Source organism: Hyaena hyaena, unplaced genomic scaffold, assembly GCF_003009895.1.
Source record: "Hyaena hyaena isolate Hyena2069 unplaced genomic scaffold, ASM300989v1 scaffold_64, whole genome shotgun sequence".
NCBI classification, from domain to species: domain Eukaryota; kingdom Metazoa; phylum Chordata; class Mammalia; order Carnivora; family Hyaenidae; genus Hyaena; species Hyaena hyaena.
In genome coordinates this window covers 665,400-1,617,671 of record NW_024080698.1, presented here as the reverse complement: position 1 = coordinate 1,617,671, position 952,272 = coordinate 665,400, and the positions used below count along the sequence as shown (strand labels likewise).

At 40.8% G+C, this 952,272-nt stretch overlaps 5 protein-coding genes, 3 long non-coding RNA genes, 2 other non-coding genes and 1 pseudogene across 14 annotated transcripts; 8 read left to right on the top strand and 3 right to left on the bottom strand.

The window, feature by feature from the left end:
• Positions 1-4,189: 4,189 nt before the first annotated feature.
• On the bottom strand, positions 4,190-114,071 carry LRPPRC (leucine rich pentatricopeptide repeat containing). The gene is made up of 38 exons (XM_039232411.1): positions 113,888-114,071; positions 99,437-99,633; positions 98,028-98,150; positions 95,193-95,314; positions 95,030-95,088; positions 94,009-94,095; positions 93,281-93,407; positions 92,804-92,948; positions 92,118-92,263; positions 91,763-91,868; positions 91,574-91,681; positions 84,278-84,396; positions 82,306-82,399; positions 78,958-79,024; positions 67,853-67,880; positions 66,071-66,128; positions 64,872-64,978; positions 64,576-64,653; positions 64,189-64,233; positions 63,722-63,835; positions 62,565-62,695; positions 61,772-61,857; positions 60,136-60,343; positions 49,343-49,467; positions 48,754-48,860; positions 38,403-38,471; positions 37,520-37,610; positions 31,634-31,776; positions 31,393-31,501; positions 27,741-27,867; positions 21,499-21,587; positions 17,799-18,003; positions 15,636-15,775; positions 15,383-15,498; positions 12,789-12,863; positions 10,842-10,926; positions 8,335-8,477; positions 4,190-6,209 (listed from the first exon to the last, which is right to left on the bottom strand). Exons 1-38 carry the CDS (start codon positions 114,034-114,036, stop codon positions 6,153-6,155), a joined length of 4,185 nt encoding a protein of 1,394 aa, XP_039088342.1. The 5' UTR covers positions 114,037-114,071; the 3' UTR covers positions 4,190-6,152.
• Positions 114,072-196,651: 82,580 nt separating this feature from the next.
• On the bottom strand, positions 196,652-200,149 carry LOC120232003. The gene is made up of 3 exons (XR_005528475.1): positions 199,988-200,149; positions 197,086-197,265; positions 196,652-196,984 (listed from the first exon to the last, which is right to left on the bottom strand). It is a non-coding gene; the product is annotated as an uncharacterized LOC120232003 (long non-coding RNA).
• Positions 200,150-264,750: 64,601 nt separating this feature from the next.
• PPM1B (protein phosphatase, Mg2+/Mn2+ dependent 1B) lies at positions 264,751-360,123 on the top strand. 4 transcript variants are annotated; one of them, XM_039232387.1, is made up of 7 exons: positions 264,751-265,171; positions 321,408-322,267; positions 331,943-332,060; positions 335,105-335,216; positions 335,617-335,674; positions 359,203-359,247; positions 359,963-360,123. In XM_039232387.1, exons 2-6 carry the CDS (start codon positions 321,422-321,424, stop codon positions 359,245-359,247), a joined length of 1,179 nt encoding a protein of 392 aa, XP_039088318.1. In that variant the 5' UTR covers positions 264,751-265,171; positions 321,408-321,421; the 3' UTR covers positions 359,963-360,123. The 4 variants fall into 4 exon arrangements, with proteins under 4 accessions (XP_039088318.1, XP_039088319.1, XP_039088317.1 ...); XM_039232388.1 differs by lacking the exons at positions 359,203-359,247; positions 359,963-360,123 and adding an exon at positions 347,906-349,670; XM_039232386.1 differs by lacking the exons at positions 359,203-359,247; positions 359,963-360,123 and adding an exon at positions 345,968-347,048.
• Positions 360,124-372,195: 12,072 nt separating this feature from the next.
• On the top strand, positions 372,196-372,882 carry LOC120232024 (annotated as a pseudogene).
• Positions 372,883-386,260: 13,378 nt separating this feature from the next.
• On the top strand, positions 386,261-423,680 carry SLC3A1 (solute carrier family 3 member 1). The gene is made up of 10 exons (XM_039232410.1): positions 386,261-386,678; positions 391,582-391,761; positions 391,910-392,064; positions 397,626-397,751; positions 409,435-409,554; positions 412,064-412,188; positions 414,289-414,484; positions 417,216-417,383; positions 418,474-418,590; positions 423,240-423,680. Exons 1-10 carry the CDS (start codon positions 386,261-386,263, stop codon positions 423,678-423,680), a joined length of 2,046 nt encoding a protein of 681 aa, XP_039088341.1.
• Positions 421,808-482,343, bottom strand: PREPL (prolyl endopeptidase like). 2 transcript variants are annotated; one of them, XM_039232408.1, is made up of 15 exons: positions 482,228-482,343; positions 480,422-480,943; positions 466,215-466,337; positions 464,201-464,267; positions 463,456-463,662; positions 459,701-459,836; positions 443,961-444,177; positions 443,231-443,416; positions 434,235-434,432; positions 431,069-431,244; positions 429,417-429,633; positions 426,221-426,370; positions 425,703-425,826; positions 424,813-424,886; positions 421,808-424,453 (listed from the first exon to the last, which is right to left on the bottom strand). In XM_039232408.1, exons 2-15 carry the CDS (start codon positions 480,638-480,640, stop codon positions 424,364-424,366), a joined length of 2,184 nt encoding a protein of 727 aa, XP_039088339.1. In that variant the 5' UTR covers positions 480,641-480,943; positions 482,228-482,343; the 3' UTR covers positions 421,808-424,363. The 2 variants fall into 2 exon arrangements, with proteins under 2 accessions (XP_039088339.1, XP_039088340.1); XM_039232409.1 differs by lacking the exon at positions 480,422-480,943.
• A 374-nt stretch (positions 482,344-482,717) lies between these two features.
• On the top strand, positions 482,718-880,310 carry CAMKMT (calmodulin-lysine N-methyltransferase). Its single transcript, XM_039232377.1, is given in 13 exon segments — positions 482,718-482,740; positions 482,742-482,802; positions 482,804-482,989; positions 497,761-497,933; positions 510,138-510,202; positions 816,780-816,840; positions 818,869-818,923; positions 820,007-820,070; positions 828,373-828,439; positions 855,864-855,938; positions 862,919-862,982; positions 873,644-873,775; positions 879,706-880,310. Coding segments are annotated over 13 exon segments (1,104 nt in total). The 3' UTR covers positions 879,784-880,310.
• TRNAK-CUU lies at positions 869,503-869,577 on the top strand. The gene has a single exon. It is a non-coding gene; the product is annotated as a tRNA-Lys (tRNA).
• Positions 880,311-896,138: 15,828 nt separating the features above from the next.
• TRNAE-UUC lies at positions 896,139-896,223 on the top strand. Its single transcript has one exon. It is a non-coding gene; the product is annotated as a tRNA-Glu (tRNA).
• A 34,685-nt stretch (positions 896,224-930,908) lies between these two features.
• On the top strand, positions 930,909-932,238 carry LOC120232049. The gene is made up of 3 exons (XR_005528482.1): positions 930,909-931,160; positions 931,357-931,538; positions 931,918-932,238. It is a non-coding gene; the product is annotated as an uncharacterized LOC120232049 (long non-coding RNA).
• A 4,591-nt stretch (positions 932,239-936,829) lies between these two features.
• LOC120232051 lies at positions 936,830-940,892 on the top strand. The gene is made up of 2 exons (XR_005528484.1): positions 936,830-936,884; positions 940,303-940,892. It is a non-coding gene; the product is annotated as an uncharacterized LOC120232051 (long non-coding RNA).
• Positions 940,893-952,272: the final 11,380 nt, after the last annotated feature.

The following is a 952,272-nucleotide window of genomic DNA, read 5'->3' as shown; positions in this document are numbered from 1 at the left end:
GCCAGAGTCGGATGCTTAACCCTCTGAACCACCCAGGACCCCCTGTCACTTGGTTTTTGTTTGTTTTTTTTTTTTTAATTTTTTTAAATGTTTTATTTATTTCTAGGAGAGAGAGAGAGACACAGCGTGAGCAGGGGAGGGTCAGAAAGAGAGGGAGACAGACTCTGAAACAAGCTCCAGGCTCTGAGCTGGAGGTCAGCACAAAGCCTGACGCGGGGCTTGAACCCACGAACCGTGAGACCATGACCTAAGTGAAAGTCGGATGCCTAACCGACTAAGCCACCCAGGCGCCCCCCCTGTCACTTGTTTTTGATAGTAGGATTGGTTCTTCCTTTAAAAGGCCAGTATAGAGAGCGGCATCCTGGTCCCTGTCAGTGTCTGCCCAAGACACTAGGGCAGGGGAGGCGCAGGCAGGTGGCGCACGGCCCATTTTCTGCTGGCAACTGGGCGACAGCAGCAGCCATGTGGGGTTAGCAGCTAACAATTAAAACTAATTTTTCAGCAGCGGGTTGACTTTTTAGCACACACCAACTCAAAGACCAGAAAACACTTCTCGGTTTTCCAGGTAAGAATAGTGCTGTTTATCGTGTGTATGATAGTCTTGCCGTTTTGTAAAACTGGAGCGATTCCTTGTTTCCCCAAACTGCTGAAAAGCTCCACAGCCCTTTTTGTTGATTCCGCTCTTACACTGAGCTGCTTAATCACACATCTGAGGGCCCTCCTCCTCCTGGCTGTAGAGGTGAGAGCGTGTTTTCATTTGGGCACACAGGTTTTAAAGAACGTGTTGGGCCTCGGCCCCAAATATCCGACCTCCGAGCTCCCTAGTGGCACCTTGGAGTTCCTGGGAAGACCAGTGTGAGGAAACCCGTCGATGTGTGCAAGGCACACACACATCTCACAACAGGACTTGGGAAGCAGGACAGGTTCTGTGTTCACTGTCATTCAACGATGCTGACTGGGTGTCAGGACCAGGGTCTAACTGGTGGTTCTGCAAAGCCCCAGGAGAGCTCACAGTTTAGGGGAGGAAACGACAACAGCAAGTAAATAATGAAGAGAATTTCAGCAAATGCGTGCCTGGGGCAGGGTTGGAGAAGATACTACTTCCAGAGATCTCTGTAAGCACAGATCCTGACAGCCAGCCATTGTCCAAACTAATGTGCAGGGATGGTTAGGTATGAAGCCGGTTAAATGTTTTTGCTCTGCCTGATGATGATGTTGCTTTTCTTTGTGCAAAAAAGAAAAAGATAAGTGCCTATTTTGAATTTGCAAATGCAGCCATTTCCTTTATTTGTACTAAGGCTGCATAATGTGGGCTCTGTAAAGTCCACAGGTCTGAAAGCAGGATACATTTCTAATGGAAACAGCAAAGCGATAAATTACCATGATTTTGTACCCCCTGCAGCTATTAGCTCGACCATACTTCAGGAATGTTGCTTTCATTTTATAGAAACTCTACAAATATTGGTTTGTCAGAAAGACAAATATTAAATGAAAATTGTGCTCAAACACGAGAAAAATATGCAGAGTACACGTTGGAGACTTGAGGAATAAATTGTATGGGGAAGAACAATTTGCAATATAAAGCTTGCTCAATAATTTACTGGAATTCACAAACTCGGGTGATTATGCCAGAAACGGAGTATTCAACTAAATGGAAGAAAATCACTTTACAATGTAAAGCTGTCCACATTGGGAACACTAGTGTTAATATGGAAGCTTGCTTTTAAAAAAATAGAATATCCTAACAGTTTAGAGCTTCTAATTTGACTTTTAGCTGGATTTTTAACTGAATTTTAAGTTTAACTGGATTGCTTGGTTTTTTTTGGAAGTCAGAGTCCCAGCCGTGTCATACACACTGAGACTGGGTACACTGACTTCTGTAAGCCCCAACTTTCTCACTGTGAATGTCAGGGAAGAGGGGCGTCTGATGCATGGGAGCAGGTGCCCATGGTTAGCCCTGCAGAACACATGACCCTGACATCGGTACCCTGGGGACCTGCGGCCAGGTTGTGGGTACAGACATGACCCAAAGCCCTGGGCCTCAGGGATTTCACGAGCGGCGTGATAACCCGCTCTTTTAAGTGGCTTAAAGGAGCCCTGGAGAGATAGCTAACATGCTGGGCGGGGAGAAGGACAAGAAGCTGCAGAGAGGAGACCCTGACCACACCCGCAACTGGAAGGTAAGGCAGGGAGAGGGAAAGTGTGCCCGGGACCGATCCATGTGGCGGTCCCAGTCACCTACACAGCATGGAATGCTGCTTCTGAGACCTTCATTTTCAGTGTCCACTTTCCATATATCCAACTCTAATTCTTGCCAACTTTGTACCTCAGAGATCTCAATATAACGATCTGCTTGTCCTTACAACAGAGAAGCTAGGATTTCGTTGGTTCTTCACAAACAAGCTGTACACCATTTAAGAAAGAAATTCTGGCCGCAACAGAGGCCACCACACAATTCTTTAAATTTTTGTCTTTAAAAAATTTACATCCAAGCTAGTTAGCATACAGTGCAACAATGATTTCAAGAGTAGATTCCTTAATGTCCCTTACCCATTTAGCCCATTCCCCCTCCCACAACCCTTCCAGCAATCGTTTGTTTCCCATATTTAAGAGTCTCTTATGTTTTTGTCCCCCTCCCTGTTTTATATTTTTGCTTCCCTTTCTTTATGTTCATCTGTTTTGGATCTTAAAGTCATCATGAGTGAAGTCATGTATTTGTCTTTCTAACTTCACTTACCCTCTAGTTCCATCCACACAGTTGCAAATGGCAAGATTTCATTCTTTTTCATTGGTAATACTCCACTGTATGTGTATAGATCTATCTATCTAGCCCACATCTTCTTTATCCATTCATCCATCGATGGACATTTGGGTTCTTCCCATACTTTGGCTGTTGTTGATAGTGCTGCTATAAACATTGGGGTGCATGTGCCCCTTTGAAACAGCACACCTGTATCCCTTGGATATATACCTAGTAGTTCAATTGCTGTGCTTTAGGGTAGTTCTTTTTTTAACTTTTTGAGGAGACTCCATACTGTTTTCCAGAGTGGCGGCACCAGTCTGCATTCCCACCACCAGTGCGAAAGAGATCCTCTTTCTCCGCATCCTCACCAACATCTGTTGTTGCCGGAGTTAACATTAGTTAAAGGCTGTGAGGTGGTATCTCATTATGGTTTTGATTTGTACTTCCCTGACGATAAGTGATGTTGAGCAGCATTTCATGTGTCTGTTGGCCACCTGGATGTCTTCTTTAGAGAAGTGTTCATGTCTTTTGTCCATTTCTTCACTGGACTGTTTTTTGGATGCTGAGTTTAAGTTCTTTAAAGATTTTGGATACCAACCCTTTATTTGATATGTCATTTGCAAATATCTTCTCCCATTCTGTTGGTTGCCTTTTAGTTCTGCTGATTAAGTTTCCTTCACTGTGCAGCTTTTTATTTTGATGAGGTCCCAAGAGTTCACTTTTGCTTTGGTTTCCCTTGCCTTTGCAGATGTGTTAAGAAGTTGCTGTGGCCAAGGTCCAAGAGGTGCTTGCCTGCTTTCTCCTCGAGAATTTTGATGGCTTCCTGTCTTACATTTAGGTCTTTCATCCACTTTGAGTTTATCTCTGTGTATGGTGTAAGGAAGTGGTCCAGGTTCATTCTTCTGCATGTTGCTGCCCAGTACCACACAGTTTTTAAAATTTTGACTATGGGGCGCCTGGGTTCAGTCTGGCTCAGTCTGTTAAATGTCCAGCTTCGGCTCAGGTCATGGTCTCACAGCTCATGAGTTCAGGCCCCACGTTGGGCTGCACACTGACAGCTTAGAGCCTGGAGCTTGGTTCAAATTCTGTGCCTCCCTCTCTCTCTCAAAAATAAACATAAAATTTTTAAATGTTCTTATTTATTTCTGAGAGAGAGAGAGAGAGAGAGAGCGAGCATGAGCAGGGGAGGGTCAGAGAGAGAGAGATACTGAATCTGAAGCAGGCTCCAGGCTCTGAGCTAGCTGTCAGCACAGAGCCCGATGCAGGGCTCGATCCCACCAACCTTGAGATCACGACCTGAGCCGAAGCTGGATGCTTAACCGACTGAGCCACCCAGGTGCCCCAAACATAAAATTTTTTTAAAAAAATTTAAGACCAAAGATCTTGAAGTGACAAAAGTTGGTTATGCAAAAGTTTAATAAAATTAAAAATGAAGAAGCTCACAGGTTTTGGGGGTACAATTTATTCAATGCATTTCACATTAAACTTATACTAGGTTCAAATACATGACATGAACATATAATTACATATAAAACACTATACTTTCCAAAAGTTTACAATGATGTTTACTTTTCAGGCTGTTTGCTTCTAATTTTACTCTAAAACATATTATTGAGTTCTAGAATTGTTTGCTCTCTACTATTTGTTTCAATTTTGCAATTAGACATTTACAAAGCATTTATTAGCCCACCGAGACTATATAATTATATTTTAAATATTTAAATTCGAGGAGGAAGCCATAATAGTGCTGCTTAGAATGCTAGATAAGGGATTTGTACCTATTTCCTCTGCACTACCCTGCATTTTATCAGAGTCCATATACAAGGGGGACTTAGAGTCACTTATACAAGTAAGATTATACTCTGTACTCAGTCTCTAGCCCAGGCAACCATTAAGTCCAGGGTAAGCCCCAAGGTTGTGCCTCATCTGAGAGACCTAGTTCAAGGGAGATCAATAAAATGTAGCTCAACTAACTTACAGTTAGCATAACTGCGAAAAAACCAGGCCTGCTTCACTGGAATCACTGTTGGAGTGAGGATCATGGCAAATCAGACAATATCAAAACCACAATGGGTATAGGTCCTGTCCCTGGAGCAAACAAAGGAGAGCTTCATTAAGTCCTCAAGGCTGGCACTTGGCATTGGCTGCGGCCTCTGATACTTTAGGTCTAACTCCACAAAACAAAGGAAACAATGCCAGATGACATTTACTTCTTGGCTTCCCTCCATCAGCCTCCTCTTTCAAGCTACTTGCAGGCTCTCGATGAAGGATATCTGGTTCAATTAAGACTCTGGTTAGCAGCACAACCAGCATGAGGCCAGCTTACTTCCTGCAAGGCAAGGTCTCCCCTTGTGTAAATAGCGAGAACCACTGATTTCAAATGGGAGAAGGAATACACGAAAACGAGGATAAACCTCCAATAAAACATTTTCAGCTTTCTTGGTAATTAACTACCTAATCCCCAAATAGGTCACTGTTACATATCAAGATATTTCCGTAACAGTACACTGTTTCACGACCCAGACTGGATTCTTTTACAGTAATTACTAACCAATTTGGGGACAACTTTGACAAAACTGAATGCAAACCACGATTTCCTTCCTATATAAAATCACACATTCATAGAATGAGTATGAAGTAACACGCCTGGCATGGGATGTGCTTATGCCGACAAACACCTGAAGCCAAGACAAGAGGAAACGCGCTGCTCGGCTTCATGACTAAAGCCGCGGCCAGGACTCAGATGCGTCTGTGAACAGAGGCCCTCGGAACTCTCCGTGGTAGAAGGGAGAGCAGAGTGGGGAGTGCCCCGGTGTTGGCAAAGAGCACCCCAACTGAGGGCAAGCGACAGTCTAAGTTTCTGCTTTTCACCAGCAAACGAGTGGTCAAGGACTTAGAACATGGCTGCTAGGGCCAACGTTTTACAAAACTGGGAAATCACGCAGGGTTTCACACATGAAGACAATTTTCTATCACAGAATAAGTAAAGCCTTTCAAAGGCTCACTGAGCATCACTTCGTCTAGCTGCAGAAGTTTCAGATAAAACAATATTAACAAGCAAGCCTTAAATAAGAGAATAACATTTTATGAAAATAATGAACAAAATAGAACAGGGGGGACATCAAGAGTCTTTGAGAGAAGAAACCTGAAAACGTATGGCTTCAAACATCAGACACCATGAAGAAAATGCCGTAGATTTATGTTGTAGGCAAACCCCCAAGAAAGTCTAGTGACTTAAGTGCACACCACTGTTGTCAGTAAGGTGTTGAACATATACATTATGAATAAAAAAAAAAAAACCACAAAGAAACTTTTCATTTATTTATTCTGTCCTCTCAAATATATTTAAAAAATAACATTTTAGACACTGAATCACAAATACACACAAAATAAAGTAGGGCTGCTTATTTCACAAAGAATTTTCCTTTGATTCCTTTAACTGCTTTGCATAAAACTCGAAGCTTTCCTGTTAAGACAAAAAGGGAGGGAAGTTACAGGTGTCGTCACTGGCAAGAGCTGATGGCACAAAACTCAGAAGTCACAAGATGCTACAAATTGGTAGTAAAGACCACCAAGCCCCTGGCAGCTGCTGTCTCCTCAAGCCTCTGCACCCCCCGCTTTTTTTTTTTAATGTTTATTTATTACTGAGAGAGAGAGAGACAGCACAAGTGAGCGAGGGGGAGGGAGACACAGAATCTGAAGCAGGCTTCAGGCTCTGAGCTAGCTGTCAGCACAGAGTCCAATGTGGAACTTGAACCCACAAACCGTGAGATCATGACCTGAACTGAGATTATGATCCAGGCGGCCCATCCGCACTCCTTTCTATTCATGAAATCACCAGCTCAAGGGCCCCCAAGTTCACAGTTAAAGCCAGCACCAAGAGTATCTGCTGTGTGTGCACACGTATGTGCACACAGATTTTACGCCTGGGTATGGAAGGTTCAAATAAACATGGTGCACTATTTGCTGGTTAATGACACAATATAAAGGAATTTGGCATGTATGCTTTCTCTTATTAGAACAAAACAAAATTTACTGGGCAACCGATTAAAAATGGGCAGAGGACATGAATAGACATTTTTTCCAAAAAATGGGCAGAGGACCTGAATAGACATTTTTCCAAAGAAGACATCCAGATGGCCAACAGACACATGAAAAGGTGCTCAATGTCACTCAGCATCAGGGAAAATGGAAACCGAAACCATAATGAGGTAGCACCTAACACCTGTCAGAATGGCTAGTATCAGAAAGACAAGAAATATGTGCTGGCAAGGTCGTGGAGATAGGGAATCCTTGTGCACTGCTGGTGAGAATGCAAGCTGGCATAGCTAATGGAAAAGGCAGTATGGGAGGGCGGGGTGTTCCTCAAAAAACTAAAAATGGAAATACCATATGATCCAGTAAGTCCACTACTGGGTACTGACCAAAAGAAAACAAAAACACCAATCTGAAAAGAATTGCACCCCCATGGTCACTGCGGTATTATTTACAGTAACCAAGACATGGAGATAACAAGTGTGCACGACTGTATGAATGGATATAGAAAATGTGATGTACGTATCATTATATATATGACACACACAATGGATTATTATTCAGCCATAAAAACAATAAGAATTCCCATTTGCCACAACATGGATGGACCTTGAGAGCATTAAGCTAAATGGAATAAATCAGAAAAGGTAGATACTATATAGCCTCATTTTATTTTGTTTTATAAAAAATAAAACAAAAATCAAAAAAATAAACAAAAAGCCCCAAGCTCACGGATATAGAGAACAGACTGGTGGTTGCTTTCGGTGGGTGAAGGGGGTCAAAAGGCACAAAATTTCTGGTTATAGAATGATTAAATCATGGATGCAATACATAGCAGTGACTATAGTTAATAATACTGCATTGGTTTTTTTTCCCTTCAAATAGGCTCCACGTCCAACACAGGGCTTGATCTCAAGTCTCTGAGATTAAGAGTCAGATGCTCTACCAACTGAGCCAAACAAGTGCCCCACATATTTGAAAGTAGCTAGGAGAGTAGATCTTGAAAGTTCTCATCACAAGAAAAAAACATTTATAAATATGTGTGGTAATGGATTTGCTGAGCTGATCACTTTGCAGTATAAAAAAAAACCACCGAATCATTAGGTTGTACTCCTGAAACTATTATAAGGTTACGTCGATTATACCTCAATAAAAAAAGAACCCTTCCTAGATGAAGAGATAAAAACCAACTTGTTTCAAATGAACAAGTAATTAATAGGGATACAATATACTTGGCTACTGAAATACAGGCCATTAAATCCTATTTCAAGCTGAAATGATGAGAAAACTGCCCCAAGGACATTTGATAAATCCATACCTATACTTGAAGGTCTGAGACTGACCTTGTGTTTCAAACCTCAGCCCCAGAGGGCTATGTTCTCCCACAGCCAAACCCACTGCAGGACTATTCAGTTCCTGAAGCCCTCCCCTGAGGGTTCTTCACAGAGATCTAATCCTCATGTAATTAAGTATTCAACTTATTTTTTTTTACACATTAATATGAAGCATACATAAATCTGTAGAGGTATTTTTCCCCTTAGTTAAGAAATACTCACAGGGGGTTCGGTGAAAGGGACAGGTTCACCAACATTCTTCAGCAAAACTGCGTAACGCTTTAGAAACAGATCATTCAATTTTATATTCCTTGCAGTCAAATTTTCATACAGTGCTTTAGCAGATGCAGCATCCTTGTCTAAGACTGAAAAAAAGATATTAATCATAGATAAAGACCACCTACCGTCCCCTCTTCCCAAAACACTTAGCCGTTCAGGGACTCCCAAATCCCTTTATCACGAGGCAAACGAATAGTTAACTACTTTCAGCAAAAAGCCATATTCAGAAACTACCAGTTCCCTCCCTCACTCTTCCCCACACCTCTAATTCAGCATTATTCAGTATAAAAAAGAAGCTGACAAATAGGGCTATTAAGAGACCCATGATAGTTAGTGACCATAAACCAAAGTAAACATACACCACTCAACACTCCTCTGCTTAAAACTAAACTTTTTTTTTTTAATGTTTATTTATTTTCGAGAGACAGAGACAGAGTGTGAGTAGGGGTGGGGGTGGGTGGGTGGGGGGAAAGAATCCAAAGCAGGCTCCAGGCTCTGAGATGTCAGCACAGAGGCCAACATGGAGCTCGAACTCACAAACTGTAAGATCATGACCTGAGCCAAAGTCGGATGCTCAACTGAGCCACCCAGGTGCCCCTTAAACAACACTTTGAAATCAAGCTAATCCAGGGCTGCCTGGGTGGCTCAGTCGGTTAAGCATCCGACTTCGGCTCAGGTCATGATCTCAAGGTTCGTGGGTTCAAGCCCCGCATCGGGCTCTGTGCTGACAGCCAGCTCAGAGCCTGGAGCCTGTTTCAGATTCTGTCTCCCTTTCTCTCTGACCCTCTCCTGCTCACGCTGGCTCTCTCTATCTTTCTCTCTCAGAAATAAATAAGACAGTAAAAAAAAAAAAAAAAATCAAGCTAATTCAGGATTGTTGTGAGGAGGGTCATGTAAATTGGGTGGAAAACTAGATGAAGATCATCAGGTAAACAACACCAAAAAGACTTTCAATACCTTCTCCTATTGTAAACTAAGCAAATGAGGGATATAAAGTTAGCTACAATGACAAAAATAATCTAAATACATGAATCAATTTACATAAAACAACTATACACATCTGCATAACATTAACGGGTTACACTAATATTTCACTTAAATGGATGATGAAGTAGCCCAGGAGTTAAGTTTAGCTGGCTTTTCAGTTGTAGCTGATGTGTAGAAGTTTTACTTTTAGGTTTACTATTGAGATTACAAGGTCCCCGCTAACAATTACTGTTGGTAATTCAACTCTTGACATTTAAACGCCTAACAATCCCCTACCCTATACCAGTGTTGTATAACCAACCCCAAATGCAGCATGACCAGGGCGAGCCTCCAGGATGGCCAGAAGTGCAGGGATCAATCCCAGGACCTCCCAAAACGCAGCAAGCATGAGCATGGATGACTCATCAGCTCTTACTGGACTTGAACAGATCTTTGCAGTTTGGGTGAAGTCAATTTCCTATCTATAAATCCTTTGTTATCCTCCCTCAGGGACCGAACCCTTTCCCTGCCACTGTCAAGTTCTATCATCTTCCAGGAAGCTAGTCAGAAAACTCTTCCATCTTGCCTTTTACCACCTTCATGGTCTCCCTGCTCTTTCCTGTCCCAATTCCCAAGTGGGACTACAGAAGTTAGTAGTTTTATGCAGTTTGACACTATTATGTGGCATCCAGTCATTATTTAACATCTCCCAATCCCCCAAATGGAACTTTGAGAAGTTTTGTGATTATTGCCTCTATTTTGAAATAGATCATGGTCACCTTGTAAGGTGGGGAGAAACGAAGAACCAAATCAACCCACTAATTCTAACTGCAGTTTGTTGTCCTGACAACCAACAAAGCAATTCTTTATATGAGCAGATCAGTGGGTGGCAGGTGGACAGGTGATCATCACTTAGAAATGAAATGCTGACATTTTCTTGATTACCGAGGAAACTTTAGCCTGGTTCCCTTTCATGTGTGATGAGCTGGCGATCAGGGAGCAAAGTGCTTTAAAGACTGGAATTTCAACTGTGATTTAAAGTAAAATCGAAGGGCCCACTTTAATGAAGAGGTCTGTTATTTCACAAATGCAGGCAGGTGGGGAGGATACTGAAGGGGCAAGAAGGCAAGTCACGTGACAGTCTCAACTCTGTGCCCATTTCGTGTTTTGTTTCAGGTGGCCTTGAGAGACTGGACTGGTTCCCAGTATGTACACGCAGGTGGACTTCCAAGTCTTTCCAGGAGCCCGGGATCCTCTTTAACACAGCTGGGCCCCTCTGAAGATGCCCAGTGATACTTTTTTATGTTAAAATTATACAAATAAGTACCTATTTTTCTTAAATGTCCTTTTAAGACATATTATAAAGCTAAGTCAATTACTGATATCACAATAACCTGATATTTAGGATTACTGTCAAAGACTTAGTTGACTACACTACAAATATCTAAATCACTTAAATAACATAGTCAGATTAAACTTATTACCATAGCTTTTCATGACAGAAGTGTATGCTTCTTCCTTTTCAATTAACTCAGGAACCAATTCTAACAAAGATTTCAGAGTTGATGCCTAGGAAATGAAATACAGGAAATGTTACCGCAACTCAAAAGAAGAGTGAAATAAAATACTGATACATACATTATATCAGAAAATCTTCATAACAATTAGAACAGAACTGCCTATTCAATCTAATAAACTTTTTTCCCTTCTAGTATACCTTAGTATTTTATTGATTTGATAATTTACATCCAAAACAAACAAGCATTTTTCAAAAGTTAATGCAAATTACATTTACACTTCTATGAATCGTTTTCTAAAATATCATGAAGATTGCTTCTTTTGTCAACAAGTAACCTTACCAAAAAGTTGGGAGACCCTAAAGAGCAGACACAGATATTAACTATATCTTTTAAGGTGCCAAGATTTTTACATAAAATGTGAAGAATTCAGGCCTTCTGAAGTTTTCGTGCTCTGAATATAAACAGAGCATTTCCAGATATCACTGGAATGTTTACTTGGTTGTTTTCAGAAGAATCTAGACACACAAGGGGGCTTAGTTTGTAGAGTGAAGACGGACCTGTCACTCCCTAGTGAGTAACCAAACACGTTCCAATACTGTCGGGGAAATCAAGGATGGATTTTATATATACCTGGCTTAATTATTCCACTGTCAAACAGGCAGACGCTGTAACTGGAATTTTTAAAAATCGTAATTCACTTTTTATATGTTTTCTCAATTTATGTAATTGGAATTGCATCTTTCCAGGACTTCCTGCAATTTAAAGTCTCCTGGGAAGAACGTTCTCAACAGATTTAATACTGTACGATTGCTGTCCGTCTTCCAAGCAAGGCAGCAGGTACTTGGCATGTGGGCACAGACCCATATGTAGAGTGAAAAGTGCTTTTTAGATTTCTTATGCTTTTTAATTACAAATTTAAAAAATTAGTCTCTGAAAGGAAAAAGAGTAACTAATAAGTACTTTTGAAAAGCTGCTTGCTGTAAATAAATATGAGTAAGAGATAAAAAGTGCAATTGGGCAAAATTAAAAACACCCCAAAACCAGTGTATTACTGGGAGGGAAATTAAGGAGAACTAGACCCCTCAGACTAGAAACCTAAATGTTTTGCATAAAACAAACATTACAACTGGCACTCGGTTTAAAACTTTATATGTGCCCAAATAAACTAACAATGATGCTCAGAGGTGAAATCTACCAAAATTTTGTGGAAATGTATTTTTATTTATTTCTTTTAACATCAAAAATAGGACTTGACTTTGTTTTACACACACACACACACACACACACACACACACACACACACGTAGCTTTTTAGCATAAATAAGGTAACTATATAGTTTGAGAACATTAATTTGTGGCACATGCCGATTTTAAAGCCACGTGGCTCATCCACCTGACCGCTTGGACCTGAGAAATGGCTGGCAGTAACCACCAGCATGGAGACACTCGGCTCACCCTCTGTAGTGCTTCCCACTGTTACATGGACCAAGTGACGGAAGCAACAGGATTTTTATCTTCCTAAGGCCTTTTCTTTCTTTCTTTTTTTTAAAAAGTAATCTCTACATCCAGTGTGGGACTCAAACTCACAACCCCAAGATCAAGAGTCACATACTCCATCGACTGAGGCAGCCAGGCGCCCCTGTAGGGGCCCTTTCTTGAGGCTCTTCATGCACAACTACGTGAACAGGGGATTCACTACATGAACGTGTTCTGCATTTCCGGGTCAAAAGGAGCCTGAACTGACTCTGTCTTAGTATCTAAGAAAGTGAACAGGAACAGACAAGCAAAATCTTGTCTCTGTCATGTTTTTACGGTGAGGTACCGCACCAACAAGCCCTTCTGTGAAACTCAGGCCCCTGAACAAGACTGGCTTCTGGCCTCCCTGAGTGGCCAGCAAATCGCGCACAGTACCTTTCCTGGCTTCCGAGAATTCCTAAGGCAGAACACCAAGAAAATGGCCGTTTGTTCAGCAATCGCACCACATCTCTAAAAATTGAAATATTATTCAGTAAGCGAAGGTTTTTGATAAACAGGGAGACCAAGGTGAATATTTCCAATTAACAAAGTTCACAATAATACAGTAATGTGTCATTACCAATAGGAAGGCCTAATTGTCAACCCATTTTTTTAAGGCAAGAAAAAGAAAACAAACTCCAGCTATGCCAAGCTTTTGTGAGTGAAGAGCTGTCCTTGGCACTGTGAGTATAAAGTTTGTTTAAAAAGAAAAGGGAAAAATTAAACTAATGCTTCAACAACCACAGAATAAGGTTTAGGACTGCAAAGAAAGAGGAAAAAAAGAAGCACTATTCCTCTCCAATTATTCTGCCAAGCATTCACAAGTGAGCTAGGGATCATAAGGTTAATTATACATTTAATAAGGTGTCAGGGAGATAACTGCTCGTTTCTTTATAAAAATTAAAATGTACAAAGCAAGTTCTCTTTAAAGTATAATTACCTACACTTATGCATACAAAAGGACTGATTTCAATCTCTCTATTTTATAAAAGGCTTTCATTGCAACAGACAGCCAGCGCTTGAGAAAGAGACAAAAGTTAAACTCAAAAAAAAAAAAAAAAAAAAGTTTATATGACAGACCAGAGAAATCAAGTGTCTATCCCATCTTAGATGCTATAGTAAAATCAAATATGGCAAGACAATATTTTAGTTTACACTCATCACGGATGTCATTCTCTTAAGTTTCTAAGAGCACCCTGCTCTTTCAAAGCTTTAAAACACTGTCAATACTAAAGCGAACGGTATAAAAAGAACTTTTGGGGACACACAGAGCATTTACATTGTCAACTGATATTTTCGACATCTGTGAATAAAGTATTCTTCACCGCGGCAAGAATAAGCTTTTACTGTTTGACAAGCAGGTAGCGCACGGGTGAAGGGTTATCATCCGAAGCGTCCGTCCGGTGAAGGGGCTGACAGTGAAGAGACTGTGGCCGATGTCTCAATGTACAGCTGCCACCAAGAGCCCTGGAGAGGTGGCTGTGCGAGCGTGGCTCCGAGGGTAGAGGCAAGGGTCCTGTCGCGGCCCGCCCCACCCCCTGGCTGCTGTGCCGGCTAAGAGCCTGTGCGATGATGGCTCAGGACAAGCTGGCAGATAAAACGGCAAGTGCCATTTTCTAAAGAACTATCAACGCTGTGTGTTAAAACGGAATGACTACTATCGCATGTATAATTAGAGACACATACGCCCCTGGTAGGTACACTTAGATATGTACAGATGTGCACACACAAAGAGAAAGCTTGAGAGTTTCTTTCTTTTAGGTGGGAACTTTGAACACTAAAGGCAGCAAGACAAAATCATGAAAAGATTCCTGAAATCCCTACGTATGACCAAATGCCTTCGCTGTTTAAAAAAAAAAAAAAAAAAGGTGAGGATGGGGAGAAGGGAAAAAAAAAAAAAAAGTAACCAAACCAAACCAAACCAGAACATTTCCAATTAAGTGGAATTTCTCTCTGTCCAGGAACAAAAAGTAAAAAAGCCTTAGAGGCACGTGCCAATTTCCACCTCTTGCAAAACGTTCACACAGAGAAATTTCTCAAGAGCTCCTTCTAAAAATGGCTTGGGTTCTGTTGTTAAACTAGATGAACTTTCGGGATCAGCACTCGAGCTCCAGCGCAGGGGCCCGGTCTCACGCTTCCTATCTACTGCTTAATCTGTTTCGCAGCTCGTAAAAATGGAACGGAATATAATACTATTTACTACCAGAAATTGGTCCCAGGCCTCAATCTGACACGGGGAGTCTGTACACAAACACGGCCGTTGGCGGGATCACGGGGACTGTTTGACTGCCACCTGCTGGGAAGGGCCCCCCAGCGGTGCCTGTTTGTGTACACTGCCAGTGGCAGCTCCGATCACCCACCGTTCTGTCGGCACTTGGCACAGCTTTATATTTAGTGCTGTTAAAATGGCATGAATGCAGTTGTCTCCTTCCCTGAAGATTGCTAATTTAACTGTGAGTGCGGGCCACAGAGACCTGCATTTGTCATTTAATGTGTCTGTGACACACAAGTGAATAGAAAGCAAATTCAACTCTTAATAAACCTTGAATAAGGCACTGAGAATGTTTGAGTATTCAAGTGAGAAGCTGTACTTGAAAAGCAAACATTTCCTACTTTTTGTTTGCAAACTGTGTTGCCATGGTGATGCGGTCTTTAGAGCATTAGAGAAATTAAAGTAGGAAATCAAAGGAATGGTTAGCACTACCTATCTGCACAGAAACATTTGTCTTTAAATCATTCGGCAACACACTTCCCTCTCTCCCCCTTATACCTAAGGGCAGTCCTGGTCCAGTCTGGCGTCTTTAAAACCAGCAACCTCCAGCTTTACGAGCCAGTCCTTGTCATGTGACCTGGATTCAGACTGAATTTAAACGTACTAGCCACACTATGCTCCATTTCCGGTATTCTACCCTACACTCAGGTCGGGTAATTTCTCAACTTACTTCCCATAAGCCAGAAGCCCCACTGTCCAGGTGTGGCGAGGTCATTACCTGTAGGAGAGCTCTGGCATCATCCACTTTGCCTGAATCCAGAAGCTGAAGGAAAAGATCAGTGACAGGTTTGTAAACTGCAAACTGATTGGCCAGTCTCTCTGCCATGATGCTTACTGAAAAAAAATAACAGGTAAAATAAAAAAACCTTTTGTTTACACAGTGGTATAACTCATCCACCAAAGAAATGTGGTCCAGCCTCACCAGGGAGAAAACGCACTTCTGTGTTCTTTAGCGAGAACGGCTCACTTACTCTTTTCAACTGCTGGTTCCAACTGCTGCTCTATTACTTTTCTGAATAAGTATGTCAAGCCAAAGTACTGGGGTTTCACGGTCTCATTCCCAGAAATAAGCATATTCTCAATGTTTTCTATTGCAACATCTATGTTATTGCTGTCAAAGAAAGTAAAACAAATTATTAAAGAAGTATCTGCTTTTGTACTGACTGTGTAGGCAGTTTTAGTATGAGAACTTAAAGAGATTCACACAAATACTTTAGGAAAAAAGGAAACAGATTCACAACTAACCAGATAAAAATCACTAGGCCAAGCTGAACCCCACATTTCGGTCACAAGAGCAATCACGAGGCAGTCTATGCTCTAGTAATCGAAGCCGCCGCTTATTGTAAAACACTGCTCTGGAGACAAGACCAAATAGCTAACTAATGACAGTAACTTAAGAAAACAGTTTACCTTAAATATTTAATTTAATATTGCAGCTCTTTGGGTGCCAACTGGAAACTTGTTTAAATGCTCTAACTCTGGCTTTCTGACCTACAAAGGCTCCCTGCTGTATGAGATGAAGATAATTGCATCACACCCCAGGATTCTGGGAGTGGCTGCTGGCAACTTCAAAGGTCTATCTGCATCTTTCAAACCAGTCACATCAACTTGTTTTTGTCAGGTATCATACAACATTTGAAAAATAATCAATTTATACTAAATTCTCAGAAAAAAGTACTTTTACACTAAAAATAAATCAATTACATGGCCCTGTTTAACAAGTTGTGATAAAAATTGATCTGTATGATTATCTTTCTTTGGTCAAGGTACTCCTTAACCGATACTTGACAGTCATGACATGACAGTGCGAATCCAAGTAAGCGGCTTTATGTTGGAATTCTTACCTAACACATAAGAATTCTGTAATAAAAATGAACACCCCATTACAGTAAGTTTTTCTTACGGGTTTCAGTGAGATAGTTATTGAACAGTGAATAAAATCACATTTTCTATACCATATAAAACTGTTTTATATGGTAGCATTTTAAAATTCATCCAGATCTTACTTGAATGATTTCCTGAATCTTCTAACCTAAAATAAGCACATTATTTTTTCAAAAAAATTGTAATGTTTATTTATTTTTGAGAGACAGAGAGATAGAGTATACATGGGGGAGGGGCAGAGAGAGAGGGAGGCACAGAATTCAAAGCAGGCTCTGCACAGAGATCGATGCGGGGCTCGAACTCATGAGCGATGAGATCATGACCTGAGCCAAATTTGGACACTCAACCGACTGAGCCACCCAGGCATCCCAATCACATTCTCTTATTAAAGGAAAATTCAAAGTTCTATCTTGGAGGTCCGGGGGGCAGGACCATTTTAAAAGGAAAAAATAAAACACAGCTTTTCTGCCCAAAGAAATAGGAATAAACAAAAGACCCTGCAAAAACAAACATTACATTTTAATTATCGTAACCTACCAACTGTATGTGAGATTAACTACTCAAGAACAAAGCATGGACAGTGTCAATTTCATAATGATCCTACGAATCTTTAACTTAAGCAACGTACTTTGTTAGCGAGGTTAATAAAAATCAAGTTTTGATTTATGGCCACAGTGGCAAATCTCCATGAGGAATCCAGAGATGATGGTAAAAGAACCTTCTATCAAACGTCTTTTAATTGGAAGCATTTTTGCAGGGTACTTGATTTCTTACAACATCTACACGCCTCGCTTTGTATGCGTGCGTGTTGCCAGCATGGATGGGAAGGACGGTGTGGAAAACAGAAATGCCTACTATTTTAAACACGCTTGCTTGTCCCTCTGCATTTACAATGTTCTAGCAGGGTGTCACCCTCAGTGTCGCTGACAATCAATGAACTTTCACGTTCGTATCAGTGTTTCAACACAAGGCCCTGGCATGTACGCATGAGGAAAGTTACCACCGTGGTGAAAGTTTTACAATTTTGAAAAATTTGATAAATGTCATTCTAAGGTCTAATTTAAAGCTAACACACATTTTGTAACACGTAATTATTCCCTAAGAGTTAGAGAACAATGAACAACTGGCATCAATATTTCCTCTGCGTTGATATGGTTTCTAATAGCCTAAGAAAGGCTTTAAAAGGTCGTATTTGAGATAATGCTCCTTCTAGTATCCAGTGAAGGAAAAGAAAACTTGAAAATACTCACTTCTTTATTTGTGCCAAAGCAATGTTATTGATGAAAACCATATTTGAAAGTCCAATGGAATCTTCGAGTCCATTTACCATCTTCTGAATCTCCTGTACACTTTCTACATCACCCTTCAAAGCACAGGCCTGAATAAGGCGGGTCACTGCTAATCTAGAAGGTGTCTGCTCCAGATCCACGGCTGTTTTTAGCGTTTTTAGAGCCTCTACAACAGAAAAGAAGGTGACAAGATTTTTTCTTTCATGAATCGTACTAATGCATTTTGAAAACCAGCTTTTAGATAGGAGTACCAAATCGCTACACACAAAAAGCTATGAATAATTTATCCTAGATTACAGAAAACATTAATACTTTATGAGAAATTTAAAAAAAATCTATTTAGCTATCTATAAAATATCAGAGACCAGAGAAATTTCTTCTTTAAATCCCAGAGAAAACACAATTGATACTGACAGAATATGGGTTTCCTTCAAGGATAACACTTAGTGACCAATTTCAAGGAAACTGACAAGTTCAGAAAAATAGAAATAATTTTAAAAATTAAACAGTCTCCAAAAATACCGTAACTTCTACCACATTCATACTTTCCCAGATTTTATTACATTCAAAGATTACCTGCTTATCCGAATCTTCTAATATCCCAAAGATTCTTCTTTGAAAACAAAGTCTCTCTAAACAGGATCGATTATGCAGAAGCAGCCAAACTAGGACATTGAACTTCTACACTAACAAATTCACATTTTAAATGACTGAACACTTGTAGATACAGAAAATAAAGATCATCAGATTCCCATGGATATAGCCACAGGTTTTTGTTTTTTTTTTTTTTTTTTTTTTTAAGTATCATACTTGTAAGTACTTGATTATGGATAAATATGGAGTATCCTGCTTTACTGATTCATGTGCCTGTGTAGCAAAATCATTACATTAAAGATAGAATGGTAGACTGGGGGGGGGAGGGAGAGGATTTAATACTTAGCCTAACAATCACCACTACTGCTATCAAGAAAAACTTCATGGCTTTTTAGAATTAAAGCAATGCAACCTAGAAAAAAATGAAGACTCTGAAAGCAGCTTCCAAATGAGAACCTATCTTTTATAGACGAAAGACGGAAAGGGTAATAACTAAACAGTCTATTAAAAGCGCTACAGTAAAAAAAATATATATATGTTCAGTGTTGATTACTGAGGAAATAATTTTTAACCGCTACAAATGTACAATCTAAATCCGTGATTTTCAAATAAGAAAAAAAGAATCGGTAGTTCAGAAGACACATTCTCTAAAATTCTATAAATACACATGTATATCAAGGAAACAAAATATGTTATTGATATTATTTTAGTAATATAATCTATGACACAAGCTTGATAAAATCTTCTTTAACTGGTAGCCACACATAGATAATCAACTTAAAAATAGTCTTTTAACCAAGAATACAGTCTGTTAGGGAGGATCTTCCCACCACTGGATTGAAACAGTAACAAAAATAAGATAATGATAGTGTTAAGCATTCACTACACAAAGACACAGTAGTCAGCAGCTATGCTCACAACTACCCTTCTGAGGTAAGTACCAATTTTATAGGTGAGAAACTGAGATAACAGAGTTTAAATGATTTGCCCAAGGTCATATTGCTAGACAGCAACCCAAGAATCCAGCATACCCGTACCTACATCTACATACGTGTAAGCGAGAGAGGAGGACTGGGACAACAGACCATTTGATGTCTAACCAAAGGGAGCATAGGACTTTAGAACCTAAATCAAATTCCCAGAACAGGACTTGCCTTCCATATAGTTTAGGACCCAAGGGACACACAAAATGGTACCCATCTACACTCTCCCCCCGAGTCCTTTTCATAGTCTCAATTTACTAGTAATTCCAATAATATTGCCAAGATGCCATAGAAGTCAGCTATTAATATTCTCGAACAGTATACACTCATAAAATTAGATGGAGATTGAACTGGGTTTATTTTTCTGCTTTAGATGGGGCTGAGGAAAAGAAATCTGAAAAAGAGAAGGAAATTTGAAAAGATGGGAACCCTAGGTGGCCACGGAGCATGATAAGGAGACGGGGACTCTGCCAACACCATTCCCGTCCTTGCAGATGACCAAAGGACTCTAACAACAGGTTAGGTGACAGGGATGCACGGGAGGTGGTGTGAGTGCTGGAGGTAGTAGTGTCATGGCTCCTGTTCTCAGCCAACCGCCTGCTGAACTCAACAGCTGAGAGGAATAGATGTGAAATCACATCGTAAAGTTTCTTGTGGTTTTCACACGGCATCTAATATGCAAGTGAAGGACGGTAGCCAAACACATTCAGTTCAGATTCAGCCCAAAAATTAACCCCTTGAAATTAAAAAAAGGTGTTGTGTCTTTATCTCCATGTCTATAGAAATATTTATAGGGGAGCAAGTTTACAATGTTTTAAAACCGTTTATCATTCTACATTAAATATCAACTTGACAAATAGCCTTTTTTTTTTTTTTTTTTTTTTTAACTGAAAATGAAATGAAAGCTTTTAAAGTTTTTGTAACAAGCCCTGTCCAAAAGGACTGTCTAGATGGGCTGGCCCTGACTGTCGAGTGTTACGGTAGAAATTTTGCGCAAAAGAGAAAAATCATCACCTTGATACTCTATCCTAATCAATGAGCAGGACTTCTAAAGACCAGCGTATTTAAGCATTACAAGCGCACATTAAAGCTGTACAATTCACAACTTTCTCTCAGGCATGGGAAATTGTTTTATAAACATACAAGTGAAGAATCGCATCATTACTACAGAGTGAGGAAGAAAGGAGATACCATAGTCAACAGGGAGAGAGTGTTTTCAATGTTCCTTAAAGATTTCCTGCGTGACTTTTGCTAGACTGGCAAAACTGGTTTTAATGGGTTTACTGTATTCACTAAAATTCAAACGTAAAGCCCGAGAAAGCCCGAGAGAGGACGCTTACCTACATTAAGAGAGTCCTCGTTTTCCCCCTCGGGAGCTCACTCGTAAGACCTCCAGATCCAAATCCATTCACAAATACCCTCCACCAACAAACGGCCCCCTTCTCAGCCCTCCCGTAAGTCATCTCCGCAGCTTTCTGGGTTTATTTTCTTAACGTTAATTTAAAAACGCTAAACTCCAAACTCCAAGCACTGTATCTTATTGCTGTTGGTATTATGAACTATTGAAAAAGTATTAGATTAAGTTTTAAAAATCAATATTATAATCATTTGGTGCACAATCCCATACATTTAACACTCAATTTAACTCATTTGCTATCTCACACACAACCAACACAATATGCAAGAAACAACTGCTGGGAATTGTTTCAGATGCTCTAAAGTATGTTAATTTCCAAAGCAAAATGACTTGTGCTGTGAATTTTAACGCACTTGAAAGCCTGTACTTTCTCTCGTTCTGGAACACAAATTTTGCATGTCTGAAGAGCTGTGATTCATCTTAAGAAAACCCATCTTGTGTTAAATGGAATGGAAACTGGACTAAGTGGTCAAATGACAAGTACATTCATATTCAAGCTGTATTATAAATGCATGTACAGTAATTTACGTCTCTCAGCTACCACAAAAGGCTCTTGATAAGCAGGTAATTTGCTAAATGGACTCCTTTATCCAAGTATTCGAAGGGCGTTACAAGAAAAATCTGCAGAGGCATTAATGTGACGTAAAGGTCAAGCATTGTGACATACCTTTCAAATAATCCCGCCTAACTTGCGTTATGATGAGGAGGCTGTTGGCAGCATCGTTCAGTGTGAAGCCCTTGATGTGGGTCTCAGCGCTAAAAGAAGCAGACATTTAGAAAGGAATTACTGACATGCTTCTGATACGATAATAAATGGTTGAGCACCAAGGTGAAATTATAAAAACTACTGTTCGTATGTTAAAAATATTGCTGCAAAATATCGACCTGGAGACAGCTTTTGTGTTATCCTGTCAATGGTTATAGAAGGATAATTTTTTTTTGCATTCTGACAGATGACAAAGTTAGAAATGAGCAACAAAAGAAACAAAGTACAAGATTTTTTTTAAACAATCGGTTCAGATTCTTGAATGCTGACATATTAGATGACTAAAATAACTGCATGCCCTGCATTGTTCGGCTGTATCCTAAGCTGGATACTTTTTCCTCTTTTTTTTTTCACATTCACCATAATTATAAAATGTAAAACTATTCTTTCGGCAACAAAAATGAACATTTATTTTCAGCGCTGTATATTTTAAATATAAACGAAAGCATATTACTAACACCGTATCATTTGGTTGATTAATTTTCAAATTTCTGTCATCTAGATACATGTGGTTTTTAAAGGTGAGCATGCGGCAGAACTAAACCCATCGTGACATTAAAATTAAAAATTTCACTCAACAATCTTGTCCCAGACTCTTAATTTGAAATCACCGACTCCCAACTTTTTAAAACTCAAGAGCAAAAATCATTGGACTTATGGCTAAAACCGACATGATTAAAAAACCCTAGCCTGGGATGATTTCTGTTTGCTACACTGTTTGCAACATGTCCTGTGATGAAATTTCCGTATCCTTAATGCCCCCAAGGGTTCATCTCCCGATTAGGAAATTCCCACAGGTCACCAGGAGCAAAAGCAATTGCCACCATTTGCCTCAGCAAGCTCGGAGCTGATCTTGCCGCAAACAACCTCGGCCTGCCGACGTGCACATGGAAGCCGAGCAGATTACGAGAGAAGTAGGGTCGCTCCTAAATTATTCTCGTCAATCCCAAGAAAATCCGCCAAACACACGGTGACGTGCCCAGCCTCTCAGTCACTTCCAGCCTCTGAGATTCACCCCTGCAGTCCCTGGGCACAGGATTTTCTTATCCCCCATGCCTGACCAATCCTCTTAATCCCACCAAAGCACCCATTGCTCAGTTTGACTTTTTTCCTTTGTCCCATCTGTCAAAGCTTTTAAGTCAACAACTCGTGCATGAGACTATAAACTGCATAAAGGATTTACTTCCTCAATCTTTAGCATGATTAAATAAACAGAAGACAGTATTAAAATTAAGCTCACTTCTTAAGCCAACATTACATGTATTATACCATATTTACATGAAAATATTACCTAAAATTCATTGAAACCGTGCAGTAACAAAACTTCCCTTTTAACTGACATTAAGTGTGAACTATCAACCTTTCAGAAACCTCAAAACACAGAACATTTTCTTTCAATCATCTCTTCCAGTCTCAAAAGCTGCCTATTCTATACAAGTATGAGAATGGGGATCAAGAGGAAGACAGAAACTCTCTTCAGCTCTGTGATACAGTGAACATCCATATTTTACAGAAGTACAAACTGACCAATCACAACCAGAATATACTCCAAACTGGCAAAAGGGAAAAAAAAAAAAAAAAAAAACCCTACAAAAAGTTACTGGCAGAGATCTCTCTTTTGGACAATAGAAGAAGTTTACTTCTGACCTATACTTCAGATCTTTCCTTTTATAAACACAAAATCTAGCCCAGAGCTGTCAAATCAAACTTTCTGTTACAATGGGAATATTTCTTATCCATGCTGTCCCACACGGTCATGAGCCACCAGCCACACGTGTCTATATGGCTACTGTGACAGAGGAAGGGAAATCTCAATTTCCTAAAAACACAGCTTAGCGTTATCAGGGATTTAAAACAAGAATTTATCTCCCTTACTGCTCTTTGGATAAGAACTTCCTCTCCCTTGAAAGAATTCATGACATCTAAATTTTAATTTTGAAACACGAGGAAATGTAATTTAACTGAAAATGAAAGTTGGCATCTTTAATTTTTCAAAGGCTGCTCTTACTGTTACTTTTGAGGTTCCACGACTTGTGGGGAAGGTTCAAATGACCTTGTTAATAAAAATGAAGAAGTCTCATTAGAGGTCCGGTAAATGCAACACATCAGAGGGGACAGCAAGGTTACAGCAAAAAACCCCAAGGACTGCGTTCTTTAGTTCACAGAGAAGCTACTGCTCTGAAGACTTGGAACAAGTGGTGTCACGCAGGTGAAGCAACAAGAGATCGCTGCCAGGGCCGAAATGCACAGGGGCACTGCCACTTGCTACGGTGGCTCCTGTGGTCACACTGCATTACAATAAGGAAGGCCACAAAAAAAAGGCAACAACCCTTTTTTACTCAGAGCACTGATACAAAACTGGAAGAAGTAACGACCCCATTAGAAACTCAAACTCCAACTACCATTTCTGAAGTTCCAGGCCAGAGAGTTATTTTCAATGTTTTAGTTTTGTTTTGTTTTGTTTTTTTAAATTTATTTCTAGGAGAGAGAGAGAGAGAGAGACAGTGTGAGCAGGGGAGGGTCAGAGAGAGGAAGTCACAGACTGAAACAGGCTCCAGGCTCTGAGCTGGCTGTCAGCACAGAGCCCGACGCGGGGCTCGAACCCACGAACCGTGAGATCATGACCTAAGCGAAAGTCGGACGCTTAACCGACTAAGCCACCCAGGCGCCCCCAGAGAGTTATTTTCAAAATAACCCAATGTAGATCTAACCCAAGATACAGTTCTTCAGAGTTTGATGTAACATTTTCTCGGTTCAAGGAAAAGGATGTGTAGCCAACCAATCCCCAGCTTAGGTCCTTAGGCGCGGCTAAGGCTTTGCATCTAGGATTCTCTTAGGCCCTCCCAGCTACATGGGGAAGGCAGCTATAAAATCCTCCAGGAAGGGTAACACAGCTAAGATAAAAGTGCCCTCAGAGTTCAGAAAGGCTTCATGAAGATCTAGAAAAGGGGGGAAAGATCAACGTACATTTTACACGTTGTGCCCACACAGGGAACCAGGAGAGCTGTGCTTGCATCTTCTACACCAGAAGCTTTCACAACATTCGTCTGATCAAGGTCTACAGTCACACAGGGTAAGGCACGTTTCACACAGCCCACTAGTGCACATTTTAGTAAATAAAACTCACAAAACTACATTTACCACATGAAGTGCTTCAATATTTTCTATTCTATTTCATTTAAGCAAAATGTTGGTTCTGTCTCACTGAAGAGATTCCATGACCCTTACTGGTTACAACTGCCGTTTGAAAAACCACTAACCAGTGAGTGCAATGAAAGGTGCACTGCATGAACGCTCTATGGGCGGAGGCAAGAGAACGTTTAATCCTCTAGTTTTTAAATCTTATTCTCTGAAAAATGTCTGTTTTTTTTAAGTTTATTTATTTATTTTGAGAGTACATGCATGTGAGGGAGGGGCAGAAAGAGAGAGGTAGAGAATCCTAAGCAAGGCTCTGTGCTGTCAGCATGGAACCTGACATGGGGCATGATCTCACGAACCATGAGATTCTAACTTGAGCCAAGATCAAGAGTCAGATGCCCAACCAACCGAGCTACCCAGGCACTCCTCTATTTTTTTAGTATGTTTTATAGTATTTATATGACAAGTGATTTACGACATGTGATGATTGAATCACTTTGGGTGTTCAGTAAAATGCAGATTTCTGGGCCCCAAATCATTGCTGGGTAGATGGACTGAGTCAGATGGACTGAATCAATCTTTGTGGTGGGCTATGGGAAATCTTTTTATGTTACCAGAATGTGAGGCTTGCAATTCTAGAACAAGCCCAATTAAAATGAGAAAAAAATTACAATTTGTACTTTGGGGAATTTCAGAGATCTCTGTGACCAACTTCAGAATTAAAAGTTTAAAAAAAACTTTTGGGGTGCCTAGTTGACTCAGTTGGTTAAAGTGTCTGACTTTGGCTTGGGTCAGATCTCACAGTTCATGGGTTCAGGCCCTATGTAGGGCTTTATGCTGACAGCTTAGGGCGTGGAGTCTGCTTTGGATTCTGTGTCTCCCTCTCTCTCTGACCCTCCCCTGTTCACTAGTGTCTCTTTCTCAAAAATAAATACTTTTTTTTGAAGTTAAAAAAAAAAACCCACTTTTCTTCTTTGATTCTGTCCCCTCACTTAATCACACTCAATTCACAACACAAAACGTTCTTCTCTTTACACTGCTTCCCTTTCCTCCCAAAACATTATCGCTTCAGATAATGTTATTTTGTTATATGGGCAAAGTTAGGATAGAGAGTTTAGGTAATAATTTGCTTGAGAAAAGTAATTTTAGGAAAAACACATACCCCCTTGATGACTTCAATGATTATTGATGGCGATAGGCTGTTCAATGCAAAATTTTCCAAGTCACTCACTGGGCTCGTTTCGAGTATTTTGGAGATACGTAATTTAATTAGCAACTGAGTAATCACACAAATGGCATACAGAATACATTAAAAACCTGAACTTTCAAAAAAGTCTTAGTGTGATTGTCCTTGATTATAAGATATACAAATGATGGTTGAAGACCAGAGACATCATATGGTGTCCATGTGTGTAGAAGTATATACTACACATCTATGTTTACTGTATATGTGTGCATGTTATGTATTTCCACAGACATCTATAGTCAGATACATTTTTCAAAATGTGCAAACAGTAAATATGACCTATGGTGCATCCCTTTAACATAACACTAGCACTAACGCCAAATTTTCCAGCAAATTGCAAGAATACCAAGCATCCAATTTCTATTCCAGACTCTTTTTTTTTTTTTTTTTTTTATTTTTTATTTATTTCTAGGAGAGAGAGAAAGACAGCGTGAGCAGGGGAGGGTCAGAGAGAGAGGGAGACACAGACTCTGAAATAGGCTCCAGGCTCTGAGCTGGCAGTCAGCACAGAGTCTGACGCGGGGCTCGAACCCACGAACCGCAAGATCATGACCTAAGCGAAAGTCGGACGCTTAACCGACTAAGCCACCCAGGTGCCCCTATTCCAGACTCTTAATATTCCAAAAGTACTGTGACTTAAAAATTTTGAAGGCCAAAGTTGAGCCAAGAGAGATTATTTCAGAACTTGTAATACACAGGAAAAGGCTGACCTTTGCCATTGAAAATAAGGCTACTGACTCATGACCAGGACAGGTCTATATTCCAGAGCAGGGGACCGTGATCTATTCCTTTCTAGGCCCTCTCTGGTTAATAACTCAAGTTTTCGTGTTAACTCCTTGCGGAAAAGACAACACAGTCCATTACCTGACATACCAGGTAAGAAAACTTTATTCTTGTTCTGATTAACAAAGTATTTTACTCTGAGGAACTAGCCAGGGAAACAAAACCCCTACCACCACACCACACAGATTTTTTTTTTTTTTAAGTCCAAAATCAAACAAAAAACACAACACAAGAGGAAAGAGAAAAGGCTTTTAAAATGTATTAAGGGACGCCTGCATGGCTTAGTTGGTTAAGCCTACAACTCAACTTTGGTTCAGGTCATGATCTCATGGTTTATGAGACAGAGCCCTGCATTGGGCTCTGACCGAGATTTTCTCTCCCCTCTCTTTCTGCCCCTCCTCCACCCTCTCTCTCAAATATTTTTTAAAAATCAATCAATAAAATGTGTTGAGCACCTATATTTTCTCTACTTCACTCTATGTTCTTCAACACCTAGAAGAGATCTTTAATGTAAGTCTTACTGTCATCCACTCATCACACCGATGAAAAAATGAGGCTCACTGATGGGAGGTAATTTCCTCAATAGAAATTTCAAGTATGCTCCGTACCCCTGCCCAAGGTCAAAGCCCTTGGGTGTTTTCATTGTATTAGGCTCCTCCCACCACAAAAGGTTCACAGATCCAGCTGATGAACAAGAAACAGTATGATGAAGAAAAAGAAATTACTTTTCTGTGTATGAACATCATAAATGAGTGGCAAGTAGGCAAATAAAATGTACTGCACTGTGCAGGGACACTAAAAGTTATTTTTTTATAGGTTAAAAAGAAACCCATAAAATTATAAAACCATTTCATAGGACTTTTGTGTGCAGTTGAGGATAATTAAGGAGCTGCTACCACTACAAATCATTAGATAAACTCTAATGAGAGCTGATACTTTTTTTAGTGACAAGTTTAATAAAGAGACTAATACTTACACATCTTTCACTTGCATTGCTTGTATGAAGTTATCCTTCTCCAAAAGTAATTTTATAAGACTGCCATAGGCTTCATTGTTCAGCACAATGTTTTGCTTTTGTGCTTTCTGGAAAATACTATATGCATCTATGAAGGAAAAAAAAACATAAAATAAGAAAACATTATTCTGAAATGGCAAAAAGGAGGGAAAAATCCCCTAGAACACGGCCCCAAAACCACAGTATTTCTCTCTGTTTCCATACCCGCCCCCCCATACCACTCGCAGATGCACTGACCTACACAGCAGATGCTGGAACCCTTCTCACGTTTGTAAACACAAAGTCACGGTTTTGGAAACTCTACTTAAGCCACATGGAAGGTACCTGAAAGGACTTCCTTTTAAAATTACTTTCTGCACTAGTTTTCTGAAGTCAATAAATCATATTCAGGCCAATAAAAATGAGAAGAGCTCTTCTGAATTTGTCAAAAGACGATCCCAGTTTCAAAATAAACTGCAAAATGCGTGTTAAAGTCCAAATAAACCTCAGGTATAATTTAGATTGAGGGGAGCAAAAGATGCCATTTTAAAGCAATCTTAAATCTATAAGTGGGTGGTTACAATGGTTAACATTTCAACACAAAAGCATTAAAGTGAATATAGCCTATAATTCTAAAATTAGGAGATCAAATTATTTGGCTACGACAGGACTTCTACAAAAACATACAATTTTCAAATATACAGGTATCTAACAAGTAAACTAAGCAACATTTGTTTGACTGATTAACAGTTTTATTTCACTTGTTCACAATAACTGTCAGTGAATGAAAAGATGTTACCAAAAGAGAAGTAACTATACTTTTCAGTCACTTACTTTTCTGAAATAAAATTGCCTGGCTATAAACATCCAACTGAAACTATAATCCACTCTCTGGTGTGTATAAACAAATCACAATAGAGATGGAGCATAAGTTAACTGCCATGTATGAACATCTATGGGTATAAAGCTCAGTGTAAGGAAATGCAGTACATACAATTAGGAGTGAACACGATATTAATGCTCAAAAAACCATTCGGAGCTACCTTAGAGGTTTCTAAACAAGCAGACATTACACTTGTATTTCGAAGTTAGGGGAGTTTGCATGAGGCCTTCAATTTAAACTGAAGTGACAATGAACAAAAACCTTTCAAGCTAAACTCAGAGAAAACAAAAGAGAAAAGGTATGACACTAATATCTGCATTTTAACCAACGTTTCACAGATAAAATGTGTCACTCTGTACGCAGGGCTCCCTTTTAAGGCAGCTGAGAGGTCAAAGGCAGTGCAATTATGGTCTCCCCCCCAACAAGCATGGTTTGCTAAACAGAAATACACAATAAGTATAATTCAAACACTTAAGATGAACAAAGCAATCTAGAAAATCTTACTGTTTTCTAAAACTGTAGTCATTGTAAGAAATTGGTATGGCTCTGTTTATTGTTCGCTCCTAGCTGAAGGAACGAAGGGAGGAAGGAAGGGGAGAAGGAAGGAAGGAAGAGGTTATCACTGTAAAGTGCCACATTCATTCACCACAGGTTTCTGGTGTGAAAGTCAGTAAGGATGCTAAACTAACAAGAAATTCGATACAGTGCTATTTTGCAAAGCATTCAAATTTCAAAGTATTCATATTTTGCTAAGCATTTAAATCCTGAGATCTGTGAATAAAAACTCTGAAGAACTAACAGGATAAAATCAGCACGATAAATGTAAATTGCATAGTAAAACCAGACTAGGGGTATATCTCTACATTTATAATAAACAATAGTACCTGGTTAAGAGTTTTCACTTAAAAACAATTCTTTTAAAAATTTTTTAAAATGTTTATTTTTGAGAGAAACAGAGCCTGAGTGTGGGAGGGGCAGAGAGAGAGAGACAGCATCCAAAGAAGGCTCCAGACTCCAAGCTGTCAGCACAGACCCTGACGCAGGGTTCAAACCCACAAACCGCGAGATCATGACCTGAGCTGAAGTCGTATGCTTTAACTAACTAAGCCAGCAACTTTTAAAAAGGCAATATATGAAGGAGTTCTAGAGTCTTCAAAAAGTAACTATAAACTAATTTCATATTCATTTCAGTCAAATAAAAATTCCACTGGAATATTTAAACAGTATTGATGATAATTAATTTTGTACTTAGGTTTACCATATATAAGGTAAGGACTCAAGGATGTATAGGGTTAAGTATGCAGCAAAGGAAAATTACACAAAGGATAAAGTTACTCTTCATGACCCTGTACACTTTACAGCAGTGTCACAAAATTTCCATTAAGAAACAAGAGGAAATTATAAATTTCTAAATTTATCTTTCTATTGAACAGAGCTCTAAACTATAAACACTAAAATGAAAAAAAAATCTACATAACGGTTTAAGTATCATAAAGCATACATGGAAAATCCACAAAACTGAAGGAAATTAAAGAGTATGCTAGGATGCTATGGAGAAAAATTAACAAAAAAGAAACAATAGTAATATGTGATTCTGAAAGAGCACAATGAAATCTAAATGGAAATGTCTATAATGTAATAGGCAAGCTGCTATCAGAGTGTTCAAGATGATCATAAAAGTTTTAAAGCAGTCATAAAGGGGGGCGCCAGGTGGCTCAGTCGGTTAAGCGTCCGACTTCAGCTCAGGTCATGATCTCACGGTTTGTGGGTTCGAGCCCTGCGTCGGGCTCTGTGCTGACAGCTCAGAGCCTGGAGCCTGTTTCGGATTCTGTGTCTCCCTCTCACTCTGACCCTCCCCTGCTCATGCTGTCTCTCTCTCTCTCTCAGAAATTAAAAAAAAAAAAAAAAAAAGTAGTCATAAATGCGGTAGGTATGCCACATCAGGGAAGTCTGCCACTAGAGAAAAGGAAGAAGGTGAGACACAGAGCTCACGTCTGGCTTCTAATCCTGAAATAGTGCTTGATTACTTCAACATATACTACTATGGTGGTTAAGGCCTGAATCCATTTTTGCTTTCAGATAAAACCAAAATATATAATAAATACATTTGCCAAAAAAAACCCACCCATGATCATGCTATTTTCAAAGTATAATTTTTGATAAAATGTATGCCTATTTTAGTTATTATAAAAAATTTCAAATGTACAGAAAAATATATAGTACAATGGACCCTTCCATATACCGCTCACCTACATCTAACATTTATCATTAACATTTTGCCAGATTTGCTTTATCTTTGTTCTTTATGGCTTAGATATTTTAAAACAGTTACAGATATCTTGATTTTTTTTCATCCCTCAGTACTGCACTAGAGACCTCCAACTTTAAGGACACTATCCTATAAATCTTAACACCACTATCATATCTAACATGAGGTGGGGCACCAGGCTGGCTCAGCCAGAAGAGCATGAGACTCTTGATCTCAGGGTCATGAGTTCAAGCTCCACACTAGATATAAAGATTATTAAAAAAATAAGCCAAAAAAAATGAGATCATTTCTTACTATTATCTACTACTCAGTTGATATTTAAGTTTCGCCAACTACCCAAAATGTCTATTTTAATTTAAAGAATGAAAGTAAGTTATTTATACAAGTTCCATCTCTGTCCTAGAGATGGACACTTCTAATTTGTTAGGTGGGGTTAGATCTTATGTTGCTATTCGAAAGAAGGCTGCTGTGTACAGGTTTACCTTTGCTTCTCTTTTGCTGGCAGGCATTCAACAGGTTTTTCTGGATTTTTCTTTCTTCACGTGAAGGCGGTGATGAGTTCAGGGAGTGCTTTTCATCCTCATACCACAACTTAAAAACAAAATTCTTCAGTTAAACAAACACTGGTATATACAGTGATCTTTTTAGTATAAAACCAGGCTCATCTATGCCCTCACGTTATACTGACAACATCTGTTACGCTTACAGTTAAAAACAAATTACCTCAGGTACATCAAACGGAACCTCCTGATTATTGTTTCTAAGGATGTCTGCTAATAATCGTAATGTCTTTGCACGAGGAATAATATTTTCTTCTTGCATTTTGTTCCAGACAGCATCAGCTCTTTGCCAGTCACCATTGATTTCTGTAAAATTTGATTAGGCAAAAATTAAAGAACATACTAAGTAGAATTCATAAAAATGTTTAGCACTTCCTCCTCTTTGATGTTGAGTTGTAAGCACTACCCCAAATAACTACTTCCAGGGAAAGGAATAGGATGATTGTGCACCAAAGGTGAGAAGACTTCTTTCTGTATACCTTTTGAATTTTCAACAATAGAATGCCCTTGCCTATTAAAAAACAACAACAAACAACAAACCTCCTACCCTTTACTACGTACTCTGAGAACCTTTTTAAAGTAACTGAGAAGTTGCCCAGTGCTGAAATCAAAACCTGAGATAGATAACAATTCAACTATGTCCGTGAGACTCTGGAAAGATGATGGGTACATGTATGCACTTTAATACACAGCTGACGGTCTAAAGTGAGTAAAAGCACGCAGATGTAGGATTTTCTTCAAAAGGGACAAATCAACAAACACTTTTCACTTAGATGAATATGGAGAATTCTGTCTCTTTTGCTGACTTAAAGAATGTCTACGACATTGTGTGACAGATTTCTTATCCCAACAAATAATGTCATCAGACTACAAGTATTATATGGTAAGGGAAATTTACCGGAAGGAAACAGGCAGATTCCTTCACACTGAATGAATACGTGGTATTCCTTATATGTTCCTTTTATGTGATGATCTAGTCTTCACAAATAGCAAAAATTTAATAATCAAGACTTTCTTTTTAAAACCTTCTAACGGGTTTTAAAAGAAGAAAATGTCAGTCATTTAATATAATAAACTTTCTGCTTGTGAAAAACTAGAAAATATGAAAAATATCATGGCACTAAGTTCAATACAACTATTAAGCACAAATAAATATTCCTTTAAAAATCTTTTTTAAATTTTCAAATATGAATAAAGAGTATCTTCATTGTATAGAGTAGGCTCTAGGAAAAGGGTTATTTCAGAGCACAAAATGTTCCAGAAAAACGTGTTTTTCAGGAATTTCAAAATACTAAAACAAATGGGAATTTCTTAGATTCTCCCCGACTCCTCCAACTGAAAAGCTAAGTTTTCTGATAACTAATGACTCTTAAAAGTAAAAAATTCAAAGAAGAAAAAACAAAACACATTCATGCTCCATCAGAAAGCTACCAAGCAGGAAAATTTTGTCAGGTCATACACAGATTACAATGATTTTGTACATACTTTGATAGTAAGATCAGCTGCATACAAAACGATTAAATTTATAATCTATTTTCAAAACAAGACTCTCATAAGCTAATTATGTTTATCCTTCATTAGAATGTTCTTATGTAGCGTAAAATTCAACAGTGTCTTTTCAATTATGTGAATATATAAAACTAATCAAATTAAATACATTAAAAACAAAACGAAAGCTCCAGTATCTTTAATTCTGTAGAAGAGAAAAGGTGGAAAACTTGCGTTCCCTGCGAGAGTACTGTGCACTGTGCAAGATACAGGAAAGGTTTCCAGGAGCTGGAAACAGCACTGCTAAGGTGCTTTTTAAAGAGATCCATTTTTAAGCTAATATAACTACTCCAAACACTGAAGAGAAGAAAGAGGGTGGAGGATGTACAACTCTGTGCCTTCAACTGTAAGAGTTACAGGAAGACAATTTTCTTCTAAAAATGGCACAAGTATACAGAAGCTTCCAGTTTGGGAGAACAAGATATTACAGAGATGCACCTCTAATTAAAATGGACTAGCAGATTTTACAAGAAAAGATTTCAAAATACGTGAAAACTAGACAGTGCCTATAGCATGAAACAACTTGGTCATTTATATTTACACATACGCCTTTTTGTTTGTTTGGTTAAAGAAAAAACTTGGAAATATACCTGGATCACAAAATACAGAACAAAAACTTGAGGCAACCTAGTCAGTGTACCAATATTTGCACCTGTGTGCAAAAACTCACAAGAAGACAGAAAGGCTATGCCTTTCTTGTGTACTATCCCTCTGGGGCTTAAAATCCCTGCTACCAAGCAATCTACTTGCCACCGGGCAGTGGCCCAGGACTGGACGCTCTGCCTCTCGAATCCCATCCCTGCCCTCCGGGCACCCTTGGTTCGCCCTCTTTAAAGAACGAGAGGACTGACTGCTGCACAGCCTCTGAAAACTGGCAAGCTATACGACCAACGACTCTGGCCACCACTGGTGATTTCACCAGAACACGCACTGTTGTGGGATTGTAATTTATGGCGATGTGACCAGTGTGTGACAAGAGTTGTCACAGCAACCGCTATGGTACTGAACGAAGAGATGAAAACGTCTAGTTTGGGGTTGTAGTTCAAGTCGGAAAGTTCATATTACTGATCAGAGGGGGCAACTGGCAAATTGTGGTCTCTAAACATCCACTCTGAAACAAGGAACCCAGGGCTGGGACAGGACTGCGCAAGGCAAGCCTGGGCTGTCTTGTTTTGCCTAAAAACAACCCAAGACAAGCGAGGGGTGTCCTATGACCTAGGAGCCAACGTGAAGGAGCTGCCCCTGGTCAAAGATGGAAAAATGTGAGCACCTAGAAGAAACACGATCGCATAAACTGAAACACGAAGTATATTTTTAAAATACAAAGGACACACACACTTAAATTTGGTAATTAAAGAGAGAAAAGTCACTGATCTTTCCCTGTGGATTTATTTCATATTAACTAAGAAAGGAAGCCATGGAACATAATGTAGAGTATGAAGCATGTAGAGGATAAAACAAAATAATTGGTGGATATGTAAAAACCATATGGATACAAATATACAGAGGGAAATCTGGAAGGCTGGCCAACTGACAAGTTACTTCTGAGGGGTGGACAAAATGACAGTTCCACATTTTGTTCTGTACACTACTGTACTGCTTGACTCTAGTAATTTGGAATATACTCCTGCCTTATTTGTAGAATAATGACAGGAACCCACACAGTGTGAAGAGAAATGTCAATGACCAGAAGAAGTACTGGGGGAAAAAGCACATAAATAACTTCTGAGGTAGAAGAAACGCTAACGTGTAAATGGTGGCTTTTTAAAAATCAATTTGTAAAAACTTTAAGACAAAATTACAAACTGTTTTCCAATAATGTATACAAATAATAAGCTATATGTATATATGTAAAAAGAAATGGTCATGTTTAGAATATAAAGAAAATGTTCAATAAGAAGGTAAAAATACTGTCATCTCAAACTAATTAGGAACTAATTTTGCAAGACTATCACCATGAAAGGTGATGTCAGAAAATCTATTAGAAAAGACAGAACCAAAATCTGCATTGTGACAGATTCTTTTTAACAGATCATCTACAGGCACCTTACTGTATAGAGCAGGTAGAAAATGAAACGTTTAGGACAACTAGAATTTAAACATATGAAAAGTTTCATTTTCTATTTCTTCATCTAGATTATAGACGCACGAATGTTGGCTTCATAAACCAGGGCAATGTGTATCATTGTTTTCTGCCTGTTTCTGCAGTATGCTGTGATTCACAACAGGAAGTGTGTATGGTGGGCAGGGGATGCTATTTTAAAACAAAACAAAACTGCTCTTCAACAAATACCCCAAAATAATCAGGCCAATTGCTTTCAAAGACTAAAATGACACCATGAGAAAGAACGAATGCATAAAAAGTTCCAGCAGGTCAAACAAATTACTTTCTGAGAAATCCAGAATCCAAAATAGGGATGTTTCAAGTACAATAGGACCACACCTCATATATCATTCCATATTATATGTTCCTTTTCAAATAAATTGAGTCCACAGTGCTTTATAAATCAGTTAACATGTTTAAATAGGGGTCCAAGTCAGAAGGCAAAATCGAAAGAGGGGGTCAACAAAGGAAGAGCACTGGTTTATTCTTCAGAAAGGGAAGAATTAGGGTTATCACGACCCCATGATCTATTTATAGCACTAAAAAAGGTATGAAGTACACAAACTGGGTTAAAAAGTTTACTTCGTTATAATGGTTCCTCTGGCCTCTAGCCTCACAAGAGGCCACCCTCACATTACCGCGTTCTTCCGACTGTTGGCTCAAATACAGAGCAAAGAACTGGAGGGAGGGGTCCAATAGAGCAAAGAGAAGGGATGAAGGTGAAAAAAAATGATAATAAAACTCAGAGACTGCTTATCCCTAAAGGAAATGTTAAATGAACTTAGAAGTTGTTTTTTTCTTTTCTTTCTTTTGGAACAACAACAACAACAACAACAGCAGCAGCAAAGGTCACCTGCATACAAGAAAAAGAAGTCTGTGAGGCTGGCCCTTCCCGCCTTCCCTGGACGACCATAATACTGTATGTACCTCGTATGTTCTTCTGGCTGTTCTCTCGCTCCTGTCTTGGTCAGAGGCCTAACTCTTTCCACGGGGCCCTACCTATTTATCTGCAGGGCCCTGCTCAATGTCCACACAGTAAGGGATTAGGGCCTTCTACGAGGACGACTTTAAATGCTGGGACTTGTATGGAAACAAATTCAGGTGTTTTTTTTTTCCTTTTGAAGTCTGCACAAAATTAAAGGTTAAGTGTGAAGTAGTTCCTCAAAAGGAAGAAGGGGGAGGGGAGACGGAAAGAATTGGCACCTGAGTGAATATAGGTTATAATGTATTCTGAGGACCAACTGAGGACTAAACTCTGAAAATGTTAAGTTTTCTAATTGTATATTCAATACCAACCTTAGTACTATGTACCAGAATTGATTCAAACCAAAGAATTGAATTTTAAGAATTTTTAGACTTTGAAGAATTACATAGTGAAGTGTGTGCTTCAATGCAGCCAGCAACTGAAACATTAATTTTATGGCAAGTCTTATTTATACCACCAACAAAGAAGATAAAGCTTCTAAGGATAATAAATATAAATTCAAAAAGACAAATGAACTAACTTATTCACTGCTGTCTGTGGTGTTTGGTGAAGGAAAATTTCCCATGAGAAAAGAAAATAATCTAGATCTATGAAGTAAAAAAGGGAGGAGAGGTCATTGACTATTCAAAGCGTTGTTCCTCTCCACCCAAACACCCTAAAAGAGACCGCAAAGTTCCCAGATGCATAAACTGGAATCAACATACTAGAGCAATGTTGGGTAACGGAGATCAAAACTTTCAGAACATGAATGTAAATCCAGCACAAGGAAACAACTAAGGGTATGCACAAAGATTACGGCACAAAGATGAGATAGTTAATGCAGCGCTATTTTCTAACATGAGAAACTGAATTCTATTCCAATGTCTAGCATTAGGAGATTGGCTGGGTAAACCAGTATATCCATCCCATGAAGTTATTTGTAGGTTAATAAAATATAAGAAAATGTCCACCATATAGAAGAGGTCAAAACCATACTACAATATAACCACATTTTAAAAAATTGGCAATGAGTTTGTATATCAATATGCATTCTTCTGGAAAAAGATCTTATACACATGAACAGGTCAATGATGGTGCCATTTATACAAGTGACTGGCTGCTAAGTCTACTGGAGCACTTACATATAAAAAGAAGAAAAAAATTAAGTCTTTCCTCAAAAAGTCCCATTAAATTCTGTGACCCTGATGAAGATTTTTCTCATCTTCTCATTACTGCAGTAAGATGGTCAGAAATGGGGTCTAGTGATACAATGTAACATTCTGTGATAAAATTCCATCTGGCCTCTACTGAAGCCTCTTGCTGAAGGCTACACATTTGACAATCCCTGGACCTGCCTGACACTCCTCTTTCTTGCACCTGAAATAGAATAGACATCGCAAGAGGAAAACATGAGGAACAGTCAGATTACTTACTATATAGCCTCAGCAGACTGTAGTACAGCTGGTCTCTATCACATTCAAATAGCTTCTGCGTCAGCTCCACTAATTTTTCTAGAGTTTCAACCTTAAAAATAAGATTAACAGATGGATCTAGACTGTGTAAAGGATATATTTTAGAGTTCACAAATATTAGTTAGATAATCCTTCAAATAAGCTTTACCCAAAGTGCAGATTCACTTCCTTTCAACATTTAAAGAGCCAAGCAGAACAATGTGAATGTAATTAATGCTTAAAAATGGCTAAAATGATAAATTTTGTTAGATGCATTTTAACACAATTAAAAAAATTTTTTGAGTTAAAAAGCTGAAGGACTCTGCAGTCAAGAACAATTATCTAATCGAGGGAACCTCCACGAAGATGCATTTTGAAGAATTCAGCGATGCTTGGGATGGAGGGTAGAGTGAGCACATCCTCTTATTTATCAATAAGAATATTCCTCCACCTAAATGTCACACTCCCCGTCCCCTGTGGCTTTTACTTGGCAGGATATGAACAGATATCTGCACCAGAGGAGAGGTAAAGCAGAAATTCCACCTGGGCTCCCATCAAGCGACTCCTCTGGTCACTAAGAACAGAAGCAGATTTAAACTGCCAAGGAAACAAGGTTAGCCTGCTCAAGCCAACAACTAGGATAAAGCAAGTGGAAATCTTCAGGGCCTAATTAAAATTTTTAGGGATTCCACGGCACCTCAGGAACAAGAATTAAGCTCCCGCTTATCTGGAAAACAACCAAGAGAACGCTGCTTCCATTAATAATGCCATATGTCCCGAAGTCCCCAAATGCTCATATGACATGTAGGACACCTGCTTTCTACTCACAGTTTTAGGTGCTTGAGGCCAGAAATTAAAGACAAACCTGATTACTCGAAATACATCGATCACAAAACCACTGAAGTCTAGAAGATCGCGCTCTGATGCCTGGAGTCTATAAAATAAAATAATCATACAGCATGTGAGGTAAAGCTTAGCTAAATGTTAATTTTCCTTCCAAGACAAATAGTTTTCCTTCTCCTGAATTTGTCGCTTCCTTCCCAAACATATAATAAAAGAAACCTCTTAGTATCATAGTTATCAAAGACTTTTAGGATAAAACACCATAAATTGTAACCTACATTTAACCAGTATCTAAAAGATTCGAGTTACGTCAAAGTGTTGTTTTGCAGGTCAATTTCCATTCCATAAATCTTTAAATTTTAAAATGGTTAAGCTTTCTTGAGTTCAAAAAGAAACCTTGACTCAATGAACTAAATCAACTCCAAAGATGTCAAATCAAACACACGCACACATACTCTTTCAGAGATCCCAATGAATTCAAGAAGCAAAAAATATTATGTTACGCAAACTTATTAGCCATTATCACAACAATAAACCAATGGCATTTACTTTTTCTTTTAACATGTTTTGTAAAATCGGGTGATAAAGAAAGAGTTAGGTACTTAAAACAAACTAAGTACTTAAAGCTAGTTCATAGTCTTGGTTTACTTTAATTACTGAGACATAGGTTATATCGTCAATCAGAAATGACTAGTCAATAACTCTGGCTGCAAAGCAATTCCTTTACAATTCTGGATACTGGAATAAAAGGCAAACCAATTCACACATAATTCCAAGGATTTGTCACTCTAACTATAGTATTTTCATCATCTGTAAGAGGGCTTCACCATTAAATACTACATTTCAATCACAGCATTATGATAAGAAAACTACATGCTCATTAGCCCTGGCTGCTCCAGTCTAGAGGAGGTACCTTTACTGCTTTCTCCACTCTGCTTTGTTGACTAAACCAGGTACCCCTCAAATCTGATCTCTTATTTATAAGTCCTCATTATTTTTTATCTCTTAAAATAATATTGTGTAATGTTAAGAACTGAAGCAGACACGAACACCTCAGAGTTTTGGCAGAATGACAGAAAAGCGGGTACAGCAGAAGCTGTGTAAGTGTTCTCCTGCTAACCGTGCAAGCATGCACACTGGGGACACGACAACGAAATGCCGAATAAATTCCTTGTTTAAACAGATTCTCAAATATCAATATTTACATTTGCGCACAATTTCATCTCAAGGGTTTTCTCACCTGATGACCTGTTTTGTTTCACATGCATTACACTGAAAATGCAACCAAATGAAATCAAATGCATCCAAAAAGCCCTTGCAAAAATTCTGGACAGTCCTCTTGAGAAGGCAAAATGTGAAGACTGGATTCATTCGCTTGTAACTTTCAACATTATCGCTGATCCAAAGACCAACGATCTAAACAGCACAACTTTTATGGTAAACTCTTCCTTTTCGTGGCTGATTAATCTGCCTGTCACTGGCAAGGCAGCTTATACGGGAGATAGTCCTATGTTTCATTTTGAAATTGAGAACTGTTTTCACATTATAAATCCCAATCATCAAAAGAACATCTAGGTCAGATTAACTAAATCTCCTAGGCTTCTGTAATAGTCTACATTTCTGGCTTATCTCTGAACATCTTATTGAATTTTAAACACTACAAGTTGAAAGCAAAAATAGAAAATGTAATAAAAATATGGAGAACAGAAATCTAATTGGGATATTAAATATAACTTATCAAAAACCAGTTAATGCTTAGTTAAAACAACGAACTTACCTAGTATTTCTTCTGGTTTTGTGACAATCTAATTAATGGACAGTGAGGATAAAGTAATTACTGTAATAAAAAACCTGGCATGTTTGTTTCCCCCTGGGTTACTGGGCTTCAAAACATTCTTTGTGATGTTCCAATTTAGTAGTAAGTTCACTTGTATAAGAATAACAGTAATCCAAAATAAGAAATAATTTTAATTGCATTACATTACTCTGATGTAAATTTCCTGTTACCCTAATAGGCTTCTATACGTACTAGTAAAAATACCTATTAACTAATCATTATCTTTAAAGTAGAAAGAGAAGATTCTTCTACTTCAAGTTCGACCTCAAGAAAAACTATTTTAAATTTGACCAAAATAGAAGTTTTTTCTGCCATCAGTGCTAGAAATATGAAATGGAAAACAAACAACTACCAGAGCCCCACACCCTCTAGGCAGTGTAGGAGGAAAACCAAGAGTTTTGTGGACACACAAATACAACAAAACCCCAACAATTTATCATCAGAGCTAGAATAGCAGAGGAGGAAAAGGTATCATGGAACTTATTAAGTCTTCTGATATTTGTCCTTTTCTCCAAAATCTTCAGACTGACGTAAAGCCCATGTCTAGAGTAGGAATGAAAATATGGCTGAGCAAGTCAAACCAGCAGACTAACTACGGTAAACTAAACATGACCCATCTAACCAGGTGTTACAGGAGATCCTAACGAGAGGGGGCATGAGGATTGGCATGAGAACTGACATCTATCTCTTGAAATGTGGGAGGTCACAGGGAAAAAAACTAGCTCTAAAAATCCTTCTGTGGGGCACCTGGCTGGCTCAGTGGGAAGAGCATGCAACTCTTGATCTCTAGGGTGGGATTCTGAGTCCCACATGGGGTGCAGGAATTCCTTAAAAATAAAATCTTTTTTTTTTTTTTTTAACGTTTATTTATTTTTGAAGGAGAAAGAAACAGAGCACAAACAGGGGAGGGGCAGACAGATAGGGAGACACAGAATCTGAAGCAGGCTCCAGGCTCTGAGCTGTCAGCACAGAGCCCAAAGTGGGGCTTGAACTCACTAACCAAAAAAGATCATTGACCTGAGCTGAAGTCGGATGCTCAACTGACTGAACCACCCAGGCGCCCCTCCTTAAAAATAAAATCTTGGGCGGGGGAGGGAAAAAAGACAAAAATCTTTCTGTATATATAAGATCCATTCTGGCTCAGTAAGGAAGGCAAATTAGGATAAAACCCTGAATATGATCTAGTAAGAAACAATGGAAAAAGTCACAAAAACTGGGAGATCACTATAATCCAAACTTTTGGCTCTAAACACAAAATCACAAAAAGAAGAAGGGTTTTGCCCTGAGAAGACAGCAAATTTACTCTGGCTACAATGTGATAGGAGGGTAATGGCAGATAAGAAGAGGGAGAAAAATCAAGAGAGATTAATTCCGGAGAAAGGGTAAGTTCTTTTGATGGTTCAGATTATTAAGGGGTCAAGAGATCATGGAGTTCATATTGCAATATATAAATGCATCCAATCAACACGCTGCATGCCTTAAACTTACGCAATGCTGTATCTTATCTCAATTTTATTTATTTATTTATTTATTTATTATTTATTTTTATGTCTTTATTTTATTTTGAGAGAGACAAAATGTGATCCGGGAGGGGCAGAGAGAGAGGGAAACACAGAATCTGAAGCAGGCTCCAGGCTCCGAGCTGTCAGCACAGAGCCCAACACGCAGCTTGAACCCATGGACTGGGAGATCATGACCTGAGTCGTAGTCAAATGTTTAACCGACTAAGCCACCTAGGTGCCCCTCTTATCTTAATTTTAAAAAGAGAGAGAGAGATCCAAGAGGTAGGAACTGGTGTAAGAGAACCAAGAGAAAATGCAAAATCAGGACCCGATTTCAAATCCCATGGCCACTACTAATTAAACAAGCTCCACATGAACACTCCGAACTCGTTTCTTTGCCTGAATTACTTCTCAGAGTTGTCTTGTAAGGCTCACGTAAAGATGTACACGAAAATCATTTGAGAAGTATAAAAACACTGCCTATGCTAGTTATACTATTTAGCTCGTAGTCTAGGTATGCACCTCAAAGGAAAAGGCAGAAATGAGAAAAGCAGACTCTTACTCAAAGATCTTTGTGTTTATACCTGGAAAACTTAGCAGGGCCTGGCACACAGCAGGCACTAAGTAAGTGATTACTGAATTTGCTTGCTCAAAGGGCTAAGAATAAACATAAACAATCTTTCTATATAGAAACATTTAACAGAGTCATTTAATATTTCAGGTCATTATTTAACTCTTTTCATATTTGTATATAACATCCCTCACTGAACTTAATGTCCAGTCTTAAAACACAAAATGAATTATTCAAACAATGTTATTTATTTTTATTTATTTGGGGGTAGAGGGGGGCGCACAGAGGATCCAAAGTAGGCTCTGCTCTGACAGCAGAGAGCCTGATGCAGGGCTCAAACTCACAAACTTTGAGATCATGACCCAAGCTGAAGTCGGAGGCTCAAATGACTGAGCCACCCGGGCGCCCCAAACACTGTTAATTTATTAAATGACTTTGAAATACTTTCTTCCTGGGAGGTGACTAAAGTACCTTAAAAATACTTGACTGAAAGAATAAAATCTTTTGTTAAAAAAATTTTTTTAAAGTTTTGTTTATTTTGAGAGAGCGCGCGTGTGCGAGCGTGAGCAGGGGAGGGGCAGAGAGAGGGAGAGAATCTCAAGCAGGCTCTGCACTGTTGGCCTCGAACTCACGTGAGATCATGACCTGAGCGGAAACCAGGAGTCAGACGTTTAACTAAATGAGCCACCCAGGCGCCCCATAATAAAGTCCTTTCTTAAATGAGAAAATACCATTACACTATATGCCAACAAATTAGACAATCAAGAAAAAAAGTGGACAAATTCCTAGAAACATAAAACCTTCCAAAACCAAATCAGGAAGAAATAGAAAATTTGAGCAGATCAATTACTGGCAAGAAACTGATTCAGTAAACAAAGAACTCCCAGGACTGGATAGCTTCACAGGTAAATTCTACCAAACACTGGAAGAATAAACACCTATTATTCTCAAATTACTCAAAAAAAAAAACAAAACAAAACAAAAAAAAACAGAAGAGAAAAGAAAGCTTCCAAATTCATTCCATGAGAGCAGCATTACCTGATTTAAAAAAATAAAATACCATGCTAGTTTATCATAAGGCCTGCGCTTTAGACCAAATCTCTGCTAAGATAACCATAAAAGAGGTATCATCTATAAAGACAGAACCCAGCACCTGGGTGGCTCAGTCAGTTAAGCAGCAGACTTTGACTCCGGTCATGATCTCACAATCCATGGGTTTGAGCCCTGCATCGGGCCCTGTGCTGACAGCTCAGAGCCTGCACAGAGCCTGGAGCCTGTTTCAGATTCTGTGCCCGCCCCCTTCCCCAAGATAAACATTAAAAAAAAGTTTTTAAATAAATACATAAAATAAAGACAGAACAAAATTTCTGTCTTTGTGTATCAGGGGCCTTAAATGGTAATAATATTCACCTACTTCTAAGAAACGATCCTATGTAAATAATCTGGAAAGCAAATATACCTGTACACCCATAGCTTAAGATGTGAGTTATGATGATTTCTTTTAATAAAACATTTTTTCTCAAAAGAAAAATGGGCAAATAAACTTTACTTCACTTAGACAATGGAATGATGGAGTCATTAAAAATAATGCTTAAAAGAGTTCTTAATTCCACACAGGGAAATGCAGAAGCAGTGATGGAGGGTATAGCTAGGGTTCGATTTCTTTCAATTATATATAAAAGAAACAGGCACTGAAAAAAGTATAGGAAAACCACAGGGAGGACTAAATGAGGAATGGGATTAACAATGTGTCTTCAGACTTGGCATGTTTTAAACAGTAACAAGCGTAGTAAATTTTGTTTCAGTCTATTCACAGGGGAAAAGTGTCAGATTGATCATCATCGCTGCTGCAACACAGAATACGGTTCACAAAATATTTACCTGATATTATTAAATAAGTTTGTAAAGATAATTTGTGAACATTTCCTTCCCCAATTTCATTCCAGAACATGCCAGAAGAACACTGAGAGGAGCCAGGGACAGTTAGCCTGCAGAGGACGAGGCTGCGGGAGACACAAAAGGCCTGACTTCAACACAGGGTAGCATGTCTCACAGAAGGAAGGGAATAAAATTAACATGTATTAAGTGTTTGATAACGCTGCCCCTCACCTGCCTGTGCTCTCTCTCAGAATAAATAAACTTTATTTAAGGGGAAAAGAAAGCACCTGGGTGGCTCGGTCAGTTAAGCGTCCGACTCTTGATCTCCCTTCAGGTCATGATCTCACAGTTCCTGACTTCAAGCCCCACATCAGGCTCTGTGCTGACGGCTCGTAGCCTGTCTGAGATTCTATCACTCCTTCTCTCTGCCCCTCACCTGCCTGTGCTCTCTCTCTCTCAAAATAAACAAATAAACTTTATATTTAAAAAAAGTGTTTGATAATGTACCAGACACTCTTTGAGTATTATCTGATAGAGTCCAGAGAGACAGCACAAGGATACAAGACAGAAGCGCTTTCCTGCCTTAGTGCCTTTACACAGGGAGTTCCAGGACCTGAAATGTTTCTGCCTTCACTCTACGTGGCTGGCTCCCAGTTCATCGTTTCCTTCTCATCCCAAACGTCACTTCCTCAGAAAGATCAAGTCTGAAACACGTCCTTTCTACAGCAATTACTGCATTATACAGACTCATTTTTTAAGGTCTTTCTTTAGGACTAGACTGTAAAATGTCATCAGTAATTATTTGTTAATGATATAAAGAAGAAAGGGAAAGAGGGAAGAAGGAGACAGGAGGGAAGGAAGAAAGGAGAAAAGAAGAGAAGAAGGAAGGGAGGGGAAATTGGTCAAACAGGACAGACCGGAGGGCATTATGCTAAGCGAAGTAAAGTCAGGCAGAGAAAGACCAATACAGTATAATCTCAAACTCCTAGAACAGTGGTTGTCAGAGGCTCAGGGGAAATGGGGAGACGTTGGTCAAAGGGTACAAATTTCCCCCATAAGACGAACAGGTTCTGGGGACCTAAGATTACAGTTAACAATACTACATTGCAGGGGTGCCTGGCTGGCTCAGCCTGAGGAGCGTGCAACTCTTGATCTCGGGGTTATGAGTTTGAGCCCCATGCTGGGTGTAGATATTATTTAAACATATAAAACTTTTAAAATGTTATTAAAAAAATATATATATATATTTGAAAGTTGCTGAGAATAAATCTAAAATGTTCTCACCACAAAAAAAAAGTAATTATGTGAGACAAAAAAGGCACTAAGTAACATTACTGCGGTAGTTTTGTAAAACATAAGCAATCAGAGGCGCCTGGGTGGCTCAGCAGGTTAAGTGTCTGACTCTTGGTTTCAGCTCAGGTCATGATCTCACAGTTCATGAGTTCGAGCCCTGCATCGGACTCTGTGCTGACAGTGCAGAGCCTGCTTTGGATTCTCTCTCTCTGCCTCACTTTCTCTCTCCAACTAAATAAATAAACTTAAAAAATACAAGTAATCAAATCAACACAGTGTACACCTTAAACTGACACAATGTTATATGTCAATTATATTGCAATACAGCTGGGGAAAAAGAACTATTTAGAGATTTCCCCCTTTCTACTTCTTTGCTCTACCTCTAATACCAGTAATAGCCTTCCCAGCCCCATCAAATTCTCAAATGTGAAAGTACTACTATATTCATCAGCCCCCACCTCATACTCTACTTCCTCTAGAAAGCCTTGCCTAATTTTGGTCGCTGGGAATAAGTTCCACCCTTGAACTTTCAGAACGATTATACTTTTCTTACAGCAGTTAGCATTTCTCGGTCTCATATAGTAATTATCCTCACATATTAATCTCACATTCAAAGAGCTTCACATTAGTTCTTAGTCTGATTTACTTTTCACCTTCTTTCTTTCTTTTGGAAGAGAACACTTTCTCTGAGGATAAGAAAACGGATGCTCACTATAGAAAACTCAGAAAACACAGAAAAGTACAAAATAAAATAACTATAAACCCGATCTCCTGCAATAATCCATGTGTATAAACAAAATATAAAGGCTATGTTAAAATGTAATCTACATGATATACATACATCAGTTCATTTAAAAAGCAACACAAGCTGTTGTTACACTGAATCCTGTCTCTCCTGTCTTCATTTATGTGAACATTTGCAAGACTGGTTTATCCGATCTCCCACAGTCCTTGAAATACAAAGAAGCTTCACAATATGAAGTTTGGAATCTCAACCCAGGCAAATACACCCATTGATAAGACACCACTGCATTTTTGGAAATGATACCAAATTTTGGCTCATTGTTTAGAATATTCTTTCATATGCTGATACAGTCATAGTTGATTAATTTTTATTATTTTTTATATTTCAATAATCCTTAGAAAACTACAAGAGACAATTCCAGGTCTTGATTTTTTGTTGTTGTTGTTGTTGTTTATTTTGAGAAAGAGAGAGAGAGAGAGAGAATGGAGGGAGGGAGGGAGAACGCAAGCAGGGGAGGGCAAGAGAGAGAGAGGGAGAGAGAGAATCCTAAGCAGGTTCCCTATTGTCAGCGTGGAACCTGACACGGGGCTCAATCTCACCAGCCATGAAATCGTGACTGAGCCACCCAGGTGCCTCTGGGTTTTGAATTTCAACAGTGAAAAAATAAGTTCCCACTTTAATTCAATTCCAGCTAACCGTCAAAAAAAGAAACTAAAACTGTGCTTCAGTCTAGTCTCCTGTTACGCACCTCCTGTCCTACCCTACACGCCGCAGGTGCTCCAGAGAGCCATTCTTTATCCTTTAAGCAATTCCGTACACATCCACTATGAAAGTTCTGGTCATCAGTAGACAGCCATTCCTAAATGACTACGCTCAATGATGTGGCAGTTGGCAAAGCTTTAAAGTAATCAAGAGGCAGTTTTCTCTTGCCTATTCATGTGACAACATGTAACTTTATGCGGAGCATTACATCGTGAATTATGCAGGGGTAAAGAAGATAACACAATCCCTACTTTTGAGGGGCAAAGAGAATTAATATTATTGATTACTACCGTAATCCAGGAAACATACAAGCTGCTTTACATACATTAGGTGATTGAATCTTAAAGAAAGATACTATATTCCCTTTTACAGACGAGGAAGCTTAAAACGGTTTAGTAAACTCTCCATTACCACACTAGCAAGTATATGGCCAAAGGCAAACTCATTCTTATGCCTTTGGCTCTTCCTGTAATGTGCTGCTCATTCCATAAAGAGACAAGCATGATTTCCTACTGTAGAGCCTCTCGTCACTATTATCTGAATACCTGAGTTTCATCTCTCCTCTGATCAGTGCCCTAATCCTGATACCACGCGTACAGAGCAGAAGAACTCAAAAGGCTTCTGAAGAGGTGAATCTGAAGAGCTTCCCGCATTTTCACTTACACTGTGCACTTGCAATGAAAGAATTTATACTATTTTCTACAAAACTGAAATGGACTACTTGAGCTACAGAAGCACCTGTCCAAGACAGCACATCCTACTTCCCTCTGACAGGAAGACAGACTGTCTGGTAAGACAGACTGGGAAGAATATTCTGAATCGATATCACAGTCTTCCCTTTTCATCATCAAGAGACGCTAAACATTTTCTGAGTTATATAACTACATTTTCAATGTCATGATAAGCAGTCATCAATATACAAACGAGGAAGCCAAACATCACCTTTGTGTCCCATCCATGGGAACTTTTGGAAAAAGACACGGAGTAATGACAAAGTATGATCTGACAGAAACATGACATACTGGTACATTTTCAAGTCTATTTTATTTATTTCACGTTAAATAATTTTTCTTAAGGTAATGGGTCTATCCTCTGTGGAATGTTTTTTGTAGAGGAAACAGAACTGTTCAATAGTGAAATTAATCATAATTTGGACAGACTTTATAGTTGCCCTTTGACTTATCAATTTCAGTAAGCAAAATTTCAATCAAGCCTAGATAAAAATACACTAATCCTAAATAGGCCAGGTTTGTCACCTACCATTTCCCATAAGCTGCTTACCATAGTTAAAAAAGAAAAAGAAGAAGAAGAAATTTTAAATTAAATGCCAAACAGTTGCAGACAGCACTTGTTTGGCTGATTAACTTGTAGACAAGCATTACAAATAAATCTGAGCATGGTCTGCAGCAAATTAAATTCCACTGCTTTTAAGAACAAAGAATTTCTTGGCAAAGAGGATTAGCAACTTTACACCCAGGAATGCCAGTTTAATTTAATTGTTCCACAATCCAAGATTTAATATGCAAATATCATTTTGATACATAACAGTGAATTTAACAAAGTGAGGAAACAAATTCAATATACAACCAGGCTGCCTTTTCTGAACTGTAATTACACACAATAAAGAAGCTGGCCGAGTACCCCTCCCCCCCGAACCTGTTATTGGGATTGAATTATATTAACGTGAATCAGAACAGCTGTAATTAAAGGTTAAAATTCTTAAACATATTCCAATTCAGAGTCTAAATAGGTGTCCAATTAGAATACTGTAGTTAAAAATCATACCTCAATGATCTTCTTGGCCTCTTTATAATTTCCTGTTTGTAGGAAGGCGAAAAAGAGATCATACAGCATTGTCATTTCACCTTGTTCCTGGCTCACAAAGTTCATTGCTAGAGGGGAAAGAAAAAAAACAAAGCAGAAGGAAAAAATATAAACAACACTTGAAGTTCTGGACACATATAAAAAAAACTTGAAAACAAATATTTAGAATAACTTCAACACTGATGCTGTGTCAACTTATTTCCTGTCACATGCCTTATCTAAGAGTACACACTATGACAGGGAGTACCTAAAACTAGCTTCGAGAGCTGGGGGGGGGGGGGGGTAGGAACCTCCTCGTAAAGGCAGATTGCCAAGATGGAGAGCAAAAAATTACAGAGGGGCAAGTTTGCAAAATGAACAGTTAAAACAATCAGGGGTATTTATAACACTGAAAATCTACCCGGTATCGTCCTTTTTCATTTAGAAGCACAACAAAGTTCCTCTGGACATACTTCCCCTCCTGTTAAATTTTCTCTTCACAGCAACACATTAAAATTAAATAAGCAAGAGGGGGCAAAAAAACTACATCAAGGTACGGGAAGTGACCCACCTTTCTGAATTAGATCAGTCTCGCCTTTCTCTATCAGTTTACATAAGACATCGTGAATCCTTGGTAAGACTTTATACTTTTCATAGCAGTCAATGGTGATTTCAAGAGCGGATCTTACATCATCCCTTGGAAGCATCAAAATATGAACAATGAATACAATTTATCTGGATGTACAACGACCAGTCAAAATGTACATAACGAGCTTTACTCAATAAAGCCAAAATGGGAAGAAAAAAAAGAGAGAAAACAATCCTTATGTAGCATAAAGAAATGCTCAGAGTATAGACATCATGAGCAGCTCCCTATTGTCCCTCCTTTACGTTTTATTATTTTGCTTGCTAAACAGCACTCTTAAAAATAAGTTCAAAGACACCTGAGTGGCTCCCAGTGTCTGATTTTGGCTGATGTCATGTTCTTGCCGTTCATGAGCTCGAGCCTCACATCAGGCTCACAGCTCTCAGCACAGAGCCAGCTTCAGATCCTCTGTCCCCCTCTCTCTGCCTCCTGCCTGTCCTCTCTCAAAAATAAACATTATATTAAAAAAAAAAAAAAAAAGGTCTAAATAGGGGAGCCTGGGTGGCTCAGTCAGTTAAGCATCCAACTCAATTTAGGCTCAGGTTATGATCCCAGGGTTGTGAGATCAAGCCGCACACTGAGCTCTGTGCTGGGTGTGGAACCTGATTAGATTCTCTCTCTTTTTCTATCACAAGTGCACGTGTACTCCCTCCCTCCTTCTCAAAAAAAAAAAAAAAAAAAAAGTCTAAATAAATGAAGGCATTCTCTGAGATTATTACAAATAAAACCTGATTTCCCATTTTAGACGCTATAAGAATACATTATTTCTAAAAATAAGGACTATCAAATATTTTTTCCAACTATTTATGTATGTTCATGGCCCTCAGTAATTCTAGATGTGGGAAACTTTATGAAATGTCCAGCAATAACTACCAAGGAACTTTTGAGTACTTTCTTTTTCTTTTTAAGTAATTTCTACATTCCACATGGGGCTCAAACCCATAACCCTAAGATCAAGAGTTGCACACATCTCTGAATGAGCCAGTCAGGCGCCCCTTGAGTACTTTCAACTTTATCATCCTATTTTTCATACTGCCACCTCTCCAGACAGGGAGAAAATAACTTCAGGACTCATAATACAGAAACTTATTGTGGGTAAAAACTAGGACACTCTTAAGATCAGTGAATTCTAGGAGAACTCTGAAAAAATTTCTCATTAGAGGACACGCTTTTAACAATTACTTCCAGGAGTACTTGACTGGCTCAATCAGTGGAGCATGCAACTCTTGATCAAAGAGTTGTGAGTTCGAGACCCACAGTGGGCATAGAGATTAAAAAACAAACAACAACCAAAAAAAAAAAAAAATTTGTAATTGTAAAGTTAGGGCTTCTTCTTTTCCATGGTAATAAAAAGATTTTTCCTTTAAGTCAGAGTTTAATTTTTTTAATGTTTATTTTTGAGAGAAAGAGAGAGAGAGGCACACACACACACACAAAGTATGAGTGGGGGAGGAGAGACAGTGAGAGGTGAAGACACAGAATCCGAGGCGGTTCCAGGCTCTGAGCTGTCAGCACAGAGTCTACGTGGGGCCTGAACTCACAAGCTGTGAGTGAGATCATGACCTGAGCCAAAATTTGCCGCGTAACTGACTGAGTCACCCAAGCACCCCAAGTCAGAGTTTCTTAAATAAGTGTGAAATACATCCTTTTGAGTCCTCAAAAACTACTTTCTCCTTTAAAAGGAAAATGACAGTGTGAGAAATGTGTAAGACCTTAAAAAACCTGTAGGAACTCTGTGATCCAATTCTACATGCCATCCTTCTTTATTTTCAAATAGATGAGGAAATTAAGGCATGTAGAGATGGAATGATTAGCCTAAGGCTACTAGGTCAACAGAGGAAAGAAGTGCCTTCGGGTCCCTGGACTTCCCACTTTCAGTTGACTACTTTACACATTATGTTTTATTAAAAGCACTGCTGTTTGTTTAACCTAATAGGGTGGTGCAATTTGGAAGAGGAAATTAAAGAGTTTTGAAGAGAATGTATGAAATATAGACAGACAGGCACAGTTAGTGACAGTTCCTTACAAGCTCTGTGGAGAAAACACCTTTCTCTCACACATGCAACAGTTTTCAAAAGGAAGAAAAGCATTTTAAAAATTTCTGTTGAAGCCCTAACATTTTGGTCCATTATACAAATGTTCTGTTGCCCGAGCTTGAATTACTATTTTATCTAGATTAAGATTTTAAGCTGTACTGAAAGGAAAATACCACAAAGAAGTGTTAATTTTATTGCAATAATACTGACACAGTGAAAACGAGCCGATCCTGACGGAGCTCTACCTTCTCCCCTTCCTGAGCCCTGTTTACAGTGCATCTTCTGGCACCCCACAGAGTCATTTGAATTTTTGTCATTTGGGGTGAAGACTAAATTACAGGTTAATTTCAAAACCGCAAGTAGATGTTGCAGGCTAGATTACTGTCATACAAGAGAAACGCTACAGTAGCTACCACATATGATATAAACCTTTATATAATCAGTATTTCTCCTTGCTTCAGACACAAGTTCAGTTACTAGCTTTCTACAATTCCATCTGATGGAAAACCTCTAAAATATTTTCAAGAGGAAAACTCACACATACTGATTTTTTTTTTTTAAGCAGTATGATCTGCTTTTTCAGATCAACTCCCAAACTAGAATAGTATGTCTCAATTGTATTTCCTCTACATTAGGTCAAAGCTATCAATAAATGAATGAATAATTGTTCTGTCAATCAAAGAGACATGTTAATAGTCCTTGGTCTCCAAATACATGCTTCTGAAGATTATATATGCTTAGAACAACTACAGAAAAGACAAGAATAGCAAATTGGAAATAATTCATATATTTGTTAGTAGTTTTAAGTACCACTGTTACTGTTCTCAGGTTGCCAACAAAATGAATTAGAAATCTCTGATGAAACATTTCCTAAAAAGTGTACTCATGACAGAAATGAACTAACGTAGGGGAGCCTGGGTGGCTCAGTCAGTTAAGCGTCTGACTTTGGCTCAGGTCACGATCTCACAGTGAGTTCGAACCCCATGTTGGGCTCTGTGCTGTCAGCTCAGAGCCTAGAGCCTGCTTCAGATCCTATCTCCCCCTCTCTGACCCTCCTTTGCTCATGCTGTCTCTCTCAGAAATAAATAAAACATGTAAAAAAAAAAAAATGAACTAATGTAATGACCTGTGTGTGTGTGTGAGAGAGGGGGGAGAGGGGTGGGAGAGAGAAAAAGAGAGAAAGAGAGAGTTTGTGTGAGTGAAGGAATGAACTAATCACTAGTTGGCTCTTTACAATCTCTAACATCTACATTCTGACTTGTGGTTGGATCATGTCATCTTTTTTTTGTTTGTTTTTTATTTATATTTGAGAGAGAGACAGCATGAGCAGGGGAGGGTCTCAGAGAGAGAGGGAGACACAGAATCCGAAGCAGGCTCCAGGCTCTGAGCTAGCTGTTAGCACAGAGCCAGACGCAGGGCTCGAAGCCACGAACCATGAGATCAAGACCTGAGCTGAAGTCAGACGCTTAACCGACTGAGCCACCCAGGTGCCATGGATCATGTCATCTTAAAAAGAGATAAAAATGTCCATCTTTCATAGGATAGATATGAGGTCATCATTAATCTTTCCTATCAAAGCTTAAAAACTTGGGTGATGAAAATGAAATACATGAAAAAGTCTCTAACATCCACACAAATAGGTGTCTATTCATAGGACTTATGAATTTCAATCCCACTTGATAAGTACTGCATGCAGCTTTGGCTGTTGCCATGGGACAGATTCCCAGAAGTGGTGATGAAAGGTGGATTATCACAATGGCTGAACTCAAGGACCTATCGGTTCCCTCTCAGTTCGAATTCTCTAATGTGAGGTTCTATGAATTTGAGCTTACTAGATTCATCAACTCAAATGTTTCACATCAGCAGAGAAAATCATCACGTGAAAGTACCACTTTTATTAAGCAAAATGAAATCAGTAAGAACAGCAAAACATGAAAAGGAAAAAAGGTGGCACTTCTTTATACCCAAGATGTGGAACAGCACTTTATCAGTGTGCTTCTAGGTTCCGTGATCTCATGATTCTGTGATCTCCTTTATACACTTTAAACCCCAGAACAGATTTAAAACCCTACTCTAAAATAACAATAATGTTTCGAAGAAATCTTGTTGATAACATTAATTCTGGATCCAAAACTGCTGATTCTATGTTTACTTCAGCATATGTTCATAACTCTGAAAGCTTTATATACAATCGTGTCACAAATTTTTAACAGCCCATTCCTGATAAAAATTTAGCCACCACTGTCACAAACCTCAAATAATGCTGAGAAAACCAACTCTATAACATATTGGTATCTCTAAAAACAAAACAAAACAAAACAAAACAACAACAACAAAAAAAAAAAAAAACAGGAGTGGAGCCTGGGTGGCTCAGTCTGTTAAGGTTCTGTCTTCTTCGGCTCAGGTCATGATCTCACTTTGTGGCTTCACGCCCCATGTTAGGCTCCATGCTGAGAGTGTGAAGCCTGCTTGGGATTCTCCGTTTCCCTCTCTCTCTGTCCCTCCCCCACTCAGGCTTTCTCTCTCAAATTAAATAACAAAAAAAAAAAAAAGGAAAAAAAACACCGTAGCTATGACTTTTTTCAATGACTAGACTCTCCCCCAAAATATTTCAATGAAGTACATAAAGCAATTTTCATTAATGAATACTATCAATAAGCAATCATTTAAAAACTTTTTTTCATTGATACAAATTATAAGGTTTACCAAATTCTGTGAGTTTATGAAATAAGGCAGAAGAAAGAAATATTCTATAATTCTACATTTTAAGAACAAGTATCTAAGATAGGCTGAGTCCAGTAAGTAATTTGAACATTTAAAAGAGAGTTTTATTTATCAATGTGAATGGACCCAGCCCATATTAGAATTCACTCTAGAACCTCTAATTTACTTTTTTCAAAAAATGTTTTATTTATTTTTGGCAGAGAGATAGAGACAGCGTGAGCAGGGGAGGGTCAGAGAGAGAGGGAGACACAGAATCCAAAGACAGGCTCCAGGCGCTGAGCTAGCTGTCAGCACAGAGCCTGATGCGGGGCTCGAACTCATGAACCGTGAGATCATGACCTGAGCTGAAGTCGTACCCTTAACCGACTGAGCCACCCAGGAGGCGTCCCTCTAATTTACTTTTTAAAGGAAGACGACCGAACATAAAACTACTACAAACTGTAATTTTCCATTATTACATGGAGAAATATCCAAAATGGCAACCTGGAAGCTCAGAGAGCAAATCTGTTGTCACCTTTTGTTTCAGTCATTATTATGGAATTAAAGTATGTTATAATGTCACTGACAGATGAACACACACTGGACATACATTCATATGAGGCATCCACCGATCACAAAAATACCTTCCCAAAGATACTAGGAAACAAGGCACTCTTAAGTCAAATTCCTCACTATACATTACTGTAAAAATCACAAATGCATCTCCTACAATCTCGTGTTGCTAGAATAGTAACAATGATCTATTCACCTATCAGTACCCTCAAACTTAATCTCCTTACTTAGCGTAAATAACTTTCCAACCCAGAGAGTACACTTAATTTAAACAACAAAAAAGGGACAAATATTGATTTTTAATTGGAATAAAGTGCTTTGACATTATGCATAAAGTGTTCGTGAAGTGGCAATTTACCTAAAGGGCTTACTGACTGAAAAGCTCTCAAAATCGGAAATCACTAGAGAAAAGGGGAGTCTGGGGGAGAAAAAAGTTTAAAAAAAGAAAAAAAACCCACTTCAACACTCTAAAAACAAACTATTCCATAAACCTGAAGCGTTGTTCAGTGTGGAAAGAAATCAATTCAAGAGAAACCATCGTCCTCGTAAAAATTATTCTGTTAAGCGACCCAGCCTTTGAAAGAGCTCAATGTTTTTTTTCTGTTCATCATCTATAAATGAGGAATCTTCAAGGAGACTGGTGTTGCAATTACAACTAATCCTCCCCAAAAAATTAACTGTGTTGAAGGCTTTGTAATTTCCCTAGGTACAATTTAGCTGTCACTTACTTTAAAATTTACTCAAACATGCGTTCCGAACAGCACTAACTTCACATGTCAAGAGCTTTCCAGCCAATTGAGTCTAAACTGGAAGTCGGTGTTAAACAACTGAATGATTAGACAAGATAGCTCATTTCCCTGCTCTTTTGTTCAGAATAAAATGCCACGTTTACATTATCAGGCTCAACAGGATTTTCTGACAGAGGCAGAAAAAACCTTACTGAACACTGTCCGTACGAAGCACATGAAGCCTGTCATTTACCAATCATCCTTCAAAAAGCAATAGCCATGAATGTAACTTAATTACGACCCAATGATCCTTGACGAAAAATCATCTTATCACTGTCCTGTCCCCCTAGGGCAAATGAACCACTTTTGTCCTTTGGCACTGATGATGCTAAATTCTTAATTGCAATAATGGAGTAAAAGAGCCAAACCTCCTTAGTTTCCTTTCAGCACATACAGAGTTTTCCTCTAGAAGGCAAGCATTCCCATAAATAATAAAAGTATCCAGTACAAACAAAGATGCTAAAATTAAAGGGGAGCGAATATGACAGAATAACCAGCATTTTAAAAAGTGTATTTCCCATTTACATAACATTCTAAAGTGCACCAATGAGTTTTCAAACTTTTATTATTATAGGTTCATCTTACAGAAATTGTGACCTTTATGAAGAACTCAAGATTAACTTAGCAAGAGTTCTGGAAAGATTAAATATACAAAGTCCATGATTCACTTAAATGAAATACATGTGGGCATATACAGATTATGGCACAATCAGCACAGAAAAGTCCTTAATGGAAAGCAGAAATTAAAGCTTCTTTGATCATTTGCACTAAATAATCCAGTTAAACAGCTTCAGATATTTTTTTCATATGCAATGAATCCAAAATGGATAAGCTGTAAGACAAGTGAATCTGAAACTACATCATACAAATTTTTATGCTTTTAAACCTAATGTCCCAGATTTTATTAATTTCATTTCCTTTACCATGGCATAAAGACTAATCAAAAGCTCTTTTAACCTATCTTAAAGCATTTCTTTCTTCCTTAATAAGGAGGAGCCAGACCATCTTCCAGAATCGGGCACGATTTCAATGAAAAGACAAAACTTTTTAAGTTGTTACCCAAAAATTGTTTAAAATGACATTCATCTGGACTACATGTAGACACGTGGCTTATAAAATAATCCTAATGTAAATGAAATACATAAAGGTTTTGTTCAACTCTGCCTATTTTCCCATTCAATGTATTATCATTTTGATAATACAAAAACAGATTAGTTAACCAACTTCTTTACAATTTTCCAAACCTGTTATTACTTTGTATTTCTCTTTGCAAATAAATGAAAACAAAGTGTACTGTTTCCCAACACCCATAAACCTTTTTATGCATTTTCCAAGTAACAAACTGACACAGGATTACTTCCTCCTGTGTTTTATCTAATGCTGGAAAAGTCAGTTTCAAAATTAAGATCTTACTGAATCTGAAAGATCATCTTCCTAAAAAACCCAATCTCACAGATTTGTTCCAGAATTACAATATAGAAGTGATAGTCTCTTTAGAGTCTTTGCAGTGGCACTCCAAAATCATGCTGGTCTTTGAATGAAAAGATGAAGATCTTATATGACGTTGTGAAACGTGTTTCATAATTTTATCTCAAGTCTGAATAAATAAGCCTTATTCTCTAGATGAGCTCACACCTGCTGAGGTCAATTACATGATATTATTGAAGATTAAACAAATCTAATCAAATCAAATACATGTGGACATTTTAGCCAGCTCGTGTAGTTAATCCTTGTACTGCTCTTGTCATGATTCTGAATTAATTAGTTATGTTCCACCGGTTACAGAAAACACAATTGAAAAAAAGTTTCAAAGACAATTTTTTCCTCTGACCTATCCCTGAATAGAGGTGTTAACTATTGTTTCCTGCAATTTTATGAACATGAAATCTCCTTTATCTTCTCCTGACTACTCTCATGACTTATCTGAAACAGTCAACAAAACCTTTTTATGATGATACACTGAAAGATCTGTCATGGAGACTGCCTCTACAAAGAGCAAAACACAAAAACAAAAACAAAAACCACACACATCAAAATAGTGGGTAATAATCTCTCTGTGTATCTGAAAGTAATAAATCATAAAAGCAAATTTATACTGAATACATATAATATATACTAATACACTAAATATACTTTATATTTACATATAGATGTATTATTTACATATTACATATTTATTATATAAATATATATTACTATATGAACATATGAAATACAAATAAAAAATACTAAAAATAAAAGCAAAAAATAGTATTTAGAGTTCTCTAGCCCAATTAAGAGGGACATCCAAATTTTCTTGAGATCTACAAATCTCTGACTATCCTCTATAATCAGAAGCAAGGAGCACAAACACTCCAGGTTAACATAGAGATCCCATGCTACTTCCGTTTTCCTGTGGGTAAGCTCTCTTTGGTTCATGAGTCCCATGTGCAGACCTCTTTCAGAAAACTTTCATGTCTTCTCTGTCTCCAAAGTATTTCTATTTGTAAGATACTTTTCCACCATGGCCTCGTGTTCATTATTAATTATTTTATTTTTGCCCAGTAGTGGAGGAGGGCCTAATTCTTCTGGGCACTGGGCCCATTTCTTTCAACTCCCTAAGCAGAGCTTCACATGTAATTTGCAGAGATGGGTCTCTCAAACAATCAAAAAAATTCTAGTAGGAAGCATATTAATTATAGGATTTCGATATAAAGTTGGCTGTGAACATGAGAACTCGGTAACACAGTAATTGTTTGAATCACTATTTCTTTAAAAGGATGTAATGCTGAGATTGTAGAGGTTAAGATACAGCCAATCATCTAGCTTGATAACCTGTATCTTGATTGGATGACAAATTATTTCATGAAACATATATATGCTATGTATGTATGTATGTATGTGTGTGTATATAAATATACATACACCTACATTTCCTAACATGGGGCCAAGATGATTTTTATTCCCCATTTTAAATTCAGGGGCACCTGGCTGGCTCAGTGGGAAGAGCATGTGCTTCCTGATCTTGGGATCATGAGTTCGAGCCCCACACTGGGTGTAGAGATTACTTAAATAAATAAAACTTTAAAAAAAATAATCAAATTCAATAGTAAACCATCCATTAAATTCAACTGAATTATACCCTCTAATCAATAAAGGAAAATTACCAGAAATTTGGGAAGAATATGAGAACCATTAAGATGGATCTTTTATTTTTCCTGGCATTGATAGGGCAACATCTATACTAAAATCAGAAAACTCCCATACACTTTTTGTTTCTTAATGTTATTTATTTCTGAGAGAGAGAGGCAGTGTGAGCAGGGGAGGGTCAGAGAGAGAGAGACACACACACACAGGCTCAAGACTCTGAGCTAGCTGTCAGCACAGAGCCCAATGCGGGGCTCGAACCCAGAAACCGTGAGATCTTGACCTGAGCCGAAGTCAGACGCTTAACCAACCGAGCCACCCAGGCGCCGCCCCCATACACTTTTCTTGATGAGCAGTGACCAATATAAGAAACTGCTGAATCACTATATTGTACACCTGAAACTAATATACCTTTATGTTAACTATAATGGAATTAAAATGAGAAAATTGGAAAATCCCAATCACAAAATAGGCAAATTAAAAACTGCATTAAACCATGAAAAAGATGGGCGCCTGGGTGGCTTAGTCGGTTAAGCGTCCGACTTTTGCTTAGGTCATGATCTCGCAGTTCGTGGGTTCGAGCCTCGCGTCGGGCTCTGTGCTGACTGCCAGCTCAGAGCCTGGAGCCTGTTTCAGTCTGTGACTCCCTCTCTCTGTGACCCTCTCCTGCTCACGCTGTCTCTCTCTCTCCTAGAAATAAATAAAAAACATTAAAAAAAAAATTAAAAAAAACCAAAAACATTAAAAAAAAAAAAACATGAAAAAGATGATAAAGAGGAAAGATCTAAGAAAGTTTTTACAAAGGCAAAAAAGCGAAAACAAATGCAAAAGGAAAAGATACAATAAAGGGTGCGTAGTAGTCTTACTCATTATGAGAGAGCAGGGTTGATTTTTATCATGTGTATTGCAAATAATACCTTAAGTTGTGCATATTAAAGCGTAGCAAATGATATCCAATGTAAAAATTTTCAAACTAAGTAAACCTCACCCTATCAACAAAATTCATCTTTCTCCCCCAAGGCAGAGACATCTTCTACAGCGTTTATCAAAGCAAGAAGAACCGTACCGGCACATGCTACTAAAATTAACTACTATGTGGAGAAAAGGAGAACCAGAGGGACGCTGCTACATTATCACTCAAATAACAGTCGTGATGGAGAATCAAAAGCCCCAGAGAATCCTTCCTTCTTATATTAATAATTAACACCTCTAAGGCTCATCACTGGAAAAAATTAGATTCATTTTCATGCGGTATCATCACATGGCCCACAAAAAACTTCAGCACAGGCCAATCCATTGAGAAGTAAGCCATAGGGCCCCGGGGCTGCTGGTCATTTTAAAGGTCACCCAGCTCAGAATCATCCTCTTATTTGTGGAATATACCATCTCACGGTTCCACAGCGCCACAGACTATTTACAAAGCATAATCCCCAAACGATGAGACTCATTATTTGAATCCCAACATTTAAAATTCACAATTCAATTAACTTACTTTTCCAGATACAGAGTGACCAGTGGGGAACTTAAGGCAGTGGATGGTTTCATTAACCCTAGAGTCATGATGGCTTCGTGCAACTGTTTTACTGTTTCGGTTTCACCTCTTAAAGCTGCGCCATTCAGGATGTGGAAAAAGGACAAGACTGTTGCATCTTTGATAAGAACATCCTTCTCTTTCATCTCCTTTAGAATGTTAATAGCATCTACAATGAAGTAACACAAAAGACCCTTAGGTAATTTCATGTAGGGAAAACAAACTGCTATTAAAACAGCATTTCAAGCCCAGCAGGAATGTAAATTCTAGTGTATAATGCCGATTTCAAGTTAATTACTACTTGCATTTCTAAACGAGACTACAATTATAAATCCACAATAGCATGGTTTTATCATTTCCCTGCAACTTTGACTACAAATTATAGATAGGGACTGTGTGCCCACTCTGCACCACGTAACCCTGTACGGTCTGCCCTATAGCTGTAAGATCCTCCTAAATGGAGGCTTTTATCGTTCAGAGCTAACATCTGCTAAATCACATCATTGTTTCTTCAGCAGATGGCTTGTCAGGAGGCCAGATAATAAAGATGTGTTTACACTGTATATACAGCCAGACTAATGGTCTGATACCGATAGGGCCTGTTTGCTATGTCGATACTAATTAGCCAAGCAGAGCCAATGAAAGCTTTCCAAAAGACTGCATGTTAATACATTAGATTCATTAAGCTTCATTAGAAAGGCAGAAACAAACATTTTAGGATATGGAATAAGTGCATTTTTATAATGTTGTTCTTAATTATTGCCCAGGCAAAATGTTTTGACCGCTTTACAAAAAGTGATTTTTAAAAAGCAGGCTAATCCTTATAAAGAGTTTTCTGTGTTAGAAGGACATCCCCCTCCCCAAATCCAAATTCAATGTTCAAATCAATATTTCCTCCACACAGTTTTCACTATAAAATTTTAAAAAAACATATCTTCTCTAGAAATAAAAAGGAGAGGAAGGCTAAAAGAAGGAAGTTTCAAAATAAAGCCGAATGAGAAATTTAAGAAACAAGCAAACAGTAAGAATATATGATCAAGTGTAAGTAATTAGGCTCAGTATTATCTCAACAACGGGAAAATTAGAGTATGCCTATCAGTTATATAATCAGCAAGGCTTTCCCTGCAAACTTTTAAATGAAAACTTATTACAGTGTATCCATTTTCTGTTAATGTTATTAAAAGTTAAGACAAAGACTGCTACAAAATTCATATTCTTAAATAAAGGTTATGTTTATAGGTTTTACGTTCAGCCTTCAGACGTTCTCAAGCAAAAACAAAGCCATTAGTGCAGGCACAGAAGTAAATTGTGCCATAAGTCATGATCTTCAAACTCAATCCAAACAGCAATGCTAATAAAAACTAGCTGTAGAAATGCAAAAAGCACTGAGCTGTGCAAATGTAAATGACAAGCTTGCCAATCCATTAAAACTAATGGCCTACACTGTCCACGCAGCTCTGGATGGATTCACATGCAAATTTGTATGCAAAGTGTTCAAGCACTTTGCAGGACATGATATACCATTAATATCAATTCACATGTTATTCCAGTGGCAAGATACTTGCATCACCTATTTCCTTTATGTGCCGAGGCTTACCTTGGAGCTTGCCATGTTTTCCCAATACTTTCACAAGGCCTACATACTTGCTGGTGTCAAGGACAGCAGAGGGGTCTAAACGGTCACTGAGAATTAAAGGCACATTTATGTTATGTTAAAAGTTGACTGTGCAAAGAACTGCAATATCCATTTTATCACATTTCAAAAACTCCTCAGTTGTTCTGAACTGTGAACAGTGTAGGCCTCTACATTTCCGTGAAGGTTTATTTTTGAAGCCACATTCAAATTCACAAGTAATTTATATTCAAAGTGACAAAAGCACTAAAAACCTAACACCACATGTGTATTTCCTCATCCCATCTGCAAATGTTACAAATGAAGGAATTCTTTGCTTCGTGGCACTTCAGGTGATTCTAACTTTGCCACAAACACTGAAACACTCAAAAAGACATCATCTTTAATTTAAAAATCTATCGGGACGGGAAACCAAAGATACCTGAGAAATGGACAGAATGCTGTCCACCCTACAGAAGAGAAGGGGGAATGTTAATCCTTATAAAACAGTTACCCTCACCCCTGTTGTGATATGCAGCTGTAGAATAATCAAGGAGGAAAAACCCTTGGCTTTCAGGAATAGCATGTCTTATTGTACTTAAACAAAGATTCCTTGCTGAAAACAAGCCATAATGAATCAAAGGGAGTCATATTATGAAATTTCAGAAACCACTGACAAAAAAGAGGTTTTGAAAATTACATTCTATAAGAGCAAATATTCAATTTATACGATCCATGAAAGACTGACTGATGATCTGTTCTAGGCCAGGGTACTCACAATTCTTGTTTCAGGTTCAATGCATCTTCTGCATTGTCATGTCGACAGCACAAATTTATTAAAGCTGCATAGCCACCAACAACCATGTCCGATTCATACTTTGCTTTCAATTCAAGAGCTTTTTGCATGTTCTAAAATAAAAGACAGAAGGAAAAAAGAAGGAAGATGCTATAAAATGATACAAAAGTAAAAATGTAAAATCTCTAGGTTTAATACTCAGGAGTGTAGAGAAAGGTAATAGCACCTTAAAAATGAATGGATTCAGGGTTATTAATTTCACCTTGCTCCTTGGTGTTTTTATTCACCTTTCAAAGAGCAGCCAAGATGCATATGTAGGGGTTAACAGATTTGTTATATGTTGACGCAAAACGAGCCGCTATGCCAAATCTGATGTTTTAGCTCTGTGGGTGCTGTACTGTAAGATGTCCAAATTAAATATGTACCAAGTCAGTCCCTACTCACAGTCCAATTTCCACACATAGAAATGTATATCATTCCAAAGCCCTTCACAGTCTACTTTACTATCCAAGTGAAGAAATATTTTACAATCCAACAGTACCATATTATTATAATCTTAAACTCAGTTATGCTTTTTTCCCCTAAAAACACAGGCACACCACCAAATCGTATTGAACTAGAAACTGAAAGAGTCGAGTGATATACCACAAATTGCAGACACACACTAAAACGAACACAAAGTACAGCTGGACGCCTGCTGGAAAAATGCAACAGACCCTTTATCTCAGAAAGAGCTTTTTTCCAGCAGGAAAATGGAATTTCAATCCCTGCATTAACAACCTAGTAATATTTGACTTGCAAATGACTACCGCATGTATCAGTTGCTTGACAATCTAGATATGAGAGACCGGAGCCATGGCTTGAAAGGACATTTGGCATGTATGATAAACCTATCACGGCTGTTACTATCATTCACTTTGCAGATTATCATAAACAAACTACAGCAACCCGAAAACATGCCATTCAAGGTGTAGCTGAAATTAGTTAACCTTTCATTTAATTGCACTCTTCACACATGACGTATAATAATCAATCGTGAAAATCATAAATAGTATATTTGGCTTTGCTGACTTTTATCTACAAAGAATTTTTTTTTTTTTACCTTAATAGCATATGTGAAATACTTAAACAAATGTTACCTCTTCTGAACAAAGCACTAGTATGAGTTGTTTTAGGACGTCTCCTATAGGTTGATTTTCAGCTTTTAATTTTTCAAGTGTAGACTCCAAAACAGATGATGTAAGCTGCATAGTCTATAGGAATGGAAAGAAAAGAGAAGGAAAGAAATTTACGACAAAAAGACAATGTACCCCTTGTTACTCTTTCCTTTAAACTGACCTTTCCTAGATATCATAAGTGCTATCACGGATATTAATCTGGGGGTCCGGATGTGGATGGACCCCAGGGGTTTTTGAAGTTCCTGAAGTATATATATATGAAATTTCTTAGATATGCTGATTTTTTTGAGATGGGGAATAGCTGCTTACCAACTTCTTAGATATATTCTGATGACAAAAATGTTAGGAACCATTGTTTTTATAAGCATACAATCTAGAATTCTCATTAAATGTGGTGGTTATAGAATCTACTCCAAAAACCTACTTACTTTTCGAGAGTCTATCTTCTCTCTTTCAACCAAGACATTAACATCCTAAAATTGAGATTTAAATCAGAATTAGAAAACACATGGAAAAGTGTATCAGCGAATGTCACAAGCAGATTTTAGAAGTTTCAGCTCATTTTACTATTTTTCATCTTTTCAAAATGTTCCAGAAATTCTATTCATACTTCATCAACCATCGTATTTAATGCTTTAAACACATTCTTCAAGATCTATAAACAATATTTACCAACCATCGATGAAAAGCCTTACTTTAATGGTTGCCTTATAAGTAACCGGTTTTTGTCCAAGAGCATCATGCTTAAATAAAATTTTAACATGCTTTTATATATAAAGTAAGCATTTTTAAAAAGTTTACTATTTCGCACACACCTTAATCAATTCAGGAACATGGTAGCTATCCAGTAGATTACGAATGCCTCTGTAGATATTTTCAGGAATTTTTACATTCTGTGCAAAGGGAGAGGAGGAAAAAAAAAAAAACACCCTGAGTTTTAGACAACCAAACTGAAATTTGTCTAACAGAAATTATCTCAGACATAATTTAAGTCCCCAACTCGTGTATGTCATTGAGAAGTGGTCTGGTTGTACTTAAAAGCAGCAATTTCAAATCTAATAGATACATGTCAGGCAGGACAGGCATTATATAGCAAAAAATGAAATGGTACCATCTCCTTCAGCTGATGGAAGTATTGTCTCAAACGCTCCTCCTTGGCCTGTACCTCTGAGTCACTCATGCTGTCAATCAAGTTATAAAGAAAATAGCCAACAGCTTCTGTGGAAAAAAACAAGAGAAAGCATTCCACTAAAATTACTGAGACTGTCATGTTATCAAGATTAATTTATAAGAAATCATTTTGGTGTGAGATGTCACCCTGATGAGAGGCTCTGAAATGGCAACAATGATCACTGAGGCATAGAGATTATGTGGTTTGGGAGCACATATCTAACTGGTGAGTGAAAGGAATATTAATTATTTTCAGACCGAGTGACAGCTTTTCAGTACTGAATCTTACTTCAATCTATTTTTTTCCACCACTCTGTGACAGAAGTGGTCCTGCCCAAGGCCTTACCCCTTTCCTGTCCAAATCACAAGTAGTAAGAATAAATAAATGCCTTGTACACATTACTGTACTAATTTTTTTGTGGGCAATATTTAGGGAACACGTAAAATTACAAACGGCTGTTAAATGTTGAGTACAGAAAGTTAAATAATTTTAATAAGCAGATACAGTAATCCTGTGGAGAGCTGCCTATTAGCCAATGAAAAACCAAGATTAACAAAGATGTTTTGTAACAACAGTAATTTTCCTATGCGTTCAAGCATAAAATGTATAGGGCCATATGTTAATATCTAGGATAGAAAATCTGAACTTTCAAGAAGGGTACCTTCTTAAAGAAAACCGTATATTCTAGGCTTCATTATATGGAAAACAACAAAAAAAAATCATTAAATGTCAAAATAAGGCATTTTGGATAATAAATTATATTTAAATAGGAATAAGTCTAAAGAAATCTTTAACTATTTTACAAATTTAAAATTAACTACACCTTCAAAATATTAAAATAACAAGCACTAAGAATACTGGTTTGTAAGCTTATTTGGTAAGTGCTGTTAAGAAGCATTTCCTCAATGTCGAAAAAGAAAAAAGCCTCCAACTCTGTCTTTAAAAAAAATTATGATGATAAAACCAAACACCTCATAGAGCTCAAAATGTTGTGGTTATCAATATAAAGATTTATAACCAAATGTTTTCAAATTTCACTTTCAAAAAGGAAATGTTTACTGCTGTAATCCTTCTAGCCCATCATTACACAGAAGAATGGATTTGTGGCTAAGTTACAATCATCAAAATTGAAACGCTACCCGTTGGTCCTGGAGGCTCCTGGCAATAACGTCCATCCTTGTACAACAGTTCTGTTATCTGGTAAGACAGAAAATGCGCGCATTGCAGCAAGAGAAGCAAACAAGAACAAATACAATCTGAAATTGAATTCTTGAAATAATAAAACCTCTTCCCAGTAAGGTATTATTCTATATCACAGTAATTCAACACTACCCCACCTGCCAAGGAGATTGTTTCGTTTTTAAATAATAGATCTTTAAAAAGAAAAACAAAACAAATCCACATTGAAGGAAAACTACAACATTTCATGAAATGTCACTAAGAAACCCTCTAAACCGATTTGTTTATATATTGTTTTCAATAAATTGTTATAAACAGGAAACAGCTTATAGGAATTACCAACCAATACTATTTCTCATCATGTTCTTTTTGGTCTTGTTGACACTGGACCAGTTTCCTCCTTTTAAAAGTATTACGGAAGTAATAAAGTAAAATATCCTGGACCCCCTAAATGGCTGAGGGTTTTTTTAGTGGGTTTTTTTTTTTTTTTTTATTTCAATGACATTTTCCCAGTCATTTCAATGGCATTAAAACCAAAGGGGTCAAGAGCTCTGATATGTTTGTTCTCAAGGACTCCTATCAGCTGAATGTACAAACAAAGACATACACAACCCTTATTCTTCAACATTAGTTCTGCAGGCAAACCCAAAGATGTACTTCATGATGAATATGTGGTTACAAAACCGTTCGTACTGACCTAACTTTTGGACACAGTATTTGACTCTACATCCTTGGGCTGAAGACAGAGTTAGGAATTCTGAACTACTTTATCGGTATTCTGTGACTGAACTTATTTGCTCTTAAAATACTGCCTGGCACATATTATAAGTGTTGACAACTCAAAATGCAGTCACTTCTACTACCGTTTATTTACTAATATAGAAAATTAGGCAAAATTGGCCACATCCCACTTTACTCCACCATATAAATCGTGCTGCAATTCGAAGGATGGTTAATGTAGAAACTAGTTAAAAACAAAGTAAAATCAAACAATTCTCACCTACAAACTGTTTTTTCACTAACACAGACATCTATAGAGGACAGTCAATATATTTTACCAGAAATTGTAATTTATAGACAGACAACAGACGTTAGCCACGTCTGACACTGTATTTTGAACAAAAACACATTTCATGAATAAACCACCAAAAAAATCTTTCTAGTCAAAAAATACTTTCTAAATATATAGATGCCAATCATAAATTACAACTGATTGTATAAATACTTAAAAGAGAATTAAAGGAAATTTAGACTTTCAAAAATATTTAAATTGGAAATTCCAGTTAATGATGTGCATTCTGATTTTATGTAGCTACAAATGCTTCTCGCAATTCAGCACAAGGATAACTGTACTTCCTGCATAAAGGCAGTTAACTTTTTAAAAAACTAGCAATTAAAATTGATCTATATACATCATTCATATACAGAGACACAAATGTACATATGTCTATGTAATTTAAAAACTAATTATTAAATCTGTATACCAAATGTCACTGCAAGAGTGTTAACAGCTGACCTTTGGAAAAGTTGAAAACCTTACGAAGACTTTAGGACGAAGTCAAGGATCGCTTCAATAATCAATTTCAAGCTCTAGGAAGACAGTTTTAAAAACTACCAATTTCAAGACCCTAGAATTCATTAATTTATAATAATATATCGTAAATATGTGAAGCTATTATAACTTTTGCTGTTAAAAGCTTTTTAGATATCACCTTATGAATTGCATTATTAGGAGTACTTACCTTGCTCCAAAGATTAATATCCACAGACCTGCAGAGGGCAGCAAAGGATTAAAAATACACCCAGAGGCTTAAAAAACATTTTAAGTTAAAGCACACTAGCAATTATTATATGCAATGCATACAGATAAAAGCCATAAAAAAGGTAAATGAATTTTTCCAAAGTTAAGTTGAATTTTCAGGACAAGATAATTTAGAAAGGCTAACTCATTTGGATTATCAAAATAACAATTAGTTTGAATAAGAATCATTAAGGATCATCCCTAAATCTTTGCATCCAAGTTTGCAAGAGCAGGATATTTGTATACTCTCGAAGCATCTGCCCACAGACTGCTTATTACTTATAACAGTAAAGATAGAAACCATATAATGGAGACATTCGACATCTTCACTAGGTGATTAAAATTAGCCTAATGAGATGCTGAGGGACATTGTGTGATTTTTATTTTTTATTTTTTAAAAAATGTTTTATTTATTTCTAGGAAAGAGAGAGAGAGAGAGAGCGAGAGAGAGAGCGTGATCAGGGGAGGGTCAGAGAGAGAGGGAGCCACAGAATCTGAAACAGGCTCCAGGCTCCGAGCTGGCAATCAGCACAGAGCCCGACGCGGGGCTCGAACCCACAAACCGCGAGATCATGACCTAAGCGAAAGTCGGACGCTTAACCGACTAAGCCACCCAGGCGCCCCGACATTGTGTGATTTTTAGATTTAACTCCCTGAAGGCAGAGTAGCATGCCAGTGGTATTCCAGGCAGGAATGTAAAACCTAAATTAATCACGGGGAACCATCGTAAGGAACACTGTATAAAATAACTGGCCTGTATTTCCCAAAACTGCTAATGTCCTAAGAGACAAAAGTTGGAGAAGTGTTCCAGATTAGAGGAAATTAAAGACAAAAAGACAACATCCACCCCTGAAAGAGCTTCGTGAAAGGAGGGGGGAAATATAATAAACAAACAAACAAATAATACTAGAATAACAAGAGCCATGATAGACAAAAATATTCCATCAATGTTAAATTTTCTGAATTTGTTAGGTGTGCTGTGGTTGTGTAAGAATATCCATGTTCTGGGGGCGCCTGGGTGGCTCAGTCGGTTGAGCGTCTGGCTTCGGCTCAGGTCATATCTCACGGTTTGAGCCCCGCGTCAGGCTCTGTGCTGACAGCTCAGAGCCTGGAGCCTGCATCAGATTCTGTGTCTCCCTCCCTCTCTGACCCTCCCTTGCTCATGCTCTGTATCTCTCTGTCTCAAACATAAATAAACTATAAAAAAATAAAAAAAAATAAAAAAAGAATATCCATGTTCTGTAGCGGGGCCCCTAGCTGGTTCAGTCAGTAGACTATGCAACTCTTCTAAGCTCAAGCTCCTTCTACGGTATACAAATTATTTAAAAATAACACTGATAACCACAAAATCTCTAAGCCTTTTTAAACCTATACCTTTTTAAACTTGAGGGTAGGCAGCTTTGAGTGGACTGAATTTTGGTATAGTGAGTTAACAAGGCACTTATTTTTATTTAAAAATATATTCAGAATGGGGGTGCCTGGGTGGCTCAGTCGGTAGAGCACACAACTCTTGATCTCGGGGTTGTAAGTTTGAGCCCCACTCTGGATCTAGATATAGATTACTTAAAAATAAAATCTTAAAGGGCTCCGGGGTTGCTTAGTTGGTGACTTTTGATTTCAGCTCAGGTCGTGATGTCTCAGTTCATGAGTTCAAGTCCCCCATCAGGCTCTGGCTTACAGTGCAAAGCCTGCTTGGGATTCTCTGTCTTCCTCTGTCTCTGACCCTCTCCTGCTCGCTCGCTCTCTCTCTCTCTCTCAAAATAAATAAATATTTAAAAAATAAAAAAATCTTAAAAATTACTTTTTTCAAAATGTACTACCAACACTACCAACACACTAAAAACTTGGAGGGATTTCAGGGGCATTATGCAGAGTAAAAAAGGAGTCTCAAAACATGATTTACTTTGTGTGTCCATTCAAATTATCTTTGCAAAATAACAAAATTCTATAAACCGAAAACAAAGCAGAGGTTGCCACAGGTTAGGGATGGGCTGGGAGGCATGGGGAGGACTACAGGGGTGGTGCCAGGAGGGACAAGTGGTGACGGAGTAGTTCTCAGTACACTGCAGTGACGGGTACACAGAGCTACACACGCGATGCAAAATGTCAGAACCATACACACACGTTATGCCAATGTGTTCTCATAATATACTATAGTTATGTAAGATGCAACCAGTGGGGGAAAATAGGTGGAGAGCACACGGGCCTTCTGTGTCCTATCTTTGCAACTTCCTATGATTCCATAATTATTTCAAAATAAAAACTACAGGGGCGTCTGAGTGACTCAGTTGGTTGAGCGTCTGACTTCAGCTCAGGTCATGATCTCACAGTTCATGAGTTCAAGCCTGGCATCAGGCTCTGGGCTGACACCTCTGAGCCTGGAGTCTGCTTTGGATTCTGTTTCCTCTCCTCTCTCTGCCCCTCCCCCACTCACTCACAATGTCAAAACTGAGTAAACATTAAAAAAAATCTTTTAAATAAATGAATAAAAACTACAAACATGTCCATGCATGATGAAATCATCCCTCCCGCTGATGCACATTAAGAAATTTTTGGGAAAAAAGATGGATTCTTATCTATAGGTGGGGGAAAAATGTGTATGAAGCTCTGTCTTTAGTATAGTGTTTATTTTCATTTGGGAAAAATTCTTTGAGAAATCAGTTAACAGAAGAAATGATAAACTGACCTAAAAATCATTGCTCAGGGCTGTAGCCCATCCACTGGTTATAGCGTAGCCTCCTTGGACCACCTGACACTTTTTTTTCCAAATAGTTAACTGAAAGAAGGGTGAGAATCAAGATATGAGGATAAAATGCTGCACAGTGAATGTAAGATACAGTAAAAGTCTATATGATATTAAACAAAAATAATAATAATAAGGCATCTTTTTTTGACCAGGCTAGAAAAAGCTTTGGTTGAATTCCAAGGAATCTTAACCTATGGGCGCCTACCACATCTAAGAGGTGTGGGTACTGAGGAGCAGGGAAGGCCTGCAGGCAAGCCCCAAAAGCACACTCATTAAGTGGCAAGACTTACAGTGGTTTTGTCACTTTTTTGGTATCATGGACCCTTTTGGGAAGCTGATGAATCTGTCTTTTCAAGTACTGCTAATTTTGTCAGGTGTGATAATACTACAGTGATCATGTTATTGTATTTAAAATAAGTTCTGAGGTATATACTGAAGTATTTATAGGTAGAATGACAAGCGGTCTATAGTTTAAACAGTCCGTGGAGGGAAGCGGGGGGGGGGGGGGGGGGGAGAAGGGACAAATGAAACAAGATGGCCCAAATCTTTACTGCTTGCCGATGGCTACTTGGGGAGTTCTACTTCTGCAAATTGTCTGAAAACTCACAGTAAAAGACAAACATCATCTCTGGTCTAAATGCTGCATCTCTCTATTCCAATGCTCAACATTAATAAGCTGGGCTTCCTTTTTTAAGAAAAGCTACTTAATCATTATTTCTCATCAAACACCAGCTTGAATAAAATAAGAAATATTAAGATATTAAACTGCCCTCAAACCTGACATGAAGTACCTAGGGAAGGCATGGAAACAGACTTTCAAAACTGTACCTATATCTAAAACAATGGACAATGACTAAAAGCACTACCTTGAATGAGTGATGGCAGAAATTGGGGGAAAAAAAAGTACAGAATATTTTAAAACTAAGCTTTTGTCAAGAATAGGCAACACTTCTTCACTGCATGTTTACCCCATGATCCACTGCTATCTGGCCCTTGGCCTCAATCCTCCAGTGAAAGTACACTTGCTAAAATGACCACTAACCTCAAGTCAAATTTCACCTAATGCTTTTCCATCCCCTTGACTAAGTTTTGAGCTTTGTGTTGTTGATCATTCTCTGCCAGTCTCGCACTGACGCTTCTCAGTCCCTCCTCATCTGCTCCTTAAAGTAATCCTCTGTACTGGGTTCCAGGTGCCTTATATATTTTAATTTTTAAGACAATCCTGCATGTAAGTTTTAAAAGTCTTTGTTTCACAGAAGATGAAACAGACTAAGTATAGCAGAAAAATAAAGTCTGAGAAAGGCTGGCTCAGTCCACAGAGCATGCGACTGTCGACCTCAGGGTCATGAGTTCGAGCCCCATGTTGGGCTCAGAGATTACTTAAGAAAAAAAAAGGCTGGGGTGCCTAAGTGGCTCAGTTGGTTAAGGATCTGACTCTTGATTCCAGCTCAGGTCATGATCTCAGAGTCATGAGATGGAGCCCCGCATCAAGCTCCAGACTAAATGTAGAGCCTGCTTGAGAATTCTCTTTCTCTCTCTCCCTTTCTGACCCTCCCCATGTTCTCCCTCTCTAAAAAATTTTTTTAATAAAAGACTACTAAGTATCATCACCCGAAGTTCCACAGACACCTGAAAAGGCAACTCAAAGGACCCCACAAACTGCGGATCACCTACCTTACCTGCACCCTTTTTCTCTCCTCTTTGAATATCCACGGTCAGCCTTACCTTCATTACATAAATCTTTCAATGGCTCAAAGCCACAACTCAAAGTCTGAACCTCATAACTTAGAACGAGATCACTGATGAAAGGCCCCAAGCTACCACTTTGGCTTTATTTCTTGCTATTATTTCACAATTTTGGGGCCATCATTCTATCAAGCTACTTTCAGGTCCCCAAATGCACTGTTCTGTCAGGCTCGATGCTTCTGTCTAGAATGCACTTCCTTCACCTTAGACAAATTCTTACCCATCCTTTAACTCAGCACCTTTTCTGCACATCTTAGCCCAGGCCCACCCCTCCCTTAACCGTAGTAGAAGACACAGTACCTTCTCCTCTACACATTCGTAATGATCAAGACCAGTTTGCAGTCACTTTCTTACTTTCTGGTCTCCCAACTATGAACAACTTGGTGACATTAAGTTTCCTGTTCATCTCTGAGTCACCTATTATCGCACTTAAACTGTAGTTCATGAAGTACTACCCTGTTCATAGAAAGACGTCCTGATAGGGAGCCTCACTGGCTAACTGAAAAGAGGACCTTACAATCTGGCATTTATTTTGGTGAATTCAATAGGGCTAATGTCATTTTTTTTTTTTTTACATGGAAAGGAGCACCACTTCAGTGGAATAGACAAACTCCCACTTGCCAAGCTTAGACTATTGCCATCGGGTCAGAAAATCCCTGCTTTTATCACAGAACTCTGTTTCTGTGGCAAAAAAAGGACTTAAAATACTGGCATGCCAATTCTGAAACATTTATCTTTTTGATATGGTATATCCCAAGCTAGTTCTGAATTAGCTTCAGTGACATTTTGTCTCTTAGAAGTCAGCCAATATTTCTGGTGGTAGTTTTCAGTAATATATAATATGTATACTGCCCTCTTTCTTATTTGAACTTGCTTCAGCTAGTACTACTCTTAGGAGGAAAGAAAGTCTTACTCATACTTAATATCAGCCTGCTTTGAGTCTGACATAAGAATTTACTAACTTTATCAGTCAGATCTAAAATGCCCTTAATATAGTCATAAAAATAGCCTTATTTAAAAAAAAAAAAGTTTAGAGTGAAGAATTCCTTAATAATCTTGAATAATCTCACCCTACCTAAGCAGTACTGGATTTAAACAGTTTTCTACAAGTGATTTTGCCTACAAATGTTAACAGACAATTTATAAATTGGAAAAGTATAGGAAGGCATATATTTTTTTCTTTTAAAGAGAGAGTGAGAGCAAGGGAGAGAGGCAGAGGGAGAGAGAATCTCAAGTAGGCTCCATGCTCAGCAGCACAGAGCCTGACATCGGGCTCAATCCCATGACCCTGGGATCATGACCTGAGCTGAAATCAAGAGTCAGATGCTTAACCTAATAAGCTACCCAGGCGCCCCCATACCAACTTACAGAAATGCTAGCTCACCAAACACTACTCTCAGAAGACATGAAGAAAATAGTATATGTATTTCAAAAACATTGTGGGATAGCATAAAAAATTAATCTCGGCCAACAGCTTGCAGAACACCTGCTCGGAACTACTTCCTCAAAGAGGTTGGGCCTACTACTAGAAGACAGCTTTTTTTAAATTTTTTAAAAATTTTTTTTCAGAAAGCAGTTTATACTACGGGTCGAGAACTATTCCAAAACTGCATTCCAATACCGAAACGCATATTCAAGTTTCCCTTATGATTAGTAGTTAAAGTGACTGTGGTATCTCATTTAATGCTCTAGAGCGTCTTACATCTCGAATGACTATGAATAAGACTTCACAGTCCTTGCTTCTGGTAAGGAGTCACTAAGTAAATCTCTTCTGTGTTCATCCTCCTGGCAGGTGCAGAGTTCATCTGGACTCCACCGGGAATGCCTATGAGCATTCAGCTGTCTTCTCATCTGGCCAGTCCTAAACTTGCTGAGCACAGCACACCCCAGGAGAAGCATGGGCGAGGTGACTGTTTTAATAGTTGTGTTAAATGTCCTGCAAAGGGATTTTAAAATATATCTACTCTTTGATTCAGCATCAAATATAACAACAGAGAGCTATGTTAAGCCTAAGATACTGGACCGTAACAACATTGATTACATTCTGAATTTTTAATAGTTTCTGTGGTGGGAGAGAGCGAAAGAAATCACCTGGTCACAAATGCTTAAAAATATGCACGTATTCTTATGAATAATGCCAGATTACTACAGCCTGAAACTTTTCTGTATCTACAGGAAGAAAAACTCACCAACATAATACAGGGTTAGAACCTGCAGATTTAAAATACTTGCCTGGAGGGACTAGTTACACCTTGCTGCAGTGTAGACTACCAGAGAGAAGAGACCCTGACCGAGAGCTCTGGAGATCTGCAGTCCTGTCCTCAGTCTTTAGCTAAGTCCTTACGATCACCTACAAGTGAGGCAACAAGCTGAAGCCTGGGGAACTACCCAAGACCTTTCCAGAGACTGAAAAAGACAATTCCCAAAACTCACACAGGGGTTGGAATAGCTCACATTCCCAGTGATCTCAAAAATACATGGGCTAGGGGTGCCTGGCTGGCTGAGTCGGTAGAGCAGATGACTCTCGATCTTGGGGTTGTGGGTTCAAGGCCCACACTGGGTGTAGAGATTACTTAAAACAACAACAACAACAACAACAACAACTCATGGGCTAGCAGCCCAAATACCCATGAGGATACTGCCCCAATAATGGAACTGGATTAATTTAGTGGGAATAATCCTAAGCTGAAGGCTGATCTAGTCCTGCCTAATAAAGCAGAAAAGCAAGCACTAAGAAAACTGTTCCAATAACTTAACTCAAAACATTAGAACAAAAGCTCAAAAACATTTAAAGGAATACAAAAAAAATCCACATTCAACAGAATAAAATCCACAACTGGCATCCAATCAGAAATTACAAAGAAGCAGAAATGTATGCCATATACTGAAAAATAATTAACCAACATACCAGAAATGATACAAACGAAAAAGAATTAATAGACAAAAACATCAAAAGACCTATCAACAACACTCCATTTAGTCATGACAGAAGAAAAAAGCATAGGCATGTCAAGGAGATATGGAAGATATATTTTGAAAAAAAATTGAATTTCTAGAAATCAAAAATATATCTAAGATTAAAATACATTCTAAATGTAGCTCTGCCTCAGTCAAGCCTCCACACTGCACAATTTAGTCTACATTCTTCAAAATAAAGGACAAGTTCCCATATGTTATTTACCATATTTCAGTGTGATCCCAACCAGCATCTCCAATCCCCATCATAAGTACTTGCTGAATTAAAGGGAATGCCTAAACACAGAGGCAGACAATAAGGTCTCTAATTAAGTCAATCATGTGCCAGGTATAAATCTAGGCACTGGAGATGGTGCAATAAACCAAACACAAAGCTGATGTTCTCATAATCCAAACAGCTGCCACAAAATCTGTCACAAAACAGTAACAAAAATATACATACATGTGCCCTTATTTAGAACTATTTTTCCAAATTACAACAACTTAGTTTACATAATGCCTCAGCCCACAATAAATCAAAAACAGCAAATTATTGAAGTGTGCATAGGTTAAATACACTGAAAGATGTCAAGAGCAAAGCAAAAACTCTTAACAGCAAAGATGATAACACAAAATTAAAAAGCAGAAACAGAGGCGCCTGGGTGGCTCAGTCAGTTAAGCATCCAACTCTTGATAGCGGCTCAAGTCATGATCTCAAGGTTTATGAGACTCAGCCACGCTGTCCGTGTGGAGCCTGCTTGGGATTCTCTCTCCCTCTCTCTCTGCACACAACCCCTCCCCAATAAATAAATAAACATTTATTAAAAAGCAGAAAGAGAGAACACAACAAAGTTAGTGTAGAGGCAAGCAGCTCTGCATCCTTCAATCCCTGAGGCACTACCAGCCCAACGACTGACCTAGGTATACACCGGAACATACAGTGGTTTTCCTCTATCACATTGGACTAACTTTATAGTCTGAGTACCTCGTTTAAGAAGACTAGGGCACACGAAATGTAACAACTGCCATTCAAATGGACCACATAAACATAACGTCAGTCAAGTTAAAGACAGAAATACACACACCTGGAAGTTTATACAACAAACTTTTTCAAGGACAACCGAATGACAATGTTACTATTTCACTTCATAATGCATTATGGGTTCTTATTTTTTAAGTTTACTTATTGGGGCATCTGGGTGGCTCAGTCAGTTAAGCATCCAACTTTGTCAGGTCATGATCTCACGGTTTGTGGGTCCAAGCTCCACGTCAGGCTCTGTGCTGACAGCTCAGAGCCTTCAGCCTGTTTTGGATTCTTTATCTCCCTCTCTCTCTGACCCTCCCCTGCTCACATGCTCTCTCTCTCTCTCTCAGAAATAAATAAAACATTATAAATTTTTTTTTAAAGTTTACTTATTTATTTTGACAGAGACAGAGAGAGCACAAGCAAAGGAGGGGGAGAGAGGAAGAATCCCAAGATAAGGGGCTCAAACTCACGAAACTGTAAGATGGTGACCTGAGCCACAATCAAGAGTCAGACACTTAACCAACTGAATCACCCAGGTACCCTGGTTCTTACTTATTTTTATGGGTTCTTTTTTAAAACTCTGGCTCTACTAGCATTTTTATCCACTTAATTATGTATTTTATATGTTCAAGCTTTACTTTTAAATGCACAGCCCTTGGTTTGTTTGTTTTTTAACCTAACTCAAAACTATGACTGAAAAGAGCAGACACACTAGCTAAAGGAAGGGTAGCAAAACAGAATCCCACCCACCTGCTCTACCTCTCCTGGCCTGTGAAGAAGGTTCTGGACAGGTCTACAGAAAATCCTAGTGTTTCCACTGAGGAACAAGCTAAAAATTACTGAGATTAGTATCAGAAGTCATTAACATTAAGCATCCGACTTTCGCTTAGGTCATGATCTCGCGGTTCGTGGGTTCGGGCCCCGCGTCGGGCTCTGTGCTGATTGCCAGCTCAGAGCCTGGGGCCTGTTTCAGTCTGTGACTCCCTCTCTCTCTGACCCTCCCCTGCTCACGCTGTCTCTCTCTCTCTCTCCTAGCAATAAATAAAACAAACAAAAAAAAAAAGTTTAAAAAAAAAGTCATTAACATTAATACAGAAAGAACAAAATTAGAAACTTGTCCTTTTGTAACTACCACTGTGAACAACTGATTCAACAAGGATTACCAATGACTGCTGAAAACACTGACTGAAAGGTTCTGCAAAACAGGAGAGACTGCTGTCTCAAAGCATCATCCCACAGACTAATCGCTAATCACAAAGGGAGTGAGGTTCCTTTGCAATAAAGACAAGGAGGCCACCATCATAACCACGTGATCAAACTTAGCTGATGCCACCACTATTCTATCTCTTGTTGCAGTAAGAAATACCATCAAATATTCAACCTGAGTCGCTTATGAGAAAGAAATTAAACTAATACAAAATGTGGGAGGGACACTCTACAGATAAAGTAACATAAAATATTAATAATGTGAAGACAAAAAAAGGTTGGGGAATTGTTCTGGATTAAGAGAATAAAAAGAGGCAGCAACCAATGCAATGCATGCACTTATCGAATCCTCAATCAAAAAGTGAAACAGCTACAAAAGAAATTTTTATAACTAGGGGCAATCTAAACATGAACTGTGCATATTAGATGATATTATTAAATTTTAGGAGTGATATCAGTATTATAATTATGTAGATGATGACCTTATTCTTTTTAATTTTTTCAACGTTTGAGAGAGAGAGACAAAGAGACAGAGACAGAGAGACAAAGGACAAGCAGCAGAGAGGCAGAGAGAGGGAGACACAGAATCTGAAGCAGGCTCCAGGCTCTGAGCTGTCAGTACAGAGCCTGAAGTGGGGCTTGAACCCACGAACTGCAAGATCATGACCTGAGCCACCAGTCAGACGCTTAATCAACTGAGCTACCCAGGTGCCCCACGACGATTGCCTTATTCTTAAAGAGAGGAGAGTTGAAGGATCCAGTATCATGATGTCTACAGCTTCAGGTGATCCAGCAAAAAAGACAAAAGCATATATACTTATGTGCTTGTGTGTGTATATATCAGAGAAAAGTGTTTGAGAAAGCAAATATAGCAAACTAACAAAAATGGTGAGTTTACATAAAAGTTATGTGGGTGTTTCCTTTACTATTCTTTCAACTCATTACATTTGAGTATTTTGAAAATAACAACACTGAGACGGAAAAAGGTCACTGACATCCCCTGAGCACACAGAGGAAGACAATAGTATTATCCTGACTAAAATCACCTTGTAATTAAATATTCAAAGTACCATTCAAACATATGTACAACTCTGTAATTCCAACTTGCCATTTTCAAACAGTGCTTTCTTCTTTGAAACAAGACTTTTACCAAATCTGTGTGTATTCCTTGGAAAAGATGATATAAAAGACTGGCTACACTCAAATCAACTACTTAATAGGAAGAATAAAACAGGCAAGGTTATTTCCGGTACCTAGTAAATGGTAAGATTTCGGAGACCAGAATTATCTGTATGTTTCCTTACACAGCGGGCCAAAAAGACAGGAGAAACCAGGCATAGAACATTATATAAGGTAATCATCTTACCTCCTAAAGCCTAGAATTAGGCTGCCTCTCAAAGAAGTAAACGAGAAAGGCAATGTATTTGATTCCACTGCAAAAGAAAGTGATCAGCATTAAATCCCAGACCAAACCCAAAAAACTTAAAAATTATCACCTTCTTTGGAAACACATTTATAGCAATACCTTTCCATTTTCATTTTGGAAATTTTGTTTTTAAAATGGAAATTTTCTGCTACAAAATTAATTAGACAACGCAGTAATATATATCTGCAACATAAGCCACCCTTTAAAAACATTTTTCTTTCATTTTCATGAAGATATACAATGAACGAATTTATAAATATTCTGTGGTATAAATGGTAATCAGTAATCCACAAGCACACTAAGAGTCAGTCTGGTACACATGCCAAAACTGTATATTACTAGACAATGTGGCCCTGCGAAGGAAGAAACTGTAACTACCCTACAGGACTTCTGTCCTTTAAAGGGGAAAAGTACTGGGGAGCTTAGGCGAAGTATGACTTCGGTCCAGGTCATGCTCATGGTTCGTGGGTTTGAGCCCCATTTCAGGCTCTGTGCCGACAGCTCAGAGCCTGGAACCTGGAGCCTGGAGGCTGCTTCAGGTTGTGTCTCCCTCACTCTCTGCCCCTCCCCCCCCCTCAAAATTAAACATTAAAAAAAAATTAAAGACGGCAAGTTTTTTTCTCGAAGTAGCAGTGGGTTCTCTCAAACCATTCACACTTCATTGTTTCATTTTCCATTATGCCCAATAACCTCACTCATATAAAGGTGACAACCTAAAGTCCTAAGACTTCCCCTCTGTTGTGTAACTGATTTATATTCACCTCCCACTTTTCTAAATATGTGTTTGCTCTATTATTCATTTTGTCATTTAACAATTTACAACTTTGTATGTTTCAATGTTGACGTTGTAAGTCTGATTTGCCTTAAGGCCTGATTCTTCATACAACCGTTACCATCACCAGCAAGGGAAGAAACCAGAGTAGGCAACTCCTGAATTTACTTTTCCCTGCCACCGTATTAAAATGGTGCCATGTTATAGGTAATTGATTTAATCATTTCACATGTAATGTGACTACTGAGCAATCTGAGATGGACAGAATTAGAGAGGAGCTCATAGTCGAGGCAAATTCTGAAAACAGAATTAATAAATACAGTTTAGTGAAGATTAAGATACCTGGTTAACTTAAAAACAAAAACACAACTCATGGGAAAAGTCACATAAGATTTTTAAGAATATTTGCTGATCTCTCCTAAACGTGAATTAAAATTTAACTCACGCACACAGAAAAGTGTTTTAGATCAACTGTTATATCCTTGAACAGGGAGTAGAACTTTCTCAACGGTTTTACACAGCACTCAAAAACCTCAAGATCGTTTCTGAAATGACCAGCATTTAGTCACTCAAGGAAGTTTTGAAGTGGACGTAACTACAGGCTTTTCAGGAACCTTTAAGAAAACTGCTTGATCAAATTAATTTTCCATGCCTACAAACCCAAATGGGGAAATGCTTCCTACTACTACACAAACTGGATCGAGACAAGTCACTCACTCCTCTACTACCCGCCATTCCTTCTGACGTGGCAACTAAAAAGTGCCAACCTCGGAGCTGCGTACGGGGAATACCGGCAATGACAGAACTGACCGCTCCTCAAAGACCTGTAAGTCAAAGCAGGAGGGGAGGACACTCACAGGAGTGGTACTTCTCAAGTTCCTGGAATTTGTCTTTATCGAATTTAATGGCCTTTTGCAAAGTTATTTTTATACTATTCAAACTAGTATTTTACAGAATATTGTCAAGTTTTTATTTGCTAAAAAGTGACCAGAAACATCTCAGCAAGATGAAGGCTGCTGACAAAAAGCATCTAGTTTCCTTAGCAACAAACGGGTCTGAAAACCAGGAGGCTGGCAACGAAGCGGAAGGCATGCTAAAGGGAAAAGGCAGTTCTCGTGCATACACCTCGTGCGCCCGGATTCCTCTGCTAATGCTGCTGTTTTCGCCCTGTCGGGAAGGCAAAGTTTTGTATTATACGGAACACAAAGCAAATCAACACCCTCAGATAGCAGCCAGCACTGATACCCAACCTTAAACTCAAATAGCTACACCTCCTCCAGCAGTCACCATTTTTCATAGTGAACTTTTTGCCTTTCCCCTATGATATTAAGACGAACTATTCTCAATACCAGTGATACGGTTTTTACAATGCTTTCCCCCATGCAATCTGGGTACACAGTAATCCAAGCTGGACTTGTAACATTTTAGGGGTGAAGAAACTGATGTTTGCGTGTTTTCTTCTTAAACAGCATCTTTTTCACAGGATTAGAAAAATGGTCAAGTAATGTCAGAGATACGTTCAAACATGGAGACTTTAAGAAATGTCTTATTCATTAAAACGTCGTAGGGTGAAAGAAGGTCAGGTGAGATGATCTTGGTTCTGGCTTAATCACTAACTCTGACCAAATCATTTAATGTCTCTGCCTTTCCTCACCTGTCAGAGCAGGTAATTTTATCAACATGTGATGAACACTGTAAAGCACCATAGCATTTGTAAGTATTTAGTAAACATCTGCTATGTTTTGGTTAGTGAGTACTGGGAGACGTGCTTCATGTAACAATGGCTATAATACACATCAGTTTGGAAAACACTTTCAGAACCAGTATCTCCTATGATTTTCACAATGACTTGCACAAGGCAGATAAGTAACACTATCCCCATTTCATGAAATTGAAGCAAAGGACCTGTTCTGGATCCCATAACCAGTAGCTTAATTATAAACAGAACCAAGTCTTCTGGGTCCTAACCTACCAACTTATCTCCAAGTTTCTTTTAACTTTAAAATTAGCTCTGGGGCATCCGGGTGGCTCAGTCGGTTGAGCTTCCTACTTCAGCTCAGGTCATGATCTCATTGCTCGCTGAGTTAGAGCCCCACATCAGGCTCTGTGCTGACAGCTCAGAGCCTGGAGCCTGCTTCAAATCGTGTGTATCCCTTTCTCTCTGTCCCTTCCCTGCTCACACTGTCTCTGTCTCTCTCTCAAAAATAAACAAACATTAAAAAAAAAAAAGAAAACAAACAAACAAAAACAAACCAGAGATGGGGTAAACCTGCTGTCTGTGCTGGTTAACCCCCACCTTTGCACTTAAAAAAATAAATAAAAATAAAATAGCTTCCAAACTGTCCATAAGTTCAACTCATAAACTTTCTTATCAATCTGACTTAAGCAAAACATAAAAAAACACAAAAAGTTACGCTGACCTTCCCTGAGTAGCAAGGGCATGAACTACCTTTTATGCCCTCAATAGTAACTGAAATCGATACCTGTCAAGTTTCCGGCTAATGTTGCATACTTACAAAATGATAAAACATAGGGTAAGTTCCCATTAACTGCTTCACTTCTGAATTCAGCTTGTGAAAATACATTGTTTTCAGGTAGACATCCATTTTCCTAGGGATAAAGCAGATTTCAACGATAATATGCATCGGCTAAAAATATGCTGATATGCCATTCAAATTTCCTGTTTTCCCATTTCTGTATATCAACACATTCTATGATAACCCTTCATTCAAAAAAATCCTTTTCTAGAACAATATGTAAACTGAATAAATGAACGTTAACAAAAACAATGAGATAGAGTTCCAACATTCCAAATTAAATACCTAATCTTCATACTCAAATATATGTTACCCTTAGAATGCCTTCATTCTAGAGTTTATTACTGAAGGCATCAGACCAATTCTCTCATTAATAACAAAATAAAAATTCAATGCACAGATCTAATATGACACTTTGGGACATATAGTGAGGTAAAGATCAAGTTCAACAACACCAAACGGTTAATCATGTGTCCCAAAATCATCATTTGTTGAATAATTTAAGTATCTGATCTAAATTCAACTCCAATTCATTTATTGATTCCCTGTATAATAGCACAATATTTAAAACCACCTAATCAATAATCAGCAATAAATAGGCAGAAATAAATTAAAGTATATCTATATAATAAAACAGCATGCAACATAAAAAATAACTGGCGGAATTACATGTTGTAACAGAAAGTGCCAAGTGAAAAAAGTAGGTTGGGGAAGTAAAATTATATGGGGAAATGACTTTTGTAAATATAAAATTTTAACAACAAAAATATGTATAGCACAGGCTCAAAATACTCTAAGTACTCAGGGAAGAGAAGTAAAGACACTCAAGACATAAACTCTGCCTTTAAGAGGATTGTAGTTATATATTTCTATAATAGAAAAAAAAAACACAAATTATTAGAAAAATCTAGGCATAACCTAGGGAATAACCACCTAGGAAACAGACCTTCTGAACAAAATATTTATTAAAATGTTTGGTGCTCATCAAAAAGAATGAAATCTGGCCATTTGCAACAACGTGAATGGAACTGGAGAGTATCATGCTAAGCGAAATTAGTCAGAGAGAGACAAATGTCATAGACTTCACTCATACAAAGACTTTAAGATAAGGGAAGGGAAGCAAAAATAATATAAAAACAGGGAAGGGGACAAAACATAAGAAACTCTTAAATATGGAGAACAGAAGGTTGCTGGAGGGGGGATGGGCTAAATGGGTAAGGGGCATTAAGGAATCTACTCCTGAAATCACTGTTGCACTATCTGCTAACTTGGATGTAAATTTAAAAAAACATACTAAAATAATAATAATAATAAGATAGAGAAACTGAAAAAATAAAATGTTTGGTGCTCTACCATGTTGTTCCTAATTGTAAAGCACTTTTTTTTGAAAACACAAAGTACAGCCCTTGCTGATCCAATGCACTCTCCGAGTCAATTTCTTCATTTGCCCCTTCATAAATGTCTTGCCTCTTCTGATGGGAACCGAAAGTACTGGGTAGGAAAATGATGCTTTACAGTCAAACAAAAGATTATTAAAAAAAAAAAAAAGAAGAAGAAGTATACTAAGCATGGTAAGTATACTAAGACTGTATTATGAAAAATCATATACAAATGAAGAGTAATGATCAAAAACTGAAAACTGCAGCCACACTATAAAGTGGGGTTAAGGAGCGTCTACTGTTTTATTTACATTTTTCCTGATACTGACATAATTGTCTTTCAACACACAAGAAAACTGGTGTTTTACCTTTTTAAGTTTTTTACATTTAACCACTATAGATGTTACACTAACCAGTGTTTTTACAAAGCTTTAGAAAATTGTATAGAGACAAAGACCATTTTTAGTACTAAACTTAATGACTTTTCTTTTTGGGGGGTTACTACTAAACAAGTAAGGAGGAAAGAAATCTCTTCATTTACGAAATTAAAACCACACTTAACTTGTACTTACCTGCAAAATACCACGAACTGATGCCACGCTATCAAAGGATGGAAACACGTAATTTATATAGGTCTCCTGATCAGGCTTTACTCCAATTTCATCCATTGCTTTGAGAACATCTATTATACCTGCAGGATAACATTTAGAAGCACAGAGATGAAGTACTTGGAATAAATTAACAAAAGATCAGAAAATTCAGTTCATTTACTTTCAGAATCATAATGTATGAAAGACTATTCATTTTGTTTGTCTAAAAAGAGAAAGCAAAATAGCAAAAGAACTGGGAAATAAGATGACAGATAAAAAAAAAAAATTCCTCCTCTCTTCATCTATTCAGTAGCAAGTGCTAAGGGAATATCCTACAAATTAGAACTGTAAGAAAATTTAAAACAATTGAACAAGCAGCCTAATACTTCTGGTACCCAAATGAGCACAGATCATAAAAAGTACTGCTATTACACAGCAGCGATGGATCGACACTAACACTTGACCAGAATAAACACTGCAGAGGGAAGGGTTGAGCAAGGCAGGGAGAGAGGGGATCTGTCAAAGACAAGCGCACGAGTTGGGTAGGGGCAGAGAGCGAGGAAGAGAGACTTCCAAGCTGAGTCCAAGTGTCAGCTCAGAATCGATGTGGGGCTCGAACTCACGAACCATGAGATCCTTACCTGAGCTGAGATCAAGAATCAGAAACTTAACCCACTGAGCCACCCAGGTGTCCCTTAACTTCTGATTTCAGATTTCATATTTTATAGAAGTAAAAATGAATAAGAAGCAACGGACTCAAAGAACTTATCTCAATATAGTTAAAAATAAAAATCTCCAAGGTTGTTTATTTCTCCTTTCTCCCACTTATAAAAATAACTGTTACTAACTTCCTAAAAAGTCACTGCATGTTTTCCAAAGCTATAGTTATGTTCAAATACTGCAAACTGACATCTTTATATCAGACCAATTAATCTAGAAAATTACCAAACTACTCAGGTGTCACCTAATTTGACAGAGGTCACAGTTTAATAAGAGAAAGGACTCTTTGAAACTTATTTTCTTAAGCTTCATTACTTTCTCATTAAAACTTCCTCTAAAGGTCCCTGCATTTGCCCTATCACATCATCTACAGAAAAATCACATGTCTACAAATTTGTTATGTAATGTGTTCTAGTACAATATCTGATTGTAAATTCCCACTGAGAACAGAGATATGTAGGCAAGTGTGACTACATTATGAATATCTGCACATTACTTTTAGATAAAATTCAGATTAAAATAGTTTATTATTTTTAAAATCACCTAATGGATGTTCAAAACCTTAAATATTTCAATGTATTTTTCAAGATATAGATACAATACTGAAAAAGCGTCAAGGTAAAGCATGTGCTTAGTTCTAAGTTTAGGAGAACATGTATGTAGACTTGGTCCATAGAGTGCACAACAGGCAAAACCATACCCATAAGCAAAATTTAGGTTCTTCTAACAATTCACTAGGAATCAGTACTAGTGACAATAGTAACTGTCAAAAAAAATGGCAAATCACACTGTGCTCTTCTTTATAAGCAAAGATTACTAAGCACTTGAGAGGAGGGCTTACTAGTTGCCTTTCAATTATTTCTAACAGACTTGTGCTAATGTCCTCAATGTCCTTTCTCACCAATAGGGATTGCTTTCATGACCATGGTTTAAAGTAAATAAATAAGTTTCTAATAAGACTCTCCAGTGAAATGACAAAACAAAAACAAGCTCAAAGTTTAAAGAGACCTTTAAGTTTAAAGAGTTTTCAACCTATTCTGGCACTTAATGGTAGTGTAAATCTGAACAAGTAACTCCACCTCTCTGGGCCATGATTTCCTACCTTACACATGAGAAATAGCAACATCCCAGGAACCGTGCCTAGTGAATAGACAGAAACAGAGTACCAGGAGCTGTACCACCCACAGGCGTGGAAGAAATTCCTGTGGTCTAGGCCTAGAGGAAAACTGAGAACAACAGGAAAAAGAAAACATACTGAACAGAAAGAATCCTAGATCACAACTTAAGTGCTGATCAATCTGTCAAGAGCTGACTCCTGAACACAGGTTAGGAGCGCTGGCTCCAGCACAAGCAAAAAGTTCTGTGCAGACATAACTTCTGACTCCCTAAAAACTGTACTAATAGCCTACTGCTGACCAGAAGCCTTATCAATAACATCAACAGTCAATTAGTATATATTTTGTATGTGCTAGGTATTATATACTGCATTCTTACAATAAAGTAAACTAGAGGAAACAATGTTATAAAGAAAATCGTAAGTTCTCTCCCTCTCTCAAAATAAATACCAAAAGATGAAAGCAAGCAAGCAAGCAAGCAAGGTGCTCAGTCAGTTAAACATCCAACTCTTCATTTTGGCTCTGGACATGTTCTCACAGTTCATGAGATCAAGCCTCGTGTCCAGCTCTGTGCTGACAACGCAGAGCCTGCTCAGGATTCCCGGTCTCCCGTTCCCTCTCTGCCCCACACCCTACTCAACGCATGTGCACATTCTCTCAAACTAAATACTAAAAAATAAACTCAAAAAAGAAAAAAAATTGTTAAGAAAGAGAAAATTCATTTTCAGTACTGTATATTTTTGAAAATCCATGTTTAAGGGAACCTATGCAGTTCAAACCTGTTACCTGTATTTTCAGGGGCCAACTGTATCAACAAGGCTTTCAACTCAATCTACCAGGGCTGGCGTGCTTTGCTATGTAAATAAATCTGGAAATGTCCTTGGAAGTCAAATCATCTTTATTTTAACAAGAGTGTTAAAGTGAGTGATTTCTCTAAGATCAAAGGCATATCTTGAATAAGAAACCAAGTCTCCTAGAGCGGCTGGGTGGTTCAGGCAATTAAGCAACCAACTCTTTATTTCGGCTCAGGTCATGATCTCATGGTTTGTGGGTCCGAGCCCTATGTTGGGCTCTGTGCTGACAGCACAGAGTCTGTTTGGGATTCTCTCTCTCCCTCCCTCTGACCCTTCCCAGCTGGCATGCCTTCTCTCTCTCAAAATAAACAAATATTAAAAAAACAAACAAACAAAAGTCTCCTAATTGCTGGCAGGTATTCGTAACACCACAGAACTGGAAAAATCTCCACTTTAACCTGGACTCAGAAGAACTTGGGATCAAGTCCTTGCTCTGTCACCAAAAACTAATTTTTGGCAGTTCTTTGCCTATGACATAAAGAATGATGTTAGTAAAACTCTCCACTTAGCTCTCAGGGTGGTCATTTAAACCAAAAAAATGTGTGAAACCCTACAGATACTAAATAAATCTTAACAGTAATAATAATGATATTTTTTTTAGCTGTCTTAAAATACCCTATTAATTTTTTTAGTTTCCTTAGATATACACTGAGTAAATGCAGAATAATGTAACTATATATTTGCTTTTCTGAGTCTGAAACCAGACCAACTAATTGCTTGTAAACAGAAGATTTTTTTTTTTTTTTTTTAATGTTTTTATTTATTTCTAGTAGAGAGAGAGAGACAGCGTGAGCAGGGGAGGGTCAGTGAGAGAGGGAGTCACAGACTGAAACAGGCTCCAGGCTCTGAGCTGGCAGTCAGCACAGAGCCTGACGCGGGGCTTGAACCCACGAACCGCGAGATCATGACCTAAGCGAAAGTCGGACGCTTAACCGACTAAGCCACCCAGGCGCCCCTTTTTTTAAATTTTTTTTTTTTTTTTTTTATGATAAACAGAAGATTCTTATTTCTGTACAGAACACTTCACTCCAATATCTATGACTCAAATACATTTTATTCTCTTACCTCATTGTTCTTCCAAAAGGTACATGAGGGGGAGGAGTGTATGTTGCTCATATAGAGGATTCACTGCCAGCATTTTAAATTTAGGTATTTTTCTAACTGAAATTAAAGTTGGTTTAAGAAAGCCTGGGTCCACACCTGATCAGTTAAGTTCAGTCATTCTCTCAGGCACTCTGAGGGAGGATACAGAGATGCTCACTTCAATAACTAGAGTCCGATGGAAGGACAAAAACACTTATCAATAGGAGGAAAAAACATGACTGATCTCGCATATCTGCTCACCTCCTCCTAAGAAATACAATTCATATTTCTTTTTAATTTTTTAAATATTCATTTATGTATTTTGAGAGAGAGACACAGAGGGGGGGTAAAGTGGAGGAAAAGAGAGAGACGGAGAGAGAATCCCAAGCAGGCACCCTTCATATTTCTCTTTTAATTTTTATCTTTTAAAAAAAAATTTTAAGCTTATTCATTTGTTTTGAGAGAGAAAGCACAAGATGGGGAGGGCCAGAAAGAGAGGTGAGAGAGAAAGAATCCCAGTCTCCGTGATGTCAGCACAGAGCCCGATGTGGGGCTCAAACCGAGGAACCGTGAGATTATGATCTGAGTTGAAGACAGACTCTTAACCAACTGAGCCACCCAGGTACCTCTCTTATTTCTCTTTAAATAAAAAGATTAAAATAATCATATATTAACCTAGGTAAACACAGATCCCAAACCTTTGTGAACTTAGAAAATCGAACCAAAACTAAGCAATCAAATCAAAGTATTTCAGGAGCACCTGGTGGCTCAGTCGATTGAGCAACCAACTCTTGATTTCAGCTCAGGTCACAATCTCACAGTTGTGTTGAGATCTGAGCCCTTAGAAGGGCTCTGTGCTGGGCACGGAGTCTGCTTAAGATTCTCTCTCTCTCTCCCCCTGTCCCTCCCCCACTTGCACATGTGCTTGCTCGCTCTCTCTCTCAAAAAAAAAAAATTTCAAAGATAGTCACAACGAAGTCCATGAATCCAGAGGAAAGCTTCCATTCAAAAAGCTCTGTAAGAATTAAAATAGTTCATACTTTTGGGAAAGATAAATGGTTCATGTGAACAACTTTCACCAACTATGATCACTTAATACACATGATTTTAGACTCTTATCCAGGGCACTCCCCATATTAGAGATAATTTCTTATTTTTTGAAAAGTATCCTCTATTTAACCAACTTTACTCAACTGGCATTCAAGCTTCCATATGACCCCTTCCTTATATACCTTATCCCTTCTCTACTCTTATTTTTCAGTTTTCTAAATATACTCAGGGATACAAATCCTCAATCATTCTCAGTGATTTCCTCTCATTCAGGCCAACCTGCTAAAATCCTAAGTGATGACTTTTCCATTTGTGCCACAGAGAAAAATACTAGTAAGACGAGCTATAAGGAAATCACTATGAGAATCTTTCTTAGGGGTTGGTGATAGCTGAACTGGCAGTCAGAAATAGTCTAGAATTCAATAATAATATGAATGATCACAGTATTGTTGAAGCCTCTTGCTTCAGTTTGACCTGACCTCTAAATACCTTTCTTAATTTCATGAAGGGTCTTATCTATCCCTTATGAAACGTTCCACGGCATATTCCATCACTGCAGCCATTATTCTTCTGTTCTTTAAGACTACCAGTTCATATAGGACTTTTCCTGGACAAAGAACAAGTTCATTGCACTAATAAAAATGTGACCTTCTTACCTGACCCTAAAGAAACCATAAAGAGTATGTATTTTTGTGGCTACGTGAAGGACAGCTGTAGAATCTATACTTTACTATATTTCTGGGCCTCCTGCAAAGTGAGAAACTAGTCTTTAAAAATTGTAACACAACTGACAGTATCTTGTACTCTCAAGTTACCTTTCTCAGATTTTATGGTTTTTCAGATAAAACCATCATTGATTAAAAGACCTGATACCACTTTTTTAAATGTCCTTAATGCAAAAACTGGCATCCAAGAATTTTTATAAAATACAGTATAACACTTACAAATGTCTAATATGGAAGTGTTATGATACTTAAAAAGGGAGTTAAAATAGAACAGAAATCCTTGGTTCTAACTCCAGCAGCACTGACAGCTAGGTGTAGAATCCGAGGTCAGGCATGGAATCTCTCCGCCACTCTCAGTTACTTCATGAATACATAGTGAGCTTTCAATAAGGCACCTTTGTGATCTAAATTACAAGCTTCTAAGAGAGGATGGATTCAAGATGAAGGCCATTTTTCTACTAGTTTGGGCTACAATGATCGAAAGAAATCAGGATTCTTTTATGTTTACTAAGCTGTTCAAGTGTGGTAACCAATTCAAGTCTAGATACAGCGATAAGGTTGAAGAAAGCATATTTTCCTGATGAATAAACAAACATTTCAACGGGGGTATTTTCTTATCTGTACAGAGATGTGCAATATGAATATGCCTGAAGATTTTCATGTAACTATGTAAACTTTCTCTTGTTCAAAACTACTGGGTAAAGGTTACTTCTTGGGAGCTTTCAGAACTGGAGGATGTGCAAAGAGTTAATCAACTAGCATATTCTTTTCATGAAGATTTTTTCTAAAAAGGATTTTGAGACTTTTATAGCCAGAAACAATTAGGGAATACTTGTTTCACTATTTCCTTTAGACCAGAAGACGACTATATATTTAAAATAAAATTGCAATATGAAAGTCTGCTAAAAGCACTTTTTTTGTTGTTTGTGCATTCTGTTTGTCACCCAATGTCACACTAACAACTCTGCATCTCATTCTAAAGCACATTATACTGCGAGATAAAATGAAAAAGACCATTTTTTGTTTCCCCAAGGGGGAAGTACTTCTGTTAAAAGCATCTTTTTATGAGACTACTCTTTCTGAATTACCAATAATGCAAACCAAAGAATTAGATACTGTACTCTAAAATTTAATATTTGTTCAATTCTTATTCATATCCTATAGGCATCCCATGTGTACAAGGGAAAAGTATGCTAAATGCTTAAACGTACTTAAGAACCTGAAAGATTGAACATTTCTGTCCTTCAATCAGCAGGCTGTCAGGTCATGAGCATTCATTCTGCAATAAAAGTTTCCCTGCCTTTCCTATTATTGTAACTCAGCTCAGTGAAGGAGACTGGGCCACAAAGAAAATAGCCTGATTCTCTATAACTTTATTTTGAATAAGGCTAGACAAATTAATGTCTAACAATATGTGTAAAATCAAGAACTAAAGAGTTTTTTGAAAAACTTAAGAATAACGAACTGTTTAAAACTACACTCACAAGTTTGAATATCAAGATCAGAGATGAAATCAGAAATGAAATTAAGAAGAAAGAAATCCACTATGTTTTTAACAATGCTTACCCAATTCTTGACTCTGATTTAAATCAAAAGAAAATTCCCTAATTCACTCACAAGGTCTACTACCCAGAGATGAGTTTGCCTTCCCAAACAATCCAACTAGATGTGTGTAGAAACTTAACACTGGATCTCTAAATCATTACAAATCTATAAAAGGCAAAACCTAACCTTGAACATTTTTCTCCTTCTGATGTCCAGCTAGCAATGGCCAGAAATAATGAGTTCTGACAGGTAAAGCTTCTTCCTTCAGGGCCTTCATTAGAGCTTTTGCCAAATCTGAAAGAGATATCATAAAATATTACAAAGCTACCTCAGCAAAACTTATTTATGTCAGTTTTAGTGATGAGAATATCGTACCAGTGTTCTTGGCTTGTAAAGCGCACTGGAGCGTGAACTGCAAAGGAGATGTATGCATCTGGGAGTCCTTTAACTGCTTGCAGTAGTCTTTCAGCTTCTCTGCAGGCTGGGGGGAAAAGGTGCCATACATCAGCTGGGTCTGCAACTATCCTACTGTTTGACCTTCTGCAAATATGCTACCTCTCTTGGAATGAAAAATTGCAACCCCTTGTCCTCTTTCTACACGATAAACTTATAACACAGAAAGTTTTCATAATGTTTGTCACTGGACTAATCTCATATATGCCCTCCTATTTTATAGACTCTTATTTCACTGCCTGTTACACTATCAAGAAAGCAAAAACAGACAGGATACCGTATTCATAGTCACACAGTGTCGTAAAAAGAAACTGCCAAAGTCACTCAGGTTGTCTTCCTTTGATACAGGACACGCTAATAAAATTTGGAATGCTGTATCTTCCAATTTTTCAGTGACTAAAAGCAGAATGAGGTTCATTGCATCTGGGGAAAAAAGACAGACATATTTTGTTACTGAATGGAGTAATATTTTTACACTGCAACCACTATGAAAGACAAACTTATGAACTACAAAAAGCAAAAGGATATACCTGCCTAGATAATAGTGAAACACTTCCAAATCAAAACATTCCCATCTGTTCATTAACTTAAGTTGTTTAACTTATTAATCTGACTTAAAAAAAATTTTTTTAACATTTATTTTTGAGAGACAGAGAGAGACAGATCATGAGCAGGGGAGGGGCAGAGAGAGAGGGACACACAGAATCAGAAGCAGGCTCCCGGCTATGAGCTGTCAGCACAGAGACCGACGCAGGGCTCGAACCCACGAACTGTGAGATCATGACCTGAGCCGAAGTCGGATGCTAAACCGACTTAGCCACCCAGGCGCCCCAATCTGACTTTTAAAAGAGTCCTGTGTTCATGTACTATAATTCCCTATTGTTAGTGAATGCCCTCTCCATCATGTAAGAATAATAATTCAGATTTTTTTAAAAATCATAAAAATAAATTTTTAAAAACTACCTGGAATATATCTTCTTTCATACGTAAGTTTTTCCAAAATTTCTGGGACATACTGAGAATACCCAGATTTACTGAAACTAAAAATAATTTGCAATAAATCACGGTCCATAAGGTAAAGATCAGACTTCTCCACCTTCTCCAGAGTCTGTAGACAGTTTCAGAAATTAGAAGAACAAGTTAGAAACCAGTATTTTTAAATTACAGTCAAATAAATTAAAATACCGAACTAATAAAAATTAGGAATATACACCATCTAAAGGCTTAGGGCTTATTTTATAAAACAGAAGATGTTACATTTCAGCGATAAAGTACCAAACTATAAAAATTCTCCTTCAATACTAATGTCTACAAGAAATATCTTTAAAAACAGATATAAACTACACTTTTCTGCTTCATATGAAACCTAACACAAGCTCACACAAATGATTTTTTTATACAAATAGTTTTAAAGTATTATTTACGTGACGGAAGTCATACCTGCTTAACGTGGTCAATGTCACCCTTTTCAGCATATGCATTCAATAATGCTAGGTATGTGTCTGGACCAGGCTCAATGCCAGCTTCTCTCATCACTGTGAGAATATTTTCTGCATTCTCTAGATCTCTGGAAGTTATTCAAAGAAAACAGAACCGATTACTATAATACTGGCAAACATAATATTATCAATCTAAAATGTATTAGCCTGTACTTATTAACAATTCTTATAAACCATTTAGCAAAGGACATTAGAAAAGGACAAATACATATGACACCGGTTGTAGGTTTCTGAAATAAAATAATAAACCTTTCAAATTTCTACAGGTAACTTTTCCAGGAGAGAAACCAAACTGTATAATAATCACATAGACCTTAATGTGCCCTCTTTCATCAACTATGCAATGACTCAAATTTACCTTTTTAGGGAAGAATAACATTTAGGAAGTTATTCTTCAAAAACAAAACTGTTTCCAAGAGCATCAAGAGAGCCATTAAAATACAGAGTCAGCGCTAGTTTGGATCAGGCCCAATTTTTAAAGTTGAATATTTTCAAATAAAAGTTTTATGAAACAGATAAATTTAAGAATAAGGTCTTAAAAAGTTACATATTCTACCGCACACACTCAAAATTTTTGAGGGGTTAGATAAACATGGTTTAAGAATTTCCTACAATAATTTCCTGTAATTTAAATCCCACTTGAGAACAAAACCTTAAGTTGAACATTACCCAGCTCTTGCATGCCCTGTCACAAGGGCACTGAAAACCGCCTCTGTGATTGGCAGGTCCTTAGTTTTCATAAATCCAAGAATCTTGCTGCAATAAAAGAGAAATGAAGACACTCCTTGGAAATATACACCAGAGCCACTTTTTACAACATATAGACACAAGCATGTAGACGCACTCCCTGAAATTAGATCAATTGTATCAAATTATATACCGTGAACTACCCTTGGTAAAAATAGCAGGTAAGTTTTTAAAATCTGATTGTTTCTCCTATACTAATTAAACTTTAAAAAGCCTATAAAGCTTCATAAAATCCATTTAAATTAAAAATGAATTATACATTTCAGTTTATTCCTTATTTACTAAAACCTCCATCCAAAAGTAGTACTTAATGTTACAGAGAAATAAATGTCACGACTGATTTTATATGAATCAGCAAGAGAGAATATTCCAAATTTTATAAATGAATACAGTTCAATGGCTAAGAACATTCCTTGTAGGAAATAATCAACTTAAAAGGACTGAAGCCAACCTTACACACTTCAGCAATTTTAAGTCTCTGCTCCAGTAAGTCAAAATTTTAATTATAATAGCAATATTTATTTATCTTTCTTCTCTTACACAATTTTATATTTTGTCTGAGTCCTATTACCAAATTTTCTAAATTAAAATCCTTCTGAAATAATTTTCCTAAGAAGAAACTTAAAAATAGAAAAAGACAAATGAATATATCCTAGGTTTACAGTACTTACAAATTTGTTTGCTCATTTATTTTTTAATGTTTTATTTATTTCTGAAAGAGACAGACAGTGTGAGCAGGGGAGGGTCAGAGAGAGAGGCAGACAACAGAATCTGAAACAGGCTCCAGGTTCTGAGCTGGCTGTCAGCATAGAGCCCTACACGGGGCTTGAACCCACAAACTGTGAGATCATGACCTGAGCCAAAGTCCGGACGCTTAACCGACTGAGCCACCCAGGGGCCCCCAAATTTGTTTGTTTCAACATACGTTTATAGAGCTCCATACCTGGCACCTTCAATATCTCCTACATTACAATAAGCTGCAATCAACCTCTGGTATGTCACCTGTCAACGAAATGGGCTAGTTAATATTTTTTAAATACTATTTTTATCCTGGGATTAAAAAAAAGGGATATAACCAGTAAATATTTATGATAGCAACTACCTACTCGATTTGGTTGAATGTTCGCTTCCTCCATTTTTGCCAAGAAGTCAGTTGGCGAAAATTTATATTCATTTTGAAGATAGACTTTAAGTAAAGCATTATAATGACTTACATCATACACAGTACCTACAAATAAAATTTAAATCAAATGTTTAGAAAAAGACCTAAAATCATATTCTTTATCACAACTAAAATATGCATACTTAAATTTAACAGACAAAAGGGGTAAAATGGTAACTTCAGCATTTCACCCCATACTTAGACCCATCTGTACAGAAATCCTGTCAGAACAGAGCAAGCTAAGCATTTAGGACATTAATGAACTGAATTACTATACAGTTACAAGTAACTTCTTATTCAGGTATTAAAAGAGGTCTTATTCATGAGTATAATACTCCCTTCCTGTTGGAAAATGTTGACAACACCTCTGTATTTAAAGTGACAAAGATTTTCGACAGAAAGCAGTCCTTGCCACAGTGCAGACACCACGACGAACTGTAACCGCAGTTGTTTCATACGGGGAGGCCTGTGCTAGCATCGTGATTTACTAATCAGGCTACTCAGTGTTCGTCTGAAGGGTCCATTTCCAGTTCTGGAATAGTCTGCTATTGTTATTACCCCTATTCCAAAGCCTTTTGTTTCCTTCTAAGTTCTATCTAGCCTAAGGCCACATCAATCAACGTTACCATTCAGCCTTCCACTACCCATTGATGACATCTCGGTCCTCATATCAATCTGGTGCTAATGTTTTACTAAATTTGCAGTAATTAAATTTCATATCTTAACTGCCTGTAGCAACACAGCCCTCTGGTCAGTATCTAGTGTCAGTTTGAGATTCTAGACAGTAGAGGCCTTATTCTGTTAATATTTGTTTTTAGCTTACTATGGTAAGCACATGTACATACAGTGCTTACGATGTTTCAGAAACTGTGCTAAGTGCTCTGTGCCTAGAAGCTCTGTTACTCTTCACAATAGCTTTGAGACAGGTACTCTCATCCCCATCTTATGGATGAGGAAAACTGACTCTTCCACTTCCAAGGCCACATGGCTAGTAAGTGACCATAGATTTGAATGTAGGTAGTCAGTCCCCGAGTGCCCAAACTGTTAACCACTGTTAACACTTTATATAGGGCCTTAAGGAGAACCATGTACAATTCAACACTTGCAATGTGAATATGCAAATAAGGTTATCATACAGTGCCTGAAAACTTCTAAAAAATCATCAAGTTGAACTCTAATGGCTAAAAAGCAGCTCTATGGCTTAAAGAAAGCACATATATCCTTCTTCACAAATATTTCTCCCCGTTCAACATGTATTTTTAAATTACATCACTTACTGACCTATAGAAATTTCTAGTTTTTATGAAGCCAATTCTTTATCTTCACTGTCCTGCTGCTTTGATACCTACAAAACTCTTTTCTGAAATCCACTATTCATCTATTCTCTTCGAAACTTTAAAAAATGAACTTGTCATCAAAATCAATTCTAGATGAATTCAAAACTGAGGTGAGGCTCTGTGTGTATTCTATAGTTTTTTTTTTCATATAGGTGCTACATGTTTCTTGAAGGATATTCATAAATATTTTTTATATTTGTGACTAAACTTAGAACCTTTTATGCATTTTATTTTCTAACTAGGAAAACTTATAGATTCTTGAACATTTAATATTTCCCAGTACTTACCTCTAAGTTGATTTTCTGTGATTTTACAGGTAAATAATCACGTCATCTAAAAAACCGCAATTTCTAGTACTGTTTCACTACTTATTTCATTGCATGATATTGATTGTTGGCTTTAAATTTTAACATGTTAAAGAAGCTTCCTTCTATTCTTAAGGTTTTTAAAAATCAAGAATGAACACTGGATTTTATCTAATGGTCTTTTAAATTATGTTATTTTCTGAATAGATAATATGTTCATGGTTCAAAATTTTAAAAGCATAAAAAGGTACACAGTAGAAATTGTATCTGGTATCTATTATCCTTCAAGAACTACTTTAACATTATATGCATACACAAACGTTTTTCTTCAAACAGTAGCATACTGTGTACACTGTTCTGCACCTTAATTTCTCCTTCTATTTTGGAGAACACCCCACTTCAGCACAGAAGAACTCTCCTTTTCTTAACAGCTGCACAGTATTGCATTTCATGGACATCCCATAATTTATCTGATCCCCAGTGGGAGGCATTAGAGTCGGTTCCAATTTCTAACCATTACAAACTACAATAAAGGCTATCCTGTCACACATTTGAATATATCTGTGCTCTAAATACTTTTTAAAAATCTTTTTACTTTTAATATTTATTTGAGGGGCGGAGGGGAAGGGGCAGAGAGAGGGAGGCACAGAATCGGAATCAGGCTCCAGGCTCTGACCTGTCAGCCCAGAGCCCAACATGGGTCTCAAACTCATGAACTGTGAGATCATGGCCTGAGCAGAAGTCGGACGCTTAACCGACTGAGCCCCCCAGGCGCCTCTGTTACCTCAACTCCAACAAATGGAACTGCTTAGTCAAATGGTATGGACATTCCCAACTTTGACAAACCAACGGCCTTTTTATTCTGTCCTTTTTCTTTTTAACTTACCATAAAAGTAGTAACTGTTATGAAACTTACTTTATTTTTTCATTTGAGTGTAGCTGACACACAATGTTACATTAGTAAATTATTTTATTCTTAATGCCCCTAGATGTCACTATAACTCACCAGATAAATTTTACCAAGTAGCTCTTCCATAAAATTGAATTATGGCATTTATGTAAGGAAATTCTTATTTACCAAAAGAATAAATGTCTATACTTTCTACATATACACATCATATTTTTAAACAATCATACCCAATTTCTGAAGTTTGTCCCATATCCTATGAGCAAATTCCGTTCTCTCTGAGAGCTGTAGCTCAGGCAAGAGAGAACCACAGCTGCGCAGGAGGAGCAAGGCTTGATTACCACCTGGGCTACCTATGAAAAGGGTAATGGGTAACATTTAATAGAACAGCAATATCACACAGATCAATATCAGAACTTACACTGAAATCCATAAAGAGTCAAAAATCTCCTGCCTCACTAACTGTACGAGTACCCACAAACTGGAAAAACCCTACCCAAATCTACAAGTAACATTTGCATTACTAAAAATTATGTTTTTAAAATTAGTCTGCTTTTATGAATCCACATAATCTGCAAGGCGCTATACCATACAAAAATACACAGAACTTAATTTATAAGCACTGCTTCCTACAATTCAAAGGCTAAGCCTCTCAGTATCTTATGAAAATAGTAGAGCAGTAAAATTAAAACCCATGAATACCAAGTTTACATTCAATTACAAAATAATATAAACTTCCTTCTCCCTTTATCCCTGGTCTTTATCTACATGTCTCTGAAAGGTGACTTTAAAACCAAACAAAAACAAAACACTCACTGCACGATTCCACATATATAAGTATCCAAACTATGAAATCTGCCCAAAAAACACACTAGTAGTTGTCTAAGACTGGAAGGGAGGACGGGTTGGCCGATAATGGCTATGAGTTTGGAGATTTCTTTTTGAGGTGATAAAAATATTCTGAAATTAACTATGGTAATAGTCGTTCAACTCTGAATAAATCAAAGAGGAAATGATACAATAGTCTTTAAATACACACAATTAATAACTGGTACTGCTTCGATACCCCTCATCATTAGATTCCATTGCTTCCTAATGTGTATAAGATCCACAGATGGGCTTTAGGAAGCTGGGAATGTTCTGTAACTACATGCAAAATTATGTGCATGTTTGCATGCTGGGCTTGTGGGGGTGGGAGGTGGTTAAGAGGGCCTACAACCTTCCACCAGATTATCAAAGTAAGTGACTCAAATGGATTATAAAAGCTAAGTGAAAATGAAAGGGAAATAATGATTACTGGTCTTTCTGGATATCTATCATACGTAAGCATCTTGGGGACAGTTGACACTATATAAGGCAAGATAAAAAAAATAGTAACTTCCAAGACAATTTACCACTGAAAGTGACTTTTTTATAAACTGTGGAAAGCAAAAGACAATTTTTATTTGCTGATTTTGGAATAAACATCTAAAACACAAAAGTTTTACGCTAAATTTTGCCCTGATGAGTTGGAAAGACCGAAAGATCACAATCATAACATAAAATCATCAATAGAAATAACAAACAAAAAGTATCAAGTAATGTGTTCTACAGTGATCTTGCCTCCAAACAAGAAAATCTACAGAAAAACATGAAATACCTGAGTGACAGGTGTTATCAAAGACTTTCTGGAGAAGAGTCTTTGGGATGCGGCCGGTCTTTCGAATCGAATTATCCAGTCTCATCAGAGCCCAGTCAAATTGACTGGCATTCTTTTTATGAGAAGTGGGCTCCTCTTGAAGATAATTCTTTTTCTCAACAGCAATGGCGTATAGCCTGGCTTGGCTCGGTAGCCCTCTATAAAATGAAACACAATTGGCAATTAACTAAACTCATTTATTATCTACTTAAATTCCTTTACTAAGCAAAATTTGTACAAAGTTTATTGGTTACCAAATACCTAAATTCTGGGGCAAAACCAGAAATGCTTTGAGAAGTGTAAGATGGTAGGAAGAAAGTTCTGCCTTTTACTCTAAATAAAATCACATGCACACTAGTTGTATGCAAAGTAAATCTCTTAAACAACTGTTAGTGTCTTGATAACCTTCCACACAGAATCATTTCACACTAAGACAATACCATGGTGTGATGTAAGTGCATGCATGTGTGCGTGCGTGTGTGTTTTATTTCCCTTAGGTAAAACCAGCTTAATGAAGGAAAATGAAGCAGTTTATGCAACAAAGTTCTTCTCACCTTTACAAATGAGATAAGAGATCTAAAATGTATTTAAAACTCTGATAACTTTCAAATGTTTTCTACGTATAATCTCATTATGAATTTAAAAGACCAATGTCCAAGTTTAAATTATGCAATTTTTAAAAGAATCATTCAGGACAAAAGAATTTCCAATCTGTCTAAATAAATTTGAAACATTTCAGAGTGACGGTGTTTCAGCTCAATTCAAATCTGCTTTCCACCTGTCAAAATACTAATTATATAGTACTTTTCTAGCTATTTTAACAACTGCAATCATTAAAAATAACACTAGATTTCTGGTATTAAACATCATTAATTTTCAGAAAGTAAAAGAAAAGTTTATAAATTAGATAAGGTCAGACTAGTACATGTACGTTTCTAAAGAGCAAACAACCTTTAAACCAGTCAATATTTTAATAACAGAAGGCCAAACACATAAGCCAAATGCTCTAAAACATGAAATCAGAGGTATTCCATACTGTAGAAATACAGGTTATACCCGGTTTACAAATACCAGATTTAAAAATAACCCTTATGTGTGAGGAAAACCCTATCATGAATCTTTGAATTGAATTTAAACTTTCTCTGCATTCAAACACTTTTTAACACAAAATTTCTAATGCACAAAGATTTACATTTATTCCAAAATAGCTTAAACTTTCCAATAGCAGATAGTAAGTGTAGTTAAATAATATATACAAAGTACATATTAACAAAGTGTGATATAAAAATACTTACTAATCCAGAGACACCTTCATGATGATAATCCCATTTTTCTTGCATGTGCACATTTTTACCCCAATTACCAATAAACATTTACATAGTAGTGAGTTTAAAAATAAAGCTGTTGGTTTCCTACCCTATGTTCCCTACCTGGAAAACCAGGCACAAATTCAATGATTAAGAATGTGATACTACATTAAAGAAATCTACACCAAAAGTGTCACCACAAGGTTATGTAAAATTCAGAGGCAGTAACAGATACTAGACTAGAAATTCTACTACTGTGATCTGGGACAAATCACAAGCACTCTGGCCACCAAGGATTCTACCTATGTAAACAAATTGGAAAACAGTAGGAAAAAATCAGGATACTAATTAAATAAGACAATGTCTTCTTACCTTTACAAACCTCATGGTCAGCACACTTAGATGGCTAATCTGTAGATGGCTCATTTGTTAATTAAGCTGAATTAATTAAATGCTAATCACCTACAAACCACAGAGGATACCATCCTGCTTATTTATCCCTTATCTTCAAAGGTTTTCTCCGGTCATTCGAGTATCTACTGGATCAGCTGTTACTAAACTATGCCCTTGTTAGGCAAACACAAAATAGCATTATTTTAAATCATCTGGAATGTATCATTCAGGTGAATGTGCAATAAGTAATATTGCTCAAAACAACAAAAGCTGATTAATACAGAAATTTCAAAACTGTAGTGAAGTATATTAGCCAAGATTTTCTTACACAACCCAAACCTTAGAAACCATGAAAAAGCACAAAAATAAAACCTTTGCTAAAGTGCAGTTTTTAAAATGTAAGATCAAACAAACACAAAATTCAGACAGAAGACAAAGTACATTATTCTGAACATTTTAAAGCTACTTTTTCCACAAATAAATCTTTGATGCGGCCAACTCTCTTTCACTTAAACTTTTTTTTTTTAAGTTTATTTATTTGGAGAGAGAGCATGCGCACACATGTACAAGCGGAGAAGGGGCAGAGTAGAGACAGAATTCCAAGCAGGCTCTGCACCATCAACGCAGAGCCCAATGTGGGGCTCGAACTCACACACCCTGAGATCGTGACCTGAGACGAGATCAAGAGTCGGATGTTAACTATGCCACCCAGATGTCCCAGTATACGTGACTTTAGTTAGATAAGGTGAACTATGACTCCACCATTAGAATGAACTGGAGTGAGGGAAGGGTTACACATTTAACCAAAGGATTCTTCACTCTTCAAAAGGAAGTCTCCACTGCTTCCCTACATGGCAGCGTTTTCTACATTTATTATTTGGCCCCAAATTTATTTTTAAATTCCTCAAAAACACACCCAGTACAAAACAAGAATTTCATGGCTGTACCAACAGGTACGCTGTCATAGAAAGTAAAGAATAAGTCCAGGGGTGAAAGAAGAGTCTACGCAGCGTGTAGACACCTACCCTCAAGCTTGCACCAGCTAGAACGCACTGCCTCCAATCTGAGGACCAAAACTGATGTAACCACATAGGTGAAAATTAGTTCATCATCTCATCAACTTGTCATAAATGGCTCTTTTGCATTTTGGAGTTAACATCTTAGGTTCCCTCCAGAGACCCTGGCACTCACCACTATTATTCAGACTACCCATGAATTTCCTCTGGCAAAATCCGGCAGTGTTTTTCTCATTTTTTTTTTTAAACTGATGGTTGGTTTTTATTTCAATTCTTTAGTACAAAAAAATAATGACTTTAGAGTTGAACGTCCATATTTCAAAAAGGTACAAGGACCAAATTATTATAAGCAGGCTTCCACGAGATTCCCCTCTTAAGCCTGTACTTTTTTCCCCTAATATTTTACTTTTTCACAGCATTTTTAGGTTTACAGAAAAACTGGGCAGAGTACAGAGTTCCTGTACGTCCTCCTCCCCGCCATCCAGTTTACCATATTGACATGTACATTAGTGTGGTACATGTGTTACAAATGACGAACCAATCAGGATACATGAACTCAAGCTGCTAGTTTACAATAGGGTCCCCGCTGTGTGTGTATACCTATGGGTTTTGACAAACCTTTGATAAGCATTACAGTACCACACAGAAGAGTTTCACTGCCCTAAAAATGCCGTGCTCCACCTATTCATCCCTTCTCCCGCCTCCTGAAACCCTGTCAATCACATTTGTCTTCCTCTATAGTTCTGCCTTTTCCAAAATGTCAGATGGAATCACATACAGAGCGGAGCCTTTTTCGGACTGGCTTCTTTCACCTCACAAAATACATTTAAGGTTCCTCCGTGTCTTTCTGTGGCTTCATTAACACATTTCTTTTTAGTGCTGAATAATATTCCACTTCACAAATGGACCATAATTTGTTTATCCATTCACCTAACGAAGAACAGACATACTGGCTGCTTCCAATCTGGGCAAATATGAATAAAGCATCAATACACATTTGCATGCAGACTTTTATGTGGATGTAAATTTTTCATTCACATAGGTAAATATCTAGGAATACGACTGCCAATCAAACGGTAAGCTTATGTTTATTTAGCTTTGTAAGAAACTGACAGACAGTCTTCCAAAATGGCCGTACCACTTTGTATTCCCACCAACAATAAATATGAGAGCTCCCTATTGCCCCACATTCTCACCAACATTTGGTGCCAGAGATGTTTTGGATTTTAGTCCTTCTAACCAGTATGTAGTGGTATCTAACTGCTGTTTGAATCTGCAATTTCCTAATGACATGATGCTGAACATCTTTTCACACGCTTATTTGCCTCCTATATGTCTTCCTTTGTGAAACTTCCTATCTTCTGTTCATTTTGCAATTGGGTCATTACATTTTTCTTTTTCTTTAAACTTTTCTTATTGTTGAGTTTTAAGAGATCTTTGTATGTTTTGGGTAGTTTTGGTATTTATTTTTTCTTTTTTTTAATTAAAAAAATTATTTTTTAACATTTATTTTTGAGACAGAAAGAGACAGAGCACGAGCTGGGGAGGGGCAGAGAGAGAAGGAGACACAGAATCTGAAACAAGCTCCAGGATCTGAGCTGTCAGCACAGAACCTGACGTGGGGCTTGAACCCATGGTCTGCGAGATCATGACCTGAGCCGAAGTCAGCCGCTTAACTGTCTGAGCCACCCAGGCGGCCCACTGGCATTTATTTTTCCAAATAAACTTTTTATTGAAGTGTTACTCATTCTTTCTAAACTTCGAATGTACACCACACACACACATTCTCAAAACATTATCTTCTCTGTTATCTTCATCATTGCTATTATGAGTCAATCTAGCTTCCAGCACTTTGGACCTCCCAGAATTAAAAAAAAAGATAACAGATATGCAATAGAATAGGTATAACCGGCAGTCAATGTATATTATACATTTAACGATGCATGCTAAATAACAAAAATTATTACTATAATCCTCATTTTACAGACAAGAAAACTGAAGCAACTTGCCCAAAGTCACAGTAAAAGCTACTAAGTGACAAGACGACAGATGCAGGACTTGTACTTGGGTGGTCACCTTCTGAAAGGAGTTCAATGTGGCGGAAAGGCATCAGGGAAACAAATGCGGCTGCAAAGGGGGTTCACAAACTTATCTCATGTTCTTACCAATCCCTTATTTTAATTATTCTACTTGAGTTTCCTTTAATCTGTTGATACGGTTCACTACATGGATTGATTTTCAAATGTTGAGCCACCATTGCACACAGTACATAATTCCTTTCACATTTTAAGTTACTGATTCCATTTAAGTTTTAACATGTTAAAAACCCAAAAAGATAATGCCTCCTTTTATTTTTTTGGTAGGCTCCATGCCCAATGTGAAGCTTGAACTCATGACCTTGAGATCGAGTCACATGCTCTACTGACTTAGCCAACCAGATACCCCAACAAAGAGAAGTTTTGAAATGTCTATTTATTTAGAGAGAGAAAGAGTGCACATGCAGGGGAGGAGCAGAGAGAGGGAAAGAGAATCTTAAGCAGACTCCACACTCAGCATGGAGGTCAGCATGGAACCTGACTTGGGGTTGGTTCCCACAGCCACCATATCATGACCTGAGTCACTATCAAGAGTCACTAGGGGCGCCTGGGTGGCTCAGTCGGTTAAGCATCCGGCTTCGGCTCAGGTCATGATCTCGCAGTTCATGGGTTCGAGCCCCACACTGGGCTCTGGACTGACAGCTAGCTCGGAGCCTGGAGCCCGTTTCAGATTCTGTGTCTCCCTCTCTCTCTGACCCTTCCTGCTCATGCTCTCTCTCTCTCTCTCTCTCAGAAATAAATAAAAAACATTTAAAAAAAAAAAAAAGTGACTTAACCTACTAAGCCACCCAGGCACCAACAGAGAAAAGTTTTTTAAAAATACTAGTTGTTCACTTCACTTGACAATTCAGATTGGTACCCCAGACCATAAGCTATATCATGACTTCAATGAACCCTATCTTTGTAGGGTCAAGGAGTACAATTTCTATAGTCGTCTACACAAGAAAAAAATACACAATGCCTCCTCTTAAAAGTGGTTGGTAGTCCTTTCAAATTTCTCTACTGCTACTGACTACACCATGACTACATCAGTCCCACAACCCTGGGATCACGACCTGAGCTGAATCAAGAGTCGGATCCACCGAATGGAGCCACCCAGGTGCCCCCAGAATACAAGGATTTTTTGGTAACAAACTCCTTACTTTCTTAGGCTTCAGCTTTTATTAATACAACCACCAGATAAAGCATCCCCAAAACCATCTTCATGTCGTTCCCTCTTTAATAACCTTTAGTTGTTCTTTACTTTTATCACAACTACCCTAAATTCTTTGATTTATTAATTCAAAAAATATTTACTGAGTACCTTCTGTGTACAAGGCACTGTGCTAGGATCAGCCCCTCTACTTACGTAGTGAGTAAATCTGATAATTAAACTTCAAAAAAATTTAAAACGGCTACTGCTGTGTTAAGCTCTATGAAGGAAATAAGAGACTCAATGAAAGACTAATAGCAGGGTTCTATTTGGAATAAAATGTTCTAGAAAAATGGGGGATGCCTGGCTGACTCAGTTGATGAGCATGTGACTCTGGATCCCAGGTCATGAGCTCGAGCCCCACACTGGGTGTAGAGACTACTAAAAAATAAAATCTTTACATTTTTTCTAACGTTTTATTTATTTCTGAGAGACAGCATGAGCAGGGGAGGGTCAGAAAGAGAGGGAGACACAGAATCTGAAACAGGTTCCAGGCTCTGAGCTAGTTGTCAGCATGGAGCCCGATGCGGCGCTCAAACCCACAAAATGTGAGATCATGACCTGAACCAAAGTTGGATGCTTAATCGACTGAGCCACCCAGGTGCCCCTAAAATCTTTAAAATGCTCAAGGAAAGCGTGACTTTAATTTTTTAGCTGAGGCTGAAAAGAAGCCGCCACAGACAAGAGGGGAGAACTATTCCAAGCAAGCTAGAACAGTCAGCAGGCCAAGCAAGCGAGCAACACATAGGATGAGGTTGGAGAGGAAGACAGGTCTAGATCATGAAGGTCTGCAAAGATAAAAGTCTGGATTTTATTCTTGGTACAGATTTTATGCCAGGTACAGAAATATATCAGAAACCTATGGGAGGTTGTGGCATGATCAATCTCTGTTTTGAAAAGATTAGTCTAACTGCTGGGTGAAGAAATTAGAGGGCATCAAGAATTAAGACAGAGAGGAGCACCTGAGTGGCTAAGTCGCTTAAGCATCCGACTTCGGCTCAGGTCATGATTTCATAGGTCATGAGTTCGAGCCCCCCATCGGGCTCTGTGCTGACAGCTCAGAGCCTGGAGCTGCTTCAGATTCTGTGTCTCCCTCTCTCTCTGCCCCTCCCCCACTCACACTCTGTGTCTATCTCAAAAATAAACATTAAAAAAAATTTTTTTTAAAGAAGAAGAATTAAGACAGAGATACCATTTAGAAAACCATTGCAGTAGTCCAGGGAAAAGGCCGAGGGAAGCTTACACCAGAGAGGGTGGTAGAGAAGGAAGAAAAATACCTAGTACCAAGGCCCCCACCTGATTTAACGGCAAATTCCAAGCAACAAGTCTCACCAATACAACTTGTTAATTCTCGCTCCCTTGTAAGTAACGAAGAAAACGTCACATAAAAGTGTCTTAGAGAGGCTTCCTTAATCCTCTGTATACATCCTACCCTATTATGTGTCATTTTCATGAACACTAGATAAGGACAGACTTAGAGACAAAAACCGAAGGCTCCGTGGCATGGGGGAAACACAGGAGCTCCGAGCTTACAAGCATGAGTCTCAGTCCTACAGACCCGCCTGAGTTCAGGCTCTGCCATTTGTAAGATGTGTGATTTGGCCACGCTGCTCCAACTTTCTCTCAGCCTGTAAATTCTGGGAGCATTTACCTCACAAGGATATCACAAAGATGAACGGGGATAATGCAGTGTTTCCCAAAACTACCCCTTCTGCTAGGCAAGATGATTTTAGACAGCATTTAGACAAAAATTTTCCATTTCGGCACTTTTATCTATTTTAATATTTGAAAATATCATATCAAGCTCTATTTTACTAACATTTTCACTCAAGATGAAATTAAGTTATAAAAAGATCACTTTAAACGTAAAACCAATGTAAATAAAAATATTAAATGTAAATAATGGCCACAGTAATACTCAGATTTCACACACAAAAAAATCTGAAGGCAGTACACAAGTGCCCAAAGTTCGACAACACCGAGAAAGTGTACCTAAAAGACCCAGTAAAGTAAGTGTAATAAGTATTAACTACACATTTCCTAAAGCGTTTTCTTCTTTTAAAAATGTATTAGCAGAGGCGCCTGGGTGGCTCAGTAAGTTGAGCCCCCACACTGGGCTCTGTGCTGACAGCTGGAAGGCTGGAGCCTGCTTTGGATTCTGTGTCTCCCTCTCTCTCTGCCCCTCCCTTGCTCACGCTATCTCTTTCCCTCTCTCTTTCTCCCTCTCTCAAAAATTAACATTAAAAAAAAAACCTTTTGTAAACCTATTTCATCGAACTTTCTCACTCAATTATTTTGCAAAACCTCAGTTCTCCAAAAAGTCTTGCCCAGTTAAGCTGTCCCCCAAACATAGTTTCATGCTTTATAGTAAATCACAAAATTTTGAACTAAAGAAGCCACTTGTAACTCTTCTATATTTAAACATCTCTTGGCTTGGGCCGCCTGGGTGGCTCAGTTGGTTAAGCATCCGACTTTGGCTCAAGGTCATGATCTCATGGTTTGTGGGTTCGAGCCCCCTGCATTGGGCTCTGTGCTGACAGCTCAGAACCTACTTTAGATTCTCAGTCTCCCCCTCTCTCTGCCCCTCCTTCACCTGCATGCTTGTGTGCTCGCTCACTCTCTCTCTCGCTCTCAAAAAAAAAAAAAAGGTCTCCTGGCTTGAAACTCCAATTCCTTTCCACCTATCCAGACGTCCCTTCCACCTTAGGCTCCTCCAGTCCAAAGGTGGGCCCCCTTTGTCTCAGCTATGACAGGAAGGGATGAAGGCTGGGACCTATGATGTAATATGGAACAGGATATACTGTTTAGAATCCATGACGCGAGAATCTGGATTGACAAGATTACTCTAAAGATCCCTTCCAGAGTTTACATTCCAAGATCATACCATATGCTTATTCACTTGGGATAGTCTTTAATTCCTAAATTTATAATGCATCATATCACCTTTTTAAAAATGATATATCCGCAAGTAATCCTTATTACTTACGTACGTAAGTAACCTAAACACCTCAAGCACCATATACTCATAACACTTCAAAAAGGGGCATTACAGCACCTGTAGTTAAATCCCAACTGGAGATTCCTGATAAATTACTTCACTCTTCTAAGTTTCTTTCCTAGTTTGTAATATGAACCCCAAGAGATGAAGTGCATGTGCGATGTATTCATACAAAGCTTGAAAACACTGAAGATCTAATCTGAAGGTACTACTGTTGATCCTCATCTCCAAGTCTATTCTGCTCAATTCTGCCAACATGCTGACCAATCACCTGTTCTCAATCTCTCAAGAAGAAAAGGCAGTGTTTTCTGGTTTTCGGTTCCGCACCACCTAGCTGAGGTCCTCTTAGCCCACATCTGTGGGAGCGATGTTGTTCCTACTGGTCTATCCATCCCAAGCCTCCATCTCTCCTACAGCTTGTGTTAACGTTGTCAAAACGGGTACCTCTCAAAACTCTCCAATGGCTTGACCAACTTCTAATCAACGTTAATAGCTGCAAGAAATCAAATGGCCTTTGCGGTACCAATTTCTACTACATCCAACCCCACATAGCCACATAGGATAAAAGTATGGCCTCAAACAAGTCTCTCTCTCCTCTTCTCTTCCCCTGGAACAGTCTGACTCCTCATTACCATAGATCCTCTTAAATTCAAGTGAGCCCCTACCATAAACAAATTTGACTGCTCTCTCTGAAATACTACAGTATTATATTCCTTTTTTAATGTTTATTTTTGAGAGAGTACACGTGTTCATAAGCAGAGAAGAAGCAGAGAGAGAGAGAATCCCAAGCAAGCTCTGCACTACCAGCACAGAGTCCAAATGGGGCTCAAACTCATGAACTGTGAGATCATGACCTAAGCTGAAATCAAGAGTTGGATGCTTAACCAACTGAGCCCCCCCCCCAGGCGCCCCAGTATGATATTCCTCTTTTATGGACAGCATAGATGAGTTGTACATGTGCCTATCATAGCCCTTTGTAACTGATAAATTTATATACACAGAGGCTGACTCATAACCCCAAAAGGACCCAGACAGACTCTCAACATTTGTTAAGATTTTTTTCCTTATGAAGAAATAAAACAAGGGAAAGTTTTCTTTCTTTCCAACTTGATACGTCACATCACTCTGTCCCAGGGCAATATGTGCTCTTCACTTTTAATCCAATCATCAATCTAGATCCACTTCCAAACTGATTTAATTCAAAGCTTATCCTTCCTCTGAAGCACAGGCTAAAAGACTCTCACAACAAAATATAAGCAGCTTCTGATCCAGAGGTGTGAGAAAAAAGAGGGTCGGTGGAAAAGTAACAGTGTTTGCCCCTCAAATTCCCCAAAAGGATAAGGGAAGAGCTGGTTTTTACGAAAACATTTGTTTTTAAAAAATGAAGAAAGGTGCTGAAATGGGAAATGAAGAACAAGACTAAAGAATATAAAAGTATATACTTTTCGGTGCTTCAGTTTTGAAAACAAATTAATAAACTCTAATAATTTTACTCAGTAATACTCATCTGTCCGTCCCAGGGCATTCTAGGAAACCAAGATTGGGGTGAGCGTGTGGAGGTCCGCCACACTACATGCATGGATTAAATATCCCTTCGAACGTCTCTGCACGTCACGATATTGCTTCCTCCGTGTCTAAAATTTTTCACTGATTTACTCAACAAATACCTGACACCTATATTACTATGTGCCACGAAGTCAGCCGCTGGGGGAGGCAAAAAGAATAAACCAAGTCCCTGCTTTCAAGGAACTTACAGCCAGGTCTGGAGTGCTGGTGGGTACACATGCAATCGTGCTAACAGGTGCTTAGTGATTCGGGGTCTGAGAGAAAGCACAAAAGAGAAGTGGTCAAATGGGAAAAGCAGTCAAGATTTAACAGATTAAAGGACTGAAATACCTGAGTGGAGGGAAGGGGAGACACGTTCCAAGAGTGAACACCACATTCAAAGGCAAAGAGATGTGCAACGTGGTCCCTCAGACGCTTGCTGGTCAAAAAATCGACCATGGTACCTTTATAATCTGGGGGTTTATCAGAAATGCAGAACCTCAGCCCCCTGCCTAGACCTACAAAATCAGAATCTACATTTTAACAAGATCCCCACAAGGAATTCCTACGTTCCCGAGAAAGCCCTGCTTCGGTATGGTAGTACGGTATGGCTGGACTACAGGATGTCACGGAGAGAACTGATCAAAAGTGAGGCCCCAGAGGCATCTCCAGATCATGAAGCACCTTATCCTAGAACTAATGGAAGCCACCACAGTGACTAACTGTAAGTAGGAAAATGACATGATCATGGTATCAAGGAGACTAAGGAATAACGGGAGGGTTGGTAGAAGAGAAGATTCATTCCAGGTGATAAATCTAACAGAACGTAATCATTTGTATAATCAATACATGGGGGTGAGTCCAGTCAGGGAGGCATCAATGAAATAAGAATGAAAAAATCTCTAGGAAGCAGACAGAAATGGCAACATTCACTACAACAGGGAACATACAAGGAACAGATTTGAGAGGAAAGAGAAGTCCAACTTGAAAAGCGATGGGTTTGAAGCACTAGTAGTTCAACCACTGGAGGTGTCTAGTAAAGGGTCTACATCCACGAAGAGAAATAACCCTCATGATCAGACAGGTAGGTAGGGGCTGACGCCAAACCCCCCAACACATCAGCATTTAAGAGATGAGCTGAAGAAAAAGGAAGCAGCAAAGCAGGTGAGAAAAATCCTACATGGAACAAAATCACGAAAGACTTATGCAAAGGGTCTCAAGAAGAAGAGGAAAATGGGAGACAAGGTAATATGCCACAGCTCAAGGCTTTAAAAGTGGGTCTGGTGATTAAGAAGTCCCTGGAGAAAAAAATAAATGAAATAAACTTTCATCTACACGCACATAAATGATTATGCATACATACACACGTGCAAACATTCACACACAAAGGACATGGCTTTGTCCGTGGCTCTTTCTGGGTGACAGAATTAAAGATAATTTTTCTTTAAGATTATATTTTTAAGCAATCTCTACATCCATCGTGGAGCTCAAACTCACAACCCTGAGATCAAGAGCCCCGCACTCCACCAACTAAGCCAGGTGCCATTCCCTCTGTATTTTGCAATTGCTCCTCAAGGCACATGAGTTTTATCATTTAAAAATATACAATAAAAAGTTAATAAGCAAGACAATAATGGCTTTTACCAGTAGTGTGACTGCAGTGAGTGGAAGAGTGAACACAAAGTGAGGAAATGATGGAGACAGGCACGCAATCAGGGAAGGGAAACTGGAAAGCATCTAGAGGTTAAGTCCAGAGTTCTAGGAAAGGATTTGTTTTTCAGTAGGGAAAGATCTGAGCATGCTTACAGGTTGTGGGACGAGAGACTGTATGAAAGGATTGTTAAGCATGCAACAGAAAGAGGGAATACTTCTTGCTTGCTCTGCGCTGAGCACTCCGTGGGGAGCAAGACAAAGTCCTGCTCTTATGCAATTCACTTTCTCTACTAAGGAAACAAATAGAAAATAGACTAATAATATCACACAAGTCAGACACACCATGATAATACAAAAATACAGTAGTTTTTTAGAGTGAATGTTGGGGTAAGGCTTCTCTGAATAAACTGTTTAAGCTGAATCCTGAATGACAAGAAATCAGCCTTGCAAAAAAGAAAAAAAGGAAAGGCCCGTTACCTTTACTTCACAGAACACGAAGCTGAGCATCAGAGAGGTTAGGTAAGATTCCGTAGCAAGTAAATGGAATCCAGGTCTGATGAACACCAAGACCAATACTCTTTCTGCTAGATTGTTTTCTCTCTACTGTTCTCCTCAAATGCAACAGAAAGATAACATCCACCCTCCTCTGGCCTCACAGGGATAGTTAAGGACTTAAAAAAGTAAGAGTAGGGGCCCCTGGGTGGCTCAGTTGGTTAAATGTCTGACTTCAGCTCAGGTCATGACCTCAGGGTTTGTGGGTTCAAGCCCCACGTCGGGCTCTGTGCTGACAGCTCAGAGCCTGGAGCTTCAGATTCTGTGTCTCCCTGTCTCTCTGCCCTTCCCCTGCTCATACTGTCTCTCTCTCTCAAAAATAAATAAACATCAAAAAAAAAAAGAGTAATTGGCACAACTTTCTCAAAATAAAGTCTTAAAAGCAAAGAAATGCATTCTGCGGAAGCAGAGCCATGGCTCCTGAGGTCCGCTGTTCCAGGCCTAATGAGAAAAATCCAGGCAGGCCATAAGTTACAGGCAGGCTTCACTCCAAAGATCTGTAACTGAGTTGTTAAGAAGCCATAAAACACTTCCTCCATATAACTTTATGCAGAGAGTAGGTTTCCAGGCTGCTCCACAAAGATCCATGTAATCATAGTTATTACTATTGTAATAACTAATAAAGCACTTACTAAGTACCAGCCCCTATGTTAAGTGCTTTTTATAGATAATCTCATGCAGTACTACCAACCTTATTACCACTCGAACTAAGGAAACTGAGTTCTAGGAACGTAGAGTAACTTGTCCAATAGCAAATCCTGAGCTCTTAGTCCTGCTGTCTCCCAAAGTACTTTCATCTATACAGTGTTTCAAAATCACTTTTTCTCCTATTCTAAAACCTCAGTCCCCATCTCTCCTTCTTAGGTGGTCAGGATACTACTCTTAACACTTTTTCATCAAAATTCCTCATCTCCCCCCACTTCCAAGTCTATGCCTGACCTATCTCCTCCGATAAACCTCAATCCTTCAGAGCATCGATTCACACACTGACACCCGCCGGGAATTTAACTTCCCTTGCCCATGTTCAGTTATTCAGTGACACTTACGGAGCCCTACTGTGACAATTTCCAACCCGTATCACACCCTTGTAAATATCGAGAGGAAACCTCCACTCCAGGAAATGCAGGCAAAAGCCCAAGCTGATCATAACCAAATGTCCGTCTCTAAATGATCCCTAGCGCATCCCAAGTTCCCAACCTATTCCTCCCGTTCCCCCCGAAATAAGCCTCTGGAAATATACGTCCTAGCTAGCTACAGATCACTGATAATGTTCCCACGTGGGACAGCACCCAAGCTGGTCAATCTCAAGGAGAAGAGTAATACCCGATCCCAGCAGCCGCATTGAAAGCCCACCCCTCGGCCCCCAACTTCACTGGCCGCCGGCAGCCCAAGGGCAGCAAGTCCCAGTCCCAGGCGAGAGCAGAATCCAAGCCGGAAGCAAACCCTGCACACGGCCATGACCTTCCGAAGTCGACCGACTCTGTCACCCGTAAACACCCTCTGGGGGCGGAGGTGGGGGTCTAAGGCCTTGGGACGCTCAGCCCCTACAGTCGGCGAAGAGGACGCGGAGAAGGACAGGCGGGCCCAGCTCCCGCCAGCGTCACGAGCCCGGGGGACGCCCGCGCTGCAGGCGAGCAGGTGCAAAGCATGGACAACTCACCCGGCGACCGGCCCCGCGCGGGCGGCGGGCACAAAAGGGGCGGCAGGCAGCCGGCTCGGGCCGCCTGCCACGAGGCGCAGGGAGAGCGGGAGGCGCGGGGCCGCCCCGGCGCGGAGGAGCCAGCGGGCCGGTCTCAGCAGGGCTGCCATGGCTCGACCGTCCCCGCCGCAGGATGCACGCTCGGCGAGAAGGACTGGGGGAGCACGTGATCGCGGGGTCGCCCGGCGCGGAAGAGACCAAAGGCCGGGCGCGCCAGACGTAGGGGGAGCCACGCGTTGTTTTAGCCTGGAAGGTGCACAAACCTATTTCCCTGAGGACAAATGAGCCCCGTGTGATGTGTTAATAACAATGTGCGGGTTGGCTAATTATTTGAAGGAGCTTCTCTTTTGGTTTTCTAGCCGTCCTCCTAGCATGCTCAGCGCCTCCACCCCTGCGCGTTTCAGTTAGTAGAGTCAGAAGAGGTCGGCTCCTCCCAGGTTAGCGCAGGGGCTTGCGGGAGGCCAACCGGCAAGGACGCCCGGGAACTCCGGAGAAGAGCCGACTGTGAAAGTCCCGGAGTGTGGGACGGCTCGCGGGCGTGCGCGGAGGTCGTCGCCGACGTTCAGCGCTCCTGGCTCGGCGCCGGGGTTGGCGCGCCGATGGGAACGGATGGTCGGGAACGCTCTGGGACACGCGAGACGGAGAAAACGTTGAGGACCTTTGCACTGTGCTGAGGGCCTCCAAGGATAACAGGATGAGATCTGTGTTAGTGGGGCCTGAGGACAGTGTGAAAGGATACGCAGGTCCAAGCCTAAGTCCGTTAGCGGTGCCTCGCTTTATGAAACGGGGGGGTGCCAACCGAGGTCGGATAGTTTTAAAGCTGGAACTGAACTCACTATCTACCCCACCTCCCACTCCACTTCTTCGTTCAGTAAATGCATCAGCATCGGAGGTAAGAGAACAACGAGATTAAGAGTCCGGAGCCAAATCTGGAGATTAAACAGGAGGTCCTAGCCTTTATCAGGTTTAGTCTGGAAGGGTTCCCTCTGCACACATGGGAAGCCAGGAACAGGCTTCCACTCTCCCTCTTCACATAACTGTATCCTTCCCGTTCCCAGTTGAACGCTCAGAAGTTTTCGCTGGAAGCCCTTCATGGTAATTCCCCGTGTGGCTGGTTATCCCACCCAACACCCAGCTCCTGGACAGCAGAGACTGACCTTTCCTCGTAGGTGAAGCACCTACGCAGTGCCAGGCACACAGTAGATAGCATTAAATAGGTACTGAGGAAATGAGCGTTTTGAGATTATCTAGTTTATCTCTCCTTTGAGAGATGAGGAAAATGAGATCCAAGAAAAGTTACGCGATTTACTCTGGGTTATGCTACTAGGGATTAGAAGTGTAATTCACTCACTCAACACTGCTTTATTGAACACCTATTCAGTGCCAGTCACTGTTTTGAGATGGGAATCCAGCAGGGAACAAAACAGGCCAAGTCTGAACGAACTCTAGAGCTCCAAAGCTTAGTCTGGGAAGGTAGATAAGAACGGCCATGTAGGGGCACCTGGGTGGCTTAGTCGGTTAAGCGTCCGACTTTCGCTTAGGTCATGATCTCGCGGTTCGTGGGTTCGAGCCCCGCGTCGGGCTCTGTGCTGACTGCCAGCTCAGAGCCTGGAGCCTGTTTCAGAGTCTGTCACTCCCTCTCTCTCTGACCCTCCCCTGTTCACATTGTCTCTCTCACTCTCCTAGAAATAAATAAAACATTAAAAAAAAAAAAGAACGGCCATGTAAAAATAAATCAGTGTAGGGGCTCAGTCGGATGAGCCTTGGACCTCAGCTCAGGTCATGATCACATGGTTTGTGGGTTGGAGCCCTGCATAGGCCTGGGTGCTGACAGCTTAGAGCCTGGAGTCTGCTTCAGATTCTGTGTGTCTCCCTCTCTTTCTGCCTTTCCCCCACCCGGTCTCGGTCTCTCTCTCTCTCTCTCTCTCACTCACTCAAAAATAAATAAATATTAAAGTAAATGAATCAGTGTAAAGAGATTGAAGGTGGCATATTTAGCCCCTTCAAAGAACAGCAGGAAGGACCATGTCGATTAGAGGAAAGGCAGGGAGGGGAGGTAGTTGGGGGCCTGATTATGCAGGATATTATAGGCTGCTGTAAGGACTTTGATTTTTATTCAGAAAAAGATGGGAAACCATTGGAAAGCTTGGTGTTTTGCTGTGATATGAGTCCATTTGCATTATTTATTTATTTAAAACCTTTTTTTAATATTTATTTTGAGAAAGAGAAAGAAGGGGAGGGGCAGAGAGAAAAGGAGAGAGAGAATCCCAAGCAGGCTCTCCACTGTTTGCACCCAGCCTGATCTGAAGCTCAATCTCACCATGATCATGACCTCAGCCACCCAAGAGACCCTCCATTTGCATTTTTATGTTTTGTTTTTTTTTTTAATTTCTAGGAGAGAGAGAGAGAGACAGCGTGAACAGGGGAGGGTCAGAGAGAGAGGGAGTCACAGACTGAAACAGGCTCCGGGCTCTGAGCCGGCAGTCAGCACAGAGCCCGACGCGGGGCTCAAACCCACGAACCGCGAGATCATGACCTAAGCGAAAGTCGGACGCTTAACCGACTAAGCCACCCAGGCGCCCCTCCATTTGCATTTTTAATGGAATACTCTGGCTACTGTTTGGAGAGGTGATTTTAAGGGGATAAAGGTAAATAAAAGTAGGGAGACCAGGCAGAAGGTTCTTGTAATAATCTAGACTAGCCTTAGTGGTAGCAGGTGAGATAATGGGAAAAGGTCAGGTTCTTGCTTCATTTAAATAGTAGGACAGAATTTACTGATGGATTGGCTGTGGGATATCAGTCAATGATGTCTCCAAAATTTGGAGCCTGGCGATTAGAGAGATGGAGATGGCACTGATTAAAATGTGAGAGACTGAGGGAAGAGAAGATTTAAAAGCTGAATCAAAAATGATCTTACAGAATAAGATACTTAGGTGCCTCTTAGATCTCCAAATGTAAGGTTTCAGTAGAGGGTTTGCTATAGGACATTCAAATCTGGATCAGAACTAGAGGTACATTTGGGCATCTACAGCATAAACCTAATATTTGAAGCCATGAAGATAGATGAAAGCATCTGGGGAGAAAATAGAGATGAGAAATGAGGTTTAAGGACTGAGGCTTGTGACATTTCAGTATTTGGAGGATGCAAAGGTAAAAATCCAGCACAAGAAACAGGAAGAACAGCCAGAGAGGTAGGAGGAGAACTGAGAGAGAGAGAGAGAGAGAGAAGGATCATAAATAACAGACAGACAAGTCTTTCAAGAAAGGAATTAACAACCATGTAAAATGTTGCTGTTAGTTCGGGTAAAATGAAACTCAACATTGACCATAGGATTTGGCAACACAGAGGTCCCTGGTGATGCTGAGAAGAGCATCATTTTGGTGACATGTTGAGTCAAAAGATAGAATGAATTAACTTTAAGAGTACATGAAGGAAGGGGGCACCTGGGTGGCTCAGTCGGTTGGGTCCAGCTCTTGAGTTTGGTTCAGGTCGTGATCTCACTGCTGAAGGGATCGAGCCCCACATCAGGCTCTGTGCTGACAGCATCGAGCCTGCTTGAAATTCTCTCCCCCCCCCCCCCGCTGCCTCTTCCCTGCTTGCACATATGCACACTCTCTCTCTCTCTCAAAATAAATAAATATTTAAAAAGTATGTAAAAGAAGGGAACATGGATACAGGGAGCTTAGACAATTTGTAGAATATACTGTGAAGGAGGGAGCAGAGAAGGGGTATCTAGAAGTGGTTTGGAGTCAAGGGAGGTAATATTTTTTAAGATGGAAGAAATAATAACATGTTTGATGTTGATGGAAATCATCTATATATATAGCTATTTAAGTTTACTTAAATTAAATAAACTTCTTTCTTAACTTCATTAAAACCAGCTGAGCCACCCAGGCGCCTAAATTAAATAAACTTGTCAAAATTTAGTTCCTCAGTGATTAACCCCATTTCAGGTACTCAATGGCTATTCAAGTACTCAAGTGGGTAGTAGCTACCATACCGAACAACATAGCACAACAAAGAACATTTCCATCATCATGGAAAATTCTTTTGGATAGGACTGAATTAGAGAGTGAAAATTTGATAATGCATGAGAAAGAGAATGAGTACATTGGAGGCAGGAGGGAATAGGATCTGGCACAAAGTCAAGGGACTGACCTTAAATTATTTTTGCATCTTTAAAAATATTGTCTTTTATTTTAGAGCGAGAAAGAGCACACACGTGCAAGTGGGGAAGAGCGAAAATCCCAAGCAGGCTCCACACTCAACTGCAGTGCCTGATGTGTGGCTGGATGCCATGACCTTGAGATCATGACCCGAGCCAAAATCAAGAGTCAGACACACTCAACCGACTGAGCCGACTGAGCCACGAAGGGGTTGACTTTAGAATCCAGACATTCCTGCCATTGTCATGGAAGGAAAGACAAAGTGGATGGTTACAGATGCAGCAAGGCTGGTGGAGGTAGTGGTGAGAATGAATGAGGCTCTCTTCTAATTGTTTCTAGTCCTGAAACCCTCCATTTCCAACCAACATTCTTTCTGTTGCTGTACCAGGCTTCCTCGTAAAGTGTGAAGAAACTAGTGATGAAATTTGTCTAGACATTTATTCACACTCATGAACATATTCACTCTTTATTGAACACCTAAGATCTGCCAAGCAGCAAGTTAAGTGCTAGAAAAAAATATGATGGGCCCAAACAGTAGCGGTCCTTATAGTGACTGAACTCCTATCCCAAAGGGCAAAGCAGTTATTAATCAAATAATCACACTAAATGAGTTACACACTGAAACAGGTTCAGAGAGAAAGAAACAGGTTTCCATGAGAGAATATACCTCACCTGGGAGTCAAAAGGATTCCCAGAGAAAGGGTTGTTAGGTTGTGGTCTGAAGGATGAATAGCTAACACATGCAGGGTGCGTACACACGTGTATGTGTGTCCGTATGTGTGGAAGAGGGAAAGAGTGGTGTTTGCTTGTTTTTCAGTTCAGACTTCCCTAATTCTTCTCCAAATTCTTTAGACTCTGGAGGCTGTGGCAAAGTGGAAGAGAAGGTGAGGTTGATCATCCTTGGTTTCTCCCTTAGTTTATTCTGAGCTATGAAATGGATTCAAATGTTGGTTAAAAATTGAGAGCCCCTATCCCAGTGAACGGAATAGCCTCCAAATAGAATCTTATTGGAAGGACAGCTTAGCTGCTAGACTTTGCAAATGTACTTAACTGCTTAGTTTCTTTTGTTTGTTTGTTTGCTTGTTTGTTTTGAGAGAGAGAGAGGGCACAAGTGAGCAAGGGGCAGAGAGAGAATCCCACAGTGGGTGGAGAAGAGAAAGAGGAAAAGAGAGAGAAGCAGGGCTCACCAAAAGGGGAAGGCTTGTACTCACGCAAAGCAGGGCTCAAGCTCCCCTGATGGGAGTTGGAACTCACAAACCATGAAATCATGCCCAGAGTTCAGTACTTAACCGACTAAGCTACCCCAACTGCTCGGTTTCTTATGTGTAATACGGGTAATACCCTTCCAGAATTTTGGGGGGAATATTAGATTAAATAAGTGAAGTTCTTAGAGTAGCAGGCATATAGGAAGCTCTGAAGAATGATGTAGCTACCATTGTTATGGTTGCTTTTCATGATCTGGTCTAAACCTCATAAATGTGGGTTCTTCTCCAGCGTCTCCCTGGGGTCTGATTTTTTGCCACTGCCTAATAACCTACAGCTCATGTCTCAAACCAACTTCTAACTCAGGTTATTCAGTTGTGAAGTGCTTAGTGTTAACAAAGCACAGAGCAATTAGCATCTCAAGGCAAAGACGTTCTGCATCATACACGGAATGAGCTTTATGTATTCGGATGAAACACATACCACACATACCGTATCCAGATAACCATTAGCACAGGCAGTGTGATGAGTGCACACACAGAAGAGGCAAACCAAGTGACAGGCTGGACAGGAGACAGGAAAAGGGCCCATGATGAGAATGACATTTCAGCCCTTGGAGGCTGGGGAAAACATGAAATAGCAGACATGGTGGTGAGGGGAGTTCTAGGCGGAGGGAACGGCAAGAGCAAAGACATAGAGCTTCCTGTATCTCTACATCCTTCCTTAAACTGTTGAGGAAGGTGTTGTTGGACTCCAAAATCTGCAGCGGAGAGGCTCACTAAACCAGTGGCTTTCACACTTCTGTGACTGGGGCCAGTGGTAAGGAAATACATTTTACAAATGACGCAAATACACACATACAAAAAGAAATGTCCTAAAACAATAATGAGCCTTACTCCATGTGATGCCCTTGGATATTCACGAATCCATTTTTTTCTACGTCACCTTTTTAAAAAATGCTGATTGATCCTAATTCAAACAAACCATTTCAAGAAAACATTATTTAGGCACTTGAAGTATATTGCACAACACCAGGAATCATTGCTAACTTTTTTAGGTGTGACGGTGGGCTATGTGGTTATGTAAGAAAATACGTGATGATATCTTGATAATCACTGAATATGGGTGATGGGTGTATGGGCGTTCATTTTGCTTTGTTCCCTCTACTTTTCTATGTTAATGAATGTTCCTAAAGAAAAATATTAAATGCTGGTTGTATCTTGATTTCACTGCTCACTGATAGAGCATGAGTAGAAGTTTGAAAGAGTTTATTCAATCATGTCCATATAAATGCAAAGTAAACAGCACCTGACAGGCAAACGTGCCTGTGAGACCCGAAGACCTGGTCACAGGGGCGATTGACTTCTCCAGCAAATAGTTTGCTTGGACATCACAATGTGCTGTCATTGGGGCACCTGGGTGGCTCAGTTGGTTGAACATCCAACTTTGGCTCAGGTCATAATCTTGCAGCTCTTGAGTTCAAGCCCCACATAGGACTCGCTGCTGTCAATGCACAGCCCACTTCGGATCCTCTGTCCCTCCCCTGCTCACACTCTCTCAAAAATAAATAAGCATTAAAAAAAAAACTTGCCATTGTTGCTAAATCATTTTACACATAATACAAAACATCTGAGATGGTAGCCATTACAGTCTGCGACAAAGACCAAAGTGGGGTGTGTGTGTTTAAAGAAACATTTATCTTGGGGCGCCTGGGTGGCTCAGTTGGTAAAGCGTCCGACTTCAGCTCAGGTCATGATCTCATGGTTCGTGGGTTCAGGCCCTGCGTCGGGCTCTGTGCTGACGGCTAGCTCGGAGCCTGGAGCCTGTTGCAGATTCTGTGTCTCCCCCTCTCTGTGACCCTCCCCTGCTTATGCTGCCTCTCTCTCTCTCTCTCTCTCTCTCTCTCTGTCTCTCTGTCAGAAATAAATAAAACATTAAAAAGAATTTTTAAAAAAAGAAACATTTATCTTCAAAATTTGAGCTGAAAGTATGGTACTCAACACCATAAATGGAAAACTTACAAGGCAGGGGACTTTAATCTCATTTTATTTTGGTCAATTAACTTCTTCTTTTCCCTCATAACAACTCATGATGGATCACAAAGAATCAGAAAATAGTACGGATCATTCACAGTTGTTTGTTGGCCTTTTTGGAGCCTCCTCCAATTTTCACACAAATACATTCAAAATAGTGTGAGCAAAGGACCAAGTGATTGCCTTGAGTTTAAAAGCCTATTTTGCTTAAAAGCCTCAACATATTTTAAGCAGCAGATTTAATGTTTAGCTATGATTGTATTTTCTCTTAAGGCATGTGTCTGATGAAATCAAGGGCTTCCTCCATCTGTGACTACATTTTTCATATCCAAATGTATTCATGTGTATAATTCTGTTATTCAAAAAATACTCTGCTCAAATCTTTTCTTTGCACGCAGCCCCCAGATTCTCATTATAAGTGGAGGTCCAATTTGTCATTGTTACACCCTTCAGCAACGCTTCTGTCAAACAGCAATTCTTTCATAAGCACACAAAAAACCAGGAAGATGCAGGGTCATTCACTACAAGAAAGTAACCAGCACTGGCAACAAGGGGTTGTTGCCGATGCTTTCCCAGTGTTAGTTACCATGTGTGAAGGCTGAAAGTTTATGTGTTTCCCAAAGGGCAGATAGTGTCTAGATAAATCAATACAGAAAAGTAGTCAAACATAACTGGCGTTTGAGTGTACTATAAACTGAGCCCCTTCAAGATAGGACAGTTAATATCCTTGTAACAGCTGAACATAAACTTCAGGAATTTTTTTTTTTTTTTTTTTAAGAGAGACAGAGTGGGGTGCCTGGGTGGCTCAGTCAGTTAAGCGTCCAACTCCAGCTCAGGTCATGATCTCACAGTTCGTGGGTTCGAGGCCCGCATCGGGCTCTGTGCTGACAGCTAGCTCAGAGCCTGGAGCCTGCTTCGGATTTTGTGTCTCCCTCTCTCTCTGACCCCTCCCTGCTCGCGCTGCCTCTCTCTCTCAGAAATAAATAAAACATTAAAAAAAGAGAGAGAGAGGGAGACAGAGCATGAGCAGGGAGGTTCAAAGGGAGGGAGATAGAGAATCTTAAGGGGGTCCCATGTTCTTCGCAGAGCCCAATGTAGGGCTCAGTCTCACAACCGTGAGATCATGACCTGAGCTAAAATCAAGAGTCAGACGCTGAACCGACTGAGCCTCTCAGGTGCCCCAATTAAGTCATTGTTAATTCCTAAAATGTGGCATAGGTTTTTTAAATTGCCTGGTTATTTGAAGTGTATTGTTTGTTTCGTTTTTAAGGAACTAGAAAATATGTTTAATTTTCTTGGATAATGTGGAGTGTTTGCTTTAGTGTATGTGTCTCTCTAAAATTGAAAAATAATTTACCTTTTAATAGTTGGACACTCTGGGGGCGCCTGGCTGGCTCAGTCAGAAGAGTGTGCCACTTTTGATCTCAGGGTATGACTTTGAGCCTCATATTAGATGTAGAGATTATTTAAATAAATAAAGCTTTAAAAAAAGTTGGACACTTTTATGCAACTTGCTTTCTAATCATTTCCGTTTAATTTGGAGAAGGAGATTAATAGCATTTACTTGGGCTCAGTAAAGAGTGTATGCATTTTCCGGGGAGCCTGCATCAGGCTCTCTGCTTCCAGCACAAAGCCCACTTTAGATCCCCTGTCTCCCTCTCTCTCTGCCTCTCCCCTGCACTCAGATCTCTCTGTCTCTCTCTCTCAAAAATAAAAAGACATTTTTAAAAAAGCATTTGGATTTTCCATTGCATTAAGTTGCAAAGACACTGATATAGTTCTTGTTCCTGAGTGCACAGGCCTGTTTGGGAGGAATGCAATGGCCTGGAAATATGGTACACAGAACAGGATATGGAAATGATATGTGTCTCTGGGTTGTCTCCTACTGAAGAGGGAATGGTGTGTTTTCAGGCAAGTGTGGGACAGTTGAATTATGTTAGATTAAAACACTTTAAATTATGGGAAGAAAGATACGTGTTTATAATGCATGTTAAAAGGAATTTTTTTTTAGCATTTTGAGTTGTTCTACAGTGTTTCACCTACATACATACTTTTGATTTCTTTTTTTTTTTTTTTAAACAGGCTTCATGCCCAACGCAGAGTCTAACTTGGGGCTTGAACTCAAAACCCTGAGATCAAGACCAGAGCTAAGATCAAGAGTCGGACACTTAACCGACTGAGCCACCCAGGTGCCCCCATACTTTTGATTTTCTGATACCCCCCCCCCCCGCCCCACTTCTAGTCACGTGACCTGGGCCTACCCTCTAAGACAATCCCATCTTTTTGGCTAGAGTAATTATTTTGGGGATCCAAACTAAGGCAATTCGTGTAATTCATTGGATTTTACTAACTGTGGCTGGTAGGAGAGAGGTCTTATCCTAGAGTCATCAGGATGTGAATCAGTAATTGCTGGTGGCCATTCTTCCTGCCCCATGAAGGCACCTGTATTTGGTTGAGAATATGAACATGGGGAGAAGCAGAGTCAAGGACTGGAGAAAGGCCTGATGACATCATTGACCTTTCTGGATCCACTTGTGCTTGAAGACAAATTTACCCCTGGACTTGGCAGTTATTTGAGCCAACAGATCACCTTTGTATTTCAGCGAATTTGAGGGGTTTTTGCTGTTGCACTAAAACAGGCTCTACTTAATATTGGCTTCAGATAGGATCCCTATTCTCCCTAGTTTTAGGTTCTACCCTTTAATAGCATTTTTCCTTCAAACATGAATAAGTGTTGGGGGTTTTTTGTTATTATTTAAATGTTTTAATTCATTCTCTGGGTTCTCATCATTTCTTTTATCATTTTGTTGATTATAGCCCATTACACTTTTTTGAAAGAAAATAATACACTGAAAATGTCGAAAGAGTAAAAGATAACCAACCTATCCTCCAGAGTCTCAAAAAAAGGGAACAAGGGCGACTGCATTTTTCTTTTCTCTTATTTTTTTTCAAAATGTTTATTTACTTTTGAGAGAGAGCAAGAGTAGGGAGAGGCAGAGAGAGAGGGAGATAGAGCATCCAAAGTGGGCTCTGTGCTGACAGCAGAGAGCCCTACATTGGGCTTCAAATCATGAACTGTGAGATCATGACCTGAGCCTAAATCAGATGTTTAACTGACTGAGCCACCAGGTGCCCCTGCATTTTTTTTTTCTTAAATCAGATATACTCCAAATTGAAGCTAACACACTGGGGCACCTGCATGTCTCAGTCATCTTAAGCATCCAACTCTTGGTTTTCAGCTCAGGTCATGATCTCAGGGTTCCTGAGATCGAGCCCTGCATGGAGCCCCACATAGTGGAGGCTGCTTAGGATTCTCTCTCTCTCTCTCTCTCTCTCTCTCTCTCTCTCCTCTCTCCCTCCCTCTCCCTCTCCCTCTCCCTCTCCCTCTTCCTCTCCCTATGCCCCTCCTTCACTTGTGTGGGTGTTCTCTCTCTCTCAAAATAAATAAACTTAAAAAAAAAAAGAAACAAAGAAACACACCTAAAAGTATTTCACAGCAAAATAGTGCAAGAAATTGAGAACCACCCTAGGGCAAAGGTGGAATGGCCTGCTGATCAAGTGGCCTAGAAGTAAGACTTTCAAAGAAAGTCTTAATTAAACTCTACACTATAAGCTACCACCACCTCCCCAAATATATTTAGGTGCTCTAGGGGGCATCATTTTTCCAACTTCTACAGATCCCATGACATAAATATTTTACATAAACTTCCCAGGTGATTCTGATGCACACCCAACTATAAATGTGTTGAGTGAATTACAACAATTAACTCCTTAACGTTCATGATGGTTCTATCAGGTGGATTCTATTATCAACTACATTTTAAAACTGAGGAGGAATGCCTGGGTGACTCGTTTGACTTGATTTTGTCTCAGGTCATGATCCTGGGGTGGTGGGATAGAGCCCCGCTGGGCATGGTGCCTGCTTGAAATTCTCTCTCTCTCTCTGTCTCTCTCTGTCTCTCTCTCTCTCTCCCTCCCTCCCTCCCTCTCCCTCTACCTCTCTCCCTCTCCCTCCCTCTCTCCTTCTCCCTCCCTCTCTCTCTCCCTCCCTCCCCCTCTTCCTCTCTCCCTTGTTCATGCTCTATGTCTCTCTCTCAAAATAAAAATAAATTTTTTAAAAAATGAGGAAATGGAGCCACAGAAAGGCTAAGTTGCCTAAAATCCCACAGGTAGTTGATGGTTGAGCCAGGTTTGAAACCCAGGCAAGTTGATTCCAAAGCAGTTATTTAACCACTATCCTGTACTTTTTTAATTTTTTAAAAATATTCTTTCTTTATTTTTTTTTAAAGGAGAGAGAGAGAGACAGAGCATGAGCGGGGGAGGAGTAGAGAGAGAGGGAGACACAGAATTCAAAGCAGGCTCCAGGCTCCAAGCTGTCAGCACAGAGCCCAACGCGGGGCTTGAACCCATGAACCAGGAGATCATGACCAGAAGTGAAGTCGGACACTCAACTGACTGGGCCACCCAGGCGCCCCTGTCCTGTACTGTTTTAAAGTAATGGCTTTTGCAGCAATAATGGCACAGCAGTCATGGTGACTGACAATTGTTGGCAGGCCAAGGCGAGACATGTTTGGATTCATTTGGGGTTTTCTGCCTCCCAGGAACACTTCACCCCAGCCAACACTAGTTTTTCTCATTTCTGAACTTTTTTTTTTGAGAGAGAGAGAGAGAGAGAGAGCCCATTCAAACGTGCAAGAAGTAGAGGAGGAGCAGAGGGAGAGGGAGAAGCAGGCTCCAAGCCCAGCACAGAGCCAGATGCAGGGCTCAGTCTCCTGACCATGAGATCATGACCTGAGCCAAAATCAAGAGTCGGACTCTTAACCGATGGAATCGCTAGGTGCCCCTAAACTTCTTATACTCAAAATCAGCATCCTACAGTTTGGCGTCGAATTCTGTCCCTCTTTGTGCTGTTGGTCTGGACTTTTCAAGCATATCAGAAATTGACTAAATGGGGTGCTTGGCTAGCTCAGTCAATCGAGCATGCCACTTTTGAACTCAGGGTAACGTGTTCAAGCCTCACGTTGATCGTGGAGCCTACTTTAAAAACAAAGGAAGAAGTGACCATGAACTGAGGTCCAGTTTTGTCTCCCCTTGCTTGTAGCACCTGGTATGGTGTACCATTATTTGCTGACCAGATCCGGAAGTGGTAAACTGACTTAAGAAACCTGCTTACTTGTGAAGTTTAGATGCATTTAGCACGAACTCTTGAGATTTGACATTACGTTTTTTATCAGTTCCTGCCCTTTTGTGGTTTTAGATGTTCAACCAGATATTCCCTTCCTTCGATCACATCAGATCTCCTTTTGTTGGTACTCACCACTCAAAGCCCACATTTCTTTTGCCAATCAAATTGGTGTGGGAACATTCGTTTCCTGCAGCTGAGAGCAGTTCTTGAAATTTTTTGCTTTTGAGCATGCTTCTTGCAAGCTCTTTCCTCTTTGACTTTTACTTGCTTCCTAGAAATGCCCATGCTGGGACAAAATTACTTTATCCAGATGCCAAGGATTGAAAAGACATTCTAATTAACTGTTGATGGTAAATCATAAAACTTGTTTGGAAACCCATTTGTTGAGCTTGTGAGCATTCAGGGGAAAGAGCGGTTTACCTAGTACCGCTAAAATAAGCTTGGTATTTGGAAATGCTGTGGGCTTGAATACATTGCATTATGAATCGAGTCATTACTAACTTAACCTCTGGGAGGTTTTCGTGATTGTTTTATTCAGCTTTACTGACTACACTGCCCATAGCAACTCTGGCAATGATTCCCCTAGCGGCGCGAGGAGGCTGCCCAGCTGCAGAAATTCATGATGGCCGCATTTGCCTGCAGAGTTTGGAAAGACCTAAGGTCTTTGGAGACCAGAAATGTGTTTTTTCCTTGTCTTAACTGGCAGTATGAGCCTCTGGCATTTCAAAGTGCAAGTCATTAGTGTCCACCGGGGTGATGTTAATCTGTCTGTGTTTCAGTGTCCGGACATTTTCCAGTTGCTTCTGCCACAACAATCTCTGCCATCTCAGTGCCTCTGATGCCCCTTGTGAATTCAGAAAGCTCTGCGGTGCCAGCAGGACTTCACAAAAGCCCGTGGCTAACTGATCCTCTTTCTTTCAGTCCTCGTTAAAGAAGTCTCAAAGCTTGTCTCAAAGGTGGGGCTTCTGCTTGGCATTTTCAAACATGAGCTGAGAGAAACCTGTTATTTTGTTTTGTTTTTGTTTTTGTTTAATTCTCAGTAGGAAAGAGACTGTCTTTTATTTTGAATTTAGGGCTCGAGTCATACAGTCCTACAGCCCGGGGAACTCAAGCTGATGTTGATCACGTTCGCATTCAGGAGAAATCTCAGACTATCAGATGGAGAGGAGGGAGACCTGAGAATTGCCAGAAAGCAAGCAAAACAAGGCACTTGAGTGGTTGGAAGGGACTCAGGAAAGCCAGAGAGTCCCAGGTGATGCTTGAAATGGGTGTGAGGGGTCAGAATTGTCAGGACATCCTCTCCCCCTTCATCTCCTGGGAGTGACTAAGCTGGACCCCTGCTGTCTGAGCTATAGTTTGGTGGAGAGCCAAAAGGGGGAAGGTGTTCTCCTTTCATCAGATCGGTCCAGACTTCCCAGCGTGTTAATATGACATGGAGCCAAACCACAGCGAAGAGCTAGTTGACAGTTGTTAAGAGCCTTGGCCTTTTATTTAATCATCAGAAAAACCAAGGCTGGTAGGTGCTGGTAAAGTGCCAGATTAATTATTCAGAAACAAGTGTCTGGGATTGGCCCAAGTGTTGTCTCATTAGCATGCAGTGTCCATGCTGGAGTCTGGTTAGAAAAGCCTCAGAGACAGCAGGAGGGGTTGATTGGAGGGAACCAGGAGAAAAATTAAAAATTAACGTTCCCTATATTGTGGTATGAAATCTATTGGTATAATGGAACACCACCCTTTCTGATATAGGATACTCTCCAGTAATGTCCCCTGGCCCAGGCTTATGAAATATACAAGACAATTATTCTGCCAGCCCCCTGCATCTGTGCCCATAAACCTGGCCTTCTTTCCTCTTGTGATCCATTGTGTCTAAGGTTAATCCTCCTGCTTATATTCAGATCTCATCTCCTCTTGCCCCCTCAAGGACCTCACTCGTAACATTCTGCCTTCTTTTTCCTTTTTAAGTTGCCCTGTCTGCTAAATGGTTCCCATCAGCACCCATTCTAATGTATTTTCCATCTTTAAAAAACCCTTCAGGCTCCATTTCTCCTTCCAGCAACTCCCTGGATTTTTTCCTCTTTACAGTAAACCTCCTGATAGAGTTGTCTCTACTGGTCTTCATCAGTTTCCGTTCAGTCAGGCTTTTGTCCCTGCAATTTCACTTACTAATATTTAATGTTGCCAAATCCAGAGGCGAATAGTCCTCCCAAGGCTATTTTACTGGATTTCCTTTTTCCAACCTCCAAACGTTGCAGAAACATGGCCTCAGTCCTTGGATTCCTTCTCCCTCTGCCTTGGCAATCTCCTCTGGTCTCGTGGCTTTATATACCATCTTTATGATGATGACACCCAAAGTCCAGTCTCCAATTCCCCATTCCCACTTGGATGTCTATTAGAAATCTCTGAACCCAACTTTTTCTCACAGTTCTCCCTGTCTCATTCATGTTTGTTCCATTTACCGAATTCCTGTAAGCAAAACCTAAGAATCAGGGCTTTTTCCCTCCCTTCTCCATGCATCCAATCCATCAATGAACCCTGTCAACTCCACCATCAAGGCATATTGCATTTAAGATCACTTCTTATGACCCTCATCATCATCTCCTTCTACCATCAACTCTCACCTAGACCATTACAATAACCTCCTGACCGTTCGGCTGCAGTATATTTTCCACACAGCAGCCAAAGTCATATTTTTTAAACCAATCTAATCATTTTATTCCCCTGGCCAAAACCCTTTATGGCTTTTCTGTCACACTTAGAACAAAAATCCAACGTCCTTACAATGGTTGCATGAGATCTATGTGATGCGTCCCCTGCTCCTTTCTCCAGCCCCACCAACTTACTCTCTCTTGGTGCTTCTTTCCACCTCAGTACCCTTCCTGCGGTGTCCCCAACACCTAAAGTGTGTCTCTCCAGTGTTGTAGTTACAGGATTCACTTATAATAACAGTGTATCACTTACTGAGCTCCTACTACAGGCAAGCCGTGTGGCAGGTATTATACATAGGTAATTTCCCAACCATATCCCCTCATCATAGATATTATCTCCTCTTCACAAAGAAACTGAGGCTCAGAGAGGTTAGGTGTTTGCCCAGAGTAGCAGAGCTGAACATTGATAGAAATGGGATTCATATTCAAGTGTGCCTTGTTTTAAAGTTTAAGTTCTTTCCTTTGCATAATGGCACGTCGCTGTGACCAGGATGGACCAGTGAGGACCTCATGCCCTCAGTAAAATGTTACTTTTCAGGGTGTGTGTGAGTTTGTGTGCGTGCTGATGTCCTGGAGTTCGTTATAAAGCTGGCTTTAAGTATTTGAAAGAGGTTGCTGAGGAATTGATCCTGTTTGTAAACTCCTTGGACCTCCAGAAGAGAAGTGCATGGTGGAGTGGGGGTGGAGGCGGTAAGTCATCTTCCCACCTGAATGATGGAGCGCATAGGGCTGGGGAAATGAGCCCTGGGGGAACGGCTGCAGTGAAGACTCTTTTGTTTCCAAATGCTAATAGTTCTGGATTCAAAATCTTTTCTCTCTTTGACTGGACCCAGAGATAATAAAACAAAAAACTTACAGCATATAATTTGGCATTTTACTGGTATGGTAGGCTCACAAAATTTTGTTCTCCCTGACAAGGCTCAGATAATTCTATCAAAATAAATCTCTGAAGGAAAAAAGCTTTCTTTTAAAGTCTATGAGAAGCCTTTTCAAGAACAAAAATAACACTTAAAACCGATATTCTGTGTATCTTCTTTTTCTTCTCTTTTTCAGAAGAAATTCTGCCCTTTCTGATAATAGAAAATAAAAAATGTCAGTGGGGAAAATGTCAAAATTTGGCATGTTGTAGAGAGTGGAAATTTCTCCAACACTGTACTTTGAATTTTAAAGAGTTTGGGGCACAGATTGTTCCAGAGTCAGAGTTCCACATCTACTTGTATTCTTTGCCAGTGCCATGTCTGTGAATGGCTTCACAGTATTTGCACTCATTCATCAGACCTTGACTGAGAACATGACTGTATTAGTCAAGGTTCTTCCGAGAAACAGAGCCAGTGATATATTTATCGGTAGATAGTACCTAGGTGCATACGTACAGATATATGTAAGAGGAGATTTCTTATAGGAGTTGGCTTATGGGGTAATGGAGGTGCAATAGTCCCACAAACTGTTGTCTGCAAGTTGGAAAACCCATAAAACCGGTAGTGTAATTCAGTCTGAATCTGAAGGCATGAGAACCACGGGAGCCAATCCTAATCTCAGTCCCAAGACCCAAGAGTCAGGGGGCTGATGGTAAATCTTGGTCCAAATCCAAAGGCTTAAGAACCAAGAGCTCTGATATCCAAGGGCAAGAGAAGGTGGATGTCCCAGTTCAGGTAGAGAGCAAAAGCACCCTTCTACCTTTTTGTTCTATTTAGGCCGTCAGTGGATTGAATGGTGCCCACATTGGTGAGCTCTAATTTCTTTACTCAGTCTACTGATTGAAATGCTAACCTCTTTGGGAAATACCCACACAGACACATCCAGAAATGTTTTACCAGCTATCTGAGCATCCTTAGCCCAGTAAAATTGACACATAAAATTAGTCATCCTAATAACCGTTTAAAGAGCCAAATATTTCAACATCTCCTCCAAATGGTCTCTCTTATGTTTGCACACTCAGGATTTGTGAACACTTCTCTGCTCAAAATGTGCTTGATCAGAGATGGCAAGCTTTTGCAGGTGGATCATACAACAGGGTTGAGTAAACAAGCTAAATTTTGTATGCATTTCAGTACAGCCATGTTTACCACATGTTTAACATGTGGTAGGTGGTATAAAAATTACAGTGAGGAAGAAGAGAGCTTTATATAGGATAAAGATACCTATATACTGGGGTGCCTGGGTGGCTCAGTCGATCGGGCTCTGTGCTGACAGCTAGCTCAGAGCCTGGAGCCTGTTTTTGATTCTGTGTCTCCCTCTCTCTCTGACCCTCCCCTGCTCACGCTCTCTCTCTCTCTCTCTCTCTCTCTCTCAGAAATAAATAAAACATTAAAAATTTTTAAAAATACCTATATACCTATTTACCTATAAACAGTTAAAGATTGTTCTTCAGAATTAGAGAAGTGAGGCTCTGAAAGACTAAGTACGTCACTCAGCTAGGCAATGGAGGAGCTAGAATTGAAATTGAGAATTGTCTGATACTAGAACACATGCCCTTTCCATTGTACTACAGTGGCACAGAATTAAAGTTGAGATCCCCTTCCAAATGTACTTTGGTCCAAGATGAAATGTCACATTTGTCAAATAATAAATTCTAAAGGAATATGGGGAGGAAGAACAACTGAAAGTACTTGGGTTATCAAGGAAGGTTTCACAGAGGAGGCAAGGTAGGAGCTGGAACTTGAAATCGGGGTAGAGTTTTTATGAGTAGAAAGGAAGATCATAACAGTTGAGAGGAATTGCAGTCTGGGAACCAGAATGAGCTAAGAATAGAAGGCAATGGAATGACAGTGGTGCATGATGAGTGAGGAGACCATTGCTCTTGCCATTGCTGAAAGTAGGAGATAGGAATGTGCAGGTATTATGATCAGATTGTAGAGTAATTTCAAAGCCAGATAGAGTTATAAGTAGAGATATGTGGGAAAGAAGGGACAGACAGACCACATGCCTTTTAGGGGGGAAATTTTGTAATTAACTGACACATGGTAGAACTCACTGTATGTGAATTTGCTGCATATATTGGGATAGGTAAATGGTAATTTAGTTCTGCAGTATAATAAAAATTAAAGTTACTCTTCAGATACAAAACCGACTACATACCAACTATGGCTGTTGTGGCATAAATGCACACAAGGACTTTAATTCACCATCATTGTCTCAGAGTTAAGAGAAACAATCATGTCTGTCTAGCACAGAGATGTTTCAGCACCATGGACAGCGATGCCATGGCCACGTGCTGCATCCACAGGCAAAGGGATTTAGACTTGATATAATAGATCTGTCACACCAAACCAGTGGAATGGAATCCATTAGTGAATTTCAAAGACTTATTTTTCTGCCATATTTTCCTTCCTTTGGATTCCAACCAGAGGCAAGAGAGCCCCCAGTGTATTCTCTTCAGAGACTTGGTGTGCAGATGTGTGCATATGTGCATGCATACACTCACTCACAGAGAAAACTCAAAGCTTTCAGAAAATTAAAACCATTTTTATGAAGAATGAGGACCCTAGAAGAAGAAATAGATGATTTTAAAGTGTCACTTCCCCTGTTCTCAACTTTCCCTGCCATAGAACTCAATTATTCACCCTAAGACCAGCCAATTATCCTTAGTCTGAGCACCCCAGCTTGCCTCTTGCTAAGGCCCAAGCAGAAAAGGATAAAAATCTGCAGAGTTTGGGTGGCCTAATTCTAAGAGTGTATTTTGAGTTTTTTCCATTTTCTTAATTCTTATCTGTGAACTCGATCAGGCTTAGCTTGAGGTTGAGCCTAAATGACATCTCCAGATAGAATGGTATTCTTTGCTTCAGAGAGAGAGAAAAAGGATGGAAAGAGAATTGTAAAGGGATTTAGAATCTATAAAAAGCATTTTCAGCACATCTTTTTTAAAAAGGGGGACAATTCTGTCACTGAGGGACATTCTCTCTCTCTCTCTCTCTCTCTCTCTCTCTATCCTTTTGGGGACGTTAACATAACTGTGATGGAACTACTTTCTGATGACAAACCTTCAGTAGAAAATGCAGTCCTGTTGTTCTAAGTCTTTAGCATGGATCTATCTATTCCAGGCTGACCTCATACTAATGCCTATGTCACCCACTGGAGGGTTCTGCTTCTCTTTGTCTAGTGCTTTGCTCATTTAGACTTGATGGGCCTCTGAACCATAGTTCTCACTGTTTTCTGTGCCAGGCATGCCCAAACACACCTTGTCACTTCTTGAAGATTTTACCCATCCTGTAAGCCCTCTGTTTTCCTAGGTTGGTTCTAATACCCTAACTAAATAAGGTGTCTTAGGCCCCAACAGCACCTACAGTGTGTAGCTTTGCATATTGGTACTTTGTATATTTGGATTATCTCTCTACCACTAGTTTGTACATTACTTGAGAGTAATGATTGTGACTTAATGTCATATGTAACACAGGGCAACCTATAATCATTCTTGAGTTTAATTATTTGAGAAAATTCTGTCAGTCGGGATATCCTTGTGTGTCAGTCCTTCAAGTAGACCTTTAGCATAAACTATGAAGGCTGAGAATCACCTAGAAGTAAAGGTAAAACAGAGAAGACCTGAGTGGATTGCCACAAGTCACCCCCTCCTCTCACCTCCCTTGAATTCCTTTGTAGCAAAGAGCGTGCAGTGTCGGCTTCTTCACTTAATCATCACTATGGTTTTCGAGGCTCAGAAAAATTAACTTTACCCTAATGCTTTTCTAAAATGCCCTTGACAACAGTGTATGGGTATTTTACATAACTAGTGTATACTGGAGGTGTCTTCAATAGAATGTAGTGATCAAAATCCAGATCATAATTATATCCCGTCAGTGTTTCCATTATAAGCTCCTCTCTGCAAGGGTTTGTTACTCATTTGTTTAATTTGTACCAGGGTTCAGCCTGACATGTAAGTTCTCAGTTCTGCTATAATGCAGGGAATCTTTTTCTGCCTCAAAACATACATGTTAATCAGTATAGCGATTCTGTGTGTGGAATTCTGTTTCTCTGTCAGGGAAGAGACTGAAGTGTCCAACGCTGGACAGTAATATCAACACTAGATATTCATATCATTTTCTCTTCCCGAGGCAACTCTGATGGTCAGGGTGCTGCACTGCAGTGTTCCACATGAGCCATCCTGTGGATTGGGTGTCCTCCCTAAACATGTGACACCAGGGTTCTTGGGCACATGAATGAGTGTTTGTCACTCTGAATCCTCAGGTTAAAATGCTAAAGACAAAGGGAACTCAAAACATGCCTCAGCCAGGATGCCTGGCTTCCTCCTACCTGCTGACCCAAGCGACCAGTGAATCCTCAAGAGAACTGAAGACTTTTTGATCCCCCGTCTAAGAAGTCATCTTATTTTCATTCTTCCAGGTTTGCCTCAGCCTTTGGAGCCCCAAGTGTATTGCCTCTTCACTCCTCCTAATTCTGAAAACTTTGTGCCTGGCAGCGTTGAGCGTTAAGGAGGAAAGTGCTTGCTCTTCACAAGTTTACTTTAGGGTGGATGACATTTCCCACAACTGGTCTCCTACCACGCCCTCCCCCCACCCCTGGCCAATCCCTATTCTTCTTGATATTCTGTTTGTCTTTAGACATCTATAGTGGATTTTTACTTTTCTTACCTTTACATTGAATTTTCTTGGGACACTTCTGTGATGTTAAAGGGTGGAGAGAAACAGGGTTTGGAAGAATGGAGGGAGGGTAAAATTGAAGCATGTTCTTTTGATTCTCACAAGTTTGCTATGAGAATTCCTCCTAGAAAACTGTCTATTTAGAAACTTGCTGCTTTGGGAATTCTACCAGAAGACTTGCTGTGTAGCTCAGGCCCTGTTTCTTTAGGCGGTGTGGGAGGAGATTCATTATTTAATGCACTTAACAAACACTTCTTGAGCCAGCAAGAGGAATACAAGCCATATCCTTATGCTGCTCACAAGCTAGCCACGGTAATAGACAGCCAACAAGCATTGGCAATATCAAAAAGGAAATATACATATGTCCAGGGGGGGCTCTAACAAGGGAAGCTTTAAAGGTGGTTTTCTAGAAGTACCATTTTAGCTAAGGCCTGAGGATGAGTAGGGGTTGCCTGGCAAGAGAAGCATAAGATGCAATCCGGGCAGAAGTCACGAGTAATAAACATGGTCTAATTTGAAGGCTGCGCGTATTTTATTAAAGCTCAACAATAACCATTGCAATTGTTCAGAAGTTAGACCTATAAAAGAGATTCTGCAATGTATCAATGCCCTTTACCCAGACATAAACAGGGACGCACATGTAGTGGAATAACTTATGTTTATGGTCGCAGCGAGGGACAGTGCACACCATGGAGAACTATGGGACGTCTCAGTAAGAGGGTGTTAGAAAAAACCTATTTGGTTTGGGTTCGGGCTTTAGTTAGGTAATTTGGGGGAAGAAAGAAGGCTTTCTAAGGAAAGAAGGGCTCACTCTGAATTGGGCATCTCAGTAAATCTTATCATGAGGGGAGTGGGTACTAAATCAAAGCTAGTGCTGTAATTGGTAAAGCGGCCAATCATATTGGCCAGGAGCATGAAATACATGGGATTGAGTGCTGCACAGTGACCACATCTAAAGTGGATACTCTGCAACATGGTTCTGTCCTGCAGGAGAACAATATAGCTTCGCGTTGTCAGGTCAGTTTGTAATACGTGAAACCAACTGCATTAGATATGTTTCTGGAGACTAGAAACTGGCTTTTTTTCTTCTTCTTCTCACCGTCATCATCTAGAATTGCCGGCATACTGAAGGGGTTCGGAACATGCCACCGCACAGTATGCTGGTTTGACTTATTTTGTGCTGAAGGCCTTGAGAAACAGCAGGTACAGGAAGGGCTCTCTGACTTCTTCCTTTCTACTTAAGTCAATAAAATTTCCTCTCTCTGTATCAGGAAGAGAAGAACATTTTTATCACTCGAGACTGGGAATTAGTGCCATAATGAATTTGTGCAAAGAAACTGAAAGTAACTGATCTTCCGTCAGTGTCCTTCATGTATTTCCCAGCCACTGTCTCACAATGTACTGTCCCATAGCCCAAACTCCTTTGTCTTGTCACCTCTTTACAAATTTATAATTTTTTTTTTTGGTTTAAAAAGTATATAAGCTCTCAGTCTTAACCGCTTCTTTGGATCTTCATTTTCCATATACAATCCCCTGTGTGCACATGAAAATATTAAATAAGATGTGTATGCTCTTCTCCTATTAATCTGCCTTACGTAAATTTAATTATTGGGCCCAGCAATAGAACCTAAAAGGGTAGAAGGGAGTTTTTCCTCAGTATTTGTTTTTTTTTTCCAATTTTTTCCCCACAAAATTGGTTTTCAAACAACACCATTTTAAACAAAAATATTCCCTATAGACGATGCATCAGACAGCCCATTGCCGTCTCCACCAGCGCACACTGCTCTCATCATTGCACTCTTGCGTCACCACTGCTTGTCTGTTGAGAAGGGATAGTTCATTTTGTTGGACCAAGGGTTGAAGGGGATGAGGAAGTAGATGACAGAGGTTGGTCACAAAGGGCCTAGTTAGTCAAGTTAAGACAATTAGGCCACATCTCCAAACAAGGCAGAACCATTGAAAGATTTTAAGCCAGGATTACAGATTTGTATTTTAGAAATCCGTACTTATTGGAGAGGACATTGAGACTTTTGCAATAATTCAGGCAAGAGATCATGGTAGTTGAACTAAGGCACTGGCAAGGTGAGTACAGACTTGAGAGAAGATGAGAAGTAGGATTACCAAGCCTTAGTGGCTGGTAGGATATAAATGAGAGGGTCTCGATGGTGCCTTCCTTAAATAGGAGAGTCATTGGTGAGGCTATTCTCCAAGCCAGGGAACGCTAGCAGTTTGGGTTGAGGTGGGAGAAATGACGAGCTCAATCTCTGATATATTAAGTTTAAAGTTCCCATGGGGCTTTCAAGTGGAAGTATCTACTGGGCAGTGGATAACAGAACCAGTACTTCAAAAGAGAACTCTGAACTGGAGAAACATTAATTCATTAGACAACTAGTGGGTTTTTAAAATTTTTTTTAATGTTTTTATTTATTTTTGAGAGAGAGAGAGACAGCATGAGCAGGGGAGGGTCAGAGAAAAAGGGAGACACAGAATCTGAAACAGCCTCCAGGCTCTGAGCTGGCTGTCTGCACAGAGCCTGACGCGGGGCTTGAACTCACAAACTGTGAATCATGACCTGAGCCGAAGTGGGACGCTCAACCCACTGAGCCACCCAGGCGCCCCTAGACAACTATTGTTTTACATCACCTGTACATCAACTGTATATCATCCACAGTCCTAATAATGACATAGCCATGAACGAAATGAAATTCTTATCTTTACTGACAAGCAAATAAAATGCCAGATAGTGATAGTTTCTAGGGAGAAAAATCATGCAGAGACAGGGGATATGGAGAATTAGTAGAAGGCTAATCAGAAATACAGGTTTGGATTTAATTCCTTGGCTCCAGGAATTTATGAGAAATACAAATTCTCAGACCTCTTAAGAAATGTTAAGATCCAGAGTCTGATGACATGGTCCTGTCTATTTAGATCCAGAGCACAGTCTACTCCAGGGTTTGCCAGACTTCCCAGATGATAAGAATCATCAGAGAGTACGTGTTAAAAATGTATAAACTTCTGCCCCTCCTAATTAGGGTTTCTCGGGGAGGAGCCTGGGAACTCATACATTAATATGTGCCTTAGGAGAGTCTTACCATCGGGGAAGTCTGGGAAATATCAGTCTCTTCCTTTTCTTTAGAAGGGCAGCTTTTAAAATTTTTTTAAAATGTTTCTTTATTTTTGAGGGGGAGAGAGAGCATGAGCAGGGAAGGGGCAGAGAGAGAGGGAAATGCAGAATTTGAAGCAGGCTCCAGGCTCTGAGCTGTTAGCACAGAGCCGGACCTGGGGCTCAAACTTGTGAACTGCGAGACCATGACCTGAACTGAAGTCCGACACTTGCCAACTGAGCCACCCAGGCACCCCTAGAAGGGCAGCTTTTTATGTTAGATGACCTAATAAGTGGCTTAAGGGTACCTGTCTAGTGGATGAGGAAAAGAATAAAGCTGGATCACTCTATCAAGATAAATTTTAAAAATATTTTCTTTTGATTTTTTTTTTTTTTTTTTTTTTTTTTTTTTGGGACAGAGAGAAGGCACAAGCTAGGGAGGGGCAGAGAGAAAGGGAGACAGGAAGTGAAACAGGCTACGTGCTGACAGCAGAGAGCCTGATACAGGGCTCAAATCCACAAGCCATGAGATCATGACCTGAGCTGAAGTCAGATGCTTAGCCAACTGAGCCTCCCAGGCGCCCCTATCAAGACACAATTCTGATGAGTCAAAGATTTAACCCTAAAAACACAAATCCATAAAAAGTGATAGAAGAAAATGGGTGAAATTTTGAAAATATAATCTGCAATAGGGGAGATTTTGAACTTTCTAAACCTCAAAATATAAAACCATGAAGAGGGGCACCTGGGTGGCTCAGTGGGTTAAGCATCCGACTTCACCTCAGGTCATGATCTCATGGTTTGTGGGTTTGAGCCCCACATCGGGCTCTGTGCTGACAGCTCAGAGCCTGGAGCCTGCTTTGGATTCTGTGTCTCCCTCTCTCTCTGCCCCCACCCCTTTCTCTCTCAAAAATAAATAAACATTAAAAATTTTTTAAAAAGTTCAATAGTAAGAAAAACATTGATCCAGTTATTTAACCAACCACTAATCTAGGTGTGGCTGTAAAGATATTTTGTAGATGTGATAACATCTACAACCAGTTGAATTGAAGTAAAGGAGATTACCTGTGATATGGGGGGGGGGGGAGCTTCCAATCAGTTGAAGGTCTTAAGAACAAAAACTGAGGTTTCCTAGAAAAAAAATTCTGCTTCAAGACTACAGCATTGGGGCACCTGGGTGGCTCTGTCAGTTGAGCGTCCAACTTCAGCTCAGGTCATGATTAGACTTGCTGCTGTCAGCGCAGGGCCTGCTCTGGATCTTCTGTCCCCCTCTCTCTGCCCCTCCCCCATTTGCACGCTCTCAAAAATAAACGTTAAAGAAATCTAATTCATCAATATTGAGGGGCATTATTAAAAAAAAAAAAACCTGTGGAAAAACATTGTTGTATTCACTGATACACTGTGAAATGCTCTATAAGACAGTGCAGTGTCCCCCTTATGAGGACCCATGGGACAAAATGCTTCTATCTCAGAACCATAAATGTTGTGCTTCTATGGAGCAAATTGTTGACTTTTATTTCAGGAACACAGTGAAACATATGCATTATTCTGTTTTCCTTTTTGAGCCAACTGCAGAGAATCTTAGAGCCAAATTTTGTGTTCTACTTTGCTTCCCCTGCCCCACTCCCCTTTGCCTAGATTTTCTGTTAATTTTTTCTGTGGATATTTGAGTGACATATCTTAGGTTCATTTTCAAGTACAGTGTCATGTGAGTAAATAAGAAATTATTAGCATTTGAGTAGTAGTGGAAATCGAGGGGGTGAATGAGATCACCCAGGGAGAAAGGACAGAACCCCCTAGAACAACAATTGTATGTGGTTGGCTAAAGAAGGAGAAACCAGAGAAAGAGAACCCGCAAAAGAGAGCAGTTCAAGAAAGAGGAAGCGGCCACTGGTGTCCAAGAGTAGAAAGAAGTCACATAAGATAAAAACCGAAAAGTGGTCATTGAATTTAGCAACAAGGAAGTCAGTGGGGACATTCGCAGCAGTTTCAGCAGAGGTGTGTAGCCCTGGGCTAGACAGCGTGGGTTGACAGCACGGGTTGGGGAAGGATTGGGAAATGAAGTAATGCCAATGGACCTCACAAAAGGTTGGCTAAGAAGAGAATTAGAGAAGGGGCGCCTGGGTGGCTCCGTCGGTTGAGCATCTGACTTCAGCTCAGGTCATGACCTCATGGTTTGTGGGTTTGAGCCTTACCTTGAGCTCCATGCTGACAGCTCAGAGCCTGGAGCCTGCTTCAGATTCTGTGTCTCCTTCCCTCTCTGTCCCTCCCCCACTCACACTGTTTCTTCCTCTCTCTCTCTTTCAAAGATAAATAAATATTCAAACGAACAAATAAAGTGCCTATAATTAAAAAAGAAAAGAAAAGAATTAGAAAAGAAGGTGGCTAAAGAAAGATATAAGAAGGAAAGAGAGCGGTTTGTCTTAGTTTTCAAAATAGGTAGATACAAACATGTTTATATGCTGAAGGAAAAGTTCCAGTAGGGAAAGAAAGGTTAAAAGTAGAGAAAAACAGGGGCACCTGGGTGGCTCAGTCAGTTAAGTATCCAACTTCAGCTCAGGTCATGATCTCACAGTTCGTGAGTTCAAGCCCCATGTCTAGCTATGTGCTGACAGTTCAGAGCCTGGAACCTGCTTCCAATTCTGTGTCTCCATCTCTCTTCCCCGTACCTACTCACTTTCTCTCTCTCTCTCTCTCTCTCATAAATAACATTTTAAAAAAGGTAAAACAAACAAAAAAAAAGTACAGAAAAAGAGAAGAGACAGCAGTTGGTGGCGCAAGATTCTGGAGGAGAGGAGAGGTGGAATCCTGAGAATCAGTTCCTAAGCCTGCTGATGGGTGGAAGCATACAGAGAGGAGTGAAGATGTGGGTCACTGAAGCTATGGTATCATGGAAACATTTTTGCTCCCAAGTTAAAACTACTTAGAAAAATATGCTAATGAAACACATGAAACGTATATCCTAGTATTTCAAAGAAAATTTAAAAAATTGAGAAAATGATAGAAGAGATAGAAGAATGGCAACTTCAAATGAGAAAAATGCGGAAATGAGGTGATAGACCCAGGAAAGAATTTGGAAGAAAGGGAAAGATTTATTTCAGAAATGAAGACTAAATTAGGAAATCTCAAAAGAGAATAAGCCCAGGGGCATCTGGGGCGCTCAGTCAGTTGAACATCTGACTCTTGGTTTCTGCTCAGGTCATGATCGCACCATTCATAGGATCAAGCCCCAGGTCGGGCTCTGCGTGAGGCATAGAGCCCCTGGCATCCTCTCTCTCCCTCTGTCACCGCCTCTCTCAAAATAAAATAAATAAGTAAAAACTTTTTAAAAAGAAAGAATAAACACAACAGATGAATGACTGAAGAGAAATAGATAGTAAAAAGGAATAAAGAGATTGTTTTTAGGGGCGCCTGGGTGGCTAAGTTGGTTAAGACTCGACTCGGCTTCCGCTCAGGTCACGATCTCACAGCTCGTGGGTTGCTTGCGTGTTCGAACCCCACATTGGGCTCTCTGCTGTCAGCTCGGAGCCTTGATCCTGCTTCAAATTCTGTGTCTCCTCCTCTCTCGGCCCCTCCTTCCACTCATGTTCCATCTCTCTGAAAAATAAACATTAAAAAAGGCTGATTTGCTGCAGATGCAAAGAAAGCAAAATAAATCCTTTAAAAAAATAAAAAATAGAAAGCAATCCTGAAAATAAAAAATAGAATACACACACGCACACACACACACATTTGACTTAATCTGTCTAAAGATTTCAATGTTCAGTATTGGTAACCCTAGCAAAGTCCTTCCGGTTTCAATCTTGTTTGCTCTTATGGAAAGTCAGAGAACTTTCTCCTCATAATAGACTTTTTGCATTGGAAGGGAGTGAACAGAACTTCCCTTATCCTGGGCCAAATGACCTCAATTCTGCTTTACTTTTCTCTGAGGTCCAGTTTTAGCTTGCTTCCCAAACTTCCCCATGATGCTTTACAATTCTGTTCAGATTCTCTAGGTTCAAGCCCAAGATAGACATGGGTCTGATTCATGGCAAGAGCATTTAAACTTGGCTTTCTGTCACAATGACCTCAGGCAAGGGCATCACCAGGAGATTAAAGAGTAACTAAATTGGCTTGGAAATTGCCACAGAGTGATTGGGAAGATCCCAGAACATATTAGTTTGTATGGGTATTGCTTATTCTCTGAGCAGTTTGTTTGTTGAGACCCCAAGTAATCTGGCAAAAACAAACAACAACAAAAAACAAAAACAAAAACAAAAAATACTTCCTCCAAGCTAAATTCTCCGGGTTATAAGAGATGACATGTGACCTGCTTTTACAGCACTTACATTTTAGTGGGGGAGAAATGGCCACCACACATGAAACCGAGAACCAGATTAAAACTGAAAACAATCACACTTCAGGATTATTGACTTGTCCTCTGTGTCCTCCAAGTAGGAAAGGTTGTCAGTTCCCAGGGAGTTACTGTGTGGTGTCCCTGACCTCCACTGCAACTAACATGTATAGACATGTAACATGTAACCATGGACATGACGGACAGAAGATGGGTGGCTAAACACCCTCCCAAGCACACTCAACCTGAAATGGAATCCCCAAGCACCCCAACCCCGGGTAGATGAAATCAAGCAGAAAAAAATGAAAAGCAGAGATTTTCCTGGCATCTGAAAAACAAGGTGAGGAAGATGGTGGATGTAGAAGAGAAATAAACCCTTAGGGATACTTGAGGTAGGGCAGCTGACCTTCATCATCTCACGTAACCAGTAAGTTTGTGAGGCCAACTGTACCTTTCTACTTTGCAAATGAGGAAACAATCACAGAGAAGTAACTAGCCTGTAATAATGAATTTGTTTAAGATCCATCTTTTTAAAGCTATAAGCCTTTCATCTGTGACAGCAATTACCCCTCTCTTCCTTAGGTGATCCTTGCTATCTGCTGGGACGTCTGCTGGCAGGAATACAATTGCTGTAGGAGTGATATGGAGCCAGGAAATAATTTTTCCACCCCCCTGAGTTGGGAGGTTTGCTGATCCATTTTTCCCATCTGCTCTCATAGGATCAATAGTCATTAGAGACCTCCACGTCACCAGTGTCATAGGTTAGGGCCACCAGGAAGCAGATTCCAAGGTGGGGTTTAGCAGTCAGTTTATTTACTAGGGGGTGCTCTTGGGTTTGATACCTATGCAAGGAGAAGAAACGAAGATCGGGTAAGAGAGAAATTGGGCTGTGATGCTATCCCAACAAAGGCATTAGCCAACCTCGTAGGGAATTCTGGCACCAGGATGACCCTCACATGGCCCCAGTTGTCTTTGTACCCTGACATTGATCAGCAAGTAGATGGCAACCAGCCATGGAAGGAAGTATGGCCTTATTGAGGAGGGGCGGTTTTTGAGGCTCACAACTGAAGTCCAAATTCTAGTAGCTCTCCCAGCAGCTGGGGGAGTAAGTCCTTCCTTCCTGAAGGGGGTCTGGACAACACAGTAATAGCATCCACTAAAACTCCCCCAAATTGTGGAGACTCGGTCAAAGTCAAGACTTTAGCCTAAATGATTATTGTCCCCTTCTGTCCGTTTCCCCTGGCTTGCCAGTTCGTATCTGCCCATCTCTGTGTATTTTCAGAGCATGGCAAACCTTCCAGAGTAATTGAAATGCAAAGAGAAGAGACGTTGCCTGGAAGAATAAGCCACCTGACTGGAGAGAAGGGCAAAAGAGGGAATTATAGAATCACCCATTGTCACGGCTGGCTGGCTTACCGTGGGGATGAAATCAGAACCGCGTGATGGACCCACTTCGGGTCATTGACAGTGGCTGGCGAGCAGGTGCCATGTTAGTTCTGGATCAGATTTAAAGGTCATCCATAGTTCTTCTTCTGTCCACTGTTCACTTAGATATATTAAGAAATCACTGGGAGGATAAATGAAAAACATGCCCTCACACCTTGACCAGCCTTGTTCTCCCCAGCTGCTCTGTAGGGTCTTACTATTGTAACCCAGGGCCTCCGGCGCAAGCCGAGAGATAAGAAAGAGGGAGAAAATATCTTTTAAAAATGAAGATAATATTCCCATTCTCTGCTCACCCTGGAGGCTTATTTTGAAAATCACAGTGATTTAACTTGTTAGCAGTTTAATTCACTTTTAAAAGATTAACCAGACTAATTATTCATCAGATTTCACCATCTTTGTCAGCCTCAATAAGGATCCTTTGTTACAGTGATTAATGTGTTTTAATTGCAGCTTCTCTCAGAGCAATAACTCGATCGCACAGTATTTGCCGAATCTATGGAAATCTTGGAAATGCTTTGACAGCTGAGCTATTCTTGGGAAATGAAAGTAAAGGAATATATGTAACTAACAAAAAGTGTTTTATAGCATATCATTAATATGGATTTTCCCTCTCTGACAGACCTTGCTCTACTTCAGTATGTGAAGCCGCTTGCTGTATACATCAGTGTGCCATCCAGGGATTCTCAGGAGATAGAGATCAGTTACCAATAGATTACGACTTTCGCCAAGTGGGTGCCCTCAAACATATGCTAGTCATAATAATAATAATCACAGCAAACGCATAGGTCCCAGGCAAAGTTAACCAACCAGCTAGTATCCATAAGTCATCATCCAGTTAAGAGGCTGGATCCTGTGTTGGTCATTCTGTTTTCTACACAATGCTTCATCTTCATTCATGTAACTGGTGGGCGCTGTCCAAGTTAGGGATCCTTTACTAAAGGATATCTGTAGAAGCTGGTGGAGAAATTGTATGTGGCCAATGCTAATTTTGAACTTATAATGTATTTTAATGGTTTTTACTTTAATTTTTTAATGCTTATTCATTTATTTATTTTAACATTTTTATTCATTTTTTGGGGGGGGCTATGAGTGGGGGAGGGGCAGAAAGAGAGGGAGACACAGAATCCAAAGCAGGCTCCAGGCTCTAAGCTGTCAGCACAGAGCCCGATGCGGGACTCAGACCCATGAACCATGAGATCATGACCTGAGCCAAAGTCGGACACTTAACCGACTGAGCCACCCAGGCACCCCAATGTTTATTTATTTTTGAGAGCGAGAGAGAGACAGGGCATGAGTGAGGGAGAGGCAGAGAGAGGGAGACACAGAATCCAAAGCAGGCTCCAGGCTCCGAGCTGTCAGCACAGAGCCCGACACAGGGCTCAAACTCACCAACAGTGAGATCATGCCCTGAGTTGAAGTCAGACCCTTAACTGGCTGAGCCATCCAGGTGCCCCGTAATGGTTTTTATTTTATTTTGGTTTTTTTTTTTTTAATTTTTTTTTTAATGTTTTATTTATTTCCAGGAGAGAGAGAGAGTGACAGCGTGAGCAGGGGAGGGTCAGAGAGAGAGGGAGTCACAGACTGAAACAGGCTCCAGGCTCCGAGCTGGCAGTCAGCACAGAGCCCGACGCGGGGCTCGAACCCACGAACCGCGAGATCATGACCTAAGCGAAAGTCGGACGCTTAACCGACTAATGGTTTTTATTTTAAAGCACAGTGGTTCTAAGAACTTTGGAGTCAGACAGATCTAGAGTTGATTCTTGGCTCTATCACTTACTAGCTGTGAGAACTTGGGGGGAAATTACCAGTATCTAACTTCTCTCAGCCCCAGTTTCCGCATCCGTAAAATAGGTATAATAATATCTGTCTCACAGTGAGGATTAAAATAAGGCCTAGCACATAAGACCTAGTACACTATCTGGACTATAGTAAGTTTTCAATAGCATTATGTCTAAAAAAGCAACAGGTCTTCCTATTTTAGGACAATCATATGTACACGAGCATCTCTGGGTCTCACAATCACGCTCAGACAAGCAGGAAAAGCGTGCTGCTGCTTTGGTTTTTCACAGACAAGAAAACTGGACACAGAGGTGGGGTAATCTGGGTAAAGACGTCCTATGTCTTCCTCAGCTAATTCCTCAATTAAACCCACCAAGGGTGCTCCCAAACCCACGGATGTGGATTCCTAGGCCAGTGAGTTTTCTACTGCAACCTAGAGGCATCCAGGCCTCTGAATGAGTGGAGCAGTTGAGCACAAAATGACCAATTCTTTACCTGTTGACAAATATTAGTGCCTCTCTCTATATATATCAACAAGAGCAGACAGAGCCAGGCATTACCTTATTTAATTGATACAGCAAGCCTAGGAGGTAAATACCCCTCCTATCCCCACGCCACAGCTGAGGACACTGACCACTTAGAGATAGGAAATAACTTGCCTGACAGATTTGAACTCGAGTCTGTCCAACTCCAGTGTCTAGGTTTTAACCATGCAGTATTCTGCCTCCTGCTAAGCCCACTTTACAAAATGCTATTTTAAAAAGGGAGTGTTTTGGGGGCATCTGGGTAACTCAGTCAATTGAGCATCTGACTTCAGCTCAGGTCATGATCTCATGGTTCACAAGTTTGAGCCCCGCATTGGGCTCTGTGCTGAGAGCTCAGAGGCTGGAGCCTCATTCCAATTCTGTATCTCCTTCTCTCTCTCTGCCTCTCCCTAGCTCATGCTCTCTCTCTCTCTCTCAAAAATAAATAAAAACATTAAAAAATAATAATGAAGGTAGTGCTTTGTGACCTTTGAGGTCTATATGGTAACCAATTATCATGCTTTAAATTACTGCTTTAGGGGATGCCTGGCTGGCTCAGTCAGTAAAGCATGCAATTCTTGATATCCAGATTGCGAGTTCAAGCCCCAGATTTGGCATAGCTTGCTTAGGAAAAAGAAAAGATTAAAAAAATAAATTATTGGGGCACCTGGGTGGCTCAGTCAGTTGAGCATCTGACTTCGGCTCAGGTCATGATCTCACAGTTCGTGGGTTTGAGCCCTGCGTTGGACTCTGTGCTGACATCTCAGAGCCTGGAGCCTGCTTCAGATTCTATGTCTCCCTCTCTCTGCCTCTCCCCTGCTCATGCTCTGTCTCTCTCCCTCTCTCAAAAATAAACATTTTAAAAAATAAAAAAAAAAAAGCAAATTCTTCCTTAGGTGTTCATCATGCATGCTTGCATAACAAAGGCGCTGAAAAATACCATGGTTAAAAAAAATTCTGGGGCACTAAGTGGCTCAGTTGGTTAAGCATCCAATTCTTGGTTTTGGCTTTCAGTCATGACCTTACAATTCGTGAGTTTGAGCTTCACATTGGCTTTTGTGTAGAGCCTGCTTGTGATTCTCTCCTCCCCTCTCTCTGACCCTCCCCTGTTCACTGTCTATCCCTCTCTCTCTCAAAATAAATACATAAACATTAACAAAATTGTTATTTGTGTTAAACCTGGTTCCTACATGTGCTCGCTTCAGCAACACATATACTAAACCTGGTTCCTAAATTTACTTGACTACAGAACCCTTTCCCGTAGTTTAGGGTCACTAAGGGCCTGTGGAAACCCATTTAGATTCATCCCAATAATAACTATGGCCAAATGTATGGTGCAGTTAGTAGAGTCCAGACCCTGAACTCAGAACTTCACATGTATTCACTCATGTGACAAGGCTCTTGTGATGCAGGTATTTTTAGGATAATCTTATGAGGTAAATGTTTTTATTAAATGACTTACCCAAGATCACAGACTAGTAAGTGGCAGGCCCAGGACCTGAACGCAGGTCCCTCTCTCCAAAGCCCATGCTGTCACAGCTGCCATGAGGAGCTGATTCAGCTGACCAGACTCAAAGGTACGACTTTTTTCTAATTTAAATATGAAAGAAGTATGCTATGCTAAATTGCCTTTTTTAAATAAGTTTATTTATTCATTTTGAGAGAGACAGAGAGAGCAAGTCGGAGAGGGACAGAGAGGGAGAGCGTGCGTAAGAGCCTAACTGCAAGATCATGACCTGCGCCAAACTCAAGAGTCGGACATGTAACCAACTGAGCTACCCAGGTGCCCCTCAATTGCCTTCTTAAAAATTAAATTGATCCCACCCAGGGGAAAAAACCTGGCAGAATCACCTCTTCGAATCAGACACTCAACACAATCAAATTTGTCTATCTGATATTAATAACTACATTTTTTTCCTGGAGCGCTGTTCGATTCTTAAAATACTCCATCCCGTTATAGACAGCTACTGGTATTTTGTGTCAGACACAGAGGTAACGTTCTAATCACCATGTCTCTTCCCATAGAACAGGCTCTTCCATTTTCCTTCACCACTAAGGCACCAAACTCAGACAGATGAGGATTTCTCCCATGGAGAGAGTCACGTGATCACCCATCTGAAATCAGAGACGTGGCATTTACCCCAGTAAGGCAAAGGGTTTGAGGTGGAGCAGTGGTTTGTGTGGTGGGACTCACTCGCTTAACTGAGGATTCCCCAGTATAGAAAAAGGACCCGGAGAAAAGCCTTTGGCCCAAAAGATACAGAAAGCCCAAAGAAAGCTTCCGAGTACTGTTGCCCTTCTTTCGTTTGATCCTCTCTCCCTATAGAGTGGCTTTTTTTTTTAAAGCATACTTTTCCAAGTTGTTACATTAACAAATTTGCACTGATTTCTTTATCCTTGTCACCTAAAGACCACCTTGTTGGCGGATGGTGAACTTTTCCTTCATGCCAGGCTTGCTGCACTGTCTAATGTCACGAGTGTCTGCTCACATTAGCTCCCGGAGACTGGAGAAGATTCCGCATGGGGCCTTTGCAGCAAGTTGATTTGACAGAATGAGTCCCCATGCTAGCTCGTGGCACTTATCAGTTAGTCAGCCTTCCTTGGGGAGTTGAATTTAGAGTGCACCATATTCAGTCTCCAAATCAGCTGCTGTCCCCTCAGGAAGCTGTGTGTTGCATTATTAAAAGAGATGCCTTTGACCACAGCGCCATACTTACACATTCATCCACATTAAAAAAAAAACAAAAAAAATTCCACAAGGTAGAGTGGGGGGACAACAGAACAGTGCCCCCCCTTTACTGTGTTAACTATTTCTTCACCAGGTTTCAGATCTCCCTCTATGAACAATCCTGTAACCTCTATCGGTGAGTATGAACACTGGTTATTTTGTGAGCCTTGCCTTTATTTTAAAAGGGGTTCTTTTATATTACTTGGAACGGCTGTGAAACCTTCCCCTAACTTGGAAGATCTGGGGGCTGAGATCACCATGTTCCCAACCTCTCCTTTTCACTGAGCTCCCATAGCAAAGTCAAACCCCCAAATCTAGCCACCAGAAACAGCAGTGACTTTGGTTTATCTGTTACCTGCCTCTCCCAGGAGCTCAAATGAAATGCAAAAATTAGTTCTGAGTTAAAAATTCACAGATCTGAAGCGCACACTTGAGTAATTATAACTTCACATATTTCTAACCCTTTAAAAATGAAGTGTATATCCAGTTTTATCTTCCCAAAGGAAAAATTGACAAGATTGGTGGAGAAAAGGAGGGATCCTTTTTAAAGCTGCATGTTGATATAAATATGAAAATGGATTAAACTCTGCTTCCAATTTCCAAACATGTGTACTTCAATGAATATTAAATGGCAGGCCCCTATCACCATCATGACTTATTTCCTCACCAGAGTTTTTTTTATCAAAAAGGGACTAGAATTGGCTGTGGAGCGTGAAAGTCTCCTGTAATTGAGTTTAGAGTGGTAAATCCACTAAACAGGCCACGGCCCCAGAGACACCCCGAAACCCACCTGTCAGCTGGTGTTAGATCACAGCGCAAACAAGGCATGGCTGCCTGTTCCTGCTATACACTGCTGGGTCCCAAAACAAAAAAAAAAAAAAAAAAAAAGGAGAAGCTATTCCCCAGGGGATGAGGAAGCGCTGGGGGCAAATTGTGGGGTTTGGGAGGGCAGACGAGAAGCTCTCATCTAACAGCTGCCCAATGTCAGCTAAAATCATGATCTGAAGCTCAGCTCAGGAGGGCAACTGGCAAGGGCCTCATTCGGTAAGGTGTCATTTCTTTATTCTAACGTCCATTAGGTAGGAGCGTAATGGAGTGGACACAAAGCTTTTTCATCATGGCTGAGCCATGGAAATCAGAGCTCATAGTTTCTATGAGAGTAAAGACACAGCAGGCCTAAGAAGGGCGCGGAAAGGTCCACATCTGGAATGGAGAGAAGTGTCCGACTAAAGACATGCGGGTCCAGCCAGCAATGGGAATAGGAACATTTTAAGCCAGAGAACCATAATTCACCCGATAAGCACTTATTGTTTCCCGGTGCCAATTCCTGTATGGAATTGCTGAATATATAAAGAATGTATGTGTGATACTTGCTGAATGTATAAAGATAAATAAGATAAGTGTATAAAGGTCAATAAGACATAGTCCTTGCCTTGAAGGAAAATGTAAAATGTGCTTGGGGAAACACACAGACAAGTCGACTATTGCAATGCAGTGTGTCAAGGGCTATGCGAGCAAACATGTATGCCTAGAATAATCTAAGTCAGGAAGTCTTCCAGGAGAAAGTGACATTTAAGCCGGGGGTTTCATAATGACTAGGATTTACCCAAGCAAAGGAAAAGAGTGAGGTGCATGTGGGGATGGTGGTAGCATCGAGCACCCCTAAAGGACTCCCTTATAAGCCTCCCAGAAGCTTGATGTGGCTGGGGCATGGGTGACGGGTTAGAGCCCGAGAGGAACGGGCTGACCGAGGGAGAAAAAGAAACCAAATGATCAAGGGCTTATCAGCCTAGCTAATCAGCCTGAAGTTTATCCTGAACGCCATGGAGAGCAATAGATGGATTTTAAGCAGAGGAGTGATGTGGTCAGGTTTGCCTTTTAGAAAGACTAGTTTTGGTGCGTGCGGGTGGCTCAGTCAGTTGAGTGTCCAGTTCTTGATTTCAGCTCAGGTCATGATCCCAGGGTCATGGTATTGAGCCCCACATCAGGCTCCACATTTAGCAGGGAGCCTGCTTAAGATTCTCTCTCTCTCCGCCTCTGCCCTTCTCCCACTCGTGTGCACATGCACATGCTCTATATCTTTGCCTCTCTCTCTAAAAAAAAAAAAAAAGAAGAAGAAGAAAGAAAGACCAGTTGAGCTGTTGTGCATAGCATGAATTAGAAGGAGCAAGGCTGGAAACAGGAAGGCCAAGTGGGAGGCAATTTACAGGAGTCTTTGAGAGAGAAGATGATGGCCTAAACCAAACAAGTCACAGTGGAGATGGAGAAGAAGGGACAGAATGAGAAATATTACAGGAAAGTATCAGCAGGACTTGGAGGGTAATTGAAAGTGGAAAAGGAAGAAGGAATTCAGAATGGCTCCGAGGCTTCTGTCTTAGGTATAGGGTTGTTAGATCTAGCAAATAAAAATACATGCAATATATGGGGCATATTGATACTAAAAAATGATTATTTGTTTATCTGGAATTCAAAGTCAATATTTAATATTTAACTCAATATCCAGAAAACCTACTTGGGGGGCTGGATAAGTGGGAGGTCATTTGTTAAGGTGGGAATTGGAGGACTCACAGTTGGGAACAGAGGCAAAGAACATGATGAGGTTACACTTATTTATATTGGACTTGAAGTCTCCGAGGGATATAAGTGAGCTCCGATTATCCCCCCGCACCTTTCTGCCCTCCTGTGAGGATAGTGGTGGCTGGCACATCGGCATTCAGCTAAAGATTTTACCTCCCAGCTTCCCCTGGAGAAAGTAGCCATGTGACCAGACTCCAGCCTATGGGATGTGAGAAGAAGTGCCGTGTGTCTCACTTGCTCTAGAAGAATCGGGTGTGAACTCTCCTGCCTTTTTTCTCCTTTGGGGGAGAAGATAACCAGCACTGGAGAAGCCAGCTGGGGCTCGGAGAGGAAAATGTTGACGATGCCAGTGCCGTGTAACTTGCCCTGGGCCAACTACCTCTGAATTGGTACAGGAGAGAAAAATAAGCTTAGTCTGTGCCTTACCTACAATACAACCTCCTAGAGGAAATATTCAATAAGCCATTGGACATACATGTCAGCATCTTAGGAAAGTGGCGGGAACCAGCGACTGAAAGCTGGGAGTGGTTGGTATCTACGCGCTGAATGAGGCTTTAGCTGAGATGAAGTTCCCTAGAGGGAATGTGTGACGTGAGAAGAATGAAGCACAACAAGATCATATGCTGTCTTTTTACAATGGACGTTTTTTTTGTTGTTGAGACACAACTTTAAACTTGCCCTCAGGTTACTCGAGAGGCAATTGGTTAATTGCCAAACCTTCTTCCTCTGTCTAGCTGTGTTTATGTTCAGTACTACAAAGTTCATTTGTTTGTCTCTGGATTCGTATTTCAGCAGTGCCTGGGAAGCAGGTGTATACTCGTGCCCTGTGGGTATTTGGACATTTGTACACACAGGTGGCTGTGCTGGCGTGTCTGCTGGGGTGAGTTTACCTGTGTGTAGTCTGTGCGTGCCTTCCTGGGTGTGTCAGCACACATCTTTGTCTACTCCTCTGGGTTCTGACTTGTCGATATGTGCCTTGAAGGTGCCTTTGCACGTGCATCTGTGAGAGATGCTGGTTATTTTGGCTTAGTTAGTAGTCAGTTCCCAGTATTGCCAAGAAGTAGCCTTTTAGATTCTTTTCACAGAAGAGTCCATTTTGTCCCATTCTGTCCATTTTGGAGACTATACAGTAGCATTTTTTTTTTTTTTAATTTAAAGTAGGCTCCACACCCAGCATGGAGCCCAATGTTGGGCTTAAACTCACGATCCTGAGTTGGGATCAAGAGTCAGAAGCTTAACTGACTGAGCCACTCAGGCACCCTCAGAGTAGATTTTAAAAGATCATTTCACCGGTCTCTTTAAGTTTTTTACTTTTTTTTGAGAGAGAGAGAGAGAGAGAGAACATATACACACACAGAAGGGGCAGAGGGAGCAGAAGAGAGAATCTCAAGCAGGCTTCACGCCCAGTGCAGGACCCGACATGGGGCTCAGTCTCATGACAACAAGTTCATGACCTGCTGAAATCAAGAGTCAGAGACTCAGCCAACTGAGCCACCCAGGTGTCCCTATTTTTTATATTTTAAGTAGGCTCCATGCCCAATATGGGGCTTGAACTCACGACCCTGAGATCAAGAATCGCATGCTCTACTGACTGAGCCAGCCAGGCACCCCTGACTTCTTTTAAATAGACTTTATTTTTTAAATCTGTTTTTAGGTTTGCAACAAAATTGATAGGAAGGTACAGAGATTTGCCATACACCGCCTGTGCCTTCACAGGTGCATAGTACCACCCCCCCCCATGTCAGCTTCCCCAACCAGAATGGTACATTTGTTACAAATGATGGTCTACATTGATACATAATTATCACTCAAAGTCCATAGTTTATATTAGAGTTCATTCTTGGTTTTATACATTCTGTAGATTTGGGCAAATGCATAATGACACGTATCCATCATTATATTATCATACCGAGTAGCTGTAGGATTTTGCATTTGGTATTGTCAGTGTTCTAGATTTTGGGCATTCTAATAGGTGTATTGTGCATCTCGCTGTTTTTAGTTGTCTTTTCAAATCCATAATGATTGAGGGAAGTCTCCCAAACTTGCCCAGGGGTGTTTTTTGCCTCTTCCTGCTCTCCCCAGACCCCAGACTGAGGCTGAATTTTACATAACATGATACAGACTGAGATCTGCATGGGAGTCAAGGGCACCACAGTGTGTGTGTGTGTGTGTGTGTGTGTGTGTGTGTGTATTTATCATGGTAATTTCAAAACATACTCAAAATTAGGATGAAAGGACCTTCCGGTATCCATCACTCAGCTTCAATAATTGTCAGCATTTTGCGAACCTTATTTCATCTGTTTTTCCCTTTTTTTCCTGCTAGTGTACTTTATTTTTATTTATTTTATTTTATTTTATAGAGAAAGAGAGAGCTCCAACAGGGGAGAAGGACAGGGAGAGGAGAGGAGATAGAGAGAATCTTAAGCAGACTCCACGCTCATGCGGAGCCTGATGCAGGGCTCAATCCCACAACCCTGGGATCATGACCTGAGCAGAACTCAAGAGTTGGACGCACAGGCTCCCCTCTGCTAGTGTATTTTAAACAAATATTAGATAGTTTGTCATTTCACCTGAAACATTTCAACTTATCTCTAGTTGATAAGATTTGTTTACACCCCACCATGTCATTTTTACCTAACAAAATTAACAGTAATTCCTCAATATCATCTAAACCCAGTCCATATTCAAATTTCTTGACTATCTCAGACACCATGTTTACAGTTGATTTTTTTTCAAAATCCCCATGTTGCATATGGTTGTGTCTCTTGATCTTTCTTATTCTGAGGCAGTCTACCTGGCCATTGATGTGAAGAGGAACCAGATCATTTGCTCTGTATAATGTCTTGTGTTCTTTATTTGATTGTTTCCTTTTCTTATTTTTTAAAAATATTTTACGTTAATTATTGAGAGAGAGAGAGGGAGAGAGAGAGAAAGAGAGAGAGAGTAAGCAGGGGAGGGGCAGAAAGAGAGGGAGACACAGAATCCAAAGCAGGCTCCGGGCTCTGAGCTGTCAGCACAGAGCCCAACATGAGTCTCGAACCCATGAACCATGAGATCATGACCTGAGCTAAAGTCGGACACTTAACCGACTGAGCCGCCCAGGTGCCCCTTGCATTGGACTGTTTTCTTGTGGAGTTAGGTAACATGTACCTCTATGCTCCATATTCCCTGTAAACTTATATTTAGGGCCCCAATTAGACTCAAGATCAATATTTTTAGGCACCCATTTCATAGGGTGGTGCAGTTACTGTGAGGCATGTTTGGGTGTTTCACTTTTAACGCTTGCAACGTTGATCTTGAGTCAAGGTTGAGGTAGTGTCGGCTCACAGAGTTCCCCATTAATCTTCCACCTGATGATTTTAGCACTCATTGATGGTTGTTACCTAGGTCCATTATGTCACTGGGGGTATTTGTAATTTTTGAAAACTTTTTTTATTTCTTCTGTATTTATGAGCTGGGACTCTTCCATCTCCAGAATACTGCTGATCCAGGGAATAAACGAGTTGCCAGGCACTCAGGGCCAAGTGAGGACCCTCTTTTCCTGATCTTGTTCCATATTAAGAAATGATTAGTTCACCCTCCTCACCACCTAATGGCCCAGCTTAAATCCCAGGCTTATTCCAACTGAAGTGGCCCTTTGTAGTCAGATAATGTTGAAGTTAGCAAGTATCCTAGGAGAGAGGTCTACCTTTTGCTTCAGGAAAAGAGGGCTCTAAGCATTGCAGGAAGGGCCTTTTTTCCCAAGACCCAGGGAGCTCAGGGCTGTTCAGGAGATTTGCTGGTTTGGAAAGGACTTTCTTTAGCCTCTCCCACCCTAGTCGGGCTCTGTACGAGGCTCTGACCCTTCTGCTTTTTTCAGGGAAGTATCTACCATTCACTGACCCCAGGGACCAAAGGTCTGAGTCTCCGATGCTCTGGCTTTCTGGCACACCCCTCTGTGTTCTCAGACAGACTCCAGACCCTTTGCCAGCCCTGGCTTGGGCATTGAGCTCCTCACTTTCTTTGAGAAACAAGAATAGAGCTGAAATGCTGCCTAGGGTCCCCCCTTAAGCCCTTTCCTGGATCTGAAGTCTTCTGAAGAAAGCTCCATGGCAAACAAGACCCAATTTCTGGGTTCAATATACAGTTCTGAGGGACCAGCACCCAAAGGAAGACTGGGCTCTGTCAGCCTGTATGGATGACTCCCGTCTCAGCAGCTGAATAAATCAAAGAAACCATTCTTCTTTTCTTATGAAAGATGGGCCTGCATGGAAAAAGCCACACCAACACTCATTTCTGGGAGGAAATGTATTTTAGATTCTCTATAAAAAAGTACTTTAGTAGGATTCCATGGTATACATTGTAGGCTTTAAAATAAGGAGACTTTTGGGGCACCTGGGTGGCTCAGTTGGTTGAGCAGCCCACCTCCGCTCAGGTCATGATCTCGCGGTTCGTGAGTTCAAGCCCCACGTCGGGCTCACTGGGGTCAGCCTGGAGCCTGCTTAAGATCCTCTGTCCCCACTTCTATTTCCCCCTCTCCCGCTTGTGTGCGCGCTCTCTCTCTGTCTCTCAAAAATAAATAATAAAACGTTTAAAAAATAATAAAATCATGAGACTTTTAATCTCAATACACTAATTGAGAGTATATACACTCTTCAAAATAATCACTTGCCTTTAGATGGTTACAAACCACAGAGGAAAATCTGTATTATTTCTTTGCACTCCCACCAATAACCCTTTGGCTTAGAATGACTTTTAGCTGTTTCTAAAAAATCAAATCCACTCTGAAAGCAAAGTGGTTTGCCTTCATGGAGGGTGGCCAAAGACCGTGCCACAGGCCGAGCCCGGCCAGCAGGGCGAGGAGAGCCTGTTCGCCCCTGCGCCTCTTAGACTTGGACACTAGATGGCAGGCTTACCTTCCAGATTGAGGTGTCTGAGCCCTTGTAGCTAGAAGTGTCCCAGCACTGTTAGTCTCTGCTTCCAGCTGCCACACACTGTGAAGCAGATCCCAGGGACATCTGGTGGGCTCCCCAGGGAGGGTGTGACTAAGCTTTGTGAGAAGCAAGGGGAGGAGGTGTCTGCTTTGGAAATGCCTGCCTGCAGCTACAGTAGGATCGGGGTCAGGGCTCATTGGGTCCCAAACCTCATGGCTTGTGGCTATGGTGACTCCACTGCGGCGCCAGCCACGCCCCTCTCCTACCTGCCTGCCCTGGGTGTGGGGCTTAGGAATGTCCCCAGCTTCCCTCCGGCTGACTCAAGGTGCAGGGTCCTTCAGGTCTCCCAAACCCAGGGAGGTTATGCTTTTTGCAAGATTCCGTCAAATAGAGGGTCCTGCCCTGAGGATGGGGGCTGCTAAGTGCCAGCAAGGGATTACCCAAGCTTGTGCCGACCCTGGCCTGGGCTGAGGTCTGTGGTTTCATTAACATTCAAGCCTCATGGTCTTCTTGACACTTCTTCTGTCTGCTCCTGTCCTTCTCCCATCCCATTCGGGGGTTTAGCTATCAAGATACAGAAGTCCTTTGTGGGGGGCAAGAACCTTCATGGGTTTAGTTCTGGATTCTTGGTGTCTGGCACATGGTGAGGGCTCAGTGGGTGTTTGCTAAATGACTGACTGACTGAATGAATGAATGTCAAGACTGAAAAAATAATTTTGTTTAACCTCCTGGAAGGAAACTCAAATGGATGGGAATGTGTATTTTCTGGGATGCCTGGCTTCATCTTTATTTCTTTTTCCTCGCTTCAGGTGAGATTCCACCCCAGGAACTCAATTTGGAATATGACTGGACCTTGCTTACACCTAGCCGAAACTTCCCTCCCTGCAATTTGAGACTGTTCTCTTTGCTATGACCTCAGCACAAGTTGATGATAGGATTGGGGGAAAATATTGTTGTGGGATGAATTGTGCCCCCCCCCCCAAATTCATACACTGAAGGCCTCCCCCTGTCCCAGTACCTTAGAATGTGGCTACATTTGGAGATAGGGTCTTCTTTTTCTTTTCTTTTTTTTTTAAGTTTTTTAACGTTCTTATTTATTATTGAGAGACAGAGATAGAGTCTGAAGGAGGCTCCAGGCTCTGAGCTGTGAGCACAGAGCCTAGTGCGGGGCTCAGACTCACAAACCACGAGATTATGACCTGAGGTGAAGTCGGATGCTTAACCCACTGAGTCACTTAGGCGCCCCAGAGATAAGGCCTTTAAAGAGGTAATTAAGGTTGGTAGGGTGAGCCCTAATCCAATCTGACTGGTGTCCTTATTGGAAGAGGAGATTTGGGCACACGGGGAGACACCAGGGGTGTGCGTGCAGAGGGACAACCACATGAAGAGGCAGCAAAAACGGCCACCTGCAAGCCAAGGAGAGAGGCCTCAGAGAAAACAAAATCTGCCGGCACCTTGATCTTGGACTTCCTGTCTCTAAAACCGGAGCAGATAAATTCCTGCCATTTAAGCGGACTACTCAGTGGGGTTTTGTTATGGCAGCCCTAGCAAGTGAATACAGATATGATATGATTAAAATATAACAAACATGATTTGATACGTAACGTTTTGCCCCTTTTGTCAGCATGTCCAGTGTCTAAAGACCCGTTACCTAATTGATGTGAGAGCAGGTGAGGTTTCCGCCCCCCCACCTCGCCCCCCACCCCTGGCCCTTGCCCCGTTGGACTGGAGGGAGAGAGAAAGAAAGACCTCCTAAGAAAGGAGAGATGTTGACAGCCTTAGTCACCGTGTGCGCTGCCCTCCCAGGCCCTTTTTAGAAAAAAAAAAAAACATCATCCACGGTGGTGAAGAACCGGTGGATACAGCCCTCAGGAGAGGGGGTTCCTGGCCACCACAAGAACTGAGCTCCCTAAAGAGGTCAGCTGACCTAAAGAGGTCAGCATGGCTGCTGAGGCCCAAAGGTTGATGCATCAAGACCAATCAAGTCTGTCAGAGAGAGAAAGCAGAAGAGGCTGCTTGTTGGTAGATTAGATTAGACCGGAGAAGATTCGGGAAAGGCTCCCCACCTGGGGCTGAGGACATGGGAGGGAAGGAGGCGGGGCACAGGGCTGGCTGTGGAAGTGTCAACGAGAAGCTGAAACACTGAAGGAAAGTCAGCTCAGTGGACACAGAACACCTTGAGATCAGAGACCATTGAGGGGGGAGCTGTGTAAAACAAGGCAGTACCTCCCTCCTTCTGGAGTCACATGGAAGTGGTAGGATTGAGTCTTGTGAGGACTGGCTGCAAGTAATGCACCCTATAAAGCGGAAATTCTGGGTCACATTATGGGAGGAGAGGCTGGGATCGATGGAGGAAGCTCAGACTGAGACATAGCTCTCCTGGGTACGTGACCGCAGCTGACCGGCAGAGTGAGGCCACCCCTTCCTTACACTGCGGGAGACCTTCCCTCTCCTCCCCTAAATGCCAGTAGTCACCACTGGGGAGAAGAGACAGATGCCCCAATAGGAGCACAATAGGGGGACCATCGTCTAGAAAGAGTGCCTCTTCCCTTGGCACAGACATACAAGAAGAGAAGTGAGGGGGAAGGGGCCTCTTTTCTCTGCCCTAATTTCCAACTTAGTCTGGCTCCAACGAGGGAGCTAAGAATAAACCTTGGTCTCCTGGTCCTGGACTCAGAGGATTAGCCCCCCACCGCCCTGCCCTTACCCACCGTGCGTCACCACATTCCTCGTTCCAAGTAGAGATAGATGGAGGACAATCTGGCCCTGTAGGTCTAACCATGTGTCCGTGGGCAGCAGAGCTGGGTGGCTGCACTTCAACCTTGGGTCATGTTTGGGCCCCTAAGAAAGAAGAGCGAATCACGACATACCATATCGTGATACGTGATACGCAAAATGGGGGAAAGGACCTGCCTCAGGTCACAGGACTGATGAGATCTTCTAGTAGGTGTTACCCAATATAGCCGTGTGGGTGGCTTGAAAACACATCCCATAGAGTAATAGCTCAAATCCAGACTTTTTTTTTTTGCTTATGTACCAATCTAGTCTATTTTTTAAAAGCCAATCCTTAAAGCTCTTTAAATATCCCCCCAACCACTTTGTGTCAAATAAAATTCTCACATGCACATGAAAATAAATAGAGACCACTCACAGGTAACCGTGTCTAGGTGGGGTGGTCACTTCTGGGCCCTGAGTTTTATAAAGCACATCGACATGGTCCGTGAGGGACAAGCTAACTATGATGGTGAAGCATCTGAAAACGAGGCCACACAGAGGAATAGCTAGGGAAATTCAGCTCTCAGAGGAAAATGCTGAAGAGAACCATGACAGTGAGCATCAGAAGGTGAAGGCTGAAGGCAGGAGAGGTGTGAGTCACATAGGTATTGTTCCTCAGGGCAAAACTGGACCTAACCCTGCTAGAAGTCAGATTCAGATCAGAGGAAGAAAGAACTTTCCAGGTTAGAATGGGATTTTCCTTCCTCCTCAGTCTTCTTGGGAGAGGGTGGTCTTAGCTTGGGCTTCTGTAACAAAATACCATGGATTGGGTGGCTTAAACAACACACGTTTCTCACAGTCCTGGAGACTAGAAGTCCAAGGTCAGGGTGCCAGCATGGTCAGATTCTTGGCAAGGACCTCCTTCCTGGTTTATAGATGGCCACCTTCTCCCTGTATCTTTACATGGCCGGGAGAGAGAGATGGATCTCAAGTCTCTCGCTCTTCTTATGATGTTAATTCCATCATGGAGCCCCACCCTCATGACCTAATCTACCATAATTACCCCCCAAAGTCCCCATCTTCAAATACCATAACATTGGGCTTTAGGGTTTCAACATTCATGTTTGGGGAACACACATTCAGTCTATAATAAGGGTCTTTCGTAAGATATAACTGATTAATAAAAGAAAGGCCATTACCTTATAGATGTTTCTCTTTGACAGACCCAGAACCTCCTCAAGGACCTCAAGGAACTGAGTGCTCTCTGTTCTGTGGAGGGCAGAGGTATAGGAAAAATCCAGGGAGCCCACGGAGGAGGAAAAGAGAAGTAAGAGGAGGAGCTCCCAAATACCTGCGTGTTGTGCTTCTTACACAGTGGGAGCTAGCAGTTCAGCCTTAGCCGGGGGTGTGCAAGACATGAGGTCTCTGGCTACCGTGGGGTTATGGTGCTTCCTGTATAGGGACCTAGGAGCCATTTTTCTGAGCACATAGGAGTAGAGCAAACTCACAGTTGTATTTTGGGGCATGTTTTGGAGCATCATTGTTGCAGACCCAACAATCGATGTGACATGTGGGACATTTTTGAATGGAATGGTGGCAGTGACACATTTAGTGGCCTCAACCCTCTCCATTGGAATGGAGCAGAGAGGGACTCGGTGTCCATGAAGGCAGAACCACTGATGAAGAAACTTCAGGTATTTGTATCCTGCCATTCTCTTCAGGTCCTCCCTGAAGCAGGATCACAGTTGTGTAAGTTGTGCACTTGCACAACTCCAGAAAGCACCATTCCCAACCTGTGTAATTCTAACTGGCAGTTCTATGTGAAGTCAGAGACCACAGGGAATTCCAGTGCCAACCCCAAATCATCATTTCAAACATAGTCATTGCCTTGGGGTACCTGGCTCGCTCAGTCACTGGAACATGTGACTCTTGATCTTGGCGTTGTGAGTTTGAGCCCCACATCGGGTACAGAGACTACTTAAAGTTAAAATTTTTAACCATTGAGGCCTGCACAGGTCCCAACCTCTCTGTGGTTTGGGGTTGCCCTCTGACTCAAAAAGCAAAGTAGAGGATTTATTTTCTGGGAAGACAAAGTCCCCTTCTCCTCTGAAAAAGTCTCCTAATTGTTGGCTTTGGCATCTTCCAGGAACAGGGACTCAGCAGGGACTGAGGTCTCATGAGTCTGGGTTTTCAGCTGAGGTAGAGAGAAAAAGACAGTGCTTATAACCAGAAAGTCCAGAGTGTGGTGTAATTACCTCCAGTGCTTTGTGACAGTCATAGAAGCGGCTTTCTTAACGATAAAATGTAATAATAATACAGTTAAAAATAAAATAAAACCTTAAAAAAAACCCACCAAGCTCATTGCCTGGAGAGGGGCAACTGACCTTTTCACAACACTGGTATGAGACTGACATGATTTCAGCCACACAGCCAATGAAAGATGAGTGGCCCTCCCAGTTATTTCCCTACTGGAGATGACCTTCAGGAAAATTACAAAATGAATGGTTCTCAGGTTCTCATACTAAGTTGGATATTTTTATTTTATTTTCCCTTTACGTTGCTCAGAAGCAACTTAACCAGCATAATATGCTGATGGAAAGTGTTGCATATTAAATCTCAAAGTATAAGTTATAGGCTTCATTTTAGCCTAATGCCATTTGAAATGGGAAACCATAGTTGCAAATAGCCCTGAATATGATTAAACCCCAATGGGGGTTGGGAATGATGGAGACATGACGGACCCCTTAACAATAGTTCGCTGCGCACAATAGGCTAATGAAATTATGTACCTGACACACAGTGTATTTTCCCAAAACCGAAAATACACTTAACATCTCTGCAGTTGATGTGCCGGGCACATATACTTTTTTCCTACAGAGAAGAACATTACATTTTAGAATCATTTATATATCTTTTTAAGTTGCAAGGAAAAACTGATTTGCTGGTACTACTTACTGGAAAGTCTATGACTCTCCTGAAAAAGGTCCCCTTGCCCTCCTGGGTGGACATGAGAAATTCGGAAAAGAATGACAAATTGGCCATGATGTTAGGAGGGAGAGAGGTGGATGTGGCCAGAGTCACAGGACAGGGCTTAAAATAAGAAGCAGCTCCCGGTTTTCAGAGAAACTTGGGGTGGGGATCCCTTTAGTCGCTGAGAACCCAACGGCTGTGACTTAGTCTGAAACAACTAAAACAGTGCCTGTCCCTGGGTGAGAACAGAAGGGAGCGGAAGGTGTGGGCAAATGGGTCTTGAAGACAGTATTTTTTTCCCTATGAAAAATTCATCGTTTTTTTTTTTGTTTTGTTTTTTAATGTTTGTTTATTTTTGAAAGACAGTGCACTAGGGAAGGAGCAGAGAGAGAGAGGGAAACAGAGGATCTGAAGCAGGCTCTGTGCTGACAGCCGCCAGCCCAGTGTGGGGCTCGAACTCACAAACCACAAGATCATGACCTGAGCCGAAGTCAGATGCTCAACCGACTGAGCCACCCCGGTGCCCCCCAAAATTCATCTTTTGATCTCCCTACTCCTCCTCATTGATTTACTTCCCTTTGTTGCAAAACCTCTCAAAAATTCACTATTCCCTGTTGAAACCTCTCAGGTTTGGGCTTTTGTCTCCGCTACTTCACAAAACCACAGGTCGCTTTTGGTCCGTGTCTCGCTAGGCTTATTAGCTCAATTGGGACATGACCAATCATGGGTTCCTCCTTGAAAGACTTTCTTCCAGGATCCCACCCTCTCCTGGTTTTCTTGTCTCACTACTTGTCCTCACTCTTGGCATCTCTGTTTGGATGTGCAATGGGCACCCAAAGTATGCCCCAAACTACACTCTTAATAGCCAACATCCACGTTTCCTCTTGCTTCATGCCCGTTCATACTTAGGCCCAAAATCTTGTAATCATCTTCACCTTTTTTTTTTTTTTTTTAATCCCACAACCAGTCCTTGGGCAATACCTTTCAAATCTGCTTTCAAAAACGTAAGAGGATCTAACTTCTGCTCACCATCCCCACTGCAGTTTCCCCGGTTCAAACCATCCACCCCCCACACCTCATGATCACAATAACTTCCAAACTGCCTTCCGCCCCTGCTCCGCCCCTGCCTCACAGAGTGTCCTCAACCCACCAGCCCCGGTGAGCTAGTGAGCTCGCTCACATTCAAGTCAGCCCACAGGGTCCAGAATCATGTTCTTTCTCTAATACCCTGCTGCCCTCCCCCTTCCAAGAAGGTCACGGTCACGTCTAAGTGGGCAACAAGGAGAGAATTGGTGGAATTAGGACTAAGTCAAGCCTGAAAAACAAAGAGGATTTGAATGGGTAAGGGGGCGACAGTGCACGCTGGGGAAGGCCACGGGCAGGGTCCCCAAAGCAGCAAGGCCCCCATGTATTCAGAGATCGGAGAAGGGTCCGGTGGGGTGGCCATCCAACATTCATGTCGGGGAGTGCCTGGAAAGATAGGTGGAGGGCCTTCAGTGTCCTGCTCAGGAGTTTGGCCTTTATCCTGCATTTTCCAGTAGACTTGGGCGTAAGGAGAGTGGGGGCAGCTCTGAAATTCACTTAGCATAGTTATCTCAGCTGCCTGCCAAGCCGTCTATTTAGTCCAATTCACAGGCAGAGCTTTGTTGAGCATTGAGAAGTCACTTGCTCCGTGTGAATCCAATCACCACGGCAGGCACACCTCAAAGAGGGAACACACAGCCGCCTCTGAAAGGCCTGCCCCACACTCTGGCGACTCGATTCATGAATATGCTTTTCCAACGCCTGACGCTGCTGCTTAGCAAAGATATTATGGGACAAATCCTTGATTTGACCTTTTGTATCTCTATCCATCCCACTGTGCTAAAAGCAATTATGTGCATCTTGTGTGTGGCTGTTGGAACGGGGAGTCACTTAGCGACGGGTCCTTTTCACACTCCAACTGTCCTCTGGCTCATTCTTTCCCCCCCTCGCCATGGCCTGCACAGCAGGCCTCCTCCGCTGCTCGGCAGAGCCTAAAATGGCATGAAGGGGAGGCGAGCAGGGTGTAAACAGGTGGAAACAGTTCCTGTCATGGCGATTAGCGTTCCCCTTGGCCAGGCACAGCAATGGATGAAAAATGGGGCTGCGAGGAGGCAGGGAGGAGAAAGCCGGCTGGGGAGCAGGAGGCGGAAGCGGGCTGCACTCGTTGTCAAAGGCGCAGCCAACTTTGTACAAAACCTTCCTACGAAACAAAGCAATCCCAGTGTCGGGGTGAGTGATAATGGTCTCTGCCTAGGGAAGATCTGTCAGCTCTCCTCTTTGCCTGGGGTAGATTTGTGTGTGCTCGCGTCTGAGGGGTTAAATATGTGTGCGAGTATCGACGTCCGCACGTGTAAGAATGCACAGTTGTGTCTGTCTGTGCCTGCGTGTTGTGGTGTGTGCTCCGGTGCCTGTATGAATGCCTGTGTGTTTTCTATGTGGATATACTAAGAGGGGTGGATGCCTAGGAGAACACATGTCGGGAGCTGTCAAGTGTGTCTGAGGATGTGTATATGGACCGTGCGTGCATACGTGCGTGTGGTATATTCCTCTGTGTGCACATGTATGGAGATACCTGTTGGCATGTATGGAAAAGGGCTGAGTGGGGAAGAGCTCTCCTCTCCTCTCTGATGGAGCAGCTCAGCATGACCATGGAGGCCATTCTAATCCTGGCCAGAGAGGGGAGCCTTCGTGTTACTAAATTGCCAAAGGGTTTGTTCTTCCGGAACTTATACCCTTGACTCAGTTCTCTGTGTCCCCCGAACTTTAGTCCCAAATGTAGTGGAAAGACAGACACCAGAGCTAGGGAGGATGTCCAGGAAGACAACAGAGGGGGAGAGTTAAAATGCTGGAGGCCAGACCCTGGAGGAATCGGGAGGAGAAGATCAAGGATCTTTTCTGAGCCTTTGTATATAAATAATTTACAGTGGAAAAGTGAGCTGGCCTCTTGGGCAGGAGGTAACTGCAGACAATGAAATAATGGTGAGTAAAGTGATCTGCTCCCAGCCCAGGCTCACCCCTGACTGAAATGAGAAAAGACTGGAGAGGAAATAAAACTGGCAGGTGCTAGAGGCTTATCAGAATTGACCTGGACCATCTCTGCCTTCTGGAAGAGCGCTCGCCTCCAAGTCCCAGGTACGTTCACCTGATGGTGCCGCCATTGACTCGGGAAACTACGGCAGAAAGGAGAGAATTAGCAACACCTGCCATCAGAACTCTGTTATTGTCCCCAAATCCTCCCAAGCACTGCAGATTTTACTTCAGTTGCCAGCTTCCTGCCCCTCCAACATCCAGTCAGCAGCACGTGACCTGACGTGACCCATTCCACATCATCTTAGGGCCTTTCAGATTATTTGCAAGGCAGGGAGGGGCTGATGAAACCCTGGGGTTAAATTCGCTGCTTTTAACCTCACCCCAGAGACTCACTCAGACCTTTTATGATTGCTCATTGATTGCTCATTGTATGCAAATTAAGAATAGAGATAGATTAAAAAAAAAGAATAGAGATAGAAATCAAAATAAAAATTATCCATGAGGATGCCGCCTGAAATGGCCAACATTTAGCATTCCGATGTACAACTGGCCCAGTTTTTTCCCCCCTGCGTAGATAGCTATGCACAGACACATATATATCTACAAGCTGTTTTATAACTTATTTTTCCACTTATTAATATGTCTTAAATAACTTTTCATGCCAATAAAAATCGACACCATTTTCTTTTTCCCCCCAAGTTTTCTTTTTTAATTCCAGCTAGTTAACATTACAATAGCAATAGTAGTTCCAGGGGAATTTAGTGCTTCCCCATGCCCATACATCATCTGGTGCTCATCACAAGTGCACTTCTTTTTTTTTTTAATTTTTTTTTTTTTTAATTTCTAGGAGAGAGAGAGAGACAGCGTGAGCAGGGGAGGGTCAGAGAGAGAGGGAGTCACAGACTGAAATAGGCTCCAGGCTCCGAGCTGGCAGTCAGCAGAGAGCCCAATGCGGGGCTCGAACCCACGAACTGCGAGACCATGACCTAAGCGAAAGTCGGACGCTTAACCGCCTAAGCCACCCAGGCGCCCCACAAGTGCACTTCTTAATCCCCATCACCTGTTTAATCCATCCCCTCCCCTCTGGGAACCATTAGCTTGTCCTCTATAGTTAAGAGTCTGTTTCGGGGTTTGCCCCTCTTCCCCTCCCCTGCGCCCCCCTGTTCATTTGTTTTGCTTCTTAAATTCCACATACGAGTGAAATCATGTGGTATTTGTCTTTCTCTGACTTATTTTACTTAAAATTATTCTCTCTAGCTCCATCCACGTCATTGCAAATGGCAAAATTTCATTCTTTTTTATGGCTGAATAGTATTCCAGTGTCTTTGTATATATACATACATGACGTCTTCTTTACCCATTCTGCTATAAACATAGAGATGCATGTATCCCTTTGAATTAGTGTTTTCGTATTCTTCGGGTAAATACCCAGTAGTATGATTTCTGGGTTGCAGGATAATTCTATTTTTCACTTTTTGAGGAACAGCCATGCTGTTTTCCACAGTGGCTATACCAGTTTGCTTTCCCACCAAGACTACAATCTACACCCCCTTTTTAAAAGATTTTATTTTGAGAGAGAGCATAACTGGGGGAAGGGCAGAGAGAGAGGGAGACAGAACCCCAAGCAGTCTCCAAGCTGTCAGTGTAGAGCCCATAGCAGGGCTCAAACGCACTAACCATGAGATTGTGGCCTGAGCTGAAGTCATGAATCGGACACTTAACCGACTGAGCTAGCCAGGTGTCCCTAATATCTATACTCTTTTAAATGGCTGCTCAATATCGGAGTGCCTTGTGGCCCGGTCAGTTAAGCATCTGACTTTGGCTCAGCTCACGATCTCATGGTTCGGTTTGTGGGTTGGAGCCGGGCATTGGGCTCTTTGCTGACAGCTCGGAGCCTGCTTGGGATTCCTGTTCCTCCCTCTCTCTGCCCCTCCCCCACTCTCACTTTCTTTATAATAAATAAATAAACTTAAATATAAATATAAATAAATATATAAATAAATAAACTTAAAAATAATGGCTGCTAAACCATGTCATTGCATGGACATACTATAATTTATTTAGCCGGTCTTCATTTGTTAGATATTTAGGTTTTTATTTTTTATTTTTCGTTTTAGTTTAGATTTTTTTTTTTTTTTTTTTTCTAGGAGAGAGAGAGAGAGACAGCGTGAGCAGGGGAGGGTCAGACAGAGAGGGAGTCACAGACTGAAACAGGCTCCAGGCTCTGAGCTGGCAGTCAGCACAGAGCCCGACGCGGGGCTCGAAGCCACGAACCGCGAGATCATGACCTAAGCGAAAGCCGGATGCTTAACCGACTAAGCCACCCAGGCGCCCCTCGTTTAGATTTTTAATTTTTGAGATAATGATAATCGGTAAGTTAAAAAAAAAAAAAGAGAGATCTTTCATAGTCCCTTACCTGGTACTGGTGGCAAGGTGACATTAAAAGCAGAGAACTTGACACTGGGGTTTCGCCACTCCCTTCCACCTTGAGAATAATCTGCAGAGGCCCAGAGGTGACCTGGGAACAGCGATAAAATGACGCAGGTCCCACTCTGCTGGCTGGCTTCTGGAGTTCCAGGAGCCGCCGGTCGCCATGCAATCTGTGGTGTTTGGAAGGCTTTCTGGAGTGATGTAAGGACTCTGCTAACTCTGGAAAGTAGCCTTACTGCCCAGGTTCCAGACACAAAGTCACACATCGAGGACCCTACAGGGAACAACCACTCTCTGCCCTCAGCCCTTCCAGACAACAGAGAGGGACAGGACAGAGAGCAGAGCGGAGACTTCCAACAGACTTGCTTTGCAATGAGTTGCATGTGGATTTTTTTTTCCCTCCCTATGGTGCATCACCCACTCTGGATCTCCTTAAAGTTTGGTTTGCCTGCTTTTGCTCTCAAATTAGAGTTCTTTACAATCAATTCTGTAAAATCAGTTAACTCATTAATTTATTCCATCTACATTTATTGTACAACTACAATGTGCCATTCATCGTGCTGGCACTTGAGGACACGAAGGTAAGTAGAAACACTGTCCTGGTTTTTAGGTATTTCCTAGCAATGCTGGGAGGCAAAAAGATGAAGCCAGAATCACAGCTCCCACTCTTCCAGAGCTGGGTGAATGCCTCTTCTCTCCATCCATTCCTCCAGGCAAGAGGCTTCCCCATCTTGACTCCCACATCTCAGCCATTACAGGGACTAAGAGCCTCTCAAGGACAGGGAGAGGTTCTACTTACCCCCATGTCCTCAGTACCTGACCCAGTGTCAGACACACAGCACAGAAGACGCTAACGAGTACTGCCCAGGAGAATACAATGTGGGAGCCCCCGCCAGCCAGCTGGGTCATCGTTCCCACCGTCTACACTGATGACTGGCGCCCTCCACTCCTACCAAGGATCTCAGCCAAGACTGTGGGCTCTGAGGCCAGAAGGTGTGGATTCAAACTCCTTCTCCTCCACTTACTGGTGCAATCCTGGGTTAGTCACCTAACACATCTGTGCCTCAGTGTCCTCATTTGTGAAACAGGAGTAAGAATAGGACCTATCCCATCACAGAGCATGGTGAGGATTAGTTGGGTAATATTTGGACAGCACCGAAAACAGGAGTGAGCACTTTGTACGCTCTCCAAAATGGCCAGCTGTGACTATTACCCTGGTTATTACCTCAAATGGAAAGAAGTGTTCCTTGAGTGAGCCTTTCAGTCAACGTTGGAAGGCTTGGCTTCTTGTAATTATATCTCTTTCAACTCTTCAAATGAGCTCTGCTCTTTTAAGTTCCTCTCTTTGTCTCCCCAGAGACCTGGAGCATGCCTCCCTGGAAGCTACTAAGCATAGCATGACCTGAGCTGCCTACAGTACTCAAGGCAGAGTGCCTTGTGTCCATTACTCTCCTGAATCAAACAGCGTTCTTGGCTTCTCTTCGGCACTTGTCTCAGGGATTAAAAGACAGTCTTTATCTTCCAATCTTTGTACAATTGGGAATCTGACCATTGGCTCCAAGATCACATTAATAATTTTCCCAAGGACTCTGGAAACCCTATTCATGCTAATATGGTATTGGTGGCCTATGGTGATGTCTAAACGTTCTGAGGTGGGCACATAGACTTCTAAGAACATTGGCACATTGTTTACCATCCAAAAAAAAAAAAATGACGTGTGCTCCGAGTTGTACATCTAGGTTTGGGAATGATTCTGTACAGAACTATTCACATTCTCAGAATCCTTTGTGATCTATAATATGCTTTTTAGGAGGGGCTTCTCTGGAGTTAGGAAAACTACATGAGCTCTGGCAACGCAGGTCCTTGACAGCATGTGAGGGAGGTGAAATCTGTCACCAGTACTCCCGTCTGCCTGTTCAGGCCCAGCTTATTGATCCATTCAATGGGTGTTCCTTGAGTAACTACAATGTGCCAGGCAGTGTCTGCTGCTGGGATAGTGAAAAGTCCAACACAGAACCTGAGCCCTTGGAGCTCATAGTGAACCAGGTATATGGATAATAAATGATCATATAATACAGTGCATTATGTGCTATAATGAGGAAAACACAGGAGAACATGGGGATACGTGGCTGGGGCATCAAGCCCAGACTGAGATAAGTAGGAAAGGCCTCCTGGAGGGAGTGATGTCTGACTGTACTTTGGAGGATGCATGGGAGTCAGACAGCCAAAGGAATGGGTTATAGTATGTTGAAAGGCCAGAAAGCAGAAGAGGGCAGGGAATGGTGAAAGATACAAGAGATGTTAGGTGTGTCAGGACTGGAGGGTTACAAAGACAAGGTGATAAGAGAAAAAGTTGGGGAGGCAGGCAGGGACCAGATCTCGATGGATATCTTGATCCATGTTGAGGAGTTGGACTGTATTCCCTTCCCCCAGGTACTTGCCCTGTGTCCCATTCCTCCTCATTCCCAGTATGTTATGTCTGCTGATAAGGCTTAATGCTCATGGGGGAGACAGGGACATGGTGCATTGTATTTTAGAAGGAACCTCAGAGGTAAAATTTTCGTCTATGAGAATGAGGCTATAATGGCATAATGGCCATCAACGGGAAGGACATTTTGGAAGTGAAGAATCTCATCTAACTCCTCTTGAAGCATCAATATATAAGTAGCTGCCTGCTTCTGAAACTCAGGGAATGTGTTCTTTTGGTTTTGTTTTTCATAAGAATCAGGTAGGCCAATTTTTGCCCCATAAGGACACAGAAGCCATAATCCTGTGCATTGCGTCAAGGGAGAAGCCAATGAGCATGTAGGAGCACTTTAAATAGACTTAAGTGAGGCAGCATGTATGAGAGGGCCTAGCCCAGGGTGGGCGTTAAATAAATACTTGCGAGACTTGCTAGCACTATTTCAACTAACCATCCTCCGATGCTCACTCGTCCTGAGCGCCAGACACAGTAGGCAGTGAACGCTGCAAAGAAGTACAAGACCAAGGAGCATGTGGTCCAGCTCAGGAACTCAGGCATCTCCACTACAGATGCTCATGGCAAGAAATGCACATGGCGGGGCACAGTGATATTGAACCTGACAAATGGATGGCCGAGACGAGTAGAACTTCAGGAGCTCTCTTCTGGAGAGTTTCCTAGAGGAGACAGAACTTGAGGAGGGCCAGAATGAGAGTATTTTACCTAGGCAGAGAAGACAGGAGTCAAGGGTGGGAGGGAGGGACATGTTTTGCTAAAAGCTGGCAGAGGTAGAGGGGTAAGTGGAGGCAGAGGTGGGACGTCAGCAAAGGCACAAACAAAAGATGCTCTGTCAACAACGGCTAAGTACTGCAGACTCCTGGATCAAGGATTGGACCCTGGTGTCACCTCATAAGCTGGATGAACCTGGATAAGTTATTTACCTTCTCTGAGTCTCAGTTTTCCTCATCTTTAAACGAAGACTAATACGAACGCAACTAACACGAGAAGCAACGTGGCATAGGCCATATGCCACAGAGGTTAAGAGCAAGGGTTTAGCAGTCAGGCAGAACTAGTTTCACCTCACGCAGCAAGCTACTGTCGGTGAGGATTTGGGTAAGTTAACTACCCTCTCCAAGGCTCACTCTCTTGTCAGTAACGGAGATTGGTGTAGTAATACCGTGTTCTAGATCTGTCCGGGGGAACAGAGAAGATAACACAGGTAAAGGACACGGTGCGGGGCACTTCCAGCATGATTGGGTGCTGATTACTAGGTCATACATAGAGTGGAAGGAATACATCCGCAGCAGGAGAGCAATGTGAGATCAGTGCAGGGCAACTTGACCATGCACTCTCCAGGCCGGAGGGGACAAGCCTAGAGACTTCCTCCCGTCCCTTTTACCAGCGTCCAGAGGCTGCCTTAAGCAAACCACACGATCTACCTGGAACCGAAGCAACATGGGAGCTTCTGCCAAGTGCCCCTAGAGCCTGCCAAAAGCAGACGTTACCATGACGGCAAGAACAACAAGGCTCCCAGATTGACATCTGAGTGTTACCATCTGTGTTTCAAAGGACAGGAGGAAACACTCTGATTAATCAGCTGGGAAGGGCCCGAATGCGAATCCATACGCATGGGTGTGGTGGGCAGTGTAGAGAAAAAGGACTGGAGAAAGAGCAGGTCACATCCAAGATTCATGAAGCTTCACTGACCTGGATGGTGGCGAGAGACGTCAACAATGGCTTCTAGTGGAAAGTTTTACTGTGGATCAAAATCCAAAGTACAAAAGAGTTGTTTGGGGTTTTCCGTCACAAGATTGCTCATTGGTGTGTAGGCTTGGCTACAATTTTCTTTTGCCTCTTGAGGCAAAGGTTATAACAAGTACATTTGAAATGAGAAATACATTTCCACCTCCCACCCCTAGGGTAGGGAAGCGGAGGTAACATCAGGTCGGATCAGGTGAGAGGGGGGCCTGTCGCACAGGAAATGGAGCACATGGCAGTCGGGGCCCAGGCCCCATCCTTTGCCTCCCCATACCTGTCTCTGCACTGCTCTGAAGTGTCCCCACTCTGGTGGCCTTTATTTCCCTCACTGCAATTTCTACCTCTTACCTGAGAAGGCTTTCTTTGGCCATATTTGTTTAGGCTGGTTTGTTTTTACCCTAAATTGTTGAGTGCCTTCTAGTGTGTTCTTGGTGCATCCAGTTTTCCACCCTGCTGGCGAAGGCAGACACATACAGGTAATACAGACTACAGGTGATCATTGTTTTGGTGGTGGAGTGAGCGCTGTGTAATAGTTGCTTAGAGGTGAGGCCAGAATGAAAGTGCGGTGCTGATATGCACTGCCTGTCTCTGTCCTGTGTCCATCACTGGAGGGCAGAGCAAGGGTCAATATGGAGAGAGTACCCCCTTCAGAGGGATCTGGCAGTACTGGTAGCCCCAGGCTCAGCAAAAAGGCTGGGTTGAATGTTTTAATCAATTAACTATTAACATGTAAGATCATTTGGAGCACGAGCTGTCCTATCTGGAACAGAGATATATGCTGGTATGATCAAGGAGTATAGTTAGGAAAGACCAAGGACTAGGCTATGCGTGTGTGTGTGTGTGTGTGTGTGTGTGTGTGTGTAAATGATACCAAGATGGCTTGGAAGGGTAAACCTCAGTCATTCGTTTGCTCTGATTCAGTCTTTTGGGTGTTATTAGGCATAGATGTGAGAGTTTGAAAGAAATCAAAGTGATCGTTAGGCCATCCCCATTTCCCTTGGGCAGTACCAGCCTCAAGTGAAGGTGACCAGATGTCCCAGACTGGCAATTATAGACATAGTAGTAATAGCAATGGCTCCCACTTATTGAAGACTTAACTCTATGGACACAGCACTGTGTTAAGAATGTCATGCATATTATTCTGTTTAATTCTCCCCACAACTGTGTAAAGGATGCACGAGTTCTTCAGAGATGAGAAAGGAGATCCAAAGCACTCATTCAAACAAGAAAGCCTCACAGCCAGGATTCAAATCCATGGTATCTTGACCCCAAAGCCTATTCTTGTAACTGCTACTCTACATTGCTTCTGATGTACTGTATTTCACTGTGTTTTCTGGGTAAAAGTGGAATTTTTAAGTGAAAAAATATCATCATCCCTTGACCATGTACTATGCATTTCCTCTTTCATAACTGTTTACTTCTCTTTATCTCCCAGACTTCACTCACCTTTCAAAGGCCAGATCAAGTCCACAGTCTCCATGAAGACTTCCCTTGACCTCTTAGATCAGAACGGTCTCTCCCATTCTAAATTCTCATAGTGCTTTTTTTCTTGAAATCTTTTTGATGGACTATGGTTTTTAAGTGTTAAAGTATATGGGGGCGCCTGGGTGCCTCAGTCAGTTTAAGTGTCCAACTTCTGCTCAAGTCATGATCTCACGGCTCATGGATTTGGCTCCGTGTATTTTTCTGTGCTGACAGCTCAGAGCCTGGAGCCTGCTTCAGATTCTGTGTCTCCCTTTCTCTCTGCTCCTCCCCCGTTTATGCTCTGTCTCTCTCTCTCAAAAATAAATAGGCATTAAAAAGATTTTTTAAGTGTTAAAGTATAATAAATTTCAGTGTATAGCTCAATGAATTTATATATATGCATATATATGTGTGTGTGAGTGTGTATATATATATATATATATAAAACATGTATAGCCATCAGATCAAGATATCAACTATTTCTAGCACTCAGAAGATTTCCTTGTGCCCCTTCCCAGTCCATACACACCATTAGCCTTCTTTACCATCTGTGAATTTTGCCTGTTCTTAAATTGTTTATGAATGGATCACCTAGTATGTACTTTTGTATCTGGCTTCTTCATCCTGTGATATTTGTCTATGATATTCATCCATACTGTTGTTTATTGCCATTTTATTCTTTTTATTGCTATGGAGTATTCCTTCATATGAATATACCATAATTGATCCATTCTTTTGCAAATGGACATTGGGCTTGTGATGGTTAGCTTTCTGCATCAACTTGTCTAGGCTATGGTACCCAGTCATTTAACCAACCACTAATGTAGGTGTGGCTGTAAAGATATTTTGTACATGTGATAGCATCTACAACAAGTTGAACTGAAGCAAAGGAGATTACCTTTGATAATGGCGGGGGGGAGAGGGGGGCTTCCAATCAGTTAAAGGCCTTAAGAACAAAAACCAAGGTTTCCCAGAGAAGAAATTCTGTTTCAAGACTGCAGCACTGGGGCAGCGGGGTGGCTCAGCCGGTTAAGCATCCGACTTCAGCACAGGTCATGATTTCATGGTTTGTGAGTTCAAGCCCTGCATCAGGCTCTGTGTTGACAGCTCAGAGCCTGGAGCCTGCTTCAGATTCTCTGTCTCCCTCTCTCTCCCTTCCCCCATACATGCTTGTGATCTCTCTCTCTCTCTCAAAAATAAACATTAAAAAAAAAAAAAAAGACTGCAGCATTAACTCCTGAGTTTCTAGCCTGCTGACCTGCTGTATAGATTTCAGAGATGCTAGCCTCCTCCCAGAGATGCTGCATGAGCCAATTTCTTAAATTGCTTCTTTTTTTAATTTTTAAAAATGTTTATTTCTGAGAGAAAAAGAGTGAGAGAGGCAGCGTGAGCAGGGGAGGGTCAAAGAGAGAGGGAGACACAGAATCTGAAACAGGATCCAGGCTCTGAGCTGGCTGTCAGCACAGAGCCCAACATGGGGCTCGAACCCACGAACTGTGAGATTATGACCTGAGCTGAATCAGACGCTTAACCGGCTGAGCCACCCAGGGGCACCTTAAATTTCTTTATAGATATAGATATAGGTGATATAGATATAGATATAGATATAGATATAGATATAGATATAGATATAGATGGTATCGATATAGATATATGTCCTATTCAATCTGTTTCTCTGTTTCCAGATTTGGGCTACAATGAATAAAGCTTCTATACACATACTCATATATGTCTTTTGGTGGATAGGTATACTCATTTTTCTGGGGTGTATCCCTAGGAGATGAATGCTGAGTCATGGAGCACCTATTTTCTGAATCACACACATGACAGTTATTATTGACTGCCTAGACTAATCAGTTACATTGAAGGTGGATTGGTTAGGACCCAAAGAGACCCTAGAATATGTTGTGTCCACATTCTTCACTTGCCATAGGAGAAATGTAAGCCCTAGTGTTATCTGCCCAAAGTGGTAGAATTAGTTATATAAATATTTAGTTACTGCTAATAGAATATTTGGAGCTATAAGGAATACAAAACTTAATTCAAATTAGTTTAAACAATAAGGAAATGTTATTATATCATACAATAAAAAGTTCCCTCATAAAGGAGCTCCAGAGTTGCTTAATTCAGCGGCTCAATAACATCGTCAAAGATCCAAATTGTTTCCACTGTTCTGTCATCCTCGGAGGTTGACGCTGACCTCAGACTGGCCCTGCTTAGTCACAAAATGAATGCGCCGAAGTTCAGGCGTCAGGCACTTCAGCGTCCAAGGGAAGAGGAGAATTGTCTCTTCCTCTTATGTTCCGTTCCTTAGAAGCAAAGAATCCTTCTCAGTAATCCTCCAGCATTTCGCCCCCCCGCCCCCCCCCCCCGCACTTTGCCAGAAATGGGTCAGATAGTCACGCCCATGTCAATTACTGTCAAAGGGAATCAGACCCTCACATATTCCTAGGTCTGCGGATAGGGTCTTTCCTTCTGGAGTCATGTGGGCAAGAAGTGGATATTTGGACACAGCTAGGGGTGTACCAGCATGGATATTGTGGAGTTAAGGAATAGTGTTTCCTACATTAGTGCACCCAGGTGGCTCACACCTCCTTGAGGACAGAAATTGTGCATTTTCTTGAGTCTTCCATTATACCCATGAAAACTGTCCAAGGTGCTTTAAGCTTTTCTGTGCTAGCAGAGGACAGATTTTTTTTCAAATTTTAAATTCATGTCCAATCTTAAATATATAGGGTAAGTAATGCATATTTATTCTACTTGAAACATTCTAGAGGTATTTTTATTCATTTCTTATATTTGGGGTTTATTGAGTTTTTCGGATCTTTGGGTTTATAATTTTCCTCAAATTGAAAAGTTTTCAGTTATTATTCCTTCAAATAGATTTCTTGTGCCCCCACACTCCCTTTCAGAGACTGCAATTATTAGGTTGCTCAAAGTTATCCCAACTTACTTATGCTCTTACTTATCTTCATGCTTTTTTCCCTCTCTCTCTCTGTTTTTTTGGATGGGTACTTTGTATTCTTGTTATTGTAGTTTTTTAGCTATATCTTCAAATTCACTAATATTTTCTTCTCTAATATCTACCAATCTGCCATTTTTCCTATCCAGTGTATTTTTTCATCTCAAATAGTGTAGTTTTCATTCTGTAGATGTTTAATCTGTGTCTTTTTTATATTTTCTATTTCTTCACACAGCTTTTGATTATGTAGAATACAGTTAAAACTGCGTTGGTGTCCTTCTCTGCTAATTCTAACACCTGTGTCAGTCTAGATCCATTACGACTGATTATTCTCCTGTTTATGGATTGTACTTTTCTGCTTTTTTCTGTGCCTTGAAATCTTTGATTGGATTCTAGGTATTGCGAATCTTACCTTGTTGGGAGCTGGGTATTTTTATTTTAATTCCAGTATAGTTAACATACAGCTTTCCATTAGTTTCAGGTACACAATCTAGAGATTCAGTAATTCTATACATTACTCAGTGCTCATCATGATAAGTGTCCTCTTTAATCTCCTTCATCCATTTCACCCATCCCCCACCCACCTCCCTTCTGAAAACCATCAGTTTGTTCTCTGTAGTTCAGAGTCTGTTTTTTGGTTTGTGTCCTTTTTTTCTTTGTTCATTTGTTTAATTTCTTAAATCCCATATATGAGTGGGGATGGGATGGTATTTGCCTTTCTCTGACTGACTTATTTTACTTGGCATTATAGGGAGCTAGATATTTTTGTATTTCTATGCCTAGTGATGCCAGGCCATTTTCTAAGGCTTTCCTCATTGTCTAGAAGCCTATGCTTATCTTCTTTTTGATAATGTTGCTGGGAATCTACCTTGGAAACCACAGGAATTTGTCTACTCAAGTATCTATATAAAATCAGCAGGGCCCTATTGCTCTGACAACATGTAGAGAAGGAAAAAAATATTGTCCCTTTTACCCTTCTAGGTTTTCAGCTGGGTGTTTGAAATAAAAGGCATATTAATAAGATAAAAGCATACACATTTAGTATAAGTTTATGTGATATGAGAGCCTTCATAAGGAAATAAAGATCAAAAGAGGTTGTTGGTGGGGCGCCTAGGTGGCTCAGTCAGTTAAGCATCCGACTTCAGCTCAGGTCATGATCTCACGGGTTCTGGGTTTGAGCCCCGTGTTGGGCTCTGTGCTGACAGCTCAGAGACTGGAGCCTGCTTTAGATTCTGTGTCTCTCTCTCTCTCTGACTCTCCCCTGCTCTCTCTCTCTCTCTTTCTCTCTTTCTCTCTCTCTCTCTCAGAAATAGAATAAAACCTTAAAAAAAAAAAGAGGTTGTTGGGGAGCCTGGGTGGCTTGGTCGATTAAGTGCCCAACTTTTGATTATGGCTCAGGTCATGATTTCACAGTTCTTGAATTCTCGCCCCACATCAGGCTCTGGACTGACAGTGTGGAACCTGCTTGGGATTCTCTCTCTTCCTCTCTCTCTGCCCCTCCCTTTCCCACTCACATGTGTTTTCTCTCTCTCTCTCTCTCTCTCTCTCTCTCTCAAAAGAAATAAACTTTAAACTTTTTTTTTTTTAATATTTTTTTAATTTATTTCTATGAGAGAGAGAGAGAGAGAGAGAGACAGCGTGAGCAGGGGAGGGTCAGAGAGAGAGACACAGACTCTGAAACAGGCTCCAGGCTCTGAGCTGGCAGTCAGCACAGAGCCCGATGCGGGGCTCGAACCCACGAACCGCGAGATCATGACCTAAGCGAAAGTCGGACGCTTAACCGACTAAGCCACCCAGGCGCCCCAAGAAATAAACTTTAAAATGAACAAACAGAAAACAAAAACAAAAACCAAGTTGGTTGCTAAATCTTAGCATGTGAGGTTTGATGAGAAGTGAGAAGTGTGGAAAAACATGATGGGAAAAAAAGGGGATGAGCTAAAGGTAATAAGCTATGGGAAACTTAGTAAGGCCCTTTCATTCATGTTCCTCTCTGCATCTCTCTATCTTAGGATATAAAAATAGCACTTTCCTCCAGGTATAGGAAGGGTACCTCACATGAGGATCTAATGACCTGCCTCTGGGGAGCCAGGAAGAGAAAGGTCAAAAACACCTGCCTTCTGCTGTTTTCTCAAAATCCTTCAGTTTAAAATATTCCGAGTACCAAAGTGCCATATTTGGGGGGAGCATATCTTGAAACCCCACCAAATTCATTTTTTTTTTAAGTAGGCTTCACACCCAGCATGGAGCTCAATGCAGGCCTGAAATCATGACCCTGAGATCAAGACTTGACCTGAGAATAAGAGTTGAATACTTAACCTTCTGATTCACCCAGGTGCCCCTGTAGATTTCTTGTTGATTGGAGAGTGTGTGCTGCTGTCCATCTAGCTCTGGAGGTAGAGAATCATGACTGGTTTCTTCCCTTGTAGTCAAAATCTGCTCACAGCTTAAGGAGAGCAAGGAGCCATGGTAGCCTCAAGTTGCCCCTAAATACTCTTCTCATTTTGGGCCTACACTATGCTTCCCGTGGTGGGCTGTGGAACTTTCTACCTCTAGGAAGCAAACCACATCAACCATGGTGGAGGAGACATAAATTGTTCCTGATATCAAACTTCTTCCGCACGTAGCAACTTCTGCCAGGCTTAGAGAAAAGAACATCTCAAAATTCATCTGCAAAGAGTGGTGGAAAGAGCAAGAGTGAGTTCACTTACTTTGGTGAAATGCCATAGTTATCACTGACCAACAACAGCTCTGCCTGGGTTGGGAGCGCAAAACTGGACCCTTTGGCTTGATCATTGAAATTTCTGTAGTCTGATCTCTCTCTCTCTCTCCCTGTCTCTCTGTCTCTCTCTCTCTCTCTCTCTCACACACACACGCACGCACGCACACACACACACTATATATATATAAATGTTATAAGAAGAACTAGTTGTGCCTCTAAAGCGCCTTCATTGGAGTGCCAGTCTGGCTTACTCAGTAGAGCACGTGTCTCTTGATCTTAGGGTCATGAGTTCAAGCCCTATATTGGGCTTAGGGCTTTACTTAAAAATAAATTTAAAGCAATAATAATAACAACAACAACAACAGCAGCAATAAATCTTCATTTATAAAGCACTTTTCACATACATTATCCTGTTTAACCCTCACCTGAGATAACCAACCATTAGAGAATAGCTCATCCAATGACCCACAGATGGAAAATAATGGGGTCCTCAGACTCTCCCAAGTCCCATACTGTTTTCAGCACACCAGCACTGCCTCACATATATACCAGGAGACAAGACCATGGGAGGAGTGCACACTTTCATTAAAGAGATAAGCTGGAAAAAAAAAGAGATAAATTGATTAAAACTATATTTAGAGCATGACCTTCATCTATTGGAAATCATATTTATACATGTAAATACATAAAGAAAACACAGGAAGGATGTGATACATTGAAACAGATGGGGAGTTTATAGGTGACTTTTTTCTTTTTGACTGTCAATATAATCTAGTTCCCCACTGGCCAATGGAACTGTCTGCCATGTTGGAAATGTTCTATATCTGCACTGTCCAATCCAGCAGCCATTAGGTACATGTGTCTATTGAGCACTTGTAATGTCTCTAGTCCTAATTGAGAAGTAAGTGTAAATACACACTGAGTTTTTAAGACTTAGTATGAACAGAAGAATGTGAAGTATCTCATTTAGTTACTTTTTATATTGATTAAATATTGAAATGATTGGATTAAAAAATTTTTTTACATTCATTTATTATTGAGAGACCGAGAGAGACAGAGCACGAGCATGGGAGAGGCAGAGAGAGGGGGAGAAACAGAATCCAAAATGGGCTCCAGGCTCCAAACTGCCAGCACAGAGCCCAATGCAAGGCTCAAACCCACGTACCATGAGATCATGACCTGAGTCGAAGTAGGACACTCAACTGACTAAGCCACCCAGGCACCCTGAAATGATTGGATTTTGGATACACTGAACTAAATAAAACATTATCAAAATGAATCTCATTTGTTTCTTTTTACTTCCTTAAATGTCACTGCTAGAAAATTCTACATCATGTATGTGGCTCACGGTATATATCTATTGAGTGGCACTGATCTAGAGTTTAAGAGCATGAAATTTGCTATTGGGCACAGTTGAGGTCGATTCCCAGCCTTCACTTTTCTAACTAGGTGACCTTGAGCCAGTTACTGAACTCATCCCTTGTTCTTTTTCAGCTGTGAAACAGAAATCATCACTGTCCCTAGCTCAGAGAGTTATTGTCAGCATTCAATGAGTTGATGATGGAAAGCATCTATAGCAGGGAGTGCCTGGCACCTGTTAAGTGCTCGGCAAGAATTAGGAGTTATTCTTATTTCTAAATTTTCTAACATGGATGTGAATTTCTTATATAATAAATATTAAAAAGAAAATTAAAACAATTCCATTTTAAAATAAAACAGTTGTTTTTAACCATGGTCAGAAGCTGAGTATTTATGTGGTTTTATTTAAAGCCATCTAGTAATATTTCCTTTGTTTTAGTGTGTGTGTGTGTGTGTGTGTGTGTGTGTGTGTGTGTGTACAAACCTTGGATGCAAGTAGAGTTGGGGACCATCACAAGTGACCGTTTATTAGGCAATCTCATTCTTGCTTCTGACCCTGGTCCTCCCCCTCCATCGAGGGGAGGGGGTAATTGCATCATGGTTCTCCCTGGCATGCACAACACACCAAGTGTTCGCCTATATTTAGCCAACATGAAGTCACTGAAACTCTATGCCCACTAGATGCAATTATACTTTGTTATTTGTTGCTCACATGGCTTATATCCTGACAGCGCTGCAGAGTTTGTGTCCTTAGATGAATTTAAAAGAACTGAAAACCTTTTGTGCTGAGAAAGCTGCTTGGGGAGTAGGAACTGAAATCCCAAGTCACTGGGTCCCCTGGAAGGGACCCTGGGGTGAATGTTTGTCACCTCCTGCAAACCAAGGACCTCAATTATCCTTCTCTTTGATGGCAGGGGGAGCAAGCTGAGGGAGGAAGGGTTGTTTATATTCTGCCCAACTGGTGGAAGCAGCACTTCTGGTCAGTGGCTCCCGCTAATGGTCCCAGCTCCACTGTCCTTCGCAATCAGGAATGACACATGGAACGCAAAGACACAGCAGGGCTGACTCTGCGTGTGGATGGGGGGGGAGGGGGGCGGGGGGGCAGCGGCTGCCCACGGGCCTGGTTCCAGAGGTCCTCTGTGTTGCCTCATGCCTCTATTTTACTCTTGGGGCCTCTTCCCTCTAGTTTAAGGCTTTGAAGCACTCTGTGTGTGTGCGCGCGCGCACGCGCGGCATGTTGGGAATATTAGCATACAGTCCCAGCTCTCAAATTTTTCTTTCTCAAACTTTTTCCTCCCTTTGGACGGCACAGACGTACTCCTATCAGACATCCCAGTTGAGTTTAACTTAGCAAACAAAGTAGCTTCCGGGGAGTGGGCAGATAAATAAAGCGAATGCTGCTGAAAATATTTCAAAAGTACAGAGGTATTCATAAAAGTGTTTCTACATGGTTAAGGCAAGATATTCCGGAGGCCAAAGATTCTAGACGAAATTTAGAGGTCGGCTGATACCCTCAAACGTGACCATGCTCTTGCCCCCATGTCTTATTGCATCACTCAGACTTTTATTCTAAAATAGATGATTTTACGATGAAAAATATAGAAAAATAACATTTAAAGGAATATTAAACTTCATTTTGAAAAACACATTTGAAACTACTGATTTCACATTGCAAATGATATTAAAAGTGAATAGGAAAAAATGAGTAGGTATCCCAGAAAAGTATAAACAAACCCGATTTCATTTGTTAACCACATAAACACAGATTTTAATGACTTTTAAATATTCATTCACGGAACAACTATTTACTGAGCACCTAGGGTGAATAACAGCAGTGTACATTGTGTCCTTACTTCATCTGTCTTTCATTAAGTAATCATAGTTTTTGTAATTTCACTAACAGATATGTTTCTGGCACTGTTCTTCTTCACTTGCAATACAGATTCGGCGACATTATTAAAAACTGATCCGCGGGCAACACTAAAGAGAAAATGCAAGCAACCATATAAGCCCAACTCAGTGGCAGTTTGAAACGGCCTTGTCAATGAATGGGACATTGTTATCTCCCAAAGGACTGTGAGAAAGAGGTTACAGACAATTACCAGCACGCCTCTCTCTCTCTCTCTCTCTCTCTCTCTCTCTCGCTCACTCCCAAAAGAAGTTTGCAAATAAGATCAGGGTAATTCATTTCAGAGGAAACACTGAGTCAACTCGGATTTATTAAAAAGTAAAGTATTTGAAACTTCAGCATTCTATAATTAGTAACAAGTTAATTTCCACATACCTCACACTCTAATGAGAATAGCTGTGTTGGACAGTAACCAGTCATCAACACCTCAGTGTGAATGACGATCTGAGAGTAGATGCTGAGAGAAGTGAGGTAGAGAGAAGGGGAGAACAGTGGGTACTTGGAGCAGGGAGGGGGCACTCTGGGGAGAAAGCATCTCTAACTTCCTAGTTTGCCTGGGAGCCCTGGTCTCTGAAATAACCTAACTAGGTCCAAGTCCTACTTTCCCCAAATCACGGCAACTGAGTTCTTTACGATTACGATTCATATTTGACTTCTACTATTGCTACGATTACGGTTACTAATTCCCATGATGGAAAAGAGAAGTCTGCTCCTTCTGGAACTTTTATAAATGAACAATTATAGTGACCCTTTATGGTAAGTTTTTAAATGCATTAAAGTGGTTGTAGGAAGGTTGGAAATAAATATTGTTGCTATGGTTTTAAGATATAAGATAAAAATAGTAATTCCATTAGTACGACAGTTAAAATATACATGGTAAAATTGATGATAACTTTTACTACCATAAGTATATAACATGATTAAAAATTTCATAAAGATCACATTTTCAAATCTGTATGAAAGATTATTCAATAAATGGGGTACCTGTTTGAAAAAGAAAATAAAGGAAAATAAAATCTCGATCTCATTCTTCATATAAAATCCATTTTAAAAGTTCTAAAAATTAAAAAATAAAATAAATGAATCCATTAAAATTCCAGAAGACAAACTGAGTGTATGTTTTTATAATCTTAGAGTAAGGAAGTTCTTTTTAAGTAGAAATTGTCAAAGAAAACGATTGTCATTTTGGGTTTTTTTTTTTTTTTTTTTTTTTGCTTTTGAAGTTAAAACATCTCCACAGCAAAATAAAAATGTCTCCTCCCACAGAAAGAAGGTTGAAATAATAATAGGGAAAATTTTGCAATATTTAACAAAGTTTTTAGTTTTTTAAATTTATTTTGAGAGAGACAGAGGGAGAGCACAAGCAGGGGAGGGGCAGAGAGAGAGGGGGACAGAGGGTCTGAAGCAGTCTCTGTCCTGACAGCAGAGAGCCCGATGCAGGGCTTGAACTCATGAACTTGAACTCATGAACCGTGAGATGATACCCTGACGAAAGTGAGACACTTAATCGACTGAGCCACCCACATGTCCCGGAAATGTTGCGATATTAACTGACAAAGCGCCAAGGTAAAATATGCATAAAACACTTGCTTACAATGACCATAATAGATTGCATATATAGGAACAAACAACCCTGCAAGAAATGGACAACGGCTTGAATAAGGAGTTCAGAGAAGAAACCCAGTGTCCCCACACTGTTGAGCGCAGTTATGATGTTCAAGGGAGACGCTCTTCAGATCACCAGCCCAAGCCCCCATTTTACGGAGGGAAACTGAGGCTCAGAGAAGTTCAGAGACGTGCCTTACGGCAGCCAACCCATTTGTGCAGAATTAAGTCAACTTTACCTTGAAAATGCTCTCTAGAGATCTTTATACATCAAACGTGAACGGAAGAAGTTGCTGCCCTCCACATTCAGACCTGCATGTGCGGCTTCTGGGAGAACGCTTGAGATGTCAAGGGGGACCCCAAGGCCCTGTTTGCACTCCTGTCTGCAGAATACGAGGGACCCAGCTCATCTGGCTTAGCTGCTCTTTGCCGTGGCTTTCAGAGGCTCAGGATGTGAGACACTGAGTTAAAAAGACATTCCAGGTCAGCCCCCATTTGTTTGGACGACAACCTCTAGCCCAGCTCTGCTAAAGGTCATTGCCTGCAGGGCAAGGCCTTACCGACGGTGGACACAAAGACCAGACTGGACGCTGATACAATCTGAATGGAAACTAAGAGGAGGCCAGAGAAAGCAAATATGTATAATCCTAGTGGCTTTAGCTATCGCCCGAGGCAGGGTTTCCCTAAGTCTGGCCTGCATATAACTACGGCCACGAGAAATAATACTTTTAGTAGTAGACAGACACATTTAAAATTGTAATGGCCTCGTATCTGTCTCCTTATGGATAAACACATAACTGGTACAACAAAGTCATCATCTCACGTGTATGGTTTATAAGGATGAGGCTGCAGTAAGTGTTTAGAGGTTTAAAAATAAATGACTTCATTTAAAGAACAGTACCAGGGGCACCTGGCTGGCTCTGTCGGTAGAGCCAGGGTTGTGACGTCAAGCCCCACACTGAGAGTAGAGAGAACTTAAAAATAAAATCTTTGAAAAAATTAAGAAGGAACAATACTGAGTATTAATGGTGCAGGTGTTTGAATACGGCAGAGACTGTGAATGGCTGAAGTTTGAGAGACACGGATATAGTCCATTTTTGTGTCATTTTGGGGACCATTTCTGGAAAGAAATGCATTTTACAAAGCCTGCCAGCCCATGCATCATACATGTACGCAGCTGTAAGAAAGACTTTGCGAAACCACATTTAATACGATTGGGGTGATGTGCTCTGGTGCCTAGATTCATCTTTGACTCCCTCTTGCCCTCTTCTTTCTCCTTCTCCTCATATTGATGGTCTTCAAGCTCTTCCTTCAGTTCTGCTTCTGAAAGCTCTTTATTCATCCCTTTTTCCATCTCCAGGGCTTCCTTCCTGGTCTATGCCCTCATTACCTCCCACCTGGACTGTATCCTAGCTCATCTCCTCGTCTCCAATCGAATTTTTCTCCTTCAGTCCACCCTCCACACTGTTGCCAAAAAGGCTGGGGAAAAACAACAACAACAAAAAAAGAACACACAAAACCTCTGATCTGAGCCCGTTGTGCCCCAGTGCACAGGATAAAGTCCAAGCTTCTGAGCAAGACTTGAAAGGCACCTGGTTTCTGGCTCCTGCTGACCCTTCCAAATTCCGACACTGGCAGAATCAAGACTAGAAACCCGGGTCTCTTGATTCTCAAGTCTATAGTCTTCCTCTCAGTCCTCTTCTCTGGCTCCTCCCTGTCGTTTTCATCCTGCAGGTGACACCTGCATAGCTAACTCTGCCTCTGTGGCACAGGGAGTTTTGTGTAAACCTGCCATGAGACAGAATGTCACGAAGTAGACCAGGCAAATAAGGGTATTGTGTCCCTTGTCCATTAGGAGCACATAATGTCACGAGGGATAGATGTGGATAAAAAGGAAATTAAAAGTGTCTCTTAGGCAAGTTGCCTGGCTGGCTCAATCTGTAGAGCACGTGACTTGATCTTGGGGCTGTGAGTTCGAGCCGCACTGCTGGGCTTAGGGATTACTAAATAATAATAACAAACTTTAAGAATGTTTTCTATTAGACAAAACTGAATTCATATTGAGGACCGCTGCTAGTGTATAATGATTATCTAGGCCATCCCCACTTTGCAATTCTTTCACAAGAAGCAGATGGTCTGCAGTGAGCAGACAACGACCCATTGGTCAAATCCTGGTGGAGGTCAGCTCACCAGAGTCAGCAGAGTAAAACCCACTACCCCCGCCCCTGCCCTCACCCCCACTGATTAGACCTGCCTCACCCAATGTAATATTCGCTGACGCGACACACTTCGGTTGTGTTCGCCTATTTTGACTTGGCCTCTTGAACGGGGCACACCCTCTGCTAGACACGCCCGCTCAGGTAGCCTTTGGCCTTTCATCCTGGGTCAGGAAACTGAACCACGTGGAACTGCATCTGACCCTAAGCCTGGAGGCCAGCGGAGCTCACGCCAAGGCTGACTTGCAGACCCTTTAGCAAAAAAAATAAATGCCTGTTGACCCCAGCCACTGAGACCCTGAGGTAGTTTGCGCCAAAGCAAAACCCGCCTAAGCCAAAAGTAAAGTCGGTTTTGTGGTGTTTTTGTTTTTATCAAGCTAAAAATCAACTCCCCGTTTTTCCTTTTGTGGATCATCCACAGGGGGTAAAGTAATAACGCTCCTGAGCCTTGACCTTCTCCTAGCCCCCAGCATATTTCTGGGGCATCTCCCAGCATGCCGGTTGCGTAACGCAGAAAGCTCTGCAGCCTCATTCTCACATCAGCCTGACAAGAAAGTAAATTAGGACTGTTACACTCCGGCACCCCCTCCCCCACTTAAGTCATTGCCAAGTCCACAGTAAGACAGAAAAGCTGGTGGCCCTGTGGTTAAATTAGCACAGCCACGCCACTGTTCTTCCTTTCAGAAACTGCCAACTGTCCTTATCCGGGGTCTCCAGCGTTGAGGATCCTGTCCCACTAGTTTTAGCCATGATTTTTTCCAGCGACAGTTCACGGTGCCCGAGTCCATTTGTAAAAGGAATGTTCCCAAGGAGGACGCCGGCAAGGGTCAGCGCCACAACGTCCAGCGGCCCGGATCACACAGACCCCTTTTCCCTCTAGCTGAGGTCGCGGAGGAGCGCCCTTGTTCTTTGTTTGGGGTCCTCCCTCATTTTCTTCCCCTCCCCGGGGCTGCTCAGCTCATACCCGCCGTAACCCAGGTCCTAACCGGGAGCAGAGGTCCGCTTGCCCGCCGCCCAGAGCCTCCGCGCCATTGCAAACGCTCTCCTCCAGGTGGCAGGAGAGAGCCGCTCCCTGCCCTGCAGCTTACGTCACCTTGTTTACCCGGCTCCGGGTCATTTTTAGATCTAAGATCACAGGATGTTAATTGGGCCAATGATTATCCATTCGTTTTGGCAAAAGGCCCTTCGTGTGGGCGTCCGGACAAGCGCGATGTCCTTCTTGACAATGAAATTTTGCTGCGGAGAGTATTTATTTGCAAACACTCGGAATTTCATCTTTAGGAGACGGGAAAGCTGCGCGTTGGTATGTGCTACGGGCTTGGTTCAGGGTCACTTTAGTTTTGGAGCCCAAACGAGAGTGGCATGAACCAGGGAGAGGGGGGAGGCCAGATACGACAGGGATGTCTGGGAGGCACCGCCAGAGCAGGCTGAGAGTCCGCAGAAGGAGTCTGCCTTTTTACTTCCCTTTCCACTTTATAAAATAATTACTCAGCAGGAAAACATGTGGACTTTGGAACTTGGAGGAATAAGGAAAACAGCTGATTTGGCCAGTCTGTGTCCTGACTCATTGTGCGGAGACACCTTGAAGCTCAGGTCCCTGCGTCAGATACCCTCACCCAGGAATTGCACCTGAATGTCTCATAGACCACACATTTCACAGGCTGGAACTTTTCATGCCAATAACAAGAAGCACCACTCACTTATTTATTACTCCCACACTACCCAGCTACTGATGAAGACAGGTGAGTCCCAGAGGAGCTAAATGGTCAAGTTCACTCTCTCATCTCCAGGCCTGGGGAGTTTGAGCACAAGTGAAAACCCCGAAAGCCCTGGAGCTTCTGCTCTCTCTTGCACAGCTTTGGTGGGTAGGGGATTGGAAGGCACGGAGTTTGCCAATGACTGTGCAAGAGGCAAAATAAACAAAGAGAGTTCTTCAGTTACGCAATCCTTTACAAGAAGAGGCTAGACACATCTTATGCTAAAGGAAAGAAAGAGAAAATCTATAATGTTAAAAATAAATGAGCCTCAAAGTTTTGTAAGTGCCTGTTCTCCTGTGTGCACCCCCCATCTCACTCTTTTAGCATTCCTGCCGCTGCTGTCACATATAAACCACCTCCCAGAGAGGGCAAAGTCCTCTCCCCCCATGTCACGCACAGTCCAGGGACATGATCACACTGGCCTAGAGAAATAAATGGTTTTCACATAGGCAGGAAAGGAAGGAAAATTCAATTTGGTTTGATTCACGACCATTGCTTGAGCTCCTGATCTGCGTCAGATCAGATAGCCCCAGACAGGCACTAATAGGTTATAAGAACATGAACTGTAAGTTCAGGCACTAATAGGTATAAGAACACGGTCACCGCCACCGCAGAACTTTGAGTCCCGTCGTGTTTATAGTCCTAGGGGATTTGGGCTCCCTTTGGAAAGCACATGATGGAAGAGGGGTTGAAAGAGATTGCAGTAGAAGAGGGGAGCGAAGGTCAATAGTTTGGGGAAAGCGCGCCTCCACTTTGGTCTACTTAAGAGTGGCTTGGGGACAGGGCCCAACGACGGTGGCAGAGCTGTTAGTGGGGAAGAGGAAACCTCCACTGCAGGCACTCAGAGGCTCTAAGGAGACCGAAGGAGGCGGAAAGAGGAAAGACGATGACACGACAGTTGCTCAAGGTCCAGTGGTGCATCCAAGAACCATGGAGTTTTCCAAAGTTCAGCAGTAAGGAGCGTTTCCTATAGCTGCTTACCGTAGGCCAAGCTTTAGACCTTGCTTCCGAGTCTTGCCTCTGTGAATCGGAAGTAATACATGAATAGAAAGAAAAAAGCAGCCCCAGATCCACTTATCACCAGTGAAACTGCCTTTGTAAATGCCTTTTGTCATGAACCTGTCGATACCTCGGATCCATCCTAATCACAGGGAAGAGCCAATGGAAAGAAAGCAAACAATGACATTTGTTTGCATCGTTAGATGAAATTTTAAAAAGATTTTCAAGAACTTTCTAATTGTTAACTCTAAAACAAATACAGATGACAGCATAAAACAAACATACGAATGAATAAGTGATAAGGCAAATACTTTAGTAACCTTGCAACCACTCATGAAAGGAGATAGAGCGGTGCCAGCAATCTCGCCAAGAACTTTTTAAGCCACAGTAACTGCTGCAGCCTTCAAGGACACACCAGATAGGTCACTTCTTGAAGGATGATCTGAAGCCTCCAAGGAGCAGAGGGCCCCTCAACCATCAGCCGAGCACTGCTTATGGAGTGCGTCGTCTAATGCTGTCACATACAAAGTATAGGGCCTTTTCCCCACTCGTTTTACCTGAAGGAGGTGAGAGAAGAAAGGGACCAGCGTTTATTGAGTACGTACCGTATGCTAAGTGCTTTTACCTATGTTATTTCTGAGTGAGAACAATTAAGCATTAATGATCACTGTAACTTCGTGAGGTTGGGTTATAATCCCCACTTTACAGAGGAGCAAACTGATGTGTAGAGAGGTTAAGTAACTTCCCCAGAGGCACTTGGCGAGGAAGAGGCAGTTAGCGCGCGGAGTCCGGGAGCCTGGCTGAGGAGCCCCACTCTGCCACCACTTCAGTGAGAAGTTGGTTAGCGGGCTAGATACTTCTGTTTGCCTTGGCCAGCGGGTGTCCCAGGTGGAAGAGCAGAGGGAGGGAAAACCGGATAGGAGACCTGGGTGGGGGCACCCCCAGGCTGGCTGCCTCCCTTTTCTCGTGGCCACAGCCCTTGTCAGGTGGCTCTGAGCAGCACACAGGGTGCACTCTCCAGGGTTTGGTGACCGCACCTCCCCTTGCCCCTTCAGGCCTAGGGGCTGTCAAGTAGCTGTTACTTATTGCGCTGCCTCTGTGGCTTCCCTACATCCTGCCCACACCTTTGTAAATAGCCCCTTTATTCAACTTTCTTCAAATTACCCAATTTGAGTGTGCCATCTGTTTCCTGCCCAGGTCTGGCCTGATATAAATAGGAAGGCAGGAAAGCAGCAGCTCTGAGTCTTCCTCTCCTGTGTGGGCAGCGTTCCTCATGAGTACAAGACCAGTCGCAGGTGAATCAGAATGACCTCTCATTTGAACGGCTTCAGGATGGTCTCCGCGTGTATGTTGGGGAGGGGTGGGGCGTGGAGGGGGTCCTGGCACTGCAGAGTGAGTCTGACCCCCCCCCCCACAGGACTTAGGGCCTTCTGAGTCAAGACAGGCCACAAGGGTTCTGTTGGTTGAAAGGATCCTAGGTCTTCCGGGAGAAGGGCTGAAGGGAAAAAACAGAACGGGGCGTGGGGGATGGGGGAGGTGGGCTTCCACAGCTGCGCGGCCTGGGTTCAAATCCCAGCTCCTCCACTTACCAGATGTGCGACCTCCGGCTGTTCATTTAACATTTCCATGCCTAGCTTCCCCATGCGGAAGGTTGAATGATAACAGTAAATGAGTCGATAAATGCAATGTCTGGCCCGTAGTAAGGGTTATACTGCTGAGGGAGATCAGACCTTGGAAAATTCTCGACCTTTGAAAAATGCGGGGCAGATTCACCTGCCCCAGCCCTTGGGGAGGGCGCCCTGGGAAGTCAGAAAGCAAACCATGCAGCAGATTGCCACAGCTTGGATCCCGAGGCCAGCATGGAAAGCTAAGGGGGGCATGGAATCCTTCCAGTACCTCTTGGCCCTGGCCTGGATTAGGCTGCTTCTCGAGGGCACACAGAGCAGATGTCCGTTAGAAGACCAGAGCAAGAGAAGTTGCCAGAAAGCTCTCACTCTGGGAGAACCAGGTTCCCCCCACCTCTCCCCTTCCTAAAGGCTCCACTTGCGTAGATACTGCTTCTCTCACGCGCATGGTCAGCTTCTCCCTCTGGAAGGGAATAGTCTCATTGGCAGACAAAGATGCCCTGATAGCTCTTATCTTAAATTCTTCTTAGATTCACATCCTCTCCCAGCTCTCTGATCCCATTCACAGCAAAAATTTCTTCCAAGAGTTGTCTGGAGGCACTTTCTCCCCTCCTGTTCTCCCCTCCATGGATCCGTTAGCATTTCAGGCCCACATTGCTCCCCTAAACTGCTCTTCTCGCCAGGAAGCTCCACATTGGCTTCATCGACTGGTCATCTTTCAACTTTTTCAGGCTGTCAGTCGCATTTGGCCCGTTGGGACGACACTCTTTGTGTTGACGCATCTTCCTGCCTCTGTTTCCGTGGATGCGCCAGATCCAGGAGGCCTGGGCCTTCTCCGCTGCCTCTCCAGTATTGTTAGCATGCCAGGCCAGCAAGCCGGCTCAGTGAGAGCCCTTGGTGTGTACAGTGTGTAGAGATTCGCTCATTATTCAGTTCTTTGCAGCGCCTGAGGAAATGTGAGGAATCTTGTGCCTTTGCGGACCTTTGGAGGGACGAGGCTGATGGGCGCTGGGGAGGGGAGGGTGGCCAAGGGGAGGCGTTGGCCATGGTGCGAGGATGAGCTCCAGTCTGTCCCACACCACAGCCGCAGCCGTGGGAGTTCACAGCAGTCAGACTCTGCCCTTCATCTCTAGATTGCATAGTAACCGATGGTTTGTGGGCGAGTTTACCTATGCCCTCAGAGCCTCATCTCTGAAATGCAAATAATAAAAATCACCTCGTGGAGTTATCGTGAGGATTAGAGTTCACTTGATTCTGGTCATGTGCATGGTTGGTGCTCCGTAAGCAGTCGCTGATAAAATAGAGTTCCCACTAGGCTAAGCTTTTACCTAAATTCCTTCTTGTAAAAAAAAAAAACTATCTGGTGAATCACTTATATCAGTTAGGAGGCTTTCAACAATAAGCACAGAAAAGCCAGCTGAGCTTAGCAGTAAGGGAAGTGTGTCACCTGCTTAAGAAATCCAGAGGTGGCTTCAGGGGTGGCGGATCGTAGCTCAACAATGTCCTAGAGGCCACGTAGTCTTCCATCTCTCTGACCTGCATCCTCAGCCTGTCTGCTTCATCCTCTGGTTGTCTTCCTCATGGTTTCGAGATGGTGGGTCCTTGATTCTAGATGTCACTTGGAAACATAAACATATCCAATAGCAGGAGAGGACTGTCCCTTCCTGTGTATGTCTTTTTAAGCGAGGAAATCTTTCTGAAATTCACCTGGAATACTTATCCTATCTCATCAGCCAGAATTGTCTTGTGTGGTTATATGCTGTTTGTTTTTTTTTTAAGTTTATTTATTTATTTTGAGAGAGAGTATGTGTGTGTGTGCCTGCATCAGTGGGGGAGGGGCAGAGAGAGAGAGGGGGAGAGAGACTCCCAAGCAGGCTGCATACTGTCAGTGGAGAGCCTGACATGAGGCTCGATCCCATGAAACGGTAGGATCATGACCTGAGCTGAAATCAAGAGTCAGACACTTAGCCAACTGAGCCACCCAGGCGCCCCTCATGTGCTTATATCTGAACAAGAAGACAATCACTACCAATCCCAATTGGTTGTTTCAATCAGGTTTTATTCCTGAAGCAGGAAGAATGGCTATTGAATAGACAACCAACCAACTATCTGCTGCACCCTTTGCTTAGCAAGATCAAAAAAAAAAAAAAAAGAGGTTTATGGAGCACCTATTAGGTGCTCAGGCTTCAGAGGTACTGACATCGTAGTTTAATGCAACCACTGCCAATTCAGAACCTAAATGCTGGAGATCTTGGCTCACAGAGAGAAAATGCTCAGGAAATGTCCTCTGAAGCAAGGAGCCAAAGGGCAAGGTGGAGGTGCCTGGGCTGGGTTCATTCATGGCCAGGAAGCATCCATCCATCTTGGAAGCAGGGCTTGCCAAGAAGGTGAGGGAGCTCCCCAAGCTTCAAGCTGGCACTCAGCTCCCAATTATGATTCCAGAATTATTAGCTTTGATTCTGTGAGAAAGGAGCACATCAAAGCCAGAATCCTATGAATTAAAATGTTGACTAATCGAGCTAATTATAGTTCAGTCATCTGAATTTTCACACAATGAGCCTGAGTTCTCATGAAAGCCTTCTCTTGGGCAGGAGGAGGCTTTGATGATGAAGCAGGTTTTTATGTCCCATTTCTCCCTACTCTGGCCAGGGAATCCTTACTGGAGTGCCTTTTGCCCACTCAAACCCCTTATGGGTTCTCCTTTCCAAGGTTTCTTGGAAGCTGAAGCAAGCTCAGTTGAGGGCGAGATTATAAGGATGTTGGGAGCAAGATTCTCCTCCCTGGAGAAAGATCTACCAGTGTGTCAGAGTGTCATGATGAGATTCTTTGCGTTTTCAATTTTATTCCAGATTTTAAAATACTTAGGTAATTTACATAGCCTAATTATACTTTTGGGAGAAACTTCTCACTTAACATGTCTCAGTTATCAGATGCAGAATAGTATAATAAATTTTAATCACTGTTTAGATGTTCTGTGCTCCAGAGTTAGTAATATAGACTAAGCCTGATCTATCTTTGATGAGCCACTGAAGACATTTTTTGGTTGTCACAACCAGGGAGGAGGGATGCCACTGGCATCTGGTGTGTGAGGTTAGGGACAGCACTAAACATCTAAAATGCACAGTTTAGACCCCCGCAAAAGAGAATTATCTCACTCAAAACGTTAGCAGTGCTGAGGTTGAGGAACCGTGGGTCAAAAGGTGAAGGTCCACTCAACTTTCATCATCCATTCAAGGTCACGGCAAGTTTGTTTAAGTGGTGTTAACCTGCCACCAAAAGACAAATTTTGGCAGGTTCCTTTACATTGCGCATTTCTGAAAGAGAGCTAGAAATAAAGAAATAGATTAAATCTATGACAATCAGAGTCTCAAGTCTTAATGGAAGATGATTAATTCCTCCTGATGAGTATGCTAGCTCTTCAGGTAGCTGGTCCTTCATGAATAACAATAATGTTTACGAATGCACAGGCCCCTGGTTAGGCACCCTTCCTAGGTGGACAATGAAAGATCTAGATATACAGAGTATGAGCCACTGGGTATGTCCCCAAACTACCTCTTTTTAAGGGAAGTTTTAATTAATTCTCTTATAAATACTACATAAATAATAGCAAGTTTTAAATTATGTAAGGTCTAGGGGTGGCTGGGTGGCTTAGTCAGTTAAACATCCAACTCAATCTCGGCTCAAGTCACGATCTCATGGTCCTTGGGTTCGAGCCCTGCATTGGGCTCTGTGCTGACAGAGCAGAGCCTGCTTGGGATTCTCTCTCTTTCGCTCTCTCTGCCCCTCCCCTGCACACTCACACACTCACTCTCAAAATAAAGAAATAAACTGTAAAATAATAATAATAAATAAAATTATGTAAGATCTAGCTATGAACTAAGGACTCTTTTTATTAAACTTAACTGTTATCAAACTAGGCCTAAGTCAACTAAGGAAGATTTAGGCCTTACTCTTGCTTCCTGACTGTCCTCTGTTATCCAGGGTATCTGGGGCCTGAAGTTAATTTGTCTTTTCAACACACTTTTAACTGTAAAGATGTTCTGTTCTGTCTTGTCCTTTTGGATAAAGACCGTTTAAACATTGTTTTCATGAACATGTGCACATAATTGAAAAAGTCAAATAATATTAAAAGTCCAATAAACTACAGCAGTTGCTTTCCTCATTCCCACCAAGACTTGGTGGGGTTTTTTGCCATTTGCACATTGCCATATTTTATTTATTTATTTATTTATTTATTCGTTCGGTCGGTCGGTCGGTCATTCATTCATTCACTCATTTAAAGTAGGCTCCACACCCAGCGTGAAGCCCAACACAGGGCTTGGACTCATGACTTTGAGATCAAGACCAGAGCTGAGATCAAGTCAGATGCTTAAGTGACTGAGCCACCCAGGTGCCCAGAGCTCTGCCATATTTTAAATAATCCACACATACTATTCTCTTTTGGTTCAACAATTTAGGCGTGTTATCTTCCTATATTGGTAAATGAGGATTTAGTGCTCTTTTTAGCCATCCCCTCCCTAGCCTTTCCTACAACATCATATTATAATTATTGGTTAGATTACTGTTTGGTGTTTACATCATTATACACATGCAAGGAAAGCAGAGCATTGCAGTGTACTATTATTTTTCTTTGTCACTTTTTGTTTTTCCTGATATTGATAATTGCCTTGTTCGTTCACTGGTAACTACTTTAGATTTCTTTCTTTGCAGTATCTTTGGTCAATAGTATTGCACTTGTGACCTAATTTCTCTTTGCAGAGGCCAAATTTAGCTGACATTCTGAATTTTCAGCCCCCAAATGCCCTCAAGCTCAGGACTTACTAAAAAGAGACTCTAACCTCAGATGCAGCCAATTTCCCATCATTGGCTTTATTTTCCCCAAATGGGTCATTCTTCAATCATAGCTTTTCATCTCCATTTAAGAACCTAGCTTCTGGGGCACCTGGCCGGCTCAGTCGGTAGAGCACTTGACTCTTGATCTTGGGGTTGTGAAGTCAAGCCCCTTGTTGGACATAGAGTTCACTTGAAAAAAAAAAGAACCTAGCTCCAGCTAACCTTCTGTGGCTTCTTGCTAGAGGCCTCAACACTACAGTCTCCCCAGTCACACATCTGAGATCAGTTATTAAACAGCCAACACTGATTTCTTCGGAAGGTCTTAGGGGCCAATACCGGCTTCAGTACAGGTGATCACACATTTGGTAGCTTCTAAAAACTAAACACACATGACAGCATTCACAGTTGCCTCTAGGACCTCTGTTTCTCCTTTTGGGCTTTATACTTTGGGTCTACGACCTTTAGGTTACCCCACTAATGGCCTTGGACTGTGAGCAACCTAAGGGTTTGTTTAGAATGCCGCCACGTGAGTTGCGACCCTCTCTGGTTTCTGCTTTCACCGAGCATGGTCTACCCTTCCCCCAGGATTCCTTGCCCTGCTCCTCGTCTTTCTCTACAAGGATCGCTGCTCTTGCCAGGATGTGGAACCCTGATGTTCCTGCCCCCAAGGGTGAGGGGGTGTGTCATAGAAAATGAGGACTCCGATGTTGAGGAGAGCAAACCTCATTTAAAATTTGCTTGGTTCAATTCACCCAGAGGAAAGGCCTCATGCAACAGAGGATCTCCGTCAGAAGAGCTCTTCTCCTGAACTGTGCTTGCTGGCCTCTCAAGATGCTGCAAGCAGCTTCCGGACTTCGCTGATTCAGCCCTGGCCTGCCTGCTTTTGGAGGATGCTTGATCATGTCGTTTCCTGGTGATAACTGGCTTTATTTAGCCTGCCCTGCTTCTGCCTATTCCTGTACCCTCTCTTATGGAATCTCTTCCCATCCAAATGGAGCAGCCGGGTAAGGAAGTCAAACGGTCTATGCTGTAAAGTCTGGAAGTATCCAGATCTCTCCCCAGACTCGGTGACCCCTATTGCTACCAGAAAGATGGACACCGAAACCCTGGCCCAGGATCTTTCCTGAAATACAGCCCTGCTTTTTACGTCTGCATCTCTGCTCACTTCTCAACAGAGAACAAAGGGATTTTTATGGAGGCAGACACACCCCACATTCCCAGTTTACAGAATTTATTTTTAACTAGAACTGCATTTAGAACTATGTGAGCAGCTATGCTAGTAATAATAGACGGAAAAGGGGAAGATGTGGGTGTGTGGATTCATCTTCCTAGGTATGTGTGGCTCCAGTTAATATTTAAAATGGTTTCGAGTTCTCTGAGCACACACAGACTGTCTTATGGGGGAGGTGGTGAGGAGAGAGACAGGTGGGGGTGGGAAACTGACCTCGGATTAAAAATTAATTGTGCTCAATTTTTAAATCAGATCGTTGTAGGCAGATGGCTATGAATTTTAATATGATTTCGTATTTAGCTTTTTTTTTTTTGGAGGAGGAGATTTAAACTCTATTATTCACCAACTAGGCAATTTATGAACTCACATTTCAGCTTTAATTCCACCTCATCACAAGTAGAATTACAGGGCTGGAAAACCTCCACCAATCGTTCTCCTTTGGAAAGAACCACACCCAAAGCCAACCAGGGCAACAGGGATCCCTAACACATTTTTTAAGACTTCTAATTTAAGGTATTCCACAGCCAGTCTCCCTGGGGAGCAAGTTCTGGTGTTCCACTTTGCCGTGCTGTCAGCCTCTTCTGTGTTTCCTCTCGCTCCTCCGTGGGGCTGGATGGACAGGGGAAGCGTCACCCCGTCCCAGGCTTCTTCATCGGCCTCAGTCTCAGCACCTTCAGGGACCCGCATGCCTGTTCCGTGGGCTGTGAAGTGAGGCGTGCTGGATCAGGCCACAGCCCTGGGCCAACGGGAAGGAAGAGGAAACCAGGGAAGGCCCGTCCCAACTTAGAGCCTAGGAACTGACCTGATTTCAGAGGCTGGTCCTACAGCAGTGTCTGGTCTCTTTCAGACACAGGGCCCAAGGAGAAAAGAAAGGCTGGGAATGGAATGGTCTTACAGGGTCCTCTTTGTCATCTGCTGGATGACTGGGGAGAGTCCAGACAGCAGCAATACTGCAGGGTTTGGATCCAGTAGGGTTGTGGTCCTGGAAGAGGTGAACATTCATGCAGGCTACCAGCAAATGGATGAGGGCACGGAGAAGAGTATGTTTTCTTTTGAGGAAAGAAATTGGGGAGAAGCAGGGCAGGCATCAGGACCCGGTATGAGTAGGCTGGTGGTCAGAATAATTCTCAAGTTCTAGAGGGAAGGTGGGATCCCTTCTAGGGGCCATTGCTGACACAGCTCTTCTCATCATGCCCGCTTTCTCTGGACCCCTTATTACATCTTTGGAGTCAGGGACGGTTTTGATGACTTCCTATTTTATTTTATTTTTTTAAGTTTATTTAGTTTGAGACAGAGCATGCAAGCATCTCAGGGAGAGGCAGAGAGAGAGAGAGAGAGAGAGAGAGAGAGAGAGAATTCGAAGCAGGCTCTGCACAATCTTCACGGGAGCTTGACACGGAGTTGGAACTCATGAACCATGCGATCGTGACCTGAGCCAAAACCGAGTCAATGCTTAATTGATTGAGCCACTCAGGTGCCCCAATTACTTCCTGTGTTGGATCTCCAGTCCCATCTCCCTTTCCTGGACTCCAGACCTTTTATATCCAGCTGCCCAGTGGACCCCCTACACTTAAATGTCGAAAGAAACTTACTAGCTTTCCCCAACCTGCTCCTCTTCCTGTGTCCTTTGTCCCAAGGAGAGCACTTACACTCGACTCCTCCTCACCCACCATATTTAGTTTTTTGTCAAATTCAGTTGCATCTGCCTTCTGAATAGCTCCTCATTTTCTCCCCTTCTCGCTTAGTTCTAGTCACCATCACCTCTCAGTAGAATTTGCACTGCAGCCTCCTACCTGTTCTGCCTATCTCTAGGCAAGAACCTTCTTTGCCAACCCTTCCCCCTAAATACAACTTTCATTTTATCTCTCTTTTGCTTAAAATCCTTCACCTGGTGCCCACTGTCCCCAGGATAAAGTACAAGACCTATTAGAGTGACCTAAAGGCTCATGACCTGCCCCACTTGCTGCCCATCATCGCCTCCTGTCCCTTCCTCCATGTCATCACTCAGCCGTACTGAACTTCTTGCAGCTCCGTGAGGAAGCTCTGATTTCTCTGCACTCCACAGCTGTGTACATGAGGTTCTCACTTTCTTCACCCAAGAAACTTTTGCTCATCTCTTGGGATTCAGTTCAAGCTAGCATCTCCTCAGGGGCGCCTGGGTGGCTCAGATGGTTAAACACCCGACTTCGGCTCAGGTCATGATTTCATAGTTCACAAGTTTGAGCCCCGTGTTGGGCTCTGGGCTGACCGCTCGGAGCCTGGAGCCTGCTTCGGGATCTGTGTCTCCCTCTCTCTCTGCCCCTCCCCCATCACACTCCATCTCTCTCACTGAAAAATAAATAAAGCTTAACACCAAAAACGGTATCATCTTCTCAAGGACTCCTTCTCTGGCTAAGTGCTTCTCCACTTGCTCCCACAGCCCAGTCTCCCTCTTAACTTCTGCTTGTCTCCTGTGTGTATCTTCCTAACCAGACTGTGAGCACTTTCAGGCAGAAATCCGGTGTTTTCCACTGAGGAGCAACACAGCAATGGGAAGACCGTGGGCTTTGGAGTCAGCCAGACCTGTGTTTGAACACCAAACCTGGAGTAAGACCCCCCCGGCCTAGATATGTATCATCTCAGAATGTCTGTGTCATTCGCCGTACATTGAGAGCACTTCTTCCTAAGCTGTTGTGAGGATTAAACTTACAAAGTATTTGGCTTTGAGCCTGACACATCATAGATGCTCAATAAATTTCGGGTGAAGGGAGGGTAGGAAGAGAAGCTCTAAATAAACTCATAGGCTCATCATCAGTTGTGACATTGCGAGGGTGACCTATGTGGGTCCCCGTGGCCTTTGCCATCTATGCAGAGAGATGGCTGGCTGAGTAGAATTAAGGCCAGACGCCATCTTGAGAGGAAAAGCTAAGTGAGCAGGAGTGAGGCGACATGCAGGCCGATGGAGAGCAAGACGGGGAAGACCAACAGTGAACGCAGAAGGTCCCTGTGAGATTGCGTGCAGCATTTGACTATGACAGGGCCATTGCTGAAGGCCTGGCTCAAAGGGCCTTGCCACGTCTTACCAAGTACCATAAGCTGACACGAGACAGCGGGAAGCACATTCTCACCCTCACTCTGGGGCTTCGAAAACACACTGGTCCCCACTTCCAGAGGTGTGGCTTCAAGTAGACCCAGGACCGGGAATCCTTAAAAGCTCTTCAGGAAATTCAGGTGTTGGCAGGGCTGAGAATCACTACTCTAAACTGAAGACTGCCCAGGGGCACCTGGGTGGCTCAGTCGGTTGAGCATCCAACACTTGATTTTGGCTCAGGTCATGATCCCAGGGTCATAGGATCAAATCCCACATCAGGCTCCATGTGAAGCCTGCTTAAGATTCTCTCTCTCTCTCTCTCTCTCTCTCTCTCTCTCACTCACACACATACACACACACACACACACACACACAAATAAAATAAAACAAAGACAGCCCAGTCCAGAGAGGGGAAGAAGTGCCATACTTCCGAGACCAGCAGGGACTGAGTTTGCCCCTAAGCCCCCAGAGTGTCCCCTGGGTGTAAATGAAGGAATGCATGGTGAGGACGGACTGCTACTGTCTTACCTGCCCTGGTTGGGAACAGCTGAGCACTAGAGCTGGCCCATTCACAGATGAAGTGGCAGGGGACAGGGAAAGACAAGGGCAGCAGAAATGAGGCTAATGGACACACCTCTTCTGGTCTCAAAACCCCATCCTGCCTCTCCAGCTCCTCCCCTAAAGAAACCAGCTGCTCTTCGGGAGAAAGGAGGTCCTTTGGGAGGTGACAGGCTGGCACACCTTCTTTTCCTTCATATCCCCTCCAACAGCAGAGGAGGTAGCCACTGGGGAGCTGCCTTTCACTTCTCCTGGGGAGCAGCTCAGAGATGGCAGTTTAGAGCTCATGGCCATTCTAAGAATGTAAGGAATTGTTTTGGATAAGAAACGAAGCCCCAGCCAGCTGCAGCAGACTCTTAGTTTGAAGAGGTCATGGCCAAGAATGAGGAAAAAAGTAAGGGAGAAACTCATTAAGAAACTACAATCAGCTGACATTTATTTGAAACATGCCCAGTTCTCTGTGGATTTCCACAATCTGTATATGTAAAAGGTCACCAGGATGATGATGACTATTACCGTTCACAAGAAATGGCCGCACCTAAAAGTGGCATCACAGAATGACTTCTAGTAAAAGCTGTCCTTTATTTTATCACACCGGTCCTCCCTAGATGCGACAAGTATTTGATCATGTCAACCTGATAGAAAATCATTGATCAAGGGCTACATGCAATGCAAACAGCCTCTTTCTCAGCCTCTGCATGGTAAAAAATAAAATAAAATAAAAAGAGAGGGCCATGGATCAGTCAGAAGTCAAAGCAAAATCTCCTCCGCTGGGTTTTAACGGCAGAGGCATAGCCCAGCGGGGGCGGCGGGGAGAGCAGTTGAGATAAAAGAGTAACAAAGATTAACCTGTTACCAATCTTTTTTTTTTAAATATTTTTATTTATTTGTAGGAGAGAGAGAGAAAGACATCGTGAGCAGGGGAGGGTCAGAGAGAGGGAGTCACAGACTGAAACAGGCTCCAGGCTCTGAGCTGGCAGTCAACACAGAGCCTGACGCGGGGCCCGAACCCACGAACCGCGAGATCATGACCTAAGCGAAAGTCGACGCTTAACCGACTAAGCCACCCAGGCGCCCCTACCTGTTACCGATCTTGATGTGTCCCCACCTCTCCAGCCTCACCCCACCTTCATCACCTTCATACACCTATTTACAAACCCACACCTCCTCCCACCTTGCTGTGAACTCAGTGCTGTGCAAAACTAAACCGTTTGTGTCCACAGAGTAGTCCCTCCCCACCCAAAGCAGGAAATTTTGTAAAGAGGTTCGTGATCCCGAAAGGTACCTAATGGTAGAAAGACCTGGAAATAAAGGGTCTCCCGTTCCCTGTGGGCAGAGACTCAACGTAGACCCTTTTCATTCAATCATCTCTTCCTTTTTGGAAATTAACAGCTCAAGTCTCTATTGATTTCACATGCTGTCCCTGTGATGCAGTGGGGATTTCACACAAGTAATGAGGACAGGCTGTTCTGTGATTATTTAACCCTTCTGGTCCTTTATGTTTGTAGTTTTCTCTAAAGTGAAAGCAACTCAAATACATGAATCTATGAGAGGGAAGAAAACCAACTCCTGCATTTCCTCTTGTGCTTTAAATATATGTACTGAAATATACCATAGCAATAAGGGGATTTCAGTCGGTGTCTCTACAATGTACTCTGAACCACGGATATTCTTGTGAGGGAGCAGGCTCCGTAATGCAGTAGGACATTCAGTAAGCAAGAGGACAGGGCAGGGGAGGGGGGAAATGAATAAGCTCCTTAATTTTCTTTCTTGGGTCTCTGCCTCTTTCTCTTTGAGTAGCCTGGGGCTGTGCTTCCTCGAGATGATATCAGCTTGCTGAGGGTAGAAATTATGACCGGGGACTAAATCAGGCACCAGGACTTCGGTGTGGAGAGCTGGAGGATGAGGGAAGAAAGGTAGAGCTACTGTTTAAAGTAAAGTGAATGGTGCTTGGGGCGCCTGGGTGGCTTAGTCGGTTAAGCGTCCGACTTTTGCTTAGGTCGTGATCTCGCGGTTCGTGGGTTCGAGCCCCGCGTCGGGCTCTGTGCTGACTGCCAGCTCAGGGCCTGGAGCCTATTTCAGAGTCTGTGTCTCCCTCTCTCTCTGACCCTCCCCTGCTCACGCTGTCTCTCTCTCTCTCTCTCTCTCTCTCCTAGAAATAAAAATATTAAAAAAAAAAAGTGAATGGTGTAATTGTCAGGATCAATCAACTACTTTATACAAAACTGAATTGTCAGGGAGGATTCTTCCCTCTGCTTTGAGGAAGGAAGAAGAAAAGTCCTTGATTCCTCATGATTCCAAGGACAGGGAAGGTCTTCTAAATTAAGGGAGTGGGGATAACAAACGAAGGCTTCCTACCCAGGCCACTGAGCAAATGATCAGCAGGCACACCTGCTGGGCGCAAAAGCCGGAGGTGGGCTGAGGTGAGGTGCCACTTCTGCCGTGGACTTGGAGGTTGCTGGGTGGAGAGGTCACCGTGACATCCTGGCTCGTGCTACGCTCAGGTAGAGTCTCAGTCTCACGCTATTACCAGTTAGCCACATTTGTCTCTGGAATCCTCCTCCCCAGGCTTACCTTGTGTGCGCATGGGGCGGGGGGGAGCATCCGTGTGTGGTCAGCATGTTTTGTTCCTGTGGCTCCCAGCCTCTGCCCTCCCCGTCCATTTCCCCCTCCCCGAGCTTATCTGCCTTAGTTCCTTCTCTCAGTTAGACTCTGAGCAGGGCCGTGGAAAGAGCACCCGGTTCTGCCCTTACTGGGTGAGTTTTGGCAAGTCATTCCATTTCTTTGAGTCTCAACTTCTATAAATAAGGATAAGAGTAACACTTGTCTTGTATTGCGAGGATTAAGTGAAATGAAGAATGAGAAATTAACTACAGCGAATTTCCACAGAGAATGTCGCACACACCAGGCCCCGTGTTGAGTGCTCTCTGTACTGTATCCGACTTCCTCCTTCCAGCAGCCAGTAATGCAGGCATTTTTCTGCTCATTTACAGGTGGGGAAACGGAGCCTTAGAGAGATTAAGTAATTTGCCCAAGTCATTGCTAGTTCATGGAAGTGTCTGGATTGGAATTCGGTTTCGATAGTCTTCCTGTAAGGTCCATGCTGGTAACCACAGTGTCCTCCCCCACCCCCCATAAATGCCCCTGTAAAATGCTATGTCAGCAGGAGACCATTTTATTAGATACGGCTAGTACACAGTGCCGATGATTATTAGACAGATTTGAAGGTACCAAAGATTATATCATTTACATATAAAAAATGCTGAGCAGTTAATTTATATAGAACCACAGGCTTTTACAGGTGAAAGGGTTTTTTGAGATGATCCAGGCTTGTGGTTTGCAAACTCTGCTTCTCATAAGCCCCATACCAAGCTTTCAACCCTTTTAAAATTTATTATTATTTCTAGGTAACATTTTGTCTGAAGAATAATTCTAGAGCTTACTCTTTTCTAATTCACTATCATTTTATGGTGGCCTTTTTTGGGGGTGGGGGCATTTTACTGAAGCCATAAGAGATAAAGAGATGTGGTGTTTCCTGAATACTAGTCCAGGTCTCTCTTTACTCCTCAATCCTATTTCTTTTTTTTTTTTTTAATGTTTTATTTATTTCTGAGAGAGGGAGAGAGACAGCATGAGTAGGGGAGGGTCAGAGAGAGAGGGAGATACAGAATCTGAAACAGGGCTCTGCACTGGCTGTCAGCACAGAGCCTGACACGGGGCTCGAACCCACGAACCGTGAGATCATGACCTGAGCCGAAGTCAGACGCTTAACCAACTGAGCCACTGAGGCACCCTCCTATTTCTTGATACAATGTGTCCAATGTAGTAAAGCTCTAAGAATATTAAAAATTAACAATTGATATATCTATCTATCTATCTATCTATCTATCTATCTATCTTTGTCAAAGGCACAAAGCCAAAAAGGCACATAGGTCTGGCTGATCTAAGCAAGGCCAGTGGTAATGAGGCGTGGTGACTAGTATAAAGTAATGAGACATGGTACCAAATAATTTTTAAAAGATTTGGAGGGGCTGGAAACTGATGTCAGTGATGACTATGATGAAGTTGTCTCCTATAGAAGTAAGCAGAAAAATACCGTCCCATGAGAGTCTTAAATTCAAGGTCCATTCATTCAGCCATCATTGGTGAAATCTCTCTCTACCAGGCACTATACTAGGCAGAGGTACCACAAAGATGAAGAAGACTGTGTCCCTGCATTCACAAAGCTGACATACTAGAGGGGGTGAGGTGGCAGAGGCTTTGGTTTGGCGAGAACAGTGACAGAGATTTACAGTGAGCCCTGGGGATACTTTGTGAATGGACATCTTATCCTGCCCGTAGCGGGGAGAGTGTGGTGGTCAGGTAATCTCTCTGGAAGATATAACATCTGGGAAGAATTCAGATTCAAGGAGATTGACAGCAGAGGACATTGCTGTAGGCTTAGGGAGACTAGAATTTAGCTTCTTTCTACTTTTTCTGATGAAGCAGAGATGGGCCATCCAGCAAGGCTCCTTGACCATAAGCCACAAACAGATGAACCCAAACCACATGGCCTCAGGGGTGTTGCTAACTAGAAGTTCTGCTTTCAATTACTATAAATAGTTTCTTAAGATTATTTCTTCTCATAGAGATGAAAACAGCTATTCCTCAGAAGCAGAGCTGGGTGGCATTTTCCTCAGTACTTACTAAGATCTCTCCTCTTGTGTATGATTTCTAAATAAGTTTATGTATGGGAGCCACACTACATAGCAGGTAGATGTTTGACACAGAATACAAAAACGACCTGTACTAGCTAGGAATTTGGACTAAATGAATTTGTACCAACCCAAGTTGCTGAAACAAATGGGCTCCAAGATATAATGGCTGAAATCCAGCAACATTTATTACTCATGAAACAGGGCAAATAGTCCAAGACGTCAACAGCTTTCTTCCACCTGAGGAAACATTCCTCTCCCTGGGATTTCATTTCCTTAGGGCCTCTGTCTGTCTGTGTCCAATTAGGGGAAAGTAAGAGTGAACACCTTCCTAAAGAGCGACACTCAGGACTGGAACAAATCAGTTCCCATCAAGATTTGTCATGTGGTCACATATGGCTTCTGAGGCTGGTGGGAAATGTAGTTCCAGGCTGAGCAGATGTTTACAGCCACAACTCTCTTGACACAGATGAGGAAGATTTTGGTGGGCAGCTACTGTCTCCATCACATAAGTGGAAAGAAAGAAAGCAAACTATCAAAAATATCTAAGTTAGACCGCTAACCAGTAAGAGTGCCTCTAGCTCCAGAACATTTTATAATTACTTGCTTGGTAATGTTAATGCCTGACCATGTATACCCTCCAAAATTTCAGATAGAAGGGGCTCCTGGGTGGCTCAGTCGGTTAAGTGTCCGACTTCAGCTCAGGTCATGATCTCACCATTCGTGAGTTCAAGCCCCTCATCAGGCTCTGTGCTGACAGCTCAGAGCCTGAAGCCTGCTTCAGATTCTGTGTCTCCCTCTCTCTCTGCCTCTCCCCTGCTCAAACTCTGTCTCTCTCTCTCTCAAAAATAAGAACATAAAAAAATTTTAAAACTTGTTTAGATAGAAGCCTATTCATAAATGGAAAACATGGGACCACGATCAGGTAATTATATATTGCTTGTTTGTCAGAACCCTGATTAGTTTTTTAAAAATTCTTTAAGAAATGTGACTAGATAAATAATATTAATAGCAGTAAATCATGGGAAGCTGTCAGAAGTTTCCAACCGGAGCAATTCTATCACACCAGCAAATTTTTTTCAATGTCTTTCTCGTGCTAAATACCTTGGGGTAAAATAAAAAAAGATAATGTGATTTAAAATTTTTTTCCTATATATGTATATATGCAATGAAGATTGAAATAGAAGTGATGCAGCACAATGATACTGTCGACTGCCAAATGGATTAGGCAGAAAAAAGTACAGATAGGGTCAGAAGGCATGGAGAAAGCAGAGTTTGAGCCAAGTCTTGAAGTGTGGACGAAGTGTTGTGAGGCATAATGATTGGGAACGCATTACGTGCATGAAAGTTCCTGAAGCGAAAGAGAACGAAGCACATGTGAGGATCAGAGAGGAGATCATCATGAATGAAGAAGTGGATAACAATGATTCATGATGGTGGTGACTCTCTGTGAGCAGGACAAGGGAGGGAGGGAGAAAGGATTGGAGAAATAGGGGATTAACCTTCTGCTGTCTGGGTGGAAATGAGGAATGAGGTAGAAAGTAGTATGTAGCTTAAAAAGCCCCCCACGTTGGGCTGGCACTCCTCTTTATTGAAACAGTTTGAAATACCATTTAAATTGGTTATATTTAGGGGCACCTGGCTGGCTCAGTTGGTAGAGAATGTGACTCTTGATCTCAGGGTTGTAAGTTCAAGCCCCACATTGGGTATGGAGATGGATGGATGGATGGATGGATGGATGGATGGATGGATAGATAGATAGATAGATAAAATTTGTTTACTAGAAGTATTTGACTTTTTTTTTCAAGCCTAGAGTAGACTTCAAGTTTTGAAGCACCTGAAAAATATTTCAGACTAAAATTAAGATCCCACTCAGCATGACGGTGAGTGGTACAATGCACTTAATAAGTGGCCAGTAGACGATCAAACTGATAAACTGATTGATAAACACCTTAAGGCAGAATAACCCCATGGTAGGCAGAATTCTAAAGGTAGCCCCCAAGATTCCTGTCCCCTGGTTACTCTATCAAAAGTAATCTAGTAATGCTGTGAAGAGATTTTGCAAATATAGTTACAATCCCAAGTTAGTTGACCTGAGGATATGGGGGGCCCTTTACAAGCTGGACTTTTTCTCTGGCCAGTAGCAGAAGAAATAGTCAGAGATATTGGAAGTGAAGGACTCTGTGTGCCATTGTTCATTTTGAAGATGAAGGAGGCTATGTGAGAAGGAGTGTGGGTAGCTTCTAGAAGCAGAAAGTATACCCTCACCTGCTTGTGCTCTATCTGAAAATAAATAAATAAACTTTTTTTAAAAAGGTGGAGGGCACCTGAGTGGCTAGTCAGTTAAGCATCCAACTCTGAATCTCTACTCAGGTCATGATCTTGCAGTTTGTGGGTTTGAAATGTTGTGCGCTGATGGTGCGGAGTCGGCTTGTGATTCTGTCTTTCCTTCTCTCCACCCCTCACCTGCTTGTGCCCCCTCCATCTCAAAGAAATAAACTTTAGAAGCAGAGAGTGTCCCCCGATGACAACCAGCAAGAAAATGGGGACCTCAGCCATAAGATACCAGATTCTACCAATAACCCAAATGAAGAGAGAGATTCTTTCAGAGAGCCTCCAGAAAAGAGCCCAATCTGGCCAACACTTTGAGTTTGACCTTATGAAACTCTAAGCAGAGAGCCCAGCTGGGCTACCCAGACTTTTGACCTACACCACTATGAGCTAATAAATGAATATTTTTTTGAGCTACCAAGTCCATGGTAACTTCTTATATAGCAGTAGAAAACTAATATAAATGGGGTTCTTGGTGGCTCAGTTAAACATCTGACTCTTGATTTTGGCTCACGTCATGATCTTATGGTTCATGAGTTCCAGCTCCATGTAGGGCTCCGTGCCTGCAGCGTGGATTCTCTCTGCTTGGGATTCTCTCTCTCTCCCTCTTTCTCTGCCCCTTTCCTGCTCATGCACACACTCTGTCCTTCTCTTTCAAAAATAAACTTAAAAAAAAAAACTGGTATAAATAGATACCTGAATTCAATTAAGCAGGAGTTGTATATTTCACAACTCAGTTCTAATTCTCTGTGAAAACTTCTGATCACCCAAGAGTGATCTTTATCTCCTCTCTAATCCTATAGGACTTCATTTCTATCATTCTGGAGCTAGATATGACGTATTGCCTGGCACTTTGTGTACTTGACCTTCCTTATGCCCCTTGATGGTAAGCTCCATGATAGAAAAATCAGTTCTTTACAGTTTCTCCTTCTAAGAGTATAGGGATGTCAGAGGAGGTGGTAGGCAAGCCAGGTTTTCGAAAATTTTCTATCAACAAAAGCAAATGAAGTGTTCTTGAGAAGGAGCAAATGGCTATCGTTTTCTCTCAGTAAATAAGACTGAGACAACATTCAGTTGCTAAGATCAAGGTTGCCGATCTCCTGTGAGTGCCAGGCTGACTAGGGTGCTATCACTACCTAATGGGCAAACCAGAATGACTAGTCTGGCTCAGAAAGGTATAATTGAGACCCTTCCAGTTCTGAGTCGGTTTTATTCTTAGTGCCAGTTATTACTCCATAACCGTGACTTCACCCTGCCCCTGTTTGCTGCTGAGGCTCTGGCCGTGGCAGGGTGACAAGGCCTGGCTTACAAATTGCAACATTCTTTCACTAGGTAAGCATGTGAAAACAGTCTTCCTCGCCTCTAGACACAATGTTCTTTAATCCTGAGAAATTCCTTAATGCACGTGTATTTTTAATATGAGTGGATTCTATCCTCTTACCTTTATGCATGACGCACTAATGCAAATAATTTAAATTCTAAAGGCACCCATCAGGTTTTGTATACCTGTAGACTGATTCCATAACAAGGTGGCAATGTGTTCTTGTAATTCTTTCTTTTTTTTAATTTTTTTTTGTTTTTTTTTCTGAGAGAGAGAGAGAGACAACGTGAGCAGGGGAGGGTCAGAAAGAGAGGGAGACACAGAATCTGAAGCAGGCTCCAAGCTCTGAGCTGTCAGCACAGAGCCCCACGTGGGGCTCAAACCCACAAACCATGAGATCATGACCTGAGCCAAAATCGAGCGCTTAACTGACTGAGCCACCCAGGCACCCCCCTGTTCTTATAATTCTGAAAGAAGGCTACAGAAGGGCTGCTCCTGAAGTAAGAGTTGATTTCTCCTTCATTCCTCTGTGATGCCAGAAGGAGTGATCAGACAGTCCTTGAAAAAGAAGTTTTGCTGGGACCCAATGTTTAACCTGAGGTTCAAATGCCCAGTTTTCAGAAACTCTCAAGAATCTTAATGGTGATTTTATTTGTTAAGGTTCAGAAACTAAATAAAATGCAGGTTTTGAAAAGGTTTTTCAGATACAAAAAGATTTTAAAATCTATTAAAATTTAAAACTGTTTAAAATAGTTTTCCTGGCCTCATGTATGCTCCAATGCCCCTTTATTTTTATATTGATGTATCTTCCCCTTTTCCAGTTTTGCAGCAATTCTGAAAGTATCCTCAAGTCTTCCTGCTCAGCACTGTCCCCACCGCCACATTCAAGTCCAAATCTGGGATATTCTACCTTTAAAATATCTTTCGGGGGCTTGTGGGTGGCTCAGTTGGTTAAACATCAAACTCTTGATTTCGGCTCAGGTCGTGATCCCAGAGTCATGAGATCAAACTGCACATTATATATATATATATTTTTTTTTTTTTTGGGGGGGGGTAGTGTCTGCGTGGCTCAGTTGGTTAAGTGCCTGAATCTTGATCTAAGCTCAAGTCTTGATCTCAGGGTCATGAGTTCAAGTCCCACAATGGGCTATGTGCTAGGCGTGAGGCCTACTTAAATTTTAAATAATAATAATAAATAAAAACAAAATATTTATTCAAACTCCTTCTCAAGGTGCCTGGCTGGCTCAGTCAGTAGAGCATCTGTCTCTTGATCTTGGGGTCATGAGTTCGAGCCCCATGTTGGGTGTAGAGATTACTCATATATACATGAATACCATTCTCATTTTTCCATCTTTGTCCTCACTGCCTTGGTTAGGGTCCCCAGGATTCCAGCCTTTCTCTCCTGTAAACCAGATCTGGAATGATTTTTCTAAAACATCAATCCAGTTCTCTTTCACTTAAAAGCCTCTGTCTCACTGACATCAGAGGACACTTCACACTCCTGAGTCAGCCTTGTTGTGCCTTTACCTACTTCACCAGCCTTGTCTCCACCTTTACCCTCTTTCTTCACTTTCAGTGCTTCTCAAAGTGTAGTCCTTAGACCATCCCTAAGAAAATCACTGCTTACTAAAATTACAGTTCCCTGCGTCCTGTCTGATGTCTACAGAATCAAAAATTGTGGGAGATGGGGCCAGAAATCTGTACTGTTAAGTTTTGGGGTGATTCTCAGGCAACATGGCAGTCTGGTAGGTGCCGGTAGCCTTTCCAAACTACTTTTTTTTTTAATTTTTAAAAATGTTTTTATTTATTTTTGAGAGAGACAGAGAGAGAGAGAGACAGAGAGACAGAGCATGAGCAGGAGAGAGACAGAGGGAGAGGGAGACACAGTATCTGAAGCAGGCTCCAGGCTCTGAGCTTTTAGTACAGAGTCCTCAATATGGGGCTCGAACCCATGAACTATGAGGTCATGGCCTGAGCCAAAGTTGGATGCTCAACCAACTGAACCTCTCAGGCACCCTTTCAAACTACTTCTTCAATGTCCCACATTCTCTCTTTTTCATATCTTGGTGCTCTGCGCCCTGCACAGAAATACTTCTTTGCCTCACTTAATTTGGACTGTGCTTCTAGAATTGTTCCAAAAGCTCTTTAAGAATCACCTTTAGGAAGCCTGCCCTGATTCCCCTAGGCTACATTGCCTTTAAGGCAAAGTAAGCTGTTCACAAATAGGGGCTGTTTCTTTCATCTCTGTACACCCCCGTCCTGACCCCCTGAGACTGACAGGGTGCTGGGAATGTAGAGGTCCCTAATAAGTATTGGTGAATGTGTGAATAAACGAACACAGGCACACTTTTCAGATATTAGGAAAACCATAATCTGACACAAGAGTTAAAAGTGAAAAGGAGTTCTTAAATGGAGGGACTTGTGCTATTCTCGTATATGGTAAATTATAGTTTTAGAGATGAAAATACCTGCTCCTCTGAACTTTTCACTTCTTTCTAATGGTGTTCTGAGCTCTGACGCACTTGTGCTGTGGGAAAGACGGATTGATCTGGGAGTTAGACAGTCCTGGGCTCAAACCTCAGCTCTGCCAAGTACCAACGGTGTGATTTCAAGCAGGCTGCTTAATTTCTCATTACATGAGTCAGAAAAGTCTTTTACATATGCCAAGGAAATAATATATCTACTCATAGAGGGGAAAAAAGGATGTAATGAAACAAAGTGTGTAAGACATAGCAGGTGGTGAAAAATGCTTATTCTTTCTCATTTATCATTAGAAAGGAGCTTAGGCTGTTACAGAGTTACCACTGTATGTCAAATATTTTATTAATATTGGGGATGGAAGAGGAAAGCAAAAAATATACATAGAATAATGCCTTCTTATTCAAGAGCTAGAGTTTCAAAAGAGCTTATAATGTATTAAGGATTATAAACTAATAAATCAGCCTTACTAATTTTTATAGCAAAAGCAAGAACTCAGCTACAAGGAGATTTCTTGTAGAAATTCATCTCTCACTATTCCACAGTGGTGGAACTCCTATTGTAAGCCACATACATAGCCGCTTGGAAAAAAGCTTACATTTCCCAGCCTCCTTCACCATTAAATGTGATCATGTACTCAAGTTCTGACTAATGGGATAAAATTCCAGAAAACACCCTTAAAGAGAGGGAGGCTACTATCTCTCTCCATTTTCCTCTTTTGGTCAACGGACTGGGATCTTGACAGTAGGAGCTACAGACCTCATCCTGGGCCGTGGTGCAGAAGCTGTATTTTGAGGCTAGAAAAGCAGCAAAAATCCAGGAGGCTGGTTCCTGATTAGCCCGTGACGCCACCATACTAGCCCCAAATTGGCCATGTTTATTCGAGACACAAACTTTAATCCATTGTTGTTTGGCTATCCTTCATTCATAGCTGAAGTGAATCCTAACCAATACAAACTACTACCAACTTACAAAACTTGAAGCTGTCTGGTGTTTTTCATGGAGACAGGCTTCTGGGATCATGATAAATGAAAACAATACTGGAGAGAAAATTCTGTATGCAAAACTACATGGAAGATATAAATAGGAAGGAAATACACCAGGTATTAACTTTTTGATTTAGGATGATAGAATACTGACTAGGGTATTTTTCTTTCCTTTTTAATATTTTTCTGTACTTTCCCCAATTTTTTAACTTAAAAGTGTATTTTCAATCTTTTTGAGTGGATATACAGTTGCGTTCAATTGGTAGCAATCACTGTACACACTTGGTGTTTTCTATCAACTAGTCTTTTAAACTTTATATTATTTCTTATACCTGTAGGAGAGAATAGCATTGGGGTTGAGTCTGTCAGTCTGGGTTCAGTAGCATTTTCTGGCTTCATGTTACTTCTCTGAGCCCTTGTTTCTTTATCTGTAAACTGGGTATGATAATTTAACCTATTTGATAGAACTATGGCTTGAATTAAGTAAGGTAATGGATATAAAATCACTTAGCACCATACATACAGGAAGCAGTCAATAAACTACATAGTATTGTTATTATATCTATTTAATATGTTGATATGTCCCCTTGCTGGCATCTTCATTAGCTATATAACGTCAGTATTTTATAGCTTAATTGACTATGTATGCCGTTACTACTAGAAATTTATGTGGTCCTCAGTTTTTCATTAGTAAATAAGATAGAGTTGAATTATCCAGGACCGGAATCCCTCCCAGGCAGGATGATCATGGATAAAAGCTAATATGAGCATCTATGATCTGACAATAAGAAAACTACAGCATTCAGGGGAGCCTGGGTGGCTCAGTTGGTTGAGTGTTTGACTCTTGATTTTGGCTTGGGTCATAATTCCAGGGTTGTGGGATTGAACCCCACATTGGGCTCTGAGCTGAGCATGGAGCCTGTTTAGGATTCCCTCTCTTCCTCTGCCCCTCTCCCCCTCTCTCAATCTCTCTCTCTCTCTCAAAAATAAAGAAAAAATCTTAGCATTTAAGATATAAAAAGTATTTAATAAAATATAGAGTAGTATTATTATTGCTAATAATTTACCAACTCTAGAATACTATTATTATTGCTAATAATTTACCAAGGGGTTAAAAACAAATGGCATAGCATCCGAATCAATGGTTATTAATTTATTTTACATTGAAAATAGCTTTTGTGGGAGCAAAACCCCCCTGTTTTCAAAAAAGAAGACAAAAGCTAGAGGAGTGTGTGTGTGTGTGTGTGTGTGTGTGTGTGTGGTAGAAGGGATGATTACTCAGGAAGGATCTTTTTTAGTTTTCTTTTTTAATATTTTATTTCTAAGTAAATCTCTACACCCAACATGGGGCTTGAACTTGCAATCCCGAGATCAAGAGTCACACGCTTCCAGTCGGCCGACTGAGCCAGCCAGGCACCCCAAGGGTGAGTCTGAAGGGATAGTCTGTAGAGATAGGCTTTGATACAAAAAGTGTTCTGGAATAGATATGGTTCAAGTAATAAGTTTTTCTGTTTTCCCCAGTGTTTTCCTACGATTGCTCAACAGTTTATTTTCATTGGAAATTATATTCTAACAGAAGTGTAAAGTAATTCTGTGCTCAAGGATGAAAGCAAACCAAAAAAGAAATCTCAAGAGGGCTAAAAGTAACATGAGGAAAGAAGTCAGCTTGCATTTTTTAAACAATGGGAAGAATTCCCATTTGTTTGCAATTAAATACTAATAAAGTCCTGCTTTCCACAAAGGGATAAATAGGTCTTCTCTTACTCTCCCTAAGAGACAATCTGGGTAACAAGCGAACTACACTTATTCGTTTGAACCAAGTTTTTGAAAAGTTATTTTTGTGTCGGGGGAAGAGTTCATCCACTATTCCATTTGCACTCTTTTTTTTTCAAGTTTATTTATTTATTTTGATAGAGATAGAAAGAGAGAGAGAGAACGGGTAAAAGAGAGAAGGAGGAGCAAAGAGAGGGGGAGAGAGAATCCCAAGCAGGCTCCACCCTGACAGCAAAGAGCCCGACATGGGGCTTGAACTCACAAACTGTGAGATCATGACCTGAGCCAAGCCAAGATCAAGAGTCAGACACTTAACCAACTGAGCCACCCAGGCGCCCCTCCATTTGCTTTCTTAAATTTCCCAACTCCTTTGTTGTCAGTTTAGGCCTGTGTGACTAGTTCTTTGCGGGAGACCCAGCAGAAGTGATATGCTGTGTGACCCTTCTGGTCTGAGGTTGGGAGTCGTGGACATGGAATCACATATTGAGATGGTAATGTCACAAGAGATGGAGCCTAGACCCCTAAGTCACCAAATGGAGGAGAGCTTCACCAACCTTCTTTGGACTTTGTCTGTTTAGAATTTTTTTTAATGTTTATTTAGTTTCGAGAGAGAGAGAGAGAGAGGCAGAGAGAGAAGGAGACACAGAATCCGAAGCAGGCTCCAGGCTCTGAGCTGTCAGCCTAGAACCCAGTTTAGGGCTTGAACCCACAAACTGTGAGATCATGACCTGAGCTGAAGTTGGACACTTAAACCAACTGAGCCTCCCAGGCACTCCTGTTTATTTATTTGTTTAAAGTTTATTTATTTACTGTATGTGTGTGAGAGAGAACATGTGTGAGCAGGGGAGGGGCAGAGAGAGAGGAAGAGAGAGAATCCCAAGCAGGCTCTGTGCTGTTAGCACAGAGCCGGATGTAGGTCTCGATCTCACAAATAGTGAGATCATCTGAGAGGAAATCAAGAATTGGACATTTAACCGACTGAGCCACCCAATACTGTCCTTATTTGGCCTTTGAGTAAGAAATAACTTTTTCAGGGCACCTGGCTGACTCAGTCGGTGGAACAAACTAGTGTTAATCTCAGGTTGTGGGTTTGAGTCCCTGTTGGGGGTAGAGATTACTTAAAAATAGAGTCTTGCGTGGCTCAGTCAGTAGAACATCTGACTCTTGATCTCAGAGTTGTGAGTTCCAGCCCCACGCTGGGTGCAGAGCCTACTATAAAAAAAAAAAAGGAAGTAACTCTTTGTGCTGTTAAATCACTATATTAGGTTGCGAGTTTGGGAATGCTGTCATAACAAAATTCCACATACAGGGTGGCTTAACCAACAGAGAGATATTTTCTTGTGGTTCTGGAGGCTGGATGTCTACACTAAGATATCTGACAGGTTTGGTGTCTGCTGAAGCCTCTCTCCTTAGCTTGTAGATTGCCACCTTCTTTCTGTGTTTACTCCTGGCCTTTTCTTCATGTGGGTATATGATGTCCCTTCCTAGTATCGGATATCTCATCCTCTTCCTATGAGGGCATCCATCATATTGGAGTAGGGCCCCACCCTAATGGCCTCACTTGAACATAATCACCTCTTTACAAACTTCTAAATACAGTACATACAAAGACACTGGGCATTGGGACTTCAGTATATGCATTTTGCAGGGACACATTCAGCCTCAACAGTCACTGAGAATCCAGGATTTATTTTGTTAGCACAGCATCCCATAACTTATCTTGACTAATACATAATACAGTTTTCCGGGGAACAGGAATCTTCATTAGATGTGTTTGTTTTGATTTTTTTTAATGTTTTATTTATCTCTGAGAGAGAGACAGTATGAGCAGGGGAGGGTCAGAGAGAGAGACACACACAGAATCCGAAACAGGCTCCAGTCTCTGAATTAGCTGTCAGCACAGAGCCAGACACGGGGCTCGAACCCACGAACCATGAGATCATGACCTGAGCCAAAGTCAGATGCTTAACCAACTGAGCCACCCAGGCGCCCCAAGATGTGTTTGTTTTGAACACATGAATTTATGTTTATATATGTTGAGATGTGTGGATGTGTGTGGATGTGATCTACAGAACATCACAGTCTCTGAATGACTTACAAGATACTAAGATATTATTCCCCTTAGCCTTTGGAATATCTGGGTACGTGCTGGGAGGTGGGAGCCTCTAGACTGTTCTAGAAAATGTATTGAGAAAATAAGTGCCAAGCACTGTTCTAAATTTATTGTTCTAACAAATATAACCCTGATGAGTATATAACTCATTATATTCTCAAAACAACCCTACAAAAAGGATAATGTTACAATCCCATTTTGCAGATGAGAAGACTGAGGCATTGATGAGTTAAAGACTTTCCCAAGATTCCACAGTTGGCAAATAATGGAGCCAAAAATTGAAACTAGCCAACCTGATTCTAATCTTTTTGAAGTCGCACTTACAGCCATTGCCATTTTTAAGCAAAAAAAAAATGTTTTAATCTGTGAACTTCATGGTTGCCTCCAGGGGCACTCCAGGGGTGCCTGGCTAGCTCATTCAGTAGACTCTTGATCTCAGGATTGTGATTTTGAGCCCCACATTGGGGCTAGAGCTTACTTGGAAAAGTAAGTTTAAAAATAATCCAGCCTGGGGCCCCTGGGTAGCTTTGGCTCAGGTCATGATCTCATGGTCCATGAGTTCAAGCCCCACGTCGGACTCTGTGCTGACAGTTCAGAGCTTGGAGCCTGTTTTGGATTCTGTGTCTCCTCTCTGCCCCTCTCCTACTCATTCTCTGTTTCTCTCTCAAAAATGAATAAACATTAAAAAAATTTTCTTTTAAATCTGGCTTCACATAGGCAATTGGAAAAAGAGGAGGATTTTCATAGCCTTTACAGATGATTAGGATAGTCTTCTTTGATATTACACCAAAACTTGACAAGTTGTGGTTTCTTAAAAGTTAGTTGCAATCTGAAACCTGACCTTTTCATACTCTGTTATGTTAAAATCACGGGGCACCTGGGTGGCTTAGTCAGTTTAAGTGTCTGACTTTGGCTCAGGTCATAATCTCTTGGTTCCTGAGTTCAAGCTGTGCATCAGGCTCTGTGCTGACAGCTCAGAGCCTGGACCCTGCTTCAGATTCTGTGTCTCCTCTCTCTGCCTCTCCCCTGCTCAGGCTCTCTCGCTTGCTCTCTCGCTCGCTCTCTCGCTCTCAAAAAATAAATAAATGTTGGAAAATAAACATTGAAAAATTTAGAAAAATTGATTTAAAAAATCAATTTGCCTATCTCATCCTTGGAATGGGTATTTTACCTGTGCAGGATTCTATAACATCATGCATTTTCATTCAGAAAATATTGGTTCATTGAGCTATGTATATCTTCCAAATGTTGACACACACATTATACGAACCCCCCGAAATCACATTCATTAATATTGCCACTGATGTCACTGGAAAGGTCTTTAAATACCAGGAAGTTGTCAAGTTCACAGTGGCAAATAGGAGGTTCCTAAAATTCTAATATTCATGTGAAAGCTCAAATTCTATCACTGGCAACAAATACTTCCAATTGTTGTCCTTAGAGTGACAGGCCCGCTGTGTTCATTTTGAGAAAATGTCTGCCAAATACTCAAGTTTTGAATACTATAATTTGTCTACCAGTTATTTTCATAAGTCAAAATAGAGCCCCATGAAAAAAGCAGTTGGTTCTTTGCAATTCAAAGATCTCCCCCTATTTAAGTACGAAGCACAAGGGCTTAATGTGCGCTTCCCATTTCATCACTCACACTATTAAAAATACATATACTCATGGTCGCCTAGTTGGCTCAGTCAGTTGTATGTCCAACTCTTGATGTTGGCTTGGGTCATGATCTCGGGGTCGTGGCATCGAGCTCCAAGTTGGGCTCCTTGCTGGCTGTGGAGCTTGCTTAAGATTCTCCCTTTGTCCCTCCCCTACTCATGCTCACTTGCATGTGCTCGCTCTCTCTCTTCCCTTCAGTCTGTACTCCCCCCTCCATGCTTGCACTCTCTCTCACAAAAATAAAAAAATAAAAATACATGGACAGGAAAGCAAATGTATATACTCAAGAGTCAAGGCTTAATAAAATTAAGAATTTTTACTCTTTCACCAAAGACATTCTTAAGTGAGACTGGCATCGTAAATTCAATGTATGTGTTTACATTGTGCTTAGCAGTGAATAATATAATGGCTATTAGGGGCGCCTGGGTGGCTCAGTCGGCTAAGCGTCTGACTTCAGCTCAGGTCATGAACTCACGGTTCATGGGTTTGTGTTGGGCTCTGTGCTGACAGCTCAGAGCCTGGAGCCTGTTTCGGATTCTGTGCCTCTCCCTCTCTCTGACCCTCCCCTGCTTACGCTGCCTCTCTCTCTCTCCCAGAAAAAAAAAAAAAAAATATATATATATATATATAGTGGCTATTAATACATTTTGGTACAGCTGCTTTCATTTGTGCTAAGGCAACAGCATTTTTACTCACCATTGCTTCTATACCATCAGTGCAAATGTCAACATAATGAAAAAGGCAAATAATATCTTAATATTATTAGGAAAATACTTTTGACCTCATGGGCCTCCTAAAAAGCTTTTGGTGACAGGGGAGGCAGACCAAACTTTGAGAACCACCATCACAGAAAATAACCATATTTCCTCAAAAAGAATCTTTGATATCTGAAACAGTGTTGGAGTAGATCACTGATCATTATATATGCCCCTTTAATAGGGTCACTGCTATAAAAATCACAGATGAGAAAGCAAAAGGATTTTGTACTAATTTAGCTTTTCCAGTAAATGTGCTTAAAAACAAACTTAGGGTCAAAAGTTTAGCGATTTTATTGTTAGCTTATTTATATTTTTGTTTTCAAGCATTAGAAAGTCTATTGGCGAGATAGTTTTTCTTCTCTCTTGTTAATTATCCTCTAAAAAATAATCACAGGGGTGCCTGAGTGGCTCAGTCAGTTAAGCATCCAATTCTTTTTTTTTTTTTTAATGTTTATTTACTTTTGAGAGAGAGAGAGCATGAGTGGGGGAGGTGCAGAGAGAGAAGAGGAAGGAGGATCCAAAGCGGGCTCTGCACTGACAGCAGAAAGCCCAATGCTGGGCTCGAACTCAGGAACTGTGAGATCATGACCTGAGCCAAAGTAGGAAGCTCAACCAATTAGGCCATGCTGGTGCTCCAGAGCATCCAATTCTTGACTTCAGCTCAGGTCTTGGTCTCAGGGTTGTGAGTTCAGCCCCATGTTGGGCTCCATGCTGGGCATAAAGCCCACTTAAGTAAAAAAAAAAATTATGGAAGAAGATCTGAATAGACATCTCTCCAAAGAATATATATGAATGGTTAATAAGTAAAAAACAAAACAAAACAAATGGCTAATAAGTATATGAAAAGATGCTCAACATTGTTAGTCATCTGGGATATACAAATCAAACCCATGATGAGATACCACTTCATATCCACTAAATGGCCAGACATCAAAAATTGAGATAATAACAAGTGTAGATGAAGAGGAAAAATCAGAACTCTTATATATACAGCTCATGAGAATGTAAAATTGTTCAACTGCTTTGGAAAACAGTTTAGTAGTTCCTCAAACAATTAAACAGAATAATATAATATAATCCAACAATTCTGAATCTAGGTATATACCCAAGAAAATTGAAAATACATGTCCAGGGGTGCCTGGGTGGCTCAGTTGGTTGAGTGTTCAACTTCGGCTCAGGTCATGATCTCACCGCTCGTGGGTTCAAGCCCCTCATCCGGCTCTGTGCTGACACCTCGGAGCCTGGAGCCTGATTTGGATTCTGTGTCTCCTTCTCTCTGCGCCTCCCCACCACTCACACTCTCTCCCTCAAAAATTAAAAAAAGAAAAGATATGTCCACATACAAACCTGTATATGAATGTTCATAGCAGCATTATACAGAATAGCAAAAAAAAAAAGTGAAAACAACTCAAATATCCATCAACAGACAAATGAATAAACAAAATGTAGCAATATCTGTGCAATGGAATATGATTTGGCCTTCAAAGAGGTATAAAGAACTGATACATTCCATAACATGGTGGAGCCTTGACTACATTAGCTCACTGAAAGAAGCCAATCACAAAGGACTCCATAGTAGATAATTCCACTTACACTAAAGTCCAGAATAGGGAAATCTACAGAGACAAGAAGGTTAATTAGCAATTAATGGGTGGGGGTAGGGGAGGTAGGGGACCGTGAAGAGTACAGAAGTAGTGGGTTGATAACTAAAGCATAAAGGGTTTCTTCTTGAGATGATGAAAACATTCTGAAAGTGGTTGTGATGATGATTATACTTCTCTGCGAATATACTGAAAACATTGAATTGTACCCGCTAGATGGGTGAACTGTATAGTTTGTTAATTATATCTCAGTAAAGCTTCCCCCACCCTAGTTAGTTTCATTATAGAAAAAATTAACCATAACAAAAACTTGAGGAGCAATGTTTGTTTTTGTTTTTTTTTTAATTTTTTATGTTTTATTTATTTATGAGAGAGAGAGAAAGAGAGAGAGCATGAGCAGGGGAGGGTCAGAGAGAGAAACACACAGAAGCCGAAACAGGCTCCAGGCTCTGAGCCAGCTGTCAGCACGGAGCCCGACGTGGGGCTTGAACTCACAAACCATGAGATCATGACCTGAGCCGAAGTCGGACACTTAACTGACTGAGCCACCCGGGTGCCCCGAAGAGCAATAATTTTGTAGAGGAGGAGACTGAAGGCCCAGAAAGAGAGGTAATTGACCTAAAGTCACACAAAAGCTGGGACAAGAACCCAGAATTCTGGTTCCTGCAGTGGGGAGCATCTCATCCCCCAGAACAGTAGTACAATACCCCTTTCACTTCTGAGAAGAAAATTCTAAGGATCGTACCAGATGAATTCAACCTGGAGTCAGCCTCAGAGGTAAAAAGAAAGTTTCTACAAGAAAAGTGCTCTATCTACGATTCTGCTTTGAACAATGTTCCCCTTTGTGGAAAGAAATGGGAAACTGAGCAGAATAAGAGGAGAAATAGAATTCACCTTCTTGTCTTTAAACACTAAACCATGGGCAGGCTTACAAGTAGTCACTCTAGTTGGATAGACTTTGCCAACTCCCTTAAACGTAACTATTCCCCAAGAACAGTAAACACAAAATGTAGCACAAACATTTTGGTGGGTCCACGGGCTAGTCTATATCATACCCCCTCGTGGCCAAACGTATTTTAGTGGACAGCTTGTTGCTCATCTCACAAATGATTTGGTTCCAGCGCTAAGCAGCGCTATGCAGAACTATGAGGGTGCCTCGGCTTTGTGCAATACTTTGAGTTTCAATCTGTTTTTATCTAGAAACCAGTCTGATGCTCAGACCAGCACTGTGAAATCAATAGGGTAGGTATTATTAGCCCCATTTCGCAGATAGGAAATTATTTTTAGATAAGTAGGACAAGGTTTATTATCATCTGCATTTTATGAATGAGTTTTCTTTTACACAGTGTGATATAAATAGCTGCAAGAGACGCCTTAAACTGGTAGCTGGTTCATAAAATTGGGGGAGCTAGTTAAGACTGGACAACACGGAGGTCTGCCCAGCTCAGTCGGTGGAAAATGCAACTCTTGACCTCAGGGTTGTGGGTTCAAGCCCCACTTGGGGTGGAGAGATGACTCAAAAATAAAATCTTAGGGAAAAAAGGACTGGAGAATGGAGAGTGCAACTGGGACATTCGTGGAAATGACAGATTTATTGCTGCTTTATATTTACTACAACCCTATAAACTGCTGTTAGATTAATCAGACCCTGGGCTTGCAAGCACTGGCATGATATAGAATGGCTGACAGTGATGCTTCCTTGTACAGCTCCAGGGGACTTCATCCTCATAGCATTAGATGTAAATGGTGGCTATCCCTCACAGCTAGCAAAGCAGATTCTTGGCCCTAAATAAGAGATGCTATGTAGATATCACATACGGGAGTGGTGGTGGGTGGGCACTGGCTGGTTCAGTTGATAGAACAAGCTACTTTTTTTTTTTAAATTTTTTTTTAATGTTTTATTTATTTCTAGGAGAGAGAGAGAGACAGCATGAGCAGGGGAGGTCAGAGAGAGAGGGAGACACAGACTGAAACAGGCTCCAGGCTCTGAGCTGGCAGTCAGCACAGAGCCCAACGCGGGGCTTGAACCCACGAACTGCGAGATCATGACCTAAGCGAAAGTCAGACGCTTAACTGACTAAGCCACCCAGGCGCCCCAGAACAAGCTACTTTTGATCTGGAGGACTCTTGATCTCAAAGTCATGAGTTCAAGCCCCAAGTTGGGCATAGAGCTCACCTTAAAAAAACAAAATTAAATTAAAAAAAGATATCACAGACATGACTCAGACAAATCTTGAGACAGGGAAACTGAAGGGACCCCATTAAGAAAGTCATTCTTTTCCTTTGCTCCTTTTCTGGCTTCCATTCTTGCTGGGACCTGCACCCCCACCCCACTCTACACGAGCCTTTTAATGCGAATAACGTAGGTCCTCCTTGTAAGGGACCAAGAGACAATGCCATCATTGGAGTCTTCAGCCTTCCAGCACAATAGATAGCATCTAAGGAGTGACCAGGTGGGGTGGTCATGAACATTCTCCAAGACCACTGGCACCAGACACCTCGATGCCAAGACCCCTCACTTCAGGGAATGAATGACTTAGAAAGGACACCTGGCCCCTGTCCTTGTTCTGACCAGTTCCTGGATGACCGAGAGGACAGGTGCACAAGACTACAACCACCAATAAAAACCCCAGACCTCAAGCAAAGATGAGACTCATACTCTTTCCTTTCTAAGTCTCCAGGAGGCTCTCTCTCTCTCTCTCCATATATATACAGTAAAACCTTGGATTATGAGTAACTTGTTCTGTGAGTGTTCTGCAAGAGAGTAAACATTTCTAATAAATTTTAACTTGATAAACAAGCGATGTCTCACAATGAGTAGTACGTGTCGCCAAACACCAAATGATCACAGCTGAGCCAATGGGTCTTGAAATTCGCTTTGATATATGAGTGCTTTGGATTTACAAGCATGTTTCCAGAATGAATCATGCTCACAAACCAGGGTTTTACTGTGTACTCTGCTTTCACCTCCTGCTGGCTCATGTCTGATTTTTATCTTTCTAGAAGCCAGGCTGTCCTGTGGGACCCCCCGTCTGGGTGCTCGGACCTGACCAGCCAGCATCAGTCTCAAGTCTCATTATAAATTCCACCTCCTCTATGAAATCTTCCCCAATAACTTCTGTCTTCACAGTCCATTATAGGGATGCCTGGGTGGCTCATTCAGTTAATAAGCTTTTGACTCTTGATTTTAGCTCAGGTAATGATCTCACAGTTGTGAGACCGAGCCCCTCGTCGGGCTGTGTGCTAAGTGTGAGCCTGCTTGAGATTTTTTTTCTCCCTCCCTCTGCTCCTCTCCCCAGCTTTCCCCCCACCACACACACACAAAAAAGCAAGCAAACAAACAAAAAAACCCTAGCAGTCCATTATATGCACTCTGTGTTTTAGTATTTTAAAAATATTCCATTTTAGCCATAATTTATCTTATATATTATTCTCTCATTTTTCATCCTTAGGTGTTTGATTCCTGTTAAGTTTTCTCTCCTTCAAAGGATTATAACTCATAGAGGGTAGACGTCATATTATTTTCAATTTCTTTATGATCAAAACTTTCTTATGCATGGTAATAAGTATAGTAGCTGATAATTCAATTGAATTTGTTGGTTTGACTTCAATAATTTGAGTCATTTGGTATTATAAGTACAGTAAGAAATATAAGCAAATCTAGAAGTACATCAGTTACTCCACGAATAATTGTCCCCTTTGAAATGACTAACTTATATTTCATGGTTTTTTGAAACTGGGATCATTGTCTTAAATCATTGTGCCTGTAATTGGTAAATCATATGGACAAACAAATCTGAAATCTGTTTATTAATGCCATTAAGTTTCGAGAGCCAAGTACTGATAGAACAAATATCCAATCATTTAAATTGTTGAAAGGTAAATTGAGGGAGAGTGAAAATTTTAAGAACTTATTTGAGCTAAAATTAATCAGGAATGCCAAACCAGAAAGTGCTCCACTGACAGGATTCAGGGAAACAAAAAAAATGTTTTAATATTAATTCATTTTGGGGAGAGAGATGGAGAGAAAGGGCAAGTGGGGGAGGGGCAGAGAGCAAGGGAGACACAGAATCCAAAGGAGGCTCCAGGCTCTGAGTTGTCAGCACAGAGCCTGACGTGGGGCTTGAACCCACAAACTGCAAGATCATGACCTGAGCCGAAGTCAGATGCTCAACCAACCAAGCCACCCAGGTGCCCCTAATGAAAACAGTTTTATAGAGAAAGGGTGGAAGCTAGATAACAATGTTATTTGATCAGCTATAGCTTAGGCAGCTGCCTTATTTGGGAAAGACTTGTTGGTTATTAGTGATTGGTGGCCCTTAGGTTTTGCTTTCTTAACCCGGCGCATTTATAGGCTTGGGTTTTGGTTTGTTTACATAATGCCACATAAAGCATTAGAACCACTGTAGTGTAATGGCCTCCTTGTTTAGTTAATGTCACAATGGTTGTGTATGTACTGTATTTTCTAAGAAAGCTATCACACAGCTCTTAATTCCAAATAGTTAAAAATTTAAAATTAGGACTTTAAGAAAAAGTCTAAATTAATTTAAAACAAGTAACTTTTTCTTTTTCTTCTTCTTCTTCTTTTTTTTTTTCACAAATAACTATTTCTTAAACATGCCTTAGGGACATGATTTCAAGCACGTGTAGTAGAGCTTTGACTCTATTAACCAAATGGGATTTGAATGTTTTCAAAGAGCAAGAAGTCTAGAAGCAGGTAGGGCTGCCACACCAAAATACATCTGGTTAAATTTGAATGTCAGATGGATATTGAAGTGTTTTCCGGTGTGAGGTGTTTCATGCACACACTTAACTGATGACCTGTATTTGACTGGCAATCATAGAAGCCGACGGTCCAGGCTGATGCGGCTGCCGGAAGATGTCTGCAAGCTCCTCATTACGTGGTAGGATGGGATTTTGTGCTCAGTGGTTACAAGGTGGATATTCTACCTCCAGGCATCAAATTCGTGTTCTAGGCAGGAAGAATGGGGGAAAGGGAAGAGAGAAGACAGTAGTCCTTAGTCAGCTGAGACTGACCCCTTTGAATCAGGAAAACAGTAGCCTCTAAACATGGGTCCCTTAGACTCAGGAAAACGATAGCTTCTCTGGAAAACTCCCATCTAGTAGAAATCACTCATATCTCAACTGCCAGTACTGGGTTGCCTGGCCACCCCTAGCTTCGAAGAGGAATGGAGAAGTGACTATTTTTAATTGGGTACTCAGCCACTGGAAACAAATTACATTTCCATTAGGAAGGAAGAAGGGAAGAGAGTACTTGGCATAGGAAACTTGCAATATCTACGGTGAAAGGTAAAAGTAACTTTCAGTGGTAATTTTGAATTGGGTTTGACCTCACAAATATGCACTGTGTATTTGGAAGGTGAAAGAAATTCCAAAGATTTTCCCATTGTTAGTCTTTTTTCCCTCCCCATTGTTAGCCTTAATTAACTATGTGGAGGGTTTTCTACCTTCCTGAGAAATTATTGCCCATAGTTTTAAGAGTAGCCTTAACTCTAGAAAATCAGAAAGCGAAAGATACTGCAAGTAGATATGACTCAAAAATGGAAATAGGGTTTCTAGAACCAGACCTCACAGACTATGGCCAGGAAGGTGGTGTTTCTCAGCTACAAGATATTTAATAATTAGGTGAATTTACTGATGCCTATTAAAAGAAATTCATCTAAAATAGCAATTCAATAGTGAATCCTATTTCCCTAGGCCCCAAACTCTCAGATCTGATAAAACCAATGTCCTCTAACCCTACACGATTTTATAACGGGGCTATCTCCTTGATCTAAAAGTATTAGGTGCATGATTTTCTTACCAAGAGAAAATGAACACCGGACATTGACCCCTCTCTCAACCTCTCCAAACAATTAGCATCGAATTATTTCTTGTGGAAATTGAAAAGGAAATCACTAACAAATGGTACCCAATTACCAGATTTTTTTTTTCCTAGGCGGTATTTCTATTTGGCAGTGGTTTTTACAAACACTCTGGGTTCCTTTTTCAGCAGGAGTTTCAAACTTCTGATGGAACATTTTCCATCAATAACAAAACCAGTTGTTCATCTAATTTAAGACCATCAAACGCGGTATCACATGGTGACCTTAGTCATTTTCATTTTCCTCTACAAGTGGAGAAGTATATGTAAAATAAGAATATAATTTTCACCATGACTAATGCATTTCCAGTAATTATTTCTATGAAGATAAATTCTCAAAGAAAAACAGACACTTAGTTTTACAGAGCTTTTTTCATTTTATTTTGTTTTTACAACCTGGCTTCCAGGCAGTCTTTTTTAAGGCAATATTTATTTGATTTCTAGTTAAAAGATGTATGCCCAACTGAATAGGCAGCATAATTATTTTGTCAGGGAGTAATGGAAATGACCATTTCCTCAATTTCTTTTTTGAGTGGTGTAGTTTTTACAAGCTCTACGGAAGATATCATTTGGATAAGGTCATACCAAATAGAAGTTTTGCTCATGGGATTAAAAATAGATCAGCTCAGTGACTCAGCAGGTAGCTTATTGCGGTTGCCTACTGAGAACATCCTAATTCTTGTACTACATCACAGTGAAGTACTCATGTGGCTTTACGGGGATTAGTTTATTCAGCTATTAGAAATAAGATCACAGTATATCTAGGACATTCTGTGAGATACAAGAGCAGCGAGAGTATTATGGGTCAAATTCTGGATAAGTGGATGTAAGCACATTTTCAACATAACCATTTAAATTCCTTTTACTAGGAGTATCATGGGTCAAATTCTGGTTGAGTGTAAGTAAGCACCGATGTGAAGATTTCGGTTCCTTTTAATGAATTTACGGTAATACGGCTAAATTAAAACCGAACGCTGGAATCAGGTTACAGAGAGTACTTGACTGTGCTCTGATCTCTAGAGCCAGGCTGGTTTCATTCTTTCCCCCGAGCCTTCCTGCCAGACTTCCCCTCCCCCTGCTCTAGGGAGGACCTGGGGGCGGGGCGGGGCAGGGGCTTACTGTCTTTCCCTTTTTTTTTTATTACTCACATCCAAGCAGTGACCAAGTCACCTCCAGCCCCAGAACAATTGGGGACGGAGTCGGTGGTTCTCCTGGAAAGAAGACGTGAGGAATGGAAGGCCTACTTTCTTCCAAGATATTGGCTTTCAATAGGGAAACACTTGAGCCTGCGATCTTCCATTAATCTGTATCAACACAGCCGGCATCATCGCTGCACAGCCTCTGTGTGTATGGTGCTAGAGAAACAAAAAAGAATAAAACTAAATCTTGACCGTCTAACGGATCCATCAGGCTCCTGGTTTATCAGATCCCCGAGTAAATAGATAGTTACGCTATGATGTGGGGAAGATGCAAAGTCGGCAAGTGGGAGGGTGGGAGAATTAGGTCTTAGAAGGTTCTGGACTGGAATCAGCCAGGGTCGCAGGCCAGGGACAAGCCATGTGAGCGCTCTTGAAGGGAGCGAAAAATCAATATAGAGGCCCCGAGAGGTGAGGAAAACAAGTTCCATTCTCATAAAAATAGGGCTTAGCCCTAACCCTCGACACACTGCCTGGTTCAGACTATTTCTCTCTCTTGGGTCAGACCCTCAACAGAACAGGTAACTACAATTTGTCCTTGGCAGGCAGGCTCTTTGTCCTTCAGAATCACTGATTTACCACAACCTGCCCCCCAGCCCCCCAGCCCTCAAAGTCATGTGAGGAACTTTCAGTTCTTTTTTTTTTTTTAAATATTTTTATTTATTTCTAGGAGAGAGAGAGAGAGACAGCGCGAGCAGGGGAGGGTCAGAGAGAGAGGGAGACACAGACTCTGAAATAGGCTGCAGGCTCTGAGCTGGCAGTCAGCACAGAGCCCGACGCGGGGCTCGAACCCACGGACCGCGGGATCATGACCTAAGCGAAAGTCGGACGCTTAACCGACTAAGCCACCCAGGCGCCCCAGGAACTTTCAGTTCTTTAAAGGTATTAATTGACAGCACACTGTTAAGGAAGACTACACTGGTAAAGGCTCAAAGTGAGATTCCTGCCAGAAATGTTTGCATTTTAACACAGGAGTCTAGGACTCTCTTAAGAGTTTTCAGATGAGGGGCGCCTAGGTAGCTCGATTGGTTAAGCATCCAACTTCAGCTCAGGTCATGATCTCACGTTGGAGCCCGCGTCAGGCTCTGGGCTGACAGCTCAGAGCCTGGAGCCTGCTTCAGATTCTCTGTCTCCCTCTCTCTGCCCCTCCCCCTGCTCGCACTCTGTGTATGTCCCTCTCTCAAAACTAAATAAACATTTTAAAAAGTTAAATAAAAACAAATAAATTAAAAAAAAAAAAGAGGTTCCGGATGCAACCACAAAACTCCAGTGAAATGCCAGCTTCAAGGTTATCCTAAAAGGTGTTACATCAATTAAGCAAGGAGGCCATTAGACTCAGGTGGTTGTAATGCTTTAGTGGCATTATGTGAACGAACTAAAATCTAAATCTGTAAATGCCTCAAAGTTAAGAAATGGAAAGCTAAGGCCAACGAGTCACAAACAGCCATCTAGTTCTAAGCTGTAGCCGGTCAATAATTTCCTTAGTTAGCTTCTCTCTTTCCTCTGTGAAGGTCTTTCCCGGAGCCCCAATTGGTGGAGCCCTCATAACCACATCCAGTTTGATGCTGCCTGATTTTAATTGAAGTAATTAAAAAAAAGTAATGTGCCTCAATTTATCTTTTTTTTTTTTCCAGGAGAGAGAGAGAGAGAGAGACAGCATGAGCAGGGGAGGGTCAGAGAGAGAGGGAGTCACAGAATCCGAAATAGGCTCCAGGCTCTGAGCTGGCAGTCAGCACAGAGCCCGGCGCGGGGCTCGAACCCACGAACCGCGAGATCATGACCTAAGCGAAAGTCGGACGCTTAACCGACTAAGCCACCCAGGTGCCCCTCAATTTATCTTTTAACAAAGGTTAAATGTTAGTGTCTCAAGTCTCTGTCCTAGATCTCACATTTACTTGGTAAGTTGTGTGTTAGTTATCCTTGGAAATGACTTTTCATTCATTTGATCAGAGCGAATGCTGTTCTCTTTTGGTCAGTTATTAATGCCAAGGACAGCATTGAACAGATTCACTTATACTTCCCTGAAGAGTGGTGCTAACCGGGGTTGGCTGGCTGGCTCTGTCAGGAGAGTGTGCAGCTCTTGATCTCGGGGTTATGAGTTCAAGCCCCATATTGGGTATAGAAATTACTTTGAAAAGAAAAAAAAAAAGTAGAGCTGACTCTAAAAAGAAAGTAGCAGGTGGATTGATAGATTCTAGGCATTATTTTAAGGTTTACCTATAAAACTTGAGAGCCAATATTAAGATCGACTTGAATATATCCTCTACTCCATATTTCTCTGGAACATGAGCGTTCACAGCCTCTGAGAGGGCAGATTCGTCTACTCTCTTTGGGCCCCACTGCCTAGCTCTAGCCTGATGCTGGTCTGGTGGGGGATGGACAAACCTCCACAGCTTCACGGTTGCTCTCTAGTCCTTGGAGCTGAAAGCTGTCAATCATTTCACAAGACTACTGAATTCCTCTCCATGGCAAAAAAAATAAAAAATAAATAAATAGTGAGTTAATAGAAAAGGAGTTTATATTGGTCCAAGAAAATGACTTCAAAAAAGGTTCAAAGCAACATAAAATTAAGTGTAAATAAAGGGAGTAAAAATATAGTACATAATGTTCATCTGAGAATATTGACTGATCTGAAATACTAGAAAGTATGAGGTTAAATAAGAATTTTTTCCCCCACCCCCCAGCAAAAACTGAAGAAGGAGACTGTCCTCTCCTCCTTTTTCTTCCTGAATTTCTTTCTCTGTCCTTTTCAAATGTATGTAAATATTTTTTCCCCAAAATGTTTATTTTGAGAGAGACAGAGTGAGCAGGAGAGGAGCAGAGAGAGAATCCCAAGCAGGCTCCATGCTGTCAGCCCAGAGCCTGATGTAGGGCTTGAACCCACAAACTGTGAAATCACAACCTGAGTCGAAATCAAGAGTAGGACGCTTAACTGACTGAGCCACTCAGGCATCCCAGTCTGTAAATCTTTTTAATGGCTAACCAAGCCCTTGGCCAATCTCACAATTCAGGAATGTTTCCTTATGTTCCAGGAAGGTAAAACTCAATCTCCCCATTTCCTGGAAGGAGAGGGAGCTCACTTGTCACCAGACTCCAAATTGCAAAACGTACCTAATGGGTTATACCCACTTAGCTGTACAAAAGAGGGAGGTTCCTTTCTGTCTTTGCCATCCCTGTAGTGGGTTTCCTGTGTGGCACATCAGATTCTGATTTATTGTTTATTCAAATATAAAGTTTCCCTCTTTTTGTCTATTTTTGTGGAGAGCTTTTCTGGATTGAGAGGAGATTTTGTTTTTAATTACATTTCCCCAGCTCAAGCATGGGCTGAGCCTTCTGGCAGCTGAGATACTGATGCCTGGTAGATTTCAGTCATGACACTAATCCTCTGATTTCTTTCATTGAGAATCAGTGCAGCATGATGGTCAAGAATATGGACTCTGGCGTTCAAATGCTTGCCTTCAAGTTCTGGCTCTGTGATTCCCCAGCACCGTGACCTTGAGCCAGTCAACTGGAAATTACACTGAACTTTCCCCAAGTCTGAGCTTCCTTATCAGTTTTTCTAAGGCTCAGTTTCCTCATCTCCAAAATGGTGGATGATGAATCAGCCCTATGTGACTCTCATGGAAAGGGTCCCCACAATATAGGGAGGCTGTGTTGCTGCAAGAAGTAGAAGGGAATGGTAGGCAGGCCGAAACAACTGGCATCCAGACCATTGTTAATCTCCACTCTCTAGGCTAAACTCCAGGAGGGCTGGGGCAGTGTCTCACTGTATAGCTTCAGTGTCCAACATAGCGCTTAATACTTAATAGTTGCTCAATAAAGGCTTGTTGAATGAGCATATAAATCTTATAAGCAAAGTTTCGGAGGCCACAAAGCTGAAACAAGGAATATAGAGAGTAACAGTGGGAAATATATTTGAGACCTAAGTTAGGGCCATATGGTAGGATGGCTTAAAGGCTAAGCTGAGGCATTTGTGCATTACTCTGTAGGCAGTAGGGAACCACTGAAAATATATGGGCAGGGAAATATTATGATCAGGGCTAAACCATAAGGAGAGTAAACCAGTAGGAATGTCTAGAATATCATCTCCTAGTAGACGGAGGATGTTTCTTTTTTTAAGTTTTTTTTTAAGTATTTATTTTGAGAGAGAGCATGAGCAGGGGAGGGAGAGGGAGAAGAAGAGAAGGAGTCCCAAGCAGGCTCCATGCTGCCAGCACACAGCCCTACATGGGGCTCGAACTCACAAACCGCTAGATCAAGACCTGAGCCAAAATCAAGAGTCAGACGCTCAATCGACTGAGCCACCCAGGTTGCCCCAGAAGATGTTTCTGAGAGGAAACTATGGGAATCATTTATAGCAGTTGTCGCAGTGGTTCTAACTAGGGGTGATTTTGTCCCCCTGGGTACATTTGACAATGTTTAGAGACACGCTCCGTTTTCATAACTGAGGGAGTGTTACTGGCACCTAGCTGGTAGAGACCAGGGATGCTGCTAAAACTCTTCAATGCCCAGGACAACCCCCACCACAACGAAATTATCGTGTCCAAAATGTCAGTAGTATGCTGCTTGAGCAATGTGGCTTAGAGGTGATTACATAACATGAAGGGAAAGAGTAAGGTAGATACAAGTGGTTCTGTGGAATTAGAATACACAGTTTTGAGCAGGACTACATCTATAGAGCAGAGAAAAAGGTGGGATTTAAAAAAAAAATCACGAGTGGTTGTCAATTAAGCACCCGACTTGGTCACGGGCTTGCAGTTCGTGAGTTTGAGCCCCACATCGGGCTCTGTGCGGACAGCTCAGAGCCAGGAGCCTGCTTTGGACTCTGTGTCTCCCTCCCTCTCTGTCCCTCCCCCCGCTTGCACCTCTCTGTCTTTCAAAAATATAGATTAAAAAAAAAAATCCAAGGTGTGAAGCAGATACCTAGGAAGGTGATGATGTCAGGAACAAGGAAATCAGGAGGGCCAAATTTAAAGGGAGAATGAAGAATTTATTTTGAGTGTGAGATGTTAACTGGATGGATACCGTCACACAATTCTGGAAGCAGTTGAAAATGTACTTGTGGGGCCTGGCAAGAGGCGAAGACCAGAGATCCAGATTCTAGGAGAGAATTTACACTGAGCTCTTGGTTAAAGGAAAGGTAGCAGATAAGGATACTGAAAGAGAGAAATGAGAGCAAGTCTCGGAACAGAAGCTTGAAAGATGGAGAGAAAAACACAACGGTCCATCACTGTAAGACTTAGTGACTTACCTAAAACATAATTTTTCAGGATATTTCTCCACTTGCTCCCCAGCAAATCCAACACATTAATTAGACTACCTGGAAGTGAGTCTTTCCCAACTTCCTAAAACTCTTGTTAAATCCATATCAAAGAGCCTCTTGTTCTCTTGTTTTTAAATAACTTTTATTAAATTCTTCAAATCCTCTTATAAATCCCAAATGTACTCTCAAGCTTGGCTTAATAAAGCAGTATTTCACAAGCATTCTTTCCCTTTTATTCTGTAACTATCTTTAGCCCTTGGGAATGATTTAAAAATGATTTTCAAGATTGGCCTCTACAAAATTGAGGAGTAGATTACTTGATTTTGGACCGTAGCGAGCCTCTGGACTTTTGGCTGTCCAGAGAGGGGAAAAAAAGCGTGAACACGAGTGTACATCCCAGCTCTGCTACTGGTAAGCTGTGTGACCTTTGGCGACTTTTTTCCCTCTCCCATTTTTAAAACTTTCTATTGAATTATGCCATTCCTATGAGAAGCTACGTGAGTTTTGTCAGAGTCTGACATGAACATTGAACATGGCGGCGACCCACAGACCCATTCCTGTATAATTTATCGTCCACGCCTTCAGTGTAAACTCCCAGGCACGATTCAGAAGCATGACAAAATTGCTGAAACTTTCCAGAGCTTTTGTTTTGAAAATGTTATATCTACAAAACATTGAAAAAATAGTACAATGAATACCCATATATCCTTTACCTAGTTCACTTTGGCTGGTCGGCTTTCGCTCAAGTGGTTACTTCACGTGTGGCTGCTTCCTAGTTCACTTTGGAGACATTTGCTGGCTCTGTCTGTGTCTGTCTACCTACCTACTTACATTTAATTTTTGCTAAATCACTTGAAATAAGTTATCGATACCATGAAATTTTACCCCTAAATACCTAGTATATAGTTTCTAAGAACGAGGATGCTCTGCTATATAACTACAATAGTATTACCTCATTCCAGAAATATAACATATACTTTATTATCTAATACATATTCAGATTTTTAAAAATATTCCCAAATGCCCTTTAAAACAGTTTTGGTTTTCTCTTTCCCAAATTAGGATCTAATCAATGTTCATGTGTCTCTAATCTAATTTGGAAAAGTCCCTTGCATTCTTTGGTCTTTTATGACATTAATAATTTTGAAGATGAATCATCTGGCTGGCTCACTCAGGAGCATCTGACTCTTGATCTCGGGGTAGTGAGGTCAAGCCCCACATTGGGCATAGAGCTTATGTAAAATAACAGTAATAAGAGTAATAATAATTTTAGGGTTCCACACTGGATGTGGAGCCTACTTAACAATAATTTTGAAGTTTTAAGGAAGTTGCCTTATAGAATGTCCCCAAGTCTAGAATTACCTGATTATCCCCCCAGATTAGTTTCAGGCTAAATACACAGATGATACTGTATCCTTCTAGTTTATCACTTCAGAAGACAGATAATATTGGTTTGACCCATTATCAGTGATAGTACATTAGATCACATATCCCTCCTTTGTAGAAGCAACTTTTCTCTTTTTTAGTTAATATGTAATCCAGGGGGTGGGGGTGGGGGCCATGTGTGAAATAGGTGAAAGGGATTAAGAGTATACTCATCTTAAATTTTTAAAAAATGTTTATTTATCTGAGAGACAGGGGGAGGCAGAGCACGAGCAGGGAAGGGGCAGAGAGAGAGGGAAATACAGAATCCGAAGCAGGCTCCAGGCTCTGAGCTATCAGCACAGAGCCGGTTGAGGGGCTCAAACCCGCGAACCGTGAGATCATGACCTGAGCTGAAGTCGGTTGTTTAACCGACTGAGCCACCCAGGTGCCCCAAGAGTACACTCATCTTGATAAGCAGAGTAAAGAATTGTTGAATCACTGTATTGTACATTTGTTATACGTGCTACTGATACCTTATCTTAACTCTGGTTATCTGCCTCATTCTCCTTCCTCTTGCGGTAGTGTTTAAAATTGACTCAATAAGCCATGTAATTTGAAAACCAAAACCAAAACCAAAACCAAAACCTGCATGATCTTCCTCTTTTGCCTTAGAAGCAAAGGCTACAAGGCTCTGGAAGATGGCAGACCAGGGGATGGAAGGAAGTCGAGAATCTGAGTGAGACCAAATGGAACGCCATTCGTTAAAGGCTGATTGGTATTTGACTGAGAGAGAAATTCAGTTGTATCAGGACCTTGAGATTTTACAGTTTCTCTGTTACTGCAGCTATTATATTAACGAATATAACCCAGGGCACTCTGAAAGTTCAGCAAAAACCTAATGTGGTTGTAGACCCTATGTTAACAACCCAGGTGATCTGGATCTAGCAACTAGGACTTGGATACATTGCTTTAGTCTGTCACTATTTACACCTTACTACATTGTCCACAGGGTTGTGATAACGACTGGGCATCACAAACACCTAGTTTCACTGCAACAAGGTAACACTGGAAGTCCATGGGCATGTGTAGCATTTATCCATGAGGCCAATGAGGGACTGAGCTTAGCAAGCCTGGCCAGGCTCCACCAGTTACACATACTGATAAAAACTGTCTTTCTACATGTAACATGCACAACTCTGAAGGTTCCATATGGAAGGGCATTTGTGGGATGTATCAATCCCACTCAAAAACAACACTCTTGGGGTACCTGGCTAGCTCGTTTGGAGTAATGTGCGACTCTTGATCTCAGGATTAAATAACTTCAAATAACAACACTCTGACTCTAGAAACACTGAACATCATTTTGATCTTTATCCCAGTGAAGGAGGAATTTTACATAATATTTTCTCACATTGAATGGTTCAGGGTACCTGGTGGAGAATAACAGAAGATAATTCTGGCTAACTCAAGCAAAGAAACAAACAAAAAATCTGAATTATAGGGGCACCTGGGTGGCTCAGTCAGTTGAGCATCTGACTCTTGATTTCAGCTCAGGTCATGATCCCAGCATCATGAGGGGATTGAGCCCTGTGTTGGGCTCCATACTGAGTATGGAGCCTGCTTAAGATTCTCTCTCCCGCCCTCCCGCCCGCCCTCCCGCCCTCCCTCCCTCCCTCCACCCTTCTTTCTGGATCGCATGCTCTCTCTGAAAAAGACACACCACACACACACACACACACACACACACACACACACACAAAACAAAAACAAAAACAAAAATCAAATATCAAACAAAAACCCCATAAATTATCAAGGACAGCTAACATACTAAAAAAATAAAAAAAAATAAAAATCTGATGAACCATACTCAGTAAATTGGCAAGAAGAGTGCCTGAGTGGCTCAGGTGGTTAAGTGTCCAACTCCTGATTTTTTTAAAAAAAATGTTAATGTTTATTTATTTTTAGTAGAGAAAGAGAGGGAGAGAGAAAGAGACAGAGTGTGAGCAGGGGAGGGGCAGAGAGAGAGGGAGACACAGAATCCAAAGCAGGCTCCAGGCTCCAAGATGTTAACACAGAGCCTGACACAGGGCTCAAACTCACGGACTGTGAGATCATGACCTCAGTTGAAGTTGGATGCTCAACAAACTGAGCCACGCAGGTGCCCCCTGACTCCTGAGTTTTGTCATGATCTCACAATTCATGGGTTCAAGCCCCATGTGGGAGCCTTCTTGAGATTCTCTCTCTCCTTTCTCTCTGCCCCTCCCCCACCCTCTCTCTCTCCCAAAAATAAATAAATAAAACTTAAAAAAATATAAAACTGGCAAGAAAGTCAGATGAATGAGAACTCCATAACCACAACATAGGCTACATGTCTTAAAAGTACCATTCCTTAGATTACTTTTTTATTATTATTACTATAAATCCAGTATAAAGTACAGTGTTATATTTGGGTTAATATTTATTAATATAATAGCTGCAGTAACAGAGAAACTGTAAAATCTCAAGGTCCTGATACAACTGAATTTCTCTCTCAGTCAAATACCAATCAGCCTTTAACGAATGGCGTTCCATTTGGTCTCACTCAGATTCTCGACTTCCTTCCATCCCCTGGTCTGCCATCTTCCAGAGCCTTGTAGCCTTTGCTTCTAAGGCAAAAGAGGAAGATCATGCAGGTTTTGGTTTTGGTTTTGGTTTTGGTTTTCAAATTACATGGCTTATTGAGTCAATTTTAAACACTACCGCAAGAGGAAGGAGAATGAGGCAGATAACCAGAGTTAAGATAAGGTATCAGCAGAGCAGATGGGCCACTTAAATTCTCTGTTATTCAATGTTTATAACTCCTGTATCATCATCACATCAACTTTGCTGGCCAATGGTCTGGTTGAGCAAAGAGGCTCAGCAGATGGAAAGAATCAACATAGACTTACCTCTATGCAAGCAGAGGCAAGAACATCTAGCCAATAGCTGTAGCTCACTAGTCACTAGGCAGGAGAGTTTTAGAGGTCAGGCTGAAGGTGCTGCATATTCTCCACATTCCACTGGCCAAAAACTCAGACAACACCTATGTGTAAGAGCGGCTAGGAAGTGTGTGGCCCAGGAGCAAAGTGACACAGCTTTGGTAAGCGCCAACCAGTCTCCCCCTTGCCTCCCAGAGTCTGTGGGAGGTTTGCTAATGCCCTGTTTGGGGTTGCCTGCAAAGCCGAGACCGTATATATTAGAGAAGTTGCAGTCACTACGCATCTACAACATGACTGAGACTCTCTTGTTTTGAGCTGGCTCGCACCAGAGCAGCAAGCTTTCACTTGTATTAAATATATGTCAACGTGTGCTCCATTTCACTGACGCCTCAACCTCACTCCTCTGTAGGAATACTTCAATAGCTCAGAGGACCTGCTACCACTATTTTTGTTTTAAATAATCCCTATCCCTAACATGGGGCTTGAACTCAAGACCCCCTAGATCAAGAGTTGCCTACTCCACAGACTGAGCCAGTTAGGTGTTCCAATGAAGTACTACTACTTTATTAATGTTTCTTGGAAATGTCAAAGGCGTCCATCGCTATGAATGAAAACAGCTTGCCCTAGGGGTACCTGGTTGGCTCAGTCTGGAGAACACGTGACTCTTGATCTCAGCCTTGTGAGTTCGAGCCCCAAGTTGGGCACGGAGCCTATTTAAAAAGAAAAAAAATAAGTAGCTCTATATGTCAACAGCAGTTTCAGTTAAGCAGCCCTGATCGGGTGAAAACTCAGTCATATATCTAGTTACTCTGAGATAACAAAAAGTCCTCTCATCTCTTTCAAACATAGAAGGGTCTTGGGGCATCTGGATGGCTTAGTCTGTTAAGTGTCTGACTTTAGCTCAGGTCATGATCTCGCAGGTTGTGAGTTGGAGCCCCATGTCCGGCTCTGTGCTGATGGCTCAGAGCCTGGAGCCTGCTTCAGATTCTGTGTTTCCCTCTTTCTCTCTGCCCCTCCCATGCTCATGCTCTGTCTCTCAATAATAAATAAACATAAAAATTTTTTTAAAAAAAACATAGAGGGGTCTTGTCCAGATTTCCAGAAGTATGTGCACCTAGGAGGAAAGTGACATAGGTTTGGTGAGCAAACGGAAGGCTCTAAGAAGTTTGGTAACCCCCCACTTGGGTTTGAGTTTTCACCTGGAATAAATTATTAAAAACAATATTAAATTATTTTTTTAATTTTTAGAGATAGAACTCATGAGCAGAGGAGAGGGGCAAGGTGGGAGAGAGAGAGAGAGAGAGAGAAAGAGAGAGAGAGAGAGAGAGAACCAAGCAGGCTCCATGCTAGCATGGAGCCCAACACAGGGCTCAATCCCACAACCCTGGGATCATGACCTGAGCAGAAATCAAGAGTCAGATGCTCCGCCGACCGAGCCACCCAGGTGCCCCTGAAAACCATATTTCAAATGTGATGCTGACTGGCATTAAAGAAGGAAAACTACCAAGGATGAAGTGAAAGCAGGGATTTTCGGAAGTGAAGTAAGCACCAACGCTGGCTTAGCTTTAAGGTTTCTGGAGAGCTTTGGTGACGGTAGGCTTCCACTTGGATGGCGGCAGAGTCTGAGGGACAGGAATAATGCCTGGCACCTACCCAAGTAGAGCCCGTACTAGAAGATCTGGATAAAGCTGGGACCACAGAGATCCCAAAGAGAAACACACTTATCACTCAGAAGTAGACAGCAGGATACTGGCCTGTCTTGAACTTGTCCCTGGGGAGAACAATCCCCTAGAAAAATCTCCCCTGAGCAATTATAGCACCAACTGGCCTCCAATGGATGTTCAGTCCCAAAGCATGTTCACAGTGAGGTTTGAAACCTCACATGACATTGAACTTGAAGTCCTCTCAGGCTGGTAGTTCCCCGCAGGCAACAGGAAGGAGGTCTACGGTTTCAACCTGGACCTCAAAGAAATTCCACAGATAAAACGCCAAGGCCAGGGAGTCAGCTCACAGTTTAGAAACTCTAACAACACAAGGAAATAAGGCACTCGAGCAAGAGCTAGAGAAACAAAACAGAAAAAAAAAAAAAGAAAAAGAAAAAAACGAAAACCAACCCAGATCTGCAAAGATTTTGGAGATGGCAACCACCGTCAGATCCCATAGAAAAGCACTATCTGCAACGTATTTAAAGAAGTAAAGAAAAGTGGCTGCAAGATCTGAGTGAGGAACAAAAAGACTGCAAAAAAAAAAAAAAGAAAGAAAAAAAAGGTTAAGCAATCAGCAAATTGATAAAGAGCCAAATCGACTTTCTGGAGATGAAAGTTTTAATAACTGACGTTGAAAACCCAGTAGACGAATTAAGCATCAGAATAGAAACGGGAGGAGGGCATTTGGAGCAGATTCCCGTCTAGGCTTATAATCACATAACCCCAGTCTCATCAAGGGCAATTTCAAAATTCCAAACATGTTCAGAGCTGAACTTCCTCGGCCTCCTCAGCTCAGGCCTGCTTCAGGCCTCAGAACCTGAGTGGGGGAGGTGCCTCGTCAGAAGATCCTCTCCTCCCACGTGGCTTCCCCTGTGGCTTAGGGCTGAGCTCGCCACCCTGTGCCAGGGGGAAAAGAGGATTAGGGGAAAAGGGAAACTGTCTTGAAGGCCCAGTGCTGTGTCATCTGCCGTCAGTGCCCCCTGGGGATGCAGACTCTCAAAGGCTGACTCTTTTTCTCCAGCCTTTTTCTCAGAAGTGGCCCCGTCTCCCTCCACAGACTGACTGTAGCTCCCTGATGCAGACAACAAGTCTCTGGGGGTCAGTTTTTAATAACTCCGTCAAACTTGGGCTTCAGGTGGTTCCTTCCCCCCACTGCAGGGCAAAGAGGTGAGGTTCCTTTTCGGATGATGCCAGCCCAGTGCTTTTAATGGATTCCACTTTGTTCCCTAAGACCTACTCCCCTTTGCCTCCTGTAAGTGAAAGTCCAGTTTCTCCACAGTGTGTCCCGCAGGCAGGTGAGGCTTCAGACATAGTCTGCAACCTTCATACTTGTTGAGGATCGGACCCAAGACCTTCTTCCTGAAATTCCAGGGGACAAAGCCTGGGAGGTCTTGAGGCTCCTCTCATTTGGTTTGAGGTCAAGTGAGTGCACACTCCTCACTGACCCTGTGGGAAGGTGAAGGGAGGAGAAAGCACTATCCAAAGAAATTCTCACACACACACACACCCCCCCCATGTTTCCTACATCATCCTCCTTATACTTTCAAGGTCAAGGGTGGGTTCATGAAAGCCAGAAATGTTTACACACTCTTAGCAGGTCCAGAGTGACTAGGGACTATTGATCAACCATTGTGTTGGTTTTAGCTTGGGGACCTAGCCAAAATGGAGAGAGAAGTGCCATTTGGACATCTTGTTAGGTTGGATTTTATCCCAAATAATTGAAATCATTACCTTTTTTTTTTTTAGTTTATTTATTTTGAGAGGGAGAGAGAGAGAGAGACAGAGAAAGAGAATGAGTGGGGTAGGGGCAGAGAGAGAGAATCCCAAGGAGGCTCCAAGTTGTCAGCATGCAGCCCAATGTGGGGCTTAAGCCCATGAACTCCTAGATGTTGACCTGAGCCAAAATCAAGAGTCAAATGCTCAAACCAACTGAGCCATCCAGGCACCCCAAAATCATTACCTTTTTTAATGAAGTGGAGAAGTGCATATAAGATGCTATAATTTCTTTCATGTCAAAAATTCAAGATTGTGGGGCACCTAGCAGGCTCAGTCAGAAGAGCATGGGACTCTTGATCTCGGTCATGAGTTTGAGCCCTATGAGAGGTGTAGAGATTACTTAAAAAAATAAATAACTTAAAAAAAATTCAAGGTTGAAAATGCAAACTACAGAGAGGAAGAAGATATTTGCAATCCAAATTACTGAACATAATGCATGTTTCTCAGAATACATAAAGAATTCTTACAAATCAAAGAAAAATGGGCAAAAACTTAAACTGGCCTTTCATAGTAGAAGAAATCCAAATGGCCAGTAAACATAAAAATCTGCTTAAGCTCATTAGTTGCCAGGGAAAAACAAATTAAAACCACACTGGTAGATACTACACACACTTACCAAAATGTGTTTTTTTTTTTAAGATTTTATTTTTAAATAATCTCTACATCCAATGTGGGGCTCGAACTCACGACCCCGAGATCAAGAGTTGCGTGCTCCACTGACTGAGCCAGCCAGGCGCCCCACCAGAATGTTTAAATTAAAAGTAGGAAATAAGTGTGGATAAGAATACAGAACACCCAAAATTTTCCTCTATCAGCGGGGTGGAGGTGTAAGTTGATACACCGCACATTGGACAATGGCCTTGCAGTAGCCATTAAACTTGAACTTTTGACCTAGCAATTTCATTCCTAGGTATTTACTCAGTAGGGCATGCATGTTGCACAACAAAAGATATGCTTATGAATGCTCATAACAACAGTGTCCCTTATAGCCCTAAACTAAAAACAATCCAAGTATCTGTAGATAATAGGAGAGATATGTATATTGTGGTATATTCATAAAATGAAATATCATATAAGAATAGAAACGTATGAACTACAGTTACATACAACAAAGTAGATGCATCTCACATGAGTAAAAAATGTTGAACACAAAAGTATCCATACTGCCCCATTCTGTTTATATAATGTTTGAAAATAGGCAAATCTATGGTGTTAATAGTCAAGAGACTGATTTCTTTTGGGAACACAGAGAGAATCGGGACTGGGAGGAGGCAGAAGGAAGTGCTGGTCATAACCACTTTCATGCCCCATCGGAGATTAGATGATGTGTTCACTTTGTGGTAATTCACTGAGCTCTACACTTAGGATTTGTGTGCTATTCTGTACCTTTTTAACATGTCAATAGAAAAGGGAGTTTGTGTACGTACATGCACACACTCATATATACATACGTACAAACACACATATATACATACATATGTACACACACAAATACATACCCTGGCTGTAAGAAGACCAAATGTGGGTCAGAAGTATACAAAGATCACCAGTTTTGAGTTTGTGTTGTATCCTTCCTAGATTAATGATACTGAACAAATCACTTGATGTCTTTGTGTCTCAGTTTCTTTTCTTTTTTTTTAATGTTTTTTATTTATTTCTGAGAGAGAGAGAGAGAGAGAGAGAGAGAGAGAGAGAGCATGAGCATGGGAGGGTCAGAGAGAGAGGGAAACACAGAACCCAAAGCAGTCTCCAGGCTCCAAGCTGGCTGTCAGCACAGAGCCCAACGCGGGGCTCGAACCCACGAACCGTGAGATCATGACCAGAGCTGAAGTTGGACCCTCAACTGACCAAGCCACCCAGGTGCCCCTCATCTTCATTTATGAGATAGGAGCAATATTTCCTCAGAGGAACGTTGTGAATGTCAAATAAGGGAACATGTGTAATTGTGCTTTGAAAACGGTAATAAGCGTCAGTTGTGATAATAGACATACAGTAAGTGATAAAAAATTTCAAGACCAGTTTTCCTTCACAAATTGTTCTCTTTCAAGAAATCATACAGCACCCAACTGAGAATCAGCCTCCCATACTCTTTAATCCTCATGAGTCACGAACAGATGTACTCTATAGCCGCACAGATATGTGAGTCTACAAGACAAATTTAGAAACTTTTCATGGCAACAAAATATTGGCATCTTAACATGACTGACTTGTCTCAATGGTCAAGTATAGGAAAGACTCTTACTTTTAATCTGGATGTCTCGGTTACAGCTATTTTGGTTGCAAATAACAGAAACCAGCTCAACCTAATGCAAGCAAAAAAACATAATAATAAGCACAGAGATGCCTCACAGAACTCAAGCGTAGAACTCAGGCGGGTTTCTGGAAGCAGAAATTGTTCCAGTCTTGAAGAATCAGGCAAGAAGGCTTGCTCCCTTGTCTCAGCCCCGCTTCCTAAGGATATCTGCTTCATTCTTCTCTTTCCTGAGTATAGAAAGGGGAAAGAAGGAGTGTCCTAAAACAGTTGGGAACACAGCCTTTCCTCTCAAAAGACCAGTCTAGCCTGAGGGGCAGTTTCTTGGCCTCAGATCAAACTTCTCAGGAGAAAACCAGTGTGACCTGGCTTGGGAAGAGTGATCACCCTGGTTTGGTCAGCTGACCAGAAGGATAGTGTCCTTTAGTGCAGATGTGTTCATTGGGGCCCCATCCCACAGGGTCAGGTAATTCTCAGGAGAAGGGGGTTAGGAGCTAGGGAGACACCTATAAAACCTCCTTTGTGATTTTCTGTGGATTTGAACTGTAGTTGTCGCACCCACCAAGTTGCCTGCCTTCTGTCTTTCCTCTTCTTTGAAAGTTGTTCCCACATCCCTGCTGAGAATAAATGTCAAATCACATGAGTCCTTGCTATCCAGGTGGCAGCTGATTGGGCCAGGAATACTATCTGACCCATCACAGGCAAATTGTATTTTTCTGTCAGAAATTTGGAAATGGAATGTGAAGGCTTTGTCAGTTACCCAAGGGTCCTGGGCTTGTAAGACTATGGAAGGTTGATGGTGGAGAAGCCACCTGCCAAGACACAGGCAGGCAAGGGAGACTGGCTTTCACCTACACAGTGAGATAGAAGCAGCTAGATGAAAAAATAGAAAAAAGAGAAAACATGTTCCCATTCAGAAAAACACTGCCTGGTTTCTGACCTTCTAATTCCCAAGTTCAATCTTTTTTTTTTTTTTTTTATGTTTTACTTATTTTTGAGAGAGGGGGTAAGGGGAGAGAGAAGGAGAGGGAGAGAGAAAGACAGTGCATCCAGGGGAGGAACAGAGAGAGAGAGGGAGACACAGAATCCAAAAACAGGCTCCAGGCTCTGAGCTAGTTGTCAGCACAGAGCCTGATGCCAGGCTCAAGCCCATGAATCACAAGATCATGACCTGAACCTAAGTCATTTGCTTAACCAACTGAGTCACCCAGGCGCCCCCAAGTTCAATCTTAATCACCAAGCTGCAGTTGGGTTCCATGAAATCATTCTGTTTGCTTATAATAGGTATCTCTCTAGCTAAGCCAACTAGAGTTAATTTATGTTCACTATAATCAGAAGATCTGAATGAATTTGAAAACATCAGTGCCCAGTGAGTGTCCTTTCTACCCCACACAGACCTTAAGTTGTTTTGGTTTGAATCCTAGGCATAGTTATATGAAACCAAATGCTATTTTTATATTTACCTGTAAGACATTACTTAGTGCCTACCATGTCTAGCATGAAAAGCATTGACATATGGTCCTAGCCTCAGGGACTACAATCTAGTTGACAAAAGAATATATAACACATCTAAAACAACTAAAGACTAACACAATCAGTATATAATTAGGTATTAAATTGCATGGCACAGAAACATTATTACACTAAGTTCAGAAAAGAGAGCAAGATTCTTGAGGCTGTCATGGTCAGAAATGAGAGAGGAGGGAAGGGGCTCCATAGTGAGCACACCAGCGGGACTAGGGAAGAGAATTCATGTGAGTAATTGGTAGGAAATGTGCTTAAAAATTGTTCTCTTATTTCTGATTACTAGCTTCCAGGTGGGGGTGAGTTCTCTTGTAATGTTGAGAAATTATAAAAGAACAGTGCTTTCATTGACATTGTTCTCTATAATCTCACAGCATTTTCAATGCACAGTCTACTTTCACTTACTTAAGCTTGATGTAACGAGCTTAGATTTCCTGGGGTCAATCAGCTATTTGTCCTATTTGAGTAAGTATCTTGCAACAAACATTGACAATCATGTCTAAACCCTCAAGTTGGCTGTTGCATGTTGTCTTGTGTGATGGTGATTAATAACGAACCACAATACAGTCATCTAAATATGAACAAACCTGTGCGTATTTATGTCATAAATGAAATGGACAAACTGCTTTACTTTATGATATAATCACCCTATATTAAGTAAATATAAGTAATGCTAGGAAGTTATAGTAAAAGAAAATTATTACAATAGATGTATATTATCTTCTAAAACACATACACACAAAATATAGCCTGCAGTCAGAAACAAAAATATATATGCATTCCTTTATGACTTATTTTTATAAAGTTATTATTATAATTATAGAATTGAACTATATCATTCATCAGCAGTGACCTTTATTTGGTGTTATCTGGTCCTTGATTGCACGAACTTGGTGTTAACAAAATCACCAAAATAGTTGTCCTGTGTGGGTAGAGGACTACTATCATATAGTTTGAAAATTATGTTTAATTTATTGTTAATGACCAATTGCGTTCCAAAATAGTACAATGAAAACTATGCTTGGGGTGTTTGGGTGGCTCAGTTGGTTAAGCATCGGACTCTTGATTTCAGTTCAGGTCATGATCTCTCAGTTTGTGAGATTGAGCCTTGCATTGGGCTCTGTGCTGACAGCACAGAGCCTGTTTGGGGTTCTATCCCTCTCTCTCTCATTCTCAGAATAAATAACTAAACATAAAAAAAAAAAAAAGAATAAAAGAGGGTACCTGGGTGGCTCAGTCAGTTTAGCATCTGACTTGGCTCAGGTCATGATCTCATAGTTTGTGAGTTCGAATCCCACACGGAGTGAGCACAAGCCCCACTTCAGGTGAGCCCTGCTTCTCTCTCTCTCTCTCTCTCTCTCTCTGACTCTCTCTCTCTCTCTCTCCCCCACCTCTCTCTCTCAAAAGAAAAAAAACGAAAACTATGTTTTGGAAGATGGCTCCTTCCTCTCCCACCACCCCCCCCCCTCAGCTTTTTACTGTGTCAAATTTAATTTTAAATATAGTGATTACTATAAGAGATTCTAAGTAGAGAATTTTCACAATCCATTCTATCTATTGTGTATCTTTTAAAAATGGTGCTCTGTAAAGGGTAATTTTCTTTTAATTTTCTTTTTTGTGATCTTTGGTGACTTACATAATCTTTTTACTTCAAAGATAATTAATTAGCCTTTATTTAAATTATTTTTTAGGAAATTCCAATTTTAGGGTCACTTGGCTGCCCCCTTGGTAGAGCGTGTGAGTCTGGATCTTGAGGTTATGAGTTTGAGCACCACATTGGTATAGAGGTTACTTAAAAATAAGGTCTTTATGATGTACCTGGGTGGCTCAGTCAGTTGAGCATCTGAATCTTGATTTTGGCTCAGGTCATGATCCCAGGGTTGTGGGATCAAGCCCCACGTCAGGCTCTGTACTGAGGGTGGAGCCTGCTTAAGATTCTCTCTCTGTCTCTCCCTCTGCCTCTCTCTCCCACTTGTGCACTCTCTCTCTCTTTAAAATAAATAAATTTTTTTTAAAATTGAGTCTTTAAAAGACTACAATTTTATCTACTATGTATCTCTTTAATTTTTTAAGAATAAACACATATCAAAGATTTATTGGTTATTAATAAGAGCAATACAAGCCAGATGGAAAATCTCATCCAAAATGTATCTCTTTAATTATTTTGTTTTTATGTTTAGATAGAGAGCACTAGCCGAGGAGAGGGGCAAAGGGAGAGAGAGAGAGAGAGAGAGAGAGAGAGAGAGAGAACCTCAAGCAGGGAGCAGGGCTGGATGCCACAACCATGCAATCATGACCTGAGCCAAAATCAAGGGTCAGCTGCCCAACTGATTGAGCCACCCAGGCGCCCCTTTTAACTTTTACAGGTGGTTCTTTAGAACTGTGTCCATAACTTCATGCAACTAACTTGAAATTGTATTCTATTATTTTTTAAATGTCATATTTTAAAGATATAATGTTGGCAGATGCTCTATGTGGAAAATGCAAAAGACTCCATCAAAAAACTGCCAGAACTGATACATGAGTTCAGCAAAGTTGCAGGACATAAAATCAATGTGCAGAAATTAGTTGCATTTCTATATACCAATAATGAAGCAGTAGAAAGAGAAGTCAAGGCATTAATCCCATCTACAATTGCACCAAAACCCATAAAATACCTAGGAATAAACCTGACCAAAGAGGTGAAAAATTATACTTTGAAGACTATAGAAAGTTTAGAAATTGAAGAAGTCACAAAAAAATGGAAAAACATACCATGCTCATGGATTGGAAGAACAAATATTCTTTATTTAAAAAAATTTTTTTTAATGTTTTATTTATTTCTGAGAGAGAGAGAGAGAGTGTGTGAACAGAGGAGGGTCAGAGAGAGAGGGAGACACAGAATCTGAAACAGTCTCCAGGCTCTGAGCTAGCTGTCAGCACAGAGCCCAGACATGGGGCTTGAATCCACGAACCGCGAGATCATGACCTGAGCTGAGGTCGGACGCTTAACTGACTGAGCCACCCAGGTGCCCTTGGAAGAACAAATATTCTTAAAATGTTGATACTATGCAAAGCAATCTACATATTCAACACAATCCCTATCAAAATAACACAGTATTCTTCACAGAGCTAGAACAAACAATCCTAAAATTTGTATGGAACCAAAAAAGACCCCAAATAGGCAAAGTAATGTTGAAAAAGAAAACCAAAGCTAGAGGCATCACAATTTCAGAATTCAAGCTGTATTACAAAGCTGTAATTATAAAGACAGCATGATGCTGGCACAAAAACAGACACATAGATCAATGGAACAGAATAGGGAACCCAGAAATGGACCTACAAACGTATGGCCAACTGATCTTCCACAAAGCAGGAAAGAATATCCAATGGAAAAAAAATGGTCTCTTTGGCAAATGGTGTTGGGAGAACTGGACAATGAATGACTTGTGGAAGAATAAACCTGGGCCACTTTCTTACACCATACACAAAAATAAACCCCAAATGGATGAAAGACCTAAACATAAGATAGGAAGCCATCAAATCCTAGCAGAGACGACATGCAACAACCTCTTTGACCTCAGCCCCAGCAACTTTTTACTTGACACGTCTCCAAAGGCAAGAAAACAAAAACAAAATGAACTATTGGGACCTCATCAAGATAAAAAGCTTCTGCACAGTGAAGGCAATAATCAGCAAAACTAAAAGTGACCAACAGAATGGGAGGAGATATTACAAATGACATATCAGATAAAGGGTTAGTATCCAAAACCTATAAAGAACTTACCAAACTCAACACCCAAAAAACAAATAATCCAGTAAAGAAATGGGCAAAAGACATGAATTGACCCTTTTCCAAAGAGGACATCCGGATGGCCAACAGACACGTGAAAAGGTGCTCAATATCACTCATCATTTTGGAAATACAAATCAAAACCACAATGAGCTACCCCCTCACACCTGTCAGAATGGCTAACATTAACAACTCAGACAACAACAGATGTTGGCGAGGATGTGGAGAAAGGGGAACATTTGCACTGCTGGTGGGAATGCAAACTGGTGCTGCCACTCTGGGAAACAGCATGGAGGTTCCTCAAAACATTACAAATAGAATTATCCTACAACCCAGCAATTGCACTACTAGGTATTTATCTGAAGGATACAAAAATGCTGATTCGAAGGGGCACATGCACCCCAATGTTTACAGCAGCACTATCGACAATAGCCCAAGTATGAAAAGAGCCCAAATGTCCACTGCCTGATAAATGGATACAGAAGACGTAGTATATATATACAATGGAATAGTACTCAGCGATAAAAAAAAAAAAAAAAGAAATCTTGCCATTTGCAACAATGTGGATGGAAGTAGAATGCATTATGCTAAGCGAAATAAGTCGGAGAAAGACAAATATATAATTTCATTCATATGTGAAATTTAAGAAACAAAATAGATGAACATAGGGAAAGGGAAGGAAAAGTAAGATAAAAACAGGGAGGCAAAGTATAAGAGACTCTTAAATACAGAGAAGAAACTGAGGGTTGCTGGAGGGGAGGAAGTGGGGGGATGGGCTAAATGGGTGATGGGCCTTAAGGGGGGCACTTGGTGGGATGAGCACTGGGTGTTATATGTAAGTGATGAATTACTAATGATTTCTATTCTTTAAATCATTATTACACTGTATGTTAACTAACTTAGACTTGAATAAATTAAAAAAAAAACCCTGGGGTAAGGAAGAAACTAAAAAAAAGATATAAGGCTGGCAGAAATATAAAGAAAACCAAAAACATATTTAGATTAAAATGTTAATTTAAAATAGTAATGACTTTGTCTTACATTATTTTTAGAAGAGCTTTTCAGGAATCATTTGCACGATAAACTCACAAAGAAGGTGCACAGATACTACTTTCAAAACACAACAAAGATTGTGTTTTACTTTCAAAACACAACAAAGCAAAGCAAGGTAAAATGCACTGTAAAACTTAAGTATGGTCTTTGTGTTTGCAACTGAGTTTGCAGCAAAATGATCAAAGAAGAATCATACTTGGGAAATTTACCAATTTGGAAGTACCCCATTCTTCGACAACAAATAGGGAAGAGAATGAAACAAGCATTTAGTAAGCTCCTCTGCTATGCTAGGCATTCATATAATTATCTCATGGTAATCCTTACTTTGCAAAGTAGGTATGATCTCCCTCTTATGTAGCAGAAAAAGAACTTTAAAGCAGCTGAATAACCTGCTCAAGGAGTCCTAGCTAGTGATTGCTGGAACCTATGTATTATCTGGTAAATTCACAGTTTTCTCTTTTTTCTTCAGTGGCTGTTTTATTTGGAACCGTATCAACTGATGATTAGTTTAAGATTTAAAATCTCAGAACCTCGGAACAGGAAGTTCTTTTTTTGTAAACAAGGGAAGCGGGGGAAAAATGTCTTTCCTATAGTTATTTAACACTATTAGAACTGTTTCGACAATTGCCTTTTTAAAAAATTGATGCTATTAAAAAAAAGAAGGGGGACCATTTTAGATTAAAATCTGTAAAGAGATTGATGATGTCCAGGACATGCTACCCCTAAATATGGAAAACTTTTTCTTCCCCTACAAAATATAACAAGCAAATGCAATGTATAAAATGGTATTGGCTCCTGGACAGGGGATAAAACCAAAAACAGATATAAGAGCTATTCTTAGAACAAATGAAGGAAAAGAACTGGATATTAGATGATAATATTGAATTAATTATTAATTTTACTGGGCATGATCATGGTATTATAATTAGGTAAGAGAAGCTTCCTTAGGGAGGAAACATAGTAAAGTATTTAAGGGGTAAATGTTATAATATCTATAACTTATTTTTAAATAATTCAGCAACAGTATAAAATATCTAGGTGGATCATTGGAGAATGATGAAATAAATATGGCAAAATGATAACAATTGTTGGATCTAGGTGGAGAGTATATAGATGTTCATTGTAATTTTCCTTCAGTTTCTCTCCATGTATTCTCTCCATGTGTGTTCATACTAAAAAATGTGGGAGATAAAAACATAGTTTGCAAGCTGCTGCTTAACCTCAGGGTTTGTTTTTTTTTTTTTAAAGGCGACTATACATTATATAAATTAAATAGATGAATTTTGATCAACCATCCTACAAATTAAAATCAGTTTTATTCAACAAGTGATTTTTTCATTTGTTGAGAATCTACCCAGTTGAGAACATTCTATGTGGGCAGTGCTGACTCAGAAATGATGTCAAAGACAAGGACCCGGTGTTTGTGGGTAGGATTAGCTCTTGTTAAGAAATTAGCATAATAATGGGTGCCTGGGTGGCTCAGTGGTTGACCATCAGATTTTGGCCCAGGTTATGATCTCACAGTTCATGGGTTTGAGCCCTACATCGGGCTGTCTGTGCAGAGCCTGCTTCAGATCCTCTGTCTGCCTCATTGCCCCTCCTGACTCATGCATTTGCCCAGTCTCACTCTCAAAAATAAACTAAACATTAAAAAAAAATTAGGATAATAAAATGATCAACAAGTGCTGGAGAATTTAAAAGGAATGGGAAATATCTAGGGACTGCAGTAGGTGGGATCTTGAGCCTCTCCTTAAAAAATGGGGAGAATTCAGTTAGTGAAGACTGGAGATGAGGATGGCTTTAGCATGTTTTATAAACCAAAGATATAAAACTGTCATTCTGAACTTCAAGCCCTAGGAGATAACCCGTATTTCTTCAGAGTTGGTATAATTCGACTTGAAAACACAAAATGTGGCCAGTGCAGCTTACAACATGTAAATGCATGTTTTCCTATAGGTTTTTTTAAATATTGAAAATCGCTCTCAAGTTTCATTGAAGACTTTTTTTTTTAAAGTTGATTTATTTTTTTTGTTCATCTCTAAACCCAACATGGGGCTCAAACTCACGACCCTCAGATCATCAAGTCACATGCTTTTCCTACTGAGCCAGCCAGGTGCCCCCTCCCTTGATAACTTCTCAGTACCATCAGAGAGGCGTGCTAGCTACTAATTTAGCAGTTGGTAACTTTTATTACTGGTAGGTATTAGATCCTTTAAGTTTAAGAAGATGATGATCCAGACTAATCTGGTAGCAGTAATGAGTGGCAGCTAATAAAATAGGCCTGATGTGAAGGCTAATCTGAACCCTCCATGAGGGACTCCAACATTTGAGAGAGATAAACAGATGGGCTCTTTGCACATTGTGCTAATCTAGGCAGGCCCCATTGAAGTCATCCTCAGAAGCATAGCGTCTGGTTTTTAAACACATTATCTCAGCCAATTCCAATGACATTCATTTTCACATGAAACTAAGGCCTACTTGAAACCTACTGAGTTATTAAGGGTTATGAAGTTCTGGTATTCACAAACTACAATTATGACTTGTTAGAGTTTAATAAGAACCAATTCCGTGTTCTTCTGGGGAGACAGCAGACTTGCACAGCTGCTATCGCCCCTGGACATACATGGCTGGTAGAAATTCCCATAGTTTTCATGAAGGACGATTTTATTTTCAGTGCTTCATTAGCATGGCTTTAGGTTGATTGTGGCTTTAAAAAGTTGTTATTCTTACTTTTCATGCTTAGTTAAGTTTTATCATTATTGGTTTGCTCTGTTTTTTTTTTTTTAATTTTTAATGTTTATTTTGAGAGAGAAAGAGAGAGAGGGTGAATGAGGAGGAGAAGAGAGAGAGATGGAGACAGAATCCAAAGCAGGTTCCAGGCTCTAAACAGTCAGCACAGAGCCCGATGAGGGGCTTGAACTCATGAGCAGTGAGGTCATGATCTGAGTCAAAGTCGGACACTTAACCAACTGAGCCACCCAGGCGCCCCAGTTTGCTTTGGGGTTTTAATTAACTTACTACATGCAGTAGTATATATTTGCATCAGTAGTGTTTTAGCATGGGATTTTCCAGCATTTAGACATCAGGATACATACATATTGTTTAAATAATCAATAAGCCATACTAGAATTGCAAAAATAGATGCATATGTAATCTCCCCAAATTTTCCTGTAGAGTAACACTTCATTGTTATGCCCAATTTTTGCAGTGGAAAATGAGAATGAGTAGATAGGAAAACAATATAGGGTATAGGTTGTTCTAGAGTTTTCTCTTCTGCCTGAAGCCAAAATTGGCAAAAAATAACTTGAGACCAACTGCTCTAGTTATGTTCTATGAAACTCCAGAAAAAAACACCTCTCTGGCAAATTAAGCTGGGATGGCGCTGGATGGTAGAACCACTCTCTTAATGCATAGAAGCATATTGAAGGCTCTAAAACGTCCTGAAGAAATTTTGTTTAGTGGTTAATCAAATAAATAAACTTATTTGGCAGAGGCAGTTTTTTTAAATAAACTCTATGCCCAATGTGGGGCTCGAACTCATGACCCCAAGATCAAGAATCATGTGCTCTACTGACTGATCCAGCCATGCACCTCTGAGGAAGATTTCTTGCTCTAAAAAATTATTCTCTGATAAAGTATCTTCCCTTGGAAAATGCCTTATCCATTGATCCCTCCAATCCATTCATTCAGCAGACATACACTGCATGTCTACTATGTGCTAGGTGCTATGAACATGGCCAACAAGACAAAGTTGGCCATGACCAATATTTTCACTTTATATGAGCCCCTCACTCCTCATGAGGGCTCGTCGAGAGCGTCAGCCACACTATGTTTTGTTTTGCCACTAATGGTAACTTTGCTAATGGAGGGAAAGAAAAAAATTAGAAGGAAACAATGACCAAACTGGCTAGATACAGGGAATTATAAAGAAGACTGAACAGGGAAATTTTGATGCCTTGACAGAGGCAATAAACTTGGGCAGGCTTAGGGAAGACGAAATCTGAATGGGGCATATGTATCATTTAGGCTGCTTTTGTTTGTAAGAAATAGAAAATTCAACCAAAGAGACACATATAATCAGCAATATTATTATCTCACTTACTGAGAAATTCAGGGGTAGGGTGGTTTTAGGGTTATTTAATTCAATAGCTTGACATCATCAATGATTAAAATCCTTTCCACATGTTTCCTCTCTCATGCATAGTGAGCTGGTCTTGATCCCAAGCTTTTCCCTTCCTGGTCACAAGATGGTTGCCACAGCTCCAAGCATCACATCCTTACAAAATAATAATTATCATCATTAAAATAAATAATAATAGCACTATTATTATAATAATAAATAAAATATAAATAAATAAAATAAATAAAAAATAAATAATAGCATTATTGATAGGGCAGACAGAGTTCTAGGTCCTTTGCGTATATTCATTCCTTTGCTCTTTATGACAACCCCGTGAGTTGCTTCTATCATCTCCATTTTACAGATAAAAAAACCAAGGAACAGAGAAGTGAAGGAAGCTGCTCAGAGTCACCTAGCTAGTGATTGGCTCCAAGAAAGGAAGAGAGTACTTTTTTCATATTCCTTTATAAGAATAAGGAAAACTCTTAATGGCAGAGTTTTATGGAAAACATATGAACATTCCTAAATCAGTCACCCAGAGGGGAATGAAACTATCATGGACAGTTTAGACTAATGAAGATAAATCGCCAGGGCTGAAAGGTAACTAGACGTCCCCCACTATATCAACTAAGTAAGATTCTATAGTAGGACAGAACATCAAGGTGGGAAGGGCATTTGGAAGGCAGCCAACGCTATCTGCTACAGACCGAAGTGCCATGGGACCTTGCAACAGACAGACCTGGTATGTCATTGAGGTCCATCAAAGGATGGGGCTGTTACTCCACAATTGGGGCTCAGATGCATTGAGGTGGTAGTTGGAGTCAGGAGATTGGGGCATACTTCTGAGGAAGATAGTATAGAAATCAGAGGGCTAAAAGCGGAACCTTAAAAAAATTGTGGGGAGGTTATGGTTGAAGCAGTATAGTCAAAATGTTGAGAATTGTTTAGGCTGTGTGGTAGGTACATGGGTTCATTATATAATATTACTCTGTGTGTGTGTGTGTGTGTGTGTGTGTGTGTCTGAAAATTTCCTAAATAAAAAGTTTTGAAAACAAAGCAAAAGAAAAAATGACCGTGGGGTGCTTGGCTGGCTCAGACCGTGGAGCATGGGACTCTTCACTCACGGTTGTAGGTTTGATCCCTACATTGAGTGTAGAGATTATTTTTAAAATAAAATAATAAAATCTTTTTTAAAGTGTTTATTTATTTTTGAGAGAGAGAGGGAGAGAACCTGTGAGCAAGTAGGGGAGGGGCAGAGAGAGACGGAGACTGAGGATCTGAAGCAGGCTCCTTGCCATCAGCACAGAGCCCAATGTGGGGCTGGAACTCATGAACCGTGTGATGATGACCTGAGCTGAAGTGGAGTGCTTAACTGACTGAGCCACCCAGGTGCCCCTAAACTAATAAAATCTTTGAAAAACCATCATGGAGCTCTTGGAAAGTCACTATTAAGAAGTTTCCCATCGTTGCTTCCCCAAACCCTCTGCAGCTTCATGCCTTAACCCTTGTCTAAGGTTTGATTCCACTACCGTACTTTGAGAGAAGTTCTGGTCACAGCAGGGAGATTAGAAGCCTTCGTTTGGCTTCCTGTAGGTTTAATTTCCAGCCATTTCTGCTGCTGGTGTGCTCTGGCTTCCTCTCCTGTCACCGTTTCTACTTGGGTTCAAAGCCTGAATTTCTCAACTCTGTGGCCAGGTCTTGATAAGATACCTGCCTCTAAACCAGTTATCTAACTGCTGAGGTCTCTGCTATTTTCCAGAGACATAGGCCCTTTATCATTACATGTGGGCATTATTATGAAACCTTAAAAAAATTTTTTTATGTTTATTTTTGAGAGAGAAAGAGACAGAGGTGAGTGGGAGACGGGCAGAGAGGAAAGGGGGACCTAGAATCCAAAGCAGTCTCCAGGCTCTGAGCTGTCAGCACAGAGCCCAATGTGAGGCTTGAACCCACAAACTGTGAGATCATGACCTGAGCTGGAGTCAGATGCTTAACCAACTGAACCACCCAGGTGCCCCTATTATGAAGCCTTTTAAACTAATAGCACTTAAGTCCTGCATGTCCCTTTCACCATGACTTTTTCATTGAGAGCTTTCCTACAACTTTATTGCTGCCTACTTGTTTATAGAATAATCAACCTGTTGCTTCACTCTTGTGTTCTTCCTTGATGTCTGCTCCATTGGAAAGTCTGCTTCAATTTTTAAGAACGGCGCTCATGCCCAGCTTTAACAGCAGGAGAAAAAGAGCTTTCAGACAAGTAACCGGTAAAGGAGTCCTTGCAGATGTGGAAGAAAAATAAGGGGAAAAGTAGCAATAGGCCTCCTTTGGGTTTTTGAAGCATGACCAAACCACCATATTGCATAAGCAAATGGCAGTGCTGCTAAGAAGCAAAAGATGAAGAGTTGGCAGAAATGTATAGTTTATTGTAGAAAGAAAACAAAACATGACAAAGCGAGTGAATAATGTAAATGAACTTGGGCAAAAATGCTAAAATGCTTACATAACTGGCAATAGTAGAGCTTTCCCAGGATGAACACACACTTGCTGCATCTATACAGTTGGGCTCCAAGCGAAAAGTGTTTCTGATACCACCCACTGTGTTGTAACTGTAATCTCAACCATCTCATGTGCATGACACTCACTTGAAAACACAAAGGAGCATCTGACTCTGAGGCGGCCAGCTTTGGCCTCCAAGGCTGTGCGGATTGCAGGCAGGATGGCAATAGCTTCATCAGCTTCCTCTCTCAGGAGGAAGTGGGATAGGGGCCAGCCCAGCCTTGGCGGGGTGGCCGTGAGGAAAAGGAAAACATCCAGTGAATGACTTGAAATCCCCCAAATGCAATTCAGTGAGTACTCATTGGCCGGCTACTGTGTGCTATGCACAACAAAAGAAATCATGTCTTTGCTGAGCTGAAGGTTACTGCCTCAGCAGGGGTTATTATTCCTCATACTTTGTTGTTTTGTTTTACAAAGTGTCCCTTTGGCGAGTCCTGTGGATTCCTTCTCCGATAATGTTTTTATTTTTTATTTATTTAAAAAAAATTTAAAAATGTTTATTTATTTTTGAGAGAGAGAGAGACAGAGCATGAGCAGGAGAGGGAAAGAACGAGAAGGAGACACAGAATGCAAAGCAGGCTCCAGGCTCTGAGCTGTTAGCACAGAGCCCGATGCGGGGCTTGAACCCACAAACCATGAGATCATGACCTGAGCTGAAGTCGGAGGCTTAACCAACTGAGCCACCCAGGTGCCTCACCGATAATGTTTTTAAATACGTAAAGTTCCCAAAACTTCAAAGGAAACCAGTTATATTGAAATCGTCATCAAACTATTTAAAAAAAAGAACAAGCAAATTTGTGATATGATAGTGTGTATGTTTCCTTTATCCCCCCCCTCCAGCAAGTAAGGTCTACACCCCATGTGGGACTTGCACTCAAGAACCAGGAGATCAAGGGGCACATGCTCTGCTGTCTGAGCCAGCCAGCTCCTAGTAGCATGCTTCTTTAGGAGGGCTTTAAGTAACAGGAGGTGCACGCACACGTACCATGCCTGTGCATGGGTGTACGTGTGTGTACACATGTGCTCCTACTCATGTCCTTCAGAGAGGGTAGAAGTTGCAACAATAACTTACCTACATCATCATAATATGAGGCATTATAACATAAGGTTCTAGAAATGGAGCCACAAAGGGATTCAATAGGAAGCGGAAATCAGAAAAGGTAATGGCTTGGCAAAGAGAGGACTGGGTGCATCGAAGACCCACTGGTATCCTCAAAGACTTCTTGCTTTTGCCTCTGCTTGCATTTATTTTCATCTGTGCAGGGATAAAACAGAAACAAAGCCGTTAAGAGTATTTATCAATGCTAATGTGGCCTTGTATCTGGGCAGCAGTGTGCCAGTGCAGGGCAATGGATCATGATTAGCCTAAATCAGTGGTTCTCAGAGTGTGGTCCCTGGACCACGTACCTTTTAAAAGCTGTAAAGGGGAAGACGAGAGCAGAGAGATAAGAAAGGCAGTCATTTTACTTCTGGGTCATCATTTTTGTTCCCTTCCCACTCTCCCCGTCTCCTTAAACTGGCTAAAGCTGGACAACCTTTGAAACTAGCTTATGTGGAGTATGATTTAGAGCAGTTTTCTAAGGCTTTGCTCTCAGAATTCCTTTGCAGCTTTATAGATTGTTAAGTACCCAAAGAGCTTTTGTGTGTGTGGGCTATGTCTCTAAGCACTTATTGTGCTAGCAATTAAAATTGAGAAACCTAAAACTATTTTTTAATTCATAAAAAATAAGCCCATTATGGGTTCACATCAGTAGAATTTTTTTGGTGAAAAAACTGTATTTTCGCAAAGGTGATTTTAAAAAAACTGTATTTTCTAAGGCAAAAATATTATTAAGGAAGGAGACATTGTCTTCTGTGTTTGCAAATCTCTTTAATCTCTGGTTTAATGGAAGACAGTTGGACTCTGTATCTGCTTTGCGGTATGTTGCAATAGTACATGTTCTATAGCCTCTAGAAAGTCTCTGGATTCTCCTGAAAGAATGAGGGTGAAATAGGCCAATAATGTCTTAGCCTTATTGCAAAAACTGTTTTGACCTTGTGGACTCTCAGGGGTGCGCAGACCATAACTCCAAGACCGGTTGACTTAGGGATTTCTTCCAATTTCTTTCTTCTCTGTTTTGCAATTTGGGTTTTCTTTAACTATAATTCTATACCTAGAGATAAATGGTATCAAATTCAAATATGTCCGTGCTGGATGTTTCTTGTGGTCCTCCAGACGTCCCTCCACCTTTCTCCATTCTGTCCTGTGACCTGAATGGATAATATGAATAGGCTCCAGTTGGGTTCGGCCGAGAGGTAGCACTGGCAGCAGATCAAAGGGAGGGAGGAGATGAGGTTGGGGTATTTATTTCCAAGTTGGAAAGGGCTCACTCTATCCTTCACCGGGGATCAGAGTTCTGGACAGGACTCTGCACACACCTCTCTATTCCTGCAAGCCTTTCCGACCCACATCCCTTCAGGCATAAGCGTGATAATGTGCCTCCTTATTACTAGCCCAAGGGGCTTAGACTGTATGATTAATCTCTACCCTTCCTGCACCTTTGGAAATAATCCCTTTATGACACTCTCCTCAAAATTCCTAATTGGAGTGCATCATTTGTTTTTTGCTGAACTCTGACCAATGCAAGCTGGGAGAGCGATAGTACCTTAAGGATAAACTTCAGTTAAACTATTGTCCATGGCATTGTATCCACCTGATTTTAAGGAAAGTTAGAAAGCTGTTACGTTCCGGTGTCTCAGAGTCTAAGATCTTTAATGGCTTCGGAAAGGCAGGGCTGGATGCATTGAGGACCAACTGGTGTCTGCAAAGACTTCCTGGTTTTGCTTTTGCTTGAGTTCATTTTCCTTTCCTCTCCTCTCCTCTCCTCTCCTCTCCTCTCCTTTCCTTTCCTTTCCTTCTTTCTTCCTTCTTTCCTTCCTTCCTTCCTTATTTATTTATTTTTATTTATATTTTTTTAAAGTGAAGTCTTTAACCAACATGGGGCTCAAAACCACAACCCCAAGATCAAGAGTTGAGCATGCTCTACCGACTGAGCCAGCCAGGAACCCTGCTGGCTGGTGCAGAGATGAAGCACAAATATACTTGCAAAAATATTTATAAATGGTAACGTGGCCATGCATCTGGACAGCAGTGTGCCAATTCCAGGCAGTGGGTCACGGTCCCCTTAAGTTAGGGGTTCTCAAAGTGTCAGCAGCAGCAGCGGCAGCAGCGTCAAGGCACTTGTTAGAAGTGCATGCACATCCTCAGGTTTCCCCTGCAACCTACAGAATCAGAAACTCTGGGGTCGTGTGGGGGGTGGGGGGGAGGGTGGCTAACAATCCATGTTCTCACAAGCCCTCTGGGAGATTCTGATGCTTGGTAAACTTTGAGGGCCTTCACTCTCAGAAACCCATGAAATCATAGTTCCCTAAGCTTCTTGGCCTCCCTTACAGCTAGGGGTGGTCATGTGATGCCCTCACTCCCTACTGCCTTGAACTTGGGCATCTTATCTGAAGCTACAGTAACCATCCTGTGATCTTGGGGCAACAAGATAATTGTAGAAGCACTGACCCTGACATCACTGCTCACCTCCAAACTTCTTGTTATGTGGAAAAAAAAAAAAAAATGCCACCCACACCCTCCAGTTGTTTAAGCCACTGTTTAGGTTTTCTATTAGCCAAACACAACTCTAACCTTATGACATGGGTTATAAAAAAAAAAAAAAAAAAAGAGTTTTCTCCCATGATGATGAAAACTTTAAACAATATTTTAGTGTTGAAATAAGAATTAAATGTGGAGCAGAGGGCAACATTCTAATGGGGTTTTAAAATAATTTTTAGCATGTGTGGCCTAATTCTTGCTGAATCCCAGATACTTTGGGATAAAAGGGCCTTCGTCCTAAAGAGCCCCCTGGAGCTGTTTGAGACACATTTTTAAGAGACACTATATTGGGGCGCCTGGGTGGCTCAGTCAGTTAAGCATCTGGCTCTTGATTTAGGCTCAGGTCATGTTCTCACAGTTTGTGAGTTTGTGAGTTGGACCCCTGTGTCAGGCTCCAGGTTTTCAGCGCGTGGGATTTTTTCTCTCTCCCTACTCCTCCCCCAACTCACACTGGCTCTCTCTCTCTCTCTCTCTCAAAATAAATACATAAACTTATTTTTAAAAGTAAAAAAATAGGGGCGCCTGGGTGGCTTAGTCGGTTAAGCGTCCGACTTTCGCTTAGGTCATGATCTCGCAGTTCGTGGGTTCGAGCCCCGCGTCGGGCTCTGTGCTGACTGCCAGCTCAGAGCCTGGAGCCTACTTCAGATTATCTCCCTCTCTCGCTGACCCTCCCCTACTCATGTTCTCTCTGTCTCTCTCTCTCTCTCTCACACACACACAAATAAATAAAAAACATTTAAAAAAGTTAAAAACTAGAGAGAAACTATGTTGTGATTTCATTAAAATCAGGGGTTGAACTTTTTTTTAATGTTTATTATTTTTGAGAGAGAGACAGAGTGTGAGCGGGGGAGGGGCAGAGAGAGAGGGAGACAGAGAATCCAAAGCAGGATCCAGGCTCCGAGCTGTCAACACAGAGCCCCATGCAGGGCTTGAACTCATGAACCGTCAGATCATGACCCGAGCCAACCCAAAGTTGGACACTCAACTGACTGAATTATTCAGGCGCCCCAGGGTTGAGCCTTTCTAAGTTAATGAAAAGGAAGAGTTATTTCCGACTCTACTCACGACACTTCTGACACCAAATGTGCAGGTTGTTTTCCTCACTTTAAGCAATTCTGACATTGACTACATGGAGTTAGGGCAGCTCTCACAGGTCAAAGACTCAGTCCCACAACACTGAGCTCACTTTCAGAGGCCAATCACAAGTCCCAGGTTGTGAACTGTTCTTCTGACCACACCGCTATAAATGGGGGATTCCCACAACCCCTTCCTTGGGTCTGATAATTTTCTAGAACCGTTCACAGAACTCAGGAAAGCACTTTACTTACTATGGTCAGTTTATTGTGAAGGATACAACTCAGGAACAGCCAAATGGAAGAGATGCTTGGCCAGGCCATGTGGGAAATGGGCATGGAGCTTTCAGGACCTCTCTGGGCTTACTTACCACCTTCTCAGCACCTCAGTGTGTATGCCAACCCAGGAGTCTCCAAACCCAACCATTTAGGGCTTTTATGGGGTCTTCATTACCTAAGTATGATTGATTTAATCATTGGCCATTGGTGATTACATCCACTTCCAGCTTCTCCGCCCTCCCCAGTGGCAGGGGGGTGGGGTCGGGGTGGAATACCCGAAAGTTCTGACCTCATTATACAGTTGCTTCCTCCGGCAACAGGCTATCCTCTAAGAGTTACCTCATTAGCACAGATTCAGGGGTTCAAAATGGCTTTTTATGGGGTGCCTGGCTGGCTCAGGTGGTAAAGCATGTGACCCTTAATCTTTAGGTCTTGAATTCAGGCCCCACCTTGGGCCTAGTGCTTGCTTTAAAAAAAAAAAAAAAGGCCACTTATGAATAACAAAAATGCTTTTCTTTCTTTTTTTTTATTTTTTTTAATGTTTTATTTATTTCTAGGAGAGAGAGAGACAGAGTGAGCAGGGAAGGGTCAGAGAGAGAGGGAGTCACAGACTCTGAAATAAGCTCCAGGCTCTGAGCTGGCAGTCAGCACAGAGCCCGACGCGGGGCTCGAACCCACGAACCGCGAGATCATGACCTAAGCGAAAGTCGGACGCTTAACCGACTAAGCCACCCAGGCGCCCCTATATGTTTCTTTTTATATCACTGTATCATTGCTAATTAATTTCTTTCTTTAAAAACATGTTTTAAAAATGTTTATTTTTGAGAGAGAGAGAGAGAGAGAGAGAGACAGTGGGGGAGGAGCAAAGAGAGAGGCAGACAGAACCTGAAGCAGGCTCCAGGCTCTGAACTGTCAGCACAGAGCCTGATGCAGGGCTCGAACTCATGGACCATGAGATCATGGCTTGAGCTAAAGTCAGATGCTTGATTGACTGAGCCACCCAGCCACCCCTCATTGTTAATTAATTTCAGAGGTAGCAATGCCTATAATCTACCATAGTACCTGATTCACAGTGACTGTTTAATAAGTATTTGTAGAGTGGAACTAGTGAAAAAAAAATTTAAAAAATTTTTTAAAAAATATTTATGTATTCTTGAGGGAGAGAGAGCTCACAAGAGTGAGCGAGCACTAGCGGCGCAGGGGCAGAGCAAGCTTCCAAAGCAGGCTCCGCAATGTCAGCAAAAAGCCTGACATGGGGCTCAAACACATGAATCACGAGATCCTGACCTGAGTTGAAGTCAGACACTCAACCAACTAAGCCACCCAGCCCCCCACAATTTTTTTAATGAAGAAAACAGGTTAATCAGTAGAATATTTCCACTGGTTAAGAGAGGAGTGGATCAATCTGCACAAATTGAACTACTTGAAGTTTGACACAGAAGCTCCCCGTCAGAGAGGGCTTAATGGCTTGCATATAATAGGTATATAAATGTGCTGAATGCATGCATGAAACTTCTATGTGACGTCTAAGAATTTTGATTCAACTGTGATAGGCACTGTGTTGTCATTGTATACCATATCCTATTTAATCCTTTTCTTTTCTTTTTTTTTTTTAAGAGAGAGAGAGAATACAAGCAGGGGAGGGGGGAGGGTGGGAGAGAGAGAGAGAGAGTCCAAACAGCCTCCATGCTCAGCACAGAGCCCAATGCAGGGCTCAATCCCATAACCCTGGGTTCATGACCTAAGCAGGAATCAAGAGTCAGACACTCAGCCAACTGAGCCATCGAGGCATCCCCCATTTAGTCTTTAAAATAATTATGTGAAGTAGGCAGTACCGGATTACCAAGTATGGGTTTAGGGCACCAGCAAAACTGAGGCATTCAAAGTTGTTTTGAGAAAATTGGTATCTGATGTCATTAAAATTTTTTTTTAATGTTTATTTATTTTTGAGAGAGAGAGAGAGAGAGAGAGACAGAGCATGATCAGGGGAGGGGCGGAGAGGGAGACATAGAATCAGAAGCAGGCTCCAGGCTCTGAGCTGTCAGCACCGAGCCTGATGCGGGGCGGGAGCTCAAGAACCAAGAGATCATGACCTGATCAGAAGTCAGACGCTTAAATGACTGAGTCACCCAGGTGCCCCAATATCTGATGTCTTATTTAAAAAAGAACACCAGAGGTGCCTGGGTAGCTCAGTTAGTTGAGTATCTGAATTTTGATTTCAGCTCATGTCATGATCCCAGGGTCATGGGATTGAGCCCCGAGTCAGGCTCTGTGCTGAGTGTGGAGCCTGCTTAGGATTCTCTTTCTCTCTCTCTCTCTCTCTCCCTCTCCCTCTGCCCGTCTTCCCTGCTCAAGAGCTCTCTCTCTCTCAAAAAAATAAAAAATAAAATTATTTTTTTAAAAAAAGAACACCGGAGTACTATAGCCAACATTGGAGAAAAAAATTACCTATGCTAATGAGTCTCAATCATTGGTGTGTATAAAAATTTAAAATGCGGGGCGCCTGGGTGGCTTAGTCGGTTAAGCGTCCGACTTTCGTTTAGGTCATGATCTCGCGGTTCGTGGGTTCGAGCCCCGCGTCGGGCTCTGTGCTGACAGCTAGCTCAGAGCCTGGAGCCTGTTTCAGTCTGTGACTCCCTCTCTCTCTGACCCTCCCCTGCTCACGCTGTCTCTCTCTCTCTCTCCTAGAAATAAATAATTAAAAAAATATTTTAAAAAATGTTTAAAAAAAAAATTTTAAATGCACCTAAGTGTTGTCCCCAGAGTCCCTGACATTATGGGTGCGAGTGGACCCAGGAATCCGCACCCCAGGTGATTATGATGCGGGTGCCCTGGCCACGGTACTGTTAAAAACCCTCCAGTATTATTATGCAAAATTGGGGCATAGATGAAAAAATCTGAACTGCAATTAAGTCTTTATTTTTTGCCATCCTCACCATTGTGCAGGATCTATTCCTAAATTTGCCCTTATTCCTAAAGCATTCACAGTCCGGAAGCTGAAAAGCGCTGTGCTGGGCCTTAGCCTAACTTGTGGGTCCAAACCAACAGACACAGGAGTGTGAGTAAGGTTGAAATCCTTTATCAGGGCACTTTCATTAAAAAACAACAACAAATTATTCTAAGGTGTTAGCATGCTTTTATCACACTTTAGTTTTGTTTCGTTTGGGGGGAATTAACCCGGCAATACCTGTTAGTCTAATTGCTGAAGGAATCATAGTCACTCCCTTCTTTTGCTTATTGAATCATTCATTCTAGACTGATACTGTTCTTTGTGAAGCCTTCTTCGGTAAAGCCTATCCACAGGGACCATCCCTTATACTACCACCATCCCTTGCATGATAGCACGTATCATCTTGTAGTGGGATTGCCTAATTTAGTTTTGTATCTGTAGTTCTTCGTATAGGGCCTAGCAAATAGCAGGCGCTCAAGAACTGTGGAACGAATGAATGTCAAAGACTAGGCCGAGTTTTAAGAAGCAATGTTGACTAAGAAACAAAACATGGAAATGTCAAAGGCTGAATGCCAGGCCCTGGAGGCCTAGAAAGAACAAAAATAACCCCTAACAGCACAGAGCCCTCTGGAAGGCAATCACCTGTCCCATTTTGTCAATTCTCTTTCCAGCCTTACGTTACACCTCAGTTTCCCGCTCACTGACTCATTCCCTCCCCTACTGCGGACAGGTCAGGCAGGTATGTTAGCTCAGCAGCTCTGATTGGTCGGCGATGATTTCATTGTTGGGAAACATCCGGGCTTTTTCCCTGCCCGCAACACCTCCCCCAGAGCCCGGCGTTCTGAGCTTCTCTCTCCCGCGTATGCCCCTCCCGCTGGCTGAAGCAAAACAACTGCCTTTCCCGGGACCGCGGCTGATCCTCGCCTGCGCCATCCCTTCCGTCTCTACGCCAAAGAGAGGCGTTTATATTCTCCAATGAGGGCCTAACAGGACTTTGTGAGCCAATCAGCAGCCAACCCCCTGCAATTCCGGGTGGGACTAGGCTTCCACACCTATAACCGGACAAGCGCGTTAGCTCCTTTATGGCGCTCCTTTTACGCAAGGCTTAGAGGTCAGAAATAGAGGGGCATGATTCTCGTAGAACGGTAAGGATCCACGCACACTGTCTGGATTTGACCGTTTTCGAAGACTAGCCAATCGCTTTTCGAATACTTCCCCGCCTTTTGCGCGTTCATTTAAAAAAAGCCAGTGTGACGGACTTGGAAATTGGTTCAGTGACGGACACGCAGAGAAAGCCAATGATTGAGGGTTCGGGTCACCCTTTGGACCAATAAGAAAAGAGAATCGCTAGGGTTCGGTCCTTGCGAGGCGGGGTGCAGGTGGGCGTTATTTGATTGATGGCGATCTTTACTTATGGCTGGTAGTATGGGTTGGTTCCTGACGTCCAGAGGCGGGCCTGAATAAAGTAAATGGTAATGAAGGGTTGGGTCTCACTCAGTGGGCGGTGTTTGATGGATAGTTGACCTTGCCAATTGAAGGTGGTCACTGATGCCCAATGGGAAATTAGGAACTGAGAGGCGGGGCATTGTGGGCGGGGAAAACTGAGTGCCGAGGTACAGGGCCGCCGAAATGGGAGGGGGCGACGATTGACGGGAAGCCCAGCCAACCGGGTGCGGCGACAGGCCGCGCCGTCCCAATGGGCGGGAGCTAGGGGCGGGGCTCCCCGAGGGGCGGGGAGGACAGGGTGCGGGGAGGGGGTTGCAGAAGGAGCGGAGCGGCTGCTGCTCAATGGCGGAAAAGCCGCCGGTGCTCTGACCGCCTGGTCCCCCTAGCAGTTGCGGGGGAGTTTCCTGCCGGCGCGGCTGGACTCTCTGCTTCTCAGGGTTCGGTGGCTGGAAGATGCTCCAGAGAGACGAGGCTGCGGCGGAGGAGGTGGCGGCGGCCGAATCGGCAACGGCGCTAGGGTGGAGAGAAGGCGGCAGCGGCGGCGGCGGCGGCGTGCGGGGCCCGACGGTGTAAACAGCCCCGGAGGCGGCGGAGGCGGTGGCCGAGACCCCGACCGGGAAGCGGCGGCTGAGGCAGGGTCGCGTCTCGGTCCGAAACCTGGGTTGAGTGCGGCAGGGGTTCTCTGCGGCGGGCGAGAACGGACGCCCTCGACCTCGCTTCCCTCCCTCGCTCCAGGTAAGGCCGCTCCGCGCCCCTCCGCAGGGGAAACGGCTCGCGGGCACCGCCGGGTCCCCGGACCGTTTTCGGGGTGCCGCCGGGCTGCGGTCGTGGGCCCTGCCTGCCTAATCCTCGCCTCTTTCTTTCTGCCGTGGAGTCTGGGGGGGCAGACCGGCGGGCCTGGCTCCTGGGTAGGCCCCTTCCCCAGCCGCCGCCTCCGCGCTCGGCCGAGGCTGGGAGAGGCTCGGGGCAGGGAATTTTACTTTGCTCCAACGCCTGGAAGTAAACTGCTTTCCCCTGTTCTCTGCTTCAGACTGCGAGCATCTCTTTCACACCAAAGCACTGGGGCTAGCGCTGCCCCAGGCTTTAACTCATCCCTTCCTGGATCGTGCCTATTTGAAAACCCTACTTTTTCCATTTGTTTCCTCATCAGCTTTTGCCCCACTCTGCGCTCCACTTCACTTCCTTGTTAAATCTTCTATCTCCCTCTTCTTTCTATGCATCTCATCACCTCCTTCCTTAGTAGTTCTAAATCGCTTCTTTCTCTTCTCAGCTGACTCCGGGCTTCTGTTTCCTGCCTTCCCCAGTAATCCTCTTCGGATGTCATTCTTTTCAGCAGAGAAGTTTTTAAATGAAACTTCTGCCATCAGTACCCCAAAACTTCCAGAGGCCCATTAAGAGTAGACTAACCAGCTTTAAATGGCAGATCCGTTTTTTCAGTAATTTAACTGAGTCCAATATCCTTTCAAAACTAGGTTGTATTCTTAAACGTTAAAAGTGAGAAAAATACCAAGGCAGTTTTAAAAAGGAGGGGCTCAATGAATGGTGGAAATAAGTTATTTCATTTTTTAAGTTGCCTGACCTTTATTGTCCAGTTTGGCAGATCTAGAACATTTGCCCATCTTATTTGGCAAAACTGCTTCTGAAGCATTTGATAGTCGGCCCAGAATCATCAGTATTCAAGTCGGCGTAAAAACAACGTGAAAACTTTAAAAAGAAGACATTAGAGGAACAACTAGGAAGCTGTTTTCATGAAGTCCCAGTTAAAGACCTTTTAAAATAGGCTCCACATGTTTAATGTATCAAAATAAAGTTGGCAGGAGGCTTGTAAAAGGATTATTTAGGAATTTGTGTAGTCTTAGTGATATGTAGCTATTTTGGGAAAAACATTCTTTTTCTGTTAACACACGTTTACAACTGTGATGTGAGAATTACTGAGGTTTATTGCGGGATTAACACAGGAACTCATTTTATTTGAGCTACTGCACGGATGTAGAAGTGCTAAGTTGTACAGGGTAGATAGTGGGAGTCCCTCTGTTCTGGGAGATGGAGCAGCACGCCATCAACACTGCATGTTAATGGACATTATTTCATTTACTTTCTCTGTTGTGCAATAGCTGAGTTCCTACTGTTGGCCTGCTTTTAAACAGAGCATTTCTAAATAAAAAGAGACAAGTTAGTCTAATTGTTATTATAGTCTTTTCCAAGTGGACAGACTTTTAAAAAAAAGTAGGGTTGACGTTCGACTATTAAAGTGGTCATTTTTTTAAAAGAAATATCTTCGTAGGCCTCCTGAATGGGCAATGTGTTGTTTCAATTGAACTTTCAAAATTTAGTATTTAGAACAGTGGTTTTTTTGTTTTGTTTTGTGTTTTGTGTTTTTTTTTTTGGGTGGGGTCAGGGGTAATCCTGATTTTTACTGTGCTTCATTGCTTCTCTCAGTGCCTTTTGTCAATGGGGGTTGTGTGTTTTTCTCTCTTCGTGTATTTTTGCTCTCATAAAGTTTTATCACAGTTTCTGCAGTGGCCTTTATATTGCATTATCAGCATGGAGTAGTGTTTTTATGTGATCGTCCGTACCCATTAGTTAAAATTTCCTCCGTTTTTTGTACATGATCCATGGAATTTGTTCTTGTTGTATTAATCTCTCAGAAGTGACCAGCAGAGCTCTCACCGCCTGTTTTCTCATACCAGGTGTCTGATTTCTGCGGAGACTCCAGGAATAGGTGAAAGCTTTTAAAGTTTTCTGATAGTCATGGTAATAAATATTACTTTATGTTATTCATTAACATATAATTACCAAATCCCCAGAGATTACGTCATCTGAGGGAATGGTAGGTATGTCTAAATAGCTGTGCTTCTAAGGATATCTGATTCACAAGTGGACAAGGGGGCAGATAAAGGTGTTCTTGTTGAAAGTTCGTCTTCCTGTAATGTACATTTTTTTCCCTATGATGCCCCTTTTTTACGAAATTTTTTGAATTAAGATTTGATGCTGATAGACTGTCTCGTGGCATTCGTTGAAGAGTAGAATTTGCCATAGTGTGGCTTAAGGGATTGTGGAGATTCATTAAAAACTGAGCCAGTGGTGGAATGATTGTGAACATGCCCTTGTAAATGGGTTGGTAAACATTTCTTTTATTGCACATGATACTGAGAGTGAATTTTTTCCCCACACTCTCATTGGTGTTAGTTACCCATGCTGTCTACATTGTGTGAATATTTGTATATTACATGTAACTATTTTAAAGTATCTTGTGATACTACCTAGAATAGAGAGTACTTAAAGTAGTGTAATTCCATCTCTGGTGGTGTTTCATAAGGAATTAATAAAAAGAATATAAAGTTAACTCCTTAAAATACAGCATACGGTGTTTTACTGTTTCTGTGAAATATGCCTTTCACAGTTCACTGATTTTAAACAAAAATGAGTTGAGAAACAACTGACAGTGTCAGAATTAGAATAAACTTGTTTTCAATTCCAGAATTCAAATAGCAAAGTTTATGCAAGTAATACTTAGCATAAAATATGAAATTATGGTTAGCAGGAAGGGAATTTGGGGGATTATGGTTATTTCTGGATATCCATCCCCCCCACGTTGTACTTGATTCTTTTTATTTTTTTTCTTAATGAACTAATTTCAGAATTTGGGTCAAAACGAAATAACATATTAGCAGCTTTAAAGTTTTACTGTAGAATATATTTTATATATCATAGCAGTAGAGTTGTGGATTAAGAGGACCGATTAGTTAGGGATAGGAGATAAAATTCTCAGAAACAAGGTAAACCCTGGAAATGTAACCTACGTTCCATCTCACTATCCTGTACTCAGACTGAACAGTGAAGGGAAGTAGGATGGATTTGGTGGAATACTGGGTTTCGTAGTTTTTGTATCAACTGTCATATACTGATCTAACAACTATGGGTGAAGAAAAAGGTACTTCATAATCTTTGTTTATCCTTGTTTTTGTTGATACCAAAACGTTGATTTAAAAGAAGATAACTTTTGATATTTTAGACTAATTTAAGTATGCTAATATCTCTAATTAGCCATTTTGGAATCTTTTTTTCAAAAGAAACATTTCTTTTTTTTTTTAAATGTTTAATGTTTTATTTATTTCTGAGAGAGAGAGAGAGACAGTGTGAGCAGGGGAGGGTCAGAGAGAGAGGGAGGTACAGAGTCTGAAGCAGGCTCCGGGCTCTGAGCTAGCCGTCAGCACAGAGCCCGATGCGGGGCTCGAACCCACAGACGGTGAGATCATGACCTGAGCTGAAGTCGGCTCAATCGACTGAGCCACCCAGGCGCCCCTCTTTTTTTTTTTTTTTTTTTTAAAGTTTTGTTTATTTAAGTAATCTCTGCACCCAATGTGGGGCTCAAACTCACGACCCTGAGGTCAAGAGTCAAATGTTCCAGGGACACCTGGGTGGCTCAGTCCGTTAAGCATTAGACTTTTGACTTCTGCTCAAGTCATGATTTCACTATTCATAAGTGGCTCTGGGCTGACAGCTGGCCTACTTGGGATTCTCTCTTTCTGCTTATGTACCCCACTCGTGAATGTGCATGCTCTCTCTCTGCCTCTCAAAATGAATAAACTTTAAAGAAAGAAGTCGAATGCTCTGACTGAGCCAGCCAGGCGCCCCTCAAAAGGAACATGTCTAATGTGGTTTAACCTCTTTGTGTAGATTTGACTTGAATTACACTTTTCAGTGTTTAAGCTATATCTTTTCCTTCCCCCCAAAGAAAACCACCAGTAGACTAACTTGAGTGGTTTGATCAGGTAGTTGAACCAGTGTTATGATTAAAAAAAAATGTTATAACTTCTTGACGTAATGAAGTTTTCCTGAAGTGTAGTGTACATACTATAGTTAATCTTCAGATTTTATAAAGATCAAGAGATTCCGTTTTTAGCATCATCTAACAACCTTGGAAACAAATAGCATAAGGTAGCTCCTCCTCCTTCGTTTTAGTTTTCATTCAGATTTCAGGGTATTTTATTTCTCCCTTGCAATTTGATATTAAATAACAGACCTAAACATTTTGTTCTGAATTATGGTAAGTCATGACACAGAGGAGTTCTTAAGTAAGTATTTTTCTTTTTTAACTGCAGCTAACTTGTGACCACATCTACAATATCTTATTATTTCTTGGCATAACATACACCTTTTATAATGATACCTTTTAATAATTTACTTAAGTTCAAGAACCCAGTAGTTTAACAATCAGTTGTGGTATTTTAATTTGTCCCTATATTTAGACAAATTTAACATGGTTTGTTAACATTTAAAGCACAGTTTACAAATTTAAAGCTCTTCTTCATTTACTAAATTGTGTGTGTGTGTGTGTGTGTGTGTTTTAATTTATTCTTTTTAAGTAGGCACCACACCCAACGTGGGGCTTGAGCTCATGACCCTGAGATCAAGAGTCACAATGTTCTACTGACTGAGCCAGCCAGGCTCCCCTCATTTACTAAATAGTTTAATATTAACTTACTAAAAATGGACTCAGAAGTGTTTTTTTGGGAGTATGTTGAAATATCAATATTACATTTATTGGCTTTAAGTTGATTTCTTTCTGAAATCTAAAGACCTTGAGGTTTGGAAACATAACCTTTATTGAAAAGTTTGTTTTACATCCCTTTGAACAAAAGACTATTAACATGGTCTGATATTTAAAGGAGAGAGAGATGAAGGTTGGAAGACTTCCATTGAAGGTTAAGGAACTTGTCGTACTTTTAGAGATGGGACCAGTTATTGGCAGTGGTGCAGGCAGGATAGACTGGTCTCTATATTGCTGTGCTTTTCGTCTATACAGACTGTCCCCCACTTCAAAATAGGTTGTGGATGATAAGTACATTTGTATGATAGAAACATGAAAAACCTTTTGCTTTGTGGAAAACTGTTTTTCTGTTTTTCAAATGTGGTCATATTATCAGGTATAATCATATGTGTAATAGAAGGAAAAAAACCCTCAATGAATAGATTTTGTGTGATAGTGCACACCTGCGAAGCAAGTTTGATAAAGGATAGAGTAATTTGTGAAATTCTAAAGGATTTCAAAGCACTTTAAAGCTTGAGAGTAATGTCCCTGATTCTTAAGTCTAATTGCATTTAATTTTCTTGATGTAGGTATGTGTGCATATACTCTTTTTTTTTTTTTAATGTTTTTTTTTTATTTATTTCTAGGAGAGAGAGAGAGAGACAGCGTGAGCAGGGGAGGGTCAGAGAGAGAGGGAGTCACAGACTGAAACAGGCCCCAGGCTCTGAGCTGGCGGTCAGCACAGAGCCCGACGCGGGGCTCGAACCCACGAACCGTGAGATCATGACCTAAGCGAAAGTCGGACGCTTGACCGACTAAGCCACCCAGGCGCCCCTCATATACTCTTTTAACATTGAAAAGGGGGTAGTTAATAGGTGTTCTCACAACTAGGAGAATCTCCAGAGTGTCCTTATTGCTTATGGGTCATTTAACTTAGCTTGACAAAAGAATTTTTCTTTCCCCCTTCTTATTAAAGCACTCAAGTCGGAGTTAATGAAGGGTGTTATCTATTAAATGCAGGTGGCCCTTAGTCCCTTACGAAAAGGAAATGGTGAACTCAAAAACAACTCTAAATGATAGAATGTATGGGAGACCAAGTTCAGATATGAGCGGCTTCCCATTACTTTTACTTACTCTAGGCTACCAACCCACTGAGAAGTAAAGAATTCCACGTAGTTTAATAGCTTTGAGTTGATAGCCACCCCACCCCCAACCATTATTTTGGCATTCCCCGAGTGCCTTCCAATATGCAAAGCATCATTCCTGGCTGGAGATAAATTCCCTGCCCTCGTAGGTTTTACATTCTGATGGCACACACATATCCTCAGTGTACATTACAGCTGTGCTCCCTTTGTGGATGGCTGAAATTAGGAGTGGAAAATTTGGGCTGTATTGTGTTTTCTCTACTACACTTAGAAGTCATGATTAGAAAAAAAAATTATGATTAGAGCTTTACTTGTTTTGTTTTGTTTTTTTTAAAGTGAGCTCTACACCTAATGTGGGGCTTGAATTCACGACCCCGAGACCAAGGTCTCATGCTCCCCTGACTGAGTCAGTCAGGTGCCCTTAGAACTTTAATATTATTAACAAAAGAGAGGGAAGAAGAGAAAAGAGGGAAGAAGAGTTTTTCTGTAACTAGACAAAAACTGATACATGGAAAGAGGAGGTAGAAAGGGGGAAATATTGTACCAAAGTTTAAGAGGTGAGTCAAGGGAAAAGAGATCCCGCTAGAAGCTGGTGCCTTCAGGTGCTTACGTTTACTGTCCAGCCTTGGATGGATGAGTTGCTAGACAGGAAAATGGGAGAAGGTAGCATAATAGGAACAGCGTAAACAGGACTTGTTAACAAGATTGGTTTGAGTAACTTGCAGTGTACCTCTAAGACAGATGTGGTCATTTGTGTTTGGAAAAGACCCTCTTGCTGCTTTTGTTCTTTTGTGAGTATATCGGAAACATGAGTGATTGGCCTTTAGTGCCTGGAAACACTGTCACTGATTCGTTTTTTAAAAAGTTTATTCTATTCATCTTTGAGAGAGAGGGAGAACGGGGGTCGGGAGCAGGTAAAGAGAGAGAATCTCAAGCAGGCTCCATGCAGTCAGTACAGAGGCTGACGTGGGGCTCAAACTCACCAACTGTGAGATCATGACCTCAGTAGTTGAACCGCTAAGCAACCGAGCCACCCAGGTGCCCCTGTCACTGATTTCTGACTGCTACTTCTGTTTTCTAGTTATTTGACAGTTCTTTTGAAGATAGCTGATGGAGCCAATCTGTCTCTTTAGTTTATTGCGCTAAACTTGGTCTATGTATTTGTTACTGCTTCCCTTATTAATTCTAAACGTGTGATGTATACCTTGAAGTTGTGCCTTTGTTTTTCCTGCATGGTAAATTTCTGCATGAGGGTATCTCACTGCACTTAGATATGAAGCAGGCGCTTATTTTTCTACTTTCCCTTATGTACCTTTTCTAGTGATGATCCAGTTTGGTAAAGATGGCTCTTCTACGGTTTACTCAACCATTGCACACTTATGAGAAGCAGGAGAGATCTTTGATCTTTGTTTTCATTTTAATACATAATGGTCTTTTGCTTTCATTTGTGAGGCATTGAGTCAGACCCTCATGTGATCTCGCTTGCTGCAGTGAATTGAGATTTTTTTTTATTTTAAAGCAAATCAACTTGTGTTTATTTCAGTGCCTCAATACAAAAATGAACACTGGTTCCATTCATGACCTAAGAGACTTCATTTATAGTGCCCAAATTAAGCCCTCAAATTACTAGTTTCACTGTTAATGTATTTTGGTAACTATATCACTTATCAAAATGCTGATGTGCAGAGGAATTTGAACTCTGAGTATATTAAATTCGGTGCTCTGAGTCAGAGCAGGTTCACCGAGCTGTTTAACTTTTGGAAGTATGTGCCTATAGTTTAGGTTAAACAATGAAGCCTTACTTGATGTCTGAACTATCTCTTGTAACTGGTTTCATTTATATGGTAGAGAATTTTATTGAAGCGTTGGTGATTGAAGAGCCGAAGTGTGAGGATGGAGTTTCATTTCTTTCTTGTCATCTGTTCGGGAGTCTTTTGAAGTAAAGTGTGAAAGTGAAATGATAACTTTTGGCTTAGTATATAGAATAGCTTGCAGTTATACCCTCCCTTTCTTTGTTTTCTTCTTATGCAATCTAACTAGTTTGTAAAGGAAGTAGAGGTTTGGAAGGATTAGTGATGATTTAGATTGGATTATTGCTCTTATCCTGTACCTGGAGTCTTTTTCTCAGTGATATGTCTGTGTTTTAGGTTCAGGTTTATTGCTCTTCTCTTGTGCTTTTGGTTTGTGTTGATTTTTCTGCCTCTGTGTGTGCTTACTTGATTTTTATTTAAGTACAGGGTGGCCACCCGGTCTGGGAACAGATGCATCCACCGTACGTGGTTAGTCAGTGTTACAGTATAGAATATTAAAATAATATCTCTGTTTTCAGACTTTATGATCGCCCTACAGACCGGAATTCTTGTAGGTGTGTCTTTTGTTTTTGTTCAGGCATATATTGCATGGGCAAATTATGGAGTCAAGTATAAGGTATATTTTAAATAGAAAGGAGAAGAGTTGCATAGTTAATTTCAGAGAGCTAGCTGGAATAAGATTGCTTCTGCGTTTTTACAAGGACTGAAAACCAGTCTAACAAAAGTATGACATTTAACGGGTTGTCAGAAGATGCCATGGCTAACAAAGTTTGGGAGATGCTGTATAGCAGTAGCTTCAGGAGTAGACCAGTTGAAAAATGGTCAGAGAGGTTGGCTAAATGGTGATGACATTAGGAGGCCGTGTTTTTTTAGGCCTTAACTCTATTATTTCAGAGTAATGCCTTGATAATCATAAAATCCTTCTTAATCACGTGTGAATGAAAAGCATTCTATACCCACAGATCTAGGTGAGAATTACTTGTTCACACATGTGCATGAGACATCTCATTTAGGTATACGTTTCTGAGTTTTTGCTACTTTATGCATTTAGTTAATGCTGCAGTTTACTTGTGTATGTTTGTAAGTGTTCATTAGGTGTAAGAAGGCTTTATACTTGGAGCAGATTATGCTTCTGGAAAAAGCTCCAGAAGGAGGAGGAGGATTGGGAGCCTTGACTCTCAAGTCAGACCACTTGGGTTTGTATTGCTGTCCCACCACTCCGTAAATGGCTGACTTAAAGCAAGTTACTTAATGTTTCTAAACGTCAGTTTTCTCATTTGTAAAGTGAATGGTAATATATGTATAACTTTTTCAAATTTTATTCTTATTTTTTTTAAGATTTTAAGTAATCTCTACACCCAGTGTGGGACTTGAACGAATAACCTTGAGATCAAGAGTCGCGTGCTCTACTGACTGAGCCAGCCAGGTGCCCCAGATGACTATATATTTTATAACATTGTTAGATTGAGACAGTCATGTAAAGCCATTGCTATAGAGCCTGGCACATATAATCACTACCATCGGAGTACCTTCTGTTATTGCTGTTATTACTACTACGACTACTACTGTTTCTGGTACATGATAAATGGTAAGTTGAAAGAGTACCTAACCTAGGCAAAAGACACGGTTTAGGGTTCCCATAGAAACTATTTTTCTTAATGTTTGTTTATTTTTGAGGGGGGGGAGGGGCAGAGAGAAAGGAGACAGGATCTGAAGCTTCTGCTGCCAGCAGAGAGCTGGATGCAAGGCTCTAACTCAACGAACCATGAGATCACGCGTGACCTGAGCCAAAATCGAGTCCGATGGCTTAACTCACTCACTGAGCCACCCAGGTGCCCCACCTGTAGAAACTATTAATGGTTCTGTGACTTCGTGAGTTACTTATTCTTTGCAGGATTTAGTAGTTTTAATCTGCAATACAATATTTTTACCTGAGTTAAGGCAGAGGGCTGGACCTTGTATCTTGAGGTCCTTTTGACTCTAAATTAATCCAGAGGGCAACAATTGTGTTAGTTTTGCTGCTCTGTCCATGTATCTATATTGTGTCTGTAAGTACCTGCTGAGTAAAGGTTTTCATAGAAACAGTATCTTTTAATGAGAGTAGCCTAGGGAGTAGGAAGAGAGGAGAGAGGTTCGCATTCTTTCTCAAGGGCAGGATGCCTAACTTGTTAAAGGTATGAACACAAATCTGTTTAACTTTTATTTAGTAATTACTATTGTCTGCTAGCATTAGGCACTGTGGAGAACAAAGATTATTTGAATCTGTCTGGGGGAGTGAGGAAAGGAATAAAATGTACATGATTAATTATACAAGGTAATAAGTAAAAATGCTATGAAAGAATTATAGGTATAATTTATATATTTAGAACCTTTTTAGAACGTATAAAAATCAAATGGCAGTATAGAGTATCTTGTAATTGTCTTGCTCTGGTTTTAGACAGCAGATGCTTGGAAAACATCAAGGTCATGAACTTTAGAAGTTTTTGGGGGGGGCCAAATTTGATACATAACCTTGAGAACTCAAGGGGAGACTTAAAACTAGTATTTGTAGGGGAGGTAGATAAATGCAATTGAATAAACTAACAGTCAATGCATTTTTGCCTTTTTATTGGGAAAAATTCTTTTGTAGAAGCACAGTTGACATCTAATGCTGTATTAGTTTATGAACATTCTTAATCCTACAGAACATTGTAGTGGTACACTGGGTACCTCTATACCCACTACTTAAATTCAACAGTACTTATATTTTTACCATACTTGCTTTATATAATCTTTGCTGAACATTTCAAAATAAATGGTAGATACCGTGTTACTTCACCCAATACTTAAGCATGAATCTACTCCCCCCAGGTGTCGTTTTCTTCCTAACCACAATATTGTCAGCATACATAACACGGTTGTCTAATCCCCAGTCCTTATGCGGATGTCCCCAGTTGGGTCAGAAACGACTCACATAGCTTTTCTCTTCGTCGCCAACATCCAGTGAAACATCATGCATTATTGTGCTGCATTTGCTGTTGTGTCTCAATTCTCTTTAAAATTTAAGCACTACTTAAAAAGTAACCCCTCATTTTGAAAAGACTGGTTATTTTGTAAACATTTCTTTGAGGTCTTGTGTAAAACTTACTCCTTTGTCTTCTGTAAGCTCTTAAATTAGAGCTAAAGACTGAGTTAAATTCAGGTTAAAACATTTTCGTCGGGCTGCTTGGTAGGTGATGCTGCTTCATCCTTTGCATTGAGAGGCACAGGGTGCCTGATTGTGGGGCTAAGTGTGATCACAGGTGAAGTTGGTTGATCACAGGTGAAGTTGGTGATTGCTAGATAGCCTCATGGACCAGTAACATTTTCCCTTTGGTGATTATCAGGTATATCTTGGCATATTTTGTTACCATGAAAATCCATTTCTCCTTCAGAATTTTACTGGATTTACTGATTTCTCTTGCTTTCCTTTTTTCTTTTTTCCTTTTAAGATTTTGAGTTATCTCTCCACCCATTGTGGGGCTTGAGTTCAAGCCCCAAGATCAAGAGTTGTACGCTCTACTGACTAAGCCAGGCACCCCATTGTTTCTTTTTTATAAATGGATCTAGGGGCACCAGGGTTGCTCAGTTGGTTAAACATCTGACTTCAGCTCAGGTCACGGTCTTGCTGTCTGTGGATTTGGGCCCTGCATCGGGCTTTTGTGTGGACAGCTCAGAGCCTGGAGCCTGCTTCGGATTCTGTGTCTCCCTCTCTTCTCTGCCCCTGCCCCACTAGCACTCTGTCTCTCTCTCTCTCAAAAATAAACATTAAAAAAAAAAAATTAAAGAACAAAAAGATGTATCTAGACAGGAGTCACCCAACTGTGGCTCGTTGGCCAAATTTTGTCTCCTGCCTGTTTTTGTAAATAAAGTTTTATTGGAACATAGCCATGCTCATTTATTTACATATTTTCTATGGCTGCTTTCCCACAGCGATAGCAGGTTGAATAGCTGTGACAGAAACCATATGGCTCTGCACAGCCCCAAATGTTTACTTTATGGTTCTTCAAAGAAAAGTTTTGCTGACCCCTGATTTAGTATGTATATATTGTCCCCTTTTTCTCATTGTAGTGGCAGTAGTGGTATAAAAGTGGTGTTTATATATTTAGTGTTCATATAATAGTTGTTTATGTGTAGCTTTTGCTGCATCCTGATGTTTTTCAAGGTATAACTGCTTTTAACATGGTGAAAATTGTGAAATTTTTGCTGATGTCTCCAAATCCGTAAAGTATGGTGTTATACACGGTCCATGCAATCCTATGTTAAGCACACAGTAATATATCAGATATAAAAAGTTATGAAGAATAATGAACACCAGAGTACCCACTATTCAGCTAATTTAGGACATAGGATACTCCACCGTACTTGAAGCCCTGAATTCAGGCACTCTCCTGAATTTTGTGCCTGCCTACCCTCACATACATGATCTCCATGCATGTATCTATGTCTAAATAGCCTGTACTGTTGTTTTAGGAGATTTTGGGAGTTTTTGTGCCAGATTATATAGGGAGTTCTTTTTTTATACAGTTTGCTTTTTTTACTTAATCTTCTTGCAAGGTTCTTCCTGCTTACTCTCTTCCTCTCTTTTTAATAGTATTGCATATGTATTGTGTAGTATTCCGTTGTATGATTATAACATACATTTTGTCTAGTCTCTTTGGATGGACATTTGGATTATTTTTGTAATGTATGTATTTGTAAATATATTTGTAAACAATAGTGCCACAATGTAATTTACATGTCTTTGGTATATATACGTGAGGGTTTCTCTAGAGCATATACTTAGGGGTGTAATTGCTGAATTGTAGGCTTTTTTCACTGTACGACCTACTTAGGTATTTTCACAATTCTCTCCAACGTGGCTGTAGCAATTTATGCTCCCACCAGTGGCATACAGAAGTTTCTGTTGCTGTGTATCAGTGTCTGTGCTGCCCTGTGTAAATATAATATTGGCCGTACGTGTAACTTAAAATTTTCTGGTAGCCATGCTAACCAAAAGGAGCAGGTGAAGGTAATTATAGAATATTTTATCTAATATATTAACATTGCGGTAAGTAAACAATAACAATTAATGAGAGATTTTTGCATTCTCTTTTATTCAAACTTTGAAATACGGTATGTATTTTTTTATCCATAACAGCGTATCTCAGTTTGGATTAGCCATATGTGGCTACTAGCTGCTGTATCAGCCACATATGCCCTTGTCTGCATTTGGTATTGAGAATTTTTCTTTCTTCAGTCCAGTGAGAGAAGCACTGTTTTGTTGTGACTTTAATTTTACATTTTCCTATTGCTAGTGTGGCTGAACATTCTCATGTATTTGGTGGCCATTTGAATTTCTCTGTGTATTTGCTAGTATCATTTGCCCTGTTTTTGTTTTCTTTTAAGATTTTATTTTATTTTTTCGAAGTGTGTTCATTTTGAGAGAGAAAGATCGCAAGCAGGGAAGGGGCAAAGAAAGTAGGCAGAAGAGAATCCCAAGCAGGTGCTGCGCTATCAGTGCAGAGCCTGGCACAGGAGCTGAAGCTGAGAGTCCAGTGCTTAACCGACTGAGCCGCCCAGGAACCCAAGATTTTATTTTATTTTATTTATTTTTAAATTTTGTATTAGTTTTTTTAATTTACATCCAAGTTAGTTAGCATATAGTACAACAATGATTTCAAGAGTAGATTCCTTAAGGCCCCTTGCCCATTTAGCCCATCCCTCCTCCCACAACCCCTCCAGGAACCCTCTGTCTGTTCTCCATATCCAAGATTTTATTTTTAAATAATCTCTACACCCAGCGTCGAGCAGGAAGTTCTAATTCTGAGATCAAGAGTCTCGCGCTCCACCAACTGAGCCAGCCAGGTTCCCGATGCTTTTTGTTTTGTTCTGTTTTTTTTTTTTTTAAATGGCAAAATCTTGTATGCATAAATATAGGCCTTTTAAAAAAGTAGAATGCTGCTCTTTTTGTTCATTGTATTTAAGAGGTTTTAGGGATTAATTAGAGGGCGTGTCTATAAAATGACGCAAACATTTTAGCGGTGCCTGACTGGCTCAGTCAGGGGCGTGTGTGACTGTTGATCTCAGCGTTGCGGGTCCAGGCCTCACGTTGGGTGTGGAGATTGCTTAAAAATAATATCTCTAAAATTCCCCCAAACCCTATTTTAACCTAAAGGCAGTTTAAAATAACTCCCAAAATGCCTGGGTTGAATAAACGCTTGGAAGGGTAGTCCTTGACTGGTAATATGGGAGATGGGGTGTAGGTTGATTGCTTGATACTTAAGGTAAACAGTACTTTGTGTATGTTTCTTTTTTTTAAATTTTAACTTAAAAAAGATTTTTTTTTTTTTAATTTTAGAGAGTTAGCATGCATGTGAGGTGGGGAGAGGGGCTGAGGGAGAGAGAAAGAGAGAATCCCAAGCAGGCTCCATGCTCAGCACGGAGCCCGATGCAGGGCTCAGTCCCACCACCCTGGGATCATGACCTGAGCCAAAATTAGAGTCAGAGTCTCAACCAGCTGAGCCACCCAAGCGCCCCTGTGTATATTTCTTTTCTTCTATACATTCCTCCCTTTGCTCAGTTTAGTCTTGCTCTTTTCCTTAACTCTAAGCCCAAAGACCCCTAGGAACAGCTAACCTGAGTGGATTCTGGTATAGAGCCAACGATGTTCTCAAGAAGGGCTTATTAAAGGGCTAGACTGATGTGGGGATTGGGGATGCTTAATGTGGAGCATCTGGAAACAAACCAAGTGATAAATTCATTAGTCTACCCTCTGTCTGTAGCAAGTGGGTGTGATTGACTGGGTGCTTTAAATGTGAAACACTAAAAGTAGAAAGACTGGAAATCACCTTGAAATGGCCCTGTTGTCAGAGAGTTTACACAGGCATTGGGGACAGTGACAGAAATACAGCTCATGTCTAAGATGGACAGATTCCTGAGGAAGAAGTACATGGGCATGTGGAGGTTCTGGTGCATTGTGGTAGCAGTGATAATGAGATTTCCTAACAGGCTGGCCAAGTACATCAGTAACATGCTAAGTAGGAACTTAAGCTCCATGTGTGAGCAAAGCCCTTGAGGAGAAATTTAGTCATCGTGGTGGAATTAGCCATTCCTGGAAATGTTGGTTGATTTGGAAAGTAAAAGCAATAAAAGATAGGAATCATAAACACAATTAATAAAATTACTTTAAACATTTAAAAAATTGCTGTAAATAAGAGCTGCTTGTCCTTAATATATGTTACAGTAGATGACAGAGGTTAATCAGTGTTCTAGTAGACTTCTGGGTCTCTGCCAACATATTTTTGTGAACTTTGGAATGGTTGGCTAGGATATCGTTTCGCAAAGAAGGATCTTTCTAACTCCACATGTGTTTTGCTTAGTACGTGCTAGGTGTCCGAGACACAAGTTAGGGTAGCAAGGCAAACATGTCAAAAGAAATATGGATGACTGCATAGGGGCGGTGAGGGGCTGGGATGGAAGGGTTGCCGATGGTGACAAAGAGGTGGTATTATTTCTTAGGCACCTTGAAAGATTTGGTTAGTTCCCTGCAAGAAGACAGGACTACTTCGGTGGGATTGAGAGTGATGTTCTTGGCCCATGTCAGGCCTAGCCAGGGCAGGTTATAGAGGAAGATTCCAGACTGGATGTTTTGTATTCAGTGTCTCTTGGGGAGTGGAAGGCCGCTAAATCTTCTTGGGATGTTTTAGGGGAAATGAAGCTGGTGGTAATCTGCAGGGTCGAATCAAGGAAGGGAAGGTTGAAGTGAGGGAGACCAACTAGGAGCCGTTAGATAATCCAGACAATAGGTGATGATGTTCAGCATTAGGGTGGAGGGTAAGAGAAGCACTTAAAGGGGGCGATTTGATGGAACATAATGATTTGGTGTATCTCTGAGTGGATTTATAGAAAACATTTATGGTGTCTAGCCTGAGTTACTAGAAGGATTATGAATAGGGAGATTAATAGATAGTTAGGTTGGCATATGAAGGTGGTTTGGGTGCACAGGTGAAGGTTTTGGTTATGTTCTGTTTGAAGAGAGATGTAGAGCAGCCAAGCTTAATGAGTAAAAATCTGAGAAATCAGTATAGAAGGGATAGCTGAGGGGCACCTGGCTGGCTTAGTTGGTAGAGCATGTAACTCTTGATCCTAGGGTTGTAAATTCGAGCCCTATGTTGGGTGTAGATACTACTTTAAAAAAATAAAATATGAGGGGCACCGGGGTGGCCCAGTTGGTTGAATGCCTGACTCTTGATTGGGTCATGATTATAGGGTCATAGGATCGAGCCTTCATCTGGGTCTTCACTGAGCTGGAGCCTACTTGGTATTCTCTCCCTCCCTCCTTCCCTCTGCCCTGCTCACGACCGCTCTCTCACACTCTTAAAAAAAAAAAAAAAAAAAATTATATATATATATAAACAAATGGTAGCTGAAGCAATGAGATTGGATCAAAGGGCAGATACTTCAAAGGGAAGATACTATATTTTGGTTGAAGGCTAATTACTCTTTGGGGGGCCCACTTCCCTGTTGAATATTGGAGGCTGGAGGGAAAAGAAGGGGCACGAATGATTGTGAGTGTTGATTGTGTTTTGAAAGTCTGCAGAAGTGGAAAGAATTTCAGGAAAGGGGAGGTGTTGTCAATAGTGTGAAGCGAATAAAATACTTTATCTTGAGAAGCCTACTTTTCAGGATCAGAGTGATGAATTAGCTAATTCTATCAAGAAAATAGCTAATTCTACCAGAAAGACCTCAGTGTTTGAGTTGTTTTGCCAGGAGTATTGGTGATTCTTGTAATGATATAGTTGCATATTATATCGTGAGAAACATTCTGGATGTGAAGTGCTCTAGATCTATTGATCATAGTATGGCCTTGCTTCAGGATGAAGTCAGTTCACTTTTGTGGGTGTTAGGAGTATGACGATGCAGTAGTCATGTTCTGTCACTACTCATAATCGTAGCAGTAAAGATCATGAAACCTACAAATCACATTCACTCTGAAAGCCTCCTGAAACTTTTGCTGCCTGGTTTTTCTCTTAATTTGCTTTTTGTAATCTGGAGCCATTTATTTGAGAGTGAATAGAGGACAGAGAACAACTGGAATAAATCATGAAGCCCTCAAGTTATTTTATTGTCATTGCCAATTGAAAAACTATTGGACTTAGGGGGCGCCTGGGTGGCTCACTCGGTTAAGCCTCCAACTTAACTCAGGTCATGATCTCACGGTTTGTGGGTTCAAGCCCCGCATTGGGTTCTGTGCTGACAACTTAGAGCCTGGAGACTGCTCCAGATTCTATGTCTCCCACTCTTTCTGTTCCTCCCGCACCTGTGCTCTATCTTTCAAAAATAAATAAGCATTAAAAAAATTTTTGTAGGGGTGCCTGGGTGGCTCAGTCGGTTGAGCATTCGACTTTGGCTCAGGTCATGATCTCACAGTTCATGGGTTCGAGCCCCACGTTGGGCTCTGTGCTGACAGCGAGCTCAGAGCCTGGAGGCTGTTTCGTATTCTGTGTCTCCCTCTCTCTCTGACCCTCCCCTGCTCACGCTGTCTCTCTCTCAGAAATAAATAAAAACATTAAAAATTAAAAAGTTTTTTAAAGAAAAACTATTGGGATTAGGAAACGCAATTATTTAAAAAAAAAAAGGAAACGCAATTATTTTAGTTCTGGGCTGCTTTGCAGAAGTTAAAAAGGTGTAATACCTGTCAATATGTTTAAAGTCAGTCTTGTAATAAAACAAGCAAGCACAAAATCATGACAAAGTTCAAGGTACATTTGTTTCATCATCTACGTAGTCAGATAAAGATAGGACATGAACTCCCTCTGATTTCAGTAACTTAAGCTAAAAAATTTACTATTAGGGTCAAGGGAAAATAACTCTTTTGCTTTAAATTATTAAGCTTTTTTTGGAAAATGTTTATTTATTTATTTGGAGGGGGGACGGGCAATGAGAAAGGGAGGGACAGAATCCCAAGTAGGCTCTGTGCTGTCAGAAACCTGATGTGGGGCTTGAACTCCCGATCCTTGAGATCATGACCTGAGCCTAGATCAAGAGTTGGAAGCTTAACCGACTGAGCCACCCAGGTGCCCCACAATATGAAGTTTTTAATGGACACATGCAGGTAGCTGGTGATACCAGCTTTACATTGACCTTAACTACCCTCTTTAGTCTTTGCCTCTCAGTCTTCTTCCAAATCTGTTAGGACCCAAAGTTTTTAAAAGCCTTGGAAGTAGTAAAGAGGAATAAACGGATCATAAACACAATGTGGATGGATCTCGGAGACATTATGCTAAGTGAAAGAAGCCGGAGAGAAGGGGGCGCCTACTTTTATGTTACATTTAAATGAAATTCTAGAAAGGCAAAACTGTGTTATGGACAGCACATTAATGACCATCTAAGTCTGGAAGTGATGGGGAGATTGGTTTCAAAGGGGGCATCAAGGAACTTTCTGAAGTGATAGAAGTGTTCTGTAACTCTGTTATGGTTTAGATTACACAAGTGTCTATATTTAACTCCTCAAACTGTGCACACAGAATGGGTGCATTTTATTAGATGTAAAAACAACAATAGCCAGGGGTTTTCAGCAACGGAACAAGTTGGACGGCAGAATGGAACTTTGTGGATTGGACTCTAATCTGACATTTTTATAGTGAATTGACCATTTTGACAGTAAAGTGTGTCTGATGGGGAGTGTATACGTAAGAGAATGTAATTAAGATTATGCAGTGATTTTGCTGTGTTTGAGATGCAAGTAAACATATATGTAATCAACTAAAACTTGAGAGTTCAAAATGTAATCCGTGAGATAATTATCCTTTAAACATCAGATGTTTTCTTCTCTGTCAATTTACGTATGGATAGTTGATCTAGGAGGTAAAACTATAACTTGGTTTTGCTATTTGACTACATCTGATTTTATTTATGCATTAGGTTGGATAGACTAAGGTTTGATTTATGGATTATAATGGTAAAGATCGGTTATATTTTTAAAGCACTTCCTTTATGCCCAGCACCGACCTGAGGTTAACCTGCACTATCTCATCCATTTACTACCACAGCTCTGTGACATAGGTGCTTTTAATCCTGCTGTCTTTTAGACGAGTGTATCATGGCTTTAAAAATTAAATAATTAGGTTAGGGTCATAACAGTGAGCGGGCTGAGCTGGCATCTGATTCAAGTCTACTTTGTGCTATAGCCCATACCATTTTGTTTTTAAATGTGAAAAAAGAAGTCTTAAAGGGAAGAGTGGTGATTTAAAAGAGGGCATGACTTGGCGCTCTGCAGATTCTGTGGCCCACAATAAATAGATCCTGAGTACCAAAGAGTGTTGCATTTCCAGCTTTTGACAGCCCTTGATGGTAGGCAGTATTGCATGGGTCTGAGCTAATGGCAGTGCTGGCCATTGGGAATGATGTTTCTGCCATTCCCAAGGTCATTCACCCAACAGTCGGTCTTTTTGCCCTTAGGAGACCCTTTCTCTTCTTTCTCGTTCTCCTCTTCGCTCCTGACATACTTTAAGCATTGTCTCACGTCACGTTCCTACGGAAGGCCTTCTGGGAACAGTAATTCCTGAGTCCTTGGATGTTTGAGTTTGCATACACTCTTTTATACTTGAAATTCGTTTTGCTGGCTGTAAAATCTGTGGCAGATACTTTCCTGCATTTCTTCAAGATCATTGTTTTCAGGTTATGGCATTTCTGTCAAAGTTGACAATGTACGTTTATATGTGTGTGTGTGTGTGTGTGTATATATATATATATAACCTGTATATATGTGACCTATATATAACCTGAATGCATGTTATTTGTAGTTCAGATACGTAAGCAGTGTAATTTTTAGCACGTACTGTACATATCCAAACAGTGACAGGTTTTTTTTTTTCCTCATTAAAATAGCAGGTAAAGCAAAAGGCCACTGTCAACAAAAATGATTTCCATTTTTATGACCTATCTTTTCCTTATTGAGGGGCTGGGGGAGGGATTAACAAATGGTATACTGTTGTCCCAAACTTGAAATTTTAGCTATGCTTTTAAATTAGAACAAAATCTAAATTATTGTCACATCTGGTGAACCTCACTTATACATTCACAAAATCTATAACTTAATTGATTTGTTTTCATAATATAATATAATCTAGAACTATAGTTTCCAACCTTTGCGGGGGGGTTGGTTGTTTCATTTTGTTTTGGAAGGCAAGCAAATATTAGAATTAGTTGGAAAGATGGGGCGCCTGGGTGGTGCTCAGTCTGCTAAACACCCGACCGCCTCCCGTCATGATCTCAAGGTTAGTGAGTTTGAGTCCTGCATTGGGCTCTGTGCTGACAGCGCAGAGCCTGGAAGCCTGCTTCAGATTCTGTGTCTCCCACTTTGTCTGCCCTTCTGTGTCTGCGCTCTGTATCTTTCTGTCTATCTCTCTCAAAAATAAACAAACATTAAAAAAAGATTAACAACAGCCGAAAAAGAATTATTTGGAAAGACCTGGGGACACTGAACATGAAAGTCCCAAATCAGACACTAGCTTTGGAGCCCGATTACTTGATATTCCCATCAGTTACATCTCTGTTACTAGAGCTGGGTGTGGTCAATGCCTAGTTATCCAACTATAATAAAAAAAATGTTACAAGTATCAGTTTAGCATTTATTTAAACCCTTTTGAACTTTCTGTCTCTGTTGTTATTTCAGAAATCTTAAATGCCACTAACACTACAATTCAGAGTTGATTTGGAAGAAGAGAGAACTTTTGATTTAGTTCTGAAAGAATTAAACATTGGAAAGGAGAATGAGAGCCCAGTGTTCTGTTTCTGTGAGTTTAGTGAAGGGGAAATTATTCTTCCTTTGCTCCCCAGTGAAGTAGAGACTGGTGTTTAGGATTTGAAGCAGATATTTGTGAAGGAATATGCTCCTTAAGGCTCTGGATTGGCATTGGTACCATGTGACTTTTCAAGCGTCATCATTTAGAGCGGGAGCTGATTATGGATTTTATTACTGTGATCATTAATTTTACTCTTTATTTTTAAAAAGTTCTTTTTAAACTTTTTTTATACCCAACACGAGGCTCAAACTTTTACAACCCTGAGATCAAGAGTTACACACTGCACTAACTGAGCCAGCCAGGTGCCCCAGGCTAGCATTAATTTTAGCAACATATTATTATACTAGTAAAAGCTGTTAATCTAGGCGTTGTGTCTAGCAACAAGTTAGTAGTGAAGAATACTTGGCTACATTATAGAAATATTCTTGATAATCCTTAGGAGAATATATGGCCCCAGTTAAAATATGAAAATAGAGGCACTGTTCTAAGCATTTCACCTTATTAGCTTTTTAAATTCTCACAACTCTCTGAGAGTAGGTTTTATTCCCCACATTTTATAGAAACTGAGGCACAGAAAAGGTTAAATAACTTGACAAGGTCACCTAGCATATAGGAGATAAATCCAGATAGTTTGGCCCAAGGGACCTTCCTTTAGCTGCCAATACATAGAATAGAGTGCATTGAGGAAATACATTATAATAAGAGATAATAGCTGAGAATTTTCCAGACTTTTGACACCTGGATCATCTGATTCAGAAAGGTAAGTGATTCTCAGCCTCAAAGTGTTTAAAAGTCCAGGGTGTTAGCCAAGGATCTAGGACTCTAGTCCACAACATAAAATTGTATACTGTTTCTGCTATTTTTTCCCCTTGCTATTGAATTACACATTTTTAGTATTCCGGCTAGTTTGAACATAACATACAGAACTGCTCTTATGAGTGCTATAATTACAGTGTTTTTTAGCAAGAATATTTCCTCTAAATTTGCCTTAGGTTTCTTCATTTCTAAATGGCATTTTATTATCTTTACAATTGACTTGAGAAAATATTTTTTTTAAAGGTAGGCTCCATGCCCGACGTGGGGCTTGAAGTCATGACCCCGAGATCAAGAGTTGTATGTTTTACTTGCTGGGCCAGGCGGGTTCCCCCCACCCCCATTTTTTTCTTAAATGTTTTTTTTTCTTTTTTTTAAAGAAAAAATGCTCAACCTGTACCATTGACTTTTTTTAAATTCAGAAAAACATGCTTCAGATTTTATAATGGAAGGCAGTAAGAAAATAAGGTTGATTTAACTTTATTTTGGTGATGTATTAAATGAGTAGTCTGTAAAGCTGAGTAAAGACACTTTTATATATCACAGTGAAAAGAAGAAGTGATAGATGCTCAGGTTTTTATTTTTTATTTTTATAAGTATGTGCTCAGGGTTGCCTGAATGGTTCGATCAGTTAAACATCCAGCTTTTGACCTCGGCTCAGATCGTGATCTCATGATTTGTGAGATCAAACCTTGAGTTGGGCCTTGTGCTGTGCTGCTTGGGATTCTCTCTCCCTCCCTCTCTCTCTGTCCCTTCCTTGCTGTGCACACACTCTTTCAAAATAAATAAGTAAACATTAAAAAAATAAAGTGTGTGCTGTTTAAAGTAAAAAAAAAATGTATGGAAAGCTTATAATAAGGAAAATAAATTCTTTCCTACAGGAACAAGTTTTGATAATATCTCTGAGCTTTCCAGAGATAATTCCATTTAATTCCACTGTCTCTAAAATGTTTATACAACTAGGTAATGAATTTTTATTTTATTATTTTATTTATTTATTTTTTTAAATTTTTTTAATGTTTTATTTATTTCTAGGAGAGAGAGAGAGAGAGAGAGACAACGTGAGCAGGGGAGGGTCAGAGAGAGAGGGAGTCACAGACTGAAACAGGCTCCAGGCTCTGAGCTGGCAGTCAGCACAGAGCCTGACGCTGGGCTCTAACCCACGAACCGCGAGATCATGACCTAAGTGAAAGTCGGACGCTTAACCGACTAAGCCACCCAGGCGCCCCTGTAATGAATTTTTAAATTAAATTTTTTTTATTATTTTTTTAAGTAAGCTCAGTGCCCAACTTGGGGCTTGAACTCACAACCCAGCAATCACATGCTCAATTGACTAAGCCAGCCAGGTGTCCCAGTGATTTTTTTTTTTTTTTTTTTTTTAATTAGACATCATTGGATTTTCTGCTGTGGAAATTCAAAGGAATTTTCTGCCATCTGGTTTTGCTGATAAGTCGCATGTCATTTGGATTCTTATTTTTGTATAGATGACTTCCTAGCCTCATACCTAAAAGCTTAAACAATTTCTTTTAAGTTGTGCTTAAAAACACAAAACTTACCATGAGTTTTAAGTGTACAGTAGTTTTAAGGTATGTTCACATTGGTGTGCAGTGGATCTCCGGAGGTTTTTCATCTTATAAAACAAACTCTAGGGGTGCCTTGGTGGCTCAGTTGGTTAAGCTTCGGACTCTTGGTTTTTGCTCAGATGGTGATTTGATCGTGGTTTGTGAGTTCGAGCCCTGCCTTTGGGTAAGGTCTTTAGGGTTCTCTCTCCCTCTCTCTCTGCCCCTCCCCTGCACACTTGCATGCTTTCTCTCTCACACAAATAATAAACTTCAAACACAAAACAAAAACAAAACCAAAATCCCTGTAACTTAGATACCCACTAAATGACCAATTCCTCTATATCCCCTCCCCTCAGCCCTTGTTAACCACAATTCTGCTTTTTGTTTGTATGAATTTGACTAGTTTGGATGCCTCATATAAGTGGAATCATACAGTATTTGTCTTTTTGTGACTGACTTATTTCACTTAGCACAATATCCTCAGGGTTCATCCACGTTGTAGCAGGTGTCAGAATTTCCTTCCTTCCCCCCCACCTCTAGTTTTAATTCCAGTATGGTTAACATACAGTGTTATGTTAGTTTCAGATGTACAATATAGTGATTTAAAAAATTTCCTTTTTAAGGCTGAATAAGAATCCTATGTACGTACCACATTTTGTCTATCCATTCATCCAGCATTGGACACTTGGGTTGTTTCCTTTTCTGAGCTATTATGAATTATTCTGCTATGATCATGGGTGTGTAAATGTCTCTGACACTTTGCCTTCACTTCTTTTGGGTATGTGCCCAGAAGTGGGATTTGTGGGATCATGTGGTTTTATTTTTATTTTCTGGGGAGCTACCACATTGTCCCCCAAAGCTTTTAAGAGATTCTCAATTTTTGGTCTTATGAAAGTTCACAGTAATCTGTTTGAACATGGGTCCCTCCCCTTACGCTACTTCTCCCCCAAGCAGTGGGCTTTGAATCTGATCACTTCTATCTTCCCTTAGCTCTGAGAAATTGCTTTTCTTCTTTATTCCTTTGATAATTTATTCTCTTATTTTCTTTCTGGAATACATTGAACCTCTGTGGTATTCACCTTTTTTCTTTTTCTTTTCTTTTTTTTTTTTTTTTTTTTTTTTTTTTTTTTTTTTTTTTTTTTTTTTTTTTTTTTTTTTTTTTTTTTTTTTTTTTTTTTTTTTTTTGGTATTTGTCATAGTCTGGGAGGTTGCTTTGAGTTATTTAAACTTCTCAAGGACCATTGAGTGAGGTGGTTTTTGTTTTTTTGGTGGGGTCAGGGGTAGGGACAATCATATATTTAAAAGTGCAGAGCTGTTTCTCATCCTGTGTTCCATTTTCATAGCGCCCTGTTCCTGGTTTATGGAAGCCAGATACAGTATTTTTTTGAATCTTTGAAGATTCTGATTTCTTATTAAAAAAAATTTCTCTCCACTGTCAAAATTCTCTTTACAGTGGGATCATCCCAACTATTTTCCTTTTGTGCTGCTGAGTTTCCTTACATGGTTAGATTATCCTTATCAATTCATGCTTCTTCTTAAATATGCACATAGGAGGTGCCTGGGTGGTGTAATGGATTAAGCGTCCAACTCCCTGTTTTGTCTCAGGTCACAATCTCACAGTTCGTGGGTTGGAACCCTGTGTTTTTCTCTGTGCTGACAGCTCAGAGTTTGGAGCCTGTTTCAGATGCTGTATCTCTCTCTCTCTCTCTCTCTGCCCCTCCCCTGCCTGTGTGCACGTGTGCGCGCTGTCTCTCTCTCTCTCTCTCCTCTCAAAAATAAATATTACAAAACAAATATGCGTATAGAATTCTTTTTGAATTTCTTGAGAAGAGAATCCTTCTGTTTTTTGTTGGAAGCAAATATGCCTTTCTGGATGTGGACTGTGGGTGGAATGGGTTAAAAGGTTCTCTAACTTTGGGTAGCTTCCCCCATTTCCATGTTCACGTTCTCTGCCATTTTACTGTGTCCACGCGCCGTGCTGTGTGTGAGTTCTGAACCTGGCTGCGGTCTTCTTCCTACTTCCGATTTGCTGCTTGCATATTCTGGACTGCAGATTCTTCCTTTCTCTTCGTTCATCAGTCACCACGCTGCCATCTGCCCTACACCTTCCATAGATTTTTGATATCTGAACTCAGTGATCCCGTGCCTCTAACTACCCTCTTCTCCCTCCTAAATTTTCAGATTTGTCTGTCTTATACTTAAAAATAAGTAACTTTAGTAACATTTTGATTGTGTATTGGGAGGGGTAAGAGATAAATGGACTGTTCCATCTCTCTTGAACTAGAAAATCCTTCCTGACATGGGTTCATATATCAATATGAATGATTATTTTCATTATAAAAACATTTCACTAGCACCTGGCTGGCTCAGTCAGTAGAGCATTTTGTTTTAACTCTTGAATTTGGCGTCATGAGTTTGAGCCCCGCGTTGGGTGTAGAGCTTTCACTGAAGAGTAAGCCATCCTAGGGCTTTTGTTTGTGTACATATATTTAAAAAGAGTCTAGAGAAATTTAAACACATTTGGATTTTGGGAAAATTGAATCTGTAAATCGCACGTCTTATTCCCATCTTTTCTTTTGAAACTTTTCTCCTCTTGTTCCCATCTTTTAAAGCTTTTTTTTCTTTTGAAAATAATTTTCAAGAACTCTCAAAATTTAGTAGGCAGATACATTTAAATGAGTTGATCTTTTATTTATAAGTGTTAGACCAGGCGTCTGTTAAAACAGAAGTGACATTTATTTTGGCTAAACAGTTTCTGTTCTACATATGTGTTTACATAGCATTTTCACACTCCATAAATTGAACAGAGCAAGTGCTCATATTTTTAGGTTGACTACATGTTCCTGTAATATTTGTCAAGGAAATGGGTATTAATGACCATTTAATAGTAAAAGAAATTGGTGCAGGATTATTGCGTTGAAATGAAATTGTACTGAGATACAAATTTTCATGTCAGCGTGTGCTGTTTCTTGAACAGCATGACAGTTTGATTCTCAACAGGAGGATTCATGTGCCTATCGCAAGATTGAAAAGACGTTAACATTTTGCTATGTTTGCTTCAAACTGCTCTCAGAAAGAAAATGTTAACAACTTTATCTAAATATTATCATTCCGTCTCTTCTGCCTCTTTTTCCCTGGAAGTTAACCGCTATCAAATTGGTTTCAGTAGTTTAATAATTTTACTGTATTTTTAAGTTTTATTTATTTAAGTAAGCTCTACACCCGTCGTGGGGCTCAAACTCATGACCCAGAGATCGAGAGTGGCACGCTCTTCCCACCGAGCCAGCCAGGCGCCCCCAGTAGTATAATAGTTCAGTTTTTAATACTCGTCAAGGGTGTTTTTAATACTTGTGCTAGGTATTTACACATCTAATCTATTTATTGTTTTGTACATTTTATAACTTGACACAAATAGCATCACACTGGATTTATTCATGGTGACACACGTAGATGGGACCCATATTTTTAACCTCTGTAGAGGGTTATTACATTGCGTCAGTCTCATCATGTGCTCCTCCTTGTGTATAGAGTTTCTCTAGGGTGGATACTGGATAAGCCAGCAATTCCACAGGAAGCTGTGAGCATCTTTACTTTGTCAGATACTACTCTGAGATTTCTGATGCTCTTGTGGTTCCTGATCCCCTGTGTGTGACCTGTTTTTCCCCCTCTGGGAATTTTCAGGGTTTTTGTCTTATCAGTGTTTTGAAATTTCAGTTACCTTTTTTTGTTGTGGTGGCGGTGGTGCTACTTTGATCAGTTTGGCCAGGCACTTTCAGTCTTGGCACTTAGGTTTCGCGCTGGGGAACTTTTCTGAATCATCTCTTTGATGTACTTCTTCTCTTTGCATTTGTTGTTCTTTCTAGAATATCTGTCAGTTGGATGCTATGCCCAGGACTGATCCTAAAACTTTCTCAGTTTTGTTCTCCTATTTTGAGTGCGTGTGGGTGCATGCACGTGCATATTTTGGGGTGAAGGAGGTACAGAGAATCCTGGTTTTAGATCACTTTTCTGACTTAATTTTGTAATCTTTTACTAAAAAGTATCCTCTTTTTAGGTGCTAAAGAACACCTTCTTTTTCTCTGATTTTTTTTTTTTTTTACGTATATGCTAACAATTCTTTTTATTTTCAATTTTTATTTATTTAAATAATCTACACACAGCACTGGGCTTGAACTCATGACCCCAAGATCAAGAGTTGTACCCTCCTCTGAGCTAGCCAGGTGCCCCTATTTTATTAATTAATTTATTTAAAATAACGTCTCATTCTTGTTTCATGAATTATAATACTTATTTCTCTTGATGATTTTTTTGGTACTCTGTCATTTCTGATTCCTTTTTGTTTGTTTTGATGTATTCTGTTTTTCACGTTGTATGTTTTCCCTCAGTGACTAGTAGTCTTCAGGTGCCCATTCATGTTTAAGTTTGGGAGCCCTGTGTGAAAGGGACAGGGACTGTCATTTGGTAGACCTGTCCACAGGGTGACCTGACCATTTCATTGAGTGTTCCGGTGTAGTAATCTGTAGGTACTTTCTTGCTACTATTGAATTCCCTCAGAGAGCAGTAGAATTTGTTACGTGCCTGAGATCTATAAATATATTTCTGGAAATTGCATTGGGAAAGAAGGCTCAGGGTTTCAGCATTCGTCGCCGAAATCTCTGGTTTCAGTCAGGTTCTTACCCCGGCTCTCCACTAAATATGCTGTCTCTAAAATCAGAGCCTCTGTAATTCAGCTTTCTTCAAAGTAAACCTCCAGTCTTTTTGCCATGTGTGATACTTTTTTTAAAAAATTTTTAATGTTTTTTATTTATTTCTGAGAGAGAGACAGCAGGGGAGGGTCAGAGAGAGAGGGAGACACAGAATCTGAAACAGGCTCCAGGCTCTGAGCTGTCAGCACAGAGCCCAACGCGGGGCTCAAACCCACGAACCGTGAGATCATGACCTGAGCCGAGGTTGGACGCCCAACCGACTGAGCCACCCAGGTGCCCCCCATGTGTGGTAGTTTTAATGCCTGCGAATTCTGTATTAATTTCCCTTTTTGAGAGGTGGGGTCTCTGCTATGAGAGGTGGGGTCTGTCTCCTCCCCCTTTGCATCTGAACTGGCTTTGGTGTATTGCTTCTAACGGGTAGAATGTGGCTCTGGTGACCCTTCAGAAAAGGACAGATAGCTTCTGCTTGGTTCCTGGGGGACATTCCCTCTGGGGTAAGCCAGGTCCCGTGTAAGAAGTCTGACTACCCAGAGATAGTCAAACTGGATGGACCCGGTACAGGCGTTCCTGGGGAGAATTCCAGCTGAATTCTTACTGGCAGCCCCTATCAACTGCCAACCATTAAATGAATTTCCCGGTGATTATCTGTCTCCCCAGCCAATACCAGCTCAGTGCTGTGAGAAACCCCATGTGGGAACTGCGCAGTTGAACCTTTATAATTAATGAGCCAATATTGATATATTAATATTAACTAAAAACTCATACTTAATCTGGTTTCCTCAGGTTTTTTTAAAATAACTTTTTAAAGTTTATTTATTTTGAGAGAGACAGAGCACACAGCAGGCGCAGAGAGAGAAGGAGAGAGAGAGAGAGAGAGAGAGAGAGAGAGAATCCCTAGCTGGCACCGCCTTGTGCGTGCAGAGCCTGATGTGGGGCCCAAACTCACAAACCATGAGATCATGATCTGAGCCAAAATCAAGGATTGGATGCCTCCCCTCCTCAGGGTTTTGGTGTTTTGTTTTTTTTTTAATTGAATTATAGTTGACGTAGTATATTAGTTTCAGGTGTACAACATAGTGGTTCGACATTTATATGTTACAAAATGCTCACCATGGTAAGAGTAGTTACCATCTGTCGCCATATAAAATTATTACAATATTATAGATTTGATTCCCTGTGCCCTACTTTTCATCTCTGTTATTTATATTATGAAGGCTTCCATAGTTTTTACCTAATGTCTTTTTTCAGTCCCAGATCCTGTTTAGGATATGCTCCATCACTTTGGACTCCTCCTGTGTATTTAGGCCCCTCTTGTCTGTGGGAGCTGCTAAGACTTTCTCTTTTTTTGGTTCAAATCTTGTCAATCTTGAGGAGTACTGGCCAGCTATTTTGCATAAAGTATTTGGATTTATTGAGTGCTTTTTTCATGATTAGACTGGGTTATGGGATTTGGGGCAGAAGGCCACAGAGATAAAGGGCTATTTTCATCGTGTTACTTAAAGAGAACATACCATGAACATGATTATATTTGTCGACGTTGACCTTGAATCACCTGCCAGAGATAGTGTGTGTCATGACTTTCCACTCTAAAGTTACTGTTTTTCCCCCTCTTCATTTTGTACTCTTTGAAAAGGAAGTCATTATGCTCAGACTACACTGAAGGTCTGGAAAGTGATGGTTCACCTATTTCAGTGTGGGGTATCTACATAAATTACTTGGAATTCTTCTGCACTGGAGATTTATTTGTTCTCTCCCGTTTATTCATTTAATCAGCCATTCATATTTATCAGTATGGACTCCTGGAATTTTTATTTTACACTTCGGGTTATAATCCAGTACTACTGTATTCTCTTGCCCAAATGATTCCAATTTGCCCATTAAAAACATTGTTTGATGTGCCTTAGTCTAATAGTAACAAATTCTGTTGTTTCTGGTTCTTTCCCCTTGCCTTACCTATAGTTTTTACTTACATGTTTTGGTTGATGTTACTTGGCTTATGACTATAGTTAAATTTTCTTTGTGGATTATATTTATCTTTTTAAATTCAATTTTATTTTTCATAAGTTTTATTTATTTAAGTAATGTCTATGTCCAATTTTGGGCTTGAACTCATGACCCACAGATTAAGAGCCACATACTCCTCTGACTAGGAGTCAGCTAGGCACTCCTGTTATCTTTAAAAAATTTTTTTTTATTTTAGAGAGAGAGTGTAAAGAGGGGAGAAAGGTAGAGGAAGAGAGAAAGAGATTGAGAGAGAGAGATTGAGAGAGAGAGAGAGAGAGAGGAAATCTTAATTAGGCTCCATGCTCAGCACAGAGAGCCAATGATCCTGGGATCATGACCTGAGCTGAAATCAAGAGTCAGATGCTCAACTAATTGAGCCACCCCCACCCCTGTTTTCTTTTAAAAAAAAAAAGTTGGATTCCCCCCCCCTGCTTTGGGCCCAGATTGATATCAATTAATTGTTATTGATTAATATATACATCATTGCATTGTTGCCCTTGTTTTCTTGATCTTTTATCTTTAGCTTTTCTGGGTTTCTTTGTTGTGGGTGGGATTTTAAAAATGTAGTACGTAGGTAGATGAGTTTTATTTTGTGTTCCAGTTTGAGAATTGTGTTTTTAAATAGGCAAGTTTATATTTATTAATAGGATGTCTCTTTGAATTGTCTTGTTTGCTTTCTCTTTTAAGTGTTTGAAAATATTTTAAAGGTTTAAAAAATATTTTCTTTTGGAGATGTTTTCCTATGACTTAGACATTTTATAATCTCTCTTTCTCTAATGCTTTCTTTATAATTGTATAGTGAGCTGAAATTCTGTCTTAATGATATTAATGATGTGGAAAGTAGTTTACTTCTAATATTTAGTACTTTGTCTTCTGCCACCTGATTTTGATTCTTTAATTACTTTTCTTTAATATACCTGTCACTTTATTTAATAACTATAAACAAATGTGACTATCTTTCCCATGAAAGCAGAAACTCACACGTATGCACTACCTTTTACCTTCACGTCTTTCCAGTACCTCCCAGTCTCTGTCCGTTATCTTATTATGTCTGCTTCATTATGATTTATGTGTATCCCCCATTCTTCTCTAGTCCTTCCTTGTGTAGCTAAATTTGCTCTCAGTAGTAGAAGAATGAAATTGCATTCTTGCATACGTGGGGAGGGAAACTTCTGTCATTTCATATTAACGGGTTGGGGGCTTGTGAATTAAACTGCCAAAATATAGAGTAACAATAGAAAAGACAGTTTATTCATGTGTGTACGTGGGAGCTTAAACAGATGGTTAGAATTTAGAGTTCCCCCTGATGGGAGAAGCGCAAGGATAGAAGGTTTCTCATGGGAAAACAAGACTTTTAGGAAAGACAAATTAGGTCTTTAGGAGAGAGTAGATGAGAGGTCTGACAGTGTTTGATTTCTTACCCCAGTGCTGACTTCCCATTGCAGGGTAATCGAGTAAGTCTCTTGTTATCAGAAGCCTCCCTTGAAGAGGGATTTTGTCCTGTTGGGGTCTGTTAGAGAACCCTGCTTTTTAGGCAGAGAAAAGGGGTAGGAAGTCCAGATAAAGCCTTTCTGCATCTGTTGATTTTCAAATGCCTTCAATGCAAAAATAATTCTTAGGCCACTGTGATATAATTCACATCCCTTTACACATTTGAAAGAGCAACAGTTTAGAGATAAAGCGCCTGCATCATGCTTTGTTTCTTTGAAGCCTTTACCATTATTCCAGTTCCTTCTGCATGGGTCTTGGAGAAACTGAGAATAGCCTGATTTGTCTACTCTTCGTGCTTTAAGTGGCTTTAAGACTGGAGAAGAGTGACAGAATGAATTTCCATGGGATTCTTTATTTGCCTTTAAAATAAATAGTGTGAACATATTGTGCTTTCCCCCCAACCTAAACTGTAAACGTGTTCCCCCAAATTCTTAGTAGATATGACTGTGTAGTATTTCATCCTGTCGATGAGATTTTATTAGCCTCAGCACCGTTGACATTTGAACCGTTGTTAATTCTTTGCTGCAGGCCGGTTGTGTGGATTGTGGGATGTTTTCTAGCCTACCTGGCCTCTACTCACTGGATGCCAGTATCCCCTCCCTGCACCACTTGTGATGGTCAAAAGTGTCTCTACAGGGCCGTTGGGTAGCTCAGTCAGTTAAGTGTCTAGCTCTTCACGTTGGCTTAGATCCATGATCTAAAGTTTGTGAGACTGAACCCCACATCAGGCTCTGCACTGAGCACGCATGTGCACAGGTGTTCCCCCCCCCCCGCCCGCCCATGGAAAAAAATCTCTCTGAGACATTATCAAATGATGTCCTCCCTCTGGGGGCCAAAATCTTCTCTTGTTGATAGCCACTGCTGTAGATTTATTTAGTCCATCCCTCTATTGTTAGAATAAATAATACTGTAGCGAACATCATTATACACAAAGATTTTTCTCTTTTTGATGTTACTATGAATTACATAACTGATTTCCAAATTATAACCATTTTTTTCCTTTCGTTTTTTATTTGTTCATTTTTTAAGTTGGCTCCATACCCAGCATGGAGCCCAGTGCAGGGCTTGAACTCACAACCCCAAGATCAAGATGTGAGCCGAAATCAAATGTCAGATGCTTAACCAGCTGAGCCACCCAAGTGCCCCTCTTTTTTTTTTTTTTAAGATTTTATTTTTAAGTAATCTCTACACAGCATGTGGGGCTTGAACTCAAAACCCTGAGATGAAGAGTCACATGCTCTACCGACAGAGCCAGCCAGACTCCCCCAATAACCATTTTTCTATTCCTGTTTGTTAAAGAGTAAGATTTTTTAAAATACGCTGGTAGATTCCATTTGTTAACATATTTAATCTTTTAAGCTCATAATACAGTCTTTATGTACAATTTGTACGTATGTTTTTAAAGATAACTTCTCAGAAATCGAAGCATTGTGTCAGGTTTCAGTTATTATGTAATCTTGATATTTTTAGGATACATTTCTAAGCTACTCTAGCATGATAGGCAAAATCACAGGTGGAGAGATTCTCCATAGCCATTTTATAATCCTTGCTTTACCCAACACTTTGGTTGGTGTGAGGTGTTCTACTTAACTGAGGCTTACCTCTAATTTTTTATTTAATTTTTTAAATACACTTTTAATTTTGAAATAATTTTAGGTTTACAGAAACAAACATAGTGCAGATTGTTTCCGCATACCCCTTAACCAGTTTCCTTTCATGTTAATTTCTTCCTGAGCTATGGTGTCTTTGTCTAAATTAGGAAACAAATATTGGAGGGGCGCCTGGGTAGCTTAGTCGGTTAAGTGTCCAGCTTTGGCTTGGGGCATGATCTCACAGTTTGTGGGTTCGAGCCCCTCATCGGGCTCTGTGCTGACAGCTCAGAGCCTGGAGCCTGCTTCGGAGTCTGTCTCCCTCTCTCTCTCTGCCCTTTCCTAGCTCACACTGTGTTCCTCTCTCTCTTTCTCTCTCAAAAATAAATAAACATTTAAAAAAACAACAAAAGGAAACAAACATTGGTACTATTAATGATAGACTTTATTTGGATTCACCAGTTTTTCTAGAAATGCCCTTTTTCTTTGCCAGGATCCAATCCGAGTACCACATTACATTTAGTACCTCTGTCTTTTGAGTCCCCAAACATTTATGTATAACTGTTTTTGATTTTTAAAAAAGAAATCTTTAATACATTAACCACTTAAGCCTAGAGTTTAAGAATACAAGCTTTGTATTGTATTCTGCTTTGGTCTGAATTCTGAAATTTAAGTCATGTTGTATAGTTAAACTGGGGAGCTCAAGTTTCTCACTAGTAAGCTAGGAACATTAATAGTATTACCTTTACTAAATTGCTGTTTGATTTAAATGCTACAGCGCATGTCCATCTCTTCATATACAGTCTGGCATGTCGACCTCACACACAAAAAAAGCAAGTTTATTATTCTGTGTTCCTTTTAGTCGAAAGAACAACATGACAGTCTTCAGAAATCCTCGGGAAAAATTTTGTCCGTGGACCTGAGGCATCTCTGACACCACGTCATCCTTCTGATAGGAAGCAGATGGGATTGGCAGATTGTGCCATCCCTAAGCAAGGCCTGCCAGTGGCCGCATGCCCCTCTTTGAAATCGTGTGCCAGTTGTAGAAAGGAGAGGGGAAATTTTGCAGTGGCTGAATGTCTGTGGCTGAAATTTTACAATTTGCGTGCTCTCTTCGGCAGCACATACACTGAAATTTTACAATGTGCTATGTCTAAAGATTCTTGGTTGAAGGTTTTCTTGACAATCGCTTCCTTTCTGATACTTGTTCTTCTAAAGGAGGGAGTGTTTGTGAAGCATTCAAAAAAATGCCTGCAACAGAATGAGCCCTGTGCATGTATTTGCTTATTCCTTACCGTCTCAAATGAGATAACATTTTGACATTCTTTTTTTTTTAATGTTTTATTTATTTATTTATTTTTGAGAGAGAGAGAGATAGAGACAGTGTGAGCAGGGGAGGGTCAAAGAGAGAGGGAGATACAGAATATGAAACAGGCTCCAGGCTCTGAGCTAGCTGTCAGCACAGAGCCCAAAGCGGGGCTCGAACCCACGAACCGTGAGATCATGACCTGAGCTGAAGTGGGATGCTTAACTGACTGAGCCACCCAGGCGCTCCGAGATACCAACACTTTGACTACTTGTTCTAATGAGTCTCTGGAGCAAAAATGAATTGAAATAAGAAGAGGTGAGAGGACCCCTCGTCCTCCTAATATTGGGCACCTGGTTGTCCCTAAGGGGCTTGGTTTCTGACCAGAAGGCTTTGCAGTCTGTCCCATTGTGCTCGTGAGACCGTTGAAGGTTCTTCCCTTTGGCTTAGGGCTGATGGGAGTGTGCGTAGTTTCTGGCGTTTGTATTTATGAGGGAATAAGGGGAGAATGGATTTGTCTGGACAGGTTTTTCTCTGCATGTTCCGCAATTTAAATTTCATTACAATCACCAGTATCCCAAGCGTGGTTGTTTGGGAAGAAGTGGTCTTAATTTTGGTAGACTTTAGAGAGACAGCATTAGATTAGTTTTTATAAATTTGATTATGGGGGCACCTGGATGGCTCAGTTGGTTAAGCGTCCGACTTCGGCTCAGGTCATGATCTCACAGTTCATGGGTTCAAGCCTCATGTCGGGCTCTGTGCTGACACCTGGAGCCTGCTTCGGATTCTGTGTCTCCTTCTCTCTCTCAGCCCTTCCTCAGCTTGCTTGCTCGCTCGCTCGCTTTCTCAGAAATAAACGTTAAAAATTTTAAAAATTAAAAAAAATTTTTTTTTTGTTTACGGAAAATGTCAGACCTCCATGAAGGTAGAAATAATAATATGTATTGAGCCCTACTTTACCAGTCACTCTCCTCAACAGTATTGACATTATGATAGTATTTTTTTTTTAATGTTTATTTTTTGAGAGAGAGAGAGAGAGAGAGAGAGACATAGAGACATAGTACGAGCAGAGAAGGGACAGAGGGAGAGGGAGACACAGAATCCGAAACAGGCTTTAGGCTCTGAGCTGTCAGCACAGAGCCCGACGCGGGGCTCGAACCCATGAACCATGAGATCATGACCTGAGCCAAAGTCGGATGCTTAACCGACTGAGCCACCCAGGCGCCCCATGATAGTATTTTTAAATTGTGTTGAGCCCTCATAATATTATCAGTCCAATAGCAACCATTTTAATGTTTTTTATATGCATAAATTTTACATTATAAAACAGGAGTACAAATATTTTTGTTTTTCTTTGTGTTTGCTTTTTCGGTAAGTAGTCTTAGTGATAATGATTTAAGTGGGGCTCACAATTTCTGTATTCTGTTTCTCAGTTCTCTCTGCTTCTTTATTTGCTCTTCTTTCTGTAGTCTTTTCTAACTTCAGCTTGGAAAAGACACTGACATTTTTATGTTGCAGTAGACACCAAGATGATGATGCATCTCGGTTTCCATGTGTTTATAAACAACGTCTTCAAATAGAGCTGTCTTTTTTTTTTTTTTTTAAATCCTTGGTGTGGGGGTGGGTGGCAGTGCATGTAAGCTGAATTCCCAGTTTTCAACTTGATTGCCTCCTTTCTTTCAATATCCCTAATAAATTGCATGATCTTTCTGAAACTGTGTTAACGTTAACTAGACACCGGTCTTTCATCCATTGATTCTAGATCTGCCCTCAGGAACAAGGGACTAATAAGCCTTTTCTTTTGCAAGGATTCAGCATCCACCACCAGCCCTGTTAGGACTCAATACCTCCTTTCTAGCCTAAGCAGTACCAGTTTCAAATGCTCTTCGTTTGTTCTTCAGATGCTTTTTGGGCTGCTATTCTCCTTCTTCTCCTTAGCATATGTTTAGGTTTTGTCAGTGTCCCTCTTAAAACCTGGTTCTTAGTGAATGCAGCGCTTTATATGTTTGGCAGATCAGAATATTGAACCTTATATTAATCTAGACTGTTGTGTTTATATTTTCTAGCTTTAATGTTGTGAACCGTGGCTCTGCCATTTTCAGTTACGATATCCCTCCTATCACGTGAGCATCGTGCAATGCATATTACTTAGAGCAAGCCAGCAACTTCATTTGGTGCTCACTTTCCCACCCACCCACCCATCCATCCACCCACCCACCCATCCACCCATCCATCCACCCACCCACCCATCCACCCATCCACCCATCCACCCATCCATCCATCCATCCATCCATCATCCATCCATTCATTCATTCATTCCACAAATATTGTATGGGGTGCTTACTATGTGCCACGTGTAGCTTTCGTCATTTTGGCAGTGAACAAGACAAGAGTTTCTCTGCTTGTGGAGCTTACATTCTTTTTGGGGTAAAAAATAACGAACTTAATGAAAAGTGATTTCAGCAAGCCAGGACTAAAATGAGCTGTGATGGTGTTTGGAGAATACTTAGATTGGGTGGTCAGGGAAGGTCTCTGAGTTGACAGGTGGGCTGAGATCCTAATGTCAAGAAGGAGTCAGCCATGCAGCTGGGGGTGTAGAGTTCAGGGTGATTCCAAGAACAGAAAACAGTAAAAACAAAAGTCCAGAGATGGGGAACAAGTGTGACGCAGTGAGGGGGAATAGAAAAGGGTACTGTGGCTAGCGAGCAGTTAGTGATGATGGAAGAGTTACAAGAAATAAGGCCGAAGAGCTAAACAGGGGTCAGATTGTAGAGTGCTGTACTAAGTGTGGGTTTCTTCGTAATTCAGTGGGAGTCCAGAGTGATGTGATTTCATTACATTTAAGAAAGATCGCCCTGGAGAGTGAATTATAGGGAGTCGAAAGTGGAACCACTAGTTAAGAGGATATTGTGATAGTCCAGGCAAGGGATGATGATGACTTCAGCCAGGCTGGTGCAGCTACAGATAGGGAGAGATGGACTGATTTGGGCTATATTTAGGGATAGAATTGATGGGATTTGTTAATGATTCAGAATAATGCGTGAGAGAGCAGAATCAAGGCTATGACATTCAGATATTTTAGTTGATGTGAAGAAACAGATTTGTTTCAACTCGAGAACAAACTGGGTATACTTTTAATATTGACTGTATTGTAGGTTGATGTGGTGGGTAAGAGCATGGAGTCTGGAGTCAGACAGATGGGGTTACAATTTGGACAACCTGGGCTCCTTACCTTGGACAAGTTACTGAGCCGTTCTGTGACCCTTCTGTAAAGTGAGGACCATGTCCGTCTCCTAAGGTTGTTGAAGAGATCAGATGAGTTGAATGATAGAGATGAAATTAATGTAGGCTCAGTGCCTGGTCATATTAAAAAGCCTATAGAAAGGTTAGCATTTATTAATTTAATGGTCTTGCAAGGGTAATTTTGAGTCTGCATAATGTCAACCATATGCCGAGTTTATACACTAACCCCTGCAATGCTACTCTTTAATTGCGTCTTTGTAATTTTTGTTTCTCCTCAGGGGTCTCTTTAAACTTTTTGTTTTCAGCCACTGTGAAAATGTAGTAAAATTGTTTTGTTTTCCAATGGCTGAATGTTGCTAGCTGAAATCTGCATAATTATTGGATTTGTTTCAGATGCTTTCAGAATCTGGTTATACTGCAGCCTTAGACCGAAGAAGTATTTTGAAAGGGTTGTCAGAAATACTGGATTTCTGCTAACATGCCTCATAGGATAGCTTTTATATTCATGTCTGGTGAAATACATGTTAATCTTATTTCTATAAAATTATAAAATGCACCATGAGAATTTTGTTTTCATCTGATCTCATACAGAAGTACAGATCATTTAGGTCGAGTTTGATACTTGTGTATACAGCATAGCAGCACTAAATATTTACTCTTGTTCTAAATTCTTTCGAGAAAACGATTTTTCCCTGTTATGTGGTGTATGCATTTCTTTATAAATTGATGATACGCCTTACCATAGCCTGATGCCATCTTAATTGACACCGTTACCCCTCAGTTTTCATCATGCCTTGAGTGTGGTATTCATGCTTCTTATTTATTCTTTTTAATAGTAGGACTCACCAATGAGTTTTACTTCTTCAAGGAAATGATACATTAAAATGAGCGGGATATAGCTGTTTGGTCTTACTGGCCAACTCAGTCTGTTAATGTGGGTGATTATCCCTTTGATTTGGAGAGAAAAAAACCTTTGGGTACCAATATATCAATATTTATAATGGTTTAAAATTTTTTTAATGTTTATTTTTTGAGGGGGGAGAGGGGCAGACAGGGAGACAGAATCTGAAGCAGGCTCCAAGCCTAGAGCTGTCAGCACAGAGCCTGACATGGAGCTTGAATTCACGAACCATGAGATCATGACCTGGGCTGAAGTTGGACGCTTAACTGACCCAGCCACCCAGGCTCCCCTATAATGGTTTAGATTTTTATGGATTAGAGCTTTGATTGCTAAACGAAGATTCACTCTAAAGGAATTTTCCTAGTTGAAATAATGTTCATTTAATGGCATTAAATTCAAGAAATTTAATTTTATCACATGTATAGGTTTTAAAATGGAAAGGGTATAGGGCACCTGAGTGGCTCAGTTAGTTAAGTGTCTGACTCTTGATTTCAGTTCATGTCAAATCTCATGGTTTGTGAGATTCAGCCTGGAGTCAGGCCCTGTGTGGGGCTTGCGTTGGGCTCTGAGCTGACGGTATGGGGCCTGCTTGGGATTCTCTCTCTCTCCATCTCTCTCTGCCCCTCCCTTGCTTGTGTGCTCGCGCTCTCTAAATAAATAAATAAACTTTACAAATAAATAAAATGGAAAGGGTACAGGATGGCATGTAATGGAGAGCGGCCCTTCCGTTCCTGCCTTCTAACCTCTTGCTTTCTCTTCCCTGTAGTTTCCAGTTCTGTGTACAATTGCAGAAAATGAATGAATATACGCGTGCGTGTGTGTGTATAGTCCTTTAAAAAGAACTGTAATGTATAAGGTTTCAACATATTTTACCATTGAATGCGTATCATGATTCATCTTCTTAAATAAAACAGTTCTCGAATGATACTAAGATTGTTTCATGTATTTTACTTTTGCTTACAGTGCTGCAGTGAGTAGTCATTTTGTACATGTAGGAGTAAACCTGTAGGTAAAATTTTAGAGAACATGCAAGTGTAATTTTTGATCCATTTTATTAAATTGCCCTCCACTGAGATAGTACCGGTCTATTGGTACTAGCCATGTGAATGTGCTTCTGCATAATCTTGTCCAGAGAATGATTACCAAATCTTTGGTCTTTGCCAGTCTGATACATGAAAAATGATATCTCAGTGTAGTTTTAATTTTCATTCTCTTATGAATGTGAGGTTGGGCATGGTTTCAGATTTGTCTGTGGAGTTCTTTTAGCTCATTTTTCTTTTCTTTCTTTCTTTTTTTTTTTTTTTACTATTTTTTATTTATTTCTAGGTGGGGAGAGAGAGAGAGACACAGCGTGAGCAGGGGAGGGTCAGAGAGAGAGGGAGTGACAGACTCTGAAACAGGCTCCAGGCTCTGAGCTGGCAGTCAGCACAGAGCCCGACGCGGGGCTCGAACCCACAAACCGCGAGATCATGACCTAAGCGAAACTCGGACGCTTAACTGACTAAGCCACCCAGGCTCCCCTTTTGGCCCATTTTTCTATCAGTGTCATTGGTTATTTTCTTACTGATGTATGGGATTCTTAAAAGTTGACACACAATGTAATTAGTTTCAGGTGCACAACGCCTGAATTCGGCAGCTGGTTGATTCAACAGCTCTGTTACACCTCTCTCACCACAATAAGTGTAGTCACCATCTGTGACCATACACCATTATTACCATGTTCCTGACTGTGTTTCCTCTGCTGCATTTTTCAACTCCATGACTTATTTTTATAGTTGGAAGTTGTACCTCTTAATCCTTTCCAGCGATTTTGCCCTTCCTCCTGCCCACCTCCCCTTGGCAACCGCTGGTTGGTTGGTTCTCTATATCTCAGAGTCAGTCTGTTTTGTTTTATTTTGTTTAAAATGAAATAATGTGGTAGTTCCCTTTCTCTGATTTATTTCACTTGGCACCTCTAGGCCTCTCCATGTTATTGCAGATGAGATCGCATTCTTTTTTTTTTTTTTTAATGTTTTTTATTTATTTCTAGGAGAAAGAGAGAGACAGCATGAGCAGGGGAGGGTCAAAGAGAGAGGGAGTCACAGACTGAAACAGGCTCCAGGCTCTGAACTGGCAGTCAGCACAGAGCCCGACGCGGGGCTCGAACCCACGAACCGCGAGATCATGACCTAAGCGAAAGTCGGACGCTTAACCGACTAAGCCACCCAGGCGCCCCAAGATCGCATTCTTTTTTAAGGCTGAGTCGTATTCCAGTGTGCGCACGTGTGTGTGTGTGTGTGTGTGTGTGTGTACACATATACACACCCGTCGTCTTTAGCCACCCATCTATGGATAGACACTGGGCTCCTTCCATATCTTTGGCTATTGTAAAGAGTGCCACAGTAAATATAGGGGTGCACATACCTTTTCCAATTAGTGTTTTCGTTTCCTTTGGATAAGTAAGTACCTAGTAGAGGAATTACTGGATCATATGGTATTTCTATTTCTGGTTTTTTGAGCAAGGTCCATACTGTTTTCCACAGGGGCTGTACCAATTTCTATTCCCACCAACAGTGTACAAGGTTTTCCTTTTCTCTACATCTTCACCAACACTTGTTTCTTGTCTTTTTTTTTTTTTAAGAAACTTGTAGTATTTGGGGCGCCTGGGTGGCTTAGTCGGTTAAGTGTTCGACTTTCGCTTAGGTCATGATCTCGCAGTTCGTGGGTTCGGGCCCCGCGTCGGGCTCTGTGCTGACTGCCAGCTCAGAGCCTGGAGCCTGTTTCAGTCTGTGACTCCCTCTCTCTCTGACCCTCCCCTGCTCACGCTGTCTCTCTCTCTCTCCTAGAAATAAAATAAAACATTAAAAAAAATAAATAAAAAAAAATAAACAAAGCCTTTCTTAAAAAAAAAAAAAAAGAAACTTGTAGTATTTATTTATTTATCAATCACTGAAAGTCCGTAGTTTACGTTTGAGTTCATTCTTGGGGTTGTACTTCCACAGACGAACTTTTTAAATTTAATTTATTTTTAAAATTTGCATCCAAATTAGTTAGCATATAGTGCAACAGTGATTTCAAGAGTAGGTTCCTTAGTGCCCCTCACCCATTTAGCCCATTCCCCCTCCCACAGCCCCTCCAGCAACCCTCTGTTTTGTTCTTCATATTGAAGAATCTCTTCTGTTTTGTCCCCCTCCCTGTTTTTATATTAATTTTGCTTCCTTTCCCTTTATGTTCATCTGTTTTGTATCTTAAAGACCTCATATGACTAAAGTCATATGATACTTGTCTTAGCATAAAATCCTCTAGTTTCATCCACGTAGTTGCAAATGGCAAGATTTTCTTCTTTTTGATTGTCGAGTAATACTCCATTGTATGTGTATACCATTCATCCATCACTGGACATTTGGGCTCTTTCCATACTTTGGCTGTTGTTGATAGTGCTGCTGTAAACATTGGGGTGCATGTGCCCCTTCGAAGCAGCACGCCTGTATCCCTTGGATAAATAGCTAGTTGTGCAATTGCTGGGTCGTAGGGTAGTTCTATTTTAATTTTTTGAGGAGTGTCCATACTATTTTCCAGAGTGGCTGCACTAGTTTGCATTCCCACCAGCAGTGCGAAAGAGATCCTCTTTCTTTGCATCCTCACCAATATCTGTTGTTGCCTGAATTGTTAATGTGAGCCATTCTGCCAGATGTGAAGTGGTATCTCATTGTGGTTTTGATTTGTATCTCCCAGATGATGAGTGATGTTGAGCATTTTTTCATGTGTCTGTTGGTTATCTGGATGCCTTCTTTGGAGAAATGTCTATTTATGTCTTTTGCCCATTTCTTCCCTGGATTATTTTTTGGGTGTTGAGTTTGATAAGTTCTTTATAGATTTTGGATATTAACCTTTTATCTGATAATGTCGTTTGTAATATCTTCTCCCACTCATTGGTTGCCTTTTATTTTTCTTTATTTAAAAATTAAAAAAAATATATATTTATTTTTGAGAGACAGAGCATGAGCAGGGGAGGGGCAGAGAGAGAGGGAGGCACAGAATTCGAAGCAGGCTCCAGACTCTGAGCTGTCAGCCCAGAGCCCGATGTGGGGCTCAAACTCATGAACCACGAGATCATGACCTGAGCCGAAGTCAGCTGTTTCCGAAGTCAGCTGCTTAACCGACTGAGCCATCCAGCCACCCCCCCCCGCCCCCCCCCCCCCCCCCCCGCCCCCCTCCCCCCCCCCCCCGTTGGTTGCCTTTGCTATGCAGAAGCTTTTTATTGTGCTAAGGTCCCAATAATTCATTTTTGCTTTTGTTTCCCTTGTCTCTGGGGATGTGTGGAGTAAGAAGTTGCTGTGGCCAAGGTCCAAGAAGTTCTTGCCTGCTTTCTCCTCGAGGATTTTGATGGCTTCCTGTCTTATGTTTAGGTCTTTCATCCATTTTGAGTTTATTTTTGTGTATGGTGTAAGAGAGTGGTCTAAGTTTATTTTTCTGCATGTCACTGTCCAGTTTTCCCAACACCACTTACTGACAAGAATGTCTTTATTCCACTGGATATTCTTTCCTGCTTTGTCAAAGATTAGTTGGCCATGTGTTTATGGGTCCGTTTCTGGGTTTTCTGTTCCATTGATCTGAGTGTCTGTTTTTGTGCCAGTAGCATACTGTCTTGATGATTACGGCTTTGTAATACAGCTTGAAGTCCGGTATTCATTTATTAAGTCATCTCTGTACCCAGTGTGGGACTTGAACTCACAACCCTGAGATCAAGAGCCGCATGCTCTTCAGACTGAGCCCACCAGGTGCCCCTCTTGTCTTTTTGATACCAGCCATTTTAACTGGTGTGAGGTGATACTGCGATTTTGATTTACATTTCCCTCATGATTAGTGATGTTGAGTATCTCTTCATGTGTCTGTGAGAAAAGGTCTGTTCAGGTCCTCTGTCCATTTTTTAAGCGGATTGTTTTTTTGGTATTGAGTTGTACATGTTCTGTATATATACTAATCCCTAGTGAGACATTTTTATGTCTCTTTATTAAGGAAATTAGCTCATGATCTGAAATGCAATTTCTTATTTCATAGTGTGCTGTTGTTCTACTTTATGCTTTAATTTAGGTTTGGTTTTTTTTTTTTTCCTTCATTAAAATAAACATTTACATGGTTTGAAGAACCAAACAATTCTGTGAGCTCCTCATCTTGGAGAAGATTCCCCAGAACCAACCATTTTAAACTTTTACAGTTGATTCTTTTGGAATTTATCTTTAAATCTCTAATGTGCTATTTGATTATTTTTTGGTAGTTCTAGGAAGTATCTGTCCCATTCCTGTAGATGAAATCTATCTCTTTCAATTTCACTACTCTAACCATAAACATACTCTCTCATTCTTTATTTTTTTCCTAAATAGGATTGCTTTTTATTTATTTCCTGCAGTTTCTTGTTTTCTTGGAATTATTAATAAGTTTTGTTTAGTGTTTGATGTTCTAATCGCTAATTCAACCCCCTGTTGAGACCAGTGGCATTCTGATCCTTCAGCTTTTGAATTAAACCTTTTTTCAGATAGTTGATACACTCTTATATCCATCTCCATTGTTCTGAAAGTTTGGTAATGTGCCTTTGTAAATGTCTGTTTCATGGGCTTTTTCAATTTTGAAATTCATGTGTGGAAGTGGAATGAACTGAAATTCATTCAAACTTCAGTGTGAAAGTTTTCTTACATAATTTTTATAAACTACAGGCATACCTCATTTTATTGAGCTTCACAGATACTGTGATTATTATATATTGAAGTTGTGTTTGTCACATATTGGTAATTCTTGCAATTTCAAGCTTTTCCATTATTATTATTATAATTGTTATGGTGATCTGTGACCACGATCACAGATCACCATAACAATTTATGTTATGGTGATTGTGATTCACTGAGAGCTTAGATAATGGTTTTTAGCAATAAAGAATTTTTTTTAATGTTTATTTTAGAGAGCATGCACATGCGTGCAGATGGAGCAGGGGCAGAGGGAGGGGGGCGAAGGATCCAAAGCAGGTTCTGCTCTGACAGCAGCGAGTCCTGTGTGTGGTTCAGACTCACAAACCATGAGATCATGACCCGAGCCAAAGCTGGATGCTCAACCAACTGAGCCACCCGGGCCACCTAGCAATAGTTTTTTGTTTTGTTTTGTTTTCTTTTTAAATTCATTTTGAGAGAGAGAGGGAGGGAGAGAATCCCAAGCAGGCTCCGCACTGTCCATGAAATATGACCTGAGCCAAAACCAAGAGTTGAATGCTTTAACCAGCTGAGCCACTCAGGTGCCCCTAAAGTACTTTTTAAATGTTAATTTATTTTTGAGAGAGAGAGACAGACAGACAGACAACATGAGCAGGGGAGGGGCAGAGAGCGAGGGAGACACAGAATCCGAAGCAGGCTCCAGGCTCTGAGCTGTCAGCACAGAGCCCGATGCAGGGCTCGAACCCATGAATTGTGAGATCTTGACCTGAGCTGAATGAAGTTGTCCGCTTAGCCAGCTGAACCACACAGGCGCCACCCCTAAAGTATTTTTTAATTAAGGTATATACATTTTGTTTTTTAAGACATATTGCTGTTGCACACTTTATAGACTACAGCACAGTATAAACATAATTGCACTGGAAACAAAAAAATTCGTTCTTCTAGCTTTATTGCGGGGCTTGCTTGTTGCCGTCATCTGGAACCGAACCGTCAGCATCTCATGGTGTGCCTCCCTTCCTTCTCCTCAGTGTTCTCTGTTCTCATACTCCCAGTTTTTGGCTCTTGAATCTCCTAGGGCGATCCTCTCCTGTGGTACCATCTGTCTTGTGCTCCAATTTCTGGGAATTTCCCTCAACTTTCATTTTCCCAGCTTTCTCTTCTATGATTATGTTTTCACTTTACAGGAGCTCTGACTGTTTTATTTTTCCTTTTAATCACATCCTGTTATTTCATGGAATCAAAATCTCTTACCTTTCTGAAAGGAGTTTGGCTGTGTGCTTCTTTCCTCCTCTTTCTGTGATGAATTTTTCTTTGCCCAACCTAATCCCTTTCTAGGCTTTTCTTTTCCAAGCTGCCCTTTTCTGCTTGTGTTGGCCCCTCTTCTATTAGGAATATTCACCAATGTTGGGCCATGGACTGTCTGCTTGGATTTTAACGGGGACCTTGAGTAGATGATTGGAAGCTCCATGCCCATCCATAGGGTTGATTGGCGGTGGGAGGCACTGTGGGATGAATTTGATCTACTTTTTTGAGTAACCTCCGGTGTCAGCACCTTAGATCTTTACCATAGAGCTAGTGAAGGTCTAGAGTATAAATAAGCCTCTTTTCATCTTTTATTTAGAGAGTATGCATTTGATTGCCAGCAGTTGGGGAACTGAAGTGTCTGAAAAAGCCTAGCATATCAAACAATAAATATGTAAACTATAACTTAATTTTATGTTTTGAGGCTAGTTTCCAGCCCTCATCTCAGCCTAGTGTTCTCCAGTTCCCAAAGTTCTATTTTACCTTCTTCACAAATAAACTTCCATGTCTTTCTGAGGTGAGGGGTGGTATTCCTTCATTCGGCTGCAGCGCTGACCCACAGAGGAGAATTCTGGAAAGCGTGCCTGCTTCCTCAGTAGACTTTGCATCAGTCCTCTTGTTGTTAGGCCCGGATTCACCCCCACTCCCCACAGTACCTCCACGTTGCAGGTTAAAGTAGGGTGCCGCTTGTTTCCCCACAATTTGCTTAGCGGTTAACTTAGCATTCCATGACGTTCAGAGTCTTGGTTCTGCTGCTTCCCAGGCTTCACAGTGTGGTTGCTGTTGTCTTCACTCTCACTGACCGTATCTTTATGGACTTAAAAGTCCCCTACAGGGGCACCTGGGTGGCTCAGTCGGTTAAGCGTCAGACTTCGGCTCAGGTCATGATCTCACGGTTCGTGGGTTCGAGCCCCGCGTCGGGCTCTGTGCTGACAGCTAGCTCAGAGCCTGGAGCCTGTTTCAGATTCTGTCTCCCTCTCTGGCCCTCCCCTGCTCACACTGTCTCTCTCTCTCTCTCTCTCTCTCTCTCTCAGAAAAAAATAAAAAACATTAAAAAAAAAATTTTTTTTTAAGTCCCCTACAGTCTAGAGGGATTTCAGAGGTGTTTTCTACCAAAATGTTACTCCCTTCTATTTATTTAGTCAACAGTCATTCTTCAAGGTAGACAGCAGCAACGTGGAAAAGCATTAACTTTCTTTACATAAAGTGTAAAACTAAACTTTTCAAAGAGATAACCATGCCAAATTAGTGACTCTGTCCTTAAAAAAAGCAAAATCCAAATTGGGTGAATAATGAAAATGTAATAAGAAGCAAGCTTAGTTCTGCTTAATAGTAAGTTCCAGTAAGAACCCTGCTTTTGGTTTGAATAGAAAGTTGAAACTGAAACTTGGTACCATTTGACATAGGAATACATTTGGAATGATATAAATGTTATCATTTACTGTAAGGATTGCATAAAGCAGTTAAGAGTTGATTGCCTTGTATATGACACTACTTCCAGGAGTTCAGAAAGGTGATAAGTACTTTGTAAAATATTTTTTGAAGGGGCACCTGGGTGGCTCCGTCAGTTAAGTGTCTGACTTCGGCTCAGGTCATGATCTCACAGTCCGTGGGTTTGAGCCCCGCATCGGGCTCTGTGCTGATAACTCAGAGCCTGGGGCCTGTTTCAGATTCTGTGTCTTCCTCTCTCTCTCTCTGACCCTCCCCTGCCTGTTCTCTGCTCTCAAAATAAAGACATAAAAAAAATTTTTTTTAATATTTATTTATTCTTGGGGGGGGTGGAGGGAGACAGACCAGAGTATGAGTGGAGAGGAGCAGAGAGAGAGGGAGGCACAGAATCTGATGCTGGCCTCAGGTTCTGAGATGTCAGCACAGAGGGGCTTTGAACTCAGGAACCATGAGATCATGACCTGAGCTGAAGTCAGACACAACTGACTGAGCCACCTTGGTGCCCTGATAAATACTTTTGATTGACTGAAGTAGTGTGTAAGATATCATAGGAGAGGACATGCTTGACTTGAGGTTTTGTTTTTTTCAAGTTGGAGAAGAGGATATGTTTGCTGTCTTTTGGGAGCCTTGGGCAGTAAGCCTAATAAGTTATCCAACTTTCATTCCGAAAGCAAGAGATCTATTTAAAGCCCTTAGTTTATTTACTTTATTTTACTTGTATTTATCCGATATTGCAAATGAAATACAGACTTGCTCAGTGGCACGGTGCTGTCCACTGTTCACTGTAGTTTGGTCTTACCATGTCCTGTAATTTTGTATTTGTTGTCAGCAGTTGGTAGTTTGCTTACCAGTCAGACTCTAACCACATAGAATTTCAGAACAGGAAGAAATGCTCGATATTGTTTTGTACAGCCTCCCCTCCCTCCCCCCGCCAGGGAAACAGATACTTGGTAGAGCCAAGAATCAAACCCAATGTTTAGGCACTCAGTTCCTTCTTTCCTACAGTTAGTTGTCTTAAGATGGTATATTTAGTGAAGGTGTATTTTGGATGCAAGTTAGTATGCTTTTAGTTATTATCAGAAAATACTCTTCTAAGCATTACAGGTTTCTTGGTTCTTTTGGGACCATTTCGTTTAGTCTTTTCAGATTTAGACTTGTCAAAATGTTTGTCCAGTTTGTTTTCTGGACTTTCTGTTGTATGAAGCTTTTCCAGATTATCTCAATAAAATATGGCACTTGGTCATAATCTGCTCTAATGTTTTTATCATTCATATGAGAAAATTTCCATGCCCGAACCTTCTAAGATCCTACGAAATGAACTGGTTAATTAACAGTTAAAGTGAGTTTATGACTATGATGTGTGAGTAAACTATTCTTTAAAAACAAAAAGTGGTCCAAGCAGATAGGAGTGGCCAGAAATTTCATTCCTAGCTCTTCGCTTCAGCCAATGTTTCTGTCACTTTTGGGAGACTTTCCCTTATCACTATTGCCCCCTGTTATCACTGCCTTAAGGGAGGCAGAGAACATTCAGTTTAAGTTTAGAGCCTTCTCTAGAACGTGTGTGTGAGTCTTTCCCCCTTAATTTGACATAAGATCATTGAGAGAAGTAAGAACTTTTAAGCTGTATTTAAGGTAGAAGAACTCCAAAGGAAACTAAACATATAGTTCAATAACCAAAACTACAATTTAGTTGATGCCTTGTCTTCTGGAATGCACGGTTTCATTCATTACCCTGCATCCCATACCTGGATACTGTCTTCCCTGGAAGTCTTTTCTCTGACAGAATGAGAGAGGCTCTTCTATGACACTGGAGTGACAACTTCACGTGTTTTTTGCTTAAGACCTTTCTCTTTTCGGTGTAAGACAAGGCATGTCCTTCATGGAATCTGTGTCAGTTACTAGGGAGAATATGGCCTTATGGTAAAGGCCACATAACATTTATCCCTTTTTGGGGATGGAAGTGTTGCTTTGTAAAATCACTTCTCTCAAGCTGTTTCTTAAAAAATCTAGCATTATTCAGTATGTGTTTTTGCAGGAAAATAAACATGCTGTTTGGGGAAGTAGCACCCACAGAGGGGCCGTTGATTATGCAAAGTAGCGTGTACTAAATGGATGGGAAGGACATAAGTGTTAATGAGGTTTAGTAGATAGAGCGCCACACAGAAAGGATTTCTAGAAGAGGTAAGACCCGAATCTGACACTTCTGGAAGAAGGTAGCTTTGCATAGGTAGAGGATAATTAAGGGCAGGGGAATGCACGGTTTGAAAATAATTTAGTGTCCAAATTACGGTAGACAAAACAGTTCTGCTTTTGAATTGAGGCTCTAGAACTGTCCGTTATTGGAAATGTGTAGTGCAATATGTGTTTCCCCCCCTCCCTTTTATAAGTGACTAAGTGACTTGTTATTTGAGAAAATGAAGCTATATTCTTTAATGACCCATTATTAAGTGTTTTCCTACTGTGCTGTCAGTTTTGTTTATAAATGTGAAGTATATTTGGGTTTGATTGTAAACTGGGGGCAGCTTTGAACTAAGTGTGTCCCTCTTTAGATGATGTCCTAGTCCCTGGATATGGTTAAGAGAAAAAGAGAGGAAAAAGCCTCTGTCCTGTGGATCCATTTGATCTAAGCAGCGGAGATGATTTTGAATGAACTAAAGAGGGATTTAGAAAAAAGGGGAACCTAAGAGGCACCTGGCTGGCTCAGTTAGACTCTTGATCTCGAGGTCGTGAGTTTGAGCTCTGTGTTGGGTGTAGAGATTACTTAAATAAATATTAAAAAAAGAAAAAGGGAACCTGAAATTCAGTTTTGTAGCCGTTTTAATTATCTGGCGATGAGTAGTATGAGTACCTTTTGAGTATGTGTATTTGCATGTATTTGGCCTGTTTGAACATTGTAGTAACATTTCAATGGGAGTATTTGAACAGCCCTTCAAAGTATCTCTTCAGTGAAATTTGACTTGTTTTATGTAAAGGTTGTCCACCCCCATTCCCTTCCAGAGTGGGTTTGTAAGCACACGCAAAGGTATCAAATTTTTTATGTGGAGGCTTATTCTATAGAAGAATGCAAATTGTAGATACTCATCTAAATTTTAGGACCTTTAGAACTTGCCCCCAGATATGTTCTTCACATTGAAAAGCACAACTGTCAGATGGGGTTACTACCTTCTTAGGCGAGAAGAGGTTGGCACACTTTTCCATGATTCTAAGTGAAGAAGATAATGGACATTTCAGTGGGAAATAATGTTCTTAGGATTTCAGTGCTGCTGCTTTGCCCTTTGAAATGCGCATGTATAGACTCACACACATACACATACATACACACAAGCTGTACCAAATTATTTGTGCTCTCACTCTTCTTTTGGTCTTTGTAAGTGCTGGCTAATGCCTTCTCCCACTTCCATCACTTAGATCTCACCTTAGGCTTTTGGGGGGGGCGGCAGGGATTTTTTTTTTTAATCCCACATTTTAATGTAATTTAATTAAAAATTTTTTATTGTTACTTTTATTGAGAGCGAGTGCATCACACATCTGCCTGTGCGAGCAGGGGAGGGGAAGAGGGAGAGGGAACGAGAGAATCTTATTAAGGTGGCTCCATGCCCGGTGGGGAGCCTGTCCCAGGGCTCTACTCAGGACCCTGAGATCATGACCTGAACCAGAATCAAGAGTTGGGTGCTTAACTGACTGAGCCACCTCAGTGCACCACTTTGGAAAAGATTTAAATGCCTAAGACTATCTTTGACACCTCATGTTGACATATATTTATCCCCTTGTAGCCTGTGTTACAGTGTGCCTTTGTGATCTGTGCACTGGTCTTTATCTTCCACTAGATCGTAAGTTCCTTTGGGGAAAGGGACATCTTATTCCTAGTACCTAATAGAGTGCCTAGCATGCAGTAGGTACTGAGAAAATACTTGAATGAGGGGTGCCTGGCTGGCTCAGTTGATAAAGCATGTGACTCTTGGTCTTGAATTCAAGACCCATGTTGGGGGGTAGTTTACCTACAAAAATAAAAAGGAGCGGGGGTGGGGGGGATATTTGAATGAGTAACTATTGTACCATTATCTAATTTTAAATTAATTGAACAAAGTTAAAGTGTTCTTTTGACAGATACATTAAATATAATGTATTGCTGTATTTTATGCACTGATCATTAAGGAGAAATCGTAGGGGCTTCCCAGACTTGAATGCTACATAATATATAAACACCTGGGCAACGTTTTAAGTGATTTTTAAAAATGTGATTACTTGGAGCACCTGGCTCAGTCTGTAGAGGATGTGACTCTTTATCTCCGGTTCAGGAGATTGAGCCCCATGTTGGGCTTGGAGTTTTTTTTTTTTTAATTTTATATTTTATTTATTTCTGAGAGAGAGCGAGAGTGCATGAGCAAGCAGGGGAGGGTCAGAGAGAGAGGGAGACACAGAATCTGAAACAGGCTCCAGGCTCTGAGCTGGCTGTCAGCACAGAGCCTGACGGGGGGCTTGAACCCACAAACTGTGAGATCATGACCTGAGCCGAAGTCGGACGCTTATCCGACTGAGCCACCCAGGTGCCCCTGGAGTTTACTTTGGAAAAAAAAAAAAAAAAAAAAAAATTTTTTTTTTTTTTTTTAATAAAAATGTGATTACTTAAAGTGATGTAAGCAAATACTTAAACAGATGAATAGTTCCCAATCTTCCAGGTGTGTGAACCCCCTTTAAAATATCATTTCTCTGGGTGTTTGGGTGGCTCAGTTGGTTAAGCGTCTGACTTTGGCTGAGGTCATAATCTCACGGTTCTGTGAGTTTGAGGCCCGTGTCAGGCTCTGTGCTGACAGCTCAGAGCCTGGAGCCTGATTGGCATTCTGTGTCTGCCTCTCCCCTACTCACACTGGCACTCTCGCTCTGTCTCTCTCTCGCTCTCTGTCTCTCTCAAAAATAAACAAACATTAAAAAAATCATTTCTTAGACTCTTATTTCATAGTACAATTACTGTATATCAATTGAAAAAGTAAGTACTTCTGTGCTGCTGTGGGTTCACTATTTTTCTCAAAGCAAGCAGTGAAAAGAGACAAATGTGTTCAGTCTTTAGATAATGCTTTCTATGCAGACATTCTCAGTCTTGTAAAAATTCTGTGGCCCAGAGTTGTGTACATCACTGATTTCTAAACATGGGTGTGCAGAACAGGCCATTAGTATTAATTTTTTAATAATCAGAACTTCTATTTATTACTTTTCATCTTGAAAAAGGCAAGTTGTATTTAACGCAGTGCTTGACACTGGCTTCCCATACTGTTAGTATGTCAAATGGGCTGCTGAGAGATCCTCAGGAAAGGTAGAATTTTCACTTTCTCTCTCGTATTTGTCATGTGGTATCACATTGAATTTTACATGTGTTTATGTTGATTTCCATAAAAAGTTTCCATAAAATTTCAGGTTTTAATGAAGCTGTCTTCAAAAAGGGAGCAAATGACTATAAAAGATTTCTATCAAAAAATCAGATTGGGGGCACCTGGGTGGCTCGGTTGGTTAACAGCCTTTATGTGGACACCTGGGTGGCTCAGTTGGTGAGTGCATGACCCTTGATTTTCACTCAGGTCATGGTCCCAGGGTCGTGGAATTGAGCCCCACATTGGGCTCTGTGCTGAGTTGTGGAGCCTGCTTGGGATTCTGTCTCCCTTTTCCTCTCTTCCCTGCTTGTGTGCGTGCTCTCTCTCTCGCTCTCTCTAATAAAAAACAAAAACTTCGTAATTTTTTTTCAGAGATGTTTGATAAAGCCATACAACAGGCAGTAAGAGTACAAAATTCCGGGGCGCCTGGGTGGCTCAGTTGGTTAAGCGGCCAACTTTGGCTCAGGCCATGATCTCATGGTTCTCAAGTTCGAGCCCTGCATTGGGCTCTGTGCTGACAGCTCAGCGCCTGGAGCCTGCTTAAGATTCTGTGTTTACGTCTTACGTCTCTCTGCTCCTTCCCTGCTCACACCTCTGTCTCTCTCTGTCTCTGTTAAAAAAACATAAAAAAAAAAAAAGTACAAAATTTCACCAAATTATAAATGTTTACAAGGCCCTCTGAGGTTTCTTGTTGAACTGTAAAATGACATAAAGCCATATCACTGGGGAAACACTTGTTTTATTTGTCTTGGTCAATATGACTGAAATAACATGGAATGTATGGCAAAAAATTAATGCATTCCTTTGTCACCAAATGCCTTTGAAACATGCCTCCTGTACGGTACTGATTTGAAGAACCCAGTATCAAAACACTTATACATTGTGCAAGATTTGCTTTACAATTGATTAAAATATAGGTGGTGTAACATGCCTTCCCCTTAGTGTTTGCTGACTCGTGTTTCAGTAATAATGGGCGTGAATAGCATAAGCATAGAGATACTAGGCGAATGTGTATTTTCAACAGCAAATGTTTTCTTTAATAAAGACAACCTTTTATGGAAGAAAAATCATAGTCACTTAAGGTAGAAACATCCACTGCATCATTCATAGGTAAATTGCCACTGCAAAGAAATTGAACCAGGAGTTTATAAGGAGCAGGTAGCATATCATCAGTGTAGTTAATTTTATTTAAAAAAAGACCTTTAACCTTAAACTATAGTAAGTTATTTACAGTGCTTATAAATGAGAACTAAGTAGTATATTTTGCCACAGAGAAGTTTACTGATTATCTCACAGCAAAGTTCTTTGCTTTTGAAGAATAATAGAACTTAAAATAGGAGTTGCTAATTCCACAGCCATATGCAGCTATTTTTAGATAAAAGAAACACATACGTAATCTTCCCATTCGAGATAGAGGTTGCTTACCAAGAAGGTATCTGTTTTAAAGAAAGTAGTGTTCCCAAATAAATGAGCATTTGGGGGATAAATGGAAATGTAATGGTTTGTCTTGTGATTTTTGTTGGGGGGAAAAAACATCATGTATAGTAACTGTCAAATCTGCATACTTTAAATACTTGGGAATTGTGGTATGTATTCTAGGAAAACTCCTACATGGGCATCAAAAGTGTTCACAGCAGGGGTACCCGGGTGGCTCAGTCGGTTATGCAGCCTACTTTTAATGATCTTGCAGTTTTGTGAGTTGAAGCCCTGCATCAGTCTTTGCTGGCAGCACGGAGCCTCCTTGGGATTCTCTCTCTCCCTCTCCCTCTCTCCCTCTCTCTCTCTCTCTCTCTCTCTCCCTCCCTCCCTCTCTCTCTGCCCCTCCCCCTCTCGTACTGTCTCTGTCTCTCTCAAAAAAATAAACTTCAAAATTTTTAAAAAAAGATTGGTCACAACAGCATTGTTTTATACTAATTGTTTATATCTAAAAAATGAGAACTCAAATTCATTGGTAGTAGAATGGATAATAGTTCTACATCACTGTGGATGGATCTCAGAAATATAGTGATGAGCCAAAAACTTAAATAAAAATACTAGAGCAACACATACTGTATTTCACATCAATGTATAGTGTCAGACATATGAAACTAAACAATTGCACATCAAATAGTTAAAATACAAGGGATGCAATGATAAGATTCAGGATAATAGGAAACTTCAGTGATCTTGATAATGTTCTGTTTCTTAAATTTTATAGTGGGTACATAGGTGTTCATTCTTTTTAGCTGTATCTGTACATTATATAAACTCATACGTATGATATTTCATGTTTAAAAAACTAAATCACTAAGGGACAATCCCGCCTTTAATGTTTGTTTATTTTCGAGAGAGTGTGTGAGTGGGGGAGGGACAGGGGGGCCCAGGACAGAGGATCCAAAGAGGGCTGTGTGCTGACAGCAGAGAGCCTGACATGGGACACCACCTCACAGACTGTGAGATCATGATCTGAGGTGAAAGTTTGACACCCAGCCTACTGAGCCACCCAGGTGCCCCAGGGGACAACCCCAACTTTAAAATATCAATTTGGAATTTAAAAATGACTCATTTGCAGAAGAATGCAGTTCCAGACAAAGCCAGTAGGCGTGCTGGTGACCTAAGTAAGCTCTGCCCAATACTCATCTCCTGGACTTTGAATCTTGAGCAAGTGACTTTCAGAGGGAGACACAGGTAGAGGAATCATTGGATTGGGAGCAGAAGCAGCAGCAGAAAAGCAAGGCTGTTCTTGGTGTAAATTTCACAGTGTTTGGCTCCTTTGTTTAGGGGCCCAGCTCCTTGGATGGTTTTCAAAGTCAGCCTTCCAGGCTCCATTTGATTCTTAATGTTCCCTGTAACTTTCTATCAAAGACTCCTCCTTCCTTCCCTCCTTTCTTTATTCCTAAAAACAAATTTGGAAATAGAAATTTCTAAATTATTGCTTTAATTTTCAAAATTAGGGGTTCTTAATAAATCTTGAACCTATTTGTTTAAATGTGAAACATCAGCACTTTAATTGCAAGAACATCAAGATGATGGAAATAACAGCACTTTTTTTTTTCGTAATTGATAGATGGGATTGAAAAGTGGTTTGAGGGGTGCCTGGCTGGCATAGTTGGTGGAGCCTGCAGCTCTTGATCTTGGGTCATAGGTTTGAGCCCCATGTTAGGAATAGAGATTGCTTGAAAAAAATTTAAAAGTAGGGGCATCTGGCTGCCTCAGTCTGAAGAGTATGTGACTCTTGATTTCAAGGTCATGAGTTCAAATCCCACATTGGGTATAGAGATTACTAAAATTAAATAAATAAAAACCTTGAAATAATTGAAAAGTTAGATCTAAAGAAAAAAAGAAAAGTGGTCTGATAAATAGTAAGTCAGTTAGTTTGCATTTAGGTGTGATCTAAGTTGTCTTTCTCAGCTGAAATAGCAATTTAAAACAAGAATTGGGAAAGCTTTATTCTAAAATAGTAGTAACGTCAGGCGGGAAGGGGATGCATAGTAGCATGGCTTAGTAGTACTGTCTGTCAATTGTAAGTCCTCTGTCGGTCAGCACTTAGCAAAAGTTGGCCTAATGCTACTTCAAGGATTATAAAACCCAACAATGTTAAGTATGTCTTGTAGCACATTGTTAGAGTTGTATTGTTACATTGTTTTTGAGAGAATCCCAAATTAGAGATTTCAGTCAATCCGGTAAAGGTTTTCATTTGATACACAGTAAAGCTTTGATCAAATCAGAAGTTCTTAGAATGGAGATCTTATGGTTTAAAAAAGTTTGGGGTTGTCAGGATCACTGGGGGAACACGTAATACCTGCCTTGGGAAGTCTTTCCGAAACACAGTAGCATACTTTAGTCATTTAATATATTGGGAACGATGCCACACCGTTCTGAACTTTTGTATGAACTCCAGAGTTCTCTAATAATGTGAATGTTTAAGAATATGGGACCAGGTTTTGTTTCTTAGTTTTCCTTTCTCCTGGAGCAGCAATTCTCAGCGTACTGCACATATAAATCACCAGAGGGACTTAAAAAATTACTGATATCTGGGTCCCGCCCCTTAGAGATTCTGATTTAATTAGTGTGATGATGCTCCTCTGCTATGATTGAGAAACGCTGTTCTCAAATAAGGATACGTGGGGAAATTTCCTCGGTTTCTTTTTCGTTGTTCCAGTAAATTCAGATAATCCTAAAGAACATACTTGAGATAGGAGTTAGTAGAAGATAGGTAGAAAACTAGAATATGCTCTCACCATTTGAACCGTATAACCCTGGACAATTTTTGTTTCCTTTCAGATTCACTATTAAACATGGGTGCATTTTTGGATAAACCCAAAACTGAGAAACACAATGCTCACGGTGCTGGGAATGGTCTACGGTATGGCCTGAGCAGCATGCAAGGATGGAGAGTGGAAATGGAAGATGCACACACAGCTGTTGTAGGTATTCCCCATGGCTTGGAAGACTGGTCATTTTTTGCCGTTTACGATGGCCATGCTGGGTCCCGAGTAGCAAACTACTGCTCAACACATTTATTAGAACACATCACTAATAACGAAGACTTCAGGGCAGCGGGAAAATCAGGGTCTGCTCTTGAGCCCTCCGTGGAAAATGTCAAGAGTGGCATCCGAACTGGCTTTTTGAAAATTGACGAATACATGCGTAACTTTTCCGACCTCAGAAACGGAATGGACAGAAGCGGCTCGACCGCAGTGGGGGTCCTGATCTCACCCAAGCACATCTACTTTATCAACTGTGGCGACTCCCGGGCTGTTCTGTACAGGAATGGACAAGTCTGCTTTTCTACCCAGGATCACAAACCTTGCAATCCAAGGGAGAAGGAGCGAATCCAGAATGCCGGAGGCAGCGTAATGATCCAGCGTGTTAATGGTTCATTAGCAGTGTCTCGCGCTCTGGGGGACTATGATTACAAGTGTGTTGATGGCAAGGGCCCGACGGAACAGCTTGTTTCTCCTGAGCCCGAGGTTTATGAAATTTTAAGAGCAGAAGAGGATGAATTTATCATCTTGGCTTGTGATGGGATCTGGGATGTTATGAGTAATGAGGAGCTCTGTGAATTTGTTAAATCTAGGCTTGAGGTATCTGATGACCTGGAAAATGTGTGCAATTGGGTAGTGGACACTTGTTTACATAAGGTATGTAAGTCTTTTTGTTATAATTATAAACCCCCTGTTAATTTTGAAAAGGCACGGTAAGTAAAATTAACCAGACTTGAATTTTTAAAAACCTTTCTTTAGGGAAAACCTGTGTATTTTTAAATTAGTTTCTTCACCACAAAGGACTTTTTTTCCCCCCGTTGCTGTCCTCGTTGATCTCAACTCTTCTAATTTGAAAATTAAGTGTAATAAATTTGTGGCATTTGTTGTCATTCTGGGTTGTTGGCGTGGCAAAGGCGTCTATATAGAATTGTGCCGTTTAAGTTCTCAGCATGGGCAATAGCCGTCTTATGCCTGAGTTTGAAGCAGTCTGGTGAACCATGTATATAGTATAATTCTTCGTTAGATCTACAGAAGATCAAGAGCCAAGTATAATATTGGAAGATACACCAGAGACCTAGGCTGAGTCACGTTTTGTAATTTATATCTGAACCTCCTGGCAGATAAGATGAAAACTGAAGTAAAAGTAGTATGAGTTGTGTATTTCTTCTTGTCTAATAAAAGCAGCTCTTTCCTAGCAACGAAATTGAAAAGGAAGTTCCATGTGGCTCTATGTCAGTGACATATGACATGGTGGAGAATATCTTAGCTTTCGTAGAAGATATCAGAATTCTTTCTCATAGATGTTTCAGTCAGCATGGATTCAAAACCAAAGACTGATGTAAAATATAATCCTATAAAGGGTTCCTGTGGACCAGGCATATTTAATTTAGTTTTGTAATGTTCTGTGACTCTTAACTTGATACAGTAATAAGGAAAGAAAATCCAGACTAACCTACTTAGCAATTCCCTTCAGTGCTTTTAAAGTATTCAGTAGTTTCGGGGCGCCTGGGTGGCTTAGTCGGTTAAGCGTCCGACTTTCGCTTAGGTCATGATCTCGCGGTTCGTGGGTTCGAGCCCCGCGTCGGGCTCTGTGCTGACTGCCAGCTCAGAGCCTGGAGCCTGTTTCAGTCTGTGACTCCCTCTCTCTCTGACCCTCCCCTGCTCACGCTCTCTCTCTCTCTCCTAGAAATTTAAAAAAAAAAAAAAAAAAAAAAAAAAGTATTCAGTAGTTTCAAGTGGGTTTTTGACAGTGCCTGTGTAGCAGTCAGGTACAATTGGAGTTGCTTGGCCAGTGCCTAGAATATGCGAGTATTGTATGACTCTGATTGAAAAGATACTAAGGCAAAACTAATCTTTGATTATATGAAAGAAAGGTTTTGACTCATTTATTCTGTCTAGACTAGAACTGTTTGGTCTCTCCACCATATAAGTTGCTTTGGAAGCTACATGCATAGCCAGAAAGTTTCCCAGGAGGGATCTCTGAGTCTGTGGAAGAACCCAGGTTTGGGCGAAGTGTTTACTGCTTTTCCATAGAATGGGAAAAGGCAACTTACAAATGGACAAAATTTAAGTGCTGCTGTTTCTGGTCGGCAGCTTTTTTCTGAAAGGGTTTTAATAATGGTTCCTTTAGCTCTTTTGATTTTTTTTCCCCTTAAGTTCACTGTATTCTTTTTTTGTTTTTTTGTTTTAGTTTTAGGTTTCTTTTTTTACTTACCTGGAAAAGTTAAGTACTGAAGGTATCAGTGGTTGTCAGTGATCAAATAGTCTGTGGCTCTGAAAATGTCTCCTCCTTGGACTCTAAATAGATTCTGACCTGCAGCTTTTTGAGACAAAAGCAAGCAGGTATTTTTTTTTTTGGTGTGGCCAGCAGATGAAAACAGCATTTTCCCTAATTATCAAATTAGTGTTAAAAAAATTCCAGGTAATCCAGAAACATATAAACACTCAGAAATTTTGCCTATCACCTAAATTGGCTGCATTCATTATTGTGGTGTATATCTTTCTAGTCTTTTTTGTCTGCCCGTGACTGTGTATGTTTTTATATAAAATGAAATCATTATACTTGTTATTCTACAATATGCTTTTTCATTCAACAATATGTTGTAGAGAGATCTAAGTCATTTGTCATGGTTGCATAGCATTTTGTTGAAAGAATGACAGGTAGTTTAGAAGGGAATAGCCAAAATCTAGTATAGTAGGTCTGTAATTTGGAGTAAAAAAAATAGTTTGTACGGATAAACTGCACTGTCCCTTCCTTTGAAAGGATGCTGGTTTTCAGGAATTTTGACCTGACCCTTCCAAATGGAGTTGAAATGACTCTGGTGGCGTATCTTCATATCCTTGCCTGATAGCTTTTATCAGGGTAAAGTGATTAAATATTCCCGCTGATGGCATTAAATATTCTGGATTCCTAGAATCTCAGAAGTGATAAATGATAGTAATAGGGACAAGAGGTTGGAACACATGACTCATTCATTTTTAGTGGAAACTGACCATCATGGTTCCTTTGAATGAAGCTGCATTCAAATTGAAATCAGTTTTGAGAAGCTTAATTTAACTTTTATGTTGAAACATTACAGACTTAGGAATATTTTGGACCTTGCATGTTACTTACAGAATGAAATACTAAACTTCTTATCCATTTCTGTTTTTCTAACTCCATAATTTTGTCATTCCACTCATTTGTATTGTAAAACGAAGGGATTAGCAATATTATAAAAACATGGGGGTGCGCCTGGGTGGCTCAGTTGGTTAAGTGTCCGACTTCAGCTCGGGTCATGATCACACGGTTGTGAGTTCGAGCCCTCCGTCAGGCTCTGTGCTGACAGCTAGCTCGGAGCCTAGAGGCTGCTTCGGATTCAGTCTCCCTCTCTGACCCTTCCCTGCTCACGCTGTCTGTCTGTCTTTCTGTCTGTCTCTCTCTCAGAAATAAATAAAACATTTTTTAAAAATTAAAAAAAAAAGAAAAAGAAAAGAAAGAAACATGGGGCACCTGGGTGGCTCAGTTCATGAAGTGTCCAGCTTCGGTTTAGATCATGATCTCAGAGTTTGTGAGTTCAAACCCCACATGGTGCTCTCTGCTGTCAGTACAGAGCCCACTTCGGATCCTTTGCCCCCACCCCCACGTCAAAAATAAACATTAAAAAAATTTAAAATATATAATATGAGTAGGGACGCCTGGGTGGCTCAGTCAGTTAAGCCTCTGACTTTGGCTCAGGTCATGATCTTGCGGTTCATGAATTTGAGACCCACGGTGGGCTCTGTGCTGACAGCTCAGAGCCTGGAGGCCTGCTTCAGATTTTGTATCTCCCTCTCTCTCTGCCCCTCCCCGACTCATGGACATCCATGCGTGCGCTCTCTTCCTCAAAAATAAACATTAAAAACATTTTTAAAAAGAAAAAGAAGGGGGGCACCTGGGTGGCTTAGTTGGTTAAGTGTCCGACTTTCGCTTAGGTCATGATCTCGCAGTTCGTGGGTTCGAGCCCCGCGTCGGGCTCTGTGCTGACTGCCAGCTCAGAGCCTGGAGCCTGTTTCAGTCTGTGACTCCCTCTCTCTCTGACCCTCCCCTGCTCACGCTGTCTTTCTCTCTCTCTCTCTCCTAGAAATAAAAATAAAAAATTAAAAAAAAAAAGAAAAAGAAAAAGAAGGGCCACCTGGGTGGCTCAGTTGGTTAAGCGTCTGACTTCGGCTCACGTCATGATCTCTTGCTTCATGGGTTCGAGCCCTGTGTCAGGGTCTGTGCTGACAGCTAGCTCAGAGCCTGGAGCCTGTTCAGATTCTGTGACTCCCTGGCTCTTTGACCCTCCCCTGCTCACACTGTCTCTCTCTCTCGCTCAGAAATAAATAAAAGCATTTAAAAAATTTTTAAAAAGAAAATATGATTAAAAAGAATATGATTACTTTGAACTTAGGCTGAAAAATTGAATACAAAATTTTAAAATCCATGGGAAGCATTTTAGCTCTGTGCTTGGCACTTAGTGATTGCTCAGTAGGTGCGAGCTACCTTAAGAGGAGAGAGCAAGAATAGACCCAATGTTTAAGTAGATGTTTTCTTGATAATAGCTTTAAATGATGTGTAAATATTTTCTAACACTTCTAACACTCGTCATGCCCTAATAGTTTACAAGCACTTTTATATGTTAACTCATGAAATCTTGGGAGATTGTGATAATCATAGTAATCACAATAGCATCAGTAAGTTATTGCTTTCTGTAAGCCAAATGCTATTCTAAGTACTTTACACATACGTATCTTAACGCATTTAATTTTCACGTCCACAGAAGGTAGTTAGCATTATTATTGCTAATGATCATCTCTTTTCAGGAACACCACTTAGCAATATGAAGCTGTAAGGGTTGGATGACTCTGCTTAGGCATTACTCTTTTAAGATATTTAACTGTAGGAGAGACTAGGCCCTAAGAAAGCACCCTTCCCATTTCATTGCCAGTGCTGGCATCCAGGGTATTTATGTTAATTTCAGGTTGCATAGAAGACTCGCTGCTATTTGCATAGCCCTTCATAACTTATAAGGAACCCTCATTTATCCTCCTAGTAAAGTTCTGAAGTGAACAAAATAAAAATCCATTTCCAGTTAGCAATTAAGGAAATGGAGGTTTGACATTAAAAGATATCTCTGAGTCCTGTTTTGATGTGTTGAAGCCACTTCCCGACTCAGGTTTGGTGTGTTCGTTGCCAGTGTTTCTCAGAGGGTTTGATGAAAATTTTTTCCTGAAGGGAAACACTAAGTACAAGATTAATAACATTTGCAAACAAATACAAAGATGTTTCAAGCAAAGTTATTAATTTTTATGTCCTTTTAAAAAAAATACCTCACCCCCCCCAAGCAACCACATATATTCTTCCAAATAATTCTGTGTTTATTATACAAGCATAGAGGATTATTAAAATTGGGGGAAGGGTTTGTTTTTTACCGTTTACAGAAGTGGATCATACTGTGCATGTTACTCTGCCACCTGCTTCATTTTTCAATATTGTAAAACTCCGTGTTCCTTTAAATTGCTCTTTTATTTTTCTTTTAAAATACTATTTGAAAAAAATACTGTTTGATTTTCCTAAATTCAGTTTATATGCTACTTATCAGAAGCTCATTTATTTTATTTTGCTTTGTTTTTTTCGGTTTTATTTTTATTTACTTTGGAGAGAGAGAAGGAATGAGAGCATGCATGGGAGGGGCAGGGAGAGAGGAAGAAAGAGTGAATCCCCAACAGGCTCCACACTGTCTGTGTGGAGCCTGATGTGAGGCTTAATGTGGGGCTTGAACTCATACATTGTCTGATCAGGACCTGAGCAGAAATCAAGAGCCAGATGCTTAACCAACTGGACCACCCAGTTATCTTTATTTTAAAACATGAGATAGTACTTGATAGTTGGATAAAATTAAGGGAAGTTAATGACTTATTTTCCAAAGGCAGCATCATTCCAGATTAGTAATATGGAAAATGCACCTGTATCCTTAGCTCTAAACTTAGGAGTTTTTCCATTATAGTTTTCAGAAAATATAATTCTAGATAATGCAGAAGTAGACTTGGATAGTATTAGAATGGAGTGTGGTTGGGTGTTTGGGATGCGGAAGGGAAGGACTGAATGTAAAAGTATAGTCTGTAGTATAATGATTCCCAAACTTTCTTGGTCTCGCGGTGCCCAAGAGTCTTAGTAATTTTTTCACAGTGCTACTTAGCCATATTAATACTTAACAGATGCAAGTATTACGTAGTTAGGTGCAAACTTACTGAGTATATATGTCTTAACAAAAGAATACACACATACATTGGAAAAATATTTTATTTCATTAAGAAACTTACAGTTACATATTAATGAGATACGTGTACCTGTGGGTCGTGGCACAACTTCTCAAACCTTGTAATCATTGGGCACGGCTGTTGTCATTTCCTGTATCACATAGATTTTTTTTTTAATGGGACTTGCCTTTTATCACAGCAGCTCTTAAAACCCGGCTTTGAAGAGGTAGGATGTCATTGAGAGGAATATAGCGTTATCTAATGTTAAAACTGTCAACTACTTCACGGTAGTTTGTGGAGTGTCCACAGGTGTGGAGTGTAGCTGTACATTTCCCCTCATTTTTAGTATCTCTGGGAGTACATCGTAGCACCCTGGGGCTTCTTGGTGCACCGTTGGAGAACCGTGGGTTTAGTATTAGAACATAGGCTTTGGAGCCAGGCAGCTGGGTTTTAAGTTATACCATACTACACAGAGCAAATTTGGGCAAAGTTGCAGTTTCTACATCTTTGTAAGATAGAGGTGGATGGTAATATCTTTGTGGATCCATTGAGGGTAAAGCTTTAGGTAAGTGCCTGAATAATTCTCTGGTTTATAGACCTCAAGAAATTGTAATTCTGTAGATGATGGTTGTGAAACAGAGAGGTAAATTTATGTGAAAGAAATACAGGTTCAGAGAATAAGGTAATGGTAGAAAGGAGTATTCTTTTTTTTTCCTTTAATGTTGGTTTATTTTTGAGAGAGAGACAGAGTACGAGTGGGGAGGAGCACAGAGAGAGAGGAAGACAGAATCTGAAGCAGGCTCCAGGATTTGAGCTGTCAGCACAGAGCCTGATACGGGGCTTGACCTCGTGATCCGAGAGATCATGACCTGAGGTGAAGTCGGACGCTTAACCATCTGAGCCACCCAGGTGCCCTGAAGGGAGTATTCTTGAAGTAATCATAGACTCCCATCTTTCATGGATAGGTGAAAATTTGGTCTGATCTTCAAGTTTGGCTGGTTTTTTAATATGTCAATAAGATAAACACAGTACTAGGTTAAAAAAATGATTTAAATAATGAGGAATATTGATGGTTTACTTATAAGATACTCATTTACTAACCTTGGCAGTGGTATTCTGTTCACAAGTTATTTTCATATGCCATGTTAACACTTGATCCAGGACATTTCCTTGTAACTGGGCAGCATTCAGCTTTAAAGCTAACTGCATCAAATTATTTTCTGTTTCCATTTAAATGCGTTTACTTATGGCGGGGACACTGGCTGCTTTGACCTATAACTATCTGTTAGTGGTCCAATTCCTTCGAGTGGTACTGCTGTGCTGTTGTCAAAAAATACAGAGAAGAGGCACTGAAAGGATCAGTTGTAAATATCTAGCTAATTGCTTCAGTTCACCAAGCTGGATTTGTTTTGTTTTTATCATGTTTCATTTCTGAACTTAATGAAAAATTTATACTGATTACGCAATGATAGTTTATCTCTAGAAAACTGAGGAGGCATAAAGAGAAAAGCATCTTTTTAAATTGCTGTATAAAATTTACTGAAATGCACTCATACGTTGTACTTAGGGGAAAGTAGTCTTTATGTAGAAATTGAAGAAGCAGCCTTGAAATCACACATACTGAGGTGTAAATGTAAATTCTTTCCTTTAGTTTTTGATATTTAAACTTCCTGAAACTATCTTTCAGTTAACTCATTTTCCAGTTAGTAGGATTTAATTTTCATAACATAAAAACCTAATGGAAATTGTGTGTGTGTGTGTGTGTGTGTGTGTGTCTTGAATGTCTATGGTATAAAGCTTTTGCCTGACCTGAACTTATATGGTAAATCCTTTAGAATGTGCTGACTCTTTTTTTTCTGGGTGGTGGGGGAGAATATTTGGAACTATAGTGTGTTTATGTGTGCATATCTATATATATTTATACAGCCATTGTGGTATTTCTGATATGAAGACATTGTGACAGTCTTGGTGGGTTTCGTTTAAGAATGAAATTAATTTGGACTAATCCTGATTTTTGGGAAATCTTGATTTTTTCCCCCCAGAGAATCTGATGTTTCTTCCTATTAAAGCGTGTGAGTCTTTGAAAAGTTATTTATTTAAATTTTGTTAAATGTTTATTTTTGAGAGAGAGAGAGACAGAGAGTGAGCAGGGGAGGGGCGAGAGGGAGACACAGAATCTGAAGCAGGCTCTAGGCTCTGAGCTGACAGCACAGAGCCCAACATGGGGTTCGAACTCACACACTGTGAGATCATGACCTGAGCTGAAGTCGAATGCTTAACCGACTGAGCCACCCAGGTGCCCTTTCCAGAAAAGTTTTTTTTTTTTTTTTAAGCGTTCTTAGGCCAGGCCTCCATTGCCTTCACTTTTTGCAAGATCTTTGTGTCTTTTTGGCTATGTCATGTGGGATTCAAAAAGGTAGCAAGTCTGAACAAACAGTGCCTGCCTAGATTCTGGCCATAATGAATGAAAAGACTAGAATGGGTGTGGCCTTGGCTTTTTTCACTTGAGTTGGCAGAAAGCACCATCAGACAAAATAACCTACCACCTCCACTGACTTAGTTTTTTTAGAGTGGGTTGAAAAAGTCACTATTCCAGCACCAGTTTTATTCTTTATTTCTTTAATGTGTTCCGTTTTGACAGGGAGGGAGGGTGAGAGTGTGAATAGGGGAGGGGCAGAGAGAGAGGGAGACACAGAATCCAAAACAGGCTCCATGCTCTGAGCTGTCAGCACCGATCTGACACAGGGCCCGAACTGCACAATCATGACTTGAGCCAAAGTCAAGTGCTTAACCTACTGAGCCATCCAGGTACCGCCCCTTTTTTTAAGAGAAAGAGAGAGCACGTGAGTTGGGGAGAAAGAGAGAGAGGGAGAGAGAGAATCTTAAGCAGGCTTCCACTCAGCATGGAGCCAGATGTGGGGCTCGACTCTGTGGTCCTGGGATCATGACCTGAGCCGAAATCAGGAGTTGGATGCTTAACCGACTGAGCTACCCAGGTGACCTAAGCACAGTTACAGTAATATACCTATAGGAAAAGTAATGAGAAAGTTTTAAATTGGTTTTTCATAATTTCCTGGTGATAGTCTACTTTTTAAATACAGATCATTTGTCTGTGATTGTGTGGTTAACAAGGCAGCAGTAAAGTTTGTCCTCAACTTAGCGGTTTTAGCCTCCCCTCTGCAGACTCTGACACTCTTTGTGATTCTGTTTAACAATCTGATGGTTTTTCCTCAAAAGTTCTTATATCTGACTGTAGTATTTTAGCCATCCAGTTACAGTCCATTGTTTGCTGCTTTCTCCTCAGAACGGTTTATACTCTGTTTTCTTCTCTGCTGAATTGTCCAGTGTAGTGTCTTGGGTATCCTAATCATCAATACTTTTCAGCTGTATCAAATTCAATGGCGTTTTGCTAGCATTGCTCTGATGCAGGTTAATTAGCCAGGTGAAAATTACACATTTGTTTGGGAAGATGGATTTTGAGCTTAAGCCACTTTAGGAATATGTAGCCTTGAATGGGAAACAGAGTTTAGAAGATGTAATGCATATAAAGATATCTTCATTTCCTAGGGGCGCCTGGGTGGCTTAGTCGGTTAAGCGTCCGACTTTCGCTTAGGTCATGATCTCGCGGTTTGTGGGTTCGAGCCCCGCGTCGGGCTCTGTGCTGACTGCCAGCTCGGAGCCTGGAGCCTGTTTCAGAGTCTGTGACTCCCTCTCTCTCTGACCCTCCCCTGCTCACGCTGTCTCTCTCTCTCTCTCTCCTAGAAATAAATAAAACATTAAAAAAAAAAGATATCTTCATTTCCTCACTTGTGGAGCGCTGGTGGGTAAGAATAGGTGCACAGAATTAAAAGTCATAAAATAATTACAGACCTACCCTGATCTAGAGATCTTGTTTCTTTAGGGAATGCCTCAGATAGTTCTTTAGAATGGAAATGAATGTGTTGAATGTGTGCATTCTGGTGATTTAAATAAACTGTAAATGCTCAATGTAATTAACTCTGTTTGGAATTAAATAATAAGTCACTGGACTTTAGAAACTTAATTCTTTCTTTTTCTTTCTTGAATATACAGGGAAGTCGAGATAACATGAGTATTGTACTAGTTTGCTTTTCCAATGCTCCCAAGGTCTCAGATGAAGCAGTGAGAAAAGATTCAGAGCTGGATAAGCACTTGGAATCACGGGTTGAAGGTAAGTAAGAAAGGTGTTTTGTTTTTTTTTTTGTTTTTTTTAATTTAGAAGGAAAGGAAAATTATTCTCCCTTGTTTATCAAATAGTTCTTTTAGAATTGGGAAAAAATGACTAAGTATTTTCAAAACAAGGCCTTAAAAAACAAGCATCTGTCTGCGTGAGATTTACTGTTACATCTTGGACCAGTGGGTGGGAATTGATCGGCCGGGAGAAGTCAGATACGTCTGTTATACCCCCAAAGAGAAAAATTTGAAAATAGTCTGTTAAAAGCCTACTATTTTATTGTCCTTCTCTTGGTTATATTTTAGAAGCGAGAAGCCCAGTGAAATTTGCCTCTGGGGTTAGCACAAGCATCAAGTGCTATAATTCCACTAATATTAATTCTCTTCTCCCAAGTTAATCATAGGAATTCATTACCATATGTTTTTATCTCCCTGAGAAGAGTTAGCATTGATGTTGGGAAAGATTATTGACTTTACAGTTAACCCCATGATCAGTGTGGGGATTGGGGTTACAAACACACCACCATCTGCACCTCCTCCCCCCACTTTCCGCATCAGTTGAAAACGCACAGGTAAGTTTTGACTCCCCTGAAACTTAACTGCAAGAGTCTCCTGTTGACTGGAAACCTCACTGATAACATAAACAGTTGATTAACTCATAGTTTGTATGTCTTATAATATATTGTATTTTTACAATAAAGTAAGCTAGAGGAAAGACAGTGTTATTAAGAAAATCGTAAGGAGAAAATACACTGACAGTGGTGTACTGCATTGGAGAAAAATCTATTCATGAGCAGATCCATGCAGTCAAACCTGAGTCATTCAAGGGTCAACTGTACTTATTTTTTAACCTTTTATTTTGCAATCATTTTAAACTTACAGGAACGTTGGGAAAAAATCAGGAGAGCTCCGATGTACACGTAGTACCTTTTACTTTGATTCCCCATTTTGTTTACATTGTAATTCATTTGACTCCTCTCTCCATATACTTCCTGTAACATACACACCCGTTCTTCTCTGTCTCTCTCTCTCATTGTGGCAGTGTCTGGAGGCATTTTTGGTGTCATGACTGAGAGGATGTCACCAGCCTCTAGTATGGAGTAGAGGCCAGGGATGTTGCTTAGCATTTTGTAGTACACACACGACAGCCTCTACCACAAAACTTTGTCTGGTCCAGGGCTCCTGGATGGCTCAGTTGCTTAAGCATCCAGCGTCGTCTCAGGTCATAATCTCACATCATCTCGCATGATCTCACAGTGTGTGAGTTCAAGCCCCATGGAGCTAATTGCTCAGAGCCTGCAGCCTACTTTGGATTCTGTGTGTGTCACTCTCTCTGCCCCTCCCCCACTTGTGCATGCTTGCTCTCTTTCTCAAAAATAAAATAAGCATTAAAATTTTTTTTTGTCTGGTCTAGAATGTCAGTAGTGGCAAGGCTGGGAAATCCTGTACTGTCGAGATACACGTATAAGGCAGGAAAATTACAGCCCTGCCTCCAAGAAGCCCGCAGTCTTAGGGTACATGAAAACATCGTACGCAGTGGAAGGGTGTCACGGTGCACCTGCTCCAGGCTCGGGTCAGAGATGCATTTGCGAACGTGACATAAGACATTGAAACCTGAAGAATGACTCTGAGTGAACTGTTCAAAATAGGCTGGTCGGACTGGCGTAAAGAGTGTAGAAGTACATGTGAAGATCTAGAAGCAGGAGAAGGCTACTCTGAACAGAGCCTTTGGGGATAGAGGGCTTGGGGGCAGAGTCGAATGGGAGTGATAAAAGTTAAGGTCATGGTGAGGGCCTGGTGAGGTGTGGTGGCTGCTGAGGACACTGCTTTTTTGTTGTCTGCAAGTCAGTTGGCACTGGCTGATTTTTGAGGAGTTGATATCTTTTTTTTTTTAATGTTTATTTATTTTTGAAAGAGAGAGAGGCAGGGTCAGAGCGAGGGAGACACAGAATCTGAAGCAGGCTCCAGGCTCTGAGCTGTCAGCACAGAGCCCGATGCAGGGCTAGAACCCACACACCGTGAGATCACGACCCGAGCCGAAGTTGGACGCCCAACTGACTGAGCCACCCAGTCGCCCTGAGGGCCAAGTTATCGTGTTCTAAAAACCTGTTTTCCATAAGTTGTAAATGGAACATGTAAATGCTTTACTTTCTTGTAAGCTTCAGCAAGTTCTGTGACTTCCCTTCTTTATTTTAAATTGTTGTGGAACATTACTAGTTAGGTATCGAAAACCTTATAAAATGACATGGATGGACCTAGAAGGTACTATGCTAAATGAAACAAGACCAAGACAGACAACCTTATGTTTTCATTTATATGTGGAATCTAGCAAACAAAGCAGATACAGACACCTGGATATGAGGAACACACTTGTTGTTGCCAGAGGAGGGCAGGAGGACTAGGTGAAGGGGATTAAGAAGTACAGGCTTCCAGTTATCAAAGAAGTCACAGGGCAGACAAGTCCAGCCTAAGGAGTCTAGTCGGTAATACGGTGCTGACATCATATGGAGATGATGCTTAACTGTGGCGAGCAGTTCATAATGTCTCTTAATTGTCGCACCACTGTGTACACCGGAAATGAATGTAATACATCAACTGTTCTTCAATTAAAAATAAAAAATCTTATAAAACGATTTCTGGTTTTTCTCCTTTCCCTTACAACTCTTATCTATCACTTTTTTTTAATTATAGTCATAATGACGTTGGTATTTTTATATAAAATTAGACCAAAGCTATATACTTTTCCATATAGCTGCGCTAACAGGGATCATTCTTAGTGATTATAAACCATTTCACTCAGTGGCTTAGACCAAAGTTTTCTCCACTGTCACTATTGTAGAACATTTCCTTTGTTTCAGTTTTTGCTTTTATCTACGCACATAACTTTTTACATTATTCTTTTGGTTCCTTGTGTGCTAGTAAGATAACGTTTGCTTTTTTTACATTTTAAAATTGATACTACCAAATAGTACCCCTTGTTTGACTCTTTGTGAAATCCTGAGTTGCCGTGTTAATCTAGGAACTCTTTTTAAAAACTTGCAGAAATTATGGAGAAGTCTGGTGAGGAAGGAATGCCTGATCTTGCCCATGTCATGCGTATCTTATCTGCAGAAAATATCCCAAATTTGCCTCCTGGGGGAGGTCTTGCTGGCAAGTAAGTAGAACAAAAAGAACTAATTTTGAGTTCATTTATAATTAGTAATTAAGTAATTTTGGGTAAGAAGTGTATCGATTCTTTAAAAACAAAATGGGTTGATGGTTCTTTTACTAGAGAAGAACTTTAAAATTTCATCTGAAAGAGATTTTTTTTTAAGAGGAATTATTTATCGTGTGCTTTGAAGGTGTGAAGGTCCTATTTCCTTGATGAATGAGAACAAATTTTGGGTTGTGCTGGATCAAGTTCTGCGTGAAATGTAGAAGCTATGTTCTTGACAAGTGTTCAGTCAAGTTCAGCAATGAACTTTCGAGAATAGTCCAGATGAAGTCTTATCTTAAATACTCAAGCTTAAGAATTGTATGCAATTTTAATAAAACTGAAGCATAATTTTTTTTAGGCGCCATGTTATTGAAGCTGTCTATAGTAGGCTGAATCCGCATAGAGAAAGTGACGGGGTAAGTTTTATTTCATTTCTTAAGCATTTTAAATAATTTTATAATGTAAATACTAGATGTAATACATTCACATAATGAAATCTACGGTAAAGTATTAGTACTTTTCACGTTAAGGAGTCAGTTCAAGTTTAAGGAAATATATTGAAATGGAGGTAGAGATACAGCTCTGTTCTGTAGATAGACTTGTCACTTAACGGGCATCGAGTCCCTTTTTGTTGGGCTATACTTCCTTCCTCCCTGTGTGTCTGCCTTTCCTTCTCCTTCTCCCTTAAATCTGAATCCTGAGGCGAAGAATGTGCCTTGAAGTATCTCAGTTTCTCCTTCCGCAGGCTGCTGCCATCACTAGAACGTAGTGATAGAGAGATGAGCTATTGTTTTAAAGACCTGACTTTGCAGTGCCCCCTGTGGCCAGTTGAATAGCTAAGGATGATTTCTTTCTAACCTTAACGTTGCCACTGTAGGTATGTGTGTTGCGCTAAGATAACAATTTTTGTCGTTTCCTGCTGTGCTTCCTCAGAGCAGAACCCTGTCCCTTTACCCTCCTTACCACTACTGATGTGCTGTCAGCTGCATCTGTGTAGTGTTTTTGATTTATCTTAGTGCCAGGAGACAAAACAGTGCCTTCTTCTTCTTTTTCTTTCTTTTTTTTTTTTTTCTTAATTGCCCTATATTTCAAAATCAGTAATTCAAATAAGTGTTTTCTCGTAGGGTTTTGAAGTTTTCGGACGTCTATAAACGAATTACTTAATTTTTAACACTTATGCTTGAGAGATTTAAGGGAGCCCAAGTTAGTAATGAAACTCGTTGAGAAGAAATAGACCCACCCTCCAAGTCTCCGGGCCCTGGTGGCAGGTCTTGAAAGGGACAGCAGCCACCGGTAGAAATTCTGTATCCTCGCAGTCGCACCGTATGCGTTATTATGCAACAATATCCTCTCGTTTCTTTTTTCTAAACAATAAAAGTATCCTTGCAAAAAAGGAGCATTTTACGATTAACACATTTTAGTGAGTTGAATAAAAATGATGCTGTATATCGTTAGTAACGGGATTTATATCTTGGTCTAGAGCAGCAGTCCTGAGTCTTTCTTTTGTGTCTGGCACCTCAGAGTATTAAGAATTGTGTCTAAAGCTATGAAAATTAATTTTAAAATGTCACGTGATACCCTTCGAGAACCCTAAATCAAACAAATGAGAAGAGCTTGTTGCCGTGATTGAAAAGTTAGCCGTCATTGGGTGGTGGAGTGAAGAGAGGCTGATTTCTTCAGCTAGAATTTAGGTGCCACACAGCATCCACTGCCATGGTTAGGGGACAGAAGCCCTCAGAAGATAGTTATTGATTCATCGCTAGCTGGATAAGTGCCCCTGTTTCCTCATGTGTGTGAAAATGTAACCCCTGTGTGTAATCTTAAAAAATTAATTTGGGGTACTGGCTGGCTCAGTCAATAGGGCCTATGACTTCTGATCTCAGGATCATGAGTCCAAGCCCCACGTTGGAGTAGGAGCCTACTTAAAAAAATTAATTACATTATGCCTTGCCGAATTTCTTCGTCTCTCAAAAAAGTTGGCTACGTTTACTCCAGATACGATTTTAAAAGTGCTTCATAGCCCTAAATTAACATTAGGGTTAATGTTTGAAACTCTTTTAAAAAAGAGAAAATATTTACATAGTAGCTCAATAAACAGAGCCATGAAACTGAAGAGAAATTCTCAGGATAAAAAACTGGCCTTGAATAGGATTATTATATGACTGTGTAAGTTAAGGAGATGCCTAAGCTTTCTAGTAACGAGCAGCTGAAACGTGTACAGCCCACCCTGTGGTGAAGTGAGGCAGTGGGGAGACTACAGAACGTGAGGCGGGGGCCTGTCTCTACCGTCAGTGCAGCTGGCCATGTCCCTGTAAACACACAAGTTAAAAGAATGCAGTGTTTCACATCATTTGCTAAAGAATAGAAAGAAGTAACAGAACAGAGAATGTGATTAATTGCCACGTGAACTGTACTCTGATTGCCTGGCAAGTCCGATTTGTAGAGGAAAGAGGGGATTGGAAGAATGGTGAGAAAGACAGACGTAATTAGGAGGGTCATAGTTCAAGTGGACGGGAGAGGCAAGAACAAAGTATAAGCCATCTTTCAAGAAGAGACCTCGTTTTGACCATGGCAGAGAGCTGCTATGGTAAAAAAAAAAAAAGAATTAAGGATATGGGATGCCTGGCTGGCTCTCTCAGTTGAGCGTCTGACTTCAGCTCGGGTCATGATCTCACGGTTTGTGAGTTCAAGCCCCGCATTGGGCTGTCTGCTGGCAACACAGAGCTGGCTTCAGATCCTCTGCCCCCGCCCCCCGCCCCCCCATCCCTGCCCCACTTGTTTTCTCTTTTTCAAAAATCAATGAACATTAAAAAAAAAAAAAGAATTTAGGGTGCTGGAAGTACTTTTGGAGAGACTGGAGAGCCTTCCCACCCCCCGCCTGCTCCATTTTTTTCTAAGTTTATTTATTTGTTTGAGAGAGGGAGGGAGGGGCAGCAGAGAGGCAAAGAGAAAGAATCCCAAGCAGGCTCTGTGCTGTCCATGCAGAGCCTGATAGGAGCTTCAGAACCGAGAGATCAGGATCTGGGCTGAAATCGAGAGTCAGATGCTTAACTGACTGAGCCGCCCAGGCGTTGCTGGAGAGGCCTTTGGAACCTTATATTTTACAGAGAAGAGCCACCATCTGTTTGGAGCATAAGAATGTTAGACCCAAAGGAATATCTCTGGTATTTTAATCTGTTAGAAACATGTGCAGTGTTCGATTAAAGAGCTGCGGGCTGCTGGAGGTCAGGCAGTGAGATAATTGCAGAGATCAGGTGATAAGCATAAACTCATTATCAGACAGATATGTGGATTAGAGAAACTTCCCCGTTTACTATAAAAACTAGCTTTTGCAGTCCAGAGTCCTCTTTTGGGAAATATTACTTCATCCTTTCAGAATAATCATGACCTTAGAAAAAAATGTTGAACCATAATCACCAGTAACAGAAATGTAATCTCACACACACACACACACACACACACACACACACACACAGAAGCAGGAAGAAAAATGAAGTCATTATAGGTTTTTAATTAAGATTTTTACCTCTTAACTTAAGCTTCTGTAGCAGTGAGTGGGGCACAGATGTGCTCCTTAAATGCTTCTCATGTTAGTTAGATGTTGCCGGGAAGTACAGTGAGAGGAGCCCACAATTACCTTACAGAATGGGAGAGAAAACAGAGTGGTGGAAATACAGAAGAGCCAATTGGAACATTTTAGAATAATTGGTTTTTTTTAAATAACAAATAAAATTTTGTTCAGATACTAAAATCAAAAGAGGGCCTCCTGGCGTGCTCAGTTGATAGGCGTCTGACTTGATCTCTTGGCTTGTGGGTTCAAGCCCCACATCGGGCTCTGTGCTGACAGCTCAGAGCCTGGAGCCTGCTTCCGATTCTGTGTCTCCCCCTCTCTCGGCCCCTCCCCCACTCACGTTATGTCTCTCTCTCTCTCTCTCAAAAATAAATAAACACTTTAAACAATTAAAGAAGAATGCTAGTCAGAGTTAATCCGAGTTGTATTTTAGGCTCCTAAGATGTCTGCTTCATATCAGAGATAGAATTATCTGGCTGTAAATGCTTATAAGTAATACCAATGGAAATAGAGATTCATTTATTTTTCTTATATTAAAAGAAAATCTTGTGGATAATGTATTTCAGAAAGCCGAGTGGAATGTAAGTCAGAAATGAAAACATTTAAAACATATTCAGAAAGTTCATTATTTAGAGAGTCTTCTGAAATTGTTTACTAATTTGTTTCTTAGTTTACCCTTTTAGAGTATGTTCAGACTTGTTCATGCAGGCAGTATCGACACCCCCCCCCCCCCATTAAAATCTTTGGAAAGGAGCCAGGAATCCTTAGTAGTCTGTGAATCCCCAGAAAGGTTTTGGAAATGTGTTTATGTGTGTACATACGCAGTTTTTAACAAGAAGTATGGTACGTCTGCGGTTTTCACCAGTTCCTCAAAGGAGCCTGTGACCCCAAAAAATAATCAGTTAGAGGACCAGAAAAAGTAAAACTGCATTTTGCTCTGAACTGTTCTTATATATATAACTGTCCTTAGGCAGGATTCCGAGATGGTGGCCCTTTTCTTCTTCCAAAATGCGAGGTTGGGGTGCCTGACCGGCTCAGTAGCTGGAGCATGTGACCCTTGGTCTTGGGGTCATGAGTTCAAGGCCCACTCTTGGTATATAGATTACTAAAAAGTAGACTATTTCATTGATTTAGGTTCTGATCTTTAAAAAAAAAAAAAAATGCTAGATTGCATTTTATAACTAGAGGTAGAAATTTCTGTGAGATCTGGGACTTCATCTGATTTATTTATGGCTATAGTCCCGGCACCCATGACAGTGCCTGGCATGTGGTGAGAACTCAGTAAAGACTTGTTAAATAAGAGCCATTTCTATTTATTTATTAATTTCCATTTGTTTGCTTAAGACTATTCTTAAGTCATATATTTAAAAAAATAATTTGAAAAAATAAAAAAATAATTTGAGGTTGCTAATTTTTATGAAAGTGTATTTATAGAGTTTTATATTTTTCATGGAAGAATGTTAAGTTCTTCCCTCAAAGAAGACTTAAAATGCTTTTTAATTAGTGTATTACTGATCATGTAGCCATATATGTTGATGATTTTCCAAGGGCAAAGAGGGGACTTGTGGGTGTCTAGTTGTTGGATATGTATAGAGTCACAGGTGATATCCTCAACACCTTCTTTCCCAGGAGAGCCTGAGAGTCTGGGAGAGGAAGTAGTTTGCCTCGGTTGCAAAGCTAAGTCAATCGTACAGCCAGAATTTCAGTCTAAGTCACAGGGATTTTCAGAACTCTTCTCTTCACACCTTTCTCTCTAAGATATTTAGAGGTTACATATATATGTGTCCCTCATCTCTCTACCATCCATGAAAAATCATTCCCCATTCTTTTGTGAATCTCCTGTTTAAGTCTTAAGATATTCCAGTCTTGAAGAGGACCTGTTTCATAAAGTTTTTGAGACTAAAGCAGTCAAGCCCGATACCTTATCAGTTATTTTTCTTTTTTCAAATAGTACACATTTTTATTTATCCTCATCCAGAGAGTCTTTTTAAGGCATTTGAATTTGAGAAGGGAGGAATGACCAGACAAAAGCTCAAAAGAATCTTCGTATTCTGTTTCCACATTAAGTTTTGTATATAGTCTTTCTTTTGATAATTTCAAAGCAGTTACAATAAACCTAGCTGCTTTTACATTTTTATAACACAGTTTCAGGACTGTGTGAATCCTAGTTTTTTGATAAATTGTTTCTTTACTATTTTACTTCTCAGAACATATTTATGGAGAAGATATATACTATTTGAAAATCTGCTGAACTGTAGTCTATTTTTAAGGCTGGTAGGACATAGTGCTTCTCTAAGCTCTGTGGTCTTGACCATTTAAATTATTCTTTAAAATTATTTCAGATTCATGAAATTTTACATGATCCTTGCAAATAACAGCCAATTAGATTCTTCCTTAGTCATTGTTCATTTTATCTCATGAACTCATAGTTGAGAATTTTTAGCTCAAAACATTATTTTTAGTTGGGAAGCAGAGGGTAGGAGTGTACCAAAAACACAGCAAATATTTATTCTTTCCTTTTTTCTCCATTGTTTTAGCTAATCATTTGAAGGATTTTGCTTATGGCGACTGCATTAACCAGTGCTGCAAATAAATGCTAGCTAGTTAAATTTCATCTTCTAAAGGTGCTTAAAAATTTCCCCCTTCTGTTCAGTATCCATATTTCAGTGTCTTATTTGGGGTAAGGCAGTATTTTCATGAGAGATTTAATTCTTTTAAACTGTGTTTGTCTAGATGACAGTGAAATCCTGAAAATAAAAACAGAGGGTAAAGTTCTATATTTTCCTCTCCATAATTGCCTTGAATTTAGTTTGCAGAATAATTTTAACCATTTCATCTAATAGGATTTTTTTTTTTTGGTCCTATAATTTATTAGTCTCTCTGTATCAAGGAAATTACATTGTAGACTTGAATATGAAATAATTTCTGGCCCACTTCTACAGTAATTTTAAGCAGTATTTCTTTACTGAGTGTCTATTTGGGGCATTTGCTATGCAAAAAACGGTTACCATCATGTATTCAGAAGGACATTGATGTTAATTATGCCTGTATACAGTCTGAACTATGTCACTTAACTGGCATTCTCACACTGATAAATAACTTCAGTCTGAGTTTATAAATTTCTTCATTTATAAAAATAAGTGTTGCAGTACCTTACCAATTAGGTAGGGTACCTCTGAGGACTGAATGAGGTGATATGCACAAAGTTCCAAGCACAGACATTGATTACAAAAAGGCATATGAAATTCTCTTTACCTCAAAGAGTTTACAGTCTAATTGGAAAGACTTAGAAACAGTTCCAAGGTGGAACTAGCTGCTGTAATAGATGTAGAATCATGATGTGGTGTATATAGGAGTTCAGGTTAAGAAAAAAAAAAAGTGTAGCCAAACAGTAGGTTCCTTTTCTCACACTAATGAAAATCCATAAGAGAGTTGTGGAACAGTGTTGGGAGGAGTCAGATGAAATGGCGGGGGAAGAGGTCTCATCCCTCATCTTTTATCCAGCACAGTAGGGAAATGTAATTTGCCTTGAGAGAGAATGACTTTTAAATGCGGTCATTAGCTCAAGTTCTTTTCAGTTCAGTGGCTCTGTGATGCCACCAATTGTAAATTCATCCCGATTTGACTTACAGATTTGGTTTTAATGTGTTTTTTTAATAAAAGCAACTCCTCCTCCCGAGCTAGCACTCCTACAGCCTCCACAGAGCCCTAGACGCTTGGCTGTAGTAACAGGTGTTACTGGAGAGCCAGGGGTGCTTTATGTTTTGAACCCCGCAAAATTGAAATATAACCAATATAACAACGTTTTTATCAGTAAGTTCAAGTAAGTTGAGTCTGTATCAGAGGTTCTATGTATCAGATCACCTGACGGACTTTAAAAAACTCCCCCCCCCAACCCAGTGAATCTAAATACCATGTGATTGAACTTCGGGTTGGGGGGTGCCTGGCTGGCTCTCAGAGAAGCATGCAGCTCTTGATCTCAGCCCATGAGTTTGAGCCCCACATTGGGTGTAGAGGGCACTTAAATAAATCTTTAAAAAAAAAAAAAAGTTTAAAAAAACTCACCCCAACCCAAGGAGTCTGAATATCATTTGCTAAAACTTGAGTATCCATATAAATTTAAAAGCTCCACAGGCAGTCCTGGTATGAAATTAGGGTTGATCATCACTTCAGAATTTGTTTCAATATACCAGAAGGGCTTTTTTGGTCTTTTTTTGTTTGTTTGTTTGTTTGTTTTTTTAATAAAAAGGGAGTTTTGGGTTTGAGTGTTCTGGTCACAGGGAGTGAGGTAGGAAGAGTCTTATGCCCTCTATTAAAAGTTATTTGTGATATACTACCAGGAGAAGATTTCCTTTTGGAAAACTTGATTAAAGACTGATAAGGTTTATGATTAGCAAGCATTCTGAAGGTTCCTTCTTAACCTTTCCTGAATAGATCCAAATGAGAAAATTTATATAGGGAAACATGTTTTTTAGTACAGAAGGAAAGGAAAGGTAAGGGAGAAAAAAAAATAACAAAAATCTTAACAGAGCACATTTTATTATGTTTTCTCCACACGGTAAATTTTGCAAATTGAGAAAAAGTTATTCGGCGCACCTGGCTGGCTTAGTTGAAAGAGTTACGTGACTCTTGATCTTTGGATTGTGACTTTAAGCCCTATGTTGTATGTAGAGGTCACTTAAATAAATAACAACTTCTTAAAAAGTAAAAAAAAAAAAAAAATCAGCTGTCGAACAACTTTTAATTTGAGGTAGAAAATTGGAGAATTCAAAGAAAATAAAACATCTGTGACTTCACTGTCCATTACCATTACTTGTTTTCCTTTCTTTGCAGGCATTTTACATACAGTATCCTAAAATGATCAGATACATATACATGCACATAAAACATACGCAATGCACAGTAGCATTTCTTGCTTTTTGCCACAAGGGCACTTTTCCCCCCCAAAGCATTCAGGTGCTCTCTTTTTTTTTTTTAATATTTTTATTTATTTCTAGGAGAGAGAGAGAGAGAGACAGCGTGAGCAGTGGAGGGTCAGAGAGAGGGAGATACAGACTCTGAAATAGGCTCCAGGCTCTGAGCTGGCTGTCAGCACAGAGCCCGACGCGGGGCACAAACCCACGAACCGTGAGATCATGACCTAAGTGAAAGTCGGACGCTTAACCGACTAAGCCACCCGGGCGCCCCCCGGTGCTCTCTTTTTTCTAAATAAGCATTGCTATTTATTATGTGGTTATATCAGCATAACTTTGTTTCTTTGTTGTAGAATTGTAGCGTATCTGTTTCCAGAGATGGTTAAGAGTTTATGTCAGATCATCTAGATCAAAACCTTTTTTTTGGCGTTATTTTCCCAACAGTTTTTTTTAACGTTTATTTATTTTTGAGAGAGAGACAGAGTACAAGTGGGATACGGGCCGAGAGAGGGAGACACAGAATCTAGAAGCCGGCTCCAGGCTCCGAGCTGTCAGCACAGAGCCCGATGCAGGGCTTGAATTAAAGAACTATGAGATCATGCATGACCGGAGCCTAAGTTGGATGCTTATCCGACTGAGCCACCCAGGCGCCCCCACTTTCCCAGCATTTTATTATGAAAACTCCCAAATATATAGAAGAATTGAAACGATCACAGTGGACACCTACACACCTTCTACCTGCTTCAACAACTGTTAACATTTTACCATATTGGCTTTCTCTCTGTGTGTATGTGTGTATATATACACTACTTTCCCCCCCTTTCTTTCACGGAACCTTTCGGCAGCACGTTGCAGACATCATTTTGGCATATTTTGGCATGAAGCTCTTAAAAATGAGGACATTATGGGTGCCCGGCTGGCTCAGTTGGTAGAGCATGCAATACCTGATCTTGGGGTCATAGCTTAAAGCCCCACGTTGGGCAGGCATAGAGCTTAGTTTAAAAAAAAGAAAGAAAAATGAGCATATCTTTCCCACCATAAATATAGTATTATAACCATAATACTGTTATCATACCTAAGAAAATAAAGATTATCCTCTAGTGCCAAGTCCAGATTTTCCCAGTTGTCCCTAGAATGACTGTTACAGGAGTTATTTTAAGCGACGGTCTGATTAGGCTGTTACGTTATCAGTCAAGCATATTAATGGCGTCTGTAACCAAGCCCCTACTTTCTTTTGTCCCTTGTTACTGAAAAAGAGTCTGAGGCAGCTTTGTATAGCATGTCCTACATTCTGGATCATAGGATTGTTTCCTTGTGGTGGCCTTTAACTCAGGCCTCTATTCCCTGTTTTCCTGTAAATTGGGAACTCGCTTTATTAGATTTATATTAAACATGTTTGGCAAGAACACACAGGACACGGCCCTACACTCCCTAATGCATCACATCAGGAGGCACATGATGGAAGGTTCTTGCTTTTAGACTGTCAGCCTAACCGTGACCCGCTTTGATGTGAGAGCGTGTTCTGCTAACAAGATTAAGCAGCTGCTATTGTAGAAACCTGTAAGTTTTCCAGAATTTAATAAAATAGGAAAGGGCTGAGTAGTTTCCTATTCATATCTTCTTATCATGCTTAAAATACTTTCTTTTTATCTAGAAATGTTTTTGTTGAAATCTTTAAGTGCAAAAAGGAAATAAAATTCTTGCCCACAAACACATTAAAATTTCCCGAAAATGCAGTTTAAATTGATATCGTTTTAGATTTTGTGTAGCCTCTCCTACCTGTCATTTCGCAGAAGTGATAAAGAAGCTAATGTTCTGGTGGATGGCCTGCTTTTCTGTCCTTTCCTGTTGCTTGAAACACTAATTTCCTTTTGTACTAAACCATCATAGCCAATTACTTTGTGTTTCTTTGATAAGTAAGTCAGTTGTAGGAAGTGCTTGTGTTGTTGAATTCTAATAGTGGAGTAAATTTCAGAAGGAGCTTCAAATGACAGAGCGGAATAAGATGTAACTAGTTAATGGTAATTTGCTAAAATTGACTTGATATTTCATTCAGAAGTTTTTATTGACACAAGTAAGACGCGCTACTTATTTAATGAAATGTTCTCCCACATAGCCGATATTACTCGTGGTAGAGAAATGAGTGCTTTGCTGTGATATGTTATGAAATACATGTGGTCTCCTGGTTTGTCTACTGACACTGGGGTCTTGAATCTTAAAAAAAGGCCTCCGAGGAAGCAGAGGAAAGTGGATCACAGGGGAAATTGGTGGAAGCGCTCAGGCAAATGAGAATTAATCATAGGGGAAACTACCGACAACTTCTGGAGGAGATGCTGACTAGTTACAGGCTAGCTAAAGTAGAGGGAGAAGAAAGCCCTGCTGACCAAGCTGCCACAGCTGCTACTTCGAACAGTGATGCTGGAAGCCCAGTGACAATGCAGGAAGGCCAGACTGAATCAAAAAGTGATCTTGCTGAATTAGACAGCTATAATGAAGATGCAGGGGCAAAGCTGTGTGGCAAACCAATATGATGTGACTCCGTGGTAATGCTTTTGTGATCTTCGACTTGATGGTTTTTACTTAGGAAGTGTAATGTATGCATTTATAGAACCGTTTTGTTATTTGAACCCCCGGGCAAGTAGTTTTATTACAGTCACAGAGCCTTGTTTTTTTCAGAAGGCCTTTGCATACACCTTTATCAGGTAGCTTAAAGCGGACTACTTCTAGAACTTTGAATTTAATAAAACTATATGTCATTTCATCTTGTGTGCCGGAAATGAGGCTGCCAGTTAACTCACGTCAGTAGTTAAAGTCATACCAGATAGGATTAGAGATTACTGCTAAGTGAGACTACGTTATATTGTGGAAAAACTTGTTACTGTAGAATTATATTGCTTCACATTATTTTACATATTAGAACACTCATCGTCAGCTTTGTAATAAATTTGTGTTTTCTTTAGTAATTTCAGTTTCTCAAAGAACGGCAGATGCCGGCCTGTACTTTTATTACTATTTTTTTTTCTCTTCAAGGATGATAATTTGTGTGTTCTTTGACTTGTTTATATTTTACATCTCTGTAGTTTTATTTTTAGAAGTTTTGAGCTATTGCATATGTGGTTATTTTTCCTTTCTCTGTATTCTTTATTGAAACCTAATTTCTGAAAAATCTGTGTATTATTGATACAGCTTTGGTTTGTATATTCTGTGTAGCCTAACTACATACATCAAAATGTATGTCAACCAAGTGTTTAGAATGAAATTATAAGTGTTCAAGTCCAAATAAAGCATGTGATGTGGAATAATCTATGCATGTTGTACTTATTTTTAAATTAAAAAAAATTTTTTTAAACAACCCGGTGTGGTATATTGGAAAAATACCCATTAGAAATTTGCTTGTATTTATATAAAATTTAGACAACTTTAGGCTTGGCTTTTTTTTATTAACTAAAGACATTTTCAGAAGTCTTGCTTACTCAAATCCATTCTGTTTCGTAGCCCCTTTTTGTGATGCAGAATACTAAACTTTGGACAGTAGGGACACACATATAGACGTGTCGGAAAATTGCCACGATGAGTGTTTTAAAGATTGCAAGACTGCCATCTCTGCAGTAGATATTCACCAGATATTAATAAATGCAAAAATTGCAGGATATTTTAAAGAGTGGCAGATACGAGTTTTGTTTTCATTAAAAATAGTTTCTCAAGATAATAGGAGTCACATGGGTAACATTTTTTTCCCCAAAGCTGAGTTATTTTGTGAATGTAGGACATTAATTCATCTCCTCTGTGTTTATACTTACCATGTATCTAAAAGTTGCTTAAGGTGCAACTAAAAGTTGCTAAGGTGAAACTTTGGAACTTTGGAACAAGCTCATGTTTTGATCTGTTTTTCCAATGCCAGAAGGTTTGTAAGTGGTTTGAGAAAAAGGAAGGCATTTGGTGGAGAGGGGAGGAAAAAACCCAACCAGTTTCCTGTCTGTATTAGTTAGACTCATGTGTATACATACACACAGTACACACTGCACACACCTCTCTGTAAAAGTGCCTTTTCAAACAGAGGAAGGTAGTTTGGTCATCTAATTTTGTTTTCTTTTGAAATTCAGTCCAACCCGGAAGTGGTGTAGGTAAATAATAATAATATTCTTCCTTTTCTCTTCCTGTAGGGTGCTGGAGATCTAGAAGACCCATGGTAGCCTTATAAACCTTCTAAAATGCTTTTGATTCTGAAAATTGGGGGAAAAAAACTTTTAATCACAATTTTCTTCAATACAAGGGAAAAATATTCTTGTGGATTCCCACCGTTTTGTGATATGAGCAGAAAATCATTAGCATTTCCCACCATTTGTTCATATTTGTGTTTTCTGATAATTGCCACTTGTAGCATTGCTGTACTACAGTATTTTGGGCCGGCCTCAGTCACACTGGTTACACCTGTATTGAACTTTGGGCCCTAGGAATCAGCGGAGTTCTTTCACCACAGATAACAAACTGTGCCCCAGGTGCATGGGAATATAGTTAGCTGTACTCTGAAGATACATTATGTTTTTGTTTTAGACAAGACACACACCATATAAGCATGTAAGAGTAAAGAATTGTATGGGACGTTCCTTTCCCAGTTCACCAAGTTGGAAGCCTTTTTGCAGCTCTGTGGCTTGAAATTTCCTTTGAGCAATTTACTCTAGGATATAATATTTATTATTAATTGTTATTTAATTTTTTTCTAATCTAACCTGTATTACCAAACTGGGTTCTCCAATAATGTCCAAATTGTAACGTCGCCTGCTTCGAGATAAAGTGTATTTGGCAATAATATTATAAACCCTCACAAATCTTATGCATGTATCTATTACACCCTTCCACTCTCACTAGAAAACCTTTGGAAACCAAATGGGTTAATTTATGGCTATTTATAATTTGCTTTGACATCTCACTGCTGCAAAGTTTTTTAAATGATGAGATTTGCCTTTATAATGTAAATTGTGATTTTTGTTTTACATGTGGGTTTCTATAGTTTTACTTTTTCAGCTTCTAAGATACAAGTTTTGTGTGTAATTTGGTATACTTTTTCATTGTTTACGTTATTTTAAAAGCTCAGAATATCACATTGAAATGACTATAAATACATTTAAAATTATCTATTTTAGATCTAAGGAAATACTACAGAGATATTTTCATGGGTTCAGTAACCTTTCATTTTATAACATTGGGCACGGTACAGAGTGGCTGTCACATAAGGTACTTGAAGATTATTATTTTAATTCTATTTTTACAATAACCTTGAATTCTTGAATTCTTTTGAGTTTTGCATGTAGAAAATCCAATTAACGCTGAACATGAAGAGTAAAATATTTATCTAAAAGAAGCTATTGGGGTAGGAGAAGCACTGAATGTATCCATTTGTACATGGTTTACATGTTGTGGATGCTTTGTAACATTTCCCTCTATGTTTAAATTGTGTTTCAGCAGGATGTAATTGCCTCTGTGTGTAGTTAAACCGAGTCCTCATCTGGTCCTGTGTGAAATGGAATTCATGATATTTTCTGTAACATTTTCCTGAGGCTGTTTCTGGAGAGCCCCCCATTTGAATACAGACAGCTCTCCTGACCATTTGATTTACTGTGCACCTGATTTTTGGTCTACGAGGAATTATTGCCACGATATATTTTATTTATTCCTTAGATTTTAGCCTTGTAAGTTAAAGTGCTTTACATGATGATGTTAAAAGCTATCTGTCCCTTTACCGGGTCTGGGGGGGAGGGTGTAAAAAGATAGGGAATGGAGAATGCAGAATGGTTTATTGTTCATACTATCCACTCTGATCCAGCCCTGTACTGATTAGTACCTTTCCAGTATGATATTGTGATGTTTCATACGATGCAGTGAACATAACCGACTTGTTACCTAAATAAAGAATTGATAAAAACAGTGTGACACATTCCTACTTGGTATGATTTTTAAAAGCGAAAGGCCAGTGTTGAATGTTCTTTTTAAAACATTTTACGTAGTCGGAATATTTATGTGAGATTTTTTCATACAAAGCCATGTGGGTGAATTATTACAACCCCAAGGAAGAATTAACCAGACTGTATGGGACAGTACTGATCACCCCCTTCTTCAGTCCAAAACCATTTTTGGTGCCACTTTTTCAGGTGGTCTGGCGGCCCTTGAAATACAAATAATGTGTGAATTAGCAGAAGAAAGCCCTGAATTCAGTCTTCACTAATCTGACTTTTCCAGTCCGGCCGTTTTCAAATATTTTAGTCTGAGGACACATTTATAGTCCTTTTTTTCCATTTTTATTCTTGAAGGTCAGAGGTCCCAAAGCACTTTTGCTTTTGTGGGTTTTATTTTATTTCCTGTATTAGAATAAAGCCAAGACGTTTTGCATACTATTTCTATTCATTAGAAAAACGAAATCCTTGCCTGTTCACATAAATAACATTGTTTTGTGAAAAATAATTGTTCCCAATTTAGAAAATTTCCTGTGAAAAGTAGCGCTTGTTTTCGTTTTTGTAAACTCTCTTAACGTTGGGCTGGATTCTCATCTGATGGTGCATTCACGTTGTTGCTATGTGGCACTCTGAAGTACCTGAAGAAATCTGGCATCAGAAAAATAACGTATATGGAAAGGGCATTTTCATAGCTTCAGGGAACTTTGAATATTCCGTTTGATGCACTGTCAGAGCTTCAGAGCTGGTAGTTTCTTGGAGATTGGTGCAGTGTGAAACCTGAAACCGCATCAGCTCTGTTCTCTGTGATGTTAAAATCCGTTTGATCCATCTCGTTGGGAGTTTGAACGGACCTTGTATTCGGAGTGATTTTGTAACCTCCTGCATTGATCTTTTGGAAAATACCGTTTCGCTGAATTATACTGTCTTTAGACTATCGACACGTTATTATTGCAGCGTTTAAGATTTTCTTGTTACTATAACGAAAGTCCCCAGAAAAAAATCTTGTTAAGTATCGGGAAGCTGTCACGCTCACGCCGATGGATACGGGTTTTTCAAAACTCTAATTGTCATCTGAAAGGTGAAATGTCGTCACTGGCAGCAAATACTGTCAGTCGTTTCCCTTAAGCGACAGGCTTCATTTGTTTCAGAGAAAATGTCTGCTGAATTACCGTAGTCCGTCAGTCTTTCTTGCAAGTCCAAATGGTGCTCCGTTGAGAGCAGCTCGGTAGTGTAAGCGGCAGCCACCACTCAGGCCTCCTCCAGGACCCGGTCCTCCCCTCCCAGCAACTAAGATACTAAAAGGATGTGTATTAAGGGAGAGAGGTCCAATAAAAATTCTTACTGTTTAATCAAGGACACCGTTAACCGAAACCGTTTCCGCCTCCTTTTCTCCGAGTGTGGCATGAAGATACGGTAGCAGCTAACTCGCGTGTTGACTGTCGCGACGCACCCCGTGCTGTCTCCAGTATTTACCCACTGTTTCTTTCACACGGCCCATGCAGGGGTCAACATGTTGAAAAGTAATAAGCATTAGTATTGTTAAGGAATGGGTTCTGATTCCAAGACCTCCTTGAAAGGTGCCCTGGCCCCCCCCCAGACGTTGAGAATTGCTGCCCATGTCCATTTGGACAGCTTCGTGGTGTGTTCGTTTATTCCAGATATCACAGTCTAATAGTGAATGGGTATTAATGACATGCAGATCTCACATAAAGTGTACCGGGGGGGGGGGGGGTGGTGGTATGTGAAGCCAGTGACTCTGGTCACCGTTCTACTAAGAAAGCAAGATGAACAAGGTGGGGTCTTTAATTTTGTATTTTCTCTCAGAAAATTCCAGTGATGGGTTTCAACTTGGGAAACCTCATGTTGTGAGGTTAACGCTAACAACCGGGCTTGATTTTCATATTGCGTATATTCAGATCGTTTTAGTCTTTTAGGGTGTCTTCAGTGTCTACAGGCTTGTGTTCTATCAAATCCTTTTACCACACCTGAGATGCCACGTCAGATTGGCCAGGTAAGGTAGGACTCTTTTTTTTTTTTTTTTTTTTTAAATGACCATTAAATGGATCAGGGCTTTATGCCGAAGTTTTTTGTTAAGGTTTTTCACTTTTCTGAACATTCAAGCAGAGTTGAGTAACGTTACCATGGAGGTGTTAAAAAAAAAAAAGCATCCATAATTTGTCTCATGTTTTTTGCCCAATTATGAGAGGCTTGGTAATTCTAATATTTACTTAAGAGACTTACTGCTTGAGCTTTTGGTTTTAAATGTGTTTAGTTAGGGGTACCTGGGCGGCTCAGTCGGTTACGCGTCCGACTTCGGCTCAGGCCATGATCTCACGATTCACGGGTTCAAGCCCCGCATCAGGCTCTGTGCTGACAGCTAGCACAGAGCCTAGAGCCTATTTCGGATTCTGTGTCTCCCTCTCTCTCTGACCCTCCCCTGCTCATGCTGCCTCTCCCTCTCACAGAAATAAAGAAAACATTTTAAAAATGTGTTTACTGAAAAGCAACTGCAACTCTGAATCCTCCTTAAGTTCTTAAGTCAGTTTTATTTTCAGGATGTGTGGGATTCAGTTGGATTTTGATGTCTTTGCACAGTGCTTGCCAGGCTCTCCCCCAGCCACCCAAGTAGATCCTTGGTCTTCATAAGAAACTGTAGCAAAATTTAAAACTCAGATGAAGTTTCCATGTAATGAGTCAATCTTCCTACGTGAAAGTGATCATGCCCGCCATGTCCCCTGAGGTCATCCCTCTCCCCCTCCCGACCCTCCCCCTCCCCAGCTAGGCTTCAGAATGGTTTTAATGACCAGAGAAATGGTTACTATAATATTAGCCCAGAATTTGAGCCAGAAACTAGAGCCTCACTAGTTCATATTCCATACCAAACTACCTGAAATACTTGACGGAAGGAGACCATGTATAAATAAGTGTTCTGACGTTACGAGCGAAGTTTGTTTTCAGATGACAGATTGGTCCTCAGAAAACAAATGTGTTCTCTGGTTGCGTGCAAGTATGCAGTCAAACCAGAGCGTCTGTATATGTTACTGGACTTAAACTGAGTTTTTATTCAGCTTCAGTCACTGAAATTAACTGGAACTTGGCTATTGAATTTCTTGCCAAATCATCGATGGCATTTTTCAGTGACTTCAAATTTACATTTCCTCTTCCCAATTGCCTTTATTTGTATTTTGGAACTAGTCTAACTAATAAGGGAAAGCATTTGATAAAGATTTTAGAGCACATTTTGTTTTAGGTGGCTCAGTAGTAATAGTTAGTAAAAACTAGCATATTGTGATTTTTTTTCTCCTTAGTACAGTGTGCAGAAAATCCATTGTATTTGTAATACGGTCAAATGCTAAAAGTCATTACAACTAGAATTTAAGTTAACATCAAATCAATTTGAAGAGTTACTTGCTTTTGCAAATAGATTCTTGTAGGCAGTATAACGATTTGTTTTGCATTGTTTTTTGTGTTCAGTTGCTTTAAGGTTTTGTTTCATTTTCGGGGGTTTTTTCCCTACTCAACTTTGGGAATTTTCTGTAAACCCTAATGAAAATTAGATTTTAATTAGAATTAAGGAAGTCTTTATTTTTGTCCATTGTGTGTTACATTGTGGTCTAGAAGTAAACCAGTGTGGCTGCTAACACAGAGTAAGTTGCTTTTCAGGCTGGGACCACATTGCTGCTGGTTCTCACTTGGTGTTTTTCCTGACTATGGTCTCTTCTCTCCCTGCCCCTTATTTTGTTTTAGTTTCATTCTACCTGGCAAACACTTCTATTAACTAAATACATCATTTCCTGCTCAAGTGTCAGTGGTAGCTATGCTCCTCTAGTTCAGGAGTGAAGGGTACATGATCTTGGTATTAGGGCATTAGTAATTCTTTCTTCTCTTAAATCCACACCTCTGGCGGCACTAGAAAGAACCACAGCTTTCAAGTATGGGTCGAATCGGGCACCTGGGTGGCTCAGTGGGTTAACTGTCCAACTTTGGCTCAGATCATGATCTCATGGTTCATGAGTTTGAGCCCCACATCAGGCTCTGCTGACTGCTCAGAGCCTGGAGCCAGGTTTAGGTTCTGTGTCTGTCTCTCTGTCTCTCTGTCTCTCTCTGTCTCTCTCTCTCCTCCTCCTCCTCCCCCACTCACGATCTTTCTCTTAAAAATATATACAAATCAAATATGAGTGGAATCAAAGTTTTGGGATTCCCCCCGCCTTGGCTAATAACCCTAGTCTATAATGGCAATAGTAATTTCTTTAGTGATTAAATTTGTACAACAAATGCATTTTTCTTCTCCTAACATCTGCCTCTAATGAAAATACTTGGGCATGTATTTGAGATGAAGAGGACCAGTACAATCCAAGGGTGGAGAGAGAGAGAAGGAGACAAAATCCGAAGCAGGCTCCGGGCTCTGCACTGTCAGGACAGAGCCCCATGCGGGGCTTAAACTGGTGAACCACAAGATCATGTATGACCTGAGCCGAAGTCGGACGCTTAACCGACTAAGCCACCCAGGCGGTCTCCAGGAATTACCTAACATAAGGGTCTGAGGCCTTCCTTCCCGTTCCTGGGTCATCTGTGCTTATTTTTGCTTGTACACTATGAAGAGGAGTTTCTGTTTCATTACTAAATCTTGAAGACATGAAGTGCAATTTATTTTGGCAGAAGTCAACAGTGACATGATTGAGAGGACCATGGAGTTTATTTTCATGAGATTTTGCCTGTGAGTAAGCATCATCTACATTGATACAGTATAAAGCTATTTTATTTACTAGTTGCTATTGAAGTTGGTCTTTGGTAAGACTGGTTATCATTATTATAGAACTTTGATGCCTTCGGAGTGCACTCTGACATTGAGAGTCACTGGATTTTATTAATCCTTGAGTTAGGTTCTGTAAGAACTTGAAGGCATCATGTGAAGAGTTAACATTTTAAAAATTATCCTCAAAAATAAACTAGTCTTAAGAATTTTCATGTAGTTCAAACTCCCTAAAATGTTAGAATGACAAGGATACCATTATTCACCCTTCATAACACTTCTGCTCTTTTTGTGGAACTTGTTGGGATTCTATAGAAGATTTGCTTTGAGTAAAGGTTCTTTGACTTTGAAAAGCTTAAAGATCACTAGGGTCAGAGTATATATATAACTTGGCAAATGAAAGTAGACCTACGCTCCTTTACAAGGAAGGAAACTCAAAAGAGTGTGGGCTGAGCTGTGAATGAGAATTACAGGTTTTGATTTGTAATCTGCCCAAGTATTGAGATTTACATATTTAGGAGGTGGGGAAGGGGAATGGAGTTGGTGCCAAGAGTCAAATATCCCCCACCACAAAGCCGCTTCATTACCCCTTCCCCCACACATCCACCCACCATTTTGGGTTAGGTTTGATTTTGGCCAGGGGTTGGGGGAGTGGTATTATGAGGGGGAACGGGTGTTATTCCCAAGCTCAGGTTTGAATTTATTTGCTCACATTATTACCTCTGTATCCCCTCTTCTATAAAACATGCTAATGGTTGAGAAATAAGTTGGTATCGTACTCTTATGTGTGGCTACCCCATGGTGTACCCATTTCCCCATCCAGGGATGGACTATTTCTAGCAGAGAGAAAACTGCTGGAAATACTGATGTAGGGGGCTTCCTGGCATGTGTCCCTTTGAGCACATGTACTAGTGTTTTCCTAGTATTTGCCTAGAAATAAAATTACTAGATTATTCGGTATCCGTATCTTCAAGTTAATATTACAAATGCATTATACTAAAGGTATATTCTAGTCTCCATTTCCACTAGAAATGTGCAAAAAAATCCCTTTTCTCTGTCCCTCTCCATTCTCCATTAATGCTGATATTGTCAGACTTTAAGTTTTCCAGTTAGGTGAACAGGAACTAGTATGTCTTCATTTGCATATCTAGTTACGTGTGAGGCCAACATCTCCGTATGTGCAGCCATTTGAGTTTCATCTGAAACGATTGCTCATATCCTTTGCTCATTCTTTTTGGTTTGCCATTTTCTCATTTGTAGTTTTTTGTATAGTCTGGATACTAATCCTTTGCTTATAAGTGTTGCAAAACAATGTATATATTTGTAAACACACACACATATATACACATACATACACACAGGTTGTTTATGGGATCTTTTTTGTTATCAGTCTTCTATGGTTTGTACCATTGTCTTTCTTGTTCAAGAAATCATCACCATCTCAAGTTCACATATTCTCTTCGCTTCCAGTAGTTGTAAAGGCTTCATCCTACCTCCCAGCCACATATATTTAGGATTTTCATCCATCTTGAGTTTACTGTTTTATATAGTATGAGGTCAGGAATCTCATTTTCTGCCTGCTGCTAGCTAATTGCGTCAACAGCGTACTAGCCCGGTCACATGCCAGTTTCCCTACGTATGTGATGCATTTCTCATTTCTAAATTCTGTTCTCTAGTCTTTTTGCCCAACCCTGTCAGATATCACAACGTTTGCATTACTGTGCCCTCATAAATGCTGATACCTGGCAAATACGCATTGCCTTCTTCCATAAACTTAGTTCCCTTTTATTTAATAAAAATACAATTAAATAATCCACGCTCTACTTCTTAGTGGCCTGCATCCGTTTTGACATCTAGTGTTGAAAAATTTTCACCCTACTCGTGGAAGTACCTTTGTGTGTTCCTGTTGCACATTTACATGTTAAACTCGCCGGGGAGCTCAGGGATCACGTGACCCCTCTCCTTCCCTGTCAGGCTGGACGGTAACAGATCCCTGATGTGCTGTGTTGGAGCCTGAGGCAAATGGAAAATTCAGCGACCGTGATTCTGTCTTTATTTAAAATCTGATGTATTGTCCATCATGGCTGTCGCATTAGTTTGGTTCTTTTAAAGGTTGCATGAATGTATTTTTCTCAGTTACTGAATTTTTTGGCCCCAGTTTAAGTGCATCACTTGATTCACCTTAGGCTCGGCCGATAAGTATGTGAACTTGGGGGCCGTTGAAGTGACGGTCTCTCGACCCTTTTCCTGATTGAAGGCAGATATTGCCAAGGAGGAATAACTCAACCTTCTCACAAGTGCCCTTTAGCAGAAACCAGTTGATCCAGGGGCTTTTAGTGAAATGCTGGGAAGGCTGGACGAAGAGTCCTGTGCTCCAGCAGCAGCTAGTTGCCCTCTTGGCATTTCTTCCTCAGGCAGTGAACCTTCTTAATCCTCTCAAAACGGGATGCCGAGAGTAACGGCATGTTCTAAAAGGACGTCATTTAAAGTAATAGCATTAATCTCCAAAATTCATTCCAAAACGCACACTCTTACTGCAATACCTTTGAGGCCGAGAAGCATCTTAGGTCGGTGGCATCTTATAGTTGCCAGCGGCTGGGCAGCTGACTTGGCACAGTTGCTCTGACTTGGTAATAGCCATTCATATTTCAGTTCTGTGATGGGGCTTTGCGTGTGGTGGGGGACGCACGCGCTAACTCCAGTGCTGTTTAAAATGTCTCAAAAATGATTACATATGATTTGACACAGAAGTAAAGTTATTGTGTAAGCAAAACAGAAATGACAACATAAGATTTGTAAAACGTCTGTCTTAAAAAATCAATTACAGGATGCCTGTCTGGCCCAGTCAGTAGAGCATGCGACTTTGGATCCCATGGTTGTGAGTTCAGGTCCCACATTGGGCGTAGAACCTACTGGAAAAAAAACCCCATTGCAATAAGTATAATATAATCCTAAGTGTTATTTTCTTTAAATTTTGTTATATAGTTTATTTATTTTTGAGACAGAGCACAAGTTGGGGAGGGCCAGAGAGAGGGAGACACAGAATCTGAAGCAGGCTCCACAGAACCTGATGCGGGACTCAAACCTACGGACCGTGAGATCATGACCTGAGCCGAAGTTGGGACGCTTAACCGACTGAGCTACCCAGGCGCCCCAATCCTAAGTGTTATTAAAGCATCATTTTGTAGTTTAATTTTTTCTTAATTATGCATTAAAAGAGTGACCCAGAAAATTGTGAAATCTTGGCAGAATTTGATACATAATTTATAGGTAAGTAATATGTATAAAACATGCCTGGGAATGATACACATTAATTTAGGACAGTGTTCATTTGGAAGCTTTGGGAAGTGTGAGATCTTTATTTCCGCCACCCCCCAACCCCCAAAGACATATCAAAGGGTTAACGTCTGTTAAATCTGGGCAGTTAGGTTAGGGTGTCATATTCTTTTCTGTAATTTTCTGTGTGTTTGAAGGTTTTTATGAAATTTTGAAATAAAAAATAAGATACAGAAACTAAGTGAATTTAGTGGTCCTGAATTGCCTTTTGGGGAGAGGGCGCCAGTTTATAATCCCAACAGGATACAAAAATGCCTGTGTCTTTTGCTTTCTGTCATGTTGTGCATTGCCAAGCTGGTGAGTAAGATAATGTAATTTATGATGTTTTCTTGACTTAATTCTCAGTTATTTGATGACTACTGAGGTTGAACATTTTTTCCTCATATTTTGGCTAATATGCCTATCTTTTAATAAAGCCTGTCTGTTTGCATATTTTCTGCTAATACAGTTATCATTTATTGATTTGTGCGAGTTCTGTATATTTAGGAAATCAACCATTCTCTTAAATACACCATGAGTTAATTTTATTATTATTTGTCTTTTAGAATAAGGATATTGAGGGATGGAATTAAGAACAAAGCACATCTACCAATACAGAAAAGACCTAATTCCTGAAAAACGGCTAAGTCAATAGTAACATGGTTTTTTTTTTCCCCAAAAATCTTGCATCAGGATATTTTATTTCTATGCTTTTTGTTACACAGGAAGTTTTGTTTCTATGCTAGTTTTTCCTACAATCAGAATGAAGTCTTTCTGCAACGATTGGAGAGGCACTAGAGAGAACTAAGATGCTCTGATCTGAAGAGTGTTCGATAGCTCTCTTTGGTCAAAAATATTAAAGATAATCTTTGTATCCATCGTATGCCACTTGAAGTCAAATATAGTGGGGTTTATTTTTTGTTGTACTTTTAGAAAAGTTGAAGTAAAATTTACAGACAGTGAAGTGCAAAGATCTTGGGGTTTAATTTGAGGAGTTTTGAGAAGTGCCCCTTGGTTATTTATATTCAAAAGTTTGGGGCGCCTGGGTGGCTCAGTGGGTTAAGCATCTGACTTCAGCTCAGGTCATGATCTCACAGTTCGTGGGTTCGAGCCCTGCATCGGGCTCTGTGCTGACAGCTAGTTCAGAGCCTGGAACCTACTTCAGATTCTGTGTCTCCCTCTCCCTCTCTCTCTCTCTCTCTCTCTCTCTCTCTCTCTCTCTCTCTCTGACCCTCCCCTTCTCACGCTGTGTCTCTCTCTCTCAGAAATAAAACATGAAAAAAAATTCACAAAAGAGTTACAGTTTGGGGCGCCTGACTGGCTTAGTTAGAAGAGTGTGCAACTCATGATCTCGGGGTCTTGAGTTTGAGCCCCACATTGGTTGTAGAGATTACTTAAATAAGCTTCAAAAGTTTTAGAATTTTATTATTTCCTTTAACAGTTTGAACCTTCAGTTGTATACATAGACAATCTTTTCACATTCTGAGTAAGTAAATATTTACGTATATTGTCTTTTATGGCTTTGCTCTTTTATAAATATAATAATAGTAGTTGAACTTATTTTGGGGTATTACTACCTGGCAAAAATCTAATGTAATATTTTCCGTTTTTCCCTCACACCAAGCTAATACATAAGCCAGTTTCTTCTCATTAATTTGAAATTGCCCTTTTACTGATGTTCTTGTATATGCTTGTGATTTCCATTCCAGTGACTTCTGTCAATAGGTCATCCTTTGCATCATAGTTTTATTATCCATTTTATTATCTCATAGGGAAAGTGCTTTCCTATTAACCCCCCTTTAACAAAAATCGAATGTATATTCCTCCACTTGAATTTTTGAATAATTTGGCCAAGGTTTCTTTGCCAAATAAAAATCCTGTTAACGTTGAGTTGTTATATGCGTAGATTAATTGGGTGGGGGAGGGTCATTGGTATCTTTAGCAGAGAAGAGCTCCATTCTGGGAAAGTGCTACCGCTTTCCATTTATATGAGTATTTTTATGCCCCTCCCCATAAAGTTTTATACTTTTCTTCATATTTTTACCCATTTCTTAAATAAATTCCTTGTTATTTTATATTTAGTGCCGCTGTTATGAATGACCCATCCCCCCCTTCATAGATTTTTAATTCCTACCTTCTTTGTAGACAACGCACTTAATCACTTACAACAAAATCATTTTAATTTCTGTCATTTCCACCAGATGGCAGTCTCGGGCATGTCCATGTGTAAACCCGACGAGGGCTCTGGTGACAAGAAAGGCAGTGGCTGGCAGACCTTCTCCAAACCCCTAAAAGTACAAGGACATGAAGGTTCTTTTTTTAAAACTTGAAAGAAAATGAACCCAACATTATGTAATTGTATTATTTATACTTCTATTAACCTGTAATCTTAGAGCCCATTAGTGGAGGCAGGGAAACACTGTCATTGCACCCTTCCAAATCATAATTTTCTCTGTCTACATGATAAACACCTGTGGCTTTGGGGCAGTATTTTGGTTTTAGTCCAAGGATTCTCATGGTTACAGGCAGTCTTTCATCTATCGTTGTTTCCCTTCTTCTAAAAGTACCATGTAAATGAGAAGTCAGTCCCTGGGTTTCTAATGTTCATGTAAGAACATCTGTCTTTGACTCTGGTATTTGTGATGCCCCAGAGTTCATATAAAGGGAGGCAAGTTTTAAACTGCCTTCTTCTGCATGAATACACAACCCCCTTAGATTAGATACATTATAAACTAATTAGATGACGTCAAAGACATGTTTAAGAATATGTGAGGTAGTGAATATCTTGGTGACACAGGAAACCAGCTCAAGTATTTTCTCATAAATACTTTTCTCAGTGGCCAAAAAATTATACTTTTGGAAAACACATCACCTCAGTAAGCTCACCTCTCGTGCCTTTTATTACAGTTCCATTTGTTAACTTATTTTTAGATAATCAGTAGTAAATGACTGTCACTGTACAGTAACTATGGACATTCACTTTCTGAGAGATTGTATTTCCACCCCGAGGTGGAAAGGTGCAAGAAAGTTTGATAAGAAAACAGGGACCCAGTTGTGGGGGGGGGGGGGGGGGGGGGGAGTTTAACCATTAAAAACAACATAAAAACATGAAAAAAAGAAAAAGAAAACAGGGACCCAAGTTTGGTCCTTGAGCACTAAGGCTGCCAAGTTTAATTCTTGCTTTTCCAAAAAACTGGTGTAAATATTCTAGGAAGTAATATACCAAAAATTTGGAAAGATAGTAGATAATTTCTTTTAGGGAAAGCCATGGAAACGTTCCTTTCATGTTTTGATCTCTGGGTAATTCCGTAATATATATAGTACATACAATAGCAGATTTCTTTAGTGCATGGCATGGATTGATTGAAGTCTTGCATAATTCTGAGAATGAATGATAAAAGGGGTTTATGGCCATCTCAGCCATGTAAGTAGTTATTACTAGAGCATGTTTGGAGTGTACTAAGATACACCTTTAAGACAAAATTGGAATTGGTTAGAATTAGGTTAGTTCCATACCACACATTTTCAGGTCGTTGGGGATAATCTCAATTATATAAATAAAACCGTAAGTTAAATGCATCTGGAAGATTGGCTGTGTAAAATTGTCTTTGAAAAGGAATTCCTTTCTAATAACCCATATTTGTATTGTATATGTGATTTTTTTTTGGGCTTTTTGCTTTTTCAGGGTGCAGCACACGTGAACATAGCAGGGAGGACAGAACAGTCCCTATTACGGTGTAAAAGTGTACACTCTATACTAGTGAAGTTTCTTTCACCAAGAAAACTATACAATGCTGATTGCTTTAACATAGCAGAGGGGGGAGGGGACAAAATAAATTACATCTTCTAGACTCATTGCTCAACAAAAAGCAACACACATTTTACTTGTATCTCAGTAAAAGGAGGGGGAAGCGCGCGCGCGCACGCACACACACAATTGTCCATTTGAGATATAAAAAAAGTAGTCAAAACATTCTGAATGATTTGTAGTTTTACAGCCTCAAAAGTTGTAACATAGTAGTTCTGAAGGATTGTCATTTGTGTATTCTTCAAAATTAGAGTAGTAAATACCATACCTGGTCAGATCTTTGAGTGTACATTTATAGGATCTCGGAGTTGGAAAAACCATTTAGCAGCCTCTGGCCTGACCCTCCAGGAACCAGAATCTCTTTTGTCCTGGGCTCCAGTGGGCTCATTGGTTCTCTGTTTCTTCCTTTCGTTTGTCTTCTTAGCTCTTGAGACCAAACATTTAACAGCCGCTACTGTGATCACTCCCAGCACCTACTCTGTTCTGTCCCCAGGTCACACATCATGTGTCATGGCTTCAGTGGTCTTTACCATCCAAGACCCTTTCCTGCAACTGCTCTGGTTTTCTAAATCTTTCTGAAAGTCCCCAACCCAGAGCTGAACATTCATAAGTAGCAGAGCTCTCCTGTCCTTTGTGCTAGTTAATACTCTTCATCCGTGTGGCACCCAGATGTTGGACTAGCTTTGCTGACACACAGTCGGTACTGTGTGGGTCTTCAGGGGTTAATGATTTCTACTGCTGTTAAGCGTTTTCCCCCACATCCCGCATTTGTATGGTTGGCGTTTTGTTTAATCAACTTTGCAGGACCTACGTCCACTCTCAGTAAGTTTCCTTGTGTTAGATTCATTAACCTTTTGAGAATTTTTTGGATTCATGTAAGATCTCTTTGCTATCTTTTCCTTTCTGATCACTGTGAGCTTTCATATGTAAACCTCATATATTGAATGAAACAAGTCTGAGGCTGATGGCCTCTCGGGGACCTCAGAAACTTCTTTTCGGTAGGATACGTTGTATTAACCAACACCTATTAGGTAAGGATGTCGCAATTTACTGATCAGCACGTATCTCTCCAAGGATATTGTGGGATCTTCCATTCCTTGCGGAAGTCCTACATTTGCCAAACATTAGTCAAGTAACTGCCCCCAACAGTTCGTAAAGTCACACCTGTCGATTCACAGTGAATGATATTCTTTTTCCTGAAGAATTAGAAAATACTAGAAGGATCTATTCTGGGATCTCTCCTGGGATCAATATCAAGTTGCCATCATTTTTTACCTTTCCCCCAAATTGGGATGACCTTTACCCTTTCTGATATTGTGGCTGGTACCCAACTTCACACTTCTCTGTACCTTAAACAGTGGGCCACCCAGAAATATTCTTAGACAGTTAAGTATCGTTTTCTTGTTTTCCATCCACATCAGATAGGAAATAAGGTTCTTGTTGGTGCTGTCTCTCGTGTGTAACTCCGCTAACTCGAGTTTTACTTTGACCTTGTGCCTCCGCACACATGCAGATTGCTGGTGGTGTTTTTGCTTATGGTGTTTCTTGTATCATCTGTGGGTTTGTTTGTTTGTTTTTGAAATTCTGAATATGTTAACCTTTCTGTGAAAACTGGTGGTTTCTTGTTTTTGTTTCTTTTGTTGTTATCGCACTCTTTTTAGGTACATGTTCCTTTTTCATCCTGTATGTGTGTCTTAAATCAAAAATATTTTTAAATATAACCCCGATGCTAAAATGGTGTAGCAACAGCCCTGGCTGGCATCTTGCATTTGCTCTGGGAAAGGAGATCAGTGCAGATTCTCTCTTTACATTCTTCCTTCCCTGTCTGAAGTCCTCCTGCCATTTAAAAATAAAAATGGGGAAAGGTGGCTCTGGAGGGATATGCCAGAGGCACTGAGCTGAATGCGGCTGATTGTAAAGGACCAGCATTGACTTTCTAGCCTTGAGCTCAGACTTCTTGGAACCCCCACTCCCCACCCCATGACCACCCTCTGTAGCAGAGGGCCTTTACTCTCTTGTTTTCTTGACTTCCTTCATGACCAGGGCTGCACAAATAGCAAGTAAGAAAGCGATGATGGAAAGGAAGAGAATGGCCCTCATATAGAGAGCTTTGTACATCTCTGCAGATATATGTATTGTGTGTAATGTATAGAGAGAGAGTATTTTTGTGCCCTATGTATGTATGCCATACTTCAATAAAAATTTATATTAAAAAAAAGAACCATGGCTGATGCAGTAAATGTCATGTATATTTATTATCATATGAAGTTTTTTGTCTGTTAATGGAACATATGAAAATAGTTGAATACATGTGGTTGATACGCTTTGGATAGTATGAACTAAAATACAGGCTATGTTTTATGAAAAATTTCACTTTCAGGGTAGTGGGGAGAAAGAGGAGTCTTAAAAAGATAAGCAGCATTTTAATTAGGGTAAGGTAAGCTGCTGTAACAAACAGAAGCAAACCCGTAACGGTTCAAATACTAGAAGCTTTCTTACTTATGTAAAGACCAGGAAGGTCCAGGTAAGCGTGCTTCTCTCTCCCTTGTGGCGATTCAAGTCCAAGACCTTTTCCATCTCATGGCTACATCATCACCCAGGGCCTGGCTGTCAGCCACACCCCTTCAGCGGAAGGGGAAAGGGAGCAAGGAGAAGATTCCCCTACCTTCTTAAAAGTTTCACTAAATTTAAGGAATTGAAATCCTAGAAGACATATTCTCTGACCACAGTGGAATTAACCTACAAAAGGACAACACACGTCTAAGGAATCCGTGTACCAAAGAGTAAGTTACAGGGAAAACTAGATAATATCTCGAACAGAATGACAATGAAAATCAAAACATACCAAAACTTGGGGGCTGCAGCTAATGCAGTGCTTTATGGGAACTCTATAGGTTTAAACACATTAGAAGGAATGTGAGGTCTCTAACTTTGAATGTCCAACTTAAGCAATAACTAGAAGCGCAAGAAAAGATAACAGAAATCAATTAAATACAACACAAAGAACAGGAAAATCACAAGTTGGCTCTGGAAAAGATCAGTAAAATTGAAAACCAGTTTCAAACCAGACTGGGCAGAAAAAAGCCTGTCAGTATGAGAAATGGAAGGGGGAGCATCTCACCGCAGATCCTACAGACATTTATAAAAAGACATTTTTATGCCTATGGAATTGACGGGAAACATTTGAAAACCAGTGTAACTCAATCCTGGGAGGGAGTTGAAAAAGAAAACCATATCTCATTACATTTATTTTTTTTTTTTAATATTTTTATTTATTTCTAGGAGAGAGAGACAGCATGAGCAGGGGAGGGTCAGAGAGAGAGGGAGTCACAGACTGAAACAGGCTCCAGGCTCTGAGCTGGCAGTCAGCACAGAGCCCGACGCAGGGCTCGAACCCACGAACCACGTAATTACATTTAGAAAAAGCATTTGACAAAATTCAGAACCTATTTGTGATAGGAATTTTCAGCAAAGTACAAATAAAAGGCAACTTGCTCAACCTGACAAAGGGGAACTATGTGACCCCTAAATGTAATCTCTTTGATGGTAAAAGACTGATAACTTTTCCTGGAAGACACCAAACAAGGCAAGAATGTCTCTTCTCACTTTTTGTACTCAATAGTGGCTGGAATGTTAACCAGTGCAACAAGGTGAGGGAGGAAATTAAAAACATACAAATTGGAAAAAAACCCATAAATTTGTTTATTTGAAGATGACATGATTGTGTAAATAGAAAATGATAAGGGGTCAACTAATAATACAACTAATAAGCTTAGCAAAGTCACAGGATACAAGGTCAATGTACCAGAATATTTCTGTTTTCATGTACAGGGAATAAGCTACTGAAAATTGAAATGGGGGCGCCTGTGTGGTTCAGTTGGTTAAGCATCCGACTGTGGCTCAGGTCATGATCGTGCAGTTTGTGAGTTCAAGCCCCACATCGAGTTCTGTCCTGACAGCTCAGAGCCTGGAGCCTGCTTCGGATTCTGGGTCTCCCTCTCTCTCTGCCCCACCCCTGCTCATGCTCTGTCTGTCTCTCTCTCAAAAAATAAACATTTGAAACAATATATTAAAAAAATAAACATTGAAACAATTTTTAAAAAGGAAATTGAAATCAAAAATATTTACCATAGCATCAAAAGACAATGAGGGGCAACCTGGCTGGCTAAGTGAGTGAAGCATGTGACTCTTGATCTCAGGGTTGTGAATTCAAGCTCTACGTTGGGTGTAGAGCATACTTAAAAGCAAACAAGCTAAAACAGAAAAACTACTCTTCAAGAGAAAGTTAAGAAAATGAAAAGGCAAGCCTTAGGCAAAACATAACTGATAAGGGACTCATGGTTAGGATGGACAAATGTTTTAGATGGGTAAAATGTTAAAAAACTGAACAAGCATTTCACCAAGATATGATAATGCGAGTAAGCACCAATGCACAAAACTATTAGTCATTAAGAAAATAACTATTGTAATATCACTATTACTCACTAGAGGTAAGTTAAGAAGGCTGGCATTGCCAATTGTCAGCGACAATGTGGAGCAAATGGAAGGCTCTACACATTGCCCATGGTAAGTAAAAAAGCCCAAATACTTTAGAAAACAGTTTGGCACATTATTTTAATTATTGTAGCTTTATAGTAATTCCTGCAGTCAGCTAGTATGAATCTTTCAACTTAATCCTCCTTTATCAAAGTTGCCCTGACTATTCTAGTATAAACATTCCAAAAAACCACCTCCCTTATAAACTTAAATATTATATAACCTTAGGGCCCAGCAATTCCACCCCTCAGTATTTACCCAAGAGAAGTGAAAACATGTTCACATGGAAAATCTGTACAGGAATGTTTATAAAGAGCTTTCTTTATAACAGTCCAAAATTAGATACCCCCCCCAAATTCCATCAGCTGGTATAAAGGGTAAACCGCATGTATACAATGAATGCTATTTCACAGCAAAAAGGAAAAACTACCCATTCACGCAACAACATGGGTGAATATTATGTTGAATGAAAGAAGACGCAAAGAGTACATACGGTAGGAATCAATTTATCTGAAATTCAAGAAAAGGCAGAATTATAGTGAAGACAGATCAGTTGTTGCCAGAGGCTGGGGATTGACTGCAGAGAGGCGGAGGGAGCTTTCCAGAATGATGGAACAGCTCTAGCTCATGATTGTGGTGGCTACGTAACTATCCATATGTCGAATCTCATCAAATTCTACATCTAAAAGTGGTAAGTCTGTATTCATCTGACTAAAGGAAAAATGTGTTAATGTAGAGTTTGGTTAGTGGGTATTTACGGTAAAAGTTTTTTCAAATCTGGGGCGCCTGGGTAGCTCAGTTGGTTAAGCATCCAACTTGAGCTCAGGTCATGATCTCTCTTGAGTTCGAGCTGACAGCTGTGCTGACAGCTCAGCCTGGAGCCTGCTTGGGACTCTGCGTCTTTCTCTCTGCCCCGACCCTGCTCACCCTCTGTCTCTGTCTCAAAAATAAGTAAATATTTTTTTTAAAAATTGTTTAATTTTTTCCAAATCTGTTTTATGTTTCATAATTTTCATTTTAACATGTTTCAAAAGATACGAACTTGAGATGAAATTCGCTAGAGAAAAATACTCCAGATTTTATGGCCTGAGTTATTTTTCACAGGGGCCCCTCTATGTGACCTGCTTAGGGTAAGTAGCACCAGAGATTTACTATCTAGATAATTTATTTAGTAGTTATATGTACATATGAATGTACTCATCCGGTTAATTACTTTATGGTTTTGTTAAGCAGCTTCTGGGATGATGATAGGGTTGGAGTGAGGAGGAAGCTTTGCTAACTAATCCATTTATATGGGCTGAATTATATGATATTGATAATATAAACAGATCAAGTCCACTTTATTATATGATCCCATCCACTGCCTCCATCCACCAACAATCAGGAAGGTTTACTAATAGAACTTGAAAACGTTGTAGGGGCGTCTGGCTGGCTTGGCCAGTGGAACATGTGGCTCTTGGTTTCTGGGTGGTGAGTTCGAGTTCTATATGGGACGTAGAGTTTACATTAAAAAATAATAAATACAATGTAAAGGTAATTAAAATCGTATTGACATCCAGCTAAGGAAGATGCCCGTGGTTGATTTTTCTCTTTTTGAGAGCCATGGTTTTGAAAGCTTTGAGACCTGTCCCTTTAGCATGGCGTCCTCCCTAATGCAACATTGCCAGAAACAAAACCCCTTTCATTTACTACTTATAAAAAGTAGAGCCTCCATTGTGATTATGACTTTCACTTTGCGTGAAAGACCATGGATGTGGTCTCTTTCTCCCGGCTCTTCTGTCATGGCAAACGGCCACAGATACACAAATGAATGAAAGCAGCTGTGTTTTAATAAAACTCTATTTACAAAAACGCGTACTGGGCTGGGTTTGACCTGGGACAAAGTTTGCTGGCCCTGGCTGGAGATTATAAACAGCCCCCCAAACAAATTTGCTACTCGTTATGGCAAAACGTTTGTAGTCAAATAATCGAGGTACTTCTATGAAGAAAACTGATACTGGACATTAACAGTCGGGTTAAGGAAATACTCCCACAAAATGTGGTCGTTTGGCGTATTGCATAATTAAAGCTGGAGGGATTTGAGAAATGGCATGTTCAGGAAGAACTTTCTGACCTTCCTCTGAAGCAGGTCATAAATCTCTCCTTTGACAGGGTGCCTGGCTGGTTCAGGCCGTAGAGCACTCAACTCTTGATCTTAGGGTCGTGAGTTCAAGCCCCATGTTGGGAGTAGAGATTACTTAAAAGGTAGAATAAAACCCTCTTGTGAGAGATTTCCCCCCCCCACCCCCCCGCCAGTACTCAGAGGTTAGGAGCATCCTTGTTTTGCAAAGCAAAGGGGCACAGAGAAGAATCTGAATAAATTTTAGCTTTGCTAGATTTTCTGCTGCTTACGATACACTTCCCTTATGCCCTTTGTCCTATCATGTCTTTCCATGACCTTCTGCTCTTCATCAGAGCAAGCGTAAAAACACTCAGATTATTTTTCTTCCCTTACATAGTGAAGTGTTCATCAGGGAGGCTCCAGATCCAGATATGCATGCCCTTGGACTCTGAGCAACTGGTGTACAAAAATCTCTAGAAAATATGAAGATATTTATCCAAATTGGTTTACAAAATATTTCAAGTATTTGATTACAACTTTGCTTGGGAAAGTGTACTTTAGTAGGTATTACTTTTGCTTTGTTTACCCTTCCAGAAGATTGTATTTTTTAATATTTTTCAAGTAACAAAAGATGGTCGTTAGTTTTGTGAAAACATTACAGCAAACCAAATTCACTCCTGTTGAAGATTTAGTCCCAACATTTCTCTTTCTTGGTTGTGAGTAGTACATGAGGACATGACCAATGTCTCTGACTGATCCTTATGCAATTTGTAGTGCTCCCTATAGTCAGATCAAGTCTCCTGATTTAAAGCAGAGTAACTAGGTAAGAACTTCCAAATGATCGGGGATGTTCAAGTAAAGTTGCCATCATTCAATAGAATTTATTTACTTTTTTTTTTTTTTTCCTGAGAGAAAGAGAGACAGAGTGTGAGTAGGGGAAGGGCAGAGAGAGAGAGGGAGACAGAATCTGAAGCAGGCTCCAGGCTCTGAGCTGTCAGCATAGAACCCATGAACTGTGAGATCATGACCTGAGCTGAAGTCAGCTGCTTAACTGAGCTACCCAGGCGCTCCATTCAATAGAATTTAATAGAGCTAAGAGTTCTTGCCCTCAGGGTCTTATCATCCAAATTAAACAAATATGTTTTTTTTTAATTTTTTTAAATATTTTATTTATTTCTAGGGGAGAGATAGCGTGCGCAGGGGAGGGTCAGAGAGAGTGGGAGTCACAGACTGAAACAGGCTCCGGGCTCTGAGCTGGCAGTCAGCACAGAGCCCGACGCGGGGCTCGAACCCAAGAACCGCAAGATCATGACCTAAGCGAAAGTCGGACGCTTAACCGACTAAGCCACCCAGGCGCCCCTAAACAAATATGTTTTAATAAGTGGAAATAGACCAAAGGAAAAAAAAAAAAAGAGATGATGGTAGATATTATTAGACTCTATTGCTTCTAGCTCTTCCTATGCAGTGTTTGCTATCAAAAAGAACTAATTTTGGGGTTCCTGTCTGGCTCAGTTGGTGGAGCACGCGAGTCTTGATCTCAGGGTCGTGAGTTTAAGCCCCATGCTGGGTGTGGAGCTCACTCTAAAGAAAAAATAAGGGCACCTGGATGGGTCAGTCGGTTGGTTAGGTGTCTGAGTTCTGCTCAGGTCATGATCTCAGTGTTCATGAGGCCAAGCCCCGCATCGGACTCTGTACACAGTCCTCAGCTGTCAGCACAGAGCCACCTTCAAGGCCTCTGTCCCCTTCTCTCTCTCTGCCCCTCCCCCAGTCACACTCTCTCTCTCAAAAATAAAACATAAAAAAAAATCCTAATATTTCTTTCTTATTTAGTGAGAGAAATTTCTAACTGCCTCTTGGGATAATTGAGGATAGAGAAATTACCTGCAAGCAGACTATTCTTGTTTTGCAAAGAATAATTTGAGATGTTCCTTTTAGTTCTATAAATGTAGTGAGTAGACTCCATTGTTCTGATACTTAATGTCTAATAGTAATTGTTATTATTATAATGTGAACCCTAACTTTTATCAATGACATAGGACTCACTATGCAAAGCTCTTTGTTGGAAAGGAAGCTGACCAATGTTTACAAGAGGAGCCTCTTAACCCTGGTAGGTAGTTTATATGTGCTATTTAATTTTAATTTTTATTTATTTTTAAGTACTTTTTAAACATTTTTTTAACGTTTTATTTTATTTTTGTGTGAGATACAGAGTGCCAGCAGGGAGGGGCAGAGAGAGGGGGAGACACAGAATCTGAAGCAGGCTCCAGGCTCTGAGCTGTCAGCACAGAGCCCGACACAGGGCCGGAACCCACGAGCTGTGAGATCATGACCTCTGAGATTCCAACTGACGTCTCTTTGGTCCAAGACTTTGCCATTTCACTATGCTGAGTGGAGGTGAATTATCATAAGATTGTACCCCCCCCCCCTTCCGCAGCAAGAACAGTGGAGAGCACTGGCTATGCCAGTAAAGCAGGTGACAATGAGCAAGTCACATGGTTATGAGAATCTTAGTTGCATCGCCTATAAACAGAAGGGATTACAGAATCAATGCTTCCGTCAAACTAGAACTTGAGTCAAAGGTTGCATTTGTCACAAAATTAGAAAACACAGGTATAGCATAGTTTTCCCTTAAAAGCTACAATTTAGCCCAGTTAAAGAATTATCCTTTGATCTAAGATTTATGTTCTTCCTATATGTTTTGGCATCACAATGTCCTTCATGTAATGAGATACTAGGAGTAACTATTTTTCAGTCTCCTTATTGAACAAAGTGAAATGTTGGTACTGCTTTTTTGGTCCCCTTCCCCCTTTGTTTTTGGAATTTTCTTTTGCCTGTAAAGTCCCAAAGTTTGGGGATGTTCTAGTTATACAGACTATCAAGTCGAATATTTATTGTTAGGGCTACAGAGTAATTTTTTTCCTGGAAATAATTTTTTGAGTTTGAAAAACTCTGATCTATACATAAAGTCTGTTGTAGAAAGACGGCTAAAACTGCAGGGGCACCTGGGTGGCTCAGTCACATAAGTTCACGACTCTTGATTTTGGCTCAGGTCATGATCTTAAGGCTCGTGGGTTTGAGCCCCGCGTAAGGTTCCACGCTGATGGTGTGGAGCCCACTTGGGATTCTCTCTCCTCTCTCTCTGCCCCTCCCCTACTTGCTCCCTCACTCAAAATAAATAAATAAACTTAAAAAAGAAAAAGGAAAGCTAAAACTTGAGACAGAACAAAGACTGAGCATAGCATTCTGTCACACAGAGGGCCACTTAAAGGAATTAGGGGTGGGACACCTGGGTGGCTCAGTCGGTTGAGTGTCAAAGTGTTGCTCAGGTCATGATCTTGCTGTCCGTGAGTTCAAGCCCCACGTCGGGCTCTGTGCTCACAGAGAGGCTGTGGATTCTGTGTCTCCCTCCCTCTCTGCCCCTCTCCCCCAGTGCTCTGTCTTTGTCTCTCAAAAATGAATAAACGTTTAAAATTTTTTTCTTTGGCGCTTCTGCTCTTAGCAGAGCATGAGACACGTGTGGAGGGTTCCCCTGCCTGGAGCCGCACAGGGATGCCTGGGTAATCCAGAGGGCTCACCTGTTCTGGCTTTCCAGACACAGAGTTCAAGCTGGTTGGCCCTACAGCCCCCTCCAAGTGCGAATGAGACTGAGAGAGGGGAAGTGACCTTCTCAAGCCCCTACAGCTGGTAAATTGTGGGGCCGTGCTAGAACCCAAGATTCCTGGCGCAGACCGTCACCCTGACATCATTTCACATTACAGATTCATTCCCAATCTTGGTGGTCATTCTGATGCCTTCCCAATCTTAAATCCTCTGGAGATGGGCCTTACTGTTTCCTGGGCCTCTGGGCTCCATTGTCAGGATTAGTCTTTTCCCCAGGACGTAACAGATCCCCAGACGTCAGCCTGTGGATTCAGCAGAGGATGAGTCCTCTATCTTCCTGTCTTTAGTAAGCCACTCCTCCCAACTGCTCTCCCACCATCCCTGTCCTCATGTCTACCTTACTCCTCAGTTCGGATTTTAGTGAACCTCCCCCCAAAAAGACATTAGAGGGGAAGGCCAAGCACTGGAAGTTTGTCAAGAAGAGGCGGCTCTTGGAACGAGAGGCTTTCTGAATAAGAAGAACCAGCAGCCCCGCGAGGTGCCTAAATTGTACTCAGAACCTCCAAAGAAAAGGGAAACCCCCCAGGGCGGATGGCACTTGGAAGGGGTCTCCCCTTCCAAAGAAGACCACTGCCTCCAGCAGAGGAGCAGAGCGGTCCCTGGATGGGAAAGCTGCGGTGCCTTGGCTGACCCCTGCCCCTTCACAGAAGGGTGGGTCTGTTGTGGCTTAAGTAGATTTGCTGGGGGAGGACCGGAGTGCTCTTCCAAAGACTGGGAGCCACCCAGCTCGCCCCCAGAAGAAGGGTCCCCGGAAGAACCCTGCTCAGAGAAATGCCCTGAAGAACACCCAATTTCATTTAGAGCATAAATGCTCTGAAGCATCCCAGAAGATGCCAGGGAAAATGGTGGCAATTGACTGAGAGATGGTGGGCACAGGACCCAAGGGGCACATCAGTTCCTTGGCTCGATATAGCGTCATCAGCTACCACAGAGCTGTGCTTTATGATGAGTACATCCCCCCACATCCCGCCCCTCAACCCGAAGACCAAGTGCCCGGAGAATGCCACTTGCCCTGAAGCGTCTCACCAAGAAGCTCCTGAACTGGGACATCCTGGTTGGGAAACGTGGACATTCCTCTGAGGAAGATGCTCGGGCCACCATGGAGCTGTAGTGCCCAGCGCTGCCCCATGACCCATATGAGCCACCTCAGCCCTGCAGGCCTTGGCCTCCTGTCGTGTGGTCCAGGCATCACAGCACGGGCCTCTGCCGGGAGGTGGTTAGAAATGCAGAAGCACGGGCTCCACCCAGAACCCACTGAATCAGAAGCTGCATTTTAACAAGATCTACAGGAGATTTGTACACAGAGCCTTGCCCAAGATGATCCCCAGGCTCCTTTCCCAACAAGATTCTGAACGTTGGCCATTGGCAACGCCCCGGCCTGCTCACTGTGGTAACAGGTGCAGCACTCAGTCATCAGAGTGGGAAGGCCAAAGAAAATCATGGGCTAAAATAACTGAAGCGATAAGGACGCATATACAAATGAGCAACACAGATGGTTCTGGGAGGGCGAGATGAGCGCCCACTGGAGTCATATTGGTGGTGGGGAAGGCGGATAGAGCAAGGACTCAGGAGAGGTGGGGACAAATGTCCAGAAGGAGGGGGCATAGTCTGCGGCCAGGGAATGGTGAACCTCACTGATTGACTGTAGCAGAAGGCCTGACTAGGAGATATTAAGAGAGAAGTAAGATTAGAATGTAGGGTTGGCATAGACTGAAGCTCAGACTTCAGGCCAAGGTATTTGGACTTTGTCCTCTTTATAGTGAGAAGCCGCCGAAGGCTATAGAGTTTCAATACAAGTGTTATTGAGAAGGTCAGTGGTCTGACAGATTGCACTATGTCAGTGGGCTTTATTTGAAAGGGACATGTTCACACTGGGCTTATGTCTATGCCTAGCTGTGTAGGTGAAGCCGCTTCCTTAAAGTAGGATGTGTTTTCTGTCTTTTCTACCTATTCTGGCACTTTGTCCTCTGATATGTATTCTCAGAGACCTTGATCCAACGCCCAGAGTCATGCTGAGTATTTCCTGGCTTTGAGCCAGGCTTTGCTAAGAGAGTGTCTGTTAAAGGTCCAGGAAACGTAGACCCCCACCCATCCCCAGAACACTGTGTCTGGCCTGGGAATTGAGGCGTGGGTCCATATCCAACAACCACATCCCCCCAGCTTTAAATTGCAGGGGTGACGTTAGTGTTCCAGTGAAGTTCTAACGCACCGTGTTCTCAGGCAAGTGTAGCTCTTGATCTGATTCATGCTCTTTGAATTTACAGCAAGACCATTTGTGGGAGTATAGTGTCTACTGGTGCCGATAACTACAAGTTTTCAGGAGCAGTTAAGTGCGTCCGAATTTGAAGTATTTGCCACAGGGTGAGTAATGTGGCATTTAACCGTTGGGTGATCTTTTTCAGTAGAACTTTGTTAAAGACCAGGTATGTGTCCTCATTTCTTTTGTGGTTCTAGACTTTTATTTTTAAGAACAGTCTTTAAGTAGCAGAGAACTGAAACACCCTAAGGCTCAAGCACTTTATAAATCAGCCCATTACGCTGTGGATGCAATTACGTTGTTGGCCAATGATGTCACTTTAGGACATTATTAGGTGTTTTTGTTTGTGTGTATGTTGTGTTGTTTTGTAATGTCTGGAGGATAGACCACCAGGAAGGCACAGTGGTGAAGTATTAGTATCAATAACAGTCACTCTGGGTTGCAGTGCTCTGGTTGACAATGGCCATAGAAACCCCCTCGTATCCCCTATTATTGATTATCACCAATTTGGGCCTGAGATACACAGAAACACTTACTTCTTATCAGGCTGCAAGATCAGCTCAGGGCCACACATGGTGCTGTCCGCGCCTGTTGGAAATACAAATTATGCATCGTTACAACTCAACGACAACAAAAAATCAGATAATCTGATTCAAAGAGGGGGCAGAGGACTTGAATAGACATTTCTCCAAAGATGATACACACATGCCAACAAGCATATGAAAGATGCTCTCAGTACCACTAAGCATCAGAAAAATGTCAAACCCACAAGAAATTATTGGTGAGATTGTACAGGATGCAACCGGTATGGAAAATGATACGGAGTTTCCTCAAAAAACTAAAGATGGAACTGCCATATGATCCAGCAGCCCCACATCTGAATACATATCCACAACAACTAAAAAGTAGGATCTTGAGGACCTATTTGCACAAGCAATTTCATAGCAGCAATATTCACAATACTCAAAAGATACAACCAGCCCACCTGTCCGACAGGTAAATGGGTAAATAAAATGTGGTATATACAAACAATAGAATATTATTCCGTTTTTAAAAAGGAAGGAAATTCTGGGGCACCTGGGTGGCTCAATTGCTTAAACATCCGACTTTGGCTCAGGTCATGATCTTGCAGTTCATGGGTTCAAGCCCCGCATCAGTCTCTATGCTGACCGCTCAGAGCCTGGAACCTGCTTTGGATCCTCTCTCTCTGATCCCGTGCCCTCGTGTTCTTTCTCTCTCAAAAATAAATAAGCATTTTTAAAAAATTGAAAGGAAGGAAATTCTGACATGTGGATGAACCTTGAGGACATCATCCCAAGGGAAATAAGCCAGCCAGTCACAGAAAGACAAATACTGTATGATTCCACTTACACGAGGAATCTAAAGCAGTCAAACTCATGGAAACTGAAAGTAGAATGGTGGTTACCAAGGGCTGAGGGGAGGAAGAAGAGTTCTTTAATGGGCGTGTAAAGTTTTAGATTTTTATGATGAGACAATTTCTGGAGATCGAGTTCACAACAATGCGGATATACTTCATACTACTGAACTATACACTTAAAAATGTTAAGATACTACATATATTACAGATTTAATTTTTTGGGTACCTGGGTGGCTGTCAGTTACATGTCTGACTTTGGCCCTGGTTATGATCTTATAGTTTGTGAGTTTGAGCCCCACATCAGGCTCTCTGTTCTCAGCATGGAGCCCGTTTTGGATCCTCTGTCTCCCTCTCTTTCTCTGCCCCTCACCTGCTCTCTCCATCTCTCTCTCTCAAAAATAAACATTAAAAAAATTAAGAATTTTATTTTTAAGTAGTCTCTACACCCAACGTGGGGCTTGAGCTCACAACCTAGAAATCAAGAGTTGCACACTATACAACCGAGCCAGCCAGGCGCCCCAAGATGATATGTGTTGTTTTTTTATGTGTTTCTTATGTGGGTTTTTTTTTTTTTTTTTGCCACAATTGATGAAAAAAGAGTTAAATACATGATAGATTACTTGCATTAATATCCCAGGTAATGGCTTCCCTGCATCCATGTCTTTTGCCCCAGAACTTCACACACGGACTCTGGCCTTGTACATAAAGTACAGTCCAAAGGGGCTATATGACTTTTGAGGCTGGTCACAAAAAAGGATACAGTTTCTGCCTTGCTTTCTCTCTTCATTTGGGACACTCACATATGGCACCAAGCCAGAACACTATGAGGAAGCTCAAAGTGGCCAATATGGAGAGACTACATGGACAGGTCCATGTGGAGAGAATGGAAAGTCCCTGGCTGATGGCCAACATTGGCTTCACCCAAAAGATACATGGATGGCAAATAAACCCTGAAAAGATAACATCATTAGCGATTAGGGATGTACGAATTAAAATCACCATGAAATACTACTCCCTCCTTACCAGACTTGCTAACATCAAACCTACCGAACATAGCAAGTGTTGGCCAAGATGGACAAGAACCAGGACTCTCATACATGGTGCCCCCACTTTCTAAAACAGCGTGTCATTTCCTTCAAAGGTTAAATATACACCTTCCCTAAGACCCAGCCATTCTGCTGCTACATATTTACCCAAAAGAAAAGACCGCCATATCCTCGCAAAGACTTGTACATGATTGTTCATAGTGTTTTATCATAGTAATAAACTGTGGGGGGCGGGGAAGCCCAAGTGTTCAGTTATAAACAGTTGGATGTTCATACAACGGAATAGTACTCAGAGGTAAAGAGGAATGTACTAAACAGGAACGAGACATCACTTTCCCCTGTCAGAATGGCTGATGTCTAGCACAATAGCAACACTAAGTGTCAGCAAGGAAGTGGAGCAAGAACTCTCATTCGTTGCTGGCTACGAGATGATGCAGCCCATGGGAAGACAGTCTAGCGGGTGTGCCATGTTGGATGTGTTAGAACTGACCAAATTAAATACTTAAAAATGAGTACAGTTTATTGTATGTCCGTTACCTTTCAGTAAAGCTGTTTTTCAAAGGCCAGACCCAAACAGTAACCCAACTATTTATTAATGTTCATGACACAACAGTTGATGGGCAGTCTGGCTGACTGGACTAGGTGGCCTCCTCTGAGCATGGCTGGGCTTGCTCGAACATCTGTGGTCAGCTGGCCAGCTGCCCGGGGACTGGCTGATCTAGAAGACCCTGGACGGGAAGAGTTTACATTCCTTCACACATGTCCCACATCCCACCCTTATCCTTCAGCAGGCTAGCCTGGGCATCATCTCCTGGTGATGGCAGGAGTCCAAAAGAAGAACAGAACTGCACAAGCAATTTTTAAAGCTTCTTTTTGTTTCAAGTTTGTTATTGTGCCATTGGTGAAAGCGGGCCGCATGTTCAAAGCCAAGGGTCAGTCTATTAAGGGTCTAAGAAATAATGGGACAAAAACCATGCATACAGAGGCCATTAATTGGGCTATTGATGCAATCAATCCATTATGTCACTTAATGTTTTAAAAACATTTTTAATAGTTTTTTTTTTTTTAATTTTTGAGATATGAACATGAGCAGGGGAGAGGTGGAGAGAGAAGGAGACACAGAATCCGAAGCAGGCTCCAGGCTCTGAGCTGTCAGCCCAGAGCCCAACGCGGGGCTCGAACTCACAAACCACGAGATTAGTGACCTGAGCCAAAGTCAGATGCTTAACTGACTGAAGCACCCAGGCACTCCTCCCATAACGTTTTAATTTATATTTCTTTAATTCCATCAAGAAAGTACTTTTATGCAGTGACTTTTATGTGATGTTAATTTCTTATATATAGTTTGCAATGTCTTTTACTCTCTTATTGAATGTAATTTAGCTATTGATCTGTGTGTTGGCATGAATTCTTTGTATATGGAGCATAGAAAGACTGTCTTGTGACATTTGTCACACTCTCATGTTCTGTTCACATTTCTTTTGCCATTTTTTGGTTATATTTGGTTATAAGAGTGTTTTTAAAATAGTTTAACTTTCAGCAAAAACATGTTTAAATATTCTCCTTTGATTTCAGTGATGATGTAAGTTTAACTTCCCTCACTAGCTGGGATAAAACTATTTTTTGTTTCCTTCTAATTAGAACGGTCTTAACAAAAAAACATTTTAGGGGCGCCTGGGTGGTTCAGTCAGTTAAGCGTCTGACTTCAGCTCGGTCATGACCTCGCAGTTTGTGAGTTTGAGCCCCACATTGGGCTCTCTGCTTGTCAGTGCAGAGCCCGCTTCAGATCTTCTGTCCGTCTGTCTGTCTGTCTCTCTGTCCCTTCCCCGCGCACACTCTCTCTAGTTCAAAAATAAATAAGCATTAAAAAAAACCATTTTACTCTGGACTGTGTTTATAATGGTCACCCGGAACCAAGTTGAATATTATAGTTGAGGTAACAGAGGCCTTCCAGAAGCTGGCGGTGTGCCAAGATCAGAGAGCACATGATGTTTGCATCTCACTTCTTCTGACTTCCAGTTTCACTCATTGAACTGTTCCAAGGCAGGAACATTTGGCTAGGAGATAAAAATCTACATGTTTGTGCAGAATGTACTTTCCACGTCTTCTCTTCCACTTCCTCCACGTCATCCTCCCCTCTTCCTCCTCCAGCATTGAGTTCCGTCCATCCATCTTTGAGTGACTGTTCTCTTGTTCATTTAATAATGTGCCAGGCACTGAGCCAGACCCTGGGAACTTAAGAGAGAACATTGCCGCACTTCCTACCTACCCTTAGTGCACAGAGGCTGTAAATAGGTGAATGAAATATGGGAAAATCCTTCCTCCTTTTCAAACATTCACAAACCGGACAGGTTATATGTTGCATGTCACTTTGGTGGGTTTGCTACTCAGATGATATTTATGATATGATGGCTTAAAAATTCATTATATTTTTTTTCCCACCGGTTACTACTTCTACATATTTGTTTCTTGTTTAGTTATAGGGTGTTTCTGGATCCTGCGGTATTCCCTGTAGGGCTATCTCCTGTTTCCTGGATATTTCATTCTTCTTTGGTTTATTATCGTGATTGTGTAACGCACTTGGGATTTGAATTTACCAAGCGGGTTTATCTTCATTGTCTCTGATCCTTTGTTCTGATTATCCTTGCTGGCTCTTAAAGCTTCCTTAGCGTTCTTCTTCCTTATTCACACTTAAAAGCTGTAACAGTAGGTGTTTGGCTTTCTGCAATCGGTAGGCATTTCCTTTTAAAATCTCCTTGAAAGTAAGTAATACTGATAGCTTTGTACTTTTGTGGAATTCTTAGCTTTGTGGGCACCTTTTCCAGATTACTGCCAAGTGCCTCTTCTGCCCAGTGTTTTAGTACTGGTTCACTGAATTCTGTTTTCTTTCTACTTTTTGAAGTTTGCTTTTTTTCTCTTTACTTTTGATATAAGTATGGGGTGTTCATGAATTTGGGGGTCGCGGTTGCTAGGAGAAGTCACCTTATTACTGAACTCTACTGCCTGCCTAGGTAGACTCCCCACTCAGGGTTCCCTGACTTAATATTTTTTCCATTGGAAGAGAAATACATATTTATTATGGAAAAATTAGAAAAACCAAAAAAGTTTAAAGAACAAAATGAATATCACCCATAAACTTAGAACGCAGAGATAAACACTCTAAACATATTTTCTTCTTTCTTTTTTAAAAATTTTTAATGTTTATTTTTGAGAGAGAGAGAGAGAGCAAGCAGGAGAGTGGCAGAGAGAGAGAGAGAGGGAATCCAAAGTGGGCTCCAGGGCTCTGAGCTGTCAGCACAGAGCCTGACGTGGGGCTCGAACCCACAAACCATGAGATCATAACCCAAGCTGAAGTCAGATGCCCACTGGGTGCCCCTCCAAACATGTTTTCTAAGAGGGTTTTGCAGATATACATGCAATTTTTTCACACAAGTGGGATAATTTCTTAATATTCTTCATTTTCCCATTCAACATGATAATGTGGGATTTCTTCCATGCCATTAAAAATCTTGGAAAGTAGGGAAGCCTGGGTGACTCAGTTAAGCATCTAACTTCATGACCCCAGGTCCATGTTCTCACAGTTTGTAGGTTTGGGCCCTGCATTGGGCTCCACGCTGCCACACTGCTTGGGATTCTCTCTTGCTCTTTCTTTGCCCCCCACACTCATACTCTTTCTTTTTCTCTCCCAAAATAGATAAATAAACTTAAGAAAAATCTTGGAAAATATACTCGATGACTAATATTCTATCACAGGGATCTATAATAATTTTTTAACTACTCTTGCATTACCGAACAGTTAGGTTGTTTCCAATGTTTGCTATTAGTATAAGATTTTATTTATAAGTAATCTCCATACCCCACGTGGGGCTCTGATTTACAACCCTGAGATCAAGAGTCTCACACTCTATGGACTGAGACAGTCAGATGTGTTTGCTATTATAAATAGCACCGTAATTTATAAGCCTCATTGTATGTAAATTTTTGTTCTTATCTTGAATTATTTTCTTAAGATAGATTTTTGGGAGTGGAGATGCTGAGTTAAAGGTTATGAACATTTCCTTCCCTCTTTTAATTACAAAAGTTATATCTGTTGAGGGCAAATAGTGAAGGTAAAAGTGCAAGGATTATTGACCTCACTCTCTCAGTCCCCAGTCAAGCACCAGCTGAGAATTAAATATGTACATGTACGTGTGCGTCCCATTTTCTCCATACAACTCTGATTGTACTATCTGTACTGTTCTCATACATTGTTTCCACTTCACACTATAGTTTAGTCATTTTTCTTTATCAGCAGAGATATGTAAACTTGTTCTTTTTTTAATGCACTTAAGTATTTATGGCAGTAACTTCTTTTTTTAAAAGTGGTTTTAAAATTTTATTATTATTTTTTAATAGTTTATTGTCAAGTTGGTTTCCATATAACACCCAGTGCTCATCCCCACAAGTGCCCTCCTTCATGCCCATCAGCCCCCTTCCCCTCCCCCCCACCCCTCTCAGCCCTCAGTTTGTTCTCAGTATTCAAGTTTCTCTCATGGTTTGCCTTCCTCCCTCTCCCCAACTATTTTTCCCCTTCTTCTCCCTCATGGTCCTCCGTTAAGTTCCTCTGAATCCTCCTATACGTGTAAACATATGGTATCTGTCCTTCTCTGCCTGACTTATTTTGCTCAGCAAACACCCTCAAGTTCCATCCATGTTGCTACACATGGCCAGATTTCATTCTTTCTCATTGCCATGTAGTATTCCATTGTATAGATAAACCACATCTTCTTGATCCATTCGTCAGTTGATGGACACTTAGGCTCTTTCCATGTTTTGGCTGTTGTTGAGAGTGCTGATAAATTTATTTATTTTTGAGAGAGAGAGCATGGATGAGAACAGGGAAGGAGCAGAGGGAGAGAGGGGGGCAGAGGAACTGAAGTGGACTCTGTGCTGACAGCAGAGAGCCCAATGTGGGGCTTGAACTCATGAACCATGAGATCATCATCTAAGTTGAAGTTGGACACTTAATTGACTGAGCCACCCAGGTGCCCCTATAAACTTGTCCTTTGTAAGAGCTATGTGATATTTCATTGTCTGAATATACCATATAAATTATTCTCTATTGATGGATATTTAGATTGTCTCCAATTTTGTTGCAGTATACATCCTTGTACATATATCTCTTTGGTTACATCTTCAAGGTAAATTTTTAGCAGTATCATTTCCAAATCAAAGGTTATGCAATTTCTGATTTTGACATAGACTCCCTAAGTGTTCTATGCAAAGGTTGCACTAATGTATGCAAGAATGTATGAGTGCCGGTCCCCTATGTATTTTTACATGCAGGCTATCGCCAAAGTCTTTCATTTTTGCCAAAATGATAGTCTAAAAGTAGTATATCATTTTTATTTTTGTTTCCATTTCTTTAATTTTGGGGGAAAATCACATTTATGTTTATTAACCATTTTCACTTTTTTCTCCTGTCAACTGTTTATATCTCTTGTCCATTCTTCTATTTTTTGGTGTTAATCTGTATAATCAATTTCTGTATTATGGAAATTGGCTTGTGCTTGCTGTTTGCCTTTTACTTTTAGGGATTGGTCCGTTTTTAAATTTTGTAATAAAATGTATCTTTCTTTCTTTTATAGGGTCTAGATTTTATATTTCAGATTATATTTAGAAAGGCTTTACAACTTCAAGATTTTTTTTTAATTCACAAATTTCTGTCTAGTATTTTTATGGTTTTACTTTTTACTTGTGAACCTGATCTACATAGAACTTATTTTGAGGTAAGGAATAAGGAGCACTGTATAGTTTTATTTTCTTTTTCAAATAGCTAGCCAGTTGTCCAACATCGCTTACTAAATAATCTTTCTTTTCCTAATTTGAAATGTTGCCTTTTCGTGTTCTAAATTCCCTGCTGAATAGGAGTCTATTTTTGGCGATTCCAATCTGTTCAACTGATCGTTTGACCTACCCCTTCTTTCATACCCAACTCCTTATATTACTGGAGTTTATATTTTAAAATCTGGCTTCATTTATTACTCTGAAAATGTTAAAACTCATGATACACATTGCCAAATTACTTTCTAGAGTTATTTTGTCAATTTATACTGGACACTCGCCAGCACTATAATCTTTTAGAAATCCTTTGCCAAGGTGATTGGAAATGCTCTTTCATTTCTCTAATATTCGTGAATTAACTTGTGTGAAATGTCTTTATATTTTTTTCTGAGTTTTCTACTAACATATGTATTTTTTCTTGATATCATGAAATTTCATATATATACGTATAAAGTCTAACAATGTTTATGTACCTTTAATGTTAAAGACATAGCTCTCTGGCATATCTATTACTAATATATTTCCCAACTTGGCATATGCTTTTCAGTCACTGCATTTTATAATATAATAAATTTAAAAAGTTTCTTCAATCTATTTAGGCAATCTTCTTTTGTGAGAGCTTTTATTGTTTAAAAAATCCTCCCACCAAAGACTAGATAATCATTCAGTTGTTTCTAAAAGGTTTTAGTTTGCATGTCTGGAAGTGTAAAGTATTGTTGCTCTCTTAAATAAAATGTAGAGAAGTTGAGGAGCACCTAGCTCTCTCAGCCAGTAGAGTGTGCGACTCTTGATCTTGGCGTTCTGAGTTTGAGTCCCATCTTGGGTGGAGACAAGTTGAAATGGAGCATTTCTGTCATGAAGGCATACTTCTGTGATGTAGAGTTTTCTCTGCATTTATATAATTGCATATTTAGAATTTAAGGATTTATAACTAAAAGCTATTTTTTATCATTTAAAATTTTTTGAAGCTGTGGGTATTTTTGCACATCGTTTTTACCCCAAATAGTAACCAAATTTTGGGAATTAGGTCCTTTTTAGACAAACTATGGAAAAGGCCCATATGTCCACTGACTGATGAATGGATAAAGAAGTAAAGAGATGCGGTACACACACACACACACACACACACACACACACACACACACACACACTGAAATGAATATTACTCAGCCATCAAAAAGAATGAAATCTTGCCATTTGCAATGATGTGATTGGAACTAGAGTGTATTATGCTAAATGAAATAAGTCACTCAGAGAAAGGCAAATAACCATATGATTTCACTCATGTGGAATTTAAGAAATAAAACAGATAAACATATGGGAATGGGAACATATGGAAAACAGAGAGGAGGGGCACATAGGTTGTTTAGTTGGTTAAGCATCTGACTCCTGATTTTGTCTCAGGTGGTGATCTCCTGCTTCGTGAGATCGAGCCCCACATTTGGTTCTGTGCTGATGGTGTAGAGTCTACTTGGGATTCTCTCTTTCCCTGTTTCTCTCTGCCCCTCCCCCACTCTTGCTCTCTGTCTGTTTCTCAAAAATAAATAACTAAACTTTAAAAAAAGAGAGAGAGGAAAACCACAAGAGAGTCTTTTTTGTTTAAACATTAATTTATTTTTGAGAGACAGAGAGAGATAGAGCACCAGCAGGGGAGGGGCAGAGAGAGAAGGGGACATAGTATCTGAAGCAGGCTCTAGGCTCCCTAGCTCTCAGCACAGAGCCCAATGCTGGGCTCGAACCCACGAACTGGGAGATCACAACCTGAGGCGAAGTTGGATGCTTAACCTACTGAACCCCCCAGGTGCTCCTATAGATTCTTAACAATAGAGAATAAACTGAGGGTTGATAGAGGCACATGGGTGGGGGATGGGCTAGATGGGTGATGGGTATTAAGGAGGGCACTTGTTATGATGAGCCCTGGCTGTTATATAGAAGTGATGAATCACTAAATTCTACTCCTGAAACCTACTATATTTTAGCTAACTAGAATTTAAATAAAAATTTGAAAAGAAAAAAAGAATTAAATCCTTTTGTGAAAATCACTATTACGTGTTTGATAGATAGAGCGATTTCAAGACCTAATGTTAAGTCCTCTGATATTTAAAAAAATATATATACAGTATGCATAGTTAATGAGAGATGCCATGTATTGGGTGCATTCAGTGAGCTTGGTGTTGAGATTTAGTCTTTTAAAGAAATAACCTGGACAAAATTGAATGGTTTATTCCTCTGTACCATAAACTGCTTCCAAGCCATTCTATAAAAAAAAATACAGAAATGTTTAAGAATTCATATGGCTTTGTTTAAAGAAGAAAAAATTCTTATCTGATCAAATGAGTCATAGGGCTGTTTAAATTCCATCGATTAAATGGTAACCATGAATCATCACATTCTTGGAAGGCTTGAGGAAACTTTTAGGAAAGCACACCTAACGTTAATGCAGTTTGCTTGGGATTGCAAATGTATTTTGCACTTGTCAATGATTAAATAACTCTTAAGTGCATGTACTAAGTGCATTTATATTTACCTATAGTAAAGCACTTGAACTTGCTAGACATGGAATCCTTTCTCCTCATCTTCTCTTCCCCCACCTTCAGAGGGTACTTCCAAGAACGGAAGCTAAAAAATAGACAATAAGACTGGAGGCACCTGGGTCCAACTCAGTGAACAACAAGTTTATTTATAGGATTGGCCTGGACCGAGATAAAATAAAATCAGCTTCAGTTTCAAAGTGTCGGTGTTCCCTGTCTCCAGACACCCTTCCTTGGATTTGTAGGACGAAAAGAGACCTTTGAAACAAAACATAAAGAAAAGCCTGTTTCCCCTTGCAAAATTCAGTATTTGCTTCTTTTTCTCGGACCTCGCTAAAAATGCGCGTTTTAAAAAATATTTTTATTTCTAGGAGAGAGAGAGAGAGCGTGAGCAGGGAAGGGTCAGAGAGAGAGGGAGTCACAGACTGAAACAGGCTCCAGGCTCCGAGCTAGCAGTCAGCACAGAGCCCGACGCGGGGCTCGAACCCACGAACCGCAAGATCCTGACCTAAGCGAAAGTCGGACGCTTAACCCACTAAGCCACCCAGGCGCCCCTAAAACTGCGCATTTTAAAGCTATTTTTTTGTATTGTAGTAAAATATACGTAAGATAAAATTGACCACTCTATTTAAGTCTACAATTCGGTGGCATTTCATACATTTACCCTTTTGTGCATCCGTCTCTACCATCCAGCTCCAGAGCTTTTTCCTCCTCTCAAATGGAGGCTCTGTGCTCACTAAACAGTGAGTCCCCGTGGCTCCCCTCGTCCCAACCCCTGGTACTCCCTTGTCTCTCCGAATTCATCGGGGTGCCTCGTATAAGTGGAATCACACAGTATCTGTTCTTTTGTGGCTCCTTTCCCTTAGCGTGAGAGCTTCAAGGTTCCTCCGCGGTGTAGCATGCAGCAGGGGTTCCTGTTGACGGCCGAATAATACTCTATTGTTTGCATACGTCACGTTTGGTTTGGCCATTCACCCTTTGATGGACACTTGGCTCGTTTCCGCCTTTTGACTCTTGTGAATAACGCTGCCGTGAACACCAGCGCGCTCGGTCAAGTGCAGTGGAACCCTGCCCCCCCCCCCCCGCCCCCCGCCCCTTCTCCCCTCCTCCACGCCCCTGGTCCAGTCCGGGTCTGAATCCTTCAGTAGCCGCGACAGCCTCAAGGGCTGATGTAAAGAGAGGTGTTTTTTTTTTTTTTAAACCCCTTTTACCTTTACCCTTTCTTCTTTGGCTGGACTTTGTCCAGCCAGGTTTATTTATAAACCATGAAAGCTCATTAAAGGACCAAGCGCTTCAGCAAGCCACCTTTCCACCGCTGTTACCGCAGGAAGGCCCCGCGAGCGGAGACGGCGGTGGGACATGGCTGCGAAGACCGGCACGACAGACGCCATCAGCATGAGCATGCAGGGGTGCCGGACAAACAACGGGTTTGTCCAGAACGAAGACATCCCGGAGAAGGAGGCGGACGCGGGCAGCGGGCCGGACGGCGCCGCGGCCACCCTCGGCCCCGCGGAGCCCGACCCGACGGGCGTCAGGCCCTACGCGGGCATGCCCAAGGAGGTGCTGTTCCGGTTCTCAGGCCAGGCCCGCTACCGGCTGCCCCGGGAGGTGCTTTTCTGGCTCACCGTGGCCTCCGTGTTCGTGCTCATCGGGGCTACCATAGCCATCATCGCCGTCTCCCCGAAGTGCCTCGACTGGTGGCAGGAGGGGCCCATGTACCAGATCTACCCGAGATCCTTCAAGGACAGTGACATGGATGGGAACGGCGACCTGAAAGGTGGGGACCGCGGCGGCATTGGGGGCGGGGCCAGGATGAACTTGGTTTATGGCCCTCACCCCTCCAAACCCTATCGTGCCCGGCTTCTGCGCTAAGCACATTCCGCTGTGACTGGTCACGCCGAGCTTCTCCTCGTTTATGATACTCGAAAAGCCGTTCGGCCCAAGCCGGCAGTGCTTGGCGTGATGAAAGGCTGGCTGCCTGCTGCAGGCCTTTGAGCCCCCAGTGAGTCGTTTCATTTATTGCCCACTAAGTACATATGCTCAGTCCATCGATGCTAACTTCATCCGTGGAGCCGATTTCCTCCTCAGCTGCTTCCTGCTTCTGTGCACTTTCTAGGTGGTTATCTCAGAGCGGCAGTTTAGAACTGCTTTCCCAGTGTACCGGGGGCTAGTGTGGTAATCTGGCTGAGAGTTTCTTATTAGTGAATCAAGCATGAGTTACGTTTCTAGAAAGAAATTAGGGGATATCTTGAAAAGGTATAGGCTGTATCATTAAAGTTTAAATCCTGAGAAATGAAGGAAAGGGAAAAAGGGATTAGGAGAGTCCTGGGCGTTACCTGGATTGAGGATTATTGAAAATAATATCCCTATTAGTAAAGAGAAAATGAACCACAAAGTAAAACATTATTATTATTGTCTTATTAAAACTTTTAGGGGCGCCTGGGTGGCTTAGTCGGTTAAGCGTCCGACTTTCACTTAGGTCATGATCTCGCGGTTCGTGGGTTCGAGCCCTGCATCAGGCTCTGTGCTGACTGCCAGCTCAGAGCCTGGAGCCTGTTTCACTCTGTGACTCCCTCTCTCTCTGACCCTCCCCTGCTCAAGCTGTCTCTCTCTCTCTCTCTCCTAGAAATAAATAAAACATTTAAAAAAAAATAAATAAAACTTTTAAAAATGTTTATTTTTGACAGAGTGTGTGCAAGGGGGGAGGGGCAGAGAGAGAGGAGGCAGAATCCGAAGCAGGCTGAGTTGACAGCACAGAGCCCGAGGCGGGGCTCAAACTCACAAACCACAAGATCCTGACCTGAGCTGAAGCCAGAGTCAGATGCTTAAGTTACGCCAGTAATTTCTAAGTGAGCCATGTGTAGAGCATCCTTATACTTTATTGCTTAAACCAGGATGCTTTCAAAAGTAGAATTTTTGCCAGACATCAAGTGTAAACCGGTGCGGTCCTGGACAACATGGTGGATACGGTCACCCTAGTTCAGGGTAACAATAAGAAACAAAGTAATTTTTGATAATACTTAGTTTGAAAAAAATAAAATGATGTAGTAGAGTGTGGGAACTGGGGATGAGCTTAATCTAACTTTAAATGTTTATTCATTCGTTTTGAGAGAGAGAGAGAGAGAGACAGAGACAGAGAGAGAGAGAGAGAGCCTGCACACAGCAGGTAAGGACCAGAGAGTGAGGGAGAGAATCCCAAGCAGGCTCCACTCTCAGCACAGAGTCCGACTCGGGGCTCGATCTCACAACTGGAAGATCATGACCTGAGCCAAAATCAAGAGTCCATTGCTTACCTGACTGAACCACCCCGGCGCCCCAGAGCTTAATCTAAATTTAAAATGTTATAATAGCATCTTGAAATTTCTAACTTCCCTTAATAATTAATAAAAGGCTATGTGATGGGGCACCTGGGTGGCTCAGCCCATTAGCGTCCGACTCTTGGTTTTGGTTCAGGCCATGATCTCACGGTTTCGTGGGTTCAAGCCCCACATGAGCCTCTGTACTGGTAGCATGGAGCCTGCTTGGGATTCTCTCTGTCTCCCTCTCTTTTTAAAATATAAAAGTCTTTTCTTTTTCATGCTTGATATCTTTCTTTATATCTTCCTGTGTCTTCACTAATTGAAATAATGGGGTGCCTGGGTGGCTCAAGGTTTGTGAAGCATCTCACTCTTGATTACAGCTCAGGTCATGATCTCAGAACTATAGATTTGAGCCCTGCGTCCGGCTCCATGCTGACTGTGTGCAGCCTGCTTGGGATTCTCTCTTCTCCTCTCTCTGGCCCTCCCTTGCTTGAACTCTTTCTCTCAAATAAACTTAAAAGATTTTTTTTAACATTTATTTTTGAGAAACAGAGAGAGACAGAATACGATCAGGGAAGCAGGAGAGAGAGGAGGAGCTACAGAATCCGAAGCGGCCTCCAGGCTCTGAGCTGTTTGTTAGCACAGAGCCCGATGCGGGGCTCGAACTCATGAACTGTGAGACCATGACCTGAGCTGAGGTTGGACGCTCAACCGACTGAGCCACCCAGGAGCCCAAAAATAAATAAACTTAAAAAAAAAATAAATAAATGGGGGCACCTGGGTGGTTCAGTCAGTTAAGTGTCTGACTTTAGCTCAGGTCATGCTCTCACAATTCATAGGTTCGAGCCCTGCATTGGGCTGTCAAGCTCAGAGCCTGGAGCCTGCTTTGGATTCTGTGTCTCCCTCTCTCTCTGTTCCTCCCTGACTTGTGCTCTGTCTCTCAACAATAAATCAACGTTAACATTTTTTTAAAAAAGTAATAAATAAAAAAATTAATTGAAATATTATCTGTCCTTTGAAGTGCAATTGAAGCTCCTTCTGCATTAATCTTTTTTTTTTTTTCCTTGAGAGAGAGAGTTGAGAGAGCAAGCAGGGAAGAGGGGCGGAGGAAGAGAGGATTCTCTCTCTTCTGCTCACGATGAAGCCCAACACAGGGCTCGATCCCAAGACCCTGGGATCATGACCTGAGCTGAAATCAAGAGTCAGATGCTCAACCTACCGAGCCTCCCAGGGGTCCCTACATTAATCCTTATTGAACCTTCCAATCAGAGCATGCGCTCCCCTCCCCACAGCTCACGGGGCTTGAGGCTGTTTACAGCACCCTTGACAGCGCTTTGTAACCTGTCCTGGTGACTTCCCTTCCGACACCCCTCCTCCTGGCGTGGCCCAGCATCTGCTCCCTTTTTGTAGTCGATGCTTAGCAAAAGTGGGGTCTTGACAGGATAGTGCTAAAGTCCCTAAACCCAAAGATAAACTCTTCACTTCCTGGCCCTGTTTCTAGATACACCCCAAATCCCTGTACGCAGGCCAAGGCTCATCAGCTCCTATGTTGGCCATTTCTAGGAACTTTGCCTTGAGGGCCCAGCTATTTCCTTTAATCAATAGCTATTTGTCCTTGAGGTCGAAGGGATTTGCTTGTTATTAATTGAAGGAGCCACTCCAGGTTTCAGTTTGTTTTTGGTGATTGCCTTCTGTCCCCTGGAGTGAGGGCCTGGGATCCCTTGTTTACTTTGTATCTGTCCGGCCCCTTTGTTTTACCATCCTGTTCCTTTCCTTATTCTTAAGATATCTTGTATTGTTCCAACTTAAATCAAAATCCTTTCCTTGGCTGTGAATAGTCTGTGAGGTTTCACAGACACCCATGTGGGGGAACTGAGGGACAAAGGGGAGAAAAATTAAGCATCCTCTTATAGGGGAAGAGCCCCAGTGCCAAGAGTCAGGAGATTTTCTGCGTTGGTCTCAGTGACCTCCAGCCTGCTGTGGGACCTGTGACAGGTTCTGATTGTAGGAAGCCACACAGGGGTCCCACCCAAAGTTACTGGAGATCGAAGTTACTACGCTGAAGTCTCCGATCTGCAATTAGGACTCTGAACTCGCACCACACACACGAGTACACACTATCTGCTAATTGTCCCATAAGGTTCCAAGTACACGGAGTTTCACTCCTGTGTCTCTCCTCTGCCAAATCTAGAATTCTCTTCTGTATAAATTGTTGGCTTCGCCATTGTCCAAAGGATATAGAATGCGAGTCGTGTAGATAATTGTGAATTTTCTAGGAGCCACATAAAACAAGTACAAAAGAAACAGATGAGAAATTTATTTTAATAATAATTTAATTTTAGGGGCGCCTGGCTGACTCAGTCAATAGAGCACGTGACTCTTGATCTTCCGGTTGTAAATTCAAGCCCCACGTAGGGCTCAGAGGTTACTTAAAAATAAAATCCTTAAAAAATTTTAGTTTTAATTTAGAATCCATTTTAATAAGTCATTTAAAGTATTTTGTTTAAGCCAACATATCAACATATAACCAACATACAATATTGATCTTGTATTGAGATATTTTACATTGTTACATTCCTTTTTAAAACTGTCTTTAAATGTTTATTTTTGTGTGTGTGAGAGAGAGAAAGAGAGAGAGACAGAGTGTGAGCGGGGGAGAGGAAAAGAGAGGCAGACACGGAATCTGAAGCAGGCTCCAGGCTCTGAGCTGTCAATACAGAGCCCGATGCGGGGCTCGAACCCATGAATCGCAGGATCATGACCTGAGCTGTAGTTGGACATTCAACCGACTGAGCCACCCAGGCGCCCCTACATGATTACATTCCTAAGAATCCAATGTGTGTTTTGCATTTACAGCACACCTCAATAGACTGGTCTCATTGCAAGTACTCAGTGGCCACACGTACAAATGGCTGTCATACTGGTCAGTGTAGCTTAAACCGTGTGTTACTCTTTTTTGTCCCTGGCACTTAGCCCAGCACCTGGCCTAGATTAGGTGCTCAAAAACCATTTGTAGAATAAACTTAAAATACTGTAGCCTTGATTTTAAAGATACTGTATTTAAATTGTATCTAGTTTAAATTAATTGAATTTAAATACAATATATTTTAAAACATAATCTAAAATTATAATATAGATTTTTAATGTTACATATTTATATTAGAGATCAAAGGTTATTGCTAAGAGACCATTTGATGCTACTTGTAGAACTAGACTTTTCACTAGTTTCACTCAAATTTCACATTTCACTCAAATTCAACAGAATTCCAAGTATTTCTGTTTCAATATAAATATTTCAATTTTAGGCGTATTGGCTTTATTTTTAATCCTTTGATCAAAAAGCCACACTTTATTTTTCATGGCCTTGACTTTTTTCTTCAGGTATCCAAGAGAAACTGGACTATATCACAACTTTAAATGTAAAAACTATTTGGATTACTGCATTTTATAAGTCATCCCTTAAAGATTTCCGATACGGTGTTGAAGATTTCCGAGAAATTGATCCTATTTTTGGAACAATGAAAGATTTTGAGAATCTGGTCGCGGCCATACATGATAAAGGTAAACTGAGTCTCAGGTGTGTGTGGGGTGGGGTGGAGGGTTGAGAAAAACATTCTCCAATTGCTTACTTAAAGCATTTTTTCCTTAACTGACCCACATTTTTCTAATATAATCTCTTCCTAACATTTGAAATATTTTTACTCATTAGGTTTAAAAGTAATAATTGACTTCATACCGAACCATACGAGTGATAAACATGCCTGGTTTCAACTGAGTCGGAACCGGACAGGGAAATACACTGATTATTACATCTGGCATGACTGTACCCACAAAAATGGCATGACCACACCACCCAACAACTGGGTGAGTACCAACTTGTCTGATTTCCGAAGGGAAAATGGCCAGGTCTTTGGTGATTAAACTGGTTATCTATAAAGTCCTTTTAAGGAGAAAAGTGAAGGGGCATAGTTTTGGGGAAGGGGAAAATTTCCCAAATAAATAGAAATAACCTGCCCAAGGGGCGCCTGGGTGGCTCGGTCAGTTAAGTGTCCGACTTCGGCTCAGCTCACGATCTCACAGTCATGAGTTCGAGCCCTGTATAGGGCTGAGCTGTCAGCACAGAGCCTGGATCCTGTTTCAGATCCTGTGTCTCCCTCTCTCTCTGACCCTCCCGTGTTCATGCTCACTCGCTCGCACTCTCTCTCTCTCTCTCAAAAATAAATAAAACATTAAAAAAAAAATAAAAAATAACCTACCCAACCATCGTAATCATTTGCCTTGGACTTTTTATTTCATTGTAGAACTGATGTGTTTTAGCAAGTTAAAGCCTGTACTTTCTATTAGTAGCCTCTTCCTCCCGTACATCCCATGCTGTCAGACTTAACTCCATGTCCCAATAGGTCAGGAACTATCTTGCTATTCTTGTCCCCTCTGTCTTTCTGACCATGTGACTCCCCTGTCCGATGAAACCCCAGCCCTAAACGAGCCTGGCCATCTACTCTCTCTTTGCCTGAACTTTGGTGTCTGAGTCTGCAGACACCTCACACATCCATTGTCCGCACCTGAATTGAGCCATCCAGTCTCGGGAACTTTACTCTCCAGGCCCTCTCTCTCCCTCAGCCAGCCTCCTTGCCATCTCCGCATCTCATCATGCTCAGCAGCAAACTCTACTTCAGAGGGAGAGCAGAAGTCATCAAAGCTGCCGGCTCCTGTACCTGCCCCCCCCCCCCCCCCCCCCCCCCCCCCCCCCCCCTTCCTACTCACTTTTCTTATGGCAGAGGCCAGGTCTGTCTTGTCTGGGATTACCAGACCTACAAACAAAAGTCTAGCAAGCACAGTGAAATCTGAATTTGCATCGTTTCTTGGTAGAAAATATCTCTTGGGAAGTACTTATATAAAAATTATGCACTGTGTATCTGAAATTCAGGTTTAATGGTATGTCTTGTGTTTTATCTGGCAACTCCACCCCCCTCCTGGGCTGGTCCCCCCACCTGCTCTTGTTTATGTCCGTCCTGCTTTCTGCAGAGCCATTTACCCTGGACTCTCTGGATCACCACTCTCTAGACCCTCCTCCTCTCTTCCTGATCCCCATAAACACTCAAAGAGGCTGGCTCCTGGGCGTCAACTTTTAGATGAACCAAGGGCACTCAAAATCAACACATATCAATGCTGACTCTGATCTTCTCCCTGCCAACCTCTTATATCCCAGGTTTCATGAATAGTGCTCGTATGCAGCCTGATGAACAGATTGTCAGCAATCCTGGAAGTTTTAGCTCCTTAATTTTCCTTTTTCCCAATCCCACACACTTGTTAAACTTTTTTTTTTTATATTTATCTATTTTTGAGAGACAGACTGAGACAGAGCATGAGCGGGGAAGGGGCAGAGAGAGAGGGAGGCACAGAATCTGAAGCAGGCCCCAGGCTCTGAGCTGTCAGCACAGAGCCTGACGTGGGGCTCGAACCCACAAACCATGAGATCATGACCTGAGCCGAAGTCGGACACTTAATCAACTGATGCACCCAGGCGCCCCAGCCACACACTTGTTAAAATGATTATGATATTAACAAGCATTTACTAAATGCTTACTATGTGCCAGGTTCTGTGCTAAGTGTGTTATAGTCATTCCTTCATTTAATCCACCCTGCAAGCCTAGGAGTTTTAATTCCTATGTCGCAGATGAGCAGCATTAAGTACCTTGCCGTCAGTCACACAGCCAGTAACTAAAAGGGCTAATGACGGCACAGTCTGAAGATACAGTCTGCTTTTAAAAATTGTTGCCCATACTTCCACGTGGATAATCTCTTGCCTACAGGGCCATAACAGCCTCCAGTTTCTCCAGCCTTCCATCCGTTCTCCACTGTAGCCGACATTGGTTTTTGTTTGTTTTTTTAGTATAATCGTTGATACAGGGGTACCTGGGTGGCTCAGTTGGTTAAGTGGCCGACTCTTGATTTCACCTCAGGTCATGGTCACACAGTTTAGGAGTGTGAGTTCCACTTCGGGCTTCTTGCGGACAGCACAGAACCTGCTTGGGATTCTCTCTCTCTCCCTCTCTGCTCCTCCGGTACAGGCACTCTTTCTCTGTCTCTCAAAATAAATAAATAAACGTAAAAATACTTGATACATACCAAAATATATGTAATATATGATAGATGTCTGAAAATCTTGTGGCATAACCATACAATGGAATACTACTCAGCCATAAAAGGAATGAACTATTGGTAACAGGCAACATCATGGATGATTCTCAAAAGGACTATGCAGAGTGAGAGAAGCCAGCTGGAAGAGTACATATTATCCCACTTACATGAAATTCTAGAAAATGGAAACTCATCTGAAGTGACAGGAAGCTGATTAGTTGTTTAGGGATGGGAAGGAGACGGGAAGGAGTGGGAGACGGGGCCAGGAGGTCCCAAGGATGGATATAGTCACTATTTTGATCCCGGTGAGAGGTTCACAAATGTAACATACGTTGAAACTGATCAAATCATACACTTTAAATATGTGCACTTTATTGTGTTAATTTATACCCAAATAAAACTGTTAGAAAATATACGTAATATGTATGTAAGCTGGCGGAAGTAATAATATAGTGAACATCAATGAGCCCATCCCCAATTACAAACTTGAACATTACCGACACAGCTGAAACCGCCTGCGGGTTCCTTCCCGTCGCTCCCCACACCTCCTCGTAAGGAGTGACCACTACCTCTGATCTGGGGGTTTTCCCAGTCCTTGCTTTGTGTTTTTCCTATGCTGCTTAGGCTACACATTTTCAAAAGATTTGTTATTTAGTTTCTTCTGTGTTTGGACTCTTATGATAAATGTCCTGTTGCATGTAAATCTCCTGTAACTAGCTTTTTCACTGTTTTTATATTCATCTGTGTAGATTCCGGTAGCTGTGGTTTATACATTTTCTTTCTTTTAATGTTTATTTTTGAGAGAGAGACTGGGCAGGGGAGGGGAAGAGAGAGAAAGGGAGACAGAGAATCAGGAGCAGGCTCTGTACTGTCAGTGGAAAAAGCCTGATGCACGGCCTGAACTCACAAACTCCGGTCCTGAGCCAAAGACCGAATGAGCCAACAGGCCCTATACATTTTCATTGTTATGTAATATTCCACTGTGTAAATATTCCAGGATTTACTTATCCACTCTTCCACTGATGGGCAGTTGGACTGTTTTCAGGGGGTTATTTTGTTTGTTTGTTTGTTTATTATTTATTTATTTTTCCTATTACTAACGATGCCATGGTAACATTCTCATTAATCTTTCCTGGAGTGCACGTACAAGAGCGTCTGAAAGGCGGCAGCTACCACTTAGCTCCACCCACTCGTTGCCATGGCAGTGTGGACCCAGTTTGGAAGACCAGGTCTTCCAATTAAAAAGATTTATGCAAAATCCTCAGTTTGTAAATGTGGCCCGGATGTTTTCTTTAGCCTGAAATGAACAAAAGTCCAAGCTAGAGCCCTGAAGAACCGTCTCATTGAAGGAACCATGCTGACTTAAAAGCAGCAGTGAGAGATGTCGTCAAGTCCTCCAGGAATCTGGAGTCACAGATGTGAGCATTCCTAGAAAGAGGAAATCAGTGCCAGTGTCCAACGCTTGAAGTTGCTAGAATTCTTTTATTTCTGAGGGCCAGAAGGGTTTTGATTTTCATTATTTTATTCTTTTAGAAGGGTTTTTAAGTCAATGTCTCTACTGATTTTCTGAGGATACAGTTTAAATATCCACTCTACGTGGCTTCAAACGCCAAGAGCAATGGAATGTATCTTTCTCCCCAGTTGACCATCATTTGCATTTCTTCACAAACAGGAGTCCGGAGCCTGGATAGAAGGTTCAAGAAATATGTTAGAAATATTTGCTCTTTAGGTTCTTTCTGGGACTCGACAGCTCCTCTCCCATCGCCCCCGCCCCTTCCCCCAGGCCCATGCATCACTGCCACCCACCTGCGTCCTCACCACCAAACTACACAGCACACCAGCTGCCGTGGGGCCCCGAGGCCCAAGTGGGGAGCAGTTTCCTTTGGTCTCAGTTTCCAGTGACCTTTCACCCATGCGCAGACTTGCCCTTCCAGACAAAGCTGACTTCCCATCTTGCCGCACCCTGGCCCTGCTGTGTCCCCACTCTCAGTGGTGGGGACATTGCTGACTGGGCTCTTGGTTTGGGGGGTCCCTTCTGCTTCCCCACTCTTCCCTCTGGCTTCCCACTAAGGGGCCTGGGAGGGCTCCACTGGCCTTAAAAGGGGCCCAAGCCCCATCTCATTCTGATCTGCACCACTCCATAGCACTGGCCACAGCAGGGGCCAGTGGGGAGGGGCGCTCAGCTCCCAGATGCCCCCAGCCAACCTGTGTCTCAGCAGGTGTGGCTCACACCCACTTTTCTTCCTTCCCACCTTGCTTCGTCCTTACTCAGTCAAGGCCAGACAGTCCCATTTGGGGCACAGGAGGGATCTGAGCCCCCAGCCTTTCTAAGTGGGCTGGAATCTATTGCAGTGAGGGAAATGCCGTCCACCTGTTATCCAGGAGGCCCTGATAACCCAGGAGGCCTCAGTTTCCCTGAGGCAACCACCTCGGGTGGGCTGGAGCCACTGTCCCACCCCATCCGCTCCCACCCTAGGGCCTCAGTTTCCCCTTTCCTCACAAGGGACTAATAACAAGAAACTAGCCTTGCTCACTCCTACCCTTCTCCTCCTCCCCATCCCCCAAAGTTCTGGCTCCATCTTTCCTCTGTTCACAAACTACCCCTAGACAGGATGGTGTTTTGTTCCTTTTCCGTTCTTAGACACCTGTCATTGCTCCCATGACCACCAAATGCTTGTCCTCATTGCTTTCTCCTGTTCTGCTCTCATCCCTCTTCTCCAAGATGCTCTTAGGGGGAGTGGCCTGGGGCAGAGCAGGCTGGGTTACCCACCACCCCAGTCCCAGGGAAAGTGTGGCCCTGCCCCTGGGATGCTGAGGCAGAGTGAGGTGGGGAGAACCTGTATTAACCGTTGAGGGTGTAGGGGCCGCCTTCTCCCCCTGTTCTGCCGGGGAAGAGGTAGCCATTATTTGTCCCAGCCCGCCCCTACCCCCCAATCTGGTTTCCTATTTGTAGTTACTTGAATTAAAACAATGTCCTCTTCTGGAAAAAAAAAAAAGTCTGCTCCTTAAATTGGCCTCGCTCTGCATTTGAGAACACTGATTTGCTATTGCGGTTGTTATGAACAGCTTCTGCTGTACAAATATACCCCAACCACATCTGTGTGGCATTCAGCCAGTGGGTGACATTTTGAAGGACGAATTTATCCCGTGCTCTCCCTAGAAGGAAAATCCCGAGGATCTGTACCCTCAGCCTGTACCGGACCAGGGACGGCAACGGTCATTTCTTTGTGGGCAGTGACATTACATGGATGCTAATAAGTGACCTGCTGTTTTCTGTTTGCTAGTTAAGTCTGTACGGAAACTCCAGCTGGCACTTTGATGAAGTACGAAACCAATGTTACTTTCACCAGTTTATGAAAGAACAACCGGATTTAAATTTCCACAATCCTGACGTTCAAGAGGAAATAAAAGTGAGTATAGATACCCACCCAGACTTCTCCATTGCACGGGTGCTTAAGTGGAAACTCGATACACTACGTGTTGAACAGTGATTGTTCAGGCAAAACCAAGTAATATAATTAAACTTTGGGATTATGGAGTCTGATGCAAATATTAGACCCTCAGACATGCTCTTCCTTCCTTCCTTCCTTCCTTCCTTCCTTCCTTCCTTCCTTCCTTCCTTCCTTCCTTCCTTCCAGACAGAACAAGGGATGGAGGAGGGAGGCAGAAATACCTAGTAATGTAGCCCTGAGGTACCCCTCTGCCTGTGGTGATGAACGGATGCAGTGAGGTGCGCGAGAGCGTGGGCTCTGGGGTCTGAACCTGCGTCTGGACCCAACCCCACTTCTGCTACTGTGGGCTTCTGAGTGGAATATGGGGCTTCTGTGTCTCCGACCCCTCATCTCTGAAACACAGGTGAAGGCAGTATCATGGGCTGTCTGCAACATGACGGGAGGTGTCCCACGCACGGCCTTCCGTATCCAGGTCTTGTTCTAAGCACTGCGAATGCAGCAGCGAATAAAGCCTGCTCTTGAGGCATTGCTTGCAAACCAAGGGGAGGGCAGACAGTAACCAGCTAAATATGGAACATGCCAGACAGTCCCTGAAGGTAAGGGACATCAGAGTGCCAGGCACAAGTTCGTTTGGAGCCATCCCTATGTTGAGGTTCTGTGTGGACAAAGACCCGACGTTGGAAAGGGAGGCCTGTGGGTATTTGGGTGAAGAGGATTCCAGGCAGGAGGAAGAGCCAGGGTATAGATCTCAAGGTGAGAGGCTGGTGCATTGTCACCAGAGACAGCAAATAGAAATGCAAGATACCAGTTAAATGTCAGTGTCACATAAACAACAACTATTGGTATATATTATGGTATCCGGGACTACTAACACACTACTCCTTGTGCATCTGAAATACAAACTTCGCTGGGTGTCCTGTATTTTCTCTGGCAAGCCTACCCGTGTGCTGGAGTTACATGCGGGGAGTCTGGCTGAGATCCAAAAAGTGGAGGGGGGAGGGCCATGAATGTTGCTGTCAGGGATCCACACCGAGTCTGCAGCCCCTCACAGGAGACTCCCTGTCCGCGCCCACCGCATGGTGGTGGCTCCAGTACCCAACATGATAAACGTTAGCCGTGCTGCTGCTGCCGCCGTGGCTGTCGTGGGCAGGAATTTAGGTTAGTGGGGTAGAGCTCTGGGGTAGGTAGGTGGGGAGGGGGCCTGAACAGGAGAGAGAACTGTGGGGCTCTTTCTACAGCTCACCAGGTCAGCTGAAGGATGAGGATGCAAGGTGCCACTTGGAGTCACTAAGGGTGCCCACCACCCTTAAATTTGTTCTTGTTTTGTGTTTATTTTTAAAAAATGTTTATTTTTGAAAGAGAGGAGGGAGAGGCAGAGAGAGAGGGAGACAGAGGATCTGAATCGGGCTCCGCGCTGATAGCAGTAAGTCCGATGCCGGGTTCGAACTTAGAAACTGTTAGATCATAACTTGAGCTGAAGCCAGATGCTTAGCCAGCTGAGCCACCCAGGTGCCCCTCTTGTTTTGTTTTTAAATAGTACCTCTATTGAGATATAATGCACATAAACATAAAATTCACCCCTTTAAGGGTATAGTTCAGTGGTTTTAGTATCTTCACAGGGTCGTACAACTGTCACCACTGATGTGACGTTAGCTTCACACCCATGACAAGCCCCATATCCGTTAGCAGACGCTCTCCATGCCTCCCTCGCTTCCATTGCTGGCAACTGCTAATCTACTTTCTGTCTCCATGGATATGTCTGTTCTAGACATTTCATATAAGCGAAATCATACAATATCTATGTATATGTCTGTGATATGTATCTATATTTAATAATTTGAGAAACTGCCCAAATGTTTTCCAAATAAAACGCACCATTTTCTGTCCCCGTAGCAATGTTATGAGGGTTCCGATTTCCCCAAGTCCTTGTCAGTACTTGTTATCATCTGTATTTTTTTTTTAAATTTTTTAATGTTTTTTATTTATTTCTGAGAGAGAGAGAAGCAGCGTGAGCAGGGGAGGGTCAGAGAGAGAGGGAGATACAGAATCCAAAGCAGGCTCCGGGCTCTGAGCTGTCAGCACAGAGCCCGATGTGGGGCTTAAACCCACGAACCATGAGATCACGACCTGAGCCGAAGTCGGGCGCTTACCGACTGAGCCACCCAGGCACCCCCCTTTGCCCATTTAAAAATTGTGTTCTCTCTCTATGGTTGGTTTTAAGAATTCTTTTTCAAGTTTATTTACTTTGAAAGAGAGAGAGTGTGAGCGGGGGAAGGACAGAGAGACAGGGGAAACAGAATCCCAAGCAAGCTCCTCACTGCCGGCACAGAGCCCCACATGGGGCTTAAACCCACAAAACCATGAGATCATGATCTGAGCCGAAGTCAGATGCTCCATGGACTGAGCCACCCAGGTGCCTTGGTTGTAAAAAGTTTTTATAGGGGTGCCTGGGTGGCTCAGTTGGTTAAGTGTCCGACTCTTGATTTTGGCTGCGTGTGCTCTCTCTCTCAAAATAAATAAATAAACTTTACAAAAGTTTTTATAGGGGCACCTGGGTGGCTCAGTCGGTTAAATGTCCACCTTCAGCTCAGGTCATGATCTCACCGCTCATGAGTTTGAGCCCTGTGTTGTGCTCTGTGCTGACACTCAGAGCCTGGAGCCTGCTTCAGATTCTATGTCTCCCTCTCTCTGCCCCCGCCCCCCTTGCATTCTGTCTCTCTCAAAAATAAAGAAACATAAAAAAAAAAAAAAAAGAATTACACACACATACACACACACACACACACACACGGGATGCATGATTTGCAATTTTCTCCCATTCTATGGGTTGTCTTCTTGCTTTCTTGATGGAGTCCTTTGAAGCACAAGTTTTAAACTGTCTAATTTATCTAGTTTTTTCCTTTTGTTTGTACTTTAGTGTCATTTAAAAACCATTGCCTACCCCAAGGTCATGAAGATTTTTTTATGTTTTCTTCTCCTCGTTTTATTGTTGTCGCTCTTACATTTTAGGTGTCTGATCCACTTTTAAATTATTTTTTATGTATGGTGTGAGGGGGTCCAACTTAATTATTTGGCATGTGGCTATCCAGTTATTCCCACAGCAGGTGTTTAAAAAAAAAGTTATTCTTTCCCCACTGAACTGTCTGGGAACCCTTTTGAAAATCAGCTGGCCATATATGTCAGGATTTATTTCTAGACTCAGTTCTTCTCTGTTCATCTGTAGGTCTGTTCTTGTGCCAATACCGCAGTGTCTGGATTAGTGTGGCTTTATGGGAAGTTTCAAAACTGGGAAGTGTGAGTCCTACAACTTTGTTCTTCTCTTTCAAGATTGTTTGGCCATTTTGGATCCTTGTATTTCTTTTTTTCTTTTGGTGACCAAGTATTATTATTTATTGAAGTATAGTTGACATATAATGTTATGTTAGTTTCAAGTGTACAACATAGTGATTTGACAATTCTGGACATTACTCAGCGCTCCCCACGATAAGTGCAGTTACCATTAGTCACCATACAACGTAATTAGAATATTATTGACCCTATTCCCATCGCTGTGCTTTTCATCTCTGTGACTTGTTCTATAACTGAACATTTGTACTTCTCAATCTCCTTTATTTCTTTTGTCCATCTCCCCATCCACCTCCCCACTGGCAACCACCAGTTTGTTCTATTTATTTATTTTTTATTTATTTTTAATGTTTTATTTATTTTTGAGACAGAGAGAGACAGAGCGTGAGAGGGGGAGGGGTAGAGAGAGAGGGAGACACAGAATCTGAAACAGGCTCCAGGCTCTGAGCTGTCAGAGCCCGATGCAGGGCTTGAACCCACGAACGTGAGATCACGACCTGAGCCGAAGTTGGAGGCTTAACCGACTGAGCCACCCAGGTGCCCCTGTTCTCTGTATTTAAGTCTGTTGTTGTTGTTTTGTTTTTTAGATTCCACATAGAAGTGAAATCATATGGTATTTGTCTTTCTCTGTCTGACTTATTTCACTTAGCATAATGCCCTCTGGGTCCATCCATACCGGTGTAAATGGCCAGATCTCATTCTTTTTATGACTAATATTTGTGTGTGTGTGTGTGTGTGTGTGTGTGTGTGTACGTGTGTGTGTCCTCACCACATCTTCTTTACCCATTCGTCTATGGATGGACACTTGGGCTGCTTCCATAGCTTGGCTGTTGTAAATAATGCTGCAATAAACATAGAAGTGCATGTATCTTTCTGAGTTAGTACTTCTGTTTTCTTTGGGTAAATATCCAGTAGTGGAGTTACTGGATCATATTCTTTCCATATGAGTTTGAGGACCAGCGTGTCAATTTCTGCTATGCAGCCTGCTCCTGGGACTTGAATAGGGACTGTATTGAATCTGGGCATCAGTGTGGGGGAGTATCGCCATGTTAACAATAGTAAGTCTTCTGATCCAGGAGCACACGATGTCTTTCTGAGTGTTTAGGTCTGTAGTTTCTTTCAACATTGTTTTGTAGTTTTCAGTGTGTAAGTCTGGCGTTTCTTTTGTTAAATATATTCCTGTAGACTCCTTAGTTCTAAGGCTGTTTTCACTACATATGTTTAATGTTTCCTAGGATTTAGATGAATTGCTTTGGGATCTGTTCCAGAAGTAGGCACCTTGTCAGGGCAGCCTCGTCTCTTTGGGGTTGGGGAAAGAGGGATGGAGCAGGGTGGTAGACATAGCTCCTAACTAGGGTTAGTCTTAACCTTCCTTGCTGGAATGTGGACTCTCTCTTCTTCGCCAAAGATCATTTGCACACCCCCACCTGTACCTTTCCCCGCCCCACCCCCCACACACTTTTTGGGCATTTACTTTGTGCCAAGTGCCTTACCTGGATCATCTCATATAATGCTCTGAGCAAGCCTTATTTAGGAGATTGCAGGATGATATTACAGAGAAGGAAACTGAGGGTGAAAGAGGTGAAGTCACCTACCTGGGGAGTGACAGGGCAAGAGTCACACCCAGAGTCCATGCTCGTACCCACAACTCCACTTCTGACTTGAGGCACGCCTGTTTCTGTCTCTGTGCTTCACTTTTCCTACAGTTTTTCAAGGGGTTTCAGATGGAAATTCATAAATGTGGTGTGATACCTGGGTGGCTCAGTTGGTTGGGCGTCTGACTTCGGCTTGGGTCATGATCTCATGGTTCGTGGGGTTCAAGTCCCATATCAGGCTCTGTGTTGACAGCTCGGAGCCTGGAGCCTGCCTCAGATTCTGTGTCTCCCTTTCTTTCTGCTCCTCCCCTGCTTGCATTCTGTTTGTCTGTCTGTCCCTGCCTGTCTAAAATAAATAAACATTAAGAAAAGAAAAAGGGGCACCTAGGTAGCTCAGTCGGTTGAGTGTCCGACTTCAGCTCAGGTCATGATCTCACAGCTCCTTGGTTTGAGCCCCGCGTTGGGCTCTGTGCTGACAGCTCAGAGCCTGGAGCCTGCTTTAGATTCTGTGTCTCCCTCTCTCTCTGCCCTTCCCCTGCTTGCACTCTGTCTCTGTCTCTCAAAAATAAATAAACATTAAAATTTTAAAAAATGAATAAATTAAAAAAATTAAAAATTTAAAAAAGAAAAAAAAAGAGATTCATAAATGTGAATATAATCCAGTTGGTTTATCAGGCAGTGGATTTCTCCAGGCTCCTTGTGGCAATAGGGATGGATTGTCTGGAGATGTTTAGACAAGTGTGATAAATTTTGTCCAAAGGTGCCAGCCAATACATTAATTATTTCTGGACTGTTCCAGCTGTTCCCTTACAGGCATCCAAGTAGTGGAGTGTGTGAACAAGAGCCTTATTTTATTAAAAACAATTTTTTTAAACATTTTATTTATTTCTGGGAGAGAGAGAGACAGCGTGAGCAGGGGAGGGTCAGAGAGGGGGAGACACAGAATCCGAAGCAGGCTCCAGGCTCTGAGCTAGCTGTCCGCACAAAGCCCGACGTGGGGCTCGAACCCACGAACTGTGAGATCATGACCTGAGCCAAAGTTGGACGCTCAATTGACTGAGCCACCCAGGCGCCTCAACAAGAGCCTTATTTACTCATCTCAACAGAGTGAGATTCCCCTTGGGATGAATCGTTACTGCCTCCAGTTGAAGATGAGGCTTTTTTGTAAGGCTGGTATAGGAGATTTACTTCTAGAACTAAATAAGAAAGGTCGAGAAGCTGTAAGGAAGGCTCTTTCCTGCTGGAAAGGGACTTTTCTCATGAAGGGGACTGGCACCCTCCAAGCCCCCCAGCAGCACTAATCTCTGCAGTAAAGCTAAGCAGGTTAATTATTTCAACCCAGAAAGTTTGTGGTGGGGAGGTATTTGGAATGACTCCTGCTTGCATACCAGCTCGCACTCATGGAGACTTCATGCTCCTGGCTCCCATCAGATTTCAGCTTATCTACACAGTGGGAGGCACGCAGGGGACACACAGCACAGAGCACCTTCCTCTCTCTCTACTCCCTCTTAGACTGGCCTTCAGGGGACTTGACTCTGCCCTGAGCCTCTCAGGGCTTGAGTGCGTTTACCTCGTGAAGTCTAGAAGCCTTCTTGGGAGAAGGTGGAGTCACGTTTGTATGGTATTTTGTACTTTTCCGATCACTTTGGGTTTTATGCGCTCTCAAATCTCTTCTTTGCCAAATGAGGGAGCAGAGAGCTGGGTTAGCAGCAGAGCAGGGAAGAGACTCCACACAGCCTGGCCCTCTGAACGGTGTTGGCACTGAACCCGCCACGTGGAAATGTTGAACGCCGGAGTGTGGGGTCCTGCGGAGTTAGCGTGTTCATGGCAGCTGGGGACAGGGAGCCCAGTCCCCCAACCCCCCTCCTCCACATTGGCAGCTCAATTAAAAATAAAATGTACTCACTGCCTGCTTAACAAACCAGCTCTGTGCTTGATGATAGTAACTGTGCCTTTTATCGCACCTCCTATATGCCAGGCACTTTATTATAAATCCTTAGGTCATTTACCAGGACATACGATGCACTGACCACATGCCAGGGATATGATGGTTGGTAAGCTAGACACGCTGTAGCTGTCTTGGGGCTTAGATCCCGAAGCGGGAGGCAGACAGCACAACAGGCAATTGCAATAAAATGCACCGAGTCTGTGATCATAGGAGGTAGGAGCTTACGGGACAGGCGGCTAACTTGGACGCAAGCAAGAGAGAGCAGAGAAAGCTTTCAGACGATGCAGTGATACCTAATGGATGAGGAAGGCCGAGCCACGTGGAGGGGCCCGGGCGGGAAGGTTTAAGCAGAGGGAAGGCATGGCTCAGGGCCCACTGGAGGGGCTCGGAGTTGTCCAGTGTGGCGAGACATGGTGTACCGAGAGGGAGGTGGCTCGATGAGACTCCATGAGACTGAGGCAGGGGGGGCGCGGTGCGAGGCGAGGCTGCGGTATGGATTTGAGTTTACAGGTCTTAGGGAAGTTGTTTTCCGTTTGCATTTGGGAAGTCAGTGACTGCGGAGAAGGAGTGCGAGTGGGGCAGGTTTGGAGGCAGAGGGGCCAGGGCAGAGGGTGGGGCATCAGGAAAGGAATACTGGGGGCTTTGGAGCATGAGGCGGCGTGGGGTTGCAGGGGTATCATCAGGTTAGAGAGGAGTCTGGTGTGACGCTCAGATTTCGGATTTGAATGCAGACTGGCAGTGGTGCTCTTTCCCAAGATGGGAGACAAAAGGTGAGGAGGGGGCATGTCTTAATCACGGACAGTATGACATCTGAGATGTCGAAGTAGTCAATGGAAACCTGGATATAGGGACACGGAGCTTGGGGGGACATGTCTGGCTTAGAGGTAAAACTCTGGGATCTGTGGACATGTGGACAAGGCCTACAGAGGTCGGGCAGGTAATGTCAGTGAGAGCGCCAGGCTGGCAAGATGAACAACGGGCTCCCTTGCAACTGAGCTGGAGTTGATTGTTGGCATGTGGCAGTAAGGGCCAGGAGTTGGCAGATCTTCCTATCCAAAAATAAATAAATAAATAAGTAAATAAATAAATAAATAAATCAAGCAAGCAAGCAAGCAAGCAAGCAAGCAAGCAAATGGGTGCCAAAGGGTTCCAGTTCTGGTGCCACCACGTACTAACTCTGTGACCACGATCAAGCTACTTCCTCTCCCCTGGCCTCAGTTTCCTCGTTGGTAAAACAGGAACAATAAAGGCACATACTTTATAGAGGCGATTGGGGATTAAGTGGTTTAACTGTCTGTAAGGCCTTTAGGACAGGATGTTCCTTGTTATTTAAATACTTGTTAAATAACTGATAAATGGGTAGATAAGTGAGTAAATACAATGTTGTGAAATGAAACAAACAGAGAGTGTAAGAGCCCCCAAAGTGCTAATATTTAAAGGACTGTGGAGTGGGGGGGGGGTGCACGTATTCGGGAGCTAAGGGATGGGAGTGTTTCGTATTTCTAGAAGTCGAGTTTAGTCAACAGGGTCAAACATGGTGGAGAGATCAGGTAATATAAAGACCCAAGTGTGAATTGACTCTAGCAGCAATACCTTATTTGGTCTCCACAGAACCTCTGCCAGGTGGGTATAATTTTATGATTGAGGAAACCAAGGTCAGCGAGGTCATGCAGATGCCCTAACGCACAAGGCTGGATGGGAAGTGGGGAGATGGGATGGTACCCGGATGGGTCAGACCCTGAGCCCATGATCCTTCCTCTCTGCCCTGCTCCTGGAGGAGTTAGCCGTTTTACCAAGATTTCTGAACAAGAGTAGGGTCAATTTTCTTCCCTTTGCCTAAAAGCAGAGAATATAGTTTTCTCTCTGTACGTCCAAAATATTCTGTATAATCTCATTCCTCTTTGAGACGGACTGAACCTGGGGTTTATTTCACTTTCAAGATGATGTCTTGCAGATCGTCACCTCTAAGAGCAGAGTTTTTTTGTTTTTTGTTTTTATTTCTCAGACTAAGCCTTTTAGGTAAATAGGCCCAGTAACTTTAGTCATCTCAAAAGAAAAGTTGTGCCTCAAGTTTTCGTGAATCTGGATATGATACTAGTAATGTTGAATCGGTGTCTTTTTTACTCAGAGCAGTAAGGAGAAAAGAATAAAAAGGTGCCTGGTAGAAAAACCAGGACTCTGTGATGTCATGGGAGTTATACAGGAATCGGGGACACAATGTACTGTCCCCAGAGTCCCATGGTGCCTCCGTGGGTCACCCAGACCTGCCAGAACTAGGCTCTGTGCCCATTTCTGCAGCCAGCACCCTGGGAGGGCGTAAATGGAGTAAAGAGAGGGTTAATGATTAAAATCTGGAGCTCCCCTTTCTCACCTAGTTGGGAGAATAAGTAGCACAAATATTTTTCAAGAGCACAGTTTGGATTATCGGAGTGAAAACCACAGCATTTTTACAATGACTCAAAAATAACCATCCAGCTTTTGCCGTTCTGTCTCTTCAAACAATCATAGTAGCTCTGGCTGGACTGAAGTGAAAACACTGTGAGGGCCAGACACCTTTGCCAGGGTACACATTTTGCATTTTTTTTTTTTTTTTTTTTATGGCTGGGTCAACCGTTAGCAACGCTAACTATTCCCAAAGGCAATAAGGACCCCATGAAGAAAGTGAGATTTTTTTTTTCTAGGAGATCAGTGCTCCAGAGCTTAATGTTTCCCCACATTTCTGTCAGAGGTGGCTTGGATGGATTAGAGCTATTTGCATCTCACCCCAACCCTGATCCACCTCCTGGGTTCTCTATTGTCAAGACCGGCGCCACTTGGGGGTAGACCTGGGCGGTATGGAGTCCGAAGCTTGTGAGTTGAATTGAGTGTTTACTTAGACCGGGAGAGAAGGTGAGTAGGAAGGGGTTGGGGTTACTGAGGGGTCCTGAGCTTCAAGTTGGGTTAGCCTCATGCTGAGCTGACCCCTGGAGCCACTGAGATGGTCCTGTTGACTTCTCTCTCTCAATCAATAACCAACTGCCCTCACTTCCTGCCTTCCTGCTGCGCTGACCTCCAGGGCAAATCCTGCTATTTCATCTTCCTGTACGATCATGTGCCTCTCCTTTAAAGCTTTATCCTGGTTGTGATTTAAATATTTTACATTACTATTAAATATTTTACATTACTATTTGATGTCTAGTTGGGGATTCTAAATAAATTCAGGAGACCTAGGACAGCAGCTGTTGTATTTTGCTCATGGCTGTAGGGTTTAGCTAAGGGCCTGACCCATAGTTGGAACACGAATACTTACTGAATGAATGAATCTGGTAAGAGTAAAGAGGCTAGTAACAACACATTTGTGGGTTTTGTGTGGGTAGAGCCAGCTTAAGGGTATTTGGTTCAGTTGTGTCTATGCTAAGATTCTAAGTCTATGCTTAGATTTGAAAGTTTTTTTCAAGCTTTGTTAACTCAAAAATGTCCCATTAAAGGGACCTGACTTCAGCAGTATCAACCCTTGCAGTTAGCCTGTAAGAAACCCCGAGACCCTTGAAGTACAGCATTCTAGGGACCCTATATTCACACGTACATAAGAAAAACATGTTGTGTTTTAGGGGGTGATAGTCTTTATTTGGGAGCTATGGCTCTGTTCTCCATAAATTACTTAGTCTAGTACTCTGAGTTGTGGGCTGCTCTGTTCTAAAGCGGTAAGTACATTCCTGTAAAACCTTCCACGCGGTAAGGGCTGAGCTGAGAGTGGGGAGAGCCACTGTCCCTCTGCAGAAGGGGGGCTCGTGGTTGGTGCCAGAGTAGAGCCAGCTGGGAGGGGTGGGGAGACCTAGTTCCTCTGCTCTTCACGGCCACGTGGTGCTCCCAGCTGCCCCAGGACAGGCCAAGTCAGTCTCGGCCTCTGTGCTTAGCCATGCTGTCCTACAAACAGTCCAGAATGTTCTTCCTAAGCTCACTCCCTGATAAACTCCCATTGGTCAAGGTAGAACTCTAGCTCTTCTTGTTGGCGCCCACCCATGTTAAATTTGATCTTCCTGGAGCCCCAACAGCCCTGCAAACAAGGAGTCTCCTCTCATGATGCTGAGGTGTACCCCACGTGGCATTATTAGGTAAACTTCTCATGTCTCCTGTGTCCCCAACTATTCTGTAAATGCCCTGAAGCTTGGGGACACGCCGTCCTTTAGTGTCCCAATGGTATCACAGCACCTTCGACTTATTTGGGCTTCATACTGTGTACTTTCAGCCCATGACTGGTTCACTAAGGAGCTGGTGCTGTGGTCCGAGGCAAGGGAAACAGAAATGAAAGCTGCCATCTTTCCTTCTAGAATCTTCCACTCTGGTGGAGGAACGTTTCATGACCTGATGCTTAGCTGATTATTTTCTCTGTTGTAGGTGACCTTTAAGGCACTTTAAGGTATGCGGGAGGATATGTTCCCAGTTTCCCCTCAGTCTTTTCACTGTGGTCTCAAATTCCTTCATCTTGAGTGATTCTTTAAACTTTGGAAACATGCTCATGATGTCAGTTACAAATGTAATATTCTGAATTCAAATTTGAGGGAAGTATGGGGGTCCATAAATGTAGTAAGAGTTATGTTAAGCTGCTGCTATGCCCAAAAGATACCACTATATGAGTATTGTGCTTATTCTGTATGTGGAGATAGAGGGCTTTCTTACGGTGGAAAGTCAATACGGACAGAAACTTTAATTAAGCGTTATGAGAATAATGCATAGTTAATGTAACCAAAGCATTTTGTTTCTTTGTGTTCAGGAAATCATACAGTTCTGGCTCACAAAGGGTGTTGATGGCTTTAGTTTCGATGCTGTTAAATTTCTTCTAGAAGCAGAGCATCTGAGAGATGAAGCCCAAGTGAATAAGAGTCAAATACCGGTAAAGTTTTGTTTTAAACATTGTTCCCCCACCCTCTGAAAATGTCATCAGAGTGTTTCCTTTTTTTAGCACGAGACACCAACGACCAGAGAGGAATCTGAGCCTATCTATAGGAAGTGATTTAAAAAAATTTAACATAGTTAAGTTTATTAATATATGCCTTTGAATTTTAAAGCATAGTTTTTTCTTCTTTTTTAAGTTTATTTACTTTGAGAGTGAGAGATAGAGCATTGGAGTGGAGGAGGGGCAGAGAAAGAAGGGCAGCCGTGGAGCCTGACACAGGGCTCAAACCCACGAACCATGAGATCATGACCTGAGTCTAAACCAAGAACTGGACACTTAACTGAGCCAACATGATCCCCCAAGCATAGTGGTTTTGTTTTGTTTTGTTTTAAATGAATTCCACACCCAACATGGGGCTCACACTCTCAATCCCAAGATCAGGAACTGTATGCTTCACTGACTAAGCCAGCCAGCCGCCCCCATCGAAGTGCTCTGAATCATTTTCTTTAGAAGAACAGAGTTGTTTCAAACGCATATGCCTAGATGTTTCCTTCCATTGGTACCCTCTGATGTAGGGCATCCTTGAGGAGTACTTTGGAGATCAGGGTTCCAAGGGCACGGGCTCCACCACGGGCTATGACAACTCACTGCGACTGTGTCATCTCACTCAAGCTCAAGTGGGGAGGCCTAGGGTTCCTGAGCTGCTTTTGTAGTCACGAAGGACACACAGAAGAGCAGGGAACACACCTGCTGAGTGCCTGTGTGCTGTGTGGTGTTTATTGAGGACGGTCCGTTTAATTCTTGCAATAGTTCACAAGAGACTTTTCATGGTCCCCATTTAGAAACTCTTGGAGAACTGAAGTTATCAGGAACGGAGATGATAAAGAGAACTACAAACCAAGCTCGTCTTACTACAGATCCTGGGCTCTTTGTGCTTCCACAGCAGTGGTTCTCACCTTTCCCCCCATGTCACACGAGATACAGTAATCAGGATGCCACTCTACTCTTCTGGTTGACCACCACTCTACAGTCACTCTATGTATGGCTAAATTGGGGTCCTAAAATGGGTTTCAGAATAATGGATTTGTAGATTTACACAATGGAATATTCTACATCAGTCAAAATAAATGAATTACGGTGACACACAACAATATGGGTGAATCTTAGCAGTATAATATTTAGTGAAAAAACCCCGAGGGGCACCTGGATGGCTCAGTTGGTTAAGCATCGGACACCTTGATTTTGGCTCAGGTCATGGTCTCACAATTTAGAGTTTGAGCCCCGCGATGGGCTCTGTGCTAACAGTGCAAAGCCTGCTTGGGATTCTTTCTCTCCTTCTCTCTGTCACATGTGTGCTTTCTCTTTCTCACAATAAATAAGAAAAAATAAGACCCTAAGAGTATTATATATAGCATGCTACCCTTTACATGAAATTCATATGGTTAGTTATCAAGTGTCAAGCTTTTGTCCTGAGTAATAGATTTATGGGTACTTAATAATATCCTTAAACCAAATCAGTTAACTAAAAAAAGTTGGCAATGCCTGGACTAATTATGAGAGCATGTCCTGAACCAAAGGCTATGTTTTTGGGGAGGTGCAGGCCTGGGAAGCACCTGATTTTCAATAGGGAAAATGAAGACGGAAAAAGATGATATATTTGATAGTCCCAAAGAGAAGTGCATATACTTGGAAAGAGATCTCAAAGTGCCCTTGCTCACTATGAGGAGATGTCGTAAGACAGGCCGATATTTCCGGCCATGACAAATGATCAGAACAATGGGTTTTGTGTATTACCCAAGACCAACTGAAAGAAAAAGTGATTTCAGGAAGAGGCCCAAGACTCCAAAAAAACTTCACTTGATCTAGCAAGCAAGTTCACTTATTGAAAAGGCGCCCACTGAATGGATGGCAGTGTAGATCCATGTCCTAACCCAGATTTATGACCTTGGCTTGTGTTAGACATAATCTTTTACTTTGGATTGTAGAGTATTGTAACCCTAGAAAGGCACAGAAGGAGTATCAGGAAAAATTACTGAAACCCTGGCAGTGTTTATTTCCCACTTCAATCCTTTTTTCGGTTACACTCTGGATGATAATTTTGTGAGCTGATAAAGTACAGGTGTAATAAAGAGCTCTATATGTTTTCTTTGCCTTTAAGCACTTATGACAATTAAATGTTTAGGAGAAGGATTTTGTTCAATACATTTGTAATCAGTGTTTAGATATTCAGTAAAATTGGTTTACTATACTTAATAATTTAAGCATCAAATAAAATCATGATAGTCATTTTAGTATACGTACTGCCAAAGCGAGCACCAAGTCGTAATAGTCATGAATGTTATTCTCCAGCTATCAAACCCTGTGAGCACTTAAAAGTCCTAGGATCATCCTTCAGCACATATGCCTCGGCTTGAGCCCTCTGAAGAGACAGTCTGTGTTCACATCAGGCCAGCTATAGGCATCTGAAATGTGCAATGATGGTAACCGTGCTTCTCGGTTTCCGAAGGACACGGTCACACATTACTGGGAGCTGTATCATGACTTCACCACCACCCAAGTGGGAATGCATGACATTGTCCGGAGCTTCCGGCAGACAATGGACCAGTACAGCCGGGAGCCTGGGAGATACAGGTGAGCACAAGACACGCTTCTGTTCTTCACGGGCATAGGGTGTGATCTATAGCTTATCTTTCACAGCCAGGCATTCTCAAGAGGCTCAGGTTATTGAACAACCCTCCGTAACTACAGTGTATTATAATTCGGATATGCCAGGGCCTGGGACAGTCTTTCATGCTGTTTAACTTTGCTGATTTTCAGTTTCCTCTTTTGTAAGGTAATGCCCAGCACAGTACTTACCTCACAGAATTTTATGAAAATAATATGTAGTCTAAATGTTAGTCACTATTCTATTTTTATCATTAATATTTGGCCTGTTAGTGTCCAGTATGAATCCAAATGTTTCAGCTAAACTGCTAGTACATCACAATGATTAGCAAACACAGGTTTGGAATCACATGGGCCTACGGTAGAGTCCTGTGTAACAGCGTGTGACCTTGGGCTGGTTCACCGACTCAAGTCCCACTTTCTCATCAGTTAACGGGTGATAGTAAAACCCCTTTCGGGGTTTGTGAGACTGTAGGAGATAATGTATATGAAGCACTTAAAGCTGGGACACATAATAAACACTCAATAAATCTCTTCCTATGTTTATATAGATCACCCAGTAGCATCAGCAGAAGGAGTTAAAGAAAAAAATTTCTCCTCCTTAAAGTAGGTCCTCTGATTGCTATCCCCATACTATAGATGAGGAAACTGAGACTCTGGGCACAAAGGCAATGGTCGCTCGCACAGGTAGTAATGGCAGGGATGGGACTGGAACTGAAACACTTGGGCTCCGGATACTGTGCACTTGTTTCAAACAGGTAAAGTCAGCACTGACGTGAGGCATTTCAGGCTAATGTCTTTCCCTAAGTGTTTGTAAGTAAGCTCTACAACCAACGTGGGGCTTGAACTCATGACTCCAAGATCAAGAGTCATGTGCTCTACCAACTGAGGCAGCCAGATGCCCTAAGGATGGGTTGTTTTTTTTTTTTTCTTTTTTAGAGAGAGAGCAGCAGAGTGCATGCGCGGGACTGTGATCTTGTGATCTCAAGGGTTAGATGCTTTTTTTTTTTTTTAAGTTTTTAAATGTTTATTTTTAAGAGAGTGTGAATGGGAAAGGGGCAGTGAGAAAGGGAGACACAGAATCTGAAGCAGATGCCAAGCTGTCAGCACAGAGCCCGATGCGGGGCTCAAACCCACGAAGTGTGAGATCATGACCTGAGCCGAAGTCAGAAGCTTAACTGACTGAGCCACCCAGGAGCTCCCCAAATGTTTGGTTTTTAATAACCAGGGGTCATCCTGATAATAAAGTGAGGCTTTATAGGGATTCAAATAAAAGGGGAAGGTTTTTGGGAAAACCCCCTCACATGATATGCAGACATACACTGCAGATTATTATTATTTTAAAATGTTTTAATGTTTATTTTTGAAAGAGACAGAGCACAAGCAGGGGAAGGACAGAGAGAGAGACACAGAATCCAAAGTAGGCTCCAGGCTCTGAGCTCTCATCACAGAACTCAATGTGGGGGCTCAAACCCACGAACTACAAGATCATGACCTCAAGCCGAAGTCACAAGCTTAACCGACTGAGCCACCCAGGCGCCCCATACACTGCAGATTCTAAGCTTGAGGAGAATTGCCAGAGAAAGTCTTCCTGGAAGTTACTGAGTTTTAATCAGATTTAGAAAGAAAGGACAACAGTGACTAAGATTCAGATGTATTTTTTTTTTAATGTTTATGTATTTATTTTGAGAGGCAGCATGAGGCAGAGAGAGACAGGGAGAGAGAATTCTAAGTGGGCTGTGTGCTCAAGACCGACATAGGGCTTGAACTCAGAACACTGAAATTAAGAGTTGGGATGCTTAACCAACTAGGGCACCCAGGCACCCCCAAATGCATTTCTTAACTTTTAGACACTGCATAGCGCTAGGCTAGTCCTTGGGTTTATTGTCCATGAGAAACGAGAAACAGTGCGGTGAGCCGGCATGCCATTACTTGGCCATCTGGCTGCTTATGCTTCCTAGTGAGCCCAGCTGGACGTGGGTAAGAGTCACAGACTGAAGGAGCCACGGGATGCTTCTCAATCTCCTGACGGGCTCTGAGGACACTGCACACTGCCAACTCTTCCAGGTTCATGGGGATTGAAGCCCACGAGAAGAGCATTGACAGGACCATGATGTACTACGGGTTGCCTTTTATCCAAGAAGCAGATTTTCCCTTCAACAATTACCTCAGTAAGCTCAACACTCCTTCTGGGAACAGTGTGCTTGAGGTGATTGCATCCTGGATGGAAAACATGCCAGAAGGAAAATGGCCTAACTGGATGGTAAGTCCTCACACCTGGATCAGCACATCTGGGGCTGTTGTGTTTTTAAACAGTTACCTCTAACACGAGGGCTAGGTCTGTAAGGAGCGTCCCCTTTCCCTTCGCCAGTGACTCTTTAGTGAGCCAGACCTAGCCCGGCTTCTAACCAGGTTTATGTCATTTTTCTCCATTCTTTTCCTTCTGGTTCTCAGACTAGATAATATCCATTGATCGGTCTTCAAATTTGCTGATTTCTCTGTCAGTTCAAATCTGTCCAGCCCTTCTCGTGAGTTTTTCCTTTCAATGTTCATACTTCTCAACTCTGAAATTTCTTTCTGGTTCTTCTTTGTATTCTTTTATTGATAGTGTCTATTGGATGGGACACTGACCTCAAACTTCTTTGAACATGTGGATAGTAGTTGACTTACATGTCTTTGTCCACTCGTGCAGTGTTAGGCTTTCCTCATCCACATATTCTATTGACTGCTTTTTCTATTATGGGGTATATTTTCCCATTTTCTTTGCATTCCCTTTTGTTGTTGAAAACTGGATATTTTAAATAATGTAGTAATGTACGAACTCTCATCCCGCTGTTTAAATAACGTAGTAATGTACAAACTCTCTTCCCACTGTTTGTGTTGATGGCTGTTTCTTTAGTGACTTTCCTGGATTAGTTTTGTGAAATCTGTGCTCTTTGACGGGCGTGGCGGCTGATGTGTCTGGTCAGCTTATTGTCAACTAATAATTTGGAGAGATTCCTGAAATGTGGCGAACCATGACGTCTCCCGGCCTTTGCTGAGGGTCTGTGTGTGTGTGTGTGTGTGCACGCGCGTGTGCGCAACACTGGCAGGCAGTTGGTAGTTCTACCTCAGTCTTCACTTTCTGCTTGCACGGAGGTTCAAGGTTAGCCAGAGATGAGAAATTAGAGCCTTCTGAAGTCTTCCCAGGGTATCTGCACGTGTTCTAGATTTTAAGACTCTGTCAGAGCCTTTCAAAGGCTCTTTTGGTCACTCATTCCCCAGCGTTTAAGGTTTTTGGTCAGTCTCTGTTTAGCCCCAGTTGGCAATACCACCTCAGGGAGATGTGATGTTAAATAATTGTTGTTGACTATTTCTGGCCAATACCTTGGGGACAGGGCATTTCCTTAATAAAGAAAAAAAAATACAACTAAGAGTGAGTGCTGGAAAGGTCAAGTTGTGATAGTTCTCTAAATGGAGCTTCTGGTGAACGCTAAACCTATTCTGCCCTCCTAGGGGCTTCTGGTTTTCACAGCTATGGGAGTTGCAAGACTGAGGTTTTCAAGGCTATTGTAGATCTGGGAGGCAGGAGTTCAGGGCCAGTTAAAATGACACAAAGCTTGCTGTTTTTCTTGAATAAGTACTTCTTAGATTACTGAAAGCCTTTAGTTTCCAGAGTTCTGAAACAGTGATTTCTCCTTATATTCATGGCAGAGATTTTGGAGATCTTTCCTCCACCATTCAACAAGGGCCCCCTATATTTCCAAATTTTATAGTGGAATTTTAGCACTTGTATTTTTCATATACTGAGAGGCTCCACTAGCTTAGGTGACTGGGATCTCTCTCAGCCTGTGAGAGGCACCGATCTCTCTTCATTGCTGTGAACTACCTGTGCATATATTTCTTGATTTCAGTTCTGAAAACGAAAGTGCTCTAAGTCCAGAAAGTTTGAGAGACCATAGGGTTTCACAGCAAATGCTCTCAAGGTAATGAAAACAGAGGTGGTATTTGACTTTTCTGACCATAAAAATAGAAAAATAATTGACAATGGTCTATAAAAAGATAATTGTAGATAGTTTTCAGCACATCTAAAAAACTGCAAATCCTTTTTTTCTGAACTGTAACAACCAAGTTCTCAGACTCAAAAGGAAAGGCTGGTTTTGCATTATATCCTAATTTGAATAAGTGATGTAATGTGTCAGGGAACTTGTTTCGTCATTGTAAACTGGAGAGACTACCTGACGGGAGGACAGCAATAAGCTATAAGGAAGGTGTGAAAGACTTTTTTAAAAAGCTTATTTCTTTAAGTACTCTCTACACCCCATGCGGGGCTCGAACCTCACCCAAGACTGAGTTGCATGCTCTTCTGAATGAGCCAGCCAGGTGCCCTGAAAATACTTTTTCAGTAGTAAAATTCCATGCTTAGCATGGGCACATGGGACCGAGCTGTGGTTTATGGAGAGAACTGTTAGGTGATTTAAATAAACTCTTAAGGACTAGGTAATATGTAATATAATATGTAATTAGCGCATTCAGCATAGAGATACATTAGAAAATGTCCTCTTGGACTGTGTACATTTCTCTATAAAAGCAGATTTATCTTTAAAATTTGTTTGGAATAGTTCAAGTCACACCCACCCCAGAAATCTCTCCTACCTCTGTCCCTTCCACTTGTTCCCTCCTTGTTGTGGCCTCTATGGGGGAAACACTTTTGTTTCCTGTCTGTGTTCTCTCATCCAAATGTGTGAAAATATTAACAGGCACCCTCCTAAATCTTATTTGCTACATCAGTGCAAAGTAAATTGTTAACACCATTTTGTTGATCATACTGGCCAAGACAGTACATTGGTCAGTTACCCAGCAAGTAGCAGGGTTGGGACTCAAAGCCAGGCTTGCTGATACCACACTACCCACGGCTACCTCTGTTTTTCTGCTGATGAACTCTTTGTGGAATAAGGTAAATTTTCCAGAAATCTGTTTATTAAGCTATGTCCTTAAAAATATCTGCCTTTCAGATCGGTGGACCAGACCATGCCCGGCTGACTTCTCGTTTGGGGGCAGAATATGTCAACATCATGAACATGCTGGTCTTCACACTCCCCGGAACTCCCATAACTTACTATGGGGAGGAAATAGGAATGAGAAATATTTTAGCCACAAATCTCAACGAAAGCTATGACACTGTAAGTTAATATAATCTAACGTGAAATGGTTACTTTGCTTTCCTTTCATACTATCAGTCACCTTTCTTGGTTGGGAGCTTACTAAGAATGCTGTTTCCTAAGCCGCACAACTGAATTTCTTGTGTTAGAACATAGGAAGCTACATTTTAAAGATGTTTTCCAGCCGCTTCATAGGCATGCTACACCTGGAGAACCTGTGTTTTGAGTTTGGATTATTACTCAGTGCCCTCTACCTGAAACGTGGAGTTAGGAACCTTAGTTTAAGTGCCCGTCCGTACTGCTAGATTTTGACCACAGCCCAAAGGTTCTTCCTTTCCGGTTAACAAATGTAATCCACAGCCTCAGACTTGAGAGGTTTTTATTTTGTTTTTGAGGCTATGGATCTCAAAATCTGTATGGTTAGCTTTCAGTGTAGGAGATCCAATTTCCCTAATATTTGGTGTGTGTACGTTCATGCGCAATAACCAGGCTGGGTAGAAGTTAGGCTTACTTGTACAATGGTGCGTACCTGAACTCACCACTGCTACACTACAGAACGTGCTGGCAGTTGCACATTTTCAAATCCTACATTACTCATTTTTAGGGAAAAGCAGCAAAGAGTCTAAGCATGTATCAAAGTCCAGTTACCATAATCTAATCAAACTCAAGATGTCACTATTTTCCAATAAAAGTGAGAAGCTGGATGGGGAGCCTAGGTGGCTCAGTCGGTTAAGCATCCGACTTTGGCTTGGGTCATGATCACACACGGTTTGTGAGTTCGAGCCCCTGCGTGCATCGGGCTCTGTGCTGACAGCAAGGCCCAGAGCCTGGAGGCTGTTTCAGATTCTGTGTCTCCCTCTCTTTCTGACCCTCCCCTGCTCATGCTGTCTCTCTCTCTCTCTCAGAAATAAATAAAACATTGAAAAAATAATTTAAAAAAAAGTGAGAAGCTGGTTTAGGTATTGAACGTTGAAGCTTTTTCATTATGAATGCTAATAAATACAAGTACTAAGAAGTACAGGGAATTAAATAATTATGAAGTAAATCATGGCCAAATTATATTTCTCTAATAACTACTGTTTTCTTTCCATTCCATGGTCTTTTGACACAGGATACCCTTCTCTCAAAGTCACCAATGCAGTGGGACAACAGCTCAAATGCTGGTTTTTCTGAAGCCAGTCACACCTGGTTACCCACCAGTTCAGATTACCACACTGTGAATGTTGATGTAAGTATCAATGAAAATGTTATGCTGATTCCAGAAAGAGGAAAGGAGTTTTGTGCTGACAACATACTCACCCTGAGGGTGCCCAAGACCTTAACTGAGGCTCTTTAAATCAATCACACAGACTTACAGTTTTTAAATCATGTTTCTGTGGAAGTACAAACTGGTACAGAAGCACACCGTGTGGAGTGTCATAGGGAATATACAACTATTCACTGGACTGACTTTAAGGAGGTTTTATGGTGGTCTTTCAACAAGCCCAGCTATCTGTCCTTCTTTTCTGCCTTCAAAAGGAAGGAAAGAAGATCAATTAAGGAAAATCACCTGAAGAAAAACCAAGACATGACCAATTCCTAAAAGCAGCTGTTCTGGAAAAGCACACCCTTTGGCTTTTGCCTATACTATTTTATGTTATCGTAGTGGTCAAGGTTGCATTCAGCTGGAGTTGCTGGGATATAGGCATTCCTGTTTAGAAAATCTGTTTGCTCCATTTGGCAAAGTGCTAAGTACATTTCCTTGGACCAGGACAATATGAAATGGCTTCAGATGGAGTCATGTGCTAGTGAAAATGTTCACTGTTTAAACTACCTCAGGAGAAATTATTGGCATCCCATGAGACTTAAATATTTTAAAGCAAAAATCTCCCCTTGCTCCAATCTACTAAGTATTTTGAAAACAATCTCGTAAGATTTTAAAAAAATTACCACAGTATAGTTGACACACAATATTATGTTGGTTTCAGGTGTACAACACAGCGAGGGGACAATTCTGTACATTACTCAGTGCGGTCTCCCCAGTTATTCTGTTTTCAGCTTCTTTAACATTTGTATTGTAGATTAAAAGCATCTACTGATTTTCAATTTGAGTCCAATATGTAAGAAATCCTACATAAAAACATATACCAAAAAGATGGGAAAAGGTAAATGCAAATTAAAACATCTTTTTCTATAACAGTAACCAAGTCTTTCAAATGATCAGGAGTAATGCTTGGAGGAATGCTAAATCCTAACACAATGTCTCAGGCTAAGCTCTTTAATAAAATACATCCTTAAAAGCCCTAGAGATAGGTAAGAATTTAATTTCTAAAAGAAAGTAAAATTAACCTTCTCATAATGACTAGAGGTGGGCAACCAAAGATAAGGGGTATCAAAACACAAAAGTAAATGGATCACCCAGAATCACACATTTGAGAAAAATTAAAAAAACAGAAAACTGTGAAAAGTAGAGGAAATACGGCAAACAGAAGACTTCATTATTGGTAGATGTCTTATGAAGTCTCTTGATTCTTTTAAAAAAGGAATCAGATGGGGGCGTGGCCAGCTCAGTCGGTAGAGCAGGCGTCTCTTGATCCTTGGGGTCCTGGGTCTAAGCTCCATGTGGGGTATACAGGTTATTTAAATAAAACTTAAAAAAAAAAAAGTGATTAGAGATCTTAGATATGTAAAACACTGTGAAAGACTGAAATAGAAATTCTAATTAGGGCGCTGGAAAATTGATCCAGAGGCTTCTCCTAGAACGCACTGAAAAAAGGCAATAATATAAAGAGAACATTTTTGATATGTAGACAGTCAGTCTAGAAATTCCAACATAAAATTCTAGAAGAGAACAGAAACTAAAGGGAAACCCATAATCAAAGAAATACAGAAAACTCAGATATTTATCTTTTCTAGAATGGCAAGAATAAAGAAAAAACCTAAAAATACGTGGAAACCAAAACCAAACTCCAAAACAGACTGCCCAAGCAAGGGACTGAGAACTGGTTTGGCTTCTCAAGTGAATCCTAGAACACATCAGAACTTTAATCTTTAAAGCTATGATTAGAAACTTGATTCTAAATCTACAATCTTTTATCCATTCAAATGAGCATTCACGAATATAGACTTGGAAAAGCATGGACCCTAATTTTTCCATGAAAAGCCAGCTTGTGAAAGAATAATCAGGGACTGAAACAAACAAACAAAAAATAATGAATCTTAAAGACAGACATGACATGGGGCGCCTGGCTGGCTCAGTCAGTAGAGCATGGGACTCTTCATCTTGGGGATGTTAAGTTCAAGCCCCACGTTGGGTGTAGAGATTACTTAAAGATAAAAAATGTTAGAAAATAAAATTAAGGATATTTTCTGGTACATAATGTAAAATAAGGTAAATAAGGTATTCTGGAACAAAAAATCTTAGTGACTGATTTCTATATGGGAAGTGGCAGCAGGGGAGGTGAGAGAGGAGAGAGAGAATGTGTGAGCCAGTAGGCTAACGCCCTCTTTTCAGGGCACGGAAACAGAGTAACTCAACTGTAGAATCAGAACTCGCTTCCTGGGACACACCGGCACCGCTGGCGGTGCAGAGCAGCTAGGGGCCACCACCTCGGCACAGATTCAGAACACTTCCACACTGCAGGAAGTTCTGCGGGACAGCACTTCTCCAAATGTTGAGAAAAGGAGAATTTAAAATAGGCATTATAATTTTAAGGGTATAATTTTCAAGGAACAATAGAAGAAAAATACTACATCAAACTAACGGATGCTAAAAAGGATGAAAACAATAGTACAAATATAAATAAAAACTAAGGCTGTAGGATTATGTCCCTACATATGGCAATCATATAACTATAAATGGGTTAAATTCATCTATTAGAAGATAAAAACTCTCAGATTAAGGTAAAGAGACAAAATCCAATATGAGACATTGCTAAAACAACAAAAAAATTTAAAAAATAAAGCCCCTTGGCTATAGCTATCAAACAAAAATGCATATATAACCTTTGACTTAGTAATTTCATTCCGACAATACTTGCATATGTGGAAAATGATAAATATTCAAGGAGCTCTACTACAGCATTGTTTTTAATAGCAGAAGACTCTGGAAATGATTTAAATATTTTACCGACAGAATCAATTACTGACTTACTTACACAATGGACTAGTATGCAGTTTTTAAAAAGAACGCACTGACATCATGAGACCATCTCTACCACGTACTAAGAAACAGAGTCCATTATGATCACATGCCACCATTTGTGTAGAGAAACGGTGTATCTACATCTGTTTGCGCAGGCACAAAATGTACCATACGTAAGCAGCAATAGTGTCTATTTCTGAGAGAGGAAGTGAAAAGCTAGGGAACGGTGGTAGGAAAAACCTTCTTTTACATACTCCACTTACAAATGAATTTTATACGAGGTGCATGCATTTCCTATTTAAAAAAAATAAAGTTACGAAAAGCAGGGGTGAAAATATTTAATAGCAGACAAAATAGAATTCAATATGAAAAGCATTATGAGACAAGTGCAATTTTCAAAAACCGTTAAAGAACATTCCACTGCAAGTCATGATCTAGGCATCTAACAATAGCTTCCAAATATATAAAACAAGTTGTATGAGAAATGCCAAGAGAAACTGACAAATTCACAATTATAGAGAGACACTTCAACATACTTCTAGAAGGCAGACACGGATAATAGTTAACACTTACTGGGCACTTCTTATGTGAGAAGAAGAACTATGCTTTTCCATGCATCAGCTAAGGCTATAGAAAATGTTAATACTAGTAATGTGACAAGTCATATACATATACCATATACATGTACCATAAATACCTTTGTACCTGATAACAGAGAATAAACGTTTTTTCAAACATTCAGTAGATGTTCACTGAAGACCACACATTAGGCACCTGCCCCGCAGTAACAACAAGGAAAACAGCAATAGCAGCCACCACCACCGCGGTCAATGTGGCTGGCAAGAGTCCACGGAAATGAACATTACCACTGATTTGGCAACAGCTCTTATGAAGACTAATTTGGCATTATGTATCAAGTATCCATACTCTTGACATAGTAATTGTCTTTCTATTCTAAATAAATAATCCAAATGTGGGAGAGGCACTAAAAATATGAGAAAATATTAGAAAGCTGAATGTCGAAACGAGAGGGATGGTTTTAAATGTGGTATATCCACTCAACAGGACATTATCCTGTTATTAAAATGACATTTTAACACAATAGCAGGAATAGATGCTTGAAATGTTAAAGGAAAACATAGCATTTAATTATGTTATGTTTTCTATAGCTGTGAAATAAACCCCGATCTTCTTTAATAGACACAAAGAAGTAGAATTTTTAACTTTCCCTTTAGGCAGCATTTTGCTTTGTATCCTTTCTTGCAACTTTCTGCTCACCATTGGCTACGCAAGGAACACACGTCTGCTGAAGTTAGAGAGACCTCCACATTATTTTACAAGAGAACAGAGTAGCCCTCCTGGGTCATGGCCACAGTGGCAGCTTTTCTGCCAGTGACAATTAGCATAAAGGGACTATATTTAGGCAAGTTAAACACCAGCTAACTCAGACATGGACATTGTTTTGGGATACCTAAAGTGGAGTCAAATTTGGTCTCTCATCACGTCTGGCCAAAATGTTAGCAGAGCACTGTGCACACAATGACTCCCTGCATTTGCACTCTCTCAGTAGTTAAATCATAACCCACCTATCAATACTTACAATTTGGTAGTCATTTTAATGGGCAAAACTGAAGCGAACTTTCTTGGGAAATAAATTCTGTCTTTGATACTAAAAATAAAAACTCCTAACAAGTCTTTTAGAATTGAATTATTTATGTTAATCTTTTTTTTTTGTTTTGTTTGTTTTTAAATAGGTCCAAAAGACTCAGCCTGGATCAGCACTGAAGTTCTATCAAGAATTAAGTTTGCTTCATGCCAATGAGCTGCTCCTCAGCAGGGGCTGGTTCTGCTATCTGAGCAATAACAGCCACTCTGTCGTGTACACGAGAGAGCTGGATGGCATCGACAGTGTCTTTCTGGTGGTTCTGAATTTTGGAGAATCCTCACCGCTACATCTAAAGGAAATGATTTCCGATCTTCCCACGAGAGCAAGGATAAGGCTAAGTACCAATTTTGCCGACAAGGGCAGTGAAGTTGATACGCAGGCCATTTTCCTGGACAAGGGAGAAGGCCTCGTCCTTGAATACAACACGAAGAATCTCCTTCATCACCAAACAGCCTTCAGGGACAGGTGTTTTGTTTCTAATCGGGCGTGCTACTCCAGCGTGTTTCACATACTGCACAGCTTGTGTTAGAGACATGAAGACGCTGGCGCCCTTTTCTAGTCTAAGCATTTGCAGTAACTTCACGCGCTGCATACTGCTGGGGAAATACGGCTCGAATGTAACTGCTTTAGAAAAGGTTCTCAAATGTTTTTTAAAAATAATAAAATTATCGCTTGCGGGAACTTGTAACTTTATTGAGACAGCATCAATATAAGAGATGATCAGAACACCTTAGGACTCCGGATTGTTAGAGAGACCTAATGAATTCTAATGTGAAGAATGTTATCTCTTTTCTTAAAAAAGACATAGAAACTGGAGGGCGTACTGCTGAAGTGTCTAAAAATGTTCACTAGCGAGGGGGCAGGACCTTGATTTGTAAACTTTTCACAGGAAACGTTAGTTCAAACAGACAGAAACAAAGCTGTTCTGCAGGGGTTGCTGGGAGAGCCGTGCTGTCACCAAGCCGTCCTTCCCCCCTCCTCCATGTCCTTCTGAGGAGCACGGTTTGAAAACCACCTTCCGAGATTAAAGGGCACGTAGGCCAACGGACAGAGCAGTAGAAGCAAGTGAGATGTACACTAGACAAAATGTGGATGGAGAAGCAAATTTTAAAAAATTACTAACTTAAAAACAATCTCACTGTTGCTTACCCAAATGGAAATAAGACAATGAAATATTTCAGTGTGTTTCCAATTCCCATGGAATGCGGCGTTTCAGAATTTTAGGTATTTCTTAAGATTCTCGAAAACACTGGTGCTGTCAAGTCCAAGTTCCTCGTACAAGAATTTAATTTGGGCTGTAATCTAAAAGAAATGCATTTAAAAAATTAGATAGAAGGTCTTTGTGGCAAAACTCGAGGGCTACATCTCTTTGTCTATCATCTTCACCTAACCCTGAAGTCAGCAGTTTATGGCCAGTCTACTTTTATTTGGGGACAGAGGCAGAGTCTGCCTTCTGCCATGACTCTGTAACAGAGTGCACTTATCAAGTGTAAGAGGGGCCTTTTCTCTTGACTCAGCATTTCTCCTTCCCCTCTTGGGCATCAGCCGCAGACCAGACAGTGACAAAGCAGCTGTCGTAACTTCGCTGCAACCAATGAAATGTTGACGGTGACAGATCTCTACTTGGGCATTTGTCAACTGAGAGGGGCTTGAAAACATACCTTTTTGTGAGAATCCTCAATCACATGATTGCCCCCAGGCTGAATATCTAAAACAACATTGGGGGCCTGGTAGCCTGAAAGAGTTAACATATGCAACAATTAGAAGTTTTGTTTGAGATTCATTTCTCCCCTTTCCTCCCAAGTACACTATCAAAATAATAGTGAAGAAAAAAGGCACAAACTATCCCCAAGAAAGAGATGGGAGGAGGCAAGCAGCAGAAATCTCTGAAACAGAGAAAGTAAGAGGAGGAAGAGTAGCAGAGGACACTGGATGGAAGAGACTTGTCGGGCCACATGGAGAAGGCTGTGAGGCAAGAGGAAGCCAGTGGCCCTGTGGAATCAGAGGGAAACACAAACTTTTGTAGTGGTAAGTGTGAGGCATGGAGGTGAAAACAAGGTGACTGAAACTTGTATGTGGGTCCCTTCTACCCTGAGCTCAGAGGGCCTTGCTAATAGGGAAGAAAAAGGTAAGAGTTCCTGTGCAACGAAGTGGAAAGATCTAGAGAAAAGTAAAGCAGCTAGTTTGGACACTGAAGCTCCAGAGCAAAAGTGTCAGAATCTCTTTTCTAGAAGTTTCCAAGAATAATGGCTCAATTAATATTGTTAAATGAATGAGTGTTGTATGACAGTCTAGCTCTAAGTTATAATTCGATGTTTAAATTTATTTTTCTTTATGCCTTGCCTACCTTATTTTAATACTGTCCTATGAAAAGAGGCAAGTCGGGTATAGTTATTAGGTATCTCTCAACTGGGTAGTCAACATTGGAGAACCAATTGTTCAAAATCATGGGCAGACGATTTGGTCTGTGGCATGAAATGTACTCCTCTGAGCAGTCTGTGGAAGGTAACAGAACATTTAGTATGTTCCCTGCTTCCTGGTTGTCTCCTACCTTCACCAGTATCCTTAGCATGCTCCGTAATGGCTTCCTTGAGTTTCTCAGTATAGTTAATAATTCCTTTCAGAGGTACACGCTCATCATTTTCATAAGCTGTGATGTGAATGGAAGGATAAAGCTGAAAGAAAACAGATGTACAAAGTTTGCATTATTCCTTATGGTCCTTTCCTACCTTAGGGGTTATAAAAAATAACTCCATTTTTTGACCTAAGTGCTAGATAATCTCTTCTCATTTCATATTGAGAGATCTATAGTACCACAGTACTAGATCACTTGCTACCTGGAATACCCTTTTCTTGGCTAGTGAGACCATGACCACATCTAACCTATTCTGAACTATTACACTGAAACAAACACGGGGTATGAGCAGAGACGGTGCTGAAAACTGTTTGGGTATTATAAGCAAAAACAATCTAAAGCCCTACAAAATTCCTGCCTCAGCCTGGGTAAGAATTCTTTTGATTATCTTTTCTATCATTTTAGGATAGTTTACCAGAACTGTTATTCACTACCTGTGGTTTAATATTTTGATAGGGACAGTAGCGTTTTATGTAGTTCTTGTGTTTTTCATCAGATGAAGGATTCCCCCATTCTTCCAATTCTTCTAATGTCAGAGGAAGTGTAGTGTCCATCATGGTGTTGAGAACATCCAAGAAAGGTGCCTAAAAAAAAAAACAAAACCAAAGCCAAAGAAAGTTAAACTCTGACTAACAAATTGGTGAAATGAGTTTCAGAAAAATATACTTTGTGAATATACATGCTGAAGAGAGAACAAAGGTCAAGAAGCCATGCTGATTCCCAGGAGGCAGACTACTCAGTCCTACTCAGTTCTTAACTAGGGCCTGTGATACATACATGTATCTATATACCTTAAGAGTTTATCTTCTAATTTCACAATTTTTTAGTTTGATGCCTGCATATGTGTGTGTGTGTATACATATATATACTTTATATAAAAGTAATAAATGCTATCACCTTACATCCATTAGGATGGGTACTATTAAAAAAAATAACAAGTGATAACAAGTGCAGGCAAGGATGTGGAGAAATTGTAACCCTTGTGCACTACTGGTGGGAAGGTAAAATGGTGTGGATGGTATGCTAGTTTCTCAAGAAGTTAAACTTAGAATTACCGTATGATCTAGCAATTTTATTCCTGGATATATATCCCAAAGAATTAAAATCAGAGAGTCTTGAAGGTACACCCATAGTCATAGCAGCATTATGCACAACAGCCAGAAGGTGGAAGCACCAAGTGTCCAATGATGGATGGATGGGTAAGCAAAATATACGCAATGACAGAAGGATTATTATGCAGAGTCATAAAACAAGGAAATTCTGACATATGCTACAATAATGGATGGACCTTGAGGATATTATCTAAGTGAAACAAATCAGTTACAAAAAGACAAACGTGTATGATTCCATTTACAGGAATTATAGGTAATTCTAATTCATAGACAAAGGAGAATGGTGGCTCTGAGCTGCAGGGGAAGGGGGACTTGGGGAGCTGCTATTCAATGAGTATAGAGTTTCGGTTTTGCAGATGAGGAGTTCTGGAGACTGGTTCCACAGCAATGTGAACATACTGAACACCTGAACTATATACACTTAAAAATAGTTAAGATGATAAATTTTGTTATTTTATCACCACTAAAAATAAAAAACCCCTATCACACGAGTATACCCTTCTTTATCAGTCAGATACTTCACATTAAAATAAGAGTAATAAATGTTAATTGAAGAAATCTAGATAATATTCAAATTGAAAGAAGAAAAAAAATCACTCACTGGCTTACAACCAGTCTTAAAACATTTAGGAAAATGGGAGCTGCTTTTTTCACTTAGCTTATAGTCTTCTGTTAACACGCTTTTCAGATTTCTCTTCTTATACTAACATTAACTTAGAAGGCAAATGCAATTCCTTCTGGCTGCCTCAAATTGGAACTCCTTTTTTGCATTTAGACTATCCCTAACTTTATGAGGCAGAGCCTGCCTCTCACTATGGAGGTGCTAAATGCCTGGTAGTTGTGGGGTCCCTGAGTCTAAGAAGGCAGACATAATGTGCTCCGAACTTTGAATGGGAAGTTGGTGACTCAAAGATGTAGGGACAATGGAGAATTTCTTCTGGCAGACGTGCCACATTTATATTGGGTTTTTAGAAGTAGCACTGGTGGTATGAGGTGACTTGTACCCAGCAGTGGTGGCAGTGATGGCTTCTTTGGGGCAGTTTTACAGTACATTTTGGGCACATTTCTGGCTGTGCAGCCTCTAAGACTGGTATATACCCGCTCCTCCCCAGTACCTCTTATCTCTTTTCTGCTTAAATTAGAGCTGGTACTTGGTACTTCTAATTAATAAGACTATGAATCCTCTATTGTTGGATATTTAGAGGTTGACTCTAATTCTTTGCTATAATAAGCAATGTGGGATGAATATTCATATACATACATTTTTGATTATTTCCTTTCTCATTTCTAAATGTCACAGACTAGTTGTATTTTCTTTACATTGTAAATAGCTTTGCCATAGATTTTCTTTGCATATAGATTGCCCCTCCACCGCCTCTATACTTAGCATCTCTACTAAAAAAAGTAGATTTACAGATGAGGATTATTTAACATTTACTTACAAGTCCACAGTGGATACCCCACATCCTCAAAATAAAAAAAACCTGAAAATAATTTACTCTCTCCATCCCAGTCATCATTTTCTAGAGCATCTAACCAGGAGCACAAAGCTGAAGGTGAAATGAGCTGCTATAATAGAACTTCATAATTTTGGACATCAGGAAGGCTATACAGCTGACCCTTGAGTGACACAGGTTTGAACTATGCAAGTCCACTTCCACCTGGATTTTTTCAATAGATATACATACAGTACACTGTATAAACAAACATATTTTCTCTTCCTTATGATCTTCTTACTATCATTTTTTTATCTCTAACACTGTAAAAACATGGTATGTGATATATAGAATATATAAAACATGTTAATTGACTGCTTATGTTATTGGTACAGTTTCTGCTCAACAGGAGGCTATTTGTAATTAAGTTTTTAGGAAGTCCAAAGTTTATCATGGATTTTTGACTGCGTGGTGAGGGGTCTGTGCCGCTAGCCCCTATGTTGTTCAAGGATCAATTGTAGAGACTCTTAAGGATAAAGCAAGATATTTCAACTAAAATACAGAAAAACTCCCCCTTAAAGACCTTTAAGAGTGGAGTCTCTAAAAAACAGAGAGCCCCTACATCCGGGACTAACATGTTGATGGGCAGTACAAAGGGCTTCTTGGATTCGAGTCACTGTGTGCTCTGCTGGACCCCCTGGAACTGGTGAGTCATATATCCTTTATCTCCTTTGTACCAACTCTACATGTTCTTAAAAATAAGAAATGTCAATGAGAAGAGCCATTAATATCCTTCAGTGGAAATTCTCACTAATTAATAACACTGTTAGGGAAGGAAAAGGGATAAATAAAGGACAAGCAGTTAGATTAAGCTTAGAAGTTCTCCTGGAGCTACAATTCTGTGTTTAAAATTTAAAAGCTTTGTTCTACTCCCTATGCTATGGCAAAAATGTAACAAATTTTTAAAAAACTATTTTTGAGAGAGAGAGACAAATGGGAAAAATGTAGCAAATATTTTTTATAGAGCATTTTAGGGCTTTCACGCTTCCCCACTTTGTAAATAGAAGAGATGGTATACTCACCTCCAAAGTCACAGCTCTCAGGAGCTCTGGATTAGAATTACACAATGCTCCCACAAGCACCCCTCCAGCACTGAAAGCAGTCAAGGCTGTTAGACTTGGCTGAGAAAAGCCTTGGCCATGAAGCGTCTTAATGCAAGCCTCTAAGTCAGCAAGGCCATTGAGTTTTTTAGTTAGACGGCCATCAGCGTGCCACTGGAGGCCTAACTCACCACCACCCCTGAAATTAAAGGGCAAAAACAGTTTTTAGTGGGGGAAAAATATTAATGATATAGTTCAGGGTCAGCAAACAATAGCCAGTGGGCAATATCTACCTGGAGGCCTGTTTTTTGTTTTTTTTTAAACGGCCTTAGAGCTAAGAATGATTTCTATATTTTTAAAGGTTGGGTGAAAACAAAACAAAACAATCAGGAATATACAACAGAGACCATATGTGGCCTATAAAGCCTGAAATGTTTACAATTTAGTTTTTCTTTTCTTTTCTTTTCTTTTTTTTACAAATAGTTTATGGTCATACGATTTAGTTTTTCAGAGAAAAGGTTTGCCAATCCCTGATAGAGACAGACAAAAATGGATTCAACAAATATGTTTTTCTAAAAAAACAAGAGTCATTTGTCATTTTCTCTTTTCTATTCATTCATTCCTTCATTCCTTCATTCCTTCATTCATTCAAAGTAAGCTCTATGCCGAACATCAGGCTTAAACTCATGACCCAAGGATCAAGAATTGCCTGCTCTGAGCCAGTCAGGTCCCCCTCAAATATGTTTTGAGTGCCCGCTACTGCTTCCCAGGCATTGTGCTAAATGCTGGCCTTAGAAATCTAAAAAAGCAAAAGTTCCTCAGACGACTATATACCCAGAGTTGAGAACCTTTAGGTTAAATGATACAAGAGTACAAATAAACTTTCTAAAAAAAAAAGTGTACACATACACAAGCAAAAATCTGCCCTGAAGATCATAATTTGGGGGGGGGGGGAGAAAACAGACGCCAAGCAATATGGTCGCTGCTTTCATCACACAAGTATACTGCAGGTTACCATAGAAACAGTAGAAAGAATATCCACTTGTTAGGTTAGGGGTACATACTTCTTAAAACAAATGCTTAAAAAGGAGATGATACCTAATCCGAGTCTTGGAAGAAGAATATGCATTCCCAGAAGCACAAAGAAAGGGAAAACATCAAGACACAGCATGTACAAAGGCACAGAGAGTTTGTCATGTGAAAGGATGTAACAGGGCTGGAGCGCAGGGCGTGTATGGGCAGTAATGAAGGATCTCACTACAGAGATCAGCCAGATCATTAGGATGTTAAAAACTATACTAAGGAATTTGGATTTTAGTTTGGAGATAGGGAGGTGGAGAAAGACTTTAAGCAGAAACATAAAATACTATTTGTGTCTTGAAAACAGCTAAAATAAAATGGAAGTTAGAGTACACAGACTGGTACATCAATTCTAGAAATCTGGTACAAGATCCTAAGATCTACCCTTTTGCTTTTTGGATCAACTAGTCTCTTCAATCAACTTTTTCAGCACATGTTCAGCAATACATAAATTCAATGACCACCAATGAGAAAATAAGCTCTGCTCTGTGATACAGCATTGTTCTGGACATCTGTAACAACTCTCACATGGCCGGTGAAATGTACTGACTCACCGAACGTGGCAATATGCTAATATCCATCCATCGTCCACCAACACCCGTCTTTCAGGTCTGAAATTCATTTTTAAGTCCATTCCATAAGCTCCATATACATGCACCAGGAGAGGTTTCTTCTGCAAGTCCTCAGAGTCCGTTTTGTGGAAAATGGTCATTGGCACGGATTTTCCATCCTGGAAATGAAGAGTCACTATGCAATGTAAATAAAAGCCTTTTAAAAACAGTTTATCCCTAATTTTATGCATTGCTTACTGATGCTGAGTACAAACTTCATTTAATGAAGACAACAGAGGGTTGTTGGAGTATGTAATACTAGGTAGATATGAGTTCAGTTGGTGGAGCATGTAATACTTGGTAGATATGAGTTCAAGCCTCACGCTGGGTATAGAAATTACTTTAAAAAAAAAAGGACAACAGGTATGGTCTTTTAAAATATGTCATGGTTCATTCCCATTTTCAGCTATTCTGCTGAACCACAATAATAACTAGAGAAGAGCAGCAACTCAAGCTGGAAACAGTTTATGAAATGCAGCTTTCTGTGACAGGTAAAGTGATTTAAAAGAGTTCTTTACTACCTACTATTACTGTAATTTTTTTCTTTCATGATAAGTCAAAATATACCTATCAAGATAAGACATACTAGCATAGTAATTTCCTCACTCCTGTGGCCAGATACTGACATTTCACATCTTTGCATATTTACAAATATGCCGACTAAAGAAGTTTTAACCGCTCAATTTTCTGTCCTCTGTAGGCAGAATCCTCAACCATCAGCACCAGAATTTCTTACTGAACTCTACTGAGATCCATCCTCATCTTCTTCAAAGGTTAAATATTTACCTATTCATGGAACTCCTTAAACCGTAATAGATGAAGCAAGTTAATAAAATGCGCACGCACACACACACAGCATTCACAAAGACTTGAAGGGAAAAAAAATCTTAGAATGTTCTTTAAAAAAAAAAAAACTTTGCTAATTGGAAAAAATTAAGTTTTTGGTAGTGACTTCCATTAAGTGGTGCCTGGGTGGCTCAGTCGGTTAAGCATCCGACTTCAGCTCAGGTCATGATCTCATGGTTCACGTGTTTGAGCCCCACACTGGGCTCTGTGCTGACAGCTCAGAGCCTGGAGCCTGCTTCGGATTCTGTGTCTCCCTCTCTCTCTGCCCCTCCCCCGCTCATGCTTTGTCTCTCTCTCAAAAATAAATGTTAAAAAAAAAAAGACATAATCTCTATAACATTATCTTTGTCTTTTCATCTCCTTGCCTCTTCCCCAACCTCAATCAACAATCAGAGAAAAACCTGCTGGTGAGAACTTATGAAAAGGGAGAGATTAAGGAGGGTACCAAATCCTGTGATGGGCTGGATCTGAGTTCATCAGCAGTACAAAAATGCCTGTGGGAAGCTACAGCAGCTTCTATTTAGCAGCTGTCTCCTTTCTTCCCTAATTCATGAAGCATCCCTGAGTGCCCCAAGAACTTAGCTTCACTGTTCTTTCCACTTAGGGTATGATAACTACAACATTTTGATGGGCTGGTATAGTCCCACATTTCTAAAGCAAAACAAAGCCTAAAAATATATTTTCTCTCTCTCTCGCTCTTTTTTTTTGAGTGTAAGAAGGGGAGGGGCAGAGAGAGAGGAACAGAGGATCTGAAGCCTGCTGTGTGCTGAGAATGGAGGACCCCATATGGTGCTTGAACTAAAGAACTGTGAGATCATTACCTAACCTGAAGTCTAATGCTCAACTGACTGCACCCCTGTAAACATATATTTTGTTGACAAAAAACCAAACACCTAAATCTGGAAAGTGATAAAATAAATGGTAAACAATAGTTATATCTAAGAGGTACAGCAAATAAGATCAAAAAGTAATCACCTAAACATTGTATATTCTGCATTTTTGTCTATATTCTAAGAAATGTGAAAACCATTAACAACATTTTTTAAAATACGGGGCACATGAGTGGCTCGGTCGGTTAAGCATTCGACTTCGGCTCAGGTCATGATCTCACAGTTCGTGGGTTCAAGCCCCGCGTCGGGCTCTGTGCCTGACAGCTCAGAGCCTGGAGCCTGCTTCACATTCTGTGTCTCCTTCTCTCTCTGCCCCTGCCCTGCTCATGCGGTCTCTCTCTCTCAGGAATAAATAAAAAACATAAACAAATTTATTCTAAGAAATGTGTATTACTCTTATATTATTAAAAAATATATATACTTAACTAAAGATATTAAACGAAAATCAATGAAGAAAAAAAATTCATGAAGACAAATGCTGTGCCACAATTCATTGCCAGCACATGTCAGATTATCTGATGTTTGATATGCTAAGGCCTGAAAATTCCTTAAATCCAAGGTCACAGTTTATTAATTTGTTCCTCATTTGCACAAATTTTCTTTTCTACTTTTCACTCTGCTCTTAGTCTTACCTCTTTTACTATACACTTTGGCCATATTGTCCTCCTTTATACTTAAAGAAGATTTATTTAAGTAATCTCTACACCCAACATGTGGCTTGAGCTCATGACCCTGCGATCAAAAGCCGCATGCTTTTCAGACTGAGTGAACCAGGCATCCCCTCCTTTATACTTGTTGAATGCACTATTTTTCCCTCAATTTAGAACCTCTACACAAATGTATTCCTCCTGCACCTGTTTTAGTTTAATTCTTAATCATCCTTGAGGTCTTACCTGGGACCTCACTTCCTCAGAAGCCTTCTGTGATTCCTCCAGCCCAGGTAAGGTCCCTGGCCAGGTTTCCACTGTACTCAACATGGCTTCCTTTGAAGCAGTCAGCACATCAGCACTTATCCTTCAACATCGATCATCTTCCCTACTAGGTTTAAGCACTCTAGTCAACTGCTTTCCACCTTCACAATTTTTTGCCATAACCAGAAATCAACTTTGACTATTTCTTTAAGTCAACTTTCAAAACTCAAAGATGAACAAGCCTTAACGAAATCAAGGGCTTGATGTGCTAGATAAATCTTCTAAGCCATGTTAAAATAAATACGTATTAAAAAAAATCCCCTAAAAATCATTTGTGTCTTACTGTGGTATGTGAGATCCACTTTACAAAACCATGCTAACGTCCAGCAGCAACTCCACAATTCTTGACAGTAGTACGCGTGCAGTAGACGGGGACTCACAGTGGGGATTACAAAGACTGACCTTGCTTTTGGCTTCTAGACGTAAAACACGACTAGTCTTTGTGATTGGGTCCTCGTGCCCAGTTTCCTCAAATAGTTTGCCTTCTGCAAACTTGTATGTGTAGTATTTTGGGGGACGTATCGGAGAGCAAAGCTGAAAGGGGCAGTTCTTCGGGTCTGAATTTGTATCCATTATGAATCCACAGGCCCAAGGAGGGAGCTAAAGAAATAAAAGTTATTTTTACTCTTTTACCTACACACTAAGTACTGTTAATTAAATTTCTGAGTCAGTTGCAAACAAGATGATGTGGACATCAAGTTTACTTCTATCCATTATACATAATTCCTCATTTAAGTATTATTTCAGCACAACAGCATATATTTCAAGTAACAGATGAACAGGACTTCACATGAATGACCAATAAAATAAGGAAAAATTATAGGAAAATGGTTTATCAGGACTCTGGATTTATATGAAATCTCCTTTAATAAAGACATTTATTTTGGGTATAGACTTGGGTGGTGAGTAGTAAAATGGTTAAGAATAAGAGCAAATCAAGTAATAATTCCAGAACCCAGCAACATCTCCAGATCTCCACTCTCCTAGAACATGAAATCTCGCTCTGGTGTTTTTTTTAATGATTTACCCACCAGCCCTTCCCCTGCTGCCTGGACAGCTGCAGTGACGACAGTCGTCATTCCAGGGCTACAAACTGGCTCAGCAGCACTAAAGCATTTATAATCTGTTTCTAACTTTAGCTCCCAGGCTAACTGTTGTGCAGAACAAAACCTTTCCTGGCACATCCACTCTGAGAACCTCACAGCTACAATGATTAGGATTCTTAACTTTAAGAAAAAAGGAATCAAAATTTATTCTCTCAGAGCAGCAGGGTCCAGTTTCAAGCCAGCCACTGACATCCCTCTTACACTTTTCAAAGAACTCTGGTAAGCAGGCTGGCAGAATGTAAGAAATGGTACTGAACATGAAAAGAAAATTGCCTTTCCTTTCCTGAGTAACTGTAGAAAGAATATGAGAGGTCCTGGCACAGCAATGTCACTGGCTGGCATTATTCAAAAAGGGTAGGTGGGGGGCTATGTGCATAAAGAGTACACCATCTAACCTGTAGAAACTATAGCCAAAGAATTTATGTTCACAGAGCATATGTCTTACAATTAGTCCAAAGACTCTATCTTTCTGAAACACTCTAAGGATATATATTCAAAATATCTCTCAAACAGAGTTCCTAATTTACTGTCCTCAGATTGAGGATTATGTTCATGGATAATCTGTCTACTTAAGTGAAAGCCATAAAACCAGAAAGAAGCATGTGACATGTCAAAGTTGTGAAGTCTGGAAGCATAAATGGGAGTGAGCAAATGGAGACCTTATTGGGGAAAAAGCACCAGTGCTACTCACTACTGGTGGTGCAAACAGGTCTCAGAAAGACGGTACAGGGTGTCTAAGTCCACAGAGGCACAAGTTTTTCTGTCCTTTAGTTTCCATGAAATAAAGAATACAGAATCTAAAAAAACAGTAGAATAGATCAATGAAATCAAGAGTTGGTTTTTTTGAGAAAATAAACAAAATTGATAAGCCTCTAGCGAGGCTTCTCAAAGAGAGAGGACCAAATAGATAAAATCATGAACGAAAATGTATTTATTACAGCCAATCCCTCAGGATTACAAGCAATTATCAGGCAATACTATGAAAAATTATATGCCAACAAACTGGACAACATGGAAGAAATGGACAAATTCCTAAACACCCACACACTACCAAAACTCAAACAAGAAGAAATAGAAAATTTGAACAGACCCATAACTAGTGAAGAAATTGAATCAGTTATCAAAAATCTCCCAACAAATACAAGTCCTGGACCAGATGGCTTCCGTGGGGAATTCTACCAGACATTTAGAACAGAGTTAATACCTATCTTTCTCAAGCTGTTTCAAAAAACTGAAATGGAAGGGAAACTTCCAGACTCATTCTACGAAGCCAGCATCACTTTGATTCCCAAACCAGGCAGAAACCCAGCAAAAAAAAAAAGAGAACCACAGGCCAGGATCCCTGATGAATATGGACACGAAATTTCTCAACAAGATACCAGCAAATCGAACTCAACAGCATATAAAAATAATTATTCACCATGATCAAGTGGGATTCATTCCAGGGTTGCAGAGCTGGTTCAACATTCGCAAATCAATCAATGTGATACATCACATTAACAAAAGAAAAGAACCATACAATCCTGTCAATAGATGCAGAAAAAGCATTTGGAAAATACAGCATCCTTTCTTAATATAAAACCCTGGAGAAAGTTGGGATGGGAGGAACCTACTGAAACATTATAAAAGCCCACAGCTCATATCATCCTCAATAGGGAAGAACTGAGAGCTTTCTCCTTGAGATCAGGAACACAACAGGGATGTCCACACTCATCACTGTTGTTTAACATGGTGTTGGAGGTCCTAGCATCAGCAATCAGACAACAAAATGAAATAAAAAGCATCAGAATTGGCAAAGATGAAGTCAGGCTTTCACTTTTCACAGATGACATCATACTCTACATGGAAAACCTGACAGACTCCACCAAAAGTCTGCTTCTAGAACTGATCCATGAATTCAGCAAAGTTGCAGGGTACAAAAATCAATGTACAGAAATTGGGTGCATTTTTATACACTAATAATGAAACAACAGAAAGAGAAATAAAGAAACTGATCCCATTCACAAGTGCACCAAGCACCATAATATACAGAGGAATAAACCTAACCAAGGATATAGACAATCTGTATACTGAAACTATAGAAAACTTATGAAGGAAATTGAAGAAGACACAATTGAAGAAATAGAAAAACATTCCATGCTCATGGATTGGAAGAATAAATATTGTTAAAATGTCAATACTACCCAAAGCAATCTACACATTCATTGCAAGCCCAATCAAAATTGCACCAGCATTCTTCTCAAAGCTAAACTATCCTAAAATCTCTGTGCCTGATGGAGAATTTCAAGCAATGATCATAAGGATACTCACTGGACTTGAGAAAAGAATTGTGGGTATCAGTGAAACTATTAGCACAGATAAAGAATAACATAGCAGAGATAAAGGGTTCAATAAACAAATGAGAAATATGCCCGATACAATGAATAGCAGGCGGGAAGAAGCAGAGGAATAAATTAATCACCTAGAAGACAGAGTAATGGAAAGTAATCAAGCTGAACAAAAGAGAGAAAAAAGAATTATGAAAAATAAGAACAGACTTAAGAGAACTCAGTGACTCCATCAAACATAACAACAGTTGTATTCTAGGAGTCCCATAAGAAGAAGAGAGAGAAAAGGGGACAGAGAATTTATTTGAAGAAGTCTTCTCTAATCTGGAGATGGAAAGAGATCTCCAGATCCAGGATGCACAGAGAACCACCCCCCTTCCCCTGAATAAAAATCAAAAGCAGACCCATACCAAGACACATTGTAATTAAAATGCAAAATATACTGATAAAAAATATTAAAGAAAAAAAGTAGCATGACAAGGGGCACCTGGGTGGCTCAGTAGGTTAAGTGTCAGACTTTAGCTTACGTCATGATCTCATGGTTCATGGGTTCATTGGTTCAAACCCGACATCAGATTCTGTGCTGACAGCTCAGGGCCTGAAGCCTGCTTTGGATACTGTGTCTCCCTCTCTTTCTCTCTACCCCTTCCCCCCTTGCACACTCTCTCTCTCTCAAAAATAAATAAACCTTAAAAAAAATTTTATAAAAAAAAAGCAGGACAAAAGACAGTTATATATAAAGGAAACCCATAAGGCTATCAGTGGGCTTTTCAAGAGAAACTTTCCAAGCTAGAAAAGAGTGGCATGACATAGAAAAAATGCTGAATAGGAAAAACTTGCAGCCAAGAAAACTATATCCAGGAAGGCTATGACTCGGAATAGAAGGAAATAAAAGAGTTTCCCAAACAAAAACTAAAGGAGTTCATGACCATAAAACCAGCCCTGCAAGAAATATTAAATGGGATTCTCTGAGTGGAAAGACCAAAAATGATAGTATAAAGGTAGGAAACACAAAACTACTAAAAATGAATATTTCTATAAAAAATCATTTAAGGAACTCACAAAATAAAATGATGTAAAATATGACACCATATATCTAAAACTTGGGTGGGGGAGGAGTAAAGAATGGGTTCAAACTTAAGCCACAATCAACTTAATATAGACTTCTGCTATATGCAGAAAAGGCTATATAAAAACCTAATGGTAATCACAAATCAAAAACTATTAATAAGTATGCAAAGAATAAAGAGAAGGAAATCCAAATATATCACTAAAGAAAACCAGCAAACCCTGAAAGAAAGAGGAGAAAGGATCAGAGAAAAACTTCAGAAACCACTATAAAATAAGTAATAAAATGGCAAAAAATACATATCTATCAATGATTACTTTAAATATAAATGAACTAAATGCTCTAATCAAAAGACACAGGGTGACAGAATGAATAAAGAACAAGACCCATCAGATGCTACCTACAGCAAACTCATTTTCGATCTCAAAACACATGTAGATTGAAAGTGAGAGAATGGAGAAACATTGATCATGCAAATGGATGTCAAAGAAAAGCTTGTGTAGGAAGTACTGATATCAGACAAAATCGATTTTAAAACAAAGACTGTAATAAGAGACAAAGAAGGCCACTATATAATCACAAAGGGGACAACAAAGGAAGATATAATAATTATAAAATATATGCACCCAACACAAAAGGACCCAAATACATAAAACAGTTAATAAGAAACATAAAGGAACTAATTGGTAATAATACAACAACAGTAGGGACTTTCACATCTCACTTAACATCAACAGATGAACTAAACAGAAAATCAACAAGGAAACAATGGCTTTGAATGATGCACTGGATCAAATGGATTTAACAGATATATTCAGACTATTCCATCCTAAAACAGCAGAATACACATTTTTTTTTTTTTCAAGTGCACCTGGAACATTCATCTCTTATTAGGCCACAAAACAATCCTCAACAAATTTAAAAAGATCAGTTATACCATGCATCTTTTCTGACTACAGCACTATGAAACTAGAAGAAAAAAATCTATAAGAAAAAAATCTGGAAAGACCACAAATGCATGGAGGTTAAATAACATGCTCCTAAACAATGAATGAGTCAACCAGGAAATAAAAGAAATAAAAAAGTACATGGCAACAAATGAAAATGAACACACAATGGTTCAAAACCTTTGGGATGCAGCAAAAGTGGTTCTAAGAGGGAAATTTATAGCAAGATAGACCTATAGTAAGAAGCAAGAAATATCTCAATAATCTCATCTCACACCTAAAGGAGCTAGAAAAAGAACAACAACAAAAAACTAAAACCAGCAGAAGGAAGGAAGTAATAAAGATTAGAGCAGAAATAAGTGATATAGAAACTAAAAACAAAACGACTATAATAGAACAGATCAATGAAATGAGGAGCTGTTTCTTTGAAAAAAAAAAAAAGTAAATAAAGTTGATAAACCTCTAGCCAGACTTCTCAAGAAAAAAATAGAAAGGACTAAAGAAATACAATTACAAATGAGGAGAAATAACCACCACCACAGAAATGCAATTATAAATGAATATTATGAAAAACTAGGCCGAAAAATTGGACAACCCAGAAGAAATGGAAAAATTCCTAGAAACATACAATCTATGAAAACTGCAACAGAAAGAAATAAAAAATTTGAACAGACCAATAACCAGCAATGAAATTGAATCAGTAATAAACAAAGTCCAGAACCAGATAGCCTCACAGATGAATTCTACCACACAAATGAAGAACAGTTAATACCTAGTCTTCTCAAACTATTAAAAAAACAAACAAACAGGGGTGCCTGGGTGGCTTAGTCGGTTAAGCGTCCCACTTTCGCTTGGGTCAATGCCTCGCGGTTCGTGGGTTCGAGCCCCGCGTCAGGCTCTGTGCTGACTGCCAGCTCAGAGCCTGGAGCCTGTTTCAATCTGTGACTCCCTCTCTCTCTGACCCTCCCCTGCTCACGCTGTCTCTCTCTCTCTCTCCTAGAAATAAATAAAAAACATTAAAAAAAATTCAAACAAACAAACAGAAAACCTCCAAATTCAGTCTATGAAGCCAGCATTATTCAGATACCAAAACCACACAAAGACACCACAAAAAAAGGACCTACACAGACCAATATCCCTGATGAACACAGATGTAAAAATCCTCAACAAAATACTAGCAAACTGAATCCAACAGTACATTAAAAACATCATTCACCATGACCAAGTGGGATTTATTCTTGGGTTGCAAGAATGGTTCAATATTCGCAAATCAATCAGTGTAACAAACCACATCAGTAGAAGAAAGGATAAGAATCACATGATCATTTCAGTAGATGCAGAAAAAAACGTTTGACAAAGTATAACATCTATTCATGATAAAAAAAAAAAAAAAGAACCCCTCAACAAAGTAGGTTTAGAAGAAACATGGCTCAACATAAAAAAGTCCCTTTATTAAAATTCCACAAGTAACATCATCCTAACTGGGGAAAAACCTAGAGCCTTTCCTTACGGTCAGGAACAAATCAGGATGTCCACTCTCACCACTTTTATTCAACAGAGTTCTGGAAGTCCTAGCCACAGCACTCAGATAACAAAAAGAAATAAAAGGCATCCAAATCGGTAAGGAAAAAGTAAAATTTTCACAATTTGGAGATGACATGATACTAGAAATAGAAAACTTGAAAGACTCCACCAAAAGGCTGCTGGAACTGAGAAATGAGTTCAGGAAAGTTGCAGGATACAAAATCAATCTACAGAAACGTGTTGCATTTCTATACACCAATAATGAAGCAGCAGAAAATCAAGAAAATAATCCAATTTACAACTACACCAAAAATAGTAAGATACCTAGGAATAAACCTAAAGAGGTGAAGTGTCTAGACTCTCTAAACTATAACACTGATGAAAGAAATTAGAGATGACACAAATGGAAAGATATTTCATGCTCATGGACTGGAAAAAAATATTGTTGAAATGTCTATACTATCCAAAGCAATCTATACATTTAATGCAATCTCTATCAAAATACTAACAGCACTTTTCACCGAACTAGAAAAAACAATCCTCAAATTTGTATGGAACCATAAATAGCTTCAAATAGCCAACACAATCTTGAAAAAGAAAAGCAAAGCTGAAGGCATCACAAATCTGGATTTCAAGTTATATCACAAAGCTTCAGTGATCTAAACAGTAGATAATGGCACAAAAATAGACATATAGATCAACAGAACAGAAAATAAAACCAGAAACAAACCCACAACTATACGATAAATTAATGTTTGACAAAGCAGGAAATGATATCCAATGGGAAAAAGACAGTCTTTTCAACAAATGGTGTTGGGAAAACTGTACACAGCATGCAAAATAATGAAAGTGGACCACCTTTTTACACCATACACAAAAACAAATTCAAAATCGATTTAAGACCTAGATGTGAGACCTGAAACCATAGATATTCTAGAAGAGAGCACAGGAGGTCAAGTTTTCTGACACTGGCCAGAGCAACTTTTTTCTAGACGAGGGAAGGGAAATAAAAAGCGAAAATAAACCAAAGGAAACAGCAAAACTAAAAGGCAACCTACAGAATGGGAGAAGCTATTTGCAAATTATGTATCTGACAAAGGGTTAAAATGATATAGCTGATAAAGGGACAGTATCTAGAGTATATATAGAACTTGGGGAGCTGGGGTGGCTCAGCCAGTGAAGTGTTCAACTCTTGATTCTGGCTCAGATCTTGCAGTTGTCAGATTGGCCCCAGTGACAGACTCTGCGCTGAGCAAGGAGCCTGCTTGGGATTCTCTCTCTCTGTCCCTCCCCTTGCTCGTACTCTCTCACTCACTCTCAAAATAAGTAAGTGTAAAAAAAAAAAAAGTAATGATTTCAATTATTTGGGATAAAAATCTAACCAAACAAGATGCTCAAATGGCATTTCTCTCTCCACTTGGGCTAGGCTCCCAAGCTAGGTATAAGTGGTAAACTGGTTTAACGACTCTTTCCAATATCAAGTAAAATGGAGGCCTTTCCCCTCCCTTTAGCACCTGTTATCTAAACTACATGTTAATGCTGCTTTAAAACTGGGCTGTAAGGCTGGCATTCACCAATTTTAACAAGTTCACTTGTGGAGGCAGATTATCGTTCCTGGCAATCTCAGCAAGTCAGCCTGCCAGGCAAATATGCCACCATCCCAGCAGTGCTGCAGAGGAGACCACTGCCACCCCGTACTGAAAGAGACCAAAGGTTTCTTGGCCACTGCGCCCCCCTCCCCTCCCACCTGCCACAGGTAAGAAAACTAACAAAAAGAAGATGGTGTTTCTTCCAAGGCAGAAATATGGTGGGCATGCCTACTTATCCCCAGAGGGGGTCTGGGACAGGAGGGGCAGCAGCAGCGGAGTAGGCACTAGCCAGCAAGCTGGCCTGAGTGAATAGTACACCTAAAGATGTAGAGATGTAGGGCATATAGGGATATGTGGAAAGAGGATATGACACTGGACTCTACTTTCCAAGTTCATGCTGTAAGACAGTATTTTAACAGTTTATTAGAAAGCAAGGTCCTCTAAATAAGTTTAAAATAAATCTCCTAGGGGCGCCTGGGTGGCTTAGTCGGTTAAGCGTCTGACTTTCGCTTAGGTCATGATCTCGCGGTTTGTGGGTTCGAGCCCCGAGTCAGGCTCTGTGCTGACTGCCAGCTCAGAGCCTGCAGCCTATTTCAGAGTCTGTGTCTCCCTCTCTCTCTGACCCTCCCCTGCTCACGCTATCTCTCTCTCTCCTAGAAATAAATAAAATATATTAAAAAAAAAATCTCCTAAACATGAGAAGACCCAGTATACCAAGTTTCACTGAAATTAAATTCAAGAGATAGTACCTTGCTATTACTCAAAATGTGATGTCCTGTGACACTGAACTGGGTGTATTTTGATTGACTGTACTGTTTTTGGAGAAATAAACATACCTTCAGAGACCGAACCGAGTCATCAGCCAGACCAATCACATTAACGTAAAGTAGATTGCTGTGCTTCAGGAATAGAACGCAGTGGTCCTTAAACATGTCCAAGTCTATAACTTTGGTATTTCTCTTCATTGTGAAAAATAAATCCCAATTCATAATAGCAGGGCTATCAGCTGCTGTTCTCATGAGCTGTGTGGAACAAAGTCAGAAGAGATCCGGGTAAGAGAGCCAGAGAAAGCACCAGGGCTGCAGTGTGACCGTCACCAAGTGAATGAGGCCAGGCTAGCCTGCTGTTCGGTGAGACAGCATGGCCCAGTGCTTACCTCACAGCAAACCAGTGGCTGGCTGAGTGAAGGCATTTGGCAGCCAGCATTAAGGAGCCCGCTGGGACCAGCAGAACTGCCTCGCTGAGATCAATCCAAATTGCTAACATACAAAGCCATGAATTTATAAAAGTTTGTTCTTTCAAATCATTAAGTTTGGCTTTCATAACTGATATAATCAGGATAATGTAGGTTTCATCTACCAACTTTTTTAGGCACAATTACAGCATGTAGAGGCATCATAGCTAAGGGAAAAGCAATGGGATTGGTTATGCATGGGAAGGTAGCATCAATTTCTACAGTTTACCAAAAGTCTACAGAACAGTTAACTCTTAGAGCAAGGAATGCTGTTGATGGAAGTGTGATACTTTTGAACAAACCATATACGGACAAGGAGAATCCAGGATTACCTTGAATTCTGTAGGCTCGCCAACATTTGTGAGAATGTACAATTCATCATCTCTGTGTTCAACATAGTAAAGGACGCCATGTATTCGCTTCTGGATAAGTACTGGCGGGTCCCAAGGGCTTAGGCCATCTATCAACCACACTTCCGAAGTAGTCTTGTTCATAATATTTATGGTTAGGAAACGACTGTCTTTCGTAAGATAAAGAAAAACAAAGTAGCTGTGTGCACACACACGAAGACAGAGAAAGAGAGAGAGAGAGAGGAAAATACAATAAATTTCAATGGCATGTGCTACCTTAATGACAATATTTCACTGCCTGCTGTACATATGTTGACTGATAATGCAGGCAGAAAATAAAAACTTCTGTGAATACTGCCTATAAATTAAAAAAAAAAAAGCCCTAGCTATTATTTTTCTCATTTCCCCCACAAAGTATTCAAAGTAATCTTTTCTCTAACATCTTATTATGAATATTTTTCAAAACTACAGAAGTTGAACATGTCAGGTGAATACCCATACACCCACCACAGAGATTCAATTATTACCAATGTTTTGCTATATGTCCTTTATTACATTATTTGCACATCCATCAATCCATCTTTATCTGAACGTATTTGAAGGTAAACAACAGATATCATCTCTCACTTAATGACATTAATAGATTATAGGCTTTTTAGTGGGAAGAGGAAATAAATTTCCTAGAGAGATATTTAATTGTAGAAAGAAGAGGGACACAGAATTTACTTTGTTCTTCCTCTGTATGCATGTTGGCTCCCCATCTCCCAGTTTTATAACAAAACAAAATAGAAATAATAAAAACACAAGTAGGAAGAAAAACCCTTGCAATCTCAACATATTTTAAAAATTAGCTATTTTAATTTTTCCTTCTCCTTTACATTTCATGCATGTATTTCATTTTTTAAAGTTTATTTAAATATTTATTCTGTGAGAGAGAGAGCACATGTGCATGAATGGTGGAGGGACAGAGAGAGAATCCCAAGCAGTCTCCACATTCAGCAGAGAGCCCAATGCGGGGCTCGATCTCATGACTGTGAGATCATGACCCAAACAGAAACCAAGAGTCAGATGCTTAATCAACTGAACCACCCAGGCACCTCAACATGTTATTTTCTTCTTTATGATTTTTTTAAAATAATGCTTTCCTCTTTACTTTTTAAAATGTTTTTAAAATTTATTTTGAGAGAGAAAGACTGCAAGTGGTGGGGGCAGAGAGAGGGAGACGCAGAATCTGAAGCAGGCTCCAGGCTCCGAGCTGTCAGCACAGAGTCTGATGCAGGACTCAAACCCATGAATTGTGATATCATGACCTCAGCCCAAGTTGGATGTTTAACTGACTGAGCCACCCAGTCACCCCTATGATTTTTTTCAGTGTTAAGTTATTTTGAGAGAACTTGCACATGAGTGGGGGGGTGGGGGGGGAGGTGAGGAACTGAGCGTAGGAGAAGGGTGAGAATTCCAAGCAGGCTCTGACCTATCAGTGCAGAACCTAATGCGGAGCTCAAACTCATGAACCATGAGATCATGATCTGAGGTGGAAATCAAGAGTTGGACACTTAAGTAACTGAGCCATGCAAGCACCCCTAGGTTTCATTTTTAAATTAAAAAACATCTGACTTTGGCTCTGGTCATGATCTCATGGTTTGTGAGTTTGAGCCCCACATCAGGCTCTCTACTGTCTGCACAGAGCCTGCTTCTGATCCTGTTTTCCTTTCTCTCTGCCCCTCCCCCGCTCACGTGTGCAAGCATGCTCTCTCAGAAATAAACTTAACAAAAATTAAATTTTTAAAAAATTACAGTTGATATACAGTGTTATACCAGTTCAGATACGCGATATGGTGATCAGAGAACTCTACACATTCCTTAATGTTTACCACAGTAAATGCAGTCATCTGTCACCACACATTATTACAATATTATTGACCATATTTCCTATGCTGCACTTTTCAGCTCCATGACTTATCTTATTCATGTATGTGTTAAAATTGGTGTAAGTAAAATATAGATGCAATTTTGGATTCTGCATTTGTGACTTCATATAATGTCAGCATTCCCCTCACATAAATTACTGTCTTCTATGGTTATTTTAAAGAATGTTTCTTTACTTTGAGAGAGAGTATGTGCACACAAGTGGGGGAGGGGCAGAGAAAAGGAGAGAGTCCCAGACTCCACGCTGTCAGCGCAGCTCAATCTCACAAACCATGAAGATCGGAAATCAAGAGTTGAAATCAAGAGTTGAAGGAGCCAAAATCAAGAGTTGAACACTCTTAACTGAATGAACCACCCAGGCACCCCTATGATCATTATTTTTAATGGCTACCTAATATTCTATTAGGTTGAATTATTGTAATTCTTAAAACTTCAGATTTTAATGTTTCATTATAATAAATAGGGAGCCTACTCATGAAGACAGTTCCCGCTCCTTCACCTTTACAATTATTTCCCTATGATAAATACTTATCCATTCCTTAAAAATGGAAATAATAATTTAATGATAAGCAGTATTTAAAAAAATTTTTTTATGTTTATTTTTGGGAGGGAGAGAGAGACAGAGCACAGCAGGGAAGGGGCTGAGAGAGACAGAATCTGAAGCAGGCTCTAGGCTGTCAGCACAAAGCTGGATGTGGGGCTCAAATCCATGAACTGTGAGATTATGACCTAAGGTGAAGTCAGATGTTTAACCAACTGAGTCACCCAGTATCCTGATAAGCAGTATTTTTAATGACTCTTGATATATATTATCAAATAATATGTTAATTCACCCTGACATACTGAATGGCTTTAAAGGTTATGCTTACAGATTTCCTAATTATAAAAATACTCCATACTGAACATACTGAAAAATACAGAGAAGGATGATAAACCTGAATCTCCCTATACCAGAGATAAGCATGGCTAATAATTTTGGTAAAATTCCTTTTTATTGGACCATATTACCGTATCTGTCAAATTTTATTTCTTCTATGAAATGTCTGTGTCCATTTTAACCTTGAAATTTATCTTAAATTACTAGTCTATAAATATCTTACAAATTAAGGATATTAATGTGTCTTTTTGCTGAAAACACTTTCCCCCCACTTTGTCATCTGGAGTTTGTTTATAACGGTTTCTGACTTAAAAGCCCTAATATTTTAGGTAATCAAGAATACTGTCATGCCCTTTGTAATTTCTTCTATTGATTTAATGTTTTGCAAATATATTTTTCAAAATATTTATTTATTTATTTTGAGAGAGAAAGAGTGTGAACGGAGGAAGAACAGAGAGAAAGACACAAAATCTGAAATAGGCTCCAGGCTATGAGCTTTCAGCACAGAGCCTGAGGTGGGGCTTGAACCCACGAACTGTGAGATCACGTCTTGAGCTGAAATTGGATGCTTAACCGACTGAGCCACCCATGTGCCCTATTTTGGAAATATTTTAACCAAACTGAATAAAGTACTTATATTATCATCTATGGTTTTTTTGATAGTTTTATTTTTATCAATTGATTCTTTAAATCTTTTAGGAATGTATGCTGATGTATGAAGTGATGAAAATTATTTTTCTACAGCATTAAAGAATAATGCCCATTCATTTTTCATTGGTCTGTGATGTCTTCTACATAAGTTTAAATATGTATTAAGTTTTAGAGTTCTCTATTCTGGTCTCTATTACTTGTCTGTCAGTTTGTAATAACTATTGTAGCTTAATGTGTTTTAATATATGGTTGTAGGACAAATTCCTTACTCTAATTTGCTCTGTAATTTCAACACTATCTTTGCTATTTTCAATACTTTACTTTTTAATCTATTTATTTTTGTTTGACGATGACACAAGTAATCAAAAGATAAATTACTTGGTAGATATGTAGTTACAGTTAAGTCAGAATACAACTGGTTCTATAGAAAACAGTTTCTTAGAAAGAGAAGATAAGTCATGGTAACCACAGAGCAAAAACCTACAATAGATACACAAAAGATAAAGAGAAGGGATTCAAACCAGAGCAATATGGAAAATCATAAATTCACAAAGGTAGACAGCAAGAGAGGAATAGCCAGCAAACATTAATAAGATGGCATCAGTAAGTACTTACATATAATAAATTACTCTAAGTGTAAATGGATTAAATTCTCCAATGAAATGACGCAGAATGGCTGAATGGATAGAAAACAAGACCCAGCTATATACTGCCTATAAGAGATTCACTTCAGCTTCAAGGACACACACAGGCTCAAGATGAAGGGATGTAAAAAGAAATTTCATGTAAGTGGAAACCAAAAGAGTGCAGGAATAGCGATACTAATGTCAAAGAAACTCAAAACCTCAACTCAAAAGCTGTAATAAAGGCCATTATATAATGATAACTGGGTCAGCTCATCAAGAGAATACAATTGTACATATATACAGACACCTTGGAGATATGGGTAGGTTCCAGAACCACTGGAAAAGTGAGTCAAATGAATTTTTTGGTTTTCCAGTACAGATAAAAGTTATGTTTACGCTATACTGTAGACTGTTAAGTGTACAACAGCATTATGTCTAAAAACACAATGTACATAGCTTAATAAAAAATACTGCTAAAAAATACTCACCATTATCTTAACTTTCAGGGACTTATAATCACTGATCACAGATCACCATAAACAAATAACAATGAAAAAGTTTGAAATGGTGTGATAATTACTAAAATGTGACAGAGACATGAAGTGAGCAAGTGCTGTTGAAAAAATAGTGCCAACAGACTTGCTTCAATATGTAAAAAAAAAAAAAAAAGAAAAAAGCAGTCTGCAAAGTGCAATAAAACAAGATATGTCTGTATGGACTCAACATCAGAGCACCTGATTTGAAGGAAAAATAAACAACACGATAATAGTAGGGGACATTAACAACTCACTGTCAGCAATGAAGAGATTATTCAGGCAGAAAATCAATTTAAAAAATTGGACTTGAACTATTTATACTTTAGACAAAATGGATGAAAAAGACGTATATAGACATTCAGTAGCAGCTGAATACATCTCAAGTGCACAAGAAGCATTCTCCGGGGTAGACCATATGTTAGGTCACACAACAATTTGCAAATTTAAGAAGACTGAAATCATACCAAATATCTTGTCCAATCATAATAGTCATCATTAAGAGGAAATCTGGAAAATTCACAAATGTAAGGAAATAAACAACATAGCACTAAGTAAGCAATAGGTAAAAAAAATCAAAATCAAAAATATCTGGAAACAAATCAAAATAGAAATAAAACATAGTAAAACTAAGGGGATACAGCAAAAGTACTTCTAAGAAGGAAGCTGATGGGATACATGTTTATATTAAAATTATTTCAAATAAGGGCGCCTGGTTGCCTAGTCAGTAGACCATGCAACTCTTTTTTTTTTTAATTTTTTTTTAAAAATGTTTTATTTATTTCTAGGAGAGAGAGAGAGAAACAGCGTGAGCAGGGGAGGGTCAGAGAGAGAGGGAGTCACAGACTGAAACAGGCTCCAGGCTCCGAGCTGGCAGTCAGCACAGAGCCCGACGCGGGGCCCGAACCCACAAACCGTGAGATCATGACCTAAGCGAAAGTCGGGTGCTCAACCGACTAAGCCACCCAGGTGAGACCATGCAACTCTTAATCTCAGGGTCACGAGTTTAAGCCCATATTGCGGGTGGAGCTTACTTAAAAAAATATAAAGGGGTGCCTGAGTGGCTCAGTCAGTCAAGCATCCAACTCTTGATTTTGGCTCAGGTCATGACCTCACAGTTTGTGAATTTGAGCCCTGAGGTGGGCTCTGTGCGGACAGTGTAGAGCCTGCTTGGGATTCTCTCCGTCCCTTTCTTTCTACCCTTCCTCCGCTAACATGCACACCCACACACACTCTATCTAAACTTAAGAAAAAAAAAAAAAAAAGAAAAAAAGAACTATCTCAAATAACCTATGTTATGCCTCAAAAAACTAGAAAAAGAAAAAATAAGCCCAAAGTTAGCAGAAGGAAGGAAATAATAAGATCAGAGAAAAATAAATTAAGGAGACCAGAAAAAAAATAGAAAAGATCAACAAAACTAATAGCTGTTTTTTGAAAAGATAAAATTGACAAACTTAGAGAAACTAAGAATAAAAGAGGATTCAAAATTGGGAAGGGAGGAGGACACATTACATTTGATACAACAGACACAAAAAAGAGTATAAAGTTACTATGAAAATTATATACTCTAGAAGAGTATATAACAAATTAAACTCTAGAAGAAATGAATAAATTCCTAGAAACATACAACCTACCAAGACTGAATCATGAAGAAATAGGAAGTCTGAACAGACTATTAATAGAGTAAGGAGACTGAATCAGTAATCAACAATTTCTCAGCAAAGAAAAGCCCAGGACCAAATGGACTCACTGGTAAAATCTACCAAATATTTAAAGAATTAGCACCAATACTTCCCAAACTCTTCCCAAAAACTGAAAAGAAGGGAACACTTCCAAACTCATTTTATCAGGCCATGGTGAATATTGGTACAAAAATACTCAATGAAATATTAGCAAACTTAATTTAGTAGCACACTAAAAAGATTATTCATCATAATCAATTAACATTAACTCGAGATATAAAAATGGTTCAACATATGCAAATCAATAAATGTGATACCTTAATTGAACGAAAGGAAAAAAATCACATGATTGTCTCAATATAGAAAAAGCATTCGTCAAAATTGAACATCCATTCATGATACAAACTCTCAACAACTGGACATGAAATGAACGTTACTCAACATTATAAAGGCCGGGTATGACAAGTCCACAGATCACATCACATTCTGTGGTGAAAAGCTGAATGGTTTTCCTCTCAGATCAGTAACAACACAGGATGGTCATCCTTCTTACCCCTAATCAACATAGAGATGGCAGTCTTAGCCAGGACAATCAAGCAAGAAAAAGAAATAAAAAACATCCAAATCAGAAAGGATTTGCAGGTGACATGATTTTACATATGGGAATCCTTAAATATTTCATCAAAAAACTGTCAGAATTAACCAACAAATTCAGTAAAATTGCAGGGTGTAAAATCAACATATAGATATCAGTTGTTTAGATATACTAACAACGAAATATTTGAATAAGAAACACACATAACTATCCCATTTAAAATAGTATCAAAAGCAAATACAGTTCTTAGGAATATATTTAATCAAGGAGGGGGGAAAAGATGTGTACGTTGGAAACTTAATGGTTTTGATGAAAGAAAATAAAGACAACACAAATAAATGGAAAGATACAGCATATTCATGACTTGGAAGAATGAGTATCATTAAGATGCCCACACTACTCAAAGCCATCTAAATACTGCATGCAATCCTTACCAAAATTCTAATGTCATTTTTTAACAGAAATAGAAAAATCCCAAAATTTGTAGAGATCCAAAAAGATCTACAGTAGCCAAAGCTACACTGAGAAAGAAGAACAAAGTAAAACGCATCACGCTGTCTGACCTCAAACTATATTACAAGGCCATATAATCAGAACACTATGGTACTGGCGTAAAAACAGACATGCATGGGGTGCCTGGGTAGCTCAATTGGTTAAGTGTCTGACTTCAGCTCAAGTCATGATCTTGCAGTCTGTGATTTTGAGCCCTGTCTTGAGCTCTATACGGACAGCTCAGAGCCAGGAGCTGGCTTCGGATTATCTACCTCTTTCTCTCTTGCCTTCACCTGCTTGGACACTGTGTCTCTCTCTCAAAAGTAAATAAACATTAAAAAAAAAAAAAAAAAAAGACGTGGACCACTGAAACAGAACTGAGAGCACAGAAACAAACCTTTGAGTATATGGCCAACTAATATTTGATACGGGAACCAAGAATACTCAAAAGGGAAAGGAAAATCTCCTCAATAAACTGTGCTGAGAAAATTGGATAATCACACGCTATGAAATTGCTATGCTAATGAAACTGACCTCTAATCTTAACTCTATTCACAAAAATTAACCTGAAATGGATTAAAGACTTAAACATAAGTCCTGAAACCATATAACTCCTAGAAGAAAATGTAACGAAAAGGCTCCCTGACATAGTTCTTGGCAATTATTTTTTATGACACCAAAAGTATAGATAAATATGTGGGACTATATCAAAGTAATAAACTTCTACACAGCAAATTAAATAATCAATAAAATGAAAAGGCAATCAATGGAGTGGGATAAAATTATTTCCAAACCATCTATCTGATAATGGGTTAACAGCCAAAATATATAAGGAACTCCTGTAACTTAAAAGAAAAAAAAAATCTGATTTAAAAATGGGCCAAAGACCTGAACAGACCACATGAAAAGATGCTCAACATCACTAATCATAGGCAAATGCAAATAAAAACCATGGTATCACTTCACATTTGTTAGAATAGCTATTATCAAAAAGTGGTAACAAATGTTAATAAGGATGTAGAGAAAAGGAAACCCTTGTGTACTGTTGGTAAGAATGTAAATTGATAACAGCTATTATGGACAAAAAATGTAGGTTCTTCAAAAAATTAAAGAAACTACCATAGGATTCAATGATCTTACTTCTGGGCATATATATACAGGAAGTGGAATCTGGATCATAAAGAGACATCTGGGGGCGCCTGTGTGGCTCAGTCAGTTAAGCGTCTGACTTCGGCTCAGGTCATGATCTCACGATTCATGGGTTCGAGCCCCGTGTCAGACTCTATGCTGACAGCACAGAACCTGTAGCCTGTTTTGGATTCTGTGTCTCCCTCTCTCTCTGACCCTCCTCTGCTCAGGCTGTCTCTCTCACTCTCTCAGAAATAAAACATTAAAAAATATATTAAAAAAATTAAAGAGACATCTGCACTCCCAAGTTCATTGTAGTATTAACAACAGCCAAGATAAGGAAACAACGTCCATGTCAACTGATGAATAATAAAGAATACAACACACACACACACACACACATTACACAGAGTGGAGTATTATTTCACCACAAGAAAAGGGAGATCCTGTCATTTTTCAACACTAGGATGTATCTTGAGGGCATCATGCTACTACGTCAGACAGAAAAAGATTAATACTGTATGATGTCATCTACATGTGGAATCTGTAAAAGCTAAACTTACAGAAACAGAGTAGTAGAATGGTGGCTGTCAGGGGCTGAGAGCTGGCTGAAATGCGGAAATAATGGAAAAAGAGTACATACTTTCAGTTATATAAGATGAACAAGCTTTGAGGATCGGGTGTTCAGAATGAGGAGTATAGTTAACAATACAGTATTAATATACTTAAAAGTTGTCTTGACAATATATTTTATTTATTTATTAATTTTTCATATTTATTTATTTATTTCTGAGAGACAGAGCACAGTGGGAGAGGGGCAGAGAGAGAATGAGACACAGAATCCAAAGCAGGCTCCACGCTCTGAGCTTCAGCACAGAGCCTGACGCTGGACTCAAACTCACAAACTACAAGATCATGACCTGAGCCGAAGTCAGATGCTTAAGTGACTAAGCCACCCAGGTACCCTCGGCAGTATATTTTAAATGTTCCCACCATACACAAAAAAAGTGGTAATCTGTGAGGTGATTGAGATATTAACAAAACTTTCGTTATTCATTTTTGTAACAGGTATATGTCCAAAATCACGACATACACCTTACACCTAACATGTTATACATATAACCTATATTTTAATAAAGTTGAAAAATAAATCTTAAAAAAAATGCATGTGTGCACTGACAAAGAAAGCTCTAGAATGATACCAAATTACTTTCAATTCAGAAAGAGAGACAAGACAAAAAATGTAAACAGCTAACCCCAATCTGTTTTCCCATTCATTTCAATTGGTATTTATTAAAAAATTTTTAATTGTTTTTTTCGAGAGTGTGCAAGTGGGGGAGTGGGGCAGAGGGAGAAAAAGAATCTCAAGCAGGCCCTACACTCAGTGTAGAGTCTGATGTGTGGCTTGATCCCATGACCGTGGGATCATGACCTGACCTGAAATCAAGAGTCAGTTCAACTGACTGAGCCACACAGGTGCTCTCAATTGATATTTATTTTTTAAACTTAAAATATAACTTACCTCTGATTATGAGAATAATCATGCTTACTCTGAAAAATAAGTTGACATCATACTATATATTCATTTTTTTTCACCCAGCAGATAATACATTTTTGCATTAGTTTTAATTTATAATTTAGTAGCAATATATACTTTTTTTCTGAGTACAGGTGACATGCAATGTTACATCACTTTCAGGTGTACAACATAGTGATGTGACAAGTTTATATGTTATGCTATCCTTATTACAGGGCAACACATACTTTAAATTGTGCTATATCCTGCTAAGAATTCAACAGTTAAAAGGTACTCACAGTCATCACTGGTCTACAGTTTTAGCTTGAAAGGGAGAAATTGACTGAAGTGTGCCACTTAAATTTTTTTTTAATGTTTTCTTTCTTTCCGAGAGAGAAAGAGACAACGTGAGCAGGGGAGGGTCAAAGAGAGAGGGAGACACAGAATCTGAAACAGTCTCCAGGCTCTGAGCTAGCTGTCAGCACAGAGCCCGATGTGGGGCTCAAACCCATGAACTGTGAGATCATGACCTGAGCCGAAGTCAGATGCTTAACCGACTGAACCACCCAGGCACCCCAGTGTACCATTCAATTAATAGGCATAGATGAATGGCAATAATACAGGCCTGCTACCCTACTTATCAATAAAGATGCAAAGGTGGAAGTGATTCAGTCTCTGTTCATTATCTAGTAATTCTAGGTTGTCTTTATAAGTTTACATGTAGGGACCATGCTGTAATGCACAAAGTCAATTTCATTTTTAATAATCAAGCATGTCTTATTTTCTTATTATTAATTACACTGGTTGCAACCATTACCCTTGCATGGGTAGTAAACTCTAAATCTCATTCTGCGATATTACTGAATATGTAAGTGAGGGGCTTAGAGTGATTTGCATGGATTTTTTTTTTTTTACAAATAGTTTATTGTCAAATTAGTTTCCACATAACACTCAGTGCTCATCCCCACAAGTGTCCTCCTCCATGCCCATCCCTCCTCCCCACTACATCCATCAGTCCTCAGTTTTTGTCAGCATTCAAGACTCTCTCATGGTTTGCCTCTCTCCCTTTCCCCCACCATTTCTGCCCTTCTTCTCCCCCTTGTTCCTCCGTCAAGTTCCTCCTAATCCTCCTATACGTGCACACATATGATATTTGTCCTTCTCTGCCTGACTTATTTCGCTCAGCATAACACCCTCAAGGTCCATCCATGTTGCTACACATGGCCAGATTTCATTCTTTCTCATTGCCATGTAGTATTCCATGGTATAGATAAACAACATCTTCTTGATCCATTCATCTGTTGATGGACACTTAGGCTCTTTTCATGTTTTAGCTATTGTGGAGAGTGCTGCTATGAACATTGGGGTACATGTGCTCCTATGCCTCAGCATTTCTGTATCTCTTGGGTAAATTCCTAGCAGTGCTAGTGCTGTGTCATAGGGGAGTTCTATTGTTAGTTTCCTGAGGAACCTCCACACTGTTTTCCAGAGGGGCTGTACCAGTTTACATGCCCACCAACAGTGTAGGAGGGTGCCCGTTTCTCCACATCCTCGCCAGCATCTAGAGTCCTCTGATTTGCTCATTTTAGCCACTCTGACTGGCGTGAGGTGGTATCTCAGTGTGGTTTTGATTTGTATTTCCCTGATGAGGAGGGATGCTGAGCATCGTTTCATGTGTCTGTTGGCCATCTGGATGTCTCTTTGGAGAAGTGTCTGTTCATATCTTCTGCCCATTTCTTCACTGGGTTGTTTGTTTTTCGGGCGTGTAGTTTGGTGAGTTCCTTATAGATTCTGGATATTAACCCTTTATCTGATATGTCATTTGCAACTATCTTTTCCCATTCCGTTGGTTGCCTATTAATTTTCTGGGTTGTTTGCTTGGCTGTGCAGAAGCTTTTAATCTTGATGAGGTCCCAATCATTTATTTTTGCTCTTGATTCCTTTGCTTTTGGGGATGTGTCAAGTAAGAAGTTGCTGCGGTGGAGGTCAAGGAGGTTGTTTCCTGCTTTCTCCTCTAGGGTGTTGATAGTTTCCTGTCTCACGTTCAGGTCCTTTATCCATTTTGAGTTTATTTTTGTGCATGGTGTGAGAATATGATCTAGTTTCATTCTTCTGCATGTTGCTGTCCAGTTCTCCCAACACCATCTGTTAAAAAGGCTGTCTTTTTTCCATTGGATATTCTTTCCTGCTTTGTCAAAGATCAGTTGGCTGTATACTTTTGGGTCCACTTCTGAGTTCTCAATTCTGTTCCATTGGTCTATGTGTCTGTTTTTGTGCCAATACCATACTGTCTTGATGATGACAGCTTTGTAGTAGAGGCTAAAGTCTGGGATGGTGATCCCTCCCGTTTTGGTTTTACTTTTCAGTATTACTTTGGCTATTCGGGGTCTTTTGTGGTTCCATACAAATTTTTGGATAGTTTGTTCTAGTTTTGAGAAGTATGCTGGTGCAATTTTGATTGGAATGATTTGCATGGATTTTTAATTTGCATAAATTTATATAAAAATAGTTATACTCCAAAGTATGAAACACAAATGAAACCCAAAAAGACTTTTAGAATCAATATGTCAATGTCATCATCCAAATCCTAAAGCATTACCCAGGTAAAGTATTAACTACGAAGGATACCAAAACTGAACAAGAAATGGCTTGCCCAAGATCAAACAATCTGGAGAAAAAAAACTAGAACCATCTGCCACATAGAGGAAAAGGGGCCATTCCAGGCTAATTCCATTTCTCCCACAAGAATTTAGGTTCTATTATGAAGGAAGAACAGTGTCTAGTGCTAGAAGACACAGGTGTCTGTTTTCCTCTAATCAACGGTATGATTTCAGGTAAATCTTTAACTGTCCCTATTTTCAAAGACTAGTTTCTAAATGAAGTTAAAGGTATACCTCTAAAATACCCTTTACTTGCAATTTCTAAGGTGTCAAGTGTTTGGTGTAGCTTACTGGAATCAAGGTAACCTTGAGTTGGTCTCCCTGGGTTCTTTGGGGTTTGGAGCTCTAGTCTTCAATGGCCAGACCAGTTTCAGTGACCTCCCAGACTTTTCTAACTTAGCCCTGTTTTGACTACTAGTGACAGAACCACACTGTACATTGCATAAGTTAATAACATTTGTTCCAGTTATGTTTTTGGTGGTGGTGAGGGAGGTGCTGCTTTCCAGTAACTTGAAAAGCAGGTCTCATAATTCGGTTCAGATCTTTCCCTTTAGAATCTATATTTCTGCTCTTCCCAGAATGTGTGAATTAAATGGTTCTGGAAATATTTGAAAAATGGAAGAATAGGGGCACCTGGATGGCTCAGTTGGTTAAGTGTCCGACTTTGGCTCAGGTCACAATCTCACAGTTTGTGAGTTCAAGCCCCTCATTGGGCTCTGTGTTGACAGCTCAGAGCCCGGAGCCTGCTTCGGATTCTGTGTCTCCCTCCCTCTCTGCCCCTTCCCTGCTCGCACTACCAAAAATAAACATTAAAAAAAAAAAAGAATAAGAAAAAAAGAAAAAGAATATTCAAAACATACCCATCTTTAAGAATGGTAAAGAAGCATTTTCCTTGAACATGACTTTCAGAAGCTCTTTACCATCAAAACAGAAAACTACCTTTGAACAACCAAATTTACCAAAGCACCACAAACAAAGCAGATGAAGAACCTGGCTGGTAAGGTTCTTTTTCCGCATATTTATAACAGTACTTTTCTAAAATTCAGGTACCCATGGGCCACCTGGGTGGCTCAGTCAGTTGGGCATCCGACTTGGGCTCAGGTCATGATCTAACAGTTCGTGAGTTGGAGCTCCACACCAGATCTGTGCTGACAGCTCAGAGCCTGGTGCCTGGAGCCTGCTTCAGATTGTGTTGCCCTCTCTCTCTGCCCCTCCCTGCTCATGCTCTGTCTCAAAAATAAACAGACAATTAAAAAACATTAAAAAAAAAATCAGATCCCCAAAACTGGGCCAACTGGGGCAGGTAAATACATACTATGGTGTGTATGTATTTATACACACCATATTATATAACTTCACTTATGAGAACAGAAAACTGAGACCTGAGGATCAAAGCAAACAGTGAAAAAGCAGCTCTGTGTTTTAGGAGTTCTTTGAAGGCCTTTACTCCGTTACTCTTCAGGTATTCTCCCTTTGGTCTTCCCCTCTGGATTTGGGGATTATAAATCCCCAAATGTTAAGAATCTACAAACTAGTTTGTGTTATAGATCAGGGTTCTGAATGTCAAATTAGCTTAATCATAATTGGTGAGTTCCTTATGGGGCAGAAAAGCATGCTACAAGCTAAATAGTTTCTGCTTAATCTCAGAAGCTGGGATGGTAACGATACATGGCAAGAAAGTATCTCATTCCAGGGTATAGCTCACAGTGCTAATTTTGAGCTTTATTCAGGAGATGGCAAATAGTTTGTAATTACAAGTTATTGATACAATAAATTCCTACCTTAAACTGTCATCTCCCCAAAAGATATCCTTTACAAATGACACATAAAATCACAGGGGCAGTTGGGTGGCTCAGTTGATTAAGCATCTGACTCTTGATTTCAGCTCAGGTCATGATCTCACAGTTCGTGATATTAAGCCCCACGTGGGGGCCTGTACTGAAAATGCGGAGACTGCTTGGGATTCTCTTCCTCTCTCGGCCCTTCCCCTGCTCATGCTCTCTAACTAAACTAAACTAGAAAAGAAACAGCGGAATCATATGAATAAATATATAAATAAAAGTTCTAATAATTTCTCCTTAAAACAACCATCATCGTAAAAAAAAAAAGGCAAGGACAGCATTACTAGGCCAAGAAAGTTAGTTCTATGAACTGGAATACTGGAATTTCTCCAGATCTCAAATTCTCAATATGAACTGGGGGCTGTATAAGATTTTCATTACATCCCTGTCAGTTCTGACATTTCATGAAACAATGGGTTAATTTTCTTGTTATGAGTAGCAATTTCACTGACATAAGTTTGGTGTTAAATCTTTTTTTTTTTTCCCTGTTCAGACACTGTCCAAACTGTACTGTTAATTGACATATAAGGTGATAGGACCCTGGCGTCACAGAAAAATTAGTTTCTAGTAAGTCATTTGGAAAAGTGTATCTGGGTAAGAGTCATGGTATTTTGCCAGATAAACTTACTATCATTTCCTACCAAGCTTGCTGAGTGTAATGCCCAAGAGGCATGAGTCCTAGATTATAAGAAGTAGAGAAAATTAGTTTTAAGGAGGAATTACCAAAATACTGCAGAGAGTAAAATTTAAACACCAGTGGACAGAGTGGCTCAAAGTAAAAGAATTTAAATGGGAGATAATCTATATAAAATGTAGTAAATTCTGTGCAATTGACACCATGGCATTCTAGTTTACATACAGAATCATATTCTACGGTTTATGGGAGATTTAGAAATGTAGTATGACGACCCTGTTAGAGACTTCATTAACAATACTCCTCACGTGTCACAGTCCCCAGAGAATGTGAGCAACTTGGCATTTGCAGTCCACTGGTGTTTTTGTGTTCATTCTAGAGTTTGAATATAACCAGATTCCAACTGTGAATCCAAACAACTAATAAGAATGATTATGCTTATCTTAAACCTATTATACCTGGTTCCAGCTGAAATCAACATCTTATGTCAGGCAAGATATGTTTAGGTAAGTGGAGATAAACCCTGGAGGACAAAATTTAACTGCATTGTTCTAGTACCTTGGGTCCTTTTCTGTGTAAAAACGTTCATTACGTTTGTTATCACCAAAAGTTGCTCGATACACATCATGACAGCGAAGGTTCCTCTGGAAGGTGTAGAATAAAACATCTTCCTCTTCTTCGTCCTTTACCCATTCTGAAAGAAAATAATTAAAGATTTATATATATTACATATTACTTTAAGTTGAAAAGCAGGACACAATGCATTCAGTTTCTGAGTGCCCCCCAAAAAGAGATGCCCAAGTTCATCCCTGGAAATGTAAGCTGAACAAAGGCTTGACCGTGGCTCACTAATGTTATATCTAAGTGAGAGCTTTCCAGAAAATACCATATTGCACATCAATTCCAAGGTTTAGAGTAGTTCTCAGTCCCAGGTTTCTGAATAAGAGTTGAATGTTTAGTATTCTCAGAGTCACAGCTTACGTGGGATGAATTATATTTACATCTACAACCTCTAACTTTAAGTCTGAAGAAATATTGGATCACTTTCTCTCATGCCTAACTCTTTACCGTCTGTCTTCAAGCCAAAGAATATCTCATTTAATACACTTAATGCTAGAGTTTTCTTGCTCTTACCGGAACCTGTCAATGGAAGTTTTCACACGATTACACCATGACTGCCACCTGGCTGACAGTGACTGTAAGACATCACTGTATAACATGCATCTTGATTTAAAGAGGTTAAAATGTGCAAAACTGTAAATATCAGAATCAATTAGATTATAGTTTCAATTTGCTGCAATAGCATTTAGTTATTGAACAATGGGAAATATTAAAGCAGAAAGTGAAAAAGGAGCTCGAGGGCAAGATGGCGGAGAAGTAAGGAGCTCCGTACTTGCACTCGCGCCCATACATCACACAGAAAAGATCTGAAGACATTGGAAACCTTACAAAACCTGAGAGATTGGGAGAAAAANTTTTTTTTTTTAACATATTTTAAATAATACACATACAACTATGTTATAAAGATAATTGCTATGAAGAAGAAAGTGCTAGAAAAGCATATGATGGGTTCTTGCCTTAGTCAGATAAGGCTTTCCTAAGAAAAACAGCATTTGAGCTGAACAGTCAGACCACTCTGTGTAGAGGTGGGCAAATTCTGGGATGAGTAGCGTACAGCGAGGCTGTGTGAGATAAGATTGAATAGTCAGGCAGGGACAGATCATGTGATGACCAGATTATTCAACAAATACAAGAGACAAAGCAAGATGCTCAGTAAAAACATAGGAATACAACCCGCAAAATCTATATTGTAGGACAGTTTAGAGGAATAAATGACCAGTTTCTCCAACAAATGTATTAAAAGGAAAAAAAAAAAGAATAAGAAACCCATACTCAAAAGGAATTTAAGTGACATATTGAGCAATCACAATATATGGACCTCATTAATATCCTGATTTGAACACACAGACTATAAAATCTATGAAATAAAACAGGGAATTTGAGTTGGATATTTGATGAAGGAAGCAATCTCGATTTTTTTTTAGATCTGATAGTGGCATTAAAGTTATTTTTTTAAAGGAATTGTAATTTAGAGATCATGCTGAAATATTTACACATGAAATGACTTGCACATCTGGAATTTGCTTCAAAAAAAATCAGCATAGGGAAAGGAGAAAGTAGATAGGAGATGAAGGAGACAAGATTGGCACAGCTCATGATGCTTGAAGCTGAGTATTACATAGTTAGAACTTTACTGTGTTGCTCTCTTTTCTTGTGTCTGTACATTTGAAATTATCCATAATACAAATTTTCAAAAAGGAAAACATTAGGAGAAAAAGGGCAGTAGTGAAAGCGCATGGGGAAAAATCAGGGCTATGCATTTATCCAAACCAGTGTCTCCTTTTGATTCATGTATATTGCGCTCATAAAATTCAAGATACCACCAACATTCAGGGCAGATGATTAAAGTCAGATCAATGCTACTAATAAACTTTTTAAATACTATTTGAAATATTGACACAGCATTGGGAAATTTTGCAAATTTAAGCAGAAAGAATCCATTTGGAGTCATTCCAAAAGTAAATTACATTTTAGGGGGTCTATTTGAACTAGCTGTAATCAGCAGCTCAAGTACTTTTTTAAATTCATTGACTATGAATTACATTTCAAACCAATCATCTTGTTTATTTCTGCAAAATTTCAGAAACCAAGTGATCAGCTTAAAATTCCTGCCCTGCCAGGTCTCTTTGTTAAAGCTAAAGCAATTTTCTGCCATAAATTCTGCTAGCAGGAGGAAAGACATTAAAATATCTTGCCAACAAAATAGAATATAAAACACAAATAAAGCCAAGAATTAAGCTTAAACAATTTAGTCATGCATTTTTGTTGGTTAATCAGGAAAGAGTAAAGGAATTCATAACAAAAATATATGACCAGGAAAGGGGAGATAAGACTGTAGGGAAATTGCCATCCATCAACTGGCACTTAATTAAATTGTATGGCCCTTTATATTCAAACTATTTTAATCAAGAAAAATTTCTTAAATCCCAGGATGCCTTAAGTTCAGAAATAAAATCAGAGGTCTGTTCTTTTGTCTTTGAGGAGCATTTTCAGAGAAGTAACAGATGCCGAAAATACTTCCTCAGCATGGGAATATGCCTGTGATAGATACATATGAAAAATTTTTTAAAAAGCAGCAAGTGCTTGTCTTCTATCAGAACATTAATGTTTAAAGCCAAAGAATGTCTATCATTCTTCAACTTAAAAACTCCCTGTTTACATAAAGATACAGTGGCTCGGTCTGTTTCATAGAACTTGCCTCCTTCTTGGGGAAGAACATCATTTGGCTTTATCAAGGACACTAGTCTCCAGGAAGTAAGGAGCTCCGTACTTGCACTCGCGCCCATACATCACACAGAAAAGATCTGAAGACATTGGAAACCTTACAAAACCTGAGAGATTGGGAGAAAAAAGATGCAGAATCCACTGAGAAATATTAAAGCAGAAAGTGAAAAAGGAAGATAAACTATGAACATATGTATCACCCAATGATAAAAGATAAAGTTAAAAATTTTTAAACAATTTAATGTTTACTTATTTTTGAGAGAGAGAGACAGAGAGAGAGACAGAGAGGGTGGGGGTGGGAGGAAGAGACATACAGACAGAGCATGAATGGGGGAGGAACAGAGAGAAGACAAAGAATCTAAAACAGGATCCAGGTGCTCTCAACACAGAGCCTGACACAGGGCTCAAATTCAGAATGTGAGATCATGACTGGAGCTGAAGTTGTACACTTAACCGACTGAGCCACCAGGTGCCTCACTAAAAGATAAAATTTAAAGTTGGTTCTACTAGTAAAAACACAAATTCTATTGTTGAATTTGTTAGCTCAACATCTTCCAGATTTTGTTGGTAGTGACCTTGGGCAATTTGCTCTAGTAGCTTGACAAGATAATGTGAAATTAAAAAAGGGTATCTAAAATTCAAGTTGAGCAACATATTAAGATACAACTTATATGCAAAAATGTATCTGAGGTAATAAATTTGCAAAGAATTACTGATATATCTGAACCGTACATCTTAGATTCTGGCTGTAACACTTTAAAACAGATGAACATGAATTTGGATATATAATTAAGGAAGAGAAGGTCTCCTGAATAAGAGACACACAGGAAGCTTTGGGTCCACGTGGATAAAAGGATTAGGCATTCACCTTCTCGTTCACTCACATGGACAAGTAAAAATGTTTTAGAAGTGCTGACAATTCTCTTACAGTTGCCACAACAGGAAGACTGTTTTGTCTGGGGGCTTACCAAAGCTGGACACATTTGGAAAAGAGGCTTCCATTACAGGCTGATCACTTAGCTTCACCACGATACAGGTAGATGCTTCAGAATCTTCAGTTCTTATCTTGGCAGCTACATATTTTTCATCAGGCGCAACTCTGATACAATCAATGAAGGGCTGGTCTAATTTAAGTTCCTCCAAATTGAATAAAACTTCATAATTATCATTATCCGCTGCATAAAGACAAGTACGAAAGTGTTAACTCCACAAGATATACTGAAAAAAATCTTTAGTATTTCAGTGTTTTAATGAGCAGTCCCCTTCTATGAGACACAAACCAGCCTCCTTCAGCACTCACAACAGCTTGATTGGCATAGAAAGGGACATTTGCTTTTTATTATTGTCCTATGCTATTCAGTGTCATTCCATGCATCAGTCTATGTGATACTATTTGACAGATACATTCTACTATTTATAGATTATATAGAACCTAGAGGGTTATTACTTAACATAATGTAATACAGGAGATATTACAAAAAACACTGGTTCCCACCTCCATTCTCCCTACCAAAGCTTTTGAGTGTAGCTGTTAACTAGAACTTAAGTAAACAAAGATACGAACTAGTCACCTTTTTTTAAATGCAGAAATAATCCACAAAATATTTTCTATGCCTTTGAGAAACTAATACCAAATTTCCTATGAAATATGGGAAATATGAAAAATCAGACTATGTTAAAAAAAAAAAAAAAAAAGGAAAACCTGCAGTGTACCTTCTTCATCTTTGGAACGAACCAAGCAGCAACCTTCTTGGTAATAAACAAAACCACCATGCTTCACCTGAGAAAAAAGAAACAAATGATTTATTTAATAATTATTTAAATACAATTCAGTTAAATTAACTGTTTAATGGTCTGACCATTTAAAATGAAGAAATGAAGGGGGCGCCTGGGTGGCTCAGTCGGTTCAGCGTCCGACTTCAGCTCAGGTCATGATCTCACGGTTCATGGGTTTGAGCCCTGCGTAAGACTCTATGCTGACAGCTCAGAGCCGGGAGCCTGCTTCAGATTCTGTGTCTCCCTCTCTCTCTGCCCCTCCCCCACTCATTGTCTCTCAAAATAAAATAAAAGACATAAAAACATTAAAAAAATAAAATGAAGACATAAAATCTTTAGTAGACCTACTGAAGTCTATGAATGAACCCATAACACAAAATGGATCACTTTTCAAGATATGGTTCTCACACATTCACAATCACCAGAGGAGTTTCTAACATAAATGTAGGAAGCGACAAAGAGAATGCATAACAGAATTTATGTTGGTCCTTATGACTGCATAAACCACTTTAGGTATATTTGGGAGTCTCTGACATCCCTATGGTGGGATTCTGGTAACAGAGATTGAATGGCAGCTTTAAGGTAATCCAAAATGAGGCAGATGTAGAAATGAGGGTTCAGACTACTCTGAAAATCCAGTCAATAAACTTGCTGAGATTCTTTTCCTCTAAGTATGCAGTCACTACCAACTGTCCATCGTTTCCATTGGATTTCACACAAAGCGTCTTCCAGGTTGACAGATATATACGATCTGAGACTGAGAGGATGAATATTACTCAATATATAAACAGTACTCTTGTCTAATACCTACCTATTAAATGCAATTCACTGATTGATAAGATTTCAGGTAGCCTAAGACACATTTGTCACATGCTAGTAAATGGCATATTTTGAATCTGGATTCCTGATTTTTAACCTACTGCTATTTCCACTCTACCATGAATGTGATTTTCATTTATACGTTGTGGTTCTATTTTCCAGTCTTACTGAGAAATGTGCAATATGCACATTCAATCTGTTTCAACTGACTATCGATGACTATAGTAACCATAAAAAGGTCAAATACTTGGCTTTTGTGGTGTTATACTCTTTAAAGTGAATTTGCTTTTATTAAAAAAGTGTAGATAGGGCAATCAGGTACTTTTCAAATAATAAAAGTATGATGGTTTCATATGAGTTTTTCCATGAAATTATTATTATTCCTTTAATTCAAAGTTTATTTATTTTAAGACAGAGAGAGAGAGAAAGAGAGCAAGCACACATGCATGCACGGGGGGGGGGGGGGGGGGGGGGGGGCCGCAGAGAGAGAGGGAGAGAGACAGAACCCCAAGCAGGCTCTGCACTGATGTGGAGCTTAAACTCAAGAATTGTGAGGTCATGACCTGAGCCAAAATCAAGAGTCAATGTCAGATGCTTAGCTCAGCTGAGCCACCCAGGTGCCCCTCTCCATGGAATTATTTACAACATTTTAAAACAGAACATGTTGTTTCCAAAAAAGAATTAACACAATAGTCTGGAAATTTATTTTGACCTTTATTGTTCATTTTAAAAATCACTCTGATTATTTTTTGTTGTTTAAGTTTCTCAGCATATTTTAAAGGTAAAAAGCAGTCTAATTTTAATGTGAGATTATGTCTAAAATCACAAAGTACTTCATTTGTGGGGTGCCGCCAGGGGGCTTAGTCGGTTAAGTGTCTGATATTGGTCCAGGTCATGATCTCACAGGTCGTGAGTTTGAGCCCTGTGTTGGGCTCTGTGCTAACAGCTCAGAGCCTGGAGCCTGCTTCAGATTGTGTCTCCCTCTCTCTCTGTTCCTCCCCCATTTGCACTCTGTCTCTCAAAAAATACACTAAATGTTTAAAAAAAAAATAAAAAAAACAAACAAAAAACAAAGTACTTCATTTGCATCTTGACTGGTAATATCAGATGAAAAAAATAAAAGATATCCTACCTCTGCATTGATGATTTCATATTCTTCCTGTGGCTGTGTTTCTAATTTTGTTCTCACTTTTTCAAATGCATCCATGTTTTCTGAAAGTGATTTTTCGCTTTCTTGTTTAATAGGCAGAAAATCCTGAAAAAGGTTTTATTGGTATGATCATAATATTTCAAACTAGAGAAAAAAACCTTTGCTTTTTAGAGATCATCCTTATTTCCTTTACATGAAAGTACTACAATGTTAGGTCTATACCTATGAAATATGTATTTCATCGTATTCAATGATGTTTCTTAAGCTCAAGAAATGATCCCCTCTTTTTCATTTAAAGATGTAAACAAATAAAATAAGGTGGACACCTCATGGCTATACTATTAACTTACACGTATTAAGTCCTTAAGATGCAGAAGCACAAAGAAGCACTGGAGAATGTTCAGAAATACTGTAAGAAAGGTTTATACAAACTTAAGCAGTAAAAGAAAGGATGTTTACATATTTAATAGTCAGATGTAAGAGGTAGAAAAAATGTTTACTGAGTTTTATAAAGTACTAAAATACTTCCTAAAAGGAAAGGCATTTCAAAGGGAGAGGAAGACATTATCTTTATTAATAAATGTTCGCTATTATTTTATTCACAGCAAGTAGTATAAGAAATGTGTCTTAGTTTATATCTTTATTAGCCGCAATTTTCTTCTCTTGTGGGGATAAGGAAACCTCAAATAGAACTGTTTATCAGATCAAAAGGTTAATTAATACTTTATAAAACAGAGCTTCTCTTTAAATTTAAGGAAAAAATATGTTCACTATATAAAAGGAAAAATAAGAAAAATAATGGAAAATTAATAAACATGAGCAGAGATACAGATTATAGCTAAAGAAGCATTCAGTGTCTTATTGGAAGTATATATTGGAAGCTAAGAGCTTTAGGTGACCTCTGGTGAGCATATAAGTGCCATATGAATTATTAAAATTTGGATATGGCAGGGACTTCAGTTATCACATAAAAAAGGTTCACTAATTCAAACCTCCACAGGCTTGCTTTGGTTAAGCAAAAGAATTCTAGTCAAGATCATCAATGTCAGCTTTCTGCCAAAGATGACACCTGTACAGTATTTGTGCCAGAAGGGCCCTAAGCCTTTGGGAAGGACCACTAACAGCTGGTAAATATTTATTGCACAAGCGCGTCCATGATACTTTACCAACACTGTAGAGAATGTAAGCTATAAATACAGTTTATATCACAAAAAGTTTATAATCTCAAACACAAGAATAAAACGGATATATCACGAAAACAAATTGCTGGAAAAATGATCATTTTCAGAGTTTTTCCTTTGGACTTTTTGAGAAGCTCTATGATCTGGATTCATTCGTTCTCTACTTCATTCGTCTAAGTCATTTGTTCTCTACTTCAATTGTATATTTAATATTGTATATTTAATATGCTTTAGTAATTATTTGACATCCAAATACTGGAGACTCTTAGGTTTATTTTTCATTTATTTTTTTAGCGTTTACACAAAATCTAGAGTTGATCTTTAGAGTAGTGAGGTGAATTACTTGTATTAATAATTTCCTACTGTCACTCAAAACAAAAATCAGAAGATCATTAGAAATCTATCTTGAAACTATAACTTAGCTATTGGAACTGTTTTTTCATTTCCAGGTATATTGCTTATTTGTTCTGTAATTTTATCGGAACTATTGAAGTAGAGTGGCCATGAAGTAGAGTTAGGATAGCTATGGCCAGTAGCTCTTTCTATCTTGCAGTTTTTAGCACATTCTGCATCAGGGAGCTGGGCCCTGCTCCTTTTAAATAACCATTCTTTTTCTTCTTAATACCCATTCTTATAGAGCCATGGCCAACACAGGGCTAAAGGCAACAGAACTGGGAATAATACCTGTTCTCTTGGTCAAATTTATTTTATTCTTTTTTTTTTTTTTAATTTCTAGGAGAGAGAAAGAGAGAGAGACCGCATGAGCAGGGGAGGGTCAGAGAAAGAGGGAGTTACAGACTCTGAAACAGGCTCCAGGCTCTGAGCTGGCAGTCAGCACAGAGCCCGACGTGGGACTCGAACCCACGAACCGCAAGATCATGGCCTAAGCGAAAGTCAGACGCTTAACCGACTAAGCCACCCAGGCGCCCCCAAATTTATTTTATTCTTGATTAACCTTTTTCTGTGTCAAAAATCCAAATAAACCAAGCTTATCTGAACCAAAATAACCCTGAAAGCAATAGGATTTTTAAATGCCTTAACTTGGAAGTAAAATTCAAAGCTTTGTAAATAATTCCTCAAAAGGAATTACTCCCAGAAAAAACTGAGATTTTATATAATATTCCTAAAGTATTCCAAGCTGTTTTTGGTTTTAGTTCTGTCTCAACAATACCCGATAAGTGTTTTAAGCTTTCATTTCAATGCCACTTAGCATTATCATTAGGTCACAAGCTAAACCCATTATATATAGCCAAGTATCCTAATATGTTAATAGTCTACTCGTTTGAAGGGCCTATACTACCTAATGGAGCTGAGGTGAGAATAGCTTTAACTTAAAATTTTAAGGTTACATGTACAGTATCAACAAAGACTCCGTTAGTTGGAAAAGGCACTCTTTTTCACCTTCCAGGTGGCCTACCATAAAACCAGTTTAATAATGAAACTTATGAAACAGGAGAATGGAATATGTGAACTTCATTATGGCAAAGGATGCTGAATTCTAACGACCGAAAAAATCACACAGTAGAAAACTACTGGACAGCTTTTAGTCAAAATGGTACCATTAATAAATGGCTAATTCCAAGTCTAGGGGAAGAGAGTAAAAAGAAGGCTTGTTTTTAAGCAAGGACATGCCCAAAGATTAATGGAGATGCATTAATGGAGCCCGTCTGTTACAGGTTCCTACATTTGGGACAATATGAGTATCAAAAAGAATAATGGTTAAAACTGATATTCCCCCTGAAAAATATAAAAATTCATAGTAAGTTGAAAACAAGCCAAAACAAACAGGAAACCTCTCCAAACACACCAAATTAAAGCAAGAAAAGAGAATTCAACTAAAAAGAAAACTCTGCTTTACAGAATAATATCAGCTGATAAATGTAAAATTACAGAAATAAGAAAATCATTAGCAACTCCAGTGAAACAACTGATCAGGGTAAAGATCATCAATAGTTGTTAAACATATTAAGTGAAATGATATTGGGTAACAGTACTGAAGTACTACCCTACTGATTACTTAGTAACTACAAAGGGAATAAGGCCCCTTTACATACAGAGAACTAGCAATTATTACTTGAACCAAAATTATCAAGCTTAGCATCATAATAGTAGGACATTATAGGTCCTGTGAAATGCAGTATGAAGCATTTCAACTTAACCAGACAGAGAGTAAACCTTCAGGAAGTAGAAGAAACAAAATAAAGTGGTTTCAATGAAGTTGGTAAAGAAACTAGAGAAGATCAATAAAAAGTCAGTTCTTTTCAAAAGACTATTAGAAATTAAAAAGGTGCTATAACTACAGATGTAATACAGATTTTAAAAAGTCACAATAAAGTTCTTTGTGGCTATACATTCGAAAACATAGATAAAATAAATAATTTTCCAGAAAATAAATGAATTACCAAAATAGAATAAAAAAAAGGAAGAGCTCTATAAGCCAATAACTATCAAAGAAATTAAACTAGTAATTAAGTGTCCTCTTCTTAAAAGAGATACCAAATCCAGATGCTGTCAAAGGTTGCTTTCTTAAATCTTCAAGGAACTGATGATCTTCTCATATGCTAACTAAGAAAACAATGTCAACTATCTAAAACTACTTATCAGGGAAATATAACCTTGACACCAAAACTGGACAATGACAATGAAAGACAATTAAAAGTCAATTTATCGTATAATATAGACTAAAAAACCCAAATATATAATGAATCAGTGTATTTTTATAAAGTACAAAACAAAAAATAGTAACAGTAATAATAAAATCCTCTGTGACCAAGTAGAATATATCTTAAGAATTAAAGGATGGTTCAATGTTAAAAAATCTATTAACGTAATCTAACACAAATAAAGGAGATAAATCTTAGGGCCATTTCAATTAATGCAGAAAAAATGGAAAATCATCAAGGCACTTTAAAAAATGATAAAACCTTAATTAGGAATGGAGAATTTAGAGAAATTAGGGACTTCTTAGACTTGATAAACAGTCTCTGTTGTTTTACACTGGACCATACAAAATCTGTAAGTAACATACCTCAAGTGTATTTGTATTAGCTCGCATCTTATTTAGCATCTGTGAAACACTTCTCAATAGCCTTAATTATACTTAAAATATCTAGTTATATTTGCTATCTGGTTGTTCAAAAGCGATTGTTAAATGAAGGGAAGTAATAGTTCCCTATGCCCCCTACTTCCAATTCCTTTCCTCCCTTTTCTTGCCCTACTCATTCCACTGACCCTCTTGTTACGATCACTGATGGCCACAACACTGCAAAATACAAAGGTTATTCTAGGTATTCATGTTACTTAACCTATAAGCATCATGACACAGTTGATCACTTCCTCCTCCTGAAAACACTTTTCTTCTCCTGACTTCCAGGCCACCTCATTCTCATTGTTGTCCTATTTCACTGGCCCTTCTCAGTCTCTTTAGTGGGTTCCTGCTCCCTGGCTTCTTAACATCAGCGTATCCTGGACCATTTCCTCATCTATAGTCTGCAAGAATTCCCTTGATGATCTCATCCAGCCTTATGACCTTCAATGCTATTTATATGCTGAGGACTCCCAAATTACATCTCTAGCCTGAACTTTTCCCCTGCATAAGCTGGGAAAATAGATGGATATAGAAAAGTTCTATAGCCAACTGACTATTCAACATTTCTACTTTGGATGACTAATAGGTATGTCAAAGACATCCAAACCCAAACCTCCAGTCGCCCCATGTATCCTCTCTCCCACAAAAGTCTTGTTCTCCAATGACTCCCATCCTGATAAATGACAATTCTGTCCTTCCAGTTAATCAAGCTTAAAACCATAGTCTCCTCTTTTTCTCTTGATGCAACCAAGTGATCTGCAAATCCTTTCGATTCAACTTTCAAGATACATCTAGAATCTGACCACTTCGTAGTCTTGTTCTGGCACTACTCTGGTGGTACTGTTATCCTCTCTCCTTTGGATTACTGCAAAAGCGTAAATGCTCTCTGCTTCTGCTCCTGTCTTCCATAAAGCTGTTTTCAACAAAAGAGCTGGCATGAGCCTAAAGTTCAATCATATCATTTCTTTACTCGAAGCCCTCCAACAGGTTTCCATCTCACTCAAGAAGAAAAGGGAAAATCCCTGCAATGGTCTATAAGGTCCTACAGGATTTGTTCCACTACCTTGCTGACCCTATCTACTACTATATTCCTCCCACACCCACTTGCTCTGAGCCATCCTGGCCTCTTTGATATTGCTTGAACATGACTGGCTTGCTCCCAACTCTGTTTCTTGGAACTTGCTATGCCCTATGCTCAAATACCTCCTTCAAGCTATTTCTCAAATGGTACCTTCTGGGTTGGGCCTTCCCTGACCCTCCTATTAAATAACCACCCTCCCTATCTCAATGTGACCTATTCATTCTTTCCCCATTTATGTTGCACTGTACCTACTGTCTTTGACATACTTTATATTTTATTCATATACTACATTCTTCTCTCTTCTCTCAACTAGAATGGTAAACTTCATGAAGGCAGGGATTTTTGTTTCCTTTGCTCACTGCTATATACCTAATTGCTAGAATGGTGCAGAGTTGGGGTTCAACAAATAATTGCTGAGTAAAATGAAACAAAGCATAAAACATAAAAATTAGAAAACTCATTTAAACAAGACATCATAAAGTGAAAACACACAGCACAAATACAGAAAAGATATCTACAGCACACAAAAGACGAAGGACATGTAAACACCTCTTGTGAATCAGTAAGAAAAAGAAAACTCAATAGGAAAAATGGTTAAAGGATATGAATGTGCAATTCAAGAAGACAAAACCAAACGGGTTGATGAACACAGAAAAAAATGCTCAACTTCATCACTAATCAGGACATTGAATATTAATGACACACTTGACATACTGACATATTTATCTGTTGGAAGACAAAAAAAAAGGTCTGATAATATCAAGTGTTATTTGAGATACAGATAGAACTCTCATATTCTTAGTTTGTCTGTAAGATAGTTTTATTAATTTGATAAACATTAGCAAATGAATATAATCATGAATTCTTTTATTTTTAAGTTTACTTATTTTGAGAGTGACAGAGACAGTGTGACTAGGGAAGAGACAGAGAGAGAGGGGGAGAGAGAGGATTCCAAGTAGGCTCTGCACTTGCAGTGCAGAGCCCAACATGGGGCTTGAATTCACGAAACCATGAGCTCATGACCGGAGCCAAAACCAAGAGTCGGACGCTAACCAACTAATCCACTCAGGTGCCCTCCCTATAATCAGGAATTCTAATTTTAGTTATAAGATTCTAGAGACAGTCTAGCACATATGAATATGGATAAGAATATGGATATGAATATGGAATATGAATATGAATAAGGAGATACACATAAGATTGTGCTTTGCAGACTTGCTCTGTAAGTCTGGAAATTGGATATAATCTATATGCTTGTCCAAAGGAAATGGACTAATTGTGGTATATCACACAATGGGTACTACATAGTAGTTGTAGGAAGTGAACCAGCAATATACATATTAATGTAGAATCTCAAAATCGGAAGTTGTACAAAAAAGCAAGTTATACAATTTTAAGTATATAAAGTTTTAAAACATGCAAAACACTATATATGTCAATTCATACAAAAACACACATGGAAAGATAGATTAAGGACAATGATCACCACTGGGGAGGTTGGGAAATGTGATCTGGGAGGTACACAGGAGTCTTCAAATGTATGTTATTTTTCCTAGTTAAGAAAAGTCACATTTGAAGTGCGCCTGGGTGGCTCAGTCGATTAAGCATCCAACTTCAGCTCAGGTCATGATCTCACGGTTCATGGGTTTGAGCCCCACATCAGGCTCTGTGCTGACAGCTAGCTCAGAGCCTAGAGCCTGTCTTCGGATTCTGTGTGTGTGTCTCTCTCTCTCTCTGACCCTCCCCTGCTCACGCGGTCTCTCTCTGACTCTCAAAAGTAAATAAAAAAAAATTAATTAAAAAAAAAGAAAAAAGTCACATTTGAGTAGTGAGTACGTATTTGTTATGGTATTGTGGCTCTGTAAATATTTGTAGTAATTTATAATAAAAGGTATTAAAAAAAAAGGTATTGGGAATCAGGTTACCTGATGTCTAGTTCTGACTGCTAATGTTTTTGACTTAACCTATGGCTCTGTGGTTCCAGTTTTTCCATCTGTAAAGAAAGAACTCACACACTTCCTGATTTCAAAACTTACTACAAGGTTCTCACAATCAAGAGTGTGTGGTATTGGCATCACAATAGACATACAGATCAACAGGCTAGAACTGAGAGTTTCAGACCTTTACATTTATGGTCAATTGATTCTGACAAAGGGTGTGAACATAATTCAATGGAAAAAGAATAGTCTTTTCATCAAATGGTGCAGGGATAAGTGGATATCTATCTACAAGCAAAAGAATGAAGGCAGACCCCTACCCCTCACACCATATATAAAAATGAATTTAAAACAGATCATAGAATGAGCTCACACTGGATGATTTCTGGGGTCTTTCTTCCAGTAGTAAAATTTATGGTTACATGAAAATAAAAAATTTATTCATCCACCTCTTAATTTATTCCAGAAACATTTACTGCTTATCCACTATGAGGATATCATTATGCTCTGTGCTGGACATATAAAGACGTACATTATAAAATTCTTGTCCAAATGGATGTCACAGTCTAATAAGGAAGTTCAAAATGACATAATAATAGTACAGATAAGTATGGTTTTTATGGCCTAAATTCAGTACCTATGTATGGATAACTCTTCCCCAATTCCAGACTCAGATACCCAACTGTCTAGAGGAATCTCCGCTTTGGCAGTAAATTATATTTATTCCTTCTCTGTCTTCACCCTTAAGATCTAAGTAACAGAGTATACTTGTGACTATGACATAAGTCCATCTGAAACATAATGATGCCTAGATGTGCTTTGGAATTTAATCATTTTGCAAAGTTAACATGGTGCCTATCACAGTAAGTGGGGGGGACACTATCTTCTAATGAAACACAGATGATTTTGGAGCAAATCATCTATTAACTGGGATAAAAACTATAATAGCTTTATGTCAGTTTCGGGGGATGGGGATGGAGTTAAAACAACTTTTGTAAGAGGCTTTTGAATTTTAGGATCCAAACAGAAGAGGGATTATTAACCTATATTCTCTATTCCTCCATGAAGATGTCCCCAATAAAATGTAATCACCCTATAATGATGAAGCTCGAGTGATTCTAGCTCTTTAATCTTCCCTCAAATCTACTTCTCTCCATTTTCATGGCTATGGCCTTGGTTTAGACTCTCATCTGCATGTGTCTGAGTTCCTGACAAGGCCTCTTAACTCCAGTCAATTTTCTTTCTGCAGTTCTGTCAGAGCGATTCTTCTAAAATGCTAATCTGACTGCACCTGATTTTCAATGGCTTTCTATTACTTTTAGGATGTAGTTCAAACTTAGATTTACAAAATTGCCTGTACATGTTCTGTCCCCTGTTTACTTCTTTTGGTTCGTTTTTGACCATTTTGGCTACATTACTTGCATTGACACCCTCTCTAGATTTGAAGCTTTTACACATGCTGCTCCCTCTGTCTGGCAGAACCTTAACTACAACTGAGTCATTTCTTTTTTTGTGTAGCTCGATCCTTTTAGGACTTGGGGTCAATAATTATATTGCAATCAACAGAATGGCATTCTATAAAACTGATGTAGGCCCATATTTATGGAGAGAGGCATTCATTTAACAATATTACTATGTCATGCAATGTTTCAGACAACGGGAAACGATGTTGAACAAGGCAGGAATGGGCCCCTCCCCTCATCCCCCATGAATGTTACATTTTATTTACTTTTTAAAGTTTATTTATTTGAGAGTGAGCAAGCATGCACGTGCAAGCCAGGGAGGGACAGAGAGAATCCAAGCAGGATCCATGCTGGGTGCAGATGCAGGGCTCAATCTCATGACCATGAGATCACGACCTGAGCTAAAATAAGGCTTAACTGACTGAGCTACCCAAGTCGCCTCATGAATTTTACAGGTCAGTTAGGAAGACAAAATATTTTCCTAACTGAAGACATTTTCATTGGAAAATGACGAATAAAAAAATAATTATAGTCAAGTGGCAGGAAGAAAACAAGGCTAAGGTAGAAAATAACAAAGTGAGGAAGAGTTTCTTTGGTCACCATAATCAGAAATGTACTTTCTTAGGAAGTACCATTTAATCAAGAGCTGAAATAGGACAAGAAACTAGACGTAGAGAAGTAAATGGCCTAAAGAGAATAGCATGTACAGGCCCTAAATGGATGAGAAAGAGCTGGATTCTTTGATTTGGGAGATGATCACTGTGGCTTTACCAAGGTGGATGGGGAGCAAAGTGGCATGAAACAGGACAGGGCTAGGTGCTACAGGGCCTCGGGGGACATGATTAGAAAAGTGCATTTTGTCTTTATGTAGTAAGAAATTCTGGGAGGATTTTAAGTTGGGGAAGGACATCATTTAATTTATATTTTAAGATCATTTTTCCAGTTGTATGGAAAATGGGTTGGAAGGGAAGAAGAGGGCAAATAAGGAGCCTGTTTAGGTGGCTTTTCTAGTAGTCCAGGTGAAAGATGACTAAACGGGTAATGGTACAGACAGAAAAAAAGAGACAGATGCAATATATATTTTGGAGGTTAGTGTAGTGTTTCTGAAAGCATGTCATCATGATGGTATACAGGATTTGGGATATGGGAACATTTTATTAAAAAGAATATAACTGGCACATCAAGTTGGTCATTTACTAAATGTATTCCTTGGAATAAGTGAAGCTGATTAAGCTAAAATAATTAAGGAAATAACAGCCTAATAACAGTGCTATTGAGATACATTAAATATCATGAAGTTAGTTTGGGGTATTACTTGACTTGACGGCAGGTACAGGGACGGGAGGAATAAAAAATGTTTTCCTGTGTTTGCAGTTATGAACCACTAAGTATACAGCAATGAGAAGAAGTAGAATTGAGTTGGGGAAGTTCAACTGTGGAAAGCTTGTTGCAAGCTGTTCAACTGGCAAGTGTTAGGTGGGCCTCGAAATACTGTGTAGCAGAGAGGAGTCTGGGATGAATAATTGCTACAGTACTTAAATCCACAGGCATGGATAAGATTGCTTAAGAAGAAATTAGAGAGAGAAAAAAGGGGCAGGACTAAGCCCTGAGAGACTCCAAAATGTAGAGGTCATCTGAAAGAAAAGTTAGAAAAGGAGACTGAAGTTAGGTTTGTAAGGTAGGAAGAAAACCAGGAAAACATGGAGTCAAGAGCCAAACACAGAAGAGTCTTTCAAGAAGGGATGGTCAAGGGGTGCTTGAGTGGCACAGTCGGTTAAGCGTCTAACTTGGGCTCAGGTCATGATCTCAAGGTTCGTGGGTTCATGCCCCACGTGCTGACAGCTAGCTCAGAGCCTGGAACCTGTTTTGGATTCTGTACTTCCCTCTCTCTCTGACCCTCCCCCACTCACACGGTCTCTCTTTCTCTCAGAAACAAATAAAAAAAACATTAAAAACATTTAAAAAAAAGAAGGGATGGTCAAGTGTATCAAATTTACTGAGACAGCCTGTAAGAGGAGGAAACAGAAGGGCTGAATTATGCTCCATCACTAGTGACACTGACTGAGATTTTAAAGGAGGAATAGGAGCCATACTACAGCGGCATAAGGAATGGACTATGGAGAAAATATGAAGCTGTACAGGCAATCTCACTCTGAGCTGCTACAAAACAATGGTGAGACTACACCGTTCACTTTTCTTGCTTTCCTGAGTTTTGCTTTCAAATATTCCCTTTCTGCTTCTTTCCTGACGATGTTTCAAACCCGTCGGTAATGCCTACAAGTCACCGGCCAGGGGTGCTAGTGAGGGAGATACCCATCTGCCAAATTAATTGATCTTAGAACTACTGCAGGACCTGCTATAATCTGTATTGTAGGAATAGCCAACATGTTTAGCCAAAGGATTCAGTATGTTCCCTTCTCTTATTTGGTTTTCTTCTTGTATCTTGTTCAACTCTGCATGATCAAAGGACTTAATTTTGTAGGCAGGGCAGAATGCTGTAGAAGATAAAGATACGTGGTATCTGGTCTGATGCTACTCTTTTTCTATTACTAGCTGGTGGAGATGTAAAATGGAGTAAGCTCACCCTGCCTTCTGGTGATGGTGAATGGAAAGCTAAGGGCAACTGGGTGGTTCAGTTAGTTGAGGGTTCAACTTTGGCTGAGGTCATGATCTCATGGTTTGTGTGCTCAAGCCCCACATCAGGCTCTCTGCTCCCAGAGCAGAACCCACTTCAGATCCTCTGTCCCTCCCCCTCTTTTCTTCCCCCACTTGTGCACTCTCAAAAATTAAAAAAAAAAAAAAAAAAAAAAAGCTCAGGTACTTGCCAGTGAGAACTTCAGAAATGAATGAATTCAATTAAGTTTAGACCAGTAACACTTGGTAACCAAGCATCTCTAGATCCTAAATGCAAGTCTGCTGTCAGTGGCAGGCTGTGAATTTCAGAATTACCTGAGAAGCTTAAAAAAAAGGGGTGGGGGAGGAAGAGGAGGAGGAGAATAAGACCTCAGCCACAGAGGTTTTGCTCCAGCAGCTGCGGGGTAAGATCCAGGAATCTGTATTTCTGAAAAGCTCCCAGGGACTTCTTGATACACAGCTATCCTGCAGAAGAGGGTTGGTACTAAAGACTCTCAAATGTACAGGGGATAATTTGTTGCTAAGGTTAACAAGGAAGAGGTACAGAATCATGAAACTACAGCACTGGAGGACTTTTAGAGACTCCTACCTTGAAACTCCCTTTCTTTTTCCAGTCGGGAAGATGAGAATCCTGACTAGTTCACTGACACACCAGTCACGGACAGACCCCTGGGGTTTCTACTGCATCTGCTGCCCCTCTTCTTCTTCAGTTAACTTAAATAGGTCTTTACCTTAAGGGGATACATATTGTAATTTGCCTACAGGCACCAACAACTCTTTTTGACTTTATTGCCCCTGGAGGAGTGAACGCAGTTGGAACCGAGGGGAAGCGTGCTGAAAGAAGAAAATGGGCATTCTTGTTTGTAGGTCTCCGCACAGCTTCCCCAGGGCCCAGTGATCACACAAGACAGAGAGCAGCTTTCAGACCTCCCCACTTCTCAGAGAAGAAATGGCTGATGTAGGACATGCGAAAGCAGGACCAGTTTTTCAGTTGAAGAGTTACTAGAAGAACGACTTTTCTTGGAGTCCCCGAGTCAGGTTAAAGTTTCTAGGTGACAGGAATCTATGAAAGAGAATTGAAAAGTTGCCTTGGGGACAGATGGAGGGAAAAAATAGTCAACCTCCTGTTCAGGGTGTGAGCTCATCTCAGCTGTCACTTCGGCGGTAATTCCTGCCTACTATTTATAAACTAAGCCTCAAGAGTACTAGATGACAAAGTGTTCTAAACAAAATGTAAAATAAGATGTTGTCTAGGCCCAACATTTTTCCACCAGGTAAAGTTGAAAAGTTTATCTTTCTTAAGTAGAATAAAGCTGCACACACAGACACAAAATAATGAAATAAAAGGCATAAAGAATTTCTGAGTAAAGAAAGATGCAACATGCTAAACTAAGCCAAGACACTATAAAAAAATTCGAAAGACTAAGATGTAAAGAGTAAAAAGTCTAGGAACTACAGAAAAAAAAATTAAAAGCAAAACCAAACAAAAAACAGACAAAATACCAAAACACACACAAGAACCCACAAGCATGAATTAAGAAGAGCAAACATTAAGTAATTGAGTAAATTGAGTAAAAGATGAAAAAAAATCACTTCTAAAAAGAGAAGCCACTCAAGTGTCTATTGATAGATGGATGGATAATATGGTATATAAATACACAATGGAACATTATTCAGCCATGAAGAGGATGAAATCCCAATATATTCTGTAACACTTAACATGACTTATCTAAAATAGGCAAATTCCCAGAGACAGAAAGTAGATTAAAGGTGACCAGAGGCTTGGAAAAGGAGGCAGTGGGGAGTTACAGTTTTAAGGGTACATTTCTTTTGGGTGATGACAGGGTTTTGGAAATAGTGGTGACCCCTGTCCAACACCATGAGTGTAATTAATGCCACTGAATTATACACTTAAAAGTGGTTAAAACGGCAAATTTTATGTCCTACACATTTTACCACAGTAAAAAACGAAGTAGCCAAAACAGATCGAAAAGAAATAAGTATGCAACAAGGCAATTTAAACCAGAACTTAAGATACTAAAATGTTAAGTTACTGCAAGAGTATCACCCCCACATGTAATTTAAGGAACATAACAAGTATATGGCAGGGGAGGTATGTCAAAGTAGCAGCAGCATAAGTACCTTCATCCCAAATAAGTAGGATGTCCACAAAACTTACCACCATAACCGGGGCACTTTTGAGGGAAAAGGGGACACTACTAATAATTACACAGGGACAAGAGGTGTAGATTGGGACTGTCCCAGGCAAATTAGAATGTGGGGAGACTCTCCCTACAAGGGCTATCAGGTCCTCAAGGTGGGGGTCTGGCGAAAGTACGATAGTCTGAGAGCATCTTCCTGAAGGACCCAAGTGGTCAAAAATCCAAGTCTTTATTTTTTCTTTGTTTGTTTACAAAGAACACACAATTATACGGAGTTACTGAAGCTTACAAATTTGGGATTCATAAAGCAATCAGTAGATTATTAGATTTACTTAAAAGCTATTATGGTATTCTAGGCATTTCAGGAAGGTGAATTATACTTTGAAATGCACTGGCAGGCATAAGGATTTCCTAAGGTGAACCATTTTTCATCAGTACACATCTTTATATATTACACTACAGCTCTACAAATGGATTTGTTCTTTTACACTTATATTGAGCTATGTACACAACTGAGGCTTACCATTTTAAAAATCAAACAAATTACTGAGAAAATTCGTAAGTGATATCCTACCCATTCTTTATTTGTAAGCTAAAATTTATCTTAATGACCTATAAATAGGTTAATTTAAAAAGTCCATACCTTACATGAGAAGCTCCGACTTGGGACGTTTCTTGCTAACTCTGATATCGTGGGTTTATTCTGCAGACACTTGGGTAGGTGATAATTTTTCAATTTTATTCTATTGTAATAATGATCAACGAAGTTACAGTGACTCAAGTGTTGTTTCTGCATGCATTTCCCAAGGCGAGGAATACTATACTTCAAAGCCTGGAGAAATAGTTTGCTCTTCTGCTGCATGATATCAGAGCCCCCGGTTTACGCTCCCTTTGGGGCTGTCAGCACAAGATTTCACAGGAGTGGGTTCTCAGAATATCTAAGATTCGCAGTTCTTATCCCACCCCTTCAGGGCCATCCACCCCTCAGGTTATGAATAACTGCAGACAGCTGATAACTCAGGTTAAAAATACCTGAAAACTTGTATAAGTTAAAGTTTCATTCAAATGACACCTCTCGGCAGGCGTGACTTAAATGTCTCATTTGTAAAGGCAATTCTATCAGGCTCAAACTACGCAGCACTGATTCTCGTACACATGAGGCAAACTAAAAAACAATAACAAAACAAAAACAAATAAAATAAAATAAAAATTTGCAAACAAATACATGGACTTAATGGGGGCATCTCCAGAACTCTTGAGGGCGTGAAAAGGCAAAATGGCTTTCTTACATAATTCAGAACAGACCTCTGGTGTGTATATTAGAAAAAGCCTAATTACTTAATAAAGGTGAGGAGCGTTGAGTGTTTGCTACATGCCAGGCACTTTTATGTACTTTGTCGAATTTAAATTTCATAAGGACCTGATAAGAGTAGCCGTTGTAATGTTCGTCTCACAGGTGACCAAACTGTGGCTCTGGGAGGTTTTAGCAAGTGGCTTGGAGTCAAGCAAAAAGTTCGATCTGCTTCGGCTCCAAATGTTGGACGTAACAATGACTGGACTTCACCTTTAAAAGGTGTTTAGCCCTTTAGTTAAAACAAAGCACATCACTTCAGGATGGACGAATATAATGTGACGCCACCTCTGGTTTCTGTTGAATCGATGGTTCTTATTAAACCATCAAAGGCTCTTAAGTAGTTAAGAGACACCTGGGTTCAGGTCCTCCTGCACTCACCACGTGTGCCTCAGTTTCTTCATCTGCAAAACTGAGATGATGACACCTTATGGAGTCGTTAAGAATAAAATTATACAATTTATGGTACGATCTTAGTACAGTGCCTGGCACGTAGTGTGCACTCAACAGACGCTGGCACCTATCGTTACATGAAAAATCTAAGTTTCTTGCACACTGTTGAATGTCATCATGGCAGTCTTCCACAAAACGCCCCTCGGTATCAAAGGTACACTGCTGCGTCAGATTTACTACAGATCTGATCCGCTACGACGCCTCCTCCCCCCGTAATCTCTCTCTGTGTCGCAGCAAAATAACGGGCGAGTGGGAACAAGAGATCTGCAGCCAACACTAACCACCCCCACCATTCCGCCCACCAAGGTCCCATAACGGGACTATAAGGCCCTAAGTGATTACATCCATGCCAGAAGCCTCAGTTCATCCATCTTTCATCCGCACGGATAAGACAATATGCAAAGCTAGGGATGAGGTGGGGGAGACGAAGGAGTGTTCCGGGACGACCTACTCGTTTTCCCTGCGCATCTCTCCACCCCAGGGATGAGACGGCGTGAATGAGAGAAGGTCAGGGGTGGTGGCAGTATGTGCCACGCGGAGAAGGGACGCCAAGCAAAAAGCGAAGACCAGGGGACTGAGGGGCGGCTGGGTGAGTGAAGGAAGGAGGGAACCCCTCCCACAACCCACTATGTCTTCTGTACGTACGCAAGTTGAAGGTCAGTCGGCCGGGATCTGCACACCGAAACGAAGGACGGCAAGTCTGAGAACCAGAACCTTTCAGGAAGGAGCACAGGCGACACCGCAGTCGCGTCCAGCCGAAGTCTGCGTTCCGCAGCCCGCAGAACGACAGCCAATCCAGAGCCGCCCAGAGCTGGTTTGCAGCACGCCGGTCTACGTAACCCCAGTCAAACAGCAGCACTAAGCAGATTTCGCCATTTTTATTGTGGTCACGAATGCCTTCTCCGTTTCCTGTTTTTTTTTTAAGCCTCAAAGTTCTAAGCCTTTTGGTTCTTTGCTAGTCTTCTGGGCTCTAGATGAGGCAGGGGACAGGCGGAAAAGAGGAGCCAGCGTCCCACTAATTTTGCCACCGTTCTCATGCCTTTTGGTCTGCCCTCACTAAAGATGGCCGCCGGCAAAATGGTGCAATGACGCCGGCTGCGCTGCCCCGGTTGCCAAGGAGACGCGAATACCGGAAATGCGGAATTCGGGGAGGGCGCGGCGGTCGGAGGGAGGTCCAGCTCACAGGTCCTGGCTGGGAACAAGTAGACAGGTCCTGGCAGAGGGAGAGTTGTGGCCGCGACAGCGCGGGGTACAGGCGAGTTTCACGGGATGGAGTCGCCAGTCGCCGATACCCAGGCCCGCGAGGCTGAGTGCGCTGCAGACGAGGGCCCAGCAAGCGGAGGCGCCTCTCAGAGGCTTCCAGTCTCGGAGCCCTTGGCAGCTGCCCGGTGGAAGCTTCTGCGGCAGGTAAGAGAAAGCCCACTTGCCTTACCTTTGCCTCTGGCCACTTCCCTCCCAGGTACGCAGCGAGCGACCGGTTGAGAGTCTCTCCTTTTGGCAGCTCTGGGAGTTCGCTCGTAGTTTTGCCGGGAGCCACGTGAGAAGCGCCCCCTTGCTTCAACTAAGGGTCCCACCAAAAGGGAAGAATTGGGTTGGGTGGGGCAGGGAGGGGGTAGCCAACATTCAGTTCCTGGGAAACTCAGATGGAAGTAAAAGATCTTTTTTTTGGACAATTGTTTGCGTCTCGGGGACTCCTCTTTGCTCACCAATCCAACTGGTGGGACCGCCGCTCCCCATCCTGTGCTGCTCTTGTTTCTTGCTTCTGTTTTACTTTTTTCCCCAGGTTTCTTCTTCCTTGATCCTTATCTCCCAGCCTCAGTCTGATTCAGAGTTTGGCCCCTTCCTCGGAGATCAGCGTGGTTGCCTGTGTTGAACTGTGAAGTTGCCCGCGCTGTCGGTACAGCGGCGAGTGGAGGGTGTGTCCAGAAGAGCTGCCTCTGTCCTTTGCAGGCGTGTGAAAGTTTCACGTTGATCTTGTAGTTTGAAGTGATCAGCAAGACTAGTTCGGGTGTGTTGGCTTGTTTAACGGCGGTGATTTTCTAGTACCTCAGAGTTGCTGCTGTTGTCGGTAACTTGGGTTGTATGCAGGTTTGATACATTTCTGATTTGACACCTCCGACCCTCTTTCCAAACTGCTTGAAGCAAGATGTGTTTATTGCTTTGCACACCACTGTTAATGCCTCTGCCTGAGGTTTTCTCCTGAAAACTTGACTCGAGGAGATTTTCTGTTTCTTACTGTTGTATTTTGAGAAGCATTTCCCAGCTTTGGCCACTTTACTTGAGATTGTTTGCAGGTGTCTCTAGTCACCTTTTCATATAATGTCATGTCCTAACTCAGAGATCATTTCTTTGCTGATGTTTTGAAAGTCTATCCAAAGCATCAATGACCTGGTTTTGTTATTAATATTACAAAATTGTAGGATAATAAATGCATCATTCATAAATCATTCTCATAGGAGCTTTCTACAGTGAAATAAAATATCAGTTAAAGTTGCATTATCCCAGTAGTAAATTAGGGCCTGAAAATAATCAGTCAAATCTCAGTGTGATAATTTCATTGATTCTTAGTACAGTAAAAACTCGGTTGACCAGCACATAGGTTCATTCTGAATTGCTGTCTATATCAAATCAGGACAAGCTTCAGCTATGGCTACCATTTGAACTCCCGGCATACTTTGACATTTAATGTTTTGGTACACATGTGTATTTTTATCTTCTTTCTTACTCGACTACATTTTAACATCTTCTGTGAAGTGTCTCCTGACTACTCTGGGCTGAGTTAGACCCGCAGCTCACTCCACCAGTGAACCCCCGTATCATATCATTTTATTATCATCTTATCATCTGATCAAGAGTTCATGTAACTTACTAGAATGGGAGTTCTACCTCGGAAAAGGTGATATTTTACCTCCTCTATCCTCTGCACCTCACACAGTGCCTGGCTAGGTAGTTTTTAGTAGATGTTAAGTGTTGTGGAAAGTCCAAGGGAGAACAGGCTGTAAGTGGCCCATAGTATCAAGTCCTCAATGTATTGTATCACTTAACTATTAATGAGTAACAAACAACTACAACATCAAAATGGCATACAATAGTGAGCATTTATTTTGGGCCACCTGGGAGTTGACTAACATAGGCTGTGATCAGCAGACTGGCTTTAATCCTTGGACCAGTTGGCTGACATAGTCTCATGGTGACAGCGGAGGTATAAGAGACTAAGCTCAACTACCAAAACACATGTTAAGCCCTTGCTAACCTGCTATTGTCCAAGGGAAGAGAGTTGGCCAAGCCTAAAATCAAAGGGCAGGGTAGTATACTCCTTCCTTGGAGGGGGCAAGAAGGAAGTGAATACTTTTCCATAATAAATCAAATCTACCATATATATTAAACATTTGAAGGTGCTTAGTAAATGTTTCAAACAAACCAACCATCCACATCTTATATGGATCTAGACCTGGAAAACTGAAGAATCTAAGCAGTGATAGAGATATGCAGCTCGCTGTCTCTCTCTCTCTCTCTCTCTCTCATGGGACATCTTTATGACATCTGCTTGTTCCTGCTTGTTTTCTTCTACACAGTTCTGTCACTTCATTACCCCATAGGGGCCAGTGCTAATGGTCCTTCATTTTAACTGTTCAATATATTTTTTTGGTTTTGTAATTAACCTTTTTTGGAAAAAGCCCAGCTGACCTAGTTCGTTGTTTGATACCAGGTCGCATGATAAATTGCTGACTTCTGAGCCTAGTGCTCACTTTAATCAGGTGAAGACTATCTATCAGTATTGATAAAGGTTTTGGATAGCATTCTGTTTTCCTCTTCCTTGGGTTTCATTACCTGAAAGCAAAGATGGCTATTGGCAACTACAGGCTTTGATCATGTACCCAACTAGTGATCTAGAAGAAATGACCCTTTTTTTCCCCAAAGCCCAAATAATGCCCTTTTAACAACTCTAATAGGCCAGGGTTGGACCAATTGTTTTGTCCAGGAGAATGAGGCATTTTGATATCTGGGACATTAGCCCACCCCGTGGCAGGGAAGATAAAAACCCCATCATTATCCCATAGAGTGAGAGAAGGGCAGTTCCCAAGAGGAAGCAATGTAGGGCTGATGAAAAAGTAGCAATGACCAATACACACATATTCACAAAGATCTACAGAATGAATCTTACCCACAGGTCTGATACTTGGCTGAAGACTCTGATGAATGAAATATTTCACAGTATGATTTAAATTACAGCACAATGTCATATGTTTGAGACTATCAATGCTGAAAGAGCTAGCATGATTTCTGGGATGGGATTTAATATAACTTAATTTCAGGCCCCTGTCTGTCCTTAACTATTTGTGTAATGGTGAGCAACCTCTTTGGACCTCACCTCAGTTTGTTAGCTGTAAATGAGGGAACTGGACTAGATTTCTCTAAGACCTCTTTCATCTCGGATTAGTTTGGAGTGAAATTATTTTCCTGGTTTAGAAATAAATTCATTTTCTATGTTCTTGTCCTGTTATTTTATGTTTTCCTAACAAGGATTTGACTGTTTGATTTTTAACACTTAAAAAGATCACATATTGGGGCGGTGCCTGGGTGGCTCAGTTGATTAAGCGTCTGACTTCGGCTCAGGTCATATCTCATGGTTTGTAGATTTGAGTCCTGCGTCGAGCTTTGTGCTGATTCTGTGTCTCCCTTGCTCTCTGCCCCTCCTCCTCCACTCATGTTCTGTGTCTCTCCTTCAGAAATAAATAAACATTAAAAAAAAAACATTACATATTGGATAAATGTGCAACACTGCGTATACAAGTGAGATTATCACACCTTTTTTAAAGTATTAAAATGATTTTTACAGTATCAAAGACAAAAACAAAGGATAGAACAATATGGATAGTATGAGCCCTTTGAGAATTATTCATGGTTATTTAATTTTTTAATGTTTATTTATATTTGAGAAAGAAAGAGAAACAGTGTGCATGCAAGGGAGGGGCAGAGAGAGAGGGAGACAGAATCTGAAGCAGGCTCCAGGCTCTGAGCTGTCTGTACAGAGCCTGATGCAGGGATAGAACTCATGAGCCCTGAGATCATGACCTGAGCCAAAGCCACATGCTTAACTGACTGAGCCACCCAGGTGCCCCTACTCATGGTTATTTGTATATGTGGACATGCATGTTTAACAGTGTGCTCTCCCCGAATAGAATTTCAAGTGGGTTTTTACTCTTCTGTATTTAAATTTCTTTTACAATAAACATGATTATTTTCAAATCAGTCACTATCTATTCCAAAATGCATAGTTTTAATTTTAACATCTTTGAAATTGAGAGATTGCTTTTACTTGATGGTACACTGGTTAATTGGCAGTCTATTCTGTATAACAGCAGAAGAAAGAAATGTTGCCATCTTGTAATCAATGATGTGTTAAACTTAAGTACAGTCATGGGAAGGGAGGACAATTTTTTTTTTTCATTTTTAAGGAAAAACATTGACAACCCTTGACTACCAGAAAAACTCCGTATGATTGAACTAAATTATTCCCAGATCAAGATGCTGATACAATAGAAGACATATTACCTGGATTGGTTAACTGAGAGAGTTAAAGAGGTGAATCATAACATTGATACATATTGTAAAATGAAGCTATAACCTAAGTGCTAAATCCTAGCTATTTATAATTAGTTCTTTAGATTTTTACAGTTGGCTTACCACCTCTAAATTGATCATAAGGTTTTGGGGCACTGGGTGGTTGGGTCGGTTAAGCGTCTGACATCGGTTCTGGTCATGATCTCACGGTTAGTGAGTTTGAGCCCTGCGTGGGGCTCTGTGCTGAGAGCTCAGAGCCTGGAGCCTGCTTCTGATTGTGTGTCTCCCTCTCTGTCTGCCCCTCCCCTGCCTGTGCTCTGTCTCTCAAAAAATGAATAAACATTTAACAAAATAAAAAAAAAATAAAATTGATAGTAAGGTTTTAAGCAACTTTTATCAAGCAAACTTGCCTTTACCTTTCCAAAACATTCAGCCTAGTTTTTATGGAAGCAACAACTCTGTTTTAATTACCATTTCATTTGTCTTTGCAAATTTAATTAATGACAGTAACAAGACCAACTGGTGTAAAAATACTCGTGAAGAAGCACAGTTAACTTGGCTCAATAGGAAAGGGCAAGAACAGAGCTTTAAATATACCTTAAAGTTCACTTGGCCCAGTCTGAATATTTAATAGAGGGAATGGAAAGTGTCTACTCATCCAGAGTCAACTAATACAGCTGCAACTATATTGTGCTCTGTTTAGGCCTTCTGGTTTTTTGGGTAACATGGCAAACAGATGCCAGAGACCTTGTCTTGGAAATGGTGGTGTGTTGTACTTGTAGATCTTGCAATGAGGATTGTGGTTTGGATTTCTGCTTAAAGTGACGGACTGGTTTTTATTGGCATCACTTGACTTAAAGGTAGCAGAGGCTAAGCTCTTTCATGCTTTGTCTCTCTCTCTCTCTTTTTGCATAAAGAATAATTTATTGACCTAAAGTTTTATCCATCATTGTATTTATAAGGGCTTTTTCACAGTGTTAAGATTAAATTGACCTTTCAAGTTAGTATAGAATTTTAAAGTCCTGTAGCAACAGATGACATAGATTTTTGCATGCGGAGCACACTTCAATCTTAAGGGTCCAGATACAAGATTCACACTTAATCCTTGCTGTTCAAACCATGCTGACATATATGTCAGTGACTGTAGGAGATTTTGTGTTTCATGCCTGACTTATTAAGATTAATAATTGGTTTCACTGGATTCCTTAAAAATATTTAGGAGTGTGCTGTAGGTTAAAAAGGAGAAGATGAATGTTTTCTTGAATTTAAAAGTATGTAGTTTACCAGACCAAAACCAAGATATTCTCCCAATAAGGTTTCTTAAAAGAAATGAACTTTTAATTGTGGAGTAAAGAAAAAAAAGTTTAGAAAGCTCTAGATATAAAAGCATTTGTTTTCAGTTTCACAGAGCTGTATTAACCAGTGATCTTCCCATCGGTGAATGCAGTAATTTTTCAAAGGTTGAATAGTTTAGCTGCCTTTCATGAAATAATGTGGAATATTTTTATATGGCCTGCTTTTGTTATTTATTAAAGAATTTTTTTATGTTTATTTATTTTTGAGAGAGAAAGACAGAGTGTGAGCAGGGGAGGAGCAGAGAGAGAGGGAGACACAATCTCTGAAGCAGGCTCCAGGCTCTGAGTTGTCAGCACAGAGCCTGACATGGGACTTGAACTCACAAATCATGAGATCATGACCGAAGTTGGCCTCTTAACCGACTGAGCCACCCAGGCACCCCTGTATTTTAAATGAAGACCATAAATCTGTGATTTATTCTCAGTCTTAAAAAGTTTTAAGTTACAAGTCCTAAAAATGATAGTTTCATACAATTTCTTTTCTAAGATTTAAAAAATGTATCACTTAAATTTTATCAGCTTTTTTGACATATAGGTGACAAAATTGTAAGATGTTAAGGATATGATGTTAGTGAGGATTTGATATATATTATGAAGGGATTCGCCTAATGGAGTTAAGAGATTCGTCACCTTTGTGTATGTGAGAACATTTTCTTTCACTGCTTTTTTTCTGGAGCTTCCAGGCAACCACATTTTTCACTTTGTTTACCTGCTTCTGTTTTGCTTTATTTTATTTATTTATTTGAGAGCGAGAGAGAGCGCGCACGAGAGAGAATTTTAAGGAAGCTCCAGCATGAAACCCAATGTGGGATTCGATCTCACGATCATGGGATCATGAGCTGTGCCAAAATCAAGAGGCTGACACTTGACTGGGCCACCCAGGTGCCCCTGTCTGCCTAGTTTTTATTTACAATTACCTTCCTATTCTTTCTAAATTCCTAGTATAAAAAAATCAGTATCACTCCCTCACATTCAGGTATGTGTTTTTTTTTGTTTTTTTTTTGTTTTTTTTTTTTTTTTACCATTTTTGGAAGCTACTTTCATGAGGTACTCTCCTGCCCTTATGGCCCTTGGTCAGACCCCAAACTTTATAAGGTTTTTAACCTTTTTCCTCCAAACTTGTCCTGAGATTGCTTTCTAACCTCTCAGATTTTCTATCTTCGTATAATAACTTTTTCTCAAGTTATTTATTACTGAAATTACCGAATCTAGTGAGTGGAAAAAGAAAAGTATCTTACTGATTTGAACTCACTTTAGGCATTATTGTGGAACTAAGGAATATCTTTCTGAGCAATTCACTGGCACAATGGAAAGAGAGCATTGACATTGGACACATCTGGTTCCAATTCTAGCTCCACTGCTTAGTGCGTGCTCTCCCACTATCTCTGTTGATCTTCCATATCAAAGGTTTACTCTTCACGGAATGTACTTTTATGTCACCTTTATTTCTATCTTGGTTTTTTATCCCTGCCCTTATTTTCCTTTTTTTATTCCCCTCCTGCATCTTTAATGAATGGCATCCTGTGGTATTGTATGTTTATAGCCACTTCAAGTCCTTTTTGTAACAGTTGTGCCATAAATTATTGTCCTAGAAGTTGTGGGAATTGGGCAACTTTTTATTAAAAAGATCTTTTTATGAAAATGATCTGACAACTGGGAGATCATGACCTGAGCCAAAATCAAGAGTTGGATGCTTAACTGACTGAGCCACCAGGCGTCCTTTGCCTATTCTGTTTTGTGCTCTCTTGCTTCATTCTTTTGGGGCTCTCTGACTCTCAAAAGGGAATTATTATCCCTTTAGGGCCCCAGAATTAAGCACCCTTCTGGTTTCAGACCATCTTGATTGAAGTCATAAGTCTTCTTTACCATGGAGTGATTTCTGGAGTAATTAACCATTTTGTTGGGGAATCCCAGAGGCCAGTATCCACAGATCTTTTCTTTTGGCCCAATAGCTCCAAAAATGAATCTTGCAGTCTCCTCTCTGGCTGATACCAGACTGGCTGCCTGTGATCAGAAGGTAAGTGAGGGAAAGGAGTGTTCATCAGAATGAAGAGCATCTTCTGCTGTTCTAAGCTCTGCTTGATGTCTAAGACCAGAACATCATTTCATGACATACCTTCTCTAGAAATTTAGAGAATTCAGAGTTTCACTGTGGGAGAGAAAGGTAGTTGCCTGGCATTGCTGATGGAATCAGGGCATCTAGTACTTTGTAACAAGATCTTCTTTCTTTTTTAAAAAATTTTTAATATTCGTTTAGTTTGGGGGGGTGCAGAGATAGAGAGGGAGACACAGGCTTTGAGCTAGCTGTCAGCACAGGGCAGCATGCAGGGCATGAACACACAAACTGTGAGATCATGACCTGAGCCGAAGTCGGACGCTTAGACGACTGAGCCACCCAGGCGCCCCTAAAAAGATTTTCGACCACCTGTTCTGTGTTTAGTCTTACTTCTCTATCCTGATTGCCATTAGTGCCTCCAATAACCAAGTCTTTCCTGAGTGTGTGGTAGGACTTTGTATTTTCTTAGCTTCCCCATTGTTGGCACTTAGCTTTAGGTTTCTACAATCTGCCAAGTAAGTTACCATTCATCATTTCTCTTCTAGGTCTCTTTGTCCTTTTGTATTTTTGCCATTTTACTCTTTAACTGGTATTCTGGGGAGTTTTGGAAGGGGTAGGATATAACCGTGTGTGTGCTCGGCCTGCCTTGTTTAACCAGAAGTTAGTTAACGAAGTACTTAGTACTTGCTCTATGCCAGACATTTTCCAAATAGCATATATTATGTTATTTAATTTTCACACAAGTCTTGTAGTCAGTCTACAGTTATTGTGCATCAGGCATTGTACTAGAAGCTGTGATGTAGGCATTACTCTTTGTGTCTTACAGGGGAAAAGACTGAGCTCAAAGGATAATAAATGTGCTTGCACTCAACTATTGAGGGAGAGGCTTTCCCACTGCAAAGCCCTGTCTCATTTTCTGAGTGACATTACTTCTAGAGTATTGGTTTTTAGGGTTCCTACATGGTTATGTTCAGTTTATTTTTGTTCTGGAGTAAACAAGTATTTTAGGTTAATTAAATGGGTTTTAGGCTTTGATTGTGTTCAATTGCATACATGTTTTTACCTGATGGGCCCAGCGTTCCATGCATTTTTCCCCCTTCAGATATTTGATATTTTGACATGAATTTACTTGGTATAACATTTATCCTTGTTTAAAGAGCTCATTGATTTAGAAGAATTAGAAAATGTCTTGACTTTGAACATTTTCCTTCACCCCAGATAATGCAATCTGGATTTTATTTAATTAGATACCTAGGAGGCTCAAAGAGAATATTCTAAAAACTGTAGTTGATAAGATTATACCTCAATGGGAGATAACATCTTGAGGAAAAGCTAAAACTGTTCCTTGGGTGGCTCAGTTGGTTGAGCGCCTGACTCTTGATCCCAGCTCAGGTCTTGATCTCAGGGTCTTGACCTCAGTGTTGTGAGTTCGAGCCCTGCATTGGGCTCGGCGCTGGGCATGAAGCCTACTTAAAAAAAAAAATAATATAAAGATACGGTCATACGGATGTGTTTTCTGGCTTGGTTCTGATCTTGGTTTCCTCTTGTGTGTATAAGAATAATGTCATCATTAGAGTCAGGGTTCCTCTTTAGGTGAGAGAAACAACTCTAGCTATCTTTAGAAAGTGACTTAATATATTGCATTAAGTACTAACACACTCTTTGGAGGGACCAGAGGAGCAGGCCAAGAATGAGTCTCAGAACAACACAAAGTCCCAGAACGATACGAAGCTGACCTGCCAACAGAAACGTCCCCTCTACCAAGATGAAGCGTCCGACGCTGTCTCCCGCATCACATGATCTTGTCTCTGGTCTCTGGGGGTCAGGAAGCTGCCGCCAGAACCACAGACTCTGGAGCCACATTTTATCTACCAGATCTCTGCCTGCGGAGGCGATGCCACTTGTGCCGCCCCTCACTTGCCATTAAATTAGGGAGGGAACACTGGGACCTCTGCTGAAGATGCTGCAGGAGAACCAGAAGTCTTCCCAACCATTCTACCAGCAAAAATCACAGAGGTGTCATTTCTTTTTTTTTTTTATTTTTTTTTTTATGTTTTATTTATTTCTAGGAGAGAGAGAGAGAGACAGCGCGAGCTGGGGAGGGTCAGAGAGAGAGGGAGTCACAGACTGAAACAGGCTCCAGGCTCTGAGCCGGCAGTCAGCACAGAGCCCGATGCGGGGCTCGAACCCACGAACCGCGAGATCATGACCTAAGCGAAAGTCAGACGCTTAACCGACTAAGCCACCCAGGCGCCCCAGAGGTGTCATTTCTACACCAGTTCCTCTTTCAGAGCGCGTCAGTGCGTCTGATTAGCTAACACAAAATCCCATCTGCAGCTTTGGCTGCTAGGGACCCTGGGAAATGTGGCTTCTAGCTTTCCAGCTTTATAATATAGGCAGGTATCTTAGAAGGGAGTTGGAATGGATGACTGATGGCTACCATATTCTCCACAAGCAGAAATATTAAGAGTTTATGCTCTGTAGTCAGACCGTCTAGATTTGCCTTTTCCTAGCCTTCTGACTTTGAGCAAATTAACATCCCCTTGTTTCCTCTCTCATATAACAAGTATCTATCCCATAGGGTTGTTTGCAGATTTAGTGAAGAGCGTGGTAGGGTAAGCATTGATTAGACATTTGATGCCATTTGCTGGTGAGCAGGCTGGGCCTGCAGTTTTCTTTGGTACGATTTGTATTTATGCATTGCATTTAAAAAAATAGTTTAGGACTGTTCAGACATGTTGCCTCTTCTTGTGTCACTTTTGGTAGTCGTATTCTTCTAGGAGTTTGTCTATTCATCTAAATTTTCAGTTAGTTTTTTTTTCTTAAATAGTTTATTGTCAAGTTGGTTTCCGTCTAACACCCAGTGCTCATCCCCACAAGTGCCCTCCTCCGTGCCCATCAGTTAGTTTTTTTAATGCCTGCTGGAGCTACAGTGATCTCCCTATGTCACATTGGTATTTACATTTTCTCTCTTACTAGTGTCATCAAGGTTTTGTCAGTTTTATGAATCTCTTCAGAGAACCGGCTTTTGGTGTGTTTTAATGATTCTACCTATATTTTTGTCTTCTACTTTATTAATTTCAACTATTTAGGGAACTTGCTTTGCTTCCTTTTGTAATTTTTGCCATGGATGTTTAGCTTACTGATTTTTGGCCTTTCCACAAATTTTCCTCTAAGCATGAATTTATCCACATTTCATGTGTTTTGAAATGTGTTATAATTGTGTTCCAAATACTTTCAAGTTTCCATTGAGTTTTCTTTCTCTTTATTCTTGGTTCATAAGTTATTTAGAAACTAATTTTTCAATTTAAGTTAGAAAGCAATTTGTGGATTTGTTTCCAAATATATTTGGTGTTTTAGGTATCTTTTTAGTTATTTTTCACTTGATTATGACTATTAGGATGTTTTATATTTTTTATTGTTTATTTATATTTTGAGAGAGAGAGAGTATGCATGAGTGGGGGGAGGGGCAGATAGAGAGGGAGACTCAGAATCCAAAGCAGGCCCCAGGCTTAGAGCTGTCAGCACAGAGCCTGATGAGGGGCTTGAACCCACGAACCATGAGATCGTGACCTGCGCTGAAGTTGTCCGCTCAACCGACTGAGCCACCCAGGTGCCCCTGGATGTTTTATTTTCTATCTTTAAAAAAGCTTTCTATTATGGGAAATTTTAAACATATATAAAACTGGAGATAATAGTATAATCATCACTCAGATATCCATGAACGTCAATAATTTTTTTAAAAGTGTATTTATTTTATTTTGAGAGAGAAAGAGAGAAACAGAGCACATGAACGGGGGAGGGGCAGAGAGAAAGAGAGAAAGAAAGAGAATCCTAAGCAGGCTCTGCACTGTCAGCACAGAACCCCACGTGGGGCTCCATCTTACAAACTATGAAATCATGACCTGAGCAAAAATCAAGAGTCAGATGCTCAACTGTCTGAGCCACCCAGGTGCCCCAACTTCAACGGTTTTTAACTCCTGACCAACCATATTTTCTCTCTCTTTTCATTACACCCCTACCTCAGATTATTTTGAAATGAATCTCGGGGCACGTAGGTGGCTTGGTTGAGCGTCCAACTTTGGCTCAGGTCGCGATCTCAGTGTTTGTGAGTTGAAGTCCTGCATTGTGGGTTCAAGCCTTGTGTCAGACTCTTGCTGACAGCTTGCAGAGCCTGGAGCCTCTTTGGGATTCCGTGTCTCACTCTCTATATGTCCCTACCCTGCTTGCACTCTGTCTCTCTCTCAGAAATAAACGTTAAAAAAGTTTTTAAAAATTTTCTGAAATGAATCTCAGATATACCATTTATTTCTATAGATATTTCAGTACATACCTATGCAAGATGATATTAAAAAGATAACTAAAATATGGGGCCCCTAGGTGGCTTAGTTGGTTAGGCGTCCAACTTCGGCTTAGGTCATGATCTCATGATTTGTGAGTTCAAAGCCCTGCATCAGGCTCTGTGCTGATAGCCTGCAGCCAGGAAGGAGCCTGCTTTAGATTCTGTGTCTCCTTCCTTTTTTCCTCCTCCCCTGCTTCAGATTCTGTGTCTCCCTCTTTCTCTGCTCCTCCCCTGCTTTGGATTCTGTGTCTCCTCTCTCTGCCCCTCTCCTGGTAGCACTCTCTCTCTCTCTCATGCTCAAAATCAATAAACATTAAAAAAAATTTTTTTTAAACCCTAAAATACCATATTACACCCAGCATAATTTCTTGATGTCATGAAATAAATAGCCGGTTAGTTTCCAGATTTTCCCCATTGTGTCAAAATTTTTGTTTACAATTTGATTATTTTGAAACATGATGCAAATAAGATCTAAAACTGTTATTAGTTGAGAAGTTGTTGTTTTTCTTTTTTTTTTTTTTTTTTAACATTTTATTTATTTCTGAGAGAGAGACACCATGCGCAGGGGAGGGTCAGAGAGAGAAGGAGACACAGAATCCGAAACAGGCTATAGGCCCTGAGCTAGCTGTCAGCACAGAGCCCGATGTGGGTCTTGAACCCATGATGAACCATGAGATCATGACCTGAGCCAAAATCGGACACTTAACCTATTGAGCCTCCCAGGTGCCCCAATAAGTTTTATAAGTCTTTTTTTCTTAGAAAGTTTTTATTTTATATATACTTTTAAAAAGTTTGTTTTTTTAATGTTTATTTTTGAGAGAATGAGAGACAGACAGACCAAGGATGAGTAGGGAAGGGGCAGAATCCAAGACACAGAAAATGAAGCAGGCTCCAGGCTCTGAACTGTCAGCACAGAGCCCGACACAGGGCTTGAACTCACAAGCTGTGAGATCATGACCCGAGCCGAAGTGGGACACTTAACTGATGGAGCCACCCAGGCGCCCATAAAGTTTTCGTTTATTTAAATAATCTCTACCCCCAGTGAACTCAGGACCCTGAGATGAAGAGATGCATGTTCTTCTGACCAAGCCAGCCAGGTGCCCCATTTTATAAGTATTTTTATTTAATCTAATGTTCCCTCTGCATATGTCTCTTTCACCCCCTTGCCATTTATTTATTGAAGAAACTGAGTTTGTTGTCTCTTAAGAGTTTCCCATAACTTGGATATGAAATATGCTAATTGTACCTGATGATGATGTTTAATGTGTTCCTTCATGCCTGTGTTCCTATTTCCTAGATACAGAGGCTTGATTAGATTCAGATTTAGTGTGTTTGGTTGGTTTGATTTGGTTGCTCAAATGATGGTAGAGTGTGCTTTCATCAGTAATCACAGTAGTTTCTGGTTATTTCTTTTCTCGGTGATGACTTTCTAGGTTTGTGAATTCATGGAGGGGTTGAAAAATGGTGATGTTCTAACTGTGTCATTCCTTCTTCATTTATTTCTCGAGATACTGCTGTAAGGAGAAACGTCCCCTTATCTTCTACTTGGATGTTCTCAGTGACAGTTCATATAGGAAAGACAGACAGATACTTGATTTTTTTCTCTTTGTTTACTAGTTTTCAAAATAAGTTGGTTCTCCAGCACCCTTCTTTTTTTTAAAGAAAATACCCTGATGAGCTCATATGTTTTGATTCTATTACCTTTATTACCTTTGTGAATGCTCATACTATTCCATCTTTGGCCAATGGACCCTATTCAGACTGGCTCTGGAGCCTCTTTGAGATAATCCATAAGTTTTTATCGCTTTCTTGTTTTCTTGTATGCAGGCTCATTGGTACAATTTGTGCCATTTCTTCAAGGGGTCTTTGTTGTAGTAGAAAATGATATTTAGAGACTGTAACGTGGACATTAAATGTGCTCATTGCTTCTCGTTTGATCATTGTTTCTAGGACTTTTTTGTTTTTAGTTAATTTATTTTGATAGTGAGAAAGAGAGAGTGCATGTGTGTAGGAGAGTGGCAAAGAAAGAGGGAGAGAGAGAATTCCAAGTAGGCTCCATGCTGTCAGCACAGATCCCAACACAGGGCTCGAATTCATGGACTGTGAAATCATGACCTGAGCTGAGATCAAGAGTCAAGATGCTTAACCCACTGAGCCACTCAGGAGCCCCTGTTTCTAGAACTTTTAAGTGGTCAGGTGTAGGAAACACATATATTTTAAAAAATGTTTTAATAAATAAAATACATCATTTGTTTCTATATTTTATTCAGATTCAGAACTATGGAGTTTGTGCTTAACACCATTAAGCTTGCAGCTATATTTGTTTCTCCCATACTTAAAAACCTGCGTTTCAATGACACCAACAAAATCACTCATTTGGTTTATCTTAAAACAGACACGCATGTGCACATGCGTACACACACACACACACACACACACACACACGAGGCAGGCTTGGAATAACATACCTGGCTCTGCCTAGGTAGCTTTGAAAATCAACTTTTACCCCCTAACTCTACAGGTGGCAAAAGGTGCTGCTTATCTCCATAGCTCTTTCTTTTGGAATTGGATCTGTGTCCCTACAAGGAAAGTGATTGAAAAAGCCAGGCTCACCTCTCTAGATTTATTTCTTTTCTGAGTTAGTAGACTGGTAAATCTTTACCATCTTCTTTGTTCTCTGATACCATCAAATAATGTTTTAAGATATTTTGTCCGTCTTCTATGGTTGTCTCTGGTAAGAGTTTGGTCTACGTGGTCTAATCTGCCATCATCGGAAATGAAAGTCCCCTTCCCACTTGAACTTTGAACACTTAACTTGTGTTTATATGATATGAGCACGATATCTGGTTTTATTTCAAAGGTTCTGAAGCAGAAACACCTGGATGATTGTCTGCGACGCGTATCTGTAAGAAGATTTGAATCATTTAATCTGTTTTCAGTAACAGAAGCCCAAAAAAGGACAACTGAAGAGGAAGTTGGTGCATGGATCCAATACACAAGCGTCTTCTATCCTGAGTACAGTATTTCTCTAAGGTAAACATCATTCTGGTTAAGATATTTTTACAAGGATTTTTCTCTTGTAAAAGAAAAGCAGTCCGGTATGAATCTCATTACGCATTCTGTTGAGGGTGCAGGCAACCTTGATCACAACTTCGCTTTTGCAGCGTTGTTATTAGGAAGTCCTGCTGCCTTAACTGGGTTTTATTGTGTCCTCAGAACTGAAGAAGAAGAATTCTCAGGAATGTAGTGGCATTTGAGGATAAAGTGGCTTGCAAATCAAAGGGTCATTTAGCCATTTTCTCATAGCATTTGATTATGACAGAAAGCCAAGTTCTTTTTGAGGCAAAGAAGGCTGAAAGTGGAAGCAGAATTTTCCAACCTACTCTGCAAGGAGTAGTTATCTAAAAAATCAAGCTTTGGTATTTTTCCCATTCATAGTTTGTCACTTTCAGAATGGAATCTTAAGCATAGGAGGAGAAAATTCAGCTGAAAACACGGAGACTGTGAAAAGCACACAGACTGTTCAGGCTTTAAAAATCATTTTAAAAGAGACAGGAGAGTTGCAAACTGAAGTAACAAGATACCATTTTTACTGAATTTTCTCTCACTGTTACAGTCTAGCATGTTGCAATATTACTGTAGGTGTTTGATGTTATAAAATCTGCCTTTTTTGACAAGATTTCACATCTTGAAAGGGAGGGAGGAGCACATTTACAGTAACTGTAAGAAGAGCAAAAAAACATTTTAAGTGGAATGTGACTGAATAAGGTTTAGGTGAGGCGAGGAATAATTTTCAGAAAAAAAGTTTTCACAAAGGACGTCTATTTATAGTATATGTTTCTCGAACTATTTTAGTTTAAAATATCTAAGCTTTAAAAGACATCATAATAGCTGAAAATTTGGGATCTGGATATAAATTGACGAGGGTGGGCAGGGAAGAACAGTTGGGATCTGGTTTCATAATACTGCTTTGTTGAAAACTCCAAAAAGAAGATAAAAACCTCAGGATTTGTGAGCTTGCCTGGATATTCATTATGAGATTCTAATTAGAGTACCTCAACTGCCTTGTGTTCCAACGGAGATAATTAGTTTAGTTCCTGTTTAGGAAGGGAAGGAAAATAAACGCGTGTTTACTGTGTGTCGGGTGCTGAGCTAGGTGCTTTGTCGTATTCTAATTCTTGTAATCCTCCGGGTAACTCTGCAAAGGAGGAATGAAGATGACTGCACAATTGGAAGACAGTATCCATCAGGAAACTAAAGAGAAGAAGAACAGAGTGATCCAGTAGTGATCTTCAGGTATAGAGTTCCAAAACTTTTACATCTGCTAGTAGACCAGATGCAGAAAGTGTAAACTGTACCGAGAATAATTTCCTGCCCTCTCCAAGGCCCTGGTAAGGGTTAGCTAGAGAGAATGGGAGATCTTCCCGTTCTTGAGAGTTTTCTTTTTTTTTTTTTTTTAATGTTTTTTTTTAAATTTATTTCTAGGAGAGAGAGAGAGACAGCGTGAGCAGGGGAGGGTCAGAGAGAGAGGGAGTCACAGACTGAAACAGGNTTTATTTCTAGGAGAGAGAGAGAGACAGCGTGAGCAGGGGAGGGTCAGAGAGAGAGGGAGTCACAGACTGAAACAGGCTCCAGGCTCTGAGCTGGTCAGTCAGCACAGAGCCCGACGCGGGGCTCGAACCCATGAGCCGCGAGATCATAACCCAAGTGAAAGTCAGACGCTTAACTGACTAAGCCACCCAGGCGCCCCTCTTGAGAGTTTTCAAAACAGGGCATGGTTCTCCACCTGTTGGAGAAGACCCGGGTGCAGCAGGAACCCAGGCTCTGATGCAAACTGAGACTCCTTTTTTCCAATGGCATGGTTCCTTGTGATATATCCATTTTTCAAAACAAATAAATAAACAAATGCAAGTCAGTCTATATAAATATGACCTCGAATCCTAATTTGTGGGGAGAAGACAGGTGACCAAGCTAAAACACTGGCTACAATGGCTACCAAGATGTTTTCCTCTTTTTTCAAACTAGTTCGTTTCTCTCCACATTAGTGACACAAAGATATCAATAGTGTACATATAATCTAGAGCTGAACACGATCTTAGAATAATTTTAAAAAGATCATAACCACATTAATAATGACTGACTACTGAGTGACTACTATGTCACAAGCCCTGTTGTGAGTGGTTTACATGTATTAGTTTATTTAATCCATGCAACACCTTTTGGGGTAAGCACTGTTATTATCCTCATTTCACAGATGAGGAAAGTGAAACCCAGAGAGGTTAAATGACTTGATTGAGATCATACAGCCACTGATCATGCCTGTATTCAAACCCCAGTGGTCTGGTTCCACAGCCTGTTCTTTTAAAAACTTTTATTTCGAAGTAATTACAGACATTCAGGAAGTTGCAAAAATAGTACAAGGAGTTCACATACCCTTCATCTAGCTACCTCCACCGGTAACATTTTATGTAATGACAGCTACAGGCTGCACTTTTAACTTCTGCACATGCTGCCTCTCGTGAGGCAATCATGTATCCACTTATTCATTTTACAGATGAAGGGGTTGAGGCCCAGATAAGCTAATTTCCTCATTGATTATTCTGAGCATTCTATTTCTTACTCTATAATCCTGTTACCGTATAGGAAAGCACTGAAATTACTGCAGTTGCTTAGGGAGGGAAGGCTTTCTGCCAAGAACAGTGCATTCCATTCCAGTGTCCATTTTGTTCATGTTGATTTCTCTTAGCACTTCTTGATTTCTGTCATCTGCCCTGCATGGATCCCCATTTTTCTTCCTTCAATATCTTGTATCCGCTCTTTTCTCAACCTGCTTCCATGATATTTGTTTAGCTACCTTTATCGTCTTCAGTATTGTTTGGATTGTGAGCATTCTAGAGTTAAAAAAAATTTCTTGCAGTCGCTAAATGTAGAGGTTTAGAAGGTAGTTTTGGAAAGGCATACCATTACTTTCATCTACATTTTTTGAAGTTTGTCAAATCAACACTATGGAATGATTTTTTAAAAGTGATGAGTAATTTTAAATAAATTTAAATTTTTAAATGTTTTATTTATTTTTGAGAGAGAGATAGAAACAGCATGAGCAGGGGAGGGTCAGAGAGAGAGGGAGACACAGAATCCGAAAACAGGCTCCAGGCTCTGAGCTATCTGTCTTGTCAGCACAGAGCCTGACATGGAGCTTGAACCCACGAACCGTGAGATCATGACCTGAACTGAAGTCGGACGCTTAACCAACTGAGCCACCCAGGCGCCCCTAAATAAATTTAAGTTAATAAATATTCAGTGGCACCTTCTATGTAGATAAACAAAAAGAAATGTATGATATATAATCCTCCAGGATAATTTATTGAAAAGTTAAATAGTAAATGTAATTAAATAAGAAGGGAAGATAAGCATCCATTCTTAGAACTCTCACCAGGTGGTGCGTCACTAGTTTCCAAGGGAGAGGAAGACTTCACACAAATTAGGAGTTTAGAGGTAGGAGTGAGTTTTGGAAGGCCTTGAGCGGCAGGAGTTCAAGTTGGATCTGCAAGTATTTGGAACTTCTGAGGGAAAGGGAGAAGTCATTTCAAACAAGGGCAAAGGTACTAGAAAATATGCAGAGAAGAAAGTGCAAGGCCGAATCATCAGATCTCTTTAGAAAGCTATTGCAAACCCTAGGAAAATGGTGGTTAATACATGTTACATGGTGGATCTATCTGCTTCTGGGTTCTCATAAACAGTTGAGCAGAGCCCGATGTGGGACTCTAACTCACAAACTGTGAGGTCATGTCCTGAGCCCAAGTCAGATGCTTAACTGACTGAGCCACCCAGGCACCCTGAGCATTTGGGATGTCTTGATCCTCACAGATTAGAACTATAAACCTCATTCTCATTTTCTCAGTTCTTGTCATCTAATGCTACCTGCCCCAATTCAACAGGGATGATGTATATACTGATCAATAGTTGTTAGACTCTTAAATACAGAGAACAAACTGAGGGTTGCAGGAAGGGAGGTAGGCGGGGGAATCAGTTAAATGGGTGGCACTTGTTGGAATGAGCACTGCATGTTATATGTAAGTGATGACTCACTGGATTCTACTCCTAAAACCAATACTATACTGCATGTTAACTAACTTAAATTTAAGTAAATAAATTTTAAAAAAGTCCATGAGTATTAATTTCTGTCTCTTTATATAGTTTTATTAGGCTTGAAGTGAGTATCCTGACAGCATAAATAACAAAGTATTTGTGAATTCAAAGTATATAGTTATATCTTGTTTATATTACTAGAAAGGTATATAAGCAGTGGCCTAAATTAAGACTTGGACCATTATTCTTTGTCAGCTTCATATGATGATACTTAAAATGAACTAATAGCAAGAAGTAGGTGAGCAGCAAATAAATAATATGAAGGAACAGAGAATTTCCCTTAGTGACTTTTTGTCATAGGCAGAGGTCTAGACAAGGTGAAAGTTAGACGAAATCTCCAAGATCTGTTGTCTTTTCTGTGTATCTGAGGGTAGCTGACTCTGTGAAATATTGAGAGTTAGGTAATTAAAATCCTTGGCATGACTCGTACTTTATTACTTGGTAAATCTTTTCATCTCTCTGGTACTTTATTTTTATTTCTTAGATCCTTATAGAGGAGGTTCTTGCAGTTAGATAGATGTTCGTATGGAAAACATCCAGGGGATGTTTATATTACAATCTGCTCCCACCCCCTACTGTCTTATAAGCTGTAGTTTTTTGTAATAATTTGTTATAAACAGAATTTACTGTATTGATACTAGAAATTGTTTCCCTCATATTTCAGCTCCATTTCGCTGCAGTAGGGACTTGCATATTCTGGAAGCTTTACATACTTACTTATACTTGGAACCATAGAAGTGCCCACGTTAGGGGTGCATGGGTGGCTAGGTCAGATGAGCATCTGACTCTTGGTTTCTGCTCTGGTCAGGATCGTAGGATCATGGGATTGAGCCCCGCCTTGGGCTCCTCAGACTGAATGTGGGGCCTATGTAAGATATTCTCTGTCTCTCCCTGTGCCCCTCTCCCCGGGTTGCACTCTAAATAAATAAATAAAAGTGCCCAAGTTATTCATTCATAAATGTGTATACATCATAGCTGTAGACAAAGCTGAGAGCCCTGAACTCTCTTTTCTTTGAATAAGACTACTGTTGCTATGGTAACTGCTGAATTAGAAGCCTAGTGCTCTTACCTCCTGGCTTGCCCTGGGACCTTAGAATGAGCAAGGCATCAGAAATGTCTTTGACTGTGGCACATCTTTCTAGTCAACTGATGTGTTGCAGTGAAGTCATGTATTGCTTCTCTAGGTGTAGAAAGACATAAAAGCCTCAGCCCACTGAATCTGTGTGTTCTGTGAGTGCTCACTAAATACGAACTAGCGATGGGAATGGTATGCTTATGAAATCAGGAGCCTGGCCAGATTACCCTTACATGTGTGGTATACCCTCATCGGTGCCCTTTTAAAGTGTGACAAGGCTGGCATCTTAGGCAAATATGAATACTGAATTTATATTTAAAAGGTATAGTTTTGGGGCACCTGGGTGGCTTAGTCAGCTGAGTGTCTGACTCTTGATTTTGGCTCAGGTCGTGATCCCAGGGTCATGGGTTCCAGCCCCACATCAGGCTCCGCACTAAGTATGGAACTTAAGATGTTCTCTCTCCCTGTCCCTTCACCCCCCCCGCCCCCGCTTGCTTGCGCATGCTCTTTTTCTCACTCTCTCTCAGAAAAAAAAATTAAAAGTATAGTTTTAAGGTTAGTAGTGATATTAACAGCAGAGGTGAATATTAAAACAGCTTTTGTTCTCTTGCATTTTATTTTATATTTTATTTTTGTTTAATTTTTTAAAATGTTTATTTACTTTGAGAGAAAGAGAGACAAAGCATGGGCAGGGGAGGGGCAGAAAGAGAGGGAGACACAATCTGAAGCAGGCTCCGGGCTCTCAGCTGTCAGCACAGAGCCTGATGCAGAGCTTGAACTCATGAGCCATGAGGTCATGACTGAAGTCAGATGCTTAACTGACTGAGCCAACGGGGTACCCCTTAGTTTATATTTTAGGAGGAGCTTTATAGAACTCTTTTTTGAGAGTGAGAGAGAGAGCATGAGCAGATGAGGGGGCAGAGAAGCGAGAGAGAGAGAGAGAGAGAGAGACAGAGAGAAAGAACCTTTAGAACTTTTGAAATATGATCCAGCATATGTGGAAAAGTAAAAGACTGTTCCTTTGAGTCATATTTTTATAGAACTTAAGTCATAGATATGGGCTCTTATAGCTTAGGGTTTTTAGTTTGTTTTAAACTCCAATCATGATTGGTTATATAGTTGACTGACACACACATACACACACACACACACACACACACACACACTCCAAAATTCAATAAAATCAATGTTCCTTTGACATTTTTTCAAGTTTTCATATAGTGCATGTAGAAGTCATCTATTTCTATAGCTAGTAGATGTAAGACTGAAAAAAATCTCCTAAGCCATTGATTTATTGATTTTTTTTAAAAATTGAAGTATAACTGTCTTACTCTGCCCTGTTAGCTTCAGGTGTACATAATAGGGATCTGACATTTTTATACTTTATGACATGATCCCTACCATAAGCCTAGTTACCATCTGTCACCGTCCAGAATTATTACGCTGGTGACTATATTCCTTATGCAGCACATTACATCTCCATGACTTATTTATATTTTATAACTGGAATTGTTCCTCTTAGTCCCTTTCACCTATTTCACCCCTACCAACCCCTCTCCCACATAAACGACAGGTTGCTTCCTGCCTGTATGGGTCTGTTTTCGTTTTGTTTTGCTTATTCAGTTTTTAAGATTTCACATGTAAGTAAAATCATATGGTATTTGTCATTCTCTGATTTACTTGACTTTTTAGCCATTTATTAAGAGCTTCAAAACAAGGTGCATCTAGAATCAAGTTTTTCAAGCCTTTTTCTTCTAAAAACCTCTCTTCATTGTTCTAACGCCCTTTAGGGCCCATTTTACTCTCTGGCTTTTTCCTTTCTTTTTTTCTTTTTTTTTGACCAATTTTATTTTTAATCAAGATAAAAATCATAAAAACTCACCTTTCTGTTAACCATTTTAAACTGTATAATTCAGTGGTTTTTGGTATATTCACAATGTTGTGTAATTGTCACTACTAATTTCAGAGACTTTTTTTATCACCCCAGGAAGCAAGCAACCCCATACCCATTTGTAGTGATTCCCTGTCACCCTCCTGCCCCCAAACCCTGGCAACAACGAATCTACTCTCTGTGCGGATTTGCCTCCTCTAGATATTTCACATAAGCATACAATGTATGGACTTTTATGTCTGACTTTTTTCACTTAGAGTGTTGTTTTTGATTCATCTGGGTTATAGCATGTATCATTTCATTCGTTTTTATGGCTGAATAATATTCCATTGTATGGGTAATACCATGTTTTGTTTATTTATCATTTGATGGACATTCGTGTTGTTTCCACTTTTTGGTTATTGTGAATAATGATGCTACTATGAACATTCATATATAAGTTTTTGTGAGACTATGTAAGTTTTTAATTCTCTTAGGTAGGTACTTAAGGGTGAAATTGCTGGGTCATGTGGTAAATCTTTGTTTAACATTGTAAAGAGTGGCCAAATTGTTTTGTATAGTGGCTGTACCATTTTATGTTCCTACCAGGAATATATGAGGATTCCAGTGTCCATGCTTCCCAACACTTGTTATTTTCCCTTTATTATTATTTTTATTTTAGCCATTCTAATGGGTATGAAATGGTATGTTATGGTGGTTTTGATTTGCAGTCCCATGATGACTAATGATGTTCATCTTTTTTTTTTATAGTTTGTTTATTTTTGAGACAGAAAGAGACAGAACATGAGCAGAAGAGGGGCAGAGAGAGAGGGAGTCATAGAATCTGAAACAGGCTCCAGGCTCTGAGCTGCCAGCACAGAACCTGATGTGGGGCTCGAACCCACAAACAGCGAGATCATGACCTGAGCCAAAGGTGAACGCTTAACTGACTGAGCCACCCAGGTGCCCCTAATTATGTTCATCCTTTCATGTGCTTATTGGCCATTTGTATATCATGTTTGGAGAAATGTCTGTTCAAGTGCTTTGCCCACTTTTAATTGGATTGTCTTTTTGTTGTTGAATTGTGAGAGCTCTTTATATATTCCGGATACTAGTCCCAATGATTTGCAAGTATTTTCTCCCATCCTGTGGGTTGTCTTGTCACTTTAATGATACTGTCCCGTGATGGACAAAAGTTTTTAATTTTGATTATACCCAGCTTATCTAATTTTTCTTTTGTGTATGCATGCTTTAGTATCATATTTAGCCCTGGCTTTTTTTTTTTTTTTTTTTTTTTAATTTCTGAGAGAGAGAGACAGCGTGAGCAGGGGAGGGTCAGAGAGAGAGAGGGAGACACATAATCTGAAACAGGCTCCACGTTCTGAGCTAGCTGTCAGCACAGAGCCTGATGCAGAGCTTGAACCCAGGAACCGTGAGATCATGACCTGAGCTGAAGTCGGACACTTAACCGACTGAGCCATCCAGGTGCCCCTGCCCTGGCTTATTTTTAACCTTTAGTTTCAACCTCTCGATACCTTTAACCTTCAGACTTTTCTTCTAGTGGCTTGTTTCCCTCCTCTTTAAATAATTATCTGCTCCCGTGACTTGTCCCTTAGTCTCCTTACTCCATAGGCCGTTCCAGGGAAAACTCAAAAGTCCTCAGTTATAGGTTAGCTTAAAGTGCTTGTGAAAAAAAATGGGTTGGATTTTAAAAGAAACTTACTATTGGTAATTTTCTCCACAGCTTTATTGAGAGATAATTGACATAGTACGTACATTTAAGGTGTACAATGTGTTGATTTGATACACTTCTATATTGTCAAATGATGATCACCATAGCATCAGCTAATACCACTGTCATGTCACATAGCTACCATTTCTTTTTTGTGATGAGAACATTTACTATGGCTATTGGTGTTAAGGGTTTGGGAATTAAGTTAAAGCTTTGGAGTTTAGGAGAAAGATGGAGTGAACTTTTTATACCTTGATATGTTGGCAAAAATATGTCATTGTTCTGTAACATTAATTTCAAGTGTAATGCTAGGATTGCGGTTTCAGGGTCTCTTCCTTGACTGTAAGTATTTTTAATCTAACCACATTGTCCAGGCAGGACCTAGGTAAACTGTTAAAAGATTAGGGGTAGACAAGATGTTATAGAGTTGACACATTAATAAAGTAGACGACTGTGTTAAGAAAAAACTGTCCTTGAGGTTGAGACAAGTGAAAGGAACTTGAAATAATCAAACTGAATCTTGACCGCATTATGTTCATGAGAATTCTCCTATAATTAGCACTAATTCTTACGCTGTTGAAAACAATGATCGCTGACATTATTCTTTGATGAGATGCCTTCTTTTAGGATTTCTAGACTTCTAGATAAGTGATTTTCATTTTTGTAAGTTATTTAGAGGTATAGAGTTAGTTTTACAGTTTCCCTACTTGTTACCCCATTTTATTTTATTTTTTAAATGTTCATTTTTTGGGGCAGGGAAGGGCAGAGAAAGACATACACAGAATCTGAAGCAGGCTCCAGGCTCTGAGTTGTCAGTCCAGCGCCGACGTGGGGCTCAAACCCATAAACCATGAGATCATGACCTGAGCCTAAGTTAGATGCTTAACCGACTGAGCCACCCAAGGCCTCCTACCCATTTAAGAATGTCTTAGGCTAGGGTTGCCTGGGTGGCTCAGTTGGTTAAGCGTCCAACTTAGGCTCAGATCATGATGCTGACAGCTCAGAGCCTGGAGACTGGTTTGGATTCTGTCTTTCCCTCTGGCTTGGCCCCCACCCCCACACCAATTCTCTGTGTCTCTGTCTCCTAAAAATAAATAAACAGTAAAAAATCTTTTTTTAAAAATGTCATAGGCTACACTCTTGGTTTTTTGGCTTCAATAGATAACGTTTACAAGACTAGATGAATTCTGCTTCCATGATAACTCTGAAAAATCACACTTTTTATTTTGAATAATGCTTTTTAACTTTTAAACATGAATTTCACTTCAGTCATCCCAGTTTCTGTTTTTTAGAAACACTTAACATTTTTCAAAATATATATTCAGCTTCAAATATATATTGAATTCATCCTGAATTGAAGACATTTTTAGAAATTTATCCTAAGGAAAATGAGAAATGGGCTCAGTAATGTTTCTGCTAGGATGCTCACTGTAGCAGCCTACATAACAGCACAGAACTGGGCACAGACTCCAAACCCAACAGAAAGCGTTGGTTCAGTGAATTATAGTCCCAACAATCATTCATCAAACTGCTTGGCAGCCATTAAGTTCATGTTGCAGGAGAATACTTAGTGATGTGGGAAACTGTTTTGTAATATCTTAATACACACATTTTAAAACAGGAAAAATGTGCTCTCACTTATTTAATGACAGTATGAGCACGGAACAAAATTTGAAGGTTATGTACCAATATATGAAGAGTGGTTGTCTTTGCATGAAAGGATTGTGAGCATTTTTTTTTCTTGAAGGACCCATAGATTGCTTTTATATGTAAGAAAAACTTTTTTTGAGTTCTGTGCCACGTTGCTGCTCACTATTATAGCTTCATCTTGCATTTTAGATATTAAATGGTTTGTCCCTTTTTCCTTCTTGTTCTCTCACACGTACATTGTAGTTTTCCACATTAGAGTGTATAACCCCATCTCTACCCTAGAATCCCATATGCAGAGAAGACACAGGGTCACCACGTTATTTGTCACACATTGGTAGCTTTGTCTGCGTAGATTATGATACTGCTGAGCCCAGTGCTTATTTGGCCAGTGATGACTGCATGTAACATCTTCATTTCTCGGTCACTCCATCAAAGAACGGAGTCTGAATGACAGAAATAAGTTCTTCTACAAAGGCTCATACAGTTTACATGTATTTTCTTACTAAATGTGTTAGTTTTCTAGGGCTCCCCAGAACAATGCCTCAGACTGGATGGCTCACACAGCAAATTTAGTTTATACAGTTTTAGGTCTAAGAGTCTGAGAGGAAGGGGTTGCAGGTTTGGTTTCCCCTGAGGCCTCTCTCCTTGACTTGCAATTGGCTGCCTACTTGCCGCCTCTTTCCGCGGATGTTCGGATGTTCCTCCGTGCACGTGCCTGTTGTCCCAGGCTCCTTTCCTTATAAGGACCCGGTCATACTGGATTAAGGCCTACCTTAATGGCCCCAGTTTAACTTAATCACTTATTTAAATAAAGCCATTTCTCCAAATAGACTTTCATGGTGAAGTACAAGGGGTTAGGGCTTCAACATGTGAATTTTGGAGACGCAATTCAGTCCATAACAATATGTGTCATATATGAGAAGTTTAATGACAAAGTGGTGTTGATGAAGTAAGTTGTAATTAATGGTTATTATAAGCTGTTAGAACATCCTAAAGAACTACAGCTGAAAATGAACTCCCCTTATACAGGGGAGAATATGGAAGATTGTAGATGCATTAGCAATGATTTTTTTTTGTGTTTTATCACCACTGGAAAAGTATCTCAAACTCTCTGACCTATTGACAGTCGGGCCCATTTGTAGATGAAGAGTAGTATCTTTTATAAGTATTAAAATATCAGTAATCCAACTAGATGTTTCAGGGGCTGCCACGTGAAGAGAGATTAGAATTAAAGGGAGTGGAATTAAGGTTAGTGGGCAAAAGATAGGAAACTTTTGGCCCCTTGACATTTAGAACATTCTGTAGGCGGATCGTGTGGATCTGCAGGTAGGTTATTCTTTGTGACTGAAGTTCTGAGTTTGTTGGGCTCGTATAGAGGAAGTCTATCTATTGTTGAGCATGGTTCTGGAGTTGCTAGTTTATTTTTCTTTTGAGATTCTTAAAGGTAAGTTTTCATTTTCTCGTCTTCAATAATCTACCTCACCTTTATGTAACAAAAACAACAATCATAAAAAATATGTGTTAATACTTTAAAATGTAAATAACTCATCAAGAATATCATTACGTTAAATATTATGAGGAATGTATTGTTACTTCTTTTCCTTCTCCCTCTAGTGGGCAGAAAATATTTTGAAAATATAGCAGGGAAGGGTTTATTAGAATTGGGTGGGTGCATCACAAAACAATGTCTCAGCTTTTTAAACAATTAATAAATGTTAATATTTCAGAATCATTAAAGAAAATGTTTTATTCCTTCCTTAGGCATAATAATGGATCTTTGGATGTTGAAGATGTTCTTACCAGCTTTGACAATACAGGAAATGTTTGTAAGTTACATGTTCCTTTTGTGGAAATATTTTTAGCATTTTGAAATGAATTTATAATTAGTGTTTTTCTCACTGTTTATTATAATGATGTGTGTTTATATGTGTGTGCGTGTGTAATACAAACTTTATTGTTTTCAGCTGCAAAATCAGCATCCTGTAAGATGCACCTACTCAGTGGGATAAGGCTCTTTTTACACTTAGCATTGTGTGTGTGTGTGTGTGTGTGTGTGTGTGCGCGCGCCTGTGTGCGTACGCGCATGTGTGTATGTAACAGAATGTAGGACAGAAGGAACACTGGACTCTCCAGTACTATCCCTTTCGTTTCTTGTTTCCATTTTGACCTTCTCAGTTAATCCAACAGGTGGACCATCTCTTTCTTCTTTGCTGTGTTTTGGGTGCTTTCGTTTCCACTTCCTGCTTCTTTGCTTTTTCATTACAGAATAAAACCAGAACATTTGTTTTCCTTACTGTGAATATAATGCCAGAAGATTTTTGTTTCATGCAATGTTTAAACAAACACATCGCCTTTTCATCTAAGCTGGTTGTTATGATAAATTTCTTCACTGAAAGAATTAATTTAAATAATTATCATGTTGGGGCACCTGAGTAGCTCAGTTGGTTAAGCATCTGACTTTGGCTCAGGTCATGATCTCAGGGTTTGTGAGTTTGAGCCCCATATCGGGCTCTGTGCTAACAGCTCAGGGCCTGCTTTGGATTGTCTCTCTCTCTCTCTCTCTCTCTGCTTCCTTGCTCGCACTTTGTCTCTGTCTCTCAAAAATAAATAAACATTAAAAAGTTTAAAAAGAATAATTATCATGTCCTATGATGAAAGAAATCAGCCAAGAATGTCTTTATATCACCATGTTAAACAACTTCTGATGACCAGAACTGTGTACTCCTCTTTCATGTGTGTTGCATAAGGTATTTCTCTTCAGATAGTGAATTATCTGCGTGATACAACCATTTCAAATGTAAAAATTGTACTCAAATACTTTTTTTCTCAAAGGAAATTTTATAGCTGTAACTATTCTATGAACTAAAATAACATACTTTGCTAACAGTATTACTTTATCGGATGTGCTCTGATTTTATATCTGTGTAGAATCATGCATGAGCAATACTCAGGCAATGATTCTGTTTTTATGCCCACCAATGGCAAGCTTTTCGTAATATAGACAAATCTTTATATTTATATATTTTGTCACTAAGGAATCTAAAAATATCCTAAAATTACCCAAAAATATTTAAATAATATGGGTTTCTTTTTCATAGATGGTGACGGGTTTGCCTTTTGGTTTCTACATGTTGGCACTTGCTGAATTCTTTCCCACTGAGGCATATCTCATTTTTATTGGGGGTTAGGATAAGGGATACTAGTGGTGTTTTGAGGAGACATTCTCCTTTAGTTAACTGAAAATATCATTAAGTCAGGCTTATGCATATATAATTTAGGAACATGGTCCTAGAATGTTAAATGTGGAGTTTTTGATTCAGTAATATAAAAATTAAGTATTGTTTCCAGTGGCTCAGTATGAAATAGGGCCACTAGCTGGCAGCATCATGTAAAATAAAAATATTTTCGTAAAGGTCTACCTTATTATTTTATACATGAATGCCTATCTTGTCATCCTCTGACATTTTTTTCTCATCAATTTGTTGCACACCACCTTCATCCACGCCCAGCTATTGCATTGATAGATGGAGAAATTGTATGCAAAAGGTACTTTTTTGCTGGTCTTGTATTGTTTGGCGGAAAGGTTTGAGTCTTGGCTCTTGTCCGTTTTGAACAATTTACATTATGTTACTTTACATGATCTCTTAGAACCGGATATAGTATATAGAAAGTATATAACATATACTATATTCCTCATAGTTGACATTCAGGAAATGCAAGCTATTTATTAATTATTACTTGTGATGAATATCTCTCAAACATCTTTCCATCTTTTTCTAGTAATGAAGGTAATATTATTAAGGGTTGTTCTCATGTTTTAAAATAAACTATTTTGATTGAACTAACAAGATAGGAAAGGAAGGCATCAAATTACCAAAATAGCAATTTATTAAAATGTCTTTTCACAAACGTTGTGTTAAAAACTTGAATATATTGCCAAGGATAGACATGATGACAAAAATAAGACCTATTAAAATATGTTTGGTGTAACGTTTATATTATCTTTCTATTTTAGAAGAAAAATCTGTGCTGATATTTTACATAATGATAAATGGGTAAAATCCTGTTACGATAAAGTAGATATAATCTTTTACACAATCTTTGCCACGGCTAAAATGATCAGTGACTGAAAAAGTGATTTATCCGTTGATGCCTCAGATGTTTGATTTCATACTAATGGTGATACTAGGTTGAGTCTGCGGCTAGAAAGCCCAGCAGAGGGCGCCACAATCATAATTCTGTCTCACAGCACGCTATAATTAGAATAAATAACTTGAAAAATAATCGTAAGTTTTCATCACGTAAACCTATGAAGATGTAAGCTTAAACATTTCCATTTGATTTCTTTTTCATGTACTTAATATACTCAACAATTCATCAATACAAAAAATAGATTTTCCTGAGTTATTTTTTAGTTAATTTTTTTTGTCTTTTGCTTTCAATATCAGTTTAATTTTTATACTTCTGGCTTTAAAACCAGGAATATTTTTGGTTCTGTTAATCATGATAGAGAGCAGAAGTTCTCTCTAAGAATATCTATTCCTAAATCACCACCATGGTGGTAAGTTCATTGATGGTACATTGAAGGATATTAGAAATGAGGAAAAAAGTTTTCTAACACTGTGAGAGAACCAATAGATGGAATTATTCATTTGTTTCAGGAATAGTCCATGTTAATAGAACTTCTAGATAGTAGAAGAAATAAAATATTTTGAAAAACCTGACATGTGTATATGTACAAAACACACACACGTGTGTGTATATAAAATATATTCACGGCTTAATAGGACCATTAGTCTCAATTTTAAGTTAATTTTTAAAACCAAGTAATGATTTTATTGTAAATTTTCAAAGATGAGAGGATCAGTCTTCCTTCCTGAATTTGCTCTCTAATCCAAAAGATGTGGAAACATCTTTAATTTTGGAAAACAAATGAAACTTCTAGGTAGTTTCTTATTTCCTGATATATTAAAAAAGAAAATATTCTTTATATTTACCTTTATTAGTTATAAGTGTGTTGTGTTTTTAAACGTATGACCTGTAAAGTGTTTTATATTTTTGTGATATCCTTTCAGAGTTTGAATTCCTTTGAATGCTGTAGGAAGAAATTAAAAATGAATCTCACACAGTCATTTTGGCATTATGATTCACTGCTGCATAGAATATATTTGATATTGTGGAAAACACACTAGTTTGAAAGTCAAGCCCCCTTTCTGCTTACCTCTCTTTATGGATAGGTATGCGTATTCATTCTTTGGGTTTTACCACTTGGGAACCTACTTCCTTTTCAAATATCAAGGCTGCTCTGTGGAGGGATTATGTCTGTTATCGATTCCTCATGCTTGGAAAGAGATGCCATCGTACTACCTAGGGAAAAGTATAGGCTGGCATCCTGCATGTCAAATGAGGTCCTGGCTGCTTCTGTGTTTCATGTAACATGTTGCTCGCATACGCTGGGGAACCGGAGAGTACTCTGCCAATCACTGGAGCAGATCACTTGCTTCTCTTTTCCCTGTGGGCAGAGTCTCTTTTTCCAGCACGCCCCTGACCTCTAATCAAAGAAGCCCACTACGCTGTGTCTCTTCCAAACCCACTTCTCTTTCTCCAAAGTCCTCTCTCTCATCTACTGAAATGAATTCATTAAAAATGTGATCCTCTCCAAGGCTCGGTTGATTAAAATTTGGTTGTCGTAGTACACGACATAACTATTTGGTATTTGTAAAATCTCATCAGTGCTTGGGGATAAATAGCTTCATTTTTTTACTTTTTTAGCACATCACCCTTCATTTGACAGCTTGAGTAGATGAGATATGCTTCTCATACAATGTATTTTGTACAATATATGCAATGTAATACGTATAAGCTTTTAAAGGATAAGAAGTTAATAATATCCCTACAGCAACCTTGTGTGCATCGGATCCCTGGCTAACACTGCAGATTAAATTGGGGGAAATGTATTGTTAAGACCTCTTCTGCTATTCTTTGAAAAAATTTTTTTTTCTCCTGGCTGGGCTACATGACATGGTGGTTGGTATATCATAGTCTCCTGGAGAAATTTGAAGACCCTCTGCCTTATATACTCCCACATTTGACAACAGTAATTTTTCCCCCCAATGAATCTCAGGGCTGATCTGGACTTTTAATATTCACAGCTATAGCCTCCTGCTTCTAGATCCTTCCTGGTGGTCTGATAGTGGGACCTGTTGTGTGAGGTATCCAAAATGGATCTTTTTCAGTTTAGTAATAGTTTCTATCTCTGGAAATATTCTTACTAGAAAATGAAAATATTTGGGACACCTGGGTGTCTCAGTTGGCTAAGCGTCCGGCCGACTTTGGCTCAGGTAATGATCTCATGGTACATGAGTTTGAGCCCTACCTTGGGCTCTGTGCTGATAGGTTAGAGCCTGGAGCCTGCTTCAGTTTCTGTGTGTGTGTCTCTCTTTCTGCCCCTCCCCTGCTTGTGCTCTGTCTCTCTCTAAAAAATAAACATAAAAAAAAAAAAAAACAAAGAAAATGAAAATATTTTGTACTTTAACTGCATTTGGGAAACCACGAGAAGGTAACCATCGCTAAGGAAATATAGTCCCAAGTTTTAGTTTTTGTTTCATTGTTTTGTGTTACATAGTTAGGATCTGTAATACTGGTGGGAATTATCAGAGCTTCAGGAATATCACCTTGAATTTAAACATTTTTTCTTCATTCAGATAAAAGTGTGTGTGTGCATGCACAAGCACATGTGTGTCTGTATGTGTGTAGGTGTATAATACATGCATGTATTTATATGTGTGTGCATATAGAATGTATAGTTGGTAAGGTAGTTTGACTAAAAATAAGAAATTTGGGCTTTTATAGGTAATTGTTCTAGTTTTAACTTAGTGGGTTTATGCAAGGATCATGGAAATGAAGTTCAGGTTGTAGTTCTGCCATTTACTAAGTGTGATTGTAGGTCAGGTTTTTTTTTTGTTTTTTTTTTTTTAACAAATCTCAATTCCTTATTATGATTGGATAAGGAGCAGTAGCTTCTAGTGTAGTGGACATAATGTTAGGTAACATGAAAGTACTGTGTAAACTGTAAATTATGTGCATATTCATTTTTATTGTTAGTATTAATATCATTTGTCTCATTATTCTTGAACCTTTTTGATATATTTCATATTGTAAAATAACACAAGATAGGAAATATTTTTGGTGTGTGCCATCCTGTCTTAATATTTTACATGACTTTGTTATGTGAAAACACAGTGCAGAGCTACGTAATTCAAACAGTGAGTATCAGTGCAGAAATACACAGCTTTTTAGAAAAGAGAGTTCAGAAAGATATAAATATATGTGATTTATCATATGGTGAAGATGGACTGTCAGTAAGAAAGGAAAAGATGGATTCTTCAATAAATGGTGCTGGGAACCATTGATTAAAAATTTAGAAACACTATCAAAGCTGAATCTCTCCTTTATGTTATATACTGATATAATTTAAGTTGGATTAAATATTTAATTAAAAATCCTAATACTCCACTCTGAGATATTTCAGATGAATAATTTCATAATATTAAAAAAAAGGAAGGGCTTTCCAAGTGTGACTCGAACCCCATGAATTTAAAGATGAATATATTGACTAAATAAAGATTTAAAAAGTAACTTTATTCAAAAAGCTTCAAAAAGGTTGAAAGACAAATGACAAACTGGTTATTATTTGTGACATATATGCAGACAAAGATGTATTTTCTTTACTGAGTGAGGAGCTCCCTCAAAGCAATAGCAAAAACAGAATGCAGATCTATAAGAAAAAGGCAGAACATAGCCAAAAATTAGGACAACTTGTTTCTCTCTCTCTCTCTCTCTCTCTCTCTCTCTCTCACACACACACACACACACACATAAAACAAAACGAAACAAAACATCCCCCTTAACCCCAATGCTCTATAAACATATGAAATGATTATTTTACCAGGAATGAATTAATAAAACCCAATTAAAACAGTGAAATGTAATTTTTGTTTATCAAATTGGCAAAGATGAGAGAAGATAGGCAATAATCAGTGAATTATAGGGAAGTGGGTCTTTTCAACTGCTATTGCTTGGAGGGTAAATGATTCCACTTTCAGAGGTGATCTGACAATATCTTTCATAATTTTAAGTGTCCGTATCATTTTGGCTAATAATTGCTTTTCTAAAAACTGATGAAACCGTTATACAAACCTGGAATGTAAAAGAATGCATTGTAGCACAAAGAATAATGGAAAAAGCATAAATCTTTCATTTTAGGTGACTAGTTGGTTCTGGATAATCCATGGAAATAAAATATTACATAGCTGTTCAAGATCTCTAAATCATATTTGGTTAAAAAATCACTTCAGGGAATATGATCTTCTGTAAAATATAGAGATACCTGCTAATTATGTGTGTATGTATATATTATGTATATATACACAAGAACTCTTAGTGTCTGTCATGTTTTGTTGGGGCCTTGGGGTTAAGGTTGATTAATAATTTCTCCTTTATACTTTACAGTATCAATCGATTTTTTTATGACATGTATTAGTTTTATAACTGGAATAAGCGATGTTCTTTTCAGTTTGAAAAAAAAGTAGATATTCTTTAACTTCCAAATTGAGTATTAATTTTTTTGACTGAAAGCTATGATAAAATCTCGAGTCGCTAAGGACAGCACTGTGGGGAAAAAAGGAGCAATCCATTTTACCAGTGAAAAAATATATCAAATTTTAAAATAGCACTTTTCTCCAAGGAGCTCACAACACGTTACCCATTAATTGTCTTCATCTCTCAATGCACTTGTGAGATAAGAAATCAGAGATCAAATCATTCTAGCCCCATATTAGGTCGGGGGAGTACAGAGAGCCTTAAAAGCTCAGGTGGTGGCAGAATGTGGAGTTTGGGCATAGATAATTTATAAGTCTTGTTAAAAAGTAAATTTTAAGTTTCAGCGCATTGTATGGTTGTTACCTGTGGGTAATGAGCAGGGCCCTGCAACCATGGTAGACCCCAGTGCCTGTGTGGAGCTCGCGGTCAGCAGAACTTGGCACTAGATTTGGCTCTTAGCCCTTCTTGAGAACCAAGTGTACATGTACCATGTAGTCTTTGTGGGAAAGAGGGTTTTTTTTTATGTATATTTATTTTGAGAGAGAGTGAGAGCGAGCGAGAGCGCATATGCACATGCAAGCAGGAGAGGGGCAGAGAGAGAATCCCAAGCAGGGGATTCCCAAACCCTGATGTAGGCCTTGATATCATGCCCGTAAGATCATGACCTGAGCCAAAATTAAATAAAAAATTATAGAGTTGGAATGATTCTTAATAATAAGAGGTGCGGCTCTCGTGAGAAAAGAGTGAAATAAACTCTGTAATCCTTTCTAGATTCACCATATGTGTTATGCTTACTGACTGCAATAACACCAGAGTGTAGTTCATATCATTGCCATAAACCTGCTAGTTCCTTTAAGTAGTTGAGGAGATGTTCCTAATTTAAGCACCTCCAAGTTTGAGCAGCAGAGAGATATATGCCAAACAAGTCTTTTTTTCTTCCGTCCTCTGAGCAAATGCTGAGTAATATTACTTCTTAATCCATCTTTTAAATAGCTACCATTTTTTTTGCACACCCCTGCTGCCCCCCCCCCTCAGGATTTATCAGAAGCTTTGCGAATATTATTCCCATTTAGTTTTCCTTATGTCGCAAGGGATGAGGAAACCGATACTCAGATAAAGAAGACTTGCCTAAAAATTAATATTTATGAGGCTCTTACAGAGGAATTTAGAACTATTCTCTATTTCTTGAAGGTAGCATTTCCCCAAAGTGGCGAGAAATGAATTTTAAAAGTTCACGGTGGGAATTGGAACTAAAAGTGGTAACTTGGAGTGCTAGAAAATAACTTTGGCAAATGGAAAAAAATTCTGTCCAGTGGATTGTGGCTCAGAGGAGACTGATTAAAGGTCACTGGAAATGGGCTCTGTAGGGTTCCTGAAAGGTAGTTGACAATCTAATGGAGCAGGGATTTCGGGGAGTGAGGATGGGGCAAAAGAATGCATTTTCTTTTAATAGTCTGAAACCTAATGTGGGTTTTGTTTTATGTCAAGGTTTTTTCTTTCTTCTTTTTTTTCCCCCCCTTTTTGGGCAGTACTGCTTTTTGCACAATAATACAATAGTAGCAGTGATTTGTGATTTTATATAGCCCTTTTTTCTGAGATACTCAATTTGTTTCTCAAGCTTAGGGCTATAATGATATTTAAAAATTGCTTAACAGAAGCAGAAGTCACACAGAAAGCTTGCCAGAAAGGATATTCTTGATTTTACCAAAGTTGTTTGGATTGTGGCCAGACTTTCCACAGGGAATTATCGATTTTTGGATGCTTGTGTGGCCTGTGTGTGTTGTACCACTCGATGAGTGCTTTATGTGGACAAAATATTTGATGATTGAATGAAGTTCGTGTTTGTGTATATGTATCTCATCTTTCTTATGTTCTTCCCTCTGACCCTTCACCTTCCCCTCCTTTCCCCACATCTGACTCTTTGTGTTTTATCCAGGGGAGGTGGGGACAGTTCATGAAAGGAATGAGGGAAAGCTTCAGATCATTCTGTGTATATGAACTGGAAAATGAGGATGTATTCTGCATGTTGTGGGTGCTCCCCCCCACCCCATGCTCCCAATCTGCCAGCTCTCTGTGCGGCATCAGGTTGAGTCTTGGCTCCTGGTGGTAAATTGAAAGTGTGTTTGAAGCTTTCACCCATCCATGTTGTTGGAGGCCAGACTTCTGTGTCATTGCCATTTACCAGGGGTCCCTTAGTTTCTCACTGGAAGGTGTGGTGGACTACACAATTACAACTTAAAGCATCATTTTTGATTGCATGATAGTCAACGGAAAAAAAAAACAACCCACCAGTATTTTGGTTAATACTGGACTTTGGCTTTATTTTAATATTTGACAACCCAGTCAGAATTTCATGGGAATTGGTTGTCATTACATACAATTGAGAAGTAGCATCTATTTATGTAAAACACAACTTCTCTGCTTGTGCGTGTCCCCTGATCCTCTCGAGGAGAAATGAGAACGACAAGAAGGGGAGATTGATCCATACTGGTCTGTTTGATCTCTCTCAAGTCCTACAGGTTTGCAGTTTCTATGCTACAATTTAGCACTCGATTTGATATCACATTGTATTCATTCTTTGTTAATCTTTTTCTCCCCAAATAAAATTTGACCCCCTAGATTGCAGGGACCATGTCTTCTACCTCTGCCGCATTCATAAAACCATGTCGTCTCTGGTTAAGGACGGTAGTCCCAAGTCTTTGCAACAAAAGGGTTTTCAACTAACTTGAGTGTTTTACCTCCCTTGATTAAATGACATAAAGGCAACATGGAGTCTTTAGCAATTTTTCTTTTCTTTTTTTCCCCCTCACTCATCTGCTATCATCCCACACTGCCACCGATTGTGTATCTCTTAAATACAAAACAAAAAAATCTTAGGAAAGGATTCTAACTCTTCCTATCATAAGACAACTCTCGTCTTCCTTTCTACCCCCTTTCCTTCTAATTCTCTGTCATACTGAAGAGGTAGCCTGACAAGGCAGGATCTTTGGACCTTGTGAGCCTGGGGGAGGCACAGGGGAGGAGACTGAAGCAGGCCAGTTTCTGGTAGGTAGGGGGACCATACAGCCTGGTTTGTCTGGCAGGGTCCCAGTTTACACCTGTTGTTCTTAGCCTTCATTCTTTTTGCGGTAAAGTTTATTTATTTTGAGAGACAAAGAGAGCATGATCAAGGAAACGGCAGAGAAAAGATGGAGAGAGAGAATCCCAAGCAGGCTCCGCACGGTCAGTGCAGAGCCCCACGCAGGGCTCAAACTCATGAACTGTGAGATCATGACCTGAGCTGAAACCAGGAGTCAGACACGCAACTGACTGATCCACCCAGACGCCCCTCTTAGCCTAATTATTAACACAGCTCTTTTCATTCCCAGAAGTGCCTTGGTTTGGATGATAAATTATTCTCCTATTTTTAGAAGACAGAAAGATTGGAAGCTTACATTAATTTCTTATGTCTAGTCATACCTCTTTATTCCATTTTAGTGACTTGTACAAGGTCTGGCTCGAGTGGTATTCAAAAAGTATGCACTGCATTTGAATCCTTAGTCACATTCATATGAATCCATTCATTTTATACAAGTGTATTTGTATTTGATTCACTATTCTATCTAACACAGAAGTACATCTAATACACTCTATCTAACACGGAAATAAATCTGGGTCTCAATTTTAGAGGACATATACTACAAGCCCCATAAACTGTAGAAATTGAATTCAGAACACATAACTGTTTTGATTAGCTAATGAAAAAAATTAAATGAAAAAAAAAAAGAACTGTCAAGGTTTGAAAATAGGGAAACTCACATAGAATTTTCTCTTAAGAGAAACATAATGATCTAGAGGTCTGTGTCTCAGCTCCCGTGGTAATGATTATCCGGAACTGAGCACCTTCTCTGTTTTGTACCCTCACCACTCCACCCACGGACATGTGAATTTGCAACCTCTATTATGTATTCTATACTTGGAGGACTTTAACGCATGTTTGTTTTGTGTATTTTTCAGATTGTTTAGTTATTTACTTGAGAATCGGTTCTAATTAGTCGATTTGTTCATCAAAGCTAATTAAATACTTGTAGGTTCTTTTGGAATAAGCCTTTCACAAAAGTCATTGGTCTGTAGTTGACATATAGTGTTACGCTAGCTTCAGGTGTACAACGTAGTGTGATTCCACATTTTATATGTTTTGCTACACTTACCACAAGTATAGCTACCATCTGTCACCATACAACACTATTACAGTATCATTGACTATATTCCTTACGCTGGGCCTTTTAATCCTCTGATGGACACACTAAGCCTTTTTTAATTCCAACAGGTTAACCATTCATCTCTGGGAAATATTTTTTGCCCATACTATCCTAGAATGATAGCTATTATAAAAATATTTCTGTTGCTCTGTGTAATAAAAAAATAAGCTGACCCTATTTAAAATATTTTTCAACTGCCAGTCTCTTTAAGAAAACATGTTCTTAAAATGTAGTCATTTGAGTTCAAATTGTGAAATATATCAAAAAATGAAGTTGAAAACTAATGTAGAACTACAGGAGAAATTTTAAATATTTGTGAATGTATGTTGTGTGTATGTACATGAATGTGTGTTCGTGTGTATATGTAAAGTGCATAGTTAACTCTCTCTTCACTTGCCTCTTCTTGTTTATAGATTGGAAAAGAAAGAGCAGTCTCAGCAAGTGTTTGTATTAAGGGCCTATTATGTGCTCTCCTGCATTCTCACTTCTCAAATGGTTTCTCAACTTTGAACTACCACAAAGGAATAAAACATTCTTCTCCACATGTTGAAGAAACTACTGTGTATTAAAATACAGATAAATATCTCAGTGTCTGATGCATCCAGGTGCTCGGATGATCTGTGAATAATGCCTTAAATCTCACCAGCAGACATCTTTTTAAAATAATTTAAAAGAGCTACATTGCTTCATCAGTGAAGGATTGAGCCTGATAACCATTTTTAGAATATTGGCAAGAATATGACTTGACTTATATAAGTCTAATAGTTTGAACGTATTGCCTCGAGACCCAAAATATTTGTATATTCTTAAAGCTTAATATATTCTCAGTTAAAATTATACATACATAGACCATCAACTTCATGTTTATGAGGTCTTTTTTGATGCCTTCTGACCTACTGTCCTTTCTAAGTTCAGTTTCCTGAACTCCCCCTTCACAGTTATCCTGGGGATCCTCTTCACATCTTTTTTGCTGAATCTCAATTCCCAAAGCCCATGGCTTCCTCATTGTTTACTCCCATCATTTTGAAGATTATAAACTGTAATAGCTTCCTGAGAAAGTAAGGGAAGTAATTTTTGAGAACTTGTGATACTTTGGTTGGATATGATATTTGAAATAGTTCCTTTTTCACAGTTTTACAGCAGTGTGCTGTAGCTTCAAGTGTTGCATTTGGAAAGTTTAATATTATTCTAAAATTCTTTATCTTTTTAAGATACCTGTTCTCTCTCGAATTTGACAGAGTCTTCTCCTTTTTTGAGCGTCGTAAAAATTTTTAAGTATACCTTGGTGTGGCTCTCTTTTTCAACATTGTGTTGAACACTTGATGGACATTTTCAATTTAGAAAGTCCTATTTTTTCAGTTCTAGGAAATTTTCTTGAATTATTTGTTTTTTTAAAAAATGTTTATTTTTGAGAGAGAGAAAGAGGAGTGTGTGCACACATGTAAGTAAGGGAGAGGCAAAGATGGAAGGAGAGAGAGAGAAAGCCAAGCAAGCTCCGTGCTGTCAGAGCTGAGCCTGATATGATGAGGGCCTTGAACTCACAAGCTGTGAGATCATGGCCTGAGCCAAAATCAAGAGTTGGATGCTTAGCTAACTTAGCCACTCAAGCACCCCTTGAATTATTTCTTTAATGATTTCTTTCCTTCTGTTTTAACTGATGTCTTTCCAGGCCTTCCATTTCCTAGACAGGTTCTCAAAATTATCTTTTCATCTTCTGTTGTGTGTATGTGTGTGTGTGTATAATATATATATTTTGTATATATATATTAATGTTTTGTTTGTTTTTGAGAGAGATAGACCGAGTATGAGTGGGGAAGTGGCAGAGAGAAGAGGGAGACACAGAATCTGAAACAGGCTCCAGGCTCTGAACTGTAAGCACAGAGCCCAACATGGGGCTTGAACCCATGAACTGTGAGATCATGACCTGAGCTGAAGTCGGATGCTTAACTGACTGAGCCAGCCAGGCACCCCCTCTGTTTGTATATTTTTGTCTTTTTTCTTTACTCTCAGGGATATTTCTATAACTATCTTTCAACCTTTCTGGTAAATTTTTCATTTCTAATTTTTATATGTTTTAATGACCTTTTTTTCTTAGTCTCCCCTTCCCCCTTTGCATTCTTTTCATATTTCTTGATTGCTTCTCTTAGTTTCTTAGTTTTTAAAATATATTACTGGAAGGTTTTTTCCCCCCCTCTCTCAATTGCCTCTGTTTTCTTCAAGTTACTTTTTCCGTTTGTTTACTTGGGCCTCTGTCTTTTATAATGGAGGCCTTCATCAAATATCTGGTGGTCTTATGAGTTGTACCCTACACAACTAATTAGGTATTACTATGATGCCATTGCTTGTTGGGTGTTTTTCTCTCTTTTTTTCTAAAGATTTTATTTTTAAGTAATCTCTATATCCAATGTGGTGTTCGAACCTACAGCCCCAAGATCAAGAGTTGCACACTCTTTTGACTGAGCCAGCCAGGTGCCCTTCTTTGTTTGTTGGTTATGGGTTTAACTGTACAACCCATGGGATGATCTCGCTGGGCTGTTTCCTAGGGAACTCTGGGTGTCTGTATGTTTAGGTGTTTCTTTTGAGCTGATCTGTTTTCCAGAGAACACTCTCTTGAGTCTGCTGCCTTGGAGAGCGTGTGCACCTTAGCAGCTAACGTGATAGGAGTTGGGTAGGAAGAAGAGTCTCAACATTCAGTTACTCAATCTCCCTTTAAAAAATATTTTACCTTACCCCCCCGCCCCCCACTACCCTCCCTCTACTGTGCTAGTGCCGTACAGTCCAGAGACCCTTGCAATTTATACCCTGGATAAGATTTCCAGGTCTAACTGCCTTGTAAATACATTTCCAACAGATCCTGTATTTCACCCAATCCTTCCCTCCATTCACAGAGATGGAAATGGCTTTTCTCAATGCCGATTAGGATTCAGGTTTTTGCTGTCAACTTCTTGTGCCTTTATGAGCCCTTGTTTTATTTCCAAATCTACTTATTTTGTAGGTGGGGTATCAGGAAGGGCATGGAAGCTAATAGGCAAATTCACTCCAATATCTTTAACACGTATACATATAAACACATGCATACACACATCAGTCTCACCTAAATGCTGTAACAGCTTAACAATAACTGAATACAATTTTTAAAACTTCATTATCAGCAGACCACATATGGTTCTTGTCAAATCTACACCAGAAAAACATTTCCAGCTTAAATGCATGGAGATGAATCACCAAGCTTTGCACAAGTTGTAGAGATTCTTTTCTCCTTCATTTCTGAATTACTCTTCAGCCTTCAAGATTCAACTCCTATGTCATTTCCTCTGTAAATCCTTTCCTGACTCTCCTAAGCTATAGTTCACTGGTCCTTCTTGTGTTTACGTGCAGGCTTAAATGAAAATACACCATTAAAATATATCACATTGTATTCTTGTTAATTATGTCTAAATCACTCACTAGATTGTAAGCTCTTCTAGGAGCAGGAGTGATGTTTGGTTCTATATGTATGACACCTGGCGTACAGTGAGCAACCAGTACATGCTTTGTGGGGTGGCTCAATCGGTTGAGCATCCAACTCTAGATTTCAGATCGGGTCATGATCTCAGGGTTTGTGAGTTTTGGGCTCGAGTACAGAGCCACCTTGGGATTCTCTCTCTCTCTCTCTCTCTCTCTCTCAAAATAAATAAATAAACTTAAAAGAATCTTTAAAAAATCAAATGCTTTGTGGAGTAGGGAATTTAATACTTAATTAAAAAAATTTTTAATGTTATTTTTATTTTTGAGAGACAGAGAGAGACAGAGAATGAGCAGGAAAGGGGCAGAGAGAGAGGGAGACACGGTATCTGAAGCAGGCTCCAGGCTCTGAGCTGTCAGCACAGAGCCCGATGCAGGGCTCAAACCCACGAACCGTGAGATGATGAACTGATCCGAAGTCGGACGCTTAACCGACTGAGCCACCCAGGTGCCCCAAAGGAATTTAATATTTTGAAAAGGAGAAACCACACTGTAAATAAATTAAGATATGACTATTTTATAAAATGTTCACTGTACAAAATAATTTACTTTGGGATTGCTTTAAATAGCCCTTGTCTTTAATGCATTTAAAATTTCATTACTTTCTCTTTTTCTTTTTTTTTTTTTGAGGAACACATTTAGGTGTAGCATTCCTTTTGCATATATGTGTACATATATACATTTTGTGTTCTTTAGTAGGGATGTTACTTATATTTGAAGAGAAATAAATGTTATTTTGTTACACATTAGTGATATTTTTCCCTCCAAATATCCTTCACTGGCTGAGCACTAAGTGGCTCTTCTCCTAGCTTTCTGATGAGTAGTGCAATAGATTTTAAGCAGCTAGTTCTAAAATACATTCAAATAGCATGTCCTATTCCTCATGAATTGCTCTTTCTTTGCTTAAATTTCCCATTCGGACCACCAGCAATCCCTTAAGTACTTTCCCTACCAGCTAATGCTAGCTTTTAAAAATCTACTTAATGTTACTCCTTTCTTTCTCTTTGTTGCCCTTGTCACTTAATATACCTCTATTCCTGCCTGATATTTTCCTTTTCAAGGTCTTTGTATGCTTTTAGGATGATCTTTCCTAGTCTCTCTTTCTACTGTCTTAGATGCTTTGATTCTGCTCTTTCTCCATTGCGAAGAGCTTAGTAGAGGAAGGAAGTGAATATTATGGATGACTTTTTTTTTTTTAAGCTTTATATACGGTATTAAGGAAGATAAAAATGCTAGTGGTTACTATGTAACTAGTGTTCCAAAAGGGATTTTAATAAACTTTCAGAGCCATTTATGGAGACAAAAGTTATTTTTTAAATGTTTATTTTTGAGAGAGAGCATGAGTCGGGGAGGGACAGAGTGAGAAGGAGACAGAGGATCAAAAGCGGGCTCTGTGGTGATAGCAGACAAACCGATGCTGGGCATGACCTGAGCCAGAGTTGGACACTTAACCGACTGAGCCACCCAGACGCCCTGAGACAAAACTTTTAAAATGGGTCTTGTTTACATTTTGTAGAGAAGGAAAAAAATTGAGCATTAATATTTGGCGATTATTAAAGTTGAATGATAGGTAAACGAGAGTTTATTATTTCCTACTCTATTTTTGTGTACATGGACTCTCTTGTACATACAAGGTTTTTAAAAAATGGAAGTATCACTTTTTATTTCTTTTGACCCAGCAATCACACTTTTTGATATCTGTCGTTTAGTACATCAGGACACATGTACATGGATGTTGATTATAGTGTTGTTTGGATTGGAAACAGTCTGATGAGTCTGATAAATTAATGGAATTATTGGGTAAACTATTGTGTATCTATACAATGGATTATTATGCAAAAATTAAAAAGGATGAATTGAGTTATATGCTATATACTCTGGAGGGATGCCTGAGATGTATTGTTAAGTGCATTGAATAATAATAATGTATATAATGCCATTTCATTCTTATAAAAAGAAACTGTGGTAATATTCTAAAAAGCTGTGAAAGCATATATAGCAAATTATCAGAACTGGTTATAAAGTGGGACCTGAGGGGAAGAGGCAGAGGAAAGATTAACCTTTTCTCTATCATTACGTGCATTGTTTGGTTGCTTGATTTGTCTCAAGTATGTATTGCTTTTGGGAGAAATGTAGTAAAGGTTTAAAAAATAAATATAAAAATAAAATATTTTCAAACTGAGTGTCAGTTCATCCATGATAATAAAAACTCATTTTTTAAGTTTTAAAGCGAGGTGGAAGGTAATGTGCATAGGAAACTGAATGATGCATTAGATCACAGTTTGCCTTCAGAAGGAAAAATAAATCAATACTTGTGTCTATGCAATATGTATTGAACTCTGACCTCATCCCCAGATTTCCAACAGAAATTTCCTGGTAACAATTAGAAAGAAGACTTTGACCTTCTTTATATTAATTCAGTAGACATCCTGCCTTCAATTGACGTACCTAAAGTTAAAGCCTTTTTTGCTTATGATTTTGAAGTGTTCTATTGCATAAATAAAGATGTCCTATTAAAATTTTTTTTCATGTTTGTTTATTTATTTTGAGAGAGACAGACAAAGACAGCACGAGCAGGGGAGGGGCAGAGAGAGAATTCCAAGCAGGCTTTGCCTTGTCAGCACAGAGCCCACTTGGGGACTCAATCTCACGAACCGTGAGATCATGACCTGAGCTGAAGTCAAGTGTCAAATGCTTAACCGCCTGAGCCACCCAGGCTCCCCAAGATGTTCCATTTTTAAGAGGCCACATTTAACTTGGAACTAGGGTACCTAGCTATATCAGTTAGGGGTCTTTGATTGCAAACAAAAATCCTTGACTTTGGCTAACTTAGGCAAGAAGAAATGTATTGGAAGGATACTCAGCATTAATAGAATTTAAGTTTCACTTGACAATTGGACATTTTGCTTTATGATTTAGTATGCCTATAATTATATTTCCTGCTTTTAATTAGCATTGCATTGAAAGTTCCTAGCCAAATGCTTTTTTTGGATTAAATTTAGTTAAGTCTTAAAAAATTTGTCATTATTTAAAAGGAAAGCTTATATAGAATCCATTGTTTAAATTGTTCTCTAGTAAATCGTGAGTTTGGGATTATAATTAGTTTCATTTATTATAAGAAGTATAACCATTCAAATACTTACAGATAGTCTCAACCTACATATGTTATTTTAGAATTGTCATCTTTGAGTTTCTCTTTAATGTCACAGCTGTGTGTGTGCACATGTGTGCGTGTGGAATCGTTTTTTGGTATCTTTTTTTAATTGTAAATTTCCTAGGGAGGTTCTTGTAAATGTAACCTGTTAAATTATGGCTTTATTCCTATGCTTTTCTTTATAATTTCTGTCTATTTAGCTGGAACACAGGGATTTTATATTATGATCTTTTTAAATCTGTAGGACAGATTTTTCCAGAGGTTTCTCACATAGCTTTTAGAAATAACACGTTAATTTTGACCATATTTTTCAGGTGAATCATCTGGCTTTGTTTTATAGCAGACTCTTCTAAGAGGCTTAACACCATTTTTATTATAAACTACAAATCAGGTATATTATGTATAAACTTATACATACAAATTATATGTCATATATAAGTTATATGGTCAGCTTAATGTCTTTCATTTTGAGAAGCATGAAAGTCTTATTTACTAGATAAAGACAACACTTCTACTTACACAGGGCACACTGCACTTATTTTAGAATCTGGCTCATTTTTCTCCTTATCCTTCTTTGGGGTCAAATTTTCAACTGGCAGTAGGAGTGGAGGTATAAGTGGCCAGACTTACAGATCAAGGCCAGACTTTCTAACTGGCTTTTCTTGCTACCCATTTCTCCTTCCCTTTTGTTGGAGTCAAGGTATAGGTTCAAATGTAGGCAGAGACCGGGAGGTAGGAGGGTAGTGTGTGGGCACATCTAGGGTTAAGTTTTCTGCTTTACAGCTGAGATATTGGTTACAGTCAAGGGATAGAAATAAGCAAATACATTGAGGGTAATGGGAGCTAAATTTCTCAGTGTCAACAAAGAGAATTGTACATATGGAAAGGGGGAAGGCTAAAGCAAACTCTGTGTGTTGAATTAGAATTAGAGGTATTAGTATGATCTCATTGGTTTGCTAGCTAGGTAGGGAGATGTGTGTATGAGTACGTGTGTGTGTGTGTGTGTGTGTGTGTGTGTGTGTGTTCGTGTATATTTCCTAGCTGTGTCTAGGTATGATAGCAGTGAGCACACCTAGCACCCAGGCCTTGGTTTCTAAATATTCTCCACTCAAGGCACCTGGGTGGCTCAGTCAGTTGAGCTTCTCACTTTGGCTCAGGTCATGATCTCACGATTTGTGGGTTCGAGCCCCATGTTGGGCTCTGTGCTGACAGCTCAGAGCCTGGAGCTGTTTCAGATTCTGTATCTCCCTCTCTCTCTGACCCTCCCCTGCTCATGCTGTCTGTCTCTCTCTCAGAAATAAATAAAACATTAAAAAAAAATTCTCCATTAAAAAGACCCAGGCCAGGGATCTTTGAAGAAATGGTTAAGTCTCTCACTAGGCATTTTATGTCATGAAGTAAGGAAGTCCTCAAATAGTAATTGACACACACACCAAAGGACCCAGTAACAGGTTTGAAGGGTTAGTATTCACCAATTCTGAGACAATCTGAGTATCAAAATACATATTAGATTATAACCCTCTGAGTAAAATAGAACTCCAGAAATCCGTACTAATGTTAATACATATATAAATGAAGAACAGAAAATTCTGAATGCCATTTAGTAAATCTAGAACCTTGGCACTAATGACATTTTGGGCAGGATAATTGTTTTGAGCGGGAGAGGAACTGTCCGGTATATTGTTGGATGTTTAGCATTATTCTTGACCTCTGCCTTCTAGATGGTAGCATCCCTCCTCCCCTCAACTTCTAATTGTGAAAAGCAAAAATGTTTTCAGGCATTGCCAAATTGCAGTGAGGAGGCAAAATCGCATCCCCCATCCTCATTTGACAATTACTGATCTGGAAAGAATGATGGGATTAGAAAATTACCATTTGGTAACTATCATAGTAATAACTGACTGCAGCATGGATTATAGTGGATACTAAAACAAGTAAGTGAACATACAATGAGGAGTAAGTTATTGTCTTAATCTCAAAATATCTCCACAAAGCACTAGCTACTTAGTAACTGATAAATACCATATGCTTCTAATTAACTTTACAGTGGGAAAACCAAGCAGATACCACCTCTACCAAGTAATAAACATTAACATCATGTGCCTCCTCATAATAAAATGCACTGACAGAAGAGAGCATTGCTTCTGTGGTATTCCTGCCGGAAGTCACAAAGTGTGAGGAAAATCCCACAAAACCAAACTGGGAGACTTTTCACAAAGTTGACTGGACTGTACCCTTCCAAAATGTTAAGATCATGGAAGATAAGGAAAGATAGAACTGTTCTAGGTTGAAGGGGAAAAAAGAGGCATCATCACTAAATGTAACGTGATTATGGAGCGGATCCTGGATCTATGAAGGACATTATGGACATTATCAGAGAAATTTGAATGGGGTTGTGGATTAGATGGTAATATTGTATCAGTGTTTATTTCCCAATTTTGACAATTTAATTGTACTCATACAGATGAGTTCCTCAAATACTGCGCTTCCTTGAGGACATTTCAATTTCTTTCCGTGGTGTCTTTTGTCAGTTCTTCTGATGGGTGGCGCTATTTCATCATTTGGAACTCAAGTTTTCACCTTCTCAGAGAGGCCATCACTAATTGCCCTATGTATTGTACCTAGCTTTCCCAAGTCCCTGTCACTTCATGTTGCTTATTTTATTCATAGTGTTCACTGTTGCCTGTTATTCCCTTCTTATTTCTTTGCTAAGTACCCAGGTCCCTCTACTGAAAGGAAGCTCATGAGAGCAGAAGCTTTCTCTGTGCTGCATCCTCTGTCTGAACCAGTTCCAGATACCTTAGTGGACTTGCAATAACCATTTGTTGAATCAATAACTTTACTGTGAAATCTGGCCTTCTGTGTTAACCACTTGGTCATATAACCACCTGGGTATGTTAAGATGGGCTAGGGGCTACTTTCCAAATGTTGGAGGACTTAGTTATCTATTGAAAACAGGATAAAATGGTGTGGTTTGGGTGTGGAAGTGGAGAAGGAGAGATAACCAGAAGGATAAACAGAAAAGAGAAATACAGTTGTTTGATAAATCGTAAAATAGCTCAAGGGGATTGTTTGGATGTGCTTAAAGACTTGAACTGAATATAATTTCTCTAGGGCATTTTTTAAAAATTGTTTTTATGTTTTATTTATTTTTGAGAGAGAGAGCATGAGCATGAGCAGGGAAGGAGCAGAGAGAGAGGGAGATACAGAATCTGAAACCGGCTCCAGGCTTTGAGTTGTCAGCACAGAGCCAGGCACAGGGCTCAAACGCACGAACTGCAAGATCATGACCTGAGCCGAAGTTGGATGCTTAACTGACTGAGCCACCCAGGTGCCCCTAGATATGTTTTTCTTTATGTGTATCTGGCTAGAGGTTCTGTTTGTTAGACTCTGTGGTTGGTTGCCTCCTTCACTTTGGAAACTTCTTGGCCATTATCTCTTCGCATATATATTCTGCTTGTTTCTTTCTCCTCTCTTCATTGATTTCGGTTATACACATGTCAGCACTGTTTGATGTTATTCCACAGTACTTGAATGCCCCATTCAGTTTTGTCTCCTTTTTTTTTTTTTTTTCCCTGTGTGTTTCAGTTTGGGTGATTTCTATTTCCTCATCTGTAGTCAAATTCATCTTTTCTTCCATCTGCTGTGTCTAGTCTGTCAATACTTTTGCCGAAAAATATTTTTATTGGTCTCTAACATCATGTTTTTCATGTCTAGCATTTTTGTTTGACTTTTTAAAGACAATTTCCTTCTCACTACCAACACTTGCCGTGTGTTCTTTATTTTGTTCATTATTTTGTCTCTTGAGGACGTTTTTTTTCCCCTTAATTTTTGTGTCTCTCATACGTTATAACTGAACAGTGAACATCGTGTGTAACAGGACATCAGGGACTGAGGTAATAATATTTGTCCCCAGAAGTGGGCCTGCCTCTTATTCTGATAAGATGCTGGCAGAGGGCTTCAGTCAGTCTAGTCGATAATTGAGCTGGGTTTGGGTTTTTCTGTTGCTGTAGCTTTCTTCAGTATACCATGGAATACTGTGCTCTTGAGCTGCCCTAGCAGCAGACTGCTCTAGTTCGTTAACTGGTTCAGGGCTTGTGGTGGGGCCTCAGAAGGCTCAATCTTCGGCAGGCCCTGCACACCTGAGCCTCAGGACTGGGGCTTTTTCAGTGTCCCCACACTTTCCCAGGTGGCAGCAATTTTTTGCTTTGCGTTAGTGCAGGGTCCCAGGCAAGAGTGGGTTTTCTCCCCTTTCTGGACAGCAGGTGGCTTATACCTAGTGTCTGTGTGGGTGGGGTGGGCTTGCCTTGCTGTTTAAACTGACCATAATCACGGTGCCTGGGTGGCTCAGTTGGTTGAGCATCTGACTTTGGCTCAAGTCATGATCTCACGGTTCGTGGGTTTGAGCCCCACATCGGGTTCTGTGTTGACAGGTCAGAGCCCGGAGTCTGTTTTAGATTCTGTGTTTCCCACTCTCTCTGCCCTTCCCCCACTCACACTCCGTCTTTCTCTCTTTCAAAAATAAACATTAAAAAAAATAAAAATAATGGACGATAATGAACCTTGTTAGTAAAATGGAAACAATATTGCTGTCTACCTCACAAGGTGTGGCGGTGAAATGTTTTATGTGCTGTAAACTATTTGGTTCTACACAAATATGTATTAATTAGGTAATATTCAATGCAAAAAGTATAAATGGAGCCATCACTTGAAAAGATTAGGAGGATTTAGATGGGCAGACTGAAAGGAAGAGAGCATCTTGGGTAGACTGAGTAAAGACAATGATAGCCAGCCACATTTTGACTTGAAAGTACTTTTTATTTATTTATTTTCCATTTTTATGGAGATATAATTGACATGTAGCAGTGTATCAGTTTAAGATGTACAGCATAGTGATTTGACTTACATGTCATGAAATGCTTAGAAAGCACCTTTTCCTATATCAGTCTTCTGTACCTGAAAAAATGCCTTCATACATTCATTCACTCATTCATTCATTGTTTTTTGCTGTCCTCTCCCAGAAGCTGGTGTTTCAGAGGCATGTTGCTTAACTGTATTAGCAGATAGTACCTAAGCCATTTCCTGATACATTGAGAATGATCTGGGAAATTTAATTGAGGCCTGGGTTGGCTTGGAGGCAGAGGACACAAGTAGAGGGTCTCCCTCTCTTTGTAGAAACCTTTATCTGTGGACTCCGAGATAATGACAGTCACAGGAGAAATAATAGCAGTTCTGGTTTATAGAGAAGTTTGTTTTTGCTGTGGGCATACATTGACGAGATACTTTGATCACATTCTCTCTAATCTTTACGAGAGTCTTGCAATATATGGATTATTCCCTATTATTTATTTAGGTACACAGATGAAAAAATTGAGTCTCAAAAGGATTAAGTGAGTTGCCCAAGGCTCCTCCATGAGTTTAAGCTAGAACATGGCTTTGACCAAGGTCAGCATGTTCAAAGCCTAAACTCTTTTCATTACATCACTCCGTCTCCCAACAATGAGAGATCTAGTAAGAAAAGGCAGTATTCAGAAACCTGCAATCAGAGAACTCCCATATTTTTTTGTTTTTAGATGTTTATTTTAGCTGCTAACCTTTTATTGCTAGATAAAAACAGCCAAAATGTAGTGAAGCATCTGTTCAGTGCTTATTAAGTGTCCAGCATTCTTGTAGGTGTGTTATTCGGCCAGTAGTTTCCATCTGATCCTTCAGAGGCAGCCATGACTTATTGGTTATGCCCAGTGCGACATTTCTTAAATTCTGTGGCCCAGAAACATTTAAACTTTCATATCACACTGGATTAGGTGATTTATAAATTAGTGATTGGTCTGTTTTTATCGCCTCTTGAAATTTTACCTGAATCTTGGTTTGATTTGATTTGATTTTTTTTTACATTTATTTACTTGTTTTGAAAGACAGGGAAAGAGAGTGCAAGCAAGGGAGGGACAGGGAGAGAAGAGGGGGACAGAGGGTTGAAGCGGGCTGTGCACTGACAGCTGTGAGCCCATCGTAGGGCCTGAACTCATGAACTGCGAGATGTGACCTGAGCAGAAGTCAGACGGTCACCCGACTGAGCCATCCAGGCACCCCAGTTTTGTTTTGTTTTTTTTACACCAATTTTTGTAGAAGAGTCTAAACCTGTTAGAGAACACGTTTCAATAGTTTCACGTCGTGTTACCAAAGAAGCAGAATATAAGAAACCAGCAATCCAGCAATAATGTATGTGTCCTGACAAATTTAACATAATCTCTTACGTGGACATGTTTTCCGTTCCATAAACAAGTGGACACCAGTTAGATACTAGTATTTCGAAAGCCTCTCTACTTGATGTATAAGGATATTTTCAAGCCAGTGTAAAATGTGGAGGATCGTCTTAAAATTGAGAGTTGTAGTCAGCTCTGAAGTCGAAGTTCCAAGGCTATTCACAGCGCAAGGTAGGCTTTCACGATGCATCTCTTCTAAATGAAACATCCCCTACTTTATTCAAAGCGATATTTCATTTGCTGGTTCTTTCATATGCCAAAAGACTAGTGTAATAATTTGGAGAAACCACTTCATTAACAAGTGGAGGCAATTTCCTGATAACTCATTTGGGTAGCAGTATATCCAGAGATTAAAGGGGAATTTTTTTTTTTTAATGTTTTATTTATTTGAGAGAGAGAGAGACAGCGTGAGCAGGGGAGGGTCAGAGAGAGAAGGAGTCACAGACTGAAACAGGCTCCAGGCTCTGAGCTGGCAGTCAGCACAGAGCCCGATGCGGGGCTTGAACCCAGGAACTGCGAGATCATGACCTAAGCGAAAGTCGGACGCTTAACCGACTAAGCCACCCAGGCGCCCCTAAAGGGGAGTTTTAAGAGGTTAAAAACAACAGCTGTGTTTAAGGATTAGTGAATTTTTAGCTCACCTCCAGAAAATGAAGCAATTACTTTTTTGGTGAAATGTATCATTACGTATAATATTAGTTCTAAGAAAAAATTGATAGTTCCAAAGTGTTAAGGAACTTTTGGCTACAAATTTCCTATTGGAGTTCTACATCTTAACAAAAGAAACATCTTTTGCATACCCACCTTGATTGCTGAGTTCTCAGAAATGGTCTTTACTGTCCTACTCAATAGTTCCTGCTTATAAGAACTTCTAGAAGTAGGAAATTGGAATGTTTTGTTTTATACATACTTCTTTTGTTTGAGCAAATATCATTTATAATCTTTGGAAATATTTTTTTAATGTTTATTTATTTTTAAGAGAGAGAGAGCAAGCGAGCAAGCAAGCAGGGGAGGGGTAGAGAGAGACAGAGAGACACATGCAGAATCTGAAGGAGGCTCCAGGCTCCGAGCTGTTAGCATAGAGCCTAACAAAGGGCTCTAACCCATGAACCACCAGATCATGACCTGAACTGAAGTCAGACCCTTAACCGACTGAGCCATCTAGGTGCCCCTATAATCTTTGTAGACAGTACTTTGTATATAATACTCTTGTTGGACATCCAGGTTGGTCATAGTAGCTATATTCATGATTAATTTAATATTCTGGCTAACCGACATCATTCATTTATTTATTTGTTACATGTGTACCAATTAGTAGTCTAGGCACTGGAAATGCAAAGGTGAAAAAAGCAAAAAAGACACTATTCTACAGGAAAACTACATTTGGTTTTCAAAGTTTCTGAATATTTAGAATCCAAGGAAATATACATTTTATACTCAGAAATAATTGCATTTTTAGATGATTTGACTTTGAGCGTATAATTTCATCTTTCTAGATTTTAGTTTCCTCATCTATAAAGCCATGCAATTGGATTAGGTAATCTGTAAATTCCCTAATGAGATTTTTAGGATCCTTCATTATTAAGTGTCTTAAAGGCTAGCATATAGAAATAATTCTGGGTAACAAATTTTTTTGGATTTTCTTAATTAGAGTATTGAGTACACAAATGAATATAGCCTTTGACAATATTATATGGCTACCTTTCTTTCATACATCGTATCTACCACTGGAACAGTCTTTCCCCAAGTTTCGTTCCAAGTTCTTTTTTAAAAATACCATGTATTAAACTCTGTATTTTTCTCCTCCCTTCCTATTAAACTATATTAAAATTTTTTTTTGCCAGTTACCATTGCCTTTTGAATTATTATCATTGGATGCAGTCTTTTAATATTTTTCATTGTCATCCAAACCTCTTAGATATCAACTGACTCTTTTAACCTCACGTTCACTGTTGATTTACTGCCCAAGGCCTCATTAACATTATTAAAGACGCTTTGGCTTTGGATACATAGCCAATAAAGACTTAACGTGAAAATTCTTTTAAAATTGTTTTCTTCAGCAGACAGTTTAGGTTTGCACTGAATCTTCTTCAATCCTTCAGCCAGGATTCTCTGAGGGTAAAGGCATGTAGTTGAGAGAAGACAGCATATAAAGGTAACCACAAAGAGATGGAAATGATTGTCATAAGCATTATGTCCATCCATGAGCAACTGAGTGAAACAGCTAGAGGGAACCCAGTCTCTCCATTTATTCTGTATATTCCCTGCAGCACCTGCTGTAGTCTTGTACATACAGTAGATGATTGAATGTGTTTTGAATGAATGAATAATCAAAATAATGGAGAGCGTAACTTTGCCTCAAATTGTTTTTGTTTTTGTTTTCATCACTACAAATTTATTAAGGATTCTGTGTCAAGCAGAATGGGAAGCACTTTTACATACATTGTTTTTTTTTTTTTTTTTTTTTGTTAGCAATATATTTATTTATTTATTTTCTTTCATAGTTTATTTTCAGGTTGGTTTCCAGATAACACCCAGTGCTCATCCCAACAAGTGCCCTCCTCCATGCCCATCACCCCCCTTCCCCTCTCCCCCACCCCCATCAGCCCTCAGTTTGTTCTCAGTATTCAAGAGTCTCTCATGGTTTGCCTCCCTCCCTCTCCCCAACTATTTTTTCCCCTTCTCCTACCCCATGGTCCTCCGGTAAGTTTCTCCTGATCCACTTATAAGTGAAAACATATAGTATCTGGTCTTTCTCTGCCTGACTTATTTCGCTCAGCATAACACCCTCAAGTTCCATCCATGTTGCTACACAAGGCCAGATTTCATTCTTTCTCATTGCCATGTAGTATTCCATTGTATAGATAAACACATCTTCTTGATCCATTCATCTGTTGATGGACACTTAGGCTCTTTCCATGATTTGGTTATTGTTGAGAGTGCTGCTATGAACATTGGGGTCCATGTGCCCCTATGCATCAGCACTCCTGTATCCCTTGGGTCAATTCCTAGCAGTGCTATTGCTGGGTCATAGGGGAGTTCTATTAATTTTTTTTTTTTTTTTTTTTTTGAGGAACCTCCACACTGTTTTCCAGAGGGGCTGCACCAGTTTACATTCCCACCAACGGTGTAGGAGGGTGCCCCTTTCTCCACATCCTCGCCAGCATCTCGAGTTCTCTGTTTTGCTCATTTTAGCCACTCTGACTGGCGTGAGGTGGTATCTCAGTGTGGTTTTGATGTGTATTTTACCACAAATTGTTTTTGGACCATCAGTATTTTTTTAAATGTTTATTTATTTTGAGAGAAAGAGAGAGAGAGAGAAAGAGTGCCTGCAAGTAGAAGAGGGACAGAGAGAGGGAGAGACAGAATCCCCAGCAGGTTCCACCTTGTCAGCCTGGACAGGGCCCTACGGTGGGCCCAGTGTCATAAACCATAAGATCATGACCCGAGTGAACATCAAGTGTTCGACGCTTAACCAACTGAACCACCCAGGCACCCCGGGACCCTCAGAGTACTATTTAAGTTATATACTATATGAACAGAAGTATGGGGATGCTGAAGAAGAGGAAATTTATATAGAAAAAAAACTATTGCTGCTTTTCTTTTCCATTGTAATATTCCTCATTTTAAAAGCTTCTTTTATATGAAGTTAGCTGTTGTTATTTTTCAGCATTTATAAGGAATGAAGTATTGCAAGTACACAGAGTATTAAGAAGATGAGAAGCTTGTGTGTTGCCGCCATCCTGATTTAGCCAGAGTAGACATTGAATTTTTTTTACAACAGTATATAGTTACAAATCAACTTGACAGTCCTATATTAGTTATTTCCACTGTCTTCAGACTATGGTGATAGTGATACAAATTAAAGAATCACATAGCTAAATTGATGGTTTTACTTTCTTTTGAGTCTTTTTCTTTGGCCTTTAAATTGGTCACTTTGCATTACTTGTGGGAATTTCTAATGTAAACAGAGCAAATTGTATATATATATATATTATATTATATATGTATATATACACGCACACACACATACATATATATGCATGAGTGTGAAATCTATAATGAAATCACAGTTTAGAGAAGGAATTATACGTTTAAAGTCTTCAATTTTGTGAAAACAATGATTCCACATTTCTTCAAGTGGCTGCCATAGAATGGAAATTGAAATCCCTGGGTGGGAAGTATGCTAGAAATCATAGTATTCCTTTTCAAAGTATTTTGCATCCCCTTATACGTATATTCAGTACTTCATTTCTAACCCCTACACACTGAATCATGCTGTGATTCATAATACCGTGTTATGTTTTAAATTCAAATATTGTTTTTAAAGGGAAATTGCTACTAATGTTGGCTAAGCTGCACATAATAGTTTCGTAAATGGTTGTAGGTTTGATTCTTCTCCTGTCAATCTAAATGTGAATTAATATTACTCAAAATCCTTTCAAGACATTGAGTAATTGTTTCAGTTAACTAAGTACTTCGCCAAATAATATCAATTTATGAAGTATAGTTCAGTGAATTTATTGAAGAAAAAAGTAGTAGGTGCATAGTTACATAATTAAAATGTTAATGGATATCTTTTGTTGTTGCTGTTAAAGGATATCTTTTAAGTGGCCCTGTGTGTAGACGTCGAGGCAATTTAGTATCAGAACAATTAAATTATATTGAAAATTTTCAAAAGTAACATGACTTAAGATTGCTCTTTTTTCATTTAAAATTTTAAAAGCAACTTTATTGAGATAGAATTTACATAAATAAAACGTACCAATTTTGATGTACATTTTGGCAAGTTTTGAAAATTTTATGTATTCATATGTAACCACTATCCAAATCCAGAGAATAGAACATTTCCATCAGCCCCACAAGTTGCCTGGTGTCCTTTTCCCAGTCAGTCTCCAGTTCTCCTCCCAGACAACCGCTGATCTGTCGTCTGTCACTGTAGTCACTGAAGTCCTCTATTTTTTTCTATAGCTTCTTTCACTTAGTGTAATGTTTTTGGGGTTCATCTGTATTGTGTGTATTTGTTGTTCATTTCCTTTTTTATTGCTGAGTAGTATCGTATGAATAGACCCACAGTTTGTTTATCCATTCATCTGCTGATGGATATTTGGATTATTTCCAGTTTTTGGGTGTTTTTAATAACACTGCTGTGAACATTCATGTATATGTGGTTTTGTGTGGACACACGCTTTCATTTCTCTTGGGTAAATACCTAGGAGTCAAACTTCTGGGTTGTGTAAGTATATGTTTAACTTTGGAAGATAGTACCAAACTGTTTCCAAGGTTGTAGTCACAATTTTACCTTGCTTCCGGCAATGTTTGAAAATTCCAGTTCCTTCATATTCTTGTCGGTGCTTAGTATTGTCTGTTTAGCCATTCTACTGGGTATGTTGTGTATCTCATTGTGATTTTATACATGTACCCGATTACTGTGCTGTTGAGTGTCACTTAATATATTTATTGGCCATTTATATATTTTCATTTGTAAAGTATATGTGAGACCTTTTGCCCGTTTTAAAATTGGGTTGTCTGTCTTCCTACTGATGAACTGTAGGAGTTCATTATATATTCTGAATACAAGTCCTCTGTCAGGTAGGCATTGAGGGCACTTGTCCCCGCTGGTGGTTAGCTTTTGCATTTTGTTAATGGTATTTTTCAAAGAGCAGACATTTTTGATTTTGGTAAAGCTCAATTTATGAACTTATTTCACTGTGGTTCACTATGGTTCATACTTTTTATACCCTAAGAAATCTTTGTCTACACGAGGGTCATGAAAAACTTCTCCTATGTTTTCTTTAGAAGTTTTATAGCTTTGCTCTTATTTTGGTCTGTGGTCCATTTTGAGTTAATATTTACATACGGCATGAGGTTGTGGTCAAAGTTCCTTTGTGTTGGTGTTGCATATGGATATTTATTAAGTTGTTCCTACACGATTTGTTGTAAAGGTCATTCTTCATTAATTTATTATTGGATCCTTTTTGAAAATCAGTTGACTATACATATATGTGTCTATTTCTAGACTATTCTGTTTCATTATCTGTCTTTTATGTCAATACTGCATTGTTTATTATTGATTATTGTGGTTTCCAGTGATTCTGGAAATTGGGTAAGCTCTCCAGCTTTGTTTTTGTTTCTCAGTATTCTTTTGGCTATTCTGGGTTTTTACCTTTGCATATAAATTTTAGAACCAGCTTATCAGTTTCTACTGAGAAGTCTACTGGAAATTTGATTGTGATAGCACTGAGTCTACAGATGGACTTGGGGAGAGTTGACACCTAAACAAATTTAGTCATGCAAACTGTGACTAAGATGCGGCTCTTTATGTGGGTACTCCTTCATTTCTCTCAGCAAAGCTTTGTCGATTTCATTTGACAGGTCTTCCACAGATTTTGTTAAATTTATTCCAAACATTGTGTTTTTAAAATCATGCTTTAGATCACCTTTTTTTTTTTTTACATTTGAATTTCTAACTGTTGCCGAACATCAGTTTATTATAATCTGGAAGTATATTTTAATTTTTAAAAAGTCTTATTTTTAAAATAAGAATGCAAATGGGGGAGGGGGGGGAGAGAGAATCCCAAGCAGGCTCCATGCTGTCAGCACAGAGCCCCATGTGGGGCTCACACTCACAAAACCGTGAGATCATGACCTGTGCTGAAACCAAGACTCAGACACGTAACCAACTGAACCACCCAGGAGCCCCAGTCTAGAAATATATTTTAAATACAGGTAAGGTACATTATTAGAAAAAGCTCTCTACTTATGAGATCTAAATAATTTGGCCAAGTGAAGCAAAGTTTACCAATTTCTATTTGTAGCTAACTGAAAAGATATAATTTTAATAAGGTAAATTTATTATTATTTTATGGCATATACTTTTATTTTTATTTATTAAAAATTTTTAAACATTTTTATTTATTTTTGAGAGACAGAGAAAGAACATGAGTGGGGAGGGGCAGAGAGAGAGGGAGACACAGAATCCAAAGCAGGCTCCGGGCCCTGAGCTGTCAGCACAGAGCCCGACGTGGGGCTTGAACCCATGAACTGTGAGATCATAACCTGAGCTGAAGTCGGTTGCTTAACCGAGTGAACCACCCAGGCATTCCTTCTTTTTTAATTTTTAAGTTTATGTATTTATTTTGAGAGAGAGAGAATGCCAACAGAGGAGGGGCAGAGAGGGGGAGATTCTCAAGCAGGCTCCACACTGTGGGCCTGTGAGTGAAGACCCCAAGGCCAACCTCAAACTCCTGAAACTATGAGATAGTGACTTGAAATGAAATCAAGAGTTAGATGCTTAATGGACTGAGCCACCCAGTGCCCTGGTATATGTTTTTCAACAGATACATTACTTTTAAAATTTGTGTATCTTAAATGTAATACCAACTAACAAATTGAAAATGAGTTATTGGTTACTTTTGTGGCTTTTTTAATCATTAAACCAGACATGGCAGCTAGAATTATTACATCTAGGTACATTATTGCTTTTAGCATATGTCTTATAAGTTCTTGATTGTATTTGTCTTCTTGTCTACTGTGTTACTATATAAAATGTTGGCTTGATCTACCTTCAAAATTTATAAAAGTATATAATTATAAAATGATAGAAGTCCTAATAAGTCACTTTCATAAATATACCGATATCTTTAATAATAGTAAATTATGTATAGATATTTGAATATAATCTTAATGAAAAATCCAGTGGTTGTATGTCAGTCTATAATGAAAAAACAGATAATTTCTGAAAATCATTATCATAGTATCCGGTAATAGTAACTGTTAGCTCCTCCCTCCTTTCCCTCATTGTTCATTTTTAACCCTGAAGTAAAGCTTAAATGGATCTTTATTCATTTTGAGAGAGGATCCCAAGCATGCTCCATGCTTTCGGTATAGAGCCTGATGCAGGGCTTGAACCCACAAACCATGAGCTCGTGACGTGAGCTGAAATCAAGAGTTGGATGCTTAACCAAGTGAGCCATGGGTGCCCCTTCAGTGGATCTTTATTCTGAAGTGAATGGGTTTATATAACTAAGAGAACGGTTTCACATAAGAGCCCCTGCCCTTTAGATTCTTTGCTAATTAACTTTGAGGTCTGTTTCTAAAATCTGAGTGAATATACGGATTTGGGGTTTGCTTCTTCAGTATTTAAACATTTATCTTGTACTAACTGGCCCTGAGAGCCACTGACTGAAACATTTGACCAGGCAGTGCCAAGCTTCAATCTGGAGTTTAGCAAAGTATAAACCATCTGTTTACAAATGTTCAATTTTAGCCCATTATTTTGTTTTCATTTTAAACTATTTAAATTTAATTTTAACTGATTGCTCATTTTTAAAATTTTAACTGATTATTTTATTATTTTAGCCCTCCAACTTACTATGAGACATTAGTGCTGCATTTTTTTTTTTTTTGCTTTAGCAAGAAATAATCTGAACAAAAACTACATTAAAGTAATGTAGTTTGAGTGGTCCAATGTATTTAGAGAGAATATTGAATCACTTCCATCAGAGTTAAGATATTACCACATCTGGGTAAGATTTAGAAATGTTATCTCCAATGATTTATATTTAAATTCCATAAAGATTATAGAAATATTAATACATGGATAAAACTATATTTAGTTACCTATTTAAAAATGGGATATATTGCTTCTCCATGTAATACATTCTCATTGAAAAAAGATCTAGCAAAATAAAAATATGAAAGTCCCCTTGAAATTTTGTCCTGTGGAGATAGCATTTGTTAATGTTTAGTGGACTTCTTTCTAGGCTTTTTAATGTGTGTATAGACATAGTTTTTTAAAAAATGTTTATTTATTTTGAGAGGGAGTGCAAATCGGAGAGGGACAGAGAGAGAGGTAGAGAGAGAGAATCCCAAGCAGGCTCCTCTTTGTCAGCGCAGAGCCTGATGTGGGGCTTGATCTCACAACCAGGAGATCATGACCTTTGCTGCAGTCAGGAGTCAGATGCTTAAAGAACTGAGCCACCCAGCTGCCCCTAAACATGATATTTAAAACAGATATTAAATCATGCTGTGTGTATACTATTCTGTACTTAACTTTCTTCTTCATTCTCTGACTTAACAGTAAGTATTAAATATTTCACCATAGTAACCCATCAAGCTTGTAGTTCATCTTTTTAATGGTTGCATAGTACTGCGGTGTTAACTGCTCCTTAGACTCCCCATTGATTGAAAGTTAAATTTTCCTTGACTTTGATAGTTTAAACAGTGCAACAAAAGATATACTCCACATTAATTAATTTGTTGCTGCCCTAACAAACTGCCACAAGGTTAGTGTCTTGAAACAACATATATTCTCTTAACAGTTCTATAGGCCAGAAGTCTGACACATGTTGCTCTGGCCTAAAATCAAGATGTACACAGACTGCCATCCTTTCTGAGGTCCAGAGGCAAATCCATTCCCTTGCTGTTACCAGCTTCTAGAGTCTGACCACATTCCTTGGCTCATGGACCCCTTCCTGCACCTTCAGGTTGGGGAATCGGGACGTTATCACCAGAACTGTTGAATTCAGGAATACATACCTGACATCTGGAGATTAGAAAGCGGTACTTTCCTCTTTGACCCATGAAGCTAACGGCTGAATGCTGGAGTGGTTTTGCAGAAAAAAACCAACAGGACTATCATTGCACTTTATTGATAGCAGTAGCTAGCCACAGCATTGTCTGATGTCCACATTTCAGATCTGTTGTAAGTGCATCTAAGTGGTGCAACCTGTTTCACACTGAGAACCTTAGCATCTGGGAAGGTAGTTTTCCTGCTTCTACGCTTCAAGAAGTCAGTCTAGAAGAAAGTTGGAATGTATATCAAGTATTTCTATTTCACTATATCCTGCACAGTAAACACCTAGCTATGCACTGAGAGGTTGCTGCAATGTGACTTTGCAGCATGGAGTTTGACCAGGAGCTAGGAAAGAGAGTCCTTTTATGTGAGTCAGGGTCCTTTGCAAACAAGAGAATCCACACTTGTTGGTTTAACTGAAAAGGCATTTATAAAACTATTAAGAGACTTGTGGCATCCTGGGAGAGCCAGAAAGTCAGACTTGGGGGAAACGTGTCAGGTACAATACCCAAATCACGCTGGGAAAGCACTTGGTACTAAACCCATAGTCCATGTTGAATCCCATTGGACCTTTGCTTCTTCAGTTTGGCCACTAGTAAATTAACTAATGTGCAGCTGTGTTTGGCTAAGCCTGTTCTATTAGCAAAGTAAGATGAGAGAGTGAGTTCTGGCTTTTACCCTGGAAAGAGGAATTCACAATGTGGGAGAATTTCCAGACCTTAATGCTGGATGCTCAGAAGATGTTGGGTATTCACAGACATGAAGATGTCCACGATAGGAAACAATGAGTTGAAGACATACATTTTTTAAACAGAATGGTCCATTTCACATTCTCTCCAAACTCCTAACTCCTAACTTTTTAATAGATCTGATTTAAACAGTTCAGCCCGTCTCAGCTGGGTAAAGCAGAACTGTTTTAGGACATTTGTAGACCTTAGGCATTCTTATTTTTGGAGGCAAACTCTTATCGGGCTCATTACAGGGCACCCATCGCCAAATTAAATACAATTTAATTGCAACCACATGTGTTAAATTGAAGTTTACTGCTTCTTATGTTTTGCAGGCATTTGTTTGAACCTTTGTTAATTTTGATCCTACAGTTTCTGTTATGAAATAATGTTGGCACAATATTATTTTTAGATTTTAGATATTTTCACAAGTTTTTGGAAAGCACACCAGCCCTAAGCAGTGTAACTGTATTGCCTAATGCATCAAAACACCTTAACGCTCTGTGGAATCCAGTGTCCGAACTTGGACCAAAGGCTAAAATTGGTAGCCTCTCCCACAAAGAGGACAGTGTTGTGGCAGCAATGATAGTAAGCGATGAGATCCCCAAGGGCAAAGGAGGAGAGAAGGGTCAGGCTTTTGAGCGCCTGTGTGTATAGCATAATAAAAGGAGCACACACCACCAGAGCCTTTTGTCATGGTTTAGAAGATGTAACAGTGTTTTGTGAGAATTGTAGAATTAACAAGTAATGCTCCATAGAAAGAACGTGTAGAAAACAAAAATATTAAGTGCATCACAAAATCAAACCAAGCCAACATGGGTATTTGTAAACAGGTAGCAAGTGACGTAACCTTTGTTTACCATGGAGTCCCTTTAAGGAAGGATCTGTTCAAAATGAAGCAAATCATCTTTTGATCAGCTTTATTAGCCTAATGTGGCAATTTCATCAGAATTTATTTTTCTGTGGTTTTTTTTCATGGTGAGTAATCATCATTTTTTTTTTAAGTGTAAAGAGTGTCGCATTCATCAGATACAATACGTGATGCAATGCCATCATTCTCTATTTTAGTATTTAGAGCACTTTGCTGTCTGAGAGATAACTCCTACAATGTCACTGATCATCCCAGTTTAGGTGAGTACTCAGAGGAAGTTACACAATTATTGTAGGTAATATGTTTATATTATACGTATAATATATCATACATATATGTATTATACGTATATAATATATATACATATATGTATTAATTGTATGGTCCAGCATGAGTTTAGTAATGATGAGATAGAGCTTAAATCTATGGTTTGTATTTTTAAAATGTCCAAGGATCACACACAGGTATATGAAACAAAAGGTGACCTGTTCATCATGTGCAATTTGCATATTCCTGTCTAAGTTTTACAGTCAAGTCTCTGGCTGTTTTCTAATTAATATTTGTGGTGGCTTTTATGATTCTTTTTCTTTCTTCAGTTTTAGGACCTACAATCCTTTCCCCTAAGTTGTGAGAGAGGGAATGTATATTCAAGGAGAAAAAGTAGAAGTGCAGTGAGGTGCCTCTGAAACATTACCTGGATTGTTTCTAGGCCCTTGAAGGCTTGGTAGGGAATTTGGAGCTAAAATCATTTAATTCCATCTTAAAAAATATTAGTTAGTTGGAGTTGTTCACGGGACAGAGGCTCATCTGTTTCGTACCCTGCATTCTGCTGGTGGAAGCTTCCCTTTTTTCCCCTTTGGGTAAAGTTCTTTTTGGATATTGTCTAAGGGATTAACTGTCACCTCATTATCTTTGTTAATCGCTTCCAGAGCTTTTGCATTATCCATCACAGTGGTCAAGAGGATCACAAAGAAAGTGCTCAATCTCTATTCACAAAGGAAGTTGATGTTGGCTGCTGCCTCTGTCTGCTGTATATTCCCTTTGAGTATTTGTGGGATGATTTATTGAGAATTGACTCTTAATATTGTGTTTGTGGGAAATTTGATGTCTGAGCATTGCCGAATATCCAAAAAATAAAACCAAAGAAAATAGAATGCAAACCATTAAGATACACAACTAATGTTTCTTCAGAATGGTTTAGAATATTCTCCTATTCATACAGTTATTTTAAGCCATTTTCTGGAAAGTTTTAAAGGAGTTTTTCCTTGTTTAAGAGCTTAACATTTTTTGACAATATGAAGAAATTTTATTTACATTTTTTATTCTTATAAACTCTTTTATTTCATTGGTCCCCCCAGTATTATTGAGATATAATTGACATAAGCATTGTATAAATTTAACGTGTACAATTTGATATGTCTATATGTGATTACCAAAATATATTTTAGTTATCATCCATCACTTCACATAGTTTCAAAAAGGTTTTGCCCTTGCAATGAGAACTTTTAAGAGTTACTCTCTTAGCAACTTTCAAATATGTAAAACAGCGGTGTTAGCTATAGTTATCATGTTGTACATTACATCCCTATAACTTAATTTATCCTAGATGTGGCAGTTTATATCTTTTGACGACTTTCACCCAATTTCTTCTCCCCCATCTCCTAAGTTCCCATCCCTCTCTTGTGGCAACTGCAAATCTGATCTCTGTTTCCGAGTTTGGATTCTTTAGTATCCACAGATAAATAAGATCATACTGTATATTTATCTTTCTCTGTCTGATTTATTTCACTTAGCATAATGTCCTCAGTGTCCATAGAATAGTATTCTATGTCTCTACCACGTTTTCTTTATCCATTTATCCATCCACGGACCCTTGGGTTGTTTCCATATTTTGGATGTTGTAAATAATGCTGCAGTAAACATGGGGGTAAACAGGTATCTTTTTGGGATGGTGATTTCCTTTCCTTCAGATATACACCCAGAAGTAGAATTGCTAAGTTATATGGTATTTCTATTTTTAATTTAAAAAAATTTTTTAATGTTTTATTTCTGAGAAAGAGAGAGAGAGAGAGAGCGGGGGAGGGTCAGAGAGAGAGGGAGGCACAGAATCTGAAACAGGCTCCAGGCTCTGAACTGGCTGTCAGCACAGAGCCCGATGCGGGGCTCGAACCCACGAACTGTGAGCCGAAGTCGGATCTTACCCGACTGAGCCACCCAGGCGCCCTTCTATTTTTAATTTTTTGAGGAGCCTTCTTACTGTTTTCCATAGTGGCTGCACCAATTTATATTACCCCCAGCAGTTCACCAGGGCTCCCTCTTCCAGCATTTGCTATTTCTTATCTTTTTGATTTTGATCTTATTGAGGCTTTGACTTAACATTTCCCTAATGATGAGTAATGTTGAGTACTTTTTCATCTACCTGCTGTCCATTTGAATATTTTCTTTGGAAAAATGTCCATTCTGGCCCCTTGCCCATTTTAATGGGATTATTTATATTTTTACTGTTGAATGATATGAGTTCCTTATATATTCTGGATATTAGTCCCTTGTCAGATGTGTGTGGTTGCAAATACTTTCTCTCATTCCATAGGTTGCCTTTTTATTTTGTTGATCATTTCCTTTGATGTATAGGAGCTTTTTATTTAGTATAATCTAGTCCCAGTTGTTTATTTTTGACCTTGTTGGTTGTGCTCTATGTGTCATATCCAAAAAACTATTGCCAGGACCCATGTCAAGGAGCCTTTCCCTATGTTTTCTTCTAGGTGGGTTTATGGTTGCAGGTCTTATGTTGAAGTCTGTAGTCCATTTCAAGTTACATTTTGTGAATGGTATAAGATAGGAGTCTAATTTTATCCTTTATTTATTTATTTATTGAGAGAATGTGAACAGGGGGAGGGGCAGAAGGAGAGAGAGAATCTTAAGCAGGCTCCATGCCAGTGTAAAACCCAGTAAGGGGCTCAGTCTCATGACTGTGAGATTCATGACCTGAGCTGAGATCAAGAGTTGGACACTTAACTGACTGAGCCACCTGGGTGTCCCTATCCTTTTTCATATGAATATATTTACATGTTTGATAAAAACATCCATGGACCTTTGTTTCAAAGATAAAAAACTGCAAAAGTGAAAGTTACTGAATATGCTTTCTCAGCAAAGAATGACTTTCTAGAAATAAAATGGCAATTATCCTGTAAGAAATAAACACATCTGCAAATTTTTGAGTAATTTGTCACTGAAAAATATTAAAAGGTGACATTTCTACTCACAATACGAAATGAAAGCAATTGTAACAGATCCAGGATGTTGGAGATAAATGAAAAATTATCTTGCTCTTTGTAATTAAAGTTTGCTAGTTTAATATTCATAACAGGCTTGTAGACTTCTTAATAACTCAGATGAAATATTTCCTTTGTTTGGAAAGCATCCTCTTTTTTGTCCTAAATCAAAAAACAGAGAACATTTAAAGCACATGACTCAGTTATAGTTTCTAGAGCAACAATGGTGAAGAATGTCTTAGACTTAGGAATCCTTTAATCTCTCTGCCTTTTCATTGTTTTCGTGCCGTATCTAGTTTCTGGTTGCCAAATGATTGAAACTGATGCTGACTAACTTGAGTAGAAATAAAATTTATTGGGTGTTGGGCAGTTCCCAGAATCTGCGGGGAAGGCTGGAAAGTGGGGCTTGGGGATTGAGCAGGAAACAGGGCAGGCTGGGTCCAGTCCCCTTTGTTCGGACCAACCCAGAGGGTAAGTCTTGAGTTTTCTAAGAGGTGAGCTGCTGTTTGACGGAAGCATATATCTAGGAACAGTGAATCGTCTGGGCTGTCAGACCCTGGCTTTACCATTGTCACCGTGAAGCGGGCTCCCGTTTTCAGAAGCACTGCTGTGCGATGCACCACACGTCTGTGAACCCTTCGGTCTCAGCATTCTTTCCTCCTCCTCTTCCGTCTAGTAACAGCAGTATCATAAATAATTTTTAATGGATTTTTCAAGAGGAGCCGTATTTTTTCCACTGGCTGTCCTGGCTTTAATGGGCTCATTAATGGGCTCATTAGGAGTGAACCTACAAGAGATGATAAGTAATCGTATGCTCAGGTTCACATTCAGTGAAAAGCTCTTAGCTCAGATAGCCTTTCCCAGAGGGCTTCTGGGTGGCTCCGTCTGTTTAGCAGCTGACTCTTGATTTCAGCTCAGGTCACAGTCTCTGGGTTTGTAGGATTGAGCCCCATGTTGGGCTCTGTGCTGACAGCGTGAAGCCTCCCTGCAATTCTCTCTCCCTCTCTTCCTGTCCCTCCCCTGCTTGCTCACTTTTCTCTCTAAATAAATAAATAAACATTTAGAAAACCCCAGCCTTTCCCATAACACTTCCCCATCTCTTCCCTTCCTTTGTGTTCCTGTGCTGCAGAGATGCCAGCTTGTAAATCTTCTATAAGCTCAGTTATCACTCTGAATTTTAATTTAAGAAATGTATATCTCATCTTTCCCATGGACTTTGAAATCCTGGAGAACAAGAAGCAGACTTTCGTTTATTTACACTTTTTTTTTTTTTTTAATGTTTTATTTATTTCTAGGAGAGAGAGACAGCGTGAGCAGGGGAGGGTCAGAGAGAGAGGGAGTCACAGACTGAAACAGGCTCCAGGCTCTGAGCTGGCAGTCAGCACAGAGCCCGACGCGGGGCTCGAACCACGAACTGCGAGATCATGACCTAAGCGAAAGTCGGACGCTTACCGACTAAGCCACCCAGGCGCCCCGACTTTCGTTTATTTAAAATGTATTTATTTACATATATTTTTAACATTTGTTTCAAATTTATTTTATTTCGAATTTATCTTCTGTACCTAACATTATGTGTGGGCTATAGTAAGGGCTCCGTTTTTAAAAATCAAAGTGACATATACATATGGTTAGAATCAAATATTTTATATTCAATTTGATGGTATATTTGATACTATTTAGAAGAGCTTAATAATGAAAATCAACAGTCTCTTCCTACCCTCTCCTCCGCGTGTTCTGCTTCTTGAGGCCAATACTTTTAACTTTTCTAAGTATTTTTTTCTGTTAGCTATTAACATATTTCTTTAAAAATACTTATTGTGGGGCACCTGCGTGGCTCAGGTGGTTAAGCATCTGACTTCAGCTCAGGTCATGATCTCGTGGTCCGTTCAAGCTCCACATTGGCCTCTGTGCTGACAGCTCAGAGCCTGGAGCCTGCTTCACATTCTATGTGTCCCTCTCTCTCTGCCCCTCCCCTGTTCATGCTCTGTCTTTCTCTCTCAAAAATCAATAAACATTAAAAAATATTTTATAAAAGATACTTATAATATTTCTAGATTCATCAGGTTTGGACAGCTTATTAACTGCCCTCCACCATTCCTGAGATATAGATCAATATTTTTGGTTTTGTGAATAATCAGCATGTACATTATTTTAACTATGTAAATAATATTCAATACAGAGCCACACTGGGTTCTTTAATTATATGGTCTCTCTTATACATTTTTCTCTCTCCTGTCCTCTTGCATAATTTCCTTTCTATAATTATATTTCCTTTTTTGTACAGCTTTTCTACTGCTTCTGTACTGTGTATATTTAATTTTTTTTTTTCCAGTCCTCCATCAGTTTTCTCCCCGTTGTTTCCCTGCATTAGTCTTTTAAGCCCACAGCATGGCTGGCAACGAGTACTTTCTTTTACCGTCTAGGCTGAATCTCTTGTGGTTTTGATCTGTGACTTCCTTCTTGTTATACTTTTTTGTTTTGTGGAAACATACCTTCATGTAGCTTCCTAAGAAAAGGCGGGGATTTTTCTGAGCCCTTGTATGTCTCAAGAACTATTCTACCATTACACTTTATTGTTTATTTGATTGGGTATAAATTCTAGTCAGAAAATAAGTGTCTTTAAGAACGTCAAGGTCTTGGCTCTTGCCTTCTAGCAGCCAGTGTGGCTGGTGAAAAGTCTGTCATTCCTTTTGTGAGAGCTTTTAGGATTTCTTTTTGTCGTTAGTCTTCTGAAATTTCTCAAGGAGAAACCTACATAGGTGTCTTTTTAAAAAGAAAAAAAAAACAAAAAAAAAGATATGTGTCTTCTATTCATGGACAGGTCCTTTGAATCTGAAGACCCATATCCTTCAGTCTGAGAAATTCTTTGTATGATTTTCTTGATCATTTCCTCATTTTCATTTCCTCTATTTTGGAACTTCTATTCATCTTTTATTTTCTATGTCTTCTATATGATTATTATGTAAAAATTAAAATAATACAAAAGGGTTTACAGTGAAAAGTAAATTTGTACCTCTGATGCTATATGCCCGAGTTCCCTGAGGTAACCCTACATTACCAGTTTATTTCCCCATTGGTTCTTTCTAGAGGCATTCCATGCATATTGTGGCAGAGATTATACACCAAAATATGTGTTTTCTTCTTTCTGGGACCACAGCTGAACTATAAGTTCCCAACTTCCCTAGCAGTGAGTCGCATTCACATGACTCAATTCTAGCCAATAAAATATGCGTAGAAGCGATGTGTACCATTTCAGGATTAAGGCTTTTAAGGAGTATCTAGGTCTTCTCTTTTCTGCAGAAGATGCAGAAAATAACAAGGTCTCTACGGGAATGGTACAACCACAGACAGAAGGATCCTGGACCCGTAAATTATTGCTTGAAAGAAAGCAGCCTATCAGGAACAGAAATGAATTTCCATGTATTTGAGCTATTATACACGCTTGGGCCTGTTGGTGATACCACCTAACATTGCCTAATACACATATGCAGCCATTTCTCTGCCCCCCCCCCTTTTTTTTAACCTTTTGTGATAGTTTCTTTTTATCACCTATCCTTTTAAGCATATTATTTCTAGAAACTCTTTCATGTTTAGTAATTGTTTTCTTTTTCACGCATCCAGTTCTTATATGTGCAGTATCTTCTTCCAATTTCTCGGAGGCTTCCAGAATATTTTTTTCCAGTCAGTTTCCGAAATAATTTCTGTCTTCTCCAGCTCATTGTTTTGTTTCATTTGCCATGGTCTCCTCTTACATTTTCGCTTTTTCTCAACTGTTTGTGGAGCCTCAGTTCAGTCATACGTAGGAATAAGACACCAGAAACCATTTGAGAGCTTTGTGCATATATGCGGAGGGGTTTGCTTTAGAATGACCAAGCAGAGAACTCCCACTAATGTATGAATGCCAGAGTGTCTTCTCTGTAGCTGTTCAACTTGGTTTTCAACTGGGAAGACAAAAATGGCTGCTGGGGGAGTTGGGGGTCATCGGCCCTGTAGACAGACTTTCTGTTAGTACCTTAGGGTTTCGCTGTGCCCTTACCATCTTTTCCTCTCTATCTGGTGCTTCCAAACCTGGAAGGTCTCTAGGATTCTGATGGTACGTTGTCCCCCTTCTCCATGTTTGGGTTTATCTGCCCTGCTTCACTAATTGCTACTGTTCCATTTGCTTTCCATCTTCCATAGGAACATAATGGGGCCAGTCCTTCCCCCATCATGTAACTTCTTTCCTTCTCTTTGTTGTTGTTCGGTTTGTGCTCCGTTGTCTTCTAGAGGAAGAGGAGATAAATGTGTGCTTCCCGTTGTTCTGAGTTCTGCTCCTGACCTGCTGCTGCTGTGTGAGCTTTGCAGCTTGTGTGAGTCAGCCAGCGCTGCTGAGAAAAGTGAGAGCAGGATGGGAACAAAACTAAACCTTTAGGGATTTGATTTTTTAAATTTTGTGACCTAGAACACTACACAAGACCTTGAATCTAAAAACATTACCCCCTTTGGTGAAATAGTAAAGTCGCATACCCTCCTTTAATATTATTCAAAATTAGAACACATTTAACATCATGCCTCCGACTTAAGGGACAGGTAATGCTTTGTTTTCAAACTGCATAGACTTTTTTAGAGATTTTGATTCAGAATCTACTCCCTACTGCCAATTCATCCTATCCTTAGAGAATTCTAAGCTGTTCATTCATCTACCCATTCATTCATTTATTGTAGAGAGAAAGCAGGCATATGTATGTGCATGCGGGGGAGGGGCAGAGGGAGAGGGAGCGAGAGAATCTCAAACAGGCTCTCCACCAAGAGTGTAGACCCACATGACTGTGAGATCAGGACCTGAGCCAAAATCAACAGCTGGACGCTTAATTGACTAAGCTACCTTGGTGCTCCAGAGAGTTGCTAATTTAAAGACTGGACGGTACATTGTAACCTTTGCTTCTTTAAAGAAGCAAATGTTTAGGAGCACCCAGCTGGTTCAGTCAGAGGAGTATGAGACTCTTGATTTCAGGGTCGTGAGTTGGAGCCCCATATTGGGTATAGATCTTCATTGAATAAAAACTTAAAAAAAGAAGTAAATGTTTAATTTCATCGAATGAGAAAAATTGAGCACACATTTCAAGGGAATTTTTGAACAGTATTTCTAAGCAAATGATACAGCATTATAAAAGTAAGGATGTGTATAAGTCAAATTTTTAATGAATTCAAGAAAACTATTAGTTATCCTATCCATATTCTATTAAATTTGCTTCGGTGCTATATAATACTTAGAGAAAGCCTACTTTATGCATTGATTCACTTCTTTTGGACCTTTGTCTACCATAACTTAAATAGTTTTTTTATTTTTTATTTTGGCTGCCTTCTCGATGGGCATTCAGGGCATTAAGGAGTGCTCATTTAGGATGAGCACTGGATGTTATACGTAAGTGATGAATCACTAAATTGTGTCCCTGAAATCATGATTACACTGTATGTTAACTAACTTGGATTTAAATTAAAAAAAAAAAGTAAAAACAAAATTTTGGCTGCCTTCTAGAAGCAGGAATCTTTTTAAAAATGAATATCAAAAAAATAATTTGCTTGGAGAGTCATCCCATAGATTCTGAACTCCTTCCTTGATTACAATTTTTGACTCTGATTTGACCTCCTTTCTAAACTATATTCATTTACTCTCTCTTCTTCAGTCCCCTTAGTAAAATCACAGTCATAATAATAATGCTGGGATGTGTCATCAGGATTATACATGCCTCTGTACTTGGTCTCATAAAAAGGGATTCAACCTAAAGTTGATAAAGAAAATGATGCTGATATTTTTATAATGACTTCATTCATATTAGTTATAAAGATAAAGACTAATTAAAAATAAAAGAAAGCTACTTAAGTATAGATTGTGGCCAGGTTTTCAGATGAATACAACTCATCTTAACAAAAGGCAGCAATGTTTCAAATCTAGCTGAGACTAATGATCTGCCTATCCAGTATGTGTTAACCGTTGTGATAACACCCATTTTGATGGAGAGGATTTACTGACATTGTGAGAAGAAGAATATCATGACTAAAAGCAGAAGACCAGCAACTGCGAATTATCATAAAGATATAAAGATGAGGTCATTATAGACTCTTTGATAGTTAATAGAGCAATCAAAAAACAATGACGTTTGATATGAACTATTTTGATTACAGAAAAGGCTATGACTCGTTTTTACATTCATATGTCTCCGAGAAAATTTACAGATTTATAAGATTGACCCTTCAACTATTAATTTTTTTTTGGTAGCATACAATGAGTAAATGATGTTACAATTTTCAAAGGGCGAGAGAACTGTTAAATCAAAAGCCATATGTGTAAAATAGAGACTATTTCAGGGAGACTGATTTAATTCTCTCTCTGAGTCTATCTAGGATTAAATCCATTAAGCAAAAAACTTAATAGCTTTGTCCATGGCTTAAAAAAGAACATGAAAATCATTTTACCAAGTAATTTGCTTTGTAAGAATCATTTGAAATTATGCCAGTTCTGAGGCATAGTTTAAAAATTTTTTGAAAAATAATTTTAGTATTTGTGTAAAACAGAAATAAGTTAAGGCAAAGGCAACTCAGCATAATTGTTAAAAGGAAAATTTGCTTAGTGGAGGGGTTGCTTGGCTGTAAGAAGAATAAATATTTGAATGTCTATACAAACAGAAATTTGTAGTTGTACCATTGAGATTGATTTCCTGGCCGTTAAGAAAATGTAAATACATAGTGATTACGAATATCTGGGAAAATATTCATCATGGAGAAAAATGTTAAGAGTTTCTGTTAGTACAGATTACCATCAAATATGTTCCTAAGATTAGTAGTTTGGTGAGACTGAAGAGTACTTGTGGTTCAGGTTAGTCAGATTACCAGCACCCACACCGAAATGAGATACTTCATAACCCTTTGGCATAAAAATATTGACTGCAAAACGTTAATAGTTAGGCGTCAAACATAAAATAACATGAGGCCAAGATGCCAAGAGCCATCACGACATATACCAGATTCATATTGTAAAGAATATGTGACCCAAATCATACTGTGTATTTTCCTTTTTGATAAAAATGTGTAAGGGTTTGTAGACTGTGGCTATCTCTTTCAGTAAACATAGTACAAGATTTTTCTCTCTCTCTCTGTGTGTGTGTGTGTGTGTGTGTGTGTGTGCCTGCATACCTAATTTTCTTAGGCTTCACAGCAGTTTAGAAGTGTGGAGTCACATAATAACTCAAATTCCACCAGCTACGACTGTAGGACCTCAGCTAATGTGCCCTAAAATATTCCCGAGAGTCCCCTAGAGTATCACAAGTGCTCACACACAAGGCGTCTTTCATGTGATATTCCTGTGCCTGTCTGGACTTAGCCGGGTATACCTAGTGCTCTCCTAGTACTGTGCTGTCTCGCGCTACCCTTCCTGGGCAGTATCTGGGCGAGTATACCATGGCAGCGTAGAATGCCGAGTGATCAGCGGTGAGACAGAGGAGCAAGAACTTCTCCCTTTTGTATTTCTCTTCATTATTCTAAAACAGTGCCGTTGGACGCCTGGGTGGCTTAGTGGGTTGAGCATCCGACTTTGGCTCAGGTCAAGGTCTCATGATTCGTGAGTTTGAGCCCCACATCAGGCTCTGTGCTCACACCTCAGATCTGGAGCCTGCTTCGGATTCTGTGTCTCCCTCTCTCTCTGCCCTCCCCTGCTTGTGCTCTGTCTCTCTAACTATCTCAAGAACAAATAATAAGCATTAAAAATTTTTTTTGAAAAAAAATAAACAAAACAGTGCTGCTTAGATCTGTCTTGTACAGAAACCATTCTTCCAGTTTTTGTTTTTTTTTTTCTCCCCACGAGTCCCATGGAGGATGCTCAGCAACCTCTTGTCCTGTCCAGCAGCGGGGCACATCAGTATGCCTGGTTTCCACTTTCCACTACTTTGTGTTTCTCTATTTACTTTTAAGACAGATTTCTTAGAAGTTTCCTCAGTGACCCACCCCCACCTCCCCACCCTGCCCCTGACGCTTTGTTGGCTACGACCCACTAATGTACTAGACATGCCAACAGCTGGCAGAGCTTGCGTTCTTTCCCATGAGGCTCCATTAGCGACCGTGGTGTCAGACTGACAAGTAACCTTGTTATTTGTATTAGTTTTGGGGTTTTTTTTTCCTTAGAAAGGATTTAATGACTTTAGTTTGTGTAAGGGAGACAGAAATTTGGGGGATACAACTCCAGCTGCAAGCTTGTCAGGACTCCATGAGTTTGTAAAACTATTGCAGGCTTCCAAGGATCTCGAAGCAAAGGCAGCAGGCATTTGATCCTGTGCGGTGTGCTCTGTCTGCTGTTGGGACAGTCTGAACCCAAGCACTGCAGGAGATGAGGTTATTTTGCCTTTTCCCGTCTTTTCTCCATCCTCTGGGGGCTTTAAGAATGTTTCAAGACTAAGGAAGAGATTTGAAATATAGGTTGTGAGAATCTTTGTTGCAGCCATCTTGAACTTCAGGTCGAGTCAAAGAGCCTAGCTCTTTTTAAAGGACCTTTGAGCCCTTGACCACAACAGGTCTTGTCAGATGGGTTTGTTAACCTTAAAACTAGAACTGTTATTTTACCAGCAAAAAATGGCATTATTTGGGAATAGTAGAGACTTGCAATTTGGGACTTGGAGGTTTTAGCAAAAGCGTAAGCAAGGATGGAGAACAAAGGAGAGAACCACTCTTACGGAGCAAGGAGGGAGTTGGAAGGGACTATTATAAATAAAAAGAACACTGCAGTAAACTGAGAGTTAGAAGTACAGTGGCTTTTCATTGGCTGGTTTGTGAGTCTCTCTTTGGCCAGGCTATTAATTTTCACAGGCTCACCTTAATCAGCCCGGAAATGTTTACATCCCATTCAGACTCAAGCTGGAGTCCTCATTCTCCAAGCTATGCAGCTGATTTGGAAGCAATGTGTAATGTGTTACCTTGGTATCTTGGAAACTTTAATATATTAAAAGAAATTTTCAATTATTATAGATACAGAATTCTCATAGATTATTAATTCAAACTAATATTTCTAGATATTTGTCGTATTCCCACTAAAGTTTTGGATGGTTGTTCAGTCTGACATAGCCTTAGCCAGTATCTTCGCCTCTTGGTCCCTATTTTATCATTCTTACTTCTGTATCTTCTACCACAGTGGGGCTACTAATGACTTACTGGGTTTCCTTCCAAGGTTTGGGTTTTGCTTTGTTTTGTTCTGGTTTTGAGAGTAGTATTTTAATGAGAGTGAAAGAGGAATGTGTCAAACAAAATAAAACCTACCAGAGTTAGGTAGTTAGTTAATCAACTACCATGATTAAGTAGGCTTTCATTAAGTAGGGTTATATCGAGTTTGTGTTAGATACATATAGATGTATGATGTGTGTGTATAAATAGATTAAGACAAAATTCCCTAAATAATCAAAACAGTAAGTTACCAAGGGAGAAACTGTCCATAAAGTGAGAGCATCGTTTTGGAATTGTGACCTGAATAACCGAGTGGGCTTTCAGCTCTGAATGTTTAAGATTCTCAGGTTGTGAGATGGAGTCAAAGTATTCCATTTAGAACAAAGGTACTCTTGGTGGAGCCTGAGGAATACCCTGCCTTGTAGTCTCTGATGTTAACAGAAGAAACAGCTAAACAGAGGATCTCCATCAAATGTAACCTTAAGGCTTGGAGATGCGCCTTTCGTTTTCTTTTTTTCCTCCTTTAGCAGCCCTGTAGAGTTCTCACCAAATTGCAAACTGGAGTCAGGTAATAATGTTTGTTTCTGAGCTTTCACAGGAAGCTGTTTATTTTAGTAGGCAATTTTCATGTGTGATGAAGTGAAATGTTGAGAAGGCAGCCTCTCATCAATGGACAAACAATGCCTAAGAATTTAGCTAATGGCCCCCCTTCAGTGCAGAGAATAGATGGCAACAATTGTACTTGCAGACCAGACCCCGAGCTACTTGTTTGGCTGCTAGGTGTTAATGCAAATTTGTTCTTCAGCTCATTCAACCCTGGGGCTCCCATCCTTTGATTTAATTAAATGTAATTGGTTACATTGCTCCTCCCAGGCCCCTGAGGTGTTTTTGTTTATTGCTTACTCTTTGCAATAAAGCTTCGATTCATGGCACAAAAATGCTGGATAAATAAGACTTCGTTTTTTTTTTTTTTTTTTTTCCTATGTTGGATTTGCAGGGAGATTATTCCCTTCAAATAGTTTGGCTTTACTGTTGAAAGTAAATGACCAGTGAAATAAACTCATTGGGTGGCAAATGTAGCATTTCCAGAAGCAAGGAATTAAGCAGGGTAAATTACATGAGATTAGGAAAAGATATGAAGTTGTAATGTTAAATTAGCAAGAGTACTATAAGAGATATCAACACTGTAAATAAATAAGGCTTTAATAAGTAAGATCATCATTGTTGTAGCATATAATAAAGATTATTAAAAAGTTACTTTAAAATGCCACCTCTGAAATAGTCTGTAAATTCACTGTTAGCCATCCATAATTCTCTCACTCATAAATATGCAAGTGGCATTGTTGGGGACAAAAGCGAAAATTATATTGACTTCAATTAGACGGGCACAATTAACCTATTCCTTTTTAATGAAAAATTTTTTTTCTTATTGAGTAAGTTTTGTTTTTAACCTGAAGATATTGTAAATAACATCTTTTTTTGTAAAGTGATATTTTTCCCCCTTCAAGTTTTCATTTTCATTTGAGAAGTGGGATAAATTATCTTAATGTATTAATCTATAATGTATTAGCATCTATAATGTATTCACTTCTGAGGAGGAGCTCAGAAACTTAGGGAAATTAGAAAACTAGCATTAGCACTTCCCAATTCAATCTTAAGTGCCAAACCGTATCAATGCCTTTTCCCATGTTTGTCCCTGTGAGCTGGATAAAAGGGCCTGCAAGAGGGTAACATTTATTGTAGTGCTGCCGGGTTAGTTCTTTTATTGCTTTCTGCTTTTCCTTGCCTTTATTTTTCCCGTTTTTACTACAGACGTAGAAGATACTGCACCGATGACATTTTCATTAATGCACTAGACCTTCTAAATCTTGCTGTGTCACAAGCCAAATATGAAAAATCAACAATAAGAACACAGATATTCTCAGCACAGTATTTTTACAGCTTCATATCCTCACAATAGGATTGTTTGGCAGGAATTTTTTGTCTAGGCTCCTTTCATATTCAGCTGCTTCTGAGGTACTGGGGTTTTATGCTAATCATGTTGTGCTATCAGAAAGTTAGGTCTCGAAAGGAAGGAAGGAAGGAAGGAAGAAAGGAAGGAAGGAAGGAAGGAAGGAAAGAAGGAAAAGAAAGAAAGAAAAAGAAAAGAGAGAAAGAAAGAAAGAAAAGAAAGAAAGAAAGAAAGAAAGAAAGAAAAGAAAAGAAAAAAAAAGAAAGAAAGTTAGATCTTTCTTCTGGAGGGTGACCTTGACCGAAAACCGGCAGTAGTTATAATAGAAAACTAGAACACACTTCTCCTGGAAGGTGGAGGAATGGCCTTAGATGTCAGCTCAAAGGTAGGTGTTCAGAGAAAAGATGAGGCACCATGTCCCCAGGTTGGAAATGCACTGTCAGAGAGGCTGTCCTTCATTGGAGAGGGAGTTTCTGTTAGCCTCTATCAGCTTAGGTGTAGGCAGAAAACCCTGTTGTGGCCCGAGGTCCAGCCACCTTTGGTGAGAGGTAGAGGCTTTGTCAGCTGCCTTCAGGATGATTTAACTTCTCGCTTAGTTTACATGCAGAACTCACAGTTTAAAATAACTATTGACCCACAGACTGGGAAATAAGAATGTTTAACATCATGTGGTGGCTATTGAGTGTAAATGGAAATGTAATGTCATTGACAGAAGAAAGGGAAGTATTCCAGTGATCTTTCAGATAAAACCAGGTACTCTTGTACTTGAGTAATTTTCCTCCCTGTGTGCCGGTAATAATAAGCCCGGTGCCCGTCCCCTGACTGTGACTCTCCTGAATCCGCAGCTTTGATTGGAAACTCTCAACCCCTGACTGGCCTCAGGAGCACTGATTACTGGAGGCACCCCACACACTTCCCCCGTAAACATTTGGCAGATCAGGAAGTGCTGAAAAGCGATGCCCCTGGCTCTCAGAAGAGGGTACTGGTGGGAGAAGAAATAGAACATTTTCCCCCTTGCAGCTGTCAGAGAGTGATTATGTCAAATGGGTTTTCAAGGAGCCACAAAGTAATTACAGGGTAACTTCTTGACATTATTTTCCAATGTTTGACTCAGCAGATGATGATGATTAATTGATGTGTATTATTTTATGGCTCTCTGAAACTTTGTTTGATACTTTAGATAGAAGTCAGACTAAGTCTTCATTTAGACTAATATAGCAAGTCTGCCTTAAATTTTAACACATCAACTCTCCCTCTGTGACAGATGATTTCATTAACTTTGGTGGCTAAGAGAGACTGTTTGGCTGTTTTTTTCCTGTAGGTTTCATATGCTTTCAAAGCAGCATTTTATACTTTTACTAGGATGATCCTGTGAATTTCTGAGGCTATAGTGAGACTAAAATGAGCTAAATGATGAAAAGTAAAAGTACTTAACTACCTGGCCTGTAGTGAATATCAGCTATATTGAAACATGATGTAGTCATCATTAAACTTTAGAGGTATTTTTTTGTGTGCCTACTAATGTTTTGGTCAAATTAGCGGGGAAGACTCTGACACCTTGCTGATTTTCTTCTGTAGGTTGTTATATTAGAGCTGGTCTTTAGTTTACATCTTTTTATTAATTTTAATTCAATTTAAAATAGTTGAGAATATTTAAATACAATGGACCTGAAATACATTTATATTTCGTGTCCCTTTCCCTGTATGTCTGTCTGTAACTGATTGATTCCAAGCAAGTAGGTGATTCAGGTCGGCCAACATCTGGACATTCATAACAGGTGTAATAGAAATTAAAACACATTAAAAGAATGAGTAATAAATATAATGGAGCTTTTATTATTTTAAATAATAAGTTGTATAAATTATAAACATATGTTTTCCAACTCAAAGTTGTCAGTGATAGGAGAAATGTTTGGTGACTTTAGACTTTCAGAAGCTTTTATACTAAAATACGTTTCATAGGCAGAATGTTTCTTATGAGAAAAATGGAAGTATCCAATACAACACTTTACATTAAGCCTGGATAGAGGGAAACTGTCTTAAGTTTCATCTTTGCCTTTGTTCTGTATGAAATAATTTCTGTTGGCTGGCCCCCAGACTGTTCGCCAAAAAATACTGTGCCTGTGTATGTTGGATGAATGACTTGGTGATGGCATCAAGGCTAACATTTGATAAACTTTCGAAACCACGCTTGAATACAGTTCTGTAAATAAGTGCTTTTCAGTAGATGTTTTAAAAGCTTTCAGGTATCGGTGTTTCATTCAAAAGTATTATTTTCTCATAAATTTAAGAGAAATACTTTAGGATTAGATATCTTGCTGTAATGGGACCCTGCTCTGGGTCCTGTTACACCCCAAACCCACTCACTCATGTGGTAGTATCTGTGTGCTCTATGTGTGTGTGTTTTGTAAATAAACAAAGCAGGTGAGCTATTTATCGGCCACGCTGCTTCTGCTTGCCGACTGGATAGATCATCGACATTCCAGGTACAAACAAAAGATCTTTAACCAGTTCAACTGAACAGTCTTCCTTTGTCTCCACATGCGTTTCACAAAGAAAAGATGTTGCTCTCATGGTAACAGAAGGAGGCAAGCTGAGGTTTGCAGGGCCACCTTTATTATGTGTATGCCGAATGAAAAGAAGCCAAGTGTTCAAATGTGGGCTGTGTGGTTGTGAGGGATTTGGTTTTTTGGGTTTTTTTTGGGGTGGGGGGTGGAGGGTGTTGGTTGTGGTCTCCACTGATAGGATATTTTAGACTTTAAAAGAACCATCTGTTGATAGAAAGCACTGGGGGGGGGGGGCACCTGTCTATTGAGTTTCTTATGTGTTTTGCAGATAACGGATGGCTCAGCGATAGATATACCCTTCTGAAGGAATTTGTCACTTCTGAAATTAACAAACCTTTGTTTTTCAATAGTAGCACATTTTAGGACATCGGAGGGTTGTCTGCCTTCTAAAGTAATGCTCTCCCTGGCAGTGTGGTCTCTGTATTGCCCATCGACGGGCTGCACCGTGCCTGGTTACCCTGAATCATGAGCTACCATGCTCTACTCAAGTTCCACCTTTGACAGCTTTTATGTTTTTTATTCTCTACCAGAATTATTATTCGGAAACATTAAGTGCCCCGGGACTTTGCCAGGTCCTAAAGTTATAAATATTTACCCTCTATCTCTGTGAATTTCAGTAGCAAATCGACATGGATGACTTATAAAGAAGATTATGACACACAGGCAACTCTATACTATTGTGTATATAACTCAGCTTATAGTGTTTCCATTATTTAAATTTTCTACAGCTCTTCAACTGTTTTCTTTCTTCTAAAGTATGCATGGTGTAAGGTCCTTAATGATGCCCTTTTCCTTTTCTTTCTGTAAACCTTTTTCAGTATAGTGTTTTTAGTTAAGATGGTGCATAGATACAAAAAATCATATATATAAGAGACAGAGATGAATAGAACAATGTATATCCATGAATGCACTACATTGAGGGAGTGAATTATCCAGGGTAAGTAAGAACGTAGCATATGTAGGGATGTTTAGGGGCAAATATGTTCAACTGGGTTGGGACCAGAGCAGTCTTTCATGGAAATCGGTACTCATCCAAAGCCCAGCTAGTAAAGTTTATATAGGGAACATCCTTTCTCTTTGCACAAAGATCTTTTTATTCTTTTTTAATTGTTTATTATTTTTGAGAGAGAGAGAGAGCACACATGCACACTCTTGAACGGGAGGGGCAGAGAGAGAGGGAAACAGAGACTCCCAAGCAGGTTCCATGCTGTCAGTGCAGAGCCTGACACAGGGCTAGAGCTGAAGAATGTGTGAGAGCATGACCTGAACCGATATTAAGAGTAGGATACTTAACCGACTGAGCGACCCAGGCGCCCTGACAAAGTTTTTGGCCATGGCAGCTGGGCAGCCGGCTGTTAGCTAAGTATGATGGTTACAAGCTGGCTGGGCAACATTTCAAACATTGAGCCAATTGCAGGCACTTTCTACAGCATTCCATCTACTCAGACATGTGTGTTCAGTAAATGCTGTCTGCTATTTTGATAGTGATGTAATTGTATACGATAATTTTAATCCCTATTTCTCTAGTTCTTCTATAAGGTTTTTATATAAATTTTTTTTAAGTTTTTATGTAAGTAATCTCCATACCCAACGTGGGGCTCAAGCTCACAATCCCAAGATTGAGAGTCACATACTCCTCTGACTGAGACAGCCAGGCACCCCTATATCAACTTTAAAAAAAAGTTTATTGGGGGATGGCTCAGGTAAGTGTCCAACTCTTGGTTTTGGTTGAGGTCATGATCTCATGGTTTGTGAGTCTGAGCCCCACGTTGGGCTCCACACTGCTGGTGCAGTGCCTACTTCAAATTCTCTGTCTCTCTCTGCCCTTCCCCCCTTCTGCCCATGCTCCTTCTCTCTCAAAATAAATGAACTTTTTTTTAAGTTTATTTATTTTGAGAGAGAGTGTGAGCATGTGCATGAGTGAATGGGGGAGGGACAGAGAGAGAGGGAGAGAGAATCCCAAGCAGGCTCCATGCTCAGCACAGAGCCCAGTGCAGGGTTTGATCTCAAGACCACGAGATCATGACCTGAGCCAGAATCAAGAGTTGGTTGCTTAACTGACTGAGCCACCCAGGCACCCGTCAGCTTTTTTTTTTTTTTTAATGTTTTATAGTTTCTAGGAGAGAGAGAGACAGCGTGAACAGGGGAGGGTCAGAGAGAGAGGGAGTCACAGACTGAAACAGGCTCCAGGCTCCGAGCTGGTAGTCAGCACAGAGCCCGACATGGGGCTCGAACCCACGAACCGCGAGACCATGACCTAAGCGAAAGTCGGATGCTTAACCGACTAAGCCACCCAGGTGCCCCACCCGTCAGCTTTTTAATGTATACTCTAATTCCCTAAGTTTTTATTTATTTTGTCACTCTTATCATCTCCCAAAATTTTAAAACAAAAATATGCTTTAAGTTTTCTATATGATGTATCAATATTCATTCTAGGTTTACCTAGAAGCATCCAAAATTTCTTCCTTTTCTAGCATATATATTTCTAACTCTTATAAAAGTTGGTATTTGAATCTGGATTCAGCTAATTAAAAAATTTTTTTTAATGTTTACTTTTTAAGAGAGAGAGACACAGAGTGTGAGTCAGGGAGGCACTGAGAGAGAAGGAGATGTAGAATCTGAAGCAGGATCCAGGCTCCGAGCTGTCAGCACAGAGCTTGATGCAGGGCTCGAACCCACAGACCATGAGATCATGACCTGAGCTAGAGTCAGATGCTTAACTGGCTGAGCCACCCAGGATTCAACCAGTTTTTTAAATTTGAAATTCCATGTAGAATTAAGTTTTCATTCAGGTGTTTTTATAATTCAGTTTTTTTTTTTATCCCCTGCCTTTCCTTATCTAGTATTCAATGAAAACAAATGCAAGTTATTATCACTAAGCTTCTGTATAAAAAATAGTTAACATAATTCAATGTAGCCTCAATTTTTGTAAGTCTAGCATGATTTATTTTTTAAAAAATTTTAATGTTTTTATTTATTTTTGAGAGAGAGAGAGAGAGCGAGAGAGAGAGCGAGCGAGCATGAGTGGGGGAGGGGCAGAGAGAGAGAAGGAAACAAAGAATCCGAAGCAGGCTCTGGGCTCTGAGCTGTCAGCACAGAGCCTGACGAGGGGCTTGAACTCCCGAACCATGAAATCATGACCTGAGCTGAAGTAGGATGCTTAACTGACAAAGCCACCCAGCTGCCCCAACTCTCACATGATTTAAATAAAATTTGAGTTGTTTATTTTTTTTTTTAACGTTTTACTCATTTCTGAGAGAGAGAGACAGACAGCGTGAGCAGGGAGAGTCAGAGAGAGAGGGAGACGTAGAATCCAAAACAGGCTCCAGGCTCTGAGCTGGCTGTCAGCACAGAGCCTGACTCAGGGATCGAACCCATGAACCGTGAGATCATGACCTGAGCCGAACTCAGATGCTTAACCAACTGAGCCACCCAGGAGCCCCTGAGGTTTTTTTTTTTTTTTAAAAAAGTGGAGGAATATATAGATATTCACAGGCCTGTGGACTTCCCCTCTCCGCCCTTCTCTGTTTCCTGCAGGAGCCATTCGTTCCTCTCAGGTGACAGGAACTGGGAGCTGTTGCTCGACTGCGTGGTCTATCCCTTGTCCCCTAGCAGAGTTGGTGACTGGCTTCTTTTTGTGCCCAGAGCTCTCTGTTTATACCTTAATTGTAGCACTTGTCCTGTTACATATAATTATCTGTTTACGAGCTATCTGTTCTGCAGACAGGGCTTTGTCTTTGTCTTTCTTATTTTGCCTCCCAGGCTCAATAAATACAATTTTACTGAATGAAGTAGTGGTGTGTGTGTGTGTGTGTGTGTGTGTGTGTGTGTGACAGAGAGACTGAGAGAGAGAGAAAGAGAGGGAATCCGTTATAGGACATCCAGAAATGCTGTTAATACATCTATTTTTTTTTTTTTTTTTTTTAAGAGAGAGAGAGAGCAAGTGGGGTAAAGGAAGAAAGAGAGAATCTTAAGCAGGCTTCACACTCAGCATGAAGCCTGACACAGGGCTTGATCCTATGACCCTGGGAACATGACCCGAGCTGAAATCTAGAGTCAGATGCTCAACGGACTGAGCCACCCAGGCACATGCTGTTCATATACCTTTAAGGATTTGATGAAATTCAGCTGTTTGGTGAAAGCTCTCCTCCCCTTTTTAGATAAAGGTTGCTAATAGGCTTCCAACAAAAATGTCAGACCCCTAGACTGCTAATTTACTGTTTATGTTTGCATATATTAAACTAGGACCCCAAATGAAAAAATTAGAGTAGAAGGTTAATCACAATTTGAGGTCGAACCAATTAGAAAACATCCTAAGTAAGTTTGTTGTTATTTCCAACTTCATATAATGGCATTACGTTGTCTCTGGGGCACATATGTTTCGGAATATGAGCATCGTTAGGTTCTTTTGAACAACTGTATGCCATCTTATGAATTTACATATATAAATACTACTCATTAACGTTTGTTTATTATTTTGCATTTCACTGCTATTTACTAACAGATTCCAAGACAATAGACAATTTTGTAACCTCAGTTTTGTAAAAACCACTAGTATTTTTGGTCCCTAGCAACCATTTAGTATGTAAATTAGGTATTCTCAGGCTTAATGTACTTCATTTTTATAAAACAAATACATCATTAATCTGATTAAGTTCTTGGATGGGAGTGCTGTCCTCAGATCATTGTGGATCATTTATTGTTGGGCATGCATCCAAAAAAAATTCAAGCATGGCACTTACAGTCTGGGTTTAGGAGAATTGTTGAAGCCTCCTAAATGACATTTTCCAGAAGAATAGAAAGGCACTGCTTACTTACAATTGCAAGCATTACCTAAAACTTAATGATGTTCTTATCCTTAATTGCAGCTCAGTTTGATGATGATTCAGTGCCTGAAATTATGCCATGTTTTGCTTTGATGTTATAAAATGTATAATGAAATAAAGGTGATCCAAGTGAATCAAAAATAGATTCTGGCTTTCCAGTAGTGACTTAATCACTATGTTTCTGAATTCAGAAGTTGCTTGACTGTCATGGCTATTATTTTGTATGTCTTTAGCTTTTAGTCAAATTTACTCCTTAAGAACTGAGAATGTTTAATATTAAGGTTACAGAAAGTTCATGATGTGTGAATTTATCTAGAAGAAGGACCTTTTCAAAAAAAATTTAAAATGAAGTTTATTGAATTCTGCCTTTTTAGTTCCATTTACAAAGCTGTCTATCCTCTGTTTGAAGGTAGTCTTTGTGTAATGAAGCAAAATTAGAATAGCTTTCATTTATTGAATGTCTACCATCGGACCTCATTCATTCCTCTAAAAATTTTGTGAAGTTGTTATGTTTATTCCCATTTTGCAGATGACTGAACAAAGGCACAGAGAGGTTGAGTGAGTGTCTAAAGGCAGCCAGACAGCATGTGATTAATCTGGGACTCAAACACAGTTCTCACTCCAGAGCCTCTGGCTCCTCAGATAGAGGAGGGAGAGAGAGGACAAGATAAATGATCAGCCCATGAGGTGGGGATCCCTTTGGGCCGGGGTTGACAAACTTTTTCTGTTTGGGTCAGATAGTAAATATTTTAGGTATTCTTTATCACATATTTTCATTTTAATTTTTTTAACAAACGTTTAAAAATGTAAAAATCATTCTTTTTAAAAATTTTTTTGGTAATGTTTTATTTATTTTTGAGAGAGAGATAGAGATAGCATGAGCAGGGGAGGGTCAGAGAGAGAGGGAACCACAGAATCTGAAGACAGGCTCCAGGCTCTGAGCTAGCTGTCAGCACAGAGCCCGATACGGGGCTCAAACCCACAAACCGTGAGATCATGACCTGAGCTGAAGTTGGACGCTTAACTGACTGAGCCACCCAGGTGCCCCTAAAAATGTAAAAACCATTCTTAGCTCGAGTGTCAACTAGAAAGAGGTTGCGGGCCAAATTTGACCGAAAGTCCTTAGTTTGCCAATCTCTGATTCAGGACAGTGTTAGTAAGCCCTATATATACTCTCAGCCCTTATGTGATTACTCTGTAATTCTAGTCAGCAATAAAATAATTTATAACAATGACTTTTAAACGTCAACAAAATGAACAGATTATGTTCTCAATCTCTGATTAAAGAAGGCATGAAAGCACGACATCTTAGATTTTCATCAAAGAAATCAAAATAAAGTTTTAGTATTTATAGTGGTATTTTTAGATATCTGGAAGATTAAACTTTTTGAAACTAGGGGCGCCTGGGTGGCTCAGTCAGTTGAGCGTCCGATGTCGGCTCAGGTCATGATCTCACGGTTTGTGGGTTTGAGGCTCCCATTGGGTTCTGTGCCTGTGGCTGAGAGCCTGAGGCCTGTTTCGGATTCTGTCTCTCCCTCTCTCTGTGCCCTCCCCCGTTTGAGCCTTGTCTCTGCTCCGTCTCAAAAATAAATAACATTAAAAAAATTTTTTTTAATTTTTTTGAAGTTATTCATTTTAGAACAGAAAAAAATGAAAGGTTATATTACAAGTAGATTTTGACAGAGAATCTATAACATAGACATTTAACATATAACATTTTAAATTCATCCTTAAGTGTTTAATTTTATTAAAAAAAAAAACCTCACCCTGAGATTTGAATGCTGATTCTTCTGTCCTATACTTATTTACTGTTTTAGTTTTAGAAAGAGAGCATGAGCAGGGGAGAGGGGCGGAGGGAGAGAGAGAATCTTAAGCAGGCTCCACCATCAGCACAGAGCCAGACGCAGGGCTTGATCCCCTGAGATCATGACCAGAGCTGAAAGCAAGAGTCAGATGCTCAACCGACTGAGCCACCCAGGCGCTCCTCTCCCTATATTTTTGAAGTTGCAGACAACTGGTTCCCTTTTCTCACAGTACACATTTATTTATTTGTTTGTTTTTATTAAAAATTTTAATTGTTTATTTAGTTTTGAGAGAGAGAGAAAGGGGAACGGAGGATCTGAATTGGCCCCATGCTGACAGCAGAGAGCCTGACGTGAGGCTTGAACTCATGAACTATGAGATCATGACATGAGCTGAAGTCAGATGCTCAACCCACAGAGCCACCAGGTGCCCCTGGTGCACATTTTATTGGGGAGTAGTAAAGAAATGCTAAGAAAATGTTCTTTATTCTTCTTCATTTTTGTTTTTTTTTTAAGTTCTATTTATTTAAATAATCTCTACACCCAACATGGGGCTCGAACTCACGACCCCCAGATCAAAAGTCACATGCTCCTCCAACTGAGCCAGGTAGGCACCGCTTTATTCTTCTTAAGGAAAAGCATCTTTTAACTGTGGGTGCAAGCATCTAAGATTTTCATTGATAGGTTAATGTATACCTAGATGTGAATGTGTCTTTCTTCAGCTTTTTAATTTATGTTCTAGTTTCAGCTGGCTTAGAGGACACAGAATCCAGCCCCTTTCCTAAAGAAGCCCCAAGCAGGGTCACTGGGGGGCAGTGTCCTCCTGATGGGCCATGGGGAGTGGCAGTAGACCTGGGGCTGTCAAACTTTGTTTGGAAACTTGTTTTAAAAAAATTTTTTTAATGTTTTATTTATTTCTGAGAGAGAGACCGGCTGCGTGAGCAGGGGAGGGTCAGAGAGAGAGGGAGACACAGAATTGGAAGCAGGCTCCAGGCTCTGAGCTAGCTGTCAGCACAGAGCCCGACGCGGGGCTTGAACCCATGAACCGTGAGATCATGACCTGAGCTGAAGTCGGACACTTAACCGACTGAGCCACCCAGGCACCCCCTGATTTCTTTGTTTTTATTCAAGCTATTAGTAATGTTGCTTTTGAAAAATTCAGTATTATTTTGGTCCAATGAAGAAGGGATAGAGATATTTGTATTTTTTACCAGACTAAGATCATGGATGCCTAGGAGCCAGGAGTGTTGCTAAGCACAGTAGCCCCGTGGGCTTCTAGTCCTTCTGTTTTGGAGGGAGCCTTCTCGAAGCTTTTCCTCTAGCCCTCAGGTGGCTGCCAGGACAAAACCAGTCCCACAGATCCTCCTAAATGACTTTACAAAACACACACACACACACACACACACACACACTTTATAATATCAAAGTATAGAGGCAAGAATTTTGAGTCATTATTTAGGTGGTAAGGCTGGCTTTTTGTTCCTATTTGCCCTTCCTTTTTATTTTTTAAAAATTTTATTGTTTTTGGGGTGCCTCGGTGGCTCAGTCAGTTGAATGTCCAACTTTGGCTCAGGTCGTGATCTCACGGTTCCTGGGTTTGAGCCCCCCGTCAGGCTCTGTCCTGACAGCTAGCTCAGAGACTGGAGCCTGCTTTGGATTCTGTGTCTCCCTCTCTCTCTGACCCTCCCCTGCTCATGCTCTTTCTCTCTCTCTCTCTCTTAGAAATAAATAAAATAAGTAAATAAATAAAAACATTAAAAAATAGATAAAATAAAATTTTATTGTTTTGCATTTTAACTCCAGTATAATTAACATACAGTGTTATATTAGTTTCAGTTGTATGATACAGTGATTCAACAATCCTTTACGTTACCCAGTGGTCATCATGATAAGTGTCCTCTTTAATCCCCATCACCTATTTCACCCATCCCCCCTAGTAACCATCAATTTGTTCTCTATAGTTAAGAGTCTCTTTCTTAGTTGTGTCTCTCTTTTTTCCCCCCTTTGTTCATTTGTTGTGTTTCTTAAATTTCACATACGAATGAAATCAAATGGTGTTTGGCTTTCTCTCACTGACTTATTTTGCTTAGCGTTATACTCTCTAGCTCCATCCATGTCATTACAAATGGCAAGATTTTATTCTTTTTTTTAAAATTTTTAATGTTTTTTATTTATGTCTGAGAGATAGAGAGGCAGCGTGAACAGGGAAGGTCAGAGAGAAAAGGGAGACACAGAATCCAAAACAGGCTCCAGGCTCTGAGCTGTCAGCACAGAGTCCAATGCGGGGCTCGAACCCATGAACTGCGAGATCATGACCTGAGCTGAAGTCAGACGCTTAACCGACTGAGCCACCTAAGTGCCCCAAGATTTTATTCTTTTTTTTTTATGGCCGAATAAATATTCCCTTGTATATATACCACATCTTCTTTATCCACTCATCAGTCAATGGACACTTGAGCTGCTTCCATAATTTGGCTGTTGTAAATCACCCTTCCTTTTTGAAAAAAAAGTAATATCCAATGGACCAAACATACAGTCTTGTAATAGTGGGGATATTAAATGATTTGACTAGTGCAGTCACTAAACCACACTGCCAAGGTCTTACATACAGGTGATTTTCAAATGATGTTTACTGAGCACTTACTGTGTACTAGGTTCTATCCTAAATACTTTGCATTCATTATCCCATTCAGTCTTCACAGCCACTTTAAGAACAAACTGAGATTGGGATGCCTGGGTGGATCACTCAGTTAAGCATCCAACTTCAGCTCAGGTTATGATCTCACCGTCCGTGAGTTCGAGCCCTTTGTCATGCTCTGTGCTGACAGTGCAAAGCCTGGAGCCTGCTTCAGATTCTGTGTCTCCCTCTTTGTCTGCCTTTTCTCCACTCACACTGTTTCTCTCTCTGTCTCTGAAAAATAAATAAACACTAAAAAAAGGGGGGGCAAATGGAGGTTTAGAGTGGTTGAGTAATGTGTTCGCAATAACACAACTAGTAAGTTACAGAGGCAGAACTTGATCATGGGCAGTATGACACCAAACTCATGCTCTTAAATGAAAGAAAAATATACATTTTCTATGTTTTAAAAAAATGTTTTATGCTTCAGTGCAACAGTCCCCATTTGAACAAAACAGAACTGAAAGGAGAACATCATAGTCACAAACAGGCTGTAAAAACCTGAAACTATGTCCAGGTAATTCTATGACCAGTCTTAGGAATAAACACATTAAAACAAAATAAAATAAAAGTTTCTGAGTTTAAAGTAGCTCCTCAGCTGATTAGAATTGTACATGTTGGGGCACCTGGGTGGCTTGGTTGGTTGAGTCACTTAAGTATCCAACTTCAGCTCCGGTCATGATCTTGCAGTTTGTGCGTTGAGCTGTCAGCACAGAGACTGATGTCAAACTCAAACCACAAGATCACGACCTGAGCCAAAGTCAGATGCTTAACTGACTGAGCCACCCACGTGCCCCTGAGAACTTTTAAAGTTTTGTTTGTTTTTTTAAAAAATAATAGTTGTGTTTAAGAAACACTGTGACATAAAGTTAGGTTTCTAATATGGTATAGACATCCTTAAAGGTATGTACCTTACCTGTATCTTCAGTTTTATTTCTGACATTTCCAGCTGTATACTTTATACTTCTGGAACACTGAACTCCACTCAGATGCAATTTTTTTTTGCCTCCTTTGTTGCCCTTACATAAGATTATTTATTTCTCCCCCCGCTGCCCCTCGCCCCCAAACCTCCTGTCTAACTCAGGTCAGATAGTACACCTTCTAGGAAGACTGAACAACCTCAGCTTGGTTGGTGCGCTTGTTTTTGTAACCTCACAGTGTTCTGTGGTGGCCTTCTATCATTTCGCTCACCAGATTTTTTTAAAGTTGTTGTAGCTATTTTCCATTGGACTGACAACTCTTGAGCAAAGGGATAGGGGCTGAATAAACAACTGTAGTTGAAGGTATACTTGTTTGGCCTAATTGACTTCATTTTTTTGAAGGCACAATCTTTCTCTCTCAACTGCCTTTTGGAGCCTCAGATGGAAACCACCATCAGCTGTCATCAAAGCACTAAAAACTTTCGGGGCACCTGGGAGGCTCAGTTGGTTGAGCGTCCGACTTCGGCTCAGGTCATGATCTCACGGTTTGTGGGTTCGAGCCCCGCGTTGGACTCTGTGCTGACAGCCAGCTCAGAGCCTGGAGCCTGTCTTCAGATTCTGTGCCTCCCTCTCTCTCTGACCCTCCCCTGCTCATGCTCACTCTCTCTCTCTCTCTCTCAGAAATAAATAAAACATTAAAAAATTAAAAAAAAAAACAATAACAAAGCATTGAAAACTTTCATTTTGGGGGACAGTTTACTATAGTACATTATTTCTTATATGCACCTAGGTCTTTCTCCTCTTAACATCCCAGTGACTTTACCCTGCAATTAATCTTCTTTCTTCCACATCCTTCTTTCTCCGTTTCTATATAGGATCATTCTCATCAGCAAATAAACTTGCCATAGTACCTCCCTTGTTAAAAATAATTTCCTCTTGACCTGATTTCCATCCTAACTATTGTTCTAGTCTCCTGTCACCCACCTCCTATTTGGTTCCTTTTCATGGGAAAACGTCTTTGTAGAATGGGTTCTAGTTGTTTCCCCTCCCTGCTTGTCTAGATTTAAGAGATGTCCGTATACTGGGTGTATGTGGGTCCATCTGAAAACTTTTCCAGTCTTCCTAAATACTGTGGGTCAGGAGATGTGAGGAGTCAGCAACAAAGTTACTGAATAAAAACCCTGAAATAAACATTTTTTAATTGGAGGCAGAGTTCTCATTAGCACGTTCGAGCTTCTCATTTTTTCTGATAATGTCTCCATGTCACGGGATAGGGCTTTTTATGGTTCAGGTCGGGGGCTGGTTGGAGGTGAAGGGGCTGATGTGGGAGGGAATGGAAAAGGTTTTTTGACTTATATAGATCTTATCAAAATGTACTGATTTCAGTTAGGGCTTAGGGTGTTGTGTCCTCTGGTTCCATGTATATCGTTCAGCTTCTGATTTCCTTAAGGAAATCTTAAGATTCTGAAAGCTAGACTGTTGTATTCTTTTCTAAATTATGTAAGGATTTCAGGGAAGATCTCATTGAAAGAGAAGGTGGTGGTAGCAGTAATAAAAATACAGTATCATTCTCATTTTTTTGGAATTAAGAACCTGATATTGCCCCCATGATACAATGCTAGTAAGTACTAGTAATATCAACGCTAAGATTTGAAACCCTGGTCTGATTTCAAAACATGGACTTAGTCCACTGTTACATCTATAACAAAACTCCTTTTTTAAGTAATCTTTCTGCCTCACGTGGGGCTTGAACTCATGACCCTGAGATCAAGAGTTGCATGCTCCACCAGCTAGCCAGCCAGGTGTCCCAACAAACTCCTTTAAGTTTTTTTTAAGTTTATTTATTTATTTTGAGAGCGAGAGAATGAGTTGGGGTGGGGGGGCAGAGGGAGACAGAGAGAATCCCAACAGGCTTTGCACTGTCAGCACAGAGCCCACTGTGGGGCTCAAACTCATGAACTGTGAAACCATGGCCTGAGCCGAAATCAAGTTGGACTAGTTAACAGACTGAGCCACCCAGGCATCCACAAACTCTTTAAGTCTTAAGTTTCACTGTCCAATGTGGTAGCCACTAACCCCATAGCTTTTTTAAATTAAGCTTAATGAAAATTTAAAAAATCTAAATTAGAGATTCATTTCCTCAGTCCACTAGCCACGTTTCATTTGCTCAAAAGCTGTATGTGGCTAATGACTACTATACGGGGCAGGGTTCATATATTTCTATCAGAAAGACCTAGTAAGCAACACTGCTGCCAAGACTTCATTTTTCACAAAAGAATCTCACATTCTGACAATACTATTTGTGTTGATTCTAATCGTAGAACCTTTGTCCTCTGATTTTTTTCTCATTATCCATTTTGAATAGCTTGGCATTATTTTTCACAGAATTTCTCTTTTACTTGGGGTAGTTAGAATTCTCTGTACTACATCTTATTGCCTACAGTCGTTGTATTCTCAAAATGGCCTATTATACGTTAGTCTTACCCCTGCCACTAGTTCGAATTCCACGTCATGAGGTGAAGATTAGCATTATACTTTGTGCTTACCTGGCCAGCACTTCTGGGATCCATCTATTAGGTCATGCCCTCTCCTTTGAAGTACTGCTTTGGTTCTACTTTGTTAGATTTTTTTCTCTTGCTTATTTGCTCCCTGTTACATATTAGAACACTTTTCTTATGTTGTGACTCTTTACATGTTTATATTCATTCATCTCTTTTTCAGTCTGAGATTTCTGGATACTTGAGGTTCATGCCTTTTGATTTGACTTGTTGGGAAATGAAGGGTTACTCTTTCTCTGTATCATGAGTTTTCGGGATCAGAAAACTCTTTGGCCTTTAAATTATGACTAATAATTTACTTAAATCAGTGTTGTTGCGTTATAAGTTCCGGTCTAAGTCACAGCGATGACAATGAGCTGTTAATCGTCAGGTTGCATCATCAAGCTTGTAGATAGAAAAGTCTGGAGGGGTGCTTGTGTGGCTCAGTCTGTTAAGCGTCTTCATGACTGCAGCCCAGGCCATGATCTCACAATTTGTGAGTTTGAGCCCCGCTTCCATGCTTGGGATTCTCTGTCTCCCTCTGTCTCTGCCCTTCCCCACTTGTGCTCAATTTCTCTCTCTCTCTCTCTATCTCAAAACACATGAAACTTAAAAATGATTTTGGGAAAGTCTCAGTAACTAAAACTCTGTTTTTGCTTTCCTCTATGCTAGATGTCACTTTGTGTATTCAATAAATATAGATGATGAACTATAAAAAAGGCAAGTTGTATGATTAACCTGTTTCTTGTGCTTTTCCCCCCTTCTTTTCTGCTCTTCTTTTTTTATTTTTTTTAATTTTTTTTTTAATGTTTTATTTTATTTCTGGGAGACAGAGAGAGAGAGAGAGCATGAGCAGGGGAGGGTCAGAGAGAGAGGGAGTCACAGACTGAAACAGGCTCCAGGGTCTGAGCTGGCAGTCAGCACAGAGCCCGACGCGGGGCTTGAACCCGCGAACCGCGAGACCATGACCTAAGCGAAAGTCGGACGCTTAACCGACTAAGCCACCCAGGCGCCCCTCTTTTTTTTATTTTTAAACCCAACACATAGTGAGCAATATAATGCCTTTGTATACCTTTTAATTTTAGTGAATTGATATAGAGATCATTCAAATTTAGTGCTAGGTCTTCTGCCTTATAACTGTGTAGGTATGTATTTCCTTTTAACAGCTAGTTTTACTGTAGAAGGTGACCTGGGAACTTACAGCTACACATCATTCTTGCCTTTTTATATCTATTCTATATTGAGCCCCTGGTTTCTGTGCATTTTGATATGGAAGCCTTTATATTTGAAATCATATAAAAGCAAGGAAAGTAATTCTCTTTAGACCACTAAGACAGCTGGTTTTTTCCCCTCCTTTCTTTCAGCACCTCCTGTGGGTAACTGTATAAAGGATTGATGAGGAAGCAAAAGAGGCTGCCCCATAGCACTTTAGGGCTGGCCTTCAAGTTGGACTTGGGAAGCAGGTGGTGTCCTTGTTGCTGGATGGACATGCTGGTAGCAGCTTGGGGATAAAGAACATCAGCAGAGTCTGGCCTGGATATTCATCTTCACTTGAGAGACTTGAATTTAAGAGAAGAAGGAGTTGTGTCGATGAGGTGAATGAGGGATAAGGTGTATGTGACCCAGCTCTCCCAGCTGCCTTGCATTAGCATCAATGGCACTAGCAGAGCGCGAATCAGCAGCCCAATAGCATAGATTATAATTCCCATAGAGCTGCATGTATATGTGTGTATGTAAATGTATATATTTGTTACTTGTATATATATATATATACGTGTGTATGCTGATATATGTGTGTGTGTATATATATGTGCATGTATATATATATATATAAATAACTTTATATATATAAATAAAAAATATATATATATCTAACTTCCCTGGGTCTCTCTGTATAAAGCAAATATATACATGACAAAACTATATATGACATATGCATATGTAACTAATATATATAACATATATACCCATCTAAATATACATGTAATACAATCCTGTATTTTAATATAATGTACAACTATATATATATGTGTGTGTAGTTTAGATCTGTTCACTTTTCTTTGATTAATCTAGCGCCGAGGTTTTCACGATTCTGGTGTCTTTACAGTCTCTTCCTAGTACAAGGTTGAAGCCTGTGATTTCTAGGCACGAACGGTCATCTCTTGCCCACGGACCACGTTGTATTTCCCCATACTCCCTATACAGATGAAACCTTTTAACGACAGCCTGTGTTTCGATGTGCTGCCACCTCTGCTTTGAAGATGCTCTTCTCAATTTTCTGACAGACTTCTACTCCTCTTTTCTAGGTGCAATTGAAATGCTGCCTACTTGTTAGAGCCTTCCAACTTCCTTCGGACCAGGGGCTCCTTCCCCTGTACTCCCACAGCACTTACTTTATCCTTCTGTTACAGGACTTGGCGCATATAGTAATTATCGCTGTGTATGCGTGTCATCCCTCTGTCTGGGGAGCTTCTGTAGCGAGGACCAGGGGGGTTATATCCTTAACAGCTAGCACAGACCTAGACTTATAATAGGTGCTCCGTAAATGTTTGAATGACTGAAAGAAGAAAAGAATGAACAAAATCTACCACCTCAAGTTTGAGACGTGCTTGAGTTCTTCCAACTACCTTTTTTTTGGTGCCACTTTTCTTTATCTTCTTCCCTGCCACGTGTTCTTCTGTCCTACCCGGTAGATTTTAGAGCTTAGGAAATGTGTGTCTGAAGATCTAAAATATAGTGCCTTGAATTCCTTAGAGGAAAAGTCTATGAATAAATAATTAGACTCATTTCCCATCAAAATCTAAAGTGTGAAAAAATGTTCGCTATCATTTGGAGCTTTATTCACTTGTATGGTAATCTAATGGCATATCCATTGTTATCACAGAACTATACTGAAATATTTTACTCTTGGGGCTTTTCGTCTGACAAAAGGAAGCTTTTTGAAAATGAAAAAGCATAGCTTCTGTCCCTGGTATGCCAGGGGGCAATTTATTAGTTTTGTAACGCATGGGTTAATATTACCATATTTTATATTGAACATTACTTGAAAAAATTACTATTAATATCGCTGCAGCATGTATGTATATAACTGCTGTCATCTTGGGGGTATGTAAATCAGGAATGTTGCTGAAGAACTACTTAGCATTTTCTTGGGGGTGAAGTGCTTAGTTTTGGAATTTAATTGTAGGTTTTACATTTAAGCTGTTCAGTATTACTCTTATAAAGGTTCTATAAATTTCTTGCTTTGTAGTTTAACAGATTTAGTCACCACAGTTGAAAGGCATCATCCTCATAATGAAGCCGGGAAAGAATAAAGGTTGATCATGCAGGGCTGGCTGGCTGTGACATTGAACAATAGAGCTTGACTTCTTCATGTCTGTTAAATGAGCCTATGGGATGTGCTTATCTTGCTGCAATGATACTGAATTGTAACAAGAAAATGTTATGTTGTGCTGCTCTGCAAAGGGGGTGTGCGTCTGTTCTCACTTCATATGTATGGGAAAGGCTTTAAAACACTATGGAAGCAGCCTCATGAGCTTGAACTCTAATGGCACAGACTGGCATAATACTGAAACAAAAAGAAAAAAGTGACACGGCTTTGAAGTAGCCTCCAAAGTTGTTTCCAGTGCAGTCTTTCTTTAAAGGACTGAAGGCATCTCAGGAAGGGTATGCTGGAAAAATTTGATTTTGAAGAGGTCTTTGTGAAGGAGAAGAATGACATGGAGTGAGGGAAAAGCAAGAGAATATCATGTTGCCCAGATGACAGATTTATTCTAAACTTTTCTACATGTGTACTTGGTACAGTTCAACTCAAGTCTCTAAACATTAATGAAATACCTTCTGTGTTCCCAGCACTGTGATGGATACCATAGGAGGTTTTGAAAGAAGTGCGTGATCCAATTCTGCCCCTACGAATCTAGTACCTTTTTGAGACGATGAAAATTAAATCCATGAAATAACTTCTTAGAATTGTTGGATGTATGAATGACAGTATTGTAAGCTGTCAAGATCATTTAAAATTTTGATTCTGTTATTATATGTATCATTTCCAGATGTGTCACATGAGCCTTTGATAGGCATCCCTTTTAGGTCTTAAGTTACTGCTAAAAATATTGAAAAGTCAAGGGCAAGATTAGGGGCAAGAAAGAGCATCCTTACACTTCTCACACTTGCTCTTAGCCTGGGTTTTTTTTTTTTTATTTTATTTTTTTATGTTTTATTTGTTTCAGAGAGAGAGAGACAGCATGAACAGGGGAGGGTCAGAAAGAGAGGGAGATACAGAATCTGAAGCAGGCTCCAGGCTCTGAGCTGGCAGTCAGCACAGAGCCTGACACGGGGCTCGAACCCATGAACCGCAAGATCAGAACCTGAGCCAAAGTCAGACGCTCAACTGACTGAGCCACCCAGGCGCCCCTCTTAGCTTGTTTTTTTTGGTCTATTCTTGAACATGGCATCAGTTTCTAAACATGTATAAACTACTTAGTTAAGTCAGTTATAGAATTTTATCATGGATGTCAAACTACTGTTTGAGTTTTTTAAGTGTACTTATTTATCTTTCCCAGAAAATCAAAACAACATTTCCATATTCCCGTTTCCTTCTTTTCAGTCAGTTGTCATGATTCCTCCGGGTGGTTCCTGACAGCAGATTATAGATACCAGTTTTAAATTTAGTTAGTATCGTGAAATATAGATTGCTTTTTCTGGAGGTTCAACCCTCCTAAAGCAGCTACCAGATACTCTATTGTTTCCTCACTTAGGGTAGCCTGTGTTTTCTTTTTTATGTTGTTTGTCTTTCCCTTCCTTTCTGAAGACTACTGTTCTTCCTGCAGAAAGCTGAATTGAAGTAGAAGGTGAGCAGCTGCCTGCCTGTTGTCCATGGCGTTTCCTTTCTTCCTCAATAACAGAGCGAACTTAGATTTTTTTTTTAAGGAATTTTTTTTTAAATTTATAAGAGAGCAAGAGGAGAGTGGAGGAGGGGCAGAGAGAGGGGGAGAGAATCCCAAGCAGGCTCCGTACTGTCAGCGCAGAGTCCAATGTGGGGCTCAAACCCTTGAACCGTAAGATCATTACGAAATCTAGAGTTGTATGCTTAGCCAATTGAGCCACCCAGGAGCCCTTGGAACTTAGTTTTTTTTTTTTTTTTTTTTTTTAGGGCAGGAATGTGCCCAATGAAAACACTATCTGGACTACCTCGGGTTGGTGACCTTGTGACAGACTCTGGCCAGTGAGAGAGAAGGACACATTGTCGGATGGGGTGTATTAGTTAGCTGATGCTGCATAACAAATTATGTCAAAACTTAGTGGCTTAAAACAAAAATAAAAATGTATTATCTCACAAATTTGAGGGGTTAGTAATACAAGAGAGCTAAACTATGTGGTCAGGGGTCTCAGAGGTTGCAATCAAGATGTCAGGTAGTCCTGCAGTTCTCTCTGAAGGTTTGGCTTAGAGATCTTTTCACCCCTATGTTTTCTTGCCCAATAATAATAATGATAACAAAAATAATAATATCTGCGCCAGAAAGCTAAAGGTAACATATGTAGAGCAGTATTATAGGTCAAATGCTACTATGAATATAAAGATGCTGAGTAGAATTAAGTCTATGTTTTTAGTCCCATTCACTGATTTCTTTACTTTTTGAAGTGTTAGGATACTTTGAATCCTGTCTCACTCCTATAACTTGTGTTCTTTTATAGAACTTTTGTAATCTCTCTGAGACAGACATTCCTTGCCGTCCATGTGACCCAATAGCCATTGTATACTCACTATTTGACCTAAAACAAATAAAAAATATTCAATGCTAAACTGATGATCATCAAATGTAAAATTTTCCAAACAAAGGCTATATATTTTAGGAATGAGAGAAATCAGTAATGGCTAGAGGCAAGGAAGAACATATCATCGTGGCAAGAGTAGACTGACTGAAATATGACTAACTGTAAAGCAAGAGATACCTGGATGTTGATAAAGAGACTAAAGAAAGAATTGATAACAGACTGTCCATTGTCATGTGTAATTTGGGGGCAAGAATTCATTTGCTGAACTGTGAATAAGAGCTTAATATGCGTAGATTTCTTTTCCTTTAAGCAAAGTTTCTTCCTTGTTCACAACAAACTGTACATGTCAGTGTATTAAGAGGCTGCTAAGCATGGTGTGTAACTAGCATGATAGTTATGGGCTAGGGTTGGAGACGGTGTGGGACATTGGCAAGTAGGCATGATAAAGCACATGAGGCATTGAATAGCTTGTTTCTCACACATTCTGTTCTTTGGTCGTAGAAAAATCCTGAAATGATTTATTTGGGATCTTAATTTTATGGGAGGTGATGTTTACTGAAAGAGAGAGGGTCTTGGTAATATGATTCATCAATAAATTGGTCTTTGTGTTTCGTGTGGAAATATTTGGGAAAAGTAAAGTTTCTTTTTTTTTAAATGTTTATTTATTTTTGAGAGAGAGAGTGAGCAGGGGAGGGGCAGGGAGAGAGGGAGACAGAGAACCCCAAAATGCCAGTGCAGGGCCTGATGTGGGGCTCAAACTCATGAACTGCGAGATCATTACCCGAGCCAAAACCAAGAGTTGGATGCTTCACCTGAGCCATCCAGGTGCCCCTAAAATTTCTTAGTTGAAAGTTGCAGGATCTGTATCCAATCCACAAATATTTTTTGAATGTCAATTATGTCAGGTTCAGTGGTGATTTATCCTCAGAGACTCCTGGATTTGTTATTTCCCTTGTATTCTCATTTACTTCAACAACCTAAGTTCAGACCAGGTGGCCTCCTTTCACCTTTGTTTTCCACCACTCATGTACCCTGCATGCTTTTGGTCTAGATCAAGGCCTTTTATCAATCAGTCTTTGCCCTAAAGCTCATCTTCTGCCATCCCTCATTATAACTCAAGGAATTATGGCCGTACCTGTGTCTTTACTTTTTTCGTCATACATATTAATAATTCCCATGTCTGGGCCTTTGCTTATTCCTTTTCCATTTTAGCATTTATGAAGACAGTGTCTATACTTGGTTACCCAAATGTTCTTTCTTTAATGTTAACTCATATTCCTGAAAATAAGTGAATAAAATTTTGTTATGACATACCATTTAAGACAGGAGTAAATAATTTTAATTTACCTTCATGTAAAGTTCTATTTTTATTTAGTGGATATATGACCCATCTAAAATATTACTTTGTTACAGAAACATGGAACCTCAAGATTAGAAAAATCTTGGAGCTTAGAGTATACCCTTCTTTAATTTTTAGATAAGGAAACAGATTCAGAGAGGTTAAGAGATTCAGCTTAAGGCATTTGAATAATACATGGGAAGAGTAGGATTAAAACCCACATTTTGTAACTCATCTTCGAGTGGGCTTTTCACTAGAGTAATTGATTCCTCTTATTTTCCCCTTGTTTTATTTCTCTCTTTTATAAAACCCCTAGAGGTAAGAGCTGTATTTCTATCTCCCCTCAACCCATATCCATAACATTAGCACCGTGCAGTGCAGTGGTTTTGGATAAATAAACTTAGAGGAGTTGTAATTATCATGTAGATGTATGTGAATGTGTTAGTCATAATGGATTGGGTTGTGCTGGCATAACAAATAGCCTACCCCCTAACATCAGTAGCTTCCAACACCAAAGTTTCTTTCGTATGCATGTTTATCTTGGGTTCATTGTGGCTCTGGTCCGTATTGCCTTCAATCTGGGACCCAGGATGATGACGCAAATTCCAGAGTAATTGTTGGAGATGGAAAAGAGACGCAATGAACGCTGTGCTGGGCCTCAAATACTTGTTTTCACATCTTATTGCCTAGAGCAATTTATATAGCCAAGCTTAGTTAATAGGGTGGAAAAGTATACTCTTTACCAGGTAGGGACAGCAAATATTTTTGACAAAGAATACCAAATTTTTTTTTTACTGGGACCCTAGATATAAAGTGTTGAGTAACTTACACTTTTCAGTTTGTGACACATTGTCATCATGGGTCCTGCCTGCCTGGCCACTTCCTTATTTTTTTATTCATGTTTGTTTTCAGTGTATTCTTCTTAGATGCATTCTGTTGATTGAGTTGTGTTTTGAATTCACCTAAAGGGTATTATGCTAGAGATTGTATTCTGTTTCTTAATTATTTTCATTTAATGTTATGTTACAAGGTTGATCCTCACTGCTGCATATTCATCCAGCTCGTTGCCTTTGAATAATACATGGTATTTCATGATAAGCACCCACCACATTTTGCCTATCCTGCATTTCTCTACAACAATCAGTGATGCCGTGTGAGAATTTGTTTGGGCTCTATACTCAGGAGTAGGATTGCTTGGTCATGGAGGATGCCTATATTTAATTTAAGTAATTAAATATTACTCTCTGAATATTTTTGCCAACTTTTCAGAGTGATTAATTCTTGGTGTTATTGAATTTTAGCAGTTTTATGGCTTATAGCTTATACATTGATGTTGCTAATTCCACAGGTCAATCAACTTCACACAACTGAGAATGCACAAATAACTAATATGACATATAATTCACATCTGTAAGGTGATTTTTCACTAGTGATTATCTATAAGTGTATGTTATAAACTATTGTTCTCAGGCATTGTTTTATTGCTCTAAGACCCAGTGTTTGTTATAAATGTTTTTAATGTTTCTTTATTTTTGAGAGAGAGAGAGAGAGAGAGAGAGAAAGAGCAAGCACATGAGCATGAGCGGGGAAGGAGCAGAGAGAGCTGGAGACAGAATCCAAAGCAGGCTCCAGGCTCAGAACTGTCAGCACAGAACCCGACGCATGGCTTGAACTCACGAGCTGTGAGATCATGACCTGAGTCAAAGTCGGACGCTTAACTAACTGAGCCACCCAGGTGCCCCTAAGACCCAGGTACATATGCATAAACAAAATGTAGCGTGAACATTAAATGAATAATTTTCAACAATAAAAGGGAGCAATGTTATTGATACATGGTACAATATGAATGAACTTTGAAAACCTGTTGCTGGGTGTAAGAAGTAAGTCACAAAAGCCCACATATTATATGATACCATTTGTATGGACTGTGCAGAACAGGTAAATCTGTAGAGAAAGTAGATTAGGAGTTGCCACCAACAGGGGACAGGGGAATGAATGCTGACCAATACTGGCTTTCTTCTTGGAGTCATGGAAACGTTCTAAAATTGATGTGGCAACAGTTGAACCACTCTGTAATCATGTATTCATGATAAACCTTGGAGTTGTACGCTTTAAATAGATTAAATTTTGTGGCCTGTAAATTATATCTAAGTAAAGCTGCTAAAAAAAAAAAAAAAAAAGGCCGGACGCCTCAATTGGATCATTTTCCAAGAAGCAGGTTGGAAGTGAGTTCAAGGCTGACCCTTTAGTTTCTTGCTTCCTTTGTGGAAAGAATAGGGGGACATTTTCCTCTCCTGTGGGAACCTGAAGGGGAAGAATCAAGACAGTTTTGTCCCCAAGCTCTATCGTTATTTGAAAATAAACCCATACATTTTATTCTACTAACCATCTCTGTGCTGATAGAACTCCCAGCCCGGTCATTTGTTTAAATGTTTATAATTATGTTCAGGACATTTTTACATGTGTTACCCACCCCTAGTTCCCTTCTTAAATATCTAATTTCTGCTGTACCTTCAGTTTTTGTATGTTGATATTCAGAAAACTTGGAGATTTTTTCTTTTTCTTTTTTCTCATTTTTAGATCCAATCTTTCATTGTGTCTTATCATCTTAAAAGTATTTTTCAAATATGTCTCCTTTTATTCATTGGCTTTTACCCTGCCCGAAAAGTGAATATTTTCAAAATTTTAGAAAAGGTAGGATTTGGCAGAGCTGTGCTAATTATAATTGTTGAAAAACAGCAAGGACGTTTCTTCTATGAAAAGTATTAGTGAATGTTTGACTTAACACTTTGTGACAACAACTGTAAATTCAGTTCCGATTTTCAGTTTGTTCTGCATATGGGATTTCATAGTCACCGTAACATTTGTGTTTGTCCAATCAGTTAAACTGTGGTCGTTTTTAAATAAAGTATCAAAATCCATGATAATCAAGGGGTGCTCAAGTGATTTGAATGCTTCAGCTTGCGATGGGTCAGGCTTGGGGGTCAAGTTGTGAAGAGAAAGCCATCACACACACTTCATCAACACTGTGGAATGAGAGACCCAGTGCATTTTCTGAGCAGTGGATTTCTAGTGAGCATATAAACTAATTGGTGGATGAACATGCCCCAGGAGCAATGATTTTAAGGTCATAGCAGGCTCAGTGAATAATGCTGACTTATACTGCGTCTCACTGATAGCTGATCTTACCAATGAGCAGTTTAGAAGCATTCAAGCCTGAACTCTCTTCCATGTGCCTTGAATGGCATGTCAGCGGTCACTGTTTTTGACATCCTTTATATTTGCCCAGTCAGCTCTAAATCTTTAGGTTGGGCTTCAGAGTACTCAGGAAAGAAAAGAGAAGCAATTATTTTCAGCCATTGAGTTTTGAAGATCTTAGCGTTAATTATGCTAAACATTGTTGGTTCATCAACAAATAAAAACGTTAAAAGGCGGTATGAAGCATTCCAAACTTGCTTAAACACAGTTTATGGTGATTAAGAATTTCTTGTGTACACTAACATATTTTTAGATCCATTTTTACCCACTTGTATTCATGTATGGTTTCAAAACCAAACATTCAAATTAAAGTCATTTTCAGTGTTGGAGAAAAATATTAAAAAGCGTATTCACCTTAATTAGCACACACTTTTTTTTTAATCACTTGAAAGAAGGGGAAATAAGTAGTGCAATTCACTATATCTGTATGGAGTCAAAATAATTTGGGGTATGAAAAATATTTCTATAAGACAAAAATCAGTGTTCCAGTTTTAGTAATACTGGTTAAAAATTATTTAAATAATAGTGGCCTTTGAGATTTAGGAATCTTTCTCCCACTTAAGTCTTTAACGTATAAAAGATTATTTGAGCATTAAAAATGTGCTTTACTTATTTCTTTTCAATCCCTGTGCTCTCTGACCTGTTGAAGTTTTGCAGGAAGTGCTCAATGAAAGGATTGGAGGAAACAGTATTGCACATTCTTTGCAAATGTTCCTCTGAGAAAATGAAAGTTAGAAGCTAGGCTGGTATTCTTGTTTGTGACTCAAATTTTAAAACTCCTTTCCTACCCAAATAAAATAAGCAAAAAGCAGAGGGACATAAACTCCCCAAATCTGGTAGAATTTTAGATGTTCATAAGAAAATAATTTTATTGTGGTAAAATACACTGATGATTAGGAAAAAAATAATTATCTTAATTCTGGTTTGTAATTCTAAACCAGACATGATTTTTTGTGTCTTGGTCCATGTTCTTTCCACGTGATGAAATGTGTCTACCATTACTGTTATATTTTGGCCTCCAAATTAAGATATGATAATCAGAATTTATTGTAGAATTTAGATACAGAATTCAGTGACCATAGAATGTGTTTGCCTTTTCTTAAGACCAAATGATATCATAGTATTTAAAATGGAGCTGGCAATTTGTGAGAATCTGGCTGCAATCAAAAGCAGTAACTGTTAACCTTATAAGTTCATTATTCAGTAAAGCTTTGCACTCTTGTTGCTAACTCTTTATTTTATTCTTAGGAAACATGTTTATATTTTATTAAAAGTTACTCTTTCAGGTAGATAGATCTGTAATAATACACACATAGTAAAATATTAATGACAGTTTCTAGGTGATGGGTATATGGGTCTCATCTGTAAAATTCTTTCACATTTGCTAGATATTCAAAACTTTTCATAATAAAGTTTTGGGGAGAGGTTTTCCATGTTGACTGAAGGTCATAGCCAAATGGCCAAAATAACTTCATTTTTGAAAAGAATATAAATATTTTAGTTTTCTCATATTTAAGCAGAGCATTGCAGACCCAATATAATTTTATGTATTGGCGGTATCACATATTTGACCAGTAAGGAAAACACGAAACTGATTCTTTTTTTTTTTCCTTTTTAAATTTACATCCAAATTTTAGCATATAGTGCAATAATGATTTCAGGAGTAGATTCCAGTGATTCATTCCCTATGTATAACCCCCAGTGCTCATCCCATGAAACTGATTCTTAATTGTAAGGCTGTTCACTATACCTGTTCATATTTGGTTAGTGGTTGAAAAAGCTATTTTAGGCGCATTTGACTGAAATAGGGCCGTTACATCAAAAATGGATTTTTAGCCAGAATCATCTTCCATGTTGTTAAAGGGGCCCTGATGAAATGAAATGTTTGGAGAGCTTTAGGAATAAAACGTGGATGTGAATGAGGACCTGAGTCAGTTTAAAATAGAATAAATTTTCTTATTTCCACTGTATCTTGGAGTGTGAAGAGCACTGATATCATTAAATCATGCTTACCAGCCTTCTAAGTAGGCATAGTTCTGATTATCTCAGATTGTAGGCAGAATATTTTGTCCTTAAAGTAAATAAATACAATAGCTGCATCTTTTGTATGTTTTTCATTTTGTTTTTATTCAACTGTTAGCCACCCACGTGCCTCATATATTGGTGACTTACAGAAGCAACATTGAAATGTAATGTGTATGCCTTCCCCCTTTTCTAAAACACACTTTTTTCTAAACAAAGAAACATTGTTGTTCCTGACCTATATATGTGTGTGTGTGTATGTGTGTGTGTGTGTGTGTGTGTGTGTATTTGGCAGATTTGGCTTATAGAATTTAATCCTGCTGAAATACTGACATTTGCTTTACCTTCCCCAACAATGGGGGTCTATGAGTTTGCAAATCATTAAACCTTTGGTAGTTTGAGGTAGGAATCTGGAGATTATTTTTTTAAAGTAAGATTTATTTTTGAATGTCATGATGATTATCATCCCTTCTCTCATGACTCTACTTGTAGCTTCTGTGTATTAATGAAAATAAAGATGTGGAAATAAAAAAACAAAAAGGTATATTAACCTGGGCCTTGCATTCATTAGACATATTTACAAGTCATTTGTGGTCAGTAGAATTACCATCTCTTTGAAATCCCGTAGCTGTGATCGCATGCCTTTGGGGTTATGATATCATGCTGTGGAAGAATGGTCCAGCTGTAGATTTTATGTGCTTTTTTAGAGCTGTTCACAATATCCCGTCCCAAATTATATGGTGAATTATTATACATTAACTAGTTAAAGAGACGTCTAATTGATTCACTATGCTAAAATATCAAAGACTATATGCTTTAGGAGTGATAGTTCCAGTTAACAGCCTATCATGTATTCATGGAGGCGACAATGTTTGCTCACATGTTGGCAATATTATCTAATTTGGTGTGCCCGGCGTTGTAATTCAATCATCTACTATTAAAAATAGGTATGACTACAGGGAGCAAAACCGCATACAAACCCCTAAACACATGTATGTGCATGTTTACTTATACTCATATATTCAATGAGGTTTTTGTCTTACCTGCTTGCACTAGTGAGTCATAAATGGAAAATAAGTATTGGCTTTGAGGTAAAATAAAATAGATTTTGATTTAGTTCAAGTGAACCATCTCATTTAAAATTAGCCCAGGGGTCTCGTAAGGAATGCAAGTAATCTAAACATAATAATGCACATTGCCCAATTGCTTCGATGTATGATACAGGTTCAGTGGTGTACCGCTTTGACAGCCCATTACCGAATGTAATGAACAGCTATTTTTAAACAGGAGAAATTCAAGTTGACAGCTTGGCAATGAAATTCAGCTAGTGGGATAATTTTTGTCATCTTTAGGATAGAGCATGGATTCTGTTTAGTTTAAGGAAATTTGTATCATGTAGTTTATAAAGCACACATTTTTACTGAAGGTAAATTTGTCCATTCTGGGAGACTGATGCCACTGTTAGAGTATGGAATCAGCTTTTAATGCATATTTTAATTAATTACTTAGACATCATCTCTAGGTCCTCAGTTTAAAATCACATTTCCTCTTTTTTTCCCCCTCCGCCATGGGTGAAATAGTTAGTCTAGTAAAATGACTTTAATAGTGACCATACCATGTGTTTTTCAGTGCTGCTTTTTAGTCCTTCAGAGTTTAAAAGAGTAGCTTTTTAGAAGTAAGAGAGTCTTTGGAAATGGACATAAAGCTTGAGGCAGTGTTGTCTTAATGGAATTAAGAACTAGAATAGCAGGGAAGGAAAGAAGGAAACTATCTGCCTGATTCTATATTTTGGAGAAATTCTTTTTAAGGGGATGGTAACATCTGATTTTGGCAACCTTAGAAAAGTTGGAGATGTTTTGCAATTCTTAACTAAAATAGGTATTTAAAAACGAATAAAAATAATAGAATAAATCACAGTAAATTATTTCATTTTCCCCCCTGTTTACAGCAAAACATGCCTGAGAAATTTAATTGCTGTTTTTTCTAAGTGCAGCCAATTATTGGGGCTTTTAAGATAGAAACCTTAGGTTCAACAGTAAGGATTTGTGTTAAATGTAATCTGAATAAAGCAGCAATACATGATTGAAAAATTGGGTGAGTTAAGTAAGTAAATCGAATACTTCTCCTATTATCCAATCATGTTTCAACCAATAAGAGAACCTATAGCAGTGGTAGAAATTTATAAATGTCAGATTCATCCCCTTCTAAATACATTGCCAGGAACCTCCATTCATGGGTCTTCATTGCCCTGACATGCTTCCGGGGGACCTCCCCTGGGTCCCCAAAGGGCTAGTACCTGAGTGCCAGCCTTGCTTAGGGACTATGTGTTAAATTAGGAAAATAAAGCAAATCATCTTTTTTTTAAAGTTTATTTATTTTGAGAGAGAGAGAGCGAGTGGGGGAGGGGGGGAAGAGAGAGAGAAAGGGAGAGAGAGAATCTTAAGCAGGCTCTGTGCTGTCAGCCTGGAGCCTGGGGTTCAAACCCATCAACTGTGAGATCATGACCTGAGCCAAAACCAAGAGCCAGACGCTTAACCTACTGAGCCACCCAGGCACCCTGCAAATCATCTTTATTTAATAGCCAGTAGACTTTTTTTTTTAACGTTTATTTATTTACTTTTTAAACATTTATTTATTTTTGAGAGACAGAGAGACAGAGTGTGAGCAGGGGAGGGGCAGAGAGAGAAGGAGACACAGAATCTGGAGCAGGCTCCAGGCTCTGAGCTGTCAGCACAGAGCCCGACGCGGGATTCAAATTCACGAACCGTGAGATCATGACCTGATCCGAAGTCAGACTCTTATCTGACTGAGCCACCCAGGTGCCCCGCCAGTAGACTTTTTCATTTCCCATCTGTCTTTCTACTTTTCTTCTCTCTTGAAAGACATAATGTCCCCAAACATAATGTAGCATTGAATCTGTGTGCAAGTCAAGCATTTTTGGGGAGACTTTCATGTTAGTCACTACTGTGTTCTCATTTAGAATTGTGTTATATAAGTGAATCAAAGGAATTTCCTGACATGAAAGAATTGGTGCACCTCAGTGAACATTTTATTTAAACTTGGAGAGGGTATTGTTCATCTAACAGGATCTAGCTTATTTCTAGCAACTGCCATCAGTTTGTAGCCTGAACTGAGCTCTTGATTTTGTTGTGGAGTGACCCTCTTGAAGTCTTGGTTTGCTTGTGGATAGAAGACCTTGTATGTGTCAAAGGGCATTATCATACTGGCCCTGCTTCTCTATGGCAACCTGGGGTACTAACCCAAGTACCTGAAGGATATTTTTACTTTCTTGATTGAAGAATAATTTGAGCAGGCACCCATGGTACTCAGGTGCTGAATTAATAAAATAATTTGTCACATTTGGGGCACCTGGGTGGCTCAGTCAGGTAAGCGTCTGACTTCAGCTCCGGTCATGATCTCAGTGGTTGGTGGATTCAGACCCCACGTTGTAGCCTGGAGGCTGCTTTGGATTCCATGTCTCCCTCTCTCTCTGCCCCTCCCCCACTTGTGCTCGTGCACACACGTGCATGCTCTCTCTCTCTCTCAAAAATAAATCAACATTAAAAAAATTAGTAATTTGTCACATTTGGTGATGTTATTCTCGGGGAGAAAACCGGTGGCAAAATGAAAGCAGGACCGGTGATGTCAAAGCCAAGCCTAGAAATCTGTTGTTTAGAAGGAGGCTTAGTGCTGAACACGGGCAGGATGAAGGAAGTCACCAGTGATTCTAGTAAGTGCTTTGTGTATTATCTGGCTTAATCTTTTCTGTCCACTCTCCCTTTAAACTATCCTTTCAATCTGAGCTATGCAGGAAAAGAAGAAATTGTATTGCCATGATACACTGAGAAGGGCTTGAGGAAAATATGATATGGCAGTGGTTTGCAAGATACTGAGAAGGTTTCCAACCCAATTATCATCCATTGCAGCTGGAAGAATTTAATGGGATATGGTACTATGAAACACACCCGTTGAAAAGTTCTTAAACTTCAGTGTCTTGAGAGTCAATGTTGTTGTAGTGGTTAAGAAATATTCTATCTGGAGCCTGACTGCCTGGGTTTGAGCCTCATCACTTACTAGCTGTATAACTTTGCCCAAGTTATTTCGCTTGTTTGTGCCACACTTCCCTTATCTATAAAATAATAAAAGCCACATCTACCTTCTAGGTTCAGTGTAAGGATCAAATGAGTTAAACATTTAAAGTTCTTAGAACAGGGGGACCTGGGTGGCTCAGTCAGTTAAGCACCGGACTCTTGATTTCTGCTCAGGTCATGATCTCACAGGTGTGAGATCAAACCTGACCTCCTGCTTAAGATTCTCTCTCCCTCTCCCCCTCCCTCCCTCCCTCACATATGCATGTGTGTGCGCGTGCGTGTGCGCTCTCTCTCAAAAATAAAGTTCTTAGAACAGTGCTTGGCATTTAGAAAGAGTGGATACAAGCAGTCTCTTATTTTTGTTGTTTCAAAATTCATTTTCTATTTCTATTTACTGTTTTTATAATTAAAAAGAAATATTTTCAAAATCCGTTATATCTGGAATGCTCATAAAGATCTGAGTCTTTAATTGAAAGGTTAAAGTTATTGGTTATCCTAACTGAGAAGAGAAAGTCAAAGTGAGTATTCAGATTGATTTGATGGCATTTATCAATCATAAATATTAAGTAGCATGGGGTCAGATTTATAAAAGATTGAAATTATGGCTTCTACCCTTTTAGTAAACTTCATGATAGTAGGGGATATACTGTATGCTGCCTATCTTTGTAACCCAAATTGTACCGTGTATAATTAAAATATTTGTTCTGTGGAAGTCAGATCAATGTGAATCCTAATATATTGCTAGTACACACTGAACTCTTGAAAAATGCAACTTGAATGAAAAAAATATTTGTTTATATCTCTGTGGTATGTGTGTGAAAGTAAGTGTTCACTACTTTCACTAGTGTTGGAGGACTTTATAACAGAAGAGTTAAGTTAGATATAACTGACCACATCCTGATGATAGGGTTGGGAAAACATTCCAGTTCTCTTATTAAGAGAAACAACAGAATCTACAGAGTTGCAAAGAATAGGTTGTTAGTGGATATTTAGCTTTTTATTTGCTGTAGAAGAATATTTAGGTCTTTCTTGACCTCTTTAGACCTCTAATCCTCTAATTCTCAAATTTAATATAAAAACTTGTACATTCTTGTGAAAGAAGCAAAAAGATCTCAGAATGAAAAGGTTTAACTACACCCAACTTTCTTTTTCTACATGTCATCTCTCTTGGAGGAAAGGACCTAGGGGAAAATTAAAGAAATCACCACCAATAACTCTACTCTTTTTTGCTTTACTGGTAAATATGGTTAGGAAGAGGAAGCTCATAAGAAAAAATATTTTGGCTGAGGCACCCTACCTGTCCTTGCCTTTGTGATCTTGACTCTAATTGGAGCAGAAATCCTCATGCTAAATGTTTTTCTTCTCTGGAAGGTCAGTAATGAGTTATCCTATCTTCCTGTTTTAAGACTCCTCTTTCCTCAGCTCAAGAGTGTTTTATACAAAGCTAGTGTCTGGGATGCTATCTCTAACTCATTTGAGCAGGTTCTTATGCTGTATTGTTAGAATAAATAAACTTTACTAAAATGCTTAGTAAAGTACGGGATTCGTAAGATAATTATTGCTTTAGCTTGCAGCTACAGCTATACTGATCAACATTCATCATAAAGACAGTAGAATCCGATTTACTTATGTTTTTATATGTTTTGTATGTTTTTACTTTATGTTTTAGGTATATATGTTTTGAGTAGATAGTACACTCCTATGGTTGGAAGTTGACAAGAGCATATTCTGTGAAAAAGTTTCCTTCCCATTCCTGGCCCTTCATTAGCTCAGTTCACCTTACTTGGAAGCCACCACAATGAGCAGTTTCTGTATACTTCCCGAGTCATTTTCTACATACAAACAAAACCATATATGGTTAGATGCATTTTTATGCATCTTAAAAATGGAAGCGACCTTCCTTTGGCAAATGTATCACTTTCTAGCCAAGAGATGAAAGCCAGGGAAGGCTGAGAGCTCCTCTGAGAGTGTCAGCTTGCCTTAGTCATATATTTTAAAGGTGCCTAAATGTGCAAGAGTCTCTGAAAATGGAGGAGAGAAACCAAAGAAAGATTAAAAAGTCTCAGTAGTTATTTCCCTCTTGAAAATTCTCTTCTTAGGACAAAAATTCCAGCTTTGACAAAGTTGAGATAGGTAGTTTTGCCACGACTTGCTGAAGGATAACAAGGTCTTTCTGAAAACTCACTGTGAGCCCCAAGATTCCCTTGAAATCATGGAACAGCATACGCAAGGGTGTAAACGAGAACATGCCCCATTTTGGTCAGATTTATCTGGGTTTGGAGACCAGCATGAGGACCTGATAGCTTTGTGACCTTTAGCCAGTGCCTGAGTCACCTCCTGCGATTGTAAATTGGGAGTAATCAAATTCTCTGGTGTATTTCAGAGAATTAAATGAGATGAGTTCAGTGGCATAATGTCTGACACAAAGTAGGTACTCAATAAATGTTAGCTTCTTTCTTTAGCCAGTCCACCATGATATTTAATCCTACTTTCAGCAGATTGTGGCGTTTGGTCTGATGGTGTTTCTCCGAATTGAAAACGGCATTTAGAAAGAAGTTTTTAGGCAATCATTCATCTTGTGAATGTCAGAACTTTTTCCTACAAACCAGCCCTTGTGTTGTGCTTTAATAGTTTGCAAAAGTTAACTTTCCATTCTCTGTCTCATTCTCTTTGGGGGAGATGAGAGGAATGAATGAAAGGAGATTACAGATGAAGACATCTACAGCGATATTTGATAGATTAAATTATTTCAAGTGTTTGTTTTTTTCCTTTTTGCCCCAGTTGGAGTACTATGAGGTTTCCAAAGGCTATAGTGATGGACACCAAGAGGAAAACTAGCTGTGATAGAAAGACTCTCAGATTAGGTTTTGACTTCCCGTATGGCAAGAAGACAAGCAGTGGCAAAAGTATGGCTGAATTTTAAGTGACAGATGAAAATTCACCATCAGCTTTTTGGTTTTAGTTACACTAACTCACTTGGGGATCCGGGCTAGTCACTTCATCGTTGTAGCCCTTAGATTCCTTCTTTAAAAAAAAAAAAAAGAAAGAAAGAAAAAAGGTTTGGGAACAGTACCCTTTTCAGATTCCCTTGGAATTATAGCTGTAAGCACTATGTAAATTCATAAAAAATAGTTTTGCAGACCAGCTTTAGAATTTCAATGGTTATTGTATATTCAAAACAGCTACAGAAGCACTTTATTTTCATTTTAAAGATTTACAATTAAAGTGATTTTATGTATACCTCAAATGCCTGATTATATACAAACCCATTACAGGGTTTATGCACACATTAAATCCCTTCTTATTATGGGGTTTTGTGCACATTAAATGCCTGGTTGTTATAGATTGTTGTTTTTCTTGTTACCATTAAATGTAACATTTCCCTAGGTGATGAAATGTATTATTACTGGGAACATTTATTTTAGTGTGTGTTCTGTATTTTAAAAAAGAAAGGTATTTAAGCAGCAAAGACATAGCTGTTATGAAATTTATTTTTTATAAATAGCTTTCAGCAGAAATCAGAGCAGCGCTTTACAATTACAGTTAAAAAAAATCATTTAATCATTACACTCCTTGTTGGCTAATAGGGTACTAAGTGACTTTTTTCCCCCCTGCAATAGGCTATTCCTGATATGCTCACTAAGTGGACCCTAAGAGTACTAGTATATTTTATGTTAGCAAAGCCTTGACAGCAAAGTGCTGAAAGTTCAGGGGGCATTTGTCTCCTTTCTCACAAATTCATTTAAGTACCAGTCTTGCTGGAGCTTTAACTGGGGCAGACAACCATACAAATGACTTGAGATAAAATGAAAATAATGGACTGAGCTGGGTTCTGGGGGTGGTAGTTATGCTGAACACACATCAATAAGCTTCGAGTGTGATTCTATGCTAATGTAAGCCTGATGGATCAGCTTTCTTTTTTAGCCTGGAGGACCATTAAGCTCTGGAAGCTGGGTCAAACTGATAGAGTCTGCAAATATAGCTCATCGGTTAGCAGCAGTAGTTAACTGACTGTGATTCCTAATGTGGGAAACTGACATTGCTTAAACACCCTCCAGGATCAGGACATAGATCAGGAAGGAGATAATAGATGCTGTTTTCATTTGCATAATCAAAGCTTCTCATTTTTCCACCTATAGATAACATAACAGGGGGAAAAAAAACAGCTGTGACTACTTCTATTATGTTGTTAATCTTCAATCACAGCAAATAATTTCCATAAAAATGTAAATAACTTGTTTCAAAAGAAAAGAGTATAATTGAAAGATTCGAGGAGTTATTTCTTTGGAATTAAACTGTAGGCACAGTTATGCAGGTTAGGTAATGAGGATCTTGGGGCTATGAAATGTAAAAAAGTTTTTTTTTTTAATGTCTTTTTAGTGATTTGATTCAAGCATAAAAACTTTGCTGCCTGTGGTAAGTCAGATTTCTTTTAACATGTGAGCTTTGAAATAGATATAAATTAATACTGTGACCAAAACAACAGGGAAGTTGATCCTTTCGGTTTCTCTCAAAGAAGAGAAAATGAATTAATTTGTTTCACGGCAAAAATTAAAATGAACGGCACCAGAATGGAAAGGGTCCAGAAATACTGTTTACTTTTATGGAGCACAAATGCTAAGAGGACTCTGGTATAACAAAGAAGAGCATCTTCCACTCACATGTACCACTCTTTATTCTATTTAACCCCTCACTTGTTGTATCTAAGATGCTACAACTATGGCGAACGGCACTGTTTTTAACTAATGATTACTTTCCTATAAAATAAAGTTCAGTACTTTTTATTTGAGGATATTGGCTCTGCAGACTTGTCAAAAACACTTATTTCAAATTTCTGGTAGGTTCCCATTTTTGTGCTATGAACACTCTTTTGTCATTCATTTAGAAAACCCATTTAATACAGGCATTGTCTCGGTCACTGGCAATATAGTTGTCCTCTTGGGGCTTCACTTTTGTTTATTTTTTAAAATGGGAAATACAATAAGTAAACAAAGAGATCATTTCAGAGAATGATAGGTTCTTAAGCAGAGCCGTGTCCATCTGGGAATGTGTTTCCGCCAAACAGACCCACATATCAAATATGCCATTTTTTCAACCCTTGGTTTTCAGACTGTCTCAAAAATTTTTGAATATAAAGAAAATAAGTATATTTTGTGAAAGAATAATTAAGTACTTTTATGTACCTAGTTGTAATCCAGGCTGGTATCTCTATGAAAAACCTAATAAAATTCTATGTGTATGATTCTTTCTCATCGTGCTTAATGGATGTGTCGGCTCTTCTAAGCACTTTAGTCATTTATTAACTCTGGGTTGCCTGGGTAGCTCATTAGGTTGGGCATCCAACTCTTGATTTTGGTTCAAGTCATGGTCTCATGGTCCTGAGATCCAGCGCTATGTTGAGCTCTGCACTGTGCGTGGAGCCTGCTTAGGATTCCCTCTCTCCCTCTCCCTCTGCCCCTCTCCTCTTTGCTCGTGCACACTCTCTTTCTCCAAAAATAAGAATAAATTAAAAATTTTAAAAACTTCCAACAAGAGGTATTGTTATTCCCAGCTGAGGAAACTGAGGCAAAGAATGATAAACAACTTGCCCAAAGTGGTATAGCTAGTAAATGGGTGAGGTGGAATAGTTTGGCTCCAGAGTCAGTGTTCTTAATCACTATTGCTCTGTGGCAGCCAGAAGAAATTTATGTGGCTGGAAATGTGTCGCTGTATTAAACTGCAAGTTCTAGCATGACAGGGAATGTCACTGTCTTGTTCACCTCTATCCTTGCACTTAGCACTTAACCTGAACTATAGAGGGTGCCCAATAAATATTTGCTGATTGAATGAATGAATGTAAATGACTATTAAGTTTATATCCAAAGTAATATTCCGTATCAAAGTCTTTCAACATTTATTTTACTTCTGCTTTGTTGGTGTTCTAAGTATTTGCCTTGTGTGTATAATTCTGGCACCAGTTAGAATGGCAACATGGCCAGTTATTAATGATGAGGTAAGGGGAGAGCCAGAATTCCTTGACCTTGTGTGGTTTCATACCCAGTCTACCCTAGGTATTTGGGATTTTTCTGTGGATCACATCAGAATGAGCTCATTCTGTATCCTTGCATAGTACTTACTATACTTGTGTTCTCAGAGGGTTAATTCATTTCTAAAATCTGAGCAGTTTTCTTCTGGAAGTGAATTAACTAATAGGTAGAATGTAATCTGGCTTCCAAGTGTTTTGAGTAAAGTGGAATAGAAGTGCCTTGCGTATCTTCACCTTCAGTTTATTTCCTTTCTTACTGTGTTTTTGGAGAAGACCATAATATTTTTTTAAATTATCAAATTGATATTAAATGATTAAGTGAATGGAGGGTTTTACTCTATGGTTTCTTTTAGAAGATAAAAATAAAACACAATTTCTAAAAATATACACATACACACTCATGCTGAATTTTGAACAGTATAGAAAAGGATAAATAATAAATTAAAAATAAATCATATTCTCATGACTCAAAATAATTCATGTTCCCATCATTTAAAGCCATTAATTCTCTGTTAACATTTTGGTTATTATCCTTCCAGAGAGGTATGTATATATAGGCACTTATGCATTATTTTAAATAAATGAACTTATATTTTACATGTCATTGGATGACCTGCATTTTTTTTACTTAATAGTTTTGGATTTTTTTCATCACAGCAAACATATGAACATCATTATTACATTTTATGGCTTCTTAATATGCAGTTGTTTGGATTTATCATTCTGCAATTGACTTCCTAAGAGGAAACCTAAATTCCTTTCTTTCTTTTATTTTTTGGTATTCCAAGAAAATTTGAAGTTCTCAGAAACACACACACACACACACACACACACACACACACACACATTGTTTCTGGGTGAAAGATTTTATTTTGTGTGTCATTGTATAAAGTCATTATATTTACTACTTAGAGAGCACTTGTGTGCAAGAGGAACATTATATGAGAGAACAGAAATATAACTTAGGTAGGGGCACCTGGGTGGCTCATTTTTTTAGGCATCCAACTTCAGCTCAGGTTGTGATCTCACTGCCCATGAGTTCTAGTCCTGCATTGGGCTCTGTGCTGACACCTCAGAGCCTGGAACCTGCTTCAAATTCTGTGTTTCTGGCTCCCTCTGCCCTTTCCCTGCTTGTGCTTTCTTTGTCTCTCACTCAAAAATAAATAAACATTAAAAAAATTTATATATAACTTAGATATCAAGTGTTTAAAAAATGCTTCTTAGTCTTTCTTTATAGGTTTCCTTGTATTTTTTTTTTTTACATTTTCCCGTTGCAGTTTCTCATAGACAACGATATTTTTGTCCTATAGATTTTCTTAGAGAATCTGAATTTTGCCAATTACATGTCCAAATTGTCATTTAACATGAGCTTCTTTCTTCTGTATTCCCTATAAATTAATATATCTAGAGGCTTGATGTTTCGGGCCTTCCTACCTTTCTTCCTGTAAAAGGTGGCTATGATTTCAAATGCATAAATCACAACACAAAAAACAAAGCACAGGAAGAAACAGAAACATGGTCCATATGTCTAGAATCAAAGGAAATTGACTCTAAGTAAATGGAGATCTGGGGTGTCTGGGTGGCTCAGTTTGTTAACCATCCAACTCTTGGTTTTGGCTCAGGTCATGATCTCATTCATGGGCGCAAGCCCTGCATTGGGCTTTGGGCTGGCAGCGTGGAGCCTGCTTGGGATTCTCTCTCTTCTTCTCTTTCTTTTTCTCCCTCTCCTTCTTGCTCTCTCTGTCTCTCTCTCTCAAAAATAAATAAATATACTAAAAACAAAAGGAAATGGAGATCTATGAATTATCTCGCAAAGAATTCAAAATAATCGTTCGAAGTTTAGTAGGCTACTGAGGACTGAGTATACAGAGGACACAGATAGAGATCTAATTGAAATCAGGAAAACAATGCATGAACAAAATGAGAATACCAACAAATGATACAACTATAAAAAAAGAGCCAAACAGATTTTGGAGCTCCAGAATACAATAACTGAATTGATAATTTCACTAGAGGGGGATCAAGATCAGATCTGATCAAGCAGAAGAAAGAATTAGTGAACCTGAAGAAAGAATTAGTGAGCCTGAAGACAAGTCATTTGGAATTATCAAGTGAGAGGGGGAAAATGAAAAAAAAAAAAAAGGAAAGTAATGAAGAAAGCTTGAGGGACTTAGGGACAGCACTAAGTAGACCAATATCTGCATTATGAGAGTCCTAGAAAGAGAAGAGAGAGACTGGTCAGAGAGTTTATTTGAAGAAATAATGGCTGAAAACTTTCCAAATCTGAGGAAGAAAATGGACACCTAAATTGAAGAAGCTGAAGGGACTTCACCTCAGATAAACTCAGAGGCCAACAACCAAGATACCTTATAACCAAACTATCAAAAGACAGAATCTTAAAAGCAGCAAGAGAAAAGCAGCTTGTCATGTACAAGGGAGCTCCCATAAGATTATCAACAGATATCCCAGTAGAAACCTGACACACTAGAAGGGAGTAGGATAATATATTCAGAGTGCTGAAGGACAAAAATTGTCAACCAAGAATAATATATCTGGCATAACTGTTCTCCCAAAATAATGGAGATAAACAAAAACTGAGGTTGTTCATCACCACTGGACCTGCCTTGCAAGAACTGCTGAAGGGAGTCTTTCAGGTTGAAACAAAAGGACACTAGGCAGCGACACCAAAGCATATGAAAATATAAAGCTCTCTCTGATAAGGGTAAATATACAGATAGATAGATACAGAATCCTGTAATACTATAATGTAAATCACTTTTAATTTAAGTATTAGAATTTGAATATAAAATAGAATTTTATTCTGTCTTCTATAGAATTTGAAGATAAAAGCATAACAATATAACAGTTTGTTACTGGATATAAAATATATAATTTGTGACATCAATAACTTAAAGTGTGGGGGATACAAAGGAAGAGTAGTGTTTTTGTCTGTGATTGAAGATATCAGTTTAAAATACATTGTTATAACTATAATGTGTTTTATGAGGGCCCCAGGTAGCTCAATCAGTTAAGCATCTGACTTCGGCTCAGGTCATGATCTCATGGTTCATGAGTTTGAGCCCCGTGCTAGGCTCTGTACTGACAGCTCAGAGATTACAGCCTGCTTTGGATTCTCTCTTTCTCTCTCTCTGCCCCTTCTCCACTCATGCTCTGTCTCCAAAAAAATTTTAAAAAGATGTTTTATGTAATCCCCATGGTAATGACAAAGAAAATACCTACAAAAGATGCACGAGAGAAAAGGAGAAATGAATCAAAGCATGTCATCACAAAAAAAGTCACTGAAATACAAAGGAAGGCACCAAGAACTGAAAAGAGAGACAAGATAAGTACAAGACATACAGAAAACAGTTAACAAAATGGCAATAGTAAGTCCTTTCTTTTCTTTTCTTTTTTTTTTTTTAATGTTTTTATTTATTTCTAGGAGAGAGAGAGAGAGAGAGAGACAGTGTGAGCAGGGGAGGGTCAGAGAGAGAGGGAGTCACAGACTGAAACAGGCTCCAGGCTCTGAGCTGGCTGTCAGCACAGAGCCCAACACGGGGCTCGGACCCATGAACCGCGAGATCATGACCTAAGCGAAAGTCGGACGCTTAACCGACTAAGCCACCCAGGCGCCCCAGTAAGTCCTTTCTTATCATTAATTACTTTAAATGGATAAACTCCCCAATTAAAAGACATACTGTGGCTGAATGGATTAAACAGACAATCCAACTATATACTGTCTACAGAAGACTCACTTTAGATAGGAAATATCTAGAATACAGAAATAGATATGAAAGTCATTTTAGATTGAAAGTGAAAGGATGGAGAAAGATATTCTTGCAAATAGTAAGCAAAAGAGAGTAGGTGTGACTATACATATATTAGACAAAATAGGTTTTAAGTCTAAAACTGTCAAAGAGACACTGTAATGCATTATATAATGATAAAAGCTTCAACTCACCAGAAAGATATAAAAAGTATAAATATATATGCACCTAACAGGAGAGCATCCAGATATATAAAGCAGATATTGACTGAACCAAATAGAGAAACAGAGAGTAACACAATAGTAGTAGATTTCAATACCTTACTTTCAGTAAGGCATAGATCATCCAGGCAGAAGATCATTAAGGAAACAGACTTGAAAAACACTATCAACCCATTGAACACTAGAAGTAATGGATAAATTTCTAGAAATATATTGTACCAAGACTGAATCATGAAGAAATAAAAATCTGGATAGACCTATAACTACAAAAGAGATTGAATCAGTAATCTAAAGCTTCCCAACAAAGAAAAGCCTAGGACCAGATAGCTTCTCTGGAGAATTCTACCAAACATTTAAAGAATTAACACCAATTCTTAATCCAAATTTGAAGCGGAGGTAACACTTCTGCACTTATTCTATGAGACCAGCATTACCCTGATATCTAAATCAGCAGAAGACACTGTGAGACAAGAAAACTACAGGCTAATATCCTGATGAATATTGATGCGAAAAAATTCTCAATAAAATACTAGCAAACTCAATTCAACACTGTATTAAAAGGATTATACATCATGACCAAGTAGGATTTATTCCTGGAGGTCAAGGATGGTTTAATGTACAAAAATAAGTTCAGTATACCACACTAACAGAATGGAGAGAAATCATCTCAATTGACACAGAAAAAGCATCTGACAAAATTCAACAGTCTTTTATGACAAAAACACTCAACAGTCTAGGAGTATAAGGAAAGTATCTCCACATAATAATGGCCACACATGTAAAGCCCACATCTAACATCATACTCAGTGGTGAGAAAACTGAAACCTTTCTCTTTAAGATCTGGAACAAGGCAAAGATGCCCTCTCTTCCCACTTCTACCCAACATGCTACTGGAAGTCCTGGTCAGAGCAATCAAGTAAGGAAAATAAAAAGCATCCAACTCAGTAAGGAAGAAGTAAAATCATCTCTGTTCAAAATGACATGATCTTATATGTAGAAAACTCTAAAGATTCCACAAATAATAGAACTAACAAGTTTAGCAAACTTCAAGACACAAAATCAACACACAGACATCATTTGTGGTTCTATACACTAACAATGAGCAGTATGAAAATAAAATTTAGAAAATAATCCTATATACAATAGCATTAAAATACTAATTAGGAATAAACTTAAGTTAGAAAGCAGAAGACTTGTACACTGTAGGCTATAATATATTGTTGAAATGCATTTTATTTTTTATTTAAAAAGGTTTATTTATTTTGAGGGAAAGAGAGAGCAGAAGGGCAGAGAGAGAGTCCCAAGTAGGCTCTGCAGTGTCAATATAGAGCTTGATGTGGGGCTTGATCTCACAAAACTTGATCCGAGCCGAATTCAAGAGTTGGACGTTTAACTCTCTGTGTCACCTGGGTGCCCTGAAAGAAATTTTTAAAGACAAAAATCAATGGGAAAATATCCTATGTTTATGGATTGGGAGAATTAATATTGTTAAAATGTTCATACTATCCAAGGTGGTATACAAATTCAATGCAATCTCTATCAATATTCCAATGACATTTTTTTAAGAAATAGAAAAAAATTTTTTAAATTCATATGAAATTTCAAAGGACCTTAAACAGCCAAAACAACCTTAAGAAAGTAAAGTAAAGCTAGAAGTCTCACACTTTCTGGTTATGAAATATTTGAAACAGTAATTATGAAATAGTAATCAAAACTGTATGGTCCTAGCATAAAGAAAGAAATAAAAATGAATGGAAAAGACCAGAGAGTTCTTGGGTGCCATCCCCAAGAACAAACACCAGAAACAAACCCTCATATAAATGGTCAAAATGATAACTGACAAGGTTTCCAAGGCTACACAATGGAGATAAAAAAAAATTTTTTTTAAGTTTATTTATTTGAGAGAGACAGAGACAGTGTGAGTTGGGGAAGGACAGAGAGAGAGGGAAACAGAGAATCTCAAGCAGGCTCCACACTGTTAGTGGAGCCCTATGAGGGCTCGAACCCATGAAACCATGAGATCCCATGATCTGAGCTGAAACCAAGACTTGGATACTTAACCAACTGAGCCACCCAGGATCCCCAAGTCATGTGTAAATTTAAAGATAATGAGCAATATAACCAGGAGCAATTAAATATCCTAAATAATTTTATTTAATAATTTAATTTAATTAATAATTTAATTTAATTTAATAATTTAATTTAATTAATAATTTACTTAATAATTTAAATCACAGACTGAGGTGTTATGGATGATACACATGAATAATGCTTGCGATATAGAATATAGGATAGGTTTGTAAAGTAAATAGGATTTAGTTTACTGGTACATACACATTTATGTATGTACACACATATATAGACATGCATATACATATACCCATACATACATACATACATATACATAAATGTGTCTAAGAGCTAATAAACAGCAGGTGAGAAGCATATGGATTTAAATATATAAGGGATATAGGTACTAATATGTATATATTGGCATATAGGTACCAATACATAAATTACATGTATAATACATAAACTAGATATTTGGGTGTTTGTTAGGTATTATAGATCCATGAAGCAGCAGAATCAGGCGAATGATGAAGGAAGAAAGCTAATATATAGAAGTAAACTTTAACAACAACAACCCGGTGTGGTAGATATTATTATGCCCATTTTATAGACATTGGGAAAGTGAATTGGTGTGTTAGAAAGAACATGGACTTTGGAGTAAGCTTAACCACTGACTAGCTGTGGGACTTTGGTCAGATTGCCCGTCTCTGAGTCTTGACTTTCTCATGGAAAAAGGAGTTGAAAATAGCACCTTTTTACTTCAAGGGGTAGTTGTGTGGATTTTCAAAGGAGTTATTTATGATTTTTCCCAAAAGCATAACATAAACAATCCTATTTAACCAGAGCATGAAAATTTGCTTTGGAATTTCTTTGAGTGGTTATTATTTCTTTTTGTGAAGATTAAATATAATAATACTTATAAAGTGGATACCACAGTAGTCATTTGATAAATGGTAGCTATTACTACTGCTGTTGTGAGTCTTAATCTAATGACTTGTCTAAGTTTTGAGCTTGTGTATCAGTCTTGAAAATCTTCTTTGTACTTTGTATACTATTTAAAAACATTCATCATATAGATATTCCATATCTCCTCACTTTAACAATATTTATAAGTGATACAATGTAAGGTAGGCCCTGAGGGTATGGAAAACTACTACATGGTTGATGTCATGTAGGAGCCACGGTTGGTAGAGAAGGCAGGCAGTTATTAGAGGAGACTGCTTTCTTGAAATTATACAAGCCAGAAAACAACATTTTGGAACCTGGCTTTTAACAGACTTTGATTCTCCAGATAAAACGAACGTAATGTGTTGATGAGATTCAATGTTGGAGTCAAATAATAAACTATACTTATTTATATACATTTAGTACTTCCTTCTATAATCATCAAGTTATATTTTTCCCAGCTGCTTTGAAATCTGTGCACATTTCTTTCCTACTTCTTCTCAGAGTGATGTGCAACCAGCCCTTTTCAGTTACCATCATGAGGGATAAACCTGAAGAGAGGAAACGTGGGGGCGGCTGATAGATCATTCACTCGCTCTTCCGATACAGTATGTCTACAGGGATAGCTCTACCATGATGTTTTTTCAGTTCCTCCTGAATTTGGGGGAGGAGGCAGAAGGAATGCTTCCATTGGTGAAATAATGGTACTGCCTGCCCTGTAGTACATCCTACTATCAAATTATTACTAAAAAGAAAACCAGAGGCATGGATTGTTATTGACCAAAGTATGTGGCATTGCGGGCATTTCCTTTCTGTTTTGCTTTTTGAAAAATTATATGCCTTGTATTTAAGAAACCAAATAGTTTATATAATTGAAGCTTCATTAGTAGATTTTACCTTTTATTTACCAAGGTGCTAATAATCTATGTTTGAAAAATTAAACATTGAACCACTAATAAGTTAGAACTGAATAAATAATTCCATTGTTGGAGAAGGACCAAGAGTGGTGGATTACCACTGATATACTAGGCCTTTTTTTTAAAGAGCACATTTCAGAAATAATTTAGTAGTACATTTTGAATTTAAAAATGTGATTTAGAGAGAGACATTGTCTAGAGAAAATTTAAGTTATGTACAATAAATTGCATCTCAAATAGAAGATTCCACTTCCAGACAATGAAACATTTACATCCCCTGAGTTTTCTCTGTGTGGAATTTTTGAGTAGATACTCTGAGGTTACAAACTATAAAAAGAATGCTCTGTCCTTGAGGAATTTATAGTTTGCTTGTTTCTTTGTCAGTAATTCGTTCATTCATTCATTCACTCATTCATTCGCAAGTTCACTAACATACAGTGTAGCCTTGGCTTCAGGAGTGGAACCCAGTGATTCATCTCTCACATGTGACACCCAGTTCTCACCCAAAAAAGTGTCCTCCTTAATGCTCATCACCCATTTAACCCACCCCCCAACTCCATCAACCCTCAATTTGTTCCCTGTATTTAAGAGTCTTTTATGGAATTTAGTTTATTTTTTTAACTTTAATTTTTAAAAAAATATTTATATTAGAGAGAGCGCGCGTGCGCGAGCTGGGGAGGGGATGGAGACAGAATGGCAAGCAGGCTCCAGGCTCTGAGCTGTCAGCACAGAGCCCAACAGGGGGCTTGAACTCACGAGCCCTGAGATCATGGCCTGAGCCGAAGTCAGAGCCTCTACTGACTGAGCAACCCAGGCATCCCCGGAATTTACAGTTTAAGGTGGAATAAGTAAACTATGTGGTAGAAACCCAAATGGCAAAAGCTAAAACCATTCATGAAGAGAAAACCCAACTACTCAGGGAGGTGGTAGACTTGCTAGAATCATAGTCCTTTGTGGCTGAATTTTGGTTAATGGGGCCCCGTCATTTATTTGTGCCCTTCTTTTATAGCTGCCTTTTATCCAGCAAACTGGAATCAGCTGTTCTTTTTCGAGATTATCTGTGAGGCACCATTCAAATCAAATACTATCAAGCAGCAATTACATGAGTTCCAGAATAGGTTTTCTGTATACTTTCAGCATAGGCCAAAAAGAAGAATGATGTTTTAGAACTGTATTAATTTCACCATGTGACACTTAGTAGATGAACACCTTAACAAACATCATAGTCTTTGGAACTATGAAATACCTCTTGAACTGAATAGAGATTTAGGGTATGACAAGAAGGTAAGCATTTAGAGAGAGAGAGAGGGGGGAGAGAGAGAGAGAGAACTAGTCATGTGCTAGGGTAATTTTTTTGGAAAAAATATAACCAGGTTAACATGTTCTGTTACTGTTTAACTTCTATATGTCTGTCAACCCAATGAGATCTCAAATCTTTAAGGCAGTGAATACCTCAGGTTCAAGACCAGCAGACAACTGAGCTGCATGACTTTCCTGATCTTCCTCTCTTCACTAGGCCAAGTGCTGCTCCTCTGTGTTCCAAACAGCACTCTGTGTTATTTCTATCAATTGCATCAACACCACTATAGATGCATTGAAGCACTCCCAATTGAAATGTTGTATTTCCATGTTTTCTTCTCTTATATTGCTAAAATACAAGCTCCTCAACCTAGTAACTTTGCCTTATCCAGTACCTGGTACATACAAGGCTCTAAGTTAACCAAAGGCTGAGTAAACCAAATACTCATTAATAACAACATAGATACTCAATGTGAAATACTGGCTAGGCATAAGAATAGTAAGACCTGAGACATAGTGATAGACATGATTCAGGTATATTATTATTGGAACAAACTTGATTCTAATTATTTACCAAAATACATATCTATATGGTTGAAAAGACCCAAAATGTAATCCTTCTATGGCACGTGGCATTAGTTTAGTATTTGTTATGTTCTACATTTCTTTTGTATCCCTTGAGCATTTTTTGTAAAGTTTATTCATTTATTTAAGTAATCTCTACACCCAGTGTGGGGCTCGAACTCACTCCCCGAGATCTAGAGTCACAGGCTCCTCTGACCAAGCCAGCCAGGCGCCCCTCCTCTTAAACATTTAATAAATGTTATTAATATTAGATTTAAAGTTTAAAGTAGATAAAAAAAAGGAGTCTTAGTAAATGGTAGGGACTTGTTATATTGAATGAGGAACAGAAGACTGAGTTTTACTTGAAAAGTAGGAGTTTATAAACATAGTTAAGAATTGGTCTAATTTTGGAAAGAATCAACTGGTGTGCCCCAGGGAGCGCCAGCAACATCCGGTGTGTATTGCAAGGGTGGCCGCCACAGGGAGCGTGGGGACTGTTATAAGAGAGGGACGGCCCACTATTTTAAAGGGAAATTTCATTCAAAGAGCCTCATGCATGATCTCATTTTCATCCTGATTTACTAGAGGCATATGGTGGGCATATCAACAGGACCCTTCAAATCAAAATGCATCAGCGTTTAGGAATTTGTGAAGGGGAAATAGTCTGTGACTGCACTCTCTGAGAACCATCTGCTCACCTACCTATGTCCCTCAGAACTCAAGCTCTAGGATACCCTTCAAAACCCTTTCCTTTGTTTCTCGCTAAGTAATGCGCAGGGACTGATGTTACCGTATTTGAATTTTTTGTGTAACACAAGATTAAAATCACTGGCTTAAAAAATGAGAGGACTTTACTTGATTTATTTTTTTATTAAAAAAATTTTTTAATGTTTTATTTATTTCTGAGAAAGAGAGAGAGAGAGCCAGCATGAGCAGGGGAGGGTCAGAAGGAGAGGGAGACACAATACGAAACAGGCTCCAGGCTCTGAACTGTCAGCACAGAGCCCGACCCAGGGCACCTACTGCGAGATCATGACCTGAGTCCAAGTCGGACACTTAACTGACTGAGCCACCCTGGCACCCCTACTTGATGATTTAAAGAACAGGCTTCGTGGGGTGCCTGTTGGTCCGACTTGGGCTCAGGTCATGATCTTGCAGTTGGTGCATTCGAGCCCCGTGTCGGGCTCTGTGCTCACAGCTAGCTCAGAGCCTGGATGCTGTTTCAGATTCTGTGTCTCCCTCTCTCTCTGACCCTCCCCTGCTCACGTTCTTTCAGAAGTAAACATTAAAAAAAAATTTTTTTTAAAGAAGAAAGTAAAGAACAGGCTTCTTTTTAATATATTTAAGACATCTAAAATGCCTTTTATCCTGAGGCTAGCACTGTAGTTCTTTGGTTCTTACCTCGATGTTGCATTTAATACTGCACCTACAAAGAAAATTACAGTTTTTAAACTGTTTCTTCCAAGTGCTTTCAGAATGAAGACACTACAAAAGTGGTAAAAGTATGTTGTCAAAAAAATGAGGTAGGAGATTATTAATTCCTTAAAGATCATGAATATTGTAAATTCAGATGATCCCACTCATTATCAATATGGGGGTCCCTTTACAGGTTTGCATATTGCAATGTGTTCTTAAAAATGGGGTAATGACTTTACAGTATCAGCTGACACTTTCCAGCTGCTTAATCCTTTTTTTTTTTTTTTTGCTGCGAGATGTGTTCGTTTCATTGTGTGATAATACATGTCAAGAGTACAGTGAAGTTTTAAATCTTGTTATGTTCAGGTTTTTACAATACTTTATGCATTTTATTTTATTTTATTTTATTTTATTTTATTTTATTTATTTATGTATTTATTTTACAATTATGCTGGCATCCTGGTAGAGTTAACAACAGAGTTGGCGTGAACCAGGCCCAGAATGCCAACCAGCTATCGTGGCTGGTGTTCTCCCAGCAGCGTAACACTTGCCTAGGTACACAGCAACCTAGGCAGCTGCCTACAGCTGGGGTACTTTATGCATTTTAAAGAATTTTTAGTGATCCAATTTTGTAAAATAAATCCTCTTACAAAAAAATTTGTTTGCATCACGTGTTCCTTGTAGCTCAATAATTTTCTTTGGATTGAATTAAATTATATTCACAGTTGCTTAATGCAAAGAACCACTTAATTTGGTTTTTTTAAATGTTTTATTTATTTCTGTGAGAGAGTGAGACAGCATGAGCAGGGGAGGGTCAGAGAGAGAGGGAGACACAGAATCGGAAGCAGGCTCCAGGCTCTGAGCTAGCTGTCAGCACAAAGCCCGATGCCGGGCTCAAACCCAAGAACCGTGTGGTCATGACCTGAGCCGAAGTCGGACGCTTAACTGACTGAGCCACCCAGGTGCCCCAAGAGCACTTAATTGGTAATCCATAGGCCTGGTGGCCTATGTAAAGCCCATGTAATTTACATTTACTTTAATTTACATGTAAAGTCATGTAATTTTTCTGTCCTTCAGTTCCCTCATCTGTGAAATGGGGATAATATCTCACAGTGATGGTTTAAGGACCAGTGTTTATGAATAAAATGCTCCTAACCTAGGACAAACGGTGGATACAAAGTATATCATAGCTATTATTATCCAAGTGGCTTATTATTGAAGTAATACAAGAAAATTTTCACATAATTATATCAAAGATAGTTTTGGGACATAGACTCTGAGAAAGCATTATAGTGAGGACATAGAGAATTGAGGAAAATAGAAAGAATATACAAATAAAATATGAAGAAAACTTTGAAAATATATTACCACATACAATTACATCTGTCCATATATCGAATCACCTTCATTTAAAAATTACATGGTAGGGTGGCTTAGTTGGTTAAGTTAGCGCCTGACTTCAGCTCAGGGCATGATCTCGTGATTTGTGAGTTTGAGCCCTGCATCGGCTCTGTGCTAACAGCTCGGAGCCGGGAGTGGCTTCAGAGTCTGTGTCTCCCTCTTTCTATGCCCCTCCCCCACTTACGCTCTATCTCTCTCTCAGAAATAAATAATAAAACATTAAAAAAATTTTTTAAATTACTCGGTAAAAGTCCAATTTGAAACCATTCATTACTGAGTTAATAGGAACTTGGGGGGACGCCTGGGTGGTTCAGTCGGTTAAGCGTCTGACTTCGGCTCAGGTCATGATCACACGGTTCTTGGGTTTGAGCCCGGCTTCGAGCTCTGTCTGTGCTGACAGCCCGCTCAGAGCCTGGAGCCTGTTTCAGATTCTGTGTCTCCCTCTCTCTCTCTCCCTCCCCTGCTCACACTGTCTCTCTCTCTCTCTCTCTCTCTCTCTCTCTCTCTCAGAAATAAATAAAATGTTAAAAAAAATAGGAACTTGGAAGTTTGATCTAATAAACCACTTCATACCATCATAAATTTCGGAAAAGTCCAGGATTAGGGTATGCACATGTATCCCTCCTGAGAACCGGTAGATATATATCTATAGATAGAAGTCCTATAGATATCTATAGGACTATATATATATATAGGACTGCTGTATTAGGTTCTGCTACAATGATCTTGTTTAATACAAATATATGTCCAATTTGCTTAACCCTATTACAAATAAAAACTTTTAAAGCTGGATCATGGTTTGGAAATTGAAAGAAAATTAAGGTTGAAACTATACTGATTACATAAGCAATTTAAAGATGGCTTGTGTTAAGTAGCTGAGGGAAAAAATCCTTGTAAAAACTTGAAATTACAGATGTAAAGCCCAGTGATCTAGAACTCTTAGGTGCCAGGACATTTTTGATTGAGCACTTACAGCTTTTCCTATTCCTCTATTTGCCTAGCTGTGCTGTCAGTTTTCAACTATGGAAGGGTCTGAAAGTCTGAGAGAATTTTTGTCAGCAGTACAAAAGTTATTTGAAGAAGATAGTGGCAGGCTAGACATGTAAAGAAGAAATGAGGTGATAGGCCTCAACTCAGGACTATCAGCATATTCACAACGGTGGAGGTGCAGGCTAAGCCTAATCTCAGGTGAAGGACCGTAACGTGAGAACTCATGAGGTTATTAACAAGCTACCTCGCACACAGGGAGGGAGAATACTTCCGTGTATAGGTCTAAATGGCAAATGCGGTGTATGTAAAGCTGCAGTGACAATTTATATCAGTGGCCTCAAAGCACATCTATATGTCCGGTAGACTTAATGTGTAAAATTAGGAGCAGTATATGTTAAATACATTTTAGGGATCTGTGATTCTCTGACCAAAGATCTGAAGGATCCTCAAAAACAGATCCCACTTTTTTTTCCTATAGAAATATGATAAACATCTTGATAGGTGGTGATATTTGTCAAGATTCACCTCTCTCCTGTTTCAGGAATAGTCCATATTTTGATGATAATTGTATTTGCTTTTTCATAGCCCCAGATTCAGTATATTTTATTTCCTTGTTTCGTCTTAAGTCTACCTTTTTTCCTTGCCATTTGTGGGGATCACAGATGGAGGTTTAGAGTTTAGCAGTTGTGGTGCCTTGCTGTTGAGTTCAAATTGTCAGTTAAAGGCATGGCTCTGGCCATATGTGGGGCAATATTTTCATAGCACAAGTGTTGTTTGACTATGAATGGTTTTCTGTTACAAGATTTTCATTCCTAAGCTTATTTTACCTTGGCTTCTGAATATGCGGACACCCTTCACCTCCATCCTTGCTTATAAACCTTTTATTTCTGAATGTTTAAAAATGCTTCGAAACCTTTAGGAGTAATAAAAGCGTTGGCTATTTTAATTAATACGGACAAAATAAAAACAAAGGGGAACTTTTTGTTTTGTCCTTTGATGGTGACAGTAAAAACGCAGAAAAGTTCATTTGCTTTTCTAAGAAAAATTATGCTGGCATCTTTGGCACACGTCCCTACCCATAAGGGTTTGAGTTTTGGAGTCCTAATCGTAAATGACTTTTAAAATGTATACCCTGCTTTAAATTACCAAAGAATTTCACAAGAACCTGTCAGCTTTCTGGTTATTTCATTATAGAGAACCTATTTAATAAATTCCGGGAAGATGGGAGTAACTGCAGTAACTGACATTCTACACTCCAAAAACACTTTCCTTCATCTCACCCCTCTGCAGTGACTCTCAGCAGAAAGCCTCTCTCTTTTGTGACCTTGTTGGTGCCGCGTTGCACTAAGTGACATCAGCTTAGCAACTGGAGAGCGACTTTGTAAAACTGTTTATGGATGTGAATTTGCAGAGTTCAAGCCTGTGTTTTTTTCCTTCTCAGCTCACCTGGCAACTTTAGATTCAGGCAGAAGTTGGAGTTTATTTTACAAAACATGAAAAAGCTTTTAAACCAACGTCTTTGAGGAAAATCTGTAGCAAAAGTGAGGCCACCTGCTGTTAAGAAAAGTGCTTACACATTCAGCACCTTTCTGTCCCCAATAGAGGGTACTGCTGAGTCAAACACTGCCATTACGGATCAGCTCCTATAGGTGGCAGCAGTTCCTGCAGATTCAGGGCATAACAATGGCTTGATCTGTGGGTCTCAGAATAAAGCTGTCATGAACTCATGGGATCCTTATACTGTAAGGGCTCTTCTTTGAAATGTGATACATGAGAAAATTACCGTTAGTTTTTAGTTTCTCTTTTAAGGTTTAAGTAGCTTATCTTTCTTGTAAGTTCTATTTTATATTTTAAATCGTGTCCCCAAACATGTGTTCACAGCCTTAATTTTATGGTTGTTACATTATGAAGTATAAATCTTCAGGTAATCTGAGAGAAAGACATGATAGAAACTGTTTTTTTCCTTTTCCTTCCCCTCCTCCTCACCCCCATTACAAGAATAATTCACTGTTAATTTTTACTGCCCCTGCAATCTTGGGAAGGATATCTTACTTGCTATATACAAGCATAATATTCCTCGCATTCAGGAGCTGAGTGGTTAATGGTTTAACATTGCCATTCAACTTCTAGGAGGCTTTGAACCAAATTGTAGCACCTGTAAAAGAGTGATTTTGCAGCTGTCTTTAATAAAAGGAGTTTTGAATAATACTGTAGTTTCCTATTAGTCAGCTGAGAACTCAGCAACTAAGTACTCTTAGAGCAATTCAGTCACCTGTTGCCTCTGAGAAGAAGCAGTCATTATCAGAGTGGCTGGTCCCACATGCGCACGCACACACACACACACACACACACACACACACACACAGCCCCTCCACCTGTCCCAAAAAAACCCCACATTCAGTAGAAGGATTGTTATTCATTTAATTTTCATAGTCAAAGCGATTATTTAAAAACAATTTTCCCTGCCCGTTATTTTGTTTAATTCATAATTTCAAAGTCCTAAATGAAACTAGTTTTTGATTCAAGTTAAAATAGAGTTAAGCCTGCCTCTGAAATGTTTATTGTGAAATTTGGCAACCTTTGTTTTGTTCAGATTAGTTATCCCAGAACTTTAAAAGGATAATTTATTCAAAGTAACCTCAAAGTCTGGGAATCCTATCTTTTTGTAATTTAGGAAAGACTAAGTTCTCTGTTATTTATCATTTGAGATAAGAAAATAGTAAATTACCTGTACTGTAAAAGAATCCTAATATGTTTTGAAGGGAATAGGTTAAACTTATTCTTGGATATTCTTGGATGTTGGGACTCATCTATTTTTATTAATTAGATACCTTTTAACTCTATTGAATCTTAGCTTTTAGAATTAATCTGCTTCTATTAAGTAAATATATTATTGAACTCTTATATTGAAACATACAGATCTGTATGCTTGTACATATACACAGACACACATATGTGCATTTCCTATAGGTAAAGGAAAGGTAGCTTTATGAGCTATGGAATATTTGGATCATACAAGAGATATATGCCTATATTGTTCATCCACATATCAAACCATGTATTTATCTGTATGTTCAGAATGGTGTTTTTCATAAAGAATGATGAGTGTTACATATACCTACATATCCCATTTGATGGGTATGAAAGGAAATAATGATAAAAGCAAAAAAGTTTGCTATTCCATGATCTGAATAGTTATATTGTGTGTGCATTGTCTGCTACATAACAAACCTAAGTTATTTTTAAAGCAGCTCCTAGGAGCAAAAATACAAGTCCATTTATTTTTGAATACTTTTAATATTATATGCTCACATAAAGCCTATTTTGGTGGCACAGGAAGTTAATTATGTGCAAATATATTTCTTTTGTCTGTTGTTCTTAGCGTATTTAAAACAGCTGGCTGCATAGCAATGACCCATCACTTAAGGCAGGGCTCTCTCGGTTATCAGGGAGCATTGTAGCCCCTCTAAAATATTTCAACCAGATATACACCAAGATGTTTTAAGATACATTCCATATTTTTTGCAATTCTTACTTAGAAACGTAGTTAAAACCAGTCCCAATTTGTTAGTTTCTCATATAAATAGTGAACATATAAAGCTGATCACTTTGCTGTAGTTCATAAATTTTATGAAGTAGTTTATTGAATTTATATTGCTATTTAGCAAGATATTTAACAGTGATTCTACTTTTTGTAAATAAAGTTATTTTGATGAATGAAAAAGCTGTTGGTGAGTCAGATATATATAAATTCTTGGAGTTGTTTTCAGCAGTCAGAATGTATGTGGGTTTTAAAAATATAGCAAAAAATATTTTAGGCATCATAAATGTGGAAAAGGAAAATGAGCTATTTGGTTAAGCTTGACTGGTTGAGACTCATTTAAATCCATGTACCAGCATTTCTTTTCACTTCCTTATAATTAAAAATCTTGCCAATTTATTTGAAAATGATTCTGTATTTTGTATTCTGATATTCGATGATAGTGAACTCTAATATTAATAAAATGTCACCCAACAAAGACGTTCATAGAAACTATTTAAGGTTTGAGAGGACAGAATAAGATTAACTCACATATTTTGAGGGAAATTTTAGGGCTTAAGGGAATAGTGTGCTACACTGATACGGAAAGATTTTTTAAGGGAGGAAGCACAGTGACTGATATGTCTGACTTTGAGAAAGAAGCAGATACAATAAACCCTTGATTCTATGTAATGGTTGGTGAATGGAACTTCTCATTAATTGATTTTTTCTCTTTAGCCAGTTATCCATGTGTATAGACTAGACATGTGACCAGTTTCATAATTATTAGAATATAATCAGATAAACTTAACTTTAACTTAACTGAAAACTTATTCAGGAGGCCTCTTGTGATCTTTAGTCTCATTGATTACCGTCTTGAGCATCTATTGCTATTTTAGCATCTTGTTTTATGGGGAAAGAATTTGATAATGATTGACCTTTCTGGTTGCTTGGGTTACAGCCAAATGGGGGTTTGTTAATATCAATTCTGTAAATTTAAGTAAAGGTATTTATTATAAACATTTCGCTAAAATATTATTATGTGGGCATAGTTATTTTCTCAGTCATGTAATTTAAAATAATAGGACCTCAGGAAACTTCTTCTCTGAGTGGCTCCTACACATTCCTGGACCCTCAAAATGGTTTTTATTATTTACTCTAGTAGAGCCTTGTTCTTTCACAGGCCTAACACTCCGTAGAGTTCACATTGGGTAGGAGTAACGGACATGTTTTCTTCTGTATACAGCAGAGTGATGGCTGGAAAGGTCTATTAGTGTCATAAACATGCCAGATATTCCAGATTTGGGGGACTTCTCTCCCCTCATGGATGACACATCGTCTCCACGTTTATCTGCTTCCATGCCCACAAAAGGGCCATTCCCAGCCCATGGGCCTATAAAATCAGGCTCTGCTTAAAGTTCACATTTCCGTTTTTTAAAATGTTTATGTATTAATTTTGAGCACACATGTGTGAGAGAGCAGGTTGGGGAGGGCCAGAGAGAGAGAGGGAGAGAGAGAGAATCCCAAGCAGGCTCTGCACTGTCAGTGCAGAGCCTGACACAGGGCTCGAACTCACGAACCATGAGATGATGACATGAGCCGAAATCAAGACTCAGACGCTTAACCAACGGAGCTACCCAGGCACCCCTAAAGTTCACATTTTAGAATGTACCACTGATATCATAAAGAATTATGATATTAGCGCTCTAGTTTTGAATGCTCTCACATCAAATCAACAAGTGTACATAGCACACACACCGTGGGCAGGACATGCTTACACTGGATGAAGACAGAATGAAGACCCCTGCAATTGACATTTTGCCCTTAAGGCATGACTGACCAGCCCCATCTATTCACTCATCTAAATGGATATACCACCCTCAGTCAGTATGGGGAGAACAAAGCCCAGAGTGAAATGTACTTTCCCTACTTGACATTGTAAGCCAACTTCCCATTCAGTTTAAGTATTTTTCTTGTCTCTCTTATGTTCTCTCAGAAAAACATTGATGAGATAAAATTAATTGCTCATGAACTCAACCACAATTATTACATTGTACTATTTTTACTGTGTAGGGATCCAAAAGTCCCTTTCCTGAAGTCCTTTGTAGTCTAATGGACTGCACTAGCCTTAAAATCATCACCCAGGTAGTATAATAGATGAAACACAGGAAATACAGTTGCTCTTTTATGTATAGAAAAATCTGTATATGAGTTTTCTGAGTAGTTATAAACACTTGATGGCAGAGCTCAAACCAGAATCCTAAATTCTTGATTTCTAGTGTTAGACTGTTTGTACTTCTAAAATTTGCTTGTGAGTTGGGTATGAGAATTCAAAGCTATAAGAACGGAGGTGCCTGGCTGGTTCAGTCAGTAGAGCATGTGACTCTTGATCTCAGGGTCGTGAATTTGAGTCCCACATTGGGTGTAGAGATTACTAAAAAAAAAATAAACTTAAAAAAAAAAAAACTCCTCTCCCCAATGCTGTCAGAACATATGAAAGTCATTATTCATTCGCAATTCTAAGGGAAAATAGTGCTGTTGCAGTTCTCATAATAATAATACAAAGCAATAATGTTTATGTAAGAATTTTGTTTTAAAAACTGGTATTTAAGTAAAACTGGATTTAATCAAAAGAAGAGTAATCCCAGAAAACCCTTTGCCTTCTAAAATTCTAACAACTTTTTGATGTCCTTTGTTTTTAAATGGTGATATGAATGGAACTTCTGAATATATCCTGAGACTTTAGAAGTACATGATGCCGGCAATTATATAAAAGTGTATTTTGAGATAAGTCTCAATAGTTATCTCTTTAAAAAAATTCTCTAAGGGACACAAGCAAGTTTCTAAGAATTAAGGGTTTGTGCCTCAGCCTTCAGTCATGAACCTTCAGTCTGAAACCCCTCATACTGGTACCTTATGCCTTCTCTGTAGAATTTAGTGCTCCTTATTACAAAGTCCTCATGGGGAAAAAGTGGTCTAGGTATTTGGAAGAGAGACAGTTGAGATACTGTTAGCAGAAATTGACAAATGAGTCTAATATTTATACAGAAATGCAAAGGACCAATGATAGTCAAGATAATCGTGAAGAAATAGAAGGAAGATTTACAGTACCAGATATCAAGGCTTATTATAGAGCTATAGGAATAAAGAAAGTGTGGTATTGCTTTCAACATTGATGATGTCTGAGATGACAAAGTCTAATGGAATAGCTTAGGGTCCAAAAACAGATGCATATGTGTCTCGAAGCTTGATTGATGACCTAGGTGTCACTACAGAACAATAGAGATAGGCGGAATTTTCAGTAAAACATTCTACACCTGAACAATCAATAAAGAAACAATCAATCAAGCATTCTGAGCTAGCAGGATAGCCTTAGAGGAAAAAAAATCATGATCCCTTACCTCACATCATCTACAAATATCAATTCCAAGTGGATTAAGGGTCTAAATGTGAAACATAAGACAGTAATGCTGATAACAAAAATACGTAAGAGTATCTTCATGACCCTGAGGTAGGCTAAGAATTCTTAAACAGGGTGAAAAACAACCATATAGAAAAAGACTGATCAATTGGTCTACATCATAATTAGGAACTTCTCTTACTGAAGGACACTGTTCAGAAAGGGATGAGATAAGTTGCAGAATAGGAGAGGATATTTGCAATGCAAATATAACTAGCTAAGGACTTGTTTCCAGAATGTATAACAGATTCCTACAAATCAATGGGAAAAGAAAACCCAATCTCACAAATGCCGAAGACGTGGTCAGGCGCTTCACAAACAGGATGTCCAATGGCCAATAAACATAGAAAAAGAGACTAAACCTAAATAGTCACCAGGGAAAAGCAAATTAAAGCCATAATAAGATAGCAATACACCGCCCCCAAGAGAATGGCTAATTTTTTTTTTTAAAAACTGACAAAACCAAGTATTGATAAGGGTGCAAAACACACAAAACTCAGACAACTGATAGAAGTGACAAAACACCTCTGGAAGCATGTAAAGCTGAACATGTAAGCATCCCGTTACTTGTCAGTCTCCCTCTTAAGTATAATGGACCATACAGAAATGTGTATATATGTGCACCAAAAGACATATATATGTACGTTCATAACATTATTAGTATAGCTAAACACTGGAAATAACACAAATGACCATCAACATTGAATAAATGTTGTGGTTCATTGATGCAATGGGATACTTTATTATAAAAGCAAAGAAAATGAATCAGCTACTTCTACACAAAACATCTGAATGACTGTCACAAGCATAACATTGAGCAAAAGATGCCAGGCTCAAAGTAATGCCTACTATGATTCCATTTATATAAAATTCAAAGGATGGCAGAACTGTACTGTTGAGATCAGAGTGATGGTTACATCTGGAGAGGAGAGAAAGGGCACAAGGGAAGGAAGCTTCAAGGGTGTGGGGAATATTCCATTTCTTAAACTGGGTGATGATTATGTGGGACTATGTTCCCACATATGAGTGAAATCAACTCAAATTGGGAAATATAAATCAAAATTAGAGATATTAATATGTTAAACATATCTAATAAAACACTGGCTTTTTCTAATGTATGTAATATCCCTGAGCTTAAAAAATATCCTGACTCCATATTTTATAGCAACACAATTGAATATAACTTTAGAAGTTATTAAAGTAATAGTATAATATTACAGAATTATATATAGGTAAGTTAACACATTTGATAGCCCTAAAGCTAGACAAAAGATACATATTATAAACAAAACACAGCATGGTTTTTGAAGACCTAATGCCATTAATGTTGGTATGAGATGCATATTTCATTCCATTCCTTCACAAGTCTAAAATATATCTCATACAATTACAGATGAGATACCTGAATTTTAGAGCTCTCTTACCTCTGACGGAAAGCTTTACAAAGCTACCACAAATATAAGGCAGAAACCACCCAAAAGCCAAGTGTGCTCAAGTTTGAGTTGATTTCACTAGGCAGTGTTGTTTTGCTGTACTATTTAATTTTGGAAGTTTATCACTCTTCCTTTGGCTTATGGATTTCCAGATCTGTTTGTGCATGGAATATTTTCTACAATATGATGTCATAGCAGAACTTCACAATGCATCATGAGCTATAATAGTGGATTGCAATACTTGGATTAAAATTATGGAAAAATAAACAAAAACGTTACAAACTAATTGCTGCGAGAAGCAGCAATTGTGATTCTTACACTCTGAAAACTTTATAACAGGTGCCTGGGTGGTTCAGTCAGCTGAGTATCTGACTCTTGATTTCAGCTCAGGTCACGATCCCAGGGTTGTGGGATCAAGCCCTGTGTTGAGCCCCGCTTTGAGCTCCACACTGAGTATGGAACCTCCTTAAGATTCTCCTTCTCTCTCACCCTCTGCCCTCTCCCCCACTCACATTCTCCGTCTCTCTTAAAAGAAAAGAAAAGAACAGAAGAAGAAAATTTTATAACAGAATGGGAAAAATAATGGTAACATAGTATAAAAATTGGATTATTGTATAAAGAACAAGAAAAATTCAATTTTTTATTTGAGAGAGAGAGGGCGCACGCACACACAAGCAGGGGAGAGTGGCAGAGGGGAAGAGAGAGAGAATCTTAAGCAGGCTCCACCCTCAATGTGGAGCCTGGTGTGGGCCTTGATTCCAGGATCCTGGGATCATGACCTGAGTGGAAATCAAGAGTCAGGCACTGAACTGACTGACTGTATCTCTTTTGACTATAGGTATGACCTCCTTTTGATGTTCTTTGCCACTGCTCTGAGGACTGGATCATATACTTTTCTTACTACTGTTCTTTTACCCACACGCACCGCCCCCCCCAAACTGGAATGGGCCGTGTTTAATTGGTAACTAATTGCCTTAAAAGTACCTAGAGAATAAACATTATTTGGGACACCAACAAATTTATAGCCAAATCTTGGAAAGCATGAAATTCAGAAACTGTTTTCTTCCTTCCTTCTTCCTTCCTTCCTTCCTTCCTTCCTTCCTTCCTTCCTTCCTTCCTTCCTTCCTTCCTATTTTATTTTGTTTTGTTTTGTTTTGTTTTATTTTATTTTATTTTATTTTATTTATGTTAAGTCCTACCTCTAGTGCATGAACCAGACACCTGCCTACTGCATTGTCATGGCAACTCAGTCACTGCCTACACTGGGACAGGATTGCTTTCTTTTTAAAATAAATTAAATATCCCAACTTAGTTCCACTAACATTATGGGTTCATCTCCCCCCACCCCCCAGCTTTACTGAGGTATAACTGACATATAGTTGATTCATCTGAAGTCCAGATTCCAGCTGACCAACTTTTTGAAATGTGATACACTAGTTAGTAGTTTGAGTACTGCAGGTACTGTTACCTAGGTCTCAATTGTGATTTTATTACTTATTTGATTTTGAGGGACAAAAGAAAATAGGTAGGGATTAAACATAAACCTCACAGAGACTGTATGAAGATTAATGAACTTGTGCCTCTTACAAAGCATTTGGGTTTTCTTTTTTCTTTCTTTCTTTTTTTTTTAAATTTATTTCTCAGAGAGAGAGACAGCGTGAACAGGGGAGGGTCAGAGAGAGAGGGAGACACAGAATCCGAAACAGGGTCCAGGCTCTGAGCTGGCTGTCAGCACAGAGGCTGACGCGGGGCTCGAACCCACGAGCGGTGAGATCATGACCTGAGCCAAAGTCAGACACTTAACCAACTGAGCCACCCAGGCGCCCCACAAAGCATTTGGGTTTTCATTTGTCTACAGAATGCTGGCATATCAGAATAAAGGAAGATATTCACTAATACCCAACATTTATTTGAAATGTTAACTGAAGCAGATCATATTTGCAAAGGAAGGCTAGTCTATGGTTAAGAGTTTATTTCCTCCTAAAATTGTTATCAGCTTACATAAATTTTTTTTATCTTGTATTTAAAAAAATTTTTTGATGGTCAGTCAAATGCTCTCTAACATGGACAACATTAAAAGTTTCTAAAGGGCTCTGAATTTCTTAACTCCTCTTATTTCTAGATAAGAATACAAATATAACACGTTTCAGAAATTTTTTAAAAATTAAGGGTGCCTGCGTGGCTCAGTTGGTTAAGCATCCAGCTTAATTTCAGCTCAGTTCATGATCTCACGGTGTGTTGGATTGAGCCCTGTGTCAGCCTCAGTGCACTGAGAGCGTGGAACCTGCCTGGGATTCTCTCTTTCCCTCTTTCTTTGCCCCTCACTGGTTTGTACTCTCTCTCTCTCTCTCTCAAAATAAATAAATAAACTTAAAAAAATAAAATTTAAAACATTGATAATGATAAGCGATGTACTATAATATGATGTAATATGTTTTGCGTCTCGACGTGTACTTCGCCACTGTGCAAATCAGTGATTGAGTATGATGATCAAACCTCTTCACACATTTTCCTTGGACCCAGCGTCACTGATGACGTTGGTTTGTGAGTCATCTCTTCTCCACCACTTGGTCCATCTTCATTGCCATTCAGTGATGATGATGATGATAATGATGTGATGTGTGACCAAATATTTTAATCAGTGTTTAGGGTGTGTGGTTGGCTTAGTTGGAAGCACGTGTGACTTTTGATAGCAGGGTTGTGAGTTCAAGCCTCATGTTGTAGGGATCACTTATATAAATAAATATATCTGAAAAAAATGATCAGTGTTCAAAATGGGCTACAATTCTTTATGTAGTACAGGAAGAGAAAAGCTTTATCTTTTAAGGCACTCGTACCTACTTTAAGGATTTACTGTAACCCAGCATGCTTCCTTGATTGTATTTATTGGAGCTAAATTATGTGATCTTTGATATATATACTAGATCTTATTTTGCCTCTATTAAGCAACGATCAACAGAAAAGAAAGTTACTTTGAATCCTAAATGGGTTATAGAAAAGAACATTACAAGAAAGTCATCTAAGCCAGGGGCGTTAGGGCTAAGCATCAAATGCCTTTGGCTGTACTTTGTATTTAAAAACCAAGCAAGAAAACTTCAAGTTTTGGCTCAGAACTTCTAATCTTCCAATCCCATTTGAAGCCTGTTCTTTCTACAACTCAAAAGTATGCACTCTTGTTTTTATTTGCTTTGCAAAGTGCTAATCAAACTCAGGGTGGTAAAAATAATTTATTTATTAGTAACGATTTTTGCTTTCTGTTGCTGTTTTTCTTGATGAGATTTTTCCCAGGGCCAGTTGATGAGGACGTTTTGACCAGCGGATTTTTACTTGCTGCCATTGACTTTTCCTTTTTGAAGTGAGACTAAGCTTCTGACAGCTCTTTCTTTGGTAATTGGTAGAAGAAAAAGCCTTCAGGAAAAAAATATTTGTATTTGATTTTAAGGGGTAACTAAATTTCTTTGTTGTCTGTTTTTTTTGGAATTGTGTTAAAATTGTGAAATTGTAATGACTGAGTGCATATTTTGAAGGTTTTTACTTTGTTTATTTCCTTCATCAAGAAACAAAACAAAACAAAAAAACTCAAGCAAACCAGTAACTGTTAACCCTAATTTATTTTTACTCTTCAAGCAACATTACTTTTAACTGGCTACATTTGGATAATAAAAGCCATAGATTTTAAACCACTTAGTAATTTGGTTTCATTTTTAACACAAATAACACCTTTTCATCCATTTTATATAAACTTCAAACAACATATGTTTTAACTTCCTGCCAAATAAGAAGAAATGTGTTACATTAAAGTGCATGTTGTTTGCTTGCGCATTTGGAAATACCATTCATTTTATAGCAATTTTGAGTTATTTTTCTGTCACTTTGTATTCCTATTCAAAGAGACATACAGAAACCCTCACTCAAAACAACTCCCTTAGGGTTTACTCCTAGATGTCAGCAGACGTGAGCGGGAGGTACAGTATATAACAAGCTTAGGTCATGGAAATGTCAACTCGTGGTGACTTGCATTTATTATTATCCTTTGAATTGTGTCCTCTTGAAATTCTGTGAGTGGTATTTTAATATATTTCCTTTGTGTTTAGGTGGACAAGAGAAAGATGCCACGTCAGTTTTTTTTTCTTTCCTCAGTTGATATTAAAAATCGAGACTCTTTCATTCTCTAGGATTTGGTTCAGATTTTTAAACCTTGTGTGCCATGGGGCAGTGCATACAGAATGGGAAATGTTAATAACATCAGAGACTAAGACATAAAAATGGAAACTTTTTTAATGGTCAGATGCAGTTCAAACTGTTAGATTGTTTTAAACTTAACAAAGTGAAAGGGATATTAGAGAAATTTACAGCACGTAGATTTCGTGTGTTCCAGTTCTTACATTTAGGAACTACAAGCAGTGTTTTGAGTGAGAATTCTAAGAAATAAAGAAATTAGCGGGGGTAGATACCCATACCTGTTGTGGTTCTAATTAGCTGTGCGACTTTGGGCAAGTCATTTTATTTTCTGAGCCACAGGGGCTTAGGCTTTCTCTGTGAGAGTTTGAATGCTGATATGACAGCAGAAGACTCGCAGATGCACTACAGGATGATGTGGCAATCTCCGGTGCCTGGAGGGATGAAGTGCATTAGAAGGACTGCCCCAGATTTAGTTTTTTGGGTAGCATAAAAATATTGAGGGAGAAGGGGTTATTAAAAATAATTGATACTGTGGAAGTTCAATTCCCCCCCCCCGCCCCTTTACATCCCTTATAAACTGCAACAAATTAAATTTAGTAGCCATCAACAAAAGATGGGTTAATATTCTTCTTAGACAAGGAAGAAAAAGCAGAGCTGTTCTGTGGATGAGTGTACCCACCATATTGATTTTACATCAGTTTCTGTAAACTGAACAGTTTCCTTCAACTTGAACAGTTTGTTAAAGAGCGATTTCAGTTTTTACCAGTGTTCCACAGCAGAACGTATGGCAAGATCTTTGTCTGGAAAGGGGGTGAGGTGTTTTGTAACCTAAGTGTTCTGTTTGCCAGTTTACTCCCCATACTGCCTATTTGTCTTCTATATTTAAAATGATTAAAGAGTATCACAGGATGAGATGTGGAAGAGGAATAGAAAAAGGCTCTCGTGATTCTAAGACAATATGTGCTGGGAGGTTAGAAAAGGAATCCCTTCCTACCAAAAAAAAAAAAAAAAAAAGCATACAAGGGGGGAAATGGTGGGGGAAAGGGAGAGAGGCAAACCATGAGAGACTCTTGAATGCTGACAAAAACTGAGGACTGATGGATGTGGGGGGGAGGGGGGAGGGGCACGGACGAGGGCACTCCGGATGAGCACTGGGTGTTATGTGGAAGCTAATTTGACAACACACTATTTGTAAAAAAAAAAAAAAAACGTATATTTAGTTGCTTTTCTTTACCACTTTAAGTTGTAACAAGAGCATATGGTTTCTTGTAAAGAATGTGGATTACAGTTACCTAAAACATATCAATTAATATAGGAAAGAGAGACTCTTCCACGACAGATAAGGTTTACATAAAATTTATAACTAGTAAATTTAAAAAACGCCCTCCTGAAGCTTTCTCTGACCTATCTCATCTCCTGCACCTTTTGGGTCAGGTATCCTCTGTGATGCTCTTGTAAGTAATACTGGCTGTCTGGTTTCTCTGTGTGACACATACCTCGTGCCTAGCACATCATCACTAGTTCAAGAGCTCCTTAAAGGCAAGGACTATATCTTATTTGGCTTCTTGTCTCACCCGTGTCAACACAGTAGTTGCTCAGGAATTATCTGTTGAATGAATATCAAGTGTAGAGAGATGATGGACAGACCCTAATTGCGTCCACATTCTTACATCAAAATGAGCTGCATGTTTACATTTGAAAACACTCTCACTACCTTTTCATTAAAAAAACCGATGTCTCTGCAGTTTTCCAGAAAAGTTGATATTTATTATTTTTGGAGGACTGATGATTAAAAATTATGTATATGTAAAATTTTTACATCAAACTGTTTTGTACAGTTTTATAAGTATGTAAAATGTTAGGAAAAATATATTGCCAAAAATATCGTCACTTGATTTTGGTAACTTGACTGCTCTGGGGTTTTGAAAAGCCTTTGTAGGGGCACCTGGGTGGTTCCGCCATCTAGGCTTGTGGGACGGAGCTAGGTTGGGCTCATGGGATCAAGCCCCATGTCGGGCTCCATGCTGAGCGTGGAGCCTGCTTTAGATTTCCTCTCTCTCTCTCCCTCTGCTCCTTCCCCACCTTCTTCCTCCCTCTCTCTCTCAAAAAAAAAAAAATCCATTGTAGTGTTAATTTCAATACTATCCTTTACTGGTGGCCAAGGATGTCAATCAGAAGTGATTCTCGGGGTGAGGGAGAGGGGGAAATGGGTGGTGGGCATTGGGGAGGGCACTTGTTGGGATGAGCACTGGGTGTTCTGTGTAAGTGATGAATCATGGGAATCCACCCCCAAAACCAAGAGCACCCTGTATACACTGTATGCTGGCCAACTTGACAATAAATTACATTAAAAATAAATAAATAAAATAAGATATCTGACTTAAAAAAAAAAGGCAATTCTTACTTACTACTAGTTGTTGGCCAGTGGTGTGAACCAGACAGATCTGAACCCAAGCTGAAGCTAAAATGTCTAGTCAAACCCCCTTCTTTAACAGTGGTCAGACTGTAAAGTTCAAGCAGAGTGTGCACATTTCTCATTCCCCATCGGTAGGAGGCCACAGAGAATGCTGCCAGTGAACACGATCAGCCAAAAGTTTTGCTGTCATTCTGTTGGGCTGTTGTTGAGGTCCATTTTTATTAATGATTAAGTTAGATATCTTCCATATCTAATCACCTTTTTGGCAGAATCTCTTACTTTCTTATGAATGAAATCTAGAATTTCTAGGTAAAGAGCAATAAATAATTCTACACCTTAAATTCCTCCAAGTTTTTTCCCCTCTCGCGTGCAGAATAAAGCCATGGTTGCCCTGGGCCATACCCAAGTCTGTAATTTTCAAAATGTCAAAGCATTGGAAGTTTTTCAGTTTTCTGTGGTAAAGCCCTCAGTACTGTTTTACACCATCCTTTATATTGACCGATCTAAAGATTTGACTATTAATTTAACAAGCACTATTACACTTTTCCCCTAGCATAAACCAAAGCCCTTTAAATAAATTGATCCCTTACTGTCCTATAATAATAAAGAGTATTCAGTTGTCCTATTTTCCAGACACTATTGCACAGTATTGTCAATACTTGAAGAGAATAACAGCTGTTGTCTAGTGAGTGAAGGCTGAAAGGTGAACACTCCCTACAGAAAGAAAGAAACAAGCACCCTACTTTATTATGTATGCATAAGTAGAGCTCAGTAGAAAATATGGTCAGATTTCATGTATATTTCATAGAGTAACAACAGCATTTTCCACGGTTGACTAATACAGCCTTTAGAGCCTGCCCTTGTAGGTGACTTGAATATTACCATATACCTTGCAGGCACTCATTAAATATTAGCTGCTGATGAGAGTTGAATATCCCTGCTTTCCAAAACTGCACATGAGATAACCAAGCCTTCTAGGTAGAGTTAGTTAATGTCTGGTGGTCTTCTACATTCCAAAGAGAATAGACTTTGAATTGCCTTTCTTCATCATAGATAAATTTGTAAGGTCACAAAAGCGGTTGTCCCAGTTTTGAACCTGGGGAATGATATTTAAGTGAGTAATGGCAACCCATAGTCATATAAATGCTTGGTTCTACTGGCCATCTGAGTCTCAAGTGTAGGCATCTAGGGACTCTGATATACTCATTTACTTGTGAGAACCTTCGGTGTTCCTGACAGTCGTATTTGTTGGCATTATATGTTATTAGTAGTGTGACAGTGGATTTAGAAGTTAAGTGTCGGTCTTTGGCTGGAATTATTTGCCAGCCAAAGGAACTTAGCCGTTTTCAGGTATGGGTTTTTCTTTTAATTGGAAAAGGGAGAATATCCTCATTTATTATTCATAGATGCAATACACATGTTATGATTCCTTTATTAAAAATGAGACAAAATGAATTAAAACCACGTATACTATTAAAGGCTCCAAAGTAAATTAGAATGGTGATTTCATATGTCTTCATAGAGAAATCACGATTTTAAATTCTGTTAGCTAGTTGAGTATTTCGCCTCAGTTAATACTAAGGACATTGACAAAGAACTAGACACTTCCGTTTCAGTGGGGATACTTTGTCTCTTTTTTATAATCATAAAAATAAACAGCATAGAATTGGACACTGTGTATTTTTCATAAATAGAAAAGGAAATGATATAGTATTGCACATGGCGGGAACGAAGTACTTGAAGTAAGAAATACAAAGTGGATATGTACAGCTCAAGGTGTGGGATGAGATGGACTCAGGGAATCCATTCTTTCATATTTGATTTTTTTAATTCAAACTTCTCTATGTAGGCATGGCAAAAGGTAAGAGAACATGAGAGTAACAAAGACCCATCTTTGTGAAAAAAGAGATTTTATACTGATGTAGAAAAAATATACCTGAAAGTTATACACCAGAATGATTAACAATGACTGCCCCTGGGGAACAAGCCTATAACCAGAGGGCTTTTTCTGTTTTTTATTTATATACCTCCATATTACTGCAGTTTATTTTGAATATCATGTATTTTCCTATAATTAAAAAAGTTATGGGGATGCCTGAGTGGCTCAGTCGGTTAAGTTTCTGACTTCGGCTCAGGTTATGATCTTACGGTTCGTGGGTTCAAGCCCCCCATCAGGCTCTGTGCTGACAGCTCAGAGCCTGGAGCCTGCTTCCGATTCTGTGTCTCCTCCCTCTGCCCTTGCCCCGCTCATGTTCTCTGTCTCTGTCCCTCTCAAAAAATAAATAAACATTAAAAGTTTTTTAAAAACTATGAAACAAGCAAAGAGAGAGACAGACACAGAGAAAATGTGAATGGTGTTAGGAAGTCAGAGGATGGCAAAAGAGGTGAAGATTGTGGTCCTTAGAACCTGACTGTGACACAGATCAGTTAAGACACTTGCTGGCTGATGGAGTCTTCTTGCCAGAAGAGAAATCTGGAACCCAAGCCAGTGGTGGCCAATGGGAGCCTGTGTGGAGAGGGAATAGGACTATAGAGAAAATGTGGTAGTGGAGAAAGATTGGGAAGTTGAGGGGATTATTTATGGTGATAGCTTGAAATAATGATATCAGTGATCCTGGGGTGTAGCTAGGATAGAAGCATTTTGTGGCAAAAGTGTTAACCTGGTCGGGGCATCTGGGTGGCTCAGTCGGTTAAGCATCTGACTTCAACTCAGGTCATGATCTCACAGTTCGTGGGTTCGAGCCCCGCGTCAGGCTCTGTGCTGACAGCTAGCTCAAAGCCTGGGGCCTGCTTCAGATTCTGTGTCTCCCTCTCTCTCTGATCCTCCTCTGCTCACGCTGTTTCTCCCTCAGAAATAAAAACATTTTTAAAAAATTAAAGAAAAAGAAGAGTCTTAACCTGGGGGACCACTGGGAATTTAAGTATGTGTCTCTGTTGAGAGAGATCGGTCATAGTGAGCCTTTACTAATTTTATTATTTTTATTTTATTTTCATTTTTATATTTTTTAATGTTTATTTATTTTTGAGAGAGAGTGAGAGAGAGAGAGAGACAGAGAGAGACAGAGAGAGACAGAGAACAAGCAGGAGAGGGGCAGAGAGAGACAGAGAGGGAGATACAGAATCTGAAGACAGGCGACAGGCTCTGAGCTGTCAGCACAGAGCCTGACAGGAGGGCTTGAACCCATGAACTGTGAGATCATGACATGAGCCGAAGTCGGCTGCTTACCTGACTGAGCCACCCAGGCGCCCCCCCTTATTTTATTTTTATTTTTATTATTATTTATCAGAAGATGAATGATACTTGCCCTCTCCAGACAACCTTAACGCAATGACATGACTTCGACTGGCCAGGTTATATCAACATTCAAGAATGAAGCTTTTCATTTTCTCAGTTCTGGTAATGACACATGTGAAATATTTTTTAAATTGTCTTACATGGTTAGACTCTAACACCTAAAAATTGAAGTATAAGAAGCTATTTATGGGGCGCCTGGGTGGCTCAGTGGGTTAAGCCTTCCACTTTGTCTCAGGTCATGATCTCGTGGTTCGTGGGTTCGAGCCCCGCGTTGGGCTCTGTGCTGATAGCTCAGGGCCTGGAGCCTGCTTTGGATTCTGTGTCTCCCTCTCTCTCTGCCCTTCCACCACTCATGCTCTATCTCTGTCTCTCTCAAAAATAAATATTAAGAATAAAAAAAGAAGCTATTTATTAGCTAATGGGGTGGGTTGATTAGTAGTTAGCTCTGCTAGACAGCTGGAATTACATCAATATATATATGACAAACGTGCATATGCATTCTCTATGTCAGCTTAAAATCTATAAAGCTAAATATATTCATTAGTATCACTTAGGAGATGCTCTCTTTTGTCATTTTTCTTTGGCAAAAGCTAGCAGTTCTGTTAGCGGTGGTTTGGATGATAAAATCCTGCAATTCAAGCGGTTGGCTTATTCAACTAAACTGCTACCTTGGGCAATGCTGGACCAACTGTGCGGGGTCTGTTTTCTTGAGACCTGGAAAGCTGTTCTGTTTGCTAAACAAAGGAATTGTTGATTTCAGTGATTTAATTCCCCTTTTGGTTAAAGGCTGCTGAATGAAAACAGTGCTTATTTGGGAAGGAATCTGTTGCTAGGGCAACTGATATCTCCTTAATTATTGGCCAATATTCCCATATGAGATTGGTCTCTTTTGATGGTTGGAAATAACCAAATTATTCTGAGCACTTTCAAGTCTTGAATTTGGCATGGATGATGGTGGGGGGTAAGGTGGGGTGGGGAAAGAATCTCTCTCAAGTTTCTAATCAGAGATCTCCCATTTAGGTTGGCATAGTGAAGGTAATATCTTCAGGGTGGTGGTGGTGATAAAAATATAGGTCACCATGTCATTTTTGCAAAAATCTCCCGCATTATATATAAGAGATCTTGTTACTTATGACTGGTTGCAGTTATGAGATTAATGACATACACTCAGTCTTTTTTTAATTGAATTCTTTAATGTCTCAAAAATACGTTGAATTGGTTATTTATCCTTAAGAATGGGTAGATCTGAGGAGAAACTTGCAAGTACCATTTGAGTGATTATGCCAACAAGGACTGTCTTCAGAACTATCTGCAGCCATTTATGTGAAGTTCGTTTCTTCATTGTATCCAGTGGTGCGTATGTTGACCTTGGAAAGTGACCTCGTTCTGCCTGTTCCTTAGTAGGGTCATGTAAAAGACCTATGGTTTCTTGTCTCTTGGCAGTGCAGTTGTTTGATCATTTTAAATTAACTGAAGCTTTGAAAATAGTGGAGCTAAATTCTGTTGTGTTCACATCATACTTCATGATTGTTCTCCTCTGATATGAAGGACATACTGAGAAAGCTTACAATTCTTACAAAATCGGAGTTCGTCTTTATAATTTTGTCGTATGTCTTTTAAATATTTATTGTGGATAATAGAAATCACACATGTCTTCATAACAACATGAGAACTCACTGTAACTCGTTCTCTCTAAGCCTGGTGAGCATTGATGAGATGCTTCTAAGATCACTCAGTGTCCCAGGTCTTCTAACCGAGTGAATGGGAAGTTCTGAAATGCGATGGTGTTTTTTATGCTGTGGAACCATGCGGATTTTCAGACTCTCACATGAAGGGCTTTTGGCACAACAGTGCTGAGTCAATCTGTTTTGTGATCCTTTTGGGGGGTTCACAGTTCTTACTCAGGATTAGTCTTTCCATGTTTCATTCATGGGGACGACAATGGGTTTACACCTTGGGTTGACTTGAATATCAATAGCTTGCCCTATGTATTGGAACAGCACTTGAGTTGGATTTTATGTACATATTTATTATCAATTCTGGACGTTCAGAATTTCCCTCTTCATTTTACTCTTCAAGAAGTAAATACAAATGAGATTCACTTGATGAAAATATTCAAATACACGAACAGGGACAATAGCCTGCAATACTGTTGACTAAAACATAAGCACAAAGCCACGGAATATAGGTTCAGAGTAGTTGCTGTCCCCTCATGTGCCTGCAACATCATTAATCTAGTTCTCACACGCTGGCTTGGCAGAATCTCCTGAGGTCCTTCCATCTAAGGCTGCAAGTAGCACTATACCATTAAATACCTGATGCATCTTGAATTGGCTTCCTTTGAAAGAACTTTTGAGCTTATGTCTTATTTACATTATGTTGAAGTATGAACTGTCAGACGCTATTCTTTAAAAAGCATTTTGTGCTTTCTTTTTCTTTTTTTTAAAGTTTATTTTGAGAGAGAGAGAGAGAGAGCGAGAGAGAGCAGAGGAGGGGCAGAGAGAGAGAGATTCCCAAGCAGGCTCTACACTATCAGCACAGAGCCAGATGTGGGACTCGAACTCACCAACCATGAGGTCATGACTGAGCCATCCAGGCACCCCTGTGCTTTATTTTTCAATTTCATAATATTTATAAAATTGTAAAGGTATTGTTTTAGTCCTTTATCTTCACAAATTACTTTTTCAGATTAGTATATGAAAAAATAAATTTTCTTAAGATTGTACAAAGAGAATTGATACGTTGTGTTGATTAGATCGTAAAAGCTTGACCCAAGGGATGCCTGGGTGGCTCAGTTGGTTAAGCATCCTACTTCTTCTGCTCAGGTCATGATCTTGCATGGGGTTCATGAGCTGGAGCCCCCCGTCAGGCTCTATGCTGACAGCTCAGAACCTGGAGCCTGCTTCAGATTCTGTGTCTCCCTCTCCCTCTGCTCCCTCCCACCCCGCTTGCACTCTGTCTCTCTCTGTCTGTCCAAAACAAACAAAGATTTTAAAAATGTTTTAAAAAAGCTTGACCCAAGTTATGGCATATATCTATGCATGTCAATCTATTAGTTTGTTTTGTCACATAGTATTTTATTCCATTTTCCAGCCAAAATATAACATTTTACCATCTTCTTAAATTCATTAAAGATCAAAGATGTAGAGAATATTTTGTTAGCATTTTCTTAGCTTTTTTAAAAACTGTTTTCTGGAGATATACTTAGTACTAACTTTCAGTTTGTGTAATACACATTAATATATGTGATGTAAATATTATATATATATATGTGTGTATATATATATATATATATATGCATATATATAAAACAGGCCTTAGTCTTTATATACAAATATATGACAATGTTATTTTTTTTCTTTCTTCAAAGGTAGTCTTTCCACACACACACCCCCCTGCCCCCAAGTCTAAGCCTGGGTAATTTGTTAGTTCATAGTTTATTCCTCTTTGTTTATAACCATGTGTGGTATCTTTCTTTTGAGAAAGCATTGACACTCTGTTACTACTAGATGCTTTCTTTGGGTGAGGTAGAACCATTGACTGTGCGTTACACATGTGTACATCAGAGAATATACAAGAAAAAGAGAGAAATGTTTCATCACGCTTCTGAAGGGTCTGTTGAAAGTGCTACATATTTCTGTAAAATCTAGGACTGTAATTTGGAGCAAGAATAAGGAAACAGACTTGTATAGTTTAAGTTTTCTACTGCTCAGTGCATATGGTACATCCTAGTCCATCTTTCTTGATACTTTTTCCAACTGATAGAATACTACTTGATAAACTTTAGCTCAACCAAGACTCGGACAAATTCAAACACCGGTTCTACTCAGCGAATACTTTTAAGGCACAGCTCAAATGTCTGAATTAGATCATACATATGTAAAGGTTATAGAAGGCTTACTTCTGGCAAAAATCATCAAAGAGATACACATTTATCTTTGATGTTTCTAAATTTACCAGCCACACCTTTCTCCTTTCATAAACTCTGCCCCGTGTTCTCGTGTACCTTCTGATAAGGATCCTTTTCTCATCCCTCCCACAGCCTGTTCTTCTGTTTTCTTTCTGCATTCCAATCCTTCCCATCTCCCAGGCCCTTGACATCCTGTCCACTTCCTGTAAACATTGCCAAGCCTATATTCCAGTCCCTCTGTATTCCATTGTCCTAGGAATTAGTTCTGTGCATTAATCATCATTAAATTGGTAGTGGTTGATGATGTGTTAGCCTTTCCTGGTTAGCTATGTTAATGAAAAATTGTAACTGACTCAGTGTTTGGTGAAGAACCCTTTGGGGTGCACTGCCTTGCTGGCTGGGCTATGATAGTTTCGACACTCTTTCAAGCTGGTTCATTTAGGTATTTATTTGGAAGGAAAAAGAATACTGATAGCCTATCAATGCATATCCACTTTCAAGAGTTACTAATTTAAATATGAGATTGTGACTGTTCCTTAAGGAAAGCTGATTTTAGAAGAGAGAAGGCAAAACTTTCTTCAACAATTATGATCCATAATCAGATACCCTCTAGTTGCGTACTCTTGGCCAATGAAATGAAAATATTGAGATGAAAATATTTTATATTAACAGGACACACAGTTTTGGAAGATAGAAAGCATTTCCTTTTTTAATCACCCAATTATTTCTAATCTTTGTGATGACGACTGATGATTTGCCCTGTTTTATAATTCTCTGTCAGAGTTACTTAGTATTTATTATAGGTAAACTCTCATTTGTTAAGCTATGAAGGGGACGTTTTTATTCTGTTCATGTTATTTTTCTTGACAAAAAACTGCAACAAAGAATGAACTAAAGTCTATTTATAGAGAGATTATGTCATCATTAAAAAAAAATCCCTCTCTCTGGGTGCCTGGGTGTCTCAGGTGGTTAAGCGTCTGACTTCAGCTTATGTCATGATCTCATGGTTTTTGAGTCCGATCCCCACATCGGGCTCTCTGCTGTCAGCCCAGAGCCTGCCTCAGTTGCTCTGTCCCCCACCCCTCTTTCTGCCCCTTTCTTGTTCATTCTCTCTCTGTCTCTCAAAATAAATAAATACAAACTTTACAAAAAACCCCTTTCTCAGTTTCTATACTTCTTTTTCCTAGTGTAATGATCAAATTTTCCCCCGAGGTATTTATGTAACCCCTCCCTTGTTTGTGTCATTCAGATCCGATACAAGAGCAAGCAACTGAAGTACTTCTGATCTACCCTTGTTAGAAACTCTGCATTTCAAAGTCTATACTTGTAGGAGTGTGAAGGAAAGCAAGAATAAAGAGAATATAATATATAAGATAGAGTGCTTTTTCATAAGACATGTATGGTCTATTAGGGAATCAGATTACTCCTTATGAAGCAATCTATTAGCAAGCCAGGGTAATTTTTAGTTCGAGGATAAAGTTAACATTATCAGGCATCAGAGAGGAAAGAGAAATTAAAACAAGCTTGAGATGCCAGAGAAGTTTTAAGCTGAACTTTGGACAGGTGAAAGGGAAAAGGACACTTGAGATGGAAATGTTAAAATGCTCCATTAGGATTCTGAGCCCCAAAGGTGGTACATGCACCAAACTGAGGAAAAGAGCAAAGAAGATTATTAACGTCCAAGTTTCTTCATTGGTCCACAGGAAACCTATCTAAACCCACTGGACTGACCCCTCCTATTTCTAAATACTTGGTGCTGGGCAACTTTGGCTGCTATTACAATATAGATTGGGAAGCTTGAACCACAGAAATTTATTTCTTCCTGTTCTGGAAGCTGACAAGTCCAAGGTCAAGGTGCTGCCAGATTCAGTCCCTGGCAAGGGCCCACTTCCTAGTTCATGGAGGCTATCTTCTTGTTATGTCCTCATGTGCCTTTTCTATAGTGCTTGCACGTGAAGATCTCAAGCCTCTCTCCCTCTCTTTAGCTTTACTGAGGTATAATTGACAAATAAAATGGTAATTTCTTTAAAGTACATGATGTGATGATTTGATACACGTATACTTTGTGGAAGGTTTCCACAGTCAAGTTAATTAACACATCCATCACCTCACATATTTACCTTTCTTTTTTGGGGGTGAGAACACTTACATTCTATTCTCTTAGCAGATTTCAATTATACAATACTGTGTTATCAACTGCAGTCACCAGGCTATGCATTAACATCCTCAGACCTTATTAATCTTAGAACAGACTTTTCCTCTTTTATAAGGACGGTGATCCTATCATGAGGGCAACACCCTCATGACCTCATCCAAACCAGTTACCTCTCAAAGGTCCCAGCTCTGAATACCATCACATTGAGGTTTTAGTGTTTTAACATGAATTTGGGGGGTCAGTTCATGCACTTCCCATCGCTCATGTGTGCTACATACAGTCCCATCTCTGCTTTGACTCCTTATGTTCCCTCAACACCCTGGGAGATAAGGTGTACAGCAAAGACTTAGTCCAGGATAGTTCAGGGCCTTCCCTTCTTTATGTTTGTATGGTTGTAGTAATGCTGATTTCAAATATTTATATATGCTTTTAGATTCATGTTTAACTCTTTTCTTTTCCTAAGATTTTATTTTTAAGTAATCTCTACACCCAACATGGGGCTGGAACTCACACCCCTGATCAAGAGTTGCCCACTCTGCCAACTCAGCCAGCCAGCCACTCCTTAGCCGTTTTCTCAAAATTAGCTTTTTGAAGAAATTGGCTCACCTTATAACTCCATCAGAGGGAATATTTGGCTTTAAATAAATGTGGTTTGTTTACTTATTTAACAGCTGCTTAACAGATGCCCATTAGATGCTTCTTTCTGATTTCTGACCTAGGAGTTTGTTTAATTTGCTGTTCCTGTTACTTACAAGGGCAGAATTGAGGTGGGCATGAAAGCGCTTGCTGAGAAATAGCTGTAATTATTACTGAATACATGTTTTTAAAGAACCTCCATATACCCTTAATCTGCCCCCAATTTTTATTGTGCACAAATTATGTGCAAAGTATTGTGCTAGGTCAGGGGTTTACAAACTTTTCCTTAAAGGAGCAGATAGAAAACAGTGTAGGCTTCACAGGTCATATGGTCTCTGCCTCAACTACTCAACTCTGTCTGTAAGACAGAGTAGCCGTAGACCATGTAAAACGAAGAGTGTGACGTTATTTCCAAGAATAAACATCCAGACTGTGGGCTTTAATGTGCCAACCTCTGTGCTAGGTGATGGGGCCACAGAGTGGATATGACATCATCTCTGTGTGTGAGGCATTTATAGTGTAGCTAAGGAGACAGAGTCATAAGAGATAGATAATTTCAGTGTGCCGATAAATGCCAAGATCAAGGTAAGGCACAGGGTTCTCTGAAGCGCAGGAGAGGACCACTTAGCCAATTTTGGAGGTTCAAGGAAAGCTTTTTGGAAGAGTTGAAATAAGGATAAGCATTAACCCACTGAAGCAAGAGGAGAAGATAAAAGGGGCGCCGTGAGGGCGTGAGCAGTGACACTTTGGAGCTGACTGGTGGTGGACAGCCGCCAGAAGTTTGCCATCATAAGAGGGTCAAGAGTCATTTGTCGAGTAATAGGATTGAAGAATTAGATGGGGCCAAGTCACGGGAGAGCCTCGTACTGTGTACCTATGACATTAGGTTAGAAAATTTTGAATTGCAGGGCCTCGTGGGACAGCCAAAGTGGCATGCCTGGCTGTGGTGTCTGAACCAACAGTCCTGTTATAGACTGGGAATCATTAGCATGCACCTGGTTACGAAAACCATGAACGTGGATGAGATTGTGCTGGTACTGGGTAAAAAGTGGAGAGCAATGAATAGGGAGCAGGACAGAGACTTGGGGAACAATGTTTACAGAGTGTGCAGGAAGGATTCGCCCAAGGAGGGGGCACAGAGGAAAGAGTAAATTGGTGGAGAACTGCTAAGTACTCTTACCAATACAAGCTACAGGAACAACAAAAACCGGCAACAAGAGACACTGAAGTCTCAGTAGCTACACACAAAGGTTGATTTCTTCTCAGACACAGTCCTATGCAGGTCTAGCTCATCACCTGCATGCTTTATTTAACACTTGGTGGAACTTGGGGGCTTTGGGTTTGCCATGGAGAAACTGGCAGGAGGAAAATGAGATGAAGGCGGGACCGGTTCTTTGCTACCTTGGTCTGAACCACTTGGGCTAGAGTAGGCAAATGGACCCAGCCTAAATGCAAGGCAGGCTGGGAAGTACAGACAGCTCCAAGAGCACTAACAGTCTCTGTCTTATCCAGAAAGTAATGAGCTTCAAGAAACAGTGGGCAGTCAGCTGTGTAGTACAATGGAAAGGCACGCCTCAGGAGAGAATATAACAAATTTTAAGAAATGTGAGAAAATTCCAGTAGACACGCCATGAATGTTACCAGACCATTCCGATGTCCACATGAGAAGTTGTGATACTTCTTTCCATTTAGCCTATGAGGGCATCTCTGGAAATGTTTTTCTCCCAAATTTAATTTTGTTTTTACTTCCAATTTTCCTGTGAAGCTTCTTATTACATCAGAAAGAGCGTTGTGAACAGACGGAAGAGAAGACAGAGATGATCTCCCTACCAAAATGGCAACACGTTCTTCTCTGCTTAGACGATGGGAAGTGACCTGTGCGTCAGTTTTGTTTGTTTTCTAAGGGCCATCTTTTTAGATCGCCTATATCTATTCTTCTTCCCTTATAGAAGAGGTTGAAATGCATAATTTTCAAGAAAGTTATCAATAAGAAGATATGGGGAATTTTTTCTTTCCATAGTGTAATAGTTACGATGCCCTCATTTCTCTAAGGGGAGAGAAAGAAAAGGCAGAGCTCTGGCCTAGTGGCTGAAAGATTCGGTTCTAGTAAAGACTACAGTGAAATAGAATGAACTACTATGATAGGATAGAATAGATTGGAATCGATCACGTATAGTAAGGGTAAGGATTGTTGAATCTTGTCTTTCAAGTACAGGTGTGTGAGTGTGTGTATTCTTCTATAAAACACATTTTTTTGCGGTGGATCATGGATGAAAAGAGGTTGAAAAACACTAGACTCGATATCCTGCTGGGATTCAAGGGTTTTGGTTAACACTGCTTTAAACTTATGACTAGATGCATCCCTCAGACTGAAACCTGGTGCTGAATGATAGAGAAAGAGACAAATGTTAGAATCAGAAAAGAAGAGGAGGAAGTGGGTATTTGGGTAGAAGGCATGTGGATATCAGGAAAGAAGATGGCCCCACTCCTCTGGAGGCCAACCTACTGAGGGAGGGCATCTAGGCAAAGGGCCTGTGGGCTCTGTCAGCTCTTTTGGCTATCTGTTGCTTATATAGCAAATTGCTCTAAAACTTAATGGATTACAGCAACCATTTTATTTTGCTCATGATTTTGTGGGGTAAGAATTTGGCAAGGCTCATCTGAGCTATGATGATGAATCCTTGCTCACATGTCACAAGCCTTGGTGTTCTTTGTCCAGTCTGTGCCACATGTGTTGTCATCCTCCAGGGTGTCCCCATGTGGCTTGATCGTTTTTTCTTAGAGCATGGTGGTTCTTGGGTAGTCACATTTCCTAAATGGCGGTGGGCTTCCAGTAGTGAGTGTTTCAAGAGACAGGAAGTAGAAGTTGCCAGTATATTAGGAACTGGGTTCGGAAAGAGGTACAGTTTCATTTCCACCATATTCTATTGGTCAGGGGAGTCACAGAGCCCATCCAGATTCATGGGGAAAAGAAATAGACCTTACTTCTCACTGGAACTATTATCAAAGAATTTGAGGCCGCCTTTAATGTGCTGCATTGGCCAATCTTTGGTGATTGTTTTAGAAGGGTAGCCTTGTCGTAAAGTAACCCACTAATGGTTTTTTTTTTTATTTTTTTATTTTTTGCTACTTTTATTGGAATTATTAAATCAGAAATAATAATGTTGGTATTTCAACTATTTTGGATATTGTTTTAACTTCTATCCTTTTTCTTTTCACTTATTTAAACTTTTAAAATAATTGTAGATTCACATGATGTAAGAAATAATACAGACATATCCAGCATACCATTTACCTAGTGTTTCTTCTAAATATATATATATATATATTTTAATGTTTATTTATTTTTGAGAGAGACAGAGCTCAAGCAGGGGAGGGGCAGAGAGAGAAAGAGACACAGAACCCGAAGTGGGCTCCAGGCTTTGAGCTGTCAGCACAGAGTCTGATTCGAACTCATGAACTGTGAGATCATGACCTGGGCCAAAAGCAGGATGCCTAACCGACTGAGCCACCCAGGCAGCCCTACGTAGTGTTTCTTCTAATGGTAACACTTGCAAAATAGTAGCATCATATTACAACCAGGAAGTTGACATTGATACAATTCACTAACCTCACTCAGATTTTCCAGTTTTTCATGTGTTCAGGTGTGTGTGTGTATGTGTGTGTGTGTGAGTGCGTGCACATGCGAGCACGTGTGTATGTATTTAGTTCTATGCAGTTTTATCACATGTAGGTATGTGTATCAGAACAGTTCCATTACTGCAAAGATCCCTCATGTTGCCCTTTCATTACCATATCAACCTCTTCTCATCCTTAATCTCTGACAACCAGCAGAATTCCCTTAAGGTTCATCCACATTGTTGCCTGTACCGATAGTTTTGTTCCTTTTTATTGCTGTCTGATGTTGGTGTGAACATTCCGCAGTTGGTTTAGCCACTCACCTGTTGGAGGACATCTGAGTTGTTTTCTAGTTTGCGGCTTTTATGAATAAAGCTGCTATGAACAGTCATGTACAGTTTTTTTCTGAATATAAGCTTTTATTTCTCTGGATAAACACCGAAGAGTGCAATTGCTGGATTGTATAGCGATTGCATTTTTAGTTATAAAACTGTTTCCCAGCGTGGCTGTACCATTGTTCATGCTCTGCGAAAGAGTGATCTAGTTTTTCCTCATCCTTGTCAGTATTTGGTGGTGTCATTATTTTTTATTTTGGCCTTTTGATGGGTGAATAGTGATATCTCATTATGGTTTTAGTTTGCATTTCCTTAAGTGGCCATTGAAGGTATTTCATATGCTTATTTCTCATCTGTATCTTCTTTGGTGGAATATCTGTTCGCATCTTCTGCTTATTTTCTAATTGGATTATTTGGGGGGTTTTTTCATAATTAAGTTTGGAGATTTTATATATTCTATAACTAGTCCTTTGTTGCATATGTAGTTTGCAGTTATTTTCCTTTGGTCTGCAGCTAATGTCTTCACCCTGTTAATAAGGGTCTTTTGCAGAGCAAAGGCATTTAATTTTGATGAAATCCAATTTGTCTATTTTTCTTTGTGGATCATGCTTGGGCATCAAGACTAAGAACTCTTCTCCTAGTCCTCGATCCTAAAAATTTTTCTTCTATGTTGTTGCCTAAATTTTATATTTCTATGTTACACATTTAAGTCTAACTTCTGTTTTGAGTTGATTTTTGTATATAGTATGAAGTTTTAGTTGACATTCTTTTTTNTGGTTTTTTTTTTTTTTTTTTTGCTAATGAATGTTGCTCCTTTAAATTTTTAAGTACAGTTGCATTTAAAAATGTGAGTTTGGGGGTGCCTGGGTGGCTCAGTCAGTTAAGCTTCTGACTCTGGCTCAAGTCATGATCTCGTGGCTCGTAAGTTCGAGTCCCGCCTCAGGCTCTGTGCTGACAGCTCAGGGCCTGGAGCCTGCTTTGGATTCTGTGTCTCCCTCTTTCTCTGCCCCTCCCCTGCTCGAGCTCTGTCTCTCTCTCTCTCAAAAATAAACATTAAAAAAAATTAAAAAATTAAAATTAAAATGCCAGTTTGTCTCAGTTAAGGAGAAACAAAGAGTTTTAATGTGTGTTTGTTTCAAGGCAAAGAGAGCTCAGAAAATGACTAGTTGCTGAGTGATGGGGTATCAAAGCAAGATAACTGAATAAGTAAGGATAGTTGAAATTCAAGGAGAAAGAGCTTATCCTTTCTGTAGAATGTATTTATTTCTGTTTATATTTAATAGAAATATATTTATTTCTATTTTCTCATTCCTTAAGGATTTTGTAACATGAAGGAAGGATTCTCTTTTTGGTATATGAGACAGTTTGCAGAGATTTTTATTTAAATATAGTAAATTATTTTTCTTACTCTTTCCTGATTATAATTGATTTTTGACACTCGAGGATAATAGTGGCTGGTTTTAGTCAATATTTATGTAATTTATTCTTTATTTGTTGGAATTGAAATTATGTTAAAATCCTGATTATAATCTGGTCAGAATTAAACTTTATTTCTCATTGCAGAGGGACTCTATAAATACAGATACCCACAGTCCCAGAATTTTAGTGCTAATAATAACACAGCATATTTCATATAGTATCAATATAGTTCAAGAAATCCATCACCTTATACCAAATTGGATTTTTGTGATAAGTCTACTGACTAATTTTCCTCCAAAATTAACTCTGTTTAAACCATTCTTGCTTTTTGTCATATTTCAAAATGTGTTAGCTAATATTACTTTAAATAATCAAGGTATCATTTTTATCTTGCAAATTTATGCTGATCAAAAAATGTTCAAATTTGAAATGTTTATAAAAATGACTATGTGACAGAATGGCAAACATACTCTTTAAAATGTTTTAATTTTAAAAGCTCACAAGGCATTTAGAAAGGCAGTGCCTACAAGAAAAGTATTATCTTCAATATTATTTACCTGTTCATTTTTGAATTCATAAAATTTGTTCACTTTTTTTTGAGAAATTTGAATATGTAGGTCCTTATCATCAGAAAGGAATAGAAAAATTGAAGGCAGTTTGAAGCTGAATAGAAGTTATTAATGAGCTTAGCTTTGACTGAAATGACAGATTAATGGCTAAATTTTCTTCTATAGCAAGTCTGTTAAAACTTCTAGCTGGCTTCGGTAAATTCTTTTTGTCATTACAAATTGAAGGCAAAAGGCAAAGTAGTCTTCGTTTCAATTTTGAAATTCAGACCTTAAATCTTTAGTGACCTTCATTCAGAACAAGGACTGGTTATACTTCTTTGGAGCTCCTTAAAAAAAAAATCTGATGGACATTATAAATCATGTAACACATAGCATTTTCTTCTTTGTATTGACTACAAAAACCAATGAACCAAATTTACAGGCTACCTTTCATTAGTATACCATACCATGTGTTATGCCTTTTCTCATTTTTTTCTTATGCTCTTTGCCTTGATTTCCTCTTCTATTCTGATAATAGTAATAATTATCACCATAATTTATATTTATTTAATGCATTTTATGAGTACTTTACGTAGGTTACATTATACTTTATGTTTCATATCCCTTTGTGATAGGTATTTTCGTTACCTTCCTTTTATTGATGAAGTATAGAGCAGTGTTACGCAAAGTACCAGTCTGCAATGAAATTAGGAGTTTTTACCAGAATGAAGTCAACTTCCTTCTTCTTTTATCAGGAAAGTTATGCTTTAGGGGCCCCTGGCTGGCTCAGTCGGAAGAGCATGCGACTTGATCTCGGGGTTGTAAGTTTGAGCCCCACATTGGGTATAGAGATTATTTTTTAAAAACCTCTAAAAAAAGAAGGTCACGCTGTAAACAAAATTTCTCCCTCTATTTTATGTGTGTGTGTCTGTGTGTGTGTTTTCTCTTTGAAGAGGCAGTAGTGTAGTGGTTAAAAACATGGCATAAAGTTATTGGCTCCTCCACTTACCCAACATTTTGACTTTGGGCAAATAACTTCACCTTCCTGTGTCTCATTTAAAAAATAAAAATAAACTGAGGCCAATAAATCATAGTTTTCCTGTAGGAAATGCAATAAGAAAACACACATAAGCACTTAGCTTGGCACCTGGCATGTTGTAAGCATTCAGTGAATGACAGCTATTATCATTATTATCTAACTTTTATGGATGCGTTTTAAATATGGAACAAAATTGTACTTTCATTGATCTCATTTGGCAATATGCTGCTTCTTCTGACCTACATGTACCTAAATTTAAAGAACACTCTTCCTACCCTTTCATTATTTCTAGCCTTTCAAGGGTCCCCTATTTTGCACTCTCAGTTCCTGGGATGCGATGTATGTGAACTATAATAAAATAAGCTAGTGGTTGGTCTATATTTGGAAGGCCAACTGGCTAAAGGTAACATAAAACATATAAAACCTAAATCTATACCTGTATAACATTTTGAAAGGTGTGATGTAAAGTGAATTTAGAATGGTTTTATCATACTTGCTTAGGTTGAATATTTATTTGATTTCTGTTTTTGTTTTTTCTTAAGATAAATGCAAACAAACTTCCTTTCTTGAAGCAAGTGATAAAATGAATGCCAATACTCCTGGGATCTGCAGAGGGACCTGCAATGATATGATACATGCTGTCCCCCACCAGTACAGAAAAAAAAAAACATCCTGTTTAATTACATTGGTGTTAATATTGTGCACAGGATGCCATGCGTTTTCGTGGCATTAAAGCACATTCTGATGAGAGTTTTAGTAACTTCTTATATGTGTTTATTTTCATGGTCGATGGGTGCTAGCTGGTGATCATAATTTCCAAGCCCTGCAGAGGGAGAAATGCCCTCAGGCATCTCTTCTTTGTGGTTCACTGCAGACAGCCAGCTCACCCCACTATGCACCCACTTGTCTCTGTTTTCCACACAGAACTAGATGGGGGCCAGAGGAAAGGGATCCAGAGCATAGGAGTATGACCAGTACATAGTAGTGAGTCCATAATTGTTATTGAATTAATGAATGCACAGATGATATAGGCACGATGTTTCCATGTTCACTGTGACTGCTAGGAATGTCAAGGCTAAATTTATTATTCAGTTGTAGCAACTAGGCGAGGTGTCTGACACATCGTATAATTTACTCCTAATTATTTAAAAATTTTGGTAAAACAGGATGCTTTCATAGTGTACATAGCCTCCCATATTTGGACTACAGGACTTAAGAAAGACTGGTGTCAAGTGCATGGTGTACATGCAAGGGGAGGTTCTCTTGGGACGATGGGCCAGTTCCTGTCATGGCCTCCTCTCATGGCAGGCTGCAATGCTCACTCCCGCCTCCTTTCTTGGTAGGAGCACTGGAAAGGATACACTCTGGTTTCTGTAGACTTCGATTTATTCTGAGAGTATGGAAGAGAGCACTATGCAAGATAGGGCAGACATCCCCCACCCCCTCCCTGCTCTGCTTCCAAGACCGAAGAAGAAAGGTTGAAAAGAAAATCTCTCAGCACTTAAAGAAAGCAGAACATGAATGGTTATGTAGAGACCAGTGAGAAAAGCACCACAAGAAGCTGAATTCGTTGTCCAGGGTTAGAAACTGTATCCAAGAAAGGCAAATGTATTCAGGAGTAAGACAAAGTTTACTTAATGTTTGTGCCAGGCAATGTACTAAAAATACCCTTGGCCAGACCTCGGTCACTGGCTAGCTGGAGAGGCTGGTAGAGGGGCAGACCTGCTGAGATGAAGCTTTTTTAGGGTAGCATGCTGTAGATGGCCCTGAATGTCCAAATCGATCCAGGGTCTCTCCTCTCTGAGGACTAAGCAAGCCTAGAGCTAGCTAGCTCTCAGAGCAGGTGAGCACTGGCTTATGGGAGTTGCTGGTCTGTACTAGGTAGAAAGTCAAAAGAGGGAGTGCTGTGCAGGTTAATCAAGGGTGTCTAATTCCAAAGCAAGGGATGTCACGATGATAAGAAAGACAGAGGAAGAGCTAATGAGATTATAAATGCCATGAGAGCAGGGACCTTGTCTGTCTTATTCATTGCTCTATTTTCAGCTCTTAGATGAGGGCCTGACACATGGCAGATGCTCAGTAAATACTTTTGAATGACTGTGTTAACAGGAGAAACTTCTGACAGATTAAATGCAAGGTCAATTTTATGTAAGGGTTATTGTTATATCAATGTTAGCCGTGCCTAGATTTCTCCTAATATCCATCCCGAAAATGTTAAGGTAATTAAGTTAATATTGAGGGAATATGTTAGGTAATCATAGGATATAGTTGCTATGATTTATGGGATGGGGCAAGAGATGGTTTAATATATTCACAAGGGAGGATGCTATTGGGTATGAGGCCAGCACAGCCTCTGAGAAGTTGGGTAGTCTGTGTAGACCACTTGCTTATCTGCACCAGGTCACCCGGCAAATAGAGCTGACCCAGTATACTTTTATACCTTAATGTCTATATAATTTAAGGCATGGGAGAAGGGAGTGGCCAGGGAAAGGCAGAGGATCCTGGGTTTCACATCATCATATCACCTATAAAAATTATACCTAGGAGTGAGGCCTCGCTTTTGGTTCAAATTAAGAGGAGCTTTGATCTACTGCTAGATCATCCTTCAGATGCTGGCTTTGGTGTCCAAAACGCTTTTTGGGAAAGTGACTCTAGTCACTAATAGAGGCCTTTCAGGAGGGGTGGGAGGGGCTTAGAGGAAATTTGGGCTTAGGTACAAAGAGACTTATGACACTGGGTGAGAATGCTTGGAGCCTGACAAAAACAGCCCTTCCGTCTCTGGTGAGGGATCTCTACAATGTCTATAGACTGTCCTAAAACACAGGGGCTTTTAGGGGAGTCAGTTCCCCGATGGAACAGGCAGGTCATTCACCTGTCAGTCACAGAGGTCTTACGTCTCAGGAAAATCTGAAATTGAGGAATCTACTGTGGTGCGTGAACCAGAGATATGACTTAAAAAATTGGGGGGAATAATGGCACCAGCGAATGGGTCAGGGAATTTGGAAGTAGAAACTGGATTGTGTGGAAGGATCATCATTTTGGTTTTAGAAATTCTGAGTGGAGAATGATAGCACGGCATGTTGAGATTTGTGGTAGAGAGCTGGGAAGAACAGAGGGGAAGCTTAGGGGAGAATAAAGTCAAGACTCATTTGCTCTTTGTTCAACACTCAACCCCACCCCCACCCCCCTGGAAAGCAATGAACCACAGATACCACATTTAGCCAGTTGCTGCAGTGGGTGGCAGGTCCCTTGCCATGTGAAGTCCAAGGGCCCCAGGACATCACTGATGACATGCTGAGAGCACAAAGCAGTGACTTGTTTATTAGAATCTGAAGACCAAGAGTCACAAATAAGCAATTTTCTTTGCCATTTTTCTTTCTTGAGAACTCACTATTATCAAGGTCTGTCAGGAAATAATATGCTCAATGCCAGACAAAACCGTCTCATTGCTTATGGTGAAGTGCACCAGGGTGACTGATGGGTGGAAAAGAAAGCCTTCTATAGAAAACCAGATGTTCTGGTAATCCTGCTCCAAACCATGACGGTTTACCTAGAATTTCTTTCCTAGTTCTTGTTAGACTCATGCAGTAAATAAATTAAGTACCTTTCCCACTGGGAGTTTTTTAGAAACACTTAATGAAGTAAATGCCGCAGTGTTAGGTCAGAGGGGAGCGCTGCTATTGAATTATTTTTAGCAGGCGTTTCTAGTTTAATTTTTGTTGGTTTCTTTTCATGTAGGCTTGAGCCTTAGCCAGCCAGTGTGGTTCAGAGGACAGAGCGAGGGAGAGATTTGGGTTTAGTGTCCAGTGCACACGACCAAGAGAAGCATCTTTCTCAAAGGTCAAAAACTTTAATTTGGTAAAAATGCCTCTGTATTGAAATGGCTGTATTTGGGACAGCTGAAGAGATATGCTATGAGCTCATTACCCTTGAATATTTAAAAAAATTCTATATGCTTGATTCTAACTATATAGCTTTTCAAGAAAAGTATTATTATTATGTACTATTTAAAAAAATAAACGTAGCTACCAATGAAACTATTTTAAATACAGCTTATGAAGAAAGCTTTTGGGGATCTTGAAGGGCTTTGAACCGTTAGGATAATTAAATTATTATATCAACAAAAGGCCAACAGGTGTGTGGAAAGATAATCAACATCACTGTTTATTAGGGAAATGCAAATTAAAACCACAAGGAGAAATCACCTCACACCGGTTAGAATGGCTAGTATCAAAAGGACAAGAGAGAACTAAAGCTGGTGTAGAAATAGAGAACGGGGAGCCCTGTGCACTGTGGGGGGGGGGTATTGTAAATTGGTACAACTTATAGTGTGGAGGAGCCTCAAAAAATTTAAAATAGACTACCATATGATCCAGCAATTCCACTTCTGGGAATATATCCAAAAAGAAGCAAAAATACTAATTCAAAAAGATATCTGCTCCCCCGTGTGCACTGCAGCATGACTTATAATAGCCAAGACATGGAAAGAACCCAAGTGTCCTTCCGTGGATGAATGGATAAAGAAGGTGTGGTATATTTATATCCTGCCATTTGTCACAACATGGATGGATCTTGAAGGCATTACACTAAGTGAAATAAGTCAGACATAGAAAGACAAATAACATATGATCTTACTTCTACATGGAATCTAAAACAAAACAAAACTCATAGAAAAAGAGATCAGACTTGTGGGTTACCGGGAAGGGAAAATTGGAGGAAGATTGTGAAAGGTCCAGACTTCAGTTATAAGATAGGTAAGTGCTAGGGATATAATATCAGTGTCACAACTCTAGTTAACACTGCTGTGTGGCATATAGGGACACTGTTAAGACAGTAAATCCTAAAAGTTCCCATCACTAGGAGAAAAGTTATTCCTGTTTTTCTTTTTTTCCTTTTTATTGTATCTAAATGAAAAGATTGATGTTAGCTGAACCTATTGTTGTAATCATTTAATAATATATATAAATCACGCCATCATTCTGTATGCCTTAAGTTTATACATTGATGTGTGCCAAGCATTTTAAAATAAAACCGAAAAAATTATTATTTTAGCATAAATGGACATATGTGTTTGTTAATCAAGTTTCTGATTAATAACATTCTTTAAAAAACTATAACCACATTCTTTGAATAACTAAAAGCAATTGCTAAAGAGATCTAAAATAAGTTAAAAATATTTTTTTTAAATAAAGACAGTACAAAAATGCATCACAGAAGATGCATTACCCGGAAATACTCTGTGTCTAAAGGGACGTCTTCAGTTTTGATTAATTGAAAATTACTTTCTGAGTACCTTAAGAATTAATGAAATGTAGAGTTAGATAAATTACAGCAATAATTTTCTAATGCTGAACTGTTCAACAGACTCTTGTAATTTTCCAGTGGTGTACTTTTAGAAGGATGGGGTTTTATTCTGGAGGAAAGAAAACCCCAAAAGACAGGTTTTTTTGTTGTTGTTGGTTTTTTTTTTTTTTTTTTGGTTTTTGGTTTTTGGTTTTTGCACAGAGCTCTGTACTCCCTCTGTACATTGTCTCAAAAGAGAAAGTGGTGCTGTTCATTTTAACATTCAGCCTATCGTGAGCACGATCTAGTCTTTTTGCCGTCTCCAGGTAGTCAGAAAGTATTGAAAGGTGTAATGGGGAACAGAGTGGAAAACATAGTATCCCAAGTTACAGGTCAAATGGGTGACCCCAAGAGAAAGAGTTTGACAGCCATACATATTTCATCTCTCGAGAACCCGGTGCTACCGTGTGAGAACAATTTAGCTAGAAAGATCATCAACAATTAGGTGACATCTCTATCACACCTATTACTGAGTTGAAATTTCACTGACGTGAATAATAAGGGGTCTTGTTTGACATTTAACAGTTTAATTAATTTGTTTCCTAAAGTGAATGATGTTTTACACTGTGATTTTTCAATACGCCGTCTCCATACACGTGAATTTTTTTTCTTTTTCTTTTCATAGGAAACCACTTCGTTTTCCTTTTCACTTGATAAATTACCTACCCATCTTGGGTCTGGTGCTAGCTAGTGTTTGGTAGGGCTTGGGGGTGGGGCTGGGGATTAGAAAATTGGGGAGCTGTTACAGATCTTCTGCTATTCAGGTTTTTTTTTAATTTATTTTGAGAGGGAGACAGAGAATGATAGAGTGTGGGGGAGGGGCAGAGAGAGACAGAGAGAGAGAGAGAGAGAGAGAGAGAGAGAATCCCAAGCAGGCTCCGTCTGTACAGTCAGTGTGGAGCCTGACACAGAGCTCAAACACATAAAACATGAGATCATGGCCTGAGTTGAAATCAAGAGTTGGACTCCGAGAGCTTAACCAATTGAGCCAGCCAGGCACCCCCTCTCCTATTCAGAGACCCTGTAGGAGTATGGAGAAGAAAAAGAAAACACCTTCTCTTTTTTTCTTTTGGAGAAAATGTAGTGCATTTTGTTGTTGTTAGACTGAAACATGAGTGCTGTCTCTGGTCACTGGAGGCACAGAGGATCATCAAGGGACCATTATGTGTCGTCACACTGTCATGTGGCATGTCTGGTTGCACTGTAGCTTATATGTTGCTGACCTTATTGTTTTCTGCACACCTTCAAGGTACGTTGTATGTTAATGTGATATCCGAGGGCTATTTTTGAAAATAAAAGACATAATGGTTTTTGCACACCTTCAAGATATGTTGTATATTAATGTGATGTCTGTAGAGCTATTTTTGAAAATAAAACACATACAGGTCACTTCTAAAACAGCTGCTATGAAAGCAGGTAGAATAATCCAATGTGACAATAGAAAGCACGAACCTACGATGTGTTCTTATAAATAGAAATGGACTTTTGATAAATTAGTCAGCTCAATGAAATGATTTACTCTAATTGCCCCTATACAAACCTCAACCCCCCACCCCCACCCCATTAGTCCATTTCCTTTAGCAAAGAGTTTTGCTTTGTTTTGTTTTGTTTTAAGCCAAGGATGTCTGGGAAAACTCCTTCTCTCCCACTTGAACCTGTAGGACATCAAGGTAAATGATCCATGGGTATTCTCCAGAGGACAAGTGTCCTTAACTGTCTGATTATGATGTAGATTTCTGACAGATGGAGCTTAGGTAGGTAGATGTGCCCAGAAGAAATCAAGTGAGTGAGTGCATGTTCCTGACAAATGTGAGTGGGAAGAATGTTTAGAACATGTCATCCTGAAGAGACAACGCTGAAGTGTTGCCAGTTGAATACCGAAAGGGAAAGATAGGCTCCATCTTTCTGGGAGGAAAATAGTCTAGGACACGCCTCCCATGTGATACTTCTTTCATTATCTTCTTATTTTATAATGGCGCCTACAGAGTAAGCCAGATGCCCCCACTTTTCTGAGCTGTTTTAGGGCCAAATGTGATGAAAGTGGTATGGAACTGATTTTTAACTGTTAATCCTCTGGGATGGATAAATTTTTGATACTATCACAAAATACCGCGAGATACTTCAGCATAATAGAATGCTAGGAAAAGTTGAAGTTGCCACTATTGTGTATCTCAGACTTGTTAAAACTGTTCCAGACCCATGGGAAAATAGATTGCTTCCTTCCAATGATGGGAATTGAACTCCCCTCCCCCGCCATCGTGCATATGTTTTTAAATAAGCTAGGGCATAAACCCTGCCTTTGGAACATACTTTGAGGCAGGGATGTGTGTTCATAGAGACTATTAAATATATTATTAAATATTTCTTTTTTCAAAACTGCTGTTTTCCAGTTTGCAATTTTGAACTGTATATTTTTCATCATGATTTGCTCTGAACTGAAAGACCATCTAATAAATGAAAATATTTTATAGTAATTTAAAATAAACATTTTAAATTAAGTGCATTTCCCCCTCTACCTTAGTATATGCATAACAAAGTGTCAAGAATAATTTATGAAAGATAATTAACCACAAGCCTTGAGTGACTTTCTTTTACCACAGAGACTTAAGAAATGAAATGATACTCTTGAGTCAGCCCAGTTTTGTTAAAAAAAAAATCTGTAACACAGGGCATGGGAGATGTGTATTTACTAAATACGTTTACTATGTGCTGGGCACTATGCTTAGAACTCGACACACATTATCTTATTGGTTCCAACAGACCAGTGAGGTAGTGATTGTCTTCATTTTATACATGAGGATGAAAGCATTTAAAAAAATTTATTCATTTAAATTCAAGTTAGTTAACATACAGTGTAGCATTGGTTTCGGCAGTAGAATCCAGTAATTCATTACTTATATATGACACCCAGTGTACATCCCAACAAGTGCCCTCCTTAATGCCCACCCCCTCCCACCTTTCCTGCAGCAACTCTGTTTGTTTTCTGTATTTAAAGAATGTGTGTGTGTGTGTGTGTGTGTGTGTGTGTGTGTGTACACATACATCTTCTTTAACCATTTGTCAGCTGATGAACTTTTGGGCTCTTTCCATACCTTGGCTATTGTTGATACTGCTGCTATATTGCTGTATTAGAGTGCATTGTATCCTTTGGATAAAGACCTAGTAGTGCAATTGCTAGGTCATAGAATAGTTCTGTTTTTAATTTTTGGGGGAACCTCTATGCTGTTTTCCAGAGTGGCTGCATCAGTTTGCATTCCCACCAACAATGCAAAAGGGTCCCCCCCTTTCTCTGCATCCTTGCCAACGTCTGTTGTTTCCTGAGTTGTTAATTGTATGTAAGCCATTCTGACAGGTGTGAGGTGGTACCTCATTGTGTTTTTGATTTGTATTTTTCTGATGATGAGTGATGTTGAGCATCTTTTCATGTGTCTGTTTACCACCTGGATGTCTTCTTTGGAAAAGTGTCTATTCATGTCTTCTGCCCATTTCTCTTCCATTCATCAACCTACTTCATCATAGGTGAGTTATTTTGGGGGGAACCAATTTCTTTACCTATTAAGTGTTGGTTGTAGTACCTGTCCCTCTTATTTCAAAGGCAACCTGTTACCACGGAAAAAGCATTGAATTTCGAGTCATAAAATATAGATTCAAAGACTAACTATAGTAGTTATTAGCTGTATGACTCTGGATTATTCACCTAATCTCTCTTAACTTGTTTTCTCAGTATGTAATGTGGGGATAATGGTATCAGTGCAACCTATCTCCACAGGGTTGATTGAAGGTCCAAATTGAAAATGACATGATGTAGGTGAATTTGCTTTGTGGTAAACTTTATTACATTTATGGACTGCTCACCCCACATGGTAGGTGCTATTATTCTCCACAACAACCTTACATGGCTGGTGCTGATATTATCCCAACTTAATAGATGATGATCCTAAATCACAGAGAGGTTAGGCAACTTTCCTAGGATTACAAAGCTACTAAGTGGCAGAGCCACTTGATTTGAATTTAGTGATCTGTCTCCAGAAGTCGTGCTCTCAACCACTTTCTATATAGCCTTCTGTAACGCTAAGTTGTTTAGGAATAGCTCTCATTATTCGCATGAGTGGCTGAAGTAATGTGAGATTACTCCTTTTGAGGGAGAAGAGAAGGTGCGCAGGAAAGAAATAGAAGGGAGAAAAGCCAAAGTTGGTGAATCCTGCAGTAGGAGTCTTCTCAGCTGGTCAAGGCCAATGATCCTTAGTGGATTTGAGAAAGTTTAGAAGTTAGTAAAATTCTATGGGCCTTCTTTGTGTTCTGGAAGAGACCTTGGATTTCAGTCCTTTGAGGAACACCACTGGAGAGAATCACAGGAGAGGTGTCCTATCCTCAACTGAGCTAGAAGCAGACATTATTTACAGTCCACCCCCCCCCCTTAAATTGAAATAGACTTATAATGCTTCCCTGTGTTCTCATGTCATCCCGTCATGACAACTGGAAGTTTAGGAACTTGTCATCCAAATCAAGTTCAAGTGCAGATGATGTCCTCAGCTATGTGGTTCCTTGAGCATGGTTTCTCTTCTCTCATCCTATGAACCAGGGAGATGCTGTCTGCCCTCCACGCACAGCCACACGCAGTGGCGGGATAGGCACTGGGTAACTGGTGAGCATATTCCTACTCAGAGGGAGGAGGAAAAGGATGCACGTGATGATGACTGATCCATAACTGTACATCCTGGCACATGTTACATGTTTTATGTTCTTTGTGACTCTTGGCTATGCCCTGAAGGTTCTAGCTTGTAGGTTCTGAGTCATCCTTTCTTCCCCGTAAGAATTGGCCTGTTTACACTGAGTAGTCTTATCCTCTTGCTTCCTTCTTATAAAAACTTAGGAGTCCAAAGGCCTCTGTTCATTTTGTACTCTATCTGCCCCTTCAGTGTAGACTAATACACTCCCTTTAAACACTTTGTCCGCTTACTGTGTATATGTTTATAACCCATTACATTAGACGAAAGCCATACCTACTCATAAGTCCTTCTCTCCCTTGGACTCCCTGTGAGGCTGCTGTAGAATAACATCTTTCAGATGCTTAGAAGCTCTGTTATTTATCAGAGAAAGTCTTTATCTGAAGTATGATCATAGGAGATTTAGAAGTTCTTTATTCTGTCCAAAATGGCTCATGATATATCACCTTAACAAAGGTCCTTTTTCTTCCTCTCCTCCTCCTTCTTCTCTTCCTTCCCCTCCTCTCTTCCTTCTCTTCCTCCTTTCAGCTCCTCCTCCTTCTTCCTCTTCTTCTTCTTTTAAAGTAATCTCTATACCCACTGTGGGGCCTGAACTCATAACCCTGAGATTAAGAAAAACATGCTTCACTGACTGAACCAACCAGGGACCCCTTAACAAAGGGTTTAACAATGGATTTTACAGTCATTCACACTCTGTGGTGTTTTTTTCACATCACCCTAGATTTGATCTTTACCCTGAAGGCATTTGTTTAATGTTTATTTAGTAATTTTGAAAAGAGAGAGAGAGAGAGAGAATGCACACGTGGAGCAGGGGCAAAGAGAGAGGGAGAGAAAGAATCTCAATCAGGCTCTGTCTCACTCCAGCTCGATCTCATGAACTGTGAGATCATGACCTAAGGCAAAATCAAGAGTGGGACAGTTAACCTACTGAGTCACCCAGGTGCCCCTGAAGGTGTGTCTTCATTGAGAAGTATTTGCTGTGAGACTTGGGGATAAGAAAGAGATTTAGTCTGTCAACCTCGCCAAGTCCTGGCTGCTTTATGGTTCCTATAAATTTTGCCTGAAAACCAGTTCATCTCTCTGCTTTTCCATTTTATCATAGACATCAAGAAGAAAGCAGGTAATACTTGTAGAGTTCTTTTCACGATCTCCCTAGCTACATCCCAGATGAATTATGTTTCCTACTTCCCATGCCTCTGCTGCCTACAGTATTGCCACATGTTAAGCCACTATACAACAAGGGCCTATTTTCCTCCAGGTTCCAGTAACATCTTTATTCCTTTTAAGCCCACTCTTTTAGCCTCCAGAGTCCTGTTCCAAAACCAAGGCCATGTGTTTTAGATTTTGTATAGCAGCATCATACTTCCAGTAACCAAATCTGTCATGGTTATCTTCGTTACATTAAAAAAATCAAACCAACCGTAATGCTAGTGGTGTAAAACCACAACTGTTTTATTATGCTCATAAATTCGATGATTCAAGAATCTGGAAATGGCTCTTCTCTACTCCATGATGTCTGGGACTCCACTGGTAAGACTGGAATGGCTGAGGGCTGGAGGATCCACTTCCAAGGTGGTTTCTTTGCTCCCATGTCTGCTACCTAAGCTGGGATGATTAAAAGTCAGGCTTAATTGGTACTGTTGATTGGATTACTTGGTATGGTCTCTCTATGTGGCTTGGGTTTGTGGCTTGTGCTCGGTTCTCAGAGGGGGTGTTCTGTGAGGGGGCCTCCAAGCATTCCAAGAGCAAGGATCAGGCCCAGGTTGTTTACTTTTCCTTACTTAGCCTCAGAAATCACATAGCGTCCCTTCCAGTGAATTCTATGGGTTGAAGCAGTCACAAGTCTGCTCAGATTCAAGGGAAGGGGACATAGAATTTACTGCTTAATGCGAAGAGTATCAAAGAATTTTGGGTTCGTGTCTTGAAACTACCACAAGGATGGTAAAATTCAGGGGTAGGTAATACAGTTTGACTCCATGGCCCGGTAACCTGTCTCTAATCCCCTCATTCCTCATCACGAAATTTCTCCTACCAGTCAAATTGGAGGTTTCGAGATATTATTTACTGGGACACTTGGCTGGCTCTGTTGATAGTGCATGTGACTCTTGATCTCTGGGTTATGAGTTCTAGCCCCAGTTTGGGCATAGAGATTACTTTGAAAAAAAATTTTTTTAAAAGATACTATTTTATTGAAGATGGAAGTGTTTCTATCCAAAGATGGTGTTATTATTGCCTTCCTTTTGCTAATGTTCTAATCCTATGTATATTTTTCATCATCCTCGTCTTTCTTCTTCTGTTCCTCCTCCTTCTGTGCCTTTATTTCCCTCCTCTTCCTGCTGCTACTTCTCTTCTACGTCTTTCTCCCTCATCATCAAGTAATGTACACCAGACATCCCTTAGTATCTGTTTTCGTTAGGTTGTTATTCTTGGTGGGTTGTTGTTGTTTGTTTGTTTGTTTGTTGTTTTTTGGCGGGGAGAGAGAGGTTGTTGTTAGCTTTAAAGACAATCTGAAATCTTGAAAATATCTCAAGCTGTAAAATTTGAAAAGAGGACAAGAACACAATGGAGAATAAAGAGAATAAAAAAGTAGAATGAATGTTGGAGAGCATTTTCATGCTGCGAGCACAGTGTATCAGTACGGAGTAAAGTCGAAGGAAATTCCTGTAAAATAAAGTAGAGTCTAGTGTTTGAACTTCCGGGGAGATAAAGTATAAGAAGCCATTTGGACTCTCCAGTTCCCCAAGGGTGGCCAGTACACAGTATTTCTGGTATAAACGAGAGCAGAAGGTTGCTAACCTTGCACAGAATTCCTCGCACTGTCAGTGTAAATCACTTAAAATGGGAATGGAATTGGGGGAAGTGAGTTGGCCAGAAGAACCTGTGAGTATTCCATGGATATAAAAAAACATGTTTAGGGTATGAATTTCCTGCGCTCTTAATAAAGCCGTTTGTGAGATGTGTGTGCTCATGGAGGAGTAGGATGATACTGGTACTCAAATATCATTAGGTTAGGGTTGCTTGCTTCATGTCATTTGAGCTTGTGCCAATTTATAAAGTAAGGAGTAAACTAGGGACTCGTCTAGACAGCAGGTAGGTAATCAGTAAACTGTTTTTTGTGGACGAAATGACACACAGGACAAGACACACACAAAAGACAGACACAGACACAACTCCGGCCGGAGGAACAATTCTGCGCAAGCCCCTCTTGCGGTTTATTTTATACCCCGGTAACTGGATACAAACTGAAATCTACAAGATGCATTCCTTTACCAATTAAGGGCCAGTAGCCAAACACCTTTCAAGGACAGGGGGGAGCAAAGGGAGGAAGCGACCACAACATGTTTACTAAGAGGCCTGCCCACAATTCCAGCCTTCTCCTTACTTCTTAGGTGGGCATGTTCCCTCGTTTGCGAGTTGATCATTAAACTTGGATATTGTGTGCAGGCCTCCTGGCAGAGCATCCTGTTTGCAGGCATGCTTTGCCCAGGCAGGGAGCCCCGTGTGCAGGCACATCCCCGCGTCCCTAACCACGCATTCTTGTGGTCACTGTCGGGCTCCCACACTGTTTAAACTTTAAGTCGATAATTCCACTAAGTGGATAAGGTCTGCAAAAAATAGGAGAAATTTAAAACATTGGAAGTGACCTAGGTGAGTCAAAATGGCTCATGTGAAATTAAACAGGGGTTTTAAGATATCATATTTTACTAACTCAAATAGCTTGTCGCACAAAACTCCACAACAATTTAAAATGTCAGTGTAAATTTACTGCCTTGACATTAAGAGAAATGACATTCTGGACATTACTCTTAACACCCATTATGTGCCCCACTCTACTGCTTTGAAGACATTCAGCGTAATTATTTACATTGTCTACTTTCTCAGCTAGACTGGAAGCTCCTTGGGGGAACATTAGGTCTACTTTGTTTTCCTCTGTATCCTCAACATCTGTACATATTTGGTGAATAAATGAACTAAACAGTAGGGCTTGGAAATCTGCCTTTTACCTAATCATTACACTCCCTAGTACTGAAGGATTCCTTACTTTTGCAATCAGCCATGCCTTACTTTATGCTCCAGCAATACTTTGTCTAGCCCTCTTGTTAGCATTTATTTCCTCCTATTGGAATTATTTGCCTACTTAAACCTGTGTGTAACAATAGGTTGGGAACTCCTGGTGGGCAAAATTCCTCATTAATCCACCAGGTCTGGCACAATGGGTGGAATCCAGGAGATGTTTGTGGAATGGTTAAATGACTGAATGATTTTCTTTTTCTGCTCTTCTTCTAAACAATGGCCATTATGCTTCCAAAGATATTTTCTTTTGACTTTGAACAGTTTAAGAGCCTCAATATGAGTGTAGAGCATCATAATAAAGTAACGAGTATAGCTTGTTAAGCAGCACTTTGTATTATTTTCATCAAATGTTCATTTAAAACTTTTATATGAGAATAAGTGGGATTAAGATGTCCAGTATATATTAGCAGTTATAATAGTAGTAACAGTACTGGAAATATTTTTAGGCTTTTATACAAACATCTCAGGCTACATGATACAGATGTATATTAGATTATATTATTACTATTAAAAGCTGTCCATGTTTAGCTTGTTGATGGCTAAAATCCAACTACAACCATTGGAAAAATTGTCCCAATAAATATTAAAAAGATATTGTCTCTTTTTAAAAACTTCTCTGCACGTTTTCACAGAAAAATTGTAATTCTATTTTTTGAGCAGTAGGTGCTTTACAGCATCTTATGTCGTGCAGCCGTTATCATAATCTTATTAGGTAAATATCATTCTACTGATAAGAAACTGAGGCTGAGAGAGGATAATTCATTTGTCTGAGGTCAACAGCTAATAAGTAGCAGAGCCTGGGTTCAAACGTGGGTCTGTCAGATCTCCAACTGGTTGTCTTAAGCAATATGCTTCTTCCCCAATATTTCACACAGAAATTTTGTCCCAGTAAATTGAATACGTATGTTGATAATCTTATGACATTAATGGCCACTGCCTTAGAAAATGCATAATGCTAAGGGCATTCACAGATAATTTTCAATTTTTTTCCTACGTATAGATGCAAAAACCCCTCAATTTTTTAAATAAGAACTCTATTAAGGTATAATCGACATACTATACAGTTTACCCTTTAAATTGTATTATACAATAGTCTTTAGTATATCCACAGGGCTCTATAACCACACCTATAACCAGTGTGAGAACATTTTCATCATCCCAAAGGAAGCCTTCTACCTATGGGCAGTCACTCCTCATTTCCTCCCAATCCACCTATCTCTAGGCCAGCGCCCCAAATCTTTCTTAATGTCCTAAAATAGTTTACGATTACTTACACCTAGAGCCAATCATATATCTGTAAGAGCAGCAATATTCTGAGTCTATACAGCCTGTTGATGAGTGTTTTATAATTTCTCTTTTTTTCTTTGAAATAGACTATTTTTAGAGTTCTTTTTCATGGCAAAATTAAGCAGAATGTATGGAGATTTCTTATATCCCATCTGCCCTCACATATGCACAACCTCTTCCTCACTGTCCAAATCCTGCATCAGAGTGGTACATTTGTTACACTTGATGAACCAGCACAACATGATACCATCACCCAAAAGTCCATAAGGGTTTATACTGGGGCTCACTCTTGGCGTTACACCTCCTCTGGGTTGTAACAAATGCAGAGTGACATATGCCTCCGCCATTACAGTGTCACACAAAGTAGTTTCACTGCTCTAAAAATCCTCTGTGCTCTGCCTGTTAATCCCGTAGAGTTCTTTTTAAAGCTGCCGAATTATAGAAATTCATAGTGGAAAGGGATTTAGAGATTATTTAGTTCAACCAACCAGTTGGGAAGGATCTAGTAAGAATTTTGTCTCTTCAGCTGAATTTATTCTCTCCTTTCTTGTTGATTGTCACAGGTAGAAGAATTTTCTTCTTTTTTTGTAGCTTCTTCCCCCCTCCTAACTTCCCAGTTTATAGTTAGTCAGGCAATAAGTTTTACGATTTAACAAGAAACAGTATTTCCTTAGTTTTTTTTATTCTATGTGCAATACATTTTTTATAATAGAACATTTCAAAAATACACAATAGTAGAGAGCATAATATAAATGTATAATTATATATATGATATATAGAGAGAGCACAGCTATCAGTACATGGTCAGTTTTGGTTTTCTTAATCTGTCCTTCTATCCAGTGCCATCTCCTACCAAGTGAATCATTTCTGATTAAGAGACATCACTAATTTCGTACTTTAATATGTATTTTAAAAGATACAGACTTTAAGAAATAAAAATTAATGCAGCACTATTATCATACCTTAAAATTTATCAACACTCCCTTAAAATCACCAAACATCTAATCGTTGCTCAAATTTTCCCAAATTTCCCATAACTTTTTTTTTAACTGACAGTTTAAATTGGGAGCAAAACAGCATTACCCATTGCATTTAAAAAAATTTTTTTAATGTTTTTTTCTTGAAAGAGACAGAGTACAGCCGGGGGAGGGGCAGAGAGATGGAGAGACACAGAATCTGAAGCCAGCTCCAGGTTCCAAACTGTCAGCACAGAGCCCGTTGGGGTTCGAACTCACAAACCGTGAGATCATGACCTGAGCCAAACTCGGACGCTTAACCATCTGAACCACCCAGGCCCTCTACCCATTGCATTTTAACCTATGATTTTAATCTATAGTTTCCTCTCTCTTCTTTCTCCCTCTCCCTTCTTTATTTGTTGAAGAAATGGGTCATTCTTCCTGTTGTTTCTCACATTCAGGATTTGCTGATTGCATCTCTGTGGTATCATGTAATACATTTGTCTCCTATAAACTGGTAGTTAGCTTAAGAAGCTTTTTGCAGGGTGGGGACGGGGGGGTCAACAAGAATACTTCATTGGTCATACTCTGCATTTTTATTTCAACTAAGTATCTGATTATCTGTTTTTTGATGTTATTGGCCATTATTTTATTAGAGGCTTCCAAAGTGGTGACATTCTAATCTGTTTATCTTTCTTCATTTATTAGCTGGAATACTTCTATAAAGAGAAGATTTCTCTTATCAATAACCTGAGGTACAGTTCTTATAGGAAAGGCAGATTAAATGCTTGATTTCTTTCCCTTTATCTACCAGTTTTCAGAATAATGAATTTGTTCCTTAGCATGCTCCACAGGAAACCAACCAAGCTGTATTTGGCATGTTTTTCTTTTCTTTTTTTCTTTTTAAAAAATGTTTATTTATTTTAGAGAGAGAGAGAGCAGGGGAGGGGCAGAGAGAGAGGGAGACACAGAATCTGAAGCTGGCTCCAGGCTCCAAGCTGTCAGCACAGAGCCTGACGCGGGGCTCGAACTCCCGAACCGTGAGATCAAGACCTGAGCTGTAGTCGGACGCTTAACCAACTGAGCCACCCCGGTGCCCCCGGCTTGTTTTTCTAATATTGTTATGAACTCATAGATTTTGAACCTATTTGATGTGTTTCAATCTACTACAATTACTATTCTATTGATACTCAAACCTGAAAATGCACATAAAATTTGAAAATTAGATCAGTGAAGGGCGATTGCGTTACACATGGTTTTCCTTCATAGAACCTATTTAAAGAAAAAGCTTCCCTGTGTAGGTACACTTGATTTTGGGGGAATATATCTAATACATAAAGGGGTCGAACCGGCACGGGGACCTTTATTTGGCATGTACGCTTGAACAAAAGTGTTTCCGTGGATCTCGGGGACGGTGTATGGTATCCTAAGGAATGACTACGTGTTTGTCTTTCTCAGAAAGATCCCAACTCCTCTGCTTTGGGCCAGCATTGTTTCTGAGGTGGCAGGCATTCTGCAGCGGCTCTTCAGGGCGTTAAAAACAAGCACAGCCTCCATCGCATAAGTTCTTTGGCTCTGACCACAGGAGGGGAGCTAGGCTAATGCTCAGTGATTTGTCAGGTTTACCTGCATTTTCCTGGTATTCCTATCAAAGAAATTTGTCCTAAGTGTCAAATTGCTGATTTTTCCAGTGACTGAAAGGTTTCATGGGGACTTCTGTTGTTATTTACATGTATATGGAGAAAATTGCAATCTGTGAGTAATTTGAGAAATTTCAACGGTTTCAGCAGTAGTGATCTAGAAATTGAATGGGTTTCAAATACAATATTCCAGTGCAGTGCTGCATATATAATGTATGTGCCGCATATGCTGAGGTCTTTTTCAAAACATTTACATTAAACCTGTCAGGTATTTATGAATAGCAAAAATTAATTTCCCCTAGTTCTGTCATCTGTTAGAGAAATGGATTTTAGCATAGAAGACTGTCAGTGTTTCCCGCATACCAGAACAGCTCACTTCAATGTCATAGTATTACACCAGGTGGCCTTCTAAGAGTCAGCTTAATGTGATTTCAAATGATAGGGTAGAGAATGTGAGGGAAATTAAAATAGTATCATACTTATGATTTAAAAGCAAGTTAATTACAAGGGCTTGTTAATAAACAAAGAAAAATTCAGAATGTATTATTTGTTATATAGCATATCAATAACAAGTGGGATGCTTTGAAAACAAAAAAAAAACTACCACTATGTGACTTTGAGATGACTTGAAAATATTTAATTAAATTGTTGATAAATGTGTTCGTCTACTAATGGCCTCATAGCATTTGAAAGAATTTTTAGATATTCGCTTTCGTTCTTAAGGCACTTCTAAAAGCATTGTTTAACCAGAAAGATTAGCCACACGGTTGGCATTTTCTCTAGGAAATCACTGCTGTTGTGTTTGATGTGAATGGTTCTAACAGCACTGTACTTTGTCAATGTTCAGTCAACGTATTTTCCCCAACTGAATACTTTTAAGGTTCTTAAAGGGCCAAAGCACATGCAGTCACTATTACTAAAATAAGATACGTATCCCTTGATGACTGAATGTTTTTGATGGTCCTAAGTGATGTGCCTCTTCAGCGCTCCTGTCTTCTATATTAGAGAAAAAGAAAAGAGAAGGTATATGACCTATTTTAAGACATTGTTTAAATTCCGATTTTAAAGTGTTTTAATCAGAAATGTTAATGTGTAGAAAGTTTTGAAAATATCCACCATTTAATAACCTGTAACAGTATCACAATACGTGTAGGTGTGTGTTCTTTGTAAAACAATTATGGTTAAGGTTTAATAGTGTAGTGGCTTTAGAAGAAACGAGATGTTGACAAGGACATTCCCCATCGTGCATGTGCACTTGCTAGGAGCGCGATCTATTAGTATAAAGAACAGAGACTGACTTGTAAAAATATATAACTTTGGAAAAATCTCATTTTCTAGTCACAAGATAAACTGAGGATAAATTTTTCCCTTTCTGGATTATACTGTTGGGTAGTTAACAAACCTGTTATTTTTTTAAAATTGTTCTAAGGAATTGTAATAGTTCTGTTCCACTCTGTTTTTAAGGTTAATAATTAAGTCCAGGGGCACCTGGGATGGCTCAGTCAGTTAAGCCTTCCACTTCGGCTCAGGTCATGATCTTAAGGTTCATGAGTTCGAGCCCCACATCAGTCTCTGTGCTGACAGCTTGGAGCCCGGAGCCTGCTTCGGATTCTGTGTCTCCCTCTCTCTCTATGCCCCTCCCCTGCTCACGCTCTGTCTCTGTCTCTGTCTCTCTTTCTCTCTCTCTCAAGAATAAATAAACCTTAAAAAATTTTTTAAAAAAAGAATTAAGTCCAGCCCTTAACGGATCTCTCATTTAAATAATGGGTCCAGTGCCAGGTTACATAGACTTCAAATCCCAGAAATTCATCGCTCTCCTTAATAATGTTTTATATGGTTTTGCTTGTAAAAATTGCCCTGTTTAATATACCATGGTATAATCTGAGAACACACAACCCCATTATGAAGGATTTCTTTGTAAGATCCAGCTGTTTTAAGGTTCTTTAAATCACCTGGCTGACAGCCCACAACTGCTATGCCATGCAAGAAATTTCATCTGAATAAGAAAGACAACTGACATTAGATTCACAGTCTTCTCAGAGGCCAGGGCATTAGTCGTCACAGGAGTTAGTGCTTCGGGTCCAGTCATATACACCTTTTTCCTCTGGGCTTCCTACTTTCTGATGACTATTTATTCACATCATGTATATCTCTTTTATGTAAAATAAATAGTAGCACTACAAATCTCTTTGGTACATATCAGCTTCTTTTTCCTTGAGGTTTGTCAATGTCATAGCAATTTTGATAAGCCTTTGAATCTCATGATATCATACTTGTAGCTTTTCAGTTACACACAGGTGCCCCTGAGAAAAGGAAGCCAAATGTTTCTGAGTACATTTAAAAGAACATGCATTTTCTTTTCTCTCTCTCTCTCTTTTTTTTTTTTTTTTTTTTTTTTTGGTCTTACCATAACGTTACAGTGCGATGCCATCATTCTAAGGCATCTTCTCTAGGAGTTTAAGCGTTAGAAAAGAAAAAGCAGGAAAGGGTATTTTTAGAGACTATTCAACTAACCTAGAATAAATGTGTCATAGTAACTGAGAATTAGGGCTCTTGATTCTATTCCCTATAGTGCTTTCCAACAGTCCAATGTGTAGTGCATATGTGTGTACGTGTATTTTCCAAATCTGGCTCCGTGTTGAGCCAGTGTCATTTTTTATCAACATTTTAATCAATTAACCATTTAAAAAATGGTACCTACAGCGCAAGGAGAGGCTAGCTATTGCTTTTGAAGTGTCAGTATATTGGAACAATAAGATGTTTTGTTGATCAAAGTTACAATGTACGGGATGTCTGGGTGGCTCAGCCAGTTAAACGTCTGACTTCGGCTCAGGTCATGATCTCACAGCTCAGGAGTTCGAGCCCCATGTTGGGCTCTGTGCTGGCAACTCAGAGCCTGGAGTCTGCTTCAGATTCTGTGTTTACTTTCCCTGCCCCTGCCCCTCTCCAGCTCACACTCTTGTCTCTCTCCTTCAAAAATAAATAAACATTAAAATTTTTTTCAAAAAGTTACAGTGTTCATATGTCTAAGAAATCACAATTATTATTATCACACATAGATTATGTTGACAAATACATGGGCATATGAATTGAAAGGGAAGTAAATTGATGACCTGTTGATATACAAAAAGAAAATAGTTAATAAGGGGCGCCTGGGTGGCTTAGTCAGTTAAGCATCCGACTTTCGCTTAGGTCATGATCTCGCGGTTCGTGGGTTCGGGCCCCGCGTCGGGCTCTGTGCTGACTGCCAGCTCGGAGCCTGGAGCCTGTTTCAGTCTGTGACTCCCTCTCTCTCTGACCCTCCCCCGCTCACACTGTCTTTCTCTCTCTCTCTCTCTCTCCTAGAAATAAATAAAACATTTAAAAAAAAAAAAAAGAAAATAGTTAATAAAATAGGAAGGAATCCAGAAACCCAGGTGTTTAAATATCTGTCTGCGTGCTGTGGCACTTGGCATTATACTTTGACTTGTGCCACAAACATTTATCGAGCTCCTATTACATGTCACATTCTATATCTGATGCATGAGATGAATTTGACATTTGTCTGCCCTCATGGAGCTTGAAGTGTATTGGAGAAACCTGGCATGCAGATAAATAATGGTAATGCATAGTATATATAATAGGATGCCTACTTTCCAATGGGAACATAAAAAGGGGCAAATTCATTTTTCTATGCGAGCCAGGGAAGGCATCACTATTAAGGCACCCTAGTTGTGCAGGCAGAAAATGCAAGTATTAAAGCTGAAAAAGGATATGAGGACTTTGTAAAGTCATATTAAAGCATTTTAGGGGCACCTGGGTGGCTCAGTTGGTTAAGCATCCAGCTTTGGCTCAGGTCATGATCTCGCGGTTCGTGGGTTCGAGCCCCGCATCAGGCTCTGTGCTGACAGCTAGCTCAGAGCCTGGAGCCTGCTTCAGATTCTGTGCCTCCCTCTCTCTCTGACCCTCCCCTGTTCTCTCTCTCTCTCTCTCTCTCTCTCTCTCTCTTTCTGTCTCTCTCTCAGAAATAAACATTAAAAGAAATAAAAATAAAGCATTTTACTTTTACCTAATTGCATGCCACTGAAGATTTTTTTTTCGCAGGAGGATGGATCACGTTTTCGCATTAGAAATACAGTTTTGAAGAAGCAGAATAAAGATGGATAGTTACCTCCACATTTACTCCAAGGGGGAACTCCCAAAATCTCATTTATAAAATTATGGAAATGGATGCATAGGCTGACAGTGAGAGCCTCCCTGAAAATTTTGGCATCAAGTCTTGAGAAACAGGTAGGCTGAAACATGTTAAAGGAAGCAGGCTTTCAGGAAGGTAAGTTGAGGAAAGAGAAACTATATTATGAACAGCCCTGGAGTGCTAACTTCATTTGGCTCAGGGGAAGGAAAGGTTCAGAGAATTTATTCAGTCTTGATTTTGACATTTTTGAAGAATAAAGGGCAATTGTTTTGTTGAATGTCCTTCAGTCTGGATTTGTCTTCTTGTCCCCTCATGATCAAATTCAGGCTATACTTTTTTGGCAGGCACATCGCAGAGTGATGATGTCTTTATCAGTGCATCATATCACGGGATAACATCATATTGGTTTGTTCCATTCTTGGTGATATGGACTCAAACACTTGGTGATGACAAAGCTGATGACTTCTAGATTTTCTTTTTTTTTAAGTTTTTTAATTTTTAAAAATTTATTTCTGAGAGAGAGAGAGAGAGAGAGAGAAAGACAGTGTGAGCAAGGGAGAGTCAGAGAGACTGGGAGATACAGAATCTGAAGCAGGCTCCAGGCTCTAAGCTACCCATGAGCACAGAGCCCAACACAGAGCTTGAATCTACAAGCTGTGTGATCATGACCTGAGCTAAAGTCAGATGCTTAACAGACTGAGCCACCCAGGCTCCCGACTTCTAGATTTTCCACTGTAGAGTTACCATTTGTCCTCTGTAATCAATAAGTAATCGGGAGAGAAACTTCTGAGACTATTCAAATATATTCTTCCCCATCAAATGCTCATCTGCCGATCTTGGCATTCATTGATGAATCACGCTTAAATCAATTATTACTGTATAAATAATTCCTTCTACATTTATTAGTTGACATTCTATTGTGAGGAAGAACTTCCCATTTCCCCCTTTCTTATGCATGTATACATTTTAGTATGGGCTTATGGGTTCTTGGTTTAGTCAGTAGATTAAAATATTTTGTTTCCATTATTTATTCTGGTGCTCAACATTGTCCCAGGTTTGGTCAGTGGAAGCCCCTTCAAGCTGACCCCTTTGTCTTTTTGACATGGCTCTATCTTTTTTGTATTCTTTTTTACTTTCTAATACAACTAGGTATTCCAACCTCATTTTACACTTTCCTGGCCCAGCCATGGCACCAGCCAATTCTCCAAGGAACACTGGTTCTTTTTCGTGGAAAATGTTATTTAAAAACCCAGAAGTGGGTTTTAGGTGGGCTCATTATTACTGGGATGTTACTGCTTTTAGGCCCTCACAGGGAACAAAGCCATCAAATTCACATTTGTGTGTGTATATGTGTGTGTATACATATATATATATGATATATATATACGTATATATATGGCATATATATGATATATATGGTATATATACGTATATATATGGCATATATATGTGATATATATGGTATATATATACGTATATATATGGCATATATATGTGATATATATGGTATATATATACGTATATATATGGCATATATATGTGATATATATGGTATATATACGTATATATATGGCATATATATGTGATATATATGGTATATATATGTGTATATATATGGCATATATATATATATATATATATATATATAAACTCGTACCGATATCTTCAGTCCTATTTCAGGAAAATCTGGCTCCCATTATCCTCAATATATTTAGTTACTTGCTGAATCCTAGATTATACAGAAAATAGTTTCAGAATTGATAACCCATAAATACTGTGAAAAACAAACCTATTTACTAAAATTCAGTATTTGTGTATAGTTCTTTCTGTCTTTAGACTGAGGTGTAAAATTAATCTCCACCTGCCCCTTCCAACCTCTGCCACCTGCAGCGTAGTTATGTTATTTCGTTGAAATACAGTTATGTTCACTTGTATTTACTCATACTGCACTTTAAGGTTACCCTCTCATCCTTGTTGGCTTTATGCTATTTTCTTTTTAATACGTAAAGTATTAAAAGTGTATCACTCAAAGAAGTGTCTTTTTTTGCTCCCTCCACCTGACCACTCTTCCACCCATTCTTACTTGCCTCCTTTAAGAAATATTCCTTAGTCTCTTATTTACCCTTTCTTGATTTCTTTTGCCAAAGAAAAACAGTGTATATTTTCTTATTTTATCTTTTTGCTTACACAAAGATACCTTTCCATATATAGTGCTGCACTTTAATATATACTGTGAATCACTGTATTGATTTATAGAGATCTTTCCATTCTTTTTTTAATTAAAATAAATTTTTAAATGTTTATTTTTGAGAGAGAGAGAGAGAGAGAGACAGAGTGCGAGTGAGGGAGGGGGAGAGAGAGTGGGGGAGAAAGAATCTGAAGCATGGTCCAGGGTCTGAGCCATCAACACAGAGCCCGACGCAGGGCCCAAACTCATGAGCCATGAGATCATGACCTGAGCCTAAGTCAGACACTTAACCGACTGAGCCACCCAAGTGCCCCCTTTTTTTTTTAATTAAAAAATTTATTTATTTGAATTCAAGTCATTAAACATACAGTGTAGTATTGTTTTCAGGAGTGGAACCCAGTGATTCATCCTCTACATATAACACCCAGTGCTTATCCAGCAAGTGCCCTCCTTAATGCCCAGCACCCATTTAGCCCATCCCTCCCACCACCACCCCTCCAAAAACCCTCAGTTTGTTCTCTGTGTTTAAGAGTCTCTTATGGTTTGCCTCCCTCTCTGTTTTTATCTTATTTTTCCTTCCCTTCCCTTATATTTATCTGTTTTGTTTCTTAAATTCCACATATGAATTAAATCATATGATATTAGTCTTTCTCTCACTGACTTATTTCACTTAGCATAATACACTCTAGTTCTACCCACACTGTTGCAAATGGCTAGATTTCTTTCTTTTTGATCGCCAAGTAATATTCCTGTGTGTGTGTGTGTGTGTGTGTGTGTGTGTGTGTGTGTACACACCACATCTTTATCCATTTGTCAGTCGATGAACGTTTGGGTTCTTTCCATAATTTGGCTATTGTTGATAGTGTTGCTATAAACATTGGGGTACATGTGCCCTCCTTTGTATCAGTATTTTTGTATCCTTTGGATAAATTCCCAGTAGTGCAATTGCTGGGTTGTAGGGAAGTTCTATTTTTAATTTTCTGAGGAACCTCCATACTGTTTTCCAGAGTGGCTGCACCAGTTCTCATTCCCACCAACCCTGCAGATGTTCCCCTTTCTGCCCATCTTGCCAACATTCTTTTTTGTAGCTACTAATTACTACGCTGTGTTGATGTTCCATGGTTTATTTAGCCACTGTATTGTTCATAGACCTTTAGATTGTTTCAAAGTATTTTAATTTATTTTTTAAAAAATTTATTTCTTTATTTTGAGAGAGGCAGAGAATGAGTGGGGGAAGGAGGGGAAGAGAGAGAGAGAGAGAGAATCCCAAGCAGGCTCTGTCTCAACACAGAGCCCGACTCCGGGCTTGACTCCCCAACCATGAGATCATGACCTGAGCCAAAATCAAGAGTCAGATGCTCAACTGACTGAGCCACCCAGGTACCCCTGTTTCAAAATATTTTATTTTAAAAAAGCCTTTTTAATGTTTATTTATTTTTGAGAGAGAGAGAGAGAGAGAGACAGAGCATGAGCAGGGGAGGGGCAGAGAGAGGGGGAGAGAAAGAATCTGAAACAGGCTGCAGGCTCAGGAACTGTCAGTACAGAGCCCGACGTGGGGCTTGAACTCACAAAACATAAGATCATGGCCTGAGCCAAAGCTGGACACTTAACCAACTGAGCCACCCAGATGTCCCTCAAAATGTTTTAAATTTAACAAAAAATGCTGCAAGGAATAACCTTGTACATATTTATTTTTTTGCAACATGTAGGTGTTTCTTTAGGGCGAATTCTTAAAAGTAGTCATAGCTTTATCTCTGTGGATATAATCAACTCAAATCTGAGTTTGTGTGTATAAATTATTTTCAGATACTCTTTGGTTCATAACTTCTTTCAACTCTTTGGAATATATTTATCAAATGTAGAGTGGTTAGTATACAATTCCATGTAAGACCCTCAGCCCAAAATTCCAGAATAAATACTTAGAGAGCTATTGCCATGCATAAACCCTGCTAGGCATTTGGGGGCTACCAGAAAAAAAGAGGAAGATGATAACTAAACTAAGACCTCTACTCAACTTGCTTCATATCCAAGGAGATGAGGTTCACTCTCTCTCAAGGCTCCTGGGTGGTTCAGTTGGTTGAGTGTCTGACCCTTGATTTCGGCTCAGGTCATGATCCCAACATCATGGGATATAAATAAACATGCACTGTACCAGGCTCTCCACTGAGCATGGGACTTGCTTGGGATTCTCTCTCTGTCTCTCTGTCTCTCTCTCTCTTCCCCCCTCCACTTGTGTTCTCTTGCACCCTCAAAAAAAAAAAAAACCACTTTTTTAATATGTAGACATACCTATACATAGACATACACATACATATATGCACACACATGCACAGACATGTGTTTATATCTGTGTGAAAACTTGGCTGGCAGATCAAGGAGGCATTACATAGAACTAAATGAGTAGGTCAGAGGAGGAGGGAGGTAGGGGAAGACTCATGCGAGAAGTAGAATCAGTACCAGGCCCAGAAACAGGCATGGGATTCAGGATAGCAGTTATGGAAAGCGTAAGGCGAGGACCAAATAAAAGGTCATTCCAGCATAGCTTCATCTGGTGAGCTGTGTCTGGGAGATGAAACTGGAACTCCAGAATAATGGCTCAGGGTTCCAGGTTAGGGAGCTGGGACCCTCTTTCTTTTCAGCCTCCATTCCTCATCCTCGGCAGCTTTTAAAAGCCATACTTTCTTTCTTATTATAATAGAGAACGTGGTTTATGTACAAAACAGGTTCTTCCACGCAGAATATCTCTTGTTAGTTGGTAAATAGGGGAATGAAGTAGGAGATGATGTGGAAATTGTGTTGCTTTATCTGTGATTTCCGTTTTATTTTTAATTAATGTTTTGAAGCCATCAGGGCAAGCTTTCTTTCCATTAAAGAGAAAACTTTAGCAGTTTATGAAGACCTCAAAGGAGAAGCTGACAGTCTGCAGCTTCGTTTAGTGCAAATAGTGGTTCATGGAGCGGCTTTAAGAACCTCTGCTCCTTCCATGATGATAAGCCTTCTGAGAAGCTGGAGGCAGGTGGAGGCCAGAAGGCAGCAGGGACATCTCCCTCTTGTTAAAAACATGAAATTAGAGAAGAACGTCATGCTGTGGATTGTCCATACTTTTAATTTTAATGAAAATGGCCTCATTAAAATCAAATGCCTGCCAAGACCTATATCTAGGAGGAAGCATGAGCCTCAAGGTTTAGGGCTGCAGCGACTGCAGAACTAAGTGTAAATATCAGCAGAGATGTACTATGCTGGTATTTTTAATCGGATTGTTACTACTTTCCTTTATGCTCTGGTTAACATGTTTTGAGTGGCCTGATCCAAGCCTCATAAGCTCTATTATTATTATTTTTTAAAGGTATTTATTTACTTGGTGAGGAGCGGCAGAGAGAGAGGAAGAGAGATAATCCCAAGCAGGCTCCGTGCTGTCCGCGCAGAGCCCGGCGCGGGGCTTGATCTCATAAACCATGAGATCATGACCTAAGCCAAAACCAAGAGTTGGACGTTTAACCAAGTGAGCCAACCAGGCACCCCAAGCTCTGTTATTTTTTAACACGTAATTCTACAGAATGCAAAAATTGTCAAGAAAGTTTATGTGGTTGGTTTTATAAGACTGCAAATTCTAATATTTACCAAATGTTTATGTAATTTAGTTGATCTCATGCAGTAATTATGTAATTTATTTCTCTTAAAATTATATCTTATGAGAATTCAGAATACTGGTTTGGTCTAGAGTCTTACGTAATTAACTTGATTTGTTGACGGATGTCTTTTAAAAAGAAAATCAACCTCTATGAACAATCTGAGTTAGCATTTATTTACATAAAAAATTTTTTTGGAATGTTTATTTATTATTTTGAGAGAGAAACAGAAGCAGGCTCCAGGCTCAGAGAGGTCAGCACAGAGTCTGACACAGGGCTCGATCTCCCAGACCAAGAGATCATGACCTGAGCCGAAGTCAGACTCTTAACCGACTGAGCCACCCAGGCGCCCTGAGGTAGCATTCATTTTCATTTCTGTTCAGAGGGTGGTATATATTGGTCAAACCAAAGCCAAGGGGCCAAGACAGGCCAAATGAAGTTCATGAGATCCCATAAGCGTGCTGGTCAAAATCTGCTAGGCTACTGTTGGTGATAATAATTCAAAATATATAGGTTTTGCACAAGATTTGATATTTAAATGTAGTGCCTCCCGAAAGAGAAATATGAGAAAATAATTGCAAATTTCTATGACATCAAATACATTCCAAATTTATTCCCCAAATAGTCAAACTCTTTTATTAAACAATGGTTTTATGATTACCTAGCCATTTGGGAAACTTAGCAATTAAAGTTCAGGGTTATTTATTCTAGGCTGGTTCAGAAATTTGTTTATACCAATCAAGAGGGATTTTCAGCAGCTCCAACCTTCTTTTTCTTTTTTTAAGCTGGCAGAGTCAATGGTTAAAGGACAAAAATTCTAAACTGATTGAGTTACAAATGAATACAGTGTTAATTAAGCCAGGCCATTGTCTTTAAAGTGGAGTTAGTACATTGGAAGTCAGATTTCTCTTGCTGTTTAGTCAAACTGCCTAAGGCTGCAACTGCTTCCTTATTAGGTTACTGGCTATGGGGAGATGCCATTGTTTGCTGCTGTAGCTAGGCTTTCTGTTAAAAATCACAGCATGAGGCTTACTCGGCTGCAACCATTATCCAGTGCTAACATGTCACTAAAGGTCTGCTAATAGAACAAGAGGAAAAATATCAATCTTTAATTTTAGAACAGCTGAGTAACCTGTAGCACCTGTTCATTTTCTCTCATCAACCCATTTAAAACTAGACTAGAGTGATCCTTTGATGGGCAGGCTAACAGATCCGCATGCTTTTTTTTCCCTTTTTCTTTTCTTACCAGAGGGAAATTTAGAATTTAAGCAAGAATGAAGACAAGGAAAAAAAATAATAAACCGTAGGTAAATTTTTCTTAAAAATTATTTCAAAGGTAGGCTAAGCTGATGTAATCCAGTGATGACTAGGTTATTATAAATAATTTTCGGAAAGGATAGTTTTGTTTAATTTTCCGAGCTGCATTTTGCAGATAAAAGTTAATCAATGAGGACACACTACAGTGGTCAAAGGAGCAAAACTTCTCTAAAAAGCCAGAAACTCTTACACGCTGTAAATGACAAGTGTACATTTACCTATTCAAATAAAATGAGCAATTAGAACTGCGCAGCTGCTAGCTTTCCCTTTATGGAGGCTCCTTCACAGTATGGGGCAAAATTGAAGAAGTCATTTGTTTTAGGAGAGGTGAACACAAAGCATGACTTCTGCAAACTTCTGTTAATCAATGCAAGTTTCAAAACGTTTCCAGTGATATTACACCAAGTTCTACATACAGCAAACAAATAAATAATAGTAAAGGCAGTAAGAATCACTTAGTAGACCTTTAAATCTCAGAGCGTATCCATCTTTCATGTAGTGAAATTTGAAAGTAAATTATTATTCTGAGCCAATCACTTACCGAGGTATCGAGAACATCAAGATAAGTAGTAATACTACATGTACCCTGCTGTCCAGTATGGAACTTGTGATCTCTTATTGATCCTCTACCTGAAACATTTTTGCAGAGCTAGTACACCTATACTTTTGGTTTAGTTTGGTTTTTATGTTTTTGCAGGTGACAAAATTGAGACATGGGAGGTTGTGACTTGCCTAAGGTAACACGATAAAGGAATTCAAAGAATCTAGGATTCCGACTTCTAATCTAGGGCTTCTTCCTTCCCTCTGTTCCTTCTTTCCTTCCTCCCTCCTTTCCTCCCTCCCTTCCTTTCTTCCTTCCTTCCTTCCTTCCTTCCTTCCTTCCTTCCTTCCTTCCTTCCTTCCCTCTTTCCTTCCTATACCAAGATGAAACCCCAGAGGGAAGAACGGAATTACAAAAATTACAGTTTTAAAGGACACCTTGTGGACTAATATAAGACTGGCCTAATGGCATGGGAGGATTTGATTCAAAAAAATTAATTCTAGTGATGGAAATGCAGAAGCCAGTTACATTTTAAGTGCCTTCAAAAGGGGATGTCAATAAAAGAACAAATTACACCATTTACACAGACAGTTACCTTTTCTTTATAACATTCATTCTGGCATCTGATCACATTCTTCCAGATTTGGCTCTCAGAAATACCTTAGACTGGTATGACACACACACACACACGCACACACATGCACATGCACACCTTTGACCGATTTCACATCTGAGATCTGCCATTTAGCCCTAAAATCTCCTTAGCCCAAAGCTGCCACTGCCCTTGTCCCGGGCCTTCCAACTTCTAGCATTTTCTTCTGTGGTCACTTGTGTGCCGCCTCTGTCCTGAGGTCCACATCAGAGCAGGCTCAGCCTCATTCTGCCACGACCATTTCCATCATCACAAGGACTTGATCTGTTTCACGTTTTATGGAATCGATAAATCTCATCCCTAAAGAGTCCAGCAGGCCTTTGATTCCTGACCTGACATTTGCTAATGCTCTTCCTGATGACCTGCCACTACGGATCTGCAGCCCTGCACTCGGTGTTTGACAACACTCATAATATGAATCAATATTCAGCATTCAGCAAGTGAGCGGGGGAGTCCTTTCACTGCTGCAAAAGGCAGCACTGCCCCTGGGCAGCTGTCAGAAATGGGTAGTTATTAATAGCCCTCTCTTTTCACTTAGCATAGTCAGTAGGGGTCAGGCATGAAATGATTTAATCAGTTTATGATATCTGTGACAGAGAGCACTTAAAATGTAATCACAAAATTTAGGTAGAAGTGTCCCTGGGCTGTTGTAATGTTTTTCTCACTTAATTTTCCCTAATGCTGATGCAGCTCAGGGCGCTCGGAGACTGACCACACAACGGCGAAATGACACATGACGTGGCGTTGCTTTCATTTCCCCCTCCGTCAATGTGCCTTGTGAGTGGGATTTGCCACTTTCGAGTATAGACTGTAAATCCCTAAGGGTAAATAAGGATAAATCTCCTGGGTTGGCTTGGCGGGCTCTGCAGAAATGTGTTTGTTGTCGAGGGGTCCTGTGGGTGGAGAAAGGAACCTGATTGGACAGAACGAACTCAGGAGTGCATGTCTCTCTCTGATCCCCAAAGAAAGTGTGAATGTATTCGAGTCCGGAGAGCGTGATCCAGGTTCAGCAGCCTCCACTCCAGTACCGGTGGTCTCGATCGGCCTTCAGGCAGCCCCTTGGAGCTTCGCTCGTCAGAAGTAAGAATAAAATCTGGTGTAGGCCGATGGCTTGGGAGGACAGTGCCTCAGCAAGACTGCTCAAGCTGGGAGTTCAGGGTTCAAGTAAGAAGAGGGAGTCAGGAAATGGTAGATGAAAGATTAACCTAACAGACAGTGAAGGGAATCATTACAGGTTGACGGTTAGCAGTACATGGAACGAGATTGGACACGGTGGTTGGAGCTTAGAGTCAGAGAGCCCCAGGTTCCAGACCCCATCCCTGTACCTTCATTTCTTCATTAGAAAGAGTGTCCCCATTTCATAGGGTTAGCATGAGAATTAAGTAAGGGCTTATACAAAGTGTCTGGCAGATAGTAAATTACGTCACTTCCCCTTCTCTCCTTATCCACGGTGAGCTAAATTTAGTTAATTTTAATGCAAAAGGGAGGACGGGATTAAGCTGAAATTCAGGTGGAAAGAGGCGTCCCCACAGCTGTCCCGTCCCTGGCTGTGCCTCCCGCAGCGCATCAGAAGCACACTGGCCACACTCACTATCCCGTTGGAGGAGTGGGGAAAAGCCTCAGCTTAGAACGTTTTCCTACAAATTTAGGGAAATGGAAGAAAGACAAAAGCGTAGACATATGCTGTGTTTAGGTGTGTGATGCTAACCTTAATTAATATTTGCCCCCCAAATGGGCTTAGTTCTTTCACTCAACAGATACTTACTTAGCACCCTACTCTGTGCCTCCTACGTGTTAGCGTAGTTTATGGGCACATTCAGCTCCTGATGCCCTCCTGCCTCAGCCCTGACTCTGTTCGATATCACAGAATGATTGTTAGACAAATACATGTCACTTCTAGTCCCAGTCTAGAGTCTTCTATGAATCCAAAGCCTTGGAAGCTCTTCCATTATCCAAGACCATTGTTCTCTATGCCTACTTTGTTTTTCACTGGTTCTCAGCTAGGAAGTGACAGTCACACATGAAACCACAAGCCTTGATAACACTTGTCTCCTGCGGTAGGCAGAGTTCTCAAATGGCCCTCATGATTCTTTGTCCTTGCTGTGCACACACCTTCTCTCATGTGTTCAGTCAAATGCTAATCTAGGTATTGCTATGGTAGGATTTTTGTGGTCATAATTCAGGTCCCAAGTCAGACCTTAAGGCAGGGAGTGTATCTGGGTAGACTTGGCCTAATCCCATGAGCCCTTTAAATATGAGCCTAGAGGTCGGAAACAGTAAGTCAGAGATTGGAAGCATGAGAAGGACATACTGACTTGAAGATGGAAGGAGCCAAATGGCAAGGAATGCCGGTAGCCTCTAAAGCAGAGAGTGGCCCCTGGGTGACAATAGCAACGAATAGTGGACCTCTGTCTCTCAAACACAAGAAGCTGAATCTTACCAACACAAATGAGCTTGGTAGCGGATTTTTCCCCAGAGCCTCCAGATGAGAACGTCTGGTTGATGCCTCAGTTTCAGCCTGTGATGCCCTGAGCAGAGAGCCCACCCATGCCCTGCCAGACTTCTGACCTACAAGATGATGAACTAATCACGGGGTACTGTTTTAAGCTGCCAAGTTTGTGGTAATTTGTTACACGGTAATAGAAAACGAATGCGTCTTCTCTCTTTGATGCTTGCCTTTTCCGTATTAGTTTCCTCCTAGGCCAGAGGAAAACAGAGTCTCCTTTTTCTGTTTTCATATAGAATCCATTAAGTTCTTCTTTCTGTTGGAGGAAAATGTTCCCAATTCGTTTGTAGAAAGAGATGTTTGTAATGTTCTGAAGCTAGTGAATGACTCGGGCTTTCTTTAGTTTACCAGCTCTGTCCACTTCTTTGGGCTCTCTTTGGTGACTGATCACTCAGGCACCCCCTGGGGGAATTCCCCACCAGAGTACTATGATTATAGTTCTATAATCCCCAAAACACGGAAAATGTACATTGAGTGGCAAACATAATTCGCCCCAAGGGAAGAGAAGAATCCTTCGCTCACAGCAGGAAGACTCCATTTTTTCCTGTCAAGCCACCTGCCACAACCTCTGGAACTGCTCGTGTATTTTAAAAACATTTCTTGACAGGATCATTATCCTTTTGTTTATTGGCTTATCATAAGGACCCCGAAAGCCTCAAATTCCAGTTAACCCGTGTCCTCTGTGATGTCCTCCAACCCCACCCACTGCTGGGCTTTCATCTTGGAAGGACAGAATGGGTCTTCTTGAACGTCTTGAACTTTGGCCGTACATTTTGGTTACAGAGCCAGCTCCGTCGTGTTCAAAGTCATGGTGTTATATGGCGGGCATCTTTACTCCAGCCTTCCCTTGTTTAGTGTGTCGTTCTTGTTAGCTTTAGAATCTAGGATTTTTAAAATATGAGAGATTCACTTTGGTCTGTCAGAATTGGAAGTAACATTAAGAGGTGGGCAGAAAATGGGGGAGGGGAGTGTGTGTAGAGAGTCATATTTACAGAAATGTCTTGCTAGAGAGGACAGTGTCAGCACAAAGAACATCAACATGTATCTTTATGCATATGTGTATATATATATATATATGTTTTAAACTGACAACCATATAAGAGTGTATTTACATATAAAATGCATATATGAAAATTCCATATGTGGGATAGTAAATATTTTTTAAATGTTTATTATTTATTTTTGAGAGAGAGAGAGAGTGGGAGGGGCAGAGAGAAAGGGAGACAGAGAATCCCAAGCAGGCTCCACTCTGTCAGCACAGAGCCTACGTAGGGCTCGATGCCACTAACTGTGAGATCATGACCTGAGCGGAGATCAAGAGTCATACGCTTAACCAACTGAGCCACCCAGGTACCCTGGGGTAGTAAATGATTTAGATCAATTATGAAATGTCTACTAGAAGGTTAACATTAAGCAAGGCTCTGGGGACACAGTGAACACAGGGAATCTCTAGGCTCCTCATACCTTTTTTTTCCATTCCCATGTGGTAGATATGGGGAAGAAGTCAGTAACCAAATGATATCTGTTGAGCATTTATTCACTGTCTTCTAAACCAAAGGAGTGCTCTAGAAGCTTGCAGTGTCCGGATGAGTTATATCTGTGGTTCCCTCTTTTCCACGTGTCTTGTATTTGGGAATTAAGCCAATGATGTAATGCCTCATACAATGCAAGATTCCTTGTATATATATACAAGGAATATATATATGTATATATGTATATATTCCTTGTATATTTTCACAGGGACTGCCAAGAATGGGGCTTGAGACCAAAATTTTAAACTCTCTGTTCAGTGAATGCCCACCTACCTAAATTCCTGTACATAAGGTAGGACATCTTGCAAGACCTGAAAGTCAATGTATTGTAAAGCGGTTTCTTCAGTGTCTTGTTTGGTAAAACGCTATCCATTCCCTGAAGCCACACAATTCCAGGTGGTGTTCCAAAGTTCCAGACAGAGTACGCCCCTGTAATCTAATCACAAGATTACACAGTACTGTTAAACTTGGGGCAGAAACCCACATCTGCAAGATCTTTATTCTCACTCGTACATTGCCCAGACAAAGAATTGTTGCAGGGTTCCACCCCGTTTCACGCAGTAGTTGGGCATGCCTTAGATGTCGCATTCACTGAAGTTGTAAATTTACTTTAGAAATCTGAGCGCCGAGACCTCAAATTCCCATTGTCCAGGTGATTCTCAGCAGATGGCTTAAGCATAACGTTGGAAGGGTTGCATGTTCTGGAGGGAATTGTGCTTGTTGCCCTTTGTATTCCTCTGGCCATTACTGAGGGGCCTTGAAGCTCCCCGGAGTTTCATGCATAAGAAAGAAAGGTGTCGAATTTGCTTACTTGAGTAGTTTTATCAGGGTCACCTGTGATCTAGGCATTTAACATTCAGTTGCAAGAGAGAATTCCCAACAAAATGATGCTGGAACACAGCCAGTCCATTAGCATTGAGGCCATGCTTTCTTGAAAACATCCTGGCTGGGCTTTAAACCAAAGAATGCTTTTTAAAGGGCAGCAATGGAAAAGATTTGTTGAAATTTTATGTCACTATAGATGAATTTGTGTGGAAGAATCGCAATCATTATCAGCGCAGTGAACTTTGGGACATCACAGTGAGGCACTGTGCTAAGTGCTTTTGCGTGTTCCTTTCTTTGATCTTTGTAACAGCGCTGAGGATCACGTGATATTACTCCCACTTTCCATAAGAGAAAACTGAGGCGAGCGCATGATCTGCCTCTAAATAGCTATGGAGAACTTTCCTTAATGGTATGTTGGCATTTGTATCAGAACCAATGTAACTGACTCTGGGCAAAGTACACTATGGGTTTATAACGTATCGATAAGCATTCACAGTGACACACACTGCCATTTTGTCTATAGTCACTCATACTTCTGAATCTTTAATAGAATTCAGAAGAGAAAAATAGAAAAGCTCCGTTTTACTTCTGTCTTTCTCATTAGTGAGCTGTGCAAACTAAGCCAAGTCACTGACCTGTCTCAGGCTTGACCTTCTACTCTGGAAATGGAGGATCTTCCCTGGTGATTGTTACAGTCCGTGACAACTCTAAAATCCTGGAATTGTATACAGTTGGGGTCCTTCCACACTCAATATTGTAGCCGTGCTCAGAATCTGGAATGAGGACTGAGACGACTACTCACCCTCATATTTTCCATTTATTGAGCACCTATTATGTTTCAGGAGCCACGCTTAGCAATTTACAAAGACATCATCTTATTTAATCTCCACAACTATCCTACTAATATTGGTCCCATTCTACAAATGAAGAAACTGAGATACACAGAAGCTCAGTGATTTGTCCAGAGTCACACACAACGTGGTGAGAGAGCAGAGGCATGAAAACTTCTGACCACAAAGCACGCCTCTTAACGTTGGGCAACTGCCTCCCATTCTTCTGCCTCAGGGTTAGAATAAGTTTATATAGTTTAGGTCGGACGGTTCTCCCTGACAGTCATAAGACAAATCTGCAGTGATTGTATTTTATTTTATTTTTTATGTTTTTTATTTATTTCTGAGTGAGAGAGAGACAGCATGAGCAGGGGAGGGTCAGAGAGAGAGTGGGGGACAGAATTTAAAATGGGCTCCAGGCTCTGAGCTAGCTGTCAGCACAGAGCTTGACGCAGGGCTCGAACCCACGAACTGTGAGATCATGACCTGAGCTGAAGTCAGACGCTTAACTGACTGAGCCACCCAGGCGCCCCAAATCTGCAGTGATTTTAGAGGAACGAACTATTTTTAGAGGAAGGGAATAGGAAAGTTGGAAAATAAGGAAAGAGTTCCCCTTTTAGTCTGTGTCTTCCTCACCTAGTGCATGGAATATTAATGTGTTGTCTGTGCTGCTGACATTGATATTGATGTTGAGCTGAAATTGTCTTCATACCTACCACAAATCTTCAGATTGATTTGCATGTATGTGATTGAGAATGATTTTCCGTTCTTTATTACTCCTCTCGATAGTACTGAGTGTGATTTTCCTGGTGTTTTACATCCATCTCTGTGCATCTGATAGACAAAACATTTTTAGGACGACCAAATACTTTATTGTACAAAAAAGGACCCTTTTGAGAGTGAAAGGGGGTGCTGGTAATCATTGTGCTACAGCAATAGCATAGACTAGGACTCTCCCAGGACACTAGCCTATATAGTCACTCCGGGCCTAGGAGAAGAGGTTTGTGGTTCTTATTTTAGTTGACAGGACAGATATTTAGCCTGAAATGTAAAACTCTCTCTTGAACTTACTAAAATTTATAAATCTTCATGGCAAGCATGTGTGGGGCAATGCCCACATGTCAGAGTCCCCTTGGCATGAAGTTTGTACAAGGTAAGCTTAGCCCGAGTTCAAGGTCAGAATGCTCCTTTGTCACAGAAATGAAGTACCGGACATGTGCTACAATTTAAAGTTTCATGGCACATGAAGGTCTTTTGTTTAAAGTCAGGAGCACCTTCAGCAAGTAGCAGCTGGTGTCCGAATATCTGTAATTGACCAACACAGTATTACACTCCAGGCAGTCTTGTTGGCCATTGAGCCAGAAGATAGCATGTGAACCTTCCCCATTTTATACTCTCTTTTTTGTTTTGTTTTGTTTTTTACATTTATTTATTTTTGAGAGACAGAGTGTGAGTGGGGGGAGGGGCAGAGGAGACACAGAATCCAAAGCAGATTCCAGGCTCCGAGCAAACAGTCAGCACAGAGCCTGATGCGGGGCTCGAACCCACGAACTGTGAGATCATGACCTGAGCCGAAGTCGGACACTTAACCGACTGAGAAACCCAGCCGTGCCCCAATTTTATACTCTCATACAAGGGCTATAAGGACCCTAAGAAAAGATAAGTTGGCTTTTAACCTGTATTGTTTTATCCATTAAAAGGACATGGCCTCCTTTTGTCCAGGGGTGAGACACGTTTTTGTTTTTACTTTTGTTTTTGTTTTTGTTTTTGTTTTTCGAAATGTACTGAAAGAATGATCTTCCCCTCTGTGGCTTACCAGAGTTGTATGGTAAGGTCTTCCACAGTTGTATCCTTTTTTGCTCTATTCTGATAAATGATACTTTGTTCTGGTCTAACAAATGGTACAATTATTCACACAGCTCAGAGTTTTGAATTGTAATTTTCCACTGAATTAAAAATAATTTACCAAATGAAGACAATTTGATGGGTTTAAAATTTAAGACATTCCTCATACGAAGTGTTGTTCATTTGATCAGTTACCTGTATCGTTTGGTTGGGCCCTCTGGTTCTATAAAGCACAAACCTTAAAAAACCTTAAAAAAAAAATAGAGGCTCCAGGTATTAAGTGACTTGCAAATAAAAAAGTGTAGAGAATCTCAAGAAATGGATACCTGTTTAGGTTTTAGAAATACTAAGTGACCATTTTTGCGACCTTACTCATTCATTGAACAAGTATCTAGTGTCTGAATACTCGAGAGCGATTACCAGGATAACCACTAGACCTGCAAAGATGAGTAAGCTAGAGTTTCTGCCTCTAAGAAATTGTTTCATGGAGGAGATAGACGAGAAAGTAGGAAAAATTAAATGGCTAGTTAAGCATTGTGACTGAGGGATGTGTTCAGTGTGTAGGAACACCAAAATCTTCCTAGTAGTTAAGGAATAAATGCAAGCTGGACCAAGATCACTTGGGTTTGAATCCTGACTGCTACTGTTGGCTGTGTGCTTTTGGACAAGTTACTTGACCTTTACATACTTCATTTTTGCTTCTGTAAAAGGAGCATAATAAAAATGGATTAATATCCTTAAGGCCCCTTAGAGGAGGGCACTTGTGGGGATGATCACTGGGTGTTATATGGAAACCAACCTGACAATAAACTATTTAAAAAAATATCTATAAGGCCCTTAGAACAGTGTCGGGTACCTAGTATTGTAGTCTGTTATATAAGTAAAACTGAAGAGATGAGTAGAATTTCACTAGAGGGAGGTGGTTTGGGTTGGAATGGGAATAGGGGGAGATGGGGAGGTTCCAGCAGAGGAAACTGCACGCATGTACGGACTGGACAAGAGTTCTAGAACTGCCTAAAAGAGTGAAAAGGCAGCAGCATCGAGGGAAGAAACTAGAGAGAGAAGCAGGAGCCATACTAGACAGTCTTCTATGAAAGCATGGCCACGATTTGCATTTTCAGATTCAGTTTTACGATATTTTCGTGGAAGATAGACTGGAAGGGGGGTTAATCCGAACAGGAAACCAGCCAAAGGCTTGTTGACGTAGTTCAAAGTAAAAAATAAAATCACTGAGGCCTGAAACTAAGGGAATTGATAGTGGGAATAGGAGAGCAAGGGGGCCGTGTAGGGAGCTGGTAACAAAGTAGAGTTTGTTAGGATTCGGTGACTATTTGAATGAGTGGGATAAGGGATGAGGGGGAATCATTTGTGAGTCCCAGGCCTCTGGCTTGTGTAATGGGTAATGCTGAAGCCGGGATCACGAGAAGAACAAATGAGGGTGAGAGCTGGGGCAGGAGGGTGAGTTTCATTTGAGGTATTTTGAGTGTGCAGAATCTGTGGGACAGTTGGTTAGAAGAGTCGTCCCCTTAGGCCTTCAGCTGTTCAGAGGTGGAAGGCTCAGCAGAGAGGTCTCAGCTGGAGAAATGGATTCAGGAGTCTTCCTCAAGTGCATGTGAGTTGAAGCCATGATAGTGGGGGGCATAACATGAAGAAGAGGAATAAAGAAAGAATAGAGTTTAGGATGGATTCCTGGTGATCACAAATTTGAAGAGTAGATAGTAGCAAACAAAACCATGGGAAATAGACTGAAAACTAATGCCCAGAGAGGAGGAAGCCCAGGAGAAGGGGTTGTCATAGAAACCAAGGGAGGAGAAACTTTCAAGAGGGAAAAAGTGGTCAACCATGTCAGATCCTGCAGAGATGCTGGAAAGATGAGGACAGAAAAGTATCCATTGAATTAAGCAACAAAGAGGTCATTACTGATTTTGGCCAGAGAGGCCTCCAGGGGGTAATAAGGAGTGGCAGCCAGATTGCAGTGGGTTGAGGAGTGAACGGGAGGAGAGGACGTCTGGCTTGTCTCTAAAAGAAATCCAGATATGGGGAGCAGCAGAAAGGAGAGGGTCGGGGCATACCTGCCCGTTAAGTGGCATCTCCAGTGCAAAGTGAAAGGTTATTAACAAATAGATACATGTTAGAAGGATGTAATTTTATTTCAGGGAGAAACTGTACAGAAAATATCCACCCCACCCCACCCCACCCTCATGAATGCAACAGGATGCAAAAAAAAATTTATCTTTTTCAGTCTCCCCTTATGTGGTTTGCTTTGTCTCTTTTTGCAGAGGAGATGCCTTCCTTCTTAATTTACCTAGACATAAGATTCATTCATAATTAATGGCAATGTGGTTTTCAAGCTTTATTTGTCACAGAAATGTCCAGTAGAAATGATAACGGTAATAGCTGCTGTTTTGTCCTCTTTCTGATGTTGCTTCAGTCTTATTCATGGCTCTGCAGGAGCACAGCACTAAAAGGAGGCAATTGGAATATCTTTGGTCTTGTTTCTGTTTTGGGGGTAGGGCTGTACTTAAATAGTGGTGCATTCTCTCACTGTTTTTTGTTGTTGTTGTTGTTTTTTACATTTTTTTATTTTTGAGAGACAGAGACAGACAGAGCCCAGGTAGAGGAAGGGCAGAAAGAGAGGGAGACACAGAATCTGAAGCAGGCTCCAGGCTCTGGGTTGTCAGCACAGAGCCTGACATGGGGCTCAAACCCATGAACTGCAAGATCATGACCTGAGCCAAAGTTGGACGCTTAACCGACGGAGCCACCCAGGCACCCCTGCATGCTCTCATTTGAAGAAATAAGACTCACACATGAAATGAATAGGAAGCAATACTGAACTGTGTTTAATAAGGCACTTAATTTTATAGTACTATATGAGGGCAATCATTTTGTTTGTTTTGCAATCTGTTTTTGAAGAGGATGAATACTAATGAGATGGTCTGATGGTATTGCTTCTGATCTGGAGTTGACCTGTTGGAATACTTTGAACAACACTCATTTTATGTCTTCTTTTCCTCTTCCATGTGTAAAATAGAAACCATAATAGGAGTAATAATATCTTTAGGAAAGGATTGGAAAAAAATTATACATAATTTTTTATGTATAATTAAATGGATGTATAATGTATAATAATTTAAATGGATGGTCGTTACCATATTTTTGAGTCATTGTCCATTTGCTTATACCAGCACGTGACCACTTTATGTAGAGAGATGATTTTTTAAAGGCACTTTTAATTATTTTCTGGATGTTTCCATTCCATGTTGATAGACAAATGTTCCTTGTGTTTAATTATATAACATATAATAATATATTAAGGGAGAATAATAAAATATTGAGGGATAGGAGGCAGTTTAAGACTTAGATTAGGGGCACCTCAGTGGCTCAGTCGGTTGAGCATCTGACTTCGGCTCAGGTCATGATCTCCTGGTTTGTGAGTTCGAGCCCCGGGTTGGACTCTGTGCAGACAGCTCAGAGACTGGAGCCTGCTTCATATTCTATGTCTCCCTCTCTCTGCCCCTACTCCACTTGTGCTCTGTCTCTCCCTGTCTCTCAAAAATAAATAAATGTAAAAAATAAAAAAAAATTAAGAAAAAGAATTAGATTAGCCATTGCTGTCTGCCTTCTATCAATTTAAGTTGCCCCCCTTCTCTCTCATGTCAGTCAATTTAAAATACCTGTGAGCAGGACCGTGCCTGGCTTTAAAGAAAGATGTATGTGATGAGTCTCTCCTTGAGATTAGCAACTGCAGTAGTATTGTCAGTTGTTTTTTTTAATGACCTAGTGATTTTTTTTAAATTTATTTCTGAGAGAGAGAGAGAGAGCGAGAGAGAGCATGAGCAGGGAAGGGTCAGAGAGAGAGGGAGACACAGAATCCGAGGCAGGCTCCAGGCTCTGAGCTAGCCATCAGCACAGAGCCCAACACGGGGCTCGAACCCACAATTGTGAGATCATGACCTGAGCTGAAGTCGGATGCCCAACCAACTGAGCCACCCAGGCGCCCCGTCAGTTTTTTTAAAAAGCTCTCTCTCACTGTCACAGATTCCGTGGTGCTTGCTAAGTTTAGACCTTGGAATGTGCTAGGTTACCTATATTAAAGGCTATAAGGAATGCTTGTACCTTCTGTTGTAGCCCCAAAGGATGTTTCCCAAGGCAAAAGTCCATCTTAAATAGACAGGGTTCAGAGAGACTTGTTAATTATTTCTCAGTATCTATAACAGATGATTCTTCAAATCATGCCACTAGAGGCATCCAACTTGAGAGCTGTTGGATTAGAAGCACAACCTAGTGATGGCATTGTTTTAATTAGGGCACAATATTTGTGAGATCATGGAACAGTAGTGTTGGAAGGGGATGTACAGTCTTTTCTTCCATCTATTCCCCCCAATGCAGGAACCCCTCCAATAAGCATCTTGACAGGCTTGTGAGCATATTTGCTCCAAAAAGTACACTCCTTTTGAGGGGAGTACATGGTTAGACCATTGTTTAACCATGTGTGAGGAAATATACCCCAGAATGAGCCTAAATGTATTTTTATGTTATAATGTACACTCTTTGTCCTCTCTCTGGAATACTACCCCATTTCAAAAGACCCCTTCCAATATTTGAGGACAACTCCAATGGCTTTATTTTTTCATTAAAATTTTTGTTAATGTTTATTTTATTTTTAAGAGAGAGAAAGACAAATCATGAGCAGGAGAGGGGCAGAGAGAGAGAGGGAGACACAGAATCGGAAGCAGGCTCCAGGCTCCAAGCTGTCTGCACAGAGCCTGACACAGAGCTTGAACCCATGAACTGGGGGATCAAGACCTGAACTGGAGTCAGACACTTAACCGACTGAGCCACCCAGGCACCCCTCTCATAGCTTTTTAAAGTCTTCATTTCTTCAGACAATGAATTTCTGTTTTGTATAACCACTTACTTTTTTTTTAACATGGTCTTTAGACTTTTTACCCTCTTCTCTACTGAATCTGTTATCCCTTTGAAAGGTGCGTCTCGTACTGGGTCCAGTATAGCAGACTATTACATCTGTGCATCTGGGCCCACTACTTACTGAAGCCTAATTAAGAAGTAGGTAAGAGAATGTCATATGGTGCCTGAAATAGGTGGTTGAATTAGAATTATATCATTGGTTCATGATGAAGCATTTTATGGCTATTGAAAATCACCTTCTTTTTCATTTGAAGTGTTAGCATACTGGGTCTTCTCTAATCTGTATATTTGCCTTCTGTTTGTCTTGGGATAAATAATATTCCTTATATTTCTACCTGCCATATTTCATTTAAATTTGAATAATATTGGTTTTAAACTCGTTTTCATGCCAATCAAAATCAATTAAAATTTTTATTCATCATCCACATTGTAACGAAACTTCCTGCTTTGGCTATTGGAAAAATAGCCAAAAAGTTTGTCTTTGACATCTTTCCAAGCTGCTAATAAAAATTTTTGAATGGGGTAGATCGAAGCACACCATTCTGGGAGTTTCTTCTAAGACAGGTTGACATCCATCAACTAACTTGGCTGGTTTTTCTTGAATTTGTCCGTAAGGATCTTCCCGAGCCTTACTTAAATGCCTTCTTGAAATGAAGAGATACTCTGTGAGATTCTTCTAATGACAGCCTGATTGTTCTGTCAAAAAAGAAAAAAACGACTATGAGATGAGCTTAGCATACTTTCATTTATTAGTATCTACAGTTTGAGGAAGGGAGGTATTATAGTTACGCTCTTTGGGCCATAGCCTTTCCTAATCTTTTACCTTTAAAAGAAAATATGAACAAAGCCTATACTTATCTTCATTCTCCTGGCACCTCCCCTGTTCTTTGGCATGTCTGGAGGCTCCTAATATTGATTCTGCACACTCACCCTTAAATTCTCTCAATACCCTGGAATGTAGATGGTGTATTCATGTAAACCTGAATTCACTCACAGTGACTTCATCCTTTTTTTTTTTTTTTTTACTAATCTACATCTTAGGTGGGGCCTTGAGTCTTTCCTTTTAGCTTGTTCTACCCTTCCCAGAGAGAAATTTAAATCAGAGAAAAACAAGAAAGAATTGGTGAGTACTGCCTTCTTCCTGTCATCCTTTATTATTACATTGCACACCCTGGACACTTGCTCTGTAACATTCTTGGTTCTCTTCTTGTTCCAAACAAATCTTAATCTTTTTTTTCTTTCTCCCTGCAAACCTCAGCATTCTGGAATTTAGCCTTTCTGAGGCTGTGTTTTATAAGTTCCTATGAGCTTTACCGCAGAAGTCTGGCAAGGTGAAGTTCTTTATCACTGCTACATCTTAGGAAAATGTCAAGTTTGTATCTAGATGTAGACATAGATCATCTTGATTCTTCATCTCACTGGTGGCTTATAATGGATGTATTCTCATAGAACTACCATTGCTGTTTTCCTTTCTTAATCTCTACTTTATTTTTTGTTTGTATTATATTTTCATGTAGATAAATACATTTTTTACAATTTAATTCTTACTCATCTCTATGCATTGGTATATAGGCATATTAGTCAGGGTTCTCGAGAAAAACAGAACCAATCTCTCTACCTCTTTGTCTCTATCTTTATATAAGGAGATTGATTATGAGGAACTGACTCACGTGCTTATGGAGGCTGAACAAGTCCCGTGAATTGCCAGCTACCACGTGGAGACACAGGGGAGTAGGTGGTGTGATTCCAGTGGGAATCTGAAGGCCTGAGAATCAGGGGAGTTAATGGTATAAGTCCCAGTCCAACAGCAGTAGGGACTGGTGTCACAGTGCAGTGGGCAGGCAGGAGGGACAGGAATCCTCCTTTCCCCCTTTTTGTTCCATTCAGACCATTACAGGAGGGGATGATGCCCACCCACCTTCGGGAGGACCATCTGCCTATTGAGTCCACCCATTCAAATGCTAATCTCATCCAGAAACACCCTCACAGATGTACCATGAAATAATGTTTAATCTGGGGATCCATGGCCTAGTTAAAGTTGACACATAAAATTAACCATCATAATGGGCAAAATAGGCATTCGACTTTGTTTTCCCTCTTGTTTTCTCTTGAGATGACCTAGTGACCTTTCCCAGTTGTATGAGGAGAAGTCATACCTAGAGGCCTTTTTGTTAAGATTCCCATTTTCCCTCAATCGGTTCAGCCAGTTTTTTTGTCAAACATTTTCTACCTCCCTTTTAGGAGGTGAGTGGGATTCCTCTTGAAGGGTTGTTCAGTCTGCTAGGTGAAACCATAGACAGACACATGCAACATATGGAGCCTAGGACAAGTGGCAACTAAGGCATTAATGATGCGCCCGAAGATCTGGTCTTGTTGGGGCCCCCCAATCGCTTGTGACAGAAGGTGAAGTAAATCTGGTGCTGCTAAAGCAGTAGGGGAGTGGAATTGTCCAGTGCAAAGCCTCAGGGCAGGGGTTGGTTAGGAAAGGTCTGGAAAATCACCAGGCAGGGGCCACGTAGGGAACTGAGCCCTAGATAGGGCGGGGGAGTGTCCGTAGGAGGAAAAAAACTGAGGCTCCATTCAGAGTGGTAGTGGCTGTGACTTTGGTAGGGAGGGGTGGGGGGTGGGGAGTAGCAGTGGTGGTGGAGTTGCTTTTGCAGGGAGTGAGCGTGTACAGAATGGAAATCCAAGATCAAGTGGGTAGGAAGCTTATTGGGGTGTTCTGCTGAAGGCTTTGTCATCCCACCTAGCTGCTGACTTTGAATCTGGGTTCCTCTGACATGTTGAGCTGGCGAGAGCGGCTCATTGCCCTCTACCCCTTCCCTCGCCATCCTGGATTGTATGTACGTCAGCCCTTCAGACCCTGAGCAGTTTCACAACCAACTAGGCTCGTTTTTCTTGACACCGTCAGGCCTAGAGAAAGGTCCTCCTTTCTCTTCTCGTCCATTTACTTCGTAGTGTAATTGTAACTGTTCTTATTACAACAGTAACGCAACTATTAACAGCAATAAAAGCTCACACTTTATGAGCTTCCATTACATGCCAAATACATATATTAAATCATTTAATTCTCACCATGGCCCCGGGGGGTAGGCTTTATTATAGTGAGGTAACTGGCCCAAGGTCGCACAGCTGGTAAGCCAAGATTTATATCTGTTTTCAGAGCCAAACTCTTCACCCATCATACCCCTACGTGCCTGGCCTACATAAGGGGCCCTGTATCCGGTAGTACTGATGGTAGAGGTAGAGGTGGGGGGGTGGGATACAGATAGAGTGATAAGATTGCATCTCATAATATACAAAGATTTAAAACATTTTTATTTAAAAAATTTTTTATGTTTATTTATTTTGAGAGAGAGAGAGTGAGGGCATGAGTGGGGTAGGGGCAGAGAGAGAGAGAGAGAGAGAGAGAGAGAGAATTCCAAGCAAGCTCTGCTCTGTCAGCACAAAGCCCAATGCGGGGCTCAAACCCACAAACCCTGAGATCATAATCTGAGCCAAGATCAGGAGTCAGTCACTAACTGACTGACTGAGCCACCCAGGCACCCCAAAGATTTAAAACATTTTTAAACAGACGTTCCACCATTTGATCTAAATGGCAATCCTGTGCTGTAACTATCATTCCTATTTTACAGAAGAGAAAAATAAAAGTTGTGATGAATGAAATCTTACTAAGGTTACCTTCATTGGATTGTTAAAGTATTTTTTCTTATAAAAATAATCCTATAATCCCACTACTTAGAGGTATTTACTTTTTACCTGGATACATTTCCCACAAGTGTATAGAAAAATTAGTTATTTCTTAAAAAAAAAAATAAACAGGATTATACAGCATGTATTGTTTTATAATCTGACTTTTTAATTATTTTATTTTAATTCCAGTGTAGTAAACATAGCATGTTATGTTAGATTCAGGTGTACAATATAATGATTCAACACTTCCCTATATTACTCGGTGCTCATCATGATAAGTGTACTCCTAAATCCTCATCACCTAATTCATTCATCCCTCCCAGCCCCCACACACCATCAGTTTGTTCTTTATAGTTGAGTCTGTTTCTTGGCTTGTCTCTCTTTTTTCCCTTTGATCATTTGTTTTGTTTCTTAAATTCCACCTATAAGGGAAATCCTATGGCATTTGCTTTTCTCTGGGTGACTTATTTTGCTTAGCATTATACTCTCTAGCTCCATCCACATTGTTGCAAATAGCAAGATTTCGTTCTTTTTTGTGTCAGAGTAATATTCCATTATTCACATATATAACATATCTTCCTGATCCATTCATCCAGTGGTGGACGCTTGGGCTGCTTCCGTAATTTGGCTACTATAAATAATGCTGCAATAAATGCGTGGGTGCGTATGTCTTTCTGAATTAGTGTTTTTGTATTTGGTCGTAACTACTCAGTAGTGCAGTTACTGAGTTCTATGGTAGTTCTATTTTTTAACTTTTTGAGGAACCTCTATGCGGTTTTCCACAGTGGGTGCACCAATCTGGATTCCCACCAACAGTGCAAGAGGGTTCCGCTTCTCCACATCCTTGCCAGACCTGTTGTTTGTTGTATTTTTGATTTTAGCCATTCTGACAGGTGTGAGGTGACATTTCATTGAGGTCTTGATTTGCATTTCCTTGATGAGTGATATTGAGCATCCTTTTATGTGTCTGTTGACCATCTGGATGTCTTTTTTTTGGGGGGAGGGGAGATATCTGTTTATGTCTTCTGCCCATTTTTAAATTGGATTATTTGGGGGTTTTTTGGTGTTGAGTTGTATAATCAGTTCTTTTTGTATTTTGGGTACTAACCCTTTATTGGATATGTCATTTGCCAATATTTTCTCCTGTTCAGTAGATTGCCTTTTAGTTTTGTTGATTGTTCCCTTCTCTGTGCAGAAGCTTTTTATTTTAATGTAGTCCCAATAATTTAGTTTTGCTTTTATTTCCCTTGCCTCAGGAGACATATCTAGAAAATGTTGCTATAGCTGATGTCACAGACATTACTGCCTAAGCTGTCTTCTAGGATTTTTATGGTTTCTTGTCTCACATTTAGGTCTTTAATCCACTTTGAGTTTGTTTTTGTATATGGTGTCAGAGAGTGGTACAGTTTCATTCTTTTACATATAGCTGACCAGCTTTCCCAGTGCCATTTTTTGAGGCATCTGTCTTTTTCCTATTGGATATTTTTTCCTAATCTGACTTTTTTAAACTTGAAGATTTATTTTGAATATTTCAGTGTGATTAAGTATTCTTCTACAATTTTATTTTAATAGTCGCATTGTTTTTCATCATGTGAATATTACCCTTTGGGCTCTGATACTGTCTCATGGTGGAAAAATAGTAAAGGTAACAATCTGAAGGGGGAATATAGAGTCAATAGTTTCATATCATTTATAAGGCTGAGGTTCAAAGCACATCAGCTGACTAGACCTTAATAGAACTTAATTCAGGACAAATAAAGGCTTACCTTTCTGTTATTTATCAAGCTGATAATATTTTAATTTTTCACTGGACCTTGTAGTAGCATTGCGATTAGAGTTGTGTGAGACGGATTCATAGTCCAAAGAGCTGTCCAAGGACTATGAGTTGCTCCCTCACATGGATGGCCTGCCTGACACCAGAGTCATGTGTGTTCTTAATTTTTCCTGCTAGCCTGTAGATTCTCAGGAGAAGGCATCATCTTTCTAATCTTTCCACTAGCAGAGTGGAGGTCAAGAGGATCCCTCCAAGTGGTTTAACTTTTATATTCACTTGATTCATGGTAGTGGCTCCAAATACTTTTTTAATTCATAAATTGGATCTAGAGGGCCTCCTGGGTGGCTCAGTCGGTTGGGCGTCCAACTTCGGCTCACGTCATGATCTCATGGTTCATGGGTTCGAGCCCCATGTCGGGCTCTGTGCTGTATGCTTGCTCAGAGCCTGGAGCCTGTTTCAGGTTCTGTCCTTCTCTCTCTGCCCCTCCCCCACTCATGCACTGTCTAGCTGTGTCTCTCAAAAATAAATAAATGTAAAAAAAAATTTTTTAAATAAATTGGATCAAGAATGCTCAGGAAAAGAAGTAAACATTTAAAAAAAAAAAAAAGTCAGTACTCAGGCAGTGTGGCATCTTGGGGAGAACAGTCAATTGGAGCCGGAGGATGTAGCTGTAAAATTTGCCACCAACTTGCTGAGAGAACTTGGGGGAGTCACTTGACTCCTCTGGGTCTCCATCTCCCTTTCTTGAAAATGAAGACATCACATTAGATGATGATTTTAGATTGTTTCCAGAACTGACCTGTGAGGATTCTGTAATTTACTATTCCTATGGCTTGCTACTTGAGAGAAAGAGAAAAAGAAGACTTTGGAAATAAACAGATTCCAAAGCAGTTTTTCTGAAATCTGGCCGCACACAGGAATCACCTAGGGCACTCTGGAGGAAAACCCTGATATCTGGATCTTACCCCAGATCATCTGACTTAAGTGAGATGGCCTAGGTCTGGAATTAAAACCAAACAAAAACAAAACAACCCCAAACCTTCCCAAGTGATTCTATGTTCAGCCAAAACCACTGTTTTATATGGCCTCCCCATCGTCTTAATAACAAGTGATCGAGTCTTGGCCATGCTACAGGTGTTACTGTTCTGGCTCAAAAAATAAGTAGGAAGGCTGAATTCTCAAAGTTGATGATGCTCGTTTCACAGAGCGGTAGCTTGCCGCACAATATTGTTTTGTCACACAACAACACGTATTTGTGTGTGAGTGCAAGCGTGGGTGTATATAGCCTGTAAATCTGTTGAATAAATTAGATGGGGCTAAAAGGGAATTGAGGATTACAAATTATCTCTACCGGCTGTTGAATATTTCATGTCAATTAAACATTTGCAAAAACCAAGTATGGTATTATGATCCACTCATAACCATTATGAGACTGGCACATCTCCACGCGGCAATAGCCATTGCCGAGGCTACTGTACTTACTCTGGCACAAATCATAATAAATTGGGGTCCCCCTGGACATAATGAACAGTAATATAATTTTGTAGTTATTCTCCTAGCATGATGAAGCAGCAAGCCAAATTGAGTTTCTAGATAAATTTTGACATACGGGTCTTATTCCTAAGGAAAAGGAGCTATTGTCGCTCTGGCTTTGTTCCAGAATTCTGCAGAAATCCACATGGTAGCTTATTGTTGTATTACAAAAAGGTACTACAAGTATGTTTTTTGTGAAAAAGAACAAATTGCTAAGTTCAATTAGTCCTTTGGGGCAGAATTTGGAATTTCTTTTTAGTCTGGCTGCTGGATCCTATGTGAGCTATTGTTTGACTCGCACAGGGGCAGTCTTAAAGGCCTAGGAACCACAAGGCCACTGTTGGGGCTTCTAGTTGATGGTGGAAGGATCAAGCAGACCTCTTCGCCACAGCGGTGAAATATGACGTTTAACATTATTATTTTTTTTTTAAATCAGCCATTGGAAAGGAGGTTAAGAAGTTGGGGCAGAATCGAAACAAATCTAGGCCTTTCAGCTGGCTGTCTGAGAACTCCACTTGACATTCATGAGTGGATGCGGTTTGAGGAATTGTATAAGAATCATCAGCTAAAGGTTGCTTTTAATTAAAACTTTTTAAGCTAAATGGAAATCATACATGGTACAAACATCCCACCTGGCACTATCTCCTGTGCTTAGAACAAGGATTCGTGTAAATGTGGACTTAGGAATTGGGCCCTGATCTGTAAATATTTCTCAAGGAGACAAGATTCCAGGATTAGAAACCCAGTGGTAGTGGAGGGGCACCTGGGTGGCTCGGTCGGTTAAGTGTCGGACTTTGGCTCAGGTCACCATCTCGCAGTTCGTGAGTTTGAATATTGCATCGGGCTCTGTGCTGACGGCTTGGAGCCTGGCGTCTGCTTTGGATCCTGTGTCTCCCCCTCTCTGTCTCTCTCTCTTTCTGCCCACCCCTCAGTCACACTCTGTTTCTCTCCCAGAAATAAACAAACGTTAAAAAAAAACAAAAACAAAAAACCAGTGGTAGTGGAAAGCAGCATTGGAGTGTCATTAAATAGCCAAAGTCAGATGTTGAGGGAGGACAGGGACCCTAGGAACCAGTATTCCAGAAGTAAATTCTGTGTCTGTGTTACCAGTTGATCAAAAGATTCATATGTGTTTGTAAAGAGTGTCAAATCTAGTGGTCTCAGTATGGAATTATTGGATAATGTAATAGAGGGGCAGAAATTTTCCTGCAGCTCTTTTAGTAGTACTGGCTCCATCTTGGGTTATCCAAAGAGCTCTCCGATTGTCCTGATTAACATGAATTCAGCCCTACTGTCAGGCTTAGGTGACATAATGCAGCCCAGCCATCCATCAGTGGCCTATTAAAGTGCTCTCCACAGGACCACGGAGCCGTGGGTGACATCTTCATGGACATGATGTTTGTGGAGCGGGAACACTCATATTTCTGCCCTAAGCCCTGCACGAAGCAACAGCTGTAGACTGGAAAAATTATGTTCATTCAGGAGTGTCTGGAAACATCTCACTTCTCTCGTGTGCAAATCCTTTGTCACAAAGTCAGGGAGGAGATCAACCCAGACACAGAGTTTTAAGTAACAGCGTCTAAGCAAGTGCACTGGTAGAAGTGGGGTCCCGTTTGGAGGAAGCTCAGTTTAGGGCTCAGCTGGTCTTCTGCAAGGAAAGGATTGCTATTAAGACAGACACAGAGATGGGAGAGATGGAAATTGAAAGAAGGTAAAGGGGCGTCTTGGTGGCTCAGTTGGTTAAGCATCCATCGTCAGCTCAGGTCATGATCTCGTGATTCAAGGGTTCGAGCCCTGCATCGAGCTCTGTGCTGACAGCTCAGAGCCTGGAGCCTGCTTCAGATTCTGTGTCTCCCTCTCTCTCTGCCCCTCCCCCACTCATGCTCTGTCTCTGTCTCTCTTTCTCAAAAATAAACATTAAAATATTTTTTTTTAAAAAGATAAAAAGCGAGGCTTTCCTGTGTCAGGTTTCTTCTGTAGTTCTGTCTCTTGTCCTGGCACACAGCACTGCTAGCATGATTCGTGGCGGAGTCCAACATTTGAGAGCCGCACCCGGATTCACTGTTTCTTTGACAGACAGCACAGCCATCAGAGCCGGTTTCAAAGATGGTGGTCACTGTGCTCTGTGGATCTAGAGTTATTCATTCAGCACCTGGGTTGTTTTGTTTTGTTTTGCTTTGTTTTGTTTTGTTTTGGAGTGCTTCCCCAGGATTGGGGAAACAAGCCAGTGAGACCAAATTCCATTCTTGCCCTTAAGGAGTTTGCAAATGGGTCCTGGAGAGATTAAATGTTGCTGTTTGAGCTTAAAATAAGGAGCTCTGACTTGGCCGGAGTGGGGCTAGGGTGATCAAGGAATGCATCCCTGAGGAAGTGTCAGTTAAGCATAAATCTAAAGGATGCACTGGAGTTAGAGACAAAGGGATGAGCAAAGCAGACAGCTGGAAGAGCATATGCAAAGTCCCTGAGATAACAGAGTTTGGTACTAAAGGAACTAAAGGTCTAAAAAGTCCAGGCCTAGGGGTGCCTGGATGGCGCAGTCGGTTAAGCGTCCGACTTTCGCTTAGGTCATGATCTCACGGTTCGTGGGCTCGAAACCAAGCGGGCTCTGTGCTGACTGCCAGCTCAGAGCCTGGAGCCTGTTTCGGATTCTGTATCTCCCTCTCTCTCTGACCCTCCCCTGCTCACGCTGTCTCTCTCTCTCCTAGAAATAAATTAAAAAAAAAAAAAAAAAAAAAGGAATCCGACTTCGGGGAGGTCGTGATCTCATGGTTAGTGAGTTCCAGCCCCGCATCAGACTCTCTGCTGTCAGCACAGAGCCGGCCTCAGATCCTCTGTCTCCCCCCACCCCCCCGTCCCTCCTCCCCCTATTCCTTCCCTGCTTACACTCATGTGCTCACTCTCTCTCTCAAAAATAAAGAAAAAAAGAAACTAAATATAAAAAAATATAAATACAAAGGCCAGCCCAGGTGGAGCAAGTGAGCGTAACAGGAGAGGAAAGCAGAAAGAGCCAGACTTTGCAGAGCTCCATAGGCCACAGCAGGGGTTTTGGCCTTTATCCTAAAGCAAAGGGGAAGGCCTTGAAAGCACTAGGCCTGGAGATGATATGCGCGGGCTGGTACTTTTAAAAGAATTTTCTGGTTACAGAGTGCACAAAGGACTGGGTCTGGAATGGGTATGGGTTCCAAGAGGCCCTGGGGATGCTGTTGCCAAAGTCCATCCAGATCCAAAAGCTGGAATAGGGGGTGCAGCTGTGGAAGAGACAGAAGGGAGGGAAGTGGCAGCATTCATGATATATTCACAAGGTCTCGGCAATGATGTAGTGACAGTGGTCGAAAGGCCAGCCTTAGAATGTCACCTGAGTGCTCTGGCCATCTCACCTCAGCTTCTGGGTTGTTTAGATTAATGCTAGACAGTTAGAGCTCCAAAGTATGTGTTTTGAGGCTGTGCCTCATGAATAAAAATCACACTCCTATCACGCTCCTGTGATTTTTATTCATGGAACAATTGTACCTAGAGACAACTCAATAGGAAAACCATTAATAACTGGTGATAATATCATCTCACTGCTTCAAAATAAATGTTTTTCATTTTCGAAAGTTCTAAGTTGAGTTACTTGCAATATTTCTGCTTACATGGTAAAGGTCTATAAATCAAGATGCAAATATCATAGGCTTCTTACAGCTTATTATAGGAATGGCGATTTTCTTGGAGTTATTTCACTAAATTTGCATATGTAATCCAATGGAATGTATTCATCGAAATAATTCTGAGTCGTTGGCATTCACCCCATCCCCATTTTAAAAATGAGTTTTGTTTGAGAACTTCACATTCCCTGGGGCTCCTGGGTGGCTCAGTTGGGTAAGCGTCCAACTTCGGCTCAGGTCATGATCTCTTGGCTCATGAGTTTGAGCCCTGCGTCTCATTGGGCTCTGTGCTGACAGCTCAGAAACTGGAACCTGCTTCTGGTTCTGTGTCTCCCTTGCTTTCTGCCCCTCCCCCACTCATGCTCTGTCTCTGTGTCTCTCAAAAATAAACAAACATTTAAAAAAAAAAAAAAGGACTTCGCATTTCTAATCTCTATTATTACTGTCCCTCGGTAGTTCTGTAAAATCTCTTCCAACTCTTAAATTCCCTGATTTTCCTGCCTTTCTTCTCTTCTCTCATCCCATCCCTTCACTCAGTTATCCATCACCCTCTCTTTGTGAAGGTAGTGGCTGGTTTGAGGGATGTGGGTTAGAATATTCAAGGAGTATAGTTACCAAGGGAAGCTTGGGCCCTAGCCCTGGCCAATCTTCTTTCCTCAATTTCCTCTGTGTATTAGCTTCAAGTGCAGTGTCATTACTCATTTAGTCCTCAAATAAAATGCTCTTTGTTGCAATGGCACTTTTTCTCTGGTATAAGGCAAAATGGTGTATCAGCCTGATAATGTGAATTTGATAGCAATTGGCAGATTTTATTTGTGTGGAGAGTTTTTATAGTTGTTGGTGATCTTTTTTTTTTAAGTTGCCATTTGGATCAAGGAGGATTTTTATTTCTTAACTAGGATTATTCCTTTATCGGATATTAATTTAGCAGTGGGTTTTTCTTCCCCTTTAAATACCAAAATCATAGAGATGCTACATAGTTAATTTTTTTCTTTTTAACTGGATTAGCCCCATATCAGGTATTTCGTAAAGCTAGATTAAATGTATTTAAGAGAAAAATATTCATCTTATGAGTAATACTTCCCCCAAATACAATGAGTCCCATTTAAAGGAATACCTGAAATAAAAATAATCCTAATGAGAGATCTAATGCACTCTGTATCAGACCCATTGCGTTCCTTAAAACCGTATTCACTAAATGCCTGACTAATAAATAATCCTGTTAAATGAATAAAACTCCAGTGTGCCAAATGGAGCCATGCAAAGCAATCACGATCAGACTTGTTATAGGAGAATGGTAGATGAATAAATCTACTCTGCAATTAATTTATGACTGAACTATGATGAAATCCCTGTGGCAATGCTAAATCTGTTAGAGGAATAGATTTATCATCTTCTTTCAAACAACTGCATTCCAGGAATTTAACAAAATACTGTTATCTGAGCCTCCTCATAATGGAGATATATCTATTCATTTACATGGGGGAAGGCAGTTCCTTATCTGCAGTCGGAACTAAATAAATGTTTATTGTCATTGATACGAACCACAGCAGGTGCGGTCTCAGATGGAAACTACTAATGCTGGTAGCTATTCTTATCTGCCTCTGTTTCTTCAAATCTCATCAAAATTGCCTAATTTTTACATAGTTTGGTGTGAATAATTCTACTTTTTAGAAGCCTATAGAACCAACAGAAACCAGCCACATGATCTGTACTACTACATGACATGGTTATACAGTACTATATGTACTGTAAATGATCTGTACTACCACATAGCATGGTTCCACTTTGCTTATAAAAGCGCAGCTTTGCAGAAGTCCATCAGATACTGGGAGCATATCAGAGTGTTTGTTGCATACTTTAAGTTCAAAAGACAGCCTGTCATATTTTAGTCCCGTTGTACTTTCAGATAGGAGGTGTTTATTGATACAAAAAATCGAAATAAAAAATACCTTGAGCTAAAGGCTAGATCATCTGGAGTGGGAGTCCTTAGATTCAGAGCACAGCGGCAATGTTAGAAGAGATCAATATACTTAGGATCAATAAACCAAACATAAATATCCTTATAATTTTTGTTGCTGTTCCTTTTTGCCTATGGCTTCCCATAGCATTAAGCCTCTATAGGATCTTATTCAATATTTGATTGTAGGGGAGGAAAAATATTCCCCTGACCCTTCTAAATTCTCTTGACTGGTCTGTTAATCACGTTGAAAGATGACAGATTCATAAGTGAAATGCAAATGTAATTACATACACAGGGAAGGCCCATAAAACAATAGGAAACCCAAGGACAAGTTGAGCAATTGAGGCTTCTACACCATCCTGCGTTAAGGAATGGGATAGGGGACCTAGGGCTTCAAACCGGAACAGAGTGATTCACAAGACAATAGGAAGAGCAAATGTTGGGTAAGTAGGTGTTTGCCCTACCGTACAGTCTTTCAGGTAAAAAGTTATCTCTGGTAATAGCTCTTTCTGGACCAGGCCCCCTATACAAATTCTTCTAGGTAGTTAAGGGAGAGGTGAAATTTTTTTCTTAAGTCTGCTGGGCCTCGATTGCCTTCAGGTCAACATAATCCGCATGCCAAAGTAGAATATTTGGCGGTCCCATTTTTTGCTCGCCCTCACGATCATTCCTTCATTTTCCTAGCAAATATTTGCGGTCTACGTATAAAGTGCGCATCTAAGACGCCCACGAGGCATCCCCTTTCCTGGGGACCTGCTCTATCCAGATCTGGGAGATGTTGCCCAGAGGGAGGGCACAGATGGTAGAGTAGTTCTCAGAGAAGATTAGAACAGATGAGATCAAGGACACAGATAGGAGAGGGGAGAGGCGGAAGCAAAAGAAGACGCAGATCCGAAGCAAAGAGCACAGAAGTTAGGGGATGTGGGGCTCAGTGACTCCCGTATATTCAGTTACCTGGGAAGAAGCAGTCAACTGCTGAAAATGAAGGGTCAGGGGCAAGTTTGAACGGAGGAGGCTATTTCTTGTGAGGAAAATAGAAAGCTTGTTGGATTACCTGGCAGCCCACCATGAATGTGGTCACTGATCGAAGTGAATGCGACCTTGTGCCGCACCCTGATGGCAGTCAGCAAGCGTCAGAGCAGGTGGGGCGAATGGTCGGTGAGATTCCCGGTTCTGAGGGCTGGCAGCTTAGGATTAGTGAGAGAGGGGTATCAGGAATAATGGTAACAGCACTGTTGAAGCTAGAGAATACTTACGCTTTGCTCAGAGATGGCCTCCCTTGCACAATTTAAAAATGCAACTCAGAAGATCATCATGGACACTTAAATAGCGCCACTCCTCTTAACCAAGGTAGAAATTTTGCAAAGAACATTCATTCATTCAGTTGCCGTGGAAAGAATGCTTGTGTTCAGTGCCGGAGCTGTGTTCAAGGAGTTTATTTTTCAAAGATTTACTTTCTTGGACCATTTATTAATACTGTTTCTTTAAAGGTATATGTTATTCAAATATGCAGTATCTTCTATAAGCATTCTAGTTAAATATTTCCCCAGAGTAGGCAAATCATTTTGATGCTGGTGTACCAGGGAAACGCCATGAATTCCCAGATGCTTTTTTTAATACAGATGAGTTATAATGACAAAAGTAATGAGACTTTTTGAATGTCTCTTTTTTTTATTGTAGCTTTCTATAAATTCAGCATATGAACAATGCCTGAAGGTAAATTAACATTGGTAAGAAGGATATACCATAATATAAAGGACTTTCACATTTATAATATAGAGACCACTTATTAAAGAAAATACCGTTATATAATAATGAGGCTAATAATTTCATATGGAAATAATACTGTATTAATTTGATGTATTCATACTAACAGTGAACATGATATTTTAAATTTTGCTGTCACATAATTATGCTTCTACTTTATGAAATGTTATACTGTCACCTAAAAAAACCCGTCTTTGAGTGTAGATCTGTGATCTTCATCTTTAGATGGCAGATTGTAATGTGTCACTGAGGTATTTTTAAGTAAAGAGGTGGGAAAAACTCCTGGCTGAGTCATAAAGCCGAGGATTCTTTCTTTCTTCTCTAATCTTCTTCCTGGAGCAAGGCTCTCTAGGGTAACACTGGCCTTTAGCAAAGAATTAAAGCACCTTCCTAATTCTACAGGGCAAGCCGGATAAGTGGGTGTGATGTTAGGTTTGAGCTGAGAAGTCATCTTAAGGCTGCGCGTCATGGTCTATATAATTGTCACTCTGAAAAAAAAGAGAAGAAAAGGCGTTCAAAGGAAAAGTGAGGGCTAGAAGGATTTGAAGACCAGATCATTCTGTGCTGCTCAGGAAACAGCAGCATTACACCTATGAGCAGACTATTTGATACAGGCCTTGGAACTCCTTGACTCTATTAGGCATCTGTACTGTCCCAAGAAGTATGCTTCTGTAAGGAAAAATGAACACAGATTAAAGCAACTGATTAAAAGTGAAAAAGTTGACACATTGGTGCACTGGCATAAATAATGCCTCCAAGTTTACTCAGTGATGGCAGCTGAACCCAAATACAAAGCGACGCCTTTGATAAAGTCTGCTAACGTTTGAGGAAGTAGGTCGCGATGACCGTGGGTAATACGAAAAAGCAGACATATTTCTTGCCGTGATATTTCACCGCTGCCACTGGCGGTGTGTTTTCTTAAACTGATATCAACTACTATTTATACACTTACAATTTCTGGTCAGATTAGGGTGGAGGGTTGTAGTACCCACGTATATAAAATAGTATAATAATGTTCTATTCTTTTTGGAACAAATTTGTTACATGAAATGTCAGATGAGTCATTTTGCTCATGTCAGATATTTGAAAGTAATGGAAAGATGCCAACGTGGAAGCCCAGTAATTCATGCACTGGTGTAATGGAGCAAATGAAATGCAAAGCTCTTGTACAGGTCCAATTTCAGCACCGAACGCTTACCTGTCAGTCAGCAAAATTGTCCCTGAATAAAAATGAACCCCATCTGAGAGGCAAAGCATTTTAATATACATCACATTCTTTGACTCCGTTGCGCTGTAGAAGCTGCATGGAAAGAAGGAGAATGCGGTTGAAAAAGACATTCAGTAGCAACCCCTGAGCATGCTGAAAATCTTGCTCGCACTGCTGCCCACAAAAGGTTTTTGGTGTGCCCTTTCTCTCCTGAGCTATTGACAAACTCTTTAGCAGGGCTCCCCCACTTCCCCCAGTGTCTCTTATCTCCACGGAAAGGCGGCTGATTTACTCCAGACAGAGATTTGGCCACTCAGGATGCGGAGCCCAAGTTTTAGACAGGTAACTTCATTGCCATCTGAGTGCAGCTGGGGGATGTATTTATGGAAGGGACAATTAAAAACGTGTGTCGCACAAATCAAAAGTCAGACATACCCTTGAAGAAATGATTATTGTGGCCCAAAGTGACTGCCATTCTTCTGAAAAGGCTTTCATTTCGGAATCGGTTCCCACTTTTCTATATGAGCAAGCATCTTACAGAAATGAGGTGTCCTAGTTTTTTCAGACCCAGCTCCTTGTGGTTTTTAAAAAGCAAATGGAAAAGTGAAGAGTTTGTGTGCTTCAGTGCCCACACACCCTGGGTTTCTTGAACCCAACCTTTGAAATGTCTGTTTTCCATTTCTGTGTTTTAAGACTCTTGGTGTTTAGAGGAACCCAAGCAGCTATTGAAAACCAGTAATGACTAGTTCTTCTAAATGCTAATGATCGAGAATGAACTAGCAATCAGGACTCAAAAATAAAATAAAATAAAATAAAATAAAGTGTGCTGTGTTAGGAACAGTGATAATTAAATCAAGCCAAGGTTCCCTATACTTATGACCGCACTAATGCTTGAAAAATTATGAGTACCGAGAAAATTTACATAAATCCGCTTTAAATGATGTATGGTGAGAAAAAGGAAAGAAAGGAAACCGTGGTCACAGGACTGAATTTATTTTAATCCCCTGGTTCAAGTGGCCCTAGAAATAATCATACTTGTATCAATCTATATTGCATGACTTTTGTAAGACTTGAAAATAGTGTTTTCCACTAAATTGTCACTTATTATTGTTCATTTAGGGCCACTAACATAGAAAAATTTCTCAGCTACAGTGTCAAAAGAATAGGGACAATTTGATGTTTTCTTTTGATGCTGTGTGTTGATATCTAGACCACTGTAGCTTGATTGCCTAACATTAAACCTATAATAACAGTGCAATCATAGCAGTATCATCATGAATGTTGTTACAATAGAAACAACATTTACACGGCTCCAGAATGGTAATTATCAAACTTTTTGTCATGAAGCGCTTATTTGCTAGCATTGATCTGCCCCGGTCAGTTGTTAGCTCTTCTCATCTGAGGTGTATTGATTGTATAATCAGTAGATAGAGGCTGTGGGCAGATGAAATTCAGTGTTGTGGGGCAAATTATCGGCTACTTGCCTGTTGACCTGGACCCTGCTGGTCGTACCTTAGATGCTGGTGGGATTATTACTCATTTCAGTGACCCGTCTTTACGGCAGAGCATTCCGTATTATTATAAAAGATAAATGCCATCCTGCTCGCCGTGGCTGTGGCTGACGACACAAATGTCAGACCATCGCAAATATGAAAACTAGGCAGAACAAGCATGTTCCGGATGGGGCTACAGAGAGAAATTTTCAGACTTCACCTTTTCTGTGTTTGTCTCTCCATATGAATATAAGATCTTCCTGGACTTTTGACAAGGTTATGTCCTGATCAACCTATTTCAAGTTGAAAATGTCCTAAGTCAAAAATGCACTTAATCCACCTAAGCTAGCAAACGTCACTGCTTAGCCCACCCTACCTCACATGTGCTCACAACATTTACATTAGCCCACAGTTGGGCAAAATCATCTAACACAAAGCCTGTTTTATAAGAAAGTGTTGAATATCTCATGTAACTTATTGGATACTGTACTGAAAGTGAGAAACAGAATGGTTGTCAGTGTATCGATTGTTTACCCTTGTGATGGTGGGGCTGAGTGGGGGCTGGGGTGGCCGAATAGGGACTGGGGCCGCTGCCACTGCCCAGCATTGCAAAGACATTACTGCATATCACTAGCCTCAGGAAGCGTCAACATCCAAAATTTGAAGGACGGTTTCTACTGAATGCAGATCACTTTCGCGACATCGTAAAGTCAAAAAATCCTTGGGCTGCAGCATTGTAAATCAGGGGCCTTCTGTAAAGATATTGGCCTCTGCGTATCTGCTGATGATAATAATGGGACCTTACATGTATATAGTGCTTTATCATGTACTAAAGGGCTATGATACGTAAGTTAATATTCTTGTTCTATCGGTAAGAACACTGAGGCATAGGAATTAATGTGATTTCCTCTGAATATCCAAGTCGACTTTGTCATGCTTTATTCTTCTCCCTTATTAAGTTATCTGACCATTAAAAATGTATGTACTGAAAGATCTAATGTTTCATTCAGCTTCATTAAGAAAAAAAAAAGTAATTTTTGAGACTACCTGGGCCATTAAATATATATAGCATTCCAAAGACCAAAGTCTAACAGATTTATTTATTTATTTATTTATTTATTTATATTTTAAAAATTTAACAATCATTTTTGACAGACAGAGCATGGGTGAGGGAGGGGCTAAAGAGAGAGGGAAACAGAATCCAAAGCAGGCTCTAGGCTCTGAGCTGTCAGCACAGAGCCTGACATGGGGTTCGAACTCACGGACCACGAGATCATGACCTGATCTGAAGGCTGACACTTAACTGGCTAAGCCACCCAGGCACCCCAAGGGATTTATATTTTTAAAAGACAAAGTCATTTAATATAAAGAGCAATAGGAATTTTGTAGCTGGAGGCGCCTTAAAATCTAGATGTTTCTTGTAGAATGTTTTGCTTATGTGGGAAAATTCCTTAAGGTTATATCTTCTGCCATTTCTTAACCTTCCTTAATCTGACTGCTCTTGCATTGTAGAATCATTCTACCCTTCACAGATAACCATAGCGTGGCATCACACCTTAATGCCTGGACCAGACCTTTCTGACACTACGCTGAAGCCTATTTTGATATTCAAGTCACCCCACACTTATGTTTTTTTAAAACCTGACAGTGTTCACAATGGCATGTTCACCCTTCTCCCTGAAAAGAAAAGGGTATAAAAAGGGTGTACTTTACTAATAGTGCAATGCTATAAAAATATTAACGTTTTGGAACTGATAATTGGATTCTCCAATTAGTAATCTAGACGAAGGGGCATTTACACATAGTTCTACATCTGTTATTGTTCTTGGTTGTGCCTAGTAACTAGCTGTTTCATCCTCTCTTGCTGACAGCTACATCTCCATTATATTCTAAAGGTCAGTGGTTACCTACTCATTGTATTTTAAAGGCATACTCACAGCAAGTAGTCCCATAAACAAGTCCAGCCGTACCACGTTCCCATTTGGTCTTAAATCTTGCAGCCTTTGAATCATGATTGAGCAATGATTTTTTTTTTTCCTTTCTGAAAACTATTTTATATTCCTAGTTTTAAAAGACCAAATGACTGATCTCTTGCTTAAAATATTTCAGGAGACAGTGGGTGAAGGACATGAAAGTTACATGCAGAAGTAGCTTGGAGCTGAGATATTTAGCACTTTATGTCTCAGAGAGGACCAAAGAAAATAGCTGTTTGCATATTCCTCTAACACATGTGTTACGTAACATCAGATACGGCAGTCTGTGAACAAGACACACACGGTCCCTACTCTTCAAAGCAGTGAGGGATGCAGTGAGACAGATGTTAGATAGCTAATGACATAGTTAATTAATGCAGTTTTTCACTTTAATATTGTATACCTAAAGAAACTTCAAGATGCTAGAGGTTTTTCGAGTAAGAAATCAGATCAGGGGCACCTGGGTAGCTCAGGCTGTTAACCAGCTGACTCTTGGTTTCAACTCAGGTGATGATCTCACAGTTCATGAGTTTGAGCCTCGCATAGGCTCTGTGAGGTTAGCATGGAGCCTGCTTGGGATTCTCTCTCTCTGTCTCTGCCCCTCCCTTGCTTGTGCTGTATCTCTCTCTTCTCTCTCTCAATAGAAGTAAATAAACTTTAAAAAAAAAAAAAAAGAAAGAAAGAAATCAGATCAGGAACGCCTGAGTGGCTCATTCGATTAAGGGGCAGCTCTTGGTTTTGGCTCAGGTTATGATCTTGCAGCTAATGAGTTCAAGCCCTGCGTTCACCTCCGAGCTGACAGTGCAAAACCTGCTTGGGCTTCTCTCTCTTCCCCACCTCTCTGCCCCTCCCCTGTTCACATGTGTGCGCACACACACACACACACCCTCTCTCTCTCAAAATAAATTTTTTTTAAAATTAAAAATTAAAAAAATTAGTTCATGGTTATAGTTCTCCAGGACAGGGATCTTTAAAAATCAACCTTTAGGGGCACCTGCCTGGGTGGCTCAGTTGGTTAAGTGACCGACTTCGGCTCAGGTCATGATCTCACGGTTCATGGGTTCGAGCCCCGCATTGGGCTAGCTTGGAGCCTGGAGCCTGCTTCAGATTCTGTATATCCCTCTCTCTCTGACCCTCCCCTGCTTATGCTCTCTCTCTCTCCTCAGAAATAAATAAAAACATTTAAAAAATAAATTAAAAAATTAAAAATAAAAATCAACCTTTAAAATTCGATTTCACTTTTTAAAAATGCACACATTCAAGTGTGTATTTTGATGACTTTGTACAAGTGTATACACCTATCCATATGTAAGTATACCTAAGTATATAAGTATGTATATATGTGTATATATATATGTAATTGTTTGCATATATATCTATGTATATATGAGTGTATATACATACACAGGCATATATACGTATACACACACATACACACACACACACACATATATGAACACACACACAAACCCTTATAATCATCACCTCAATCAAGCTTTAGGATATTTAGGGGCACCTGGGTGGCTCAGTTGGTTAAGAATCTGACTCTTTGTTTAGGCTCAGGTCGTGACCTCACAGTTTCATGAGTTCCACCCCCACATCAGGCTCTACACTGGCAGTGTGAAGCCTGCTTGGGATTCTCTCTCTTTTCCTCTCTCTCTGCCCCTCACCCACTTGCGCTCTCTCTCTCTCTCTCTCTCTCACACTATAAATAAATAAACTTAAGAAAACAGATTTAGGATATTGATATCACCTAAAAAGGGGTACCTTTGTGCTCTTTCCCAGTACACCCCACAACTTTTCCCAGGACCTCAGGTTTGTCTTTCCAGAGTTTTAGATGAATGAGATCATACAGCCTACACTCTTTGTGTCTGGCTTCTTTGCTCAGCCTAACGTTCCTGACATTCACTCGTGTTTTTGTGTGTATCAGTGTTTTCCTTATTGTTGCTGATTTACAGATATCCATAAAATCAAATACAAATACATACTACAATTTGTTTATCCATTTACCTGTTGATTGACATTTGAGATTTTTTTTTCCACTTTAGAGCAATTATGAATATAGGTACTATAAACATAAATGTAGAAGTCTTTACATGAACATAGGCTTTCATTTTCCTTGAGAAAATCGGGAGTGGAATCTCTGGATGGCTTGTAAGGGAAGTGTATATTTAACTTTATGAAAAACTGTCAAATTGTTTAACAAAAGGGCTTTCTCTTTTACATCGCCACAGGCAGTGCTTGAGGGTTGTCTTTGCCAACACTCAGTACAGGAAGGGCAGTAGTACCTGACTGCGCTTGGAAGTAGAAGTGGGGAAAAGTAGACTGCTCTGCATTCCCCTCTTGTCCTCGCAAAAATAATCTTCTTAACGTACTATTTTCATTCCTCTGCTCACCCAGTGAATAGCGTATAGAGACATAGAAGCTATGTCTTGTTCTGAGTAAGGTAAGGACTTTTGATGGGTGATTGGTAGAGGGAGAAGTAAAGAGAGAGAAGAGAGCGAGAGCAGACAGGGAGAGGTGTGATATGGAGGTAGGCCAGGGTTATATTGTGAAGATTGGGGTATTCCTGTTATATCTTGTTGAACTTGAAAGGAATATGAAGCCGTTTTTAATGAGGAGGGTGTCAAGATCAGGTTCATGTTTTAGACTTATGTTTAACAAGGATGATTCTGATAAGCATATGATTCTTTGTATGTGTACAGTCAGGGGGAGGGGAGCGCTAATCTTCATGGCTCTAAACCCATAGCTGTTTGTTTTTTTTTTCTTTTTCTCTATTCCTTAGAAATTCAAGGAGTCTATTGACTGCATCCATTATCTTTGGGTCAATGACTTAGAAAGCTCCAGGTTTCCTCTCTTACTTATTCTATATGCCCAACCACCTCCTGGCATAATCTCTTGGATCCTCTAACTTTACCTCAAACCCAACATATCGAAAAGGGACCCACCCAAAGTCGCCATGTCAGTTCACCCTCAGTCAAGGCTATTTCCATCGCCATTCTTCCAGTGCCTAAGCTAGGAATCTTTGAATTGTCTTGACTTTTCTTTCTTACCTTCATCTAACTCTTCATGAAGTTTGGTGTTTGTTTCCTCTTAAGAATGCCTTTTGGATTTGACTCTTTCACATCTCACTTCCACATTTTTATCACCTTAACTGGCATTTCTGTGCCGATATCCTAGTTCGGTTTTTCATTTTTACCAATCACTCCCCTCAATTCTGTCCACTTCTGCCAGATACATTGGACGTCACATTCGTTTCCTGTCGCTGGTTTGTAGGGAAAAGAATCTAGATCTTAACTGAGGACCCTCCGGTGGGCACTTTCACACATTATTTCAATTAATTCTGTGAAGTAAGCCTCATAAACTTCATTTTGTATCAACAAAAACTAAGCTCCCAACAGTAACAGAACTGGAATTTGTGCCTAGTTCTATCTGATTCTGGAGCCCATAAGCTTCCTTCTGCTCCCTTCTGCAAACACCTTCACTGAGTCCCTTTGGTCAGCAACTTTAAGTCCCAACATTTATGGTATTCAAAGCCCTACAAAATCTTCTCCCTGCCCTCAGGTCGTACCCCCCACCTTCATCCTGCTCTCCAAGCTAAATTCTTATATTTTCCAGTGTTATAACTGACATAAGTCCTGTCTCTTCTCGTCAGGTCTGCTATCATAAAGACTGAAGCTCCCCACGCTGTTTTATCGCTCTGTCTTTTCACATAACCTGTGAAATGCTTTTCAAGTAACATTTCTCCCCTGGAATAGACAACATCCACCATCTCTGATTCTCATACGGTCTCAAACTGAAGTTGGTTCAAACAATTGTAAAGTCCTCACCAATTTTTTTAAGTTTATTTATTTTATTTATTTATTTTGAGAGAGAGAGAAAATCCCAAACAGGCTCTTCACTGTCAGTGCGGAGCCCGAAGTGAGGCTTAAACTCACGAACCGTGAGATCATGACCTGAGCCAAAGTTGGATGGTTAACTGACTAAGCCATACAGACACCCCAGTCCTCACCAATCTTTATACTAGGGGATAAATTTGAGAAGGGCAGGTAGAGACCATAAGAGACACATTTCTGAAAAACAGAATTTAGCCCTAGTTTTCAGTTTGGGAAATTAATAGGGAAAAAAAAAGTGTTAGTCACCGGATTAAGATTTAGAAACTTTTCTTTTACGATGAACATTAAGAAACGCAGAGACCATTGTCCTTGTTCAAATTCTTGTCTGTCAGATTTCTGCCTTTCTGAATGGGCTGTGTGTGTAGGTACTGGTGGCCTGAGTATGGCAGGAATCAGCTATGGTCTCACTAACCGTACAGTGTCAGTGAGAGTGTAATATTTCAAAGAAAAATGGAGAAAAGGAAAATAAACTTGTTTTCCAGTTGCCTAATCAACATTGGCTCCTGGAGAGCTGCAGAAAAAAAGAAAGCTTGTAGAGGAAAAACGGTTGGCCTCTAACACCTTATCAACACTTTCCTAACATCTTGCTCTTGTCTTTGGGTAAACTTACTGTCAGAAGTCCTGAAGAGTCCTGTATTTTTTAAATTAAGAATTTCAGACCTCTCAGCAGCAGTTCTTGAGACAGACAACATTGTTTAATTAGAAACTCAGATATGCATATGAAATAGGAAGACATTTGGGTTAAGTGAGAGATGAAGGCTAAAGAGAAGAGAAATTGAGATTGAGGGTCCCTAAGGAACCATCTTTGCATGGGCACGTTTTTAGAGAGCCTCCCAACAGGTGGGGAGGAATCTCTAGGGCACTCAGTATGGATGCCGGACCAGAAAGCCACCTTATAGAGGGACAAAATGACAGCAAAAACCGTTTACAATGGACCATCTTTCTCTTCCCACAAATGTAAGATCCGTGAGAGCTGGGACTATATCGAACTTGTCTTTTCCTCTCGGTACCTAGAGCCACGCTCAGCACATAGTAGGTCCACATAGAATGGCCAAACAGGGTGGTGAAGAAGAGCTGATTAGCCTCTGTAGTAAGACAGACGAGGATTTACATCCCTGCTCTGCTAATTAGCCAGCTTTGTTACCTGTTATTTAATTACCATAAGCCTCAATTTCCTTATCTGTAGAATGGAGATAATTATTTGCCTTACATCACAGAGTTGTTGTGAGGATTAGAAGAGCTAATGGTGATAAAGAGTTTAGCAATCTGCTTGGGACAGAAATTCTCTGTAAAAAAAAAAAAAAGCTATTATTATTATTTTTATAGGTAGTTCATAAAACAGCTTATTAATCTGACCTCAGTTAATTGCTTAAAGTATCCTCAGTGATGTTTAAATCTTACTTGAATATTTTATAAAATAGAACTTCATCCAATGAGATTGCGAATCGCTCCTTAACCTATTCCCCAAAGGATAAGATGAAAGTGATAGCATCGTTTTAGTTGCGAACTGTGCAAATGTACCAGAGCACCTGGGATATCACCTTGTATTCATCACGTATAAGTAAATAAAATAAGTAAAGCACATTGAAATCATTGTTGTCCCCAAACGGAAGTCTGCTACAAAGACACATCCTTCCTACAGAAATACAGCTTCACTGCTAATTTATGGATAATACTACATGGTCTCTAAATTGTTGAATATTCAGTTCTATGAAGCAATAGAAGATAAGCAAGATGGAGTTCCTTCCCTAGAGGCCCTGTGGTCTAAAAATTGGAGATTGGGGATCTGCATGAAATGGTAAAAAATGGCAAAAAGGCTTGTTGATTAAACCAAAGCAGTTTTAGTGCCCAGCTTTTTAAAAGGGGAGCAAATTATATCCTCTTATAAACCAGTCTGGTTAATTTTGATACCTTTAAAGATTCTGTGCTAGATGAAATCGTTGAGCAATCAATTAGTCACCACATAGGAGAGCGTGAAGCACTGAGTAGTCAGTCTTGGCTTTGCAAAGAGCAATTTAATCAAGAGATTGACACTTTATACAGACATTTAGGAAGCAAGGTATGTAATTTATTTGAACTTCAGCAAGGATTTTGATGAAGTCACATATGACATTTTAACACTAACTCAAAGGATATGGTCCAGTCCAGACCATATTCCTGTAGGAAGGGGCCCACACCTCTAACAAGTCACAATTGAAAATGGTTACTGAGGGCTTGGTGTCAATAATGAATCCTCTTCTGTAAATGTATATCCTAATGCTGGACTTATTCTGAGTGTCTCTCTGTGCCATGGATAAATAGTTGAAAATAAACTCACAGTGAGGCAGTCACTTGAGCGGCTGGCTTTGGCCCAGGTCATGATCCCATAGTTCGTGGGTTCAAGCCCCACATCAGGCTTTGCGCTGCCAGTATGGAGCCTGCTTCAGATTCTCTATCTTCCTCTCTCTTTGCCCTTCCTCTGCCCATTCTCTCTCTCTCTCTGAAAAAATAAATAAACATTAAAAAAAAGAAAAGAAAAGAAAGTCACATGTTGGCTGAAGAAAGCCCTGCTACAAGAACTTGGGAAGATTGTTATGGTTTAAATGACATGATCTTAAACCATAAAAATGAATCATTATATACTCTACGAAGGGCAGTAGGACCAAGTTCGTAATAACATGCTGTGGTGATCATGAGCAATACGAAAGACAGATACAAGGTGGGAGTGCTTGGCCATAAGTATGACAAAGAAAGACTTGGTAGTCAATATAGAACCCGATCCATGTATCACTGAGCAATTCTGTGTTATTATTTATAAGCAACACATAATTTTAGACCGTGTAAAGAGGAATATGATTTGCAAGCACAAGGCGCCCAGAAGTCATTACTCTACAATAGTCTGTTTTAATCACAATTCTCAGACTACTCTAATTTTACACTGCAGGGAAGCTAGAGGGGCCAGAGGAAAAAACCTTCTAAATATGTAAGGTGATGAGTGGATATTTCTTTAAACCTCAGGCTAGAGAAGAGCGACCCCTCTTCAAATCATATGGATGTAACATTTCATTTTATAGTTATTTGTTGAAGTAGCAGTTATAGATGTCAGATTGGCAAGATTTATCATGTCAGTTTATGGAACGAATGTTTTGTTTTAATTTTCACAGGGGAAGTATATAAAAGAAATGAACTTAAATGTAGCAAGAATGTGGGTAGGTAACGGAAGAACTCTTTTCCTATCGAGTTCATTAAACACTGAAACATGTTATCAGAGAGTATCTAAAATATATTTTCTTGGGGGCGCCTGGGTGGCTCAGTCAGTTAAGCGTCTGACTTCGGCTCAGGTCATGATCTCACGGTCCATGGGTTCGAGCCCCGTGTTGGGCTCTGTGCTGACAGCTCAGAGCCTGGAGCCTGCTTCAGGTTCTGTCTCTCTCTCTCTCTGACCTTCTCCCACTTGCGCGCTCTCTCTCTCTCTCTCTCAAAAATAAATAAACATTAAAAAAAATTTTTTTAATGAAATATTTTTTCTTGAAAGCTGAAAACAGAATAGACAGCCTTCTGCCTGAGGTGGCATAGGTGTTGAAGGCTCTGGTTTAGTCCAGTGGTTCCAAAATCTGACAGTGTCAGGATCACTTGGATGGAATTTTTTGGTAAAACAGTGTTCTTGAAGTGTACCTGACCTCCTATAAATTGCATGTATTTCAAGTATATAACTGGATAAGTTTTGACTCAAGTACATACCCGTGAAACTATCACCACACTCAAGATAACGAATATGTTCGTTATCTCCAAGAGTTTTCCCATGCCCTCTCATAGTTCTCCTTCCCAGCCCTTTCTAGACAAACATGGTCTGTTTTCCAACACTAGAAAATTGCATTTTCTCAGACTTTATGTAAGTAGACTCAAATGATTTGTACTCTTTTTCATCTTGCTTCTTTCACTTGGCATACTGATTTTGAGTTTTATCCATGCTGTAATGTGTTTCAGTAGTTTGTTCCTCGTTGTATTGTGCTCCGCTGTATGGAGATATACAGTTTATTTATGTATTTATCCTTTGGTGGACATGTGGGTTGTTTCCAGTTTTCTATTATTACAAATAAAGCCGTTATGAACATTTATGTACAAGCTTTTGTATAGGCACAAGCTCTCATTTTCCTAGCGTAAATACGTAGGAGTAGAATGTTTGGATCATTATGGTAGGTATGTATTTAACTTCGGGGGAAAACTGCCAAATTATTTTTCAAAGTGGCCGTTCCATTTTCTGTTCCCATCACACTAGTCGGTGTTCTGCCGACACTTGATATGAGGAATGTCTTTCATTTTAGACATTCTAATGGGTGTCTAGTAGTATCTCATTACAGTTTTAATTAAACTTACCCAGTGAACAAAGATGTTGAGCCTCTTTTCATGTGCTGGTTTGACATCTATGTCAAAGAGATGCACATTAAATGAACCCAAGGAGGGGGTTGTGGGGACCCATTTTTTTAACTTGGGCGTTTGTTTTATTATTGAGTTTTGAGAGTTCTTTATGTATTCTGAATACAGGTCCTTTTAGCAGATATATGATTTGCAAAGATCTTCTCCCAGTCTGTAGTTTGCCCTTTCATTCTCTTAACGGTGTCTTTCAGACGAAGATGCTTTTCCTTTTGTTGAAATCTAATTCATCCTTTTGTTAGTGTGTTTTTATGTTTTTTTCAGATCATGCTTTTTGTTCATGGCTAGAAACTTTTTTTAAAAGTTTATTTACTTATTTAGAGAGAGAGAGAGAGAGAGAGAGAGAATATCTCAAACAGTCTCCTCACTGTCAGTGTGGAGCCTGGTGCAGGGCCAAACTCACAAACTGTGAGTTCAGGACCTGAGCCGAAATCAAGACTCGGACGTTTAACTGACTGAGCACACAGGAACCCCTAGAAACTCTTTGATCACCAATATTTTCTCTTATGTTTCTTACGGAAGTTTCGTAGTTTAAGTTTTATAAATAGGTCTATGATCCATTTTGGTATATGGTACAAGGTATGGATAATGTTTTTATTTTATATATGAATATCAGTTGTTCCTGCATTATTTGTTGAAAAGACTTTTTCTTACTGAATTGTCATTGAACCTGTGTCAAAAATCATTTGTCCCCATACGTTTGGGTGTATTTCTGGATTCCCAATTCAGTTGCTTTGGTTTACTTGTTCAAGAGTGTTCTGAGATCCATTTTCCAAAGTGTGTGTGAGCATACCATGCAATGCTCAGGAGACTAGTTGGATATACTGTAATTCACCTCAGTTCTGATGCTACCCAAATTCGACAGGCTTAGGGCTCTGTCTCCCAAGGCAGCTGTCTAGTTCAGATGCTAGTGCAAGCAAGGTATTTACCTTCTGACTGACTGGCTAGAAATCAGAGATCCCCACAACCCCCTCCTTGGGTTCAGTTAATTTGCTAGAGTGGCTTACAGAAATCAGGAAACCCATTTACTCACTGGATTACAAGTTTATTATAAAAGGATATGATAAAGGATAAAGATAAGCATCCAGATGGAAGAGATGTACAGGGCAAAGTATGTGGAAAGGGCTCAGAGCTTCCATGCTCCTGAGTGGGTCATTCTCCCCAAATTTCTATACTTTCACCAACCTAGAAGTTCTCCAAACCCGTCCTTTTGGGTTTTTATGGAGACTTCATTGCACAGGCATGACTGTTTAAATCAATGATGACTGATTCATTCTCCACCTCCTTTCCTCTTCCCAGAGGTGGAGGAGTGGGATTGAAAGTTCCAACCCACCTGTCTCTTGGCTGGTTCCCCTGGCGACCAGCCCCCATCGTTAGGTGATAAAGTCACTCCATTGACATAACAAAAGACACCTTGATCTCTCTCACCACTTGGGTTTTAGAAGCTCTGTGCCAGAAATTGGGGTGAAGAGCAAATATGCATTTCCTTCTGTAAATCACACTATCATACTTGTCCATCTTTATCTCGAAACCCTGCCATTTTGATTGCTTTATCATTATAGTAAGTCTTAAAATCAGGTCATCTTAGCCTTCCAACTTAGATCTTCTTTTAAAAAATGTTTTGGTTATTCTATGTCTTTTGCGTTCGATATGAATTTTAGAATCATCTTGTCAATTTTTATTTGACTGCCAGGGTTTTCACTGAGATTGCATTAAGTCAATAGACCAGTTTGGAGAGAATAGGCATCTTGACATTATTAAGTCTTCTAAACCATGAACATGGTATATCTCTCCATTAATTTATATTTAAGTTTCTGTCAGAAATGTTTTGTGATTTTCAGCGTACCAGTCTTGTGCATCTTTTGCCCGATTTGTCCCTAAGAGCTTTGTATTTTTCAATGCTATTGTAAAATTTATTTAAAATTTTTAAATTTCCAGTAGCTTGTTGCTAGAATGTGGAAATACAGTTGACTTTGTGAATTGACCTTATATCCTGCAACCTAACTAAACTTATTAGTTCTATTAGCTTTTTTTCGTAGATTCTATTGAATGTTCTACATGGAGAATCCTGTTGTGTGCTAATAATGACAGCTTTACTTATTCCTTTCCCATCTGGGTATTTTTTACTTCTTTTTCTTGCCATTCTGCACTGACTAGAACTTCTACCAGAGTGTTAAATAGAAGTTACAACAGGGGATATATATGTTTGTGAAAGATATTGGGCTTGTGAGTTTTCTCATAATGTCTTTGTCTGGTTTTTGTATCAATGTAATGTCCTCATAAAGTGAGTTGGACAGTATCCTTCCTTTTCAATTTTCTGAAAGAATTGGAGAGGAATTGTATTATTATCTCCTTTGCTACTTGGTAGAATTCACCAGTGAAGCCAACTGGGCCTGCTGAATCTTGATCTGTGGGCGAACTTAGAAATTTGTTTGTAATAAGCTTCCCATCTGATTCTGATTGGATAAATTGTGATATCTCAAAGTCCGATCCAATCATCAAGCAGCCAGGGAAGTGGCAGTTCTCAAGAGGTAACAGGGTCATGATCAACCTGTGGGTTTCAGCTTCAAACTATGTTTGTGTCATCACAGACCTGCATCACTAAACTGTGGAACTTTCTGTCCCAGAAAATGCCATGCATAAAACTCTGTCAGGAGGTCATTCCGACAGAATTGTAAGAATTGTGACAAGTCTAACATTTACTTGGTAATTGGGATCATGCATATAGATTCCTGCCTATTTCATTGCCAATAGAAAATTGAACATTTGCTCCAATCTGCCATGAAGTCAAAATTTTTAGAGAAAGTTATATTTTTATCAGGAAAATAAGTTGTCCCATGCTGCTGATTTTGCTTTTACTGTCGTTGCTCTGTTAAAGTTTGGAATGATTAAAATCCTTTTTAACAATTGTGAAATTACTCCTGATAAAAGTTACCTTAGAGGTTCTTACATAATAAATTCAAGTTAGTTGTTTTTCCCTCTGGAGAAGAGCTCTCTGTCATTATTGCAATTCCCTAAGTGCCTGTTAATTGACTGGTTGATTCATGTGTACCAGATTTGATGAACCGTGATGTGTCTGTCTTCACAAAGGTTCAACTCTCACGGAGACTAGTAAACTGTCATTGTAACTAAGTTCTGATCCAAGGCAAGTGGTACCAATTTGTTAATAATAGGCTCCTACTGATTACATACTTACATACAAACATTTTGTTTGACTAAATATAGAATCATCAGAAAATCTCATGTCCATAATTCCTTGCAGTGAATCTATAATCAATAATATTCACCAGCCAGTGATACCACCACTTTATATAGGAAGCATGTCACTTTCAGGGGCTTTTTTAGGTTTTTTATTTAAATTCCATAAAGTGTAATATCTGTTTCAGGTATACGATATAGTGATTCAGCACTTCCATACACGGCCCTGTGCTTATCACAAGTGCCCTCCTTAATCCCCATCATTTATATAACCCATCCCCTCCCCCACCTCCCCTCTGGTAACCATCAGTTTGTTCTCTATAGTTAAACGTCTGTGTTTTGGTTTGCCTCTCTCTTTTCCCCTCTTTTCTCATTTGTTTTGTTTCTCAAATTCTGCATATGAGTGACACCATATGGTATTTGTCTTCCGGAGTGACTTATTTTGCTCCGCATAATACTCCAGCTCCATCCATGTCATTGCAAATGGCAAGATTTTATTCTTTTTTATGGCTGGTTAATATTCTGGTGTGTGTGTGTGTGTGTGTACACATACACACACACACACACACACACACATATATATACATATATGTGTGTGTATACCACATCTTCTTTATCCATTCTTAGTCAGTGGACACTTGAGCTGTTTCCATAATTTGGCCATCATAGATAATGCTGCTATAAACATCAGGGTGCATGTATGCCTTTGAATTCGTATTTTCATATTCTTTGCATATCTGGGCTCCTTTTTAATTTTAATTTGTGTTCCAGGAAGGAGTGGAAACCTGATATTATTTGGTAGATGGTGCTTAAGTGTATATATCATAATCCCCAGAAGTTCTTAACCCTTTTTATTCCATGGGCCCCTTTGATATTAGATGATGCTTATGGATCCTTTCTCAAAGTCATGTTGCAAATGTATTAATAAAATTATAGGAATACAAAAGAAACCAATTACATCGAAATGCAGCTATCAAAATATGTTTAAAACACAACTGTGATATAGTAATATATGTGCTTCCTTATTCAGGCAATAAAATAATAAGGTCTAGTTGCAACCCGAATAACTATTGTAATTTGTCATTAAGAATGAGCTACTAAATGGCATTTGGAAATAATTGCAACAACTATAATGTCACGTGAAAATATCGTTGTTCACAGCCTACATTTGTAATTGAAGGAAATGCTAAACTTTCAAGAGTTTAGGAAAAAAATGGATTTTTTTTCCTTCCAAGCTCCTGGATCCCTGAATCGTAAGAAACCCTGCTGATTTTCTGTTCATTTTTCATGAAAATTTGAATCACAAAAAAAGTTACGCAAAAAATAAATTATGAAGGAATATGAGGGGAAAATGAAGGTCCAGTTTTCTTGTAGAATTGGTTGAATTGGTATTCAACATTTTGATATGCATTTTTTTTTTTTTACGTTCCATTACTTCCTGCTGGAATTAGCATTGTCCTTTTCAATGAACCACTAATGAACAGCCTGACAAGTATGACTTAATCATAGAGCACTTTTAATCTGTGAAACCTATTTAGAATGTTAGCACAAAATAGAAACATAATGATATTCTATATATTCTGATAATGAAATTTCAGCTCAGAAGAACCTGCTGGCTGCAAGCTTGGGACCCTTAAAATCAGAAGTCCTTTGGGTATCAGTTTTAGAAACTTACTTGTTGAAGGCCCTGGGTGGTAAGGTGAGGGGGAGAGAGGATAGAAGAGAACAAAAAGAAGGAACGAATAAAGTCCTGTTTCCAAAATATGAGGTTCAGAAGAATTACATCCGGTTACAGGTGTTCAGTGCATATGCCAAACCTCGTATTTGCAAGTCGCCAACCGGCATTGTGCGATTAGATTGAGTAATTGCACATGTTGGTAAAAGGCCATAATTACCTATGTAATTATGTAAGGAAAATGTATGCATTTTGTCTGAGTAGGATTCACCCCTTTATCGCGTTTTTTAAATTTTGATCCCTAAAAATCTGCTAGCAATATAGAGAGTAAAATTCTCCACTTTCTGTGGATCCTGACACACGTGGGATCTTGATCTTGATTATTGTTCACTCAACAATTAGCTTTAACAGTTAAGGTAAAATAGAAAAATACTTAAAACTGCTGGGAATTGCCTACCTATGAGAAGCTTTGGGACTTTGTCAGAAATTTCTGTTTCTCTTCATTTCTCCAACGTTGTGACAATAACTCCGAGTTTTATTTACAACTGGAGAGCAACACTTCATAGTACCTGGCAGCTTTCAGAGCTAGATTGTATCTGTCCTTGTGTGAAGGGCTCCAGTAACACTATTGTAAGACATTTTCTTCTGACCATCTGGCAGTTCTTCGGAACCCTTCTCTCTCAACCTTTATAGCTACTGCACTAGTTACAGCTAATCCTTTCAATGAATGAGCTGGAAAATGTGGGTACATCAATATCATATCCTTTTAGAGCCCATTTAATCCATGCCCTATTATTATTTCGTTTAATAGGGCCATTATCTTCTGTGGAAATGAAAAGTAATTTGTCAGAATCATTGCTAAAAATTTAAAGATCAATCTATGTAAATTTTGTTTTAAATAAAAGAAACCATAGATTTTCTTCTTTATGGAATCTCAAACACACTCATTAAAAATCTCAGAAATGGGAATCTAGGGCTTAGATTTCAAACACGTGTTAGGTCTTATTTTTCAATCTGGGTTCTAAAATGTCCAGTCTAATAACCCAGCTTAGGTTGGGCTGATAATATTCCTGAGAAAGGGTTTATATTAACAGTGGCGTTGATTACCTCGGCAAGGTCAATAAAACACTCTGTGTGCTTCTTTTATTGTTTGCTTTAAAAAGCTAGGAAGAGATTCATTCCAGTATGGGAATTTTATGACTTTTCCTTCCAAACAGTTTATTACTCTATGGACTTTCGTTTTTAAATACTTTATTTTGCGATTTATGAATAAGCATCATGGAAATGTCCAGTGTTCTCATTTTAACCAAGGTTTAACTTCACGAAAAACCCACGGTGGCTGAAAAATTTTGTTAGAAATGCCGTTAGTATTTCCACATTCTGAAATGTACATTTATAGTCAAATTGAAATGACAAAAGCCTTTTTTGTTTTCGGATTCAGAGTTTAAAACTGTGTTCACAATGCCCTGTCCCCAGCTCAGCATTTCATACACATCCCCATCACCATGCGACCAAGTTTAAAAAACTTTCGTGTTTAGGTACCTTAGCTTGGGCAGGTTATGCTCCCCATTGTTCACGTATGGGTCCCTGCACCTGTTGGCAAGCTGTCCCTGAGTCATAGGATGAAATTGATTTGTTATGCCCAAGGTCTCTTGGTGTTAAAAATTAATTTTTAAAATTTCCTTGGAGAGTGTTATGGTGACTTCTGGGAAGTCATTCTTAGTTTTTCTTTTTTTCTCCCCCCCCCTTTTTTTTTTTTTGCCAGATGGGGATTGAAACTGCCCAATGTTTAGACTCATGAATCTATGTGAGGTGTGGCTCACAGTTGAGCTACCTCTGGAGATTAGAGTCCCTCAGCCTCCCTTGTCGGTACTGTCTTTTCTTCGAGTTGCTGGGATTTTGTCATAGCCTAAGTTTAAGGAAGGAATAATATACATCTCCAAATTAATTATAACATCTGGCTATAATTTGACACCCTTAGACTGACTATAAATGTCAGCCATGCTTTAAAAAAAAAAAGTCATAAAACTGGAAGAAACCTCAAGAGGTCACTTATGTAGTTTCCTTTCTTAGGGAATATGTTTCCAGAATGAGGAAATCTGGTCTCTGTTCTAGCATGTAGTTACTTTTATTATCAAACATTTCAATATATCTAAACAAACTCTTTCTTACTTTTCTCCAAACTCCATTTCCCATATTTCATTTTCTTCCATTTAAAAAATATTGAACACTTTAGGGGCGCCTGGGTGGCTCAGTCACTTAAGCCTCCGGCTTCAGCTCAGGTCATGATCTCACAGTCCATGGGTTCAAGCCCCGCATCAGACTCTGTGCTCACAACTCAGAGCCTGAAACCTGCTTCAGATTCTATGTCTCTCCCCCCGCTCTCTCTCTCTGCCTCCCCCCACTGGTGCTCTCTTTCTCTGTCCTTCGAAAATAAATAAATTTTTAAAAAGTTTTTTTAAAATATTGAACACTTTAGTTTTAAAATTTCTTTGGGAAACCTCTGGTTCAAAACTTACTATTAAACAATTTCCGGGGTGCCTGGGTGGCTCAGTTGGTTAAGCGGCTGACTTCGGCTTAGGTTCGTGGGTTCGATCCCCGCATCAGGCTCTGAGCTGAGCTGTTAGCGTTGGAGCCTGCGTTGGATTCTGTGTCTCCCTCTCTCTCTGCCCCTTCCCCACTCATGCTCTGTTTCTCCCAGTCTCAAAAATAAATAAACATAAAAAAAAATCAATTTCCCCATTCTCTTAATTACTTTGTAGTTTTTCCTAAAGTAGGACAATTTGGAAAGTACACAAGGCTAAAAAGAAAACAAAAATAATAGCCCCATGTCCAGAGGTCATAACTTAGTGTATGTCATTTGGTTCTTTTTTTTAATATCTAAAAAAACACGCTTTAACTTGTGTTTTGCAAAAGTAATATACTGCACTTACTATTTTATAGTTTAATGTTCAAAGAGTTGTCAGTTGTGATAATAAACATTCTTCTACCCTCTTATTTTTAATAAATACCTAACATTCTATTTTTTTTAATGCACCACATGACCCAGCCTCCCAACCTGTTTTCCCAATAATTTTATTAGGAAAACAAACTACAGAAATGTTGACATTATTTTACAGTGAACACTCACATACTCACCACTTAGATTTTACAACTAACATTTTATATTTGCTTTATAACATATCAGTAGAACTAGCCCTCTCTCTACCTATCAAGACATCTTGTATCTTTATGTATTTCAGAATAAGTTGTAGGTATTAGTATACTCCTCCCCCTTCAAGTACTTGTTCATCATTAACCAGAGTCCAATATTTGTTTATATGTCCAACCTGTATTTTTAAAATTTTTTACTAAGTTTTAAAATTTTAATTCCAGGATAGTTAACATGCAGTGTTATATTAGTTTCAGGTGTACAATACAGTAATTCAACAATTCCATACATTATTCAGTGCTCATCACAATAAGTGTATTCCCTAATCCCCATCACCTATTTCACCCACCCACCCCCACCTCCTCTCTGATAACCATCAGTTATGTTCTCTATAGTTAAGAGTCTGGTTTTTGGTTTGTCTCTCTCTCTCTTTTTTTCGCCTTTGTTTGTTTTGTTTCTTAAATTACACATATGACTGAAATCATATAGGATTTAACTTTCTTTGACTTATTTCACTTAGCATTATACTCTCTATATCCATCCAGATTGTTACAAATGGCAGGACTTCATTCTTTTTTATGACTGAATAATATTCCATTGTATAAATATATCACGTCTTTTTTATCCATTCATCTATCAATATACACTTGGGCTGCTCTGTATCTTGGCTATTGTAAATCATGCTATATTAAATAATAGTGCATGGGACTTCCAGGGTGGCTCAGTCAGTTAAGCATCCAACTTTGGCTCAGGTCATGATCTTGTGGTTCATGGTTTGGAGCCCTCCATCAGGCTCTGGGCTGACAGCTCAGAGCCTGGAACCTGCTTTGGATCCTGTGTTTCCCTCTCCCTCTGCCCCTACTCATTCTCTGTCTCTGTCTCTGTCTCTCTCAAAAATAAATAAACATTTAAAAAAATTTTTTTTAAACAAGAGCACATGTATCCCTTTGAATTAGTGCTTTTGTATTTTTTGCACAAATACCCAGTAGTACAATTACTGGATTGGATGATAGTTCTATTTTTAATTTTTTGAGGAAACTCCTGAACCTATGTTTTTTTTTTTTAAATTGTTTTACCTTTAAATTGTTTTCCAATCTATTGAAAAAATAATGTATACATTGGTAAAATTGAATCAGCTTTTTGTTGCTGCATCACAAAATACCTCAAAGCTCCCTGACTTACCAACACTTGACTTGCTCATGGTTGTATGGGCCGGTAGTATAGGCCGAGCTCAGATGGGCAAGTGTTCTGCTGGTCACAGTGGGGATTATTCATGGTACACCAGTCACGTGGCCACTCTGCTGAGTCTTCTGGAGCAAGATACCCTCACTTGATAAGTCCCTAGAATTGGAGTTGGATTCTGTAAAGCTCTACATACCTATAGCCAAATTCTCCTCATTAATTATTTAACATGGTTTTCTTCCCATAGGTTCTCTTTGCATCTTTTGAATTCAAAATCATTTTAGTTCAGAATAACGTTTTAAGATGCTGGCTGGATTCATTTTAATGAATATATTGAGTTAGGCATGAAGAACAATACAAAAGAAGAAAATAGAAGTCATTGCCTATCTTTCAAGAAATTATAATCTAGTTGGGAACACCAACACTTATAAAATTGTGAATTATAGGAATTTGTATAGTTGTCAGATTAATAACCTCTTTCCCTTCTCTGGAGAATAGACTGGGTTAACTACCTAACATCTAGTAAGCATTCAGTAAATACTTAGCGACTAGCATTGAATTTCAAGAAACGGGCTCAGTTAACATTCTCTAGACTGGAGGTTTTGTTAAGGAGGTAGGACTTCATTTCGGTCTTGGATTAGAAGCACAATTTAGATAGAATGGGGAAAGGTGTATAGATTCATGTATAGAATCATTTTTAAAAATTTTATTTTATTTTGTACTGTTCCAAAAATTTATGGTTAGAAATTACCTTCTTGATCACGAACACAAAACTGTCTGCTGAAATATTTGCCACTGAGCTCACAACAGGGATTGCTAAGGTGCTTATTTGACTACCATCTTTAAATTTTTGACCATCCTTTATAAAACAAAGTGTGACTAGAAGTGAAACAACCAATTTCCCCAAATTCAGAAACTCTGAAACGCGCATAGTAGAATTCATGGAAATATGCTTGAGGGATTTTGTAGGCAGAAGCAAACCTATGAGAGCTCATCTAAATTTTTTTAATGTTCACTAAGATAAAATGCTAATTTCAGCAACTGAATACACTTATTAAAATAGTTATAATGAGATCCCCAAGAATTAAAGCTGTAAGCTTTTCAGGCTCTCTCCTTGATTTCAACTCTATGCTTACAAATTCAATTAGCACTGGTCGCAGAGCAAGCTCATACTAATGGTTTGGTGGTCTTTCCCCCTGAACGTGTAATTGTTGACACTCCAGCAAATTTTATGATACAGAGTTGACTTCCACTGTTTAATTCCCACCATGATCCCAGAGACCGAGAAAACTGCACTTGGAAACTATTTGTGGCTCATTGTATTCAAAGAGCCTGAATGAGTATGCCTTTTCCCCCATTTCAGTAGGGGTGTTACATTGCCTTAGTTCCACACGAAGTGCCTTCAGTCCCTGATAAACTTGGCTTCCCAAGGCCTTCGTATCCTTTCCCTCCCCCTCCCCCTCTCCGAGATATTCATGGTAATACCTCTGTTCTCCTCTACTTTATTTCCCCTTATTTTTCTCTCCCTCAATTCCTTTTTTTCCCCCTTAGTTATTTGTGGAATAGGGGAATCCAAAACTCTTGAGGGTAAGAAAGCCATAATTGAAAGTGAATTTCACCTCAGGGGAACTCAAAGTTAAGAAACCATCATCCGTGGGGCGCCTGGGTGGCCTAGTCGGTTAAGCGTCCGACTTTCGCTTAGGTCATGATCTCGCGGTTCGTGGGTTCGAGCCCCGCGTCGGGCTCTGTGCTGACTGCCAGCTCAGAGCCTGGAGCCTGTTTCCGAGTCTGTGTCTCCCTCTCTCTCTGACCCTCCCCTCTTCACGCTGTCTCTCTCTCCTAGAAATAAATAAAAATATATAAAAAAAATATTTAAAAAAAAAAAAAAAAGAAACCATCATCCGATTAGAGCCCATATCCATCCTTAGCATACGCAGAAGTGTTGCCTTCTTCACACTTGCTATCTGAACCTATCTCTGCTGCTGTTCCTCCCAGATTTTTCATTAGGATCTTTTCAAACTGGCACACGTTCCCTTGAATATACTTGGTGGCAAATCTTCTTTCTTGAGGAGTGAGTTTTGTTTTGGAAACAGGTGTAGGCTCTTCACATACAATATTAGTGATTTAACTGGAAGGAATCACGATGGGTAACGTCTTTACACACAGCACCTTTGCATACACACACAGATATACAATCTCACATATACATGGTAATGAGACTGCTTAAGATAATGGTCTATCATTGAAAAAGTATAGTTTCCTCAGGTGGTTATTGTTGTTGTTGTGTTTGGTTGGGCACACCACTTGAGAATTTTAGGAAGCAAAGGGTTGGCACCAAAAGAGGCTGAATGGGCGTTTATTTTAATACCCTGAGGAGGCAAAGACACAGAAGGGGGAAATGCCTCCTCTGAATTCCCATGGTCACCGATTCAGAGCTCTTTTTCCTCTGTGAATGCACGTCTTGCGCGTCCTAATTCCCCAACATGAGAGTGAACTCTGATGGAGTAGAATCTTGTACATAGAAGTTCTTAAGAAATTTTGATGTTAATGATAGAAAGCAGCCATATATATAATTTCGTTAAAATATTATTTTTTCAACCTTTAAAATATTCTGGACAGCTCCAAACTATCGAAGAAGAATCGACTGGTAAATTTCCTTTTTAATTAGAAATATATAAAAAGAATAAGATTTCTATATTGCCCGTGATCATTTGAAGAACTTGAGGCTACACTCAACTGAACAGTTCACATGAGTATTGTTCAAAATGAATTACTCCAGTTCAAAACACCAGTTACATGTTTTTGTGTTTTATGAGGGGTTGGAGCTGCCTTTTCAAGCATATTATAAAATCAGCTGTCTCTACTGCTTTCCAAAATCAGGACTTTTTAAAAAGTTTATTTATTTATTTATTTTGAGAAAGAGAGAGAGAGAGGGCACAAACAGGGGAAGGTCAGAAAGAGAAGGAGAGAGAGAGAATCCCAGGCAGGCTCTGCATTGCCAGTGCCGAGCCCAATTTGGCGCTTGAACTCATGAACCAGGAGATCATGACCTGAGCTGAAACCAAAAGTCAGACTCTTAACGGACTGAACCACCCAGACACCCCCAAAATCAGGACTTTCAAACTAACTCCTAAAGTATTAGCCAAAAGGGATCCCTGCTGCTATCATAAATGGTATGTCTAAAATGCCTGTTTTGTAAAGTGATTTGGAAAGGAAAACAGGTGAGGAAATGAGACAATACTTGATCATCCGGAGAAGCAAATTGTCTGAAAAAATTGCCTTCCCAAATGACAAATATCCTTTTCCATTTAAATACCCTTCAAGATCAGTGTCTCCACCATCTCGGGAGCCTAAAGATCTTAGACTCCATGATTCATACTCGGTGTTAGAAGAGACTGTAGAGTAATGGCACCCATAGCCAGTCCGCAGACTGGCACTAGCCTGTGACAGGCAGCCTGTGACAGCACTTTAGCCTCGGTAGTGGAGTGAGGAAGAGGAAGATGATGGGGTGAACTTGTCACAGAGCTAAATATACCCGGCTTATTATTGAAATATCATTTTTGAAACAGCAGTAATAATAGATCTTTGCTGTTACTGTTTATTTTTCATCCTTGCTGTTATTATTTGTTTTCATAACAGTCTTTCTCAGCCAAGTTGGGGGCCCTGAACCTTTTACAAAAAAAATTGTACCATTCAGGAAACTACAAAACTCTGGGCACCATTGCCTTAGAGGTTATCCAGTTCAGTTATCTACCCTTTCAGAATATGAATAAAGTCCCTGGTATAGAATTTCAATTACTTAACCAAAGCTGAATAAATTACTGAGAAGACTTTTAATACGACCACTACACACATACGCACACACACATGCCCCACGTCCCCCAAGATCGCTCTGCTAGACTGGTCTTCTATAGTTAATATTCAACAGATTATTGCAGCGGTTTCTAGGCAGTAATTTTTTTCCTTCCATTTTCATGACCATCCTGAAGCCTTCGTGGAAGCTCAACCTGCTTATATAGAGCCCGAGTTGTTTGTCAGTATTAGTGGCTCATAATTGTGATGTGTCACGCAGCCCCTCTTACTGTTCTCATAGCAGTTCCGCGGTTTTAAAGTTATTTTGGTAGCAGTTCCTTTATCATCAGAGGGAACATTTTGCCTCAATAGGAAATTCATTCTGTGCAGACAGGCTGCAAATTCCCATGACATGGTAGGCTCATCTGTCAAAGAATATTTTTTATTCCCATTTACCTCTTTGATTACCTTCAGAATGCCCCAGTAATGCTGATGAGATCATTCTGACTCTTAAGAACATTTTCCTCATGTTTTCCATCATTTCCAATAATATAAAAGGTTTAACTCACAGCGGAAATGGGAGAGAAATCTCTATTTTTCTCCTTGGGAAGCTAATTTTGGGAAAGGAGCTTGATACACGAAGCTTTAAAAATATTTTTTAAAGGGGCGCCTGGGTGGCTTAGTCGGTTACGCGTCCGACTTTCGCTTAGGTCATGATCTCTCGGTTCGTGGGTTCGAGCCCCGCGTCGGGCTCTGGGCTGACTGCCAGCTCAGAGCCTGGAGCCTGTTTCAGTCTGTGACTCCCTCTCTCTCTGACCCTCCCCTGCTCACACTGTCTCTCTCTCTCTCTCCTAGAAATAAATAAAACATAAAAAAAAAAAATATTTTTTAAATTAGCAATACCTGTGTTTATTTCGTAACCAAACACCAAATCGTTCTTGCCTGTGTCACATTTGCATACATGTGGGTTCTAGCAGTGAACATAAAAGCTCCAGTGAGTCACACAAAAAAGATGTTTTTCACTTATTGTCAATTCTACCTGTAATGTATTGAAAGAACAGGAAATACTATGAATTCTTGATACATTTTCTAGTGAAATGTGGTGTTTTATGTGCCATAATGAGAACCAAAATAAGCAAATCCTTGGCTATAGTGATTTAAGAGCAGAGATCTATAATTGATGTAATTAGGTGCCTAATTGGCATTTTAAATGAAGTCTGTATTTGTGCATGTGGAAGTAATTATAATTCACAATTTTCTGATTTTTTTTATCCTCTGTTCTCTAAATTCTAGCACCGTATGTGGTTTTATTGTTAAATACTATTTTTATTATGAAAAACTTAAAGTATTTGCAAGAGTAAAGTTAATAATATAAAGAGCGCAGTATACCCATCACTGCTTTAATAATCAGCGCTTGCGGATCTAGGTTCATTTATATCTCCTTGCACCACTCTCTCTCCATGAGATTATATCAAATAAAATACCAGACATCATTCATCCTGAAGTACTTTCATCCATAAAGTAAGTGTACGCCACGAATACATTTAAATGTTTTCCTTAATACCATCAAATATTCAAAGAGTTCAAGTTTCCTTCCCTCTTGATTATCTCCTCCTATATACATTTTTACAGTTTGTTTGAATCTGATCAAACCAGAGTCCACTTATTGTATTTAGCTAATCTTTTTCCTGAATCTCTTAAACTGACGTTTCCTCCCCCTCCTTTTTAAACATTCTCTTGGAGCACCTGGGTGGCTCAGTTGGTTAAGCCTCTGACTCTGTTTCACCTCCTGTCTTGATCTCACAGCTCATGAGCACATCCGGCTCATCCACCTCGATGCTGACAGGGCTGGCGGGCCTGCTTGGGATTCTCTCTCTGTCTCTCTCTTACCCTTCCTTGTGCCCTGTCTCTCTCAAAATAAATTAAATTAAAAAAATTCTCTTGCCAGTCATTTATGAAAGAAACCGGGTCATTTGTCTTGTAGAATTCCCCATACTCTGGATTATTCGGATTGTACCTCCTTGGTGTTGTTGCCAACAGGTACCCCTAAACTGTTGGTTTCAGGTTTTTTTTTTAATTTTTTAGTTTATTTATTTGTTTTGAGAAAGAGAGAGAGAGAGGGCGCATGAGCATGAGCAGGGGAGGGGCAGAGGGAGAGGGGTAGAGGGAGAGAGAGAGAGAAAGAGAATCCCAAGCAGGCTCAGTGCTGTTAGCGCAGAGCCTGACGCAGGGCTCCATCTCACGAACCGTGAGAGCATGACCTGAGCCAAAATCAAGAGTTGGACGCTTAACCAACTGAGCCAGCCAGGGGCCCCTTCATATTTTATTTTAAGATCACTTTTGCTTGGAATGTAAATCTCAACATGTCTTCACTTCTGTACTTCATTCACGTAAAGTACTGTATTTATTCACTCAAGGCAAGTCCAGTCCCCGAGTCTAACTTACTCTTGCCATACCAGTCAATCATATCCGCATGTATTTTTTTTTATGTTTAAAAAAAGTTTTTATAATGTTTATTTTTGAGAGAGAGAGAGCGTGCGCGCACACACGCGAGTGGGGGAGGGGCAGACAGAGATGGAGACACAGAATCCGAATCAGGCTCCAGGCTCTGAGCCATCAGCACAGAGCTCGATGTAGGGCTCAAACTCAGGAATGGTGAGATCACGACCTGAGCCGATGTTGGACACCAAGCCAACCAAGCCACGCAGGCGCCTCTTTTTGTTTTTTTAAGTTTAAATTCAAGTTAGTGAACATATAGTGTAGTATTGGTTTTAGGAATAGAATATAGTGATTCTTCACTTACATATGACACCTGGTTCTCATCCTGACAAGTGTCTTCCTTATTTTTTTTTTTAATGTTTTATTTATTTCTAGGAGAGAGAGAGACAGCGTGAGCAGGGGAGGGTCAGAGAGAGAGGGAGTCACAGACTGAAACAGGCTCCAGGCTCTGAGCCGGCAGTCAGCACAGAGCCCGACGCGGGGCTCGAACCCACGAACCGCGAGATCATGCCCTAAGCGAAAGTCGGACGCTTAACCGACTAAGCCACCCAGGCGTCCCAAGTGTCTTCCTTATTGACCATCACCCATTTAGCCCATCCTCCCGCACATCTCCCCTGCGGCAACCCTCAGTTTGTTTTCTGTATTTGAGAATCTCTTATGGTTTGCCTCCCTCTCTGGTTTTATCTTATTTTATTTTTCCTTCCCTACCCCTATGTTTATCTGTTTTGTTTCTTAAATTCCACATATGAGTGAGATCATATGGTATTTCTCTTTCTCTGACTAACTTATTTTGCTGAGCATAGTACACTCTAGTTCCATCCCTGTTGTTGCAACCTTTGCAGTATTTTAAAAGAGAAAATTACAATTAAAAGACTGCTTTCCCACTTGTTCCTAGAGCTTGTAAAGAGAGATTAATCAACTTAAAATTTTAGCTTATTCTTACTTGTGGGTGGAGAGAGTTCCACTGAGGTGTACAAAGGCCATTTTAAGCCCTTCAGGTAAGAGTCTTTGTAAGTGACTCCTAATATGGCCATAAATTCTTCATTACCAAGTGCTTGTTAACCACTGTAATTTCATAGAATTCAGCTTCTGAAATTACGTAATTCGTTCTAATGGGCTAATTCTCTTCTTTTCCTAAATGTCCTAATTTAGTGTTTCTCTGCTAGCTGGGGAGGCAGGAGAGAGAAAGGCTCATTTCCAGAAGGACGGATCGGGAATTACCCATAAGGCTTTTCACGCCCCCTGGTCTTCCCGTCCCGCCCTCCCCCTTGCCCCAACTGAACTGAGCCCTCCTGTGTAGTGAACCACTGCTGCTGATGGAATCATTAGACATCCGTCAGATGTGCTGGGGGTGGAAGACAGGTTGAAAACCACAGTCTCTCTGTGTAAGATCCTCAGGAGAAAGTTGCTATAAAAAGTTGCAGTGCACCTAGTTGACTTCCAAAGGCATCTTTCCTTAGGATGTGGACTATGAAGAAAACAAAAAGGTCAAAGCAAATAGTGACCCCTCTTTCTGCACTAAGGAAGAAGGCGTATTTCACATACCTAGACCAGATTAGGGATGCAGATACGTTTCTGACTGGAGAAGTGAGTGTATTCATTTTGGGGGGGTTTACTGAGTGTCTGCTTGCACAGTGCACGTCCCTGAGGGAGAAAGAAAATAAAAGATTTTAAGTTCCCCTTCCCCCTGAGAGCTTTTAGTTGGGATGGAGAGAAAAGGCCCATAAAGGAGCACAGGCAGCGGCATTGATGTGGGAAACAAAGGCAAAAGAAAAAACTAAATTTCCTTACCACTTACAGCACCTGACAAGTCCTTGATATGGGCAGAGTGACATTCCTTGGGAACTCAACTGCCTCGATGATGGCACTTTGCTAAGGGCAAAAGGCAATCTTAGTTTAACATTAGCCCGACCCCCCAGGATCCTGTGAGTCTACTTTAAACATATAGGAATTCCTTTGGAAACTTCCTTTATCTCTGCCCGCCCAAGATGTATGTTGGCACACACACTCCAAGCATACGGCCCACGGATTTACATCTGAAGGGTCTCATGACTGAGGTTTTATGGAACAGTAGTAAATGACCTTTTCCTAACTATAGCTAGCACCCTCAGGGCCCTGGAAACCTTGTTTCCAAATTCCTTGGAGGCTGGTGCTGCTCCTAACTCCCTCCCAACTAGAAAGGACATAATCCGCCACGCCTCACCACCCCAGTACAGCTCTTTCTGCCCACGGGCCCTGTCCCTGTGCTTTAATAAAACCACCTTTTAGCACTGAAGACATCTTAAGAATTCTTTCTTGGCCATCAGCTCCAAACCCCAACATTTCCACATCACTATTGTAATAGCAGCAGGTGCGGACAGAGGGTAACTACACTTGGTGTGAGCATAGTATAATGTGTAGACTTGTCAAATCACCATGCTGTAAGCCTGAAACTAATGTAATATTGTGTGTCAACTATACTGTAATATAATAATAATAATAATAATAATAATAATGAGAGAGAAGGCACACAGACATGAAAGAGTTAAGTAAAAATGAAAGATAATATTTGATTAAGCATTAGGATTTGGAATTTAAAAAAAAATGTCCAGAAAGCAGAATGAAGCCAAGAATAAATGCCAAAGGATTTCTTTTTTTTTTTTTTTAATTTTTTAACGTTTTTATTATTGAGAGACAGAGACAGAGGGGAGAGGCAGAGAAATGGAGAAGCACAGAATCCAAAGCAGGCTCCAGGCTCTGAGCTGTCAGCACAGAGCCCAATGCAGGGCTCGAACTCACAAACTGAGAGATCATGACCTGAGCCGAAATTGGATGCTTAACCGACTTAGCCACCCAGGCACACCGTGCCAAAGGATTTTGGAAGAAATTTGAGCCTCTTCGAAAAACTGGGGCTTCTTTGGGAAGTGCTAATTTTATTTTTTTTTAATGTTTTATTTATTTTTGAGAGAGAGAGAAAGACAGAATGAGCAGGGGAGGGTCAGAGAGAAAGAGAGAGAGATACAGAATCTGAAGACAACCTCCAGGCTCTGAGCTAGCTGTCAGCACAGAGCCTGATGCAGGGCTAGAACCTATGAACCATGAGATCATGACCTGAGCTGAAGTCGGACGCTTAACTGACTGAGCCACCCAGGCGCCCGTGGGAAGTGCTAATTTTATCATGTGAAGTGAAGTTGACGACAATTCTCCAAAATCTCTTAAGTTTCCTCCATATTTGTGATTCACATAAGAAAATTACCCAAATTACCAAAATCTACAGTTCCAGTGAACAAAAACTGTCAGTACGACCAAAATAATGTAACCCTTTCAATGAAACTGACAAGCTGCACTTGCAACCTATTTGCTAAAAATAATTGAAACATCCCAAAGTAAAAATAATGTATGAGCAGTAAGCCTCAATTGTATTCTGTTATTTAAGTGAGGGTGGAAAAAAACAGTTCGTAACATTTTTTTTGTGTTGAGGATTCTATGGAAAACTGATGAAAGCTATAGAGCCCTTTCTCTTGAAAGTCACTTACGTTTACATACAGAATTTTGCACACATTCCCGGGACCCGTGGATCCGGAGAAGCTGATCCATTAACTCCCTTTTGGAGAATTCTGACATAGAAGAATAAAACAGAACCAGACTCTCAGATCCCCCTTAAGTGTTGAGAAGGATAGTAGGCTTAAAGCTACAAACACTTACCATATTGGGTCTAAGACACAGTGCTTGTGGGCAATGTAAAGAGCAGTAGCTTCCTAAGGGCTAATCAGAGTGAAAGGGGGGAAGGGTGGGCTTAGGGAGAGGGGTGGTCTCCTGATATTACCTGAGGCTGGGTTTCCATATGTTCCAGAAGGCATATTCCATGGTTAGGCTGAATCCACTTAAAGAGTATATACTTAGGCACTATAGGGAGAATATAAACCAATTTCGACAAAAAGTATTAGTGAAAAATGAAGAAGTTGCAAAATGAGCAGACTTAATTTATTTTTTTTACCAAAACACAGACTTTTATTTTTTTTTATCTTTATTTTTTTTATTTTACAAACAGTTTATTGTCAAATTGGTTTCCATATAACACCCAGTGCTCATCCCCACAAGTGCCCTCCTCCATGCACATCTCCCCCCTCCCCCCACATCCATCAGTCCTCAGTTTGTTTCTCAGCATTCAGGAGTCTCTCATGGATTTGCCTCTCTCCCTTTCCCCCACCATTTCCCCCCTTCTTCTTCCCCATGGTCCTCAGTTAAGTTCCTCCTAATCCTCCTATATGTGCAAGCATGTGATATTTGTCCTTCTCTGCCTGACTTATTTCGCTCAGCATAACACCCGCAAGGTCCATCCATATTGCTACACATGGCCAGATTTCATTGTTTCTCATTGCCATGGAGTATTCCATGGTATAGATAAACCACATCTTCTTGATCCATTCGTCCGTTGATGGACACTTAGGCTCTTTCCATGTTTTGGCTATTGTGGAGAGTGCTGAGCAGACTTAATTTAAAAACTTGGATTCTGTTGGTCACCTGGTAGCTTAGTCATTTAAGCGTCTGACTTCATCTCAGGTCATGATCTCACAGTTCATGGATCCAAGCCCTACATCAGGCTCTGCTGACAGCTCAGAGCCTGGAGCCTGCTTTAGATTCTGTCTCCCTCTCTCTCTGCCCCTCCCCTGCTCAGAATGTGTGTGTGTGTGTGTGTGTGTGTGTGTGTGTGTGTGTGTGTCTTTCTCAAAAATAAATATTTAAAAAGTAAATAAAGATTAAAACTTGGATTCTGGGACATCTGGATTGGTCAGCCGGTTAAGAGTCCAACCTCAGCTCAGGTCATGATCTCTTGCATGGTTCGTGTGCTCAAGCCCTGCTTTCGGCTCTGTGTTGACAGCTCAGAGCCTGGAGCCTCCTTCAGGTTCTGTCTTCATCTCTCTGCCACTCCCCTGCCCGCACTCTCTCTCTGTCTCTGTCTCTCTCTCTCTCAAATATAAAATAAAACATTAAAAAAAACTTGGATTCTGAAGGACCCCTTAAATGGAGTTTAAATTCTTTTCTTTAGCTCATTAAGCCTGAATAACTTTCAAATAAACTGTATGTGATATCTCAGTAGTATCACATGTAATTTTAAATTCCTTTTATTTAACTTTGCCCTAGAAATGAAACCTACCAGGAAGCCTTTTCGTTAAAATGATCAAAATTTGATGATATTCCGCAAAAGAAGAAAGTTAATTCATGCGAAGAATCATTCAGGAAACAGAATAAGCAGCATACATTGCAGCTTTGAAGGAGAATAGCTGTCAACTATTGATAGTTCAAAGTTTCCATAAAATTTCTAATATCTCCCTGCCAATCAATAAAGATAGCATCACATTCATCACTTTAGTTGTCAGAAATGATGTTATTTACTGACTAACAGCAGTCCTTTAAAAAAGCAAAGAGGAGAGTTAACTTTGAGGGCGTACTCACTGTGGAATTTTAGCAGCAATAATTTCCTCTCACTCTGAAAGGCATTACAAGTAGAGAGATATTCTTATTTTTAGGATCAAATAGTTTTTTAGTAGTTGCACAGCTTTGGAAGAACAGAATACTTTGTTGGTTCCTGTTTTCATAAAGAGCATGCATGGAAAATGGCTGGCTTGCACCCCAACCGGCCCACCGAAAAAAATCAGTAACCACGTCGACCAAGGGTGAACGAAGGTTGACTCGGGAAGTTAAATTCCAAATTAATTAAGGAGCATGTTTATTGCAGTCATGACAGGGCCTCAAAGGTGATATTAAAACTCATTGAATTGATAACTAGTACGACTTTTAAATTACTGCCAAGCTTACTTTTCAATCTCTCCCTCTCTTTCTTTCCCTCTCACCACTTCCTCCCCTCACCCTACTCGCTCATTACCATCATTGGCTTTTCAAGACTAAATCAAGATTTCTTTAAATATGAACAGATCTTTGCCAATCTACCGTGTCTGCTGCCTACATATACATTTTTTCCATACACATTATGTGGCATTGGGGATAGTGGTGAGAAGAAACGATGGATGGGAATAAGGGCATAAAGAATCATGGCTCAAAAATTTTTTTTAATACATTTTTTATTTAAAAAAGTTTTTAGGGGCGCCTGGGTGGCTTAGTCGGTTAAGCGTCCGACTTTCGCTTAGGGCATGATCTCGCGGTTCGTGGGTTCGAGCCCCGCGTCGGGCTCTGTGCTGACTGCCAGCTCAGAGCCTGGAGCCTGTTTCAGAGCCTGTGACTCCCTCTCTCTCTGACCCTCCCCTGCTCACGCTGTCTCTCTCTCTCTCCTAGAAATGAATAAAACATTTAAAAAAAAAAGTTTTTAATGTTTTATTTATTTTTGAGAGAGAGAGAGAACATGAGTGGGAGAAGGGCAGAGAGAGAGGTAGACAGAGAATCCGAATCAGACTCCAGGCTCTGAGCTGTCAGCACAGAGCCCAGCGCGGGCCTCAAACCGGCGAACTACGAGATCGTGACCTGAGCCGAAGTCAGATCCAGAAGCCCCTCAAAAAACTATATTTTTAAATAAAGAATCCATGGGCCTCCTTTAAACTTACATTAGACTTCAGCGAGTCTATTTGGGATCAATATAAGGTTTCTGTATTTGGCATTATTTTGGTAACATAGCAGTGTTACTGATATGACATTTGAACTCGTGCATTTGTCTTTTATTTGTGTATTAGTGTTTGGGTGTCTGCTTTATGCAGTGTGATCCACGTTACACAGCAGAACAAGCGTTCCTGTTGTTAAAATGTTGAAGTATTTCTATATTAGTTAGGAGATAGCACTGCCCTCGGTACCATGTTCCGCCTTCCATGCTCTGGAAGTCCCGGACTCTCTTCCAGAAACCTCTAGATCTCCCTGTGATCCAGCAAATGAAAGGAAGATGAAAGGCACAGGAGTCTTCAGGCCCCGAGGTGTAGTTGTTAAGATAGTTAATGTTTAAATCACCTTTGGTTATATGCAAACTACTGTGCTTAACCCACCAGGGAATAGGAAGGTGAATAAGTCACATCTCCAAACTCAAAGAGCTCCCAGATGTGTCAGCGGCAATCATTGGAATAGCAGTTGATAGTTACTGAGCACTTCCTAGACGCTGAGGCTCTGTTCTAACCATATTTCATGTATCATCATCTCATTAGCCCTCATCATATCCTTAGGAGTTTATTTTCCCTTTTTTACAGTTGAGAAAAATGAGGCATAGAGGGGTTAAGTCTTTTTTCCAAGTTCATGCAGACCGGAAGTGGTGGGGCCATAATGCATAGCCTGCAGTCTGCTGCCTGAAAGAAAGAGCATGGGAAGATGCACAGTGTTCTAATTTGTGCCCACCTTCCAGGCCCATTCAAGACTCTGGAGATATACCAGAGAACAAAACGGGTCAAACTCTCTGCCTTCATACAGCCTATATCCTTATGAGTAAGATAAACAGACATAAAATATAGAGCATAACATGGTAAAAAGTGCAGTGAAAGAGAACAAAGCAGGGGAGGTGGTGGGGCCTGCGGGTGCTGGGAGACATGGCCTGCCATTTTAAGTAGGGAGGTCTGGAACAGCTTCAGGGAGGAGATATTTGAATAAAGCCATGAAGGGAACAAGCCCTGTGACTCTATACAGGAAAGAATTTTCCAGGCTGGAAGAATACCAGATGAAAAGCCCCTGAGGTAACAGTCAGTGGCACGTTCGTAGAACAGCAAGGAGACCAAAGGCTGGCTGCAGGGAGCCAGAGGACAGTTGTAGCGGACTGATGATGTCAGGGAGAGAGGGGGAAATGGTTGCTGGATGTGGAGTCATACTGAGACGTGATTCTGGAACGGATGCAGAGACCAGATCATAAAGGGGCCTTGCAAATCATTGCGAGGAGCTTGATTTCATCTTGATTGCAATGGGGAACCATTGAACTTTAAGCGCAGCAGTGACAGATCTGGCTGCCATATAGAGAATGAATTAGAGAGACATAAGCCCAAAGTCATAGAGACCGTTTGATCAGTAATCAAGGAGCAGAAATCAAAGTAAGAGATGATGAGCACCTGAGCTGGAGCTGCGGCTGGCCAAGGGAAAGGAGAAAAGCAGACAGATGGAGGGATTTGGAAAGAAAAGGATCACCAGAACCTGGTGATTGCTTAGATGTGGTAACCAAAGGGGAATGAAGACTCCAGGTAATTCCCAGGTTTCTGAGTGGCTGATGATGCCATTCACTGAGAAAGATAAAGCTTTTGGAGGCATTTAGGCGAGATGATGAAAATGGTTTGGGGCATATTCGAGAGGCGTCAGGCATGGTCTGGACAGGGTATCACAAACAGATTCGAGTGATAATGTTGTCCACTTTAATTCTTGGTATGTAAAAAAGTTTTTTAACGTTTATTTATTTTTGAGAGACAGAGCGTGAGCAGGGAAAGGGGCAGAGACAGAGAGGGAGGCACAGAATCTGAAGCAGGCTCCAGGCTCCGAGATGTCAGCACAGAGCCCAACGCAGGGCTCGAACTCACGAGCTATGAGATCATGACCTGAACCAAAGTCCACCGCTTAACTGACTGAGCCACCCAGGCACCCCTCTTCTTGGTATTTTAAATTGCTGCAGTGTATTTTTTACAAACCTACCCTAAGATGCCTAGTCACATATTCACTGTAGACTGTAAACACACACACACAAAAATGGCCTTTATCTGCCAAGCATTTGTTCCCCGTGCAAGAAGAGCTCTGTTGATTGCTTGTTCCTTTATTGTCTCTAATTCTCATATTCTAGAACTCACTTTCTTTTTTTTTTACTATTGTCATTTGATTTAGATGACTTGAAAGCTTCTCTATCACAAGACATATGTATACTAATAGAACAACCTTCAACACTACTTTTTTTTTTGATTCACCGGAAAAGGTGATCCTTTCTTGATCACAAGCAGTAATGTTTCTTGTCCTCAGCTCAACCTCATTATAACTATACATTTGAGCAAACTAAGATACCCTCAGAAATGAGTCACCTCATCCCAGGGTTCAACTGACATGAAGAATTATCTTATTTTAGTGAGAAAACCTTAATTAGATTAGGTTGGCCTTTCTGGACTTTATGTGTTGTGACATACAGGAGTTAAACACCTTGATCTACGCATATCACACAAATCAGGAGAAAACAGATGAAAGCAGAAATGAACTCATGTTTCCATATGCAGCTGCTTTGATGAAGACATTTCAAATAGAAACTGGAAAACCAGAAGCACAAAACTAAGGAGATAATAGCCAGCGAAGGGGAGAAGTGATTAATTCAGATCAGGGAAAAGCTGCAGAGTTCAAAGAGACTTATGATGAAATTATTAGGGGCTGTTGGAGATGTAATCCATATCTCCCTGTCACATATGTCCTGTGTGATAGTACCGTGAATGTCATGGGAGAAAATTAATGCCTTACAGAATAAACATGTTCAAACTTTATGACGAATACCCACACAAGAGACTGATATACACACATTTCAGAGATGGACGCATTCGTCTTACAGGAAAATTCATCTGCTACACAGTGAGTGCAGTTGACAATCAGGGGTCACATTCTAGCGGAACCTTTTATTAATATTGAGCCATAATTGTGCCTCTGTGGAAGTTTTTTTTTTTTATCTTATTCTGTTTATATAATGTTCTTTGTACAACGGTGATGCATCTCAATTATTATTTTTCTTTTAATGTTTATTTTTGAGAGAAAGATAGAGCATGAGCAGGGGAGGGCAGAGAAAGAGAGGGAGACACAGAATCTGAAACAGGCCCCAGGTTCAGAGCTGTCAGCACAGAGCCTGACACAGGGCTCGAACCCACGAGCAGTGAGATCATGACCTGAGCCAAAGTCAATCGCCTAACCAACTGAGCCACCCAGGCGCCCCATCAATTCTCACTGTTGGATTGCAAACAGAACGCATCGTAAACATACACTCCTTAGATCGGAGAAAAGGCCCAAGCTAGGCAGTTCTCTGCTCTTGGAAAAAAGAGTTCTACAATTTTCTTTTTCTTAAAACCAAACAAAATAGCCTTGGCTAAATTTTGACTGCTTTTTACAATCTTCGTCAAATGTTTTATGAAATTATTTTTTTTCATTCTGAAATAGTTTTAATCATCCAGATGGGAGGCTTGAGTGTGGGATGTAAACATACACGTTTCTCTACTTTTCCCGATAATACGTACATTGCTCCCTGGGCTCACTGAACCATCTCTCTGAATTTTGAAGTCACCTGGGGTTATCCCTCCTCACAGCCTCACGTAAGGTATGTAGGTGGGTGAAGAAAACCACTTAAATAAAAAGAACACTGTGACTTTGACGAGTACAATGCATTGTCCCAGAATGCACATTCATGATTTTTCGCAGGAAGGCAGATGGCACGGGACAGGAGATTACTTTGCTTTGATTGAGGATTGAATTAATGTTACTGTACCAATCTTTGTCCCTAGGCAGACAGCAAATAAATAATGCGTGATTCTGAAAGGCAAAAATGGGGTAAAGGTGGCCCACATAAGAACCAAATATAGCAGACGCGTACAGATATCAAACTTTTCTTTATTCGGAAGAAACTATATCCACGCTGTCTTCTTCATCCCCCTCCTGTGTCTCCCGTGCAACGCTTTGTATACACTTTTAATAGTTAAACTGCTCTTAATGGCTGAATTTCCATTTAAAGTAAAAGACGTTCTCTGCTTCAAGCAGCAGGTGTGTTTTTAATCTTTAATAGGTCACCTTCCCAAGTGCAAGCAGGCAAGCTGTTATTGATCAAAGAGGTTTTGTTGGGTAGCTCTCAGATTATTGAGTGACAAACTTTATTGAATTTGACTTAACAGAAGTCAGAAGACAGCTGAAGCAGAAGAGCTCGCACTGCCATCAGAGTCATTTTACGACAGCCAGGGAGCAAAGCTCAGAGATGGATACTGAGCTCTTTGCTGGCCCTTGGAGATTAACTGAACAGCGTTCCTACCAATTCCCAAGGCTGTCAGCAGAACCAATTAGATTTTCAACCAGTAGACAAGAAGGGTGGCACTTGGGGACCTTTTTGCTTTAGGTCGAAGGCTTTTCAGACTGCGATGAGATGACATTGATGATGACACGTTGAGCATTGGTTGGTTTTAAGACAAGTTAAATTAGCAGTCTTGAAATGATTCCAACTGTCTCCTGACTTCTCACTGTTGCCATATTCAGTGGATCCTGTCAGGAGCAAGTTGATGACTTAATAGTCTTTCTTGAGTGGATTTGAGCACTTTGGCTGTGTGTTTATGTGTGGTTGTCATGCTTAAAATATTCATATGAAGGCTTGAAATATTTATTTGAAGGCGCCTTCTGCAGAGTTCAGCAGTGAGGCTCTCAGTGCTTCTACCTACTTTTTATTTTATTTTATTTTTGCTTCTCTAAGCAGTTCTTTTGCACGGCCACCTTCTATTCTGTTTCATATTTAATTGATGACAGTGTTTCATGTAGTTATTGATCACTTCATTTGTGATGACGTTAGAGAGCCTTTGTGACAACCTCTTTCTCTCCTAGACTACCATAAATTCAGATCTACTTACTTCTCAGGCTGGTTTGGGAAGCACAGGGATCAGGGAGGATGCCGCTGTTTTCACTCTGTGACCTTTGATCCAAAAAGACCGAGGCGGCTTTGAGTGGGAGGGTTATAAACACAAGGGTGGAAACACGGATGTAATCCTCATGCAAGTAATCTTGCCTTAAATGATGGAAACAGGATATCTTTGAGAAGCTTCATTTTTGACCTTGATAAAGTTATACAGGATACCTGTTTGAGGTGTTGAAAGACTATTCCTATTATCAAGTCTGCATTTGTACTTAAAGATTGGTGGACAGTCTTAACATCTGCTAACACCAGCGAACTGTGATAAGGTGGACTTCTACATTATGTAGATAATTGATATTTCTTTTTTTATTTAAAAAAATTTTTTTAATGTTTTTTATTTTATTTTTGAGAGGGAGAGACAGAGCGCGAGTAGGGGAGGGGCCAAGAGAGAGGGAGGCACAGAATCCGAGACAGGCTTCAGGATCTGAGCTGTCAGCACTGAGCCTGACGCAGGGCTCGAACTCACGGATGGTGAGATCATGACCTGAGCCGAAGTCGGATGCTTAACCAACTGAGCCGCCCACGTACCCCAGGATATTGATATTTCTAGTTTTAACTTTTTGATATTTGGCAGACTTACCAGGCATGTAACTCATTTACAATAATTTGCAAGTTGTTGTACCTAACTCTTACATTTTTTATATGCAAGAAAGATGTTAGCCGATTATATTTGTGTAGATGTATACATATGCAGCTGCAAACACACATGCACTTTTATGTATATCTACCTTTATCATTTGTGTAACAAAGTTCTGTAATTTCTGCAGTTACATTTCGGTGCTACTACTTGATAGTTACTGACCCCTCAAAAGGGGTAAAAATGAAAGTATTTTGCACGTATAAGTTCTTTCAGACTATTAGAGAATGCTTTTTTGCTGAGATATAGAATTAAAATTTTGTCACTAGCACACTTAATAGTGGTTAAGTCCATTTTGTAGACCTTGATTTAGAAATGGGGAATCTTTGGTGTATGTATTTAATGCTGGGTTTGGAGATCTGACCCTCTGGCTCATGTGTATACATTGCTCTGGAAAGCAATTATAGTGTGTGGGAAATAAATCTTTCAACATCAGATCATGTTTTCGAATGGATTATTTTTTAAGATGGCCATGTATGGTCAGAACCCCAGGTAGCCATCACTCAGTCTCAACAGGCCACGATCCCTGGCCAATATTCCTCATCAAAAGCCCCACTCACCCCTTGTCTTGTATTATTTCAAAGCAAATCCAAGATAATCGTATAATTTCATCCATAAATATTTCCGTATCTTACTAAAAGATGACCTTACTATAATACCATTAACACACCAAAGAAGATTTAACAATAATTCCTTAATATTACCAAAGATAGTCAGATGTTATTCGTTGTTGTCACCCAGAATTACCACTGTTTACATTTTTGATACATTTCTTTCCTTTTTTCTAAACACACACGTGTTCCTCCTCAAAGCTATTTTCAGAGTGTCCTTTGATGCTTATTTCTGACTCTTTCTCATCCTACCCAGCCCAGTTGAGCATTTCAAAAGCACTGTCACGTGTACCTTTAAAGCTTTCATCCCTTGGCCCTCTTTTGTGCTTACTCGCTCAATCACCAACTACATATAAAGCTATCAGTTGTTTTTCTCTGCTCCCGTTAATCTCTGCTAAATGCTGCTGAAGAAAAATGTGTGACTGTTGATGGCACCATTACACATGTGTGATTTCCAGCTTTAAGTGGCCCCTGGGTACCACCTGGTGGCCATCTTACCCATTCCCCCCAGGAGCTATTTCAAATCCTCACTTTGCTCCATTCCCCAACCTTGCCTCTAGCCAGCGTCTTCGGGCGTAATCGATGACTTGGATATTCACCCTTAGTTCCTACCCGTTTTCTCAAAAGAAGAAGGTTCCTTTTTAAACAAGGTCAGTGTTTAAGACCATGGACTCTGAAACCACACTGCCTAGTTCAGAATTCAGGCTCCACCCTTTCTTGGCCGTGTGTCCTCGAGAAAGTTATTCAGTTGCTCTGTGTTTCATCTGTTTCTTCATCTGTAAGGCGGGAATTCTAATAGGTCTGGCCTTTAGGGTTGCCAAGAGGATTAAGTGACTTAATATATATAAAGCTCTAAGGACAGGGCCTGGCGCATAACAGATCGTACCCAATAGATGTAGTAGTTACTATTGTTACTGTTACCTTTCCAAAGCTCTGCCTGTGCTCCTGCATCTTGTAAGTAGCATAAGGAAGCAAGCTTCTTTACCGAAGGTGGCCTGGGAATGCCTCTCTGAGGAAGTGACATTTGAGCTGAAATATAAAGCATGAGCAGAGGCCAGTCAAGTGAAAAGCTGAGAAGACATATCCTAGGCAGGGGACACTAGAGCAAAGGCCATGAAAGAAGGAAACTGTTTGGTCTGTTTGAGGAATGAGGGGACGGTAATTAAGGCTGAAGTGTGGAAAGAAGGGTGAGAATGGCTCAAGAGGAAGTTGGCCAGATGGCTGGGGCCAGCATCACATAGCCTGGCGGGCCACGTAAAGGGGGTGAGTTTTATTCTAAGTGTGGTGGGAGGCCAGGGGAGAGATCTGGCCAGAGGAAGAGCATGATGTAATTTGTATTTCGTGAAGATTGCTCTTTTTGCTTCCTGGATAATAGATTTGTTAGCTGGGCAAGAGTGGACTGAGGAAAGATGGATAAAGGATTATTGCATTATTCTAATTGAGAAATAATAGTCATTTGGATTGTGGTCGTGCTAGTACTAATGGTATGGAATAGATAAACTTAAGATGTAATTTGGAAATAGAAATCAGGACACGGTTATGGATTGGTTGGTGGGGAGCAGGGGCGGATAATGAAGGAAAGGTAAGAATCAAGTTAGTTCTATTGGCTTGAACAATAGGGTAGATGGTAAGATCATTTATAGGAGACATTCTCCAGCAGAGTCCACGGTCTCCAGACAGACAAAGGTAAACGTAAGGGTAAGGAATAATTCAAACTGCAAAGTTAATTCGTTTTTATTTCAAAATGGCCTTGGTTTCTCATTTCTCACTGTTGTCACTAGGGATGAGTTTAGCTTGTTGTGGAATTCTATATAAATGGAATTATACAGTATGTAATCTTTTGTGGGTATCTTTTCCCCTCAAATCTTTGTATTTTTTTGAGATTCATCCACATTGTCTTATATCAGCAATTCAGTCTCCTTTATTTTGGAGTAGTATTCCATTGTACGCATATGCTACCTCGATTTGTTCATCCATTCACCTGTTGATTAACAGTTGGGTTGCTTCCAGTTTGAGGCTATTGTGAATGAAACTACCAGAAACATTTGTGGCAGCTTTTTATTTATTTTTTTATGGGGCTACATTTCATTATTCTTGGATAAACACCTATAGTCGGATGGCTGGGTCATAGGTATGTACAGTGTACATTTAACTTTTTCAGAAACTGCCCCAGTTTTCCAAAGTGGTTTGACCATTTTAACACTCTCATGGGTGGTATATGAGTTTCTGCTGCTTCACCTCCTCACCAACACTTGGTTGAGTCCGTCTTTTTAAATTTTCAGTCTTTATAGTGCCTATGTTCTGTTATTTCATTATGATTTTAATTTGCATTTCTCTGATGATTACTGGTGTTGAATATCTTTTCATGTGTTTGTTTGTTGGCCAGTTGTATGTCTTCTTTTGTGAAGGTTGATGATTCCATTTAAATTTTTTATGTAGTTTTTAATTGAATTGTATGCCTTCTTTCCTTTGAATTGTAGTTCTTTATATAACCTGGAAACAGGTCTTCCAGTCCAGCTCTGAACAGAAGGGTTGAGAGTGGATATTATTCTCTTGTTTCTGATCTTGGGGGAAAGCATTTAGTCTTTTACCATTAATTATAATGCTAGGTATAGGGTTTTTTGTAGATCCCCTTTATTAAAATGAGGAAGTGCCTTTCTATTTCTGGTTTGTTGAGAAATCTTGTCATGAATGTGTGTTGCATTTTGTCAAATTATCTCCCTGCATCTTTTGAAAGTATTGTATAGTTTTTCTTACTTATTTTAATATGTAAATACCTTTGATTACATTTGATTTTCTATGTTAATCCAACCTTTTGTTCTTGGAATAAACAGCACTTTGTCGTAAGATATTGTCCTTTTTATATTACTGGATTTGGTTTGCTACTATTTTGTTAACCATTATATCATCTATGTCCCATAGATGGTTTGTATTTTTCTTGAAGTTTGGCTGTAGTTTCTTTGCCTGGTTTTGGTATCAGGTTCTTGCTGAACTCCTAAAATAAACTGGTAGGTGTTCTTTCCTCTTCTCTTTTCTGAAAGACTTCGTATAAGATTAGTAGTAATCCTTCCCTAAGAGCTTGATAGAGTGAATCAGTGAAGTCATCTGGCCTAGAGTAGTATTTGTGGAAAAGTTTTTATTTACATTGTCCACTAAATACAGAGGGTGCTTCCAAGTTTTTATTTCTTCTCTGTCAGTTTTGACAATTTATGAGGATTTTGTATATTTCATGTAATTTTTCAAATTTACTAGCATAAAGTTATTTAAATATCCCTTTATTATCCTTTTAATGTTCAAAGGCTCTGTAGCAGTGTCCACTGTTTCATTCCCAACATTTGTGTTTCATATCTTTTTTTTTCTTAAGCTGTCTACTTAGAGGTTTATCAACTTTATTGATCTTTTCAAAGAACTGGCTTTTGATTCCATTGATTTTCACTGTTGTTTGTCCCTTTTCTATTTCACTGCTTTCTCCTTTTATCTTTTTTATTTCCTTATTTCTAATTATTTTGGTTTTAATGTGCTTTTCTTTTTCTAGCTTCCAAATATGAAAGCTGAAGTCATTGGTTTCAAATCTTTCTTTTTTCCTAATGTAAGCATTCGATGCTGCAAATTTCCCTCCTAAGCACTAACACCCAACCAATTTTGATAGATTTTAATTATTATTCAAAATAAGACTAGTTTAAAATATTTAAAAATTTTTCTTGTGATTTATTTAATCTATGGATAATTTGGCAGTATATTGTTTAATTTCCAAGTATTTGGAGATTTTTAAGACATCTTTACGTTATTGATTTATAACTTAATTTTAATTTGGTCAGAGAATGGATTCTTCCAGTCTTAAATCATGGAGACGGGTTTTATGTCCCTTCATATGTTTTCACTTGCTGAATGTTCCATATGCACTTGAAAAAAATATGTATTCTGCCATTGTTTGATATATTGTTCTATATATGTCAGTTAAATCAAGTTTTTTTGGTAGTATTACTCTTATATTCTGTATCCTTACTGATTATTCTATCAATTACTGAGAGAGGAGTGACGGAATCTACTATAATTATGTATTTGTCTATTTTTCTTTTCTTCTGTCGGTTTTTACATCATATATTTTGAAGCCCTTATAATTGCTGCATATATATTAATTAATGTTACATCTTTTCAAATTTTGCTGATTCTTTTACATTTATGAAATGTCCCTTTTTATCCTTGGTAATATTCTTTGTATGGGGTCTATTTAGTCTGATATTAATACAGCTACTCTAGCTTCCTTTTGATTAGTATTTGCATGGAATATCTTCTTCCATCCATTTGTGTTTAACATATCTGTTTCTTCATGTTTTGTGTATATTTCTTGTGGTCAGCCATATAGTTGAGTCTTGGATTTTGAGCCTACTGGCAAGCTTTGCTTTTAATTGGTCTCAAGTTAATTGTTGATACAGCTGTGCTTGAGTTTAATATCTTGCTATTTGTGGGGTTTGTTTTTTTTTTTGTCCTGTTTGTTCTTTTTTCTTTGTTTCTTTTTTACTGTCTTCTTTTGTATTATTTCTTAGTATTCCATTTTTCTCTGCTATTAGCTCAGTTACTATACCTCTGTTTAAAATTAGTGGTTGCTGGGGTGCCTGGATAGCTTAGTCCGTTGAGTGTCTAGCTCTTGCTTTCAGCTCAGCCTTGATCTCACGGTTCTTAGGTTCAAGCCCCACATCAGGGTCTACAGTGTCAGTGTAGAGCCTGCTTGGGATTCTTTGTCTCCTGCTGTCTCTGCCCCTCCCTCACTTACATGGTCTCTCTCTCTCAAAATAAATAAATAAACTTTTTTAAAAAGTTAGTGGTTGCTGTGAGGTTTAAACTTTATAACTGGCTAACTGATCTACCTTCAAATAGTATTACAGTAGTTCCCCTTTGTTCATGGTTTAACTTTTCATGGTTTCAGTTATCTATGGTCAATCGCCTTTTGGAAACAGACAGTCCTCCTGATGCAGAAGGGCCTATCACTCACCTGACTGCATCTCATCACATAGGCATTTTATCGTTTCATCACAAGAAGAAGGATGAGCAGAGTACAATAAGATATTTTGAGGGAAAGAGACCACATTCACATTTTTATTGCGGTATATTGTGGTAATTGTTCTATTTTATTGTTAGTTATTGTTGTTAATCTTTACTGTGCCTGATTTAGAAATTAAACTTTATCATAGGTGTGTATGTATAGGAAAAAACAGTTGGTACTACCCACCACTGTCGGATGCCCACCGGGGATCGTGGAGCATATCCACATGGATAAAGGAGTACTACTATGTACTACTTCCCATGTAATGTTAGAAACTTCAAGAATGTACTTCCACTCTTTGCATTCTCTCCTTTATGCTGCTGGTATCATGCATTTTACTTCTACATGTCATACACCTCACCACATGTTGTTTTTATTTTTGCCTAAACAGTTAATTATCTTTTTTAAAAAAAATTTATTAACATTTATTCATTTTTGAGAGACAGAGCATGAGTGGAGGAGAGGCAGAGAGAGAAGGAGGCACAGAGTCCGAAGCAGGCTTCAGGCTCTGCTGCGAGGCTCAAACCTACAAACCATGAGATCATGACCTGAGCTGAAGTCTGATTCTTAACCGACTGAGCCACCCAGGCACCCCAACAGTTAATTATCTTTTAAAACAACTTAAAAACAAGAGGAAAATATGTATAGTTACCCACATATTTACCACTTCCAGTGTTCTTCATTTGTTATGTACATCTGGCTTTTGATGTGATACCATTTTCTTTCGCTTGAAGATCTTTGCTAATCATCTCTCATATTCAGGTTGGCTGGCAATGCCTTCTGTCATCTTTTGTTTGTCAGGAAAAGGTTTTATTTTCCCCTTGTTATTAAGTTTCTTTTCACTGGACATAGAATTTTAGTTTATAACATGTTTTTCTTTTAACACTTTTCTCTGGAAAAGGACTTTTAACTTCATAGATTTTTTTTTTTCCTTTAACACTTTAAAAATGTCATTTCATTGTTGTCTGGCTTGTATATTTCCGGTGAGAAGTCAGTGACAATTCTTACCTTTATTCTTCTGAATATACTATGTCTTTTTTGGATGGGAGACGCTGCTTTAAGATTTTCTCTTTATTTCTGGTTTTCGTTAATTTGATTATGATGTGCCTTAATGTGACTTTCTTTGTAATTATTCTGCCTGGGGTTTGCTGGCCACATAGATCTTTGAATTGATCATTTTCATTAAGTCTTGGGCTTATTTCTTTGAGTATACTTCCCTCCCCAGTACTTTTACTTATATATGTGTTAGACTGATATTGTCCCTTAGGTCACTGAAGCTCCGTTCATTTTTCTTCATCCTTTTTTCTGTCTTTCCTTCAATTTGCTTAGCTTCTGTCACTATCACCAATCTTTTCATCCATAGATTTATCTGATATTAAGCCACATTTGGTGAATTTTTAATTTCAGGTATTGTATATTTTGGTTCTAAAAGTGCACTTGGTTCCTTTTTTTTTATAGTTCCCATTTCTCTGTTCATTATGTTCATGTTTTCCTTTAATCCTTGAATATGTTTTTCCTTATGTTTATTTATTTATTTTGAGAGGGAGAAGGAGAGACAGAGAATCCCAAGCAGGCTCCCTACTGAAGTGCAGAGCCTGACACAGGGCTCTATCTCATGAACCTGTTAGATCATGACCTGAGCTGAGATCAAGAGTCAGACGCTTAACCAACAGAACCAGCCAAGCGCCCCTTTGAATATGTTTGTAACATCTTTTTATGACTCCTTGCCCTGCTAAATCCATCATCTTGTCATTTCTGGGTCTGTTTCTATTGGGCAAACTTTCTTCTATGTTGATCACTTTTTTTCTTCTTTGCAAGTGTAGTAAGTTTTTCAGGATGCAAGATGTGAACATTACATTGTCGAAGGTCTGAATTTTGTTTTCTCTTGGTAGTCGGTTAAGCTCCTTATGGATCGGCTTGCGTCACTGAAGTCTTGTTTATGTTTCGTTTTTAAGCTTTGTTGGGGTAAGTCTAGAGTAGCCTTTGCTTTCTGGCTAGTTTAGCCCTACTACAAAAGGGGATCTCTTGGGATCCTTTTGGATCTTCACTGAAGGTCTCCATCATGTAATGATATCCTTCCAGTATGGCTAGGTGGAGCCGAAACACCATCCAGACTGGCGTCCTTTGCCCAGCTTCATGGAGTCACTCTGTGGAAGCAGAGCTTAATGCTCCGGCAAAGATTCAAGAAATAACCTATTCACATTTCTGAAGCTCTGTGTGCACATGGCTCCCTCCTCTCTGATATTCTTCCCTGTCAATTCCAGCTACCTCAGCCTCCCCTAATTCAGTCTTTATCTCCTCAGCAAATCAGCAGATCATCCATCTGGAGTGATCTTAGGGCTCACGTCATTTAGTTCCTTTCTCCTGGAGATCACAGTCCTATGCTCTGGTGTCCAGAAGCCGAAAGTAATGGTTTCCTATATTTAATCCAATTGTTTGTAGTTGGAGGTCAAGTCTGGGACTCGTTTTCAGTCCTCACTAGAAGCAGAAGCATTCTAATGCCTGTTAAAGATTAATAAGTCATTGCTTAGAAATTCACTTATACACCCCGTTACAGTGATTTATTGAGCGCCTGCAGTCTGCTAAGTACCATGCCAGGGTCTGAGGATGCAGAGGGATACCAGAGAAGACAGATGTTTTAGAAACAACTCGGAAGGTATATGGGAGGCTGAAGGAGGATATAGGTAGCTGTGTGGTAGGGGCAGAGATATGGATGAAGAAGCTGGTCCTAGTTTCATAGATGTTGCCCAGGTTGAGAGCTGGCAGAAAGGCTATTCCACACAGAGAGAGAAATCAATGGAAAGATTCAGAGAGTTGAAATGGCACAATGTGCATATAAAGCTAGTGTAACTAAGTAATCATTCACTTAGTAAGCCTATCTTTAGTGTCTGTTAGATGCCATGCAGTGTACTAAGGGTTGGGCATCCAAGGGTCGAGTAAGATGTTCATAATTCCTGCCTTCACAGAGCTTACAGTCTAGCAATTCAGTGTGGAGGGAGTATAGGGTGCCCACGTGGGGGTAATATTTGTGGGTGAGACGGCAGGGATGGCAGGCTGAAGGGAGACTGTAAGCGACTTTAATTGCTGCTCTAAGGGGCTAGTCCCTGTCCTGCAGGCCACCGTCCTTCAAACATTTTTTACTGCACTTCCCATCTGTAAAAGATTTCTGCATACTTACCCCCAACAAATGTATGTACATTTATTAATAAACTATGTGCACTACTATGAGGAGATATGTGCTATGAAATATACCAAAAAAAAAAAGAAAATGTAACTGGGATGATATAAATGCAAATAGACATTATAGCATTCTTTCCCTGCATCTCATGCTTTGTCTTGTGCATCCTGGGTTCATAACTCTCACTTTGTAGACCAGGAGGCAGTGGGAATCTTTGAAGATTCTTCTGCAGACGATGACATTGATTGGAACTTCGGTTTTACAACGATTGTGAATGTGACTTTTATTCTAGTCAGGCTGAATAATGCTTTTTAAAGCAGAGGAGAGGCTGGGCTAAATGTGCTTCCTTCCAGTCCCAAGATCACGTCGCTGGGGCTGCTCCTTAGAAGAGGTTAGAAATCTAACCTAGAGCGGTTACTTGCTGCATTATCGAGGTGTAACACACCAGGCCAGCCACGTTACGTGGAGCGCTGGCGTGTCTAATGCAGAGCCACCATTCCCTGCGATGAAAAATGGTGTTGCTACCTGCAGGCTTTCACTTTATGTGTCACATTTCAAACTTCGGCAAGTTACTTTTTGATTCCCCTGTTTTATGTCCAGAAATGGAAACAAATAAAGGCTGGGCATGCTAAACAAGAAGTTGGACCATGGGTAGTATTGAAGGCCCCAGAAATCAATGGTACAGGCTAGGCGGCAAGCCAGAGTTCAGGCGGCTGAAGGCATCAGGCAGGTATTTGAGAGGGACGTGACCAGGAAGACAGAGTTACCAGAATTAGGGTGAGGCGCCTCCAGACTAAGAAGACAGAATTACCAGAGTGAGGACCCGGGAGGTCTGCAAGAGCTTGGAGAATGGATGCAAAGAGCCAGCCCCCAGGATTAAACCTGAAGGACGAAGAGGTGGCTTCTGCTCAGCAGAGTCTCTGGGCTTCCACGGAGGCAGGCTGTCTGGGGGCAGAGCCCAGAACCACCCTGGGGTGGGCGATGGAGGCCGAAAGAAACATGGCCGTATGCCCCCCAGTTGATCCACTGGTTGAAACATTTCTATTATTTCATAACTTTCGACAACTCTGTTTATAGGGTTTTTTTTTTTTTAATTTTTTTTAATGTTTATTTCTGAAACAGAGACAGAGCGTGAGCGCGGGATGGGTAGAGAGAGAGGGGGACACAGAATCCGAAGCAGGCTCCAGGCTCTGAGCTGTCAGCACAGAGCCCAATGCGGGGCTTGAACCCACGAGCTGTGAGATCATGACCTGAGCCAAAGTCGGCCGCTTAACCGACTGAGCCACTCAGGTGCCCCTCTATTTATAGTTTTAAAAAATATTATCTCACAGAACAAAAGGAGTGCTTCCTAAGTTATATGAGTGTGTATCAACCATGGCCTTCTGTATACACTTCCTATGTAGTTTAAGAGCAAAGGCATAGCAACTTCTTTTACAAATTGGAAACCCATGTCCAGAAAATGTACTCCTGTCGGGGAGGAGAGGGTTCCCTTGGCCTCTCCCAGCTTTCCTCCAGCTTTGATTTTGTTTCTTGCCTCCATCATCGTGGGGGCCGAGTGCCCACCTCTTGCTGCGTGTCACCTGACATCTCTACCTGCAGTAACATCACATCACTCTAAAAACAGAAGCCAAGAACATTCCCTGGCATGAATTCACCCGGCAGTAGATAGAGTAGGGCTCCAAGCTGACAGGCATTGTGGCAGGTAAGAGGGGAGCACCGAGTTACCAAAGTATTTGACACATCGCCGCTGAAGCTGTCCTGAGGCTGGTGGGTGTTCACTAAAAAATGGGCCGTAGCCAGGGGGGCACCTGTAGAACGGTTAATGGCAGTCATTTAGCTGTCATTCGTTTTTCAGCTCAAATTATTTTAAAATACTTTGTTAGTTCAGAATGTGTTTGCTTAAGTCATTTCGGTAGTAATACTTTTCTCTAGGAGGCAATTAGGTATTCTTCATTTTACAGCTCTTGCATAATAGCCGAGAAAACGGCAATTGCACAAGCAAAGCGCAGATAAACACCAGATTATCATATTAAAGTCCTTATTAGTCTGTCAGAAGAATTTTTTTTTTCACAGAATGCTTTTTGGTTTTTTTATTATCCAATTTTTTTTAAATCAGGATTTTCTTAATGTGAATTTAGTTTTAAGGAAATCATTGAGGTCTCCATTTTTATTAAGAAACTAGTCTTCTCTACTCCACCCTGTCTATCGTGTTAACTTCAGCCTAAATATAGCAAGTTGCCCTTTTACATTTTTAAAATATGTACAAGCTGTTTTAAATCTTTTTCTGAGCTACCCAGTTGACCCCTTTACTGTATTATTTTTTTAATGTTTTTATTTAATTTTGAGACAGAGAGAGACAGAACATGAGCGGGGGAGGGGCAGAGAGAGAGGGAGACACAGAATCCTTAACAGGCTCCAGGCTCTGAGCTATCAGCACAGAGCCCAACGTGGGGCTCCAACCCACAAACTATGAGATCATGACCTGAGCCAAAGTCGGACGCTTAACCTCTTGAGCCACCCAGCCAGCCTGACCCCTTTACTTTAAGGTAGTGGATTGGAAAAGGTGGTCTTCTTCCTCTGGGTTTGACAGCAGTGGTAAGGAGCCTGTTAGTAATCCTAAATCCAGAATGACAGTGGTTACTTAAAATAATAATAAGCCTCCCATTTATTTACAGTTTCTCTTGTATTTGAGAAGCCAACGTCTTAAAGTGTTCTTAAATTTTCATATGCATTTATGTGTTTGTAAGTGAAACTACTTTGTTTGTTTGTTTGTTCGTTTGTTTGATACTATGGATTCATCTCCTGAGAGAGAAACTGCATCTTTGACAGATATTTTTTTCTCTCCCACGTCTTTCAGAATTGAAGGCAGTGCTGTGAAAGTTAGGCTGTCAGTCAATATTGTTCGATTTCTCTTTGGAATAGTCTATTTTTCCCAGGATTTGAGGAGAATACGCAGAACTCCCCTCCCTTCCCCCTGTGAAACCTAAAAGACTACCTTTCTTCTACTTCGGTCATTATTAGAGATTAAAAATGGGAGGAAGTAAACTAAAGTTCCTTCAGTGTGTCATGAGAGATTACTGAACAGTCTAAAATCCTGCCATCTGCTTCATATGAAACCTTTCCAAATGAGAATCCAAAGCAGAACACTGTGTGCTTCTTCTAATTCCTCATCTATAGAATGTCTCTTATCTTTCTGATGGAGCCGAGCCCTCTCACCAGAAAGGACATACTCCTCTAAAGTAAAACTGTAGGATGCAATATAAGCTATGATTTTTTTCTTTTATAAAAAAAAAATTGCATGACATGGAGAAAATACACAAGCAGGAGACATGTTTCATTCTTTCCAATACATGTGATTAATTGCCCTTGCTGTTCCCCGACCTTTGCCTGCTCCAGCGCCTGTGGTCAGTGGCACAAGCCTTAGGTGGCCAGTTTGGCCTTCTTAGCTGGCAGAGGGATAGAAAGAACACATCTGTGGTCGCTGGCAAGGCCAAGCCCTCAAGTGGTGGAGAAGATTATCTCTGGGTTGTCTGACCTGCCCAGTTAGCTTCCCAAATGGTCTGTTCCACAGCGGGCTTGATCTTTTTGTGATACCCCGAGTTACACTTATTTCCTTTGGCTGTTTGACATGGAGAAAACAAGATACAAGAAAACAAACCAAGACTGGTTCTTTGATATTCAAGAAACATTCCCATCAAAATTAGACAGACTGGGTATATTAACGAAGCCCGTGTGGAATATTAACAAAGCTAATTCAGGTCAGGATACTTGACTGAAATGACTAGTCGGTGGGTGAGCTTTTAGTTTATCGTGTTCGCTTGAACTCCCAGCGTGTCTTTATCAAGGCAGTAGATACAATTGGATCATGGTTTGCCTATTGCACAAGAAAGTACCATCTTTCAGACTTCCCAGGGGGTGGTATTTCAGTTCCCAGGGACAGTTTACTTAGTGGTTACAAGCACAGATGCCGGACCTGGACTGTGTGGATTTCAGTTGCAGCTCTGCCATTTCCCTAATTTCCAAGTTTCCATTTCATCATCCATAAAATGGCACTGATAGGGTACCTATTTCATAAGGTAATGGGTTGTAGGAAGTGACTTGATAAATATAAAAGCCCTTGGAATAATGCCTGCTACACAGAAAGCTCTATACAAGTGTGGCTGAAGCAGTGGTATGGTTTCCGGAGGACATACATGCCATTACGGTAACTTTTAAAATCAGCTCCTATTTTCTTTGGCTGGATATTGGAATACTGATGATATCCCAAAGCCCTGTGTTCAACTCCACCCTGTTAGATTAATCCCCTGTGGGGAAGGCAGGTCACCCAAATGTTTAGTTTTTTTCATTCATAGTCAGTCAGTGCTCAATAACCAAGTGAAGATGACTCACTTTGAGGACCATCCATGGAGGTATTTCAATTCTGGGCTATTTTGCCCTAGTCAACCTGTTTCTGAGGGCACCCCCACTTAATAGGAGCTGATTGGGTTTTCTGGGAATAGAAATTAATTTTGTGAATTACCCAAGGACACGAGGGTAACCTAAAAGCTTCTAATGAATTTGTAAATATTTAGGACTGATTCACGTCTTGGATCATCTGAACAGCTACCAGGGGGTAAGCTATACAACCAAACAAGTTACACAACCGCAACTTGGTTGACTCAGGGATTGCATGTGATTTTGTTTTTAAGTTTATTTATTTTTGAGAGAGAGGGAGTGCAAGAGCAGGGGAGGGGCAGAGAGAGAGGGAGAGAGAGAGAATTCCACGCAGGCTCCACACTATCAGTGTGGAGATTGATGTGGGGCTCGACCCCATGACCCCTGAGATCATGACCTGAGCCAAAACCAAGAGTCAGAAGCTTAACTGACTGAGCCACCCAGGTGACCCTGCATGCAATTTTATTGCAGTTTGGGCTTTTTGCCCTGGGAGGGAGGGGGTGGCATCTACCAAGTACCCAGTGAGCACCCATTTCCCCCCTGTTTGAGGGCGTTTTCCTTGTGGAAACCATATCCCTCCACTAAATACGTAGGTTTTGAATATTCACATTAAGCAACAGACAATTTAAAAGTCACTTTACTATTGATATGTCATCAGACAGACAATATGACTATATGACTATCAATAATATGACTTTTGGTAAAATGGAATAGAAATAGTACTTTAAATAGAACCATCATAAGTGAAATGATCAGTGGTTCTTAATAGTTTTAAAACACCTTTTGTAACAACATAATACAAAGAAATACCTTCTATGATTTCATTCCCTTTTATGTAGAATTTTGTTTTGAGTGTTTCAGAGTTTGAATTCCTCTGAAAAATGTAAATACACACTGGGTTGCATATCATTCAAGAGTGTGAGCTTTGAAGTTACATTGCCTGGCTTAATACCTTAGCTTTGCCATTCACTGGCTCGGACTTGGGCAAATTACCAAACCTCTGTAGACCTCAGTTTCTTCATATACATGGTGGAGAAACCATCCCCATGGCAGTAGTGAATTAAATGACTTCGTAATATAAGTAAAGCCCACCATACAGTGCTGGAAACTTAATAAAAGCTAGTTGCTGCTGCTACTATTACTACTACTACTAATGCCATTATTCAACTCAGGTGTTTTTCTCCCCTAACAGAATTACCAAGTACTGTGTGGAGAGCATAGTTTTCTCCAGTGATATTAATCTTGAAAGATTAGAGATACAGTTGACTCTTGAACAATGCAGGAGTTGGGGGCATCAACCCCTGTGCAGTTGAGATTCCCCATGTAACTTTGACTCCCCCCAAAACTTAACTACCAATAGGCTATTATTGACCAGAAGCCTTAATGATAACATAAACTGTCGGTTAACACATATTTTGTGTGTGCTGTATTAATCGGAAAAAATCCACGTACAAGTAGCCCTTGTAGTTCAAATCCATCTTGGTCTAAGGTCAACTGTATTTACAAGCCTCCTTATCCCAGTGTTATCTGTCAGCCATGAATTTTCCCAAAGCCTTCTTGCACTTCTGAACGTGTCCAGCTAATGCCATTTCCTGGAGTCACAAGAACCAGGAGCCTATTTTGTCCCATGTAAACCTGACATAGAGTGACCAAGGATACTTGCTTCAGGAAGTGGGGCCTCCCTTCTTTTTGTGTTATAGATTGGGTGGATGTATCCCATTTGATCTTCTTCAAATACCCCTATAGTGATTTTTGTAAATCTCAGTTGCCTCCTTCATCTCTCACATTATCTTCTCAACCTAAAGAATCCTTCAAGTAATGGTATGAAAATATAAATATCTTGTTAATGTCAGCTTTTCCGTCAGTAAGATCACATTCAAGAGTAAAGCAGTAGTTATTTCTCAATCATCGTTTCTAATTTTTCTAGCTTCTAACATAATTAATTCATGCCTGCCTCTCTTCTTTTTTTAATGTTGATCTTTTTAAGCTCCTCAAAAAGAATTACAGTGGAAGATGATCTCATGAGCCCCTTCAGTTTAGTCCCTTCCTGTGGCAAATGTGACTTCCCATGTGTTAGGATCAACAGTTTTCTCAGGTGAGAGGCTAGCTCAGCCCTAGTCTTGCAAAAACAACCCCAGATGTGAATCACTAGACTCAAACACATGCATCTGACTGTCATTTGTTGTTCATGTTATAGGGTCAAGTTCCATTGTTCTGAATTTTTGTACTCTTACGTTTTGTCTGATTGCAGACATGAATCGGGGCTTCAGAAGAGAAATACCCTCCTTGTTACCAGTATTAGCTATGTATGCATCTACTGAGCTGTCCTCACCTACTTTGCCATCTAGTATCCTGCCATTTGGGCCAAAGACTTCTCAGGCCTACTATTCTTTCCCCCCACCCCCTTAGTGTTTATTTTTTTTTGAGAGAGAGAGAGTGTGTATGAGCAGGGGAGAGTAGAGAGAGGGAGACACAGAATCGGAAGCAGGCTCCAGGCTCTGAGCTGTCAGCACAGAGCCCAGGGTAGGGCTCGAACTCACTATCTGGGAGATCATGGCCTGAGCCGAAGTCGGACGTTTAACTGACTGAGCCACCCAGGTGCCCCTCAGGCCTACTATTCTTAAAGGCTTGTGTTGTCTCCAAACCTCTTACTTTAATAATTTGTGTTTTATTGTAAAGACATAGTGTAAGGGTAATGCTAGGATTTTGGTGTTGTTTTTTTTCTGCCTCCTATATAAAAATAATTAATGGAAAATATAAGGGACGATGGTTTTACTTTTGTTTGCTAAGAATCATCTTGAGTGCAAGCCTGAAGAATGTGCTAGGTGGTGTAGGCAGGCCTCAGGGACAGAGGAGAATGAACTCAAAGGATAAGCAAAGAATGGGCAGAGAGAAAATAAGGCTGTAGAGGAAAGAGAGGCTCATCTGGTGGAAAGGAATCAAGTGCCGTTTGAATTGTCTCAAGTGCTTCCTAGTGGCGCTGGTGGCATAAGGCAGCTGTGTTGAGTCTAAGCTGAGTGTCTTCCTGATTTCCACTGTGTCTTGGGACTGAAAAGGGTACAGGTCTTTCATACACGTTTATTATAATTTGGGGAATGAGTGTGATCCAGGTCTTTGAAAAGAAGACTGATCTTCAAGAAGCGTTCCTTCTGCTTCCCGGCATTGTGTGTCTGTGATTATATATGTGACTTTGTGACTTCTCCTTATACAGATTCTCTTGTTCGTGAAATCAGGTGTGCCCTGCTCGGTGTTGGCAAGCCTGGTGGATGCGTCAACACTACTCTGGAGGAGCACTGTGGGGCACGGGGTGGCGGTGGGGGCAGTGGGGGTGGAGTGCCTTTGGGTCCAGTCTTCCTAGAACATGAAATGAAATGACCCTCTGGGACCCAGCTGCACTGAGGCTCAGAGGAGGTTTGGCGAAAGATTGCATCCAGTGCATGAAACAGTTAATTTCTCTTTGTCTGAATAAACATAGAACATACAATTACCCACGGATGACTCTCACGCAAAGGCTCATGTCGAGCGTCTGCTGTGTTCAGGGCATGGTCGTAAGCCTAATGGGTCATAAGATAAGAACACCTAATTCTTAGTCTGAAAGGACTGACAGTAAAATGGGCAGGGGAGAGAGACTGGCAGAAAAAAACATGTAGAACCCTATGGATATAAGTGACTATGAACGTATCAGTCGACAACGTGTCTTGCTACCTTATTTTTGCTTAGTTTCCAAAGAGCTTCCAGTTAAATTATTCCCCATGAGTATTTTGAAGGTGGCTCTCTGTTTAATTTGCAAGATTTAGGCTACTTAATATTCCTTAAGAAACACTAGTGAAAATAAGCTGTTTCCATCGGTCCGATAGATTTTGGGGCACTGTGTTAGGCATGGAGAGGGTAGGAAATGAGGGGGCTCCAGTTACTGAATTTACTGGAAAGTCAAAGCCATGTCATAAAAGAGTTAACAAACAATATAAGAGAAGATATAGAATGATACACTGATACAAGGAATGGACTATTGTGGAGCTGTTCAAAGGAGAGGAATATTGTTACAGACTGAAAAAGTGAGGGAGGGCTTGACGGAGGGAAAAAAAAGCTTGAGTTAGTTCTTAAAAGATGGACAGGAGCTAGATGGCAAAGATGAGATGAGAGAGTTTTCCAGCTAAAGGAAATAATAACAACTTGCAAAATTGTTTGTAAAAGTTTTAGAAAGCCACAGTCATTCTTTTTTTTCTTTTTTTTTTATTTCTAGGAGAGAGAGAGAGAGACAGCATGAGCAGGGGAGGGTCAGAGAGAGGGAGACACAGACTCTGTAACAGGCTCCAGGCTCTGAGCTAGCAGTCAGCACAGAGCCCGACGCGGGGCTCGAACCCACGAACCGCGAGATCATGGCCTAAGCGAAAGTCGGACACTTAAGTGACTAAGCCACCCAGGCGCCCCATAAAGCCACAGTCATTCTTAGCTGTTACCTGGTAAGGAGTAAAATATTTCTGAGGGAATTTAGGAATTTTAAAAATTGTAGAAATTTTCCGTGTTTTTCTCAGGAAAAGGAAAAGAAATATCCTCCTATTTAAAAGTAACCTTTCACCTTCCTGGTATGATTTGGAAATGTTTCTGTATTTGACCCTCACTGCGATTCTGTAGCTACGCCTCTTCCCCATGAGCCCAAGAAAGATAAGACACTAGTATCGTACCTGAGATCAGTTAACATTTCCATATTATGTAGATATGATTAACATGGACACTTTACGATAAAGTAGACTAACTGAAGACAGTGACCAAGCACTGACACGGTGGCACCGATAAAACATCACCTCCGCCCATTTCAGGAGAGGGAAGCAACTCTCGCATAGCGACTGCCTCTTGTGACAAAAGACAGTATCTTCATATGTCTTCACTTTAAGCCAGAGCATAAACGTGGGCAGAGGTGTTTTTAACTCACATGACGATGATCATCTATGTGCCATTCTTTAATTGTTCGTAGAGATCGAGTCATACTAGCACAGGGGAATCTGAATCCAATCTCGAGCTGTCAGTAGAGAATGTCAGTCATTTCAGTAAATCGCCCCTTGACTGTCATCACGTCTAATTCTTTAATTTGGCGCCTGAAAAACTCTGAGAGAAATGCTTTGTAAAATATACCAAAAGGAACTATCCTGTGTCATACATTTCATGTAGTGTTTGGAAATACAAATGGACGCTGCAACTCTTAAGTCTGTAAGTTGATTCCATCGAGGCACTGAGAATGGGAGCCATTAGCTAGGCTCATGTGTTCTTTGAAGAATTATCACATGTTTTCCAATTATGCATTGAATTTAACCTATCTTCACACGTGGAGGTTTTGATGTAGTTCCTTTCCGCAATCAATTCCAAAGAGTCAGAGTGATTGTCAGAGCTGAAAAGGCTTTTTGTGTTTTCTTCAAATGTTGAAACCACGTATGTGAACAACAAGGCAGATGGATTTGCCGTTTTATTTAGCTGACATTTTAATTCAAAATGTAAACTGAAGTTTCTTTTCATTTCTCTGCATTATTAATACTATTCTGTTTTTGGTTAGGCTGGGTAAAACCGTTCACCGGTGTCATTTTTGATAATTAGCCTTTTACATCTTGGGGTTTGGGGTAAGCAAATAAATATTTTAAATGTAATTGGTGCAATTACTGTATGTGCATTGAACAACTTTATATTGAGCTTCCTGTCATGTCACATTTTTATGCTAGTGAGTTTTTATGGGGTTTTTTTTTAATTGTATGTGGTATTCTTCTGAAATATGTAATTACTGGCTCTGCCCTGAGTTGGAGAAGCAAGAATTCTGTCGTTCTCTCACACAGACTTGTATTGAAAGATTATAGAAAAGCTTGCTTTCTTCTAACATTCTTTCCCCATCGCTAAAAGGAGTTCACGTCTGAATGCGAATGCTAGTTTTTTGCATCTTTTGCCATCCCGCCATCACAGTGTTCTAGTTGAAGTCCGAGCAAACAACCCGAGCTCAGTCCACATTTGGTAGAAACTGGAAGATTGAGGGTTGGGGTGGGAGGTGGTGGTAATTAGGAGACCGGGGTAAAACCAGAAGGAAGCCAGAACGATGTAAACATCAGCTAAAAGTGAACTTTTACCCCGGGAGTTGCAAAGCAAGGAGAGAAGCTTTATGATGGTAGATCTGCTCCAGTTTGACTTTTTCTCAAAAAGCCAGCCAGTGGCACAGTCCGGCCACGTGGCAGCCACAGCAGGGAGGCCTGGGGCAAGGGTTAGCCAAAAGGTGGCCACAAGGAGAAGGGAGGAAGTAGCACAGCTCTGGGCTCCAGGAAGCCTAGGAGAGCTTTTAGAATGACTGGACCGGCTCTCCATCCCAGCTTAGGTCTTGATCTCATGGTTGTGAGTTCAAGCCCCCGGTTGGGCTCTGTGCTGGATGTGAAGCCTACTTCAGGAAAAAAAAAAAAATGGCTGGACCAAAAAAGGAATTGTTAACAAAAACCAAAAGTGAATGGGGAAAGTCCACTAGCAAAACAAACAAACAAATGAACACTGAAAAGAGTTAAGGTGGGGAACAAATAGAAAAGATAACAAAATTTTGCACTCCTTACTAACCCTCTCTTCCAAAGTGTACGAAGCCTGACTGTGACAAAGAGGAGTGTCTTACTAAAGAGCCAGGAGAAGAAATGTTCTTTGGGGCACCTGGGTGGCTCTGTCAGTTAATAATCCGACTCCGGATTTCGGCTTAGGTCATGATCTCATGGTTCATGAAATCGCACCCGATGTCGAGCTCCACACTGACAGCAGAGAACCTGCTTGGGATCCTCTCTCTCTTTGCCCCTTCCCTGCATGTGTACGTTCTCTCTCTCCCTCTCTCTCTCTCTCTCTCTCAAAATAAATATTTAAAAAAGATCTTTGCTCAGTATCGGACTATTCTGTAATATGGCACTGTAAACATTATAGCAACAACGTACGACTATCATAACTCTACATGTGTTCCCATTGCATGTTTAAGAATTTTCTACTTTAAAAAGAGACGGAGAACCAGACAGAGAAGGAAACGGATTGTAGAACAGTTAGAGGGGCTTCATGCCGGGGAGTATCAATGGTGATTTTATACCTTGTCTAAATTATGATTAAATCGTAGGAGGCATCAGATGATAAAGCAGATCGTGGGGAAGCTGTTAACAGTCTAGCATTTCCTGTTTGTGTGAGGATATGGATTCCATCTATCAAAGGGAACAGTTTGACTCAGATTAGAGACGAATGGCAATATCATGGATTTCAGCTTTGTGCCTGTAACTTTCCAGAGTTAGGCATTGCTAGATGTTTTTGTTTTGTTTTGTTTTCGTTTTAATTAACACTAAATGTGGGGCACCTGGGTGGCTCAGTTGGTTAAGTGTCCAACTTCACCTCAGGTCATGATCTCACCGTTCGTGGGTTCGAGCCCCACGTCAGGCTCTGTGCTGACAGCTAGCTCAGAGCCTGAAGCCTCCTTCGGATTCTGTGTCTCCCTCTCTCTCTGACCCTCCCCTGCTCACGCTGTCTCTCTCTCTCTCTCTCTCTCTCCTCTCTCTCTCTCACAAATAAATTAAACATTTAAAAAAATTTTAATTAACACTAAATGTATGATGTTCCAAAGGTTATCTCAGTAGAGTGACTACTTTCACCTGCCTCCCAACCTTACAAGAAAATGAGGGGCTCAAGGAAAGAGAATCATCACCAAATTCTTAGAGCTCAGCTAGTGGTTTGGAAACTGAGTCGGGACTGACTGCAACAAAGCCCAGGAGATAACTTGAAATCTTCACTGTCGAGATGGGTGAAGTCCCTGCCTGCCTGCCTCCCTCAAGTCTCTGCGCTCCCTACTGAGATAAACACTTTTCCTGCCTGCTTTGTAAGCTAGCCCAGAGCATATGCCCGTGACAGAATTTCTACCTTTTTTCCCAAAGCCGTGGAATTTCGGCAACCTTACATTTATTATAATTCAGAGACATTTTGTTCAAATTGCTTTGAAGAAAACCACCACCAAGCACCAGGCTTTCTTAGTGAGAAGCCAGAGACTTCATAAATACTAGATTGTCAAGAAAAGTACAGGTGTGCTTCTTAAGGAGTATTCAGGAGAGTGTACTGTCTCTCATTGGCAAACTATGCAGGCTGATTAATGATTTCGATGAAAGAAGGGTAAAGTCCAATGAGTCTGTGCTGCTGTCCGGAGGGGAATTGAGAGTCACATGCAGGCTATTATGGAAAATACCTTTCCTGGTTGCTTTTCCTATAAATGGGATATTAAAAACATTCCTTGAGTTCTCATACACTTAATTGCAATGGAATTGCATCTACATGTATCAGATTACCATGTCATGCCTGTTACTGTAAAAGTAAATGGTATTTGCCGTTGGATTTTAGGTCAGAAGGATTATCACAGCTTTTGCTTTCCATCAAGAGCCTGAGCTCTGGGGTCATACAAACTTGAGTTTGAGTGTTAGAGCTGCGTTTTACAAGCAAATCTGACCTTGAACAGACACTTAATCTCTCAGAGCCTTACGGTCCTCATCTATCCAAAGGAGAAAATAATACAAACCCAAAATGTCAGAGTTTGAACTGAATGACATATATATATACACATCTATCACATACTGTCTGACTCAATAGACAGCAACTTTCTTTCTTCTTTTTCCTTCATTCCACAGGCATTATTGAGCATCTACTCAGTACCGTACCAGCCACCAGACATGGGAAAGAACACAAAATCTAGCCCCTTAAGTACTCCAATACAATGTGAAAAGCGCTGCAACCCAGCAGCATACAAAAAGCCATATGAACATAAGGGAGGGTGCAATCTCCTTTGTCTGGGAAACCAAGGAGTCCAGGGAGATTCCTTGAGATGCTGTACAGGCTGGATTTTAGGGAGTAAATAGATGGCAAAGAGAAGAGAGGCATGCCATGCATAAGCACAGGCTTAGGAAACGTCAGTTCAGTTGGGGGCGAAGCATAGCGTGTGGGTAGAGGAGTGGCTAAAATGGGTCTGAGACATGATGTATGGGCCTTGGATGCTATGGGTTTTCAGTGAAGTGATGTAATCAGATCTATACTTGGAAATCTCCTTCTATTAGCCCTATAGGGGACAGACAGATGGTGAGGAAGTTGTCATCTGGTTAGGGATACTAGTAAGGAGGCACTTACCTTATTCCCTAAGGGAGGCTGAGGCTTCACGGGAAGCAGGAGCCATGAGACCAGAAAGGAGAGAGAAAGTGGATGGGCGAATGTCTCAGAGGCGGAGCCTGTAGAGCTTGGTGACTGCCTAGGTGTGGTTGGATGTGAAGGAGGTGGGCATCGCAGTTGATGGCAGCTTGATGGATAGTGCTGCCCTTAGCTTATTCAAAGGGGTAGAAGAGGCTGGGAAGAGAAGGGAAGCTTGTTCTGGACCAATTATACGTGAGGAGTTCAGATTACACAGGTGGAACTGACTATAAACATTTGGAACCTCTTGGTCTGGGGCTGGAGACAGCTGTAGCCCTCACTGATAAGTGAATCATAGTCACATCTTTGGAAAAGAATGTCCTTACTCAGAGAAAGGATAGAGAGTGAAAGTTGGGGTCTGGGAAGAACACCTCAGGGGCCTGGAGAAAAAGGGAAGGAGACTTTCATGGTGACCCCTAAGGTAAGAGAAGAGCAGAATTATTTCAGAAGCAAAGGAGGGAGAGAATTTTAAGTGAGGAAGAATATAGAGCAGTGTCAAATGCTGCAAGTAATTCAAGAAGAGAGAAGACTGAAAAGTAGTCGCAGCATTTGGGAACTGGGAAGCCATTGATGACCTTAGGAAGAGGTGCTTAATGCAGAGATAAAGGTAGAAAGCATTTCTTTGAGTGAATTAGGAAGGGCATGAAGCAATGTGTTAGCTGAGCCTACATGAATCATCTTTTAAAAATTTGTGGCACCTGCTTGACTCAGTCTTTAAGCGTCCGGCTTCAGCTCAGGCCATGATCTCACAGTTCATGAGTTCAAGCCCCACATTGGGCTCTGTGCTGGCAGCGTGGAGCCTGGAGCCCGCTTCAAGTTCTGTGTCTCCGTTTCTTACTGTCCCTCCCCTGCTCACTCTCTGTCTCTTTCTCTCTCTCTCAAAAATAAAGAAACATTACAAAAAATATACAAAATCTGTAATGTACCATGGAGCATGGAAGAGGTGCCCTAACACGGAAAGTGGGCAGATGCCTTCTCAAGTTTTGACAGCTCATGCAAGCTGCACGGCCCCTCCCAGGACCTTTGAAGAGGGCTATGCATGTGGAGGACCATGGAACTTGAGCTTAATGATCTTCACAATGAACCCACCTCTTGTCAGAGAAAGGCAAAGACCGCCTGCACAAGAATGTTTGACACATGGTCATCTGTAATGGGAGCAAAATAGAGATCAACAGCCTAAAAGAAGAGCTAGTTATATAAAGTCAGTATATTCATACTGTGCAGCTATCAAAAAGAAGGAGGTAAATCTGGTATGTATTAACACAGAAGGGTGTCCATGATCTATAATTGAGTGAAAAAAAGCTAGCTTTAGAATAGCATATAGTATATTAACAGAAGACCATGGGGGAAGGGAAGGGTAAAAAGTAGCTTCAGAGAGGGAGGCAAACCATAAGAGAAACTTAAATACGGAGAACAAATTGAGGGTTGATGGAGGGGTGGGCAGTAGAACAAGGGAAATTGGTGACGGGCATTGAGGAAGGCACTTGTTGGGATGAGCACTGGGTGTTGTATGTAAGTGATGAATCCCGGGAATCTACTCTCAAAGCCAACACTACACTGTATACACTGCATGTTAGCTAACTTGATAATAAATTATATATTTAAAAAAGGAACACTGTATAGTATAATCCCATGTGTATAAAAAGGAAATGTGAATATATTCATGCAGGCACATATATACACAGGCACACATTATACATATATATTTCTATATCTAGTTATATTTGATAGGAAAATCTCTGGAAAGCCCACCAAATTGTCAGCAACTGTTAAACAATGGGAATTAGAGACTGGAGTTTGGTGATGGGAAGACTTTCATACTGTGCTCTTGCACTTCTATATCATTTTAGTTTTTTGGTCAATAAATGCGCAATTCTTTTGTTAATTTTCACAAAATGTACAAAATTTTAAAACCTCACATGAGGAATACTTTAAGGTATTTGGCTTATACAGAGCCTATCTCGAGGAGAACATATAATGGCATCCTTGAAATATTTAAAGGGTAACGCCTGGGAGATTCGATTTGTTCTGAGAGATACCTGCAGAAATAGGGCTGATGGGTGCACTAAAGGGAAACATTTTTGAAACTATAAAAGTTAAAAAAAATACTTAGAAAGACCGGACATTTTAGATGTCATCAGGTTTTAGAAGGCTGTTCATAACTGTATCATCTACGGCACTGTTCTGATCATGCTCAGCCTCTTTGTTGGGAGTGAATCTTTCAGCCTTGCCTGTGAGAATCAGGACTGAACTTGCTTCAGACAGTATGTGTTCAAGGCACGGCCCGGAGTCCACTCCTGTACCATCACTTACTAACCTTGGGGGTGTTCCTTACCCTTTCTAGGTCTCGATTTTCGTATCAGTGAAATGCAATAATCAAATTAATAGTACCTTTTAAAATTTTTTTTCAGTTTGTTTATATTTTTGAGAGAGAGAGTGCCAGCAGGTGAGGAGCAGGGAGAGAGGGAGACACAGAATCGGAAGCAGGCTTTTAGGCTTTGAGTTGTCAGCACAGAGCCCAGTGCGGGGCTCAAACTCACGAACTGTGAGATCATGGCCTGAGCCAAAGTCGGACGCTCAAACGACTGAGCCACCCAGGCACCACTAAACTAATACTATCTTTGAGAGCAGACACATCTTCCAGATGGAGTTAGAGTTGCTTCGTATCTTCCTCCTCTGTGGTCTCTTTCTGCTTGCTCCCCTGGACCACCCCAAATAAATACACAGTCCGACTGAAAAACTCTGGGCCAACTAGGTTAATAGAGCTTTCAGACAGGTACTTCTGTCATCCACTTCCAACCAGATTGCTAGCTATAAACCCTTTCTTTGTAAAAAGTCATCTAGCGCCACCACTGCCTGAGAAGGTTGTTGAGGGAATTCAATGAGATAATTAAGACATTCAGCACAATGCCTAGCACAGAGTGACTATTCAATGAAGTAAAAATTATACATACACATGGATCCCACTAAATCATAATGTTATTATAAGTGAGATGACATTTTCAAGATTCTGGGGGTACAGCTGTCAGGTTTTCCTTTCAGTGAATGGAAAAAAAATGATTTGATGATTAAAAGCCTGGCACACTCTTGATGCTCTTGGACCTCATTTCCTTTCAGTTTTCCTGTCCTTGAGGTTCAGGGACTTTTATGATTCCTTTGTTCATTCAACAACCATTTATTGAGTGCCTCCTGAGTTCCAGGTTCAATCCCAGGTGCTGGTAGTGCTACGATGAAAAAGTAGGGGCTCTGTGCTCCTGGCCAGAAGGAGAAAGAAGTTCAGATCATTGCCACATGATGTGATTAGGATTGAGAAATAAAGGGGTATAAATGATATTGATCGGGAAAGCAGACAAGTATGCTAAAGTCTGTCTGAGGAGTCAGAGAAAGCTTCGTAAAAGAGGAAACACATGAATTGGAGCCCAAAGGGAGGACAGGAATCTGCTAGGTAGACGTCCTCTATCGTAGGCCGGATGTGTGAAGATACTGCTGGACATGTGGTATGAAGTTTTCCATGACTGTTTAAAAAACTGAAATGACAGGGGTGCCTATTTGGTGGCTCAGTCAGCTTCCAGCTCTTGATATCGCCTCCAGTCATGATCTCAAGGTTCGTGAGTTCAAGCCCTGCACAGGGCTCTGTGCTCACAGTGCAGAGCCTGCTTGAGATTCTCTCTCTTTCCCTCTCTCTCTCTGTCTGCCCCTCCTAGGCTCACGCTCTCTCTCTCAAAAATAAACTTTTAAAAAGTTTGATATATTTAAAAAACAAAACCAATATGACAGTTTGATTCCTCTTTTCTGTCATGACAGAAAACCCAACAAGTACTATTGAAATAAGTTAGATGTAGTATCTAACGGTACGGGCTTTAGCTGTCTTCCAGCTCCACCATCCTTACCACGTGGCTTTCATTCTCAGGGTCAAAAGGGCCACTGTACCTTCAGTTGTGAGGCTTTGTATTTCTCCCAGGAAGGAAAGTCCTCCCCCCAGATCTTCCGGTTACATTTCATTGGACAGAAAGGGGCCACGTGGCCACCGTGAGCAGTGAGAGAGGCCTAACAATTTTTCTGTAGGTAGAAGGTAAGGAAAAAGGAGACTGTGAGTGGCGTTGGCCAACCTATAGTGTCTGCCAGAGCGAGAGATGTAGCTATTTCATCAGTAGTCATGGTGTGGTCTTACTTTTATAGTTGTTGCCGTTTGTGTGGTACTTTTCTGGTGCCACTGTAACGGGTACCAGAATCTGGGTGGCTTTAAACCACAGAGATGTATCGTGTCACTGTTCTGGAGGCTATAAGTCAAAAAACTAGGTGTCAGCAGAGCTCTGCTCCCTGGGAACCCGGAGGGGAACACTTCCTTGCCTCTTCCTAGCTTCTGCTGATCTGCCGGCAGTCTCTGGCGTTTCTTGGTGATGCTTAGCTGGGGAAGCCCAGTCTCTGCCTCTGTCCTCACATGATGCCCTCCTGTGTCTCTGTCTTCACGTGGCCAGTCATACTGGCCAGTCCACTCCACTGTGACCTCATCTTCAGCCAACTATGTCTGCAATGACCCTATTTCCAAAGAAGGTCACACTCTGACTTGAGAGTTAGGATTTAAGCATTATCTTTTGGAAGGAGGAGGGATGGATATAATTCAGTCCACACCACCATTATTTTGCCCTTGGTATATAAATAAGAAATGCTCTCTTTCCAAATTGTGTTCTTTATACCTAAGTTTTATAATAAACTTTTATTTTTTTAATGTTTATTTTTGAGAGAGAGAGAGAGAGAGAGGGAGGGAGGGGCAGAGAGAGAAGAGGAAGGAGAATCCAAAACAGGCTCTGTGCTGACAGCAGAGGGCCCAATGTGGGGCTCAAACTCACAAACCATGAGATCTTGACCTGAGCTGAAGTTGGACACTTAACCAACGGAGCTCCCAGGTGCCCCTGTAACACATTTTTAAAAGCCTTATTTTTATTCTTATTTAAATTCCAAATGTGTTTATTTTATTCCTAGTTTTTTCCAGTTTTTTTAGTTAAAATAATTCATAATTTTCCTAAAGTAATTTAGGAAATAACTAAGAGAAATTCCTAAGTTTTCCTAAAAGAGTTACTATTTATTTGAAATGTATTGATATGAAAGATAAATAGTGTTCAAATAACTGGTCATACCTTTAGGAAAAAGAGTTTTAAAATTCATACCTAGTACCATATGCTCCCCCCCCCAAAATGTGCAAATATGTTGAAGAGTTAAATATTTCATAGAACTGTAGATAAACAAAGAATCTTGTCTTTGGAATATTTGTGTGACTGTAAGAATTGAAAAAACAGATTGTAAGAGCTGTAAGATTATAAGAAACAGTAGAAATAGTAAAAGAAAAGATCTATGAGCTCTAACCGTATAAAAATGTTAAGCTTTGTGTGCAAGAAAAACTCAATGGGAAAATGATCAATTTGGAAATGTTACACCAAATCGGACAATAAACATAAACAGTATATTACTTATAACTATTAAGACCCCAATACATAGATGGTCAAAGAATGTGACCAGACCATGTATAAAAACACCACTTGTTTTTGTTATGCAAACTTGTCAGAAAATATTTAGTAACTGTTAAAAAGTGCAATTGAAATCGCAGTGTGACTGATAAATAATTACATTGCTGATCGGAATAGCAATCGCTACCGTCCCTTTGAAAATCATTTGGCAAATATACCCACTGTTATAAACATGTTCACACAATTAACATTTCTGGAAATCTAGGCTCACTAAATAGACCCGACAAAGAAAAACCACCGTGTTCATAAAGTTATGAATTGCAGAATCATTGGTAATAGTGAAAACTTGGGACAGTCTTACTAGTCTGACCATAGAGAACAGGTGGGTGTGAATTACCAAGCATCCCTTTGTTGAAAACGCAGCCATCCAAAGGAGTAACAATGAAGACCCGTGGCAACGTGAAGAAATACTTCTGTTTTAAGGTTACGTGGTTTTTATAAGTGGTATATATGACAGCGTTACTGTGACATTGAAGGCATCCATGTGGATAGTCAGCAGCAATGAGATGGGGGACTATATAGAAAGTGTCCAGGAGCGTGGCGTTGTATTAAAGTGATATGATTAGGAATCATTTTTCTGTCATTTTCTAAACTTTCTTATAATTTAAAAAACATTTAAGCATATTCAACTTACTATTTGGTTTAAAACCCTCCTGTGCTTCTTGCATGTTAATGAAACCATTAGGAGGTAAGGGGAATTTAATGAGCTTTCTGGGAAAAAATATTTTGCTCACAGTAGTATTGTAAATCACACCAGATGTTTTTCTATCATAAATAAGTCTCGTACTAAGTGGTCGGATTATTCTGATATGAAAAGGTGACATGTGAAGAAAGCATTTTAATATGGTATATGTGCACTGTATGATGAATGGCGATGTTTTTGACTGGTGAAGTAATTATTTTAATCCTCTCTTGTCATTCACTTTAGTTTGGGTTTTCTGGCTGAGATTTAAAAGCCATGCTTTCTTTTTTTAAATTTTTTAATGTTTATTTATTTTTGAGAGAGACAGACAGAATGTGAGTGGGGGGAGGGACAGAAAGAGAGGGAGACACGGAATCCAAAACAGACTCCAGATACCGAGCTGTCAGCACAGAGCCCCCACACGGGGCTCGAACTCACGAACCGCAAGATCATGACCTGAGCTAAAGTCGGACGCTTAACCTACTGAGCCATCTCAGTGCCCCTAAAAGCCAACTTTGAAAGAAAATAACTTGCCCGTAAGCTAGAGAAAAACAGCTTTACTTTCACCACGACAAATGATCTCCTCTGACTTTGTAGTTAGGACTAAATAGCACAGGCTTAATGCCAGGTGATCAATTCAGTGGACAGTATTTTTAGCAGCCTCTTTTTTTTTTTATGTTTTATTTATTTCTAGGAGAGAGAGAGAGACAGCGTGAGCAGGAGTCAGAGAGAGAGGGAGTCACAAACTGAAACAGGCTCCAGGCTCTGAGCTGGCAGTCAGCACAGAGCCCGACGCGGGGCTCGAACCCACGAACCGTGAGATCATGACCTAAGCGAAAGTCGGACGCTTAACCGACTAAGCCACCCAGGCACCCCTTTAGCAGCCTCTTTATTTGGATTCTTGTAAAGAGGATTTGCTCCTCCCTTCTCAAAGGCAGAGTTTGTAAGAACTATAAAAGCATGATAATTTGCCCTGCTCCTGGTTCCTGGTGAGATGTACCTGGTACATTCCCCAGGCTTGGTGGACTGCCCACTATCCCCGAGGGAACACAGGCAGCCAGCTCTCTTAGGGGGTGTGAGAAATAACCAGGGATGACAACCCCTTTGGGCTGTCCACTGCACAGACTTGATTAGATTATGCCTCTATGGTTGACTAGTCTTTGAATTCACTAGTCTGAATTCACTACGTGAAGATTAAAGTTAGTGGTAGCGCATCTTACTGTCTCCCTAGATGACACACACACACACACACACACACACATACAGAGGCATGCACACACACACACACTTGTGTATATAGGCTTAATGCCAAATAACCAACTTACATCCTTTAGGAGAAAAGGAGGAGTCTGGTGGGTGGGTATGGGAGTGACGACGGAAAGAAGCTAATCCCTGTCTCCGAAGTAAAGACAGGACAATGGGGATCCAGGCAAAGCAGTGCTGGACAATGGACATTCTACTGGCTCCCTACTGAAACGCAGCCTGCCCTCAGTTATTCAGGGGCCGATCATCCAAAGCGTGGATTATCCAAGCCATATGCTTCTTCTCCTTTGCCATCTGGCTGGCTGCCTGCTTCCCTTCTTCTTAACAGGGAAAACACTCAAAATACCTCAGTCCATCTCTGCCAACCCATTTCTATTACCTGTATCAAACCTTCTCTTTCAGCTGATTCAGTGCAGTGATTCCGATCAAATCTGATCTCTTGGTGTGTTCAGATTCCTCACAGGACACATTGGTTAGTTTCTGACGCACTGGTCTCTTGGTGTGTTTGGATTCCTCACAGGACACATTGGTTAGTTTCTGGTGCACAGCCTTGTGCTTGTTGATCCTTGCCTCAGAAGTCCTTTAGTGGTTATCTCTTGGATGTTTCATTTATCTTTTCTAGGGAGTACCTTAAAAATAAAGAGATCTCCTCTGTTTTTTCTCTTTTTTTTTTTAAGCCGATTTATTTATTTTGGAGTGGGGAAGGGCAGAGAGAGAGGGAGAGAGAGAGAATCCCAAGCAGGCTCCACGCCATCAGCATGGAGCCCCACATGGGACTCGAACTTAGGAACCGTGAGATCATGACCAGAGCCCAGACAAGTCATAAGAAAGTCACAACAGTAAAGAACAGAGAGAAGACATGCCATTTTTGTAAAAAAAAAAAAAAAAAGGATGGAAAACCCTAGACTTTCAGAATTGGAAGAAGCATTAGAGACACTTTTATCTTGTTGATAGGGAAACTTGGACCCAAAGGAGTAAAGTAACTTGTCTTTGATTGACCAGAACATTTGTAGCAGAGTCAGGACAAGAACTCAGATCTCTAGAACCATTTCTGTTATGCTTCAGACATCCAAGGATTATCTAAAAGGAGTTATGCATAAGGTATGCAAAAAGAATGGCTTAGATTATACTGCTGGGAAGAAGGAAAATGTTATCCCTCTTTTGTATACACTAATCTTTTAGAGTTATAGATACCATAGGAAAATAGTAATTTTTGGAGTTATCTTTACTTGTTTTAAAGACTGGTCTAAAGTAAGAATTGCAAAGGTCTCATCCAAGTGTCTACAACAAACCTGACATGGTAGGAATCAGTTAAAATTTGCTAAGTGAAAGAGTGAACCCAAAACGTTCTCATTTTCTAAGGACTAGGAGTAGTATTTAGTTCTAGAATTATCAAGTCCACTTATGAAAAACATTAGTCTTTCTTTGAAGCAAGTTTCTTGGTTTTGCCATGTATTTTATTTAACATTACCCAAATAATACGTGTTCATTTTAGAAAAATGAGAAAATATGGGTAATCACGAGGAAGAATAAAACCACTATTAACTCCAGGAGCCAAAGATTAACTGCTAACTACTGGTTGTGTACCTTTGTAGACCTTCATTTTTTTTTAATGTTTATTTGTTTTTGAGAGAGACAGAGACAGAGCGTGAATGGGAGGGAGGGGCAGAGAGAGAGAGGGAGACACAGAGTCTGAAACAGGCTCCAGGCTCTGAGCTGTCAGTACAGAGCCCAACACGGGGCTCGAACTCACAGACCATGAGGTCATGCCCTGAGCGAAAGTCAGACACCCAACTGACTGAGCCACCCAGGCACCCCTGTAGACCTTTATTATATGAATATTCATAGGGTCATATACTACACACTGTTTTAAAACTGAGCTTTTTTCATCTCTTATGAATATGTCTAGAAATCATTCTTAATGGTTGCATAGTCTTCCATTACGTAGAAGTACTGTAATTTGTTTCACTGATCTCCTGGTTTGAAATGTTTAGATTATTTCCCATTTTTTGCCTTATAGACAATGCCTTGGTGAACTTCCTTATTCATACATCTTGACTCACATGTTCACTTATATTCTTAGAATAAGTTCTGAGGAGTACAATAGCTGAATTTAAAATCTATTCCGTTGTAAAGGTGGACAGTGAATTTTTTACCTTCTCAGAGACTTAAGATGTTTTTAGGACTTCAGTACTTAATTTTGGTTCTTCGTAAGAAACACATTTTTGTGTATTATGCATCGATACAATTGTCTTTGACAAACATTGTTTGTCACATTGCTGTAGATGGCTTTAAGGTATTTCAGTGCTCTAAATGGCAGTCTTCTCTTAGGAATAATAATATTAAATTATGCTGATCGGTTTCCCCTCATTATTTTCAAAGCCTGGATGCTTTGTTGAGCTGGTTGACACGAGGCGGTTTCTTGCTGGAGGCAAAGTGTCATTGGACCATGCACTAATCTTTTTTCCCCTCTGATTTACCCATTTCCAGGCTGATTATATAAACAATAAGGTGTTGCCTTTTTAATTAAGGGAAAGTGACACATTACAGGTGCTTTTCAGCAATCTGAACTTATCTCCTAAATAGGTCTTGTACTATCTATACCCACATGAGAACATAAACATTCAGGCAGAGCCACTTTAGAGAAATAGTTAAAGTAAGGAACACCGGAGGCGACCCCGGTTTTGGACACGATGGGATGTAAGAGCAGCGCTATCCAATTAGGATGAACAGAGACACAAGGGGAGAGAGGCCATGCTTACTGAGCTTGTTCAACTTGATGGCATTATGATTTTCATGATAAAGTCTGCAATAACCTTTATCTTTTGTATTTAATTTAATGGCCTTGGAATCTGAAGACACCAGCAGGCCTCAGTTATCATGTGGCAAATATCAGCCTCTTCTGGTACGATTTTGTGTGTGTGTGCTAACTAAAAGAGACATGGAATTAAAAATAGGTCAGAAGGCTCTTCGTTTCAGTTTTGTTGATTTAAGTGGATGCGGGAGTGGGGGGGGGGAGGACAGGCAAAGCATTCGTTTCTTTTAAGTGATATTATGGAGAAAATAATCTATAACAAGCAAACAGAGATCAGAGCACTATGAGAACACTGAAGATTATGTTTTACGAAATGAGTTCTCTCCAAAGCATCAGAGAAGTATAATTACAAAAACGATTTCAAGTTGCCTACCAGTGGTTTTTGCTTAAAGTAAGGGAATGTTATTTATTTGAAATATGTTCATTTATCTTTCTGTGAGGCCGGGATGGAAGAGGTGAATATGTGCTTTGCTAAATTATTCATCATTCATTAGACGATAAATGTGTGTCCTATAAGAAATTTCTCTCGAGAAGAATTATTAGTTTTTTTTCTTAAAAAAAAAAAAAACTAAACTAAAATCTGAGCCAAAATAACGGTACATCTAAGAGTATGTTTGGAAGGTCCCGGCTTGTCACTAAGAGAGAATAGTGAATTACACTCTGAGATATGTTTAGATTTATTTAGATAGGTTTAGATTTAGAGTATATTTTTCTCAAAAATATATTTTTTGCTGGAAAAAAAACAATAGTTCCTCTTTAGGTATCTGTAGAAGACCTGTGCTGTATGTCATAGTCAGAATGGATAAGAAATGTGAATTCTGGGACATTATAGCCCATGGCTGTCATACTGCAGTGAAATGAATTATAGAAACACAAAGAGCCGTTGAAACCTAGGTAAGCATTTCTCCGTCCGTTCCGCCGTGACTGTCACTCTGAGTGTCCCCAACTCTCCGAAACCCATTATGCCCTCTAATTCTAACACTAAAGAAGCCTTCCAGAAAAGGCTTTTTTGGGAGGCGGGGGAGGGGGGAGGGCTTTAACACTCCTTCTCCTCCCTCTCACCATTACCCCCAAAATAAGAAGACAAATTATGACAACAATCAGAGTAGGCAGACTTTTTTTCTGACAGAGAAGTTCCCATTTTAAATGGTACAACACACTTGGACACACAGTCCAACAACTTGATAGCTTTCACATGTACTGGGTTACTACTTTGTCCCGGCTGGCAGGCGGGTAAGCAGGCATCCTCCTCTGTGTATACTAATGCCACAAACGCTCTCAAGAAGCCACCAACACTGTTTGGCTCGTTATTGTCAGAAAGAACCATAAAGAAAGCCAAGATGATTGATTTTTCACGGGGACATTTTGACATCCAGATGGCTACCATTAACGTACTTAAAAGTTAACTCTCAGAGGGGCGCCTGGGTGGCTTAGTCGGTTAAGCGTCCGACTTTCGCTTAGGTCATGATCTCACGGTTCGTGGGTTCGAGCCCCGCGTCCGGCTCTGTGCTGACTGCCAGCTCAGAGCCTGGAGCCTGCTTCAGAGTCTGTGATTCCCTCTCTCTCTCTGACCCTCCCCTGCTCACACACTCTCTCTCTCTCTCTCTCTCCCAGAAATAAATAAAACATTTTAAAAAACCACTTTAACATCAATCAATAAACACATTCTGAGCTGGCAGCAGAGGGACTGTAAACTGTGCTTGTCATAATGGCCACACGGTGGCGCCCCTGCTANCCGGCTCTGTGCTGACTGCCAGCTCAGAGCCCGGAGCCTGTTTCAGTCTGTGACTCCCTCTCTCTCTGACCCTCCCCTGCTCACGCTGTCTCTCTCTCTCTCTCCTAGAAATAAATAAAACATTAAAAATTAAAAAAAAAAAGTTAACTCTCAGATATCTGAGGCTATAGGCAATTTCTAATTTGTCCTCATGTCCTTATCTGGGGTAGTCCCGCCCCAAATCCAACACGGGTGAAGCCATATGAGGCCAGAGGTGGGGATCTCTCAATACAGTGTAGGAGAAGATCCAGACGCCTTTTACATCTTGAGGCTTCGAGCATAGTAAAGAATAGATAAATAGATGCCAAAACAGGGTTGCAAAAATTATTGATTTATCTTTCGTGTTTACGTATAACAGACCAATGATGTAAGCATGTACACCCAAAATGCAATGACTGCATGTCCCCCCCAGCTCATTAGGAGAGAGCTTTCAGTCTTAACCTTGTGGCTCATGAGTATCACAGATCTGAAGTCTAGACGGGAACTAACCTCTCCATCCATCCCATGAAAGGATCTAGCACATCAGAAATTTGGTTACACGTGTCATTGAGACATTTCTGGCCAATGTCATGCCTTCCTTGGTTTATGGTGCGTACATTTGGAATTAAACGGAGTCCATAAGCACATGAGTAGATGAACATGGAACTTTTCCTGAACAAGTCATACCTCGAGCTACAGGCGTTTCTGGGCCCTCTTCTGAAGGTGGGTCACCACTTCATTGAACAGGAAAGCCAGACAATTCTCTTGTTCAAAATATATCTTTTCTAGCTAATGTGCTTATTATTTTATAGACTCGTGGGGGAGGGGGGATATCTTAGTAACATATAAGAATAACTGACAAAGGTGGATTCTTAAGCATTTCTACGAACCAAAGACGGAATGAACTTGTACTGTAGAGTCAGCATCCACAATAACTTAGCAAACTCAACATTTCTTTAAGATCTTAGGTTTTAGTTTCAAAATTCATATAAATGTTGTATTCTCCTCCATACTGTGTTTTAATATAAAATAGTGGTGTGTCTCCCCACCAGCCCCTCCCCAACCATTGATTAAATTTGATTCTGTGGTGCCATGTGTCCTTGGCACAACACTATGTACCCCTATGGAATGTGTCTACACCAGCTTGACATACATGAACCTAAACATGTCCCCTCCGATTGTCCAAGCTTCATCCCTGTTAAACTGAATTATTACACACATGGGTAATCAGAGGTGGCTCTAGAATTGGCGAGGCTCCCAGAAGAAATGCTCTCATGAAGCGAGTTTCATTTTTCCAAAGTAACCCAGTTTTGAGTTTTAAACTTGATCATGTGCTCCCTTTTTCCATGTTAGGCCTGGAAGAGGGTATTCATTCACCACTGTGGGAGGCCTATTACAAGGTTCACAGCCAGTGGTTCTTAAAGGGTGCAGGTTAAAAATCTGTGGGGATAATTTTTTATTATCAGAGTATTGGGAGAAACTGTTGGCCAGGGATGAGGACCAAAGAAGACTGGAAGTTTTTGTTGTTATTGTTGTTGTTGTTGTTGTTGTTGTTGTATAAGAAAAATGTGATTGAGTGTGAAGACCTTGACAGATTAGCAAAGTGGTTAAGACACATACTTCGAAGTCAAGCTTGAATTTACATATTGGCTTTATTTGCTACTTGGAGCTGATTGCCCTGGGCAATGTTTTTACCCTCTGGTAGACTCCATTTCCTAAATTGTTAAATAATAGAATGTATGAAATTCCTTCAAGAAGGGTACTATTGCTTTTACTCTTCCTCCTCACTCTTAATGAAAAGAGTCATGTGACAGATTACTTTAGATGTCTCCGGAGTTCAGGTCCCCAAGGAAGATTATGTCTTCTAAAGAGCTAGTCGATTTCCTTCTAGACAGTGGGAGCCATTGCATTCATGCCATTTTTCTCTTTACTTTGACTAGTAGCAAACACGGAGCTAGTACTCAGGCTTAATTGCTGTGGCTTTCTGCAAATAGGGCTTAATATTGTTCGCCTCCACTCCATTCCCTCCTTTCCCCCTTCCTTCTAAATGTTGGCCTTTCATCCCACGTTGTTAGTTGTTGGTCTTATTGTCCTGTGCTTTTATTGGAAGTTGTCTCAAACCCTTTTGAAAGTAGGTGGAAAATAAATAAATAAAATAAGAATGAAATAGGGGCGCCTGGGTGGCTTAGTCGGTTAAGCGTCCGACTTTCGCTTAGGTCATGATCTCGCGGTTCGTGGGTTCGAGCCCCGCGTCGGGCTCTGTGCTGACTGCCAGCTCGGAGCCTGGAGCCTGTTTCAGTCTGTGACTCCCTCTCTCTCTGACCCTCCCCTGCTCACGCTGTCTCTCTCTCTCTCCTAGAAATAAATAAAACATTAAAAAAAAAAATAAGAATGAAATAATAAGGCGGCATTTTCTTTATGGTACTTCATAGTGTTTATTTCTATAGGTGGCAAAGTTTCTATTCTATCCTTAATTTATACTGTTTGTTAATGATAGTGTTAGTCAGATCTTTATTGTATCGCTTACTTGGGAAAATATGACAATCCTAAGCTGATATTTTACCCAAAATACCCATCTATAGAGTTAGCTCAATGTAAATTATTTAATTCTATTTTCCTAACAAAAATCAGAAGAATAGTACACATTGCTGTATCTCATCATGTTACTATAGAACAGTGGTTCTCTAGTTTCTTGGTCAGGACCCCTTTGCACTTTAAAAAAGTTTTTGAAGACCCAGGGCACCTGGGTGACTCCTTTGGTTAAGCGTCCTACTTCGGCTCCGGTCATGATCTCACGGTCCATGAGTTTGAGCCCCGCAGTGGGCTCTGTGCTGACAGCTAGCTCAGAGCCTGGAGCCTGCTTCAGATTCTCTGTCTCCCCCTCTCTCTGCCCCTGCCCCACTCATGCTCTATCTTTCTCTCTCAAAAATAAACATACATTTTAAAAAATTGTTTAAAAATTATTGAAGACCCAAAGAGCTTTTGTTTATGTGAGCCATTATCTCTCAATATCTATATTAAAACTATGAAATTAAAACAGAAATTTGAAAAATGTTGGCTTACAAATTCATTTAAAAAGTACACTCATTATGTATTAACTCATATATTAAACCCACTATGCACTAATAAAAATCTTTATGAAAAATAATTTCCAAAACAACAGCAACAGAACATTTTAGAGAAAAGAGTGGTGTTGTTTTTGTAAACCTATTTAATGTTTGTTTGTTTGCTATTTTTTTAATTGAAGTATAATTGACACATAACATATTAGTTTTAGGTGTATAGCATAACGATTCAATACGTGTATATATTAGGGAACAATCAACACAAGTGTATTTAACATTTTTTTAAAGTATTTATTTGAGAGAGAGAGAGAGAGCATGAGTTGGGGGAGGGGCAGAGAGAGAGGGAGACACAGAATCTGAAGCAGGGAGATACAGAATCTGAAGCTGACAGCTCAGAGCCCAATGTGGGGCTCACACTCACAGACTGCGAGATCATGACCTGAGCCGAAGTTGGATGCTTAACCAACTGAGCCACTTAAGCACCCCAACATCTTAATGTTTGTCTTAATGGAAGACAGCTAGATTCTTAGAGCTGTTTCTGCATTCAGTCTGTTGCAATATCATACGTCTTGTAGCCTAATGAGTAGATGAGAATGAAAAAAGCAGGTATATATTACAACTACTACTAGTAGTAGTAGTAGTAGTAGTAGTACTACTACTACTACTATTAAAGTTGCTTGGACTTTAAGGACCCCCAAAAGGGTCTTAGGGATGCTCAGGGCCCCGGACCACACTTTGAGAACGGCTAAGCTTTTGAAAATATGCCTCTTACCCTTTTCCCAAAGTTCATAGAAACATTAAGGTAAAACTGTTGTTGATGGGAATGTTTAGATTTTTTCCTTCAAGATCTAGACAATGTATTTTGAAAGCTACTAGCAGCATATGAAATCAATGTTATGTTTTTGGCAAGACTTTTTGAAAAATGTACGTATTGAACAGCGATCATCCTTTTAGTTGTGGTATATAGGAAGACTTAGCTTTTTTTTTAATCCTTCCAATCGATAATAGTAAAACTAGTTTTATTAAACCATTATTTTGATTTGTATGTGTTCCTTGTTATATCATCTTTATACCATTCTATAACTAGAGTCTAGCAAATTGATTTCTCTTATTCCTGCTGTGAGGTAGTTCATAATGAAAGGGAGATGGCTTTGCCTTATTTACAGAGTGGCACCAGGTTCAGAATAAGTTAGTACAGAGTAAGTTAGTACAAAAGAACAACACATTTATTTTACTGTATTTTATGTCTTTTTCTTCATTTAGATAATAGCAATAATGGTCGTGAGCAAGACTTTAAGCTTTTGTATTGCTGTGAGGACACTCTCAGTGTCCCGGCTCTGTCTTCGGCATGATGGAATTTCCATTACAGTGTGGTAGTGCTCATCCCAGTAATAACCTGGCTTTTCCTTTTCTCCTTCCATGGAAGCACAGTCTTGAACTTTCGGAAAGTTCCACTGGACAGAATGGAGGCTGCCGGTGTTTAACCTGCCCAGCAGCGGCAACAGAGTCTGGTTTGGATAACTTTGAAGTAGCAGAGGCAGTAAACAGAGTTCTCTGTTTATGAGACACATACCAAATCACTTCAGGTTTCAGATGGGTCATTAAATAAACATGGTCAAGGAGCGTCAACTACTTCCTTCCGCCGTGCTTTCATATGGCTGGGCCCAATCCCATCATTGTTCTTTTCATAGAAAATCAGATCATGCCTTCGCCTAAAAAAATAACTCGCCTGTATGTGTATATATCTGTCACTATATATATACTATCTTACACTTGTCCAAGGATTTTCAGAACTAAAATAGGCTTTTGAGGTTAAGAAGGAAAAAAATTTTTAATGCTTTTATTTATTTTTAGAGAGAGAGTGCAAGTGGAGGGGGGGCAGAGAGAGAACCCCAAGCTGTCAGTGCAGAGCCCTACTCAGGGCTCTCCATCTTACAAATCGCGAGCTCACGACCTGAGCTGAAATCAAAAGTTGGACACTTAACCGACTGAGCCACCCAGGTGCCCCTTCTCTATTCTTTATCTGAAAATTTTGTCAGCCCTTTTCTTCCCCTTCTTCTCTCTCCAGTTCACCTGCTCTAGTGTTCAGCATCCGTCTTAAACATCTGATACCCAGAATGACACTCCATAGTCTTGATGCTGAGTGACCATTATAGAGTTGGGTGAGGCCTTATTGCCATTACTTGCTAATGGGTCTGAAGATCTTCTAGCTCCTTTGACGGTTCTATCACATGGATTTATACTGTACTTACGATCAATGGAAAGTGTGTCTAAGGCACATCAACTCTACTAAGCTATATTTTCTCCCACATTTATATATTGAACATGCATATTCAAAACTCAGTCCATTAAAGTTTGCAGGGAAGGTTTTGTTGTTGTTTGTTTTTTAGTATTTGACAGGGGAGATCACTTTTTATTTTAATGCAATTTTAAATCTACAGAAAGATTTCAAGAATATCTCAAAGGATTACCGTGTATCATTTACCTAGATTCACCAGTTGTTAACAATTTGCCCCAGTTGCTTTATCGTTCTCTAGATAGACTGATGTAAATTACACAGAAATATAGTTACTTATTAATTTTTTTGTGAACACTTTGAGAATAAGTGGCACGTATGCCTCTTTAAGTATGTCAGTTTATATTTACCACAATAAGGACATTTTCTTGAATAGCCATAATATAGTTCTATCTGGAAATTTAATATTGATATAATGCTATTATATAAACTATGGTCGATACTCAAATTTCACCAATTATCCCAATATAGTCCTTTCTATAACTTTTGGGGAAGGATGGAGGGGTTCCAGGATCCAATCCAGTGTCATGCATTTCACTCAGGTGTCTGCGGATTTCTCCACCTTAAAAGCAATGTTCTTTATGCTTCAAAAGTTGAATAGTAGCTGTGAAGACTCCTCAGGCCTTTGTCCACAGTTTCCATATCATTGATTCAGCAGACATTCAACTACCATCTTCAAGTAAAAAATGAAGTAAATCAAGAAATCTCATTTTTGAGCTTTCCCTTCCATTTAACCTTGTTTAGCACTTTGACTATGGACCTTTCGAGGTAGGCATTGGAGGCAACAACTTTCTAAAGGTTCTCAACCTCTCTCCACTCAAGACCATTTTCATAAGCTGTGTGTTCAGTGAGCCTTTCTTCTTCCTGCCGACATAGCCTCACCATCAGCACAGTCTCTACCTGCCCTGAAGCACGCGTTATCAATCACGTCCCCATGCCTCTACTCATGGGGTTTTGCTCGCCTCTAATGGCTTATCATTCACCCTCTTGAGCCATCCAAACTCTATCGATTTCTCCAGGTAGCATCTTGTTTGTGAATCTTTCCATTCATTTATATAACAAATGTATATTGATCATCTTCTCTGTGACAGACAGTGCTCTTAGGTGACAGGGATATAGTAAGGAGCAAAACAGGCAAAGACCCTTGCCTTATGAAGTTCATATTATAGTGAGGCAAGGAGATCAATAAGTAAGATAAATAAATTTCCAGGAAGTTAGATGATGATAAGTCTAAGGAAAAGAAAACATAGGCAAATGATAGGAGTGGGGGGGATGCCCCTCCTACCCCCGCAGCCTTCTCAGAAGCCGGAGGTCGCTTCTCTTCCCTCCTCCTCCCACTGCTCCACATTGCCCCTTCCACACATTTCTCCTTCCTTCTGTCTCAGAGTCCGTAGCTCCTTTGAAGCACATGTTGCTATCGCCTGCTGATTTCTAAGACACTCCCCACCCTTTGGAAATTTTAAAGTTTATTTATTTTGAGAGAGAGAAACCACAAGTGGGGGAGGAGCAGAGAGAGAGGAGAGAGAGAATCCCAAGCAGGCTCTGCATGTCAGTACAGAGCCCGACACAGGGCTCAAGCTCATGAACCGTGAGACCATGACCTGAGCTGAAGTCGGACGTTCAACCCGGGCGCCCTTCTGTTGAAGATTTTAGAAACTGCCTCACGGTCTTTTTTGTCACTATCCTCAAGGTCACCAATGTCCATGTAGATAGAAGATCTAACCCTGGTTTCTTCATTCCTCACCCATATCTCCTCCATTGGACCCCCACTCCATTGACCCTATATGGTTTTCATTGCCCATCAGTCCCTCTTCCTACACCCCCCCCCCCACCTCAGGCTCTCATTTCTCTTCTTACCTATTTATGTTCCACATTCATCACCGTATAAGTCATCCGTGATGCACATCCTCCACACTCCTTTTCCTCTCTCACTCAGTAAACTCACCCGGCCCCAGTTATACTCGAGGCTTGCACCTGAGCAGCTGACCATGACAATGAGCCATGCTGACTGGCCCTGCTTTGAATCCATGACCGCAGATCTCAGATCAGCGTTCGAGAAATCCTGCTACATTCCCCTGGTAAATTTGCTCATCACATCCTTCTCAGCCGATGACTTGGCCGATGTTTGGCTGAGAGAATGGAAGCAATTACTCTAGAACTCCTGCTGCTTCTCATCACACATCCCCCTGCCCCTCCACCCCAACCCCTCCGTGTACCACGTCTCTACCTTCCCTTCAGGAGTAGTGATGAACCACCTCACTCCTTTCTGAGGCTAGCCCACCCCACTCTTGTTCTGGGTACCATTCTCTCCACTAGCTTATGTATTTTGGTCTATAATTACTCCCTCTTTCCCTCATTAGCAAATTTCCCTCACTGCTGATGAACTCCGGTCACTGTGGAAGCATGTGGCAAGAGCGCACATCTCAAGGAAAGGAAGGGACAGCAAAGGCCTCTGTTGACCATAGCCCCTCTCCCTATCTTGTGTCTCTGCTCCCCTTCACACAAAATGCCTCAAAAGAGTTGTCTTTATTGGTCCAATCCATCACCTCCAGTTCACTTTTATTTTTCTTTACTTTGTGTTTTTGGAAATACATATAGAAGAGCATGTATAATGTGTAGGTTTCATTTAAAAGGCGGCAAAGGTAATACCTGTGTCTCTACCGCCCAAACTCCTCCTGTATGTCCTTCCTCAAGTGTGTTTCTCTCCGTGCAGTGCTGAGGTCACCACTGTCATGAATTTTTGTCATCGTGCTCTTGTTTTTCTTTATAATTTCACCATATGTGGATGCATCCCTAAGTAATACATTTTTTTTTTTTGCCCGTTTTTGAACTCTACCTAGATGGAGGTACAAGGTCTTTGATCACTTGCTTTGTCACTCCTCTTTAGGCTTTTAATTAATTAATTAGTTAATTAATTAATTTTTAATGTTTATTTTTGAGAGAGAGAGATAGAAAGACAGAGTGTGAGCAGCAGAGGGGCAGAGAGAGAGGGAGACGCAGAATCCAAAGCAGGCTCCAGGCTCTGAGCTGTCAGCACAGAGCCTAACGTGGGGCTCAAACCCACGAATGGCAAGATCATGACCTGAGTGTTTTCTATTTCTAGCAATGCTTTATGGATATTCTTTTTAAAAAAAAAATTTTAATGTTTTATTTTTGAGAGAGAGAGAGAGAGAGAGAGACAGAGCATGAGCAGGGGAAGGTCAGAGAAAGAGGGAGACACAGAATCCAAAGACAGGCTCCAGGCTCTGAGCTGTCAGCACAGAGCCCAACGTGGGGCTCAAAGCCCAAACCGTGAGATCATGACCTGAGCCAAAGTTGGACGCTCAACCTACTGAGCCACCCAGGCACCCTCTACTATGAATATTCTTGTACTTGGCTCCCGCTGTGTGCAGGTGCAAGAATTTCTATAGGATATATACTGAGGAGTGGAATGACTGGGTCAATTTTACTAGACATTCCCAATGTCTTGTTTTCTAAAGAGTGGTTTTTTAAATCAATTTATACTGGGGCGCCTGGGTGGCTTAGTCGTTTAAGCGTCCGACTTTCCCTTAGGTCATGATCTCGTGGTTCGTGGGTTCAAGCCCCGCGTCGGGCTCTGTGCTGACTGCCAGCTCAGAGCCTGGAGCCTATTTCAGAGTCTGTGACTCCCTCTCTCTCTGGCCCTCCCCTGCTCACGCTGTGTCTCTCTCTCTCTCTCTCCTAGAAATAAAATAAAAATTAAAACAAAGTAACAAAAAAAATAAATCAATTTATACTACTGTATAATACTAAATGAAAGTTCCCGTTCCTCCGTGTCTTTGGCAACACTTGGCCGAAGTTTAAAAATTTTGCTCGTCTGGTAGTTCATTAATGCCATCTCATTATGGTTTTAATATGAATTTCCCTATTGACCAATCAGCTCCTTTTCAATGATTATAGACTTTTGGGTTTCTGCTTCCTTCAAATGCCTATTCATGTTTGTGGCCTCCTCCCCCCCCCCCCTTTTATTACTGGATTGTCTTTTTCTTGATTCGTAAGAATTCCTTACGTATTGTGGATATGAATCCTTCCTCAGGTAAGTGTCATCATCTTGCAGTTTTCAGCTTGCCCTTTTACCCTTGTCATTGAAGATTTAATGTTAATGGATTAAGCTCAACTGTAAGAAATTGCTGATAGGTGATGGCTTTTTACTACACAAACAATTCCATACAGTTCCTGAGGAGCTTATGAGAACACATCGCCGGGCCCCATTTGCAGAGTTTCTGATTCAGAACCTGTCTCAAGTGGTAGGTGAGACTGCATTTCTAGTAAGTTGCCGAGGTCATTCTGCCGATCCAGGAAGCACACCGTGAGAAAGTCGGCCTCAGCCCATGCTCTCTTCTCAATCTCACCCTTAGCCAATTCTCTCTCCGTAGTTTCTTAGAGGTTACACTCTGTGCCTGACATGTAGCCCATCTCTCCTGCTCAGCACACCGTCCTTTTTGCCAAGGAAGTTCTGGACCTGTCCATCTTTTCCTAGCCCAGGGGCGCCTTCGTTGACTTTAGCAGGCCTTGCCTGTCCTGGGTGCAGATAGCAGCCCAGGCAGTGCTTGCCATGTTAAATAAATGCCAATTTGTTCAATATTACCATGTAGCTTTTAAAATGCCCCAGTACAATTGATTAACTGACGTGGCTGTCTCCTTTAGGAGTATGCTGTGTGATGAAGTTATTCTGATACAATATTAAATCATGAATCAAGCGCACTGTCTTGTCATGCTCTGGTACCAAGTCCCCTTCCCTAAAACCCTCTTTTTTCTTCCTTCCAAATTTCACTTAAAATCCCTCCCCTCTCCGATCATGGGTCAGACCCCCCACCACCACATCTCCAGCCCCATTGGTGATGCCCATGTATTTTTCTAGGACATGCATAATAATCTCAAACATTTTAATAATAAAGCCTCAGATGGGCAACAGAATACAGGGTAAAAAGTAAAAACAAGTATCTAAGTCTTCCTTCTAGTTTATTTAGAGCAAGCTTTCTTTTTTTATTTTAAGTATATTTATCCTGAGAGAGACAGAGACGGCACAATGGGCGGAGGGGCAGAAGAGAGGGAGAGAGGGACTCTCAAGCCGGCCCACAGTTGGCACAGAGCCCGACATGGGGCTAGAACTCACAAAACTGAGATCATGACCTGAGCCAAAACCAAGTCAGACGCTTACCCAAGTGAGGCACCCAGGCACCGCTAGGGCAAGCGTTCTGAACAGTGATCCCATTAACTTTTGGGTCTGGGTAACTATTGTGTGGGGCCGCCCATGCATCACCAGCGACCTCTACTCAAGATGCCAGTTGCAGCCCATTCCCACCCCGTGTGACACCCAAAATGCCGACAGGCATTGCCACGTGTCCCCGGAGGGCAAAATTTCCTCTGGCTATGAAACACTGACTTAGAGACATCTCCTGCTTAACTTCTGATGGATTTTCTTGTGAAAGACTATCCGCTGGTTTGAGCCTTAACATTTCAATCCAAACCTCTTGAACCTGTTCCGTTTCTTTCCTGTTCTGTATTTCTCTTTTGTCCACAGCGAAAGGAGACGGTTATATTTTCGTAATCGTTCTTTGCTGATCCTCGACCACATTTCCCCAGGACAAAGGGCAACTCCCACCAAACACAGAGGCAGACCCCAGGACAGACTTGAGATTTTTTTTTTTCCTGTCCTTCCTGCAAGTATTAATCTCACCGTAGGATGGTGATCACTACTGTGATTAATATACTTTTAACTGTAATGCGATTATAGAAAATCGTGCCAAAATTGCTAGAGCTCAAACTTGACCTGCCCTGACAGGATGATGAAAACTCAGCACCATTCTCCCCGACCCCCACCCCCAACCCCCACGCTCCCTAAATAGTCTTGCTTCTTAATGAGTAAGAGTAGTTTAAGCTGCAATTATTTCTTCTTACACTGACTGTCCTTTTCACCCTGATTACTCTCTGGATGTATAATGGGGAGATAGTTGCTTGCAGGCTAGCAAGGAGGTCTGGTGAATGGCAGCAATACATACTTGGAAAGAGTGCATTCCGCTCTCAGAACGACCTGCCCCAACTGAATGCAGCTTCACAAGTGGAGCGCATAGAGCTTTTTGTGATTTCAATTTGAAATGCCACTTTTCTAGTTCCCGCAGCTAAACCAGTAAACAATTTTGTGGGAGGTTTTTTTTTTTCAGTTGCACGTAGTTCGATTTTTTCAGTTGCACGTAGTTCGACGTTGGCTGAACCATCTTGAATTTACTTTTGCAAAACAAGACAACCGTTTGTACCACGAGGCCGCTTCTCTTTTTTGGTTGGGTTTAGGGACCTTCTCCAATTTAGCCTCTTTTGACATGAGCACAGTGTCTATTCATTCAAAGGGGACACCGTGACACAGCTGGAGAATATGCCTTGGGAATGTAGAGGGCATGGTGTCTGTGGTTCCCAATTCCAGAAGCTCAGACCTGCTTTATCTGCCAGATTCAACCAAACCCTGGGTTACTGGACACTTTTGTACATGTATAGTTTTATGTTAATTGAGATAATATCAGCTCTGAAGCATTATAAGATTTCCAAGTACCTTATGTGTCATCAAAAAAAGAGAGAGAGAGACTAAACAATAATGTTTTGTATCATTTGAGAGCTAGGCAAATCCTATTTGTAACTATGTACTTGAAAAATAGCAGTTCTTGTAAATAGATATTTCATAACTGTCTAATAAAAATAAATCCATGCCTCTTGTTACCTATAATTTTTTTAAAAGCGACCTTAGACATCAGAACAGTGCTGAAACAGGGATTAATAATCTTAATTAATTGTCTCAAGGGGCGCCTGGGTGGCTCAGTCGGTTAAGCATCTGACTTCAGCTCAGGTCACGATCTCCCAGTTTGTGGGTTCAAGGCCCTCATTGGGCTGTGTGCTGACAGCTCAGAGCCTGGAGACTGCTTCGGATGCCGTGTCTCCCTCTCTCTCCGCCCCTCCCCCGCTCGCACTCTGTCTTTCTCTCTCTCTCAAAAATAAACATTAAAAATAAATTAAAAATAAATAAATAATGTGTGTGTCTCGTGAGAGATGACAGAGCACCTCCGTATATGTGATCTTGTTTGATTTTAAAAATTTGGCACTAACAGTCAAAGAGATAACACTCGGGGCAGTGAATGGTTAAAAGAAATAGCCAAAGACCTAAAGATTAGAACTGGCCAGCGTGATTGGTTGGTGTGCTGATCAAAAGGGAAAGAAGAGTTCTGATTTGGTGGTGGGAGCTATACAAGCCCAGGCACTTGCTGCAAAAACTTAGAAACATAGGAGAATGCCAGACAAAGGAGCCAGGCAACTTGAAAACAACGGAGAGGGGGAAGAAGAAAGAATATGAAGGGAGACTGGGGGACAGTGGAGGTCACTGGAAAGAGAAGCAGAGATCTAAACACTGGGGTGAAGACAGAAGAGCATCAGTTACAGAAATGGAGACGGGTAGAGGCAAACAGCCCAGCGTAAGTGAGCAGCCTTTCGGGACACCTGCCCCCAAGGGTACCAGGCTTACAGAGTGAGACAGACCAGTGCATGGTAAGTCCCAGTCACCCTGAAGCTCTTTGCCTCATACCACTCCAGACCAGTAACTGATCTTCACAGTGAACCCCCTACATGATGAATGAAAAAGAGTTGGCCTTGCATCTATTTTTCATGCACTGAGGTCTTAAGTGTTACCTAAGAGAAAAAGAAGTTGGTGCAGTGGGGTGGCTCAGTCAGTTAAGTGTTCGACTTCAACTCAGGTCATGATCTCACGGTTCGTGGGTTCGAGCCCCATATCAGGCTCTGTGCTGACAGCTCAAAGCCTAGAGCCTGCTTCAGATTCTGTGTCTCCCCCCCGTCCCGCCCCTGTGCATGCTCACGCTCTGTCATAAATAAATAAACAAACAAACAAAAGAAAGAAAGAAAGAAAGAAAGAAAGAAAGAAAGAAAGAAAGAAGTTAACTGAATTTTTCCCATAAAGGAAGGCTGTGTGGAATCACGCATTGTCTGACGGGGCTCACTAAATTTGATGTTTCTATCTGATTTATCAGGATGCCTCATTTCTCTACTATGGAGTCCCTAAGAGGCAGCTAGAGTATAGTCACTTCAGTATTATATAAACTATTTAGGATGAGCATAAAGGTTGAAAATCCAAGATGGCGATGCATCCCACTGGGATTTATACTTGATTATTTACCTTTGTATTTTGATATTGTACACTTATCCCTTTGTATAATAATGATCTGTTTACATCTGTCTTCTCTGCGAGACTATCAGTGTCTTGACTGCAGGGATCATCTTAGTATCCAAAACCCAGAGCACAGTCTCGGGCATAGAGCCGGAGTTTAATGTTAGTTGAATAAATAATTGAAGACATAGATCTATCTGATCTGAGAAATCACCGCGAACAAAGTAATCCCTCCGCACAGTGAAAACACAGCCAGTCACACCTGGAAAGCTTAGCTGCTTGCCGCTCAGACTGCCATGAAGCCCCCAACCTCAACCCAAGTGCCCTACTATAAATCTCTCCCCAGAACAACGGAAGTGGTTAAGTGTTCAGGTGTCAAAATGCTACCCCGCTGGGCTGCGGGGCCGCATACAAAGTTGTATTACCCGGGAGTTTGAAATGCTAACAAAGCAAGTAATTAAGCTGAGTAAGTGCTAACTTGCTTGAAAGCAAGATTTGAAGCTGATAAACTAAAATGCTGATAATTAAGAGTTGATTATACAGCTTTGTTGTTTCTCTACCCTGCTAATAGCCTCTCATTCTTGGCATGTAATGATTTCTCCTCTGCGAGGGGGGTTAAAAACCCAACCATCAATCTTCTCCACTTCTTCTCTCCTGTCCTAAGACAACTCTCCTTCCTTCCCCAAGCTCAGCCCTCCACCTGTGGCCTTGATCTGTCTCTCCCCTCCATTCTAAGATCTCTGTATCTTTTACCTCTTCCTTTCCACTAATTTCTTCTCTTCTGTTACAAAGATGTCCAGGGGTTACCATCCTTAAATTTTTTTTTTAAGCAAGCCAGCAAATACCAGTGTAGGAATCCTCTCTTAGGCTGCAACCCCTGACGCCTCTACCATCTTTCTCCTCTTCATGTCCCTAAGCTCCCAAAACAGAACCTACATTCCTCGTACCCTCAGATTGATTGCTGATTGCTTCTTACTCCCTTAAATTCTTCTGGTTTCAGCACTCTGATGAAGCTCTTTCAAAAGTTATCGATACATTCTGGATCGTCAGATTCTGCAATCTTAAGTTTTCTTGAGGTCTGCAGCATTTCACATTGTTGACCTGCCCCTCTTCTTTTTTTTTTTTTTTAAGTTTATTTATTTAGTTTGGGGGTTGGAGAGAGAGACACAGAGAGAGACAGAGAGAGAGAGAGAGAGAGAGAAAGCTTGAGCAGGGGAGGGGCAGAGAGACAGGAAAAGAGAGAGAATCCCAAGCAGGCTCAGCGCTGTCAGAGCAGATCTTGACTCAGGGCTCGAACTCACAACCCGAGATCATGACCTGAACCAAAATCAAGAGTTGAAACTTAACCAACTGAGCCACCTGAGCGCCCCGACTTGCCCTCTTCTGAAATGTGTCTTTATGTAACTTCTATGATATGTTACCTTGGTGGTTTTCTTCTCCCTCTCCTTAATCTCTTCTCTTCCTCTCCTCTTCCCTCCCTCCCCTCTTCCTTCCTCCCCTCCTTCCTTCCTTCATTCCTGGTAAGAGAGGAGAAAAAAAGAAACTAGTATTCATTGACATTTAAAACAAATTATATGCCAGGTATTGCACCAGATTTTCAAACACTATCTCCTTTTATCTTCACATCAACCCTAGGATATAAGTATTAATCCTATTTAAAATTGTATTCATTCACTCATTTACAATTGTGGTAAAGTAAACATAATATAAAATTCACCATAGTAACCATTTTTAAGTTCAGTGGCATTACGTACATTCACATTGTTGTGCAAGCATCTCCACCATCCATCTCCAGAACTTTCATCTTGCAAAACTGAAATTCTGCATCCATAAACATTAACTCTCCACTCGCCCATTTCCCCCAGCCCCTGACCACCACTCTTCTATTTTCTGTGTATGTGAATTGGACTATTCTAGGAACCTTATAGAAATGCACTCACAGTTTTTGTCTTTTTTGTGACTGACTTATTTCACTTAGCATGTCTTTGCGGTACGTCCATATTGCAGCATGTGTCAGAATTTCCTGCGTTTTAAAGGCTGAATAATAGTCCATTGTGTATATGTCACATTTTTATGAATTTTTAAGAACGTTTATTCATCCTTCCATTGATTATCCCCATTTTATAATGGTGAAAATATGGCTCAGACAATAACTGATCAAAGCCACACAGCTTTCCCCGTGGGAAAGCGTTCTTCTAAGTTCTATCCGTAGTCTTTTTCCTTCTCCCTCCTCCCTCTCCTCCTCCCTCCCATCTTTGCTGATCTTATCCTACATTTTGAATTATAATCTCCATGTGGATGTTTCTCAAGTGTATATCCTAAATTTAACCTTGGTGCTGAATCTAGTTCCAGATCTCCAATACATCCAACAGAACCAGGGATCTCTGTTGCCTTTGAGTCACCATGCACAAAACAAGCCAATCATCATTTGATCCTCAAATTAGGCTTGTCATTCTGACACCCCAATTGTTGTCAGGATGCTGCAAATTCCTAGTCACCTGGACCCTAAACCTCCGAGTGATCCTTGAGCCCCTGTCTCCTGCATCCCCCAAAGTCACTGCCCTAAACTCCTGTCACTTGTGCCCCTAATCTTTTTCATACCCATCCCAACCTCTCTGTCCCCACCGAAGAGGTTCTTAGTCGGGTGGATCTAAGGGCTTGGGCTGGAGTCAAACCCCGGCTTGGCCACTCCCTGGCTTGGAAAGGAGAGAGGATGTTGGACTAGTCACCGGACCTCACTGAGTCTCAATTTCCTCATCTGCGCAAGAATGCCCAATGTGCAAGGTATTTCGATCATTAAATATGATAATATTTATAAATAGCCCATACGGCGCCCAGTGTTTAGCAGAATCTAGGTAAATCATAATTCTTCTCTTAATCCTATCTTCCTACTCTAGCTTACTAGCCTTCTTCCCTCATAAAGATTTCTCTCTCCCAATATTTAGTCACTTGCAGGAAACACACCACTGCATTTTAGCATTATGTTTCATTTCACAATGTCCTTGATTCTGTATAGCAATCAGAGGACAGTGATTGTGTTCTGGGTTGATCCTTCATATTTGTGTTTGGGATTTGATGTGACATTTAGAATTCCTAAAACAATGTTGGAGGGAATTTCCATCTCGTAGACTGCCTCATCAAAATTGTTTTATACAAAACAATTGCAACCTGCAAGGTTTATTAAGCCCAGTCTTATTTTTTAGATGATTGCTACAAAATCAGTAAAGAGAGATTTCCATGATTGGAGAGAATCCAATCCCTCAGTTGGAGGGAATAATGGAGGGTCAGCATGAGTTTATACAGAACTTTATTTTGAGTGTGCCAAGAGTTTTAACTAGGATAAATGGAATCAACGAATATCCATCGCCCCCCCCCCCCACACACACACATACATACACCAAAATACAATTTGGCAGGAAAACGGGCAAATCTGCACAGTTTCAGCAGAAGAGGCACCTGGGTGGGAGCCCGACTTCAGTTCATGGAATAAGGGTACGCAGGCAAATTAAATCCCAACGTCTTCATCAGCAATCTGCTCTCCAGGGAGCTGTCCAGCGTAGTCAGGCCATGTCCAGCCACATTGAAAATAGGAATTCCACGTATGAATCCTAAACGACTGTGTTCTTGACCAGCTAGATGGCTGGGTCTCCAAAAACCCACCAACAGCAGCCACAAAACTTCCAAACAATCCTTATGAGTGGTCTGGAGAAAGGTTTCAACAACAAGGCTCTGGAAAATTAGACTTCAGGTTAATATTTTCATGTTTGGGGATGGTAAAAAGTAGGTAGTGATGGTGGGGATGGTGCAAGTTCCCCATCTGGCATTAGACCTTCAGGTATAGTCAGGAATGTAGTTCTCTAAACTTTACTCAGTCTTCCCTGAGACTGCTGCAGAGCCTACAACGCTGCTTGGTCATCAGAGAGCGGCATGACCACCCATGGTATGACACTCCAGTTTCAAGCTAATGGTTCAGTCATGTCTAAGATGGCCAATCTATCCAAACACTTGGGTTGGGTTCATTACTCCTGTCTCAGTCCTGAAGCATGTAATGAAATTCTAAAAACCAATTGCTTGGGTGTTTTTTTCGTTTCTTTTGCCCAGCAGGTTTTACTCAACCAAAGCAGACTGCACTCTTCAGTGGAGGATAGCAGCTCAAAAGCCTGCTTGCTACTGTTTTGTGTTTTATTGGTTTCTCATGAGTAAGACTATCAGTGTGAATGCTCATGTATTGTCTTCTCTTTTTCTTCTGATAGCCTCCCTTCCCATCTCTTCTTAACCTTTTCTTAAGAACCCTAAGAATGCAGTCTCCGAAATTTTCTGCTCGAGGTTTATGAAAATGGCAGACTCCACTCCTCACTTGTATTTTCCCACAATTGTCTTGCCACAAATCCCGTTTCTCTGTCATTCTGCTTGAGAATTGTGATTCTCTGGACTCTACACTGAGTTGAAAATCTCCAGGAAATTGGGAGCAGACAGGATTTTAAGTTGCTTTGGTCCCAAGAGAACCTTAACAGAATCCTTCTTCTGTTCGTGTGTGAGTAAGACTCCTCCAACCCTTTTGAACAAGCCATTGTGGTCTCCCCTAGGCTGGCTGGTAGAGTTGGGCCATGGAGCTCAGAACGAAAGGCAGAACTCAGAAAATTCAAACTCAAGTTTTTTGGGGTGGGGTGGGTGGATCAACTCTAAGAATATTGTAACCATATATCTGGCTATTCCCTTTTGCCCCTGCCCCAGCACCCTGACATAGTAAAATGAAATTTTATAAATGTGGCTCAAGATTTGGCATTTACCGTATTTGATATTGGACGGCTGCCATGCTCTCGGCCATTCCCTCCTCATTCTTTCCACTCTGCGTGCCTGCCTCAGAGCAGAAGGGTTCAAGAATAAATGTGTTACCAAAATGAAGGGCAACAGTCTATGAACTTCAGAGTGAAGAACTGTAAAGTGGCCAAGACTCTGATTACCAGTCAGGCTTCCAGATGGTTTATTAATGAAGCGATGCATTATCCACAAGGGGCAAGAAATGCCATTAGTGTTTCACTCTAGGCACGGAAGTTCCTATTTAAGGAAAAGTAAATGCATAGCATGCGCCATGTCAGAAAACTCATTTTAATGTTAACAATGAGGTGAGTATTCTTGTAGCGATGAGAAAATATTCCAGCCTTCATTGCCTTCCACAAATAAGTTGCTGGAAGTAAACGAGGTGTGCTATTTCAGTACCGATTTAGCAATACCTCTGCTCTATTATCAGCAACATGCACAGTTGGTTCATGGCGGAATGCAAGCCACTCTTGTCTGTGAATAAGCATCAGGCTGACTGTGCAGGAAGATAATTGCTCTGCCTGCACTTCCTTTGGCACCTACTGATCTCTGCTAAGTGGTTAGTAAAACATTTTTGTAGGAATGTCAAGCACTTCTGAAAGCGTGAAGGACTTCGTTTTTTGATTGTTCTTTTCCTTACGTTTAAGTTTGAGGAAAGTTCACGCAAAGCCATTCCACTGCGGCCATTACTCCGCGGCATCCGTGCCTGGCATCTGTTAATCAACTGTGCTTTCTGCCGCGTTCTACTGTGACACCGGCCGGGATGTGTTGGGATATCAAGTGACTGCCTTCAAATGGATGGCGAATTCACTAAAGTGAGGATGATTGTGGTAGTTCCCTCATTTCCCCCCACGGTGTATGTAAAACTGACTTTTAAAGTGTTTAGTGGATAATGGATCATGTAAGGTCAGTACTAGCCATGGCGGCCACGGCTATTATTTTCCCTTTTCATGGGAGGGTGCTCAGCAAAATGAGATTGTCACACTCTTTTTTTTTTTTTGAGAGGACGGCGACAGACAGTTAAAAGCCTCTTCATGTAAGGATGTTATTTCATAAAGACACCAGCACTGGATTATCCCCTTCACTTTAAACTTCTGCCAGCTTGTACAAAGAGATAAAACAAAATAGCCCTGGTCCCAGGGGTGGGGAAGTGCCGGCCAGCTCAGCCTGGGTCCGCAAGCTTTCATTTTGATTAGTCACATGTGAGGAAAATTCACTTAGGCTGAGAGGTAAATTTAATACCAGTTATGCCCATGCTGTTCATATCACAACCATTTTCACATGATGCCACTTAATTCCCTAAGAAGCAGAAAGGTAAATCGGTGGCTGGCCAGCAAAGGTGTCACAATGCATTAAGAACAGGACTCGCTGCGGGGGATAATGGTTCTGATTGCTGTTGACTCATGTCTCCACCAACCGCCTCATGTAAAATAAGTGACATTTAAAAGACATCAAGATGTGAGAAGAGGTAAGGGAGAGAGAAAGAAAGGGAGAGGAGGGTAAAAAGTCCGCGCCGCCAAACTTGCCACCCGAAAGTGCGGTTTCTTTTCCACCCTAAGTGGCAGGAAATGGTAACTCGACATGCCACGGGCGACCCGCACGAAGCTTTTAACTTCCTGTCTTGTGTTTTTAGAGAAAAACCAGCAAAATTGCTTCTGGGAACTGCTCCAGCGTGTTATCATTTATTTCCAATTTAATTTTTTTCCCTAAATTTTATTCCTTTGCCCTCCTATATCAGTCTATTCATCTCCTTAAAAGCTTCAGGCTGAATCAAGTTAGGCAGTGGTAGACAACAAGAGGCAGTCTACTTTCTGAAGGCCCATTTATGTCTATTTTTATAAAGAGAATCAAACTCCAGTTTACAGTAAGCATATGCTTCAGTTGACATCTGTTTTCTAAGACTTGGACGCTTTGTTTGCATAACAGTCACCAATAAATGGCCTTGTTTTAAGTCTGCTCACTGAGTTGTATGTGGGTTGTTCAGCTGGGGATTTCAGTCGCAGCTGATCCCCTACCGCTCATAGCTGATAGGAAGGGGGAAAATCCGAGAAGCCCAGTCCTATTTATTAATGCAGATTTTAACATTCTCAATGAACCACTTATCCAGAGTGATTCGGCAACCAAATCCTTATTTGCTCAGGCAGAGGAGGGGGTGTTCTTCAAAGTGCTGAATTAAAGCTTACCAGCTTTTTTTTTTTTTTTTTTTTTTTGGAGGGGGAGGCAAAGGGGGGGAAGGGGAGAGGGAGAGAGCCAGGCCCTTTCGTCAGCGCGGTCTCTGATAATTCAGAGTACAATGAGATTGAATCTTTACCCAGGACATGGTAAACCAAGCTTGTGCTTAATGAGTTTATTGTTCCCAAAGAACATCAGAGGTTTATAGAGCTCCAAAATGCAGGCCTTTTGTGCAAAACATCTTGGTGATTTTTATTCATCCCCGCTTACACATCAGTTTAGAGTTTGGTAGAACAAGGTCGTGTTTCCTTCGCTCAAGTGGTTTTGTTTCGTCTTGAAGCCTAGCTGACGCCGCATGTGTGGGAAGCAGGCACAATATTCACATATTTCAAGATGTCCATGTGACTATCTTCAGGATCATTACTGCTAATTAAAGAAGTTACTACTTGTGTTAAGCTGCTTCAAAAACAAAGCTAATCCGTAGGTTCTGTAAGTCTGCCCGTTTCCGCCCCTGCCCTCTGGAAGGCATGCCAGCAGTTACAAATATTAAAAGTCCGAGGATAGATAGAGTCTGCGTGCCCTTGAATGCAAACCTGATCAATAGGGGGCTTTGTTTTAATTCGCGTATTTACATAGAGGGGATCTACCTTTGACATATTTGAAAATAGAGCATTCCCTAACATGAGTGTGCTGAACTTTTCCCCGTGAATTATTGTATAATATTGAAGTAATCATTTATGTAACACGTAACTTTTTTTTTGAGGGGATTTACATATCACCTTTTCCTCGTGGAATCAACAACACTAGCATGAAATGTATCTACTCCATTTACTCTTATCCTGGGCTCCTACTTTCTTTTCCCCTTTAATTTTTATATATGGTAAAAATTTCATTGAAGAGAGATTTCAGATGACAGGACTGTAATTTTAAACCCAATAGAAGAGGTGTAAGCAATTTGAGCTTAGTTGAAGCATAATCTTAGGTTGTCAAGAAGAAACCCATTCTCCCTATGCTAATCAATCAGTGTATCAACCAACCAATCATCTCTTCAGCTTAGCATATATCCTAAGGTTTGATATATCTATTAACTGCCCATCATGCAGCTGGTCTCTGGATGATGAGATTCCCCCTATCTTGGCATTTGGCGGCAGACGACTGAGCTATCACAGCCTCAGATAAATACCAAAGTGGAGATTTCAATCCCGTTTCTGAGTGCAGAGACAATCCAGGAGCGTTGAAAATATTCTTAGAAGAGAATTCGCAGGAAATTACATTTCTCAACACGGTGGTGTGTGTGAAAATTGTGTACATTACATGACTTCCCCTCCCGAGACACACCAAAATAAAATAAAATCACGTTTATTATGATTGGAATGCTGGTAATCACAAGAGTAGCTGGGGTCCGCCGCAAACTCTTAATTGCAAGGCGAATTGCACGGAGGCATTTGAGTAAGCGAGAATAATGACCTCGTGGATAATAAATTTCCTGAAAACAAACAGAAGCCCAATTTTACAAAACAAGGCACATAATCATTGTAATTCTGGAGGAAGGGGTCACCGTGTCCCAAGATTGTTCATTGCTTCCTGGCCTCAATTCAGAGGGGCCGATGTTAAGTGGGCTGCTGCCGAATGTTACCTATAGCTCTTCCTCTCCCTCCAGCCAGCATGTTGTGGTATGGTTTGGAGATAGTGGGTATTTCCATAAAACTGTTCGTTGAGAAATAAGAGCCAACAATACTCCGATTTGATTCCTGAGAGTCTGTGAATATGTCGACTTTGGAATGAATAAGACTCATCTCTTCAAACACCGATTTCCACCTGGAAGGTAAAATCCTTCCACAAAATGCAGATTCAGCCGACGATGTCTTTCCTATTCTTGCTCAAGCTCTTACTCTGAAAAGAGAGCCAAGGAGAGGTGTTAGGGAACTGAGGTTCTAACCGAAGCTCAGCCGCTAACTAGCTAAGGCTAAAAAGCAAGCCCCTTAATTCTCTGGGCCTTACTTCATAAATCGAGATTTCTCTGAAACTCCCATGAAAAGCAGTTGCTAATTAGTCCCATGGTAGATAAACACTGTTTATGTTCTCCCAAAAGGTGGTTTCCGCGTCAGTTATGGCCTGAATTCAGACCTCTGTTTTAGCGTTTGGTCAGGCAAAATCTCTTCAGGACTATTGGGCAACACGAGCAGTGAAAACTACCGGCCAGTCTAAATACAACGGTCTGGGTTTGAGGTCCCTTTTTCAATCATTTGTTGTGGGTGGGGCCAGGGAGGAGGAATGATGGAGTTCACGATAACATGAACTCTTCGCTGCTGGAGAGAAAAAGAAATCTGCTTTCTGTCCTGAGAAGTCCTGCGTGAGCCCATGGAGACCCTGATAACTTCTCCGTTCCCAGCAACTTAGCCCGTGCACTTTGATCTCAGCTTAAAAACACTGGTGTGTCCCGGTGTGAAAGGGCCAGTAGCGAATATAACAGCTCTAGAATTTTGTCTTTTTCTCAACAGAAAGAGGAGTGTGGTGTCAACTTTAGAGCAGTAGTTCGGCTTAAGATAGTTTATTTCGAAGGCCCTTCTCAAAGAGTTGTGATTCTCAGAGAAAACACGTTGCTATGTGGGTTAAGGTTATAAATTTTATCAAAGCAAAAAAAAAAAAAGGTTCAGAATTTTAAGAAGAAAAAGAAAGAAAAGAAAAGAGAACCATTTTCTCTGTGTCAAGTCACTTAAAGCGCCCATTCTGGGACTCAATCCAGGCTGCTATGATTAGAGACCTGCTTGTTTGTAGATATCCACAGATAAACCCAGATATGGGCACTCATGACACGTGCTCTGCTGAATGAGGCAAACGGATTGATTTAGAGAAAGATGGCCTATTGAATGTGGATTCTTCGTTGCTGGCCCGGAACCTTGTAAGCATGTCCTTTCAGGCCCAGGACAGGCTTGCTCCCCAGAGCATCTGTGCTGTCTTCTGGTGATAATTGTCCTGCCAACCCTGCAGATTGTGGATCTAGATAAGAAAGCTCGAGAAAGTGGATTGAGTGCAATTAGAAACTTATCCACACGAGAATTGACCTGGGATTGCATTCCCAGCAAGAATCAGGTCCTGGGTAGATCCATCATTTAAAGCTCAACATTAGGTTTTGCAAAAGAAGAAGGATTCGTTTTGTGTGTGTGTGTGTGTGTGTGTGTGTGGTTTTTTTTAATTGTTGTGATTTCCCGGTTTAGAACGTTTGGCTACTGTCATACAGGGATTCAGCATGTCTTCACATGCGTCATGTGAACATGGCCCAGAGAGGTGAGAGAAGCAGTGAGCTCCCTGCCCTCAAGGAGTTATTGCTTCAAGATAACAAAGAAGCCCATCAAATTGTTTTAATAATAAAACCTTGAAGGCGGTATCAGCAGAATTTCTTTATCAGCATGTGGTTAATGTTTGCTTTTCTATGATGAATTCTTTTCCATGGGAAGCAGAGGCTGAAACTTTAGTGAAGACTGAACTTTAGCCATGAAAAGTAGGAGATGATGAGATGGATAGAGAGGACACTGAAGGAATCAAGGGAGGGAAGAAAGGACGAGGCGGAGTGAGGGGCTCTCCTGGGGCCCTGGCTGTGCTCTCTCTGTACAGTGGGTCCTGGGTAACTTTCAGGGAGGGAGTTCTTTCAGCTTAGAATGTACTGGAGCCAGAGAGGGAGTGTTCACTCAAATATCAGGCACCAAGCATTGACCACTGTCTTAGCCAGTGTGTGCTGCCCTAACAATGCCACAGACTGGGTGGCTCTAACAACAGACATTTCCTTCTCGTGGTCAATGGCAACCACTCTTTGTAGCTACAGAGTATCTCCCCGAAGGTGTCTTTTCCAACTTGCATTGGAGAGACTACCATTAACCAGTATGGAGCCCGTGAATCTTTGCGGGATTCTGGAAGCTTTGTGCCCAGCCATTAAGCGGAGCAGCAGAGGAGGGAAGAAAGCACGCACAGAGAGGATTGGGTGCATAGTGAATGCTTTATAAACACTGTGAATGGCTGAAAAATAATGACCTCTGACTTCTTTGTAGTTCTTAACTCATGCTGCCACAAGATTGGCTATAAGGTCCATATCACACTGTGATAGGAAAGTATTAATTGAATAGGGGCAATCAGAATTTCTATGTGAATAATGACTTAGAAATAATATTCTGCCCATTCAATATAGCAAAGGGGAAGCTGGGCTACACTGTTCCCTTGATACGGTCAGATTTTTTTTTTTTAACCCTGAGTTATATGCATTTTGTGCCCTGTTTTAATTCTTAAATCTGATATGAACTTCTTTAGAGTAACTTGAGAAGAGGGAAGAAAATTAAGGGAAGGAAAGATAGATATGATAGATGCTACAATTGTCATTTAGGTTTAAATTTTGGCTTTCTGACAAACACCTGCCTAGCTCCCCTCTTGAATAGCAACCCTCCCATTAAGAACGAACCCATGGATGTAGCCTAACAGGAATGTACCAGTGTTCGTTTATTAGTTTTGATCAATGCTAAGATGCTGATAATGAGAGAAACCAGGGGAAGGTATCCAGCAACTCTCGGCAACTTCTGACTTTTCTGAAAATGTAAAACTATTCCAAAATTAAAACTTTATTTTTATTTTATTTTATTTTAAATTTTTTAATGTTTTTGTAATTTATTTCTGAGAGAGAGAGAGAGAGTGTGTGTGAGCAGGGGAGGGTCAGAGTGAGAAGGAGATAGAGAATCTGAAACCAGCTCCAGGCTCTGAGCTGTCAGCCCAGAGCCCGACTCAGGGCTCGAACCCACGAACCGTGAGATCATGACATGAGCCGGAGTTGGACGCTTAACCAACTGAGCCACCCAGGCTCCCAAAACTTTATTTTTAAAACCCAGGTATGGGTGTTTTACAGTGCACGTGTTCAAATAAGAACACCCGTAGCTCTCATTTATGGGAGCATTTCCTCAGTGTTTCTGCAAATGAGTCCTCATTTAAATTTGATATCCTGAGAAGCTGATGGCTAACCCTACACTTAGTATACAGTCAAACAGGTCCTAGCCAGTCATGTTCAGATGCCCACTTATCTGATATTGAATCAGAAGAGGAAGATTTAGAATTATCTGACTTTTGGGAATGCGCCCAGCACTGAAATGAAATGAATAAAACTAAAATAAGGTAAATCCCTTAGCATGTTCATTAGCCAAAGTATCTCATTCTAAGTTATTTGAAAGTTTGTGTTATATACATATAATAATTTATTTTTTTGAGAGTATCTCATTCTAAGTTATTTGAAAGTTTGTGTTATATACATATAATAATTTATTTTTTTGAGAGAGAGAGAGACAGACAGACAGAGTGAGAGCAGGGGAGGATCAGAGAGAGAGGAAGACACAGAATCTGAAGACAGGCTCCAGGCTCTGAGCTGTCAGCACAGAGCCCGACGCAGGGCTCGAACCCACGAACCATGAGATCATGACCTGAGCCAAAGTTGGACTCTTAACCGACTGAGCCTCCCAGGCGTTTTTGTGTTTTCTGTTAGGCTTGGCATGTGTTACATTTGTTATCGTGTAAAAGTGTCTAGTGGTTACTATAAAACTAGAGGCTGTCCCAATGAAACTTAAAATCATAAAACTTTTATCCAAAGTGTGATAATTCCTGGCTACACTAGTAAACAGTTTGACATGTGTTTAAACATAATTCAGTTTCCTTAAAGGGATGTCTAATGAAGTGTGTGACTGTATAATAGAGGAGACAGTATTTGATTTTTTAATGTTTTATGTTAGTTTTCTCTGTGTTCCTTACCCGTTTGAATTTTTTTAAAAAACCAGAGAGGTAACAGAAAGTGCACATCTGTATCACTGTGACCTACTGCATTGTTTCGCTTTATGTTTCCTGTGCCCGTCTTTCCCCCTGAAGCGTGAACTCAGTGAGGGTGAGAAAGGTGGCCTCGGTATGTAGCCCAGCTCAGTACCCAGTAAGGATTCAGTAAATATTTGTTTGAACGAAGAAATGAATGAAACCACATTCAAATGAATTGCTCCCATTTTGAAGGAGACCGAATAGCTGCCTCTTGATTTGCTCTCTTTACTACCCCTGTTTTAGCATGGCCCCCACCGTTTGGACAGGTTTTTATCACTGCTATCATTCAGCTCTGTATACTAACCTTTCAAATCTGTAAAAAGTATTTAAAAGAAAGGGAAATTGTTCATGTTTCAAAACCTATTATAATGCATTTTCAAATATGTCAGACACATCTTTGTTAAAATTAAACCAGGGATTGGTTTTGAGCGAATAGCCCTATATCCTTACAGATGCTGTGGATGGGTGCATCTAAGCTGCTTATTATATTGATGGGTTTTGCTGCTCTGCAGCAAATGAAAACAGGCAGCTGCTTCCTCCATCAAAGCAAAAAGCAGCCTGAGTTTTTATTAACTGAGCGTTCATTTCTTCTATTGCCAAAATTCTTACACAAAACAAAAGAGCAGTTTTAGCACATTATTGCTTAACTAGACATGAACAACTGACAGCAAGTGATAAGCCTGTCTGCTTTTCACAACTGGTAATCATTTTTGGAATAGATGTTTTAATATAGTTGAATATAAATTTTGTAATTTACATCTACAATGGTACGTAAATTTATAGATCCAGTTTGTTGCAGGAGAGTGAAGGCTATAATCACAAAAGCCTTTCCCGGTGTTGTTTAATTTTTAACGACTATTTGAAAACTGGGGAAGGCAAATGAAATCAAATTCGTTCCTTTAAAAAATACACAGAGGTGTTAAAGACAATCATACAAGTTGGCTGGAGCCGTTTGTAGATGGCCCTGACAGAACAAGACCACTGTGTTTACGACCAGGATGTGCTTCGCACTCTATTTCCACGTTCGTTGCAGTGAGTTGCCCAAGTCTGGACAGCGGCAGAAATTTCTGGAGAGCAGACCATCCTGTTTCCTTTGTATCAATGAATAAGGATGAGCAGGGAGCCCGGAAGGGACAGACCCAGGCCATTTTGCACAGCTGAGATTCTCTGCCAACTCACGTATCTACGTATATTTTTAAAGCCATCTGAACATCACACGTTTACTTTCAGATAGAATGGCAGAGACGGGTTTATTTAAAGTGGGTTGAGACTGAACCGCTACACTCCCAGCCCACGGAGATGTTGCCATATCTACCGAGTCAATTTGCCTAATGATGTGTTTCCTTTTGGAACCTGCTAATGGCAATTCCTGCTGTAAGAAGAGGGAGGCGGGCCTTCTCTCCCCCCCCGCCCCCCATCACAGGCCTAAGAGGAGGAAATTGGAACGAAGGCAGTGTCGAAACACTGTGACGTGCACCGTCCAAACCACACTGCTCCATAAGAAAGTTCTGCCTAGCAAGCCTAACACCGGGGCCGTTGAATCAATGCACTTGGCTTTGGCACCTGTGACACACGCCCCCCGGAATACCATTCTCTCTCCAGGGAGGCTTTCATAAATGCACAGAGCACAGAGTCCACATGGAGCACAAGGCTTTCCGTTTGTTTGGAGTTCAGTCCTAGTGTTTACCAAGAAGTGAGATAGAGCTGGACTCCAAGGTAGAAAGCTGCTTCAGAAATGAAGTTCACAGGGGTGCCCCGGTGGCTCGGTCGGTTAAGCATCCGACTCAGGTCACGATCTTGTGGTTCATGGGTTTGAGCCCCGCATCGGGCTCTGTGCTGACAGCTCAGAGCTTGGAGCCTGCTTCCAATTCTGTGTCTTCCACTCTCTCTGCCCCTTCCTTACTCATGCTGTCTCTCTCTGTCTCTCGATAATAAATAAACATTAAAAAAAAAAGAAATCAAGTTCATAAATCATAGGTGACTAAGGCAGAGAGGGGAGTGGGGAGGCCTTACTCTCCTTACTTTTTCTTTGGTGTGCCACATAGCAAGTGCGTGTCTGTGCTGGTGAAGTGGCCTGTGCCTAAGGTAAGGCAGAATAACAATTATTTCTAATACTTAAAAAGTTTTTTTGAGTTTTTTAATTTTTTTTAGTTTGAGAGAGAGAGAGAGAAAGGGAGAGAGAGAATCCCAAGCAGGCTCTGTACTGTCAACACCAAGTTTGATGCGGGGCTTGAATTCACAAGCCGTGAGATCATGAGCAGAGCCGAAATCAAGAGTTGGATGCGTAACTGACCGAGCCCCCCAGGCGCCCCTCTAATATGTTCTTCTTTATTCTACTTGACACCTTGCTGCTTTCACGTGACTTGAAGATACAACACAGTCATGTATTAAAAGAAAAAAGGGTGCTCTCCTCAAAATTATAGCCTGATCACCCCGCTTTGAAGACACTGAGCACAGCAAGGTCTTGGGGGTGCTGCTACTTAAGAGTATAACTGGCAATGAAAATCTCCCTCTTGTATTTCCCTTTCTTTTTCCTTGTGTCTTTCTTTGTCTTTTTTTCTTTTTTTTTTTTTTTCTTCTGTCTCTAACTATGAGGAGGATGTGCGGTGTTTCTGGGGGAACACAGGCCATGTTTCTTCTCTCGCTTGGAGCTCCCTGGGTCCACCTTTGCTAGACATGACCATTCCCACTTTGTGACATCCTCTCTGACCAGTGGGGATGGAGCACTTCTAGCCTAGGCCCAGAGAGATTGCACTGGGGGATAGTCTTCTACTTGTGCCTTGAGGCTTCGGGAAAATTTCTTCTGCCCCAAAGGCAGTTAGTACCCTGACAAGGAGAAAATAGGAGGGGGAAAAATACAGCATTTATCTGAGAACCGTGCTCCATGTTGGAGAGGAAAAACTTACACTTGAGGTTGTTATTAATGTGCTGGATTAACTAAATAAAAGGGGAAAAAAGGCTACCGCCACCAGAATGCACAGAGCTAGAGCAATATCTTCTCTGAAGCTATGAGACTGAATGAACAAAGGCAGTGCTAATGCAATTAAAATAGGTTATGAAGGTTTGACTTCTGAGACCATTTTGAATCCTAACCAAACTATTTCCCGGCAAGGCTTTAGATTTGATATTATAGTACCAATCACATATTCAAACTAATCGGATTGGTTTCAAATGTGGGCTAGAGCCCACTGACCATTTTACAGCTTTCGTTTGGAAAGGCACGCGTATAATGACCTATGGCCATTGGATTTAAGAGTTGGAAGAATCCTCAGAAATCAATTCACCGCTTCCATTTTATTCTTGAAGCTAGAGCCCAAATATGATTTGTCCAACGTCCTAAAATTAGTTATTGACAGCCATGGGAACTAGAAACTAGTTCCCTGGATTTCAGGACCAGCCACTGGGATTCGAGCAAAACAGGGTAGTGATTAAGAAACCGGGTCCTGGCAGTTCAGCTGTGTGTGCTTGAGTAAACCTCACTGTGCCCCTGAGCTGGCCATAATGATAGTACATACCTTCTAGGGCTGTTTTAAGGATTAAATGAGATAATCTGTATGAAGCAAACAGCCCAGTGTTTGTGAAGCAGTGAGTGTCCAATTAGTGATGCCGCTGATAGTAATAACAACGAACACTCACTGAGCGTTCATTAGAGTCAGATCGCCTGGGTTCAAATTCAAACTTGATGACAAAATATCTGTCTGATTTGGGGGAAGCTTTCTTAACCTCCCCGTGCCTTGATTTCCTCACGTACCTCCTAGTACCTGGGCAGCAGTCAGCATTCAATAAACGTTAGAAAGTCACGGGGCAAGCTTCCACCAGCTCGCTACAGCGGGCCACGCAGACATTCCCTTTCACCCAGATGTACCCGTGTTCTCTGTGATCTGGCTCCATGAAACAGGGAGGCCTGCACTTAATAATTTATTGTTCAGAACTTCTAAGTCTGTTAATGAGTCAGAGGAAGAGGACAATTAAAATGTTTTTAAAAATTTTTAATGTTTATTTTTGAGACAAAGAGTGGGAGCAGGAGAGGGGCAGAGAGAGAAGGAGATGCAGAATCCAAAACAGGCTCCAGGCTCTGAGCTGTCAGCACAGAGCCCAGTGCAGGGCTCAAACTCATGAACTGCAAGATCATGACCCGAGCTGAAATCCAACACTTACCCAACTGAGCCACCCAGGTGCCCACAAGTATTGTCCATTTTAATGGAATTCTTATTTATAGTCGGTTTTCAAAGTTCCCAAAGCTAGCGTGAATTTTCCCCCAGTTCAGTTTTGGTTTGATTTTATGGGTTATCAATTAGAAATCACCATCTCCTTGAAAGTATCATAAAAATATAATCAAGTTTGATAAAATTTCCTGGATAGAAACATGTCAAGATAATAACAATGACAAGTAGCAGCGGCAACCATAGCTAAGATTGTAAAACAGTTTGCTATGTGCCAGCCACCATTCTAAATGCCTTACATGTATTATCTCATTTAATCCTTACAACCATGCTGGGTGGGTACTTTTACTGCGGGTACTTAACAAATGAGAGAACCGAGGCATTGCACAATGCTGGCTAAAGTAGCAACACCCCCACCCCCTCCGCAGCTCCATAGTTATTTTTTATTTCAATGATGTTTTATTTTCTTCACAACATTAATCATTATTTGAAATTAGCTTGTTTATTGCCTATTGCCCCTATTGAAGTTATTTGGACAAGGGCTTTTTTTTTTTTATTTTATTTTTTTCATTTTTGAGAGACAGAACACTAGTGGGGTAAAGGCAGAGAGAGAGGGAGACACAGAATCTGAAGCAGGCTCCAGGCTCTCAGCTGTCAGCACAAAGCTTGATGCGGGGCTCGAACCCATGAACCGTGAGATCATGACCTAAGCCGAAGTCAGACGCTTGACCAACTGAGGCACCCAGGCACCCCACAAGGGCTTTGTTTTAATCACTGCCAGATCTCCAGCTCCTAGGACAGGCCTGGCTGCCAATAATTATAAGTTGAAGAAAGGAATGAATGAGCCTTAGAAAGTTTAAGGAGCTTGCCCAAGGTCACACAACCATCAGAGCCAGTTCAAGCTGGACTCTTAAGTCTGGAGCATGAAATCTGGTTTTTTATTATAACTTGGTATAGCCTGAAGGCCTCCTAGGCATAATCTAGCCCAAACCTAGATTCTTAGGGGTGAGGATACTGAAGCTCAGAAAGGCTAACTTACTTCCCAATATCACATAGATTATTAGGGACAGAGCCAGAATCAGACTCCACACCACTAGCTGGTGTCTTCGTACCATAAATCCAGCCTCCTCAGTTCATATAAAATGGAAGGAAAATCCTGTATGTATTTGCTGTACATCATCCACGTACTTACTAATCCGTGACACAAACCTAAGCCATACTCGATACTTTCCTCTCTCTTACCATCCCCTCCATCTAATTAACTGATAAATCTCGTCAGTGTACTTTCTGAAGATGGCTCCTACCTCCCTACTTTTCTCCATCTCTGCTAACCATCACCCAGGCCCCTGTCAGTGCTCACCTAGGTCATTGCGGTAGCTTCCTACCTAATTCCTTCCTGCCTTCTCTTGCCCCTCTTCAATCTGTTTTCTTTAGAGTAATCAGAAGTCTTCTAAAATGCAAGTCTGATCATACCAGTTTGCTGCTTAAAATGTATTATTTATATTAAGGCACAATTTGCAGACCGTAACATGGCTTGGGCCTGTGGCATCTGGCCGCCACCCACCCCTCCAGCCTCGCCTGGTACTGCTCTCTTCCTTTCTCATTTATTCTGCAGCTCCACGGACCCTATTTCCATTCCTAGAATATCAAACTACTCTCTTCTTCAAAGCTTTATCTCATGGGGCTCCCCTACTATGGACCATTCCCTTCACCCGTCCCCTTCTTCCTCCTCTACTTGGCTCTTCATGCCATCTCCATAGGGAAGTGTTCCCTCGTGAACTCCTCCCAACCTTCCTTCCAGCCAAGTCAGGTCCCCTATGATATGTTCTCAGAAGTACCCTCTATTTTTCCAATATAGCCTGGAGAATTATATAATTCCAATATAATTATAGTTAGGCACATTATTTGTATAATTATTATTTAATATCTCCTCCTCTAACAATACGGAAGCTCCAGTCACCAGGCTGTCTCATTCTCTGATGATCCACAGGGCCTGAAACATAGGGGGTGCCCCCAAAATATTTATGGAGTATTCTGTAGTCCATCTTTGGATTTCCACCCCGGGTTGAAATGTTCATGACAAAGCAGAAATGTTTAAGGCAAAGGAGACACAGTGTAAACACTGAAAACAGTCCAAGAGGTTTACCTACCCATTCCACATTGGCTGATTTTCATTTTAGTAACACCTGCCAAAGTATTTCTTCTTCCGGAAGAGTCAACAGCTTAGCTAAGGGTGTGCTAGCCTCCCCTCAGATTTGAGAGAGGCTTTACTTCTGACTCCTGTTGGATGGACGTGATCCTGTCATTTGAGGAGGGTAAAGAAAGCTGCTGCTCGAGTGCATACCAGCTGATCAGAGGCAAGGCATCTCTCTGCTGCAAGAGCTGGGTGTGTTGTCCCCATGGGCCAAGTACAAGCTGTTAGAGTGAGAAGCAGGAGTCAGCAGGGCTGCTGGTCCAATGTCGTCTGGCATCGTCTCAGGAGTTCCTTGAACATGAACTCTGGGGAAGCAAAAGGCTCTCAAATGCAAGTGATCTAGAAGGACCCTTACCCAGTTAGAGACTCCTATCTCTTAATATCCACAGCGTTTTAAGGTTTGTTCAGGTTAGTAATGGATTTATTGTTTGTTTCCAGACTAGCTATAAATTTGGCATTTAAAGAAATTCTGAACTAGCTACTTAATACACAACCAAAAAGTGGTTGCATACATAAAATAGACCGCATTGGCCACTTTCCCCCTCATTATTGCTACACAGACAGCTAGTTTTTCATATTTTAGTGTTGGCTGACTGCAGCTTTCTGAAGTTTGTTATATCCAGCAGCCCCCATTCTGACAGAAGCATCTTCAGGGAACCAATCCTTTGTTTCAAAGAAAGTGGAATGACATCAAATGACCATAGAAACCCAAATATAATATAGTATTCTTTTACTTCTTCCAAACAGAGCTCTTGTTTAACTAATGCTTTTATGGAGGCCCAGTGGATGAAGGGAGACTTTTCTCCTATGAGTTAAATAAATTCAATTTATACAGAAAGTACTAAGGCATAAGGAACTATATGTCTTCGAATAACTTAAGGAAGTATCCTAATTCATGACAGGTGTGTAGGAAACAAGTTTTCAGGAATAAATCATTAAAATATTTTGTAATGCTTTTTTGGGGGGGATCAGTACTTTAGCTACTGTAAATGCCACTTTGGGCATTCTTCTGTCTCAATGGGTGATGACAAGAATATAGCATACATAAATGCCTATAATTGATTGATGGAGCCCTACAGTATTTTTAAGGACTATAAAAATCTTGAGTATAAGAAAAACCTCCCCATTTGTGTCATTGTATGTCCTTCTAAAATTTAGGGGCACCTGGGTGGCTCAGTTGGTTAAGCATCTGACTCTTGATTTCAGCTCAGGTCATGGTCTCATGGTTCGTGGATTCAAGCCCTGCATCCAGCTCTGCACTCGTAGTGCAGAGTCTGCTTGGGATTCTTTCTCTCTCTCCCTCTCTCTCTGCCCCTTCTCTACTAGTGCCCTTTCTCTCTCAAAATAAATAAATAAACATTTTAAAAAATTTTAATTTATCCTCATCACTTTTCCAATGAGTTTCTCTCTGTTCCGTGAAGTCCTTCTAGTCACTGTTCTTCTGGGATGTGCACTAAGACCCTACCACTCATACCTTAAAGTATTTGTGCTAAAATGCACCCTATGAGAGATCAGAATAGTTACTATATATATATGTCTTCGGGTTCCAGAAGTATCCCACAAACAGTTACATTCAAAAGACCACACATTTCTGGATTTCAAATAAACTTGGGGGTTGAACAATGCCTTAAAATCACTTCCTTCAAGAAACTTGGCTAAACCACTGTAAAGAGGCATTTTTAAGACCTAAACACACAAGGAAGATAGACCACGGGGACACATAACAACATAATTTTGGAACCTGGGAAGCAAATGGTTGAGAAGTCATTGACTTAGCAGATTTGAGAAAGTCAGCAGTTGAGAAAGCTGAGAAGCAAACCAATTCATACTTCTGAAACTTTGAAAACCTCAAAAATTGGGACAATAGTGAAAGTAGGATTTGAAGGGCATTAAAATAAGGAAAACTGATTGGAAGCTGTTTATAAAGCAGTTACACCCGTATTCCCGACTACTGAGTAACTTCCTCTTCTGCACTCCCAATGGAAGAGATTTGTTCTCTGGAGAGAGTTAAACTGAAGGGTTCTAGATTGAGGGACACCAGGCACAGTTGAAATCAGAGAGAGTATCAGAAGCAGGCTGGAAGGATACACAGAGCCACGCACACTCCACTCCATTCCCACGCATTCAGCCCTCCTCACCTTCAACCAGCTTTTCACCTTTCTATGATTATGTTTAAGCAAACAACAAAGAATTACCAGCTATCTGAGGAAAGCCTTTAACGTGACAGGTACCCAAATCAATGAAGAGAAAAAAGCAATATGAAGAAAACAGACGATGTAAGGATAAGAACACTTAAAAGAAACTGTAATTAATACTGTCAAATAATTTTTTAAAAGATTGCATTCATGAAACAGGACTAAGATGTTCTAGAAAAGAAATGTTCAGAGAACTACCAACAGCAATAGCATAAATGAAAAGAACAATAAAAGGGTTGGGCGATAAAGTTGGGGAAATTTCCAAGAAAGTAGAAAACAGTGAGAGCTAGAAAGCAAGGAAGAATAGATAAGAAAATTAGAGGATAAGTTTAGGAGATTCAACATCCAAATAGCAAGGGTTCCAGAGAAAGAGCACAGATAAAAATGGAGGTCAGGAAATCATCAATGGAACTTCCCAAAAAACCTTGCAAGATCTGAGAACATCAAGTTTCCAGATTGAAGTTACCCACTGCATCCTGGAAATTCGCAAACATTTTTAAAAGAAACTACTGGAGGATATGTTGCACTAAAATGAGGAAGTAAACCAAGAAAGGAAAACAAAGGATAGAGAAAACAAGTGATGAAATACAGGAAAGGCGCAGAAGAGAGCCTGGAATGGTAGATAGTCAAGATTGATTCTAGGATATCAGCTAAGCACCATGCGTAGGGCGCATTCATTCCAGACCAAGGCAGATCAGAAGGCACCAGGAGAGATTTCTTCATGAGACTGGTAGAATACTTGATGTGAGGGGCACCTGGGTGGCTCAGTCAGTGTCCAACTTTTGATCTTGGCTCAGGTCATGATCTCATGCTTCATGGGATCGAGCCCCGTGTCAGGCTCTATGCTGACAGTGCGGAGCCTTCTTGGGCTTTTCTTTCTCCCTCTCTGTCTCTCTCTGCCTCTCTCCTGTTTGCATGCTCATGCTTACTCTCTTTCTCTCTTTCTCTCTTTCTCTCTTTCTCTCTCTCTCAAAATAAATAAATAAACTTAAAAAAAAGATGTGAATGGGTGTACTGAGAGGGGAAACTGATGACTGGATTTTGAGATTGAATAAAAACCTTATTCAAAAATGAGGAAAAAAATGGACAGGAAAAAAAATGATACATGGGAGAGAAAGCAATCATAGTTTACTACATGGCTCAGTATTATTTCATTGTTATAAGGAAATTGATAGTAGTGATCTTACCAAAATTATAATATATCTATAATAGGAAGATGGTGATAGCGGATGGGTAAGGAGCATTGTGTACGTGGCATGGGGAGAGGAGCATTGACCTCCATAGTGGGGGGTCAATAGATTTTGCCTAAAACTAAAAAATCAAGAAGTAGCAATACAGGGGCGCCTGGGTGGCTCAGTCAGGTAAGTGTCCGACTTTGGCTCAGGTCATGATCTCATGGTTCGTGGGTTCGAGCCGCGCGTCGGGCTCTGTGCTGACAGCTAGCTCAGAGCCTGGAGCCTGCCTCGGATTCTGTATCTCCCTCTCTCTGACCCTCCCCTGCTCACTCTCTCTCTCTCTCTCGCTCTCTCTCAGAAAAAAAAAAAGTAACAATACAGACATAAGTAGAAATATGGAAGTAATTACCAGAAGTATCAACTAAACGAATTGGAAGTAGTAGTTTCTGAGAAAGGAGAAAGACTGGGTCAAAGGGTCTGGGTACTATCGTTTGTCTTAATTAGTCTCCTAGAACTTAATGGCTCTTTAAACTCTGTATAATTTCTTTAAGACTAAAATCCTTTAGGGGCGCCTGGGTGGCTCAGTCAGTTAAGTATCCTGACTCTCGGTTTTGGCGCAGGTCATGATCTCATGGTTCGTGATTTGAGCCCCGAGTCGGGCTCTGTGCTGATGGCACGGAGCCTGCTTGGGATTCTCTCTCCCCCTCTCTCTCTGCCTTTCCCCCACTCACTCTCTTCCACCCTCTCTCCCAAAATAAATGAATAAACTTAAAAAATTTCTTTACAAAGAGACCTCTGTGTTTCCACAAATAAGAATGAGAAAACTTTTTAAATTATTAATTTTTTAATGTCTTATTTATTTCTGAGAGAGAGAGGCAGCGTGAGCAAGGGAGGGTCAGAGAGAGAGGGAGACACAGAATCGGAGGCAGGCTCCAGGCTCTGAGCTGGCGGTCAGCCCAGAGCCCGACTCAGGGCTCGAACCCACGAACCGTGAGACCACGACCTGAGCCGAAGTCAGACGCCTAATCGACTGAGCCACCCAGGCGCCCCAAGACTGAGAAAACTTTTTAAAATAATGACATTATTGAGATGTAATTCACATACCACACAGTTCACTCAGTGGTTTTTAGTATATCCACAGAGTTGTGGACCCGTCACCACAATCAATTCTAGAATATTTCATCACCTGTAAAAGGCCACTCCACATTTACTCCCAACCATCCCAGCCCTACACAACCACCACTCTATATTCTGTGTCTATGAATTTGTCAATTCTGGACATTTCATATGAATGGAAACATGTAACATGTGGGTCTTTGTCTCGGGATTCTTTCACTTAGCATAATGTTTTCATGTTCCATCTGTGCTGTAGCATGAATCAGTACTTTTTATTTTTATTTTTTCTTTCTTTTTGTTGCCAAGTAATAGTCCATTGCATGGCCATACCACATTTTATTTATGTGCTTATTAGTTGATAGACGTTTGAGTTGTTTCTGCCTTTTGGCTACTATGAATAATGCTGCTATGAGCACTCATGTACAGGTTTTTGTGTGGACATATTTTCTCTTCTCCTGAGTCCATTCCTAGGAAGGGAATTATTGGGCCATATGTTAATTCTATACTTAAGTTTTTGGTGAACTGCTTGACTGTTTTCCAAAGTCACTGCACCATTTTCTATCATTTCTCCTCATCTTGGCCAACATTTGCTATTGTCTGACTTTTTGGTTGTAGCCATCCTAGAAGGTATGAAGTGGTGTCTTACTGTGCTTTTGATTTGCACTGAGATCATTTTCACAAACTTAACACATTTGCAAAAATAAAATATGTTGTCAAAATCTCATCTTGACAAGGCCTTAAGGAAATAAACACTCTGATTTGGAGGTATATTTTGGTACAGATTTGGGGGGGGGGATGGCTTGATATATCACAATATGATTTATACTTGACTTTTGGCCAGATTTTCCATTTCTGGGCATTTGGGGGGAAAAATGTGTCTTCATTGTACCACTATTTACAATCTTACAATATCAAGAGCTCAAAATAACTTTAATGCCTATGAAGAGGAACCTAAATAAATTATGATGTAGACATAAAATATCTAGGAAGCTATTAAAAACAATGATGCGGGGCACCCGGGGGGTTCAGTCGGTTGAGCCTCCAACTTCGGCTTAGATCGTGATCTGGCAGTTCGTGGGTTCCAGCCCCGAGTTGGGCTTTGCGCTGACAGCACAGAGCCTGCTTTGGATTTTCTGTCTCCCTCTCTATCTGACTCTCCCCCGTTTGTGCACACTCCCTCTCAAAAATACATGTTAAATTATTTTTTTAAAAATTTAACGCTTATTTTTGAGAGACAGAGAACACAAGCGGGGAAGGGGCAGAGAGAGGGAGACACAGAATCCAAAGCAGGCTCCAGGCTCTGAGCTGTCAGCACAGAGCCCAATGTGGAGCTCCAACCCACCTAGCCATGAGATCATGACCTGAGCCAAAGTCAGACATTTAACCTACTGAGCCACCCAGGCGCCCCCAAATTTTTTTTAAATAATAATGCTAGTATATTTTTATTGTCATGGAAAGTTATCCATCACATACTGAGTGGGGCAAAATCAGATTGCCAAATACCTGCACGATAAGATGTCATTTGTGTAAAAAATAGCTTTGTGCATGGAGAGCTTTTTGCAGAATGATGTCCAAAATGATACTAGGGGTTATATAGCAGCGGTGGAGTTTTAGGTGATTTTATTAACTTTGTTCTGCATATTTTTGTATTTAATTTAGTGAAAAATCAACCTCTATAATTTTTGGAGATAATTCTAAAACTCTCTTGAAAGGCTGTGCATTTTAGAAGTCACAATTTTGTACTTAATCAAAGCTTGAATTTTAGTTAAATACCCTGCCCCATCATTATTTTTTAAAACTTCAAAACCATCTACTAAAAGCATAAAGAAATTCATTATTCTGGTGATTGTATGCACATGGTGTAGAATACTGTCTTGGGCTCTTCCTTCCAAAAATTTTATTATGTGCTTTAGTTTTATAGAGTTTTTTTTAATGTAGCGGCATGCCAGGTATTAGGACTTTGGGGTTGCGGCAAAGTTCATGGTTAGGAACAGGACAACAGTGTTCTCCATCTGTTCCGTCATTGGGATCATTGTCTGGGGTCCACATATTCTCGCTTTCACTGTTTTATCCCACTTTGCAGGAGAATAACATTATTTTTTTAATGTTTTATTTATTTTTGAGAGAGAGGGAGAGAGCTTGCGCGCACACACACAAACAAGCAGGGGAGGGGCAGAGAGAGAGGGAGACAGATGATCCAAAGTGGGCTCTGCACTGACAGCAGAGCGCCTGATGCAGGGTTTCGAACCCAAGAGCCGTGAAATCATGACCTGAGCCGAAGTCGGACGCTGAACTGACTGAGCCACTCAGGGGCCCCAAGGAAGTAACATTTAACAACTCATTTTTCTTTGAGCTCGTTATGAGCTAGGAACTGTTCTAAATACATTTTGTGTATTTTACATATTTAATCCTCACAACACTTCTGTGAAATTGATACTACAATTACCTTATTTTACAGATGAAGAACCTGAGGCACAGAGAGGTTAAGTAAACTACCCAAGGTTACTCAGCTAGGGCATCCAGCCTGACAAGCTGGGTGGGAGTGGAGCCCAACGAGTCTGGTTCCAAAGCACCTGTGGTCTTAACTGCCTTCCTGACTTTCCTCCTAAATACGACTCCAGATACCTCTTGCTGGGTACTTTCTTCTCCCCCACACTGTCATTTCCCCCACAGATACCATGGAGGCTGAACTTGTTGAGCCCACTTGACTGGACTTTCCTGCAGTGCATGCTTCTCTGGGGTCACTGTCTTTGCTATTCCTAGATTTACCCATGGATTCCCCATAGGACTTGACTTATCATGTCTTTGGCATCCTCTTTTCTGAAATGTTCAGATTTCTCATGCCTTGAAGCTGGAGATGCATCTGAGAGAAAAAAAAAATTAGTTCTCATTAAGTGTTTCCACTTTGCATCCAGACCCATTAGAAGAGCATTTAGGGCAAGGGCGGTGAACATTCACTGCTCTTGCCCAGGACGGAGGAGGCTTCTGGCAGAGCAGGGTGCTGGTGCCCTGTCTGAGCTTGGGGTCTGGCCCCTTGGGGAAATCGGAAGACCGTGGTTAATTCTGGTCAGAGGAGTGATTCACATCCATTGTAAAAATCTTCGGAAAATACAAAAAGTACAAAGAAAAAAAAAATTAAAAGCACTTACAGCCCTACCATCCTGTGATAACCACTATAAACTGTCATTTCCAAACATATTTGTCTTTTTTCTTAAAGGAATTCAGATGCATTCATGAAGAGTATATGAGTCATCAAAATAAATGATCAGCAAGTGATGATTTTAGAAAATGCCCATCCGTGGACTTCAGTGGGGAGGATTATTGTTAAAGATGTACCAAAAGTTGGTGAAATTTAAATTTTAATCTCGTTAGAAAGGAAATCATTGTGCATATTTGAAAAGATTAGGATGGAATCAAAGAAGAAGGTATAATGACCTCTGTGGTTTTTCTTTGCTCCTTACAAGTGATATTTCCATTTATTTTTGCCTCATATGGGCTACATATGTAGTAGGTCTTCAACTGATGCGTATGAATTGGGCTGAGAAGATCGTTCATGTGTACAAGATTATCTCCCTGAAATCCCATTAAACTTGAACTTCTACTATTTGTATTTATGATTGTTATTGTTTTTGTTATCCTGTGATTGAAATGTAGTAAAACCTATTTAGGATATTTTACTGTTTTTCTGGGAAAAGAGCTGTAATCAACAACAAAAGAAACCCATGCGATATGACATATTACAAGTAATAATTATGTTAAGTTTGATTCAGGTGGAAATAGCTTGTCCTGAACATTATTTTTTTAAAGCCATTTCTTAAGAGAATGATTCTAGAACAGAGTCCTATAATCAAAAAGTGTATCCTCTTGTGTTTTCCAGGCATCTGGCCATCTGAAGAGGTTTTGGCTTACTACTGCCTCAAGCACAGTCATGTATTCAGGTAAAAGCTGCACTTAAAAAGATACTTTTTAGCCCCTTAAGGGCATTGTATCTGCATATTGACGATTGCCGTGATTGCATTCTTCAAATTAAGTTGTTAAAAACAGATAAGAAGGAAAAGAAAAGAGAGAAAGGAAGGAAGGAGACAAGAAGAAAGGGAGAAAGAAGGGGGGAAAAGTTCCTGGTGAAAACATGTTGCTTCTGAAAAAGAAATCTGAATTGCCTTTGGGTACTAATATTACACAGCAAGCTTTTTGCTATATGTCAAAGGCTTTTGATTTCCACTCAAGGCATTTTATTTCACTTTGATTTTGGGGAAACAAAAGTGAAGCTCCAATCAATCCTTACTGATTGTGAAGGTCAAAAAAAGAAAAAAAAAAAAAAAAAGAAGGAAAAAACCCACCAAATCACAGTAAGCACATTCTTTAAACTTCTGCTAAGGAAATCATTGCAGAATATTTGATAAATAAATACCCCACAGCTATTATTTAAAGATGCCTTCCCACCCCTGGTTTTAAAGAGATTTTATATACCTGACAATATGCATTTGTAAAATGTAAATTACCATGACAGACTCATGCTACGGAAATAAGTGTTTTCAATTGTCAGTGTACATTATAGATCAAACCCATGGATGGGATTTAGGAAAAAGGAAAAAAAGGAAAGAAAAACTCCTTTGATTTAAAAATTCTAAAGATGTTTGGTAGACCCAGAAAATATAGGTTTTTCATTTTCGTTATCATTTTCTAAAAGTCATCCGGTGTATACTTCCTGAATAGCCCATTATGATTCCAGACAAGCCATTAGAGATCATGGTGTGTGTTTTAGCAATATGTACTTACAAGATTGGGTCAATAATATGTATTTTTTGAAGCTCTGTGGCCCATACTTACCAACCAGTCTATAATTGCTTCGCCCAACTAAATACCCATTAAGTGCATTTTCGGAATATGAAGGTCCTTGTTTGGCCTTTTTTCTTCCTCTTGCCCCTCTTTGCACCTCTCCCTCCCTTTCTCTCTTTTTCTTTTCTCCTGTTGAGGTGATAGACTTCCCAACCTGGGAAGAAGCAACAATCTTAAGGGTTTAAGCATGTAAAATAAGAACAGGGCAGTATTGTATTTGGGCCGCAGAGCTGCCCTGGGAGTCCGGCATTTGCCCTTCTCGCTGTGCTGAAGCTTGACTGGAGCTCCAGTCCTCGAGCTGTGGGCCGGGGCAAGAATGTCACCCGGTGAGGGCTGATACTTAGGCACAGAGGGGAAGGTGAGTGCCTAGTGCCACCCTAGACTGCCTGCTTTTACCCTAAGCCGCTTTACTTTGGAGCGGTGAAGTCAGAGCCCGGTCATCACTTTAGCCTGGGTTCGCTGGCTTCCCCATATTACGGCCCCACATTGTTTATTCACTGTGTTGTGTCGGGGTCACTTGTGATTTAAGTGTTAATTGCTAAATGCTCTTTGTGTAATTGTTCTTTATGGGGGCGGCTCAGCTTTCCAAAACATTTCAGTTCGGTTTCAGGTTTGTTTGTTTTGTTTTGTTTTGTTTTTTTTTGGTAAATTCCAGATTGCGTTTATTTGTGCCTGTGTGTGTTGTGTATGTGACTATAACATAGGTACAGACACACTCATATATGCTCTTCATTTACTTGTCTGTTTTTGAAGGAATGAATGTGGATTAACAGTGTTATCCTTTCCTAACAATTATCTTTCGCTACTCTAGCTAGTTTAGTTCTAAAAGACAGCGCCATTGACAAGGGAAAAAAAGGGAACCTTCTCAGATTTTTCAGCTCAGCGGTGGTAATGTTGCAGTGAACACTAATGAGGGAACCCCCACTGATTTGCCTGCTTTGTGACTTTTCTATTTCATAATTATTTTTAAAACGCAAAGCAACATGAGGTAGCCCAGTCATGTCTCCACAACTTCCTGATAGCGCCGTTCTTACTGCAGATGGCAATTTGTTCTTGTAACATATATATCTCTCTGGCCATTTTCATCTAATTTGTATGGGTTCTACCATTTCTTTTCTCTCTTTCAGGGACCTTGCTGTGTGTGAGCTGGGGGGTGGCATGACATGCTTGGCTGGGCTCATGGTAGGTCTTTTCTCCATTCCAATCCCATTCAGAGGGAGGAACAAAAGGAAAAATGTTCCAGGGCCTCAAACTGCTGGGTCAGAGAACCGTCAACAGCGTCAGCTGCGGTCAAGCTGCCGGGTCTTGACAGACCTTCTAGATTGACTTACTTTCGGATCATATTGATTTTATGGTTTGCCTCGATGAGCAGAAACATTTTACCTCAGTGTAGTCAATATCGCTTGTTGTGACATTCCAGGCCTCGCGCCGTCTCTCTTTGCCATAGCGAAAGCATTTTTGTTGTCGTTGTTGTTGTGTTTTGTTTTTTTTTTTTTCAGATTATAGTCCCATTTGCTAAGATACAGGAATAGCCCGGCGAATCACAGTTGGAGCACCATGATATAGCTGCTAATGTTTTGCCTGCATTATTACACCAACAAACATGATCCAGAGCGCTCAGTAATTAGATTCTTTTGAATTAGATTGGCCATTCAGGAACGTCGTTCCCCATTCTCTGGGTTCTGAGTCATGTATTCAGGAGATATTATGTAGCAGCACAGTGCATTAGACAAGTTTTTATGTCTCTACAAATAAAAGCATATTGTTACACTGATTGGCATTTGACAAACCTGTCGCTCTTACACAATGTGTCGAGGTTACAGCCCAATGTGCGAGCATGTCAAAGCTCACAAAAAAATTACCCTCACAAAGCCATCTGCCTGCAATGCAAAGTTATATGAAGGGCATCAGGCAGTCAGACAGAAGCAAGCTGAAAGGCAGAGTGACAGCCTTGTATGATGGCTCTCCGAGATAAACAGAAGCCCACAAATGAAAGCCTCTCAGAATACCATCATCCGCTGTCACAATGCAATTACCGAACAGAATGATAGCAAGATAGAGGCTCCCGCAAATGGAATGATAAAAGTATTGACTGATTTGATTGAATGATTAAAATAATGCAGACATAAAATGAAAAAAGATTGAAGATTGTTACAGAGAAATAGGTGAGGAAGCATGATACTGAAGGCTTGTCACTTCTGTCTTCACTTCCACACAGACAAGCATATTTGCTCATTGTTTGCTCTGCTCCTTTTTTTTTTTCAGGTTGCTATTTCTGCAGATGTCAAAGAAGTTCTGTTAACTGATGGGAATGAAAAGGCCATCAGAAGTATCCTTATTCAGATAGAAAACGGGTCTGTTGTGCTCATTCCTTTTTCCCGGCTGAGTAACAATTGATATAAAGAAAGACAGCATGGGGCATTAAAAAAGAATCCCCCCCACACACATGATAAGTAATTAAGAAAGAGTAGAAATATATGGGATTCATTGGCTACGACTGTGTTTTTTTTTTTCTTGTATCTCGATAGAGTTTTACAGTCACTTCTTGTTAAGGGAGCCTATGATTTGTGGACCACTCGAGGCAATAAGCGCATCTGTTTCATAATAATTTCCAGGCATTCTTGTCCTTTTATTTCCACGGAGATTTCCCAGGATAAAAGAAACGATTGAATATTTATTATATCGGATATTGCTTGCAAAAATTAACTTCCAGCTTCGCGTTCATTATGACCCTTCTTGCGTTTGATATCGTACCTTAGGTGCTAAGTAGTGCTGTAGCTACTCTCATTGCCAAGGCGCTACCAATATCTCCCCACTGGAAGCAGCTATCAGTCCTTCATTATTTCCTCTTATTTAGGATTGTAAAAGCTCTCTCTCTCTTTTTTTTTCCTGCTATGCTATTACAGTTCAAACTCCATTATATTAGATTATGCTTTACTAATATGTACACAGAGTTCGTGAAAATTGAACTGTACTTTAACTAAGAAAGCGAGCGTAATTTGTGGCTACTTTAGCAATCGAGCTGATTTATTCAGGAGCAGTTAACAGCCGTTAGAAATTGAGAGGAGAAGCGGAAGATCTATTTGCTTTGGATTTTTTGGTACGCCTTACATTTACATCAGGAGGGAGGCAATCTTCTTGCTTGGATTTTAGACCCCTAAAATGCCAAAGCACTTTTGATTTTTGCAGCTTCTTCCTTGAAGCCTGTTTTCAGTTTTTCTTTTTCTACCGCTGCTATGTAGTTTGTTTGTTTGTTTGTTTGTTTTTAAGTAAAATTTGCAGCAGCTCTATCGGGCTGCTCAAACAGGGGAAAGGGGATGTGAGAAGCACAGTAGCTAATAATTGTTCCGCAGCACTGTGTGCTCTACAGAGCCCCACCCCGCTAATTGCCTGACAGACTTTAAAAAAAAAATTTTTTTTTCAGGAAGGAAAAACAGCCAATCACAATCTTGGCCTTTCACACAAGGGAAAGAGATCACAAAAGGTGCTTCCTTTTTTAAGATGCAGGATTTTAATCATGATCTTCAGCCTGTCTCAAGTTTCTCAAAATATTCCTGAAGATGAGCCCATGTTGTTTCATTCACTCGGCTTTATTCTGAGTTATGCCTTGCACTGTATCATTTCACTGTGCTCCTCCTCCGCATGTCAGGGATCACAGACAGCGAGAGGAAGTCAGGTATGCTGGCTCAGCCCCAGTGGATGGGCTCTCCCCCCACCCCTTGGAGGTGGGGGTGGGGAAAAGAGGATTATTGGACAAGAGAGGGTCAATTTAGCCACAGAAACTCTCGGGTTGGGCCCGGCAACCTGAGGTTTTTCTCCAAGTCAGCAGGTGTCTCATTTAATAGCCTCAGAAACAAATTCAAACTTTTATCAGACTATAGGAACATCTGTAGTCGGCATGTAAATTTAATCGTACTGACATTATTATTGAACTATAAAGTACAGGGCTTCCAGAGAAGGGAAGCAATGCTAATGTCATTAATTAACACACCTTTGCTTTAAACAGCAAAGATGTCATGCCAGCTCTTGAAATCAGAGCGGAAAAATCTCAGATTCTGCATTCACTCCGCTGGCCTTTCAAGGAAATGATTGGTGCAGCCCCCTCCCAAGAAAATGGATTTTTAACATTTGGTCCTCAGAAGCTCAGCCCTGAGAGTGCTTTATTGTGCTGGGTTTTACAATGGGTTTAATATAGCGGGGTGCCAAAGGGCAGGAGGGGAAGAACTTTACAATGTAGATAAAGTAGGTCCTTTCAGGAGGCAGACCCAAACTGGTCTAGTGTGTTTTATTTCATCTCTCAGGACTTTCCTGATGGAGTTCAGGTTTTATCATGCAGTTGTTCCATGGGAGTGCCTTTTTCTTTTGTAACTGGATCTAATTTTTTTTTAATTAAGAGAAAAGAAGCATGCGTCAAGCCTAAAAAATTGGCAATGTGTTTTTCCTGCTTTTAATACCAGTGTTATTCTTGATTTACTAACAGAGCTTACAATTGGCATCCCCTGTAAGCTGTTTTCCTGAGTAGGGTTAATAGGAATGAATTTTTTTTTTTCTATTTGTGTGCCCCCTTTCTGGAAGAATAACTAATTGACTGAATCACATACTGTTGATGCATATAGATCGAAACAAATTCATTTAAAAATTACTGTTTACATCTTTCCTTTAAAATTTTAGGAAGCCTAAATTATATAGCAGTTGTAGGATATTATCCAAAAATTACTTTCTAAAAAGTAAAAGTGGATGTCAACCAAAAAAGGGGGGGGAGAGAAACATTGCCAGAAGCCAGAAAATCTCTAAGCAAAGCTGCTAATTATTCTTAATGGGCAAGATGAGCACATTAAGAAACAAATGAATACATCAGTGAAATGTAATTGAAAATCGACCTGGCAGTCGCACATCACATCTGAGTATTGGCCTGTATATTATTCTCATCATTTTAAAAATTATTTTTGTTGTTTTTGGCATCTGAATTGAATGAATCCAGCTGAATCTTACTTCCTAGTCTCTTAAGCTTCGAAGGTTCTGGTTTTTACCTTTTTTTAAAAAAAAAAAAAAACAGCATGTTTTGATATTTCCTTTTTACCTTCTGTTATTTCTATTTTTTAACATGTAAGGTAATGAATGGATGAGTTTTGAATCTTTACATCATAGAAGCCTGTCAGCCAGTTGTGAGGTTATTTATAATCTTCCCTAAACTGTATCACAGGGATTGGCTATGTTTTCCAGAGCTCTCTCCCTTGACCCTGGAAAGCTAGATGTTGATTTGAGATCTATTAAACAGATATCTGAAAAGAGATTAAGACTTGAGGTATAAGTGAATGTCATGAGTCCCAAATATCTTCTTAGACTCGTGGGTACGTGCCCCTGAGGTACTCCTTGGTCCTTAAACTGCATTGCTGGGTCTAACCCAGAGCCCCTCTACCTGAGAGCTACCTCTCCTTACAGACGCCATGTGTATCTGTATCCAAAGAGAACAAGAGATAAATTAGAAATGGGCTCCTTTGCTTCGTCCACTTCTCAAATTTACCTAAAATAGTTCGATGCGTTCCCTTTTTTTTGGCATGGCCCTTTTGGTGTAGTAAAGAAAGAAACCTCTCAGTGCCTACAGATCATCATCACTCACGAAAGTTCATAGCTCGTGATGACAGTGACAGAAGAAAAGGGGAGGGAAGCGATATACTGAGTTGCTATCCGTGCTGAGCCTCTTCCAAATCATCATCAAGTACACCACCGAGTCGTGAGCAGCCCTCTCTGGTAGACTCACTAGTGCCCCCAACACAAGCACCCTGCCTCGACCCATCCTTCGCAAACATCAAGCATATTATCTGCAGACTGTGGCAGTGCTTGGTGACCCATTTCTTGTGCTCCCGACCCATGTGTCTTATTCCCCCAGCATGCACCGTCTGGACCATGATTTCGAGCTCAGGGTCCACCAGAAATTGGCAAATCTCCCGTGCATTTTTTTTTTTTAATATTTGTATTTATTTCTAGGAGAGAGAGACAGCGTGAGCAGGGGAGGGTCAGAGAGAGAGGGAGACACAGGCTCTGAAATAGGCTCCAGGCTCTAGCTGGCAGTCAGCACAGAGCCCGACGCGGGGCTCGAACCCACGAACCGCGAGATCATGACCCTAAGGCTATCACCTTTAAAATGCACGGGAGAGGGGCGCCTCGGGGGCTCAGTCCATTAAGCGTCCGACTTCGGCTCAGGTCATGATCTCACGGATTGTGGGTTCGAGCCCCGCGTCCTGCTCTGTGTTGACAGCTAGCTCAGAGCCTGGAGACTGTTTCGGATTCTGTCTCCCTCTCAGTCTCTACCCCTCCCCCACTTGTGCTCTGTCTCTCTCTGTCTCAAAAATAAATAAACTATAAAAAAAAAAAGTGATAGCCCTGGCTTAACATTATTTATTAGCATAACCTGTGACTTAGGTGATTAAGAAATTCAGCTTCATATAGACCGTGCAGCCTGTGCTGTGGATGGCAGAGAACTTGAGAATGCCAGGCCATCGTCCTGAGTTCAGGCCTCTTCCTCCAATGGCTGTGCCAACTGTACTTCTGTTTGCCGGCTGAGTCATTAATGGGCTCCCTGTGCCTCTTACTGGGTAGGAGCTCAACAAATGGCTTTGAAAATTCAATTTAAATTAAGTAATAAATTAATCTAATTAATTAAAATGAATCCAACCACTATTAATGGCATGCCGTTTCAGGTGCTAAAGGTAGAGAAGTGGACAAGACGAACCGAGTCCCTGTTCTTGTGGGGCTCAGACTGTACCTTGGCTGGAGCACATTTACACCTAGGAAAGATACTGAAAATCTTCGAGGCAGAAGTTCTCTGATTCCTTCCAGTTATTTAAATTCTACAATATAGGGGCACCTGGGTAGCTCAGTCGCTTAGGCGTCCAACTTCAGCTCAGGGCATGATCTCGCGGTTCATGAGTTCAAGCCCCACGTCCGGCTCTGGACTGATAGCTCGGAGCCTAGAGCCTGCTTCAGATTCTGCGTCTTCCTCTGCCTGCCCCTCCCCCACTCGTGCTTGTGTGTGTGTGTGTGTGTGTGTGTGTGTGTGTGTGTGTGTGTATCTCTCTCTCAAAAATAAATATTTTAAAACATTTTAAAATAATAAATTCCACAATATAAATGTTCACATAAATAGTTCTGAGCGGCAAGGAGAGAAAATAAAGCGTAACTGCCAAACCTCATTCCAGTCACTCACCAGCCTCTTCATCCCTCCAAAGCTTTTTGCCTGAATTATTGAAAAAGTTAATGAATTGGCATGAATTAGGCACCTACATGCGTCAGGCTCATCCTATGTAGTACTCCATTAAGCTATAAAATAGGTGTCATTATTCCTCTTTTTGAGGTAGAGCTCAGAGAGGCTAATTTACCCAAGTTCACACAGCCACTAAGTATCAAAATCAGCTTAGAAGCCAGCCAGGTTGATTGGGCTTCAAAGCTTCCCTCCCCCTCCCCCCATTAAGCTGTTCTGTTTCACCAAAACCTAGAATGGTTTGATGAGTGTCATCTTCCATTTTCCTCAGCACCCTCAGTAGGAAAAGGCCTCTCACCCAAAAACATAACAGTTGACATTGCTGATGGAGTTCACAGCATCTCCTGTCATCCTCTCAATTCCTTTGATAACAACCACATTTAAGACTATTTTGCAGCTTTTAAATTGGTGAATATTGCCACATCAAGCATTTTTAAAAACACTTAGTGATCAAAATGAACAGAATTTAGATTATAAATGGTTTCCTACCCTCACCTTGGATGGTCCAGTGAAAATAAAGATAACAAAAACTCAGATAGTAATGCTTTGTGAATCACAATGTTTATTTTATTATTTTACTTTATTTATTTATTTATTTTTAAGTAGGCTTTAGACCCAGTGTGAAGCCCAACGCAGGGCTTGAACTCACAACCCTGAGACCAAGATCTGAGCTGTGATCAAGAGTTGGATGCTTAACTGACTGAGCCACCCAGGCTCATATATATGTATATATAATATACATATGTATGATAGATATGTATGTATAATATACATATATGTGTAATGTGTATGTGTGTATATGTATATGTGTGTATGTATATATACCTGTATATATGTATACATATGTATGCATATGCATATATACATATATATATGTATACATGGATTGGATTTCCTTTGTTATTCCGAAGTGACACCAAAAAATGATAAAATTTGTTAGTAGATACATGCCAACCAGAAGAACCACCTCAAAATCTGACCTAAAGTGAAGGGGGATGGGCAGAATATCAGAATGTATCTCTTAAGATATTTCAATACACTACTGCCATTTGTTCTTCTCTTTGTACTTGTTTTAATATAAAAACACCTCCTAAACCATAAAATATATTTCCTTCCCAGTTCTAAAAATAAAGCAGCCTGAATACTGCTGTGAGTTTTTTCATTTAAAAAAAAAAAAAGCACCTCTAGAATTACAAACACGTACACTTGCTTCAACCTGACCACCCGACGCCACAGGCTTATAAATTGTATAAAAGCATAGGGCGTTAAGATGTTTACTAAAAATTATTAATAGATTTTCAGGCTTATATAATTTAACTTCCCTGTGACTATTTTATAAGAAGTATTACCTCTGCTAACAAAATAATATGTTTTGCTTGATAGATTAGTCATGTACTCATGCGACGCTACAGGTGAACCAGGCACATGGTGGCATGTGGTGGAATGTCATGGAAACGTGGAGTGGGGTGCGGCCGGAGCGTGGGGGGGCCTCACCAAAAATCCGTTGTCAGTTGACTCTTCACTAATTTTGGTCTTCTCAGAATAAAGATGTCAGCTGTCCTTTTCTACAAGACATTTCGTTTAGAAGACTTTCCTGAAATACTTTCTTCCTGAAATAGACAGAACTGTAGGCCGATGTGTCATTTCGGTTAATCAAAACAAGTAGGCAAATTAGTCTCTTTTATTTTTTTAATGAATGTAATTTAACGGTATTTAATTTGCATACAGGAAAGTTCACCCAGAAAAAAAAAAAAAGAAGTCTGCATTATAGACTTTTGTAAACCTCCACAAAGCCCTTCATTAGGAGACCTAATTGATTTTTCCTACCCACTCCTGGGGGGGAGGGAGGTGGAGAAAGCTATCACAGTACCTGCTTATTCACTCAGAGAAGAAATGGGTGTGCCTGATGTTTCAAGCAGAGATTTGGGTTAAAAAGTCCTGTGGCTGTGTTCCTACAGGGAGATCTTGGCCGATGCTTGTTTGGGGCATTCAGGAAATCTGTTTTTCTGAGCATTAGGGGGACATCGTTGTCTGCTTGGTGTCCTCCCCATGAGCCCAATTTAGTTCAGCTTGCAGCCTCCGGTGGAATGATTTTATTTCTTGTTTATTTAAACCTGCCTTATTCCAAAAGAGGGACTTGGAGGCTTTTTACAGTGGCACATAGGACATAGCACATAAAGTAAATGAGAAAGTGAGGGCAGTTGAAATCAGAAAGCCAGGAAAGGGGGCGCCTGGGTGGCTCAGTCGGTTAAGCGTCCGACTTCGGCTCAGGTCATGATCTCGCGGTTCGTGGGTTCGAGCCCCACATCGGGTTCTGTGCTGGCAGCTCAGAACCTGGAGCCTGTTTCAGATTCTGTCTCCCCCTCTCTCTGCCCCCTTCCCAGCTCATGTTCTGTCTCTCTCTGTCTCAAAAATAAACTATAAAAATTAAAAAAAAAAAAAAAAAGCCAGGAAAGGATGATGAAGCCAGAACAAGAGGGCAGGACAGAAAATACCGATAGAGTTAGTTCATCCATTTGGCTCCGGATTGCACAGGGACCAGAGCGAGAAGAGACATGAGAACAGTTGTGAGATTTATAGTGCCCAGAGGTTGAAGCAAAAAGGGGTGATCTCAAGTCTCGCCTCGCCCCGGCGTGGGAATGTGATATGATTTTTCCCACGGGCCCGCATCAAGATGGCACTGTGGGACGTAACGGACCAGCTCCTCGTAACATCTCTTCAAGAAATAGGGCTTTTCTTGTACAAGCCCTTACGCGCCAGCAGATGGCCAGAGTCCGCAGCATGAGTCTGTAGAGACAGTCCTTCAAGGGGTCTTTCCCTGGATTGACTTTCTTCTTCAGTAATTTGTTTTCCCTCAGAGGTTCTCCAAGCGTTTCTGTCTTCCTCCTCTCACTTCCCCCCAAGCCCTTCCTTGCTGCTCATCCCCATGCTCCCTGCTAGCATTTAGGAGATTGGAAATTCTTCAACTTGAAGAGTCTCTGAAGACTACCATGGCCCTCCCCACCGACTGAAAGAGGTTTGCCTTTGGGCTTTTAGCTCATTTAAGCAAGTGGGGCATGGCGCCCAGGCAGAAGTCATCTACACCCACCAGCTCCCATAGCCGTGGGGCTTGCCAGCATGGCTCCCCGAATGCCCATTTCACAGGTGACAAAACTGCAGCCCAGGGAGTTCAAAGAGCTTGCCTGTGCTCAGTAGTTCAACAGTAGTGGTAGACCTAGGCCTAGACCTTTCTTCTCCTACAACTCTTCTCTTTTCACCGTGCCAATTCCATGTACAGTATGAGGATCACCGTGTTTGTAGACCTTTTTTTTTTTTTTTTTTTGAGCCGGTTGACAATCTCTGCAGAAGCTTTCTTAACTGTGTCCTTCAGATGTGAGAGACATCATCACAAGGAATCAGAAGGCTGGTGTGTTTAAAACTCGGAAAATATCAAGCTGGTAAGATACCTTTCTGCATTCAGATGCTGGTTTTCTCATACTAGGGATGATTATTAAAAATAATAATAGCTAACGCTTACTGAGCACTTACCGTGGGCCAGGCCCTGTTCTAAGCACATTAAAAGTATCTTATTTAATGTTCAAAAGAACCTGTAATGAGGCAGATGGGCATTTTCATTGTCTTCAATCCATGAGGAAAACTGAGGTATATGGAACCCTGGGTTGGGAATGATTTAAGGGTTGAGAATATACAGGCCGAGGCTGGGAGGTCCCTCCTGGGACCTCCTTATGAAGGCCCTATTCCTAGGGTCAGTGTTGCCCCCAGGACATTATCCTGACTTGGGGAGAGGATTGCCACTGAGAGATAGAAGCCAGGGGTGTGGCTAAACATCCTGCTATGCACAAGACAAGCTCCTTTGAGATACCTCGCTCCATTCATGATTTATTTCTTTTTTCATGTTTATTTATTTTTGAGAGAGGGGGAGAGAGTGAGTGGGGAGGTGCAGCGAGAGGGAGACACAGAATCCAAAGCAGGCTCCAGGCTCCGAGCTGTCAGCACAGAGCCGGACGCGGGGCTCGAACCCACAGACCATGAGATCATGACCTGAGCCGAAGTCAGATGCCCAACCGACGGAGCCACCCAGGCACCCCCGTTCCATCCATCATTTTAAAATGGTCTAGGTGTCCACTACCTTTTAGATTCTGTTGATTCTTACTCAAAGGTAGAGAAATGCTTCCCCTCAACCAAAACAAGTGTTTTCCCTGAAGCTACGTGTCCTTTTGCCCTGATGGTAAGACCCAGAAGAGTGAGTAATCATCGTTCAGTACTTTTCCCACGGAATGTCTCTGTGCATTTTTTTAATGTATAGGTCAAACTCCAGACATTAGAAGAACAATCTGATTTTTAACTAATTATTTATTAGTGTTACTCTGTCACCCTTCGATATTTTGAGTTTTCTCTGTGTTGAAGTTGCTTTCCCACCCTGACTGCTCAGTTTGGGGGTGGACAGAGAAGATGAATGAACAGCAATAATGCTTAAAACCTACAGTGTTCAACACATTAGGATGAGGCCATGGAATAGCAGTAATTCTTCTTCTCTCATGTCAACTGGTGAGGATACTGGAGTGTCCATGTGTGTATTTTTAAATTCCGCAGTAGAATGTCGGAGTGGGCTGGTGGCATAGGGAGCAATGTGCTCTGTGTTTCTCATATAAATAACAAACCCTTTCTGTTTCCCAGAGAGCCTCAGGCAGGTCAGGAGAAAGAGCAATCTGTTACCTATGTGTTCTTCATTCTTAGGACAGCCTTTACTCCACGGTGTAGACTGCCCTATCCTTCTGGGGAGGCCTTCTTTGGGGACGTGATTTTCAACCTGGTCTTTTAGTTATCAATCAAAAGCACATTTTCTATGTTGTCCTCATTTACATTTATTTAATGCTTAAGGTCATTTGTGACCATTTGAGTGTATTTCAGCATATGGAATCGGGGAATAATAGATTTCAGCATCATGCTGTGAAATGAGACTGTGTTTTTACAAGACATAATGTTGTTTACTGGGTGTTAATAATCACTAATTAATAAACATATCTGCATTTCTAAAATGTTCCATTTTGAGGAATAAAAAGGTCAAGTGTTTAACTTTTGGAGCGCAACGGTATTTTCTGTCATCTTTTCAAAAAAATAGTTCAGTTACAGAAAGAAGCAAAATGGCATTATTCAACACAGGACCTATCCAAAATGGCCTTTGTTTCTATTTATCTGTTATTAAAAATGCGATCTCTAAATATATTGTTCTGATATGTACCTGGACATATAGTCTACATGACAGTAGTCATACAGGAACCTCCCAAGATGAGAGATTTGGGTTTTTTGTCTTCATCTTCTATTAATTGTGTTCAGTTTTTTTTTCTCTTCTAACCACTGCAAGCATTTTGTCCAAAGTCTACTAAAAACACTTTGCCAGAAAAATGGCAGGTGAGTCAGTCCTTGAAATGCCTTGATCTCATATTAGGAAGCTACTTGACCACTTAACCTTCTAGAAGCTAAGAGGAAACTGCCAACCAGTGATGTAATAATCAGCATTTCCCTTCCCTCCACTGCTTTCCCACCCATAACCAGTACAATATGATGAGCACATTAGTTCCATGCGAGAAGAAATAAAAGGAAACTGTTCACAAAAGAGCTAAGATATAGTTCAATGTTCTTTTTTAGTGCCTCAATGCATATGCAGAATTTCTCCTCCAAATTGGAGGTGTGGAATAACAGTGGCGACAGATAACTAAGAAGTATTTACCATAGCTACAAAGCCCACCTGTGAGCCAAATATTTCTGCTATTAAAAAGCACTTCAAAGCTTGACATGAAGTTCAGAACAGCTGAGTGTCTCCTGTGACTTCATTTGCCAAGAAGATGTAAAAGCAGAAACGTGTATCAGGGTATGAGGACGGCGGGAATGGTGGTTTTTTAGAAAGGACCTGGAAACTGCCCAGAAATGGCAACGGCACCCCAAGCTCCCCTTCCCGCTGCTCCGTCAGCCTGCTGGGTGACTACCAGCCTCCTCCTGCCTCACCCCCAGTGTCTGGGGGGCCCCAAATTTTGAGGGCCCTCTCCAGGAGAATGAATTTGATGATATCTTACTTTGGCAAATTTTACAGAAGCATTTGACCACAGGAACACATTCCTGGGGTCCCTCGTGCACCTTGGAAAGAGTCTGTGCAAGTATGGGACCCAGATACTTAAGCTTCACTAGCTTCACAGCGACCCCACCCCTGCTCTCCTAAACATCACCGCCCTATTCTAGGAAGAGCCTAGAATAATGCTCTTCCTTTAATAACAAACTTTCTCACTCCCTCTGTTGCACTGTGATCCCAGTCTAATTGTTACGTCCTGAGACGGACATGTCTGTGGCGGCCTGGGAGCTTTAGCCCCGGCCAAGAAAGATCTAGGATACCCATCGATGAAGCGTCATATCCATTCCATCCCACAGATCTTAATCCAGTGATTTGATGGTTCAGGCGATTGTCCATCCATGCAGCCATGCATTCATTTAACTAGCGGGTCCAGGCTCTTCTGCCTTTGAGAATATAAATATGGAGTTATCGAGGGGAACTTGTGAACAAAGGAAATCGTGCTGCTAAATATAGCTGGAGAGTGGTGGAAAGAGCAAGGATATTTACGGCTTCTCAATTGTTAGGTTTATCTGAAGCTGTCTTCCAAACCTTGACTGTCTCATAAAAAGGCTTTTGGAGCTTTTGACGTCTGCATATTCCTGCGTGTTCTAGGATTCGTGAATGGCGTCATTCTCTGGTTAATATTAGTTAACAGTCACAGTATTTTTTAAAAGTCTATTAAATATACCCTGCTGTGATATTAAAAGAAAGTTTCTACCTAAGAAAAGAGTTTATCTTTGTGTGAAAATTGCTAGTGAATTTAGGCCTGTGACTTATATTATTCTTTGATAAACCATTAATCTTAGTAAACTATAGAACGTATTATAACATTTAAGACTTCTTTATAACCCAAATTTCACCTTTATGTGGGCCCCCAGGACTGGCTATTGGCCCCATTACCCTACTGCTTTTTACAATTTTATATCTTTTCTGAGGCTCGTTTCCTTTTACACGTTGAATTGAGGGTGTGAAAAATGATTTTAAAAGTGTAAATGTCCACCAAGTGGAATCCAGTTGCTGATTTTTCTAGGCCTTCTGCAGCCCACCCTCACTTCCTTCATTCTCCTCATTCAGTCTAGCTCCCCTTTGCTTCCCCAGCATACACCTTCTCCTATGGCCGTCTCCCATGGCCTTCTCCCGTGGCCTTCTCCTGGGGCCCTGCCCTGGGGTCTTTTCCCATAGCCTTCTATGTACTTCTCCTGTGGCCTTCTCCCGTGGCCTTCTCCCGTGGCCTTCTCCCATGGCCTTCTCCTGGGGCCCTGCCCTGGGATCTTTTCCCATGGCCTTCTATGTACTTCTCCCATGGCCGTGTCCCGTGGCCCTCTCTTGTGGCCACTCAGGCCTCTGCACTCTCTGAACACATTTGGTCTTTCCCATCTCTGTCCTTAACCAGTCCTGTTCCCTCCCCCTCATCCTTCCAAATTCTTCCTTGTAGGATGGCCTAATTTTCCTTTCCCTGCCTTCTCCTGCCTTAATCTTGTCATCCTTTTAACTTCCATTGGCCTTAGACTGATCCCACTGTTAAAAGTGCCATATTCTCTTACTGCTCAAAGCATGTTGTCTTTGTCTTCGTGTCCATTGGTTCATTCATTTCTTGACAACTATTTCGATCACTTTCTGCACACCAAGTACTGTTCTAGGTGTCGGAGATGCGGTGATGAACAAGACTGAGAAAGTCCATGCCTTCTTGGACTTCACACTCTCTCAGGGGAGACGGATAATTTTCTTGAAGGCAAAGATTCTGCTTAATATATTTTTATATTCCCCAAAGCAATTAGTACGCCTTATCCCTGCCATAGGGAAGGTTGTTAAGATTTGTCGTTGGAGCACATTGTGAAAGACATGCATCCATAAGGCTTACGGAACCAAATAATTTTTAGTAGGAGAAAGTCAAGCTCTAGAACCGCAGACATCAGTTTCTACATCAGATAGCTGACTTTCATTTCAGGATAGGCTTCCTCTCAGGCATGCCTATGCCGTGTCTGTAGACAAAGTGACTTTATAAATACGCATTTATCTCCTTTGTCAGGTTGAAGAGGAAGGTTAGAAGAAGGGAACTGAGATAAGGAGACTGAGGGCTCTCTTTGAGAAATTTTCTGATAAACTATACCTGTTAGTGAGTTTTGCTAGAATTATGGTAGCAGAATCTTGAGAACTGCTGACAGTTCTAGAGATGCCACATTCCTGTTTCCTTCCATGGCTGTCTTCGATGTGGGGAAAGGAAATTACTACGTGTGCTTCCTATTATGAACATTTTTTGCCTGAGAAGTGTAAAGAAGGACCCACGTCCCCTAGTCTTTAGTGTTTTGCACTGAAGAAACCAGCTCCCACAGTCATGTTATCCAGTTTCTGATATTTTGATAGAGTTCTCCTTTTTGTATTAAAATGAGCCAGATTTTAACATTTGGGAACATTGTATTTTTTTAGGCATCCTCATAAACTGCATTAAATTAAAAATTAAGGCCTTTTTATTCAAGAATAACACTGTAATAACTCTTTGGACATGCAGTTCCCTACTCCTCACCAAGTTCAAAATCTCACTACCCAAATTTGGCCAAGTTCAATATTGATAGCCAGGTGTGCATGCCAGACTACTGCATCTTCTGCAAAAATGCCTTCTAGTTTTAAGAGAAAAATCACGGGGCACCTGGGTGGCTTAGTCAGTTAAGCGTCCGACTTTCGCTTAGGTCATGATCTCACGGTTCGTGGGTTCGAGCCCCGTGTCGGGCTCTGTGCTCACTGCCAGCTCAGAGCCTGGAGCCTGTTTCAGTCTGTGACTCCCTCTCTCTCTGACCCTCCCCTGCTCACGCTGTCTCTCTCTCTCCTAGAAATAAATAAAAATAAAAAATAAAAAAAAATAAGAGAAAAATCACTCCTTCATAAAAATTTGTATCACCAAAGCTACATATCAAATAAAAGCATTTTCATTTTTTCTTTTTTTTTAGAAAAAAATTTTTAACATTTTTATTTATTTTTGAGGCAAAGACAGAGCAGGAGTGGGGGAGGAGCAGAGGGAGAGGGAAACACACAATCTGAAGCAGCTCCAGGCTCTGAGCTGTCAGCACAGAGCCCGACACAAGGCTGGAACCCACCAACTAAGAGACCATGGCCTGAACTGAAGTCAGACGCTTAACTGATTGAGCCACCCAGGCGCCCCTCTTTTTTTTAGAGAGGGAGAGAGCATGGGTGAGAGGAGGAGGGGGCAGAGGGAGAGAGAAAGAATCTTAAGCAGTCTCCGTGCTCAGCACGGAGCCCCACCCAGGGCTCAGTTCCACAACCCTGGGATCATGACCTGAGCCAAAATCAAGTCAGAAGCTCAACCAACTGAGCCACCCAGGAGCCCCAAGCATCTTCATTTTCAAAGGATTTCTTCACTTTAAAATGGACAAGGGAGGGGCGCCTGGGTGGCTTAGTCGGTTAAGCGTCCGACTTTCGCTTAGGTCATGATCTCGCGGTTCGTGGGTTCCGGCCCCGCGTCGGGCTCTGTGCTGACTGCCGGCTCAGAGCCTGGAGCCTGTTTCAGTCTGTGACTCCCTCTCTCTCTGACCCTCCCCTGCTCACGCTGTCTCTCTCTCTCTCCTAGAAATAAATAAAACATTTTTTAAAAATAATAAATAAATAAAATGGACAAGGGAGACTCGTTAAAAAATTTTTTTAGAGAAAAACCACATCATAATCCATTGCTAAAAACTATTTTTTAACTTTAGTAATAATCTGTTTTCAGCATTTTGCCATTACAAACAATGCTTCAGTGAACACATCTGTGCATAGACTGTACATTTGCAAGTATATCTACACAAGACTTTCAGAAGTGAACTTTGTCTATTCATACAGCTCTACCAAAGGGTAAATTACTACAACTTAGTAATATATTTTCATATCTGTTAAGACTAGTCCCTTGTCAATCTTTCTTTTTAGAATTTTCTAAAATTATGTTGGTATCTTTATTACACTGGCATTTTCATTGTGATTGAAAGAAATACAATTCGCTAAGCTTTGACATCTTTATGACTGAGTCTTCCTATTCAAGAACAGGGTGTTTTCTTTTATTTAAGTTTTTCTAGATGTTTCACTTGCACTTAAAATCTTTCTTCATGTCTCTTGTTAAGTTTATTTTTGGAAACTAGTCTTGCTTCTCTTATAAATGAGCTCTTTTCTTTTGTATATTTTCTAACTGGTTGTTATTTGTATATTTATAAAGAAAGCTATAGGGTTTTGTATAGTAAATGTTTAGTCATCTCCGTGAGTTATTATTTCTGAAGTTTGTCAGTTTATTCTCTTGAATTTTCCAAACAGTCACATCATCTGCAAACGATGATAATTTTGACTTCTTTCCAATTCTTATACCTCTTCTTTTGTATCCTTTGTGTCATTTTATTGGATAAAAATTTCCGGGATGATATTAAATGATAGGCATTTTTTAATATGACTGTTGGGACTCCTCTAATATTTCACCATTAGCTATGCATTAGCTTTTGAATGGAAATATATATGATATTTTTTATCTTGTTAAGGAAGTTTTTATTGGTTCTTTGTTTTCAAGAGATTTTATTATAAATAAAATTGGAACTTCAGCCGATGCCTTTTTTGCAAGAATGGAGCTGATCAAATTGTTTTTCTTATTTTACCTGTAATTATGACAATTCCTATTAACCAGTGTTCTAATATTAAAGCATCTCTGCATTTCTAGTCACTTGGTCATGGAGTCTTAATTTTTCCTTTAACATGCTGCTGTATTCTGTCGCTTCTCGGCCTTCTGGCTAAGATGCTGCTGTATTCTAACATGTTTTCTGGAATTATTTTTATAACAAGTTTATTGAGATATAATTCACATGCCATACATTTCACCCACTTAAAGTGTACAACTCAATGGTTTTTAGTATAGTCACAGAGTTGTGCTACCATCATGATCATTTTTAGGACATTTTTATGTTCTAAAATGAAAAAAGTGATATAAATGTTCTAAATTCTTTTTTTTTAATATTTTTATTTATTTCTAGGAGAGAGAGAGAGAGACAGCATGAGCAGGGAAGGGTCAGAGAGAGAGAGAGTCACAGACTGAAACAGGCTCCAGGCTCTGAGCTGGCTGTCAGCACAGAGCCCGACGCAGGGCTCGAACCCACGAACCGCGAGATCATGACCCAAGCGAAAGTCGGACGCTTACCCGACTAAGCCACCCAGGCGCCCCATAAATGTTCTAAATTCTAAATAATAAAGTGACCCGTTAGCAGTGACTCCCCATTGGCCCTTCCCTCCACCCCCCACTTTCTCCTTCCTGGCACTAGGAAGCCACTAATCTACTTTCTCCATGGATTTCCCTATTCTAGACATTTCACATAAAGGAATCATACAAGATGTGGTCCTTTGTGTCTGGTTTCTTTAACCTAACATAATGTTTTGGGGTTCATCCATGTTGCAGCATTATCAAGTTTTAATTTTCATTCCAGCATGGTTGACATACAGTATTGTATTAATTTCGGGCATATCGATTCCACAATTCCATACATTACTCAGTGCTCATAAAGATAAGTGTACTCTTAATTCCTTTCATCTGTTTCATCCATCCTCCAACCCATCTCCTCTCTGGTAACGATCAGTTTGTTCTCTATAGTTAAGAGCCTGTTTTTTGGTTTGTCTCTTTTTTCTCCCCCTCTGTTTTGTTTCTCAAATTCCACATGTGAATGAAATCATATGGCATTTGTCTTTCTGTGTCCGCCTCATTGCGCTTAGCATTATACTCTCTGTATCCATCCATGTTGTTGCAAGTGGCAAGATTTCATTCTGTTTATGGCTGAATAATACTCAATTGTATATATATACTACATTTTCCTTATTTATTCATTCATCTATTGATGGACACTTAAGCTGCTTCCATAATTTAGCTATTATGAATAATGCTGCAATAAATATAGAGGTGCATATATCCCTTCAAATTACTCTTTCATGTTCTTTGGATAAATGCCCAGTAGTGAAATTACTGGATCATAGGGTAGTTCTGTTTTTAAATTTTTGAGGAACCCCCATACTGTCTTCCAAAGTAGCTGCACCAGTTTACATTCCCACCAACAGTGCATGAGGGTTCTTTTTTCTCCACATCCTTGCTAACACTTGTTGTTTCTTGTGTTTTTGACTTGAGCCATTCTGACAGGTGTGAGGTGATAGATCATTGTGGTTTCGATTTGCATTTCCCTGATGATGAGTGATGTTGAGCATCTTTTCATGTGTCTGTTGGCCATCTGTAGGCCTTTTTTTGGAAAAATGTCTGTTCCTGTTGTCTGCCCATTTTTTTATTGGATTATTTGGTTTTTTGGTGTTGAGTTATATAAATTCATTATATATATTGGATACTGACCCTTTATTGGATATGTCATATGCAATTATCTCCTTCCATTCAGTAGGTTATCTTTTAGTTTTGTGGGTTGTTTCTCAACGTGCGAGAAATTACTGCCTGTGCTGTCTTCCAAGATTTTTATGGTTTCAGGTCTCACATTTAGGTCTTTAATCCATTCCGAGTTTACTTTTATGTATGATATAAAAAAGTGGTCCAGTTTCTTTCTTTTGCATATAGCTGTCCAGTTTTCCCAGCACCATTTGTTGAAGAGACTGTGTTTTTCCCATCGCATACTCTTGCCTCCTTTGTCAAAGATTAATGACCATATAATTGTGGGTCTATTTCTGGGCTTTCTATTCTGTTCTGTTGATCTATATGTCTATTTTTATGCTGGTACTATACTATTTTGATTACTACAGCTTTGTAATATAGCTTGAAGTGTAGAATTGTGATACTCCCAGTTTTGTGTTTTCTTTTTCAAGATTGCTTTGGCTATTTGGCGTCTTTTGTGGTCCCATACAAATTTTAGGATTGCTTGTTCCAGTTTTGTTAAAAATGCTGTTGTTATATTGATAGGGATTGCATTAAACGTGTACTTTGCTTTGGGTGGTATGGACACTTTAACAATATTGGTTCTTCCAATCCATGAGCATGATGTGTCTTTGCATTTGTTTGTGTTATCTTCCATTTCTTTCACCAGTGTTTTATAGTTTTCAAAGTATAGGTCTTTCACCTCCTTGGTTAAATTCCTAGGTTTTTTTATTATTTTGGGTGCAGTTGTAAATGGGATTGTTTTCTTAATTTTTCTTTCTACTGTTTCATTATTAGTGTACAGAAATGCCACAAATTTCTGTACATTGATTTTGTATCCTGCAAACTTATTGAATTCATTCATCAGTTTTAATAGTTTTTGGTGGATGGATAGACTACATTTTATTTATTCATTCATCTTAGACATCTGGGTGGCTGCCATTTTTTGGCTCTTATGGATAGTGCTGCTATGGACATTTGTGTACAAGTTCTTGTGACAAATTTAATTTACCTTGGGTGTATATAATCACATAGTAACTCTATGTGTAACCTTTTGAGGAATCGCCAGACTGTTTTCCAAGTTGGCTGGACCATTTTGCATTCCCACCAGCAGTGTATGTGTTATCTGGGCTTTTTGCACTGATATTCATCAGTAAAATTGGTCCACAATTTTACTGCACAATCTTTGTTAGATTTTAATATCACTGGTTCGTTGGCTTCTTAAAAGAATTTGGAAGCGTTTCTTATCTTTTGAACCACCTGATCTGGGTCACCCTAAGTTGCTACCATAATACTAGATCAAAGCAATTTTTACCCCATTATTTTGGAAGCGATAATTTGAAGTTTGCAACAAAAGGTGAAATTCTTATATTAAAATTGGATTGTGCCTATCAGTTCATAAGTTTGAAAAATAAACAAGACACAAAAACAATAATTAATTTTGTGATTTCGCATCTAATGGCACATAGTTGTAATTTGATATGAAATCAGAGCTAATTCTAGTTTTTTATCATCACTTTGTTTCACTCATGTAAGTTAATCAGCTGTCAAAATTATAGAATCAGAGATATTTGAAATGGGAAATATAATTAGTAAAATAATTAGTACCTTTCATTCCAAGATTTCAAAACCCTTTACTAGTCCTTAACCAGTGTGGAATATACTGGTCAACAGCTTAGTGGGTCCAAATGTTAAGCAAATCTATCTTCGTTTTGGACTCTGAAGTAAGTTTATTTCAGCTAAATTACAGACAAAAACACAGGTCCAGAGAGGAGGATCAATTTTAAAGCCAGTCCAGAAATACAATAAGCTAGAGCCATAGTTCTCAAACTTTAATAGCAGAATCATCTGTAGAACTTGTTATGACACAGATGTTGTTGGGCTTTATCCCCTGAGAGACTGAGGTGGGGTCCAAGAGCTTGCATTTTGAGCAGGTTCCCAGGTAACCCTGCTGCTGCTGGCCTAGGAACCTCACTTGTGAACCACTGAACTAGCGGTCTCTCTGAGTGTTTCTCGTTAAATTCCACAGTGCTCCATTGCTTTCAAGTTGTCCCAATTTTCTCTCACTAAAGCCAGTTCCATCCACCTTACTCCCTTGTTTATTTCATAGATGTCATGTATTTACAAAGAAAGGACAAGATCTGACATACTGGCAACTCTTAATTACTGTAATTAATCAAGCTTGTAGATCTCCTAAACTAAAAATTTCATTGAGACCTGATTTTACTTCCCTCTCACCTTTCTCCAAGCCTTCTTTCTAGTCTGGAAATGTAAATTAGTTTCACTTCAGGATAAAAATCAATAGGTGGGTCAGGTCATCTGTTTCAAGGAATTTATAGAAATGCAATCCTGTTTTCGTTATCTGTGATATTGCTTCCTTCCCTTGGTGATCCGGTGGGGAGTGGGGGTTTTATTGTTTGTTTTCTTTTGTTTTAAATGAAGTATAGTTGACACACAATGTTATGTTAGTTTCAGGTGTACAGCGTAGTGATTCCACAAGTCTCTACATTATGCGATGCTCACGATGAGTGTAGCTGTCACCACACACTATTACAACACCATTGACTATCTTCCCTATGCTGTACCTTTTATCCCCATGATTTGTTTATTCCATAGCTGGAAGCCTGTGTCTCCCGCTTCCTTCACCCATTTTGCCCATCCCTTCACCTTCTTCCATTCTGGCCACCATATTTGTTCTCTGTATTTTGGGGTCTGTTTCTGCTTTTTGTTTGTTTATTCGTTTTGTCATTTAGATTCTACATATAAGTGAAATCTTATGGTCGTTGTCTGCCTATTTCACTTAGCAAAATACCCTCTGGTTCCATTCATGTTGTCCCAGATGGCAAGATGCCATTCTTTTTTATAGCTGAGTAATATCCTGCTGCGCACATGCATACCACATCTTCTTTATCCATTCATCTATTGACGGACACTTGGGTTGCTTCCATATCTTGGCCATTGTTAATAATGCTGCAATGAACATAGGAGTACAGATATCTTTTCAAATTAGTTTTTTTGTTTTCTTTGAGTAAATGTCCAGTAGTGGAATTGTTGGATCATAGGCTATTTCTATTTTTAATTTTTTGAGGAGCCTTCATTCTGTTTTCCAGATTGGCTGCATCAACTTACATTCCCACCAACAGTGCACATGGGTTCCTTTTTCTCTGCATCCTTGCCAACACTTGTTATTTCTTGTCTCTTTGATTCTAGCATTCTGACAGGTATGAGGTGATATCATTGTAGTTTCTATTTGCATTTCCCTGATGATGAGTGATGTTGAGGAGCATCTTTTCATATATATGTTAGACAACTGTATGTCTTCTTTGGACAGGTCTTCTGCCCATTTTTCAATGGGATTGTTGTTGTTGTTGTTGTTATTATTATTATTATATGTTGAGTTATATAAGTTCTTTATATAGTATGGAGTGCTCTTAATTCTGTCTTTAGGGCCGCTGTTACTTCTCTGGAATGGCACCCTCTTTAAAATCAGTCTTTTGAAAATAAAGACATTTGACAGAAGGAACTAAAAGTCTAGGCCTGTGGCTAAAGAGTATTCTAAAATCCATGTCTATACTGGTAAAGATCTTCTGGAACAGGCTTCTCAAAATGGTGCATAGCCCATTTTCATAGGCACTACCTGTGGTGCTTATTTTATTTTATTTTATTTTATTATTATTTTTTTTATTTCTAGGAGAGAGAGAGAGACAGCCTGAGCAAGGGAGGGTCAGAGAGAGAGGGAGTCACAGACTGAAACAGGCTCCAGGCTCTGAGCTGGCAGTCAGCACACAGCCCGACGCGGGGCTCGAACCCACGAACCACGAGATCATGACCTAAGCAAAAGTCGGACGCTTAACCGACTAAGCCACCCAGGCACCCCCTGTGGTGCTTATTTTAAAAACAAAAGTTCCTTACTGAATTGGACTCCCCGAGGTTGTGGTTCATGAATCTCACATTTTAACAATCTCCCACACGAGTCTAATATACCCGGATCACAGATCACACTTTGATCAACTCGTTTTATCCCCAGATTGCTGTTCAGGTTAGCAAACCAACTGAAAGCATAAAGGTGAATCTATTGGAGATCCGGCTACCTGTCCTTAGGAGATGCGTGCACGTGTGTGAGTGTGTGTGAGTGTGTGTGTGTGTGTGTGTGTGTGTTTTACCTTCCATGTAAAGGGCTTTATTCCTCACTTTGGACTCTGGATTTCTATGGTGTCATCTGCATGAAGATGTGAATGGCAGTGGGAGGGAGAAAGTTGTACAGAGAAGGGAGAGTTCTGATTAGTTTCTTGTCCGCATCACAGCCTTTGGTTATTGGGAACCAACAAGAAGCACGCATCAGAGGTGGAAGTGTCCTTTGAGATAATCCATCAGCCGTTCTTGACCAGAGGTGGACTGTGTGCACCACCTCTGTGCCTTTTTGTAATTATGTGGGATATTTCTGTTTGGTTGTCACAATGGCTAAGGGTTATTAACTAGGACCAGAGGGAGCAGCAAGAGTAAACATCCTACAGTACCAGGGACTGCAGTTCAGCATTGTCCTGTCCCAAATGCCAATACTACCCTAGTTGAGAAACACTAATTTCTTTTTTTTACAAATAGTTTATTGTCAAGTTGGTTTCCATATAACACCCAGTGCTCATTCCTACAAGTGCCCTCCTCCATGCCCGTCTCCCCCCTCCCCCCCCACACCCATCAGTCCTCAGTTTCTTCTCATCATTAAAGAGTCTCTCATGGTTTGTCTCTCTCCCTCTCCCCCCCCATTTCCCCCATTCTTCTCCCCCACGGTCCTCCGTTAAGTTCCTCCTAATCCTCCTATACGTGCAAACATATGATATTTGTCCTTCTCTGCCTGACTTATTTCGCTCAGCATAACACCCTCAAGGTCCATCCATGTTGCTACACATGGCTAGATTTCATTTTTTCTCTTTGCCATGTAGTATTCCATTGTATAGATAAACCACATCTTCTTGATCCATTCGTCCGTTGATGGACACTTAGGCTCTTTCCATGTTTTGGCTATTGTTGAGAGTGCTGCTATGAACATTGGGGTCCATGTGCTCCTAGGCAACAGCATTCCTATATCCCTTGGGTAAATTCCTAGCAGTGCTATTGCTGGGTCCTAGGGGAGTTCTGCTGTTAATTTTTTGAGGAACCTCCACACTGTTTTCCAGAAGGGCTGCACCAGTTTACATTCCCACCAACAGTGTAGGAGGGTGCCCGTTTCTCCACATCCTCGCCAGCATCTAGAGTCCTCTGATTTGCTCATTTTAGCCACTCTGACCAGCATGAGGTGGTATCTCAGTGTGGTTTTAATTTGTATTTCCCTGATGAGGAGGGATGCAGAGCATCGAGAAACACTCATTTCTATACTAGTTGAGAAAAATGAAGATCCAGAAATAACACTGGGATCTCTTTTATAGCATTGCTTCTTTTCTGGACTTTTTTTTTTAAATTGCTATATCTGTCTTACATACACTCTTCTTTTATTAAGTTTGTTTGTAAATAACATTTTTACCTAAAATGTTTCACTGAATTAGCTGCTATTCTAATTCTACTTGGGTCATTCAGTTCAAGGTAAGAAAAAGTAATTTAGAGTCTGCTCCAGACTAATCACTATGGTGAGCTCTTTAGGGTTACAAATTTGAGCAAGGTGAGGTTTCAAGATATCCATATGAGGGATAGATAGTTGCCCAACTACTGAGACACAAGACAGAGTCTGCTCTAGTTGGGTTCATCATGCTACGTAAGTATAAAAAGAAGATCAGCCAATTCAAGGCAAAGGCATCTGAGAAAGAGTCATGAAGGAGGTGGTCCTTGACCTATCAGTTAGCAAATGAAAGGCAAGAGAAGAAAAGCAGTGGAAGAGTGCATTCTAGATCTGAGAAGCAGGGAGGAAATCGTCAAAGGCATAGAGGTAGAAAAGATGCGTCCAGGAAAATTTCCTCTCTGGTGTGATGAATGGGGGCAGGCTAGAGGCCACGTGACCAGGTAGAAAGTCATTGCCTTGAGGTGGAGATGGGAGGTGAATGATGGAGCATGGAAAGGGCCTTCTGAGCGATCAGGCGAAGTTCCGTTTCTTAGTCTGGGTGGTGGTTACGAGCTTACTTGTTTCCTAATTAATTAAGATGTATGTTTGCTTCACATAGTTTTCTGTTTCAGTGTTTTATTCTACAGTAAAAGTGTTGGTGTTTGCTTTTGCTGGTTTTGTTTTTTGTTTTTGTTTTGCTTGTTTTAAAGCCATCTCATTGGTTGCAGAGAAAGGGAAAGAAGTACCCCGGCCTGAATGAGAGTGCAACCTGGTGAGCAAATCTGGAGGCCATTCCAGAGAATTGACTGTTTGTGGGCACTAAAGAAAATGGGAGGAATGAGAGAGCAGTTTGGGACAGGATACATTCACATGGTCGTAGAACATAAATGTGTGTTTCATGTGTGACGATAACTAGCAAGCAGTTCGGCAGGAGAGTTCAAATCTCAGGAAATGTGCTAGAAGATTTGGAGATCCACATGAAGAGATGAGAGCAGAACTTTGGAAACTGGAAGGTAAAAGAAGGTGGCCAAGGACAGAATCTTGGAAAATGTCCGTTTTGGAGGCAGAGTGATAGGGGTCGGTCAGGGATACGGAGAAGGAGCTGGAGACAGGAAGGCTGATGCGGGGTGGTGTGGTGTAAAACTGCTCCTTAACAGAAGCAGGTCCAGGAGAGAATTGCACAAAGAGGGTGACCAGCAGGGCCCGCTGCTGCAGATTGCTGGAGGTCTAGCAAATTGCAGAGCAGCGCTAGTGTCTGCTGTGGGAAAGGTCATATCACAAAGGCAGGTGAATCAATGGGAGTCGAATCCTCCTGCCAAAGTGTTGATGGCAAAGGGAAAGAGACAGGTAGTATGTATGTCAAGGAGAAGCAGAGTTGAGGGAAGAGGGGGGTGGATTTGATGGAGGGAGGATGTGAAGTGGTCCTTCTCGAAGTATGGTCCCCAGACCAGCAGCATCAGCACCACATAGAAATTTGTTAGAAATACAGATTTGCTGCCTATGGAATCAGAAACTCTGGGACTGAAGCTGTATTTTAACAAACTTTCTGAGCATTCTGATGCATACTCAAGTTTTAACCCCCCCCACCCCCCCGCCCCAGCTAGAAAAAAGAGGGAGTGATTTAATCCTGCGCATAGGTGGGAAGGTTGTGTTTGAAAGGAAGGACCACTTCCTTTTAGACAAGAGGCAAAGAGAAAAGATGAAGAAGAGGGAAAAGGTATCAGAGAGCCCCAGGCTCGAGATCAGGTCATCTTAGAGAACAAAGACCTGGGATGTTGAGGAGCTAAAAACAGAGATGTGTACATCCAGCCTCCAAACCCTTGCCTCCTATAAACTTTGTCTAAGATATAACTCCTCTTTCTCTTTCCTGTCCAAAGCCTACCTTTAAAATCACATCCTGCCTTCCACCTTCTTTAGCATCCCTTCCCTGACATGGCCATCTGTAATTCTTTTGCTTCTTTTCCAGGTAAGACTATATGTTTCCTTTGACTATTTTAATTTGTTACTTAGAAACAGGTCCTCTTTGTCCTAGGTTTCACAGCCACCAGCCAAGTGCTGAATGACCCTGTGAATAGACTGGCTCACAAGTTAGGAAATCATCAGATCAGTGTTCCTCCTCATTCTCAGTTTCCGTCCTAGATTTAGATTCCTTCCTCCAAGTGTCTGAAGCACCATCGGAGAAGCTTCTAGCATATGGATTTTGAAACTCTATGAACGATCAGGAGAAGTGGAGGGCCAAGTGACAGGGAATGGTTTGAAGGAAGAGAAAGGATTCCCCAGTTTAGGTTAACACTATAGATGACTTGAATGGACCCTCCCTAAGGGTGAGCTAAGCCCAGACAGACTCTGAGAAGTAAGATGTAAGAAGCACGGAAGGGTTCCCGGAGTCTGTTGCAAGGAAGTATGGCTGTAATATCCACGTGAAGAAAATGACTGCCTTCTCCGCTGCTGGTAAAACAGAGTGCTGTTGTTGTTGTTTAGTAAGTCTAAGTTCATTACACTTGGCAAGCATAATCACGAATTGTGTCAGTATGCTACTTTTGCAAACTCACAAGAGATGACAGTTTTAACAGCACCATTGAACGCTGTGACTCATTCCGCAACAAGGAAATCTACAAACATAAAGGTAAACAAATATTAACTGTGCGAATGTGAGAAAAGAAATACCTTAAATCTGTAGAGGGAAGGTTATCTGTAAGCACCACAATGAAATACAAACGAGATTAAGCATGTTTGACATTAGATTTTATCACAAACTTAAAACAGAGACGTTTTGTTTGAGACTTTTTTCTTTTCGTGTGAGTTTTAAATCCCAAGGTAGGAGTCCTATCAGAAACTGACTTGGCTTTGCATTTCAGGTTGAAACTCCAAAATCAAAGCCAGAATGAAAAAAAAAAATCAAAGTTAGTGCAAGAATAAGGGAAGGGAAACTGATATTTATTGAGCACTGATCGTGCATCTTTCATATATTCTATTCTAGCTCATTCAGTTCTTCATCGTTGTGCAAGGCAACTAATGTCTGTTATAGATGAGGGCCACGATAGTCAGCATCTCTCAGCCCCACTGGCCTGTAAGTGGTGGAGCTGGTATTTGAACTCAGAGCTTTCTAGCTACACACCCAGCATGCTTTCTGCTGTGCAGTACTTGTTAAACTTACCGGGTTTGACATGCCTATAGCTATTCAGGTTTTTCTAAAGCATGGGGAGTTCTGTAATGATGATTGGTTTTATATTTCTATCTGTAAAATTCTACTCTGCTTCGTAATGAATTTCAAACAGAAATAAGATTTTGACATGGTGGTGAAACAAAATGGTGACAACATAAATTTTACTTCGGTGTTGATATAATTCTAGGTAACACATTGGGTTGATTTGGGGATTTGGAAGAACCATCCTTTACTTGTCTTTGCATCTGAACATTATGCCTTAAATTGTGTAAAGTCCATAGAGGTCCAGGGGTTAGTAGTATTTGTGTTTACACCCTGCTGCCTTTCAAAAAGCGCTTCCCTTTTAGCTTTTCTTTAACAGTTGTATTGAGGCAAATTGGCGTCCAGTAAACTGTATGTACGGTTTTGTCAGTTTTGAAGTTTGTGTATACCCTTGAACCCATCACCACAATCCAAATACTGAACATATCTCTCACCCCCAAGTTTCCTCTTGCCCTTTGATAATCCCTGCTTTTTGCTTCTTGAAGGGTGCTCCCATTCTAGGAAACCTCTGGTTTGTCTTCCCTCCCCTCATGTGAGTTTATATTTTCTAGAGACTTAAATAAGTGGAAGCACTCAGTGCTTTTTGTTTTTGTTTTTGTTTGAAAGTCAGTGTTCTTTCAGTCAGTAAGAGTCTTTTGAGATTCATCTATGCTGTTGCATGGATTAATAGTTCTTTCCTTTTTATTCCTGAGTAGCGCGCCCTTGTGTGGATATTCAACCACTATGAACTTTTGGGCTGTTGCCTCTTGGGGCTGTTACAAATGAAACTGTTAGCAATATTTATATGCATATATAAATGGATTTATGCTTTCTATGGATATGTGCTTTCACTTCTCTGGGGTAAACCACCTACAAGTGCAACAGCTAGATCATATAGAGGCACCTATGTAACGTTTTAAGGAACCCGACAAGCTGTTTTCCAAACTGGTTACACTATTTTAGATTCCCATCCGTGCTGTCAGAGAGTTCCATTTTGTCCACATCCTCTTCAACACTCTATATGGTCAGTCTTTTAAATCATAGCCTTTCTAGGGCTCCTGGGTGGCTCAGTCGGTTCAGCATCCGACTTTGGCTCAGGTCATGATCTCACGGTTCACAAGTTCAAGTCCCATGTTGGGCTCTGTGCTGACAGCTCAGAGCCTAGAGCCTGCTTCGGATTCTGTGTCTCCCTCTCTCTCTGCCCCTCACCTGCTCACACTGCCTCTCTCTCTCAAAAAAAAAAAAAATAAACATTAAAATATTTTTTTAATTATAGCCTTTCTAATAGGTGTATAGTACGTCTCATCAGGGTTTAATTTGAATTTCTGTAATTACTAATGATGTTGGGTGTCTTTTTGTGTGCTTATTTGCCACTTATATACCTTTGGTAAAGCATCTGTTCAAATGCTTTACCCCTCTTTTTTAAATTGGGCTGCTTGTTTTCCTATTAACAGACTCTGGGTGTTCATCTTATGTTTTTTATATGTTTATATGTAAACTTATATCATACAACCTTTTATCAGATATATGATTTGCAAATATTTCCACCAAGCCTGTGGCTTCTCCTTCTATTCACTTCATAGCATCTTTCAAACTACAGAAGTTTTTAATTTTAATGAAGTCTAATTTAACAATTTGTTCTTTTATGGATCATGTATCTTGTATCATATTTAAGAAATCTTTGCTCAGAGTTTTTCCTGTACTTTCATCTACAGGTTTTATAGTGTTAGGTTTTACATTTAATTTTATGATCCATTTGGAGTTAATTTTTTAATATGGTACAAGATATATGTTAGAGATATATATTTTTAATGGGAATATCGACATGCTAAAACAGTATTTGTTGAAAATACTCTCCTTTATCCACTGAATTACCTCCATTTATTTAGGTCTTATTTAATTTCTCTCATCTTTTGTGAGAATATCTCTAAATATTTCATATTTTTATGCTACTAATGGTATGGATGGTTTAATGTTATTGTGAATGGTATGGAATTGAAAATTACAGTTTCCAATTATGTGTTGCTTATATAAAGAAATACAAGCAATTTTTATATATTGATCTTATATTCCACAAGTTTGCTAAACTCATTTATTTGTTCTGCTTGCTTTTTGGTATATTCCATTGGATATTCTACATAGCTGATTGGGTTACCTTCTAATAAAAACAGTTTTACTTCTTCCTTCCCAATCTTGATGACTTTCTTTATTCTTGTCTTATTGCACTGTCTCCAGTGCAATCTTCAATAGTGAGAGGAAACATCCTTTCCTTGTTCTGATGGTTAGGAGGAAAAGAAACCTAGTCTTTCACCATTAAATATGATACTGGTCTTAGGTTTTCCCAGATGATTTCTTTTTTTCAGGTTGAGGAAGTTCCTTTCTGTTCTTAGGTTGCTGAGAGTTTTTATCAGGAATAGGTGTTAGACTTTGTCAGTCAGTGCAGTTTCTGTACTTATTGAGATGATCATATTTTTTTCTTTTCTAGTTCATTAATATGGTGAATTATATTGATCAATTTTTAATTGAATTAATTTTTTGAATGAATTTTATTGATTAAAGCAAGAAGGCTGGTTTAATGTTTAAAGGAAAAACCTAGGACAAACCTCACTTGATCTGACATCTATATCTATATATTGATATGTATTTATATACCTATAGAGAATATATATTTATTAATATATTTTATGAAGAACTTTTATATTCCTTATTATCCTCTTACTATCTGTAGAATCTGTAGTGATGCCACTTCACTCATTCATGATATTGGTGATTTATGTCTTCTCCCTGTTTTTCTAGTCAGTCTGGCTAGAAGTTTATCAATTTTATTGCTCTTCTTAAAGAACCAGTGTTTGGTTTCAGTGATTTTTCCATTCTGTTTCTGTTTTCTATTTCATTATTTTTGTTCTAATCTTTACTTCCTTTCTTGTGGTTCTGTTGAGTTTAACTTCTTGTGTGTGAAGGGGTGCTTTTTTGTTTGTTTATTTAGTTGGGAGTTGAGTCCATTGATTTGAGACCTTTCTTTTCTGATATAGGCATGTTAGTGCTATTAATTCCCTCTGTATACTGCTTTAATAGCATCCCACAAATTTTATATGTTGTATTTTCATTTTAATTCAGTCAAAAATATTTTTCAGTTTCTGCTTTGATTTCTTCTTTGGATGCTGGGTTATTTACAGGTATATTACTTATTTTCTAAGTATTTGGAGATTTTATAGAGAATATTGATTTTTAATTTAATTCTGTGATAGGCAGGGAACATATTTTTATATGACAAGAAATCTTTTAAATTTGTTGAAAGTTAAAATAAGACTCAGAATGGGTATGGGCGCCTGGGTGGCTCAGTTGGTTGAGCATCTGACTTCGGCTGGAGTCATGATCTCACAGTTTGTGAGTTTGAGCCCCGTTTCAGGCTCTCTGCTGTCAGCACAGAGCCACATTGGATCTTCTGTCCCCTTCTCTCTGTGCCTCTCCCCTGCTCATGCTTGCTATCTCTTTCTCTCTCTCAAAAATAAACATTAAAAAAAATTTTTTTTTAAAGAACCAGAATGGATATATTTTGGTAAATGCTCCATATCTATTTGGAAAAAAAAACACTATTCTGCTATTATTGGGTGGAGTGTTCTATAAATATCAATTAAGTCATGTTGCTCAACAGCATTGTTAAAGTCATCTATAACCTTGGTTCTTTTCTGTCTACTTCAATTAATTATTGAGGAAGGAATATTGAAATCACTCTTATAATTGTGGTTTTGTCTATGTTTTCTTGCAGTAATACCCATTTAGGCTTCAAATTAGAAGCTCTGTTCTTAAGCTCATAAACATTTAGAGGTGTTATGTCTGCTTCTTGAATTGGCCCTTTAACATTATATTGTGATCTGTTTTATACACAGTAATATGTTTGCTCTGAAATCTACTATCTGGCATTCATATAGACAGTCTGGAATTCTTCTGGCTAGTGTTGCTCGGTATGTCTTTTTAACTTTTAACCCATTTGTGCTTCACATTTAAAATACATTTATCGGGGTGCCTCGGTGGCTTAGTCAGTTGAACATCTGACTCTTGATTTTTGCTCAGGTCATGATCATGAGATTGAGCTCCACATCGGGCTCTGTGCTGAGTGTGGAGCCTGCTTAAGATTCTCTGTCTCTGTCTCTGTCTCTGTCTCTCGCTGTGCCCCTCCCCCTGCCTCGCATGCTCTCATTCTCTTTCTCTCTGTCTCAAAAAAAAATTGATTTACTATAAGCCACATATACTTGCATCTAGCATTTTATTTATTTTTTACTTTACTTTCATTTTATTTTATTTTATTTTATTTTATTTTATTTTATTTTATTTTATTGAGAGAGAGAATGCAGGATCTTAATCCAGCTTGACACTGTGCCTTTCAGTTGGGGGCATTTAGACCATTTTCACTTAGTACAAGTAGTAATGTGGTTAGATTTAAATCTGTCATTTTGCTTTTTGTTTTCTATTTGTTCCATCTATTTCTTCCTCTTTTCATCTTTTTCTGCTTCCATTCTATCGCCTTTGTTGACTTATTAGCTACAATTTTGTTTAGTTGTCTTCGTAGTTTCTTTAGGTTTTATAATATACATCTTTAGCTTATCACAGTCTATCCTCGGTGAGGGACCACTTCATCTACACTATAAAAACCTTATCATAGTATCCCTCTGTTACTGCCCTCCCAATCTTTATGCTATTGCCTTTTATTTTACTTATCTATATGTTAAAAACTCCACAATACTTGTTATTTGTTTAGGTAGTCAATTATATTTCAAAGAGTTAAATAATTAAAAAAATCTTATATGTTTGCCCATGTAGTTTGAATTTTTGGTTCTCATCATTGTTTTTTCTGTTGATTCATATTTTCATCAGGTATGATTATTCTTCTGCCTGAATGACTTTACATTTCTTGTACTTTAGATCTGCTGATGATTAATTCTTCCAGGTTTCGTATGTCGGAAAACATCTATTTTACCTTTTGGGAGGAAATACATTTTAACTGGGTATATAATTCTAGGTTGACATGTTTTTTTCTCCTTTCAGTCTTTAAGGATGTCAGTCCACTGTATTCAGACTTGCCTATTACTCACAAGAAATATGCTGTCATTCTTACCTTCGTGTGTATATAATGTGTCTTTTTTCCTTTGGGTGCTTTTCAGATTTTCTCTTCATCACTGCTTTTGGGTAATTTGATTAGATTATTTGTGCCTTGTAGTTTTCTTCATGTTTCTCGTGCTTGGAGTTTGTTGAAATCTCTTGATCTGTGGGTTAATAATTCTCATTAAATTTGGAAACATTTCAGCCATTATTTCTTCAAATATTTTTCTTGTACCACTCCCCTTCTGTCCCTTGGAAACTCCAGTTACACATATATAAGATCATTTAAATTTGCCCCACAGCTCACTCACTAATCCTCTTTTAATTTACTTCTTTGTTTCTATCTATATTTCATTTTGGATAGTTTCTTTTGGTTTGTTTTCAAGTTCACTTATCTTTTCTTCTGAAATGTCTAATCTGCTATTAATTCCATCTGATGGATTTTTCCTCTCAGACATTGTAGTTTTTGTCTGTAGAAGTTTGATTTGGGACTTTAAATATATCTTTCTTGTCTCTATTCACTTCTTTAAATATGGGGAATATCATTATGATAACTATTTTAACACTCTTGTCTGTTAATTCTAACGTCTGTGGCAGGTTTAGACTGGTTTCAGTTGTTTGATTTGTCTCATTATTGATTGTGTTATTTCAATTCCTTGCATACCTGGTAATCTTTTATTGTATTCCAGGTATTTTATATTTTACCTTGTTGGAATCTGAATGTTTTTGTATTCCTGTAAATGTTTCTGAATTTTGTTCTGGGTCACTGTTAAGTTATTTTGAAATAACTTTTGGGTCTTGCTTTTAAGATTTGTTCGGCAGAACCAGAGCAGCGTTTAGTCTAGGGCTAATTATTCTCCTCTACTGAGACAAGACCCATCTGAGGACTCTACCCAGTACCCTGTAAATTATGAGGCTGAATTGAAAATAAAGAGTTTAAACAATTTTTTTCATGGATTTTTCCTGCAGAGGAGGAGTTGAGAAATAGAATAAAAACTGGAGGGGTAAGTAGAGTTAAGAGAGGATATTTTAAGAGAGCGAACATAACTGTGTGTTTGAATAGTGATGGGAATAATCCAGAACAGAGGAAAGAGGTGGTGCTATAGGATAGAGAAGGCAGAATTGCTAGAGCCATATCCTAGAAAAGATGAAAGGGGCTGGACCTAGTGTATAAGAGGAGGTGCTAGATTTAGATATGGGTATGGCATCTTTAATTCATCTATGATAGCAGGCAGGAAGCAGAATATATAGGAACAGATGATATTAGGAGCATAAGTGTGGTGGTGGGAGTTTGTGGAAGTTTTCATCAGATACCTGCAATTTTGACTGTAAAGTAGGAAGCAAGGTAATCAGCTGAGAGGGAGGCTGAGAGAGGAAGTGTTCGAATTTTGAAAAGAGAAGATAGTACAAAGTAACAGCCTGGGAGACTGGGGCAGTAAGTGGACAAGGGAAGTCTAAATATAACTGCTAGATATCACCAAGAGACTGCTTGAAGCTCATGGTCATGAATTTAAAGCAAAGCCAGTCAGGATGCTTTTGTGCTTTCTCCAACCACACTCAGGTGCACAGGAGCAGTCTCAGAGCAGGCAGAGAGCTGGACTTAACAAACAGGAGGAAGTAAGAGAGGGAAAAGGGAGTAGAGGGTGTGTGCAAAGGAGTAATTAAAATGATTGGCTGTGGATGTAAACTGGTAAGGAGGGGAGGTAAATGTCAGAGAAGAGAGATGGGGACCTGTTGACGGGGCCAGCAGATTGTCAACCAGTCGGACTAAAGAATAGTTGAGATCAAAATACCTTCTGGAAGGGGTGAGCTGTGAAAGGGCTGGTCAGACAGTAGGTCAGGGTTGTAGTTATTCATAAAAACAAGGACTTGAACAGTGCTGCTCAACAAATAGGCTACACAGTGGAGCCAGTGTGTGAACTGCATATTCCTGATCTGCAGTGAGGTAAGAAACTGAAAGTAGATGTTTAGGAACACTACTGTGATATCCAAGCATATGATCGGTGGGCTTATATGTAGGATGTCTTGGCTTTTAAAATCTCACTTGTCTATTAATTTGTATTGTATTTTATAAAAGGGTTGGTCTGCAACAGATTGGGTATAAACAACAATAACAACAAAATCTGGTCCTGCCCCACAGCTAAAGTACTACTCTAGGATACATGACCGTTATGTGAGTTATCTGAGAAGGGTGGAGGGCAAGGTCATTGGAGGAGAAGAGTTGGAAGGCCCAGCACCTTGAATATTGAAGTCACCATCATCAGTTTCCTTCCAACGTGGAAGGTCTCCTGATTATGTAGCTCCACCAGGCACCCTTCTCAGCGTGTGCTACGTGAGCCCCGTAACTCCAGAATATAGTGTGAATGGTGCTCTCAAGAAGGTGGCCATTGTTAGCTCCATTTTACAGCCGAGAAAGCAAACTCCAGGTTCACACAGCCAGTCAAGGAAGGAACCAAAATGTGAACCTCGGTGTGCCTATCACACCAAAGCTGGATTCTGTCTAGATGCATGCTTACAGTTATGGGGATAGCACGGCCATAAGCCTCATGAGAACTAGGAAAAATGCCTTTTGGGAATGTGTTGTGGTCCATGTGGCCAAGGCAAGCATTTCAGTTTCCTTTAGAATCACTCCTGTTACATCTGCTGTGCTAATTCACAGCCAGTTGCTACCCAGACCCCTGTCTCTCCAATTTGTCTCTGTTGAATCAAAGACTGAAGCACGTCAGGAATCCAATATACAATACCCACCACAGGATTTCCTACATTTTCTGTTCATTGCTTTAGTAACCACTTATGTATTAGAAGCACGTTTTAAAGAATGGTTTACAGAATGGTAGGATTATGAATAATTTTAACACTTTTCTTTTTCTTAAGATGTGTGTGATGGATACGTTACTTTTATGATTTGAAAAGAGATCAAGCATAGATCGCTCCTTTCAACTAGCTTGTTCATGTAGAAACGGTCTAGGACTCTTAGGTCTCCGATGAGGGCTGAACAGGCCCGGTTTCCCAGCGAGCTGGAGTTCCAGCTGCCCTGGAGGCCTCGACATTTCCATAAAAGTTGGTGTTGGTTGTGTCCCACTCTCCTCAGGTGCATGGAGTTTCTGAGGAATTAATCGGAAAACAGAGTAAGCCTTAGTCTCTTAGGGCTTTCCTGGCTTTTCCATTCCTTGGCTCTCCAGTAGGCCCAACTAAGTACAGCAGTGGAGTTAATTTATGAAGCCTGTCCAAGTGTCATGGCATAACACGTTCCTCTGGAAAGCCCTTCCCGGAGCTCCGTTATGTCTGTATGCTTACGTGACACACAGGACACAGCATCAGAATTATGGGTTTGTGTGTCTGCATGTCCTGCTAGGCTGCCATCATGAAGAAAGAGCTCGCGGCACAGTGCAGGGCCGGCCACACAGTAGGTGCTCAGTAACGATGAGTCGAATGAGTGGATGGGGAACTGATGCTCAGCCTGTATAGACATTTTCGTGGTGATGTGCTTAATCTTCTCTACGTTAAGAAATTCACTACCACTCATGTATATAAGCATATAGGGGAAGAACTTTTGGACTTAACCAAAATAAGACTTGTTTTTGTATTCGAACACACGGCTTTTCACCCGGGGAAGATACAGAAGAAATAAAGAACCCACCAGGATAAGCAAATATAGCTGGACAGGGTAGGATGTGTTCACTCAGTTTGGTTTTAAATAATAAAGTAGAAAAGAGGAGCACAAGTTTCCTCTGAAAAAATAGCACTGCAAGTCAGTTTTGGTGCAGAGAGAGGAATCATTAAAATGCGTTAATGTGGTAAAATGCTAATTATCACAATAGTTAATTAAAAGTAACTTAAAATCTTCGGTTGGCCTCATAAGCACAGAATTTTTAAAATACTTTAATGTGGTAAAATGCTAATTATCACAACTGTTAATTAAAAGTAACTTAAAATCTTCAGTTGGCCTAGAATTTTTAAATATGTGCTATTAATTATTGTTGTTTGTATGAGGTTTAAAACCCGACCCTCCTATGGAGACTAAGTGTTAAGATGGGCAACATTTGCAATGTGCCTAAAATCTAAACTACCAAAAATGAAAGTTGGCTTTTCTTTTCTCTCTTCCTGCCCAGTTGCTCACTTCTTCAATCAGAAATGCAACTGACGTGCCAGCCAAGATAGATACTCCCTAAGTTTCACATCATTTATTTTTATAAATTTGTGTTCCAGCCAGATGGAGAATACTTTGATCTCAATATGTACCTCATTGATGTTAAGAGTCTAGACTCATTGTAATGACTGTGGTAAAAATAAGATGTTTCTCCCTGGTTCATCTACCAAAGAAAACTATAAAAACTAGCACAGGCTTAACTATTGTATCAAAATAGAGAATTCTTCCTCTTCTAGATTTGAAGACTAAATAAAATACAGAGCAGACAGTTACATCCTGAGTTTTTTTTTTATTATACCTTTTGAAATAATTTGTATATACCCTTTAAATAATTTCAAGTGCCACAAAAAATAATGTTAATAGCTCAAAATCAGAAGTTAAAAAAAAAGACCCTAAGTCTAATTTTTAAAATCTTTTTCTCCTCAAGCGTTTTACGATGGGATAATGAGACAGATGTCGCTCAACTGGAAGGACATTTTGACATTGTTATGTGTGCTGACTGGTAAGTACATAAAAATCATAAAACTCCTGTTAGAAAAAATCGCTTTGCTGGAGTAATTGGGCTGTGCTGCTTTGCTGACGGCTAAGCAAAGTCAACAAATGAAGCACAAAACCACCTTAACCTCAACAAATTAATATTCATCTCCATGTGACAGTTATAAGGTAGTCTTCTATCACACAGTAACTTCTACCACATTATTTCCCAAAGATTGATTTTGAGAAGCGTTTCCATTTTCTGGAATTGCCTCTGTTTCATGCTTGACGTATCAGTAAATGGACGACTTAGGCAAATTGCAAATAATTATGGCTCGGAGAGGAATAGTCTGGAGAAAAAGGAGTTTATCAACACAAACAGCTCAATTAGCTTACTTCTTAGGAGAGATCTGACTATTGATATAAGGGAATATATGTAGATGAGTGTACACACGCGTATGTGCTCCTGCAAATAAACGTATTTGTGGAATATCTTTGGGGAAATATCTTTTCTTAAACATATGTTTGCTATCTCAGTGTTCAATGTATTCAATTATGATATTTAATTGTACACAAAACAGGAATTATAAAATTACATTTTATTGTTATGCAAATAATATTAAAATCTCTGTCAGGTGCCTGCTTTTTAAAAAATAATTTACATTAGATATCTTGTCTTCTCTTTTAGCTCAATCTACTTACTGTTAATGAAAGTCTGATCCTAAGTTGCTGGATAAATATGTATCAAACCTTAATAATTATTCAAATAATCTTAGGTATTTTCTTCATGCATGTCGAATAACAATGATTTCAGCATACGGGAAATGCTGACGGTTCAAAAGTATTTTTTCCCCTGGTAAGAGTAAGATCTTATGTGTAGTTTTATCACGGTTTTATGACAGGTTAGATTTGAAAACACAGGTTCGGAATCTGAAGAAGTTCTAGTGTATCGATCCACCCAGTTACAAGGTCCAGAACCTGGAGAAGACGACTTTCCCCAGAGGGGAATTGGACGAAATTTTTAAGGCAGTCATTATTATTATTATTATTACTATTATTTTAAATAAGAGTTTCAATAACTTCTACGTAAGTCATTGGAATTAGATTTGCTTTCTTTTTTCTTCTGAAGAGTACTTCTCAGGGAAAATAAGTCATTAGTTCTATTGCTAGTTTTCCGTGGGCTTTTAGTGTCTTTGCACCCAATTTCAGAAGACCTTGTTCCAAACAGATTTTGGACCAACTGTTGACGTTGCGCCTGATGTTACATCCCTCACCTCCTCAAACCCAAGGAGCTGAAACCTCCCCATACGATTTGAGCGAGTAATTTAGTAAACGCCTCTCCTCACCAAAGATGAGAAAGGGTCCTCCAAGGTTTCATTGCACAGGTGAAGATAACACTGGCAGGATTAGCTGAGACGAAGCATGAAAGTCAGATCAGAGAGCGGCAGGAAGAGAGAAGCAGGGAGAAATCTTCTTGGAGGCTTAGACGAGGGTCGCGCGCGTGGGCTCTGATATGTGGAGAAAGGTCTGGCTGGGCGATTTAGAGTTAAATGTGTCCTTCACACAAATATCAGAACAGCCTGGCTTTGTCAGACCTTGTGTTACGGACACTCACACCATGTCATCCTATTTGTACCAGAGAGACAAGCAGAGGAAGTAAGATTTAAGCTCTTTTCTGATTAATGTTCTCAGGTTAAAAATAGCCACACAGCATGTTTGAGAAATAGTCTTTTTTTTTTTCCCCTAGCGAACAACAGGGTCACGTACAACTGATATACATAATGCATATTCGGTTAAGGCTTTCATTGAAAATACATAACATAGCACAATGTTAGATGTACACACACACACACACACAGACACACACACACACAGCTAGGAGCTATGTGAGAATTTACGGATTCGAATGAACTAAATACACCAAGTTTTATTTTATAAATGGCTTTTCTATGCGTGAGTTGTTAAGTTTTTTTTTTCCCCTGGTGTGATAAAGTGCCTGAATATCAGCCTGTTTATGATTTCCCATTTGTAAATGCGAAACATTAAGCTACTCTCACTGCAATGCTGATCTTATTTCCAAAAGAAATGCTTTGGTAATGGTCTCTCTTCATATTCAGAGGGATGGGTAGGCTGCCTAGAAACTTAGAAAGCACAGTGATATTTATAATATGCATGTTGTCCACATAGCAGGGATGTGCAGGCTCTGTGAGCCCGGTATGTCCTGACAGTTTGGTATTTCTCTGTCAGTTATTGCGTTGGGGGATGCTTCTGGGGATAGGCTGGCAGAAACATGCCATGTTTTTTTTTTTTCACAATGTTCCAGAAGAGGAAAAAAAAAAAAAAAAACACCTCTCTTTAGACACCACCTCCAAGATGAAACCTGAAGTACTCAGTGGCCGAAATAGGTGCCACGCATAAATAGATCACACTGCTGGACGCCAGCCTTTAGTTACTATCCAGGAGATCTGGACTAGGCCGTAGGATACAAAACAAGAGTTGGAGTTCAGATATGAGGTGCCTGGATTAAATCCTTACCGAAGCATTTCCAGCCAGGGTGGCATTGTCTTATTCTCTGAATAGCTAACCAGTGGTACTGCTTGATCCCATTTACATGAAAACAAGCTCTATTCACAGACCTATTCCAAACCCACGTTGTGGTTCAAGGAAAACGCACATGATTACAACGAGCGGGCGATATGTTTTTAAAACATTCATATATTCATGTATTTACATTCAAACATTCAGAAACCTGTGAGCTCTGGGGGGAATGACTTATTTCCCTGAGGAGACAGTCTCCTTTGCTCACATCTAAATTTAGGAGCTCCACCCGATTCAAAAATAAAGAGGCGAAGTGGTGAAAGCTAGCCGTTATTTCGCCACTCAGCATTTTTGACAATGAAATATGGTTTCATGGTTCAACAGTTCCCAAATAACTTGTAAAATGTCAACTCTGAAATAAACAGGAGGAAAAAAATCGAGGTACGCCTGCAAAAGGATGCTGTTGACAAAACATCACAATATTAGAATATTTAACCACAGGTGTAGGGGAAAAAAACCCTGCCTATTAAGTCCCTCAGTTGACTTGTTTAACATCGAATTTAATATAAGAGTTCCTTTCTGCTGGAATGTGGTCCAGCTTGGTCCTTGCTGAGTTTAGCATAGCAAGTGATTGTTAGTTTTCAGCCTGCCTTTCCAGACTCCTGTTTGATCATGATAATCTCTAAGAGTCTGGAAGTAAGATATAGATAGATAGATAGATAGATAGATAGATAGATAGATAGATAGATAGATTTATCCAATGAACACTTTCATTCAGTGTCTGATGGCTTTCCAGCTTATTGTGGCTCTGCGAAAATAAACATGATTCCATACATTTGGATTCTCTCAAGGCTTGGAAAGCAAGTCTGAAATGCCACCCATAGCCTGATGCATCAAGCTAGGTGTACAGGACGATCAGCATCATGTTTGTGCCTGAAACTTGGCAGAGAAGTGGGGGGTGGTTACGCCCTCAGCATTTTTACACTATGTATAGTGGGTTGTTTCTGTTTTCCGTTCTTGGTTTTTCAGGTGTGTTTGTGGCTCCCCCCCCAAAATTTTTTTGTCTCAAAACGGGCTCTAGAATTCCTTTGTTTTCTCCCAGATGCTGTGCTCATGGATAGCTCTAAATCACAGCCTTGCCACCTGAAAAATTCTTTAACCCAAATGTAGCCAGCCCTTTCACCCCACACCTAAAACTCAGTCCCAACGAAGATAAGCAAACTGCCAATGATCTGGCCCCCTAAGGGGTAGCCCCATGGGAGATCAGACCCCCCCATCAGCCCTTAGCTGCACAGCAATCACTTGATAAATACTGATAGACACCATTCTTATGCTGAAAGTTAAATCCAAAATAGTGAATTTAACTTAGCCCATGTCATCTTAAAAATGACATAGAGGCCTTCCTTTCTGTGGATATTGACCGAGAAATGTCTCCTTGTCCCCTGCACTAATTAATTTCTCTATGAGTGGAGGGGTAGGCACTCTGTGCTCTGTGTAAAACTCTGATTCTAAGGGAGGCTGTGAAAATGGCCTGGCACCTTTCCTTTGTCGTGAAATCTGTGATTCAGATCAGTGGAACAAAGCGAGTGTTGATTCCACAAGTGTATTGTATAGAGGGCTGTGCGTGTGTGTGTGTGTGTGTGTGTGTGTGTGTGTTTTAATAGTCAAAACTAGTGCCACAGTCCATGTATTTTGATCAGTAACGGAAGGGAGAGTTGAAATGGTATCTCCATTCCGATCAGTGACCCACTCAGCCTTTTTTAAATAGATCCACTTAAGCTACTGTTGTTCTCTGAGCCCCATTAGGACTTATTTAAGGGGTGAATTTTCAGGAGATTATACATCACTCCCACTAAAGCACACTGAAATTGCTCATATGACATATCCTACAAAGCATTATACATTCTGCATCAGAGCTAAGGAGAAAGGTGAGCTTGCTTGGAATAAAGACTTATTAGAGAACTAGAAGAATTGCTTTTGGGGAATTTGACTTGGAAGGTTGGAGTAGACAACACTGCCATTCAAATGCCTATTTGGAATGGGTGCTTGGGTGTTAAGTCGCGTTTTCCAGTAGGCTGCAATATTAATATCTTTGTCATATCGTCAACGTTGAGCGAAAATAGTGCTTTATAAGGTTATGTTTTAAGCTCAGTTTTTAAGGTGCTGATTATTTCTGACAATCTTACCAGCTCATAAAACGCACAGATATAAACTGAAGAGTGGTCTCTTGCTTAAGGTCGTGTATCCTAACCAGCCCAATCTACTATGGGCCTGAGTGACAGATTTTTTTTCCCCACAATGATAGTCATTTTAAAAAATAAAACCAGGATGCTTCATTATGAAAATTTAAGATATTATTACCTCACTGAAGAATAAGGTATATAGTCCTGAAGAGAACCTAGATAGAATTTGGTTCCTTTCTTATCAACCCTTAATGATTACTAATCACTGAGTAATATGGCTTACAGGCAAGTTTTTGTAGCATTTGAACCAGACACATTCTATGCTGTAAGATTTAGGTCTTTTTTTTTTTTCCTTTTTTATGGAACGATAGGAAAATTTTCCCCCGACTCACCTTCGGGTTGTCCTGATTGATGGATGGAGCAGGATAAGGTTCCCACTCTAGACGTGACTTTAGCTCATCCTGAAAGGATGCTTTCTCCAGTGCTCAAAGCATCCTTTTATAGAAGAACCTTCTACTGCACATGTCATGGTGAAGCCCAAGCACTCACTTATTGGCAGTTTTTCATCCAGTGCTCTCCCCCACTCCTCCATCTCAAGTGAGAGACTCGGAAGGGAACGTGATTGGTGAAATGTTCTACCCAAGAGTTGATTCTTCCTTAGCAATACCCATAAAGGAGTACAGAGAGCCTGTTGTAGGGTCACCAAAACCAACGCCCTCTGTAAGCTGCTCAATTTCAAGGACTGTATTGCACTTCTAGCCAGCCAGTGAGCAGATACTTACAGAGCGCCTTCTGGGTGTGTATGTTGTACTAGAACTTGCAGTGTGTCCATGAATAGAGACCGGAAGCTCCTCGAGGATGGGAGCTTTGTTTTATTCAGTTTATCTGCAATGCCTAAAACAGCCTCTCATATGTAGTAGGTAATCAACATATATTTGGCAACTAATATATAGTATTGCCTTGATCCCCACCACAGCCATATGGGTGGGCCTTTGTTGACCAGGAAACCAAGGCCTCGTGTGGAGTGACTTAGCCATACATAGCAGAGTTCAGAGCCCAAGTGCCATTAAACCCTGCACCATGCTCTGTGCTTGCCTGCGGCATGGCTCAGCCCAGCAGCCCTCCTTCTGAGAGCTGGGAGTCACCCTTGGCTCTGACAAGGATGATGAAGCAGGGCCCTTGAATTGGGGGTACTAACTCATGCTATGTGAGGGGCAGGGAGGCCAAATCAAAGGGGCGCACACCAAACTGCAGCATTAGAAATGGGAGCAGGGGGCTCCACTTAGGCCCCTTATGTGGTGGCTGATGCAGGAGCCTGCTCGATGCTCTAGCCCGCAAGTCCCAGATAAGAAAAATCTGCCCCAGCTTTCCAAGAGAAGGCCTGGTAAAAGACAGGCTTAGCCTGACCCAGCCAAAGGGGTGACAGAGTAACAACAGAAATTCTCCAAAGACGAGGCATCTGGGTGGCTCAGTCGGTTAAGCCCAGGTCACGATCTCATGGTTCATGGGTTCGAGCCCCACATCGGGCTCTGTGCTGACAGCTCAGAGCCTGGAGCCTGCTTCGGATTGTGTGTCTCCCTCTCTTTCTGCCCCTCCCCCCACTCACACTCTGTCTCTCTCTCAAAAATAAACAAACATTAAAAAAAGAAGAAATTCTCAAAAGAGAAGAAAAAAGAAAAATCACAGTGAACTGGGGGGGGGGGGGGGGAATCAACATGGAGGTCCAAGGAGGAAAGCCCTCTGTGATACCTTGCCTAATCTGGGCTTTGTTTTCGGAACGGTTGGCTCCTAGGTCAGGGAGCGGTTGAGTCTGACCTCAGGGCTGCTCTTAGTCACTAAAAACCATCCCCACCTGAGATCTGTTCTGTGGTGTGGGCATCACAGGGCAGGTGTGTGTTTCTGGAGGGTGGCCTCATCGCACCCTCTGTGGGCTGATAGCCCAGGACCACAGAAACTAGGCTTTCGTGGTGGAGAGTGTTTCATCTCAACCAGGCGATTCCCCCAAACGGCAGCTTAGAAATCATCCTCTCATCATTCACACGTGACCCCATCATGCGTGAATCCTGGCCAGTGCGTGTTGATGGCGTGGCTTCCGGTGGATAACACCAGCCGCAGTGTCTTTTTTCTTTTTTTTTTTCTTCCAAGGAGACATGTGAATGGAAGGAAACAGGTTCTCCTTTTTTAGTGTTGAGTAAACGCGTGTAATTAGCCTTGTACTTCTCTCCATTAGTATCGTTAGACTTGGAACCCCAGTTTAATCTGGATTCTGCTCTCTTCTCAATGTCAGCCTCTTTCTGGACCAGTACAGAGCCAGCCTTGTTGATGCAATAAAGAGATTACTCCAGCCCAGAGTAAGTATGTTTCTGTTTTCTCCTGAACACTGGCTTCAGAATAATTAGTCTGTGCACAAAATGGAGAGAGTAATGGAATGGCAGGATTAATGTCATGTAATACTTTAATACTTATTATGTCCAACTTCAATTGGGTCTTCTGATCTATCAGATTCTTTCCTAATCATAACTAGGAAACTTCTTACCCTTGGCCTTCTGATAAGGAACACAGTGGGTAGTAAAATAAATGAAACCACTTCAAAGATAGTGTGAGATTATTTTTATCAAAGAATTTCTGGAGTCTTTTCCTTTGATAGCCATATCTTCATATTAAAGTGGAAGTATGATATCGAAAGTTTTCTGTTGACTTCTGTCATTTCAAATCCCTTCAATGGTAACCTTTGTCATTGGGTGTTTATTTATTGCAAAAGAATATTTTTTCTTTTTATTTCTGTTTATATCCAAAAAAATAGGAGTTCAGATGAATCTGTATATTAAAAGTTCTTTGCTTTAAAAGGAAGCCATTATTTACATATTATAAACATTAGGTCACAATGAAGCCAAGCACGGCATAAAATATTGTGCACATTTTTACATTTATATATCCATTTATGCCTGTGAGTAAATTACAGAGTTTGTAGCCATTCTTATGTTGTTGGGCTGTTCCACTAAGCTAGGAGGTCCTGCAGCCTAACCGGAGAGTTAATATACATCTATTTAAAGGAAGAAAACGAGTTTAAAGCTCATGCATTTAAAAAAAAATCTTGTAAGTATGTGAGATTCTTGCTGTGCCCTAGGAATTTAAAATAGGTTAACAATGTTAATGCAGTTCTAAGACAGGACTGTGTGTGTGTGTGTGTGTGTGTGTGTACGCGCGCGCAAAAGTATTTTCTAAAGTTGTGTTCCAAAAGTCTTTTTAAGAAGGTGTGCTCTAGTTCTCTGACCTCGATGAGACTTCTAGACTAATACCTTTCCATCTTTCTTTTATATCTTTTTCACAGTGAAGGTTCCCAGAGCAATTTGATAATCGTCCTTTGCCTTACAGTGTTGCTTTTTATTTTGTTATCTCTGTAGAGCTCAGAAACTTTAAATAGACCCCTCAGAGGAGTAACCACAGCTTGGTGAGTGGTAATCAATTAAATTAAATTGGCCTTCTCAATTCCCCCTGTGACATGGGTAGTAGGTCTTGAGGCGAGGAAGGAGCATGCTCCAAGCATGCTTGAGTGAGCAGCCCAAGTTGAGGGTGGAAGAAGGAACTGGGGGCCTCTTCATCCCCCCATTAGCCTTGGGTGATTCTTGTGAGCCCTTGCAAGGTCAGGATTTTCAGAGAGGGCACGGAGATTCATGGATGTAAAGGCCTCTGCGAAAATGTATCATACATAAATACAATGCTCTCAAGGACTCCTGGATCTCACACTGCACAAACAGTACTTCACAACACCCTTCAAAGCCTGTTGGTGGCAAATACTCCATTTTTCAGAGATTTGCATGATTTACCTAGGATCTATTGTAAATCATTCGAGTGATTGACAATAGAAGACTGTCCAGGCTGTGAATAGTCCTAAATGCCTTTTGGACTGGAATCTCTAGCAGCTCTTCCGTACCTTCTATGAAACCCGGAACCTTGCCTGAAGTGTGGCTCCACAGAGCAGCCCTTCTAGCAACAGCTGGTCCTCACCGTTAGCTCGAGAAGGATGAGGCAGGGCCCTGGGGTAGGTGGTACTTGCCCGTTCTATATGCGGAGCAGAGGGGCCTGCCATGAACTGCAGCATTCAAAATGGGAGGAGGGGGCCTTGCCTAGGCCCCTCCTGGGATGGCTGATGCCCAAGGCTGCTGGGTGTTCTACCCTAAGGCATAAGAGACCCACCATGAGAGGGGAAATCCAAGTTGTGTGTGGCACATGGATATACCCAAACTACTGCGCAGGAATCTCATCCCCATTGGAAGCTCTGTGGAAGCAAGGCCCTTGCACTTCCTGGGCCTCCATCACGTGGGTGGTAGGAGGGCCGCATGGACTTGGCGGTGGCCACCAGCATCTCCATATCCTGTACCAGTGGGCTGGTTACCCAGAGCAGGGTGTAACCACAGCCAAAATCAACCCCTTCCTGTTCTTAGCTCTCAGGACGGGCTGTTCTGCTTCCATAGGCTTTCCCCCTGCAGAAATCACAGTCGAAGACTAAGAGATCATGAGAGGTTTATTCCATTGCACTTAGAGCTGCTTTTAATGCTCTCTTGAGCCCAGACAACTTCCCCATGGTTTTGTGGGCCTGGTGTTAAAGGTACCACAAGAAGCCCACAACGAAATAACATAGGGGGCTCCATTGGTGGATCCCAAGTTCTTGGTAATTGAAAGCTCAGCAAATTCAAGGAGAGAACTGCCAAGTTCTCAGGGTGCTCTATGAAAATTACTTCAGGCAAATGCTTCTTATTCCCAGTTTCTGCTGGTAAAGTGGGTCAAGCTAGAGGGTGGAGTCAGAAATATCTGCATACAAAACCCTAGTCTGCTCTGACTATCAAGGCTCTCAGAGCCCAGAGTTTCATCACCTCCGGGTGAGGGAGGAATAAGTCCCACCTCTCTGTTACTGTAGGATATTTACATATGTAAATACCTCGCACAGCGCCTGGTGCACAGGGCTTGCTCCAGAATGAATATTGGTTCTTTTTTTTTATTGCTCTATTAGCTTGTCAGGGTTAATACTCATGAGACACTTGTCCAAAGGGACACTTGACCTGGCTGATGGAGGGCAGTGTGGGGCATGAATCTAGGCCCAAGTTAGCACTAGCAGGCTCTGGAACTCCCTCTCTAAGTCATTCCTCTGGAGGGAAGGTATGCTTGTGCTCTGGAGTCACAAAGCTTAAGGTTCAGATATAGGCACATAATGGGTTCATCTTATGAAGCCTCAGTTCCCCCATCTGTAAAATGGGGAGAGAACAAGCCAATGCGCAGAAAGCTTTAGCACACCATACCACTGGCTCTGAATATATTTCAGCTCTTACAGAACCAGAGAGGCATTCTGACTGTGGGGAGGGCAAAGTACTTCCTCGTAGGAATACCAGTGGGAGGGGAACACACCCTTCTCTTGACCCGAACTTTGGTGATTCCTGCACACACCTGGACATGCTGTGGCCCTCCTGCACCCAGTTCCTGCGTGCCGGCAGCGGGCCCCTCGTTGGTCCCACTGAGGACTGTGTATGTGGGTGACAATGACACTTTTTACTACAGAAAGAGTGAGAGGAGAGAGATCAGTGCTAGATGGCAGTAAGGAAGGAATTGTTACGTGAGGTTTCAAGGGGTGAGCTGCAGGAAGAAATGAACTCTGCCATTTTGGGGTATGTGGTTCCTTGATTTCTAGCTGAAGTAAGTCACCTGTCTGGGGTCATATGATCCAGAAGCCAAAAAGGTAGATGGAGAGGAGGGGCTTCCCTGCATTTCAGATTTTGTAGCAGGGTCGTGTGAAAGGGACAGAGAGAGCTGAGCCACCAATGTGGGCTCCTGGCTTGGCACACCACCGATGTCAAATCCCAGGGCTGACCTTAGCTCCTCAGCCAAATGGGCGCCTGTGGCTGCAGAGTCATTACACGAAGCCTAAATTTCAGCAGGAAATGTTTGGGAACTCTCCTCAACCTGCTGGTTGAAAGAAGCCATGAAACACTCAAGTCCTGCAAGAATGTACCGGGAACCCTCTAGCAAACGTAAAAAGGTAAAAAGAAGAGAATAGGTATTTAAAAGGAATGAAATCAGCAACATCTACTTATTCCAAGAAGCAGTGTTCCTCCAAAGTGTCCAACCCCCCATCTTTTTCCCTCCTGTGAGTGGCTTCTTGTTGCTTCTGATTGAGAGGTGACCCCCCACCCTGCTTTGTTGTATGTCTTCAAAGAACATCAGCAATGTCTGATATCAGAGGACCAGAATGTAATTTAAAGTACAGCCACAGCAACCTGCAAGTTGAACTGTAGCCTGGAAATGACAAACCACACATGGTATCTACTAATATTTCTCTGAAATGGCTTTCGGTGCTGGGAGGGACCCCAAGCCAGCTGGATGGTGTGAATTTACTCAGAGACCCAAAGGGACGGAGGTGGTGCGGTGCTGACCCCTCTCCACTTCGTTGCTGCTAACCAGCTGTCGAGAGTTCAGAAATGCCATCTTGGGATTCCTTTAACCTTTAGAAACTGGCCCTAACTAACCACCCAATTCCTGGAGCCTCGCTTATATGCAAAGCATGCTCTGCGTGTAAATCACGGATATGGTTTTCGAAGAGCAGACAGATTTCCTTTTCCTTTTTTTTTTTTTTTTTTTAATCCAACATCTCGGCATACATCTGTATAAACCTCTGTTTTTGCTTATCTCGGAAATGCCTTGTGAGTGTGGGTTCAGGGCAGGGAACTGAGACGGTGCTAAAAGGTCCTTATTTTCCTGTCTGCTGGCTGGGTCAGAGACCCAACAAATTTGCCCTTGTTCTTGGTGAGAAACTGGGTTCAGCCATACCGGCCTCTCCCAGTTGTAAGAATAGAGAGCCTCCAGATTGTTTTAAGACCCTCAGAGTAGGACCCTGGCTCTAGAAGTTCTTTCCTGAAGTCCACCCAGGTGCTTGTTCAGCATGGGTCGGGCTGAGTCTCTGTCCCCAAAGAATTAATAACCTGGTTGTGGAGATGTAACCCACTCACAGGTGGAACCCCAGTGGACGGCGCAAAATGGCCTACAAGAGCCCAGCCTTTAGTCGTATATAGTGGGCTGCGGATTTTATTTGACAGTCTTTCTAATGCACACCTTCAACAGAATGTGACAGTCAAGGCTTTGGACTCTGTCTTGATGCAACAAGCATTTGTTAAGCAACTACTAACTACCCAGCACTCTGCTGGGCTTGTGGGGTAGGGGTGTAAATTTGAATCACGAGCACTGTGAGAATCTCAGGTTAGCAGGGCAGATTAGTGCCTGAGCTACCAGGAGTTGCAATGCAGTGTGATGGGTACTGGGCAGGAGGTACACCGGAAAGAGTGACTGACTGCCTGATGGAGGTTTTTCTATAGAGGCAGTGGCATTTGACTTTGGTCTCTAATAGTAAGGCACCCTAAGCTTCAAGGGAAGGAGACTAGAAGGAGGAGGACTAGGGGACCAGAGGGAACTAGAAGTTCCCTCCCTTGGTGGAGGGAACGATGCTCACAGGTACAGAGCATGAACAAGCATGTTGCATTGTGGGATCAACAAAACGTGTGCTCTGACTGGAGGGTAGGAAGCTGTGTGGTTTGGGGGGTAGGGTTGGGAGGGGCAGAAGATGAGGTTAAAGAGTTAATTTGGGGTGCCATTTTATGAAAGGCTGAGGACAGTATGGGAAGAAACTGGGCTTTATTCTATGGAAAATAGACACTTTATTTCTATGAAAGAGTTTGAGCAGTGGTGTGGTCAGATGTGGGTCCTAGAAAGATCAAACTGGCCAGCAGAGAGGCTGCAGTGGAGTAAGAGACAGCTGGAAAGCAGCAAGTCTCCTAGGTCACCATCGTGGATCAACTTGTATGTGAAATTGAATAGTTAGGAGCTAGAGAAGACGTGAAGAAGGAGAAGAGGGAATTGAGTGGAAGTTTACCAAGGAATTGTTCAGCAGACATTTACTGAGTACCTCTCAGACCCCAGATGCTGAGATGCTGTGCTAGGACCTGGGGATAGAATAAGATACAATGAAATCCTGCCCTGAACGAGATCACAGTCTAGCGTGAGAGGCAAACAAGTGAGCAATCACCTGGTGGTGTGTTAAAGATACAGCAGAGGTTTGGGTGAGGAAGCAGAGGGCAAAAGTGGCTAACAAGGAGGAGGCACAGCATTGAGACCAGAGACGGTCAGTAGAGGCATCTCAGGGACAGGGTGTCTAATCTAGGATCTGAAGGAGGAGTAGGATTTACCAGGCAGACAGAGAACTGGGAGTAAGAGAAGCATTTCACCCAAGGGAATGTTCGTAAGTTTGAAGACACATGGCGTCCATGAAAGGACAATTGGGGGACTACAGTGCATTGGCCTGATTGGAGCTCGAAGTGGGTATGGGGGCAGGGCCAGAGCCGGGGCTGCAGATCTAGGCATGCGTCAGGTCACGCTGGACTTTGCCTGCCTTCCCAGAAAGGTGGGACCCATGTCAGTGGTTTTCAAACTCTTTTTAAATGGAGAAGCCTTCAGTCAAAACATTTTTAGCCATCGCCCCAATTGTAAAACAGATAAAAGTGAAGCAGCTGCAGTTACATGGGATGTGAGAATATTAGCACTTCTGCTCTTGGTCGGCTTTTCACCCTCCCGTGTCACCCTGGACGCAACTCAAACATAGTCGGAAAATCATATACGGCAGATGACAATGACACAGGTTTTACAGGCAATGCCACAATTCTCTGGTTTCCAACTTCATTTTTGAAGGTGAAGGGTATGGAGATGCTTGGTGCCTGGTAGGTACTCAGTGTGCTTGGTCCTGGGGGTGGCGGCGGGGGTGAGGGAAGGGGTTTGGGGCCAAGGGTACAGAGTTCCATTGTAGACAGAATAGGTTAGAAGTACTTTCAAAGGGCCCCTGGCTGGCTCAGTCGGTAGAGCATGTGACTCTTGATCTCAGGGTCATGAGTTCAAGCCTCATATTGGGCATGGAAGCTACTTAAAAAACAAAACAAAACAAAAATCAACTCCATTATCATGGGGCACGTGGGTAGCTCAGTCAGTTAAGCTCTTGATCTCAGCTCAGGTCATGAACTCAAGCCCCAAGGTGGGCTCCACGTGGAGCCTACTTAAAAAAAAAAAAAAAATACTTTCAGAACATTCCCATGGAGAGACCTAGTAGGCACCTGAAAACATGGGTGGGCCCTGGACTATGGTGAATGCTCTAGATAAATATCGGGGAGTGTTGATGTATCAGTAAGAGCTGAAGTCATGGACTTCGGTACGATTGCCTAGCATCGAACACAACATGAAGAAAAAGTAGGCAGGGTCCCTGGAGACCCCTGACAATCAAGGGGCAGGTGGAGAAGCCAGGAGGGGGGTTGAGAGAGACGTAGGGGAGGAAGCAGGCACAGGCGGCATCTCAGAAACCAGGTAAAGAAAACATAAACGTAAAGCTTAAACATGTAATTGGTATTTAATAGTTGGTTGCCTGGAAATGAAACAGGAATAAAGGCATTTCGCCGGCATAGCATATTCCTTTTAAAAAGAAATCTGAAGCATACTTATTTTTTCCAGAAGCACACACCCTTTAATATATGAGTATAGATTAGTCTAGCAAAATAACAACAGCTGAGCTCACGATGTAAACAATATCATTGTTGTTTAGTGGTGCGACTCCTCTCTCCTCTCCAGGGATAAATGAATTCTCTCAGATTTCTGCCCATCAGTCAAAATTTTACGTTCAATTGAGTGTTCATTCTGAGCTTAAGATGATTCTAGGACTTCAAATGCCTAGAAAGTTGGGCTTTGGTAAATTGAAAGTAATTTTTCTAAAGTGATGGGCTAATTTGAAATCTATATATTTTTTTCTGGTTTTGATTTTTGCAGCCTAAATTGTAAGGCATATTCCTCTGACTGTACCAGTGTCCTGCTCCACTGGGGACAAGGGGAATTCTAAAGTCATTCCTTATGGGGTGGATGCTGGCACTCGGTGGCCATTTACTGAATGAATGGATGATGTACTGTTGTCCCTCCTAAATATTGATTCACATCTCAAAGGTGTCTGTATTCAATAAAATGAAAAAGAAAGCATTCTAAAACTCCTAAGTGAGTAATTAGAGATTAAAACTACTGCTCACCCTTTCTCGTTGTTGTGGGCACAGTGCTGTGCACAGGATGCTGCCCTCTGAAATCCCATCAGAGCCATGGACTCTGTAAAAGCTTCCTGGAGAAAATCACTTTTCAAGAATAAGCAATAGAATGTGGCCTTCGAACTCCCTGAGACTTGCACTTCTCAGATTATTCAACATCTGGATTTCGTTTCTTCTCCCGACAAGTATTGATTGAGAGTCTACTATATGCCAGGCACTGAAAGAATACAGTGAATAAAACATTAGAAGATCCCGTTGTCTGAGTGTCCATTCTAGCTGAAGGTGACTGGCAGTAACAAATAGGGATATAATGTCTGTAAGTGGTGATGAGCGCTAAGAACAAAAGTGAAGGGGGAAGGGCAGGGGAGCGTGATGAGGCAGCAGCTGCTGTTCTACGGAGTAGTTAGGGATGGACAGATAAGCTGGGACCTAGAGAGGGAGAGATGTCTGGGCAGAGAGGAATATGCCATATGCTTAGCTGGGTCCCCCTACCACTCACCCTAACCAACAAGGGGGTGCGGGTGGGGAGCATGTGCTCACAAACATAATCACCAACCCAGCCAAGAGCCCTGTAGCCCTGTAAACATTATGATATGTAGCTTAGATAAGAGCTGTTAAAAATCAACTCTTCAGGGGCTCCAGGCTGGCTCGGTTGATGGAGCACACGACTCTTAATCTCAGGGTCCTCAGTTCAAGCCCCACGTTGGGTGTAGAGATTACTTAAAAAAAAATCTTGAAAAAAAATCAACTCTTCAATTTTTAACTGTGAGACAATTTTTTGCAGGTGATTTGAAAATAAAGCAACTTCCATTATTCACAGATCCAGACTGGCAACCAGCTCTTAGAAATGACTAAAATGACCTACTAGTATTCCCTTTTTTTTTTTTAATGGAGACTTTTGCTCCCCTGCCGAGACCATGTATTATATCTAGTTTCACATCAAAATGAATTTTTGCTGCTAAGTTTGAAAAACACCTGAAAATAGCAATTAATATTGGAAAAGCTGACAGAACCTGAAGTGTGGTGGCATGATTGGTGCTGCTATAATTATGTGCCTGAATGTGTACATGTCTATGTAAACACAGGATGAAAATACACTTGATGTCCAGGACACTGCATCAGTGTATTTCCTCGCAGGTAAATGAGGGAAGGAAAGGGAGACAGAACTGATTGAATCTCTCTGGCACTGTTAAGTGCTGTAGATGTTTCTAGTCTTACATCGACATAACCTTGATTTTCAAATTATTTGCACATTCGTTATCCCATTCGACCCTCACAACTTGCTGGAATTGGGGAGGGGAGCAGGCTTCATTCTTCCCATTTGGTGAGAAACCTAAGTGGGTCAGCTGGGGTGACTGAGGAGATTGGATTACATCATCCCAAAGGTCCCTTCTAGTTCAAGAGTTCGGTGGCTTTTTTTGCCCCTTCTTCTAATTTTCCTGCGGTGACAGCTGTGTAATGGTGGAGACTCTTTTAAGCCCAGAACACTTTCTGCCACACAGTTCCTCCTCATCTTCTTCAAAGCCTCCACTGATGGTTTATTCATGCATACAATGTAATGTCTACCGCACAAGGTCGTTGAGGAAATTGTTGATGGGATGGAAGGGAAGGTTTGTGAAGCACCAAACACAGTGGTACTTATTATTATTATTGCCATCACTATTATTAATAAGGAGGCCACATAGTGTAGTAGAGAGATCATCAGCACTGCAGTCAGGTAAGTTTCCGATCATTTGCCGGTTCTGTCATCTTGGCCACTTATTCAGCCGTTCGCAGCATCCTGTAAAATGGAGCTGATAATACCTGCATTATTGGGTGGTCTGAAGCATAAATGCGACCAAGAGAGCCCCTATCCCAGATGCTCAATAAATAGTTGGCAGCAGTAAATGAGAAACCACCTTTCATAAGAAATATTTTCGTGATTCCCTCAAAACCCAACGCGACCTTCCACAGAAGTGAAGTATAACCTTGAAGTTAACAGAAGCATACGGTCATCTTTTAAGCAAAAAGAAAAGATTCTGAAGTTGAGCTCTTCTGGGCATGTCTTAGAGGGCGAGGAAAAGTCCACTTGCACCCAAGAGTCTGCAAACGGACATCACGGAGTCTTGTGTCCGATGGTCTTCTGAAATCCAGTATAGATTTTACTCAAGCTCCTCCATCCTCCCCACTGCAACAATCTCATGACGTTGTGCAGCTTATTTAGAAAAGCGTGTTTACCCGCATTATACCACTTTCTTTGAAAAACACTCATGTGGGTACCGCCAAGGAGCTGCCTTGCTCCAATGATGACTGTAATGAAGGATCCGATGAAGTTGGAAACCAAGATCCGGAAGCCTCGTCTCTGACAACACGGTCCCAGAGAAGGCTGGCGGCGGGACAGAAACACGCAAAATTCTCCAATAGAGATTGCAGTTACTTGTCTCTATGGAGAATTTCTTGGAGCTGAGTTTTCAGGGCACAGCACTAAACTAAATCTCTAGGTATCCGTTGCCACACACTCTGGAACTGTGTGGTGGACATGCTCGTAGCTGCTTAGGAGCCTCAAGGTAGTGCCGCGGACCAGTTACTCTGACATCGAGTTGATGGCGTGGGGACCACTGGGCCCAAGAGAGGTGTGTGTCGTACAGAACACCGACTCTGGGCCATCTTTTGTTTAGCACATGCGTTATTTGAGGAGGATAAAACATTGCAACATTTGAATATGAAATATACGTATTTCTTCTCGCTTGGTGTAGATCTGCCCTTGAAATCATTCTCGCTGTGAATGCCCGTCCTGCGTGGCTGTCTCAAGAACAATTGTGTTTTCTACCTGCGAGCAGTGCATTAAATGCTTTACCCAATGTTTGTTGCGTTTGGTTGCCTTCCAGTTTTAAAATGTGTGAATTTCCTTTTTAATGTTCCAGGGGAAAGCAGTGGTATTCGCCCCACGCCGAGGGAATACTTTAAACCAGTTTTGCAATCTAGCTGAAAAAGCTGATTTCTCTATCCAAAGACATGAAAATTATGATGAACACATTTCAAACTTCCACTCCAAGGTTAGTTTTCTGCTTGTGTTAGATAACACTTTAATCCGCATTGCATTTTGAAGAGATCATGGTCTTTTTGGCAGGTAACCTAAATATTTGATTAAAGTACTCCTTAGGTGTGCTGCTTCTGAACAGCTATTTGTATCTGATTATTTTGTGTGGTAAAGCCATCTTTTATCTTTGCATGTCTAGAAGGATTTTACCGAAACCGTTCCTGTTTACTCCTTTCTCTGAAATAAACTAATCTTTTCATTCATAATAGACTAATTTGTAGGATGCAGGGGGAGGTGGCATAGAATGAATGATAAACAAGCATTTATAGTTTAATGAAAAACCTTCGGCTTTTAAGTAGGTTAAATGCTCAGCTGCACTGAAATAAATAGAAGGTGAATGTCTAATTGTATCATGTTGGACCGGAAATCTTTATCTCTGCTTGTTTTATGGCTGGGTCAGTTGGCAGTTTGCGACTGTTAAATCTCATACAGAATTTCACAGTTGTGGGGTTATATGTCAGATCGAGGAGCTACAAGATTTAGGTCAAAAGCACTTATCTGAGAGTGATTTCTAAGCTTGCTTACATAAAGCAATGTTATCAGCCTTTTTATTATTTACAGGTATAGAGCCATATAGGACACCGAGAGGCGAGCGTTCCACTGAAAACTTTTTAGGAATCTCACCTTTGCCAATACACATCACACTTACCAGTCGAACATGTATTACTTCTGTAGTTTTGTGCCTTGCAGAAATCTCCCTTCCCTAAGCTAGTCTGACCTTGGCAAGAGACTTTGAACTTGTCATGATTTGGCAAGTTGTGAATGCAGAAAAGGAAAGCCCTGACCTTAATTTTCTCCTGAGAAAAGGCGAAGAGCCTTCTTTATCACCCAGGACTATGATAGCGTGTAGACATATGTTGACTTTTGAAAAAGTATATGCAAAGTGCATCTGATCTTTAGGCACCAGAAAGAAAACCCTTACTTTGTGGAGATGGGTTCACTCTTTTGGGTCTCTAAGATTTCATTTAGCCCCCCTGGGCCCGGGGGGGGGGGGGTGGGCGTGACTGGGGTGGGGTGGGGACAGGAAACAATGATGCTTTATGAACTGAAAGGGTTAAAAATCACCTCGTCTTGCTGGTGAGATTGCCCTTTCTTACAATCAGAAGATAAAAAGAAAACGGTGTGTTATTCAAATCTTACCTGCTTCTCTAGAGTGAGGTTTTCCCTTTTGCAGCCCCTCCCCAGAATAAACGGAAAGGCCCTGAGGGCTTTGCCAGGTAGGGGAAGGGCCTCTCCTCTACCCAAAGGGACAAAAACAACCTTCTCTCCTGGGTCAGGCTAGAGCTACAGGGATCAGCTGATGGCTGCTTAAGCGCCTTGTCATTCACCTTCCCCTAGAACAACAAATGCTTTCAGTTTCTCAATCACAGATCAGGAGGGCAAAGGCGAGGGTTTCTGCACCAGCAGAGATGGTCAGGGTCGTGCCTGACACCCTCCGTCTCCTCCCTGCAAGATTGGAAGTGTACAGGGACACGTGAGTCCTCCGTGGCCACCTCTCCTTTGTCTAGAACTCTAGATTGTCAGCGGCCAGCGGCCAGCAGCTTCCTCTTTTGATTTCCAGTGCGGTACGCTACTACCCTGCGAAGCATGGCACGGTCCGAAAACCGCTAGACGTGCCCCTTGTATTTATACTGTGCAACGTCCCCACAGGCAGTTAGTACTCCATAGATGACCAGGGACCGACTGGTCGCGCGACAGTAAATTTCCATCAATAACTAGGTGGCCTCAGTTTTCATCTCTTCGTAACTACCCAAAAGTCAAATGCTCCACTTTGCTGACCCGGGACTAAGAAACAGTGTCCCTCCTTGGCTTGTGAGGAGCAGGAGTTGCGCGTCGTTCCCGGAAGCAGGATTGGGGCGCCCCTAAGTACACGGTACCAACGCGAACCCAAGACGTGTATTTTTAAGGGGGGAGGGGCAGTTGCAGCGGGTCTGGGGCTCTCCGGCTTCTGGCAAAAGAACGCCCCCGGGGCTCCCTTCTGCCCCGGAAGCATGGAAAGCCCTGCTCGCCTCCTTCGGCGGCGGCGGCGGCGCGGATGACCGTGTGCCGCCTGGCGGGTGTGTCAGGGCGGCGCCACCAACTCCAGCTCGCACGTGGAGGTCTCCTTTGCCACCGGAGGCTGCCCGGAGAGGGCCGCGGGCCAAGGCGGAGGGAGCCGGGAGCGCCCCCCCCCCCCCCCCCCCGCTCCGCGCCCAGCCCCCTCGGGCCCTCGCCCGCCGCCCGCCCCGGGGCTCCGGGGACGCGCTGGGGACCGCGCGGCCGCCGCCGCCGCCGCCGCCGCCGGGAACCTCCACCCCGGCCGCTTTTGTCTGCCGCGTGCTAATAGCCGGGGCTTAAAAGTTTTCCATCTTGCGCGGCAATCAGCTTTCTTCCTCTCGATCGCTGGCCAAAGCCCCACGGTCCCTGGGCCGAGCCTGCTCGCAAACGGAGGAGCAGCGTTTTCCTCCGGGCTGCGTGTTATCCTCTTAGCCCTACTGTGTTGGAATAGAGCGTAACCAGCTGGAGGACTGTAAGACGCCTGATAATGCCGCTCTTTTCCGCTGTCCCGTCTTAATCTTGTTACACAAATGGTTGTGAAGAGATTCATGAATTTTAATTTTGCCCTCTGCATTAGTGCCTCACGTCACTCATACACAGCTGGCTTCTGTGCCGAGTTTTCCACCCCTCCTCTTACAACAGGGGGAAAAATTAGTTACAATCTTGGCAGTCGTGCAAGGTAAAAAAAAAAAAAAAAAAAAAGAATCTACAGATTTAGGCAACCACCCATGAAGCTGATTAACAGTCAGTGATCAGGAGGAACAGATTTGCCTCTTAAACTTTTCACCTCTCATTGTTAACTGTGAAATTTTATTTCCGTTAAAAAGCAAGCCTGTAATCAAAACGGTGCCATTCTGCACTTTTCTGCCAGTGCTTTTGTTAAATTGTGCCCACACCATGCAGCCAGCGTGCTCAGGGACCAGGCAGCCAGGGGTGTGGTGTGTTTTAAACATATTGCCTTTGCTGCTCTTCCAGGCAGCCGGGGAAGAAAAATATACCACTTCCCGCTCCTTCCCAACCTCCTGGTCTCCTCCAGGCTAGGCATCCCATGCCTTGCCTTGCCCGACGGTGTGTGGCTCCAAACCTTTAGGATGTTGAGATAAGCAAAGTGTTTCTCAAGGTAGAGCCCGATCTTCTTCTCGAGATTATGGCTGGCTTGAAATCAGTTGATAAAAAGACTCTCATTCGTGCAGATAGCCTTTGAAATCTGCATGCCACAGGTTTTGTGGGTTGTTGTTGTTGTTGTTGTTTTAACTTTTGCAAAACCACCAGTGTGTTGATTTTCTGTTATGTTTTAGACTTCGCCGTGAAAACAGGCTTGGGCTCATTTGTGAAGTCGGTGCATTGTGTTAAAAGCATGGCCATATTGCACTTCTGCTTATCTATTCAAAATGCCACATTACAAGTGGCTGGTGCTTATAATCTGTGCGGTGTGCTGTTGATAATTGTGGATACTGTAAAGGGTAAACAGTCTGAACTCTATCCCTCGTGCTGCTGCTCGCTCAGCGCCGTGGCGAGGCTGAGCGTGTTACATCCAATTATGAAGCAAAGCATGATGCTACTAATAGCCGCTATATAATTTAGTTCGGTCCTCAAAGACCCTGTTTTAACCTATGAAATTGAAAATTTGTTTTATTCGCAATTTGCTTCTTGTTCATTTTTTTTTCCCGAGGTGGTTTTCATTTCTTAAAATTATAATTATTAATTGAGCAAAGACGCACAGCCTGGCCAAATGGAATTGTTCTTAGAGCGCATAACATTCCCTCGTCGGCAGTATTTCCCAACAGCCTTGCGTGTGTGTTCAGGTGCCCTGACATGACAGGCTTGGTTCAGAAATGATCTGGTGCTGGGGTACGGTGATGCCTTCCAGGGGCGTCGGTTCCTCCCCGTCGCAGGAAGGGCTCACAGTCCACACGGGGCTGGCCCCTGGCCCCTTCTAGCAAGGAAACCTCTGCTTTGGCCTCCAGAGGTCAGCACAGAATCCAAGTTAAAAGTGATTTCTAGCCCATATTTACAGAAGAATTATTTATCCCACGTATTACCTCAGGGACTATATAAAGAGCTCATTTGAGTCCCTGTATATTAGTGCATTGTGAGTGAGTAGGTCAGCTGACTCACGCCGAGTAATCAACTTTCCCCGATCCCCAATCCCTGAGGAAGAACTTGGCCCCCTCTCTCCCCTCCGTAAAATAGCTCAGTGAGCTCCTTCTATCACTAGGGCAACTGGCAACGAAAGTATTTACAGTTGGTAGGTCCTGGGTAGTGGGTTTGGATTGAAAAGTTTGTGAAGCCATTTTCTTGACTTTTTTTTTTTTTTTTTTTTAAATAAGAGTGATGTTAAGGGAGCCGGTGGTTAGGATTAACACTGTCTCTACTTTGGCGGTAACAAAAATCCAGAGGATCTTCCTAAGTAGACAACTCATCATCTGTAAACAAAGCAAACCCCATCTAAGAAAACAGAATGAAGTTACCTCAGTGACTGGACCCCCATCTTTTCTTATGAAAATAGATTCGAGAGTAAAGATGAGGTTGGCTTTCTGTTCCTCAGTGAGGAAAGGTAAAGCCGGCTCCTTGCTCCTGGTCCTTAACGGTGAGGGTGTGTCACAGTCTGGGAATATGATTTAGAAGAAACACGAAAAAATTCAAGCTAATATGCCCCAGACCTATATGAATCCAGAAAAGTGTTATGGTTGGAGTCATTCATTTAGGTGGGGGGAGGGGGAGGGGTGGTAATCTGATTCAAAAGCAATAAAAGAATTGGTTCCATGTATAATTAAAAGAAATATTTGTTTCTGATCCTTATCAATTAAAAAAGTGAGTTAGCGATTGGCTCAGAAACACCAACATCCAAAATACTAACTTTTGTCTTTATAAGTAGCAAATGATGATTTGCCAGGAGAAATAGAAATATGACTGTCAAAGTCTTTTGGCTGAATGAGGAAAAGAGTACTCTAGAATTGAGAACTCTGATTGGATTTTTCAGTCTTCCGCGGAATGGCCCTCAGAACTTCACCTGAACGGTATCGAAGCTTGCTGCTCTACCGTTGGACTCTGCTTTCCTCCCCAGAGAAGAGAGTTTCTGAATTATCATTAATATTAAAACCCCTAAGGAGCAGCTGGAGAGCCTGTGAAATGTCTAAGGCCTGGAAGCCCGTCCCTTGTGCCCAGGTGCCGCGAGTCCCTTAGGGCTCTGAAATGCCTGGCTGCCTTGCTCCTGGGGCTCCGGTGGGGGACAGAGTGGACCAGGAGCAGAAACTTCGATGCCAAATGGCTGGTCTGCTGCAGATGAACGAGCCTCCAGCTCTCCCTTCGCTGAAGCGCCTCACAGTTCATAGAGGTCATACTGTCTATGAAAAAAACACCCTGCTCTCCTCCTTTCCTCCTTACCCTGTCCCCCACCCCGACCCCTCCCGCCGCCCCAGGAAAGATCCCAGCCTGGTGCATGGTACTCTCATACCCGTGCCACCGAGAACTACTTTGAGTTGCTTTTTTGTGATTTATTTTCCGGGACAATATATTCGGGTAAGACGTCTTCATTGCATCCAACATTAAAAACTGCTGGCAAACCCATAAGAGACTCTTAAACACAGAGAACAAACTGAGGGTTGGTGGGGGGCGCCGGGGAGAGGGGAAAATGGGTGATGGGCATTGAGGAGGGCGCTCATTGGGATGAGCACTGGGTGTTGTATGTAAGCTATGAATCACGGGAATCTACCCCTGAAACCAAGAGCCCACTGTCCACACTGTATGTGAGCCAACTTGACAATGAAATATATTTTTTAAAAAAATTACAGGTCAAAATTCCTAATCTGAGTCTCCTTACCTCTTTGGTTCTGTTATTGTTTTCAGTTGAAAAAGGAGAACCAGGATGTATATGAAGAAAACCTTCATTACCCGCTTCTGCTTGTGTTAACCAAAAATGGATAGAGGAATAAGCTGCTCAAAAGACGAAGAAAACACCAAGTGCACAGGGACTGTTTTCACAGAAACAGAAATCTGTGATGGTTTTTTTTTTTAAGCCTCCCTGCGAAGGCTCCCTGAGGCCCCCTAAGATTTGCGAGCCCCTCACCACCTTTGCAACATTCCACATGTGGGTCATGAAGTCCACCTGTCTTCGCTCACGTTATTTTGCATCTGCCCTTCTCATGCCAAACCTTTGTCTTCAAATATCTACAAACAGCCTGAGATTTGAATGGGACTTGTGAGAATCCTAACTAGTTTTCCTTTTGAGACACAATTTCTTTTGGTGATTCCCAACCACCACCACCACCACCACGCCTCTGTCCCCTTTTAGAAAATATCTTGGTCTTTGTTTTATCTTGGTGGCGGTACTTTTTAATCTGGAAACAGCGAACGTCATGATTCTTTCCTGGTTCAAAAAAGAAAGAAAGAAAGCATATCTTTCTCATCTCCCTCAAATTAATTGTATTAAATGTGCCATCTTTTTTTCTGTGTGTGTGTGTGTGTGTGTGTGTCTCTCTCTCTCTCTCTCTCTCTCTCGTTCTCTTTTTCCTTTTAAACAGGATGTTTTTTCCCCTGTAGATGTATAAGAAATGACTACATCAGCCCAAAGCCTCATAAACTGACCGTTTGTCCTCTGGACACAATAGCGTGGCCAGCCCTCTGCCCCTCCTCTCCAATTATGTGTGATTAGTCTCAATGTGTTGTGTCAAGGAGGAGGAGTGTGCTGAGTGCTTATTATCTGTTTAGGTACAAGAAGAGCACATTTAGGCTCTGACTATGAATGAAAAGTGAGCCTTTATCGGGGCTCACATCTAACTGCTGCTATTCTCCAGGCCTCTTTCAAAATAGGTCCTTTCCAGAGAAATGTTCAATAAATGGTTGCTACACTGGATCGCAACCAGGGGGAGTTTTTAAAAACTCAATCACACAATTATCTTATTTAAAGTAAGTACATCTTCTTGTGTGCCGAGATTCAAGTGTGTAGTAAACGTTTAATGGGTGCCACCTAGGATTAAGAGAGAATGACTTTTCTGCGGAGAACCCAAGCATATCCTTGCCTGGTGCATCCACGAGCTGCTCTAATGCCTTTTGTGGAAATTCAGATGTTTATCTGTAAGGAATCATCTGTGCCCACTTTAGCAGTAATGTCATTAGTAGGTTAGCCATGTATTCTCATATCTTCAGTGGAGGCAAAGCGTGTATTTCGTGTGATACAATTAAAGTGCTAGGTGGGAGACTGGAGGGGGTGGTACAAATCCTTTTGCATGTTAAACAAACTTAGCTGTCATAAAAACAGCCGCTCTCGCATGTCTCCTCTGCTCACTTCTATCATCAAACAAATTTTTCACCATCAGTTTGCATGTCCTTGTATTCACCACTTTTTCTGCTCCATTAGAGCACCTAGATGGATCTCGGAAGGCATAGGTCAAGTCGCAGTTAGATCATACATTTCTTTCTCACAAAAACTTGAATTGCAATGCCAAGCGATGGGCTAACATCACAATAACAGCAATTTATTCCTCTTTGGATAAAACAGCAGTCTATTCTCAGTGCTAGATAAAGACCAGGGCAATGCAAACCAGCCATTTAGCCGAGTAGTTCAGCTCGTGGCAGCTCCCCTTTGGCGACTGTATAGATTGCACACTGGCTTCACATTTCCTTGTTTAAAAATTAGAATTCGGAATGTTTTAAAAGGCAACACAGGTAGTTCCATTTATGCGGGTGGAAAAACAGCCGAAATTATTTCTTCCATAAAACCTGCAACTAAAGCAGCCAGACAAAGAAAGCCTGTCCCTACAGTAGCATCTGAGATGGTCTGCCCTTTTTCTTTTCTTTTTTAAAATGCAGAGAATATTGTCATTTTTCCCTCCTCTCATGAAAAGACATGAATTGGCGAGAATTTCATTTGCATCTGTGTGTTGTGGGGGTAGAAATCCAGTGTTTATTTCTTTGAGAGAAATTTTATTTTTAAAAGCAGACTAGTAATGTGTTCTTTAAAATAGATATATATCTGAGAATGGTATATATAGTTACCTGAGCTTGAGACGGGGTGTAAGAATTGGGCTTTTCTTACCAAGAGATGCCCGGTAAAGAAATAAGCTTATTGTGATTAAAGCCCAGAGGGTCTCCTGTAAAATGTGAAAGGCTTCATAGATCTGATCTTTATGGGGTCCTCATCTGAAGATATCTCTAGCTCAGGCTCTCGGGAGGCTTGGGAGAAACTCATGTTGTGTGGTATTGGATAATTTTAAAGTGTTTTTATTTCCTGAAATTTTAATGAAATGCCAATATTGAGAAGGGGAAAAAATATTTAGCTGCTTTCAAAAGGTTATCATTTTAATTTCTTGCGAGCTTTATGATTAAGAACTATTTGTATGCATCATTGTTGGGTTACATAATTGCCATTGAAATGCCCCCTTCCCCAGTTGTCTGTTAGGTGATGATGTATGTGTTCGTTTCAAAAGGAAGCCTGTCCGCTTAGCAAATCATTAGGAATTGTATGATATTCCTCTTCTCCATGCACCTGTATCTCCTGATAAAACTCACCATTTCCCTTTATCACACTGAGTAGGTTGGGTTGGACGTAAGAACGTTTTCCACATCACCCATGGTCACTTCTAATGCGGTGGTACGAACAGCTACATACAACTTGGTTATAAGAGATATATTTTATTTTATAGCAAGACATAAGCTGTGAATTGGGATAAAAGTGCTAGCAAAGAGTACCTAAGAGGTTGATGCTATTTTGTATAAATTGTGTATTTTGTTGGCTTTTTGACTGAGCATGAAAATGTAACTTCCATTAGGGAAGGGTAATTTAGGCGCTCGGTATTCAGCAGAAAACTTGTCGGGGCCATAAAAGCTTTTCTGGCTGGTTCCTCGGGTGTTTTCAGAGAAGAGCTGCCCACCCCTTGCTGATTTTCCCTTTGGCTCCAGTATGGGCTGAATTTACCACGGCATACCTGTTGAATCAATTTGGGGGACCCAGCAGTTAACCGAGTGAATGGAAGGATTAGTGGCCCTCTGGAGCCCTATTTCAACAGCCAGGTGTCTGTCCTGAACTAGTTAACTGCTTTTGACACTTGAAGAAGCTGGTTTTAATAGCATAGGCAGGAGGTGGTGGTGGCGGTCGGTCTGCTGCTGCTGCTGCTGCTGTTGCCTTCTTCCCACTGCCCAAGCGGAGCAGACCTTCTCCTAAGGGTTAGACTTTTGTTTGCTTGTTTCGTAGGAATGGGCAGGCCCGTCCCCTAAACCCAGCTTCCACGGAGGTTATCTTTGTGCTTAGTCAGCATTCGACTTGTTTCCAATCTATGCCAGACAATTCGGTGGCAGTGTCCAGCGGGACCCTTTCACTGGACTCTGGTGGTGGAGGAGGGATGACACCCACATGGGAGAGGGGATTGAAGTAGATGCACGCGCGCGCGCGCACGCATACACACACCACACACACACACTTAGAAGGCAGATGAGTCTATTTAGACCTAGATCGGGGCTCCAGTTCCCAGAGTCCCGATATACTCCTCACACCAGGTCAAAATCTCCTGGGTTCAGATGTACAACGTGTCGTCATTATGCCGAGTGTCTCCTATATATCAGAAGGGTTGATTTGAAAGTCAGAGTCTCCTTAGAAACTGATTTCAGACAGGGCAAATATGTTTTCCCGAGTGGACTCTTTCCAAACAAGGAAGGGGCTTGCTGGTATTTAACAAACCATTAAGCCTGAAATGCCACTTTTCATTCTCAGACTTTGCTTTGCCCAGGAAGCTGACTGCCTAGGCTGTGGTTAAAAGCTCACTGTGTTCTCTGCCCTGGAAGTCTGCATTTGGAGTCTATATTTTGCCTTTTTTTGTTTGTTTGTTTTGGTCCCCCTGACTTTTCAATTAATACATTTTTTTAAATAGATAAAACAGATCATACTGTGACTTTTAAAATGTCAACAAGCTTGTAAACAGAAATGTAATAAAATGGCTAATAGGAGATTCAGTAGTTAATAGAGGCCCTGAAGTGTGAGCAAATACAGTAGCTGCATATTGGAAACTGCAAGTGAAGATGGGCTTTAGTATTGCAAACTGAGGAAGAAAATTGTTTTTAATTAGCACCTTCATAAGAACTGCTGATTAATACTGTTTTGTTTGGTGAAAAGCTTTCAGCTGAGTAATTTGTGCAGCCATTACAACAGTTTTGTTAGAGCGGCGCTCCTGTTGTTAAACACAAGCAGCAGATGATAATGGTGGAAGATGAGTTTGTCATGTAACAATTTACCTTATTGAAAAAAGCTTTATATAAAACCCAATACAGTAGGTACCAGCAGAAATCACATATTTTAAATCTTTCCAAAATTGCAACGTGCCCTGCCTGTGTGTGTGTGGGCGCGTGCGCGTGTGTGTGTGTGTGTGCGTGTGTGTTTTCAGGGACTAGAAGCAGATTTTATATCATTTGTAAAATTATATATACAATTTAAAGGTGGTGTAGCATGGACAGACCACTTTTTCAGCAGCCTTTTGCATCAGAGCAGTAAAGTGGCCGGGTATTCAAACACTTTCGAAGTACACAAAGCAGGTTGGAAAATGGAATCCTAATTAAATAATGTTACTCAGATGCCAATTTGCATCGGGATGGGATGCAAGGAAATAAGAATTGGTGTTTCTGCCTTAGGTGGGTTTATCACACATAGGATCTTTTTTAAAAAAAAAAAAAATCTCAAGGGAAGTCTAATTAACCGGGGTTTTTTTTTTTTTCTCTTCCTTTGGAGGGGTTCTAACCCACCAGGGGAAAAGAGTGCCCATTCAGTGAGACTTGACCAGGAAATCAGAGGCTAATTTCAATCAGCTCCCATCATATGGATATTGCCCTAGCCACAAGCATGGGAACGTTTTTTCTTTTTAAATAAAAATGCAGTGGTATAGCATATTTGCATTAAAATATTACACCAACCAAGGCTGGTAAGAACTGTAAATTACTGGAGTGGCGTAATAGAGCATGAGGGTTGGTTGGGTTTTTTTTTTTTTTTTTTTTTAGACAGGCCTTCGGGGTAATAACAAGGGTTGAGGCTCACGACAGTGCCAAATAAGCTTTAGACAGCATAATAGTCTGCAAAGAAAGCCACAGAGCACTAATGTGAAGGAAGAGCTGTCCACCACATGCAGCAAAAATCACCAAAGGTCATTTTATGGTAGCAATTGTGACATAAAATTGGTGGTCATGCTACATGCCTAATACTCGGTACAGCTTTATAAATGATGGGCCCCTAGCGATGGCTGTCATTAAGTGCTTTCATCATAATAAACTTTAAACTGTTGGCTTTATGAATCGCCAGCTAGCTTCAGCTGTTCGTTGGATGGAGCTCGCGGTGCCTTAAGTGTGACAAGACCTATTAGGAATTGCAACCATGTTTCAAGCGTACTTGGCTTCCCCACTCCTGGGGTGATTGCTGCCTATTAAAGGCGTCTGGGAAGATTTTCCTCCAGCAATCTCTGATCAAGAGCTTTTTTGGGCTTTGACCTGCATTTCCTTCAAGACTTTCTCCGAGGAGTTTTATAAGAGCAAAACTCCAGAGGATTTATAGCCACTTCTGATTAATACCTTTCCAGTTTTGCGAGCAACGCTCCCACTGCTGCATAGAGAAAAGCTTTCATTGTTCCTGAGGTGCTTATTTGTGACCTTTTCTCTGCTTCCTGATTCCCTCTAACGTGTTCTCTCAGTGAAATCCTCGGGGTGGAACCAAGACAGTGAGTGAAGTTGTTACAGCTGGAGAGGCAGAAGGAAAGGGAGGCTTTTATATTTTTAAAGAATTACATGCCGCGCAGCCTGGCCCCGCCCACTTAAATACCCGCTGTGACGTCACCTGCGGAACCGAACGCATCCTTAATGAGCCCTCGGTGTAAACTGAACCGACACATAAAGATTTCATGATTCAAATTACACTTTCATTAACCTTTAGCATGGGAAGTCTTTTAGTTTCTATAAATCTTACAGTGGCTCACCGTCTGTCCTACCGATGTGAATAATAGATGTTTGGGGAAATCGCTCTTTAAAAGCCCAGGCCATTTCATTTACAAGGGCTAAGTACATATTTCAGACTCCCTTCGCAAGAACTTTAATTACTTCTTGTTGCGTTTGCTAACTTGCGTCCCCCACCCCTCCGGTTTTCTCCTGCTTGACTCAGATGTTTTAGAGACGACAACAGCTTTCAATGTCTAAGTCCCCGTCTTAATACTCGTATTAAGTCTTTCTTTTAAGCTCAGTACTGTCCTAAAGATAGTGAAGGGAATGTCTCAGGTGTGGACCGTGACACAATTAAATTAGCAAACCTCGGAGGGGTTGGATTAGGGCTCCGCGGGGAACACCGGGGATTCTGGGGCAGAGCCGAGTTTCCGAACGACGCGAGAGCGTCCGCCCGGCGGGATAGCCCCAGTCACAGACTTGTCCTAACCAGATACACTATTGCAGGCGAAGCTCCGTTCTCCCCCGGGAGCAGGGCTCCGTGGCTGTCAGAGGGAACAGGAGAAACCATCAGCGAACGTGCCAGGCCGAAGGGAAAACAAGTACAAAGGCATCCGCCCATCCCTCCCCGCCGGCCCAGGGTGGGCAAGTGCATTTGGAGTCCGCTGCCCAGGTGCAAGGGGTGGGGGCGGAGCCGCTGCAGAATGCCCCAGAACAAAGGCGCCTCCAGGAGCCTGTGCAGAGGTCACCTGCCGCCTCCAAGGCAGATTAAGGAGGACTGCAGAGGGCATTTGGAGGAAACGGTGCTGTTCTTTGGCAAATCAATTCGTCCCACCCTTAATGGGGCATTTTGCCCTGCCTCTTTGGGAGTCCCAGGCCAACGTGTCTCCAGGTCTCTCAAAATCAGTTATTATTCACCGGCCCCTGTTTGAAGAGCCCACACCTTTCCCTGCCTGTGCCCCTTCAATAGCCGGTGCCCCCTGAGAATCTCTTTTCTGCTCTCCGCAACGTCTCACTTCCCCTTCCGCGCTCCTTGGGGCTCTCCCGCCCCTCTCTACCCAGGCTTCTTTCATAATTAGGCTGAAAGTGGAACTTTCCCCCACTCCCTTACTTGCGGATTTCTTTTTTCCCCGTGACCTGGGCTGCACTTTGCCCCCACTCCCTGCCTGCCAATCTCTGCAGGGTTAGGGCCTCTCTCTTTCCATTCTTGCAGGCTCCCCCTCCTTGAAAGCCCCAGGAGGCCCAGCCTCCCAGAATCCGATCTCCTTCCAACACTGCAGCCCCCCTGCGGAGGAAGGAAGAGGCCTCCTCCGAATGAATGGCTGCTAAGGAGGTTTTTAATTTGTCTGGAAATACAAGAAAAAGGCCTCAGAGCAGCATCCCTCCCTCACCTCGTTTTGGAAGCCCCTGTCCCTTCGGGGTGGGCGCTGTCCCCTCACCAGCCCAGGCCGGGGCCACGGGGGCGATGTGGCAGACGGATCTGAAAATACTGGTAGGGAAAATGGCCTCCGCAACCGCGAATAAGCACACCGCTTTTTAACATTTCACTCTGACGTTTCACTGTTTGCAGCCCACCAGTGTGAGAACTTTGGAAGTTTTGCACGGGTCTCTTAGGGTCGGAACGTGAGCTCAGCCCATCGCTGGCTTGGTGCGAAATCTGCCTCCTGTTGGCCAGCTCTCCTTGAGCTTGGGGCAATGTCACCATGCTGGTCCCCACGCCGGAAGACACTGCGTGTAAAAGCTTTGCGCACCTGACCTGTGGTTTCCCCTCTAGGTGCATTAGCCTTCATTTTCCTTTATAGGCTTTAATTTTAGGAGCAGAGGGCATCGCCCTGACCCGGCCTATGTTTTGAGTGGAATGCACTCCCTCTCTCACTCTCTCTCTTTTTCTTGGCCAAACCATTTATATGAGTGGCATCTCCTGATGCCAGGAGCTAACGAGAAGGAGGCGGCCCCCGGCTCCCAACTTGTCTGCGGTGTTGCCTCTCTGTCACCGCACTTCAGTAGGACCACCCGGGCTGGGGGACCGAGGCCTTGGGGTGGCCAGCCTCAAGGCCGGGGTCTAGGTCTAGCCTCAGCTTCTTTTTCTGCTCCCCCCCTCCCCTACAGAGTAGATAAACCACAGGATGGTTTCAATATTGTCAATATGAAGGTGGTACTGAAGGGGTTCACCGGGCTCTGCCCTCTTAGTAGATTGGGGAAAACCAAACTGAACGATATTTTCCAGCTTTGCTCATCAAGAAATAGAATCCACTTCTCTCCCCCCGACCCCCTTGATTCTTCCCTTGATTCGGCTCACTTTGGCCAGTAAGACGTTGGTGACTGTGAGTATCAACAGAGGTTTGAAAATCACTTGTACCATAGCGTTTGTTCTCTCTTGATGCTTTTGGAACCCAGCTACCATGGGGAAAGCCTGGGCTATACTGCTCCACGCTGGACACATGGGTCTCATTCATACCCGTTATTCCAGCCACGTGAGTGAAAGCACCCAGGACCAAATAGCCCCGGACGACCAGCTGCTGACACGCATCTGCTGAGTGAGCCAGGTAAGCCAGCGGAGAAACCGCCCAGCTGAGACCGGCCCACAGCTCTTACAGAATCATGAGCTAATAAATGTGGGGTGGTTTTTTTTTTTCAAGTTTACTTATTTATTTTGAGAGTGAGGGTGCGAGCAGGGGAGGGGCAGAGAGAGAGGGGGAGAGAGAATCCCAAGAAGGCAGTGCAGAGACCAGAGCGGAGCTCCATCCCAGGACGCGTGAGATCATGACCTGAGCTGAAATCAAGAGTCAGACACTTAACCCACTGAGCTTTGGTCGTTTCTCTCTCAAGTACATTTTTTAAAGCTTATTTCTTTATTTTGAGAGAGAGAGAGAGCGCACGCGAGCAAGAGTGAGCAGCGGAGGGGCAGAGAGAGAGAGAGAGAGAGAGAGAGAATCCCAAGGAGGCTCTACACTCTCAGTGTGGAACCTGACACGGGCTCGAACCCACGAACAGTGAGATCATGACCTGAACTGAAGTCGGACGCTTAACCGACTGAGCCACCCAGGTGCCCCTCCCTGAAGTACTTTTCTGAAGTGTACCTTGAGGTCCCAAAAGTTTTTGAGATCACGTTTTGCCTACAGTGTGTTGAGTCACACAGTGACTAAGCTGTTGAAAATACGAAAAGAGGAAACAGGTCACACAGGCCTCACTCGCCCATCGGAAGACCAGCCAGTGCCACAGGCAAACCACTCTCAGGCGCCTAGGAGAAGAGACGAGGGGAAGTAAGCTACGGGAGAAAGAATGATGGAGTCAGCATCAGAATAACTAGGTTCCAGCCCGGCTCTACCAGTAACAAACTGGTGATTTCAGGCAAGCTACCCCCTCTCTGGGCATCCCTTTCCTCCTCTCTGAACTAGATCCTTTAATTTCCCATTTTACACTAAATTCTGAAGGATCTAAGATAAAAAAAATATCCCATTCTCAATCAGGGCCAGAGATTTTCATCACCTCGGGGAGTTAGAATTCTCTGGTGCTGCTGCCAAGAAAAGCTTGTCTTGCATTAGCTTGGAAAAAAAAAATGTTAATGTTTATTTATTTTCGAGAGAGAGAGTGTGAGCAGAGGAGGGGCAGAGAGAGAGGGAGACACAGAATCCAAAGCAGGCTCCAGGCTCTGAGCTGTCAGCACAGAGTCCGACGCGAGGCTCGAACTTATGAACCACAAATTCATGACCCGAGCCAAAGTGTGATGCTCAACCAACTGAGCCACCCGGGTGCCCTGAGAATGCTTAGTACTTCTATGTAGTCTTTGTCTTGTGAAGTTCTGGAATGATCCCAGGATCCCACCTTGCTCTGTTACTGGCTGAATCTGGGGGTGAAGAAAGGAGCAGTGGGGACCCTCCAGCCTTCATTTTTATCCACTTATCTATTAAATGCTTGTTGAGTAGTGGTCCCCCTGTGAAGTGCTGGGAATCTAATACTGAACCCAAAAACCCCATTCTATGCTGGGGCCTAGTGAGAAAGACAACTGCTATCCACACGAAGCTTGATTCGAAACGATAAATGTGCCAGTGCCTTTATGGAATAATTATGAACTGTGATAAATTCTCTGAAAACCAGATAGGGTCCTATTGGTAGAGAATCATAGAGGGACCTTACTTCAGACAGGATGGAGGCAGGAAGCCCTGAGGGTCTCAGTTGTGAGAAGGGACAGTCACGCAAAGCAGTGATGGGGGGGAGGGGGAGGAGGAGCTCAGAGGGGATGCGGAAGGCAGGCCCTGAGGTAGAGGCTGGAGCTGTTGTTTCTGAAGAGTGAAAGGGAGGCAGGTGGAGCTGGGGCCTTGGGGGCGGGGGGTGGGGGAGCAGGGGGGCGGTGAGGGCCAGACCATGCAGGACCTAGGGAGTCTGGATTGTATCTGGAGTCTGATCAGCGATGGAGTGGCTTGGAGCAGTGAGAAGGGCCTAGTCCGACGTGTGTTTGTGAAAGCTCGCCCTGGGTGCCGGGTGGAGGATAGTTTGGAGGAAGTGGAGATTCCAGTCAGGAGGCTCCTGTCACGCTGTGGTCTTGGTGGAGGAAGGACAAGGACGGCGCAGACTGGGGACGCAAGTGGCGATGGGGAAGGAGGAGCAAGCCAATTCAAAGCCTGTGCTTGACCTACAAGTGGCCGGATTTCAGGGGAAGCCTGAAAGTCTGAACCCGCTGCATCAGGAACGTGAGCCCCTTTGCCGCCCTTGGCTGGGGAGGGGTGGCGGTGTGGGGGGACAGACCAGGGACAGGATGGGACCACCACACGCCCCACCCGCAGCTTCATGATCTGCGTGAACCTGGGAACAGGGGTCTTCATATCCCGATGCCTCCTTGCGGACCCTGCCTAACATCCTCTTCCCCGCACAGAGTCCGAGGTGACAGGGACCAGCCAGGCTGAGGCTGTAGGACCAGAAGCTCATTTCTTTCCTTTCTGTGGACGTCACCCCCAGGATATAAGAGTTCATTCATTCATACTGTTTTTCTAGGCATCCAGCATTTGGGGGGACTAAGGGGAAAACCCAAGGAGGTCAGAGACTGGCCTCTGTCCTGATCACAAGGCCCCTGAGCTCAACACAGGCAGAACAAGTCACCCCGAGGTGGCAAGATTTGAAGAGCACAGCAGAGCTCTTGGGTGGGAAAGAAAGGAGTCATTAATACTGACATTCCACCAGCAGAACATCTTCCCCTTAGCTCAGGGCAGGGGGTGCTGTTACAAGGAGGCTTCTCTTGGTAGAGGTGACGCTATCCTGGTCCGTGGTGTGAAAGATCTGAGTGAGAACAGGCCTCCGTGGGGACGGGGAAGGGAAACGGGTGGGGTGGGTGAGGACAGGACCCCGGGGACGTAGGGGAAGGAAAGGGGCCCCGAGACCTGGGGGAGGAACAGAAATGGGAGACTCCATTCAGCAGCTTCGCAGTGTCACCCGGGGCCAGGAGGGCTGTCCTGACTCGACCGTGCGTACACTTGATGGTGCGTCCTCCCTGTGCACAGGAAGAAGAGAATGGGCCCCACGGAGCACTTATAAACCCGTAGGGAGAGGGAGCATGTCCTCAAATAGCACAGATGCACGGGACGGGAGGGGCGTAACGGTTCTAGAAATCAGAGGAGGAGCAGGTTTGCGGTGGGGCTTGAAGGGGTGGCAGTGGAAGGGGAGGCACAGAGGGAGATTTCAGGAAATGTTTGACTTGGCAGGATCATGGGGTTCACCGAGCTAAAGATTCGCCCATCCCATAGAGATTCATCGATGTCTACCTAACAGGTGCCAGGCACTCAAGGGAGAATCATAAACCAGACCGACAGATTCCCAGCAGCGTTCCCGCGGGGGGGAGAAAGGCAATGTACAGGCACACAAGTGAGACGGGCTCAAATCAGGCTAGGTCTGGGGAAAACAGTAACATGAGTTGCTATTTTAGAAAGTCACTGGGCCTCCTTCAGCTACAAGGTCAAGGAAGCTCTCTTGAAGGAGGCATCATTTTAGTTGAAACCTAAGCGACGAGAAAGAGCCAAGCTTTGGAGATTGAGAGGAAGAGAACTGCAGGCGGCGGCAACAACACGTGCGAAGGCCCTGAGGCAGAAGCAGATCTACGGAGCCAGGGTAGATGGAGTACAGCACGGGTAAAGAGCATGGTGGGAGGCAAGGAATGTATGGGATGCTGTAAACCCCGGAGGCGAAGCTGGGTTTTATTTCACTGGGAAGCTCCTGCGGGATCTTAAGGAGTGACCGGATCTTGATTTCTCTGTTGCTGCTGTGAGGAGAATGGGAGGTGTAACTGGCAGTGGAAGGCACTGTGAGAGGCTGTTAGAGTCGTTCAGGCAGGAGGTGACAGGTGAGGGGAGAAGACAGGGAGCCAGCTGAGACCTAGAGAGCCAGCAGAGAGGATCCATCTGGCCCAGAGGGCTAGGCTCCAGCTGCGAGCAGGGGGAGACCGAGACTGCTGACGTGGTGTGACGTTTGCAAGGAGCTAGAGTGAAAATACTCCTGCGCTGCTGGTCACAGACATAGAAGCAGAGCCCAGGTCTGTCTTTGGTGTGTGATGACCCCAGGACCTTACCCTCGGCCCTGAGAGCCCCAGGGCCAGTGCACTGACCCACGCGAGCAGGGAGTGGTGCCTCATTTACGGAGGCATTCAGGCATCTGGCAGGTAGTGGTTGATGGACGGGAAGGCTAGAGGAAGGTGGCTGGACAAGAACCAGCCCAGGACATCTCTGGCCCGATCTCCACCCTCTTTTCTAGACCACATTCGGGAACTGGCAGAAATTTCACAAAGCTCCCAATAAAAACCTCTAAGAGTTGTCTTCAGCGACCACATGCCCTAAAATCATGGGACTGTTTTTTTTAATATTTACTTATTCTTGAGAGTGAGCAGGGGAGCGGCAGAAAGAGAAAGAGACACAGAACCCGAAGCAGGTTCCAGGCTCCCAGCTGTCAGCAGAGAGCCCAACGCGGGGCTCGAACCCACAAACCACAAGATCATGACCTGAGCTGAAGTCAGACGCTCAACCGACTGATCCACATGGGTGCGCCCATGGGACTGTTTTATTTAAAGGAAAGGAAACTTCCGTCGAGGATTTGAAGGCCCAAGGGAAATGGTAGCAAGCACTTACCGTGTGCCAGGCATTGTGCTAAGTGCTTTACGTGGTGACCACATTTTATCTTCACATCATTCCCCTGACCTTGCTGTCGTGATTATCCCCCTTGTGATAGATGAGGAGATTGAGGCGCAGACAGGTGAATGGCCTCCTCGACCATCTCTGGCCTGGTACCCCTTCCGCTGAGGGGATATGGGCCCCGATGAACCCTGCCCGTTCCGCCCGTGAGACCGTTGTCCAGAGGAAAGGCCCACCCGGGAAGAAGGCTTAGCGGTTAATCTGAATGCAGAGGAAAGGAAGAGTGGCATCGCCAGTGCCGGGTTGTTAGACTGACGGGGTCGTTGAAGCGAATCGACATCGGAGAGCCATGTCTGGGCTAAGAGCCCTGTAGGGGCTGTGAAGCACGCGATTTGGCCAGATTAGGGCCCAAACCACAGACAGATTGAGGTTAGCCGCTCCTCAGAAGTCGTGCGCCAAGCCCTCATTCACACACACACACACACACACACACACACACACACACACACACCGCCTGCCTGCAAAGGAGGGTTCTGTGAACTCTGGCCTTCCAGGACCCCAGGTGGTAACCAGGGGCCAGCTGGTCCTGGTGGCCAGTCTCGGAGATCACCTGAAACGCTTTCTTTGTCTAGGGATTTGACTGCTATCGCCTGGAATGGATGCTGGCAACTTGGTTGGACTTCCTCAGGTGATGTCCAACATGGTGGCCACAGCAGCTGCTCCCACGGGATGTCCCCTGTGGCCTGCTCACCGGGGCTGAGACGAGGCCCAAAGGCCACCGGGTCAACAATGCCAGAGACATTCCTTCTCTGTGTTCCTTGCCTTCCTCACTGGCAAGGCAGAAGCCAGGTTTTCGACAGAGAAATCAAGTGCGTCAGAGAGATGATTCGCCCCCTCGCAGTGTGACTAAGTGCTTCGCATCATCTCTGCTAAGGGTAGAGACTATGAAAATTAAGGGAAACAGAAGAGGTGAGGAAATAGAGCCAGCCCATCAACTTGCCAGAACAAAAGATGTCTCCCCCAGGAAGCAAAAGGCGAAAAGGAGACAGAGGGTCCACGGCCGTGCCATGGGTAGGCACGGGAAAATGATCCCACAGAGAAATCGTTCTTGGGTAATTCTCTCAGCGCAGAGGAGCCCACACACAGCCCCGTCTCTCGAGTGCTTTGTTGCCTCGCTGCCTGGTTGCCAGGTAGAGGAAGACACAGAAAATTCCATTCCTTACGGTGTATTTGACGTCACTGTAGCCATTTAAAAGAATGATCGGGCATATTTAGAGGTTTCTTTCTCTTAGAGAGTCTCTTTGAAGAAGCAAAGAAGGAGGGATTGGGCAGGGTTTGAGGCAGTGCACAATTCTCAGAGGACCTTGGGGCTTGGTCGTGGATTGTGGGCACTCGATGGCGGGGGGTGGGGGGGTGGAGGGCTCTCATCCGAAAGGTTTCTGTTGCCTGTGAGGCTCAAAACAGGCGGCTTTTAGTTGGTCACTTAGATGATTAGCATTCCCTTCCTAATTTTTCATGGGGGGTATGGGGAGGGTGGGGGGTCAGGACCGAAGACCCTTCTTTGATGTCAAGTGAATATTAAAGATTTAGATTTTTCCACACTTGAGGTTGGCAGCAACAGCTGCTCGCCTGACATTAACAACTCAGGAAGCTTCCTCAGATTGGCTCCAGAAAGGGGCCGAGGGGAGAGAGGGTGTTTACTCAGCCCCTTCCATCCCAAATTAAATATTCAAATGGGGTTTGTTCTGAGGCATTGTTAAGGCATGAGCTTGAAGCTTAATGGAAATGGTATTGTCCCCTGAATAAAGGTTTCATTAGGCCAGCCTGCAAACTTTTCCCATTATCCCCTGCAAGAAACAATCTGGGTGACAGCCTGCCCGTCATAATCCCCTGCTTCAGATTTATGGTGACAAAAGACTCCTAATACTGAAAATGTTCGGGGGGAGGAGAAACACTTCCCAAACAAGGGGTCTCTCCCTTCCAGGCCAGGTAACAAAGGGTCAGGAGGAATTTGTCGGGGCCTCCTGGCCACCTGCCGATTAAGCCTGTGGTCAGTAGATTAACTATAGCTCTGACTGAGTGTTTGGAAGGGCAGGTTACATGGCACAGCAAACAAAATTCAGACTGTGCTTTACACATGGTAATCCCAAATTTAATAAAAGCCTCGCCGCTGGAAGCCAGAGTCAGGAAGGTGGCTGAGGTGTGGAGCTACATTGTTCCCAGCTAGAGAGATCGCCGCCGGGGCTGGGCGGCCCCTGGACCACTCCCCCCCCCCCCCACCAACTCCCACCAGGGGTTCGGTGGCATCGGCTAAAATGTTCCTCCTGGTCTCTTGGGTGAGTTGGCCATTCCCCTACTTCCGGGCTCCCAGGGCCTTGTCCAGAGAGGAGTCACGATTCTGTCTGTTCTGAACAGAGTCGCCGCAGAATGCTTGGGTGGTCGGAAGGCTGCACAAGCCTCGAGCGCCATGGACTGCACCAGAATCCACCTTGTGGACCACGGGGCTCACCGTGGGCAGAGCTGAGGCTTCAGACAAGAGGCCACGGGAAGCCTGTGCTGCAGGCTTTGCGCGGTGCTCATGAAGGCGTGGATGGCTCTGCCTAGTCGGAGATCAGACGTCTGAGACGGAGTGTACGTGGCGTTTACTCAGGGCGCACGTGAGCTCTTTCTCAAACCACGGTTAGCTGAAGGAACGTTTCTTTTGTGGCCACCTTCATGATCATTCATTGATTGGCTCGAGAGATACTGCGCACCTGCTATGCGCCAGCTCTGTCCTCAAGTGCCTCGGACATCACGGTGCACAGGTAACAGACATGGTCTCGCTCCACAAATAATACAGACGGAGTTAAGGGCTGTAAAGGAGAGAGAAACTGTCCCATGAGGCCATGCTATGGTTTTCTTTTCTTTTTTTTTTCTTTTTTATTCTTTCCAGGGGGATGCCTCTTAAGTTCTGTGAATGAAGAGAAAAAGGTAATTCACATAGTGCCAAGAACATGATTTAGTTTTTTTCTCAAAGGCCAGGGGACTGTCCTCCTTGTCGTCTCTTGGGGACCAAATAAAGGATCCTGTAAGTTTTTCTATAAAAGAATTCCCTAAGGAGTACCTATGCCCCTGGCATTTTGTCAAAGCCTAGCATAAATCTTAGAGTCTTCCTCTGCTTCCGGTGAGCTGTTGAAGTGGGCCACACCGATGCTTGGTGCTATGCTGAGGAACTATGAGGAGCTGACCAAGGGGGGATGCTTCAAAACACACAGTATGGGGGGCGCCTGGGTGGCTTAGTCGGTTGAGCGTCCGACTTTCGCTCGGGTCGTGATCTCGCGGGTCGTGGGTTCGAGCCCCGCGTCGGGCTCTGTGCTGACAGCCAGCTCAGAGCCTGGAGCCTGTTTCAGTCTGTGTCTCCCTCTCTCTCTCTGACCCTCCCCTGCTCACGCTGTCTCTCTCTCTCTCTCTCTCTCTCCTAGAAATAAATAAAACCTTTAAAAACACACACACACACACACACAGTATGGTCAAAATTAAACTGAGGTGCTTGGGAGAGTGTCTTTGCATTAGAGTGGGACATTCTGGGGACTGTGGGAACTTATACAAATGTAGGGCTCCGAGGAAAATATGGAATGCCCATTTCAGCTTGCCTGGGATTTGGCCCTTTACCACCTCCCTGGTAAGCCTTTTTCTCCCCCTTCTTAATGCCCTGTCCAAACAGTTTATTGTAATCTTTTTCCATGGACCTATGAAATCTAAGTACTTAGTAAATATGGGTGCCCATGTCCACGTTTCCAGAATTTTTGGTAAGAACCACTTTTATTGGACCCCTGCCAGTTCTTCTGCTCTTACTCTCCATGTTCTCCTCAGTTCAGATGACATTTGAACACATGTATAAAATCTCTCCCTCTTCACATGTTCCTTGCCCTGTGCCCCAAGGCACGCTGTCATCCAAAGCTTCTCAAACGCAGTAAGTCATTTGTTGAGAACCTACCGTGGGGCAGGCACTGTTCTGGGCACTTTACGTATTTTATTTAATCCTTCACAAGGAAGGGTTGATATCATTATCTCATTCTATAAAGGAGGAAACTAAGATCTATAATTTCAAGTAACGTTCCAGAGAAACATGGCCAATAAGTTGCCAATCTCAGATTTTTAAAGTTTTATAATAGAAACATAAAATTCACATAAGAAATTTACATACTGTTTGCTGTTATTGTCACTTATCTTACCATTATTCTTTTTTCTTTTCTTTTCTTTTTTTTTTCCCTTTGACCCCCTTTACCCACGTCTCCCATCCCCTGCCTCTGATAGCCATCAGTCTGTTCTCTATCTTTGTCGGGTTTTTTGGTCTGTTTTAGATTCCACATGTAAGAGAGGTCATCTGGTATTTGTCTGTCTCTGTTTGGCTTATTTTACACATGATGCCCTCAGTTATCTATCCATATTGCTGCAAATGGTTATGTTGTTGCAAGATTTCATTCTTTTTTATGGCTGAATCATATTCCATTCTAGATATAGGCCACATCTTCTATGTGCATTCATCTGTTGATGGACACTTAGGTTGCTCCCATATCTTGACTATTGTAAATAATGCTGCAATGAATATGGGGGTGCATATGTCTTGTGGAGTTAGTATTTTCATTTTCTTTGGGTACATACCCAAAAGTGGAATTGCGGGATCATTTATGGTAATTCTATTTTTAATTTTCTGAGGAATCTCCGTACTGTTTTCCAGTGACTACACCAATTTACATTCCCACCAACAGGGTACGAGCCTTCTCTTTTCTCCATATTCTCACCAATACTTGTTATTTCTTATCTTTTCGAGAATAACCATTCCAACAGGTGTTAGGTGCTGTCTTACTGTGGTGTTCATCTGCATTTCCCTGATGATTGTTCCCATGTTAGTATAAGTCCTGCCGAAGCGAGCACTGTATTTCCCTCACGATGAGTGATGCTGAGTATCTTTCCGTGTGTCTGTTGGCCACCTGTATGTCTTCTTGGAAAAAATGTCTATTCAGATATTCTGCCATTTTTTAAAAGTTTTATTCATTTAAGTAAAATCTACACCCAGTGTGGGGCTCAAACTCACAATCCTGAGATCAAGAGTCACCGACTGGGCCAGCCAAGAGCCCCTTTGCCCATGTTTAATCAGATTGTTTATTTTTTTGCTATTTCAGTTATAGGAGTTCTTTATATATTTTGGACATGAACCCCTTATCAGATACGTGATTTGCAAATATTTTCTCCTATTTGGTAGGTTGCCTTTTTATTTTGTTGATAGTTTTCTTTGCCGTGCAGGAGTTTTTTTTTTTAGTTTGATATAGTCCCACATGTTTATTTTTGCTTTCGTCAATTTTGCTTTTGGTGAGGCCATATATGACAAGCTCACAGCTAACATACTCAACAGTGAAAAGCAGAAAGCCTTCCCTTAAGATCAGGAGCAAGTCAGCAACGCCCAGTCTCACCACGTCTATTCAACATAGTATTGGAAGTTCTAGCCAGAGCAATTAGGCAAGAGAAAGAAGAAATAAAAGGCATCCAGATTGGAAAGGAAGAAGTTAAACTATCACTCTTTGCAGATGACATGAGATTATATGTAGAAAACCCTAACGAGTCCATCAGAATACTATTAGAACTAATAGACAAATTCAGAAATGTCAGGACACAAAAAAATTCACAAAAATCTATTGCATGTCTACACACCAATAACAATCAGAAAGAGAAATCAAGAAAATAGTCCCATTGACAACTGCATCAAAAAGAATAAAATACCAAGGAATAAATGAACCAAGCAAGTGAAAGTCTGTATATTGGAAATTAAGGGAGATTTCCTGAAAGGAATAGAAGACACCAATAAATGAAATGGCAATCTGAGTTCCTGGATTGGAAGAATCAGTATTATTCAAATGTCTATACTACCCCAAATAATCTACAGATTCGATGCAACCCCTATCAAAAATCCAGTGGCATTTTTCAAATAAATAAATAATCCTAAGATTTGTGTGGAATCTCTCTCTCTCTCTCTCTCTCTCACTCTCACTCACACACATGCGCGCGTGCACGCGCGCACACACACACACACACACACACACAGGTAAAGCAATCTCTAGAGATAGAAGAGCAAAGCTGGAGGCATCCTGCTTCCTGATTTCACTCTACATTACAAAGCTATAGTAATTAAAACAGCGTGGTAGGAGTTTAAAAACAGACACACAGATCAATGGAACAGAGAGCCCAGAAACAAACCCACAAATATAGTCTCAATGAATTTACAACAAAGGAGCCAAGAATATACAATGGAGGGACAGTCTCTTCAGTAAATGGGTGTTGGGGAAACCAGGCCACTGTGTTACAACACACACAAAAATTAATTCAAAATGGGTTAAACACTTGAGCATAAGCCCCGAAACCGTAAAGGTCCTAGAAGAAAACAGAGGTAGTGAGCTCCTTAGCATAGGTCGTGGAGATGAGTTTTTGACTCTGACACCGAAGGCAACAACAGTAAGATGTTACACTATAGAGGAACTTGGCAGAGTCAGGAGGAACAGGGAGGCCTTTCTGAGGAAACGGTGCTGGATCTGGGGTCTGAAAGGCACCTGGGGCCAAGCTAGCTTGGAGATGGGAACAGATGGAATGAAGGACAAAGGGTAGCCCGCTCAGTGTTGTAGAGGCCCTTGGGGCCTGTGATGAAGAAAACAATGGTACCTGAAAGAAGCGCTACCCTCGTTCTATTTCCTGGGGACCCCCAAGCCTGTGCAGGAAGAAGTTTGGGAAAACCAGGCCCTAGGTTATGTGTCCCATTGTAAGAGTGAGGGCCACGAGATGCCAAGGGTCTGTGGATAACATTTTCCTGGGGAGCCCCCACACCTCCGGGCTTAGGGGCACCAAGCTGCTGGAAGATGAAGCAAATCAAAAGCGTAACAACAAAAAAACAAAATTAAACAAACAAAAACTTGAGTCTTTTTATAGCTTGAGATGGTGAACCCAGGATACACCTTTGCCCCCCATCCTTCCCAAAGTCTCGTTGAAATAAAGTTTTAGAATTCCAAAAAGATATAAACCTATAATATGAAAGAGACGGGGAGGAGGCCACCAACAGAAAAGAGAGGTAAGCAAATTTCTGGAACAGGTCAAGTGTATGGGAGCCGTCGTTAGAGGTCAAGGCCGGAGGAAACCACACATAAAATGCTCTATGAGAGGCAGCAGAAGGGCAGGATCCAGTCCACTCGGGAAACCTCACGAAGGTTCAGGGAAGTCCATTCAGGCAAGAGATATGCACAAGTGCACAGTAAATCCACACCATCTCGAGTTCTGCGTACAACATCAAAGGATAATCAAGGAGGCATATGTGCAGAATGAGGGAAACCGATCACATGAAGAAAATACATAGGAATAAGCAAGCTGAAAAATCTCACCCCTGGGGACACACGAGTCAAGAAACAGAAAATCACTTTAAATGTTTTTTTAGAACTTTCCATCAGATTTGGGAAGACATTCCATTCTAAAACGGGATTTTGAGAACAAGACTGAACTGTTAGAAGTTGAAAATGCAATGGGTGAGAAAACATGTTCAGTAGAAGTGCTAAGAAGTTGATGAAATCTCACAGAGCATTGAGCAGAAAGAGAAGAAATTAGAGAAAAAAAGACACAGTGGAATAATCCAATATTTCTCTAATAGGAATCTTTGAAAGAAAAAAAAAAAAACAAATTAAAGGGGAGAGAATTATCAGAGGGAGTGAAGAAGGTAATTCCCCAGGGCTGAAGAAAGACTAGTCCTAACATTGGAAGGAACACTCAGTGTCCAACACAACTGAAAAAGACCCACAACTAGATGCATCCTGGCCAAATATCACACATAGAGTCGCTCAACTGAGTGAACAACCCAGATGCCTTGAGCTGTAGGATTTTTAATCACAAGCGCGCATGTGCTTCTTACTTGACTGCAACTATATGTATTATTTTGATGAGAATCAAAATGCTTCAAATGTGTTCAGTGCCTGTGGTAAATCAATCCCTCACTCTAAGTATCTAGAAAGAGGCATATAATTTTATTAATAGCAAATCAGCTTTGTCCTACCTCACTAAATACGTTTTAAGTGGGTGTTTAAGGAATACTGGTTTGAGATATTCATATTGTAAATAGTCTAGATATTCATATGTAAACCTGTCAGACCCTGTAGGTCTTGGGTACTTGGACCAAGTATGTACCGGATGCTACGGGTCCCTGAGCTCTAGGAGCTTGGAATTTAGTCGAAAAGGCAAGATAGATATTGTGTACAGAACAGCAAATCCTCTAAGAGAGGTTGGCTTCCACTCCTAGGAGCCAAATGATTAAAAAAAAAAAAGTGGCAGTTATGAAATGCTACAGGGGCTCAGCTGAGGGGCAAGAGTAAGGGCAAGGCAGCGATGGTGAGGGAGGTATGACTTGAAAGAGGAAGTGGGATTTAGAAAAGGAAGAAGCAGGAATTCGAATGTCTGTTTGTATAATCTCTGTTTTACCGCCATGAGATGTCACGTCACACCAGTCAGAATGGCTTCTATCAAAAGGGCAGGAAATAACCACGGTTGGCAGCGATGTGGAGAAAAGGCAACCCCTGGGTGCCATTGGTGGGAATGTAAACCACAGTGATGTAGCCACTGTGGAAAACACTATGGAGGTTCCTCAAAAATGAAAAATAGAATGACCACATGATCCAGCAATTCCACTTCTAGGTATTTATCAGAAGAAAACAAAAACATTAATCTAAAAAGTTACATGTACCCCAATGTTCATTGCAGCATTATTTACAATAGCCAAGATATGGAAGCGACCTTAGTGTCCCCTGATGGGTGGATGGATAGAGATGTGGTGTATACACACACACACACACACACACACACACACACACACACACACACAATGGAGTATTACTCAGCCATAAAAAATAATGATAACTTGCCATTTATGATAACATGGATGGACCTAGAGGGTATTATGCTAAGTGAAATAAGTCAGACAGAAAAAGATAAATACTACATGACCTCACTCATATGTTGAATCTAAGAAACAAATGAACAGGGGCGCCTGGGTGGCTTAGTCAGTTGGGCCTCTGACTTTGGCTCAGGTCACAATCTCGCAGCTTGTGGGTTTGAGCCCTGCATCAGTCTCTGTGCTGATGGCTCAGAGCCTGGAGTCTGCTTCAGATTTTTTTTTTTAATATTTTTTATTTATTTCTAGGAGAGAGAGAGAGAGAGACAGCGTGAGCAGGGGAGGGTCAGAGAGAGAGGGAGTCACAGACCAAAACAGGCTCCAGGCTCTGAGCTGGCAGTCAGCACAGAGCCCGACGCGGGGCTCGAACCCACGAACCGCGAGATCATGACCTAAGCGAAAGTCGGACGCTTAACCGACTAAGCCACCCAGGCGCCCCTGCTTCAGATTCTTAATCTCTCTCTCTCTCTCTTTCTCTCTCCCCTTCCCCCACTTGCACTCTGTCTCTCTCAAAAATAAATAAACATTAAAACAATAATTAAAAAAATAAAAAATGAACAAACGACAGAAACAGACTTGTAAATGTGGAGAACGATCTGGTGGTTACCAGAGGGGAAGGCTGGGGGAGGATGGACAAAATATGTGAAGGAAATTAAGAGGTACAAACTTCCAGTTATGAAAGAAATACGTCACAGGGATATAAAGTACAGCATAAGGAATATAGTCAATAATATTGTAATAATATATGGACAGATGGTAACTAGACCTATCAAGGTGATTTCATCATGCACATGAATGTTGAATCACCATGTTGTACACCTGAAACTAACATAATATTGTATGTTACCTATACTTCGATAAAAAAACGAAAGAAAAAATAAGAATAAAAGTACAACGTAAACTCTGCAGGTTTTTCTTTAAGTTTTTATTTAAATTCCAGTTAGTTAACAGGCAGTGTAATATTAGTTAAAGCCTCTGTTTTAAACTGCACCTTGGCCAAAGGAGCGGGTGTCTGCCACCAATACTTTCAGTGCACCCCAAGATGCTTCCTTTTTTGTGGGTTCCCAGACTTTGGAAGGGCTATTCAATCCATAGTTAAATGTCTCAGAGGCCCTTCAAAGGAATGAATCAGTGGCCAAACGGTGATTAGGAACCTTTGTCCTTCAGGCTGGCCAATGATTTCAATGTCCCATGTCCTCGACTCACTTTAGAAGATCCTCGAATGTCTGAAGGACTGGCCTCGGGGTTCTTTCAAACTGACGGGCCCTGCGCCTCCTCTCAGGCTTGCTGGTCTCTTCCTTCAGCTTAGCTTGGGCCAACTCACTGACAGTAACAACCACCTCGACTTCCCCCCTTGGGCCTCCCCACTCTTCATGCTTCTCTTCCTGGATCCCACATTTTACGTTTGAGGAGGGTTTATTGAGCATTTACTATATGCCAAGAACTGTGCTAAATCCCTTTGTGTGTTATTTCATTGAATCTGCCTAACAAGGAAGAGGGCATTATTATCTTAGGTTACAGAGCTTGCCTGGGCGGGTGGAGCCAATGTTCAAAGCAGTCAGCCTGTCTCTGTAGAGAGCCCTGAATGAAGGCTGGGTGAAGTGGGTAGCAACCATGTTATGAATAGAACTACAACTGGGCATTAGGAGATACAAGCTCTCCTTTTAGCTCTGCCATGAAACAGATGTGCGGTGACCGGCTTCCTTTAGCCTCCCTGAGCTTCATTTTTGCCATATTAAAACTGTGGATTGGAGAGGTAGGGACAGTACAGACACCCTCCTATGAGAACCTGTACAACACAGTGATTAAGTGTGTGGACTCCAGTACCAAGTTGCGGGTTCAAATGATAGATCTGTTATTTGTGAAATTATGTGACCAAATCACCTTCTGTCTCAGCCTCCCCATCTGTGAAGTGGGTATAATGATAAGTGTCCATCTCATAGTTATGATGAGAATTCATTGGTACGTATCAGGTACTTCGTGTACTGCTGGCATTTAGTAACATTAGTCATCATTAATATAATTTTAAATGGTTATTAATGGTATCTTCCATCGAAATTATATTATTTTAAGATGTATTCGAACTATTGTTAATACAGGGGTGCCTGGGTGGCTCACTTGGTTAAGCGTCCAACTTCGGCTCAAGTCATGATCTCACAGTTCGTGAGTTTGAGCCCCATGTCGGGCTCTGTGCTGACAGCTGAGAGCCTGGAGCCTGCTTCCGATTCTGTGTCTCCTCTCTCTCTCTGCCCCTCTCGCACTTGCACTCTGTCTCTGTCTCTCAAAAGTGAATAAATGTTTAAAAAGTTTTTAAAAAGAACTATTATTAATATAGCCAGGGTTTTCATGTTTAGAAGTTAGGAGGTAAGGGCTCTTGTCCTTAATAAGGAGGGGAAAAAAATCTCCCCTCTTGTATAGTAATTCATTTCTTTCAAAGCACATGCACATGTGGTCCTTCAAGAAAAAAATTTTTTTAAGTTTATTTATTTAGTTTTGAGAGAAAGAGAGAGCAAGTCGGGGAGAAGGGCAAAGGGTGAGAGAGAGAATCCCAAGCAGGCTCCACACTGTGAGTACAACTCGACTCGGGGCTCAATTTCAGAACTGTGAGATCATGCCCTCAGGGGAAATCAAGAGTCCGACACTTAACTGACTGAGCCACCCAGGCGCCCCTATGGTCACAATTAGTACCTGATAACTCTAGGAAACCGGTCATGAAACTACATTTGAACAGCTCCTCATCATGATCCAGGCATTTGAACTCATGTCGGCTCATTTGGGCCCCACCGTGAGGCAGGCGATGCCAATCAGAGATGAGGAACTTTCACCCAGCTAAGGTGACTTGCTCAAGGTCACACATTAATGGGCAATAGGACCAGCAATGAAATGGAAAGATCCTGATCCCAGGTTAGAGATCGTTCCAGAAAGAAATCTGTATTCTGCAAGTACTCTGTGCTTATACATGTGTTGGGCCCCCCACACACCTGAACCTGAACTTGGAGTGGAATTCTCCAGGTGGCAAAAATCTCTCCTCGATAAGCAAGGACATAACCAGCCTCTGTCTAGAACGGAATGCCAGTGTGCAGGGGACAGCGGGCATCGAGGGTCACCGTGACCTTACCGAGAGTGAAAGAGGTGAGGGCGCCAGGGTCAGCGAGACCCCAGTTCGCATCCCTACCCTGGCACTTGACTAGTTTTATGGCGTTGGGGGAAATCACTTAAAATTCTCTAAAACCTTCTCCAAAATGGGAATGAGCATAACCACTCTGTAAGAAAGCTGTAAGAATTGGCAATAATACGTGGAGGTGTCGGGTAGGCATTGGATAAATGGCAATGTACAAAAAAGAAAAAAGAAAAAGCTTCCCCCCCCCACCCCCCTCCAAAAGGCCAGCATGGCTGACAGACCCAGCTTCTGGTTTCACTTCTGTGTTTCCAAGATGCTGGCTAGAAGAAAGGTGACAGGCAAAGCAGACAGGTGACTTGAAGTCATGAAACATATATTCTCACCTTGGGCACCCGCTGTTTTTAATCCACACCCCCCCCCCATACAGCCATCGTTTAGCAAATACCAGGGCTAGTTATTAATTTAAAAACGTGTGTTCAGCCCTGTGCTTCCAGAAACTGCCATTTCCCCCACCTCGGGAATGAGTTTTTAGTTATGTTTTTAAAATTAGCTGGCGCTTGAATTTCATTTTCCATCCAAGCTTCCCTGTTATCTGTAAGGTCACAGAAACACGGAGGCCCCGGACAGTCCAATCCCAGATATTAGGCTCTTGGAATTAAAAGCCGAAATAAGTAAATAAAGAGAGAATGCGCAGGGATTTTTCAGAGCAGAAAGCCGGTCCCCAGCGAGCTGCGGGAGCCAGGTTTCCTGCTTAAGAGCCTCTTTACATTTGGAGGTGCAGGCTGAGGAAGAGGAGGAGGAGGAAGAGGAGGGAAAAGGCCCATGACCTATATCTTCAAGGTCTGTCTCTTCTGCGCTCAGCACCAGGAAAGAATCAGAATGCATTCTGGAGGAAGAAGAAAAACCCCAAGTGCTGATTGTCCCTTTAAGCCATTCCAATCACAGGCTCGCGGTTAAAATAATGCTCACCTACTGCGTTTCCAACTGGGCCATCTACCTTTTTCGCTGGCGGGGTCGGGCCCAGTCAAGCCTGATGAGGCTGCCACAGGCCCCGTGAGCTGTGCTACAAGGCCAGGCTACACCTGTTTATCGCCAAGTCACTTCATTCCCCCTCCCCTCCTCCCCGCTTGAAAAGGAGCATTAATTAAACCGGTAAACAAGCCGGCTCCCATTCTAAATCAGAGCTGCAGGCAACGGAGAGATAACTTGGGCTCCGGAGAAGAGGGATTTTCAGTTAATTTATGGAATTCACCGTCACTCTCTCTCTCTGAACAGCCAGCTCCCCGCTTACCGGGGGAAATTGAAGCAGACAGCCTTTGTCTAAACACTTCTTTTGCCCAGAATATCTTAATTTTTCTATTTGAATGTTTAATAAGGTTTGGGGTGCTTCTTTTTTAATTTTAATGGTGCAGACGTTTGGGTGTTATCACTTGGCTGGTGGCTGTAGGGCGCGCGTCCTCCAGGGCCCTGGAAGGAAGGACCAGTTTTATTCAAGCGGGGCTCGGACGGCCTGCGAAAGAAGGAGGCTGGGGTTTGGGGGCAGTGTTGGGGAGGGGGGGCGGGAGGGGGGATCGAAGTCAGGGCAGCCCAGAAACGCTTCGCCCACAGGCACCGCCCTTTCCTCCTTTCTGTTAATTAATGCTCCTTTCCCTCCTTTCTGTTCCCAACGCCGTCGGTGCCCGCAGGCAGCCCGGGAACGCGGCCCGGGCCCCCGCCGCCCGCTTTCTTGCTCTCCCACCTCCCGGAGCACCCCTGGTGGTGCTCCCGGCCGAGGCCCGACCACCCCGCGCGCGCGCGGCCCCAGCGGCGCCTTGGGGGATCCGTCTGCGTCCGAGGGCTGGGCCACCGCTCATTTCCGGCCGCAGCTGCGAGAACCCCGCGCCGCCTCACTTAATTTCTCCAAGAATGGGGCTGCGCGCCTCTCCTATTCCCACACTGATACCCGGAATTCCTCAGTTTAAGCGGGAATCACATCGAAATTGTAGCTTTCACAAGATTATAGACAGTCCAGGGAAAAACCCTCCGTAAATCTTTGTCATTTCCAATATAAACCTTCGTAAAACACACACACACTCACACACACACACACACACACACACACACACACACGGACGTCTTATACATATTTCAAGGCAGCCTGCTTTTCCGGGTGGCATATCCAGTAATCATGTTGACAAATTAATGGTAGAGAATTAGTTGTACATTAAAGATTTAAATGATATTATGCAGCACATTGTCATAAAGTGATATAAAACAATAGGAAAATAAATGTAAATTAATTCCAGCTACTGACATTTAAAACACCAGACTGACATCTGTACACTCAGCGGCGTGCTCAGCCGCGGGGGCGCAGCGCGGAGCGCGGCGGTGCCTGCCCGGAGCCGGGGACCGGGCCGTGCGGCTCGGCGTGCCAAGGGTTAAGCGGCGCCGATCGCCGCCTCCCCTGGCTCCCCTCCCCTGTGCGCCGATTTTCAGGCCCGCCGAGTCGCCCGAGAAAGTTTTCAATTCGACGAGGCTGGAGCATTTCAGGGGCTGAGCTCCTTAGAAAGCTTCAGGGCCCCCGAGGGCCGACTTGCTGGGAGGGGGCGGCCTGCCCCGTTCTGGACACGCTAATTACAAGGATTCTGTTTCCCGGGTCTGAAGGAATGCATTACCTGCAGCAAAGGAGGCGCGGCCTCTCAGGAAGGCCCCGAGAGGAAGCTGAATGCCCCAGTGAATTCCAGCCTCATCCCTAGGTTTATACCCACAACCCCAGCCCATGCTGAGGGACTAATCGCTTGGCCATTGTCAGGGCTGTTGTCCAATCAGCCTCTGAATAGCACAACTTCACAATGCCGAGTATGAATTAGAGGGGAACAAATGTGGATGCAGACTTTTTTTGCAACAATACCTAACTGAGCCTTTCAGGCAGGACAAGGGACGCACAAAAGCTCGACGGAAATTGGAGTAACTTTTGGAGGCCCTTGTAAGCTCCCGTCAATAAGCGCCCGCTCCATAATGGCAGCATGGGCCTCCCCCATCAACCCCCCTTTTCTGGGGGATGGATCAATTGTTCATGGTGGGGGGGGGATTGTCATAAAAATTGGGCATTTTTGTTGTCCTTGTCTTGGAGACGGTGGCTGTCTGTTGAACACGGCCAAATGGATTTGTCTCCTTTTTATGCGAATTGTACATTTGGTCATACTGACAAAGTCCCCTCCCTCCCTCTGCCCACCCCCCAAGAGAACAGAATAGCTTCTTGAGCTATACAGATGTCAGGTCTCTGTTTTAAAATTTAGCTTTGTTTACCCAACAGAATGGAATTCATTACTATGTAAAAGTGGTTCCATTTTCTGATCTTTTTATTCAAAATGTTGAGAGTATCAGAAAGCTCATTTGAAGGTCACAGGTTTATGTATCTATTCTCCTAAGTGTTTTAGAAATTCATATGGAGGACACAAAAGGTGGAAAATGTGAAAACATACTGTTCATTGTTTATCCTAACCTTGCCATGGTTATTAGATAAATGAGTGTAGGGGGAAAAAAATGGCATTAAAAGCCACTGTGAACTGGGAATTTTTTTTCCCCCTGAAGACTGTTAATTTTAGCCCTTGATCTGTAAAGGTCAATTTCTAATTCTTTTTACTGTGCAGTTTATATAACTTCTGCATTTGAAGTCTATAAAAAGCTTTTGCAGACTTTTCATAATGTAAGTAGCAATTTATTTCATTACGGTTTGAATTTTTTATGTAATTCCTATGGACATTTTGATGAAATTGTCAGGCTTAAAAGCTGTAGTGCTTTTCATTTGGGGGTGTGTGGACTTTTTTTTTTTTTTTTTTGGTTGCTTGGATTCATTCTTGCTGGATAATTTAAAATTAGTAGATTAATCAGTTCAGTGATTTAAAAGACCACGCTTTGGTCGGAACGAGGTCCGAGGCAAAATCATTTTATTTTATTTTATTATGAGTAAATGATTTAAAAGTCCTTTTCAACGAGTTATCTGAAGCCGATATTTAACTGTTACTTATTCCACTAATTTCTATCTTTTGTTAAAAGAACTTTCCAGCCTAAATCTCCTCGCTCTGTCCCATGCTAATTGCAGCTTACATTATATAAATGGCTTTGTAAAGAAAACTATAACTCTGAGCCTTGAAAGTTGGGTGTTTCTATTTGCTCAAATTTGATGCACTTGTTTGGAGAGGGTCATTGCAGGGAAAGCTGTGTAGCCTGTAAGAATGTCCTGGATAACAAGCTTAAACAGAACCTTTTGTTGTGCTTAGTATTCTCAGGACTCCAAAATGAGGCCTCCTTTTTCTAACCGCGGGCTGAAGTGGTTCATTACTGCTGTTTCCTCCGCCAGGCCAGGGCTCAGCCATTCCCACTACTGAAGGTCTGTAACTTCCTTAAAAAGGAAGAAGGAAAACATGGCCCAGAAAGGTCTTGTTAGCACTTCCTATGTGAAATTAGCAGCTTTCTAAAAGGTACAACTCCAATTACCTCACATTGTGGAGGCGAGTACAAACTCAACAATACGCACAGCCTAGCAAGTGACATTCTGTCTTTCTAGAGTTACTTCCCTAATTAGGAATGAAGAAGCTCTATTCTGCTGAGTGCATCTATTTACAGTGGCCACAATGCTTTAACTTGAGCATCCTTCTCAAAGCCCAGTGTTAAAAAACACAAGTGCTCTTTTCGCGGAGCAGGCTATGGTGAGGCGACACATTCCTAACGGTTACGCCCTCGGGGAAAAAAAAAAAAAAAAGTGTAGCCGCTTTGGCAGGATTGTTAACACTTCAGGATTCATTTTCCACAATAACGCCCCTGCCCAGAGAGCTCTGGGAATTACAGTGGACAATGGGGAGGCATTCTTAGGAGGGTCTAATGATGGAATAAAAAGAAAAATATTTATTGCTTTTGACAGTTCCACAAGGGGCAAAAATCCTTGTCGTGGGTAAAGTTTCCCTAGCTGTTGGAGGAAGGCGGCTCACGGGGACTCAAACAGTTCCACTTCCTTTGTTAGGAGGCTGAGTACCAGGGCCAAGCTGGGAAATTAAAGATTAAGTTCATTAAGGTAAGATAATTGTGCCGAGGCATTGTTGTTGATACAGGTGGAGCGATGGGGGCTGGGGAAGGAAGCCCATTTACATGTAGGGACGACCCATTAAACAGGCTTAACAGATGTGCAACACAAATATGTTTATTATTTGCCTGATGGCTGACCTATGCGTTCGCTGTTTCATTAGTCAACAGGCCCCCGCCAGGGGAGGGACCGGACTCCCTGCGGGGAAGCAGGTGGAAGAGGAGAGAAGGCAGTCGCCGGGAAAGGAAAGATCCAGTCCCGTGGGCCCTCCTCTGCCTCCACTGCCGGGCCCCACGTCCAAGTTCCCTTCTGTCCCCGTCCGCACCTGACGGGACCAGCCCCCCCTGGATGGGGGGAGGGGACAATGCTCTCCCACCTGAGGTGTGTCTCTGGGTCTTTGTGGACGCCGACAGGAGATGTCGGTGCAGAAGAGCGCACCAGACGCCCCTTTTAAAGAAGGTGTTGGACTCTCTCCTCTCTGGAATCTGGTGGTTGAGTTTCCAGTCAGGGAGTTGATGAAACGTTTTCCTTCCCCAAGTCACTTGCCTCCTCAGAAACTGACTGACTACTTTGGAACTCTGGGCGGCCTATCTTCCAATTCCTTCTTCTGGGGGAGAAACAAAGCAAAACCAAGCTTGACCCCCGCCACCCCCCTCCACCCACCACACACACACACACACACACACACACACCCCCTACTCACACAGATATGCTCTCTCTGCTTTGTTATTGCAAACCGTGTTTGTCTTTGTTAGGAAGAGCTCCTCCCTGCCCCTTCCCTAGCTTGGAGACCCATAAATACAGAGAACTTTAAGAAGAAAACAGTGTAATGCAGTACGGTGGACTTCTCGTGAGCATGGGGTCCATCCCTGCGATTTGTCTGAGGGGAAGAAGGTGGACAGGGAGGTGGCCAGAGTCTGGTCAAATGGCTGTGAACGTGTCTAGGGCAGTGCTCAAAAAAAAAAAAAAAAAAAAAATCATTCCCACACAAGCCTCCATGCCTTCTTTTCCCGTGTCTTGGGCAGAAGGAGAAAGGTCTTCTTTGCTTTTGGTGGGGTCAGTAATTTGGGTTCTGCTGAGGAGCCGGAAAATGCTGTCACGCTTGGAGATGTCTTTGATAACAGGTATCCTGAAAGAGAAGCATTGGTTTATTTGCATGATAGGGTCACTTCTTCTACAAAATCTCACCAGCTTTCTTTTCTTTCCCCTCCTGCCCTCCCTCCAGCCCCCCTCTGCGGAAAATAAACAGTGTCATAATGATTTTGGTAAATAGGATTCTTTTTCAAGCCACCTGATCACGGGGAGACATTCTGAGAAGACCCGAGGATTTAGTTTAGTGTTGGTGTGTGCAAAAAGAGAGGTTTAATATACACACAGACACACGCACACACATGCACACACATCACATGGTGAAAAGATTTTTCAGGAGTTGAGAATAAACGTGTTTTGATTCCTTCAGGCTCCGTCGTGTTGCCGTATTTATTGTTATTCTCCTTTAAAGGAAAGGTTACAGTAGAGTGTTGATTTCCTCCAGGCTGCCCGGCATCTATAAGGTGGAGTAAAATGGAGAGTCGTTTAGTTATTTTCGCAGATCACATCAGAGAAGTTTTTGAATAAAACATTTTCAGTGTAAGGTGTTTATTGGCTTGGACAGAACTAGAAATAATTTCGAAACAAGCAAGCAACATGTCCCAAGCCTCTCAGCCGTTTTCTCCTCTGTGCTAATGTCACGGTTCCTTTTTATTTATTTCTATAAAGTGTCCTTTGTCCTGGAGAATGTTGAATAGACTTCTTTCAAAAGTTATCAGAGACCGGTCTGATAAATCGGACGAGAAATTAGGAACATCTGAGTTATTTTCTAAGATGGGTTAATGAAGAGATGAGGATTTGCATTTTCTTTTAAAGACCTAATGAGCAAGCCAAACGGATGAGGGAGGAAGGCTCGCAGGCTGTCTGTCACATTGTGATTTATCAGAAAGCAGAAGGGAATATTTGATACACACAAGATTCCAAGCTGCGGCTTACTCGAAATGTGTTAACTTTTTCAAAACAAGTGTGCAATCATTGGCCTTTTACAAAAAAGATCGAGCTTGCAAACCTCATGCAACGACGTCCTCGGCACTTTAGCATTTATCTCCATCAACGGCCCTGTGACGGAAAGGAAAAGCTGTTTCGTCTAGGATCAGAACATCCTGCTTCCTAAACTAGTGGAAGCTACATTTCTATTTGTAGCCCTACTGAATTGAGGTTACTAAAACCTTTTAAAAGAGAGGCTTTTTGTTTACTGCCTAAAAAAAGAAGCTTGTTACATTGTCATCTAAGAAGGGGAGCCTTGTTTTTGAAATGATTTGTACGTTTCAGGTTCTTGGAAGGATCACCTTGAATTTGGAACTGAGGTTAAAGCTGGCGAAAGGACGGGCGTGTTGTGATGGTGCTACATTTCTCTGCGTACTTGGAACATTTCTCGAATGGGGAAGAAACCCAGGGCTTCTTTATTCTGGAAGCGGGAGCACCACCCTGCCCTGGCGGGCTGGGGGCCACGGCGACCGCAACCAGGGAGGACCCTGAAAAACCCTCCAGATCCTCCCCACCAAGCCATGAGTGCTCCAAATATTTCACGCTATTTGCACCACAATTTCTGGAAATTCTGTTGGAACTTGTAAATCGTATCTATTTAATAACGATTTTCACCCTGCCTCCTAAGAAATGTTTCTGGGCTCTTTTTACTTGTTATAAATACTTCATATTTGTTATGAACACATGAGAGTGTGCCGTGTTGCATTTTAATGAAAGCTGTCAGGTGGCTCTTCCCTGATTTCTGTCGCTGGTATTATTATTATTAAGGCGAAGTTTCCATAACACAAAATCGGCCGCTTCAAAGTGGACAGTTCAGTGGCACTTGGTGCGTTCACAATGTTGTGTCTCTAGTTTGTTTTTTAGTTGTTATTTCCCCAAGTTGTGAAGTCACCGACAAGTCTTTGCAGAAGAGTTATTAAGTATCGATATTTATTCAGCAAACATTTGTGGCGCAGGGTTTTCCAAGAGAGGTGCCTGGCTAAGCCCTGTTGTGGGTCACAAAGATGAAAAGGAAGTCACGCCCTCAAGACTTTTTTTTTTTTTAATCGTTAAAGATGTGCAGTCAGGGAATACTTAACTGATTTTATGAAGAAACTTTATGCAGCACCACAGAGTTTTAGCATCCTAACTCATCAAGAGTTGCTGAATATTTCTCAGCAACACTAGCCAGTATCATCAAACTACAAGAAGTGGAGACTATTTACTGTACAGTTTTTCTCAGAGGGATTTCATTTTCTCTGACGTGTTCCAAAGTTTTCAAAACTTGGAATATTGCGTTCAGCCTATTCACTTAGAGGGACGTCTACCCCGAGGAGGTCTATCATTTCAATGTGAAATTCTCTGTGGAGTTTTTCAGCACATTTCAGCTTGGACAGCTATGGAAGGCTCCACAGGCATATCAACTGCTTCCCCTCGCTGGCAAAACTGTGGGGGGGGGGGGGGGGGAGGGTACTTGAAGGCAAATGGTGACTGCAAAGTAAGGCCAATGGCTTAGTCCACCGTGGGTCATAATCAAGGTCACGAAACCAAGAATGCATGGAGGCTAACTAGACTTTAAAGGTTAAAATTGCTTTGTATGGAAAAACTATGATCCATCTGTTAAAATATTTACATTGTTCTCGAAAAAAATATTTCTCCTTCAAATACAACCTGTATTTTAATGTTGAAGATGGCGGTGGCGGTGGTGGTGACGGTGGTGGTTGGGAGGTAAGAGGGTCGACACAGAGGAAACGCGACGAAGAAAGTGTCTCATTAAAGTTAGGTAAACAGCTTTGGAATGTTTTCTTTGGTAGAGAATGCAGGAAAAATATGACAAGTCAACAAGTATTTATTGAGCCCCCTTTCAGCAAAGGCTGTACCCAGTTTCCTTTGCAAGGAAGAAAGATGGTAGTCGAAGGGTCCAGTTTTTTACAGCTTGATTGTTGAGGGTTCCACTGTCCATTCTGCCACTTTCTCGCTGTGTGCCTTTTGGCATGTTACTCCTCTGCTCTGAACCGAAATTCCTTCTGCGACAGCCACAATAAGAGCCTTGCGTGGTGCTCTGTGAGGATCAGCAGTGGTGTGATGTTAAATCACATCCTCTGTGCTCAATAAATCATTAATTGCCAAGACAAATACACACATCGGTCATGCTTGCCGTGTCTTTCAACCAAAGAACAGAGCCTGACATTCTACCAGGGAAAACAAAGTACCCTTTGGTGTGAGTTTTGCAAATCATAAAGCATCAATTTAGTGTATGATCGTGTGTGTGATGTCTGGGGAGGTAATTTCGAAAGCTCTCTCTGGAGAGAGAGGGAGGGAGGCTTCAGGATTCGTATTTTGAACAGGAATGTCTAGAATCTGTGGCTTTGACTGTTGAATACCATCTCTTGCTGCCGCGGAACGCTTACAAATACCACCTGAAAAATTATTTCAATTCGCCATCGGACTGGAACCATCAATTTACACCTGAAATGTGTCAAAATGTTGGGTATCTCTATAATGATAAAAATGATTGGAATTGCCATGTTTAATTAAAATGTTAATCCACTGTCATCATACATGATCTCTATTTATAGAGAATTTTCTATTTGCTGTTAAGATGTTTTATTATTAAATGAAAACCCTGCTGTTTAGCCAATGGCTGTTGCTAACTTAAGGAAGAGGTGACAATCTGCTAGAGGTGAGGAGAGGGAACCCCTTCATCACGAGACTGTCTCTTAGAGTTTAAGGAGAGATTGCAGGGGAGAGCTGGAAAGACCACCCTGTCTCTAAATCTTGCCAGCCTACTCCCTGACGTTTAAAATCTTTTAACAATAGATCTGGCTAAGATGCAAATGCCTTTGGGAAAAGGAACACTCAAGTTTGAATTCACAAAAAGGTGCAAAATGCCTGATACCCAGCCCTTTTCTGAGGGTGGAAGGCTTGAAGGGCACAACATGGGAAGAAGGAAATTATCTTCACTGAATATAATTTTGCTGAAAATGACCACGAATCAGAGGAAAACTTCCAAGGAGTGCGGAGGAGGGAAAGGGAGCCTGAATTTTTGATCTTAGGAAATGATATCTCTGCTTTCTTGTCCAGTGGATAAATGAGTTCAAGACCAGTCTCTGTTAAAGTAGAAGAGAAGATCCCAAAGTCTGCCCTCAGGATCCTTGGAAAGGACTCTGAATAAACAATAAATGTCTCTGCTTGATGTGGTCGCCGTCTTAGAGTGGATTCAACCCAATCACACTGGGTTATCTGCCCAACCAACCTTCCTGTATGACTCTTCCAGGGCTTGAGGGATGTCTCCTGCATAAGGCCCCCTTCCCTCCATCTCTAGTCCCCCTGACCCTAACCAACCCCTAGCCACTGGTGCCCACACAGCTTGGGTTCCTCCTTCCCATCCATTGGTCAGCCTCTGGCTCCTCCCCCCAAGCCATTGGTCAGTTTCTAACCCCTCCTCTCCAGCCATTGGTTAGCTCCTGGCTCCTCCTCCCCAGCTGTCTGTGACCTGCTCCTCAGGCTCTTTGAGTTCCAGATCCTCTAGGTACACCTTCTCCAGTGATTTGATTTCTGGGGTGGCGGCTCCCCAAGAGATACATTCTACCCACTTCCCACAGGAGCCTTTGCCCTGGCACCACTCTGTGGTTCATCATTTCTTCCCTGGTCCGCAGGACACCTCCATAGCAGGTGTCCTTGAACCATCTCAGTCTTAGGACTGGACTTCCCCTACATGAGCCGCTGGCCCTAGGAAGCTCATAGAGAGCCCTGACTTTCCAGTAGTTTCTGTCTGTCCTGCTTCAAGCTTCTTCCTCCATCTTTCTCTATCCAATTCTGCATAAGGAATACCTCCTCTCTCATGCCCTCTCTGACCTTTCCAGCTTTCTCTGGAGAATGACTTTTTTTTTTTTAATTGTAAAAACATATAACATAAAATTTACCATTTAAACTATTTTTTAAGTGTGCGGTTTGGTGCATCAAGTGCATTCACAACACTGTACAACCATTACCACCATCCATCTCTAGAATGATTTTATCACACCCCCAAATCCCCATATCCATTAAACAAGAACTCTCTCTCTTCCCCTTGCCCCTTGGAGCCTCTAATTCACTTTGGATCTTTATGAATTTGACTACCCTGGACACCTCATATCAGTGGAATCATATGAAGTTGGTCCTTTCAAGTCTGGCTCATTTCACTGAGCATAATGTTTTCAAAGTTCATCCATGTTGTATCAGAATTTCATTCCTTTTCGAGGCTGAATAATATTCCATTGCGTGCACATATATCACGTTTCCTTGTCCATTTTTCTAGGCGGGCATTTGGGTTCTTTCCACCTTTTGGCTGCTGTGAATAATGCCGCTATGAACACGGATGTGTCTGTTTGAGCCCCCGGTTTCAATTCTCTAGGTACATAGCTAGATATAGACTTGCTGGATTGTGTACGGTAATTTTATGTTTAACCTTTGAGAACTTGTCGAACAAAAATCTTTTATGACACATGTGATGCTTTAGGACACATGTGATTCTTTAGGGTAGACCAAATGCTGGCTGTTTTATTAGCTTCCCAGAGCAAGGAGACAGACACTGTGATGAACATCACCTTTATTCAATTCAGAGAGGTTCAGTGACTTGATCAGGGTCACGCAACACCTAGATGGGGACTTTGGCCTCAACACAAAATCATGTGACTGTGGTGCCCATGGGCTTTCTGATGCTGTGTGACACACCCCGGTGGCCCCTCATTGCTTTATCCCCACAGCTAGAATGAGCCTTAAGTCATGTTTCCTGACTCCCAGACTGTCAACCTCAAGGGTGCTGTGTCATGGTTATTTTTGTCTCTGTAGTTTATGCAGGGTCTGGGACGTGATAGGCTCTCAATAAATGTCAATTAAATGGATACATGAATGAATGGGCTCTTGATGGACAGGGAGATGAAAAGAGGGAGGGGCCAAGAGGGCCTCACGGCACCTTCGTATTTTGCCCCCGACGTGCTGGCAGAGCTGAGGTTTCTGTATTGGTGGTGGCGTCTGCTCCCTCACTCATCTGAAATGTCACCTCTCGCTCTGATTTTCCTAACCCTGGACATTCCTACTCGTGATGCTTTGATAGTCACTTCTTCTCTACCTCCCTAGCTGGACTGTAGGCTCCCTGAGGCCAGGCATTAGGTCTATTACCCCAGCGTGAAAGATAGTGCCCAGTGCAGGGTAGGTGCTTGGTACCTAGTCATAGATGGAATGAATTTTGCAAAGAAAGGGCCTCAGGAACTTGTTCCTTTTTACTCATTCAGGCGTGGATGGGAGGGTGGTCAGATAAAATGCGGGAAGCCTAGTTACCTTTGAATTTCAGATAAACAAGGAACACTTTTCTTTAATGTTCTACATGCTCTTACTAGAAAAGTATTTGTTGTATATCTGAAATTGACATTTAACTGGGCGTCCTGTGTCTTTATTTGCTAAATCGGCAACACTGGTCACTAAGTACTTCTTATCACCGAACTCAGAAATGCTAAGGAGTGGGAAACAGGTTTTCCAGAGCTGACTTGTTAACTATCTTTTAGTCTTAAAAATGCAAATGAGTGCAATTATTTTCTGGAATGGAAATAATCCTTCACTGGCAGCATTTCATTCCCATTTGAAATTATAGCTTCTGCGTTCTCTCAGATAGCTCTGCTGTGGTGTCAAAATATTTTCAGCATCTACTCTGGCTTTGGCTAACTCTGGCACCCAAGCCATTCAACCTGGACACGTATGTGCCCGTGGTCATTTGAGACAGTCCCTGAAGACTGACATATAGGGGTGTCACTCACTGGAAGGCTAACTATCCTGATGTGTGAAATTCATTACACTTGTATTTCTGAAGGTTCTTCGGGGTTTGACTGTTCTATTATCCAGAGCTCCCTGCCTGACACTTAATTGGAGACTTGACTTGGTTTCCCCAGAAGCCCGTTTTTTTTTTTTTCAATGTTTATTTTTGAGAGAGGGAGAAAGAGAGCATGTGTGCGTGCACGTGAGCGCGGAAAGGGCAGAGAGAGGGAGACGGAGACTCCAAAGTGGGCTCTGCGCTGACAGCAGACAGCCTGATGTGGGGCTCGAACTCACAATCCATGAGATCATCACTTGATCTGGAGCCAGTCGCTCAAGTGACGGAGCCACCCAGGCGCCCCCTCCAGAGGCTCATTTTTACTTGTGGCTCTGGCAGAGGACACTCTCTAATGTCCCCCGAGGGTCTATCAAGTTCACCTGAGTGAGAGCCATGGGATCAGTTCTCTTTACCAGATGTACCTCGGACTTTCTGGAATGAAAGAGGGGCAGGGGATCCGAGTGGCGAACAGAGCCACTGCCTCGTTGCTCAGGATGGTATCTGCTGAGGCTGGGCAACGGGAGGCTAAGATCAAACTGGGGTGAAGGCGGGGGCTGCAAGAAAGGACGAAGAGTAGACGTGAGAATCTTTCATTTGCTGTTTACTCCTGTGGTTATCCCCCTGCGTACTGATTTATCACACTCCTTCCTGCCTCTCCAACTCACCTAATATAATCTTGCCGGGATGCTATTACTTACGCGTCTTCTGATTTGGAGAATTTTCTAAAAAAATATTAACCTGCTCAGACTTAGAAGCAGCTAGACTGGTTAAAAGCCACAAAGTTGGAGGAGGGATGAGGTGGTGGGCAGGAGGTGGTGGCGGCTCACCGAGGCACTGGAAATAGCAGTCGCTGCGAATGGAGGGACCAAGAGACAGTGGAGACTGGGGCTGCAGAGCAGCTCAAAGGCACTTCCAGATGTTTGGGGTCTCCCCCCAGACAAGGGCAGGGTGGGAGGAATGCAGAGGAGACGTCGCACAATCCAGAGATGTCTGAGTTACTTAACATCCAAACTGGGCATCTTGAACTTGGGAAGTTCTTGGGCGAAGTGATTGAAACGGCTGTGTCCTTCCAGGTCCTCAGTTTCTCCGACGCTCAGAGAGTAGAGGCAGATCTCTGTCACCAGCTGGCCACCAGCTGGGGAGACTCCAGAAACTGAGGATCTAGCCCTTTGTATTCTTCGGAAGACAGATCTCATCCAAAGTCAAGCCGGAACAGATCCAGAGTGAACAGGGCGGAGGACACCCTGGCAGGGACAGTTTGGGTCGGGGAGACTGGAATCTACAGTGTTGCCATGCAGGTCGAGTTACTCTTTGAAAGGTCTGCTCCCCTCTGGAATAGGAAATGGAATTGGCCTCATAACCTAAAATCCCAGGTTCGCCTTGGCTGTCACTCACTTGAAGGGACCTCGTGGGAACTTGTTGACATGGGGCCAGGCGGTTCTGGGGAAATCAGCCTACCTGGTGGGAAGTGTCACAAAATCCCCCCAACTTGCCAAGTACTAGGGTTTGTTTAGGCTGAAACAGAACACCCCGTGGGGATCTCACCCCCAGCTGCCACACCCCGTCCCATCCCGAAGGAAGGAGTTCTGTGGGGCCATAGTAACCCTAGGTTGTATTTTAGAATTTTGCTTTCGGGAGATAGTGGAGAGGAGGTCCATAGAGATTTCATTGTCTGGTTACTGCTACTTAGGGGATTACATAGACGACTTGACATGTGAGTTGCCCTCTGGCCACCCAGTCAACAGGGAAGAGGCTGAGGGTGGGGGTCTAGAGGGGAGGTGGCGGGTCAGGGTTTGTGGAGACTAAGTCCCCCAGCCCTTGCTCTATCAGAAGGGCCTCCTGGTGGGCACAGAAAAACCATCTAGAGACTTCTGAACCCTCAGGAAGGCCCAGAAGATGGACCAGATCCCAAGCACCTAGGAACTTGAACCTAAAAGACTGTCCCCTTCCTGGATCTGGGCATCCTCCCTGCCCCGAAAGGACCCTCTCAGACACGATCAACAAAATATGATTATTTTGCAAAGGACTAAAAAAAAAATCATATGATAGGGTTTTCTAAGTCTTCGTTCTCTTCCCTTTGTGGAAAGTTATATTCCTTGCAGGTTGGTGCGATGGGTGGGTTTGCTGGGGATGGGGCTTTGCCAGTGACCTACGGGGCAGAAAGAGCTGGACTAGCATTGGGGGTGGGGGACAGCTATAAACAAACCAAGGCTGTGGTTGGGGGAGCCAACTGAATGAGGGGGGGGGCCTCCAAAACTACTGAGAACAGAATCCGAGCTGGGGAAGGGAGGCTGAGCGGAGGGAGTGGACGGGCCCTTCTTTCCCGAGTTCCCACTCCTCACTCCCCTCCGCCCAGGCCCCTCTCCTGGGTCCCCTTCTTCCTTGCCATTTGTGTGTTGACGATGTGCGGATGGCCAGAGGGGAGCCAGCGTGCTGGCCTCTTGTATAATCCCATAATTGGCTGTAATCCCTGTATGAAATATTTGGAGATCTGCCTCCCCATTAACTCCTACTCGAAGAATAATCGCATCTCCACATACAGGCCTTTGGGCCAAGTTCTCGCCTCACGTCTCTGAAGCTCCCATCATAGTCTCAGCTCCACCAGAGGTTTTTGTAAGTGGTCCACACCCTGTTGGTTACATTTCTAACTTATCACAAATTAAAAAAAAAACCTTCCATATTCAAAGGGAAGGCCCTCCACAGATGTCTTTGAGGAAACATGGGGGTAAAATTCTCGGACGCTGACGGGAGGGGGAGTCTGTTAGGCAGAGGGTGCATGTACTCAGGGTGACCACAGAGGGCCTTGACAAGAATCCCGGGCAGAGGGGCCGAATGTTGGGAGGGAGGGAGACTCACGTTTTATAGGTGTGAACCGACTGCAAGGCCTCTGGTTGCCATGGAAACGGCACTCTGAAGGCTGTTGAGAGGTGGGAAGGCCAGGGTGGGAGGCCTGGTGCTCTTTCTAGGAGGGAGCAACAATGAGCCAAGGACAGGTATGTGCGGCGAGAGTCTGGCCCTGGGCTTCTGGGAGCTCGGCGCCTTCTCTGTGGGCTGGCCTCCCAGCGTGGCTCAGCGCTGTCTGCCTTCCCGGTGGGAACATTCTAGGAGAGGATGGAGGCCGAGCAAGAACGAGAGCGACTGGAGACTTCGGAGCTCGGTGCTGGCGATGCCTGTGCAAAGAAAGCCTTTCGGCTCCTGTTACTCCCCAGCGTGGAGGAAGCTGCCCGAAGCAGGACGAGCCCCAGAGAGTTCTGGGTCAGGCTGGAATCTTCGTGTTAGAGCCGTGACACTACGCGCTCGTGTTTCGGTATCCGTTCGTTCAGGCAGAGCTGCGCTCACACCGCTGGTATCTTTTGGGGAATACCAAAGGGCCCTCTGTTCCCGGTCTCCTTCCAACACTTGCGACGGGGCCTGACATGCTAGCATTTGAGTTTCCTGCCCTTGGCTCGAGCATATCTTCCTCGGGCTCTTCCTTTCCGTTGCAGGTTGTCCTAGGGAAGGGGTCCCCTGCCACCTCAGCGTGGACTCATTTATCAACGGCCGTGGCAGGAGGCTCGGAGCCTCGGGGGGCCTGGGTTGGTAAAGGAATGCCGGGGAAAGGGGCGACATGGGAGGTGGGACGTCCCAAAGGCAAACTTGGCGACCCTTCCAGTCTGTCCGTGCTCCCGTCAGGGCTTGATGGATGGCGAGGGCTTGGATGCTGCGGTGACGGCCTTTGCCACCATCCCCTTCCTCTGCTGGCTCCCGCCATCCTGGAAGGCTTGACAGCTGAGAAGGTGAGAGGCAGGTGCTCTGAAAGGAGGCAGATGTTACACGGGGCATGTTTGTTTGAAGATCCCGGGCTTCGGAGCCGAAGGGGAATGCTGCTCTGATGCTTTTTTCTAGACGCTGCCGCTTGTCTCTCCTGGCACTGGACCGAGATGCCGCGCCTGGGAGGCTGTCAGATGACACGCGGACACCAGTCAAACTTGGATTTCAAAAGAACAGCAAGTGATGGTTTAGCATAAGTATGTCCCATATAGTTCATGGGGGCATAACTGTGATTATTCGTTGTTGATCTGAAATTCAGGTTTAATGGGGTGTCCCATATTGTTAGTGGCTGAATTCCGCAATCCCACCAGCGAGCGGCTGGGATTCCTGCGTGGGCCCTGCCTTCCCTCCCTTCCACATGGGGCTTCCAGAAGGATCAGCGGTGGCTGCTAGCTCTTTCCGTCTCCCCCTCTCTCTTTCGCTCTCTTCCTCTTTCCCCTCCTGCCTCTTTCCTCTCCCCCCAACTCTCTCTCTCTTCAAGAATAGAAGTTTTAGAGTCAGACGTACCAGATGCAATCCTGTCCCTACTATTTGCTGACCGCATCAACCCGGGCAAGTTAACTTGACCTCTGTGAACTTCAGGTCCCTCAAGTCAGAAGGAAGGATATTAAGGCTGCGTGACAGGATTCAATGAGGTAATATTTGGAAAGGACCAAGTACAGCACCCGACATCATGAATCTGGCAAGCAGCTTCTGGGCTGCCAGCTCTCCCCTCAGACTCAGTTGCTGAGGTGCCCCCATACTAGCTGTTCTCACCGCCGCACCGACCCAAGTGCACGTGCTAGGACCTCTTCCGGGCGCGAAAGAGTCCCCTTACAGACATCGTTTGTGAGCAATGGAGACTTTGCGCAGGAGAAGCACAATTGCGAGACCACACTTCGCAACCAGTCGAAAAGGCCTCTGAGATTTTATTCTCCTCCAATGTCTCCGTAAGAGGTTTCTTTGTTACCTTTCCCTGAAGGCGCCACCCCCTCCCCCAGCCCCCATGCTCCCCTTGACCCTCTCCTTCCCTCCCTCTCAATGGTCATGCAGATCTAGCACTTTGTCCCTTGTGGCCAATTACCTAGACACTCCATTGCTCTTGAGTATTCCTTTCCTGCTTTACCCTCCTTACCATGTTGTTTAGCATAACATTTCCTCCCAGCAGATACTGGGCTCTCCCCGGAAGGGATTCTGGGGACCGAGATGTCCTGCTTATCCTTACTCTTTGTGATAAGGCCAAAGACCATTTATATGATACTCCTCTACATTAATCCTTACAGCAACTCCACGCTGTGGGTGCTGTTAACGTCCCCACTCACAGATGAGGGAACTGGAACTACGAAGGTTTAAGTAATCGCCCAGAACATGTAAAGAACCCCTAGAAATTAATAAGGAAATGATAGACCGTCCAACGGCAAAATGGGCAACAGGTATTAATGGGCAATTCAGGATGGAAGCAACCTGGACGGGAAACATTTGGAACCCCCCACCTCCAGAGATTGCAAATTAAAACAAGAATAAGCTATCACGCATCGCACTCATGGGTTTGGCCAAACAGTTCAAGTCAGACAACACTAAGCGATGGTGAGGATGGGAGGAAACAGACGTGGTGCCCGTAGGAATGTAAATGGGTCCGATGGCAGCAGCAATCGGGCACTACCCGGTGAGGCTGTAACTGCACACCCCCTGCCACAGCAATTCAACACCTCGGTGTCTAGCTTGGAGAAACGCTTGGATAGTTCTCGGGGAGGCATTTGCAGGAATGAACATGGCAGCGCTGTTTGTCACAGGAGAAGAGTGGCAACGACTCACCAGTCTCTAGTCTGCCACTCACCAGTCGAATCTGGTCTGCCACCTGCAAGCTAAGAGTGCTTTGAACCTTTTTAAATGGTTGAAAAAAAGAAAAAGAAGAATATTCACATCAAAAGTATGATCAGAACTTATGTCCATGCAAAAACCGGCACACGGATGTTTCTAGTAGCTTTATTCATAACCGTCAGGGCGTGAAAGCAGCCAAGGTGTCCTGCAGTGGCTGATGGATAAATAAACCGTAGTACCCCCAGACGATGGAATATTATTCAGCACTAAAAATAAATGAGCTACTAACCCATGAAAAACATAGAGGAAGCCTACGTGCATATACAAAGTGAAAGAAGTGACTCTGAAAAGGCTATGTACCATAGAATTCCAACTGTATGGCATCCTGGAAAAGGCAAAACAATGAGGAAAAAGCTCAGTGTGGTGCCAGGGGTGGGGTAGGGAGCAGGGAGAGCATAGAGGCAGAGCTCAGAGGATTTGGGGGACAGTGAAACTACTCTGTATGGTACCATAACGGCGGACACATGTCATTATACGTTTGTCCAAACCCATCAAATGTATACAGTACCAGGTGTAAGCCTTAATGTAAACTATGGATTCTGGGTGATCATGACACGTCAATGTAGGTTAACCAGTTGTCACAATCATACTACTCTGTTGGAGGATGTTGGTAATGGGGGAGGCTGTGTGTGTGGGGGGGGATATATGGGAATATATATGGGTATATATATATATACGAGTATATATATGGGAATATATGGGGTATCGCCGTACCTCTCCCTCAGTTTTGCTGTGAACCTTACACTGCTCTAAAAAAAAATTCTTATTTTAAAAAATTATTTGAAATAAATTTTTTATTGGAGCACAGCCAAACGCATACTGTCTGTGGCTGCATTTCTTCTCCAATGGCAGAGTTAAATCATCGGAGAGATCATATGGCCTAAAATATTTACTCTCTGGCCCTTTACAGAGGAAGGTCACTGGCCCCTGCTCTAGGAGGTGGGGAAATAAGACAGTGGCTCAACTCTCAGAGCAGAATACCACAGGGGCGCCTGGGTGGCTCAGTAAGCATCTGACTTTGGCTCAGGTCATGATCTCTTGGTTCTTGAGCTAGAGCCCTGCCTCAGGCTCTGTGCTGACAGCTCAGAGCATGGAGCCTGTTTCAGATTCTGTGTCTCCCTCTCTCTCTGCCCCACCCCTGCTCACACACACACATTCTCTCTCTCTCTCTCAAAACTAAATTTAAAAAAACATTTTTAAAATTTTTCAAAAAGAATACCATACAGCCATCACACAGGCATTGACAAAATTCAATCCCAGAATGCAATGTCGATTGCAGAAAAAAGGAATTTTCAGAAGAATCCGTAAAATATGCTACCTATCATGTAAAATCTTAAGCAGCGGGTATTATTACAGCATTTATGCTTCACAGTTACTTATGTAGGTAGTGAAAGGTTTTTTTTTTTTTAATGCACTGGAATCATAAACAACTTCGGGACACTTGTTACCTTCGTAGAGGAAAGAAGAGGAAAGAAGAAGATAGTTTAAACTAATTGTTAACAATTCATTTCCTCTTAAAAACTGGATGACATGAAGTAAATATGATACAATGTTTATGTCTTTAATGTTAGTGATGAATATCTGGGTACCTGTTACATATAAATGTAAAGATTATATATAAGTGCTTGTTTTTTTTAAATGTTTATTCATTTTGGGGAGACAGAGAGACAGAGTTTGAGCAAGGGAAGGGCAGAGAGGGGCACACAGAATCCGAAGCAGGCTCCAGGCTCTGAGCTGTCAGCACAGAGCCCAGCGCAGGGCTTGAACTCCTGAACCACGAATTCATGACCTGAGCCAAAGTTGGACGCTTAACTGACTGAGCCACCGAGGCACTCTTATAAGTGCTTGTTTTATATTTCTTTGAGATGTTTTGTAATTAGATTAAGACATTCTGGGAAAAGAAGAGGGATTAAAGAACCCAGTCAAGATCACCCAACTGGAAAGAGGCAGATTTGAAGAGTTTGGATTTGAACTCAGTCTGTGTGATCCCAGAGATTAACTCTTCACTACACACTCTATGCCTCCCTTAATTTACTAACATAAGTGCTCAGTAAATGGTCTTTCTCCCTCTGCCTCCCCTAAGAGTTTGTAAATACGAGTAGAGGTGAGTCCCTTGGCATCAATGGTGTCAAGCAGTTTGGCTCTGATGTCTTATCAGGCTCCTGGATCCTGTCTATTCTTTTACAGGAAGGGACCCTGGCTCCTCCCCAGGGGTTCACTGACACCTGAGGAGTCTATCAGGAAGCAGTTCAGGATGCCTGGCGACCAACTGGGACATGATGAGATGCTGAAATGGAGCCTTGACATCCCAACAGTCCTGGTATGAAGACCGTGGCTTGGGGTCATATGGAGGGCATGGGCTCCATGTGAATCGTTTCAGACTTTGTAGGGCCACCTAAGAAGGTTCCAGAAATTTTGTTTTCTGAGTCCTTGTTGAATAAGACTCTTCTTTTTCTCCTTCTCTGCCCTTCAAAATGGCACCCATTAACCATTTCTATCATCCTTCTCCTCTCGGAACAGTGGGGAGTCAGAGGGGAAAGGCATCTCCACAGATGCAAGCAGACCCAAGCGTTGGTGCACACAGTGAAGGCTTCCCCCACCACACCCACCCTCCCAAGGCCATGGCAGCCTGGAGTGCAAAGGAGTCAGGGTTCCCACTTTTCTGCTTCCCTCTCCCCGACTCCTACGTTTCTCTCACCTCTGGAAATGCCTTGTCTTTTGTCTGTTTTGTGTATCTCACCCATCATTTAAGGCCCATGTTAAAAAGCCCACCTCTTCCAGGCAGTCTGCTCAAATCCCCAGCCTGCCATGGCCTTTCATCTCAAAACTCTCACAGTAGTTGTCATCCAGTACCCTGACGGGTTTCTGAGAATTTTCTTTGTTAGCTACCCTTTTGCCTCAGTTAGTTTGAAATGCAAGTGATTGGAACTCAGGGTCTATGCCTTATTTGTACTTTGATAAGTATGATACCTAGCACGGTGTCAGGCACACAGTAGGCATTTAATAAGTGTTTGTGAATGAATGAATGAATGAAGTATATTTGAAGAAACTCCCGGAATTCTGTTCCTAAGGAGGGAGGGAACCCCAGACTAGGTCAGGTGAAAGCTGGTCCTGCCCCTCCACCTTAGTCTGGCTTTCAGACTCCCTGGGCATGGGGGAGGAGCGGCCTGCCTGCTACGGGCCTTGCTGGGCAGGGGACAGAGAGGGAGAGGCAGTGCCCAGCCCGGATGCCCGACGGAGTGGGTGCAGGGGTCGCTGTGGGAGAGGGGAGCCGTGGCACTGGCTTTCCTTACGATACTTTCGTTTATTCTTCTACGTGCACCCAGATACCTCCGGCAACGCCGCACGCTGGCCGAGTGATGTGAAAACAGCTGAAGAAGAAATAAAGCAAAAGAGAAAACCAAGGAAAAGAGGGTAAACAAAGAAAGAATTCACCTTTCATGCTCCTGCAAAGTCCGCGGTTGGGGAATGAAGTTAAGACACAAAAGCTTTGCAACAACAACATTGTGGGGGAAGGCACAAGAGGGAGGCCGAGCAGCCATTAAAGCAATTAAGAAAAGATTAAGGTCGCTGGTGGTGGAGAGAGAGAGACCCATTAATCAATAGGCCAGAGATCGCAGCAGGCTACAAAATTATAAGACCAGGCAAACTGGAGAACACACAGGCTCACCTCAACCAAGATGCCTGAGTAACTCAGAGGCAGAAATATTATATTCATTTCTCTCGCTTGGGGGGAAAATGGTTCTCAGAGGAACGGTTTCCTTTTAATCACCTAATGGGACATCCTGAGGTGGGGGTGAGGTCCACATTGATTTCAAGGCAAATTCTAAAACATCCTGGTAAAAGAAAAATTCGTCGTAACGCATGATAGCAAGGTTACTGGGATGGAGGGATATCAGAGCACGAGCCTGTCTGATGCTATGAGGGAGGGTCTTAAAACTTCCTGTTGCGGGAGGTGGGGGGGATTATTGTTCACAAATATTTGCCACCCCTTCCTGGGAAGACCTGGGTCCCAGCTCCACTGACAGCAGGCTTGGCCGTATGACTTGCATGGGCGAATGACACATGTGTCGCTTCCCAGCGGAAGTTTTAAGAGCCGGCGCACAGTTTGCCGTGTGCTTTCTTTTCTCGTCCTTTGCAACAACCCTGAGGTGTTCTGGACAGAGACTGTATCCTTGGCTCAACGTGAAGGCTCAGCTGACCGGCAGAGGACATACAAACTTTCCTGTCTTACCCCACGGAGAAGTGGGGGTGCCGGTGTATCCTGATTGATGTATGTCCTTACAGTGTGTCTCACCGTTGTATGGAACCTGTATGGGCTCCCTACTCCTTACAGGATAAATCCCGCACTTCCGGTCCTGACATCAAGCCCTTCCCCTCTCCCCCTGCGTTATCGATATCACGATTCTCTTCCCGTGCCCCCACGGTCCTGCCTGACCCCTCTCCTTATTGTGCCCACACATACCTTGTGTTAGCGAAGAAGGTCTTCTGGTTAAGAGGTCTAAATTGCTCAGGCCTTTGATCACACTCTCTCTGATACCCCCCTTGAGAAGCCATTTCACATAACACCCCTCCCCCCCCCACACACACACTCAAAGTCATCTCTGGACCATTATAGCTCGTGATCTGTGCCATTGAAACACTTATTTTTATTTAACAAATACACATATAGTGCTTGCTAAGCATCAGATACTGTATTCATAGCTATATATATATTAGTACATTTAATTCTCACTCAACCTTATTATTTCCATTTTACAGATGAGGAAGTGGGGCAAAAAGAAGGTACAGTGAATCCATAGAGCTATGAGGGGGAGAGCAGGGATTTAAACCCAGGCAGCTGGGTTCCCGGCTCTTACCCTCTCCCCCACACGGTCCCAAGTGCTTCTGCGCCACCTTGCATGCCACCTGACTTATCTTCCCACCAAGATTATAGAGCCTTGGAAGGCACAGGCACTTTCTTTGATCTTCTCTAGCATTTAGCCTGGTAGCTGGCCCACTAGCTCCCTTCCAAGACCTGTTAGTTGATTGAAAATCCAGTGGGTCATTTCATTTCACCCATTTCTTTGTCTCCACATAGAAAAGAAGCAAAACCACCTTAGAGAAAACTTCTTCCCAAGAATGCCTATTTGAGTGGAGGGGAGGCTTCCTGACATCCAGGTCAAGTGTCTCCTCTGGCAGCATTGACTCGTTTTCCACGTTTGTAAGTGTCCGTGAAGACAGAGAGCAGATGACCAGCTCTTACTTAGGATAATAACTAGGATAGCAGAGATCATTATTTTATTAATCCATTCTTTGTTTGAACACTGCCTTATTTCTTTTTTTAAAAAAATTGTCATGCTTATTTATTTTTAAGAGAGAGAGAGAGAGAGAGCATGCAAGCACATAAGCGGGGGTGGGGCAGACAGAGAGAGAGACAGAATCCGAAACAGGCTCCAGGCTCTGAGCTGTCAGCACAGAGCCCGATGCGGGGCTCGAACCCACAAACCGTGAGATCACGACCTGAGCTGAAGCCAGACACTTAATCGACAGAGCCACCCAGGCACCCCCAATACAGCCCTGTTTCTAAAAGGGTATGTGACAGCCAGGAAGGAACCATCAAATACAGTCAAGAATACACAGAAAAAGTGAGAAGGAATCCTCACAACATACGTTAAATGAAGAAAGCACATCGTAGAATGATGCGTGCTGTGTGAGCCATTTATAAACTTCATAAAAAATAGGCCTGCCTGCAACTTTCTATGAATACACATACAAATGTTTATTGCAATTTCAGAAAGGAAGATCTGAACTGAACTTAGGATTTGGCTCCTGCTCTGATTGGGAGTAGGGAACAATCCTAGAGGGAGACAATGGGCATTTCAATTTAATGTGTAATATTTTTAGACTTGAAGCAAATATAACAGAATAGTAACACTTGTCAATTTTGTATGGCAAGTATCAGATGTAGTATTATCAGTGTGTACTTTTCAGAATTTTCAAAGTTCCTCAACTTTAAAAAAAAAATGGGGGGAAAGAAATTGGAAAAGATTTGGAAGAATACCTCAAGGCTGTATTTACTTGCTCTAGGGAGCCACAAATTTATCTCTAAGCATTCTATTTTTTTTTAATATTTTTTTATTTATTTCTAGGAGAGAGAGAGAGAGACAGACAGACACAGCATGAGCAGGGGAGGGTCAGAGAGAGACAGAGATACAGAATCTGAAACAGGCTCCAGGCTCTGAGCTAGCTGTCAGCACAGAGCCCGACGTGGGGCTCAAACCCACGAACCGCGAGATCATGACCTAAGCGAAAGTCGGACGCTTAACCAACTAAGCCACCCAGGCGCCCCTCTAAGCGTTCTAAAGGCCGATGCAAAGAAAGGAGCCAGGTCAGTTATATAATTCACGGGGTCACGAGTGTCCCCAGGTGAAAGCCTATCTGGGCTTTGGAGAAGCTCAGAAGCCGATACTAGAAACCCCAGAAGCAATGGTGGCTCTACAGAGCATCCGTAGGAAGCCAGGAGCCTGCGGGCATAGGTATGTCTGTATGTGTGTGTGTGTGTATGGTTGGGGGAGAAGCTATTTGTTAGGGATCTACATTGTGTACTTCTTTACCTGAACTTGTCTGTAAGGATGAGACAGGCGGGGGCCGCCCTTGGTCCGGCCGTGGGATGTGATGACCAACCTCCTCACGACAGCCCTGCCATGAGCCAGCGATGAGTCATTTTAAGTGGCGTTCCAGCAAGGTCCATTCATATGGCAGCCCCACTGCTTCAGGGCGGCCCCGCTCTCTGCCAACCTGGCCTGGCCCAGGGGGAGTGGACTTTCAAGCCCCTGGAGGAGTAGAGGGGCCATGTGTCCTGCAAGCAAAGAAACGCAAATGATTTGTGCCCTTGGCATTGCCCGGGACACATACGGGGAGGGAAGATGGGGACTGGGCCACTAGCAGGACCGTCAGTGTCTTCTTCTCCTTGTGGGGCAATGGCGGCCAGCTGGGGGCAGGCCTGGCTGTTCCCTTAGGGAGGCTGCAGGCACTGGGGACTCACCTCCCTGGAGAGCCAACCCACCTCTTCTGGAGGTGAGTCCAGGGGCACCCACTGCTCTGCCAGCTAGCTCCTCAGAAAGCATTTAGAATTGGCTCCAGCGCACACACGCACGCACGCGCGCACACACACACACACACACACACACACACACACACAGTGGTACCGGCGCCCAGGGTCCACTCCAGGCGGTGCGCCCAACAGTCTGGCCTGAAAAACGTCTACAGCAGGTGTAACCAGATACCCGGCCTCCACCAACCTGCCAAGAAAGAATTCAAGAATGTTTGTCTCGCCTGCCCACACTTCCTGGTGTGGCCGCTGGATGCACTGCTTGAGAAATGACGTCACTGCAACCCTGTGCAGCGTGAAGCAGACCTTTTCCCGTCAGGTAGTGCGGCTTGCGGAAGGAGGCCTCTTCCCTTTCCTGAGGGCGATAATTCTCCAGGAGAACCAACTGCCTGTTGAGATTTCTCCAGAACGCCTACTCCCTCAACAGCCCTGCTGCCGAGCAAGGCTTCTGTAGCCAGAATGGAGCCCCAGCACGTAGTAGGTAGCACATGACTTCAACTTGCTAAGCTTCAGCTTCGTCGCCTGGAAAGTGGAGAAAATATCAACAGTGCACTTGCTTCACTGCTTTATTGTTGGGAAGTACATCGGGGTGCTTGCACTAACCTAAGTGTTATTATTATTACTTATGTGGGCGGTAGTGGCCATTTCTACCCTTAAATTCTTCCCCTGCCCTTCAGCCTCCAGACAAATCTCCAGTCCTTTGTGACGTGACCCTCCAGTGCTCAAAAGGCTGTCACTGATTGGATCCTGGACAGAGAGCTGTTCCACCTTTTCATGGCAACAGCAGCCTGCACGTATCGTACTTCGTCTGGGCCTCGAGCTGAGTTTCCTGCGTCAGACGTTTCTGGGGAATTCTGTGGTGCGTGTATCATTCGGTGTCAGCTTAACGGTAATGGTACCAGGACCCCCAGCCCTGCAGCTGCCTTTGGGGAAGGACCTGCGCTTCTTCCTCGCTCCCCCTGTTCCCCTGGCATCTCCAAGGGAGAGTGAAAATTGGGGTTCAGCTAATCCTGAAGGATGGGTCTCGAGAAGTGCAAGGGCTTGTGAGCTGAGAAGGGCTGGTCTTTGGATTGGTCCAGTTGTGGGGAATGAGAAAAGTAATTTCTGAGGTGATAAGAGAGACTCATGGGCTTCTACAAAGTGGGGGGAGGAGGGAAAGGCCCGCTGGCCATTGCGGGGGGGGGGGGGGGGGGGAGAGAGTGCCGGGGGACACTTGCTAAGCTCCCTTCCTCCCACAGCTGGTCTGTCCTCATTAGCATGCCACCACTGAGGGCCACCAGGAGCCACACTCTGTGGATTATCCGGAGCGAAGAGTCATCTCAAAATTCGCAGTCACAGGCTCCAGGAATAAGAGAGAAATGGAAACGGGGGGCGTGTAGGGAGGAAGGGGTGCCGACTAGCCGACGAGCAACTAATACTCATGTTCCAGCGCAAAGATTCTGAAACCTTTTGGTCTTGCATCTCTTTTCGGCCTTCAAAATTATTGGGGATCCCCAAGAACTTTTGTTTATGTGGGTTATAGCTGTTGCTGTTAACTGCGTTAGAAATGAAAACTAAGAACTGGGGCGCCTGGGTGGCTCAGTCAGTTAAGCTTCCGACTTCGGCTCAGGTCATGATCTCACTGCTCGTGGGTTCAAGCCCCGTGTCGGGCTCTGTGCTGACAGCTAGCTCAGAGCCTGGAGCCTGTTTCAGATTCTGTGTCTCTCCCTCTCTCTCTGACTCTCCCCTGCTCACGCTGTGTCTCTCTCTCAGAAATAAATAAAACATTAAACAAATTTAAAAAAAGAAATGAAAACTAAGAACTGCTTAAAATATTTGTTAACTTACTTTTGAAGTCACCATACAAGCCCATTACACGCTAGTACGCTCAACATTTTTTTTATGAAAAATTGTTATATTTTTCAAAGCAAAAAGAATCAATGAGAAGGGGAGCATTGTTTTGCATTTTCGCAGATCCCTTTAGTGTCTGGCTTAGTCGAGGACAGCTGGGTTCTTGTATCTGCTTCTGCCTTCAGTCGTCTGTGAGATCTCACACTGTGTAGCTTCTGGAAAACACGCCATGTGAGAGAACGGGAAGGGAAAAGATAAATAATATCTTGATATTATTTTGAAACTAATTTTGACCGTGGAGTCCCCCGAAGGGGTCTTGGGGACCCCAGGGGCCTCCAAACCACGCTTTGAGAACAGTTGTTTTTGTTTTAGCAAACCCTGGAAATAACCACTGTAAGATGACTGAAGCTTCTTTGAACTTTGTAGCTTCTCTCCTCTTTACTCTTCCCCTGACCCCGATCTGTATCTGTTTAATTAATAAGTGCCGGGCACAGTGCTAAGCGCTAGAGGCTCAAAGAAGAAAAATGCAAAGGCTGGGCCCAGAGGAGCTGACGGCCAGGAGGGAAGGTGGCTACGCAACCCCCTTGGGCTCCAGAGAAGCTCTGGGTCGCTCTAGGCTCAGAGCATGTGGCACTCGGCCTACAAGCGAAGGAGAGGCAAGGGTCCCACCAGAGTGGGCTCTTGAGGGTCTCCAGTAACACAATTAACGAGTCTCTCAGTGCTGCCTGTGGAGTGCTGTGTGGTCTGAAGCAATCAGAGAAGTCTTCGTGGAGGAGGCGGGATGTGGCCCAATGTGGCCTTCCAGGCACTGACTAGCCTGCAAGAAGGCCCCAGGGCAGGGCTGAGTGTGATGGATGTGAGAGATAAAGGAGACTGGCCAGACTGACGGGGGTGCAGGGGGAAAAATCACAGGGGAGGGGAAAAGGAACAGGAGGGGCGGGTCAAAGGTCGGGGCTCGCAGAGTTGGGACTCCTGCTTTCTCCGGGGTAAGAACTCTGGGCTGCTGTGAGTCAGCAGAGCCTCACTGGGACCTTCCAAATGGCCACCCAGATCCCACCCTGCCATTAAAATCTGAGCCCTGAAGACGGTCACGCCTGGGGACCCCAGCATGAGACAGGCCCACCTTCTTCCCTGACCCAGTTAGCACACTCCCCTGAAAAAAAGAAGGGAAGGGAGGAGGGAAGGGAGGGGGGAACAGGGAGGGGGAAAAAATGAGACAGATTGACAAGAATCGTGGTTGAGTCCCCTCCAGCTCTAAAATTAAGCATATCTCCTTTCAATCACGCCAAACGCCAGCTCGGTGCTCTGGCGAAGCTCTCGGCCATCCCATCCTAAGTGACGTGACTTCTGTTGACAAGGCAGCTCCCCTTGGCGGACTTTCCACATTATCCTACAGAAAAACAGAGACCCCAGAGACGCCGCCAGTGCGCCACGTTTTCTGAAGATGCGGATGTTTTTAAAACTTCTCTATAATGAAGGAAGAACCAAAAGATGAGATGCTTCCTTACCCTGCTGAGTCTCTCTCCTGTTGCCACTTCTCTCTCGGCTGCTCCCCATCCTGGTGTCCCTGGGGTGGAGAGAAGGACCCGTGTCACATCTCCTGGTACAAGGGGCAGGGCCCGCATTTTATCACATGAGTAGTCAGCACTACAGAAAGGAACGCAGTACCGTATTATATGTAAGAGTCATCGGATCGGGCAAGTGTGCGAGGGGGTGGGGGATTAATGAATTAGGAACCAAAGGGAAGTCGGTGGAGAGCCTCGGAAGCGAGAATGAAGCTGATTGAAGATCCATCCCCCATAAATCAACTGCCTTCTCCGTGGAGACTCAGGTCCACTTGGACCACACTCTGCAGATTGGGGGGAAAGCTGGCCTCCTCACGTGCTGGAGGGAGCTGCTGTTTTTGTGGAGCTAGGTAACAAAGAACAACGTAAAGGAAGGCATAGATCGGCGGGTGCCATTTTGTTCTTCTGCCTCACCCAGATTTCTCTGGGCTCTATGGTCTCTGATGAGCTCTGTGGCTTGCTGAGTGATGGAATAGATTTTCTCCTAAACTTACTGATGAAGGAGCTCCAAACTTTCAATCAACCTGCACAGAAAACCCCCTGGGACCCAAAAAGGGGGTCACAGGGGTGTTTGTAAAAGCTCTCTGGGGAAGCCAAGACTCATGTGTTTGACATTCTCACCTTCCAGTGTTTCCTGCTAAGGCAGGACCAGCCCTGACTTACCCCACAGGGCGATGGGCCTCTGGCCAGAGGAGGGAGATGGGGGTGCCACCTGGGTGGGCGGTGGGAGCAATGGCCTGAGACCTGGTCACCATTAGGAGTGTGGCCAGATCAGGTCTGGCGAGGCCCACGGTGCCAGGCCCATGCTGCTGAAGGACTTGCCGGTTGTTATGCCCTTCAGATACTTCGACAAAAGAAGCTTAGATCCAAGGGAGTGCCATGACTTGCTAGGATGGAGCCGATTCCACCTTCCACATGCGTTTTCTCCCATACGTGTGTGATTCAACCACTGCTCTGAAGGAGCAGATATGACATCAAATGTTGCCATGGGTATTGGAAACGGGTCCTCCCATACACTGCTGTAGAAGTGTCAAGGGCCTTTCCAGGGGGGAGCAGTTAGTTTGGCAATATGCAACAAAGGCTTTGAACAGTACATGCTCTTTATTGTGGCAATTGCATGTCCAAGAATGCATTCACGGAAAATAACCAAATAGTGTTCAAAGGGGAACGCACAATGATGCTTGCTGCACTTCTGTTTATAATGACATTGGAACACCGGAGAAACCCTAACCAGTCACTGATGGCTTTGGTTAATAAATGACGGTACAGCCTTGCCAAAGGGGAGGATACAACCCGTCAAAATGATGCTGTCGACTCTTCGATGGCACAAGGGACATGGAGTCACACTATATTGTTAGATTTTATTTTTTAATCATTTTTTAGAGTTTCTTTATTTATTTAGAAAGAAAGCATCCACATGATCATGGAAGGGGCAGAGAGAGGGAAAGAGAGAATCTCAAGCAGGTTCTGCACTGTCAGCACAGAGCCCGATGCGGGACTCAGTCCCACCAACCGTGAGATCATGACCTGAGCCAAAACCAAGAGTCGGCTTAACCAACTGAGCCTGCCCAGATGCCCCTATATCGTTAGCTTTTGAATAACAGGTTACAAAAAAGCTTTGCATAATATGGCTCCCTTTTTTTTGTAGATAAACATCACACATGTGCATGGAAATAATCTAAAAGAATATATATACATCAAAGTGTCGACAGTGTCCACCCAGCATGTGGGGTTTCAGGTGGTTGTTTTCTTTTTGTTTATTTGCATTTTCTAAATTTTATATAATGAGTAGTATATACTTACTTGTGCAGGTTTTTTAAAGGGCCAGGTGGGGGAAACCGGGTGTGTGGCTGCAGGTGAGCTAAGGATGGATCTGCTAATGGTCAGGTTCTAATGGACTATTTCTCATTGTTCCACTTACCTGCAGGAACACCGGGAGACACAATCTCCTCACACAGCATGAGCAGCTCAGGCGGAGGGTCTAACCTAATTTTAGAAGGCCCTAGAGGTACATTCAGGGTCTCAGAGGCCCTCTGCTCTTTCCCCTAGAAAAGGAAAAGCCCACCAAGGCAGGGGGTCTGAAATCACTTGTCCTACTGCCTTCTGAGGGGACCCTCCTGGGTCCTCATGCTGCCCAGGTAATGTGAGGACAGCAGGTGGGTAAAAGAGAATAAACTACATAACCCAAATTTGTCTGATGTCACAGCAGAGAAATCTTCTGATGAAGTCAACAAACATTTAAAAACAATTTTATCACAGGGTCACCTGGGTGGCTCAGTCGGTTGAGCGTCCGACTTCAGCTCAGGTCATGATCTCGCAGTTTGTGAGTTCAAGCCCTGCATTGGGCTCTGTGCTGATGGCTCAGAGCCTAGAGTCTGCTTTGGATTTTGTGCCTCCCTCTCTCTCTGCCCCGCCCATACTCCTGCTCTGTTTCTCAATAATAAATAAACGTTAAAAAATATAAATAAATTAAAATTTTTAATCAAGCAAAAGCTTTTTGCTGCAGTGTCTGTCTCTTAACTTTCTCATTCCTCCATCACAGAAGAATGAGGACAGAAGTCTCTAAGGCATCCGACCTTTTTACTTGTGGAAGTTTAGGTAGCATGAAGGATAAAATCATTGGTGAAACAAATTAAGTTACTTTTAGATTCTGGGTCTCCCAAGCATATTGGAGTAAATGCCTTCTCCCTTCTCCAAGATTTTTCTTCTTCCAATTTGATTGAAATATAATTGGCACATAACTTTGTTTTAGTTTCAGGTGGACACCATAATGACTTGATATATGTTTATATTGCAAAGCTATCACCACAGTAAGTTAACATCCATCACCTCACATAGTTATGTATGTGTGTGTGTCTCTGTGTGATGAGATCTTTTAGGATTTACCCTCTACATGTAAGTGATATCATACGGTATTTGTCTTTCTCTGTCTGACCTTCTCGGAGATTCTGATGGATTGAATGGCGGCTCAAAGATCAGTAGGCAATTGTGAAACAAAATACAGCATTAAAGAGTCTCTGGGCCGATACTGGACAACCCCAAAGCAGGGCTCTGATACAAGCGGGGCTGGAGAAGACGGCCCAGGCTTCAGGTCAACGTGGCAACTATTCTACTTTCCCAAATCTGCCTTGTTTAACCCCAGAACCTGGCAGTGCTAGGAAAGGCCAATTTGAAGCATATTTGTGGATACAAGAGCAAGACAAAAGAGTGAATGTGTCCGTGTCTCCAATGCCCAACTCATAAGCTGGCTGGGTTAGGAGACCCCAGGGCCATGCTGATGTGGAGCAGGAAGTAAAAGAGAAAGTGGGCAAAGTGTTCATGAACTTTTTATGTGCAGGGACCATGAGGCTCTAAGACTCTCCCCTCCTCCTGTGGAGACAGAACCTATAAAGGGGAGTGTGAATGTTCCCCCAACACACATCAGGGTGGGAGAGAGGACTGTGCAAAGTTCTGTCTGTCCTCTCCACAGAGAGAGGCAGAAACATGGCGGCAGGGGGCAGGGGAGAAGTTTCTTTCCTCCCCAACAAGGCAGTGCCCAACAGGAAGGAAGAACTGGCCTTGAAACATGACCTCATCCATCCCCACCTCGAATCCAGACCATCTCTGGTCTCTGAGTCATGTGGCTTCACTTGGAGAACCTTTGGAAAGTCCTCTTGCTACCTATAGACGAGCACAGCCTGTCCCTCCATCTCCCTCCATTGACCCTGCTGTGCAATATGACCTCTGAAACTGCTCCTTGGGAAACCCTTAGCCCACTTGAGGCTTCCCTGAAGGCGACAATGGTCCTTGGTTCCCAGTTCTGTCTGTCCTCCTAAAGTATGGATAAAAGACAGTAGGGAGATCAGACAGAAGAAGAGGGGCTGAGTCAGAGGGCTGAATTTCTGTTCCCAGAACACAGTCCTAAGCCACAAATTTAAGTTTCATAACATGAAATAACTTGCCAACTCTCTCCATTGGACAATGAGGCCACATGGAAGATTAAATAAGAATTCCTAATATCCACCGGAGCATTTCCTCAGACGTCAGAACATGGCCTGAATGATGAAATGACTACAGGTAACATATTTTGGTGTTCTGTCCCCTTTTCTGGGAACTGAGTTCTGCCCACAGGACTGCCTACCCTCTCAAAAGGAGCAGGTGTAGATGGCCATGACTTGTCTTATGTTCCCCTCCCCCTCCAGCTCAGCTGAGTGAGCCACGGATGGGCATCTGACATAAGAGGAGCCCGCATAAGCTAGGGAGCTCAGCCAGGCAGATTCTCCCTTCCTTATGCAAACGAATTGTATTTGGGAGCAGGCATTGGAGATAACCATGTAGAGTAAGCTCTGGAATTAATGGCAAGGCAAAGCCAAGCTTCATGCGAGCCAGAGTCAGAGGGGAGGAGTGGTCAGAGGGAGCAGAGCAAAATGGTCTGCAAAGAGAATAAGACAGAGCAGGAGAGAGAAACCAAGGATGAGAAAAAGTGGGAAAGAAGGGGAAGAGAAGGGAAAGAAGGAAGGACAGATGCATAGAGACAGAGAGCAAGCCAGAGGGGGACCAGGACTCTTTCTGGCTGCCCATGCCTTCTCATTGCCAGCGTCAGTTCCCAAGAGGCCTGAATTTACTTTATTTCTAGAAGATGCTTCCATACCTTTTAACAGTCATCTTTTTCTTTGAGTAAAATTTATGTTCCTTGCAGCCAGTGAGCTCTGATTCAACCTATGAGCCTAGCCATGGCAGCAGGATGGGACACCTTGAAAGGGCAAGAGTCTGCAGGTGGATATGCCCCGTTGAGTGGAACACGCACTTGGGGGAACATGAAACCAGTGCAGGTTCCCCACGGAAGCTTGGGCAGACAAGCAATTGGCAACTGAACAGAAATTGGCAGAGAACTTGGTCCCTGGGTTGAGAGATAAGAAAGGGCAGGAAGGGAGAGGGAAATGACCGAGTCAGAGCAGAGTTCTAGCTGGGGAAATCCTGGACAGAGACTCACCCAGAAGGATCCTATAAAACCAGAACTGAGGGCCAGGATGGGCCAAGATCTTGGGCCTTTCATTTAAGGACAGGAAAATAGCATCTTTCAAAAAAAATCAATAAAGAATATCTTTGTGTTTCCAAAAGTCCCACACAATTTGAGTCTTTATTGAAAGGGGTAGGTATTGCCAGACCACTTCCTGCACGCTTTGGAGGACTCCAGCTCCAGAGTGCCTGGGGCCTCCCTCTAACTCCACAAATCGCTTATCCTGTTTACAGTCAACTCTTGTTATTGGCCATAGTTATGATCTGTGAAGTCACCTGATCACGGAATTAGCAATACTGAACTGTTGCATCCAGGGGAAATACCAGGTTACTTTCCTGCAAACCTCTGGCCACATTTTCATGAATGGGTCAATGCATAAGCCTGCTTTGTGTGTGTTTCTATTTAAGGATACCTTATTCAATATATATATTAGTGATTCATTAACCTTGGAGTCAAGGCCAACAGCACGAGAACTCACACCTCAGCAAAGCTTCTCTAATACACATATTTTCTCCAGAAGGCATGTCGCAGCCTTTTGGTGCCTTAGAACCTTTGCCATAATGGTGGTGTCATTGTTTGCATGTGAGCAATGAGAGCTCTTTGGAAGAAGAGAGGACAATTACTTATTAATTTTTGTAGCCATAGCGCCTAGCACTGTGCCCGGCATCTAATAGTCACTCAATAGATACCTGATGAAAGAATCGAGGAATCAGGGAGGAAGCTCAGTTCCAAGAGTCTATAGTGGGCAAATAGAAAGTGCAGACTTTCTCTGACTCTCTCCAAGTTTGCCTGCTATGATCGGAACTTGGTCCTTCCTGAGGCTCAGCTTGTGGGACGGGAGTCAGTCAAGGAGAGAGGAGTGAACTCCAGACAGGGCCCGGAAGCGTTCATCACTGAGCACAGGTGAGCACAGGTGAGCACAGGTAGTCATCAACTTTGAGTGGGAGAGCATCCATGGCCACTCACAGTATGGGAAGCTAAGCTCTAGGTCCCGGATGGTCAGCTGAGCTGGTGAGGGGTCAGGGAGGTGTCCGAGCTGGAAATGAAGCAGATACACGTGTGTAAATTGCACTGACTTACGTAAAAGTGCTGAGGAATCATTTGCTTCGTTAACATGGCACCAAACCTTCTAGTTGTAATGTTAGGTCAAAAAAAAAAAAATAGCTTAGACAACAAGCCATATAGACAGATGATTGCTTTCCTAACTTTCGTCTCCTTCTTTTTATTAGATTAGCCCCCGAGCATGATGTTTTAAAAGACACTACCCATCGAACAAATGGCATTTTAAGTAACTACTTTCCCGTGGTGATTAGACACAGAACTACCCATCAAGCTTCTCACCGCCAAGAAATACCACGTGGAGTTGCTATATTTGAGCCAAAGGTAAAGACACTTGAAACTTACTCTGCATATGGTGGTTAAATATATGATTTCAACTTTTAAAATATTGAAATACTTCAGCATGCCCTTTGCTAAGAGTTTCACTGGCCTCTTTGGAGACCTCAGATGGAGAGTAACTAAAATCCATGTCTGAACTCACCGGTGCTCATGGCAGCAATAGACGCACAGGTGAACATAGGGAGCCGCTGCTCCGGTTTTTGACCACGACTCAGCCAGCCCATGTGAAGTGGCTTCTAGCCTCTCTCTTCTCAACAGACCCGGACAATCCTCCTCAGCCCTCCCAGCCCCTGGTATGGTGGGCTGTGAACTTCTGCTCCTCTTTGTGTGCTCACAGAGGCACGTACCCAATACCGGTAGGCTCGTTACATGTGTTCTATTCAACTACCATGGCTCCCCTGAGGTAAAGCATAAAATTCTCTTGTCCAGAGTGCTTCTTCCGAAGGCTGTTGGGGTCTCTGAGCCCTTTCCCCCCCCCACAAGAGATACCAGAAGTGACCACGCCTATGCTAGAGAGTTCGGAGCAAGAATCCAAGGAAAGTGGTGGCTGGAGCAGCGATGCAGCAGCTGCTGTGTCATCGTCTCTGCTCCAGGCTGAGGAATGAAATGCTGTAATTATCGATTCGGAGGCTTCCACGGGCACGTGAGATGAAATCCCTTGGCAGACCACAGCTCCTATCACCAGGGACACGACCCCGAGGTATTCCTGCCTATGGTCCCTGTCTGCCAGTTGGATATTCCCATGCCCTGGATGGCCCATTTGTGCCTTCCTCCTCTCTGCTGCCCACAGCCTGTCAGCTCACCCACGCTGGGCCCTACAGGCATGGGGGGTGTGTGTGTGCAGGTTTTCTGAAGATCACGCAAACACCTTCAGCCAAGGGGCTGTGAGACCCGAGTGCTGATTCCTGGCAAACAGAAAGCGCTACGTTGGAAGGCAGGTGTGCCAGCCTTTGCCTCAGCTCGGCCATGAAATTCGCTTAACTGTCAGTCTTCAGTTTCCGCACCCGGGATCGAATGTTCCGCATAAACGCAATCCCCCTCCTACATGATCCCTGCCCCTCGACAGTTGAACATGGCTGGAGAAAAGCAGATGGGCCACACTGACTGGTCTGGTTTGCAGTCTATCACTGCAGATCTCAAGTGGGCACTCAGCACTATCTAGAAGTCCTAACCTTTACCCAGACTATTGTGCCCTCCTTTTCCTGATGACTATTCCCTCCTTCCCCACTCTCCTCAAACCTTCAACCCCCTCTTCTTGTTCTCATTGCTCTCAGCTAATACAATACTCTTTATTTCGCTGGGAAAAAAAAAAACAACAACAACACAGAAGCATCAAAAGAGAACCACCTTTTTATCCTGTCACCGATCAACGAATCCACCCACATCCGTGTCACCTTCTCTGCCTCCCCTGCTCCCTCACCGCCTCCTCTACGGTGACCACCCATCTCAGCCTGCTTGGATCTGAGCATTTTCCTGGGAGGTGGGTCTTTCAGTGGAAACAACAGGCCGGTCCTGGGCAAACCGGGGTGAATTGTTCGTCCTACATCCCACAGTGCCCTGGATTTTTCCTTCTCAGAGAATCGGGGACACTGTTCCACTAATTGTGTTCCTCTCCTGCCCCACCATTTTTTCCCTTTCTCTTCGGATTGGGTCTTATCGGCCCATAAACATGCTGTGAATTTGTGCACCTTTTAAGAATCCTCCCTGGGCCTCACATTCCCCTCGGTTGCTGTCCCATTCCTCTGCTCGCGAAACTGCCAGCTGGCCAGGTCCTGTCATCAGCTAAACGTGTCTCTCCACATACAGGCCTCTGCAGCCACCATCCAGCACTAATGGCCGCATGTCATGGGCCTTAACGCTGATCCTTACCATGAGTCAGTTTCACGTACTGAATCCAGGAGTGTCAAGGGCCTGATGCATTGGGATCAGTTGGTCGTGTATCAGTCCCTCTTCCCCACCTCCCACTGGGAGCATCCTGATGGCAGAACCTCGCTCTACTCGTCTTTCCACGGCTGTTGTCTAGAACCCAGCGAGGCACGTGGTGGGAACAGAGTGAGTGTCTGTTGAGTGAACAAACGACTAAAACACTGAATGAATTATGGACCCAGTTTAAGGCTCCTGAGCACGTTAACCACATATGCCTCACCCTCCTCAACTCCCAAAGCTCTAGACGGTTGACACTAAACCACACTTTCATGTCACATGTCCCCTTTTATCACGTAGTCATTTATCTTGTGGAGGGTACTAACCCTCAGGTGATAGTCTTGGCCTTGCACCATAAGCTTGCTCATTCCCTGTAGGTAGCGCGTATGCTCTACAACGCTCAGTAACTATATCAAGCTCATTAGTCAGTTGGTATAAATTACGAAATACCTAAAGGGAACATTCTTCCAGGTGCTGGGGGCCATTCAGACAGAAGAGACTCCTTCTGGTAGGAGCTTGAACAGTAAAGGGATGGGATATTGAATAATAAGAGGACTGCAGAAGTCTATTGCCAGTAGATAGGAACCCCCCTTTTTCAACTACCTCAGGGCTCATGCAAGATTTGGAATCCAGGAGAGAGCCGGCAGCCAGGGTGGGAGAGTCAGTGAATAATATTTGGGAGATAGACCCATCCAGGCTGCTGGGCATACCTGGGGAAAAGTTAAATCTGACCCCAGAACATATCACCTGGATGGACCTGCTTTCGGTGCACACCAGCCTCCCCCATCCCTGCAGCCCCAAAAGTCTCTTCCTTGTGTGTTTGGAATATTTGGTCTTGTTATAATAAGAGATTTCCCATCAAGGAACCATTTCATTCCCTGGCTCAGTTAGGTGGGTTGTCTCGAATTTTGCTCTCTTAAAATACCACCCTCTCCCACCTGCATCCGCTTCCTCCTCCAGCCACCAAAGGAAAACCCACCAAAGCACTGGGGTTCCAGCCTCTGGCAGCCTCCTCTGCCCTGCTCTGCCCAGCCCCCTCTCCTCCCCAGAAGGGCACCCGCAGCCCTAGCAGAAACATGGTCGTCAATTTGTGCGGCTGGTACCAGCGTTTTAGCATATTGAGTGGTCCAAATATTTAAATATCTATGATATAGGAAGCGTGGAGAACATTAAAAACCATTTTCTCCCCGCTGATTCCAAGAGAGGAAATCTACACAGTCCCTGCTTCCCTGCACAGTTGCAAAACTGCTGGCCTAATCATATTGCCTATGTAAAGTACCTCTCCCGCCTCCTCTCGTCTGACTTTAGGTTGCATTTACTGTAAACAAAGATGTATTGGGGGGGGCCGTTGGATTGAGTTTATTGTTTATGTAAATCTCTCAGAATGTGACATAGCAAGATAGCTTCCTATGTTGTGTTGATCCACATTTTAGGCCAACAGCCAAAGTATTTTATCTTTTCCTTCATTATAGTGATCTTCCAATTAGCTGTGGTCTGTAATACCCTGATTTTGGTGGCAGTGGTTTGGACAGGATTGTTTGATAGTTCTGCTCGAGAGGCAAAATAAGGGGCCTTATTATAGAAGTGCAGAGGTTGTGCGGGAGCTGAGTTCTGTTGCAAAGTTTGCCGATAAGGGGAAAACCGGCCCTTAAGCGTCCATTCTGTTCTGTATATTAACACTTCTAATCTGCACTGCTGATAAAACTGCAAGCCATTTGCCTTTGGAGGAATTAGTTCTGCCTCACTTGTGTAACCAGGCGATGGTGATTAACCTTTAAACTGTCCAATATTCCCAGCAGCCTCCTGCTCCAGATTAGAAACTATTTAGTTATGACCAACTAAATTAACAACACTCCCTCGTCTGAAGAATGAGATTTGGAAGGTGGATGCATTTTAAGGTGGAATTGTGTTTTGAATTGGTGATCCTTCTTTCTAAGGTGCTTATTTCCTCGCCCGTTACAGTCCAGGCTGCCGCGGTGGAGACGGAAGGTTCAGCGGGAGGCTAGGGAGGGAGGGGAAGGCGATCGGGCCGTTGCCCTGGTTGGGTTTGCGGATCCAAGGTTTCATGGGCACAAAGGAAACCTGACTTAGGTTTGGATTTCCTTCCCTGTTATCACCCCGGGTTCAAAGGGGACTTAGCTCTTCTGCTAGACCCAAGCCATGCGCACAGTGGGATAGAGCCGTAGCTCCTAATGGGAAGATTAAGGAATAAATAAAGTAGCTCCCTCACCACCCTACTCCCAGTTTCTTCCTGGAGTTGCACGTCAGAAAAAGATACTAACTAACTCTCAGGTTCCAGACACGGGGATCGGCCCACGGCAGGTGGATCTCCCCAATCCAACCGTGGTCCCGCTAACAATCCGGCTCAGCACTCTCCTATCTGCCCAGTTCAAATGTGTAATTTATCAGTGGAAACATACCCTCGGTGGCGAGGGCCAGGCAATTATGTAATCGTGTCGTGCCTCAAATCCCCAAATTGTGGGTCCTCCCCGGATAGCAAATAAAATGAAACAACAGCCCTCACTACCAACACTCCCCCTACCCCCCGCCGCCGCCGCCACTACCACCCAATCCCGGTAGCAACCTTTTCTGTTTTACTAGTTTCATATTAGCTGCCTCCTTAAAAACTGCTAATCTAGATACTGCATTAGCAGGATGTCAGTCAAGCCGCAGTCCACGGCGAAGCCTTCTTCATATACCAATTTAAATCATTCATGGTCTTTTCTTTGGCATTATTCAAAAGATCATAATAATTTTCTTGTGCCCACGGCACAAAAAAATCAATTATTTCCCCACAAAGACTTGAAAGTACTTAGCGAGGGCGGCAAGAAAAGCTGAGGGTGATATCAAATTGAAATTGCACTCATTACATACAACACAATTAGTTGCCACTAGCCTGGCCGGGCTTTAATTCTGAATGGCATATCTTTATTATTACAGAAACAAGCATGCAAATGGCATTGTTCAGGATTTGCCGAAATCAATAGGATATAGTGCTGTGTGTTTGGTGGCCACTGTCACTCACACTCCTGTGGATGCGAGATAATGTGTGTGTTTGAATTAATGAAGGGAGCGGGCAACATCATAAGTGACACCCAAATAAAAGAAATGGGTACATGATATTTGTAATTATTCTACTTGTGTTTTTGTTGTAAATACTTGTGCTTTTTGTTTTTTAATCAAAGGATTAATTGCATTTTAATAAGGCATTATGATTTGCAGAGCTTTAGTTAATTAAAACTTGTAGTATATAATTATGAAGTGATGCTGAGATTTTTCTAAAGATCACCCATATGTTTAGAATATGTATAATTTTTCTGTTAAGCGGTCTCGATCTCTCCCCCTGCCCTCCCGCCCCCCACTCCCACCCCCCCGGCCTTGCTCCTTGGTCCCTGCCCTGCCAACGGAAGATGCGGATGACTTACGTGAAATGGTGAATTGCTGATTCCAGGTGCATTTCTCTAAGTGGCAACTAGAACCCAATTTAGGTTACTGCACAAATGAAAAGGACCTTGAAGCAGCACTCGTGTGATAAACTGTGGCAGTAAACTTTCTCGCTGACACTTGCTTTCCGGGTAATCCTCCTGAACCGTAGCTCTGTAGAGGCCTGGGGAGTTGATGTGGGTTTCAGAGTGCAGACATTGAGATTTTCCATCTGGGGGAGGTGGGGCCATTGAGAGGGAGACCCAGGTTGGGTCTCTGGGGCTGGGACCAAACCCCAGTGGAGTCACGGAGCCCCGACCTTGTCCTCCGTGACACATAGGAACTTGGTTGGGAGGGCTGCGGCAGGGAGAGGGGATGATGAAAGTCAAGGGAGCTTGGAATTCCCGAGTGTTAACACATTAGTAATTCACAGTGGAATCCAGCCCAGAGACGCGGAATCGCGTTTCCTGTAGGTGTGTATTATGTGAAGGCTGATGGATTAATTGCTAGATAGATGGAATCGAGCTAAGGTAAAACATTATTAAGAAGTTTTAAAATGTTAATGTAACATTTTGAAATTTGCTGTGGGGAGTTTTTTCATTGCAGTCTCCTACTTTTTCCATTCTCTCCGGGATCAAGAGTCTTAGTTGTTTTTGCAAGAAGGAGGGATCCATTTGCTGAGAGCTTATGATGTTCTTTGTTAAGAACATCCAGGTGGCCCTGTGACGGTGGGTGGAGGCAGGAGCTGGTGGCTGGGACTGGGTGGCCAGTGATATGATGAGATGAGGTGACTTCCAAAGGCTGAACTCCAGTTACCCTTCGGGACCTGGTTGGCTGGGCACCCAAAGGCGAATTTTCCTTCCCCTCTAAAGACCCAGACCCTGCAGTGAAGAGCATCAGGATTCCCCGCTCCCTGCAAAGTCAACGTGAAGAAGGATAAGGTTGAAGGGAAGAGGGCCCTGCGATGCTCATGCCCCAAACCTGGTCTTCCGGGGGACTCACAATAGCGGTCTAAGTAGGGTGGCCCAAAGCTGATTTAAAATCTACTATTATTAGGTTGGTCATGGCTTCCTATTTTAACTCTGAAAACCTAGGGCTTGAAAAGGTGGTTCATTCAAAGCTTGCTAAAATATTTGCTCAGCAGCACAATGGTGTGTGATGGAAAATAAACTCTCGCGGCTTGCCTCATCCTATCAGCCGCGGCCTGCAGCAGGGAAAGAATGAGGGAAGGTCAGTCAATTATGTGTGGTAATCACCGTAAGCATATTATCTGAGACACAGATGTCTTCTATGACCCCACACGACATGGCTATTAACCTCGGAGCAATATAAAAATGGAGTGGGTTTGGGGGGAGGAGCGGAGGTAAACCAGACTTTCAGCCTAGCCTTGTCCACAGGCTCAGGGGAAAGAAAAAAAAAGTTGCGGACATGAAGACGATTTTCAGGAACCCATCCAACAACCTGACCCCTACTCACGGCAGCCAGGTCCTCGCACCCCTCCTTCCTGGAGACCTCTCCGTAGGTCTGCTCATGTGTGGAAGTACTTGCCTCATCTGAAAACGAGATTGATAAATGGACTCGGGAGATATCTCGGACACACAATGGCCCTGGAATGCTACTTTCCATTCACCAGAGAGAGGAGAGCGGGAAAAGTGATTTGGGTGTTTATGTGGCTATTCAAATAAGTTCGCCTCTAGTTTTGGACATTAGTGGGCAGGGAGGAGAAGGGGGTCGCCCGGGCATGTCAGGGGACACAACCAGTAGACACGGAAGGATGGAAGTCAGGGTTGTTATACTTAATGGGCTTTTACCTTCAAACCTAGCCCCGATTCTGTTGTCTCCTTGGAGAAGCTGGCATCAGCACCTGGCATGGGGGGCTGGGCACGCGAGCTGTTGATGGGTTGTTACATGGTCGGTAAAGCATTTAGGTAAAGCAACAGCCCTGTGTAGCACCCGGGATCCGATGCTGGGGATTCCAGAATGAAAAATTAGTTCCTACCCTCCAGGAGCATATAGTCCTATGAGGTGAGGGTGCAGGAAGACCTTGAACCCAACTCATTTCAAAACATCTTGTGGATGGGGCTCCTGGGTGGCTTAGTCGGTTAAGCATCCGACTTTCTCTTAGGTCATGATCCCGCGGTCCGTGGGTTCGAGCCCCGCGTCGGGCTCTGTGCTGACTGCCAGCTCAGAGCCTGGAGCCTGTTTCAGTCTGTGGCTCCCTCTCTCTCTGACCCTCCCCTGCTCACGCTGTGTCTCTCTCTCCTAGAAATAAATAAAACATTAAAAAAAAAAACACACATCTTGTGGATGATAGAGCAGGCCTAGAGAAGGGGTTCTGGGCAGAAATGAAACAGGGATTCTGCTAGCCCAGGAGCCTGGAAAATCTTCCAGAGGAAGCCATACTTGAGCTGGGACACAGGAGCTGATAAAAGTAACAGCCGTCCTTCGGACGAACTCACTAGAGCAGGGCCCTGACCCGGGCACTCTTCCTGCCTGTTGTCTGGTTCTCACAACCCCATAAGCAGCACCGGACCCATCAAGGACTTGAGACTCTGACGGGTAAGGTTGCTTGGCCCGGGTCTCACAGCTGGCTAGCTGGCTAGCTGAGATTAGAGTTCAGACCCAATTGACTCCACAGTGCTCTTTTTTTTTTTTTAATGTTTTATTTATTTCTAGGAGAGAGAGAGAGAGAGCGTGAGCAGGGGAGGGTCAGAGAGAGAGGGAGTCGTAGACTGAAACAGGCTCCAGGCTCTGAGCCGGCAGTCAGCACAGAGCCCGACGTGGGGCTCGAACCCACGAACCGCGAGTACATGACCTAAGCGAAAGTCGGACGCTTAACCGACTAAGCCACCCAGGCGCCCCGACTCCACAGTGCTCTTAAAGAGGAGGATGTATTTGCTTGTTGGGCCAGAGGATGACATTTCAGGTGAAAGGAGACGTATAAACAAGGGCCCAGGCACGTCCAGGGGGCACAGGGACAGCTGTGAGTAGGTAGGAGGGGCGTGGCCAGGGAACCTGACCGTCCCAGACCCAGGGCCCGTGCCACACAGTTCGCTTTTCTCCCATGCACGACAGAGCCACGGCATAATCAGCCCTGCGTCTCTGAAAGGTCTCTCTCAGATTTACAGGGTGAGTGAATCGGAGAGGGAAGGTGGCTAAAGATCAAAGACCTGAAGCGAGTTAGGGAACTATGATAGCAAGGCCAGAGCCGGGTGGCGTGCAGAGCCCGAAGGAGAGGAAGGGCTGAGTATCCTGAAGGGGTGTGGTGGCGAGGGACAGGGAAGAGTCTAGGATTACTTCAGTTCCTCACAACAACCCCTTGCGTGTCTTACAGCGTGACACTGCTTTCCTCTCTTTTACAATAAACACACTGAGGTTTGAAAAGATCAGGTCACTTGACCAGAGGCAAGCCGTTCACGTTTTGTCCTAGCCAGGTCCTGCACCCAGTTTCCGGCTCTGTAGCCAGGACTCACCCACCGTGGCCCGCTGTGTGTGCGGGGCGGGGACAGGGGCAGGAAAGGACCCCTTCCAGACGCTTTTATCTAGGTTCACCTCGCCTGTAGGTCTCCTCCCTTCTTCCCGTTTCCTAACTTTTGCCAATGAAAAGAACTTGAGAGGTGTATCATCAAAATGGCAGTGGTAACCCCAGCGACTTTGATATTTTTAAGGTGACTGTACAAAATGAGCTATGGAAGAGATATTGTTGCAATATATACACATTTTTAAAATGTTTATTTATTTTTGAGAGAGTGAGAGAGAGAGCATGGGGGCGGGCCAGAGAGACAGGGGGACGGAGGATCCGAAGCAGGCTCCGAGCTGTCAGCACAGAGCCCAACATGGGGGCTCAAACTTGCAAACCACCAGATCACGACCTGAGCCGAAGTTGACTGATCCACCCAGGCGCCTCTGTATACATTAAAACAAAACAAAACAAAACAAAAAAAAACTTAAAACAGCTTAATCTAACATGTATTCATGACCCACGTCTTAGTGAGGATGACAGGATCATGGTGAGCACGACTCATAAATGGCCTTATTAAGTGCTATTTTATGAAGTTGCAGCATTCAGGTTCTACTCTACTCCAGGTGGCCTTCTGCTTCTAGGGAACCTAGCTCTGGACCCAGCTCCAAAGGGCAGATCCTGATGGGTCTGGGATGGCCATTACGGTCCCCTTAGGCATGGGGTAGGGGGCGATGTAACTCTGGTCAGTGAAATGTGGCTAGATGTGCTGGAAGCCTTCTGGAAAATGTTTCCTCTCTCCTAAGGAAACCACTTTCTCCCTAGGAAGAGATCGTCTCTCTATAATTTATCATGTCTGGATGAGATGTGTCCAACTGCGACCATCTTGTGATCACGCGAAGAGCCAGGTACCTACCCAGAAATGACAAGGCAGAAAGATGGGATGGCTCCGGGTCCTCCACGATGTCACCGAGCCACTGATCCCATGCTATAAAGTTGCTCCACCTCTGGACTTCATGTGCTCTGTGATCACTTTCAGTCTCCTTCTTGTAAGTCACTTATTGTCTTTTGTAAACGGCCGTGGCACAATGTACGTAACGGAAAATTTACCATTTTAGCCATTTGTAAATGTACAATCTGTGGCATTAAACACATGCACGTTCTTGTACAGCTCTCACCACCATCCATTTCCAGAGCTTTCATCCTTCCAGACTGAAACCCAGCACCCATTAAATATTAACTCCCCGTCCTCTCCCCTCTTCCAGCCCGTTGAAACCAGCATTCTACTTTCTGGCTCAAGGAATATGATTGCTCCAGGACCTCATGCAAGTAGAATCATATAGTATTTGTCCCCTTTTTAAAATTTTTTTTAATGTTTTATTTTTTCTTGAGAGAGAGATAGACTGCGAGTGGGGGAGGGGCAGAAAGAGGGGGAGACACAGAATTTGAAAGCAGGCTCCAGGCTCTGAGCCGTCAGCACAGAGCCCGATGCGGGGCCCAAACTCACAAGCTGTGAGATCATGACCTGAGCTGAAGTTGGAAGCTTAACTGACTGAGCCAACCAGTCACCCCTGTCCTATTTTTTTTAATTGAGGTATAATTGACATATAATATCATACTAGTCTCGGGTGTACAGGATTTGACATTTGTATACATTGTGAATGATTACTACACTAAGCCTAGTTAACATCCATCACCATACATAGTGACAATTATTTTTTCTTGTGAGAATTTTTAAGATCTGCTCTTTCAGCAACTTTCAAGTATGCAACACTGTATTATTAACTGTAATCACCATGCTGTACGTTACATCTCCATGATTTATCTATTTTGTAGCTGAAAGATTTTCACTTTTTGACTCCCCTTCATTCATTTTGCCCACCTCCCCCCATCCCCTGCCTCAGACAACCACCAATTTGTTCTCTGTATCTTTGCACATGTGGTTTTTTGTTTGTTTGTTTGCTTTAGATTCCAGATATAAGTGAGATCATATGGTATTTGTCTTTCTCTGTCTGACTTATTTCACCTAATGTAATGTCCTCAAATCCATCTATGTTGTCACAAATGGTAAGATTTCCTTCTTTTTACGGCTGAATAATATTCCATTGTGTTTACATATACCACATTTTCTTTAGATTGGACCCACTGATGCGCACTTAGGTTATTTCCCTATCTTGGCTAGTGTCAATAGCGCTGCAATGAATACGCAGGTGCAGATGTCTTTTTGAGTTCATGTTTTCATTTTCTTCAGATATTGCTGGATCATATAGTGTTTCTGTTTTTAATTCTCTGAGGAACCCCCATACTGTTTTCCAGAGTGGCTGCGCCAGTTAGCACTCCCACCAGCAGTGTAGAAGGGTTCCCTTTTCTCTCAAACACTTGTTATTTTTCTTAAACACTTGTTTTCTTATAATAGCCACTCTAACAGTATTTGTCCTTTGGTGACAGGCTTATTTCATTCAGCATAATGTCCTCAAGGTTCTTCCATGATGTGTCTGTAAGTAATTTTGGGAAGGCGTTTCTGATATTTGCAGCAGAAGGCATTCCAAGTTATAAACCCATTACACGAAGATTTAAAACTTTTCTTGCCATCATTGATTCTCAAGTGTAGTGGTTAAGAACATGGACTCTAGAACCCAAATCCCTGATTTTAAATTTACTTTTATAAATGTTTACTTATTCTTGAGAGAGAGGGCATGAGCGTGGGAGAGGCAGAGAGAGGGAGACACAGAATCTGAAGCAGGCTCCAGGCTCTGAGCTGTCAGCACAGAGCCAGCCGACCTCACTGGCTCGAACTCACCCACCGTGAGATCATGACCTGAGCCGAAGTCGGACGCTCAACCGACTGAGCCACCGAGGCGCCCCCCAAATGCTCACTCTACCGTTTACTAGTTGTGCGATCTCAGAAAATTTGCTTGCCTCTCTATGCTTCGATTTTCTCAGCTGTTAAACATGTATGATAATATTACCCCCTGCTTAGGGTTGCTGGAAGCTT

What these genes read in the sequence shown, in the direction of transcription:
- PPM1B (XM_039232386.1), top strand. Translation starts at nt 321,422, where the DNA reads ATGGGTGCATTTTTGGATAAACCCAAAACTGAGAAACACAATGCTCAC. An exon ending in CTTGGAATCACGGGTTGAAG is followed by an intron (nt 332,061 to 335,104) that starts GTAAGTAAGAAA and finishes AAAAACTTGCAG; the next exon opens with AAATTATGGAGAAGTCTGGT. An exon ending in GGGGGAGGTCTTGCTGGCAA is followed by an intron (nt 335,217 to 335,616) that starts GTAAGTAGAACA and finishes AATTTTTTTTAG; the next exon opens with GCGCCATGTTATTGAAGCTG.
- SLC3A1 (XM_039232410.1), top strand. Translation starts at nt 386,261, where the DNA reads ATGGCTGCGAAGACCGGCACGACAGACGCCATCAGCATGAGCATGCAG. An exon ending in CCACACCACCCAACAACTGG is followed by an intron (nt 392,065 to 397,625) that starts GTGAGTACCAAC and finishes TCTGTTTGCTAG; the next exon opens with TTAAGTCTGTACGGAAACTC. An exon ending in ACCACACTGTGAATGTTGAT is followed by an intron (nt 418,591 to 423,239) that starts GTAAGTATCAAT and finishes GTTTTTAAATAG; the next exon opens with GTCCAAAAGACTCAGCCTGG.
- LRPPRC (XM_039232411.1), bottom strand. Translation starts at nt 114,036, where the DNA reads ATGGCAGCCCTGCTGAGACCGGCCCGCTGGCTCCTCCGCGCCGGGGCG. An exon ending in CAGTTCGTGGTATTTTGCAG is followed by an intron (nt 82,400 to 84,277) that starts GTAAGTACAAGT and finishes CTTTATCCCTAG; the next exon opens with GAAAATGGATGTCTACCTGA. An exon ending in AAAACATGGCAAGCTCCAAG is followed by an intron (nt 60,344 to 61,771) that starts GTAAGCCTCGGC and finishes ACTTCATTGTAG; the next exon opens with ATGCTATTAACATTCTAAAG.
- PREPL (XM_039232408.1), bottom strand. Translation starts at nt 480,640, where the DNA reads ATGCAGCAGAAGAGCAAACTATTTCTCCAGGCTTTGAAGTATAGTATT. An exon ending in GCGAGCCTACAGAATTCAAG is followed by an intron (nt 443,417 to 443,960) that starts GTAATCCTGGAT and finishes TGTTCCACACAG; the next exon opens with CTCATGAGAACAGCAGCTGA. An exon ending in GTCTAGAAGCCAAAAGCAAG is followed by an intron (nt 431,245 to 434,234) that starts GTCAGTCTTTGT and finishes CTTCATTTCCAG; the next exon opens with GATGGAAAATCCGTGCCAAT.